The 1,153,433-nt window shown below is 41.8% G+C and overlaps 11 protein-coding genes, 1 long non-coding RNA gene and 3 pseudogenes across 46 annotated transcripts in view; 6 read left to right on the top strand and 9 right to left on the bottom strand.

The window, feature by feature from the left end:
* Positions 1–16,760: 16,760 nt before the first annotated feature.
* APBB1IP (amyloid beta precursor protein binding family B member 1 interacting protein) lies at positions 16,761–133,723 on the top strand. The gene is made up of 14 exons (XM_082620058.1): positions 16,761–17,001; positions 68,478–68,549; positions 70,752–70,839; positions 79,317–79,609; positions 82,018–82,095; positions 89,330–89,489; positions 90,651–90,772; positions 103,276–103,362; positions 108,511–108,654; positions 113,083–113,193; positions 119,945–120,043; positions 120,626–120,740; positions 131,012–131,115; positions 132,623–133,723. The coding sequence occupies exons 2-14, from the start codon at positions 68,478–68,480 to the stop codon at positions 133,133–133,135; spliced, it is 1,986 nt and encodes a 661-aa protein (XP_082476184.1). The 5' UTR covers positions 16,761–17,001; the 3' UTR covers positions 133,136–133,723.
* On the bottom strand, positions 94,227–94,779 carry LOC309803134 (large ribosomal subunit protein uL22-like; annotated as a pseudogene). Its single transcript has one exon. The product of its transcript is annotated as a large ribosomal subunit protein uL22-like (transcript).
* Positions 133,724–135,643: 1,920 nt separating the features above from the next.
* On the bottom strand, positions 135,644–164,184 carry LOC309801742 (protein adenylyltransferase SelO-like). 3 transcript variants are annotated; one of them, XM_082616632.1, is made up of 19 exons: positions 163,655–164,183; positions 160,195–160,313; positions 159,451–159,579; positions 158,053–158,117; positions 157,915–157,971; positions 157,724–157,822; positions 157,469–157,536; positions 154,630–154,717; positions 151,907–151,976; positions 151,076–151,148; positions 149,541–149,624; positions 148,611–148,740; positions 145,396–145,440; positions 145,202–145,283; positions 145,007–145,099; positions 143,016–143,095; positions 142,066–142,109; positions 138,935–139,014; positions 135,644–135,936 (listed from the first exon to the last, which is right to left on the bottom strand). In XM_082616632.1, exons 1-19 carry the CDS (start codon positions 163,959–163,961, stop codon positions 135,814–135,816), a joined length of 1,836 nt encoding a protein of 611 aa, XP_082472758.1. In that variant the 5' UTR covers positions 163,962–164,183; the 3' UTR covers positions 135,644–135,813. The 3 variants fall into 3 exon arrangements, with proteins under 3 accessions (XP_082472758.1, XP_082472759.1, XP_082472760.1); XM_082616633.1 differs by lacking the exon at positions 142,066–142,109 and adding an exon at positions 142,154–142,197; XM_082616634.1 differs by lacking the exons at positions 135,644–135,936; positions 138,935–139,014 and adding an exon at positions 140,267–141,521 and having other exon boundaries at positions 163,655–164,184.
* A 64-nt stretch (positions 164,185–164,248) lies between these two features.
* PDSS1 (decaprenyl diphosphate synthase subunit 1) lies at positions 164,249–217,582 on the top strand. Its single transcript, XM_082616656.1, has 11 exons — positions 164,249–164,457; positions 168,563–168,627; positions 170,436–170,556; positions 179,843–179,973; positions 188,741–188,882; positions 192,976–193,087; positions 193,183–193,292; positions 208,347–208,427; positions 208,531–208,644; positions 214,347–214,427; positions 217,134–217,582. The coding sequence occupies exons 1-11, from the start codon at positions 164,320–164,322 to the stop codon at positions 217,272–217,274; spliced, it is 1,236 nt and encodes a 411-aa protein (XP_082472782.1). The 5' UTR covers positions 164,249–164,319; the 3' UTR covers positions 217,275–217,582.
* A 195-nt stretch (positions 217,583–217,777) lies between these two features.
* Positions 217,778–346,018, bottom strand: ABI1 (abl interactor 1). 14 transcript variants are annotated; one of them, XM_082616646.1, is made up of 12 exons: positions 325,382–325,632; positions 273,932–274,099; positions 245,312–245,488; positions 240,367–240,381; positions 239,534–239,634; positions 238,091–238,231; positions 235,168–235,268; positions 234,173–234,253; positions 229,426–229,602; positions 226,054–226,140; positions 222,143–222,328; positions 217,778–219,528 (listed from the first exon to the last, which is right to left on the bottom strand). In XM_082616646.1, the coding sequence occupies exons 1-12, from the start codon at positions 325,496–325,498 to the stop codon at positions 219,353–219,355; spliced, it is 1,527 nt and encodes a 508-aa protein (XP_082472772.1). In that variant the 5' UTR covers positions 325,499–325,632; the 3' UTR covers positions 217,778–219,352. The 14 variants fall into 14 exon arrangements, with proteins under 14 accessions (XP_082472772.1, XP_082472771.1, XP_082472774.1 ...); XM_082616645.1 differs by lacking the exons at positions 234,173–234,253; positions 325,382–325,632 and adding an exon at positions 345,885–346,018; XM_082616648.1 differs by lacking the exon at positions 234,173–234,253 and having other exon boundaries at positions 229,426–229,599.
* A 175-nt stretch (positions 346,019–346,193) lies between these two features.
* ACBD5 (acyl-CoA binding domain containing 5) lies at positions 346,194–380,156 on the top strand (the record flags this gene model as incomplete). Of its 7 annotated transcripts, XM_082616635.1 has the most annotated exons (15): positions 346,258–346,273; positions 347,317–347,398; positions 347,587–347,755; positions 351,063–351,183; positions 354,691–354,763; positions 357,652–357,766; positions 357,870–357,902; positions 362,794–362,928; positions 363,853–364,056; positions 364,790–364,896; positions 366,115–366,382; positions 370,374–370,573; positions 371,910–371,954; positions 372,272–372,381; positions 378,208–380,156. In XM_082616635.1, exons 2-15 carry the CDS (start codon positions 347,384–347,386, stop codon positions 378,218–378,220), a joined length of 1,608 nt encoding a protein of 535 aa, XP_082472761.1. In that variant the 5' UTR covers positions 346,258–346,273; positions 347,317–347,383. The 7 variants fall into 7 exon arrangements, with proteins under 7 accessions (XP_082472767.1, XP_082472763.1, XP_082472762.1 ...); XM_082616641.1 differs by lacking the exon at positions 347,317–347,398 and having other exon boundaries at positions 346,194–346,273; XM_082616637.1 differs by lacking the exon at positions 357,870–357,902 and having other exon boundaries at positions 346,194–347,398.
* Positions 380,157–385,822: 5,666 nt separating this feature from the next.
* Positions 385,823–416,451, bottom strand: MASTL (microtubule associated serine/threonine kinase like). The gene is given in 13 exon segments (XM_082616631.1): positions 385,823–386,960; positions 389,615–389,716; positions 389,816–389,929; positions 395,943–396,084; positions 397,148–398,293; positions 400,222–400,394; positions 403,528–403,646; positions 403,648–403,676; positions 403,867–403,976; positions 406,885–406,973; positions 407,644–407,783; positions 412,854–412,991; positions 416,206–416,451. Coding segments are annotated over 13 exon segments (2,646 nt in total). The 5' UTR covers positions 416,392–416,451; the 3' UTR covers positions 385,823–386,802.
* An 875-nt stretch (positions 416,452–417,326) lies between these two features.
* On the top strand, positions 417,327–452,066 carry YME1L1 (YME1 like 1 ATPase). Its single transcript, XM_082617247.1, has 19 exons — positions 417,327–417,553; positions 421,782–421,913; positions 427,763–427,925; positions 428,442–428,540; positions 434,167–434,276; positions 435,627–435,777; positions 436,185–436,268; positions 437,601–437,683; positions 440,031–440,121; positions 440,846–440,998; positions 443,965–444,097; positions 444,807–444,869; positions 446,000–446,112; positions 446,968–447,123; positions 448,096–448,247; positions 449,263–449,389; positions 449,483–449,556; positions 450,202–450,288; positions 451,711–452,066. The coding sequence occupies exons 1-19, from the start codon at positions 417,521–417,523 to the stop codon at positions 451,852–451,854; spliced, it is 2,148 nt and encodes a 715-aa protein (XP_082473373.1). The 5' UTR covers positions 417,327–417,520; the 3' UTR covers positions 451,855–452,066.
* On the bottom strand, positions 424,747–466,959 carry LOC309802048. The gene is made up of 3 exons (XR_014293708.1): positions 466,694–466,959; positions 464,309–464,455; positions 424,747–425,494 (listed from the first exon to the last, which is right to left on the bottom strand). It is a non-coding gene; the product is annotated as an uncharacterized lncRNA (long non-coding RNA).
* LOC309802678 (synaptophysin-like protein 1) lies at positions 442,149–443,883 on the bottom strand. The gene is given in 2 exon segments (XM_082618435.1): positions 442,149–443,237; positions 443,239–443,883. Coding segments are annotated over 2 exon segments (717 nt in total). The 5' UTR covers positions 443,580–443,883; the 3' UTR covers positions 442,149–442,861.
* A 139-nt stretch (positions 466,960–467,098) lies between the features above and the next one.
* On the top strand, positions 467,099–539,266 carry ANKRD26 (ankyrin repeat domain containing 26). Of its 6 annotated transcripts, none has more exons than XM_082619309.1 (29): positions 467,099–467,481; positions 469,784–469,856; positions 470,740–470,800; positions 470,890–471,083; positions 474,193–474,319; positions 474,860–474,921; positions 477,760–477,853; positions 479,887–479,985; positions 480,603–480,631; positions 480,724–480,796; positions 491,604–491,686; positions 495,336–495,487; positions 497,800–497,970; positions 499,753–499,786; positions 500,070–500,211; positions 503,704–503,917; positions 505,777–505,960; positions 506,574–506,711; positions 509,320–510,276; positions 511,671–511,823; positions 514,806–514,876; positions 515,218–515,311; positions 519,455–519,561; positions 521,398–521,527; positions 527,696–527,986; positions 528,572–528,789; positions 530,188–530,416; positions 537,484–537,529; positions 538,713–539,266. In XM_082619309.1, the coding sequence occupies exons 1-29, from the start codon at positions 467,252–467,254 to the stop codon at positions 538,847–538,849; spliced, it is 4,593 nt and encodes a 1,530-aa protein (XP_082475435.1). In that variant the 5' UTR covers positions 467,099–467,251; the 3' UTR covers positions 538,850–539,266. The 6 variants fall into 6 exon arrangements, with proteins under 6 accessions (XP_082475435.1, XP_082475436.1, XP_082475440.1 ...); XM_082619310.1 differs by having other exon boundaries at positions 497,803–497,970; XM_082619314.1 differs by lacking the exon at positions 527,696–527,986.
* Positions 539,267–590,491: 51,225 nt separating this feature from the next.
* On the top strand, positions 590,492–701,373 carry CCDC3 (coiled-coil domain containing 3). The gene is made up of 3 exons (XM_082616824.1): positions 590,492–591,050; positions 595,682–595,856; positions 699,485–701,373. Exons 1-3 carry the CDS (start codon positions 590,677–590,679, stop codon positions 699,758–699,760), a joined length of 825 nt encoding a protein of 274 aa, XP_082472950.1. The 5' UTR covers positions 590,492–590,676; the 3' UTR covers positions 699,761–701,373.
* On the bottom strand, positions 612,848–613,351 carry LOC309803135 (large ribosomal subunit protein uL24-like; annotated as a pseudogene). Its single transcript has one exon. The product of its transcript is annotated as a large ribosomal subunit protein uL24-like (transcript).
* Positions 701,374–770,109: 68,736 nt separating the features above from the next.
* Positions 770,110–1,153,433, bottom strand: part of CAMK1D (calcium/calmodulin dependent protein kinase ID) — a 421,414-nt gene continuing 38,090 nt past the window's right edge. Inside the window, exons 1-12 of one of the 6 annotated variants that reach the window (XM_082616819.1) lie at positions 1,065,029–1,065,551; positions 1,025,405–1,025,536; positions 928,501–928,575; positions 883,537–883,704; positions 828,248–828,386; positions 825,474–825,600; positions 803,648–803,723; positions 784,267–784,379; positions 782,660–782,738; positions 778,625–778,712; positions 777,568–777,685; positions 770,110–775,944 (exon numbers count right to left, since the gene is read on the bottom strand). In XM_082616819.1, coding sequence (XP_082472945.1) covers positions 775,826–775,944; positions 777,568–777,685; positions 778,625–778,712; positions 782,660–782,738; positions 784,267–784,379; positions 803,648–803,723; positions 825,474–825,600; positions 828,248–828,386; positions 883,537–883,704; positions 928,501–928,575; positions 1,025,405–1,025,536; positions 1,065,029–1,065,060 — 1,266 coding nt within the window. In that variant the 5' untranslated portion in view covers positions 1,065,061–1,065,551 and the 3' untranslated portion in view covers positions 770,110–775,825. Of the gene's footprint in view, positions 775,945–777,563; positions 777,686–778,624; positions 778,713–782,659; positions 782,739–784,266; positions 784,380–803,647; positions 803,724–825,473; positions 825,601–828,247; positions 828,387–883,536; positions 883,705–897,535; positions 898,156–928,500; positions 928,576–1,025,404; positions 1,025,537–1,065,028; positions 1,065,552–1,153,433 lie in introns of those variants that run through there. The other 5 variants (XM_082616818.1, XM_082616820.1, XM_082616823.1 and 2 more) reach the window with 5 other exon arrangements.
* Positions 792,674–794,386, bottom strand: LOC309802596 (adenosine 5'-monophosphoramidase HINT1-like; annotated as a pseudogene). Its single transcript has one exon. The product of its transcript is annotated as an adenosine 5'-monophosphoramidase HINT1-like (transcript).

The raw sequence follows: 1,153,433 nt of genomic DNA on the forward strand, positions 1-1,153,433 counted from the left end.
TCAAGAAATCTCTTTATAGCAAACTAGCTTTGACAGGATTAAATATATGAATAAGAAACACTGCATTCAAGGCACTAAGAAATATTTGAATGTCAGGATTTACTTAAATTTATATAATGATCATGTTTCTTGAATGAAAATTCCCTGAGGGTGGACTACCTCAGACACATCCTCTATTCTTATCTTTGATATTTTAAAAAATGTACAGTTTTGGTGACTTTAATATTCCTGGCTTGAGGGACTTGCTGGTGGTCCAGTGGGTAAGACTCTACGCTCCCAGTGGTGGGGGCCCGGGGTTTGATCCCTGGTCTGGGAACTAGATCCCGCACACATGCCGCAACTAAGAAGCCCGCATGCTGCAACTGAAAAAAAAAAAATGGGAGACCTGGTGCAGCCAAAATAAATAAATAATTTTAAAAAATATTCATGACTTGCATCTGCTCCTACACTGCTAGCTGATGTCAATGTGACTGGCGGGCACACTGCCACTTAATGTGGCTGAAAATAAGCCATGCACAGAGCCAAGTGCATCGCCTGTGGCAGGCTTAAGAATCACAGCCTCATAGATCTGAGACTTTTACTCATCAGCCCTTCAACTCCATCTCAAAGACTTGATTTCATAGCCCCATCAACAGCACAAGGTTCCCTCTTATACATCCTGGTTATTCAGCCCAGGGTCACTGAATAGTCTTAAGATTTTGGTTATTCATGGCTGAAACAATAAAGAATTTTTAACTTGGCTTTGGAACTGAACATTTCAGTCTGTCATATAAAGCTCCTTTGATTATCCTCTGGACATGAAGTCTGCCTTTCTGTGCTCATTAGCTGAGTTAGAGGCTAGAAAAGACACTTCGCTGATCTAAGTACTGATACAACAGTAAACAAGTCAGATTCTGTAGATGCCAACAGGAATGCTCCCTAACAACAGCAAAAGACATCAGTAATAAAGTCACGACGATCGATCGTTCAAATAATCTAAACCTAGACACATACATACACACACACACACACACCCCACCACCACATTTTCTTTATCCATTCATCTATCAATGGACACTTAGGTTGTTTCCATATCTAGGCTATTGTAAATAATGCTGCAATGAACATGGGGGTGCATATTTCTTTTTAAGTTGGTGTTTTTTCTTCGGAAAAATACCCAGAAGTGAAATTGCTGGATCATACAGTAGTTCTATTTGTAAGTTTTTGAGGAACCTCCATACTGTTTTCTGTAGTGGCTGCATCAATTTACATTCCCACCAACAGTGCACGAAGGTACACTTGTTTTCCTCACATCCTCTCCAATACTTGTTATCTCTCACCTTTTTGGTAATAGCCATTCTAACAGCTGTGAAGTGATATCTCATTGTGGTTTGATTTGCATTTCCCCGATGATTAGTGAAGTTGAACACCTTTTCATGTACCTGTTGGGTATCTGTATGTCTTCTTTGGAAATGTCTATTTAGTTTCTCTACCCATTTTTAAATCAGACTGTTTGGTTTTCTGCTATTGAGTTATATGAGTTCTCTTTATATTTTGGATATTAACCCCTTTTCAAATATAAGATTAGCAAATATTTTCTCTCATTTGGTAAGTGGCCTTTTAATTTTGTTAATGGTTTATTTTGCTGTGCAGAAATTTTTAGTTTGACGTAGTCTCACTTGTTTACTTTTGCTCTTGTTGCCTTTGCTTTTGGAGTCAAATCCAAAAAGTCATCGTAAGACTGATGTCAAGAAGCTTACCCCCTATGTTTTCTTCTAGGAGTTTTATGGTTTCAGGTATTACATTCAAGTCTTTAATCCATTTTGAGTGTGTATCATGTAAGATAGGGATCCAGTTTTATTCTTTTGCATGTTCAGTTTTCCCAAAACCATGTATTGAAAAGACAATCCATTCCTCATTGTATGTTCTCAGCTTCTTTGTCATAAATTAACTGACCATGTACTTGTGGGTTTATTTCTAGGTTCCCTATTCTGATCCATTGATCTATGTGTCTATTTTTATGCCAATATCATACTCTTCTGATTACTATACCTTTGTAATATAATTTTAAATCAGGAAGTATGATGACTCCAGATTTGTTCTTCTTTCAAGATTGCTTGGCTATTGGGGGTCTTTTGTGGTTCCACACAAGCTTTTGCATTATTTATTTCTGTGAAAAATGCCACTGGAATTTTGATAGGGACTGCAGTGAATCTGTAGATTACTTTGGGTAGTATTATCTTTTTAATAATATTAATTCTTCCTATTCATGAGCATAAAATATCTTTCCATTTATTTGTGTCTGTCAGTTTCTGTCCCTAATGTCTTATCATTTGCAGTGTATAGGTTTTTCACCTCCTTGGTTAAAATTTATTTCTAGGTATTTTATTCTTTTTGATGAAACTGTAAATGGTTTTCTTAATTTCTCTTTCTGACAGCTTGTTATTACTATATAAAAACACAGCTGATTTTTGTGTATTGATTTTGTATCCTAAAACTTTACTGAATTCATTTACTAGTTTTAACAGTTCCTGGTGGCATCTTTAGGGTTTTTTTTAATATATAATATCATGCCTTCTGCAAATAGGGATAGCTCTACTCATTCTCTAATTTGGATGCCTTTTATGTCTTTTTCTTGCCTAATTGCCCTGACAAAGATTTCCAGTGGTCTTTTAACTTTTATACTAGAGCTGTAAGTGATTTACCCACTACCATTATGATATTAGGTTATTGTAAATTTAACTATATATTTACCTTTACCAGTGAGTTTTATACTTTTATGTGTTTTCATGTTACTAATTAGCGTCCTTTCATTTCAACTTGAGAAATCCCTTTAAGATTTCTTGTTAGACTGGTCTAGTGGTGATGAACTCCTCCATCTTTTGTTTATTTGGAAACTGTCTCTCCTTCAATTCTGAAAGACAACTTTGCCAGATATTCCTAATTGCCAGTTTTATCTTTTCAGTACTTAGAATATATCTCCCCATGCCCTTCTGGCTTTCAAGGTTTCTGCTGAAAAGTCTGGTGATGGTCTTATGGGGATATATTGTACATAACAGGTGGTTTTCTCTTACTGCTATTAAGATTCTCTTCTTGTCTTTAACTTTTGATAACTTAATTATAATATGTCTCAGTCTGGGTCTCTTTAGATTCATCTTCTTTAGTCCTCTATGGGTTTCCTGGATCTAATATCTGTTTCTTTCCCCCAGTTAGGGAAGTTTTTAGTCATTATTTCTTCAAAAAAACTTTCTGCCTCTTTCTCTCTCATCCTTCTGAGATTGGTGTCCCTTCAGCTCTCTTCACTCTTTCTCATTCTTTTGTTGTTGTTGTTATTTTTTAACCCAAAATTCTAAAGCTATTATCCAGTCTAAAAAAATTTACTAGCCCAAGGAGAGGAGAAAAAAACAAAAGCAAAATCAAAAACAGCAAAACTTCTGAACCACAAATGCCAATTTTTTTAATGCAATAATTTGTTTGTAAACTAACCACAATGTAAATTCCAATGAGCTCTTCTAAATGTATCAAATTCAAGCTAAATACAATTCCAAGTTCAGGAAGGACTCCAAAAATTGCAGACATGTCCCAAAGGACAATCTAGCCTAATCGGGCAACAGACTTAAATGATAACAGCTGTCCTCTCCAAAAAGGACTTGCATGGTCAGGTAACTCCCAGGTTGTTTGTTGATAAATAGAAAAGTACCACAGGAAACTCAAGGCATCAATCAGTCTAGACTCACCTGTTCAGGCTTTTATCTTCAATCAACAACTTTTCCAATACATATCTCATGAAAAATTCTCAAAAACTTAAAGAGAGTAATCAAGTCTTCTATCAGCCTTCTCATCTCTAATCAAAATACACTCCTCCCTCCACATTTGCAGTTTTTCACCCTGAATCATCTCCTTTCTTCCTAGTAACTAATAATGGGGAGGAATGATGAAAAAGCAGAGGCCCTTGCTCTAGGCTCTGAAGTAAGAGGGGGAAGCAGAAGCTCCCTGTCTCTCTGCTCAGTGAGCTCATACCCACAAAGGGAGGTGCTGTGGACCACACTCTTTCATTCCTCTTTTCTACCATTGAGAAATGAACTCTGCCTCAGGGAGAAAATAAAATAGAATTTAACCCTGATAATGAATTCCTGCCATCAACCCTGAGGGAGTTCCTGCTTAATCAGAGAACTCGCTTTAACATTTTTTGAGCTGGGTCAGTTACCTGTATTAATTAAAGGAAGCATCCAGAAAACCCAATGAACCTAACTCAAGTCATTTTGGCTTTTAAATGCATTGTTTAATTCCTTTGCATCCAATTAACATTCTAAATTACATTCTGCCTTGTAACTATTAAAATATCTTTGTCTTTCCTAAGAACTCACAGGCAGATGTTGAGGAATTCCTAGAAGAATACTGATGGGTAAAACGAAGGCAAGTTAGAACTAGAATTTCCCCCCAAAAGTCCAGAAACTTACTAATCCATTTGCAGTTGAGCAAAGATTACAGTCTGTGTGTTTTACAAAAATTAATTAAAGTAATACATGCTCATGGCAACAGAAGAAACTATCTGAGATTTGTAAAGTGAAAGACATACTATGTGCTAAAAAAATTGATTTTAATAAGCTGATGTTATTTCCTCAACAAATTTCCCCAAATTAATATGAATAAATGCTAATATACAGGGAATGTATCTGATCTCACAACAATGAGAGCATATTATGGATATTTCTCAGCACTTTGCCTTTCTCATTTGATAATAACAATCATGGACATTCCCCAGCTCTGTCAATGCATATCACATCCATATAATATCTATATCTAATATCATATATATTGATATACCAAGATATAAAAATTATATATCTATACACATAAATATGTTGTAGAGATAAACCACACTCTGTTTAGCATGTACAAGGCCCCAGGATTATTTAGTTGTACATCTAGGCAATCCTCCCTCTATCAGAAAGAATTTCCAAACTCCACACCTAAGCAAAGCAGAACAGATAATGATGAACACAAATACCTAAACTTCACGTAGAGAAGTCTCAAAGATAAAAAGTCATTCTTGTAAAATATTGAAATCAAGGTCAAGGCGCTTCCTCCCCTGGTAGTTTTTGCTACAGGAACAAGGTCACAAGACATGGCTCCATATCAGAATTTTCTCGTGAATGAATCTTTGGTTTTTTAACATCCTCCTAAATTAGTCATTTAGTAACTGCCAACATAATCATTTTCAGTTTTCTTGCCACTATAAACAAAGCTGTAACAAATCTCCAGGAACATATGGCTTTACATACCACTATCTCCATAAGACAGATTTCCAAACTGGAATCCCTTGGCCAAAGAGAATGAATTTTTTAATTTTGGTAGATGTGGTCAGATTACATTCAGAAAAGGCACAGCAATTCACTACTTCCAGAAGCAAAGTAAGAGAATATCTGCTTTCCTGCAACCCTGACAGCACACAGTGTGATCCCTCCCCTTTGTTTCTTTTTTTCCCTACCAATTACATGATTTAAAAATATAAACTCCTTGTTTAACTTTCACCAACCTGACTTCTAGCCAGTTTGAGTATCTCTTCATATATTTATTAGTCATTTAAATTTTATCTTCAATGAATCACCTTTGCCCTTTCCTTCTTTATGTGTTTTCTATTTCTTACTAATTCAGAGAAATTAGCCGCCAATCTCTTTGCATAACCCTGCAATAAACCTTTCTCTGCTCCAAACTCCAGCGTTTCAGTTTGTTTGGCTTCACTATGCATCAGGCACACGAACTTGCGCTCACATTTTCTAATGTTAATTTCTTTACTCTTTCTGTATATAGTATGAAAGAGGGGGCTAGCTTTGTTTTCATGTATCTAATACGTGTGTATATGTTACATATATTTTAATGTCTATCAGGGAGAATGAAGCAACCAAGATGGCAGAGTATGGGGACTCTAGTCTCCATAGCCCAACAAAGATCAATAATCAGACAGCTATCTACAAACAAAAACAGCACTGGGAGAGCTCTGGAGTTCACTGACGAAATTTAACACAGTGGAACAAAAAAACTTGAGAATAACCACACAAAACGGGAAGGAAGACAGCCTCATTTTGCCTGCACCATCCCATCCCCCAAGCCAGCATTGCTAAGCATCAAGAGAGAACTCTGTTAGAAACAGTTCCCCTCACAGGAAGAGGAAGGGCAGGGAGAGCAACCAGCTTCCCAGTCTTTCCGGGCCCCATAAAAAGGTCCCACTTCAGTTTCACCCCAACCAGAGACCAGCAAAGCTGAGATATATACAAATGACTAGGAATGATAAAGAAAATCAGAGGCTACCAAGAGCAGCCATACAGCAGGAAGGATCATGGTTTCTCAGGGACCTGCTCTAGACACAGACCCAGCAGCCTTCACTACCGAAGAAACCAACATCCAGCAGAGCCACCAGAGACCCCTCGCAGATTTCACCGGCTTCCATTCGACAGGCACCTGCAGCTGGCCACCACAGCTAAGCATGTGCACACCACCAGTGACAGCCCCTGCCGCTGCTTGCCCTAGTCCCTATCCACTGAACCTGGAGACACTGCTGAGGACCCCAATAGCTCTTGCAGCCTTTGCAGACCTTTCCCTGCTCTTCCTGCAGTGCTCACCAAGGACCACACACGATGCTGTGGAACCCAACAGCCCGAGTCAGTGAGCCATCACGCTCCCCCAGACCGGGTGCCACCACATGCCCCTGCACTTGGCAACCTGCACCACTAGACCTGGGGTCACAGCATGCACCAGTGTCTGCCCCTCCACGGTGAAAGTCTTCCCTTACCAGAGAGATTGTAATTATACCAAGAATCTTTTTTGACCACAATGGTATGAAACTAGAAATCAATAACAAGAGGAAAACTAGAAAACTCACAAATATGTGGAAATTAAACAACATGCTCCTGAAGAACCAGTGGGTAAAAGAAGAAATCAAAAGGGAAACCAAAGTATATCTTGAGAAAAGGAAAATGGAAACACAACATACCAAAGCTTATGGTATGCAGCAAAAACAGTTCTAAAAGGGAATTTTATAGCAATAAATGTCTATCTTAAGAAAAAAGACCTCAAATAAAAACATAACTTTACACCTCTAGTAACTTGAAAAACAAGACAAACTAAGTCCAAAGTTAGCATCAGCAGAAAGGAGATAACAAACATTGGAGCAGAAATATATTAAACAAAGAAGAGAAAAATAATAAAAAGATCAATGAAACTAAGAGTTGGTTGGTTTTTTGAAAACAAACAAAATTGACAAATTTTAGCTAGACTTACCAAAAAAAGAGAGAGGACTCAAATAATTAAAATTATAAATGAAAAAGGAGACATGTAAATGATACTACATAAATACACAGGATAAGAGACTACAATGAACAATTATATGCCAAATAATTGGACGACTTAGAAGAAATGGGTAAATTCCTAGAAATATACAATCTATCAAGACTAAATCATGAAGACATAGAAAATCTGAACAGACCAGTAACAAATAATGAGAATCTATCAGTAATCAAAAATCTCCCCAAAAAGGAAAGCCCAGGACCAGATGGATTCACGGATGAATTCTACCAAACATTTAAAGAGAGATTGATGCTAATTCTACTCAAACTCTTTAAAAACATTGAAAATGAGGCAACATTCCCAAACTCATTTTATGAGGCCAGCATTACCCTCATACCAAAGCCATATAAGGACACTACAAGAAAAGAAATTTACAGGTTTATATTCCTGATGAACATAGATGTAAAAATCCTCAACAAAATATTAGCAAACTGAATCCAACAGCACATTAAAAGAATCATACACCATGATCAACTGGGATTTATTCCTGGGATGCAAGTATGGTTTAACATATGCAAATCAATCAGTGTGATACACCACACTAGTAGAATGAAGACAAAAATCATATGATCATCTCAATAGATGCAGAAAAAGCATTTAACAAAATTCAACATCCTTTCATGATAAACTCAACAAATTCGGTAAAGAAGGTAAAAACCTCAACATAATAAAGTCCATATATAACAAGCCTGCAACAAACATTATACTCAATAGTGAAAGGTTGAAAGCTTTTCCTTTAATATTAAGAACAAGACAAAGGTGCCCACTCTCACCACGTCTATTCAACATAGTACTGGAATTCCTAGCTAGAAAAATTAGGCAAGAAAAGAAATAAAAGGCATCCAACTCAGAAAGGAAGAGATAAAATTGTCTCTCTTTGCTGGTGACAGGATATATATAGAAAACCCTAACGATGCCACCAAGAATGGTTAGATATAAACAAAGAATTCAGTAAAGTTTCAGGACACAAAATCAACACACAAAAATCAGCTGCATTTCTACACACTAACAATGAACTACCTGAAAAAGAAATAAAGAAAACATTCCCATTTACAATAGTATCAAAACTACTCAGGAAAATTTTTAACCAAAAAAGTTAAAGATCTATACACCAAAAACTGTAAGATGTTGAGGAAAGAAGCTGAAGAAGACACAAATATATGGATATTCCATGCTCATGGATTGGAAGAATTAATGTTGTAAAAATGTCCCTACTATCCAAAACATCTATGGATTCAATGAAATCCCTTTCAAAAATTCCAATGCCATTTTCCCAGATGCAGAAAAAAACAATCCTAAAATTCTTATGGAACCACAAAAGATCCCAAATAACTAAAGCAATTTTGAGAAAGAACAAACATGAAGGCATCACACTTCCTGATTTCAAACTATATTATAAAGCTATGGTATCTAAAACAGTATGATACTGGAATAAAAACAAACATATAGATCAATGCAACAGAATAGAGAACCCAGAAATAAACTCATGTATTTAATGAGTTTAAATCAACTAATATTTGACAAGGGAGTAAAGAGTACTCAATGGGAAAAGGATAATTCCTTCAATAAACAGTGTTGGGGAAAGTGGACATTCACATGTAAAAGAACAAAATTAGACCTCTATCTCACACCATTCAAAAAAATTAACTCTTAAGTGTAAAAACTGAAACCATAAAACTCCTAGAAGAAAACATGGAGAAAAATCTTGACATCTGTCTTTGCAATAAATTTTTTTGATTTGGACACCAAAAGCACAAGCAACAAAAGCAAAATTCAACAAGTGGAAATACATCAAAGTAAAAAGCTTCTGCACAGGAAAAAAAATTATCAATAAAATGAAAAGGCAACCTAAGGAATGGGAGAAGGTATGTGCAAACCACGTATGTGATAATTAAGGGATTAATACCCCAAATCTATGAGGTAATTATACAACTCAATAGCAAAATAACAAAAAGTCCAATTTAAAAATGAGCAGAGGGCTTCCATGGTGGCGCAGTGGTTAAGAATCTGCCTGCCAAGGCAGGGGACATGGGTTCGATCCCTGGTCTGGGAAGACCCACATGCCACAGAGCAACTAAGCCTGTGCACCACAACTACTGAACCTGAGCTCTAGAGCCCGAGAGCCACAACTACTGAAGCCCACGTGCCTACATCCCATGTTCCACGATAAGAGAAGCCACCACAATGAGAAGCCTGTGCACCACAACGAAGAGTAATCCCCACTCGCCACAACTAGAGAAAGCCTGCGTGCAGCAACGAGGACCCAATGCAGCCAAAAATAAATAAATAAAATAAATAAATAAATAAATAAACCTGGGAAGGACTTTGAAATGGGCAAAAAAGATGAGCGGGTGCCCTGTAGTTCATCCATTCTGATTATTTCCATCTTTCACTGTCTGTGAGCTGTTTTGCAAGTCTATAAATTGTAGAATATGGTTATAATACAAATGATTCTTGACCACAGAAATGCAAATTACTGGTGTTGGGTGAAATATAATTGACAATTGCCTTGGGGATAGATTAGTCTTTTTATCTATTGATATTTATAAATTCATTTCCATATTTCTTTATTGCATGTAAATATGTGCCTCTTTCAATTCTCCTTTGAAACTCTTACAGGTTCCTTCATTAGTTAACTCATTAAATAAAATCCTTGAGAAGTGTTGGTTTTCTATTTGTATGACAATCATGACTTTTATCTTTTAAAAAACTTATCCTATAACAGGAGCCACAATACTTTACAGTAAAAAGAAGATGGAAAAAAAAAACAAAAAACCTCAACGAACCATCACCTAGGCCCTACAGATAACTCAGTATCTGGGGAGGAAGAAAGAAATAGAAATGTTCACGCAGCCTGAACCTGCAACAAGCCAGTTGTTAGCTTTGAACATGGATTCCCCCCTCACTGGGAGCTTGGAAGGAGACAAATAAACAGTTATTTGGAGATTAAAACATCACCTTCATAATAGCAAAGGCTAGACTGGGGGTGGGGGTCATGTAGTTTAGTATGAGAGTCAAATGGGCTTTGTGTCACTGAACCTGAGAATTAAGCCAGTCACCCAAGTTATGGCACAGCTGAACCAGGACAATTTTTTCAACAAATGATGCTTGGACAAAATGCATGGAAATAGAATAAATCTCAATCCCTACCTCACACCACTCATAAAAATTAGTTCAAGATTAATCATATGCATAACTAAAACTACAGCTAAACTATAAAACTTCTAGAAGAAAATATAAGAGAAAATACTTGTGATCATGGGGTAAGCAAAAATTTCATAGATAGGACACCATAAAACACTTATCATAAAAGAAAAAAATTGATTCATTAGACTTAAAACTAACAACATCAAAATTAACAACAGAGGGGAAATTCTCATTAAGTTGTACACTTAAAATCTGTGCATTTCTCTGTATGGAATTTGTACCTCAACTAAGAAAAAGGAAAATGAAAAAAAAATTCATAGTGCATCAGAGCAAATGTTCACAAAAGGAAAATAAATAATAATCAAATGGCAGTTACTATTATTACATGCAAACTATCACATCATAAATTTCCAATACATATCTGCTAAAAACTTCTTTTACAAGCTTCTCATTGAAGTTGAGATTAATTTTAAAGTGAAGAAATTCTGTCAAAATAATTTTCTTTCATCTCTAAGAAAGATAAATAATATTACTTATGTAATGCAAAGCATGATTTAAATGGTTCTGGGACTTCCCCGGTGGCGCAGTGGTTAAGAATCTACCTGCCAATGCAGGGGACACGGGTTTGATCCCTGATCTGGGAATATCCCACATGCCGCGGAGCAACTAAGCCCATGCTACACAACTACTGAGCCTGTGCGCCACAACTACTGAAGCCCATGCACCTAGAGCCCATGCTCCACAACAAGAGAAGCCACAGCATTGAGAAGCCTGTGCACTGCAACGAAGAGTAGCGCCCGCTTGCCACCACTAGAGTAAGCCTGCATGCAGCAATGAAGAACCAAAGCAGCCAAAAATAAAATAAATAAATTTATTAATAAATAAATTTATTAATAAATAAATTTGTTAATAAATAAATAAATTGGAAGCAGTTAAAATTCTTCCCTTCCTCTCAATGGAGTTTCATCAAATAGTCTGAGGAGTGTGTTGGCCTTTATTACCAGCAAAAAAGCAGATAAAAAAATCTGGATACAAAAGATCTTTAATAAAGTTTGTGTTCTAAACTTTAAAAATATGTAAGACTAGGGGCTTCCCTGGTGGTGCAGTGGTTGAGAGCCCGTCTGCTGATGCAGGGGACACGGGTTTGTGCCCCGGTCCGGGAAGATCCCGCATGCCGCGGAGTGGCTGGGCCCGTGAGCCATGGCCGCTGAGCCTGCGCGTCCGGAGCCTGTGCTCCGCAACGGGAGAGGCCACAACAGTGAGAGGCCTGCGTACCGCAAGACTAGAGTTTCTTACATCCTGTGCTTTTTTCAGCTGTGGGACAAAACCCTCTTTGCTGTAGGACCATTTAAGGTGCCAGACTCTGCAACCTCCAATAGCTTGTTGTAGCTGACAGCATCAAACAGAGCTTCTGGAAAATCTGTAGCATTTAATTTCATATTTCTTCCCAAACAATTTTGAATTTTCTCTCTTTCTCTTATTATATTTCAGATCAAGACAGACTTCCAACAACAAAATGTTCAGTTATGTAAACTCTAAAGCAGTGATTCTTCCCTATTTATTGATATGTTAAAAATATTAATATTACAGAATAAAAATTATCCTCTATCGTTGATAAGTAAGATTTTAATTAAAAGTTAGTATGTAGATTGTTAAAATTATGTTTGGGTTTGTTTTGTTTGTTTTTTAAATTTTTTGAAATCATGCATTGAAATACAGTCCAAGGTACAAAGATGTTTTTTACAGCTCTGTTGGTGTACAAGTGACATATATTCAATAATAAACGATACATATTTAAGATGTACTATTTGGTCAGGTTTTTTCTGGTTTTTTTTTTGCGGTACGTGGGCCTCTCACTATTGTGGCCTCTCCCGTTGCTGAGCACAGGCTCTGGATGCGCAGGCTCAGCGGCCATGGCTCACGGTCCCAGCCGCTCTGTGACATGCGGGATCCTCCCAGACCGGGGCACGAACCTGTGTCCCCTGCATCGGCAGGCAGACTCCCAACCACTGCGCCACCAGGGAAGCCCCCAATTTATATTTTATAAAGTAAAGCACAGGAGCTTTACCAGGACAGAAAAATGAGAAGCAGAGGTACCCAAGATGGTATCTTGAGTATCTCCAGCTGTGAACAAGCCAAAACTTAGAGGTTCACACAGCTATTTATCATAATCTCTCAGGGATCTGTGGGTTGATTGGACTCAGCTGGGTGGTTCTTCCCCCTGGTCTCTCATGCAGCTGCATTTAGATAAGAGCTGGGGTGAGAGTCCTCTGAAGGCCGGACAGGGGCTGGGCGCCCAAGACAGCACCTTCACCTCACATCTGATGCTTCAGTGTTGCTCCATGTGGCCTGTCTCACCTCAGGGTGGAAAGAGCCAGTTAAGTGCAAAGTCCACCACCATTTCTGCTGCCTTCTTTTGGTCAAAGCAGTCACAGAGCCTGCCTGGATTCAAGGGGGATGGAAAGAAATGGATTCCAGCTCTTGATGGGGAAGGGAGAGATGGTCCTGGCCATCTTTGGAAAATACAGTCTGCTGCGGACAGCATAAAAGTTAGATATTTATATCAGAAACAAACATTCCTTACTATTAAGAGCAAGCCAAATAAAATAAATGGGCAAAACTTTACAAAATGCTCAACCAAAAGGAAAAAAAATCCCTCTCCACTCCAAAAAAAAAAGTAGCAGGATTCTTACTTCAAGTCAACCCAGGCCCCCACAAAAAGATGAAAGCACTCTTTAGCCTGGAGGAAATGGGCAAAGATACATGTTGGACTTGGTAGACATGCCAAAAGAGTGAGGCTGTAAGAAACACAGTAAAAAATCCAATTCAATTAAGTAAACTGAGTTCCCCTGCATTCTCTAGCCACTAGCCACCCTCTGCAGAGATATTCCAGGGAGTCCCTACCCAAAGAGGGTGCCACCTGGAGAATATTCTCCCACATCATCATTCCAGGATATTCGGGTCTTCCTTGCCTGTGATTCAATCAGCCATCTCCCAAACTCGTTCACTGCCACTCCTGTGTCTTGAAGCTCTTTCTGGAGCGTTCCTCTACCTGGAGCTTTAACTTTGCCCTTGCAGACTTTCCACTACAACTTTCTTAAGGGAAAGTAGTTTATTCTCTCACACTCCATGCACCTTAAGTTCAGAAGGTGGGTTTGCTGTTCTCTGTGCTCCCCATTGCTACCTGCAGACATTTTAGTGGCTCAGCTTTTTTTCAAAACAAAACAAAGAGCAAACACATTTTTCTCGAGGCTCACGCCATTTAAGTAAACTATTCTGTTTACTTCTTCAGAACTGTAATCTTCCCAAAACCCTGACACCTGACTCCCAATCTTCCTTTAAGATGGCCTTAAATCTTATCATTCTGTTTGCCTGGAAGAGTCATGCATTACACCTGTTTCCTGATTTCTCATCCAGTTAGCACTTTGGTACCCTCAAAAGTGTCCCAGCCTCAACAATTTTATGTGGCCACCCTAATCCTGGGTGACTTAACAGTTAGCTACCCTTTGGCCTCATTTCCTTGATCAACTCAGACACCCAGGCCCTTGGTCACACCCTGGACATTGTCAACTAATCTCACTGCCTCCAGAAGCAAAATTCAATCTGCCTGCCTTCTGACCACAATGACCCATCCTTCCAGCTGGCTTGTTTCTGGCCACTCCCATTACAGCTAAACCTTCTCCAAACCTAGGTAACCTAGCCCCGCAGGAGAGCCACACGACTAAGCAGATTGCTTCCACCACCATCACCAATTTCAGGCTCTCAGGCTGCCTGGAAATCCCATTATATTTTTCTGAGCAACACACTCTCGGATTCTCTGCAATGACCTCGTTAAACTTTCTTGGGACTTCCCTGGTGGTCCAGCGGTTAAGACTCCGCATTCCCAATGCAGGGGGCCCGGGTTCCATCCCTGGTCAGGGAATTAGATCTCATGCTGCAACTAAGAGTCCACATGCCACAACTAAAGATCCTGTATGCCATTAAGACCCAGCGCAGCCAAATAAGTAAATAAACATTAACAAAAAAACAACTTTCTCCAGCTCCCTAAATCTGTGACCTGCTAACCTCCTATCTCACCCCCAGCTGATGACCCTACTTCTTTTCTTACTTTACAAAGAAAATAGAGGCTTGAGATATTATTTTACACAATCTCATTGCTTTTAGGATGAGAAAACAATCCTGGACGTGGTCCACGTGGTCCTACACAGTTTGTCCCTACTGACCTTTCTCCATCTAGCCATGCCTCACACCAGAGCTCCCAGGACACCAGTCCCACTGGTTTGCATTCGATTTCTAATCCCTTCTGCCACTCTCCCACTCCCACCCAAGCCCATCAGCAAATGTTTTGGTTCTGGTTTCATAATGTGTCTTGGATCCAAACTCTTCTCCCCATCCCCACAGTAGAATCCTCACCAACGCTACCATCACCTTTCGTCTGGACTGTGACCACAGCCTCCTGAGTGCTCTCTTACTGCTTTTCCTCTTGCCCCGTCCGACTGATTTTCCAATCACAAGCCAGTAGGATGGCATACAGAAGAAATCAAATCACTTGCTAAACACCTTCCCATAGCTCCCCGTTGCAATTAGAATAAAACCAAAAGTCCTCAAGGCTGAGCCCCAGGCCCTGCTTGGTCTGGCGCCTGCCTACCTCTTGGTCCCCATCCTCTACCACTGCCCTACTCTTCCACCATATTCCAGTTACACTGAACTTTCTAACCTACGTTTCTATCTCAAGACCTTTTCTTGCTCTTCTTTCTCTAGGGATGCTTTTCCAAGTCTCTGAATGGCTGCCCTTTTCCTTATTTTGCAAAGAGGTGTTCCCTGACCTTTTTTCCTTTCCCATGAAAGTCACTGTGCTGCTTGACTTGACTTTTTACACAGTACTATGACTCTGTTCAAAACCTCTCAATGGTTTCCCCTCATTCAGAGCAAGGTCCCTCCCAGACCAGGACAGTCCCTTCCTGGCTGTTTTTCCCACATTTCAAGTGCCCTCCTAACTCAGGGCCTTCAAATGTGCACTTCCTTTTGCCTGCAATGTTCTCATCCAAAAATCCACGTGGATTAATCGCTCATGCATTTAGGTCTGGCTCAAGTGTCACTTAGCTTCCTTGATGACCCTAATTAATAGAGTAAGTCCATCCCCACTCCCATCACTCTGTATCCCTCCCCTTTTAATTTCTGTCAAAATGCTTACATTACTTGATGCGATAAATTAGTTTGTATATTGTCTGAAGGGAATTGCTTTCTTCACGACTGTTTTGGTTGTTCTTAGAAGGGTAGGTGCTAAATAGCTTCTCATTAAGTAGTTAATGGCTGAACTATCTGAAATTACCCAATTAATTTATGGGTCTAATTTATACCATTAGGTCTCCACCCGCTTCCCCACATATATGTCCTTGACAACCCAGCTGTAGAGGGGAAGGACAGGTGAATTCAATCACATTTCCAAATCTAACTGACTTTAACTGCTATGTTTTCAGATCTCACCCACTTTCTCTCTGGATACGCCACTTCCAAAAGTCACGGCGTTATTTCCACTTAGTCCTTTGCGATGACAAATTGTGTGGCCAAGAGTGGCCTGGTGCGTACGCATTACTTCATTTGCATCAATGTATCTCTGTAATATATTCTTAGAAGTGGGATCGCTGGGTCAAAGGGTCACTGCAGATGTAGATTAAGTCGCTGTTGCCCAATCCCTGTCTACAGGGTTCAGACCATTTTGGATATCCACCAGCGTTATGGGAGAAGCCACAGCCTCGCCGGCCAACTGAGTGCCCCTAAGCTTTGGGGGGCGGTTGCCAACCGGAGAGCTGAGAAACCGCCGCTGCGAAGGGCGCCCTTCCCCGCCCCCGCTCCAGTGGAGACCGCCTAACCCCGGTCCCGCGCCTCCCCTGCGGCCAGGCGGGAGGGGACCGCTCCTCTCCGGCTCCCGCGTGCGCTACGGGCGGGCTGCGCGCGGCCGGGAAGCCGGGCCTTGCACAACTGGCCCGAAAGAGGAAGCCCAGAAAGGGCTGAAGTCAACACTTCGGAAGACCGTTGCAAAAGAAATCGGCTTCTTGAGCTTTTGTGGAACCGCCATCCGGCCCCCAATCCCTTAGCCAATGATATATCGAGGCGACAACCAAGGGGGTCGCTCCCGAGAGGGGAGGGCCGGCGGCGCAGGTAGGGGAGGGCTGAGAGGAAGGCGCAACTTTCCCCAGAACTAAAACCAAGTTGTTTTCTTCTGGGGGAGGGCAGGGGGGAGGGGTAAGACGAAAGGAGGCACAAACCCGTGGAGTCGAAAAAAGCAGCCCTCGAGCTTTAGGCGTCTTCATCCACATCCGTGGGTGTGTCTCCAGCCAGGAGCCCTCCTCGCACCTCGATGCGGAGCCGCGCGCCGAGCGCTCCACGTCTGCGCGCTGCGTGGGAAGGGCCGGGCTGACACCACTTCCTCCCGAGGCTGCCGACCTGAACCGGAGCGCAGCCCAGTGCGCCGCGTCGCCCTCCCGGCCCAGCCCCGCGCGCGCGAAGCCCCGCGCAGCCGTCGAGGTAAGCGGCGTCCGCCGGCCCGCCCAGGGGCCCTGGGAGCTGCACCGGGACCCGCCGGGCGGTCACCCGACCAGGAGTCTGGCCTGTCGGGTCCGAGGCCCGACCCAGCTCGCGGCGCCGGCCGGGTGAACGCGCGGCCCCCCGCTGGGCCCTTCAGGGCAGCGGGTCCCCTGGAGTCCCCTCCGTCGACCCCTGCACTTGACCCAGATCCGCGCGGGGTTGGGGCTGGGGCTCGTCTTTCCCGCGTTCGGATTTGTCAGATTTGACTGATTTCCTGCCCAGAAAATTGCTCCAAGGTCAGACGGGGAACCGGTACACTCACCCTCGCCTGCCCAGCGGGTCCGGGAGCCGCGGGCTGACCGACGCTGAAGGAATCCCGGGGGTATTTCACGGGGGGCATTTCAGGGGGTATTTCAGGGCGCTGTGCATTGAGTGCAAGTCGTGTGAGAATTTGAGTGACGATCGCAGTCTGACGTGTCTTAGAGTGTTTCCTCTTTGAAAACTTTCAGACGGCTGTTTCTTCTTTTTAAAAATAACTTTTCCTCCGAATTATTGTCCTTTTCGTTTTAAAATAAGGTAGAGGAAAGATGTGGACACCAGGCACAAGTTTTGTAATTTGGCTTGAAATGAGTATCGAGAGCATCCTTTTAGAGCACGAAGCAAACTAAGCAGGAGATCATTAAATCCAGGAGGACCTCGGGGCAGGGGTCCCCCTGAAGACCTTGCCCAGTGCACCTCTTATTTTCCTTCTGGGAAGGTATTTCTTATCGTTCAGACCATTGTGGAACGCTAAACGTGTCTTTTCCTAGTGCCACTCACGGCAAAGCGGTTCAAAAATAGCTTTTAATGTGATCATTATAGAAAGAAATGGAGTATCGGAGGAAGTAACATAAAGAAAAAGCTCATGAGTTTATTATTCCTCAGGTATAATGTGATTTAAATAAAGGCCAGGGTACTAGCTACTACTAATTTTAAAGTCTAGGGCCTCTGAATGGATGTTTGGGAGCCTTTGTCCCTTTGAATAAACCTCCAGTGGCAATTTTCCCTCTGGCCTCACTGAAATACTGGGCCGGCACATGGGCAGTCTTACAGTAATGCTGGCTAGCAAAATTAACAGAGGATCTACTACGAAACTTCTGTAATGTCTTCCGGGTGGTATTTCCTGTCTGCTCAATGTGTTGTGAAAGGTCAAAGAAATTTAATGTCATCTTCAGACTATTAGTACTTAGTAATTTTCACATTATTACTAATATCTGTGTCTATTCTGGGTATTTGAAAGACTTGGGTTCTGTTCCATATCTGCCTTTAACTAGAAAAGAGTGACGTTGATTAAGTTGCTTTGATCTCTCTGGACCTGAGATAACTTATCCATAAAGATTATTGGCCTACCAAATGTCTGTCATTAAAATAGCAGTTGAGGAATTGCCATAATTCTTTGAATTTGTCCTATCTGGAATGCTGACAAAGTTAGAATTTCTGATCACTAACAAGAAAGAATGGAGAAAACAATGATAACAGATGTTGTTAGATTCTGAAATATTTCTAGGCCTTTGTTTTTTAGAAGTTCCTCTAAAAACAGTCAGTTTTTGGCCTATATGTAAGATGGCAAATTTCCATTCTTTTGAAAAACTTCAGTAGGGAGTTGATATGCCCAAGCTTGGGCAGGTCCATATTAGATTTCAAAATTCTTCACGTGTTACTTCTCAAGAAATATAACTTTGTAATATGGATTACTTTATGACTTAGTTACTTTAAATCTTAAACGCAATACTTACTGGGTTATGTAGTGTCCATTAAATCTTATGTATTTTCATGTCCTGAGAATGTATACCAATCACCCACTATTTTTTGCCTTTTTTCAATAACAAATTAGAAGTTCTAGATATTTTCATATTACTGTTAGAATGAACTACCTATAGACTGCATTACCATAAGTGTCTGCATTTGATATGCCACTTTGAATTTCTTCAAACCATCCCACTTTCAAAAAGCATGACTATTTTCACTTACTTCAAATCCTCTTCAATTTTACTTTAGTTATTTTTATACCCAATACCTTTTCGTGAGTGTAGAATCTTATAATAAATTAAGTTTGTGTTTCATAGTCTATCACGCCAAGATATTTACAATTGCACCACATCGCCATCACCTAGCCAAATTCCTGGCACCGTAGTTGGGACTCAAATAACATTTACTAAACGTGCAGCTATATGAGTTCCACTTCTGGATTGTACCATCAATATGTCATAAGTCCCTGAGACCCAGCTGGCCCAACCGTTAGGCCACGGGCCACACCCTTAGGCTACCAACCCTTAGGCTCGAGCAGGCAGAAATGTAGCACCACTCCAAGGCACCACGCCTTCTCAGCACATACTCTAGAGCCTGAATTCATGACTCCATTTCCAGACATTTCCTGAACATCATCTATGCACTTGAATCACTAAGAATCATATTATAAGAGCTGTTGTCTTTCTTCTCTGTCAATTCAGTTTCCTCTTTATCACCAAATGGTAATAGTAAATAATAATTATATTTATTCAGCTTACATTTTGTACCAGACCCCGTGTAACTAATTTAGACGTGTTGTTTCTTTAAGCCTCACATCCTGGGCTTATACTATTATCAGCTTTTATGGTTGAGGAAATGATAGCACAGAGAGGTTAAGAAGCTTACCTAGGGAGTGAGAAGCAGGCCTGACCTTTGAACTGAGCCAGTATGACACCAGCACTTAGCAAAGTGCTGTACCAAGGACAAGGACTTAAACGGTGAAAAAACGATGAGGCCTCTTCTCAGTGAAGTTCTGGTTTAATAGGGGAGATACAAATGGGCGGCTACAGTTCCACACGTGACCAAGGTCATGTGCTGTGGGAGCACCCCTCAGATTCCTACACACTCTGGGGTCAGGGAAGATGAAATGAAGGTAGGCAAGCAAAGCACGTGCCTTGTTAATAGTGGGAAGACAAGCTATAATCGCTTGTGAAGTTATTATCTTTATATATGTCTTTTGAAAAAATAATCTGCTTTAGCAGCAATCGTGATTTCATTTTTATCTTTATTATATTCCAGTCCCTCTTGATAGCTGGCTGCATTGATTAAATCAATGAAGTAGTGAGTAGCTTTTCTTCTGTTTCTGCTGGGGAGCCTTCTGATTTGATCTCATATCACAGACTCATCAGTGAGATGACTGTGGGCTGCGAGAGGGGATAAATGCTAAATCACACAGCAGTTGTGATTTACCTCACAAACTGGCTGGAAGATTTACATCCATAGATAACTATCATATCAAACTGGAGGGAAAATAAAGAGTGGTAGTAGAACAAGCAAACACTAGATTTTTTTTCTTCCTTTTTCACTATGAATTATTTCATACATACAAGAGAAGGTGTAAGATATATACGTAAATTACAGCAAATAATAATAAAGCCAACATCTGGATACCTATCACCCAGCTTAAGAAGTAAGATATTATCAATACATCTTCTGACTTGCTCCCAATAGAATTACCCTTTTTTCTTGATGTAGGTAATCATTATTCTGAATGTGCTGATTTCTTAAAAAGCATTTAGAAAGCACGTACATGCATTTGCAGAAATGTCAAACTGGGAATTAGAGTATATCGGCACTTGGGAAACAAATTAGCATCTCCACTGACTTGAAGCATGGTCATAAATAGAGTGCCCTATTAAATAAAGACAACTTAATTTAAATAGCATTAAAACATAGTGGATTACAAGTGGTTAAGAGTAAGTACCGTGGAAGTAGTGGTATCTTAGTCATTAATGAAGTGACCAAGATTCATCAGGGGATAACTAACTTTTAAGTGTAATAAAGCATATGTAACTTAGGGACTGCTAATCTCCATATTACTTAGATTTCTGCTTTAAATACAATTCAGTCATTCAAAAAAAATATTTACCAAGCATTATTCTAGGTGAACAGAAGAGGCAAAGGTCTCTGCATTTGTGGAGTTTATATTCCAATGGGGAGATATAGACAATCATCAGTAAGCATAATAAATAAGTAAATAATATAGGTATTAGTGAGTGAAAAGTCCTATTAAAAAGGGCAAAGTTGGGCCTCCCTGGTGGCGCAGTGGTTGAGAGTCCGCCTGCCGATGCAGGGGATACGGGTTCGTGCCCCGGTCTGGGAGGATCCCATATGCCGCGGAGCGGCTGGGCCCGTGAGCCATGGCCGCTGGGCCTGCGCATCCGGAGCCTGTGCTCCGCAACGGGAGAGGCCACAGCAGTGAGAGGCCCGCATACCACAAAAAAAAAAAAAAAAAAAAAAAAGGGCAAAGTTGAACGAAGTAAAATTGCAGTATTAAATAAGGTGGTCAGGCTTGGCCTCATTGAGAAGGTAAGATCTGAGCAAAGGTTTGAAGGAGTTAACTATCTGAGGGAACAGCGTTCCGGGCAGAGGGAACGGCCAGTGACAAGGCTGTAAGGCAGGGGTAAGCCTGGTGTGTTTGAGGAACAAGACGCCCATGTGGCCTAGAGGTAAGTGAGCAGGGAGAGAGTAATAGGAGATGTAGTTGGAGAGGTAAGAGTGGGGGTGAAGAGGTGGCAGATCATGTAGGGTCTTGTAAGCCATCGTGAAAACGTTGGCTTTTACACTGAGTTAAATTGAGGGGCCATTACAGGATTCTGAGAAGAGGAGTCATGTGATCTGACTTACAGGTGAAAGGCTCACTCTGATTGCTTGAGAAAAAGCTGGACAGAGTAAGGAGCCTATTAGGAAGCTTTGGGAATTGGCATGTATTTTAAAGGTAGAGCCAATAGGGTTTCCTGGCAAAGTGGATATGGGGTGTGAGAGAAAGAGGAACCAAAGATGACTCCAACGTTTTTGACCCAAACAACAGGAAGGATGGAATATCATCAACCAACATGGAGAGGTTAGAGGGGAGACCATCAGAAGTTGAGTTTTGGACGTGCATATGAAGTGTCAACTGGTAATAACTATGTGTTTATTATATAAAAGACTACAGTCATTCAGCCTAAGTAACTACTTGGGAAGATACAGTTTTTAATTCTCATTGTACAAATTAGAAATGACAATTTAGAGAGTTTTAAGAATTTTACTTGAGATTACAGTTTAAGAAATGGGACATAAAACCAGATCTTTGGGATCCCGATGCTTTAACTCTTCTTTCAAAACTTGCTGAAAGTGGGACTTCCCCGGCAGTCCAGTGGTTAAGACTCTGCCTTCCAGTACAGGGGGTACGGGTTTGATCCCTGGTCGGGGGGATCCCTGGTTGGGAACTAAGATCCCACATGCCATGGGGGTGGCCAAGAGCTAAAACAAACAAACAAACTTGCTGAAAGGATTGACCAGCAATCTTTTTATTTTTAATTTATTTATTTTATTCTTGGCTGCGTTGGGTCTTCGTTACTGTGCACAGGCTTTCTCTAGTTGTGGCGAGCAGGGGCTACTCTTCATTGTGGTGCGCGGGCTTCTCATTGCAGTGGCTTCTCTTGTTCCGGAGCACGGGCTCTAGACTCACAGGCTTTAGTAGTTGTGGCGCACGGGCTCACTAGCTGTGGCTTGCGGGCTCTAGGGCACAGGCTCCGTAGTTGTGGTGCACGGGCTTAGTTGCTCCACAGCATGTGGGATCTTCCCGGACCAGGGCTTGAACCCATGTCCCCTGCATAGGCAGGCGGATTTTGAACCGTTGCACAGCTGGATTCCAGTAGACGCGCGTGTTGGAGCAGGTGTAAAGGGTCACTCGTAGCTCTTGAAGAATGGTAGATGATGCTGTTGTGATATTCGGAAAGCTGAAGGTGAATTTTAGGAAGTAGCTACTGAGATGGAGGTAACTGACATTTTATTTGTTTTGGTGATAATAGGTATCAGGGCAGTGTCATTATGAAATAGTAGCACTTAGTAGAATGCTACTTATATCATTGTCTACATCATAGTCCATGAAATAGACTGTGTTTTTCCCACAGGCAAAAGTCCAGTTTTCAATTAAGTGCATTATTAGGATTTCATCTCAAAAAGAAAAGAACGAACAAATTAGTTATGTGGCAGAAAAAATACCACAAAATCTTTTTCAGGTGATTTACAGAGTGATCTCAATTCGGTGACTGATTAAATGAATTTGTCTAAGGCTGCTGTATTTATAGTATTAATGAACTTTTTCATCTCTGCTGCTAACATAAAACTCACAGCCGGGTCAATGAACTGATGAGGTTTGGGATGTAGCATTTGTTTATTTGTTTCATTTTTTTAGGGGAATGACTTCCTTCTAGTTAAATTCCGTAAATGATATAACTTAGCAAATCAAGACTATTTCTTAGCAATTCAAGACTGTTTGTTGACTAACGCGGTGCATTAAATTTCCCCCATTGTACGTGGCAAACAGAGATGAAGTGGCTTGGGCCGGGAACGTGGGTAAATGCAGCGTGATGCTGTGAGCAGATCTCTTAAGACCAGTGTAGAATAGAAAAGCTGAAACGCCCAGGGAGCTCACTGCACTGACCCTCAGAGCAGAGGACCATCCTCGAGACTCACAGAGGGGGCTTCTGTGCTCACACCAACACTCGAGTTGAATGAAACTCTGTTCAACGTGCTGTCATTGGAACTGTTTTCAGTTTCATCACATACCTGTTGAGGGCCAACCACGTGCCAGAGTAGAAGGTGTAAAACAGAATAAGATATGGTGCTAAACCTCAAGAAGCTTCTGGTCCAGTGGGAGACACAGGCCTGCAAATAAACACATTCCAGGGTGTGATGTGCATAAGATGGTGACGGGAGTGATTCTAGAGAAGACAATGTAGGGGGGTGACCAAGAGGCACTTTCAAGGCTAAAGTTATTTCCAGGAGGCCCAGTGGAGTTTCCTCCAGGCACCACATGTATGAAATTGTTCACCAGGGCTGGAGCATACAGTACAGTGGGAAAGGAAATGGGGAGATTCTGATTTAACTCTTAGTGAGTAATATTCAGATTACATTCATATGGTACAGTCACCACAACCTACCATCTTTGAGTCAAACGTTTAGGCACTTGTAATAACGGAACTGTTCTACTCTAGACCTACCCTGTCCAGTACAAACATAATGCAGGCCACACTGATAACTTTATTTTTATTTTATTTTATTTATTTTTTGGCCGCGCTGCAGGGCATGCAGAATCTTAGTTCCCCAACCAGGGATCAAATCCACGCCCCCTGCAGTGGAAGCATGAAATCTTATCCATTGGACCACCAGGGAAGTCCCCACATAGATAACTTTACATTTTCAAGAAACCACACTAGAAACAGTAAAAGAGAAACAAGGGATGTTAATTTTAGTAATCTATTTTATTTAATATATTTATCCAAAATGACTATTTAATGAATTAATATTAATCATACTAAATTGCATTAAAGTCGTATTAAAATGGTGGATGAACTCTTTTACTCTTTCTTTTTTCATACTAAGTTTTCCAAATCCAGCATATTTTACACTTACGGTACATCTCATTTCGGACTAGCAACAATTCAAGGGCTCAATGGCCACCTGTGGCTAGTGGCTACTGAATTGGATAGTGCAGCTCTAGGTAATTGAACAAACACTGTATCCTAACTCCGTGTTAACCCTTCAGCTGCATGGAGGATATTAGACGCATTATGAAGTAAGCTAAAGGAAAAAAGACAGGAAAAGCATTTTCTCTTACTGTGGGGTCTGTCCCTGGAACCAGATTCTAATGCATAATTAAACCTACACCCAGAATGCTTTATGAGCCCTCTAGCAACAAAAACAAATTGCCATTGCTTACTTTTCTTTTTATTCTTTCTCTTCCCCTCTGCTGTGCCCCCCACCGCCCTTATTTTTTGGATTCTTCCTAAAAGTAACAGGGGCTGGAAAAGAGTGGAAGTAAAAGGTAGAGCAGGATGCCCTAAACCCACATCCGGCAAAATGTGATCGGTTGCCCTAGGCAACGGTGGTTGTCAACTCTTTTTTTTTTCTCTTTAGCTTCCACCTGCTAGCTCACGGGCATAACATACCCTCATCAACAGCAGCTCTCTTTGTGGTGGTCCTCAACTCCAGAAGTATACCTCCCTTTCCGGGCAGGAGGTAATGATAAGATTTGGATTCTGGAGTTGGAGGTGTCATGGGTACAGTTTGAAAAAATCTCAGGGAGATTCTGATACAGTTCCTGTATTGTTCAGAATGGTTAAGAAGCTCTGTCCTAGGGACTTCCCTGGCTGGCCAGTGGTTAAGACTCTGCGCTTCCACTGCAGGGGGCACAGGTTCGATCCCTGGTTGGGGAACTAAGATCCCAAATGTCACATGGCACAGCCAAAAAAAAAAAAAAAAAAAACCTCTGTCCTAGAAACACTACTTACAGATGTCCTTCCCAGTAGCTTAGTCTTTTAAAAATGTCCCTGGCCTATGGAAAAATGGCATTCGAGGTACACAGAAATGCAACAGGCAGAAGTAACCATCAGTTAGTACTTGGGACTTGGGAACATGTACGTGGTGCGTGAATAAGTGACTGACATTTATTTCCACTGGTGGTTTTAGAGGGAGATATAGTAACAAAAATGATTATGATAACGGTGATAATAATAATAGCTATATTAGTATCACTAATACCACTTTATATGCATCAGATACTATGCTGTGCCCTTTATAGGCGTCATCTCATCCCTATGACGTAGGAACTGTTTTCATTGCTACTTTACAAATGAGGAAACTAAACCAACAGAGAGGTGAAACTGCTTGCTCAGGATCACCCAGCAGCTGAGTGTATCCAGTAAGTGGTGGGTGTCACATGCTTGGATGAAAATACAAGATTCCCTGCCTAACCTCAGTGTGGTGTGAAAGACAGACACGAAATCAGTTGTCTTCGAACTGGACATGTAGATATTGTAAAAGCAGCATTAGCAGGGTAGCTGCCGAATTCTACCTCTTAATCAGCCTGTGTCTTCAGAAGGCCACGTGGCTTGACTGTGAACATGAATGTTGAGTTAGACCTAGGCACAGTCCAGTCCTCCGCTCACATGAGCTTGCACAAATTATTATTTCTCCAGGCAGGAAATTATTATTTCTCTGAGCTTTATAATCTATAAAATTAGAATAATGTCACTACCTCATAAGATTGCTTTGAGAATTAAATCAGGCACCGTAGGTGCCTGATCTGTAGTAATTTTTCCATATTTATAATTCCTACTATTCTTATTTTAAAGTAGGTGCTAATACATATTAATATGAGCTTACGTTGAGTTCTGAGTATTGGGTTGGCCAAAAAGTTCGTTTGGGTTTTTCCGTAAGACGTTTTTGGCCACCCCAGTGCCAACCGTGGCGCTGCGCCGGCTACTAGGAGAGTTGAGGTGTAAATTTTGCCCCTTCAGCATAGTTGAGAAGACTTTAAAAATGCACATAAAGAGACAGATAAGCCATAAGGCACCTTGTGAACTGTCAAATTAGTGATCCTACCTCTGCTGCCACAGGATTTAGAGGAGGGTAGATCGCCAGGATGCAGAAGGGAGCCTTGAGCTGGCCTTGGGTGGTGGGTAGGACTAATGTGAGTGGAGAAAATGGGGGGCAGAGGTGTTACAGACGGTGTGCACAGGGGAAGAGGAATCACCTAGTTTCACTGTAAGCAAACGTTTAGTAAGAGAAAGATGCTGATGGATTTGGAGAGGTATGTGGCGTGCATCATGGATAAACTCATCCCAGATGTTTGCCCTGAAAAACTCCCCCAGCAAGCTGGGGAGAAGCCAGGATGACCTGTGCCCACCGGGACAGTGAGGGCACTGGTTTGGTCATCAAGCCTCTGCTCCTTGACTAGAAGCACTGGCCTCCCTGCCACCCACTCCTTCACCTTCTGCCTGCCTTTGATTGCCATGGACTTTCCACATTTGGTGTTTGTACCCTTTGGAAAGCCTGCTGACCTGGCCCTGGAGACTGCTAACCTTCCTCTGGGCTGCAGGACAGACCCTGATCACTCCCGAAAAAGGCCTCGGGGGGCCGTTGCCCCTGGTGAATATTGACAGAGAGGGACCTTGAATGACCCCCCCACAATTTGACACTACATTATGAAGCAATGAGAGAATAATTGCATTTTTAAAAAAATTGTATCTATTTATTTTTGGCTGCGTTGGGTCTTCGTTGCTGCGCGCGGGCTTTCTCTAGTTGCGGCGAGCGGGGGCTACTCTTCGTTGTGGTGCGCGGGCTTCTCATTGCGGTGGCTTCTCTTGTTGCAGAGCACGGGCTCTAAGTGCGCAGGCTCAGTAGTTGTGGCGCACGGGCTTAGTTGCTCCGCGGCATGTGGGACCTTCCTGGACCAGGGCTGGAACCAGTGTCCCCTGCATTGGCAGGCAGATTCTAAACCACTGCGCCACCAGGGAAGCCCAGTAATTGCATTTTTGACTGGTTATCTCTGCTGCAGAACTGCTGGGAGGATAAGGCAAATGGTGGAGGGGTTCAGATTCTTCACCAAGGGGCAAATAAATGAAAGATGCTGAGAAAAACAATATATTGCTTAGCTGATTGAAATATAAATATAAGCCATGAATTAAGTACTGTGAATATGTCATCATTTTTAAAAAGTGTTTGGGGATTTTCAGCTTAACTTTGTCAAGTTACATGGAAACTGTTATGTGAAATACATATAAAATACATGCAGTTCTAGAAGTTGAATTCCCTCTATGTCTGCTGATTCAGCTGTTTGGGGTTCTTGAGATTGGGGTGGGGGTTGTTTGTTTTGTTGGTGTCTGTGTGTTTTAAGTCAAGAATTAATTTTCATGCCCGGTTAATCAGTGATCTTTCTATGGATGGACTTGATTTAAATTAGTTTTGCTGGAATCCAGTTCTTTGCAGGAGCAATCATAAATTTACCCTAAATCCATTTGGGTTGGTCCTGGATTATAGTAGTATAGTACTTACTGCTGCTGTTTTTTTCTTTTTATTCTTTTAGCATATAGTGTTTGGTTCATTGCTACATACATGTGCAAAAATGACTCCATGAGTATGTTTTGATTGAATGTGCAGAGAATTGTAAAAGTTATCACATCACAGAAAGAGAAAGAGCTTTTTTGTTTGTTTGTTTGGTCCTTTAGGTATAAAAAAACCCTCTGCTCTCAATAACATCTATTAAAGAATAAAGACTCACACGCTATACACAAAAACTAACTCAAAATGGATCACAAAGCTAAATGTTAGAGCTAAAATTATAAAATTCCATATAAGAAAATATAAGGGCAAATTTGTTGCCACCTTTGCTTCAGAAAGTAAAGCTGCATCTTTATTCATATTTATGAAATCTGGATATTTTGACTGTCTGACTAAATACCTTTGTCAAGATAGCCCCCTTGGACAATAGGAAAGTGAATGGGGTGGAAAGTGCAGGAACCTAACGGATGGATTCTTGGAAGTTTTACTGAGACCTTGTCTGGAAAGGTCCACAAACACCTACCAAAGAAGTTAACCAAGCACGGTATCCCATTTTCTCTCAGTGGTCCATATCAAAACGAACCTAAGTTGTATCTTAATTTATCATCTGTCTTTTATACCAGGGCATCATCAGGCAGTTGCATTGATCTGAAATAAGTTATTAGGGGTAAAGTAGGTACAAAACAAAGACTCTATAATATGCCCGCCAAAAATTTATTCATATATATTTCATTTGATAGTTTAGATTCTGGTAAGATTATGAAGCGCCAAATTCTCTGATGTTCTTAAATATATTTCTGTGTTGTTGTATGACAGTAATATCTATTTTATTCCTACACCATTACTGTTCTGCTTTAATTATTGTCATTGTGGAAGTCTTTCATTATTTTTTTTTCTCCAGAATTTCCTTTGAATTTGACTCTGGTTAAATAGTGTATGTGTATGTAGATTTTACTATGGTTGTTTTCTAGATAGTTTGAGATTGTCCTTTTCAGATTTTCTTCTCTAATCCCTAAGTTGTTAGGAAAATACTTTTTTCTTCAGGGTTTTTAATTGTATTTAAATCTTGTGTTATTAACTTCTATTTTTATTACATTTTGGTCAGAAAATATAACCTGTACAATTTCTCCTTTGGGGAATTTAGATTTCCTGGCATATGACTAGCTTTCAGTAAATGTCTTACAAGCTAACCCTACTTTTTACTCAAAGCCTCTGTATCTTTTTTTCCCATTAATCAATCAAATATAGAGAAGAAATTTGTTACAATTTCTAAGGTCATAATTTTGTAAGTCAACTCTTGAGTATTATTTTCTGTGAAACGTTGATTTAGTCCTCGAAATAATTTGTATAAATAAAAGAATATATTCTTCGCTGGAAAGTTTAATGATGACTCAGTTCTGAATCAAGACAAATAATGCTAAATTCTTATTTCTAGTTGTTGCCTTCAGAGAAATAAAGAAAATAATTAATTAATGACAAGAAAAACACTCCCTGGAAAGTTACTAAGCTTAGTTACAAAAAATAAATAAAATACCCTTTAAAAAAAAGTCATCGTAAAATTTGTCTATCAGAAACAACACATGAAGGATACACTTTAGTTTTAATTTAAGCTAAATTAAAGAATTTAAACTAAATTCTTTTCACTTAGTTTAAATTCTTTTCACTAAGAATTTTTAGAATCTAGGCAAGAAAGACAAGGAACTGTTGCAGTGCACTTTCCACCTGAAATCATCCTTCTTGAATTGATCCCAGCAATGTTTAGGAGAAGAAAGTCACAGTTGGGTGGGGTGGAGAAGAGTCCCTTTTCTCCTTTTTGTGAGCAACCTTCAAAATGGAATTTAATAAAAAGGCAACCTATGGAATGGGAGAAAATATTTGCAAACCATACATTGGATAAGGGGTTAATATCCAAAATATATGAAGAACCCATGCAACTCAATAACAAAAAACCAGCAATCCTGTTAAAAAATGGGCAGAGGATCTGAATAGGCATTTTTCCAAAGAAGACATACCAAAGGCTGTCTGATACATGAAAAGATGCTCAACATCACGAATCATCAGGAAAATACAAATCAAAACCACAGTGAGATATCACCTCACACCTATTGGAACAGCTATCAAGAAGACAAGAGATAAAAAATCTTGGCAAAGATGTGGAGGAAAGGGAACCCTAGTTCACTGCTGGCGGGAATGTAAATTGATGCAGCCACTGTGGAAAACGGTTTGGAAGTTCCTCAAAAAATTAAAGGTGGAACTACCATATAATCCAGGAATTCTACTTCTGGGTATATATCCAAAGGAAATGGAAATAGGATACCAAAGAGTTACCTGCATTCCCACGTTCATTGCAGCAGTATTAACAATAGTCAAGATATGGAAACAACCTAAGTGCCCATCAATGGATGAATGGATAACTATGATGGATATATATATATAATTATATACATAATTTATATAATATATGTTATTAACTGATATATATATATTATGTATATAATTACATATATTTAGAGAGAGAGAGAGGGGAGAGAGAGAATGGAATATTATTCAGCCATGAGAAAGAAGGAAATTCTGCCATTTGTGACAACATGGATAAACTTTAAGAGCATTATGCTAAGTGAGATAAGTCAGACAGCTAAAGACAAATACTGTATGGTCTCACTCTTATGTGGAATCTCAAAAAGCCAAACTCATAAAAAACAGTGTAGAATGGTGGTTACCTGGGGGTGGGGGAATGGGGGAGATGTTGTGTAAGGGTACAAACTGCAACTCATAGATAAATAAGTCCTTCAGATCTAATTATAGCATAGAGATATAGTCAACAGTACTGCATTATAAACTTCAAAGTTGTTAACAGACTACATCTTATTTGTTCTCACTACAAAAAGGAAATGATGATTACATGACATGATAGAAGTATTATCTGATATGATTATAGTGGAACTCATTTGCAATATATAAATGTATCAAACCAACACATTGTACACCTTAAACTCACACAATGTTATATGCCAATTATATATCAATTAAAAAATTACATATTAACCTCTGGTTTTGCTAATATGCCCCTTAAGTCCACTTCTATGGACTTAAAACCAATTGTGATTCTTAACTCTATTTTAAGTTATAAAATTAATACAACATTATAGAAAATGTGCAAAATAGAGAAAAATAGACCAGCATCCTGATACAAGTGCTTTTTCACATGTTGATTTATTATCTTGTAGTATTTTTCCCGTGTTCTTCATTTTCTTACATTATTGTAATTTTAGAATATAAATTATTTTGTATCCTATTTATTTTACTTAAATATGTTGTTATAGCCGTTTTTCATGGTAACAACAAAAACCCACTGAGTGTATTACAGTAATTAACTCTTCTCATATTTGTCGGATATTTAGATTGTTTTTAATTTCCAATAATGATACCATTTCATCTCCAGGCATATAGAGTTCTTTCAAAGTTTACAAGATTTCCTTGAATTAAATTCCCAGAGGTTGAATTAACAAACCAGAGACAACGAACATTTCCATGATATCTAGATATTTAATAGACATCTGTTGATGAATGAATGAACATAAAGAAAGAGCTTCTTTAAAGCTCCTGGACTTTAGGTCATGCTTGGAAAATACCTCACTACTTGTAATGACCAGGAAATAGAATTCATTCTAGATTAGACAGAAAAGAGTTTATTACAAGGTATACGGCTGCGTACAAAACTGGGAGGGTCAGGAAGGTAGTTTGACGTTAACAGTCAAGAATAACACAGCCGGGCTTCCGTGGTGGCGCAGTGGTTGAGAGTCCGCCTGCCGATGCAGGGGACAGGGGTTCGTACCCTGGTCCGGGAAGATCCCACATACCGCGGAGCGGCTGGGCCCGTGAGCCATGGCCGCTGAGCCTGCGCGTCTGGAGCCTGTGCTCTGCAACGGGAGAGGCCACAACAGTGAGAGGCCCGCATACCGCAAAAAAAAAAAAAAAAAAAAAAGAATAACACAGCCGGGAGAAATGCCCAACTCCACCTTCAGGACTGTTCTGGCAAAACCTCACTGCAGCCGAGACCCACTTCTCCATCTAAGGTGATAGGGATAGAACAACTACCCCCAGGAGATTCTGTTTCACCATCTGTCACTTTCACTTCACGTGGCTCAGTGCCATCTGGCAGGCCTCCTATCACTGTGTCTGCTTGACTGGATTATAGGTAGAACCCTAGCTGCAAGGGAGCATGGAAATGTTATTTTCAGATTTCCAGCTTCAGTATAATGGAAACACATGCTGCAAGGCATCTGGAGAGGATGTTCAAAGGGCCAGTCAGTAGTATCTGCCACAAAATTATAAAGAAGCAAGGAAAGAAGGAAAGAAAAACTTTTTTTTTCTTCTATGACTCATAGTTTTACTGTTCCACTTAGATTCTTAATCCAACTTGAATTTATTTTGTTTATGGTGATGGGTAGGGATCTGACTTTATTTTTTGCAAATGGGTAGCCAATTGTTTCTATACCGTTTTTAAAATAATATATTATTTTCTACTGATTATTAACTGCCAACTTTTCATATATTAAATTTGAATTCTGCAATCTTTGTTCTTTTACACTGGTTTATTTGTGTAAATCCTGAAGTACCAAGAATTTTTTTCTTTAAAACTACCAAACGTAAGGTAGATAGATAGTGGGAAGCAGCCGCATAACACAGGGAGATCAGCTCGGTGCTTTGTGACCACCTGGAGGGGTGGGATAGGGAGGGTGGGAGGGAGGGAGACGCAAGAGGGAAGGGATGTGGGAACAGATGTATATGTATGCCTGATTCACTTTGTTATAAAGCAGAAACTAATTTAAAAAATGGGAAAAAAATACATTTTTTGGGGCTTCGCTGGTGGCGCAGTGGTCGGGAGTCCGCCTGCCGATGCAGGGGACATGAGTTCGTGTCCTGGTCCGGGAGGATCCCACATGCTGCGGAGCGGCTGGGCCCGTGAGCCATGGCCGCTGAGCCTGCGCGTCCGGAGCCTGTGCTCCGCAACGGGAGAGGCCACAACAGTGAGAGGCCCGTGTACTGCAAAAAAAAAAAAGTACATTTTTTGTTACAATTTAAGAATAACCTTTTTTCTCAGATGAAGTTTAGAATCAGCTTGTCAGCTTTTATTTTGTTTTGATTTTAAATCCATTTGGAGGTTTAATTGGAATTCCAAAAATTTTGTATTCTTTAGGAAGAAATGACATCTTTACCATATTGAACGTTCCCTTCTGGTAACCTGGTATTTCTCTCCATTTGTTCGTCTTCTTTTATGCTGTATGGTTTTCTCTATATAGGATTGACAAATTCCTTTTATGTATTTCTATATTTTTCATAGCTTTTGTTGCTATTGTAAATTTGATCCTTTTGCCACATCACTTTCTAATATTTATTGCTGGATATATAGAAATCTTATTGTTTTGTATATATTTACCTTGCATCAACCATCTTATTAAGGCTGTTTGCACCTAATTCTCTTGAATTTTCTACATAAGCAATCATATCACCTACTTTTGCTAATGTTGTCTTTTCCCTATTGCCTGTGTCCTATATCCACTGCAGTGCTTTTTTTTTTTTTTAATAAATTTATTTATTTATTGGCTACGTTGGGTCTTTGTTGCTGCATGTGGGCTCTCTCTAGTTGCGGCGAGTGGAGGCCACTCCTTGTTGCAGTGTGCGGGCTTCTCAATGCGGTGGCTTCTCTCGTTGTGGAGCACGGGCTCTAGGTGTGCAGGCCTCAGTAGTTGTGGCTCACGGGCTCCAGCACACAGGCCCGGTAGTTGTGGCGCACGGGCCCAGCTGCTCCGTGGCATGTGGGATCTTCCCAGACCAGGGATCGAACCCGTGTCCCCTGCATTGGCAGGCAGACTCTCAACCACTGTGCCACCAGGGAAGCCCCACTGCAGTGCTTTTGTAAATAAAGTTTTATTGATACTAGTCATGCTTGCTTGTTTACTGTCATCTACAACAACTTTTTCCCTACAACTCAAGCAGACTTGAGTAGTTGTGACAGAGGCCATATGACTTGCAAAACCTGAAATATTTACTAGCTGGCTCTTTATAACAAAAGTTTGCTGAATCCTACCACAGAGTATCTATAAATTTGAGATATTTTTTCTGAACTTTTATTGTCTAAGATCACCCGAACAAACTGAAACAGTAGCAATAATGATGAGACTCTTTGACTTGTGTCTGACTTTAATAAGAAGACTTTCTGTGTTTTACCATTAGAATAATGGTTGCCATTGGTTTCTGGTAGATACCCTTTATCGAGTTAAGGAAAGCACCAACCATTTCAACCTTACTAAGAGATTTTTATCAGGAATGGGTATTGAATTTTACCAACTGTCTTTTCACCATGCATTGAGATAATCATATGGCCTATCATTTAATATTTTAATTTAGGGAATTACTCTAATATATTTCCTACTGTTGGGCTGTTCTTGCATTCCTGGTTATTACATATTTTAATATACTTCTGGAATCAATTTTCTAAAATTTTATTTGCAATTTTTGTATCCATATTTGTAAGTAATATTGATTTGTTGTTTTCTTATTTTCTTATTATTTTTAAAACAAATTTATTTATTTATTTTTGGCTGCATTGGGTCTTCGTTGCTATGCGCAGGCTTTCTCTAGTTGCAGCGAGTGGGGACTACTCTTTCTGGTGGTGCGTGGGCTTCTCGTTGCGGTGGCTTCTCTTGTTGTGGTGGCTTCTCTTGTTGCGGAGCATGGGCTCTAGGTGTACGGGCTTCAGTAGTTGTGGCTCATTGGCTCTAGAGCGCAGGCTCAGTAGTTGTGGCGCATGGGCTTAGTTGCTCCGCGGCATGTGGGATCTTCCCAGACCAGGGATTGAACCCATGCCTCCTGCATTGGCAGGCGGATTCTTAACCACTGCACCACCAGGGAAGTCCTCTGATTGCTTTTTAAATATCAGTTATTCTTATTGCTGTGTCATCATAAATCTCTGTGAAGACATCAATTGGAATTTTTTTTTATTCTCTCCTATTTCTTTCATCAACTCTTTTTTTTTTTTTTTTTTTTTGCTGTACGCGGGCCTCTCACTGTTGTGGCCTCTCCCGCTGCGGAGCACAGGCTCCGGACGCACAGGCCCAGCGGCCACGGCTCACGGGCCCAGCCGCTCCGCGGCACACGGGATCCTCCCAGACCGGGGCACGAACCCGCACCCCCTGCATCGGCAGGCGGACCCCCAACCACTGCGCCACCAGGGAGGCCCTCATCAACTCTTTTTTCCTCAGGGGTCAGTATTTTGGGTTTTAGTCTTGATGCTCCCATGTTTGTGTTTTTCCTCAAATATTTCATGGGCCTTGGTTGTTGATTCATAATTTTAATTGAAGGGCTAGAATAACATAAGGTGGTATGATTTACTTGTAGCCGAACAAGCCTCTTTCTTGACTAGGAGGCTGACTGTAGTGGTTCTATAGATGGAAGTGGGGGTTGACAGGCAGCTTTTCCTGTTTGGTCTGGATAACAATCAGGCATGTAAGTTTCAGCTCTCCTCCAGTGCTGTTTGCTGAGGCTGGCAAAGCCTTGTGCTCCAGGTGGAGCTCCTAGAGAGTTCTTAGTGCCTTTCACTGAATGTGGATGTTTCTCCTCCCGCCCCCTTTGGATGCATGGATGGATGGATGGATGGAGGAAAGGATGAAACGATGGATGGAGAGTTGACGACTGGACTGGGATCTGCATATCAGTTACAGGATCCCAAACTTTCTGAGTCCCAAATTGCTCTACTTGGGGTTTTTTTTGGCTCAAGTCCCACCTTAAGAACCAGTAAGACAGTTCTCCCACATTATATAAGACAAGAGTTCTTGCTGATTTTAGACCCGGAGCAATTGCGGTTTCTCATTCTTCCTTGTGACAGAGAAATCGAATGGCCCATAGCGTCAGTCCTTTAATTCCTCCAGGTTGTCCCTGGATTTCCATCTTTGCTGACCCCGGGTGTAGATGTTTCCCTTGGCTCTCTGTTTGACAGCCTCCTCCAGACCCCTATTGGACTGCTGTCCCCCTAGCTCTAGAGGTTCTCTGCACAATCCCTTCTCCTTAACATCTTCCAGAAATTCCTCAAAGGTTTGGGTCTAGCAATGCCATCTTTCCTGGCTTTCCAGACTGTTATGGAGTCTTTCACTGGAATTTTAGGAGAGGTTGTGTATTCACTGCCCACTAACCAGAAGTTATCAATGCATTTTAAATATTCCTACCTATATGCAAACACCACTGTGTGCCAGTTACTGTGCAAGGGTCTGACTGTGTTAATTTCATCCTCCCAACAATTTTATGAATTATATTTCTTATCCCCATTTTATAGATGAAAATACTGAAGCTCAACAAGGTTGAGTAAGTTGCTCAGGGTCATGCATTTAGCATTGAACCCAGGTGTCAAGCATCCAGTTATCACATTCACATGTAGTGATACAGCCCTGGTGATACAGCAGGGCTCCAACATGGACCATTTGAATGATGATCAAGGGTAATTCCAAGTTCCTTATTCACTGTTTTTATTTTCTTGATATGTGAATTAAATAGAGAGTTGGCTTAGTGGTCTAAATAAAACTGACAGAAAACTCTGTTTTCAAATACATTATTTCCATACTATCCTTGTTCTTTCTCACAGCTGTAAGAGAGAAATTTAAAATGCAATAGCTCTAGAATGGGTCTGATCCCATGTAGACTGTGTGGAGGAAAAATATAATTAAAAGGCTCTTATTTGTCACATATAAAAATAATACCCAGGCTTCCCTGGTGGCTCAGTGGTTGGGAGTCCACCTGCCGATGCAGGGGACACGGGTTCGTGCCCCGGTCCAGGAGGATCCCACATGCCGCGGAGCGGCTGGGCCCGTGAGCCATGGCCGCTGAGCCTGCGCGTCCGGAGCCTGTGCTCCGCAACGGGAGAGGCCACAACAGTGAGAGGCCCGCGTACCGCAAAAAACAAAATAATAATAATAATAATACCCATAGGAAATCGTATGTAAATATCCTTCACAAAGAAAGTGAAGAAATTCATCAAGTCAGCTGTCCACTGAACCAATAGGCACCCTTCTTTGCTTGGTAAATGTGCTCGGATCTCAACTAGTTTGCTGTTAGTGATGCTCTGTAGACACGTTAATTTCTATCTAGTTGGCTTATTCAGGGACACAAATTTCTGTATTTTTCATGCCAAACATCTCATAATTGTGGCAAAATTAATTAAATCAAATGATTAATGCTGATATTATATGTTATATATTGTAATGATATAATAATTACTAATTGTAATTAATAATAATGATTTTGGACCTCCTGATGAGTAGATAAAATGCTTAAATTCTCCACAGAAAAAAACATTAACCTTTAAAAAAATTTTTTTTAAACACTGTAACTGTGTTATTACTTTTACTGCTTCCCATTTTCTTTTCATAGCCACAAAGTTCACTTAGTGCTTAGTGCGTGCTGGGAACTATGCTAAGTGATTTCCATGGACATTTTCCCTTTAATCTTATGAAATACATAATCTCTCCTATTTTGCAAGTGAGGAAACTGAAGCTTATATTTCTTTTTTTAATATTTATTTATTTATTATTTATTTATTTTGCCTGTGCCGGGTCTTAGTTGCGGCATGTGGACTTCTTAGTTGTGGCATGCGGACTCTTAGTTGTGGCATGCATGTGGGATCTAGTTCCTTGACCAGGGATCGAACCCCGGCCCCCTGCATTGGGAGTGCGGAGTCTTACCCACTGGGCCACCAGGGAAGTCCCTATATTTCTTTTTTCCAGTTAATATGGGCCAATTTCAGGATAGCTAGTGTTATTTATCTCTTATCCTTAAAAACCCTTTTTTCCCATTATAAACCATGAACATATAATTTGTTAATGTATTTGTTTAATTGTCCTAATATTATTTATTAATTAATTCAACTTTTTATTGTATTTGAAAGGTTGTTTCCTTAATCTTTATTTCTTATCTCTTTACTTTGGACCATTCTAGACTTCTATTTCATTGGTCAGTGAATCCTGGACCAGTAACTTATTATTTTAATTATTGTATTTACTCCACTGGTGTTACTGTATTACTAATATATATATATAGGTGTGTATATATATATTTTTACTTTACCGTATGAAACTATATATATTTTTCTTTCAGTTTTATTGAAATATGATTGATGTACAGCACTGTATTAGTTTAAAGTGTATGACACAATCATTTGAATTACATATATCATGAAATGACCACAATAAATTTAGTGAATATCTATCATCTCATATAGACATAAAATTAAAATAATAGAAAAAACTTTTCCTTGTGATGAGAACTCATAGGATTTACTTTCTTAACAGCTTTCATAGATAACACACAGCAGTGTTAATTATATTCATCATGTCGTACATTACGTTCCTAGTACTTATTTATCTTGTAACTGGAAGTTTGTACCTTTTGATCATCTTTATCCAATCCCCACCCTACCCCATGCCACAGTAACCACAAATCTTATCTCTTTTTCTATGAGTTCCTTTGTTTTTGAAGTATAGTTGACCTACAACCACTATGTTAGTTCCTGGTGCACAACATAGTGATTGGATATTTCTGTTCTATTACAAAATGACCATCACAATGTTTACCATTTTCTCAATATCATTTCTAGATAGCTAATGACTGACATTTTGGTATTTTTTTATGCACTGAAGTTTGACATAAATAGTCGTTTACCACATGTGCCTTTGCATGATACTTATTTTCTCAGAGCCTCCATTTCTTCACTTGCAAGTGGGACTAATATATTTTGCAGAGCAGGTGCAAAGAGGAGGGGTATAGCAGAAGAGCATAGCATCATGCTGGACACGTAGAAGATACCATGGAATGGTGGCTGCTATGATCATTTGCTCCACTCTCAACAGCTGCAGAACAAGTCACCCCAAACTTACTGCTGTAGAACAGACAAGTTTATTATGGTTTCAGATTCTGTGCGTCAGGAGTTTTGGACAGGCCACAGCAGGGCTAGCTGGCCTCAGCTCCGTAATGTCCGTGACCTCAGCTGAGGAGACTTGAACAGCTGGGGGTGATGCAAACAGCTGGAGGCTGAGCTTACCTGGAGGGTTTTTTACTCACCAGCCTGGCCCCTGGACTGGGTGGGACTGGTGACCACGGTGTCTCCTGTGGCCCCTCGAGGTGGCTTGAGCTTCTCACAGGGTGACAGCTGGGCTTCTACAAGGAGTGTCTGGAGGGAGTTCTCAGAGGCCGGGGGATGGCCTGCCCTGCACGTGGAGCGTCATTTCCTTAACACTGCACCCATCATAGTTGTCACAAGCCACTTTAGAACGGGAAGCCACTTTAAAACCATCATCATCATCATACTGTGAATATGCTTCTTCCATATGAATAAGGAAGGGAAGTGCTTCCAAATTCCACAGGAATTGAGTGACTGTTTTCTTCAAGAGGTTATACGCTGCCCAGGACAGGAACATTAGTGGTAAAAACTGGGCTGTATTCTCCGACGCCTAAGATTAAACACCTGGTTCTTTTTCATTCCGTACCTTTAAACAACAAATAGATGCGACAATTTCTTATGCATTTTCAACACTGAGATAATAATACAGGGCATGGGAGTGTCTTCTTTCCTTGTGTTTGACATAAAACACAAGCCGCTTTTGACTTGGCTAAAACTTTGGTTCTCGTAATCTTTGTACATCCTGTACTTGCCTGTGACTTTTTTTTTTTAACTTTACCATCTATATGTAGAGCAGTGGTTCTCAAACTTTAGTGTACAGTCAAATCACATGGAAATCTTGTTAAAACACAAGATTATTGGGACTTCCCTGGTGGCTCAGTGGTTGAGAATTCACCTGCCAATGCAGGGGACACAGGTTCGATCCCTGGTCTGGGAGGATCGCACATGCCGTGGAGTGACTAAGCCTGTGCGCTACAACTACTGAAGCCCACGTGCCCTAGAGCCCGAGCACTGCAACTACTGAGCTCACACGCCATAACTACTGAAGCCCAAGCACCTAGAGCCTGTGCCCTGCAATAAGAGAAGCTACTGCAATGAGAAGCCCCCACTCCTCAACGAAGAGTAGCCCCTGCTCACCGCAACTAGAGAAAGCCCGCGTGCAGCAATGAAGACCCAATGCAGCCAAAAAAAAAAGAAAAAGAAAACCCACAGATTATTGGTCCTCACCCCAGAGTTTCTGATTCAGTAATTTTGGAGTGGGACCGAAGAATTTGCATTCCCAAGTGTCTGGGAGATGCTGTGGGGCAGGTCTGAGGACCCACACTTTGAGAACCACCCTTGCACAGAAGGCACAGCATCAAATCGGCCTCACTAGATTACTCAGCTCTATCAACCCGCCACGTGCTTTCAGAGTCTGGCAATCTTCTCGTAGGATATACCTACTAACTGAACAAGGGCAATGGTGGTACGACCACTCTTACCAGTTTCTGAGCATCCCATGTGTATGAGACATTTGTAATCACTTTGTATACGTTATCTTATCTTATTTAATCCTTTACAAAAACCCAGTGAAATGTCCCCATTTTATAGATTGAGAAACTGACACTATTAAGGCTAAGTTTCCCAGCATCACACCACAGTGAGGGCAGAGCTGAATCCAGGTCTTAACCCTCTCCCTTTTCTTTCAATTCATGATCTCCCCACCCCCACCAGTTACAACCAAGAATGCCCTTGGGGCCAGTTGGTGGGAAAGGGATGGGCTGAGTGAGAAGATCCTGGTCAGGAGACCATTGGCTGGTGGCACCGTGGTTAAGAATCCGCCTACCAATGCAGGGGACACAGGTTCAAACCCTGGCCCGGGAAGATCCCACATGCCGCAGAGCAACTAAGCCCGTGTTCCATAACTACCGAGCCTGCGCTCTAGAGCCTGCGAGCCACAACTGCTGAGCCCATGTGCCACATCTACTGAAGCCCGTGCGCCTAGAGCCCCTGCTCCGCAACAGTAGAAGCCACCACAATGGGAAGCCCGTGCACTGCAACAAAGAGCAGCCCCTGCTCGCTGCAACTAGAGAAACAGTGTGATGTGTGCTGGTCACCATCACCCTCCTCTCCACAACCGTGATCGGAATATCCAATCAGCCTGTATCCTTGATCAATGGAGCAGCCAGTATGAAGTGGTGGAGATCTTGAAGGGGCCTGCTTTTCTTTGAGAAGGTGAAATTTAAGCTGAGACCTCAAGCACCATTTTTAAGCTGCTGCATTCACCTAAAATCTCTCTCCTCAAACCCTAAGATGCTAAGACCCTAAGGCAGTGATTCAAAGTGGCACTTATTTTAAGTAAAATATTTGGTGGTTCCATACTATTGCAGCTAATTAATTTTGTGATCTAGGATAAGTTACTTAAACTTTGTAAAATAGGAAAAATAATGCTAACTTCAAAGGATTATTATGAGGATGCCATCAGCCTTCCAAGCCTTCTGGAAGCTAAAAGAAGGCTTCAGTTCCAACTGCTTAGTGGTATATTAAGGCTTACATTTACTGAGCACTTAGAGCTAAGCCCGGCCTGTTCTATGGACTTTACATGCATTCATTTATAGGAGTCACTTTGACCCCACAAGGTAGCTGATTATCACACCCTTCAAAGGTGAGAAAACTAAAACCCTGAGAGGTTAAGTAACTTGCCCAAGTTTACCCAGCCAGTAAGCAGCAGTGCTGGGTTTTGACCCCGGCCTCCTGGTTCTAGATACTGTCCTTGTCCCTGGGGAGGGACTCAGTGGTCCCCCAGTCTCAGGCCTAGGTGAGCCCGCATGCCACAAGGGAAATGTAAACAAAATAGAAGCCTCCCCCCAACACCGCACCCCAGCTACTTATGGAAGGTTGTTTGGGAGAAAAATATTAGATGTTTTTGTTTTCTTTTAAGGGATGAATCATCTTGAATGTGGGGGAGTAAAAATTCAGTTCCTTTCTTGCTTCAAAACAGGAGAGTAGAAAGTATTGTCAGTGCATCTTTGAGGAAGAAGAGAGAAAATTTACTAAGAGACTCAGGAAAAGAATTAGAACTGGGTTGCCGCTGGAAACTCTTAAACGTACCTCAGATTTTTCTGATGTAAACTTTTTCCGTGGCACATATATTTTGGACACAAGCGGTCACAGAAATGGCCATAAATCCTTGCAAATAGAGAGAAAGCAGGGGCACCATGGGACACACACTGCTTGAGCTCATTAGGGCAGAGTTTACCACCCTTGACTGTTATTTTTACCGACAGCCCCAATCCTTTGGCGGTTTTGGAGCCAGGTGCAGAATACTGACCAAGACGAGAAAACAGAAATTTCCTCATCCCACAGAAAGGCAACAAGAATTTGTTGATATTTCCAGTTTTATCCTTAGGCCATGCTGCATATAATTTTTCAGCAAATGAAAATATCAGGCTCATAACATTATTTCTTGAAAGAAAGGCAAACAATCAGTTTCCAGCAATAGAGAACTGGTTAAATGATGGTACAGCACATCCACCTCAAAGGTGCTTGGAGCCATGAAATTGGAAGAACTATGAGTGACAGAGAGGAACGCATGTTACAATTGCTACATACCGAATGGACTCACCTCCTCAGATAAGTTGGCTGTGTCATTATCTCTCTTCCCCACTCACTTCTGAAGGGGGCTCCGTTTGGTTTCCACCCTCAACGCTTCTCCAGAGATAACCAGTGACTTCTGTGTGGTTAAAGCCAGAGGGCATTTTTCAGTTCTTATCTTGAGAACATTCAACATTGTTAAACCATTGCACTGATCAGTTCATTACCATTTTCTTTTTGGAGGTGGGAGATGCTGCACTGAATGTTCAGGGACATTTTAGGACATAAAAGTATACAGTTGTCATAGAGTTACATATCATTTCTTCTTAGTATTACAAGTATTATAAAATGTGAGTCTTCACTTGTTCACATTGAGAATCTAAAGATTCTGAGACAGGCTGAGCGTGCCAAGACAATTAGCCAAGTGTGCTGTTCATAACCCAAGTCTGTTCCTTTCAACCTTTAGAGTTCACAATATAACTTTTAGGCTTATCAGAGAAAGTCATGAAGTTTTTTTAATGTTTCCTGTTGGGTTAAATACAAAGATTTATTTTTCTTTATTGTCTTAAGTATTGCTGGAATTGAAACAACTTCTCTTGAATTCCAACTACAAGTGTTCGATAGGTAGGCCTTTGGTACCTAGATGATAATGCTTCATGATACATAAATCTGCTGCATCAGTCTCTTTTGAGTTTGAAAATTATAATCTGAGCGCTCTGGCAATTTCTGCTGCCATGAATTGTGTGTCCTGGTCTATGAATGTCAGTCTTCGCCAGACATTAACTTCACATTTCAGTGCTGCATCATGAAATCTTTTGAAAGCTTTTTAAATGAAGATCTGGGATCCAAATTTAACAGTTGAACTGTGTGTTCTACTACCAATGCAGATAACTTAACTAAAATGACAATTAAATAAAAAGACACCTTTTCTGTTCCACTCAGTTGGAACATATATAGTCAAGGAAAACTACGTCCTAGCTGATTCCTGTTGGTGGTAGCCAGATTTCACATTTGACTGTATGAATCATAACTTTAGAAGTATTAGAATGTCAAAATATGCTTTTGAATTGAGGAGATATGTTGCCTTTAGTTTTCCTTTTGGTTTCAGTGTCTTTTTGACGTTCTGCAGCAACCTGTGGATTTATTTTGCAATATGAAACAACTCACAAAGCTGGCCATCAGTCTTAGAGTGCTGTTGTGGTAGATTCAGCCCCTGGGTGGCTACTTCCTGCTTTCTAAGCAAAGCCTGGAATATGTGTTCTGCCTCGGGCTGTGTCCCACACCTCAGTGGACATGTCTGGTTCTCTTTACTCCAGTGATGGCCAAGATCATGACTCTTCATTCTTTTTTTTTTTTTTTTTAATTTTATGTTATTTATATTTTACCAGAATAAAATAATACAATTAAAAATATCCAAGATAAATCAACTCATAGAATCTTATAAAAATCATCTGAGGCAAGTAGTATTATTCCCAAATAACAGACTTAACATTTAACAGGTTAAGTGACTTGCTCTGGTCACACGGTTGGTCAGCAACAGATCTAGGTGCCAAACAGTCTGTGGTAAAGGACCAACTCTGTAAAATTCCCAACTGTCACACACTGACACTTTTTTTTTTTTTTTTGCCTTATAACAAATTTAATCAGTTATACATATACATATGTTTCCATATCCCCTCCCTTTTGCGTCTCCCTCCCACCCTCCCTATCCCACCCCTCCAGGCGGTCACAAGGCACCGAGCTGATCTCCCTGTGCTATGCGGCTGCTTCCCACTAGCTATCTACCTTACATTTGGTAGTGTATATATGTCCATGCCGCTCTTTCACTTTGTCACAGCTTACCCTTCCCCCTCCCCATATCCTCAAGTCCATTCTCTAGTAGGTCTGTGTCTTTATTCCTGTCTTACCCCTATGTTCTTCATGACATTTTTTTCCCTTAAATTCCATATATATGTGTTAGCATACAGTATTTGTCTTTCTCTTTCTGACTTACTTCACTCTGTATGACAGACTCTAGGTCTATCCACCTCATTACAAATAGCTCAATTTCATTTCTTTTTATGGCTGAGTAATATTCCATTGTATATATGTGCCACATCTTCTTTACCCATTCATCCGATGATGGACACTTAGGTTGTTTCCATCTCCGGGCTATTGTAAATAGGGCTGCTATGAACATTTTGTTACATGTCTCTTTTTGAATTATGGTTTTCTCAGGGTATATGCCCAGTAGTGGGATTGCTGGGTCATATGGTAGTTCTATTTGTAGTTTTTTAAGGAACCTCCATACCGTTCTCCATAGTGGCTGTACCAATTCACATTCCCACCAGCAGTGCAAGAGTGTTCCCTTTTTTCCACACCCTCTCCAGCATTTATTGTTTCTAGATTTTTTGATGATGGCCATTCTGACTGGTGTGAGATGATATCTCATTGTAGTTTTGATTTGCATTTCTCTAATGAGCAAAGATGTTGAGCATCCTTTCATGTGTTTGTTGGCAGTCTGTATATCTTCTGTGGAGAAATGTCTATTTAGGTCTTCTGCCCATTTTTGGATTGGGTTGTTTGTTTTTTTGTTATTGAGCTGCATGAGCTGCTTATAAATTTTGGAGATTAATCCTTTGTCAGTTGCTTCATTGGCAAATATTTTCTCCCATTCTGAGGGTTGTCTTTTGGTCTTGTTTATGGTTTCCTTTGCTGTGCAAAAGCTTTGAAGTTTCATTAGGTCCCATGTGTTTATTTTTGTCTTTATTTCCATTTCTCTAGGAGGTGGGTCAAAAAGGATCTTGCTGTGATTTATGTCATAGAGTGTTCTGCCTATGTGTTCCTCTAAGAGTTTGATAGTGTCTGGCCTTACATTTAGGTCTTTAATCCATTTTGAGCTTATTTTTGTGTATGGTGTTAAGGAGTGATCTAATCTCATACTTTTACATGTCCCTATCCAGTTTTCCCAGCACCACTTATTGAAGAGACTGTCCTTTCTCCACTGTACATTCCTGCCTCCTTTATCAAAGATAAGGTGACCATATGTCCGTGGGTTTAACTCTGGGCTTTCTATCCTGTTCCATTGATCTATCTTTCTGTTTTTGTGCCAGTACCATACTGTCTTGATTACTGTAGCTTTGTAGTATAGTCTGAAGTCAGGGAGCCTGATTCCTCCAGCTCCATTTTTCGTTCTCAAGATTGCTTTGGCTATTCGGGGTCTTTTGTGTTTCCATACAAACTGTGAAATTTTTTGTTCTAGTTCTGTGAAAAATGCCAGTGGTAGTTTGATAGGGATTGCATTGAATCTGTAGATTGCTTTGGGTAGTAGAGTCATTTTCACAATGTTGATTCTTCCAATCCAAGAACATGGTACATCTCTCCATCTATTTGTATCATCTTTAATTTCTTTCATCAGTGTCTTATAATTTTCTGCATACAGGTCTTTTGTCTCCTTAGGTAGGTTTATTCCTAGATATTTTATTCTTTTTGTTGCAATGGTAAATGGGAGTGTTTCCTTGATTTCACTTTCAGATTTTTCATCATTAGTATATAGGAATGCCAGAGATTTCTGTGCATTAATTTTGTATCCTGCAACTTGACCAAATTCATTGATTAACTCTAGTAGTTTTCTGGTAGCATCTTTAGGATTCTCTATGTATAGTATCATGTCATCTGCAAACAGTGACAGCTTTACTTCTTCTTTTCCAATTTGGATTCCTTTTATTTCCTTTTCTTCTCTGATTGCTGTGGCTAAAACTTCCAAAACTAGGTTGAATAAGAGTGGTGAGAGTGGGCAACCTTGTCTTGTTCCTGATCTTAGTGGAAATGGTTTCAGTTTTTCACCATTGAGGACGATGCTGGCTGTGGGTTTGTCATATATGGCCTTTATTATGTTGAGGAAAGTTCCCTCTATGCCTACTTTCTGCAGGGTTTTTATCATAAATGGGTGTTGAATTTTGTCGAAAGCTTTCTCTGCATCTATTGAGATGATCATATGGTTTTTCTCCTTCAATTTGTTAATATGGTGTATCACGTTGATTGATTTGCGTATATTGAAGAATCCTTGCATTCCTGGAATAAACCCCACTTGATCATGGTGTATGATCCTTTTAATGTGCTGTTGGATTCTGTTTGCTAGTATTTTGTTGAGGATTTTTGCATCTATGTTCATCAGTAATATTGGCCTGTAGTTTTCTTTCTTTGTGACATCCTTGTCTGGTTTTGGTATCAAGGTGATGGTGGCCTCGTAGAATGAGTTTGGGAGTGTTCCTCCCTCTGCTATATTTTGGAAGAGTTTCAGAAGGATAGGTGTTAGCTCTTCTCTAAATGCTTGATAGAATTCGCCTGTGAAGCCATCTGGTCCTGGGCTTTTGTTTGTTGGAAGATTTTTTATCACAGTCTCAATTTCAGTGCTTGTGATTGGTCTGTTCATATTTTCTATTTCTTCCTGATTCAGTCTTGGCAGGTTGTGCATTTCTAAGAATTTGTCCATTTCTTCCAGGTTGTCCATTTTATTGGCATAGAGTTGCTTATAGTAATCTCTCATGATCTTTGTATTTCTGCAGTGTCAGTTGTTACTTCTCCTTTTTCATTTCTAATTCTATTGATTTGAGTCTTCTCCCTTTTTTTCTTGATGAGTCTGGCTAATGGTTTATCAATTTTGTTTATCTTCTCAAAGAACCAGCTTTTAGTTTTATTGATCTTTGCTATCGTTTCCTTCATTTCTTTTTCATTTATTTCTGATCTGATTTTTATGATTTCTTTCCTTCTGCTAACTTTGGGATGTTTTTGTTCTTCTTTCTCTAATTGCTTTAGGTGCAAGGTTAGGTTGTTTATTCGAGATGTTTCCTGTTTCTTAAGGTGGGATTGTATTGCTATAAACTTCCCTCTTAGAACTGCTTTTGCTGCATCCCATAGGTTTTGGGTCGTCGTGTCTCCATTGTCATTTGTTTCTAGGTATTTTTTAATTTCCCCTTTGATTTCTTCAGTGATCACTTCATTATTAAGTAGTGTATTGTTTAGCCTCCATGTGTTTGTATTTTTTACAGCTCTTTTCCTGTAATTGATATCTAGTCTCATAGCATTGTGGTCAGAAAAGATACTTGATACAATTTCAGTTTTCTTAAATTTACCAAGGCTTGATTTGTGACCCAAGATATGATCTATCCTGGAGAATGTTCCATGAGCACTTGAGAAAAATGTGTATTCTGTTGTTTTTGGATGGAATGTCCTATAAATATCAATTAAGTCCATCTTGTTTAATGTATCATTTAAAGCTTGTGTTTCCTTATTTATTTTCATTTTGGATGATCTGTCCATTGGTGAAAGTGGGGTGTTAAAGTCCCCTACTATGATTGTGTTACTGTCGATTTCTCCTTTTATGGCTGTTAGTATTTGCCTTATGTATTGAGGTGCTCCTATGTTTGGTGCATAAATATTTACAATTGTTATATCTTCTTCTTGGATCGATCCCTTGATCATTATGTAGTGTCCTTCTTTGTCTCTTCTAGTAGTCTTTATTTTAAAGTCTATTTTGTCTGATATGAGAATTGCTACTCCAGCTTTCTTTTGGTTTCCATTTGCATGGAATATCGTTTTCCATCCCCTTACTTTTAGTCTGTATGTGTCTCTAGGTCTGAAGTGGGTCTCTTGTACACAGCATATATATGGGTCTTGTTTTTGTATCCATTCAGCCAATCTGTGTCTTTTGGTGGGAGCATTTAGTCCATTTACATTTAAGGTAATTATCGATATGTATGTTCCTATTCCCATTTTCTTAATTGTTTTGGGTTCGTTATTGTAGGTATATTCCTTCTGTTGTGTTTCTTGCCTAGAGAAGTTCCTTTAGCATTTGTTGTAAAGCTGGTTTGGCGGTGCTGAACTCTCTCAGCTTTTGCTTTTCTGTGAAGGTTTTAATTTCTCCATCAAATCTGAATGAGATCCTTGCTGGGTAGAGTAATCTTGGTTGCAGGTTTTTCTCCTTCATCACTTTAATTATGTCCTGCCACTCCCTTCTGGCTTGTAGAGTTTCTGCTGAGAGATCAGCTGTTATCCTGATGGGGATTCCCTTGTGTGTTATTTGTTGTTTTTGTCTTGCTGCTTTTAATATGATTTCTTTGTGTTTAATTTTTGACAGTTTGATTAATATGTGTCTTGGCGTATTTCTCCTTGGATTTATTCTGTATGGGACTCTCTGTGCCTCCTGGACTTGTTTAACTATTTCCTTTCCCATATTAGGGAAGTTTTCAACTATAATCTCTTCAAATATTTTCTCAGTCCCTTTCTTTTTCTCTTCTTCTTCTGGAACCCCTATAATTCGAATGTTGGTGCGTTTAATGTTGTCCCAGAGGTCTCTGAGACTGTCCTCTGTTCTTTTCATTCTTTTTTCTTTATTTTGCTCTGCAGCAGTTATTTCCACTATTTTATCTTCCACCTCACTTATCCGTTCTTCTGCCTCAGTTATTCTGCTATTGATCCCATCTAGAGTATTTTTTATTTCATGTATTGTGTTTTTAATCAATGCTTGATTCATCTTTAGTTCTTCTAGGTCCTTGTTAACTGTTTCTTGCATTTTGTCTATTCTATTTCCAAGATTTTGGATCTGGGAAATAGAATCTTGGATCATCTTTACCATCATTATTCTGAATTCTTTTTCAGGTAGACTGCCTATTACCTCTTCATTTGTTAGATCTGGTGGGTTTTTATCTTGCTCCTTCTCCTGCTGTGTGTTTTTGTGTCTTCTCATTTTGCTTATGTTACTGTGTTTGGGGTCTCCTTTTTGCAGGCTGCAGGTTCGTAGTTCCCGTTGTTTTTGGTGTCTGTCCCCAGTGGCTAAGGTTGGTTTAGTGGGTTGTGTAGGCTTCCTGGTGGAGGGGACTAGTGCCTGTGTTCTGGTGGATGAGGCTGGATCTTGTCTTTCTGGTGGGCAGGTCCACGTCTGGTGGTGTGTTTTGGGGTGTCTGCAGACTTTTTATGAGTTTAGGCCACCTCTCTGCTAATGGGTGGCGTTGTGTTCCTGTCTTGCTAGTTGTTTGGCTTAGGGTGTCCAGCACTGTAGCTTGCTGGTCATTGAGTGAAGCGGGGTGCTGGTGTTGAGATGGAGATCTCTGGAAGATTTTCGCCGTTTGATATTATGTGGAACTGAGAGGTCTCTTGTGGACCAGTGTCCTGAAGTTGGCTCTCCCACCTCAGAGGCACAGCACTGACTCCTGGCTCCTCAATTTGGGATGATGTGTTGTCTATTCATGTATTCCACAGATGCAGGGTACATCAAGTTGATTGTGGAGCTTTAATCCGCTGCTTCTGAGGCTGCTGGGAGAGGTTTCCCTTTCTCTTCTTTGTTCTCACAGCTCCTGGGTCTCAGCTTTGGATTTGGCCCCGCCTCTGCGTGTAGGTCGCCGGAGGGCATCTGTTCTTCGCTCAGGCAGGACAGGGTTAAAGGAGCAGCCTCTTCGGGGACTCTGGCTCACTCAGGCCGGGCGGGAGGGAGGGGCACGGAGTGCGGGGCGAGCCTTTTGGGAGGTCTGGGGTCTTCTGCCAGCGTTCAGTAGGTGTTCTGTAGGAGTTGTTCCACGTGTAGCTGTATTTCTGGTGTATCCGTGGGGAGGAAGGTGATCTCCGCGTCTTACTCTTCCGCCATCTTACCCGGAAGTGACACACACTGACACTTTGAAAAATGCACTCCAACGCGTCCGCTCCCGGCCGCTTCTCCCGGGAAGCCTCCTGTGACTTACACACGATCCCCATTCATGACTCTTCATTCTTAGGAATCTTTAGCAGATGTCGCCTCTGCACTCCTGGAAATTAAAAAGCCATCTGACACTGATATTCTCATGCTTGGGTATTTAAGAATTTTAGCAAGCGCTCAGGGAAATCTTCCTTGGGCTAGTAAACACTGGTCTTCACTGCCAAAGCAACATGAAAACTCGAAGCCAGAGTGCTTTGACGTCTTCCTCTTCATCCTTTTCCACTTTCTGCTTGCAGTTGGAAGAAGAGAAGATTAATGTTTTAAAATCATCCATCAAAATCTTGTGATTACCAGCTCATTTCTGCTTCAGACTGTTCGTTAAGCTTGGCATCTAGACCCAGGTGGCCCCTCCTTTTCTACCTATCCTAGGGGTAGATGTCAAGGTCATGGCCAGATATGAACCTTAGCTTAGTGTTAGCTGTTCTAGAGGGGGGAGGACTATGACATAGTACCCACCATCATGTCTTTGAAGACACAACCCAGTGCTGGAGTCTAGAAGCGGTGATGTGAAAGGTCCTCCCTTTGAAAGATCCTCCCTCACGTGGGACGTGACCACGTGAAAGCCTGTTTCTGTTTGACTTTCTTTGTTGAGTGTGCCTTTTTCTCCTTTTTCTCTGTGTGTTTGAACGTGTGTCATCTCTAGGCAGATGTGCTATGAGTGTCTAAGTGTATTTTCCTCCTGTGTTTTTCTTTCACACACCTCTCCTGCTATGACTTCCATCTACGTGGCTTATTTTCTGCATAAGGCAAGAGGAAGCAGTACAGTGAAAGAGACTGGACTTGAGTTTGAGTCTTGTCCTTTGTGATCTTGGGCCTGTCACTCAAACTCCGGACCACAAGATCCTCATCTATGAAGATGGGAGTAGTATGATCTACCCCCAAATGGTTTTTATGAGAATTAGATGAAATAATATATCAACTCTGCCCAGGATAGATTTCTTTTTTTCTTTTTTTTTTTTTTCTGCGGTAGGCAGGCCTCTCACTGTTGTGGCCTCTCCCATTGCGGAGCACAGGCTCTGGACGCGCAGGCTCAGCGGCCATGGCTCACGGGCCTAGCCGCTCCACGGCATGTGGGATCTTCCTGGACCAGGGCACGAGCCCGTGTCCCTTGCATCGGCAGGCGGACTCTCAACCACTGCGCCACCAGGGAAGCCCTCTTTTTTCTTTCACATTGTCTTTGCCTGCATCTAACATTTCATTCTCCCCTGTTCCTCTTTCTTTTTTTTTTTGTTTTTTGTTTTGCTTTGCCTTTTTTTTTTTTCCTAATTTATTTGGCCTCTCTGGCTCTTAGTTGTGGCGCACGCGTTTGTTGCTGCATGCGAGATCTTCGTTGTGGCCTGCAGGGTCTTTTTTTAGTTGCGGCAAGCAGGATCTTTAGTTGCGGCATGCGGGATCTAGTTCCCTGACTAGGGATCAAACCTGGGCCCCCTGCATTGGGAGCGTGGAGTCTTAACCACTGGACCACCAGGGAAGTCCCTGCTTTGCTTTTTTTAAACTCGGGTCTCTCTGACTTAAAAAGATTGGTTCTTTTTTCCCCCAACTTTTTCTTTTGAAAAGTTTCAACACTTCAACAACAACAAAAAAGTAAGAATAGTGCAACAGACACCCATGTTCCCTTCACTCAGATTCACTCATTGTTTACATTTTACTGCATGTGCTTTATTTTCTTCACCATTTATCTCTTAAGAACAAAGACCTTCTCTTACATGACCACAGTAGAGTTATCACACTCAGAAAATTTAATTGATTTAATACATTTTCTGATATATAGTTCATATTCACATTTTCCAAATTATCCCAATAATGTCTTTTTTTTTATTCGAAGAATCCAGACCAGTCATTTTGTTTATTTTGCAGAATGTCCCTCAATTGAGGTTTGTCGGATTGATCCCTCCTGACTAAACTCAAGCGAAACACTTTGGTGGCAGTATTGCAAAGGTGATGCCACATCCTTGGGGCATCACATCAGGGGCAGCAGTGTCAGATTGTCCCATCAATGACGATCCTAAGTTTGATTATTTGGTTAAAAGTGTGTCCACCAGATTTTTCCATTGAAAGGTGTTCCCTTTGAAAGCGTTAAAGAATACTCTGTGTCACTTACTGTTTTATTTCTGAGTTCTGTTGAGCATTTTCATCTCACCTCTCACCTACCTGGAGCTTGACTTAGCAGAGAATCATCTTTCACCCACTGGTGTCATCATCCACTCTTCATTCTTTATCTCAAGTTTTGGTTTTTTTTTCTTTTCTCTTTTTTATGTCGGTTGTGCCACGAGGCTTGTTCTTAGTTCCCCGAACCCGGGCCCTTGGCAGTGAAATCGCAGAGTCCTAATCACTGGACTGCCAGGGAATTCCCTACTGTTCATTCTTGCCACCCACTATGGTGGCTGTAGAATCATGTCCCTTTTCTTTCTTTCTTTTTTTTTTTTTTTTTAATTTTTTGGCTGCGCCGCGTGGCATGCAGGATCTTAGTTCCTGGACCAGGGATCGAATCTATGCCCTCTGCAGTGCAAGCAAGTAGTCTTAACCACTGGACCACCAGCGAAGTCCCCATTTCCCTTTTCTTATCTGTCTCCCCCCTCTACATTGCTCTTCCACTGCTCTCCCTTGAAGTCGTTCATCCATTTAGCAAATACTTTTGTGGGTCTTCATGACCAGGGCAGTCACCATGCTTGGTCCTAGGAAAGCATAAGTAACCCCTGCCCTCGTGAAACTTAAATGAATATATTGCATTTTAATTTTTTTAATTCATTCATTCATTTAACAAATATTCACTCAGTGTCTGTTGTGTGTCTACATTGCTCTGCTTCCTGAGAACCCAGCAAGAAACAAAAACAGTCAAACCCCTGCCCTCATGGGGCTTACTTCTAGTTGGTAAGTGGGGAGAGAATATAAACAGGGAGAGGTGGGCTTGTTGGGAAAGAGTTGGTTTTGAAATAGGTCAGGGAACACTTCAGGAATGAGGGAACAATTAAGCAAAGACCTAAAGGCAGTGGGGAGCAAGCCATTTAGGTCAGCGGGGAACAGGTGTTCCAAAGAGGAAAGCACGTGCAAATGTACACCGGCAGGGTCCACGGAACAGCTGGGAGGCTGCCGGGAGCAGAGTTAAAGGAGATAAAATCAGGGCTTCCCTGGTGGCGCAGTGGTTGGGAGTTCGCCTGCCGATGCAGGGGACACGGGTTCGTGCCCCGGTCCGGGAGGATCCCACGTGCCGCGGAGCGGCTGGGCTTGTGAGCCATGGCCGCTGGGCCTGCGCGTCTGGAGCCTGTGCTCCGCAACGGGAGAGGCCACAGCAGTGAGAGGCCTGCGTACCGCAAAAAAAAAAAAAAAAGGAGATAAAATCAGACAGGCAAGAGATGGGGCGGGGCTAAGTATGATTGAATATGTGAAATAAGAGAGAAGTTTGGGCTAGAGATACACACTGGGGGTTGGCAGCTTGTGTGTGGTATTTAAAGCCATGAGACAGCATGAGATCAGCTAGGGAGTGAGTGTAGATAGAGGCCAGAAGGAAAACCAGGAGATCTGGGAGATGAGGAAGAACCAGTCAAAGAGGCTAAGAGGAGAGACTAGTGAGGTACCTGAACTTTATACATTTTGGGGAGACCCCCTTTAAAAAAAAGAGTACAAAATGATGAATAAAAGTTAACAAAGTAAAAAGTAAATATTTATTTAGAGTGAGAAAGGAATCGCAACAAATTACTAATTTTTAAAAACACGTACCACAAATCTTAAAAGAATACAAATGAACTTATTTACAAAGCAGAAATAGACTCAAAGACATAGAAACCAAACTTACAGTTACCAGAGGGGAAATGGGTGAGGGGATGAATTAGGAATTTGGGATTAGCAGATACACATTACTACATATAAAATAGATAAACAACAGAGACCTACTTTATAACATGGGGAACTATATTCAATATCTTTGTAATAACCTTTAATGGAAAATCTGAAAAAGACTATATATGTATAAATGGAATCATTTGCTGTATACCTGAAATATTGTAAATCAACTATATTTCAATTTAAAAAAACGTATCACAAAATCCAAAAGGTACATTTTAATTTTTATTATTACTAACTGCCTGATATATGTTTTCCTACATTTTTGGCTGCATATTCTTTGATCACCTCTCCATATGAGGATAAATGTGAAATACCATTTTCTGTAGTGGAAATAGCTAATTTAGTCTTTTCTCCCGCGTGGTTACTCAAAATTAATTGCGTTATTGATAGTTTAGAAAAAGTTTTACTTCAGTCTCACAGCTCTCTATGGTAAGACTTTATCTGTAATTTCCCCTGTGGTTTCTACTGCTGGAGGTGCCTCTTGCCCAGGAGCAAGACCTCAGAGAACCGAGTCATTTGCTCTCACTAGATATGACATGGCACCCATGGCTCCCAATGGCTCAAGAAGCAGTTGGTCCAGCTCGGCTAGGACCACACATTTCCTGCCCCCTCCCAACTGCTAGACTGGCCCTGGGGGTGGTGTAAGGTGGCTGTGGAAGCCTGGGTCAAGGTGATTCCGTGCAAGGAGCAAAGCAGAACAGCGTTTCCTTTAGATATTCTCCTCGGAATAGAAGATGCGGTCCACAGTCCATGAGATTTACCTTGGGTCCAGCTCTTGCTGGAGTCCAGGTGAAATGAAGGTAGTGCTGACAACCTGCCAACCCCACTTTAAGCCCTTGGACCACTACCAAGGTGATCTCCCAGCAAGAAAACGGTGTTCCATGTTGTTGTTGGGGTGCCAGAAGAGAACTGCAAGTCTTAGAAGGAGCCTGCAAGTGAGGATCCCTGAAACTTAAGCTTGATTGGCTTCAAGGTCAGTTGGTCTCTGTTACGAGGAAAAGCAGGAAAGAAAGCCTTCATGGAAGCCAAGTGAAGAAAGTATTTCCAGGAGAAGGTGATCAATGAATGGTGTTCAATGCTGTTTAAGCTGCTGAGAATGACATGAAGGTCATTGGTAATCTTGACACAGTTTGGTGACATGGTGGGAACAAAAGTCCAGTTGGGGTATGTCTTGGTCAGTTCGAGCTGCTATGACAAAAATGCCATAGACTGGGCAGCTTAAACCACAAACCTTTATTTCTCACAGTTTTGGAAGCTGGGAAGTCCAAGACCAAGGCACCAGCCGATCCGGTGTCTAGTGAGGGCCCTCTTCCTGGTTTGCAATGTTCATCTTCTTGCTGCGTCCTCACATGGCAGAGAGAGAGAAGAAGCAAGCTCTCCCGTGTCTCTTCTTACAGGGGCACTAATCCCAACATGAAGGCTCCACCCTCATGACCTGATTACCTCCCAAAGGCTCCATCAACAAATACCATCACATTGGAGACTGGGGTTGCAACATATGAATTTGGGGGGAAGGGGGTGTGAGACACAAACATTCAGCCATAGCAGGGTAAATTCAAGAGGAAATGGAGACAAGTAGGAAACAGTGAATACAGGTAACTATTCATAGGAATTGTGTGTATGAAAATTAATGCCCATTCTTATTTACAAACGAGTGAATAATGTATTTTTCTATTTTTGTCTCTTCAAAAAACCATAAATTATGTTGTCACTTCTGTTTGATGTCACAGTAGATCCTAAATATAAAAGCAGTTCCCCATGCTTTATATAGATGCTCAAAATAGAATAAAAAGGGAACCTAAGAAAATCCCAAGATTTTAAAATTCTCTTTTCAGCCCAAGTCTATCCAAGTGACACCAGTCTACATCTTGCCTCCTAAAGATACAGAAAAGCCATCAGGACAGATGCAAGTGAGAATTGTGTTCATATGAACTGACCTTCCCCTGTGTCACACGTGGTTTACTTTTGAATCCTGTTGAACATTTTTGGGTCTTTTTCTGCCATCTCACTTTTCACCTCTCTGGAGCTTGACTTAGCAGAGTGCATTATGACTCCGCCCCACTCCACCCTGCATTCATCCAAAAGCAAAGGAATTTGGAAATAAGTCCATTTTAAAATCATACTTTAGGGCTTCCCTGGTGACGCAGTGGTTGAGAGTCCGCCTGCCGATGCAGGGGACACGGGTTCGTGCCCCGGTCTGGGAAGATCCTACATGCCGCGGAGCGGCTGGGCCCATGAGCCATGGCCGCTGAGCCTGCGCGTCCGGAGCCTGTGCTCCGCAACGGGAGAGGCCACAACAGCGAGAGGCCCGCGTACCGCAAAAAAAAAAAAAAAAAAATCATACTTTAAAAAAATATGGTAGTCCATCTCATGTTCTGTAGGTGTGTGTCTACGCTGACAAATTCTAAGGTTTTTCAAACTGCTCCCTTAGGGTTTTTTCATTATTGAAAAAAATAGGTCATTTCATGATTACTCTTTCACTTGCAAATGTTTTTTCCATCCAACTTTTGCCATCACAGTACCGCCTACCAAAGAATCCTATTGTCTTGGCTGTTCCTTTTGCGTGACCGTACATATACACATCTATGCTGTCCACGTGAATTTCCTTTGAGATTGATTGTTGTGTTGGTTTTGTATTGTTCGTATGACCATAGTGATTATCCTGTTAAATTAATAACTGTTAGCCTAGTTCTTAAAATTTTTACTGATCTCAAGTATACTGTGCAAAGCCAGTTAAGTTGGCCCAAGAGATTTCTTCAAGTTCTTTTTTGAGTATTATTTGATACTGTGTGTAATTTTAGAGATGTTTCTGTTTCCTGTTTTATGTTACACAGAAATTTTAGCTCCCCCCTTCCCCAAACATTGCAAGAACCTTTAACCACATGCTGTGTTGTTCCGTGAACCACTTCCTCTTGAGGAGTGCTTTCATTGCATTTTGAAAAAAACTACATTGAAGGAATCAGGCAAAATGCAATATTGTCCGTTATTTTCCAATCATACTGTACGCTAGCTACTTCATAGTTTCCGCCAGCATTTGTGATCACCTGGATTTTGCACTACATATTCCATACCAAGTGTGGTTCCTATCATCGACAGATCTTTTTTTTTTTTTTTTTGTGGTACGCAGGCCTCGGGCCTCTCACTGTTGTGGCCTCTCCCGTTGTGGAGCACAGGCTCCGGACGCGCAGGCTCAGCAGCCATGGCTCACGGGCACAGCCACTCCACGGCATGTGGGATCTTCCCGGACCGGGGCACGAACCCGTGTCCCTTGCATCGGCAGGCGGACTCTCAACCACTGCGCCACCAGGGAAGCCCCGACAGATCTTTTTAAAATTATCTCCTCTTTTGTATCTGTAGTTGCAATGTGTGGGCTGATTTCTTCTTTCCTAGGGAAAAAAAAAACACAGCCAGCTGTTTTTTAAATTTAAAAGTAATAAAAATACCTAAGCAAATTGATACTGACAGAGCCTCAGATTTTTCAACCTTCTTTCTCATGAATTCTAGTTATATTTTAACTCTGGCAATCTAGCTATAGACTCAAAACATCACTCCACTTGCCCTGATACATGATAGTGCTACAACATGGATGAATCTTGAGGACAAATATTTCATTCCACTTACATGAGATAGCAAGAGTAGCCAGATTCATAAAGAAAGAAAGTAGGATAACAGATCCCAGGGTCTGAGGCTGAGGGGGGAGATGGGGAGTTATTATTTAATGGATATGAAGTTACGGTTAAGGAAGATGAAAAAGTTCTGGAAATGAATGGTCCTGGTTGCACAACAATATGAATGTGCTTAATGTGACTGAACTGTGCACTTAAAAATTATTAAAATGGTAAATTTCATGTTATGTATATTTGACTTCAATTTTCTAAAATTTACCAAAAAAATGATAGAATGGAGGGTAAAAAAGAAGTTTCAATGCAAGGATGCAAACATTTTTCTTTGCCTTCAACATGGAAAGACATATAGTATGTAGATGAAGTCTAGGTATTTAATCCTTAATACATTGATGAAGAGAAACACAGTTGTAGAAGACCCACTGAGGAAAATCTTTCAGAGATTTGTTTGAGCCTAGAACAGTGTCTGGGATCAGTACATTTTTTTTTTTTTTTTTTTTTTTTGTCAAACACTGGGAATGGGACCGAGCAATCTGGTTTTTTTGTTGTTTTTTTGTTTTGTTTATTTTTATTTTTGGCAGCATTGGGTCTTTGTTGCTGCCATGGGCTTTCTCTAGTTGTGGTGAGCGAGGCTCCTCTTCCTTGCAGTGCACGGGCTTCTCATCGTGGTGGCTTCTCTTGTTGCAGAGCACGGGCTCTAGGCACGTGGGCTTCAGTAGTTGTGGCACATGGGCTCAGTAGTTGTGGCACACGGGGTTAGTTGCTCCACGGCATGTGGGATCTTCCCGGACCAGGGATGAAACCTGTGTCCCCTGCATTGGCAGGCAGATTCTTAACCACTGCGCCACCAGGGAAGTCCCAGTAAGTATTTGTTGACTGACTTAAATTGTGTAACCTCAGGCAGGTTAATTAACCTCTGGGTGCCTTAGTTTCCTCATCTGTTAAATGGGGAAAATAAGTGGCCTATCTAGGTTGATTGTGAGGATAGATTTAATCAGTCAATACGTGTAAAGCTCGAGAACAGTGCCTGGCACAGAGTGAGAACACCTAATAGTTATTAGATATTGTTTTTATTATCAGACAGGTAGAGACTGAGTAGATTCCTCTCTCTCAACCGACAGCCACGCACAGGAGCGACAGAGCAGGGGACTTTCTTCTGGGTATATAGATGGCTGTTCTGGTGGAATTTTGAAGACCAGTTCTAACCTGTCTGAACTTAATTGACCAACTCATTTTAATGATCAAAAAGTCAATTTTACACATCCTTTGTTTTTGCATTAAAATTTTTTTACTAACAATTATTCTATCTTTTCTTTTAATTCTTATTGCTCTAAATTTTCATTCTGTTCTTGGTACCAGTACCTCAATGCAAGTAAAGATGATGCATGACTAAAAGCACGGCTGGAAAGAAGAGCTTTGCAACCATCAAATTAGACCATCCACAAATTCATAATCTCTTAATTTGGTGCTTTAGGAAAGCAGGCTTTTGACAAATAAGCGCCTTATAAAAATGTAAATAACACAAGGTTCTTCATTGTATTGATGCTGGCTGCCACTGAATACATCTTTCAGTAAAGCCAAGAATTGATCATCAAAAAGGAAAAATCTTAACCTTTTTATTATTATGCAGAAGTTATTAGGACCACTTTTTGAAATTATTTATTTATTTATTTGGCTGTGCTGGGTCTTAGTTGTGGCACACGGGATCTTTGTTGTGGCATGCGGGATCTTTTAGTTGAGGTATGTGGGATCTAGTTCCCTGACCAGGGATCGATCCTGGGCCTCCTGCGTTGGGAACGTGGAGTCTTAGCCACTGGACCACCAGGGAAGTCCCAGAACCACTTTTTAAAAAACTGTATAAACAGTAGTCGTTTTGTTTTCTATTTTATGAAAAATTCTTATAAGTTTATTATTAACTATTTTATTTAATATACAAAATTAGGGTTTTATGACTATATCTTTTCTTTTTAAATGTGTCAAATACCCCCCCTTTTTTTTTTCCTAAGAGTCATCTCTTAAGGTATTGCAGTGATGTACCAAATTAAACAGGCGAAAGGTTAAAGGAAACTACTGGAATAGAAGAGAGGTCAGGGAGAGGATGGCAAAGAACATACAAAAGTCCAGCTATGGGACTTCCCTGGTGGCGCAGAGGTTAAGAATCTGCCTGCCAATGCAGGGAACAGGGGTTCAAGCCCTGGTTGGGGAGGATCCCACATGCCGCGGAGCAACTAAGCCCGTGCGCCACAACTACTGAGCTCGCTCGCCTAGAGCCCGTGCTCCTCAAGAAGAGAAGCCACCGCAATGAGAAGCCTGCGCACCACAACGGGAGTAGCCCCCGCTCGCTGCAACTAAAGAAAGCCCGTGCACAGCAACAAAGACCCAACACAGCCAAAATTAATTAATTAATTACCAAAAAATATAAAATAAAGATCGAATGCAATTAAAAAAAAAAAGTCCAGCTATACAGACAAAGCTTTTATAACCCCTTATTTTAATACTATTATGCTCAAAATTCAGTTCCAAACAAGAAAGTATAACATATGTGTCATGAGAAGAATATTTGAATGTGTTCATATGTGTATTCATTTTTGTTCTCACAGATTTGCAAATTTACACATAAACACGTAAAAAAACAAAATGTGACATTGGCAAATGCAAACAGGCACATATAATTTATTCTCAGTTTTGAAGCCCAGTGCAGGCCTGAGGCATACAGCTAATTCTATGTAAATAGCAAAACACATATAATATAGATTATATGTTAAAGTGATATAGGTAACCTGATTTATTACTGTGTAATTAAGCTATTCCATTTCTGTTCTAAAGTGAAGTATGAATCTCTGTTTATGGGGCTTAAATGAACTAGATATATGATGTGAATAAAGGAATACTTAAAATAGAAGATATAATTTGTTTTTATTTATTAAATAATGGCAAATTAACCTACTCCTTGAAATGTTAAGTGACTTCAGGTTGAATTAGATAAGAAGGAAAGCCATGGATAACGTCACTTGAGTTGCATGGTGGCTATTAGATTTTTCTCAAAGCAACAAAAACTGATTCAGGCCTAAATAGATGTGAATTCCAGTGCACCTCTGTGTTTGCCAACAAAATTTATCTGTATAAATACCAGTATTTACTCACTTGGAAAGCACTAAAAAGAAGTGAAATATTGCTATAGTGAGTGATGTTCCAGAGACCTGTATCTGTGATTACAGCTTGGAAACAGACTCTCTGTTTATTTGCCCGGGTAGTTAAAGGAAACATGGGATTTGGTGACCTCCAAGGACTGTCCAGCCCCGGAATGTCACATCTTTGCGTGCAGGGCAACAGACTCCACGTCTAGGGCACAGGAGGTGGAATGACAGTGACTAATGACTTCTTCCCACTAGTCTGGGAGGTACCTACGCTCTCTGTGTTTTCAACAAAGCACTTTTTTTTTTTTTTTTTTTTTTTGCTGTACGCGGGCCTCTCACTGCTGTGGCCTCTCCCGTTGCGGAGCACAGGCTCCGGACACACAGGCTCCGCGGCCATGGCTCGCGGGCCCAGCCGCTCCGCGGCATGTGGGATCCTCCGGGATCAGGGCACGAACCCGCGTCCCCTGCATCGGCAGGCGGACTCTCAACCACTGCGCCACCAGGGAAGCCCCAACAAAGCACTTTTAAACCTAAAGATGAGCAAGAGCTTATCCTTACTTAATAAGAGCTCCCAGTTGGGAAAGAAGTTCTAACACAGTAACAAAAAGAGCGTGATCCAGTATGATGGATGCTATTATTGAGTGCTTACACTAAGTACTGTATGCTATTTTATTTAAATGTCCCAACAGTCCTATGAATTACATATTAATGTCTTCATTCAACAGATGAGGAAACAAACCCAGGGAGGTTAAATGCCTTATCAAGGTTGTTGTTTTGGGGGACTGGATTTACTGATAGGGTTACCAAGTACAATGGACAGCACATCTCTCTATCAGGCGTGAAGACATCCATGAAAGCTGGATTCCAAATGATCAATAGGGTTTTATGAAGGATACGTGCACTGAGGAGGATGTTATTTAAAGGGAATAGCATATACCAAGACAAAGAGAACGTTTAAAAGCCTGTTCGGAGAATGTCAAGGGCCCTGATGGGTAAGAGTTGAATCCTGAAAAGTAGGTTGGGGCAAATTACGAAGGACTCTGAAAGACATACTGAGACTTGAACTCTCCCCCACTTCATCATGATCTGTCACGGATGATTTTCAAACAGGAGACTGGCGCATGCAAATTTCTATTTCAAATTCGAAGTGATGGTGATGGGGCTTGATGGGGGATCCAGGAGCCTTCAGGCTGGATGAGCTGATGAGGGTCTCAACAGTGAGGATGAAGGAAAGGAAGCTCTCTGCAGGGGAAACCAGCAGGATGTTTTTTGACTGATTGGGTGGAAAAATGAGAAGAGTCAGGGACTATGCCAGGCTTTGTAAATTAGACTAGTAAATGAATAATGACCAAGAGCCAGGTTAGGGCATGTAGGAGGAGAATGCAGCAGAGGGGGAAGAATGGTGGCAAGGACTGTGGACTATTGAACGGGCTGTTTCAGGCGAGCCACTCAGATAAAATGAGGTCTGCCCTGGCTCAGGTCCAAAGTCATGGCTGGAATTGCTCATGCAAATGGCAATGAAACCTGCATCCAAACTGAGTTAGATAGTTGAGGTTAACTTGGCCATAGATATAAACAGGTGTCCTGTTAAGCATATATATATCAGAGTACTTAGGGTAGACTTTTTTCCTGCTCTCTGGGGATATAACTGACATATTAAGTTTAAGGCGTACAACATAATGATGTGATATATGTATATATTGTGAAACAATCACCACAACAAGTTGAATTGACATATCCATCACGTGGCATAGTCACAGTGTTTTCTCTTATGGACAGATTTTTTAAATGTGTGTATTTAAAGTTTATATATGAAATTTACATATGTGGAGAAGAAAAACTATCTGAAGATAAAAGCTGAGGCTTAGAAGCTTGAGCCTTGTGGAAAGACTGAGAATTCGGGAAAATTGCCCTGTCATTCAAGGAATCTGAGGCAGAATTTCAGCCTGGATGTGCAGCCTCAGCCACCCACCCCTCTCCTATCCACTCTCCATACCCTCCAAAAAAAAAAAAAAAAAACCCAGCGAAATCTGTCTGATAAAGAACTATTCCAAATTATTTATTTTTTTTATTTAAAAATTTATTTATTTATTTATTTTCTTTGATTTTTTTTTTTTTTGGCTGCATCAGGTCTTAGTTGCAGCATGTGGGGTCTTCGCTGAGGCGTACAGACCTTTCGTTGCAGCGCGGGCTTCTGTCTAGTTGTGGCATGCAGGTTTTCTCTCTCTAGTTGTGGCACCCCGGGTCCAGAATGTGTGGGCTCTGTAGTTTGCAGCATGCAGGCTCAGTAGTTGCGGCGAGCGGGCTTAGTTGCCCTGTGGCAGGTGGGATCTTCGTTCCCCAACCAGGGATTGAACCCACATCCCCTGCACTGGAAGGCAGATTCTTTACCACTGGATCACCAGGGAAGTCCCTCCAAATTTTTTAAATCTACGGTTTGTTGTTCTTCCCAAGACACAAAAGGAATTCAGAAATGACATACTTACAAAAAGATGTTAATTCCACCCAGTTGCGATGTGCACGTTGCTTGTTTTGCAATCCGTTGCTTCACTAAGGCTCCTCCACCCCTGCTCTTGGGGCTGTTAACCCATATAACACTTTGAGCGCTCAGGGCTGGGTGTTTTCTTGCTCGGTTTCTCTCTTTTTAATCCTGATTTTGACCTTCAGGAAATACTGAACATACAAATAGACACAGCCCTATTTTCTCATGCACGTGTATGTGTATAGGCACTATATATATCCGCGAGACTCTTCTTCTGTCCATAAGGTTTTCTTGGGGAAGATCAATATGTAAGATGATTTGAATGTACACATTTATGTTAATAGCCCTTAACTAAATGTTTTATTATTTTCACCAAGGATAGAACTCTTTTAAACTGTGATCCATTCAGTAACATATTTACTTATGACAGGATTTACAGAATAACTTTGATGTTGACTCCTTTAAATAATTCAATATCAACACACTCTGGGGAAAAGGAATGAAAGGGCAGGGGGAAAGATTTTTACCAGATGAACGCAGGGAGAATCAGCAGAGGTCACAAGAAGATGCTGCCGTTTCAAGTTATTTCCGTGTTAGGTGTATGATTCACTCTGGCAAGTCCTCAACCCGTTCTGTTTTTTTTTTTATTTGATTTGATTTTTATTTTATACTGGAGTATAGTTGGTTTACAATATTGTGTTAGTTTCAGGTGTACAGCAAAGTGATTCAGTTATACATGTACATATCTCCATTTCTTTTCCCATTTAGGTTACTACAGAGTACTGAGTAGAGTTTCCTGTGCTATACAGTAGGTCCTTGTTGATTATCTGTTTTATATATAGTGGTGTTTATATGCCTCACCCCATTCTGTATCAGTAGTGTATACAGGCTGAGAAGCTAAGGTCTTTGGGCTCAGTGGATATTTCTGACCCATCAATGCCACATTTCCTTTCAAGACTTCATTCTTCATCATTTAGCGCTTTTCCAAATGTAATGGTTGAAGAGAAAACATCAAGGATAAGATTCTTATTACTGGCATCATCTTTGCTTCCTTTGAGTTTATTTTAACACTGACTGGCAGTTTTGAGGTCAGCAAATAAATCTATATTTTTCCACTCTGAAAGGATTACTTTTCTCTCATGAAAAACTTTGAAATATGTTAACACTAGTACTTACTCTTAACTTTGCCTGTTAGTAATAATCTGAAGGATTCCTTTATTTTGTCACATTATTGTACTACATAATATTCTAAAGAAAATAAATTCACATGGGCAGTTCTTGAATTTTATAGTTTTTTCCTGCTAATTTCCTCTTATTAAAGTAATGAGTGAATCATCCATTATAAGATTTTGAAACCAGATTAATTGTTTGAAGGGACACTTTTTTTTTTTTTTTTGCGGTACGCGGGCCTCTCACTGTTGTGGCCTCTCCTGTTGTGGAGCACAGGCTCCGGACGCGCAGGCTCAGCGGCCATGGCTCACGGGCCCAGCCGCTCTGCGGCATGTGGGATCTTCCCAGACCGGGGCACGAACCCGTGTCCCCTGCATCGGCAGGCGGACTCTCAACCACTGTGCCACCAGGGAAGCCCAAAGGGACACTTTTTGAAACCATGAGTACTTTGTTGACTTAAATATTTTCTTTCCTCTATTTTGTAGGTAATTTGAAGAAGGGAGAGTATGATTCAGATACTTTATAAGCAACTGGGAGGGAATTAAAACCATATATGAGTGGATCCTAGCATTGACTTCCCTCCCCAACCAGAGGCAGGGCCCATCTGCATCTCTTTGTCCTTCTCTGACTATGATAAACACTAAACCCAACAATCCACATAGAATGGGATGAACTTCTTCCATCCTTTCTTCACTGTTGCTGTTTGAATCCTTCCTACCTCTTAGACCTACACACATAGACCGACACCTGCAGTGTCTGCCTTACCTGTCACTTCTGTACCTGAAGGGCTCATCTGCCTACCTTGTGTGGTTTGACCCTGAGCACTCACTGAACAGCTTCATCAGACTCAAACACGTGCCTCCCTGTCCCATGTGTATGTTCACCTGATTCTTTCAGGTGTGTCTGCTACTTAGAAGTGGGCTTGTCCCATCGTATCATAGAGTTCTTTTGTTTGAATGAAGTCCCCTTCCTGGCCCTTCCTGGTCAACCCAGTTTTGTAGCTTCCCCATGCTCCTGCAAGATACCTCCTCCACTAGAAGCCAGATAGGAGGTTCTGGAAAATTAACAATCATAGCAATTCAAATATTCTCCCTCCAATATAAAACATGCACAACTGAAAACTTGAAATGACTATTGAATGTACTCAGGAACTATATAGCTCAGAGAGGCTTTTATGTTTCACTGGAGAGAGAGCCTAGAAGGAGAGCAAAGAAAGAGTTACTGTGGGGAGCAGGAAATTCCGATGGAAAATACTCTCAATCCTCACCTCATCTTCAGCGAAGGTGGTGAAGTTGTACATGGAAAAAAGAGTTGTTCCTTCCTAAAATTGGGAGAAGGGAAAACATATGATGGGAAATTTAAGCCAGAAGATTTCCTAAGTGATGTAAAGTGAAGATAACTTTTTTTTTTTTTTTTTTGCCATACGCGGGCCTCTCACTGCTGTGGCCTCTCCCCTTGCGGAGCACAGGCTCCAGGCGCGCAGGCTCAGCGGCCATGCTCACGGGCCCAGCCGCTCCGCGGCATGTGGGATCCTCCCGGACCGGGGCACGAACCCGTGTCCCCTGCATTGGCAGGAGGACTCTCAACCACTGCGCCACCAGGGAAGCCCGAAGATAACTATTGAAGATAATATGGGAAGATTGAACACTAGCTTTGCAGGGTGGATATTTGGAGGATACGCACTAATTCACTCCAGATGGTTTTTATAGCCCTCATTCCTTCTGATTTCTCAGTGTCAGTGCCATTCTGGGTGTTTACTGTTAATATCAACCCAGCTTGTAGATCAGTTCTTGGAACATGGTTAAGTGCTAGATAAATGTGTTCATCGTCATCATTATCATCACCACATCTCTGTACTTTCAAGAATTGGGTTTTTAAAAAATTATTCAGGTCAGTTTTAAGTAAGCAGAGTCAGTATGAGAAAGGTCTTTTATATAAACATTTTATAAAGAGAGAACCCCTGATTAGCTGAAGCTATTAAATATGAAAAAGTATTATTGCTCGAGTATTAGTTTGAAGTTATGGTAAAGGGAGAACTGTAAGTTTTCAAGATGATTTATTCAAGGAAAGATAGATCTGACTTTGCCTATTTTAGCCAAATAATTTTTTTATTGAAGTATGGTTGCTGTACAATATTACGTAAGTTACAGGTGTACAATATAGTGATTGACAATTTTTAAAGGTTATACTCCATTTGTAGCTATTATAAAATATTAGCTATATTCCCTGTGTTGTACAGTTTATCCTTGTAGCTTATTTTATACCTAATGGTTTGTATTTCTTAATCCCCTACCCCTATATTGCCCCTCCCCCCTTCCCTCTCCCCACTGGTAACCACTAGTTTGTTCTCTATATCTGTGAGTCTGCTTTTTTGTTTTATTCACTAGTTTCTTGTATTTTTCAGATTACACATATAAGTGACATCATACACTATTTGTCTTTCTCCATCAGACTTATTTAAGTTAACATAATGCCCTCCAAGTCCATCCATGTCGTTGCAAAGGTCAAAATTGCATTCTTTTTTATGACTGAATAGTATTCCATTGTGTATATGTACCACATCTTCTTTATCCATTTATCTGTTGATGGACACATAGGTTGCTTCCAAATCTTGGCAATTCAAATAATTTATTTTATTTATTTGTTATTTATTTTGGCTGTGTTGGGTCTTCGTTGCTGCACGTGGGCTTTCTCTAGTTGCAGTGAGCAGAGGCTGCTCTTCATTGTGGTGTGCGGGCTTCTCATTGTGGCGGCTTCTCTCGTTGTGGAGCACGGGCTCTAGGCTCATGGGTTTCAGTAGTTGTGGTGCACACGTTTAGTTGCTCTGCAGCATGTGGGATCTTCTCGGACCAGGGATCAAACCCATGTCCCCTGCATTGGCAGGTGGATTCTTAACCACTGTGTCACGAAGGAAGTCCCAAATAATTTATTTTAAATGCAAACACACACGTGTGTGTGCAGAGATGATAGTATTATGGTTATAGAAAAAACAACAACAACAATCTTTTAGTGCTACATATGTATCAACATAAAAAAATTAGTCATGAGTTGATCATTGTTAAAGCTGGACACTGGATACATAAAAATCATTATATTATTCTCTTTACTTTTGTATATATTTAAAAGTTTCCATATAAAATGATTAAAACACAAACACACACATACATACGTATAAATATTGTTTGGCTTAAATAATACATGCTGCACTCACCAGACTTCTTAGCTTGAGCTGTAATTGGTACTAATCTTCTAGTGTTTTAGAGCATTTGGGACCCTAAGAAATTATCTGCGGCAAACTCCTCATCTTACAGATGAAGCAGTTGAGTCCCTTTGCTAAACAACACATTACTAATTAAGCCTCATAATCATGTCTCCTAATGTCCTAATCCAGCCTTGCTAACGATGTCAGGAGGAGAGTGACTAGTTACACCTCCCAGGGCGTCCCCACCCCACTTTATGGAAACGCTTTTCCTCTCTTGGACAGTTCTTTCACTCGGTTTAAGTAGAGAAAGATTATAATGTAAAACTTGTTTTATTTCCATCTCTCATCACTTGATTGTGTGGCCATTTTAGTTCTAAGTGTTTGTCACCCTAATATTTCCAAATGTGCCAAAAGCTGCTGTTTCAGAGATAACTTTGTAAAGCAAGAAATCATTTGGTAGATAATCTTACCACTGACATAACATTTTTGTGTAGGTTTTTAAAAGGAAGTGAAGTTCTACATGACTCTGATGCCATCACCTGTGGCCTGAGGCTTTCTCCTTTTCCAATCAGGGTGTCCTACGGTGATGTGAATTCCTGAATGTTGTCCACTTTGTCCACTTGGCCCCAAAGGGACTAGTTCCATCTGGAAAAAGAGTCCAATTGGTGGTCTGAGACAGTTACTAGGGTTCCGTTCAATCTTGGACCAAGCAAATTGCAGAGAGGTCAGGCATGGAATTTCAGGGTGAAATGCACCTCCCTCTGTACAACCTTCTCTTCTTGACTTACTTGCCTGTCTATGGGGCTTTGGGGGAAAAGAGAGAGATGGGACAGTTATCCGGGGATCAGACTTTTATTAGATTGTTTATAACTGGATTTCTTCCTTTTTCAGATGGGTGAGTCAAACGAAGATATAGACCAAATGTTCAGCAATTTGCTGGGAGAAATGGATCTCCTGACCCAGGTAAATTCCCTTCCTTAACTTTCAAATGAGAAAAAAATGGGGTTAAATGGATGTAGGCGAAGGGTATATCGTTGTCCATTGTACCATTTTTTCACCTTCTTGTTTGAGATTTTTCAAAGTAAAAAACATTAAAAGAAAAAAATGGGGTTACAGAATTTGATTTTAATATGACAAGAGAGCTATCTTTTTAAAAAGACTGGAAATTGACAATATTATATATTCCTGATGTAACAGTGGTGGGGGAGAAAATAAACCTTTTTTCCTGTTTATACCCTTCTGAGTTCAGTTAATTGAATACCTGGGTCACACATACATTCTGTTATGGCAATTTTCATGCTCATCGTGTTCAAATATTTAGCCAGTGGAGGAATTTTCCCCAAGCAAACCTTCCACCACCACTACCACTAAACAGTTTCCCCTGCAGTTACCTTTATATAAAGACTAGTCAGCTCATCGCTTTCTGCATAAAGCACTAAAATAAGAATCATCCAGTACTCCTCAATATGATAGGGATCTTAAAGTTTTCTACAAAGTAAATGAAGAATAATCTATGTTTTTTTAAGTATTTATTTTAGGAAAAATAAATCAGTGTTAGTGAGCATCTACTTTATATTCCGTATAAAATTCAAGAAGGTTTAGATTCTATGAAAGAAGAGACAAAATGTGAGACAACAGGCTTAGAGAAAAGGGTGCTGACTAATAACCAGGGAGTGTTAGGATGGAAGCCACATTTCTGTAAATCAGAGGACCTTTTTCCTCCCATGAAGAGGGAGGGCTTAATGAACATCTGTGGTCTCTTTGTCCATTCACTCACTTCTGCTCCATAGAGGAATGATTATTCTGATTGGTCAGAGTCTGGGATTTTCATAGTTGAGTGTTGTTACTCTAATTCAAGAAGAAGAGGGCCCCTTAGAGTGTCTTGGATCTGCCTTCACTGAAGGCCTTTCTGGGTTTTGATCCTTCTTCATTGCGCTCAGGTGAGTGGGGTCACAGGGTTTGCTTGGCTAAAACTGTGATTGAAAGAGTTCCTTCCTAAAACCGGTTTCCTCTCTCTCCTTTCCCTCTCTCTGTATTTTACTCAAAGCCTGTTATGTTACACATTCATGCATTCATGTTTTGTTAGAGAACTACTTCTGATTTCTGTAAGTAGCCTAGTAAATTATATTCCTAAGAAAAAAATGAGTTGGCAACCCTAATTGTGATGTTATACTTCCCAGTTATAGCATTTAAAAACCAACTAGTTAATGAATTTTTTTGTACCTTCTTGCACTAAATTTTTTTTTTCTGGTATTTGCCCCGTAGTTTCTCCATCAACCTCCCCCTTTCTTGGCAATTTTTGCAAGCTCATTCTGGTTTTTAGAATGAATTCTGCAGTTGCCGTCACTTTTCCCTACATTTTATCATTGATTCTAACTTGATTGGGTTCATTGTTTTTTAACTTCTTCTTGATTAATGGCCTTTTTTTCCTACGTATAACTGATGATATCTCATTAATTTATTCTCAAACCTATAATGATTGGTTTCCTTCAGAAATTTAAGACATTGAACAAGGATATTACTTACCAAATAAAATTAACATCAAAGAATGTACTCATTGTCATGAAAACATTCATGTTTAAGAACAGGTGAAATCACTTCTCAACTGTGGATGTAAAAATATTTTTAAATATTAGCTTTTAAATCATACAAGCAGTCACTTTATCCATTAGAAAGTAATATTATTTACAAAATTAGTAACTTACTGTGTCTTAATTTCTTTTTAACAAGTTTTATTAAATAAGAGTAACAGCATTAGCATTTTACTGTGTAATAACAGATTGCATCCTGAAACAGCTCTTCAAGTGACTAAACAATTCCTTTCTTTGATGTCATAACTTAAATCCTTATGAATTGTATGTAGTGTATGTGTCACAATGCTTCATTCCCGGAAATTTTTTGTTGTTTCTAAAAATGAACAATCTCATTCTCATCATTTGACCTGTTTTGTTTCAAGATGTACCTTCTAGAATAATTTTTAACTTGTCATTTTCTGTAGGAAAAAAAAATCACCTAAAGCATGTTCAAGTAAGAATACAGTTTTTAGAGAACATATTTAAAGAGAACGTGTACAAGCAACAAATGATTCTTTACTTAATGATTAAATTGCACTGCAAAAATATTAGTATCATGAATAACTTTGGGGGTTGGGATCCGTTTTCACAGAGTTTAGGAGTCGACACTCTCCCTCCTCCAGAACCTAAACCACCCAGAGCTGAATTTAACTACAGTGTGGGGTTTAAGGATTTAAACGGTGAGTATCATTTCTTTTCTTAAGTAACTTAAAATGATAACAATGACTAAAACTGTACACAACTGTAATCTGAAAACAAAATTTAAGGAACTTGGACACCATGACAAGTATAATTTTTAAAGTCCTGGATTTCATTCAGATTGAGTGCTGCTGTTTGGATTGAATTGAGAGGCCAAGAAGATATTTTTGCCTGTAATGAAAAGGAACACTGTCCTGTATTTGCTGAAAGTCTCAAAGCTTTGAAATATATATATATTTAAAAACAGAGAGTTTCTTCTTACTCCTAAGCCATTACAGTAATAAGGTACAGTAATATAAGAAAATATTAATAAGGAAATGTCCCTTCGAGGATATTAATGAACTGCCCATTTCATAATGATTGAGAATATATGAATAGATGCTTCAAAATATATTTTAATTAATATATTTAATATATAATATAGTATATTTGCTCTATTTGACATTTTAGTCTCCTCAAGTTTGTCATATTTTATTAACCAAAATCTCTCTTCCTACTTAGTGCATTGACAATCTTTAGCCCATGTGCTATTCAAATTACAATGAATCTTGAAGTAATTGCTTCCAAATTAATGAGAATTCACTGCAGCTCTTGGAAAAGATTTTCCAAAGACTTGCAGCGCCAACCAAAAGAATAAAGAACAAAATAATAGAGAAGCCCAGTTACAGAAATCCAGAGTTCCAAGTTTTATTTCCATTACTCACTGGGTTCCTTTGTTTCTGTCATTTTCAGTAATTTTTCGATTAAACCCTGAAGGTTCGAATACCTGTATCTTGAAAAATTATAGTACATCTCTTCTGATGTCCTCTTTTTCCCACCCTCTTTTCTATTTTCCATAGAAACTTATTATTTCTGTCAGTCGTTTCCATTGCAACATGGAATGATGGTAACATTCATGACGTTTCAGAAAACCAACACACTTTTGTCAAATTATGACATTAATAGAGAACATGTACTTGCACATATGAACAGTGCTGATTTGCCTGACACGCTCATAACAGCTGAATAATCAGTTCAATTAAAATTAAAATTTAATCAGTAATTTAGTTGTAGTAAGCTCAACTAATGCTTTCGAAGCACTTATTACCTAGTATCAAAAAATTACTGAAAATGTCAGAAACCAAGAAACCCAGTCATACATAAACATAGTCATGTTAAAAGACAGTAACAAGAAACTCGTGTCATTAAGGAGACAAGACCATAAAAAGTACTGATATGTACTGAAAATTAAATTTGTTGGGAATTACAATAGGAATAGATTTTTTTTTTACTGTCTTCCCTTAAAACATTGCTTAAAATGAGTCAAAAAATATTTCACCCAAAGTTATTTGGAGAGTTAACGATAAACTTCTGAACAGAATCCCCAATTATTATTATTTTTTATTTATTTATTTATTTTTTTATTTTTTTGCGGTACGCGGGCCTCTCACTGCTGTGGCCTCTCCCGCTGTGGAGCACAGGCTCCGGACGCACAGGCCCAGCGGCCATGGCTCATGGGTCCAGCCGCTTCGCGGCACGTGGGATCCTCCCAGACCGGGGCACGAACCCGTGTCCCCTGCATCGGCAGGCGGACTCCCAACCACTGCGCCACCAGGGAAGCCCCAGAATCCCCAATTCTTTATCACTCAATCCCATACCAATATGTTGAGGATTATAATTTGCTTTGGAAATTGTTACCAAGTGTGTTACTGTGGGAATTTTGTCCCTAAAATTTTTGTAAAGGATTAAAATCATTTGCTGTGTGTCTACAGTTACAATGTAATTGATGACACTACAAAATTAGGAATATGCTTCATTAGTTCTACACATATTTTCTCTGAGATTTTTTCCTTATTTTTTTTTTATTTTTTGCTTTATAACAAATTTAATCAGTTATACATATACATATGTTCCCATATCCCCTCCCTTTTGCGTCTCCCTCCCACCCTCCCTATCCCACCCCTCCAGGCGGTCACAAAGCACCGAGCTGATCTCCCTGTGCTATGCGGCTGCTTCCCACTAGCTATCTACCTTACGTTTGGTAGTGTATACATGTCCATGCCGCTCTTTCACTTTGTCACAGCTTACCCTTCCCCCTCCCCATATCCTCAAGTCCATTCTCTAGTAGGTCTGTGTCTTTATTCCTGTCTTACCCCTATGTTCTTCATGACATTTTTTCCCTTAAATTCCATATATATGTGTCAGCATACAGTATTTGTCTTTCTCTTTCTGACTTACTTCACTCTGTATGACAGACTCTAGGTCCATCCACCTCATTACAAATAGCTCAATTTCATTTCTTTTTATGGCTGAGTAATATTCCATTGTATATATGTGCCACATCTTCTTTACCCATTCATCCGATGATGGACACTTAGGTTGTTTCCATCTCCGGGCTATTGTAAATAGGGCTGCTATGAACATTTTGGTACATGTCTCTTTTTGAATTATGGTTTCCTCAGGGTATATGCCCAGTAGTGGGGTTGCTGGGTCATATGGTAGTTCTATTTGTAGTTTTTTAAGGAACCTCCATACCGTTCTCCATAGTGGCCGTACCAATTCACATTCCCACCAGCAGTGCAAGAGTGTTCCTTTTTTTCCACACCCTCTCCAGCATTTATTGTTTCTAGATTTTTTGATGATGGCCATTCTGACTGGTGTGAGATGATATCTCATTGTAGTTTTGATTTGCATTTCTCTAATGAGCAAAGATGTTGAGCATCCTTTCATGTGTTTGTTGGCAGTCTGTATATCTTCTGTGGAGAAATGTCTATTTAGGTCTTCTGCCCATTTTTGGATTGGGTTGTTTGTTTTTTTGTTATTGAGCTGCATGAGCTGCTTATAAATTTTGGAGATTAATCCTTTGTCAGTTGCTTCATTGGCAAATATTTTCTCCCATTCTGAGGGTTGTCTTTTGGTCTTGTTTATGGTTTCCTTTGCTGTGCAAAAGCTTTTAAGTTTCATTAGGTCCCATGTGTTTATTTTTGTCTTTACTTCCATTTCTCTAGGAGGTGGGTCAAAAAGGATCTTGCTGTGATTTATGTCATAGAGTGTTCTGCCTATGTTTTCCTCTAAGAGTTTGATAGTTTCTGGCCTTACATTTAGGTCTTTAATCCATTTTGAGCTTATTTTTGTGTATGGTGTTAGGGAGTGATCTAATCTCATACTTTTACATGTCCCTATCCAGTTTTCCCAGCACCACTTATTGAAGAGACTGTCCTTTCTCCACTGTACATTCCTGCCTCCTTTATCAAAGATAAGGTGACCATATGTGAGTGGGTTTATCTCTGGGCTTTCTATCCTGTTCCATTGATCTATCTTTCTGTTTTTGTGCCAGTACCATACTGTCTTGATTACTGTAGCTTTGTAATATAGTCTGAAGTCAGGGAGCCTGATTCCTCCAGCTCCATTTTTCGTTCTCAAGATTGCTTTGGCTATTCGGGGTCTTTTGTGTTTCCATACAAATTGTGAAATTTTTTGCTCTAGTTCTGTGAAAAATGCCAGTGGTAGTTTGATAGGGATTGCACTGAATCTGTAGATTGCTTTGGGTAGTAGAGTCATTTTCACAATGTTGATTCTTCCAATCCAAGAACATGGTACATCTCTCCATCTATTTGTATCATCTTTAATTTCTTTCATCAGTGTCTTATAATTTTCTGCATACAGGTCTTTTGTCTCCTTAGGTAGGTTTATTCCTAGATATTTTATTCTTTTTGTTGCAGTGGTAAATGGGAGTGTTTTCTTGATTTCACTTTCAGATTTTTCATCATTAGTATATAGGAATGCCAGAGATTTCTGTGCATTAATTTTGTATCCTGCAACTTTACCAAATTCATTGATTAGCTCTATTAGTTTTTGGTAGCATCTTTAGGATTCTCTATGTATAGTATCATGTCATCTGCAAACAGTGACAGCTTTACTTCTTCTTTTCTGATTTGGATTCCTTTTATTTCCTTTTCTTCTCTGATTGCTGTGGCTAAAACTTCCAAAACTATGTTGAATAAGAGTGGTGAGAGTGGGCAACCTTGTCTTGTTCCTGATCTTAGTGGAAATGGTTTCAGTTTTTCACCATTGAGGACGATGCTGGCTGTGGGTTTGTCATATATGGCCTTTATTATGTTGAGGAAAGTTCCCTCTATGCCTACTTTCTGAAGGGTTTTTATCATAAATGGGTGTTGAATTTTGTCAAAAGCTTTCTCTGCATCTATTGAGATGATCATATGGTTTTTCTCCTTCAATTTGTTAATATGGTGTATCACGTTGATTGATTTGCATATATTGAAGAATCCTTGCATTCCTGGAATAAACCCCACTTGATCATGGTGTATGATCCTTTTAATGTGCTGTTGGATTCTGTTTGCTAGTATTTTGTTGAGGATTTTTGCATCTATGTTCATCAGTGATATTGGCCTGTAGTTTTCTTTCTTTGTGACATCCTTGTCTGGTTTTGGTATCAAGGTGATGGTGGCCTCATAGAATGAGTTTGGGAGTGTTCCTCCCTCTGCTATATTTTGGAAGAGTTTGAGAAGGATAGGTGTTAGCTCTTCTCTAAATGCTTGATAGAATTCGCCTGTGAAGCCATCTGGTCCTGGGCTTTTGTTTGTTGGAAGATTTTTTATCACAGTTTCAATTTCAGTGCTTGTGATTGGTCTGTTCATATTTTCTATTTCTTCCTGATTCAGTCTTGGCAGGTTGTGCATTTCTAAGAATTTGTCCATTTCTTCCAGGTTGTCCATTTTATTGGCATAGAGTTGCTTGTAGTAATCTCTCATGATCTTTTGTATTTCTGCAGTGTCAGTTGTTACTTCTCCTTTTTCATTTCTAATTCTATTGATTTGAGTCTTCTCCCTTTTTTTCTTGATGAATCTGGCTAATGGTTTATCAATTTTGTTTATCTTCTCAAAGAACCAGCTTTTAGTTTTATTGATCTTTGCTATCGTTTCCTTCATTTCTTTTTCATTTATTTCTGATCTGATCTTTATGATTTCTTTCCTTCTGCTAACTTTGGGATGTTTTTGTTCTTCTTTCTCTAATTGCTTTAGGTGCAAGGTTAGGTTGTTTATTCGAGATGTTTCCTGTTTCTTAAGGTGGGATTGTATTGCTATAAACTTCCCTCTTAGAACTGCTTTTGCTGCATCCCATAGGTTTTGGGTCGTCGTGTCTCCATTGTCATTTGTTTCTAGGTATTTTTTAATTTCCCCTTTGATTTCTTCAGTGATCACTTCATTATTAAGTAGTGTATTGTTTAGCCTCCATGTGTTTGTATTTTTTACAGCTCTTTTCCTGTAATTGATATCTAGTCTCATAGCATTGTGGTCAGAAAAGATACTTGATACAATTTCAATTTTCTTAAATTTACCAAGGCTTGATTTGTGACCCAAGATATGATCTATCCTGGAGAATGTTCCATGAGCACTTGAGAAAAATGTGTATTCTGTTGTTTTTGGATGGAATGTCCTATAAATATCAATTAAGTCCATCTTGTTTAATGTATCATTTAAAGCTTGTGTTTCCTTATTTATTTTCATTTTGGATGATCTGTCCATTGGTGAAAGTGGGGTGTTAAAGTCCCCTACTATGATTGTGTTACTGTCGATTTCTCCTTTTATGGCTGTTAGTATTTGCCTTATGTATTGAGGTGCTCCTATGTTTGGTGCATAAATATTTACAATTGTTATATCTTCTTCTTGGATCGATCCCTTGATCATTATGTAGTGTCCTTCTTTGTCTCTTCTAGTAGTCTTTATTTTAAAGTCTATTTTGTCTGATATGAGAATTGCTACTCCAGCTTTCTTTTGGTTTCCATTTGCATGGAATATCTTTTTCCATCCCCTTACTTTTAGTCTGTATGTGTCTCTAGGTCTGAAGTGGGTCTCTTGTACACAGCATATATATGGGTCTTGTTTTTGTATCCATTCAGCCAATCTGTGTCTTTTGGTGGGAGCATTTAGTCCATTTACATTTAAGGTAATTATCGATATGTATGTTCCTATTCCCATTTTCTTAATTGTTTTGGGTTCGTTATTGTAGGTCTTTTCCTTCTGTTGTGTTTCTTGCCTAGAGAAGTTCCTTTAGCATTTGTTGTAAAGCTGGTTTGGTGGTGCTGAACTCTCTCAGCTTTTGCTTTTCTGTGAAGGTTTTAATTTCTCCATCAAATCTGAATGAGATCCTTGCTGGGTAGAGTAATCTTGGTTGCAGGTTTTTCTCCTTCATCACTTTAATTATGTCCTGCCACTCCCTTCTGGCTTGTAGAGTTTCTGCTGAGAGATCAGCTGTTATCCTGATGGGGATTCCCTTGTGTGTTATTTGTTGTTTTTGTCTTGCTGCTTTTAATATGATTTCTTTGTGTTTAATTTTTGACAGTTTGATTAATATGTGTCTTGGCGTATTTCTCCTTGGATTTATTCTGTATGGGACTCTCTGTGCCTCCTGGACTTGATTAACTATTTCCTTTCCCATATTAGGGAAGTTTTCAACTATAATCTCTTCAAATATTTTCTCAGTCCCTTTCTTTTTCTCTTCTTCTTCTGGAACCCCTATAATTCGAATGTTGGTGCGTTTAATGTTGTCCCAGAGGTCTCTGAGACTGTCCTCTGTTCTTTTCATTCTTTTTTCTTTATTTTGCTCTGCAGCAGTTATTTCCACTATTTTATCTTCCACCTCACTTATCCGTTCTTCTGCCTCAGTTATTCTGCTATTCTCTGAGATTTTTAAATTTTCACTTAATTTTATGAAAAGCTATATGCAAAACAGCGGTGGCTTAGAAGGAAAATGCTTTTTACCCAGTTAAGAGATCCAAACTTCAGTCCAAGTGCTGTACATAGAACTATTAGCGTGAATGTAATATGCTACATGGCGTTTATGCTGATGATGTTTGGCAATAAATGATTTCACCATGCTTTCTGCTCATTTGTTTCTGAGAGGGCTTCACTTCCCCTGCCCGCATTTCCTCCATCCAGTTCATGCTGCACACAGCAGCTAGAATTCTCCCCCTCGTGATCACTTGCACCTTGCCCCTACTTTGTTCATCACACTCACCATCCGGTGACTGCCTGATGGACAAAGTGCTGTAGCAACACGACTCACTCACGGCCACGGCTCCCTGTATGCCACGGGGTCTAATCAGCTTTCAGGATCCCAGGTCTTATCTCCACAGCAATCTCTCACGTGGAAGAAATTCCAGTGAAAATCGTCCTCCCTCCCCCCAACTCTGAAAATTCGGGTATGCCCTTTCCTTTAAGAGTTAACTCCCAGCTCACTGTCTTAGGAAGTCTTTACCACTTAATCCCAATAAAAAAAATTTTTTTTTCATTCCTTAATACCCCCTTGGTGCTTTATTTCCTGCTATTGAATGTTTATCATTAACTGCTCTTTTTGTGATGTGAGAGTCCCTACAGTTGGACGGTGTGCCCACAGAAACTCTGCCCTCACCCCAAGTCTCAAGGCGTATTAAATAAATCCCAGTCGGTGGACACCTACTTTCTTCCAAGTATATTTATCAGTGGTGCTCTGTCTGCCCTCCAAAGACCTCGGGAGAATTTTCCAGCCTCTCCCCTCCCCTGCTTTCTAAAACTCTAAGATCTTGCACCAGAATGTACAAGAATTCTCTACTTAGGCATCTAATCAGGTGCTTGGAGTTGACTTTATAGCCGACCTGTGAGGTCCCAACGTAGGGAAGACATTCCCCCGTTTTTTTTTCTTTTCTCTGCTTTCTTTTTCTTTTCTTTCTTTCTTTTTTTTTTTTTTTTTGGAGGGAAGGGATTTTTTTTAGCTTTATTGAGGTTTTTAAGTTCATTAATTAATATTTTTGGCTGCGTTGGGTCTTCATTGCTGTGCACGGGCTTTCTTTAGTTGTGGCGAGCAGGGGCTACTCTTCGTTGCGGTGCACAGGCTTCTCATCGCAGTGGCTTCTCTTGTTGCGGAGCACGGGCTCTAGGTGCGTGGGCTTCAGTAGTTGTGGCGCATGGGCTTAGTTGCTCTGTGGCACGTGGGATCTTCCTGGACCAGGGATCAAACCCGTGTCCCCTACATTGGCAGGTGGATTCTTAACCACTGCACCACCGGGGAAGTCCCAATTGAGGTTTAATTGACAAAATTGTAAGATATCTAAAGTGTACAGTGTGATGATTTGGTGTGCAGACACATTGTGAAAGGTTTCCCCCCATCAGGTTAATTAACACATCCATCACCTCACCTGTTTACTTCTTTTTTTTTTTTAGTGAGAACATTTAAGTTCTACTCTTTCAGCAAATTTCAATTATACCATACAGTGTTATTAACTGTAGTCATCATGTTATACTTAGATCCTCAGACCTTACTCGCCTTATAACTGAAAGTTCCTATTTTACCAACCTATTCCTATTTCCCCCACCCCAGCCCCTTGCAACCAGTACTCAAATGTACTCTTTAAAATGACCTTAGTTACGTTTTTCTAGGTGCAAATTGTTGTCTTGACCATTAACGTGATTTTCCCTATCAGAGTCCTTAAATGCACTGGAAGACCAAGATTTAGATGCTCTCATGGCGGATCTGGTAGCAGATATAAGAGAAGCTGAGCAGAGGACAATCCAGGCCCAGAAGGAGTCCTCTCAGAGCCGACCTCATTCAGCATCTCTGGATATACCAAGTTTCAGTGGTGCAGCCTCTCTTGGTTACGCAGCAAATGTGGCTGCACCGGGTATTAGCCAATATGAGGATGACTTACCTCCTCCACCAGCGGATCCCATGTTAGACCTTCCTTTGCCACCACCCGCTCCTGAACCGCTCTCTCAGGTAAGTCCGTGGGGTCAGGACTGTTGACCTCTGCCACCCAAGATCTCTGACCTTCTTCAGAGTGGCGGTTACATTCAAGTTTGTACGCCCAGAGCTCTGAGACTCTAAGAAACAAGGATCCCAGATGTGTTCATTGCAAAGCCAGAGTCTCCATAAAAGGACACACTGGTGTGTATAAAGAACATATTAGGGCCATATTCAGGAATTGTTATAGTTTGGCTAAAATCTATATTTGTATGCAGCTTTCCCTGATAATACTCAACCTTTTGGGGTCATGTTTTATTAACTTGGTATGAACTGTGGAAGTGATTTATACATTTCTGTGTCCCTGGTCCTAGTCCAGTACATAAAGAATAGAAGGCATTCCTTACATATTTCAGAATTGAACTAAATGGAATTTTGCTGAATTTGGCAGCCGTATTCAGTAGGGCAAAGATATCTATGTATCACGTGTAAGGTCATAGTTGGGAGGGGCATTATGGGGCGGGTAGGTGATGAGTGCTTGATATTAATAGATTTCTGGGAAGTTCATATTGTCATTACGTTGGGCGTTAACTCATATCTCTCATCCATGCAAGAAGAGTGCCTTAAGGATTTTTCTTAGAGTAAGCCACTTTTAAAATATTTTACAGTAAGAACCTAGCTCTATTTCCTGTGGCTTCTGCATTCGTTGTACTGGGTGATGATCAGTATTCCTAAATACGACCCTAGTAACCCTGAAAGTCCCTACAATGCCTTTTGATTGAACAAATATGAAATATAAATCAAATATTAAATCCTACTCATTGCTCTGTTGTGTGATTATTGTATAAAAATTATTTGAAAATTGGTGATCCATACAGAACAGAGGCCCTTTTTCCCCCAATTTTATTGAGATATAATTGACATATAGTATTGCACAGATTTAAGGCATACAGCATGATGATCAGATACACATATATTGAGAAATGATTACCATAGCGAGGTTAGTTAACACCTTCATCACCTCATAAAAAGGTAATTACCTTTTTGTTTTGTGTATGGTGAGAACATATAAGACCTACTCTCTAAACAAGTTTATAATACAGTACTGTGAACCGTAGTCACCACGCTGTACTTTAGATCCCCAGAGCTTATTCATGTCATAACTGGAGGTTTGTACCCTTTGGCCAACATCGCCCTATTTCCTCTGTCCCCAGCCTCTGGCAACCACCATTCAACTCTCTGTTTCTATGAGTTCAGCTTTTTTAGATTCTCACATATAAGTGAGATCATACACTATTTGTCCTTCTCTGTCTGACTTATCTCATTTAGTGTAATGGCCTCAAGTTTCATCCATGTTGTCACAAACAGCATGATTTCCTTTTCTCTTGGATAAATAATATTCCATTGTATATCGACACCACATCTTCTTTATCCATTCATCATCAACAGAGACTGAGGTTGCTTCCATGTCTTGGATACTGTGAATAGTGCTGCCATGGACATGGGAGTGTAGATCTCTTCAAGATAGTGATTTCATTTCCTTTGTGTAGATACCCAGGAGTGAAATTGCTGGATCATATGGTAGTTCTATTTGTAAATTTTTGAGGAACTGCCATACTGTTTTCCGTAGCAGCTGTACCAATTTTACATTCCCACCAACAGTGCACAAAGGTTTCCATTTCTTCACTTCCTCGCCAACACTTTTTATCTCTCGTCTTCAATAACAGCCATTCTAAAGAGCAGAAGCTCTTAATATAGGGTCCATGAAGAAGTCAATGAGTCTGTGATTCCCAACTGTATGCAAAGTCAAATGCATATGTGAAGCTTTATGGGCTTCATTGCTTTAAACATATTCCTAAAGGGGTTTGTGGCTCAAAAACAATATTAGAACTACTGGTATAAGAAGTTATATGTCTGCTTTGGGCTCGTAAAATATTTCACTCTCTTTTCTGCCTGCTCATGTGTTTGTCAGTAGTTTGTTGTGGTTTTTTTTTTTGGTGAATTATAAGTTTAAGTTTGATTGGAGAAGATAAGGACCCTTTAGGAATCTAATAAAAACTAAGAATCCCAGAAAACGCATACTAATCCAAACGAATGTATATAATTTCAGGAAGTGCTCAAATCCCTTGAGATTCACCTACAGCTTCCTCAGGTTAGACCCAATTTTGAGCCAAACAGAGATTTTTGCAGACTTAATATGTGAACCTCTGAGTCATCATTTCATCTTTTAAGTTACTCTTCCTAAGATATAAAGGGTGACTGTCTTCTGTATCTCCGGGTTGAAGATTTCTGTTACTTAAATTTTGAAAATCGATCACGTGAAATTTGGTGCCCTCTATAACACAGCCTTTTGTCAACATAAAGTGACTGAGACACTGATGATGGCAGGGGTACTTACTCCCTGGTGTTATTGATGGACTGTGTTGAATCTTGTCCTTTTACAGGAAGAAGAAGAAGCCCAAGCCAAGGCTGATAAAATTAAGCTAGCGTTGGAAAAACTGAAGGAGGCCAAGGTCAAGAAGGTAAATTATGAATCACTTTTACATGGGGCAGTCAAATGAATGACTTTGTATTATGCTTAAGGCTAAAAAATTTTTTAAATTTCAAGTGGTGCTTTCCAGTGAGTTGTCGTTTTTTAAATTTAAGGACAAAGATAAATGATTCTTTCTATGACCTCGCTTGGCTCATTTGTAATTGATAAAGAGGGGACCTATGTTAGTGTAAATGTGGAGGTTTCCAAGTCTCTACCCCCAGGTCTCCCTCCCCTAAGGATGCCCTCTGGGTTCTGCTCACTCTTGGGTAATTGCAGGTGGCGCCCCCTTCTGGGGGCGAGTTGGCGAGTCAACTGGGTCAGAGTTCAGGTTCTAGTGGCATCACCTCATTTCCACGATGGCTTTTGTGCATTTTATATACCCCCTGAGGCAGCCCCCAGCCTGCCCTGGATGTCCACGTTCCCTCCTGAAATACCAAATGTTCTTTTGGCTAGCGCTGTGTGTTCAAAGTTGGCATAAGTTTTGAGTGACCTGCCTTGACCCTGTTGTCCCAACAAGCCTGTAATTTATTGTGCTTTTTCTGTAAAGCATAGGTTTTTCTGGAGACAAATATATTGTATTATATCAGAGACACATGTATTTAACCTCAGTAGAATCATCTACCTAATAATAAAGTGTTAACAATAGTTAGTTAGGTAAATTAAGAGAAAGATAAACAGTCTCACTTTGACTCCTGAAGCATATACCGTGGCTGAGACTCGTTAAGAACTTTTTACTTACAGTTGGGTGAATTATTCTTTTCATACAGGGCATTAGATTTTATGTTCCTGCAGCACCTCTCATGGTTCCTTGAATGAAGGATTTCAGTACATGTTGATCGATATTTAATAAAGATTCCTTGACTACCCCAGGATCCAGACTTCCAAGGTTCATCTATGAGAATTTTTCCAGATCATTCTGGTTCCATTCATTTCAAGCATGCATGAACCTTTTTTTATCATTTTTCTTCCCCATTCTCTATGTGTGATTGCATTCTATGGTCGCTTATTGAACTGATACATCCTCGGCTGCCTTCTCCCACCTTGTCCTCACTCTGTGAACCCCTGGTTAAATCCAGCCTGGGCCTTCAGTGCTGCCTGAGCTTCCGAGTCCAGTCTCTCTCCCACGAACCTAGAAAACTACTTCCACCTTGTCCTCTCTCTGAAAATCTCCAGTACCTCCGTCCTCTCCCACATTTTCTCAGCCCATTGCACTGAGAAGTAGAAGCAATCCAAAGAAAGGTTCTACAAGCTCCCAACACATTTGCCTCCCTACCCGCCTGCATTTGTGGCAGGTGGTCCATGGTCTTTCCTGTTCCTGTGCATGGACTGTCATGTTTCTAAGACCCGTCTCCCTCGTGTGATTCTCTTCCCACCTCTTTTTTGTCCCTCCTCTGCTCAAGGATGTCCCCCCCAACTCACACAGTAAAGCCCACATCCTCACAACGACATCAAGTCCCTGCATGATCTGGTTGCCAGCCCTCTCCCTCACCCTCCGTTCTAGCTTACTGGTCTCACTGCTGCTCCACAGATGTTCCAGGCCCGCCTCTGCCTCAGGACCTTTGTGCCTTGCGTTCCCCCTGCCTGGAAAGCTCTTCCCCAAATTCCAGTGGGTTCTCTCTGTCCCTCGCTAGGTCTGGTACCCTGCTTAGTGCCATGCACACACACACCCCTGACATCCCTAACCTTCCCCTGCTTTCCTTCCTCCCCACCCAGCATACTGTCCAGTTTACTTGTTTATCCTGTTTAATGCCTGCCTCCCCTCCCCACCCCCAGGGAAGCGCCTCCAGGGAGTTTTGTGTTTTCTTTACCGATGCATCCTCATCTCATAGAACAGGTGCTGGGGGTACAGAGAGGCGAACCAGTCAGGTGAGGTCCCTGCCTGTGTAGAGTTCACTTCTAGCGGGGGAGAGAAGTGCTATGAAGCAAATAAAGCCGGAAGGAGTGATACTGCCCAAGGGAATCTTTTTTTTTTTAACTGAGGTAGCATTGGTTTATAACATTATGTAAGTTTCATGTGTACATTCTTATATTTCTGCTTCTGTATACCCTACAGTGTGCTCACCACCCAAAATTTAGCTTCCATCCGTCACCATACTGTTGATCCCCTTTACCTCTTGAGCAAGAGGGAAAGTGGGAGGAGCTGAGGGCAGAGAGGCAGGTGGGGTCACAGGGTCTCACAGGTCGGAGGAAGAGTTTGGAACATATTGTAAGTGCAGTGGGAAAGCATTTGGCCGCACCACGCGGCATGCGGGATCTTAGCTTCCCGTCCAGGGATTGAGCCTGTGCCCCCTGCAGTGGAAGCGCAGAGTCCTAACCACTGGACCTCCAGGGAAGTCCCCATATGAGGGTTTTTAACAAGGGATAATACATGGTTTTTAAAGATCATAGTGGCCATTGTGTGGAAAGTGGATTGTAGGGGAAGGGATGAGAGCAGGGTGACCTGTTTCATAGCCGTCTCTCTAGCGCAAGACCTCACTGTAGATAAACATGTACTGAACCAAGTTACAAATGGATAGCAGGGGAAGATGGGCTATCTTCGGTTGCCGACTTTCTCTTTGGAGATAAAAAGACAAGAGAAAATGAGTAAAAATACAATTCATAATTATTTCAACTATTTTAAACCACTGGATGGTTTATAAAATGGGGGCCACATTGGAGATACTCTCAGAGGATAAATGAAAAGAGAAGTTAGTTCTTAGATAAAAAGGTAGAACATGGGACTTCCCTGGTGGCGCAGTGGTTAAGAATCCACCTGCCAAGGCAGGGGACATGGGTTTGATCCCTGGTCTGGGAAGATCCCACATGCCACAGAGCAACTAAGCCCATGTGCCACAGCTGCTGAGCCCGCATGCTGCAACTACTGAAGCCCGTGGGCCTAGAGCCCGTGCTCCGCAACAAGAGAAGCCACCACAAGGAGAGCCCATGCTCCGCAACAAGAGAAGCCACCACAAGGAGAGCCCGTGCACCGCAATAAAGAGTAGCCCCCGCTTGCTGCAACTAGAGAAAGCCTGAGCGCAGCAATGAAGCCCCAACGCAGACAAAATAAATAAATAAAAATTTTTTAAATATAAAAAATAAGGTAGAACAAGTAGCATATTTGGCCAGTTTTCCTAACTGAAGATGAAGAGAACAGGGAGGAGGAAGCAGTATTTCCACAGAACTTTGCCATAATGAGGTGAATTGTAACTAGCAAAAAGCACCACCTGCCTCTAGTCAACAAAGCAGATGTGAAACAGAAGCAGTTCTGATCAGTGGGAGAGGAAAGAAAATTAAGAAGCTAAGGTGTATATTTTGTCTGACTTAGGACACTCCAGACTTATTTCTAAAACCAAAAGGCTGTCTGGCACAGAACATCCAAAACACTAACTGAGTCATACTCATCCATTAATAAAGTAACGAAGCTGTACTAACACATAAGCTACAACATGTTTTATAAAGGATGGAATCAAGTTTATCTGCAGTACTTTGCCCTCAAGTATTCTGTGGGCTGTTGACATCACTTTGGATCACGAAGAATGACGTACACAGTTTGTGTTGCAAAGCTGTTGGAACTGGAAACAGAATCGGATTCACTCATTCATTCACTTTGTTTTAAAGCTCTGTGACACAGGAGACCAATTCCATTTGTAAATGTTATCATAGAAGCAAAAATGTATATATTGCAAATGATTTAGGGCTGGGATAAGTTTGTATTTATTAGTTTGCAAAAGAAAAAGAAGAAATGATAAAAACCATTAAATCTTTACTATGATGGATTAGAAAGGGGAAGTTTTTTCATTCTTGAGTCATTTTACTCTACATCATATGGTGTTGATATGAAAAGGACTCAGCTTGCTAATCACCTAACTGTGATGTAGGGGGTCATGTGTTGGTATATAGCTACTCTTCAGCTTGCAAATGTGAAGAAAGCTGTGAAGAAGACTGAATATGATTTCTTCTTGCTAAAAGTCATCAGCCTTCTCTTGTTTTTTTTTCCCCTAAGTTTTATAATTGTGGACATTGGTAACTACATATGGATTAAATTTAGTTTGCAATTTCTGCCCAAAAAAACCCCAACCCTTTCATAATTGCATCATTGTCAAATTATGTAATTTAGTTTTTTTTCTCCCTTTAAAAACAAAACACCAAGCTATGTTTTATTTTCTCAAGAATTCCTAAGCAAGAACGAAATGTGGTCAAACATCATGAATATTTTCATCGGGAAGATTGTCTTCTAAGTCCTAACACTGGTAGTGTTTCTTAGGACATGTAACTACTTTATACCAATATTCCTCAGCTGAGAGCAGCAGGTATGCCTTCCACAGAAAATAAGCCATGGTCATTCCACTATTTGAGGCATTTCTGTTTTCCACACAACCATCCATGCCTGATTTCTCTGGTCAGATGAATGGGTCTTTGACACTGTAGTAGTTGGGCCTATTGTTTCATTTTTTAATTTAATTTTATTTTATTTTTAAAAATAAATTTATTTATTTTTGGCCGCATTGGATTTTCATTGATGTGTGCGGGCTTTCTCTAGTTGCAGTGAGCCGGGGCTACCCTTCCTTGCGGTGCATGGGCTTCTCATTGCGGTGGCTTCTCCTGTTGCGGAGCATGGGCTCTAGGTACACGGGCTTCAGTAGTTGTGGCTTGTGGGCTCTAGAGTGCAGTCTCAGTAGTTGCGGCACATGGGCTTAGTTGCTCTGCGGTATGTGGGAAGCTCCCGGACCAGAGGTTCCCCACTGAACCCACGTCCCCTGCATTGGCAGGCGGATTCTTAACCACTGCGCCACCAGGGATGTCCCGGGCCTGTTGTTTTAAGTACATCAAAAGACGTACATACAGGGACTTTCCTGGTGGCACAGTGGTTAAGAATCTGCCTGCCAGTGCAGGGGACATGGGTTCGAGCCCTGGACCTGGAAGATCCCACATGCCGCGGAGCAACTAAGGCCGTGTGCCACAACTACTGAGCCTGCGCTCTAGAGCCCGTGAGCCACAACTATGGAGCCCGTGTGCCACAACTACTGAAGTCTGCGTTCCTAGAGCCCATGCTCCGCAACAGGAGAAGCCACCACAATGAGAAGCCCACGCACTGCAATGAAGACCCAACACAGCCAAAAATAAATAAATAAATTTATTTTTTTAAAAAAGATGAACATACAACAAGAACAACTGTCCAACTAGAGGTTTCTGGGCTACAGGTTTTCAAGGGAAAAAAAGTATTCTTCGGACAAGCCTGGAATAATGGTCTAATTTGAATGGTCTCAGGAGGAGGAAATGCACCTTTATTGCCCTGATGTCTGCATTTGAGTCTTAGGTGTGCAAGTGTGGGAAGAGCAGATACTAGGTGTGCTTCGACTTGTGGTCCTTGCCTGCACCTCGTCCAGATTCTTATCACCATCCACACCCTTGGTTGCTCTCAGTAACTCTGCACAGAAATCCACAGGAATTGCATTCTTCACTGTTAACTACACATTGTCTTCAAGATCCAGTTGGGTGGGAGTGGGACCAGCAGTTTCCCTGCTGCTCAGAATCTAACCCAAACTTTGGGGGAGGAAGAAATGTTACCAGTTGTATGACCTCTCTTCACTCCATCTAAACACTTTTTAAAAATAATGTGTGAATAACCAGGACCAACCTTAGACAGACAGAATAGGCAGAATTGTCTCTAACTATCTCATGCTTCTCTTTTCAAGTTAGAATAGACATTTAAGCAAGAGTGTCAGGGGGTTCTGGTTGACGATGTTGCTTCCGGGAATTCTCTGCTGGCGGCCTGTGGAGTAACTGCAGGCACTGCAGGCTAGAGTTTGGGCAGGGATGGTCTGGAAAGGGAAAGGCAGCCTTCCTTCCCGTGTGGCTCTCAAAGATGGACTCTAACTAGAGCGAACTCCCACTTAATTAGGGAGGATCAGTGATCTTGGCAAAAAATAAAATAAGAACGTAGATCTTCCCAGAAGGAGTTATGGAAAATCTTCCCTTAAACATAAGTGTCTAATAAACGTGGGCCTCATGGGCATATTTCCACTGTTCCTTTTGAAGACTGGATAGATAGCACCGTATAACCTGTAGCACTCATAACTAACAACTGCTGGAATTAAAAATATGCTACAGGGCTTCCCTGGTGGCGCAGTGGTTGAGAGTCCGCCTGCTGACGCAGGGGACACGGGTTCGTGCCCCGGTCCGGGAAGATCCCACATGCCGCGGAGCGGCTGGGCCCGTGAGCCATGGCCGCTGAGCCTGCACGTCTGGAGCCTGTGCTCCGCGACAGGAGAGGCCACAACAGTGAGAGGCCTGCGTACCGCAAAAAAAAAAAAAAAAAAAAAAAAATCCTACAAATACACAGGTATCAAAGAAAATCCAAACCCTAGCTGATTAGTTGTTCAATTAATTCTGTTATGTTAGATCAGAATCATGGTCTCTCTTAGGGATCAGAAGTTTTAATAACCTTGACAAGTTGTCTGGGAAAAATCAGTGAAATCCTGCGCCCTTAGGAGTAAATTCTCACACCAAACCCTCCAGATTTGGAATAAGGTAGCTACCAATTTGACTGTGAACTCAATGCAGTAAATTTTTTTTTTAGTAGAATGAAAAGTGCATTAGGTCACTCATTTGCCTGCATGCCTCCATAATAGCTCTTTCTCAATCTACATTGATCTGGCTTAGTCCACCTCTAATCTCAAACGTGTTCTGCTGTGACATGACCTGCCTCTCAATAAGACCTCTCAGTGATGCTGTGTCACTCTGCAACTTCCGACCTTCAAAGAATTGTAGATTAACCAACTTGGTCTTAACCTGTGTCATAGAACTCTCGGGTTGCATGAAATGGGACCCAACTCCAGCTAAGCAAGACAGAAGAACTTATTATAAAGATACCAGCACGGCTTTCAACTAAGCAACGCTTCTGGGCTCTGAGATGAACCTGAAGAAGTAACAGAAAGATGTCAGGGAGGCAGGCAGGCAGCACTTCTTGGGTTGTGTTGGTTTTCTCTCTCCCTCACCAGAATGCAGAGTCTCTGAAAGCTGGGCAAGGACTTTGCTCATTGTGTATTTATTTGGTTTTGAGAACTGGTTTCTCTATGTTTATATTCCTGGCACCTTAAACAAGTGCTTGGCATATGAGTGAGTTTGTGGGACACCTTCTTACTTAAATTCGCAGAAGAGATAGCAACCTTGAAACCTTAACCTTCGTGGGTGGCCTTCTCCAGTTGCTTGAATTTACTGGCTGCCTGTGGCTTTATCCTCAGCTTGTTGTCAAGGTGCACATGAATGATAACAGCACGAAGTCACTGATGGTGGATGAGCGGCAATTAGCTCGAGATGTTCTAGGCAACCTTTTTGAGAAAACCCATTGTGACTGCAATGTGGACTGGTGTCTTTATGAAATATATCCAGAACTACAAATCGGTAAGTCCCAGTTCCAGCAATTGGCTGTACTCCAAAAACCCTGTGAGTTTGCTTTATTACGGGCTTTGGCCTATTGCGAAGAAGAGTTTGGTTCAAGGCTATCAAGACTCCCCCTACATCACTTCCCTTAGGTCAGGTTCAGTGCTTGCCTCTTCATTTATCTGTGGCAAAGAGACTTGGATTGGAGCAGGTGGCCAGACCTTGGGGAATGTAAGCATTATTGCTGCTACTTCTCTAGCGGATCCAAAAGGGAAAGAAAGTGACAGGAGGATACTTCTCACCGCATGCTTAGCAAGCTGAGCAGATGGTCGGAGAGCCTGGGTGTCTGTCAGCCGATGTCTCTTTAAAGTTTACTTCTTTATACTCTAGGGTAACTCTGCCGCGGGCCTCACGTCACTGTCCGCTCACTCAATGTCTGACACTTTGTCTAGTGGAAGAGGCTCAGCCCCGAAGAGCAAAGGACAGTGGATAGAAGTTGATTGAGTTTTTTTAAAAAGCTAAAAAGCAATTAAAGAAATACTCTGTTACTTCTCATTCTTAATACCACTCATAGAACAATTGTCTCCTGGGAGAGCCTGTTGGAATACAGAATTACATGTTTTAGAAGCTTTGGGTACACATCTTTCTGGAGGAAATGGTCTGCACAGAAATAACCTCTTGAAGTTTTCTTCAACTCTCTGAGTCAAATAGAGAATTGAAAGCTCTCTAAAGGAAGGTTTAGGGTTGGTTCCGATATCTGTACATTGTTTTTTTAGAGTTTTAAGGAGTGATGTTTTATAGCACTCATCACTTAACTCACAATTTCATTCAAAGTTGTTTACCCAATTATTGCCTAATTGTCCTCCTTCCATATAGGATGTTACCTCCACCTGGGGCTATTTAAAATAGTCAAAAATTCTAATATGAAAAAAGAGCAATGGCTGACCATTATCACTATACTGTAGGTTCATCTGCCATGTTTTTAATGGAAAATAAATTGAAGACCTGAGACTGAGGAATACACATAATAGAGATGTTACAATGTGACATCATGTAAGAATTAGGAATTTCTAAAAACTGATGAGAAGTATGAAGCATTGTGTTAATTCAACACCAGCTTATTTCTCTGTTGGAAACCCTGATGTCTTGGGTCTGAAAGAATGCTTTTTCTTGTTTTATCAGAAAGGTTTTTTGAAGACCATGAAAATGTTGTTGAAGTCTTATCAGACTGGACAAGAGACACAGAAAATAAAGTGCTGTTTTTGGAGAAGGAGGAAAAATATGCTGTATTTAAAAACCCCCAGGTAAGATAACTTGTATATTGTTAAACCATATAAAATATCCATTTTTTAATGTCACCTGTGTACTCACCAGATCATTCATTATCTCACAAAATGTCACAAATGTATTCCTTTCAAAGAAACACAAACAACTCTTAGGCCATATGCAAACTAAGAGCCCCTTGAAGGATTCAGAGAGAAAATAATCCATTTTGTTTCTTTTGATTCAGCATCCAAAATATACCTGTTGACTCATCCTCCTCTTCTGTCCTTATAGCTCGTTGGCCACATTAGTCCAATATATGTGACACACTCTGAGCCATTAACGCTTCATAGTTTAAAGATACCCTTTTCTTTGTTGTTCATATTTGGTGCTTATGGATGTTGGGATAAGTCAAGAGAGCGCCTGGAAAATGGACAGCTCTCCATACAGTCTACAAAATAAAAAGTGTTGTTCTCCATATTTGAAGAACCTTCCTCAAATCATGCATACAAGGATGTCCCAGACTTGTCCCATGGAAATCTCCAGCCTACTGTCTGCGCATGGCAGGCAGGGAAGTTTCCTCACACAAAGTTGCGTTCAAGCGCTCTCCTGGGAAATCTGTTGGAGTTAACCAGGTGAAGAGTAGAGTAGAAGCAGGCATCCTAGGCGGGGTGTGTGTGCAAAGTCCGAGAAGAAAGAGGGAAGTTCTTTTAAGTCATGGGAAATTGTACAGCTGGACCATGAGGAGGAGGAGGTAGGGATAGGGCGTGACAGTGCATTCAGATAAATTGTGGAAAAGAAACTGATAGAAATAGCATATTGGGGGCTTCCCTGGTGGCGCAGTGGTTAAGAATCCACCTGCCAACACGGGACACGGGTTCGAGCCCTGGCCCGGGAAGATCCCACATGCCGCGGAGCAACTAAGCCCGTGCGCCACAACTACTGAGCCTGCGCTCTAGAGCCTGCGAGCCACAACTACTGAGCCTGTGTACCACAACTACTGAAGCCCGTGCACCTAGAGCCCATGCTCCACAACAAGAGAAGCCACTGCAATGAGAAGTCCGCACGCCGCGACAAAGAGTAGCCCCTGCTCGCCACAACTAGAGTAAAGTCTGCGCTCAGCAAAAAAGACCCAACGCAGCCAAAAAAATAAAAATAAATTAAAAAATTAAAAAAAAGAAATAGCGTACTGGTTAAAATAAAAGCAGATCAGAAATGAATGTTTCCAGTCACCAGTTCATGCAATCATGATTGTAAGGGGTTCGTTTAAAATATATTTTCAGGCTGTTTACTCAGTTTTTAACATTTTGGTTTTTTTGGCTGCGTTGGGTCTTCATTGCTGCACACGGGCTTTCTCTCTGGTTGTGGAAGCAGGGGCTACTCTTTGTTGCAGTGGGTGGGCTTCTCATTTTGTGGTGGCTCCTCTTGTTTTGCGGTGGCTTCTCTTGTTGCCTAGCACGGGCTCTAAGTGCACGGGCTTCAGTAGCTGCAGCACGTGGGCTCAGTAGTTGTGGTGCACAGGCTTAGTTGCTCTGTGGCATGTGGGATCTTCCCGGACCAGGGATCAAACCCGTGTCCCCTGAGTTGGCAGGTGGATTCTTAACCACTGCGCCACCAGGGAAGTCCCAACATTTTGTTATTTTTATCTTCTCAAAGAACCAGTTTTTATTTTCATTGATCTTTGCTATTGTTTTCTTCGTCTCTATTTCATTTATTTCTGCTCTGATCTTTATGATTTCTTTCCTTCTACTAACTTTGGGTTTTGTTTGTCCTTCTTTCTCTAGTTGCCTTAGGTATAAGGTTAAGTTGTCTATTTGAGATTTTTCTTGTTTCAACATTTTGCTGTTTTTAAAAACCCAGCCTCAACCACTCATGCCTGCTTTGCCTGTTTAGCTATATTCTATATTTCTTTTATATGAAGCTGAATTTTCTTGCAACTATGGGATTCATTCAACTTTGTGGTCATGATTGAGGGGCATGGAGCATGCCCCACTCTCTGTGGGTGGAAGAGCTCAAGTCTAGGGTTCGTTCTTGCAGAAAAATGATTTATGGAAGTAGAGATGGTGAGTGAATTGTCATCTGCAGAAGCTTATTAGATGACAGAAGATTATGAAGCCACTGACAGTGTTCCAGGGTATTGTTCACTGTGTGTTGTATTTATTCCCAGCATCCCAGTGCCAGTGAGAGCCGGTGGAGGCCCGACCCCGCTTAGGACTCACGGATGCTGGAACAGGTCCTGGTCTTCCTGGCCGGCAGCCATGGCATCAGGCCATTGATTTACACTCACTTCACTCTCTAATACTTTGCCACAAGCCCCAAAACTTTAGGAATAGATGCCAAACAAGCATAATTGTCTAAGAATCAAATAGAGACAAAATTTAAAAACTTGAAAAAGTCTGAAAAATGGTCCCAAAGGCTTAAAGATGCATAAAAACTAAGCACTACTAAATACTTAGTGCGTCCGAATCACTAAGCCCTGAAAAATAAGTGGTGGGGGAGATTTTGAATCAACGTGTTGTTTCTGCTGTGATTTTATTCTTGATCAAACTGTTTTTTAACAAAATCATGTGGTCCTAGCAAGACCTCCTTTGGACTGGAGAGCAGCAGGAACAAGATGATCAAGGGCTTTGTAGATCGTGTTAAAGACACTGGGCTTTGTCCTGAGGCTTGCAGGGAGCCGTTGAAGGGTGTTGAGTTGAGGGAAGATCACTGTGATGGCACAGCAGAGAATGGATTTGGAGAAAGTAAAAGTGGCAGCCGCCATGTGATGGAGAGGTGGTTACAGAAGCCCAGAAAGAACAGATGATGATGGACTGAAGGGCATTGGGAGAGACTCAGGAGGTAATGGAATTTTGCAGAATATGGTGACCGCTTGGATGCTGGTATAATAAGGAGACATAGAAGCAGACATGGATGACACTGATTCCCCGCTAGGGAATTAGATAGATCCTGATGCTCTTCACTTCGGTAGGAAGCATGAGAAGAGAAATAGGTTGGGATATAAACATGATGAACTAGATTTTAAACATTGCTGAGTTTCTCCTTCTTCAAAAAAAATCTCATTTCACCCTCCATAAATTCAGCGTGAAATTTACACATTTTTACTTTTGTATTTTCTATCAGATGGGCAATATTTTATCTATAAATGTCACTAGAGACATGCTTCTAAATTTTTCCTTGTGTTGTTTTCTTTTCTCACGAGATGAGTAAAAATCTTTCTACCTTTGACATCCCCATATCACCTGTTCTCCAACTCCAAGGTATTTATTTACAAGGAAAAAGATAACTGACTGGATTTTGGTCACTTTCCCAATATCCCCCCTCAAACTTACCTTGCATTAAGGAACTTTCCTCTGTGATTGTAAAAAACTTCTAGAGATGAAGATAGTGACAGGAACTGACTTCTATTAGATAGTATTGGTTCTAAGTTCTTAAGATATCAAACCTAAGAACTTTTTTTTTCTAACTTCTATTTGCATTTATTTTTTGTGGCATTTATTCCTGGGCCAGAAGTTTTTGTTTCTTCAGTTTCTTCTGGGATATCTTTTTCTTCTGTGCAACCTCCTCTTCTGGTTTAAGAACAATCTGTTCTTTTTCAGTAAGGCTCATCTCAGTGTGGCAGGGAGAGCTCATGTACGGGTCGATCTGACCATGAGCTCTGTAAGTCCTGCACTGCACTGTGCGGGCTTTGTTCGCCTGGATTTGCTCAATGACCAGAGAATCTACATCTAAGCCCTTAGGTTCAGCCTTACTCTCTGCATTTTTGAGCATGTGCAGTAAAAATTCTGCACTCTTTTTGGGCCGCCGACCCTGTGTCCAGCCCCACTGTTTGGCCTGGCCACACCTACCAACTCCGCCATTGTAATGACAGAATGGCACACATTGCTTCTTTATAGTGACATCCTTCAGATACTTGGTGGCTTTTCGGATACGCATACACGTATTGGCCTGGGCAGTTTCACGAGTGTTCTTAAAGTGAACGAAGAGTTGAACCTCTTGATTTGCGTGATTTTGTGGGGTTTTCTGGATCAAGTGAATAGCAAACCATTTTTAGAGGTCACCTCAGGCCGCTTACTAGAAAAGCCTAAGAACTTATTTTCATGGCAGTTTATAACAAAAGCTACATTTTATCAAATGCAGAGGGATAAACTGATGATCCAGGGAAAGAGGGAAATTGCTAGAAACTATTAATAGCTACTCTATGCTAGGCTCGAAGCTTTGCAAGTATTATCTTCAATCTTTACAACTGTAAGTGTTAAGAAATATATATTGCTATTCCTCTTTACAGATAAGAAAACTGAGATCAAAGATAGAAAGGAGGCCTTTGTTTGATCTTAAGACTCATTGGGGACTTTGACGAGTGGTTTCCATAGGTTGAGTCTTCTGTTCAGAGCTCTCAAGACTATAGGAAACCTGGAATGAAATTGGTAGTGACTGAGGACATCCTCCGACAAGGTAAATTGAATACAGCTAGCAGGACGATACCACAAATGGAAACAATTGACTCAGAAGTTACTATACTGACTCAGTTTCCCACAATGAGAAGAAACTGATTGCCAGAGGCCCAGATCAGAATAAGCCCCCATTTATTCTTCTGCTGTCTCTGTAAAAGTGGATGCAAAGGCCTGGCCTGGGCCACCGTTCCTGAAGAACCGTGTGCTAACAGTCACATTGTTTTACATGGTAAATGACATCCTCTGTGCCCTTAGAGACAATGGTGCCTACTCTCATAGGTCTGCAGGTGTAGATCCCTGGAGTGCTTGAGAGTTCAGATTCTGTCTTTCTCCTTGGAATCTGCATTCATGACTCCAAAGTCAGTCTGTTCTTGGCCTCCCCATAGCCTGTTTGATATGTAAAATATGGATCAATATTTGCAGCTTGACTGAGAAAGAGCTTCTGTGGCCCAGAGTATCAGTTCTTCTGGAAAATTACTAAACCATACAAAATTATGTAAAATTTCGTGATATTCTACAACACTGAAATCATTAGTACTTAATAGGATTCTCTTACAAACTACTTATCTGCGGGGATAAGTCTAGGCAGGCGGCGGTAAAATGAATGCAAAGGGAGGTTTTGAGCTCAAATATTAGAAACAACCATCAGTAAAGATCTGGGGACATCAGTGGTGTGCTTTGCAGGCACAAATGCAAAGCACCGCCTCCACCCATGACTTGAAAAGTGATGTTCACCTGTGTCTCAAGTGTCACCTGCTGACTGTGTGGTCTTAGCAGGCTTTCTGATGACACCTGAATTCAGCGTTTCTATTTGTACAATGTGATACGGCTGTACTTCCCACCTCGCAAGGTTAAATCCAGCATGAAAACCGCTTGCAACATCGCAACGTTATATATAAAAGTCAAGTCATTTGATGCCAACCGAAATTCAGCAGTCACCTATAAGAAAAGATGAACTGAAGCATGTTAAAAATTTTAAGAGTTTATTTGAACAAAATTCGATTCAAATCAGGCAGAACCAAATCAGAAGTCATTAGGAGCACTCCTCAGCTAAGAACCAGGGGAGAGACTTACAGATAGAAGGTACAGAAACCAAGAAAGGAAATTATTTGATTGTAGCCTAGGTAACTGTTTGTGATTGGATGCCCTTAGGTTTCAGTTTTTTGTAACCTTTAGGCTCAGATTTTGGTTTGCTTACGTAGGCTGCCTGGCATTGGAGTCCCCGCAGTCCAGTGGCCTTCTTGTCTAATTAATTTAACAAAAGTTATCTAAATAAGGTGATGGAGAAAAACCAGATCCTGCAATTTTGTGGACCAAAAGATGCTTAATTAGGAAGGAATTTCCCCAGGATGATTGGTCTATACTTAGAGAGGTAATATCAGTTGACTTCATTTTTATTTTTTTTAATTTTTTAAATTAAAAAAATTTTTTAAACCTTTTTTTTTTTTTTTTTTTTTTTTGCGGTACGCGGGCCTCTCACTGTTGTGGCCTCTCCCGTTGCGGAGCACAGGCTCCAGATGCGCAGGCTCAGCAGCCATGGCTCACGGGCCCAGCCGCTCCGTGGCATGTGGGATCTTCCGGGACCGGGGCACGAACCCGTGTCCCCTGCATTGGCAGGCAGACTCTCAACCACTGAGCCACCAGGGAAGCCCTTTTTAAACCTTTTTTTAAATTTTATTTATTTTATTCATTTATTTTTGGCTGTGTTGGGTCTTCGTTGCCGTGTGAGGGCTTTCTCCAGTTGCGACAAGCGGGGGCCACTCCTCGTTGCGGTGCACGGGCCTCTCATTGAGGTGGCTTCTCTCATTGCAGAGCACGGGCTCTAGGCGCGCAGGCCTCAGAAGTTGTGGCACACAGACTCACACGGACTCAGTAGTTGTGGCACGCAGGCTCAGTAGTTGTGGTGCACGGGCTTAGTTGCTCCACGGCATGTGGGATCTTCCCGGACCAGGGCTTGAACCCGTATCCCCTGCATTGGCAGGCGGATTCTTAACCACTGGGCCACCAGGGAAGTCCCAGATCACCTCATTTTTAAAGGAGGAAAAGCAGAGTCATGAATTCTCCTGCTGGCTGCTGTTACACCCCACCCATTGAATAGCTACTTTGGGACATCACTGGTTTAGCTTCATGCCCAAGAGGAAGGAACCACGTAGGAGTCTCACTCATGAACCTTGATGAGGATCCAAGACTATCAGTGGTTCTTCAGAGCTACTGCTGACTCCTGGGTGTGCAGACACTGCCGTAACTGGCACTGGGGATCACTTGGTCATGAGAAACTGCTCTACCTAGAACTTTTTAACATGATTAAAAAGATTAACAGGATACAGAGGCATCTCATGGAAGCATGACCAAGCTTCTCGGGCTGGCACTGGAAATGGAATATTGTGGGGACCACAGTCGAGAGCATCTTTGCTCCGGATCTCCCTCAGACCTCTAGCTCCTGTCCCTCCACAAGCTGTGTCCTTGCCCTCCTTCTCAGTGACCCCCTTACTCTCTTCCCACACAGCCCCTTATGGCTGACCTCTATGAAGGCTGCCTCTATGAATGAAGATCAAACTTTTGTGCTTGCAAACCCCCTAGAACAAGTTTGAGAAGTGATGTACCACCTCGCACATTTGTATGTTGACATGCAAAATGTTTCAGAATTTTTCATCGCAAGTTTAAATAGATGCCAAGAATGCAATGTCCAGCATGTTATCAATTTTGGCATTTTAATAAGCTAGCCGGTGGAACCGAAATACAGTTCCACAGCCATTTGATTCCCAGCAGCATCCATTTACAAAGCACATGAATAAGCTCTTTTTTAATAGACTATTTTTTAATATAAATTAACTAATTTATTTTTGGCTGCATTGGGTCTTCATTGCTGCGCACAGGCTTTCTCTAGTTGCGGCGAGGGGGGCTACTCTTTGTTGCGGTGCGCGGGCTTCTTACTGTGATGGCTTCTCGTTGTGCAGCACGGGCTCTAGGCATGCGGGCTTCAGTAGTTGTGGCGCATGGGCTCACTAGTTGTGGCTTGCGTGCTCTAGAGCACAGGCTCAGTAGTTGGGGCACGTGGGCTTAGTTGCCCCACAGCATGTGGGATCTTCCTGCACCAGGGCTCGAACCCATGTCCCCTGCATTGGCAGGCAGATTCTTAACCGCTGCGCCATGAGGGAAGTCCAAATAATAGACTATTTTTAAGAGCAGTTTTAGGTTCACAGTGTAGGGGAGTAGAAATACCTGAGGTTGGGGCAGAGTAGGGACCCTCTAAAGCATGGGGTCAGGACAGGGACCCTTTTGCCCAGGTGGTCCCGCCTCTTTGGGGTAAAGTAGGTTGGGGCAGTAGAACCTTACTGTCCTAATTAAAGCAACTTTGTTGAGGAAGCAGCTGAGTTTCTCCTAGTTTCTCAGTCTGGTTGGCGTTAGGAAAGTTCCTCTTCCCAGTTGACTGTAATCACAGGGTGGTCTGCTCATCCTAAAAGAGTGCCAGATGTTCAGATGAACAAATGAAACTCAGCCGTAACCCAAAGAGTTTTGTTTTCCCAGCTGCGCTGACATACAGCTCCCACTGTGCAAAGACCAGTGGGGGCCCCAAACCAAAAGAGATGCGTGAGGCCTGAGGTCTGTGTCTGGAGAGGGAGACAAACCCTGGTGTTAACATTAGCTGTTCTTCTTGCTAGGAGCCCGAAGAATCTCTTTTTCAGAGAAGGTATTGGGAAAACAAATTAATGTAAGGTCGCCTGCTTGCTGTATTGCTGTTCATTTCTTCTTCTTCTTTTTTTTTTTTTTTGCGGTACACGGGCCTCTCACTGTTGTGGCCTCTCCCGTTGCGGAGCACAGGCTCCGGATGCACAGGCTCAGCGGCCATGGCTCACGGGCCCAGCCGCTCCGTGGCATGTGGGATTCTCCTGGACCGGGGCACGAACCCATGTCCCCTGCATCGGCAGGCGGACTCTCAACCACTGCACCACCAGGGAAGCCCGAGGCTCCTATTTTAAAAGAAAGTCTGCTCTTTACTTCAGTGCCCCAGAGCCCCTGACCAACCAGTGTGGGCATGTGTATCAGTCAGGGTTGGAGACATGAACACAACCTCAGAATCCCAGTGGCTTAGAGTAGCAGGTATTTCCTCTGTCTGGGGCCTGCAGGTCATCGGGTCCTCTGTCCACGGCTGCAGAATGTGAGTCAGATCCAGGGAGTTCCACGTGCCTCTTCTTGTCCTCGGACCAGCAGCCACCTTGACACACTCTCCTCCTGGTGAAAGGCAAGCATGCCGGAGAATGAGTGGAAACACACAACGCCGCCTCTCAGGTCCTCTGCTCAGATGGAGGCACTGTCCCTTCCACCCACGTTCTGTTGGCTGAAGCAAGTCACGTGGCCAGACGCAACATAAGGGGGCAAGGAAATGAGCTCCGGTCATTCTGGGGGGAGGCACTGCACAGTCATCACTAGATGACGGGCATCGGTGAATTCTGACACAGGGCGGAAGAGAAGAATTGGGAGTGATGGTCGGGTCTTCATCAGGTGTACCCCAGCTCTAGCTAGGCTGCTTGTTCACGGGTGCTCCAAAGGCACCCAATATTCTTTTAAAATTGAAGTATAGTTCATTTATAGTGTTGTGTTAGTTTCAAGTGTACAGCAAAGTGATTCAGTTATACATACATATGTACATATATCCTTTTTCAGATTATTTTCCATTATAGGTTATTATAAGATATTGAGTAGAGTTCCCTGTGTTATACAGTAGGTCCTTGTTGTTCACCTATTTTATATATAGTTCTGTGTGTATGTTAATGCCAGACTACTACTTTATCTGTCCCCCTCAGCCCCCCTATCCCCTTTAGTAACCATAAGTTTGTTTTCTATGTCTGTGAGTCTATTTCTGTTTTGTAAATAAGTTCATTTGTATCCTTTTCTTTAGATTCCACAAATAAGTGATACCATGTGATATTTGTCTTTCTCTGTCTGACTTACTTCACTTAATATGATCATCTCTAGGTCCATCCATGTTGTTGCAAATGGCATTATTTCATTCTTTTGATGGCTGAGTAGTATTCCATTGTATAAATATATATCACATCTTTATCCATTCATCTGTCGATGGACATTTAGGTTGCTTCAAAGAGCCCCAATATTTATCTAACTCTGGGCCTTTTTACATGCTTTTCCTCCTGTCCTGCACACTCTCTTTATTCCTTTTTCCCTATCTGAATATGAACATCTTTCAAGGCAAAGTTCCAACTTTGACCTCCTCTGTAAGTCTTCCTTAATCATCTCGGTTCACAGTGAGTTCTTCCTCTCTGAAAACCTATAGAACTTAGCTCATTTTGCATTTATGCAGTGTCTTATATGGTTCCCCCATCTACTGATATATAGCCATCTACTTATATTTATCTTTTCAGTGTGATAGATTCTTAAGAACAGTGATATTTTACATGCAAAGGGTACTCACAAATATTTACTCATGGATTGATAAGTGTTTGTTTGATTTACTCTTTATTGCAGAAAGGCGATTTTAAAAATGTCACATATTTGCTGTTTCTGTTCTATCCTGCTGCTCTCAAATCTTGCATTTTCAGAAGCTGTGAGAAAAAGAGGCAGGCTGTAACTGAAAGTCTCATTTCCCATTTTAAAGTTCCCTTATTGTTCCGCTCAGGTTGTCCCCAACAAATAATTAACTTTTGATTTCTGCTGCTTGCTACAGAGTACTCCAAATTCTCACCCATGAGCAATCCATCCTTTCTAAGGACTGCCCTGCGTGATCTCCAGCTTGGATTTTCTTTGTGCTTTTTGCATTTTCATTAAAACAAAAACACAATATAGCACTGTCACTTGGAAGGGGAAAAAAAGGTATTCAGAAGCCGAAAAAGGGTGAGGGGTCTCAGAGAAGACATGGCTACATCCTGACCCTTCATGATAACTTCATAAAATGAGACCCTTCATGTTTAGAAAGGCTCTTCCCTTATCTTTCCTGCAGAGGGCGACACATGCCTTCCTTTTCCCAGATGATGAGGAAACACACATGCCCTGGAGTCTCCCTCACGGTCTCTGTCCATTCTTTCAACTCATACAGGCTCACACTTTTTCCAGAGCCCTAAAGCAAGTGTGCTTGCTAGGAGCACACTCTGCATTCACTCTCGACTAGGTCATCACTTTTTGTTTGTTTGTTTTTGGCAAAATACACATAACATAGAATTTACCATTTTAACCACTTTTAAGTGTGCAGTTCAGCGGTATTAAGTCCATCCACACTGTCATACTGGGTTCTCTCCTATGGTGTTTAGAGCATTTTAATGCTGAGAAAAGTCATGAAAAACTCAAAGCTCTGGCACTAATTGTCCTCGGGCAAATCTCTTAATCCTTCTGTTTCCTTATCTGTGAAATAGCAATCGTACCTACATTGTGGGGTTCCTGTGAGGATGAAATGACAAGCATACCTGTAAGGCCTCAGTGTAGAGTTCTGGCAGATGGCATATGTTACATATTACATTAGTCACCGTCCTCAAGCCAAACACATGAAATTAGAATCATTTCCAAACCCTATAGAGTAATCACACTAATTCACACTATGCTGTCCTTTCAAATAACACGTAAATGTTTCTTTAAAAACATATTAAAAGATAATTCAATAAGAATTATGGAAGGAGTTGTACTTGATTTATTTCCTCTATTTAAGTTAGCAAGTTGCCATTGTTATGCATTCTATTTCTAGGAGATCTCCTAATTCTGCAAATTTTATTTGCCTGCGGTTTGCTTCCTCTCTGTCCAATACACTCTGTTCTCAAACTTCAGTGTAAGTAAAAATCATCCAGGAAGTGTGTTGGAGTGTAGATTCCCAGGCCCCCTGAGATTCCAGTTCCGTAGGTTGGGAGCCCAGGAACATGCATTTTATGGAGCATCCAGGTGGTCTGGGGATCACACTTGGAGAAACACTCCCATCGTGTCAATAAACATTTGTGTTTAGACTCAGGAGGGTCCTTAATTTAGTCACTATGCACCATGAGTATATGTTCTAGTTTTAATACATTTTTTTCAGGCACTATTTTACAAACTCTACATTTCCACATAAAAGTGCTAAATACTTGGTGGCAGTGGTCACGCCTGACACAATCCACGAACAGATGTTCCAAAGAGATAATCATGGGACAGGGCGAGGGTCCTGCTTCCCTGAGTTGGGAACTGCCGGAATTAGATTAGGTTTAGTCTCTCTGCCCTTGAACTTCACTGACCTTCAATTTCAGGAGTAGTGTTGTGTGGTGGTAAGGGCACACACATCATACACACTCAGCCCCTGGTGTTCATTCAGGGTGCAGTGCCCTAGCTATTTAACCTTGCTGAGCCTCGGTTTCCTAACCTGTAAAATGGGGGTACTGTCACTTACCTCACAGCCTTGCTGTTAGGATTAGGGGTGATGTTTGCAAAGCGCCTGGCTGAGGATCTGGCATGTAATAGGTACTCCCCCAAAATGGTGAGTGCTTCTAAACTGTGGTCTTTCTTTCTTTTGCTAAGCTGGTTCTCTTTCCAGAAATGCCCTTTCTGCTTCTCTCTGTCCTTAGAAGTTGCCAAGTAGCAAACTTTATGTTGTGATTGACCCACGTGGTTTTTAAAAATTAAAATTAGTTGCCAACGCTTATAAAAATCCAGATTTCATGCTTCTCTGGATAAGCCAGAATCTGTAGTCCTCAAGGCCTTGGGATCCTACATGGTGATCAAAGGCCTGGGACATGGGACACGGGCTCTACCATCCTCTGGTTCTGGGCTCTTCCAAGGGCACTGGGGTCTCCCAGCTTCCAGCATTTGACTCATGTTCTAGACCATGGAATTCAACAATTAAATGACGTTGTATCCTTTGCTAGTGGTCTCTCTCTGCTTGTTTCTTCATTGAATGTGCACTCTGGGAGGAAGGGAAGGTGTTACTTCTGGCCAGTGGGGCAGTGGTCAGCGCTCAGCAAGTCCCTCCATAAGCACTTGATTGACAGAGACCATACACTGTGGTCGACAGTTTACTTCCTCCAGGTATGTCTCCTCTCTCCAGCAAGACCGCGAGTTCCGTGCAGTGGCTGCCATGGTAATGAACACTTACTGATCTGACCTTTTACTATTTTATTTAGAATTTTTACTTGGATAACAGAGGAAAAAAAGAAAGCAAGGAAACAAATGAGAAAATGAATGCGAAGAACAAGGAGTCCTTGCTTGAGGTATGTTTAATTTTGTAGAGTAGAATAAAAGAGAGTTAACTATTTTTAAATGATTTGCTTCTCAGAACAATGGGCAATTCTGAGACACACTGAAATTTTAACTTGGAGTTTTAAAATCAAATTATTACTAAATTATAGCTATTTAGACAATTAAACTGGTTCTTGGAGTCAGTTGTTAAAAAGTTTTGCTTTAGACAGTATATTTTACTCTTCATGAAGTTGGATTCGTAAGTTTTGACTAAAAGACATGAATCCACATAAAACTCATCTCTGACCATATATTTCATTGCTTATGTGCTCCACAGAAGTCAGGCGTGACTTCTTTGCAGTGAATTCTAAGGTGCCCTTCCAGCTGCCAGGTATGGTAGAAAGTCTGAGATTGCAGTTAAGAGATCTGATCCGAGTTTGGCTCTGCCTGTTGAAGTTCATGTGTTATTGGGCAAGTCCAAGAACCTTGGTTTCCTATATCGTATTGAATTATTACGAAGACTTAGGGAGGCAGTGGAAGCACAGCATGTAAAATACGGTACACATGTCTGGATTATCACTGCAGGGCTGTGTTCCAGAAGTTCATTTGATGGTTGATTTTCTGAAACTTCTAATGAGTTTTCACATAGCAACTTTGCTCAAAATCGAGGCTCTGGGGCTTCGCTGGTGGCGCAGTGGTTGAGAGTCCACCTGCCGATGCAGGGGACACGGGTTTGTGCCCTGGTCCGGGAGGATCCCACATGCCGCGGAGCGGCTGGCCCCGTGAGCCATGGCCACTGAGCCTGCGCGTCCGGAGCCTGTGCTCCGCAACGGGAGAGGCCACAGCAGTGAGAGGCCCGCATACCGCAAAAAAAAAAAAATCAAGGCTCTGTTCCCCGACCCTAACGCAGATGCGTGCCAGATCACAGGTCACAAATGGGCATAGGAGCCCCAGACAGATTTTTGTTGTCCCTGACAACATGTTGACCTTTTCTTGAGTTAGGAGATTTGGGGCTTCTCTTGAAAACTCAGAAGACCTGTTGACACCTTGGCCCACGTTCCCATCTGGAGCCAATTCACTGGTGCTGAAGGGCACCCTCTCCCAGGCACCTAGGCCTGCCCAGACCCCTGCACAGGGTTCTAGCCCAGCCGGCTCTCCCAGCCTGTTCCCAATGGAGCAGGCCTTACAACCTTGCTGCCACGCACTCCCAAGCTCCTGGAGACATGCTACAAGTTTTGGTTCCTGGGACCAAGAACACAGTAGGTATTTCCCAGGGAGGCCAATGGTGGGAGTGGGGACATTCTTTCTGCATTTATCAAAGAGTCTCCAAGTTGAGTTGAGGGAGATAAAGCACCAGGCATCCCCAGCAGCAGAAAGATTCAGGTTCTGAGCATCCCCAGCAGTGATGGACACAGACAGACACGGAAGGGGAGAGAGCAGTTTCCTGACGCAGCCCTTGGCTGCTAATCAGTGCTTATTGCATCCGCAGCTGTCTGTAAATCAAGGACTGGTTATGCCTTGGTTTATACAATTGCCTGAATAGGTCTTGTTGGAAGACTTCAGCAGTTTTTCAAAAGCCAGATGGGAAAGAAAATACAAAGCATGTTATGCTGTGAAAAATCAGCATTATCCTGCTTTCGAACTTGGACCCCAAATCTGCTTGAATTTAAGAGATCATTGAAGGGCTCTCGCATCCCCGCACATGCCTGGGTGCCTCGGAGCCCCTGTAGTTGGGCCCCAGCCCGGGGTCTCCCACCACGCGCGAGGCCAGATGTGGAGGCACAGCTTAGAAAACCGGGAAAACTGGGATGAGAAGCGTTTTGTGCCAGGTCGCTGCTGCTTATGTGCGGAGACAGAGTAGACCTCCTGGGGAATGAACTCAACGCGTGAGCCTCTATGGAGACCCCAGATTGAAAGCAGGGCCTGAAAAAGCTGGCTGATGAGTTTGCCAAACTTCAGGATTATCGACAAGCAGAGGCTGAAAGACTTGAAGCCGAAGTAGTCGAACCTTTGCAAGCTTATGGAAGTGGAAGGGAGCAGGACCCTGTGGTCTGTGCCCCCCGTGTCCTCAGCCTGCCTTTTGTCTGTGGAAAAATATTAGCCAAAGAATAAGCTTAATCCGAGGAGTGAGAAAATGCAGAAACAAAGGAAAACAGTCAAAGGAGACCAAATAATAATAGTTTAGTCATTAAGCAAAGTCAGGGACCTTTGGTTCCTCCTCAAGGGCTATATTCTGAGCCATATCCTGTGAGCTGTCTTACAGGTACTGAAACCCCACCAGGTGGAAGAAGTTAACTACATGATGACCAGACTGTAGCCATGACATAAGCTGCCACAATTCCGAGAATCGGCCTCAAAGAAATGGAAACAAACCGACCCTGGAACTAAAGATTAACTGTACCTAAAACAATCAGGATGATGCTGATCATACCACCGATGATCAATGTCAAGATGACGGTCAGAGCTGACTGTGCTGCTTCTGCATGTAGCTTCTCCCTGCATCTATAAAAGCTCTTGCCCTCTGACTGTCAGTGGGGGGAGTCGGCTTTTGGATAGGCGTCCACCCTCCCCACCGGTTGCCGGCATCCAAAATAAAGCAAACTTTCCTTTCCACCAGACTGGCCTCTTTAATGACTTTTGAGCAGCAAGCAGTTGGACCCCACTTTTGGTTACAGAACCACTGTAAAAATGAAACGAGATGACCTCAAAGCAACATTAACAGTAAAGAATTGAGGAGCTAAACAGTTAACTCAGAAAGAACACGTCAGAGAAACCCATCTGATTGACATGTTATTTCACAGGCAGAAACTGAATTACAGGGACTTCCCTGGTGGCACAGTGGTTAAGAATCCACCTGCCACTGCAGGGGACAAGGGTTCAAGCCCTGGTCCAGGAAGATCCCACATGCTGCAGAGCAATGAAGCCCGTGCACCACAACTACAGAACCTGCGCTCTAGAGCCCACGAGCCACAACTACTGAGCCTGTGTGCCACAACTACTGAAGCCCGCACGTCTAGAGCCTGTGCTCCGCAACAAGAGAAGCCACCGCAATGAGAAGCCTGCACACCGCAACAGAGAGTAGCCCCCCTTGCCGCAACTAGAGAAACCACACACACAGCAACGAAGACCCAATGCAACCAAACATAAATAACTAAATTAATTAATTTTTTAAAAAGAAGCTGAATTACAAAGAGCTACAATGTATGCTACTCGAACAACTCGTCATCTGGAGGAAACTACCGACAATTTTGAAAAGCAGAAAACAAAGAATATAAAGACTATATTTTCAGAATTTATCACTATCGCAATGCTATTTCACGGCAAAGCTTTAGACGTCTCCACTACTACCTACCAAAATACACAAAAGATTGATGAAGAAGATTTAGAGGTTTTCTGAACTTCTCTGTATCCACCAGATTATTCATCCCATTTAGATATCATAAGAGCAAATTCAAAGCCACGTCTTCAGAGATCAGTGTCAGCTAAGTGTGCATCTGGAACAGGACAGGTATCCACCTGTCGACTAAGAAAGGATCAACAAGCAGAAGATGATGATGAAGAGGATGAAGACTTAGATGTTACAAAAGAAGAAAATGAAATTTCTTAAGTAAGCTTTGCATTTCCATTTTCATCTTAAATGACTTGGAATCCAGAATTACTAAAACTGTTAAACTTTATACTGGCTTGATATGTTAAACCTCAAAATGAAATCCTACTGGAAATGAAGAAATTATTAAATGACATTTATGCTGACCAAAAAAATAAAGAGAGAGAGAGAGATTATTGACAAGGCAACTAATGCCAGCTAAACTGGGGGAAACTGGGAAAGACATGAACAAAGATGTCACCCAGATCCACTACACATACATTTACTTGAAGGATGCAAAATTAAGTTTATTCTGCTTTTATGAGACTGAATGAAAGGAGGTTGAGAGTTATAAAAAACCAAAGCCAAAAATAAGTTTGAGTATTTGAACTGAAAGATAGAATAATACGTAATCTTATTGTACTGCTTTTAAAATAAATTTATTAAGAATTGTATAATTCTATGCATGTTTTGATTTTTAAACATCTGCACCTAGGAAATGTACTTTGTCACTATCCTTTTCTGATACTAATAATTTCTGATATTAATAATTGTCTTCTTTCTTCTTTGATAAGAAACTATCCCCCAAAAAGGAAATCTTGCCATTTTTGACAACATGGATGGAACTTGAGCACTAAGTGAAATAAGTCAGACAGAGAAAGACAGATAGCTGTATGTCTCATCTATGTGTGGAACCAAAAAAAAAAAAAACCCCTGAAATCATAGATACACAGAACAGATTTGTGGTTGCCAGAGGCGGGGGTAGGGATGCATGAAATGGCTAAAGGGGGTCAAGAGGTACAAACTTCCAGTTATAAAATAAATAAGTCCTGGGGATGTAATGTACGGCATGGTGACTATAGCTAACAATACTGTATTGTATATATGAAAGTTGCTAAAATAGTAGATCTTAAAAGTTCTCATCATAAGAAAAAAAGAATGTGTAACTGCGTGAGGTGATAGATGTTAACTACACTTATGATGGTGATCATTTTGCAATATATACATACATCAGATCATTAGGTTGTATACTGAAAACTAATATTCTATATCAATTGTATCTCAATGTAAAAGAAAAGAAAATTATGCCAAAAATAAAATATTAATGTACAAATATTTTATGTATAGAATTGTATATTTTAATTTTTCCATTTACTAGCAGTGAAACAGTAATTTTTTCACTTACAGGTACAGGAATAAGTTTTCTATTTATCAACTTATAGTAACAGAAGTAGACTTTATGTAATGCTTTCTTTTATAATATACCAAGATTGTACTCACAACCTTCCTTATGAAGCTGGGGCTCTCGTTACTCGGATTTTGCAAGTAAAGGCACCGAGGTTGAGTCACTTGCTCGGGGTCACAGAGCTAAGTGGTCAAGAAGCCTAGAAGTCTAACTCAGGAGCTGAGACTCAACCACCATGTTCTTCCTGTCTTTTGGCAAATGGTATGCAGTGTCAATATATGCATTCAATCAAGCTGGAGACAAAACGATTTTTAGCTTGAAGGCTAGTTGGCCACAGTTTGTTTAAATGTGAACAAAATATGTGTTTTATCTTTCATGGGTTTTATATCGTTGGAATCTCCATTTCAGGAGAGTTTCTGTGGAACATCCATCATTGTGCCAGAACTAGAGGGAGCTCTTTATTTGAAAGAAGATGGGAAGAAATCCTGGAAAAGGCGCTATTTTCTTTTACGAGCTTCTGGAATTTATTATGTCCCCAAAGGAAAGACTAAGGTCAGAAAAAAAAAATGCTTTTGCAAAAAGGCATTTCATGAAAGTGAAAGTAAAGAAATCCTCAGGTGGTAATTTAAATAAATTCTACTTTGCTGTGAGATTCATGTTACTACGATGTTTATACAGATACATATCCTATTCGGACAGAATTACAGAAATCCTGAATCTTTCCACTGCTGTCTCTTGAAGGTGAAGAGTTTTATCTAGTTTAAAGTCAGGTTTCAGGGCTTCCCTGGTGGCACAGTGGTTGAGAGTCTGCCTGCCGATGCAGGGGACACGGGTTTGTGCCCCGGTCCAGGAAGATCCCACATGCTGCGGAGCGGCTGGGCCCGTGAGCCATGGCCGCTGAGCCTGCGCGTCCGGAGCCTGTGCTCCGCAGCGGGAGAGGCCACAACAGTGAGAGGCCCGCCTACCGCAAAAAATAAATAAATATAAATAAATAAATAAATAAAGTCAGGTTTCAGAAATTATGACTGAAGCACTTTTCTAAAAATTAATTTGTTTCTTTACATATCGATCTTTGAGGACTTTTTTCCCCCCTTTTTACTCTATTGTTCTGTCATTACAGTAAAACTTCTTTTATCTGGAATCATAGTGGTATTAGAATTCATGACAGATTTTAATTTAGATTTTAGCTTTTATAACTTGAATATTTAAATTGTTCTCTGAAGTGTATTATATGCATTTCCCTGCCTAATTTAGCAGAGTATCTTAGATATCATTTCACTTCTACTTGGTGATTTAGGATTATTGCCTCAAATCTACAAGCACATAGTAAATTTGTCTTCTTTGAAATGTAACTTTAACTCTCATTCTAACTCTTAGCTTTTTCTAAGACCTTTCTTAGAGGATGGCCATTTCCATCTTTTGCTCACCTTTGCAAAGTTGTAGGCTGTCTCTCTTTCTATATCTGGAGTAAGCCAAAGCATCTTGCCTTCACTGCCGAATCCAGGGCACCCCCCAACGGCATATTTTCAAATTGCAGGCTGCTTCTAATAAGGCTTGACCCACATCCCTTGCAGGTGAAGTCATAGTGACTATCCAGGGCTATTCCCACTAGTTAGAAGACTGTTATCTCTGTGGAATGCAGGAGAGCATTATGGGAAATTCTTGGTCCAGAGCAGCTACCACTCCTATTTCGTCTCAATCTTAGAATTCATACTTCTCCCATCTGTGCTATCTTCATTCCAGTCCCAAACGTGGGGGGCATAACAGTTGACCCACAAATTATTTGTTTTATTTTAGAGATGTTATGTCTTTGGCTTTTACATATAAGTGAGATCTATAAGCCTATCAAAAACAACACACTTAGGACAAAAATTAGAAGCATTCGCATTGGAGTTGGACAGGCATCCTTTCTGTCTCTGCTCCCATTAACACTGATGGAGGAACTAGCCAGGCAGTCAAGAAAAAGAATAACAAGTATAGGGCTTCCCTGGTGGCGCAGTGGTTGAGAGTCTGCCTGCCGATGCAGGGGATGCAGGTTCGTGCCCCGGTCCGGGAAGATCCCACATGCCACGGAGCGGCTGGGCCCGTGAGCCATGGCTGCTGAGCCTGTGTGTCTGGAGCCTGTGCTCCGCAACGGGAGAGGCCACAACAGTGAGAGAGGCCTGCGTACCGCAAAAAAAAAAAAAAAAAAAAAAAAAAAAGAATAACAAGTATAATTACTGGAAAAGAAGAGGCAAAACTCTCTTTATTCACAGTCGACATGATTGTCTACCAGACAATATAAGACACTCAACTGAAAAACTTAAGAGTTTGGTCCCAATGGACCAAATAAACTTACCAAATAAGAAATTGTTTTCTTTATATAAAAATATGCAAATTAAATATGCTGCAAAAGATTCCATGCATTGCAAGAACAAAAAAATACAAAATACCTGACAATAAACTTAACAAGAAAGGTTCAAGATCTTATATGGCATAAAATAGAAAATTTAATAAAGGAAATGAGTTAGAGTTGAATAAACAGAAATGTACAATGTTGCTAGATGAAAAGATTAATTCTCCCCCCAATTTTTCTATATATTCAATTCCAATTAAAAAATTTCAATAGGATTCTTTGTACTTGAAGTTCAAAAACTGATTCTAAAATTCATCAGAAAGAGATGCAGTTCCAAAATAGACACACACAAAAATTTTAAAGAACATTATGGAAGAACGTCTCCTCCCAAATGTCAAAACATTAGACAAAAACAGTACAGGAAGAGAAAACAGATCAACAGAGAGCCATCTAATATAAGAGAAATTCAAGTGAGCATTTTATAGCAGTGGGGAAAGAATGTGATACTCAACAAATAGCATTGAAATAATTGTATATCCATTTGGAAAAATATAGTTTCCTACCTCATACCATGTTCCAAATTAAATCTTACGTTGATTAAATGTATTTGGACAAAATTACAAAATATTAGGAGAAAATATATGGTCAATATTCTCATAATTTGGCAGTGGGGAAGCCTTCTTAAACAAGACTAAAAACTCAAAATTATAACAAAGAAACTTGGCAGGTTTGACTATATAAAGTTGTGTTTAACTCCTTATGGCCAGATACCAAACAAGAAGTTAAAGACTAGCTCTAGTGTCAGAGAGTACATTTGCAGCGTGTATAACCTAGTATGAATATCCATAAAACATAAAGACTTCAACAACTCATTAAGAAAAAGATAAACCTACTCATAGAAAAACAGCAATGCTTATTAAGTGAGAATTCACAGAAACAAATATCAGTAGCCAGTGAATAATTAAAAAGTTGCTCTGGGCTTCCCTGGTGGCGCAGTGGTTGAGAGTCCGGCTGCCAATGCAGGGGACGCGGGTTCGTGCCCCGGTCCAGGAAGATCCCACATGCCGCAGAGCGGCTGGGTCTGTGAGCCATGGCTGCTGATCCTGCGCGTCCGGAGCCTGTGCTCTGCAACAGGAGAGGCCACAACAGTGAGAGCTTCGCATACCAAAAAAAAAAAAAAAGTTGCTCTATCTTATTAGTAATCGGGAAAATGTAAATAAGTGAAATTTTTCCTCCCGTGAGATTGATAACACTAACAATATTGATAATATGCAAATTTCATCAGGAGTGGGTAAGAAAAATGGGTACTCTTATGTACAGAAGTTTGGAATGTAAGCTAGTACAGCCAAATTGGGGGACAGTTTAGCAAAATCTATGCAAATATAATAGGGAATACCCCTTCAATGGACAGCTCCATGTTTGGCAATCTACCCCAGAGAAACATTTGCTCATATGCACAATACATTTTGTAATAGCAAAATATAGAAGTAACCTCTAGTCATCTACAGTAGGATGGTGGTATAAGTAGCTACATCTATACAGTGTAATGTTATGCAGCTATACAAAGAATGCGATAAATCCTTTCATATGTCCTAATATAGAAAGACCCCAAGATATAATGTTAAGAAAAAGAACAAAGTCATGGAAAAATATTGAGAGTAAAATCTCATTTATATTTTAATAATTGTATATATGTATTGGGTATGTCTATGCATACATAGGTATATAAATGTATCCCCAAAAACATTTGGAAGAATGTCTTCTCTGGAGAAGAGAATGAAATTAGAAAAAAAAAGAGTGACGAAGGAAGATTTTTGTTTTGCTATATATAAAATAACTTATTTTTTAAATTATGATGTTTTATTTTTCTAATTAAAAAAACGAAAACTTTGAAAATCCAGAAGAAAATACCTTACAAGAAAAAAGTATACTACCATATATAAAGGAATAATTGTGCATTGAGATGTAGCAATTCTACCCTTTATTTTGTTATTCATTAACTCAGTAAAGAATTATAGAACGTGAGGGGGGAAAAAGTAACAGAACAAATTTGTAATTGAAGTGTAACCAAATATGTAGATTAGAACTTGATGTCTTCTCAATGCATATTATATGAGGAGGAGAGGGTTCTGTTTCCACAGCACCCCCGCCAGCCTTAAAGAGAAGGCATGAAAGGAATCTTTTCTCCTCAGGAAGAAGTGTATGAAGTGTGTGCGAACTTTCTGAGCATCAAATTTACCTCTCATTGTTCATCCTGAGGGGGACTTTTTTCTAAATGCTCAGTCATGAAATCCATCACTGACTTAGAATGGCAGAAGACAAAATGAAATATTTGACGAGGTGCTTGGTCACCTTGTCTGAACCCCATCAATAACGATGCCAGTCATCTCTGGGAGTCCAGAGCAGCAGTATAATCTTTTGCTCCACTTTTGGTCTGTGGCATGCTGTTTTGCTTGGATGTGCTCTTTCCTTCTTAAAATGTAGGCTTGGCTTTTAGAAAGCTATACGTGGTAGATGCTTATATAAATTACCTGAAATTGTGTATTTTCCTACTAAAATGTAATCCTTCGTTGTGCCATGAAGAACGACCTTAGAAAAATATTACTTGTCAGCTAGGTTGAGGTTATTTTTTCCTTCTCTTTCAGACATCTCGAGATCTGGCATGTTTTATACAGTTTGAAAATGTCAACATTTACTATGGGATTCAGTGTAAAATGAAATACAAAGCACCCACTGACTACTGCTTTGTTTTAAAGGTAGGTTTAAGAAGTCCTTACTTTAGATCTGTAAGCAATTTAAGGTAATGTTTCCTTTTAAGAAGAAAAATGTTAAATGTTATACAGTTAACTACAAGTATAACATAATAAGCTTTTTATTGTAAACCAAAATAGGAAAGGGAGAAACATTTCTACCCACTCAGATCATTTCTCCAAAGCCTGTTATCTGAGTCTAAAACTTTCACGTCAACCTGTCTGGATTTCTTCATCACTTTATGAAAAAGAGAACTCTACGTTTTGAACAGATTTTAGTTACAATTTTATTGACAAGACAATCCGTCTTTCAGTTCTTTCTTTATCAGACTCTTATTCCATTGTAAGACATTTTTAGAAATTAGGAAGTTGACAAGATTTTCTAGAAAAATACAGAAAATACAAAAAATAGGAAAATATATCTTTTTCTAAAAATAGCGTTACTGGGTCTTGAAACTTTTTAAGGTGCGTATGATCAAAAGGCAATATGTATTATCAGGTGTCTGGTAAGGTTGACATTAGCACCATATTTTGGAAGCTTGGGCAGGAGTAACTTTTCTCTGCCAGCTGTAACGACTGACCCCCAGAAATGGACTCAGGGCATTTATGCAGCTGTTCTGGTCATGCCATTTTCTCTGACCTCACAGATTCCTTTCCCTTCACAGACTCACACCAGAGAGCGGGGGCTAGTGCATTCCACTTGGCCCTGGTGCAGGGCTGGGTACAGAATTTCTTTTTTTTCCTACAAATATACTTCATCTTTTATTATTTTTTAAATTGAAGTATATAGTTGCTGTGCAATGGTATATAAGTTACAGGTGTACAATATTAGTGATTCATAATTTTTAAAGGTTATACTCCATTTATAGTTATTATAAAATATTGGCTATATTCCCTGTGTTATACAATATATCTTTGTAGCTTATTTTACACCTAATGGTTTGTACCTCTTAATCCCCGACTCCAATATTGCCCCTCCCTGAAATCCCCCAGAATTTCTCCTTTCTGAATCGGAGTTCCTCTGTTTCCTTCTGGGATAGAAGTCTGTGGAGCAGGTGTTCATGAGACCAGGTTCCTGGTGAGGCACCTTTGTATGTCTGTCACCCGCCCACCCCCAGGGAGACCCCATTACCATGTTTCTGGAAACGTCCGAAGCTGGACTCCGTGTGTGCATATGTGCTCCTGGCAAAGCTGTCACCTTTCCCGAGGAAGTGGGCCAGTCTATACTGTAGGTTTACATCATTTTCACAAATTAAGGACAGTGCTTACATTTACACTGGTGGCAAACGTATTCTTTGTCCAGAACCGTGTCACGGGAGATGACCATGAACCCACTCCCTCATTTCAGAGGCGCCCACACTCGTGTGCCACTGTCACACGCCTGTTACTCCAGGAGTTGGGTATCGCCTTGACCCAACCATTCTCAAAACCCCGATGGGGCACAGGCAGCCTGGGCATCATCCATATGCAATTGTAGGAAATACTACAGAGAGGTCCCATGCGCCATTTACCCAGTTTCTTCCAATGGTAACATCTGGCAAAACCGTGGTACCATGTCATAACCAGGATATTGACACTGGTCCAGTCAAGATTCAGAGCATTCCCATCACCACAAGGCACCCTCCTTTATAACTACACCCACTTCCCTCCTATTCCCATCCCCTTCATACCCCCTGGCCACCACTAAGCTATTCTTCATTTCTATCCCTTTGTCAGAAAAGGACATCTCTTAATGAACAAAAAGCACACGAGAAATGTTTCATGTGTAACGCAATGATTTAAGCACTTTCCATATATTCACTCACTTAATCCCTTTATCAGCCTTATGGGGTGAGAGCCACAATTCCCCCTAGTTTGTAGATGTGGAACCTGGGCACAGAGACTCGCGAAGTGGCTGAGCCAGGATGAGAAGCCAGGGGGTGGCCCAGAGGCCATTCTCTCGGACACTGTTTGCTAGGCCACAGAATCTCTTCTCTGCCTCCCCCCGAGCCCAAGCCGCCCTTGAACTTTGTCTTCATTGTGTTTCTGTCTGCCCCCATGGCCCTTGTTTGCAATCCTGAGACCCTGAGAAATTACCAAAATGGAGGCCCTCCTTTGCGCATGGGCGTGCACTGCACCTCTGCAGCACTGCCCACATCTCTTAGGTAGGGAGAAGGTTTTAGAGAGAGGTTCTGAAATGCTGGTCAATAAACTGGCTGAATCAGAGTCAGGGGAGGCTGGTTAGAAATACAGGTTCCAGGGCCCTGACCCACTGAATCAAACCATTTAAGGATGGGGCCCAGGATCTTAGTTTTTCCTCAGCACAGTCAAGTTTTGCACTCAGAGGATCAGAATGTGTTCTAACTCTAAGCGTCAACAGTCAGGGCTTATCAGCTGGTGACGAAATGCACTTCAGAGCGGACAAATAGAATGAACGTTGTCAGAAGGGGGCAAGGGCCCTAACCCATGGCCAGGGTCCAGAGGCTGGAGGAGGGATTTCCAGCAAGAGAAAGAAGAGCTCTCAGACCTAGAGGTTCCCAGGCTGAGGATTTAGACCCAGTGAGCAGGGTGGGAATGCAGTTTCTGATGCTGACTCACAAGCTTGGAACTAGGTCCCAGAATCATGGGCTGAACTATCTGATCTGGGACACAGGTCACCCTGGGCTGCACTGAGCATGGCAACGCTGAGACCCAGGGCAGGGCCTCCCAGATGGGAGAGAGGGCTCAGAGGTGAAAAAAAAGCAGGCCTGATGATCCAAGAACAAACAAGAATCAGGACAAACAACCCAAGGGGAACACACATTTCCCTTTCCTCAGAATGATCAGTTCTGTTCTCAAGCCAGTTTCCTTACGGGCAATCACCCTGCTTATTCTGCTCTTAGGCATGCTTCTCGGTTCCTTCCCAAAATATTAGGAATTTCTGTTCATTTGCTGAGTAAAAGTGTCTGTCATCGTTTGGAGAACCTCATTTGTTTATGAACATTTTGGTCATTTATGTGCCTTTCTGTCCACTGTGGGGAAAAAATTTCTTGATATGCAAATATTTCATGAGGGTGAGCAGATTTAAAGAATTCAAAGAATGTGCACATACACTGCAAAAGGAGTTGGAGATTATGGCGAAGCATGTTAAGAGATCGTGTGATTCCACAGACATGCAAGGGCTGAGAAGTTCAGCCCGGGAGTTTCTTACTCAGGATAAACTCACGGATTATCACAGTCCGTGGTGTGGCGCTGTCGAGAAGATGGGAATTTGAGTCCTGGTCTTGTCACCTGGCGCATTGTCGGGACTCTCTAAGCTTCATTGCCCTCTGCTACAAAGTGGAAATAAGAACACTTCCTGGGGGCTTCCCTGGTGGTCCAGTGGTTAAGGCTTCTTGCTTCCACTGCATGGAGCACGGGTTCGATCTCCCTGGTTGGGGAACTAAGATCCTACATGCCGCATGGCACGGCCAAAAAGATAAATAAACAATTTTTTTTAAAAGAACACTTCCCGTGCAGATTAAACAATATTTGCCCATAAGACCATCAGTGCAATGTCGAGAGACACAGCCAGCAAGCGAGAACTGGAAGGCATTCTTACTGCACTCTAGAACCAATTAAATATTTCTATTGACCAGTGGTTCTCAAACTTCAGAGTGCATGGGACTCACCAGGAGAGCTGTTAAAACACAGGTGGCTGGGCCCCCAGAGTTTCTGATTCTGTGGGTCTGGGATCAGGCCCCGGAATTTGCACTTCCACCAAGTTCCCAGGTGATGTTGATGGCCCAGGGGCCACACTCTGAGAAGGCAGTAGAGACATCACCTGTCCTTTAAGAGGTTGAGCGATATGGTCAGTAATACAGCAATAGCTTTGTATGGTGACAGATGGTTACTAGACTTACCCTGGTGATCATTTCATAATGTAGGCAAGTGTCACATCACTAGGTAGTACACCTGAAACTAAGTACATCAGCTACATTTCAACTTTTAAAATTAATAAGTAAATTAAAAAGTTTTTTAAGAGACTGACCATACTCACAAAAAAGATATCAGAGGTTGTCCATACTCACAAGAAAGGACTTGGTACCCCAGAATCATTTCTACCCTTGTGCTCTTTCTTTGATGCACACTCCCCTTTCCTGTGAAGTTGCTCCTTTGTGAATTTTTTCTCACTGCATTCTGAGGTGAGGTATGATGGGGCAGTGGAAGTGACCATCCTCCAGGAGGAATTATGTCTCTATTGAGCTCCGTTGAGAGGTGGTGAGGGGTCATGGAAAGAGTTCTGGAATTCTGCTCCATCACTCACCTATTCCCTACCCTTACTCTGCTACATTTTCTTCACAGTCTGAAGTGACATTACTTAGTGTTTTGTATTTTTATTGGCTTTCTCCCCTAGTAGAATATAAATGCCTAATCAAGTATGAGCTCACCTTAACCTGATTCCATCTGCAACAATCCTGTTTCCAAATAAGGTCCCATTCACACAGATACCTAAACAGAGGGTTAGGACTTCAACGTGTCTTTGGAGGGGACACAATGAAACCCATGATACCCACCTACTTTTCCAAGCTAGAAATAGAGAAATCATCCCTGAAGTCCCTCCTCTCCCCTCTGTTGTCCATTCCCTCCTCAAGTTCTGGTTTCTACGAGAGACGGCTCTCATGCAGCCCTCTCTGTCTGTTCTTCCTCCTCACTCCACGGCCCCAGCCACCACTGCTGCCTGGATTCCCTGCTGTTCCAGAGGTCTGATGGCCCCACTGCCTAGAGGACAACGTCCAGATGCTATTTTGACACAAGGCCCTTGACTCTGCTTCCTCTCCTGCTTCTTTTCTGCCTCTCCTTTCCATGGCTCCCAGGTCCTGACCACACAGAACTTCTACACGTTCCTCAAATGTATTATAACATTCTGTCACTTTGTCCAAAGAGCCTCTCTCTGGTTTCCAACTTTTACTACGAACTTTACCATGTCATAGAGTGATCATACATTTGTTTACATATGTCTCCCCCAGGGACATCCCAGCCACCACTTCCTAAGTACAGTGTGAGCCTTTCTTTCTCATCTCTGTCTACGTAGGGATTGGTATATTTCTGAGCACCCAGAGGTATCTACTGAATGCACAGGCCCTTGGTTTCTTGTTATGCTTCTGCCACTCCCTTTGACCTGGGATAAATGGCTTAACTTCTCTGGTCTCCCACTGGGAAGTTTAGAGGATCTGTAAGATCCCTTTGAACAACGATCTGCAGTTGCCCTGACCTCAGTGTGCTGCATGGCACATCCTGCAGGAGCTTCTCTTTCTGTGGTCAGGAGCAACCAGACCAACGGTGGAAGAGTCTAACCAGTGGCACGGAGCCAGCATTTGTCCTTAAACATCTTTGCAAGTATTTTTTTCAGCTAAAAGCTCAAGGGAGTAAACCCCTTGGCCAGGTCCTAAGACACGACAAAAGAATGAGCACAGGAACTTGCTGTATGATGTCCTGGGAGCCTAGGAGGTTCCTGCCTTCACAGGGGAGCCAGAAAGGAGCCCACTAGGCAGCTCATCTTAGAATCATAAAATCTGAGGATCACGAGAGACCTTCAAGGTCATCTGATGCTTAATTCTTCTGTATACAGTCCTAGCACACATGTGACATAAGGAAGTTGGTGAGACGCACGCCACTAATGTTGGAAAGAATGAACCAAAGTCTATACTTCGACCTCCTGATCATAGGAGGAGCCATAGTTAGAACTCAAGGTCAAGAGTTCTTGCCTCTCTTTTGTGCTCAACAGCCATTATGCTTAAGGGAATGACTACATTTTAGTCTATTTGGATGAAGTACATACTTAAGAAATTGTTGATTGTGCTGTTTAAGTGGATGCCTCTACCCAGACAGTTGCTTTCATTGCAAGCACAGAACAGTTTAAGTCTGCTCCTGGGAACCTGGCTTTCCCATGACATGACATGCACCAAAAAACAAACCAAAGGAATTTTAATATATCAAGCCAAAGGTAACAAGATCAACTTTTAAAATTCCTCCAGAAACAAAACAAAACAAAACAACAGCTGCTTTCTAAGAACTATAGGCATCAAATTGCTGGAGAGACCCATGTTTTGCCCCTCTTTCAAGACAGTCAGAACAGGAATGCAGTTGGAAGTTAGGGAGCTGTTTCTGGTGCTGAAAGACAAGGATGTTCTGTATGACCAAGGACCTTCGTGCCTGTCCATCACTGTTCTCTTTGATCAGGAGCTCCTGGAAGGCCTGGATGACCCCTAGTGCAGCACCTAGCTCATTGCCACTTAAGATTAGACAGAAATATTCCTTCTCTGCGCCATCCATCTGGAGGCCAAAATGGCCCATTTGGGTAAGAGATGACAGAAGACGGGGTGAAACCCTGAATTCCTGGTAGCAGAAATAACCCTAGGATTGATGGGGGGGTCACAAAGGCATTAATTCCTTGACATAAGAATTACATCAGGTAAGTTCCTTTATCTGATAAATGGAGAAATGATTTGGATTTCTTGTAGGGCTAGAAACGTGATAAATGTGAAGGCTTTCAAGTGTTCAAAACGCAGGAATGAAAATGATTAATGATAATAGAGTAAAAAAATGCTTGTGATAAATCATGTCACCGCTTTCTTAAATTCTTTCCAAATTTAGCCTCTGTAAAAAATATACTCCTGTTCCTAATCCTAAAATTGCTACTGGTAATTTTGGCCACCATCTCAGGAAATGTAATACACTGTGAGAATTTTTTTAATGTTTTTGAAAGGTGCTAATAAGTGAAGAGCTTATAAATGGTCTTTGAAATGGCTTTTTCTAGCATCCGCAAATTCAGAAGGAGTCCCAGTATATCAAGTATCTCTGCTGTGATGACGCAAGAATGCTAAATCAGTGGGTTACGGGAATCAGGATCGCCAAGGTGAGATAGCGTTTGGACTCACCCTATCTTTGCTAACCAGCCTCCTGACCTGGGTCCAGTCTTTGTGCTACTGAGAAACAGCTGATCCATTCTTACTGAGTCAATGCCATTAATGGGTCAATGCTATAGATATTACCTTATTTGCCCATTGGTTTTTTTAAGTAAGTGAGAGTGGTTGATACATGGACCTCTCCCATGACCTGAGAGTCAGGGATTTACTTTCACATGAGACATCTCAGATATTGATGTATGAAGAGCTTTGCAAGTGTCGTGTGTAATTAAGAAACACTAGATACAGTCTGCAGTAGAATTACATAAAGATATATGTCATCACAGTGCGTGGCTAAAGCTCTCCTCTAATGGGGAGGTGAAAGTATTACCTGACTCTACTAATCTGGAAAATTATTTAACATATGAAAACATGATTTGTGGATTTTTTCATTGAAATACGTCTACTAAAAGAAATCTCAGGAAAGGAATAAAAAGAGTAGTCATGAAGTCCTTTTTTCCCTGAACTTGCAGTTTGCAATTGAGTGCAGAATTTGGGATTACTCTGTTGCTTCTTTTGTGTTCTTTCCCTAGTATGGAAAGACGCTCTATGATAACTATCAGCGTGCCATGGCCAGGGCAGGGCTCGCCTCTCGGTGGACAAACCTGGGCACTGTCGACGCAGCCCCACCAGCCCCGTCTTCTACAGGTACCTTGCAGAGGGGAAAGTCTGACACCTGTTCAAAGCTCAGAGGTCGTATTCAAACTTTTCTAATGTATTTCATAGAAACAGAACTTTGTAGACACTGTACAGAATACATTCCCTCCTGATGGTCAAATTTAAGATCCTGCCGCCCCCCCCCCACACTTGTATCTATTCCTTTATAAGTGACTTTTAGCAAAGCTCTGCCCCTTTTTTCATGATATGCTTGTGGACAAGGTGGTGATCACCAACTTAGGGTGAGCTTGTAGGGAGCTGTGTCTCATCACAGTAGAGATGTGATGTTTGTCCAAGGCTCCATTAGTGCCCAGCAGGCTGCTCGCACCAACAGTGAGATCATTTCTTGGGGTTTTGTCTCAATAACGTCATGGCTAGAGCCCCGTACCCAATTCTGGACATCACATTTTAATGGTAATAGAACAGCTACTGGTTTATATTTTTAAGAAGGAGGGCAAGACATTGAGGGATGGAGTGGGTACTATGCTTTATATACACATTATTTCTTGTCCTTACAACCACCCTGCAAGGTATACATTATTATCCTCACTCCACAGTTGAGAAAACTAAAGCTTGGAGAAGTTAGTATGTAGTACTTCTCAGTGGTTGAGCTGTGATTCAAACACATTGTCTTTATGATAAATAATGGTTGGAAGAACTTGAACCATTGTGGCCAGTGATTTAATCAATTGTACCTCTTAATGAAACCCCAATAAAAACTCTAGACAGCAAGGCTTGGGGGAGCTTCCTGGTTGGTGAACAAGTCGAGGAACCAGGTGGGTTACATGCCTTGACTCCACAGAGAAAGGAGTCCACATCCAGGACCCACCCAGACCTCGCCCTGTGGGCGTCCATTATAATAAAACTGTAATGGGTGAGTATAGAGCTTTCCTGAGTTCTACAAGTCATTGTGTTGAATTACTGAACCTGAGGGGTCGTGGGAGCCTCTCAGTTTATAAAGGGCTGGTCAGAAGTGGCGGGTGGCTGGCATTGAAGTGGAGGCAGCCTTGTGAAGGTTGTACCTTAAACCTGTAGAGTCTGGTGCCGACTCCAGGAGGTGTCAGAACTGAATTACAGTCCACCCACTTGGGTGGAAACAGAACCCACGTCTTGCCAGGACCTTAGCTCTACCAGTTATGTGTGTGTGTCAGAGGTCATTGGGGATTTGCAGGTGCTGTGAGATGCTATCTTGATAGGGCACCACTGAGCCCACATCCAGACACAGGCATCCCTCCCATGAAGTCCCCAAGAGAAAGAGATAAAGACACAGGAGCCATGGCAAATAGAATTCCACGTTTGATCAGCTGGGCTAGTGTTCATAACTCCCAATTCAAGGCTACCTGTTAGAACAAGCTAGAGCACGTGGTTTAAACTCAAAGCCTGAAATGGGCATCTCTGTCTCCTAAGTTTCAGCCCTAGCCAGAGACAACTATAACACCAGGGATTTAAAGAAAAAGAGGAAGAAAAGAAGGGAGCGAGAGAGGAAGGAGGGGAAAAGGAAGGAAGGAAGTGAGCAGAATGACTGGGCTGGCTCTCAACCCACAGGACTCTGCCCACCATTAACCTAGTAGATAGGAATGTGGAGGTTGAGAAAAGGAGAGGGTAGGGGGAGTGAGGCTTCTCCAGCATGGCGAGAGGGATTGGGACATCCTTTCCTCCCAGAGGGCTCGGCATACGGTAGACACTGAGTCCATCACAGATCTGTCGACATCAGCCACAACCGGGCCCTTAATACTTACTGCCTGTGGTTCTTACTGTGTTTCCCTAGACCAGTGGTTCTCGACCAAGGGAGACTTGGACCCCCAGGGAAGACTTGGCAATGTCTGAACACATGTTTGGTTGTCGTGCTTTGGAGGGTGCTCGTGTCCCCTAATGGGCAGAGGCTAGGGATACTGCCTGTGCTGCAATGCACAGGACAGCCCTGAGCAACAAAGAATCTGCCCGTCCCAAATGTCAGTCAGTAATGTTGAGAAAACCTATCCCAGTCACTGTAATCCCCTAGTTTCTCTCATTGTTTCAGACATTCTTCACTCTCCTCAGATTTCCAATCTCCAGCCCCTTTACTCTCAGCAAAAAAAAAAAAAAGAAAGCATCAACTTTCCACCACCAAACCCAGTGATTTAACCTGCATCTACACCCATCCTAGCCCATGTCTATTATGTTACCTCCTAACAAGGGTCGATTCTTCCATGCATGCTCTCGTCCCCTATTCTTGCCCCAACTGGAGTCCTGCAGCGCAACTCTGATGCTGCCCCTGGAGTTAGCTCAGACCCCAAGAGGGCACAGTCCTAATAAGCCTGCCCTTCCTTCAGATGCCAGCCACACTTCAGGGGTCCCCAGGCCACCCAAACTTTTGACCTACCGGCCACAAATCTGGGGGTTTCCCAGAACCCCCTTAGGGTCAACAGTTCAACTCACAAAACTTGGGAGAGTGTTATCCTTATTGTTACAATGTTATTATAGAGTATACACTGGGACTTCCCTGGTGGCACAGTGGTTAAGAATCCGCCTGCCAATGCAGGGCACACAGGTTCGGTGGGGAACCTCTGGTCCGGGAGGATCCCACATGCCGCGGAGCAGCTAAGGCCGTGTGCCACAACTACTGAGCCCGCGTACAGCAATTACTGAAGCCCGCTCGCCTAGAAGCCTGTGCTCCACAACAAGAGAAGCCACCGCAATGAAAAGCCCATGCACCACAACGAAGAGTAGCCCCCGCTCACTGCAGCTAGACCACACGCAGCAATGAAGACCCAACGCAAGCAAAAAATAAAGAAAGAAAGAAACATTTTTAAAAATTAAAAAAGTAAGTAAAGGATACACATCAGGACCAGCCAAATGAAAGACGAATAAGGTGAGGTCTAGGAGGATCCCAGATGAAGAGCTTCTGTGTCCTCTGGAATCAGGGTGCATCACCCTTCCAGCACATGGATGTATTCACCACCAGGAAAGCACCACTGTCCAGATTTTTTATTGGGATTTCACTTCATCGACATGATTGATCAAATCATTGGCCACGTGACTGAACTCAGTTTCTAGCCCCCATTCTCTACTCTGCCGATGTCGGGCTGGCCTAAAGCCTCAACCCTCTAATCAGTTGGTTGGTCTTCTGGTGACCAGCACCCATCCTGATCCACCTTGTTTGCATAAACTCAGATGTGTTCCTAGGGGCTGAATAACAAAGACACTCTGATAGCTTGGAAAATACCAAGTTCTGTGCCAGGAACCCAGGACAAAGACCAGAGAGATGCGTGATTATGCCATTCTCTTCTACTTTCTCTCCTGCTCTACTGTTTTCTTCTCATCAATATTGCTCCCTTCTTCAAAGAAACAAAATCAAATGTAAAACCCTCCTACAACTCCAAATGCCCCTCCAGCTAGTGCCCCATCTGACAAGCAACTGTTCTAAAAGGTGGACCGTATTTGCTGTCTCCATGTTTCTACTTCCTTTTCACTCTTCAACCCATTTCAGTCAGGCTTCTGCCTCTACTACCTGGTGGAAAATGCTCTTGCTCATCTCACCAGCGGCCTCTGTGTTGCTAAATCAAACTACTGTAAACCCCTCTTTTTAGTCCACCTTTCAGCAACCCCAACTCAACTGACCACTCCTCCTTGAACCAATCTCCTCTCTCGGCTTTCCAGATACCACACACTCCAAGTCCCCCACCCTGCCCCCAACTTCTCTGACCACTCTTTTAACCTCCTATAGTAACTCTTCTTCTTCTTCTTCAACCCCACCTTAAACTACCCAAGACCCATCAATCCTAACCCTATCCTCATTTTACACTATCTCCCTAAGTGATCTAATCCACCCCCAGCACTGTGTATGAGCTGACCACCTATAGCTACGTAAATCCAATCCAGGCTTCTCTGTTGACCTTCAAACCCATGTATCCAACTGTCTGCTCATGGGCTTCACGTGGATCCTTCCCAGACACCTCAAACTCAACATCTGCAGAACTGAGCTCATCCTCTTACCCTCCAGACTTGCTCCCCCATTGTTGTTCTCTGTTTCCATAAATAACATCATCATCTGCCCAATTGCTCCTGCAGAAAACATGCAAGAAAACTCACCTCCAAATCCAGTCACCCCTAAATCCTGCTGATTCTACCTTCTGAATATCAGTCAAACCTGTCCATGCCTGTTTGTCTCCATTGCCATCAAATCCTAGCCACCATGATCTTCACTTGGCCCCATGGGGTGGTGCTTCAGATGCTTTCCACTGCTCTCAGATTAAGTCCCCAGTCCTTAGCAAGGCCACCAAAACCTGCATGAAATGAGCCTCGCCCATCTCACCTGCCTCTTTCCCCACCCCTGTCTTCCTGTTCCTGCTACAGAGCCCATCTGCTTTTCCCAGTTTTTCAAAGCCCCAGGCACCGTCCTTTTTCAAGGACTTCTCAGATGCTCTTCCTCTGTTTATGATGCTCTTTGATTTCATGTGGCTAATTCCTGCCCAGCCTCAGATCTGAAATGAATTGTCCTTGGTAGGCCAGTCATAATTAATAATCTGTGTGATTATCAGTTTAGTATCTGTTCCTTCCTCCAGGCACTGAAGGAAATCATGAGGTCAGGGACTGTTTCTGTCTGGTACATCATACTTTTCCCAGCACGGACCGCAGTGCTGGGCAGATAACAGGCATTCGGCTAGAATTCGAAGATGGTTGGGACGACAAATGGAAAAATGAATTAACACCTGGTAGGGTTTCTCTGAGGGTGAAGTAATGTGAACGCCCTTAATACTAAATGCAAAATGCATGTTCATTCCGTTTCTCCCAAATGAATTGCTTAAATCCAATTTTTGAAGAACACGATTGCAGCAGTCAGATGAGATGTCCATTGATCAAAAAGGAGGATCTGGGCTTCCCTGGTGGTGCAGTGGTTGAGAGTCCGCCTGCCGATGCAGGGGACACGGGTTTGTGCCCCGGTCCGGGAAGATCCCACGTGCCGCGGAGCGGCTGGGCCCGTGAGCCATGGCCGCTGAGCCTGCGCGTCCGGAGCCTGTGCTCCGCAACGGGAGAGGCCACAGCAGTGAGAGGCCCGCATACCGCAAAAAAAAAAAAAAAAAAAGGAGGGTCTTTTCCATGACGGAATATCCGTTAGTAGATAGTAAATTAACCCATCTTGGTTCTGCTGTAGAGTCTTATTTATCAAAATTAAGCCCTGCAGCCCTACAGAGGACAAATGTGCTGAGATCTTAAACCATACTGAGAGCATCCCTGCTTATTATTAAATGCTTCCATTTGAGCATCTAAGGAGAAAAAAGTCCTCAATTTAAACTGTCTTTCAGTTTATGCCTTAGAATGTATTGCCATGAGCACCTGCTGGGTGGGATTTTAAGCTCTAAAGAGCTACATTAGTGACCAGCTTGGAAGGAACTGAAGATGATGAGCTTAGAAGGAAGGGAAGCCACTTTCAAATAAACGTGAAGTTCATTCTTCTCAGTTATACACATACGTATACGATGACCGTGATCACATCTTAGCAACAAAGACCCGCTTGAAATGACGCCATCTTTTAAAATTCAGTTCTTCTCGTATATTATTGTCCAAGCCTCTCTCTTCCCCTAAACTCATCACACAAAATCACTAGGGCTCTTGGAAGGTGTTTAAGGGACCCATGTCCATCCAGGAGCCCGGGACAAATCAAACCATACGTTCCTTGCAACAGCCCTCTTCCCTCTGCCGGCAAAATTAAGGTAAATGCCAAGAATAGTGTTGAAAAAACAAATGTTCCTTGGGATCAGAGGAGTTACTGGCTGATGGGCTCACTTGAACCTCGGGCTGTTTGGGGCACTAGTCAGGGAACCTCCTTCATCACCCCAGCAACTGTTTTCTGAGCCATTGGCTTGCAGAGTGGGGGTCACCCACAGAGGACAGATTTCCTGGACCTTGGACCCACGAGAGACAGATCAGAGCAAGAACTGCAGCCGAGGAGACCTTGCGCGGGCACTAACTCTCCCTGGGCAGGACCTGCTCTCAAACCATCGGATAGAGCCTGGAGACAATCAACCCCAGGCCCCATCAGTCTGATGCCTCCTCCGCTTCAACTTTTCATCTGGAATCCCTTTCCTCTCCTGCCCTCTCCCTGTTCACATGGTTGACCCAGAGTCCTGGAGAGGCAAGGCCAAGTGGTGCAGGGTCACTGGCTGGGAGTCAAACCACAGGCGATTTGTGTGCGTCTGCCGTGATTACCCAATTGAAAATCCCGAGGCATCGTTCTACATCCAAAGTGTTTAGCAACAAGTAATGTATTCTTGATAAATGGCAGGGTTTTTTCTTTTATATTAGGAAACAGCCGTGGAGGCTTTTTTTTTTAGTACTTATTAAATGATTTTATGACTTTAGCCACTGTTTTTCATCAGGACTCTTTCGTGGCAATTGGCAGAAATCCAACTCAATCTAGTTTAAGCAACAAAAACCAAGGGGGAGAGATTTATTACGGCACAAAACTAGGAAATCCAGAGGTAGGCTGCTTTCAGGCACAGCGGGATCCAGGGCGTTAAGCGAAGTCATCAAGATGCTGTTTCTTTCTTGGGCAGTGTCCCCATGAGGTGGCAAGGACTGCCACTGGCTCTCTAGGCTAACATTTTTCACACAGCTGGAAATCTTAGTACAAAGAGAAAGCCCCACTTCTGAAAACGCCCTGGAAGGGCTCCATTGCATGCTTATACCTAAATCACGTAGCCGCACTGAAGAGGATGCCAGTACACGTGGTAGTAGGATCGGCCCTTTACAAACCACATGGGTGAAGAAAGGGATGAGGGATCATTCCCCTCCTGGGAATGCACTTGAGTTCTGTAAAACATGCGGGTCTCATACGTGTTTAATAAACTTCCCACCCCTAGTTCCTTTGAGGTCTGCCAGAGAGACGTGGCAGCCGAAGGGGTGGTGTTGCTACTTGACAGCTGGGACATTAATACTGTGACCCCAGGACAACCTAGATCCGAAATAGGTGGCACCTACAGGATATATGAGTTATGTGGGTACTCATGGGTTGTCTCAGGATGGGGCAGAGAACCCACAGAAAAGATTAGACTTCTTGGTTAAGGGAGGACAGCGGCTTGGAGCATCTGAGAGATTGCTATAGACGTGACTTCTTTTGTTCCCGCAGACTGGCAGAGACCTAGACATCCTGGTTACATAGCAGTGTGCACTATGTTGTTGAGAAATCAGACTGTGCGTGTTTGGGCAAAAGAAGCAAAAAATATATATATTGATAATTTGTGCCCCTTCAAGGAATTTCCCCTAACTGTCTTCAGTATTCAGCTTTGGTTTCTGTTTATGCAAAGGTGTTTCCATTACCTGTAAAGAAAGATTTTGAATATGCATACAAAGAGGGAAGAGGGGAAAGAGAAGAGACCAAAAGAAATGAGGAGATTGAGCGCTTTGGAATCTAAGGGGTTTAAATCTCTCAGGGGCGGCATGGGATGGGACACAAGACCTTACGAAAAACTCTTAAATTTAAACATCCTAAGACCTTAAGATGTTTAAACCTGTTATTTTCCGCCCTCCAGAGCAAAGATGTGGCTAATCAGAGAGAGACATTAAATAGTCTTAGAGATAATCTCGTGTTTATGTGGCACAGGGTGTTAAGTTCTGACAGCACCGAGCAGATGTGCCGAGGAGGGCAGCTCTGAACAAGGAGATGGCTGCTTTTGCTGAATGAGGAGCATGCATTTTACAGCAAAAAACCTTACAGCAGAACAAGTTGGTATAGCCTGTTCCAGCCTCTTGATTGTATAAATGGACACGAACATATTTTTATTCTGAAATAATTTCAAACTTACAGAAAAGTTGCAAGAATAATGCAAAGAATTTCCATAGACTCTTGACCCAGAGCACCAATACTGAGTATTTGTCACATTTGCTGTATCATCCCCCTCTCCCCATCCCACCCCGCCATATGTTGTCCCTAGACCGTTTTTTTTGGAGCCTCTTGAGAGTAGATTGACTATATTGTGTCCCTTTGTCCCTTAAATCTTCCTTTTGTATTTCCTAAAAAAAAAAAAAAAAAAAAAATTAAAGCTATTCCCTTACTAACCACAGTACAGTTATCAAATTCAGGAAATTTAACATTTCATGTTGATAGAGTATATTTATGTAAACCACAGCCCATATCCCAGTTTTGCCAGTCGTCTCAATGATGCCTTTACAGCGATGCTCTTTCCTGGCACCGGTTCCGTCCAGATTTGGAGTTTGCATTTAGGCATCATGTCTCTTTCATCCCCTTTCCTCTGGAACATTTCCTCAGCCTTTCTTTGTCTATCAAGACATTAACATTTTTTAAAGAATACAGGCCATTTATTTTATAGAATGTCCCTCAGTTTGGATGTGTCTGATATTTCCTCGTAATTCATCTCAGGTAATGTGTTTGGGGCAGGACTAAGCTGCCATGTCCTTCTCGGGGTATCCCAGTCGGAGCCATATGGTGTCTATTGCCCCTCATTGGAAACATTCATTCTGACCACTTGGCTAACGTGCTGTCCGATTTCTCTCCTGTGCAATTTTTTCATGTTGTACCTGATAATTCGTACAGAGATACTTTGAGATAGTGCAAGTATCTGATTCCTCATCAGACCTTCCCTTCTTCCCTGTCTCCTGAAGTACTTAATGACCTTCTCTGAGTTGTTGCGTAGAGTTTTGGGTTTTTCAAAATATTTGGAAAATATTTAGAGAAGCAAGCACACAGTCATTTCATAAATATTTGGCAGAACAGCTGGTAGTGAGCAGAGCTAAGGCAACCTCGGATTCCCTCAGGGAGGAGACCTCAGGTCGGGGTCTGGGAGGCAGTTCAGTCATGGGAGGAGCAGGCTCAGTGTGTGGAGAGCTGGCTGTCCTCCCCCCGGGATGCCCTCTCCGGAGCCAGAGACATCAACACACAGCTGCTTCTCTCTGATTCTCAAAACTGTGAAACCTCGGCTAGGCACACTTTTGTGCAAAAGGGCAAATAAAAAGGCAGGAAAAGGGCTTCCCTGGTGGCGCCATGGTTGAGAGTCTGCCTGCCGATGCAGGGGACACAGGTTCGTGCCCCGGTCCGGGAGGATCCCACATGCCACGGAGCGGCTGAGCCCGTGAGCCATGGCTGCTGATCCTGCACGTCCGGAGCCTGTGCTCCGCAACGGGAGAGGCCACAACAGTGAGAGGCCCACGTACGGCAAAAAAAAAAAAGGCAGGAAAAGAAGCACATATCAGGACTTCCTGGGGGGGAAAAAATTAATTTCAGGATATAGTGGGGGGTTGTATATTTTGCCCAATCCCCTCTGTCCACCTTTTTTTAAAAAAAATTTATTTATTTATTTATTTATTTTTGGCTGCATTGGGTCTTCGTTGCTGTGCGTAGGCTTTCTCTAGCTGCGGCGAGCGGGGGCTACTCTTCGTTGCGGTGCGCAGGCTTCTCATTGTGGTGGCTTCTCTTGTTGCGGAGCACGGGCTCTAGGCGCACAGGCTCAGTAGTTGTGGCTCACGGACTCTAGAGCGCAGGCTCAGTAGTTGTGGCGCACGGCCTTAGTTGCTCCGTGGCATGTAGGACCTTCCCGGACCAGGGCTCGAACCCTTGTCCCCTGCATTGGCAGGCGGATTCCTAACCACTGCGCCACTGGGGAAGCCCTGTCTACTGTTTTTGTGCTCAAAGTATTTTTTGTTAAGGATAACGTTAAGTTGTTCCCGTGCATAGCATGGTATGAACCCAGATACATCCATTTCAGAAAAATCTTCAACAACAACAATTCTTTTATAAAGGAGGTTTTCAAGGTTCATTTTCCAGTCACCAAAAAGTTTTTAAAAGCAGAACATACTGTTCTCTAGGACCCCAGTTAATCCAGATTTTGTTGCTTGTATGAAGTATTCATTTCCCTGAATGTTTTGCTGAATTTCATGAAGTATTGTCTTAGAACCTCAGGTTTTTTCAAAAGCCCTGTGTACCTGTGAATCATTTTGCTTTGGAGACATAAAACTGCTTTGTCTTTTCAGATTAACTCTGAAGAATGTTGAAAATACTTTGCCCACAATTTTTTTTATTGAAGTATAGTTGATTTACAATATTGTATTAGTTTCAGGTGTACAGCAAAGGGATTCAGGTTTTTTTTTTTTTGGATTATTTTCCAGTATAGGTTATTACAAGACATTGAGTATAGTTCCCTGTGTTATACAGTAACTCCTTGTTGCTCACCTGTTTTATATACAGTAGTTTGTACCTGTTAATCCCATACTCCTAATTTTCCCTCCCGCCTTTGCCCACTCTTCTTGTCTCTCTTCCTCCCCCTTAGGAGTTAAAACAGGCACCACCCAGGCCAATGGTCAGATCCCCCAGGCAGCACATTCTATGAGTACTGTTCTCGGAGAAGCCCAGAGACATGTTGAAACAACCAAGGTAAGACCCACTTCTATCAGACTGTCACCTGTAAGCCCATATTCTAAACCATTAGCAGTATTCTAATAACTGTTCTTTTAAAAGGAGAAAATAGAGTTCCAACAATTCAAAAGTCACTGTAATTTCATTTAGATAATTGCTTCATATATATATATTTATCTTAAAGTTACATAGGCTAGAATGAAAAATTAAAACCAACTATCACAGCTTCGGGAAAATGTAAGAATTTTTTTTAACGCTGAGGGTTGGTAACTATTTTTAGTTTAGCTACATTTATTTTGACTGAAGCAATTTTTTTTTTTTTTTTGGTTTAGTCAAGTGGTTTTAGCACTCTCTGAAAGTGGCACCTGCATTTTAAGCCCTTGGGATTTTTACTTACTTTTTCTGAATAAATTAGAGCAACATGTTAGTCAGAAGCCCTTTATTAAATGCTATCTGGACCCCAAACCAGATTAGAAGAGTACTGACAGGGTCCCACTATAAAATATTCATTATTGTATTTTTCTGTTAACGTTCTACATATGTCCTCAGGGTGACAGAGAAGAAAACGCATTTTAAAATAATTTCCAAATTGGTGTAACATTCTCTATAACTTTTTTTTTAGTAGAGGAGATTAATGAAGATTCATTTAAATCTATCTAAAAATTATAGCTAAAAGTTATAATTTAGTTATTAGTCCAATTGGTAATGACTCAATTGACCATACAAGTTCCACTGAATATTTCCTATGTATGATTCAAACCAGTCTTAAATGTGTTTCAGTAGTTTTCCACTTCATTCTCCCCTTTCATTTTGTCCATCAGCCAGTGGTGGGAACAGTTAAATCCTGTATTTATCGAGCTTCTTATAATTTTTGAAAACCACAATAGACCATTTAAGGTGTGTTTCTCTAATATTCTTGTTAGCTTCTCAAGTCTGACAATCTCATCTTGCAGTGTACTTTCAGAGATTATTATTTTCATGGTTTTTGTAATGCCAACTGAAGAAAAACATTTTTAAATGCTGAAAGCAATAAAAGGATCCCAGAATAGAAATCACTTAACTATGCGTGAACACTAATTCCCAAACTGCCTGTTCAGAATTTTTTAAAAAAATACATTACCAGTTAATTTCTTATCATGCTAAGCAGTTGAACTAAATAAAATAAACTCAATCATAAGGGCACTTTGTTAGGGGAAAAAAAAAATTTCTAATCTCCAGTGGCAAGAGGTTATTAAGCAAAGAAAGAAATAAAATGAAAGCCTGATAAAATGTAAATTGCAATGATAATTATCACTAAAACAGAGGGATTCAATTCAGCTGCCTGAAACTCCTGGGGGAAGCTGCATCATATAAATAAATATGAGGTGAGCTAGCTCAGGAACAACCTGGAGTCTCAGGACTGAGGGACTGAGCCTCCCCCTCGGGGGGCAGACGCTTCCTAAATCCGGAGACTCACCTGTCCGGGAACTGTCATGTCCACGTGGCCGTGTGGTCAAGAATAAATGCTGTTGTCGCTTTGTTGAAGGACAAGAAGTCCGGCCTCGGCAGCCACGACCCCGGAGCGCCCATGGCCCAGCCCCTTCCCAAGGCCAGCCTGCCTCCGCCCCCTCCCGTGCGACGGTCCTCGGACGTCGGCTGCAGCAGCCCAGGGATGGCCCCCAAGGTCAAGGGCGCGGCCGCCGGCTTCCCCGCGCCGCCCCACGACCTCCTGCCGCCGCCCCCGCCGCCGCCGCCGCCCCTGGAGGACGACGAGCTCCCTCCGCCGCCCCCCGACTTTAGCGACGCGCCCCCGAACTTCGTGCCTCCTCCACCGCCGCCGTCGTTTGCGGGCGACGCGGGGTCCTCCCTGCCGCCGCCGCCGCCCCCGCCCGCCCTCGCCCCCGAAGCCGCGAAGCCGACCCCCGTGGTGGTCAAAAGGCCGCCAGCTCCCCCCAAGAGGCAGGCGAACCCGGGACCACCCGGCGGGGGAGGCGGGGAGCAGGATTTCATGTCGGATCTCATGAAAGCTTTGCAAAAGAAGAGAAGCAACATGCCCTAAGGGAAACCTAGAAGTATCTTTGGGTGATGGGTGTAATCACTGCTAACCTCAAGTGCATTTTTGCTACTTTGTTTCCGTGACATCTTGCTCATTTTAAATACAATATTGAAGTATTCAGACTAGAAATGCAAATAGGAAACGTCTCCCTGTTTCTCGAGTACATTCATAATCCTTAACCCAACACAGAATTTAGAATATCTGCCTGAATGTACGTATCTTTCCTGTGTACTTCCACTTCAATGGATTTTACCTTCCCTTCCAAGTTAACTAAAATGATGTCTTATGTTCATTTATTTTATTGTTACGAAGCATCAAATTAATAAAAGTTTAAATTTTTTTCCTTAAGATGGTATTTCTAGAAATAGTATAAATCTAGTGCAATATCAGTTCTATTTTATAATATACTTGACCTTTTAAAAATCCTAGGCCTTCTAAAGTCTTGTTGATCTTCGACATATTTTCCATCTCCATCTCAATGACCTCCAGAACTTTCAGAAAAATCGAAAGAAGAAAAAGAAAAAACCAGGAGAGGTAGAGTGAATTTAGTTTCTTTGAGACTCATTGCTTGATTGATGGGAGTCTTGGACATACCCTAGTTTGGTTTCGGTTTTCTAATGGTTGAATAACATAGTAATTGGGGAAAAAAATAGTTTTTTAGATAATTTTTGGATTCTCTGTTATTATAATGCCATAAGTTGCTATAAATAAAAATTTAAAGACAGGAAAAGGCAATCAAATTACATTCTTCAACCAGGAATGTTTTCCCTCAGATAAATTTAATGCTTAATTTTAACAACCAGTTTATCTTAAGTTCCTATTACCCTTATCTTTCTTCTCTTTCTAATTGGCTTCTGAGAGTCCTTTTAGATTTTCTTAGTTTTATTTCCATGGTTCTGTTTTATTTTATTTTTTTAATGTAAAACACCTCAAAATCTCCTTAAAGTGGGTAGAAAATAATAGCTAATGTGTTGGACTTCCTGGGCAGTCCAGTGATTAAGACTCCATGCTTCCAGTGCAAGGGGCACGGGTTGGGGAACTAAGATCCCACATGCTGGGCGGTGTGGCCAAAAATAATAACTAATGTGTTATTTTCTACTTAAGGAAGATAATTAATTTTATGTTTTAATATTTGGAAAAAAAGTAAGCTCTAAATTGACATTTAAAACAACAATGAAAAAGCAAATTCAGATTTTAAAACCAAAATATTTAGTAATTAAAACTGGTAAGGTGCACTAAATTTTTCCTAAGCATTGGGACCCATCACTATGGAAAAGGAGGGCTCAGAGAGTAGGACCCAGGGGACTGGGGAAGGGAAAGGGAGAGATGTGGTTGTTATGGGCTTCACAGATGACCCCCAAACCATCAATTCAAACATATTCCTAACTTAACAGAGAAGAAATGAGGCCTGAAGATGTGCTTAACCTACATCCCACAGAGCTGGGTCGCCACCCGGGTCTCCTAACTTCTATCCATACTGTATATTTACTTTATGGGGAAAAACTATAAAAATCCAAAAAACATTAAAACGTTTGTGAGTTTTAGCATTAGGTAATGTGTATTTTAGAAAAGCTACAGAAAAGAATTAACTGATTTTGTGGTCAAAATATTGATATAATTTTGGTGGACCAAAAGGTTGAATGCACTGTCTCTCTCCATCCCTGCCTTTATTACAGGATATAAAAGAAAACATTAGGAAATAGATGGTCCAGATGGTCCTTCTTTGCAGAGTTCAACATGCACAAGTTTCAGTTACCACAATGGAGTTAAATAACACTATTCCCCAACATGGTTCCCATTTGCTGCCATGCTATTTTAACTAGTAATTAGTTTTAACTAGTAGTTAGTTTTAACTAGTAGTTAGTAATTATGCAAAGTATAAACATTGCTGTTAGCTCTTCAACCCACAAATCACTACATAAATAACAGATACGTATCATGAATAGTGACCAGTCACATCCCTTCTTTCAACACCATTAGGGATTGATCAGTCGATCACCACATACTTGTTATTCAGTTTATGCACAGACAGAAAAGTGTCTTAAGGTGATATGGTATTGTATGTATGTGTCTTAAGTCATTAACGTTTAGAGATACAGAGATATTCATAGATTAAATGAAACTATGTCTGGGAATGTCTTTAAAATACTTGGGGATATATAAATTATACCTCAATTAAAACAATAACTAGGAACAAGGGGGAGGTGTGTAGGGGTGTAAATGAAGCAAGATTATCATGCATTGATACTTAATAAGCTGGTTGAATGGTAAATCAGGTTCATTAAACTATTCTCTTTGGTAAATGAAAATTACTGTAACAAGACAAAAAAGCTTGAGGAGTACAATTAAATTATATTCTTATTTGATGTGCCCCAAATTGCTGGGTACATGGTATTAGATGAAAACTTACAAATTCATTAAAAGATGGTTATAAGATTTTTTAGTTATTGAGAATAACTCAGGTAGTTATTATTCATTAAATTGATTAAAACAAAAATGACCACAAACATGTTCCAGAGAATAGGTCCACTTTATTTGGTTAAAAAACGTTTTTATATATAACCATTATTATGAAATGCAGGATTGTCAAGAAAATGTCGGTGGTCATTAAGAATTTGTCAAATAGGTTATTCTGTGCTGGGTTCGGTGATAGAAGTATCCCTTAGTTGATTTTTCCCAAGTTAAGATGAGCAGCTCACCCTGAGCTCTTTGGCCCAGGAAGGAGTAGGTGAGGAATAGCCTGCTATCTCAGCTGCAGAATGCTTCTGGAAAGGACGGCGAAGAACTTGCTGGAGGAGATGGACCTGGTAAACAATTTAAAGTAGATAAATATAGATGATCTTAATCAGGACCCTTATTAATTTTCTAAATTTCTGAGACGACAAGGTAAATTTTAAATGTGCATGAAAATGTTTAAACATTTTATGTTTCATTAAAACTTCAACTATAGCTGTTACTTAAAATTTCTGTTATTCCAGAGAAAGTTCCTTAAGTAGTAGTTTTTTGCTGAAACAGGAGAGTGAATATGTACAGCGTCACAAAGAATACATATAATTCCCGATCATTTCTAAATTCCTTGACAGCATTAAGAGAATTATAATTTTCTAAAATATTTATAAAAATAAAAGGATGTCAGTGATTTACGCTCTTTCCAAATCAAGGGCATGGATTCCAACTCATACTGCTTCATTTGCAATTTTGTCCCATGGTATAAACTGAGGGATCAACAAACACACCTCTTTCAGCAATAATTCTAGGATCAAAATGTATATTTTCATCCAGTTATAAAAATAATTAAGTTGTGGGGATGTAATGTACAGCATGGTGACTATAGTTAATAATACTGTATGTATATTTGAAAGTTGCTAAGAGAATAGATCTCAAAAGTCCTCATCACAAGAAAAAAATAATTGTAGCTGTGTATGGTGACAGGTGCTAACTAGATTCATTGTGGTGAGCATTTCACAAGATACAAATATCAAATCATTATGTTGTAGACCTGAAATTAACAAAATATTATATTTCAACTATACCTCCATTTAAAAAGTATATATAATAAATATTATACCTATCTAATCTCACCTACTAGTTTAAAAGCTCCCTGAATAGATTTTTATACTTCTCCACAGCAACTCGCAGAGGGTGAATTCTCAAGAAATGTTTGATGCAGGAATGTAAACACAAGGTGTATGTGTAAAGAGTTATAGGTCTAAAAGTTTAACAAGATCTTTTTCTTTTCCTGCATGAGAATTTAACCCTTAGTTAACTTTCTGGATCTGTTCCCCTGGTAACCTGATAAGGTGGTATACGTATGTCCACTGTATCACCATACAACACGGCTTATGACTGACACATAGCATTTGTCCTGGGAGGACCGTAAACACCTGATAGAATGCGTTGTACTTTCTTTAGTGTAGGGACTCCCGGTATAAGGCAGGTCTCTTGTGGGGATGTTGGAAACTATGCCCATGGAGCTGTTAGAAGAGATACTGGTTTCTGTAGAACGTGCAGCTTTTCAGCCAGGGCTGGCCCTGCATCTTCCCAGTGTGGATCGTGTCCCCCTGCACCTGAGCTTTACCGCTGTACCTCCCTGCCTGCGTGGATGCTTCAAGAACTCCTGCAAAGGAGGAACCTAATGGTGCCCTGCTGGTAAGCTGTGTTTCTGTCCTGTATCTTTCTGAATCAAGGGGGGCCAAAAGCAGTCTGTAATAGTCTTATGAATCTGAATGTTTACTTGGACCTAGGAAGACACCTCCCCACCCAAGGTGGGCACTGCATCCTTACTCAAGTATAATTTTGAGGGAAGGGAGAAAACAGGGAGGGAACAAAAGAGAGGGAAGGAAGGTGAAACAAGGCAACAAAAACATCTTATTAAACACTGTTTAGGGGCTTCCCTGGTGGTGCAGTGGTTGAGAGTCCGCCTGCCGATGCAGGGGACAGGGGTTCGTGCCCCGGTCCGGGAAGATACCACGTGCCGCGGAGCAGCTGGGCCCGTGAGCCATGGACGCTGAGCCTGCGCGTCCAGAGCCTGTGCTCCGCAACGGGAGAGACCACAACAGTGAGAGGCCCGCGTACCGCAAAAAACAAAACAAACAAAAAAAAACCCACTGTTTAGTTTCCCCAGCTTAGACTAATTTATCTAAAGATAAATACCGAGTTAGCTTCCTTCTCTTTGTTTTTCCTTAATACCCTAAAAAGATTACACTTAAAAATATTTTATTTTCTAAAATGAAAACTTAGATTTGTCAGGCTAATTAAACTACCGAAATGTAAAGTTAATGCAAGTTCCAAATTAGAAATAGCAAGAACAGTTTCTCTGTCGTGCCCACTCTGATCAGTTGGTAGTGACTACACAGCATGCTGTGATGAGAAGGATCCTAAGGCTGTGACCCATTTGAGAGAGAAAGGGGGCCGCGATCATTAATAATGTCTGTTCCAGTGCAGGACAGAAGAGTGACAGCAAGAGTGCTGGGGCTGTTCCTCTTCTAAGAAATACACTGTGTGCAATGCATTTTTAAACAATTCATTAGGAAATATTTGAGGCATAAAAGAAAGTATGCAGAATAATATGACAAATACCTGTGTATCCTCCACTCAGCTTCAGAAATAAAATGCTTCCAATATGGTTGAAACCTTGAATATTCTTCCCTAACTCAAATTTCCTCCTTACTGCAAATCAATCACTGTCCAAAGATGATATCATCTTTATTCATTTTGTTACTTTTACTATATATGCATATATCCCTAAAGACATGGTTTTACATGTTTAGAGTAAATTGGGGTGGTAACACATTGTATGTATTCCTTTGCCACTTGCTTGTTTTGCCAAACATTATATGTGAGACTCATCCAAGCTGATGTGTATAGATGCAGTGCATTCATCTTCACGGACGTCAAGATTTCATTTCATGGACCCAGGTTGCTAGTGCCATAGATGCCTGGTACATGCAAAAGCTAATTCCCTCTGGAGAGATGCACCCTCAAATCAGGCTTCACTGGATTTCTGAGATTGAAATCCAAAATCCCTGAACATAAACAATGACTAGCAGAACCAGACCCTCGGAAGTTCAAATAATGTAGATATATCAAATGAATATATAAAAATTTCAACACATTAAAGAGTAAATTTTGAAATATGAGAAAATGATTTACTGATTTAAAAAAGAGACCAGGTAATGAGAAGCTGGGAAGCTGGTGCTGGCAAAGGTATGGTTTAGCATGTCTGCAAACAAAATCAGGGTGTTTAAAGTACGATACGTTTTAAATTAATAAAAATAAGCCCAGAAAAGTCAACCAACTTACCTCTGAAAAATCGTTCCTTTCTGCTTTTTGCACTGCGGATTCTACCATCCAGTTCTTCAGCACGTATCTAGGATTAACAGCTTAAACAAGAGGGAAAAGTTCATCATGGAACAATAATTACTAAGTCGACACAGGCCATGTGAAATTACCACTGAAATGACATAACCTTTAAGAACTTTGCCGGAAGGCTCAAATGAGAAGAATGATCAGCATCAGTCAATTCTGATTGTTTATAAACAATGTACAGTATTTATTATCTTATGGTACAGGAAAAACTTTTTTTTCGCATCATGAGCAATATTATGTTTTATTTTTCTTTTCAGTGTTTCATCATTAATTTGGTTTTCACCATATTCAGTTCACTAAGCATTTTATAAAGCTGGGAGAAAGTAGAAGATTCATCCTGCAGCCCAAATGAAGGGAGGAAAAAGTTGCTGCTCTTCAAACACAGAATTCAGGTCTGACTCAGTAGGACTGCTTAATGCTTTTGTTGCCAAGAGCAAATAGGAAAGGTTACATGCAGGCAAAACTCTTTGTAAATTTATATTTTTTATAGTAACCATGCACTTTTTCACACTAAAAAGTATTATAGGGACTTCCCCGGTGGCACAATGGATAAGAATCCACCTGCCAATGCAGAGGACATGGGTTCAATGCCTGGTCCGGGAAGATCCCACCTGCCGTGGAGCAACCAAGCCTGTGTGCCACAACTACTGAGCCTGTGCTCTAGAGCCTGCGAGCCACAACTACTGAGCCCATGTGCCACAACTACTGAAGCCTGCATGCCTAGAGCCCGTGCTTCGCAACAAGAGAAGCCACCGCAAGGAGAAGCCTGTGCACCGCAACGAAGAGTAGCCCCTGCTTGCCACAACTAGAGAAAGCCTGTGCACAGCAATGAAAAACCAACACAGCCAAAAATAAATAAAATTAAATCTTTAAAAGAAAAGTATTATAATAATGGCACATTCCAGAAATTACGTCTTTATTTGAGATGAGACTTTTCCAAGATAATTTATCAACTAGGTGGAAAGGAGGGATGTTTATCCTCACTGGCCTGAAATTCTGAGAGGACTCCAGAAATCACTGTTTTGTGATCCTGAACAACATTTTTCTGAGTTACTTGAATGGAGGGAACACACAAATTCCACTTTGACTTGGTTTTAAAGAGCTGCCAAGACATGACAGATAATCTAAAATACAAGTGCCCTGTGACCCAGTAATTCTACTTCTCTAGGAATATAGTCTATGGGAACAAATTTAAACATTAAAAAGCATTATTTATATTAAGGAAAACTAGAAACAACTTAAATGCCTATTAATAGGGGACTGGTTAAGTGAAACATTACATACCCTTTCAAAGATATATTATGCAGTCATTAAAAATGTTACATTATAAAGAATGAAGTAGTCAGGGAAATGTTTATTTTTAGTGAAAAAAAGAAGGATCTAAAATTATACCGTAACATGATTACTACTACATTTTCTCCTAATCAATACACACAGAAAAAGAGACTAGAAGTGTCAATAAATGCATCGAAAAGTGAATAGCAACTGTGGTTGAGTGATGGGAATCTTTTTATTCTTTCTACAAGTTTGCATCTTCCAAATTTTAAAGAATTCATGCAGAACTCTTTTAAAATAAAAACACATATACACAATAAATATATATAATCCTTAGACGAAAAGGAAACTGACATGCAAGGGAAATTGTGGAAGCAGTCGACTTAGGCAGAGGGAGAGTGGAGTCACCCAATTAAAAGTTTAACAAACTTGACCAACACTTTATAGAAACCTGGCAACGAAATACTGTTAAAATATGCTGGGACTTGTAGCTGCAAGCAGAAGTACTTTGGATCAAATTATGTGTTGATATGTACAAACTACCTGAAATCAGAAAATTGTAGATCTGTTCATAGGATTCTTTGAAGTTATCTAATTCTGTACTTTTTTTTTTAATCTCGTCTGGAACTTTTTCCCATTGCTCACTGTGGAAATTAATTTTTCCTTTCCTTGAGAGTACACTGTTCAGCATTTATTATTTCTCTAAAAGAATTCAAAGCTGCAGCCTTGAATTCACTAAATGTCTTTCATCTTACCATCTCATCCATCCTGTCATAACCAAACAAATCCAAATACTGAAGACAGCCACGGCATTTTCTTCTCTCAATTTCTTTTTTCTCTTAATTGCTGATATAGTCCATATTGAGCTGGCCTATAAATTCTGTATGATTGCACCAGTGAACATAAGTGGCTGGCAGCTAAATCCATGCTGATCCCCAAAGATTGATTACTCACTTCCTTGTAAAAACTCAACTTGCTTTTATTTCTACAATAGTGTCTTGAGTCAAGAAGCAGTCTCATCCTCTAACTTAACATGGAATATTAGCATCACTCTTATTTCATCAACATGAGTCAGCCGTCCTGATGACACACACTAGCTCTCCACAGCAGTCCTAAGTAAGGCAAGAGTACTCCAGGACTTGAGTACTTCTGTCTTAACTTCTTTGATCTTCTTAGAACCCATGTTGCAAAAAGGACTAACTTCCCTTTTTTTTCTTCTCCAAGCCAAGTGTAGTCACATGGTAAACTGAAAGCAGTATATAAAGGTGATTTATTTTTAGCATTACCATTTACTACATGTGTATTATGGCCCAGGCACTGTAACAAGATAACTTACATATATTATTGCTCATCGTTACAACATCCCTGCAAAATATGCCCATTTTATAATAGCTAAGGGCCTTGAAAATTGGAAAGTTAAATATCTTTCATATTATACAGCAAAAAAGTGGCAAGATGAGGTTCATCTGTCAGATTTCAAAACTCATGTTCTTTCCACCATAAACCACACCACCTTCCTTGTCTCTCCACCATCTTTTAAGGCCATATTATTTTAACATCAATATGCAAACTTACTGAAAGCAGGGCTATCATAATCAAGTTAAAAGTCATCTGAAATTGGAAAGGCTCATATATGACACTTCAACTCAACTAAAATACACTCATCTAGAGTTTTTGTAGTTAAAAACAAAACAAGAGCTGAAAACTGGGAGTAATAACTTCCAGTAATTACTTCCTGTTGCTTTTATGTAATAATCCTTAAAGCTGGAAAAATCAAAAGGATTACCTACTTGTCATTCTTTTTCTTCTTTCAGAATCTGAATCATTCATGTTACTAAAAACGAACAGAACAAAGGAAAAATCAAAAGGATTGCCTACTTGTCATTCTTTTTCTTCTTTCAGAATCTGAATCATTCATGTTACTAAAAATGAACAGAAGAACAGAATTAATCACTGTCTCCCCAAATCATATCTTTTTTCCAAAAGGGTGAGAATTATTTCACAAGACAAATATTGAAAAAAAATTTTAAATCACATTGAATCAGTGTCTGAAAGGAAGACAGAAAATCCTGTTTGATTAAACAATATATAAATTACTACCTTATTTAGTTATTTTAGATAATACCAAAACTTTTATTTTTACCAATTAAAAAAATACTTTTGTCTAAAAAAAAATCTAAACTCTCTGGCACCTCTCTTTCCTTATCTTAAAACATAGTTTTCTGAAAATAATTTAACTTGTTCTTCATTACTCAGGGTCATCTTTATGAATAGCCCTCGACTGCCATTAAACTGTGACAGGCTATTTGCTCCTGTGCGTCCTGTGGTTTTCCTGTCTCTCCCTTCAGGCACCACTACCTGCAATTTCTTTACTCTTTCATGTTTGTTACTTCCGATTCATTGTGACAGTTAACAAAGCAAAGTAACTTCTGACGATTGTATAAGATGTGACAATTTATAGACACTGGATGAAAGCCTGGGGAGCTCGCTCTCTCCAGAGCTTCAAGGCTTGGCAGACTTGGGCTCAGGACACAGGGGAACGGCATGATCAAAGTTGAGGTGAACAGAAGGGTGCTCTCTGCGTGGGTGAGATGTTACCAGACACTCCTCAGCTGGAGCAGACTTCCCGGGAATAAAAAGGAAATGTTGAAAAATGGAAAGGAAGTGAGGAATCTGATGGGTTGACGATGCTAAAGTAATACATTACATGCTTTCTCAAGAAGTGATTAGGTTACCTTACCTCTTCAGTCTCAAAAGGTACTGGGACACCCAAGCAGGAAAGAGTTTGTGCTTTGAGATCGTTTTCAATGCCCAGAATTGCTGGAAGAAAATACAGTAATAGACTGCTTATTAATACTTGTTCACTTTATTTTAACTTCATGTCCCTTAAATTATGTACTTTAACAATAATTTATAACATCCAGATTTCTCTTAAGGTTCTCTATTTCAAGTAGAAGTAGTACTAAAAAGGAATAATGTTTTCCTTTTCTTTATATAACTTTCAACTCAGATTCTAATTCATGGAGATCCATGTAATGGCATGATTTAAGAGAAATAAAAAATATACATAGTTCTTATAAATAGACATTACATGTGAATACTTACATTATCAAAACCCTTCCTTTAAATAGGGAAAACTCACTTAATATAAAATTTACTTTAAAAATTTAATTTGCAACTGTGTTTTATTTAGTTATCTATTAATTCATTTAACATATATTTATGGAATGTCAACTATGTGCTAGGAACTATGTTAGTTGGGAAGGATAAAAAAATTAATAAGACATAATTCCTGCCTTTAAAAAGGAAAGTGTGTAAACAAATAAGACAATGCCATTTTAGAAGTGTTATAGAAATATACATAAAGGCTAAGGGGACACAAGCTATTAGCTCTAGTTAAGAGTTAGGGAGTTAAAAAGGTTTGAAATTCAGAAGACACAGAAATTAACTATTAAAATGATTAAAAGTGTAATGATCTCTCTCAAATTTTCCCAACGCTCAGTAATTTAAATATTAACATCTGTCAAGAACTCGTTCAAATCACTTTAACATTACTTTGTCTCAGTTAATGTTAAATGTTAAATCTCACCTTAAATGATAATTAGTTCTGATAGCTCATTAATAATTTTTAAATTATATCAAAGATGCTTATTGGTTAACATTTGCTGGATTTCTTGCTGAATAGGTAGACATTCTTTTATTCAAACCACTCCTAAAAATGTAATTTATGGCTATTACATACCTGTGAGAACTATATACAAATAGTTTTTATATATAAATAATTTTTTTTAGTTAACACAGAAGTCATGAAATATAATGAAGAAATTGAAATTTTAAAAAATATGGCTAGACTTTCATCTGAAAAATAATAAAAACAATGACTGCAATATAAAAGACTTACACCTTATAAATAGAGCTATGTTTCTAACAATCTATAATAAGTGGGAGTCTTCTGGTTAATACCCATATTATTCTATAAATGTAGCAGATTAGTATTGAAATAAAAAGGCAACACCTTTCTTAAAACTGAATTAAGAACAGCCATTTTGGTAACAGTTGGGCAGTTTCTTAAAAAATTAAACATAAATTTGCTAAACAATCCAGCAATTACACCCCTAGTATCTACCCAAGAGAAATGAAAATATGTTCACACAAAAACCGGTACATGAATGTTCATAGTAGTGTTGATTTTCAACAGCCAAAAAGTGGGAATGACCCAAATGTCTGTCAACTAGTAACTGGATAAACAAAATGTGGTCCATCCATATAAGGGAGTAATAAAGTAATAAAGAGGAAATAATATTTTAAGACGTACTTAAAAGGTCTTAAAAATAATAAAGAGGAAAGAACCACTGATACAGGTTACAACATGGGTGAACCTCAAAAATATGCTAAGCGAAGAAGCCAGACACAAAAGACCACATATCATATGATTCCATTTACAGGGGAGGTCTAGAAAGGGAAAAGAGACAGAAAGTAGACTAGTCGTTGCTTGGGGATGGAAGTGGTAAAAAGGGATTGACTGCAAATGGGCAAAAAGGATCTTTTCAGAGTGATGGAATTGTTCTAGAATTGAATTGTGACAATAACTGCACAAATCTATAAATTATTTAAAAATCATTGACTTGTACACTTAAAATGAGTAGAATATTAGGGTATGTAAATTATGCCTCAACAAATCTGTTAAAGAAAACTGAGTTAAGAAAAAAGCCAAAAGTCACAAATTAATACCTGAGGAATGCTGAGCTCCTGTAACTGGCTTTGAGTGATCTCACTGAGCTGCCGAAATGTCATTGTAAAGTCAGCTTCTGTCTTTTCCATGAGCTAATGAAAATACTTATATTTAGCAACCTCAATTCTTGAAGAATATACGGAATAGTCATTCAAATGTTAATCAGGAAAAAGAGATAAAATGATAAAACTCACATATAAGAGAAATGCAATTAAATCATCATCACCCTTGCTTTTTCCAAGTAATCCCAATTTGGCTTTGAACAATTCTCTAAATCTAAAAGGAGAAATGTCAATTTGATTTGTTATTAAATTTCTCACTATTTTAAGAATTGCCCTCAAACCAAGCAGGATGCTTTAACATGTGTTAAAACAAACAAACAACAAACCTTGTATCATAAAGAATGGGATACCCCTCCAGAATCTGAACAGCACTACAGGGAGAAAAAAGAAAGCACCGTTAGACCTTGATTAAATGTTAACATTCTTGAATTACATTTTACGTGAACAAAGTGAACCTCCTCATACATTAAATAGCATTCGATTACATACTACTGATTCTGATTTAGTAATTTAATTGTATATCATATCTTAGAGAAAATTGTCAATATAAATTCACTGTCTCAAAGATTTGGATCCGGTACAGGTCAAATCAGGTAACTCCTGAAATATTACTATATACAATTAGCTTATAGGATAAATGTTAATATGTCTTTATAATACCAAAAGGGTTATATAAATGGCTCTTTTTGGTGTATTTTATTTTATTTTAAATTTATTTATTTTACTTATTTATTTTTGGCTGCATGGGGTCTTCGTTGCTGCACACCAGCTTTCTCTAGTTGCGACAAGCGGGGGCTACCCTACGTTGCAGTGCGCAGGCTTTTCATTGCGGTGGCTTATCTATTGCGGAGCACGGGCTCTAGGCGCGTGAGCTTCAGTAGTTGTGGCATGCGGGCTCTAGAGTGCAGGCTCAGTTATTTGTGGCACACGGGCTTAGTTGCTCCACGGCATGTGGGATCTTCCCAGACCAGGGCTCAAACCCATGTCCCCTGCATTGGCAGGCAGATTCTTAACCACTGCGCTACCAGGGAAGCCCTGGCATATTTTAAAAATTATCTTAGACCCAACATAATGCATTACAGATACTTCACCCAATACAATAACATTTTATTTGCCTGAACATATGAAAATAGTGAAATACTTCATAAAAATTTAAAAATTAAAGAGTTATTAACCTTAAACCCATTTTTAAACAAATTATCTACTTCTTAACATTCTTAATGTATCTTAAATTATACAGATGCTCAACACACTCTGAAGCTCCACTCCCCTGACCTTCCTGACCTTATCTCCTATGACTCTTCCCCTCGCTTACTCTGCTACAGCTACCCTGGCATTCATGCTGTTCCTTAAACACCCATACACACTCCTGCCTCAGGACCTTTGCACAGGCTATTCCCTTGCCTATAGCCCTCTTCCCCCACATGTCTCTGTGGCTGCTCCTGTTACTCCCTCAAGCCTCTGCTCAAATCCAGCCCCTGACAAGGCGTGTGAGCTGCAATAGTGCCCAACCCTATACCAGCCCTCTGGGTGTAAACACTGCTGCTTCTCTTCTGCCTTCCAGATCTTGGCAATTTCTCTTGTGGCCAACCTAACCCGTGACCATACAGGGAAGGGCATTTTTTGACCGGTTTAGCTAAGTTGATACAGTATAAGGCCACTACATGTATATGGCTATATGATTAAGTCCTGGCCAAGGTGAAATAAGGGAAGTGATGTGTGCAAATTCTGAAATGAGTCCTTCAGTATTGAGGACTTGCCTCGTTTCTTCTCCATGCTCCTGCCTAGAATATGGATGTGATAGATGGTCCCATCTCAGACCATGAGGGCCACAAACAATGGATGGTGTCATAGAAAGCTAAAAGCAGTCTGGGACTCAGAAAACTGAGTCCCCATACCAGCCCTGAATTACCAACATGAATTACCATACTTTTATGTGAGGGAAAAATACATGTCCTTCTTGTTCAAGCCACTATTATTTGGGATTTCTGTTACAAGCAACTGAATCCATACTTTATCTAATATCCTACATCTCAATCAGAGTAAAATGAAAATATTAATGGTTATGTAAAATTTCAGAAAGTATAGCACCTATATACCCCATGTGAGTCAAATACTTAAGAAAGTAATCAAGGCAGAGACTTCAAGATGGAATTTAAAAAAATAATAAAAACAATGTTAGTAAGCAGTAAAATGACTAGAAATGCAGAGAGGGGAGTGGAGTGTTAAGAGCGAAGACTCAAAATAGAAGAGACGTACTTCAAGGGAAAACCTACTAACAGTCTGAAATTCAAAATATTAAACTATCTTAGCAAAATGCAGCAGTTGGGTAATTAGAGGTAAAACAAAAGCATTCTAAAGGTCTCATTGGGATGGAGGGAAAAACAACGGGCAAATAGGAGCTTAGTGAGGGAAAATATTTGGAAACTTGTTCTCATATAACAGTAGAGAAAGTGGCAGAAAAACAAGATAACTGTGAGGGGTGGGGGATGCAGTAGTTTCCAAATCAAAGTTGGGGGTTGGAGAGGAATGGATAAGCTCCTCAAATCATAAAAAGGTAAGGAGAATAGGGAGAAACTAACACATAAAATAAAACACAATGTAAGACAGAAGGAATAAAATAAATCAATTATTATAATAGATGTGAAAAGCCCACATATGTCTATTAAATCAGAAACCATCACATTGAGTTAAAACCTGGCTATGTTTTGTTTACTTTTATAAGAAACATACTTTAAAACAATGTGATAAAGATAAAAAAGTGAGATTCAAGGCAAATACAACAAAAGTAAGCATGAATATTAATATCAGATAAGTTGAAATTGAGAGCTAAAATATTAATCAGGATAAAGGGGGGTCACTGTATTAGGATAAAAGGCACATTTTCTGAAGGAAATATAAGAAAAAAATCAGTATGTACCAATAATGGCATATTGCACAAATTCAAAACAATTAGAAAAGATTGCTTGCTAAAAATACAATTAAAGTGGGAGATTTTAATACACATCTCTTATGAATCAAACTTATCTAATAGATAAAAAATAAACAGAATTATAAAAGACTTGAATAATATACTCAATACACTCAATCTGATATATTAAAACGTTTGTGCACATTTTTTATATGATCATGAAATACGTACAAAAATTTATTTTGTTGGACCATAAAGAAACTGTAACACATTTTGACTAGATTTTACCAAACACGTTCTTTGATCATAAAAATATGGACAAAATAAGCCCAACTACTTAGAAATTCAGAAACACACTGATAATAACCCTTGGATCAAAGAAATAAACCATGATTTCACAGCACCTAAAAGGCAATAAATAGGAAAACACTTTATCCTGATAACTATGGAAAAAAGCCAAAATGGTACCCCCCCAAAAAAATATACACACATATATATAGTTTGAAAGCCTTTGTTATTAAGGATTAAATAGTATGGTTTTTAAAATGTTGTTTCTTGCTTTTCAAAAAATGATCATTATACAAATATATTTTCACACAGATTTAATTAGTAGATTTAGGATTTACTCACAGTTGCTTTTGCCCAGGATCCAGTAATGGGTTTAGAGCTTGTAACAACTTGTTTAAATTAAACATTCCAATATTAGCCTGATTTCCTATTTTATATCTTCTTTCATCATCAGATGTGTTTGGTACAAAATCTGTTTAGAGCAAAAATACTATTGCTTTACAGTGGGGACAATTATAATAGATAGTTAATTCATTTTTTAAAAAATTATTTACTTATTTATTTATTTGGCTGTGCCACGTGGCATACGGGATCTTAGTTCCCTGACCAGGGAGTAAACCTATGCCCCTTGCAGTGGAAGCACAGTTTTAACCACTGGACCGGCAGGGAAGTCCCTCTTTCTTCATTTTTAAGTTTATATTTAAACTTAATAAATTTATATATATTAGATAAAAATCTTTCTGACATTAAACGTTTAACTTCAAAGTAATGTAAATACTTAATACCCACGCACATGAAAATCTTTTAAAATATGATTATTTGCCTAATAGAGGAATACATTTCTAACCTACAAGAATTTCCAGGTTATCACACGTGTACTTCAAACTCCAACTTGATAGCATGTCCCCCACAAAGTCTGCTCTGATCCTTTTACAGATTAGTAAAGCAGGAGGTTAAGTTACTCATCCAAGGGCACAGATTAAGGATCAGATGCCAGAACTCAGACCCATGTCTGTCTGACAACACATTCCCTTCCTCCCGTCGTGTCATCTTCTCTAATATGTCATTTTTTGAGGGCAGAGGCCACAAAGGACTCAATACTGTATCCCTGTGCCACCTGGAAGATTGAGAAGCACATAAAATGACTGTTTTATGAATGAACCCAATTCTTTCTACCACCCCACTACTGAGTTAGCTATAATGGTTTATCTAAAATAAACCAGTGATAATTTTCTTAGTGAAATAAGGAATATACATATAAATCATACACACCTGGATTATAGGCCTCCATAAAACCAAATGGACCATAGTCAATTGTAATGGATAACAAACTGAAGTTATCAGTATTACAAACACCTAAAACAACAACAACAAAAGATGCCCAAAACATGACAAAATAATAAAGCATTTTTAACTGTATAAAATTTATACAGAATAGGAAAGGTCATGAAAATGCATTTGTTTTAGAAATGAAACAAATTATCAATTGAAAGTTTAACTGGTGAAGTCAAATAGCTTAATATATATTAAAACTGTATTTTAAAATTAAATTTAGCCTTTCGTTGTATACTTCCTCCACAACCAAAGATGTCAAATACTACAGGAACAAAAGGCCCAAGAAATGAAAGCTCCTCTCATTTATCCTGAATTTCTAGCATTTATTTAAAAATATATGTTATTTGGAATGGAACTGAGACTACTAAAGAAACAACATTAATTTTCAAAGGTTGTGAGAGGGGGAAAAGGTAAAAATATGGATATGTACCCCAGAACAGTCCTTAGCTGCAGACCACCAGCAGTGTGTGGGGAGGGAGTGTGACCTCCTAGGTGGGGGAGCGGGTCACGGATAGGGGCTGAGTGTGAGGCAGGAGAGAGGCAGGGAATGCATACACCAGCCCAATATAGGATAGCTGGACATGGTGGCAACAGTGTCCAGTGTAGACAGTTTCAACCTTTTTTAGAGCAGGATGACCCTGCTTATCAAAATGTTCAGTGCATATATAGACTCGAATCCAGCCAGTCCACTTTCAGGAGTTTATCCTCAGAAACTCACCTTCGAGAATGTAAAGATATAACTTGCATGGTGGTCACTGCCGCACAGTTCATAACAGCAAAACCTCTGAAACACCCCCCCTGCTCACCACCCCACCCACCACAGTGAGACCCAGCGAGGATGTAATTAAAGCAGATTTCAAGAAGTTTTACAATGTGGGATCCCCCTTTGGCATTTATCTAGAGACCTTAGTACATGTGTGACTTGCTTTTATTTTAAGACAGTTATTCTTAGTTCAGGCAGATATTCCTTCCAATGTAACCCCACACAGTGAATGGCTTCAGACACACACAAGCCAGCCCTACTGTTTTTGTAGGGGATATATGAATACCATCGAAAAAAAGTCTAGAAGTGAGATAAAATGGTTAATAATGATTCTCCTGGAGAACAGAACTCACATGCACTTCTGTATATTTTAAATTCTTTACCATAAGCATGTAGTGCTTTTATGGTTAATGGTTTTTTAAGAAGCTTTTAAAAGACCTAATATATACTCACAAGGTTAAAAAGCTTTACAGGTAACAACATCAACAGGTCGAGGATGCTTATTCTATTTTGCGTATCTGTTCCGTTCAAAATCATTTTAAACATGAGAAAATTGTTTCTCTCTTGCTAAAAATAAATTCCTATATTATAAATGTTATTCCTGCTCATTGGCAGGAATATTTTGAAATACACAAAAAAGAAGTCTTCTGCTTCAACAAATTAATTCTACTTTCTCATCAGAAGCATGAAATGTCAGGAGATTACTTACCATGAGCAAAACCAACAGACATCCACAAGGCAATAAGCTGTGCCGTCTCAGACACCACAGTAGAAAAAAAATCCTAAAATGAAATTTAGAAAATTTTCAGATTTTTAAGTAACATATGTTCTTTTAGGATCTTCTGATTTCCAACATGAAAAGGTGTTCTCAGAGGTGGGCCAAAAGATGACTAAAGAGATGGAAAGTAGTACATGTAAGAAAACAATGGACGAACATAAAGTTATAGATCCAGAAATAATATATACAAGGCTCAGGCATAGTATTACAACCAGGTTTTCTTCATGTACAATAAGAAAAGGAAAAACATTAGAATTCAGCACAGGGAGTTAAATGTCAGCAAAATGCATTATTAAATTTTGAAATAAGTCACCAAGAAAAATAAAGGAATTTCCTTCTCTGTGGCTGTTAAAAGAAAGAAAAAGTTAATGAAGATCAAAAACTTTCCACAAGAACAGAAAATCACATTTGCCTATTATGTATGTATTTATTTTAGAACTACTACTATAGAAATACCTATATATCCAACATGTGAGAAAACAATGTATGTGACCAAGTTACAAATGCTGTTCAAAAAATAATGTATATAGTCAGGATGTAGTCACACCTGTTCTCTTTTTCTAGATACCTTTCAAACAGAACAACTTCCTTATCTATGTCTTGTTTACAAGGCGGTTCGTCGTCTCTTTCTTTAACAAAATGTTCAAAACGCTCTACATTTCCTTTTTTAACTTTAGATTTTTAAGTGCTAAGTTGTAACCACTAATGGTGGCCGGCCAATGATAGAAAACAGAGTATTGTCCTTTCTTTTAAAAAACTTACCAAATATCTGTTAGGTTCCTTGACATCTACTGAGGGGAAGTGTTCCTGTATGATGAAGTCTAATAACATCCTGGAGATAAAGGGGAGATAGCATCAGTGTTCCTCAGAATACAGTATTGAGTATCCAATCATCTCAATCCACTCCTGACATTCATGAATTCATTAGATGCATGCTTATAATTTTAAAAAGTAAAATAAGATTTTACTCCCAAAATAGCCATAGAGAAATATTTCCTCAATACCAATCACAACTGGAAATATGTTTCTAAGATCATATTAGATGCCATCTTATTATGTTACAAATTCAGATTAATTCAATAAACATCCATGGAGAACCCCCAAGCACTAGGAAAAAGAATGACAGACCCAAACCCAGACATTAAAGTGCACACAGTCTATTAGGGGAGAAGAACATCTGAAGAAATAATGACATTACCGTATAATACATGCAATAATAGAAATATATAAAAAGTATAAAGATAACAGAGCAGAGAATGATTATTTATGTGTGGAAGGTCATGTAAGGTTTCACAAATAAAATGTCAAATAAATTGGCCAAGGTTTGAAGTTAAAATATTTAAGTTGTATATGTATCCTATGTTTAATTCCCTGTTTTAACTGACTAATGAGTAACTATTGATACGAGTGTTTATTGCATTGGATAAGAGAGAATCCTGAAAATAACTGGGGGTTATAGATATGACTTGGGAATTATTAAAGTCCAATAGGAGTGAGTTTGTTTAGAGTGGATTAGAGAATTGTTTCAGGCACTTGGGAAACAAAAAGGAATACATACATAGTCATGTTAGCCAGTCCAGTCATTTTAAGGATAAAGTGCTCACCAATATACAACAAATGTCATAGAGATAAGTGAAATATAACTGAACTATGACCACCAGATAGAACAATTTCAGTGACACAGTGAATCTGAGCAGAAGTGACCCAGAAAAACAAATGAGAAGTGAAAATGCCCAGTGAGAGAAGACCTCTTTGAAGGAACCATTCATCTGTCTTCCCTGAAGAAATCTCCAGTAAGATTTGTTCTTAAATGCTTTGTGCAATTTCAGTCTGTTGTTTGCTTTTGTCCTGTTGAAGGGACTGAGCTTCATGTCTGGGTCAACCCAGTATGAAACAGGCATCACACACATGTCAAAACCAGAGTCCAGGAAAGAAGACATATGAGACAGAGGACGCATCCTGGGAATCCCAGAACTTGGAAGGGAATTGCAGAATTGGGGAGTTTGAGTCACTTCCACCCAGGTGTCTGGGTAGCACAGAGGCCCTCAGTTCCAACTGGGTTGCACACTAGATAAAAGCATTCCTTGAGAAAAGGGTCTACTGGGTCTAAATCCTTCTTTTTCAGCCTCATAGAAACCCACACGATGTTAGGCACACAGCAAGTGTTGAAAATATCTATTAATTGAAAGTTTGGGTTTTACTTACAAGAAAACCAAAAATATTTTAACTTCACAGCACATAAATAAGCATTTCTTTCAATTGTCTTCTACCACTGAAAAAAATGGTTTTCTCAAGAATAAACAAATGGGACCTAATGAAACTTCAAAGCTTTTGCACAGCAAAGAAAACCATAAACAAAACCAAAAGACAACCCTCAGGATGGGAGAAAATATTTGCAAATGAAGCAACTGACAAAGGATTAATCTCCAAAATTTATAAGCAGCTCATGCAGCTCAATAACAAAAAAACAAACAACCCAATCCAAAATTGGGCAGAAGACCTAAATAGACATTTCTCCAAAGAAGATCTACAGATTGCCAACAGACACATGAAAGAATGCTCAACATCATTAATCATTAGAGAAATGCAAATCAAAACTACACTGAGATACCATCTCACACCAGTCAGAATGGCCATCATCAAAAAATCTAGAAACAATAAATGCTGGAGAGGGTGTGGAGAAAAGGGAACCCTCTTGCACTGCTTATGGGAATGTGAGTTGGTACAGCCACTATGGAGAACAGTATGGAGGTTCCTTAAAAAACTACAAATAGAACTACCATATGACCCAGCAATCCCACTGCTGGGCATATACCCTAAGAAAACCATAATTCAAAAAGAGTCATGTACCACAATGTTCATTGCAGCTCTATTTACAATAGCCAGGACATGGAAGCAACCTAAGTGTTCATCGACAGATGAATGGGTAAAGAAGATGTGGCACATATATACAATGGAATATTACTCAGCCATAAAAAGAAACGAAACTGAGCTATTTGTAATGAGGTGGGTAGACCTAGAGTCTGTCATACAGAGTGAAGTAAGTCAAAAAGAGAAAAACAAATACCGTATGCTAACACATATATATGGAATTTAAGAAAAAAAAATGTCATGAAGAACCTAGGGAGACAGGAATAAAGACACAGACCTACTAGAGAATGGACTTGAGGATATGGGGAGGGGGAAGGGTAAGCTGGGACAAAGTGAGAGAGTGGCATGGACACATATACACTACCAAACGCAAGGTAGATAGATAGTGGGAAGCAGCCTCATAGCACAGGGAGATCAGCTCGGTGCTTTGTGACCACCTGGAGGGGTGGGATAGGGAGGGTGGGAGGGAGACGCAAAAGGGAGGGGATATGGAAACATATGTATATGTATAACTGATTCACTTTGTTATGAAGCAGAAACTAACACACCATTGTAAAGCACTTATACTCCAATAAAGATGTTAAAAAAAAAAAAGAAACAAATGGTTTTCTAACCTTAGTAAATCCAATTCACCATAATGAGCCAAAATTTCTAACGATCCAATTCTAAACCATGATTTTGCAACACGCAGCACTACTGCACCTGAAAAAGAAACATTTATTTTAGCATAAACTATTTTAAACTACGCAAACACAGCATAATATGCTTTTCTTTAAAATGAAATTACTTTAATAAAAAAGAATACAGTGATTGGATTTATCAGAAAAACAATTAATTTACATCCTAGAAAGGGTCAAGGATTTTTCTGTCTTTCTTTAGGCCTGAATCAGTTAGAATGTGAGGAACCACAACACCTTCACAAATACTGAGGCCCCAACCTAGTGAGTGCTACTTGGTTAAACTGTTAGGCTCCCACTGTCTCCTCAGTTGTGACCTTTTCCCTGTACCTCACCTTGAAATATAGAATTAGTGGAATATTTCTATGGCACAGCCCCTGTACATGACTTCCATTTGTGTAACTAATTGGAAATTAACTTCAATTTTAAAAATTTGCCTATGTTCTAACTTATGAATATGCTGAAGAAATACAGTGAATCTATGCTTTTTTTTTCTTTTTTTTTTTTGCGGTACGCGGGCCTCTCCCTGTTGTGGCCTCTCCCGTTGCGGAGCACAGGCTCCGGACGCGCAGGCTCAGCGGCCATGGCTCACGGGCCCAGCCGCTCCGCGGCATGTGGGATCTTCCCAGACCGGGGCACGAACCCCTGTCCCCTGCATCAGCAGGCGAACTCTCAACCACTGCGCCACCAGGGAAGCCCGAATCTACGCATTTTGTGTTTGTGTTTGTAGCCTTCTATTTCCGCCTTCCGTTCTGATCGTAGACATTAGTAATACAATTAGTAAATGAATTCATGCTTTTTTCTTATAAGGAATGCTGTACTGACCTGTGTTTCCTTGTCAAGGTGAGGTCTATCCCAGATGACAAAGCTGCTGCTCTGCTGGTCCTGTCCTTCAATGAAACACCATACTCACTTCTACATCTGGGCCTTTGTGCACTTCTCCCTGCCCCACCCCCTCTTCTCCCAGTACTGAAAACCTTGCTAACTTTCTAATCTTGTGCTCAAGGTCAATTCCCACTTCCTCCATAAAGCTAACCGGATTTCCCTTTTCCTAACCTCAGATTACTTATTATTCATTTGCTATGGAGTCTATAGTGTCTATTGCTATAGACACTATTGCTATAGTGTCTATGAAGACTGAGTTTCTTAAGACCAGGGACCACGGTATATACTTATTACTCCTGGACCCCCAGAGATGAGTCCAGTGGTATCACAGAAAAGGGCTAATTAGTATTTTCTGGGTTGACTAAGTTATCCATATAGTCAGGACTCATTCACGCTAGTAATCTGAATATTTATTTTCATGTGGGTTTTTTTTTTTAGCAATAAAAATACATTCACTTAGAAAAAAATATAAGAGCTCAATAGATGATTCTGAATGTTTACTTTATGAATAGCCATTGAATCACAGAATGTCAGTCCTGAAAGACATAGAAGGTGTCATCTCATCTAACCCCTCATTTTAGTTGGAGAAACCGGGGAAAAATGTGACTTGCCCAAAGTCACAAATCAATTCCCACAGAGCCGGTTAGAGGTTTCACATATTCTTTTTGCCTGTCCAGCTCTTTTCCTACAGTGTCTGCTGGGCAAATATTAGGGAAAAGCACAATCAAAATATCTGTATATGACTTAGATGTGGAAATTCTATGAATGGCCTAAAAAGGAGAAATACTTGAGATAATTTGAATCCGTTAAGTTTGGTTTCCAAACCATCTAATTCAAAATTCAGATTAACAGGGAATTCCCAGGTGGTCCAGTGGTTAGGACTCTGCCCTTTCACTGCTGAGGGCCTGGGTTCAATCCCGACCAGGTCCTGGTCGGGATTGAACCCACAAGCTGTGAGGCGTGGCCAAAAATAATTCAGATTAACAGTATATACGTCATAGACATAAAAGCAGTGTTGTGCCCATCATATCAACAGTCTGTGATCGGAATCTCATTTCCAATCACCATAAACAAAAAGACCTAAATAGCTGTTAAAGCCCCATGTGCAGTAATAGTATGCATTCTATCCAGATAATATTAAAGACGAGAGAGAGAGATGCCTTAAACATAAATAACCTTTACTTCCTTTAAACATGAATACTCTAGGGGGATTATTATGAAAACCTTATCAAAACATATTTTTCCCAAAGTATGAAGAACATAAAATGTTCTCTTGGTGAATCACTATAAACATCAGTTAAAACACTGGCCCGTAACACAGTGATGTCCAAGGGGCCCAATAAAGCAAGTAGGGCCGTCAGGGGTTCTCAATAGCTCTGCATTTTAAGTAGTTAAATATGTTTATTATTGATTTTCAGGTCTCCTGCCTCTCCAGAGATTCAGTCAAGTTTCTCTCGCTCTTCCTTTTTCACAGCTCTGTGGCACTTTCTCGTCCCCTTTCTAATTTATTTCTGACCTCCTAAAAGCTGAAGGAAAAGTTAACCGAACTTATTGGAAGTAAACATGAAGTAAGAGCATCAGGATCTGAGGTAAGGACTGAGGGGGTCTCCTGGGAAGGAAGTATATGAATGTTCATGCACTGGCTTTGTAATGTTTTGCTGGCTGTTCATAAACTTCCCAGGTTAACTTCCCAGAAGTTTGTTGTTAGAAAAGGATGGATTAGTGATGTAAGGGTGTGGGAAAGGATATTCTATTATAATATCCTAACACTGAAATTACATCATGAAGATCCACAGGTCATGTTTTACGAAGACTGCAAAGATGCCCAATTTCTGTTGTTCCTGAAGAACTTAGTCTAATTTTATGTAAGTGTTCTAAGAACTGTTATTACCTCGTTCTTTCACAACGTTTCCATTGTAGAACTGATCTCTCCATACTGCATCATCACTTACAACCAGACTGAAAGGTAAGAGAATCAAACGAAGTTATAGTGTACTTTAACTGCTAGCAAGCTATCAAGAAGTAACTAAAACTATAAGGAACGATGAGAAATCATGCTATTGGTTTATCTGCTCACTTGACTGACACATTTCTGGAGATAACATGATGCGGTCCTGAAAGTTAGCTTCAAGGGAAGAGGAATTACCTTGCAGCTCTGCTAGTGGGAATTCTGAGATAGTACATAGCCTCACTACACAAAAATTCTCTCATGGAGGAACGAAGCACAGCTCTGCCGTCGCCATTTCTGTGGGTAATGTGATAAAAAAGATTTCCAGTTATAATTAAGATAACATCAATTTTTACTTAGATGACTAAAAAAAAAAAAAAAAAAAGTACCGGGAGTATGGGGTTTTTCCTGAGCCTTTTAATTGGAGCTCCCACTTTTCACCCTGCCTTAAAAAAAAAAACCTAAATATTAGCAGATTTGTGTTAATATTTAGCAGAAAAGCTATTATTCAAGAAAACATGTAGTACCTGTTCATGTAAGTTCCAATAAGATGGGCTCTTCCATCCCCGAGCTGATCTGCCCATATCCCAAACTAAAAGGGAAAATTATTCATGTTTATTAACCTTTAAAGCTTTTACTGTAAGTTATAATCAAAGTTACTTTGTCAAAATTGAAAATGGAATAGCGCATTTTTAAGATTATAACAATCAACAACCTGAATAAAGGTGAAAGTAAAATTCAATCCATAAGACATAACTGAAATTCATTTAAAAAACGTAAATTTAAGACATATAATTAATTTCTTCATCATCTTATAGCTGAGCTCAAGCTTGTTAGGTGTAGAATACTGAGAACTGATCTATTTAATTCCAGAATAGGAACTAGGAATGATTTATTAGTAGAAAATTTGCCTATACTATACGCATACAATATAAAATCAGGAGCGTACTGTACCTGAAAAAATTGCTTTTGAATGTACATGATTAACTGTTTCCAAACTTTTCTGTTAAAATTTGTTTGTGGTTGTTCAGCTCCCAGCTGTGCCACTTACTAGCTGTGGAAATTTGAGTTACTTAATCTCACTGAGACTGACCTTTCACTTCTGTAAAATGGGAAAACCCTTGCCAGATTGTTGTAAGAATGAATGTTAATATATGCAAAATGCCTCGCACTGTGTCCAACACACCCAAGTGCTCAAAAGATGGTAATTATTATTATTACCAACAATTACTTATGTATGACTGATTCACTTTTATGTATGACTGATTCACTTTGTTATAAAGCAGAAATAAAAACAAACAAACAAAAAAAACAATTACTTGCTAAGTTAAACATCACTCTATTCTCTTCATCAATTAATCTTTAACTCACAAGAAAGTCACAGCAATTTCAACAATTGGTTCTGTGTTTCCTCTCCTTTTTTTTAAATCAGATTCCACACATTGAACTTGCTTCAACATCTTGCTGTATTTCTAGAAGGTGCCTTCTTAATTGCTTCAGCATGTATAACATCCCCAATTAATCCTGACTTAATTTGTAGCAGTTCTAAAAATGTTCTACAGCTATCCTGGCAAAATTATATTCTATTTGCCCTTCTGAGGCTTTTATATTGACTCATTGTGCGGCCCGACTTTGCCTAAATCTCTTGCCAAAACTCCACTGAATGAGTTCTCTAGCGATAATCACAAAAATGTTATATTGTGCTGCCCCAGTTTTCTCAATTCCAGTAGAGAAACTTACGCCCTAGCTTTATCACAAGAAATCACATCAGCTAATCTATATATGACATATTCTTTTAGAAACATCTTCCTGAAGTCTCAATACACTAATATTAGAAATTAATGCAAAATAACTTCTTCAATAGGATAGCATTTCTACCGGCTGTTTATATTTGCATAAGGAAGTGATATTGGTGCTACTCTTACCTGGTGGCCCCCATATCTGTGAGCCAATGGAATGGATCCAAGTACTATCTTTTCGCCACTTACAAGCTGGATAAAATCATCTGTTTCTGAGACAGATAAATCAAGGTCCAAAATATCTTCTAGCACTTGCTGAGGCAGGAAAAGAAAAATCTTCTTACAAACTTAAGTAATCCTTTAATAGTTTTTGAGAAAATAAACTTTATGGAAAAAAGAAAATTAAAAGAATAAACTTCTTCCAAAATTACATTAATATTTTCTCAGAAGAGATGTACCATACTTTCTAGGATTATTTATGCTACTTGGGAAAATTAGGTCTATTAGATAGTTCTAAAATTGTTATGGCTTTCTTATTATGCATGGTAAAATAATATTCTTCCTAGTACATATTCTTTAAAGGAACTAGAAAAAAGTAAATGTCCTATTGTTATCCCAAATTCATCTATATCATGAGAAAATAATTTAGAATTTGTTATTGGAGCCCCTTTCTAAGAATTTAACTCATTTACCCCTTTTTTCCACAAAAGTGTGTTTTCCTTGTAAGATAACTTTAAAATGAAACTGAGTACTAGGCTCCAGGAATAAGTATCAAGAAGTGACTTCTAAGAATGACATTCTCCAAGTTATAAATTTTAAACACAAAGATAATCATTTATCAATAGATTAACAATTTAACTCTGAAAAAAATATTACTAATTTAGACAAAAGTTATAGTGACTTAACTGTTATGAAAAAGTAAAGCCTAACCTTTGAAACTGCTACAAGATGTACTCTTGATTTGAAAGGAGTGGGGAAGGCAATTGAAAAAACACAGTTTTTCACTTTACGCACATAATTTTCTTTAACAGGATCAATTGGCAACACAGCTGATAAAAAAAAAAAGACAGCCCTTCTTAGTGTTCTCATTTGTTGCATATTCAGCATTAATAGTCCTTAGAAAGCCTACAGTTCTTTAAGAAACTCAACTTAAACTACTATTTTGTTCATACTTTGTTATTTAAAGACTTATTTTCAACCATATCTATTCAGTATTCATATATTACAGTACATTAAACTGTCCAAGAAGATGGGAGACGAAAAAAGTTTAAAACAAGACACATACCCTGTCTTCAAAGATTTTCACTTATGGGAGACCAATGGGATGTGCAATGTATTTATAAATAAGAATATAGGAATAAAATGAGGTGAGCTGCATTACAGTATCAGAATTACAGTACTGGCCAATCCAGTAGATCCAACCAAAAAAATATTTGGCACTTAATCACATTCTTTCTGCCCTTCAGAAAAATCATAATTAATTGAAGGAAACAGATACATACATAAATAACTCTAAACCAGGCAACAGATGTTTTACTAAATGTACAAAACTGCTTCCAATCCCATCAGAAACTTCAAAACATTTGATACATGCCTGTTCACAGGGCTAGAATTCTAAAAACTGCCTCTAAAGAGATAAACTATGTTTCATGAAGTGCATGCACTAAAGCCCATGTACTTTATTTAAAAAGCTGTAGAGGAAAAAAGAGAGCTTTGGGTATGCTTTAGATACTCAGAAAATGTTTACTTTTAAGTACAATTCTTAAAATCTTAATGTTTTCCTAATCCAAACAAATTAAAACAAAAAATAGAAGAGGATAGGTGTATTACTAAAACAAAGGACACAAAAACCTATGTTTCTGGATAGAGATATCATCAGGATGTCACTGTCACCAAATTATTTACTCAACATAATGGAAATCCAATCAAAATCCAATCAAATTATTTACTAAACATAATGGAAATCCAGTCAAAAATCGTAGTAGGATGTTTTTTTGAAGAAAGAAAGTGTAAATCTGAGAAAATACTTTTTTAAATAACAGAAATGGGAGCTTCCTTATCATTTTAAAAACTGTAAAAATAACTAAAAATATTGCTATCCCCCAAATAGATGCAAAAATCAATGGGACTCCATAAAAAGCACAGAAACAGTCCAAAGTAATGTAAGAATTCCCTATATAATGAAAACAATCTTTTGAATCAGTGGAGAAAGGTAGCATCAGGTCAATTTGTTCAATTGTTTAGAATAACTCCTATTTATTCCACACAAGCCTAGGTGAACTAAATGTCAGTTATAATAGAAACAAGAGAATTCTTGTATCTTCTCCATATGAGTAAAAAACAGGCAAATGTGGATCAGATTTAGCTCTTCACACTTTCCCCTAAGTACGTGGTGAATAAGGCAGCATCATGGGGGAACAAATGGGCAGTCAACCAAAAAGCAGATTTTAGTATCCATCAAGAAAACCTGACTATGATTAGGGGTAGATGGTCCAATAGTGTATTTTCTTCTCTTTTAGGAGAGCCTTTGTGTGGAAATAGACTAAATTATACAATTAATGCATTATCTTTTATGACGCTCTAAAATTTTAGTAGAGCATGGGCAGTATATAATGTTTCACTAATAGCTTTTTGTACTGATTGACTCACATTTTGGCAAAGTAGCTGAACAGCTAACACCTGTGATCACTGGCCATGGAACAAAAAAGACTAATTGCTTCAGAGGTACCCAGTCCTCACCCTTGTTACATTTAGTGAACTAATCAGTCATAGACTAAGACCCCAGAGAAAATTCCAAATGCATGTTAACCTGTTATCTTAACATTTCAGAGAAATTGGTAACAGAAATAAGGGTATTATTTCAAGTCTTCAGAATTCAGTTTGGTCTAAGAATATGAAATGCACAAAAATTGCTAACCTTTTGGTGCAACTCTTCTCTCAATCAATGTTCTTACCAGAGTTACATTGATAATTCATTTATCAGTTATCTAATAACATCAGGATGAGATGTTTCTATGCAGTACTATGAAACAATATATGGTTATATTTTGTATATAATCTCTCGGCTGTAAAACCTGGTCCTACCTAATGTTTTGAACAGTATCATCATTATGGAAATGTCTTCGAGTGTAGCCAATTCTCCAATATCAAAATAACTTTGAAAATGTTTCAACTGTACACTTATTCCATTTTTATCAGTGTTACTAGTTGTTTCATTTGTATAAGTGCAGTCAAAAAGGCCCAAGCCATTTCTAGACTGTGCACAAGAGGAGTCTGTTCTTTGGCAATTACTTGCACAGCTTAGACAATGTTTTAACTTTCTAGACTCATGCTTGGCCTAGTTGGGTCAAAGGAACTACTTTGTATTCTGCATGTCCTGTTGGTGGGTTATTTGTTCATGGGAAGTTTAGCTATACTATAATGGCGGAGGCCTTCACAAATTTCATCTGCCTTCCCTATGTAGCTTTGCCAAATTACATCTTTTTAAGAGCCAGGTTATTGTTTTAATCTGGGTAAACAGTTTCTAAATGAAAATGGCATAACAGAATTGTGTAGTGCTCTCTCTATCAACTATGTGAGCTTGGACAAGACACTGAATTCCTATATATCTGTTTCTCTACCTATAAAAAAAGGGCAAATGAAAATATTCTAAGTCACAGGATTGTTGCAAGTACAAGTGTTTACTGCAACACTCTATTTTGGCCAACTCCACCTGTGGATAGTTAGTACATAAACCTAGATCAAGATAAGCCACAGGTGCATATTAACAACCTTAATTTGTAAAGCACCTGACATCTTTTATATACTATTCTTCAAAATTGGGGGAAAAAAACCTCAACAAAACTGACATTTTAAAAAACTTCTTTATTATATGCTTTTATTCAGTTAAAAAAATTTGAAGATAAATGAGAAATGTGCTCAGCTATACGGGTACTTGCATTCTTTAATGCAAAATGCATGAGTCAGAAGAACAAGAAAAAATATCAGAGAATCACAGTTGCCTGTTTGCTGGTCTGTTTTCTCCTAAGAGTGACTTTTTTGAGGACAGAGTTAAGTTTCTTCTATTTCTGTGTCCTCAATGCTTACACTTTCTCTGATAGGCTTTGTGCGTTTGTACGCATGTACTGAATGATTAATTATATCACGACTTCTCTTATAAAGACACCCTCTCATTACCATGAGAAGAGTAGATCTGGCCACAGAATTAAGGAAAGGTCTTTCTAACCCTTATCGGGCATTAATCCTGTCCATTCTCCAGTATTCCCTGGGCTGCTTACGAGTAGCTTCAACATTACCAAATATTAAACAACTTCGCACAGCTCAGTACACCCACGAGCGGGACTCACATATCCAGATGTGAGCAAGATTGCCAAACTAGGCCACAATATACCTATAAGGTTTTCAGAGGAGAGCGTCCAGAAGTCGAGAGACGAGGCTAATCTAACTTCTCTTTCACAATAGCCCTGCTCGGGGTGTGACTTGTTACTGTAAAGATGCAAAAGGCTGGCACTTCCTTCAAGGCCAGGTCGCCATAAGGAGCAGACGACGGCGTGGCAGGTAACACCCAAGAGAAGCAGCCGCGGAAACTGGAGCCTCCGGATTAGGCAGCAAAACGGGAACCCGATGCTTCGCGTCCTACTTCTGCCTAAATACGCAGAAGGAAAGTTCTTGATTGTTCGTCGGACGCCCTGTGCCATTTCTAGATGACAGTCGGTCTAACACGGGTGCATTTTTGCGGAGACTGCTGGAGGCACCGGCTGGGCGGGGTCGGGAGAAGCCGCTCCCCAGGAGGAAGATCAAGCTGGTTTCTCCCGAGCCAGCGGCGGGTGGGCGGGTGGGGTTACGAGGGCGTCCAGCCGCCCCACCGTCGCTCAGCCCCCTGCGGCCACGCTTCCTCCTCCCAGGCGGGAAGCACCCTCGGGACGAGCGAGAAGGGGCGGGGCTGGGGAGGCAGACGCGCTTCCGCTGCCGGACTTCCGGCTCCGGGTCGCGGCAGGAGGGGCCGCTGGGCCAGAGGCGGAGCTGCAGCTCTGCCGCGACTTTCAGACGCGGACCATGGCTTCGTGCTGGTGGCGGTGGCGGCACGGCTGTTCCTGGAGGCCAGCGGCGCGGAGCCCCGGGCCCGGCTCCCCCGGCCGCGCGGGGCTGTCCGGGCTGCGCGCCGCCGCCGCCGCCGCTGCCGCCCGCGCACAGGTGAGGCCGGGAAGCGCGCGCCGTGGCCGGGCTCAGAGGTCACCGGGCCAATGACAGCGGCGCCGCAGAATGAATGAGGGCGAGCTGCATGAGCGGCGGGCGGGGGCCGCGGGGCTGCGCTGGGACGCGACCCAGGGCTGGCGGGGCACCGAGGACGGGACAGAGCCGAGGGGTGGGCGCCCCGCGCGGGGCTGCAGAGCTGTGTCCTGGGGACAGGGGAGCGTCTCGGGTGTGGGGAAGGGGCGGTGAGGAGCCAGGTCCCGGGGAAACGCAGGTGTGGCCCAGTGGTCTTCTGGGGTATGCGTAAAGCGTGGAGAGCGTCTGCAGGTGTTTCCTCTCGAGTTACAGCCAGGGCTTCGGGGGCAACAGAACTTAATTGGGATTCTAGAGCAAAAGGTGCTCTGAGCTCTCAGAGATACGGAGGGTCCGGGTAGCCTCGGAATAGGCGGAAAAGTCTCGTGGAGAACTCAGGGCTGATGCTTAGAGTGGACCGGAGTTCAGTCCTGCGGTAGTTGCTTCGGAGGGAGGGCACACCAGGACAGGCTGGAAGGGGAAGAGGCCTGAGGATGTCGCAAGTGGAGAAACCTTGATTTTTAAATCGACCTATGACTTCTTGAAGCAGAGTCAGAATCTGAGCACTAACCATGACTCCCTGACGCTGTCCACTGCTGCCTTTGGACTCCATCTCATTTTTCTCCCTTTCCGGTCAGTTTAGCTCCTGTGTATTGATAAGTTTCTGTGGCTCTGTGAGTCCTTTGCCTCACTTTGTAGTGATTAATTCTTAGCCTACCACAGGCTAGGCTCGTACTGGTAAGCATAACCACGCAAGGTCTGTGGACTCACTGTCCTTTTAGAGACTTCTCCGGTCGCATAGTAATTGTATGTGTTCTCCTCTCATCCTCAAGGCTCTTTTTTTTTTTTTTTTAAGTTTATTTGAATTTAGGACTATTCCCGTTTCAGTCAGATTTGGTGCACTTCCGTGTCCATCAAAGACCATTTCCCAATATGAAATATGTAGTTATTTCTAAATGTCTACTTTGGGATACATATGCATACATAATCACAGCTTATCCAAAATAGACATTTGGAGAGAGAATGGCAGCTGGGCCAGTCTATGTATTAGACAGTAAAGAGAGAATATGGGAAAAAGAGAGTCTGCTGGGATCCATTTCAGTACTGTCCTAGCCAGCCTACAAATATTTCCAGTACCGCAGATGAGGATGTTATTTGGAGAGATGGATGCACCCACCACTGATGCCACTGATACTTCTTTTCTTTGATGCTCCTTATGTATTTATTTTTTTAAATTCCATGCCCATTAAACAATTATCTTAGCCACAGAAAGGGCGCTTTCCTGGAGAGAGTATGCTGGATGTCCTCCATGTCTGCCTTAATGACCACAAGGAGGAGCCTTGCTGGTAATGCCAGTACCGTGTATTTCTGATTCGTGTCAGTGGTATTTTTCACTGTAAATACGTGAGCCTTCTGGTGTCTGCCTCAGGAGGGTGTGTTGTGGCTAGTTCAAGTCTGTTAGGGCCTGATAGTCCTTGGGGACAAAGAGCAACAACCATAAAGCCACGCCCGTTTCTCCCAGCACAGCTCCCCTTTTCCTGATGTTTGTATGTTCTCTCAGCTTCTTCATTGGTAGTATTCAAACGTCTTGGAATAGGACGGAAACCAGTGTGTATCTGATTGTGCCAAATCACTTGTCAGTATGTCTTGATTCTTACTCAGCATTTTCTCTTTTTTAAAAAAAGTAACTTCATGAGAGGCAAGGTTGGCTTTCAGGGAGAATGTGTGATGGAATATGTGATGGAAAGACACGGAATCGGAATTGGGAGCTGGTTGTTGCCCGCGCTAGTACTGGCACGCTAAGTGGCTCCGGTTACACCACTCCCTTTGGATACTTTCCTGTTCTCCCGAGCACCTCTAACCTCACTTTGGGAAACATTGCCCGAAGGTACTCCTTTTTTTTTTTTTGCGGTACGCGGGCCTCTCACTGTTGTGGCCTCTCCCGTTGCGGTCCGGACGCGCAGGCTCAGCAGCCATGAATCACGGGCCCAGCCGCTCCGCGGCATGTGGGTTCTTCCCGGACCGGGGCACGAACCCGTGTCCCCTGCATCGGCTCCCAACCACTGCGCCACCAGGGAAGCCCGCCCGAAGGTACTCTTAAAGCAGAAGATAGCTTGGTTGAGTACATATCATATTAAATGTACACAGCTAAGAGCTTTACATATGATCTCTAAATTAATCTTGGCATCTCTGTGAGTAGATATTATCAGAAAGCTGTCTCAAGGTAACTACCGGGAAATGTTGGGATCTGAGCCAAGATCCACCTTCCACGCTTTCAACAAGCTACGCTGTTGCACTGCCCAGTGGTTAAGAGCGCTCTGTATTAGCTGTGTAATTTTAACTCTTCACCCCAAGTTAGAGGTTAGGTCTCAGATTGAATAAGCATTATAATAAATCCTAAATTCGTGTAAATCATTTACGCATGAAGGCTGACAAAAGTAGGTTAAGTGTCGTGTAATGGTAAAATGAAAGGATTATCACTTTTTTTCCGTAGGACATTGTAATGCCTGGGGTGTCATAAATGTCCTTACTGGTTTAATGAATATATAATGCTATGGTGAAAATAGAACTCAGGACCGCCTTCTTTGTCCACTGCCTGCCTGGCAAAGTCAACCTTTAGTGTCATTTTAATATGTCTAAAGCAGGGTGTGTTCACTAAAGAAAATTCAGAAAATATGAATTTTAAAAGAATAAAGCAAAAAGCTCGCACGATCCTATTTATTCCAAAATAACTTTTTTTTTTTTTTTTTTTTTGCGGTACGCGGGCCTCTCACCGCTGTGGCCTCTCCCGTTGCGGAGCCCAGGCTCCGGACGCGCAGGCTCAGCGGCCATGGCTCACGGGCCCAGCCGCTCCGCGTCACGTGGGATCTTCCCGGACCGGGGCGCGAACCCGTGTCCCCCGCATCGGCAGGCGGACTCTCAACCACTGCGCCACCGGGGAAGCCCAACATAACTCTCTTTAATAGCCTGGTTTATCTGCTTCTACACCCTGCGTTCCGCGGATTGCACTGGTGTGGCTGCACACACTTTCGGTGGGATCACAGAATGCACACGCTGCTGTGGGTGCTCTTGTCTCCTGATACACTGTAAACATACCTGTGTGACCAGCTTCTCAGACCTTTCTGAATTTCAAGTTCCCCGGCTGTGTAAAAACAAGTAGTTGTGAGAGTCAAATAGTGTGAAAGCACAGTGTAAGGCTGTATTACCTTAGTTTTCTTTTTCTACTGCTAAATCCATCATTTGTCAAGATATTTTCTTCAAGTATTCTGTAAGAGCCCCTCACACATCAGATTAGTAAATTAGTAATTTTTGAAATGCCTGTGTCCCTGAATTCTTCAAGTTAGCTGCTGTATCTGTGGGTCCCCACGCCTGTGCACAGTAATTCTTGGAACTATTTGTCGGCACCACCTCTGAATCCTTTAGAAGTCGTCTCTTGTTGTTCTTGTTCTCTCATTAATATTATCAAAATGTGCTGCTGAGCTTGCTTGTTTGTTGACGTTACTTTTCAAGAAGTACCATTTCCAAGTATATTCAGGAACAGTGGCTTGAAATAGGCAGTGTTTGTGTCACTGTAAATTTCTTCCTTAACATTGAAATCCTTTCTTTTTCACTGTCTGGGCAGATGCTTTTGGGATCTTGGTTATTCTTTGTTTTAAACCAAGTTAAGACTTTAAAAGAGTGTAAACCACACTAATCCTTACTGTTCTCTGCCCACTCTTAGCTAAATGGAAGGGAATTTCAGATCTGGAAAGATAGATGTGAAGATGGAGCAGTCTTTGGGGGAAGGGATAGATTATAGATGTTTTTTATTTTCTGCTTTTTTCATATTTATATTTTCTTTAATGACGAATATTGCTTCTGTAATAAGGAAAGAAAACTTTTTGTTATTTTTTCTAAAGTCTGCAGTCTAAATGGACAACTAAAAGCTAAAGGTTACTTTTATTATAAATTATGGGAGTTTTAATTTATCTAGTGTTATAAACAAGTTTTTCACAAATATTCTTACAAGTTTCTTAATACTTTTATTTTATAGATGTCCTATTTTAATCTTGTGAAGAGTTTAACATCTGCCTTTCCAAATATGTATAGTATGCCACGGTAAGTTTATAATCCGTATTGCAACTAAAATTATTAGCCATACTGCCAGTAGATTTCTATTTTAAATTGTGGTAGGCTAGCCCAACAAATTGGATATGCTGTTTAAGTGCCACAGTATCTGCTCTATGTGATCTCTGCCTTTTGAAAAAATGGCAATACAGTTGTCCCTTGGTATGGTGGAGGGGGATTGGTTCTAGCCACCCCCCCACCTCAGATACCAAAATTGGGGTTGCTCAAGTCCTATAATATTTGCATACAACCTACACACATCATCCCATATACTTTATTTTTTTTTTTTTTAAGGAACATTTATTTATTTATGGCCGCGTTGGGTCTTTGTTGCTGCGTGCAGGCTTTCTCTAGTTGCAGCGATCAGGGGGGCTACTCTTCGTTGTGGTGCGTGTGCTTCTCATTGCGGTGGTGTCTCGTTGCGGAGCATGGGCTCTAGGCATGCGGGCTTCAGTAGTTGTGGCACGTGGGCTCAGTAGTTGTGGCTCACGGGCTCTAGAGGGCAGGCTCAGTAGTTGTGGCGCATGGGCTTAGTTGCTCCGCAGCATGTGAGATCTTCCTGGACCAGGGATCAAACCTGTGTCCCCGGGCTTCCCTGGTGGCGCAGTGGTTGAGAGTCCGCCTGCCGATGCAGGGGACACGGGTTCGTGCCCCGGTCTGGGAAGATCCCACATGCCGCAGAGCGGCTAGGCCCGTGAGCCATGGCTGCTGAGCCTGCGCGTCCGGAGCCTGTGCTCCACAAGGGGAGAGGCCACAACAGTGAGAGGCCCGCCTACCGCAAAAAAAAAAAAAAAAAAAAAAAAAAAAACAAAAAACCTGTGTCCCCTGCATTGGCAGGCGGATTCTTAACCACTGCACCACCAGGGAAGTCCCCATCCCATATACTTTAAATTTATTTATTTATTTGTTTGTTTGTTTTTATTTTTGGCTGCGTTGGGTTTTTGTTGCCGTGTGCTGGCTTTCTCTAGCTGAGGGGAGAGGGGGCTACTCCTCGTTGCAGTGCACGGGCTTCTTATTGTGGTGACTTCTCTTGTTGCAGAGCACAAGCTCTAGGCACAAGGGCTTCAGTAGTTGTGGCACATGGGCTCAGTAGTTGTGACCCACAGGCTTGCAGGCTTAGTTGCTCCGCGGCATGTGGGATCTTCCTGGACCAGGGCTCAAACCTGTGTCCCCTGCATTGGCAGGCAGATTGTTAACCACTGCGCCACCAGGGAAGCCCCTCATCCCATATACTTTAAATCATCTCTAGGTGAGTTATAATACCTAATACAACGTAAATGCTGTGCAAATTGTTGTAAATAAAATGTAAATGCTGTGTAAATAGTTACCAAGCATGGCAAATTCAAATTTTGTTTTTTGAAACTTTCTGGAATTTTATGAGTTTATATATTTATATATATAAATATATTTTTCTATATATATAAATTTTTTTTTTCAATTCGAGGTTGGTTGAATCCGCGGATGTGGAACCCATAGGTATGGAGGCCCAACTGTATAAAATTTAAACTCAGAACACAGTGAACATGGTTTATATTTCTTTGATTTTGTGGGTTTCCAGGGTCCTGGTTATAAAAATTGATGTATTGTTGAGCAAGATCAGAATTCTGTTATGTTTTTCTAAATTATAATGACCTTCTTGTGTTCATGCTTAATTTCCAGCAAGTATCTGGGCTTAAATTTTCCATCATCGTACTCTGCTGTATATATATGCATAGGTCTGTGTAATTCTTACTTAAAAGTGAAGTTATCTCAGTAAAGTAACACTCAGTCTTCCACTGTGTGCATTTCTGCCTCTCCAGGTTCCATCACATGACACCAGCAATGTGCTGCTGTAGTAAAACACGGAGCGGTGAGAAATACACTGATCCTTTTAACCTTGGCTGGAGAGACTTGAAGGGTCTGTACGAGGACATTAGGAAGGTAAGATATTTTTGACGATGCTGTAAAGTAATGTTGATTCCTTAGAATTATGAGCAAACAGCGCAGGTTTTCACATGTGTGTGCTGCTGTTGCAGAATTGATTCCCAAATGTCAGGTTTCAAATGTTTCTTGAGCAACAAGTGTGGGGCATCATGGAGGATGCAATGCAAGTTACTATCCAGAGGGGGGTGATGGCAGAATTGGGAAACTGAAAGAAAAAAGGTACAGGCAGCACGTACACGTCCAAGGAGTCATCTAACCTTTCCTTGCCAAATCCATCACGTGCTCCAGGCCTGGTGAGGCTATGAAGCCACCAGTGACTCCTGCTACTGTCTTCCTGTCCAGTTCTGAATATCAGCGCTAGGCTGACCCAACTAGGGCTTTCTTCGCGAAGCATTCTTTTCCGAGAATTTTCAGTGGCCCCCAGCCTCACGTGGATTCTCAGATGCTGCCCAGAAATGTTCACGTGCCCCTGGTCAGCTTCCTTCCCGTTTCAAGGTTCTGCACTTTCCCCCTGCAGCCCCCACCCGACTCTCCTGTTTTCACCACTTCCTGTCCAGTGGACCAAGCAGAGGCCGTGAAGGAGGAACTCCCTGCACGCCTGCTCCGGGCCGTTTGCAGCCCACACTGCTGCGTGCCGGCCTCCTCCCCTCCCACCTCAGTGAAGTCAGGGTTCCCTCCTTTCCAGCTTCATCCCTGGACCTCTGGTTAAGTCCCATCCCCTTTGCCTCCTCGGGGCCCTAGGAGCTCCTCCTGCGATTCCCTGCCCTCCTGTCTTTATCTGCAGACTCGCCCTCCTCATTCTCTTTCAGATCCATGTTGGGTGCTCCAGCTTCCTCCTGTTTGTCTTGTAAAGGACCGTCCCTTGACCCCGTGTCCTCCTACCCCTTACCTTCCAGTATTCTTGGCCTCTCTCTCTCTCTCTCTCTCTCTCTCGTTCCTTCACCACTGCTCCGCCATCGCACTGTGCCTTCCTTTCCAGCCTCTCCTCTAAAACTGCCTTTGCTTCCTTCCACCAAATCCAGTGGGCACTGCTGGTTTGTGTCTTCCCGGACTCCTTGAACACGGGACACTATTCACCACAGCCCCCTCTATGAAACCCACCTCTTGGCTTCTGCACTCTGCTCGTTCTCCTGACTCTTAGGCCATCCTTCAGTCAGCTTCCTGGGTTCCCCTCTGGCCCCTCCACCCTACCCCTGTGAATGGTGCCGTTCCCTGGGGCTCTGTCGGCTCCTGTGCTCTCCCTGTCTTCAGTTTACCCATTCCCATGCTTATGACTCCCACATGATATCTCCAGTCCAGATGGAATTTTCTCTCCTAAACTTTGTTTGCTCACTGGGCAGCTCCTTGGAATGTCCATGACTGTCTCGCACTTGGCAGATCTGAAGCTCTACCTTTTCCTACAGATTGTTTTTTCTCTTGTTTTTCCTATTGATTGGAGGTTGCCCCCCAGGAACCCGGGGAGGACCCTCGACGCAGCCCTCCTCTTCCCCTCCACGCCCTCCTCGTCTCATCTGTGTCTTGCCTTCAGTCCCCAGCCTTGCTTTCCTCCTCCCACCCTCAGCCTGAGCCAGAGACGCCCCCATTGTGCTCCCAGAGCATCTGCACTTACCTCCACGACAGCAGTCCCCCCGCAATATTGTTTTCCTTCCCCCATCTAGACTCTGAGCTGCCTGTAGGCAAGGGGCTGTCCTATTTATCTTTGAAACCTCTGCGTTTATTATCGTCCTTGGCACTGAGTCAGTAACTGAGGGAGTGAGTGGCTGGCCTGCTGGACTGTGTTCACTTGAGCCCTGCTGAAGGTCCTTTGGGTCCATTTGTAGCTCCCATTGCTCTCAGGGCATAAGCTCTGGTTCTCTCCAGCAAGTCCCTGAGGGACAGATACAGTAAACACACATGCCCATCACCAGGAAGGCTCTCTCCCCTCTTCAGAAATCAAAATCCGAGACTTCCGGGTAAGATGGCGGAAGAGTAAGACGCGGAGATCACCTTCCTCCCCACGGATACACCAGAAATACAGCTACACGTGGAACAACTCCTACAGAACACCTACTGAACGCTGGCAGAAGACCCCAGACCTCCCAAAAGGCAAGAAACTCCCCACATACCTGGGTAGGGCAAAGCGGAGAGATCCGCACACAGAGGATCGGTGCCGAGCGGCACTCACCAGCCCGAAAGGCTTGTCTGCTCGCCCGCTGGGGCGCGCAGCGCTGGAAGCGGAGGCTCGGGCTTCAGTCAGAGCGCAGGGAGAGGACTGGGGCTGGCGGCGAGAACTCAGCCTGAAGGGGGCTAATGTGCCACAGCTAGCCGGGAGGGAGTCCGGGAAAACTCTGGAGCTGCCGAAGAGGCAAGAGACTTTTTCTTCCCTCTTGGTTTCCTGGTGCGCTAGGAGAGGGGATTAAGAGCGCTGCTTAAAGGGGCTCCACGGACGGGCGCGAGTCGCGACTGAAAGCGCGGAGCCCAGTGACAGGCGTGGGACGCTGGGGCTGCTGCTGCCGCCGCCAAGAAGCCTGTGTGCGAGCGCAGGTCACTGCCCACACCGCCCTTCCGGGAGCCTGTGCAGCCCGCCACTGCCGGGGTCCCGGGATCCAGGGGCGGCTTCCCTGGGAGAACGCACGGCGCGCCTCGGGCTGGTGCAACGTCACGCCGACCTCTGCCGCTGCAGGCTTGCCCCGCACTCCGTGCCCCTCCCTCCCTCCCGGCCTGAGTGAGCCAGAGTCCCCGAAGAGGCTGCTCCTTTAACCCTGTCCTATCTGAGCGAAGAACAGACGCCCTCCGGCGACCTACACGCAGAGGCGGGGCCAAATCCAAAGCTGAGACCCAGGAGCTGTGAGAACAAAGAAGAGAAAGGGAAACCTCTCCCAGCAGCCTCAGAAGCAGCGGATTAAAGCTCCACAATCAACTTGATGTACCCTGCATCTGCGGAATACATGAATAGACAACACATCATCCCAAATTGAGGAGCCCGGAGTCAGTGCTGTGCCTCTGAGGTGGGAGAACCAACTTCAGGACACTGGTCCACAAGAGACCTCCCAGCTCCACATAATATCAAACGGCGAAAATCTTCCAGAGATCTCCATCTCAACACCAGCACCCAGCTTCACTCAACGACCAGCAGGCTACAGTGCTGGACACCCTGAGCCAAACAACTAGCAAGACAGGAACACAACGCCACCCATTAGCAGAGAGGTGGCCTAAAATCATAAAAAGTCCACAGACACCCCAAAACACACCACCAGACGTGGACCTGCCCACCAGAAAGACAAGATCCAGCCTCATCCACCAGAACACAGGCACTAGTCCCCTCCACCAGGAAGCCTACACAACCCACTAAACCAACCTTAGCCACTGGGGACAGACACCAAAAACAACAGGAACTACGAACCTGCAGCCTGCAAAAAAGAGACCCCAAACACAGTAACATAAGCAAAATGAGAAGACAGAAAAACACACAGCAGGAGAAGGAGCAAGATAAAAACCCACCAGACCTAACAAATGAAGAGGTAATAGGCAGTCTACCTGAAAAAGAATTCAGAATAATGATGGTAAAGATGATCCAAGATTCTATTTCCCAGATCCAAAATCTTGGAAATAGAATAGACAAAATGCAAGAAACAGTTAACAAGGACCTAGAAGAACTAAAGATGAATCAAGCATCGATTAAAAATACAATACATGAAATAAAAAATACTCTAGATGGGATCAATAGCAGAATAACTGAGGCAGAAGAACGGATAAGTGAGGTGGAAGATAAAATAGTGGAAATAACTGCTGCAGAGCAAAATAAAGAAAAAAGAATGAAAAGAACAGAGGACAGTCTCAGAGACCTCTGGGACAACATTAAACGCACCAACATTCGAATTATAGGGGTTCCAGAAGAAGAAGAGAAAAAGAAAGGGACTGAGAAAATATTTGAAGAGATTATAGTTGAAAACTTCCCCAATATGGGAAAGGAAATAGTTAATCAAGTCCAGGAGGCACAGAGAGTCCCATACAGAATAAATCCAAGGAGAAATACGCCAAGACACATATTAATCAAACTGTCAAAAATTAAACACAAAGAAATCATATTAAAAGCAGCAAGGCAAAAACAACAAATAACACACAAGGGAATCCCCATCAGGATAACAGCTGATCTCTCAGCAGAAACTCTACAAGCCAGAAGGGAGTGGCAGGACATACTTAAAGTGATGAAGGAGAAAAACCTGCAACCAAGATTACTCTACCCAGCAAGGATCTCATTCAGATTTGATGGAGAAATTAAAACGTTTACAGACAAGCAAAAGCTGAGAGAGTTCAGCACCACCAAACCAGCTTTACAACAAATGCTAAAGGAACTTATCTAGGCAAGAAACACAACAGAAGGAAAAGACCTACAATAATGAACCCAAAACAATTAAGAAAATGGTAATAGGAACATACATATCGATAATTACCTTAAATGTAAATGGACTAAATGCTCCCACCAAAAGACACAGAGTGGCTGAATGGATACAAAAACAAGACCCATCTATATGCTGTCTACAAGAGACCCACTTCAGACCTAGAGACACATCCAGACTGAAAGTAAGGGGATGGAAAAAGATATTCCATGCAAATGGAAACCAAAAGAAAGCTGGAGTAGCAATTCTCATATCAGACAAAATAGACTTTAAAATAAGGACTACTAGAAGAGACAAAGAAGGACACTACATAATGATCAAGGGATCGATCCAAGAAGAAGATATAACAATTGTAAATATTTATGCACCCAACATGGGAGCACCTCAATACATAAGGCAAATACTAACAGCCATAAAAGGAGAAATCGACAGTAACACAATCATAGTAGGGGACTTTAACACCCCACTTTCACCAATGGACAGATCATCCAAAATGAAAATAAATAAGGAAACACAAGCTTTAAATGATACATTAAACAAGATGGACTTAATTGATATTTATAGGACATTCCATCCAAAAACAACAGAATACACATTTTTCTCAAGTGCTCATGGAACATTCTCCAGGATAGATCATATCTTGGGTCACAAATCAAGCCTTGGTAAATTTAAGAAAATTGAAATTGTATCAAGTATCTTTTCCGACCACAATGCTATGAGACTAGATATCAATTACAGGAAAAGAGCTGTAAAAAATACAAACACATGGAGGCTAAACAATACACTACTTAATAACGAAGTGATCACTGAAGAAATCAAAGAGGAAATTAAAAAATACCTAGAAACAAATGACAATGGAGACACGACGACCCAAAACCTATGGGATGCAGCAAAAGCAGTTCTAAGAGGGAAGTTTATAGCAATACAATCCCACCTTAAGAATCAGGAAACATCTTGAATAAACAACCTAACCTTGCACCTAAAGCAATTAGAGAAAGAAGAACAAAAACATCCCAAAGTTAGCAGAAGGAAAGAAATCATAAAAATCAGAAATAAATGAAAAAGAAATGAAGGAAACGATAGCAAAGATCAATAAAACTAAAAGCTGGTTCTTTGAGAAGATAAACAAAATTGATAAACCATTAGCCAGACTCATCAAGAAAAAAAGGGAGAAGACTCAAATCAATAGAATTAGAAATAAAAAAGGAGAAGTAACAACTGACACTACAGAAATACAAAAGATCATGAGAGATTACTATAAGCAACTCTATGCCAATAAAATGGACAACCTGGAAGAAATGGACAAATTCTTAGAAATGCACAACCTGCCAAGACTGAATCAGGAAGAAATAGAAAATATGAACAGACCAATCACAAGCACTGAAATTGAAACTGTGATAAAAAATCTTCCAACAAACAAAAGCCCAGGACCAGATGGCTTCACAGGCGAATTCTATCAAGCATTTAGAGAAGAGCTAACACCTATCCTTCTGAAACTCTTCCAAAATATAGCAGAGGGAGGAACACTCCCAAACTCATTCTACGAGGCCACCATCACCTTGATACCAAAACCAGGCAAGGATGTCACAAAGAAAGAAAACTACAGGCCAATATCACTGATGAACATAGATGCAAAAATCCTCAACAAAATACTAGCAAACAGAATCCAACAGCACATTAAAAGGATCATACACCATGATCAAGTGGGGTTTATTCCAGGAATGCAAGGATTCTTCAATATACGCAAATCAATCAACGTGATACACCATATTAACAAATTGAAGGAGAAAAACCATATGATCATCTCAATAGATGCAGAGAAAGCTTTCGACAAAATTCAACACCCATTTATGATAAAAACCCTGCAGAAAGTAGGCATAGAGGGAACTTTCCTCAACATAATAAAGGCCATATATGACAAACCCACAGCCAGCATCGTCCTCAATGGTGAAAAACTGAAACCATTTCCACTAAGATCAGGAACAAGACAAGGTTGCCCACTCTCACCACTCTTATTCAACCTAGTTTTGGAAGTTTTAGCCACAGCAATCAGAGAAGAAAAGGAAATAAAAGGAATCCAAATTGGAAAAGAAGAAGTAAAGCTGTCACTGTTTGCAGATGACATGATACTATACATAGAGAATCCTAAAGATGCTACCAGAAAACTACTAGACTTAATCAATGAATTTGGTAAAGTTGCAGGATACAAAATTAATGCACAGAAATCTCTGGCATTCCTATATACTGATGATGAAAAATCTGAAAGTGAAATCAAGGAAACACTCCCATTTACCATTGCAACAAAAAGAATAAAATATCTAGGAATAAACCTACCTAAGGAGACAAAAGACCTGTATGCAGAAAATTATAAGACACTGATGAAAGAAATTAAAGATGATACAAATAGATGGAGAGATGTACCATGTTCTTGGATTGGAAGAATCAACATTGTGAAAATGACTCTACTACCCAAAGCAATCTACAGGTTCAATGCAATCCCTATCAAACTACCACTGGCATTTTTCACAGAACTAGAACAAAAAATTTCACAATTTGTATGGAAACACAAAAGACCCCGAATAGCCAAAGCAATCTTGAGAACGAAAAACGGAGCTGGAGGAATCAGGCTCCCTGACTTCAGACTATACTACAAAGCTACAGTAATCAAGACAGTATGGTACTGGCACAAAAACAGAAAGATAGATCAATGGAACAGGATAGAAAGCCCAGAGTTAAACCCACGGACATATGGTCACCTTATCTTTGATAAAGGAGGCAGGAATGTACAGTGGAGAAAGGACAGTCTCTTCAATAAGTGGTGCTGGGAAAACTGGATAGGGACATGTAAAAGTATGAGATTAGATCACTCCCTAACACCATACACAAAAATAAGCTCAAAATGGATTAAAGACCTAAATGTAAGGCCAGACACTATCAAACTCTTAGAGGAAAACATAGGCAGAACACTCTATGACATAAATCACAGCAAGATCCTTTTTGACCCACCTCCTAGAGAAATGGAAATAAAGACAAAAATAAACACATGGGACCTAATGAAACTTAAAAGCTTTTGCACAGCAAAGGAAACCATAAACAAGACCAAAAGACAACCCTCAGAATGGGAGAAAATATTTGCCAATGAAGCAACTGACAAAGGATTAATCTCCAAAATTTATAAGCAGCTCATGCAGCTCAATAACAAAAAAACAAACAACCCAATCCAAAAATGGGCAGAAGACCTAAATAGACATTTCTCCACAGAAGATATACAGACTGCCAACAAACACATGAAAGGATGCTCAACATCTTTACTCATTAGAGAAATGCAAATCAAAACTACAATGAGATATCATCTCACACCAGTCAGAATGGCCATCATCAAAAAATCTACAAACAATAAATGCTGGAGAGGGTGTGGAAAAAAGGGACCACTCTTGCACTGCTGGTGGGAATGTGAATTGGTACAGCCGCTATGGAGAACGGTATGGAGGTTCCTTAAAAAACTACAAATAGAACTACCATATGACCCAGCAATCCCACTACTGGGCATATACCCTGAGAAAACCATAATTCAAAAAGAGACATGTACCAAAATGTTCATAGCAGCCCTATTTACAATAGCCCGGAGATGGAAACAACCTAAGTGTCCATCATCGGATGAATGGATAAAGAAGATGTGGCACATATATACAATGGAATATTACTCAGCCATAAAAAGAAACGAAACTGAGCTATTTGTAATGAGGTGGATAGACCTAGAGTCTGTCATACAGAGTGAAGTAAGTCAGAAAGAGAAAGACAAATACTGTATGCTAACACATATATATGGAATTTAAGAAAAAAAAAATGTCATGAAGAACATAGGGGTAAGACAGGAATAAAGACACAGACCTACTAGAGAATGGACTTGAGGATATGGGGAGGGGGAAGGGTAAGCTGTGACAAAGTGAAAGAGCGGCATGGACATATATACACTACCAAACGTGAGGTAGATAGCTAGTGGGAAGCAGCCGCATAGCACAGGGAGATCAGCTTGGTACTTTGTGACCGCCTGGAGGGGTGGGATAGGGAGGGTGGGAGGGAGACGCAAAAGGGAGGGGATATGGAAACATATGTATATGTATAACTGATTAAATTTGTTATAAAGCAAAAAAAAAAAAAAAAAAAAAAAAAAAAAAAGAAATCAAAATCCTACTTATCCTCTAATCCCCAGTCAAAGCTTACCTCCTCCATGAAATGTTCAGTTTTTCTCTTCCACGCTGATCTCTCCATTCTTTGAACTTTAATGCACTTAACGTATGGCATTGTTCAAGTTACCACCATATTATTCACTGAATATTTCACATTTTAAAAAATTTTGCTTTCCCAACTCAATTGGAAGCTCCTTGCCATCAGGTAAACCATGTCTTACACTTACCCTATGAACCTTTGGCTTGTGTGGCTAAGTAACGGCCGAGCCAGACTGACCCCTGCTCTTCTCTCTGGCCACGTCTCATCTTCCAGCCCCTGATACCCACTGACCTCCTGCTTCATTGGCTCCTGCACTCCCCATCTTTGTCCTCTCCCCTCCATCTTCCAAGCTGCAACCAGCCCTGTTTCTTTCTCTCTCCAGCTGTCACTGGCCATCTGGTGCTTTCCTCCCCCCACCTGCTATCTCTTGGAGTCATGGGGGGGCAGCAGTGCCCACCCCAGCACTGAGGCCCCTGGGGGCGAGCCAGGCATTGCTTGTGGCCCAGCCACACACAGCCAGCTTTATGGCCATGCAATGTTGGAACCGTTTCCTACTGAGTGTTGAATTTCTCAGTTAAAATGAATACACTAAAATCAAATCAAGGTTTTGTGAAAGAAATCCCACTGACTATGCAGTTATGATGCTGTATTGACACAGAAAAACTTTGTTTCAGGAACTGTTCATATCTACAACAGAACTTAAGGAAATGTGTGAATACTACTTTGATGGAAAAGGAAAAGCCTTTCGACCAATTATTGTGGTGCTAATGGCCCGAGCCTGTAATATTCATCATAATAACTCCCGGTGAGTTATTTACTTTCTTCCCTTTATTGGTTTTATATTTGGCAAACCTTCCTTCCCAAGGTTACTGTTTAGTCTCCTGTTTAAGAAGTAGCATGTATCTGAGAATTCACTTTGTGGTAATTAGTTTCTAGCTTTGTGTTCCCAAGGTCACCCTGGAGTCTAGTCTGGGCATCTTCCTTTTCCATGCTTTTTAGTATCCGTGGAAGAACAACTTCAGCTGCAAATAAACATTTTGGAAAGAATTTTCAAAGCCACATTGAGTTTTCTCATTCAGAAGTAAAGAATACCAGGATGTATGCATACTTGTAATCATTGTACACACGGGGCCATTAGTCCAAAGGTTGATGGTTATAAAGTCATGAGTTAAGCCTGGATTCTGGGCACCACACCCGCTGCAGGGCCTGACTTCCTGTGGCCTTGGAAATGTGCCAAAGAAAAATCTTCTTAAAAGAAGGCATTTTGACTATCGGTCTTCAACTTTTATGTTTCAAATATGTGTAAATTTTTCAAATATTAAAACAACTGCAATGTTTTAATATTAAAGGAAAACGCCAAAGGACCCATTGCCATTATTTTTTAGGCTCTTTGCGATGTTACTGGAGTGTCTGCATAGTTTTTTTTGTTACATCATGTAATCTATTGATGTAACCTCCAGTAGACCGTAATGTACTCATACATTTCCCTAGTGTTGAACATTTGCATTACATTCCCTTTTCTCTGTAGATAACACGTTAAGGCATGCCTAAGGTTTGCCAGCACTGAATTTAAGGATGCTGTCAGAACGAGTGTCAGATGTTGCTTCTTAGCACATGCTTGCCTCTGCCCGCAGCCGTTTGCGCCCCGCTGCTGTGCCCCTCCAGCTCCAGGATATGATTCCGTGCTCATGGGTGCCTCCCACTTACCCTGAGACTTTCCAAGTGCTCACAGTATAGTTTGAACAAGCCGTGAAATCTCTGGCAGTGACCGTTTTCCCATCATCAGGACCACACTTTCACTTCACCGGAAGGCAGGGCGGCAGAAATGCTCCCTCTGAACCAAACTTGAAATGGTCTAGAACCTCTCACATGGTCTAGAACTGGGTTTCTCAGCCTTGACTCTGCTGACATTCAGGGCCAGATAATTCTTTGCCGCGGGGACTGTTGTGTGTCTTGTAGGATGTTTGGCAGCCCCTCCCCTAGTTGATGATGACCAAGAAATTTCTCCAGACATTGCTGGGTGTCCCCGGAGGAGCAGAATCGTCCCTGGTTGAGAACCACTGGTCTAGAGATAGTGTGTGTTTATATTTTTAATTTCTCAGATTAACACACAATACAGTTCATCACCCTCACAGAAAACAAGGGAAGGAAAATACTCTGCATTTGCTCACCTTAAATCCTGTCAGCTGTTATCCCCAGAGTCAAAGTCTTCAGTTTACCTCATTGAAACTGTATAAACTGTTGGTTGCAGAAAAAAATGGGAGACTATATACCCAGAAAAGGCACTGCTAGTTTAAAACAAAGGAAGTTCCATTCTGCCTTCTCCAGGGATGTTCCAGCTACAGCTTCGTTCTCCCCGTAGCTGACAGGAGCAGGGCTTGCTGAAGGCACAGTATGGAGGCATCGGGATGTGAGTCGTGACTGTGGTGTGCATTTGGGTGGTACAGTAGCCTAACGATATTATTCTCCAAGCCCCAGCTTCTTGAGAATACTTACTTCCTAAGGACCCTTTTGGATCAGGCTCTTAATAGGCCAAATATCTAGCTGTTAACTTCCAAGCCACTTAAAGCAAGAGGGGGTGGGGAGTGGGGGGAGAGCCTGGGCCGTTTGTGATTTTGCTTGTTGCTGAAAGAGCTTTAGAGCCACGTGGGGCAAAGGTAGAAGATTCTGGGCAGGACCGCGCTGGCCTCTGTTTCTAGCTGATGCCACCAGCAGCCCTTCCATTACTTCACCTGCCTGCTTGTTGGTGTTGGCAGAATTGCGAGAGGCCTGCTTCATCATTTGACAGTCACAGTTTAATGGCTCCTCTGAGGCTTATTAGACATCATCGTCTTGCTTCTGAGATGTGTATTAAATAGGTTGACAGTAATCCTGGAGGGGATTTTAGAAAACAGAATAGAACAGATACCTTAAGAAATGGGGGGGGACTACCTTCTACTGAGTTCCTCTTTTACTGAGTTTCTGTTTTTCCTGTATTAAGCTTGTCCGTCGTCCATTATGTGTTCCCTGCTAGATCACTTCACTGGGAATTCTTAACCTGAGGTCCGTGAAAGCTGGGGTGGTGGTGGGGGTGGTCTGTGAGCCCCTTAGAATTGTACGCAGAAATTTTCGTATGTTTGCACGCAAAGGTATACATGGCTTATAGCATATTCTTAAAGGGTAACATGGCCCAAAAAACCTTAAGGCTTCATCTTTATTTTTCTTCTGTGTGTCCTGATAACCACAGTACCTGGTCAGGTAAGGTAGGGCGCATACAACAGATAATCAGACTTGAAAGGTCCAGCAAACAGAGTTGTGGTGGATTCTGAGCCTCGCTGCCCAGATCCCCCTTCCCTGAAGGACCCTTTGCTCCAGCTGCTGGGCCAGTGTTGCTGGTAGAGAGCCTTCAGTTCGCAGCCTCTTCAAGGGTTGTCCCGGCTGCAGAGAATCCTCTCACCTGAGCCAGTCCACATCCAGGGACTGACAGATGAAGGGCCATCCTAGCTCCAGAGCACACGATGGAGTGGCCGCGGCTATGGATGGGCCTGCACTGCAGAAACGTCTCCCTCTACCGCATCCTCTTATCTCCTCCCCTCCCTCAGGTGTTGATCCCAGGGGCACTTCTGAGCAGACATTCTGTACTTTAAACGTGAGAGTCTGCTTTCCCGAGAACCCAACCCTCAACAGAGTTCAGCAAAACCCAACTACCTGTGGGTCAGAACTTACCTTATCAAAGAATCCAAGTCAGAACTGAGCTTTATAAGGGATAGCTTTCTATGAAATTGCTCTACTTATTGACCACAACACAATTAGTCTCTTCTCAAACAAGCCAAACCTGTCCTACTCAGAGACCTCATTGAAGACACCTGTTCTTATCATCAGTCTTGACCCCATCAGTTTCTTGTGGAAATCTGGCACTGGAAAGGGGATATCACTGCCAGTGATTGGGATAACAGGCCTACTCAGGTTATATTGGGCACAGATCTGTTGATCTCGACTGTACAGATAGTCACGTGGCATTGAGTCCCACTAGTCCAGTTTACAAAGCCAGACATTTGATTAGATAGAACAGATAAGATGCAGTTTTCACATTAGTAAATAGGTCAAGCTTCCAAATGCGATAAAACTCTTAAATTCAGAGCAAGTAACTTTTGTTATTGTCATGAAGACAAAGGAAACTACAAAAACTTACTCCAGGGAGGCTGTAACAAGACAGTCATCACAGCACCAGCTCACATGAGTGATTCCTAGAGTCAGGCCATTAACGATTCTAGAACCATTCCTAGTTTCTGTGTATTCTGAATCATTGAGCCAGCTACTGCTGCGGCTGTTTATGGGTTAGGAAGGTTGGTGCCACGAGAAATATTTTTGTCTTTAACCTAGGAGATGGCACTTTTGATGTGTGCATACTCATAATTAAAATGGATCTTGATGTAAAGTCTGTAATAAGGGATACCTACTGAGGTAGAGGAGGCTTTGATAACCAGGTGGTTGTCCATCTCCTGGGCGAGGTCAGGCCCAAGCCTCAGGGGAACATCGTTGAGAGCAAGGCGGCTATGAACATGCAGTGTGCTCGCTCTTCGGCTCCCACGACCCAGGGGGAGGCTGATTCTGTCACTGAAGGAATCAACGTCTACGTTCATCAGCTGTGCTCAATTTGAAAAACCCAAATGCTGCATTATTCTTTTGCACCCTGGATCCTGTGGAGAAAGCCAGCCTGGATAAGCTGCAGGTCTGAGATATCATCATGGAGTCACTCTCCACATGTCCAGGGCTTCCAAAATGCAGTATTTCTTCAGTGGCAAGAAAATAACCAGTAGCATGAATCCTGCATCATTTACGATGCAACTTTGCAGGCATCTTTTTTTATCTGGATATAAATCTGAGAGATTCAGGAGCTGCTGCTCTTGAATGTCAGTTATTTTTCTTGATATTAAAACTGCTGATGGATTCGTGACTGTTAGGATCAAGCTTAAAACCGCTGTTCCCTCCAAAGAAAGGCAGTCTCCACTGTAGTCTGGTGCGCTTGTTTGGGTTTTCAAAGGTGAATGGCCAGTGACCAAGGAAAATGATGTGCTAAGCACGTTGGAGCTCACAGGTATCCCTCCTGCACTCTGCTGTCCCTTAGAAGGAAGGCACCTTTGATGTTCATGCGTCAGTGTGCCAGTAAGGAATACAGGGAAAGGGAACAAGGCTGCAGTGGCTGGGGGCAGAGGCCAGGGAACAGAAATATGGGGCCGAGGATGAGAAGCGAGAGCGAGGGGTGGGCAGGAGCGCCTTCCGTCCCCCGCGTTCAACCTGGACGCCACTGCGGAAGGGGAGACACTTCAAGGTCATGTCAGTAATGTGGAGAAACAAGATTTTAGACAGATGAAGTAAAATCAAGTAATTTTAAGAATCAGATCACTGAAAAGGAAACATTTGCGCATCAGCAGAAGAGGATGGTGAAAGTAAGAAACTGTGTTAGGCTGAAAAATGGCCCCACAAAAGTATGCACGTCCTAATCCTTGGGACCTCTAAGTGTTACATTATATGGCAAGAAAAGGGTCTTTGCAGAATTAAGGATCTTGAAATGGGGGTGTCATCCTGGATTATCTGATGGGCCCGAAATGCAATCACTTGTATCCCTAAAGAGGGAGGCAGAGGGAGATTGCCATAACAGAAGAGAAGGCCGTGTGAAGATGGAGGGGAGAGACTTGAAGGTGGCTGCTTCACGCTTGCGGCCACAAGCTAAGGCCCTCCAGCAGCCAGCAGAACTGGAAGGAGCGAGGAAAGGATTCTCTCCTCGAGACTCTGCAGGAAGCCTGGCCTTGCCGATACCTCCACCTCAGGGAAACTGCTTTTGGACTTGTGGTCTCCAGAACTGTGGGAGAATTTCTACTGATTTAAACCACCAAGCTTGTGGTGATTTGTCACCGGGCCACAGGAAACTGGGACAAACCCCATCATTCACATCCTATCGCACGAGTGTGGAGAGTGTGCCTGCTGGGGCTTTTCTCTCCCTCTGGAGGTACCGCTTCTGGATGCACCAGATCTGGCAGTGCAGACCCAGGGGGGAGCTGAACACTTTCCACAGTGTCAGTAGTTGAGGGACCCAAACTTGTAGCAAGTCAGCTCAGTGGCAGATAAAGATAGAATCTTAAGTGACATGGATATATAGTTCAGCATACTGAAAACTTGAACGTGTGTACTTTTATCAGGTAACAACTAGGAGATGCAGTTCACATCCTGAAGAATTTTAGAGACAGAGAGAGACTTTGTTTGCATTTTAACTAGAGAGTTTCTTTGGTACCAAACTGATAAAGTATTTATTCGTGCCTTTAAAACTCGAGATGATGCGAAGTGTCAGAGAAGAGGAGGTCACCCTCCCATGACTGTGCCTTTCAGAACAGGGGAGACTTCCTGCCCTCGAGCTCCGAAGAGACTTGGGGAGTCGTTGGCATAAGACCTTTAAACTGGGCCCCCAAGTTTCAGGTCATGCCTGCGGTTTAGAGGCGGGGCAGCAGAGGCTGAGCTTGTGTCAAATCCTTTCTCAGGAGAAGCTTCCATTTGGGGCTTGCAGTCAGTCAGGCGAATACCCCCACTTACAGAGCCCCAACTTTGTGTGTCACAATCACCAGGATTGCTGCTTCAAAAAGTTCAGGCACTTCAAAATGCCAGTTCCTGAGCCCCATCATGAGGGATCCCAATTCCTAAGTCTAAGGAATTTTCAGTCTGTATTTTCAAGAGTTGATTTTGACACGGTGGGCAAGAGATGATATTTAAGAAACACTAATCTTGTCAGAGTTCTCACAAGCAAAGTGAAACGCTTCTGTTTAGAATTGGCAGAAGAAAATAAACAGAAGAACATGGGGAAATAGAAACAGAGCCTTCTGTAACCCACCTGAGAACTCTGGTCTTTATACAACCTCTGTAGCTTTGGGAATAGAAGCTTCTCTGTCTCTGTTAAAGTGAAACCACATTTACGATTTAAATTCTGCTTTCCTCAGTTGTTGCAAATCAAGGTAACCCATTGATAAGGTCTGATTTTCTTTTTGGAGACAGTTTTCCCACACTGGGGGTTTACTTGTCATTTCTTTAAGACTTGGCATTATATATCAGTATGAATAGGAGGAAAAAGCATTTTATTTAAATCACATGTGAGCTTGGTGAAGGGTATGTGGGGGGTCATTGTATTATTCCATCTGTCTCCGTCTGTGCTTGAAATTCTTCATTATAAAAATGTTGTTTGAAATCTAATGAAGAGGGAAGAACCTGACTGTTGTGAGGGGCTGGCTGAGTCATCGCACGCTCTTGCAGGTGTGAAGGATGGAGGACAGAGCCACCTTTCGAGACTCAGCCTCGGGGCCTCGTTTTCTCCTGCTGTCCCGCCTGACTGGTTTTTCTTAGCACCTCTCCCAGAAGCTGGGAAAGTGTGGCAGCTCTTTCACAGCAGGAAGTAGACATGGTGCCCGGTTTTTTGAAGGCATGACTCAGTTCGGTACTTCGAAGATTTCATCTTCAAAACAGTGTGAGTTGTTTCTGTGATCTGTAAATTTGGGTTCCAGACCATTATGCCATACTGTGGATACGTAGTGACAGTATTTTCCAGATAGAAGCTGGCACATGTTAAAGGCTAATTGTGCAGGAAAAAGTACATCAGATAAAATGATAAAGCATCTAAAATGGGATGTTTATCCTATGTAGGGGCTGTGTCACGATGCCAAATAACTTTCTAAGCAAGAATCCTGATTGCATCAATTTAGCCATAGAAAAGGCATTTTTACATATATGTAGTCTATGAAATTTCAAGATATTTTAAGAAATCTTTGTTTTAATATCTTCAAATTACAAAAAACTCCAGTGCTTCAGTGAGTACTGCCATTTTACTGCAGCTTCCCACCAGGACCCCTGCCTGCTGACATAGTTTGTGATAACGGAAGTGGTACCCGACCTATAAATACATGAGAAAGGCTTAGAGGTCTTAACAGTTGTTTAAGGTAAGATCTACTTTTAATGAGTAGCAAGTGTATATTTCATCAGACTGAAATTCATTGAGAAAATGTTCTAAAGAAATAGTCTTTCTATTTATGTAAAACACAACTGTAAAATTCTACATCTTTTCTTGTGCGTTAAGATAGGATCCAGTAAATTTACCTGAAAAATTTTAAAGGTCCAAGCTTCCTTCTGTAGGGTCTGTGAGTTTCTCACTGAAGGATTCAGAACAAGCTCTTGGAAGCCATCCAAAGCTCCATTTACTCATAAACTAAAGTAGTTTTACAGGATCGTTTGTCCCTCCCCTCTGTTTCTTTACTTCTCCCTCCTCAGAAGACTGTGTTGTGACCCAGAAGTGTTCAGAACTGTTACAGTTGTGACATTAATAAATAATGAGCAGCACTTTACAGTTGATTTCTGGGCTAAAAGCAGTTGGAAGATTCTGAGGTTTAGTTCTAAAAATCTTAAGTAAGAGTTGCTGGCAAAGCACCATATTTTAAAATTACATTTAAAGCAAGACGGGAAGATAGTCCTCAGGCTGATTTACTGTTTGTAGTTAAATTCCAGCATCTTTAATGTTAGTTATACTTCATTTTTCATGGCTTTCTGCTAGATCTGAGGAATTAGAATGAACACTGGCTTTTGCAGATGTTCAGATTAGGTTTTTAAAGAAAAAAAGTCACATTTCAGTATCCCTCTCACTTTTCTCCCCTCTAAGAGAGAACGTGGTGACATTTGAAAAGTAAGCTATAGGAATAAATAAAACATTTGGTTAGCGTGTGTTTGAGCCAGGCTTCTGTTTTATTTAGATTCAGAAAATTCAGTTGGTTATTTCTCCAGTTTGATTTTCTTAAAATTCAGTTTTTAAAAATTCCCATAGATGATGATGGTGAGAATAATGATGATTTAAAAGAAATTGGGGTTCCCTTTTAACTGTAAAAGTCACATCCAAGTATCTTCTTGGGAATGTTTCTCCTGTATTTTGTGTTAAATCTGGGAAATGAAAGTTTAAATTTCTAATGTACAGGTTAAATTTGAATTGGAATTCATATTCCAATATGAATTATCAATTCATATTGGTAACCAATATCAATAGCCAATTGGAATTATGAATTCCAGCTCTCTTGGTTATCAAGGTCTTCTTATGAAATATTTAAGACATTATTAAAAGCTTTGAACACAGTGACCGTTGGTTCTTTCATACACTTCTTTAGAATGCTCTTCACCCATCTTCCCCATCCACCCCTGAAATTTAATTGTAACCTAACTGTAAACTTGACCAACTGACCAAGACCACTGTTACAGGACATAACGATGATTCTTCAGCCAGATACCCAGAAATCTCAGGTGTTTATCCTTTTTTTGATGTTAATTATACAAATTCTACTTCTTAGTGTGGTGTCCCGAAAACATAATCTTGGTGCAGAGTATCTTGTGCATTTTTAAAATGTTCTCTAAATGATAGAATTGGCTGTGTAGGGAAGCCAAAGTTTTTATATAGTTTCTCTTAGAGAAATAAAATTCTTTATCCTAGATCCGATGTCCAGTTTTCACAAGATGATTGCTGAGAAGGTTATAGGCGGTGTCTCTGTTAAAAAGCATTGCTTTCTGTTAACTAGAAATGTGCAAGCAAGCCAGCGTGCCATAGCCTTAATTGCAGAAATGATCCACACTGCCAGCCTGGTCCATGATGATGTCATTGATGATGCAAGTTCCCGAAGAGGAAAACACACAGTTAATAAGATCTGGGGTGAAAAGAAGGTATGGCTTTTTGGTTTTTTAAATCTTTCTTATTAAATCCCATACTCTTTGCATTTATTTTCCAGATTTGTCTCATTAAAAAGTAAAATATGGGCTTCCCTGGTGGCACAGTGGTTGCGAGTCTGCCTGCCAATGCAGGGGACACGGGTTCGTGCCCCGGTCCGGGAAGATCCCACATGCCGTGGAGCGGCTGGGCCCGTGAGCCATGGCCACTGAGCCTGCGTGTCCAGAGCCTGTGCTCCACAACAGGAGAGGCCACAACAGTGAGAGGCCTGAGAACCGCAAAAAAAAAAAAAAAAAAAAAAAAGTAAAATATGCTTCATCAAATGTGGTCTTCCAGCTTTCAAAATAGTTTTCATGTCTGGTCTATATACAGATGTTTGATCATGGATAACAGCACAGAAAAATAAACTTAGTGTTTCTGCTTCTTCACAGTTTTATATAGAGTTTGGTTAAGGAAGGAGATTTTTGTAGTTATCCAAAAAGCATATTTCATGAGGAATCACACCTTTTACTTTGGGGCTTACATTACTCAGATTCATTTTAATTGCTTAACCATTTACTAACTGCCACATGCAGGAGTTTCAAGGCAAGTAAATAAAGAAAACTAATATATATATATATATATGTATATATGTGTGTGTGTGTATAAATACACACACATATATACACACACATATTCGTACACATCTGTATCAATCTCAGAGGGATACTGTTCTCCCATGAAATTTTTACCTTTTTAAATATAAGCTTTATAATTGAATAGTTCATGTGTATATATATATATATATTTTTTTTAAAATAAATTTATTTATTTTTGGCCGTGTTGGGTCTTCATTGCTGCACGCAAGCTTTCTCTAGTTGTGGCGAATGGGAGCTACTCTTCATCGTGGTGTGCGGGCTTCTCATTGTGGTGGCCTCTCTTGTTGCAGAGCACAGGCTCTAGTTGCCTGGGCTTCAGTAGTTGTGGCACGCAGGCTCAGCAGTTGTGGCCCGCGGGCTCCAGAGCGCAGGCTAAGCAGTTGTGGCACACGGGCTTAGTTGCTCCGCGGCATGTGGGATCTTCCCAGACCAGGGCTCGAACCCGTGTCCCCCGCACTGGCAGGCGGACTCTCAACCACTGTGCCACCAGGGAAGCCCAGTTCATGTATATTTTAAAGCATATTTCCACATTATTATATTAGCATTTCTTGAAGGGGGTGTGTAGAATGTGGCATCTTGTTTAAGGGTGTTTAAATCATGGGTTGAGAAAGGGGATAAAATTCAGCAAATAAAAGGGAAAACCCACAGGCCTTCTGGGAGCAGGCATCTCCCGCCACACATGCCCCTCCCTCGGCCATCCTGCCCATTTGAAGCACAAACAAAACATTAATGTGAATGAGGTTTCCCTCTCCATACCTTCCCCGCCCTCAGATGTCTGTAATACCTGGTTCCCACCTGTTTTCTAATCGTATTCAAAGAAGAAATATACCTTAATTATTATCTTTACATGCTGGTTTTTCTTTAGCGCACATGATTTTGTTAAATCTTTTTATTCCCGATTTTAGATGAAAAGGTTTTGTGTCCTATTGACAATTCCATACGTCAGAATGTTGGTAAAAAAGGATGGAGTTTCATTTTGGAGAGGCCCTGGGTAACTCTATGACATGTCCTGCAGTCTGCTGTGTCTGTTTTCAGAGCCTGTCCTTAAAGCTTTATACTTGAACCCTTGGGCAAAGGGGGAGGATTAAGTGAACAAGTTAAGATTTTTCTCCTGACTGGTCCCCTCTGTGACTGCCTCTGCTGTTGGGGTCCTCCATCCTTTTTTTTATTATTACTAATTAATTTATGGCTGCGGTGGGTCTTTGTTGCTGCGCGCGGGCTTTCTCTAGTTGTGGTGAGCGGGGGCTACTCTTCAACGTGGTGCTTGGGCTTCTCATTGCAGTGGCTTCTGTTGTTGTGGAGCATGGGCTGTAGGCGCGCAGGCTTCAGTAGTTGTGGCTTGCGGGCTCTAGAGCACAGGCTCAGTAGTTGTGGCACATGGGCTTAGTTGCTCCACGGCATGTGGGATCTTCCCGGACCAGGGCTCAAACCCATGTCCCCTGCATTGGCAGGCGGATTCTTAACCACTGCACCACCAGAAAAGTCCCGGGGGCCTCCTTTAGAAGACCATGCTTACACTGTCACCTGCCTCTTTCAGCTGCAAGGCTGGTCTGCCCTGCATGGGGCCACCTGCTAGTCTCCCCTTTTTTGCCCGTCAAACAAAACTGCTGTGTTACCAATAAAAATCCATTCATACAGCACCTCCTCCGTGAATCTTCATTCCCCTGTTTGGGTCCCTATCCCTTCTTTCCCTTAACCCCTCACCCCAGCCACCCCCAGTCTGGCCAGCTTTAGTTCCAAATGCTGGAACCTTTTGGCCTCTGGGATCCCCAGGGCCAGGAGAGGAAAGAGGCAAAAGCCTAGAGATCCTGAGCCCTCACCTGCTAATGATGTAGGGTGGATGATGGATGTGTGTGTACCTATAAATCATAATGTGTACAATGACTTTATTTTTTTTATTTTTGGCTGCATTGGGTCTTCGTTGCTGCGCGTGGGCTTTCTCTAGTTGCGGCGAGTGGTGGCTACTCTTTGTTGCAGTGGGCACGCTTCTCATTGCAGTGGCTTTTCTTGTTGCAGAGCACGGGCTCTAGATGTGCGGGCTTCAGTAGTTGGGGCGCATGGGCTCAGTAGTTGTGGCGCACAGCCTCAGTAGTTGCGGCACACAGGCTCAGTAGTTGTGATGCACGGGCTTAGTTGCTCCGTGGCATGTGGGATCTTCCCGGAATAGGGATTGAACCCATGTCCCCTGCATTGACAGGCAGATTCTCAACCATTGCGCCACCTGGAAAGTCCTACAGTGACGTTATAAGTGTATATTTACATTTACATCAAGATACTTTATACAGTATATGTTATATAAAATGATTAGTTGGTAAACATACTGAACATCACTAATTTTAGATACTAGAGAACTAACAGACAGTAAAAACTTGGGACTTCCCTGGAGGTCCAGCAGTTAAGACTCCACACTTCCACTGCAGGGGGCACGGGTTCAGTCCCTAGTTGGGGAACTAAGATCCCACATGCCATACGGTGCAGCCAAAAACAAAAACAACAACAACAAATAAAAAAACTTAAAATGTGGTTATGTTGCAAATTCTGTGGATTAAAATTCCACAAACTCTATCATTTATAACTACTCTATAACACCTATCCATATCTTTAAGTATGCAAATTAGTGTATTTGAGTACAGCATGTAATTCGGTCATGAATAACTTATAATTAGTTGCAAATACAATGCAGACGTTTATTCCCAATCTAAAGAAGATTGGGAAAATATTGATTGGTGTTCAATGAAAAAAATATTTTGTCCTGGAATGAGGGGCAGTGTAATAGCGTTCTAAGAGCATTGAACTTGGAGCCAAGATTCCTTGGTTTAGTTTTCACTGAGAAAAGCATGGGTTGGGCCGTGCTCTGGTGCGTACTAAGTACTAGCTGGATAATTCCCGCTACATGCCCTTAGGAGTTTGGTAAATAGGAAAAATGTGGGAAGACAACAGTATCCAAGGGGTGCTGTGCTCACAGAAGATCTGAGTGAGGGGTCTAAGTGAACTTCCTGCAGGTGCCGCCTGAGCTAATTCTGCACATGACTCTGCCAGGTGATGAAGGGGAAGGACTTTTTTGAGCAGAAGAAACAGTGAGTGCAAAGGCACAGCCACATAGTTTGATGGGAGAGCAAATGGTCCAGTGTAACTAAATGAAGGCAGTGACATTTTGCTGGGGCTAGGGATGAAGCCAGAGGGTCAGGTACTTCCGTCTCTAGGCATTCATTTCTTCAGCTCTGGAATGGAGAGGCGGACGGGGTCATCTCTGAGAGCCCATCCGGTTCAAACAGTATCCCAAATCTGTAGCTGATTATAACATAATCCTGCTGAGGAAGAGGAAGGGGGAAAACTTATATCCAGGATGACCCCTACCTCCCATCCTGTTTCTCTTCTGAGAAGTTAACTTCATTGTTGGCTCTGATGCTCAGATACTTTTCTCTGAAAGTTTTCTTCTCTTCTTTTCTAGGCTGTCCTTGCTGGCGATTTAATTCTTTCTGCAGCATCGATAGCTCTGGCACGAATTGGAAATACAACTGTTGTATCTATTTTAACCCAAGTGATTGAAGATTTGGTGCGTGGTAGGTTAATTCTGACTTTTCTTCTTTTTTATTCAATCTTATTTTTTTGCCAAGCAAACAAAAAACCCTCACATGACCACTTTCCTTTTTTATAGGTGAATTTCTTCAGCTCGGGTCAAAAGAAAATGAAAATGAAAGATTTGCACACTACCTTGAAAAGACGTTCAAGAAGACTGCAAGTCTGATAGCCAACAGTTGTAAAGCAGTATGTACGTTCTGTCTCTTTTCAAGTTAAAAACAAACAAACAAACCTCCTAGTTCTTTCTTGGGAGCTAATTCTCCTAGAAAAAATTTCACTGGAGAACCTTAAAATAGTAACCGAAATCCCAAGAGGTCATTGAGAAAAGAATTGCATCCCCAGACAGTGGAGAACTTCTGCTGAGGTGTCCATTTTTGCTGTCTTCTTTTGCTATGCAGACATCAACTTTTCACCTTTCATCCCAAGAATTGAATCAAAATAAGCTTTATAATATATTCCCCAATCTAATTTCCAAATGGTATAACATTTTTTAAAATTAATTAATTTATTATTTTTGGCCGTGTTGGGTCTTTGTTGCTGCATGTGGGCTTTCTCTAGTTGCGGTGAGCAGGGGCTACTCTTCGTTGTGGTGCACGGGCTTCTCATTGTGGCGGCTTCTGTTGTTGCAGAGCACGGGCTGTAGGCGTGCCGGCTTCAGTAGTTGTGGCACGTGGGCTCAGTAGTTGTGGCTCGTAGGCTCTAGAGCGCAGGCTCAGTAGTTGTGGCGCATGGGCTTAGCTGCTCTGCGGCATGTGGGATCTTCCCGGACCAGGGATCAAACCTGTGTCCCCTGCGTTGGCAGGCAGATTCTTAACCACTGTGCCACCAGAGAAGTCCCTAAATGGTATAACATTTTGAACAACTTATCGTAAATAGTTTCTCTCGTGATTATCACACACACAGTTTCTTACGTTTTACGTATAAAAAGTAATGAAGTGCTGTGTTCTTAAGTATAATATTGACCTGGGAGAAAATATATAACTATCAGATTGTACTGGTGGTCTATATACTTTTCTTATGAGTAGTAGATCCTCCCAGTTATATGAAATATAGACAAGCCATTTTCCTTCCGAGTATAAATTGAGTGTGAACCATAACTTTTTTTACCCCTTGCTTTCTCTTTGGCCTTCCCTTTACTCTTCGCATAGTTTTTCTTTTTAAAAATCAGTTAGTATTATCCTTAATCTGTAGACTAAACTGTGGTATTCACTGCTAGCCCATGAATGAGACAATTCTCTCCATAGAAATGTTCATCTGACTGTCTCTCAGCCTAGCAGATATAAATGAGATGAAAACTGGGCAAGAGTCCCTTGTAATTAAAGCAACAAGAAAGGAAGACTTCTAAGGGCCAAATGTCAATTGCTGTCGTGATACATAATTAACATAATTACATAATTATGTAATAATTATACCATAATTACAGTTAAAGAGAGCTTTTTCTCAGGCCTCTCAGGTGAAAAAGTCCTTTGCCAGTAGTGCCTCTATTTGGAAAAGTGTCAAGAAATGTGTAATTTGTAAGCCAGAAAAGAATGAGAGCAACATTTCTTCCTAAAAAGACCTAAGTGAAACCCTAAGGAATGTGAATTATGTAGAACATGCTGGCCACAATCTCAGCCATTTTTGTCTTTTTATTGAAAGAGCATTTTCTTTTTTTTTTTTATTATTATTTCCAAGAAATTGCGAGTGTAGTTTTCTAAAAAAAGAGAGACAACAATATGATAGACACTAGAATGCTAAATAAAAGAATAACTGATTTAAAATGGGGGCCATAAAGCTGTGACCTTAATCCTTCATTGGATTTTGATGCCAAAATCTCCATGAAGATGGAGACCCATCCTCATAAGGCACATTACTGTGTTAGGGGAAGCTCAGTAACAACTTCACAGGCCTGAGGCTGCACTTAGAAGCACTAGCACTTAGTGGGGCTGTTGGAACTGGAAAACCTGAGGGTCATTGTCCACACAGGCCCGGGGCAGCAGCGTGACACTGGAGCCAGAACATGAAGTAGCGCACTCAGTGATCGAATCCTACAAGGGCCCGCAGAAGTGGAGCCACGTCATCAAGGAAAGACTTAATTCACTCTCCTCTGCTTAGGAAGCCACAGACAGGATAGCACTTGTATTCGCTTATAAAGAGGACCTCATCCTTCACAGATTAGCAAGTTAAAAGTGGACTTGCATATTAATATGGCCCGAACCTCGTTAAAAATGAAATGTTTTATACTGTCCACGAGGAGGCATGCTGGCCTCACCCCAGAACTACCCACTTTTCATGCGGTGTCTTCCTAAGCTCCAGAGCTGTTGGAATAATAAAGCAGAATCTTAGTGTGAGCTCTCTGAATAAAAGTTTCTATATTTAAGTGCCTATGGGTAGAGATGTTCCAGAGGTGTTATATATTCAGAATTGCTATTTTTGTGCAATCTTGGTACTTAAAATGCAAAGACGTGAGCTGTGAAAGAACGCATGCAAAGCAAATTAGAGATGCCAAAAGGAAGGAGTAAGGAGAATTTAAACGTCAGAATCATTATAGCAGAACTAATGGAATTCCAAGATGTTACGGGAATTTGAAGGAAACTTAATAGCTTAAAATTCATTGTCCTAAGAGCTATTTAATGGAAAATAGTATTAAGATTAAGAGAGGGCTGTTCAGGATTGCTTTGGGACACTGATTGATGTTAAAAATAGAAGTAATCTTGAAAGATGATTGGCTCCTTGTTTCTACACATAGTCATGCAAAATACGTTGTGTAGCTTACCAATGAACACTATGCCTCGTTCCCCAGAAAATCTGATGGGAATGAGACCAGAGGGGCCAGAGGGGTCTGGTGGCCCACCCGGTGTTACTCAGTCAGACGGTAGCTGAGCTGGGATTTGAACCCAGAACTGGGTATGATAATCCTACAGGTTCATGTATTTTTCTCATTTCTTTCTGAATTTCTTTTCTCTCGAGTGCTGCATGTGGCCTGGAATCAATTGACTGTCTTCTTGTTACCTCATTTTCAAAGCTACAGAGGGCCACCACAGAATTTCGGTTTGTGGGTCATATCTGCTGAACACCTATTTTTGGTTATGATATTCCTATCTAATCTACAAATAGACCTTATTCACATTTTAACAGTTGTTGTAATATTGTTATATTAGTAACAAATGGGAAAATTTTTTTCTGGCCCAGGATCTCATGTGGCATTTAGTTGTCAAGAATCTTTCTTTTTTTTTTAATTGAATTATAGTTCATTGGTAGTATAGTTGTGTTAGTTTCAGGTGTACAGCAAAGGGATTCAGTCATATCTGTATCAGATTATTTCCGCCATAGGTTATTATAAGATATTGTATATAATTCCCTGTGCTATACGGTAAATCCTGTTGCTCATCTGTTGTACTTATAGTAGTTTGTATCTGTTAATCCCATACTCCTAATTTATCCCTGCACCCTATGGTAAACATAAGTTTATTTTCTATATCTGTGAGTCTGTTTCTGTGTTGTATATAGATTGATTTGTATTGATTTTTAGGTTTCACATATAAGTGATATCATCTATTTGTCTTTCTCTGACGTCACTTAGTATAATAATCTCTAGGTCCATCCATGTTGCTGCAGATGGCAATATTTCATTCTTTTTTTGTGGCTGAGTAATATGCCATTGTGTATATATACACCACATTTTCTTAAACTGATCATCTCCTGATGGGCACTTGGGTTGCTTCCATGTCTTGGCTGTTGTAATAGTACTGCTATGAACATTGGGGTGCGTGTGTCTTTCTGAAATAGAGTTTTCGTCTTTTCTGGGTAGATGCCCAGAGTGGGATTGCTGGGTCATATGGTAGCTCTGTTTTTAGTTTTTTAAGGAACCTCCGTACTGTTTCCATAGTGGCCTCACCAATTTACATTCCCACCAACAGTTCCCTTTTCTCCACACCCTCTCCAACATTTATTTGTAGACTTTTTGTTGATAGCCATTCTGACCAGTGTGAAGTGGTACCTCATTGTAGTTTTGATGTGCATTTCTCTAATGATTAGTGATGTTGAGCATCCTTTCATGTGCCTGTTGGTGATCTCTGTGTTTTCTTTGGAGAAATGTCTATTTAGGTCTTCTGCTCATTTTTTGATTGGGTTGTTTTTTTGGTACTGAGTTGTATGAGCTCTTTGTATATTTTGGATATTAACCCCTTAATGGTCACATCATTTGCAAATATTTTCTTCCAGTCCATAGGTTGTCTTTTCTTTTTGTTGATGATTTCCCTTACAGTACTGTGCAAAAACTTTTAAGTTTGACTAAGTCTCATTTGTTTACTTTTGCTTTTATTTCTTTTGCCTTGGGAGACTCATCTAAGAAAATATTGCTGTGATTTATGTCTAAGAATTTTTTGCCTATGTTCTAGGAGTTTTATGGTGTCATGTCTTATATTTAGGTCTTTAAACTATTTTAAGTTTATTTTTGTATATGGTGTGAGGAGTGGTCTAAGTTCATTGACATACACGTAGCTGTCCAGCTGTCTCATCACCATTTGTTGAAGAGACTACCTTTTCTCCATTGTATATTCTTGCTTCCTTTGTTGTAGATCAACTGACCATAGTTGTGTGCGTTTATTTCTGGGTTCTCTGTCCTGTTCCATTGATCTATCTGTTTTTGTGCCAATACCATGTTGTTTTGCTACTATAGCTTTGTAGTAGTATTGTCTGAAGTCTGGAAGGGTTATGCCTCCAGCTTTGTTCTTTTTCCTCAGGATTGCTTTGGCAGTTCTGGGTCTTTTGTGGTTCCATGTAAATCTTAGGATTAGTTGTTCCAGTTCTGTGAAAAATGTCATGGGTATTTTGATAGGGATTGTATTACATTTGCAGATTGCTTTGGGTAGTATGGCCATTTTAACAATATTAATTCTTTCAATTCGAGACTGGGATATGTTTCCATTTCTTTGAATCATCTTCAGTTTCCTTTATCAATGTTTTATAGTTTTCAACGTATTGATTTTTCACCTCCTTGGTTAAGTTTATTCCTAAGTTGGTTTTGGGGTTTCTTTTTCTTTTTGAAGTGATTTTAAATGAGGTTTTGTTTTGTTTTGTTCTTTTTTTTTTTTTTTTTTTTTTTTACTTTTTCTGATATTTCATTGTTATTGTAAAGAAATGCAACAGACTTCTTTTTATTAATCTTGTATCCTGCTACCATGCTGAATTCATTTATTCTAATAGTTTTTATGTAGAGTCTTTAGCATTTTCTATATAGAGTATCATGTCATCTGCAAATAGAGACAGTTTTACCTCTTCTCTTCCAATTTGGATACCTTTTATTATTTTTTTTCTTGCCTTTTTTTTTTTTTTTTTTTAACTACAGATTCTATTTCACTTCTAGTGATCGGACTGTTCAAATTATCTGTTTCGTCTTGACTTAGTTTTGGCAGGCTGTATGCTTCTAGAAACTTGTCCATTTCTTCTGGGTTGTCCAATTTCTTGGCATAACTGTTCATAGTATTTTCTCATGTTTTTTAGTATTTCTGTGATATCGGTTATTACTTCTCTTCTTTCATTTCTTATTTTGTTTATTTGGGTCCTCTCTTTTCTTCTTGGTGATTCCTGGCTGGAGGCTTGTTGATATTGTTTATCTTAAAAAAAAAAAACAAACAGCTCATGGTTTTATTGATTTTAAAAAATAATAAATTTATTTATTTATTTTTGGCTGCATTGGGTCTTCGTTGCTCTGCAGGCTTTCTCTAGTTGTGGTGAGCGGGAGCCACTCTTTGTTGCGGTGTATGGACTTTTCATTATGGTGGCTTCACTTGTTGCGGAGCATGGACTCCAGGCACGCAGGCTTCAATAGTTGTGGCACGCAGGCTCAGTAGTTGTGGCTCGCGGGCTCTAGAGCGCAGCCTCAGTAGTTCTGGAGCACAGGCTTAGTTGCTTCATAGCATGTGGGATCTTCCCAGACCAGGGCTCGAACCCATGTCCCCTGCATTGGCAGGTGGATTCTTAACCACTGCCACCAGGGAAGTTCCTATTGATATTTTAATCTCTCTTTTATTTTTTTCTTCTCTGATCTTTATATTTCTTTTCTTCTGCTGACTTTGGGTTTTGTTTGCTCTTTATCTAATTATTGTAGGTGGTAGTTTAGTTTGAGATTTTTATTTCTTGAGGAAAGCCTGTATCACTCTGAACTTCCCTCTAAGAACTGCTTTTGTTGCATCCTGTAGATTTTTGTAAGGTTGTGTTTTCATTTTTGTTTGTCTTGAGATATTTTCCGATTTCCTCTTTGATTTCATCATTGGCCCATTGGTTTTTCAGTAGCATGTTGTTTAGTCTCCATGTGTTCATTTTTTCCCCCTTTTTCTTTCTGTGGTTGATTTCTAGTTTCATAATGTTGTGGCCAGAGAACACGCTTGAAATAATTTCTGTCCTCTTAAGTTTGTTGAGGCTTATCTTGTGTCCTGGTATGTGGTCTGTTCCTAGAGAATGTTCCATGCATGCTTGAGAAGAATGTGTATTCTGGGTTTTTTTAGATGCAGTGTCCTGTAGATACCAATTAAGTTCAACTGGTCTATTGTGTGATTTAGGACCTCTGTTGCCTCATTGATTTTCTGTCTGGAAGATCTGTCCATTGATGTCATTGGGGTGTTAAAGTCTCCTACTATTATTGTATTCCTGTCAGTTTCTCCCTTTATGTCTGTTAGTATTTGTTTTATGTATTTAGGTGCTCTTATATAGGGTGGATATATGTTAGCAACTGTAACATCCTCTTGTATTGATCCCTTTATCGTTATATAATGTCCTTCTTTGTCTTTCTTTATGCGCTTTGTTTTAAAGCCTGTTTTGTTCAATTTGAATATTGTTATGCCTTCTTTCTTGTCCTTCCCATTTGTATGAAATGTCTTTTTTCATCCCCTCATTTTGAATCTGTGTGCCTTTTGCCCTGAGGTGAGTCTCTTGTAGGCACTATATTGTAGGTTTTCGGGGTTTTTTTTTAATCCATTCTGCCATTCTGTGTCTTGACTGGAGCATTTAGTCCATTGACATTTAACGTAATTATTGACAAGTATGTATTTATTACCATTTTAAACCTTGTTTTCCAGCTGATTTTGTAGTTCTTGTTTGATAATTTCTTCTTTTTGTTTTTCCTTTTGTGGTTTCATGGTTTTCTTTTGTATTATGCTTGAGTTCCTTTCTTTTTTGGTTTTTGTGAATCTGTTGTATGTTTTTTATTTGTGGTTACCCTAGTGTTCAAGTATGTAGACTCATAACAATATCTACTTACTTTAGACTGATAGGTTCAAATATATTCTGAAAGATCTACATTTTTTTACTCCTCTCTCCCATATTTTGTGATTTTGATGTCCTATTTTACATCTTCATGTTCATCGTTTTGCTGTTAATTGTAGTTATAATCATTTTTACAAAATTTTTTGATTGTTTTTTAATCTGTGTGCTGTCTTATTTAAGTGATCTTCAGTCCTTTTATATATATGCCTTTCCTATTATGTTTTTCTCTTTCCTATAGATTCTTGCTTCTTTTCTATTTAGAGAAAACCTTTCAATATTTCTTTTAGGGTAGGTTTAGTATTGATGAGCTCTTTTAGTTTTTGCTTGTCTGAAAAATTCATTCTTTCTCCTTCTATTCTAAATGATAATCTTGCTGATTAAAATACCCTAGATTGTGAGTTGTCCCTCTCAGGAATTTGAATATATCATGCCACTCCCTTCTGGCCTGCAAAGATTCTGCAGAGAAATCAGCTGATAGCCTTATATGAGGGGTCCCTTGTAACTGACTCTGTTTTTCTCTTGCTGCCTTCAGAATTCTCTCTTTAGCTTTAACTTTTGCCATTTTAATTGTGATATGTTTTGTTGTAGGTCTCTTTGGGTTCATCTTGTTTGCGATTATTTGTGTTTCCTGTACGTGGCTATCTATTTCCTTCTTTAGGTTTGGGAAGTTTTCAGCCATAATTTTTTGAAATGCATTTTTGGTCCCCTTCTCTCTCTCTTCTCCTTCAGGAACCCCTATTATGCATAGGTTGGCACGCTTTATATTATCCCATAGATCTCGTATGTTGCTTTCATTTTTTTTCATTTGTCTTTCTGTGTGCTGTTCTGATTGGGTGATATCCATTATTCTATCTTCCAGATCACATATTTGTTCTGCGTTATTTAGTCTGTTTCTAGATTGTTTTTTATCTTGATAAATGATGTGTCTAATTTTGATTGGTCCCTCTTTACAGTTTCTAGTTCCTTGTTATGGTGGTCAGCATTTCTTTCAATAGTTTTTCTTAACTCCTTTAGCATTTTTATTACCTCCTTCTTGAACTCAGGGTCTAGTAGACTGGTGAGCTCTGTTTTATTGGTTGTTTTTTCAGGGTGTTTCTCTTGTTCTTTTGGGAGTAATTCCTCTGCTTTTTCCATTTTACTTAACTTTCTCTGTTTCTACGAATTTAGGAGAATCAGTTGTCTACTGTGGTCTTCAAGGGGTGCTTTTATGTGGGAGTGTTCCCATGTAGACTGTGAGTCCAATATTTTTGGTGTGAGGCCTGTTTTTGGTGTGGGTGCCAGCCATGTCGTAGAGGGTGCTGGCTATTATCCCCTTGATAAGGGGTGTGATTGGTGTTGTGGTGACCAGAGCCTGCACTGGAAGTTGGGCGGGACCTCCTCTTTGCTCTGTGGCTGTCAGAGCCCTGTCAGGGGCAAGGTCTGCTCCCCAGGGCTTGGAGTAGGTGCCCTAAGGGTTGGGTTCAGTAAGGCTCTGTTGCCCTTGAGAGCGTGCTCTGTTGCAAAGGAGGTGAGTGCTGAAGCAAGTGAGGCCCATGTGGCCACCATGAAACTATGCGCCACCGGTGCCGGCATCTGCACCTCTGCCCAGAAGTGGCCCAAGGTCATGTCCCTTTCTCTGCTGTGTTTTTTCCAGACCTAGTGCTAGGCTGTGGTGTGGAGTGGGCTGGTGCTAAGGGCTGGAGCATTGTGGCTGCAGGTGGCTGTGCTGCTGCCTGGGGCTTGGACTGCCTCTCCCAGGACCTGTTGGCCCCAGAACCGGCTCCAAGCTGCGGTGTGGGGCGGGCAAACCAGAGCATAGCTGCTGGGGAACGAATTGCTGCGTACTCCTCCCCAGGGGCTGTCCGCCCAAGACGAGCATTTCTGTGGCATCACCCGGTGTGTGCACTAAGTCTGCATACCAAGTCCACCACTGACGGACCCACCTCCACTATGTGCACGCAGACAGTGGGCTCTGAGGTTCGGCCTGGACCACGCACCAGGCCCTCCCGGCTGTCTCCATGCAACTAGACCACGTCCTCTCCAGGGCCCGTCCACCCCTGTCCTCCTGAGGCTCAGTGCCTAGCTGCTGTTTATACTACTAGCCCCGTCTGGCGTGTGTTTTGGACTGGGAGGTGTGGTGAGGTGGCAGGTGGCAGTGCCCGTCTGGGCTGTGCCTGCGGGCAAGCCCGCACACACGCACTCCTCACGAGCAGAGTCCAGGCCCCTGCAGCCCCTCTGTCTGTCCCAGTGGACCTCCCAGCAGACGGGGGCTCCCCAGGGTGAGGGCCTGCCTTTGTGGACCTCTCCTCCTTCCCCATCCCTCCCAGGGGCACCAGTTTCATCCTGATGCCTTTTTTTTTTTCGGCCTATGCAGTTACGTAGAGATCTTTTTTTGTAGCTCTAGTTGTATGTGAAATCTTCTGCCAGTTTGCAGTTGGTTTCCTGTGAGAATTGTTCCACGTGTCAGTGTATTTTTACTGTGTGTGTTTGTGGGGGGAGGTGCGCGCCACGTCTTCCTGCTCTGTCGTCTTGCTCCTCTCTCTGTCCTGGATCTTCGGTCTCTTCTAATCTGGAACAGTTTCTCAGTCTTTCTTTGTCCTTATATCACCTTGATATCTTGAAGGGTACAGGCCAGTTATGTCGCTGAGCCCCTCAGGTTGGGTTTGTGTGGTATTTCTCAACATGGGGTCCAAGGCTGTGAATTTGGGGCAGGCACACCACAGGAGCCATGCTGTGCCTTCAGGTCATCCCATGGGGAGGCCGGGTGCACCATGTCCCTTTGTCCTGTTACCGGTACATTCATTTTGATCACTTGGTTAAGGTCGTGTCTACCAGGTTCTTCCATTTAAGTTTACTGTTTTTCCCTATTTGGGGGAAGTATTTTGAGATTATGTAAATGGTTCCGTTTCATATCAAACTCTGACTCTGGTTTTAACATCTATTTGTGATTCTTTCCTGAGACAGTTGCCAAATGACGGTTTAATTCCGTCATTTCTTCTGCACATCACTTCTACAGTAGACTTGGTGTTTTATTCTAAGGAAGAGCTTATCTATACGGACTCTTGGGTTCTATTTTAGTCTATGGATTATAACCATTACTGGTATTTTAATGCTCAGTTGTCCCATATTTGGCCAATGGGAAAGGCCCTTCAGCCTGACTCCTGTGTCCTTTTAATCTGTCCCTGTCATTCTTTCAGTACTTCGTTAATTTCTTGCAGGAGATATTCCAAGCTTGTCTTGTCCTCCCCAGCGCTGGGATCCATCATTTCTCCAAGGGGCACTGGTTCCTTTTGGTGGAGAATGGTATTTAGAAACCAAGACCTGGACACCGGGTATCATCGCTCCTAGGCTCTCCCAGTGGACAGAGCTAGAGAATGTGTGTGTGTGTAAATCTATGTGGACATGTGTATAGCTGTGTCTTTCTCTATCCATCTGTGTTTATTCAAACCCCTGAGGTACCATATTGTTACCATACTATAGGTTTCATGATTTATACCAACATTCTGTCTTTCCTTACTTGTAACTTCCTTCCCCAAAAGTAAGAAACATGGACCCCATTCTCCACAACATATTTATTTGCTCAATCCTAGAATATACCATACGGGGTTAAAAATTGATGGCTCATATCTCTGTGAAAAAACCTAGTAGTTCAGTATTTATAGTTCCTTTTGTCTTTAGCTTGAGGATAACATTGTCAAAGTTCTGTGTGCAAAATTTACCTTTCTCCCTGTCTCGCTGCAGTGGTTTTATTATTTGAAACATAGTTCGGTTCCTTTTTATTCCATTTTAGGGATTCCCGTCCATTCTGACTGATTTTGTGCTTTGGTTTCGAGGTGATTGTTGTTTCTAGCATGTGAAGCATTAACGTGGCTCCGGAAGTCAAGTGTACAAGAGGTGACTGCCCGCTCATCCCTTTCACCCTGGCCCTACCCGATCCTTTCCACCCACCCTGTAAGTCACCAGTCTCCTTAGTGTCTGCTTCCTCCTTCCTGTGTTTCTTTTTACACAAATGAGCACATACATGTATGTTATTTCCTCTTCTTTCTTACAACAAAAATCAGTAGTATACGCTACTGCTTTCTGTGTGGCTTTTGCATTTGCTTTCTGCAGTTAACAGTATACAGTGGATGTCAGTCCATGCCGATTTGTAGACTCTTCCTCTTTTTAAACAGCTGCATCGTATCCCACCGTGTGGACATGGCATGGTTGACTCAGCATTCCTGTATACAGACATCCCGATTTCTGATGTAACTACAGATAACACTGCAGTGACTAAGCTTGTGCAGGTGTATTTTTGGGTTGTTAGAGGTGTGCCTTTGGGCTCTGTTTTAAAGTAACGGTGTATGTGGTTTTGTTAGAATCTATCAAACGTCCCTCCATGAGGGCTGTGTGTATGCGTTTCCACCAGCAGTTTAGGGGCAGGTCTTGCCTGTTTCCCTACAGGTACACTAACTGAATGTGGCCTCAGACTTTAATATTTGACTGTCTGATAGGTGAGAAATGGTATTACAGTGGGGTTTTAATTTACATCTCTCCTTTCTGAGTGACGTGGAACTCCTTTTAAGATCCTTAAGGGCTGTTTTTATGTCTTTAATATTTGTGAATTGTCTACTCATGTCTTTTGCCCATTTTTCTAATGGGTGGTTGGTCTTTTTTCCCTCTCAGTTTTAAAGAGATCTTTATATATTAAGAATATTAGCCCATCATCTGTGATAACTATGTTGAAAATGTTCTCTCACAATATTTTCTGTTGGTTTCTGACAACAACCCGTTTTGATATTTTTTGTGTAATGGTGGAGCTCCAATAATCTCCATTATTTTTATTTATTATTATTATTTTTTAATGTATTTATTTATTTTGGCTGCGTTGGGTCTTCGTTGCTGCGCATGGGCTTTTTCTAGTTGCAGCGAGCAGGGGCTACTCTTTGTTGCAGTACGCAGGCTTCTCATTGCGGTGGCTTCTCTTGCTGTGGAGCACAGGCTCTAGGTGCATGGGCTTCAGTAGTTGCGGCGCGTGGGCTCAGTAGCTGTGGCTCGTGGGCTCTAGAGTGCAGGCTCAGTAGTTACGGCGCACAGGCTTACTTGCTCTGCGGCATGTGGGATTTTCCCAGACCAGGGATCGAACCCACGTCCCCTGCATTGGTGACAGATTCTTTTTTTTTTTTTTTTTTTCTTTTTGCGGTATGTGGGCCTCTCACTGTTGTGGCCTCTCCCGTTGCGGAGCACAGGCTCCGGATGCGCAGGCCCATCGGCCATGGCTCACGGGCCCAGCCGCTCCGCGGCATATGGGATCCTCCCAGACCGGGGCACGAACCCGTATCCCCTGCATCGGCAGGCGGACTCTCAACCACTGCGCCACCAGGGAGGCCCTGGTGACAGATTCTTAACACTGCGCCACCTGGGAAGTCTCTCCATTATTTTTAATAAATAATACCACAGTACATATATTAACTCTTATGGTGGTGTAAACACACCCTTTAAAGATAGAGATGCTCGATAAATGTCAAGTGCTGTGCCCCTGCCAGCGTAAACAGGACTTTCTGACCTTTTTGAGGCAAGGCGTAGGAGAGTCTCCTGAAAGGTGTGGACCTTCCCCCCAAAGACGCACGTGTGCACCTCGTGGCCTGGCTGCGGGCCTGCTTCAAACAGAACAGTTAGCTGAGCTCTGCTTTCTTTTACCGAATCACTCTTGGTTCTCCACCCTTCTCCAGAAAGATTTGAGGCATCTCTGTGATGCTGAGACAAGAAGCATTCACTTCCGTCAGCACACCTCTTGGCCGTTTTGGGGGTTGCAGTGCTTCTGCCTTTCCTGGTCGGGTAGGACAGATCCAGACAGTCCTCACCTGGGTCGGGGGAGCAGGCCTCTGCAGGGGTGAGGGGTGCTCTTTGCTCTGCACTGGTGCACATCGAGCAGAAATGTCCCTTCCCAGCCTGGGGGCCGGAAGCTGCCCGCTGAGGAGTAGCGGGCTTCTGCGTCCGCGCCTGTGAGCTGCAGCAGGCAGCGCAGGCAGACCTCAAGGCTTTGTGCGTCCTGGGCCACGTGACTTGGCCTCTCTGAGCCTTGACTTTGAGGCCCTTTGGAAGCAGTGTAGCCGAGTGATGAAGAAGAGTCTCTGGAGGAGACCTCCTGGGCTCAGTCCTGACTCCACCGTCTCCTTGTCCTGCAATGTCTGGTCCCCTCTGTGTCTCAGCAGCTGCCTCCTCAGTGAGTTAAAATGGGAGAAATCGGAATAGCGCCCGGCCCATAGAGCGTGCTCAGTGATTGTTAGCTTTTACTGTCATCAGCCGCAGAAGAAATATTTATGGGATGTTGTGAAATTTAACTAAGATAATGTAAAGTGCTCATCATATATACTCCATAAATTTTAATTCTTTGAGTTTAGAAATAGAATGGAGTTTTTAAAAATCTTTGACTTCTCAGAAGGAAGTTTGTATTTCTGTGCTGCTTTGTGTTGAGGAAACAGCATTACCCTGTCTACAGAATTGCTTTATGAGTTATTTCTGCCTGGAAGGGGGTGTCATTGTGTTCTGAGCTCAGCGTATCCCAGGCTGCCCAAGCCTTGCCATACACTCATTCTCTCAGACAAGTTGATGCATTTCTTCTTTCAAAATTTCTACACTGTCTCCTGGGTGGTCTCATAGATCCCTCCCTACAGCCTGTGGGTCAGTGCCTGCCAGTGGTAAGGTCTTTGCTGGTGAAAGCAATTGAGTTTATTATTCACTCAAGTAAGGGGCCGCCTGGCCTTTTATGATGTGGGCTTTTTCATCGAGGATGTGTGGCCAAACATTATACAGGCACAGACTTCATTCAGTCACTGGAAGCCTTCTCAGGGCCGAGCAGGTTCTGTGCTCTGGCTGCAGCAGAGGTGCCTGGACACTCTCCAGGCTCCTGTTTCCGCATCCAGTGGAGGGGAGGACTGTTCACAGTCACAGCGGACATACGGAGTTATAACTAGCTGCCCGGCCCTGTGCTGAGCGTTTACAGGTAGCATCGCGTGTATTCCTCACAGCAGCCCTCTGCAGTAGGCACTTAAGAGCCTGCATTTTACAGATGAGGAAGATGAAGCGCAGAAAGACTCAGTGACACACAAAGGTCACATGGTGACTGTGCGGGCCAGAAGAGCACCGTCTGGCTCTCCGGGGGTCAGTACAGACCTTCCCTCTCCAGTAGTGGAGTGTCCCTCTCCTCCTCCCAGCCCCCCACAACCCCATTTTGGTTTTTACCATCTCTGTTCTCTGAAATGTGGGGGGGCCTGCTTTGCATGCTTAGCAGAGCAGCGGGAAATGCACTGAGTGGCCAGTGCCAGCTGGGTTTTTTGGAGTTTTACAGAAGACTTAGAAGTCCTATTTCTCCCCCACTGGAAAGGGGGAAAAAAAGGCTTTTATACAGTTACATGACTTCTTGTGAGAGAAATATGGAAACAGCAACAGGGGCATGAGACTTGAGGCTGTTACAGACACATCAAGAAATAATAGCGTTTCAGAATTAAGTGAAATCACCAAAAATTATTATAAGAAAGGACTACAAATGGGGAAATAAACATGGCAACATCCTGTGTACAATTAGATCAGATTAGATATCTATCTCTAAAACAAGGGTAAGTCGGTGGAAAAATAAAAATAATGCCAACAGTTGGGCAAGGTTTGCTGAGTGCTGGAAGCCAGCATTTCAAATACTGGAGTCTCTTTCATTTGCGTGTCAAAAAGGCTGACCAGCAGAACTGGTCTAGTTGTAACTCGGTTTTTTCTAAGCGGTGGGAAAGATGGCTTATCCTGTGAAAGAAGGGGGAAAAGGAGAGTTTTCTTAAAGTTTAAGAAAACAATCTGAGGCTGAAATCCTTTCATTACAAACGTTTGAATCACAGGTACTTTGTACGTGTCTGGTCTCCTGATAGCAGTCTCTCCTGACTGCACATAATCCAGCCTCACTGCCTCTTTTCTAAGAGGAAGGAGGCATGACTCCCCCTCCGGGGCCGCCGCCCTGCCAGCAGCCTATCTCAGGATCCTCTGTTTCAGGTCTCTGTCCTGGGATGCCCTGACCCAGTGGTGCATGAAATTGCCTATCAATACGGAAAAAACGTGGGACTCGCTTTTCAGGTTGGTCTGCTGCTTTGTAAGAGTGCGGCCTGTTGGTCCAGCGGGCAGGGTGGCGGGGACACTGGGATGGTGGTGCTTGTGACAGCCCTTTCTCCCTTTCCAGCTAATAGATGACGTCCTGGACTTCACCTCATGTTCTGACCGGATGGGCAAGCCGACCTCGGCCGACCTGAAGCTCGGGTTAGCCACCGGTCCCGTCTTATTTGCTTGTCAGCAGGTATGTCTTTTGGGTTTTTTGGGGGCTGCATTGGGTTTTCGTTGCTGTGTGCGCAGGCTTTCTCTAGTTGCGGCGAGGGGAGCTACTCTTTGTTGTGGTGCGGGGGCTTCTCATTGTGGTGGCTTCTCTTGTTGCGGAGCACGGGCTCTAGGCGCGTGGGCTTCAGTAGTTGTGGCTCACGGGCTCAGTAGTTGTGGCTCACGGGCTTAGTTGCTCCGCGGCATGTGGGATCTTCCTGGACCAGGGCTCGAACCTGTGTCCCCTACATTGGCAGGCAGATTCCTAACCACTGTGCCACCAGGGAAGTCCCAGCAGGTATGTTTTGTGAACTCCCTTGGACACATTGCTGAGAAGCCCTGCAGGACCAGGACCTGCCAGGCATAGCTGATGGGAAGGTTAGAGGAGGAGGAGATGGAAAGCATTTCTGAGAGACCACAGCTCTGGATGTGATCCTAGTTCCAGGACTGAGGTGTCCAGGCCAGTCATTCCACGTCTAAACTCTGTCCATTTCCTTATCTGTAACATTGAGAAGATGACAGCCTTCCTCCCAAGGTCATTGTGAGGATTAAGTGAGATGATGTCCATGCAGATACTGTGTAACTTAAGCGCTGTGTGCATGTAAGGAAGCATGGTGACTCTTTCCGTGTGTTCTGGGCACTGACAAGGCGGGTGGTGTCTACATCTTGATGATAGGGCTGGACTTTGGCTGTGCCTCAGAGCCCCTTAAAACAAGCACAGGAAGGCCTCCAAGCATGAGAAATTCTCCAGTTCTAGAAGTTTAATGGGACTGTTTGCTGCTCTCAGAGAGCCTCAGCCATTGCCTCAAAAATGTCAAGAAGTCAGTGGAATGCACTAGAACCACATAATTCCTCCTTTCTCCAGGTTGAGGGGCTGTCAGTTAAGGAAGTAAGTTAAGCTACCTTCATATTCTCCTTAATATGGATGAAAAGCTGAGGAGAAGCTTCAGAGATGCTGAGGTGACTTGCAAGGCAGGCGTTTCCAGAGCCTGCTTTGGCCCCTGGCCACGCTGCTTCTGGCTGTGCCAGACGCTCTCTGAAAGAAGTAGGGCATTAGCTGGTATTTGGACAGCTTTTTAATAGATTTTCGTCTTAGTAGTATTTAATTTGTTATTGAGCAAAGCAGTAAAATGGGCATCGCCATGCCATGAAATCAGAAATTAGCTCTTTGATGTAAAATTTTGTAACTTTTAGTCTTCTGAAGATTTGGCCTCTATTCTTTCTCAAAATTTACAAAGATAAATCATGTCTTCCATAGACCTTGATGATTCCATTTTGATTACAGAAACCTTGCTTTCGATCAGTTGCTGGTGCAAGAAAGGAGAGGTCACCTTTTAGTCACTATCTAGTAGAGCTGTAAACAGGGGTGACCCGCAGAGGAGGCTGATGCTTGGGGGCTGGGCTGCTTACCTTGGGCAGACCAGTAGCGGACAGCGGTCAACCCAGGAGCGAGGGAAGGGAATGGAGGTGCTGGTGACCAGGCTCCGGGCAGCCTCTCAGGACACTGAGGCAGAGGTGAGAAGTGCAAGTGCTGCCAGGAGCGGCTCCTTTCTCCCAGACTGACTCGCCCACCCAGAGCTCAAGGAGAGTATTCATACGTGTGCCGCGTTCTGGCAAAAATCTGTCAAATCCCCTTGTGTGCATTAAAGCATGAGTGAGGGACTTTTTTTTTTTTTTTTTTTTTTAACCATTAACCCACAAAAAAGCAGAGGATTCACGAGCCACGTAAATGTAAGGCATCCTCAGATTCGGAAGGCGAGGCGCTGGCTGCCGTGTGCACAGCTGCAGACATGAGTCTGTTCCCCGGGCCCTGGTGAGGAAATGTGAATAAGGAAAACAAGCTGGGCCGAGTGCACTGAGCTGCTGCAGCCCTGGGGTTATCAGGATGGCCGAGGAAGGCAGCTTTCCCTGAAGAAGCCTGTATCTACTAAAAAGCCTTGGGGGCTGTGCTGATAGAAATCTTTACAAGTCTAAATAATTGTCATGAGCCCCGTGATACTAAGTTAACAGCTGAGTCCTGCTTCAATTTTAAGATGACTGAGAATGTTTGCCTCTTCTGATTGTGTTTCACCACGAACATATTTCAAAAGAAATGCATTTGCTTTTCTCTACACAAAGGAGTACGACTAATTCTGTGTTCAGATACGGAGGGCAAAGTCGGGGGAATGGACCATTCCTACAGATTGACTTGTCAGTTATGTACAAGAGATTAAAAAATGATGGTTTAAAAAGGCAAGGAAAAGGAACAAACAGAAGCTTCCAGTGTCCCAAACCACAGTTCTGTGTGTATCACTGGGAAATCCCAGCATCACAAGGCACACACTCACCCTCACCAGACAGCGCTTTTCCTGTCTGTCCAGAAGGCAGTAGGAAAAGGAGTTAAAAGGCACATCGTGCAGCCTTAGGAAAGGGACACAGATAAGGCCGAGCAGGACGCGGCTCTGGACAGGACTTGTTTCCTAAGCAGACTGATTGTTCTGTCTCACGGCGCATGGGCCAAAAGTTAGGTCAGATCCGTCTAAGTTCTTTTCAACTAAAACATCAAGTTTAGGCTCTACAACAGATTATACTGTCAAAAATTAGGTTCTTGGTCAGAAATTTGTCAAGATTGTGGAGCTAAGATTGATTTGGGGTAAAACAAGTTCCAAAAATAACATGAGAATGTGCCCTATCTCCATTTAATGAAAATGCATTGTTTTTATAATTTGCAAAGGATTCTTTTGTTTGTTAACTCCGACCTCACAACTCCTTTTTGTGGTAGGTATTATGTGCCTTCTACAAGTACGAAAGTGATGCTCAACACTTGGCCAGAATGTAACCTCTGGTAAACGGCACCACAGGCAATTAAACACTCCATGTCTTCACAGACCAGTGTCGTTTCACCACACGCTGCAGCGTTTCCGCCTCTGCTCGCGGGGACCAGTGCAAGTGCCCCATGGGCCTGAGCCCTGGGAGGCCGCCCAGAGCAGAGGACTGGCTGATCCCGCTCTGAAAAGGCGCTGACGACACTCAGAGTCGTCTCAGTGTCGGCCTTCAGTATTTGTCCTTAACCTGCCCGTTTAGTGGAGTAGTGGCAAGATGTCTGTCATCTTTCTCCATAGGTAGGTGAGTTTTGTTTGCAGATTAGATAAATTAGTCTTTGAACTTTTCTGCTTATGAACGTGGAGTTTCACTGGACCAGGACAAGCAACCTTGGGAAACCACTTTCCCTCTTTCATTTAGCATGCTGGGTTGTCTTGAAATTGGGGTTTGTTGATAGAAACTCCCTCTGCCTGGAATTCACTAGTTTTGACCTCTCTCTGAAGGGGTTTCTTGACAACAGGGGATTTAAGAAAAGCTTCTGGATTGCTGGGGAGGTCCCAGAGATGACTGTCCTTCCATGTGTATGTGTACACATACTGTCTATAAAAACAAAAACCTTATGTTAAAGTAAACCTTTATAGAGGTTGGATTTCAAGATCTTCACCAACCAAATGGAAGTGTTCTCTTTTTTTGGTGAGATTCCATTAGTTCCCAGATACCCTTTAAAAGCTCTCCCCTTCCTTCTGCGATCAGTCAGCAGACCTAAATGTCAGCCTGTGGTCGTGCTTCCACTGCCGTCACCAGCACCAGCCCCGCACCAGCTGCACGGGCTTCTGCTCGCTGTGACTGTTGTGGCCTTAGAGTCACCCAAGTTCCTGCTTGAGTAACAAGCTCACTACAGTTTACTGATCGCCTTTGTCGTGAGTTTATGGACAGACAGATTTCACAGTTGGACTCTGACTCATCCACGGGTGATTTTCCTACTTGTAAAACCAGAGCCTAGGCCAACAGGAACTTTATTTCTCAGCACATCTGCGGGCAGGCCAGTGTTCCTCCTGCCTGTTAATGTTACTCATTTCTTCTCACACATTCTGGGGACGGACAGGGGAGTGCCTCAGGGAAGAGTTTGATATTGATATTTGCACATTAAGATTGCACACACTGCATGTGTCAAAGGAAGGATGTAGTCACACTCAATGGAGAAAAAACTTTTTTTTTTCAAATTTTGCTTTCTCAGTGCTTTTTATAGTAAAAGGAATCAGAAACTACCCAATCAGCACATTTTACCATCGTTGGCGCTGCAGAAAAAGCTCATCTACCCTAAAAGTGGTAATTTTACCAGATGCCCAGGACAGTATCACATTAGCTTTGAGGATATACAGCCTTCTAGAAATCCAATTTTGAAATGTGGTATTAAGAAGCTAAGACCAATGCCTACTTGATTTGACTTTTGACCAGTAAAATTGATTTGAGCTTTCCTGATTCGTTTCCTATGAAACTTCCATTTTTATTCTTAAAAAGCCAGTACCTAAAACTAATTACTGGTTTTCGTTTAAGAACTGACCAGTTGCCGGCTCTGTAAATTTCATAAGGACGTTACTAGCAGCCTCTGCTTTGTCTGGACATGTACTTTGCTCTGAAAGTCACATTCTTAAGTCCTCATTTGCCATCACCTAGTTGAGACTTTTCTCTCTGTGCCCTATTTTTCCTCTAGGATTACTAATACCGAGGCGGCGGCTACAGGACCACAACTGCTTTCATCCCTCGGGCTCACTGCCAGGGAAGCGCTGGCAGCTGCTGCGAGCACTGCCGCAGCCAGAACCAGACCCCTCTTAACCTCTTACTTCACGGACCCCTAAGCTGGCAGAACTAAGAGATTTCTGATCAGGTAGCTCAGCCGCTTCCTAACACAGATGAGCAGGCTGAGGGGCTCAGCTGTGGCCGCACCAGGACTAGAGCTCCAGGCTAGACAGTGAAGTGGTTTGGTGTCCTGGCTTCCCGCTTCCCAAGTCCGATCATGGCGGCAGTTCTCCCACCTTGCTGCCAAGTACCGTAGAATATAGATTTTGTCTTCAACGCGTCTTGTAGCTGTCTTCTATTTTTCTCTTACTGCCATCAGCTTACCACTGGTCTTTAGAATTTACTACAGTAACCCGACTGCTGCTTCTACCTCTGTCTCCTCTAATTTGATGGTTCTCAACCTTGGCTGCATATTAGAGATGACTGAAGAGCTTTTAAAACCATGACGCAGGGTCACGTGATTCCAGGGCCGGCCGGTGTCAAGCAGCGCTGCCCTCGTCCCCTCCACGAGCCGCCTCGCGGAGCCCTGCCCGTGATTCCCTCTGCTCAGAGACCTTGGTAGCCTTCGGGTGTCACTCAGTTTCGAACTAAAAGCACATTGCCCACCTTCTTCTTAGGCCAGTGGTTCTAATTTGTCAGCAGAGACCAGCAGGACCAGCAGCATCTGGGAACATGTTAGAAGTGCATGCTCGGGCCCCAGCGCTACTTAATTAGAAACCTCGGGGGAGAGGCCCGGTAGGCCCCTAAAGCTGAGATCCGTAAGAGAAGCCAGTAAGGAGATTTTAGAGGTGAACGCTTGCTCCTCTTTTCTCTCGGACTCAGCCCTGGACCAAGGATACAGCAGAACAGTGGAGGGAACACAGATCAACGGCTGCCCCTCTTGTATACCAGCTCGTCCCTGGACCCGGAAACGGGAGTCCTCTTAGCTCTGCTGCTCGTAATTGCTAGTTTACTGCTCCCCCGCCCCCATCGTTTAAACATTTAATCACTTTTGTGGATTTTGTTACCTGTTTTTACCTACTAGTGTTTGAACATCTGATTTCTCCCAAGAGCATTAAATAGATTTTCTTTCTTTCTGGTTAGTTCCCAGAAATGAATGCCATGGTAATGAGACGGTTCAGTTCACCAGGAGACGTGGACAGAGCGAGACAGTATGTATTACAGGTGAGAGGGTCCAGAACGGAGGACGGCGACAGCAGGTGCCGTGTGGCAGACGAGTTCTGTACACAACGGAACGAATCTCTGACACAAGACCAAGTTTGATCAATTCTTGATGCGGCAAAAACTGAGAAGGACAAAGTTTTATATTATGCACTTTTCCTCTAGAAGTCTTCCCATTCTAATGTAATTGGCCTTGGGTGGGGCTTGGACCCTAACATTTTGGGGAAGCTCTAAGGGGTTCCCACGTGCAGTCAGGGGTAAGGCCTGTTGGTTTGCAGCCCGTCTCCCCCGCGTCCACCACAGCAGCTCTGCTGCCCTCCTGTCCGAGCCCTAGGAAACTGGGCTCTCCTCGTCCATCCTACATAACTGCAGTAAATGTGCAAATAAAGAAACGGTACCTTTGAAAAAATTTTAAACCACATAGCAAATTAAACTTTAACCTTCAGGGGCTATAAGCTTATTTCAAATATAGCACCACATATCCTCAGAACTTTTCTGTGGAAGCCAGATCTTTTTGCACATTTTCAGTTTGGATCACTGTATTTTGCAGATGAGCCGTTTGGAGCCAAAAGGTCTCACAAATGAGAGTGAGTGAGCAATTTTCAGTAAGCAGTTGTAGTCTGAGATCTGTCGTTAGTCAAATACTTGAAAGAATTCCAAGTAATTACCTTTCAGGTTTTTAACATTTCCACAAAGCAAAACCCCTTAACTCTCTATATGGTTAATCATAACGTGCTATGGCTACCACCTTTTTAGAGGGTAGTTTGGCTGTACTATTAAAAACTCAGTGTGAGGGCAGCGGGAGCTGATAAAGAAGGCAGTATACCTGGGAGTGGTCATGGCTTCAGAAATAATGATGTTACTGACGGCTAAAGTGAGAAGTGGGACTGAAAAGAGGGAAATTAACTGTGGCTCTTACACCACACACTGAAGTTCCAGCAAGCCTGGGCAGAAGTGCACGTAGGCAACAAGTCCACAGGAATGTTCCAAAGACCTGTGAACTCCAGCCGCCTGTTCAGCCGCAGGGCTCCTAGCCCCTATGCCCTCACTAAATATGAATGGACAAGTCGGGTTTATTTAGTAGGATTGCTAAATAGTTGATTAAAGCTCACTGAATGAAAGAGTGAGACCAAGTTAAACAGACTCAGGAAAAATAATACGGGGATTCAAAAATACTGCATCAAACAAGAACAGGATAATATTTTCAAAAAAACTGAATAAGAACGAGCTCTAAGAAATTTTAAATGAATGTGAAAAGCCAACTCCGAAGAAGTGTTGGAATGTGACATTGAGGAAGTCTTCAAAATGAAAACAGCAGTAGAAGAAAATGAGAGAGGCTCTTAACAGGATCAGTACAATCATGCAACAAATATTCCAGGAAGAGACTCGAAAAACAAAAATCAGAAAAAAGGTGGTCACCTACAAAAGGAAAAGTTCAGCACTGGCTCAGGGTGCAGCAAAACCCTGGACTCTAGAGGGCAGTGAGCAAGGCCGTCCAAATGATGAGGAAACATTTTCAACCTAGAATCTGTCCAGTAAACCATCCACTAAGGCAGGCCAATGTCACTGTCACACAAAGAACGCAAAAGTTGACTTCCAGTACACAGATTCTGGGTAAGTTATTTGCTGATGTGCAACAGAACCGTGGAAACACCAAAAAGAGAAAGACATGGGTACTAAAACCAGTGGAATGAACCAGAGTTCAATGAAAAGTCATCTTGTGATGGCAGCTGTACGGCAGAGCTACAAAGCAGTCAGTCTAAGTAACGAAGAGAAGGAGGCAGTTATATTCATTAGTGAGCTTCCGTACAGTAAGGCAAAGCAAACTAAAATGTGTCGTATTTTGTGTCACTTGGTTCAGAAAACCAGAGGCCTCTCAACCATGATGCTACGCATATTCTGTTCTGAATGACAGAGGGAACCATGGAGAAGGAAATACATGTCTTGATTCTGCAGTAAACATTTTGACATAACGGAAATAGTAAATGTAATTATTTTATTAGTGTTTAGCTTTTAGAAAGAAAGAACCAACGTAAAAACATGGGTACAGAGTGGAATGCAAATCTTTAGTGTAAAGATAGAGGAAAGAGAAGGAGCACTGGTACCCTCATAAGGTGACGTCAGAAGTCGATGGTACGTGATGTGACAACCGTCATCTGTATTAGAACTAAAGACAGCAGTCAGCGGTCAAATTAGGAGACAGTATGGGTGGGCTAAATCCTTGTCTTTCTTAGCAGAAAGGCAATAGATAACTAAAATTACGAATCGAAACATTAAAACCAACAGATAAAACTGGTGCCTTTGGAAGAAGGGAACTGTTGCTTTTCATCGTAAGCTCTTCTGTACTTTTATTTATCATGTATGTGTGTTAACTTTCACTTGGAATTTTACTGTATAGATTTTGATATATGTAGAACTTTTTAAAAACTCTAATGCTTAAATGAAAAATAGGGGGAAAGAGAAGCTTACTTGATATTAATGAATTCACTCCTTGGCATGCTAATACAATAAAAACGTGCTTCAGTCTGAGAAAGGGGCCTAAAGGAAGTGGGCGGAGGAAGCTCTGTGAGTTGGAGAGAGAACATTTGAAACACAGTTCGGCTCTTCACTAACCGGATCTCAAAAGTATGTTTTAATTCATATAGCAGGAATTTAAGAGCTGATCCCAGTGGGTGGCATGCATCTGTTCTGTTGTATTTTGTCCCATAGAGCGATGGTGTGCAGCAGACAACCTACCTCGCCCAGCAGTACTGCCGTGAAGCAGTGAGAGAGATCAGTAAACTTCGACCATCCCCAGAAAGAGACGCCCTCATACAACTTTCGGAAATTGTGCTCACAAGAGATAAGTGACAACTCTTTCTGTTATTTCTGGCAGCTATTTTACCAGACTGTGCCTAAAGAATTTTGTGGAGTATACTTTGCTTCATGTGCAGATAACCAAAAACTCATTTTAAAAAATAATTTCCACCTTATTAATGGGACTTTTTTTTATTGGCAAAGTTTTTCAGAAAACTTTTTAAATGTAATTAAACCATCTGAATCTGTCATTCTGGTCCTGTAAACTCTAATCGTGGTACTTGATGGTTATATGTGGTATTGTTTACACGGTTAATATCCACATGTAAAGCCATTACACAAATAAATAATCAATGTTAAAATTCAAATGGTTTATCTTGTTTCACCATAGGAGTAAAGATCATAAAACTGTGAAGTCTACATTTCAATCCACATTAGTTAGATTTTTAACAGTATCCAAAATTTCATATAGGAGAATGGTTTATTATAAAAGACTGTACATAAAATTTAGACAACAGGTTATATACAAAATTAAGAGAACAGTCCACTCTAAAAAATGAAGACGGTAACTGATCAATAGTGATACTGAAATCATGTTTAAAATTAACAAAGGCAAAATGCGTATGCAACAGTCACATTGATTTGGTAACAATAATGGTCTTTAATTTTCAGAAATAAATGTTTTGCACTAGTCTTACCATTTACTATGCTGTTATCCGTAATGCTCAGTACATAACTGTAATTTGAAATCCAATCAAGTCCTCAATACACAGAAACCCACAACCGAGTCCTCTACTGTAATATCCTAGGCAATACAGAATTGTACACACGAGAAGAAGAGAAGACATCCCTCTAACCCTCCCTTAAGTTAAGAGGAGACACACAAAGTGCACGTGTTGCATTTCAGTTATGTCAAAAGACAATACAAATCTGTTGGTCAGCTATATCCCTGTTCAATGATTAATACATGGTGCACCTTTCTTCCCCAATTATTTTATTTTTAAAACCTTTTCATGTTGCTAGTGCCAGGTAATGGGTTAAATAGTGCGTATTCAAAAATCAATCGCATCCACTGCTACCAAAAAAATATGTAAAAGATGATTATCATCATTTCCTTTCATTGAACCAGTATATCACAGTCCACTGGAAAACCAAAGGACTGATAGAGCAATCCTTAAGAATTTTACCTACAGCATATGCACTTTGACACATTTTCTTAGCTTTGAAAAAGTTACGTTAGAAAAGGAATTCAGTAGACTGACTTGTAAATAACCATCTCAGATTTTAAATTCTACAAAAATCAGCCACTGCTGTTGGGATAGGTTGAGATAAGGCTAAAATTTTTTTTCCAAGTTAATATATTGAGAAAATAGAACCATAATTCTGCCATAAATCAGTATCTGTTATTATTTTTTTTAAAGCAAACCAGTGAAGGAAAGGACAAAAACCTTTGGTTCACTTACGTATTTATGAATGGAAAAAATTTATAATGCAAATTCACTCATTAAAAAACTTCGGTACAAATGACAAGACTACAGGTAACCCAATTGTCTTTGTTTCACATGGAGATCTTGGAGACTCAATTCGTTTCAAGAGACCTAAGTACAAGTACTCCAAGTAAGTATTACACAAACTAGAAGCATCTTGGATTTTGTTAAGTATATTTCAATACATAAATTTGTATGCATGCTTTAAACAAACAGTATATTTCAAGAATGAGAGAGTCTAAACAAAAAGTATGACCAGCACCAGCATTTAAGTTTTCTGATTTTAATATTAGTCTGACAGAGCGTTAGTAACCATGCTGCACTGAAACATGTAATGGCACAATCTGAATCATGATTTGTGAAATATTATACCCTACACCCCCAGAATATTTAGGCTGGTCATGAAGTTAACAATGTGTAAGTAAGTATATAAGCACAAATCAGTGACAGACAGCCTCTTGTATAGATTGCTGTTTAGCAATACACCAACTGCCTCAGAGATTTATGCTTACAGGTAGACATTCAATTATACCAATAAAACAGCATGTCCTGAACATATGGGCACATTTTAAGACAATCCCGTTAACCGTAATGGTCCCACAGTATGACTGAGTGATAATAAGAACCTACATTAAAAGCAAAAATTTAATCAGTATAGTGCATGATCGATTCAACATAGTTCCCAGGGAACAGACCAGTCACTCGATTGCAGACTCCTTCATACCAGCCATCATCATTCTTCTTTATTACATAGATGATTGCACCCTCCATAAATGATAGCTCATCATCCTTGTCTTTTGTATAATCATATATTGCCACAACTGTGGAGAAAAGAGTTGAAATATCATGTCAGTGCACTATATCCAACATTTAATCGAGTTTTAAAATGTAATGCCAATTAACAGTATAGCCAACCCAACTATTTTAATGAAAAGTCTTAATTCTTAAATCTATATATCTAGGTAGGTCAAGTATCCAACCATGGCTACTAAATCACTAGCTTGATCTTCGGGCCAAACTGACAACTAACTAACTAAATTAGAGAAGTCAAGAGTTTCTACCAACCTATGTAGGAAAGATCTCTGAATTTTAGGATTTATTAGATGTTTCAATTCATTCGTTCAAATATCTACTAAGTGCCAACCACATGCAAAGCACTATTCAAAATAGTGAGCAAAGCTGCGTAGCCAATCAGTAAACCAGGTAACAACCCTCTAATTTAAAAATATACTGGGAGGTAAATATCCTACTCATCGCAGGAGAATATTCATGTAGTTTATGGGGCTATACCTAGATTTAAATATACATATACATACACGCACACACACACACACACACACACACACCCCTTAAAGGTCAAGAATTTCTATTTTTAAAGGGGAAATAGGTGAGTAAAGACTCATTAATTAAGACTTAGAGAACCATTTTGCAATTCTGTGATTATGCTGAGTTCAAAATATCCACTTCCTTTGCAAACAGTGCTGTGGAAAGGAAAGGCATCAAACAACTACCAGCTTTCCAAACTATTGGTTTATGAATTTAATTATTCCTTCCTCTGTCTTTACAACATAATTCTGAAATATGTAATTTTCTAGTATATGTGGAACAGTAGTCATACAACTTTTTTTTCATTAACTTACCTCAGGTAGTGTTTTTCTTAAAATAGAGTTTTTAAGACATTTAAGATCTTCTGGAACTCATTTTTCCCTTAAGAAAGGTGGCTTTGCCCCATAATTATCCTGAACCAGTGAATTATAATAAGGAAGAGACGTGAAGTACTGATCCACAGCATCATTTGCTAAACTGAAACAGCCAATCTTTTTTCCCCTTTACAAAACAGTATATGAAGTAAACTCAACAAGTCCATTCTCCATTTTAATCCTGTAGCAGAATCACAGTATTGTGATCACAAGCTCACTTAACATACCAGTTTCAAAAACACCAAAACATACAGAATAAATAATGTCAAATTATTATCCTGGTATTTTGGCTAAATAACCACCCAAGAAAACCCAGTGACTGCTAGGGATAAACATTTTCTTTGTATTCAGAGTCACATTTTGAGTGGTATAGATGACTTTTAAACTGATCATGACAACACCTGATACCCTCAAAGTCATTCAGCAAAATGAAAATATTATTTCCTCGGGTTCTTAGTTCTACTTGTACAAAGAGCTGATAAAAACACTGTCAATTTAATTGTTTCTATTTTCCAAATCCCCTCTGTAAATGAAACTTAGTCCCACCTAACTTCCCCTCCCCCAGTGCATATATTCTCTCATTTAATAACTCTCACTGCTGAGTATTTAACCATTCAATGTCCATTCTATCTCCAGGACCCTAACTCCATATAAAGATCTAAACTCTCCCTTCTGTATGTACTTACCGTAGGGTTCTTTGGAAATAGAAATCTAATATTCTTATCTGCATCTATCTACATGATAAAAATTTGAAAATAGCTGTCTAGTCCCTCTGAAATCTTCTTTTCCTCGACTTAAAAACAGTGCTTTCAGCTGTTTCTTTTTATAGATGCACTTTCTAGATATTTCAGCCTCCTGAATATCCTCTGAAGGCATTCTTGTTTGCAAGATCCTGAAATATGGTACTCAAAATTAAAACATAATACTGGTCTGATATAAATGAATATTATCAGACTTGTACATATTAGGTTGAAGTTCAGCTAATGTACCCTAAGAATCTGACTTCTGGAAGAGTCATGTCATACTGCTGGGTTAACATATTCAACTGAACTCCTATTAAACCAGGTTTTAGTCATCTTGTGATTTACAAAGGTGACTACTGAAGGCTTGGACTCTAACCCTACTAAATACCAACTCTGGTTTAGACCAGGAGTCCGCAAGCAGTGGCCCATGGCCAAATCCAAGCCGGTGCCTCGGTTTGTCCGTGAAATTTTGCCGGGGCACAGCCGTGCCCGTTCACTTGTGTGCTGTCTACAACTGCCTTTTCTTTTTTTTTTTGGCCACACTGCGTGGCTTCTGGGACCTCAGTTCCCCAACCAGGGACTGAACGGGGCCCTCAGCAGTGAACGCGCCGAGTCCTGACCACTGGGCCGCCGGGCAAGTCCCCACGACAACTTCTGTGCTACAACAGTGGGGTTGAGTAGTTGTGACAAGACTGAATGGCTGGCAAGTTTAAACTATTTCATTTTGCAATATATACAGCTATCAAATCACTCTGCTGTACACCTGAAACTAACACCACCACCACATTGTAAATCAACCATACTCTAATTAAAAAATAAAGAGAAAATAAAGAATCCTCACTTTATATTGGGAATGTACGGGAACTAAATCATCTTGGCTGGTAAAGCTATTCTCAAGGTGGAGAAACGCTGGACTCGGGGTTCTTTACGGCTCTAAAATACTATAATTAGCTGTTTCCCTTCACAGCAGTTCAACGATGACTGTACCCTACCTTTCTCGATGTAATTTTTGGGGGCCCAAGCAGGATCCCCATCTGCATATGGATCGTTATACTGGACTACAGCGGCCTCCTCATCTTCATAGTCCACTGGCGGCGGCGGCGGCGGAGGTGGAGAGTCGTCAAACATGGGAATGTCATCTGGTGGAGGAGGAGGTGGTGGGGTCGGACTATCAGCAACTAAAACATCCAGATACTGAATTTGAATTCAGAAATCAGACTAGACAGAAATTCGTAAGTTAACAGAATCGAAGAAAGCTCTAATTCGTATACAGCATGCACTATAATAAAACATGCAATGATTAGAAATAAAAGCTTGGTGTGTTAAAGCTTCTACTACTTTTAAGAATAATTTTGCAATAATAAAATGAGCTAAAAAATTAAGGGTATTAGGAAGTTCTACAAATTAATGAATGCAGAGGTTAGGAGACAATCTGTTTATAAGACTACAGGAATAAAGAAGTTCCCATATTCCAAGGCTCAGATCAGAACAAATGTCACTCTTTAGTTAGCATATATCCTTAAATAAGCCTTACATCACATTTGTCATTTGGACTATAGTAAACGTTACGAATAACATTAATGGTTTGATAATCATTTATTGTGCACATTCATGTCCCTGATTTTGGCTTTTAGTTACCTTTAGTTCCACAGAAATAAGTCTCCAGTGGGTGGATACATGTTTATTTTTTGTTTTTTGGGGAGGAAGAAAAAAAAAAAGCTGGTGGTATTAGGTCTGCTTCTATGTGTACGTTTTTCTATTATTTTATTTAAATTTTAACAAGGGAAAATAAATTTAAAATTAAATAATTCCAAGCTAGTAAAAAAATCTCACTGAATATTTTCAAAAATATTTGTATTCATAATAAACTTTTTTTTTAAGATAATCAACTTCTTAAATATAGAAAGCAAGCTAAGACTTTTACATTATTGCTAGTAAAACTAAGAATGGGACGAGGGAAAGACTAGATCCTAAAGATCCAATTTTCTAAGAATACATCCACAATAAAGATTTTTAAAATAAAGTACTGCAGGAAGATGTTTAAAAAAAGAAAAAAAGAAAGGAACTCAAATCATGCAAAACAATAAAAACGACTCATACCTCAAATTCTAGATGGTTGTGGAATGTGTATGTGTGTGATTTAAATAATCAAAGGTGTAAACAGTGAAACGGGAAAATGTCAGGCTAGAACTGTGTTCAATGAACTATATGGTACCAGGTAACAAATGCTCCCAATATTAAGGAATTCAGAGCTGGAGCACAACTAATTCTTAAGTTTCTGATGGACAAATCTCTTTAAAAGTTAAAGACATATGAAAATGCTCTGATATAAATTGACACAGGAATTATATAATATCTGCAGTGGAGAAATTCAGAATACCAACATACTAATTCAAATGCCAATTTCTGGGGCTATTTCTGTGAAGAAAATGGTCATCATCTACTTGTAATATAGTCTTAAAGTTTTCTACACCCTATTTGGAATAATGCGCTGAGAATATAACTAAGGAACCCAGATTTAAAACATAAGCAGATAATAGCCCTACTTGATAACCAATTTAATTATGTGATTTCTGTCTTATCCTGCTGGGGGATGAAAAAGACTATTAGGAAACAAATCCTGTGTGCTGATGCTCATTCGGATAGCTCTCAAACAGGTGTACAATTTATTTTTCCTCCAAATGCTAGGATTCATTTTATTTCTGCCCATCCCTTCTCCATAAAACTTGCAAATATTATTGAGAAGAAAATACATGTGAATCCATTCTGACATTAAAGAGCCACAGCTCATATCCTTAATATGGCTTAATGTATAAATTATATGTTTGCCTGAATTCTTAAAATACATTTACCCTTGATTTATACATAATTTACTAGTTTACTATGTCCAACTGCTGTTAATCTACACTGGCTTATCTTCAAGTTACATACACTGGGGCAAGAGTCCGGTCAGTCTAATTCTCTGCATAATACTCTGTCTAGCACCATGCATGATTGTTCAAACATTTTCAGATGTTAATCATAAACAGACGTAAACACACTGCTTTTTTTAGAGGCTCATGTCTTAAACTGAAACACATTTATTAATAGGTTAACTGCTAACGTGCATTCATTATCACCAATTTGAGTGCCATAAGAAAGGGAACGTTTATGAGAAGAACGAACACAGAAAATCTGTAATTCATAAAACATTTAAGATATTGATATGCAATTTTTCAACAATCTTCCTAACATGCTTTCAAAGAAAACAGATGCCAAATAAAGTTGGGCATTCTGCAGCACAAGGAGAATTACTAACTCAAGTTCTTATGTTTGGGAAAAAGAACTAAAATAGTACCGTGGGCCTCTTTAGCAAGACCATGAATGTACGTTAACACTGAATTTCTATAAAAAAGGGGTTATTACCCAAAACCCAATCAATGAGCTTTGGACTCGCTAAATGGATGTTTATTATGGCTATTTTAAAATGTGTCCTAAAAATTCTTGGCTCTAAGGCACTTCAAAGGTTGAACTGGCTTAGTTTTTAAACTCTTGCAGACTTAATTTTTAAACTCTTAGAGCATTAAGGACCAGCGATTTACCTTTGTTCACTTATTTTTAAAAGGAAGATTCACTTATTTTTACATGTTTAAACACATTAGAGTTTCCAACCAAATGTAAATGATAAGGTTGGTTTATGCTCAGAAGTTTCAACATTTTGAAACTGTTTTAAAAGCCCATTAAATCACCAATTTCTTAAAGGTAGGGACTTTGTCTTAGACTATGTGTATTCCTCCCAGAGCCTAGGACACAACATTGAATAAACAAATACTTGACTGGACGAAGGGAGGAAATGTGGAGAATAACACAATAGGGTCAGCAAAAGCCACACAGTGGAATTTGCCACAGTGTTTTCTCCTGGAGGATGGGCTGGTCATGTGAGTTACACATTTGTTCAAACCATTCTAAGATTTATTTTCATGGTGATGATCCCAAATGAAGTGAATTAGTACTGGACCACCTTACTATCTTAATCTCTTAACAGCTATTTTGGCATAATAAAATTCAGTAATAGGGGTATTTTTCATTTTGCCAAATAACACTCACTATGATCATGTAGTTAGGATTATATATCTCCCAGAACGTCAAAGCACTCAGGTAGTAATATAAAAACTACTTTATCCTAATTAAATCCATATATTCAAAAGAATTTCCAAAAGTCATTAAACCTGACCTTCAGAGAAGACCTAAAAAAGGTGACAGATTTGCATGTTCAGAAATCATCCTCATGGGCCCACACACAGCCAAAACATGAAGAGGACTCTACACTGATTATCACTCTTAACGGAAAGCATGGATGTGATTTACTTATTCTTGCAGATTCATTTTTATCTTAAAACAAATCTTTATATAGGTTCAAAATGATTTCTGTATAAAAATCTGAGGCTACAAAGTTTTCTCCAAAAATGTTTTGTAACCAAAGGAGGAAAAAAAAAAACAATGAAAAACAAAATAAAACAAAACACCCATCCCAACTGCATGATAAATTTAATCTCACAGTGAAACTTTCTATACATCTTGATGAGAACTCAATTCCCCTAATAACTATTGAAAGCTAGTAGTTTCCAAACAATTTGAATTTTGGGGTTTGATTACTCTTAAGAATCTGCAAAGATCAGATTTCATGTTTTAGAGCATGTAAATACATAAGAAAACTGCAGTTTTGAAAGTCATCTGAGTCAGTAATCATGCACACAGAGGAAAAACTGAAGATCGTTCTCTTCAGTTTCAATAACATATCTGCACCTCTTTTCAAGATAAGATTAGCTTCTCAATAAAAGTAAGGAAAATGATGACTCATCAGCCATGCATGCTATAAGGAGACAGCCTCTACTCTTGGATAGCTCGGTTTTTCCAAACTTACTGTTTTCCTGCACCCTGGCCACGAAGCCTGTGAGAGGTATCTGTGGAGTCAACTGAGGCATAGGGGGAGGGGGTGGAGCAATAGAAACTGGCGGCAACAACACAGAATGGGGGAAGTAAAACAGATAAAGGAAAGAAAAGGAAACAAACAAAAAGCAGAAGTCAGTTACAAAGACCACAAACATAAGTATGCAAAGAACAGTCTGCAAATGAAACAAAACAAAACAAAAAACAAAACAAAAACCTGCAGAACCTTCTTCAAGTTCATTTCCCAGGAGCAAACCTAAAGCTGAGTTGTGTTTAGCCAGCTGGTTAATTTTATTAAAAAACAAATACACTTGCTTTAATCCTAATGTTATATTGCTTGGGTGAGATTTAAATTTACCATCACCCTCACTTTCACGCAATGAAATTTCTGAATTCTATGGAAAGACTTTAAAAAAACAGGTAACAGTGAAGTACCAATAAAGGTTTCTAGGATGTTGTGTCTTCGCCTTATCTCTCCAACCTAACAGGTATGTCTAGCTTTAGGGTAATGTAAATAAGGACCTAAATAAAATGAATATGTTACAGGATAGCTGTTTATTCCATGTATAAATAAATGAATTAATTACAGGTTTCCTTTAAAAACAAATTTACACACAGTTCTCTAGGAAAAACCCTTGTTTGTAAAACAAGGTTATGACTACTTTTTAAGCTGACAGTTTTATTTTTAAAGACATCACTCTTAAATTTACTGGGGCATAAGAGTGCTCCATATACCATGTTAATTGTTCACTGAATTTCATGGGATATTTCAAGTGACCTTCTTCCTTTCATCACTATTCTGAAAAAGGAAACCTAATCTAACAATAAGGTAAAATATGCAATTATTTGCATTAAAGTAATTTCTAAAGAATCACTGGGTAGCTGGAAACATACTCCGTCTTCCTTCTGGAGAACACATAATTTATAGGAAACTGACAGCAAATGCTCATGTGGACAGCAAATGTATTAAAAATTAAAACTATCTAAAAGTAAATATTCATATATTTACCACCCTGTCTTATTTTAACAAGACGGTAATGGCCAAAGATTGCTTAGAAAAAGTCAACAGGACTGAATCACAAAATTCAGTTTACTGGTAGTCACCAAGAAGTGACACTAAACTGACATGGAAAAACAACTGATTGGCTCCCAAGGATCATTTAATTGAAAGATTGTTTCAATTAATCCAATCTACAAATTCTGTTTAGTAAGCATAAAAATATGAAAGATGTTCAGTGTACAAATAAGCAACAACTTAAAGCAGTATATGTGCATTAATATTCATTGTATGGCTAAAAACAACATTCAATTCACTATGAAATTAGTCCTGGTTCATTCTGATACTCTGTATATAGAAGTATACACAAGTATGTATATACTGGAACAAGTACGTGTGTGTGTATATATGTGTATGTGTGTGTGTATATATATATATGTATATATATATATACACACATGTATAAATATATATATATATACACACGCACACACTTGTTCCAGTATATACATATATATACTTTTAATAAATAAAACATGTAGCTTTTTAACTTAAAAAAAACCAAAACTCCCACAAACCTAAAAAGATTTTTTAGAAACAACCCTTAGTAACGAGCCATGCTGGTTAATACATAAAGAAAAAGAGGCTACATTGTGACGGTACTACTCATCATCACCACATTGAGACGGAAGGGGAATATGCACATCAGAACACTAAAAACATTTACATACCACTACTACACCAACAGTAACTCAGGTTGAAGGATAATGTGACAACACGCGGTAAATATATTTAAAAGTTGAGGCCAAATTTGCTTTATGGTGTCCAAAAATACAGACATTCAGTAATGAAAATGTTGTTTGAGGATAAGCAACCCACCCAAGTACGGTTAAAACACAACCACACCAACATGTATCAGGTGAAGAGTCACCAGAAACCCTATTTGCAGAGTAAACTAAGTGATGAAAAGAAAAATAATGAACACAAAGATGGGATCTAAAAATGCCGAATATGAAAAAAAATGAAAAGTTCATGAAACTAGTGAGACTAATAATCAGATTAACTGTGGAATTCTCAGCCGCCAGCTACTTTTCATTACCAAAAGGAGACCAGGGGAAATATTTGTGAGGTAAAATTCTAACTGGTAAAGTTTCTTAGTAGCTTGGATGAAAATTTTAGTCTGGAAAAGGGTTGTAAAAATTTTGGGATTACCTGTGAGTTGTGATATTTCTGCTAAAGTGGTTTTCAATTCTTAGGAGGTTTTTTGTTTATAACACAATTAGTCTTTAAAGTTTAACCAAAAAAATAAATAACAACTTTCTCCTTAGCTCTACTTCAAAACACTTGTTCAAAACATGCATCATAAATGAAAAGAACTTAAAACCAACTTTCTATGTAAATATGGAGTATTCAGTGTTTTTTAGGTAGAATAATATAACATAACATGCAGCCTACAAAAGCCACATGGGAAAGTGTTTCAGTCTATGCCTGGTGATCACCGCTTCAAGCCAGTAACAAATACTGAACTGGCTCATTTCAGATTTCTCCTGGTTGGATTGAGCATCTTGATATGGAAAGTGAAATTAATGACTACCCTAAGCAATTTGAGCTTTCTCACATTTTATGCCAAAGCTATTTTCTAACCTTATCAGCCTTTAAACACTGATTGCAGTTAGTGTTGAGATGTGCAATTTGAGGTGAACAGAAAGGAATCCAAAGAAAGTCCTCCCCACTGTTACAATTATTAGAGACAGAATAAGCAGGCGTCACAAATGGTTTTTAATGGTTTGGAACTCATTTCAGTATAGGTTAACAAGCTTAAAAGTGATAGCCAGCAATTTCATTATATTATTGTAAAGAAAAACTGTCACAATGTTTTTCAGTTTACTGTTATTGAACTGTATCAAACATGCCAATAAAGATAAATCCAGCTTAATTAATTTCAGTGTTTTGCTTCTCTAGTTCTACTTAAAGTAGTAAATTTTCATCAGTTAAGTTTTCGTATACGAGTACACTCAGGAAGCCTGAATTGTTTTGAAAGGGATAAGCAATTATTCTTAAAATGATATGCTTCAAGGTCTAACTTTTTTTTTTTGGCCGCACCATGCAGCATGTGGGATCTTAGTTCCCCAACCAGGGCTCAAACCCGCGCCCCCTGCAGTGGAAGCGCAGAGTCCTAACCACTGGACCGCCAGGGAAGTCCCCATGGTCTAACTTCTTAAAACAAAAATAAACATGAAATAGCACGGTTTCAATTGTTGTCTATCACTGGCAAGAATAACAATTTCAAATAATTTCCTTCAAAAGGAGCTCCACTGCTGCCGTTACACCTGCAAAGCACAAGCTTACTTGAATTCTGAGAATAAAGTGGACCTCCATTAACATGAGGCTGAGCAGAAAACTGAGCCGTCACAGAGGGAGTCCGTCTGTATCCACCAGAAGATGTCGAGGAAGTGGTAGAGTTGTGTCGAGAAATCTGCCTGGTCATTGTGCCATACTGGGAACCAGGAGCTGAGCCCGGGGCTGCTGAAAAGCATTAGTCAAAGGCAACCAACAAAGAACTTGAGCATTGCACGTCACTCCAATGGCAGAACAAAGAGAAGGAGACTATCAGCAAGAAATGTTTATTACTTTTTAAAGCCCACAGCACAAAATAAAGAGAAAAGTAAAGATAAAACACAAACAGCTCTATCTCTGAAGTTACGAAGAGAAGGAAAAACAGATACTGTGTGGAAAGTGCAAAAGTAAATAAGTAATATTCTTAAGGCTTTTAATTTAGCATAATACCAAATGGTATTTTGCTAATAAAATGTATAAATTTTTTTCTGTAACATTTTAAAATATACAGCTTTTATATGTCAACTGTGTCTCTCCAACAAAATAAGTGTCAAATGATAGTCTGAGGCGGAAAGCATCAGTTTTTAGATGTGAAGGTCTTAATCTCTGGTTTACAAACTTCTCCTTTCCATTGCCAAATCTTCAGAAGCACAGTGTAAGAATCTATGCAGCCAAACCCGGCTTAAATTGTAAAATGCAAACAGTTAAGCATATTTTCCACATGTACTACTATGTTTATTTGAATGTTTAATGTATTAGCAGTTATTACCAATACATATTATAGTAGAATCATTTTTAAGAGAAGTACAATTTCTAGTTTCAAAGCACTTATATATAATGTCAGATTCGTTGTATATCTCCCAGCTTTTAAGAATTACACACCTGGCCCTATCACTTACATTTCTGTAACTGATAAAGCTGAACAAAATTTTGGACTCTGTAAAACATGGACATTTTAAGGCAGCTTTGTGTAGAAAATCCATTATCTTTTTCCATATACTTGGAGGGCTTTTTTTCCATACTACACCCAAAGCACTTTTTAAAAAAATTATCATGCATATTTAAACTAACTAAAGTATTAACAATACTTAAAATTTTATTCAATGTCATCTTTACCAACATTTCAGAAGTTTAAAATTTTAAAGGTTAATATAAAGTTCAAAGCCTCTAAAGTTAACTATACCTTCCAAAGGTAACTTCAGGATTAACATTATCCTCCCAAACATCTAACCATGACTGAGTAAATAAAAAGACAACATCCTGGTTTCCTTTCATTCAGTCAGCCAATTTAACCTCTCCTAGAGGTCATACAAATTATTAGAAAAAAAACCATACAGCAGAGATTGTTCATTAAAAGAAGTGCTAATATTCAACATTTTGGAGCTCCCAAGCCATAGGCAGTCACTAATTATTTAAATCATCCACATGCTCAATTTCTAAACAGAAACACACTTTATAAATAAGAGCCTATTCAAATGCCTTCATAAATGAATAACTCTGGACAGGTAAGTTTTCCAAAGAGCTGAGAAGTAACCCTTTAACCATTTTTAATAGACATCTCAATAAAATGATTTCTATATTTCTTTTGATTTATATAAAAACTGTATAAAATCCAGGTTATTTGTCTTGGTGATTTAAAACCAAAATAAAGCTATTTAATAGTAGTTCCAAACTATGCCTATTTTAGAATTTATTTTAATATTTTATTAAAATAAAATTATGAAATAAATAATACCAAAGGGTGTATGATTGATATATACATAACTATACATGCTATATATAAATAATACATACATACATATACATATGGTTACATATACTAATATATATAATTATTTATAGTGGTTGTATATAATTTGTTTACATAAATAAATATTATTCATATTTTTATATATATTACATATATATTTTTAAGGAAAAATACTCAGCTCCAAGAATTAGAATATTACCAGTATCACTGAAGCTTCTGTTTGCCCCTTCTGAACCCCAAACTCCAAAACATATGTGTTAAACATTCTCTCTCTTCACTATACAGTAAGTCCCCTACTCACGAAGCTTCAAGTTGCGAACTTTCAAAAAATGCAAACGTGCATTCGCGTGTCCAGTCACGTAAAGTTAGTTCACGTGTCTGGCGTACACTGTCACGTGCGTGCATCCTCCACACGTGGCTGTGCTTTTGTGTACTTTACTGTACAGCACTGTATGGAGTACAGCAGTACAGTACCTTAATTTCAAGCCCAGGATGTCCAGAAGCAAGCATAAAAGCAGCAACAATGTAGCGAGTTTTACTGTACTTCTCAAGGTACTGTATATAAGATTAAAAATGTTTTCTTTATTTTTTGTGTTTGTTATGTATTACCTGTGTGAAAAGTGTTATAAACCTATTACAGTACAGTACTACATAGCCAACTGTGTTAGTTGATACCTAGGCTAACTTTGTTGGACTTACGAACAAATTGGACTTAATGAATGCGCTCTCAGAACGGAACTCGTTCGTATGTAAGGGACTCACTGTATAGGTTTTTAAAAATCATAGATAATTATAACCTTAAACAATACACACAGAGATCTTGCAAATTTATAAATAATGGAATGATTATGTATTGATTATGTATTCTTGCTGTTTTCCTTTGATATTATCTTTTAAGATTCATCCATGTTGATAAGTATATCAATATATCATTCATTTTTATTGCTTTATTTGCATATGAACATGCCAAAATTATTTATCCATTCCACTGTAGAATTTGGGTTGCATCCAGATTTTTGCTATTACTATTATACTGCTACTGTGAACATTCCTAAATATGGTTCCTAAGTTTCTCTGGAACAGTGGTTCGCAAACTTCAGCAGTGATCAGAATTTCACCTTGAGGGCTTGTTATAATACAGGCTGCTGGGCTCCAGTCTCAGAGTTTCTGAATGAGTAGGTCTGGAATGGGACCTGAGAATCTGCATTCCTAACTAGTTTCCCCCATGATGATGATGCTGCTGGTCTGTAAATCATACTCCAAAAGCCACTGCTCTAGTATAGTGGTTTTTAAACTTTATGGTCTTAGGATCCACTCTAAAATTAGAGAACCTCAAAAAAATTTTTTTGAAGTGGGTTATACCATATTAGAAATTGATTAATTACCATAATTAATTGATTAATTACTATATTAGAAATTAAAACTGATTTATCTTTAAAATACATAAATACACAATCCATTAGCTGTCAAAAATGATGTTATCATATATTATGTAGCCTCTGGAAAATTCCACTGTGTGCTTGTACCAGAATGAGAATAAAAAAGGCAAATAAGTCTTAGTATTATTATGGCTATAGTTCTGACCGCAAAAACTCCAAGAAAGGATTTTGGCAACCCCCAGGAGTTCCATAACCGTGTTTTGAGAACCAGTACGCTAGGGCAAATATCTAGAAATGAAACTGATAAATCTCAGGTAGAAACCTGGTTCAACCTGACTGGGTAACAACAAATTATGTTCTAAAGTGACTGTATCAACAAATAAACTCCCACCAGCAACATACCTTTCTGCTACTGCACATCCTCATCAACATTTGGTACTGGTGGACTTCTACATTTTTACCTATCTGGTAGCTATAAAATAGTATCTCTTAGTTTTTGTTTTCCAGATTATTAATTAGGTTGAGGGCATTTTTTTCCCACATGGACTTTCTGCCAACAATTTCTATTACTTGGGTCTTTTGTTTATTACTTCCTTTTCCCCTCTCCTCTGAGTACAAGTGCCAATGTTTTGAAAAGAAGTTGCTAGATGGCTTTATTTCACCTAAGCTCTCAATATTTGAAACAGCTCTTTATCCATTTCCACCCAAATGCTACTGTGCATTTCTAGGCTGAATGGTTTTTTCTTTCTTTTTTCTTTTTTTTTTTTTTTGCTGTACGCGGGCCTCTCACCACTGTGACCTCTCCCGTTGTGGAGCACAGGCTCCGGACGTGCAGGCTCAGCGGCCATGGCTCACGGGCCCAGCCGCCCCGCGGCATGTGGGATCTTCCCGGACCGGGGCACGAACCCGTGTCCCCTGCATCGGCAGGCGGACTCTCAACCTCTGCGCCACCAGGGAAGCCCTGGGCTGAATGGTTTTATACCAAGTCTATATTTGGAATTCCTTATATGCTCAATCCAGTCTCCCCCAACTTGGGAGCAATTTAAATGTATTTTATTGAACAAAATGTTTCATGGCATCCTCAGATGCCATAAATCCTGGGCTATATCAGAGTTTTTCAACTGTGACCCACTGGAAAGCCTCAGAGTACCCCACACGGCACACCATTCTCTTTTTCATCTTCTTCCTCTTGTCCCCCACCTTCACCCCACTCCTGTGACTGTGGTATATATATACCAGGGAGTTCCAAATCAAGTTTCACTTTAAAGAATATTTACATCACTATTAAAAAAATTTTTTTGAACAATCACTGCTATAATATTCCTAGAAAAATCTAAACAGAACAAATGCAAACCGCATTAAATTGGTTATAAACTAGGCATAGAAGCATCTGACATCACAGAGAAGTTTCTGTGTAACTTCAGAGGCCTTTCACCAGAAGAAATTAGTGTAAATTAGATTTAATACTTTAAACTTTGTATTACCACCTACAACCTAACAACTACAAATACTTTAAACTTTGTATTACCACCTACAACCTAACAACTACAAAAGCGAGCCATCTAACAGAGGAGCTTACTATGAACTCTGCACAGTAAGGTAAACCACTCCAGTGGTTGTGCAGTCTCACCTATCACAGTGTTCACGGGCAGAAGTGGTGGAAGAGGCGGTGCTGGTGGAGCTCCAGAAGGAGGAGGGACAGAAATGTTTTCTAATAAAATAGTTTATAATTCAGGTCAGAGTGCAATAAACAGAACTAATCATTCTGAAACAGTAAGGAAGTATGTTTTGGAAATAAGAAAAAAAGAGAGAGATACCCATATGTAAAGCATGTTCGAAGGAGTAAGAATTTTACTAGGTAAAAAGGCCATTGAGTTCACACTTTCATTAACTATAAAATATGCCTGTTTTTATAAGTAGCTTTTTCTCCTTTTTCAACAACATCCTTGAGAAACTAAGTATTTTTCCCTAACAACTTTTGATTATCAAACTTACTTTTAAAGTGTGTATTTTTAACACCATAAAGTCTTCCTTTCACTTAATAAAAGATCAGGGGACCAATTTAATGCTCTGCTATGATTTCTTAAATTTTTATATAATCTAAAAAGTAAAAGAGCTTCTCCTAGTTTAATCCCATTTTATATTCATGGCATTTTACTGAAATACGTATTGAATACCATACATAAATGTAGTAAAGTCACAAAACCAGCTAACAGTGGAGTTGACATACTTACTAGCCTACAAGGCAACATCAAAGTTCAATGATACATAATTCACATTAAAGACACTGATCTTTTGGTTGAATTATCAATAATACTGGCTTGCTCTTGAAATAATAAATATCATTCTTGACTTGTGCCCAAGGCAAGTATTTCTAAAGCAAACTGTCCAGAAAGTTATTTAATAAAGCTATTTAATATGCTTTTCTATAAGTAAGGAGAAACATCTGCAAAACTCTAAAGACCCTGTGAAAACCAATCAAAAATTGTTTTTAAATTTGCTTTCATTCTGGCAACAATCTCATAAGTTTAACAGTTTTATCTAATGTAATTAAATTACTTCAGACTTCTATAATAAAGCTCCTAACTACTACCACACATTAAAATGGGTGAGTATATGACACACCTGGTCCAACAGTGGGTGGCGAGGGTGTAGGCACGGCAATGGGAATGCCAATACTGCTGCTGCCACTGTTTTCTCGGCTTCCACTTCCTCCACTGCTTCCACTGCAAAGGAGAGAGAAAAATCATGAAGATAGCAATTCTAGAGATTTATTCAGAAAAAAAATCAACTCAAAGCCACTAAATACTCCTTTTATGATGCATATGTGTGTGCTTGTATGTATACACACAAGTATATATAAAGAAAAATTGTAATTGTCCAATATAAATTTTAACCCTAACACTTGAAGTGGTTCTTGTGTTTCACTCTATTTCTCCATCTACTGAAAAACCAATATAGTCACGTAGTACTCAGAACTATAAGAGATCACTGAGACATGAATGACCAATATAATCTTATAGTACAATGAGTCAACAAGGATTTATTTAAAACCTCGTATAGGGCTTCCCTGGTGGTGCAGTGGTTGAGAGTCCGCCTGCCGATGCAGGGGACACGGGTTCGTGCCCCGGTCTGGGAAGATCCCACATGCTGCAGAGCGGCTGGGCCCGTGAGCCATGGCCGCTGAGCCTGTGCGTCCGGAGCCTGTGCTCCGCAACGGGAGAGGCCACAACAGTGAGAGGCCCGCGTACCGCCAAAAAAAAAAAACAAAAAAAAAAACCTCGTATAAACAGCAGTGAACAAACAAGACATGAACCACACTGTCATGGAGCTCTTCAATGAGACTGTGAAAATTGACATTAACAAATAGTGTGATGGAAGCCACAAAAGATGCTATGGAAATTAATAAAAACGGTAACAAGTTTTAGTCTGAAATTAGTATGTAAACCTCCACTCATCTCAAAGAATGGCAATAAAACAGGGAAATGTTTGGAAAAAATGAGCACATGACAAAAAAAAGACAAATAAGACAATAATGAAGTTTCAGCAAGGCACAGTCTAGAATGGTTGATACTACTAAACTCTAAGCAATTACTTCTATGGACTTACTGTCCCTTTAGGTATACAACCTCGCACTGACCAGCTTTAGTAATGTATGTGTGCACATGTACATTATGCAAATGTACATATGTACACCTGTAGCCTTAAGCTCCATATTATACTTTTAAAAATCAACATCATCAGCTCAGTAGGCCCAGAAACCCAACAGGGAAATGATTTGCACTGCCTAGATAAGTTTTTTTTCTCCAATATGAGCATTCTATAATCACATTATCACATACTAATAGAAAGGGGAAAAAAGCTATTTATATAACAAAAATAGCTTTGATATGAAGGCCTCCCTCCTCCCAAGCTGGCCAATACTCTGCTTTCTGCCACCACCATATCACACACAGATGAATATTTTTGCACTTATGTGCTTCCACAATTACTGCCTTATGTGCCTTTTTCTAACATGGAGATTGGCAAGTTACAGCCCACAGGCCAAATCTGGCCCATGGTCTGATTTTTACAACCTGTGAGCTAAGAACATTTTTTTTACATTTTAATTAGTAGAAAAAAAATCAAAAGAGGAATAATATTTTATGACACATTAAAATTATATTAAATTCAAATTTCAGTGCCATATATAAAGTTTTACTGGAACACAGCCATGCTCATTCATTTACGTGTTGCTGGTAGCTGCTCTCATGCTACAGTGATAGAGCTGAGTAATTGCAGCAGAGACCATATGGACCACAAATCCTAAAGTATTGACAATCTGGTCCTTTATAAAAAAGTTTGTTGATCCCTGTTCTAACAGAACAAGCTCCTGAAAAAAAGAACTATATCTCATAGGTATATCCCTGATATCTAATGAAGTAACTCTTAACAACTAACTAGTTGTTGAATATGATTAAACTATTACTACATCCACTATAAAGAACAACCATGCTTTGGTATAATAATTCAATAATAAACATATAAAAAAAACAATTTTGGTCCTCATTGAACTTACCCTGATTCAGTAACTGCAGATACCAATATGACAATTTATTTACTAACAGTAACAATAACAACAAATAATAATTACATAGCATCTAAGAGCATGATATATCCTGCATAACTGAAGCCCCCAAAATGATTTTACCAAGCTGTATCTCTAATAAAACCAACCTAAAAGTCAAGGTAAAGAAGTTCCTTGCCCAAGTTATTAAGTGAGAGGTAAAAATCAAAAAATAAAACAAACTGAGCTATACGATAAATTTGTCTGGCTTTATAAACATGCGCAAAAATAAAGTGGCTACTTTTGAGGGGAGGAAGGCAGAGGCAATAATTGGGAAAGGGCCTGAGGGGGATTTCTGGGTTGCGGTTATGTTCCATTCTCTGATCTGGGTGATGGTTACATGACTATATTCAATTTGTATTAATACATCAAGTTGTCATACTTAATAAAGTATATACTTTTCTGAATGTATGTTATGTTCCATAACCAAGTTTTTAAAAATCCACTGGGTAGCTGATTTCTAGAACTTTTAAAAATGAATTTATACAGTAACATATTCTAGTACATCAACTCTCTTAAGAAATTCTTCCTCAGATCTAAACTGTTTTCTTTCCTCCAACCTCTTAAAGTTTAAATCACATTGTATAGTTTCTGATGTTTAACCTTTTATCCAAAAAATTTAAGCGTGGTTACCTTAATCTTTTCTAAAAGACTATTTTAAAAAAACATTCTTCAGACTTCATCCAAATATACATTTGTACCTCTGTCAAAAGGAGGAAATACTAGCAATCTGCTAGCAGTATAAATAGATACTAAAAAATCTAAAAAACAGAAGTCATAACATAAATTTAAAGGAACATATACAATATTAATACCCTCAACTTTTACATTCTATATTAGCATTAGACTAGCACTTTACCTTTACCAGCAACTCTATAGGAGTTTGTCACCAATCAATAACGCACATTCTCAGATGTTCAAAGGCTCAACCTAAAAATTTACCTGTGTGTCCTTGGTCTCTGATTTAAAGAAGCTGTCCTGCCTGGACTATGCTGACTTCCAAGCCTAGCAGGACTTGTCATGTAGTCATTAGGAACTGTTGGAGGTTTAACAGGTTCCAGGGTTTTGTAAGGAGTATTTCGTCTAAAGAAGCATAATAGAGAAAGGAATAATGAATAAGAAAGATAAATGGTATTTTCTCCCAAATTTGTGACTGTCCCTTTATAACCAAGTACAACACAAGTTTTGGGTTTTTTAAATAATAAAGTTTGTTTTTAAAAAACGTTTTAATTGGGATGTATGAATTTTGTTACTTTAATACAAAAGCTAAAATTTGTTGCCTTTTCTTAGGAAAACCAATGGAAAGGGTAATTTAAAAGTTCTCATCTTATTTCTAAAAATCATGGTTATAATTTTTTTAATGCTCAGTAATATCAAACTTTGAAATACATATTATTCCCAGCTCAGTAACCCACAAGCCACTGTCCTTGTATATTATAGAAGCTAAATATCTCCTCTGCAATTTACTCCTACCTCAATCTAGAGATATGTGAACAAGTACATTCTGATCCTAGATGTGATGCCATTAACTTCTCAATAAATGATTTTAACTTTTCTATCTAATAACTTCGTATGTTTTTTTCAGGGGTAAGGTGTTTACAGAATGAAAATAGAAACTAAGATCCTACAAGAAAGCTGATTGCTGATCCCTGTTACTATAAAATAATGATTCCCCCACCCCTCCACCAAAAATAAGGAGTCTAATTTTCTATAATAAAGTGAACAATCTTTCAGAAACGTCTTACAAAGTATTCAATATTTGTATTGCATTGAAAATTGGAAAGGAAGAAGCCACAAACAATTACCTTTTCTACTTCTCCACTGGCCTTCTCACAAAGCTACTCTAGAATGAAGGGCCCTAAGATTACCAGCAGAAGCACAGTTAGAAGTACTCCAAGTAAAGAGTCCCCAAGTCTCAGGGGAAACAGAAGAACTGCAGGCTAGCAAACCAAAGTACACAAAGTAGACCACTTATTCAAAGCTCTGTAATATCAATATTGCAAATACATGTGAAGACACCATATATGGAACCTTCTGGTCATTTCATTTTAAATAAACGTAACTCAGATTTATACATAAATCTTTTTATATATGTATTTATATATTTATATTTTTTAATGAATTAGAAGATAATAAATAAATGATGCTCATTTACATACATACAAAAAAACTTTTCTAGTACAGAATTCCTTAGAGAATATTACAGAACAGGCAGGTTCATTTTGGATTCTGTTCAAGGAAATAGGAACCAAAATGAATCTGTAAAAGGTAGTATTATCACACAGAAAGGGTCCTGTCACAAGGATCCATACATTTACTTAGGTCACAAAAACATCTCTTCCTTTGGCATACAAATCCTCTTGTAATATGTAGCTGAATTCTTACCCCAGTGTTCCCCGGCCTGACATAGGAGGACTCGGTGGTTTCTGAGTAGGAGGATTTGTTCTCGACAGTGTGCCAGTTCTTGCAGGCTGGTTATTTCCATGCTAAAATGTGGAAAGAAAAGCTTTTAGTTTTATATCAAATTGTTCTCTTGGTGTTTTGACACCATGTATTATTTTTTTTAATATCAGAATGTGAAATAAGGATTTCCCAGACAGTTTTAATAACAGACTTTGGTACTACATTTTAAAAAGTGAAGATACCACTTGTACTTGGCTTTTCTTATTATTTTATGCCCTTCATACCAATTTATTGCAAAATACAGGTGAGATGATTGAATTTTATATATTATTTTATTGTTAAAAATGTTCACTGAGATCTAACTTATCTGCAATTCAAATGCTGGGTTTCTTAAAATTTCTGAAATGTGCGCATGAATATAAACTGCAGATCTCAGTGTCAATTTGCTAAAATATTCATCTAAAAAAATCATCTCTATCCCAACAACTCAGTAACAAAGTCATACATAATGCCTGGGAAACCTCCTAATTGTAAGTCAATAAAAGCAAGGCAACTATCAAAAAATGAGCAAAGCAATAAATGTTAGCAAAATTAATGTTCCTATATAAATGCAGATGTCAATATATCTTTGATATATTAACACATCCAAGCTAAATGTTGCTGATTTGAACTGAGTTTGAGTATATTTAATCTACATAAATCCTATGGGGAAAAAGCAGACAGACATAGGAAAAGTTTTCAAATTTTAGTGGCTCTGCGGCCTCTATTGATATAGAGGGGAAACTGTGGATCAAATGATAAGTAGTAACTCTTACCTTGGCTTTTAGCCACTTTACGTTGCAAAAAAAGGGGGGAAAAAGTAGAAATTAATTCTAGATAAGTTATATCTGATAGGACAGGTTTACATTTACAGTTACTCAATTCATGTTAATAAGCTTTTACCCAGCCATATTTCAAATATTTTGTAAAGAAAAGATATCCATAGCAGTAGGGAAATATTCATGGGTATCACATATTTTTTCAAAATAATACATTCATAAGGAAGTCACTTAATTATGCCAATCTCATGCAGCTCCAATAATTTCTTAGGTCAGTATTTTATCCTATGAAATTAATCCAACTGAATCACAGATGATTTAAAAAACAAACTTTGATTTAAACACAAACACCATACCTCATTAAATGTATGGCTACTTTAATACATCAGTGTACAAGACCTAAGACTGCTGGATAATGAATGCCCATGTATGAGTATTCATTATTTGAATGGTAGTATAGTATTTTAAAGAGTGATAAACTGCAAATGTTAAAATTCAAAATCACAGCTTGTTTCCCAAATTCAGAAAAGGACCTAGCACCTCAGTGTTTAAAAACAAAATTACAATGCACAGTAATAGCTTAGCCAGATTCTAACTAAGGAACAAGCAAACAGGGTCTGGATACCCTCTCATATGTAGCTTATGAATACAAATCCTGACCAGGCCAACACTAGTAGAAAGTTATATGTCGCTTTAGTTCTAAATTTTCTTCTGAACGAGTTTGACCATAATTCAAAACTGAAGAAAAGCTGCTTTGATCCTAAAGCCTACTTCTATGAAAACTGGCTAGCGTATATATATGAAATAATGTGTCCAAAGCATCCTACTTGTACCACGCCACTTAAGAAAAAAATATCTTCAGTTTGCAGTCTTTTCATTTTGGGGTGGGGCATGGGGTCTCAAGTTCTTTCCATAATACTTGCCATTCTAAATATGTATCTATCTATCATTTTTCAAGTGACTACAGAAGCAACATTAAGGAAATCATCCAAAAATGGAGTATCCTTTGACTTATATTCTCATTTCTAGAAACTGTGCCAGAATCTTGGTATTCTTTAGTGTTTGTTTAGAATAATATGGCTCATTTTTATCCTGATTAAACAATGTCTGGAATACTACCTAGCCACTACATTTCACACCTGGATTTAGAAATTAAACTTGAATAACCTTATTATCCTTGAAGATAAGATTTATTAATATGATAGCATTATAATACACTAAATACTATTCTAAAGTAACTTAGAAATATTCTAAATATGACCACACATCTTCCCTCATTTGCTGTTTCAAGTGAACAAGAAACAAACAAACAAACAAAAAAACAGCATACAAGTATAAACTGGTCCCAAATGAAAGGATGAAAGGAGAATTTAATTGGGAATGAAAATTCTAGTTGAACTCTGCTACTATGCAATGGTGTAATCTTTAACCTCTTATGGAGCACAGCCTCCTCTCTTAAGTGCATGTTTATGTATACAGATGTGTTGGGGTTAGTGAATGTTGGAAGGAAATGATCTCTATACCTTACAACTCAAAATATAATTGTTAGCAACCTACAAAATTTTTCCATTTCAGTGTCCCCCAAACACATTCAAAACTAGGCTTTTTATTTCCTTAAGATCTCACTTCATTTCCTTAACATTTACATTTATGGATGAGTCAGTTTACCATTTCCTTGGAACCTTAGGTTGAAAATAGAACTCTCTTTGATTCCTACCTACCTGCAAGCCCTAAGTAGATCATAAGCTTTGCATACCACAGGTATGAAAGTCTGTAAGATGCCAATTCTTTCTCTGAAATGATTCATTAGCTCACTCCTCTAATAAAATCGAAACCTTTTAAAAATACCATTCCTACGTATTATAAAGCTTTAGTGTTTCCATTAATAAAATATAGTAACTCCTAGATCATATGGTCTTTTCAAGGCTTGAAAACATATGTGGAAAGTCCTTCATAAGTTATGAACCAGGCTATAAAGCTGTTAATTATTATAACTGTTTAACAGAAATAATTTTAAATGTTTCTACTAAGTGCTCAAGCCTTCTCTAGTCTAAGCATACTCTGAAACCTTGTTCTTCCTTTTGTTAGGATGAACTTTAGTATTTTTATTTTTATTTTATTAGGATGAACTTTATTGTTCATCTTCTTTTTATTCTCCTTTAGGCAAACTTTCTGGTAGTCTCTCTATGCAAGGATTCTCTTATCCATATCTTACGCTGTTTCCAAAAGTCAAACCAGACTTACCTTAAGACACTTTTTCCATATTTTAAATTCTTACTAAACTTATATGTACCATCTATTTCATAGCATAAAATGCATTAATACAATAAATATCAATTAAATGAATAATACAAATACCAAAACACTAAAATTCACATCATGAAAGAAGAAAATATGATGGAATATTAATCTTGGGGGGTAAAAAACAACACAAAACTTGGTAGCTATAAGAAGAAATATTGGGACTTCCCTCGTGGTCCAGTGGTAAAGAATCTGCCTTCCAATGCAGGGGACGTGGGTTCGATCCCTGGTTGGGGAACTAAGATCTCATGTGCCACAAGGCAACTAAGCCTGCGCACCACAACTACTGAGCCCACGCGCCTCAACGAGAGAGCCTGCAAGCCGCAACTAGAGAGAAGCCTGCGTGCCGCAACGAAGACCCTGCATGCCGCAACTAAGACCCAACACAGCCACCCCCAAAAAAGAAAGAAAAAGATAATAATTTTTAAAAGAAACATTAATATATTTGGATACAATTTTTAACAGCCTGTAAATATTTGTTTAAAATACCAAAGCATCAAAGTCAAAAGCCAAACAGCAGGATGAGGAAATATTTGCCAAAATATAAGGAGGTAATTTCTTTGATAGAAAAAAGAACCCTTACAAATCAGTTAGAAAACAAACTTCTAAATAGAAAAGTAGGCAAAAGATAAGAAAATAATTCTAGAATTCTTCCAATTCTTCCAATCCTTAAAAGTGCTTTAGACACTAATTTAAAAATAAATCTAAAGTTTTCCTCCTTGTAGTTTTGGCCCTGGCATTTGTTCATTAACTATTACCCAAATTTCCAACTTTCACAGATCTCTACAATCCTCTAGAAATATTTAAGCCAACAATGATTTCTTAGGGAAATAAAACCGGATCAATATAGCTGCAATGAGACTACTGGGGAAAAATAATTGTATGTATTTGTATATCATAGAAACAAAATGTGGACAAATAAGCCACATATCAGCTTCTGAGATACACTGTTCTCACTGACCACCCACCCTCCTACCCACAGTCAAAAAAATATTTCAAAATAGTCCGTACAACAATGTGAATGTACTTAATGCCACAGAACTGTACACTTAAAATGGTTAAATGGTAAATTTTATGTTATGTATATTTTACAATAAAAAACTTTAAAAAAATACCTGCGTCTAAAGTATCCACATTACAAAAAGTAGATTGCTAAAATTCACATCTGCAGACTTTCAGTTTATATTATGCTGTTTACACTTCTCATTTATACATATATAATAAAATAGTTAAATTTTCTCACCCAAAATTTCCTTGTAAAATTTGGTTTCATTTTATACTCTTCTTGTACTATGTATTAAACTGTTAAACACAATTATTAGTGGGGAGATAATAGAGGACAATCACTTCTAAGATGGTGACAGATTTTTTTTTTAATGAGTGTATATTGCTTTGGTAGGAAGAAAAATCAAGCAAAAGGGGAAGAAGTGAGCGCGTGAGAACGTGTGTGCATGGGTGTATGTATATGCATATGTGTATATACATAATTTTTACTTCCAAGGCAGGTAATAATATTATAAGTTCTTCCAAATTCTCAAAATTCAAATTAAATCAATCTAGTCTAAATACCTTAAATTAAAATTGAACTTAAGCTCTTAGACAACCCTAGCCACATCCTTGGATAAAAATACAAGAAACCAGTAACCTCCTCTACATTTGCAAAGTGTTTCAACTTCCAAGCCTGACAGTGAAGGGGAGATTCCAATAGTCTCTGAGAAGAGCAGAATAAAGAGCAGTGTTGCCAGCTATACTCCCCTCTTGATCAGGAACCCCAGATAAGTCAGAATGCAACAAATCCAGCAATAGCACCAGGCAGATAACCAGCTAGGAAAAGCTTCAAGATTCTAGCTGACCCCTAAAAAAATTATTATAAATATTCTGGAGACCAGAAAAAAAATCAAGTAATGGTCCTCTAAGAAAGGGACTACCAAATTTCAGAGGAATAGTTTATCTTGGGCAAAGATAGCTAAAGAATTCAGGTCATTCCAGATGCTTCCAAAATAACAGATGAATATCTAAAAAGATGAGAGGCTACAGGTATCCTTCAAGAGCAGCTAATTCTGCCATGCTAAGAAATGGAGAAGGGCAACAAACAATCCCTTTCCTAAAAGCCTGTTGGGGCAGGGGGTGGGAGAGTGGGGAGTGATGCACAGAACAAGACTACACACAATTGTTTCATTTTGCATAAACTGCTGAAATTATATCCACATCCACATAGATGTATTAATACACACATATTTACGAATAAATGAATAAAAGTATTTATAAATTACTTTCTAAACCAATTCTGGAAAGATATACACTTTTTATTCTTAAATATTCATTCAGTAGTGAAAACAAGACTTGGCATTCACAACACAAATTTATAACATTAGTCTAGGATTCAAACGGCTTAACAAATGCGTGGCCATTTTAAGTGTTTATATCTTCTTGAATACAGCCTACTGCACAGGTAAAATTCTGCCCCAAGCTTAGTATAATACATAACTAGTGTTAAATAAATGGTCTATAAAAATTGTAATGCTAATTACTGAGAATCTATTAATTCTTTAAGAAAATCAGCTTTCTCGCTATATTTCCTATCCAAAATATTTATTGGATATGCAAATTATTTCAAGTTAATGTAATATAAAACGCTTACCTTGACACCATGGCCCACATCATCCAGAACTGTATAGTCAATAGGTTTCCGAATATACCTTACAGGACGCTCCATATTTGCAGGTGCTATTATTTTGTGAGTTCTTGATGTATTCTTATTTGTTGTCAAAATACCAATCTCTCTTCGAGCCACTTTCTCTTTATGAATGTCCACAGTCTATATTTTAAATTTGAACAAAGCAAGAAAATATTATTTGGAAGAGTAAATAATATATACGATATCCACATATAATGGACCATAAGACGGTATCACATGTCTATTTTCCAGTGAATAATACTGCATCTTCCCCGTCAAAATTAAGCAAATTAATATCTTTCAGGCTCAAAACATGGATTATCTAAAGTGATTAAAAGCACCAACTAAGTTATTGGTTTTGATACCAAAATGATTCTTAGGAAAGCAATTTTCTTTCCCAAAAAGCTGGTGTGTGTGGAAAGGGAGGGCTCTTGCTCTGTGTAGCTTACACTTTATTTTGTGGGGATACAGACCAGAAAAAAAAAATCAATAATAACAACTAGATGAAGTACTATAATGACACACGCACAGTTTATTTGAAATTAAAGGTATTTAGAGCAAGATGTCCAACTAGGTTGAGAAGGCTTTATAGAGTAAGTAGGTTTTTTAAAAATGAATAGAAATATAAGAGACAAATATGTAAATTATTCAAGGCAAAAAGAACAACATGTTGCAGACAAAGGTGTAAGAGGAAAAAAAAAAAAAATAAGACCAGAGGTTCCAATCTGGCAGCATGCAGCCTACACATCTGCAGCCTCTCTAGGACTGGCCTTTACGGCTTTAAAAAGGTTTTTTTCCCCCTTATTTATTTATTTTATTTTTTTATTTTTTATTTTTTTGTGGTACGTGGGCCTCTCACTGTTGTGGCCTCTCCCGTTGCAGAGCACAGGCTCCGGACGCGCAGGCCCAGCGGCCATGGCTCACGGGCCCAGCGGCTCCGCGGCATGTGGGATCTTCCCAGACCGGGGCATGAACCCGCGTCCCCTGCATTGGCAGGTGGACTCTCAACCACTGCGCCACCAGGGAAGCCCTCCCCCTTATTTAATTGCCAACATTTAAAAACTGGGTAGTAGTCAGCACATGAGAAATAATTACACAACCACTCAACAATTTAAACTTTGGCCTAACAGTAATGCGAAACCAATAACAAATTTAAGCTGAGTGACATCATCAGGTCTGCATTTTAAAAGATCCCTCTGGCACAGGTGTTGAGGACAGATAGGAGACTACTGGCAGTTAGGAAGTAATTACAGTAGCCTAGGTGAGAAAATGTAAGTATGGGAACTGAACTGAAAGGGGGTGGGGAAGGTATTGTCAGGAATCAGGAAAAAAAAGTTTAATGTTATGTGCATTTCTGCACATCTTGTGAGAAGAGGTACTGATTCCCTTTGTTTTGTATATTTATATAGTAAACAGCCTAAGAAGATATAGTGTCTCCTGAAAGAGCAAAAGGCAGGTTTGTTCACTGTCCGGTATAATAAAGATACTGCCACTCCCCAGGGCAAAGGGCAGGAAGGCTTACTGCCCATTATAAAAGATCTGGTCCCCTAAGCTGGGAGTTCCTTTCCTGTAACACACCCAATTGTGTGTGCAGGCATCAATCACCTGGGTCTCTCTGCAGTATCCTGTAGAAATTGTGGCTGGTTATCTGACACAAGTGCTGACTAATGCCAGGAGTAATGACAGCTTTTGCCTCTGACCAGGAGTCTCATGTCTTCTACTCGAATCCATGGAATTGTGCAGGCTAACTTGTGAGCTTCCACAAAGGGTAAGATCTCAAACCCCTCACAATTTTTGACAGTTTTGGTAATGAAGATGGAATGTTGACAAAGACAAAGCTTTTTAGAAATGGAATGAAAGGACAGTTAACAGGAACTGAGAGAAGTCCATGGGAATCGTGAGTGAACACGTTGACCAAATTGTATGGTCCCCCCGGGCAATGTCTGGTCCCCTACTTCATGGCCTGCTCATGAGGCTGAACTGGGGTGGCACTTTCAGGCTGAGTACCAGGAAGTAGTTTCAAACACAGAAGCCTGAATGATGCCCTGGTTACTGTCAGCTATCCACCAAGCTCACCAGGTCGGCCCTGTAAACAACTAGTAATAAGATTTGTCTGGCAGAGGGAGGCGGGAGCACCATAAATGTATCCATGCTGAGGGTGGAAGAAGGAAAACTGTAACCACTGTGGGCAGAACCAGGAGAATCTTTAGCAACTGCTAGTTTGCCGGGGGAGATTGATGGGGTGGGAGGGGCACATAATGCTTGTTAAAGAAGAAAGGCAACACCTGGCTGTCTTAGTGCTCAGCCCCTCCTGCAGTCCGTCTTCTCAACATTAAACCCATTCGAGATAAGCAAAAGACCTCAGGCTTTGGCAGTGGGCCCTGTCTGCTATAAGACAGTTCTGGCCCTTCTGGGAAACTTTCCCCGAAACAATCTCCCAAGGGCACTGACTCGTCTTTGGGCTCTTCCGTACTAAAGTGGATTTTAAATGATGATTTAGCAAATGATTCACCACAGAATGAGAAACTCACCCACAGAAATCTAGATTAAATTCTATCAGCTTCAGAAAACCCTCCTAAGTCCTTATGCTGAAATCAAGCAAGAATTGAAGAGCTGTTCTTTTGACAATGGAGCGAGCAGCAGATAGTCCACATTAGGTAGACTCCTAAAAACAACGATGCCACCCGTGCAGATCAAGCCCAAGTCGGCCAGAGTACAAAGTCATGGCCCCCGCCAGGAAGTGATGTGGCTGTAGCCGCTGAATCAAGGCATCCCTAACGGAAATGGATGATGCCAGTCAGCAACGACGGCCCTGCCACAGCGTACACAACACAGGGCTACGGTGCCCCAAATGCTCGCAGCTACAGCGCCACTCAAAACTGAAGTAAATTCACCTTGTTTACTGGTGCAGAGCTGCTCTCTCCCAGCCTCCCCCGACACCCTTTAAAGAGAAAGACTGTTAGGGGCGGGGCCAAGTTCTCCCAGTCCCCAAGGGGAACTGAAGATCAACCATACCCGGGTTTGCGAGATCACTGTGGGGAGGGGAGGGACATTTTATAGCTCTGACTGATATACACTGGAGCCCATGTCACCTTCATGCCTCATCCTGTGGAGGGAGAGGGTACCTTATGCTTTCAGCTATGAGCTTTGGGTGCAGTTCACAGTGGGGAAGAGAGGCTAACGTGTTCTTTTGGGTGGGACTCTTGGTACCAACTCAATGTATTACTGTTGTGGCTTCCTACACTGAATGTGTAATTGGTATTCATATTTTTCGTGCTTGCACGGTGAATGCTCTTAAGAGCCAGAGGGGATTATGCCAACTGGGAAGAGCCACATGTAGAAAAGCACTAGCAGCCTTAGTGGCCCACAGTCCTTATGACCCCTCTGAGTACAAGTTTCTGTGCCTGGGTAATGTTACTGACTGGAGCTTCTGACAAGAGGAACAGCCTCCACCAGAGGTGCCCCTTGGACTTGGTATATTCAAGAATGCAGCCAGCCTGGCCCCTATGACCTCTCAGCTCTACAGGAAAGAGTGGCAGCTACCCCTTTAGAGAAAATTTATTTTCCATTCTGTTGGTTCAATGAGGCCCTTGATTCACAGAAGATCCCCTAAATGCCTGGGCCTGGTGCACTAATGATTCAACTAAGCTGAGACCCTGTGGTGTTCCGTGGACTGCTGTGCTGTTCAACCTCAGTGCCAGCTATGCAGAAATGAAAGTGGGTGTGGTTGCTGTGCTCTGCGGGCAGAACTCAAGGATGTTCTCAGAGATCTGGCTGATATTCCCGGTGATAAACCTTGTTAGACTTCTACTGATATGGGGCTAATACCCAATGGTAATAGCTGTTTGGGTCTGCTACTTAGAAAACTACAGACTGACATCTTAAAGACTTGGCATATAAACTGTGGAGACAGACAGTAGTTGCCGAGCAGACCATCTGGGTCACTAATATGGGCCATAGTAAGGGCCCATTGTCTGATGAAGCCAACAGGAGTCCAGCTGCTGATGAAGCCTGCACTGCCCAGACTGCCATCTCTGCCGGCGGATCCATCACCACTCCAGATGCGTCAACACATGGACCATCACTGAACAGACACAGAGTAAAGGACTCTCTTCCTGATGCAGAGGCAACCTCTGCGTCCCACACTGGTGACTCCCGGAAAAAGACCCATTCGTCTCATGGTGAGAGAGACCACATCTCCCGCCACTGGCAGACTGGCTACATCAGACCTTTAACCCCGTCTTCAGACCATCAGTAGTGCCTCGCCGTTGATGACACTCTTTCAGGTTATGGTATTACAATACCAATCCAATCAGCTGGCTCCAACCATACTGTGGCCCCTGACACTAATCCGTGTCATGTTTTTCACTTTCCAAACCATTTGCTATCTGACAATGGTATACTTTTTAACACAAAAGTCAACAAAAAATGGGTTGTTTGTCAAAGTATGTGATGGGCTTCCATACTCCCTACCATCCACAGGCATCTTGTATTGGTGAGTGCTGAAACAGCGTCCTCAAAAATCAACTTAAAAAACTCAAAAACAAAAGACAACTGGATTCAAAAATGGTCAAAGGACTTGAATAGACATTTCTCCAAAGAAGATATACAAATGGCCAATAAGTACATGAAACGGTGTTCAACATCACTAATCATTAGGGAAATGCAAATCAAAACCACAATGACACCAATATGTATAAAATAGATAAGTAATTAAAAAAACCACAATGAGGGCCTCCCTGGTGGCGCAGTGGTTGAGAGTCCGCCTGCCGATGCAGGGGATACGGGTTCGTGCCCCGGTCTGGGAGGATCCCATATGCCGTGGAGCGGCTGGGCCCGTGAGCCATGGCCGCTGAGCCTGTGCGTCCGGAGCCTGTGCTCCGCAACGGGAGAGGCCACAACAGTGAGAGGCCCGCGTACAGCAAAAAAAAAAAAAAAAAAAAAAAAAACCACAATGAGACATCACACCCATCAGGATGGCTGCTATCCGCCCCCCCACAAACAAAAAAAGAAAATAATAAATGTTGGCAAGGATGTGGAGCAATTGGAACCCTTGTGCACTGCTGGTAGGAATGTAAAACAGTACAGCTGCTGTGGAAAACAGAATGGTGGGTCCTAAATACTTAAATATAGCATTACCATATGGTCCAGCAATTCTACTGCTGGGTATATACCCCAAAGAATTGAAAGCAGAGTCTCCAAGAGGTATCTGTACACTTATGTTTATAGTGGTATTATTCACAAGAGCCAAAAGGTGGAAGTAACCCAAGTGTCCATCAATGAAAGAATGGATAAACAAAATGTGGTATATATATATATATATTCATTCAATGGAATATTAGTCAGCCTTAAAAAGGGAGGAAATTCTGACACATACTACAACATGGATGAACCTGAGGATATTATGCTGAGTGAAATAAGCAGTCGCAAAAGAACAAGTATTGTATGATTCCACTTATATGAGGTGCCTAGAGTAGTCAAATTCATAGAGACAGAAGGTAACATGGTGGTTGCCAGGGGCTGCAGGGAGAGAGCAATTAAGCTGTTGTTTAATGGGGACAGAGTTTCAGTCTTGCAAGATGAAAACAGTTCTGGAGAATGGCTGCACAACACTGTGAATGTACTTACACTACTGAGCTGTACACTTAAAAATAGTTAAGATGGGAAATCTTGTTACGTGTATTTTACCACAATTAAAAAACATTTTTTTTAAGTCAACTCTAAAAGATTTCTGACTATACCCCCCCTTGGCTCTTCCTGGTTTACATACGTCAGCAAAGCAGGTTGGTCACTGAACATGGCTGTTCCCAGAAAGAGACTGTCTCCTCTTGGCCACTTGGGATCTGCCCGAGCATGATGCTTCATTCTTTCCCCTAATGGAGACCCCATGCTGGCCTGATCAGTACAGCCTCTGGGTGGCAGCCCAGCCAAAAGGGGGCCTTGGGAATTTTAACTTAATTGTGGTTTAGCCGCCTGAATTTTCTTGTTGTACTTCTGTGGTCTTAAGTATTCTGCTCACCAAATCCCCTTACATTGGACCATGTGGACCAAAGTGGTGGACGTAATAGGATCTCTAAGTTTTTTTTTTTTTTTTTTTTTTTAGTTTCTGCTTTATAACAAAGTGAATCAGTCATACATATACATCTGTTCCCACATCCCTTCCCTCATGCATCTCCCTCCCTCCCACCCTCCCCATCCCACCCCTCCAGGCGGTGAAAAAGCACCGAGCTGATCTCCCTGTGCCATGCGGCCGCTTCCCACTATCTATCTACCCTACGTTTGGTAGTGTATATATGTCCATGCCTCTCTTTCGCTTTGTCACAGCTTACCCTTCCCCCTCCCCATATCCTCAAGTCCACAACCTAAGTGTCCATCATCGGATGAATGGATAAAGAAGATGTGGCACATATATACAATGGAATATTACTCAGCCATAAAAAGAAACGAAACTGAGCTATTTGTAATGAGGTGGATAGACCTAGAGTCTGTCATACAGAGTGAAGTAAGTCAGAAAGAGAAAGACAAATACCGTATGCTAACACACATATACGGAATTTAAAAAAAAATGGCATGAAGAACCTAGGGGTAAAACGGGAATAAAGGATCTCTAAGTTTAATAAAAATGCTCTCGTCCCTCTGGCACCTGACCCTTCCAGACAAAAACGGTCACGGTGAGGGTCAGGGATAATCGGGAAAAAGGGAAAGGTTCGTGACTGGAATGGGACACACTGATTCTGTAGCAGTGGAAGAAGAACAATCCTGGCACCAGTGAAAGAAAAACGTTAAACCTCAGGAGGTAAGAAGGAGGGACATTTGTGATTCTGTCTTTCTGAATCCCCCAGAACCTTCCTCACAAAGGAAAAGTCCCGGGTGTGGCTCTCCCAGATTGTGGAAGTGCCTCAATAAACTGAACTGCCTGCCGGCTCTGCCATGCCCTGCTGGACAGCTCTGATCACGTGGTCATCCTTCTCCTCAAGGTCACTGAAAAATCTCAGGAAAGCAGAAGAAGATGGTCCTAGCCCCTGAGCCTCCCACACAGAACACCTGCCAATACCTCCAGGTGTCTTTCCAAACCACCCCCCCAATTCCTGTAGCTATCATTCAGCCATCCCTAAGGGGCAGGTGAATGCTACCTGACAGGTGGCACAGACAAACAGGACAGACTGGACTGACTGCCTTCAGGTAACACCTCCAAAAACAAAAAGAAGTACTAGACTCAGTTATTTGTATTGAACTGGGAGCCCTAAGGCTTGCCAGCTGTCCAGGAGGCAACACTGGAGAAACTGCCAGCCTGTGCTCGCTAAGTAGGTCCCACCTGGGGTGGGGGGGTGGGAGGGCGGAAGACAACTGTAAGCACCACATTCTTCACAGGAGTGCTCATGCGGAAGCCAGGCGTTACCTTACTTCCCTCCAGAAATGTGGTGACGTGCACTGCAGGGGTGATCCTAAGAGACCTTCAAGTGTTTAAGCAAGCACCACCCATAGATCCTGTATCCACAGACGGCTGTGACCTCTCCAAAGTAAGGCTATTCTTGATTGGGGGGAGGGGGCCCTCCCAGAAGGATAACTGACTTGTTAATTATGTGTCATCTGCTCTGAGGCATTTATGCCTGAAATGGAAGTTATCCAATTAGAAATGGTGGTTTGCAATCTGTCCCTGACTTTAGCTGAGGTGAACAATGAGATCGTGTCAGCCCTGGAGCCGTTCAGGTCAGCGTCAGCTCACGGGCCAGGGCCAGGGTCGTTATGGATGACAGAACTGCCCTAGACTTCCTGCAGGCGAGGCCAAATCTGTGCATTCCCTAATACTCCTGCAGGACTTGGGTCAAGTAGAAAGTCAGTACAGAAACTTAAAGAGAAAGCCACTGGGCTCTCTAAGGCAGACCCTGAAGGTTTATGGTATTTGTTCAGCTGGCTGGTCTAGGACCCTGGGGAGCATAGATGAGGTCAAGATTGCAGCTTGGCCTCATCCTGCTACCATGTTGATAGTACGTAAACTAAATTACATGTTTTATGAGACAAACTGAATGGCTCCAGTCCCAGGCTCTGTCAGATAGATTACTCAGGGTGGCCAATGAAGAGCGTAATCATGGGAAATTTTACCAGAAGCCAAGAAGGGAGAGACATGAGGGGTGAATGCTGTTGGAAGGCAATTATCCTTGGGCCCACTGCATTTCTGTTCATCTTGTAGGTGGAGGCGCTGCCTCTCTTTGTTCCAGACTATCTTAAGTATGTCTGTCCAGCGAACAGCGAACAGCCAGGAAGGAATCAGGAACAAAGGGCAGGTTTGTTCACTATCTAGCACAATAAAGACGTCACCTCCCTCCAGGATTAAGGTCAGGCAGGCTTACTGCCCATTATGAAGGTCTGGAGGTTCCTCTCCTGTAACAGGCTGCACTGCAAATGTAGGAGCGGCGCCACCACAGGCATCACTCACCCTCCACACAGCCCTCTACGGAGCGTGGGGCTGGGAAACCAGCAAGAATGCTAACAACTCCGATCCTGCTACTACCATGAGGAATCAAGTCCGATGTCTCTGACTGAGAAGTCTTGTGTCTTCTACCAGCATCCATGAAACTATGGCAGGCTAACTTGTTAAACTGCAGTTAGCTACATTTTTTTGTGTGTGTGCCTCTACATATCTCAAACTCCTTCCTTGTCTGACAGTTCCAGCACAAGATTAACTAGTACAAATTCTAGCTAAATTTTGCTTGACATGGAATTAAGTTTAGGTACTCATTATTCCACAGAAGGAAAAACAGAGATTTCACTGGAAAGGAAAAAAAAAAAAAGATGGATCACCACTCACCTTGGTGTGCTCCTAACTCCCAAACACTCATACTGTGTTCTCCTTTACAAGGCCGCCTGATAGGCATGGTGCCTCCCGGTTTAGTTGTAGGATCTTCCCCTTTTCTCCTTGGCAAACTCATCCACATTCAGGTCTAAATTACTCTTAACACTCACATAAACTTTTCTCTATTCTAGACCTCTCCTCTGCGCTACAGAATCATACAAACACCTGCTATGTTCCTCTGGGATATTTCAGTGGTACCTCAAAATGAATGTGCCCCAAACCACACACAGAGTCGACTTTACTTCCTACTTCAGTTCTCTATCAAGTTATATAGTTCAGACATCCAGCACTTATTTCATACCCAGTATCACTAAATCTTGTCACATTTACCTTTAAGTACAAGAAATTTGTTTCCTTCTGTTTCCAACACTTTAATCCTAGTCAATCCACTATCATCTCTCACCTTGGCTATTGCATCTGCCGTCTAACTGGTCCACCTGCATCTAATCTAGCCCCTTTCCAATCTGTTCTCCACGGTATAACCATGGTGATCTTCACCAAAAAAGTAAACTTGCAAAGACAAAATGAAAAAATCTGAAGCTATCTTACCTGCTTAAATCCTACTTAAAAGAATATCCCACATGGTTCCCAGTCTTCATGGGAAAAACAAATTCAAAATGGCTCAAGTTCTTTCCATATTTTTCTCAAACATCATGGTGTCCACAACTCTCTTTAAAATCATCTTTTTTTCATCCTTCCCATTTCCCTCACACACTGTAGAACTATTCAGGACACTATTTCAAATTACTTGAAAAAATTTTCTCTGAGTTTACTCCCTCCCCAGTCTCCCAATTCAAATCATGAAAGCCCACATCACAACCCGTCCAGCGGTGTACAACCCTCCATATGACAGGGTGAGTGAATAAAGCAGGAGGAGGAGGAGGGGAACGGGCTTGGAACATTTGTATAACAGCAGCATGCATATGTTCACCAAGCCAAAGTTAGCTTTTCCAAGGAGACCAATTCCTTCTCATATTTGAATTTCCTTACTTTCACACTTTATCTTTAGATGGCAAAAGAAGCAGTCTGATATAAAGAAAATTAGTTTTCAATTCTAATATAATAACCATAAAATTCAAGAGTATCTCAAGCTGAGAGGGACTAGCAGGCTGTAGCACCCTACAGCAATCCCCAGACCCATGAAGCACAGGTGAAAACCACTCATTTTTTTTTTAGAAGGGCACACAAATGTGAAATCAGAAAGCCTTGGTTTGAACACTCTTTCACTTACTAGTTATGAAATTTTATACAAGTTTTAACTCACTAAGATTCCATTTTGCTTATATAAAATGGGGACTGGGATAATATTAGAATCTATTTATAATATTGCTTAATACAAAAAGTACCAGAAAAAATTAACCACAACTGAATCATATTTATCAAACTATCCAATCTACAACCCTGCAATTAAGGCAAAGTATTTTCCAAAATATTAATATAAAAACATGGACACAGCACATGGTGTATTAGGAGCACTATAGACGTTGAAACTGGAGGACATTAAGCTAAGTGCAATACGTCAGATACGGGGCTGGGGGTGGGGGAGACATATCATGATCTCACTCATATGTGGAATCTTAAAAAGTTGAACACTAGAAGCAGAGAGCAGAATGGTGGTTACCAGGGGTGAGGAGGTGGGGGAAATGAGGAGATGTTAGTCAAAGGGGACAAAGTTGCAGGTGTGCAGGATGAATAAGTCTAGAGATCCAATGTACAGCATGGTGACTACACGTAATAATAATAATAATAATAAAGATTTTAGAAAACTCCTCAGAGCCCAGTCTAACAAGCATTAAGGTTCTAGAAGCTTGAAACTCATTGATTCCAAGGTAGACAAGTCTTAAAGGCTAAAATTCATTTGAAAGAAGAAAGCAGATCTTACAGATATGGGTATCAGTAGGACAAACTAGAGAAAAGATAGAAACCCAAAGACAAGTTCTGATCAATGACCATGCTTGATGATTCAGCACCTTAAGGAGAACTGATAAATAGAAGGAATGTATATGACATACATTTGGAAGTAATGAATCGAATGAACAGGCACAGGGTGATCACCTTGTAAGGCATTAGTATATTCTTAAAGATCTTATCTATAATCCAAAACTCACAAAAATTCAAGAACTAAGTTTAACACAGGACAGTATTTGTTTCCTGCTTAAACATCAAATGACAATAAAATAGTTTAACAACTCCCCTGTCCAGTTTTGAAATTACACAATGGTTCCTAATTTTTTTTTTTTTTTTTTTCTTTTTGCGGTATGCGGGCCTCTCACTGTTGTGGCCTCTCCCGTTGCGGAGCACAGGCTCCGGATGCGCAGGCCCAGCGGCCATGGCTCACGGGCCCAGCCGCTCCGCGGCATATGGGATCCTCCCAGACCGGGGCACGAACCCGTATCCCCTGCATCGGCAGGCGGACTCTCAACCACTGCGCCACCAGGGAGGCCCCCTAATTATTTTTTTAATTTGAAAAAAAATCTTCACATTTAAAAAATAATTTTTTGAATTTTATTATTATTTTATATTGCACTTTAAGCACATAAAATGAAACAGTACTGCAATGGGCTGGTAACAAAGACATACCTGCAGTAGCCTAATACAAAGTAAACAAGGCTTGGATCTGGGTAACGTTAAGAGGCACAACCTAGAGCTAATAAAACACAACTAGAGGGGCTTCCCTGGTGGCACAGTGGTTAAGAATCTACCTGCCAATGCAGAGAACATGGGTTCGAGCCCTGGTCCAGGAAGATCCCACATGCCGCGGAGCAACTAAGCCCGTGCGCCACAACTACAGAGCCTGCGCTCTAGAGCCCGCGAGCCACAACTACTGAGCCCACATGCCACAACTACTGAAGCCCGCGCGCCTAGAGCCCGTGCTCCGCAACAAGAGAAGCCACCGGCATGAGAAGCCTGCGCACTGCAACGAGGAGTAGCCCCCGCTCAACACAACTAAAGAAAGCCTGCGTGCAGCAACAAAAACCCAACGCAGCCAAAAAATAAATAAATAAATTTATTTATTTAAAAAAAAAAAAAAAAAAAAAAAACAGGGCTTCCCTGGTGGCGCAATGGTTGAGAATCTGCCTGCTGCCAATGCAGGGGACACGGGTTCGAGCCCTGGTCTGGGAGGATCCCGCATGCCGCGGAGCAACTAGGCCCATGATCTACAACTACTGAGCCTGCGCGTCTGGAGCCTGTGCTCCGCAACGAGAGGCCGCGACAGTGAGAGGCCCGCGCACCGTGATGAAGAGTGGCCCCTGCTCGCCGCAACTAGAGAAAGCCCACGCACAGAAACGAAGACCCAACACAGCCATAAACAAACAAACAAATAAATAAAATTAAAACAAAAAACAAAAACACAACTAGGAAACTCTCCTGACAGACTTACCATGACAAGTACAAATAATATCAAGAGTTGTGAGAAAGAATAATAGCAATGGGGAACATAGGAAAATCAGCAGAAATATTCTACCCCCCAAAATAACCAGAACACCCTGAATAACCCTAAGAAACTCCCTCCCCATGCGGTAATAAACAGTGAAATGAGAGTTTGACAGATTAACCTGAAAAAAAATGTGTGGCCTTCAAAGCCAAGTACAACACACCGCACCTACTCACAACCAGATACACGTCTCATTCCTCCACTCCCATCCAATGTAGTATTGATGCTAAATCTTCCCAAACTGATCTTCAGCTTTGAGCCTCTCAATAAAAACCTTAACGGGGTTTCTCATGGTTTCAAAATACATACGGAAGGGCAAGGGGGAAAGAATGACCAAGACGTGGTTTTTAAAAAAAAAAAAAAGAAAGGGGGAGGTGGGGGCTTGCCTGCTGACATTTATTATAAAGCTAAAGTAAATAAAACAGTAGGGTTCTTAAATAGGGTTAAATAAATGGACCAATTCAACAGAAGATACAACTCAGAAACAAACTCATGATCATAAGGAAACCTGTTACCTTACAATGATTGCACAGGAGAAAAGAAAGCATTATTTAAATAGGGCAACTAGTTTGCCAGATAGAAACACAGAAAATGGATCCCTACCTCACGCTAGAGGGAAAAAACCAACTCCAGATTCATTAAATGTAAATGCAAATAAGTGGCAAATTTATACTTGAAATATTACATTAATGAGAATGAACTACTATGAATGAAATATATGAAATACAGATAAATAGTAGAAACATAACACTGAATTAAAAAAGCAAGCTATACTGGGCTTTGGTTTTGACTACATACAGCCTGAATCTATTTTTATTAAACCCAAACCCAAACAAAATTAAACAGTAACTATTTAAGGATACATATAATTTGTGATAAACTTTAAAAGGGCAAGGAAATAATGATAATAATGCCCCTTGGGAGTATAGATTGAAGCACAAAGGTAGAAAAAACAGAATTGACCATTTTCTAGTTAACTTTGGTGGTAGAGTCACAGATGTTTATGCTATTATAAAATTTATGTTACATTACATTTATTCTTTTGAATGTTATTTAGTATAATTTTTTTAAGTCTTTAAATTGCACAAAAAGCACAAATAGAGCACAGAGAAAAAAATGACTCTATTCCTGGAGCATTATCAGGAGACTCCGTAAAAGAAACCTCACTTTAGCCAGCCATATCTGGCAGGCCAAAGAGAAGAAAGTAGACGGGGCGGGGCGGGGGGGGGCATTCCAAGCAAAAGGAACAGTATAAGCAAAGGCAAAGAGGCGTGAAAATACAACACCTGCCTAGAGATTGGAGAAAATTTTAAATAGAATGAATAAAAATAAGTTGAGGGCTTCCCTGGTGGCGCAGTGGTTGAGAGTCCGCCTGCCGATGCAGGGGACACGGGTTCGTGCCCCGGTCCGGGAGGATCCCACATGCCGCGGAGCGGCTGGGCCCGTGAGCCATGGCCGCTGGGCCTGCGCGTCCGGAGCCTGTGCTCCGCAGGGGGAGAGGCCACAGCAGTGAGAGGCCCGCCTACCGCAAAAAAAAAAAAAAAAAAAAAAAAAGTTGAACTCTACTCATATTAAGAGTTATTAAAGAAAGACTAAAGAAATTAGGAAACCAAACTTGACAAGTTCTTTTTAAAGGGCCAAGCGGACCCTTCATAGTATGAGCAGAATGAGAATTGAACAGGAATAGGTAAAGTAAATTGTGTAGAAAGCAAAGGTTCGAAGGAAAGAACAGTTACAATATTCCAAAAGTGATTCTATTTAAAAGAAAAACAGTGTTTTCCAAAATGAGTGTTGAAATAAAAAGATAAATTTCACAAGTAGACAAGATTTTTAAATTGCCTTTTAAGACATGATTATTTAAAATTATTGTATGGAAATATGTTGTTTTAATTATACTCTCCCTTACCACTTTGGGAAGTTGGGGGGGGCAGTGTGTAAAGAAAGCATATGCTCCTTTTAAATATCCTTCAGAAAACAATCCTTTTTAATTATCAAAAGACAGGCGGGAAAGAAGTACGACATAGCAAAACTACTAAATATTTCACATATTTTCTTCAATATCATATCCGAAGGCCTACTAGCCCCACAAATGACAGTGCCAATACAGCGAGGTCATTATAGGTTTCAAGCAAAGAACCTTGTATGTAAGTAAAAGCACAATAAATGCTCGCTGAATGAGTAACTACAGAATGAAAACCAAAACACTTTTGCCCTGAATAGAAAAAGGAGAGGAGTATGAAAGGGGTAGAAAAAGTGTAAAAGAGTCCTGAGACCAGCCACACACAGAAAGCCTTCAGCTAAGAAAGAGACAATCTTTGTCTGTTACTGCTTATTTGGACCAACTCTGGAAATGGCCCTATGCCCAAAATTCTGTGTTACAGAGCTTTGTTCAATAAGCTTGAAACAAGGTCCCAATCAACTGCGAAGTTAACTTGATTCAGAATGACCTATATATACACACTATAAAACAGACCTATTTAGAAAAGATGAGCTGCAAAATAAGACTCTGGTGGAAGAACATAATATAAAACACCCAGATCAGAATTATTCTGAAACATTTTATCCTGGGAAAAACTGGATCTGTCACTAACACGTTGGCCTACACCCAACTTTAGTACAACACAAGGACACTTTTCTGTCTCCTCCCCTCCTGCTTAAGAAATATAATGCACACTATACAACACTCTACATGGCAATTATGTGTCCACATCAAAAAACAATTTTTTGTGCTTAATTTAGTGATAATCATTTTTGATCCAAACCAGGATCTAAAGTAAATATGAGCTTTTAAGAGAACATTAGATCACAGTTCATCTTCTACATGTCACTCATAAACTTGTACTAATTCCCCAACTCCTTACCCAAGAATTAACATTTGTTTTAATATCTCATGAGTGTCCCTCCCCTCTCAAAAAGATAATATATTTAAAATTCTGTAGAAATGTCAGGCATTATAATCTAATGACTTCAATAGCATAGACTCAGGAAGCACACTGCACAGATTTACAAGTAGACTCTACCATTTACTAGCTGTGTAGCCTTGAGCAAATTACTAAACTATTCTATGACCTCAGTTTTCTTACCAGACAAATGAGGTTTAAAAACAAAGAATTTTATCAACCTCACACAGTTAATATGAGGATTAAATGAGGTAACATGTATAAAGGATTTTCAACAGTGTCTGGCATGGAAAGAACTAAATAAATGTTAGCTTTATTTATTATTATTTATTATTATTATTATTATTCTATGTTCCCAAATCCATATTCAAGTGTTTAACTCTGAGTTTACCAGATGATGTTAAACCTGTTAATGCTTATAGCCAATAATAAATACAACTCTTATGAGCAATCTTAGAAATTAAAAATTGTTACTTAATTCATTTAAGATGTTCCAGCTATATTAGACATATAACAAGGAGTGTAAATCAGTATTATCAGAAGAGTCAAATCCAACACTTTAAAAGGATTTGGATTGTACTTAATAATAACCTCTCTGAGCCTCATTTTCTTTCATATTCATCACAGGAGTATTTTTGGTCCTGTAATTCTTCTTACAAGAAAGGATAACATTTGGGGATATTTATACAGAAAGAATATTTAAAGATACAAGTTGGTAGATGAAATTTAGAGATTAAATTTAGAGGATTGATTACATTATTTTGTATTTATATATATATATATATATATATATAATTGAATATATATATATTTTTTCCTCCCCAAAATGATAAAGGGAAATAAGAGGAGGAAAATCAGTGGCCAAGAACTTCCAATAAATCGCTGGATATCAGAAAGCAAATGGAAGCAAGGTAACTAACTGAACAGAACAACAGAAGAAGCCCAAAACGCCCGTAGACAGCAAGGCAATTTATTCTAAAAGAAAAAAATAACCCTTGAGAGGCTAAGAATTTGGAAGCAACAGTTTCTTTAGACTACAAAAGTGAGGAACAGAATCAAAACCACAATGAGATAGATACCCCTGGACATCCACTAGGATGGCTATTTTAAAAAAATAAATAAAACAGAGATTGTGAGGATGTGGAGAAAACTGAAACCTTGATACACAGCCAGTGGCAATGTAAAATGGTGCAGCCACTTCGGATAACAGTTAGCAGTCTCCTGAAGGGTTAAACACAGCGATACCAGAGGATCCAGCAATTCCACTCATAGGTATATAACCAATATAACTGAAAACATATGTCCACACAGAAACTTGTACACAAATGTTCATAGAAGCATTATCCATAATAGCCAAAAAGTAGAAGCAGTCCAAATATCCATTAACTAATAAATGGATAAATCTGATATATCCATAAAATAGAATATTATTTGGCAATAAAAAGGAATAAGCACTGACACATGCCACAATATAGATAAGCTTTGACAACATCATGCTAAGTGAAAGAAACCACTGCAAAGGACCACTTACTACATGATTCCATTTATATGAAATACCCAGAATAGGCAAATCTACAGGGATAACAAGTAAATCGTTAGTTGCTTAGGGCTAGGTGGAGAGAGGATGCAGGGATTGGGGAGTGAGAGCTAAGAAGGATAGGGGGTTTCCTTTTTGGGGTAATGACAATATTCTAAAATTGCTGTGGTGATGGATGTGTAACTCTGTGAATATAACAAAAGCCACTGAATTGTACACTTTAAGTGGGTAAATTGTATGGTATGTGAATTCTATCTCAATACAACTGCTCTTCTTTTAAAAGTGAGGAACAGAGCTAAAAGCTGGAGAATTGAGTGTCTGTATACTGAACTGTTGGGTTCGCCGTCCTTCCACTCACCATGCTCTCAAATGCCAGCTTTTCCTCATAAACACAACTCTCATGAAAGAAATTAGAAAAACTCTTCACTGCAGAAACAGAACAGCACAAGAAAAGACTTCTAAATACTGAAGACTTGGGTGGGGCCCTGCCCAAAGCTCAACCCCCACAACTGACAGTCTCTGTCACATATTTATAGTTTCTACTTAAGCATTTCAGTTCCTCATTGTTAAATAGAAGCAGACTAGGATCACCAGATTATTTGATATAACATTGCATGGGGGGTGGGGGAGGACCTAAAACAAAACGAAACAAAACAAAACAGAAAAAAAGAACATGAAAAAAAAAATTTACAGAGACTAGAGGAATCCTTTTTTTAAAAGGATTTATATTATATGAAATATATATATTCATATGTCATATATGTTTATATATTATATGAAGAGTAAAAGGTAATTCATTAATAAATAAGAATCCAACTTGTGAAAAAGAGCAAGAAAATTCTTAAAAATTAAAAACAATAGCAAAACTTAACAATATAAATATTTGATACACTGGAATTTATAGTTGAGAAAGTCTCCCAAAGATGTAGAAACTAGAAAGGAAAACAGTACTAAAATATTAATTCACAAGGTCTAATATCTGAATAGAACATCTAGAAAAAAAGAACAGAGAATACACGGGAAAAGAAATTATCGAAGAAATAACACTAGACCCGCCCCCCCAAAATATAGTAGCATATCCCCCAAGTGCCGGCATAATGTACTTTCAAAAGACCAATACCGGGCTACCCTGGTGGCGCAGTGGTTGAGAGTCCGCCCGCCGATGCGAGGGACATGGGTTCATGCCCCGGTCTGGGAGGATCCCACATGCCGCGGAGCGGCTGGGCCCGTGAGTCATGGCCGCTGAGCCTGCGCGTCCGGAGCCTGTGCTCCGCAATGGGAGAGGCCACAGCAGTGAGAGGTCCGCGTACCGCAAAAAAAAAAAAAAAAAAAAAAAAGACCAATACCAAGTTATTTCCCTGTGAAATTTCAAAACACCACAGCTAAAGAGAATAAATATTCCAAAGGTTTCCAGAGAGAAAAAGACAAGTTACATACAAAGGATCTAGAATCAGAGACATATCAGACATCTCAATGACAATACTGGAAGCCAGAAGAAATGGACTATATTGCCTTTCAAAGGAAAATAATTTTCAGTCTAAAACTAAGGGCAGTACAGCACAGTGATAACAAGCAGATTCTAAAATGAGACTTCCTAGTTCAAATAATGCCATTTAATAGCTGTATGATCCTGAATGAGTAATATAACTTCTTTGTATATCAGTTTCTTCATCTGTGAGATGGGATTGTTGTGAGAATTAATTCATAGGTGTTCATGTGTGTAAAAAGCCTAATACACAGTACTTACTATAAAAGTGCTCTAGAAAGCAAGACTGGGTAAAGAAAGGGGCGATACAGAACTTAGCTTTTCACTATAATCCCTTAGGTAGTATCTGACTGGCTTGGACACACTCACATATTATCAGACGGACAGAGGGAATTGTGAAATGAAGCCCAATGATAACACCTGGGCAGAGAAAAATATCCATATGCCTTTAGCTCAAATGAGACAGAAAAATAGAAAATAAAAATTGTATTGAAAGAGAACCACCTGACCAGACAGTCAAAAAGGGAAACAGGATGTTGTGAGAAAGATTCTTGGTCTGGTTGAGCAGCAGAACCAGAGTAATCCAGAACAGGCTGGGTCAGATTAAAGAAAAAAGACACCGTTTGTTGATGAGAGTAAAACAGAGTACTTAAACAGAGAAACTGACTTTTAATCACAGTTAAATGACAAGCTTGTTCAAAGATGAGATTCACTGAGGCTTTGGGGGTTGGTTTTTGTTTTGTTTTCTTTTGAGGCTAAATTTAAAGCATTTTAAATTAAAAGATAATAGGAAAATAAAAGTAAGAGAAATAAGACCTCATATCTTATTAAAACTCAGGAATACCTTGTTAATATAAGGAATACCAACCGAGGCAATATGACAGATTAGATAACCTGAAAAGTCTCCCACTTACAAACTGCCTAAACATGCTTGATAGACTATGACAGAATCTTTTTAAAATTCAGTCCAATATTAAATAGAGCAAAGAAAATCCAGGGAGAAGGAGAAAGGAGGACTAAAAGAGCAGAAAATATGAAAGAAGCTATTCTACAGGGGCTTGCTGGCCACTAACAAACGGGCTTAGACTTTTATGCCAAATGGGAACTAAATATAAGGCCTTGGCTTGCTGAAGGTGGGAAGATAGAACTGACATGGCAAAAGGAACTTTGCAAATGTGATCAAGTTAAGGGTCTTGAGAAAAGAAGATTATCAGGATTACTGATGTGGGCTCATGTAATCACAAGGGTCTTTAATTAAAAGGGAAAGAGGGAGGCAGGACAGTTAGTGCTGATCAGAGTGATGCCATGTGAAAAAGACTCAACTGGCCATTTCTGGCTTGAAGATGGAGGAAGAGGCCACCAGCTAAGAAATGCAGGAAGCCTCTGGAAGCTAAAATAAGGCAAGAGAACAGCTTCTCCCATAGAATGTCCAGAAAGAACAATCCTGCCCACATCTCAATTTTGGCCCCAGTGAAACCCATTTCATATTTCTAAGCTTCAGAACGATAAGATAACAAAGTTGTGTTAAGACATTAAGTTTCAGGTAATTGTTATAACACCTCTAGGACACTAATACACACACACACACACACACACACACACACACACACACACACACACTGGAGAGGAAGGGGGGCAGTTATCCAAGATAGTTTAACATGTTCCATGAAGTTTTCAGGTACAAACCTCTAAATAGTCCTGGATTGATAGTATCCCTAAAACACTTGGCAGAACAGAACTGTCTAGGAATAATCAATTTATCTTATCAATGTATTACCCTTAGCCTGCAGAGAGATCTCAAAGATGAGATCTTAAGATGAGCTCACAATCAAAATGTATAAAACACACAAGGAAATACTCCACCATAAGCAGGAGGCAGCATACACACATCACATGTGCACATACACATACGTGCACACATACACAATAAGGCCGCCAAAGAATGTTAATCCAGAGGAAGGAAGGGAGGGAGGGAAGGAGGGAAGGAGGGAAAAGAGAAGAAAAGAAGAGAAAAAGAAAAAGTAATAGGTGACAGGAATAAAAAGTACAGAATAATGGTGGTTCATCTGAATCCAAATATATCAACAACTACATTAAGTGTAAATGCAATAAATGCCCCCGTTAAAAGAAATAGCACACTGTATTTTTTTGGGGGGGCTTGCAGCATCTCAGTTCCCGAACCAGGGATTGAACCCAGGCCATGGCAACGAAAGCCTGGAATCCTAACCATTAGTGCACGAAGGAACTCTCACACTGTATTTTTTTAAATCCAGTTATCCTTAAAAGAGACAAATCTTAACAGGAAAAAGTTGAAAGTAAAAAGAATGGAAAAGTTCACTTTGTTATACAGCAGAAACTAACACAACAATTATACTCCAATATAGTAAAGCAATTATACTCCAATAAAGTGAAGCAATTATACTCCAATAAAGATGTTAAAAAAAAACAACAACTAAATTACATTACCAGAGGTCAGGATAGTGATTACCTTTGGGAAGGAGAGGAGGGGTGGCAGGTGGGAAGAACATAAGGATGATTGGCTATGTTGTAGGTCTTGATGAATACACAGGTTTTTCCTTTGTGATAATTCATTTAAAATGTAGGTTTACATTTTGTGCATTTTCTATGTGTGTTACACTTCAATAAAAGGTTAAAAAAATTTTTTAAAGAATGGAAAAGATAAATTCTATATATTAATATGTAGTATAATGATATCAAGACAAAATAAACTGTAATTTAAAAAACCCTAGAGCCGGAGAATCCTTTATTCCATAGTAATGCTGTCCTTCATCAAAAATATTTTTACATGAATTTATCAATGGAGGTTTTATAGTTTATACTTTGCTCTTCAAAAGAACAAACCAAAAACATTAGAGAAGCTACTTTCATGCCAAGCTTGGTGGGGGAACAGTTTTAGAAAAAATGAACACGTGGGACTGCACATAAAACTGCAGGTGGCTAGAAAGGAAACCAGCTCAAAGGAAAAATAACTAAAAATAGGCTTAGAACAGTGATTCTGACTGCCTTCATTTGGATTTTCAAATTATTTCAGAGCTAAAATGTATACAATTTGTTTTTAACGAAGATGGTTGGTTATTTTAGAAATAAGTTCTGCCATCATTAGATATACTTATTTATATCTTAGAAGTTCTCAAGTAACACTTGCAATTCAGAACCAAAGGATTTTTAAATCTGAAAATTTTTTAGATCTGAAATGATCGTAATGACAAATATAGCAAAATAAATGATTCCTGATTAGTTGAAATAAAAATTCCTATGACAGCAAATTTTGTTGGATCTCTAACAAAATATTTTTAGGGATGTTATGCCTTGATGTACATGCCAGATTCTTTACAGATTTCCTCTATCTTTATATATTATTATGGATTTACAAGCCCTAATGCTAGAAACACTTAGAAAAAGACTTAGAAGTAAAAAAAAAAAAAGTTCCTTTAAAAAATTAAGACAACGAAAGTAGTTTTTAAATAGGAAGCTATTGCCTCCAAAAAGTTATCTTTAATTTATCACATGAATCTAATCATGAAGAAACAAACATTCATATTGACATTCTACAAACTGACTGGCCTATAATTTTCAAAAGTATCAAGGTCAGGTGAAGTCAAGAAGTCAAGGGTAGACTGAGGAACTGGCGCAGTTTGAAGAAGGCTGAGGAGACATGATAACTAAATGCTTCTGAACTGGGTGTTTGTCCCATAAAGCTATTGAACAAATTGGCAGACAAGTGGAATGTGTGGATTAGATGGTAATTAACCTGATTTTGATGACTGTTTTATGGCTATGCAGTAGCATGTACTTACGTCTAGAAAATACACACTGAAGGATTCAGGAGTGATGGGGCGTCACAGCAGCAGGTTATTCTCAAACAGTCCAAAACAAAAAAGTTCTTTGTCCTGTACGTGCAATTTTTCTGTGAGTTTAAAATTGTCCCTCCTCCTCCTTCAAAAAAATATTTTAAGTCACCTTTACTACTCAGTGATAAAAATGAGAGCAAGACTTTTTTTTTTCAAATTCAATGATTCAGAGGTATTTAGCAATCAATGTTCCATTAATCTGTGGAGGAACACAACCAAATAAAGTTTCTCTAAAATAAGGATACAATGACTTTTTTTTCCATCAACTGAAATTAAAAGGGGATGGCCCCATTCAAAACTGTTACAAATTCTAATGGCCCTGAAGTCTCTGCATTGAGCTCCTCTAAAGAGATTCTGAGACCTTCCACTATAATTTCCTTCCCTTTTATTTGTTGAATAAATAGACGTATGCATGGTAGGCACCAGAAATACAGCAAAGGTGACAGTGAACCCTATGGAAGGCAGACAGTGAATAGGACAAATTAATGATGTAATTCTAATAATAAATTCTATGAAAGGGAAGTATAGGATGGGAAGTATAGGACGTTATAAAAATAATTAACAGAATTCTAATAAGATGTGTGCAGGTGGGAGGCAGCCAGAAAGGGGAATTGGGGGAAACCACCCTTTAATAAAATTTAGGGTAAGACCTCAAGGATGAGTGGGAGTTAGCCAGGTGAAACATGTCTGTAACAATACTAGCCAGGACACTGACAGGCAGAGAGATTTCTTATCCCTGGAATTTAAAGGTCTGAGGTGGGTTAGTAGTAAGGGATAAGGCTAAATATAAAGGCAGGTGCCAGGCCTCTTAAAGAAACTTAAATGTTGTTAAAAAGATTTTAAGATTTTTTTTTCTGGCAGTCACTGATTTTCAAATCTTTCTGTTGTTCATCCTAATTTCAAATCAACTCTTACACAGAATCTCATTATGTAATATAAACAAAAGTAGCACTGTCCTGTCTAAAGTGGAAAAAAGGGTGCTTTAGAACTTCACCAGCTGAGCTTCCTGCTTCCCTAAGTGAGGGCAAAGGCAAAAACAGGAGGAAAGAGAGGGGGCAGTATCAGAAATAACACATGGTGGGGCTTCCCTGGTGGCGCAGTGGTTGAGAGTCCGCCTGCCGATGCAGGGGACATGGGTTCGTGCCCCGGTCCGGGAAGATCTCACATGCCGCGGAGCGGCTGGGCCCGTGAGCCGTGGCCGCTGAGCCTGCGCGTCCGGAGCCTGTGCTCCGCAACGGGAGAGGCCACAACAGTGAGAGGCCCGCATACCGCAAAAAAAAAAAAAGAAATAACACATGGTGGGGCTTCCCTGGTGGCACAGTGGTTGAGAGTCTGCCTGCCGATGCAGGGGACACGGGTTCGTGCCCCGGTCTGGGAAGATCCCACATGCCGCGGAGCGGCTGGGCCCGTGAGCCATGGCCGCTGAGCCTGCGCGTCCCGAGCCTGTGCTCCGCAACGGGAGAGGCCACAACAGTGAGAGGCCCGCGTACCGCAAAAAAAAAAAAAGAAATAACACATGGTGGGCTGTATTAGCCAGATTTCCAATCAGAAACTGATGAACTATTCCAATTAGAAAAATTCAAAGAGCGTTTATAACATAGAGGGACTAAATACAAAGGAATGGTGAGGGATATGGGAACAGAAAGGAGGTACAGGAACTAGTGTTAGCAGCAGCAACAGCACCCCTAAATCCAAAGGCCAAGGGCAGGAGAGAACGAGGAAGAGAAAGTCACACAGACAAGGCCACCAGGAAGGGCTTTATTGCGGGGAACAATGACTTGTCTTGGGACACAGCCAGTCCACCAGGAAGAAACCAGGGAAATAAACATTCTGAGCTTACCTTCCTCACTGCTTCCGACCTGCCCATGTCCACACAGGCTGCACCCTAGCTGAAGCCGGAAGTCACAGACGCCCATTGACATAATCCATACAGTAAACCTCCCAGGGTAAAGACCAGCAGGGAGAGAACAGATCAGGAAGACCAAACATAAGCTATGTGTCATGAAGGAGTAGGCCCAGAAGTACAAGGAAAGATCAAACCTAGCCTTCTGGAAGCAAGGAAGAGGTTTCCATGAGACCAGGACAATTAAGCTGAAGCCTTAACAATGAGCAGGAGTTAGCCAGGCAGAGGAAGTCGGGGAGACAGACATTTCAAGCAGAGGGACTAGCCACTACAGCGGCACACTGCTAGAACTCTGAATGAGGAGGTTTGAAGCACAGAGTGTGAAGGAAGGGAAGGAATGAAGCTAGAAAGGCAAGGGAAGACAGGATCGTGCTTGCATCAATACCACACCAACAATCCAGCCTTTGTCCTGAAGGCAAAGTTTAAGGACTGAAATATCATCTGATAGGGGTGGGTGTGGGTTTTTAATAAAAGTAGTAGGCACAGAGATTTTCTTTTTAATGGTAATGGTCAATTCTCGCTCTTATTTGTTGACCAGCTCCTGCCTGGTTGTTTCACAAGAACTGCAAGGCAAAGTGTGAGTATGGAGAAGACTGCACACACTGACAGTATGAAATTACAGGTTCTAATCCACTTCAGCCTTTTTTTAATTCTCCACACTTGGACTTTCTCAGGGAACAGGTGGGCAAAAATATTTTCAGTGACCACATTAAGTACTATGTTTAAGATTCTGAACCAAATCATTGATAACTGAAAATTTACACTAGGGTACATTCATTTTCCTTTGAAATGGAGAACTTTCTAAAAACAACAGTGAGGGACGTCCCTGGTGGTCTAGTGGCTAAGACTCTGCGCTCCCAATGCAAGGGGCCGGGGTTCGATCCCTGGTCAAGGAACTACATCTTGCATGCCACAACGAAGATCCCGGAAATGAAGATCTCAAGTGCTGCAACTAAGATCCTGTGTAGCCAAATAAATAAATAAATATTGGGCTTCCCTGGTGGCACAGTGATTAAGAATCCGCCCGCCAATGCAGGGGACACGGGTTTGAGCCCTGGTCTCAGAAGATCCCACATGCTGCGGAGCAACTAAGCCCGTGTGCCACAACTACTGAGCCTGCACTCTAGAGCCCGCAAGCCACAACTACTGAGCCTGTGTGCCACAACTACAGAAGCTTACGCACCCAGAGCCCGTGCTCCACAACAAGAGAGGCCACCGCAATGAGAAGCCCACACACCGCAACAAAGGGCAGCCCCCGCTTGACACAACTAGAGAAAGCCCGCACGCAGCAACGAGGACCCAATACAGCCAAAAATAAAACAAATAAAATAAAATAAATAAATTTAAAAAGCTAATGTTAATAAATAAATATTTTAATTAATTAATTTAAAAAAAAACAGTGATGCTTATTCATAAAGGACTACAGATTTTCTGAAGTTCCACATGGATAATTTAAAGATTCAAGGATCTGCTCCTTGCCAGACCCTAAGGCAGACACTAGGGACACAGTGATGAACCAAACAGATGAGGTTTCTGTCATCATTAAACTTACCTCTAAGAGAAGGAACAGGCATTAAATAAGTAAACAAACATAATCACAAATTTGTCACGTGCCACAAATAAAAGCAACAAGGAAGAGGTGGCAAAAAATATTTCTAGATTTAAAAGAAAGATATCACTGCTCCTTTTTGCAAAAGCAACATCCATGGAGTAGAAGGAGACAAAATCAAACCACAATGGACTGAGGCATATATATGTTTCAAGGAAGAAGATGCCACAAGATGACAGATTCAAGAACTTAGGCTGTGAACTGTCAAGAGAGAAAAGGTAATATCTCAAAATGCATGGTAAGGAATGCTTTTTTTAAGATAGGGGGGAAATACTTAATGTTGATTGGAGGGGGAATTCAAGAGAGGCTGAATATAAGAGAAAGAGGGGATGATTAGCTACGATGACTAATAATGCCAACATTTTATATCCAGGTGTTAGGCTAAATGCTTTATATGCAATTCTTTATTTCATCTCTAAGGTCAGCTCTATAGTCCCAATTTTGCATATGAGAAAACTAAACTCAAAAAAGTAGGTTATCTGATCAAATCACATGCTGGCAGAACTAGGATTCAAACCCAGATCTTTATGATTTCAAAGCAGGCCATACCACACTGTCTCATTCAAAAAATACTTTTCAAACCACCTCTTAAGCTCTGGTTAACCACGTACTGAGGATACAGAGATGAGGAGCTCCTGGGGCACAATCGGTCGGGGTGTGGTACTTACACAGGATGGTCTTTACCTTCAAAGAGAGAGGAAGGGGAGACAGACATGTATCGATACCTCAGGTCACTGATACAAGGAGGAGCAAGTAAGACGGCAGAGCACAGACTGCATCAGTAACCCTACCCTGAGCTAATCAGTGAAGGCTTCATCTGGTGCTTATGTTAAGCAGAACAGAGATGAACAAAGTTAATTCCAACTAAGACAGATTACGGAAAAGCAAAGAAGCACAAAATTGCATGCTGTGTTTGGAACACTTCAAGAAGTTGAGCGTGGCAGGAATGTGATGAGAGTTGGAAGAGACCAGACCAAAGGGCCTTTTATGCCACGCTAAGGTATCTGAGGTTTAAACCACAGCAAGTGAAAAACCATTTCCAGGCTTTGAAAAAAGATTAGGCAACTGTAAAGACCCAGCAACTGATTAGGAGGTTCAGGCTATAGCCTGGTGAATGGCTTACAGACAACCAAAAGGTCAGAAGATCTGGAAAGAAACTCCCAAACTAACCGCTTATAATCAAAACAGAAGGGCTTCCCTGGTGGCGCAGTGGTTGAGAGTCCGCCTGCCGATGCAGGGGACGCGGGTTCGTGCCCCGGACCGGGAGGATCCCACGTGCCGCGGAGCGGCTGGGCCCGTGGGCCATGGCCGCTGGGCCTCAGCGTCCGGAGCCTGTGCTCCACGGCGGAAGAGGCCACAGCAGTGAGAGGCCGGCGTACCGCAAACAAAAACAAAAAAACAGAAGAAGGAGGGTTCCAAAGTCCCTTTTTTTTTTTCGGTACGTGGGCCTCTCACTGCTGTGGCCTCTCCTGTTGCGGAGCACAGGCTCCGGATGCGCAGTCCCAGCGGCCATGGCCCACGGGCCCAGCCGCTCCGCGGCACGTGGGATCCTCCCGGACTGGGGCACGAACCCGCGTCCCCTGCATCGGCAGGCGGACTCCCAACCACTGCACCACCAGGGAAGCCCCCAAAGTCCCTTTCTGAAAAACGTAGCCCTTATTCTAAGTGAGATGAGACCAGTCCCCAGTTATTACTATTGATTAGGACAGAACTAAAATATGGTTTAGCCCAAACTTTGTGATCAACAGGTAGGGGTTTGGAGGTTGCTTCCTCAACACCACAAAGAGACTATCTGAGGCAGAATATGGGCTCGGGTGATTCATTTCTCCAAAAAGCATACTGAACAGAGGCAGGATAGCCTGCTGTCTGCCTTAAAAGTAAAGAACAGAGTCTCAGGTTTCCAAAGGATCCTCTTTCCCTTGCTTCAAGGCTTAATCACATCAGTCTGCCATCTGATGACGGTTAGGGAAGACTGATACTCTCTTTTTCTGCTAAACAGGCTGCTCTGATTCAGGAGCTATATATTTCCCGCCAAGCAGGTAAGAGAAGCAGAGAAGCAACAAAAGCATACACCTACTCCCCTAATGAAACACAAGCTATAATTCAGCTTTATCAATGAAACCAAATCAAAGAGAAATGAACTACAATTTAGAACTTCAGATTTATTTTTCCAAACTAACCTCCAGGTACGTTCCTCATTCCAAATAAAACCTACATCCTAGTCACCCTGAACAAGCCATCATGTCTTTGTCTAACGCCATTGCCTCAGACTGGAATGCATTTGCACTCCATGTCAATATGATAAATGCACAGGCTCCCTTCAAACCCCAACTTAAATGTCACTCCTTCAGCGCCACCCAAACTACATGCCCACGGGACTTTTTTCTCTATTCAAATGTTTATTAAATATTTCCATGTATTGTACTGGATAGTATACAGACCAACCCCTCCTAAACAGAAATTTTAACAAACACTTACTGAATGCTAAGCATATGGCAGGTTTAGTGCTAGGTTCTAGAATTTTAAAAATTGAATAACAATACAATCTGCTGCCTTTCAAAAACTCCCCAACTACAATAAAAAACATACATAGTAAAGGTAGCATTTAGGGTAAATGGATGAGGAAAAAAAGAGAAATAAGACCAGAATGAAAATCAATGCAATGGATGAAAATCAATTCTACACACACTCTTTCACAAAACTGAAGAGGAGGGAATACTGTCCAACATATTTTGTAAGACCAGCACTACACTAACACCAAAAACCACAGACCAATAACCACTGGTATGTATATTTTACCAAACACACAAAAAAAACTTAAAAAAAAAAAAAGAAGAGTAGGCTTACTGAACCCAAAGCTAAAGCTGAAAGTGGTAATGACTAGTCAGTCAGTAAGATGAGTAAGGCCTCCATATTTCTAGGCTACCTATTGATACTATACTGCCAGTTAATTAAATGTGAATTTAAAGCTTTTTACAAGCTGTTACCTGTGAGATATGATTGATGGAAGACTCCATTCTCCGAAGCTGAGAGGCTTGGATGTCCAGCAATTGGAGTACATTGTTAGCCAATGCATTTATTTGATAAGCAACACTAGCTAGGGATTGGGTTGTGTAGGCTTTGGTCTCTTCTAAAGCTTTTCTCTTGTCTGTAGCCTGAAATAAAAACAAAAACAACCAATATTTATTTAGGTTAACATTCATTAAACATCTGTCCTATAGAAAGGCAGAGCTATAATTTATATTTTTTAATAGAAAAGCCCAACTGAATCAAAAAATTTATCGGACCAGTCTGATGAACCACAAAGCACTCTACCCTCGGACCCTAATAAAGGCATGTGCCTCAGGTCCTACTGCTCACTCTCTGCCTGCACCCTGCACTGACCTCCCCGCGTGTCCCCTCAAGGCATGCTGTGTATCTCCTCCAGGACCTGTGAGTAATAAATGTCTCTATTTCACTTTCCCTTCTAGTCTTTTGTTGAACCTTGAGCTCACCATCCATGACACCCTGGGGCTCTACTTAACAAATGTTAATTTAACAAAAAAATCACATCTACTAGTCCAATGATATGGACTAAATCCATTCTACCTTACATTCCTGTTTACATTAATCACCATCAGAAATCCAAACCCCCCATTAGCCATTAAAACCAAGCTTCTCATCTCCACAAAAACTACTGTAAATCTTATGACCCCAACCTTTACCCATCCATTCTTCCCAAACTCTAGTACGCAACTCAGAGTCAGACAGTAAGAAATGTTCAGAGACAAAGTTCAGAGAAAAATTCAAAGACAAGTGATAAACCCTGGGGGGCGGGGGGAGGTGGGGGGAATGGAGGGGGGCGGGGAATAGGATGGCCAGCAACTTGTATCACAATTAATATGTAATCTAAAAATTAAAAGGCCAAGAATAAATAGAAACAATGGAATAGAGATCTAACAGTTCAAAAAAAAAAAGAGAAGAAGCAATGCAACCACTCTTAACCATTTTTAAAAACATTCAACATCGCTCATCATAGACAAGAAATGCAGATGCAAACTAATATGAGATACTATTTCTCACCTATCCATCCAGCAAAAATCCAAAAATGGGACAAGGTACTCTGCAAAGTTGTGGGAAAGACTCTCTGATACACTGTTGGTGATAGCCAGCAAAGTACACATGGACTTATTTTCTGTCCCAGTAATTTCACTTTTAGGAATCTATCTCAAATAATCACTGGCAAAAATATTACATAATTATTCATTACAGCACTATTTGCAATAGAAAAGACTAGAAACAACTGATATAACCAGCGATGGGGGACTGGTTGAATAAACTATGGGACCTCCAAACAGCAGAGTACTATACAGCTCTAAGAAGGAACACTGAGGGATGTCGTTATTACCACTACACTCGATCTCCAGAATATTGCTAAGGTAAAAAAAAAAAAAACAAGATAGAAAATAAAAATGTTTATTGAATGCTACTACTTAAGAAATGGGGAAAGATACATAAATATATGTTTTTATTTTTTAAGAAAAAAGGATAAAACGTAACATATTTTAAAAATAATTACATATGGAGTCAGGGGTAAATAGGTTGGCAAGAACATGGATAAGAGTCTTTAAACATACCTTGTTTTTAGATTTGTTTTTGGAACTATGTAAATAATTCACACAATTATAACAAAATTAAATTTTAAAAAGGAATTTCCCAAAATTAAATGTAAAATTAATCAAATGAGCCTAACTGTGCAACCAATTAGTGGCTTAACCAGAAAGAAAATATCCTAAAAGTGGCTTCAAAGCACAGAAATTTGATTGTACATTCTTTTTTTTTTTTTTTTTTTTTTTTGCTGTACGCGGGCCTCTCACTTTTGTGGCCTCTCCCATTGCGGAGCACAGGCTCCGGACGCACAGGCTCAGCGGCCATGGCTCACGGGCCCAGCCACTCCGCGGCATATGGGATCCTCCCAGACCGGGGCACGAACCCGTATCCCCTGCATCGGCAGGCGGACTCTCAACCACTGCGCCACCAGGGAGGCCCATGATTATACATTCTTTTTTTTTTTTTTTTCTTTTTGCGGTATGCGGGCCTCTCACCGCTGTGGCCTCTCCCGTTGCGGAGCACAGGCTCCGGACGCGCAGGCCCAGCGGCCATGGCTCACGGGCCCAGCCGCTCCGCGGCATATGGGATCCTCCCAGACCGGGGCACGAACCCGTATCCCCTGCATCGGCAGGCGGACTCTCAACCACTGCGCCACCAGGGAGGCCCCCATGATTATACATTCTTAATGGGGCTTATCCTTAGGACGAAAACAACTGAAAGAGGAAAACAAAACAAAAAAAATACTAAAGCTGTTTTCAATCACTTTGTTGCTGATGGCCGTTTTGGAATTATTATCCTGAGACTCTTGTTTGTGTAGTGTGGGACAAAGCAAGTCATTACTTATGTTTAAGTCATTGAGACCTGAGATGTTTGGCATAATTCAAAAGAAATTCTGATGTAAGAAGAATGAACTTAAAAAACTATAGTCCTGGATTTAAACTGAAAGCATTCACTTGAACCTAATTTTGATTTTATCACGTATTATGTATCAATATCCTAGTTCTGTCCAACAAAAAGGCCTAAATGTAAAACATGGTGACTGTAGTTAACACTGTACTGCATAATTGAAATCTGCTAAAAAGGTAGAATTTACATGTTCTCAGCAAAAAAAAAAAAAAAAAAAAAAAGATATACATGAAGTGATGGATGTGTTAACTAAGTATTGTCAATGGAATGATAGCAGATACGGGTGCTACTTCCAGGCCTAGACGTAAAAACTTCCCATGCGTCTTCCGATGCAATGGTTAAAGTAAAAGGTAGCCCTACCAAAAAAATAAAGCTGTATTTAACAGAAACCATTTTACACTGTTTCTATTTTAAATTTAAATTTAAAATAATTAAAATCAAATAAAATTTTAAAATTCATTTTCCCAAACTAGCCACATTTTAAAGTGCTCAAGAGCCATATGTAGATTGTGGCCTTACTGGAGACAGTGCAGTTCTAGTCACAGTTAATTTTCTCTATAGACCACGGATTTAAAAGTTAAATCTGCACAAGAATTACTGTTGTCACTTATTTCAGGTTTGTAAGTTTAGTATCCAATAGTTGGTCTCCCTCGTGCTTTTTTGTTTGTTTGTGGTACGCGGGCCTCTCACTGTTGTGGCCTCTCCCGTTGCAGAGCACAGGCTCCAGACGTGCAGGCCCAGCGGCCATGGCTCACGGGCCCAGCTGCTCCGCGGCATGTGGGATCTTCCCAGACCGGGGCATGAACCCTCGTCCCCTGCATTGGCAGGCAGACTCCCAACCACTGTGCCACCAGGGAAGCCCTTCTTTGGTGCTTTTACTGTATTAACTACCAAGCAGCCTTAGTATGTTCCAAAGGATCACACGAAATGGATTATAAACCAGAAGACAAATAGCACTTCTCCAAGGAGCTAAAACAGACACTGTTAATCAATTATAGCAGTCTTCCTACAAAAGTCTAAATACTTTTAACTAATCACTCTAGGAGTTGACACATGATACGTAACCCATTTGCCATCCCTGTTTTATGCCACTTACGAAGTTTGCTTAAAATGGAAATAAACGTATTCAGCTTTAAAGGAAGTTAATTATTTAAAAGAGCTAAACTCAAAATAAACAATGTAGCCAAGAACTAAACAGGAAATTCCTTAGATAACTGAATTTTCTGAAGAGCCCATATATAAAACTAGCTCTCTTCTTCCTCATTTATCCACCTGTGGATACCAAGCTTAGCTAGAGAAAAGAAACTTTTCAAGTAAAACTACTCCTATTAAGTCCTTTTCTTGCCCCTCAAGGTGACTACACAGGCAAAGTAATCTCTTGTTTTTCACTCCCTAAAGTGGAAATTACGAGTTATAAGCAATCTCTCTCATACCTATACATTTATCTTTAACCACACTTCCTCTCCCACGTTCTCAACCTTCACATACGACCACAAGAAAAACCTACCTCTATTACAAGTAATTACTTAAATCCCAAAAGAGACAGAGAGAACATCCTCGTCATGAGTATGCTTAGAAAGTAATGCAGGGCTTCCCTGGTGGCACAGTGGTTAAGAATCTGCCTGCCAATTCAGGGGACACGGGTTCGAGCCCTGGTCCAGGAAGATCCCACATGCCGCGGAGCAACTAAGCCCGTGAGCCACAACTACTGAGCCTGTGCTCTAGAGCCCGTGAGCCACAACTACTGAAGCCCACGTGCCTAGAGCCCATGCTCCACAAGAAGAGAAGCCACCGCAGTGAGAAGCCTGCGCTCACCAGAACTAGAGAAAGCCCACGTGCAGCAACAAAGACCCAACGGAGCCAAAAATAAAATTAATTAATTAAAAAATTTAAAAAGTAATGCATTCTAAGTGAAAAAAATACTATATGGTTTCATTTTTGCCTGCTTTTTTAACAAAGAGAGAGAGAGATAAATTTAAAAGTTAATGTACCATGGTCCTATCATTCAAATTGACCTTGTTAACAGTTAATAGTGTATTTTCTTCAAGTCTCTCAAGTACATGTATGTATACAAGAATGTAAAACTTACCATACTCTATAGCTACATAACCTTTTTCAATTTAAAAATATACCATGGGGGCTTCCTTGGTGGCGCAGTGGTTGAGAGTCCGCCTGCCGATGCAGGGGACACGGGTTCGTGCCCCGGTCTGGGAAGATCCCACATGCCGCGGAGCGGCTGGGCCCGTGAACCATGGCTGCTGGGCCTGCGCGTCCGGAGCCTGTGCTTCGCAGCGGGAGAGGCCACAACAGTGAGAGGCCCACATACCACACACAAAAAAAAATATATATATATACCATGGGGCTTCCCTGATGGCGCAGTGGTTGAGAGTCCGCCTGCCGATGCAGGGGACATGGGTTCGTGCCCCGGTCCGGGAGGATCCCGCATGCCGCGGAGCAGCTGGGCCCGTGAGCCATGGCCACGGAGCCTGTGCTCCGCAACGGGAGAGGCCACAACAGTGAGAGGCCCGCGTATCGCAAAAAGAAAAAATATATATACCATGAGCATTTTCCCATGTGCTATTTTTCTCTTCCTATTCTTTTTTAAAAAACAATTTTCAATAGCTTCATGATTACGGCAGTAACTGTTTGTTGCCTACTCTCATTTTAATTCCTCTAATATTAAGACCCTGATCTTAATCAGGGCATCAATGTGAAAAGCAAGTTCAAATCCCAACTTCCTCTAAATAACCAAACAAGAGATGGCATTACTTCGTAGTTGTAGGAATTCAATGGAAAACATGTACAGTGAATTACAAATATCTCCTACTGTTCCCCTGGTTAGCATAGAGTCTTATATATATGTAGAAAGAGTAATATGATAACCCCATGTATCTGTCCTTCAACTTCAATAAATGTCATATTTAGTTTTAAAAATTCACACTTTACTTGGTTTTATAATGTTTGCAAAGTTTTATATCTAAAATATATTAAAAATTAAGTTTCACTGACTTTTAAATGAAGTTAGGACCCTTCTTAGAAAATATCTTAAAATACCCATTTTAATATAGATTTTTTTTTAAGGAACTGTTTTTCTTTTTTTTTAATATAAGTTTATTTATTTTATTTTTGGCTGTGTTGGGTCTTCATTGCTGCGTGCAGGCTTTTCTAAGGTTGTGGCGAGCAGGGGCTACTCTTCGTTGCAGTGCACAGCTTCTCACTGCAGTGGCTTCTCTTGTTGTGGAGCACGGGTTCTATGCATGTGGGCCTCAGTAGTGTGGCACACGGGCTCAGTAGTTGTGGCTCGCGGGCTCTAGAGCGCAGGCTCAGTAGTTGTGGCACACGGGCTTATTTGCTTATAGATATTTTTACATCATATGAAATATGATATCATATGATATGATATCATATCATAATATCATTTATATCATATGAAATAAATACCAAAACATCAATACTGTCATTTTGCTCTAGCTCCACCTTAAATCTGTATTCCTCAAACACTACTACTGTTGATTTATTAAAGGTACTTGTTTATTGGGAATTTCCTGGAGGTCCAGTGGTTAGGACTCTGTGCTATCACTGCAGAGGGCGCAGGTTTGATCCCTGGTTGAGGAACTAAGATCCCGCAAGACATGCGGTGTGGCCAAAAGAAAAAAAAGTATTTATTTATTTTACAAGTCTAATAAAACTAATCACTTTCTCCCAACTCTTCTCTGTAACATTTTAGCTGTATAATTAAGTTCCAAACAAACACTAACCTATAAACTAACTTTAAGAGCATCATTTCTAATACAGGGCCCAACTATTGAAAGATGTCCTACAGGGAAAACAGAGCCTATACCTAGCACATATCCTACAGTACTAGCCTAATAACATTTCAGAAAAATAATATGACGAATTAAAATGTTCTCTTTCTTACTCACCTTGAACCCTTCTTTAAAGTCTGACAAGAGGATGTGAAAATAGTTTGTTTTCTTTGAGGAACAATAATTTCTCTGTGTCCTAACTGCAAGTGGTTTAATAACCCTGCTTAGGTAACAAAACACGGGTCTCTTGTGCATTGAAAAAAAAAGTTTTAACCATCTTGCTTCTGTCTTTACCTTTCCTCCCACTCTTTGTAGAAACGTCACCACACTGTATCGGTTTAACAACTTCTAACTTAACTCTAATCCAAACTTGCCAGAAACTTTTCCAAAGTCAGTATTTTTCCCACAGAATATTTCAAATATTTAAATAAGGTTTTTCCAATGAAAAAAAGGAAGATATTTCATGATAATTCATTAAAAAATAACCCACATCTACCAAAAAACACCATATTTCAATGACTCCAACAAAACAGATATGTCAGAGGCACCATTTTTATGTATCACTCAGAAAAACCCTGCCAACTCAATTATGTCAGAATGCTTTCTTATGAAAAAATTTTATTTTATACTTACAGAAAATGTTCTTTGGGATTTAGGTGGTGAACTCTGTATGTCACTCTTTTTTTTTTTTTTTTTTTTTTTTTTTTTGCTGTACGCGGGCCTCTCACTGCTGTGGCCTCTCCCGTTGCGGAGCACAGGCTCCGCGGCCATGGCTCGCGGGCCCAGCCGCTCCGCGGCACGTGGGATCCTCCGGGATCGGGGCACGAACCCGTGTCCCCTGCATCGGCAGGCGGACTCTCAACCACTGCGCCACCAGGGAAGCCCTGTATGTCACTCTTAATCATAGAGTAATACCAGCTATAGAGCTCATTTTCAAATTTTTCCAACTTCCAAAACAAACCCTTTACATCTTTTGTTTTGTATGATTCAAGATGTAACCAGACCTTGTGCACAGCTCTTGATAGTCATGTCTATTCAGTTTCCTTAAAACTAGAATATCCCTTCCCCCCAACCCTGACCTTTTTTTTTCTTTCAAAACATAGACATTATTTTAAAATTCCAGGCCAGCTGTCTTATAGGAAGTCCTACAACCTGGATTTGTCTGATTGTTTCCTCATGATCAGATTCAGATTAAACAGAGAGGCTGGAATAATATATAGAAGATGCTGTGAACTTCCTACTACATGTGATACATCTTTTAAAATAAGGTTCCACCTTTATTCCCAGGACTTTACTCCAAGCTCCTGACACTAATTCTGTAAACTCTGATGCTGGTGCTATCTTAATCTTACCAGGAGGTATCAAAAAAAAAATTTTTTAAGAGAAAACCCATGGCTCTTTTCTTTCTTCAAATGGTCCTTAAATGGTTTGACTCTTTTCTTTCCTCAAATGGTCCTTAAATGGTTTGTTGACAGGCTGCAATAATACAGTTATACCAACAGCAAAACCATCCAAATTCATACAAAGACAACTGGGAACAATAACAACTGCTGCTTGGCTGATAGCTTTTTAAGGACAACATTAATTGTAAAATGCATCCCAGTTACAGAAATGTTAAAATGCGGGGGTGAGGAGAAAGTTTCTTAGAACTGCTAAAATACACTCTGTAAAGTTTAAGAACTTTTTTTTTTTAAAGAAGTATGTTAATGTTAATGAGAAGGATTTAAAATGTCAACTTTTAATACCTGTAACAGGAGGAGTTTTATATACACAAAACAAAATATCTACTTTGCTGAAGGCCACCTAAGTATTTGGTTAGTTTGAGACTTGAGAAACTTTCCAGGAGGAATCCATAATCACTTCGTGGAGAGGGATGTGAGGATTCAGGAAAAAAGAGCACACGGGCCAAATCCTGGTTGGAACCATGGGGATTAGGGTATGTATGCATACACTCAATACCTAGCTAACATTGAAAGGATCTAATTTTTCTCCAACACAATACCTATTCCAATAAAAGTAAAAAGGAAATAAAAAGAAGCCCTACCAAGTTACAGGAAATATCCAGCAAGAAGAATAAATTTTTTGCATAACAGTTCAGGTTGAAACTTAGTCACTGTAAGCTCCAGCACAGCTCCTCCCCACCACCTCCCACTTAAAGTAACTGCTAACTGCCTAACAGTCCTTTCATTCCAGCAAAATCCAGGGGAAATCCCTGCTGCCTGTTGTGTCACACAGTTTTGAGGTACAGGAATGGGAGTTGTTGCACACGCTCTTCTTTAATTGAAGAGCTAACACAGAACAATCAACAGCTGGTATACTCATATATATACTTTTTAAAATAAATTTATTTATTTATTTATTTTTGGCTACACTGGGTCTTCATTGCTGTGCGCGGGCTTTCTCTAGTTGCGGCGAGCGGGGGCTACTCTTCGTTGAGGTGCGTGGGCTTCTCATTGCGGTGGCTTCTCTTGTTGCCGAGCACGGGCTCTAGGCGCACGGGCTTCAGTAGTTGTGGCTCGTGGGCTCTAGAACGCAGGCTCAGTAGTTGTGGCACACGGGCTTCGTTAGTCCACGGCATGTGGGATCTTCCTGGTACAGGGCTCGAACTCATGTCCCCTGCATTGGCAGGTGGATTTTTAACCACTGTGCCACCAGGGAAGCCCATCAGCTGGTATACTTATTAAATAACATTCCAAATTCAACTCTAACATAGATTATGTTTTTAAACCTTCCCAAGTCAATTTATAACTCCAGGGTATTTCCAATAACTAAATAATTACGTTCTGAAATTTTAGGTTTTACCCTAATTATAGCCTCAGTCAGTGACACTTATCCCAGACTCATTCCTTTACCATCCTGTACCATACTACAGGATGGTAAAGGAATTATATTTATAAAAAACAGGCTTAATGAAAACCTGTAAAAACCCAGTTTTAGAAAGAGCAACTACATTTAAACACAAAATAAGTTAAATGTATTAAATAAGTTAAATAATGTCAATGTATGTCAGTAAGTTAAATAAGTTAAATAATGTCAGTGTATTGTTGACAGAATATATTCCACAGGAGTCCAAGACACTGGGTTCCTTCCATCAACCCCTTCCATGTTAACTAATTATCTTCTCATATAATCTTATTTCTTCTTAAAAGGAATTAAAATGAAAGAGCCATGATGATCAAGAGTGTTGCCTGGGCAAGCACTTTAACATTCTGCTGGAGGGTGCAATTAGACAATATGTATCACGGTTCTTTAAAATGCATATATTCTTCACTTCTAGGAATTACCCAAAAGAAATAAAAGGCCAAGTGCAAAGAAACTGTATGCTCGAGAATGTCCACACCTTTGTTTATAACAGAAAAAAAAAACAAACAAACCAAAAACCTAGAAACAATCTAAATGGCCAATGACTGGTGGTTAAAATATTCATGTATTAGAATGCCATGCAGTGAATAAAAGTGATCTAGGTATTTACCAGCAAGGAAAATGCATTAAGTCAGAATTCAAACTGGGAAGTAGAACCACTGTGAGTTACAGAATAAGAAATTATAGAATTTTACTTTACACAATTATAGGAATAGCTGGGAAAGTTGTGAAGGTCCCAGAGGGAAGTATGAGGATCAGAGAGTCATCAAATAGTCTATCTGAGACACCCAACACATCCAGCTGCAGAAAAGCAACTGCAAAGGAAAGACTCATGGAGAGATCTGGGAAGCTGTAGGTCTCCCACCAGGTGAGTGGGCCTGACGCCACTGTTGATCAAATTATCAGCAACCAAGAAAGAGAGCTGGATGCAGAGCAAAGGAGACCAAGGTCAAGCTGTAACCCACCAACACCTCTGCATCTCTCACTGAATCTTACCACAAAAACCTTCAGAGGTTAGTGAGTGTTGCTTACACAAATTCTCTTTTAGCCAATTCTAACCCATACACATGCAGGGAAGGAACCATACTATAACTATGCCATACACAATTCCACCTTAAGTAAACTGATATAGTATGAACCACTGTGATACCCTCTGTCAATATGGTACACACACACCTCTGTCATCACATTCAGCTCCTGAATAAAAACAACAGCAAAATCACGCTTCAGTCTAACAATGCAACCATCCCTCATACAACCAAATAGATGCCATCTCCCCAAAAGAGAGTACAAAGTCTACTTTCTCTTTGAGTAATGTTCTTTCCTTTCTTAGTTGAGTTGTACTTCCCCTTTGATATCATGCAACTTAAATATTGAAATACAAGGTTAACCACTAATAACACACCTTAAGTTAATACAGAAGAATGGGGGGGGCAGAGAATAGGTTACTATATACACAAATATTAAGATACAGAACAAATATTCATAACTACTAGAGTTTTCATTCTATAACTGGTCATGAGGTCATAGCTGGTGTTTATCATAATTTTCTTCTCCTACTATCCATTACATATTTCATTTGCCCTCAGCAATCACCTCATATGGTTGTTGTTGCTTGCCTGGTGGGCTGACTCAAACCTTCTCTGCCATTAGCAGCCCTACTTGTACTGAGTTGTTTTTGTTTTCCATTAACTTTTTTATCATAGGAGACGGGAGTGGTAAAAGGCACTCCAGAGGATCTCCTGCATTCCAGACATACTCCTCTTTACCCCCATTGTGTAGTAGCAACCCAATTTCCACTTGAGAGTCAGGATCAATCACAGTAACCAATACAGTAATCTCCTGCTTTGCCTGTTAGTTCACTGGCATGAGGAAGCCAAAGTGACTGGTGCTCAACTTCCAGTTTAATAGAACCAGCGCTGCATTTCCCAATAAAAGCATTCCTCTCTTTGGAACTAAGAACTCTAAACCAGCATGCCCCAGAGTTGTGGATACAGAAGAAAAATTTTTGGTAGTGGATCATTACGGGTAATAGTGAGAAAACGTCACACCTCGTTTCCACCTCTTGATTCCCTGACATATGAATGCTGGCTACAAGAGAAACCCCACCACACACTGGTGGCTGATTCAGAGACTAGACCACATCTTAGAGAACACTACCCCAACACTGCAAAGAATTGCCACCAACTGGGCAGTGAGTCCTCAAAAGGACATTCCATTGTTCTATCAATTCAGCTCCTTCAGGCTAATGGGGAACATGGTAAGGCCAGGGATTCCATGAACATGAACCCAATGACACATTTCACTTGCTGTAAAATGAACTGCCTGGTCACAAGCAATGTGATATGAAATACCAAGACATAATTAAGGCATTCTGAAAGTCACAAAGAGTTTTGGCAGTAACAATGCAGGGAGGGAAAGCAAATCCATACCCAGAGTAAGCAGCTTTTTCAGGGAGAAAAAAGTGCCGTCCTCTCCATTATGGAAGTAGTGAATGCAAACCACCTGCCACCAGATATCTGGCTGGTCCCTCCAGAGGAATGGTGCCCTCTTAGGGGGTCACTGGTGGCTCTCTGCTATTGGCAAGGTGGTCATTCAGCAGTAGCAGTAGCCAGGTTGGTCTGGTGAGTGGAAACCCATGTTTCCGAGTATATGCACAATCTCCATGCCTGCCACCATGGTGTCTTTCTCATGAGCTCACTGGGCAAGGATAGAGGTGGATAGGGAAAGAGGGTGAAATCCAGAGGTAATGTCCTGTCCACCTGATCACTAAGATCCTTCTCTGTTGAGGTTGCTCTTTGATGGGCATTCACAATGAACACAAATATTACTCTGTGTCCATTTGGAAGCATATCTATATATCTATTCCCCATACTTCCAATTATGTTCCTTCCAAGCCCATCATCAATTAGCCGAACGATTAGCTACTGCCATGAATTAGAGTGGGTCCACATCTCTAACCACCTCTTTCAAGACAAAACAACTAGGTGCACTGCTCAAAGACCTACTGGTGGTTTGCAACAAGTATTTACTGTATAGCAGAGGGAACTATATTCAGTATCTTGTAATAACCTATAATGGAAAATAATCTGAAAGAAAAAAATATATGTATATATAACTGAATCACTTTGCTGTACACCTGAAACTAACACAGTATTGTGTATTAACTATACGTCAATTAAAAAAAAAGATCTATCCACTGGGAGAATTTCCCTTCACCACTGCCCTTCTGGGTAACTGCTGAGTATGGCTATAATGCTACAGATGTCCATCTTCAGGTGGTACCAGCATATTACGTAGAACCATCTGTAAACTAGACCAAAGTGTTTTCTTCCTCAGTCAACTGGGACTCCTCATGAGGCCATAGGTGTGGGGTGAGAGTGAAGAAGCAAAGAAACAGGAGGATGAGTATACACCATATGGAGTACACACCACAAGAGAAGGTATATAAAATACTCAGTAATAAAAGCAAGATATAAAATGATTATGTACTTGCTTTTTTTTTTTTTTTTTTTTTTTTTGCGGTATGCGGGCCTCTCACTGTTGTGGCCTCTCCCGTTGCGGAGCACAGGCTCCGGATGCGCAGGCCCAGCGGCCATGGCTCACGGGCCCAGCCGCTCCGCGGCATATGGGATCCTCCCAGACCGGGGCACGAACCCGTATCCCCTGCATCGGCAGGCGGACTCTCAACCACTGCGCCACCAGGGAGGCCCTGTACTTGCTTTTTTAAAAGAAATGTGTATACACCTCAGAAAAGGTCTAAAAGGAAATGTATCAATACAGTAGTGGTCATCTCTGGGTGATTTTTAAGTATTCTTTATATTTCTCTATATCCAATTTTTTAAATGATCATTACTCCAATAACAAGAAAAAATGATTATTTTTACTAAGAGAATTCTCTGGTATAATCTTAATGGGAAAAAAAACAGAATATATATCTGTGTATATAGTGTGACCTAATTTTCTTTGGTATAATTAAATACCTACACAAGCTAACTCATCAGATAATGAGAGAAGATACATCAGCATGTTAACAGTTGGATTATAAATAATCTGTGTTTTCATCCTTATCCTTTTGTGACATTTCCAAATGTTCAACAATAACCATGTAACATTTTTGCAGACACCAGGAGACTAGGAAGAAGGCTGTCTTAGTACAGCATGAGGGGGAAACAGAATTTGAATCCTTGATGACACTGAGCTAAAGAATTAACCAACAGTAGGATAATCTTACCTTGGAATTTCTTGTGATATAAAGTAATAATAAATGTTTCTTATTGTTTAATCTTAATTGAGATGAGTTTACTACCTGCAAACCTAATGCATCCTAAATGACTTAACTTTTATATGAGGGAGGGGGAGAGTAAGTTTCCCAAAAAGGGTCTTGGTTAAACCAGAAATTAACAATTTATAGTAATACTCCTAGTCATATAGACAAAAATATATCTATTAGAATAACTTCCAAATTACCAAGACTATTTTCTAAACTAGTCCACTAATTTATAGCTGACTGTGTTATTCATTACAATTTATCTGAAAAATCAGCCTAGTTTGCCCTTCCCACAAGGCAATTATATTTTAATCTGTATTAGTCTGCTCAGGCTGCCATAACAAAATACCACAGACTGACTGGCTTAAACAACAGAAATTTATTTTCTCACAGTTCTAGAGACTGGAAAATCCAAGATCAGGATTCTCTTTCTGGAGCTCTCTTCCTGGCTTGCAGAGACCTTTCTCACTGCGTCCTCATCCTCTGGTGTCTCTTCCTCTTGTATAATAAGGACACCAGTTCTGTTGGACCAGAGCTCCACCCTATGACCTCATTTAACCTTAATCACCTCTTCAAAGGCCCTATGTCCAACACAGTAGTTATATGGCGGGGGTTAGGGCTTCAACATATACATTTGGGAGCAGGGGGCATAATTCAATCCATACCATCATTTTTCTTCTTGAACATTAAGAAATATATCCATCTTACGAATACCCCAAATGTACTCCTGATAGTAATACTTTTAACAGCATGTATTATTGGTTTTCAAAGCATTTTTCACGTAGTAAACTAAGCAGACATCCTGGTTTCACAGATAAGGCACTATGTAAAGCTCAGAGATACTAATTTGTCCAAAGATCCCCTAAACGGTAAATGGTGGAGCTAGGACTGTGTACCACACAGCTCTTAATCTTGTCATATGCACTTAAAAGATAGGAATTTTATTTAACCTAATGTTCTGAACAACAGAAGCAGCTTGGGGTCAGAAAGAGGAAGGTCAGAAAGAGCAAAGGACAGGGTTCAAAGCAGAATAAAATTAACAGGAACATTAGCTTGGAGGTAAGCAAGCGTTAGTCAGCAGGCCCAACGGAGAAGGAAATATGCCACAAGGCTAGAGAAATCCTACAGACCCTTAAGGAATTTGGACTTCATCCTGAGGCTAAAGGGGAGCCACTGAAGGATTTTCAGAAAGAAAAGACATGACTAGTTTTTGGCTTTAGAAAGATCACTTCAGTTGCAGTTTTACCAAGTGGATTGGGAAAATACAGACGAGAATGGAGACAGGAATTCTGTTATAATATGTACTCTGCACCACACACAAGAAAGTCATCTTTACGTTAAATACCCCACGAAGACAACTAACAATGAGGAGAAAGAAATTTGGTGAGGTTAAGTAACTTGCCCAAAGGAGCACCGCTAGGAAGAAATAGAGCCACCAGGTTTCCCAAGGCCATGGTCTCCCCTATGCCACACTGCCTCCCAGTCTCCAATTCCAAGAGGGAACAAAGTATAGTTCTAATGTGTCACAGTGAAACCACTGAAGTATGTCGTCTAAGATGAGCCACCCCAAGTCATCATTAACTAATTTGTGTACCACATGAATTTTAATTAACTGGAAGGGAAAAAAGAATAGAGTGAGAAAGCTGACTTTCTCCAGATAGCTGAGAATGTTTCTGATCTACGAAACAATTAATGCTCTAGAGAGGGGATCTATAAATGAAAAAAAACAAAAAAAACTTAAACATTTAACACTTTTCTAAGTTATTCCTCACTAAAGGAACAAATTCACATCTTTTAATTCATACCCAAATAAATGTGACTTTGCTAGGAAATTACTAAAGGAATAGAATGCATCATTTCACAAACTACAAGGTAAGGTAGTAGTTAACACTGTCACAATCAGCACCACCCTTAATTAACTGACTTGAGAAAAACAAAGTACTTCTGCTTAAAAAAAAAATCAAGGTTCTATAAATATCAACAAAAGTACCTTGTGCTACCACTGACTCTGCCTATTTCCTCACTTACACAAGCTTACAATACAAGTCTCACAGAAACAGTCTTGGCTATCTCCATCCTAGTGATTCATTAACCACATTTTCCAAACCAAAAATCATAACTAGTATGACACTATCTGACAAACTACCTTTATCTTAATTTGTTATATAAAAGTATAAGAATTACAACAGTATGAATCAATTAACAAATCTTTACTGAAATCAACTAAATTTTCTAAATTACAGACAGCTATTCCCAAAAACTGTGAGACAGAGAGTCATTTTTACAACTACTCCAAAAAATCTAAGACATGAACAGAGGAACATTCTGTTAACACCCATCAGTTATAAAAATAGAGACAAAAGAAGGAAAAATATTTTATTAACTAATTACCACAAACTGAATCCAAACCAAATAATTTAACCGATCAGAAATCTAAGTACCAATTAGGGAGATACAATAATACTAAAAAGAAAGCCATCTGACAAAATATGTACAAGACCTATTTGAGGAGAACTACAAAACTCTGATGAAAGAAATCAAAAAACTAAATAAATGAAGAGATAATCCACAGTCATGCGTAAGAAGACTTGATATTGTCAAGACATCACTTCTCCCCACCTTGATCTATAGATTCAATGGAATCCCAATCAAAATCTCAGGAAGTTATTGTGTGAATATCAACAAAGTGATTCTAAAATTTATACACAAAGATGATGTCAGCCAGATAGCCGAGTAAGACACCCCTCATCGTATCCACCTTCAACAACAATTTTGCATCTGTCCTTGGACAAAAGGGAGCTGTGGGATCCAGAGAAGAGACTATAAAACTCAGGAGCAGTCCAAGATCAAGGAGAGCTGTTTTAAGACAGGCCTGTACTCATGGTCTCAGCTACAGACTCAGAACCAACTCTATATCAGAGGCCATGGCTATAGCCCCATTTCGCTTTGGTTCTGACACCAGCACCACATGCCAAGGGGCATGGGAGGACTCTTACCCACCTGTACATCAGGTAATACATATACAGGCATTCAGTCTCAGATGTGAACCATGAACTGGCCTGTGAATGAGTTCCAGCCCCTCGCAGCTGCAGTCCAGGAGCCCCTAGAGAACACTAATTTAGACAATCACCCACAGATTAGAGAACCTCTGTAGAAGTCCAGGAGTCCAGTTGAGAAGTTCCAGCCCACCACTGGAACAAAAGAAATCTGAGATAAGATGCATTGGAAAGGGTAAGAAGCACAGTTTGATTTTACCCACTTTACCCATCCCTTCAAGGCAGCACAGCTCAGAGCCAAAAGAACACTTCTCAGCCAATGACTTCTCCCTCGAGGTAAAGTGAGAGCAGGTGAGGGAACGCCTAGCTTCCCCAGCTGTGTGACACACTGCCAAAGAAGCCCCGTCCAGAATACTGAGCCGTGAGCAGCAAAACTAGGATGTGGTGAGTGGCTGGGAGACCAGCAGCCCGACCTTGGTGCGGAACACAACAGAAGGGATGTGGGTCCTACTAAGCATGTCAAGGGCTCCATTAGGAGGCCCAAGCACAAGCTCCTGGGGATGCTGTGCCCATAGATACCCCCACACTGGCCCACAGGCGCCACCAGTGCCCCTCGTGCCCGACCCCACATACCCCACCACATGACGGGCTCCCGTGAGTGCTCCACACAGTACCAAGAGTGAGCTTTTGCAGCAGGCTAGTGAGCACGCACAGAAAGCCGGCCTGAACCTGCAGGCCTGGGAGAGACCATAAACTTGAGCCATAAGCCCCACCCTCAGGAAAGCAAAAAGGAGGCTGTCAGCATCCGGCCTGGTACTTTGCAGGATCAAGAGAATGCAAGCAAGCTTAAGAATTCTGTCACAAGGAGGAGCAAGAAATGTGGAGCAGGAATGTCCACAGAAGATATATCAAAGCCTCGGAATCCCTAGCAGATCTGACAGAAGATATTTCTCTCCTGCAGTCAATTAGCAAAAACTGGAGGAGGTGACTGCTACTTCAAGTGTGAAGACAGCAACACAAGAATTCAAAGAATATGAAAATTCAAGAGAAAATGACACAATCAAAGGCTCATAATTTTCCAGTAACCAATCCCAAAGACGTGGAGTTCTGTGATTTACCCAATAAAGAATTCAAAACAGGGGTTTCAAGGAAGCTCAATGAGTTACAAGAAATCAAAAAGATAATTTAACAAAATCAGTAAACACATGAACAAAAATGAGAAGTTTAACAAAGAGAAAGAAATCATAATAAAGAAACAAATTCTGGAGCAAAAAAATGCAATAAATGAAATAAAAAATGCAACAGAGACCATCAACAGCAGCATGGATCAATCAGAAGAAAGAATCTGTTAAGTAGGAGACAGGAACTTTGAAATTATCCAATCACAGGAGAAAAAAAGAATGAAAAAGAGTGGGAAAAGGGCCTCCCTGGTGGCGCAGTGGTTGAGAGTCCGCCTGCCGATGCAGGGGATGCGGGTTCGTGCCCCGGTCTGGGAGGATCCCATATGCCGCGGAGCGGCTGGGCCCGTGAGCCATGGCCGCTGGGCCTGCGCATCCGGAGCCTGTGCTCCGCGACGGGAGAGGCCACAACAGTGAGAGGCCCGCATACCGCAAAAAAAAAAGAGTGGGAAAAGCCTATGTGATTTTGGGGATATGATAAAAAGAAACAATTTGTGAATTATTGGAGTCCCACAAGGAGAAGAGGGCAAAAAGTATTTTTAAAGAAATAATAGCATAGAACCTCACAAAAGCTGGACACCCAAGTTCATGAAGCTCACACGTTCCCAAACAAATTCAAATCAAATCTTCCGCGAGGAACATTATAAGGAAACTGTCAAAAATCAAAGACAAAGAGACTCTTAAAAGCAGCAAGAGAAAAGAAGCTTGTCACCTACAAAGGAATACCCATAAGGCTATCAGCAGATTTCTCAGCAGAAACCTTATAGGCCAGGAGAGAATAGGATGATACATTCAAGTTGCTTAAAGAAAAAACTGCCAACCATGATTACTTTATCCAGCAAAGTTGTCTTTCAGAAACAAATGAGATATAAAGACTTTTCCAGACAAACAAAAGCTGAGGGAGGTCATCACCACTAGGTCTGCCTTATGAGAAATGCTGAAAGGAGTTTTTCAACATGAAATGAAAGGATGCTAATTAGCAACATGAAAATATACAACACACTGGTACAGGTAGGTATATCCTATCCAACAGCAGCAGAATACACATTCCTCTCAAGCACACACAGATCATTCTCCAGGATAGAATCTATGTTAGGTCACAAAACAAGTCTTAGCAAATTTAAGGAAACTGAAATCATACCAAGAATCTTTTCTGACCACAACGGTATGAAACTAGATACAAATAACAGAAGGAAAACCGGAAAATCCACAAATATGTAGAAATTAAAAAACACACACCCGAACAGCCAATGGATCAGAAAAGAAAACAAAAGGGAAATCAAAAAACATCCTGAAACAAAATGGAAATACAATTTATGGGATACAGCAAAAACAGCTGTAAGAGAGAAGTTTATAGCAATAAATGTCTACATTAAAGGAAATTCCCTGGTGGTCTAGTGCTTAGAACTTGGTGTTTTCACTGCCATTACCTGGGTTCAATCCCTGGTCGGGGAACTAAGTTCCCGCAAAGCACGTGGCACAGCCAAAATAAATTAAAAAGAAATGCACTTTAAAATAAATGTCTACATTAAGAAAAATATCTCAGATAAACAACCTAACGTCACACTTCAAGAAAAAAACAAGAACAACCTAAGCCTAAAGTTAGCAGAAGGAAGGAAATAAAGATCAGAGAGAGACCAGAAAAAATAGGAAAGATCAATGACACAAAGATATGGCTTTTCAAAGAGACAAACTAAATTGACAAACCTTTAGTAAGACTAAGGGGGAAAAGACATGAATAAATAAAATCAGAAATTAAAGCAGAGACATACAACTCATACAATAGAAACATTAAAAAAATCATAAGAGACTCCAATAAAAAATTATACACCAGCAAACTGGATAACCTAGAAGAAATGGATAAATTCCTAGAAACATACAACCTACCAAGACTGAATCATGAAGAACTAGAAAATCTGAACAGACCAATAACAAGTAAGGAGACTGAATCAGTAATCAAAAATTTCCCAGCAAAGAAAAGCCCATTACCAGATGGTTTCTCTGGTGAATTCTACTAAACATTCAAAAAGGAATTAACATCAACCTTTCACAGGCTTCCAAAATAAATGAAGAGGGAACACTCTCAAACTCATTTTACAAGGCCAGCATTATCCTGATACCAAAACCGGATAAGAAAACTACAAGAAAAAAAAAAATTACAGGCCCATACCCCTGTTGAATAAACATGCAAAAATTCTCAACAAATATTAGCAAACTGTATTCAACAGCACAATAAAAGGGCCATACACCATGATCAAGTGGGATTTAATGCTAGGATTCAAGAACAGTTCAACATAAACAACTAACATATGCAATAAGTGTGATGCATATTAATAGAATGAAAGATAAAAATCATATGATCTCATTAGATGCAGAAAAAGCATTTGACAGAATTCAACATCCTCTCATGATAAAAACTCTCAACAAATTGGGTACAGACGGAAGGTAGCTCAACATGATGAAGGTCACAGATGACAACACCATACCCTAAGGTGAGAGTTTGAAAGTTTCTCCTCTAAGATCAGGAATAAGACAAGGGTGCCCACACTCACCACCTCTATTCTATTGTACCTAGTACTGGAAGTCCTAGTCAGAGCAATTAGGCCAGAAAAAGAAATAAAAGGGGGCTTCCCTGGTGGCGCAGTGGTTGAGAGTCTGCCTGCCGATGCACGGGACGCGGGTTCGTGCCCCGGAGCAGCTGGGCCCGTGAGCCATGGTCGCTGAGCCTGCGCGCGTCCAGAGCCTGTGCTCCACAACGGGAGGGGCCACAACAGTAAGAGGCTCGTGTACCACAAAAAAAAAAAAAAAAAAAAAGAAAGAAAGAAAAGGCATTCAAATCAGAATCAGAAAGGATGCACAAAACAATCTGTTCACAAATGATATGATCTATATACAAAATGCTAAAGACTCCATCAAAAAAAAATTAGAATAAAAGAACTCAGTAAATTTGCAGGATACAAAATCAGCACACAGAAATCAGTTGCCTTCCTATACACTAACAATAATATATCTGAAAAAGAAATTTGTTTAAATCCCATTAATAGCATACAAAACATCAAAAACAATAAAGTACATTTTTTTGTGATAGTTTGTATGGATGCTATACAATAACATCAAAAATAACAATAATATATAGGAATAAACTTATCCCAAGAGGTAAAAGATCTATACTGTGAAAACCATATGACTTTGAAAAAAGAAACTGAAGACACAAATAAATGAAAAGATTTATCGTGTTCATGGATTGGAAAAATTAGTTATTGTTAAAGTGTCCGCACTACCCAAAGCCATCTATAGATTCAATGCAAGCCCTATCAGATTTTCAAAAGCACTTTTCACAGATAGAAAAAAAATTCCTAAATTTTTTATTGGAACTACAACATATTGGAAATAGCAAAAGCAATCCTGAGAAAGAAGAACAAAGGTGGAGGCATCACACTTCCTGATTTTAAACTATATTACAAAATGATACTAATCAAAAAAATATGTATATATAAAATATACATATAGTACCAGTGTAAAAACAGATACAAAGACCAATATAACAGAATTAAGAGCCCAGATATTAACCCTCACATATACAGTCAAATAATATTTGACAAGGGAGCCAAAAATACCCAATGGGGAAAGGATAATCTCTTCAATAAATGGTGTTGAGAAAACTGAATATTCACATGCAAAAGAATGAAACTGGACACCTATCTTACACCACTCACAAATATCAACTCAAAAAAGGATTAAACATAAGACCTAACACCATAAAACTCCTAGAAGAACACAGAAAAAAGGCTCCCTAAAATTAGTCTTGACAGTGACTTTCTGGATATGACACCAAAAGCACATGCAAAAAAACCCAAAAATAAATAGGTGGGACTATATCAAACTAAAAGGCTACAACACAGCAAAAGAAACCATCAACAAAATGAAAAGGCAGCCTACAGGATGGGAGAAAATATTTGCAATCTGTCTATCAGGTAAGGGGTTAATACTGAAAATATACAAAGAACTCCCATAATTCAATAGCAAAAAAAAATTTTTTTTTATTTAAAAATGGGCAGAGGACCTGAATAGACATTTTTCCAAAGAAGACATACGAATGGTCAACAGGTACATGAAAAGAGGCTCAACATCACTAATCAACAAGAAAATGCAAATCAAAACCACACCTCAGACATGTCAGAATAGCTATCATCAAAAAGACAAGACATAACAAGCACTGGCAAGGATGTGGGGAAAAGGGAACCATTGTGTCCTGTTGGTGGGATATAAATTGGTATACCCACCATGGAAAGCAGTATGGAGGCTTTCACAAATTTTAAAACAGGACTACCATATGATCCAGAAATCCCATTTCTGGGTGTATATCCAAAGGAAATGAAATCAGGATCTCAAAAGGATAACTGCACTCCCATGTTCACTGCATTATTCATAATGGCCAAGATATGGAAACAAGCTTAACAAACTTAAATGTTCATCTACAAATGAATGGATAAAGATATGGTGTATACAAACATACGTGTACACACACACACACACACACACACACACAGAGGATTATTTCTCAGCCACCAGAAAGAGCAAATCCTGCTATTTGCAACAGCATGGATGGACCTTGAGGGAATTATGCTAAGTGAAATAAGTCAGACAGAGAAAGACAAATACTGTATAATATCACTTACATGTGGAATCTTTTTTTTTTTTTTTTAAATTTATTTTATTTTATTTTTTTGCTTTATAACAAATTTAATCAGTTATACATATACATATGTTTCCATATCCCCTCCCTTTTGCGTCTCCCTCCCACCCTCCCTATCCCACCCCTCCAGGCGGTCACAAAGTACCGAGCTGATCTCCCTGTGCTATGCGGCTGCTTCCCACTAGCTATCTACCTCACGTTTGGTAGTGTATATATGTCCATGCCGCTCTTTCACTTTGTCACAGCTTACCCTTCCCCCTCCCCATATCCTCAAGTCCATTCTCTAGTAGGTCTGTGTCTTTATTCCTGTCTTACCCCTATGTTCTTCATGACATTTTTTTTTCTTAAATTCCATATATATGTGTTAGCATACAGTATTTGTCTTTCTCTTTCTGACTTACTTCACTCTGTATGACAGACTCTAGGTCTATCCACCTCATTACAAATAGCTCAATTTCATTTCTTTTTATGGCTGAGTAATATTCCATTGTATATATGTGCCACATCTTCTTTATCCATTCATCCGATGATGGACACTTAGGTTGTTTCCATCTCCGGGCTATTGTAAATAGGGCTGCTATAAACATTTTGGTACATGTCTCTTTTTGAATTATGGTTTTCTCAGGGTATATGCCCAGTAGTGGGATTGCTGGGTCATATGGTAGTTCTATTTGTAGTTTTTTAAGGAACCTCCATACCGTTCTCCATAGCGGCTGTACCAATTCACATTCCCACCAGCAGTGCAAGAGTGTTCCCTTTTTTCCACACCCTCTCCAGCATTTATTGTTTCTAGATTTTTTGATGATGGCCATTCTGACTGGTGTGAGATGATATCTCATTGTAGTTTTGATTTGCATTTCTCTAATGAGTAAAGATGTTGAGCATCCTTTCATGTGTTTGTTGGCAGTCTGTATATCTTCTGTGGAGAAATGTCTATTTAGGTCTTCTGCCCATTTTTGGATTGGGTTGTTTGTTTTTTTGTTATTGAGCTGCATGAGCTGCTTATAAATTTTGGAGATTAATCCTTTGTCAGTTGCTTCATTTGCAAATATTTTCTCCCATTCTGAGGGTTGTCTTTTGGTCTTGTTTATGGTTTCCTTTGCTGTGCAAAAGCTTTTAAGTTTCATTAGGTCCCATGTGTTTATTTTTGTCTTTATTTCCATTTCTCTAGGAGGTGGGTCAAAAAGGATCTTGCTGTGATTTATGTCATAGAGTGTTCTGGCTATGTTTTCCTCTAAGAGTTAGATAGTGTCTGGCCTTACATTTAGGTCTTTAATCCATTTTGAGCTTATTTTTGTGTATGGTGTTAGGGAGTGATCTAATCTCATACTTTTACATGTCCCTATCCAGTTTTCCCAGCACCACTTATTGAAGAGACTGTCCTTTCTCCACTGTACATTCCTGCCTCCTTTATCAAAGATAAGGTGACCATATGTCCGTGGGTTTAACTCTGGGCTTTCTATCCTGTTCCATTGATCTATCTTTCTGTTTTTGTGCCAGTACCATACTGTCTTGATTACTGTAGCTTTGTAGTATAGTCTGAAGTCAGGGAGCCTGATTCCTCCAGCTCCATTTTTCGTTCTCAAGATTGCTTTGGCTATTCGGGGTCTTTTGTGTTTCCATACAAATTGTGAAATTTTTTGTTCTAGTTCTGTGAAAAATGCCAGTGGTAGTTTGATAGGGATTGCATTGAACCTGTAGATTGCTTTGGGTAGTAGAGTCATTTTCACAATGTTGATTCTTCCAATCCAAGAACATGGTACATCTCTCCATCTATTTGTATCATCTTTAATTTCTTTCATCAGTGTCTTATAATTTTCTGCATACAGGTCTTTTGTCTCCTTAGGTAGGTTTATTCCTAGATATTTTATTCTTTTTGTTGCAATGGTAAATGGGAGTGTTTCCTTGATTTCACTTTCAGATTTTTCATCATCAGTATATAGGAATGCCAGAGATTTCTGTGCATTAATTTTGTATCCTGCAACTTTACCAAATTCATTGATTAACTCTAGTAGTTTTCTGGTAGCATCTTTAGGATTCTCTATGTATAGTATCATGTCATCTGCAAACAGTGACAGCTTTACTTCTTCTTTTCCAATTTGGATTCCTTTTATTTCCTTTTCTTCTCTGATTGCTGTGGCTAAAACTTCCAAAACTAGGTTGAATAAGAGTGGTGAAAGTGGGCAACCTTGTCTAGTTCCTGATCTTAGTGGAAATGGTTTCAGTTTTTCACCATTGAGGACGATGCTGGCTGTGGGTTTGTCATATATGGCCTTTATTATGTTGAGGAAAGTTCCCTCTATGCCTACTTTCTGCAGGGTTTTTATCATAAATGGGTGTTGAATTTTGTCGAAAGCTTTCTCTGCATCTATTGAGATGATCATATGGTTTTTCTCCTTCAATTTGTTAATATGGTGTATCACGTTGATTGATTTGCGTATATTGAAGAATCCTTGCATTCCTAGAATAAACCCCACTTGATCATGGTGTATGATCCTTTTAATGTGCTGTTGGATTCTGTTTGCTAGTATTTTGTTGAAGATTTTTGCATCTATGTTCATCAGTGATATTGGCCTGTAGTTTTCTTTCTTTGTGATATCCTTGCCTGGTTTTGGTATCAAGGTGATGGTGGCCTCGTAGAATGAGTTTGGGAGTGTTCCTCCCTCTGCTATATTTTGGAAGAGTTTCAGAAGGATAGGTGTTAGCTCTTCTCTAAATGCTTGATAGAATTCACCTGTGAAGCCATCTGGTCCTGGGCTTTTGTTTGTTGGAAGACTTTTTATCACAGTTTCAATTTCAGTGCTTGTGATTGGTCTGTTCATATTTTCTATTTCTTCCTGATTCAGTCTTGGCAGGTTGTGCATTTCTAAGAATTTGTCCATTTCTTCCAGGTTGTCCATTTTATTGGCATAGAGTTGCTTATAGTAATCTCTCATGATCTTTTGTATTTCTGTAGTGTCAGTTGTTACTTCTCCTTTTTCATTTCTAATTCTATTGATTTGAGTCTTCTCCCTTTTTTTCTTGATGAGTCTGGCTAATGGTTTATCAATTTTGTTTATCTTCTCAAAGAACCAGCTTTTAGTTTTATTGATCTTTGCTATCGTTTCCTTCATTTCTTTTTCATTTATTTCTGATCTGATTTTTATGATTTCTTTCCTTCTGCTAACTTTGGGATGTTTTTGTTCTTCTTTCTCTAATTGCTTTAGGTGCAAGGTTAGGTTGTTTATTCGAGATGTTTCCTGTTTCTTAAGGTGGGATTGTATTGCTATAAACTTCCCTCTTAGAACTGCTTTTGCTGCATCCCATAGGTTTTGGGTCGTCGTGTCTCCATTGTCATTTGTTTCTAGGTATTTTTTAATTTCCTCTTTGATTTCTTCAGTGATCACTTCGTTATTAAGTAGTGTATTGTTTAGCCTCCATGTGTTTGTATTTTTTACAGCTCTTTTCCTGTAATTGATATCTAGTCTCATAGCATTGTGGTCGGAAAAGATACTTGATACAATTTCAATTTTCTTAAATTTACCAAGGCTTGATTTGTGACCCAAGATATGATCTATCCTGGAGAATGTTCCATGAGCACTTGAGAAAAATGTGTATTCTGTTGTTTTTGGATGGAATGTCCTATAAATATCAATTAAGTCCATCTTGTTTAATGTATCATTTAAAGCTTGTGTTTCCTTATTTATTTTCATTTTGGATGATCTGTCCATTGGTGAAAGTGGGGTGTTAAAGTCCCCTACTATGATTGTGTTACTGTCGATTTCTCCTTTTATGGCTGTTAGTATTTGCCTTATGTATTGAGGTGCTCCTATGTTTGGTGCATAAATATTTACAATTGTTATATCTTCTTCTTGGATCGATCCCTTGATCATTATGTAGTGTCCTTCTTTGTCTCTTCTAGTAGTCCTTATTTTAAAGTCTATTTTGTCTGATATGAGAATTGCTACTCCAGCTTTCTTTTGGTTTCCATTTGCATGGAATATCTTTTTCCATCCCCTTACTTTCAGTCTGTATGTGTCTCTAGGTCTGAAGTGGGTCTCTTGTAGACAGCATATAGATGGGTCTTGTTTTTGTATCCATTCAGCCACTCTGTGTCTTTTGGTGGGAGCATTTAGTCCATTTACATTTAAGGTAATTATCGATATGTATGTTCCTATTCCCATCTTCTTAATTGTTTTGGGTTCGTTATTGTAGGTCTTTTCCTTCTGTTGTGTTTCTTGCCTAGAGAAGTTCCTTTAGCATTTGTTGTAAAGCTGGTTTGGTGGTGCTGAACTCTCTCAGCTTTTGCTTGTCTGTAAACGTTTTAATTTCTCCATCAAATCTGAATGAGATCCTTGCTGGGTAGAGTAATCTTGGTTGCAGGTTTTTCTCCTTCATCACTTTAAGTATGTCCTGCCACTCCCTTCTGGCTTGTAGAGTTTCTGCTGAGAGATCAGCTGTTATCCTGATGGGGATTCCCTTGTGTGTTATTTGTTGTTTTTGCCTTGCTGCTTTTAATATGATTTCTTTGTGTTTAATTTTTGACAGTTTGATTAATATGTGTCTTGGCGTATTTCTCCTTGGATTTATTCTGTATGGGACTCTCTGTGCCTCCTGGACTTGATTAACTATTTCCTTTCCCATATTAGGGAAGTTTTCAACTATAATCTCTTCAAATATTTTCTCAGTCCCTTTCTTTTTCTCTTCTTCTTCTGGAACCCCTATAATTCGAATGTTGGTGCGTTTAATGTTGTCCCAGAGGTCTCTGAGACTGTCCTCTGTTCTTTTCATTCTTTTTTCTTTATTTTGCTCTGCAGCAGTTATTTCCACTATTTTATCTTCCACCTCACTTATCCGTTCTTCTGCCTCAGTTATTCTGCTATTGATCCCATCTAGAGTATTTTTTATTTCATGTATTGTGTTTTTAATCGATGCTTGATTCATCTTTAGTTCTTCTAGGTCCTTGTTAACTGTTTCTTGCATTTTGTCTATTCTATTTCCAAGATTTTGGATCTGGGAAATAGAATCTTGGATCATCTTTACCATCATTATTCTGAATTCTTTTTCAGGTAGACTGCCTATTACCTCTTCATTTGTTAGGTCTGGTGGGTTTTTATCTTGCTCCTTCTCCTGCTGTGTGTTTTTCTGTCTTCTCATTTTGCTTATGTTACTGTGTTTGGGGTCTCCTTTTTGCAGGCTGCAGGTTCGTAGTTCCTGTTGTTTTTGGTGTCTGTCCCCAGTGGCTAAGGTTGGTTTAGTGGGTTGTGTAGGCTTCCTGGTGGAGAGGACTAGTGCCTGTGTTCTGGTGGATGAGGCTGGATCTTGTCTTTCTGGTGGGCAGGTCCACGTCTGGTGGTGTGTTTTGGGGTGTCTGTGGACTTTTTATGATTTTAGGCCACCTCTCTGCTAATGGGTGGCGTTGTGTTCCTGTCTTGCTAGTTGTTTGGCTCAGGGTGTCCAGCACTGTAGCCTGCTGGTCGTTGAGTGAAGCTGGGTGCTGGTGTTGAGATGGAGATCTCTGGAAGATTTTCGCCGTTTGATATTATGTGGAGCTGGGAGGTCTCTTGTGGACCAGTGTCCTGAAGTTGCCTCTCCCACCTCAGAGGCACAGCACTGACTCCGGGCTCCTCAATTTGGGATGATGTGTTGTCTATTCATGTATTCCGCAGATGCAGGGTACATCAAGTTGATTGTGGAGCTTTAATCCGCTGCTTCTGAGGCTGCTGGGAGAGGTTTCCCTTTCTCTTCTTTGTTCTCACAGCTCCTGGGTCTCAGCTTTGGATTTGGCCCCGCCTCTGCGTGTAGGTCGCCGGAGGGCGTCTGTTCTTCGCTCAGATAGGACAGGGTTAAAGGAGCAGCCTCTTCGGGGACTCTGGCTCACTCAGGCCGGGAGGGAGGGAGGGGCGCGGAGTGCGGGGCAAGCCTGCAGCGGCAGAGGTCGGCGTGACGTTGCACCAGCCCGAGGCGCGCCGTGCGTTCTCCCAGGGAAGCCGCCCCTGGATCCCGGGACCCCGGCAGTGGCAGGCTGCACAGGCTCCCGGAAGGGCGGTGTGGGCAGTGACCTGCGCTCGCACACAGGCTTCTTGGCGGCGGCAGCAGCAGGCCCAGCGTCCCACGCCTGTCACTGGGCTCCGCGCTTTCAATCGCGACTCGCGCCCGTCCGTGGAGCCCCTTTAAGCAGCGCTCTTAATCCCCTCTCCTAGCGCACCAGGAAACCAAGAGGGAAGAAAAAGTCTCTTGCCTCTTCGGCAGCTCCAGAGTTTTCCCGGACTCCCTCCCGGCTAGCTGTGGCACATTAGCCCCCTTCAGGCTGAGTTCTCGCCGCCAGCCCCAGTCCTCTCCCTGCGCTCTGACCGAAGCCCGAGCCTCAGCTTCCAGCGCTGCACGCCCCGGCGGGCGAGCAGACAAGCCTTTCGGGCTGGTGAGTGCCGCTCGGCACCGATCCTCTGTGTGCGGATCTCTCCGTTTTGCCCTACCCAGGTATGTGGGGAGTTTCTTGCCTTTTGGGAGGTCTGGGGTCTTCTGCCAGCGTTCAGTAGGTGTTCTGTAGGAGTTGTTCCACGTGTAGCTGTATTTCTGGTGTATCCGTGGGGAGGAAGGTGATCTCCGCGTCTTACTCTTCCGCCATCTTACCCGGAAGTCCAAGACAGTCACATGTGGAATCTTAAAAAGCTGAACTCAGATAAACAGAGAGTAGAATGGTAGTTGCCAAGGGTGGTGGGGAATGGGAAAATGTTGGTGAAAGGGTACAAACTTCCAGTTATGAGATGACTAAGTTCTGGGGATCTAATGTATAGCTTGGTGACAGTAATTAATGATACTGTATTATATATTTGAAAGTTGCTTTCACCACAAAACAAAATGGTAATTATGTGAGGTGATGGACGTATTAACTAACCCTATTGTGGTAATCGCTTGGTAATGTGTATGTGTATCAAATCACCACGTTGTATACCTTAAAACTTTTACACAACATTGCGTGTCAACTATATATCAATAAAGATTGAAATTTTTAATAAATATAGTTTATCTAGAGAGTCAAAGGAACAAGAATAGCCAACACAATGCTAAATACAACTTTGAGACCAAAGTTGTACTACCCAACTTCAAGACTTACTATAAAGCTACAGTAATCAAGACAAGTGTGGTTCTGGCAAAAGAACAGACAAAGAGATCAATGGAACAGAAGAGAGAGGCCAGAAATAGGCCCATATAAATACAGTCAATTGATCTTCGACAAAGGAGCAAAGGCAACACAAGGGAGCAAGGAAAATCTTTTCAACAAATGGTGCTGGAACAACTAGACATCCACATGCAAAAAAAAAAGAATCTAAACAGAGATCTTACATACTTCACAACAATTATCTTCAAACAGATTACAGACCTACCCAAAATGCAAAACTATAAAACTCCTAGTTTTATAGGAGAAAATCTAGAGACCTTGGGTTGGGCGATGCATTTTCATTTATTTATTTATTGGCCACACCACGCGGCTTGTGAGATTTTAGATCCCTGACAAGGGATCGAACCCGGGCCCTCGGCAGGAATCGAACCACGGAGCCCTAACCGCAGGACTGCCAGGGAATTCCTGGGCGATGTCTTTTTAGATACAACACCAAAGGCATAACCCATGAAAATACAGAACTGATAAACTGGACCCATTAAAGTTAAAATTTTCTGCACTGCAAAAGACACTGTCAAGAGCCTGAAAAAACAAGACACAGACTGGGAGAAAATATGTGCAAAATATGCCTGATATGGGAGTTCCCTGGTGGCGCAGTGGTTAAGAATCCACCTGCCAATGCAAGGGACATGGGTTCGAGTCCTAGTCTGGGAAGATCCCACATGCCACGGAGCAACTAAGCCCGTGTGCCACAACTACTAAGCCTGTGCTCTAGAGCCTGCAAGCCACAACTACTGAGCCCACGCGCCTAGAACCCATGCTCCGCCACAAGCGAAGCCACCACAATGAGAAGCCCTTGCACCGCAACGAAGAGTAGCCCCCGCTCACGACAACTTCAGAAAGCCTGCTCGCAGTAACGAAGACCCAACGCAGCCAAAAATAAATAAATAAATATATATATATATATATATATATATATATATATATATATATATATATATATATATATTTTAAACCTGGTAAAGAACTGTTATCCAAAACACACAAAGAACTCTTAATCGCAACAATAAGAAAACAAATAATCCAGTTAAAAAATGGACCAAAGACCTTACAGACATCTCATCAAAGAAGAGACACAGATAGCAAATAAGCATAGGAAAAGATACTCCACATCATGTCCTCAGGGGAATGCAAATTAAAATGAATTATCACGGGCTTCCCTGGTGGTGCAGTGGTTGAGAGTCCGCCTGCCGATGCAGGGGACATGGGTTCATGCCCCGGTCCGGGAAGATCCCACATGCCGCGGAGCAGCTGGGCCCGTGAGCCATGGCCGCTGAGCCTGAACGTCTGGAGCCTGTGCTCCACAACGGGAGAGGCCACAACAGTGAGAGGCCCGCGTACCGCAAAAAAAAAAAAAAAAAAGAATTATCACTACACACCTATTAGAATGGCCAAAATACAGAACAATGACAATACCAAATGCTGATAAAGATACAGAGTAACTAGAATTTTCATTCACTGATGATGGGAATGCAAAACTGTACAGTCAGTTTGGAGGTGAAAACTTACGTATACACAAAAACCTGTACATGAATGTTTATAGCAGTTTTTACTCATAATTGCCCAAACCTGGAAGCAACCAAGATGAACAGATAAATAAACTGATACATCCACACAATGGAATACTATTCAGAGCCAAAAATAAATGAGCTATCAAACCATGAAAGGACACGGAGAAACCTTAGATGAATATTACTAAATGAAAGAAGCCAATCTGAAAAGGTTACATATTGTATGATTCCAACTATATGATCTTCTTTAAAAAGCAAAGCTTAGGAGACAGTAAAAAATCACTGGTTGCCAAGAGTCAGGAAGGAGGGAGGGATGAATAAGTGAAGTACAGAGGATTTTTAGGTCAGTGAAACTACTGTGTACTGTAGAATAATGGTGGACACATGTCATTCTACGTTTTTCAAAACCCAAAGAATGTACAACATCAAGAGTGAACCCTAAACTATGTAAACAAACTATAGACTCTGGGTGATAATGATGTATCAGTGTAGGTTCATCAGCTGTAACAAATGTACCATCCTGGTGCGGGATGTTGATAATGTGGGAGACTGTACATGTGTAGGGGCAGACAGTACACGGGAAGTCTCTGTGCCTTCCATTCAATTTTGCTGTGCATCTAAACCTGCTCTCAAAAAGTCAACTGGAAAAAAAAAAAAGAAAGAGAAAGAGACAGAGAAAAAAATAAATCCATTCACCTCAGTATGTTAGCTCAAGCACAGTTTTAGTGCATCAACAGTATAGTTCAGGCTGTAGAACAGGGCTCAACAACTATGACCCTCAGGCCAAATACTTACCCCCCATTTTTGCAAACAAAGTTTTATTAGAACACCTTCACACCTATTAATTCACATATCATCTATGGTTTTCTTACTACAATGGCAGAGTTGAGTAGTTGTGACAGACCACATGGCATGCAATGCCTAAAATAATTATTATCTGGCTCTTTGTGAAAACATCTGCCCACTCCTGCTCTAGAACAGTGATTTCCAACCCTAGGTGGACATCAAAACGCCTGGTGAGGGCTTCCCTGGTGGCGCAGTGGTTGAGAGTCTGCCTGCCGATGCGGGGTACACAGATTCGTGCCCCGGTCCGGGAAGATCCCACATGCCGCGGAGCGGCTAGGCCCGTGAGCCATGGCCGCTGAGCCTGCGCGTCTGGAGCCTGTGTTCCGCGGTGGGAGAGGCCACAGCGGTGAGAGGCTCGCGTACCGCAAAAAAAAAAAAAAAAAAAAAAGTGTACAATAAAAAAGGAAAATATACAAGATAAAAATCAGGTTATCCAATAATATAAAAGATAAAGGCACGACGTTAATACACAGACCACAGAGACCACAGAGTACTACATAATAAATCAAAGTCATAAGTTTGGCTCTGATCTCCACGAATCCACAAAGATAAAGGAACAAGATCATTACATGACTTACAGTATCCATGAGGTCAAAACATCTTGGTGGAAGTAAACATTTTTTCGAAGACTTGTGCCTGACTATAAAAGGAATGTTTTATTACAGTTCTTCTCAGCGACATAAATATGTCATTTATTCCTCTCACCTTACACCACCTTACCTCTTCACTCAAAAATGAAACAAAAACCCTGAGAGTGGCAGGGTTTTCATATAGACAGTACCATGCTACCTGCCTGCCTTTCTGTTCTCTCTCTCTCTTTTTTTTGGGGGGGAGGCGAGGGGAGGCAGGGGGAGTAGGGGGGAATAAGGATGAGTGTAAGAAATGCACAATTGAACTGGAGATAAGTGGCTCTATATTCCACAAGATATGATTAAGCACTAATAATAAATCCAGTAACGCAAGCAGTCCCCAAGTTATTATACTTAGTTGATACAAAAGGGATTTATTCAGACCTATAATTCATTTCTCCTGCATTTACCCACTTACTGAACGGCTTCTGTTGATTATGCCAAATGTGTCCAGATGAAAGAACACAATATATATCAGGGCACAGCAAAAAAAAGCACAGTGTCATCTTACCAGTGTTAAATTTAAAATGTGGTTTCTCTGTTTTCAAATGTGGGAACCACTACACTGGTTTTCTACAGTTTAATGCCAGCAGTTTGGGTATATTTTTGACTGAGACCTCATCTCCTCCACTACCCTCCCTTGCATCTGACACTATCAAAAACGAATTACGTGTAGCTCTTTCAAACTTGCCGTGGTACACATGGTTTTCCTACTACCTAGATCCCTTGCCTCCCAACCTCCCCTTCTGCTTAACTCATGACTCAGAAAAACTACCTCCATGAGAAATTTAAATTTCCCTGAAACCCCCAAACATTGCACTGTTCCTTAAAATTCTCTCTGAAAGTTCCTTTTTAAAAGGGACAGTTCTCAATCCACATATAAGCCACACATATTTTGAAGGTACTTATAAAAAGATTCTAGGGGCCTCCCTGGTGGCGCAGTGGTTGAGAGTCCGCCTGCCGATGCAGGGGATACGGGTTCGTGCCCCGGTCTGGGAGGATCCCATATGCCGCGGAGCGGCTGGGCCCGTGAGCCATGGCCGCTGGGCCTGCGCATCCGGAGCCTGTGCTCCGCAACGGGGGAGGCCGCAACAGTGAGAGGCCCGCATACCGCAAAAAAAAAAAAAAAAGATTCTAAGTGTCTAAAAATCCAGCCATCTATAATACAGAAGATTATGACAGAATATCAAAATTAATGTTAGAAGGAGGAACTTGCCCCTCAGCCCCATGACACCACAGCACACAGCCAGAGAGACCTTAGAGTGCCTTTCCTCTCTCCTCCCGCTGCCCACTTCTGCCCACACTGCCAGCTAACAGTCAAGGCTTATTCCTATTTTCCAACCCACTGCTCTGCCAATCAATTCAATTGTGGAGGAGTAAAAGCTGGAGTGCGCCGGAACCAACTGTGTACTAACGGCTGAAAAAGAGGTCTACAGATTCACTTCTGTGACTGCAAATTGCCTTCTGTGGGCATATTGGCTTTATGCTGGAGGAGAATGGCTCCAGGTAAACTAAGTCATCTTTGAGTTCTCCCTTTCCCTATCCACCGTATCTCCTTCACCGAGCTTCCTGATTCTTCTTGCACCTATTCCTCCCTTTTCCATCTTAACTGCAGCTATCTCAATTCAAGAACAGATGTAACAGTCCTCTAACTTGTCTCTCTGCATCCAGTCTGCCCCTTCACAAATCCATCCTGCACCCATGCCAGACGACTCTTCCTCATCCTCTGTGCAAAAAGTGGAAGGATACAAAACAACTTGACGGTGGCTTGGGGGAGGGGATGAACAGGCATATGGGGAGAAGGAAGGGAAATTCTAGGTTTTGCTTTTAATACAACTGAATTATTTAATCTTTTATGGGAATCTATTAATTACCTAGATGCTCTTTTAGAAAAAAAAATGCTGCTTGACATTTTTTCTTTCTGTAAGCAAAATTCTACTAACTGCCAAAACTAAAATTAAAAACCTTTCAAAAGTTACAATTATTTTCTTCTATACAGAACATTTCCTCATTTAAATGTAAGTACTACAGATCGATTTTCTCTTCCCTAAATTTAAGGCTTTATAATCTTCTATCATTCAATGATTTTTACATAACTATACTGCATATAACATAGACATCACAACACCTAGAGTCTTTCATAGAGTAGGCAATTAATAACTATTCGTTGAGCATCAAACAACTATTTGTTGAATTACTTTTAACACATCTCTACAGCCTCAAACACTCCTCCTTCTAGAAAAGAAAAATAAGTAGTCACAGCCCATCACAATGATTCCAGGCACCAGAGAGTTTAGATAATCCACGACCACTCGCTACCATCACCTCAAGACCAGCCTCCCACCATCTCCTCTTGAGCTCCTTCCAATCCATACATACTCCAGCCTCCTTCCAATCTGTTCTCCACTCTAAACACAAGTAATCTTTAAAAAGTAAAAATGATGTCATCCCATTGCTTAAAATTTTCAACGTCTTCTCATCTGCCTCAGAAAACAGACCAACATCCTTAACATAGCCTATAAAAAACTTATTTGATCTGGTCCCTACCTAAGTCCCCACAGATCACTTTCCCCTCTTTGCTCACTATACTCTAAAGCACACAGGTTTATTAACTTGTTCAAAATCATTCTGCTCATAGAGAACGGACGTATGGACACGGGGAGGAAGGGAAGGCTGGGACGAACTGAGAGAGTAGCACTGACATATATACACTACCATGTGTAAAATAAATAGCTAGTGGGAAGCTGCTGTATAGCACAGGGAGATCAGCTCAGTGCTCTGTGATGACCTAGAAGGGTGGGATGCGGAGGTTGGGAGGGAGGCTCAAGAGGGAGGAGATATATGTATACATATAGCTGATTCCCTTTGCTGTACAGTGGAAACTAACACAAGATTGTAAAGTAATTATAACCCAATAAAGATGCAAAAAAAAAAAATAATAATTCTGCTTTCCCTCACCTTTGGGCCTGTACACATGATGTTCCTGTTCCCTCTGTTGTTCCTTCCCTCAAAATTTCTTGGTTAACTATATTAAATTTGGTTAATTATATTCACCCTTCAGATCTCAATCCCAACATTACTTCTTTGATATGCCAGGCTGGGTGGGAGCAGCTGACATACACTCTCATGTCGACATGTGCTTCCCTAGATAAAATTTATTACAGGATGTGATTTATTTGATTAGCGAGAAAAGCAGAGATTATATCTTAAGGGCAACAATTACACCTGATTTGCAAAATATACTTAGGCACATGATAGTCAAAAACTGCTGAATAACTGAATAAGTGACAAACTAATATATTCTGTCATACAGTGAAGTATGCTACATATAATTACACATATTTCACTTTATTGGGCATTCCTATGGTTCCAACTTGGGAACCCATAAAAATTTGCCAGTTTTCTTTAGGATCTTTATGGCATTCTCTGATTATTCTGAAAGAATGGGAGTATCACCAGTTTGTTTCCCCACTATTCATAGTAAAATCTAAATATGATTGATTATTAATTTTAATGAAATGTGGAGGTGAAAAAGAAAAAAAGATTTCACAACCTTTTTGATAGGGAAATGGTTTAAAAGAGAAATGGATTAATGCAAAGCTTTTTGCATGAAAAGCATAAAAATATATAACAGAAGAGGGAAAATGTCAGAGAAACAGCTGAAAGAAAAAACATATTCTCCATTTTTTTGTCTTTTTCTACTACTTTAGTTGGGTCATTTTTATTTTTACATTTTTTTAAATTTATTTTTTGTTTTGTTTTGTTTTGTTTTTGTGGTATGTGGGCCTCTCACTGTTGTGGCCTCTCCCATTGCGGAGCACAGGCTCCGGACGCACAGGCTCAGCGGCCATGGCTCACGGGCCCAGCCGCTCCGCGGCATGTGGGATCTTCCCAGACTGGGGCACGAACCCGTGTCCCCTGCATCGGCAGGTGGACTCTCAACCACTGCGTCACCAGGGAAGCCCCATTTTAATTTTTTTAAAGACATAAATACTTTAGTACAGAAAAGGAAGATATGTACCATAGGTAATATCAGCAACAGATTTCTTCAAATCTAATTTGGAACATACTCAAATTAGAAATAAATGATTATGATAAACATTTTAAAATTAGTGTTTCATACTGCTTCATAAAAATCATATAATTTAAACAACTTCCTATTAATCAAATAAATTTATTCAAACAAATTACCAAACTTTTGGCATGGGTAAAATTTGGAGAAAACAGATATATAAAACTAAAACTATTTCAAAATTAGTGTGGAAAGGTGAAATATACAGAGCAATAATAGGACCCATAATATAAGAAACTACCCAAAATGATTAACATAGTATATGCTGTACTAAGAGAATTCCTACACAAGGAACTTTAAATTTTGTATGAGGTATTTACACAAGCTTTTAGTCAGAGATGCACACTACAGATAGTACTATACAAAGATATTTAAAATTCAGAGTCCCACTATCACCATAAATGGAAGACATTAAGTCTACTAAGCCAATCATCTATACCAGAGTTTCTCCAAGTGGGGTCTGTGGACTAATGAGGATCTCTCACACCCTTTCTGGAGGTTCACAAGGTCAAAACTATTTTCATAATACAAATGCTATTTGCCTTCTCTTCTGGCAAGATGCCTTTTAACATTCTGTGTAACAAAATGAAAAGTATATATAAAGTAATTCTGCTGCATTCTAAGTACAATAGGAAAAAGCACTTGTGCAATTTATTTGCAAGCTGAATAAGCCATTTTTCCATGGAACTTCAAAAAACAACTGACAAACTATGGTTAATCAGATTGGATATGTGGCAGACATTTTCCTAAAAATGAACGAAGTGAGCCTATCATTTCAAGGAAAATAATTGGCAGTGTTTGTTGCCAACAGTAAAATTCGAGCTTTCAAGTAAAAAATAGAATTTTGGAAACCTTTCATCCACCAACGTGAGCTGGGAAGCTTTTCAATACTTAAAGACTCATAAGATCTGTAGTGATATTAATGAATGTGATTTTTTTTCATATCATATAATGAAGCCAGTCACTAAAGAGATTGCAGTAATATAAAAACAGTGCCACTCTTCTCATTAAACTTTTTTTGTTTTGGAAACCTATGGATATTTTCCAAAAAATTATTATTTACATTATTTATGTTAAAACCCATTACATTTTATTTTAAATGAATTAATAAACGTTTTAAACTTCTCCATTTTAACTTTTGATACAGTAAATATTGATAGATACAACCACCTAAAGGAAAGTTCCCTGGGATCCTTGATATTTTTTGAGCGTATAAAGGAGTCCTGAGACCTTAAGTTTCCGTACTGTTGATCTATACTGTGAAGGAATAAAGACAAAGATGTTCTAATTTAACACAATCTCACTTGTATTTTCTCTCTTCAGCAAGACTGAAAAAGTGATTTTAATAAAAAGATTTTAAGAATGTTTAAGAGAGGGGCTTCCCTGGTGGCACAGTGATTGAGAGTCCACCTGCCGATGCAGGGGACACAGGTTCGTGCCCCGGTCCGGGAAGATCCCACATGCCGCGGAGCAGCTGGGCCCGTGAGCCATGGCCGCCGAGCCTGCGCGTCCGGAGCCTGTGCTCCGCAACGGGAGAGGCCACAGCAGTGAGAGGCCCGCGTACCACAAAAAAAAAAAAAAAAAGAATGTTTAAGAGGAATCACAGTTCATAACAATCTGAATTAAACCACTTCCTGAACAACCTACTTATTCAGTATCTTGATACCTAAATTATGACAAAGTAAACATTTAAACATAACATTTGCTAACAACAAAATAGAAGGAATAAGTGTAAGTAAATTGGCGATTTTTTTTTAGAGGAAATTCAAAAACTAACTCAGAAACAAACTAATGAAAAACATCAGAATTATAGGGCCAAAAGTTAGAGACAAACTCTACTAAAAACCATCAGAATTGTAACTTTAGACATAATCTAGTTCAAACTCACCCTTTTTTAGAAGATACAATAAAAGAGTTAAAGCCTGGTTAAAATACAACTAATTCGTGATAGAATGAGGACCAGAACTAAGCTTCCAGACTCCCGGAACAGTTCATGTAAACTTTTGAGAGCTTATGTGCCAGGCACTGGAGATATGGGAATAAGCAAGACAAACGTGGTAAACCTGCTTTCTTGTAGATCAGCATCAAGTGTCAAACATATGTAATGAGCACCATAGAGGAAACATATAGCATTCTATGCGAGCATTTAATAGGGTATAAATTGACCTGGTAGGACAAGGAAGAGGTGTTTAAGAAAGAAACCTTATTGCTGTCATCCACCAACATCCTCATCACTCCCTTCCTTCGCTAAGGACTCACTAATTCATCACTATTCCTATCATACTCTTAGTGATGTCAACATTCACTCAGATAATCCACCCAAAACTCTTGTCTCTCAGTCATTTGACTTCCTGAACTAAAACAATTTTTTCTTCCATTTTTTCTTCATCACTGTCAAAACCTCCCATGGTCATCACTAGTAATTACACCATTTCCAAAAATACAGACTTTAAAAATCCCACATTCTAAACACCCAACCTCTATCTCTGCAGTTTACTCTAGTACCTCGATTCCAACTATCCTTACATTTCATGGGACTTCCCACGCACTAATCGTCCCAGTTTTTCACTGTCTATGTCGCAACTAAGATGTGCTGCGAGTATAAAACACACATAAGATTCCAAAGATTTAGTACTTTAAAAAGAATGTAAAAAAAAAAGAATGTAAAATATCTCATTAACAAACTATTTTTTAATATAAATTTATTTATCTTTAATTTTGGCTGTGTTGGGTCTTCGTTGCTGTGCGTGGGCTTTCTCTAGTTGCGGTGAGCGAGGGCTACTCTTCAATGCGGTGCTCAGGCTTCTCATTGCAGTGGCTTCTCTTGTTGCAGAGCACGGGCTCTAGGTGTGCGGGCTTCAGTAGTTGTGGCATGCGGGCTCAGTAGTTGTGGCATGCGGGCTCAGTAGTTGTGGCTCGCAGGCTCTAGAGTGCAAGCTCAGTAGTTGTGGCATGCAGGCTCAGTAGTTGTGTCTCACAGGCTCTAGAGCGCAAGCTCAGTAGTTGTGGCACACGGGCTTAGCTGCTCCACGGCATGTGGGATCTTCCCGGACCGGGGCTCGAACCCGTGTCCCCTGCATTGGCAGGTGGATTCTTAACCACTGTGCCACCAGGGGAGTCCTTAACAAACTATTTATGTTGATTACTTATTGAAATAATTATATTTTGGATGCACTGGGTTAAATAAAATGTTATTAAAATTAATTTCAACCTATTTCTTCATACTTTTTAAATGTGGTTATTAGAAAAATTTTAAATTAGATATGTGTCTCACGTTATATTTCCATGAGACAGTGCTAATGTATTCTGTGATGACTCCTAAACGTGGATCTCTAACTCTGACTCCTCCCTAAATTCCAGAAAGACCATCTGGCCTATCTATTTCATTGTCTAATATAATGCAGACTTAACACACATCCACAGCAGTACTCTTGGTCCTCCTGTCCACGTGCTACCATCCACTGACATAGTTAGGAAAACAGTTTAAACTAGGAGTCATCCTTAACATGCCTCTTTCCCTCACATCCAATCCACCAGTAAGTCCTGTTCAGCTCTGCCTCAAAACTATCCAACCTCTCCCCTCAATTCCTCACCCCACCACTTAAAGTACAGGCAGTTCTCATTTCCTGCTTAGACTAGTACAATCCCCTCCCTGCTGGTAATTCTGCTCTTGCCTTCCCTTCAATATGTTTTCCACTCAGTAGCCTGAATGATTCTTTCAAAAAGTAAATCAAGGGACTTCCCTGGTGGCGCAGTGGTTAAGAATCCGCCTGCCAATGCAGGGGACACGGGTTCCAGCCCTGGTCTGGGAAGATCCCACATGCCGCGGAGCAACTAAGCCCGTGTGCCACAACTACTGAGCCCGCATGCCACAACTACCGAAGCCCACACGCTCTAGGGCCTGTGCTCCCCAACAAGAGAAGCTACCGCAATGAGAAGCACGCACACCACAATGAAGAGTAGCCCCCACAACTAGAGAGAAAGCCCCCGTGCAGCAATGAAGACCCAACACAGCCAAAAATAAAAATAAATTAATTAAATAAATTTTAAAGAAAAAGTAAATCGAGTACTCTAATGATAACCCCATCACACCTGGAATAAAATCCAACCACTTTTCAAAGCCTCCAAGGCCCTTCATGATCTGGCCCCTGACAATCTCTCTGACCTCTCTCCTCCTAGTCTCCCTCTCAGTAACAACCCTCTAGACATTACCCTTACAAAGATTTTTCCAGTCTCAGAGCCTTTGCACTTGCCTTTTCCTTATATCTTCACAGAGAAGATGCCCTATCTACCCTCTAGGTCTCAAATCAAATGTCACCTCCAGAGTATCACTTCCTACTTCCCAAGCTAAAGAAGTCCCCCTTCCCAATTCCAATTTTCTTTATCCTGTCACCCTATTCTATTTTCTAAATTTTCTACTTCCAATGTGAAAGCCTTTTTTTGGGGAGGGGAGGGGGGAGGAGTTAATTATCTGTCCCCTCCTCTCTGTAATGAAAACTTCCTAAAGATAGGAACTTGGCCTCACTCACTATTCTATCTGTGGTACCTAGGATAGTACCTGACAGTTAGTAGGTACTCAAAGGATTTTGATCAAATGAAGAATGAATGAATGAATATAGTAATTTTTCATCTGAACTATAAGACCTGACAAATGAGTAATATTCAGACCAAGAGGAACAAGTTTTCTAGTCAGAGAACATTTGCAAAGGCAGAAAAAAACAAAATTTCAAAATCGGAAAGGCCAATATGACTGGTAAGACGAGGGTAATGGGATGAATGCAGTAAGACTAGAAAGACAGGAGCTATACTATATATGGCCTAATAGGCCTCACTGTGAAACTGCATATTTATGAGGAATCACTGACTAACTTTTAAGCAGGGAAGTGACATGATCAGATTTCCATTTTGAAAGTGACACTCAAGTGGCACAGTGTGGATAATAGGGAGGTGATCAGAGGGGGATGTGTGGTGATGTAAAGAAGACAGAAGCTACAGCAGTTTTCTAAGCTTTACACTAGGAGATGGAATAGACAAATTTAAGAAGAAGATTCAACAGGACCTGGTACAGATGAATCAGTAGTGGTAGCTGGGGAAGGAGGTGCCAGGAAAGAATAATGGAGGAGCCAAGAACGATGCCCGGCTTTCGAGTGCATGAGTCAATGGAAAATAAGGAGTAGGAAAGACTGGGGAAAGGTGATGAGTTCAGTTCCTACAAGTCTGAGGTATCTGTGACTCAAACAAGCAGATATATGGATTGAAACTGCAGTGGAAGAGAGATCATTCAGATGGGAATAACTAAAACAGCTAAGGTGGTAGGTGTAGAAAGGAGCTCATACAAAGTCACTGTAAAGGTAAAAGAGAACAAAGGGCCAGACAGTAACAGGAAAAAGTAGAAAAGAATGCCATCACAGAAGCCAAAGAATTAGGTTTAAAAAAAAAAAAAGAGGGTATGGTCAATTGTGTGAAGTGATGCTGAGAAAACAAGCAAGAAAAGAACACTGATCAAGAGGCTTGAGATGTTTCGATTCTGACTGCACAAAATCAGTAAAGAGAGAAGAAATAAAGATATGAGAAGTGTAAGGTTTCTAAAAAGGCAAGCAAGGATGGGACCCAGAGCAAAGATAAGGGCTGACCTTAGCTAGGAGGAAGGACACCTCTCCTCCATTACAAGAAGGAAACAGAATAGAACGAATGAGGACACCAGTAGGCTTGGAAATGTAGTGGTAAGAAAGTACATGTCGTATACAACGAGGTCTAGTTTCTCTATGAAATAAAAGATGAGAAAGGAAAGAGATTTTAAAAGGGAAGAGAAAATTTAAAACAGTATATGGTGTAAAATGACGTGGAAGGACTTCCCTGGTGGCGCAGTGGTTAAGAATCTGCCTGCCAGGGCTTCCCTGGTGGTGCAGTGGTTGAGAACCTGCCTGCCAATGCAGGGGACATGGGTTCGAGCCCTGGTCTGGGAAGATCCCACATGCCGCAGAGCAACTGGGTCCATGAGCCACAGCTACTGAGCCTGCGCGTCTGGAGCCTGTGCTCGGCAACAAGAGAGGCCGTGATAGTGAGAGGCCCGTGCACCACGATGAAGAGTGGCCCCCGCTCGCCGCAACTAGAGAAAGCCCTCGCACAGAAATGAAGACCCAATACAGCCAAAAATAAATAAATAAATTTATTTAAAAAAAAAAAAAAAGGAATCTGCCTGCCAATGAGGGGGACATGGGTTCGAGCCCTGGTCCGGGAAGATCCCACATGCCGCAGAGCAACTAAGCCTGTGCACAACTACTGAGCCTGCGCTCTAGAGCCCTCAAGCCACAACTACTGAGCCCACGTGCCACAACTACTGAAGCCTGTGCACCTAGAGCCTGTGTTCCACAACGAGAAGCCACCACAACGAGAAGCCCCCGCACCCCAAAGAAGAGCAGCCACTGCTCTCCACAACTAGAGAAAAGCCAGCGCACAGCAACGAAAACCCAATGCAGCCAAAAAATAAATAAATTAATTAACTTAAATTAAATGACTTGGAAAAAGATAGTGGGATTGCTGGGCTATACTGAGGGCTCACTTTTGAGTGGTAACCATGATTTTTAAATGGCACTAATCAATCCTTTCCACTACACTGCCTTCTTTTTTTTTTTTTTTTTGAGGCACGCGGGCCTCTCACTGTTGTGGCCTCTCCCGTTGCAAAGCACAGGCTCTGGACGCGCAGGCTCAGCGGCCATGGCTCATGGGCCCAGCCGCTCCGCGGCATGTGGGATCCTCCCGGACCAGGGCACGAACCCGCGTCCCCTGCATCAGCAGGCGGACTCTCAACCACTGCGCCACCAGGGAAGCCCTACACTGCCTTCTTAAAGTGTTTGTTACTACAAGTCTTAGGTTGCCAATATTTGAACTAAGAAGTATCTTTCTCCATATGCTGCATTACATACCTTTCTGGTGTTTAAGTAGAGGGCATTAATTCCCCATGGCCCAAATAAAAAGGGTTCTCACAAAGTATCACACTTGCCTTTCAAGAAAATAGAAAATAAAATTTACCAAACCCAATTTTGTCACAGCATGTAGAAATTACTAACAGTAATTAAACATAAAGTCAGGAAACAAACTAAAGGTAAATTAAAGTTTTTCAGTAATACACTTTTTCATTAACGTTAGTATTTTTCTTTCCTTTAAGTTTCAAGGAGATAAATAATAAAATTTTGCTCCAATCAAAAGCAGTTGAGAATATCCAACTGCACATCTTATGTACTATGCTTCATTGAAGCTCTAAATAAGAATATAATTCACATCTGACTTAATAATTAGATAATCTCACAGAAGTGTTAGGATTTTTTAATTTTAAAATATACTATAACTGAAATACTTTCTGCCTTATTATCAGCAATATGAGTTTACCAATTGTACAACATAAAGTTTAGATATATTCGTTAAAAGCTGTATATGTGAGTGATATTACAAGGGACTTGTCCTGTCTAAGCTATATATATTTCTAAAAAGTTTAAAGTTCGTGCAATTACCATATTTGATATTACTTTGGTCATCAGGGGGAAAATTAACTTTACATATAAAGTGGAAAATTAGGCTCCAAGCCTTAATTCACACTGAAGTTCTGAGTGTATGTTCATGCCTGGAATTCCTTCTTAACACTGCAGTACAATGGTAGAAATTCAAAATTCTCTACATGCAAAATTAGGTAATTATGTATTTCACAACAAAACACCACTATGAAGGACTCCTAGGTGTATATATGGAAAAGAACTGAAAACAGGCACGCAAATACTGTACATGAATATTCATAGCAGTACTATTCACAACAGCCAAAAGGTAGAAACAACCCAAATGTCCATCAAAGGATGAATGAATAAACAAAATGTGGTATAATATACATACACTAGAATATTACTAAGCCATAAGAGGAATATAGTACTAATACATGCTACCAAGTGAATGAACCTTGAAAACATTACGCTTTATATAAGTGAAAGAGACACAAAAGGCCATGTATTGTATAATTCCATTCATATGAAATATATAGAATAGGTAAATTCATAGAAACAAGGCAAACTGATGGATGCCAGGTGCCGGCGGGGTGGGATGGGGACAAACTACCTAACAGGTATGGGCTTTCCCGAGGAGTGATGAAAATGTTTTAGAATACATCGAGGCGGTGGTTGGAGAACACTGTGAATGCACTAAATACCACTGAACTGTATGCTTTACAATGGTTGGTTTTACATTATATGACTTACAGCTCAATTTTTAAAATTCTATTATGAAGCAGATAATATAGGTATATTCTAATCAACCTATGGCAGGAATTACTCACAAAATTGTAAACTTAAAATACATTAACTATTTTAAAGCTCTCTACTCCTTATTGTCATAAATAAATCAGAATAACATTCATTATCTTTTCCCCCACATATAGAAATTGTGCAATGGATTTAAATAAGCCTTTTATCTTTTAGAGATACGTACTAAAATATTTACGGATGAAATAATACATCAAAGATGGACTTTACAATAATGACAGACAGGAGAGGATTACAGATGAAACGAGACTGGCCATGAGTTGGTAATTGTTAAAGCTGGATGTTGAACACGTCGGGGTTCATTATGCTGTTCTCTCCACATCTGGGTATATGAGTTTTTAATTACTGTGCTAAAAATTAGTAAAATAAGACTTTAAATGGTTTCCTTATACTTTAAGCTACACCTGAGATGGTACTACCAATATTCTTTAGTTGATATAAATCACAATTCCACAAACATTTGCTGAACTTGCTAAACACAGATGCGTATCAAAATTAGAATCTATTTGATAACAAATAAACATTATCTTCCTTAGGATGTTTTGTTTTGCTTCCAGATTTTTTTCACAAATACTAGTTCACTACCAACTATTTCTCAGAAAATTTCATTTTGTAAATGAAGAAAATTAGTAAATTAGTTAGTTAAGTGTACCTATTCGGGTTGACACAGAGTGGTAATACTAAAAAACTTCAAGTGTCCTTTCTATGGAATTAATGTTTACAGTTAAAATCATCAGGTTAGCTATCTCCTTTAAAAACAAAATCCAGTAACTGCCATTTTCCAAAATCAAATAATTGCCATTTTCTCAATACCATACTTTTTAAAAAAATCCCGTATTTTTTAGGATGGTGTCTTATTAAATAAATATTAAGGTCTAAAAAGTTTGTAGCCCCAGGGTTTGACTATTATTCTTCAAAAGTCAAACCATAACTTCAGTGAAAATTACAATCAACACAAAAAGACATTAGAAAAAATATATAGCTCCCCCCAAATTCAAATGTTTAAATGCTCCAAAATTAGCTTTCCACTGTCACTTTTACCTTACTTTTCTTACCAACACTATTTTCATGGAATTACATCTACACAATCTCCTCTAATGTCTGACTCAAACTTTTGTCCCAATATTAGCACTCTTCTCTAGCTAATACATTCTTGCCTATTAACTTACAAATTTCTAATTCCTAGGACATAATTTAACTGAAGATACAGTTATTCTAAATGACCACAGAGGGACTTCCCTGGCTGTCCAGTGGTTAAGACTCCGAGCTTCCAGTGCAGGGGGGATCCCTGGTCAGGGAACTAAGATTCCCACATGCCTCGCAGCACGGCCAATAAATAAATAAATGGTCATAGATCAGAATCAAAATTGCCCAAATACCTCTTTTCTACCTCAAGGAGTATTAGCATTGGGCTTCCCTGGTGGTGCAGTGGTTGAGAGTCCGCCTGCCGATGCAGGGAACGCGGGTTCGTGCTCCGGTCCGGGAGGATCCCACATGCCGCGGAGCGGCTGGACCCGTGAGCCGTGGCCGCTGAGCCTGCGCGTCCGGAGCCTGTGCTCCGCAACGGGAGAGGCCACAACAGTGAGAGGCCCGTGTACCGCAAAAAAAAAAAAAAAAAAAAAAAAAAAAGGAGTATTAGCATTCTTCAGCTATCAGAACCAACTGGAGAAAGCAGAAGCACATAAGAGTAATTAGAAAAGTGTTCTTATCCTAAGGGATTATTTCAATCATTTTCTTAAAAAAAAACCCTCTTCTAAAGATACAAACATACTAAAACTGAGGATCTAAACACACCAGAACTAGATCACAGTACCACACGTAAAGTTCTTATTATATTATAGTTACAAAAGGAAAAAAAAGAGAGATGAATGGACTTTCATTAAGACCTAATATGCAAGGTCAGATTCTGCCTGCTTGACAGCAGCATTAATGTTTAATTAATGTTATGACATGATATAGGTCAATCTAACAATTAACTGAGGATTTTCCATAAAATTATCTAAAATCCCATTTTATTTTGTTTACTGAGATATGATTGACATATAACACCATATTAGTTTCAGGTGTACAATATAATAATTCACTATTTGTATATACAGCAAAATGGTCACCACAATAAGTCCAGTTAACATTCAACACCACACAAATTTAAAAATTTTTTTTCTTTTTCTTTCTTGTGGTGAGAACTCTTTAGATCTACTCTAGTAGCAATTATACAATACAGTATTATTAACTAGAGTTACCATGTTGTACATTACTAAAACCCTGTTTAATTCATTTAGATTTCCAACCTATACCTCTAATTTTGCTAGCCAGTGTTTTACTCAAACTTCCAAGTGCAAGTAAGATTGCTACCATTTCCAATCTGTCCTAATCTCCGCAAGCACTTTGACATCTTTACCTGAACATAGTTTGTGTGGAAATCAGAACTACCCAAAATATTTCAAGACATTTTTTGTTTTGCTAACTTCTACTAATTCTTCTACAAATTTCCTTATCACAAGTGCAAAGCTGATTCAGAACAGAAAAAAAAAAAAAGGCAAAGATGCACAAGAGAAGAAGAGGATCCACTGAGCTCAGTGAAAAACTAGCCTATGATTCCTGTAATTCAATTCTTCAAGTGCCAAAGCTACCATCTTTTGTGATCGGGCAAGTCCCCAAATTACAAACATACCTGTTCTTATATTACAACTTGGAACTCACAGGAAACAATAGTAAAATAGTTGTTAGGTTCCCAGACATGATCCACAAGAGTCTATTCCATGACATTTCTGAACTAGTCTGAGTTCTAGACTCGTTTGCATCTGGAGACAGTGTGATATGGAAAGAGCATAGCCTTTGGAGCCTGTCAAGAGTTAGGGAGAAATCCTGACTGCCAATCCCTAACTGTAGGATCAAACAAAGATTCATTTAACTTTTCCGAGTCCCAATTTCCTCATCTGGAAGAGAATACTGCCTATCACAGGGAGTTTTTGTAAGGATTAAAGGTAATACAATTCAACCAGCACAGACTGTGAAAGAGTAGGTACTCAATAAGTAGAAGCAAGTTACTCTTCCCTTTTCTATTACCCTCTTCATACATTCTTTTTATCCACTTGGGGTACAGAATCAGAAAATCTGGGTTTGATTCTAGGCACCATCTCATACAAGATATGGGACTTTAGGCTAGGTATTCAACGTCTCTGAACCTCACATTGCTCATTTGTTTAAAAAAAAAAGAAAGAAAGAAAGAAAAAAGATCATAATTATTGTAATAATTAAGTGACATTAGTTTATAAACTGGAATAAACTGTACAGTACCAAAAATGTCAGCTCTTACCTACTCTAAAGTGCTCCCCCTCAAAAAATTATCTGCCTTCCAAGATCACATGGGTATAACGAGCAAATGAATATAAACTGATGTCATGGGTGGAGGAAATCAAGCTAAATTAAGTAGCTCACTGATGACATCCCCTTCATCTTCCCAGACTTTAGGATATACTTGTTAACCCAAACAAGCCCCTGTTGGCGAAATTCCGGGGAAAAAGTTAAATTAAAAAGTTAAGCTATAAGGAAGACTTTTCTGTCCTTACCCAACCTATGCTGAGAAACCTTTCGTAAGCAGTTTCTACTCCTTTTCACTTAGACCTCCTTCCTATTCCTCAAAACAATCCCCATAACAAAGGCGGTATGGACCCTAAAGTAGAGCAAAGAGAACTGGCCAGATAAACAAACAACTCTTCAAGTTGAAGAGTGACTGTCCTTGACACAATCCACCAGAAAATTCAAACTAAAGGTGGGAAAAGGCAAAGATTTTTCTTTATGTCTATACAAATGTTTATATAAAGTACACTCTCTATTTTGAATATTATTTTCCTGTAACAATTTCAAAAACCCTGTCCTTTTTAAGATAGTGGACTCTTCTGAGACGTTTTGCTATTAATAAAACAATTTAATAATTAAAGTCAACAAGACCAAAAGAGCTAATAAAGTGCTCAAGGACTCAATTGCGCTACAGCCAAAAGAACTTGCCAGCTAAACACCTTACCTGAACTGTACTTCCAAACTGTAGGAAAACAACAAAATGAAAAGTAAATTCTCAGGATGAAAATCACTCAGGCAATAATTTAAATCACCTTGGGTATAAAAAAATTCTCAAAACACAAGTGACCAGATACCTTCCCCAAGAGAAGGTATGTTTACATAGGGTGTTAGCCCTTATCCAATCGGTCACAGAAGGGATACCGTGAGATTTCAAAAGACGCCTAAATGGATATTTCTAGTATTATTTGTTCCCTCTTCACAGTACGACAGCACATCACGAAATCAGCTACCACCACATCACCTTCCACCAACTGCTCATCATCTTCTGAGCCTGTCAGAGCGTGACCCTGTCTGAGCCTCCTGGGAAGGGAGCTAGTGGCCAGCTTCATGCAGCCCAAAGTTTAAAAGCTATTACAGTGCTGTGTATGAATTTCATTCTTTTTTCCCCCCAGTATTTCTAAATATCTCACTGGTGTCAAGTTTAGGACCACCAAAAAAACTTGGGGCCAGTGACAGTGGATCTTGGCATCATGGTACTAACATGCTTAAAAGACTACGTGAGAAACAACATGATTTATTTAATTAGGGATATAATGAAATTTTAAAGTGCTTCAAAATTACGATGGCAAGAGGGGAAAAGAAAAGGGTCAGGGGAAAAAAAAACTTACAGCACACAACTACCTGAAAAAGAAATAGCCAACAGACAGGTTAAAACACGTTTGCATTGGCCAACACGTAGCAGTTACCACACTATATATGTCAGATTTCCCAACATGCAAAACGAAAAGAAGCCACCCCTTTATGAAGTGCCTATCTGCTGACTTCTACAAAGAAATGACTTTTCTAGAAAGGGGGCAATATAACTCCCTGTGCTCTCCCTCTGACTTTCAAAATCTTTAAAACCTTCAGCAAACTGAGATTCACTTCAATTTTAAGGTTCTTCATGTGAAGTTGAATAAAACGTGTTTATTTTTAACATCGACAAACTACAGAAAACTTTTCTGCTTGAAAACTATATCCACATTTCTACTAGATTTTAGATTTTTTTAAAGCTAAATATAAAGTTTGCAAAAACAAGTAATACAGTAGATGTGGCAGGGGTTCAACAAGTTTATCAGCGGAATTCCTAAAGTAAAAGCTTGAAAAAATTTATGAGATGAACTCCTAGTAGTACTACTGAAGATACAATGTTACTAATATGGAAATTGAGAAACATTCAAAATATTCTGAAAACAGTATCTCCTTCTAAAAATAGAGGAAAAGCATCTGCCAACAGAAACCACTGGTTCTTAAAAATGATAATCACGTGGGATGCATTTCTATAAATACTTTAGTTCTGAACTGCAATAACCCGAGCCTCTGAAAGCACGTTTTGGTCATGCCTTACCACTAACAAGCGAATTTTTGGTGCCATTACATTGATATAAAGGACTCTGCTACTTTTATTTGCTTCTACTGCAAACTGTTAGTTTACGCAGTTAAAGATCTACAAACCAAACTACCACACAACATAATTCACTTTCAATCAATAAAATAAAAGCAAACAACCAACCATCTGCCATAGATAAGGTCCCAAGAATTTTCTAAAAAATTTAGAATGACATATTTGACGTTCTGGTTCTAGTTCGGGGATTCATTCTCTACATGTACTGTAAAGAGAGAAACCTCAGGAAAAAAGCAACCGGAGATTACACCATTCTATTTTAAGTTAAGTTACTTAAGAAGCCAGCAGTTCAAGAACTTTTGGGGAACAGAGAGTATTGAAGCCATTTTTCCAAGCAGTTAAGGATAATTTGTGCTTTACACTAACGACCGCCCTAACAACCTCTAGAATACATTACGGTGGGGGCGGAAGTGAAAATGATGAGACGAGGGGAGAAAACCTGACTTGAAAACGGATAGGCAGGCAGATTTACAAACCTTCAATTAACGGAATTCGGAGATTTAACTTCTCTTCTACGCCCTCCCTCGCTCCCCACCCGCTTCCTCCTCTCCTCGGGGGAGGTCTGTGTGATGTGACTCACGACAAATTTTAAAAATAAATAAATAAATAAAAGACACACCCTCTGGGCTGAACTGACATACTCTCGCCCCCACCCACCCTCCCCCGACGCACCCCCCGCTTCTCCTCTCGTTCCTGCCGCTCCTCCCCGAGCCTCGTCCCGGCCCTCTGCTCTCCGTTCGCTCGCCCGGTCCGAGACCCTCGGCCGGCGGAGAGGCGGCGGGGCGGCGGCGGGGGGCTCCGGGACGGAAGGCCGGCGGGTGGAGGGCGGCCGGGGGACAGCGCGGCTCGGGGGGCCGAGCCCGCGGGGAGGCGGACGGCAGGGGGGCGCCGGACCGCGGCGGCCGCGGCTCCGGGCTCCCTCGCCCATTTTCTCTCTCCGCTTCTATGGGTTTCAACCACCACGGCCACTTCCTGTATTGCAGCCCGGCCACCCGCTCTCTCCCCGACTGGGGCTGGGGTTGGGGCTGCCGCTGAGGTTAGGTAGTTCCCCACCCCGCCCAGTGGGCTGGTCACTCGGGCGGCCGGCGGCGGGTCCTCGGCCCGGCCGGCAGCGCCCGCCCGCGCGCCCGCGCTCCTCACCTGTATGTAGTTGTTTTCACAGTAGTCCGCCACCCGGGTCAGATTCTGATAACTCTCTATCAGCGCCCTCTTGCCAGACGGGATCTCCTCCTCTAGTAACATCTGCAGCTCTGCCATTTTCCACCCCTCTGCATCGCTTCCTCTCGCGTTAAAGAGACAGAGGCTGCAAGGTCCGCGGAGGTTCCGAGCACCTCACAGCCCGGACACAAACCGCCTGCCCGCCCTCCCGCCTGGTATTGTGGGACGGCACCTCCTCCTCGCCCTCCTCACGCTCTCCACCCGCCTCCACCCACTTCTCGCAGCTTCCCCAAGCTCGTTTTCTCGCGAGCCTTCCTGTCTTTGCCTCCCCCTTCTCGCAACCACGGGATTTTTTTCCCCCCCTTTGGCATGGCCTTCTGGGAATTGTAGTCTCTCACTGGCTTGGCCGCCCATCGAAAGCGCATGCGTCCAGGGAACCTCAAAAAAAAAAGACCCGGGAGGAGAGCAATTAAAGAACTTGGAAAGAGAGTGGTGGTTTAAATCCCGAGTTTCTTAACAGCTCCGGGAGATGGCGCCACAGGGTGATTCTAGAGAATGAAACCGGTTCCCCGAGAAGGCTGTGAAGCTTGGCAGAACTTGGTTAACTAGGAAACGCCCTTGAATCAGATACCCATCTGATAAGGATTTAAAAGGACTAGAGTATGGAAAACTCCAAATCTTTACTTCCTCTATCTTCGTAGAGATAACGCGACTCGGGCTTTACTTTCTAAACTTCTGCAGGCTTTACTTTCTAAACTTCCTCAATTCACTTAAAATTTGGGCAATACTTGGGCTTCCCTGGTGGCGCAGTGGTTGAGAGTCCGCCTGCCGATGCAGGGGACACGGGTTCGTGCCCCGGTCCGGGAAGATCCCACATGCCGCGGAGCGGCTGGGCCCGTGAGCCATGGCCGCTGAGACTGCGCGTCCGGAGCCTGTGCTCCGCAACGGGAGAGGCCACAACAGTGAGAGGCCCGCGTGCCGCAAAAAAAAAAAAAAAATTGGGGCAACACTTGATATTAACAGCTCTATACCAAGCAATGTACTCAACATTGGGGGTACAAGTTGAGTAAGGATACTCTGTACACTTACAGACCCACGATTTAAAAACAAACACATATATATAATATATAAAAACGATTTACTATGTTGTACACCTGGAGTCCCCTTAAAACCATGATCCCTTATTGAGTTTATGATTAATCTATATCCAAAACTTTATTCATTTCTTTCTCCCCTCTGACCTCAATCCTGTGCTAACACTAATCAACCAACGTCAGATGACTATAGTTACTGCTGTCAATAACGTCTTTAATGCACTAAAATCGCTGTTACAGGTATCATCATTAAGGTAAAAACTCAGGATGTTTCTCCAGGGCAAGGTGAGCTCACAGACCGTGGGCCATGGACCACCTGGCCAGAGAATCATAAACTGGAGACATTCTGACTCCCGAAACCACGATTAAGAAATGTCACAGAAATGTCACAGGGCAACGATTAATCCCAGTTTCTTTGTTTCTCACCTTTAAAACACCCGTAACTCAAAGACCAAGCTGGAGTGGGTCTGAGGCTTGTCTCTCACTCACTTGGCTTGGCGCCCTGCAATAAACCCTTACTCTGCTGCGAACTCTCTCAGTCAAGAGTTTGGCTTTCTGAGCCATGAGCACACAAACGCTTTGCTTGGTTACAAAACTAAGATAATACTGTAAATCAACAATACTTCCATTAATTTTTTTTAATTTTTAAAAATAAAAAATCAAACCAAACAATTTTTAGTACTATCACGTCCTAATCTCTTATTCTTTGACTCTTTGCGTGTATCTCCCTACATTTTTGAAGTTTTGTACAGGTTGTTTCTCTACATCGTGTAAAATCATTGTGCTTTTTAAAAAATCATCAACTGCTTTGGAATAGTCTAAAACACCCTATATTTCAAGCTTTTTATTTCAAGAGAAACATTAAATGCTTTTGATATAATGGACTATGAAAAGTATTGTCCAAAGGCCGAAAGGAAACTAATTTAAAGTTCATTTAAAAGTCCATATTTTCATCTCTCCATGAAGTCATTTAGAATCACAATAACTATAAAAATAATAACATGACAACCAAATGTTTAAAAATTGACCCATGAATAGGTATTTATTGGATATTGCCTTTACTAGGGGCCAATGATGCTTAGCCTCTACAAGGAAAAATTTATATCTTCTCCAACCTGAAAGAGATAACTACACCCAGTCACCAGATTCTTTTTTTTTTTTTTTTTTTTTTTTCCGGCCGTGCAGCTTACGGGATGTTAGTTCCCTGACAAGGGGTTGAACCCTGGCCGCATTGGAAGGGCAGAGTCCTAACCACTGGACCACCAGGGAATTCCCCCAATCAAGGATTCTAAGGTCCATAAATCAATAAATGACATACTCTCCATAATAATCCGAAATAGACATAATAGTCTTTCTTTAATACTTATCATTAATCCAAACATCATTTAATACAAGTTATTAAAATTTGATATATTCTTGAATCTGGTCTCTACGCGAGCCAGATTTAACTATGGAAATCACTAAACTTATTTCCATATACTGATACATTTCAACAACATTGGGGAGTGATTAGGCAGGTGATGCTGCTTTACTCTTTTCAAAGTCCTATTAGATTTCCTTAATGCACACAACTCAGAGATAAATGACTTAAAGATTCTTTTCTATCTTTACCAAATAAGGCAATTTAAGCTTACACAGGTTAAAAGGTTTAGCTAATAGCACTGAAAATAGTAGTCAAGTTCTCTGACTTCTAGAACAGGTCTTTCTACTATCCAGTTAAAACTTTCTCTTGAAATATTTATGGCTTATATAAAGTCCATTCAGTGAAGTTACCCCTCATACCTTTAAGGTGACCGAGTTGAATATGCTATCCTTTGTATTTTTATTTAAAAAAACAACAACTAGTTTCCCTTACAATGATAGTCTGTAATAAGGCAATATTTCCTTTAAAAACAAATAGGATTTGTGGGGATAAAACCATAAAACACCAGCACCATACTGTAGCCATGGGCTTTCAATATTTTTTGACACAATGTGAACCAGGATATATATATATATATATATATATATATATGCAGGTTTAAAAGTTTCACAAAACTAAGTATGATACTCTGATTTTTCCTATTCTAATTCAGTTTATTTAATGCTGGTAAGGACTATGAAATTGATCTCATGATCCACTACAGAAAGATGACCCATAGTCTGAAAACCATTTTTCCCTTCCACTAAATTAAACAAATATGACCCTTTACTAAGCATATATTATCATAAATTTATATTGTCATAATTTTTTTAAATCAGTTATTAACAGACCAGAAAGTAAAGGACCTGAATTTCTATATCAAAACAGCTTACTCTGTACAATCTTAATTAAAATCCTAACAGGTTTTTTGTAAAAATTGACAAGGTGATTCTAAAATTTATCTGAATGCAAAGGCCCTAGTACAACCAAGACAACAGAAAAATGAAGTTAGAGGACATACACTACGAAATTTCAAGATTTACTAAAAAGCTACAGAAATTAGGACAAAGTGGACTTGGTGAAGAACATACAAATAGTTCTTTGGAACAGACACTAATATATGCAGAAACTTATTTTATGACAAAAGTGCCAATGAAATTCAATGGGAGAAAGGATTCTTTTTTCCCAATAAATGTGCTGGAGCCATTGGACATTTGTTTTTTTCATATGAACATTGAATCTACATCACCCAATACTCCAAAATTTGTTCAGGGTATATCACAGTTCCAAATGTAAAAGGTAAAGCAATAACGCTTCTTCAAGAAAGCATAGAGTAACTTCACAAGCTTGGGGTAGGCAAAGATTTCTTAACCAGGATACAATAAGCACTAACAAAAAAAAAGAAAAAAAAAGATAAATTGCTTTTTTTTTAGGGTTTTTGGTTTTGTGTATAAATCGCTTTTTAATAAAATGAAAAACTAAGCCATTGTATTCATTTCCTACTGCTGCTGTAAAAAATTACAACAAATTTAGTGACTTAAAACAACACGAATTTATTATCTTACAGCTCTGGAGATAGAGATCTCACTTGTTTAAAATTAAAATGTCAGTAGGGCTTTGTTCCTTCCAGATACTAGAGGAGAATGCATTACCTTGCCTTTTCCAGCTCCTAGAGGCTACCTGCATCCCTTCACTATGGCCACTCCTTCCATCTTCATGTCAAAAGCACAGCATCCTCAGGTCTCTCTCTGACTCTGCTTCTGTCATCACAACTTCTTCTTCCTGACTCTGACCATCAACCTCCCTCTTATAAGGATCCTTTGACTACATACATCCCACCTAGATAATCCAAGAAAATCTCCCCATTTCGAGATTCTTAACTTGATTACATCTGCAAAGTCCCTTTTGCCATGTAAGGTAATATACTCACAGTTTGCAGGGATTAGGACACGGACATCTTTGAGGGGCCATTAGTCAGCCTACTATAGCCATCATTAAAATTAAAAGTTTGTTCATGAAAAGACACTATTAAGAAAGTGAAAAGATAAGCCACAACACATACATTTGAGAGAGGATTTGTATCTGGAATATATTAAAACAAAACAAAACAAAAAAGCTCCTCCAAGTCAATGGGGAAAAAAAGAATTAAAAAACAAAAAGGAACAACTGAAAAAAAAAGAAGATGACAACGGCACTCCACAAAAGGCCAATAAATATATGAAAAGGCACTCAACTCATTATTTATCAAGAAAATGCAACTTAAAACCATAATAAGATAACTACACTCCACCAGGATGTAGTGTAAAATTTAAAACACTGTACTACATACCCTTTAGAATGGCTAAAATAAAAAAGTCCTGACAATAGCAACTGCTACTGACAATGTAGGGTAATGGGACTTTCATATATTACTGTCTGTAAAATGCTATAGCCACTTTGGAAAACAGTTTAGTAGTTTCTTATAAAGCCAAAAATATACTTAATAAATAAGCTAGCAGGGACTTCCCTTGTGGTCCAGTGGTTAAGACTTCACCTTCCAATGCAGGGGGTGAGGGTTCGATCCCTGGTCGGGGAACTAAGATTCCGCATGCCTCGAGGCCAAAAAACAAAACAAAAATAATAATAATAATAACCTAGCAATCCTAATCCTAGATATTTACCCAAGAGAAACAAACACTAATGTTCACACAAAAACCATGTGAGTGTTCACAGTAAAAACATTAAAAGCTGGTAACAACTCAAATGTCCTTCAGCCAGTTACTGAACAAACTGGTACATCCAAACAATAGACCACTATTCAGCAATAACATGTAATGAACTATATATACACACAAAGTCTTAGATGAATCTCAGATGCATTTTGCTAAGTGAAAGAAGCCCCCCTCCCCCTCAAAAAAAGACCAATAGTACCTCGTGTTGGCATAATGTATCGCATCTAGCACACACTCACACACACACACACGAGGGTATATACATGAGTATACAAGTGTAAAAGGGCACAATCACTTTGGAAAACTGTTTGGCAGTACCTGTTAAAGCTAAATATACACCTCCTTAAGGTCCAACAATTCACTTCTAGGTATTTATTCAAGCAAATAAGTATATATGTCCACAGAAGGATATGTACAAGAATGCTCAAAGCAACTTTATTCATAACAGGCAAAAAATGGAAACAACACAAAAGCCTACAAACAAGGGAAAGGAGAGCTAAATGGTGGTATATTCATATAATGGAAAACTATGCAGCAGTAAAAGGACCAAACTACTGATAAACACAACATGGATGAATGCATCACTAAATGCACTCTCAGAGGTGAAAAGTTTTATCAAGTGAAATTAACCAGACATAGAGTGTATCCTATATGATTTCATTTCTATGAAGTCAAAAAACAGGCTAAACTCATGGACGATGACAAAACTCAGAATCGTAGTTAACTGTTACAAGGGATAGATTGGAAAGGAACGTGAGGAAATCTTCTGGGGTACCAGGAATATTCTATGTCTATTCAGCAACTGGTTGGTGGTTACAGGCTTGCATATGTAAATAAAAAATCATCAAGCTGTACTCTTAAAAGTAGTGTGCTTCACACAATTTAATGTATGTATATTATATCTCATTTTTTAAATGAATAAAGAAAAAATATTTTTTTTAAAATCTCACCTAAAAAAAACCAAAATAACAAAACAAAACAAAACAAACAACAACAACAACAAAATAAAAAACCTCACCTAGGGCTTTCCCTGGTGGCGCAGTGGTTGAGAGTCCGCCTGCCGATGAACCGACGAACCGACGAACCGACGAACGCCGGTTCGTGCCCCGGTCCGGGAAGATCCCACATGCCGCAGAGCGGTTGGGCCCATGAGCTATGGCCGCTGAGCCTGCGCGTCCGGAGCCTGTGCTCCAAAACGGGAGAGGCCACAACAGAGAGAGGCCCACGTACCGCAAAAAAAAAAAAAAAAAAAATCTCACCTATAAAAAGGAAAAATCATCAGACAATATGAAAAAGAAAACATATACATCTTGGCAAATTTATTGAACTTTAAGGATAAAAAATAAAGGAATGGGGCTTCCCTGGTGGCTCAGTGGTTGAGAGTCTGCCTGCCGATGCAGGGGACACGGGTTCGTCCCCCGGTCCGGGAAGATCCCACATGCCGCGGAGGGGCTAGGCCCGTGAGTCATGGCCGCTGAGCCTGCGCGTCCGGAGCCTGTGCTCCGCAACGGGAGAGGCCACAACAGTGACAGGCCTGAGTAACGCAAAAAAAGAAAAAAAAAAAAAAAGAAAGAAATGTTCTAAAGAAAAAGTAGGTTACCATCAACAGAAAAAATATCAAGCCAACCTTTTCCTCTGCAACAGATGTCAAAAAACAATAGAACAAAGTCTATAAAATCCTGAAATGAAATTAATGTGATTCAGTGATTCTTTACCTAGTGTGGAAGATGAAAACATCTAAACAGAAAGTTAGAAATAGTTCATCGTAGATAACTGAATTGGATTAATAAAAATAAATGGTTGTTTGAATATCAAAGATAGAATGAAAAAGCTTTAAAACTACCAAAGAGAACAGACAGATTTTTCTACAAAAGAATGATAATTAGCAGAGCTCTTACCAACAATAATAGATACAAGAGATAAAGGAGTTATTTCCTGAGACTGCTGAGGGAAAATAACTCTCAACCTAGAATTTAAACCCAGCTAAGTACCATTCCAAGGATGACATGGTTCGGACATAGAGGAGAGTTTACCACCCAGAAACCTTAAATTTAAAAAATATATATTTTAATGCAGACAGAAAATGTGAAATAAAAGAAACAAAAATGAAATTCATTGGTGAATTTGATTACCTATGGATTAACAGAATAAATTTTTTTCAAGTTAAAAAATTAACTATCTGGGATTTTTCTTTTTTTTTTTTGGTTTTTAAAAATATTTATTTATTTACTTTTGGCTGCACTGGGTCTTCGTTGCTGCATGCGGGCTTTCTCTAGTTGTGGTGAGCGGGGGCTAATTAAATTAACTAATATAATGTTATATGTCAGTTATAACTCAATAATAATTAAATAAATAAATAAAACAAAGTGAAAAGGCAAACCACAGACTGGAAGAAAATATTTGCAAAACAAATATTTAATAAAGGAGTTGTATCCATAATATATAAAGAACTCTTACAACTCAATAATAGGATAACAAACCAATTTTTTTACAGGCCAAAAGGTTTGAAGAGACACTTCACCAAAGAAGACATACAATGGCAAACCCCCCCAACGCACACACACACACAAAAACCACAAAAAGATGCACAATGCCATTAGTTATTAAGTAAATGAAAACTTAAACCACAATAAGATTCCACTACATAACCGATAGGATGACTAAAATTTGGATGTGGACCAAATGTGGCTCTCATACCTCACTAGTGAAAATGCAAAATGGTAAGACCACTTTGGAAAACAATTATGTAGTTTCTCATAAATGTAAAACACACTAATCTTATGATCCTGCAATTCCACTCCCAGGTAATGAAAACATGTCCACAGGAAGACTTATAAGCAAATGTTCAAAACAGCCAAAACCTGAAAAGAACCATATGTCCATATAGATAAACTGATTGTAATATATCCACATAATGGAGTACTACTGAGCACTAAAAAGAAACAAACTGATACACACAACAGCATGGATGAATCACAAAAGCATTATGCTCAGTGAAAGAATATACACAAAAGGCTACATACTGTATGATTCCATTTATATGAAATTTTAGAAAATGCAAAAAAACAACTACAGTGATAGAAATCATATCAGACTTTGCCAGAGGCTGGAAGAGGGATAGGGGAGTGACTCCAAAGAGACACAAGTAAACTTTTAAGGGTGATGGAAATGTTCTACATCATAATTATAGTGGGGTTACATGAAAATATACATTTGTCAAACCTCATGGAATTGCACATTTAAAATTTGTGAGTTTTATTGTAACTAAATTACATCTAACTGAAGATGACCCCAGAAAGTACAGGCAGGAGAAAAATCCCTTGCTTCGAATATTAGAGAACAGGAAAAAGTTACATATTTTTGTTGCCTTTGATATATGATGAAAAGTCATACAATCCAAAAAGACAGCTTGCCTCTCCCAGTAGTAAGGGTGACTAAATGCTCAAGAGTTAGGGCTTCCCTGGTGGCACAGTGGTTGAGAATCTGCCTGCCAATGCAGGGGACACGGGTTCGAGCCCTGCTCTGGGAAGATCCCACATGCCGCGGAGCAGCTGGGCCCGTGAGCCACAACTGCTGAGCCTGCGCGTCTGGAGCCTGTGTTCCGCAACGAGAGGCCGCGACAGTGAGAGGCCCGCGCACCGCGATGAAGAGTGGCCCCCGCTTGCCACAACTAGAGAAAGCCCTCGCACAGAAATGAAGACCCAACACAGCCTAAAATAAATAAATAAATAAATAAATAAATTTATTAAAAAAAAAAGAGTTAACATTAAGTATTATAGGTACGCATTGTGATACTAAATTATGAGCATGATGCTAACTTTTGAGAGTCCAACTTCTCTCCCATCATGTGCACTTTTATAGTATTTAATGCTTTAGTATTTTTTTAATGCTAATATTTTACTTCATTTATTTAGGCTGCGCCACGCAGCATGCAGGATCTTAGTTTCCCAACAAGGGATCAAACTTGGGCCCTCAGCAGTGAAAGCATGGAGTCCTAACCACTGGACCACCAGGGAACTCCCTGATTTAGTATTTTTCTGTGGGGTTATTTTTTTTTCAAATAAATCTCAACAGAATAAAGAATAACAGTATTACATTTGATGGATTCCTTGGGCTCCAGTTGAAAATCAGACATTGTACGTTTCATTTCATGGATGCCTAGTCAAGCTAATCATTTTGGTCATGAAAAACAGTTTGTAACTGTAAATTCTGCACATGTGCTTGGAGAGAAATTGAAATTTCATGTATTCCACTTTGAAATAGCAGATTGCTGACGACCATAAAGAACTTAGTTCAGAGGGATGAAGAGACATGCCAGGCAAAATCATAATTTGGACTATCTTGTTATCTGACACACAAGGAGGGACACTGCATATACTTAGAGAACCTCAGACTCCTGGGAAGCTAATTCACAATATTGCATCCCAGGATACTAAACTGGAAGTTAGTGGTCAGCAAACCAGAATGTAGAGGAGCAATGTGGTACAGTGGACGGCAACCAGGAGTCCGGCAACCAGGGCTCTTCTCCATCCCCAGGGTCCCCATCCACTATACTATGTGACATGATCACGTTCTCAAAAAAAAAAAAAAAGGAGAGGGGAGTGTATTAGTCTACTCGGGCCACCACAACAAAATAACCACAGATTATGTAGCTTAAGTTTATTGCCTCACAGTTCTGGAGGCTGCAAGTCCAAGATCAAGGAGTCAGTAGGTTTCTCCTGAGGCCTTTCTCCCTGACTCGAAGATGGCCATCTTCTCACTTCGTTCGCACGCGGCCTTTTCCCTGGTGTCTCTCCGTGTATCCTAACCCTCATCTTTTGATAAGGACACCACTCATATTGGATTAGGGTAGGACCCTGTGACCTCATTTAACCTTAACTACCACTTTAAAGGCCCTACCTCCAAATACATTCACAGTCTATACTTGAAGTTAGGACTTCAACCTATGAATTTTGGGGGGACACAATTTAGTCCATTGCAGGGAATTAACTGACATCCTAAGATTCTACAACCCTCAATTATTACCTTGCCTTGTTTCTTTTCAAATTAACAGTACCACCCAGGAATCCCCAGAAAAGGAAGGAGGGTTAATAGGACACTCTGTTTGAACAGTTTAGCAAGACAAGAAGATTTCAGGGGATGAAATGAACTGTAAACACTCCAAATTTTATTATAGTTTATGGTGGGTGTCTTTTTATGCAGAGTCATGGCATTTGTAGGAGGTCAAGCCCATCTGCCAGTTTTCAGGCAGGCCTGATTCTTTTAACACAGAAAGATCTTTCTTGGACACATTAAGCCAAGCCAGTGTTATTTAGTGTGGAGCAAGCTGTTATCATGAAATAATTAAAAATTAGCAATGGCTAAAAATGAAAGGCGCCTGGGGTGCTTGGGGAAAAAATATACCCTTTAAATGAAATCTCATGTTGTGTTTTCTTCTTTTCCAGAAGCTGCAATATTTCCAGCATGATTTGACTGAATTAATCGCTTGTTAATTTTGGAAGCTGCTGAACCAACACAACCTCCTCCACTTCCCTCTCTCAACTTCAGGAGGATGCTGCACATGTCTGCGACAATCAGAGCAGCTGACCTCGCCAGCAATAACAAGGGTCACTTTCTTTGAACCTAGTGGCGAACTGGGTACTAGCAACGGCCCTTCCCTGAACTTCATCCCTCCAACCCTTCCAGTGGTTTTAACCAATCCCTTATTGTTGGAAATATCTAGAGTAATTTCTCTTTCCCTGACTAATACAACTGAACAAAATGACATTTAAAAAGTCTAAAGACAGGGACTTCCCTGGCGGTCCAGTGGTTAAGAATCCACCTTCCAATGCAGGGGACGCAGGTTCGATCCCTGGTCAGGGAACTAAGATCCCACATGCCAAGGGGAAACTAAGCCCATGTGCCACAACTACTGAGCCTGCACACTCTGGAGCCACAACCAGAAAGAAGCCCACTCGCTGCAACGAAAGATCCCACGTGCTGAAATAAATAAATAAATAAAAGTCTAAAGGCAAATGACAATTCATGTAAAGTTAGTATTTCTTTAGTTGGAAGTTACAGAAAACAACTCAAGATACCGTAAGAAAGAAAAAGGGAAAAGGGGGGGGAAAAGGAAAAAGAAAAAAGAATTACATTACGAAAATTCAGGCTTACTCATAGAACTCAAAAACAGAAATGTAGTCAGTCCTAAATAAGTACTAGTACTAATCATGGAGATTCCTCAGTAAATTAAAAATAGAATTATCATACGATCCAGAAATCCCACTTGTAGGCATACACCCAAAAGAATTGAAGGCAAATAGCTCAAAGATATTTGTATACCCGTGTTCATAGAGGCATTATTCAAAATAGCTAAAATGTGGAAGGAAGTGTCCATCAATGGATTAAAGGATAAGCAAAATGTGGTATATACTTACAATGGTATATTTTCGGCCTTAAAAAGGAAGGAAATTCTCTGATATGTTACAATATAGATGAACTTTTTTTTTTTTTTTTTTTTTGGCCGCGCAGCATGTGGGATCTTAGTTCCCCGAACAGGGATCGAACCTGTGCCCCCTACAGTGGAAGTGTGGAGTCTTAACCACGGGACCGCCAGGGAAGTCTAACATGAATGAACCTTGAGGGCATTTTGCTAAGTGAAATAAGCCAGTCACAAAAAGACAAACACTATGTGATTCTCCTTATATGAGGTGCTTAGAGCAGTTAAAATGATAATAACAGAAAATAGAAGGGTGGCTGCCAGGGACTGGGGAGAGGGAAGAATGGGGAGTTATTGTTTACTGGGTAGAGAGTTTCAGGTTTATAAAATGAAAAGAGTTGTAGGGGTAGATGGTGATCTTGGCTTCACAACAGTGTTAATGTGCTTACTGCCACTGAACTGTGCACTAGAAGATGATCAAGATGGAAATCTTTGTTATGTTTATTTTACCACAATAAAAAAGAAAGAAAGGAAGATCTCACATCAGTAACCTAACTTGTCATTTTAAGACACTGGAAAAGGATGAGTAAACTAAATCATCCTAAGTAAAGAAGAAGGAAGGAAATAACAAATATTAGAGAAAAAAAAAGCTTCAGTCATTTACACTCAGTCAGCAAGTCTGTCCCTTTAGTTGCATCCTTACCTGCTGTGAATATTTTTGGTGTTTATACTTTTGGCCAGTATACTGAATGGAGAATGGCATTTCATTATTTTAATCTGTATGCTTGAGTGTCTCTTCGTATGTTTATTCTTTATTGATTAGTCAGATTTCCACTTTTAAAAACTGCCCGTTCAAGTCCACTGCACTTTTTTGTATTAAGTTGTTCACTTTCTCTTATTGATTTGTAGATTCTCCTCGTATGTTAAGGATATTAAATGGGTTACAACACCTTGTATGACTTTACAATTACTTTAGTCTTTGCTTATGGTATTTTGCCATTCAAAAGCAAAACATAAAAACAAAGAGAAAAAAATGTGTTCAATAAATATAAGCATTTCTGATCAAAATTGTTGTTTGCCCTCACAAATCTGTTCTTCCCTTCCTACTGTTCACTAGGTCATCCAAGTAAACTACATTTCTCAGCTTTCCTAAGAGGCTAGATGTAGCTGCAAGATGAAGCTCGTTACCAACGGGATTGAGGAGAAGGGATATATAAAATTTCTGACTCACTTGTTTCAGTGACTTATCTCTGGACTCACCTCCTGGCTTTCCTTAGCACCAGCTGTCAATGGTGGAATCCAAGCCTTTTTAGACTGAGTGCAGTTAAACTCCTTTATGGACAGTTGTGTTCTTATAAGCTGAGATTAAATAAACTGTCCACCGAAGACTTTCTACTACCAAAACAATTTAAAGAGTCCGGTACAGCTGATGTGAATTCAAGAATAAGACTCAAGGACTTCCCCAGTAGTCCAGTGATTAAGAATCCACCTGCTAATGCAGGGGACACGGGTTCGAGCCCTGGTCCGGGAAGATCCCACATGCCGCGGGTCAACTAAGTGTCCTACAACTACTGAGCCTGCTCTCTAGAGCCTGCATGCCGTAACTATTGAGTCCACGTGCTGCAACTACTGAAGCCTGTGCGCCTAGAGCCTGTGCAACCAGAGAAGCCCGCACACCACAACGAAGAGTAGCCCCCGCTCACCACAACTAGAGAAAGCCGGCACACAGCAATGAAGACCCAACGCAGCCAAAATAAATAAATAAATTAATTAATTAATATTCAAAAATTTTAAAAAAGAATAAGACTCAATCTCTGTTAGTGTGTTTAATTTGTTATCTTGACAGATATGAGTCCCATAAAATAATAAAGGCATAAATTTACTATATTTTGCCTCTAGATTGTATGCTGTTTTATTTTGGCAAATTGCAAGTGTGGATATCTTAGGCCAATACTCTACACATGATGCAGAAGAAATTTAGACTCAACTATTCCACTACTGACCAGTATTACACGCTTTTTCATTTTCATAGAGAATCAATAAGGAATACTTCAAAAATGTTTGCAAGAATTCAATTATAATCATATAATTTTAAAGAACACCAGTGTTTTTTATTAGAAAATTAGTTAATATCTCTAACTATGATCATAACATCAATAAAATGGATCATGACCAGGATTTTTAAAAATAAAAAAGAGAAGACAATTTTAGAGTATATAACACAAGTATTATTTAATGAAAATTTTGTTTTAAATAATATATGTATAAGAGTATTCCGTAGTGATGGAAAACACATTTCTTATTTGGAAACCTAGTCTGAAAAGTTTGTAAAATGCTTGGACCACCAGATCAAGTCGATGGAGATGTCCATATAAGAGCAACACTTTGATATCAACCCAAGGAGCAGGGTAAATAGGAATGTAATCCTAATAGTCCTATAAGTGTTTTGAGCAAACAGTATCTTTTTTTTTTCAGATTTTATTTATTTAGTTTAATTTGTAAGACATTCACATGGTTTAATATTCAAAAAGCTCAAAAAAGTATGCATTGAGAATCACACCTGATTCCTAGTAACCAACCCCAGAGGCAACAAATGTTATTAATTTCTTATAGGCCTTGTAGCTCTTCTATGCCCATAAAAACAAAAAATTTTACCTAAATCGTACATAGTGTTCTGCCTCCTTTCTTTTTTGTTCATTTAACCATACCTCAGAGATCATTCCATATCATACGTTAAAACTGCCCCGTTATTCTTTTTTTTCTTTTTTTTTTTTTTTTTTTTTTTTTTGCTGTATGCGGGCCTCTCACTGTTGTGGCCCCTCCCGTTGCGGAGCACAGGCTCCGGACACGCAGGCCCAGCGGCCATGGCTCACGGGCCCAGCCGCTCCGCGGCACATGGGATCCTCCCAGACCGGGGCACGAACCCGTATCCCCTGCATCGGCAGGCGGACTCTCAACCACTGCGCCACCAGGGAGGCCCGCCCCGTTATTCTTTATGGTATTTTACCGATTGGATGGGTCATAATTATTCACTCAGTTCCATGTGGAAGGACATTTAAATTTTTTTCAAACTTTATCACCACAAAACTGCAGTGAAGAGTTTTTATTTTACATAAGAAAATATAGCCCTATATGTTATCAAAACATATTTAAGGGAGTTCCCTGGCAGTACAATCGTTAGGACTCGGCGCTTTCACTTCTGTGGCCTGGGTTCAATCCCTGGTCGGAGGAACTAAGATCCCACAAGCCGCTCAGCACAGCCAAAAACAAAATAAATCAAAACATATTTAAATGTTACTATAACTTAAACAGTTTTGTAATGGCACATGAATAAAGAGACAAAAGAAAAAGAATAGAAATTCCAGAAAGAAGTCCCCAAATATAATAGGAATTAGTTTGTTCATTCGTTTGCTTGTTTAAGGCAAATCCATTTACCCGTCTGAAACACACTGGCCTATTCTGAAGGAGAACAGTCCAACCTTTTAATTCTGATTAATCCTGGATGAAAACAGTTTACTGGATTTGGCTTTGCTGAAATAAACACAAAGGCCTGAATTATAAAAAAAAAAAAAAAAAAAAGATTTGCATTGCAAAATTAAGTTCTGTGAAGTAGGATTTCTCCATTTTCCCACCATTTCCACATTTTCCAAGGGCATATAATTTATAAAGTTGAGTTTTTATTGTGACAATATATGTATAACATAAAATTTACTGCTTTATTTTTAAGTGTACAGTTCAGTACTGTTGAGTATATCCGCAATGTTGTACAACCATCACCATTGTCCATCTCCAGAACTTTTTCATCTTCCCAAAGTGAAATTTTATACCCATTAAATAATAACTCTCCATTCACCCCTCCACCCAGCCCCTGGCAACCAGCAGTCTACTTTCTGTCTATATGAATTTGACTACTCTAGGTACCTCGTGGAAGTACAATATTTGTCCTTCTGCGACTGGCTTATCTGGCTTAGCATAATGTCTTCAAGGTTTATCCATGTAGCATGCGTCAGAATTTCCTTCATTTTTTTAAGGCTGAATCATATTCCATCGTATGTATGTTCCACATCTTGTTTATCTACTCATCTGTTCATGGACAGTGGGGTCCACCGTTTGGGTATTTTCACTAGTGCTGCCATGAACATGACTGTACAAACATGTGTCTGAGTTTCTGCTTTCAAATACATGTCCAGAAGTGAAATTGCTGGGTCATATGATAATTCTAATCTCTCTTTTTTTTTTTTTTGGCCACACTGCAGGGCTTGCAGGATATTAGTTCCCTGACCAGGGACTGAACCCGGGCCCTTGGCAGTGAAAGTGCAGCATCCTAACCACTGGACTGCCAGGGAATTCCCTGATAATTCTATATGTAATTTTGTCAGGAACTGCCCTACTGTTTTCCAGAGCAGGTGCACTATCTTACATTTCCACCAGCAATACACAATGGTTCCGATTTCTCCACATCCTCACCAATACTGCTATCTTCCGTTTTTTTGATAATACCTATCCTAATGTGATGTGACGTGGTATCTCATTGTGGTTTTGATTTGCATTCCCCAATTGATTAGTGATGCTGAGCATCACTTCATCTGTTCATTGGCCACCTGCATATCTTCTTTGGAAAAATGTCTATTCAAGTCCTTTGTACGTTTTAAAATCTGTTTTTTGTTGTTGCTGCTGGGTTGTGGGAACTAGTATTTTTAAAGGGGGCATTTCAAATAGGGGGGAAGAGATGAATTATTCAATAAGCAATGTGGGGCAATTGGGTACAATTCTACAAAATAAATTTGTTACACTTCTCATATTTGCTTTTTTCAGGGAAATAAAATATTCAGATAAAAATGTAGACCCTCGGGGCTTCCCTGGTGGCACAGTGGTTGGGAGTCCTCCTGCCGATGCAGGGGACACAAGTTCGTCCCCTGGTCTGGGAAGATCCCATGTGCCGCAGAGCGGCTGGGCCTGTGAGCCATGGCCGCTGAGCCTGCGCGTCCGGAGCCTGTGCTCCGCAACGGGAGAGGCCACAACAGTGAGAGGCCCACGTACTGCAAAAAAAGAAAAAAAAAATGTAGACCCTCTGTGCGCCATAACCAGTCCCTCCACCCACCAAGGCAATCACTAGCATGAATTTAGTGTTTATCTTTCTATTGAAAAATATTTTACACATTACGTTTGTATAATTTATAATTCTGTTTTTTGTGTTTTATATATTCTACAAATTTTTTTCCACTTAACATTATATTCTTGTGATTCACAGTCGAATGGTCCATTCCTGTTTCATCACTGTGTAAGTATCTCATTGTTTAAATGTTCCACACTTTATTATGCATTCTCCATTTGAAGGTATTTTGGTTGTTTCAAGCTGTTTACTATTGCAAACAGCTTTCTGATATTTATATTTTTATATTCAGGGAATTTGGAAGGACAAATAGACCAAACAAGGCTGGTGCTGGTATTCATGATGTCATCAAGGACTCAGGCTCCTCTTCTTCTTGACACATTGACTCTTGTTATATATGGGGTAAGATAGCTGCTATGCCTCTATCCATTTCAACAACTTTTCATTACGAAGAAGGATGAGGGTAAAAGGCAAAGAGGCAAGCCAACTAAATCTTTACCTGTAAAAACTCCTTCACAGAAGCACTATCCAGCAACTGCCATTATACTCACAGACCAGAACAGTGACACATGGCTACCTTTAGCTGTAGGAGAGTCTAGGAAATTGAGTTCTTAGCTTTCTATAACCTCCAGAGAGACAAGGGAGAAGGGAGTTGGATATAGAGACTATCACTCAACATACGTGTTGAGGGACTTCCCTGGTGACGCAGTGGTTAAGAACCCACCTGCCAATGCAGCGGACATGGGTTCGATCCCTGGTCCGGGAAGATCCCACATGCCGCAGAGCAACTAAGCCCGTGAGCCACAACTACTGAGCCTGTGCTCTAGAGCCTGAGGGCCACAACTACTGAGCTCACGTACCACGACTACTGAAGTCCGTGCACCTAGAGCCCATGCTCTGCAATGAGAGGCCTGCGCACTGCAACGAAAAGTAGCCCCCCTTGCCACAACTAGAGAAAGCCCATGCGCAGCAACGAAGACCCAACGCATACAAAAATAAATCCCCCCCAAAAAAATCTCTTATACCGTATCAATCATAGTAGTTCTGCTTTCCTAACCAAACTGTAGCTGATACAAAAATAGTCTTCATGGATTCATAACGAAGTACAAACTCCTTTGCATGGCATATATGACCTTCAAGTCGGCCTCAATCAGTGCTTTGACCTTTCATCCAGTCCTTTGACCCACCTTCCCTCATAACAATGCTGCCATCATGTGAACAAACTTGCTGCTAATCACATATGGTGTACTGTTTTAGCTTTTTTTCTTCCAGTTTTACTGAGATATAATTGAAATACAGCACTGTATAAGTTTAAGGTGTACAGCATAATGATTTGACTTAACATACATCTTGAAATGACTATCACAGGAAGTTTAATGAACAAAAAAGAAAAAAGTATTTTTTTACCTGTGATGAGAACTCTTAGGATTTACTCTAACAACTTTCATATATATCATACAGCAGTGTTAACTGTATTAATCATGTTGTATATTACATCTCTAGTATTTATTTTATAACTGGAAGTTTGTATCTTTTGACCATCTTCATCCAATTCCTCCTCCCTCCACTTCCCACCTCTGGTAACTGCAAATCTGGTCTCTTTTTCTATGAGTTTGTTTTTCTTTCTAAGTATAATTGACCTACAACACTATGTTAGTTCCTGGTGCACAACATAGTGATAACGATATTTCTATACATTACAAAATGATCACTTGTTTTAGCTTTTCTACCTCTACCTAGAATGACTCTCTCCCCATTCCAGAAGAACCAGCTAAAAAGTTGCTTCCTCTGTGACATCCCCCTCATCTGTCACATAGATTTAATCTTTCTCTTGTTCCCATGGCACTTAAATTTTTTAAATGAAAGTTTTAATTGAAGGATAACATATACAAAGAAAAATAAACAAATCTTAGTTATGCATTTCAGTAGTTACACAAAGTGAACATACCCCTGTACCCCTGTGAAAAGCACCTAACTCAAGAAATAGAACAATACTAGAACCTCAAAGTTCCCTCTTCCCATTTCCAGACACTATACCTCCAGCCTGAATTTGAACATACGTTGGTTTTGCCTGTTTGAAACTTATGTAGACAGAATCATACAATACGGTCTCTTTTGAATCTAGATTCTTTTTCCTTGTGCCTCTGAGATTCACAGAAGATGCTGAACAGATGTAGTTCATTTGCTCTCATTGCTCTTCAGTGGTCCATATTTACTTATTCCACTGCTGATGGTCACTGAGTTGCTTCCAGGTTTGGGCTGTTAGCAAACAGTGCTATTATGAACACTTTTGTAGTTGACTTTTGGTACACATAATATAGTGTTTTTTATATCTTTCAGTTTTAACACTTCTGCGGTGTGGTGTAATTATTACATTACATGTCTGTTTCCCACACTAGACTGAGTTCCCTGAAAGGCTTTGTAACTTCAGTGTCAATGACATTACATGAGACACAGCAGGACTTTTAAAATGTTTGCAAAGGAAGGAGCACCTAAAAGAATCCTTTTTATTTTAATATTTATTCCTTTATGATTCTTAAAACCCTTAAACGTACTATTTTACCTTTCTTGTGGTCATGCGTAAGAAGTGGACCCATTCTTAATTAAAATATCTGTAGAAACACATGATCAAGAATGCTTTATTGGGGGCTTCCGGGCTTCCCTGGTGGCGCAGTGGTTGAGAGTCCACCTGCCAATGCAGGGGACACGGGTTCGTGCCCCGGTCCAGGAGGATCCCACGTGCCGCGGAGCGGCTGGGCCCACGAGCCATGGCCGCTGAGCCTGCGCGTCCGGAGCCTGTGCTCCGCAACGGGAGAGGCCACAACAGAGAGGCCCGCATACCGCAAAAAAAAAAAAAAAAAAAAAAAGAATGCTTTATTTACTGCAGTGATCATTTCATAATGTATACAAATATCAAATCATTATGTTGTACACCTGAAACTAATATATTGTTATATGTCAATATATCTCAATTTAAAATAAATGCTTCATATTAGGCACTGTACTGAAAGTACTAAAAGGCATTAGTGTTCCATGAGATATATTTTAGGTAGAATTACAGGATTACATAATTGGAAGGCACCTTAGGAACTGATTCAATGCATCATATTCATCATTACATTTCAGTAGGAAGTACCACATCTAAACCAGCACAGTTACAAGAAGGGGCTACTTTTTAAACACCTTTACCTGAATAACCTCAATTTCTTTTCTCCTTACGCTATTCTCCTTGATTGGAAATTCACAGTACCAGCAAATGGAAATACAACAGAAATCACTAGCAGAAAAATTCTTATTCATAACTTAAAGACCAATGTACTGTAAATTCGCTTATTACATAAGCTTAATGAACAGTTGCTAAAATGAAGTCCTAGATACGAAATGAATACCCAAGCCCTCTTATAAGTATGCACGACTGACTGGAACTGAAAAAGTTATATAATAAAAGAGCATAGAAAGAGTAGAGGAAACGGTAGATATTAAACACATAAAATCTCCCTAGTTGGACACTGTTAGTTCCTTACACTCTGGAGTCCTGGAAAAAGTCCAAGATATAAAGCAAGAGTTTTTTGCATTGACTGACTCCTGGCTCTGTCTACTTGCTCCTGTACTTACTGCTACTTGACCCTGGGCAAATGAGTTAATATGGTTCAATTTCCTTATTGACAAACACCCTACAGCGTTTTTGGAATACATGTTATGTGCTTGGCAAGTATCAGGCACTCAGTAAGCCGTAGTTTCTATTACCTGGACGGTAATCTAACAGCACACGATCTCAAAGTTAGTAAGCATCAGGAGCAAGAAATAAGACCCCAGTTCTCCGACTCCAGTCCAGTCCCACCGGGATACCTCTGAAAGGTACCACTGAGTGTCCATCCCTTTGGCTGGAAGCGGATGTGGTGTTTTGAAGTAGCACAAAGTGCGACGCAGCAAGAAGGCGGGATTTCCGTCACAATGGCTCCAGCATCTGCGGGACAGAGAAAACGAACCGGAACAGGTGGGAGGAACGCCCGCCGCCAGAGGGAGGTGTCCGGAAGCGCCCGAGCGGGGACTACATTTCCCACAAGCCCGCGGGGGCAGGGCGAGGGGCGGGCGTCGGGGACCTTATCGGACAGGCCTAGCCCGGCAATACCAAGGTAAATGCCGGCACTGCGGCTCCAAGGGAAGAGTAACTTAGAGTCTGCGCCTAGATTTGGACTAGTCACCCTCCTAACCCATCCCGAACTGACAAAGGGACCTGGCGACTTTGGGATTTCCGGGCCGCAGAACTCCACCCCCAGAACCTATAGCAGTACCCCCGCGTTGGGCCTGGGGGCGCTTCCTAGATGCCTGAGGACGCGGGGCGATGTGCTAGAAAGGTGAAGGCCCAGGGTACCTCTTTCTAGGGTTGATGATCCGTACTGGTCCCTCGATCGCCCCTCCCCCACGCCCTGTCGCCCATTAGCTCGGGCTGGAGCTGTACGGAGCCCGGATCCCTGGGGTTCGAAGTCGGGGTTGGTGCAAGGGAAGGTGCTCTCCCTCCCCCCGCCCAGTCTAAGTAGCAGGCAACCTCCCCTCTTCTTTGGTTGTTGCTCGGACGTCCTTGTCTCGGGGCGGCTAAAGCTGTCAAAGACCTGCGAGCCAAGCGCTGCTAAGCACCTCCATCCAGCATCCCTAATCCTTTCACGTACCCTTTCGGGTGTTAGGAAGATTGCCGCTGGAGAGGCTAAGTAACTTGCCCTCGGTCGCAGAACTTAAATGGCAGAACTTAAGGTTCGCACCAGGCCTCCCTGGATCTAAAGCTCTTTGCTTAAGTCCCATCACCTTTCTCAAACCTTAACCTAAGAGAGGACAGGCGCTGGGGACCACAGTCATTTTTTTGCCCAGCGGTGCCCACACGTGCTGCCACCCCGCCTCGGCTGCCCTGGTGCCGACACATCGGTCGGGCCTGTTCAAACAGCGAGCCTGGGGCCCTCTGCCGATCCATCTCGCTGCTCTTCCGCTTTCTCCGGCCCTTTTCCAGGGACAGACAGGCGGCGCGCGTCATCGCCAAGGCTGCTGGGCGGGTGGGTGGAGTTTGCTGCGCGGCGACGGTGGCTGTAGCGAGTGGGTCCCCCCAAGACTCTGGGGCGGGGCTGCGGGGAGGGCGCGGACGGACAGACGGACCTCGCCGGGATGGGGGGTGTGGCTGCTCCGCCAGGGCCGTGCCAGTGGGTCAGCGGCACAGCGACCACCAGTGCCCGGGGCCCCTCCGCCTTCTGCTAGAGATGCTCTTCCTCTCGGTGAGTTGTTTTTCTGTCTGGGCGGCCCGGCCTCCCCAGCCTAGGTCACGCCCCGGGGAGGAGGAAGGAGCCGGGCCATCTCAGACTGTGTGGCCTGGATAGGGCAGGGCCTCGGGGAACTGACCAGCTGCGCTCCGGGTCCTCCTCCCTTTGGGCATGTTGATCCGCGGCTGCGCCCCATGTTCCAGTTTCATGCAGGCTCTTGGGAAAGCTGGTGCTGCTGCTGCTGCCTGATTCCAGCCGACAGACCTTGGGACCGGGGCCGGCGCTGGAGGCTGGAGATGGCGGACACGAGATCCGTGCATGAAACCCGGTTTGAGGCGGCGGTGAAGGTGATCCAGAGTTTGCCGAAAAACGGTACGTGCACTTAGGCCCGGCTTGGACAAGCCTTCTGCAGAGGCTTGAGGCCCCAGCTTCTGAATCTCACCTCCTTTAGCCTTCTTTCTGCTTCTAGTCTTGCTTATTTAACCTACTTCTTTTTTTGCGTTGAGAGGGCATGTAATTGAAGGGGAGGTGTCGGATGGGAATTAATTGCCTGCTGATCTTTCACGCCTGAGACAAATATATTATCCATATTTTAAGCAGTTTATATTGTTGTCGAAAAGACCCTTAATGACTGCGGATTTGGGTATGTTTTTTAAAAATCTGGGATGGGGATGCCTAGGGCCGCATACTCACAAAGTCTACTTTTTGAGAACTTTTGATATGAAGGGAAAGAAAGGAAAGAACAACTATATTCATTTGTAAAACGATTTCTCTTGTTTAAAAAGTATATATATATTTACTACTTAAAAAAAAAAACCTGTTCTATGGTCCTAGTGTTCTCTTTTTCATACTCATATGGGACCTTTGAAACTTGGGTGAAAAGTCATTGGAGCTGTTCTTTCATATTTAACCTGTCGTTTCTCTGGCTTCTGTCAAGATTTTTCTCTTTATCGTTGGTTTTGAGCAGTTTGATTATGATCTGTCTTGGTATGGTTTTCTTCATATTAATGCTGTTTGGGGTTTTGCAGAGCTTTTTGAATTTTTAATTTTATGTCTTTGACAAACGTTGGGAAGTTTAAGGCCGTTATTCAAATTTTTTTTCGGTGGAGAGGCTTGGAAAGGGGGAATTTGACTTTTCACTTCATATCTTTCTGCAATAAACGTGTATTTTTCCACAATAAATGTGTATTTTTTTAATGATACTTTTAACTACTCTCATTGTGCCAGAGTGTAAAACTGACTGAATATAACACTAATATATTACTGTAGTATTTAATGTCATGTTCCCTATTTTCATTAATTATCATTTGGCTAAGTAATGAATGTTCAATACCATTAACAAACATTCAGTAAGTGTAGATACAAAAGGTTTTGAAAACAAATATATACAAAATAGCTTTCCTTTTGTAATCTCAAACACCAAATTGGAGGAGGACATACATATGAGGGATTGAAAGAAAAGAGTGAATGAACAAAGTGTAGAGAAATAACATAGGAACTTATTTAGGTATTGATTTTTTAAATGTCTGATGAAGAGAGTTTACAGGAAGGCATGATTCTAAGAGTTTTGTTTAAATGGTACCTTCATCCTTACTTCTAAACCACACGTTTTTATATTTTTTGAAAACTGATAGAGCTAGACTTGATGATAGTTTGCTGTCTTTGCTGACACCATATATCACTTATTAGGAAACCCATGTAAGTGTAAATACAGTTTGTGTGTATATAACATTTAAGAAGGTATTGCCAGTTAAGAACCTCTGCCAAAGGGCAGCTGGGTGGGGCAATGTTCAGTGCTGTACTATTATCTCCTGAAACTAAATTGATAATAATTGAAGCAGAAGTATTGTTATAATGAATCATTAAATAGTTTTATAGTAAAACTTTTAAGTTGTGTCATCTGTCCTGGATTATTTTGCAAATATTCTTATAGTTTTTTTGTTGCTTGTTGCTTAATCTTTATCTATGGCATAAAGTTATCATGAATCCTATAGCACCTATGTTTGGTATGCCCTTGACCTTTAGAAATTTATTTTCCTATAGAATGTTTTAAAAACATACATATCAAATGCATTGGGTTGGCCAAAAAGTTTGTTCAGGTTTTTCTGTAAGATGTTGTGTGTGAGCACCTTGAGGACAGAGACTATACTTTATCTAGTGTCTTATACACAGAATATATTCAATATATGTTATTAGTTTTTGCTCTAACCTGATGTATATGTTACTCACCTTAACCAATAAACTTTTAAATCTCAGTTGATTGACTTACTGAAGATATTATGACATGAGGCTTTTGATGTTTTCATTTAAATAGGTAACCATTTTTAACTATAGTTTCTCCATATTTTTCCCCTCTGCTATATAAAGACTATATCATTGAAACACTGTATCTAATGGCTACTCCTAAATGAGCATATATTGTGTAGATAATTTATTATTGTGATTTTGGAATTAATTACTCACTCTTGGCCAAACCTGAAACACCAGCTCTCAGCTTGTCTGTGTTGTAATTTGCACAATGTTTATAAACCACTAGCTTTTGATTACTGCATGTTATCAGATTATTATGCAATCTATGAAGTTTTAAAAACATCTTTTTACAGTTTAAATTTTTGTTTTCATAATAAATTTTGGAACAAAAGTAATGCACAATAAATGTAAATTTTTCTAAAATGCAAATAAACAAAAAAGAAACTAGAAGTAATCTATATGTGACAGCGATATCGATCCTCTTAACATTTTGACATGTTTCCTTCTACTCTGCTTTTTAAGTATATAAGTACTTATTTTGTAAAAATGGATTGCGCTGGATATGCTGTTTTAAACTGCTGTTTAACTCTCATTTTGTAGTAGATCTTGAAACTTTTCTCATGCTATTTTTTATATTTTTCTACAGTAAAGTTTTTAAGGGTGGTAGTTATAAATAATCCCATAATTTATGTATATCATAATTATTTAGCTAGTTAGTTATTATAAAACATTTATATTCCAATTTTTCTCTCTCATTAAGAGTATTGCAACTTATAGCACTTGTTCAAACAATTTGAAAACTTTAAACATAAAAAAGTTTATTGATAAGCTAGAAACATGTGAAGACTGATCCTCAAAAAATTGGCATGTCCAAAACTATGGAGGTAGGAAGTGAGAAATCTATTTTATCTTGGATTAATTCTTTTTCTACCACGGTACACACTGGTTGGCTTTAGCCAAAGTTCCTAATCCCCTGAGAAATTGGAAATTTGGCCAAGAGAAGTTGAATTTCTTACTGTTGCAGTTTTATTAATAATATACATATAACTTTCGTTTGTGCTAGTCAGTGTGGTTTGTCACCATTTTTTAATAGAAATACCTTATTACAGTTGCATGATATAGTTATTCTATATTTTAATTTATTTGTTTTTTTTAATGACATTTGCCAGTTATTTTGGTTACATCTACAACATGTTTATTCGTTTATTCTCTTATTTATTGAACTATATTAGGTGTTATTATTAAAGTATAAAATCTCAGAGATTTTTCAAATCAAAGAAATAAACTGAGCCATAACTTTTGTTTCTGTAAAATAAGAATAAGTTGTCTGAACTATTAATGAAATATTAAAAATCACTGTTAGTAAGCTAAGCATTAGCTCATCAATTGTGTTCTCCAAGTGATCTCACTTAATGTATGTTTCCAATAGGTTCATTCCAGCCAACAAATGAAATGATGCTCAAGTTCTATAGCTTTTATAAGCAGGCAACTGAAGGACCCTGTAAACTATCAAGGCCTGGATTCTGGGATCCTATTGGAAGATACAAATGGTAATTTTATGTAGAGAGCTATGAAAGAATTTTGAGTTTAATGACATAATTATCATATGACTGTTACTTTTGTGGTTATGGATTATTCTGTGCACAAAGTATTCTAGGTACTGGATACATTTTTATCCTCTATGTGCTCTTTTTTTTTTATTTTAAAAAAGGGTTTTTTTAAAAAATAAATTTATTTATTTTTGGCTGCATTGGGTCTTCATTGTTACACACAGGCTTTCTCTAGTTGCAGTGAGTGGGGGCTACTCTCTGTTGCAGTGCGCGGGCTTCTCATTGCGGTGGCTTCTCTTGTTGCGGAGCATGGGCTCTAGGCATGCGGGCTTCAGTAGTTGTGGCATACGGGCTCAGTAGTTGTGGCTCGTCGGCTCTAGAGTGCAGGCTCAGTAGTTGTGGCGCACGGGCTTAGTTGCTCCGCGGCATGTGGGATCTTCCTGGACCAGGGCTCGAACCTGTGTCTCTTGCATTGGCAGGTGGATTCTTAACCACTGTGCCACCAGGGAAGCCCCCTCTGTGTGCTCTTAACAAAATTTCACACAAATAGGAAGGTCTTGGGGAAGAAAAGAAGACAATAAAACCAAAAGAGGTAGATTTATCAAAGATATAAAAGCATTTTCAATTAGTGTTTCTTTATGGAGTTTGTTCTTTTTATTATGCCAAGAATAAGTCCCAAACTACATTAAAGAAACAACAGACTCTCCTGCCTCTTTTACCTGCCAAGAAGAGGAGTGACCTCTTGCTTGTCAGGTGACCTTGTTTGCTTTGAGCCATTGAGATAATAAATAACTAGAAGCATGACTCAGGTTCTGCCTTACTTTTTCTCTAAGCTGTCACTCTTATCCCACTGTACTTGAATAGAAATTTCAGTTTTACTATATTTAATAGAATCACAAAATACCTCTGCCATGTTTCCAGTTGACTAACATTTGATGTTCTTAAACACTATTGAAGAGGTGACAAATGTCTAACAGGATGTCTGATGTCTAACATGACCATACGTCATGTACGTCAGGAACAGAGTGTGCTAATTGGCAGAGTAAGTCTTTAAGAGCCACATGCTTTGATGGCTAAGTTTCTTCACCCTGCATTGGAAGTCCTTAAACTCCTTTGAGGATTTCTTTTTTTTTTTTTTAACATCTTTATTGGAGTATAATTGCTTTACAATGGTGTGTTAGTTTCTGCTGTATAACAAAGTGAATCAGCTATACATACACATACATCCCCATATTGCCTCCCTCTTGCGTCTCCCTCCCACCCTCCCTATCACACCCCTCTAGGTGGTCACAAAGCACTGAGCTGATCTCCCTGTGCTCTGTGGCTGCTTCCCACTAGCTATTTTACATTTGGTAGTATATATAAGTCCATGCCACTCTCTCACTTCGTCCCAGTTTACCCTTCCCCCTCCCCGTGTCCTCAAGTCCATTCTCTATGTCTGCGTCTTTATTCCTGTCCTGCTCCTAGGTTCTTCGGAACCATTTTTCTTTTCTTTTTTTTTTAGATTCTCTATATATGTGTTAGCATTCGGTATTTATTTTTCTCTCTCTGACTTACTTCACTCTGTTTGACAGTCTCTAGGTCCATCCACCTCACTACAAATAACTCAATTTCGTTTCTTTTTATGGCTGAGTAATATTCCATTGTATATATGTGCCACATATTTATCCATTCATCTGTCGATGGACACTTAGGTTGTTTCTGTGTCCTGGCTATTGTAAATAGAACTGCAACGAACATTGTGGTACATGACTCTTTTTGAATTATGGTTTTCTCAGGGTATATGCCCAGTAGTGGGATTGCTGGGTCATATGGTAGTTCTATTTTTAGTTTTTTAAGGAACCTCCATACTGTTCTCAATAGTGGCTGTATCAATTTACATTCCCATCAACAGTGCAAGAGGGTTCCCTTTTCTCCACACCCTCTCCAGCATTTATTGTCTATAGATTTTTTTATGATGGCCATTCTGACTGGTGTGAGGTGATACCTCATCTTTGAGGATTTCTTAGTCATGTACTTTCCTTTAAGATCTTTATGACTAGTCATATTAGGTTAAATGTAAGAGCAATATGTTATTTAAGTTGTTGGAAGAAAATTTATTTATTTACTTAATGATTTTCCTCAGAATTGACCTTTGGTGGAGTTAAACTGCTTCTGGAAGATATCTGTAAAATGAGAGGTTTTCTTTTAGGCAAAAATTTCAAAGGGCTCTTCTCATTATTTGAGGCTTTAAAATTTTCCTGTCCCTTACATTTTCATTTTTTTTTAGAAGTAAGAAACCTTTTCCATTTTTCAAGAGTTAGACTCTTATTTTTTAATATAAATTTATTTATTTATTACTTCTGGCTGCGTTGAGTCTTCGTTGCTGCCCGCAGGCTTTCTCTAGTTGTGGCGAGCGGGGGCTGCTCCTCATTGCGGTGCGCGGGCTTCTCATTGTGGTGGCTTCCCTTGCTGTGGAACATGGGCTCTAGGCGCGCGGGCTCTAGAATGCAGGCATGGGCTTCCTTGGTGGTACAATGGTTAAGAATCCGCCTGCCCATGCAGGGGACACGGGTTCGAGCCCTGGTCCGGGAAGATCCCACATGCCGTGGAGCAACTAAGCCCGTGCACCACAACTACTGAGCCTGCACTCTAGAGCCCGTGAGCCACAACTACTGAGCCCGCAAGCCACAACTACTGAAGCCCAGGTGCCTAGAGCCCGTGCTCCGCAACAAGACAAGCCACTGCAATGAGAAGCCCGCACACCGCAACTAAGAGTAGCCCCTGGTTGCCACAACTAGAGAAAGCCCACATGCAGCAATGAAGACCCAATGCAGCCAATAATAAATAAATAAATAAATAAATAAATAAAAAGAAAATAAACCAAAACTTCTGTTTATTTGAAACATGACTGTGACAGTTCATGTAGAGTTTCTAAAATGTTCATTTTTGTCACTGTTATTTATAATGATATAAAGACTTTTTTTTTTTTTTTTTGCGGTATGCGGGCCTCTCACTGTTGTGGCCTCTCCCGTTGTGGAGCACAGGCTCCGGACGCACAGGCTCAGCGGCCATGGCTCACGGGCCCAGCTACTCCGCGGCATGTGGGATCTTCCCGGACCGGGGCAAGAACCCGTGTCCCTGCATCGGCAGGCAGACTCTCAACCACTGCGCCACTAGGGAAGCCCGAAGACTTTTAAAGAGTTCTTAGCAAATAATTATGAACAGTCTACGGTCTCTATAATGTATATAGAGATTATAGAGACTATATAATGTAGTCCCTATAATCTATGGTCTATAGATAGGTTTTGTACTAATTAGTTTTAGCTACTATTTAATTTGCCATTTTATTCACTGTGATATTTTTCTTCAAGGTGGTGCATTTAAAGAGATCCTTTGGAAACATTAATATAGCTTTAAGTAAAGCCTGTTTTAAATTAATGATCCTATAGCAATAACTATAAATTGTATTCTGAGCAATTGAAATCAGGTGTCTTTCTGTAGTTAATTGGATATTTTTATTTCTAGGGATGCTTGGAGTTCATTGGGTGATATGACCAAAGAGGAAGCCATGATTGCATACGTTGAAGAAATGAAAAAGGTAGGGAAAATAATTCACAATAGAAAATAAAACTACTTAGAGCAGTTTTTTAAAAAAAAATATTTAGTTATTTATTAATTTTGGCTGTGCCGGGTCTTAGCTGTGGCCCACGGGATCTTCGTTAAGGCATGTGGGCTCTTTAGTTGCGGCATGAATGTGGGATTTAGTTCCCTGACAAGGGATTGGACCTGGGCCCCCTGCACTGGGAGCACAGAGTCCTACCCATTGGACTACCAGGGAGGTCCCTATTTAGAGCAGCTTTGATTTAGTTTTGTTATCAAGCAAATTAGCTGCTTTGTTTTTAGGAACAAAGAGATTGTAATATGTTAGAATATAGAATCTAGATTATTGAGCTTATCGGGGCTTTATCTGTCTCATCAAAGTTCATCTTGAGGTAAATGTTTTTTCCTTCAGATGTGTCACATTGTGGGGACATGCTATTTTCTTTTCTTTTTTTAATAAGTTTATTTATTTTATTTTATTTATTTTTGGCTGTGTTGGGTCTTTGTTGCTGCATGCGGGCCTTCTCGGGTTGTGGCGAGCGGCTACTCTTCATTGTGGTGCGTGGGCTTCTCATTGCAATGGCTTCTCGTCATGGAGCATGGGCTCTAGGCACGTGGGCTTCAGTAGTTGTGGCACACGGGCTCAGTAGTTGTGGCTTGTGGGCTGCGCAGGCTCAGTAGTTGTGGCATACGGGCTTAGGTGCTTCGTGGCATGTGGGAATCTTCCCGGACCAGGGATCGAACCCGTGTCCCCTGCATTGGAAGGCGGATTCTTAACCACTGTGGCGCCAGGGAAGTCCCGTGTTTTCATTTTTTCATCTTTCTTATCTTTCTCTATCGTTGACTTCTGCGGGAAGTATATAGATAGGAATCTTTTCAAATACTGATTTCCCTTACTCAGGAGTGTGGGACTTAACTGGGCTGTCTTGAAAACATTTCTGTTTTGAAACTTTTTATGAGAAATAGGTAACAAGACTGCCCAACAGTGTTCTCATACAAGTGTTGACTCATAAGTTGAGATGTTTCTATCACTGGATTTATCAGTAATAAGCATTTTTCTGTGAATGCAAAAATCCTTCAGAAGCAGAATAAGACAAGGATACTTTTAGTTTCTCTGGTAACTAGTAAAGAGGGCATTCTTTATTAACTAGCTCTTCAAGGAGCAAATTAATGAAGAAATCATGGATTTTTGATTTTGATCATCAGTAAGATGATCTTACTGCCTTTTTTTTTTTTTTTTTTTTTTTTTTTTTGTGGTACACGGGCCTCCCACTGCTGTGACCTCTCCTGCTGTGGAGCACAGGCTCCGGACGCGCAGGCCCAGTGGCCATGGCTTACGGGCCCAGCCGCTCCTCGGCATGTGGGATCCTCCCGGACCCGGGCACGAACCCGTGTCTCCTGCATCGGCAGGCGGACTCCCAACCACTACGCCACCAGGGAAGCCCGATCTTACTGCCTTTTTATAAAGGAACATTTGTATTGCTATGTTGGTAATGGATTGGAAGTTGTGAAATCTAGATCTGTATAATAATCTTAAATATTCTTTGAACATAGAGAAAATATGTAAAAAAGGAATATTTTTTTGCCAGATGCTTTGATAGTATTAATCTCTGTAGTAATTTTTATTTGGTAGATTCAGAGTAATTTGTTTTGTTTTAATGTCTTCTACATTGCTCAAAGTTGTGCACTTTGTTACAGTTTCACAATTTTTATTTGGTGGACTTTGTTTTTCTATAAAAGAGGTCAGAGCTTAGTTCTTTTGGCTGTTAAGTATATCAGTAGCAGAACAAAGGAGTCTTTCAAAAGCAGAGAGAGAACGATAATGTACAGCTTTGGTTTGATAACATTCTTTTTTCTTTAAATATTGTTATAATCTTTCCTCATTCCCTCCATTTTAACTATTTAGTGGTAATTACTTTTAATTGTATTTTGTAGATTGATACAGAAAAGACGTGTGTATATATATATCCTATTATTTTAAAAAAGAAAGGAAAATAATAATGGTATCATATTAAACATACTGTGCAGCTACTAGCTTTTTGCCTGTAAAAAAAAATTTATAGATATTTTTCCAGTCAGCACACACAGAACTAATCATAGTCTTTTTAATATCTGCAAAATATTCCATATATAGAAATACTTTATTTTGTCAGTCATCAGTTGATGGCTCTTTATTTGAATACTTTTCACCTAATTTACCTTGCTCTTTAAACTTGATGATTCTAAATTGGCCCGTAGTTATGGAGGTGTCTGAAAATGGTTGCCATTTCCTACTTTACTTAACACCCTTTTAAAAACACTACCTTGGGCTTCCCTGGTGGCGCAGTGGTTGAGAGTCCGCCTGCCGATGCAGGGGACACGGGTTCGTGCCCCGGTCTGGGAAGATCCCACATGCCGCAGAGCGGCTAGGCCCGTGAGCCATGGCCGCTGAGCCTGCGCGTCTGGAGCCTGTGCTCCGCAATGGGAAAGGCCACAACAGTGAGAGGCCCGCGTACCGCAAAAAAAAAAAACAAAAAACAAAAAGAAAACACTACCTTGGTGTTAAAGAACAGACACAATAATTTTACTCTAACCCCAAAATTTTCTATTTTATTTTACATTAGTGCCTTTAGTGCTTAATGCACAATCTATAGCTTATTGTATAAAATTTTACACGAAGCTTATGTAAAATAGTTTTCAAAATAAGAAGGCTTTTAAATTTTTACTTGAAATTTTCCTAGGGTGGTATATGCATCAATATGTAATTAACATAGATACTTTCAGGTGTCTATAAAAGCACTTCAAATCTCAAAGTTATCAGTAAGTAAATTATAAATATATTATTTGGTGCTAGTGTGGATCACATTAATAGTTGGTTTTCACAGGATTTGTTTCTTTTGATTACAGATTCTTGAAACTATGCCAATGACTGAAAAAGTTGAAGAATTGCTACATGTCATTGGTCCGTTTTATGAAATTGTAGAAGACAAAAAGGGTGGCAGAAGTTCTGATTTAACCTCAGGTTGGACTCTTTTACCTAGTTTTTCATTCAGCAGCTGATACATTATGCATGCATTAATATTTATATTATATGTCTAATTTTTTTTTTTACTTTCACATGCCAGTCCGAGTGGAGAAAATCTCTAAATACCTAGAAGGTAGGAATAATGAAATCCATGTGAAACTTTGGTTTAAAATTTATATGCCAAAAGAACTCTGCACAAATTTATATAACTTATGGGCTTTTCACTCAAGAGTTTTCTTTTAAGCAAATACATTGCATAAAGTTCCAAAATATTATAAACCCTAATTTTTTTTTCGGAGTTTAAAAAAAATTTTTATTTTATATTGGAGCATAGTTGATTAACAATGTTGTGTTAGTTTCAGTGTACAGTGAAGTGATTCAGTTATACATATACATGTATCTATTCTTTTTCAAATTCTTTTCCCATTTAGGTTATTACAGAATATTGAGCAGAGTTCCCTGTGTTATTCAGTAGGTGCTTGTTGGTATAAACCGTAATTTTTACCCTTAGGTTATTAAAACATGACAGATGGTTCATTTGCATACAAAATTATAACAGAATTCATGGTTTTATTTTTATGATTCATATTTCATATTTTCTATTTTGCTTTATGAATTATATTAGCTAATTATATTAGCTATTATATTGCTATGGCTGAAATGACTTGCTAGCTAATTTTAAGTGAATATGTTTATAGTATGGTTTAACTCTAGTGTAGCTAGCTAAAACAAGACATCAGTGAATTCACCTCACTTGGTCTTTTTTTTCAGAGTTCAGTTTTCATGTTCTCAGTAACGAATTGAAAGTCTTATCTTTTTACATACTAGCAGGAGCTGAATAATCTGCAGACTTGCTGGTATTAACCATAAACATTTGCTCTTTAAATTGTTTTAGAAAACAGAGTGAAATGAGCTCTAAGAGTCATTCTAAATGACAGTTATTTATGTTTTAAATAAAAATCAGCCTGGGGCCTCCCTGGTGGCGCAACAGTTGAGAGTCCGCCTGCCAATGCAGGGGACACGGGTTCGTGAACTGGTCCGGGAAAATCCCACATGCCATGGAGCGGCTGGGCCCGTGAGCCATGGTCGCTGAGCCTGCGCGTCCAGAGCCTGTGCTCCGCAGCGGGAGAAGCCACAACAGTGAGAGGCCCGCGTACCGCAAAAAAAAAAAAAAAAAAAATCAGCCTGGCCATCCTTTTTTGTTTTCTGGCATTCCATTCACAAGGCATCTTTAATTAATTAATTTATTTATTATTTTTGGCTGTGTTGGGTCTTCGTTTCTGTTCGAGGGCCTTCTCCAGTTGCGGCGAGCGGGGGCCACTCTTCATCGCGGTGCGCGGGCCTCTCACTATTGCGGCCTTTCTTGTTGCGGAGCACAGCCTCCAGACGCACAGGCTCAGTAGTTGTGGCTCACGGGCCCAGTTCCTCCGTGGCATGCGGGATCCTCCCAGACCAGGGCCCCAACCCGTGGCCCCTGCATCGGCAGGCAGATTCTCAACCACTGTGCCACCAGGGAAGCCCTGTTTCCTCTTCTGATCTTCAAAAGATGCTGCTGAAAATAACCATGTACAAATGTTACTTTACATATGTGGAAGTATATCTGTAAGAAATTATATTAGAAATATAATCATTGGATCAAAGGATGTGGGCGTTTGATAAGTGTTTCCAATTTTGTAAGATATTGCCAAGTTGCAAGACAGTTTGCAATCTTCAGTTTGTTTCTTAAATAAAGCATCTTGTTTAAAAGTAGCCGTTGAGGGCTTCCCTGGTGGCACAGTGGTTGAGAGTCCGCCTGCCGATGCAGGGGACACGGGTTCGTGCCCCGATCCGGGAAGATCCCACATGCCACGGAGTGGCTGGGCCCGTGAGCCATGGCCGCTGAGCCTGCGCGTCTGGAGCCTGTGCTCCGCAACGGGAGAGGCCACAACAGTGAGAGGCTCGCGTACCGCAAAAAAAAAAAAAAAAAAAAAAGTAGCCGTTTAGGCCCAGTAGAACAGATTATCTATGTCACATGGGCTTTTTCAGAATATATATACATAGTAAGTTTTGAAATCAGGAAGTGTAAGCTCTCCAACTTTGTTCTTTTTCAACATTGTTTTGACTATACTTTTTTTTTTCTGGCCGTGCCACACGGCTTGCGGGATCTTAATTCCCTGATCAGGAATCGAACCCACGCCCCCTGCAGTGGAAGTGCAGAGCCCTAACCACTGGACCACCAGGGAATTCCCATTTTTGACTATTGATTGATTCCTTGCATGTCCCTATGAACTTCAGAATCAGCTTGTCAGTTTTTGCAAAAATGGCCAGCTGGAATTTTGTTAGGGATTGCAATGAATCATAGATCAGTTTTGGAAGTATTGTCATTTCAACAATATTGTCTTCTAATCCATTTATTTAAATGTGCTTTAATTTCTTTCAATTGCTAGTTATTTTATTCTTTTGCTGTTATTGTAAATTGAATTTTCTAATTTCATTTTTCGATTGTTTGTTGGTAGCTTGTAGAAACACAATTACTTTTTCTTTATTGATCTTGTATCTTGCAACCTTGCTTGACCATTTATTAGTTCTAATAGTTTTTTTGTAGATTACTTAGGATTTTCTATGTATGAGAGCATGTCATTTGCAGAAATCATTTTACTTCTTCCTTCTCAGTCTGGATGCCTTTTATTTATTTTTCTTGCCTTATTGCCCTAACTAGAACTTCCAGTACAGTGTTAAATAGAGATGACAAAAGCAGACATCTTTGTCCTTTTTTTTTTAATTAATTTATTTTATTTTTGGCTGCGTTGGGTCTTCGTTGCCGTGTGCAGGCTTTCTCTAGTCGTGGCGAGCAGGGGCTGCTCTTTGTTGAGTGAGGTGCACAGGCTTCTTATTGTGGTGGCTTCTCTTGCTGCAGAGTGCGGGCTCTAGGCACACGTGCTTCAGTAGTTGTGGCACATGGTCTTAGTTGCTCTGCTGCATTAGAGATCTTCCTGGACCAGGGCTCGAACCCGTGTCCCCTGCATTAGCAGGTGGATTCTTTTTTTTTTTTTTTTTTTTTTTTTTTTGCGGTACGCGGGCCTCTCACTGTTGTGGCCTCTCCCATTGCGGAGCACAGGCTCCGAACGCGCAGGCTCAGCGGCCATGGCCTTATTTTAGCAACAAAACATTCAGTGTTTTAACATTAAGTATGATTCTAGTGAGTTTTCGTATATGCCCTTTATCAGATTGAGGAAATTCTCTTGTATTCTCAATTTCTTCAGCGTTATATTCATGAAAGAGTATTGGATTTTGTCAAGTGCTTTTTCTGCATCCGTTGTGATAATCTTGTGGCTTTTATCCTTTCGTCTATTACTAGGGTGTACGCCGTTGATTTTTGGATGTTGAGTAGGGCTTAGTAATTCTCTGTGCTTTCTGCAACTCTCGTCACAGAACTGCTGTGATGCTGTCAAGCAGTTTTGCTGCAACCATCCATCTGATGGGGGTTTTGGGGGTTCCCTGATGCTTTGTTTTGTTGAAGGTGTCTGTGGGTGGTGAGTGTTTCTGTTTTTTATTTATTTTTTTGTCATTTGTTTGTTTGTTTTTTTTCTGGTGGTCAGGGAAAGAGTAAGGGAGATTCAAAAGCTATGCTGCCATCATGATTCTCTAAGAGAGAATAGACCATAATGCCTATGATAGAATTGAAATTTTACTCCTTAATTCTACTAATTGGGGAATATAATAAGAATAAGAATATAGGCCTGACTGTTTAAGATGAATGGAGATTTTATATGTTATTTGGGATGCATGGCAGCATCCAAAATGGACTTATATAATTGAAAATAAAGCCCAGAAGTTTATGGAGGAAGACCACTGTTTTTAGCCAAGAGCCACTTAGGATGCCTTCAGTATCTCAGAGTTACAGAACTATAATTCCCAGTATCACAGAATGGGGTCTAGTAACCATTAGCACTGGCATCACATGGGAGCTTTATGGCAATCCAGAATCTTAGATTACCCCAGACTTACTGATTCACAACCTACCTTTTAACTAGATCTCAGGTGATTCCTATCCATGTTAATGTTTGAGAAGCTTCCATGTATTTACTCTCAAGGTATGACTTTGGGTAATAGGACAATTTGCCTTTTTAAGTGATGAATCACATTTACTAATGCTTTTTTTTTTTAAAAAGCTTAACTGTAAAGACATAATAATGTAAGTTGTGCACCTGAAGCCCTAAAGGTAATAAAAGGATAAAAAACTTTTTAGGGGCTTCCCTGGTGTCTCAGTGGTTAAGAATCCGCCTGCCAATGCAGGGCATGCAGGTTCAAGCCCTGGTCCGGGAGGATCCCACATGCCACGGAGCAACTAAGCCTGTGCACTGCAACTACTGAGCCAGCGCTCAAGAGCCTGTGAGCCACAACTGCTGAGCCCGCGAGCCACAACTCCTGAAGCCCATGTGCCACAGCTACTGAAGCCCGTGTGCCTAGGGCCCGTGCTCCGCAACAAAGAGAAGCCACTGCAATGAGAAGCCTGCGCACTGCAACAAAGAGTAGCCCCCGCTCGCCACAACTAGAGAAAGCCCGCGTGCAGCAACAAAGACCCAACGCAACCAAAAATAAATAAATAAATTTATTAAAAAAAAACTTTTTAATGTAGTCCACCTATAATATTGATAAGATTGCTTTTAGGGCCAAAGCTATTTATGTTTTCAGCATGCTAGCCTATAGCAACTGTCTCTTCATTTACTGTGTATTAAAGATCATTCATCTCTTAACTTTACATTTTGATCGATGTTACCTTAAAAATAATTTATCCACTGCCTTGTTCAGAAAGGATTTAAGATAGCTTTATCATTTTGTTGTGAACTGATAACTGGAGGAATTAATGGAATGTACGTATATTTACTGTCAAAGAAAATAATACTGTTCATTATATGTTAAAATTCTAACTTTTTACTTCAATATTATTTTATTAGTTATTTGTGAATTACAGTATTATTTTAAAATTACAACATGATTGTGTGTTATAGCATTACAGATTAAATGGTCATTTCATATTTTAGATCTTGGTAATGTTCTAACTTCTACACCAAATGCCAAAACTCTTAATGGTAAAGCTGAAAGCAGCGATAGTGGAGCTGAATCTGAGGAAGAGGAGGCCCAGGAAGGCGTGAAAGGAGCAGAACAAAGTGATAACGGTAATCTTTGGGTTATGAGCTAATCACTCTACATTAACTAAGGCGAAAGGCTATGGAGAGGTTTGGACTTATTTGGCATTGTGTGCGATTAGGACACGTGGAGGGATGTGGGCTGTTGACCCTATAACCAGGTTCGTTGTGGACCAAGAGGCTCTACTACAGAGTTCAGGGACAGCCAACCTTAAGCATAAATGGATTGATGTTAATTGAAGGCAAACAAGGATAGGCCACTCCTCTAGATGGAATGCCTGAAATGCTGCATTAGAAATGTATTCATTTAAGGTATTGTGCATATGCATATGAATATGCATATGTTACCAAGGAGAGGAGACAAGTTAAATTCTCAATATCTTGTCAAGAATGGCATGGATTCCAGAGAATAGGATACAGGCAGAGATTCTGACGAAGAGGGAACATTGGAATCGTGGGGTACTGCATTAGGGGGGCCTTGTGAGTAAGAGTACCAGTGATTCTTGGGGAGACTAGTTTAGAAAGGGGACGCAGAAAGACACTAAAACAAACCATACAGCTTAGTTTTGCCTTCACTTTCCAGTAAAGGCTGACAAATAATACCTTCTTTGAAGGCTCTTTTTATTGGCTATGTAGACCTATATATGGCTGGGTCTCATAGAGCAATTTGCCTATGCCTGAAGGAGTGAAAAGACCTCAAGAGATTTATCTCTTAAAAGGGGTTCTAGAAGATTCACAGGGAGCTGAAGCAGTTTTGAAACCAACACAGTTTGGGTGAGCTCTCAGCATATAATTAGCCCCTTTTCAAGGAGCATCCCATCTCTCTGATCCACGTAGGAAGCCCTTCAAATGGATTATGATAGGCTGGGGAAATGACTACCTGATATTAGAACATAGTGTACAGAAGTTTTCCTACAGTGAATTTTTATGAATCTCTCCATTTTCACATAAAAGATAAGAAAATGATGAAGAAATCTGCAGACCATAAGAACTTGGAAATTGTTGTCACTAATGGCTATGAAAAAGACAGCTTTGTTCAGGGTGTACAGAACGACATTCATGCCAGTCCTTCCCTGAATGGCAGAGGCGCTGAGACAGTAAAATCTGTAGATCAAAACTTGGAGCAAACTGAAAAGACTGCTGTCTGCGTTCACCAAGGTACTGTCACATCAAAGTTGTTTCTCTGGCTTCTCTCCTATGAATAATATATTCTTTTAATAATTTTAGGATATTTAGGAGCTGTTGAGAATTTTTAAAACCTCTATTCAGTAACATCTTAAGGTTTATTAATATTATAAGGGTTTATAGCTTTGAAAGACCGAAATAGGGCCAAGGCTTTTATATTTTTCTTGAAATATTTTTTGTTGTGTTTTTGTATGGAATTTAAAAATAAGATCTTTGAAATTTTTTCTTTTAACTCACATCTCTAATTATATGATACTTTTGTTCTCAGGTCAGCAAAATAAGGTATAGTCGTTTCATAATTTACGGCTCTAGGAGTGAGCCTATAGTGTGTATACAGTGAATTATTGACATTGCTGTAATTCACTAGAGAAACCAAGAAATACCATTTCTTAATATAACAACCAAATGTGCACAGTTGCATCCCAAATTTAGGGTCCTAGCTGGTAGTTTTTTCTTATAAAGTTAATAGGTTTTTATAAGTTTGATCTGGACAGTGTCTTTATAATTCCATGATAAAATACTTTGTAATCTTTTTACATAAAAATTACTGACTAAATTTAAAATTTTGGTAAGTTAAAAGAAAGTAAATCAAATTTATCTCCCAATATGAAAATAATATAGAGCAGATAAATTTTGAAAATGTAATAAATGCATTTGTCTTCAATTAGAGAATAATTATTCTACCTGGACATTTGTGTATATTTAGATGTAAATGATGATCATGTTGAAGATGTTTCAGCAATTCAGCATTTGACGAGTGATTCAGACAGTGAAGTTTACTGTGATTCCATGGAGCAATTTGGACAAGAAGAGGTAAAAATGACATTTTTTAATTGGTAAATTTTCAAAGTGATATATCAGAATTCCATGCATAACTTCTGTTAATAACAGATGTGTATGCTGTTCACCACTTTGAAAACATACTTCTAACATGTTTAAACATTTGTATTTTTGTTTTTTTGTGACTTAAAAAATATATAAAATTCCTAAATATTCAAAAATGTTTAAATATTATAATTTATAATGTATTTACATTTATAAATATTCTGAGAGAGGTGGGATGGGAGGCAGAAGGTGAACTCCTTATGCTAGTCCTTATGTTTGAGACATTGATAACAGCCAAGAAGAGTGAACAATTTCAAACAAATAAATCTGTTCTTCACATTGACTAATACATTGGACTGAAATTTTAAGTGGAAATACTTTTCAAATTTCAGTTAATTAAGATTTGGTATTGAAAACTAACATTTGGAAAACCACTAAAAGTACATGAATTTTTTTTTTCTCTTTGACAACTTTTTCTGATAACGACCAGGGTGGTTTTGACAGCTATATTTATGTTTGTTGTTGTTGTTTTTTTTTTTTTTTTTTTTTTTTTTTGGCAGTACGCGGGCCTCTCACTGTTGTGGCCTCTCCCGTTGCGGAGCACAGGCTCTGGACGCGCAGGCTCAGTGGCCATGGCTCATGGGCCCAGCCACTCCGCGGCATGTGGGATCTTCCCGGACCGGGGCACGAACCCGTGTCCCCTGCATCGGCAGGCGGACTCTCAACCACTGCGCCACCAGGGAAGCCCATGTTTGTTGTTTTTACATCCTCCCCCTGGTCTTTCCCCACCGCTGTTCTAACACAGTGCTTTTTAAATTTTTAAAATTTATTTTGTTTTATTTTAAAATTAAATTAATTTAAAATTTTTTAAATTTATTTTTAAATTTTATTGAAGTATAATTGATTTACAGTGTTGTGACAGTGCATTTTGAGTACAGTAACTCTGGATATTGAAATGTTTCTTGGATGAATGACTGAGTCACGAGCACAGTTCACTGCCAAACATCTCAGTTCTTTGCTTGTATATAAATCATCTCTATCCCATTTCTCCCCTACAGATGGGAGGCAGAATATGAATTGAAGACATTTTTTAGAAAAATAATATTTTCTATAATAACATTAAAAAAATACCGCTTTATAAAACCAGTCATTCTTCAATTGTCATGGAAACCTTGTGGTGTATAACTACGTGCTTTACGTTTGTAGTCTTTAGATAGCTTTACGTCAAACAATGGACCATTTCGCTATTACTTGGGTGGTAATCCCAGTCAGCCCTTGGAAAGTTCTGGTTTTCCTGAAGATGTTCAAGTATCTCCTGGGAATGGCAACAGTGGGGACACACAGGCGGCAGCAGTGGAAGGCAAAGGTGAAGTAAAGCACGGAGGAGAGGATGGCGGGAGTAACAGTGGAGCGCCGCACCGAGAGAAACGGGCTGGAGAAAGTGAGGAATTCTCTAACGTCAGGAGAGGGAGAGGTGTGTAGCGCTTGTTTTTTGTTCTCACTGTCTTTATAAACGAATTAATGAAACGGGGAGGCTCTAGATAGGAGAGGCACCAGGACTGTCCCTCTGCAAAGGGAATGTTGAGAGTTATCCTCGCGGAACATCTGACCATTTTCCTTTATGTCTGGTTCTCTCCTTTGACTCTACAGGGCATCGCAGTGTATTCTTTGAAGGTGTGGGAGAAAACATGTCTATTTCCACATCTTTTATGCAGTTTTTTAAGGTAGCCAAATTTATGTTGTATCACCTCCTTGAGCGCTCACTGATTGCTCCAGCTGTGCTGCTGCTTACTATAGGTGAAAATCTGAATTCCTTACTGTTTCCCATTTCCCTGCTTAGGTCAAAAGACATCATTTCAAGCTGATAAATCAAGTAATAGAGATAAAAGAACATTTAACAGTACAGAGGGAAACATTAAGAATATTAATGTGATCAGGTAATAAAGAGTTGAGTGGGGAAGAAAAGTAGGAATATTAATTTACAGTTGTTTATAGTAAGGACTCAATAGGTACTGTCAAAATAGTCATTTGAACAAAAACAAACCTTTCTAATTTATCAGAAAAAAAATACACATTTTTAAAACAGCAGTGAAAACAAACCGTGTAGTAAAATATTTTTTAAAACCCATAAAACAATGCATAATATAAAAGACTTAAGATCAAATGTATTTGTGAAAGCAGTACAAGTAAAGAGGCTCTACTCACCTACTTAAAGAAGAAGGTATTTGGATTGGTTCACAAAACAAAGCATAGCTTCATGCTATAGTCTACAAGAGGCATATTCAGAAAGTAACAAATAAAAATATAGGCAAAGGTATCTCACACAAATGCACATTAAAATAAGGTTAGTAATCTTGATATCATGGAAGATTAATTTCAGGACAAAAAGCATTAAGATAAAGAGGGCCACTTGTAATGTTAAGGTGTGCAGTAGAGACTTTAAATTGTTAATATCTTATATAACATCAACACTTCAAAAAGCAAAATCTGCAGATGATATAAGGAGAAATAGGTAAAATCATATTAATATTCAGGAGACTTTAATATCCTTTTTTTGGTCTATATGAGAGTATAAGGACAAAAACATAACTAAGGATAATGAGAACCTTACATAATTAATTTGGTAAATCTAATTGGTAGTTATCAAACTGTGTACCATGATACCTATGGAACCTGATAATTCTAGATGCTAAATTTTTCTTTGTTACCCTTATGACACCCAGGCAAGAAACTTTGGACTGTATTTCTTATTTATTGTCACCGTTGTCTCCCCCTTTCTACATTTGGTCCATCAGATAAACCTGTAATTCATTCTCTCTAATGTCTTCCTTTCCAATTTGATAGCCAGGCCAAGCTTTTCATTTTTCACTGATTCAGAAACCTCTTAAGCTTGTATGACTGTTCTTATTTTCTAATTAAATACATTCTCAAAGTGATCAGGATAATCTCTCTTTTTTTTTTTTTACTAAGACACATTCTTCCTACTGAAGAATATACAGTGTTTTTTGTCTGTATATATGCCTATATATATATAGGTCTGCCTATAAACCTTACACTCCTCACCTTCACATGGAACTTGATTCGACCTGTCCTTTGCTCTTCCTGATGTTATCATCCTCATGTTTTCATCACTCTAGGCCATCTGGCCTCTTATATGGAGGAAGGATCTGAAATATAAGGCCATCTGTCATTTGAATATATATGTCATTGAATATATATATATATATATATATATATATATGTATGTTTGTATCACTGATCCAGGAAAAGTCCCCAACACAGGGCATTTCACAATGTTCAAAGAAAGAGAATAGAAAGCAATTCCCCCGTTACCTCAGCCCCTACCTCTAGTCCCACTCAGAAGAGCCTAATATAGAAGCAACAGACACTGATGATATCAAGCCTACAAGGTCAGGTCTGGGCCAACATACCAGTAGGGCAATGTCAACGTGGCAGGAAACCCACTCTATTTAGGTAGATTGATAGAGTTGCCTGTGTCATAGATAAACAAGCTGACAAAAACTGACCTGGGAACTATGTAGATATCCTACAGACAAGGAAAAAATAAAAAGGAGAGTGGAGAGGGGGAAAGGCGCTTAGGATGCAAACAAAAGATCTGTTTTGGAAGAATATATATGCCAGAAAACAGAACATTTTAGATAACCAGTATTCCTCACTCAATAAAAAAGAATATAAACACTTACAAATAGGAGATCGAAGCAGAGATGATAAGCCTAAAAAAAGGAAATTGCAGAGGTAGGGGGAAAATTGGAGGCATAAGTAATAGTTATATAACTTATAAATACATTGGAAACAGTAAAGAAGAGAATTGACATGGCAGAAATGCAAGTCATTCATTTATTCAAGAAAGGCAGCTTATACAGTTTGGGCAGAGGGCCCCTCTTTACAAGAAAAAATACAAATTTGTGAATATTTAGTTAAGAAAAAGGTCACAACGTATTACTAGAACCTTGGATTCAGGTTTCTTTCTTTAGGTAATTTAACAAATTTGTTTATATGAAACGCTTCCTGTTTAAAATCTGACTTTACCCACCTACAGCTCTCTACGGCTCCCAGAAATCACAGGGGCCCGTACAGGGGGATGGGCTGATACTCCTGTCTTTGTGAAGGCGGTTTGCACATTGAGTATTACAAAGGATGTAGTAAAGTGAGCAGAGACAGCAGTAGTTCTCTGTCACCATCAGAATCCACTGATAGACCATCACAGAATATGTCAGGCTCTTAAGGATGCAGGAAAAAACTAAGCCTCAAATTCGACTTCCCACTTTTTTTTTCTGTGTAAATTCCAGACCAATAGCTGAGTTCAGGAATGACCACTTCAAATTTTACTTCCTTTCGATACAAGAGTAGAGGTCTTCTTGAAAATGGCATCGAGCATTTCAGTGTACTCTTTGGGGTTTAACTTGGCAGATGCTGTTTTGGACTTCCCTGGTGGTCCAGTGGTTAGGACTCTGCACTCCCAATACAGGGAGCACAGGGTCAATCCCTGTTTGGGGAACTAGGATCCTGCATGCCACATGGCGAGGTCAAACAAACAAACAACTGTTTCAGCCTTTGTGAAAAATAACTTGGCAACACTCATTAAGAACCACAACAAAATTGTTATCCTTTCACCCAGGAATTCTTCTTTGAATTTGTCTGACCTAAAGAAATCAATAGAAATTTGGACAAGAATTTATATACAAAGACATTCATTGCAATGTTATTTGTAATCGCAAAAATTTGGAGTCACCCTATCTAAAAGTGCAAAATGATTGAGTAAATTATTTCATGGTCTTACTAGTGAATTCATATAGCTGTTTCAGTGTTTTTGGAATTGGAGTAAAATTTAATGGTGCACGTAAATGTTCATAATATTTTTTAAAAGTAGTACACAAAATCACGTATAAAGGGTAATGCCAATTCTGTAAATATAGGCGTAGAAAAAAGAACGTATGGATAGACAACAAAATGTTAGTGGTAGTGAGATTTCAATATAAGTGTAATGGAATTTATAAGAAAAACCATTTAAAAACCTTTTGGGAGGCTTACAGTGATCAAATAGGAAAACATGGCTATTTAGTGTAGCTTTTAATACTCCAAAGAAACAGCCTCATATTTTTTCAATCTTGTTACTGTATTAGTGAAGAATTTTTAAGAATGTACCCCAAATATGCGTATTATTTGTGTATTATATACATTGAGTCATGTACTAGTATATGAGGTACATTATAAAACCTTAGCAAAAAAAAATAAGACTATAAATAGAAGTCTATACCTATGTCAACTTCTTTGATTTTAATAGTTTATTTTGTGTACTTCCTGATTGCTTCCACTCCACTTTGGAGATTTAGGTCTCAAAGAAATAGAGGAAAAATGAAAAAAAAAAAACACAAAAAAACACCCCACCATTTCTACTTTTCTAAGAGTGATTAAAACTAACTTATTTTGCTCTCTTAAAATAGGGCACAGGATGCAACATTTGAGTGAAGGAAACAAAGGTCGGCAAGTGGGAAGTGGAGGTGATGGGGAACGCTGGGGTTCAGACAGAGGGTCGAGGGGCAGCCTCAACGAGCAGATCGCTCTCGTGCTCATGCGCCTGCAGGAGGACATGCAGAATGTCCTTCAGAGACTCCACAAACTGGAGACGCTGACGGCATCGCAGGTAGCCTTCCTCATTTGTCTTGTCTTCATCTGCTGTTGATCCCATCAAACAGTGTGTAATTGGAATCTGTGTTAATCTGATTTAAATGAACCATACAAATGATACCCAAAGCTTATTTTAGCAGTTAAGTAAGATTATACGTTTAGGGAACCAGGCTCAGATTATGTTTTATCAAGAGGTATATAGTGTGTTCCAATGAGAAGAATATTCAAATACACTGATTTGAATGGTTTTGCTAAGAAAGAGACAAATTCTGGATCCACAAAATGCTAAACAGTAACAGTTTACAAAATGCTTTTTCTTGTTAAATGTGTGATTTTTTGGTATGTGCATTTAATATCTTTCTTGCTAGGCTATAAACACTGTGATTGTAGGGACTGTATATATACTATTTTATTTACTGCTGCTAAAGGACAGAGCCTTGTTCCAAGGAGGGGGCACAATAAATAGTTGCTGTTAGATTAAAAAAAAAAATCTGATTTACACACATCAATGGAGTTTAATGGTTTTTAAAAGTATCTACTTTTGAAAATATTATTTCAGAAAAAACTGACCCAAAAGCCAAATACTACTTAAAATAATTGGAATTTTTCAGCATATAAAATTAGCAGTACCATGTTGGAGACAGGAAGAAGAACACGAGAAGAATAAGAAGTGTTGAACAATGCAGTTTGTGGCACTAATAGAGACCACAGCTAAAGTCCTAGGGTTCACCATTGAAGGGCCATCCTTTTGTAGTAAGCGTTGTCTTCTGTCTTGACCTCTTTTTAAAATGCTGTGGAGGTAATACACTAACTTACCCATTCTTTACTGTAAATTAGTTTTAGGCTCAAAACTTTCAAGCCAGAGAGAAATGTAGAGTTATGATTTGACCTCCACTGTGGTTTGCTATAGCTTATCATGAATCTCCAAAACAGATATTTGGATATTGTTCACATAATCTTTACACTTTTACAGTTTTAATAATCAAGTCTATAGTTCTCCAATGTGTTTGTAAGTTGGTAGTTTATATGGAAATCAAGGAATTAATAAGAAATGTTGAGTAAGTAACTTAATAAGAAAGTAAAAGAAGTAATGGTTCTGATTAATTTGAGGTTTTATTTTGATAATTTTATATTATTTGAACTATAAAATGTCAGAGATAATTATTTGGCTAGCAATTTTAGGGACTTAATTTGGTCACTGTGAGTTTCAGGATAAAGCATAGTTAGCAGAAAAATCAAGAGTAATCCAATATTTCACCCTTTTTTTTAAAAAAAAAGATAGGAAATAGAAAAAATTACTGTATTTTTTTTTCTTTTTGTCAAAGCTAAATCAGTTTCATTTGTGTTGATAGGCAAAATCATCAGCATTACAGACCAGTAATCAGCCCCCTTCACCGGTAAGAAATTCTTATCTTAAATCTAAGTGCCAGAGTTTCAAATAAGTTACAGTAAATTTAGATTATATGACATCCTGAAAGTATTCCAAATGAAATCTACCCTTTAGAACTTTGAAGTTTAAAATATATTTGTTTTGTACTAAGTCTGAAGTACTTCTGAAAGTCTACATTCTGAATTACGCTCTAAAATTATCTCCCTCCCTTTAGCAGGAGTGAGATCTATTATTAGTTATATAGTTTCAAAATTATGGTGTGTTTTTTAAATTTATATGTGCAATATGTAATAGATTGGTGACCAGCTTATTTTATTTTCTCAGAGACCATCTTGGTGGCCCTTCGAGATGTCTCCTGGTGCATTAATCTTTGCTATCATATGGCCTTTTATTGCCCAGTGGTTAGTGCATTTATATTACCAAAGAAGGAGAAGGTAATATGATAGTTTTATAATTCAAAGTGGTATGTAAACTCTTATACTCTATAGCAGACAGAGCTTTCGGTGGCAGTTAGGGAGATAGGTCCATTTTATAGATAGATTGTCATACTGAGCATTCTGTACTGATCCTGAGACTGAAACTACCTTGGAAATGATATCTAGTGGGTTTTTAGATACTTGTTAGATTAAAATTTTTTCACTTGACGGCATCTAATGTATTTGTACACCTTTGATTTATGCAACAGCAAGAAAATGATTATGGGCTTAAGTTTTATGTCTTATGAAGAAACAGTGTTCTCAAAGTATGATTTTTTTGGGGGGCCCTTTGCTAATATTAAAGGACAACAGATAAGAAAACTAATAATGCCTGCGTGCTCTCTATACCTTAGAAATATAGACATTGGCATTTCAGAAAATGTTCATCCTGGTGGTTGACTAGAAATAGGGCTTATTCTAATTTGAGGGCCAGAATTCCAGTTTGGATGCCAGGAAATAACTCAGATAAGTCTGAGAATAATAGGTTCGAATCCTTGCAAGTGCTCTGAGATTGTCTAGATGAGGAATAACCTGAGGCCAAAACTCTTGGGTTCAAGAAAATTGTTAAAAGCATTTTTTTGGACACTATGTAAACTGAATTACTCTCCCTGGATGGGCAGATGGACAAATATTTGTCATTTGTGGCCTCGCTGATTATGTTTCTGGTGTTTCATCACCATTTCCCATTGAGTCAAAACAGATGGGGAAAAGAGATAGGGGATTTGGTGGTAAGATTTTAAGTGCTCTCTTACATATGTGCAGCAGAAACACATTTTAAAAAAATCTACGAGTTTAAATAATTATAGGTCTGTTGTTCCTCTACCAAAGAACCCACATTTCTAGTTACTGCACGTGATAACAAAAGCAAAAACCAAACATTTACCCTTCTCCTACGTCAAAGGGCTAAGCAGCACACTAGTCTAAGTGCTCCAGTGAGAATGCTTTATAGTAGAGAAACGGAAATGCATGTGGCCTTAGGTGACTTGGTTTAGTCTTCCTTGTTCTCTGCTTATGTTAAGACTTTGATTTATGTTCATAAATGAACTCAATACGTTTTCTGGTACATTAATGTTCTTGGAATATACTTGCTCACTTAAAAAACTTTTGTGAGATTTCAGAAGCCTAAGTTGCCTTCTCAGTATCATTTACCCCCTTTCTAAGCCATCTGTGTATGTGTCATTTCAGCTGTTAAGATACAGACCTTGGGACTATATCTATAGATATAGACTATAGACCGTGGTCCAGTGGTTAAGAATCCACGCATCCACTGCAGGGGGTGTGGGTTCAATCCCTGGTTGGGGAACTAAGATCCTGCATGCTGCATGACGTGGCCAAAAAAAGGGGAAAAAAAGATATAGACCTTAATTTAAATCCTTTCTTTTCTTTGTTCACACATTTTGTGTTTCTCCTGTGACGGTTGGGTGCTATACAGTGTTTTAAATCCTAATATCCCTGACAATAGGAGGAAAAAAGAACCAAACCTTTTCTCAATGTGTGGTTATACTGGATTTAAGCGGCTGGCAACAGTGGTGCTAACGGGAGGTGTTTACATGTTTTGCAAATGCATTTCAAAGTTCTTTTTCACGCTTTTCTTTGGAGAAACTTGGGGATTGGAGAATAGAAAAATTCAACACATGACAAAAAAACCTAAAGTTTACTTCGATTAATAATTTATTTCATGCTTAAGGTTGAAGCAGCTTGTCAGTTTATTAAAGACTGAAAAAACAAACTGCACTTTGCTTCAGCAGTCACGGAAAATTGCAGTTTTTCTAAAATTATTATTATTTTTTAATGTTCCTTACTTGTAAAAGTGTTTGCCATTTCTCCTAAGTATTCCTTTCAGTTGTTGACAGATGTCTCTGAATGGAGAAACTTTTCTCTGTTCCTAAGTTTCTACTTTGTTCTTATTGAATCTTTATCCAGTTTTCCAATGTATGTTAGGTATTTAATCCTTCAAAGTTGTAAATTATTAGTGCTCTGAAACTGCATTTTGATGAGACATAGTGTTTTTATGTATTGTTTACTTATATATGTAAGGAGTCAACTGGGGTTGGCTATGGAAATAAGTTTTGGCTTGAGGGGATGTAGGCGTCTTTTAATCTGGCAGTGTTTAACAGGTTTTAATCTGACAGTTATAGGAAAGAAGACTAGAGAACATGGTGCATGGTTTAGGGAAGACAGGTCTGTGTTAGAGATGAAGAGAAAGATCTAGAAATCCTCTTAGGATGGGAAAAATGTGGCCAGGAGAGGGTGTGCCCTACTTATAACAGGGCCCACCCTGTACCTCATCCTCTAGCACAGTGTCTGGCATGTATTAGGCTTTCAATAAATATGTGCTGAATGCATGGCTGAAGGCCCACTCTGGGCAGGATGGCAACTGAAGTACCATGTGACCTGGAGAAGCTTTGATGTTATTTAACATCTGGATGTTAAACTGAGATAATCCTATACACGTGTAAAATAAGTGGTTATCTATTTGTGGTAAGCTTTAAAAAAAAATTTTTTTTTACATGAAAAGTAATACTTAAGGTCCACTGCTTGATTCTTTTTTCCCCAGTATAGAAGAATATAAATTTTTTATAGTTGATTTACAATGTTAATTTCTGCTATACAGCAAAGTGATTCAGTTATACATATATATACATTCTTTTTTTTCATATTCTTTTCCATTATGGTTTATCATAGGATATTGAATATAGTTCTCTGTGCTATACAGTAGGACCTTGTTGTTTATCCATTCTATATATAATAACTTACATCAGAAAAATATAAATTTAAAAGTAAAAGAGATCTCATATCACTCTGAAGGGGATCTGAAAAACATTCTTTCTGTATGTGCTATGAAGAGTATCATCTGCAGACCTGTTCAAAATTAGGCCCTGAACAGCCTCCTATGGTACTACCTCCCCTCAGTTACCTAACCTGGTCATTCTGCTATTAAAATTATCCATGAGTTAAATACTGAAAGCAGGCCAGTTTTTTTTTTTTTTTTTTTTTTTTTTGGCTGCAGGGCGGCAGCTTGCAGAATCTTAGTTCCCCAACCAGGGATCAAACCCGGGCCTACGGTGGTGAAAGCACCGAGTCCTAACCACTGGACCGCCAGGGAATTCCCTGAAAGCAGACCTTTTAAGTCCACAAGACTATTCTTAATCTATTACACAAAGACCTCACTTCTCAGATACTGCATTTTTTACAAACTGAACGTTTGTGGCAACTCTGTCACAAGGTTGTCAGTACCGCTTCCCAACAGCATTCAGTCACTTCATGTCTCTGTGTCATATTTTGGTAATTCTTGAAATATCTCAGACTTTTTCATTATTATTGTATCTGTTATGGTGATTGGTGATTAATGATCTTTGATGTTGCTACTATGACTTGCCAAAGGCTCAGATGATGGTTAGCATTTTTTAGCAATGAAACATTTTTTTAATGATTTTTTTTTAAAGGGAACTTTATTTTTATTTTTTGGCTGAGTTGGGTCTTCGTTGCTGCACAGGCTTTCTTTAGTTGCGGCGAGTGGGGGGCTACTCTTTGTTGCGGTGCGCGGGCTTCTCACTGCAGTGGCTTCTCTTGTTGCAGAGCACGGGCTCTAGGCGTGCAGGCTTCAATAGTGGTGGCACGCGGGCTCAGTAGTTGTGGCTTGCGGGCTCTAGAGTGCAGGCTCAATAGTTGTGGCACACAGGCTTAGTTGCTCCTAGGCATGTGGGATCTTCCCGGACCAGGGCTCGAACCCATGTCCCGTGCATTGGCAGGCGGATTCTTAACCACTGCACTACCAGGGAAGCCCAATAAAGCATTTTAAAATTAAGGTCTGTACAGTTTTTTAAGACATAATGCTATTGCCACTTAACAGACTATAGTAGAGTGTAAACTGTTATATGCACTGGCAAACCAGAAAATTTGTGTGACTCACTTGATTGCGATATTAGCTTTATTGCGATGGTCTGGAGCCGAACCCGCATGATCTTCAAGGTCTGCCTGTAATTTGAAAGAAAGGATGTTTCTAACCACTTTCCTTTTATCAGTCTGTCCAGGTTCATAAATGTGCTGGTAGGTGGTTTCCTTAGAGACAATGAGCTTTCAGTTTTTATTTAACAAAAACTGGATAGGGTGGGACAGGTCTCAGGAGAAACATTCTTCATATGGAGCCTGGGGAAGGTGATACTGGACCAAAAATTCAGGCCCAGGCTTCTGAGGCAGGGAAAGAATCTCAGCAGTCCAGGCAGAGCAGAGAGTTCAGTGGGCTGGGGAAAGGCAAAATGTTATTCCTGTTTTCTTATCTGTTGTTTTCTGTAACTTTTCTTCTCTTACCACACTATACCCTACATTTTACAAGTTAATTTTTTATAAAAGGAGAGAAAGAGCTCACTAAGTGCCTGGAAAACATCCCAAAAATTCCAAAGATAGTGATAGTGACTTATGTCTCTTCTATTTCCCTATTACAGTTGAAGATTGGGGGGTTCATAGACCAATTTGTGTGTTTTTTGGTAAATCTACAGATTTGGTAAATCTTGTATAGCAGTCTGCATCACGTGGGTTCTTAGTAAGTGTTGCTAACTGTTCAGGCACCTCCCAACTAGCATTTCTGCTGAAGTCTCACTCAGGCAGTCTTTACAACCACCCACGATTCTCTTCCTCCAGGGGCCATTTTTCTTCATGCCAGAGTAATCTCCTCCTGTTATGTGAAAATCCAACTGATTATTTAAAATGTCACTCCTGCCAAGGTGTACATAAGATTCCTGCAGAGGATAAGGAGTGGTCTGATTATTTAAAAGATCATTCCTGCCAAGGGGGTTGCATAAGAGCGTTTCTACAGAGGAGAGGAATAAACTTGTAATGAGAGAGTTTCAGGCATTTTGGCATCTGGAATGCTGAGGAGGGTATAGAGATTTTACAGCTGTGGGTCCTTTCCCAGAACTCAGATCACATGCGATTGTTGTGCTCACAAGCCCATTCTTCTCTGGTAGCTCACTCTGCTATCAGTAAAACCATCACATTATACACATCTGAGTTGTTGGTTTATATGTCCCTCCCATCCTCATCCTATCAACTAAACTGAGAGATTTTTTGAGGGCTAAGAGCCTGCCTCAGAGATGTCTGAATCCCCAGTACCTGGCACAGTGCCTGGAAAATAACAGATACATAATATGTGTTGATTAAATGAACAGTCCAGGTTGTGTATCTGTCAACCTTTTTTTTTTTTTTTTTTCTTTTGCGGTACGCGGGCCTCTCACTGTTGTGGCCTCTCCCGTTGCGGAGCACAGGCTCCGGACATGCAGGCTCAGCGGCCATGGCTCACGGACCCAGCCGCTCCGTGGCATGTGGGATCTTCCCGGACCGGGGCATGAACCCGTGTCCCCTGCATCAGCAGGCGGACTCTCAACCACTGCGCCACCAGGGAAGCCCAACCTTTTGTTGTTTTATGAAGGTTTTTTGTTTCAAAACTTTCCATTTTGATAAAATTATGAAATAATTTGCAAAAATCTGAACTGTGGAATAGCCAACTAGAAAAAGATGAGAATCTAGAAGCTATGAGAGGAATGTACATTTAAATCGTTTGTTAGAAACTACTTGGTAATGTCATCACTTGCAGTTGGATCTTTCCTATTGAGCTCTAAGTGACATGAAGTAACTTCATAATGATCATTTGTAATTTTATGGTCTTATTTTGAATTTGAATATTATTATTATGTTACCATCAGCAAATTCTTTGGTATGGATGTGTTTCATATTCAGGTTGCATTTATACTCATAGGACATTGTTTTTTTCCTTTCTTTTCAAAGAAAATTGAACTGAAGAAAATATTTTACTGAAGAAGACTACTGGGCCTGGATGACCTCGGGATGAAATGGATTGTGGAGCTCACACGAAACTCCTAGTTTGTGATGATTACATTTCTTTTTGTTGTCCAGTAGTTTGGTTTGTGTACATATATACATATATATATTTTGCACTACACAAATGATAACATTTTAAGGACTAATATTGCTGATACTTGAATAATCAATCTCAACTAGGTTATAAGTAACAGACTTAGATTTACCCTACCCTTGAACTTGAAGGACATTAAATTATTAATTATTGTTTGGTAACATGTTTACCTGATTATCTCCCATAGAGAAATATAAGCTGCTTTTCCAAGGTACAGTTGTGATAATAAGAACAGATTTATAACTGGGTATTTTTAATTTTCTAAATTAATTATGAGAAAGTATGCAAACCAGGAGTGAATTTCAAATGAGATGAAATCGACTTTCTTTCTTAGTCACTGAACCACCATGCGATTCAGTAGAAAACGACTGGAAGAATCTTCTCCACGTCCACTTTGTGGGCTGCCCATAATCTTCCTTGGGCATGCGCAGCTCTAACTTTAGTATTCAGGCATCATTATGACAAAGTAGAGCCCTATGTACTAGGCTTTGGTTTTACAAATGATTCACAGAATAGACATAACCCGCTAATGGAAATGATGAAGAACGGGCTTAACGTGTTCTGAACCTGTGGATCATTAATAAGATTTGTCAATCATATACATGGATTACTTTGTAATAATTTTCCTTTAACTGAGGACATCTTGTTTCTGCTTCATAGGGTGCTTTGAAATATAAAATGAAAACTTATTTATACTCTTTTTACAAAGGTCAAAGAGGAAACACAGGAAAATCACTTTTCTGCAACTGGTAAACCACACAGACCGGACTCTTAACCTCTTAGTGCCTCAGTTTTTCCTTCGGGGTATAATATTGGAGATACACCTATTTCACAAGGGGTATTGGAGAGATCTGCAAGCTAGCAGGCCATATGCTTCCATTTGAATAAGACATACCCAACTAATGTAAATTTGTGTCTCTCCTCCACCTCCCACATTTAGACTAAGAAGAAGACTGTAATTTAGATCCTTGAAGGCTTTGTTTGGAATTATCCTTCCCGCATGCCTTTTAAAACTCCCTGCTCATGTAGATGTACCTTATGCTTTAAAGGTTTCTCTGATACAAAGGTTTAGTATCAAATAATTTTTTAAATTCTTGGTATGTGTGATGTTGGGTTTAGCATCATGTGTTCAGAGTGTTCTCAATAAGAGAGAAAGTAATCCATCCCTAGTCTAGAGGATGGTTCTTTGTTTACCTGAAGAAAAAAGTATAAGAATACAATTTGCTTTTCTGAAGACTCTTTTTTTCCTTATTTTTTTTCTTACATGTAACTTGATGTTTTTTATTTTTTAATCCCATCTTGATTAAAATGTATCTGTCTAAAGAGATCTACTAATATTTGCTTTTTAAAAGCTGTCCTCTATTTATTTAGGGAAAAAAATGAAGCCGGTAACTGAATTATATGTAAAAATAAAATTTAGACCTGTGGGTCGGGAGTTATTTTAAAAAATTAGCTATCAATCTGGCATCAGAAAATGGTGGCTTTTCTCTTAGTATATAAATAAATAAGATGCAAAGTAAGAATGTAAGCAGTTGTGATTCATTACAAGCAGTTGGAGGTAACTAACTCCTAGGGATAACCATTTGTATCCTATTCCAAAGTCTTATTTTATAGTTTGAAAAGCACTTTGCACACAGTTCTTGTATATACAAGTAAAGACGTAATTATAGGATGTAGTGTTACTGCTTTGTTTAACAAGAACCTCATTTAAAATTGACAGCTATGGTATTTTTTTAATGATCTACTTCTTTTCTGTTTCTTTATTGTAAAATTAAGTTAAAAATAAAAGGTTAATGAAAAATGTTATGGTTTTTATTCCTTGTTACTGTTAGAAGTGCATTGATTATATAAGGATTAAATGGGAATAAATAGTAGGGGTTCATAGGAAGTAATTGTGCCTCGTTCAAAATAAAGCCATGCTATTACATGTAATTTTATAAAAATCAGAAACAGGCTGAAGTTGAACTCATTTAGTCATTTGGCTGAAAATGTTACTGATCGTGTCAAAATCTTAGTTTCAATTCTTATTCCAAATAGGTAGCTTCCCATAGCCACTCAGTGTGGCCTTAGTCAGCCATGTTAAATACATACAGTTGGTCTTAGGTAGAAAATGGTGAGAAGGTTTTATGTTTTTAATACAAATGTATAACTTGTAACTTCTCCAGATAGTGATAAAAGTGATGTTAGCTGTTTGTAACATTAAGATACCAGTGTTCTGGGGCCTGTAATAGGAACCTAACTGCAGTGGCTTGAGTTTTTTTTCCTCATATACGAGGAGTCCAGAGGTAGGAAGTCCAGGGCTGGTAAGGTGCTTCCACAATGTCCTTAGGGACATAGGTTCCGTCTGTCTTTCTGTTCTGTCATCTTTAGGGTGTGGGCCTTGTCTTCATGTTCGCTAAATGGCTGCTGTACATCTCGGTCCAATGTCTACATTACAGGTAGGCAAAGATCCTTACCCAATCAGGAAACAGTAACTTTCCTGGAAGTCTCACACAGGATACTCCTTCTCCATCTACTTGGCTAGAACTGGGTCTCATAATTATATCTTTGTCTATAAGAAAGAATATTATTTAAAGAATAAAATTGTTTATAGAGATATAATTTTACAAACTTAATTTTGCCCATACACAGGAAAGGCCATGTCTTTTGGCCTTTAATACACTTAACTGAGTTCTCTTCTTTCTCTATTTGTTTTTCTTTTCTGCTTCTCAACCCTTGTTTTCCCACTGACCTTCTCTCTCTCCATTAATCCTCCTTCCCAATGGAACCACTTTTTCAAGCTGAAAAACGGTAAGTGTTCTTTCCTTTTTCAAAAGAAACAACTAAAAGAACTTTTAAATACATACATAATACAGGTGAGGTGTAGCCATTGTTATTTTCTCTGCCCAGCACCTGTCCCTCCTCCTCCTGATAACAGCATCACTCTCCTTGCCCTTCCCCACGGCACAGAGCTCCTCTTCCTCCACTGTAATCCAGCCCTACCCGCTGAGCCACAGTAATGGGCATGTGACTCAGACCTGGCCAGTGTCTATCTCATTCTCCTCCTGACCACAGTGACAGTCCTAGGGAGGGGTGTATGACCATCAGTGAAGCAGTTAGAGTTATTCTCTGGATTTATTTCAGGAAACTAGAGGAGAGAGCATTTTGCCTTTTCACAGAATATTACATAGTTGGGATCATACAGTATGCAGCCCTTTTAGAATGGCTTCTTTCACTTTGCAATATACATTTATGGTTCCTCCATGTAATTTCATGTCTTCATAGCTCATTTCTTTTTATGTTTTTATGGCTGTGTGTCAATAAAGTTTTATTTACAAAACAAGTAGGGGGCCGTATTTGTCCCATGGGCTGTAGTTTGCTGACTTCTGATTTAGGTAATTCATTCCTTTTTAGCACTGATTAATATATCATTGACTGGATGTACTAGAGTTTATTTATCCATTCACCTACTGAAGGACATCTTGGTTGCTTCCAAATTTTAGTAATGATGAATAAAGCTGCTATCAACATCTGTGCATAGGTTTTTGTGTGGTTGTAAGTTTTCAACTCATTTGGGTAAATACTAAAGAGCTCATTGCTGGATTGCATGGTAAAGTTACGTTTAGTTTTGTAATAAACCACCAAACTGTCTTCCAAAGTGGCTGTACCATTTTGCATTCCCACCAGTAATGAATAAGGGTTCCTGTTGCTCCACATCTTTGCCAGCATTTGGTATTGTTTGTTGGTGTTTTGGGTTTTAGCCATTCTGATAGGTGTGTAGTGGTATCTCATTGTTGTGTTCTCTTTCTCCTTGAATTACAGGCTGTAAGGTTATTACCAGGGAGATCCTGGGGCTGTATATCCTGCCACTTGGAGGAGCCTTAGATAATAAGGCCAACATCTAGACCTAGGAACTTAGATAAGAGTCAGAAACAGTGAGTTCAAGTCCTTTAATCCAGTTAATTCTGAAAACACTACCCCTATGTTTATACAGTTTGTTTACATGGGTTAATAAATTTGCCTTCTTACTTAAGGCAGTTTAAGGTAGGTTTCTGACACTTGGAACTAGAGTCCTGACTAGTATAGAAAATGCATGATTGTCAGGACTGAGTGTAGGCTCTGAAGCCAGACACTCTAGGTTCAAATTCTCTGCAATCATGGGAAGTCCCTTACCTTATGTTTCAGTTTTCGTATGTATACAATGTGGATAAAAATACCTCATATACAATGTGGATAAATACCTCATATACAATGTGGATAAAAATATCTCATAGAGTTAATATATGTATAAAATACGTAGAGTGAATACAATATGTAGAATTTGTATTTAATTTTTGATAGTTTGATTAATATGTGTCTCGGCATGTTTCTCTTTGGGTTTATCCTGTATAGTACTCTCTGTGCTTCCTGGACTTGATTGATTATTTCCTTTCCCATGTTAGGGTAGTTTTCGACTATAATCTCTTCAAATGTTTTCTCAGACCCTTTCTTTTTCTCTTCTTCTTCTGGGACCCCTATAATTAGAATATTGGTGCGTTTAATGTTGTCCCAGAGGTCTCTGAGACTGTCCTCAATTCTTTTCATTCTTTTTTCTTTATTCTGCTCCCTGGCAGCTATTTCCACCATTTTATCTTCCAGCTCACTTATCCATTCTTCTGTCTCAGTTATTCTGTTATTGAGTCCTATAGTATTTTTAATTTCAGTAATTATGTTGTTCGTCATTGTTTGTTTGCTTTTTGAACTGCTTCTTTCTGATACTTCTATTTTGGGAGTTATCTATTTACTTCCCTCTACTAAAAAACAATTTTTTAAATTCATTTATTATTTATTTGGTTGCGTCGGGTCTTTGTTGCAGTAGGCGGGTGGGCTCCTTAGTTGCAGGTCACCAGCTTCTTAGTTGCAGCACGTGGGCTCCTTAGTTGCAGCAGGCAAGCTCCTTAGTTGTGGCTCGCTGGGTCCTTAGTTGTGGCATGCAAACTCTTAGTTGTGGCATGCATGTGGGATCCAGTTCCCAGACCAGGGATCAAACCCAAGCCCCCTGCAATGGGAATGCGGATTCTTAACCACTGTGCCACCGCCACCAGGGAAGTCGCCCCTATACTGAAAATTGAAGATTTCATTCTTTTTCCTTCCTTTGCAGTCACAGCTCATGTGTAAACAGTTTACTGTTTATCAGTTTGCTACTAAAGGATATGGTAAAGGATACAGGTGGACGTGTAGATGGAAGAGATGCATACGGCAAGGTATGCAGGAAGGAGTGTGGAGCTTCCGTGCTCTCTGGGGAGCACCATTCTCCCAGCACCTTCACGTGTTCACCAACTAGAAGCTCTCCAAACCCTGTACTTTGGAGATTTTGATGGAGGATTAGTCACATAGGCACAATCAAATATTAACTCCATTTCCAGCCCCTCTCCTTTCTCTGGAGAATGGAGGGTGGGGCTGAAAATTCCAAGCTTGTTTGTTTTTTGTTTTTTGGCCCCATGGCATTCAGGATCTTAGTTCCTCGACCAGGGATTGAACCCGTGCCCCTGCAGTAGAAGCATGAAGTCTTAACCACTGGACCACCAGGGAAGTCCCAGAAAATTCCAAGCCTCTAATCATGGCTGGGTCTTTCTGTTGATAGGCCCCCCTACAGGAGCCCACCCAGAGTCACCTCATTAGAACAAAGGACATTGCTATCACCCAGGAAATCCCAAGGGAGCCAGAAGCCCTGGGTCAGGAACCAGAGTCAAAGACCAAATATGAGAACAAAAAAAATCCTCCTGGTGCTCTTATCCCTTCGGAAATTATTGATAGAAGTATTTTAGGAGCTCTGTGTGGGAATAGGAGGCAGAGACCAATATATATATTTTCTGTTATCTCTTACCATCCTCTTTTCTTTCTCTTTGGATGCTTATAGGATATTCTCTTTTTTCTGGTGTCTGAAATGTCACTTTGTTGTAAGTTGGGATGTATAGGAAGGGTATTTGCTGCAATGATGCTATGTAACAAACCAGCTCAAAACTCCCATTCTTTCACCCTCCTCATCCCATCCATCAGTAAGTCGTATTGATTGCACCTCTAAAATATGTCTTGAATCCAGGTGGGCTGGTTCAGTAGCCTTTTATTCAGTCTCTCTCCTTCAAATGTTGCCGTGACCAGTCCACTTTCCATAGTTATAAGAATGACCCATCCACAGCTGGCTTGGTATTAACTGAAAGGAGTCCTGGTGGAAATGGTAAATATTTGCACAATCTTTTGGACTCTGAGCATGTTCTTCACTGGCTAAAAACAAGATGGTTCTTCCTGGCAAACAGAGTGATCAGACCTGAAAGTGATCTTCAAGATGTTTTGGAGATTAATAGCAGAGTTTTATACAGCAACCATTTCCCAAACACCAAATTAAGACAAATATTCTGAGAAGTAGTAGGGTACTTAGGGCTCAAATAATGATCATTTATTAAACACCTTTTATGTTTGCTACATACTTTGTATAATTTAATTAAATTAATTAAATTAAATTAATTTAATTCTGACAAAGGTACACTAAAGTAAATTAATTCTGACAAAGGTACACTAAAGTAAATACATTTTCTATATTTGTTTAACAGTTAGTGGAAGTGGGGAGAAAATTATTTTCAATTAATAAAAATTATATATAGTAATGAATGCAGATTTCTCCTGGCAGAGCAATCTGTTCTTCAAAGACATGTATGCACACACATCCATACAACTGCCAAAACACTTCCATTTTTCCATTCTTGTTCTGTCTCAGGTTTTTCCTTAATGAGTATCTGAACCCACAAAAAGGTTTAAGTTTAGATAATAAATCACTTGTTCCCAGCAAACACCATTACAGCATGCAGAATTCCAGGTGGCCATAGCTGCACCTGCTAGGGCTGCAACAGCAAACTGTTCTTAACTTTTCCACTTAAGGGCACTGTCTCCTGCATTGGGAATAGGTTCAATGTACATCTCCCTCGATTATTCAGTAATGTTTCAAATCCCTGATAAGACTGGTGTCCTGGAAGTTCCTCATAATTAATCTGCACAATACAGGTAGACAATCAGAGTTTAATCCACCCAAGGTTTTTTACTCTGGCAGAGCAATGGTTTAAACCATTTGTGCTTGATTCCAAAGCCAGTGTTCTTTCTAGTACTTGAAAATTCCAAAAGAGGATGACAAATAATCCTAGCTTTTACCTAATTTAAGGGAAAGATGTAATTTACATTAAACAAAGTTTTAATTGTTAACAACTGTATTTTGAACATATTATTGTTAGAAGAGGTGACTATTAGGAGGATTAAATCTGAGTAGTCATTACTAAAACAAGCTCAGTAAAACCATTAAATCATGGATTCAGTTACATTGCAATGATTATTACAGTGTCTCTTTCACTGTAACAGTTTTAAACTTATATTTTCTTCGTCAACTACATTAGTAACACGGCCCGTACTGGGATGGTGATGGAAAGTAAAAACACTCAAGCCATTTTGCAAAAGGAACAATAGTATTTAATAGATTAACAGAAAATTTACACATGGTACATTTAAATTTGAACTTTGCTCTTTTGGGGGGTAAGTCTGCAAAAAACCTGAATGAATTTAAGATATGACCTGTGAAGCTGAATCATAGTGTATCTATATTTAAAAGAATGATGTTGACAGAGAATATATCGAAGTATGTTACAATTATATTTACTAAGTGAAAGTAAGTTAGTTATTTTTTTAAAAGAATCCGGCTATTCTGGTAATGCTGCATACGTTTTAAGCAAATTATTTAAAAAGTAAACCATTACATTTTTTGATAAAAATGAACAAGCTGTTAAAATTGCTACAATATATCTCACCTAAGCTCTCCAGTACTATTTTAAATACATATGTGTTGTAGAAAAAGCACCAGAAGCAGTCAAGGCAGCAAAACTGTATTCATAGCAAAATAAGCCAAAACCCTCGTCCTTTTGTTTATTCCTCATTCCCGAAAGGAGTTATATTACTGAATGAAGGAATTTTCCAACTGCATTTTTGAGGTCACAGTTACAGCCTTAAATGATTGGCTTTTGCAGGCAATCAGGTACAGATAAATTACACTAAAATAAAACTGTATGATGTTTTTGTCATATTAACACCAAACTGAATGGTGGACTGAAATGAACAGATGAGAAAGAAAATCAAGCTCGAGGCTCACTCTCTAAAGTGGTCATGTTTCTAGTTTTACTGAAGCATTAATTTTCATAAAGTGCACTAACAAAATAAATAAGTTGAAAAAAGCTTTGAAGATCTATGTACAACTCTGAGATTAAGATAAATTACTGATTATGTTCTTGATAGCCTTTTAATGCTGTGGAAGCTGTAACATACATGAAAAGCTCATTGATCCGGGTAAAGTAACGATTTTTCCCCCCTTAGATCAATCTAGTATTAAGGCGTATGTAATTATGCTAGCTTATTCTATAAGGCAAGGTTAGATTAAAGGGAAAATTTATGTGCTATAGGCTAAATCCAGATACTGTCAGGTGCTGGGCATTATTCCTGGCTTCAAAATAAGATGTATCAGTTTCATTGTCTGGTTGGGGTATGAAAGGCATCGTTTGATGCTGTAGATTTTCCCAGTCCACATCACTGAAGAGAGGATGATGTTTCAACTCTTAGGAAAAATATCAAACAAAGCAATATCATGACACCATTACCAAAGTCCTATTTTACAGGAATTAAAGAGAGACTGTCCCACATGTAGCTTGCCCTGGTTTACTATGTCCGTTTCACAGACATTTTAAAAACATCTGTCTCTTTCTTCAACCACATACTTCCCAACAGCACACACTGTCGTTCTGTATGTCACCTGGCATATGACAGGTGCCTTAACGGAAGCTTATCTTCCTCACTGCCTGCATCTTCTCTCAGAATCCCTGACTCGATGAGAGAAGACAGCCTGGCCTACTTCCTGCTGCCCGACACGGCTTCCACACCACTAATCCTAATCTTCCATGATTAATGCCCCACTTCTTATTCCAATTCCTTGCCACCTGCTTTGATCTCTGTAATCCTCAGCATCGTCACCCTAGATTACTTCAGCAGGAGGCTCATCCTCCAGTCCCTTGCTCTCTTCCCTGTGCTCCATCCTTATCCTTCCTGGTAATTTCAACATACACACTAGTGATATTTCTGACACATTCTTTCTCTTCCTGGTTCTTTGATTTCTTTGATTTCACTGACTTGCATCTCTACAACACACCAGCCGCCCAGCAGTATGGCCACATCGAGTCTACTGCTTCCACTTACAAAATCTCAACTTTGCCTTCCCCTTTAACTACATTTTCCTTCTATCTAGTAAAATGAAATCTCTTTTGATCACACAGGTATTTAGTTGGCAGACATAGCCACCCCTCTCCTCAACTATTCACTTCATTAGGCAACAAATAAAGACAGCAGAAAAATGAAGTGTCAATTAAGGCAGTATACAAACCAAAAAAGCAATTAAATTTAAGGAAAATATCAGAAGATGACTACACAGGAAAGAATTGTTTGTCTGTATTGGGGGTAATGGGCTGGAAAATCAATATGTATATATGATGGATTTTCCATAAACTAAAAGACTGGTAGGAAAAGGGATAAAAGAGCAAAAATAATTCACATTTAGAGAATTTATTTGTCTCAACGGTTCAAGCATGTGTTACTTTAGAGTTATTTGTAGTATTAACTCGAACTGGGATATCTGGATGTGATGTGATGCTTCGTGATCCTCTCATCATAACTATTTATTTAAACTGAATCCGCAAAGGAATTCTAATCTAGGTTAAGATTAACTAAATAAACAGTTGTTGAAACAACTGTTTCTTAACTGAAGAATACCCCTATCTGCTTCACTAGGTAAACTGTTCATTTAACTAATGAACAAAAATTTGAGGTCACTGGTAAGAATGTACTGAGCAAGTTACAGGGCATTATAGCCATTTTCTATACAACGGTTTCCCAACTTTGTTACAATTGACCTTTGGGACCAGATAATTCTTTGTAGTAGGGACTGTCCTGTGCACTGTAGGATGCTGAGCAGAATCCCCGGCTTCTACCTACTAGATGCCCCCAACTGTTGTGACAACCAAAAAATGTCTCCAGACAACGCCAAATGTCCTTTGGGGAGCAAAATCATCAGCAGTGGAGAAGGCTGTTCTAAAGCAATTTTTATTTATTTTATTTTTTATTTTATTATTATTTTTTTGGCCGCACCTTGCAGCCAAAATAAAAATAAAAAAAAAAAAATAGAAATAAAACTGTATGATGTTTTTGTCATATTAGTTCCTTAGTTCCCTGACCAGGGATCGAGCCTGTGCCCCCTGCAGTGGAAGCTTGGAGTCTTAACCACTGGACCACCAGGCAAGTCCCCTAAAGCAATTTTTAGAGCTTGGTTTTCAAATGTCTGCATTCTCACTTTACATAAGTTTTTGCTCAGATTCCACTCTTCAGGTCTTCCTGACCACCCCATCTAAAAAATAAATCTCTTGCCTTCACTTTGTACCCTCTCACTTTGCTTTCTCTCTTCATGTACTTACCACTAGATGGCGTTATGTTATGACTGTTTGTTTACTTCCTGTCTTTCCACTAGAATGTAAGTTCTAGAACTTAAGCACAGGGATGTGTCTGGTTCATCCCTAGGATACCTCCAGTGCCTGAAACGAAAACACTGCCTAGCACCTAGAAGTCACTCTATAGGATTTGTTAAATAAATAAACTGTTGACCTCACTGGAGGCAACACCTAGAAGCTGATGTGAATGACATATTACTAAAGTCCATTTAGTAATATACCCTACTTCACATGGAAATGCATTTTGAGACACAGTGCTTAGTTGTCTCTATATATATACATTGTGACAAAAAGGATTTTAAGGCAGCTGCTAATGAGATTTACTGGTGTTTCAAAACTGGGTTTTAAAATTAATTGGAATTCCCTGCACTGGAAAGAACATTTGAATGGGTCACAATGCACCAATTTTGTCTTTTTTGAGGCAACCTGGCTGTGAAGAATGCAACAAGGAGTCAAAGTCCGTAAAAATATTTGATAATCAATAATGATATCAGGGACTTCCCTGGTGGCGCAGTGATTAAGAATCCACCTGCCAATGCAGGGGACACAGGTTTGATCCCTGGTCTGGGAAGATCCCACATGCCACGGAGCAACTAAGCCCGTGCACCACAGCTACTTAGCCTGCACTCTAAAGCCCACGAGCCACAACTACTGAGCCAAATCAGTAGTTTGGCTCAACAAATCAAGGGTAAAAGAGTTAACTAACACAAAACCTTACCTTTCATTCCAGCTCTCTTTGTATCATCAATGGTTAAGAGTATTTCTACAGCACTTTGAGCATTATCAGATAACTTTTCTTCACCTTCAGGCCAAGGGATATCTATAAATACAAATAAACTTGTTAATCATTGCTCAAGACAATAATACACAGAGATAAATGAGATAAATGAATCTATCTTAATAGGAGAAAAAGAATCACCTCTTTTCAGAATATTCTGGAATACTTGCTGGGGTGTTTCATCGTTGAAAGGGGGAATTCCTGTTAGAAACTCAAACAAGCAAACTCCAAGTGCCCACCAGTCTACTGCAGGACCTGGAATTTAAGAGGAAGCAGCTGAACTTGCAAGCATTTTCTATAAATGTTTGATCAACTAAAACATTAACTGTGGATATTTGGGCACAATGAAGACCCAAAGGCTCATTTCCTTAAGGCTTTCTTCTGGCTTCCAAACGTGCAAAGACCCAAATTACCTTCCTTTAGGCAATGTGGTAATTACTTTCTTGGAAAATATTGGGCTCCATAAGATGATACGGAAAAAGCCGAACGAACTTTTTGGCCAGCCCAACAGAAGTTTAGATTAGCAATTAACATGGCTAGTTAAAAAAAAGTTTAAAAAGTTATCAATAACCTCTGATATTCTGGATACTTATTTGTGCTAAATCCTAAAACACAACCAAGGAATGCATTTAATCTAAAAATTATTCTCTAAAAGAGTATTTCTTAATTTCAAATCAGGAAACAATACCATTCAGATGATTCTATAGCCCACTCGTTTCACAAAGGAATGAGATGAGGTAGTAATATTAATGCAAACTGGAGGATAACCTGCTAACTAGGGAAAGCCTTACCTACAGAGGGTTTTTTTTTGTTTTGTTTTGTTTTTGCCACGCACACCATGTGGGATCTTAGTTCCCTAACCCGGGATCAAACCCGTGCCCCCTGCAGTGGAAGCACAGAGTCTTAACCACTGGACTGCCAGGGAAGTCCCCTTACAGAAGGTTTTAATGTGGCTTTAGTCCTTTTAAGAACATAGAGGGACAAATTAGTTTAACAAAAAATACTCATTAAAACTATTGCTTGGGCCTCCCTGGTGGCGCAGTGGTTGAGAGTCCGCCTGCCGATGCAGGGGATACGGGTTCGTGCCCCGGTCTGGGAGGATCCCATATGCCGCGGAGCGGCTGGGCCCGTGAGCCATGGCCGCTGGGCCTGCGCGTCCGGAGCTGTGCTCCGCAACGGGAGAGGCCACAACAGTGAGAGGCCCGCGTACCGCAAAACAAAACAAAACAAAACAAAAAAAAAACTATTGCTTGAGGAGGTAATTAGAATATAAGTCTTAATAAATAGGTAAAACTGATTTCTTTCTTTAAAAATTTTTATTGGCGTATAGTTGCTTTACAATATTGTGTTAGTTTATACTGTGCAGCTAAGTAAATCAGCTGTACATATACATATATCCCCTCTCTTTTGGATTTCCTTCTCATAGGCGTTCCCTGTGCTATACAGTAGGTTCTCATTAATTATCTACTTTATACATAGTATCAGTAGTGTATATATGTCAATCCTAATCTCCCAATTCATCCCACACCCAGGTAAAACTGATTTCTAAATAAAATCTTCATTGGAAGCATCATTTGTAATACAAAGACATTTTAGACAATTATTTTAAACATGACCTTATAATCTGGTTTATACGCTTGTTTAGATACATCTATGAACAAAATGTTTCCTAAGCAAAGGTTAATTTCAGTCCAAAAATGATTAACTTCCATATAAATTTAGAATTGAGACTCTAGTCTAGATCTAAATTTGCCTGAAAATTACTCTTTAAAATCAATTTCACAAGACAACCCTCAGAATGGGAGAAAATATTTGCAAATGAAGCAACTGACAAAGGATTAATCTCCAAAATTTACAAGCAGCTCATGCAGCTCAATATATAAAAAAAACCCAATCCAAAAATGGGCAGAAGACCTGAATAGACATTTCTCCAAAGAAGATATACAGATTGCCAACAGACACATGAAAGGATGCTCAACATCATTAATCATTAGAGAAATGCAAATCAAAACTACAATGAGGTATCACCTCACACCAGTCAGAATGGCCATCATCAAAAAATCTAGAAACAATAAATGGTGGAGAGGGTGTGGAGTAAAGGGAACCCGCTTGCACTGTTGGTGGGAATGTAAAGTGATAAAGCCACTCTGGAGAACAGTATGGAGGTTCCTTAAAAAACTAAAAATAGAACTACCTTATGACCCAGCAATCCCACTACTGGGCATATACCCTGAGAAAACCATAATTCAAAAAGAGTCATGTACCACAATGTTTACTGCAGCACTATTTACAATAGCCAGGAAATGGAAGCAACCTAAGTGTCCATCGACAGATGAATGGATAAAGAAGACGTGGCACATATATACAATGGAATATTACTCAGTTATAAAAAGAAATGAAATTGAGTTATTTGTAGTGAGGTGGATGTACCTAGAGGCTGTCATACAGAGTGAAGTAAGTCAGAAAGAGAAAAACGAATACAGTATGCTAACACATATATATGGAATCTAAAAAGAAAAAAAATGGTTATGAAGAACCTAGGGACAGGACGGGAATAAAGACGCAGACCTACTAGAGAATGGACTTGAGGACATGCGGAGGGGGAAGGGTAAGCTGGGACAAAATGCGAGAGTGGCATGAACATATATACACTACCAAATGTAAAATAGATAGCTAGTGGGAAGCAGCCCCATAGCACAGGGAGATCAGCTCGGTGCTTTGTGACCACCTGGAGGGGTGGGATAGGGAGGGTGGGAGGGAGACGCAAGAGGGAAGAGATATGGGGATATATGTATATGTATAGCTGATTCACTTTTGTTATAAAGCAGAAACTAACATACCATTGTAAAGCAATTATGCGCCAATAAAGATGTTAAAAAAATCAATTTCACAAAATTCATTACTGTGGTTAAGCAACTACCACCATTTCATTTTAAAACAAGTAGAAAAAAAAAACAAGTAGGAAAGCATCATGGAATGTGCCATTAGAAAAAATAATCACATGCATTTAGAGAGCCTTTTCATCTGCAAGCCATGTAATCCCATCTTCCCTAAGGAACACAAGGTATAAACAGTCTCTAGGCTTCTATTTCTATAGTAATCACTATAAAAACATACAAAACACCTCGGTTAGTAGGCCTTTTAAGCAGCACTGAGAAAGAATTATTCCAACAGCTCAGATAATATAACCAAATAACAGAAAAGTAGGGGGAAATCAGGAAAAAATGTGCATTTTAATTTATTTTACTTAGGTTAGAAATTAGTACCCTTTTCCCAGCTCAGCCGAAAATGTACTCATGTCATGTCAAAACATACATGATTTTTCCATGGATATGTCATACATACCCATATACTTGTGCCAAAGTCTAATAAGATCATGTATTGTGATAAATCATATTATCAATTATAAAATAAATCAATTATAATATATATCATTAGCCAGAGATATAGAATAAAGTTGTTTTATACTACTGGCTTTCTAATTTAAAACCCACTTCTTTAATTTGTAAATTGATACTGTTAATTCCTTTCTATTTTCTAATAATAATAGAATTGAATGATTTAGAAAATTCAAGCCCTTCTGTAGCCACTAATATTAATATTTTTATCAAGCCTATTTCTTCAGTTGTAATTAAAAAAGCTATATCTACACTCTCTGCTACCTTTAAAAGTTATAAAAAAATTCCACATGCCTAAATTTGTTTTCACAGAGAAGAGCAATCTCTCTGGATGTCTTCCTGCTCAGAAGACAGAAGACAGTTCATAAATGAGCTGAAATGAAAAAAAATTTTGTATGCAATGTGATCTAGTTAGACTTCGTTCAGTTAAATGGGCTTTGCCATGTTCCTTTATGGAGAAATTTACTCACCCAAAGTCAGAGATCCTGCATGTAAGAAAACAGGAGTTAGGTACATTGTTTCAAAGTTATGAGTTCATTCTCATATCATTCATTGAACTAGAAGCCAGGTATTGTGCCAGATATAAGAGATACAAAGATGAGGAAGACAGCTTTCCCCAAGGAGAAAACACCCTACTCTGGGAGAGACAATACAGGTAATTTTTTTTTTTTTTTTTTTGCGGTACGCGGGCCTCCCACCGTTGTGGTCTCTCCCGTTGCAGAGCACAGGCTCCGGACGCACAGGCTCAGCAGCCATGGCTCATGGGCCTAGCCGCTCTGCGGCATGTGGGATCTTCCCGGACCAGGGCACGAACCCGTGTCCCCTGCATCGACAGGCAGACTCTCAACCACTGCGCCACCAGGGAAGCCCAATACAGGTGATTTTAACACAATTTTAAGAGAGCTGAAACAAACATATGCACAAGAAGCTGTGGAAACTCAGGCCAGGGTCCCTAAGTCCCCTTGGCTGAGGGGAAGACATGGAGGGCATCAGAGGTCTCAGTAGGATGTTTGGAATTAGAAAACTAAAGAGCCGACGTGAGTGTTTCTGGAGCCTGGGATTCCAGGGAAGAGGTTAGAGAGCAGGGAATTGTTTTTTTAAATTATAAATTGCTATCTATTATTTATTTTAAACACTATGTATCAAATTACTTTTATAGAAAATAAAAATTTTAGAATATTTCACTAGCTAGCTAACTAACTACATGTCCCACTAAAAGAGTGGCAAGATCTTATCAAGTAAATCTTTACATTTGAGGTTTACTTTCATACTGTATCCTAAGTTGGAGAAAATGTAAATTATAATATAGGAAATGAGCTGGCAAATCTGTGACTTAGCAAAAAGGACAAAGTACCAAAACTAGTTAAGTGCCCAGAGGAACTTAGATGCTTTGGCAGATAAAGAAAGGGGAATATTAAATGTGTCTGCTTTCAACATTGTAGAGATTATTGACAAGGGTGAGTGAGGGCTGCCAAGGAGCTCTCCTGGAGGGCTATGCACAAGGAGAACTCAGACTCTAGATATAGCAGTGAATAATTAGTTCTCCATAATTGATCAAGGGATGCTTTATGGAAGAGGTGACATTTGAACTGATGAGCAGATGAGAAGAAATTTGGCAGGGAGGTGACTGGGGACTGGCTTTTCTAAACTAAGGCAAAACGAAACAAAACAGGACTTCCCTGGCTGTCCAGTGGTTAGGACCCTGCACTTCGACTGCAGAGGGCATGGGTTCAATCCCTGGTCGGGGAACCAAGATCCCACATGCCACACGGCGCGGCCAAAACAAAACAAACAAACAAAAAACCTACTAAGGCAAAACAGTTGTGCAAAATAAGGAAAATGTGAAAATAAATGTGTCTAAGTAAAATGGGAAAATAAGGCCTATAAAGAGACTAACTGAGAGACGAGACTAGCATGAGAGCTCAGAGCCTCGAGTCAGTGACCTGGCTTTCTTTTTGCAGGTAGGAAGGAGCCACCAAGCCAAACACCTCCTTTGTTTCACGGAGAAGAGTAGCATGAACTCCATTATGCTTTAAGAGGGAAAGTCTGGTGGCAATGATTGCAAAAAAGAGAATGAAGTTGAGGAGATCAAAGAGAAAGTTATTAAATGAAGGAAAGGGAAAGATGAGGTTCTTACATGGAATAGCGGCAGAGATGAAAAAGTGAGGAGATACACTGCAGAGATGTAATTCATCGGATTTAAATGCCTGAAGGTAATGAAGATGGTGAACAGAGAGACAGAACAGAGGAAGAGCAAGCTAGAGGACAAGTCGAGCTCTGATACATAGCATCTGAATGACAGTAGAATACAGAATAGGCACTTTGGCCACGTGTCTGCTGCCTAGAGAAAGTCAGGATTAGAGACAGATTTTTTTTTTTGGCCTCGTGGCATGCGGGATCTTAGTGTAGGCCCAACTGTCTATTCCTGAACCCAAACTAAAATAGACCTGGGGAGACATTTAGAACAAAGACAGTAGAGGGGGTGGAAGGCGGGACTTCTCTGGATCATTGAGACTAAACCAGCAGGCCAAGAACAAATGGCTGCATGTCTTCTTTCCTATAATAAAGGCCATATATGTGAGAAAAGAGTATTGCACGAGTTCATTTTCTTTTACTTTACACAATCTAAGTACTAAAGAAATTTAAAACAATTTATCTCAGAAGAAAACAGTGATACTGCAAAAACGCAAGATGTGCATGCCTTACCATGGGCCCTATATGTGAGAAAAGGCCATATATGTGAGAAAAGAGTATTGCACGAGTTCATTTACTTTTACTTTATGCGATCTAAGTACTAAACAAATTTTAAACAATTTATCTCAGAAGAAAACATAGTGATACTTCGAAAACGCAAGATGTGCATGCCTTACCGTGGACCCTGATTAACAGCAGCTCTGGTGCGAGGTAGTCTGGAGTTCCCAGAATTCGCCCATCATCCACGGGGGCCGCCCCCCTTCTCACACTCTTTGGAGTTCGGTATGGAGTTCCTGACTTGACCTGATCTGGGGTCTGCTAATTTCAAAAGAGTTTAAGACACAATAAATATCTTAATTCCTTTTACAGTGAACAGAAATGCTAAAACAAAAGAAAAGCTAGGCTGCTGGGCATAAAAGATACACTCAAATACTTGATCAGTTTTGAAAATGGCCTTGTAACTAATTATAATTATGAAAAGTCCTATTGTAAAAAGCCCTAATTATAATAATGAAATTCAATAGCTTAGATAACACCAATTATTTCAGTAAGAGCTGGAAATGCAAGAAACAATGAAAAAATCCACAAGAAAAAATTCTTGATAGGATGGATCAATACAAGCTTGAGAGCAGTCACAGAGGGAGGCTGTGGCTGACAAATGAGTGAATTACTAGGACAATGCACACAACAGAACTACACATAAATAACCTCTCGTGCTAACTGGCATTTATGGTTTTAAGGTATTTTGTTGTCTCACAAGGACTCTGTGGGACCAGCAGGACAGGTGTCATTATATTTTACAGACAAACGGCAGACAGAGGCTCTGAAGATAAGGACTTCTAAGTCACTCAGTAAGTTCTAAATAGAAAACTCAAGTCTTGTAACCCTACAGTCGAGGTTTACACTTTCTGTATTATGATGTCTCTCCGAAGGAAGGAAAAAATGAAACTTTGGGTTTAAAAAGATAAAGGTTTAGGGAAAAAAAATTTGAAATATCTATTTTTCAACTTTCTTCTATAAAGGAAAGAGATCATCTAAATATGTCCTTAAAAGGCAGTAAGGTAGATGGACTTTAATTTTGTGTCTCAGAATTGCTGTGATCAAGTGAAAATATGTGACTGTAAATATGTAAACATGTTATCTGTAAATATGTGAAAGTATACAGAATACAAATGAAGGAGGCATTGGAGTTAAGAATGATAAACATTGCTACCTGCTTTACCTTTCTGTACTAAAACCTCCAAGGAGCCATAGATTCCCAACAAGCAAAACAAAACTATATGATTAATATTATATAGTCTAGCTGACAGGCAAGTGTCTGGCCTTAATAGTTTATTTTTCTAAAATCTAAAGGACAGAACATTAGCAAGTGATCACATACCTGATACGGCACGTAAGATCTTTCTTTCTGAGTAGGGGTTATAGCCATGGGATATGAACCACTATAGGCACAGGAAATATCCATCATATCTAAAGAAGTAATGCTCATTTTGGATGGTTCTGAGCTATTGGATGCATTAATATGACTGTTAAAACTCCGAAAAGCCACAGCATTTCTTTTAGAGGTTAATGTTTTCAACGCCTCCAAAGAAGGAGCTAACATTTTTCGGTTGCTGTCTTGGACAGCAGGACTCTCATCACCGCTCGGCAAGGTGCCTTCTTGGCAGCTGGGGGATGCAGGAAGTAGGTCTTCAATATTTGATTCTTCCAAAGAGGATTGTTTGATGCTTTTATCTGGATCTAAGGACTGCCTTCCTAATGGACTTTCCATGATGGAAATTCCAGGAAAAGATGAATCAGAGTCCATGCGAATACTTTTAGGAGTTCTATCATCATCGGAACACAGGAAACTAGAACTTAAGTAGTCTTTCTTACTATTCTTGTCACAGTCATCATCCAGTTCACACATAAGGTTTTTTGCTATCATTGGGACAGGGGATTTTTCTGGGGTTTGTTGTTTATCAATGAAAGAATTGCCCATGTTCTCCTTATTAGCACCGTCATTTTGCTGATCTCTGTATACCGACAGCTTAAGGTCCTGGACTTCAGCTGTTAAGCCTGTCCTTTGATTGGCATAACCATCTCTCATTTCATTACTACTCTTATACTCGACACAATTTTTTTTATTCTGTATAATTTCCTGACAAGGACTGGAGTCAACTAACTCAAAACTTCTTTTACAACTTCTTTTCCCAAGGTGTTCTTCAGTCACCCCACTGGAATCCACAGCACATTGATGTGACTGATGGTAACCAGACTGGCTTGTGTCAGCAGCCAGATGAATATTATTTACATCCAGTTCTCTTGCTTCCCTAGAAACTTCCCCAGAAGAACATTTTTCAGCAAGGTTTCCACAAGAGTTTCCAGTGGCAGGATCGGCACTGCTGTTATGAATGGGAGAAACAGCTAACTCAAGATCCCTTTTATTGAAACTTTTGGTCTCCATGGCATCTGTAGATTTTGTACCTAAAGGCTTTTCGACTGTATTCCAACTCATCACTGTAGAGCCCACTGCACTGTCGCTTTCCTAAGAGGGAGGAAAAACCGGTTAAAAAAAATTATGTAAAGCTGAGAATCTTTAACCTTTTAAACCTCTGCCCACTTAAGTGGGATAACTGACCCCATAAGCTACGATGGGTAGCTCTTTCCACATTCCTGTGGAAAAACAGAACAATGATAATGGAGAATTAGAAAGCAATATAAACAATTATAGTATACATTTATACACATTATTTTGAGTGAAACACTGGTATATAATTTAAACCAACTATTCTATAATATGTATTTGATGGTGTATTACATGTTATTTAAATAGGACAAATTAATAGGAATATATTCAGGCAAAACTGAGGGTAAGGCTACATTAGGTATATATCTGCTGCGCAAAAGGGATGATTGTTTTGTATTTCAATCACAGGGCATGAAATACAGTTAATGGAAAATTACAGGCTAAAAATATTGTTAATGTAAACACGTATCACTTCATACAAGTATAATAAAACCAAGCTGACAAGATGAAGCTAAACTAACGGCAATTTGTAATTAAAAACCCAAAATAACAGGAGTTAATATCCATTGTCAACAATATAAACTGATGATGCGTTGATAACAAAGTGCTTTTCCTGAAGACTGCTGGAATTCCAACTCTGCAGGTGCCCTTGTGTGATCAGAATTTTGGACATAATCTTGCAAACTGGCATATGGTAATCAGGATTTTTACAAGATTACTCAGTTAGAGTGAATCTTCAATAAACCCTAATAGTGCATATTTTGATATGTGAAAAATCGAACTTTATTAACTTACTGAGTAATAGTAAGGAGCAGTTAGTCATGAACAAAAAGACAATTCCTAAAGTACAACTCACTGCTCTGGAAGCACAGAAAATGATGCATTTGGGGATTAGCAAGTTTATCAGCGGTCCCCTGTGGTCCATTGTCACTCCTCCAACCTAAGCTGAGGTTAGGTTGTAACCCAATCATTACATTCCTTAGGGATGCAGCCGAGGGAGGAAGAAGGTTAAGCTATGTGTAGTTTGAAATATTATATAACATGCTTTCTTGACTAGAAAAGAGGTAAAATAATAGAACGGAAATCTGGCTTTTCCTGAAGCATTTATTACCTAGAGGGCAATCAATAAGGAGAGAAAGAAAAAAAGACTGAGAAACCCTGCCTTAACTAAAAAATAATTTGACCTTACTCCTAAAATACACATATCCAACAATAATGAAGAAAATCATGCTACTGAGAATAAGGAGCGAATACAGTCCAATTTATTTTATCAAATGGAAGGTTTACTCTTTGTGTATTAACATTATTCTAAGCTAACATTATTTTGTCAGCATTCTATAAAGGAAACTTTATTATATTTTTAGTTCCCCTCAGCTTTAATAGCTTTAAAAAGCCCGAAACAGAATATATAAATTAAGTAAGATAACTTTCAGTAAATTTATTCACTTGGTAAGCAATCTCCTCAGAATAGATACTTTCAAAGACACACCTACATTACCTTTGTGGTCTAAAAGTTATTTCTGATCCAAAAGAGTTACCATTCCATTAAATGAGAAACTGGCAAAAAACAGTAAAGAAGGAGGTAGTATAAGTTTAAAATAAGACAGGTTAAAAAAACTCAACAATCTAAGGTCTGTGTCAGGGTAGGGAATTAAAAAAAAGAAGTCCATCTAGATGCCTAGAAGCCAAACATTTACTATTAATATACTGCAAAAATAAAAAAATTGGAATCTCATATACTGAGCAAGAATAATTTCACACTTGAATGAGAAATGAAATATTTCAAGAGAATTTGACAGAATATATAGGAAAATGAAGAATACCTTGACTGCCATTCATGTAACCATTTCATTTCCTAACAGAATTTGTATGAAAAGGTACATAGCATTTCTATCATTAATTTGACACACATAGTTGGTTTTGGGTAAGGTGAATGTCACTCTGACCTGGCAATCCTTTTCCCATCTGGGACTGCTGTGGCACTCGGATTCCACACTGGACATGAAGGTGTGGGATTGACTGCTGGTGCTGGATGTCGCCAGCCTTTTCCTAGACTGGAGGAGATGGGAAGTTAGACACTTCACAGGCATCCCGGGGTGGGAGGCAACGGTTTCAAGACCTGTGGGGAAGAGAAAACATTGAAGCTTATGTCACATCTTTCCTACTTTCCCGCTGATCCCGAATCTTTACAGATAATTAGAAAAAGTATTAAGTGTTTCATATCAGAACTATTTCCATGTAAACATTATTTCATCCATAAGGATGGCTTTGGGTGGTTTTGGCATACAAGTACTGTTCTGAAAGTTAAAAAACAAAGCAAAACTCTCAATATTCATAAAGTAGAAATCAGGACAAGGGAGCGAATTTACATAATTAGGAGGAAATCCATTTTGAATAATCATTATCCAACTTGAAACTTTTCTTGATGAAGGACCATTTTTTTGTTGTTGTTTTTGTTTTTGTTTTTTGTTTTTTGTCTTTTGCTGTACGCGGGCCTCTCACTGTTGTGGCCTCTCCCGTTGCGGAGCACAGGCTCCGGACGCGCAGGCTCAGCGGCCATGGCTCACGGGCCTAGCCGCTCTGCGGCATGTGGGATCTTCCCGGACCAGGGCACGAACCCATGTCCCCTGCAGTGGCAGGCGGACTCTCAACCACTGCGCCACCATGGAAGCCCGAAGGACCATTATTGATGTGCTATATCCAGGTGTGCTAGGAGGCTGGAATGGGACTACATTTACTCGATTCAATTTGTATTTAATTAAAACTGCGGCTTTATTTTAATGTTGAGGTTTACATGCTTACAAGTGTGGAATTATACACATCCATAGAGACTTTTTTACACTACTGGGTAAAACAAATAATAGTGATTTGTCTAGGAGTGAGCCAGTGCAAGAAAGCAGCACCATCTATATGATACAAGTTCCTGTATCTTATATACAAATAACGATGCTAAAAATTGTTGCTCTGGGACTTCCCTGGTGGCACAGTGGTTAAGAATCTGCCTGCCAATGCAGGGGACACGGGTTTGAGCCCTGGCTTGGGAAGATCCCACATGCCGCAGAGCGACTAAGCCTGTGCACCACAACTACTGAGCCCGCGTGCCGCAACTACTGAAGCCCACGCGCCTAGAGCCTGTGCTCTGCAGCAAAAGAAGCCACCGCAATGAGAAGCCCGCACACCGCAACAAAGAGTAGCCCCCACTCGCCGCAACTAGAGAAAGACCGCACACAGCAATGAAGACCCGATGCAGCCAAAAAAAATAATCAATTTTAAAAAATAAAAAAATAAAAATTGTTGCTCCTGAACTTAAAATGAGACACAATAGATAATCATGCTATTACTACAGATCACAATACATGCATGTAAAGATTTTATATGTATATAAAAAGATATGTATATCTTGTTTTCTCTTTCCTGAAAAAGGTGAACATGACTTTAATCCCAAGTAAATTCTTAGTTTACTATAGTTTTTTTGATGTAATAAACCTTAGAATTTTAAAACTGTAAGGAGATTTGAAAGTCTGTCTAAAACAACTTTCTCTTTGGCACATAAATCCTCTCAATGGGATTCCTGAGACTCACTGGACACTGACCTTGACATCTGAGTAAACTGCTCAGCTGCTTTTCCCCAGCAACATGGGAACTTGATCTAATGCGTCTGCACACTGTATATTTGCTACTGAGCTCCTTCTGGATCACCGATACGATCAGACCATTCCCTGCTTTGAAACTTTTGGTGGCTCCCCTTTTTCTATAGTTTACATTCCAGGCTCTCTGTAACAACACTGATCCTTCCCCATGTACCTTCCCCATCTACCTGCTAAACTTCCTTTTTCTTTGCACATGCTTCCCATTCTCACATGTTGTCCTGTTGTCTAAAGGTGGAAGATACTTCCATGTGTCCATGCCTTTGCTCATGCCTCTATATGAAATGCCCTTTTCTAATATACTTGGAGCTATTAAGATCCTATTTCTCTTTTTAGGTCCTGCTTGGCTGTTCCTATATCTTTATTTAGAACCATTCTTGATTTTTCCAGTTAGCAATGATCACTTTTTGTGTTGGGTCATAGTATTCTTCCTATGGCATTTATTTTATAGGACTGTTATTATTATCCCTTTATACCTACAATCACCACAAAATTACAGGTTCTCCGGAGGCAAGGACCTCTCATATTCATCTTCATATTCACTCATGTGACCAGCACAGTGCCTACCACATTCTGATCAGATTAAAAAATGGCTGAGGGAGATGCAATCATTTCCCTTAAGAACAAGGCTATAAATCACATCTGCATATCCTATATTTTAACAGTTTTCTGGGTTTTTTTTTCCCCAGCCACACCACACGTCTTGCAGAATCTTAATTCCCTGACCAGGGATTGAGCCCAGGCCAAAGCAGTGAAAGTGCCGAGTCCTAACCAGGACCACCAGAGAACTCCCTAACAGTTTTCTGTTTATCAAAGTTATATATATATTTCAGCTATTTTGATGTTCACAGAAGTGTTTGAAGAAACAAGAGGAAAGGGTCAGTGGACAGAAAACTATATTTGTAGTCAGGAATTAATTGACCCACTTACTAGTATGTAACTGAAAGTTTTCAAATATTAATTTTCTCATTTGTAAAAAGGAGGCAATTCTTTCTATCTATCTGTCTACCCATTCATCCATTCATCCAAGATATGTACAGATTTGAGGACCAAATTCTAAACAAGGTAAAATCTATGGAAAAAACAACACTAATTACCCTTCAAAGCATCATTATTCACATTCCCAAGATGATGAACATGCATGCAGACAACTAAATTGTCCACTGTTGATAAGTTATAGAGGGTAAGGTTAAGTGCTATACAAATGTCCCACTTGCCTCCTTTACTACTTGACTTTTGTCTTTTATTGTGTAATAATTAAAAACCATACCTTTACTTCAACTATTTTATTTCAGAATCTTTTGGAAATAATTTTATAAAGGCACAGAATAGTACAAGTACTACATCTTCTCCATATAAGACTTCCATAGATTCAGTATAGTAATATTCACCCAATGATCATTACAATGTTATAGCTAATTGAAGAATTAACTTGACATTTTATTCTGTTGATTTAAAGATCTGCAACAACCCCTGTCAGAAATGGCATTTACATTATAAAATAGAGGAATGCCACAGAGCGTTTGAATATTTGAATATTCCAAAATACTTTGTTCCTCAAAAGATACATTTAATGGAATAAACTACCTTTTCTTTTATACTCACATGATTTTAGTAGTTTGCTAGAATAAGGAGTAATGTCCTTTTGATCTATAGACATAGGACAAGTTAGTCCTTGAGAAAGCTGTGATGTTTCAGATACATGGGTTGAAAGAATATTTGCAGTCTTGACTTTTTTCTGCAACTGGTGTGTGCTATGAAAAAGAGAAAGAGAAAAACAAATGCTATGATTTACCTTCACAAACACCACCTAAATGCATAGACAGTTATTACACCTAAGTAGATAAAATGTTGAAGTAATTCAACATGCTTGATATTTTAATTCATTTAAATGGCAATCATGAAAGGGCATATTATATGAGTTTTTTCTTATCAAGTACTTACAAATCCCAAAGAGCTGATGAGAGATAATACTTGTCCAGGGGTTCTTGAATAATAATCTTGCCTAGGTTTAGCCATAGATGGTGTTGTAAGAATATCCATCATATTGATATCTATGTATGGAAAGAAAAGTATATGATATTCTTCAAAAACTTCAACTGTCATTGACTAAATCAATACTTATTTGTTCTGAACTTTGCCTCACTTTCCACATTATTAACATTATCTGTAAAGTTGGCTTGTGCAAAACAAATAGAGCTGGGAAAGCCATCACGCCACACAGGAAACATGTACGACTAAGCAGACAGAGAAATACAAACACCATATGTTCCCTCTATATACATAATATAAAAAACAAAACAAAACAAAAAAACAAGCGCAGGGATACAGAGAACTGATTGGTGGTTGCCAGAGGTGGGGGTAGGGGGTGGGAGAAATGGATGAAGGGGGTCAAAAGATAAAAATAAATTAATCAATTAAAAAAAGATAAATACAAGAGTGATATCTAACTGGCAAAAAAATAATTCTTGGTAATAAAGTATTAGAAAAGGAGGTTGAGGGGACTTTCCTTGTGGCACAGTGGTTAAGAATCTGCCCACCCATTTTTCACAGAACTAGAACAAAAAATTTCACAATTTGTATGGAAACACAAAAGACCCTGAATAGCCAAAGCGATCTTGAGAAAGAAAAACATAGCTGGAGGAATCAGGCTCCCTGACTTCAGACTATACTACAAAGCTACAGTAATCAAGACAGTATGGTACTGGCACAAAAACAGAAATATAGATCAATGGTACAGGATAGAAAGCTCAGAGATAAACCCACACACATATGGTCACCTTATCATTGATAAAGGAGGCAAGACCATAAAATGGAGAAAAGACAGCCTCTTCAACAAGTGGTACTGGGAAAACTGGACAGCTACATGTAAAAGAATGAAATTAGAACACTCCCTAACACCATACACAAAAATAAACTCAAAATGGATTAAAGAACTAAATGTAAGGCCAGACACTCTAAAACTCTTAGAGGAAAACATAGGCAGAACACTCTATGACATAAATCACAGCAAGATCCTTTTGGACCCACATCCTAGAGAAATGCAAATAAAAACAAAAATAAACAAATGGGACCTAATAAAACTTAAAAGCTTTTGCACAGCAAAGGAAACCATAAAAAAGATGAAAAGACAACCCTCAGAATGGGAGAATATATGTGCAAATGAAGCAACTGACAAAGGATTACTCTCCAAAATTTACAAGCAGCTCATGCAGCTCAATATCAAAAAAACAAACAACTCAATCCAAAAATGGGCAGAAGACCTAAATAGACATTTCTCCAAAGAAGATATACAGATTGCCAACAAACACATGAAAAGATGCTCAACATCACTAATCATTCGAGAAATGCAAAACAAAACTACAATGAGGTATCACCTCACACCGGTCAGAATGGCCATCATGAAAATATGTACAAACAATAAATGCTGGAGAGGGTGTGGAGAAAAGGGAACCCGCTTGCACAGTTGGTGGGAATGTAAATTGATACAGCCGCTATGGAGAACAGTATAGAGCTTCCTTAAAAAACTAAAAATAGAACTACCATGTGACCCAGCAATCCCACTACTGGGCATATACCCTGAGAAAACCACAATTCAAAAAGAGTCATGCACCAAAATGTTCACTGCAGCACTATTTACAATAGCCAGGAAATAGAAGCAATCTAAGTGTCCATCGACAGATGAATGGATAAAGAAGACGTGGCACATATATACAATGAAATATTACTCAGCCATAAAAAGAAAGGAAATTGAGTTATTTGTAGTGAGGTAGATGGATCTGGAGTCTGTCATACAGAGTGCAGTAAGTCAGAAAGAGAAAAACAAATACCATATGCTAACACATATATATGGAATCTAAAAAAAAAAAAGAAAAAAAGTGGTTATGAAGAACCTAGGGGCAGGACAGGAATAAAGATGCAGACATAGAGAATGGACTTGAGGACACGGGAAGGGGGAAGGGTAAGCTGGGACAAAGTGAGAGAGCGGCATGGACATATATACACTACCAAACGTAAAATAGATAGCTAGTGGGAAGCAGCCGCATAGCACAGGGAGGTCAGCTCGGTGCTTTGTGACCACCTAGAGGGGTGGGATAGGGAGGGTGGGTAGGAGGGAGACGCAAGAGGGAGGAGATATGGGGATGTATGTACATGTATAGCTGATTCACTTTGGTATACAGCAGAAACTAACACACCGTTGTAAAGCAATTATACTCCAATAAAGATGCTAAAAAAAAGACAAAGGAATCAAAACCTATCCATACAAAATAAAACATAGCACAAAACATTGAAGATAGTAAGAGAGAAAAACATGGGAAAAGGAACTATAAGAAAGTTCTTTGGAAAGAACTATGTTTATTTACAATGTCCCTAGGAAAACTTCCTGTGCCTTCTGAAGTCGCATTAACACTGGATCTTCAGCTCTCCTTTTTTTCTTTTGGCTAGCTTAATAGTGTAAAATGATTCATTTATTACTTTTTTAAATTAGCATGTCTAGTGCTACGAGTAGTGAAATTAACATACTCCCATATATATGTATTCGTGAATTCCGTGTTTATTTTCTCTGCCCCTTGTTTATCAAGGTGGTGCTCAGGTATATTTGAATAATTTCTTTAGGTATTAGTTGTCTGTCATGTTGTAGTTATTTTAGTCATTTTACTGATGTTTAATTGGTCAGCACCAGTTTCAGTAGGGATAAAAATTTGGAAGAACAGAAAGTGTCAGTTCCTCTTTGAAGATCCAAAGATCTTCAAGGACATTTCAGGATATAAGATTAGTTAATCCGTTTTTGTCTTTAATTGAATGAAAATACCAGTATACCTTTTTAGCCTATTGCAGAAAAAAATAATCATCAAATTTTATTCATTATAAACTAACAAAGAAAACAGTATAAATTAATGAAATGTAGTGTCTAAAATGTGTTGGATTTTTTAAAAGGTACTTACTTGCTGTGTTTCTTACCTCTATTCAAAGTAACTTTGGAAAGGCCAAAATCTGTTAGTTTAATATGACCTTCATTAGAAATAAGCATATTGTCTGGTTTCAAATCCCTGCACATATAAAAAACAAATAGCAGATAACTAAAAAAGAGCTAGTGTTGATTTTAGAATTACCAGCGAAAAAAAACAGAAAGTTACAGAACAATCAAACCCGACTTATTTTCTCTCATTGGTGGCTTTGAAAGTGCAGAAAACTCTCAAAAGCAGACTATATTTTGTATATCTGAATCTACAAGAAAGTTAACTATTTAATGCTAGATTATCTTTGGCATTATTCATTACATATTCTATTAAAATAAATAAACTTCATTAGGTAAAATAAACCTCAAGCCAGGTCAAAATCATATTTACCTCTTTCAAGGAGGGTGAGATTAAGCCTTAATCGAAAAGAGCCACTTAACCTTTCTTTGCAAAGAGCAAAACACTGTAAATCAGCTGGCATTATAACATATAGCACTTTTATATGATGTACAGCTAAAGGAGTGGAAAAAAGATTCAATATTCTCCACAAAATGGGATACCCGAAGACAAAGCAACATATTCAAAACACACAGGGAGATGAAAGAAGAGTTGATATAATTTCTAAACTCACACAAGTTACTACTAAACTTTAGATAACCCAGATATGTGGGGTTATGCAAATATTTAAGACTCAAATATTTAATACATAATTTGATTACTTGTGCTTTAAGTAATAGTTTGGAGAAAAGTCAGTCTTTACCTGTGGATGATTCCATGTCTATGAAGATAGTCTAGAGCCAATGCCACTTCAGAAATATATTTCACAGCCATCTCTTCATCAAAATAACCATATATGTGTAGGAGAGACTTGACATCTCCACCTATGAGATACTCCATTACCTGTCAAAAGGAATATAAATATTGCAAAATAAAACCAATATGACTACTTTAAAAATATCTTACTTGAGCATTACAGTTATGCATTTTTAGCATGGTCCTATAAGACACATTTTCTTGGTGTCACTCAGTACACATCAATACCAGGTTTACTCATACTGCCATATACTTTTTAAAATTTAAATTAAACTGTTTAGTCTGAACAAAAATTCAGACATACACAAAAGGTGTGAGAAGAGCAGGATGACTTCTCATATTCTCTCCATCTACATTTGCCCATCATTAGCACTTTGCCACATTTGCTTTCTTCCTCTCCACATATATGAATATAAAAATGAATATTTATGCTAATCATTAACATGATTGTTACATAATAAACATAACACAATTATTAACATCATTAACATAAATACCTTACATGCATGTATTTTTGTTCAGATTAAACAGTTTAATTTAAAAAAATATGGCAACATTAGCAACTGGTATTAGTCTATAACTTTAAGATTTTGGCTGACTAACTCAAGAATAAAGTTGAAGAGGTCATCATGTATCTCCCAACAAGGTCATTCTTATGTAACGAAAGCATAATAAAATGCACGGAATTTAATGCTAAAATAATGCTATTACCTGTTGTATAGTCTGTATTCAAATTTCTCTGATTACCTCAATATTGTTCCTGATGGCCTCTCTCCTCGTCTCTCATGCCCAGGCCAGGATCATGCATGAGATTTAGTTGTCATATCTCTTTCGTATCTTTTAATCTGGAATAACTTTTTGCCTTTTTTTGGCAGGGTGCTGGATGGGGTATGGGACGGTCTTTCATGACATCTGATTATTTCCATATGATTCAATTCAGGTTATGAATTTTGGGCAGGAATACTACAAAATGTAGTATGAGTACTTCTTAGTGACTTCCACCAGATGACACTGCTAAATATTAGTGTGTTCCATTCCTGGTAATGTTAACTTTGATGACTTAGTTAAGGTGGTGACTTCCAGGTTTCTCCACTGAAGAAGTATTTTCTCCTTCTTTGTAATTAATAGGCAATCTGGGGAAGATACTTTGCAACTATGTAAATACCTCTTTCCCCAACAAACTTTCAAGCAATGATTTTAGCATCATATGACTGTACATGATTTTTGCCTGAATTCATTACTGCTATGAGGCTGCAAAGCTCTATTAATCCTTCTACATGCACTAGTCATTATTCTCAAAATTTTCTATAGTTTCAAGCTATAAAATATTGCCTACTAAGGACTTGATAATATAAGGTCATTTCTTTCCTCTTTAAGGCAATCACTTCCCTGGTACACAGAGGTTAGTTAATATTTGTTGATGGTATGAATCATTAAAACATTACTGAGCACAAAAACTGTGCTAGCATGGGGAATATAGCATGAATAAAATGTAACTGATGCACTTAACGATTATAATTTAGTAGGAGGGAAATAAGTAAGCAAACAGATAACTGTATTTGAGCTCATGAGAATGCTTGTTTTCTCACACCCTCATCAACAATGATTATCAATACTTTTTGTCAATCTAAGGAAGAAAAAATGAACTTGTTTAAATGTTTATTTACTTTTAGGGAGATTTAGCATCTTTACACTGCTTTTTGTCTTGCATATTTCTTCTCTGAATCACTTGTATTCTTTGCCTATTTTTCTACTGGGGTATTTACCCTTTCTTACTGACCATGTATATGGTATTTTGTGTCAATGTAGGCTTTATTTTTCACTTAGTAAGATGTGCACCATTCTATTGAAATAATCACATCAGTTTTCTTCTAATACTTTTATGGATTCCCTTTTCAAGTAGAAATCTCTGACACAAAAGGGGAATAAATGAACTTTGCACTATCTCAAGTTTCATAACCTCACAGAATTATTTCAAGTGACTTCAGAGAACAGAATCTTGACAGTACATACATCATAAGGGCAAAAAGAATTGCAAAGAAATCCTAAATTGAATCCAGTTGTTTTAGTGTTAGGAAAACAATACTGGTATTGCTATGTTGAAAATACTATATGCATATATATATATATATATATATATATAGATAGATAGATAGATAGATAGATAGATAGATAGATATAGTTAGGAACCCAGATTCTCAGGGTGAAAGAATACAAATATTTTTCAAAATATTTTTATATTTTATATATTTTTCAAAAATGTTAACTAAAAATTCTGTAATTTTCCTTTGACCTGGAAATATCAGCATGAACTCATGATATATTTTTCTATAAAAATGTGTGTTTCCTAGTCTGCCCACTGAGAATGCCTAAAAGGAATGACAACCTAGTGGCAATGAACTTTTCTAATCACTACCTCCTAGATCACGGTCTCTAGACACTATTTCCCAAAAATGAGCTAGACCTCCTTGCCTAGATCTAGTTCAGGATATTTGCAAAATGAGACTTAACTATCTTGTCATGACAGAAAGCAAGGAAGCTATCAGAATACTAGGATAGTATAAAAAGACAAAGAAATGAACTGAAGGGGCTCCCACTCACTAAAGATGGGACAATTTAAACACAGAAAAAAATGACTGCAATGGATTAAAACACATCAAAACTACAACATTCCATGAATTCATAAAGATACTTTAAAAAACACACTTATTTAGAGGTTGCACTTCTGAAAACTGGTGATGAAAGGGAAAGAATCAAGCATTTATTCTGCCTTCCTTAGACAAGCTGTATTTCAGAGTAATGAAATAGATAATAAGGGAAAGTTCTTTATAGATGAATTCCAGCTAATAAAAGCTGAAGGAATAATAGAATATTTTAAAATCATCATTTTGAAAACCTTAATAAAGAATCCAGGCATTAGGGTAAGCTGGGATGAAGTGAGAGAGTGGCATGGACTCATATATATTACCAAATGTAAAATAGATAGCTAATGAGAAGCAGCCACATAGCACAGGGAGATCAGCTCAGTGCTTTGTGACCCCCTAGAGGGGTGGGATGGGGAGGGTGGGAGGGAGACGCATATATATGTATATGTATAGCTGATTCACTTTGTTATAAAGCAGAAACTAACACACCATTGTAAAGCAATTATACTCCAATAAAGATGTTTAAAAAAAAAAAAGAATCGAGGCACTGAATCACAGGATGCCAAGACCATTACATGAAAGGTTGGTGGAGGAGTTGGAATGGATTAAACAAATTTGGTGAAGTGTTGCCAACTGGTGAACTTGGATGATGATATATGGGAGTTCATTATAGTAATCTTTCAATTTTTGTATATGTTTGAACGTTTCCGTAATAAACATTTCCATCTTTATGTTCCTTGTACTTAGCATAGTACCTGGAAAGTAGTAATCAATTATTTGTTGTTATTGTGGCTAAGTTTAGTCATACTTTATCTTTTTGTCTCAAAGTAGCTTTGATTTCTAGGAAATCTTTTGTCTAAGCCAGTGCTTCTCAAACTTTAACATGCCTGGGGATCTTGTTAAAATTCACAGTCTGGGGAATTCCCTGGCAGTCCAGTGGTTAAGACTCGCACTTCCATTGCAGGGGGTGCGGGTTGGATCCCTGGTTGAGGAACTAAGATCCCACATGCCACACAGCACGGCCAAAAAACAAAAAACAAACAAACAAAATCACATTCTGATTCAGCAGACTTGGAGTGCAGCTTGAGATTCTGCATTTGTAATAAGCTCTCAGAGGATGCTGATACTGCTTGTCTGTGGACACACTTTGAGTATCAAGGATCTAAACCAGCGATGAAGTTAGTACACAAGATATGGCCGCCTATCTGATCTCAGGAATAATAATTCAAAAATATTATAGTAGGGACTTCCCTGGTGGCACAGTGGTTAAGAATCCGCCTGCCATTGCAGGGGAGATGGGTTCGATCCCTGGTCTGGGAAGATCCCACATGCCGTGGAGCAACTAACCCCATGCACCACAGCAGTGGAGCAACTAACCCCATGCACCACAACCGTGCTCTTTGGCCCATGGGCCAGTTTGCCAACTATTGGCTTAAAAGATGTAAAGTCAATTATTCTGTTTGTTTACACTAAACAGAAGCTATTGGAGTTACCAAACATTTAATCCACACACTGTCTCTGAAGTCAGAAGAACCTCTAGAACTTGAAGTCAAAACACCTATCATCCTCACCTCTTCCTGCCTCCACCCAAATTCCTCATTAGAATTAAGAGTGTAAGCTGCTGTGTTAAATGAAAAGCAAGCAGCTCTCCAAGTCCATACACCCCAAATCCACCACTTCCCTAAATCTTTCCTTATTATACCCCAAGCTTTATGTAGTATTTCTATTATGCATCCTTTACTTAGCAAATATTTGTAGCACTCTGTGCCACACACTGTTCTACATAGTTTATATCAACCTATTGAAATTTTATAACAACCTTTGAGGCAGGAACTATTATTATGTCCATTTTGCAAATGGGGAAACTGAGGTGTGATAGTTCATTTTATGTGTCAACTTGGCTAAGCCATGGTACCCAGATATTTGGTCAAACACTGATCTAAATGTTGCTGTGAAGGTATTTTTTAGATGAGATTAACATCTAAACCATTAGACTTTGAGTAAAAGCTGATTACCCTCCATCATGTGGGAGGGCCTTATCCAATCAGCTGAAGGCCTGAAGAGAAAAAAAATTGAGGTGTCATCTCCTTCTCCTCCAAAGAGGAGGGAATTCTACCTCTTCACTGCCTTTGAGCTTGAGCTGCAACATCAACTCTTCCCGGAGTCTACAGCCTGCTGGCCTACCCTGCAGATTTTGGACTTGCTTGCGCCATAAACATGTAGGGCAATTCCCTAAAATAAATACCACCCCCTCTCTCTACACACACACACACACACACACACACAGACACAGGCAGACAGACAAACACACACACACACACACTCTATTGTTCTTTTTCCCTGAGAACCCTAACTAACAGAACAGGTAAGGTAACTTGGCCAAGGTCATAAAGCTAGTAAGTGCAAGATCTGGAATTCAAACCCAGGTAGTCTGAATCCAGAGACTGTAATTCTTAAGTCACTGGGTTCAGTGATTTCTGAATGAAGAGAAAATGTCAAGTTATTTACTCACCAAGTAGACATTGTTTGCTGACTGCAGTGAATAGTACAAATGCACAATGAAAGGACTTTTGCTTAGGGCCAGGGCGTCCCTCTCAGCTTGTACTTGATGAGTCATATTTTTGTTGATCATGTCTGCTTTTTTGACAACCTGTAGTACGTAACATGACAATAGACACATCCATTTTATTTTTTATGACAAAGTATTCTCAGGTTTCCAAGTTGCTGTCATGAAAACAATCAGAGAGAGAAAACACAGATGTTGTTTGGACCTTACATTGCCAGCGGGGAAACTCTGCTAGAAAAACAGCTAATATGGTGAAAACAAACAAAACTTTCTTTAACATAGAACTGCTTATCTTGGTATCAAGTGGCAAAAGTATCACATCCCTTTTGATAAGGAAAAAGATGTAAGCAAATGCTCCTTGACTACCCTGCCTATTAGCAGAAAAAAAATTCTGTTCTATTCTTCTTACAACTAAGCCAAAAGATAGTAATGTTCCTAATACGTCCCCAGATAATCAGGAATGTAGGCATAGAGAAAGAGTAGCTAATTCATTTTTTTAAATTTCTGGTTCTTTGATGGATGGAAATAGAAACAGAAGGAGGAGGAATGTAAGTTTGTTTGCCTGGGAAAAAAATTTCTTAAAAATGGTTAGAGTTTACTGAAACTTAATGGTCTCAGATGCTGTGTTATAGAAAATAACTAACTACTCTTTTTAAATCTCAAGGTAACTGGTAAGGAAGCAAAACTATAATCTACATTAAAATTGGAGCACTAGGGCTTCCCTGGTGGCGCAGTGGATAAGAACCTGCCTGCCAATGCAGGGGACACAGGTCCGATTCCTGGTCCGGAAAGATCCCACATGCCGCGGAGCAACTAAGCCCGTGCGCCACAACTACCGAGCCTGCGCTCTAGAGCCTGCAAGCCACAACTACTGAGCCCACAAGCCACAACTACTGAGCCCTCAAGCCACAACTACGGAAGCCCACGCATATAGAGCCCGTGCTCCGCAACAAAGAGAAGCCACCGCAGTGAGAAGCCCGCGCACCGCAACAGAGTAGCCCCTGCTCGCCGCAACTAGAGAAAAGCCCGCGCACAGCAACGAAGACCCAACGCAGCCAAAAATAAATTAAAAAAAAAAATTGGAGCACTAAACTGAATAGTTAGTAACATTGAGATCAATTCTCAGGAAGATTACAAGTCAAAAAAAGGCATATTTCTTCCAAAGATTCAATAGAACATGTAATAAAACCATTAATACGCTGTAAATTCCAGCCTTAGAGCCTTTCCGTAAGAAAACAAGGGAAATTGACAGAGCCAGTCTGAAACATGATTTCACCTATCATTCCACTAGATTGCAAGCTCTATGAGGGCATGTTCGTTTTGTTACCACTGTACACAGACTCTACACACAAAGCGGATATTCACAAACACTTATCAAAAAGTGTATTGGTGTTTTCATTTCAACAGCTAATAGGGACTGGTTAGTATAATAGAAGGAAACGCAAAAAATCTTGGGAACATATGAAGCGAGGGAGAATTAATTTCAGTAGGGTGGGTCTGAAAGATCAGGAAAGGTTTGAAGGGGGGCTAAGATGAACCTTAATACATACATAACATAGGTGGAGGAGAGCAGAGAAGGGTGGAAGGAAGGCACTTAAGGAGGAGACAGAATAAACATAAGTTTGGAAGCAAGACAATACAGAGCATTCAAGGACTAGCCAATTGTCTGGCGTGGCTAGAACATAGACTATGTAGACGATACAGTGGAAGCTTAGAGCCAGAACTTGGAGCATGACCGCTTTTCTAAGGAGTTTGGACTTTAGCTTGCACGGCACAGCCAAAGGAGTAAAATAGTGATTCCAGTTAGGGGCCTGTTCCAATAGACTAGGTATAGAAATGAAGGCCTGACGAACCTTAGAAACATCATGTCAAGTGAAAAAAGCCAGATGCAAAAGACCATACATTTCATGATTCCATTTATATGCAATGTCCAGAAAAGGCAAACCTATAGTGATAGAAAGTAGACTGATGATTACCTGGGGCTAGGGGTGTTAAGGGGGGGAGACACTGCAGATGAGCAAGAGAGGTCTTTTCAGGGTGATGGGAATGTTCTAGAATTGGAATGTGGTCATGGTTACTCTATATTTAATTTACTAAAAACGGAATTGTACTTTTAGAAAGAAAGAAAGGGAAAGAAAGAAAGAAAGAAATGGAAAAAGTGAAGTCCTGTACTTGGGCAGACTTCGGAATGGAATGGAAGGGGTAATACAAATGAATATGAGACAGAATTGACAGGCCTAGTGGAGAGAGAGAATATACAGATGAAGTAGAGAAAAGTTAAAATGACTGAAGTTTCTAGCTTGAATGACAGAGATGGTGGTATTATTACATGGAGAGAAGGAACACAGGAGGCAGTTAGGTGGAGAGGACTGTTCGAAGTTAGGCAAGCACAATTCCTAGGTGCCTGCTAGATATTCACACCGCAATGTCCGACAGGAAGTTGAAACTGCATCAGGCTGCTGGCTTCTTTCCTTTATCACCATCACTCAGTGCTGAGATGTGAGTAATCTGAAACTATGGGAGTGGATGAGAATCAAGAGTGGCCAGAACAGCTTCAAATATATTGAAAGCTCTTGAATGCTTTGGAATGATATATACTACTGCAAGGATAAAGGAGTGATTTGGGACATATTTCAGCTCTGTCTTTAAATATAAGTACATTCTGGATTTATAGAATGAAGAGAAAAGTGGGGTTTAATGAGATCTTTTTGGTTATATAGGTCAGAAGTTAATCTACATCACAGCATGCTGACTACAGTTAATCCTACATTGTATATTTGAAAGCTGCTGAGAGAGATCTTAAAAGTTCTCATCACAAGAAAAAAAATTTGTAGCTGTGTCATGATGGTTGTCAACTAGACTTATTGTGGAGATCACTTCGCCACAGACAAATACTGAATCATTATGTTGTACACCTGAAACTAGTAAATGTCAGTTACATCTCAATAAAAAAATGAATCTGTCAAACTGATAGAATTAAAATATAATATGGAAATAACTGTTTCAAATTTAAAGTTTCAACCCTAATCCTGGTAAAGACCAAATTAGTAAAAATGATTCAGAAGTTCTGGCGTCTCCTAAGCTTTCGCGGTGCGAAGAGAAGGGCGGGGCAGTGGTGGCACCGACTTGCCCGCGTTGTCACCCCAAGTGAGAAGTCATCCCACAGGGCTCCGGAGGTTTCAGTGAGCCAGGCACCCGTCTAGTCGTTCCTGCGGCCCTGGGGCCTGCCCAGTTCAGGGGGCGGGAAGGAGGGCCGAAGGGCTGGCCTCTTTCGCTTTCTTTATTCCTTGACTCTTACCTTCACCGCGTACAACCTGTTGCCTTTCTGCCCCAGATACACCTTCCCGAAGGCGCCGCGGCTAATGGGCTTCACTATGGTGAACTCTTCAATGGAGGGAGGTCGTGGCACCGGGATCCTATTCACGAACTCCCCTGTCGGCGTGCCTCCTCCACCCTCCATCTCGCCGCCGGCGGTGGTCTCCATAGCAGGTCAGCCCGGATGCAAGTCTCTGTCAGCGACCAAGGGCCCTTTCGGAGCCGCAACTCCCGCCAACTGGTTTCAAAGCGAGGCTCCGCCCACGCCGCGCGTCGGCAGTGACGTCACCCCGTCGCTGCGCACGCCACGCCCAATCCAGTGCGGCCCCGCCACTGTCACCTGCTCTGCGTCGACGCAGAAGCCAATGAACGTGAAGACGGGGCAGCTGGGAAATTCTTGAACCAACCACAGACTCTTCCAGGGTGACAGTGGCTCACGTACCCCGTTTGTAGTGACAGGGGGCGTCACAAATAGTTCTTGGCAAACGGGGAAAGGGATTACGGGGGCTTGAATCTGAATCGAGGGATTTGAAGAGTTTTCTCCCGACCTCCAAACGAGGCTGGTGGGACCCGGCCCTCATCCCATTTTTTTTGTTTTGTTTTTTAAACTCCTTTGCAGCCTCCCACCCGCGGGAGAAACGTAAACCAGTTCGGTCTGGTCCGTGAAACAATGGCCAGTGAAATCACAGAATGTGGAGAAACTGGATGAGCAGGATGCGCATGACTGGTCCTGTAATTTGATATTTTAACAGGATGTAACTTGCCTATTTGAAATGGGAAGAGTTTTTTATTTATTGTGGGGAAGATAAAGAGCACTTAATTGTAGCAAAAGAGGTTATAATAGCTCAAGGCCCAATCAGAACAGGAGAATATATTGTAAGTATTGATAACAAAGCTGGAGAAAGATTTTAACAGGGTCCGTGTCTTTCTTTCCCCTTTAAAAAGAAAACTACAGCCAATGAGTTCTAGGGCTCCGGCGCGTGCATTACTCAACGTCAACGTGAACTACCTCGGGGGGCGTCAGCTGCTCCCGAAAAGGCGGGGCGTTGACGCACGCCCCTGGGTGGCGGCCTCACCTGCCCCGGAAGTACTGTTGCTTTAGCGCCTTGCCTTCCGGGGCAGATTGTCTGTGTTTGCAGCAGCTGTAGGGAGGGGAGGCCATTTTCCGTTTCTAGGAAGAGTGAGGGCGAGAGGAGAGAGAAAAGAAGGGGAAAAAAGGGCTCAGCGCCTCCCCGCCGGGCCGTGGACAAGAGGGACAGTTTCGGCAGGCGGGTGAGGTCGCTGACGGCCTGGAGAAGATGTTTTCCCTGTCGAGCACCGTTCAGCCCCAGGTGGGTCCGGCATCCAGTCCATTTTTCTCCCCCCGCCCTGCCCGCGTTTGCCGTTTGCGTTTCTTGGAAGTGGTTTCTCTTAAGAGATCGTAAGAGGGAAGCGTTTAATCCAGTTGGAGTCCTGGAGTCCTGGGGTTGAGAAGGGATCGGGGCGACGCTGAGAGTAAAGGGCTGACGATGAAGCAGAAGCAAAATACCAGCTTGATGGAGACCTTGGCTTATCGATTTGATTGCGTGGAATTTTTGCTACAGAATCCATCAGGCATTGTTCAGTTCTAGACATTCTGGGGTGGGGGTGGGGAGGGGGCAGGGGAAACGTCTGCCGTAGATGTAAAGGGAGCAAGTGATGTTCCTTTTCCATCCTTCCGCCTCTTCAAAGACTTTCGTCTTCACAACCCCGATTCTCTACTCTTTCTCTTAAATGGAATTTAACCCAAACATGCTATAAAAATTTGAATAATCTTCTATGAATGCTTTCTCTCTTTTTTTGACCAAAAGTAAGAAATAAATATATATTGATATATTTAAGTTATTCACTGCTTGCACTTAAAATTTTGATTCAGCCTCCTCCCCCTCTTTTCATTTTTGAAGCAAAAGGGCAGAGAAAAAAGATTCCAAGCGTTTTTATTTTTAATTCTTCTTTCAGGAGTAATCCCCGGTGGCAATGTTTTGTTCTTAGTTCATTTAAAAATCGTTTTTGATGGTGACATTTTGATTTTTTTTGAGAGTTCTTCACAGTTTTTCAAATAGACAGTTTTTGAAACATTCCGTTTTCAAAATAATTTTTGACGTTCTTTAGTTTCTTGGTTAAAGCATATAATTATGTCTCTCTATGTAACCTCCACTCCCTTTTGTTTTGTTTTGTTTTGAATTTTGCTAGTACTGGTGGGGTAATAAAAAATGAAGTGGTTATTTATTGGGCATCAGTAATGTGCTAGGTGAACAAAGCAAATGTGGAATCTTGATGATATGAAGTAAAAAATGAGTAGGAGTTAGCCAAGTGAAGAGTGAATAGATGTAAACAGGTAGACGGAACATCTGGAGGTTCTGAGATAGTGACAAGCCTAGCTGATTGGGGGAACAAGAATAAGGCCAGTGTGGCTAGAGCGTGGTGATTAAAGGGCCAGTGATGGAAAGGAGGTTGGGGAGAAGACCTGATGCAGATCATACAGGGTGTTAAAAGAAGGGACTTTGGGCTTCATTTTAAGTTCGTTGGAAACCATTGAATGCTTTTAAGCATGTTAAGGAGTAACGTGATCAGATTTAGATTACAATCTATTACAGAGTAATAGATTACTCTGGCTTCTTGCTGTGTGGAGAATGTGGAAGGACAGAGTGGAAATGTTTTCAGTTTAGGATGTTATTGCACTAATCCAGAGAGGGATAATGCACCGCTAAGTGGTGACAGTGGTTATGGAAAGAAGGGGATGAGATTTATTTTGAAAAAAGAACAGAGGGAATTCCCTGGTGGTCCAGTGGTTAGGACTTCATGCTTTCACTGCCAAGGACTGGGGTTCAATCCCTGGTTGGGAAACTAAGATCCCAGAAGCCGCGCGGTGCGGCCAAAAAAGAAAGAAAGAAAAAAGAATAGAATTTCATGAGGGATGATGGAAAGAGGTGTTTCTGGGTTTGATCACCTGGATGCAACTAGGTGTTATTTACCAAAATGACCGGTGTCTGGAGGAGTCCTACCAATCGTTTGAAAAAGAATTAGACTTGGCTTGCTGAATACAATATTAAACCTTTTGAAACTGAACTGCAAGAAACTGATGTCAAGAAGACCCGATTTTAGGAGAATTTATCATTAGCTGAATAGAGTTAGTGGTATGCAATGTCGGTAGAGGTAGTGAAGGAATTTGCTGTACTATAGGCAGTCCTAACTGGACTCATGTAGGACCGTTATATGACACAGAAGTTCAACCTTTTCACTGAGGAGAGATCAAACCATCTTTTAGCAGTTTAAATTCTTTATTGAATGAGAAGAGGTACAACTAATTAAAATAAAACTTTTCAAGGTTATAGACAGGGAATTCCCTGGCAGTCCAGTGGTTAGGACTTCACACTCTCGCTGAGGGCCCAGGTTCAATCCCTGCTCGGGGAACTAAATTCCCAGAAGCGGCATGGGGAGGCCAAAAAAACAAAAACAAAAACAAAAAATGTATAGACAGAAAATATGTATCTTAAAATAATTTGATTCCTATAGTTTTTTGTTTGTTTGTTTGTTGTTCTTGTTTTTTGGTCACGCTGCGCAGCTTGTGGCATTGAACCCAGGCCCTCAGCAGTGAAAGCGTGGAGTCCTAACTGCTGTACCGCCAGGGAATTCCCTGATTCTTGTAATAGTTTTAAAAGAGCTTATTGTTTCTTTCTGATTCTAAAACTAATACACGCTAATTGCCAAAAATCCTGAAAAGAAAAATATAAATAAGAAAGATCACCTATAATTTCATCACCCCAATAGATCACATTTTAGAATAAGTTCTTTCATCCTTTTAATTCTACACAAATATGTGTATGCATACTTTTAAGAAAAATGTTACATAAAGGTTTGCGGCTCGCTTTTTTCATTTAAAAAACAATGTTATGAATTTATTTCTGTATCGATAACCATGGGATGAAAAGTCTTTAAGTGAAATCTGGAGTCAGATTATCTGTGTTAGAATCCTTCTTCCTCTAGTACTTTCTTGCTGAGAAAGTGTGATAGAAATGTAATAGTAACTAATGTTTATAGCTGTTAGGAGGATTAAATGAGATAATATAAGTAAAGTACATAGTTCAAAATGTGGCATATAGTAAGAGCCCATTTAATTTAATCATTTACTCAACAGGTATTTATTTAGCATCTACTGTGTGCATTATTGCACTGGGATACAGTATTGAATGAAACAGGAAGGTAGAGAAAAATAAAATATAAAGTGTTAAGTTATATTAAGTATAACATAAAAACAGTTTATATTAAATAATTTATAAATAAAATAGAGAAAAATAATAAAATAGAGGGAAAAACCCCTTGCCACATGAAACTTATGCTCCAGTGGGAGAATGTGGTATAATAAATAAAAACTATTTGGTCTTTGTTCCCAATTCTTGGCACAGAGCTCCTAAAACCCTTCTAATTTCCTGTGTGATGGGCATGTCTTTATTCTTAAAGCCCCTCTTTGGATCACACCTGGATTTACGCTAATGAGATGACTTAGATTGAGGTTTCTAGTAAATAATATATAGGTAAATAAGTAAATATATGAAGTGTGTTAGATAGTGAAAATGTCAAGAAGAAAAAATAGAGCAGAAAAAGGCAATAAGGAATATTTTTTAGGGGAGGGTTGCTGAAATCTTACATAGGTTGTCCAGGGAGAAGATGCATGAAAAGATGACTTGTGAGTTAAGAACTGAAGGGAGAGCAAACTATGTGACTAACTGGACAGGAGGGAATAAACAGCAGTGCAAAGTCCTTGAGGTGAGGGCCTGCCAGGTGTTTTCCAGGAACAGAAAGGGGGATGCAGTGGTGGGAGCAGAGAGAAGGAAGGGAAACTTAGTGGTGGGTCAATTCGGAGAGGTGATAAAGAGCCAGGGAGGGCTTTCTGTGTCATCGTTGTTAGGACGTTGGCTTTTATTGTGAGAATAGCCATTGGAGGGTTTTGAGCAGAGGAGTGATGAGATCTGACTGGCTTTAATAGAGCAGATTCAGGGAGAGAAGTTAGGATGCAGTTGTAAAAATCCACATATGGATGATGGTGACTTAGAATAGGGTGGTGCAGCGGGGAAGTTGAAAAGTATAAAATTCTGGGTATATGCTTACTTGTTTCATGTCTGAGAAATATTTCATTTTTGTGGTGGTATCATTTGTGTAGCCACTCCCCTATTGGACATTTCTAGCTTTCCACAAATTTTTAAATATTTTGATGAAAACTGTCTTCTGTGCATATGCAAGCATAGATCATTACTTACCAGATTATTTCCTTGGAATAAATCCCTAGAAGTTAGATTGCTCGAATGGTGAAATGTATGTATTTTTAATACTTTTGCTGTATATAGCCCCTATACTATCCTGAAGGGATATACCAGTTTTCTTCCTACCAGCAATAATCTGAGTATTTATAATTTTTAATGTATAGTTTTGATATACGGTGTATATTTAACTTTTTACAATACCCAATCCTGACAATAAAAGTTTTTTTTCTGTTTTTATTTTAAAAAGCACTACTTATTTTCAGCTTCTATCTTTTTATAGGTTACAGTTCCTCTGAGTCATCTCATCAATGCCTTCCATTCACCGAAAAACACATCTGTTTCTGTCAGTGCATCAGTTTCTCAAAACCAGCATCGAGATGTAGTGTCTGAGCATGAGGCTCCCAGCAATGAGGTAATAGTTTTTACCCTGGGTGTGTGAGAAAGTTTTTTTGGTTTAGTGCATTGTAAACATGCCTGAAATAACTTTCTATGTTTAGGCATTTGTAACAGGGTGATTTCTGTCTTCAGCTTAATCTCCCTTTTACGATTAAAGATGTCCAACTCTGGCTTTGTTGTACATATAGAAATATTACTTTGTTTTATTTTTAACATTTAATTTATAAAAACTTTCATGTGGCAGTGTATTGGTATTCACCTCCTACGTTACTGCTTGTGTAATATCCTTTAGATATTCTTCTGTGTTGCTTCCGTGGTAGCAGGGAACCTACAGTTAACTCCATAATTCCCATGATTCTCAGGAAAGATAGTATAGCAAGAAGTTATCATCTACTGCCTTATAGGAGCTTTCAGTGTAAATGAGCAATTAGAATATAGATACCTGAAAGTGAAATGTATAAGCTATGAAACCGTACGTTGAGTATTCAGAGAATTAGAAAATCATTGTGGCCTAGGATATTGCGAATTCCCAACCTAGGAACCTTGTGTTTACAAGATTCATTAATAAGATAGTTGCTTGTAGCTCAGAATACATTTTTCATAGTAAACATTATAATCTATAGTTAAGTTTCTCAGAAACCTCTTTAACCATAAATAGCTTATGTTCTTAGTCCTGATATCAGGGGCTATGGCAAAGGACAGTAGAGGAGGAGTTGAAAAAAAGTTTGCGGGACTTCCCTGGTGGCCCAGTGGTTGAGACTCCACGCTTCCAATGCAGGGGGCCCGGGTTCGATCCCTGTTCGGGGAACTACAATCCCACATGCCACGTGGCGCAGCCAAAAAAAAAATAGTCTGCTTTTGGTGGGGGTGGGATGGGGGGTGGTTGTGAGGTGAGTCTTGGGATACAATTTTACTTAGATGAAAAGTTTGTCTTTATGCTTTCCTTTTTTTTTTCTTTTTTAATTGATTAATTGATTTATTTTTGGCTGTGTTGGGTCTTCGTTGTTGCGTGTGGGCTTTCTCTAGTTGTGGTGATCGGGGGCTACTTACTTCGTTGCAGTGCACAGGCTTCTCATTGCGGTGGCTTCTCTTGTTGCGGAGCATGGGCTCTAGGTATGCAGGCTTTAGTAGTTGTGGCTCGTGGGCTCAGTAGTTGTGGCTCACGGGCTATGGAGCGCAGGCTCAGTAGTTGTGGCGCACGGGCTTAGTTGCTCCGCGGCATGTGGAATCTTCCCGGACCAGGGTACGAACCCATGTCCCCTGCACTGGCAGGCGGATTCGTAACCACTGCGCCACCAGGGAAGCCCCTATGTTTTCCTTTTATATTATCTGCCAAATTCCTATTGCCTCTGTCTATAGGCAATCCATTCTTGTATTCTGTTGTGACACCCTTCTTCCAATTTACAGCCCAAGAGCTTTGCTAATGATAAGACTGTATGTATCAGAATTGCTACATGCAGCAGTATTATGTTCATTTTAGAAATTTTGGAAAATATTATATAGGTAGAAGAAATTAAATTAACCTATGATCCTGCTTCTCTTTTTCTCACTTGTACTTTTATATTTTATAATAGTTGGATCATACTGTATATGCTGATTTAGATTTTGCTTGATCATTTTAATAGTCTTAAGAACTTTTTATTCCATACATTTTCTTTATTTTTAATGACTTTCAGAGTGTTCATTTTATGATGTTCTGTTGTTGGATATTGTTTCCGATTTTTTGCTGCTCTAAACAACACCATTTGTACTCTCCGTGGTGCTAAATGTTTGACTATTTCATCAAGTGAAATGGCTAGGTCAGTAGTGAAGTACATTTTGGGGGCTTGAAAAGTAGCTAAACTCTAGAAGCCAATGTTGAGCTTAAGACTAATGGTCTCAGATACAGAATTGGTGTCTTATCCTCTGATTTACCTTCATTATTCTTATGGTTTATCATTGATGACTGTTTGTTATTGCTTCACAAACATTTTCATTCTTCTTAAGCACCCTCCCTCATCTCTACTCGCACTTCCTTTGCTCTGAGGTTACATTGCTTTCATCAAGTCTTGCTCATCCAAGCACCCACTTCACAGCGCAAGCAAAAAACTTTCAACTTCCTTCAAGCTACTGCCTTCTTTTCCTGTTGCTTTCAGACTTCTTGAAAAAGTAGTACTCTGAACTTAATATCTATTCTTGCTAAACTTTTATTCATACTACATCCCATTGTAGTTTGGCTACTACTTTTACCATTTTATACACTTGTTTTGGTATATTTTGTTGACTTCCTTAGCAGTAAGTACAGGCCTTTTAAAAAATCCACATCTTTTTCATCTTTTCCTTAGCATTTGACCTTGCTGAACATCCACTGCTTTCAAAATACTTCATAAATTGAGTGATACTACATTGATGGGGTTTTTTTTTCTCTTTCTGTTTTGCTGGGCTTTTTTATTGCCAGCCTTTTACATAATGTGTGTACATTTATCTGTAATCTAATTTTCATTTTGCATAGTCTCACAGATTATATATCTTAATGTCTATATATATTTATACGCTGATAACTCCCAAATCTATCTCCAACTCTGAAGTATCTCTAAAGTTTTAAAGTAATTATCTGGTGGCTTATTAAAATACCCCTCGGGATAGGCTCCAAGGACCTTGAAATTAAGATGTCTAAAACTGAGCTGCTTCCCCAGATTCCAGTGTATTTGATCTTAGAGTGGTTTTAGCCCCTCTTCATCAGTCTGGGTCCAACCAAGAGAGAGAGACCACATAGTCATTTGAACAGTGAATGTTTAATATAAAAAATATATATAATTTTTTAGTTTAATATTTTAAAAACCCTGGCCTAACAGGGGATTAGAATAACTAGGGATTGGCTAGTAATAAGTAAAGAAAATTCAAATATATAGGACTTGCAGATTCAAGAAGCAGCTAATCCTCCCAGGACTGAGAGCTTCCCAGGAAGAGTTCTCCACCCCTGGGCTGAGGTTCTGAGGTTGTTGGAGAGGGCATGGCCTTGGCTCACTGAATGGCACAGGAGTCACTGGTGCAGTGCCAGCTGAACCTGATGGAAATCTGCCCCCTCGGGTACCAGGAGAAGCTGTTCATGGGGACGTGTGTTACTGGAAAAGCTGCTGGGTACTGCTGGCAACTGTGCACTGTAGGAGCCAGGCTTTGGAGAAGCTGCACGAGTGGCAGGAACCACTCCTGGAGAAACCATGGGTGTTATGTTGCACACAGGAGCCCGCTGAGTGAACACAATAGCCTGAACCCGGAGCAGAAACTCCTCCTACAATGTCTCTCCAGTGCCCTCTACTGACAGCTTAATGTTCTAGCCAACAAAGGAAAAATATTTAAAGAGCCCAGATCCATGAACATGGAGCCAAAAAAAAGGATGAAGAGGAGCTAAGAGACAACAAATCAATAACCAGCACATCCATCCAGAACCCTTCTCCCTCACAATCCCTATACTTTACTGGTTTCTTCAAATGTCTGTTGTCTGTGACTTGGTATTTGCATCCTTCTTAGTCAGGGCTCAGTTTGGGTTCATACCATTTTTCTCGTTACATCAGCCTTCTGTTCTCCAGCTTATCATCTTTGTCTTCTATTTTCTTCCTATAAAACAAAACTAATGATATTAGCTATAGAATTAAATTCAAACAAGGCTCTTCACAATATGGCCATAGCCCATCTTTCTAGTGCTTTCTTCAGTCACTAAACTTTTTACTGCATCTCAGACATTCCAAGCCCTTTGATGACTTTTTGTTTGCCCTCTTCCCCAAGGTTTCTGCCCCCATCATTTGTGAATTAAGTGTTACTTCAGTGAAGCCTTATCACTTAGGAAATTAGTTGTTGTGTTCTCTTATGACTTTTTAAAAAATATCTCTGTAATAGCAGTTACCTTATTGTATGATAATTATCATATTCATATGTACCTTATTTCTCTTTATGTTCCTCGGACTTGATACTCAATATGTAAGGGGCATAATTTTCTGTCTTAGTTAAAAATCTGCATTTCCCTTTGTATTATAAATAGACTTTTTGGTTTCCCCATTTTAAAAGATAAAATATCTTTGCAGCTCTTGAACATTGTAGTCCTTCTGATTCCATTATAATAATGTGCTTTATAGTCTACAGTTTTTATTACCTTAAAAAGCACCTTTTAAGGGCTTCCCTGGTGGCGCAGTGGTTGAGAGTCCGCCTGCCGATGCAGGGGACACGGGTTCATGCCCCAGTCCGGGAAGATCCCACATGCCGCGGAGCGGCTGGGCCCGTGAGCCATGGCCGCTGAGCCTGCGCGTCTGGAGCCTGTGCTCCGCAACGGGAGAGGCCACAGCAGTGAGAGGCCCGCATACGGCAAAAAAAAGCACCTTTTAAGTATTTTATTTCATCCTGCCTTTATCTTACTGTATATCCTAGGATATGTAGATGAGCAAGGCGTCATCTCTTCCATTGATCCATATTATCTTGTTGAGAAATAGGCAGGATATATTTTATAGTCATTTTCCTAATGAGGAAAAGGATTCTAAGAATATGAATGACTTGTCACAAAGCTAATATTTGACAAACTCCTGAACATCAATCCAGAGCTATGTAATCTGGGGATCTGACTACATCAGTCATAAAAAGTTGATGCTTGGTCTGTTTATTTTTGCTCTTCTTACTTGAAGTTTTAGCTGTTTGGGGCCTGTCCTTAGGGTCTCCCTGTCAGCTCATTTGGACAAGAAAATAGCTCACCCCATCCTACTTCTAATTATTTTAGAACTGTTTTAAGGTGAGTGTATTTTCTTGACTGGTTTTCACACATCTTCTACTTTGTTTAATTTCCCTCCTTATTAGAAGTTAGATATGGCTAACTTAACAGAACCTTTCTGTTCAAATAAGAATCTCAGCAATTCTTTATTGGATGGGCTTTTGTTTATGGTCATTAGGGACTGGAGGAAGTTTTAAAGCTCCATAGACTGGTGATACTATTGGGAATATGATTTTTTTTAACCTGTGTCAAACCTCACATGACTGACCTCAGTAAAACTAGAACTAGAAAAATATTCATACAAATTTATTTTTTAAATATTTGAAAGAAACGGGGAATCAGTACATTTGTTAGACTTTAAAAATTCACGTTGTGGGCTTCCCTGGTGGCGCTGTGGTTGAGAGTCCGCCTGCTGATGCAGGGGACACGGGTTTGTGCCCCGGTCCAGGAAGATCCCACGTGCTGTGGAGTGGCTGGGCCCGTGAGCCATGGCCGCTGGGCCTGCGCGTCCGGAGCCTGTGCTCTGCAACGGGAGAGGCCACAACAGTGAGAGGCCCGCGTACCGCAAAAAAAAAAAAAAAAAAAAAAAAAAAAAAAAAAAAATTCACATTGTTTCAATTGATAAGTACTCTTCAAGTTAAATAGCTTGATAATAATGCTTACTTGAGGGCCTCCCTGGTGGCGCAGTGGTTGAGAGTCCGCCTGCCGATGCAGGGGATACGGGTTCGTGCCCCGGTCTGGGAGGATCCCATATGCCGCGGAGCGGCTGGGCCCGTGAGCCATGGCCGCTGGGCCTGCGCATCCGGAGCCTGTGCTCCGCAACGGGAGAGGCCACAACAGTGAGAGGCCCGCATACCGCAAAAAGAAAAAAAAAAAAAAAAATAATGCTTACTTGAGATAAACAGCAAGGACCTACTGTATAGCACAGGGAACTGTATTCAATATCTTGTAATAACTTGTAATGGAAAATAATCTGAAAAAGAATACATATATTTGTACATATATAAGTATATGTATATATAACTGAATCACTGTTGTATACCTGAAACATTGTAAATCAACTACGTGTCAGTAAAAAAATAAAAATTAAAAAATAATAATGCTTACTTGGTTGAATTAATCTTTTACAGCCTGTACTTAACTTAAGGGACCTTGGATTATCTGAATTAAAAATTGGACAAATTGATCAACTGGTAGACAGTCTACTTCCTGGAATTTGTAAGGACAAAAACGTTTCTTCCCACTGGCATACATCTCATGTATCTGCACAGTCCTTCTTTGAAAATAAATATGGTAAGTTAATATATTTTGTGTCCCAATGAAGGTAAGCCATTCCAGTACTATTGATAATTTAATTGATACCACTTATTAATACACCTCTGGTTTCCAGTGTTTCATTACATTGTTGATTAGAGTTGTTTTTGTTTTTTTTTTTTTGATTAGAGTTTTGAAATTGTCTCTAGGAAATAGCAATTTTTTGTTTCTCTGTGCTCTTAGCTAAAAGACTTTAGCTAGACATACATATTTTTACCTCTTGGTTTGAATTTAATTTCATTGGCAGCTATATTTGTATATCATATAAAAAAAGATAATCCAAAGGACAAGTGATAGACAATAATATGATGAAGAAATGTGATTAAATTTGCAATGCTTTTAGATAAAAATACAAAAAGCAGAGTCATACATGGGCAAATGAAAAGCAAAACTCATTTTGGTTTTTCTAATATTCGGTAAAATTATTTGTTGTATTTCATGACTTTTTTGTTTGTTTGACTGTTAGAAAATTTACTTTTTACAATTTCCCTCCAGGTTGCTTAGATATATTTAGTACTTTACGTTCCTCTTGCTTGTACAGACAACATTCAAGAACTCTTAAAAGAATTTGTTCAGATCTTCAGTACTGGCCAGGTATGAAGCAACCGTTGTACTTATTTTGAAAAAAATAATAGATTTATTTAATCTATTCAGATTTGTCTTTTTCAATGATATTAATGATTAGAAACATTCATTTGTAGCTCACAGTAGAACTTGGAGAATATTTGGAATCAACTAGTTTGGGTATATCTGTGTAATTTTTAACCTGGGAAATATAACTAGATTTTGAATGTGAGTGACAAGTGCCACAGTAAAGGAAACTCTAGGGAGCTCACCTATACCTGCTCCAAAACAATTAAGCACATTTGTTTACTTCTCTCATTTTCAAAATCCCATTGCAATGACAAAAAAAGATAAAAAAGAGAAAAAAGTCAGGGCAGCAGCAGAGGGGTTTTGTAAATGGACCAGAAATTTGATGACTTTCTGGAACTTGTAAAGTAGATGAAACCCCATTGATATCAAAATCCAATATGTATTCATTCATATTTATTTAATATCAGGCGCTACTGATAGGTGTTAGGCGAGAGTGATAGTTATGTAACTGAAAAAGACATATGTTATCAACCCTCATGACGCTTATAGTAGAGTGACATGAAAGAGGTGTGTAGTGCTAATTCCAGTAAAACTTAGGAAAAATCCCCAAGTTCTAAGTCAATAATAGTGAGCTCTGGGGTAGCTGATTTAGTGAAACAGTTGAAAGATTGCGAAAAGTGGGCCAGTCACAGAACAGATCTGGCTTGCAACTTTTAGACAAAAGAACACATTTGTAATAACCTGTCCGTGTGTGTATGTTGAAAGGGGACTCCTGGTTTGAGGGTTGATGCCAAAGAGAGAAACAAGATAGTAACCAGGTTACTTTGGACTTGAATCATACACTAAAGGTACCTGCTCATTTACCATAAGTCCATGTTTTGTAGTCTAAATATATTTACCACTTTGATAGTTTTGAGGACACCTGGCTGCAGTTAGTACTGATCATCGTGTTCTTCTTTACAAATACAAATGGTTTGCAAGAATCTCCACATTTAAGGAAAATCTACAGCATGAAGGAGAGGCACCAGGCTGGGCAAAGAAATCTCTTTTGTAGTTCTTTGAAGAAATGGTTAATGTAGAAGACAGAAGAATACTTAAGAAGGATGATACACTCATTTTTAAATATTCAAGGAAGAAAAAAACTGAGCACGTATTAGGGTATAAAAAATATCTTAATAAATTTTCAAAAAGTTATAACTCAAAGGTCAGATTCTCTGATCATATGATAAAACTGAAGTCAAATAATAGAAAAGATGCCTAAAAAACATTCCTAAATATGTGGAATTTTTTTTCTCTCTTTTTTTTTGCGGTACACGGACCTCTCACTGTTGTGGCCTCTCCCGTTGCGGAGCACAGGCTCCGGACGCGCAGGCTCAGCGGCCCTGGCTCACGGGCCCAGCCGCTCCGCAGCATGTGGGATCTTCCTGGACCGGGGCACGAACCCGTGTCCCCTGCATTGGCAGGCGGACTCTCAACCACTGCGCCACCAGGGAAGCCCTGTGGAAATTTTTTTTTTTTTTTAAATAAATTTATTTATTTATTTTTGGCTGTGTTTGGTCTTCTTTGTTGGGATTTTGTTGCTACGCGCAGGCTTTCTCTAGTTGCGGTAAGCAGGGGCTGCTCCCCGCTGTGGTTCACAGGCTTCTCACTGCAGTGGCTTCTCTTGTTTCGGGCTTCAGTAGTTGTGGCACACGGATTCAGCAGCTGTGGCTTGTGGGCTTAGTTGCTCTGCGGCATGTGGGATCTTCCCCGACCAGGGCTCGAACCCGTGTCCCCTGCATTGGCAGGCGGATTCCCAACCGCTGCGCCACCAAGGAAGTCCCAGAAATTTTTAAAGATACTTTTCTAAGTGTCTTGTGGCTGAATGGAATTGAAAACAAATTATAGACAATTATTCCTGAACCACAATGAAAATCTGCATATCTAAATCTTTGGGTTGAAGACAAACTGAAGCTGAAGGCATTGTATGAATTTTAGGAAATAAGGAAGATGGGAAATAAATTGATTAAATATTTATTTTTAGAATTTCTTTAAAAGAACGTGAGAAATTAATATGGATAAGACACATTAAATTAAATGAATATAATGGCAAGAAATGGTTTTACTTAATTAAATCAAGAATAAATTTAGGGCTTCCCTGGTGGCGCAGTGGTTGAGAGTCCGCCTGCCGATGCAGGGGACACGGGTTCGTGCCCCGGTCTGGGAAGATCCCACATGCCACGGAGCTGCTGGGCCCGTGAGCCATGGCCGCTGAGCCTGCGCATCCGGAGCCTGTGCTCCGCAATGGGAGAGGCCACAACAGTGAGAGGCCCACATACTGCAAAAAAAAAAAAAAAAAAAAAAAAGAATAAATTTAATTTGAAAAGAAAATAGAACAAACAGTCTGATTAAGAAATGATGAGAAGGGCTTCCCTGGTGGTGCAGTGGTTGAGAGTCCGCCTGCCGATGCAGGGGACATGGGTTCGTGCCCCAGTCCGGGAATATCCCACATGCCGCGGAGCGGCTGGGCCCGTGAGCCAGGGCCGCTGAGCCTGCGCGTCTGGAGCCTGTGCTCCACAACGGGAGAGGCCACAGCAGTGAGAGGCTTGCGTACAGCAAAAAAAAAAAAAAGAAAGAAAGAAATGAGAAAATACAGTGTTAGAAGTGAAAAGTGGGAACTGTCACAGATAATGAAGATTTTTAAATTGTAATATATATAATTTTATATTGTAAATAAAAATATGTTGAAACATAATTATTTGAGTTATAAATTATTAGCAGAATTGACCCAGGAAGAGATAAGACAATAACTATAATATTTGAAAGATAATACCTTTCGAATATAATCTCTTTGCCCCAAAGGCACTAGGCTCAGATGGTTTTATGGCTGTATTCTGTTTTCCAAGGTCAGGAGTCTTCCTGTTACTTAAAGCTTTTAATAAAGAAAAAGATAGACTAGGCTTCCTTGTTTATTCCATAAGATTACTGATACTAAAATATTAGTACAAAAAAGAATACAATAGATTAATTTCACTTCATATAGATATAGAAATCCTAAGTCAAGTCTAAAAAGGCACATATAAAAATATCCTAAAAATTATGATTCAGGAATACAAGAATGATTTAACATTAGGAAGTATGTTAATTTATCATGTTAATTGATTAGACAAGAAAAGGATTATTATTTGTGTATGATAAAAAGGCATGTGAGGGCTTCCCTGGTGGCGCAGTGGTCGAGAGTCCGCCTGCCGATGCAGGGGACACGGGTTCGTCCTCCGGTCTGGGAGGATCCCACATGCTGCGGAGCGGCTGGGCCCGTGGGCCATGGCCGCTGAGCCTGTGCGTCCGGAGCCTATGCTCCGCGGAGGGAGAGGCCACAACAGTGAGAGGCCCACATACCGCAAAAAAAAAAAAAAAAAAAAAATAGGCATGTGATATATCCTAATTATTATGCTTCCTAAAAACTTGTAGAATAGATACTTTTAAAATTTCTGAAGTGTATCTGTTAGGTTCTCATTAATATGAGAAACAGGATGTCTAGTATCCTGTTTTCATTAATTTGGAGATCCTGAAATATCTGATTAAAAAGAAAAGGAAGTTTTATATAAGTTAAAAGGGGCAAAGTTATAATTAGGTGATACGATTGTTTACCAGAAAATTCAGTAAAATCAACTGAAAGGCTGCTCTGGTGCCATAGAAGATAAATGCATAAAAATCAATAGCTTTTTTTTTTTATCCTAGCAATAGGATAGCAATAGGATCTTTATATATCCTAGCAATAGGATCTTTATTTACAGATCGTTCAAAATCCATTAAATCTTGTATCCTGACAAGAAATATGCAACATGATATATATATACACACACAGATGTATATATGTATGCATATGAAACCTGACTGAAGGAAATAAGAGCTGAGTAAAATAAAGTGAGAGAGTACTGTAGTCCTTTTCAGAAGAACTTAGCGTTCTAACATTATCAATTTGCACCCAGATTTTCAGTGCAACTCCAATCAAAACTCGAAACATTAGTTAGGAAAATAAAGAAGTTGATTTTAAACTTGGGCATAAAAAGGGAATCAGATTATTTTCTTACCCCTTTAAAAAGTTCCAAAGAACTGAAAACAAGTAGAAGTATTAGATGAAGTCAGTAAACTGCCTTTAAAATCTTAGTGTGAGGATGAGACTCTTTAATCAAAGCACAGTGAAGAAAACACTAAAGATTAAAAGGCATGGCTTCATTAACCTTACAAATTACTGTATCACTTAATTAAAAGACAAAGACATTAAAATAAATGTTTGAAATATACATGACTAAAAGTATATATAACATCCATATTCTGCAAATGAAAATGGAAAAATATGAAAGGTCATGAGTGCTCAGTTCACTAAAGAAATAAAAATAATCAATAAAAATTTAAAATGTGGGCTTTCCTGGTGGCGCAGTGGTTGAGAGTCCGCCTGCTGATGCAGGGGACACGGGTTCATGCCCCGGTCCGGGAAGATCCCACATGCCGTGGAGCGGCTAGGCCCGTGAGCCATGGCTGCTGAGCCTGCGTGTCCAGAGCCTGTGCTCCGCAACGGGAGAGGCCACAACAGTGAGAGGCCTGCGTACCGCAAAAAAAAAAAAAAAAAAAAAAATTAAAAATGTTTTCAAAAATTTTCCTCACTTCTAATCTGAAATGCAAATTGAAACAAAATGTTACTTTCTGCCCATCAGATTTTGTACAAATTAAAAAGATTTTTATTTATATTCAGTGCTGCAAAGGATATGGAGGAAAGGACACTCATATTCATTAGTGGGTGTATAAATTCTTTTTTTTTTTTTTTTTTTTCTTTTTGCGGTATGCGGGCCTCTCACTGTTGCGGCCTCTCCCGTTGCGGAGCACAGGCTCCGGATGCGCAGGCCCAGCGGCCATGGCTCACGGGCCCAGCCGCTCCGCGGCATATGGGATCCTCCCAGACCGGGGCACGAACCCGTATCCCCTGCATCGGCAGGCGGACTCTCAACCACTGCGCCACCAGGGAGGCCCTAAATTCTTGACAACATCCTTTTGGAGGACAGTTTCTTAGTGTTAAACAATTCAAGTCTCACAGTGTCACTTTTAGGAATGTCGTCTGTGTGTGATGAAAGATAACGTACAAGATTTTTAACTGCAGCATTATTTTTAGCAATAAAAACTAGGAAACAGCTAATGCCCACAGTAGGGAAGTAGTTGAGTAAATTGCCGTACCCTGATAAATGGGAAAACTGTAAACAGCCATTAAACTGCATGCACTGTCTGATCTGTTCTGAAAAATACCCATGATAAATTGTTAAGGGAAAGAAGACAATTGCAAAAAGTTATGTACTATTTTTATAGAAAGAGCATGTTTTAATACATAGAAGTATAGTCATGGAATTGTTCAGTTGGTTACTTCTGGAACACTTCAGCACACTTGTCACTAAAGTCATTAAAATGGATTGAATCTGTAAATCAACTTTACTTTTCTTGGTAATTTTAAAATGTAAAAACCAACAACAAAGAACTGAGTTAAAAAATAGATAATAACTAGGATGTACGGGAATAGCGTCAGAGTTTTGATTCTTAACGCACTTTCCTTATAAAAATTTAAAATGAGAAGTAAATGTGATACTGTTTGATTCAGTTTTCATACAGTCTCGGGGTTTTAAAACTTTAAAATCAAGGACACGACGTCTGCAGTCCACTTCTGAAAGATTAGCAGAAACACAACATACAGCACCATCATTCGTGAAGGTAATTAGACCTTTTATGCTGTTGTTTGAAAAAGCAGTAATTTTCAAGTTATTAGAAAGAACCTTCAATATCTGATTTCTGTTGCTGACTAATAGATTTTCTTCCATCTTTCCACTTAGGATAAACGATTAATATCCTGTGTAATCAGTATAGCTAGAACTCTCCTGGGTGCCAAGCTTATCTTTCCATTAGCCTATTAGACATCTTCCTCTGTTGTTTTTTTTCCCCTATCAATCTATACCTGCTTATGTATTCTTGGATAAGTAGCATCCACCCAAGCTAGAAACCTGCTGGACAGCAATGATCTGTCCATCTTCTCTCACCTCCCCCATCCATTAATCACTAAAATCCTGTTGATCCAGCCTCTTAAGTATTTATTTCTTAAATCTGTCTTCACCCCCAGTTCCACTGCATAGATAGATCATAGTTATTTCTTGCCTAGATTCCTCTCATAAACACTCATTTAGTCTCCTTGCCTTTAGTTTTGCTACCTTTAGCCCAGCCTCCAGACTGCCATCCACCAGACTGTCTGAAATGTATCAGTGTAATGGTTGTATTCCTCTGCTTTATTGTCAGACTTCTGCCATGGTACATGTGGCATTTCATCATTTGGCATTCTGCCTACCATTTTTGTGTTCTCATCTTTCAGTGTGCCCCCTCCTCTCCTCCTACCCTCCTCCTCTCTTGGTTTTTTTAAAGTCCTGTCAAACAAGATTGTTTATAGCTCTTGAACACTAAAGGCTGCTGTTTCATGGCTCTATCAAATTATTCATGCTCTGTGTTGCCGTGGTTTAGCTGTGCCATTCTCTGTAAGGCCTTTACTGACTTCTTAGGTAGCAATTGTTTTACCACCATACCTAGTACCTCTAACATAGTATGAAAATGACTTCAAAAACTTAGTTATTTGTGTATCTCTGCCCAATAGACTGAAAACATTCAGATGATTGGTTATTTATCTTCACATCTTCAGAACTTATACAGGACCAAGTATATGAAAGGTGCTCAGCAAACATTTAATAAATGAATGAAGTTTTTCCTCCAGCAGAAATAAAGGAATGTGACCTATTCTAAGCCATTAGAACCCTAAGTCAACATGTGACCTGTTAACTGTTCTCAGTATAGTTAGTGGTCTTATGTAGAGAGTTTCTCTATATTAATTGCTGCAAGTATAAGGTCCAGTGTTAGTTTCCTAGCTATTGATTATTTATTGTTGAGTCTTAATTCTTCACATTGACAATAAAAATTTTTAATTCTAGAATTTTAATGAATTTTTTTGTGAGTGGTGGTTATATTTTGGGGGCGTATTATCTGTATGGTCAGCTGATACTGATGTGTTGTTTGCGTATTTAGGGGTTTCTTTTGCGGGACAGAGGATCAGACATTGAGAGTTTGGACAAACTCATGAAAACCAAAAACATACCTGAAGCTCACCAAGATGCATTTAAAACTGGTTTTGCAGAGGGTTTTCTGAAAGCTCAAGCACTGACACAAAAAACCAATGGTGAGTTGATTTGACAGCATCCATATTTAGGGAAGAATATCTGAAAGAAAGTTATAGTCCTGCCTTTAAGTGATTATAATAACTTTTCTAACAGTTTCCCAGCATTTTATTGGTTATATTTCATTATATTTGTATCTTAAGCTGTGGTGTAGAAGTGGGAATATCTGCTGGCACTTTTCACTTTCTGAAGTGAGAAGCCAAAGTCAGCGATAGAAGCATGAGTGGCTTCGTGAAGTTGTTGGTAACAGGTGCTGAAAGGCAGTCATGGAGATTATGCAAAACATGCCAGGCTCCAATATTGCATGTGGTGAAACGTGATTACCATCAGTAACCTAATATTTGCATTTCATTGAGCTGTCATTTCTCATTGATATAATTTGATTTAAGGCTTTTTCTTTTTTCTCCAGATTCTCTAAGAAGAACTCGCCTGATTGTCTTTATTCTGCTGGTAGTTGGCATTTATGGACTCTTAAAAAACCCATTTTTATCTGGTAGGGGCTCTTTATATTTATCTGACTTTTTTTTTTTTTGTCTTTTATATACTCATTTCTTTTTCATAGTTAGTCTATCTAAGACTTAGAGATAAGAAAACATTAAAGTTTATAGTTCCAGGGTCTAGGTCTTTCATTCCTAAGTCAAGACTTCTCAGATTGGGTCACTTTAAGATTGTTTTTTGCATTGAAATTAAAGTTCCAAGGATTATGTTAGAGTGCAGGTGTTAGATCTACTTCTGGTAGTGGTTAGTTCCCCAGGTTTTTAGAAAATGATACATATCCAGTAAAATTTTAAAAACATGTAGAAGAATTTTATAATAGCAATACAAAGTGACAAAGACAATAATAAATTGAATTTTGTAAAAATTAACTTATATGGAAAATTACTTTAAATAGAGTCGCAGATTTTCTCAGTTTGCAAGTCTAAAATGAAGTAATAATGTCAGGTTTAAGCGGTTCCAATTGCTTTTTCAACTATCATTCAGTTTTTACCCCGTTTTCTCCTTTCTTGATGATGGATTACCTTGAGAGAAAAAAACTGATTTACAATTAAGAACATTGGTTGACCTGTATAAGGAATCATTCCCAGAACTTGCATGTAGCCCCAGTTATTTTAAAACTTGTTAGTGGCATCAAACGTGAGATGAGGTTTTAACATCTAGGAATAGCCTTTTTATATCTAGATCTGCCTTCTCTTGTCTCCTTTTTTTCAAAAAAAAAAAAACAATATAGGGATGATAGGTGATATCAGCAGGGTGGTGGAGGGGTGGGATGAGCTCTGATGATTATTCCTTTGTGTTTCTTAATTATGTACAATGGAGTTTGAGAACCATTGGTTTAAATTTTTGGGTTTTTTTTTTTTTTTTTTTTTGGTTTTTGCGGTACGCGGGCCTCTCACTGCTGTGGCCTCTCCCGCTGCGGAGCACAGGCTCCGGACGCGCAGGCCCAGCGGCCATGGCCCACGGGCCCAGCCGCTCCGCGGCATGTGGGATCTTCCCGGACCGGGGCACGAACCCGCGTCCCCTGCATCGGCAGGCGGACTGTCAACCACTGCGCCACCAGGGAAGCCCTAAATTTTTATTATTTGATATAAGAAGAGGAAAATTCTTAGTTTTAATTGGAAAGGCAAAGATGTCATTTTATTATGAATCATTTATTCCTTGAACACCATCTCAAAATCCAGAAGACCTAATATCTACTCCTCACACTGATTAAATATATGTGAACTTAGATATTTAATTTTTCTGGGCTTTCTTGCATATGAAAAATAAGGTAGTTAGAATTTTATGAATCTATCAAATACGTAAACATTTGTTTTTGTCCCTTTAGTCCGCTTCCGGACAACAACGGGGCTTGATTCTGCCGTAGATCCTGTGCAGATGAAAAATGTTACCTTTGAACATGTTAAAGGAGTAAGTTAAAAAGTTTACCTTGATCTCCTCAAACATTATCTTAATTGTATTTTATTATTCTAAAAGTTGAAATAATAGAAAATATATATATTGGTCTCTGCCCCATGTTACTGGCACAGAGGTCCTAAAACCCTTGTTGTAATTTCCGAAGTGCTAAGAGCACCAGGAGCATCTTTTGTTTTATTGTTTGGTCTTTGACTCCGGTTCCTGACACAGGGCTTCTGAGTCCCTTATAATTTCCTGGGTGATAGCAGTGTCCTTTGTTCTTTTTTTTTTTCCACCTGAGCCACACTGCACGCAGCTTGCCAGATCTTAGTTTCCCAACCAGGGATTGAACCCGGGCCCACGGCAGTGAAAACTCGGAGTCCTAACCACTGGACCACCAGGGAATTCCTGCAGTGTCTTTTGTTCCAATGAGGTGGCTCTGGGTGGGCGCCTGGATGGGGGCCGGTCACCAGAAGGACCCAGCCATGATTAGGGTCTTAGAACTTTCACCTCCACTCTGTTCTCCAGAGAGGGGAGAGGGGCTGGAAAGGAAGTTAATAATTGATCATGTCTGTGTGAGGAAACTCCCATAAAAATCCCAACAGGTCTGGGTTCAGGGAGCTTTCAGTTGGTGAACACGTGGAGGCGTGAGGAGAGTAGCGTTTTCAGAGAGGACGTGGAGGGGCCTGTGCCTCTTTCTATGTCCCTTGCCCTACCTGTCTCTTCCTTCTGGCTGTTCTGAGTTATATGGTTTCATAATAAACCAGTAGTCTAGCACCTAAACTGGTTTCCTGAGTTCTCTGAGCTGCTCTAGCAAATTAATCAAACACAAGGAGGGGTTGTGGGAACCTCCAATTTATAGCCAATTGGTAGAAGCAGAGAGACAACCTAGATTTGGGATTGGCATCTGAGGTGTTTGTGTGTGTGGTGCTAAGTCTTGTGGGACTTCGGCCCAAAGATGTGTTTCACGTTCACCCCTTCCCAGGTACTTTCCTTTTAACACTGCCCAATGTACTTGAGCTTTCTCACTGAGAGTTATTTAAAGTTGTGTAATGTGAGGTTGCAGGTTGGCTGCAAATGTGTTATTACGCCAGTGTAATTTAAAATAAATAAATATGTGAAAGTACACACGCAGAGGCTTTTTTTTTTTTTTTTTTGCGGTACGCGGGCCTCTCACTGTTGTGGCCTCTCTCGTTGAGGAGCACAGGCTCCGGAAGCGCAGGCTCAGCAGCCATGGCTCACGGGCCCAGCCGCTCCGCAGCATGTGGGATCTTCCCGGACCGGGGCACGAACCCGTGTCCCCTGCATTGGCAGGCGGACTCTCAACCAGTGCGCCACCACGGAAGCCCTGCAGAGGCATTTTTAATTTACACTGGTAGCCAACATTTTTAAATTGAAGTTTCACCCACAAAAAGATTTCTGGGTTGTTTGTTCATTTGTTTTTTGAACATTGAAGCCTGGAGCGCTAGGCCTGTATTCTTTGGCAGAGCCATGTTGTGGTTGTCTTTAAAGGGACTGTTGCTTTCCAGTTCAGCACATTGCCACCACTATTGTTTTACATCTGGCCTTCTGCACTCATTGATTGATACTGTTTTGCCACTAGGAATTTGCATTTGTGACTTCTGGTTATATGCTGAGTAGTAAAATGGCTCACCATTTCTGATAGGCAGCTTTCTTAACCTTACGTCAGAGTTTTAAAGTTGAACTAGTATTCTGATTGCCATTTTTGTTGGCCAGATGGGGCTTTATTTTTGCTAGAGATCTCAATTCTGCAATATTTTATATTTTGGAGATTAAATCTTTTAAATTTTTTTTACCACAGCCATTTATAAAACAATATTAGTACACTATAGCTTAATTTTTGTCACTGTTCTTTGGCATCTGTCAGGAACTAAATCGTTTATAATCTAGTAGTAGTTCCTTGTAATGAAAATGATCTCATAACTAATCACAAATTAATGTTATAACTTAAACACAGACTCCCTTATCATTAATATATAGTAAGACCACATAATTTGCCATTGAAGCTTATAACCAGGTCCAAAAAAGTTTTGGATTTGAAACTTACTAGGTGACTCTTTATATTAAATGCCACTGACACATTTAACGAGAATTTTGAATATAACAGTTCTTTTTAACCAAAGGAAGCAGTTAAAAAGGGTTTTTGTTGGGATATATAAGGAGACTTCATATAACTGGCATCGAGGGTCGGGAGAAAACTCTGAGTATTTCTAAAGGGGCCTTTTTGTATACTTTCACTGAAACAAGAAGCTAAGTTAATTTAATCTGCAGTTAAATTTATGATATTCAAAGAGGGTATCTTGGTAATATAATAATTATTTGGTAAATTGTATCACTTTAGGTGGAGGAAGCTAAACAAGAATTACAAGAAGTTGTTGAATTCTTGAAAAATCCACAAAAATTTACTGTTCTTGGAGGTAAACTTCCGAAAGGTAAGATATCTTCCCTTTCACGTAACTTGACAAAATATGTAATATGTCACTAGTTTAACTTTTATCAAATTTGACTGATCAAAGTTTAATTCTTAATTGCTATTTTACAAATAAGTGCTCATTCTGAACATACTGTTCTGTAATCTTTTTTTTTGGTAATTTAAAATTTTGTTATAATTTCAAATTTTAAGTAAATTGCAACAATAAATAGTACAAAGAACTCCCTCCATACTTTTAACTCATGAGACTCAGAATTTTTTTAACGTTTTGTTCTATTTGCTCATTCCTTTCTTTACATAACATGTATTTTTTAAACCATTTGCAAGTAAATTATAGATGTCGTGCTCCTTTGCCCCTAAATACTCATTGTGTGTTTCCTAAGAATTATGGATATTCTCTTTACACCACTTCAGTACAGTTATTAAAATCAGGAAATTTAACATAGATCCAAAACTATTATCTAATTCAAAGTCATATTCAAATTTCAACATTTGTCCCATTATGTAAACAGTATTTAAATGATACAGGAGAATTAGTTAAGGAGCAGATCCTGAAGTGAATCGTTAGTAGAGACAAATACGTTTTGGCTGTGTTTCAAAATATCGGTCATTGATGTGCCTTCAACTGCAAAGCTATATAAATTAATAATTATTTGTTATAAGTTCATGTCAGGCTTTGTTTCTCATTTTTAATTTGAACCATTCTCGTTTATTTTTCCTTTTAGGAATTCTTTTAGTTGGACCACCAGGGACGGGAAAGACACTTCTTGCCCGAGCTGTGGCCGGAGAAGCTGACGTTCCTTTTTATTATGCTTCTGGATCAGAATTTGATGAGATGTTTGTGGGTGTGGGAGCCAGCCGTATAAGAAATCTTTTTAGTAGGTTTTAACATATCTTTCATACAGTACTACTTTCTCGTAACTTTAGGGGAAGAGGGTTTCTTACCCTTTCTTCGCTACCTGTTTCTGCTTGATGTAGTTGGCTGACGTAGCCGTTGTAGGGTTCTGGTTTCAGGTCACTTAGTGTGTGAGCTACAATAGGACTGTCCTTTGTGTTTCCCCCCAGTTAGTCGGAAGAGCTAGTGGAAGTGCTGGATTGCTGGGTGAGGCTGGGGGCTATTGAAACGCGGGGGTTTTGTTTGTTTTGTTTTGGGGGTTTTGGGGGTGTGTTTTGTTTTCACCTTATTTATCAATTCTTTGTTTTTTCTTTTCTTTATTAAGCTGGTTGCATAAAAGATATACATTCTCACACTGACAATTCTTGTCATGAACAAAAGCAACAAAAATAAGGCGATAGTAAGATGTGCTTCACATATAAACAATCAGGCGGTAGTAGGAAATCTGGCCCTGTACAACAAAAATTTAGGTAGTAAAATGTGAATAAGCCCTGTATTCAGAAGATACCCAAATGTGTGAGCAAAGACAGCACACCGATAATAGAACCCACTTAGGTTCCTTGTTTATTACGCATAATTCCTTAATTATCCATTTGTGAAATAAGAATAAACATTAAGAAGCATGGGATCCAAATTGCATTCATTTTCACAATAGCAATACTAAACTCAAAATAGCAACTTCATTGAATATAAATGTTAAATGTTTCAAAAGTAAAAGACAATCTTAATTTCTTGTAATCCTATGAATAGAGTCTGCAAAAAATGGTAGATTATTTTACTCTACTTACAAGGAGACTAGGCCTCAGCCTGCACTGAAGGAGTATGAGCAACAAACGACAGCAAACAAATATCATTAGGAGTAATGCCCGTACATATCAAAATATCTTGGTGAACCACATTCTACTTATATAGCCAATCTATTAAATAACCAGCATAATGGAAGCTTATGCCTCATGCAAGAGAATTACTAAATTAACTATATATCTATTAGAAATTTCTAAACCCCACTCCCAAAACAATTTTAGTACACCTATCAAGTACTGTAGGTCATTTAGAAAAACAGAAATAAAACATACACACAGGGCCTCCCTGGTGGCGCAGTGGTTGAGAGTCCGCCTGCCGATGCAGGGGATGCGGGTTCGTGCCCCGGTCTGGGAGGATCCCATATGCCGCGGAGCGGCTGGGCCCGTGAGCCACGGCCGCTGGGCCGGCGCGTCCGGAGCCTGTGCTCCGCAACGGGAGAGGCCACAACAGTGAGAGGCCCGCATACCGCAAAAAGAAAAAAAAAAAAAAAAACAAAAAAAACATACACACAGCCTTTGTATTAAAAATTTTCATAACCTATAAACAATGTTCAGATATAAACTGTGAACTAAATGTTTTTTCTAAATATGATTTATGTAATCAAGACTTTCTTAAACAAAGACAGGTCTTAGGAATATGATCTGTACAAACTTACAGTAGTGTATATTCCAATAGAGATTTTCTTCCTATTATGATATAACAATATAACTCTTTTCTGAGTGAAGATATATGTTAAGGCTTAAGGTCTAAACACTTTGGAAGGCAAACAACTTAGTGAAGAAATTACAGTTCATTTAAAAATGTGTATCATCTCATAATAGGCCCCAGAATTTTCGAATTCACATGTGAGAATACATTTACATGTTAAATTTCTAGGAAAGGCACAAGCTTTATGTAAAAAAGCAGCAAAATTTTAAACGCACCAATTTATTGAAAAAGCCGTTACTTTTATTAGAAACAAAAAATGCTTCTCAAGATGTTGGCAGCAAGTCATAGTATAGACGTCTGTTTCAAACAGTGTGCTTCTCTCTTCAATTATAAATTATATTCCAGTTGGAGAAGGAATACCTCCTTGGCTATGGGAAGTAGAAGTATTTGAGGGACTGTGTAAGCTGGTCTCCTTGTACACAAACCATGCATTTCCTCCCCAAAGTATCATATTCAGAAAGCCAAAGATCACAGATACATTTAGGGATCCCATAGTAGTCACAGAGCCAAAATGACATATCACTCCTTGTTGATTACAAGGCAGAAGTTCCTGGACAATATTGCGACCAGTAGCTGTTTCAATATCTGTAAGAGCTTTAGCCCAGGCTGAAGTGCTCACCAACCACAAAAAAGTGGCAACAAGAGTAACAACAAAATCAACCATGGGAAGTTTTCGACTATCACAATACAGGTTCGTGTAACCAACATAGAGTAGCGATGCAGTACAGGAAGACAAAGACTGCAAAAGTAACATAGAACTGTGCAGAAGAAGAGTAATCTCCGATAAGGACGTGAATTTTCCAATCTACATCACACATATTTACACCTTGAGGTGCCTGAAATGATGCTTCATTCAACCTGAATTGATAACCAAAAGTAGCTGTAATCGTTTTATTGTCAGAAACTTCAGGATGACAAGCCACTTGAATTTCTGTTTTGCCCTTAAAACCTCCATAGGTGGCAAAAGCAAAGATAGAAGCAGTCCACTTGAGGACCTTGATGAAGCCGAGTGGCTCCTTTAGCGGGTTGAGGTTGAGCTGGAAGGAGGACATCCTCTGAGGGAAGGAGGGAAAGGAGTCAGGACGGTGGGGCGGAGGAGGAGGGGGACCGAAGAGACAGCTGCCCGGCCGTGAGAAAGGGCAAGCGGGGCGGGCCTATCAAGTTTTTAGTATGTATTTAAAAAGTATTTGCCTCAAATCTGATTGTATATGGTTTGTACAGCTAGGAAGAATGAATACTCAATGGTATAATTTTTTTTTTCTTCTGAGGCTACTGTTCTTAAATCAGTTAAGAAGGACCTCCTTTTATGTATTTTCTCCCTACTGAATGTCTTTATTTGGCTTTTTAACTGTCTTAAAAGTTGTTAAATATTTATGCAATTTTATTTTAAAAGTGTTGATTTTATTAAACTTATTTGAATCTTTTCTGTCTTCTTAGGGGAAGCAAAAGCAAATGCCCCGTGTGTTATATTTATTGATGAATTAGATTCTGTTGGTGGGAAGCGAATTGAATCTCCAATGCATCCATATTCACGGCAGACCATAAATCAACTTCTTGCTGAAATGGATGGGTAATTGAATCTTCCTCTGTCTTTAGAATTTGGTGATATATTTGGTAGCATACTAGAGATAGGAAAAATTCATGTTTATAGGCAACAGAGTAGTCCCTCGTCCAAGAAGTAAAGACAAGCTATTTTGACTATTGTATTGTTTTTACTAATGGGATCATTGATAATTGTTATATCAACTTCTCTTAAATTAAAAAATAGATTTTTCATTTACTGTAGCATGGCAGGAAAGCAGTGATTCCAGCTGAAAGTAGTAGTCTCTTTGGAGATGTAAAGGGAGAATACCCTTATCCCTACACTGTTTGTGACTAGCTTTGAGTGTTGCTGTAGATCAAAAAAATGTTTCTTAAAGTCATATAAGACATTCTGGAAGTCTAGGAGCAAATAATTTGAATTGGTAAACTTGAAAATATTTTTCAAAAATTAGTCGGGGACTCAAGCTTTTTGTGTCAGGTCATCTCTTCCTAACTAGAAAAATTATTATGAAGGTATGTAACCACAGATGACTTGGTGATTTATTATTAACACTTTTATTGAAGTGCCCTGGCATTTTAAGAAACAATTAGAGATGCCTTATCATTTTGGGCATTAAAAAGATCAATCCCTTTTCTTTGCTGTTAGTAAGATTAACGATAAACAGTTCTGCATAGAACATTTCTACATGTGTGCTGTTTTAATTTTCAATGAAAAGGTCCTTTTTTTTTAATAATAGTTTTAAACCCAACGAAGGAGTTATCATCATAGGAGCCACAAACTTCCCAGAGGCATTAGATAAGTAAGTATTAAAATTTTTGTGATATATTCTAGAATAGTGATGAACTTTAAAAATATTGTGCTAAGTGAAGGAAACCCATCACAAAACATCACATATTATATGATTGCTTTTATATGAAATGTCTAGAATAAGCAGATCCATAGCAACAGAAAGTAATTTAGTGGTTGCCAGAGGTTAGGGAAAATGGGGAATAACTGCCAGTAGATTTGGGGTTTCTTTCAGCTGGAGAAGAGAGGGAGGGGGTAAAAATTCTCTAAAATTAGATTGTGGTGATGGTTGGGCAACTCTGAATATATTAAAAACCACTGGGTTATGCTACCAAATGTAAAATAGATAGCTAGTGGGAAGCAGCGGCACAGCACAGGGAGATCAGCTCGGTGCTTTGTGACTACCTAGAGGGGTGGGATAGGGAGGGTGGCAGGGAGGGAGACGCAAGAGGGAGGGGATATGGGGATATATGTATATGTATAACTGATTCACTTTGTTATACAGCAGAAAATAACACAACATTGTAAAGCAAATTATACTCCAATAATGATGTTAAAAAAAAAAACAACACTGGGTTTTCGACTTCAAATTCTATGATATGAAAATTGTATCTCAGTAAAGCTGCTAAAAGAATCTTCTCACAACTTAAACATCACAAAGCTTTTGGGTGGGGGGTAGAGAGGATTTTTAGAATAAAATTGACTATAGTTTAAATTTTTTATTGGTTTTATTATATAGAAGTTATTCATACTTTCATTTGATCTAATAGTTGGTTCTTGCCTAAGACTCTAGTTTAACATTTTGTACTTAATAGCAGTAAGATGGATGTGTAGCTCTCATAATAGATTGCTGTAGAATTATTTGTTCCTGGACTGGCTGACTTGCATGTCTTTGTCTCTGAAGGGTTGTATGCTATCTAGATGCACACATTTATCTATATGAACCTTTGTTCTGCCTTCTGGTTATTGAAACTGTTCTTTGAGCCACGTTTTATAAGGAACTAATCTGAATATTTATGTTCAAAATAAATATTGGTTGCCATTGTCTTTCCATCTTCTCTTTAGGATGTCAGTCCTGTTTAACTTGACCTTCAGCACGGTCAGCTTATTAATTTATATTTTCTTTTTGTATTCTCCCTTTAGCGCCTTAATACGTCCTGGTCGTTTTGACATGCAGGTTACAGTTCCCAGGCCAGATGTAAAAGGTCGAACAGAAATCTTGAAGTGGTATCTCAATAAAATAAAGTTTGATCAGTGTAAGTCTTAATTCGATGATACATTATCTCCATAAAATGGTAATATATCAATCCACCCTGTTTGTGGTCCTTACTCAGGATGTCTTAAAAGACAAATTCCTTTAAATGTCTATTTTTCTCTCCTCTTGTTTGTCCATAAAGTCCATTTCTCAGTTAATGTGTGTCCAGAGATTCTGTCATTTTGAATCCCGATTCTAAAGAAAGTTTTCTTTTGAGTACTTAGATAATGCTTGATGAAATCTATGTATAAATGTTTCTTTAGATGAATGTAAAATATAAAATAATATAAAAAGCACCTGTATATTATGAGCATAGTACCTCATGATATAGTCACTTTGGGGCCAAAAGAGGGGAAGCAAACTATAAAACAAAACACATGGAAATATTATGTAACTACCTGAGTAATAAAAGCAGCTATTAAAGCTGCAGTATTTTCAAAGATATCTGAATCAATTCTTAAAACCAAGTATGTTTCCGATAATAAGGGGGGCTTTTATGTCCAAAGTAATTTCAAGATGAAATTCTGAAAACAAAATGTCTATGAATGTGCTTTTTCAGTTTGTGGTTAGGCCATAATTAAAGGTTTGTAAATCGTTATCTGGCAACTCTACCTTTCTTTGTTTATCACAAAGTTATTTAAATATAAGAACTTTTGTGATTTGTCCCAATGACAATTTTAATGGTGTGTTTAATAGCAGTTTTGGCTTTTTCCCCTTAGAATTCAGTGAAGTAAGCTTTTGTAAAATTACAGTTCATGATGGCTATCTTCTTTTTTCTTTTGCAATGTGAGTTCTTTATGAAGAGCTTTTTATTAGCTCTTCTGAAATTTTAATATTGTGTCCTGTCTGCATATAGCTGTTGATCCAGAAATCATAGCTCGAGGTACTGTTGGCTTTTCTGGAGCAGAGTTGGAGAATCTTGTGAACCAAGCTGCTTTAAAGGCAGCTGTTGATGGAAAAGAAATGGTTACCATGAAGGAACTAGAGTTTTCCAAAGATAAAATCCTAATGGGTAGGTTTTCTTTTTTTTCCCCTGTTCATTATGTTAGAGAAAAAATTCTTTTTTTTTTAAATTGCCACTTGGTAATTTTTGGTTTGGTGGTAATTCACTCTTTTTTTTTTAATTTTTATTTATTTATTTATTGGCTGCATTGGGTCTTCGTTGCTGCATGCGGGCTTTCTCTAGTTGCGGCGAGCAGGGGCTACTCTTCACTGCGGTGCATGGGCTTCTCATTGCGGTGGCTTCTCTTCTTGTGGGTGCGTGGTGCTTCAGTAGTTGTGGCTTATGGGCTCTAGAACTCAGGCTCAGTAGCTGTGGCGCATGGGCTTAGTTGCTCCGCGGCATATGGAGTCTTCTTGGACCAGAGCTCGAACCCGTGTCCCCTGCATTGGCAGGCGGATTCTTAACCACTGCGCCACCAGGGAAGTCCGAGAAAAAACTCTTAATTTTGAGAGAAAGTTTATAAAAAAGAAAGATGTAGAAACATGCAAATATATACTCTAACAGAGCAACACAGTTTGGCCTGTTACAGAACAAATATATTATAACTTATATTACGCTCTTTGGGGGGCATGAGTGCCCATGTCTTTCCTCTTGTCTGATATTGCTGATAAAAGAATAGTTAATTTTACTGTTTTTCAGTATTTAATTTTTATTTTAAATCTTGAATTGCCTTCAAAACAGGTTAGTTGTGATGTTCCTGTTAAATTAGAAGTTTATTTTCTAGAAATAGAATAAAGCTTTTCCTTTTGATATAAGGATTAAGATAATAGTTTTTACAGTTTGGTTTTCAGTTGACAAATTATGGTTTACATGGGTTGTAGAGTGGAATCTACTCATTTTTTAAACTTTCACACTTTTAAAATATTTATTAATGATATTAAATCATATGACTCTAAGAATGACTTTGAGGCAAAGGAGCTTCACTCATTTAAATATACCTTCCTAATGGAGTATTTTACTTAAGTAAATTTTTATTCTTAGGGCCTGAGCGTAGAAGTGTGGAAATTGATAACAAAAACAAAACAATCACAGCGTATCATGAATCTGGTCACGCTATTATTGCATATTACACTAAAGATGCTATGCCTATCAACAAAGCTACAATCATGCCACGAGGGCCAACACTTGGACATGTGAGTATCTTTAGTTTTTCTTTTCTTTCAAATAGTGCTCCCCAGGAGCTTATGTAGAAAATTGCTGATGAAAACATTTCAAAAGAAAATTCAGCTACTTCCTAGGTGTGTTGATACCTTCTTCTTTAACTTCCTCAACTGTCTTGAAATCAGACATACTTGTGAAATTTACCTGCTAATAAAGGATATCCTTAATATTTCAGATAATATATTTACATTATGAAATGTAATTCAGGAATGACAGCAAAATATAATTCTTAAATATGTAGTTGCTCTTTTCCCCTCGAAAGAAATTATGTATCATAGTGACTGGTTCAATAGTTTTTCTGAGTTTTTTCTCATTGAGTACAAGTTTCATTTTCATATCTTTCTAATTATAGACGTTTTATTTTTATTTATTTATTTTTTAAAATTTTATTTTTGGCTGCATTGGGTCTTCTTTGCTGCACACGGGCTTTCTCTAGTTGAAGCGAGAGGGGGCTGCTCTTCATTGCGGTGCGTGGGCTTCTCATTGCGGTGGCTTCTCTTGTTGCAGAGCACAGGCTCTAGGCGTGCGGGCATCAGTAGTTGTGGTACATGGGCTCAGTGGTTGTGGCTTGCAGGCTCTAGAGCACGGGCCCAGTAGTTGTGGCGCACAGGCTGAGTTGCTCCGCGGCATGTGGGATCTTCCCAGACCAGAGCTCGAACCGTGTCCCCTGCATTGGCAGGCAGATTCTTAACCACTGCACCACCAGGGACGTCCCTATAGACGTTTTAAACATTTTTGTGCAACGAGGGACAAACAGTTGTATTGCAACATTAACTACTTATTATTTATAAACTGCACTTTTGCTTTCCTTATTTTATACATAGCTGGTTTGGTAATCAATCACCATGACCACCTCTATTAAATGCCGCTGAGCTTTCAGCATCATGGTATTAAGTAAGGTCATGAGAGACAAATGATAATTCAGGTTATTACTATAAGTGTTTCAAAACTGTGTCTGAATTTTTTCTTTGGTTTTCAATTGTCTAGGTGTCCCTGTTGCCTGAAAATGATCGATGGAATGAAACTAGAGCTCAGCTTCTTGCTCAGATGGATGTCAGTATGGGAGGAAGAGTGGCAGAGGAACTTATATTTGGAGCTGATCATATTACAACAGGTTGGCTGTAAAGAATAGCTTTGGTTCAAATTGTGTTTGTTGGTTTAAAGATTTTTTTTTAACTTGAGTTTTATGTATATTTTAAAATTTTAGGTGCTTCCAGTGATTTTGATAATGCAACCCAAATAGCAAAGCGGATGGTCACCAAATTTGGAATGAGTGAAAAGGTAATGGCTAATTTTAATCCTTCCTCATGTATCAAATGTTGATGTGCCAAGTGTCTCTTTGTGAGAGAGGGTTCTCATTATAAATTGATAGATTTTCCCCTGTCTTATTCCAAATGGATTTAACAAAGCTTGCTCTAAACTAAATGTCATTTTCTGAGAAATGTAACATACTCTTTCCATTCCAGATGCTCAAACAGTAAGAGTTATTACTTCATGAATTAACCAAATGATAATATAAATTCTTTAGCTTTTTTTATTCATATGACATCGCAGACCTACTTGTTGAGCTTGCTTACTTTGCCCTTTCCACATACTTCACGTTCCTACATTATCACTGTGGCTCCATAAAGCAATTCCAGTACTCTGTGAATTGTGGATTTCTGGACTAGAATAGCTGCTAAGGTTTTCTAAGAAGGTACTCAGAACGATACTTAGGATTTAAAATTTTCTCTCTTGCTCACACTTTTTAGTATTATACTTTCAGAAGAATAATGAAGTTTTTTGCCCTCAAGGGCATTTTTATATTGTATTTTTTCCTTGCCCCCATGATATTTCTTTTCTTATGTATAGGATAGTACTTCCTCTGTTACATATATTAGTGTTAGAGATTTTTCTGTTGGATTTCTTTCTTTTCATTGATTTTAGCTTGGAGTTATGACCTACAGCGATACAGGGAAACTGAGTCCAGAAACTCAATCTGCTATTGAACAGGAAATCAGAATCCTTCTGAGGGTAATGATCTTTTTTTTTTTTTTAATGTTTATTTATCTATTTAGTCAAAATGTGCCTAAATTTTTGGGTGCTTGCAAAAAAACTAAAGTTCCTCTGTTTTATAAAGTTAATAGGTGCATCGTTGCTGCCGTGATTAAATATGTCATAGACTGGATCTTTGACATAGACTGGAACCCCTGATCATAGACTGGATCTTTATTTTATTCTGGCCATAGGCTAAGAACAATTTATATATATGTATATTTTTTAAAAATAAATTTATTTATTTTATTTTTGGCTGCATTGGGTCTTTGTTGCTGCACGTGGGCTTTCTCTAGTTGCAGCGAGCAGGGGCTGCTCTTCATTGCGGTGGCTTCTCTTGTTGCTGAGCATGGGCTCTAGGGCACGGGCTTCAGTGGCTGTGGTGCGGGGCTTCAGTGGTTGTGGCGCGCGGGCTTAGTTGCTTCGCGGCATGTGGGATCTTCCCGGACCAAGGATCGAACCCGTGTCCCCTGCATTGGCAGGCGGATTCTTAACCACTGTGCCACTAGGGAAGCCCAGAACAATTTACATTGTGATTTAAATATTCAGTTGTACTTTAGCTTATATATTTCTAATACTTTATGTATTTTCTTTAATTTGATTATTTTACTTGGACATGGTTATGTTCAAAATGTCTAGTAATTGTCTTGTGTTTATGACCTGTGCTTCTTGGTGTTGGTAAATTCATTTTTACATTTTCCACCCAATTTTACAAGGACAAAAATATAATTCGCTAGTAAAATATTGGCATAAACATTGTACAGGCAAATATGACACTGCCAGAAAAGAACTGTTATTACTGCCGTTATTCATAAGCTGATAAACTTAATTCAGACTCACCTTTGGAAAGAGAGTTGAAGGATTTAAATGAAAAGTTCAAGGTGGGTTGCAAAAAAAAAATCAAATGTATGGAAGTCAGGGATCACCTCTAATGATACTGTATTACAGTATTGAGAGGTGAGTGTGTTACCAAGTAAAAGAATGGAAATTATATCTTTTCTGGCCATTCTAGATTGAGTAAATTGGTGAAATCTCAAGAGGCAAAAGGAGCAAACTCCCTTTCCTTTTAGCACGTATACCGAAAAGAGTAATAGATTTCTGTGTTCACAGACCTTATTTAGAAAGCAGATGAGTACAGTGTATACTTTTATTTCTTAAGTAGCTTTTTGTTTAAGTAGTCCTCAGTTATCTCTATGATCGATTTGGAGGTTAAAAATGTACCATTTGAAAGTATGAAAGAGTTATCTTTAGGGAACCAAGCTTTTAAATGCGTTTATCTTTCATAACTAGAAGTCAACAGATTTCAGAGTTTTTTTAGGGTGCATAAAGGCTTTTTATCTCATGTAGGGTTTGTGCTTCTCCTAAGGTTTCTGCCTCTTACACATCTGCTTTGTATTTCAGGATTCGTATGAGCGAGCCAAACACATCTTGAAGACTCATGCGAAAGAGCACAAGAATCTAGCAGAAGCTTTACTGACCTATGAGACTTTGGATGCCAAAGAGATTCAGATTGTTCTTGAGGGGAAGAAGTTGGATGCGAGATGACAGCTCTTGATGCATTGTTGGTTTTATTGCAAGACCATAAGTAGCACTGCAGTAGTCGTATTTTGCAACACTTTTCTCCCATTCTTGGTATCACTCAAGGGTGTGAAACACTTTGTCGGTCTTCTGTCACATGTATCTAATTTTGATTACTCTCATGATGGACACCTACTGCAAACAGCAATTTACTAAAGAAAATAAAGAGCTATCAGGATTGAAAACAGCTTGTTTGAGAAATGTCAATCAGTTATTAAGTCGAAAATAAGTAATGATTTTATGGTTGGTTACAGTGCTAGACGTGAATAGAAGTTGTGCCTTTAGCTCTTGGGAAGTATTTTTACTTAGGAAAATAAAATTCTTGAAGGATTCTCTTTATTTCTAGATAGTACCACTTATCTTTGATAAAGAAATGATGCTATTTGGCTATTGGTACATCATATTTCTACATACATCAGTGGAAACTTCATTAAGATGCACTTAATTATGATCTAGATTGACCATATCTAAAGTGTTTTTTTAAAAATCTAAGAGTAGAGAATTGTGAACCTACAGATACAATCGGAATTTAAATGATTATTATAAGCTTTTTAAAATGCAACTTGCATTTTCATGGTCTTTTTTTTTTTTAACATTACTATCACTCTGAAAATGAAGTTTATTTCAGAGCAGCAGTATTTTGTTAAATAAACAAGTAACACACCTCAAATTATGAATAACTATGTAATTATGCTTTGCGTTAAAACCAAAATAAAACCAAAAACCCAGTCCCATTCAGAGTGAACTTTTGAATTATGCTGTGTTAGAAATGGAAAGTTGTGTTTATTTTTCAGTCAGATTTTGTGAATATGAATGTGTTGTTACAGAATTTACAGATGACTTTATTTAACTCAGTAGAAAAATTATTTTAGAGCACATTGTATTGGTTTTACAACCATACTATATTCTTGAAGTGATTTTATTAAAATTACCTAGTTTTCTAGTAACTTTTAAGCTGTATATGGTCTTCGTTGAAGTTGGTAGAGGGAGCTTGCTACATGATATTCTTGCCCTTTATTTGGGTAATTTAAAATTTTGATGTACTTTCAAACTTAGAGAAACATTACCAGAATAATACAAGGAATTCCCATATACCCTTGATTCAGATACACCAGTTATTTTCATTTGCCCGTTTTTTATTGCCCCTGCTTCCTTTCTCCCTTCCTCCTCTCTTCCCTCCCTCCTTCCTTCCCTCCCCTTCTCTCTGTGTTAATATATATCTGAGTATACATGTCTTTGCATGGACACGTTCTCATTTGTCTTGGTAGACTTCTAGAAATTGCTGTGTGATGTGGTGAGTTTCTGTTTAACTTTTTAAGAACCTGATGAACTGTTTTGAAAGTAACTATATAATTTAATGTTCCAACTACCAGTGTATAAAGGTTCCCATTTCTCCATATCTTGTACAGTGTTTCTTATAGTCTTGTCTTTTTGACAAAGCCAATCTAGTGGGTATGAAGTAGAATCTCATTGTGGATTTAATTTACATTTCCCTAGGACTAGTGATTTTGAACATCCTCTGCTAGGCTTTTGGTCATTTGTATATCGTCTTTGGAGAAATGTCTGTTGAAATCCTCCCTCCCCTCTTTGGGTTGTTGTCTTCTGTGTTGTAAGAGATCATATATTCTAAAGACAAGCCCTTTATTATATGGATCTTGTTTTTTGTTTTGTTTTGTTTTGTTTTTGGCGGTACGCGGGCCTCTCACTGTTGTGGCCTCTCCCGTTGCGGAGCACAGGCTCCGGACGCGCAGGCTCAGCGGCCACAGCTCACGGGCCCAGCCGCTCCGCAGCATGTGGGATCTTCCCGGACCGGGGCACGAACCCAGGTCCCCTGCATCAGCAGGTGGACTCTCAACCACTGCGCCACCAGGGAAGCCCGATCTTGTTTTTTTTTTAATCCAGTCTGAAAATCTCTGTTGTTTGAGTGGGGTGTTTAGTTCATTCATATTTAATATTTATGTAGTTGCTTTTACATCTGCCACTTGCTATTTGTTTTCTGTTTTTCTCGTATCTAAAGAGATCCCTGTGTTCCTCTTCTTTTTTTTTTGGCTGCACAGCATGGCTTGTGGGATCTTAGTTCCCCAACAGGAATTGAACCCGGGCCCTTGGCAGTGAGAGCACGGAGTCCTAACCACTGGACTAACAGGAAATTCCCTGTTCCTCCTATTGTGAGTTATGTCTTGGCAGTTGCTCTAGGGATGACAGTACGCATTTATCACTCGTAATCACAGGCTCCTTCAAAATAATACAAGTTTAATTCTGTCAAAATGTAGTAAATTTGTTCCCGTATATCTCCTTTTCTTTCCTTTGTGCTGTTGTTGCCATGTTACATCTGTACGTGTTACAACAACTTAATACAATTATTAACTACTGGTTTATATAATCTTAAGTCCTCTGTCTTTATCTGGGGATGTCTTTATTTTGCCTTTTTTGTTTGTTTGTTTGTTTTGTTTTTTTGCAGTACGCGGGCCTCTCACTGTTGTGGCCTCTCCCGTTGCAGAGCACAGGCTCTGGACGCGCAGGCTCAGCGGCCGTGGCTCACGGGCCTAGCTGCTCCACGGCATGTGGGATCTTCCCGGACCGGGGCACGAACCCACGTCCCCTGCATTGGCAGGTGGACTCTCAACCACTGTACCACCAGGGAAGCACAACAGTTTATTCTTTAATCACTTTGAGTGTGTCGTCCCACAGCCTCTGATTTCCATTATTTTTGGTGAAAAGTCAGCTGTTAATGGTAATTTTGGTCTCCTTTTCCGATAGGTTGTTTTTCACTTGCTGCTTTCAAGAATTTTTTCTTAGTCTTGTCTTTTAACAGTTGGACTATGATGTGTATAAGTGTGGATATCCTTGAGTTTTTCCTACTTGGGATTCGTTGAACCTCTTGGATCTGTAGATTAATGTTTTTCATCAGATTTGAGACGTTTTTGGCAATTACTTCTTCAAATATATTTATTTGCCCTTTCTTTTTCTGGGATTCTCCTTTCACATATGTTGATTTGGTCTCTGAGGCTTTGTTCATTTTTTTCATTGCTTTTCTCCCTCTCCTCTTCAGATTGAATACTTTCTGTTGATTCAGCTTCAAGTTCACTGATTCTTTCTTCTTCTTTCAGCTGAATTTTTCATTTCAGATATTATATTTTTCAGCTCCAAGTTTCTCTCTGGTTCTTTCATATACCTTGTATCTCTTTACTGAGATTCTTCATGCATTGCATCATTTTCATCATAGCTCTCATTAATTCTTTAAACATGAATTCCATTAGTTCTTTGAACATGTTCATAATAGCTGCTTTTAAGTCTTTGCTCATTCTAACATCTGGAGATACTCAGTTCCTATTGAATGCTTTTCTTCCCCAGTAAGGATGCACTTTCTTCTTTCTTTGCTTTGTAATCTTGTTGAATTTCAGATAATGTAGCAATTACTAATTCTGAATTTTTCCCCCGAGGGTTGTTCTTGTTTTATTTAGTAACTTGCCACCAGTAAATTTGTGAAATCTGTCTCCACGGCAGTGTGCAGTCACCGATGTCTCTACTCATTTTTTAAAGTAATAAATCTTGCTTCCTAAGCGTTGCTGCTGGATTGCATAGCTTAGCATATAGCCAAAGACTGGATAGAGGTTGTGTTCAAACCCCATCAGTCAGGCCTCCACTCTGCCAATGGATCTGTGTGGGCTGGCAAGTACATACAGTGTTCAGGTCATTTTCAAGTCTGCTCTGGTCTGAGCTTTCTGATGGGCTTTTTTTGCTTCTCCCTTGTGCATATGTGCAGGCTTTGGCAACCGTGGGTATGTGGGTGGCCTGAACCAGCTTCAGTTTCCGCTTTGCATGCCTGTACATCTGGAGTATATAGAGTGCTTATCAAACCCAGATGGCTGTCTTACCTCCTAGAACTTCCAGTGAAATCCCTAGCTACTCTGTTGTTTGCCCCAAACAGGGCTACAACCTCACTGAGCCTTGTTTGCTTACCACTGAGCTCCCAGGTGAACTTACAATGCATCATATCAAATGAGTCCCCTCTGGCAGTGACAACAAGCCTTGTTCCCTGGGTCTGCTGTTGCCCTGGCTGAACTACTGCACCCGTAGACCTGGCCTGGGATGTGGCAGCACGGTAATCCCACAGGCTCACAGGTTCTTTCCCTAACTGGGTTTCATGAATAAGCACTTCTTAGTTGTAGATCTTCAATTAATTTCCAGAGTGCTGAAATGGCTGTTTTATTAAACAGTTTATCCAAATTTATAGCTGCTTTTTAAAAAATGGAGATGATTTGTCAACCTCCTCCCCTCATCATGCCAAAAGTATATTTCCCCAGCTTATTCTGAATCACATTTCAACCAAATCAGTTTAATAAGGATGGACTTTGAGAGGACTTGTAAACTTTTTAAAGCTGTCCATTGAAAGCTACCACAATGCCAGAGTTTTACAAGTAACCTATACCTATTGAATAGATTACTTGTGGTAATTGATACATGTTTTATTTTTAGATATTCTTTGTTCATATTCATTTTAAAGTAAATACTGAGTTACTACGATCTGGCTAGTTATAAGCATTTTTCTTAATGTAAGTATGTAATATTTTAATAAAATATGTTGGAATGTAGATTTGATCTTTGAATTGAAAAAATAACACCTAGTCGTGGACATAAAATTTGGAGAGTTGATACATTTGAACTGAGGATTTTATTTCTATGCAGGTTCTCCCCTGCCCCCATTCTGTCACATGAATCCCTATTCTTTTGGGCAAGAATGTGATTCCCCGACACACACCTCTCCCCACCTTTTAAACAGAAACTTAATTTAGTTATGTATCAATGCTTCATATGGGAATATAATGGGTAGCTAATCTGTTATGAATTTGAGAATGTATTTCATGAAAAAAGAAATTACAGAGCTGCCAAAGAGAGAGGGTGAGAGCGAGAGAGGTTGTAAAACCTGGTTTGGGGAACTCGATGTGAATCTAATCTCCCACAGTTCTGGGAGCAGGTATGTAACTCATACCCAGGGAACCTGGAATCTGAAGGAACTGGTAGGTTACTTTGGCTCAGGACAGGAGAAGAACTGCTAATGTGTTGAGACTGTTTTGCACTCTCAGCATTTGCTTTGACAAAGACTGTTTGAGTGCTTATCGAGGACCAGATGTTAGTCAAGCGTGAAAGAGAGAAAGTGAGCCATGGTGGTGGATCCACATTGGATACCGCACAAAAGGCCACTTAGAGGCGTGAACAGGCCTCAGAACAGGATAGTCCAAAGTGGGGCTCTGGATTCCTTAAGAGCCAAGAAGAAAGAATGGATTACATTCACCTAGGTCAAGGGAGTTACAGGTGAGAACAGCTGTGGGCACAGAAATGCCCCTGAGAGAGAGAGTCAGCTTTAAAACAATTGCCAGATCCAGACTGCTCAAAACCATCTCACATAAGAACTCTACCGCCCCCTGCAGTTTTGAACCTGGCAGCATGGGAAACCATAATTAGCCAACTGAAGGAGGAAGGGTGGGATGAGGCAGGAAAGAAGGGGACCATGCCTGCTTTCCACCCCTACTGCAGGTGGTCTGCCTGTAGCATGGCCTAGCTGATTAACTCTGACTTGGCATTTTTATAGTTCTGTATAGTTACGTGGGGCTGGACATTGTTTTTCAGTGCTTTGTGAGTTAAAGCAACTCTGGACTTCTTATTACTTGAGAGTAAGGGTTTTCAACCTGGGTTGGGAGAAGAACCTCTGAATATTTAAAAGGGTAGTGGGAGATGAAGTTGCCTTCTAATTATATCCCATGAGTCAAAAATAGTGGTTACATATATTAACAGATTTTTGTTGGAACACTTTTCTGGGTGATATAATTCTATTCATAAGATTTTTCAAAATTGAAATATTTGTGTAATTTCCATCATAATCATGTATGGGATATGTGTGTGAGTAACTATTTTAACAAAGCTTCTAATGTCTTGGTATTTTAAAAAAATTTTATTGAAGTATAGTTAATTTACAGTGTTGTATTTCAAGTGTACAGCAAAGTGATTCAGTTGTACATATATATCTATATATATTCTTTTCCAGATTCCTTTCCATTATAGGTTATTACAAGATATTGATTATAGTTCCCTGTGCTATACAGTAGGTCCTTATCTGTTTTATATATAGTAGTATGTGTATGTTAATCCCAAACTCCTAATTTATCTCCCACCACCGCCCCCCTGCTATCCCCTTTGGTAACCATAAATTTGTTTTCTATGTTTGTGAGTCTGTTTCTGCTTCATAAATAAAATAAGTTCATTTGTATCATTTTTTTTTTAGATTCCACATATAAGTGATATCATGATGTCTTTCTCTGACTTGACTTCACTTAATATAATCTCTAGGTCCATCCATGTTGCTGCAAATGGCATTATTTCATTCTTTTTTTATGGCTGAGTAATATTCCATTGTATATGTATACTACATATTCTTTATCCATTCACCTGTCAGTGGACATTTATCGAAAAGATACATGCACCCCGGTGTTCATAGCAGCACTATTTGCAATATCCAAAACATCATGGAAGCAACATAAATGTCTTGGTATTTTTTATATGATTTTATTTCCTCCTCCCCCTTATATGATATTTTATTGTACTATATTATGGTTCAGTATTCTTTCCCCTTAAAATTCCTATGCAATTTAGTCATGTTATATTTCCATAATCATTATCAGTTTAATACTTTTAATATTGAAATAGCTAATCTAGGGATTTAGTAGAATGATCTATTTATTGTTAAAATGGGGACAAGAGAAACTGCTTTTAGTTGATTACAGCTCTTATTTCCCCCTTTATTCTGTTGATAACATTTTTATGATTATGTTAAAATTCAGGAATTATTTTGTGGGATCTTATTCTTTGCTCTCCATTTTATGTTGGTAAACTCTAAGGTTATATATCCTTGGTCCTTCTAGCTTCTCTCTATATTTTTGTATCATCTGTATGCTGATGACTTCTTAGTCTTTCTCTATAGCCCTTTTCCATTTAGGCTACATGTCCAACTGTTTTTCTCCATAGCATTTGATTTGTATGTTCGTAAGAAGCTGTTCTTGGGGACTTCCCTGGTGGTCCAGTGGTTAGGACTCCTCACTCCCAATGCAGGGGGCGCAGGTTCAAACCCTGGTCCGGGAACTAAGATCCTGCATGCCACATGGCGCGGCCAAAAGAAAAAGAAGAAGAAGAAGAAAAAAAAACCTGTTCTCTAATTTATTGTTTCTGTGTCTGCCTTTCCCCACCTGGTGTTGAGTTCTAGGAAGGAGTCTTGAACACTAGTATCTCTAAGACTAAATGCAGTGCTTTATAGGTAGACAGCTAATAAATCTTCAATGAGTGAAAGAATAATGGGCATTCAGTAGATTGATCCTAATTCCCCCATCAGGCAAAGCACTGGAACAGATGGGTCAGATTCTCCATAGACGGTTAAATAATGCCATAGAGAATATGAGTAGTAAGTGGTTTTTTCGTCTTTGAAAATATCGCAGTGACTATAACAATAAAGAAGATGGAATGTCTTCCTGAGGAAAATCTGCCTTCTTTTTTGGAAGATAAAATGTGCAAGGTAGGACTGAGTGCCAGGCTAACAGTATCTTTTACATAGAAGGATCTGTTAACTGGATAAAAAGATAACTTTAAGACCTGCAGCATGTGAAACTCCTTAAGTATTCTGGATTGATTTCATACAAGATGTGTTTTATCTTTGATCAACCAGTTGCCTCCATTCACAGTCCTGAGGCATGTTAAAGACCAGCTGTTGGTAAACTTGAGATGTTAGGAATGTCTGTATAACTCTCCTGGAAGTTCTGAACTAGGTGATGAAAGAGACAGAGGTGCGAGAAGATGGAGAAAGAAGAGACAAAATATGGAGGATTGGAGAAGATGGTTGCTAAAGGATTTCCAGGAAGAACAAAAGAGAGACTGTTTATATTATTTGGAAATAAGCATCGTTATCTAAAAAGAAACCCAAATCAACTATAACCAAAATATCAAATGACTGAATGATTATAAGAAATTTGTGAATCAAACTATGCAAAGCCTGGGACTTCCCTGGTAGCGCAGTGGTTGAGAATCTGCTGCCAATGCAGGGGACATGGGTTCGATCCCTGGTCCTGGAAGATCCCAAATGTCTCGGAGCAACTAAGCCCATGTGCCACAACTCCTGAGCCTGCACTCTAGAGCCTGCGAGCCACAACTGCTGAGCCTGCGTGCCACAACTACTGAAGCCCACGCTCCTAGAGCCCGTGCTCTGCAACAAGAGAAGCCACCGCAGTGAGAAGCCCACGCACCACAAGGAAGAGTAGCTCCCGCTCGCTGCAACTAGAGAAATCCCGCGTGCAGCAATGAAGACCCAACGCAGCCTAAATTAATTAATTAATTTAAAAAAAAAACCCAAACTATGCAAAGCCTGGTGCACAATGTTTCGTGGTGGAGGGAGCACAGCTCCCACCAAGTAGAAGCATCTTGTCAGCATTATCTCTGCTAGGCCAAAAGGTTCATAATTTTTTATTTTTAATTTTGCTGAAAGATAATGTTTTATACTGTTATAGCACAAAGAAAACTGACTTCAAAATTTATCAAAACTTAACGTGATTTTTTTTTTCTTCTTGTTTGGGAAGTCGATAGGAGGGCAAGTGCATACTTGTACCCTGGTTCTGCTTTCTGTATGCTTCTTCATCCTTGTTAGATTTTAAGATTCTTAAGTTCATGCTTCTTCTTAGTGTCATAAGATCTCCTCAAATCCTCTCATACAAAATTTGAAGAAAGAGTTGTTAAAGGAGTACATATAAGGTAAAAAGAATGTCTCTCTTGGTTGGGTTTTATAAAAAATACACCTTTTCTTTTCTTTTTTTTAAAATACACCTTTTCTAAAAGTGAAGTGTTAACTATGCTTCTCAGTACTCTGAATCACAAATTTCATTTATCCACCAAAGCTGCTGTTGGTCACTGTTAGAACTGATTATATGGTTAGCATTATATTTTGTAAATTACTTGTGATGCCAAGGTGATGTTTAGGAGTTGTGCTTAACTCTGGGGGAAATATTTCTTTAAATGGATAATGCTGATTTTTTAAAGAGGGTTAACATAAATCATAACAGTGGGAAAATAAATTTTTACCAGAACTTTCAAACTATCTCCTATTTCCTATGCACCTAATACCATCAGCATGAAGTCATCCACATAATGTGTAAATTTGATGTCCTGTAAGGTAGTGAGAATATCAAGATCTTGGTGGATTAAATTACCACAGAATTATCAGCATTTGATGAGCAAATGTTGTCTTGAGGCAAGATGATGAAGTTGAACCCCTATCCATATCAAGTAAGAGTAGAAAGCTTCTGGTTCCCATGGTTAATTTGTGAACTGATTGTATCCTTTGATCATTAAAAAAAAATTTAGGGGACTTCCCGGGCGGTGCAGTGGTTAAGACTTCGCCTTCCAATGCAGTGGGTGTGAGTTTGATCCCTGACTGGGGAGCTAGGATCCTTCACGCCTCACAGCCAAAATAACCAAAACATAAAACAAGCAATATTGTAACAAATTCAGTGAAGACTTTAAAAATGGTCCACATCAAAAAATCTTTTTAAAAAATTTAGTTCCTTGATTGTAAACAAAAAGAATGTTTTATTAATTATGCATGTTAATGCTTTATCTGTATTTGCATTTATAGTGTGTGTGTGTGTGTGTGTGTGTGTGTGTGTGTGTGTGCGCGCGGCTGCACCGGCCCTGGCAGCGAAAGCGCCAAGTCCTAACCACTGGACCGCCAGGGAATGCCCTATACTAAATTTTTTGGTCACAAATTTTATGTGGCCAAATGTACTGATCTTTTGACACTTCCATTGTTTTTGTTTGAAAAATCGTCATAAACTTATAAATAATACCACTCATCCATATTTTCTTCTAAAATATTTAATGGTTTCACTAAAAAGACTAAACATTTTTACTAACCTGGAGTTTCTTTTGGTGTATATGTTGAGATATGTAGTTAACTTCTTATCATTAATTGATTTTTCCCAAACCATTTATTAATTATCTATATAATTCTCATTGATTTGTATAGTTTCTCTTATGTTAATACGTTCTCACCTCTTACTGTTTTCCAGTAATATGCTTATTCTTCTGTAGGCTAGTATTTAATAATTATGTTTTTATATTTACTAATTATATATTTTATAATCTAACAGAAAAAATTTAATTTATCTTAACTTTCTTTAAACATATTTAAAGCTATTTTATTTTAACTAGAAACAAATCACTATATGTCTATGCAAAAGCAACATATGTTTATTGCTGAAAAGTTAGAAAATATAAATAAGAAAGTAAATATGAAAGAAGGAAGACCTTAGTAGTGAGAGTGGATGTAGCTATGCCTCATTCTCCTAGCACTGGGTCCCCCACGTGCAAGGTTCTGAGGGGTGATGTTAAGCTTTTGCCCTACCTCCTTCCCCTCTTAGAACCCACTTGGGTCCCAGGTTGGTGACTGAGGCGCCTATTTTGTATCCAGTGAAAAAAGTTTGGCCACAAAGGGGATGGCCATAACACCTTTCTTGGTACCAACTCCCTATAAAACTAAGAGGTCCTATGTTTGCCACAGACTCTGGAGCAAAAAACGGCTTAAGACTTTATGAAGTAGAGATGCCGACCCATTTTTCTTGTAGATGGAAGTGCATTGCTGGCTGACTGTAGTCATGAGAAAATAGGCTCAGTACCAATAAGAGAATAATAATAAGAGAAAATAAGCTCAGTGCCTTCTCCTCATAGGAAGCAAAGACCCTCATTGGAAGGGCTAAAGTAGGCACGTTGCCAACTGATGCTCCATATCCTCACAATGCTGGGGGGTCAGGGACACAGGGGATAGTCTGGATTCTATGGGGGAGAAGTATGGAAGTAAAACAGCTGAAATTTTAACTTGCATTCCTAATGAGTTTCAATGTTTGAGAGTTACAAAGAAAAGTTACAAACACCCCAGTCTGCCTGTGGAATCTCAGGAGTCACAGATGGTGTCTACTCTGGCTAGGTAGTGAAGGTAGGAAGAGGGTGAAAAATTTTTTCCAGCTATAAACTGCCATGATAAGCAGAAATTATCCTAAGGGGGCTACAGAGTTGAGGGGTATGTTGGGCATGAAAATGCTCAGATCAGGTCTCCAGTGCTAGGGACAGGGTAACAAACCATGCCAGTTTTCCCAGGACTGTCTTGGTTTTATCACTGATAGTCCTGTGTCCCAAGAAAGCCCCAGTCCTGGGCAAACTAGGGAACCTACTTGGGACACATAGACTGACAGCCCCAGCAGCTGTCCTTCTGGATCCACGTCTGTGTCTGTCCTATGCCCATGCTTCCCACGACTGCTCCCAGCCATTGTACCCACAATAGGGGTAAAATACAGGCCCTTTCCTGGAAGATGGAGGATTTATTTATCATATGACTTTGGTTCCAGGATTCCCCTTTGGCCTGGCCAGAAATGTTGTTAGAACTGTGCTGCAGTTTTAGACTCTCTCTACCCAGTCCTCTTTGTTTCCCTCTATCTCCACTTCTTCCATTCTTCCTAGCTCCCTCTCTCCATAATTTTCTATGGCCACTTAACATATTACCACAAATTGCGTGGCTTAAAACCACACATATTTATAGTATAGTTCTGGAGGTCAGAGGTCTGAAATGATTCTCACTGAGCTAACATCAAGGCTGCATTCCTTTCTGGAGGTTCTAGAGGACAATTAGTTTTCTTGTCTTTTCCGACTTGTAGAGGCCACCTGTATTCCTTGGTTTGTGGCCCCTTCCATCTTCAAAGCCAGCAATGACCTGTCGAGTCTTTCTCACATCATTCTGACACTCCTGCCTCCTCCTTCCACATATGATGGACCCTTGTGATTACACTGGACCCACCTGAATTTGTTAAGGCATCCATAACATGTTTTTCATCATAAAACAGGTATTACTCTGACATTATTAATTCCATTAACATATGTTAAATAAATATTAAATAAATAAATATTAAATAAATATGCAGGAAACCACCAGGGCATTATTTGAGTCTTAGATAGGCATGGGAGCTCTAAGCAACAACTTTACTTTAAAAAATATTTATTTATTTATTTGGCTGTGCCAGGTCTTAGTTGGCAGCACTCGGGCTCTTTTAGTTGCAGCATGTGGCATCTAGTTCCCTGACCAGGGATCGAACCTGGGCCCCTGGCACTGAGAGCGTGAAATCTTAACCCCTGGACCACCAGGGAAGTCCCTAAGCAACAACTTTCTAGAGGGCATCTGTTTGCAAAGAAATCTGGGAATCTTAGCTTTCAAGTGCTTGGGGATCCAGGTAGCATTTGACAAGGCCATACAGAAGTTCAGAGTTGACCTAGCATATACTCCTTGAGTATCTCTGGTCTATACAGAAACACTAGAGTCAACCAAATCTTGACAACCTACCTGGAGTCCTGGTGTGTGGTTCTTATCTCCCTACAGCCTGGTAGTGTCTTTGCCCCTCATTCCAGGCTGCATCAGCAAGTGTCAGAGTCTTCTTCAGATGTCACAATAGGGAGCCTTTACTGGTCTCATAGGTCACACTGGGGAGTACTGTGGAGACAAATAGAGGACAAAAGATAATTTTCTGGTTGGGCTATTATAGGAAGAAAATTGTGGGTGATCAGAGTTGAAGCCAGTCACACACATCAAAACCATTTGGTCCAGCTAAGCTGGATAGACCCGAGAAATGTTTTTTTTGTTTGTTTTTTGTTTTGTTTTTGTTCATTGCTCTTTCACCGGTGAAGACACTGTCCTGGAACCAGCTATCACTTCAACAGGGACCCTGCCTCCCTCCAGAGTTTTTCGGCACAATTGCTTTCTTTCTTTCTTTTTTTTTTTTTGGCTGTGCCACGTTCCCCAACCAGGGATGGAACTCGTGCTTGCTGCAGTGGAAGCGAAGAGTCCTAACCTCTGGACCTCCAGGGAATTCCCCCAGCAGCAATTTCTGCTGAAGGTCTGGACACCTGACTTCTGAGTCACTAATTCCAAACAATTTGTTGTCAAATCATTCAACCTACAAAGCACAAAATGGCATTAAATGGCCTCTGAAGAATAAGTACCTAAATTAATACCTACGCATTTGTCTTGCTGTAAAATATGGCTGCCAAACTTTCAAATTTTGCTGGTGCATCTTGTGCAATGGTGGTATCTGTTACTTTTTAATTTGGTTAATCAAAATTCTTAAAATCATTAACATGATTTTGATCTTGAAATCATCAACAAATATAATAGGAACCTGCTGAGTTTTGGGATAGCTGGTTTTGTATTAACTGTTGTTGTGAGCCTGCTTCTGCTTCTGTCTGTTTCACCCACAATACCAGGTTTGGTTTAATTATATTGTAACTGTATAATTACAGTAATTGTATAATTACTGGATCAAGTACTACATTAAAAGGAGTTTCTGTATACAGTCGCCTGTTTCTACCAGTATGGAGTATGGAGTCAACCTATTTTGCTTTATTCCTAAGAAATGGAATAAAGATGGAAACACAAATTGCAGATAGAGAAAGATGGAAGCAAGGGAAAAGATTATTTAAAGTTTGGGAAATTTTAAAGAATATGGGACAAGTATAAAGCATAAGAGGTTTCATAACAATGGAGATGATAAGATTCCATAAGGTCACTATGATGATTAGATTTAGGAGTGGGAAACAGATTTGGGTGGATAAAGCAAAGGAGCAAAGAGACTATTAAGAGGAAACACAAAAGTTAGATGTCCCTATTAGTTAGCTAATTACTGAAAAATTTGGCTAATAGAATTTTAGGGAAATTTAGCTATATTGATTTTTTAAATTTGTAGCAACGATCTTATACTTCAATAAAAAACAGAGTACTTGTTTGCATCCTACTTGATTTTCTTCATCTGCATACTATTCTTCAATATTCTTCAATCTATACCAACCAGTTTGTGCCTTCCTTAAGTACTGCCAGAAACTATCAACTCTTTCTCCTGTTACAAAATTATAGATTAAAAAAGTTCTTCACTCTTGTTGTCAAACGAATACACAGATATCAAACAATAATAATTTACAAATTATAATGAAAGAATAATATACCATTACAAAAAAAAGCGCCCAGATACAGATATATCAAGAAGTGTACAGGATTTACATAATGAAAAAAGCTACCAAAGGCTAATGAAGGACATAAAATAAGACAAACTGAGAGACATAACATGTACCTGGATACACTGATACAAGAGACTGATTCTCAGTTAAAATTCTCTTAACCTAATGACAATCAAAATCTCACTAAGATCTCTCTTTAGCTTGGCACAGTGATTAAAAATTCATCTCAAATAATGTAGAGGTAAACATTTCCAAGAGAATACTGAAAAGGAAGAATAAGGAGGGGAACCTTGGACCTGTAATAGATATTTATATTTTATACACTACTGACGCTAGAAGAAGCAGACCAGAATGGAAAACCCAGAAACAGAAAAAACATCCGAGAATTAAATGGAAGATTAAGGGGTAAACTCGGTGAGGAAAGATGGATTGTTTGGGACAAGTGGATAACCATTTTTTTAAAAGTTCTCATATGTTACACCATGCTCCAAAATAAATCTTGAATTTAGAGATTTAATTAGGGGAAAATAAAAGCAAAAACTAAAATATAGGTGAAGAAAATGTGCAGACGGAACGCTGGGCCACAGGGGAGGGTCAGGAGGCACGCGGAAACGCGTCTTCATTTCATCTGGAGAAACTGCGTTGGTTTCTCCTGAGTTGGCACTTGATGACACCTGTCGCCACAATCTCTGGAACCATGAAAACAGCTTTCTGTACTTACATCTGTTAAATTCCATGGAGAAAGCCTGGGGCCCAGAGGGATGTGGAAAGGAATAAACTGAGGGATAAGGAGATTTACAGAGTATTTTTAGGGGAGCTCTCTGGGGGACGAGGCCTTCAGCATCCTGAAGCTCCACGCCACTCTAGCCCCAGTCGCATGCGAAGACGACTCTCTCACGGAAGATTCTAAAATTTGCAAATGGCCAGAAACGCTCAGCCAGCTCGCACCACCGTTGGAAAACAACCCAGCGCGTCCCACAAACAATCGCAGAGATTTGGGACTTTCGGGCCTCGCACATGCGCACTGGGCACTCCTGCGCTCCGTGCCTCTGTGCGCAAGCGCAGTGACCCCGTCTTACAAGGCGCGCACGCGCACTGTGTTTAGCTGTAACGCTTGGCTAGGGTTACTCTGGGCTGAGAGATGAGAAACCGCGGAGCTTCCCAGCTGGGATGTTGTGGCTAGACCGCGTTGGCTTATCTGTACCGCTAGTGTTAGGCTCAGGAGACTGTGAGAAGCCGAGGGGGAGGTGAGGTGTGTCTGAAGCGTGTAGGCTCTGCGATGAAGAAGATTTTTGGCTTCGGAAGTAAGAAGGGCGAGTCGCCCTTCGGCTCCTCCACCAGCCCGCGGAGAGAGAGCGGTAATCGGGTCAACTCCCGGCCCGAGTACCACATCCGACACAAGGATCTCGGGAAGGTCCACAAAGCTGCCAGCGTGGGCAACGTAGCCAAAGTGCAGCAGATTCTGTTGCTTGGGAAGAATGGCTTGAACGACAGGGACAAGATGAACAGGTAACCGGGGAGGGCGGGAGGAGGCGGGGCGGGCCTGGGTGGGGCCCCTGCTGTCAGTTTCCCCTCCGAGGCTCGTGGACACCTACGTGGGGTCCCGCGCCCCGCAGACTTTATAGGCAGCAAAAGCCTTAGCTGGTTTCGGACCCGCTCATGATTCCCCTTATAGAGCACTTTACTGACAGTTTTAAAGTCATTTGGCTGAATGTCAGTAATCACAGAAACGAAATTAAACATGAACAGCATCTTATTTTTAATGTACACATTTTTATACCGTAATGTTATATGTTACAGAGAAGTGCATAATGAGGAAAATAATTCTCATGACAGATCAACTTCTGGACTAAAAATTCTTCAGATGCAATCCAGTATCTTTAAAAAAAAATTATTTATTTATTGCTGTGTTGGGTCTTCATTGCAGTGCACGGGCTTCTCATTGTGGTGGCTTCTCTTGTTGTGGAGCGCGGGCTCTAGGCGCGCGAGCTCAGTTAGTTGTGGAACGTGGGCTCAGTAGATGTGGAACGTGGGCTAGGTAGTTGTGGCTTGCCGGCTCTGGAGTGCAGGCTCAGTAGTTGTGGCCCATGGGCTTAGTTTCTCTGCAGCATGTGGGATCTTCCTGGACCAGGGCTCGAACCCGTGTCCCCTGCATTAGTAGGCGGATTCTTTTTTTTTTAATTTATTTATTTTAATTTATTTATTTTTGGCTGTGCTGGGTCTTCACTGCTGCACGTGGGCTTTCTCTAGTTGCAGCGAGTGGGGGCTACTCTTCGTTGCAGTGCGTGGGCTTCTCATTGGGGTGGCTTCTGTTGTTGTGGAGCACGGGCTGTAGGTGCGCAGGCTTCAGTAGTTGTGGCATGCGGGCTCAGTAGTTGTGGTTTGCGGGCTCTAGAGCGCAGGCTCAGTAGTTGTGGCGCACGGGCTTAGTTGCTCCACAATATGTGGGATCTTCCCAGACCAGGGCTCGAACCCGTGTCCCCTGCATTGGCAGGCGGATCCTTAACTACTATGCCACCAGGGAAGTCCCGAGCCCATCCTTGATTCAGGAACCATTGCCTTCACAGGCTGAAATCTTAAAGGTTGGAGGCTGCCATTGAGCAGGCCTCAGGGGTGAGGCACAGGGGTGATTTGGGAGGGGAGCCTATAGGAAGGAAGATATTTAGGCAGTACATAGGGAAAGAGAGGCACAGCTGCCAGGACTCTGTTTCTACAGCACTGTCTCTGCTTGGGGATCTGAGTGCCTATGAGGGTTTTTAAGAGCTAGCTATTTATGTGGACCTGAATCAGGCAGGACCTGTATAGGAAAATTAAGTAGACTTTATAATTTTTAATGTTTTAATCTCTCTGGGAATAGTTTAACATATAAATTAGACATAAAAATTTGTTCTTTGACTTTTGTACATTTAACTTTCAAACATTTCAGGGGACTCCCTGTACTGTTTTAGAGTAAAGGGAAGGAATGGGGCCTTCTTTTTTTTTTTTTAATACATTTATTTATTTATTTAATTTTTGGCTTCATTGCTGCGCGCGGGCTTTCTCTTTGCGGCGAGTGGGGGCTACTCTTCGTTGTGGTGCACGGCCTTCTCATTGTGGTGGCTTCTCCTGTTGCGGAGCACGGGCTCTAGGCGTGCGGGCTTCAGTAGTGGTGGCGTGTGGGCTCAGTAGTTGTGGCTCGCGGGCGCTAGAGTGAAAGCTCAGTAGTTGTGGTGCACGGGCTTAGCTGCTCCGCGGAATGTGGGATCTTCCCGGACCAGGGCTTGAAGCCGTGTGCCCCGCGTTGGCAGGTGGATTCTTAACCCCTGCGCCATCGGGATAGCCCCGGGAGCCTTCTTTAATAAGTGGTTTCCCTGCTGGAGAACCAAGACTGCCATTTTTGATGGACACAGATTACTCTTTGAACCAGGCACGGACAATGGAGAAGGAACAGCATATCCTTCTACTTTGTTTTAGGTCATCAGGTTTGTTCCAGTTCTGGTAAACAAAAGTTATGTTACCCATTAATTGGGTTTTCAGTTCAGGTTTTAGGACTTTGGTGAAAACAAATTATTCTCAGGCTCTGCCAGTATATTGGCTGTCACCCTTTGTTATGGGAACTAAGAATGGGTCTTAGCTAGATATTTCATAGGTTGGGAGAGATGGAAGCAGAAATAGGTAACTAAAAGCTTTTCTAAAACAGAGGCCACATTTTAATGATGTCAGGAAACATCACTTAATATATAGATAACCAACCTTTCACTTGATTTTTTTTGTTTGTTTTTGGTTAAAGAAATGAAATCACTCATTTTTGTTATATATTTTTGCTCTGAAGGCTTTCCAACAAACCTGGTGTTGATGATTCATGCCCTACATCAGATGATGAAGACTTAGATTTTGATACCAAGGTAAAGTTCTCTCCTGTGAAATTAGTTTTCCTGCTTTGAATTTAGTTTTGTGTAGTATTAACTTTTAAAGTTTAGCAGTGGTCTGCCTCTCATTGTTTTATGTTTGTAGTAGAAAGTTGGTCAGAGCAAACCATTTTATAAAAATATGACTAGTTGAATTTTTTTTTTTACTTTGCTAAATACTGAAGGTCGGGGCTGAAGAGAAAATGGGCTGGGAAGTAGATAGTGACAGGAAAAGTGTATTGGGAAGCACTTTCCCACAAGGGAGGAAATACGAAATTTGGTCAAGGATAAGGATTCTTACTGTGACTTTTCAACCATACTGACTTGATTTCTATATGCTCATGCTTAAATGAAATCTTTAGTGGATACAGTTACTTACTGTAATAATCATAGCATTTTCCTGGGGCCTTTCAGTTCCAAAACTATGTAGCATATATCATCTAGCTCTTTTTTCTTGGACAATTTTTATTTTGGTATCATAGAGTTGTTAGGAGAGAACTTTTTTTTTCTCTGTTTCTGTCTTTGGTTCTGCATTAAGCCTAAAATAACAGTCGAAATTATGGAAATGTAGAAATTAAAATTCTGTTTCTCAAAATCCATATTATGAAGGGTTCGCTGTGTTTTCTGAAGCATTCCATTAAGCGTATATTTAGGGAATTCCCTGGTTGTCCAGTGGTTAGGACTCCACGCTCTCACTGCCAAGGACCCAGGTTCAATCCCTGGTCGGGGAATTAAGATCCCGCAAGCGGTGCAGGATCTTATTTCCCCGACCAGGGGTTGAACCCATGCCCACTGCAGTGGAAGCATGGAGTTTTAACCACTGGATCGCCAGGGAATTCCCAATACTTCTTATTCTTAAAGCTCTTGTTTTCTTCTCTAGAATGTCCTGAAACCAAGCTTAACAAAGCTAATGAGTGCTTGTCAGCAATCCAAGAAAAACAGTAAGTTATTTGAAGACTGTCCTTCTTGTGTTATTCACTGATTTGAAATTACGGATGTTCTCATGTACTCCACCTTGTTTTCACTATAGTAGAAGCAAAATGTGGCATCGTGAGACCAGAAGAGAGAACCTTCTTTGAGCACAATAGTTCTGATAGTGGAAATGAAGATGTGGTCGAAACCTTTCCCAAACCATCAATCCAGGGCGTCTCTCATCCTGCTTTCCCATCACCTGAACCTCTCCCAAAACCTCTCAAGTCTTCAGCAGGCCTTGGTCTTACAAAGGTAAGTTGTTCTGTTTTGTTTTTAACTTTTTTTCTGTGCTTTTTCACATACCAGCCCCCTGATTCTTACAGTGATGAAAAGGATCCCTTACAGAAATGGAATTCCTCAAGATCACGATAGAAAACAGTATAATAACAAGAGCAATATATGTGCAGGATTGAGATTTATGAACGTTGGTGGCAGTAAACCATTCTGAAGTATGCCATTATGAAAGGAAAGAATGAGAAAGCAACTAGAAAGAACAGCTAGATGAACATGAAGATGGGGAGGGGGATGAAGGGGAAGAATTCATTTAAGAAGGACAAGATGAATTTAAAGATTGAATGAGGGTCAAGGTGAGAGAGATTATTATACAAACAACAGAAATAGTGGGGTTAAGTGAGAGCAGAAACTCTATATTATAAAATATGATAGAAATTATTTCAAATTCAAATTAACAAGAGAAAATCAGGTCATGGGAAAAAATGCTCGTACTCTTTTGAATGACATATAGTTGATTTTTATGAAGAACTGAAAGAGACTTTGATCCTTACCTTTTTTTGGTTGTTGTTGTTGTTTTTTAATTGAAGTGTAATTGATTTACAATACTGTGTTAGTTTCAGGTGTACAGCAAAATGACTTGGTTATACATATATATGTATATATCTATATTCTTTTCAATTCTTTTCCATTATAGTTTATTACAAGGTATTGAATATAGTTCCATGTGGAAGTTAGTTTTAATCTGAAGTTTTTTCCTTTTTAAAAAATTCTCACTTTTAAATTAATAAGGTTATGTCTTATATTTAATCTAGCAAAACCTTTGTTCATAGATAATGCAAGATGAGCTCTGTTTTAGGCCTTATCAGATTTATTATGAATTAAGAATTTTGGGCCCTTCTGTTTCTTGTGGTTTCTTACTTACTGTTTGGTATATACTTAACTAACTTATCTTACTGTTTGGTATCATCTTGGTAGGTGTTTTAGATCTTTTTGAGAATAAACAGAGAGGAAATAAATATTTTATCTAGTCTTTCACTAAGATTATAATTTCTAATTATATAAATGAGGTTCTTAATTTCAAGTCATTAAATGAGAAAATTTTAAACTGCAACAGTCTTAAAGAAAAAAATATAGAAATCATTTTTTCTGGAGAGATTCTGATTTATCTTTTCCTAGTAATATCTGCACATAATGGGCACATATACACACATCAAATGAATGAAATCACAATTTATGATTTTTTTCTAATATAAACTACTTGTTATTATAAAATAATAAGGAAGGAAAAATTACCAGCAGAGTGTACAAAATTATCTTTGCAAGATAATTTTTTACTTTTTAAAATATCTCCAGCAGTAGGTACATTTCATGTTATTCTTGAGAAAGTTTATTAACTTCAGTATTTACAGTTAAACTAGCATGTAAATATTTTGTTATACAAGTTAAACTAACATGTAAATTTTTTCATATCTAAAACTCAGGAATCCTGGTTACTTGATTTTTTAGTCCCTTTGTTCTTCCCTCATGTGAATATTGGGTCCTGTTTGTTAATCATAGATGTATCTGAGAACTTTTAAATCTCCCAACTTGGATAATCATAGTTTTACTAATTTTTTTTAGTTCTATATCATTTCCCCAATCTTTAACTGCCATTCTATAAGGCGTAGATAGGAAGAGTTATTAGCGTGCTGTTCACAGGTGAATAAGGAAACCATGTGAATTTTAAAATAGGGTTTTATATTTCTTCCGTACATCATAGTAGTACTTAAGAATGCCTCATAATTCCATAATCACATAAATATTCTCTTCTACAATTTAAAACTTGTCCTTTAAGATTAATTTTTGAAAAGGAGTCTTCTTGTAGTCTCTTGAGTTGGTGTTTTACAATTAAATCTTTTCATTAAACTTAAAAATGCTTATTGCTATAATATCCCAGAAATGAATATTTGCACATATTCATGAAAGAGTATATTTTATATCCTTAAACAAATGTTGTAATATATAATCGAAAAATTGAATCTCATAGTTTTCTTCCCCAGTCTTGTTTATATTTTCAAAAGTTCAGAACTCTGCATAGGTTTGCATCATTTAATTATACCAGGTTAGTATATTTTACAGATATCTATCTTAACATCATATGCTTTTCCTGAATAAGTTTATCTATTACTAATCCAAATGCATTTATCCAAATCTTTCCTCTAAGTCCCCTGGGTGCCTCAAATTTGTTATGCCCCAAACTGAAGACATTGTCCCTGATGCTTTCCTCTTTCCTGACTCTTTGTAAGCTACTCTGTCATCTGTCTTCCCCATCCTAGTAGATAACATCACTGAAATACCTAAGCAGGAAAAATCCTGGACTCCATCCCTCCCTGAAATCACCACATCCTGTTGCTCATCAAGTTCAGTATTTTCTACCTGCTTACCATTTTTCATTTCCTATTACTTTCTCACTTATAATTTTGAAATGCTCTTTTCTAGTTTTGCTCCCCTGATGTTCATCTTTACGTTGCTGCCAGAGTGACCTTTCTAAAATATATTTGTGAAGATGTAACACCTCTACTTATGTAGTGGATCCCCATCACATGAAGGAGAAAGTTCATGTTCTAGGAGGACACTTGCTTTTTTTGGGTTGGCTCTGATCCTCCAGTTTTGTCTCTCCATACCATTCCCGGTAACTGTGTTCTAGTTTTCCACATGACTTGTTATGTTGTTTCACGCCTCGTCCTTTTGCTCAGGCTGCCCTTTCTAGAATCCCCTTCATGTCCCCGCTCTACACTGTGTGTGTCTTTTAAGACACAGACCTGTCTTTGCAGCATTTCCTGAGCTATCCAGATACAGCTGACTCCTTTTTCCTTTGTGCCCTTCCTGTACTCTGTTCACATCAATTGTAGAGCTTTTGAGTGATACTTTGCTGTTCTTACTTGTTTTCATGTAGTTCTACTTCTCCTAGAATACAGAGCAGAATCGGTCTTCTATTTATATTTCCAGCTTTTCTCCCAGGATAGTGCCTATGATTTGATAGATCCAGTAAATGTTTGTTGTCTTACTGATTGATTGAATGACCAAATGAATGAATATGATGTTTTCTGGGATGAGGTGTTTGTTTTATTTTGTTTTGTTTTTATAGGAAGGAGCAACAAATCCAGAAATTGGAGAAAAAGAAAATGATACTGATATTGAAAGCGCTCCACAAGAGCAAACAGATCATAACAATTTGACTTCTGTTGATGGAGCTCAGAAGAATAATAGGAGTGGTAAGTTAGTGAATATTTATGAATTTTTTTCTATGCTTAAAGGCTAGTCTAAAAACATCTAAAGTGTGTAGATCCAAATATACTACCCGTTTCTTTCTTTTTTTTTTTTTTTTTTTGCGGTACGCGGGCCTCTCACTGCTGTGGCCTCTCCCGTTGCGGAGCACAGGCTCCGGACACACAGGCCCAGCGGCCATGGCTCACGGGCCCAGCCGCTCCGCAGCATGTGGGATCTTCCTGGACCGGGGCATGAACCCGTGTCCCCTGCATCGGCAGGCGGACTCTCAACCACTGCGCCACCAGGGAAGCCCTTTTTTTTTTTTTTTTTTCCATTTCTTTTAAAGTATGTTTCTTTTGCTCTGTTTCTTCAGAAGTATCCCAACTACTACCAACTTTTTCTTCCTGAAAATGCCTCAACCTTCTGAAATTCTTTTCTGCTACTTTATTTTATTTAAATATTTGTGGATGGAGATAGACATATATGTATTTAAAATTCATAGTAGTAAATGTTCTCATTAATGTATCTGTGGCTGCATTTTACAGATATGATGTCAGCATTAGGATTAGGAGAAGAGGAAGGTATAGAATCGCCTTGGGATTCTGAGGTACTGTCTTCTATTATTATTATTTTTTTATTTTAAAATATAAGCACTGAGTGATGTTAAAACATAAAAGGGGGGATGCTTTGACTTTACTTTCTCACCTTTGCATTTGCCCATCAAAAATTTTTCCTTATATTTTTAACCTGTAATTAATTAAATAATTGTGTGCTAAGTATAATAACTACCACATAGTGCACTTTTGTTAATTTGCAAGATTCACCTAATGAAACCAGTGTAGCACAGAGCAAAAACCAAGGCTTAGAAGTCATAAGGAATCAGTTTGGGTTCTGAAGTTAAATTTATCTAAAAACTGAAGCATTATTCCAGGTCAGCCTATGGCCAAATGTATGTTTCTTTTTTCTTTTCTTTTTTTAAAAAATTTTTTGTTGGAGTATAGTTGATTTACAATGTTGTGTTAGTTTCAGATATACAGCAAAGTGAATCAGTTATACATATATCCACTCTTTTTTCGATTCCTTCCCTATGTAGGCCATTACAGAGTATTCAGTAGAGTTCTCTGTGCTATACAGTAGGTCCTTATTATTGATCTATTTTATATATAGTAGGGTGTATCTGTCAGTCCCAGTCTCCCAAGCAAATGTATGTTTCTTTGGTGCATATGGATGTGTAAAACTCCTAGTGAGGTTCAGAGAGAAACAGGTTGAAATGTAGTTTTTTACCACTTAGACCTGAAAAAGATAGTGCCTGAGACTTGAAAGTATTATTACATTTGGATTTTCAAATAGATCTGCAAGGAACGTTTCAAGAGAAGCAAAAGAATGGGGGATAATAAGGATGTGGCGTTATAATAACAACAGTTTGGTTTAGTGATGTTTTAATAAGTACACACCATTTTAGATAAACTAGTGTGCGTTGAGTACCTTTATGGCAGCCATACTTGAAGTAACGTAAATATAAAGTAATGATGACCTGTTGTAAGGTGACAGCTATGGAAGGAGATAAGAAGGGCCTGATCTGTTAGATATAGGCAGCTGCTGCAGTGATACAGCACTGTGTTTAAAGTCAAAAGACATGGTAGCATCCTGGTTCTGTCACTAGCTGTGGGATCTCGGAAAAACTTGTCTACCCTGGTTGAGCGTCAGTGACCTCCTTCATAAAAATGGTACTGGTACCCACTTCTCAGGTATGTGTACGGAACAGATGTGGTAACAGCTGTGAACACACCTTGTAAACTGTAAAGGGTGCTATAGAAATGTAAGACAAAAATGATCACAGTGGCAGTTAGTGACTCACTAAATGCTGGGGCACTTTTTTAAAACCTGAAGGACAATAAAATGACAGTAGTGTTAAGAATAGGAAAATTAGAACGGGCATGTGGATTTCTAGCTTGGGGTATGTTAAGTTTCTATAGACTGTTATCGGAGATCTCCTATAGGTATCAAGTGCTTTGGTACTTGAGGTCCTCTCGACATTTTAAATGTTTCGATCTTAAATAAATTCCTGTTATTGAATACCAACTATGTACTGGGCAGTTAGACACTGACTGTACCAATTGAGGGGTTAGGCTGTAGTGGTGGGAACATAAAACCAAACAGGAATCCTTTATAAGTCACTGTTAAGTCCTTCATTTAAAGAAAATGGAGAGGGCTTCCCTGGTGGTGCAGTGGTTGAGAGTCCACCTGCCGATGCAGGGGACACAGGTTCGTGCCCCGGTCCGGGAAGATCCCATGTACCACGGAGCGGCTGGGCCCGTGAGCCATGGATGCTGAGCCTGCGCGTCCGGAGCCTGTGCTCCTCAACGGGAGAGGCCACAACAGTGAGAGGCAAAGAAAATGGAGAATGTTCCATTAGACAACATTGAGAGAGTTTGTAGTTAGGATGGGGATGGGAGTGGGAGTGGAATTTAGGTAGTCAGAAAAGATCTGCATGTGAGAAAAGCTACCAAAGGGAGAATGGGAAGGAGCCAGTCACCTGAGGGTCCAGGGGAGGGACATTCTGGACAGAGAGAACAGCGGATCCTATCTGTTCGTCATTACACTCTCGCATCTTGGAAAGACCAGGAAACAGGAAGTGGGGTAACTGTCCTTACAATCACTTTTATCATTGTTGTTGTATGTAGAAAATAAAATGTGCATAATAAAAGCTTGGCATATTTAGATGATTAATAAATAACAGTTCTTATTCTTCCGTTATTAAAGCTTGCTGTACTTTTTTGAAGAGTTGCATAACTATATTTAAATTTTTTGCTATTATTTAAACATAAAAGTTTTTACTACTTCGCTATTTTATTCAACTATTTTTCCTATCAATAAAAATTTTATCAAATAACAGTTTCTTATAAGCCCTTGTTTACCTAAATGAAGCAGCTTCTACAGTGTTCTGTTTATGCTTAACATGACATACTTCATGGTTTCTTTTCATGCCAAGTATATTATTTTAATACTAAAAAATTTCTGTCTTTAGAAATATTTTAAATTTATAGCAAGTGTACTTATTAAAGAATTTATTTAAACACATATTTTTTAAAAATACTCTCTTCTTTTGACAAGGAATGCAAAGTAGAGTTAGGTGTTTTGAAGTTAATTCTTTGCTGAAATGTGCCTGTAAGTCAGGCACACTTTTTGTCTGTGAAAATAATTCCTCTGGCTTTCCATGCTCAGTTTACAGAGTCAGTAGCCAAATGAGGATAAAAGATAGACTTGATCTAGAGAGTGTATATGAAGTTTTCTATTTAAATGTTTGGGTTTTCAATCCATGCTTCTCATTTTTAAATCTAATTGGTTGTAAAGTAGGAAATTTTTAAAAAGTAGGGTATTTTCAGCTATTAGAAGGGGATTAGGAAAGCTTTATGCAACTCATTATTAATATCAATTTTAACAGAGTATCTCTGAGAGTCTTCCACAGAAGTATGTTGATCATTTATCTGGAGCTGCAGGTCAAAGAGGAAGAAATATATTAAATGGACAAGTAGAAGGTAAGAACTATATTTTTATGAAAAAGTCATTTGGCAGCATGTTGATTTAAAATGGGAATTCTGATATATTCTAATAGCCAAAGAAAATCACCTGTTGGTTAAGAGGAAGAATCATTCCTCACACTGATTTCAAGTTGAACTGAGCCTCTCTCATTCTGGAAAAGAAGTGCCGTATCAGAAGAACTAAGCAGCTACATCTTTTTTTCTAGTCAAAAATCCATCAGCAGTTTTTAGGCAGTTTTTATTTGGCCAAAAAGCAGTGCTTGAATACTTAACTGTGTGCTGTGTTCTATTTAAGTTCTGACTGTCCAGATGTTCTTTTGTAGACAACATGCCATGATATAATCATCTATCTCCATGTCTATTATCAAGTTACACTGTGAAGTGTGCCACCCTTTGAGACACAGTTCGCTTGTTGTTTAACCAAGTGTCCTAAAGCATGTACCTGAAGTTATATCATTTTTTATTCTAAAAAGCTATGCAGCTTATATTCTGAAAACTATTAAAAAACATAACACTGTTGATGTAAAAAAAAAAAAAAAAAGAAAATCACCCGTCAAATGCATAGTGAGGAAAAAGACGAGAAAAGGAGGGGAAGCTGTGTATCTTATCTGGTGTCAGCCACAGATTAAATTGAGAGTCCCCTTTAAGGAGCTAAATTATTAGTTCCGTTTCAAGGTACTCTACAACCTAAGGAAAGTCGGGAAATGAGGAAGAGGAAAGAAGGACTAAAGAATGAGAGAGGCAGAGGTTACAGGGAGTAAATGAAGGAAAGGGAAGCAGGGGTCTGTGGAGGACGGGGGCAAAGTAAAATAGGTCTTTAGAAAAAGGAAGAGAAGAGTATTTGAAACGTGAGACAAATTTGAAGTGCGCTTCCAGCACCGAAACTTGTCAGAGACGAACAGCAAAGCTTTCCCACTCTTACTGTGGGAATGTAGAAGCAGACTCATAGATCAGAGTTTCTCAAATTTTAATTAGTCCCCTGGGGACCTTGTGAAAAGTGCACATGCTGAGCAGCAGGTCTGGGATTGTGCATTTCTGACAAGCTCTCAGAGTCGCAAGGGTGTAGGCTTGCATTGAGAGAAATCTGGAAGAGGAGCCACTGGATAGTTCAAGACAGAACAGGATCAAGGAAAAGCATTATTTTGTTTTTCTTTCTGAGTGTGTTTATAGCCAGAGGGTAGCAAAGCGTTGAAGTAGAACTTATAGATGTAAGGTGCCACTGCTAAGCAAAGAGGAAAAAAGAAGTGGTGGGGATGATCCATAAAAAGAATGTAAAAGGGGAAGAATTAAGACCACAGATCCAGAGACTACCTTTGAAGAGGAAAGAATATAGTGAAAGGAAAGAGGGGGGGGGAAGAAGGGTGTTAGGGAGGTGATTGTGGAGGTGATGAGGAAACTTGAGAGAACTCTCGTTAGATGACTTCAGTGTATTTACACTGAAACAAGGTTAGGTCATTGCTGCTCCAGAGAATACTGGAAGCAGGAGTGGGTGCTAGAATTGAGGTAAACCCCAGCTCCTCCTTGTAGCTATCAGGCATCAAAGATATATGTTGTGTTGGTATGTGTTATTCAAATGAGGTTAATTTGAATATGGAAGCATTGGCTGTTTTTTTTTTAAAGATAGGTTTGTTTGTTTGTTTGTTTGTTTTTTGGCTGCTTGGCTTGGCATGTGGGATCTTAATTTCCCCGACCAGGGATTGAACCCGTGCCCCCTGCAGTAGAAGCATGGGGTCTTAACCACTGGACCGCCAGGGGAGTCCCTAAGATAGCTAATTTTTTGATGATAATTGTTTCACAAAAATCCTTTTAAACATTAGCATGATATACTGAACCAAACTAATTTTGGAAACAAAAGAAATTAATAGGGTTCATTCCCTAAATGCTAAAATTGTTATTTTCAGTAAATACTACACTGATTTTGAAATATGAAAGATTTTTAATATCTAATAATTCTGTGGCAGTAAAATTTCCTTTTTCCTTTTTGATAATCGTACTTTGATATTGAAAACTTATAATACGTTATTTCTTAGATGTGCCTTATATACCTTCTTGCATGAGTGGATTGAGAAACTTTAAGATGACTAAACTAGAGGATCCAAGAAATGTAGGCATACCAGTAGCCCACATGGGTATGGAAAAAAATGAATATTTTTATGAACTATTATTCTACAAGTGTATATCCAAGCTGATCAGTTCATAACACTTTCTCTGATGAGAAATGAATTATACATTCAACTGAGCTGTCATCCCAACTGTGCATTTCCTAAATTACAGGACAAATTGAAGAACATGATAAATACTTGTAGTATAATGGTGTAAATGATGCTGCTGCATTGCATTCAAGATATGCTGTTGCGTTTTACCATCAGCTTTCACATTTACCTTCTCGGGGTCATGATTTGTTCCTCTGATTAAAGATCACTTTTCTCCTCATCAATCAGCATGTTCACATTGGAACATGTGCATTTTTCTATTTTATAAAGGCTTTTGGAACATAATCTTACTTTTGAAATCTTAACTGCATGTTTTGTTAAACCTGTACTCCTGTTTTTTCTTCAGTATATATAGTGGATTCATATGTCTGTCTTGTTGCAGTCCTAACATCCCCCAAGAAACAAAACACCAAAACCTAAAGTATTCACTGCCAAGGCCAAGCATGAGGATTCTGCTCAGTACTAACTGCATGAATATATAGTTGGCTTTCATAGTTATGTGTAATTGATTCTATGTCCCTTTTGCCTTTTAGATTCTCCTGAAAAATATCCTCACTTGAAGGTAAAAACTTATATTTTTATCTTGAATTATTAACTACAGATTGTATCAAATGTACATTATTTATTAATCAACTTGTTTCAAAACCCATTCAGCCTGCAGTTGGAGTGAAAGATTCTGTTCCTAATAAAACAGTAGGAATGAAGGATTTACAAACATCCAGATCAGGTAAATTTTGCAGTGCAAATTTCACTCTGGAAAGAGGTACACTAAAATATTTGAAATGCTCACAGCCTTCATATTCCTAATTCTTTTTTCTTTTGTTTTTGCAAAAGAAATTGAAGGATTTAATTTAATTGAAGGATTTGACATAAATAAGGCACATGTTTTGTTGGTATCCATGTTTTGAAAAAAAGATATTTACAAGCATAAGAAAAAGATATTTTTAAAATGTAAGCTTTAACTCAGATGTTTCTATGTATGTTTCAATACTGTAAAGTTCTCAGTTTGGAATCTCTGTACTTCTTAGGGATTCTCAGAGGTTAATTATTAGATTCTAAGATTTTTCCAGTTTTATAAAATGCTTATTTGAATTCTGACCTTTACCTAGACTAAAGCTTCACTTGCTAACATGTCAATTGTATTTCAACTTTAATTATTTCATTTTAGTGGTGTTACACGGATGAGCTTAAGCCAACCAGGTGTTTTGATTAGCAGACTCTGTGTGTGTGTGTGTGTGTGTGTGTGTGTGTGGTCTTTGATTATTAAAAGTGGGGGAAAGTAATCATACCTTAATGACGATTTGATAGACACAATCTTTTAAAACAGTAATTCTGAAAGTTTTTGGCTTTAAGATCCTTTTATTTATTTGTTTGTTATTTTTTATGATCCGGATATAGGATCCTTTTATACTTTTAAAAATTATTGGGAATTCCAAGGAACTTTTGTTTAAGTAGGTTATATCTACTGATGTTTACTGTATTGGAAAATAAAACTGAAAAATTTAAAATACAAGTACACACAATCATACATTCTATTAGCCATTAGAAGTATGATGTTATCACATATCTTGTCTCTGGAAAACTCCTCTGTACACTTAAAACAGAATGAGAATGGAAATAACGTTTACTGTTATTGTGAAAATAGTTTTGACCTCTTGGACCCCTTGAATAATTGAGTCTTGGGACTCCAGGAATGCTCAGGTGACACTTGAGAACCACTGTTTTAAACCATTTACAGAGCTCATGGATGTGAAATGATAAAGGGACCCTTGGGATGAAACAGGCTTTAAACTTTCACTTTTACATTTCTTGCTTTTTTCTTTGATTTGTCTTTTTTTTTAATATATACAGCAGGTTCTTATTAGTCATCACTTTTATATACATCAGTGTATACATGTCAATCCCAATCGCCCAATTCATCCCACCACCATCCCCAACCCCCTGCGGTTTTCCCCCCTTGGTATCCATACGTTTGTTCTCTACAACTGTTCCTCAATTTCTGCCCCGCAAACCGGTTCATCTGTACCATTTTTCTAGGTTCCACATATATGCGTTAATATATGATATTTGTTTTTCTCTTTCTGACTTACTTCACTCTGTATGACAGTCTCTAGATCCATCCACGTCTCAACAAATGACCCAATTTCATTCCTTTTTTATGTCTGAGTAATATTCCATTGTATATATGTACCACATCTTCTTTATCCATTCGTCTGTCGATGGGCATTTAGGTTGCTTCCATGACCTGCCTACGGTAAATAGTGCTGCAGTGAACACTGGGGTGCATGTGTCTTTTTGAATTATGGTTTTCTCTGGGTATATGCCCAGTAGTGGGATTGCTGGATCATATGGTAATTCTATTTTTAGTTTTTTAAGGAACCTCCATACTGTTCTCCATAGTGGCTGTATCAGTTACATTCCCACCAACAGGGCAAGAGGGTTCTCTTTTCTCCATACCCTCTCCAGCATTTGTTTTTTGTACATTTTCTGATGAAGCCCATTCTAACTGGTGTGAGGTGATACCTCATTCTAGTTTTGATTTGTATTTCTCTAATAATTAGTGATGTTGAACAGCTTTTCATGTGCTTCTTGGCCATCTGTTTGTCTTCTTTGGAGAACTGTCTATCTAGGTCTTCTGCCCATTTTTGGATTGGGTTGTTTGTTTTTTTAATATTGAGCTGCATGAGCTGTTTATATATTTTGGAGATTAATCCTTTGTCCGTTGATTTGTTTGCAAATATTTTCTCCCATTCTGAGGGTTGTCTTTTTATCTTGTTTATGGTTTCCTTTCCTGTGCAAAAGCTTTTAAGTTTCACTAGGTCCCATTTGTTTATTTTTGTTTTTATTTACATTACTCTAGGAGGTGGATCAAAAAAGATCTTGCTGTGATTAATGTCAAAGAGTGTTCTTCCTATGATTTCCTCTAAGAGATTTATAGTGTCCGGTCTTACATTTAGGTCTCTAATCCATTTTGAGTTTATTTTTATGTAGGGTGTTAGGGAGTGTTCTAATACAATTCTTCCCATGTATCTGTCCAGTTTTCCCAGCACCACTTATTGAAGAGACTGTCTTTTCTCCATTGTATATCCTTGCCTCCTTTGTCATAGATTAGTTGACCATAGGTACGTGGGTTTACCTCTGGGCTTTCTACCTTGTTCCATTGATCTGTGTTTCTGTTTTTCTGCCAGTACCATATTGTCTTGATTACTGTAGCTTTGTAATATAGCCTGACGTCAGGGAGTCTGATTCCCCCAGCTCCGTTTTTTTCCCTCAAGAGTGCTTTGGGTATTCGGGGTCTTTTTTGTCTCCATACAAATTTTAAGAGTTTTTGTTCTAGTTCCGTAAAAAATGCCATTGGTAATTTGATAGGGATTGCATTGAATCTGTAGATTGCTTTGGGTAGTATAGTCATTTTCACAATATTGATTCTCCCAATCGAAGAACATGGTTTATCTCTCCATCTGTTGGTATCATCTTTAATTTCTTTCATCAGTGTCTTATACTATTCTGCATACAGATCTTTTGTCTCCCTAGGTAGGTTTATTCCTAGGTATTTTATTCTTTTTGTTGCAATGGTAAATGAGAGTGTTTCCTTAATTTCTCTTTCATATTTTTCATCATTAGTGTATAGGAATGCAAGAGATTTCTGTGCATTAATTTTGTATCCTGCAACTTTACCAAATTCTTTGATTAGCTCTAGTAGTTTTCTGGTGGCATCTTTAGGATTCTCTATGTATAGTATCATGTCATCTGCAAACAGTGACAGTTTTACTTCTTCTTTTCCAATTTATATTCCTTTTATTTCTTTTTCTTCTCTGATTGCTGAGGCTAGGACTTCCAAAACTATGTTGAATAATAGCGGTGAGAGTGGACATCCTTGTCTTGTTCCTGATCTTAGAGGAAATGCTTTCAGTTTTTCACCATTGAGAATGATGTTTGCTGTGGGTTTGTAATATATGACCTTTATTATGTTGAGGTAGGTTCCCTCTATGCCCACTTTCTGGAGAGTTTTTATCATAAATGGGTGTTGAATTTTGTTGAAAGCTTTTTCTGCATCTTTTGAGATGATCATATGGTTTTTATTCTTCAATTTGTTAATATGGTGTATCACATTGATTGATTTGTATATATTGAAGAATCCTTGCATCCCTGGGATAAATCCCAGTTGATCATGGTGTATGATCCTTTTACTGCATTGTTGGATTCTGTTTGCTAGTATTTTGTTGAGGATTTTTGCATCTATATTCATCAGTGATATTGGTCTGTAATTTTCTTTTTTTGTTGTATCTTTGTCTGGTTTTGTTATCAGGGTGATGGTGGCATCATAAAATGAGTTTGGGAGTGCTCCTTCCTCTGCAATTTTTTGGAAGAGTTTGAGAAGGATGGGTGTTAGCTCTCCTCTAAATGTTTGATAAAATTCACCTGTGAAGCCATCTGGTCCTGGACTTTTGTTTCTTGGAAGATTTTTAATCACAGTTTCAATTTCATTACTTGTGATTGGTCTGTTCATATTTTCTATTTCTCCTGGTTCAGTCTTGGAAGGTTATACCTTTCTAAGAATTTGTCCATTTCTTCCAGGTTGTCCATGTTATTGGCATAGAGTTGCTTGTAGTAGTCTCTTAAGATGCTTTGTCTTTCTGCAGTGTCTGTTGTAACTTCTCCTTTTTCGTTTCTAATTTTATTGATTTGAGTCCTCTCCCTCTTTTTCTTGGTGAGTCTGGCTAATGGTTTATCAATTTTGTTTATCTTCTCAAAGAACCAGCTTTTAGTTTTATTGATCTTTGCTATTGTTTTGTTTGTGTCTATTTCATTTATTTCTGCTCTGATCTTTATGTTTTCTTTCTTTCTGCTAACTTTGGGTTTTGTTTGTTCTTCTTTCTCTAGTTCCTTTAGGTATAAAGTTAGATTATTTATTTGAGATTTTTCTTGTTTCTTGAGGTAGGCTTGTATAGCTATAAACTTCCCTCTTAAGACTGCTTTTGCTGCATCCCATAGGTTTTGGATTGTTGTGTTTTCATTGTCATTTGTCTCTAGGTATTTTTTGATTTCCTCTTTGATTTCTTCAGTGATCTCTTGGTTATTTAGTGATTTACTGTTTAGCCTCCATGTGTTTGTGTATTTTTTGTTTTTCCACTGTAATTCATTTCTAATCTCATAGTGTTGTGGTCAGAAAAGATGCTTGATATGATTTCAATTTTCTTAAATTTACTGAGGCTTGGTTTGTGACGCAAGATGTGATTTATCCTGGAGAATGTTCTGTGCGCACTTGAGAAGAAAGTGTAATCTGCTGTTTTTGGATGGAATGTCCTATAAATATCAATTAAATCTATCTGGTCTATTGTGTCATTTAAAGCTTCTGTTTCCTTATTTATTTACATTTTGGATGATCTGTCCATTGGTGCAAGTGAGGTGTTAAAGTCCCCCACTATTATTGTGTTGCTGTTGATTTCCTCTTTTACAGCTGTTAGCCGTTGCCTTATATATTGAGGTGGTCCTATGTTGGGTGCATATATATTTATAATTGTTATATATTCTTCTTGGATTGATCCCTTGATCATTATATAGTGTCCTTCCTTGTCTTTTGTAACATTCTTTATTTTAAAGTCTATTTTATCTGATATGAGTATTGCTACTCCAGCTTTCTTTTGATTTCCATTTGCATGGAATATCTTTTTCCATCCCCTCACTTTCAGTCTGTATGTGTCCCTAGATCTGAAGTGGGGCTCTTGTAGACAGCATATGTATGGGTCTTGTGTTTGTATCCATTCAGCAAACCTGTGTCTTTTGGTTGGAGCATTTAATCCATTCACGTTTAAGGTAATTATCAATATGTATGTTCCTCTGACCATTTTCTTAATTCTTTTGGGTTTGTTTTTGTAGGTCCTTTTCTTCTCTTGTGTTTCCCACTTAGAGAAGTTCCTTTAGCATTTGTTGTAGAGCTGGTTTGGTGGTGCTGAATTCTCTTAGCTTTTGCTTGTCTGTAAAGCTTTTGATTTCTCCGTCGAGTCTGAATGAGATCCTTGCTGGGTAGAGTAATCTTGGTTGTAGGTTCTTCCCTTTTATCACTTTAAGTGTATCATGCCACTCCCTTCTGGCTTGTAGAGTTTCTCCTGAGAAATCAGCTGTTAACCTTATGGGAGTTCCCTTGTATGTTATTTGTCGTTTTTCCCTTGCTGCTTTCAGTAATGTTTCTTTGTGTTTAATTTTTGCCAATTTGATTACTGTGTGTCTCAGCATGTTTCTCTTTGGGTTTATCCTGTATGGGACTCGCTGCACTTCCTGGACTTGGGTGGCTATTTCCTTTCCCATGCTAGGGAAGTTTTCGACTATAATCTCTTCACATATTTTCTCTGGTCCTTTCTCTCTTTTCCTTTTGGGACCCCTATAATGCGAATGTTGTTGCATTTAATGTTGTCTCAGACGTCTCTTAGGCTGTCTTCATTTCTTTTCATTCTTTTTTCTTATTCTCTTCTGCTCAGTGAATTCCACCATTCTGTCTTCCAGGTCACTAATCTGTTCTTCTGCCTCAGTTATTCTGCTACTGATTCCTTCTAGTGTTGTTTTCATTTCAATTATTGTATTGTTCATCTCTGTTTGTTTGTTCTTTAACTCTTCTAGGTCTTTGTTAAACATTTCTTGCACCTTCTCGATCTTTGCCTCCATTGTTTTTCTGAGGTCCTGGATCATCTTCACTATCATTATTCTGAATTCTTTTTCTGGAACGTTGCCTATCTCCACTTCATTTAGTTGTTTTTCTGCGGTTTTTACTTGTTCCTTCATCTGGTACATAGCCCTCTGCCTTTTCATCTTGTCTATCTGTCTGTGAATGTGGTTTTTGTTCCACAGGCTGCAGGATTGTAGTTCTTGTGTCTCCTGTCTGCCCTCTGGTGGGTGAGGCTATCTAGGAGGCTTGTGCAGGTTTCCTGATGGGAGGGAGTGGTGGTGGGTAGAGCTGGGTGTTGCTCTGGTGGGCAGAGCTCAGTAAAACTTTAATCCACTTGACTGCTGATGGGTGGGGCTAGGTTCCCTCCCTGTTGGTTGTTTAGCCTGAGGCAACCCAACAGTGGCGCCTACCTGGGCTCTTTGGTAGGGCTAATGGCAGACTCTGGGAGGGCTCATGCCAAGGAGTACTTCCCAGAACTTCTGCTGCCAGTGTCCTTGTCCCCACGGTGAGCCACAGCCACCCCCGCCTCTGCAGGAGACCCTCCAACACTAGCAGGTAGGTCTGGTTCAGTCTCCCCTGGGGTCACTGCTCCTTCCCCTGGGTCCCGATGTACACACTACTTTGTATGTGCCCTCCAAGAGTGGAGTCTCTGTTTTCTCCAGTCCTGTCGAAGTCCTGCAGTCAAATCCCACTAGCCTTCAAAGTCTGACTCTCTAGGAATTCCTCCTTCCGTTGCCGGACCCCCTGGTTGGGAGCCTGATGTGGGGCTCAGAACCTTCACTCCAGTGGGTGGACTTCTGTGGTATAAGTGTTCTCCGGTCTATGAGTCACCCACCCACCTGTTACGGGATTTGATTTTGCTGTGACTGCGCCCCTCCTACCATCTCATTGTGGCTTCTCCTTTGTCTTTGGATGTGGGGTATCTTTTTTGGTGAGTTCCAGTGTCTTCCTGTCGATGATTGTCCAGCACCTAGTAGTGATTCTGGTGTTCTCACAAGAGGGACTGAGAGCATATCCTTCTACTCTACCATGTTGGTTCAGCTCTTATTTGTCTTAAGAAATTTACATCTGACAATTTTACTTTCTTTAAAAAAAAGAAAAATATTTTTGTTATGTATTCATTTCCTGTGTCATGGCACTGTGTGCTCTTTGGATCTAGTGTGGACCTAGACTTATCCTATTTTTACCTGGAAACAATTAGTCACTCAAGGCTATCATTTCTTTTGTAAATTTATGATATTTATCCAAGCCTTAAAAAATGAGTTCTGAAGATATTGGTACATTGAGGAAAGACCATCTCATTGTATTAAAGTAGTACCATTCATTAAAAGATTTTTTAAAACCCATGTCTCTGGAACACACAATACTGCCATGCATATTTAAACATAAAATAAATGGTTAGACATAATTTTGTTAATGAAAAAGTTTATATGTTGAAGAAACGTAATTATTAATAAAGCTCTTAAGGTATACAGAATATGTAATAGAGATTGATGAGTGAATCAAAGTAAGTAATACTAGAAAATTAAAAATTAGAAAAAATGAGAGGCAATAGTTAACGTATCTATATGAATGGCAATGACGTGTAAGATACAATAAGCCATGAAGGAGTAGTGTGTTTGGGGGGAGAGGAGGACATGGGACTGCTTCCCTGAAGAAAGAATTTGTTCAGGATAGTCAAATTTGTACTAGTATTCACATTCTAATAAACGGAAACTTTGTTTTCAGATTTTTCAGATTGGGATTCTGCTAGTTTGTCGCTCAATAATGAGACTTGTCAAAGAGCTGGGCATTTGAAAGTTGATGATAAATATTCATTTGTGTCACAATCAATGACCAAAAATCAGTCAGCATCCACAGAATTTGGACAGATGACCTTAACAGATAAAGAAAAGATTAATATCGGAGCGGCGTTTCTGTTAGGGAATTACACGCTCCGTGACCTGTGTGAGTCACAACTGCCAGAAAACAGAGAAAGCAAACAATGTAAAAATAAGCACAGAGCACACAACCGTAGGCCACCTCGGCATGGCTTCACCATAATCCTGATGTTTCCAAAATCATTTTGTGGCAAAATCTGCTTTGTGTTTACTCCTTTTATTCAACATGCAGCCAAACGTCTTTTAGCAAGACGTTTGCATTCTTCCTCTGACCAAAGCAACATAATAAATAACAAAGGGAATTAGAGAGAGAATAGGTTCGTTAGGCTAGTATTTAGCATACACCTGAGAGTGGGTAGCAAGATTATATTTAGAACTTTGGGACTAGTTGGGAAACCTAGGTAGACATCTCAAGATTCACTTCTCAAAATGTAGTTTCTTAGCTTTATTTTTGTTTAGCTCTGAATTCATTAGTATTAGTTATAACTATATTCAATGTAACGAAAAAAGCACCTCCAAAACCAAATACTAAACTATTTCTTGTATTTTCTATGAGTTTATATATTTTAGAATTGGCTTTCCCAGCAGTAATGGGAGTCATTGGGGATTGCTACATAGTCCCTCCTTCTTAGCTGCATCCACATAGTATATCAACTTATTATTATTATTATTATTATTATTTTTTTTTTTTTGTGGTATGCGGGCCTCTCACTGTTGTGGCCTCTCCCGTTGCGGAGCACAGGTTCCGGACGCGCAGGCTCAGCAGCCATGGCTCACGGGCCCAGCCGCTCCGCGGCATATGGGATCCTCCCAGACCGGGGCACGAACCCGCATCCCCTGCATCGGCAGGCGGACTCTCAACCACTGCGCCACCAGGGAGGCCCTCAACTTATTATTTTTAATGAAATAATAGTTCACAAGGGATATTGGTTTTAAGGAGTGCTGATCATTTAAAGATAGTGTAAGGAAAATCAATTCTAATTCTACTAGGATGCCCAGTCTATTGATTAACCACATCTAATATATGTTCTACATAAATACCAATTAATTTAGTGCCCTTAATCAGTCATATGATCAGGGCTATAGTAATAAATCATACACTGTTTTCTTTTTCCAGTCCTATAGTTTTATCTTCTTGTCTTTCCTTACCTGTGGAATTAATGTTACATTTACAAAAGATTCTCAGTTATCTCCTAGAGTAGTGACTACAAGCTATAAACTCAAAGTTTTTTTTATCTATACAAGTGACTTGTTTGCTCTCATTTCTCCATGAGCTTGGTAGGTCCAAGAAGCACGAATTCAAACGAAACACCTACACGAGCCCCCTCAACACAGGAAGATGTGAAACAGGAAAACTGGAAACTAAATACAAGCAACTTAAAACAGTTCATGCAGATCATTTCTCTTCTCAGTTGATACCTTTTATAAAATAATAAGCAGAGTCTAGTTCTTGAGGGGCCCAGGATTTGTGCATTTGTTTATTTAATAAAGATTTATTCTATGCTGGGTCCTGGTAATTTTATATCCTAAATATTTCTAGAAACAGTCCCTCAGTGTAGGCCTGCATCATCTTTTTTTTGCATTATAATGCCATCAAATTCGTCTCCCTCTATTTATTTGTATGGCCTTCAAATTCATCCCTCCTGCAGCATTTAGAGTGATCTATCTCAAATGCACCAGTGATCGTGAACCACTCTTTAAAGCATATTAATGTCCAGCCACCTTAGAATGACACGAGGCTTTCATAATCTAACTTCGACCTGACTCTCCCTCTCTAGCCCTTTCTGTCTGTCCTTTGCTCTGGAATTCTGAACTGCTGGTGATGCTCTCTCATCTATCCCTGTATTTTAGACAAATATTCACCCTGTTTTATGTATGCTTCTCTGCCTGTCTTGCTACAGCTTTCCATGCTCTCTCCCTTTCCTGCCCTCTATCTCCTTGAATCTGACTGACCTCACTGTGTAAGTCTCAGCTCAGGCATTATCTCTAGAAAAGCCATCCCTGACACCTTTTATCTACATTCTTCTTTAAACTCAATGTTTAGTACTGAGCAGGAACCCAATAAATAATTATTGAGTAAAATAAAGACTGTTTATACAAAGATGATTTCAAGAGATTGTCCTCTACAGTCTAGAAGCAAAGAGGATAGACGTGAAGAAATGATTTACAGTTCAGGTGATGAAGATACACTAGAAAAATCTATAAAGTACTAAGGTAGCTACTAGGAAAGAGATACCTATTTGGGGAAAGAGAGCTGTGATCAAGGAGGACTTCACAAAGCAGGCTGAGTCTTAAAAGATGAAAAGAACTTTGTCAGAAGAGTAGAGGAAAACATTTCAGATTAAGGAACTGATAAAAGCATGAAAAGTAACAGTAATTTTGGAAACCATGAATAACGTTGCAGTTGAAGCTTGGTGTGTTGTTAAATAGGTACTATTATGAAGTAGAGAACAGAGTATATTGTGACTTTATATGTTTGTCCTGTATTTTTAAATTTGGTTTGTTTGTTTGTTTTGTGGTACGCGGGCCTTTCACTGTTGTGGCCTCTCCCACTGCGGAGCACAGGCTCCAGACGCACAGGCCTAGCGGCCATGGCTCACGGGCCCAGCCGCTCCGCGGCATGTGGGATCTTCCCAGACCGGGGCACGAACCCGTGTCGCCTGCATCAGCAGGCGGACTTTCAACCACTGCGCCACCAGGGAAACCCTTTGTTTGGTTTTTGATTGTTCTGTTCATTGATGTTTGGTGGATGAATTTGTAAATGAATCTTTGAGATGTTTGTGTGCCTGTAACCTGGTGACATCTGGTATTTCCCAGATGGTTTGTTGGAGTTTTAGATAATTAGCAGTATTTCTTAAAGAAGTAAATATTCAGCTAAAGATTAAGCTTAATTTAAATTGTCATCTGATAAAATTTTTAAAATTTATTTTTATAAAGATTATGTCTTTTATCTAACTGTTCTAAGTAGTTAATTTTAACTAAACATATAGATTTGTCAGCAGAACTAGACTTAGAAATGACATCGGAGGAAGCACAAGAAAGGCTTGATGGAAGTGAAAATAACCACTCACAGGTATGTAAAAATGTAAATGTAAATTTCTGGCTCAATATTGTTTTCTATGCTTTAACAACATAACAGAGTTCAAATGAAATTACCTTTCAAAATTAACCTCTTAGAATTGATAGATAATAATTTAATATTTAGTTTTTATAGTGCTTTAATTACAAAGCTTAAAATATTGTTAGAATCTATTATAATTTATAGTTAAACTTTGTCCTTGGAATTGAGGCCAAAAATTTCCTGAATATTGTTTGCTTCTTCCTTACATGATAAAGAAGGTGATAATCAAATACTGAATCGTATGATTAAGCAGTTGAAATTATGAACAGTATATCAGTGATGGTCCGTGAGTTAGATTCATGGAAGGAGAAATCATCCCCAGCTGTTCAAAATTTGCAGTTTCAAATTGCCAGTCACTAATGCCAAGATTAAACATTTATTCTGTCTTGTGACCTCTATGTAATCGACCTAAGGATCTACATTCAGGGAGAGAAGGGGTCATACAATCAACCCAATTGCCTATTAAGGAAGCAACCCTTCCAGAATTGGACGTTTGTTGTTAGGGTACAAACAATAACTTTCTAATTTATTTCATTTCAGGGTAGGAAACCAGTAAATAATATTAAACAATGTTTTATCCACTTTCATTAGTGGATATTAGAATATAATATAACTGAATGAAAGCAGGTATTATATCAACGTATAATACTATCATAGTATATAATTTGCATTAAAATTTAGGAATTTGTTCCTCTTTCTGATTGGTGTTAATTGATTTTGGCTCCTAGTAATTTAAGGTTTGTCTATTCTCCAGTTACTAGTCCTTAAAAAAAAATCCTTACGTGCACATAGGGACTTTTTACGGTACAGTGAGGTGAAATATTTTTAAGTAAGGAAGGCTTTGTAACATTAAAAATCATCTCCTAATTCATTTTTGGTAGATTTAACATATATGAATTATTTAGTTCAAACAAACAGTGACAAAATTGGGTTTGTGAGTTCATGTTTTTCTCCTGTTTTAGGCTAAGGCAAGTTATTTTTCACTTCTTAGTTGTAATCCAGTGATTTGTGAGTAGCTAAACATAGATTAAGAAGTTTAACGGTTAAATTTGAATTATTTTCTAATTTTTCTTTGTCCGTACTTGATTACTTAAGGATAAAGTTATTTTACAAACATGTACCCTGACAGAAAAGACATCTGAAACTCAAATCAAGCCAATTGATGTTCCGCTTTTGCATCTGCAAAAAATGCCTCAGGAACCAGAAATGAATAAGGAATGTGATAGAGAGGACATATCTGTATGTTCAAGACTTCCTTGTGTACAAAACCATGAGGAAATGTGGATCAAACAAGGCAAATTAGGGTGGAAAAATAACTTCAAACGCATCACAAATAAGTTAAAGCAGAAGTTTGGTGGAATTTTTGAAAAATACAAAATTACTGTTTGTCCTGAGGAAGAGCCACTACATGATAACCCTAAAGAAGGAGCAAACATAAAGGAAATACCTTCTAATTTGACAAATAATATACCTGACTGTGAGGCAAAAGATGCATTTGGAGTATCTGTCTCTCTAGCATTCCAAGCATTTCTTGAACAAAAAGAACCCAGTCTTGAAAATGTTTTTCCATCTTATTTAACCTCCGGGTCTTGGGGACATGCTTGCCCGTCATCTTCACAGCTTTATTTAAATGAAAATAAATTAGACTATGAAAGTGATAAACCAGACACTGAACATGTTTTTAACAAAAATGAGGAGAGTTTTTATAATGATACAGAAAATAAAAAAGTAAGGGACCCAGTAGTTACATTTGAAATGCAAGAAGACCAAGAGTTTGCTATGCAAATGTTACAAAATATGAACCCAAATACCACTAATTGGAAATTAGACATCAGATGTATACCTCAGTCTAGTGATCCCAAAAGACTTTTTTTTTTTTTTTTTTTTTTGCGGTACGCGGGCCTCTCACTGCTGTGGCCTCTCCCGTTGTGGAGCACAGGCTCCGGATGCGCAGGCCCAGCGGCCATGGCTCACGGGCCCAGCCGCTCCGCGGCATATGGGATCCTCCCAGACCGGGGCACGAACCCGTATCCCCTGCATCGGCAGGCGGACTGTCTACCACTGCGCCACCAGGGAAGCCCCCAAAAGACTTTTTGATTTATGGCTTGCCTGCTCCAATGAAATGAAACACGATTCAAATAAAAAGTCGTGATATTTCTGCTGTTACAAATACTTATAAGAAAACCAAACCAATACAAGAGGGTTTTAAATATAAATTACACTCTATAGTATGGGAAGGAAGCAGTGACTGAAAGAAGGGACATAAACACGTATTCCTGCTAAACTAATCTCTTTATTGTGCTTTAGTGTATGCGATCTTCTCTGCCTTACTCAATCGCTTGGCACTTAGAATTCCAACATGGCCACTTCAAGATATTTTTAATAACAAATACATGTACTCCCACATATTCTTTAATCACCACTCTCAGATGTTTCTGTTGAGTCAGACCTTTACATTATGTTGTTTAATAAAATGTGGTAAGTTTTGACATGTATGATTTTATCATATAGGTAGTATAAACCCTCAGCAAAAAAAATTCAGTATTTATCTCCAAAGGAGAAAACTGAGTTTTGACGTGCAGTGAGGTTTTTTTTCCTTCCAGTAATAGATTTTTTAATTTGTTTGTTTGCTCTTTTGTGTAAGAGGAGCACTGACTGAGTTTGAAAGATAGGCAAAAATCTGTAGATATTCTCCTTTAAAAGAAAAAGAGATGAGCCCTACCCCCAACTGAGGCATTAAATTACTTTGCCAAAGTCACACTTTTAACTTATCTAATTAATCTGATGAATTCATTTGGTAATTTATCAGATTCAGGGTTACAGAATTGTATCATCTCTTTTGGTGCCATGAAATGATAGGAAATGCCACTTTAGGGGCTTTGGACAAATCATTGAACCTTTCTTGGTTTTATTCCCATTATTGGTAAATAGTGGGGCTAAAGTAGATAATTACTTCTATACCCTTTAGCTATAAAATTTCATGGTTATTGAATGTGAAATTGGGAGGCATTACTCATTTTCCAGAATTCCACACTAACTAACAATTCATCAATTTCACTCTACTCCTGTTTTTTGGTAAACTTTGGTTCATATATTTTAGTGAACACGTCACTTTTTTGATATTCCCAGGATCCAAATGAAAAAAGAATTGTAAAAGGCAGTGGGGGAAGAATAGCTTCAGTGCAGAAAGAAGGATGTTTCCTTTTTGTTACTGAAGCACCAAGGTGTCACATCCTCTAAATTTGGCTGTTTAATGCAAAATCCAGGTGGTAAAGACCAAAGAGGACAAATTTTGTGTCTTTGTCTCTTTATTTCTCTATCTCTGCCATCAGACAGGGAAGAGTGGATGTGAATAGCTGCACAACATTAAGAAAGCCCTTTTTGAAATTTTTAAAATTTTATTTCTTTTCCTCAAACAGAAAGAAGCAGAATTTACAAAAATTTCAATGACTTGTAATTAAAAAAATTAAAGTAAGCAAAAAACTATTTTTATTGCTTAAAACCAGGGCAAACTCTGAGTCAGGTAATTAATGACAATGAAAAGGTCTTTATAATGAATAAGGTAATAACAATTATATGTAGTGTCAAACTTTCATTAAAGGTTGAAGAAGCAAAGAAGAAGCACAAAAGTAGTGAAATGGAAGTATCAGAAAACATATATGATGCTGATGATAGTGGATTAATTCAACAGAGAAAGAGCAGAAAAACGAATAACCAACAGTTTCCTACCATGGAGAATGAAGATTCTGATAGGTAAGCCTATGTCAGTATTTAACAATAGATAATTGTTATTTTCCTATAAAACAAGTTCTCATTTGAGCTAATGTTCATGATTAACAAATTTTATATTTTACTAGGGTTATAGTTATTTCTAATACTCTTGTCCTTTAGCCTTAATACTAGAGTTAATTGGTTAACACACCACCATATTACAGTATTAGAGTATTCTGGATTTGACTGTATACTTACCTTTACCAGTGTGTTGTATATTTAAATATATTTTATGTTACTAATTAGCGTCCTTTGATTTCAGCTTGAAGACTCCTTTCAGCATTTCTTGTGAGGCAGGCCTAGTGGTGATGACCTCCCTCAGCTTTGCTTTGTTTGGGAAAGCCTTTATCTCTCCTTCATTTCTGAAAGACAACTTTTCTGGATAGAGTATTCTTGGTTGGCAGTTTTTTTCTTTTAGCACTTTGAATATGTCGTCCTACTCTCTTGAAATCCATTGATAGACTTATGGGGGTTCCCTTATAATTTACAAGCCTCTTTACTTTTGCTGCTTTTAAGACTCTCTCTTTGTCTTTGATTTTTGACAGTTTTGTTATAATGTCTCCTGGCGAGGATTTCTTTAAGTTGAGTTTGTTTGGTGACCTATGAGCTTTAGGAACTTGGATATCCAAATCTCTCGCCAGGTTTAGGAAGTTCTCAACCATTTTTTCTTTAAATAAGCTTCTGCCACCTTCTCCCTATCTTCTCTTTCTGGAACTGCAATGATTTATGAATTATTTCTTTTGATGGTATCTGGTAATTCATGTAGGCTTTCTTCCCACTTTTTCATTCTTTTTTTCTTTATTCTCCTCTGATTGGATAATTTCAAAGCTCCTATCTCTTAACTCACAGATTCTTTCTTCTGTTTGATCCATTCTGCTGTCAGTGCTCTTTATTGCATTTTTCCTTTCATTCATTGTATTCTTCAGCTCCAAAATTTCCATTTGGTTATTTTTTATTATTTCTATCTCTTTGTTAAACTCCTCATCTTGTTTGTGTATTACTTTCCTGATTTTATTGGGTTGTCTCTCTGTGTTTTCTTGTAGCTCACTGAGTTTCCTTAAAACTACTGTTTTGAATTCTCTATCAGGTAGATTGCAGATCTCCATGTCTTTGGGATTTGTTACTGGAAAATTATTGTGATCTTTTGGTAGTGTCATGTTTTCTTGATTTTTTTTATGTTACTTGAAGTTTTGCATTGCTGTCTTTGAATTTGAAGTAGCAGTCACCTCTTCCAGTCTTTAATAACTGCCCTCTCCAATGTATCCCAACTTGCATTTTTTTGTTCCAGTGGTATGCTGGCACTTCTCTGCTGGAAACCTGGATTTCCACAAAGGCTCTCTCGTCTGTGGGTGATTGTCTAAGACAGTGTTTTCCAGGGGTTCCCTGGACGTTGCTAAGAGTGGCTGGAGCCAGTTCATGGGCCATGCAGGGTCCACAGCTGGGATGTGGTCTGTATGTCTGTTACTACTTGGGTGGGCAGGACTCTTCCCAGGTCCCTTGGTTTATGGTTCTGGATCCTGCAACTGCCACAAAGCCACTTTTGTCTGTGGATAGATGCCAAATTGTTGCTGGTGGTGGAGGGATACTATGAGGTACCTATTTTTCAGCCCTGATGCTGACATGACCCCAACATGGGGGTGTTTAAAAGTAAATTTTCCCCCCAAGGTATTTCCTTGAGTTCTTCTTTCATGTTTTATGTACCTCATGTTATTTTAAAAAATCATGCAAATTAAACATTATTATATATCAAAACAAAACAAAAAACTATGGTAGGAATCTAATTATTACTCCCATGTCTAAGAGTCATTGCTTTTAGGCAGTGAACTTCAGCTTTTCATTGTAGCACTTGAGGTTCTTCAGAATGTCTTTTCCAGACTCATCTCTCTGCTTCCTTCCATGTATTTTGTACTTTTCCTTCCACGTTTCTAGGAAACACCTAGACTCTATGTGTCTAATCTTTGTGCTCACATTCTAATCACCAAGTAGAATGAGTTTCTCCATTTTCTTTTCCTCATGACCTCCTCTGTTTATTTAACCTCTTCTGTAAAGCTTTCCTATGTTCACTTATAACTTTCATATGTCAACTCTTACATATCACATTGTATCATAATTGTGTATCTGTCTTTGAAGCAAGAATTTGTATTTGCTTGCATATGGTTGGTACTTCATAACTGTTTTGTGAACTAATAAATGACTTATGATGGGTAAGAGTTGGAATTTTACAAACATTGGTTTTTTATTCTTTATCAGTAGAATTATTAGAAAACATTGGCTTTTTAATGGATTTTTTAAAGTAGCGGTCCTGGCGTGCACATGAAGGAAGTAAAGAAAAATGAACATGAAACATGGACATCAAAAGAATGTGTGATTACACCAATGTTTGAGAAGGCTGATTCACTGAGTGGGGGTCTGCTACACATGAAGGATGACAACAGTTTCAGTGGAGTGGATCAGGATGGTGGCAGGTAAAATCTACAGATTCTTTTAGGTCAAGAAGTATTAGCACTGAATACTTTTTCCGGAAATAGAACAGCATAATATAGTGTACAGACCATGACAGGAGTATTCTCAACTATACCAGATGAACGCTGCTGAAAGGTTAAGATGGGGACGAGTGGCTTTGACCAGAAGTAGTTTCAATAAATATTCCCCATGGAAGCTGGACTTTAGTGAATAAGTATAAACGGCTCCGTAGGGAATATTTACTGGGAAAGGCAATAGAGAACTGGATGGTAACTGAAGAGGAAGGTGAAGTTCAAGGGAGTTTCCTTTCTCTTTTTATGTTAAGATGGGCGTTTTTTAGAGTATGTTTGTATGCTGTTGGAAATGAGCCAGTAGAGGATGCATTTGTTCAGTTTAATCTTGTTTGCATGTCCAATATTAGAAAGCTTATTGATTGTATTACATTATCTTTAAAATATTATAGTAAACTAATTGTACATAATACTTCTATTCACATATAGTTTTATGGTAAGGGCTTGTTCATTGATTTTGAAGTGTAATATTCTTATATAATTGAATATGCAGATGAGTACTTAAAAGTTATTCTATCATACATAGATTTTAAAAAATTATATAATCATAAATTTACAAACATTTAGGCCCTACTGAATAGGATTTAATCATTCCTTGATAATTCTAGATGACAGTATTATCATGAGTGGCTATGGTTTTGTAAGGTACTCTAAAACAGATTATGTTAACTTCATAGTGGTTTAGATTCCAGGGAAAAGGGTAAGATTTTGTTTATATTTGATAGGAAAAAAACTATTAACAATCTATCACAGATTATTACTTTTGGATTATAAAGTTCTAAATTACAAAAGTCATGCTTCCTATACCAAAAGTGTCATTAACAGGTATTGTGCGCTAAGTATATGTTGAATGTATGAATAAACAGCTGAATAGGTGAATGAATGCCTGTTGATGAATTTCTTTACAAAAGCAAATCTTTATTGAAAATAGAATTCCAATATTGCCTAGGTCTAAAGTCTTTTTATTTTTAAAAAATATATGTAAGATTCAGAAATTATTATTTATAGTTATAACTAGACATGGAATAATAATACAGATTCATTTGCTATCATATTACTTAAAAACACTTAAATATTACCTTCTCATCATATTGTGAAACACAAGTGTTGAAGCCAGATTTCCTGGGTTTGAATTCTGGGTCAGCTGCTGATCTGCTGTATGGGCTTGGGCAAGTTACTTAGCCTTTCTGTGCTGCATTTCTTCCTGTGTAAAAAGGACCTAATGTATTACCTCTCTCCCAGAATTGTTGTGAGGATTAAAATGCCTTTAAGACATGTAAGGTGCTTATAATAATGCATAGCAATTACATAGTAAGTCCTCAAAAAGCTAATATCTTGATTATTAAAAAAGGGTTTCTTTCATATAAGGACTTAATACTTTCCAAATAGGTTTTAGTGCCATAAAGTTAGTTTTTAATTGAAAATGACAATAACAAAAAACCCTGGTATATTTCTTCCTATCAAATAATGCAAGTAACATTATGTTTTTCCTTTTCCTTTGATTGTCAGCTTAATCTAATTTAATGCTTTGTTGATATTATTATGGTGTATTTTCTTTGTCCTTTAATGTTACTCTTTCTATTTATTGTTTAATCTCTTTTATAGAAAATTAATTACCAATGCAAAGATTTTATGTAAAAAACAATAGGTTTACATATTCTTTGTATTTTAAGTATTTAATATTTGCCTGAAAAGAATCGTTTGTTTTTTTAGGGCTACAAAGGAAACATCTAATGAAAAGAACAAGGTAGAGTAAAAAATTAATTATAAAAAATATTATCCTGTAGTAAAAAATTACTTTGTGAAAGGTATAGTGGAAAAATAGAAAATCTTCCTTTGTTGTAGAAACATTTACTTTGAAAAAATAATTTAGAAACACTGTTGATAAAATTATCCCTTTGATAAAAATCTGTTCTTTTAAGAAGTATCTGTGTTGTTGCTTTAATAAAGAGATATTTATCACCTCTGTACACTTAGTATATTTTATAAGTATTTTGGGGACATTGTGAAATAGTATTTTTTATTTGTAGGTCAAAGAGCAAATTAATTCTATGGATGACCTTGATGACTTAAGTCAGTCATCTGAAACAGCTTTTGAGGATTGCCAGATGCTTTACTCTAATTATAAGAATTCCATGTTTCTAATACAACAACTTGGCATGGAGTGTAAAGGTAGGACCATGGTATAAATGTAAAGCCTTTTTGTGTATACTGTTGTAATATTTGGTAGAATTCACCAGTGTAGCCATTTGGGCCTGGAATTTTCTTTGTGGGAAGGTCTTTAAGTAGGACTTTAGTTTCTTTTTTAGATATAGGGCTATTTAGTTTATTTGTTCTTTTTTTTTTTTTTTTGCGGTACACGGGCCTCTCACTGCTGTGGCCTCTCCCGTTGTGGAGCACAGATTCCGACGTGCAGGCTCAGCGGCCATGGCTCATGGGCCCAGCCGCTCCACGGCATGTGGGATCTTCCTGGACCCGGGCACGAACCCGTGTCCCCTGCATCGGCAGGTGGACTCTCAACCCCTGCGCCACCAGGGAAGCCCTATTTGTGCTTTCTTGATTGAGCTTCGGTATTTTCCCTCTTTCAAGGAATTTACCCACTTCATCTGAGTTGTCAAATTTATTTACATAATGTTCATAATATTACTCTGTCAGTCTTTTTTTTTTTTTTTTTTTTTTCTTTTTGCGGTATGCGGGCCTCTCACTGTTGTGGCCTCTCCCATTGTGGAGCACAGGCTCCGGATGCGCAGGCTCAGCGGCCATGGCTCACGGGCCCAGCCGCTCCGCGGCATATGGGATCCTCCCAGACCGGGGCACGAACCCGTATCCCCTGCATCGGCAGGCGGACTCTCAACCACTGCGCCACCAGGGAGGCCCTGTCAGTCTTTTAATATCTATAGAATCTGTAGTAATTTCTCATTACTCATTTCTGTGAAATTGGTAATTTGTGCCTTCTCTCTCTTTTTTTTTTTCATATCAGCCTGGCTAGAGGTTTATCACTTTTATTCATCTTCTGAACATATTTGGTTTCACTGTTTTTTTAAAAAATTATTTATTTATTTATTTATTTTTGGCTGTGTTGGGTCTTCGTTGCTGTGCTCAGGCTTTCTCTAGTTGCAGCAAGCGGGGGCTACTCATCATTCAGTGTGCGGGCTTCTCATTGCTGTGGCTTCTCTTGTTGTGGAGCATGGGTTCTAGGTACATGGGCTTCAGTAGTTGTGGCACGCGGGCTCAGTAGTTGCGGCTTGAGGATGCTAGAATGCAGGCTTAGTAGTTTTGGCACACAGACTTAGTTGCTCTGCGGTATGTGGCATCTTCCTGGACCAGAGAGCAAACCCGTGTCCCTTGCATTGGCAGAAGGATTCTTAACCATTGTGCCACCAGGGGAGTCCCTCACTGATTTTTCCATGTCTTTTTTGTTTTGTTTGTTTTGTTTTTTCTCATTGATTTTTTCTTTAATGTTTTTTATTTCCTTTCTTCTGCTTGCTTTGGGTTTACTTTGCTCTTTTTAAAAAAATATTTATTTATTTATTTATTTTTGGCTGCATTAGGTCTTCGTTGCAGCACGTGGGATCTTTTGTTGCAGCGCGTGGGCTTCTCTCTCTAGTTGTGGCATGTGGGCTCAGTATTTGTGACACTCCAAATGGGGTGTGGGCTCCAGCGTGTGTGGGCCCTGTAGTTGCGGCATGCCGGCTCTCTAGTTGTGGCTTGCGTGTTCAGTAGTTGCAGCGGGCAGGCTTAGTTGCCCCATGGCATGTGGGGTTTTAGTCCCCCGACCAGGGATCGAACCCGTGTCCCCTGGATTGGAAGGCAGATCCTTAACCACCGAACCATCAGGGAAGTCCCCTAATTTGCCTTTTTTCTGGATTTTTATGTTGGAAGCCAAGTCATTGATTTGAGACCTTCTTTTCTAATATAGACATTCAGTGCTATAAATTTTCATGCAAGTAAGCAGCATTCCACAAATTGTAATATATTATGTTTTCATTTTTATTCAGTTCAAAATACTTTGTAATTCCTCTTTTCATTACCTCTTTAATCCAAGGATTATTTAGATGTGTGTTATTTAGTTTTCGAATATTGGAGTATTTTCCAGAAATATTTTTGTTCTTGATTTCCAGTTTGATTGCTTTGTGGTCAGAGAACATACTTTGTATGACTTAAATCCTTTTGACTTACTCCTTTATTTTATAACCCAGAATATAGTCTTCTTTTGGTAAGTGTTCCATGGCTACTTGAAAAGAATGGTGGTGTTCAAGTCTACAGTATCCTTGATGATTTTCTGCCTGCTCTTTCTATCACTTATTCATTGAGGGGTATTAAAATCTCAGACTGTAATTGTGGATTTGTCTATTTTTCTTTGCAGTTCTCTCAAGTTTTGCTTCATATATTTTGAAGTTACTAGGCGCATAAACGTTTAGGGTTGTTATGCTTCTTATTAATTGACACTCTTATCATTATGAAATGACCTTGTTTATTGCTGATAATGTTTTTTGCTCTGAAGTCTACTTTGTTTGGTATTAATATAGCCAGTCTAGCTTAGCTTTGTTTTGTCACATGTTAGTGTGGTATATCTTATTTCTAACCTTATTACAAATTTATGTCTGTATGTTTAAAGTGCATTTCTTATAGGTGGCATACAGTTGGATCTTGCTTTTTGATCCAGTCCGACAATCTGCTTTTTCTTAAAAATTTATTTATTTATTTATTTATTTATTTATGGCTGCGTTGGGTCTTCATTGCTGCGCACAGGCTTTCTCTAGTTACGGCGAGTGGAGGCTACTCTTCGTTGTGGTGCACAGGCTTCTCATTGCGTTGGCTTCTCTTGCTGTGGAGCACAGGCTGTAGGCCCCTGGGCTTCAGTAATTGTGGCATGTGGGCTCAGTAGTTGTGGCGCATGGGTTTAGTTGCTCCGTGACGTGTGGGAGGACCAGGGCTCAAACCTGTGTCTCCTGCATTGGCAGGTGGATTCCTGACCACTGTGCCACCAGTGAAGTCCCTGACAATCTGCTTTTTAATTGAGGTTTTCAGACCATTTTCACTTAATGTGATTATTGATACAGTAGGTATGAATCTGTCATTATGCTGTTTGATTTCTGTTTATCCCATCTGTTCTTTGTTCCCCTTTTCTTTTTCTGCCATCTTTTAGATTAATCAAGTAATTTTTATGATGTAGTTTTAGTTCTTTTTTGTTTTTTTGGTTTATTAACTGTAACTCTTTTGTTTCACTATTTTAGTGGTTGCTTTAGGGTTTACAGTATTTTACTTAGGGTTATCACAGCCCACCTTCAAGTAATATTGTACCACATCATATATAGGATAAGAATATTACAAAATAGTTTACTTCCACTTCTTCTCTCCTTGCCAGATCCTCCTGGATCTGTGGGCTTGTAGTTTTCATTAAGTTTAGAAAGTTGTTGGCCATTCTTTTCTTCAAATATTTTTTTTTCTGTTTCTTTCCTCCACCTCTTTGGGGCATTGTATATTTAGCCACTTGAATTCCTGGTCAGGGAATTAAGGTCCCGCATGCTGTGCGGCATGGCCAAAAAAAAAAAAAAAGTATTTGTTCAATGTATGGATGAGTGAAGGTGAAAATGCACAGTGCTTTATACATAAAAATTACTCATATATTTTATTTCTATCTTTGTTTTCTTCCTAACGCAGATTCTGTTAGCTTATTGAAAATTCAGGATGCAGTTCTTTCATATGAAAGATTAATAGAACTTAAAAAAGATCACTGTGAACTACTTACAGGAAAAAATAAAAAAATGGAAAGTAAGGTTACTGGGCTACAAAAGGAGCTATCAGAAACAAAAGAAATGAAATCACAGTTAGAGCATCAAAAAGTGGAGTGGGGACAAGAGCTCTGCAGCTTGAGGTATTGAACATCTTGGTTTTAAAGAAATATTTGAACTGTTTTTATTTACTGTAATACTACAGATGTGTATTTACTTTAATACTAAGGGAAGTTTTATAATTGCTAACTTACCTGCTGGGATTTTACAGGGGAGAAAACTTCATTAGTATTGTGGAGTGTGAAATTCTTGGAAATAATACAGCAAGTTCTTAACAGTGGATACTTCTACTAATAATTTAATGTATATATTTCCAAATCATCATTTTCATGGCCATACAGAAGTCCTCCATACGAAGCCTCATTTTTTTTGTAATCTCTCTTTTTTTTAAATTTTATTTTTTTATACAACAGGTTCTTATTAGTTATCCATTTTATACATATTAGTGTATACATGTCAATCCCAAGCTCCAAGTTCATCCCACCCCCCTGCTTTCCCCCCTTGGTGTCTATACATTTGTTCTCTACATCTGTGTCTCTATTTCTGCCTTGCAAACCAGTTCACCTGTACCATTTTTCTAGATTCCATATATATGCGTTAATATACGATATTTGTTTTTCTCTTTCTGACTTACTTCACTCTGTATGACAGTCCCTAGATCCAACCACGTCTCAACAAATGATCCAATTTCGTTCCTTTTTATGGCTGAGTAATATTCCATTGTATATATGTGCCACATCTTCTTTATCCATTCGTCTGTTGATGGGCATTTACATTGCTTCCATGACCTGGCTATTGTAAATAGTGCTGCAATGAACATTGGGGTGCTTGTGTCTTTTTGAATTATGGTCATTATTTTTTTAGCAAATTGAATTTCAGTTATTTTTCATTTTTCTGTATTATATTTAATGCTACAAGGAATGTCTCTTCTATAAATTCATTTCTACATTTCTGATTATTTATTTTGAATAAATTCTTTAATATTGTGTTATTTGGTTAAAGTATGAGAACCTTTAAAAAAGGTCTTTGATCCATGTTTCTAAATTGTTCTCCAGAAAGTTTATATTACTTTACACTCCCACCCACAGAAGTATGAAATGGCCATTTTTCTCAAGACAAAAATTTTAAAAAAATTTATATAGTTTTATTCTTAACATATGCATGGATGAAATAGAAGGTAAAAATGGAAGGTGATTACTGATTAGTTTATTCAATATCTCTTTCATACAGAGATAAAATTAGTTTACAGGTTTGTGCTGAAAGCACAAAATACTCTCTATTTAATTAATTAATATGGTCCTGCCTTACGGGATTTAAAATTATTTATTAAATAGATAATAATCAACAAGTTGAAAATGTTGCAAAAGAAGAAACATAAAAAGTGTGGGGCAACAGATATTAGACTCCCTAGCCTAGTCTTGGATTACAGTGTCTGAAGATACATGTTCTGTAAAAGGCATCTGCAGATTTTATCTGGCACTGTAAGTCATTTAGGGGTACCTGTAGTATTTTATGAAGTTGAAATTTTATTTCTAGTGAACTTATAAACTTGTTTCTAAACAACAGCTTCTCTTTTTAACTAGTAACTAAATTATCTGTCCTAAAGGAGGAGTAATTATGACAGTGTGGAAAACAGGGTAATTTTCGGCCTAACTTCACTGAATAATTTCAAAATTTCTTTCCTACACTATTCACCAGAGTTACTCTTGACTAAAACTTACTTAAGTGGCAGAATGTTTTTCCATTGCTACCTTTCAAGTATATATATCTTTATGAAGAGATTGAAGTGAGGAATTAAAAATATGAGACCTAGAAAGGAAAAAAAAACTGGAGAACAGAAATTTCATTAGGATACTAAATCAGCGGGTGAAGAGCCAGATCATAAAATGAACTTTTTATTTTCTAACAAAACACATTTTAAGGTAAGCATATTTAACTGCAGATTCACCCTAAAACAAGAAGAAGAGAAGAGAAGAAATGCTGACATGTTATATGAAAAAATTAGGGAGCAGTTAAGAAGAAAAGAAGAGCAATACAGTAAAGAAGTTGAAATGAAACAACAACTTGAACTCACTCTCAGAGCACTAGACATGGAACTGAGGACAGTGAGAAATAATCTGAATCAGGTAAGTTAATCTTTGGTGAAATTTTCAAATTTCCAACAGTATTTCATCAGTATTATTTGTAATATCTCTTTGATTTAATATATATTATTTAGGTTTAAAGCAAATAAAAAGTGTTATCTCATCCTAAATATGAACTATGACATTTATAGCTTAAATTATTAATTTCTTGCCATTCTTAGCTTCTAATACATGCTCTGTGTATGTTTTCTGAATGGAGGAATGGAAGGTAAATTGAGCTTAATGATTAACATAATGATTGGCATTTTTGGTCCATTCGAAAGTAATATTCTTAATTCCAATCCATGTGTTAATTTTGGCTTTTCTATGTTAAAATACAGGGTAAATTGCCTTGAGACTGTGATGGAACTAGTTAAAAGCTTTGTAAAAAGATTTTCTTTCACAATACTATATCTCCCTGTATTTTTGCTCTGTGATAAGTTTAGCAGTCATTTAAATTAAAATCTTAAGTTATTCATGTGGGATAAATATCCTTGTGTTTATTTTAAAAGGCTACTTCCTTTTAACAGTTTTTTTTTTTTAATTCTGCTCTTAAGCTTTTGACTTTTTTTTTTTAATGGTATGAGACCAAAAACCTCATGAAATGTGTCTCCAGGTTGTAGAAGAGCGAAATGACGCTCAGAGGCAGCTTTCTCGAGAGCAGAATGCCAGAATTTTACAAGATGGAATCCTGACCAGTCACCTTGCCAAACAAAAGGAGATCGAAATGACTAATAAGGAAATGAATTCTCAGGTATTTTCTTTAATCATTTTCAAATATTTGTGTGTATGTATCTGTATATGTATATATTTTAAAAACCAATACTACACATCACAGACAGTGTAGAGGATATTTAAAACCTATTTAAGTATATTTTTGGGGGGGTGACGTTTCTCGTCCATTGGATATTTAATATTTTTAATTCAAACATAATTGAATTATATTTGATTAAATTTAATTCAAGTAGTATTTTTAATTCAAATCCATTTGTCTGCAACAGTCAAGCAGTGACATACAATAGCCTCATCCAAGGAGAGGCTTTTAATATTTTCCATAGGAACTGATGAACTTTTCATAATCTCAAAACTATTGCTACCATCTAGAAAAGTCTGCACCCTGATGGCAGTTTAGTCAGGGAAGACCATGTGTGCTCCACCATCGACCACACTACCCGACCAAATCCCAGCACTGAATACGTTCTTGCCCTCTGCTTTGGAGTGAACATGTCAATCACTATGCACCTCATCATTTTCAGTGTCTAAATCAGAGTCTGTTCTTGGCTTCACTGTCATTTCTTTAACCAGTACCCCATCAATGACATTTTCACATCCCTTACAATTTTTCAGTATCGTAAAAGCTGCAACATTAGTTGTAAAAACATTTTTTTTTTTTTTTGCGGTACATGGGCCTCTCGCTGTTGTAGCCTCTCCCATTGCGGAGCACAGGCTCCAGACGCGCAGGCTCAGTGGCCATGGCTCACGGGCCCAGCCGCTCTGCGGCATGTGGAATCTTCCCGGACCGGGCACGAACCTGTGTCCCCTGCATCGGCAGGCGGACTCTAAACCACTGCGCCACCAGGGAAGCCCATAAAAACATTTTTGAGCACTTTAAAAAAATTATTTCCTTAGAATAAACTTACAAAATTACCAAAAAAAAAAAAAAAGAGAAAACCCCCAAACAAACAAACAAAACAACATTATGGTTTTTGGCAGTGATTTCACTTCCTTGATAGATTAATAGAGAGGTTAGTTTATCCCTTCCACTGATGGTAAGGAGGAAAGGTATAGCCAGTTCAGAGACCGTCTTTTGGATGTCATTCTTCTACTTGTGAGAAAATTAACACTTTGCTCCATGTAGTGTCCTATTTCAGTACAAGGAACTTTTGAAAATAGTGATAGATATGCCATAATATTTATTTAGTGATAATTTATTGATAAGTATTTTATTTTTAGTGAAACAGTTCATTGTATTTCCCCCTACCTTACTATTTTAAGAATTATGAAGAGAGAATATAAGTTATTGCAGCAGCAAATAACCTCACGATTTTCTAAGATCTCTATAAATTTTACCTTATTTACCACTAGTGTATGCACCATAGTGAAATATAAGGCTCATTTCATATTTATATGTTTGTACTAGAGAACTAGCTGTGGTTTGGTGTAAGAGGACTCATAGTAAAGTCAGAAGACCTGGAGAAAAGCCTGCAGCTTGCTTGTATTTTTGACTTCCTCATTTCCAGGACTGTCATAGCTAAATGAGTTAATTGATGTTTGTAGAAGTGCTTAGTACAGTTATCAGTAGATGTAATTCTTGTAACTGACTATAAAAATATTAGAAATGTAGAATATTTATGGAATATTCTCAGGACTATATAAATATTAGAAACAGAATATTTATGGAATATTCTCAGGAAAAAAAATTTTTTAGGAAATTTAATCTGTCGAAATATATACAGAGCTAAGGCTTTTACTATGGGGTAGCTGTATAGGTTAGATAGCAGATGTAATTTTTTTTTAAGCTAGCAGGTGGTATTTTATTTTATTTTTTATTGAAGTATAGTTGATTTACAATATTGTGTTAGTTTCAGGTATACAGCACAGTGATTCAGTTATATATATATATATATATATATATATATATACCTTTATAGATTCTTTTTCCAAATATTGAGTGTAGTTCCCTGTGCTACACAGTAGGTCATTGTGGGTTATCTGTTTTTTATATAGTAGTGTGTATATATTAATCCCAACCTCCTAATGAATCCCTCCCCCTCTTTCCCCTTCAGTAACCATAAGTTTGTTTTCTACGTCTGTGAGTCTCTTTCTGTTTTGTAAATAAGTTTATTTGTATCATTTTTTTAGATTCCATGTATAAGCGATATCATATGATATTTGTCTTTCTGTCTGGCTTACTTCGTTTAGTATGATAGTCTCTAGGTCCATCCATGTTGCTGCAAATGGCATTATTTCATTCTTTTTATGGCTGAGTAGTATTCCACTGTATAAGTATATCACATCAGATGCAATTTTTAAGTGTAGTCAGATTTATTAATCTTTTATTTTAAGCCTTCTGGGTTTGTTATAATTTAGAGAAAGGCCTTTCCAATTCTGAGCTTCTTAAGAATTCTCCTGTGGTTTCTTTTTTACTTTCATGGATTCATTGTCTTCAGTTAAATTTTTGAACTTTTGAAGATTTCTGCCTGTAAGAAGTCTGAGTTTTGTATCCAACCTTATTTTTTCCAGTTGGATATCCACTTATTGCAGCCTTTTCATTGTATAAATATATAGGTTAGTCTTTCAGAGGAAATCATGAAATGTCAATTTATTGAGTACTAGCTAAAAATTTCCTTTATTTCACTTAGGTGTCCGATAGTCCTGAAAAAGAAAAAGATCTGTTACATAAAAACCACATGTTGCAGGATGAAGTTGCCATGCTAAGACTGGAAATAGACACAATAAAATGTCAGAACCAGGAAAAGGAAAAGAAATATTTTGAGGACATTGAAATTGTAAAAGAAAAGAATGATGATCTTCAAAAGACAATAAACCTGAATGAGGAAACATTAACAAAGACAATATTCCAATATACTGGACAGCTTAATGTTCTGACAGCTGAGAATACAATGCTAAACTCTAAGCTGGAGAATGAAAAACAAAGCAAAGAAAGACTGGAAACAGAAGTGGAATCCTACCGTTCTAGACTGGCTGCTGCCATACATGATCACCATCAAAGTCAGACATCAAAAAGAGACCTGGAACTTGCCTTCCAGAGAGCAAGAGATGAGTGGTTACGCTTGCAGGACAAAATGAATTTTGATGTGTCTAACCTGAATGATAACAATGAGATGCTTTCCCAGCAACTTTCTAAAGCTGAAAGTAAATTCAGTAGCCTAGAAACCAAGCTCCATCACACGAGGGATGCTCTCCGAGAAAAGACTTTGGTGTTAGAACGTGTACAGAGAGACCTAAGACAAGCACAGTGTCAAAAGAAGGAACTTGAACACATGTATCAAAGCGAACAAGGCAAAGTGAATAAATACATCGGAAAGCAGGAATCCTTAGAAGAGAGATTATCTCAACTCCAGAGTGAAAACATGTTGCTCAGACAGCAACTGGATGATGCGCAAATCAAAGCCAACAGTAGAGAGAAGACAGTAATTAACATCCAAGACCAGTTTCAGGAGATTGTGAAAAAACTTCAAGCTGAAAGTGAAAAACAAGGTCTGATGCTGGAGGAAAGGAACAAGGAGTTAATCAATGAATGTAATCATTTAAAAGAGAGAATGTATCAGTATGAAAATGAGAAAACAGAAAGAGAAGTAAGTATCCAAGAAGAGAAATAATTCTCAGACTTCCTGAAAGAAAATTCAAAGTGATTTTGATTATGGCTAAATGTTGAATCTAGTTGAATATAAATAATATATAGACTATAAATCTATAGACTGTAAATCAGCCTAAAAGCATACCTTGTATCCAGCAAATAAAGAATTAGACCTGAGAGGTGCTTTACTTTGAGTAGAGACATTGTGTCACCTATGAAATTTTAAGAGATTAAGTTATAATTGTTAATGGGTATAGACAGGTATTAGTAATTTACCCTTCTACTGCTAAGATAATAATTTTAATCTTTATGTCACCACATTTTAGTATCATGATGAAGCAGATAAATGAAACGCTCAGATCTAAAATGAATTATTTTGAAATTAAGGTTCAGTTGTGTGTATTACCTTGACAGTCAATTCCAGTTTTCCCAAATGAACTGATGTGTCGATGCCATATCTCATAGTACTTTTCCTTCAGTAGCTTGTCATAACTTTTTAGTTGATATAATTTTATTTTTATTCATGTCAATTTGAATTAATTTGGGAAATAGTTCAGCCTCAAACCATGTATTCTTAGGACCTCTCAACTCTTTAAAGGCATCTACTTTTCATTAAATCATAATTTGGGATTAAAGTAGTGAGCTTTAGCAAAACTATACTTGATTTAATCTTCCCACTTCTATTTATAATTTACTTGGAACATTTTTACAAATAATTTGCTCATAATTCTCATTTCAAGGCTCAGTTACTATCATTTGGATATAAATCTGTCCAATACAAAGAGAATTGTAGCTCTCTGTGACTTATTAATTTGGCATTGGACTCCCATTTTCAGACTAGTGAGGGGTGGCAGATTCATGAGTAGCAGGAATAGGGTGGGGGACAGGGTCATAGGGGCTGCTATCGGGAGGCAGAGGGAGGCCCTGAAGGTCTCATTTTAATTCTAGGAATTAAAATGGGAATGACCTCATTTTAATTCTGAGATAGGAATCTATTGAGCACTGGATTGAATATGTGAGGATCTCTGAAGTTAATCGAAGCCTCCAGTAGAGAAGAGGGAAGATGTTCCCACCACTCGTCCCACCTACACACCCATTTCTTTCTGAGACTTGAGGAGGTCCTCAAGCTCAGCAAATTGATCAGGAAGGGCGGGGAGTGGATAGTGGGACTGAATCCATTGTCTAAGTAACTTAGTAGTGATAAGGCCAGAGGGTAACACCTTCTGTGTCTTAAACCAAATTCAGTGAGCAGGAAGGTGCACATACAAGACGAAGGAGACAAATTGATGTCTCTGGTGATAGTTTTCAAAGTACATAGGTTGGAGTTATCTATTATTAACATAACTTAATAATAAGGTAATTTATAAAATCAGTGACAGAGTATCTTATTAGGCACTTGTGAGACAACTTCAACAAGAACTGGCTGATACCCTAAAAAAGCAATCTATGTCAGAGGCTTCACTGGAGGTCACGTCACGTTATCGTACTAATTTAGAAGATGAGGCACAGGAGTTAAAGAAAAAATTACGTCAAGTCACAAGTCAGGTATGTATGAAATTTAACGTGTCAATACTTAATGTATAGGATAAAGTGTTTTAGGACACTAATTTTCATGGACGGCTTTCTTTTGTATTTTCGTTACAAGTAAATTTATTACAATTTTGTTATCTTTATAATGCACTTGTTTCTTAAACTCTGACTTTCATTGTGCCATTTGCATTATATATTTTTTCTTACAATATTTACCCTTAGGAAAGTTGAGAATTGTGCATGATTCCTCAGAGAAGTTGAGAGACTTATTTTCTATTAAACAGTATTTTTTAGTGATATCTCTACTACCATGATGAAGCAAGCCAGATAAAATCAGAGGATAATGTTTAATGGAATGTTCCATAAAATTGTCATTTTTCATCTTCACTTTCGTGAATGGATATAGAATCTGTGTATATTTATTTCATGGATTTCAGAATAACTTGTGCAGAAAGGTCATTATACAAACCAGTTGAAGTTAGGCATTGCCTTCATTTTCTTTTCATTTTAGATATATTGTAAAAGCGTAGAGATACTCAGATCCTGTATAGTATGTACACCCAAAATAGAAAATTAAGAAAATTATCTAGATCCTGCCATTGTATTTTTAAGAAAACTATTGAGATAATTCACATATCATATAATTCACCCATTTAAAATGTGTAGTTCAATCTCTCCTTGTATATTCATAGAGTCGTGCGCTTGGCATCAATTATAGAGCATCTCCATCACCCCCAAAGGAAAGCCCTGCATCCCTTAGCCATCACCCATGGCCCCCATCTCCCTCAGCCCCAGCAACCACCAGTCTAATCTCTGTCTCTGTAGATGTGCCTGTTCTGGGTATTTCATATAAATGGAATCACACAGTATGTGGTCCTTTGTGATTAGCTTTTCTCATTTGACGTAACATTTTCGAGGTTCATCCATGTTATAGCGCATATCAGTACTTCCATTTCTGTTTATTGTTGAACAGCACGTTATGTGGCTAAGCCGTTCATCCATTCATCAGTTGATGGGCCTTTGCGATTAGCTTTTCTCATTTGACGTAACATTTTCGAGGTTCATCCATGTTATAGCGCATATCAGGACTTCCATTTCTGTTTCTTGTCAAACAGCACATTATGTGGCTAAGCCGTTCATCCATTCATCAGTTGATGGGCCTTTGGGTTATTTCCACCTTTGGGCTGTTAATAATGCTGCTGTGAACAGTCATTTTCAAGTTACTGTGTGGACATAATTTTTATCTTCCTGCTGTTGGATTTTATCCTCTGAGTTAATTGGCTGATTTCACCTTTTCTTGGCCTTTACTCATGCTGTCCTTTCTGTCTTTACAGTTTCTTTTCCTCCTGCCTAATCCTCCATTTATTCAGACCTGGCCCCCAGTCTTCTCCATGAAGCTCTCTCTCTGACTGTCCTAGCTCTCATTGACCCTGTCATCTAGTCTGTGAAGAATAGTTTAGCCCTTAATTTTACACTGTTTTAATTTTTTTCATGAGAGAGAATCTCGTCTAAGTATAAATTTGTCTAACAGGGAATATTTATTGATATGCACGGCACCTGTCTTGCATAAATTGAAAATATTTTAGCTTAACAGTTGCTAGGATACAATTAAGTACTTTATACCATACCAATCATTTTTTCTTGGAGATATTGATATAATAAATCTTTTATTAAAATGTATTTTAAGCAATTAAATATACAATTAAAAGCTCTTAATCTAATAGAGGAGAATTGTTCAATTAAATGCTCTTTTTTTTTTCCCCTCACTCTGGAAAAAAAAATCTAAATTTGCCTTCCTTCATTATGCAGCCAGAACTGGGGATTTTCACATTTATAGCATTTCACCAACTGTAAAGCTCTGTGGATAGCTTCTCCGATATCCATACCACATAACCTTAATTTTCTCATCCGAGTACTTTCTAGACATAAACAGTTGCTGGGAGTGAATTGATTCAGAACTTTGATTTAGCAATAGGGTGATATTTCCATGCCAGTGACTTAACCCTTCCTCTGATGGTCATGTAAGTTATGTACCACTCAATCCAGGAGGTGCTATTTGCATATTAGTCCATGATCACTGCCCACTGAGTAGTACAGAGAGGAGGTAAGTTATAAATTATTATAAGTGGAAAAAAGGACTAGTGGAGTCAGTGAAAGTTTTTGAAGTACTGGGCACATACATTCTGGTCCTCATGCTCCCTGTTTACTGCCAATTTCAATGGTATGGAGAATGATTTCAGTGTGACTTGTACAGGAGACCACTTCTGTTGGCATGCCATCTGCCTAAAATATCAAATTGTTTAGAACATAAAATACAGCAATAGTAATAATTCTGATTGTAAACACTTAGCATTTACTATGTGCCACGTACTTTTCTAAATACCCTCCTCCCAATTTAATCTTCCCAACAACCCAGTGAGGTCAGTGCTATTATTATCTTCATTTTACGGCTGGAGAAACTGAGACACAGAAAATTTAAGTAATTTGCTCAAGGACATACAGCAAATAACTGGTGGAATTGGGACTCAGACCCACGCATTCTGGCTCCTGTGTAGATACTACCTCTCACACTAGTCCCTGAGGCATCTGGTTGTCACCAACAGTAGTGTGTAGTGTGAACGTTCATAATCACTAGAAGAGCTGTGGTCATTCACATATGTGGATATTTAAAATTATAGTTGGTATAGAGCGTGGAGTAAAAAATATAAATGTCTTTCCCCATTTGGCCAATTTATAAATTAGTGTATTTATTTGATAAAATATAATTTAAAGCATGAATGATGTTGTGGTTTAGTACTAGAGGTCAGTAACTTGTAAAGGGCCAGATAGTAAATATTTTAGTCTTTGTGGTTCACAAGGTGTCTGTTGCAGCAACTCAACTCTGTTGTTGCAGCAGGAAAGTAGCCATAAACAATATGCAGATGAAAGACATAAAAACAGATGATGGCGGATTTGCTAGATTATCAGTAATTTAAAAAAAGTTTTTTCTCCTTTTAGTTGCAAGAAGCACAGGATCGACGTACAGAGGCCATGAGATGTGCTGAGAAGACGCAGGATCACATCCAAAAGTACAATTTAAAGCAGCACAGAAAATAACTTACGTATAAGTATAGAGCAGATAAGCAGTATAGTATGAGAATTATATCAGTTATGACAATAAATACATCATTGTGAAGCTGGGTAAACATTTCAGCTTTGAGCTATTTTGAAATGCATTATTTTTCTCCATTATTTCTAAATTTTTCACATTATCCACAGAACACAACTAGAAAACGGCACAATTGCCAAATCATCTACTTTTCAAAATTCTAAGAACGTATGTAATTGAACCTGCAGGTGTTTGTTCAGAAAATGTGTGGTATTTTAAAATCTATGTGTGAGAATAATTATTTTAAAATATGCATTTTAGGCTTGAAATTGAAAATGCCGAGTTAAAAGCTACAGTCAAAAAGCAAGCGGACAAAATTGAAGAGCTTCAGAAAAACCTGTTAAGTACAAGTTCAGTAAGTCAAGCTCTTAATTTCTGTCATGCTGAAAAGGAATTTTAATGTTTTTACTAGTAATATATAAGAATATTTTGGACAATATGAAAAGTCTCATTGATAAAAGAGTTTATTTTTATATTGATACTACTTGCTACTAGTAGCATAATTCCTCTTTATAGAGGAAGTTGACTGAAATAATAAAATTGATTTTTATAGCAAGATTTTAATTAAAAAGATTGTGACAGTCCAAAAGCAATATTTTATATATACCACATTTTGTTTATTCATTCATCTGTCAATGAACACTGTGATTTTTCCACCTTCTGGTTATTGTTAATAATGCTGCTATGAACAGTGGTACACAAATATCTGTTTGAGTCCAGAAATTTGAGTAATGATTTGATCTAGAATTCTGAATTTCCCTTGTAATCTAAACCCTCCAGTGCTATTTTGAGAATGAATTACTTTTAATGTTGTAGTTCATTTTCTTTATCAAGAAGGAATACTAGGTCACTATGCAAGCATTTTTCTGAAAGGAATGTATTTTTTCCTTTCTTGGATTTTATTTTACTTTATTTTTTAAAGATTTTTTGATGTGGATCATTCTTAAAGTCTTTATTGAATTTGATACAATACTGCTTCTGTTTTATGTTTTGGTTTTTTGGCCAGGAGGCATGTGGGATCTTAGCTCCCTGACCAGGGATCGAACTTCCTGCATTGGAAGGCAAAGTCTTAACCACTGGACCTCCAGGGAAGTCCCCTTTTTTTCTTTAAAAAAAGAAAAGAGATGCCAGTGAAAAACTAGAAATGGCTGTTCAATCAGGGCCTTACATAGTAACAGGTGCTCCTAGCATAGCAAGTTCAGGAACAATTTTTTTCCCAGACACTTGAGTTAATCAGCCTTTCAAAGGTGTAACAGCCAGTCTCAGAAAAGACTGATGTGTAATCCAGGATTCCAATTTATCAGTGTATAGTGAAAGCTATGTAACTGTTTACCAAGCAGAAAGGGATTTTCCTGCCGTTTATACTCTCCTTTGTAGGGGAAGCTACCTATGATTTAAAAATCAGAAGATTCTGTTGTGAACCCTAAGTTGGAGGGATGAGGTAGATCCACCTACCAACTCGTTTCTTTCCATCACAATAGTTAGATTCATGCAGTGTCATTATACAGATATACCTGTCAGGGGGACTAGAACATTCTATTGACTGGCCCTTCTTGTGTTCAAAGAAACATTGAAAATTATTTTTTCTGGACTTGATATGCATTAGTCACGTTGTATTAGCATACTTTTCATACAAGTGACAATACAATATGTTGACAAAAGGAGTCTCATGTGAATGAGAGTGCCAGATGTCCCCTTACATTGTCAAACAAATCTATTCGGGTATCAGAAATTGAAAATTTTGTAAGGATACCCCACACTGATTAAGCGTATTAAAAAAATAATGAGGGATTTTCTGTAGATTCCTATAGAAATGAGTTAGGATTATGACATAGAATTATTGGCCACTTTAAGGTCTACACAAATCAAAAATTTAATGAGACAGCTTTTCACCAACTCAGTCAGTAGCCCTGGCTTCTCCTAAAGTTCTCATCTCAGGAATCCCCAGGCCAGAGCCAACCTGAGTTAAGATATATGGTTAGCACAGTGTTGAGATGAAGAATCTGGGCTGGGAAGAAGAGAGAGCTCTAGCTGACTCAAGACTCCAAACAATATAGTTGAGTATTCACCTGAAAGGAGTGTCAGAAGACTTCCATAAGGTCAGGTCTCTATGGAATAGGAAATTATTCAAAAGAAAACAAGGACAGGGACTTCCCTGGTGCAGTGGTTAGGAATCCGCCTGCCAATGCATTGGACATGGGTTTGATCCCTGGTCCGGGAAGATCCCACATGCCGGGGAGCCACTAAGCCCGTGCACCACAACTACTGAGCCTGCGCTCTAGAGCCTGCGAGCCACAACTACTGAGCCCATGTGCTGCAACTACTGCAGCCCACATTCCTAGAGCCTGTGCTCTGCAACAAGAGAAGCCACTGCAGTGAGAAGCCCGTGCACCACAGTGAAGAGAAGCCCCCACTCACCTCAACTAGAAAAAGCCCGCACGCAGCAACGCAGATCCAATGCAGCCAAAAAAAAAAAAAAAAGAAAACAAGGGCAAATAATTGATAATCTGATCCTTTTGAAAAACTTTCGCATTATAAAAGAAAATAAAGACAAAGTATGCTGGTCAACATCCTAAGGGTGAGGGTGCCCCCCAAGATTAGAAAATAACACTACACTCAAAGTAACACCAATAAGAATAAACATAAAGTGTCCAAGAATAGCTCTGTACAAGGATAATCCACACCGAGTAATGGCTCATGAGTGTGGCTGAGGATGTTGTCTATGAGGAGCAAGAAGGGGGAGAGAAAAGTACAGGTGATCTCAGCAAAGGGGTCAAGGCTGGAAAGGTAGGTTAGGGAATCTGGTACGATGCCTTGAGATGTAAGGAGCCCTGAGAGAATTTAGAAAGAGGATTAGAAAGGGTCAAGGACTGAACATCAAGGGTTACTGTCATTCAGACTGAGGTGGGCTCAGAGGAGCAGAGGCAGAGTGTGGTCATGTTCGCGGTTGCTGCTGAGAAGTGAAGCAGGGTAAGGACTGAAGAAGAAACGGTTCTTGATGACCCTCAAAACTTTTAGTGGAGTTACAAGATTGAAAGTCAATTTAGCGTAAAAGAAGAGAATAAGTGATGAAAGATGAATTATGGATGAGACCATGCGTTAAAGAATGTAAGAGTCCAGGACTTCCCTAGTAGCGCAGTGGTTAAGAATCCACCTGCCAATGCAGGGGACACGGGTTCGAGCCTTGGTCCAGGAAGATCCCACATGCCGCAGAGCAACTAAGCCTGTGCACCACAACTACTGAGCCTGCGCTCTAGAGCCCGCAAGCCACAACTACTGAGCCCATGTGCCTAGAGCTCATGCTCTGCAACAAGAGACGTCACTGCAATGAGAAGCCCACGCACCACAACGAAGAGTAGCCCCTGCTCACCACAACTAGAGAAAGCCCGCATGCAGCAACAAAGACCCAACACAGCCAAAAATAAATAAATAAAATTAATTAATTAATTTAAAAAAAGAATGTAAGAGTCCAGTAGCAGGGGTGAGGGAGAAAAAGGATGAGAGAAAAAGCTACAAGAATCAAGAAGAAGTTACTTTTTTTTTTTTTTTTTTTGCTGTACGCGGGCCTCTCACTGTTGCGGCCTCTCCCGTTGCGGAGCACAGGCTCCGGTCGCGCAGGCTCAGCGGCCATGGCTCACGGGCCCAGCCGCTCCAAGGCATGTTGGATCTTCCCGTACCGGGGCACGAACCCGTGTCCCTTGCATCAGCAGGCGGACTCTCAACCACTGCGCCACCAGAGAAGCCCGAAGTTACATTTTTATTTAGTGTATAGAAGACTTAAACTTTATTTAAAGAGAAGAATGGTTAATAGAAATGGAGAAATTGAAACCTATGGAAGAATGCTTACAGAGAATGAAAGGCTTTATCTTGTGTGGGAATTTTTCAAAGATTATATTAGTAAGATGTGATTTAACAAAACCTGGAATATCTTAAACCATTGATGAAAATGTTTCTAGGGCATCTTTAGAAACTAAAACGTAAATATAACCACTCTTTAAAAAAATTTCATTAACGTGTAAAAATCTCTGGGTTATTTATTTACTTATTTATTATTATTGTTATTATTTGGTTGCTCCAAGTCTTGGTTGCAGCATGCGGGCTCCCCAGTTGCAGCAGGTGTGCTCCTTAGTTGTGGCATGCAACCTCTTTGTTGCGGCCTGCATGTGGGATCTAGTTCTCTGACTAAGGATTGAACCCAGGCCCCCTGCATTGGGAGCACGTCTTATCCACCATGCCACCAGGGAAGTCCCAAAATGTCTGTTTTTAACAAATAAATTTTGGCAATTTAAATTCTAGAAAAATGATGAAAATGAAAAATCAATATAAGCTGTTTCAAGAAAAGTCATTATTTTTGAAATCTGTCCTTATTGGCATCAGGTTTATAAACTGTGTTTCACTATAAACGTATATTACTCATGAACTCGTGAGAAGTAATATTTTTAAGAAAGAAGAGTAAGTCTCTAGGTTTTAAAAAATAATTAAAAAAATTTTTTTTGAGGGTGAAAAGGAGCAATTAAAGGAATATATTGAGTTAAAACAGTCTCTGGAATATAGTTTGGATCAAGAAATGAAGAAAAATAGTGAATTAGAAAAAGAGATTACTGGGTAAGATTTTAATATTTCTGATAATTTCAACACTTAATTGATTTAACTATAATTTTGTTTTATTAAAACCTTAGATACAAATTCATTTTAGATGTGTATATTCATACTTAAACAAATCATCCATCCTATTTAAAAGTTTACTTTAGAAACTCACAGCACAATCTGAAACTGTTTTGAGTGCCCCAGTATTACAGTTCCTCTTTAACGATTTCTAAAACAATAACAATAGTGTGCCTTGCATATAGTAATGTCACTCTGCTCTTCATCATCGACCTTGAATTTTTATGTCTGCAAGATATCTTTGCTCTTTTTGGGTAATCCTGCCTCCTTTTAGTTGTGTTTTTCCCCTTCAGCTTTCAAGTATTTTAATATCTAAAAACCTATTTGTGTCACTGTTTAACAACATCAAAAACTATCTTGATTTTGCTTATATTTTCTTTCTGCTCTAAAAGTTTAGTTCTAAAATATACATAGAAAAACATATGTATGACTTAAAGAATAATAAAATTAATGGTCATGTTTTGACCACTCAGATTAAAAAAAAAAAATAGAGTGTTTCCCAATGTCTGTGATGCCTCCACATGGCTTCCTTTCTGGTTATTTGCTGAGCACAGTTAGCCCTCAGCATCCGCAGATTCAACCAACCTCAGATTGAAGGTATTCAGCGGGAAAAAAATTCCAGAAAGTTCCCCAAAGCAAAACTTGGATTGGCCTCAGGTGGCAACTATTTCCATAGAATTTATTTACATTGTATTTATAACTATTTACATAGCATTTACCTTGTATTAGGTATTATAAGTGATTATAAGTGATCTAGAGATGATTTAAAGTATACAGGAGTATGTGCTTAGGAGGACATCTTGAGCATCTGTGGATTTTGGTATTGTACTTATGGTTCTTCCCTGATTCTCATTAGTATTTTTCTCTCATTTAATTTTCTCTACATTGCTTGGCATTTTGTTAACATTGTGCTGGGCAAGATTTCTAGATCTCTTAAAACAGCTTGAAGAGACTGGTACACATTCTCTCTCTGCTGATTTCCTTTTTCATGAAGCTCAGCCTGGTTTTTTTCTCCATCAACTCAGACTCCAAAGATTTTTCTTTCTTGTTTCTTTTTCTATTTTGAGTGAGTGTCGATGTTTTTTGTTTTTGTTTTTGTTTTTGTTTTTTGTGGTACGCGGGCCTCTCACTGCTGTGGCCTCTCCCATTGTGGAGCACAGGCTCCGGACGCGCAGGCTCAGCGGCCATGGCTTACGGGCCCAGCCGCTCCGCGGCATGTGGGATCTTCCCGGACCGGGGCATGAACCCGTGTCCCCTGCATCGGCAGGCAGACTCTCAACCACTGCGCCACCAGGGAAGCCAGTGTCGATGTTTTTTTGCGTGTTATTTCTTTGCTTCTTGTAGAGGCTGTGGTCAGTAGGTACCAAAATGTCTTTTTGTGTCTTTTCAAACTATTCATATATGATATGCTCTTCTTCTTCAGCTTGGATACTGATCTCTGGTTTATAACTAGTATTTAATAATAAGTTAATATTTCATATTAACATACTAAAAATGGATACTAATAACAGCTTACTTATAAGAACCGTATAATATATGTATACACATACTATATTAACTCTTTACTTAGCATGTGTCATAAAATTTTTCTTCATATTATTTACCTAAGATTATAATTTAGTTATTATGCTTTCAAACAATATTAGATTAGAACAGATGAGAAAGGATTATAATTTATAGAGTTTATTTTATATGATAGAACATATATCTGTTTAAATAGTTATTAATTATCTACTCTTAAAGAACTTGACTTATTCATTCTATGCATTTCTACAGACTTAAGAAACTCTTAAAAATGCCAAGAAGGAAGTTAAATGAATATGAAAATGGAGAGCTTAGTTTCCATGGAGATTTAAAAACCAGTCAAAGTGAAATGGATATTCAGATTAATATGCTAAAACATAAGGTAATTTTTAATCAGTTTTGGGACCCAAAAGTCACTTAATTGGGGGAAATATAAATCACTCCATGCTTTGAGCAGTGAAACATAGATTTGTCTCTTAATTTTTTAGACTTGATACCAGTAAAAAAGACAGCTTTTTCCTATATAATTTTTCCATAAAAAGGGCACACTGTTGACTGTTTGTGTCTTGAACCATGGCTAGTGATCTGAAGCTGAGCAGCACACCATTACCCCAAAGCATCCATTATTTTTTGGTGACAGCTTTATTGAAATATAATGAACATACCATGCAGTTCACTCATTTAAACTGTACAATTCAGTGACTTTTAGTATATTCAAAGAGTTATACAGTTATCACCACAATCAATTTTAGACCATTTTCATCACCCCAAAAAGAAACCCTATACTTTTTAGCCATCACCCTGTGCCAGTTTTCCCTTCCTCATATTCCCAGCCCTAGTACCACGACTGTACTCCCTGTTTCTATAGATTTGCCTATTTTGGATATTTCATGTCAGTGGAATCACAGAATATGGGGTCCTTTGTGGCTGCCTTCTTTCATTCAGCATAATATTTTTAAGGTACATCTGTTTTGTAGCATGGATCAATACTTTATTTCTTTTTATTGCTGAATAATATTCATTTGTATGGACATACCACATTTTATTTATCCATTCATCAGTTGATGGACCTTTGGGTTGTTTCCACTTTTTTGGCTATTGTTAATAATGCTGCTATGAACATTCATGTCCAAGTTTCGGTGTGAACATATTTTTTTCATTTCTTTTTGGAATATACTTATGAATGGAATTGCTGTATCATATGGTAACTCTGTTTAAACTTTTGAGGAACTGCCGTACTGTTTTCCAGAGTGGCTGCACCATTTTACATTTTTATCCAAAGTGTGTAAGCATTCCAGTTTCTCTACATGCTCGCCAACACTTGTCATTACCTGTCTTTCTGATTATAGCCATCCTAGTAGGTGTGAAGTGGCATCTCATTGTGGTTTTGATTTTCATTTTGCTGTTGACTAATAATGTTGAGGCACTTTTCATGTGCTTATTGTCTATCTGTGTATCTTCTTTGAAGAACTGTCTATTCAACTTTTTGCCCATTTTTAAGTTGGATTGTCTTTTTATTATTGAATTGTAAGAGTTCTTTTTGTATCCTAGATACAAATCTTCGATCGAATATAGGATTTTCAAGTATTTTCTCTCATTCAGGAGCTTGCCCTTTCCCCTTCTTGATGGTGTCCTTCAAAATACGGAAGTCTTTAATATTGATGAAGTTCAGTTAGTCGATTTTTGTCTTTTGGTGTCATATCTAAGAATTGCCAAATCCAGTCATGAAGATAAACACCTGTGTTTTCTTCTAAGAATTTTGTAGTTTTAGCTCTTGCATATTGACTTAATTTCTACATATGGTATGAGGTAGAGGTCTAATTTTATTCTTTTGTATGTGGATATTCTGTTGTCCCAGTACCATTTGTCAAAAAGACTATTCTTGTCTCATTCAATTATTTGGCACTCTTACAATCAGTTGGCCGTAAATGTGGGGCTTTCCTCTTAGATCCTCAATGGTAACGCATTGATCTATATGTCTGTCCTATGCCAGTACCAAGTCAGATTTTATGAGAATTCTTTCTTAGTCATCTTGCATCTTACCAGTTGTTTTATGTAATAGTAAAAAGTCAGTGTAGTGGAATGTCTTTAACTCTACTTCCGTGGAGGTTTTTTGCCTCTTGAAGGAGCCTGTGGCCAGCTTATGCCTCACTGACCCCATGACACAATGGGAAGTAGGTTTACAAAGGTAAAGTCCATTCCTTTTTTTCTCCCTCCATTCAGACCTTTAGTCTCTCACCCAGTGCCTCCCACTTCACTCCAGTTTCCATCAAATCTTGGTCACGAGATCTGCTGACTTAGTCTGCTATCTGCTTCATTATGTTTAGCTCATTATAATTCATAGACTCATCCATAGGTTTCACCATCTAGGAGAAGATTAAGTCTGGGCTGTCAGCTTTCCTCGTTGGAAGTCTCTCTAAGCCATCATGTTGCAATTCACAATTAAATCATCTTTTGATGTGGTTCTTGTGTGTAACACTCGTGCTGATCTTGTTCTTGACATAGATCCTGCATTCTCAGAAACCACAGTTCCCTGTATCTACCTTCTTTTATTTAAAAAGAAAGAGATGCATAGCTGTACTTTATAGCTTAACACATAATGAATAGAATAACTATTTCATCCCGTCCAAAGAAAAATTTTTAAGAGTATAGCTGTTAAAAACCAGGTAGGGCTTCCCTGGTGGTGCAGTGGTTAAGAATCTGCCTGCCAATGCAGGGGACAATGGTTCGAGCCCAGGTCCGGGAAGATCCCACATGCCATGGAGCAACTAAGCCCATGTGCCACAACTACTGAGCCTGCACTCTAGAGCCCGCAAGCCACAGCTGTGGAACCTGTGTGCCACAACTACTGAAGCCCATGCGCCTAGAGCCCGTGTTCCACAACAAGAGAAGCCACCGTAATGAGAAGCCTGTGCACCTCAACAAAGAGTAGCCCCTGCTCGCCGCAACTAGAGAAAGCCTGTGCACAGCAACGAAGACCCAACACAGCCAAAAATAAATAAAATAAATAAAATAAAAAATTTTTTAAAAGGTAATAATTTATCTGGGACAAATAATAGGTTAGTAATTTGAATTTCAAAATTTCAAAGTCAGTTTGTATGATATAGAGAAGCACTGTGGTACAATGTAAAAATGAGATATCCTACCTTCCCTTACAAACAAGCTTTAAGTAAGGTAAAGGAAAAATTGTATTTAATTATATACTGCCAAACCATTTGTTTTACTACTGAGAAGATTAAAAATGCTTCCATGATGTTTTATTTCCTCTCTGAGGAATGGACAATGAAGATTGAGTCCTAGATTAATAAATATTCAAAGTTGCCTATCCCTTAGAATTTCAGTTAATTGAGATGAGGTAAAAAAGTCTGATTTTGGTAATTAAACTGATGATTTCTAGTTGTTTTTCAACTATTATACTTCATATGTCTCCTTGCTTACCAATCTTCCTTATCTTCAAACTTGAGGGGAAATTCTGAAGAGGCATACCTGCCTATTTGTAAGAAATTGTAAGTGAAGGGAACCTGCCAAAAACTTCCTCCTGAATAGTTCTTAGGTCTTTCTTCTAGTTATCCCCTTCTTCTCATCAGCATTGTTTGTCATTTTAAATTAATCTCAACATTTATTAGATTCCAGTTTATAGGAAACCAATTTGTACTGTGTCTAAGTTATGTTTCTTTTTTTTTTTTTTTTCTTTTTGCGGTATGCGGGCCTCTCACTGCTGCGGCCTCTCCCGCTGCGGAGCACAGGCTCCGGACGCGCAGGCCCAGCGGCCATGGCTCACGGGCCCAGCCGCTCCGCGGCACATGGGATCCTCCCAGACCGGGGCACGAACCCGCATCCCCTGCATCGGCAGGCGGACTCTCAACCACTGCGCCACCAGGGAGGCCCCTATGTTTCTTATTATCTCTTTTTTTTATCCACTTTTCTATCTGTTTTTTCCTAAAAATCTCCTCAAAGTTTAGTAGCTGAAATAAGCAACGTTTATTTTGTTCACAATCTATACTTAGGAAAAACATAGCCAGGACAGCTGGCCTCTCTTCCCCTCAGTTGGAACACCTACCCTGAACACCTAGGCTCTCTTTGTGGCCTGAGCTTCCTCACAACATGGGGCTGGGTTCCAAGGTTAAGAGCCAGGCAGAAGCTGTGCTGCCTTGTCTAACCTCACCTTGCAATTCACACAGCATCTCTTTCACCATATTCTGTTCATTAGGAATAAGTCACTTATGCTTGGCCCATAGTCTACCTTTTTTATGGGATAATTTTTTAAAAAAACTTATGGATACATTTAAAAACCAGCATAATCTACCCACTGGCCACAATTTTTATATTCCTTCCACATGAAGAATACACTTATCCCTACTCAGTTCCCCCACAAGTCTCAATTGTTATGGTGTCAGGCTCAGGCTTGAGTCCAGGATCTTACCATCTTTCACCAGGTACGGATGGGGATGAGGCTTCTGGGTGTGGTTTCTAGAGTATAGCCCCTTGAGTACCAATCCTCTCAGTACTAAGGCTTGAGAACTAAAGGGACAAATTTTCTGCCACCCACATACCCAACATTCTGTTAAACTGCTAAAGACTCTCCCCTTCAGAAATGGAAAATGGAAAACATGCTGGTCCATAGCAGTTCTGAAATACAGCCTGATATCTGCTGCCAGCTCTGTGATTAGGACTTAGTCCCAACCATGGAAGTGATTCTCCTTTGCTGTACCCTCTGAGCTCTTTGTTCTGTCCTTTTCATAAGAAATGACCTGTGTTTGAAGCTGAGTAGTGTTTCTCAAGCCAGCAAGGGAAGAAAATGACACTGAAACCTGGAGGAAGGGGGACTTACAGAACTTCTAAGAAAATCCAAGAGACCTCTTCTCATTTTGCACTGTCTTGGTCTCTGTTAATCCAAGCTAGCAAGCAGTGTTTTTGCTACCACAGTTCTCTTTAAAGCTTTGAATGTCCTGTGAATTTTATTGGGGTTCATGACATTGGAAAAGCTACCCTCCCAAATCTTTTTGAGATAAGCTCTTCCCCTTGGGCTTCTTGTGAAGCTGTTGTAGGATGGTAGGATGGGAAACTTTGTAGGATGATACCTTTAAAATTCTTATGCTTTGTAAAGATCCTTACAGGAATTTGAGGCACCAACTTAAGTCTTTCCAGGGTGTTAATAAAGGGTTCTACAGTCTTGGCTTCATCTTTAGACCATGTTTTCCTGGCAGCACCCTAAATCTGATCTTAGCCCAGAAGCTATTTCTCTGTTTTAGCATTATTTGGGCATGTGGAGATGCTGTAAATGGGATACAGATATTTGAACCCAATGAGTCCTGGATCCTTTATATTTAATAGTCTTTTATTTTAGCTTATCCCTCTCATCAATTTTACTTTCAGCTGCTTTGTAGCTAGAGTCCCCCTTCCTCCAGGTTGCAGTGTCATTTGCTTCCCTTGCCTAGAAGCTGTCACCTTCAGCCTCTTCAAGGGCTGTCAGGCTTCCATTAACAGTCTTGCGAAGCCCTGAGAATTTCGTGAGATAAGTGTCAAAGAATTTGTAGACATGTTTTTTTTTTCTTTTTTTGCGGTACACTGGCCTCTCACTGTTGTGGCCTCTCCCGTTGCGGAGCACAGGCTCTGGACGCACAGGCTCAGTGGCCATGGCTCACGGGCCCAGCCGCTCCACGGCGGCATGTGGGATCTTCCCGGACCGGGGCACGAGCCCGTGTCCCCTGCATCGGCAGGCGGACTCTCAACCACTGCGCCACCAGTTTAAAAACATGTAGACATGTTTTTAAACTACCACATCCACTTGCCTTGTCTTACCAAATAATCATTCTGTCTAAAGGGAAGTAGTTCTTCCCAACTCAATGTCATTGAAATTCCAGCAAGTTTTTTTGTTTGTTTTGTTTAGTATGTTCTCTTATTCTGTGGAAAGTAACAAAGCATTACAAGAATTAATGGCATTTTTTTGTTCAGAAAAATGTATGGATCATCCCGCTAAACTATTACACTGGGAGATGTGATTTCTCCTTAACCCTGCAAAGCATTTCTCCTTGGAATGCAATTCAAATTAGCATAAAATATTTGTAGTTCAGAAAAAAGGCTTATGGCATTAGAAGCCATATTTACAAGACTCATTAGAGTCTGATTTTCAGAGTCTTATTTTGGGAGGCATTTATTAATCAGCCCTAAATAACTCAATATGATATCCCTAAAACTTTAAAAATCATGGAGGGTTAAGATGGGGGTGGGGAAGGAGTAAGAGGCTTTCTACTAGGAGGTGACTTATAGTCATTTTATGGAGGAAAGACATGAAACAATAGAAGAATAAAAGTATAAAATCAAATGCAAATTTTGTGTAACAATGATGACAGTGAAGGATATATATTTGTGGCTCTTGGTGGTTTGAACTTTTTTCTTCATTTTCTTAGTAATTCAAGATCCTATATGCTACAATATAGACACCATTTTATTGTAACTGAATTTATTTTAAAAGTTGATACTGGTTTTGAGTTAGGCTATTCTCAGTCTACGTCCCTAATTACCAAGCGATTTTATTTTATTCATGCAGATTGATAACCTTACAGCAGAACTGGAAACTGCATCTTCAAAATGTCTACATCTGGGTACAAAAAATCAAGTTCTTCAACAGGAGTTATTATCTATAAAAGTAATGCAAAAGAAATGTGAAAAACTAGAGAAGAATAAAAAGAAGTTGGAACAAGAAGTAGTGAACCTCAGAAGTCATATAGAAATGAATATGATAGAACACGGTCAAGTAGAGCAGTATAAACGGGAGGTTGAAGAAAGAGCAAGACAGGATATAATAGAAAAATTAAAAGAAGTCAACCTATTTTTACAGGTTAATTTTTTGATCTGTAATGTGCTTTAATTCACTTCACTATAAATTACATTTCGGATGTATACATTTTATGTGTTTCTTCTACTTCCCTTATAGCAGTTTGTTTTGCAAATTTCTGGAAGGAAGGTGGCATTTGTTTCTCCCTTTAAATATTTCAGTTTCCATCATTATTCTCACTAAATTGATCTTTCAGAACATTTCTCACTAGAGAATCATTTTATTTTTAAGACCAACTGGTATAAAACAAAACTATTAGGATGAAAAGAAAATATTATGATTTACAAATTGTACTATACTCTTGGATTATTCTTAGCTGTATTGTTCAATTTAAAAATTTTTAAATTGATCCTATTATTCTTTGAATTATCAGATTACATGAGTATGAATATAAGAATGATTCAACTTTAATTTTATAATTAAGATTTAACTCAGTTTACATTGATGATAAATATTTTTAAAGTTCAGCTTTTTTTTCACATTTAAAATTGCTCTCTGAATCATTGACACAAAACTAAAGGGAACAAATATACTATAATTATTCAGGTTATAATTATTTTAAACATGTATGTTTTTATTTTACTTTAGACACAAGCAGCATCTCAAGAAAACTTAGAGCAGTTAAGAGAGAATAATAATGCTTCAATAAGAAGTCAAATGGAACTCAGAATTAAAGATCTGGAATCTGAACTCTCCAAAATGAAAACTTTTCAAGAAGATTCTACTAAAGCAGAGTTGGAAAAATATAAGCAACTCTACCTTGAAGAACTAAAAGTTAGAAAGTCATTGGCAAATAAACTAAACAAGTAAGTCAAAATATAGAATCATAGAAAATAAATTTAAATTTAGCTCATTAATTTGCCTCTAAAGCATAATTTTTATTGAGCCAGGTTCATGAGATTAGTAGGAAGTGAAAGCTAACTAGATAGTATAACTTTGGAAAATAATGTTAGTAAGTGAAGTCACCTTTAAAATGTTAGTCCAGTTTGCATCTCCCCACCTTTTTGTTGGTTTTACATAACTTTATTTTTTATATTTTCATATATTGGGTTGGCCAAAAAGTTCATTTGTGTCTTCCCGTAAGATGTTACTGGAAAAACCCAAACGAACTTTTTGGCCAACCCAATAGTTAACCTGATTTAGTCTTTAAGCTAAGTGTTTTTGAAACTTTGTAATTTAGATAAAATTTCTTGTTGGAATTCCGGTAAATAGAAATATTAACGAGTTTAATTATTTTTTGGAAGATTACAGCTTAAACGCAAAGCGTCACATTTTAGCATTTGATAAATTTACTTTCTTGATTATGATCTTTGGTATCATCGCTAGAGGGCGCCCTGAGACAAACTACTGTATTTGAAGTTTTTCTACTCTACATAAAGGCATGCTTGTGAAATAAGGGGAAAGTAACAGAGGGGCGAAGGGCCGTATAATTCACAAAGTGTCTAAAAATAACACGGTGGCCTGCGTGAGGGTGTGCGTGGAAGACCGCAAGGGCAGATCCCACCCCCAGTGCCTCAGTAACAGTGTTACCGGTACCTGTCCGCAACCTGTTAGGAACCGGGCTGCACAGCAGGAGGTGAGCGGTGGACGAGCCAGCAAAGCTTCACCTGCCGCCCCCCCATCGCCCCCCATCGCTCGCATTACCGCCTGAACCATCCTGACAACCCCCATACACCCCCATCCATGGAAAAGTTGTCTTCCACGAAACTGGCCCCTGGTGCCAGAAAGGTTGGGGACCGCTGCTCTAGATTATTCCTCAGTGCCGAATGCTTAATTTCTCTGAGGTAATGAGTGAAATGTGTATACAGGGGTGGTGAAAGCAAATGCTTGAAAATGTCTTTGAGGGATGGTTTGTTTTTTCATCCCTGAACTGGTTTACTAAAGGTGGGTGTCTAAGTGCAGCCATCGCAGAAAGCAGCAAGCGTCACCTGTTAAGCCGTCTCCATCGCTGACGCCATTTCTCTCCTCTCCCGACTTTGACTTACTTGTTAGTTAAGGATCCCCCAGACACATATATACTTCTTTAGAACAATTTTACACCTAGAATTGTTTATAATAGGTCTGCTCTGACCCATTTTCAGTGTTAAAACGTGGTTTAATGGGACATTCCATTTACTATTATGGCAATTTAAAAAATGCAAATCATTTACGAATCATTTAGGGAAAATGCAATGAATGAAATTGGTGTTTTGCCCTCTTCCCAGGACTAATGAGAGGCTGGCAGAGATCAGTACCAAACTACTGGTGGAGAAACAGCAGAACAGATCTTTACTCAGCACTCTTACTACGAGGCCAGTCCTGAAGCCACCTTGTGTAGGAAATATTAATAATAGTTTAGTGCTCAATAGATATCTTACTCCAGGAGAAAACTTAGAGATTTCTACCTCAAGTTCACGCCCTTCACGTGAGAGCATGGAGATGTACTTGACCAAGGTTAGTTATCTTATCCTTTTTTCCTTGGGTTTCAGATTTCTGATAATAATTCTTGTTTTTAATTTGGTGAAATTCTGAATTGTTTATTTGACTTACACACACGAAGTAAAAGCCATAATTAATTGTGCTAATAAAGAGACAGAAATTTTATGATTTTTTAAAGTCCCTGGATTTCTCATTTTCAAGAGAGATTTATCATTAACTTTATTCAGTAAATGTAATTAAACTGACATTTCTTGAAAAACTGCAGTTAAATCCTATTTTAGAAATTAAATATTATTGCCTAATAACCAAAGATATACTTTCTAATTGATTTCAGTTTGGCAATGGTACATAATCATTTTCAAGTTTTGCTGCACCCTAGTTTTTCTACCCCTAAGCATAAGTGAATGATTGGCATCCAAACACTTAACCATATATGGATTTTTTTTATTTAAAGGAATCCTAGATAAATCCTTTGTGTGAATTAAATAGACTTGTAGCACTAAATAGGTTAATTTCTTTTTTTAAGTTAAAATTTTTTGTCGTTTTCGTACATGAGAGTGCATCCTTAATTGCTATTTTACTTAGAGCATTTTTATTGAATTTTTATAAAATGTCTTGCTGAGCAATTGTAGAACATTTCTAAATACGTAAATAAAGCAAATATTTAAATTTTTTAAATGAAGTCCACTTATGTCTCTATCTTGCCATCACCTGGATGAATGATGACTATGATGGGGAGTCTTTAAATTGCAACTGGTTTTCATTGTGTATCATTGTTATTAAAATATGCATCTCACTCAGTGCACACGGGGTTATGGTTTTGATGATGTTTTCATGATGTTCTTGATGCAGAGAAAAGTAGCCCTTGTTAAATGAAGTCTCAACCTGTTTTCTCATTTGGCTTCACGTCGTAAGAAATCATAGAAGAGCAAAGCTAAGGTTTCTTAGACAGTGCTATGGCTAAATTGGGTCTAAGTGCTTCATGAAACTGGACTCCAGGGTCAAAAAGAAAATGCATGTCAAGCCCTCTGTCAGTTGCTAAGCATGATGTAAACTTAGAATGTTCTCATGAGTTGTCACCCAAAAAATCAAACAATGTATCATTTTACAAGATGAAGATGAAAGAGTGTGTGAATGCAAAAACAATGTGAGAGAAAATTTCTGTGGGAATTTTTTCCTTTAATTTTTTTGGAGGAAAGAGGCGTTTATTTTTTTAGTAATTCTAGATAAATCGAAAAATAGTTTATTTTAAACTCAATGTTGTAGTTACTAGGTATACATAGTTCCCTTGTGGGGTCTCTGCCAAATCGTGCTGGTTTTAATAAGAGAGATTGAAGAGCACTACTTAACTCTATCAAGATGCAAAGACATGTCTCCATAATCACTACAGAATGCCACGGAAGAGTTATTATACGGTTGTTGTTCACATAATTCTTAGTAAGACTTACAGAAAGAAGGTGCCTTCTGGAATTGCTAGGAATATAATTATTTCTACTAGGAAAACATAAAATAATACTATGAGAGGTGTTAACGTACTGTCTAAAATGATAGAAAGAGGTGGGTTTTTGGATGGGACATGATAAAACAATAGCCTTCTAAAGGTTTTAGCTATGATTCTACAAAGTAAAATGTTAAAAATGGCATTAAGATTGCATTTGTTTATCATTCTCCTTTATTTGCAATGTTTTAACATTTTGGACTATTCCTACTGTGAAGTTTTATCTTACTCAGCATTTTTCCCTAACTTTATGGAAAATAATTATAGCAAAGTACTGCTCTAGGTGTGTGGTTTCAGTTGCGCTGGTTGTAGCAGCAAGCTTTCTCCATGTACCTAACACTTAGATGTATTACCTCCCTCACCAGTACATGAAGTTCAAGTCTTAGCAGTTGATACCATTGTGGGGGTAGGAGATTACTACGTATCTGTCTTGCTAATTTTACCCTCAGTTTTCACATTCTAGTTAATTCTGGGATGTTTTGTCCTATATATCAGAAGTAATTTTACAGTTTTTTTCAATTGTGTTATTTAATTATATTATTATAAAATACAAAAAGTTAACATTAGCCAAAATAGCTACATCACTGTTAGATTTTCTTGCACATAGAATTTTTTCAAGAACTGAAAACTTAAAAATCTATTCCAGACAATTTTATAACAGACACAATCTCACTGGTTTAAAAATTTTTTTATGTTCAAGAGTTTTTAGGTATTTGTGTGCCAAACACGATGCATGGCCACAGTAGTTAATAAATGCCCTTTAAATCTGTCTTAAGTAGGAGGATTACATTTTACATTGACTGATTTTGGACTTTTGGTGCATTACTGACACTTTGAAAATTTTTCTAATGATTTATTTAAGTAATTTAAAAAATTGCTCAAATGTCCATTCAGTTTAGCAACTCTCTTTCTAAATGTGGTCATACAAATGCACTGAAGCTAAAACAATTAATATTCCTAAGACTTTGACTTTTTATATGACACAACATTTTGTGTCTCACCAGAATACTGAGTCACATTTCTTTTAAAAAAAATAGGCCTCGTGTTTACATCACCAAGGCAGTGCCTATCCACTCTTTGAGTTTTAACTCTAATCAAATTACCACAGTAGTTAAGCTAGTTTCTCATAAGGCACAGGCAGAGTTCAATAAACTTGTTTATTGTCTCAGTTTATTATATCAGTATAATCCTTCTTGTTCCCACTTCATTTTGTCCACATGGACAAATGAGTAGGCATTTTATCTTTTGAAAGATAGAGGTAATATCAACTTCTTAACAGTTCTTTTTCTTTCATTCATTTTTTTTCCTGTACTTAGTTTTTCAGCTCTTTGATCTACAAATTCTTCCTCAGTTCTTCTCTCTGCAGCAAAATATATGTACTTAATATCTACAGACTGTCAAGTGTAATTTCCTTCATACCTTAGCCTGTTTACAATTGGATAATGAATTGAAGTGGTTTAAATGACTTGATTTTATTACATTTTCGTGACATTTAAAATGAGTGGGGCTTCCCTGGTGGCTCAGTGGTTGAGAGTCCGCCTGCCGATGCAGGGGACACGGGTTCGTGCCCCGGTCTGGGAGGATCCCACATGCCGCGGAGCGGCTGGGCCCGTGAGCCATGGCCGTTGAGCCTGCGTGTCCGGAGCCCGTGCTCCGCAACGGGAGAGGCCACAACAGTGAGAGGCCCACATACCGCAAAAAAAAAAAAAAAAAAATTAAATTAAATGAGTGATATCAAATTTTAAAAGTATCAATAATTACTGAAAATAAATTAACTCTGGAAATGAGTGTGCATGTGTATGTGTGTGGTGTGTATATATTTATCAGATTGGTCTTAAAAAGAGAGTGCAACATTATTTTCCAGCCTGCAGTCTCAGATATAATTTAACAGTAATACATTATGGTTGGGTGAACGAACACATACTTGTTGTGCTTCATATTGTTACTGGCTTCACTACGTTTCTTTCTAAAATGTTCCTTTCACCTTTCCCCTACTTTATAGTGGGGGTTGTTTTGAACAATGTACATTAATTATAAAGTCAGGGAAGAAGAAGAAAACGTTCCCTTAGTGTCGTGTGGTCCTCTGCCTTGTTGGAGCTGCGGTGGGTAAGTGGCAGATGACACTTCTCTTCCCCTTCTGAGTTCAGCACGGGGGAGTCAGCAGCTGGAGATCAACTAAGGAGCTTTGTTACTGGCACATTAACTAACGAATTGGAGGACGTGCTTTAGGTGTGCAGTCACAGTGGGCCTCAGAATACTTCATCCCAAATTAGGCCTAAGGGGAGGAAGCAAATGCTTGACCCCGCCCCAGGGCAGGCTGCTTACTGCGGGCCTGAGAGCAGACCCCAGTTCCCGGTGCTGAGGGCACACACACCTTCTCAAAGAAGAGATTCGGAAGCAAGCAAGCACTTCTTAGTTCCTTCTCCCAAATTCACGCATTGGGTAAATCTCCCCTCCTCTCATGAGGAGGGTAGGAGTGTAAGTCCTCACGTTGAAACTTTAGGCCAAGGAATTAGCCTGTAATTTCTGACTGGATTTAAATTCTAATTGAGATTACACTCATGTTTTTTGTACATACAAACTAATGATGAGAGATTGAAGTATGCTAGATGGTAAAGAGAAATCTGTTTTGTGTTTTAAATTTTGCCATAAATAACCCACAACGTGGATAATTCATTTGTTGACTCATTTCGGTAAACCAAGTTTTATTTGGAGGAAACGAATATCGTTTTAAAGAAGACTTTCCTCAGGCTTCCCTGGTGGCGCAGTGGTTGAGAGTCTGCCTGCCGATGCAGGGGACACGGGTTCGTGCCCCGGTCCGGGAAGATCCAACATTCCGCGGAGCGGCTGGGCCCCTGAGCCATGGCCCCTGAGCCTGCGCGTCCGGAGCCTGTGCTCCACAACGAGAGAGACCACAACAGTGAGAGGCCCGCGCACAGCAAAAATAAATAAATAAATAATAATTAAAAAAAGAAGAATCTCCTCAATTTTGGCCTGTGTGATTCAACTAAAGATTTTCTCCTTCAAGTTCCCTGTCCTGTGGTTAAAAAAAAAAAATCTGTGCTTTATAAATTAAATATATTGACTGCTACTAATAGGAGTTATAATTTATTCTTGTTCATGCCTTTAAAACATATAATTTAGTTAGAAAGCTACTATTTCATGTCTCATGCATGAAACGTTATTGAGCTACATGACAAAGTTTTACATATTCATTTTCTCTGAGTTATAGTTAAAAATCTATGTGGTTTTTTTTTTCTTAATCTGAGGAAGTAGCTGGCATAGAACTCTCTCTAGACTCAGTGAGAAGGCCATTGGCTTTGTGACACGTTGGCTTTGTGACAAAGTCTCTCTGAGCCTTTGTTACCTCTTTTGTAAAATTAGGGACTTTGACTAAATCAATGACTCTCATACCTTAAAAAATTTTCTTTGGGGCTTCCCTGGTGGCGCAGTGGTTGAGAGTCCGCCTGCCGATGCAGGGGACATGGGTTCGTGCCCTGGTCCGGGAGGATCCCACATGCCACGGAGCGGCTGGGCCCGTGAGCCATGGCCGCTGAGCCTGCGCCTCCGGAGCCTGTGCTCCGCAGCTGGAGAGGCCACAACAGTGAGAGGCCCGCATACCACAAAAAAAAAAAAAAAAAAAAAAAAATTTTCTTTCAAGGAAAAGAACCTTTCTTTTTTAAAAAAAAAAATTTTGCATGAAACTGTATTACATAAAACAGAGACAAATATAGAGCTGTTTAGCTAAAGGAGTGGCGGAGACCCTGAAGCTGTGACTTCTTTTTCCTTCAATCCTGCAGTGTCCTCAGTGGGGGACCTTCCATTTCTATGGGACATAGTTTGGAAACTACCAGTTGTGAGAGAATCCTTCCAACTAAAAATCTTTAAAATTAAAACTTGCTGATATATTGTTTTCCTGTGTATAATTTTCTCACCTTTCTGTGTTTTTGTTAAATGGAAAAGTTTAAAGAAAAATGCAGGTGTGTTCTCCTTATTATTTATTTATTTTTTTGCGGTACGCGGGCCTCTCACTGTTGCGGCCTCTCCCGTTGTGGAGCACAGGCTCCGGACGCGCAGGCTCCGCATCCATGGCTCGCAGGCCCAGCTGTTCCGTGGCATGTGGGATCTTCCCGGACCGGGGCGTGAACCCGTGTCCCCTGCATCAGCAGGCGGACTCTCAACCACTGCGCCACCAGGGAAGCCCTGTTCTCCTTATTAATGTTCGACTTCCAACTACTTCCTCCAGGTGAACATGATCTTCACCTAGAAATCAACATAAGGGTCTCGGAAGTACATATTGAGGAAAACAGCTTTTGGGGGAAAAGAGAGTAATCTTACACGGGTCATTCCCTAATTCAACGCATGTAAAAACGTGACCTACATTTTGCAGTGTTTATTAATGGTAATAAAAAATTATTTCAGTAAAGGCTTCTTCCTTCATCTGTTATGAGTTATTAATTTCACAAAACCTGTCTAGTAATGTTGTCACATTATTTATTTCATAGGGCCTCTCTACAGTGCTGTTGTCAGAAAAGTGTTACGGAAAACAGTCTCTGAAAATATTGGGAAACCTGCTAGCCAAAAAATTTGTCTTCGCACCTAAAATTTACATAGGCGTTGGCTATCATGATATCATTATCATCACAGTGTTTGTCATGTTCAGTATACTATTTGAGACCCTGTTTAGTGAGAGGGTGCCTTTTATAAGAAAGATTTTTAAAAGAACACTCTAGGTGGAGACACTTGTAATACAGTTTGAAATGTTCCCACACATTTCATAATTAAGTAGATAACTATAATTAGTCAAATGTTTCAAAAAGTTGGCCCTAATTTCTAGAATGGAAACAAAGTTACAGTTAAAGAATTATGTATTGTTTTCCTTGTTTCTAATTCTAGAAAGTCATGAATCAGAAACTGAGTTTGAAAACTGGCTCTAGCCTCTACTTTTCCTTTCTTCAAGCAGATTTTCTGAAATAAATGTTTTAGTCCTAATATAGACAGCAAAATACCTTTACTTAATTTTTTGCCAGTAGAATTTTGACATGACATTACAACAGAACCATTTTCTCCATTTTATGTATTTAAGATTCTATGTTGAAAAATTATTACCATAGAACATACCTTAACATTTTAGTTATATAGAAGTGTAAGAAAGGAAAACTCATTTTAAGGAAAGATCCATTAGAGTAAAAAACTGATTAAACTTTTATAAAGAGCAATTTTTCTAAGAATTTCAAAGTAATGCATTCATTGTAATATATGACTTTAATCGTTTAAATTTGTTTGTACCAATAAGATCAAATATTACCCTCTGAAATTATGTATATTCAATAGACTGATATTTATTGTACTTTTTATCAGATTAATCTAAATAACATTACATATATATGTTCTTTATTATCTAAAATCAAAATAAGTAGGAATTTATTTTATTTATGTGATTATTTTTCTATTTAAGCAATCCTCAAATTAGGTCTAGTCTCTAGAAGTATTATTTAAAGGCCACATTTCATAAGTTATACATCATTCCTACAAAAATGTCTCTTGTCTAACTTAAACATAAATAATATTTGACTTATTTCAGATGCGGCAGGAGTTGCAAAATGCTATAACTAGAGAACTAGAAAAAGGTATGTTGCTGAAATTTATGAATTAAATTTAGACATTGATTTCTGAAATAAACTGTAAATATTCAGTAGTAAATGGCATCTCTTTCCATTGTTTGGATGACAGATACTATTGATAGGTTAAATATATTTTCTTATACATATCTAATGAAAAAATGTGAAAGAATGAACATTCATAATGAAAAATATCCTGATTCCTCATTTATTCATCATGTTCCATAGCTTTAAAAAGAAAATCTCAAAAAGTCTATGTATTTCTTTTTATTTCTGGCTATATCCTTCCTCTCTACTTCTGCCATCCCTGTGGAACTGTCAACCTGCACACTGACACTATTAGAAAACATGGGGTTTATCAACTTCTCAAGTTTCTGGCAGTGATTAAGGCCAAAATACCCACACTCAAGCAGTCACGTTCGTGTAGCTGTCACTTAGTGGCTGACATTAAAATTTCCTGTCATTGACTTTGTCATTGGTTTATCTTTCGCTCTCAGGAAAAATTCCAAATTCCTTATCATGGCATAAAAACACCCAAATCAGTTTGGGTCCTGCCATAGTATTCAGCCTTATCTCTTTACTACCTTCCTCTAACCCTTTGCTCTACATCTAGTCAAATAGACTGCTTACAATCCCACAGGTGCTCTTCCTCACCTTTAGTCTTTGTATTTGCTTCTTCCCTGCATCTCCCATACTTTTTCCTTGTCCTTCAGGTATCCACTTACATACCACCTCCACCAAAAAGCTGACAGTATTGACACAAAGCTGGGTGTCACTTCTGAGTGTTCCTTGCACCCTCTTTTATACCTGTCATAGTATTTATGACTCTGTATGGAAATTGCCTGTTTGTCTGTTTTTCCAGTTTATAGTATGATTTTTCAGGGTGGACTGTGTCACCTTCATCTTGTAATTTCAGTGCTTGTCACAGCACCTTAGCAGATGGTTGTTGAGTAAATGAATGACGAGTGAGAAAGCCAGAAGCTCTGATACTCAGCCACAAGAGCAATTAATTCATCGTGCAACCACAGGCAAATTATATAATAGTAATCTTGTATTTTGTGTTATGTCGTGTATAGATACTTTTCATTCTTCTGAACGCTTAGAAAGGTCTCAGGTTTTTTTTTTACTAACTTATATTTAGTTAACTCAAGTATTTTAGGTAAAGAATATAATCCTTTCTTTTTCTTTTCAGATGCTGCTGAATGTGAATCTGGATCCTATAGCGCTTCTCCTCTAGGAGCTACTGATGAGTCAAATCTAAATCAAGATCTAGTTTGGAAAGCATCACGAGAATATGTACAGATTTTGAAGAAAAATTATATGATCTAAAAGATAAATAGTAAAAGTTTCCCTACTGGGTTGTTTGCATAACATTTTAGTTGTTTCCCATTAAACATGACGTGAAAATCTTGATTAAAGGAAAATATTTTTGTATTATATGTGTATGATGAAAATTTATATAGTATTTTAAACCATGTTTCTCTGCATCTAACTTCCTTTTAAGCAGATTTTGTGAATCAAAACACTGTTGAGTTTTACATACTCAAACTGAGCCCTGATACCAGCACCCAGACAACCAAACTTGTCATTAATATATAGTGGTGTTGATTGATAGCTTTTTTCTATTTCCAATTTTATCACTATATATAGACCTAAAGATTTAGACAGACATCATTTGGATATACTGCTGCTATGGCTATTGTCAATGTTTTGGTTTTTTTTAAATATTATTTATTTTTTACTGTGTTGGGTCTTCGTTGCTGCATGCGGACTTTCTCTAGTTGCGGCGAGCGGTGGCTACGGGCTTCTCATCGTGGTGGCTTCTCTTGTTGCGGAGCCTGGGCTCTAGGCGCGCGGGCTTCAGTAGTTGTGGCAGGCGGGCTCTAGAGCACAGGGTCAGTAGTCGTGGCGCACAGGCTTAGTTGCTCCATGGCATGTGGGGTCTTCCCGGACCAGGGCGAACCTGTGTTCCCTGCATTGGCAGGAGGATTCTTAACCACTGTGCCACCAGGGAAGTCCTTATTGTCAATATTTTGATGTATTACAATTGTTATAGTGCCATAAAACTTAGTATATATAACTTTAAACACTGATTCATAGATCTTTCCTCATGGAGAAATAAAATTTCCCTAAGACTTTTCACCTTTTCTATTTATTTACTACTTACTTTTTGGAAACAGTCTTAGAGAAGAGTTCCAAGCACCAGGCTCAAACAGACATTTTCATAAAACCACCATATCTCCCATATATTCTCCTAATGTAACATTTATCTTTCCTAAATGTCATTTGTTCTCCCATAAGTGCCCTTCCCTCCCCCCACCAAGAAGTCATGTTTTTCAGAAGATGCCTTTCTCCTACTCCCTGTCACTTAAGTAGTATATAAGCCCCCAGTTGTAGCCAGCCCTTCAAAGGGTTTCTTTGTGAACCCCTGCATGTAGTCATACACAGGTAAATGTTTTTTTCTCATGGTAATCTGCTTTTGTCAATTGAATTTGCAGATTCCCAATTAATGAACGTTAAGAGGATAGAGGAAGTGTTTTCCTTCCCAACAATTCCAAGAGCTAAAATGTTAGTGACTCTTACTTACATCCTTTATTCCCTTTTCTTCTGTCCTTTCAGTGTACTTAGTTGGCAGAACTTCATAAGAAATTGCTTATCGTTCTCCCCCGTAACCTTCACCCAGGCATCTACGCGCTGCCGAAGAAAATTATTCTACTACTTTTATTTAGTTAATTTGCATCTTCTTTCTTCACAATGTCGATTTCAAATCTCCTCTCTCTGTAAACTTTTCACCCTGTTTTTTCCCTCTCATGTGTACCAGGCAATCTCATTTCTCACGAGAAACTTATTGAAAGATTTGCCTGTATCCCCACCCGCTCTAGGCTGTCTTCTCCTTCCCCCATTCTCTCAAAACTACTCCGATGTCACCGATGACTTCCACATCGCTAAATCAAAGTGACACCTTTCCAGTCCTTGTCTAACTGAATTTCTCATTCCTCTTGGCTTTCAGTATAACTGACCTCTTTGAGACACTCTCTCCTTTTGGCTGGGCTTTTAATACTCTTTAATTTTATCCTGAATGCACCCACAGCGTATTGTGATCGGAGCCAGAGTTCTTATTAATATCTCACAGTAAATACACAGGCCTTCCCCCCTCGCCCAGGCCTGCACCTGGGGCAACACGGTGAGAACAGGTCAGTTGTTCTAAGTCAGCAGGTGAAGGGGCGGGAGTTAGCCGTCCTTCTCTCCTGGGAAGCATCTCCTCACTCTGGCCTTTGGTATGTAAGTAAAACTGTTACCCACCCCAACAAGGGTCCTTCTGCCCAGTGTCGCCCCCACCAGTAGAATGAGTTGGGTTCAGAAGCAAAGGAAAGCTTTACTCTTTTTTTTTTTTTTTTTTTTGCGGTACGCGGGCCTCTCACTGTTGTGGCCTCTCCCGTTGCAGAGCACAGGCTCCGGACGCACAGGCACAGCAGCCATGGCTCACGGGCCCAGCCGCTCCGTGGCATGTGGGATCTTCCCGGACTGGGGCACGAACCCGTGTCCCCTGCATCGGCAGGCGGACTCTCAACCACTGCGCCACCAAGGAAGCCCACAAAGCTTTCCTCCTTGATCAAAGAACGCAGAGGAGCAAGCTCCCGCTCAAGAGGCTGTGGGCGGGGCTGCTTCACAGGGATCCCATCAGCAGGGGAGGGGGTGGAGTTCTCGCGGGGCAGGCGCAGGCGCAGGCGCAGCTGCTCCCCATCGCAGTGCCCACATGGCCCGCCACCGCCATCTTGATTGGGGGTGTCGTGCGCAGCGTTCCTGCATACGGTCGGACCTCCCACCCCCAGCTGGAGCATTGGCGCAGACATTTCACACCCGGAACTCGGGTCTGAAGTGCTGGATGCGAGGCCTCTGCACGAAGACCCCCTGTAAGCCAGTGAAAGCAGACTAAGCACAAAGGCAAAAAAGGTTAGACTTTATTTTACTACCCAGATTCTATTTTTATTTCCTGGGAACAGCTAATGGGCTTTGCCGGTGATGAAATCTCTCCAGGAGCCAGACCCGGAGTCTCCAAGTTTCTGGGCCTCATTCCTCCTTGAAATGTGAATTCCTAGGGAGATGGTGCAGCTTCGGGGGCCTACTCAGAGCTGTAACTATTTGGTCCTCCTGGGGGGATGAGGCTTTATGAATCCTTTCAGATCAGAGCAATTAACTAGACAAATGGCTGTAGATATGAATCTCACACTGCACAAAGAGTCTCAGAGGGCCAGGGCTTTTTACAAGATCGCTGAGAAATCCCAGGAAATTTTGCTTCCCCACAATTCCACCCCTCATTCCGGAAGGAGCTTTAGCCCCAATATCGGCCACTGTAACCAGTCCAACTAAACTTGAAATTGGTGGGCACCAAATCCTTTGGATTTGTCTTAGCCAACACTTAATCAGAGCTACGATCAGCAGGACCCTGACTTAGCAAAAGAAGTTGACCTCAGCTGAACTCCCCCAAATCTCAGGTTCAGGCATCTAGCCGAGTCCCCCAAACCATTAGGGACGACCTTGGGAAGGCAGGTGGCTTCCTCCTTGTGTTTCCATATTAACCTTTGCTATCTGGCCCAAGGCACTGTAAGGAAGCAAAATTTGTCACCCCTAAACGTGTCTCTTTGGCACGAGAATTATTTTAGGCTTAATAATTTTAAGAAGTGGAAGACTCAGGAAGTCTTTCTTTTTACCACCCCCTTAACTGTTGAAGAGTTTAGATAAAGGGCCTGGTCCGAGAAGACCGCCATCACCAGAGACACCTAGAAGGAATATGGGCTAGGTGCGGTAAAGGGCACTCCAGATTTTTACAGGGAGTTCCAAACATTTGCTTTTCCATCTCCATGTGAATTGCCTTCCTCCACTTTGTAGTCCCAAACCACTACCCATAACATCCTCTTTTGTCTTTAGCTGAAGATGGTATTTAAGGGGAGGTTTTTAGCCATTCTGGTGAGTTACTCAGTTTTCCTGGGTCTCTCCCATGTATACAGGAAGTATACATGTTAGTAAGCTTTTTTTTGTTTTTCTCCTGTTAATCTGTCTCACATCAATTTTATCCTGAGACCAGTCAGACGAACCTAGAAGGATAGAGGAAGGTTTTTTTTCTCCCCGACAGCACATACCTTAGTACAGGTAGCGATGCTAATTTACAAGTGGCACAGACTTTGCTTCGCCTGCAAGGAAGGAATCTATGGCAAACTCTGTTATCCATACAATACTAGCCAGTGAGTTGAAGCTCACCTGAATGGCTTCAAGCTGAGGTGGGGTCACTGTGTTAGTCATAATGCTCGCTGCAGAACCAGCCAATAAATTGAGAGACGAGTTGTTGGAGCAAGGGATAGCGACCTTATTTGGAAAGCTGGCAGGCTGAGAAGATGGGAGACTCATGTCCCAAAGAACCATCTAGCCTAAGTTAGAATTCAGGCTTCTTTTATACTGAAAGGGAAGGGAGTAAAGTCAAACACTTCCTGGTTCCCATCAGCCTCCTGAGGGGAGGTGTTACTTTTTTCCTCTTTTTCCTCCCTGCAGTCATTCACAGGTGGGCCTGGTCAGCATGCTTCCTGGGAGCTAAACAAAGGTACTTTAGCTTAATGCTCATTACCTGGGAGGCAGGGTTCCCAGAGATGGGCCATTGTGTATAATTTAAGCTTGTAGGCAACATCGCCTCAGTGATTAACTTGTAATAGAATATGAAGGTTCTTCGCTTTGTATGGTATTGTACAGTTGTTCACTTCAGCAGAAGTCAGGGACAAATTTCATACTGCCTTTTGTGAAACAAAAATAAAAATGGAGTCGGTAATGCTCCCTAAAGAGGGCTCTCTAAAGTGGAGCTGGGAGGCCATTAAGGGGTGTGACATATGCAAGTCTCAGCCTGGATGGGATCTGACGTTTTGACCGTTTATTGTCCTAATGAAGTCATCCAGAACATCTGCCAGAAACTCAAGATACTTCTTGGACCCTACCCTAAAATAACTTGTGATCCCTTAAGGACAAGTATTTCCTGACTCGTATCAGAGTCAGTCATAATTCTCATCAGGCAATTTTTGTCAGCTTGTGGCTTTTTGTCTTTATAAGCCCCTGACTCTCTCTCGGAACACTCAGTTTTACGTGAATCTGTGTCTCCCGAATTGAAATTCTTTTTTGTTCCTTCCAGTTTTATTGAGATATAATTGACATGCAGCACTGTATAATTTTAAGGTGTACAGCATAATGATTTGACTTATGAGATGATTACCACAATATATTTTACTATAATTATAAACATAACTATATCCCTGTTGCCAAGATATAGTGAAACATAACTATAGCCCTGCTGCTGGGATATAGTACAATTATTAGTCAGTGTTCTCCAGAGGGGAAATAAAAACAGTATGAGGTTATCTATCGATCTATCTATCTATCATCTATCATCTATCTATCTATCTCTCTCAACAGGTCTGAAATCTGCAGGGTGGGCCTGCAGGCTGTAAATTCAGGGAAGAGTTGATGTTGCAGTCTTGAGTCTGAATCCCCAGGACAATAGTCTGGAAACTCAGGCAGGGTTTCTATGCTTCAGTCTTGAAAAGAGTTCATTCCACTTTGGGGAACCTCAGTCTTTGCTCTTAAGACCTTCAACTGATTGGATGAGGCTCATGGACATTATGGAGGGTAATCAGCTTTATTCAAAGTTACTGATTTAAATACTAATCACATTTAAATACACCTTCACAGAGGGGACTTCCCTGATGGTGCAGTGGTTAAGACTCTGCGCTCCCAATGCAGGGGCCCGGGTTCGATCCCTGGTCAGGGAACTAGATCCCACATGCACACCGTAACTAAGAGTTCGCATGCCACAACTAAAGGGCCCGCGCCCCTTGACTAAGGAGCCCACCTGCTGCAACTAAGACCTGGTGCAACCAAATAAATAAATAAATAAAATCATTTCCTCGAAGAATACTTAATGGTATGGTAAAGTGCTCCAAATGTGATGTTTATAAAAGCAGGATACAAAACTGTATTTAAATATATACATATATTTAAATACCTTCATGGAAACATCTAACTTGTGTTTGACCAAACATCTGGCATCATAATCTAGCCAAGTTGGCACATAAATTAACTATCACACTGGGCAGATATTTTAACTATCAATTTTAAGAAGAATATTGAAATATTCTAATATTTTTCCAGTTCTAGGCTAGGTTTTATGGAGAACCTATAATGCACCTTGTATGTTCCTTCCTGCCCCCCTGCAAGAGTTTTTTATTGTTTTAATTTTTAAAATTTTTTATTAGAGTATAATTGCTTTACAATGTTGTGTTAGTTTCTTCTGTACAATGAGGTGAATCAGCTTTATGTATACCTATATCCTCTCCCTCTTGGACCTCCCTCGCCCCGACCCCCATCCCACCCACCTAGGTCATCACAGAGCACCGAGCTGAGCTTCCTGTGCTTTATAGCATGTTCCCACTAGCTAGCTATTTTACACATGGTAGTGTATATATGTCAATCCTGATCTCCCAGTTCATCCCACCCTCCCCTTCCTTCCTGTGTCCACATATCCATTCTCTACATCTGTGTCTCTATTCCTACCCTGCAAATAGGTTCATCTGTACCATTTTTCTAGATTCCACATATATGCATTGATATATGATATTTGCTTTTCTCTTTCTGGCTTACTTTACTCTGTATAACAGACTCTAGGTCCATCCACATCTCTACAAATGACCCAATTTCATTCCTTTTCATGGCTAAGTAATATTCCATTATATATATGTACCACTTCTTCTTTATCCATTCTTCTGTCATTGGACATTTAGGTTGTTTCCATGTCCTGGCTATTGTAAAGCTGCATGAACACTGGGGTACATGTGTCCTTTTGAATTATGGTTTTCTCAGGGTATATGCCCAGTAGTGGGATGGCTGGGTCATATGGTAATTCTATTTTTAGTTTTTTAAGGAACCTCCATACTGTTCTCCATAGTGGCTGTATCAATTACATTCCCACCAACAGTTTAAGAGGGTTCCCTTTTCTCCATACCCTCTCCAGCATTTATTGTTTGTAGATTTTTTGATGATGGCCATTCTGACCGGCGTGAGGTGATACCTCATTGTAGTTTTGATTTGTATTTCTCTAATAATTAGTGATGTTGAGCATAGGAGTTTGTTACTGATTTTGTTACCAAACCAAACTTGGGTCCACTTGCCCAATGCACAGCAAAGATAATCTACTGACACCAGGTTGTGATGAAGGAAAGTGTGGCGTTTATTCCAAGGTGCCCAACGTGGCGCCAAGCAAGGAGAACAGACGGCTCAGGCTCAATAGACCCAAACTGTCCGATGGCTTTCAGGGAAGGGTTTTTAAAGGCAACATTAGGGGTGAGGATGTAATGTGCCAGATGAGCTTGTGTACATCCTTCTGGATTGGTTGGCAGTGAGGTAACAGGGTGGTGTTTTAGGAATCAACATCAACCATCAGGCTCCAACCGGTCTGAGGTCTGTGGGCTTGTGGTCAGCATGCAGTTAACTTCTTCCACCTGGTGGGATTTTCAGTGTCTGCAAAACAGCTCAAGGATATATATGGCTTAGAATATTATCTATAGCCCTTGAGGAAGAACTAAAGGTCCTTGACTTTGTTTTATGGCTAAACTATTATTATTTTGTCTTGCTCCACTATTTTCCTTTTTTCTCACTTCCCTAATTACGTTTGCTCTTTGGAACTGGGGGAAAGCCTAGGAGGCTAAAGGTTTTCTACAAACAAGAGGCAGGGGCCATGGGGAGGTCCCCACTGGGTCCTGCTCCATTGCAATTAGTTTTTCTTTTTAACAGTGTTTCCCCCCTTATTTTTAATGGATTCAAGAGGAGGGGAGAGGGTTCCTAGTTAGTTTTTCAATCATAACCCACCTAAACTGGAAGGTCTAGAAAAATCTCTCTCCTTAAAATAAAATAATCTGCGTGTCATATTCCCTCACCTCAGATAGTAAATGCGTGTTATATCATTCGAAAAGCCACAAAACCAAAACCAGCCAATTCCAGAGCTCTAGTCTTTGTGCTGGATGCTAGAGAAGCAACAACAAATAAAATGTGGCTTCTTCTCTCTAATTGTTTGTTACCGGTTGTCATTTTGATCCTTATGCTAATGACTCACTGGAGTAAATAAAACAAAATCACTTTATGAAACTGCAAAGAAAATGGGAAGGAAGTCGTAGGAAAGACCACTTAGCTTCTGAGATATTTATTAGGAGTTGGAGAGATTTGTTCTAAAGGGATATAAAGCCTTGTTCCAGCAGGAAACAATTAAAAAAATTTTTTTATTGGAGTATAGTTGACTGACAATGTTGTGTTAGTTTCAGATGTATAGCAAAGTGAATCAGTTATATATATATCATACCTATATAGATCCATTATTTTTCAGATTCTTTTCCCATATAGGTTATTACAGAATATTGAGTAGAGTTCCCTGTGCTATACAGTAGGTCCTTATTAGTTAGTTATCTATTTTATATGTACTAGTGTGTATATGTTAATCCCAGTCTCCTAATTTATCCCTCCCCCCCATGCTTCCCCTCTGGTAACCATAAGTTTGATTTCAAGATCTGTGAGTTGGTTTCTGTTTTGTAAATAAACTCATTTGTATCATTTTAAAATTAGACTCCACATATGAGTGATATCATATGATATTTGTTTTTCTCTGACTTACTTCACTTAGTATGATAATCTCTAGGTCCATCCATGTTGCTGCAGATGGCATTATTTCATTCTTTTTTTATGGCTGAGTAAAATTCCATTGTGTATATGTACCACATCTTCTTTATTCCTTTCTCTGTCAATGGGCATTTAGCTTGTTTCCATGTCTTGGCTATTGTAAATAGTGCTGCAGTGAACGTTGGGGTGCTTGTATCTTTTTGAATTATGGTTTTCTCAGGGTATATGCCCAGGAGTGGGATTGCTGGATCATATGGTAGTTCTATATTTAGTTATTTAAGGAACCTCTGTACTGTTCTCCATAATGGTTGTACCAATTTACATTCCCACCAACAGTGTAGGAGGGTCCCTTTTCTCCAAACCCTCTCCAGCATTTATTGTTTGTAGATTTTTGATGATGGCCATTCTAACTGGTGTGAGGTGATACCTCATTGTAGTTTTGATTTGCATTTCTCTAATGATTAGTGATGTTGAGCAGCTTTTCATGTGCCTACCGGCCATCTGTATGTCTTTTTTGGAGAAATGTCTATTAAGGTCTTCCGCCCATTTTTTGATTGCATGGTTTGTTTTTTGATATTGAGCTGCATGAACTTTTTGTATATTTTGGAGATTACTCCCTTGTTGGTCGCATCATTTGCAAATATTTTCTCCCATTCTGTGGGTTGTCTTTTCGTTTTGTTTATGGGTTCCTTTGCTGTGCAAAAGCTTGTAAGTTTGATTAGGTCCCATTTGTTTATTTTTGTTTTTATTTTCATTGCTCCAGGAGGTGAATCAAAAAAGATTTGCTGTGATTTATGTCAGAGAGTGTTCTGCCTGTGTTTTTCTCTTAGAGTTTTATAGTAGTCATCCTTACATTTAGGTCTTGGATTTTGAGCTTATTTTTATGTATGGTGTTAGGGAGTGTTCTAATTTCATTCTTTTACATGTAGCTGTCCAGTTTTCCCAGCACCACTTACTGAAGAGACTGTCCTTTCTCCATTGTATATTCTTGTCTCCTTTGTTGTAGATTAATTGACCATAGGTGCGTGGGTTTATGTCTGGACTTTCTAAACTGTTCCATTGATCTCTATCTCTGTTTTTGTGCCAGAACCAGTGTTTTGATTACTGTAGCTTCGTATCGTAGTCTGATGTCAGGGACCCTGATTCCTCCAGCTGCGTTTGGGAGGATAGCTTTGGCTATTCATGGTCTTTTGTGTTTTCATATAAATTGTAAAAGTTTTTGTTCTAGTTCTGTAAAAAATGCCATTGGTAATTTTATTGATAAGTATTGCATTGAATCTGTAGATTGCTTTGAGTAGTATAGTCATTTTGACAGCGAGAAGCAATTTGCTCAGGATGGTTCTAGGTATGCGGTAGGCACCTGATATTCATTAAATCAGATCTGATTTTCCCAGCCTGTGACTCTTTGCGTCCAGCAGATGGCGCCAAATGACTGGCCATGATTCCAATACATGGGCTCTTCTTTGGAAAACATGAAATGTAATTATAAAAGCCCAGCACCTTAAACAGAGCATTCATATTGTCTGTCTGCGACGCTTTCTTTTGCTCTATTTTAGCGTGATGTGAATCAAAATGAGAAGCAGACAGTAAAATAGTTGCCTCTCCTGGCATGTGGTAATATTGTGGAATAATGAAAATGTAAGTCAAACACAGAGACAGCCCAGTAAAACAGCACCTAAACACAGAGCTGGTGTGGGGAACTCGTGTGAGTGTGTGTGTGTGTGTGTGTGTATGTGTACTTCTGAGAAAGATAATAAAGAGTGGAAGTGATGAAACATACTTTAATAAAAGGTAAAGAGAAAATATTGTAGAAAAACCTATAAAGAGAGTAAAAAAGTTGGAGATGAAAGAGAGAAAGAGAAGGGAGATCTCAAGGGAGCATGAGACTAGGCTACATGGATAAAAGTATTGACATGGGAACTCCAGGAGACAGCACCCTATTCCTCTATTTCTTGCAAATAATTGAATTTCTAATGAATATCATACAAGTAGAGGACGAGAAAAAAATACAGTAAGTCATCTGGAACCAATTCAATGGAATTCTTCATTTCAAGGGACTCTGACTTCGTCTCACAAAGCCTGGGAATGTTCCATACCCCTCACAGCACCTGTTACAGAAGGTGAAGTCGAAGCTGCAGGTACTGAAAGAGGAAACTCCCTACTGTGGAAAAGGAGAAAAGAAAAACGCAGCGTTGAGTTCGAATAGTAGACCTACTGAGTTCACTTCTTTGTTAAGCTTTTAAAATCTCCCCCATTGAAAGAGAAAGTCTGCCTCAGATAAGGGGGGCTGTGAAGAGGGAGGTTGTTCCTGCTGCATCGAGGGACCTATCAGTTCAGAAGCTGCTTCCAGAACAGGGCCACCCACACCCTAATTCGGAAAACAGTTCCCTGTGTCCTACGTCACCTGTTGGGAGACATTTCAAAAAGGAAGAAAAAGAAAAGCAGTCATGAGATACTCCAATGAGCAACCACAAGCGACCACTGAAGCCAGGACCAAGACTCTACTACCATGGTTTGCCCAGGAGACTGCGGCTCCTCTTAGGAATCCTGCAAGTTATAAAACCCCTGAGTGAAACGATGCTACAGGCAGAAGTGTCTTTAAAGCATCGTAGTATACAATATTTTGGGCTTCGCAATTTACCTCAATTCCAATGACCTTACCAAAAACTAAACTTGCCTAAAAACTAGAGGTCCCTTTCTTCCAGGAGAGTTGATTTGTTACAAAAAGAGTATGACACCCAGGTTCTTACAGGTTTGAGTTTAATTATAAAATCTATGGAGGGGAGAGGTGTTTAATCCAGATTATTCCAATTAATCCTTCAAAAGATGCCTTCCTTTTTTTCTTTTGGCCGTGCCACATCTATGCAGGATCTTCGTTCCCTGACTAGGGATCGAGCCCATGCCCCCTGCAGTGGAAGGGCAGAGTCCTAACCACTGGACCGCCAGGGAATTCCCCGAAAATGCTTTCTAAACAAGCTCTGATAAGCCAGTGGCTCTCAAATTTGTGTGTTAATGAATCACCTGGGGTGCTTGTTAAGATGCAAATTCCTAGGCCTAGCTCCAGACTCTGATCAAAGAGGTTGGGTTTGGAGCCTAGCAATTTGCATTTTAAACAATCATTTCAAGTGATTCAGATGCAGAAGATCCAAAGACCTCTCTTAGAGAAATATTGCCCTAAGCAAAGGCAGGATTGGTCATTCAGGGAGGCCTTCAAACTCACTTCCCATCTGTCCATCCATCCATCCATGCATCCTTTCAGTCATTCCCTCCCTTTCTCCTGAACCCATTAATTCAAGAAACATTTCTGGTGCCCTTGCATTGTACTAGGAGATGTTGGACGTCGTAAATACAAAGAGACTCACTTCCTGCCTGGAAGGTATTTTATACCTAATGACTGATAGGCTGATATATATATATATATATATATATATATATATATATATATATATACATACACACATATATTATACATATATATATTATATTATGTTAAATATATAATCTATTTATATTATATATAATATATATATGAATGACAATGTCAAGTGGTAACTGTAGAATTTACAGCTGTGATACCAAAGAGTGTTGCAGGAATTTAGAAGAAAGTTGCCTGGACATGAGCTAGTGTGGCTGGGAAAGGAAGACATCTCCACGGAGGGTGTGGGATGTGGCCTGGGCCCTGAATGATGAGGAGTAGGCAGGATATTTGAGAGGAAGGAACAGTATTAGCTTCCTGTCATGCTTGTTAAGCAAGGTCATTATTAATACCCATAAGCCTGCACTAAAGATAGCTGAGTGGCCAGGCATGGCCAGGGATTAAAGGATAATCTTATTAACTGCCTTCAGAGGAGCCATAGAGGAGGAGAAGACAAAAGTTCCCGACTCAGCAACATCATCTCCTTGTTTTCAGTATTCTGGTGCCAGTTGGACCCTTTTTTTTACTTTAATAAGTTGATAAATAGTAGGAACGCTTGACATGACATGTTTACTGTATATATCCTGTTTTCCTCTTAGGTCCATATCTATTTCATCCAGCTGCTTTAAAAAAGTTAAAATTATGGTCATAAGACATACGACAGGCATAGACAATTAGCATCATCAGAAGAGGATCAGAACTGTTCGAAGCCAAGGGAGGAAGATGAGTTTAATTAAAAATTACTTATGTAATAAGGAGAGCTGAATTCCTAAAGATTTATGCTTAGACATATTATTATATTTAGCTATATTTTGCCTATCTCATTACGTGAAAGACATTTTAATCTAGCTACTTTGTTTTTCTTCTCCAGCTCTTCTTCCCAACAACCACAAAGCATCAAAAACAAAACATTTAAGCCAGTTTTGTCCAGGAGTTTTCATTGACCATGTGGAGAAGGGGTATTACTATATACTACCACCACCACACTTGGTGGGAAAGGGACAGACTCTGGAGCCAGACACTTGGGTTTTTGTTTTTGGTTTTTTTTTTGCGGTACTTGGGCCTCTCACTGTTGTGGCCTCTCCCGTTGCGTAGCATAGGCTCCGGACTCGCAGGCTCAGCGGCCATGGTTCATGGGCCTAGCCGCTCCACAGCCTGTGGGATCTTCCCGGACCGGGGCACGAACCCGTGTCCCCTGCATCGGCAGGCGGACTCTCAACCGCTGCGCCACCAGGGAAGCCGGACAGTTGGGTTTTTAATCTTAGATCCGTCACTTACTATCTTTGTGGTTTTGCTGTGCCTCAGTTTCCTAATCTGTAAAGTAGACACAAATAGGGTCTTGTGATGGTTAAAGGAATCCATACATACACAGCGCTTAGAACAGCCCACATAGTAAAAGCTCAGTCAGTGTTAGCTATTGTCATGAGCTCTGGTGTTGAGGAAGGTACACAGGAGCGAGTTTCTTGGGATATATAGATAGGTTGGAGAGATGTTAATATGTACTTGAAAATCAACTCTAATATGGGGCTAAAAATTATTCAACACCGCCCTGAAACTTTTTCTTTTTTAACATCTTTATTGGAGTATAATTGCTTTACAATGGTGTGTTAGCTTCTGCTTTATAACAAAGTGAATCGTCTCCTACATATACATACATCTCCATATCTCCTCCCTCTTGTGTCTCCCTCCCACCCTCCCTATCCCACCCCTCTAGGTGGTCACACAGCATGGAGCTGATCTCCCTGTGCTATGCGGCTGCTTCCCACTAGCTATCTATTTACAGTTGGTAATGTATATATGTCCGTGCCACTCTCTCACTTTGTCCCAGCTTACCCTTCCCCCTCCCCGTGTCCTCAAGTCCATTCTCTACGTCTGTCTTTATTCCTGTCCTGCCCCTAGGTTCTTCAGAACCTTTTTTGGGTTTTTTTTTTAGATTCCATATATATGTGTTAGCATACGGTATTTGTTTTTCTCTTTCTGACTGACTTCACTCTGTATGACAGTCTCTAGGTCCATCCACCTCACTACAAATAACTCAATTTTGTTTCTTTTTATCCACCCTGAAACATTATTTATATTCTTCCTTGTCAGAGGAAATGTTTAAGACTATATATAAGAAGGCACAATAAAAAGCCGTATGACACAGGTCTTAAATATGAGAAGTACAAGGGTAGGGACATAAAGGAGAACCAGAGAAGAACTTGTACAAAATGCGTTCATGGCCTTTGTCTCTGAGCTTTCTAGTAACTATTGCACAAAGGGAAATGATCGGTTACGCACAAGATAAAAACAGGCCAATTGTGCAGGAGAAACACATTTACTTACAGAATTAATGATGCAATTAAGACCAGAGAGGATACTCCCAGAAGTCGTCTTTAGAATGAAGCTGTGTAATATAATAAAAAACATCTTTAACATCTTTTCATCATATGAACCAGAGTTTCACAGGGTACTCCCATGACACTCCTCAAATCACCACCCCCTCCAAGCACATGTCAGTAGAAGTTCTATGAGGAGACGACATTTGTGCGCAGTGCTCAGCTCTGTGTTGATGCTGCTCTGTGGAGAGGAAGATTTTAGAATGTCTGGAACACCCATGACTTACACCCATTCCGAGTTGTTTAGCTTCTTAATGCACATTTCATCCTCAGAAACCTCTCTGAGACAGGCATTATTAAGCCCATTTCATAGATAAGAGACTGAATCTGAGGGTAGTTGGACAGCTAGAAAACTGTGGGGGAGGATTTGACCTGCTGACTCCCAAGCCCTCCCCAGTCTCTGGCTGTGCCTTCATCACCAGACTTCTCAGCACCCTGCTCCCTCTTCCTCGCCTCTCATTTATTTTTTTAATCCATTAACATCTGATTTTTATGTCTGCAACTCCATTTAAATTGCTCTGGCAAAAGTTGCGAATGATTTTTTTGTTTGTTTGTTTTGGTTTTTTTGCTGTGCGCGGGCCTCTCACTGTTGTGGCCTCTTCCGTTGTGGAGCACAGGCTCCGGACGCGCAGGCTCAGCAGCCATGGCTCACGGGCCCAGCCGCTCCGCGGCATGTGGGATCTTCCCAGACTGGGGCACAAACCTGTGTCCCCTGCATCAGCAGGTGGACTCTCAACAACTGTGCCACCAGGGAAGCCCGCGAATGATATTTTTGTTGTCAAATCCATTTACCCTTTTCTCAGCTTTTTTTTTTTTTTTAGTTTTGAAATCATCGATTATTCACTCTTTGGCATTCTGTTCTCCTTTGGCTTTGGGGGCACTAAATACTCCTGGTCCTCCTCCCCCTCTCCCCTGTTCCTTCTGTCATTAGCCTTTAGGACCTGCTCCTCTCCACCCACCTCCCATAGGTTGGAGTTGCCCATGGTTCCATCTTTTGTCCTCTCCTCATTTTACTCTATGCATTTCCCCCAAGAAAGCCAATCCTCTCCCATGAATTCAACTGCCATCTTGAAAACACTAATTCCCAAACTTACACGGTACTTGCGTCTTGTAGGGGGTTGAGTTCTAAGATCAGGGTCAGAGGTAAGAATAGCATTTGTCAACACGAGACTTGTTCATTGTTTTCTCAGTTGAATTAGAGATGAAACAGCTGGCTCAAATTTGGAGCTATGATTCAGGAAAACGTTTCTTTAAAGACTGGAATTATATTCAGAATGGTGAGATTTTCATACTGTGAAGACCTACAAGCGAAATGAACCCGTTTGGAGGAAGAGCAGATTCACACCTCCCATTTCTCCATCAGTTCAGACCCTGGAGCCATAGGGTAAAATTGCATAAAGAAAACAATTTAAATAATTCTTCCCCACTCTCCCGCACAGGTGAATTTGCATATGTAAAAATGACACCCTGTGTCTCTACAAACTCCCACTGCTTGCCTATTAGACATTTTCATTCGGTTGTCCCACAAGATTTCAATCTCAACTTGCCCAATATTTAATCTATTGTCTTCACTTCCCACTCAGTTTTAATCAGTTATAACAAGATGTGCACTGTATATTATTGCTATGACAAAGATACTCCCAATTCTTAGTAGCTTAACCAGTAAAAATGCATTTCTCGGGGCTTCCCTGGTGGCGCAGTGGTTGGGAGTCCGCCTGCCGATGCAGGGGACATGGGTTCAGGCCCCGGTCCGGGAAGATCCCACGTGCTGCGGAGCGGCTGGGCCCGTGAGCTATGGCTGCTGAGCCTGCGCGTCCGGAGCCTGTGCTCTGCAACGGGAGAGGCCGCAACAGTGAGAGGCCCGCGTACCAAAAAAAAAAAAAAAAAAAAAAATTAGAAAAAAAAATGCATTTCTCATCTGTGTAACAGTCCAAGGCAAAAGTTCCAGGTCAGGAGACGGAGGGTGAAATGGGGCACAGGAGATCCACTCCACAAGGTCATCCAGGGATCCAGACTCAAGTAGTTGCAGCCACCTTCAATATATGGCTTCCAAGGTTGCCTTGGTGTGAGAAGGAGGGAGGAGAAAAGAGGATGGCAAAGGCCCATCTGAGTTTTAGTGTCACATTACTGCTGTCCCACTCCGTTGGGCCACCTGAATGCGTGGGAGGGGAGCATAGCACCCAACTTTGGTGGAGAGTCTGTCACACTCTCCCTTCCTCTCCATTTCTGATTTTTTCTTCCACCAGTATTTGCTGTGTCTCAGTTTCCTTTTCTGTAAAATGGACCAACAGTTGTACTCCTCACAGGGGTTGTTGTAATAAGTGAGATAGGGCTCCCCTGGTGGCGCAGTGGTTGAGAGTCCACCTGCCGATGCAGGGGACACGGGTTCGTGCCCCGGTCCGGGAAGATCCCACATGCCGCGGAGCGGCTAGGCCCGTGAGCCATGGCCGCTGAGCCTGCGCGTCCGGAGCCTGTGCTCTGCAACGGGAGAGGCCACAGCAGTGAGAGGCCCGCGTATAGCAAAAAAAAAAAAAAAAAAGATAATCTATGTAAGACAGTTAGAATGTGCCTGACTCATAGTTGATGCTCCAAAGTCGGTTAACTACTATTGTTATTAGTCAGTTGCAGGAATTCATCAGCTACCCGGTTGCACCAGGCTACAAACTCTCTTCCCCATAACCAACTTCACCAAGTCAGTGAGTCCTACTTAGTTACTTAAGAAATACATGCATATTTATGTTTCCTTAAATGCAAGGAATAATGCTTCTTACGTGGAAATTAAAACATATGGATTTGGGGACTTCCCTGGCAGTCCAGTGGTTAAGATGCGGTGCTTTCACTGCTGAGGGTGTGGGTTCAATCCCTGGTCGGGGAACTAAGATCCCACAAGCCATGAGATGTGGCCAAAAAAAAAAAAAAAAAACAAAAACAGAAAACAAACGTATGGATTTGGATTAAAAAAAACAAACCAAAGCCACTCTCCTTGGGGGATCCAATGTATTCATATGGCTTCAACCGCCATCTTTAATATGGGTCATATACGACCTCTGTGACTGGATTAGAACTCCCCGCTGGAAGAGATCTACAAAAATCTTCTTATTTCCTCATTTTAAAACTGAGGAAACTACAGCCCGGGTAATGGCAACGCTGACACTCAAAGCTAGGTCTCTGCACTCCAATCAAGCACTTCACTGGACTCAGCTCCCTTCCTACACGAGCACGTTCACATACTCCTCTTGATTCTCATTCCTGTGTTGACCTCCTAGTTTAATTTCACAGAAAAATAAACTAAGCCAAAAAACCAAACAGTCGTTCTCACAATTTTTAGTTGGTGCCTATTAAACAAAAATGACTGCTGCACGAATTTTCTCTAATCTCCTATGTTACCAAACCAATTACGAGTCCAGAGTGTGTACTAATTTCTGACTCTTCTGCCTGGTTACTGGGATCCCTTCCTGCTTTTTCTTCTGAGCAGCAGATGGCGCTGTGCACAAGCCTGGAAACATGTTTTTCCATACACAGGGAAAGTTGAGGGAAGATGTGCTTAAGTTTCTTGCTAAACACTCCTTAATTTTATAGGCATGCTTACCCTTCTCGTCCCAAGTTTGCGTGCTCACAATGAGTGTGAGCTGTGAACTAACAGGCGCGAGTAATACTCTGTGTGTAATTTGTATGGTCCAGGACATTGTGGCAGGGACTGCTGGTTCATCATTGAACTTGCTTCCTCTTCCTCCTGGTTACTCAGCAGGACCACATGTTCTGGTTTCCATCATAATTCACTTTGGCCGTGTGACTGAAATGTAGCCAACGGAAAGAGAGAGGAAGTGATCTGTGCCATTTCCAGGGTTCGCCTATAAAAATCTCCTGTGCTTTTTCCCCTCCACTTTCTGGATGTATGCCCAGGCTGACCTTGGAAATCATGGGTTGAAGGTGGCATAGTTGCTTCCATCCCGGGTCCCTGAATGACTTCATGGAGCCAGGTACCCCACTGACTTGGGCCCACATTGGGCTGTTACATGAGTAAGAATTAAAAAGTCTTATGTGTTAAGCCTTTGAGATTGTGGAGTTTTTTGCTGCAGTGGTTAGTCTACCCTCACTGAACAAAATTAATTGGTGAAACCTACTGTTCCATGTGATGTTCTTGGGGAAGATGTTTAAAGAAGTATCCAAATTTCTGCACAATTGCATATCATTTTCCCACATCAGACACCAAACAGGAAGTGACTGTTCCCTGTCAAAGGAGGTTTCAAAGGCTTCCTCACCCCAATTGTTTCAGCAAACAAAGGACTTGATCTGCAGCCTGTAAGGCAGGCAGATAGCAGGGAGAAGGCAAACGAACTCAGGATGAAGACAGAGAATGGCACGTGGTCAAGTTTATTTATGAGCAAAGCAGATAGCCAGCAAATTGCCGAGCATATTGGAGTTAAGTAAATCCTTCAGTAGGAATAAAGGTACTGTAATAAGGACTGTCCATGGTGGGGAGATTGTCCTTAAAGCTGGCCACAAACAATTTCTCCCCTCCCTGTATACATAAGTTTCTCCTACATCAAGAGGGGTGTTCTCTCTCTTCTCCCTTGAATCTGGGCTGGCCTTGTGACTTGCTTTGGCCAACCAAATGCAGTGAAAGTTCTGGGCATGGGCAGCTTCCACTCTCTTGGAACCCAGCTGCCATAGTGTGAGGAAGCCCAACTAGACTGTGAGATGAAGAGAAGCCCAGGTGGGGAGAACTCAGAGGCTCCAGCCAATGGCCAGCACCAACCACCTGCCATCTGAGTGAAGTCTTCTTGGCTGTTCTGGCCCAACTGAGCTCCCAGCTGAAAGCAGCCACATAAGTGACCACAATGTACACCACATGGGGCAGAAGAATTGTTGATGTAAAGTCAACCAACCCACAGAATCATAAGAATTAATACATCGTGCTCTTAGTCATTATATTTTGGGGTGGTTTATCCTGTGGCAATAGATAACCGAAGTGCAGGAAAAGTCATTAAAGCTCTGGAGCAGATGCTTCAGGACACGGCAGAGGACAAGGCAGAGAAGAAAATCCTTCAACAATAAATTCCTGAATCCCCTATGATTGAGTCAGCTGGGCCAGGAGGACCCAGAGACCATTGAGATGCAATCCTTGCCCTCATGGAGCTCATGGCAAAGCAGAATGACAGAAATGCAAACAAACAGCTAGTTATTGGACTGGCTGTTGAGTGGGGGACAAAAAAATGGGAGCCATCCATTTTTAAGAGCTTAAGTTGAGTTTATAAGATGAATAGGGCTTGATGAGTAGCTGAAGGGGATTGCAGTGGAGGAGCAGAAGCATTCCAGGCATGGGGAGATCACACACAGAGTCAGGAAGGGGTGGATCGTGATGGTAAAAAGAGGGAGCACAGGCAGCCTGCAGAAACCGGGCTGAGAGCAGGCAAGCCAGGTGAGGCCCACCCTTGCAGAGTGCCCTTGTTCTTAGCACAGCTGCCCGGCTGGGCTCGGTGCCGCCCTCTGCCGGACGACACCGGGAGTTGTGTCACCGCCATGCCTGCCCACGCAGCTCACCAGGGCCAAAAGAGGAGCTCTTATTTTGGTCTGAGCGGTGTACAAATGAAGTATCAGGTCCAGGTTTGTAAGTGACAAGAGAATAAAAAATCAACATCCCTCACTTGTACAAGTGGTAACCCTTCTGTTTCTATCACCTATGGTTTTTCACAAAGAGCATCAGTTTGGGCTCTCTGTGCTATTATTACATAAACCAATAGTCGCCAAATTTTTTTGGGTTTTTTTTGTTTGTTTTTTGCGGTACGCGGGCCTCTCACTGTTGTGGCCTCTCCCGTTGCGGAGCACAGACTCCAGACGCGCAGGCTCAGCGGCCATGGCTCACGGGCCCAGCCGCTCCACGGCATGTGGGATCCTCCCAGACTGGGGCACGAACCCGTGTCCCCTGCATCGGCAGGCGGACTCTCAACCACTGCGCCCCCAGGGAAGCCCGCCAAATGTTTTTATCTCACTAATTTTAACCCTCCTACCTACAAAAATAAGTACATAACACTACTTTCAGACCTGTGGTATTAGAGAAAGAGAAATGAGTTCTCTTTCTAAGGGTGGAGGGGAAAGGCTTTACCCCTGGCCCTACCACCTGTTTTGGGGGCCAGGAGGATCTGAAATTAGATGTGAAAGAAGATCCACTGGATCTTCTTATTTAAAAAAACATTGAATTTAAACAAAAAATTATGGTAAGAACACTTAACGTGAGATCTACCCTCTTGACAAATTTTTTAAGTGCATAACACAGTATTGTTAACTACAGGCATGGTGCTTTACGGCAGATCTTTGTGTTTTTAAGACATTTTACGTAAGCCATACAAATACATCATCAATACAGGTGAATAACGTATCCATGCAAATATGTATATGGAAGTTACCAGAACAAGTCAGGTAAGCAGTCAACAAGGTTTGGACAATATACTGCCCTTGTCGTCTGTGCCTTCCAGCCTCCTCCTGAAGTCCCTAAGAGGAGCCCTCCCATCCATCCCCTGAGGGAAACAGCTGCCCACCTTCTGCAAGAGGAACCCAGGAAATGGGCTTCCTCCTGTCCCCTCCCCGGCAGCACATTCCTTGGCTCTGGTCCATTTCTGCTTCGTCTTGTCCAGGCAGAACTGTTTAGGCCTGAAGTCTTCTCCTCCCCAGTCGAGAACTTTCATCATTACCCTTCCTCTCTCCTCATCACCCCTTGGGTCTGGGGCCTGATACCCACCTGTCCCAGGCCTACTACCTCCCTCCTGCCCACTCTCCATAGCAGCTGGACTCCTCCCTTCTCCCCAGCCTTGCCTTGATAATATCTGAAGTCCGTCCTTAGTAGATGAGTGTTCCACCTAGTGGCAGTGCTTCCCTGATTTTGCAGGAACAGTAATAATATCAATACAATAATAACCGTAGTGACAGTAGCCACATGTATGCTTACGAGGTGCCCTGAGCTTTGCTTTGTAGGATAACCTGCAACGCCCACAACAGTTTTGCAAGGTGCCGCCATCATTCCCACTTAGGGATGAGACAGTTGAGGCCGAGGGTTTAAACTTAAATATTTGAGCTGGAATTTGCACACAAATGGCCCACCTGTCACCAAAGCCGGCATCATTCTGTTGCACCCCATGGTTTTTCTTTATCACTGTGGGGATTCGTTTATATTAATGCCGAATCAGTGCTGGAATGGCCTTGCTGGGTGAGAACTATCCCTCTGCATCCCCAAGCAAACAGTCTAATTTGCAGGCTGTGATCAAAGTAGACAGATAGATAAATGAATGGATAGGAAGATAGAGAAAATACATTCATTGGAAATACTTGAGGTTCATTTGGGGACAGAGAAGAATAATTCAAAGGAATTCCAGCATCTAGAGCTTTGTCTTACTCACATATCCCTATTATTACTTTTCTCAAAGCCCAGGGCCCAGAAACAACCCATGGGTTCTGCCCTCCTACAGATGTGGTTTATTTAAGCATTTAAACGCCAACATCCCACCTGGCAGTCGGATTTCTCGCGCTCTGACAGCTTCAGAAACTAACCAGGGATACGACGTGGCTATGCAGCAGCCCGGGGGCTGCACAGACCTGCAGGCTGCACTTCCCTTTGTCGTGGAGAAATAACTCTCCCATCGCTCAGCCTCCTTCGCAGGCTGAAAACAGACCCTCCCCCCCACCACAGGCGCATCCGTGGCCGTGATAAAGAAACGTCTCTCTTCACCCCGCGCGCTCCCAGGTTAACACCTGGCCAATTTCACCGCCTTTCGGGTCGGCCACTGCCCGTCCTGCGGAACCCAAAGTGACAGATTGACGCCATGCTGTGGGTTTGGATCAGAAAGTGCCCTTGAGCAGACGTTTATTCTCTGCTACTTCCCAGCCTTAGCTACTACCTGGAAGAGCCAATGGAGAGAGAAAACAAAACAAAAGCTCGTTTCTTGCTCTTGGGAACTAGGCAGAGGGATGTTGGACATCCGCTACAGCTGTTCTCCACACCAGGGAGACATTGAATCAGAAGACAATGCGTCAGCCCCTCAAAAACAGGGTGAGAGCCCCTTCCGTGCCGAGGCAGTGATAACAGCCCCCGACTGCATGCACGTTAACTCCCCCCCACTGTCGCACCCCATTCTGTGGGGACGGGTTGGTGATTGAGGGTTTCGAACTCTCTTTTTTCCCTCCAGTGAGCATCCAGCTGATGGCCTCGCTGCGTGTTGTTTATTCCCCGGTACTTCGTGAGCAGTTTTCTCTGAACTTTAACCCCTAGAACCTGTGACCTGACGGGCTGAGAGCTCTTATTTCCATCATGTTTCAGCTGTGCCCTCTCCCTTGGACTGTAGGCAAACCATTTAATTTCTGCTCCCTTTGTCTTCCTATAAAAGGGAGTTTTGGGGGGATAATTTCCCAAGAAATCTCCAGTGGTTTTAAGATCAAAAGTTTTTTTTTTTTTGCGGTACGCGGGCCTCTCACTGCTGTGGCTTCTCCCGCTGCGGAGCACAGGCTCCGGACGCGCAGGCTCAGCGGCCATGGCTCACGGGCCCTGCCACTCCGCGGCATGTGGGATCCTCCCGGATGGGGGTACGAACCCGTGTCCCCTGCATCGGCAGGTGGACTCTCAACCACTGCGCCACCAGGGAAGCCCCAAAAGGTAGTTTTGATTCCTTATCTCGTTTCTTCCAGCTATTTTGAGTTTTGTTCTTCTTGGTTTGCAGAGGCTTATAAAAGTGCATTTGTTGTTTTCCAGATTCACAGGTGAAATCAGAGGTTTCCAAAGAGCGAAGCCAATCTGCGCTGAGGCTGAACCAGTATCCATAGAGTTGGTCTTTGGCTCTAACTAGCTCTCTTGTTCTGAGTAGGTGTGCAGAGTGAAGGTACAGGCAGACAGGCTTCATGGTTCCTGTGTTCCAAGAACAGAGCTGCTGCACAGGCTCGCTCTCCAACCTTCTTTTCCAGCAGGTATGACTGATTTGTTTGAATTTTGAGCTGCAGTCAAGAGTGGAGAGTCTGATTGGATCTCAGTGCTAACCAAAATGTTCAGGACTTGTGCACAGAATGTTGACTACTTTCTAACTTGAAGTCCTGTAGTCTTCCTGGTGAATAAAGGGGAAGGGTAGCAGGGCCTTGTTCTTGTGTATCTTCAGTGGTGGTGTTTAGATCAAATGCCTAAGGTGTCCCAGAATGTGACCCAAGTCAGGTAACCCAACCCTCTTTCCCATGCAGTAAACAACTTCAGGGGCTTCTCTCCCCAACGGTGATGCTTGAACTGTGTATTCTCAACATCATCATGATAGTATAGCCTACACTTTGTGTTTTGCAATGAGAAGATGGACAATTCAAACCAGTTGATTAAAATCCACATGGCTCTGGAAGTAATGAAAAACAGTCCTATAATGAGGCACAATCTCTCTGTCTCATACATACATACACACCACTCATATATGTTTGGATTTTCATTTTACTCTACATCTAACTATAACCCTTTCTTGGCTTGGCCCACGCTGTCAATGACTGTGGAGCCCAGAAAGGCAGCTGAGGAAGCACCAAGCTGACCGTCCACTGGTGGTTATTTGAGAGTTGATCATAATACTTCAAGTTCATGGCTGCAGTGGGTGCTGCCCAGCGTCAATAGCACAGAAGGCTTCCTGTTGTACCAGAACCTCCATCTGAAAATGGATAACATCAATAGGAAAGCTGGCGCAGAAGGTAACATTTCCTTAGCAGGTAGCAGGGAACAGTCCATGAAAACAAACTGATCTCAGGTCCCCCTGGAGAGTTTAAAGAGGTCTGTATTTGTCCTGAACAGGTCAGGCCACATAGGCAACACACAGGAGACTCAGCTTGGAGCTCTGTGGACCAGAGCAGATGACTTCAAGTCTCTCTCTATATAACTATGTGTTCTTTGGGGGAAAAGATTGGGGTGGGGGGATCAAGTTGGTTTGGGAAATTCTGCACTAAACAAAGTTAAACAGCCTTCTTTAGCCTTTAATATTCAGGTTTTATCTCAAATCTCTAAGAGGGGGAAATGAGAGGGAGCTTTTCCCAAATGTTTTTGACCTGGGAAAAACAGGTCAAAAACAGGTCTCTCTTCACTGGGAATCCCTAACATTTCAAAGGCCACTAATGTCCCACCAAACCCAGTTTGGAGAAGGCTATTTGGAGAAGTCAGGGAAGCTCCAGCTGTCCAGGGTCACCAGCTCCACTGAGACTCAGCTCCCAGGTCAGTGGGGTCATTCCAAGGGGGGTGGCCTTCACATATGGGCACCCACATCCATAGGGGTGTGTGAAGGCTTGCTAAGGGTACATGGATTAAAAAAAATTTTCTAGATCCACAACCTGCACGTGCACGCTTTCCTAAAATCACTCTGCCGAGAGCTGAATGGCAATAAGCCATTCCAGTGGGCTGGAGGGTCTCCCCTCCTACAAAGGCCACTTCATAAAGGTGAGACATGCTTCTCTCCCCTCCTCTTCTTACTATCATGCATGCCCCAGGGCCCACAAATATCTGGGGTGCCAGACAAAATGCTGTGTTTTGAGAAAGCGAATGAGTCTATTGACTTAGTAATCGTTTTGCAACTCAGATGATTTTTAATTCTTTGCTTTCATGAAAATTGAGGGAAGACCTAACTGAGCTGTCAGAGATTAGATTAAAAATAATTTTGATGATAGATTACCCTATCAGAAGGAGCTCAGTAATTGATATTTCTATGATAAAATTCCTTTCATTCTCATATATTTATTTTCATGAAAACGTTTTCACAGTGCTCACAATAACTGTAACAACAATCATTGTAAAATGGGAATAATGTTGATGAGGAACCCCACTTTAGTAAGAAGTCTGATGAAAAGTAGTTTTTCCAGTAAAATTGTACTTTCTATGTTTAATAATTATAAGAATTCTATTTTGATAAATCGCATATCAATAGTATCTATAAATCACATTAATTTGATAAATCACATATAAATAATTCTGGACTGAATTAATATTAATTCAGTCCAGAATTATTTCTTTGATATCTAGAGCTATTTGGCTACAGGATTTAAAAATTAATTTCAAATTAATTAAAATGCGCAAGATCAATTTCAAGTTATATACATATTTTTGCTGCAGATAATTATTATGGGTGATCAATAAAAGAATTTTAGGCATAAAATAGATCACATTAACATAAAATTATGTAAAGAAAGTGGAGTGGAAATACAACTTTAAGGAGTAAATGAAATAATGTTTGCCTATTAAAGACGAGCTTGTTGGTGTATATTAAAATGAATTATGGTGGATATCACATGGCTGTGATATTAGATTATACTGGAACATTGAAAAAAGTCATATTAGGATTTTATTTTTAAATGTTTAGTATTTCCAATTCACCAGAAATTATATCCTTTGCAGCTCTTTAAGCTGATGAAGAAATGTTTTAGATGTTAACTTAAATAGGTGTGAAAAGACATATAGTTTTTTTTAGTTTTTTTTTTAGTCGTATGACAGTATTAATATGCATTTTGAAATACTCACAAGTGAATAATTTGAAAAGACGTATAGTTAAAAAAATTATTTTAAGGGGTAAACAAGCAGGAAGTTGAACAAGCACATAAGGAGAATGAAAAAATAGGGGTCCAGAAATGGCCACATTAGGTCTGAATCAGGCTCACTTCACACTCCCTCCCTCTGCCGTCCCTCTAGTGTAGCGTCCAGGTCTATCCAGCTCTTGGTGCCCTCAAGTCCCAACTTAATGTCCCACGTTACCACTAATCTCCTCCTCCCAGAGGTTGCACTCATTTGTTTCATACTAAATAACCAACCACGTTGACCTGGCCCTGGGGCCACCTCATGGAACCATCCTGGGATTCATGGTTCCCTGCCCCATGCTCCTTGCCTTGTTCTTCCCCCAAATCCCAGAAACCTTCAGAAGGTAGAAAGCCCAGGGTTGGTCCTGGTCCCCAAGCCCTAGTCCATGCATCACCATCTCAACAACTAGGATTAATTTGTAAGTTTGCAGTTTTCAAAGTGCCTCCCTCTTTATCTTCTTTTACTCTTTACCACAACCTGCTGTGATAGATGAAGATAGAAAGAAGATGGATGCATAGATAGATAGATAGATAGATAGATAGGAGAAACTGGGGCTCAGAGGATTTAAGTGATTTTCCTGTGATGACACAGCAAGAAATGGTGGAGTTGATATTTGGATCCAGGTCACCTGTCTGCAGATTCTTTGCTTTATGCACAACATCTCACTGCTCCAAGTCCAAGGTCAAAGAAAACCAATTGGAATCTTTTGAGTCTGGGGTGGCCCGCTTAGCACCCTTAATGATCACACCTCTGGAGATGGTGGTAGGTGTTAGCATGTGGTCCTGGTCTGATGGCCACTGTCTGGGGCCATCCCACTTCATCAAGATTCTCTGCCAAACATTTGGAAAGGACTTACTGCGAGGGGAAATCAGCACATATGCGTACTTATTGCGGAATAAGATTACTTAACTCGGAACAGGATGTTATGGTGTGGAGCCAAGAGGAGCTGAGTATAAACAAACATTCACATAAAAATGTGCAAGATTTGCTGTGAGTGGTGTTTTAGTTTGTATAGCTGTACCAGAAATAAGACTTGATTAGTAAAATACCAGTTATCTAGCTTTAGTTTTGTTTTGTTTTTTTAATTTATATTTATTTATTTATTTTTGGCTGCATTGGGTCTTTGCTGCTGGGTGTGGGCTTTCTCTGGTTGCAGCAAGCAGGGGCTACTCTTTGCTGCGGTGTGTGGGCTTCTCATTGTGGTAGCTTCTCTTGTTGCGGGGCATGGGCCCCAGGCGCATGCAGGCTTCAGTAGTTGCAGCATGTGGGCTCAGTAGTTGTGGCTCTTGGGCTCTAGAGCGCAGGCTCAGTAGCTATGGTGAACAGGTTTAGTTACTCCGTGGCATGTGGGATCTTCCCGGACTAGGGATCAAACCTGTGTCCCCTGCATTGGCAGAAGGATTCTTAACCACTCCGCCACCAGGGAAGTCCCTAGTTTTTATTTTTAATTAAAGACACCAACTTTTAGAAACCAAGAGAAATACTAAATCTGTTTCAACTTACCTCAAAGTACCCAAATTAATAGTTAGTTCTGGTTAAGTTGACTTTACCTATACTTGTGTGTTATTTTTTGGAAAACTTTTGAGGATAACTTTTTGGTGTGTGTGCATTCAGACATACAGTTTGGAAAAATAATTACTCCGTCTTTGGAGCTTGATTTTTTTATTCTTCAGTGTGAGGTATTTCATTTGAGGCTGAGCTCTTGAGGACATTATAAAGTTAACTGGGATCTCTAAGAGTGATTGATTCTGTAGGCCTTAAAGGAGCCAGTCTGTAGGTAAGATACACAGTAAATAATTTTAGTCCACTTAGCGCACGCAGGACATAATTTACTAAAGGACTACAGCATCATAAACAGCACAAGGTCACCCTCCGAGACCACCTGGAAGTTCAAGTGTACAGATGGCCAGGAGTTTAGCAACCTGGAACTTATTCTGCCTGTCCTTGTTGGTTGGCTCCAGCTGTTTACTTCTGAGTACAGCTCAACTTGCTGGTTAGTCAGGCTCCACTGGCAGCTGGGACCCACTGGCTACTAAAAGAGTTGACCTCGGGCTGATGATATTCTTTACTCAAGTTGACAGGGTTGCCAATATTAGATTCTTGTGTGGCATTTAGAAGCAAATCTGGGTGAAACTTTGGGGCCCTTCCCAAGCAGAAGCTGAGTAACCTGAAAAACTTGCAAATGATAGCCCCTGATGCCAGTTGTCTGCTCCCTTCTGGTTCCTCTCATCAAGCCTGGGCTGGACCAGCTGAGTGTAGAACTTCATCTCTCTGTGACTGGACTGTCAGTGACCGATATGCATAGACTGTCAACTGGGAAGGGTGTAAGAGATCACTTACCAGGGTAAATGACCACCCAGAGGACTACTGGCATTTGGGGCAGGAAAATCTCTTTCTGTGAAAACTTTGCTGTGCAGGAGAAACAGCATCCAGGCTTCTGGCATCTACATATCACTAATGCATCTGCCACCATTATTATGACAACTAAAGATCACCTCTCCCAGATTTTCAAATACTGGGGAGGCGGGGAGAGGAGGAGAGGGTCATATTATTTTCAGCTGCCAATGCTGCATACAGGGAGGACACAGGGCTCCAGGGAGGAGGACCATAATGCAAATTACAATGAAGTCAGAAGTTTACTCTGATATCTCTAGACTTTAAACATCCTCGTGCTGCTATCCATCTGTAAAGTAGGAATTAATTTACAGATTAATTTACTATTCATGGTCAGTGTTTGTGAAGTGCTTTAAAGTCCTGTGCAAAAGATACCACATAACTGCCCCAGATGATTTATTATCTATTTATAGTATAGGGCAGTAGCAACAGGAGTATAAATTACAGAATAAAAATTTATATTGGAATCCATTCTGGAAGTACTTAAAAAAAAGAGACACATCAGGGATGGATAGAGCACAACTGTGTCCAGACTGACAGCTCTGGGAGGGCAGGTCTGGAATAGTCTGGAATATTCTCTATATGTCCCAGTCCTGAGCACCAAGCCTGGCGCTGAGCTGACAGTCAGCCATCCTGTGTTCATTCAAACTAAAGCACATGCATGTTTGCGTTTGAGCGGCCCTCTTAGATAGTTAGTCAAAAGGTGTACCTTGGAGTTTCATTTCTAATTACTCCAGGGCTTCCTGACCAGGCTCCTCTGGATTACGGTGAGGAAACCGGACCCTCAAAGCAACCCAGATTGAGCGGGAACTCAGAAGGAATCACCTTGAAGCAGGTGTGCAAGACGTGGTCAAAATGAACCACCAGTGCTGCTGGGCAGGCGTACAGAAGAGGCCCCCTGGCCAGCCCATGGACCCCTCCCTCCCAGGAGCTCCAGCATCCCGAGCAAGGTGCTGGCTGCCGAGTGCTCTGAGCTGCCGGGAACGTCATCAGTATTCTTGTTTCTGATCTGCAGATCCAGGCTCCATGTCTGTAAATACAAAGAAAGGAGCAGGGCTGGGTAGACAAGCAAATACATGCGAGCACCGCAGGCTACTTCTTGCTACTTGCCTTCCAACAAGAGACGTGGAGCCTCTACGGCTGAGCCTCAGCAAGTCCTACAGCTTTGTCTGTGATAGGAGCTTCCTCTTCTGGAACACAAACACTGTTGGTTGTTTTTTCTCCTTAACAATCAACTTTTGTTCTTTCCTGGCAGAGCGCCTACACAGCCCTGGGCTACTCTTTCTTTAACTGGATTGTGGGAACACTTCTCTCCTTTCCAGCTCTCCTAGGAAACCCATTAGGGATCTCCACTGGAGAAAAGCTGTTTCTTGGGGTTCCAAGTGGTTAGTTACATTCCTCCACCTGGATCCAGGGGAAGAGTAGGGTAGCGTGGACACGGGTTATACGCCCACCAGTTTCACCAAGTGAGGCAATACAGAGTGTCCACAATATCAAAGGATGCTCCTCTGGAAATCATAGCTAGCCAGGGGGTTTACAGCTTAAGAAATGGCTTTGCAACCAAATTCAGGGTGTGGCAAGTTCTTCAGGACTCTGGACCCAGTTTTTTTCAACTACCCAATAGCCTGGGAAGAAAAAAGGGAAGAGAGAGAGGAATGCTCTAGTGTGAAAGAAACTTAAAAGAAACCTAAGTCACATAATAACCTTATACAGTGTTTCAAATAAACCTATGGTAAGAAAGATTGTTTTAGGTATTTGAGAAACTTTTATGAAGTTGGGTATCATAATTTTGTTGGGTGTGTTAATGGCATTATGGTTATGTGATAGAATATTTTCTTCTTTTTAGATGCCTAATGAAGTATTCAGTGGCAAAATGACTCGAAAACTTAGATTTGCTTTAATATACCCTAGCTTAAGGAAAAGTGACTGTTCATGAAACAAGCATGACAAAATGTTGATGGTTATTGAAGCTGGATAACTGGTACCTGGGTATTTGTTATACTCTATTTTGGGGTATATTTGGAATTTTTTATCAAAACAATTTAACAGAGAAAAATTAAATGGTTTATATAAAAATATGAGAATTAGTTATGGGATAAAGTTACTTAGCATATTTAAGGCTTCTTTTACTTTTTGTCTAGGTTAGAGAGAGCCTGGTTTTCTAGAACTTCTCTGACTTAAGCTCTTTGAAGAAGAGGTTTCTATTTGCAAATTGCGTATGGTTTACCTGGAGTTTATGGATTGTTTTACATTTTGGAAATACTGTTAAATTTAGTGATGTCAACTGAATTTAAAAGAGATCAAGCAGGATTCAATATTTTCCACCTTCTCTTTTTTGTTCAGTTTTTAAAATAATTATTTTATTTTATTTTTTAATTAATTTTAAATTGATATAGTTGATATACAACATTATATAAGTTTCAAGTCTACAACATAGTGATTCACAACCTTTAAAGGTATACTCCATTTAAAAATATTGGCTATAGTCCCTGTGTTGTACAATATATCCTTGTAGCTTATTTATTCTATATATAGTAGTTTGTACCTCTTAATCCCTTACCCTTATCTTGCCCCTCCCTCCTGCCCTCTCCCCACTGGTAACCACTAGTTCTCTATATTTGTGAGTCTGTTTCTTTTTTGTTGTATTTACTAGTTTCTTTCATTTTTTAGATTCCATATATAAGTGATATCATACAGTATTTTTCTTTCTCTGTCTGATTTATTTCACTTAGCATAATTCCCTTCAAGGCCATCCATGTTGTTGCAAATGGCAAAATTTCATTCTTTTTAATGGCTGAGTAGTATTCCATTGTGTGTGTGTGTGTGTGTGTGTGTGTGTATATGTATACCACATCTTGTTTATCCATTCATCTGTTGAGGGACACTTAGGTTGCTTCCACACCTTGGCAGTTGTAAATAATGCTGCTATGAACGTTGGGGTGCCTGTATCTTTCTTTTCAAATTAGTATTTTTGTGGTTTTGGATGTATACCCAGGAGTAGGAATTGCTGGGTCATATGGTAGTACTTTTTTTTATTACTACGTACTGGTGGACGGCTACTTCCTAGTGGTATTAGACACTTAAGCCCCTTTTTGCTTTCCTTCCTAGGGGAAAATTTTGTTTGGTGGTGTGTTTCTATTCAAGTTCATTTTCTGAAGTGTCTTCCCAAGTGGTTCCAATTCCAGGGACCCTTAAGTCATGGAACCATAAATTATATGTGAATGGTTACCACAGACTTTGATATTTTTTCTTTTTAAAATAATATACATTTTATTGATATAATCGACATACAACATTGTGTTAGTTTTAGGTATACAGCATAATTCTTTGATACACCTATTAATTGCAAAATGATCACCACAATAAGTTTAGTTAACCCCTAACACTACACATAGTTACAAATATTTTTTTCTTGGGATGAAAACTTTTAAGATTTACTCTCTCAATAACTGTCAAATATACAATACAGTATTGTTAACTACAGTCACCATGCTGTACATTACATCCCCAGGACTTATTTATTTATAACTGAAGATTATACCTTTTGACCACCTTCACCCATTTTGCCCACTCTTCTACCTGTGGCCATTGGCAACCACCAAACTATTTCTGTATCTATGAGTTCAGTTTTTGATTTTTAGATTCCAGATACAAGTGAGATCATACAGTATTTGTCTTTCTGTGACTTGTTGAGAAACAGTAAAACAGTAAAACAGCCAGTTATTTTACTAGCAAAATGGTTTACTCAGGAAGAGCAAAGAATTGCAGTTTGGGACATGCAATGTGTAGTGAACCACAGGCAAGTTCAGAGAACAAAGGAGAGGAACCTTCTCTTATAGAGGAGAAGGGAGAGTTGGAAGGGGCTGTTATAAACAAGGAGTCCATTGGAGGAAACTGAAAGTTTTAAGTGTAGTGGCTTTTTACTGGCTGAATTGTGACAGTCTATTATTGGCTGGCCTGCTACCAGGCAAGGAGAAATTCTTCCTCCCTTCTGCTGTGTAGTAAAGTAGTAACCTTCCTCCTGTGGGAGATGAAAATGTACCTCTCTTCCTGTTGGGTCTGCAATTGACATTGAGTGGTAGGGTGTGAGAGCTCTCCCTTCTGGCCCCCAACTCCATTTTATTTTATTTTACTTTTTATTTTTTCGGCTGCCTTGGGTCTTCGTTGCTGCATGCCGGCTTTCTCTAGTTGCGGTGAGCGGGGGTTACTCTTCATTGTGGTGTGGACTTCTCATTGCAGTGGCTTTTCCTGTTGCGGAGCACGGGCCCTAGGTGCGTGGGCTTCAGTAGCTCTGGTGCGCAAGCTCAGTAGTTGCGGCCTGTGGGCCCTAGAGCGCCGGCTCAGTAGTTGTGGCTTGTGGGCTCTAGAGCGCAGGCTCAGTATTTGTGGCGCACGGCTTAGTTGCTCCGCCGCATGTGGGATCCTCCTGGATCAGGAATCAAACCCGTATCCCCTGCATTCGCAGGCAGATTTTTTTTTTTTTTTTTCTTTTTGCGGTATGTGGGCCTCTCGCTGTTGTGGCCTTTCCCGTTGCGGAGCACAGGCTCCGGATGCGCAGGCCCAGCGGCCGTGGCTCACGGGCCCAGCCGCTCTGCGGCATATGGGATCCTCCCAGACCGGGGCACGAACCCGTATCCCCTGCATCGGCAGGCGGACTCTCAACCACTGCGCCACCAGGGAGGCCCTCGCAGGCAGATTTTTAACCACTGCACCACTAGGGAAGTGCCCCCGCCCCGACACCATTTTTTTTTTTTTTTTTTTTGCAGTATGCGGGCCTCTCACTGTTGTGGCCCCTCCCTTTGCGGAGCACAGGCTCTGGACGCGCAGGCTCAGTGGCCATGGCTCACGGGCCCAGCCGCTCTGCGGCATGTGGGATCTTCCCCGACCAGGGCACGAACCCGCGTCCCCTGCATCAGCAGGCAGACTCTCAACCACTGCGCCACCAGGGAAGCCCCCCTAACTCCATTTTAAATGAGGTTTCTGTTTATCAGTTTTCACAGACTTATTTCACTTAGCATAGTGCCCTCAAGGTCCATCCATGTTGTCCCAATGGCAGGCCTTTTTTATGGCCGTATAATATTCCATTATATATTTATCATATTTTTCTTTGTCCATTCATCCATCAGTGGACCCTTAGGTTGTTTTTATGTTTTTGCTATTGTCAATAATGCTACAATGAACGTGAGGGTGCAGATGTGTTTTACAGATAGTGATTTTGTTTCTTTTGAATAAATACCCAGAAAAAGATTGCTGGATTATATGGTAGTTCTATTTTTAATTTTTTAAGGACCCTTTATGCTGTATTCCATAGTGGCTGCACCAATTTATATTCCTGCCAACAATGTACAAGTGTTCACTTTTCTCTGCATCCTCATGGACACTTGTTATATCTTGTCTTTTTGTTAATAGCCATTTTAACAGTTATGAGGTGATACTTCACTGTGCTTTTGATTTGCATTTCCCTGATAATTAGTGATGTTGAGCACCTTTCCATGTACCTTTTGGCCATTTGTATGCCTTTTTTGGAAAAATGTCTATTCTGATCCTCTGCCCATTTTTAATAGGATTGTTTTTCTTTCTATTGAGTTTTATGAATTATTTATATGCTGTAGGAATCACATTGAGTCTATAGATTGCTTTGGATAGTTGGACATTGCAGTAATATTCTTCTAATCCAGAGCACAGAATAGCTTTCCATTTGTTTATGTCTCCTTTAGTGTCTTTCATCAATGTTTTATAATTTTCAGCATACAGGTCTTTCACCTCCTTGGCTAAATTTATTCCTAGGTATTTAATTCTTTTTGATGCAATTATAAATGGGATTATTTTCTTAATTTCTCTTTCTGATATTTGTTCAAGTAATTCAAGGGATTGTTGTATATTGATTTTGTATCCTGCAACTGTACTGATTTTTTAATTAGTTCTAACAGTTTTTTTGAGGGATTTTTAGTGTTTCCTATACACAATATCATATCATCTGCAAATAAAGACAGTTCTACTTCTTCCTTTCCAATCTGGATAAGTTTTATTTTATTTTTTTCTTGCCTAATATATCTGGCTAGGAATTCCAGTACTATGTTGAATAAAAATGGTGATAATGGGCATCCTTGTCTTGTTCCTGATCTTACACTGTTGTGTAAGATCTTACAGGAAAAGCTTTCCGTTTTTCACCATTGAGTATGATGTTAGTTGTGGGCTTGTCATATATGGCCTTTATTATGTTGAGGTACATTCCCTTTATACTCACTTTGTTGAGAGTTTTTAATCATGAATGAACCTTAAATTCTGTCAAATGCATTTTCTGCATCTATTGAGATGTTCATATGATTTTTATCCTTCATTTTGTTCATGTGGTGTATTATATTTATTGATTTTCAGATGTTGAACCATCCTTGTGTTCCTGGAATAAATGCCACTTTATCATGATGTATGATCCTCTTAATGTATTGTTGAATTCAGTTTGCTAATGTTTTGTTGAAGAATTTTGCATCTATGTTTATCAGGAATATTGGCTTATAATTTTCTTTTCTTGTAGTGTTATTGTCTGGTTCTGGTATCAAGGTAATGATGGTCTCATGAAATGAGTTTGGAAGAATTCCCTTATCTTCTGTTTTTCGGAAGAGTTTGAGAAGGGCTGGTATTAACTCTTCTTTAAATATTTGGTAGAATTCACTCATGAATCCAAGTGATCGTGGACTTTTCCTTGTTAGAGATTTTTCATGACCAATCAACCTCTTAACTAGGAATTGATCTGTTCAGATTTTCTATTTCTTTAAGATTCATTCTTGATAGGTTGTATATTTATAGGAATTTGTCCATATCTGCTAGGTTATCAGATTTTTTGGCATATAATTGTTCATAGTAGTCTCTCATGCTCCTTTGTTTTTGTATCTCATCACTTGTAACGTCCCTCCATTTATAATTTTATTTCACTCCTCTCTTTTTCTTGATTAGTCTAGCTAAAGATTTATTTTGCTTATATTTTCAAAAAACAGCTTTTTATTTTATTTATTTACTTATTTTTAGTTTCTATTTCATTTGTTTCCATTCTGATCTTTATTGCCTTCCTTATAATAACTTTGGGCTTGGTATGTTTTTATTTTTCTAGTTCCTTATTAGGTTGTTTATTTGATATCATTCTTTTTTCTTGATGCATTTATAGTTATAAACTTCCCTCTGAGAACTTCTTTTGCTACATCCCATAAGTTTTGGTATGTTGTGTTTCCCTTTTTATTTGTCTCAAGATGTTTCTGATTTCTCTTTGGATTTCTTATTTGACCCATTGGTTGTTCATTTGCATGTTGTTTAATCTCCACATATTTGTGAGTTTTCCAGTTTTCTTCTTGTAATTGATTTGTAGTTTCACACCACAGTGGTCAGAAAAGATGCTTGATATGGTTTCAAAGTTTATTAAGACTTTCTCGTGGCTTGACATGTGCTCTATCCTGGAGAATGTTCTATGAGCAGTTGAGAAGAATGTGTATTCTGATGCTGTTTGATGGAATGTTCTGTAAATGTCTCTTAAGTCTATCTGGTCTAGAGTGTCATTTAAGTCCAATGTTTCCTTATAGATTTTCTGTCTGGGTGATGTATCCGTTGATGGAAACAGGGTATTGAAGTCCTCTACTATTATTGTATTGCTGTCTATTTCTCCCTTTAGGTCTGTTAATATTTGTTTTATAAATTTAAGAGCTCCTTGATATTTTTTAAAAATGCCTTTGGATTCCTTAACATGAATCAAACAATCAGAATATGCTTGGTTCACTGGAATGTATATAAACATGATATGTTTCCTGCCCTTAACAATATCACAGGTCTAACCAAAAAGACAATGTGGAACCACAGAAAAATTGAAATTTTTGAAAGGCTCACGTAGGGTAGGATATCTGTTTTGGCAAAGTGTTTTTGAAGGATATTGCCATTCATTCCAGAACCAAGTTGAGACTTGTCTTCTCTGGCCTTCTTTACTAGGTGGTGTTCATTCCTTTTTTTTTTTTTTTTTGGTTGCTAATACCTATTGTTTAGCTGCTGAGCTACAAAACCCATCATAGCAGTCATGCCAAAAGGTGAGTTTCTTTTGCCTGGCTTTCAGGAAGTTAGCAGAAAAGTAATGTAAGACATGCTGGAGCAAAACAGGAGCAAAAAGCACTGAAGCTTGCAGAGGCCACTTCCACTTAGTAAAGGCCCCATATGTAAGATTGCAACCCAGAAATAGAGCAGTGGTGCTCTCTACTTGGGCATCCTGCAATAATCCCAGAACTGGGTGTTATAGTGATTTCCTTCCATCTCTTCTGTTTTTAACTCAAATGGACAAGATGAAACTGTTTCCTGAGGCAGTGTCAAAACAGCTTTCCTCATGTCACCGAAATTTCCAGAAGTTGGAGACTTAGAATTGGAATCCGCAGTGGGGGCAGTGGTATCAGAGCCAGCCGCAGGAGTACAGGGGAGAGACTGGCATCCCATCAGCCTCCACTTTCATCCTTGATCACATACCACACACCTTGTTTAGTTATAGAACAAGTGACTCTAAATCGGAGGGAAATTCCACACACTATTAGATTATGCAGTGGTTCATTCAGTATCTGTTGAGAGCTGACAGTATGGCCACCGCTCTGCAGAGTGCAGTGATATGCTAGGGACTGAGACACCAGGTTTCCTATCCTCATGTCATTTATGGTCCAGCAGTGTCTGGAGAAATACCTCATTTGTAAAGAGGCAGAAACTTGGTTTTGGTGAATTTGACTATCAGAAGGGAGACAGTGCCCTTTGGAGTTTACTGCCCTTCTATTTTCTATATCTGTGTTTTTGCCTCAATTTGTCCTCCTAGGACTCCAACTTAGACCAGTTATTTAGTGCATGGGGCCAAGAATCCAGCAGTAGTCTACAAATTGACTCCAATACCCATTTTTTTGGTGGGTGAAGTAGTATAATCCACTGAATCCCTAGAGTTTTGATTCTGCTCTGGCATCTGTGAGTGCTCTATGAACTGCAAATTAGAAAAAAAAAGAAAAAAAATTAAAATCCCAATGAGGTTGTTCGAGTGTCTGGGTGGTCTGGGTTACATGTGTTCCAAATTCTGTTCTGAGTTATTTCACTGACTTATCGACATTGAGACACTGTGTCTTATGTCAACCTGGCCATTGGAAACCAAGGGTCCTTGTCAAACATGCGGTAAACATTCTATGGCAGAATCATGATAACTCCCTAAGGGGAATCATATCTCCTTAGTTTCCATCACTAATTGAGAAAAAAGAATATGAGGTTTAAATGCTGGCTCTAGCATTTACTAGCTGTGTGACCATGAGAACTTGGGCAAGTTAATATAACCTCTCTGAACTATTGCTTTAGTTCATTATCAGTAAAGTGGGGCTAATAATATTTACCTTGTAGTGTTGTAGCGGTTAAATGATAAAGTTCCTGGTGGAGTGTCAACATGTACTGTGGGCAGGTGGTGGCTGCTCCATGAATGGTAGCTGTGAATGAGTTAACAATTAGTGTCTTAGTGCAGTGAGGAGTCAGAGAGCAAGGGGACAAAGGGGAGACTTCATATTATTATGGGATGTGAAGGAATTCCTGATAAGGCATGATGAATGGGACACATTTCTGAAGGAAGCCATTGGATCTCTTTCTCACTAGATTCTTTAAAATAGGACACTATCCATCTGTTGAAAGAGTTCACTATAGGGTGGATTACATCCTGAGGTGCACTTTGGGTTCTGGGAAATGTCTGTTAGCAGAGGAACTGCTATTGAAATTCACCCATGAACCCAGACCCTGACCCTTTCTCGTAAGCTCATCCCTCACAGTGGCTCTACCTTCCAGGTTGGTGATAGACCAGCTCACTGGCCTTTGGCAGTTTTGTTTTCAAGTTGGATGGAAGCAGAGCTAGTACTGAAGCAGCAATTATAGTTCCTTTAAAAACAACCCAGATTGTCATGGAAACTGAAGGCAAAATGACAAAACTCCAAGGTTGGGGGGTATCCTTTGTTAAGTGCTTATGAAGGTATGTGAAAGGAACAGAAAGTTCAGGCCTGGAAAAATGATGGATCTATCTAAGAGGAGGAAATGAAAGAATAGGTAACAACACTCTAGGGGTGGCCCCAAACAGCACTGTTGAAATCGTTGGCTCTGTGGAAGCATTTGATTAGAGAGTTTCAATTACATTACGTCTCAGATTCATGCTGGGGTAAAAAAAAATCTAGTGTTACATTGACCACTATATGATTAAACTGAGAGTCTCTGGGGAGGAAATCAAAATGGTCACCATACATGCTTCCTGGCTAGATATTAAATCCCTTAAAAAATTTACCTGTCGTTTCCTCAAGGATTAAATAAGAATGTAGAGTGTTTCCTAAGTTTCAGTGAATTCAAACATTTTAGATTTTTTTCTATCTCTATATAAAGAAGACATATCCCAGGTATTCAGTGCTAAGTGTAGACTCCATAGCATTATGAAACATAAAGTACTCTTATTCGTTAAAGCCTCCTTCAAAGCTTAAACATGTATCAGAGAACAAAATTAAACCTCTGTTTACAAAGTATACCTTTGTTCAAAATGTTCCTTATAAAGACTCTAGGCCTTTTAGAACTAATATCTGTAGAATTCTCCTAGTGAAGCAGTTTGTAAGAGCTGTAGGTTTTTAAGGCTTGACAAGGAAAGTACTATTGTAAATAATTTCAAGCCACACCTGGTTATCAGTGCCTAGTTAGAAAACTGGTGGGAAAGTGACCATTTAATTCTTCTTTATGAATAAAGTAAAAAAAGATATGTCAGGATGAGGGGTGATGTTTTGGTGCTATTATGATATTTCCAGGGACTAGTGATGGCCCACATCCTGTTTTGTGACTCACTCCTTTTCTGCAAAGGGCTCTTGACCTGAGAGCGAGACTCAAGGCACAAAAACTAAATGCGAAACAAAATACAGGACTCTTTATATCCGAGGATAACTAATACTAGAAAAAGGCCACTCAAACGGAATTCACTTAAAGTGAGGACCAAAATGTCATAGTAGACAACGTAAAACAGGTTTGACAGGTATGATTTTTGACAAATAAAATGCAAATTTAGAAAAATTAGTCTATTTTGTTTCATACTCAACAAAATGATCTTATAAGGACAATTGTGCACTAAATCATTTGCTCAACCAAAAATAGAGTGTTGATCTGAAGGATGTGATAGACTGTTAGTTTAGTGGCCCTCAATGAACCAAGCTTCTTCTTATTTGCATCCCTGTGAGTCCCCTCACACATTGATTCCGGGCTTGGCCATGTGACTACTTTGACCAATGGAACATTAGCAAGAGTGATGCAAGTGAAAGACTGGTTAGTCCTTGCATAGTGGACCTTGCTTTCTTAGAATGCTTCTTTTTGGAAACCATCCATATGCTGTGAGAAAGCATAAGCAACCATGGAGAGAAGCCTCCCTGGAGGAGAATCAAGGCCTCTAGCCAAGTCCAACTGGGCTCCCAGCCTGTAGCAAGTACCAATTTCCAGCCATGTATGTGAGTCCATTTTAGATCTTATAGGCATCCAACTCCGAGCCAACAACATGTGAAGCCTAATAACCTCCTGGTCAACCCACAGAGTTGTAAGAAGTCATAATAAATTGTGAGAAGCCATTAAATTTGTGGTGGTGTGTTATGTAGCATTAGATAGCTAAAACAGAAACTATGACCTCAAAGTGGGGTCCTGCCACCACATGTGGCATTGATTTTGAGTCTGGTGGAAGAATGGAGAAATTTGGAGAAATGACGAAGAGACTGTTAGTGGACAATGAAGGGAAGTGAGGAACATCCTACTAGAAGCTGAAGGAAAGAGAACCCGAGTTACATATTGGTAGAACAATTAGCAAAACTATTTGCCTGTGGAAATATGCGAAATAAATAGAAAGGGTAGCTTATGAACTTGGGATCTGGCTAAGGGGATTTCTGGACAGTATGTTGAAAGTGAAATCTGGCTCTTTTTAGATGCCTATGGTGAAGTCCAGGAAGAGCCAGTTGAGGCAAAGAAGGAACTGTTTAGATTTCAAGCAGAATTTAGAAGAACTAAAAAGGCACTAGAACTTGTGGGTTTGATAATAAAATTGCTTCCATCCTTAGTCTCTCCAAGAAAAACATTTCTCAAAGTAAAAAATGGCCTTGGTTTGAGGATGAAATACAGGGTGCTATTAGTAAAACATGACCTCCGGGTCAATGTCTCTGTTAAGGCGTCAGAAAGATTTAAGGACTATCTCAATGATCCTCTCAGCTAGACAAGAAGACTTCGGAGAACCTTAAAAGTACCATGTGAAGCAGGAGAGTTACCAGATCATCCAATAGTACTGTGAGAAATGTTACATTGTTATTGTTTTAAATCTTTAAATGTATGGGTGGTTGGTTAGGCAACAATAGATAAGCCAAACAGAGCTAATGATTTTTAGATGCACTTGTATAATGGTAGGATAAAATATCTTTGACTTCACATTTGACTTTTGATGTAATCAGAAAAAGGGCTATTTTTGCAAAAATATTCAAAAATTTTATTTATTCCACGTGCTTTGTATCTTTTATGTCATCATCTTTCTTTATTTTCTCTTCTTCAATTGTTAACTGGTCAAATTATCCCCATTTATTATTATTATTTTAAAAAATAAATTTATTCTCTTTATTTCTATTTTTGGCTGAGGTGGGTCTTCATTGCTGCGCGCTGGCTTTTTCTAGTTGCAGTGAGCGGGGGCTACTCTTCGTTGTGGTGCGCGGGCTTCTCATTGTGGGGGCTTCTCTTGTTGCAGAGCACGGGCTCTAGGCGCGCAGGCTTCAGTAGTTTTGACACACAGGCTCAGTAGTTGTGGCACACAGGCTTAGTTGCTCTGCAGCATGTGGGACCTTCCCGGATCAGGGATTGAGCCCGTGTCCCCTGCATTGGCAGGCGGATTCTCAACCACTGTGCCACCAGGGAAGCCCCCCCGTTTATTATTGGCTTGACATATATTTCAAGCAGTTCTGCAATATTGCTTTCATCAACTTCATGAAATCCAGCATCTTTTGTAATATTTACAAGTTCTTTTCACTTCTATATTTGAATTTATTATCTGCTATAATGTTGGTAGGATGGATACTAATGTCTTGAAAGAAAGGGTCTTTGGTTGGACATTAATTTTATCAGTAGTCAGTTTATTAATGAATAGGTTTGCTTTAAGATGACTTTGCTTCTCTTAAATAACCCAGACAATGGATTCTCATATAATGAGAGGCCCCCTGTACCACTCTATTTATAGCTGAACAGGCCCTAGTACCAGACAATGCTTGACTCTCTGGTAAAACTGAGTTGAAGCATGTGATTTTGGCTCACAGTCTAAGAGGATTGTCTACGTTTTATCCTGAATCTAAATCTTGGCACAAGCCACTCAGATATAACTTCGGGGAGGGAGAAAACTAGAGAGAAGTCTGGATCCCCTGGCCCATTTTAGCATGCCATTAGAGGCGGAAGAGGTGGAGAAAAGAAATGAATGCTCTGAGAAGACAGCTTCTGCATAGTCTACAGGAAGAGGCTGATGAGAGAGGTCTGCCCACCTGTGTTGTCCTTAAAGGCACCATGAACCTGCTCACTGGCAGATATGACCTGATGAATGTCCTGGGCTCTCACCAATAAAGTTAGTAAACCCTCATCTCTTGTGAGAGGATGGAGGAAGGAGGGGGTAGGGAAACAGAAAAGCAGGAAAAGAGGGCCGGAGATTCCCATCCCTCTACAGTGTCCATCTTACTGGAGAGAATCTACCCATGAGGTGATGGGAGGTTGGAAAGTCACAAAGCAGAGAAGGGAGGTAGGTGTTATACTCCGAGAGCAGATCATTCTCTATTTCTCTCTTAATTTTCCCCTGTGGAAAGGAGATACGAGAGCTGAGTAAAGGAAGCTACACTTCTGGGCAGAATTGCTTTAGCCACAGACTGATAGAAGCTGGTCACAGGAATGAGCTCTCATGCAAGATGAAGTTCAGAACTTACTGCTGAAAAAAGCTGTAAGATTTTTTTAAAGCCAATTTCCCCCAAAGTGTGTTACTAGAAATAGAAGGGAGTTGACTCCAAGGAAGGATTGAAGTGGAGTGAGAAGCTCTTGAGTGCAGATCTGGAGATTGGTGCAAGATTAAGCTGAGATTGAGAAGAAGAGAAAGATAGAAGGGAACCTATTGTACTTGGAATTGGTTTCTTTAAAAAAAACTATTTCAGAAGAGTTATCTGCTTCTATTGCGAAGTGTTAAGCTTAGCTGTGCCCACAAAGAACTCATTTTTGTAAATAATGAGTAGAACATTTGTAGCTATATTATATTATAGCTATAATCCACCCCCAAAGCCCACATTTTTTAGCTCGAACACAAAAATTAAATACATGATAAGGGAACATTTAAATTGAATAAATAGTTTTAGTGTTGGATTATCTTTCAGATGAAGTTGTACATTTATAGATACAGAACATATATATTCATTCATTCATGTAACTCAATAGTGCCTGCTCACTGCTAGTCACTACATGTAGTGCTCACATTATTAACACAGGTTTGGAAAACTTATTTTTAAAGGCTATAATGTATAAAGTGGGGTTACTGGCAGCAAGTCAATATTTTTAAATGGAAAAAAATCAGTAATGGAAAATTTGGAAAAAGCAGATATTCTTCTGCAAAGTACTTTACCTTAGGGGTAGAAGTTGCTGAAATACTGATCACATTATGCCTTTGCGATAAGAGTACAGATAGAAAGGTTAATAAATGCAGAATGCAAGTGAAAAGAATCACTTAGGGAAAAAAAAGACTCTAATTGTGATGCCTTTGGGGTTTTGCTATAAATGAATCCGTTGGACTTCTTCCTGATGCCAAACAAAGGGCTGCAATCTACTTTTATGTATGTTTCAGAGCCATATTTATTAACCCTTTTAATGCAGTGCTTTCACAGTAAACATAAGAATACCTGAAATCCAAACTTTCTGTTCATTTCTCAGTGGTCATCACAATGTCCCACCAAGCCAAAATCCTATGAGATCCTTCCTCTGGAATAAAAGCCTGTTTCTCCAGCAAGCTTTTCAACAGAATTTGAACTCTTCTATGCAGCTGGCAAAAACGTTGAACCAGCAAATTGAAAACACCCAGTGGTTTATATGTTTGGGTCTAAATAAAATTTCCCATGCACGCTATTCTATCGGTTTTATACATTCCCAGAGCAGGAACTGATAAGCTGAGCTAACAGGCAAGGGCTGAGAGGTGAAAATTGGTCCAGGATGCACAGTTTGTGAATTTACAGTCTGTTGAGTGGACCCAGCTGTGTGTCTTCTCTTCAGCAGGAGGGCTCTTCCCTTTTAAGAACTTTGTTCCACTCCACCCACCATGGTTTCTACCACCTCCCCAGGAGACTTCACTTCCTATGGGAAAGAACCACTTGTTGATAACATCTCAGGGAAAGTCAGAGCGGCTTTACGGTAATCACACAGATACTCTCTCTCCACTCCTCCTCCTCAACTGTGGCTTATTGTTTTCCTTCCAAGAACACTCATGTGAAAGGAAATGATGTGAAGGAAATGATGTGACACTAATGTCAATGAAACCCACCTTGCTCTCAGTCTGAGGGTTGGTTACGCTCTGAAATAGAAAGGGGAACTTGGCTTCTCAGAGGCTCATCTGAGACCCAGAGTGCTGAATTTTTATTTTTTTTATTTTTTATTTTTTGCAGTACACGGGCCTCTCACTGTTGTGGCCTCTCCCGTTGCGGAGCACAGGCTCTGGACCCACAGGCTCAGCGGCCGTGGCTCACGGGCCCAGCCGCTCCGCGGCATGTGGGATCTTCCCGGACCGGGGCACGAACCCGTGTTCCCTGCATCGGCAGGCGGACCCCCAACCACTGTGCCACCAGGGAAGCCCCAGAGTGCTGAATTTTAACCTGGTCAGTTACTTGGACACTTAAGTGAAGTTGTTTCAGAGGATGTTGAATGAGGTTTTCAAGCCATTCTTTCCCAGGTAAAGGCTATGTCTTCAAAGGCAAGCCTTTCTCTCCCCAACTTATCAATGGCACCAATTTGGCTTTTGGTGGATGTACCCCGCCAAGAGGGAGGGGGTCTCTGTTTTATTCACTGCTGTATCCTCAGGGCCTAGAATAGCGCCTGACACATGGTAGTTGAAAGGTAAATGTTGAAAGTTATTTTTTGAAACGTACATGTTGATTGATGATATTAGAATGTCAAGATGCTCAATCCATGCCTAGCATTTCCACTTAGCATCTAAAAACTTACACAAACAGATGTTGGGAATTTGGTTTGATGTACTTAAAATTATAACAGGAATTCTTACAGCCTCAGCTCAATTACTTGAAAAATCAACTAGTCTCTCTGTTTCTGTTTTGCCAACTGTGAAAAGGGGTCTGGCCAAGTCTTCATTGTGACAATAGAGTGAGGACATAAGCATGGTTCCTAAAACCTAACAGAGAGCCATGCATTCCTACGGGGTGCTTGTCAACCCCAAACTTAGCTCATTCTTTTTCTGAATGCGGACGCATAAAATGGCATAGATTAAGATGTCTGTCAAGAGTTAAGCCTCCTTATTTTTATCTTCTCTTGATAGAATTGTCATGGATTCAGCACTGAAAGGGTCTTTTAGGCTAAATATTAGTCCCCAAATTGGATGAATCGGAACTATCAATATTACAGACAATACCTACGTGTCCTAAACCTGCCTCCTGAAAATGTACTCTGCATGCATGTGGGGAAGAATAATGTATGTCGCATCCCAGCATCCCATAACATTCCTTTTATAGAACAAGATTCCCACAGAGTTTTAACACACAAAGTTGTCTCTTAAGAAGAAGGCCCTATTTGGGAGCCAGTGGACACCCGGCAGGGATTCCTGACCCCAAGCCCCATTCCCAGCACCCCCCAGCTCCTGTCGTTATGTGATCCCAGGCAAGGCTTTTAACCCCTTGGGGCTCCAGCTTCTTTATCTATGAAATAACATTGGCTTCCTGCCTTCCAAGGGAACCAGAAGGAAGAATGAGTTAATATTTATATAGCACATTGAGAGCCTCCAAGAAAGACACCGTACAACTGGGAAATATGATACAATGGGAAGAACGTCCTTTGTTTTTAACTTGTTGGTCTCTGGTCAGCCTTTCTGGGCCTAGTCCCTATGTACAATGTTAAAATAACAGGCAAAAGTGAAAGACCATTCTGAACCTAATTCAGGTAGGATGACTCTGAATTGTAGCTGCTGGAGTCTTTGTTCATTTGTTAACTTTAGGGAGTCCAGGGACTCAGCTAATGGTTATTTCCCCAGTTGCTGAAGGTGTAATTGGAATAGACATAGTTGACAAGGGGCAGAATCCCACATTTGGTCTCTGACCCGTGGGTGATGGCCACTATGGTAGGAAGGGCTAAGCAGACACCCCTAGGGTTTCCATTCATATCAAGAGAGTAAATCAGAAACAGTACTGCATCCCTGGGAGGAGTGCAAAAATTAATGTTGCCATCAAAGACTTGAAAGAAGTCTGGGTGATGATATGTAGTGTAGGCCCTGACAGTTTTTTGTTTGATTGTTTATTTTTCATAGTGCAAGTGCCTGATTTAAGCTTTGATTGCCAAGGCATCCTCTTCAAAGTCAGCTATCTTGAATAAACACAGTGCCAGCCGCAAGACTAGATAAAAAGCCAGGCTGTCCCTACTCCAACCCACCAGCTCCTTTGTTAGAGATCTTGGTTGATTTCGATAACTGACCATCTGGGCTCCTGGGTTTCCTCTTCTTGTGCTTTAGGTTCCTGCTCTTATATTTTATTTATTTATTTTGAATTTTTGAATTTTATTTTACTTATTTTTTTATACAGCAGGTTCTTATTAGTCCTGCTCTTACATTTTAAACTCACCAATAAATAGTGAGCCTGCAAAATCCTAGGCAGCCCCCTCTCAACCCCAATAAAAGCAGAACTCCAGGGGCTTCCCTGGTGGTCCAGTGGGTAAGACTCCGCGCTCCCAATGCAGGGGACCCAGGTTCCATCCCTGGTCAGGGAACTAGATCCCACATGCTGCAACTAAAGATTCGCATGCCAAAACTAAAAAAAAATCCCGCATGCCGCAACGAAGATCCCGTGTGCCACAACCAAGACCTGGCGCGGCTAGCTAAATAAATAGATAGATAAATAGATAGATAATTAGATAACAGAACTCCAGGCCTGTGCTCTCTCTCTCTACCTGTGACTTTGCTGTATGACCCTATGTGTCCCGTGTAATTTCTAGGACTTGAAAATAATAAAACTTTTTTTTCAAAGCTTCCTATTAGTTATTGCTGAGGGCATCTTACAATTATAATAAGAACCACAAGGGCCGGTCCAGCCACAATATTAGTTATCTATAGGCTGAAAGCTGCACAAAACATGACACTTACCACATCTCCATTGAACTCACCAGTTTGACCTGTGCAGAAGTCACACTGATCTTGAAGAATGAGTGATGCCTACTATAAACTTAATGAAGTGGTCACTAAAACTCCACCTGCTGCCCCAGATGTAGTATCTTTCCTGGAGCAAATTGACATGTTCTTGAGCACTTGCTTTGCAGCTACTGACCTGGTGTATGCCCTTTTCTCTATACCAAGTTGTAAAGGGCACCAGAAACAGTTTGCTTTTACTCGTCAGGGCTAACAGTGCACTTTCACAGTCTTGCCTCCGGGCTATACCAATTCTACTTTCTGTCATATTATTCTGGACAGATCTTGATTATCTTGACATTCCACAAAACATCATACTCCAAGCTCACTGATGACATTATGATGATTAGATTTGATGTTCATAAAGTAGCAGATACTTTAGAGGCCTTAGTAATGTGTCTGTAAATTAGAAGGTGGGAGATAGGTCCCATTGAAAAAAATCCCCTTATAAGAGGACTCAAACTCAAGCTCAGTGTAGTTAAAACCCCTGTTGTTCAGGGGTCAACTGTATATATCACATTTGAATGTGCTACTTGGACCCACCTAGAGAATCAACTGTAAGCCTGGTTTACAGATTGTTCTGTCTTGTATGCTAGTAACACTCAGTGCCTGCCGCTCAGGGTTGATGCTGAAGGATGCTGGTGAGGAAAAACATTCCCATGGGTAGAACTCTGAGCAACATACTTAGTTGTACACAATGTCCAGACTGAGAGATGGCCAGTAGTACATATGGATACCAACTCTTGGGCAGTTGATAGTGGTTTGATTGGATATGTGTTAGGCATCACCAGAAAAACATGAATATATATATTACATGTATCACCAATATGAGATAGATGTATATATATTAGAATATATAATATATATGTTAGGATATATCTACATTTATATATATTTAGGATACAGGCATATATTGTTTCATTATGCTTCACTTTTCTGTGCTTTATAGATATTATGTCTTTTTGCAAATTGAAGGTTTGTGGCAACCCTGTGTTGAGCAAGTCTATCTGTGCGATTTTTCCAACGGTATTTGCTCACTTCGTGTTTCTGAACTTACCTTACTAAGGCTGATCCTGCTAACACCAATGCTGAAGTCTTACTATGTCAGCACCAGAGATCAATACTGATGCCCTGGTGGCAGATTGACTTCACTGGACCTCTTCCTTCTTGGAGGGAGCAGAGACTTGTCCTCACTGGAGTAGATACATTCTAGGTGTGGATGTGCCTTCCCTGCCCCACGATGCTTCTGCCAGGAGCACTATCTATGGACCAAAGAACACCTTATTCACCGTCATGGTACTCTCCGTAGCATTGCTTCTGATCAATGACTTCCATAGCATCTCTTCTCTCACAGCAAAGCGAATGCAGCAATGGGCTCTTGGCCATGGAATTAACTGGTCTAACCATGTACTACATCACCTAGAAGCAACTGAGCAAATTTTGAAAGCTTACTGGTACAATGTAATGGCTTATGAAGACTCAGTTCCTGTGTCAGATGGGAGTCAGCATCCTGAAAGGATGGGGTGCTATCTTAAAGGATATTGTAAATGCTGTGAAGGATATTGTACACGTTTGAAACAGAGAACATATATGGTGCTATCTCCCCCACAGCCAGAATATACGGGTCTTGGAATCCAGGGGTGGAAGTGGCTTGTTTGCCACTGAACCCATAGATTCAGTCATAGAGTTTTTGCTTCCCATCCTGACTATCTTGAGCTCTGCTTGTTTGGAGTTCTTAGTCCCCAAAGAGGAGCTGCTCACCCAGGGCTCCAGGTGAAGAACCCCAATCAGCGAGGCCCTCTGCCAGACTTTACAGAGAAGAAAAGCATGACTGATGTGTCTGTGAAGAATCCAGGAGAAGGACAACCTCTCAAAGGCCCTCGTGTCTGGAAAATACATTCTGGGCAGTATTGGAAGAGTTTTGATTCTGTCAGGTTTATACAACAAGAGAGACATCAGTCGTGCTTACTGATTTTTATTTATTTGTTCATCTAAATGGAAAGAAAATTCAGGGTTTTAAGGTCTGTAGAAATGGACAATCGTTTTCCAGGCCTCTGAAGCACTTGAAGATACAATTAAAAAGAAAAACTTCCTTATTCTCTTGTCTGCATAAGTTATAGCACTAACTTAAAATAAACTTAATAACTTATAGAGCAGGGCTGCTGGTTAAAACAAAATTAACGTTAGTCCAATTACAGCCTCATTTAACCATCACTGGTGATTCTGCGAAGGTTATTATTGTTCATATACTCTACTTACTTCTTGATAAAGGGCCCACTCATGCCTTTAAAACATTGCTTGTTTTGTCCATATTTTAATGCTGTAGTTAAGTGCATGGACTCTGGAATTTGATGCTGGGGTTTGAATCCTGGCTCAGTCACTTTCTAGCTCTGTGATCTTAGTAAGTCAATTAACCTCTCTGTTCTTAAGTCCCTTATCTCTAAAATGAGGATGATAGCAGTACCTGCTTTTTCTTAAATTAATTTTTTAAAATTGGAGTATAGTTGATTTATAATGTTGTGTTAGTTTCTGTGGTACAGCAAAATGAGTCAGTTATACGTACACATATATCCACTCTTTTTTAGATTCTATTCCCATATAGGTCATTACAGAGTAGTGAATAGAGTTCCCTGTGCTATTCAGTAGGTTCTTATTAGTTATCTATTCTATATAAGCAGTACCTACTTCAAAGTGTTGTTTGGAGCATTATAATATGCAAAGTCCTTACAATGGTGCTTGGCCCATAGTAAGCGATGAATAAATGTTAGCAGTTGTTAATATTATAATTTGGCAATGCTTGCTCTATGTCAGCTTGCCAGGAATATAAACCCTTTTATATCCTCTCTCTCTTTTTCTCTAGCAAACCTGCAGAACACCTGCTAAATAACTTATGGATTAAATTGTGTCCCCTGTTTCCGCCCCCTCCTCCCTGCCCTACATTCATATCTTAAAGCCTTAACCACCAATGAGACTGTATTTGGAGATAGGACCTTTAGGGAAGTAATTAAGGTTAAATGAGTTCACAAGGGTGGTGATCTAATCTGATAGGACTGGTGTCCTTACAAGAGGAGGACGGACGAGACACCAGAGATTTCTCTCCCTCTGCAGGTACACAGAAGGAAGGCCGTGTGAGGATGCAGAGGGGAGGCAGCCGTATACTAGCCTGGAAGAGCAACCACACCAGAAACCAATCCTGCTGACACCTTGATCTTGGACTTCCAGCCTCCAGAACTGTGAGAAATAAATGTCTTGTCGTTTAAGCCACTCAGGCTATGGTATTTTGCTATTGCAGCCTGATCAGACTAAGACAGTGACCATGAAATGTTTTAACTCACATTTTCAGTAAGAGACAACTGAGCAGTCCTGAAGTACAACACATGATGCCATCCTCCATGCCACTGGGAAAGTCTGGTACCTACCATGGGGGGGTGGGGTCGCCGTGAGGAGTCATATACCCTCAGGACTACTGTCCACTTGCTTCCCTCAATATAACTACTTTTACTACAAAATTAATGGAGGCCTCAGGCTGACTACTAGCTATGCAGGGGTTAGTTATTACCTGTGAGGAGCTCTTTACTCTGATTTCTTTCTTCTTTTAGGCCCATCACAGATGATTTTGTAGGAATAAGAATTTGGTCCATTGAGTCATTGATCAGATTCTGGATTAGTGTGACCTCATGTTGGCTGGAGCCTTCCATTCTCTCAGGAGCTGGGCAGCGCTGGCTGGAGTCCTGGTCATTCCACTTCTTGGGATGCCGAAGCCCTCCCTAAGATGTCTTCTAGTTCCCTGAGGCTGCCCTTTTCACACACTCTTCCTCCCCATTCCTTGTCCCACAGTGGCTGGATCTGTGCCCCAGAGTTGCCTTTTGAAAACTTCAGTCACAAGAAGCACTCACGAATTCAGTTGTCCTGACCGAAGATTCAGGGATCACGGTAAGAAGGTTTGGGGATCATGGAAGGTGAGGCCCCAGCCTTGGAATTTTCTCTCCTGCTTCTCTACACTCTTTTCTCTTTACCTTTCCTTCCAGAATTCCCTAAGAGCTCTTCCCTTCAGTACAGAGAAGAATTCATCTGGATTCTAAGATTTACACTTGCAGATACCCTGGTTAATATGCTTGCAGAACAAAGAGCCTTCCATTTTAAGGCAGTTTTGCTTATAAATTTACTATAAATATATATTATATAATATGTATGACATATGCATATATGTATATTATATGCATATTATGTATATGTATTGCCTATATAAAATATTACATATTTATAAATACCCTCTTTTTTCTTCTTACTACATTAGGAGCAATTAAGGCAATTTGGAGATAAAAGGAACTGCTGAGTTTAGGAATAAAGATTTAACTGTGGAGTTTGGCTCTCCTCACAGCCACTCATTGACTTGTGAAAAGCTGTTTGCAATTTACTTCTGAATTTATTTCTCAGGTGAAGGGTATTCAGAATCTGAATGTAGGAATTATGTAAAACATGAAATCATGTAACTGTAGGAAAATCAGAGCAGTCTGGCTTTGGCTTTTCAAATCTTTAAGGGTTTCCTAAGAGCATTATTAAAAAATAAGGGGGTGGGGAGAGAGAGAGAGAGAATGAATGAATCCAGAAAAGTTTGTTGTATCACATTGAATTTCCTAGTTGACCTCTGCGATGGTAAAGTTAGATTTCTATGTATTTGACTCTAAATGAACTACAGAAAATGCAAAAACGTATACAGCGTAATCATGGCAATTGACAGCGATCATTCTAAGGATGCCACATCTGGAACAGGTTTTGCGCCTGGAAAGCTTCGACCAGTCGGTCCGCGGGGCGCTGCAAGAGGGCTGGGCCGCCGCTCCCAGCACTGGCTTTTCCGCGGAGCCCGGCACTCCCCAAACACCGCGCCTGGCCCGGGGCTACGGGTCCAGCGCCCCGCGTCTCCCGAGCTTCGCGCGTCCTTGGCCCGCGTCCCGCCTCCGCCCCTCCCGCCGCCGCCCACGCCCCACCCGCGGTGGGCAGGAGGAGGCGGCGGTCGGCCCTCCCCGCGCCCTTTTTAAAGCGTCACGGGCTGGGGCCAGCCGGCTGATCCTGGCGGCGGAGGGAGCGGCGCGTCGAGCGCCCAGGGCTGCGCTTCCCCGGCCGGCGGGGCGGCGCCGTGGGCCGGCCGCTCCGGGCTCCCCGACGCCACCGGCGCCCCAGCTCCGCCCCGGGCTTCCCCGCCATGCGCCCCGGCTAGTGCGCCTCGGGCGCAGCGCCCACCAGGCCGGTCCCGCCGCTCGCCCCGCCGCCGGCATGCTGCCCCGGCTGCTGCTCGCCGCGCTCTGCCTGGCCGGCCGGCTGGGAACCTCCCGCAGCTGCCAGCTGCCCTCGGAGTGGAGACCCCTGAGCGAGGGCTGCCGCGCCGAGCTGGCCGAGATCATCGTGTACGCCAAGGTGCTGGCGCTGCACCAAGAGGTGCACGGCTTGTACAACTACCTGCCCTGGCAGTACGAGGCCGGCGAGGCGGGGCTCTTCTACTCGGCCGAGATCGAGATGCTGTGCGACCAGGCGTGGGGCAGCATGCTCGAGGTGCCCGCGGGCTCCAGGCTCAACCTCACCGGCCTGGGCTACTTCTCCTGTCACTCCCACACCGTGGTCCAGGATTACTCCTATTTCTTCTTCCTCAGGTGAGCCCGCCACCTCCCGCCCACACCACCCCCTCGGCCATTTGCGTGTGAGGTCACCTTTATTGGGAGCCGGATCAGGACCTCCCACAGGATCCTGGCCGTGCGTGCGATGTTAGATGATGCCTTGGGCTCCTTCCCGTACTCGCCTCTTTCCTGCTCCTCCCGACGTGTCTACAACATCCGGGGTACCTCTGGCTAAGACTTGGCAAAAGAGGGATGATTCCTGCGCTTAAAGGGCAGAAGAATGTTTCAGGCAAAAGCTCTAGGTGGTTTCCAGCAACAAGTAGCCAGCCTGTTCCAGGAGCAAAGGTTTATGCGGGGGGCTCCGGGGGGTGGGCGGGGAGACCCTGGTCACAGTGCTTTGAGGAATATAAAGGTAAATCAGGCAGGAGCCCTCTCTGAGTCCCATGAAAGTTGGTTTGTGGTCCAGATGAAATGCTTGTGGATAAGAATTGAGGTGATGGCTTCGACTCAAGTTTGAAATAAAGAACAGGTGGAACCCTAATTTAGGTGGGACCCTATATTTTAAGCTGGATTCGGTGGGAGTAGTTTGGGCTGGGCGGTGGTCAAAACAAAACCCCTGGGCTTCCCTGGTGGTGCAGTGGTTGAGAGTCCGCCTGCCGATGCAGGGGACACTGGTTCGTGCCCCGGTCCGGGAGGATCCCACATGCCGCGGAGCGGCTGGGCCCGTGGTCCATGACCGCTGAGCCTGCGCGTCCGGAGCCTGTGCTCCGCAACGGGAGAGGCCACAACAGTGAGAGGCCTGCGTACCGCAAAAAAAAAAAAAAAAAAAAAAAAAAAACCCTCTGAAATCGGACCGTTGCTGGAATTCTGGCTCTGCTCTCCCTATGATTTTGAGCAAGTTACTGACCTTGTCCAGAACCTCAATAGCCTCACCTTCATAATGTGAGAAACAAGGCTGGTTGAGACTAAAACACAGTAACTCATGCAAAACACCTGGTTCAGGTTAGATGGGGAACGAATAGTTACTCTATTCTGCGCACCTGCTTAAATGCCAAGATGGGAATGGTGTGGAATGCAGCCCAGCTGTTGTCTTCTTGTTTCACTCATGTTAGCTCATATCAGCTGCCAGCAGACCTCAATGCCAGGCTCTTCGAAATAGCAAAGGTTTATGGAGGACGGTAAGGGCTCGGGGCGGGGTGTCACAGGGCTTTGAAGAATACAGAGGTGAATTAGGTAGGACGCCCTGTCTGATTGGAGACTCCTGGAATCTCGTGCAGTTCCATGAAAGCTGGTCTTGTGGTCACGGTGAAATGCGTGTGGATAAGAATTCAGACGATGGGTTCAACTGAAGTTTGAAATAAAAAACAGCAGGTGGAACCCTAAATGCATTGGTTGTCTCCAGTTGAAGGAGAAGACTGATACGTTAGATTCCATTTTGAGGTTCTGTATCTATCAAGATAGCGAGTGAATCCACGGCTGTGATGGGCCGTGGATTCACTCTCTATCTTGATCTTCAGGGGATCCAGAGGATCCAGTCTTCCCAGCCCCTGGAGTAGCAGTAAGGAAATATGGACTGACCATGACCTTGGCCTGCAGACTCACTTTTAGCTCTCGAGATTTCATGTCACTGAGAAAGAAAACAGTAAGTTCCACAGAGGGCCGTCGGGAAGCTCATGTCAACACATGTTTTCCATATTGAAGCCAGAATATCTAAGTTTAGAATACATGGCGTGCTTTGTGTTGGCTTGGGTGGTTTAGCTAGATTAAGCTGAGTTTTTTTAATTGCTTGAGAAGTAGAGTTTCTAAATGAAGTCAGCAAGGAGTGAGACAGTGTCTTCTTGATACAGAGAAACTTCACATAGATTTTTTCATGCCTTTATTTAGGGAAAACACTGGGAACCCAGCTATAAAACTATTCAACAATAAAACTTAATTTTCCCAAGAAAAAAGAGCTGGGGCTTCCCTGGTGGCGCAATGGTTGAGAGTCCGCCTGCCGATGCAGGGGACACTGGTTCATGCCCCGGTCCGGGAAGATCCCACATGTCGCGGAGCAGCTGGGCCCGTGAACCATGGCCGCTGAGCCTGTGCGTCCGGAGCCTGTGCTCCGCAACGGGAAAGGCCACAACAGTGAGAGGCCCGCGTACCGCAAAAAAAAAAAAAAAAAAAAAAAAAAAAGAGCTGGAGTACTTGAGAAGACATTATTTTCTTTTCCGATTTTATAATGAAATACAGTTTTGTCTGCTGGCTCTGCGGTGGTCAACCAACTCTTTCATCTTTTGCTATGACATGTTTATAAAACGTTAGGGCAGAAATACAGAGTCAAATGGTAGTCTGACAGATTTCTATTTCTCAGGGCTGTGTTGCCCTGATGTATGTTAACAACCGCATACAAATCATTCCTCTTCTGTTATTCTGGGACCCACTGAGAAGAGAACAGATTCTGGTCAGTGTCACAGGAGAAAGTGGCAGTGGAGACTCCCTGGTGACCCCTAAATGCCCCCTTTTGGCCGGAGGGTAACTCCCATCTCTCCTTTTCCTTTTCTTGACTTTATCTTGCCAACAGATACTTTACGTGAGGCTCTGTAAAAATATTAACTAACTTTCATACTGTCCTCACTCTGTGCCAGATGCTTTACTTACTTTTTAAAATGCAGTCCTTACACCACCATTAAATAATAAGGCGCTGTTGTCATCCTCTTTTTATAGATTGTAAATTGAAGCTTAAAGAATTTAAGAAATTCACTTTGTGTCGGACAGGAGGTAAGTAGCAATGGTAGGACTTGAATCCCGGCTCATTACAACTGGCTTTCCTTTCACCAAGAAACACTCTGAGAAGGAAGGCCACTTGGGAGATACAAATAGACAGACACATGCGCACACTCCCCCATTCCCCAGCTCACGTTTTTTGAAAACCTTAAGAATAGACTCATGTGATGTGAGGCAGAGAAACAAAGTCACTCCTCTAATGAGAGCCATGTAAGACATTGTCGTATAATTGGCAACTGCATCTAAATCAGTGAAGTTAGAACGCACACTCACACCATGCACAAAAGTAAACTCAAAATGGCTTAGAGGGCCTCCCTGGTGGCGCAGTGGTTGAGAGTCCGCCTGCCGATGCAGGGGATACGGGTTCGTGCCCCGGTCTGGGAGGATCCCATATGCCGCGGAGCGGCTGGGCCCGTGAGCCATGGCCGCTGGGCCTGCGCGTCCGGAGCCTGTGCTCCGCAGCGGGAGAGGCCACAACAGTGAGAGAGGCCCGCATACCGCAAAAAGAAAAAAAAAAAAAATGGCTTAGAGACTTTGCGCCTTTATGAGACTTTTTCTCATAAACATAAGACATGACACCATAAAACTCCTAGAAGAGAGCATAGGCAAAACATTCTCTGACATAAACCGTGCCGATGTTAGGTCAGTTTCCCAAGGCAATAGAAATAAAAACAAATATAAACAAAAGAGACCTAATCAAAATCAAGCTTTTGCACGGCAAAAGAAACCATTAAAAAAAAGAAAAGGCAACCTATAGAATGGGAGAAAATATTTGCAAATGATGTGACAGACATGGGCTTAATCTCCAAAATATAAAAGCAGCTCATACAACTCAACAAAAAACAACCCAATCAAAAAAATGGGCAGAAGACCTTAACAGACATTTCTCCAAAGAAGACATGCAGATGGCCAGTAGGCACATGAAAAGATGCTGAGCGTCACTAATTATTAGAGAAAAGCAAATCAGAACTACAATGAGGTACCACTTCATGCCGGTAAGAATGGCCATCATTAAAATGTCTACAAATAACAAATGCTGGAGAAGGTGTGGAGAAAAGGGAACCCTCCTACATTGTTGGTGGGAATGTAAGTTGGTACAGCCACTATGAAAAACAGTATGGAAGTTCCTCAGAAAACTAAAAATAGAACTACCCTATGATCCAGCAATCCCACTCCTGGGCATATACACGGACAAGACTATAATTTAAAAAGATACATGCACCCCTATGTTCATAGCAGCGCTATTCACAATAACCATGACGTAGAAACAACCTAAATGTCCATCGACAGATGAATGAGTAAAGAAAATGTGGTGTATATACAGTGGAATACTACTCAGCCATAAAAAAGAACAAAATAATGCTATTTGCAGCAACATGAGTGTAACTAGAGGTTATCATACTAATTGAAGTAAGTCAGAAAGAGAAAGACAAATACCGTATGATATCACTTACATGTGGAATCTAAAATATGGCACAAGTGAATCTGTCCACAAACCAGAAACAGACTCACAGATAAAGAGACTAGACTTCTTGTTGCCCAGGAGGACAGGGGGAAGGGAGAGGGACGGACTGAGTGTTTGGGGTTAGTAGATGCAAACTGTTACACTTAGAATGGATAAACAACATGGTCCTACTGTATAGCACAGGGAACTATATCCAGTCTCCTGGGATAAACCATAATGGAAAAGAATATTTTTAAAAGTACATATACGTGTATAACTGAGTCACTTTGCTATATAGCAGAAATTAGCACAACATTGTAAATTAACAATACTTTAAAAAAAGACATTGTCATAAAATTGGCAACACTGTCACAGTCTTCTGTTGACTCTTGATTCAGGATGGTACACCCCATATGTATCCAGTCTACAGCTCTGCTTTTTTCCTTTTTTCCATTAGGATGGATGAAAATTATAACCTCTTGCCTCATGGAGTCAATTTCCAAGATGCCATCTTTCCAGACACTCAAGAGAACAGAAGGATGTTTTCCAGCCTTTTCCAGTTTTCAAACTGTTCCCAAGGGCAGCAACTGGCAACTTTCTCCAGTGACTGGGAGGTCCAAGAAGACACTAGGGTAAGAATTGGCTGTACTCTGAGCTACAGCAAAATAGTAGAATAGCTACATCTTGTGTGCATTTTGTGACGAAGGGAGTCAAGAGTCCTCTTCCAAAAACCCAGACCAAAGAGTATTTTTCTCCCTTCCCTGCCCGCAGTTAACAAACACTGCTCATAAACTTTGGATTTCTGAGGCTTTACTGTTTGGCGTGGGGTTCCTCACAAAGTGAGGGAACAAGATGGGATGAAGGTTGGCACACTGTGCCTCAGTTTCGTCTTCTGTAAAATGGAAACAATAGTAGCAGCTACCCCGTAGGGCTGATGGGACATGATTTAACCAGGCAGGAAATGGAAACGTGTAAAGCCCCTAGCACAGTAAGTGCTCGATACACATGAGCTATTACGACTGCGATCACTATTATTATCACTATTACTGATAGCATAGGGCTCTAAGGAGTTTTCTAAGAGGAAAGAAAAAGCCCTTAAGGAAATGGACTTAAATAATTATCATAGCTAACACTTCTATGATTCTTATCTATAGTTGCTAAGACGTGGAGGTACAGTGTGACCAAGGTAATTGTGGAATGTAAGGGTCGGGTAGTTTTGGGCATGAAAATATAAAAGGGATCCTTCGATCTGAGGCAGTTGCCAGAGTTGTGGAGACATTTTGAGGATTGTCACTTTCCCAGAGCAGTGGCATTGCCACAATAGACCTGTGGTGATTGTGGGACCAGGTCAGGGGAGGTGGTGGCTCATGGCTCCCAGTCTCCCATCTGAGATGTTTTTAGGACCATGTGACAGACCACTGGAGAGAGTTCTGATGTGGGGATGTGGGTGTCCCCTGAAACAAGGACTTTTTTAATGGGTCAATTTGCACATGTTAGGTGGCTTCCTTCTTTTCTCCTATCTGGGGTGGCCTTGGGGGATGTGACTTTCTCTTGTCTGGTGGATTGGCCCAGGGGAGTGGCCTTGTTTGCCCAAACCTCCTTACCTTCTGCCCAGGGCTCCCTGGCACCTGGAGGCTTTCTTCATGTTCTTTGCCCAGAAACTGTTCTCATGATGGGCAGGTGCATCCAACTAAGGAAAAATGTGGATTCTTACTTCCTTAACACGACCAAGGGTTCCTTCCTTAGGCCTCCTCGACTGACAGATCTAGACTCCTCTGACCCTTCCTCCATGGTTTGCCAGAATTTTCTGAGTGCTTGTCTTATATTTTGCTCCCAACATGGTCCCAAGCACCTGTTTGTTAGTTTGTTTTTCTGCTCTTCATCTGGTGGTGGGTGCTGGCACCCACCCTGCATTGAACTGGACCTACCAAGTATAAGCCTGAGTATCCCCAGCCTGGGTCAGTCCTTAGCATGTTCCGAATGAAATCCTTTTAGTCTTGGTCCTTTGGGTCTCCATCCTGTGGGAGTTTTGCTTAAACTACTAAATCCTTGGTAACAATAGATTTATATCAAGAGATCAGATGTTGTTCCAAAAATACCTTATAGTTTAGCCCCCAAACTCTTTAGCTATATAACTGATTAGCCCCGTGGTCACATAATGAAGCTATTAACATTTCCCTGGAATTAGATTTTTCCATCATTAGAAAAAAGTAGAACAATAGGACCATGGAGAATTGTTTCAGTGTGAAGGCAGTCCTATTTCTGGTGGTCAGATGTTGATCTTGGGGAGAATTCCTTTTCCCTTTCATCACCCTGGTCTCTTAGACAACAAAGGGTGGGCGTGTGCATTTGCTCGAAGAGTCAGAAGCTTCTGGGGAGGAAAGTTAATTGTTACAGATTGCTGAGCTGCTGTGTAGCTGAACGCGTTTATGGACCTTGTACTTTTCAACACTTTGGCTCTTTCCATTTTTATCCGTGGACCATTTGGAAATGTACCACATTAGAGCTAAATTAAATTAGCTAGTTCATTTGAGAATTTAGGTTTAAACTAAAACTAAGTTGGCTTTCTGGTAAATGTTGTTAGCATTTACATTTTACAACACTCCTTGAGAAATTTTTATGGCCTCTGGAGTGATTAAAGTAGCTGTGACTTGAAGATCTCAGAGTTAGATGAAGAGTTATTGACAATTACTTGCTCCTTTCTTCCAAAAAAGGCTAAAAATTCTCTGCCTTTTCTGTCTGAAGGTGGGCATGCTATTTTCTCTCCTACGCAGTCTAAACACATCATATTACATCAGAAGCTATGTTTTTCCTAAGGTGGTGGGGTCTCTGTCTTAGGAGGGACCAGAGGAGTTGTACAGGTCACCTTTTTACTCCAGTTAGACTCTTGCTAATTGGAACACACGAATCCTTCATTTGTTCTGAGACCTTTATGAATGGCCTTGGATGTTGCACGTTAACATGGCTTTCTTGAATTACGTGCCATATCTTAGATGATGATAAATCCTGGAGGAACGCTGAGTTCTTGTCCTTTTCACTGTTGCTGCTGCTCTCCTCTAAGCCCCCAGTCAGCTTGAACGGTGGATCTAGGCTCTGGTTGTGAAGGGCACATCTCCTTCTTTTGTCTCATAGTTCTCACTCACTCGGAGCATCACATGAATCTGGGACTCTAGGGTCCATCTGGAGGTTAAGAAATGGAACCAGAGGAAACTACGTAGGGAAACATTTTGTGATGCACACCCAGGGTGACCTGCAACTCATCCTCAGCAGCTGAATCCTCCCATTCTCTAGTTCCACCCTCAAACGTTCCACCCATGCCTCAGACAGTAGAAACACAATCTTGCTTTCAAAAGTTGCCAGGAGGGCTTCCCTGGTGGCGCAGTGGTTGAGAGTCCGCCTGCCAATGTAGGGGACACGGGTTCGTGCCCCGGTCCGGGAAGATCCCACATGCTGCGGAGTGGCTGGGCCCGTGAGCCATGGCCGCTGAGCCTGCGCGTCCAGAGCCTGTGCTCCGCAACGGGAGAGGCCGCAGCAGTGAGAGGCCCACGTACCGCAAAAAAACCAAACCAAAACAAACAAACAAAAGTTGCCAGGAAATCAGCAGCGTTCCTAAGTGTTTAGTGTCTCTCTGGTGCAGTATCATGGTGTTAATGGGACCATGGGGGATGTCTTTGGCAAATTAGAGCCTCCATCCCATTTTCTGGCAGGATTCTCTCCACACCAGCCAAGAAGCTTTTCCTTCTTTTCTTCCCTGCTGGGTGAGTGTTAACAATCAAAACAGAAGTTGTCTGTTTTCCCCTCTCAGCATGTCCTGTCCCCTAGGACCAATACCCAGGCTGATCCACACTGTTCTAGAATGTCATGGGATTGAAGTAAAATCTGTGAAAGACCTGCTGCCATCTTTCTGTTTTCCCATTTTGGAGTCAGGAGGGATGGTGGGGGAGCTGTCATCCTCCAAGCTGCCTCCGAAGGAACGTCGACTTTTCATCAGGAGATTGAGATTGGCTCAGCCATTTCCAGAGGCGTGACCTCGGGCAGGACCCTTAATGTCTCACAACCTCAGTTTTCTAATCTATAAAATGGGGCTAAAAACGTCTAAACTGTCTCAGGTTGTTATAAGGGCCTAAGTAGAACACATGTTTGAAAGCACTTTGTCAAGTCTCAAGAGTGCTGACTGTAAATTGGTAATTAGAAAGTAGGGCTTTCGAATGTAAAGGGTATGTCGCTTTAAAAAAGCTTCCTGCTTCTTCCCGGGGCAGTGGCAGAGTGGTGGCAGCAGTGGTGACAGGGATATGTGTTGGAGATGGGAACAGTGACGAGGAAGCTGTCATGTGTACTGTCATTCATTCAATAGAACTTATTGGGTTCCAGCCAGGGAGCACTTAAAAAAAATCGTTTACTGAATTATAAACCACGTTCATGTGGACTCCCAAATCTAAAAGTACAAAATGGCAGTCAGTAGAGTTTTTTTCTCCCACCTCTGACACCCATCCACCCAGTTCCCACCTGCCCTCCAAACAAGTAACCACTGTTCACAGTTTCTTGTAAACGTTCGATGAGTATTCTCGTCCAACAAACAATTCAAACGTGATTTATTGTCGTCTTTGACACCAGTGGCACTGCACTATGCACACTTTGCTGTGCCCTGCGTTATTCATAAGTAGATCTTAAACATCTTTCCATATCAGTGCATGTAAGTTGCTTTAAATGGCTGCATAGTATTCCATTGTATGAATGCCTCACTGTATATATTTAATCAAGTCCCCTGTCGATAGGTAGTTATGCTGTTTCCAATCCATTGATATTACATAGAGTGCGGACATGTATAACATTATACATACCTCATTTTGTGGGATTGTTGAGTCCAATCTTTTTTTTTTAAAGATCTATTATTTACTTATTTTATTTTATATATTTTTGGCTGCATCAGGTCTTAGTTGCGGCATGTGGGATCTTCGTTGAGGCATGCGGGATCTTTTGTTGTGGCGCACGGGCTCTTCATTGTGGTGCGCAGGCTCCAGGGCATGTGGGCTCTGTAGTTGTGGCGCGAAGGTTCCAGAGTGCGTGGGCTCTCTAGTTTGCAGCACATGGGCTCTAGTTGAGGCGCACGAGCTCAGTAGTTATGGCATTCGGGCTTAGTTGCTCCGTGGCATGTGGGATCTTAGTTTCCTGACCAGGGATTGAACCCACGTCCCCTCCATTGTAAGGCAGATTCTTTACCATTGGACCACCAGGGAAGTCCCAGGTCCAAACTTTAGCAAATGTTTATTGAGTGCCTACTGTGAGGCAGCTGCTGTGTTAGATACTACAGTTTCAGTGTTGAGCAAAATACAAAGTTCCTGATCTCATGAAGTTTATAGTCTTAGTGTTGATGGTGGACACAATCAAAAGGCCACGTTAATGACTTTATAATTTAAAATGGAAATCAATGCTCCAAGGAAAAGAAAGGAAATAATCAGGGTGTCTGATCTAGACTTAGGGGTAAAGAAAGCCTTTTCTGCTGAATTGATAATGGAACTAAAATCTGATGGATGAGGAGGTATCTTAGTTAATGTTGGGGTAACTGGGAAATGAGAGCAATCCAGAGAGGGAGAAGAATCTGTGCAAAGGCTCTGTGGTACCAGGGTCCATGGTGCCTTTGAGGAAACCAAAGAAAGCTCCTGTGGCTGGAGGAAAGGGAGTGAGTGAGAAGAATGAGGCCAGAGCAGTAGGTGGGGTCAGACCATGCAGGGATTGGTAGATCCTGGTGAGGATTGGGCTTTGTTCTACAGTAATGGGAAACCCTTGATGTTTTGAAAGCAAGGGGGTGATGGGAGCAAATTCACACACACACACACACACACACACACAAAAAAAAAAACCACCCAAAGTGGCAGGAGTAGGGAACTGGATTGGAGGGGATCCAGGTGATACGGTAAGAACAGGTAGTGGTTGTTAGGAAGCTACCAGATAGATGTTGGACCAGGGTGGAGGCAGTGGGGGTGGAGTGATGTAGGCAAACTTGAGAGAGATTTAGGAAATAAAATCAGTAGATGTTCATGACGGTTTGGATTGGGGTGGTACAAGAGGTGGGAGGGTCAAAGATAACTCCTGTGTTCCTGGCTGACTGCATGCCAGAACTAACACTGATAAATGGGGATAGGACAGGTTTGGTAGGGAATTCATGAGTCTAGGGTTGGACATGTTGAGTTGAGGTGCCCTTGAGCCATCCATGTGAGATCTTGAATGTGTGGTTGTGTCTGTAACTTTGGAGCTTTGAGAAGAGTTCTGAGTAGAAGATATACCTTTGTGTCTGATCGATAACTAATGTCAGCTGAAACTGGACACGGATGAGACTTCCATGGGAGAGGGCTTAGAGTAAGAGTAGAAGCCCTAGGGCAGGACTGAGTGGTGTAGAATGCTAACACTGGTGGAGAAGGAGCGGTCAGACCGGTAAGAGGAAAACTAGGAGAGTCAACGGCACAGAAAGTCTCCGGAAGGATAAGTGATCGACAGAACCAAAAGCTGTTGAGAAGTCAAGTAAGATGAAATCAAGTAACCACTCGGCTTTGGTGGCAGAGATGAGGACAGTTCCATAGAGGGAGGAGAATCTAGGTTGTGGGGTGTGAGGAGAGAGTGGGACAAGAGGATATGGAGATAGTGGGAGTGGACAACTCCTTCAGGACGTTTGGCTGTGGAGGGTTGAATACAGATGAGGCTGCAGGTGAAGGGGGCAGAACAGCTGGGTGGGGGTGGGGGGTGGCTGTTGTATTTAAGGATGGCAGCCATCCAAAATAAATAAATAAAGATGGCAGCCATCCTGTTCAAAGCCTCTTGGTCCCTGTTTTCCTAGTCGTCAGATGCTGTCTTCCCAAGTAGACTAAACTACTCGAGGGCAGGGATATCTGTTTTATTCACTATTGTATATTTGGTATGTTTTTATGGTGTCTTACACATTTGTTGAATGTATTATCTCTCATTCAGGGAGCTCTGAGGCCTTAGTGAGCAGAGGCCTCCTCTTTCTCCCTCTCTATTTCTGTTTTCTAAATTAATATTTAAAATCCACATGTAGCAGAAGTCACTCTTTTTCATGTATCGTTATGTTTTGACAGATACACATGGTTGTATAATCACAACTACAACCACAATATAGAAAAGTTCCATCATTGCCAAAACCCTCCCCTGAGCTGCTGCCGTATAGTCAGACCCTTCCCCAACCTCAACTCCTGGGAACCTCTGGTTGCTTCTCCAACTAGTTTTGCATTTTCCAGAATGTCATGTGAATAGAATCATGTATGTTGCTTTTTTTTTTCTTAGTTTGGCTTCTTTTATTTAGCACTTGAGATCTGTCTATGTTTTATGTATCTGTAGTTCACTCCTTTTTTATTGCTTGGGAATATTCTGCTATAGGGCTGTACCGCAGTTTTATTTATCCATTCCGCAGTTAGAGATACTTAGGTTGTTTCCAGTTTTAGGCTACTGGAGCTGTTCTAAATAGAGATGTATGGTTTTTGTGTGAAAATAAATTTTCGTTTCTCTTGGGTAAATACCTTGGATGGGTTTGCTGGATCATAAGGTAAGTGTATGTTTAAATTTATCAGAAAATGCGAAACTGTTTTCCAGGGTGAGTGTACCATTTTGCATTTGCATTAGCCCTGTATGAGATTTCCAGCTGTTCTGCATTCTCATCAGTACTAGGTATGGTCAGTTAAAAAAAAAAAAAAGGATATTCTAATAGGTGTGGGGTGCTATGTCATTGTGGGTTTAAAAAAAAAAAGCTACATATAAGTGAGACCAAACAGTATTTGTCTTTTTCTGACTTATCTCACTAAACATGATGCCCTCAAGGTCCATCTGTATTGTCACAAATGGCAGGATTTCCTTCTTTCTCATGGCTGAATAATATTCCATTGTATGTGTGTATACCACATTTATCTTCATGCACTTGCTGATGGATACAGGTTGTTTCCACGTCTTGGCTATTGTGATTAATGATTCAATGAACATGGTACTGATTTCTTAAAGGTACTGATTTCATTTTCTTTGTGTATATACTCAGAAGAGAGTTTGCTGGATGGTAGTTCTATTTTTCATTTTTTCAGGACCCTCCATTTGGACTGTTGCCCATAATGACTGCATTAATTTACATTCCCACCAACAGTGTACAAGTGTTCCCTTTTCTCCATATCCTTGCTCACACATATTATCTTTCATTTTTTGGATACTAGCCATCATGACAGGCATGAGGGATATCCCATTATGGCTTTGGTTTGCATTTCCCTGATGATTAGTTGGCCATTTGTATGTCTGTTCAATTCCTTCATCCATTTTTAAATCAGGTTGTTGTTTTGCTGTTTACTTGTATGAGTTCCTTGTATATTTTGGACCAGATAGATGGTTTGCAAATTATTTTCTCCCAATCCATAGGTTGCCCTTTCATTTTATTGATTCCTTTGTTGTACAGAAGCTTTTAATTAATTTATTTATTTATTTTCTTTCTTTCTTTTTTTTTTTTTTTTTTTTTTTTTGAGGTACGCGGGCCTCTCACTGCTGTGGCCTCTCCCGTTGCGGAGCACAGGCTCCGGACGCGCAGGCTCAGTGGCCATGGCTCACGGGCCCAGCCACTCCGCGGCATGTGGGATCTTCCCGGACCGGGGCACGAACCCGTGTCCCCTGCATCGGCAGGCGGACTCTCAACCACTGAGCCACCAGGGAAGCCCAAGCTTTTTATTTTGATGCAATCCAATTTATCAATTTTTGCTTTTGTTGCCTGTGCTTTTGGGGTCCTATCTAGAAAATTATGGCCCACACCAATGTCAAGAAGTTTTTTTTTCTAGTTTCAGGTCTTACCTTTAAGTCTTTATTTTGAGTTAATTTTTGTATATGGTGTGAGATAAGGGTCCAGTTTCATTCATCTGCATGTGAATCCAGTTTTCCCAACGCAATGTATTTTTTAAAAATAAACTTATTTATTTATTTGTTTATTTTTGGCTACACTGGGTCTTCATTGCAGCACGCGGGCCCTCTCTAGTTGAGGCAAGCGGGGGCTACGCTTCGTTGTGGTGCGTGGGCTTTTCGTTATGGTGGCTTCTCTTGTTGCAGAGCACAGGCTCTAGGCACGTGGGCTTCAGTAGTGGTGCGCGGGCTCGGTAGTTGTGTCTTGCAGGCTCTAGAGCGCAGGCTCAGTGCATGGGCTTAGTTGCTCTGCAGCGCATGGAATCTTCCTGAACCAGGGCTTGAACCCGTGTCTCCTGCATTGGCAGGCAGATTCTTAACCACTGCGCCACCAGGGAAGCCCCACAATGTATTAAAGAAACTATTCTTCCCCCTTGTGTGTCCTTGGCATCTTTACTGAAGACTAGTTGACTGTACATGTGTGGATTTATTTCTGGGCTCTCAATTCTATTCCACTGGTCTGTTTTTATGCCTGTATCATGCTGTTTTAATTACTATAGCTTTGTAATATGATTTGAAATCAGCAACCATGATGCCTCCAGCTTTGTTCTTTTTTCAAGATGGCTTTGACTATTCAAGATCTTTTGTAGTTCTACACAAATTTTAGAATTGTTTTTTCCATTTCTGTGAAAAATGCCACTGAAATTTTGATAATGATGGCTTTGAATCTCTACATCACTTTGGGTAATATGGGCATTTTAGCAATATTAATTCTTCCAATCCATGAATATGGGATATCTCTCTACTGATTTTTTGTCTTTCTCTCATCAATCTTATAAAGTTTTCAGTGCATAGATCTTTCACTTCTTTGGTTAAATTTATTCCTAGGTATTTTGTTCTTTTTGGTGCTATCATATATAGGATTGTTTTCCTCGTTTCCTTTTCAGATAGATTGTTGTTGGTGTAAAGAAATACAACTGCTTTTTTTGGCATATGTTGATTTTGTATCCTGCAACTTTACTGGATTCATATATTCTAATTTTTGTGTGTGTGGAGTCTTCAGGGTTTTCTACATATAGAATCATGACATCTGCAAACAGAGATAATTTTATTTCCTTTGTTCCAATTTAGATGCCTTTTATGTCTTTTCTTGCTAGTACTTCCAGCATTATGTTTAATAGAATTGGCAAGAGTAGGAAAAGCTTTCCATTTTCCCCATTGATTACGATGTTAGCTGTGGGCTTTTCATAAATGACCTTTCTTGTGTTGAGGAAATTTCTTTTATACTTACTTTATTGAGAGTTTTTGTCATGAATGGGTGTTGAACTTTGCCAAGTGCTTTTTCTGCATACTGAGATGATCATGTGTTTCAAATTGTTCATTTTGTTAATGTGCTGTATTACCTTGATTTGCATATGTTAAACCAACCTTCCATCCCAGGGATAAATATCATTTGGTCGTGGAGTATAATCTTTTTGATACATTGTTGAATTCAGTGTGCTAGTATTTTTTTGAAGACTTTTGCATCTATGTGCATCAGAGATATGGGTCAGTAGTTTTCTATTCTTGCAGTGTTTGTCTAGCTATGATATTAGGTGAGGCTGCTATCATAAAATGAGTTTGGAAGTATTCTCTCTCCTATTTTTTGGACGAGTTTAAGAAGGATTGGTGTTAATTCTTCTTTGAATGTTGGTAGAATTCAGCTTTGAATCCATTTGGTCCTAGGCTTTTTGCTTTTGGGAGTCTTTTTATTACTGTTTGAATCTCCTTATTTGTTACTGGTATGTTTAGTTTTTCTGTTTCTTCTTGTTTCAGTATTGACAGGTTGTATGTTTCTCAGAATTTATTTCTTCTAGGTTTTCCAATTTGTTCACATAATTGTTCATAAATAGTCCCTAATGATCATTCTTATTTCTGAGGTATCTATTGTAATGTTGCTTTCATTTCTGTATTTATTTCAGTCTCCTCTCTTTCCTTCTTAGTTTAGGTAAGGGTTTATTGATTTTGTTTATTTCTTTCAAAAAATCAACTTTTAGTTCTTTTCTGTTATTTTCTAGTCTCTATTTGATTTATTTCTTCTCTGTTCTTTATTATTTTCTTCCTCTGATAACTTTGGGTTTAGTTCTTCTGTAGTTCCTTGAGGTATAAAATTAGGTTCTTTATTAGAGATTTTCTTTTATAATATAGGCATTTATCACTATAAACTTTTCTCTTAGTACTGCTTTTACTGCATCCCATAAGTTTGGGTATGTTGTGTTTTCATTTTCATTTGTTTCAAGATTTTAAAAAATTCCCTTTTGATCCATTGGTTATTCAAGTGTATGTTGTTTAATTTCAGTGTATTTGTGAATTTCCCTCTTTTCCTTCGATTATTGATTATTCCATTGTGTTCAGAAAAGATTCTTGGTATACTTTTAATCTTTTTAAATTTGTTAAGACTTGTTTGTTACTTAACATGTGGTATAACATGTGATATATCCTGGAGAATATCTATGTGTGCTTGAAAAGAATGTGTACTCTCCTGCTGTTGGGTGAAAAGTTTTCTATATGTCTGTTAGGTCCTTTTGGTCTATACTGTTGTTCAAGTCCACTCTTAATTGATTCTGCATCTAAGTGTTACCTCCATTATGAAAGTGGGATACTGAAGTCTCCTACTATTATTGTATTCTATCATTTTCTCCTTTGGATTTGTCAATATTTTATATACTTAGGTGTTCTCACATTGAGTGCATATATATTTACAATTATTATATCTTCCTATTGAACTGACCACTTTATGATTATGTACTGACCTTTATCTCTAGAGACAGTTTTTAAAACCTACTTTGTCTGATATTAGAATAGTCACTCCTACTTTCTTTTGGTTATCTTTCACATGGACTATCCTTTTCCATTCCTTCACCTTCAGTCAATGTGCCTTTGAATCTAAAGTGAGTTTCTTCTAGATACAATACAATTGTATCTTTTTTCAAAATAAATTTTATTTATTTATTTATTTTTGGCTGTGTTGGGTCTTCGTTGCTGCACACAGGCTTTCTCTAGTTGCAGCAAGTGGGGGCTACTCTTCCTTGAGGTGCGCAGGCTTCTCATTGCGGTGGCTTCTCTTGTTGCAGAGCATGGGATCTAGGCGCATGGGCTTCAGTAGTTGTGGTCTGAGGGCTCGATAGTTGTGGCTTGCGGGAGCTAGAGCGCAGGCTCAGTAGTTGTGGCACACGGGCTTAGTTGCTCTGCGGCATTGGGATCTTCCTGGAACAGGGCTTGAACCCGTGTCCCCTGAGTTGGCAGGCGGATTCTCAACCACTGTGCCACCAGGGAAGTCCCAATACAATTATATCTTAATTTTTGTATGTATTCGGCGATCCCATATCTTCTTATTGGGGAGTTTAGTCCATTTACATTTAAAGTGATTATTGATAAAGATTTACTATTGGCATTTTGTTAACTGTTTTTTGTTTGTCTTATAGTTCATTTTCCCATGTTTTTCTCTCTTACTATCTTCAATGTTTTGTGCTATGTTTTATTTTGTATGGATAGGTTTTGATTCCTTTGTCTTTTTTTTAACATCTTTATTGGAGTATAATTGCTTTACAATGGTGTGTTAGTTTCTGCTGTATAACAAAGTGAATCAGCTATACATATACATACATCCCCATATCTCCTCCCTCTTGCGTCTCCCTCATACCCTCCCTATCCCACCCCTCTAGGTGGACACAAAGCACCGAGCTGATCTCCTGGTGCTACGCGGCTGCTTCCCACTAGCTATCTGTTTTACATTTGGTAGTGTATATATGTCCATGCCACTCTCTCACTGCATCCCAGCTTACCCTTCCCCGCCCTGTATCCTCAGGTCCATTCTCTATGTCTGCGTCCTTATTCCTGTCCTGCCCCTAGGTTCTTCAGAAACTTTTTTTTTTTTAGATTCCATATATATGTGTTAGCATAGGTTATTTGTTTTTCTCTTTCTGACTTGCTTCACTCTGTATGACAGTCTCTAGGTCCATCCACCTCACAAATAACTCAATTTCATTTCCTTTTATGGCTGAGTAATATTCCATTGTATATATGTGCCACATCTTCTTTATCCATTCATCTGTTGATGGACACTTAGGTTGTTTCCATGTCTTGGCTACTGTAAATAGAGCTGCAATGAACATTGTGGTACATGACTCTTTTTGAATTATGGTTTTTTCAGGGTATATGCCCAGTAGTGGGATTGCTGGGTTGTATGGTAGTTCCATTTTTAGTTTTTTGAGGAACCTCCATACTGTTCTCCATAGTGGCTGTATCAGTCTACATTCCCACCAACAGTGCAAAAAGGTTCCCTTTTCTCCACACTCTCTCCAGCATTTATTGTTTGTAGATTTTTTGATGATGGCCATTCTGACCAGTGTGAGGTGATACATCACTGGAGTTTTGGTTTGCATTTCTCTAATGATTAGTGATGTTGAACATCCTTTCATGTGTTTGTTGGCAATCTGTATATCTTCTTTGGAGAAATGTCTATTTAGGCCTTCTGCCCATTTTTGGATTGTTTGTTTTTTTTATATTGAGCTGCATGAGCTGCTTGTATATTTTGGAGATTAATCCTTTGTCAGTTGCTTCGTTTGCAAATATTTTCTCCCATTCTGAGGGTTGTCTTTTTGTCTTGTTTATGGTTTCCTTTGCTGTGGAAAAGCTTTTAAGTTTCATTAGGTCCCATTTGTTTGTCTTTTTATTTCCATTTCTCTAAGAGATGAGTCAAAAAGGGTCTTGCTGTGATTTATGTCAGAGTGTTCTGCCTATGTTTTCCTCTAAGAGTTTTAGAGTGTCTGGCCTTACATTTAGGTCTTGAATCCATTTTGAGTTTACTTTTGTGTATGGTGTTAGGGAGTGTTCTAATTTCATTCTTTTACATGTAGCTGTCCAGTTTTCCCAGCACCACTTATTGAAGGGGCTGTCTTTTCTCCCATTGTATATTCTTGCCTCCTTTATCAAAGATAAGGTGACCATATGTGTGTGGGTTTATCTCTGGGCTTTCTATCCTCTTCCATTGATCTATATTTTTGTTTTTGTGCCAGTACCATACTGTCTTGATTACTGTAGCTTTGTAGTATAGTCTGAAGTCAGGGAGCCTGATTCCTCCAGCTCTGTTTTTCTTAAGATTGCTTTGGCTATTCGGGGTCTTTTGTATATCCATACAAATTGTGCAGTCTTTTTGTTCTAGTTCTGTGAAAAATGCCAGTGGTAGTTTGATAGGGATTGCATTGAATCTGTAGATTGCTTTGGGTAGTAAAGTCATTTTCACAATGTTGATTCTTCCAATCCAGGAACATGGTATATCTCTCCATCTGTTTGTATCATCTTTAATTTCTTTCACAGTGTCTTATAGTTTTCTGCATACAAGTCTTTCGTCTCCTTAGGTAGGTTTATTCCTAGGTATTTTACTCCTTTTGTTGCAGTGATAACTGGGAGTCTTTCCTTAATTTCTCTTTCGGATCTTTCATCATTAGTGTATAGGAATGCCAGAGATTTCTGTGCATTAATTATGTAATTAGTTATAACTTTACCAAATTTGTTGATTAGCTCTAGTAGTAGCAGTAGCTCTAGTGGAAGTTTTTTTGTTTGTTTGTTTGTTTTAAGACTTTCTGATGTGGACCTTTTTTTTTTTTTTTTTTTTTTTTGCGGTACACGGGCCTCTCACTGTTGTGGCCTCTCCCGTTGTGGAGCACAGGCTCTGGACACGCAGGCTCAGCAGCCATGGCTCACGGGCCCATCTGCTCTGCGGCATGTGGGATCTTCCCGGACCGGGGCACGAACCCGTGTCCCCTGCACTGGCAGGCGGACTCTCAACCACTGTGCCACCAGGGAAGCCCGATGTGGACCATTTTTAAAGTCTTTATTGAATTTGTTACAATATTGCTTCTGTTTTATGTTTTGGTTTTTTGGCCCTGAGGCATGTGGGATATCGGCTCTGCGACCAGGGATCAAATCTTCCCCTGCACTGAAAGGCGAAGTCTTAACCACTGGACCGCCAGGGAAGTCCCATCATCAGGGACATTCTTAAACTGCCTTTATCTTTTCTGCCCACACAAGGCACTGAAAAATATAATGCCTATTAGTGTCATTTGGTCTGCTGCCTTGATTTGCACTAGGTGCCAGCAGTTTTACTCACCTTTGCTTTTCACCAACAGTGCAAATGTCAGCACAGTGAACAAGACATCTTAGTATTGTTCTGAAAATAGTTTTGATTTCATGGGCTCCCCTGAAAGGATCTCTGGATCCCCCAGGGATCTGAAGACTTTGAGAACCACTGCTCTAGACCAGCTAGGTGAATGGCAATCTAGGAGGTGTTACCTGAGCTGAGTGTGGCTGGGGGACATTTCACATTCTGAGCTGGGAAAGGGGGATGTGTGACCTCACAAAGGGGCCCAGAATTTCAGAAGGCCTGGAGTCAACATGGAGCTTGGAATGGTTTCAGCATTTCAGCTTGGAATGGGCTTCTAGCAGTGAGAGTAGTGGGAGTTGTATAGACCAGATTGTGGAGGGTGATGGATACCTATGAGAAGAATTCAGGACCTGGGCTTCAGCAGATGTAGATTCTAATATGGTCTGTGCCCACTAACTAATGTTAATCTTGGTCAAATCCATTTACTTTGATGGATCTTTATGCTTAACACGTAATTAATATATACTCAATAGGTATCTTGTTCACTGAAATTAAATAATTTCATCTGTGGAAGATGAAGGGGTTATATTTTATTTCTCTGAGGGTTCTGTAAACACTGAACATGATTCTGTTGTTATCACAGTTGAGTCAATTGAAACTTAGACAAACTGAGGAATGTGGGTGGACAGTGATGGAGCCGGAAGTGAGATCAGGGTCTCCCAGCTTCAAGTTCATGCTATTTATGTTCTCCATCCTGCCTGCTCCCTGGTCTCCTGCCTTCCAAAGCTGAGAGATTTTCTTCTCATAGACTGTTACTTCCCTGACCCCCTTCTTATTTGCTATCCTTCCTTTATGCAGCTGGTCTGGTTTTGTCCTTTGATTATGCTGTTAGAGCACACCTTTTTGTGTGTGTGACACTTATCACAAATACAATGGTTTATGAAAATACTGGTTTACTATTCATGTCCCCCATCCGGGATATAAACTCCTTTTTACTGGTTGTTTTATTCCCAGGACCTAGCATGGTTCCCTCACATGGTAGGCATGGGTACCAAAATACAGAAGAGGGTTGTAAAGTATCACATGAGTGGTGTAGGCAGTAAAAGCTTTAGGAAGTCAGAGAAAGGGGGATCAATGGGGCCTTCAGTATCCCAGGAAGATTTCAGAGAAGAGAGGGGGCTTGATCTGGACCTTGTAAGATGATCTGTAATACAGTTGACCCTTGAACGACACAGGTTTGCACTGCACGGGTCCATTTATATGCAGATATTCTTTAGTAGTAAATACAGTACTACGCGGTCCATGGTTAGTTGAGTCTGAGGATGCGGAGGGCCAACTATGTTATACGTGGATTAACCCCCGTGTCGTTCAGGGGTCAGCGGTTTACTGTTTTCAAAGTACTTTTTGTGATATCAAGGGTCATGCTATTTACTTATCCTCTAGTTGAATGTTAGTAACTTTTAGGTTGCCATTAATAGGTCATTCATTGGCCAGGTAGAACCAGAACTGTGAGGGAGTTAGGGTGGTGGTCTTTTTCGTTCATTCATTTATTCAGACCTTCACTGTACACGTATTTATTGAATACCTGCTGTATGTCAGGCACTGGGAATACAAAAGAAAAAAAAGAGAAGAGAGTTCCCTGCCCTCCTAGAGCTTACACTGTAGTGGGATGAGGAAGAGACAATCAATACATCAATCAATAATCAGTCAATAAGAAACATGTCAGCTAATGATGTTTGGCAAAGAATTAAAAGAGGGTGGTAAATGACAAAGAGGAATTGGCAACTACTTTAGGCTGAGGGGGTGACACCTACACTGAAGTCTGAATGACAGGGCAAGCTGTACAAAGGTCAGGTGGCAAAGCATTCCAGGCAGGAGAAGAAGCCAGTGCCGCTGTGCAAGACCCTGCTAGGCATGCTTGAGGGTTGGAAAGGTGTGAAGGGAGCATTGTCGGTGGCGACGAATGGAATGAGATGAGTTTAGAGAGGTGAGCAGGACCTGGACCATTTAGAGCTTTTCTAAGCAAGGTCAAGTTTAGACCTTTATGCTTCGGGGAGCTGTTGAGTGGAGTGATGTGCTCTGAGTGATGGAGGCAGGGTCTAGGGGACAGCAGTGGTGCTGGAGAGGAATGGCTGGATTCAGGATATGTTTGGAAGTGGGGCTTTTCCTGTGTTGCTCCAATTGTTCCCTGATCACAGTCTGCTCTTCTATCCCCACTTTTTTTTTTTTTTTTTTTTTTTTTTTTTTTTGCTGTACGCGGGCCTCTCACTGTTGTGGCCTCTCCCGTTGCGGAGCACAGGCTCCAGACGCGCAGGCTCAGCGGCCATGGCTCACAGGCCCAGCCGCTCCGCGGCATGTGGGAACCTCCCGGACCGGGGCACGAACCCGTATCCCCTGCATCGGCAGGCAGACTCTCAACCACTGCGCCACCAGGGAGGCCCTATCCCCACTTTTTAAGCCTTCTCCTTTTTCCTCTTCATATAGGGCCTCAGCCACCCCAAGGTGTTGGCTAAGTACCATATTTTGGGTTGCAAAAGTTACACTTCATTTTGGGAACATTTGCATCTTAATTTACTAATAATTTGCCCTTTTTTCATTTTTAACAGTTTTTAATGAAAGTTGTATTCAAGATTACTTTATTCCTGCATCTTCTCAATTGTTTCTTCCTTATATTTGCCCTTTTCCTTTCCTACCTGGTGAGATTTGCCTTTACGTTTGAGGATCTCCTTGCAGTCTTTGTCCAGTTTTAGTCTGGTGATAACCACCGTGCTGGAGTGAACGCCCACATGGACAGTCGTGCTATTAGCCTTCTCCCGCTGCGCTCATTCAGCGTAGATGACATATTTCTTGCTGTAAACCTGGACTGCTTTGCCAGTTTGCTGCCCTCTGTAGCGCCCTTGTACGACATGAACTTCATCGTCCTTTCAGATGGGCATGGATCGGACATTGTACTTCTGTCTCAGCTCTTTAAAAACGGGAAGACATGATCTTCCTGCGAATGTGGGAAGGCGCGGTGAAATGCCTTTTCCGGTTCTCGCTTGGGTCAGAAGTCACAAAGGGATTGCACTTCATTTTGGCCGCTGGTGCTTCAGCAATGGCCGCAGAAGGGAAGAGAGCAATAATTTGCTCTTTTAAAAACAAAGTTTAAAGTGGCAATTTGCATCTCGTTAAGGTTTTAGGATGAGTCTTGGTTTCTAACCCTGACTCAGTACCAATTGTGATTTTGTATAGCACTTAGCCACTCTGAACTAAGTTTCCTTATCCGTAAAATGGATCAGATTATACCTCCTATGCATCATTCATAGCCCTGTAATAAAAAGCAACTGAGATGATGATTTTAAAAGTACACAGTTGCGGGCTTCCCTGGTGGCGCAGTGGTTGAGAGTCCGCCTGCCGATGCAGGGGACACGGGTTTGTGCCCCGGTCTGGGAAGATCCCACATGCCGCAGAGCAGCTGGTCCCAGTTGCGATTACGTGTGAAACGTTGTCTTGGCTTTCATGCCCCTGTGTGTACCCGTTCTCCATCACCTAGCTCGCAAGAGTGAGAATAAAAGATCTTGATGCAGGCAGGCCTTTATTCCATCAACAGAAATCTTTGATACTCCCTACATTCTCAGCATTGTATGATGTATTATGGAGGATGTGGTAGAGGAAGATGAGCTGGTGTCTGAACTCAAGCATCTACTTAGAGAGATACAATTAACCCATGTGGAAAGATGGATACTGCTGCAGGGCCTTATGACCCAGTGGGAAGGATTTGGATAAGTGGAGAGAAGATGAAGTCAGACAGGAAAGAGCATGAATAGAAGCCCAGAGATGAGGATGAGGGTAGATTAGGATAGCAGATCTGCATGCGGGGGATTAGAGGACAAGTGAGGACACACAAGTTAGTGGGTCTACACCGGAAGTTCTTGACTTGTTATCAGGTATATGCAGTTCACACTAAAAGGAGGATTCCTCTGACGTGTTGTAGAGGTGATAGTTTGTGGCTGTACTGTGCAGGCTGTCATTTCTTCTTGACTTCTGCCTTCACTTCTGAGCTTTATTGAAACACAGTCATTACTTTTAAGCATTGACTAATACCCCATGTAGTTACTTTAAAAACCCCACAAACTTCTTATTTTGGAATAAATATAGATTCATTGGCTGTTGCAAAGAAATGGAGAGAAGTCTTTGGTATCCCTCACCCATTCTTCCCAATTGAACATGTCGTATAACTAGTGCAATAGCAAAACCGGGTAATGACACTGGTAAAATGCACAGAGCTGAGTCACCAGTTATACATAATGCACTTGTTTGTGTGTGTGTAGCTTCCTGTTGCTATCAACACAGTCAAGATACAGAACCGTCCCATCACCTCGGGCTCCCCTGTGGTACTCCTTATAGCTACAACTTCTCCATTGTCCATTCCCAAACCCTGGTGGCCACTCATCTGTTCTCTATCTCCAGAATTTTGTTATTTCAAGTGTTATATCAGTAGAACCATACAGTTTAAGGAACTTTCTGAGATTATCTTCTTTCTCTCAGCATAACTTCCCTGAGGTTCATCCAAAGTTGTTTTTCTTTTTATTGCTGAGTAATACTGCATGGTATGGTGGACCATCATTTGGTTAACTATTCACTCACTGAAGGACATTGGTTGGTTTTGAGTTATCAGCTCTAATGAAAAAAACTGCTCTGAACATTCATGCATAGGTTTTTTTGTTTGTTGGTTTGTTTTTTGCAGCACGCGGGCCTCTCACTGTTGTGGCCTCTCCCATTGCGGAGCACAGGCTCCGGACGTGCAGGCTCAGCAGCCACGGCTCATGGGCCCAGCCACTCCGCGGCATGTCGGATCTTCCCGGACCGGGGCACAAATCCATGTCCCCTGCATCGGCAGGTGGACTCTCAACCACTGCGCCACCAGGGAAGCCCCATGCATAGGTTTTTGAGTGGACAGAAGTTGTCATTTCTTAGACTTCCCTGGTGGCGCAGTGGTTAAGAATCCGCCTGCTAGTGCAGGGGGCACGAGTTCGAGCCCCGGTCCGGGAAGATCCCACATGCCACAGAGCAACTAAGCCCGTGCGCCACAACTACTGAAGCCTGTGCACCTAGAGCCCGTGCTCCACAACAAGAGAAGCCACCGCAGTGAAAAGTCTGCACACAGCAACAAAGACTCAGTGCAGCCAAAAATAAATTTTAAAAAAGGTGACTTCCCTGGTGACACAGTGGTTAAGAATCTGCCTGCCAATGCAGGGGACACGGGTTCGAGCCCTGGTCCAGGAAGATCCCACATGCCACGGAGCCACTAGGCCCATGCTCCACAACTACTGAGCTTGTGCTCTAGAGCCCGTGAGCTACAACTACTGAGCCCGTGTGCCACAACTACTGAAGCCCTTGCGCCTAGAGCCCGTGCTCCACAGCAAAAGAAGCCACCGCAATGAGAAGCCCGAGCACCGCAAGGAAGAGTAACCCCTGCTTGCCTCAACTAGAGAAAGCCTGTGTGCAGCAACGAAGACCCAGTGCAGCCAAAAATAAATAAATTTTTTTAAAAAAGGGTATGCCACTTGAAAAAAAGAAGTTTTCATTTCTCTACAGTAAATGGCCAAGAGTGTCATATGCCAGGTCACCTGATGAGTCCATTCGTCATTTTAAAGGAAACTTTCAAACTGTTTTCCAAAGTGGCTGAATCATTTACATTCCCACCAACAATGTCTGAGTGATCCAGTTTTTTGCATCATTGCTGTTTGCCATTATCACTATTTTTTATTTTATCCATTCTGATAGGAGTTCTCATTGTGTTTAAATTTTTTTTAGATGTAATTCACACACCATAAAACTCACCCTTTTAAAGTATATAATTCAATGGTTTTTAGTATATTCTCAGGTAGGTACAACTATCATCATTATCTGTATTTCCAAAGCATTTTCATCCCTCCAAAAAGAGTGACTGGTACCCATTACCAGTCACTCCCAATTCAGCCCTCTTCCCAGCCCCCGGCAACCACTATCCTCTGTCTCTATGGATTTGCCCATAGAAATGAAATCTTACAATATGTGGCCCTTTGCGACTGGCTTCTTTCACTAAGCATAATGTTTCGCGGGTTCATCCATGTTGTAATATGAGTCAGCACCTCATTCCTTTGTATGGCTGAATAATATTCTATCGTATGATTACTACATTTTGTTTATCCATCAGCTGATGGACATTTGGGTTGTTTCCACTTTTGCCTGTTATGAATAATATTTCTAACAACGTTTTTGTACAAGTTTTTGTATGTATGTATATGTGTTTTCTTTTGGGTATTTTCCTAAGAATTGAATTACTGGGTCATATGGTAATTCTATGTTTAGCCTTTTGAGGAACTGCCAAACTGATTTCCAAAGCAGCTGCGCCATTTTACCTTCTCATCTTCAGTGTATGAGGGTTCCAGTTTCTCTACATCTTTGTCAACACTTGTTATTACCTGCCTTATTGATTCTAGCCATCCTGCTGGAAGTGAAGTGGTCTTTCATTGTGGTTTTGATTTTTCATTTCCCTGACGAGTTATGATTTGAGCATCTTCTCATGTGTTTATTGGCCATTTGCGTAGCTTCTCTGGAGAAATGTCTATTCAAACTTTTGCCCAGTTTTCAATTGGGTTGTCTTTTTATTGTTGAGTTGTAACAGTTCGTTATATATTTTAGATACTAGACCCTTATTAGGTGTATAAGGTGCAAATATTTTCTCCCATTTTGTGGTCTGTCTTGTCACTGTGGTTTAAATTTCTATTTCCCTAGTAACTGCCAATGTTGGTCATCTTTTCATCTGCAGGTTTACCATCTGTATGGCTTCTTTGGTGAAATGTCTATTCATATCTTTTGCCCATGTTTGTCATTTCCTCTTACTAGAGCTATGGCTGTAGACATTTTCCTTTATAGTATATATGTCTTCAAACTCTTCTTTGCAGCAGCACTGAGATGGATGAGACACAGCTGTTAAGCTGCTCATAGCTATAGATCTTTTAAATTGTGATTTAAAAAACACATAACATGGAATCTACCCTCAGCCATTAGGTGTACGGTGCAAGTATTAACTATACACATGTTGTAAGCAGATTTCTAAGACTTTTTCATTTTGCAGAAACTGAAACTCTAGACCCATTGAATAGTAACTCCCCATTCCCCACACATCCCTGCTGCTGGCAACTACCATTCTGCTTTTTGCTTCTGTGAGATTGACTACTTTAGATACCTTAAATGAGTGGAGTCATGCATTATTTGTCGTTCTGTGACTGCCTTGTTTCACTTAGCATAGTGTCCTCAAGGTTCATCCGTGTTGTAGTATGTGACCATAGCTGTAGATTTTTAAAAAATTTTATTGAAGTATAGCTGATTTACAGTGTTGTGTTAATTTCTCCTGTACAGTAAAGTGATTCAGTTATGCATATATATACATTCTTTTTCTTATTCTTTTCTATTATGGTTGATCCCAGGATATTGAATGTAGTTCCCTGCGCTGTACAGTAGGACCTTGTTGTTTATCCATTCTATGCATAATAGTTGGCACCTGCTAACCCCAAACTCCCAATCCATCTCTCCACCCCACCCCTTGGCAACCACACGTCTGTTCTCTATGTCTGTGAGTCTGTTTCTGTTTCATAGATAAGTTCATCTGTGTCATACTTTATTTTTTATTTTATTTTATTATTATTATTTTTTGGCCATGCTGCGTGGCCTGTGGGACCTTAGTTCCCCAGCCAGGGATTGAACCTGGGCCCTCGGCAGTGAGCGTGCGGAGTCCTAACCACTGGATTGCCAGGGAATCCCCCATTTGTGTCATATTTTAGATTCCACATATAAGTGATATCATATGGCATTTGTCTTTCTCTTTCTGACTTACTTCACTTAGTATGATAATCTCTTGGTCCATGCATGTTGTGGTAAATGGCATTATTTCATTCTTTTTTATGGCTGAGTAATATTCCACTGTATATATACACCACATCTTCTTTATCCATTCATCTGTTGATGGACATTTAGGTTGTTTCCATGTCTTGACTGTTGTGAATAGAGCTGCCAAGCTGTAGATTTGGATCCATGCTAGGCCAGTGCTCATTTTTATCTCATTAATAACCATGTGATCTCACCATGACTCAGTTTCTCCATCTGCAAAATGGATCAGGGTAGGTCATAGTGGTATGGAACTTGGTAACTAAACTCAGAGCTTTGTGAATAATCCATACTCTCATCCTGTGGACCGCCTCACAGATGGCAGTTATGCATCTTCGCCAAAAAATCAGAAGTGAGCAGGAGAAGGTTCTCATCCTGGTTTGTTGAAGAGGCTTCACTGAGTGACCTCATTTCTTCATTAATTTTTAATTTCTTTTCTTGCATAATGTCCACCCTTTAATCCCCAAATCATTCCAGAGTACCTCAGCACATATATCCTGAAATTGAAAGGGGAGGATCCAACAAGGGATCTGGTTCTTGTTAAGGGTCTTCTATGCCCCCAAAGAAGAGGATCTTTAAGCCAACCTCCGTCTGGCCCCACGAGGCACCCAGTTCTCTGGGGGTTGCTATGGAAATGTGTTCTGGTACTAGGAGGAAAGGAAATAAAGCATTCCGAGAGTCTTGCAGGCTAGGAAATGGACGTTCTGACGTCTATTCCCAAAGTCTACTGCAGTTGCTTTCTTCATTAAATTCTTTCTCAGTGTTTCATTGTTCCCATGTGGACACGGAGGCTGAATGTGTTGACTGTCCTTGTCCTTTACAAAGCAGCGTGAGAGATTTGGAAGAGAGATCTCTGGCCATCAAGCTGTGGTCTTAAATAAGACAGGATGATCATTTATCCCCTTCTTGTCTTGGAAGCAAAAAATCTGCCACCATCTGAGCTCTCCCTGTGGAGATATTAGCTCATGCAGACCTCTCTTGGGAAGGGAAAACGTATCTTTGCCTTTATCCTTTTTTCTTCCCCACACCCCCTTCTCCCAGTAGGCCCTTTGCTTCTGCATCATCCTATCCCAGGATAGCCACCTGAGAGCAGCTTCAGCTCTCACCTTCCTCAGCAGGCACTGTGGTTTTGCACACAGCTGGGGGCATTCCTGGGGATGGATCTCAGTGGTTAGAGCAAACATTGCCTGGGAGTCTTGGGCCAGAGGAGATTCCTCCAGTCTCCTCCATACTGCTCTGGTTCTCACTCACCAGACCCTCAGGGAATGCTGTCAAGCTTCAGTTCCCATGGCTGGTTTTCATCTTTCTTTCAGTTAAATCAGCTGTGACACCTGGCAGAGCCATGCTTCCCCTGGGGGCCTAGGCAAACCCAGATGCTGCCAGCCTGTTCTGGGGATCGGTGTCCCCTGGGTGCACTCAAGGCCAGTCCATTTACTCTGCACAGACACAAGGAGAAGAATGTCAGTGCTAGAAGGGAGCTGAAGAGTCATCTGGTCAACCCCTTAATGCAACATCGCGGAAGAATTTTATAGGAAAACAAAGACCCACCCCACAGCTACAACTCCTATCATGTGGCCAAGTGCTGCTGTTTTGATTTTAAATATGGTAACTGTAATTTCACTAAAACTATTAAAATATTAGTAGAAGCTAGCGTAGGGTTCCAAAAGTGTGTAGACTCTGTCGTAGCTTTGTAGTAAAGCAAAATGGTCATAAATACAGGTCAAAGGAATATAATAAACCAATGCATGTGTGCGTAAATACATACATACATAAAAAGTAAAGGAAGGACATTTTTGCACAGTGTCAGTTGGCAACCGTCTAGGTGCTTTCTAAATCATTTCTATTTGTTTGCTTTGAGAAAAGGGCCCTTTTTTTCATTTCCTTATTCTGTGGCCAGAGAGAAGGGTTGGTTTCTCAGTTTTCTGGGAAATGGTCATAGTTGCGTCTGGAGACCAGGGTTAGTCTCTATGTGCTGTTTGTCTTTTTGTTTTCATCTCTGGGTTCTCCCTGCAGACCCCCGTTGGCCGCCTTCCTGGTGCCCATGGCTCCCACCTTATCTCTTTCTTAGAGTCCCATTCTCCAGACCCCAGAGATCTCTTCTGCCCCACCTGTCCTTTGCCTGCCTGTGTTGTGTAACCCCAAGGCTCTGCTAGACAGTTGAAGCTGATCTCATAGACTAATTCAGGGTAAAGTGGTAAGGGAGGTTAGTGGCATTATTTATTGCCTTCTGTAAACATTTACATTTTAAAGCTTTAGATCCTTTAATTCTTAAAAAAAAAATGAGTCAAGGGGAATGGGGAGGGACATGATAGTGGAAGGGGATTAAGAGGTATAAACTGCTAGGTATAAAATAAGATACAAAGACATTAAAAAAACTAAAAACAGTACTACCATATGACCCAGCAATCCCACTACTGGGCATATACCCTGAGAAAACCATAATTCAAAAAGAGACATGTACCACAGTGTTCATTGCAGCACTATTTACAATAGCCAGGACATGGAAGCAACCTAAGTGTCCATCAACAGATGAATGGATAAAGGAGATGTGGTACATATATACAATAGAATATTACTCAGCCATAAAAAGAAACGAAATTGAGTTATTTGTGGTGAGGTGGATGGACTTAGAGTATGTCATACAGAGTGAAATAAGTCAGAAAGGGAAAAACAAATACTGTAGGCTAATGCATATATATGGAATCTAAAAAAAAATGGTACTGATGAACCTAGTGGCAGGACAGGAATAAAGACACAGACATAGAGAATGGAACTGAGGACACGGGGTGGGGGGAAAGGGTAAGCTGGGACAAAGTGAGAGTAGCATTGACATATATACACCACCAAATGTAAAATAGATAGCTAGTGGGAAGCAGCAGCATAGCACAGGGAGATCAGCTTGGTGCTTTGTGGCGACCTAGAGGGGTGGGATAGGGAGGGTGGGAGGGAGACACAAGAAGAAGGGGATATGGGGATATATGTGTGCATATGGCTGATTCACTTTGTTGTACAACAGAAACTAACAGAGTATTGTGAAGCAATTATACTCCAATAAAGATGTATAAAATAAAAAGATACAAGGATGTAATGTTCCGCACATATATAGCCAATATTTTATAATAACTTTAAATGGAGTATACTATGTAAAAATATTGAATCACTATGTTGTAAACCTGCAACTAATATAATGTTATAAATCAACTATACTTCAGTTGAAAAAAAAATGAGTGGAACAGGGCACTCAAGCAAGAGTGGGAAAATAGCTTTTCTTTTCTAGACGATACATTGGGTCACTCAAACCACACAGTTGATACCATCCAGACACCAACCATGAACAAGCCTGGGCCTGAGTTCATTCCTCTGTTCCGTTGTTCCTACGGAAGATGAAACCTGCTTTATTCCAGACGTGTCTTTTTTATTATTATTATTAATTTATTTATTTAGTTTATTTTTTGGCTGCGTTGGGTCTGCGTTGCTGTGTGCGGGCTTTCTCTAGTTGCAGTGAGCAGGGGCTACTCTTCTTTGTGGTGTGCAGGCTTCTCACTGCAGTGGCTTCTCTTGCTGCACAGCACAGGCTCTAGGCATGCGGGCTTCAGTTGTTGTGGCACGAGGGCTCAGTATTTGTGGCTCGTGGGCTCTAGAGCGCAAGCTCAGTAGTTGTGGCGCACGGGCTTAGTTGCTCCGCAGCATGTGGGATCTTCCCAGACCAGGGCTCGAACCCATGTCCCCTGCATTGGCAGGCAGATTCTTAACCACTGCGCCACCAGGGAAGTCCCCAGACGTGTCTTTTGTAAGTTTTTATCTGTCTGTAATAAGGTCATAAGCTACTAATGAGAAGGAATCCTCTCTTTCAAATCCAGTTCTTTTCATGAACAATAGGAACTTAATATGTATCTGTTAGTGATGAAATATTAATAAGTCTGAAGGAGTCAGCAGTAAGTCTTTCCTAGGGTTAGAAAACCGCTTACAAGGCCTTATTGGAAAGGCCCTATGAGAGCTTGGATTTTGTTACGAGAAACACTAATTAACTGAAACCCTCAAGTGAAGGGCATTCCTTCTCCCTTTAGTCAACTCCTGTTGCGAGCATGCTGCTCTCATGGCTGGAACTGAGTGCTTTCTGGAGAGACCCATCCAAGGAAATTAGCTTGAGATGTTGTCATTGTCAGCACTGCAAGCAGCTTACTAACTGCAGGGGTGGCAGGTTTGCTCTTTTCCCTTGGGAGGCTTCATCAACACTGGTATCTACAGGCATTTAGGGGCACCCAGGAAATATGTCAAAGGCACTGCTTACTCTCCTCTGGACACTAAAAAGTGGTGGATACCATTTTGAGTGTTGACCCGGGGAGACCTGGGGGCTGAATCCTGGTACTGCTCCAAACTCATTCTGTGACTGTGGGTAAGACGTTCAACCTCTCTGAGTCTCTGCTGCTTTATCTGTAGAACCGGGATAATGATCTCTTTGCACAGGGCTATTTTAAGATTTAAACGAGCTATGTATGCAAAGACTGTGGCACAGATTAAGAAGTGGCTAGCTGCTGAATGGAGCTCTGTAATTTGGCAAATCCCCAAATGGTTTGCATTTTGGCCCACTGAACTTCTATCTCAGGATGGTGTGTGAAGGCAGAGCTTGCAGACTGAGAAATCTGGGCTTCCAAATGGACGTCTCTTTAAATCTTGGACCCTAGAGCGTGGCCATGGAGGCTCAGATGCCTGGCATACTGCATAATGTCTCATTTTGGTTGCTGCCATGGAGAAGGCTCTGAGCAGAGAGAGGGCTCAGGGTGGGTAGGCTGGCTGGCTGCCCAGGGCTCTTGTTGCCACAGACTGAATGTTTATGTGCCCTTCCCCCCATTCATATCTTGAAACCCTAACCCCCAATGTGATGGGACTGAGAGGTGGTTAGGTCATGAGGGTGGAGCCTTATGAATGGGATTAGTGCCCTTATAGAAGAGACCTCATTGAGCTCCCTGTCCCTCCATGTGAGGGCATAGCGAGAAGATGGCTGCTTATGGACCAGGAAGCTGCACTCACCTGACACCGAATCTGCCAATGTCTTGATGGACTTCTTAGCCTCTAGAACTGTGAGAAGTAAATTTCTGTTATGTGCAAGTCACCCAGTCTATAGTACTTTGTTTTAGCAGCTGGACTGGACTAAATACCCATCTATATTATGATCTGGTGGTGGTCTTATCAAAGTTTTTTTAAAATACTTTATTTTTTAGAGTAGTCTCAGGTTCACAGCAAAGTTGAGGGGACGATAGAAAGATTTCCCATACACCCGCTGCCTCAACACATGCATGGCCTTCCCCATTATGAACATCCTTCTCCAGATGGTACATTTGTTGCAATTGACGAACCTACATTGATACATCATAATCACCCAGAGTCCATGGTTTACCTTCGGGTTCACTCTTGGTGTTGTACATACTATGTGTTTGTACAGATGCATAATGACATGTGTGCACCATTAGAGTGTCATATAGGGTAGTTTCACTGCCCTGAGATTCCCTCGTGCTCTGCCAATTCACCCCTCCCTCCCCGCTAGTCTTACTGGATTTTCAGCGAGAATTACATTATTTTGCATATGGGACAGGGCATGTGTAGAGGTGCATGCATCTGTTTTTATCTACTTGCATCATAAGACTGTAAGTTAGAAGCAGGTTAGGATCAGATGTAGAAAGATAAATTCTATAACATACATTTCTTTGTGGTTGTGGATTCTTGTCTTGATAATTCAACCTTATGTGGTGGAATTCACTTAGAATTCTTGGCTACCCCTGCTCCCCATCCCTGCCACTCCTCATGCTACGCTTCTCCATTATATCTGCTACTCTGAGGGTAGGGACCATGTCTTCATCATCCTTGTAGCTTAACACACAGAAATTGCTCAGCGAATGGGAGAATGAATGCTCAAGTACCAGCTCCAGAAACACCACTTCCTTTCATTTATGCAGGTCCATGAGCTTCTGCTGACCGCCCGTCCCTCACTTGTGCTGCTGCTACTGCTCATCTTTCTACTCATCCATCTGAGGGAAATTGGGCAGAGACCTTGGTCTCCAGAGACATGCTTCTCACCAAGCCCGGGCTTGTGGCTGGTTGAGGTGGCCTTGCTCCACTGTCTGGACCCCATCTGGGGAGACCTGGGGGCTGAGATGCAAATAACAGCCATCTTACCCCTGCAGGGATTCTCACCTCCTGTCTTTAATAAGTCAGTAGGATGCAATGTGGAAGGGTGCGTCTTGGGGCCCAGGGTCCTATGACTGTGCTGTGTCCTGAATTTCTAGCCTGACTCAATTCATTGAAACCTGGGGAAATGAAGGTTAGCACCTGCAAACTGGGGTTGGGATAACTCTACCACCCTTGGTAACAAGGTTAAAGGATGATAAGAGTGAAATGCTTTGAGGCTGTCTGTAAGAGTTGCTGGTTACATGCACAGTGTGTCCATTTCTTGTCACCTGCCAGGGGCACCCCTTGTGTGACTGAGGGCGCTGGCAACAGAAGGACTGTTAGCAGGACTTGTCCCCCAATACTCAGCAGGTGGGCAGCTGCTTGTTGAGAGCCCTTGGCTGCAGGCCTGGCCTTGTGCACAAAGAGAGACTTGAGTGCTGTAGACCGTGGGAGGGGTTGTTGAGTATTGATTTGCCCATGTTTCTTCTAGTTGGAGAAACAACTAGGGGTGAATTGGCTCCGTGGATTTTTTTACTTGCAGCCTTTCTCATGAAAGGCTGATGAAACTCAAGTTCTTCTCTTACAAGGCTGACCTGTGTGCAGTAGGTGGGGTTGGAATTGAGTAGAACATGGGAAGGTTCCTGTCTGTTCAGAACTTGGGCTGGGGGCTAGGCCCAAAAGGAGCCCTGGTTTGTTCCATTGGAGGGCGTGGGAGGCCGGGAGAGAGAGAGGGAGGGGGAGGGAGAGACAAACAGAAAGAGAGAGTGAGAGAGTGTGTGTGTGTGTGTGTGGGTGGGTAGGTGTGGGTGGGTGGGTAGGTGTGGGTGGGTGGGTGGGTGGGTGTGGGTAGGTATGGGTGTGGTGGAGGACATTTACAAGGGAGGATGCCTCTGCTCCCTGCTGGGTCAGGGCTTGGGAAGAGGGTGTGGATGGCAGGATCGAAGCCCATGGTGTTAAAACAATTTAAACCTAATAATGAAGGCCAGAGAAGCCCACGTGATGACTTGAGTTCAGTCAGTCAGGCATGGACTTGACTCCTGGCCTCACCGGACATTTGACCTTTGGGAATCCCTTCGTTGTGGAGGTGGTGGCAGGAGGGTGGTCTCAGATTCTTCATTTGTCATGGCACAATGTACAGGGTAGGCATTACTTACCTTGAAGAGGTTAAGATTTCAGGAGATAATGTATATAAAACCCTAGCTACTACACATCTCTGACACACAGTAGGTGTTCAAAAAATGGTAACTGTTAAACTGGGAGAACACATTGGAGCTCTCCGAGGAGATCCCGATCTGGCCATCCACCTTCATCCCTGGATGCGATTCAAATAAGACCCATTGAAGAATTCAAGATGTTGAAAGGCCGAAGCTTCACAGAGCCCCGCCCCCCCGCAGTTAGGCAGTGACCTAGGGGCGAGGGAAGACCCCCGTGGAGCCGGCAGCAAGGACCCAGCTGCTCAGAAAGGCGGGTGCCTCTGCTGGTGGGTCAGCGTCAAGGGCTCCGAGAGCTGCGTCTGTTTCTCTTCCCTACACTCTCACAAAAGTTCTCGACAACAGGACACCACACTCCCGTTTCGCCACGTGGAACGGCATTTCCCAGCTATGCTGCCCTTTTCTGCTTGGCTATTCGTGTCTTAAAGGCCTTGGGAGGGCTTCCCTGGTGGCGCAGTGGTTGGGGGTCTGCCTGCCGATGCAGGGGACACGGGTTTGTGCCCCGGTCCGGGAGGATCCCACATGCCGCGGAGTGGCTGGGCCCGTGAGCCATGGCCGCTGAGCCTGCGCATCCGGAGCCTGTGCTCTGCAGGGGGAGAGGCCACAACAGTGAGAGGCCCGCGTACTGCCAAAAAAAAAAAAAAAAAAAAAGGCCTTGGGGACATTTTTCAAACACCTGGCATGAAAGTGAACAGTATGAGCTGTGGGATCAGTTTCCTCATGAAAAAAAAATAGGATAATAATAGACTTTACTTCATAGGGTTGTTAGGAGTTAAATGTATTAACTCATGTTAATATACTTAATACACTTAGAGTAAAACCCCGATAAATATCGGTTCTGTTGTTCTCACTGTGATTATTCTGTATTCCATCTTCTCCTCCTACACCTCCATCCTCTCTTTCCATCTCCTGCCTTTGATTTGGGTTCCAAGAAGTTTCCAGGAAGGGCAGGGGATTGTCGGGACTGTCTTGAGAAGCTGGGTTCATCCTACCCGCCTCCTCCCACCCACTTCCATTCGGATGGGTTGAGTCAGCCCCGTTTTCTTCCCTTGTGCCTGGCAGAAATCAGGTCTTGCTCTGCAGAAGGTTGGTTCCTACCATTGCAGGAGCTGGTGAGAGAGTGTCCTCATCCGACCTTGAAGGATGGGCCTCCGGACAGAGAGGAAGTGAGCAGACCATGGGGCTTCTCCGGGCTGCAGGGAGGACTCTCATAAAACACCCTCCTGTTTCCTTTTCTGGAATTAAGGATGCAGATGACATCACTGGGAAACACCAGGCCTCTTCTTGATCCACTCACCCACCTCTCCTTTCTCCTACAAAGACGGGGGTGTCCTGTTGGCCTGGGGGTCCAGCCCACCTTGGGTCTCCTGACTGAGCTTGGCTCCCAGCTCCACTGTGACTCATAGTCAGAGCTCACTCAGCCTTCAGCCCCGTGCCCTCTGCTTCCCAGTACCTCGTGTTCTGTCTGGGCCGTAATTCCCTTTCCATCCCACCCCTCCCTCCCCTTCTGCAGGGTATTCTGAGGCCGAGTTTAGGTGGATAAAATAGCCATATGCATGATTTCCAAATTCTATATAATTGCTATCACTTCAATATATCAGTCTACCATCAGGCAGTTCCATCCCCTCTGCTGATAAAGATAACAGCTATAAAAACACACTTTGAGAGGAAAACAGGAGGAGAGGCATGTGGCCAGTCCCTGCCAGCAGGATCATCATTTTGGTGGCAGTGGAGACCTCTGGCCTGCACCGACCTGCCCTGTTCCTGTGCTCTGTTGATGACGTATGGAACACATTGGCTGGCTTGGCCAGGTTCTGAAAGCAGCCTGTCTCATAAATGGAAAGTCCAGACAGGAAGTTTGAAAACCTGGCCATGGTTTCTGCATGGGATGAGGCTTTTGTCACTGTACCCAGCAGGTATTTCCTATCCAATGTGTTTCATTATGGAGGCCTAGGTATATCAGATTTGGGATGCTCTGTCCATCGCCCCTTAAATCTCCTACCATTAAAAGGGCTATTGTCTATGTCTTTGACCTTTCCAAAGATCATCTTGGATCCTTCTCTAGTGCTGCCTAGTTTGGGGATGCTTTTATTTTTCATTTCATTTTCACAACCACAGATGTCATTACAGATGACAACGTGGTTGGGGGGGTGGTAAGTGACCAACTCAAAGTCACAGAGGTTGTTAGCAGGCAGGAAAATAATTCAGGTCCCCAAATGTCTGGTGTAGTGACTTTTGTTTAAAACTACATCGTGCTCCTGGGAGAAAAGCTGGGGTTATATGCAAGAGGCCTTGGGGGTGTGGGACTTGGGTTGGGTTTACCTGGAAGCCCTAAGTGCAGTGGAAATTGGGTAACGTGCATGAGCACGAGGAAAGCTTACCCCTTCTCACTGACTCGGAGACAGCAATGGCCTTCTGGTGGCGCTGGGAACCCGGCAAATAATCTCGGCCTCTGACCTCTTGGAGGAGACTTCCATGTTGGAAGAGCATGGTTGTCTCCCCCAACCCTTCCCAGAGGTGGACAGTGCTGGTCCACACAGGCGAGAACCGGCGGCATCCCCCAAGGAGTCAGGCGTGAGGCCAGGTTGCCTCCCTGCCTTCTTCCATCGCTCAGGCCTCCCGCCTTGGTTGGACCCTCTCCAGGGCCTCCTCCTTCTTCCCTTTAGCCTGGAGACTTACCCCGTAGGGTGGGCAGCTGTAGTGGCCCTGTATCATAGAGGGACTTGCACTGTGCTAGGATGTTCTGTTTCTTTCTTTTTTATTTTATTTTTTATACAGCAGGTTCTTATTAGTTATCCATTTTATAAATATTAGTATATATATATCAATCCCAATCTCCGAATTCATCACACCCCCACCCCCGCCACTTTCCCCCTTGGTGTCCATATGTTTGTTCTCTACATCTGTGTCTCAATTTCTGCCCTGCAAACTGGTTCATCTGTACCATTTTTCTAGGTTCCACATATATGCATTAATATGAGATATTTGTCTTTCACTTTCTGACTTCCTTCACTCTGTGTGACAGTCGCTAGGCACATCCATGTCTCTATAAATGACCAAATTTCGTTCCTTAATATGGCTGAGTAATATTCCATTGTATATATGTACCACATCTTCTTTATCCATTCGTCTGTCGATGGGCATTTAAGTTGCTTCCATGACCTGGCTATTGTAAATAGTGCTGCAATGAATATTGGGGTGCATGTGTCCTTTTGAATTGTGGTTTTCTCTGGGTATATGCCCAGTAGTGGGATTGCTGGGTCATATGGTAATTCTATTTTTAGTTTTTTAAGGACCCTCCATACTGTTCTCCATAGTGGCTATTATCAATTTACATTCCCACCAACAGTGCAAGAGGGTTCCCTTTTCTCCACACCCTCTCCAGCATTTGTTCTTTGTAGATTTCCTGATGATGCCCATTCTAACTGGTGTGAGGTGATACCTCATTGTAGTTTTGATTTGCATTTCTCTAATAATTAGTGATCTTGAGCAACTTTCCATGTGCTTCTTGGCCATCTGTATGTCTTATTTGGAGAAATGTCAATTTAGGTCTTCTGCCCATTTTTGGATTGGTTGTTTGTTTTTTTAATATTGAGCTGCATGAGCTGTTTATATATTTTGGAGATTAATCCTTTGTCCATTGATTTGTTTGCAAATATTTTCTCCCATTCTGAGGGCTGTCTTTTCATCTTGTTTGTAGTTTCCTTTGCTTTGCAAAAGCTTTTAAGTTTAATTAGGTCCCATTTGTTTATTTTTGTTTTTATTTCCATTACTCTAGGAGGTGGATCAAAAAATATCTTGCTGTGGTTTATGTCAAAGAGTGTTCTTCCTACGTTTTCCTCTTAAGAGATTTATAGTGTCTGGTCTTACATTTAGGTCTCTAATCCATTTTGAGTTTATTTTTGTGTATGGTGTTGGGGAGTGTTCTAATTTCATTCTTTTACATGTAACTGTCCAGTTTTCCCAGCACCACTTATTGAATAGACTGTCTTTTCTCCATTGTATATCCTTGCCTCCTTTGTCATAGATTAGTTGACCATAGGTGTGTGGGTTTACCTCTGGGCTTTCTATCTTGTTCCATTGATCTGTGTTTCTGTTTTTGTGCCAGTACCATATTGTCTTGATTACTGTAGCTTTGTAGTATAGCCTGAAGTCAGGGAGTCTGATTCCTCCAGCTCCATTTTTTTCCCTCAAGACTGCTTTGGCTATTTGGGGTCTTTTGTGTCTCCATACAAATTTTAAGATTTTTTATTCTAGTTCTGTAAAAAATGCCATTGGTAATTTGATAGGGATTGCATTGAATCTGTAGATTGCTTTGGGTAGTATACTCATTTTCACAATATTAATTCTTCCAATCCAAGAACATGGTATATCTCTCCATCTGTTGGTATCATCTTTAATTTCTTTCATCAGTGTCTTATACTTTTCTGCATACAGATCTTCTGTCTCCCTAGGTAGGTTTATTCCTAGGTATTTTATTCTTTTTTTTGCAGTGGTAAATGGGAGGGCTTCCTTAATTTCTCTTTCAGATTTTTCATCATCAGTGTATAGGAATGCACGAGATTTCTGTGCATTAATTTTGTATCCTGCAACTTTACCAAATTCATTGATTAGCTCTAGTAGTTTTCTGGTGGCATCTTTAGGATTCTCTATGTATAGTATGATGTCATCTGCAAACAGTGACAGTTTTACTTCTTCTTTTCCAATTTGTATTCCTTTTATTTCTTTTTCTTCTCTGATTGCCATAGCTAGGACTTCCAAAACTATGTTGAATAACAGTGGTGAGAGTGGACATCCTTGTCTTGTTCCTGACATTAGAGGAAATGCTTTCAGTTTTTCACCATTGAGAATGATGTTTGCTGTGGGTTTGTCATATATGGCCTTTATTATGTTGAGGTAGTTTCCCTCTATGCCCACTTTCTGGAGAGTTTTTATCATAAATGGGTGTTGAATTTTGTCAAAAGCTTCTTCTGCATCTATTGAGATGATCATATGGTTTTTATTCTTCAATTTGTAATATAGTATATCACATTGATTTGCATATATTGAAGAACCCTTGCATCCCTGGGATAAATCCCACTTGATCATGGTGTATGATCCTTTTAATGTGTTGTTGGATTCTGTTTGCTAGTATTTTATTGAGGATTTTTGCATCTATATTCATCAGTGATATTGGTCTGTAATTTTCTTTTTTTGTAGTATCTTTGTCTGGTTTTGGTATCAGGGTGATGTTGGCCTCATGGAATGAGTTTGGGAGTGTTCCTCCCTCTGCTATATTTTGGAAGAGTTTGAAAAGGATAGTGTTAGCTCTTCTCTAAATGTTTGATAGAATTCACGTGTGAAGTCATCTGGTCCTGGACTTTTGTTTTTTGGAAGATTTTTTATCACAGTTTCAATTTCATTACTTGTGATTGGTCTATTTATATTTTCTATTTCTTCCTGGTTCAGTTTGGAAGTTTATACCTTTCTAAGAATTTGTCCATTACTTCCACGTTGTCCATTATATTGGCATAGAGTTGCTGGTAGTAGTCTCTTAGGATGGTTTGTATTTCTGTGGTGTCTATTGTAACTTCTTTTTCATTTCTAATTTTATTGATTTGAATCCTCTCCCTCTTTTTCTTGATGAGTCTGGCTAATGGTTTATCAATTTTGTTTATCTTCTCAAAGAACCAGCTTTTAGTTTTATTGATATTTGCTATTGTTTTCTTTGTTTCTGTTTTCATTTATTTCTGCTCTGATCTTTATGATTTCTTTCCTTCTGCTAACTTTGGGTTTTGTTCTTCTTTCTCTACTTCCTTTAGGTGTAAGATTAGAGTGTTTATTTGAGATTTTTCTTGTTTCTTGAGGTAGGCTTGTATAGCTATAAACTTCCCTCTTAGAACTGCTTTTGCTGCATCCCATAGGTTTTGAATCATTGTGTTTTCATTGTAATCTGTGTCTAGGTATTTTCTGATTTCCTCTTTGATTTCTTCAGTGATCTCTTAGTTACTTAGTAATGTATTGTTTAGCCTCCATGTGTGTGTTTTTTTACGTTTTTTCCCCCTGTAATTGATTTCTAATCTCATAGCGTTGTGGTCAGAAAAGATGCTTGATATGATTTCAATTTTCTTAAATTTACTGAGGCTAGTTTTGTGATCCAAGATGTGATCTATCCTGGAGAATGTTCTGTGCGCACTTGAGAAGAAAGTGTAATCTGCTGTTTTTGGATGGAATGTCCTATAAATATCAATTAAATCTCTCTGGTGTCTTGTGTCATTTAAAGCTTGTGTTTCCTCATTAATGTTCTGCCTGGATGATCTGTCCATTGGTGTAAGTGAGGTGTTAAAGTCCCCTACTATTATTGTGTTACTGTCGATTTCCTCTTTTATAGCTGTTAGAAGTTGCCTTATGTATTAAGGTGTTCCTATGTTGGGTGCATATATATTTATAATTGTTATATTTTCTTCTTTGACTGATCCCTTGATCATTATGTAGTGTCCTTCCTTGTCTCTTGTAACATTCTTTATTTTAAAGTCTATTTTATCTGATAAGAGAATTGCTACTCCAGCTTTCTTTTGTTTTCCATTTGTATGGAGTCTCTTTTTCCATCCCCTCACTTTCAGTCTGTATGTGTCCCTAGGTCTGAAGTGGGGCTCTTGTAGACAGCATATATATGGGTCTTGTTTTCGTATCCATTCAGTGAGCCTGTGTCTTTTGTTTTGTTCCACAGGCTGCAGGATTGTAGTTCTTCTTGCTTCTGCTGTCTGCCCTCTGGTGGATGAGGCTATCTGAGAGACTTGTGCAAGTTTCCTGATGGGAGGGACTGGTGGTGGGTAGAGCTGGCTGTTCCTCTGGTGGGCAGAGCTCAGTAAAACTTTAATCCGCTTGACTGCTGATGGGTGGGGCTGGGTTCCCTCCCTGTTGGTTGTTTGGCCTGAGTCGACCCAACACTGGAGCCTACCCGGGCACTTTGGAGGGGCTAATAGCAGACTCTGTGAGGGCTCACGCCAAGGAGTACTTCCCAAACTTCTGCTGCCAGTGTCCTTGTCCTCACAGTGAGCCACAGCCACCGCCCACCTCTGCAGGAGACCCTCCAACACAAGCAGGTAGGTCTGGTTCAGTCTCCCCTGGGGTCACTGCTCCTTCCTCTGGTTCCCGATGCACACACTACCTTGTGTGTGCCCTCCAAGAGTGGAGTCTCTGTTTCCCCCAGTCCTGACGAAGTCCTGCAATCAAATCCCCCTAGCCTTCAAAGTCTGATTCTCTAGGAATTCCTCCTCCAGTTGCTGGACCCCCAGGTTGGGAAGCCTGACGTGGGGCTTAGAACCTTCACTCCAGTGGGTGGACTTCTGTGGTATAAGTGTTCTCCAGTTTGTGAGTCACCCACCTAGCAGTTTATGGGATTTGATTTTATTGTGATTGAGCCCCTCCTACTGTCTCATTGTGGCTTCTCCTTTGTCTTTGGATGTGGGGTATCTTTTTTGGTGAGATCCAGTGTCTTCCTGTCATGACTGTTTAGCAGTTAGTTGTGATTCTGGTGCTCTCACAAGATGGAGTGTGAATGTTCTGTTTTTTGCAGCCCTAAGGGCGGTCTCATCTGGTCTCCTTCCCTTGAAGACTCCATAAGTGGTAGCTCCTGTCATTGTTCTTCTGAACTTCTTTATTCCTCATGACAATTCCAAAAACCAGGTGGTGGTATCCCCACCTCACAGTGCAGGGACCAGGCTTAGAGGAGAAGGCTGCCTAGTCACAGTTGGTGAGTTGGTGGGATTCAAACCCAGGCCTGTCCGCACCCAAAGTTGGGATTCTTTCTACTCTACCACCCTACTTCCCTCTGCTATGCTGTTTACCCCAAACCAAGCTGTCTTCTGGAATTCCTCATTTTTATTTTGTAAAAAATTAAAAATTTTTAATTTTATTGGTGTATAGTTAATTTATGATGTTGTGTTAGTTTCAGGTGTAGAGCAAAGTGATGCAGTTATATATATACACATATTCATTCATTTTTAGATTCTTTTCCCATATAGGTTATTACAGAATATTGAGTAGAGTTGCCTGTGCTGTATAGCAGGTCCTTGTTGGTTACCTGTCTTATATATAGTAGTGTGTGTTTGTTCATCCCAAGCTCCTGATTTATCTCTCCCCTCCACATTTCCCCTTTGGTGACCATAAGTTTGTTTTCGATATCTGTAAATCTGTTTCTCTTTTGTAAATAAGTTCATTTGTTTAATTTTTTTAAAAAATTAGATTCCACATATGAGTGATACCATATGATATTTGTCTTTCTCTGTCTGACCTTACTTCACTTAGTATGATAATGTCTAGGTCCATCCATGTTGCTGCAAGTGGCATTATTTCATTCTTTTTAATGACTGAGTAATATCCCATTGTATATATGTACCACATCTTCTTTATCCATTCCTCCATCAGTGGACTCTTAGGTTGCTTCCATGTCTTGGCTATTGTAAATAGTGCTGCAGTGAACTTTGGGGTGCATGTATCCTTTTGGATTATGGTTTTCTCCAGATATATGCCCAGGAGTGGGATTGCTGGATCATATGGTAGTTCTATTTTTAGTTTTTTAAGGAACCTCCATACTGGAATTCCTCATTTTTAGAGGCATCTGGAATGTGATCTAGAGTCTCCAGGTGGCTATGGAACACGCTTGTCCCCCAGCCCTGGTGGATGGGGACTTGGCAGGAACTAGGAACATATCAGGACTCCAGCTTAGAATGGGATGTGGCTTAGGGTAGGAGGTCTGGTCCAGCAGGAAACCCAGGATGCCAGACTGGAAACATGGCAGAAACCAACTGTATGGCCTGGACCTGTGGCTGAGATAAGGGGATGCTTGCCTCTGGCCGGCTTTAGAAATTGGGGGTGAGGTGCCAGTGAGGTCCGAGGATGCTGTGCATTTTTGGAGGTGAAGCCTGCTTGACTGCGAGTATCATGACAAAAATAGAACAACAAAAGCAAAGCCACAAGCAAAGTTGGGGAGAGAGGTTGCATTGGAGGCCTTGCTTGGGTAGGGGGTGGTCTGGGTTGTGGATGGCAGGAAGTCATGGTTTGACAGTGAGGGTTATTATCCTGTAGACAGTGGGATGAGAGGCAGAGAGAAGTTGACGTGCCTGGCCTGGGAGGTGATGGTTGCAGCCACGAGGCAGCATGAGGCCACCTCGGAGGAGACAGGAGAGAACTGAGGTTGAGAACCGCGCCTTGGGACTTGGCTGCATTTGAGGGAGGAGGACAGAGGGACAAGACTCAGCCCGACCGACAGACAACCAGCCATGAGGAATGTGGGTGGGAGAGCAGGAGACTGCCGTGTGGCGGGACCCTCTCGCAGAGACAACCAGGGGGGCAGCGGTGCCCAGAGCTGAAGTTCAAGGGGCGGAAAGATGCTGGGTTTGGCAAGAAAGAGGTCCTTTAGGACTGCAGCGTGCACATTCGTCCACGTCGCCGCCTACCATGGTCGACGTTGGGAAGTTGTGCTCTGAGTGGGAGACCTGAGGTCCTCAGAGAGTCACTTGTGTTCGCTGTGCAGGACCAGTTAAGGCAAGAGAACGTGCTTGGTCATGGGAGGAAGGGTAACAGCCACTGGTGTTTTCCGCTCAGGCCTTGGTTCGGCTGACCACCGAGGCTCCTCTCCTGCCAGCTTCAGTGAGGCAGTTTTGCTGCACCGTGTAAATGTAGTCTATGAGTCCCCCCGGGACAGGGAGGGAGGGAGGCAGGCTTCCGAGGGCAGTTGACCGCTCGGGGGTCTGATTCCACATCCTGACAGTCAAGGACTTTTCTTCCCTTCAGAATACTACAACTTTGCAGATGTATGTATTAGAGTGATGACCTGCCTTGACACTGCACCTGTAAGTAGACAGGCTCCCACTTTAGGGTGTAGACCCTGAGAAGTGGACGGTGTGATGACACGCCTGCCTTTGCAAAGTGCTTTCTATTTGCTTAGTTTATTAGTTTGTGGAGTGGCTTTTAAAGAACTTTTTAAGAGTCTCTAATTTGGGGAGAGACACGCTCTTTGTCAGAATGAAAAATAGGTCACTGAAATCACAGAAGAATTCATCTAATTATCTTCTGTGCCTGGTCGAAGCCTCTGAAGCGAGGAAAAATTTAAAGTTGGGGCTTCCTGTAAATTAAACTCTATCAAACAGAACCAAAATCAATAAATGGTGTTGCACTGAAGCAGCCTTTAAAAGGCAGGACTGCCACGTCGGGGGAGGTGGAGAGAGCCCTGGTCTACGTCCTGCCCCATCACGGCTCCGTCACGCGGCTCACGGATTCTTAGAGCCTTGGAGGAAGCTGAGAGGGAAAGGTATTCCGCAAAGAACAGAAGCCTGGAGCTAGCGATCTGGGACATTGCGCAGAGCTGTGGACTCTGGACAGATCACTTAAAATTTGCGAGTCCCAGTTGCCACACTGGAGCCCACTTGGGATGCTAAACGCTGTCTTCCACCCAGGTTTGTTGAAAAGGCCCAAAGAGAAGAGGATATGGGAGAGTGCTTCTAATGCCATGAGGCACTATACACACACAGTCAAGGGTGGTGAAGCCTCTCTGCTTTTGGAAAATGTTGGGGTCAGAGTGTGCTCCATAAAGAGCCGCCGGCTTCGTCACCCATGTTCTAGATTGAGTTGAAGATTGCTTTTTCTTTAACGGATCAAGATGGTGTAGGAAAATGTCATCCTACCTGCAGGTGAGAGGGCAGTTTCTCCAGTGTAGGATTCGATGGACTCGCCCACCCAGTCAGGCACAGATGGCTCTGGAAAACCACAGCCTGTGTCTGTGGGCTGTGATGCTCTACTGTTTTCAGCTTTGATAAGAAGACGACAGGGAGCCCCCTGTGGTCAACTAGTTCCCGAAAGGGTAAGGGGAGAGGGTGGGACCAAGAGAGGCAGGCGCAGTTTCCGTTCTCAAACCAATCAGAATTCACTCCCCGCCCCCTGGGAGGGGGGCCGTGAGTGAGGAGCCCCGGATAGACCAGGAGCGTACCTCCACTGAGGGACCCTCTACAGAGAAACTAGACAGCAGGGAAGGAGACTCCTCCGGACAGATATTACCATTTAGAAGTAACTCGGCCCAGAACTAATGCTGTGGGCTTTGAATTCATTAGCGCTTTTTTACCTCACTCCCAGATGCTTCTTGTTCACAGACCATGACAGATTTATTGAGACATTGCCTTAGGAGCCTCTGGGGAAAGGCTTACAAAGGACCTGGAAGTCTGATGCCTGGGTGGGGGGTTCGCTTTCTGTGCTGGAGACTCTTATTGATGGGCAGTCACTAAGAATGAACTCTTAATTTGCTTCATAGAACTCAATGGTTTATCATCCGGAGTGAATTCCATGCTGAGTCCCGCTTGTGTGGAGTCTGCCTTTTCCATGTGTCATTCTATGGCATCTGTAGTAATGAAGCTTTCTCCTTGGGGAGAGCCAGTGTTGGGCTCTCTTTTGCATGATGCCTCCTTCTAGCCAAAATCCCCACACAGCTAACATCCAGGAGTCAGTGACTCAGGATCACGGGAGAAAAGAAGCATTAACAGTGAACAACAGATCACTGCCTGGTTTATATTCTTAGACTATGGTGGCTGATCGCTTGATTTTACTAAGATAAACTGTTAAGAGTCAAAACCATTGGAGTTTAATAAATAGAGAATATGTTTGCCTTCTCATGTGCCTATGACACTTTCAGTGACTTACACCTATAATCTCTTTCTCTCTCACACAACATCAAAATCTAATAATCTTTGGGGATAGGAGTCAGAGATATATATTGAGCTCTAGTTAATGAACTTGCTAACCATAATTTCAAGATTAGTTGTGATGTGCTTGTGTGTGTGAGAGAGAGAGACTGTGTATGTGTGATTATGAAAGTATATGTACATATAATTTATAAAACACTGGTATTTGGAAGTCTTTCTCTTAGCCCTTTTTCTTAGGTTTTGTGTATAAACCGTAGTCCCTTAGTGCCCGCATGTTCTTAGGACATTTACTAGCAGTGTGATTTTAGGTAAGTCACTTGCCCTCTTACTCTTTATTTCTTTCTTCATCTCTTAATTTACAATTAAGGATGCCTTTGGCTACAAGTAAGAGAGAACTCTGGACTCAGCTAATTTAAAACAATGAGGAAGGGACTTCCCTGGTGGCACAGTTCTTAAGAATCTGCCTGCCAATGCAGGGGACATGGGTTCAATCCCTGGTCCGGGAAGATCCCACATGCCGCGGAACAACTAAGCCCGTGTGCCACAACTACTGAGCCTGCGCTCTAGAGCCCACGAGCCACAACTGCTGAGCCCGCGTGCCACAACTACTGAAGCCCACATGCCTAGAGTCTGTGCTCTACAACAAGAGAAGCCACCGCAATGAGAAGCCCACGCACTGCAACGAAGAGTAGCCCCCGCTCGCCGCAACTAGAGAAAGCCCGCGTGCAGCAATGGAGACCCAACGCAGCCAAAAATAAATAAATTTTAAAATATAATAAAAAAATTAATACTAGATTAAATAGTTTATAGAAGAATAAAACAATGAGGAAATGTCTTATCACATGAGGCAAGAAATCAAAAGCTATGGCAGCTGCAGAAACAGTACAGTTGGGGCTCTCGGACCCCTCTGGGTGACCCTCTTGGCTTGGCATTCTCTCTGTGGTGCCTTTGTCCTCAGGCTAGATTCCCTCATGGTTGCAAGAAGGCTGCAGCAGTTGAAGGCATCAACTCCAGGGCCGACAAGATCCAAAAGAGGGAGACGTTCTCTCTTCCTGTGTAGCTTTTATTAAGAACAAAAAAATTATTCTCATGAACTTCCCCCTCCCTGCAACCCGGCAGACTTTCTCTTGTGTGTCTTTGGCCAGAAGTGTGTCACATACTTGCACCCAGTGGGCCACTTAACTTAGACCAGTAAGGACCCGCCCCCTAGGACACCCTCCTGCAGTAATGGCCATGTGAAAAAGGGTGGAACTTTAACAAAGTTGGGATTTAACGGGAAGGGAGGAAGGATTTGGGTGGCCATCACCATGAAGCCTGTAAGATTATTGTGAGGAATGTTGACATAACGTGGTTTAATGAGTGAAGCACATACAAAACTCTTCGAACAGTGCTTAGGACATGGGCACCACTATGTGTGTGTTTGCTTATTGTGCTGAATATATGTATTTGATGAGTCTGAGGGCCATACCAATAAAAAGTAGCATTATGAATGGTGTTGTTTTGTTAGAGGTAAAAGAAAAGAGAGAGCCAAAGGTAAACAAGAAAGGAAATCTAGTTGATGCTCAGAGCCAAAGAGGAGACAGAGTGAGCACTTGGCCTGTATTTGGTCATCGTCTTTATCTTGGGAGGAGTTAGAGCAGCTTTCTAAATAAAGGAAAAATACTATTGTCCAATGTGTTAAAGAATTCCAGTCTCAGAAGTCTCCTCTTTCCCACAGCTATTTTCTTTTACTAGTTGAAAGTGGTATTTAACTGCAGAAGTATTCTTAACACAGCCAGAGGTCTCTTAACCAAATAAAAAGCTTAGATTCCATTACTCTTGATGGGAGAATGGAGTTGGAAAATAGTGTGTTGTGTATCTGTGTGTAAATTTATGAAAAGCATACACATACACTTGTAAGAAACATATAAAAGCTATGGCAATTCTAGCCAAGAAAAAGGAAAAGAAAAAACTTGGCTTCTTGAAGCTTTTAACTAGAACTAAAAATAATCTTCCTAGTCCATGTTTGATACATTACTCAAGAAAAAATTTACTCTGTGTATCCCAAATGATTTTGGAGTTCATATTCACACTACGTGACTTAAGAAGCTCCCTGTTGTATCTGAAGATGTTTTATGTCATTTGGGACTTAGGCTTTTGTGCTGGCCACTTGATACGGCATTTTAGGTGTAACAGGTGACAACTGCAAAACTACAGGTCTTTAGAAGAAGAAAGGAAGAACCAGTTCTAAATGGGAAAGCTCATTCATGTTAACGCATCATTTCATTCTTACAGCTGGAAGAGATTTGGGGGGTTTGCTGATGGTTCGGTATTTTTCTTAGATCCAAAGCAAATCTCTTTAAAGCGTAGGTGTCCATCTGACAGTAGAACTTGTCATATCAAATCCTTCCACTTCAGGGAAGCCAAAGGAAGGCAGGGAGAAATTTTGGAGCTCTTACCCTGGTGTGAAAACAGCAGTTTCTGTTTTCTTTCTTCTTGGCCTTTTATCAAATTTGACTTTGAATCTCAGAAAGCTACGTTCCATTATTTATCGTCAACCTCCTAAAGTCTGATGTTTGCCCATCTATCTGGTCTGACACTTAGCATCCACAAATACAAATAGTCATTTCTTTCTCAGAAGCTGTTTCCTCATGCTCATGCCCTCAAAGAGGGGTCAGAGGGTCTTCCTCTACATGGCTGGAGTATTTTCTTTGAAGTTGAGACCACAAGTAACTATTTGGAAGCCTCCTAAGGAGGTCTTTAGTGCAAACCTGGATCACCAACGTTGAAATGGAAACTGTACTGATTTCAGCTGATTTCTTGGGAGTGGCAGATCCTTTGTGCATCCCCAGCGCTCTGAGCCTAGGTGCTTCCATTAACTTCCTAATGCAAAGCCCTCCTTTGTCCTGAGTTGCTCCAGGCTTTAGAGCAAACACGGATCGGGGAGCTAGGCTACAGGTATACGGTAGTCCCAGAGCCTTGAGGAAGAAGCAACAGAAAAAACACCCCGATTACGTATGCCAACACCTTTCCCGACCTTCACAAGGACCATTTCTATGAATAGATTTGCTACATAGACTGTAGCTCGGATAATTTAAGACTGATGGAAGTGTCTTCCCTCTTTGTGCGTTTCATGCTCTTTGGCTTTATGGTTCTTCTTTTCTTTGAAGGAAATACTGGTCTTCAGCAAGGAGTCGATCCACATGCCGTTTCCTTTCCTGACTCATTTTTGGGAACAGTGGATAAAGTGGGTGACAGTCACCCAGCAGGCTCTGGCGATACTAGGTTTTCACAACAGCCCTGTGGTGTGTGTACTCTGAGGACTCTCCTGTCGTAGACGTGGATACTGAGATAGGGTGGGCTGAAGCCACTTGTTGAAACCACCGAGCTGGTGAGGGCGGAGTCTGGGCCAGGGCCTGGGTGTAGGGGATCCCAAGCCCATGCTTACGCAGAGCTGTTTCAGGATGGTGGCGCTCTCTGCCAGCACCTTAGGGGGCATCCCTATTGCCAAGGGTGTGGTGGTGGTATTTGTGGGCTCTTCCCTGCTGTTAGGCACTTCTGTTCCCTGTCCTGCCTACTTTTCTTCCACTGAGATGTCACATTCTAAACAGACCAAGTCTGAAGACCACCAAAATCTCCCTTGCATTTCTGCACAGAGCTTTATACCCCATAGAAAACTTTCCATTTTCCATCCTGATTGGTTTGGTCAGTAGGTCTGCTTCTGGGTGTCAGGGCAGAAATCCCAAGCTTGGGATGTGGCGGGCGGAGTTCGGGCAGCACAGTTACTCTGGAAAGGTGTGGCCTTCTGCAAGCCCTTGGGTCTGGGGAGGGTTGTGCAGCCTTGCCCCCTTCAGGGGCCTCAGCGTCATCTCCCACAGTTCTCGCCTCTCCCCACTGCCCAGCTCCCCCCGCCCACCCTGTGTTTCCACTCTGCATAGCTTGCCATTGTGGTGGAAAAGATGTTGAGCTCTGTACAAAAGCACCAGACGTACAATGAGTATTGTGGGCTTTGGCCTGTTTCTTCCACAGAGATCAGGGCTGGAATGTCACATTATAAATCTCCCGTGCCTCGCAGCTGCCTTCTCTGGGCCAATAAGCAGATAAGTCTTGAACCTAAGGTTAGGGAATTTCCATCCTCTGCTGCACCAGGACCCAGACACATCTTTCTCGCTCCCAGTGATCTTTTCTTTATTCTGGCTCTTCACCCCCGGACACACACACCCCCCCCGCCCCCCGCTCTTTCCACACGCACGCAAATGAAACACTAAAAAACAATACAGTAATCCCAAAGGTCTGTGGAACTGGAGGGTAAAAACACAACAGATATTCAAAACTCTTATGTCTGTTATTTTCATTGCTTTTCCCTCTCAAGGACAGTACAGTTATGCTGAGAAAACCCTTAAGAAAGGAAGGAACATTTTAATTTTCCTGAAGACTCACCTGTAAGTGTTTTGGGTACTGTGTGGTGCTGTGGTAAACACCAGGCTGGCAAGAAGCGCTAGCCCTGACCTTGACCCTGACCAGCCTTGAGATCTAGGCCACACCACCAACCCTGTCTGAGGCTCAGGTTTTTTGACTGTAATCCGAGGGGTTTGGACTAGATGATTTATAAGGTGTCTTTCAGCTCTGACATCCTATTTTTTGAGTGGAGGAGATACTAAGTCCATAAAGATGGTTTCCTATGGGCTGGTCCTTGGCTCACCCTGACCCCCCTGTATATGCAAATGATAGAACACTTGGGTAACTAGTATTTGAGTGTCTGTTACAAGCCAGGCACTGTGCTAAGGAATAATAAGGCATAGTCCTACTCTTTGTAGCTTGTATACTACTACCACTAACGTGGGTGAGATGGCAGTGGTAGCCCTTCCCAGGTTACAGTGGATTAGGGCACTTGTAGGGTACTTATCAGAGTCTAAGATTTAAGAGTCTTATGCTCTACCGACTAAGCTAGCCAGGCAGGTCAGAGTCTAAGGTTTAATTTTCATTCCTGTCATTTTTGGATATCTGCTGCTTCGGCCTGACTCTTGCTTTTGGCAGTGGCATCCTGACTTTCTGTGGCCACCCTTTCTCCTTGAACTGATTGCATCCCTGTGATCTAGGCCTGGTCCAGTAGATTTCATCTCCCCTGGCCATGGTCAGTGTTTAGGAAATGGGCAGACACCTAAGCCAAGCCAATGAGACTTCTGCTGGAACTGTAAGGACAAAGTCTCCCCGTTCCCTTTGGGGTCACCAATAGGAAGAGGGTACACCTGGTGCTGTTGGCATCTTCACCACGACATGGGGCGAAGCTCCTGAGGATGAGGTTGGTGACGGGGAAAGCAGGGCAGAGGAGACAGGAAAGCCTTCTGATGGCGTCGTCAGCATACCTGAGTCCAGCTCTGCCAGAACCTAAAGTGAGTCTTGGACTTGTCCGTTTCATAGACCAAAGACTCCTTTTTCCCTACTGGAGTTGTGGGTTGCATTTGTGTCACCTGCAATTGTCATGATCACCGTGGCTCTTTGGGCACTGCTGTGTTTCTGCCGCCCACTCTGGGCAGCCCTTCACCCTGTGGATTGAATCAGTTAGGAGGTGTCTGACTTCAGGGTTGTACCCAAAGCAGCCTAAACGCTAGGGTGTTTATCAGTCTCCTCTAACAAGAAGCCCAGGGCCGTGCAGGTCCAGGGCTGGTATCTAGTGTCATCGGAGGCTCAGGCTGTCAGGGTCTTGGCACCTGTGGCTCTCAGCCTGGCCTTTGAATTTGTCCCCTTGTGGTGCAAGGTTGTAGCCTTAGGAATCACCTCCTCACACAGCTGCTTTATCCCAAATGGAAATTTCTCTCCAAATTCCTTCCTAGTCTTGGATGGTTGGGGGGGTTTTTTTGTTTGTTTTTCATTTTGTTTTTGATCAGAAAGAAAATGTTGTAGCAGCCCTTTAGCAGGCTTTCCTTCTGCTTCTGGCAAAGAAAGACAAAGCCTGACACTAGGTAAGGGCGGTAAAGACAGATTTCACGCAGTACTATGGCAGTAGGAGAAAGAGACTTGAGTATGTGGAGAGCTGGGCTTAACTCTGATCTGGGTAGAGGTGGCTGTGAGTTTTAAGAGGAGAATGAACAGAGGCTCAAGCACAGACAGAGAGGTATAAAAATCACAAAAAGCACGCTGGTTAGTCAGTGTGATGAGGCCATGTGGGTTTACTAACTGGTGCTAATAGAAGTTAGCCTCCTGCCTCCCATATAGCCTGGGAGACCGGGGATGGTGTGTGTGGGTGTGTGTGGGTGGGTGCTATCTTTCCTGATGATTACATTTGAAAGGAATGGCTCTCAGGTCCTTGAGAAAGACACTCCTTGGTTAGAGGAGATACATATACATCTCAAAGGGACAGAAGAAGGATTTACAATTGTAAGGTTTTTTGTCTTGTTTTGGTTTTTAAATAAATGCTTTAAGAAAAGGGAGTCAGGGGCCTATCAGGCTGTTGGCTGGAACAAATGGTAAATTCATTTGGCAGCTTTGAGGTTTTTCAGGTGGGAACTCACAGGGCACTGGTTCAACCCAGGGACAGGACCACAGGCTGCTAGAAGCCATGCTAGAGTTCGTTTGAGCCCCTTAGTGGGTGCAGTGGGTAAGATCCTTTGTGCAGAGAGTCAAAGTCCTTTCAGCACAAGGTTGAGGCCTCGTGGATTAGAAGACTCCGAGGAACTTGACTAAAGCTTCGTCAAGAAGAGGTCTTTGTCATTTCCTTGGCCAGGATTGTGCTCCTGGCCCATGATAATTAATCCACCAGGAGCTCCAGGCTTATACTGTGGCAAAAGAAGTGTCATTTCCCCTAGTAGTGTAGAGTCTAACCTTAGACTCATCAAGATACATCTCCTGGAGGTGGGAAAGCCCTTTCTCTGAGCCTGGAACCAGGAGGAAGGTGAATAAAATCAGGGTTCCATGGGCAGGAAGAAGCGGGTGAGGAGTGGCTTTCGGGCCTGCCACTGGGTCTGGGTGCTGACTCCCCAGCTGTGTTGGGTGGAGGGCCCATTCATGTCCATCTTAACCATATTCCTGCTCCATAGACAGGCTCGATGGAGGAAAATTGGCCTGAAGAGTATAATACGGAGTTTTAGGAATAGCTCAGTATATCTTGAGAGTCCTAGAATGATGGATGAGGACGTTTTCTTTCTGATTGTGGTGGTCTGGCAGAACAGCAACATGTAGTGGTCACAAGTCACAGAAACAAGAATGAAGTTATTGAATCTGCATCTTGGTTACAAACCAGATGATCCACAGGGGCTCCCTTGAAACTTTTCTCCCTCTCTTCACTCCCAACATCCTGCCCTGTAATACCCATGGACAGGCTTAGACATCACTGGGCTTTGCCTCAGAAAGGTGGTGGTTTCGGGCCTCCCTGGTGGCGCAGTGGTTGAGAGTCCGCCTGCCGATGCGGGGGATACGGGTTCGTGCCCCGGTCTGGGAGGATCCCATATGCCGCGGAGCGGCTGGGCCCGTGAGCCATGGCCGCTGGGCCTGCGCATCCGGAGCCTGTGCTCCGCAGCGGGGGAGGCCACAACAGTGAGAGGCCCGCATACCGCAAAAAAAAAAAAAAAAAAAAAAAAAAAAAAAAAAAAAAAAAAAAAAAAAGAAAGGTGGTGGTTTCAGACAGGAATCAAGTGATGGATGGAGTACGATTGGGGGCGGGGGGTGTGGAATCCCAATCAGAGGGCAGGTAGTAAGATTTTCTTAAGTGAAATTCTACAGGTTGCCTAACAGAGGTGTCCTTGAAAAGTTATATTTTATTTGAATTAGGAGAGCTTAGTATTTAACGAAATCTTACAGTGACTCTTTAGGGAAATGGAAGTAAACAATTTTGGGAACACGTAACTCCATTTGGTATACCAACTGAGGAGTCTAAATATCAGACGTGTCTGAACAAAAATACACTTATTCTAAACGTTTTAAAAATAGATGATGAGTCATCGAAAACAGTTGAAGCACAGGTTGCTGCTGTGGGCAGTGTGTGGTGACTGCGTGAAGTGCTGGGCTGTGAGTGACAGCTGGTGATGTCTAGGTGGGCTGGTCCACACGCTAAAGACGGGAAGGCAGATGGCGATGGACGTCTGCAGGGCTCTCCTGGGACTTTCCCAGGTGACACATGCATTGTGATTGTCTGGGTCCCTTATTTGCTTTCATGGGTGATATTCATTTTTTTGGAGTGTTGGATTCTAATGGGGCAAATATATATTAAGTACCCCATTCAATAATCTGTGTCATAGAAGGAAGCATAAGCTCATTCAAAATCAAAAACATTTGAGTTGGATGAAGTCTTTTATGAGCATCATGTTTGTTTGAACTTAAAATATCCAAATTCTGGAAATACTGATAATTTGGCATAGGTCAGATCATGGGCATTCTGGGTAAACTACAACAATATTTGTTTTCTTTTTCTTTTTTTAATTTAATTTTTATTTTATATTAGAATATAGTTAATTTACAATGTTGTGTTAGCTTCAGGTGTACAGCAAAGTGATTCAGTTATACATATACATAGCAGTATTTGTTTTCTGAGTGAAGATTTTCAGACGTTATTACCTAGCATGATTTCTCCACACTAGGCCAGAGGTTGGCAAACTTCGGCCCTCAGGCCACATCTGGTCAGCTGGTCACCTCCGGCCCACTGCCTATTTTTGTATGGCTCCTGAGCTAAGTATGGTTTTTACATTTTTAAATGTAAAAAAAAAAAAAAAATTTGCAACACGAGAATTGTACGAAATTCTAATTTCCGTGTGTATAAATAAAGTTTTAGGGCTTCCCTGGTGGCGCAGTGGTTGAGAGTCCGCCTGCCGATGCAGGGGACACGGGTTCGTGCCCCGGTTCGGGAAGATCCCACATGCCGTGGAGCAGCTGGGCCCATGAGCCATGGCCACTGAGCCTGCGCGTCCAGAGCCTGTGCTCCGCAACGGGAGAGGCCACAACAGTGAGAGGCCTACATACTGCAAAAAATAAAAAATAAAAAAAAATAAAGTTTTAGTGGCTCACAGCCTTGGTTGGTGTTAGGGATTGTGTGTGGTTGCTTCTGGGCTACAATGGCCTGGATGAGTGGTGTCCCAGGCCATGTGGCTCACAAAGCCCAAAATATCTATTCACTGGCCTTTTATCAAAAATGATTGCCGTCCCCTGCCCTGGACCCTTTCATGACTTCCCTTATTTTCTTCTTCCCACGTGAGAGGTCCTTTCTCTTCGGGGTCAGTGTTCCCTGGGCTGAGTGCCCACGAGCCCCCCAGGCTCTTCCTAAGTCACAATTCCACAGGGTTAAACCTGAGCGAGCCACCGTCTCAGCTTGTCCCTCAGCGAGTGAGCAGCGGGACCGGGGAGAGAATGTTCCCTGCCCACGTTCAAGCAGGTGGTGCCAGAGTCACAGACCAGTGACTTCTCCGTGGTCTACCTGTGAAAACACCATTAGCCGTTGACTTCCTATTTTTTCTTTTGCTTCAGGCCGTATCAGTATTTTATTTGCATGTACATATTTTAATCTTTTTAATTTTCTCGTAATTTATGGAGATGGGATGAGATGGGCTGAAGGTGGGCAAGAGGGGTCCAGGAGGACTGACTGGTTTACTCGTTCATTCATGTACTCGTTTATACTTCCATTAAACACTTACTGAATAAGAGCCTCTGTAGACCTCAGGGAGCTCAAAATCCAGCCCGGGAGCAAAACACCTAACCAGGTAAACTGCAACAGGATATTAGCCAAACAACAATTGTACTGGATTTGTCTGCGGTACAGAGGTAGCATGGATGAGAGCTTGGTTTACTCTGCAGAGGCTGGGGTTAAGGGCACGTGATCAGGGCAGGCTTTGAGGAGATCATACCTGACCTGGGACTTAAAGGAGGATGACTTAAAGGGACGGTTTGGCTGGGCTGTCAAAGAAGACTAGCATTTCAGGCAAAGGACACTGAACCTGCAATGGCACCAAATCATAAAACAGTCCCATGAGACGGAGAATTTCAATTAGTTCATTATTGCTAAAGAAGAAGTTTCAAGATGGGCTGAGAGGGAAGAAGAATCTGTAGCTAGAAGGCTAGGAGGGAGCTCGGGAATGAAGTGATGCCCCAGGCCAGGGTAGTGTTCAGTCCAAATGATGCCATCAGAGCATTTCAAGCTGGAGTTAAATAATCTTGGTTCTAACTCAGTTCTCTAAGTCTAGCTGAGTGTCTTTACTGCACCTCAGTGAAACATGATTTCTTTGTAGGGTTAGGTAAATGTCCATGTCACTACATCATGATTTTTGAGCTTTGGGGATTGTCCTAATTCATTCCTTCATTGAATTATTCACTCAACTAATATTTATTGAGGGCCAGCTTTGTGCCAGGGACTGTTTCCAGGACTGAGGACGGAGCAGTGAGCTGCTCTAGCTGGTGCCCACTAGCTACTTGCAGCCGTTCATTGTTTGGCTACGTAGTTGGTTTGGGGAGGACCACACAAGCCTGCCTCTTGGTCTTACCTGATTTGGCCACAGCCATTTTGGCCGTGTCCTCTGAGTGGCCACTAGAAGTCACTTTCTATTTTGCACCTGCATCCGTTATCTGTTTAAAGGGTATAATTGTGGCCATCTTTGAACACACCGGAAGAACGATATTGGGGGTTGTGCAGATGGGGTCGAATTCCACGGAAGGCGAGTGCACGAGACATAAAAGAGGAGCTCCCACAAGAACGTGAACTATTCATCATTTATTCAGGCAGTGGCTCCCACACATTTTTGGCTGGAGCTCCCACAAAGAAGAACATTTTAGGACCAAAACAGAAGTTTCACAAAGTTATGAAAGTGTAGCCCTGATACTTTCTATTCTGTCCTGATTTATTTACAAATGTAGGTAGAGACCCGCTAAATTGATTTCACAACCCACCGTGACTGCGTCATGGCCTCCAGGCTAAGAATCGCTGTGTCAAGGTGAACATTCCTTGCTGGCTGACACAGGGTTTTCAACTGTCTTTATTTCTCCCAGTTCTCACTAAGTACTTGTTGATGGATTGTTTCAGCTCCTCCTTGGCCTTTGATATCCAAGCAGCTGTGCACAAACTGAGCCGTAGATCACTCAGTCTTTGTGTTACCGAGGAAGCCCAGCCATACATGCCCCCTGCATGTCTTGCCCCTCCTGAGGTGACCCGGGCTGCCTGGTCATAATTACTCCAGTTGGGCATTAAATGGAGTCAGACCCTTCCTGATAGAGGATCTCGCTGTCAGCTGTGAAAAAACGATCATGACCGACACCTTCCCTGGGCAGGACTGCAGGTCTGAACTTGTGCAGTCGGCTCTGCTTGGGGTGTGTGGGTTCTTCTAAGGGTTTCAGATGTGGGTGACAAGGTGGGAAGTTGAGAAATGTTTATCTTCTCTATTCTAATGGCGTACAGGAGATTTAGCCGGAAAATCCAGGATAAGGGGAGAAAATGACAATCAAATGCATGTTTCTTTGAGGTTCACCAACCCCAGCGTGTTAAAGCATTTCATGTTGTTTATTTTATTTTATTATTATTTTTTAAATTTTTATTTATTTATTTATTTTTGGCTGCATTGGGTCTTCATTGCTGCGCTCGGGCTTTCTCTAGTTGCAGCGAGCGGGGGCTACTCTTTGTTGCGGCATGCGGGCTTCTCATTGCGGTGGCTTCTCTTGTTGCAGAGCACGGGCTCTAGGTGCGTGGGACTCAGTAGTTGTGGCTCGCGGGCTCTAGAGCACAGGCTCAGTAGTTGTGGCGCACGGGCTTAGTTGCTCCGCCACATGTGGGATCTTCCTGGACCAGGGCTCGAACCTGTGTCTCCTGCATTGGCAGGCAGATTCTTATCCACTGTGCCACCAGGGCAGCCCCCCATGTTGTTTATTTTAATAGAGAACAATTCACCTCATTCTGTTTGCTCCGAAGCTGATCTCGGGCGCCATAGCTAGCATCTGAAAGGGTGAGGGATGAATTCCTTCCTTTAGAGTCTTGCTTAGCATTCCAGCAGGCAGTGTCCCCTCTTTTTTTCAAGTGAAACAATCCTGTGGACAGAGCAACCTAGTGATGACTCAGGCTGATTCTCTTTTAAATATGCACTGCTTTCTGGCTTCTGGGGAGTGCTTTGGAGAGAGTTTCCTGTTACCTTGAACTCTCAGGCCTGACGCCTTATTGAATATTTAGTTTATTTATTCATTCAATACGTATGTTTTGAGCCCTGACCTGTCAGGGGGAGCCCTTGGGTTAGTCAGTGTGCAGGTAAGAGCTGGAGGAAGAAAGGACCGGCTTCCAGGAGGGGGTGGGGCTGGATCTGTGTCGTAAGGAGAATGGTGGATGCGGGAAGGGGGCTGCCCTGGAGAGGAGACAGCCAGGGGAGGGCAGGACGTGATGGTGTATGAGGGGTGAGGGGTAGCAGTAGCCAGGAGAGAGCACAGGTGTGCCCCTAAAGCATGCTCAGAAACAGGTACAGTGCGATGCCCAGCCATTCCAATGGATGTCCGTTCCACGAGATGTCCCGCCATTCCGATGGGCCTGCACAGTCACCACGTGTATACAACCTCAGCCTAACATCAGCACCTGATTGCTTGACAGGCTGCACTCATAGTGATATATAGCCAGAGAAGCCCATGGTTCCCCTGGTCAGAAAACCCAGATATATTGGTATTAAAGGAAGAGTCTTTGTCCAAGAATCTGATGTGACCTCCTCAAAGAGTCCTGCCAGGTTATTACTTCCACGGAGTTAGAAGCATGGGTCTGTTTTATACCTTCCTTCCCAGTGAGCATGGCAACTAGCCCAGTCCTGCCGTGTTATATAAATCAGTATGTATTCCTAGTGTTAGTTTCAGGTCAAGGATCAGAAAACCCAGGAGGCTTAGGTAGAGGTTTGTTTCTCACTCATGTGAAAGTCAGGTAGGCAGGCCAGACTGGAATGGAGTGCCCTGGGGTCTGGTCCTTCCGTCTGGTTACTCCCCTGTGCATGGCCTCTGTGACTAACTTCAACTCATGGCCCAAAATGTCCATTCCAGCTCCAGCCATCACATCTGCAGTCCAGCCAGCGGGAAGGAAAAAAGGGTAAGAGAAGGACATGCTTTTACCTTTATGAAGTACTTCCTAGAAGTTGTACATTATACTACTCTACCTACCACTTCTACTCATATTCCGTGGTCAGAACTTGTTCACATGGCTGCAGTTGGCTCAAGGCAGGCTGGGAAACTTGGGTTCTCACCTGGGCAACCCAGTGCCCGGTTACACAGTTCTCGTAGGATTCTGTTACTGAGGAAAAGAGAGAACCCATATCGAGGGACCGTTGGCAGTGGTGTTTGGCTCTTCTGCTATTTAAATAACCAGAGGAGTCTTCCAGGGGCCCTTAAAATCAAATGTGTTGTCGCAGTCTGCTCACAGCCCCACAGCTTCCCAGGTATTCTCATAATGTCACAAGATATATATGAACGGGCCTAAGGACAAGGACTTGAGTTCTGACCAGACCTGTTGGTCTTCAGTTGGTCACCAGATATTTATTTAGTGCTCCCAGTGATTTAAGGCATTGGACCTAGGGTCTAAGAAGGGCAAATCCTGTCCAACAATGACCTTCAAATTAGGGTTGAAGAGAGAGACCTGCTATTCTAGGAAAAGTCCTGCAAGTAGAGAGAGAGAGAAGGAAGGGATGTGGGCTGAAGGTGGCCCTTTCCTCCATCATGTATGTATATTACCTTCCTTCCTTAAGCCACATCCGATTCTCATCCCTTTGAATAGGGAACCACCCTGACCCAAAGGTGACTTCTGCAGACATCTAAGCTCGTTCATAACATGGATCTTATTAGTGTAACTCTCAAAGGGCTATACGATTTTGAAATCCTTGCTGACCATTTCATTGCAGCCTTCTGTGCACCAGTAATATATTTGAAATGTAGCAGTTATCCCCACATCTTGTTTCCCAACTGTAAAATCTCATTCCCAGGAGAAACAGTGTACTGGGGCTTGGCTTAAGGGGAAAAAATTCTTTCAATTACTATTTTTCCAGATGCCTTATTTTTTCTTTTTGTGTCATTGCTTCTTTAACTGAAATAGTCTGATGTATTTTAAGCTATTTGCTTTTCTCTGTAAAACATCTGCCAGCAGCGTTCTCTGCTTTGTCGGAAAAAAACAGTCCGTTTTCAGATATTTAGGTCTGTTGATGAACTACGCTGGTAACTAACAGTCTTTGTTTTCAGGAAGTTCTTTGGGTTTACCAATTAGTTAAGATTTTTATTAAGTCATTGGCTGTAAAAAGTTACTGGTTTTGGTCACTCTTAATGGGATCGCTCAGGCTTTGATTTCATAGTTCTTTTAGGTAATTCTCATGATTTGGTTGGTATCTCCAGTATGTCTCTGTATGGCCCCATGTGAGAAAGCTGACCTTCCCAGAGTTTCTAATTTATTCTTAGAGTCCAGCTGATATCTGGACAGCATTGATCCATTTCTCCCCTTTATTACATAGTAGTAATCTTCATTATAAAATACAAAGCTTCCTTCTCAGGCAGCTTAAGAGCTACAGTGGGATGGGTTGGATGGAAGTTGAGCACTGGAGTAGGAATTTAGCTTACTCCAAAGGAAGGCAGCTTTTCTCCTGGAACGGGAGATGAGGAGATGCAGATATGTTTAAGGAATGGGGAAGAAAGCTGAGGAACCTTTATTCTGCCCCACTTCACTTCTTCCTTTCTCTCTCATACACACATGAGCGTGTACGCACACACGGAAGTCTTTATTTCTCTATAAAGCAGGAAGCAGTCATCTGCCAGGAGTGAAGAAAGAGGTGGTCGGAGAAGAGGGCTTTGAGGGAGCACTGAAGGCTGGCATCACTGTTGTGAGCGATAGCAAAGAGAGTTGACTTGAGACACATAAAGGAAGAACTGGGCAGAGTTGAAGCTGGAGATGCTGAATTTGTAGTGGAAGCAGTCAACATCTGGGGGGTAGAAGGGGAGAAGTTAGATATTTGGTTAGATCTGGGGCTGGTGTATTGTTGGGGTGTTTATTAAAAGGACAAGAAGGCAGCGGGGCTGAGGGTAAGGACGAGAACATAGTTGAAGTTATGGATCATTGATTAATTCATCCATTAAGCAAATATTGATGAAGCAACCAGGGGAGAGAGGGTGGCTGCATAGGGAAGGAGGTGAAGACAGGAGTAAATGGATACTTTTGGAGAAAATGGAGAGGTCAGGAGATGAGAAACCCCAGGACGTCAAGGACCAACAAAGGAAGTGATGGCATGAGCAATCTGGAAGGATGATAGTGGAAGCCGGTGTATAAATAGCTCTGTATGTGTGCCAGGCATCATTCTAGATTCTTGGTGCAAATTAACTCATTTAACTCTCACAGCAACCGTATGAGAAAGGACTATTATTTTTCACATTTTACAAGCATGGAGAGATTAAGTAACTTGTCCAAAGTCTCCCCACTAGCACAGAACTGGAATTTGAACCCAGGTAGTCTAGCATCAAAGCCTAAGCTTTCCACATTGTACTTGTACTGCCTCTAGGAAGGTGTGGTGCGTAATGGGTGTAGAATGTTAAGGGTGGGGTGGTTCCAGGTGATGACTCACTACTGGAGACAACCGGTAGGAGAAAGTGGCTAAAGCCCGGTGTGAATGAAGGTCACTGGAGGCAAGATCAAGGGTACATTATCCATGTGATTCCTGGTGGGAGAGAAGTCTGGGCTAAAAGCATTCCTGAGTGTAGGCTGGTGATTAGAAGACCAGTGGATGACAAATGAAGAGGTGGAGATTGTGATACAATCAGATGGCCTGAGTCCGAAAGCTCCAGGGTTGTTATATGTGAGTGGAGGAGGAATGGTGTGGAAATGCCATTGTTGGGGGAGGAAAAAACGAATCCCTCCTCCCAACCCTGCAGCCTGAGGGACTGGGAAGCTGTGTTCTTGGAAGAGCGAGGCTTCAGCCAGGCGGGCAGATGGAAGGAGGGTTCTCCCCGCGAGATGAAGATGTTTGAGGATTGATTTTCTATACTGCAGAGTTCCAGCGATTTGGGAGGGAGGAGGGTGTGGGCAGCCTGGATCAAAGCATAACGACACAGAGAAAGTTGGAGTGAGAGCAGGGCCGAGGATGGGAGGTGGAAGGGGCCAACATTTTGGGTGATGACAGACCTGGGTGGACTGTGTGCCTTCAAGGGTCCAAGTGGAGCCCTGGTGTGAAGTTGCATGGGCCTCCAGCAGGCCAAGGCCCCAGCTTGTGACCACTGTCTAAAGGGCCCAGGCTGGCCTTCCATCAGAGCCAGGCCAACGAACATGCTTTCCACAGACCATCAGCTTTCCTTTAGCCGTGGCAACAATTTGTGAATGGGCTTGTTCTGAGTCATATTCTGTCCCTATCCAAGGGGGAGTCTGTTTTTTTTTAAAATTTCATTGAAGTATAGTTGATTTACAATGTTGTATTAATTTCTTCCATACAGCAAAGTGACTCAGATAGATAGATAGATAGATAGATAGATAGATAGATACTCTTTTTCATATTCTTTTCCATTAGGGTTTGTCGCAGGATATTGAATATAGTTTCCTGTGCTCTACAGTAGGACCTTACTGTTTAACCATCCTATATATACTAGTTTGCCTCTGCTAATCCCAAACTCCCATTCCTTTCCTCCCTACCCCTCCTCTCACTTGGCAACCACAAGTCTGTTCACTGTATCACCAAGAGAGATTCTTAAACTTTTTCTGTGCCGTAGAGCTCTGTGACAGTCTGGTGAAGCTTCTGGACTGCTTTTCAGAGTAATATTTTGAAAGGCAGAAAATAAGATGCCCAGGGTTACAAAGGCAACCAGTTTTATGTACATAAGTTATCAGAATATAAAAAAAACAAATTTGTGATATAGAAATACACATGCTCTATTGTTGACACATTATAGAATAAGAACTAGCTGCAAGTCTCATAACATTTATAACTTCAAAGTAATGATGAGCATCAGTAATTTATTGAGATATAAGGTGAGATGAAGGTGTCTGATTTCCACCAGTGACAGAACGTCAGGTGTTGCCAATACTGCTGTGGCTTGTTGACTGAATTCAGAATAGAGCAAAATGCTATGTTTCAGTTAGAAATCAGTGAAAATAAATATGTAATATTTTCCCACCCAAATCCACAGAGCCTCTGAATTCTACTCACAGACCTTTGGCGGGTGGGAACCCCTGAGTAAGAACCCCCATAGAAGAAACATACACATAGGACCCAATTCTTGAAATGCAGACAGTTTAGGACTTCTGGCTTTTCCCATTCCACCATGTCTGCCTAAAAAAGTTGATAATTGTTGTACTCATGCGTGGACCTCATTCACAAAGGTTTGTGAACACAGTACACTTGTCAGAGCTCTAAATGGATTTGTGCCCCTCACTGTGTAGAGTCAGGTCTGGACCAGAGCCTGGGACAGACACATGTCATTGGAGTTCTCACTGAAGCCCCATCCTTACAAGCCCCTCCTTTGCTCTGTGCTCCAGGTCTCCTTCTAGAATGGGCTTTCTCAGCCTTAACACTGTTGACATTTCGGGATGGATACTTCTCTGTTGAGGGGGCCTGTCCTGGGCATTGTGAGATGTTTGGCAGCATCCCTGCCCTCTGTCCACAGATGGCCGTAGTGTTATCTCCAAAGTCACGACAAGCAAAATGTCTACAAACACTGTCAAATGTCCCCTGGGAGGTAAAATCCCCCCAACCCCATTTGAGAACAATTGCTCTAGAATGTGGTTTCAGCTGTTAACCCAATCGTAGCAGCCACTGTCTGCTGTGGCTGTTGTCAGTTGCACAGGAGGACAATCCTACCTCACATATCAAAACGGCATGCCGTCCCCTCAGTGTCAGATTGACCTCTTACCAATAATACAGAGAAACATTCGCACATTGAGGGGAACTCTCATCCCAGTCATGGGAAGAGAACATTTTCCATTATTCACAATATTTGCCACTAGAAACTGGGTAATACTTTCCCTCAAAATAATATCTAAGTATACCCACCACTCTGCTAAATGTCTACAGATTGCTTTTGTGACACGTATGCTTTCTGAGGGCACATTGCAAATCGGTGACCCATTATCACTGATTAGAGAAGAAAGTGAAAAATGTTAAACCATTCACAGAGAAACTTCACAATCTCTTCTCCTGGAAAGCTTTTTCAAAAGGATTAGAGACCTATTTGATGAAAGTGATTTGGCTGAGGTTCTGCCTGGAGCATGAGCTTGATGACATCTGGAATTCTGTTCCAACTGTGCAATTATGAAAGGAAAAAATGAACGAAGAAAATCATCACTGGGGCTTCCCTGGGGGCGCAGTGGTTAAGAATCCTCCTGCCAATGCAGGGGACATGGGTTCGAGCCCTGGTCCGGGAAGATCCCGTATTCCGCGCAGCAACTAAGCCCGTGCACCACAACTCCTGAGCCTGCGCCCTAGGGCCCACATGCCACAACTACTGAGCCCGCGTGCTGCAACTGCTGAAGCCTGCACGCCTAGAGCCCGTGCTCCGCAATGAGAGAAGCCACCGCAATGAGAAGCCTGCACACCGCAATGAGGAGTAGCCCCCGCTCGCCGCAACTAGAGCAAGCCCGTGGGCAGCAACAAAGACCCAAAGCAGCCAAAAATAAATAAGTTAATTTCTAAAAAATCATCATCATAACTTGCTCCCAAGTTAGCATCTCCCATTATAACATATAGATGTGTAAACAGTACTTTTACTTTAAAACAATACATAGCTGTTAATTGTCACGTCTTTCCCATTTTATGTTTGTGGACTACCTTATAATACCCTTCACCTTTCATCTACTTACTACAAAAAGAAATTTCAGTGGCTAAAGGAAGCCCAGAAAATTCTTTCTCATTCTAGATTTTCTGTTATTGTGCCCTGCAGGATAGGACTGTACTCCCTCCCACTTTGACTTCTTAGCTTGCTTTTGTATAGCATTTTATAGTTTACAAAGACCTTCCGTATACGTCTTCATGCATGATGTAATCCCCAATTCTATCAGACTGGCATCACGACTTTCATTTTAAACATAATGAAACATAGCACAGGGAGATCAGCTCAGTTCTTTGTGACCACCTACAGGGAGGGTGGGAGGGAGACGCAAGAGAGAGAAGGTATGGGGATATATGTATACGTAGAGCTGATTCACTTTGTTATAAAGCAGAAACTAACACACCACTGTAAACCAGTTATACTCCAATAGATGTCATCTTTTAGTCTGATGGCCCCAGATGACCTGGATCTTCACTGTATCAGTCAGAGAAACAGAACCTAGAAGATAAATGTAGGAAAACGGAAAGACTTTTTATGGGGGATTGGCTCATACCATCTGCCATCTGCAAGCTGGAGGTCCAGGAAAGACAGTAGTATGGTTCCAGTCCCAACCCAAAGGCCAGAGAACCAGGGGTCCAATGGTGTAAGTCTTGCCCTGAGTCTGAAGGCCTAAGAACCAGGAGTGCTGATATCTGGGGGCAGGAGAAGACAGATGTTCCAGTTCAAGCAGAGTGAGAATTCACCCTTCCTCCACCTTACTGTTCTATTCAGGCCCTCAAGGGATTGGATGATGCCCACCCACATTGGGGAGGGGGATCTTCTTTACTCAGTCTACGAGCTAAATGCTAATCTCTTCCAGAAACACCCGCAAAGTCACACCCAGAAATGTTTTACCAGCTCTCTGGGCATCCCTTATCCTGGTCAAGTTGACACATAAAATTAATCATCACATTCATCTCCACTTGAGGTCAACCAGGTGTCTGCAAAGCTGGTCTTGCCAACGGTCCTGTGATAGAGACCTTTCTGTCCCCTCACTTTGGATGTTGGGGGACTAGACATGTCTTCAGTGGAAGAAGAGCCTTTTGCCACATCAGAACTTGCTACACAAAAAGGACTGACTTCCCAGTTGCTGCTCCAGGGATGGAATGGTGGTCAGAGGACAGAATTCCTACTCTACTCTGAAAATCTTTAAATACTTGTTTATCTACAAGATGGAAGTTGTTTGGGGGCAGTGACTATATCTTATTTATCTTTTTAATGCTCACAGCATTAAAGAAATATTCCCTGAGTTTACTTCCTACATTTTTTGTTTTTAGGGGTAAAATATATATAATCATAATGTTTTCATGATGAGTTGACCCTTGATGAAGTGTCCTCTGTTATCTCGAGTAGTAGACTCCATGTGCTGAAGTCTACTTCACCTGATATCAGTGTAGCCACACCAGCTTTCTTGTGCTGCATGTTTCCATGATGTATCTGTCTGTGTATTTAAAGTCCATTTCTTATAAATAGCATGTAGTGGGTCTTGCTTTTCTATCCAGTTAGATCATCTTTGTCCTTTTAATTAGTGTTTAGTCCAACCATATTTAATGGTTGAGTTTAAGTGTACCATCTTGCTATTTATCATTTTCTATGTCTTACCTGTTATTCGATCTTTGTTTCCACCTTAATAGAAAAACAGGATGCAGAGCAAAGAAAGTAGGCCCTCTCTGTATGATCACTCACATCACAATCTTGAAAAGAGTGTTGCTGGGTCACAATTCCAGTACATTGTGAATGAGGCATCCTGGAACCAGGGCATCATGTATGTCCTGTCGTCCTTTCATTGGACCTCATAGCTAAGGCTACTGTTGCCTGCCATCCTTTTCCATTTAGCCACAGTTCTTGGCATATATGAGAAATACATTAATGGCTTTAAATACATGGCTTTGGTACCCCATCCAGTGGATCTTAGGGTTATGTCAGTTTCTTAGGCTCAGAATTTGATGATCACTACTTGTCACACACAGCCCGGTGTATGGAGTAGAGACCAGACTATTGTCACTAATTTACAGCTGTCTTCACACTCCACCTGTGTTTCCCAGTCCATAGCAAGGACTGATATTTATTATTGTTTTGGTTTCTACTCCTGACTGTCCACCTGTTTCCATCCCACCCAGTGTCATAGACCCCACCCAGTCCAGCACTCCAGACGTATCACTGGGTGCCCAGCTGTCCTTCTCTACTCCTGCCCAACCTCTCTCTTGGGCACAACACCTCAAATACTCCACTGCATCTGCAGATTCTTCCTCTACAGCCCGGTAAGGCCTCCTCAGGCCTATCCCACCTTAGTGAGCTGGCTGTAGGGGAGTTCCACCTCTACCCCTCCCTGCTCCCTCTTGCCTCATACATAAGGTTTGGGCTTTAATGGCCCTGATCAGACCATCCCTTAAGCACAGTGCTCAGCTCTGGACACCACATTAGGTAGAATGAATGGATGGATGGATGGATCGATCGATTGGAGGGTTTCTTGAGATGTGGAGTTTAGACCATGAGGGAGTCTTGAAAAATGTAATGTGAGAAATGGTCCAGGGAGCTGGCGATATTTACCCTGGGATGGAGAGGACTTAGAGGAGGGATGATTCTGTATACTACAAACCTTTGGCATGCTACCTTGGAGAAGAGGAAATGGTTTTATTCTGCGTGACTCCAAAAGCAAGAATTGAAACCATTTATGTTATATTTTGCTGTAAGGTATGTAAGTATGTTTACCTTTGGGATAGGTAGTTGTGCTGGAAAAAAAAAGTGAGCTGGATGTGGTCAGAGTGTCTTTCCCCAGTGGCCACTTGTCAGAAGTGGGTGAGAGGTGCCTTCACTGGGTGAGAGGTTGCCTGCAGGACCTCGAAACATGTGATTCAGCGGCTCTGAATTTTGAAATTATTCTTGATTAATAGTGGGCCACCAGGGATTTTAAGGAGGGGAAAGGTGATCTGGATGACTTTTTGACTAGGATCAGTAACCTATTGAATATGAGCCAGTGAGGCAAAGAGGACACCCTAGTTTGGTGACCTCAACAGCACTCCCGCTGACGGGCTTTCTTAGCACCTCGAGGCGTCCCTTCAGGCCTTGCTGCTTATCCCCCCTCTCTGGAATCCCCTTCCCACCTGCCTGCTACCTGATGGAGACCCACTGGTCTGACCGAGGTCTGTTGCTCTCCCCAGTTGGGCTCTCCTGGGACCCTGTGTTTCATTCGGACCATCTCTGCCTCCCAAATCAGCCTTCCCCCTGAACAGTTATGGGTGGTGCCCTCTCCTTCAGCACACAGAAGCTTCTAGAACTTCAGGCTTACTGCATTCCCCTCCGCCTGGGCTCAGTGATCCCTGGGGGCTGCTCACCACGTCCCATCCGGTTCCCACCTTGGGGAACTGCCAGTCTCCCTTGAAAATCTCTAGCTCCTCTTGGTCTGTTCTCTCGCACCGTTCTCCATGGTGCTCACACCCCGGAGACCCACACTGACCGTGTGTTCTGGGGAGTCTCACATTCACACATGTGTACATACAGAACGTGATGGAGAAGCAGGAGCTATAGCCTGGATCCCCACAATGACACTCAGAGGAAGTCAGGGCATTTAGAGATCCACAGAGAGGCACAGTGGGTTAAGACCAGGAAAATGGGTCTTACCCCAGGTCCCTGTGGAGATCGCACCTGGCCGTTCCACTTAGCCTGTTCTCAGAACCATCAGGGTTTAGATATTCTTAGGCTGAGTGAAACGTGACAGGTTGGCTGCCATGGCAACACAGTTATAAGTTCCCTTTTGGCAATGAATTTTCAGTTCAGAAGGCATTCTAGGATTTCTACTTCAACCCACAAGTGTAGGATTTCCTGAAACAGGTCAGAAGAACCTAACGAGCTCATTCGTGCTGGAAAGTCTGCAGCCTAATGCAATGATTTTTGTGTCTTAAGCCACACTGTGTGGGAATGTGGTTTCAAGACAGAATCGGAAATAGGGAATGTTAAGCTCTTTGCTTTATGGCTTTCCGGGAGATTGGGAAGGGCTCTAAAAACTCAGAGCTTCACCTGGAAATTTGCATAGCCTAAGCTAATCATACCAGATGCTTCAAGTGGAAATTGAGGGGATGATAAGTCTGTAGCATCTGAAACCAGTCTCCTTCAAGGTACAGAACTGAGCTCATAGATGAATCTCAGACCAGACCTAGTGTGTCATCCGTCTATCAAAGGGAGGGAATTCCACTTTCCCTTGGTTTCACTGCAAAGTGCAGCTGTTCCATGGGGATGTGTGCACTGCTGAGTTCAGGCTCCTTATAAACATTTGCAAAGATCCACATGGCAGTGGAGGTTGTGTCCACAGGCTGTATGCTTAGAGAAGTGTTATCAACTTGTAAAGCTTAATAGACTAATGTTTACTGAGTACCCGGAAAGTTCCAGGCATGGAGCAGGGGTGCTGAGTGATGGAGACCAGGAGGCAGACACAGGTGTTGTCTCCAAAGATTCATCATCAAGCGCAGAGGTGAAGACAAGTATGTACATGACCATGATGTATCCCTGGGGTGAACCTATCTATGTACCTTATGATAAGATATCACATAATGGGTTTTAATTCTTGCCTCCACAAGATAAATGCAAAAAGGGGGGTTCCAGGCACCATGGGAGGCCAAAGGGGGTGGATTACATGCAGTCGAGGGACCCAGGAAAGGCCTTGTGAAAGTGGCATCAGAGGCTGGCCTTGGAGAGGGTGCCTTTTAAGTGGGTGGGGGTGGGGAGACATGCCAGGTGGAGAACGCATCGGTAATGAAGACTCTACAAGTGATGGTTGGGGTGTGTTTGGGAAACAGCAAGACTAGTTCAGGGTGCCTGTAATTTAGTGCTTGTGAAAAGAGTAATGATGTCAAATCGGAAAGCCAAGTGAGGACCACCTCCTGGTGGGCTCTGGTTGCCTTTGAAGGTTTCTGAGCAGAGAAGTGATGTAATACAAGTGCCCTGGCATGTATTTCCCAAACAGGGGATTGCGGGGAACAATCATATTACTTTCTCTTCTAGGAGATTAAAGTTACAGACGGGCCCAGGGGATGTCTGTAGAAGCCCATTCCAATCTGGTTTTGTCTACTTGGTTTCTTTCCTGTGTTTAAGGCTTTCAAAGAGTCCAGATGGTCTCTTTCCCCCCAGTGACTTTTAGAAATAAGTAATTTATTCTTCAAATCTATCAAGGGATTGTCTTTATCTCGCTCACAGAGGGGGAAGGGAAGGAAAGGATGTCCTATGTTTGTATATCGAACATTTGGCAAGCATCAGGGCAAGGGTATGTTTTCTGAGCCCAGAAGGCTCTGGGCTCCCTTTCCAGGCTGTAAATTGGCATTTGGGGAATTGTCTCTTTCGGTACATTCCCTCCTATGAGATGTGACATCTAAGTGGGCATTTTTTCTGCCAGACTCAGCCAAGGGAAGAGGTTAGAAACAGAAGCTCCTTGGGATTCAGACAGCAGGGAGCCTACCACGTGCTGGGATAACATCAACTTTCTGGGTTCCCACCAAAGGCAGAGAGTGAGGAGTGGGCGGACAGGGGTGTTGTGGGAAGAGGGAAGTGAGAACTGAGAAGGAGAGAGAGAGGGAGCTGGAGTAGGAATCACTAGGAGTCAGTGTCATCTTATAGAAGGAGCCTGTCAGCATCTAACAGAGCTTTCCACATCCTGGGCCCTTGACAAGACTCTTTTTTAGTCCTCACATCCATTGTAGCAGTTAGATAGAGGGGCTCCATTTTGTAGAGGGGTGTTTTGTCTCCTTGAGGTTCGGCCACCTGCGCGGGGTCACCTAGCTGCCCAGGGAGGTGCCAGGTTGTAACCCGGGTTCCAAAGCATCTCCTGACACGGAGAAGCCTGGAGGGAGGAGCGGGTGGATGCAGGGCTGTCCAAGGGGGAGGCTTGGGGGTCCGCTCAGGGGGCAGATCCTGAGCCTTCTGGGCAGGGAGGTCCAGCCCGGGTCTGGAAGGAGGCGCCGGAGGCCAGCAGAGCGGGGCTGCTCGGGAGCCTGTGCCATGTGGGCTGCTCGCGGTGCAGGCTTTATTCCCCAGAATGGCACCGCTGCAGAAAGCAAAGGACCATCTGGAGAAGTGGAGGCCAGTTTGTAAGGGCCGAAGTGGAGCAGTTGACAGGGGAAGGTAGGGTGGGGTGGGAACGCTTAGGGAGCCCAGAGGTGAGGCCTGGAGACGGATGGCAGGGGGGACTGCACAGCCGTGGGAATGCACTTGAGGCCACGGAACTGTGCATGTAAACATGGATGCATTAATGGTGCATTAATGGTGTTCTGTGTATGTTACCACAATAAAAAAAATTATTTGAGAAAAGGAGGGACTTCCCTGGTGGCGCAGTGGTTGAGAGTCTGCCAGCTAATGCAGGGGACACAGGTTCGAGCCCTGGTCTGGGAGGATCCCACATGCCACGGAGCAACTAGGCCCGTGTGCCACAACTACTGAGCCTGCGCGTCTGGAGCCTGTGCTCCGCAACAAGAGAGGCCGCGACAATGAGAGGCCCGCGCACCGCGATGAAGAGTGGCCCCCACTTGCCACAACTAGAGAAAGCACTCGCACAGAAACGAAGACCCAACACAGCAAAAATAAATAAATAAATAAATTAATTAATAAACTCCTACCCCCAACATCTAAAAAAAAAAAAAATCTGCCTGCCAATGCAGGGCACACGGGGTCGAGCCCTGGTTCGGGAAGATTCCACATGCCACGGAGCAACTAAGCCAGCGCACCACAACTACTGAGCCCGCGTGCCACAACTGTTGAAGCCCACGTGCCTGGAGCCCGTGCTCCACAAGAGAAGCCACCGCAGTGAGAAGCCCGCGCACCGCAACAAAGAGTAGCCCCTGCTTACCGGAACTAGAGAAAGCCCACGCGCAGCAACGAAGACCCAACACAGCCAAAAATAAAATAGATAGATAGATAGATAGACAGATAGATAGACAGATAGATAAAAAGAGAAAAAAAGCATAAGGCCTGGCTTTTCCTCGGGTCGGTCAAGTCTATCAGTGGGCGGGGCTTCCTGGCTTCCAGCTCAGGGAGGGGGTGAGTGGGGAGCTGGCCGCCCACCCTGGGCCTCTGGGCAGGCCTCACAGCAGATGCACACGCCCAGCCTTGGGGACAGGATTCCAGCGCTGAGGCAGCTCTGGCCACAGGATGTATAAAGTTTATGAGTCAAAAGGTCACCTTCTCAGGGACTAGAGTGGAATTTGATGTTCATTAACTGTTAGTTTTTAAAAGCTGAGCTTGGGTCTTCCCTGGTGGTGCAGTGGTTGAGAATCCGCCTGCCAATGCAGGAGACACGGGTTCGAGCCCTGGTCTTGGGAAGATCCCACATGCCGCGGAGCAACTAGGCCCGTGAGCCACAACCACTGAGCCTGCGTGTCTGGAGCCTGTGCTCCGCAACAAGAGAGGCCGCGACAGTGAGAGGCCCGCGTACCGCGATGAAGAGTGGTACCTGCTCTCCGCAACTAGAGAAAGCCCTCGCACAGAAACGAAGACCCAACACAGCCAAATAAATAAGCTGAGCTCATGTCCTTCTTCACTAAAGTTGCCTCCTTAATTCATTTTAGATTGAGTATCCAGAGTGCTCGCAAGTGGGGTTACAGACGCAGATAAGGAGGCGGGCAGCTGGAACGCTTGTTTTCAGTTTTCTCTTTTGGTAACTGAAACCACTGTGTCACAGGCAAAATATTGTCATGTTTAGTTTGCGCCTGGTTTTTTGGGGGTGGGGCGACGGGCGGAGGAGTGGGGAGTAGGTGGAAGGTGGTGGAAGGGGAATGGACTTGTGTGCACTGCGGAGGGCCAGGGAGGAGAGCCAGGCCCCTGGAAAACTCCACTTGAGCTATTGGTTTGCAGATGAAATCTACTTATTTGAAGGCCTCTGTCACAGAGCTTAAGAGCAAAGGGCACACAGCCCTCGAGGAGAGATGGTCTGATTCCAAGCTCAAGTTCCATCACGTACCATGGGGCTTTAGGCAAGTTGCTTCTGCCGTCTGAGCTTTGTGTTTCTAATCTCTAAAATGGGACAAATAGTTCAACCTACCTTGTGGGTCAAATGTCAGAATTTAATACGAGAATGTGTCCAAAACAGGTAGTACGGTGCCTGGCACGTGGATGCCTTGATAAATGGTAGTTATTATTCTTTCTCCAACGCCAGAATCTAGGGGTGATAAAGTCCCAAGTGTGGGGATCTTGGTGCATCAAGTAAATAACAGCCCCCTTCCACAGCCGTGAACCGGATCTGATGGGTCGTGTATGATGTCCCCAGCTGGTTACATGCTTAGCACCTGCTCCTTTATGACTGGTTGGGAAGTGTCACCCGTGACTCGGCTGCTAGTCTAATCCTCATCAAGCTCCCCCAACCCTTGCCCGAGAGTGGCTTTTCTTACCTAAAATGGCAACTGGCAACTGCAGTCTTCTGTGATTCCTGCTGGGTGAGGATCCCTGGGGGCCGAGGCCCTGGGTGCTCCATGGGGCTAAGTCATGCCGAGCACCTACGGAAGGAACCTCATGGCACCAAGGCATGTGCAAGAGAAATGCACCTAAGAGCTGATCATCCCTTCCAAGAGAATGACTTTATTATTTATTTATTTTTGCTGTGTTGGGTCTTCGTTTCTGTGTGAGGGCTTTCTCTAGTTGTGGCAAGCAGGGGCCACTCTTCATCGCAGTGCGTGGGCCTCTCACTATCGCGGCCTCTCTTGTTGTGGAGCACAGGCTCCAGAAGCGCAGGCTCAGCAGTTGTGGCTCACGGGCCCGGTTGCTCCGCGGCATGTGGAATCTTCCCAGACCAGGGCTCGAACCCGTGTCCCCTGCATTAGCAGGCAGACTCTCAACCACTGCGCCACCAGGGAAGCCCCCAAGAGTATGACTTTAAAAACACGTACTCATTTCTAATTGCACAAGTGAAACAGGCACACATATGGTATTTGTATAAAAATGTATGCACTACAGATAAAAGCACAGCTTCCTTTACAACTCTGAGTCCCAGGCCCCTCCCCGGAGGCAACCTCCTTAACAGTCAAGATCCTTCCAGACCTCAGACCAGGGTTTTACATGCATACATGTGGACCCTAAAAAATAGTTTGGTGGGCTTTTTTTTTTCATAAGTGGTATAATACTATATGAATGGGTCTACAACTGGGGGGAGGTTACCACTTGATAATACATGTCAGAGATTTATTCCCTTTTCATCCCTTTAATTTTGCATAGTATTTCATTGGGTGGACAGGCTGTAGTTTATTTAGCCCTTCCCTTACTGTCGGGCATGAAAGTTGTTGCTACTTTTTCAGTCTTATTAATACTGCTGTGACCGTCCTTCTTTATCCCCATTAGGAACATCTGTGAGTATTTTCTAGATGGGTAATGAGAAGAGGGGAACATACAACTTTTATAGGTTAAATCCAGAACAAAACATAAAACTTTCATGGCTTTATTCCCTGAGTAGGAATAAGACAGATGAATCAAGGGTGTATTTAAGAAAAAATAAAGGGCAGGGAGACAGATGAGGAAAGCATATACTTTGAAGCCGTTTTTAAAGTTAGGTAATAAATATTAGTCTGTAGTTTTTGATACACTCAAAATATGTATAGAGCTCTATGGGTTCATACCGTATTTTAAGATCCTTATAGAATCCATCTGGATTTTAAAAGTTTGGCTAAGGACTTTTTGAAAAAGAAGAGGAATATCCTATCACATGATATACTATGAAAGCCCCATGAGACTGGTGTACTAACCCACAGCTAAACAGGCCGAAGTAGGTCCAATCAGACCTTAGTATAAGTTAGAATCCTGAGGAAGGAGGTAATATAATCTGTGGGAAAGGGAGGAGTATTTATTTATTTATTTTGGATTTTATTTTATTTTTTATACAGCAGGTTCTTATTAGTTATCTATTTTATACATATTAGTGTATATATGTCAATCCCAGTCTCCCAGTTCATCACACACCCCCACCCCCCAGCTTGAGGGAGGAGTATTTAATAAAATGTGGGAGAATAATTGCTTTGCTTTTTGGAAAAAAAATGTATTTATGTACTCACATCATACCATATACCCAAATAGATTCTAGGTAAATCAAAGAAATATGAAAAATTAAATCTTAAATCAGTATAATACTCTTAGAAAACAATTTGGCAACACAGAGCAAAATTCTTAGAAATGTTCATTACTTCCAGTCTAATAACCTAAGAATTTCACTTTCAAGTGTCAGCCCTAAAGAAATAATCCTGATAAAGAAAAATGTGGCATGTTATTTTCTTGAACATTATTTAAAATAGTACAATGTTTAGAAACAGCCTGTGTGCCCAGCCAAAGGAATATATCTAAATAAATTAAAGAGTAATCTTATAATTAAATAGATTCAGTCATCAGAATAGTGAAACTCTCAGATTGTAAGGTTTTTATGAAATGAAAGCTTGAGAAAGCCAAATTCAAAATTGAAAATACAGTGTAGTTTATAACTAGGTTAAAAAAAATGCCAGTAAAAGAAGTCATTTTTGAGTGGTGACTTTGTTTTTTCTGTTTTGAAGTAGTTTCCAATTTTTAAAATAATTAGCATGTAATAGCTTTATAATTCGTTATTTCAGTCAAAACTCTTTTGAGCACTTACTGTATGCCAGGCACTGTATTAGGGTAATAACTGCACTAGGGTAATAGCAGTAAAAACGAGAGACAGGGTCCCTGTTTCATAGTGTAATGGAAGAAAGAGATAATTAATCATTATTTAGTCAACTGATCATGCTATTAGGGGCACGAGCAGGTTGCTGAGGTAGTCATTAGGGGAGGTTACTTACAAGGTGGTAAGGAAAGACATCTGAGGTGGTGACACAGGAACCAGAAGGATGACAATGAGCCTGATGTGCAGAGTCATGGAACAGCATTTCAGGAAGGTGGAACAGCAAATTGTTAAAGAGGTGGCTAGGAATAACTCTGGTTGTTTGTGTAATGGGACAATAATTAAGGCATATTTAAATTTTCTTCTCAGAGCTAATATTCCTTTTTCATTTGTCATAGAATCTGGCCATAACCATGCAGTGGGTAGGATTCTGTAATCTAATGCCTTTCACATGTAAAATTTGCCCTGACCATGTTATTGAAGCTTTTAAGTTTGCAGGGACTTGTGCCAGATACCAAGGCAGGAAGGACAGCCCTTGAAAGTTGGCAGAAACACATCAGTGTGCTTGAGTATCTGTTTGTCATCTGTGGTTTAAGGATTTTCCAATAATATTTTTACCTATTAAAATATTAGCTGAGAACTGATTCTGGGACATGAGGTTATGGACTGAGCCTGTATGTAATTATAATGGTCAACATTTAGTGGATGGACAGCTTCCCAAATACCACCATGCACAGTCTCACCATTATCTGTTATCTCCACTGTCTGAAAGAAGAAAAAATAGCTGCGTAGCCTGAGCTAAGTTTGAAGCTAGCTCTCACTGAATCCCACCCCCAGCTCTTTCTCCTCTAAGGAGAGGTGGCTCCGGGGCTATCTGTCTTGATTCAGTAGCAGAAAATCCTGTATCTGGGTTTGAAAAACTCTCCCAAGCAAACAGGCTTTGGACTGAGTCAGACCCTGGATGTGGCCGTGGACCAGTCATCAGTCTCTGGGAAGTAAATAGGAGCATGCTCACAGCTTATAAATCTTTGTTGCATTTCCCAGTTGGGCTGGGCTGGTGGCAGGAACCCTTTGGGTTTTTCAGCCAGTACTGATGATGCCAGGAAAATACACCACACATCAGGAGGGAAAGTAGAGCCTGGTCCTTAGCTGCCCTTTTCAGAAGGGCTGGAGACAATACGGAATGTTTGAAACCTGTGAGTGTGAAAGGCCCCAGGGAAGTGAGCCTTGGACCCAGATGGGTCAGGCCAGTGATGCCTTTGAAGAGAGAGCAGGGGCAGAGCAGGCTGGCTTGCCTCTGGGCCAGTTTCTGCTCTAGGCTTCCCCTCCCTGGTGGGACCCCCGTGATCCATGGTTCAGCCTTCCTACTCTCAGCAGCCTTACCCGGATGCCTTGAGATCAGAGGGGCTGCCTTTAGGTCACCTTGGACTGAGTTCAGAGGTCCACAGAGCCAGGGGGGAGCTTCACCTTGGCCTGCTGTTCCCTTGGGCAGCAGCAGTGACCCGAGGCCTGGAGCTTAAGGAGCCAGTCGGTGGCTCTGTGAGCCCCACTCAGCAGTGGTCCGCACACCCAGGGCTGGGGCAGGAATGAACTTGGCCCCCATCGCCAGTAGTCGCACATCTGTCGACTGCTGGGTTTGGAGGTGTCCACACCATCAGGCCCTTTCATTCTTCCTCTCCCATAGCCCGAGATGCCATGGAAGCTGAGCACGCACATCAGAAGGCCAGTGGTCAGATCTTTAAATAAAATCCTGAGGTCCCAGTGACCATGAATAGCACCCATGCCTCCCAGGGGAATTCCTGCATTGGCAAGTCTACTGTGGGTCTGTTTTCCTCCCACTGTTTTCATGGGAGAGAATCCCAGCCCTGGCCAGAACTGGACAACTAGGGACTAAAACGCCCAAGGAGGCTTTGACCAAACATTCAGAGGCATCGGAAGACGTCTTTTTTTTTTTTTTTTTTTTTTTTTTTTTTTTTGCTGTACGCGGGCCTCTCACTGCTGTGGCCTCTCCCGTTGCGGAGCACAGGCTCCGGACACACAGGCTCCGCGGCCATGGCTCGCGGGCCCAGCCGCTCCGCGGCATGTGGGATCTTCCGGGATCGGGGCACGAACCCGTGTCCCCTGCATCGGCAGGCGGACTCTCAACCACTGCGCCACCAGGGAAGCCCCGGAAGACGTCTTTGAGGCTACAGCTGAGGTTCAGGGAGGACCATGACTCGCCAAAGTCACCAACTCATCGATGGCAGGACAGGGACTACATGGAGATGCCCATCCTTCTACTGTGATGCCAGCTGTCTGGAATGAATTTCTGGGAACCTAAAACAGTCACACCCTGCTTTCCACTTTACCGGGGAGTCTTCTCTCCCTCGCACCATGGAAAGTGCTCGGAACTGAATAAGAGCTGCTAACAGCCTTCTCACACGAGGATCTGCGGTTTCCGGTTTACCTCCTTCGGGAGGTCTAGAAAAGCCTTGGGGGTGGGAATCAGTCTTCCATGACCTAGTGCTTCCCGGTCATCCTTCCATCATGGACAGTGGAAAATGATGTTTGCAAAACTCCCCGGGGAGATACGGATTTCCTCCGCGAGAAGCTTAGAACCTAGATCGAAGTGTCACAGAATGGAACAAGTTCAGTTCCCATCAGCAAGGTCCACGTGCATACAATTGAGTGATTAATATTCTTTCTCTCTTTATAGAGATATATGTCTATATCTCTATATAGATATATATATAGAGAGAGTGTGTAGTGGGATGCAGTGAGGACATTTATTCATTTATGTATGAGTGGTAATTGAAATATCATTAATTATCTTCAAAATTTATTCTAAAAGTTGCTGAACTCCTAGACCCATGATGCCTTTTCCAACCATAACAGTAAAGGATTTTTGTAATGGACATTGATAAAAAAAGCCCTGAGAACAACGTAGCAGGCTGCTCATAGCTGAGTGGACTGGCTGCCTCCAGGGCTAGGAAGATGGACATCCCTCCAACACATGAAATCAGTTCTTGTTGCCTGTTGGAGGGCTCTGCCATAGTCAGATGAGAACGGGTGTAAAACATTTATGGAGGCTGATTTAATGCAGGACCAACGTGTATGGTTGATAGGTTAATGTGTATCATATCAAAGAGGGAGACATGCAGAATTTTTGAACTTTGTTTGACCAAAAGACCCCCTTTTGTCCCCATGCGAGCATCACGAGTTGAGCATTATGTAGACCTCACCCTGGCAGTGCTTTCTAGGGCATTTATCTGAAGATTTACCTTTATCTCTCTCTGTAACGGAACTTAATCGGTAAACTTCCCTTTCTGTGATGGCACAGAATGGACCCAAGGCGGCGCAGTCTCTCCTGATTTTAATCATAGTCGATTCAAGAATTAAGCCCTGGCCTTTGAAGACCCTGTCCTCTTCTTCCGCCACCTCTGGAGTCTTTCTGAAACGTGATCTGTGTCCTGAATTTACCTGGGCTTCCTGTAACCCAGCATCTCCCCGTGAAAATTCAGTCTTTTCTCACCTCCATTATGTCCTGCAGCTCTTACGGATTTGGTGTAGAATACACAAAATAACCTAGTCAGCGGGGCCTGGGAGAGAATCAGAAAAGAAAATGCATTAACTTCAGGGATCATTAAAGCCAGTTCCTGATCTTACCAGAACAGGGAGTCAGAACAGACTTGGGATAGGACTTCACAAGGATCACAGTGAACCAGCACCTACTTTCCAAAGGTGGCTCCTGCTTCTCCGTTTGTTGCTCATTTTTAAGTCACTGAACTTGTTTTTATTTCAACCTGCATCCCTTCCTTAAGTGCTTTATTCCATGCCAGGTACTGGATACGAAGATGAAAAGATGGAACCCTTGCATTTGAGGGGCTTTGACTGTCCAGCAGAGAGTCAGACTCACAGTGTGATAAACTTGACAATAGAATTGGGGAAAGATTACATGGCTCTTTCTGGAGGAATCAGGGAAGGCTTCACAGAGGAGGTGACCCTTGAACCCAGGCTTGGAGAATAAGTAGAATTTCGTCGGTTGGATAAGGATGTGGGGGGTAGTTGGTGGAGATTTTCTAAGCAGAAGGAACTACACGTGCAAAGGCATAGATATTTGAGGGAGCCCAGTGTGGTTATGAAGGAGCAGTTCAATCAGGAAAGTTCAGGTGAGGAACAGTCATAAAGATTCATTTACTGTATGTTTACCGTATGTCAGGTGCTATGTCAGATGCTTTTACATCTGTTATCTGATTTTAATCTTCAAAGCAAGTCGATGGTGGAGGCGTTATTACCCCTGTTGTGTAAATGAGGAGAGTGAAGTAAGGCAGCCTCGTTGATGCAGGCGAGGCGGCCCTGCCACACGGTGAAGGAGCAGCCAGGATGCAATCCCAGTTTTGCCTGGTTCTGAAGCCCAGGCTCCTACCCAGGAGGCCAGACAGCCTTGGCTTGTCTGGGGAGAGTGCGGGGAAGGGAGCAGGAAGGGAGGGTTGGGGGAGCCCCCGAGCCAGTACTGCCCAGTGGGAAGGGGGCTCTGTCCCCTGACCCCCTGCCTGCCTGCTCCCACCCCCACTTGCCCATTCTCCATGCCCCTCGCCTTCAGCCACAGCCTGTCTGGGGCATCTGCTCTCGCTTCTGCTGGGTTCCTGGCACAGGGAGACAACTCTTTTGACTTTGGGTGGAGCACAGGAAGGACCAGATGCCAAGTCGAATACAGTCATAGGAACCTCAGGTTGTTTCTCCAGAGAGTCAGCAGAAGAGCCACGCCGTTGTCACTCCTGTGGCTTGGGAGTTTTCTCGGTAGTGCTGGGTGTCATCCAGACTGCTGCTGTCAAATCATGTAGGAAACCATTCTGCTTTGACTTGACTCTGCTGCCCGCCTCCTCACCCCTCTGCCTCTAAGAGGTTTAAAACAATGGTGGGACGAAGAGACAGGGTGAGGGAGCACTGGCAGGAACTTGGGTTGAGGCCTGTGCGCTCTCCATCAACCCTCCAGGAGTTCCCGCATCCCACAGAGAATGAAGGAGTCTTGGCCTCTGGCCTTGACTGGATCAGAAGGCACCATGCAGTGTAAGCTTTTCAGAACTGACAAATGGTGTGACCAGCGACCCACTTCAGAGTGCCTCTCGCCCTGAGAGTGGCTGCTCCTGGGCAGTGCACATGGGTAGGTTCCAGAAAGCGTACCTTTCCAGTGTCGCTGGGGAAGCACTTTAGAAAGAGTGGGCTAACCATTTTGGAAAGAGCTCTTTTGTGAACTTCCATCTGGAGATTTGAAATTGGCAGCAGTCTGTTGAGAGTCAAAGCCTCCTTGACAAGAATCACTGAGAACTTGAGCTGCGACCTGGCAGCCCGAAGCAGTGATTGCACATCGGTGTTCGAAAGTGGTGTGAAAAGGGTGAAGGGTGGGCAGTGAGGGTCTTGGCAAACTCTGGGACCCGATGCTTTTTCCATCCTTTACCCTCTTCCATTCTTTATTGGCTGTTTTCCCTCCAAACTCATCCAGTTGTCAGCTGTTGCCTTTGCGTCTCCGTTTGCCTTGAGCTTCTCTCAAGATGAGTGTTCCAGAATTTTCTCTGACAATGGGCCAGGTACTAAACATTTTAGACTTTTTGGACCACACAGTCTATGTCACAACTACTCTGCCATTGTAGTGGGAAAGGAGACACAGACCGTATGTAAACAAAGGAACGTGGCAGTGTTCCAATAAAACTTTATTAGCAAAAACAGGTGGTGGGCCGGATCCGGTCCACAAGCCATAGTTTGCTGGCCTCTGTTCTAGATTTTAATTCTCTCCTTTTTTTTTCCTTTCTCTTTTTTGAATCTCAAGAACAGGAGCAAAATGTTAAAAAGGCAAGCTGTTGGTCAGTGTTACCACTTTGGGACTTGCCTCATTTTTAACATTTCAGAAAGTACATTTTTGTCTCGTCTGTATAGGGTTATTTAAATTGAAAGCAGCTGTGAAGGCAAGAATCCTCTCAGGGAGCCTTTGGTATGTCTGCTGCCATGAAATAGTAATCTTTAATGCACTGTCTTATTGTTAAGTAGATACAGAGCTTGGTGGTATATTGTGGAATAACTCAGGGAGAACTTTCTGCACCGTACAGTGCCAGGCATGGTATAATAAATGCTTCTTGCTGGAATGAATGAACATATGGAAGTGGAAACCATTTAGAAATGATTTCTTTAATCATTTAGAGGTGATTCTGTATTGTATATGGATTCTATATGGTAACATGGCTTCAATTCCTTAACCCTTCAAGATCTTGATTGGGAAACTTTCCCACAGCACCTGAGATTCCTGGGGACAGCAGAGAACACATGGGAAGGTTTTAGGTAGAGCACAGGTGAGAAACTCTCATGGGTTTGTCCTGTCATTGGAGGCTGGTGACCACCCGAAAGGCCACCCTAAGATCATTCAGCCCCACAGATGCAAAAATGCCCATCTTGGCATCCTTCCCTGTTGGCCTGTGGTTATAAGGGTGGAGGAGGATTAACAACCAGGGATGAGTTTTACAGTTCACGGCAGCTGGGCAGAACCACCTGACTCCCCCTCCCCCAGCTTCCATCGAAATGCTCCATGGAAGTGGACAAGTGTCCAGAAAATAATCATGATAAAATAGCAAAGGGAAGAAATCACATCAGAAAGTCTAATAATGGCATGAGTCCAACTTCGTTTAAATATTTATGTATACCAATAGAAACAGTCCTAGGAAGAGATATATTAAAATGTCAACCAGTGGCCGTCTCAGTGCAACAGAATTACAGATGATCTTAATTGTCTTTTTTTTTGGTCTCAATTTGAAAAAGTTTTTCTACAATAAAATATGTTGCTTTTTATAGTTTAAAAAGACGTTACTTTAAAAAGAAGGTAAAGAATGGGTATCCCAGCCTACCTTTTGTCTGAGAATAAAAGTGCAGGCTCCCCTATGACAGCCCCCCATCCACCCTGAAGCAGTGGAGCTTTCTAGAGAAAAGCGACTCGGCCACAGGTGGATGCTGGGGGCTTAGACATCTGACAGGCAAGGGCTTTCTCCTCTGTAGCCAGTCAGAGCTGGTGTGATGTGGTCCTGAGGATGGGGCTGCTCACTAGGAATCAGTTGCTTGGGGGTTGCCCCAAATGATCATTTGCTTCTCTTTGGTTGTTCTTCAAAGAACACGTGGCAATACGTGTTTCCTCTTGGTCTGGCCTTTCCCCCTCCTCTCCTCAGCCTCTTATAAAGCACACAAAATTAAATGAGCAAGTGTGTTGACCTTTTATATGTATACTTTAAAAGCAGTTTCTAAAGAGATTGATTTCATTTGGAAAGCATTCCAGAGAAAGGATAGTTTCTTAAAGAAACATATATTTAAAAGCACAGAGAGGGCAGACAGCAGAAGCAAGAAGAACTACAATCCTGCAGCCTGTGGAACAAAAAACACATTCACAGAAAGATAGACAAGATGAAAAGGCAGAGGGCTATGTACCAGATGAAGGAACAAGATAAAACCCCAGAAAAACAACTAAATGAAGTGGAGATAGGCAACCTTCCAGAAAAAGCAAGCAGAATAATGATAGTGAAGATGATCCAGGACCTCAGAAAATGAATTGAGGCAAAGATCGAGAAGATGCAAGAAATGTTTAACAAAGCCTAGAAGAATTAAAGAACAAGCAAACAGAGATGAACAATAAAATAACTGAAATGAAAACTACACTAGAAGGAATCAATAGCAGAATAACTGAGGCAGAAGAACAGATAAGTGACCTGGAATACAGAATGGTGGAATTCACTGCTGCGGAACAGAATAAAGAAAAAAGAATGAAAAGAAATGAAGACAGCCTAAGAGACCTCTGGAACAATATTAAAAGCAACAACATTCACATTATAGGGGTCCCAGAAGGAGAAGAGAGAGAGAAAACACCTGAGAAAATATTTGAAGAGATTATAGTCAAAAACTTCCCTAACATGGGAAAGGAAATGACCATCCAAGTCCAGGAAGTGCAGCAAGTTCCATACAGGATAAACCCAAGGAGAAACATGCTGAGACACAGTAATCAAACTGGCAAAAATTAAAGACAAAGAAAAATTATTGAAAGCAGCAAGGGAAAAACGAAAACTAACATACAAGGGAACTCCCATAAAGTTAACAGCTGATTTCTCAGAAGAAACTCTGCAAACCAGAAGGGAGTGGCATAGTATACTTAAAGTGATGAAAGGGAAGAACCTACAACCAAGATTACTCTACCTGGCAAGGATCTCATTCAGATTCGATGGAGAAATCAAAAGCTTTACAGACAAGCAAAAGCTAAGAGAATTCAGCACCACCAAACCAGCTCTACAACAAATGCTAAAGGAAATTCTCTAAGTGGGAAACACAAGAGAGAAGAAAAGGACCTACAAAAACAAACCCAAAACAATTAAGAAAATGGTCATAGGAACATACGTATCGATAATTACCTTAAACGTGAATGGATTAAATGCTCCAACCAAAAGACACAGACTGGCTGAATGGATACAAAAACAAGACCCATCTATATGCTGTCTACAAGAGACCCACTTCAGACCTAGGGACACATACAGACTGAAAGTGAGGGGATGGAAAAAGATATTCCATGGAAATCAAAAGAAAGCTGCAGTAGCAATACTCATATCAGATAAAATAGACTTTAAAATAAACAATGTTACAAGAGACAAGGAAGGACACTACATAATATCAAGAGATCAATCCAAGAAGAAGATATAACAATTATAAATATATATGCACCCAACATAGGAGCACCTCAATACATAAGGTAACTGCTAACAGCTATAAAAGAGGAAATCGACAGTGACACAATAATAATGGGGGACTTTAACAACTCACTTACACCAATGGACAGGTCATCTAAAATGAAAATAAATAAGGAAACACAAGCTTTAAATGACACAAAAGACCAGATAGATTTAATTGATATTTATAGGACATTCCACCCAAAAACCACAGATTACAATTTCTTCTCAAGTGCACATGGAACATTCTCCAGGATAGATCACATCTTGCATCACAAATCAAGCCTCAGTAAATTTAAGAAAATTTAAATCATATCAAGCATCTTTTCTGACCACAACACTATGATATTAGAAATGAATTACAGGGAAAAAAACGTAAAAAACACAAACACACTGGAGGCTAAACAATACATTACTAAATAACCAAGAGATCACTGAAGAAATCAGAGGAAATCAAAAAATACCTAGAGACAAATGACAAGGAAAACACGACGATCCAAAACCTATGGGATGCAGCAAAAGCAGTTCTAAGAGGGAAGTTTATAGCTATACAAGCCTACCTCAAGAAACAAGAAAAATCTCAAATAAACAATCTAATCTTACACCTAAAGGAACTAGAGAAAGAAGAACGAACAAAACCCAAAGTTAGCAGAAGGAAAGAAATCATAAATATCAGAGCAGAAATAAATGAAATAGAAACAAAGAAAACAATAACAAAGATCAATAAAACTAAAAGCTGGTTCTTTGAGAAGATAAACAAAATTGATAAACCCTTAGCCAGAGTCATCAAGAAAAAGAGGGACTTCCGGGTAAGATGGCGGAAGAGTAAGACGCGGAGATCACCTTCCTCCCCACGGATACACCAGAAATACAGCTACACGTGGAACAACTCCTACAGAACACCTACTGAACGCTGGCAGAAGACCCCAGACCTCCCAAAAGGCAAGAAACTCCCCACATACCTGGGTAGGGCAAAGCGGAGAGATTCCCGCACAGAGGATCGGTGCCGAGCGGCACTCACCAGCCCGAGAGGCTTGTCTGCTCGCCCGCCGGGGCACGCAGTGCTGGAAGCTGAGGCTCGGGCTTCGGTCAGAGCGCAGGGAGAGGACTGGGGCCGGCGGCGAGAACTCAGCCTGAAGGGGGCTAATGTGCCACAGCTAGCCGGGAGGGAGTCCGGGAAAACTCTAGAGCTGCCGAAGAGGCAAGAGACTTTTTCTTCCCTCTTGGTTTCCTGGTGCGCGAGGAGAGGGGATTAAGAGCGCTGCTTAAAGGGGCTCCACGGACGGGCGCGAGTCGCGACTGAAAGCGCGGAGCCCAGTGACAGGCGTGGGACGCTGGGGCTGCTGCTGCCGCCGCCAAGAAGCCTGTGTGCGAGCGCAGGTCACTGCCCACACCGCCCTTCCGGGAGCCTGTGCAGCCCGCCACTGCCGGAGTCCCGGGATCCAGGGGCGGCTTCCCTGGGAGAACGCACGGCGCGCCTCGGGCTGGTGCAACGTCACGCCGACCTCTGCCGCTGCAGGCTCGCCCCGCACTCCGTGCCCCTCCCTCCCTCCTGGCCTGAGTGAGCCAGAGTCCCCGAAGAGGCTGCTCCTTTAACCCTGTCCTATCTGAGCGAAGAACAGACGCCCTCCGGCGACCTACACGCAGAGGCGGGGCCAAATCCAAAGCTGAGACCTAGGAGCTGTGAGAACAAAGAAGAGAAAGGGAAACCTCTCCCAGCAGCCTCAGAAGCAGCGGATTAAAGCTCCACAATCAACTTGATGTACCCTGCATCTGTGGAATACATGAATAGACAACACATCATCCCAAATTGAGGAGCCCGGAGTCAGTGCTGTGCCTCTGAGGTGGGAGAGCCAACTTCAGGACACTGGTCCACAAGAGACCTCCCAGCTCCACATAATATCAAACGGCGAAAATCTTCCAGAGATCTCCATCTCAACACCAGCACCCAGCTTCACTCAACGACCAGCAGGCTACAGTGCTGGACACCCTAAGCCAAACAACTAGCAAGACAGGAACACAACGCCACCCATTAGCAGAGAGGTGGCCTAAAATCATAAAAAGTCCACAGACACCCCAAAACACACCACCAGACGTGGACCTGCCCACCAGAAAGACAAGATCCAGCCTCATCCACCAGAACACAGGCACTAGTCCCCTCCACCAGGAAGCCTACACAACCCACTAAACCAACCTTAGCCACTGGGGACAGACACCAAAAACAACAGGAACTACGAACCTGCAGCCTGCAAAAAGGAGACCCCAAACACAGTAACATAAGCAAAATGAGAAGACAGAAAAACACACAGCAGGAGAAGGAGCAAGATAAAAACCCACCAGACCTAACAAATGAAGAGGTAATAGGCACTCTACCTGAAAAAGAATTCAGAATAATGATGGTAAAGATGATCCAAGATTCTATTTCCCAGATACAAAATCTCGGAAATAGAATAGACAAAATGCAAGAAACAGTTAACAAGGACCTAGAAGAACTAAAGATGAATCAAGCATCGATTAAAAACACAATACATGAAATAAAAAATACTCTAGATGGGATCAATAGCAGAATAACTGAGGCAGAAGAACGGATAAGTGAGGTGGAAGATAAAATAGTGGAAATAACTGCTGCAGAGCAAAATAAAGAAAAAAGAATGAAAAGAACAGAGGACAGTCTCAGAGACCTCTGGGACAACATTAAACGCACCAACATTCGAATTATAGGGGTTCCAGAAGAAGAAGAGAAAAAGAAAGGGACTGAGAAAATATTTGAAGAGATTATAGTTGAAAACTTCCCTAATATGGGAAAGGAAATAGTTAATCAAGTCCAGGAGGCACAGAGAGTCCCATACAGAATAAATCCAAGGAGAAATACGCCAAGACACATATTAATCAAACTGTCAAAAATTAAACACAAAGAAATCATATTAAAAGCAGCAAGGCAAAAACAACAAATAACACACAAGGGAATCCCCATCAGGATAACAGCTGATCTCTCAGCAGAAACTCTACAAGCCAGAAGGGAGTGGCAGGACATACTTAAAGTGATGAAGGAGAAAAACCTGCAACCAAGATTACTCTACCCAGCAAGGATCTCATTCAGATTTGATGGAGAAATTAAAACGTTTACAGACAAGCAAAAGCTGAGAGAGTTCAGCACCACCAAACCAGCTTTACAACAAATGCTAAAGGAACTTCTCTAGGCAAGAAACACAACAGAAGGAAAAGACCTACAATAATGAACCCAAAACAATTAAGAAAATGGGAATAGGAACATACATATCGATAATTACCTTAAATGTAAATGGACTAAATGCTCCCACCAAAAGACACAGAGTGGCTGAATGGATACAAAAACAAGACCCATCTATATGCTGTCTACAAGAGACCCACTTCAGACCTAGAGACACATACAGACTGAAAGTAAGGGGATGGAAAAAGATATTCCATGCAAATGGAAACCAAAAGAAAGCTGGAGTAGCAATTCTCATATCAGACAAAATAGACTTTAAAATAAGGACTACTAGAAGAGACAAAGAAGGACACTACATAATGATCAAGGGATCGATCCAAGAAGAAGATATAACAATTGTAAATATTTATGCACCCAACATAGGAGCACCTCAATACATAAGGCAAATACTAACAGCCATAAAAGGAGAAATCGACAGTAACACACTCATAGTAGGGGACTTTAACACCCCACTTTCACCAATGGACAGATCATCCAAAATGAAAATAAATAAGGAAACACAAGCTTTAAATGATACATTAAACAAGATGGACTTAATTGATATTTATAGGACATTCCATCCAAAAACAACAGAATACACATTTTTCTCAAGTGCTCATGGAACATTCTCCAGGATAGATCATATCTTGGGTCACAAATCAAGCCTTGGTAAATTTAAGAAAATTGAAATTGTATCAAGTATCTTTTCCGACCACAATGCTATGAGACTAGATATCAATTACAGGAAAAGAGCTGTAAAAAATACAAACACATGGAGGCTAAACAATACACTACTTAATAACGAAGTGATCACTGAAGAAATCAAAGAGGAAATTAAAAAATACCTAGAAACAAATGACAATGGAGACACGACGACCCAAAACCTATGGGATGCAGCAAAAGCAGTTCTAAGAGGGAAGTTTATAGCAATACAATCCCACCTTAAGAAACAGGAAACATCTCGAATAAACAACCTAACCTTGCACCTAAAGCAATTAGAGAAAGAAGAACAAAAACATCCCAAAGTTAGCAGAAGGAAAGAAATCATAAAGATCAGATCAGAAATAAATGAAAAAGAAATGAAGGAAACGATAGCAAAGATCAATAAAACTAAAAGCTGGTTCTTTGAGAAGATAAACAAAATTGATAAACCATTAGCCAGACTCATCAAGAAAAAAAGGGAGAAGACTCAAATCAATAGAATTAGAAATGAAAAAGGAGAAGTAACAACTGACACTACAGAAATAAAAAAGATCATGAGAGATTACTATAAGCAACTCTATGCCAATAAAATGGACAACCTGGAAGAAATGGACAAATTCTTAGAAATGCACAACCTGCCGAGACTGAATCAGGAAGAAATAGAAAATATGAACAGACCAATCACAAGCACTGAAATTGAAACTGTGATAAAAAATCTTCCAACAAACAAAAGCCCAGGACCAGATGGCTTCACAGGCGAATTCTATCAAGCATTTAGAGAAGAGCTAACACCTGTCCTTCTGAAACTCTTCCAAAATATAGCAGAGGGAGGAACACTCCCAAACTCATTCTACGAGGCCACCATCACCTTGATACCAAAACCAGGCAAGGATGTCACAAAGAAAGAAAACTACAGGCCAATATCACTGATGAACATAGATGCAAAAATCCTCAACAAAATCCTAGCAAACAGAATCCAACAGCACATTAAAAGGATCATACACCATGATCAAGTGGGGTTTATTCCAGGAATGCAAGGATTCTTCAATATACGCAAATCAATCAACGTGATACACCATATTAACAAACTGAAGGAGAAAAACCATATGATCATCTCAATAGATGCAGAGAAAGCTTTCGACAAAATTCAACACCCATTTATGATAAAAACCCTGCAGAAAGTAGGCATAGAGGGAACTTTCCTCAACATAATAAAGGCCATATATGACAAACCCACAGCCAGCATCGTCCTCAATGGTGAAAAACTGAAACCATTTCCACTAAGATCAGGAACTAGACAAGGTTGCCCACTTTCACCACTCTTATTCAACCTAGTTTTGGAAGTTTTAGCCACAGCAATCAGAGAAGAAAAGGAAATAAAAGGAATCCAAATTGGAAAAGAAGAAGTAAAGCTGTCACTGTTTGCAGATGACATGATACTATACATAGAGAATCCTAAAGATGCTACCAGAAAACTACTAGAGTTAATCAATGAATTTGGTAAAGTTGCAGGATACAAAATTAATGCACAGAAATCTCTGGCATTCCTATATACTGATGATGAAAAATCTGAAAGAGAAATCAAGGAAACACTCCCATTTACCATTGCAACAAAAAGAGTAAAATATCTAGGAATAAACCTACCTAAGGAGACAAAAGACCTGTATGCAGAAAATTATAAGACACTGATGAAAGAAATTAAAGATGATACAAATAGATGGAGAGATGTACCATGTTCTTGGATTGGAAGAATCAACATTGTGAAAATGACTCTACTACCCAAAGCAATCTACAGGTTCAATGCAATCCCTATCAAACTACCACTGGCATTTTTCACAGAACTAGAACAAAAAATTTCACAATTTGTATGGAAACACAAAAGACCCCGAATAGCCAAAGCAATCTTGAGAACGAAAAATGGAGCTGGAGGAATCAGGCTCCCTGACTTCAGACTATACTACAAAGCTACAGTAATCAAGACAGTATGGTACTGGCACAAAAACAGAAAGATAGATCAATGGAACAGGATAGAAAGCCCAGAGTTAAACCCACGGACATATGGTCACCTTATCTTTGATAAAGGAGGCAGGAATGTACAGTGGAGAAAGGACAGTCTCTTCAATAAGTGGTGCTGGGAAAACTGGATAGGGACATGTAAAAGTATGAGATTAGATCACTCCCTAACACCATACACAAAAATAAGCTCAAAATGGATTAAAGACCTAAATGTAAGGCCAGACACTATCAAACTCTTAGAGGAAAACATAGGCAGAACACTCTATGACATAAATCACAGCAAGATCCTTTTTGACCCACCTCCTAGAGAAATGGAAATAAAGACAAAAATAAACACATGGGACCTAATGAAACTTCAAAGCTTTTGCACAGCAAAGGAAACCATAAACAAGACCAAAAGACAACCCTCAGAATGGGAGAAAATATTTGCAAATGAAGCAACTGACAAAGGATTAATCTCCAAAATTTATAAGCAGCTCATGCAGCTCAATAACAAAAAAACAAACAACCCAATCCAAAAATGGGCAGAAGACCTAAATAGACATTTCTCCACAGAAGATATACAGACTGCCAACAAACACATGAAAGGATGCTCAACATCTTTACTCATTAGAGAAATGCAAATCAAAACTACAATGAGATATCATCTCACACCAGTCAGAATGGCCATCATCAAAAAATCTAGAAACAATAAATGCTGGAGAGGGTGTGGAAAAAAGGGAACACTCTTGCACTGCTGGTGGGAATGTGAATTGGTACAGCCGCTATGGAGAACGGTATGGAGGTTCCTTAAAAAACTACAAATAGAACTACCATATGACCCAGCAATCCCACTACTGGGCATATACCCTGAGAAAACCATAATTCAAAAAGAGACATGTACCAAAATGTTCATAGCAGCCCTATTTACAATAGCCCGGAGATGGAAACAACCTAAGTGTCCATCATCGGATGAATGGATAAAGAAGATGTGGCACATATATACAATGGAATATTACTCAGCCATAAAAAGAAATGAAATTGAGCTATTTGTAATGAGGTGGATAGACCTAGAGTCTGTCATACAGAGTGAAGTAAGTCAGAAAGAGAAAGACAAATACTGTATGCTAACACATATATATGGAATTTAAGAAAAAAAAATGTCATGAAGAACATAGGGGTAAGACAGGAATAAAGACACAGACCTACTAGAGAATGGACTTGAGGATATGGGGAGGGGGAAGGGTAAGCTGTGACAAAGTGAAAGAGCGGCATGGACATATATACACTACCAAACGTGAGGTAAATAGCTAGTGGGAAGCAGCCGCATAGCACAGGGAGATCAGCTTGGTACTTTGTGACCGCCTGGAGGGGTGGGATAGGGAGGGTGGGAGGGAGACGCAAAAGGGAGGGGATATGGAAACATATGTATATGTATAACTGATTAAATTTGTTATAAAGCAAAAAAATAAAATAAAATAAAATTAAAAAAAAAAAAAAAAAAAAAGAAAAAGAGGGAGAGGACTCAAATCAATAAAATTAGGAATGAAAAAGGAGAAATTACAACAGACACCGCAGAAATACAAAGCATCCTAAGAGACTACTATAAGCAACTCTATGCCAATAAAATGGACAACCTGGAAGAAATGGACAAATTCTTAGAAAGGTATAACTTTCCAAGACTGAACCAGGAAGAAATAGAAAATGTGAACAGACCAATCACAAGTAATGAAATTGAAACTGTGATGAAAAATCTTCCAACAAACAAAAGTTCAGGACCAGATGGCTTCACAGGTGAATTCTATCAAACATGTAGAGAAGCGCTAACACCCATCCTTCTCAAACTCTTCCAAAAAATTGAGGAAGAAGGAACACTCCCAAACTCATTCTATGAGGCCACATAGTAACAAAACCAGACAAAGATACTACAAAAAAAAGAACATTACAGACCAATATCACTGATGAATATAGATGCAAAAAATCCTCAACAAAATAATAGCAAACAGAATCCAACAGCACATGAAAAGGATCATACACCATGATCAGGTGGGATTTATCCCAGAGATGCAAGGACTCTTCAATATATGCAAATCATTCAGTGTGATACACCGTATTAACAAATTGAAGAACAAAAACCATATGATCATCTCAATAAATGCAGAAAAGGCTTTTGACAAAATTCAACACCCATTTATGATAAAAACTCTCCAGAAAGTGGGCAGAGAGGGAACCTACCTCAACGTAATAAAGGCCATATACGACAAACCCACAGCAAACATCATTCTCAATGGTGAAAAACTGAAAGCATTTCCTCTAAGATCAGGAACAAGACAAGGATGTCCACTCTCACCACTACTATTCAACATAGTTTTGGAAGTCCTAGCCACAGCAATCAGAGAAGAAAAAGAAATAAAAGGAATCCAAATAGGAAAAGAAGAAGTAAAACTGTCACTTTGCAGATGACATGATACTATACATAGACAATCCTAAAGATACCACCAGAAAACTACTAGAGCTAAGCAATGAATTTGGTAAAGTTGCAGGAACCTAGAAAAATGGTACAGATGAACCGGTTTGCAGGGCAGAATTTGAGACACAGATGTAGAGAACAAACGTATGGACACCAAGGGGGGAAAGTGGGGGGGGGTGGGGTTGGTGGTGTGATGAATTGGGTGATTGGGATTGACATGTATACACTGATGTGAATAAAATTGATGACTAATAAGAACCTGCTGTATAAAAAAATAAAATTAAGTAAAAAAGAAGACACACAACAAGACAAACACATATGTGTGCGTGCACACACACACACACACATACCACAGGGGAAAGAATAATAACTTGAATACATTAAAATGAAAAACTTCCATAAAACAAAACACATTCTAAAAAATAAAGATGGACCCTAAAGAGAGAGAAATTATTTTTCAATACACATAAGGAACAGAAAGTTAGTGTCCAGATATAAAGAACTCCTATGATGCAGTAAGATAAGACAAACAACCCAAAAGAAAAGTGAGCAAAGAATATGATAGGCACATCACAGGAGGGGAACTCAAATGGTCACTAAACATATGAAAAGATGCTTAACCTCACTAACAGACAAGGAAATGAAAATCCAAATAAAAAGTCAAAAAAAAAAAAATAAAAAAATAAAAGCACAGGTCTTGTGTAGAAATTCATGCTTTCTCAAGAGGTGAAGGCCAGGATTCCGGAGGCCTGCTTGAGACCCTTGTGACAATGGCTTCATTTTATGGGGTTAGCCTCTTATTCCTAGGGCCTAAGCCCTCCCTATTTGCAGGCAGAGCCCACTTTCCACAGAGATAAAGACCTTCTGCTTGGTAAGGGGTCCTGGGTCACAGCTTTGCTATTGGTGACATTGGACAAGAGTCCTTCTATGTCTTTCTGCTCCAGCTCAAACCCTACCATGTCAAAGAGAGGCTAAGGGATTGAGAGTGACATATTCACCAAGGAACTCCAGTCATCCCTTTCATCCCATTTTAATAACTACCCCCCACCCCCCCACAGACACACACAGACACACTTTCCGGCTGTCCCTTTGCTTCATCTTGGTTTCTTCAGGCCATTGTCAAGGTGGCCTTCCTCTTGCTCTATCTCCCTAGAGTAGGGAACAGCTGGGCCCTGGGTCTGAGGGATGCCTACGAAGAGTGTTGATGTCTTAGATGTGCACTAACGTTCCACCAAGACCACAGAGCTTGTTGCATCCCACCGTGTTTTCTCTCATTTATTATTTTATGGTATCTTTTTTTGTGTGTGTGGTACGCGGGTCTCTCCCTGTTGTGGCCTCTCCCGTTGTGGAGCACAGGCTCCGGACCTGCAGGCTCAGCGGCCATGGCTCACGGGCCCAGCTGCTCCACGGCATGTGAGATCTTCCCAGACCGGGGCACGAACCCGTGTCCCCTGCATCGGCAGGCGGACTCTCAACCACTGCGCCACCAGGGAAGCCCCTCATTTATTATTTTAAAATGCAGCATGTGAAGAACGTCATAAAATGTAACTCAGCCTTCTCTTTGATGTTATGTTCCAACCCACTATTGGATTCTGTCCTTTCAAAATGAACAGCCAGCCATATTAAAACCCAGTCCTCTTTTTTAACTTTTCATTTTATACTGGAGCATAGGTGATTAACAACGTTGGGTTAGTTTCAGGTGTACAGCAAAGTGATTCAGTTATACATATACATGTATCTATTCTTTTTCAAATTCTTTTCCCATTTAGGTTGTTACATAATATTGAGCAGAGCTCCCTGTGCAATACCCTGTTGGTTATCCATTTTAAATACAGCAGTGTGTACATGTCAATCCCCCCGAAAACCCAGTCCTCTTCTTTTAATAGACTTTGCTTGGATTCTTTTATCTTGTTCTTGGTTCAAGGATCTGTCATAACTTAGAGAACGATCATGACTTAGTGAGAGTGGATATAAAGTGCTGAGCCTAGTACGTGGCCATATTAAACTGTCAGAAAGTTATATAGATGATATCTGGTCATATACTATCTAAATAATGAGTTCTCGGGCCTCCCTGGTGGCGCAGTGGTTGAGAGTCCGCCTGCCGATGCAGGGGATACGGGTTCGTGCCCCGGTCTGGGAGGATCCCATATGCCGCGGAGCGGCTGGGCCCGTGAGCCATGGCCGCTGGGCCTGCGCATCCGGAGCCTGTGCTCCGCAACGGGAGAGGCCACAACAGTGAGAGGCCCGCATACCACAAAAAAAAAAAAAAAAAAAAAAAAAAAATAATGAGTTCTCTAGAGTCTCCTGTGGCACCTTCAAGGGGCTCATTTTGGCCAGAAGAGGGCAGTGTGGCACATGTTCCCTCCCCCCAACCCCCTTAACAGTGGCAAAAGCTCTTTGTTAAATGACAGGTATTTTTGGAACACTTAACTTGATTCAGATGTTTTAGTGTATGCCTAAAATGGCCAGGGCAACAAGGCTACAAAGACCATGGTGAAATAGGCCTTCGGCAGTTTGTGATGTGACGAGGGCAGTGCATGTACCCCCGGGGCTGTGTGGTGCTTCGTGTGTGCTGTATGAATAGCTCTGCATGCTATGGAGATGGGGGAGTAGGAAACGTTATGTGTAATTGGAGAGACACCTATGGAAAGTGTCATGGGGATGGACCTGCAGAATGGTTCTAGGACTGCCAGACAGAGCTGGGGTCAACCAGCCCTCCAGGAGGAAGGAAGAGCATGCAGAGAGGCCCAGAGATGGGAAAGAACAAGACATACTGGGGAACAACTAGAGCCAGGTTGCTTTGGGCATAAAGTGTGTGAACAGGAGGAGGATAAGTAAGACTGGAGATGCAGGCTGGGTCCAGTCACAAAGGTCTTAAGGGTTTTAAGAGATTGAACTGTATACCATAATAATCACCAACATTTAGTGGACATTTACTATGTACCAGGGGGTCTTAGTCTGTTTGGGCTGCCATAACAAAATTCCACCTACTGGGGGACTTGTAAACAACAGAAATTTTTTGCTCAAGGTTCTAGAGGCTGGAAGTCCAAGGTCAGGGAACCGGCATGGACGGGTGAGGGCCCTCTTGCAGGTCACAGACTTCTTGTATCTTCACTGGCAGAGGGGGCAAGGGAGTTCTCAGGCCTCCTTTATAAGGACGTTAATCCCATTCATGAGAGCTCTGCCCTTGAGGCCTAATCCCCCACCAAAGTTTCTATCATAAATGGATGTTGAATTTTGTCAAATGCTTTTTCTGCATTTATTGATAGGATTTTTATCCTTCATTTTATTAATGTGTAGCACATTAACTGATTTGCAGATGTTGAACCATCTTTGCACCCCTGGAATAAATGCGCCTTGATTATGGTATATGGTTCTATTAATATATTGTTGAAAAGAGTTTGTTAATGTTTTGTTGAGGATCTTTGCATCTGTATTCATCAAGGATACTGGCTTGTGATTTCTGTGGTGTCCTTGTCTGGTTTTGGTATTAAGGTAATACTGGCCTTGTAAAATGAGTTTGGAAGTGTTCTCTCTTCTGATTTTTGGAAGAGTTTGAGAAGGATTGGTATTCATTTTTCTTTAAATGTTTGGTAGAATTCACCACTGAAGCCATATGGTCCTGGACTTCTGTTTCTTGGGAAGTTTTTGATTAGTGGTTCAACCTCTTTACTAGTACTTGGGAAGTTTTTGATTACTGATTCAATCTCTTTGCTAGTACTTGGTCTGTTCAGATTTTCTATTTATTTTGTGATTTAGTGTGGGTAGGTTGTATGTTTCTAGGAATTTATCCATTTCTTCAAATTGTCCAGTTTGGTGGTGTATAATTGTTCATAGTCTCTTATGACCTGCTCTAATAGCTGTAATACCTCCTTTCATTTCTGATTTTATATATGGCTCTTTCCTTCGCTGAATCTAGCTGAAGATTACTATTTTTTCAGAAAACCAGCTTTTAGTCCTTCTACTAAATTTGGGCTTTATTTTTTCTTTTTCTAGGTCCTTGAGGTGTAAAGTTAGGTTGTTTATTTGAGATTTTTCTTGTTTTATCATGTAGGCATTTATCACTATAAACTTCCCTCTTACAACTGATGTTATTGCATCCCGCAAGTTATGGTATGTTTTATTTCTTGATTTTCTCTTTTGACCCTTTTGTTGTTCAGGAGCATGTTTAATCTCCACATATTTTTGAATCTTCCAGTTTTATTCTATAATTGATTTCTACTTTTATACCATTGTGGTCAGAAAAGCTGCTTGGTAAGATTTCAGCGTTCTAATTTATTATCTATCCTGGAGAATGTTTCCTGTGCATATGAGAAGAATCTGTGTTCTGTTGCTTTTTATTTTTTTTATTTTTTTTTTTTTGCGGTACGCGGGCCTCTCACTGTTGTGGTCTCTCCCGTTGTGGAGCACAGGCTCCGGACGCGCAGGCTCAGCGGCCATGACTCATGGGCCCAGCCGCTCCGCGGCATGTGGGATCTTCCCGGACCGGGGAACCCGTGTCCGCTGCATCGGCAGGAGGACTCTCAACCACAGCGCCACCAGGGAAGCCCTGTTCTGTTGCTTTTAGATTGAATGTTCTGTAAATGTTAAGTCTATCTGGTCTAACGTAGTTTAAGTCCAGTGTTTCCTTATTTTTCTGTCTGTATGATCTATTTATTATTGATGGGGGATACTGAAGTCCCCTACTATTATTGTATTGCTGTCTATTTCCCCCTTTAGGTCTGTTAATATTTGCTTTATATATTTAGATGCTCCTATGTTGAGTGCATAAGTATTTACAAATGTTATATCCTCTTGATGAATTGATCCCTTTATCATTATATTAATGACCTTTGTTTCTTATTATAGTTTGTCTTATAGTGTAAGTACAGCTACCCCAGCTTGCTTTTGGTTTCCATTTGCATGGAATATCGTTTTCCATTCCTTTACTTTCAGTCTCTGTGTGTCCTTAAAGCTGAAGTGAGTCTCTTTTAGGCAGCATATAGATGGGTCATATTTTATATCCATTCAGCCACTCTGTCTTTATTTATTTACTTTATTTATTTTTGGCTGCGTTGGGTCTTTGTTGCTGCATGCGGGCTTTTTCTAGCTGCAGCGAGCGGGGGCTACTCTTCGTTGTGGTGCGTGGGCTTCTCATTGCGGTGGCTTCTCTTGTTGTGGAGCACGGGCTCTAGGTGTGCAAGCTTCAGTAGTTGCGGCACATGGTCTTAGTTGCTCCGCGGCATGTGGGATCTTCCTGGACCAGGGCTCGAACCCGTGTCCCCTGCATTGGCAGGCAGATTCTTAATCCCTGTGCCACCACGGAAGTCCCGCCACTCTGTCTTTTGATTGGAGATAGTCCATTTACATTTAATGTAATTATTTATAGGTATGTACTTATTACCATTTTGTTAATTTCTTTCTGGTTGTTTTGTAATTCCTCTGTTCCTTTCTCTTCTCTTGCTCTTTGTTGTTTGTTTGATGATTTTCTGTAGTGGTAGAGTCCTTTCTCTTTATATTTTGTTTATCTACTATAGGTTTTTGCTTTGTAGTTACCATGAGGTTTATGTAAAACAACTTGTAACAGTCCATTTTAAGTTAATAACTTATTTTCCAATGCCTTTGATGTCACAAATACATCTTTTTATCTTGTGTATCCACTAACAAATTATATAGTTATTTTTCTACTTTTATCTTTTAACCTTCATACTAGCTTTACAAGTGATTAACCCACTGCCTTTATGACATTAGATTATTCTGAATTTTACTATATATTTACCTTTACCAGTGAGATTCATACTTTTTAATGTTTTCTTGCTACTAATTAGCACCTCTATTCAGCTTGAATAACTCCCTTTAACATTTCTTGTAAGGCTGGTCTAGTAGTGATGAAATTCTCTTGCTTTTGCTTGTCTAGAAAATTCTTTCTCTCTCCTTCAGTTCTGAAGGACAGTTTTCCAGGGTAGAGTATTCTTAGTTGGCAGATTTTTTTTTTCTTTCAGCTCTTTATAGCTGTATATCATGCCACTCCCTCTGACCTGTAAAGTTTCTGCTGAAAAATCTGCTGATCGTCTTGTAGGTTCCCCTTGTACATAACAAGTTATTTTTCTCTCGTTGCTTTTAAGATTCCTCCTTGTCTTTAACTGTTGATACTTGAATTACAATGTATCTTGGTGTGGGTCTCTTTGGGTTCATCTTATTTAATACTCTCTGGGTTTCCTGGATCTGGATCTAGGTTAGGGAAGTTTTCAGCCATTATTTCTTCAATTAAGTTTTCTGCCCCTTTCTCTCTTCCTCTTTAGGGACCCCTTTTGCTTAATGTTGTCTCGTAAGTCCCTTAGGCTATCTTCAGTCTTCTTCATTCTCTTTTCGTTTTGCTGTTCTGATTGGATGAGCTCCACTGCCCTGTCTTTGAGTTCCGTGATCCTTTTTTTCTGCTTCATCCGGTCTGCTGTTGAACACCTCTGTTGTATTTTTCAGTTCAGCTACTGTATTCTTCAGCTCTGTCGCTTCTGTTTGGTACTTTCTCATATTCTTGATCTCCGTTGAAATTCTCATTTTATGCATGCATTCTTCTCCTGAGCTCTGTGAGCATCTTTATCACCATTCTTTTGAGCTCTTTATCAGGTAAATTACTCATCTCCATTTCATTAAGGTCTTTTTCTGAGGTTTTATCTTATTCTTTCCTTTGGAAATATTCCTCTGTTTCTTCATTTTTCCTTGACAATCTATGGCTTATATGCGTTAGATGAAACAACTACCTCTCCCAGTCTTGAAGGAGTGGCTTTGTGTAGGAGATGAACCTTATCGTTCAACTCTGCCCTACCTCTTGGATATGTCTCAAACCTTTGTGATTGTCCAAGAAGCCTACTTTATTCTTAGTGGCTCGTAGTAGTTGAGGGTGTGCCAAGACCTGTCAGGGCAGGATTTCAGTCAGCACCTAGATTCAGGCCGATTGGAAGCCAAGCCCTCATGTAGAAGCTTTTACAGTTTGCAAATATCTCTTTTAGGAGAAGACTGGGAACTGGGCATTTCTGTCTGCTCCCTCTGCCTTGAACCCCATGGTAATAGCCAGTTAAGAACTATTTCTTTGTTTGCTACCATCCCGATGAACCCATGAACACAAGCTCCGCTGGCCACCAGAGCCACGCTATCAAGGGATGTGTTCTCTGGGTGACTGACAGACACAAAAGCTAGGGTGTCAGATGTGTACATAAGCCCCTTTCTTGGAGACACCACAACCTAGGGTGGAGTAGAGGGAAAGCATGACAATGGATCCCGAAGGCCATAGTCTTTGTCGAGTATTTCAGTTGGCCTTTAGCTGTGTGTTCAGTGAGAAGCCTGCCCCTCAGGCCAGAGCTTTCAGATAAGCGAATTGGTTGCTTTTCAGTCAGCTGCCTCTGCACTGGGCCTTGGTGCTGGGTAGCCAGGTGAGTCTGTGTGAGCCCTTTAAGAACTGTTCTCAGTTCACTCATAGCCTGTGGGTCTCAGGGAGGCAAGCCCTGGTGGCTTTCAAACCTGGAAGTTTCAGGGGCTCGTCTCTCAGGTGCAGGTCTTAAAAGTTGGGGTGCCAGATGTGGGGTTCAACCCCTTTGCTCCTCAGGGATAAGCTCAGTTGTCAGTTCCCTCTTGATTGCAGGTTGCTGCACTGGGTTTACGATGAGATTGTCTCAGCCTCTCCTACTTGCTTCAATGTGCGTTTTTTTCTCGGTTGTCTGGTATATAGGGGTCACTCGTAGTTTTGGGGTTCCTTTCAGGGGAAGATGTTCTGTATGTAGCTGTAGATTCGGTGTGTCCATGGTGGGAGGTGAGCTCAGAATCCTCTTATGTCACCATCTTGAACTGGAACCGTATTTCTTGTCTTTTTGATGACAGGTGTGAGTGATACCTCATTGTGGGTTTTGTTTGTTTTTTTCAGGCAAGGCTTTATTGGGGCCCCTACTGCAGCAGGGGCGAGTGAGAACAACAGGTTCCCTTGCTTGCCCGCTCCCTGAGAGGGGGCGAGCTTGTTCCTTATATGGGGTGAGGGTAGGGGTGTGTCCAGGGGTTGGGCCGAAGGGGTAGCTTAGGTGTTTTGCCCACCCCTTAGGTGGTGTTGTGTGCAGGGGGCATGTGCAGTCCCCTGCTTTTGCTCCAGGCTCCTCAAAATGACAGTTGGGTTTTTTTGGTCTCTGTATCTTTTGTCCAGAATTTGCCCCAACTGAGCATGCACGCAGTAATTTTTAGTCCCATACAGTTTCTTTTAATTTGTTGCTGGAGGAGAGGGGTGTCCAGGTGCAAGCACTGCAGCAAAGGGTCCCGGGTCCCAGCCTGTCTCATCCCCCCTGAGAGACTCTACACATTTATTAAGGGGAAGAGGCTGAAGGTCTCTTCTTCTGAAACTTCCTCCTGCTGGACAGGGGCCACAGACCCTAACCCTCCCCTAGAGGGGAAGTGTCCCTCGCTGACTGTTCCAAGGACAAGTAGGGACCTGGGCCACTTTCTGCTGGAATGGGCTGAATTTCTTGAGCCATCATGAGCCTTACTTCAAACTGTTGGAGCCTAAAAGACACAAACTTAACCAAAAGGTTAAACAAAACAAAGGCTAAAAAGGAGAAGAACAACAATTGCCATTAAAGCACCTAGAAAGGGAAGGAACCAGGTTAACTTTGGGCTTCCTTGACTGTTGACCACCCCTGTGGTGACAAGGTGGTGACACCTTGACTGTTTGTCACCCCTGACAAAATTATAAAGCCACTCTGCCTGAGCTTGTATTTCCTTAATATTAACTTTTACGTGTTCTGTTGCATTGATCCCAGTGCAGCGGGAAGTATTAGTTATCGCACAAACTCTGCCTTGCTCTGCCAGAAGGCACTCAAGGGCCAGACGATTGTCAAGAACCACATCAGCCAAGGAAACAAGAGAGGTCCCAAATCCCATTAAGGCTTCAAATAGGAGCCAACCCACTACATCATTTTACTTACCTGTTGATGGTACCTGTCTTTGGAGTAGGTGTCTCAGATCTTCCGCTGGCTCACAGGTGCATGGTTCTTCTGTTGTGACCCGTGGGGTTTCTGGAAGTAAAAGCTTTAGTCTGGACAGATGTACCCAAGAGATACCCCTTGCAGTTTGACAGCAGTGGGGGTGGTTAAAATTACTTTATAGTGGTCCTTCCATTTTGGCAACAGTTGGTCTTTGGGGGAGCCCTCTTTCCAGGTATTGAGAAGAACTTGGTCCCTGGGGTTTATTTGTGAAGGAACTGCTCCTTCCTCTGTATTTTTAGTGGGAGCTGGCAGTGCCTTGTAGGCATAGTCCTGGATTGCCTTCTGAACTTGTCCTAGAATAATATATCTCAGGGTCTGGTTCACTTCCTCATCCAGTAGAATGTCAGTAGTAAGAAAAGGCCTCCCGTAGGTCATTTCAAGTGGACTAAGTTTCAGACCACTCCTGGGGGCTACACGGACCCTGAGGAGTACAGTAAGAGGCAGGTTGGTCCAGGGTGCATGAGTCTCTGGGCAGAGCTTTGCTAAGGTTTTCTTTAAAGGATGGTTCATTTTCTCTCCCTTCCCTGAAGACTGGGGGTGCCAAGAGGTGTGTAGCTTGTAGTCTAGCCCTAGGGCTGTTGTGAGCCCCTGTGTGATTTTGGCTATAAAAGAGGGCCCGTTATCACTCTGCAGGGACTTTGGAAGTCCAAACCGAGGAATTATTTCTTTTAAAAGGGACTTACAGACTTGCATGGCATTTTCAGATCGGGTGGGGAAGGCTTTAACCCATCCTGTGAAAGAATCAACAAACACTAGAAGATATTTATATTCTGATCATGGGGGCATTTGGGTGAAATCTAACTGCCAGTCTTCCCCCGGGTATGTCCCTCAGCATTGAATTGGCCTGAGTAACGAAGGGGGGATTGGATGGGCCTGTGGGTTATTACAGTCAAGGCAAGCGTTACTTGTTCTTTTAAGCCCCTTTCCTGAAAAAGCCTTTTGCATCAAGTCCCATAGTGCATCCCTCGCATAGTGGGTGGCGTCATGTAAGCTCTTGGTGAGTTTCCATTGTTGGGCTTCAGGGATTAGAAACATATCTTCCTTTTTATACCAGCCTGTGCTTCCCTTCTCAGAGCTCCATTTCTCAGCATTTTCTTATTCCTGTGGGGAAAACTGGGGAAGGCTAAGGAGTTCAGGGGGGCCAATCACTAGAGCCTTAACTTGTTCAGGTTCCTGCAGCTAAGCTGCCTGTTTTGCAATTTGATCAGTTTTGCTGTTCCCTTGGCTCGCAAAAGATCCATCCCTCTGATGGCCCCTGCAGTGGATTACTGCTAGCTGGGTAGGAAGCTACACTGCTTCTAACAGACGAGAATCAAATCTTTATGTTTTATGGGGGAACTTCAAGTGGTTAACATTCCTCTTTCTTTCCATGTGGCAACATGAGCGTGTAGTATGTGGAACCCATATTTAGAGTCAGTGAAAATATTTAATTTCTTATCCTGCCCTAATTGCAAAGCTCTCATTAAGGTTCGTAAGTCTTGCACAAACCGACACTCCCCGTTAGGCTTCTGTACGGGGAGGATCAGGGTGCTGCAAGGGGATTGGCAGGGCCTAATGAGTCCGTGTTTCAGGAACCTGCTGAGCAGCGGCTGGAGTCCCCTCAGGGCCTTAGGCTTTAAAGGATATTGTCTCTTCCAGGGGTATTTCTCCCCAGGCCTTAACCTTATTTTTATTGGGGGAACACGCTTTGCCCTTCCTGGCACCGAGCTATCCCAAACTGCAGGATCTGCCTGTTCTGTAATTTCTTGGGGGATGTCTTGGGGCATATTTTGATGCCCAACAGGTGGGTCATCTGGGACTACTAAGAGATGCATTCTCCGTTCGGATTACCTTCTTGGATTCACCCTGACCTAAGAATATACTAGCTCCTAACTTATTTAGCAAATCTCTCCCGAGGAAAGGGACAGGGCATTCTGTCATGTACAAAAAGGAGTGAATAATAATAATCGACCCGATTCCACAGGCGAGAGGGGATGGTGAATCGCCTTTCCTTTGGCTGTCCATCGACTCCCATCACAGCACAGTCATGGCTGGAGAGGGGGGCCAGCTGGCCAAGTCAGAGCAGAGCAGGCGGCTCCAGCGTCTACAAGAAATTCAGTTCTCCTACCTGCCACATCGAGGGTGACCCGAGGCTCCGCTGCAGTCATGAGGATGGATCTGGAGCCGGGCAGGCGCTCGGGCCCCTTCAGTTGGTGCGCGGGAATCTCTCATCCGAGAGGTTTGCAAGGAACTGGGGCCGGTCGGGGCTGCCCCTCAGGCGTCCCACAGGAGGGCGCCCAGGACATTCTGCCTTCCAGCGCCCCCCTTTCTGACAAAAGGCACACTGGTTTGGGTCCAAGGGGCTTCTTGGTGGTCTGTCCAGCCTTCTCGGCCCTCCAGGGTCCCCTCGAGGTGGTAGGTGGATCAGAGCAGCCAGAAGCTGCGTTTTCTTTATCAGCCTCTTATCCTTATTGGCCTCCTCTGTTAAGTCTCGGTTGTTACAGACCTTGAAGGCCTCCTCAGGGTTGACAGCGGGGCTGGGGGCCCAGCCGCAAGCTTCTGTAACTGTCTCCAGATATCAGGAGTAGCCTTGGTGATAAAATGCATGGCCCAGAGTGTCCTCCCTTCTGCGGACTCAGGGTCTGTATTGGTGTCCTTCCTGAATGCCTCTGTCACCCGGCTCAGGAAGCCTGCTGGGCTTTCACCTTTTTCCTGTGTAACCTCTCAGACCTTATCGTAATTGACTGGCTTCACCATACACCTTTCCATTCTTTCTGATAGACAAGTAGTCTAATGTCTCATCCTAGCCTACACAGTCTTCATAGTCCCAGTATGGGTCATGTTCTGGGACTGCGCCCCACCTACCTGATAAATTTGGCTGTGTGGATTGGTGGCCATCTGCGGGTTCCCTGGCCTTTCTCAGTATGCGCTCCTTTTCATCAGGGGCGTGCAACACGGGGCCAGAATAACCATGATGTCCTGCCAGGGGAGAGAGAATGTCAATCCCAGCCTGATAAATTCATCCCTAAACTTGTCAGGGTTCTCTGAGAACCTGCCAAACCTCTCCTTCTGGGTTTCCTAAGTCTCCCATTGAGAAGGGGCTGTGCACTCTAATAATGCCTCCTTTGCCATCGCTACTTCCCGAAGCGGGGAAAGGCGGGGGCTGACTTTGAACCTGATCCTGGGAAAACTTTGTTCTTTTACAAGAGAGAGAAACCAAGCCCAGTCTTGCATCAACCTACTCTTAATAAACTCCATTTACCTAATTAAATTTAATCCAACCTTAGAAAATCCTGACCAAAGTTCCTAATGTTACTCTTCTGCAGACCTGCAACTTTCTGTGGCCATACTTTGTCCCTATTCTTCCCCCATTCAGAAACAGCCAGCTCTAGGACAAAGTCATCCTTTTTCCTTTCAACAAAATATATTTCCATTCCTCATACCTTCTTTTCTTAACGCATCCCACTTTCCTTAAGCAACCATGAACTGTCTTTCACATTAGCATTCCATAAATTGGTAGCCGACATCTCAAGGTGGCACTAAACAGCTTAATTTCTCTCTCAAGGTGGCACCAAACAGCTACATTTCTCACAAGAAGACAAAAGTAGGTAAATCTAGACCTGTTTAGCAATTAATGTTCCAATAGTTTATCTTATTTGAAATGGCCTGCATATACAATTCCTATCTTAATTCCTTTAGCTTCAAATTTACCGAAAATTGGAGAGACTGTTTTAGATGGTTGTTTCCAAAACATAATTATTCCTATGTAGTTTAGCAAAAAGTTCTTATCCCAGTTACATTTACTTAAAAATTTAACCATATCAGGTTATTGTCCCTGTTGACAGATTTTTATAACAGGAACAATATGCACTTATTGACTTCCAGTAACCCTAGATACAATGAAAGTATTGTACTTTATGTTGATGACTCTAAAGATGGGTCTGTATTAATTAAACCCGTAGCTTAAGTTAGACAAGTTAATTTCTATAGAAGCAGAGATCTCATAGTTTTCCCGCTTGAATTTAAAATGGCCTTTTTTTCCCCCCTCAGTCTGGGGGACTACAGATCAACCAGGTAGTTCCTGAGAGCCCAGGCAGAAGAGTTACATTGCAAAGGCAGAGGAGAGAGAGATGCAAGTTCCTGTCTTTTCTTTTTGTTCTTTAAAAGCCCACTAAGTAACCCAAGGCTGGAGTCTCAGGTAACGTGGGCTGTGTTTGTATGTGCTCACGATGTCGGCAGTGACTTCCAGGAACAGCTGCACAGACAAAAACTACATCACAAAGATACCCAGCGCAAAACTTAGACACAAACAAGAAGTTTTCAGGATTAAGGGGATGGGAGGGTAGGGGTAAGGACCAAGGGAGAGGTAAAGGGAGGAGGGACAGAAAAGACTGAAAAAGAGACAGAGAGATTGCCTTTTCAGCCCGCCCCCTGCGGCTGTCTATTCAGGTACCAATCTGCATGCTTCCAGAAAGGGCCAGTCAGTGAAGGAGGGTGCACCCTGTCCACTGGGGTGATCAAGCCCGGAAACCAGCCAGTTGTATGTCGTCTGTAGGTCCCCGACCCACAGGTGGGACTCTCACCCACGCATGCACTGGTATATAGAAATCTGCTGCTTCAGCTCGTTCCCAGCGGGACTTCTCTTGGCGGCAGGAAAATAAAGGTGAAAATATTGGGACGATCGGACTTACAGCCCACTACACGATATGAGGTTTGAACCTCTATCACTCTCAGAAATCTCCAGTCAGGGCGAGCCCGCTGGACCAAGGTCTGCAAGGTGTGAAGGGAGCCTCTCCCACCTCTGCTTATCACCCGTCAAGGTGAGCCACTGCCGGCCAGAGGGAGCAGTAGCTTGCCCGACATCCACTCTCTTAGAAGGACAGGACAAAAGGAGGAGAGGACAGAGAGAGAAGTAGAGAGATTTCAGGAGAGGGAAAATGGTGAGGGACAAAGGGGAGGGGAGAAGCGCTGCCTGGATGAGGGTACTGAGGCCCCTCGGGGGCCAGAAAGGTAGACTTACCAAACGAGGTGATGCTGAAACAAGAGGTTCCCATGGGGAAGCTGCGTTTGGTGGTCCCGGAGGTGCCCAGATCCTCTCCCCGAGAAGGGACAAGCCCCATGTTGGGCACCACAGAATATGTTACCAACTAGGGTTCTTGGCCTCCTTAATCAATAGAAATTGATCAGAGGCCAAGTTTAGTCAAGGCTTTATCAGGACCCCTGCTGCAGCAGAGCGGGGGTGGGGGGGTAGTGAGAACAAACAACAGGTTCCTTTGCTTGCCTGCTCCTCACTGTGGTTTTGATTTGTATTCTCCTGACGATTAGTGAGGTCTAGCACCTTCTCGTATACTCGTTGGCCATTTGTATATCTTCTTTGGAGAAATATCTGTTGAGGTTCTTTGCCTGAGAGGGGCTGGAGGAAGCTCACGGACCACTGAAGGGTCCACAGCCAGGATTGCTGTTTGTCTTTTTTTTTATGCTTTAAAATGAACAATCATTTAATGTATTATCATTTTTCACTTATAAACATACAATTTGCATATACAGGGAAAAATAGGTTCTGTGGACACAATAGAATACTAGAGACAGGCAAGCAATCAGAAAGACAGGCATGCATAGACTCCTCCTGGGTCCCTTGGTGGATCCCACAGTTCTCTTAAAGTCACTTTTGTTCATGGATAGATGCCATTTTTGTTGGGGGCGGGAAGAGGGATGTCTCATATGGCCATGATGCTAATGTCATTCCTCAACCTTCTTATAACAGTGTTAGTTGTTTTATGTGTGTGTGTATATATATATAAAATACAATTATAATTATTATATTATACTATATATAATATATAAATATACATTTGCACATACGGGAGTGTATCTATCAGATGAAGTCCCAGAATGACTAGATCAAAGGGTATATGCAATTTTCATTTTGACACAGATTACTCTTTATAGAAGTTTACACTCTACCCACAGTATATGAGAATCCCTATTTTCCCAAATGCTGATTCTGATTTTACCAAAGGGTAAAATCAAAATTTCATTTTGTTAAAAAGAAAAAAAAGCAATCCATTGTGGATCTACTTTGCATTTATCTTATTAAGTTTTTCATATAAGAGATTAAGAGATATTTGTATATTACCTTTCCTGTAGACTATTCATATCCTCTGTGCATCTTTGTTTCGGGCTTTGTTCTTTTACTTCTTGGGTCACTAGAGCTCTGTCCTTTTTGCTAGAGTGACGTATTTAGAATATCTTTTTTTTCTGTAAGAAACCAAGGGGGCTTAGGTAAGAAACAAAAACTCAATTTTTCAAAAGAGACACTCACTTCCAGCCCATCCCACGATGACTAGACAGGTTTCCAGAATGAGGGTATTTGCACCTCAGCACAGGCAAAGCCCTTTTGTGGAAATACGCTGAAGGCCCTCTGTGGATCCAGTTTCGCTTCCAAGTGGGTGATCCTCAAGCTTTGGCTTTACTGTAAAATGTTCTATAGCCAGATTAGAATTGAACAGGCAAAACTGCTGAGTGAGAGCAAAAAGTGAAGAGTGACCTGCTCCAACGGGGACTCAATAGGATGCAAATCGATAGGCACGTAAGAAGACAAAACCATGGAGTATCTTTTTAAAACAAAATTATCTAGGGTACCCAAACACAGAAAGCAAAAGAGGGGGCCTCTGCATTTGGGGTCCACAGGGTGAAAATAAGAAGGGGGCATGAGGACTGTCCTTATCCTGGGTTGGGGCCATTGGTGACATCGGGGTCTGTGTTGCCGGGCTGGCAGCACCAGGAAGCTTACCTGGGGAGGTTTTCTGAAACTCACCTACGTCTCCTGGTGTTTCCTCCCCAGCTCATGTGTTCCTCGGTGCAGAAGGCCCTGTTTGAGGAGGAGGACCACGTCAAGAAGCTGCAGCAGAAGCTGGCCACCCTGGAGAAGCGGAACAAGCAGCTGCGGGACCGGGTGAAGAAGGTCAAGAGGTCCCTGCGGCAGGCGCGGAAGAATGGCCGCCACCTGGAGCTGCTGAACCAGAAGCTGAGCAAGAAGCTGGCGGCCGCGGCAGGCGCGCTCCCGCACATCAACGCGCTGGGCCGCGAGCCCGCGGGCGCCGCCTACCTGCGGGGGTAGCAGGGATGGAGCCTTGGCCTCACCTGGGACCCGCCGAGGCCTCTCCCAGGGAGTGGAAAAGGACACTGGGCTTAGATGTGCACATAGCTCAAGAACTCTTGTAGATGATGATATTTTTACTGTGCATTTGGTAGCGTCTAGTTGGTTTACAGGGCGAGTCTCGTATCTCCTTGGCTGCCGGCCTCCTGCCCTTCCCTGGCCTTGTCCCAGACCCAGTGCTCTGATGCCGGCAGTGCCATGTGCTTGCCGGGGGCCTGTCCCTGGCTTCCAGGAGCAGCTTGGAAAAAGTGCACTTATTAGGGAAAGAACATTTTAGAATCTCTAGAGGTACAAGAACTCAAGGGGTTCAGCCTCCATTTCCGAAGAAAGGCAGTGTGGTCCCAGCTCTCAGCAGCAGGACAGCCGTTGGTTTGAAGGAATGATAGGTCGTGGAATCTTCTGGTGTCGTTAAGACTTAGGGAGCTCATCACAAGTCAGGGAGTGGAGCTAGAGGTGGCAGGTAATGAAGTAAGAAGAATTATACCTGATTTCCAACCTCAGCTATCCAGAGTTACAGAGATTTCCCATGGGCCACTTTAATCTAAAGGGGCATTGCCTTTATGGTGCTGTCCTGTTTCATGAAAGCACACTTCTAAGTTGGAAGAGCTCGAACGGTATCTCAGCCCCTGCTAAGTTCTAACTTACTGTTTGCTCAGTGATTACTTCCAACGTCTCTGAATTCGAGGTGAGCTGACCCAATACGTTGTGAACTTCTGTTGTGCAAAGACACCTCCTTACCTACTGGGGTCTGGGGACCCTGCCTCGTTGCTATCCAGGCTCTGCTCCCAGAAGGGCTTGTTGAGGGCATTCCGATCTTGGCTTCTTTATGCAAATGCTTTCCACCCACCTGGACTGTCCAGACAGACCCTGGGAGTAGTGTTTGCACATCAGCCCGCTTCTCACTGCATTAGATCCTCCGTACGATCGCTTCACCTTCTTTGGGAAGAAACCTCTAGAGAGAGTATTGCAAGTAAAAGATATTCACAATACCTAACACTTGAGCCCTTCACTTAGCCACATGTGATCGCGTCCCAGCTGTGTGACTAAGAAGTGCCCATCCCTTGGTTATCTTCTGATGATGGTTCTCCAAACCAACCAGTGTCCCTGCCCCTTTACCACCCCAGATACAGGAGGGCCCGACAATGCCGTCCTCTCCATTGGAAATGGCAGTTAGGGTCAGATTTCCATCCACTGCCTTTAGAAAAACCATGTCCTCCTTGCTCTGGCAGCGCGCCTGGGGCATGAGCCTTGTGACACTTGGGTCTTGATGGTAGGCGATGGCCTCAGAGGAGAAGTCAATGCCCTGGACTGCACAGCCTGGGGACTTTTGCTCAAGGGCTCTTTACTGCTAAGCTTCTGCCAGCACTTTATCAGCTGTAATCTTCATGGTCTGGTACCATAGAAGGCACATCTTGTGGTTTATTCTTCCCAGGGACGTTTCATTACAGCAGTTTTGCTGCCACCCAAGGGAATGACAAGCCTAACAGTAATTTACAGCCAGTGTTTGGAGAACTGTGGAAGCTGGATCTCTTCAGATGCATTATGTTCTGCCTTTTCAATAAACATGAGCAATAGTTCAGCCACAGCAGTAAAGCAATGCGTGTTTCTTTTGGAGCAGGGGGCCTGCAGGAGTTCCAGCTTTGGCCTGAAAAGGCCATTTAGATCCTCGGGGGGAAGCATCTGTGGGTCACACCTGAGGCATTTAGGAGATTGAGCTGAAGCCTCCTCTGCTTTCCCCATTGGGATGAGGCTAACCCTGTCTCTCCCCGGGTTCCCATCTCTCAACACACCTGCAGACAAGCAGTGTTATCCTGGCCTCACCTCACAAGGGACACGCAGCTTCATTAATCAATGTCTTCAAAAGTACATTAGGATCTGTGCCAACAGGAGCTCCCAGGTCCCCATTATCTGCTACGTTGTCATCTTACGGCAGCCCTCGCCACCCGCTCGTTGTACTAGTAGGAATTGTTCATGCAAGAAAAACCCAAGAATTGCTCAGAACTTGACACACATTGGCTGACCTGTCGTAGCACTATCTCTGAGCTGTGGGCCATGGTTTAGTTCCACTCAGCAGTTCAAGGAGGCTAAGTGACTTTGCCAAAGTCACATAATAAAGAGGCTGATAGAATCTAGCATCTTTAAACCAGGGTCCCCAGGAGGTACAAACTGGTGGCATGTGGGCCACACCTCATGTGGGGATGAGGTTTCTGTGCTTGAATGTCAACCTTCACTGGACTACGGTTCAGGCCGCTGTCTCTGCTACTATCGCACCCACCCCCGTTTGGGTTTTTTGTTTGTTTGTTTTTTAACACACATCACGCATTTGTGGTACCTACCTGGCAGCAGAAGTTAACAGGGATTCCCGCTTCTGTGGTGCAAATCCTCACCTTCCTTTGGGGAGAGAGAACGCAAAATCCAATCACCAACGACTATGGATCAGCTGTTCGCTCAGCAACGCCCACATTCTATGATGGTTTAAAAAAAAAAACAAAAACTAAGTACCCAGAATGCTTTAGGCTCTCGCACACACATCTCATTTAATATTCCTAATAATTTCATAAATAGTGATTCTGATCGCCATTTTCCAAGAGGAATCTGGGGCTTCAAGAGATTAACTTGCCCAGTGTACACAACTAGGACAGGTGGCCAAACCTCCAACACTGTCGTCTTTTCTCTTTGCACATGCTCACCTGTAGAATGGGGATAATCACTCCTACTGTAAAGGCCGTGAGGAGGACTGAAATTACTCATACAGATGCTTAGCATGACACCTGACACCCCACACGTACTCAGTAATATTACTCACAATAATCATCTATATTATATTGATAAATACTCACCAGAAAGGCCCAATGCATGTCAGAAATAAGAGTTTGGTGGGATTCCATGTAATTTTCTTGTCCGATTGCCATACAATATTCCAGCTCCTTTCCATTTTCCTTATTTCTGAACTACCTCCTTTTCTTTCACATTCAGTAGTTGGTTGTTCCTTCAAACTTACCAAGAAAATATAGTCCATCAGAAATGTGCTTGCTCACCTTCCTAGGGTCGACTTAAAAAATGCACAACCTAAAGGTTGAGAATTGCGTTTTACTCGGTGGACATACTGAGGACTTCAGCCTGGGAGGTGCCTCTCAGGTCGCTCTGAAGAGGTGAGCGAGGAGACAGGGTACGCAGGAGCTTTTGCAGAAACAAAGCAAAACACCACCAGATAGAACACTGAAAGATGGCGGTTAATTAAAGAAAAAAACAGACATCGCAAGTTAACGCATTTTCTACGTTATGGGAAGATGTGAGAGTCTGGGCTTATTGAAGTAATTCCTTTGATATGCACCTTAACTAGCTAGGGCCAGTGTCCTGTTTTCCTCCATCCTGAATCCCCTCAGGGTGCACAGTCAGGGCCGCTGCAGTGGCTGCTGGCTTGACGGCCGCAACATCCTTTGTTTACTGATATGGCAGGGGACATTCTTCATCCATACTAGCTTGTCACTCACACTGTCTAGTTTGCCCCCCTTCTCTCCTCCCTTCCAACTCAAAGGAAGGCTCATCCCTCTGGGCCACATCCAGGGTCAAACCCCTGCCCTGTTATCCTGAGTTCATATCGCTCCTCTCAAAACCTGGCTCCACCAATGTTCCCTCTTTTATCATAAATCTTTTCTTCGTTGGGGAATCCTGCCCTTATCCTCCAGCCATGCTCAGATTTATCCATCCTAGGAAAAAACAAAACAGTTTAGAAAGTACTGAAGCTTTCTTTAAAGATGGTGACACAGAAGGCTCCTGGACGCCCCCTCCTCCAACGGACACACCTAGCGAACGCCTACACCCAGGGCAACTCCCTCTGAAAGAAACTCAAACTGGCTAAGGACCTCTTATACAATGAGGGACCAAGAAAACACCTATGTCTTTCCTATGTATGAGTAGGAAAGGCTGAGACGTGCTGTTGCCATAAACCCCAGCCCTGGCACAGACTGTACAGCTGGAAGGAAATCCCCGAATGCCAGCTTCTCCTTGAGGGGTGAAGGGTTTGGACCCCACATCTGCAACCCCCAGGTTTTAAGACTCCTACCCGAGGGGTGGGCCTCCAAACACCTAGCTCTGAAAGCCAATGGGGTTTGCGTCCATGAGATCCACAGACTATAGCAAAAGAAGAAGCAGTTGTTAAAGGGCACAAGCACTCACTTCAGCCACCATCTCGGGGTCAGTGCAGAGGGAGCAGGGAAAAAACGCTCACCTTCACCTCCCAGTCTTTCCCTGAATGGGATCTACTTGGATACTTTAAAAGCTGCTGCCTGAGGGTCAGGCTTCTAATTGAGCCCATATCTAGGGGCTGACTGCCATCCTCCCCAAAGACCAGGGAAGCCAGTGGACACCACCCCTGTCCTCTCTCTCTGACCTGCTCCAAGTTGCCAGAATCTCCCTGAAAGAAACTTGTACACAAGTCTGCACCCCAGCCTTTGTGGCTGCTGTAGCTGATGGGTCCCCAGATCACCTAGCTCTGACAGTCACCAGTGCTTCCATTCACAAGTCCCATAGGACTACAGAAAACAGAGGCAGTTTTAAACTGGCCATCCCCCCAGGGATCAGCCTAGAAGGAGAAAACAGAAATGCCCAGTCTGCCGGTCTTTCCCTGAAAGGGGTCTCTTTGCATACTTCAAAAGCTTCTGCCTGAGGGTCAGCCTTCTAATGTACTATGCACCTAGGGCCTGATTGTGATCCTCTCTGAAGACCAGGGAAGCCCGCAGACACCTCTTCCTCCCTCTTTTTCTAGCCTGCTCCAGGTTGCTAGTTATCTCCCTGGAAGGAACTTGTATACATATCTGTGCCCCAGCTTTTGTGGCTGCCACCTCAGGGTGGCAACCCAAATTGCTTTAGTTCTGATAGCAAACAGGACTTACATTCGTGTAGCAAACAAAGAAGTTCTTAAAAGGCTCAAGAGTACACCCTGGCCACAAAGCTATACACCTGGGCCCAGTGCAGAGGGAGTAGGCAAAAACACCCAGCTCCCATTTCTCTCTGGAAGATGCCTATCTACATACTTTCCCAGCTGCTGCCTGAGGGCCCAGCTACCAACCAGGCTTCACGTAGGTGCTGTGTTCATTTCCTTTGGAATGCTGCCAAGTTGGCACACCTTCAACTACTGGGAGGTACTAGGAACAAAAAAGGTGGCTTGGACAATCACAAAGGTTACAGGAGCATGAGCCAGCCTGATAGATAAGGTTCATCTCCTACACAAGACCACTCTAGCAAGACTGGGAGAGGAGACTGCTTTATCTAATGTGCAAGAACAAACACAGAGTCAAGGAAAATGAAGGAAGAGAGGAATATATTCCAAACTAGAGACCAAGATAAAACTCCAGACACATCTCAATAAAACAGAGGTTAGTAAGTTATCTAACAGACTTCAACTAACAGACATAAAGACGCTCACTGTGGTCAGGGGCATCTTGGCTCCATCATCATTTGCATGAACAAAGTGAGAATTTCAACAAAGAGATAGAAAATATTAAAAAGTACCAATCAGATCACAAGGCTGAAGAGTATAATAAGTGAACTGAAAAATTCAATAGAGGGTTACAACAGCAGACTAGATCATAAAGATCCATAATCTTGAGATAAGGCAGTAGAATTCATCTCATCGTAGGAGCAAAAGACAAAAGATTGAAGAGAACTTAAGGGGTTTATGGGACACTATCAAACAGACCAATATACACATTTATAGGGGTGCCAGAAGAAGAGAAGGAGAAAGGGCAGAAAGCTAATTCAAAGAAATAATGGCTGAAACTTCCCTAACCTGGAGAAAGAAACAGGCATCCAGATCCAGGAAGCCCAGATTTTCAAAAAGGATGAAAACAAAGAGACTCACGCTGAGACACATTATAATTAAACTGTCAAAAGATAAAGACAAGGAGAAAATCTTAAAAGCAGCAAGAGAAAAACAACTTGTTATATACAAGAGAACACACACAAAATTATCAGATTATTTTAGCAGAAACTTTGCAGGCCAGAAGGGACTGGGATATGTATTCAAACTCCTGAAAGAAAAAAATCTACCAACCAAGAATAACCTATCCAGCAAAGTTGTCCTTCAGAATAGAAGGAGAACCTATTATATATACAAAACCCTAAAGACTCCACCAGAAAAAGTTCTTAGAACTAATAAACAAATTTAGTAAAGTTGCAGGATGCAAAATCTATATACACAAATCAGAACTGAAGGAGAGAGAGTTTTCCAGACAGGCAAAAACTGAAGGAGTTCAGCACCAATAGACTAACCCTACAAGAAATGTCAAAAAGATTTCTTTAAGCTGGAATAAAAGGGCACTAATAGTAACAGGAAACATATATAAAAGTATAAATCTTGCTGATAAAGGTAAATATGTAGTCAAATTCAGAATAATCTAATGCTGCAATCAATGATGGTGGGTTAATCACTTATATAACTAGTATAAAGGTTAAAAGGCAAAATAGTAAAAATAAATACAATAATTTGTTAATGGATACTAAAGATAAAAAGATGCAAATGTGATATCAAAAACATAAAATGTGCTGGGAGGGGAGAGTAAAAATGTAGAGTTTTAGAATCATTCAAACTTAAGTTGTCATCAGCTTAAAATAAACTGTTATAACTCTTATTTGTTTTATGTAAGCCTCATGGTAATCACAAAGCAAAACCCTACAGAAAACACACAAAAGATAAAGAAATCTAAGCACACCACTCAGAAAAACCATCAAATCACAAGGGAAGAGAACAAGAAAAGAAAGGAACAGAAGAATACAAAACATCCAGAAAACAATTAACAAAATATCAGTAAGTCCCTATCTATTAATAAGTGCATTAAATGTAAGTGAACTAAATTCTCCAACAAAAAGATATACAGCGGCTGAATGGATTAAAAAACAAACAAACGTAGCTTTACCAAGGATACAGCCTTTGAGAGAGTAAGGCAGGGTTGAGACCATCGGCACTGAATATGCGACTGAAACCGGCCTCTATATAAACTTTTAAGATTCTGGTGGGCAGGTGCAGAGAAGTACTCATCTTAACAGCTACAGGAGACAAGTCTCTTATGTTCACAGGCCAGGAACATGCAAGAATCAAGAGCAAATGTATTTCCACCTGTGTGGCTGACAGGGTCTTGGTGCTCTGGCCTGGTGTCAGGCCTGAGCCACTGAGGTGGGAGAGGCAAGTTTAGGACACTGGACCACCAGAGACCTCCCGGCCCCATGTAATATAAATTGGCGAGCGCTCCCCCAGAGATCTCCGTCTCAATGCTTAGCTCCAGCTCCACCCAACAGCCAGAAAGCTCCAGTGCTGGACATCGCACACCAAACAACTAGTAAGACAGGAACACAAACCCACCCATTAGCAGAGAGACTGCCCCAAATCATATTAAGTTCACAAACACCTCAAAACACACCACCGGACGTGGCCCTGCCCACCAGAGAGACAAGATCCAGCCCCACCGACCAGAACACAGGCACCAGTCCCCTCAACCACGAAGCCTACACAAGCCACTGAACCAACGTCACCCACTGGGGACAGATACCAAAAACAACAGGAACTACGAACCTGCAGCCTGCAAAAAGGAGACCCCAAACACAGTAAGTTAAACAAAATGAGTAGACAGAGAAATATGCAGCAGATGAAGGAGCAAGGTAAAAACCCACCAGACCAAACAAATGAAGAGGAAAAGGCAGGCTACCTGAAAAAGAATTCAGAGTAATGATGGTAAAGATGATCCAAAATCTTGGAAACAGAATGGAGAAAATACAAGAAACATTTAACAAGGGCCTAGAAGAACTAAAGAGCAAACAAACAATCATGAACAACACAATAAATGAAATGAAAAATTCTCTAGAAGGAATCAACAGCGGAATAACTGAGGCAGAAGAACAGAGAAGTGAGGTGGAAGATAAAATAGTGGAAATAACTACTGCAGAGCAGAAAAAAGAAAAAAGAATGAAAAGAATTGAGGACAGTCTCAGAGACTTCTGGGACAACATTAAACACACCAACATTCGAATTTTAGGGGTCCCAGAGGAAGAGAAAAAGAAAGCATCTGAGTAAATATTTGAGGAAATTATAGTCAAAAACTTCCCTAACATGGGCAAGGAAACAGTCAAGTCCAGGAAGCACAGAGTCCCATACAGGATAAATCTAAGGAGAAACATGGCAAACATATTAATCAAACTATCAAAACTTAAATACAAAGAAAAAATATTAAAAGCAGCAAGGGAAAAGCAACAAATAACATACAAGGGAAACACCATAACGTTAACAGCTGATCTTTCAGCAGAAACTTTGCAAGCCAGAAGCGAGTGGCACGATATATTTAAAGTGATGAAAGGGAAAAACCTACAACCAAGAGTACTCTACCCAGCAAGGATCTCATTCAGATTTGACGGAGAAATTAAAACGTTTACAGACAAGCAAAAGTTAAGAGAATTCAGCACCACCAAACTAGCTTTACAACAAATGCTAAAGGAACTTCTCTAGGCAGGAAACACAAGAGAAGGAAAACACCTACAAAAACAAACCCAAAACAATTAAGAAAATGGTAATAGGAACATACATATCGATAATTACCTTAAATGTAAATGGATTAAATGACTCAACCAAAAGACACAGATTGGCCGAATGGATACAAAAACAAGACCCGTATATATGCTGTCTACAAGAGACCCAGTTCAGATCTAGGGACACATACAGACTGAAAGTGAGGGGATGGAAAAAGATATTCCATGAAAATGGAAATCAAAAGTTGGAGTAGCAATTCTCATGCCAGACAAAATAGACTTTAAAATAAAGATTATTATAAGAGACAAAGGACACTACATAATGATCAAGGGATCAATCCAAGAAGATATAACACTTGTAAATATTTATGCACCCAACATAGGGGCACCTCAATACATAAGGCAAGTGCTAACAGCCATAAAAGGGGAAATCGACAGTAACACAATAATTGTAGGGGACTTTAACACCCCACTTTCACCAATGGACAGATTATCCAAACAGAAAATAAATAAGGAAAAACAAGCTTTAAATGACACAGATGGACTTAACTGATATTTATAGGACATTCCATCCAAAAACAACAGAATACACTTTCTTCTCAAGTGCTCATGGAACATTACCCAGGATAGATCATATCTTGGGTCACATATCAAGTCTTGGTAAATTTAAGAAAATTGAAATCGTATCAAGTATCTTTTCCAACCACAACGCTATATGACTAGATATCAACTACAGAAAAAAACTGTAAAAAATACAAACACATGGAGGCTAAACAATATGCTACTAAATAACCAAATAACTAAATAACCAAGAAATCACTGAAGAAATCAAAGAAGAAATAAAAAAATACCTAGAAACAAATGACAATGAAAACACAACGACCCAAAACCTATGGGATACAGCAAAAGCAGTTCTAAGAGGGAAGTTATAGTAATACAATCCTATCTCAAGAAACAAGAAATATCTCAATTAAACAACCTAACCTTACACCTAAAGCAATTAGGGAAAGAAGAACAAAAATCCCCCTAAGTTAGCAGAAGGAACAAAATCATAAAGATCAGATCAGAAATAAATGAAATAGAAATGAAGGAAACAACTGCAAAGATCAATAAAACTAAAAGCTGGTTCTTTGAGAAGATAAACAAAATTGATAAACCATTAGTCAGACTCATCAAGAAAAAAAGGTATAAGACTCAGATCAACAGAATTAGAAACGAAAAAGGAGAAGTATCAACTGACACTGCTGAAATACAAATGACCATGAGAGACTACTACAAGCAACTATATGCCAGTAAAATGGACAACCTGGAAGAAATGGACAAATTCTTAGAAAAGTACAACCTTCTAAGACTGAACCACGAGGAAACAGAAAATATGAACAGACCAATCACAAGCACTGAAATGGACTGTGATTAAAAGTCTTCCAACAAACAAAAGCCTGGAACCAGATGGCTTCACAGTCCAATTCTATCAAACATTTAGAGGAGAACTAACACCATCCTTGTCAAACTCTTCCTAAATACAGCAGGAGGAACACTCTCAAACTCATTCTATGAGGCCACCATCACCCTAATACCAAAACCAGATGAAGATGTCACAAAAAAAGAAAACTACAGGCCAATATCATTGATGAACATAGATGCAAAAATCCTCAACAAAATACTAGCAAACAGAATCCAACAGCACATTAAAAGGATCATACACCATGATCAAGTGGGGTTTATCCCAGGAATGCAAGGTTTCTTCAATATACACAAATCAATCAATGTGATACACCATATTAACAAATTGAAGGATAGAAACAATATGATAATCTCAATAGATGCAGAAAACGCTTTTGACAAAACTCAACACCCATTTATGATTAAAAACTCTACAGAAAATAGGCATAGAGGGAACCTACCTCAACATAATAAAGGCCATATATGACAAACCCACAGGCAATATCGTTCTCAATGGTGGAAAACGGAAACCACTTCCTCTAAGATCAGGAACAAGACAAGGTTGCCCACTCTCACCACTATTATTCAACATAGTTTTGGAAGTTTTAGCCACAGCAACCAGAGAAGACAAAGAAATAAAAGGAATCCAAATTGGAAAAGAAGAAGTAAAACTGTCACTGTTTGCAGATGACATGATACTCTACATAGAGAATCCTAAAGATGCTACCAGAAAACTACGAGAGCTAATCAATGAATCTGGTAAAGTAGCAGGATACAAAATTAATGCACAGAAATCTCTTGCATTCCTATACACTAATGATGAAAAATCTGAAAGAGAAATTAAGGAAACACTCCCATGTACCATGGCAACAAAAAGAATAAAATACCTAGGAATAAACCTACCTAGGGAGACAAAAGACCTGTATGCAGAAAACTATAAGACACTGATGAAAGAAAGATGATACCAACAGATGGAGAGATATACCATGTTCTTGGATTGTAAGAGTCAACACTGTGAAAATGACTCTACTACCCAAAGCAATCTACAGATTCCATGCAATCCCTATCAAACTGCTAGTGGCATTTTTCACAGAACTAGAACAAAAAATTTCACAATTTGTATGGAAACACAAAAGACCCTTAATAACCAAAGCAATCTTGAGAAAGAAAAACGGAGCTGGCGTAATCAGGCTCCGTGACTTCAGACTACACTACAAAGCTACAGTAATCAAGACAATTTGGTACTGGCACAAAAACAGAAATATAAATCAGTGGAACAGGATAGAAAGCCCATAGATAAACCCATGCACATATGGTCACCTTATCTTTGATAAAGGGGGCAAGAATATACAATGGAGAAAAAACAGTCTCTTCAATAAGTGGTACTGGGAAAACTGGACAGCTACGTGTGAAAGAATGAAATTAGAACACTCCCTAACACCATACAGAAAAATAAACTCAAAATGGATTAAAGACCTAAATGTAAGGACAGATACTATAAAATTCTTAGAGGAAAACATAGGCAGAACACTCTATGACATAAATCACAGCAAGATCCTTTTTGACCCACCTCTTAGAGAAATGGGACCTCATGAAACTTAAAAGCTTTTGCACAGCAAAGGAAACCAAAAACAAGATGAAAAGACAACCCTTAGAATGGCAGAAAATATTTGCAAATGAAGCAACTGACAAAGGATTAATCTCCAAAATGTATAAGCAGCTCAAGCAGCTCAATATCAAAAAAGCAAACAACCCAATCCAAAAGTGGGCAGAAGACCTACCTAAATAGACATTTCTCCAAAGAATATATACAGATTGCCAACAAACACATAAAAGGATGCTCAACATTGCTAATCATTAGAGAAAAGCAAATCAAAACTACAATGAGGTATCATCTCACACCAGTCAGAATGGCCATCATCAAAAAATCTACAAACAATATATGCTGGAGAGGGTGTGGAGAAAAGGGAACCATCTGGCTCTGTTGTTTGGGATGTAAGTTGATACAGCCACTATGGAGAACAGTATGGAGGGTCCTTAAAAAACTAAAAATAGAACTACCTTATGACCCAGCAATCCCACTACTGGGCATACCCTGAGATAACCATAATTCAAAGAGAGTCATGTACCACAGTATTCATTGCAGCACTATTTACAATAGCCAGGACATGGAAGCAACTTAAGTGTCCATCGATAGATGAATGGATAAAGAAGATGTGGCACATATATAGAATGGAATATTACTCAGCCATAAAAAGAAATGAAATTGAGTTATTTGTAGTGAGGTGGATGGACCTAGAGTCTGTCATACAGAGTGAAGTAAGTCAGAAAGAGAAAAACAAATACCATATGCTAAGATATATATGGAATCTAAAAAAAAAAAAGGTTCTGAAGAACCTAGGGGCAGGACAGGAATAAAGACACAGACATAGAGAATGGACTTGAGGACATGGGGATGGGGAAGGGTAAGCTGAGACGAAGTGAGAGAGTAGCATTGAGATATATACTCTACCAAATGTAAAATAGATAGCTAGTGGGAAGCAGCTGCATCGCACAGGGAGATCCGCTCCATGCTGTGTAACCCCCTAGAGGGGTGGGACAGGGAGGGTGGGGGGGAGATGCAAGAGGGAGGGGATATGGGGATATATGTATACATATAGCTGATTCACTAGTTCTACAGCAGAAACTAACACACCATTGTAAAGCAATTATACTCCAATAAAGATGTTAAAAAAAAAAACAAAACAAGACCCATCTGTATGCTGCTTATAAGAGATTCACTTTGGCTTTAAGAACACACACAAAGTAAAAGTGAAGGAATGGAAAAAAGATCTTTCATATAAACAGAAACGCAAAAAAAGCTGGCATAGCTATATTTATATTAGATAAAATAGACCTTAAGACAAAGGTTGCAATAAGAGACAAAGATGGTCATTATGTAACAATAAAGGGTCCAATCCAAAAATATGATATAACATTTGTAGATATTTATGCACCCAGCATAGAAGAACCTAAATATATAAAACAAATATTTACAGCCCTAGAGGAAGAAATAGACTGTTATACAATAATAGTGGGGACTATTTTTCTATGGACTCTACTTTCATCAATGGGTCGATCATCTAGGGAGAAAATCAATAAGAAAACACTGGACTTGGGACTTCCCTGGTGGTCCAGTGGTTGGGACTTTGCCTTCCAATGTAGGGGGTGTGGGTTCGATCCCTCGTTGGGGAGCTGGGATCCCACATGACTCACAGCTAAAGATCCAAAGCGTGGGACAGAAGTGGTGTCATGACAAATTCAATAAAGACTTTGGAGAATGGTCCATATCCAAAAAAAAGGAAAAAAATCTTTAAAAAAGAAAAGAAAACACTGGACTTAACTGACATGTTAGACCAGGTAAACTTGGCAGACATTTAAGAACATCCCATCCAATAGCAGCGGACTACACATTCTTCTCAAGTGCACACGGAACATTATTCAGGATAGGCCATACATTAGGTCACAAAACAAGTCAATAAATTTAAGGGGACTGAGATTATATCAGGCATCTTTTCCAACCATAATGGTATGAAACTAGAAATCAATTACAAGAGTAAAACTGGAAAAGTCACAGATATGTGGAGGTTAAAAAATATGCTACTGGGCTTCCCTGGTGGCGCAGTGGTTGAGAGTCCGCCTGCCGATACAAGGGACACGGGTTCGTGCCCCAGTCCGGGAGGATCCCACATGCTGCGGAGCAACTAGGCCCATGAGCCATGGTCACTGAGCCTGCGCTCCGCAATGGGAGAGGCCACAACAGTGAGAGACCCGCATACCGCAAAAAAAAAAAAAAAAAAAAAAGCTACTGAACAATCAATGGGTCAAAGAAGAAATTTTAAGAGAAATAAAAATATATCACAACACAAATGAAAATGGAAACACAACATACTAAAACTTAAGGGGTGCAGCAAAAGCAGTTATGGGAGAGATGTTCAAGTGATAAATGCTTACATTAAGAAACAAGAAATATCTCAAATAAACAACTCTCTACTGCAAGGAATAAGAAAAAGAACAAAGTATGCCCAAAGTTAGTAGAAGGAAGGAAATAACAAATATCAGAGCAGAAATAAATGAAACAGAGACTAAAATGACAAAAGAAAAGATCAATGAAACTAAGAGCTGGTCTTTCAAGAGGTAAAAAAATTTAAACATATCTTTAACTATACCCACTGAGAGAAAAAGAGAGAGGACTCAAATAAATAAAATCAGAAATAAAAGATGAAATTTTACAACAGAAATTTACAACAGATATTACAGAAATACAAAGGATCATAAGAGACTATTATGTACAATTATATGCCAACAAATTGGACAATTTTTAATAAATGCATATATTCTTATAAACATAAATCCTACCAAGACTGAATCATGAAGAAATAGAAAATGTGGCAAAGCAATTACTAGCAAGGAGATTGCATAAGTTATCAAAAAGCTCCCAACAAGTGAAAGTCCAGTACCAGATGGCTTTGCTTGTGTATTCTTCCAAACATTTAAGAAGAACTAATACAAATTCTTCTCAAACTCTTCCAAAAAATAAAAAAAAAGAGAGAGAAAAGCAGAGAATACTTGTAAACACATTTTACTAGGCCAGAATTACCCTGATACCAAAACCAGACAAGGACACTACAAGAAAAGAAAATTATGGGCCAATATCCCAGATGAAAATACATGCAATAATCCTCAGAAATCAACAATATTCAATATTCAACCAAATATAACAATAAATTAATGGGATCATATAGAATGATCACGTGGGATTTATTTCAGGGATACAAGCATGGTTCAACACCCACAAATCAATCTAATACACCACATTAACAAAATCAAAGATAAATATGACCATCGCAATAATGCATAAAAGAGTACTGGACAAAGTTGAACATCCATTCATGATAGAAACTCTCAATGAAGTGGATACAGAGTGACTGAAACTCAACATAATAAAAGCCTTGTGTGACAAGCCCACAGCCAAGATCACACTCAGTGGTAAAAAGCTGAAAGCTTATCTTCCAAGATCAAGAACAAGACGAGGACACCCACTCTGATCACTTTTATTCAGCTGAGTACTGGAAATCCTAACCTGGCAATTACACAAGAAAAAGAAATAAAAGGCATCCAAATCAGCAGTGAAGAAGTAAAACTGTCTCTATTTGCAGATGACATGCTATTATATATAGGAAACCCTAAAGACCACACCAAAGATGTTAGAATAGACAGTAAAGTTGTAGGATACAAAAATCAATATACAAAAATCAGTTGTACACACACACACACACACACACTACCACAAGCAAATTAAATAAATCATTCACTCAACATTCAAAGTATAGAAGATGGAAATTTAAAACAACCTTTGGTGCTACAGAGAAACTACCATAAGGGAATGAAAAGCAAAGTTTACTCTTTTACCTGTTGCACAAGGATTTAACTAGTAAATATTTAACAAAGAGAACTTAAGTTAAATACTCAGAAACCAACGAGCTACTTATGAACAGTTTATTAGAACAAACTCATCAATGTAGCAAAATGGTGAGAAGATTTATAAGTAGAGATGACAAGCCTAATGAGCCTGGTGATAGCTGGTTGTCCAAGAAAAGAATCTTAGTTCAACTTTAAAAAATAACCCCAAATTATAAATTTTAACGTATTTTTACAAAGGTACAGCTTTTTAGAAATGGGCACAACCTTATCTAGAGAGTAAAAATAAACAACACAATAGTTGGCTTAAAATCAGCCACCAATTAAAAAGTGTTCAAACTCAACAATAACTTTATCTTAATATCAACAATAAACAAATCAACCCCTAGTTTTACACTGGAATAATCTATTAACCGATAGCAGCAATAATGTTAACACGAATAACAAGAACCATTTCTCCTCGCATAAGGTTACATCAGTTACTGATAGCTAACAGCAAATAAACACAATTCAACATTGAACTATTTATTAAGTACACTGTTAACCCAACACAGGCATGCACTCAAGGAAAGATTTTAAAAAGTAAAAGGGGGCCTCCCTGGTGGCGCAGTGGTTGAGAGTCCGCCTGCCGATGCAGGGGATACGGGTTCGTGCCCCGGTCCGGGAGGATCCCATATGCCGCGGAGAGGCTGGGCCCGTGAGCCATGGCCGCTGAGCCTGCGCATCCGGAGCCTGTGCTCCGCAACGGGAGAGGCCACAACAGTGAGAGGCCCGCGTACCGCAAAAAAAAAAAAAAAAAAAAAGTAAAAGGAACTCAGCAATCGCAAACCTTGCCTGTTTACCAAAAACATCACCTCTAGCAGAACCAGCATTAGAGGCCCTGCCTACTCAGCGACAACTGTCCAACTACCACAGTATCCTGACCATGCAAGGGTAGCATAATCATTTGTTTTCTAAATAAGGGTCTGTATGAATGGCCACACAAGGGTTTCACTATCTCTTACTTTCAATCAGTGAAATTGACCTTCCCAAGAAGAGGCAGGAATAACAAAATACGGTAAGAAGACCCTAGGGAGCTTTACTTAATTAACCCAAAAAAACTAACGAACCCCCAACAGATAACAAAATTTTCACATGGGTTGACAATTTTTTTTTTTTTTTTTTTTGTGGTACGCGGGCCCCTCACTGTTGTGGCCTCTCCCGTTGCGGAGCACAGGCTCCAGACGCGCAGGCTCAGCGGCCATGGCTCACGGGCCCAGCCGCTCCGCGGCATGTGGGATCTTCCTGGACCGGTGCACGAACCCGTGTCCCCTGCATCGGCAGGCGGACTCTCAACCACTGCGCCACCAGGGAAGCCCGACAATTTTTTTTAATAAATAGTTTTTTTTCTATTTTTTTATACAGCAGGTTCTTATTAGTCATCAATTTTATACACATCAGTGTATACATATCAATCCCAATTGCCCAATTCATCACACAGACACATACACCCCTTGCGGCTTTCCCCTCTTGGTATCCATACGTTTGTTCTCTACATCTGTGTCTCAATTTCTGCCCTGCAAACCGGTTCATCTGTACCATTTTTCTAGATTCCACGTATATGCGTTAACATCCGATATTTTTTTCTCTTTCTGACTTACTTCACTCTGTATGACAGTCTCTAGATCGAGCCACGTCTCAACAAATGACCCCATTTCATTCCTTTTTATGGCTGAGTAATATGCCATTGTATATATGTACCACAACTTCTTTATCCATTTGTCTGTCGATGGGCATTTAGGTTGCTTCCATGACCTGGCTATTGTAAATAGTGCTGCAATGAACATTGCGGTGCATGTGTCTTTTTGAATTGCTGTTTTCTCTGGGTATATGCCCAGTAGTGGGATTGCTGGATCATATGGTAATTCTATTTTTGGTTTTTATTTATTTATTTATTTTTGTGGTACGCGGGCCTCTCACTGTTGTGGCCTCTCCCGTTGCAGAGCACAGGCTCTGGACGCGCAGGCTCAGCAGCCATGGCTCACGGGCCTAGCCGCTCCGCTGCATGTGGGATCTTCCCAGACCGGAGCACGAACCCGTGTCCCCTGCATCGGCAGGCGGACTCTCAACCACTACGCCACCAGGGAAGCCCTATTTTTGGTTTTTTAAGGAACCTCCATACTGTTCACCATAGGGGCAGTATCAGTTTACATTTCCACCAACAGTGCAAGAGTGTTCCCTTTTCTCCACACCCTCTCCAGCATTTGTTGTTTGTAGATTTTCTGATGATGCCCATTCTAACTGGTGTGAGGTGATATCTCATTGTAGTTTTGACTTGCATTATTCTGATAATTAGTGATCTTGCGCAGCTCTTCGTGTGCTTCTTGGCCATCCGTATGTCTTCTTTGGAGACATGTCTATCTAGTTCTTCTGCCCATTTTTGGATTGGTTTTTTTTTTTTAATATTGAGCTGTATGAGCTGTTTATATATTTTGGAGATTAATCCTTTGTCCAATGATTCGTTTGCAAATATTTTCTCCCATTCTGAGGGTTGTCTTTTTGTCTTGTTTATGGTTTCCTTTGCTGTGCAAAAGCTTTTAAGTTTCATTAGGTCCCATTTGTTTATTTTTGGTTTTATTTCCATTACTCTAGGAGGTGGATCAAAAAAGATCTTGCTGTGATTTATGTCAAAGAGTGTTCTTCCTTTGTGTTCCTCTAAGAGTTTTATAGTGTCCGGTCTTACATTTAGATCTCTAATCCAGTTTGTGTTTTTGTGTATGGTGTTAGGGAGTGTTCTAATTTCATTCTTTTACATGTAACTGTCCAGTTTTCCCAGCACCAGTTATTGAAGAGACTGTCTTTTCTCCATTGTATATCCTTGCCTCCTTTGTCATAGATTAGTTGACCCTAGGTGCGTGGGTTTACCTCTGGGCTTTCTATCTTGTTCCATTGATCTATGTTTCTGTTTTTGTGCCAGTACCATATTGTCTTGATTACTGTAGCTTTGTAGTATAGCCTGAAGTCATGGAGTCTGATTTCCTCCAGCTCCGTTTTTTCCCCTCATGACTGCTTTGGCTATTCGGGGTCTTTTGTGTCTCCATACAAATTTTAAGATTTTTTTGTTCTAGTTCTGTAAAAAATGCAATTGGTAATTTGATAGGGATTGCACTGAATCTGTAGATTGCTTTGGGTAGTATAATCTTTTTCACAATATTGATTCTTCCAATCCAAGAACATGGTATATCTCTCCATCTGTTGGTATCATCTTTCTTTCATCAGTGTCTTATAGTTTTCTGCATACAGGTCTTTTGTCTCCCTAGGTAGGTTTATTCCTAGGTATTTTATTCTTTTTGTTGCAATGGTAAATGGGAGTGTTTACTTAATTTCTCTTTCAGATTTTTCATCATTAGTGTATAGGAATGCAAGAGATTTCTGTGCATTAATTTTGTATCCTGCAACTTTACCAAATTCATTGTTGATTAGCTCTAGTAGTTTTCTGGTGGCATCTTTAGGATTATCTATGTATAGTATCATGTTATCTGCAAACAGTGACAGTTTTACTTCTTCTTTCCTGATTTGTATTCCTTTTATTTCTTTTTCTTCTCTGAATGCCAAGGATAGGACTTCCAAAACTATGTTGAATAATAGTGGTGAGAGTGGACATCCTTGTCTCGTTCCTGATCTTAGAGAAAATGCTTTCAGTTTTTCACCATTGAGAATGATGTTTGCTGTGGGTTTGTCATATATGACCTTTATTATGTTGAGGTAGGTTCCCTCTATGCCCACTTTCTGGAGAGTTTTTATCACAAATGGGTGTTGAATTTTGTCAAAAGCTTCTTCTGCATATATTGAGATGATGATATGTTTTTCATTCTTCAATTTGTTAATATGGTGTATCACGTTGATTGATTTGCATATATTGAAGAATCCTTGCATCCCTGGGATAAATCCCACTTGACCATGGTGTATGATCCTTTTAATGTGTTGTTGGATTTCGTTTGCTAGTATTTTGTTGAGGATTTTTGCATCTATATTCATCAGTGATATTGGTCTGTAATTTTCTTTTTTTGTAGTATCTTTGTCTGGTTTTGTAATCAGGGTGATGGTGGCCTCATAGAATGAGTTTGGGAGTGCTCCTTCCTCTGCAATTTTTTGGAAGAGTTTGAGAAGGATGGGCATTAGCTCTTCTCTAAATGTTCGATAGAATTCAACTGTGAAGTCATCTGGTCCTCGACTTTTGTTTGCTGGAAGATTTTTAATCACAGTTTCAATTTCATTACCTGTGATTGCTCTGTTCATATTTTCTATTTCTCCCTGGTTCAGTCTTGGAAGGTTACACCTTTCTAAGAATTGGTCCATTTCTTCCAGGTTGTCCATTTTATTGGCATAGAGTTGCTGGTAGTAGTCTCTTAGGATGCTTTGTATTTCTGAAGTGTCTCTTGTAATTTCTCCTTTTTCATTTCTAATTTTATTGATTTGAGTCCTCTCACTCTTTTTCTTGATGAGTCTGGCTAATGGTTTATCAATTTTGTTTATCTTCTCAAAGAACCAGCTTTTAGTTTTATTGATCTTTGCTATTGTTTTCTTTGTGTCTATTCCATTTATTTCTGCTTTGATCTTTATGATTTCTTTCCTTCTGCTAACTTTGGGTTTTGTTTGTTCTTCTTTCTCTAGTTCCTTTAGGTGTAAGGTTAGATTATTTATTTGAGATTTTTCTTGTTTCTTGAGGTAGGCTTGTATAGCTACAAACTTCCCTCTTAGAACTGCTTTTGCTTCATCCCATAGGTTTTGGACTGTCATGTTTTCATTGTCATTTGTCTCTAGGTATTTTTTAATTTCCTCTTTGATTTCTTCAGTGATCTCTTGGTTATTTAGTAATGTAGTGTTTAGCCTCCATGTGTTTGTCTTTTTTACGTTTTTTCCCCTGTAATTCATTTCTAATCTCATAGCATTGTGGTCAGAAAAGATGCCTGATATGATTTCAATTTTCTTAAATTTACTGAGGCTTGATTTGTGATCCAAGATGTGATCTATCCTGGAGACTGTTCCATGCGCACCTGAGAAGAAAGTGTAATCTGCTGTTTTTGGATAGAATGTCCTATAAATATCAATTAAATCTATCTGGTCTATTCTGTCATTTAAAGTTTGTTTCCTTATTTATTTTTATTTTGGATGATCTGTCCATTGGTGTAAGTGAGGTGTTAAAGTCTCTCACTATTATTGTGTTATGGTCGATTTCCTCTTTTACAGCTGTCAGCAGTTGCCTTATGTATTGAGGTGCTCCTATTTGGGTGCATATATATTTATAATTGTTATATCTTCTTGGATTGATCCCTTGATCATTATGCAGTGTCCTTCCTTGTCTCTTGTAACATTCTTTATTTTAAAGTCTATTTTATCTGAGTATTGCTACTCCAGCTTTCTTTTGATTTCCATTTGCATGGAATATCTTTTTCCATCCCCTCACTTTCAGTCTGTATGTGTCCCTAGGTGTGAAGTGGGTCTCTTGTAGACAGCATATATATGGGTCTTGTGTTTGCATCCATTCAGCAAGCCTGTGTCTTTGGTTGGAGCATTTAATCCATTCACGTTTAAGGTAATTATCGATATGTATGTTCCTAGGACCATTTTCTTAATTGTTTTGTGTTTGTTTTAGTATGTGCCTTTCTTCTCTTGTGTTTCCCACTTAGAGAAGTTCCTTTAGCATTTGTTGTACAGCTGGTTTGGTGGTGCTGAATTCTCTTAGCTTTTGCTTGTCTGCAAAGCTTTTGATTTCTCCATCAAATCTGAATGAGATCCTTGCTGGGTACAGTAATCTTGGTTGTAGGTTCTTCCCTTTCATCAGTTTAAATATATCATGCCACTCCCTTATGGCTCGAGAGATCTGCTGAGAAATCAGCTGTTAACCTTATGGGAGTTCCCTTGTATGTTATTTGTCATTTTTCCCTTGCTGCTTTCAATAATTTTTCTTTATCTTTAATTTTTGCCAATTTGATTACTATGTGTCTCAGTGTGTTTTTTCCTTGGGTTTATCCTGTATGGGACTCGCTGTGCTTCCTGGACTTGGGTGGCTATTTCCTTTCCCATGTTGGGGAAGTTTTCTACTATAATCTCTGCAAATATTTTCTCTGGTCGTTTCTGTCTCTTCTCCTTCTGGGACCCCTATAATGTGAATGTTATTGCATTTAATGTTGTCCCAGAGGTCTCTTAGGCTGTCTCCAGTTCTTTTCATTCTTTTTTCTTTATTCTGTTCCGCAGCAGTGAACTCCACCATTCTGCCTTCCAGGTCACTTATCCATTCTTCTGCCTCAGTTATTCTGCTATTGATTCCTTCTAGTGTAGTTTTCATTTGTTATTGTATTGTTCATCTCCGTTTGTTTGTTCTTTAATTCTTCTAGGTCTTTGTTAAACATTTCTCGCATCTTCTTGATCTTTGCCTCCATTGTTTTTCTGAGGTCCTGGATCATCTTCACTATCATTATTCTGAATTCTTTTTCTGGATGGCTGCCTATATCCTCTTCATTTAGTTGTTTTTCTGGGGTTTTATCTTGTTCCTTCATCTGGTACATAGCCCTCTGCATTTTCATCTTGTGTATCTTTCTGTGAATGTGGTTTTTGTTCCACAGGCTGCAGGATCATAGTTCTTCTTGTTTCTCCTGTTTGCTCTCTGGTGGATGAGGCTATCTAACTGGGTTGACAATTTTGGTTGGGGTGACCTTGGAGAACAAACAAGTCTCTGAGTGATTAAAGTCTAGACATACTAGTCAAAATATATGATCATTTATTGTTCCAAAAATGGATCAACAGACCAAGTTACCCTGGGGATAACAGTGCAAACTTATTCTAGAGTTCATATTGATGATGTATTTGTTGTAAGAGGTTTACCATCTCGATGTTGGATGAAGACACCCCAATGGTGTAACCACTATTAAAGGTTCATTTGTTCAATGATTAAAGTCCTACATGATCTGAGCTCGGACTGGAGTAATACAGGTTGGTTTCTATTATATATTTCTCCCAGGATGAAAGGATAAGAGAAATGAGGCTCACTTTATAAAAGCATCTTAAAACCAATTAATGATATAATCTTAATTTAATAAATATATACAAATCTTACCCAAGAACAGGGTTTGTTACAGCGGCAGAGCCCGGTAATTGCATAAAACTTAAACCTTTATAACCAGAGGTTCAAATCCTCTCCCTAATAAAATGTTTATAATTAACACCTTAATATTCATTGTCCCTATTCTTCTAGCTGTGGCATTCCTCACATTAATTGAATGAAAAGTTCTAGGCTACATGCAACTTTGAAAAGGACCAAATATCACTGGACCATATGATCTATTACAACCTATTGCCATGCAGTCAAATTATTCATTAAAGAATCATTACAACCAGCTACATCTTCCATTTCCATATCTATCATAGCACCCATTCTAGCCCTAACTTTAGACCTAACCATATGAATCCCTCTACCTTACCCCCTCATTAATATAAACTTAAAGAGTGTTATTTATACTAGCTGTGTCAAGCCTAGCTGTCTATACTATCCTATGATCCAGATGAGCTTCCAATTCAAAATATGCACTAATCAGAGCTCTATGAGCGGTAGCACAATTTCATATGAACACTAGCGATTACTCTTCTATCAGTCCTTTTATTGATAATAAATGGATCCTTTACTCTCTCAATCCTCATTTATGAAGAATCTTCCCATCAGGACCCCTAGCCATAATATGATTTATCTCTACTCTAGCAGAAACTAATTGAACCCCCTTCGACCTAACAGAAGGAGAAGCTGAACTTGGGCTTCAAAGTAGAATATGCAGGCCCATTCACTATATTTTTCTTAGGAGAATATGCCAACATCATTATAATATTTTCACAACAATCCTTTTTCTAGGAGCATTCCACAACCCCCCCACACCAGAAGGATATACAACCAACTTTATTATCAAAACACTATTATTAACAATTTCTTTCCTATGAATCCGAGCATCCTAGCCTTGATTCCAATACAATCATCTTATACTGTACATCTGCTTTGAAAAAATTTCCTGCGGCTAACACTATCCCTATGCATATGACATGTCTCACCACATATCATAACATCAAGCATAACCCCACAACATAAGAAATATGTCTGATAAAACAGTTACTTTGATAGAATAAATAATAGAGGTTTCAACCCTCCTATTTCTAGAATCATGGGAATTGAACCTACCCTTAAGAATTCAAAATTCTTCATGCTACCGCATTACACTACATTCTATAGTTAAGGTCAGCTAAATAAGCTACCTGGCCCATCCCCTGAAAATGTTGGTTTTTATCCTTCCCATACTAATAAATCCTATCACCTTTATCATTATCTTAACAACCATCATCTCAGGAACCATAACTGTAATAACCAGCTCCCACTGATTGCTTATCTGAATTGGATTTGAAATATACCTGCCATTATTCCATCATAATAAAAACGTTTAATCCACAAGCCATAGAAGCATCCACCAAATACTTTCTGACACAAGTCACTACATCAATATTACTTATAATAGCCATTATCATTAATCTATTATATTCCAGCCAATGAACTATTACAGAAATCTTTAGCCCAATGGCATCAATAATCATAACAGTAGCCCTAGTCATAAAACTAGGACTATCTCCATTCCACTTCTGAGCACCTGAAGTCACACAAGGCATCTCATTAATAGCAGGCTTAATTTTATTAGCTTGACAAAAACTTACACCCCTATCAGTATTATATCAAATTTCACCTAAATTTAATACTATCTACATCTGTACTATAATATTAACTTAAATTCAATACTATCTACATCCATACTATCATTTATAATTGGGGGATAAGGCAGCCTAAACAAAACCCAATTACGGAAAATCACAGCTTACACATCAATTGCCCATATAGGATGAAAAACAGTCATTATATGGTATAATCCAAGTATAAAATCCTAAACCTAATTTATATCATAATAACACTTACCATATTTATATTATTCATTTATAGCTCAGCCACCACCACACTATCACTATCACATACATGAAATAAAATACCATTATGACCCTTATTCTCATCACGCTGCTGTGTATGTGTGTATGTGTGTGTGTGTACATATACATATATATATCAAACAGAGGTCTGCCTCGAGTCTCTACTTATAGGTTAGTAATGGTCCTTCAACTGATTCCAAGACGTGAGACAGTTCACAGACCCCCTTGATTAAAGGGGAGGGAGGGTGGTCAGAAACCCTGAAGAAAACTCTGTGGTAACATTACAGGATGCTATATATCTTCCTAGTTGTCTACAGATGCTCACTAGTGTAAATGTGCACCAGAGAAAGGAAAATCCTAAAACCTTTATAGGACTGGATAGAGGCACTGAGCTATCCCTGAGCTAACAGTCAAATGGGATGCTTATGGTGGGGGGAGGTCCCATAGAAAATGGTGTTCTGGCCCAAATCCATGTCACAGTAAGTCTCATGGGTCTGTGAACCAATTCTGCAATTATTCTCCCCAGCTCCCGAGTATGTAGTTGGAATAGACATTCTTGGTGTCTGACAGATTGGAGCCCACACTGGATCCCTGAACCATGCAGTTAAGGCTAGTATGGCAAGGAAGGTCAAGAGGAAACCTTGAAGTTTCTCCTCTTAAGTAATGAGAAAGGATATAAATAGCAAACAAAATAGAATCCATGAGAACAATATCTTACCAAATAGGGAATATCAAAAAAAATAAATTATAAATAAATTATAAAAAGGAATCAAAGGGAAATGCTGGAATTGAAAAACACAATAACTGAAATGAAAAATTCACTAGAGGGGCTCAAGAGCAGATTTGAACACACAGAATAAATAATAAGTGAACTTAAAATGGTTCAATTGAGATTATCCAGTCTGAGAAACAGAAATAAAAAGGAACGAAGAAAAATGGACAGAGCCTAAGAGGCCTGCAAGGCACCACCAAGCTTACACATAATGAGAATTCCAGAAGGAGAGGATTAAAAGGGCAGAACTTAAATCAGTGGTTGCCAGGGGCTGGGGCGAATGCGTACTGGGTTTCTTTTGGGGTTGTAAAAATGTTTTGGACTTAGATCATGGTGTTGTTGGCACATGATGAATATACCAAAGAAACATTTAATTATACACCTTACAATGGATAAAATAGTGAATTTTTCATTATATAAACTTTACTTCAATAAAAAGAAATCATCATCTCAGTTCCTCCTGTCTGCCCACACTCATTATATGCCCTCATCCTAAGCCACACTGGATCCAATTCACTCAGCGCCCAATGTCTTTGCTTATACTATTCCCATGCCTTCTGCCTTGGTCTCCCTTTGTCCCCTCTATCTCAAAACATCTTACTCAAGTTTCAAACTCTGCTCAAAGTCTGTCATGATTCTCATTCCCATAGCAACTACTGCAGTTCTTCAAAATTACATGGTGTGGAAGTGGGTAGCTATTGAGAAGCCTTGGGTTAACCAGTCCAATCTCAACTGGAAAGGTTTGGGAAGGATCACTTTTAAAAGGTTGGTAAAAAAACACATGTAACATTTACCATCTCAGCCACGTTTAAGCGTACATGTCAGTAGTGTTAGTTGTATGCACACTGCATGATAGCTAAGCAGCACTAAACCCTGATTTGTGAAGCCTTCCCCAACCCCCTATTAGGAATCAATCACTCCTCCCTCTGTGATCCTATAGCATTTGGGGCCGACTCCCATTCTAGGGTTTGACCACATTTCTTTCTGGTTAGCTCTTGGGTCTGTCCCCGTCACTAATTTGTGAGCTCCCTGAGGGCAGGGCTTATGGCAACTTCATCTCTGAGCGACACTAACTGAATGCTTGTCAGGGGAAAAATGAAGAGTTGAAGAAGACAGAATCCTGTACCCAGAATGGTAAGGACTGGAGACATGAAGGGAGAGGAGCAAAGGATGCCTGTCTTCATCACCCAGGCTTCCTCCTCTTCCTCTACATCCTGGCCTAACATCTTGCTCAGCCTTGGCCAACAACAGGGACCACGGGAACCACTCCATGTGTTCCAGGGTCCTGTCAGCTGCTGGCCTCAAGGAAACTTTTTACCTCCAGAACAGTTTCTTCCATGTTAATGTCCCACAGCAGCTGAACTGCCATTATCCAAAGCTACCTGTTCCGTGTATGAAGATTCAGTCTCTTTCTAGCATCCAACTATCCTGGACTCTAGGACCACAGGAAACATCCTTGGGTATGCTTCTCACCATCTTTACCTGCTTGCCACCTCATATAACTAAAACACAAGAAAATAACCATGTGGCCACATCATTTTGGGGTTATCCAGACACGATTTCTCCAGAAAGGGGATTAAAAAGCCCCTTGTTTCTGTCCTGCCCCTTCAACCCTGCTGCCCCCGCCTTGGTGTCTACAGAACGTGGTGTCTTTGGAAGGAGAGGTTTAACATACGAGTAAAGTCCTGTGAGTTTTTCTACTGCTTTCTTCAGCTTCTGCTAGAGGCTAAGAGAGGAGGCTGAATAAAGAAACCAAAATGAAACTTTTTGATTATCTGTGTTGTTCCAATTAATCTTGCTCCCCACTAAGGGATCATGAGCTGGCTGCATCACTCTGTCCCTAAATGATGAAGCTCCATTTGCCAGATGGCTGGGCATGAACCGGATGGCCTGGCATTTTATTTCTTCCTGTCCAGTAACATGAGAAAATTCAAACCAGACACTGAAATGTCCTTTTTCTTTTATTAAAAACATTGCTTCATTGTGTAGCTGGGCACTCTGTGAACGTCAATATTTCTAAACCTTTGAACGCTGGAAACAGTCATAAACCTACCATTCTACAAGTGCCAGACAATTATATAATCTGAGTCTGAATGAGTGATTCTCAACCCTGGCAGCCCATTAGGAACAACTGGGGAATAAATAAAAGGATGCCTGCCAGTCTGCCCCCTTCTTACCTGAATGGGGCAGCAACATAGGCATTAAAAACAAAGCAAAACATCAAATCAAGCCAAAGCAAAACAAAACACCTTCCCTATGATGATAATATGCAGGAAGAATTGAGAAGTCACTGCTCTGAAGGTAACATAGGTTGTTTACCTTCAGAATAAACACTTTATCTTGGGGAGCCCCCTGGGTAAGAAGATATACACTGAGGTACTTGGAGCACCTCTGAATATTGGTAAACTGATCCAAATGCAAATAGTTTAGACTATGTTAGCTATCTACTGCTGTGTAACAAAGTACCACATACTTAGTAATAACTGAGATAATACACATTTCATTGCCTCAAAGCAAGACATGTTTATTATCTCGCAGTTTCCATGGGTCAGGTGTCTGGGCATGGCTTAGCTGGATTCTCTGCTTCAGGGACTGTCACGAGGATGCAAGTGAGCAGCTGGCCGGGGGTGGGGTCTTATCTGAAGGCTCAACCTTATTTCCAAGTTCACATGGGTTACTGGTAAGATTGGTTCCTTGCAGGCTGTTGACCTGAGGTCCTTAGTTCCTAGCTGGCAGTTGACTGTTGGCTGCCCTCAATTCCTTGCCACATGGGCTGCTCCAGAATGACTGTTTACTTCATCAAAGCATACAGGCCAAGAGGGCAATAGGGAAAGTCCCCAAGTAAGATGTAAGTTACAGTCTTGCATAACCTAATCAAGAAAGTGATATCTGCAACTATACTCCAATTCAAAAAAAATCGATTAAATAAAATAATAAAATGAAATGAGAGAGCCTAAACCAAGATGGTGGAGTAGAAGGACGTGCTCTCACTCCCTCTTGTGAGAACACCAGAATCATAAGTAGCTGCTGGACAGTCATCGACAGGAAGACATTGGAACTCACCAAAAAGATACCCCACATCCAAAGACAAGGGAGAAGCAACAATGAGATGGTAGGAGGGGCACAATCACAGCAAAATCTAATCCCATAAACTGCTGGATGGGTGACTCACAGACTGGAGAACACTTATACCACAGAAGTCCACCCACTGGAGTGACGGTTCAGAGACCCCCATCAGGCTTCCCAACCTGGGGATCCGGCAACAGGAGGAGGAATTCCTAGAGAATCAGACTCTGAAGGCTAGCAGGATTTGACTGCAGGACTTCGACAGGACTGGGGGAAACACAGACTCCACTCTTGGAGGTCACACACAAAATACTGTGCACAGTGGGACCCAGGGGAAGGAGCAGTGACCCCAGGGGAGACTGAACCAGACCTACCAGGTCTCCTGCAGAGGTGGGGAGTGGCTGTGGCTCACCATGGGGACAAGGACACTGGCAGCAGAAGTTCTGGGAAGTACTCCTTGGCGTGAGCCCTCTCAGAGTCTGCCATTAGCCCCACCAAAGAGCCCAGGTAGGCTCAAGTATTGGGTTGCCTCAGACCAAACAAGCAACAGAGAGGAAACCCAGCCCCACCCATCAGCAGTCAAGCGGATTAAAGTTTTACTGAGCTCTGCCCACCAGAGCAACAGTCAGCTCTACCCACCACCAGTCCCTCCCATCAGGAAACCTGCACAAGCCTCTTAGATAGCCTCATCCACCAGAGGGCAGACAGCAGAAACAAGAAGAACTACAATCCTCCAGCCTGCCGAACAAAAATCACATTCACAGAAAGATAGACAACATGAAAATGCAGAGGGCTATGTACCAGATGAAGGAACAAGATAAAACCCCAGAAAAACAACTAAATGAAGTGGATATAGGCAGCCATCCAGAAAAAGAATTCAGAATAATCATAGTGAAGATGATCCAGGACCTCGGAAAAACAATGGAGGCAAAGATCGAGACTATGCAAGAAATGTTTAACAAAGACCTACAAGAATTAAAGAACAAACAAACGAAGATGAATGATACAATAACTGAAATGAAAACTACACTAGAAGGAATCAATAGCAGAATAACTGAGGCAGAAGAATGGATAAGTGACCTAGAAGATAGACTGGTGGAATTCACTGCTGTGGAACAGTATAAAGAAAACAGAATGAAAAGAAATGAAGACAGCCTGAGAGAGCTCTGAAACAACACTAAACGCAACAACATTCGCATTACAGGGGTCCCAGAAGGAAAAGAGAGAGAGAAACGACCACAGAAAATATTTGCGGAGATTATAGGAGAAAACTTCCCCAACATGGGAAAGGAAATAGCCACCCAAGTCCAGGAAGCACAGCGAGTCCCATACAGGATAAAACCAAGGAGAAACACACTGAGACACATAGTAATCAAATTGGCAAAAATTAAGTATAAAGAAAAATTACTGAAAGCAGCAAGGAAAAAACGACAAATAACATACAAGGGAACTCCCATAAGGTTAACAGCTGATTTCTCAGCAGAAACTCTACAAGCCAGAAGGGAGTGGCATGATATACTTAAAGTGATGAAAGGGAAGAACCTACAACCAAGATTACTCTACCCGGCAAGGATCTCATTCAGATTCGATAGAGAAATCAAAAGCTTTACAGACAAGTAAAAGCTAAGAAACTTCAGCACCACCAAAGCAGCTTTACAACAAACGCTAAAGGAACTTCTCTAAGTGGGAAACACAAGAGAAGAAAAGCACCTACAAAAACAAACACAAAACAATTAAGAAAATGGTCCTAGGAACATACATATCGATAATTACCTTAAACGTGAATGGATTAAATGCTCCAACCAAAAGACACAGGCTTGCTGAATGGATACAAACACAAGACCCATATATATGCTGTCTACAAGAGACCCACTTCACACCTAGGGACACATACAGACTGAAAGTGAGGGGATGGAAAAAGATATTCCATGCAAATGGAAATCAAAAGAAAGCTGGAGTAGCAATACTCAGATAAAATAGACTTTAAAATAAAGAATGTTACAAGAGACAAAGAAGGACACTGCATAATGATCAAGGGATCAATCCAAGAAGAAGATATAACAATTATAAATATATATGCACCCAACATAGGAGCACCTCAATACATAAGGCAACTGCTGACAGCTGTAAAAGAGGAAATCGACCATAACACAATAATAGTGAGAGACTTTAACACCTCACTTACACCAATGGACAGATCATCCAAAATAAAAATAAATAAGGAAACAGAAACTTTAAATGACAGAATAGACCAGATAGATTTAATTGATATTTATAGGACATTCTATCCAAAAACAGCGGATTACACTTTCTTCTCAGGTGCGCATGGAACATTCTCCAGGATAGATCACATCTTGGATCACAAATCAAGCCTCAGTAAATTTAAGAAAATTGAAATCATATCAAGCATCTTTTCTAACCACAGTGCTATATGATTAGAAATGAATTACAGGGGAAAAAACGTAAAAAAACACAAACTCATGGAGGCTAAACACTACATTACTAAATACCCAAGAGATCACTGAAGAAATCAAAGAGGAAATTAAAAAATACCTAGAGACAAATGACAATGAAAACACGACAATCCAAAACCTATGGGATGCAGCAAAAGCGGTTCTAAGAGGGAAGTTTATAGCTATACAAGCCTACCTCAAGAAACAAGAAAAATCTCAAATAAATAATCTAACCTTACACCTAAAGGAACTAGAGAAAGAAGAACAAACAAAACCCAAAGTTAGCAGAAGGAAAGAAATCATAAAGATCAGAGCAGAAATAAATGGAATAGACACAAAGAAAACAATAGCAAAGACCAATAAAACTAAAAGCTGGTTCTTTGAGAAGATAAACAAAATTGATAAACCATTAGCCAGACTCATCAAGAAAGAGTGAGAGGACTCAGATCAATAAAATTTGAAATGAAAAAGGAGAAGTTACAACAGACACCGCAAAAATACAAAGCATCCTAAGAGACTACTACCAGCAACTCTATGCCAATAAAATGGACAACCTGGAAGAAATGGACAAATTCTTAGAAATGTATAACCTTCCAAGAACCAGAAAGAAACAGAAAATATGAACAGAACAATCACAAATAATGAAATTGAAACTGTAATTAAAAATCTTCCAACAAACAAAAGTCCAGGACCAGATGACTTCACAGGTGAATTCTATCAAACACTTAGAGAAGAGCTAACACCCATCCTTCTCAAACTCTTCCAAAATATTGCAGAGGAAGGAACACTCCCAAACTCATTCTATGAGGCCACCATCACCCTGATATGAAAACCAGACAAAGATACTACAAAAAAAGAAAATTACAGACCAATATCACTGATGAATATAGGTGCAAAAATCCTCAACAAAATATTAGCAAACAGAATCCAACAACACATTAAAAGGATCATACACTACGACCAAGTGGGATTTATCCCAGGGATGCAAGGATTCTTCAGTACATGCAAATTAGTCAATGTGATACACCATATTAACAAACTGAAGAATAAAAACCATATGATCATCTGAATAGATGCAGAAAAAGCTTTTGACAAAATTCAACACCCATTTATGATAAAAACTCTACAGAAAGTGGGCATAGAGGGAACCTACCTCAACATAATAAAGGCCATAGATGACAAACCCACAGCAAACATCATTCTCATTGTTGAAAAACTGAAAGCATTTCCTCTAAGATCAGGAACAAGACAAGGATGTCCACTCTCACCACTATTATTCAACATAGTTTTGGAAGTCCTAGCCATTGCAATCAGAGAAGAAAAAGAAATAAAAGGAATACAAATTGGAAAAGAAGAAGTAAAACTGTCACTGTTTGCAGATGATACATAGAGAATCCTAAACATGCCACCAGAAAACTACTAGAGCTAATCAACGAATTTGGTTGCAGGAAACAAAATTAATGCACAGAAATCTCTTGCATTCCTATACACTAATGATGAAAAATCTGAAAGAGAAATTAAGGAAACACTCCCATTTACCATGGTAACAAAAGAATAAAATACCTAGGGAGACAAAATATATGTATGCAGAAAAGTATAAGACACTGATGAAAGAAATTAAAGATGATACCAACAGATGGAGAGATATACCATGTTCTTGGATCAGAAGAATCAATATTGTGAAAATGACTATACTACCCAAAGCAATCTACAGATTCAATGCAATCCCTATTAAATTACCAATGGCAGAACTAGAACAAATCATCTTAAAATTTGTATGGAGACACAAAGGACCCCAAATAGCCAAAGCAGTCTTGAGGGAAAAAAACAGAGCTGGAGGAATCAGACTCCCTGACTTCAGACTATACTACAAAGCTACAGTAATCAAGACAATGTGGTACTGGCACATAAAACAGAAACATAGATCAATGGAACAAGATAGAAAGCCCAGAGGTAAACCCACGCACCTATGGCCAACTAATCTATGACAAAGGAGGCAAAGATATACAATGGAGAAAAGACAGTCTCTTCAATAAGTGGTGCTGGGAAAACTGGACAGCTACATATAAAAGAATGAAATTAGAACACTCTCTAACACCATACACAAAAATAAACTCCAAATGGATTAGAGATGTAAATGTAAGACCGGACACTATAAAACTCTTAGAGGAAAACATAGGAAGAACACTCTTTGACATAAATCACAGCAAGATCGTTTTTGATCCACCTCCTAGAGTAATGGAAATAAAACCAAAAATAAACAAATGGGACCTAATGAAACTTAAAAGCTTTTGCACAGCAAAGGAAACCATAAACAAGACGAAAAGACAACCCTCAGAATGGGAGAAAATATTTGCAAACAAATCAACGGACAAAGGATTAATCTCCAAAATATATAAACAGCTCATGCAGCTCAATATTAAAGAAGCAAACAACCCAATCCAAAAGTGCGCAGAAGACCTAAATAGACATTTCTCCAAAGAAGACATACAGATGGCCAAGAAGCACAGGAAAAGCTACTCAACATCACTAATTATTAGAGAAATGCAAATCAAAACTACACTGAGGGGCTTCCCTGGTGGCGCACTGGTTGAGAGCCCGCCTGCCGATGCAGGGGACACGGGTTCGTGCCCCGGTCCAGGAAGATCCCACATGCCGCGGAGCGGCTGGGCCCATGAGCCATGGCTGCTGAGCCTGCGTGTCCAGAGCCTGTGCTCCGCAACGGGAGAGGCCACAACAGGGAGAGGCCCGTGTACCGCAAAACAAAAACAAACAAATAAAAAAAACCCAACTACAATGAGGTATCACCTCACACCAGTTAGAATGGGCATCATCAGAAAATCTACAAACAACAAATGCTGGAGAGGGTGTGGAGAAAAGGGAACCCTCTTGCACTGTTGGTGGGAATGTAAATTGATACAGCCACTATGGAGAGCAGTATGGAGGTTCCTTTAAAAACTAAAAATAGAATTACCATATGATCCAGCAATTCCACTACTGGGCATATACCCAGAGAAAACCACAATTCAAAAAGACACATGCACCCCAATGTTCATTGCAGCACTATTTACAATAGCCAGGTCATGGAAGCAACCTAAATGCCCATCGACAGATGAATGGATAAAGAAGTTGTGGTACATATATACAATGCAATATTACTCAGCCATTAAAAGGAACGAAATTGAGTGATTTCCTGAGACGTGGATGAACCCAGAGACTGTCATACAGAGTGAAGTAAGTCAGAAAGAGAAAAACAAATATCGTGTATTAACGCATGTAGGTGGAACCTAGAAAAATGGTACAGATGAACCAGTTTGCAGGGCAGAAATTGAGACACAGATGTAGAGAACAAACGTATGGATACCAAGGGGCGAAAACCGTGGTGGGGTAGGGATGGTGGTGTGCTGAATTGGGCAATTGGGATTGACATGTATACACTGATGTATATAAAATTGATGACGAATAACAACCTGCAGTATAAAAAACAAAATAAACAACTAGTAGTAAACTTTCTTTGGGTTATTTGTATGGAAATATGTTAACATAAATGTTTCAGACATTACATGAAATTTCTAAAAATCTTATATGTTCTGGCATAACATTATAAGTCATAATTCTAGTTATTTCTTTAAAATGTATATCTCAGAAATAACTAAATTTCCTTTTCAATTGCAAAAAACAAAAGAAAACAAAACAAAACAAGAAGTTTGTTGTATTTGATGCTATTGTAAAGGTTTTTTTTTAAATTTCTTTTTTGGATAGTTTGTTGTTATTATATAGAAACACAATTGGTTTTTGTATGCTGGTTTTGTATCCTGCAACTTTACTGAATTCATTGATTAGTTCCAACTGTTTTTTAGTGGAGTCTTTGGGTTTACTATATTTAAGATCATGTCATCTGGAAACAGAGACAATTTTACTTTATCTTTTCCTATTTGGATATCTTTTATTTCTTTTTTTTCCTATGGCTATGACTTCCAATACAATGTTAGAAGGTGTGAGAGTGGGCATACTCCTCTTTTTTCTGATCTTAGAAGAAAAGCTTTCAGTTCTTAGTGTTGAGTATAATGTTAGCTGTGGGCTGGTCATATGTGGCCTTTATTATGTCCTACTGACACATTTTTATCACTGTTTCCACCATTTCCATGGCTGGGTATTTTTATGAAGGACAACTGGTAACCTTGGAAGTAGCTGAAAGTCACAGAAGCACTAAAGACACATTTATTGTCCCTTGATGTTATCCAACATCCAACAAAGAATCTATAAGATTCAATTAAAAGCACATAGAAATCCAGGGTAAAAGGGAACTTAAGATTCTGGAGGTCAACTCCATATTCAAAACCCTTCTTTAGCTGTCTCTTACTTGGGGCTATAACAGCAGAATACTACAGACTATGGGGCTGAAACAACAAACTTTATTTTTCACAGTTCTAAGAAGCTCAGAAGTCCAAGATTGAGACCCCAGCAGATCTTGTGTCTGATGAGGACCCTTTTCCTGGATTGCAGATGGCTGTCTTCTCATATCCTCAAGTGACAGAGAGCAAAGAGAGAGGAAGCAAGCTCTCTGTGTAACTCATTACAAGGGTACTCGTTCCCTCATGAGGGCTCCACCCTCATGAACTAATAACCTCCCCAAGACCCCATCTTCAAATACCATCACAGTGGGGATCAGAGTTTCAACATATGAATTTGGCGGGGACACAAACATTCAGTCTATAGCATTCTCCACTGCTGTCCAGAATCCATGGGCAAACTTCCAATGATGGAGAGAATGCTTCCCAAGCAGAGGGCTATCATTGTGAGAGGCAAACTCACAATGCTGAGGTTAACTCTTGTTCCTCATAAATGCTTTCTCTACGATGTTGTGGAGATGATTCAGCTTCTCTGTACTAGTCTCCCCATCAGTAAAGTTAAAAATCAATCCATCTATCTATTATCCTTATATCTAGTATTTGCTCTCCAGCATAGCCCCTGGAAAATACATCAAGACGATTGTTTTTTTACACTTGCTCAAGTACATGGATCTCTTTCAAAGAGTTCTACCTACAGCCCACCTTGTTGTTTGCAGGCAGCACTTAAAACAGGCTTTCTTCATTAAGTGACTTTCCTTTGGATCCCCCAAGGCAGTTTTTTACTTAGAGTTTATATCAATAACTCAGACCCGAGTGTTTAGTTTGGAAGATGGAGGTTATTGTAAATCTCTGGGTTACCGAATCCAAGGCCAAGTGCAAAGTTTTTCTAAGCATCAGATGGAGGGAGGGGACCCTAGCCCCTCCATTGACAGCCCTTCCATTGACAGGTAACCCCTGTCAATGTCCCAGAGGCATAAGCCTTTACACCCATCCAGTCTGCCGGCTTGCCAAGAACTGTACATCATGGGGACTTTGGAGAAGAAAACGACACATCAGTTTGAGAGACATGATTTTTTTTAAATCTCCATAAATTTTTTCTTGTTTTGGTCATGAGCATCAGTGATGATGAGTAGAATATCTGTCCTGCCAACACGACAGAATGTTCATCCATCCATCATCCACCCCAGCAAGCAGTTTGAGGCTGGGCCTCCAGCAACCCTACCTTATCTGCACACCATGATGGATGGCCCACCAGTGGCATGGAGTGGGGTCACTGATGGGGGATAGGAGGCCTCAGGGGTGGGGGAGCCACAACTGGCTTTCAGCTAAGAAAGAATGGGAGGATTCTCCCACAGTCTAGCTCACATCACCTAGAACCTATTTCTACTTTTAAAATTGTTAGTTATGCTTATACATGTTTTCAACTCATGCTATTCATCATTTTTTAATTTTACTTTTTCACTGCGACCTTCAAGGATTGGATTATTGTTCCTTTCTTTGGAAGGTGGTGGTGGGAAAAAAAGGGAAAATTATAATCCACAAAGTACGACAAACAAAAATTAACCACAGGGCATTTCACAAACAACTATTCTTACATCTCTGAAGAAAAGGCGCTACTCTCAACTCATTTTTACCATTTTGGTGTCAGACACCAAGTGCCAACAAGCCAACAGGTTGTACACTTCAAGTGCTTCCCATTTTCTGGCTCTCAAATAATCAAATATCAGCAAGGTTTTGGCTGGGAAGGTCACCAGCTCCTCTTTCCTGGAAACTCAGCCTGTGAAGATTTAAGCCCTCCCTTTCCTTATTTTCCCTTCCAAAATACCGCGATTGATATATGCAGGTGTTTCCAGCTCTTTCTCACTGTTTAGTGAGAAAGAGATAATTTTTCATCAGACTAAAAAGAGACATAAACAATATCCCAAAAGAAGAACAAATTCTAACATCTCCCTGAATAGATCATGATTTCTCTCACACTATGAGCTCTGACCTCCTCTAGAATAATGGAAAATTTGACAGTTTTCCCTTTGCCTCCATGCCTCCCTATTGGCTAATTCACATGTATAAGTTTATACTCTTAAGAATACCCTTTAGGAACCCTCCTACACTGTTGGTGGGCCACATGGAAAACAGTATGGAAGTTCCTTAAAAAGCTAAAAATAGAGTGGCCATATGATCCAGCAATCTCATTCTTGGGCATGTATCTGGAGAAAACTCTAATTTGAAAATATACATGCACCCCAATGTTCATAGCAGTACTATTTACAATAGCCAAGACATGGAAGCAACCTAAATGTTCATCAACAGATGAATGGATAAAGATGTGGTATATATATACAATGGAATATTACTTATCCATAAAAAAGAATGAAATAATGCCAAGTGAAGCAACATGGATGGACCTAGAGATTATCATACTAAGGGAAGTAAATCAGAGAAATACAACTGTCATATGATCTTGATTATATGTGGAATCTAAAATATTATACAAATGAACTTATTTACAAAACAAACAGACTCACAGACATAGAAAACAAACTTATGGTTACCAGGCAGGAAAGGGGGTGGGGGAGGGATAAATTCAGATTTTGGGATTAGCAGATACAAACTCCTATATATAAAACAGATAAACAATAAGGTCCTACTGTATAGCACAGGAAATATATCCAATATCTTATCATAAATCATAATGGAAAAGAATATGAAAAAGAATCTATACATATGTAACCGAATCGGTTTGCCATACACCGGAAACTAATAACACAACATTGTAAATCACCTATACTTTAATTAAAAAGAAAACGAATACTCTTTAGTTTAGATCAACAGAAGTCTATACCATTTCAGGTTCCCTTTATAATTTTTCTGCCACTTCTCTTCACTGTGTATTTTCCTTACTGGACCCACTGTCCCTTCTTCCCATCTCTCAGTAGATTTGGAGGACAGACGTTGCTGGGAAACACAGAGCTCTGTGATATTTTCAGCCTCCTCCTTAGGAGGAGAGCTAGCACTTAGCTTCTCATTCCAGTCCCTCTCATAGAAGCTGGATACATGCTGCATTCCCAGAACTCTCTAGTGTGTTGGGATGAAACATAAAAATAACGTTTTCCCCTGCAGGGGACAGATCTTGATTAGAAATCTTGAAATATTTTCTCAATTTCGTTTTCCATGGAAGGGACTAGATCTTAAACTCTGCAGGTGGCAAACAGCCAAATGGGTTTTCAGTGTGTAGGCCCTGACATCTCACGAGAACAATTCAAAATGCTTACAAAAATCTTTCGTTTCAGGGGCTTAGTTTAGGGAGTTGGAGAGGATCCAGCCATTTCTGGGCCATGATCCTGCTAATAAGAGTGCACGTGTCATCGTGCTCAGTGATTGATGCAAATGGCGCCCAGCACCTAAAGGTGTTGGAATTCTGCCATATAGTTTTCCTTAGACCTGATTCATCTTGCATAACCAAAAGTTTATACCCACTGAATAGCAATTCCCCATATCCCTTTCACCCTGCCCATGGCAAATACCATTCTACTCTCTCCTTCTATGACTTTGACTATTTTGTTAAGAGGGTAAATCTCATGTTAAATGTTTCTATCATAATAAACAAAATAAAACCCATTCCTTGTCTTGGGCAGCGGGCTTGGTGATCTGGAGTAAGGCTACACCAGCCCATGCTTAGAGCATCAATTAATCCACTCATGGTATCTCAGGCAAGGGCAGCTTGTTCACTTCTTTAACAAGTATTTATTGAGCACCTATTATGTGCCAGGCACAGTGCTAGTTCTGGCTGACAATGATGACCACGCAGGAAGGTTCCCTTCCATAACAGAGTCTAATTCTCTCTCCAATGGAATGGGAGAAATAAACTAATAATTTATTTTAGTTAATAATAAACTAAACATAAACTAATAATTATAAACGAATGATATGAATAAAATTAACAGTGTGCTGGATGAGAAAATACTGCAGTAGGGGTGGAAACCAAGTGAGGAGACCTACTTTAGATAGGGAGGCTAAAGAAGGTCTTTCTGAGAAGGTGACCTTTATCACGAGACCTGGAAAACAAGGAGTTAGAAGGAGTCTGAAAATATATATGATCCCCCAGGAAAGGGAATTATTCATTGGAATGTGGTGATTGGCTATCAGTGTCTACTGAGAACCATCTCTATGCTTGCCTCCTCTTCCTGGCCCCTATACTTTGCTCCCTGTGGGCATCTAGAGACACTGAACTAGACTTAGAGGGAGGCAGGAGAGAAGGCAACCACTGCAATTTCAAGGAGACATAATACCAACACACTTTATGTTGCTATGGACGTTTCCTTCTATCTTTAGCCTCAACTTGCCCCTGAGCTCCAGACTCTCAGATCCATCTGCATACATACTATTTCCATATGGCTGTCCAATGTACACCTCCAATGTATCAGGTCTAAAACAGAACTCTTCATTTTCTGTCTGAGATTCTCTTACCTTGTAAATGACACCAACTCAGTAGCACAAGCCAAAAACACAGAGTCATTCTTGATTCTTTTCTTTTTCTCATCCCCTTCATGCAATACATTAGCAAGACCCTATCACGAGTATATATCCAGAACCACCCACTTCTCTCCTTCTCCAAGGCCACCATCACGGTACAAGGCCACCATCACGGTACAAGGCCACCATCATGGTACAAGGCCACCATCATGGTCCAAGTCCTCAGTGCCTGTACTGCTGCAACAGCCTCCTACAAGCTTCCTTGCTTCTATCATTGTTTCCTCTACAACTAGTTTTCCACAGCATAGAGTGATTGTTGTAACGTTAAATCAGGTCTTCTTAATCCCCTTAGTAAACCTTCCAAGGGCTTCTCATGGCCTTCATAATTCCTGAAAAGCCACTGCTCCATGCCCTTCTCAGACCTACCTTAGACCATTCTCCTTGTTCCTGACACTCAGCTTTCCTCAGTCCTCTCCACTCATACTGAGCTTTTTATTCTTTACTACTCAAGCTCATTCCAGCTTCAGGGCCTTTGCACATATTATTCCTTCTGCCTGGAGCCCTCATCCTTCAGAACTTGGCATGGTCTTTCTCCTCCTGCTTTTCCCACTTCTCCTTTAAAACTTGGTTAAATCACTCCCTCAGGAGGCTTTTCCTTGGGTACACCCTCTAATATAGTCCCTAGCTGGTTGCATTACCTTGTTTAATCTAATTCATACCATATATTTCCACCTGCAGTTATCTTTTTTTTTTTACTTGTCAATGGTCTCCCCCAACCCCCATTAGAATATTAGCTCCAAGAGTACAGGAACCCTGTCTATTCTGTATACTGCTATACCACCCAGAAGGTTGGGTCCATCCTTCCTGCTTAGAACAGTGCCTGACACACAGTAGGGGTTCATTATACATTTGTTGGATGAATGCACAAATGAATAAAATATACTGTAAAATATTTTTACGACAGTCTTAAGATATATATGAAGAAGACATTCTTATCCCCATTTTACAAAAGAGGAACTGGAGGCTGAGAAACCCAGAGAGATTAAGTAATTTGATTAAAATCACACAGTGAATCTGTAATGAGGCTGGGATTCAGACCCAAGTGGTCTGACTCTAGTAATCTTTTTTTTCTCTTTAATAGCAAGTACATTTTATTTTTCTTAAAAATTTCTCAATCATTTTTATCAAGTTATAAATTACATATAATAAAATGTACCCATTTTAAGTATATAGTCCAGTAAGTTTTTTTGTTTGTTTGTTTGGGTTTTTTTTTGCGGTACGCGGGCCTCTCACTGCTGTGGCCTCTCCCATTGCGGAGCACAGGCTCCGGACGCACAGGCTCAGCGGCCATGGTTCACGGGCCTAGCCGTTCCGTGGCATGTGGGATCTTCCCGGACCGGGGCACGAATCTGTGTCCCCTGCATCGGCAGGCGTACTCTCAACCACTGCGCCACCAGGGAAGCCCAGTCCAGTAAGTTTTGACAAATATAAACAATCTTGGAACCACCACTACCATATAAAACAAGATACAGAATATTTCTATCACCCCCAAAAGTTTCCCTGTGGCCCTTTGCGGTCAGTCTCCATTGTCCTGGCATCGGGAACCCACTGATCTTCTTTCCATTGGTATGTGCGCTTTTTTTTTTTTGCTGGTGCCTGAACTACTTTTCACCACTAAAGTATATGGCCTCTCTAAGCTTTAGGCTTCTCGTTTGTATTATGTAGATGATGATAATGCAGTATCTTCCTCAGAGGTATACGTCAAACAGTTGATGTATGTAAAGTGCTTATAATGGTGTTAGCTATTGTATTAGTCTGCTTAGGATGACACAGCAAAATACCACAGAGACTGGGCGGCTTAAACAACTGAAACTTATTTTCTCACCGTTATGGACACTAGAAGGTGCCAAAAGATTTATTTTCTGGTGAGGGCTCTCTTGTTGACTTGTAGAAGGCTGCCTCCTCACTGTGTCCTCACATGGCCTTACCTCTGTGCATGCTTGAGGTGAGAGAGAGCTCTCTGGTGTCTCCTCCTCCTCTAAAAAGGACATCAATCCCATCAGATTAAGGCACCCATCCTTGACCTCATTTGGCCCTAATTACCTCCCAAAGGCCCCATCTTCAAATACCATCAGAGCTTCAACATACAAATTTGCGAAATGAGGGTGGGGGGACATAATTCAGTCCGTGGCAGCTATTATTATCAGAGTCATACAACTAGTAAATTTCAGAGCTGAGACTTTTGCCCAGGGCCCTGGGGGCTTGCTTATTCCATTACTGTAGTCTTTCTACCTTTTAACCAAAACTATCAGAATGATATTAATAGTGACAATGGGAGATGTGTGATCTTTACTTGCAGAAGCGGTGACTTTCCTAGTAGCCCTGCATGGTTGTAGTCTCACCTTAATTCTAGAGGATGGCAGACTAGAGTAACAGAAAGGGCAAGGCTTTGGGGACAGAGAGTCCTGGAATAGAATTTATGAGATGGGAATAATAATAGCTGCCCATAGCATTGCCTCAAGAGTCCATGAGTTCATGTACGTAAAGAACCTCCCACATGCCTGACTTTTAGTAGGTGCTCAGCCAATGATTTTAACCTTTTCAACAATACATTAAAATGATCCTACACCATGATCAAGTGGGATTTATTCCAGGGATGCAAGGATGGTTCAATATCCACAAATCAGTCAATGTGATACCCATTAACAAATTGAAGAATAAAAATCATATGATCATATCAATAGATGCAGTTTTGACAAAATTCAACATCCATTTATGTTAAAAACTCTTAACAAAGTGAGTGCAGAGGGAACACACCTCAACATAATAAAAGCTATATATGACAAACCTACAACCAACAACATTCTCAATGGTGAAAAGCTAAAAGCATTTCCTCTGAGATCAGGAACAAGGATGCCCACTCTTGCACCTTTTATTCAACATAGTAGTGGAAGTGCTTACCACAGCAATCAGACAAGAAATAAAAGGAATCCAAATTGGAAAGAAAGAAGTAAAATTGTTACAGTTTGCAGATAACATGATACCATATATAGAAAATTCTAAAGATGCCCCTAAAAAACTATTAGAACTACTAAATGAACTCAGTAAAGTTGCAGGATACAAAATTAATATACAGAAATCTGTTATGTTTCTTTACACCAACAATGAACTATCAGAAAGAGAAATTAAGAAAACAATCCCAATTACAATTACATCAAGAAGAATAAAATACCTAGGAATAAATTTAACCAAGGAAGCGAAAGATCTTACACTGAAATATGTAAGACACTGATAATAGAAAATAAAGACACAAATAAGTGGAAAGATATTCTGTGCTCCTGGATTGGAAGAATATTGTTAAAATGTCCAACTATCCAAAGCAATCTACAGATTCAATGCAATACCTACAATGGCATTTTTCACAGAAATAGAACAAACAATTCTAACATTTGTATGGAACCATAAAGACCACGAATAGCCAAAGCAATCTTGAGAAGGAACAAAGCTGGAGGCATCATGCTTCCTGTTTTCAAACTATATTACAAAGCTCTAATAATAAAAACAGTATGGTACTGGCATAAAAACAGACACATAGATTGATGGAACAGAATAGAGAATCCAGAAATAAACATGTGCATATTTGGTCAGTTAATTTATGCCAAAGGAGCCGAGTATATACAGCAAGGAAAGGATGGTCTCTTCAAAATATGGTGTTGGGAAAACTGGACAGTCAACATGTAAAAGAACGAAACTAGATCACTATCTTATACCATACACAAAAATCAATTCAAAATGGATTAAAGATTTGAATGTAAGACCTGAAACCATAAAACTCCTAGAAGAAACCATGGGGTAAGCTCCCTGACAATGATCTTGGCAATAATTTTCTGGATTTGGCACCAAAAGCAAAGGCAAGAAAAGCAAAAATAAAAATGTGGGACTACATCAAACTAAAAAGCTTCTTCATAGCAAGGAAAACCATCAACAAAATGAAAGGCAACCTGTTGAATGGGAGAAAATATTCACAAATGATGTAAGTGATAAGGGGTTAATAACCCCCAAATACAAAGAATGCACACAACTCAATAGGAAAAAAAAAAAACTCAAAAATATCCAGTTCAAAATGGGCAGAGGAACTGAATAGACATTTTTTCAAAGAAGACATACAAATGGCCAATAGGTACATGAAAAAGTGCTCAACATTACTAATCACCAGGGAAATGCAAATCAAAGCCACAAGAAGATATTACATCATACCTGTTAGAATGGCTGTTATCAAAAAGACAAGAAATAACAAGTATTGGAGACGTTGTGGAGAAAAGGGAACCCTTGTACACTGCTAGTGGGAATGTAAATTGGTGTAGCCACTATAGAAGTTCTTCCAAAAATTAAAACTAGAACTACCGGGGCTTCCCTGGTGGCGCAGTGGTTGAGAGTCCGCCTGCCGATGCAGGGGACACGGGTTCGTGCCCCGGTCCGGGAGGATCCCACATGCCGCGGAGTGGCTGGGCCTGTGAGCCATGGCCGCTGAGCCTGCGCGTCCAGAGCCTGTGCTCCGCAACGGGAGAGGCCATAACAGTGAGAGGCCCGCGTACCGCAAAAAAAAAAAAAAATAGAACTACCATATGATCCAGCAGTTCCACTTATGGGTATTTATCCAAAGGAAACAAAAAACCTCTCTGCACCCCCATGTTCATTGCAGCATTATTTACAATAGCCAAGACAATCAAAGTATCAAAGTATGGAAACAAACAAACAATCTATCAACAGATGAATGGTTAAAGTAGATGTGATGTATGTATGTCTGTGTGTGTTTATTATATAAAATTCAGCCATTAAAAAGAAGGAAATCCTGCCATTTGGGACAACATGGATGGACCTTGAAGAATTTATGCTAAGTGAAAGAAGTCGGACAGAGAAAGACAAATACTGTATCATCTCACGTATAGGTAGAATCTAAAAAGAAACTGAACTTAGAGAACAGACTGGTAATTGCCAGAGGCAGGGGGTGGGAGGTAGGCAAAATGGGTAAAGATGGTTAAAAAGTACAAAATTCTAGTTATGAGCTAAAAAAGTCCTGGGGATGTAATGTCCAGCATGGAGAAACAGTTAACAATGCAGTATTATACATTTGAAAATTGCTAAGAGAGTAAATCTTAAAAGTTCTTATCACAAGAAAAAGATTGTAACCATGTGTGGTAATGAATGTTAACGAAACTTACTGTGGTAATCATTGCACAATCTATATCTATATCAAATCATTATGCTGTACACATAAAACTAATACAGTCGACCCTTGAACAGCACAGATTTGAACAGTGCAGGTCTACTTTTAAGCAGATTTTTTCCATTAAATATATACTACATGATCTGCGGATGCAAAACACATGAACGCATGAGTGCAGAACAAACCCACAAATGAGAAGCACCGACTGCGAAGTTTCATGCAGATTTTCAACTGAGGGGAGGTTGGTGCCCTCCATTAGGCATGTGGTGCCTAATCTCCATGTTGTTCAAGGTCAGCTGTACAATGTTTATGTCAACTATCTCTCAGTAAAAGAGAAAAGGTGTAGAGGTTCTTTTGTACCATTGAAATAGAGCCTAGGTTTCGATTATTGAATGAAAAAATGCAAGGTCTCATGAGTAGCCAACCTCAGGGCATGCAGAGGACAAAATGGTGCACTTTCAAAACACAAAACAAAAACTTCTCCAGGTATCAGAGAGCTCTTTGGAGACATTTTGTCCTTTTCAGTATAGAACCAAATTAAACGTTTAAAATTTCAATTTAGGTTGGGAAAGGCGGATGGGATGAATTGGGAGATTGGGATTGACATCTATACACTACTATATATAAAACAGATAACTAATGAGAACCTACTGTGCAGCACAGGGAATTCTACTCAGTGCTCTGTGGTGACCTCAATGGGAAAGATATCTAAAAAAGAGGGATATATGTGTATGTACAACGGATTCACTTTGCTGCACAGCAGAAACTAACACACCATTGTAAAGCAACTATTCTCTAATAAAAATTAATTTTAAAAAAGAAAAGAAAAGAAAATCTGGGCCCTAGTCCTGTTGGCTTCTAATATTAACTAGATTTTTATTACTGGAAAGCAAGGTAGTCATCATTTAAAAAAAACTATAAGTTAATAAGTGATCACCAATAAAGGTGTTAAAAAAAAAAGAAATGTCATCATAAAAAAAGTGATCATTTATAGGAGCTATAAAAATTCCCAAAGTGTTAAAATAGAAAACCACTTATTTAACCTAACAACCCTGAGATAACCATTGTGAACATTATTCTAAATTGATTTCCATTCTTACAATTATTCAAAAAATGTTTAAAAAATAAAATAAAATTTCAATTTAGGACAGCTAGCCTCATTTGATACTGCCAAGTAGTTCTTCCCTTAAATGGTTATTGTGAGATGGAGAAAAAGAAGGCTAGGCTATGGGGAACATGGTTATAAATCCCATGTTATTAAAAAGAAGATGTTGAGCACCATTGAAGAGTTGCACTCTGAGTGTCAGACAACGGTCCTATGAATACAGAAGTATGCCTAATGGTTTGTGACCCACATGGAGAGGTCTTGCCAATGTGAGGACTTGGGCTGTTATTTAATCTGTACCAGACTCTGGGTTAAGTGCTTTTCTAGTCTCATTGAATCCACACAACCATCCTGGAGCAAGTATTTTACAAATATAAAATGGAACCTTAGTTTACGGATGAGAAAAATAAAGGTCAGAAAGGCTAACTTCCTTCCACTCACAAAGCTAGCAAATGAAGTTAGACTTGTGAACTTTGAGATATCTGACTTCCAGCGATCGTCTTAGCCATCAAGTGAACTGCAGAGTAGGAATACTAATAAGAGCTTCTATTTCAGGAGCCCTCACATGTGCTAAGGCATTGCAACACACACTCTAGGCAAGCGGAGATTCCCACATGTTGGAAGATTGTAGAGATGAAACATTTCCCTTTGGGAAATGGGCAGGAACAGGAATATGCCATTGAGGGGATCCCCTGGGAAGGCTTCACTTATTAACTACTTTCCTCTTGGACTCTGAAGAAAGTCATATTTAGCACATAATTATAAGGTTCCCCCCGCCGACCCCCAGGATGAAATTCCATTTAATTATCCAAACTCTCTAGTAAAAGGTACCAGGGAACAGGTAGAAACATAGAGAAATCTATACAGAACTCACAAAGGCATTGAAAAGAAATAAATAACATTGAGTATTTCATATGTGAGAAACAGATACTTGCCTTGTGGAAGAAACAAATTAAACAGCAGTAAAGATAGCTGACCAGATATCTGGTGACCAGATAGCTGGTTAAACATTACATCAGGGTGTGTCTGTAAAAGTGTTTCTGGAAGAGATGGGCATTTGAGTCAGTGGACTAAGTAAAGCAAATGGCCTTTCCCAATGTGGGCGGGCCTCATCTAATAGCACAAAAAGGCAGAGGAAGGTTGCATTCCCTCTCTGCTTGACTGAATGATCTGGGACATTGATGTTTTCCTGCCCTCAGCATTCCTGGTTTTCAGGGCTGCAGACCTGGACTGGAATCTTCACTATTACTCTCTTGCCATTGAACTACACCACTGGCTTTTCTGTGCCTTCAGCTTCCAGATGGCAGATCATGGGACTTTTCTGCCTCTGTAATCACTTGAGCCAATACCTTATAATAAATTCCTTTTTAAATAGATCTATCTAGAGCTATATAGAAAACTATATACAATAGCCAAGACATGGAAGCAACTTAAATGTCCATCAATGGAGGAATGGATAAAGAAGATGTGATGCATATATACAATGGAATATTACTCAGCCATAAAAAGAATCAAATAATGCCATTTGCAGCAACATGGATGAACCTAGAGATTATCATACTAAGTGAAGCCAGAAACAGAAAGACAAATCATGTGATATCACTCATATGTAGAAACTAATTTTAAAAATTATACAAATGAACTTATTTACAAAACAGAGTGCTTATACTCACTTTCTGTATTTTTCTCTCATCACAGACCACATTTGAGTAGCACGGAAGGCTACTCATGTTGTAGATTTGAGGGTCCTTATTCTGCAAAGGAGAGCCCAAAGCTCTTTTTAGTAGGGATTGTAACTGGGAGAAGAGGCATGAGAGGTGAGCTGAGCCTGGGGCTCTTGGGAGTGAAGTGACTGAAATGGCACAGATACGTGGCTTTCAGAATGATAGAAGGATGAATAAGAACAAAGATACAGAAGCCAAAAATTGAGACAATTTTTAGTGGTCACACCAGTCCAATGGGACATGGAGTTGGCATGGAAAGAACAAATGGAAATATCCAAAATGTAAAGGAGAGGTAAGCTATGGATTGGGAGCACAGGTGTCCAGGGGAGGCAGGGACTGGGGACAGTCCCCTCTTCTTGACATGCCCAGCACCCCCCTAAGATGAGCCCTCTCCTCCCACACGACTGTTCACTTCAGGAAATGATTCCCTTCGAGATTTGTGTCTCCCCCTCTGCAATTTTTTTACAATATGGTTTTATTCTATTTAGGAGCAGATCCGTAATCTGAATAGCTCTAAGTTATCTAGAGACATTTTTCAATGGAAATAAAATTACATTTGCCCCCCTCTTGTGAAATTCCCAGAACTGGAAAATTCTGTGAGAAATGGGTGAATCGACACCCATTTTTCTAAGAATTCCCAGAGGAAGGTCCTGGAGTCACTCACCTTCTGCTTCACTCTGGGTGCCCAGGGCAGCTCAGCCACGTTCCTGCAGACGGGTCCAGCTCCCTGAGGCTCACATCACCGCTCACTGTCAACCCAGAGCCACTCCTCTGTCACACGGTGGCGGGGGTGGGGGCGTGTGGGGCAGGATTGGGTTCCCTGCCTCTTTTCCCTACTCTCTCCTCTCTGTGTCTCTACCCCAGATCCCACCCTGTCTGTCGGGGTCTTTCAGCACAACAGGCCCCAGCATGGTGCTACGAGAAGGAATTCTCCTTGGTAGGTGAGAGGTCTGGGTCTTGAGGGGGCTCATGACTGAGGGGGCTCATGATGGAGGGACAGTCATGGTCCTTCTAAGATGGAACTAGGCATGAGTGGCCTAGACTTGGACCCAGGAACAGAGGCAGATGGGGTCTGGGATCAGGTCAGGTGCACAGAAGGGACTAAGGGAAGGAGAATGAGCAAGAGACCAGGAAGAAATGGTTTCCGGGAGCCCATCTAAGAGGGCACTGTGCGTGTAGAAGGTCCCCTGAAGGGAGCAGTGACGGGGAGCCTTGCACTGTTCTCTGAACCCCCTGTGTGCCTAGCGTCAGCCCGGCCTCTTTCTGGTGGGGTTTCAGCTGCCAGATTACAGCAACTAGCTCCGATTCTAGTGGACTTTAATACAGCAACTTTCTGCCCTTGTACCTGTTTATTCCACAAGGAGAGGGACTCCTGAGGCAACGAAGCGCACAAAGGGCAGGACCCACTCCAGGGTGTTCCCACGCCCCTCGGTGAACCAGCCCCCCAATTCTCCACTTGTCCTCTCATCCCTTCCTGTTGTCAGCAATACTGGGGCGTTAGATCTGGCTCCAGGGACAAGAGAGTCTGCTCAGAAGAGAGAGCAGAGGGGAAGCTGTGACAGATGTGACACCTGCAACAGGAATCAGATTCACTGATGCGCTTTTTATTCCCAGGTGGCTGGAGTGTTTCAGAGGATTCTGGTTTCTAGCTCACACCCTAAATGGTCTTTTGGGATGCACAAACACTTCTAGAAGGCTCCTAGGGTGGGGTGACATAGTTCTAAGCAGCCAGAGTTGAGACATAGTCACTGATGGGCCACAGTGACCCTTGTCACCCCATCTATGAGCCTGTGAAGTTGGGTTTGCAAACCACGGGGTGCGTGCTCTCCACAATCTACACCAGTGTTCTCAGCCTTGGTGGCACCTTGAAGCTCCCTGGATGACCGTAATGTTGAGAACCCATGTTCTATACCTTCTCTTGTAGGTGGGCCGTCCCCATTCTCTAGTCTCTCTTCCTTTTGCCCAAGCAGCTTCATTTCCCTAGGCCAAAACTCAAATATCAGAAAAATTAAAACAAGAGTTCTGATGGCTCGCTATGCAACCAAAGGATGAAGTTCACAGAACATGATGGGTACAACCTGCCTCAAGAGGTCCTTAGGTTTTTCATGGTTCCTACTTTATAGAGCCTTCGGGGCTCTGATAGAACTCACCTGAGCTACTTCTGAGGGCCTGATATCCCCAAAGGGCTAGCAGAATCTGAGAAGGAAGTAAGAGCAGGTACGGGAAAGGAAGAAGAAAACTCACAAGGGGAAAGTGAGACCAGGGGTAGAGGCAGGAGGAAGGCACTTTCCTGATCTCTGAATGCTGTCACCAGGCAGCCTGGCTGAGGACCTGTGGAAAGACTGTTACTTGACAGACCTTCCCCACTTCTTCTGGTTTCTAGCTCACACCCTAAATGGTCTTTTGGGATGCACAAACACTTCTAGAAGGCTCCTAGGGTGGGGTGACATAGTTCTAAGCAGCCAGAGTTGAGACATAGTCACTGATGGGCCACAGTGACCCTTGTCACCCCATCTATGAGCCTGTGAAGTTGGGTTTGCTTGACAGACCTTCCCCACTTCTTGACAGACCTTCCCCACTTGACAGACCTTCCCCACTTCTTCCTTTCATTACTAGAACCCCTCAAGTTTTAGCTCCCCAACGAGAGACTACAATTCCCAGCATCCCTTGCAAGAAGGTGTGACCATATGTCTAAGTTCTGTCCAATGGGATGAGTGCAAGTGATGTATGCAATTCTGGTTGGGCACTTACATGGGCGCTGTATGCCCATCACTCCTTCTCCCCACTTCTTATTGGCTGAGGGTGGTGGTGTTGAGCTCTTCCTGGCCACGCAGGTATTCAGAGCATTAGTGGGATGGTGAAGCAACAGAATCAGCTTAGTGCTCTGATAAGAGAGACCCCAGAGAGCTCTCTTGCCCCTTCTGCCATGTGAAGACACAGTGAGAAGATAGCTGTCTATGAAGTGGGCCCTCACCAGACACTGAATCTGCCAGTGCCTTGATCTTGGACTTCCCAGCCGCCAGAACTGTGAGAAATAAATGTCTGTTGTTTAAGCCACCCAGTCTGTAATAGTTTATTATGGCAGTTTAAGTGGACTAGGACATATGTCTTTTTATTATATGATAATATTTTGCTTCCTTCTCTCTCTGTACCATTAGCCTTTAATGGGACCTAGCAGATGTAGAAGGGTATTCAAGACTTGCCATCTTCCAGTGTACTGTATTGGGTTACAGGAAGTTTCCAGCATCCAAGAGAAGGGAATACACTGGCTAGAAAGAGTAGGACCAGGACATTTACAAGTATTTGAGGCTGAAGAGGAGAGTACAGGACCCCATGCACAACCCATGCAGAATTTTCCCTCTTCTTCCTGCCTCTTTAAGCCTCAGAGAAATGGAAAGAATCTCTACACTCCATCTTTAAATTAGAGCTCAGGATGAAGAGAAAAAAAGTGATTCCAGAGAGGGTTAAAGGATGTTAACCAAAATTCATGAGCAGATCACAGGAAACAGAAAGTCTGTACTAAGGTGCCCATATTAACCATAAACAATATTTTGTTAATGGCATAGCAACTATCCTAATACACTTCAAGGAAGAGATAAAAAATTCAAATGGGCCAAATAACATAAGGAAAGGTGCTCAAGCTCACTAGTAATCAGGAAAATGCAACTTAAAACCATAATGATATATAAGTGTACAATCACTATTTTGGCAAAAATTTTAAAGTCTGGCAAGTCCAAGGGATGGCAATGATATTGAGTAATAGCAATTCTCAAACAAAGCTGCTAGGATTCTATGTAAATTGACACAAACATTTCAGGAAATTATTTGACATTAGTAACTATAATTGAACATTTGCATATACTATGACCTAACAATTTTCCTCCTGAGGGATGGGTATTTTATCCTTCAGAAATGTGAGTGCATATGTACCAGTACACACGTAAGAGAATTCTCATCAACAAAAACTGGAAACCAACCAAATGCCCATTTACTCTAGAATGGATAAATGCATTACAGTATATTCAGTGGCATCCTGGAAGATGTTTACAACAGTGGGGGAAAGCCCTGGTTTGCAGCATTTGCCAATGTCTGTGACGTAAATACTCCCATTGTGGCCAATTTCAGGCTCCCAACATGGTATCAACCAACTCTCAAAATTCCTGAACATTCAACAGTGAGCTCTTGTGAGCCTGTACAAGCTGGTTCCAGCACATTATTGAGTAGATTCATACTTGGAATACGAGATAGCAGTAAAAATGAATGAACTCTAGCTCCATGCACCAACATGGATAAATCTCACAAATAGAACCATGAGCAAAATAAACAAATCTCAAAGAATGCATAGAGTATGATTCCATTTATATAAAGTTCAAAACAGGCCACATTAAATCAGAATGTTGAGGGATGTATGCTTAGGTGGTAAAAGTATAAAGAACAGCATGGGAGAGATCACCATAAAAGGGAGGAACAGGTTAACTCTCATGGGGAAGAAGAGATTATCAATGCGAAAGGACATGTGCTGGCAATGTTTTACTCCCTGACCTTGGTGGAGTTACATGGCTACTCTCTAAAAGAATTTGTTAAATTATACGTATACGTTGTGTGCATCCTTATGTGCACAGGTTAACATCACTGCTGTGCTAGAGTCTGCTGGTCCTGCCTCCTCATACCAACTTGTGCTATTTCTTCCCAGCTTCACGTTCAGTGATGCGTGTTGGTAGCTAGAAACCAGCCATTTCTGATTTCTGGGACTATTTACACCACTGTAACTGGCAAACAACAAGTCAGGGTTTTTTTGTTTTTTTTTTAAGAACTGATTTAACAGTTCACCACTGGTTAAATATAATAATACATTTTAAAAAGTATCTCAAGATTGGTTTATTTAGGCAGATATTTATTTTTCCAAGTCTGAATACCCTCAACAATCTCAAGGCAAAACTGCATTAAAAAATAAAAACTAATCTAAACATGACAAGACCTCTGCAATGAAAAAAGGCTTCAGAGTTAAAGAGAATGAACTAAGAGAATTATAAAGTGTTTGGGACTGTTAATTACTTGATGTGTAACAAGAATCATCACACTGGCAGTAAAATTAAGGATGCTATCTAAGGACCCGCCATTTTTCCTTACAGAAAACGTTCTTGATGAATACTTTGCAATATGGTGAAAGATACAGTGGATCAGGAACTTGTTCAGTCTACCATTCAACTTCACTATCTGAGTAAATATATACTAAAAGTGGCCCCAGATGTTATACTATACCAATTCTTTGACACTATTCTGGGCAGCTCTCCTTAGTAATTACCAGTCATAACTTGTATAGCAGTGAGAAAACACTTGTTTTCTACATATTTATGTGAGTCTATGTTCTTAAAATTTTAATAAGCCTAATATAGGGTTATATGATATCCCTTATTGTTTATTTCAGCTTTCCTGATAGTTAATGAGTTAAAATCTTATTTTACAGTAAAATAAGCCCAGATCTATTATGACATAGAATAAGAAAAATTTTAGTGGTTTTCAAGGTAAGTCATAGGTTTTCAGAGAAATTTGGGGCTTATGAATGGCTTCTTTGGACAATGACTTCAAATCCCTCGGGAGGGTAGGACACAGAAACCCTATAGTTGTATTTCAGTGGAAAGGTTTCCGCTGTTAGGGAAGGAATCCAATGGGAAAATTTTTTTAAAGTATTATCATCATTTCAGTTCAAGTATGAAACTGAAAATAATGGATTTGCTTAGACATTAATGTCCTCACATATAAACCTGCAATGTGGAAACTTAGCTTGACTGGAAAATACGGTTTTTATTTGATGGGGGAGGGTGTCAGGAGCAGGGGTGGGAGAAGCCCCTGACTTCTTGAATGATTCTGATTCATTTATCATTTAAGACCTAAGCATTGGGACCAGACAACCACTGAATTTAGTTATGCTCCCACTGATTCTGGGGAGGAGTGGTTTACCTCGAGCTGAGTGGGATGGGGATGGAGGAGACTTGGGTATGGGAAGCTCTTCTGTGGTTGCTGTAGCTGCGACACTGGAATGAGTTCAGAGTCGACAGGTGGAATCTACTACACAGGTGAGTCAGAGTCCTGGGTTTTAGGTCTCTCATCCACGAGCTCTTACTCAACACTTTCCTTTCCTATTCTGCCAGCCTGGCAATCCCACACTGAGCCCAGCTCATGGCGACTGTTCGATTTTATGCTTCCCAGGTCCCACTTCTTTTTGACATTATTGGGCAGGATTTGATTCTTATTCATTGTAACATGAACTAAAACAAAACAGAGCATTCATTCATCCCCATATTTAATATCCATGTTGCCAATGGTAGTTCTATCCCCAGACTTCATGGGGAAACATGTCACAACCTATTTTTCAGGAGCCAGAGGAAAAAGAACTTTGAGTTCCACCCTCAAGCTTTGTCAGAACTAAATCTAAGTCATCATAAGAAGGGGAACCTCCCCCAATTAAGGAACCACTTTTTCTAGAAATCTCCTTTTTGTGCTTACAAGAAAGTACTTCTAAATATAAGACTAGAATTGGTTAGTGACATGCAATTCCACTTGGCTGACATTTCTACTAAATTATTTCCAACACAATGGTGGTATACCACAGTGTGAAGATGTGTTGAAATCGAACCAGAGGCATTATTACTCCAAACTGTGTGTGTGTGTGTGTGTGTGTGTGTTTATTTATTTTTATTTTTGGGGGGCTACGTTGGGTCTTTGTTGCTGTGTGCAGGCTTTCTCTAGTTGTGGCGAGCGGGGGCTACTCTTCATTGCAGTGTGTGGGCTTCTCATTGTGGTGGCTTCTCCTGTTGTGGACCATGGGCTCTAGGTGTGCGGGCTTTAGTAGTTGTGGCACACGAGCTCAGTAGTTGTGGCTCACAGGCTCTAGAGCACAGGCTCAGTAGTTGTGGCACACGGGCTTAGTTGCTCTGTGGCCTGTGCGATCTTCCCTGACCAGGGCTCGAACCCGTGTCCCCTGCATTAGCAGGCGGATTCTTAACCACTGCGCCATCAGAGAAGCCCCAGACTTAGCTGTGATATTCTAAGCCATAGAAGAGAATTCTTTCAGAACTATTTTCAGTTGAAGGCGGCTTGTGGGAAGAAGAGAGCAGTTTATCAGAATTATTGGTAGTCTCTTCCAAAACCAAAATGTACATTCCAATTCAACCCAATATCCCCACCTTCTCAATCAGAATTTCCTAAAGCATGAGATAGGCAAGTCTGTTTGAAAATGTTGATTCTGATATGCACTCCCTGATGGAGAGGTGTGTTAAATGGGAATGCTGGTTTATGAGAACTGGGGACAAGAGGATAATGGAGCCTTCTTCCCCACCTTTCTAGTAACTTAATACATCCAACCAAGCGCCACACTGGACCCAATGAAAGAAGAGAAGAAAGAATCTCTGCCTTCGAGAAGCTTATGCTCTAGCAGGACAGCCGAGAACTCAAACGTGAGTCCCATGAACAAAAAGGTCACAACACAAGCAGAAGCGGGCAACTCCTAAAGCTCTCCTGTTTCCTCTGGAGCATAATTAACCAGCACCCAAAGGGCCAGAGAATTTTCAGGTGTCAGCTTGGTAAGGTTACTAAGGCATAGTGCAGTCAGAATGTTGTGGATGAGCTGTTCAGACATCAGAAGTGGGTGTCTTCAACCATAGCAGATTGAAAGGTTTCCCACTTTCACAGCCATAAGGGTGCACAAAGCTGGAGGAAGGATGCCCCCAGGAAAGGCAGCACGGCCCTCTGGCCCCCACCCTAAATGACACACAAAAGACCTTGCTACCATATGATCCAGCAATCCCACTCCTGAGCATGTATCCAGAGAAAACCATACTTTGAAAATATATATGCACCCCACTGTTCATTGCAGCACTATTTACAATAGCCAAGACATGGAAGCAACGTAAATGTTCACTGACAGATAAACAGATAAAGAATATGTGAGATATACATATATATATGTATATATACACACACACAATGGACTATTACTCAGCCATAAAAAAGAATGAAATAATGCCATTTGCAGCAACATGGATGGACCTAGAGATTATCATACTAAGTGAAGTAAGTTAGACAGAGAAAGGCAAATATCATATAATATGACTTATTTGTGGAATCTAATAAATGATACAAATGAACTTGTTTACAAAGCAGAAACGCTCACAGACTTAGAAAACAAACTTATGGTTATCAAAAAGGAAAAGTGGGCAGAAGGGATAAATTAGGAGTTGGGATTAACATATACACACTACTATATATAAAACAGGTAATCAACAAGGACTTATGTATAGCACAGGGAATTCTATTCAGTACTCTGTAATAACCTATATGGGAAAATAATCTGAAAAAGAATAGATAAATGTATATGTATAACTGAATCATTTTGCTGTACACCTGAAACTAACACAACATTGTAAATCAACTATACTCCAATATAAATTAAAAATTAAAAAAAAAAAAGACCTTGGTCTCTTCTTGCTGCAGGAGACCTTGCTGGATGGCAGAGAGCTAGCAAGGTGTGCATGCTCTCCTGCTAGAACAACTGAGCAACTGTGAAGTTCATTTAGAGACCCTCAGAGAGTTGTCCACTCTTTCTGACCTCACAGCCATCCCAACTAATTCAGATCCTCTTTTCCTTAGGCAGCGGATGCTCACATTTGGGACGAGCAAGAAGTGAAGATGAGGTACATATATACAATGGAATATTACTCAGCCATAGAAAGGAACGAAATAATGCCACGTGCAGTGACATGGATGGACCTAGAGATTGTCAGACAGAGTGAAGTAAGTCAGAAAGAGAGAGACAAATATCGTATAATATTGCTTATATGTGGAATCTAGAAAAATGGTACAGATAAACTTATTTGCAAAGCAGAAACAGAATCACAGACTCTAGAAAACAAACTTACGGTTACCAAGGGGGGAAGGCGGGATGGGATGAATTGGGAGATTGGGATTGACATATATACACTACTATGTATAAAATAGGTAACTAATGTAAACCTACTGTATAGCACAGGGAACTCTACTCAATGCTGTGATGACCTAAATGGGAAGGGAACCTAAAAAAGAGTGGCTATATGTATATGTATAACTGATTCACTTTGCTGTACAGCAGAAACTAATACAACACTGTAAAGCAACTATACTCCAATAAAAATTAATAAAAAAAAAAAGAAGCGCATTTCCTCTTTGCATGGAGGAGATGTATGCTTGCTCAAAATCCTTTCCCTTGGAAAACCACCCATACCCCGGTCTATTGTAATGCTGATCAGTCCCTGTGATTTGGAGCGGGAATGACCACCCCCCTAGCCCCAGGGGTGGCCATGGGATAAACACAACAGCAAACCCACTACTCAACTTTCTTGGCCACAGTGGTTCAGGGGTAGATGTGTGGCTCAAGCCAGAAACATCAGCCTTGCCTGTTTCTACAGCTCTCAGGAGAGATCTCTTCCACTGGGATCACAAGCCGTTAGGACTATGCGAGGCCAGAGCCCCCAAGGGCCTTATTTCCCTCTATTTAGGAAGACCTGGATGGAGAAAAGAAGAGCTAAGAAATACAAAGAGAGCTCCCTGGACCCATCTAAGTACAGCCCCAATACATGCACTTCTCAGTTACCTAACCCATTAATTTATTTTTTTGCTCGAATTAGTTTGAGTTGGGTTTTTGTCATCTGTAATAAAAAGAATTCCATTTATCTATTACAGTCTTCCAATTTATAAAATAAAAATACAGGATGCCCACTTGAATTTGAATAATTTCTTAGTATAAGTATATCCCAAATATTGCATAGGGTATACTTACACTAAGAAAATTCAGTGTTTTCTGAAATTCAGATTTCACTGGGCATACTGTATCTTACCTGATACATAATGTGTGTCAAAAGGGTTTTTAAATCCTTTACTCAAAAGGGAGGAGATGGGTCACCTGGTGGATTTACCCTTAAAGAACATGGAGAGAAAATAAGGAAGGTTTCCACAGAAGCATCCAAATTTAATCTTTCTTCTCCAAGTCACCCCTGCTTTGCACTAAGCAGATGAGGGCAGTTCCAGCGTCAGACTATTAAACCTCATCAGAGCCAGAAATGCTTCAGCTGGGCCAGTAAAGGCCCCTTTCCCCAATACTTGAATCATCTGAGGGAGCTTTAAACATTTCTACTGCAGAGGCCACACCCCAGACCAATTACATCAGAATCAGCAAGACTCCCACAGGTGATTTCAATGGGCCGCCACGTCCGAGAACCACTGAGCCAGGTCCTTAAGAAATTCAGCCAAATTGTAGGAGTTCAAACAAGAAATGAGGAAGTTCATCCTGAAGTGTCCCCACCCATCCAGCCCCCAGCGACCAGGAATGAACAAATCACCGCAAGTGGGAATCAGCCAATGTGGTAGCCTGAAGGCTCGGACACTGGGGAGCCTTCACTCCAGGCTTGCCCACGCTGGGCCATGTGGCCAGCAGGTGTTTGGGCCACAGGAAAGCAGATAGGGCGGCCCAGCCTTGCTCGCAATCAGCTCCAGAATAAACAAAGCATCTGACATAGAGTTTCATGCCTCCCTCTCTCAGTGCCTGTTTCCCGAGGGGGAGGGAGCGGAGGGGCAGGCAGGGTGGCGGGTGGAGGTGCCCTAGATGAGTATCCATGATAACCGACAACAGCCTCTCTTTCCTGCCCTCCCCGTGTGCAGACAAGCCACCCCTCACATCCAGATCTGCCAGAGGGCGTCCCCTCGGCTCCAGGTCCCAATCCATGATTTTCTATTCCTGTACCTCATTCTCAGAGGAGCAGACCTACCTCAGAGCCTCAAAATCATCAACAAGGCACCCGGCGAGGGGGCTCCTCGTCCACCTCCGAATCTGCGCAGCCACTCTTCAGCTGCCAACACAATCTCTGCCCATCATACCTCTCCACCTTTGAGGGAGGAAACCCTGTCTATTAAGACTTTTGTAGAGTGGTTTTAGGTTTACAGCAAAAATGAGGGGAACGTACAGAGATTTCCTATGTGCTCCCTGCCCCCAGACATGCCTCGCCTCCCCCAATATCGACATCCCCCGCCAGAGTGGAACATTTGTTACAACTTCTGGACCCGAAGTCCACAGTCTACATTAGGGTTCACTCTTGGTGTTGTACGTTCTACAGGTTTGGACAATATATAATGACATGTATCCAACATTATAGTATCATACAGAGTAGTTTCACTGCCCTAAAAATCCTCTGTGCTCCACCGTTTCATCCTTCCCTCCCAGCTAACCCCTGACAACCACTGCCTAAGCATGTCTATTGTTGATTCGGTACTTAGAGCTCCTGGCATTCTCCTAGGCGTCCTGAATGCATCAGATACTCACAATTGGCCAACTGAAAGGAAACATCTGGAATTGTCTGATTAAATTGACTCGGAACATTGCGCCTTCCAGCTGTTATGAATACCTAGAGGGCCAGGCTCGGTGAAAACTGAATCCTGGGTAAACATCCATCCTAGTGGTGGGATGACCCTAAGACGACACGGGGGTGACACCAGGCGAGGTCTAGGGCAGGCTAGTGACGTGTCCCCAGTGGCTCCAGGTGTGTTCTGGCCACTTCCCAGAAGCCATTGCTGCGCTGACATGCTACGCTGGGATGCTCAGTTCTGAACCAATACCTCCTTTTCAAGTTTAAAAATCCCTCAGCCTGGGCGCAGAGGGAAGAGAAACAAAGGGGATAAGGCAGTAGAGGAAGGTTTTGAACTCTATTCCAGTTGGGCTTCAAGATAAATATGGCAAAGCCTACCTTCTGATGGCTCCCACGAGCCAGTGTGACAGTGGCGGCCCTAAGACGAGGTTCCTCCTGTCTGTCCTCTGCAAGCAGGGAAGCAGAGCTAGCGTCCGGGCAGTTTCTAAGAGGGGCCTGAGCCTATCGGGCTAATGAACGGCCAGAGGGAGCGCAGCGTAGCCAAAGGGAGAATGAGCCGGCACAGCTGAGACAGCCAGCGCCCAAACACGCGGGCTCCGGGTGGAAGGACCCAAGGTGAGCGGCGTGGCGGGACCACGTGTATTCAGCCAGACGTGTAACTGGTAGAGAGGCTGACCTGCTAGTTCCATTTACTAAAGCAGAAATTTGGCGATTCATGAACTCATCCAATATTTATTTAGTGCTGACCGGCGTCCTGGGGATGAGAAGGTGAGCAAAATAGACTTGACCTTTGCCCTCAATCATTCAGATCCACCCTCCACTACCGCCATTTGTAACACACTAGCCAGGAGTCGGTAAGGGGGAAGCAGGAGGCTCGGGCAGCTCATCCTAAATGTGGAAATCAGCCTCGTAGCCTCCTAAAACGATTCACTGGCAAGTCAGCTCCAAGTGTGAATCTGTGAGCAGATGCCTTTAAGAGCATCACAAGCTAATTCACAGTTACTTTAGGAAACTTTTGAAAAAAGCCCGTCTCATTGCCTCTTGGAAAAACAGGGTTGCACACATTTACCTGGGGGGTTGGGGCACTTGCTTTTGCTTCAGCAAAGTCTAACAGCTTTTCTTGCTGCTGAGGAGGGGAGACCCAGCCAGAAAGCCGATGAATATTTTATCTCCTCTCTCTGAAAGACAATAGCAGTTTCTAGCCACTTCACAGTAGTGTGCGGGCCAGGGTATTGCCTTAAAATCACAGAGGGTAGCTTCCTTCAGAAAAGGAGAGGCCGGGGAAGAGCCACAGTGGTCCCGACAGGAAGAAATGGCTGCCCCTGGGGCTTCTGGTCTTACCTTCGAGGTGTGGGTGCTGGAACCAGTCCTGCCCAGCACGTGAGAGCTGGCTTATTCCCGCTGGAGTTGCATCCCTGGTGCCTCAGGTCACAGGGGGACTTTCTACGAAGAGCTACCCTGGAAGGGTTTTGCGCAGACAGCTGGAGCGGAGATGTAGCCCCACTTCCTCTGTCTTTAGCGCCATCTTTGGCTGCTCAGCTGCTGCCTTTTCCCCTAAAGAGCATCTTGTCTCCTACTGGGGAGCCCTCCCGCCAGCAGGGGGCGCTGCGGTGCCCACCTGCAGGGCTCTTCCTTGCTTGACTGCTGCATCCGCTCCTTGGAGGGGGATGAGAATTGGATTTAAAGAAGTTTAACCCAAAGGTGCCTCCTGATTTGGCTGGAAGTAATACTGAGGTGTGGTTAGTTGGTTGGGCAGTCAACCTCCTGATAATTAGTTACTACCTTAGTTACTACCTGTAGCTTCTGAGCTTTACATATAGCTCACCAATGCCGGCCCCAATTGGATTCCACACCTGTTGGCTGCTGCCAGCTAACTGAGAAAGGCTCAAGAAAGACTGGACTCCCCTGTTGAAGACACATAGATGGTAGGGTCTCATTACTCAGGGTGTGGTCTTGGACCAGCAGCACCTGTGCCTCTTGGGAACTTGTTAGAAATTTAGAATCTCAGGGCCCATCCCAGGCCTATTGAATTGTAATCTGCCCTTTAAGGATATGCCCAGGTGTTTCATATGACCAGTTAACTTTGAGAACCCCTGCAGGAGGGGACGTCCTAGCATCTCAGTTAGACCACGGGATGGTTCTCTTTCAGTGCAAGCATTTTAGCTGTATCCCTCTCCACTGTACCTTGTTTTTTCCTCCACAAGGTCACAAGTGTCACTCAGCACACTGATTAGAACTAGGATAGGACTTATAATTTCACAATGCCTGCTTTACCACAAGGCCTTTTGGTTAGTATAAGTTTTGTCACATGTAATAGGCTTGGATTTTTAAGACAATCACTAAGAGGTCTGGATGTTTATTCCCAAGTGCTTTCCCTCCCTCTAGGGGAGTGTTTTCATGGGGGCTTGGCTGTGGTTGAGGACTGCAGTTGCAAGGTTGCCTAATTCCTTGCCTGTCGACTGATAATGTCTCCTACATGTATTTACTATTGCTCAATAGACGTAGATGCCACTTGAAATAATAAAATACAAATCCAGTTTTTACAGCTTTGTTGAGGTATAATTGGTTTACAAAGAACCGCACATATTTAGTGTGTACAATTTGATGAGTTTGGACATATGCAAACAACTGTGATGCCATCACTACAATCAAGGCAATAGAGAGATCCAGTACCTCCCAGGGTTTCCTTGTGACCTTCTGGTTTTGTTCGTTTTGGTTTTGGTTTGGTAAGAACACTTACTATGAGATCTACTCTCTTACCAAATTGTGACATGCACAAGATTGTATTGTAAACTATAGGCATGATGTGTATGGCAGATCTCTAGATAGAATATATTCATCCAGCATAACTGAAACTTTACACACACTGAATAACAACTCTCCATTTCCCTGACTCCCAAGCCCCTGGAAACCACTGCTGTAGTCTCTTCTTCTATGATTTTGACTATTTTAGATACCCCATACAAGTAGAATCAAACAGTATTTTTCCTTCTGAGGCTGGCTTATTTCACTTAACATAATGTCCTTCTGGTTCATCCATGTTGTCACAAATGGCATGACTTCCTTCTTTTGTAAGGCTGAATAATATTCCATTGAATGTAATACCACTTTTTTTTTTGAAAATTCATTTTTAAAAGCTATTTGCACTATCTTTTCTTAGTCAATTCTACTTGCTAGTGTGCTGAGGTTCATGAAACTGGGCCACATTGTTTAAGAGTTTGGGGACCATTGCTCTAGTGGTCTGAAGCCCCAAGCTCCCTGGAGTGTCTTAATCAAAAGAAAGACATTAGTACCTATTTCCATTCAGCTGTGAGTTTTCAAAAAATTTAAGTTTTTTTTTTTAAGAGTTAAATATAAACACTGACCTATTGTTCTACAAAAAAAATAGGGTCTTTGGGGGAACTGTTTGTACCTGGATTATGGTTATATATTTGTGTAACATGATTTAGTGGGGTACAGGGTCTTTGGCAGGAAGGGTAACAAATCTGATGCCATGTTGGATCTGTTTCTTTCACTTTAGTCTTTGTATTCTATTGCTTTTGCTACAAGGTAATCACTAAAGGGATGTTGCCTTTAGCTTAAAGTATACACAATGGCCCATCTCCAGGAACCCCGCCTCCCATTCCTGAGCTTAAGCTAAAATACCTTTGTTTAGCTCCCAGGAAACATACTGACCTGGCCCACCTGCTGGTGGCTGAAGGAAAGAAGAAATTAACACCTCCCCTCCAGTGCATGGCCGAAACCATGCAACATGGCCAAAATATCTGCAACAACTTAAGGCCTTTTTTACTTTACCTCCCCACCTCCCCACTTTGCTCTGTAAAAGAAACTAGCATCCAAACCCAGGCGAGATGGTTCTTTGGGACACTAGTCCACCATCTTGGTCTGCTGGCTTTTGAAATAAAGTCACTGTTCCTTGCCCCAACAACTTGTCTCTCAATTTATTGGCCTGTCATGTGGTGAGCAGCACAAGCTTGGACTCAGTGACATGGTAACACCACCTTCAGTCTTGTAAGTTTCCAATTTAGATTTGGTCAAGTCCTCAATTACAAGCCCTCCAATAATAGATGTCTTCCATTTAGATCTACATATTTTTGCATTGCAACTTTTTCAGTTACAACAGATCTTAGAGACCAAGAATTTAGACAAACTAGACTTGGAATTGGACTTTCAAATTGCTATATTACAAAAACAACCTACTAAATTACATTAATGTGACAAAGATAATGTGTTCGGCTGACAAGAGTTTGTCTTGATCTTGTTCTTTTAATTTTCTTCCCTTGTGTAGATTTTATATGTTCATCTGTAGGTAAACACTACATGCCTATAATTTCCAAATATATATTCATATATTAGGAATGCTTGCATGCTCAAAAACGTTTCTCAAAAGGGTACAGAATCAAAACTGTTTGGAGATCAGTGAACTAGATTAATGATCTCTTGCTGTCTTTTGTCAACAGATGGATCAGAAAAGTCCTTTTATTGCCATTCTTTAAAGCCAGAATCATGCTACCACATTCTCTAGGCCTGAGTCATCCTTGTTAACATTCATATTTGAGCTTGTTCATTTAACACCAGACTTGGAAAGAACTGACAGGAAGTGTGGGTTTCGTAACCATTATAACAATTCTAACTCACGCTCTTCCTTGCCTCTGGGCTGGGCTCCAAAGCTGGAAGAGCCCAAAATTCACAGATTCAACTGAGACTCTTTCCCATGTTTCTCAGGAAGCAAACAGGGTGAGCTGGACATGGCAACAACCTTTTCTAGGCAAAGAGCCAAACCCAAAGAGAGGCGTTGGCCCCCAGCACAATTGTAACACAGGGATTCAGTGATGTCTGGGTGTCAGAGGGTTCTAGAGCTGGAAGCTACCTTGGGTACCCATCATGGTGTAAGTGAAGACAGAAGGCCAAGGTCAGAATGATTCATCCAAGATTACACAGGTCGTTAGAGGCACATCCAGGACCATGACCAAGTCTTTGGATTCCACCTGGGCTCTCAGACTCTATAATATCCCCTCAGGGTTGATGTGGGATGGGGGGATGCCAGGAGGAACATGGAGAATTGTTGCCCTCTGATGAGACACGGCCAGATAATGTCTGGTGTTCGGTGATCTCAGTGTTTTAACAGCCATCTCCCGGGCACGTGGCTCAGCACACCTGTGTGGGGTCCATCGTGAGAGGACCGTGGGGGGCTCCCACTGGGAAAGGTCCCTCTGCACAGCCCTGCCCCTGGAGAGGAGAAAGCTTACCTGCTGCTTCTTCAACACTGGATGATGGACTCACAGCTCCAGCTCTTCTGACCATGCCTCCAGCTCCAACACACACCAAGCGGCGGCGGAGAAATGAGGTGGGGTGATGGAACCTTGAGGAGGGCAGAGGTCTGCGGTGTGTCGCCCATGGCTGTATCCTCAGTGCTAGGACGTGCCTGGCACATAGGAGGCACTCGGGAAATTTTTGTTGAGTGAAAAAGGCCTCACCCGAGAGGGTGGGACAGGACAAGCGAGAGGACTGAGTTTTCAGCCCTGACCATGCTGGGCTTGTGGGTGGCCACAGAGGTGACAGCTGGGAGTCCAGCCTGGAGACTAGGTCAGGAAGGACCCAAGAAACATCCCAGTCGGCCTCCTTCTCTTACACCTTGACCTGGTCGTGAGCTGTGTTATGTTGCCTGCCAGCCCAGGAGACCCCTCAGGCCCAACTGTGCCCCTTACACAACTCACACCCTCCCTCTAAGTCTCAGTTCTCTCGTGTACGAGGCAGAGATCAGGACCATTCCCACTCACCTCACAGGCTGTTGTGAGGCCTGGATGGTAATTCACCGTCAAGTGCTTCCGTCACCGCGAACCCCTCTGCACATGCACGTTGGCGTTAGAGAGAAGGGGACACCGGTAGATTCTGCCCAGAGCACGTTCCTGCTCATCTTCAGGTGAAGCGGAGCCACTTGAACTGGTCCAGAGGAAGAGCCCTTTCCAGCCAGTCTCTGTGCCCAGGTTTAACCTCAGTCATGAGGACCAGCCGCTGTGGGCACGGCTTCATTTCCCACCTCCACATGGAGCATCAGAACTCTTGAGCTCTTTAAGAAGGACCACGTTGGGGCTTCCCTGGTGGTGCAGTGGTTGAGAGTCCGCCTGCCGATGCAGGGGACACGGGTTCGTGCCCTGGTCCGGGAAGATCCCACATGCCGTGGAGTGGCTGGTCCCGTGAGCCATGGCCGCTGAGCCTGCACATCCGGAGCCTGTGCTCCACAACGGGAGAGGCCACAACAGTGAGAGGCCCACATACTGCAAAAGAAGGACTACGTTGACACCAACTGGTAGATGGGGTGCACCTGTGGATTTGAGGCATTTGGCCAGAGCTTACTTTTTTTCTCTGAAGAGTTAAAAACATCTTCTCAGGACACAGGAAATGCTGTGTCTTGAAGCTTGCAGCTTTTCCAGGGCAGTTTGCTAATGCTTTGGTATTTTGTGCTACATTCTTACAGCAAATAGAAGATTTTAAAGACATTACTTGGACGCATGTCGTTTTGAGAGCATCTTGGTTCTTTCCAGCATCCAGGGGCTCTGTCCGCACACTGCCTCTCCCTCAGCATGTGGACTTGGGTCATGAATCACAGTCCAGCCTCACCCTCTCTCTCCAGTCAGCAAGGGTGGCTGAGTGGTCCCGAGTGTGCTGACAGAGGGACAATGCTGTGGGGTGCCCCCTGCGGTCCCCACGTCCTGGTAGTCACGGCCATGGGTGGTCCTCACTTCTAATGAATAGAATACGGCAGAAGCAGTGCGGCACCATTTCCAAGATTAGGTTATAAACAGATTGTGGTTTCCATGCCGGGTACTTTTGTGTTCTCTCACTGCCTGTCTCTCCCTCTGGCATCACTCACGTTGTCAGCAGTCCTAGAAGAGGCCCACATGTATGGCCAGGAATAAAGCCTTCAGTCCATGAGGTCACCTTTTCACCAGCGAACCTGGTGCAGTTGGCCTAGGCATCAGTATTTCTGAAATGTTCCCAAGGTGATTCGAACGTGAAGGCAGGCGTGGGAAGCAGTGGCAGAAGGTGCTTAGGGTCCCTGTCCAGGGATCCGCGGCCGTGGCACCACCTGGGAGCTTGTTAGAAACACAGCAGCTCTGGCCTCACCACGGACCTGCTGACTCAAAATCTGCATTTTAGCAAGATCCCCGGGAGAAGGAGTGACAAGCCCTGGGATGCAGCTATTGGAGCAGTGACAGCCTGGGGACTGTGTGCCGGGAGCACAGCTGAGGGAGCAGGGCTCCCCTTTAGGGCCGTCTGACTTACCTGAGCCGGAGGTGATGCAAAGTCCTCCCCACTCGCGGTGCCCTTGAGACATTCCTTCGCTGTAGGGATTACCATCCAGATACGAGACAGTTTGTTTAAAAGACTCACCCCGGGGCTTCCCTGGTGGCGCAGTGGTTGAGAGTCCGCCTGCCGATGCAGGGGACACGGGTTCGTGCCCCGGTCCGGGAGGATCCCGCATGCCGCGGAGCGGCTGGGCCCGTGAGCCATGGCCGCTGAGCCTGCGCGTCCGGAGCCTGTGCTCCGCAACGGAAGAGGCCGCAGCAGTGAGAGGCCCGCGTACCGCAAAAAAAAAAAAGACTCACCCCGGAGTAAGCTCTCTCTCCTCCCCCGGGGGTGCCCTGTGACAAGCACCTTGTGCTAGGTGGGTACAAAGGTCAGCTGTTTTCCATGTTCTTGCTGGGGAACAGCTGGCCCTCGTTAAGAGAGGTCGGTCAGGATGCTCTTCTGCATGATTACAGCGAGGTTGGCTGGCGGCTCAGCAACCCGTGTGTTTTTCTCCATGAGCTGATATAAAACAGCCTGACTCCACAGAAATGAATCCTGACGCCCTCAAGACAAATATCATGTTGAAGCTAAAACAATGTTATAGGGAGGGGGAAGAAGTGGCCTGAGATGTAGGAAAGAGGAAAAGGGTTCATAAGTTGACCAAGAACTGCGTTTTTCTGGCCCACTAAGTCTTTCTGGACTTGCTGGTGGAAACATATTAGGAAGATGAGCTCATGATAAACACAGTTCCTCCCAGGAGAGGCTGGAAGAGAACCAGAGATCTGAGACACTGTCTTGAAAATACATCAGCAGTTTTGAAGGCGATCTGGAGAAAAGCAGGTGACAAGGAAGCCTGCATGTCAGGGATGAAACTCCGTGTGTATGAACAGAACTTTCCAGAGATATTAATCAGAGCAAGAGAAGAGACTAACTTAAAACAAAACACAAAACAAAAACCTGGCAGTGTTATGACTACTGTCTGCATCTCTGATTCTAGATCAAATCCAGCTTCTGTGACATTTCTCCGGAGACATGGAACAACAGAACGGCAGAAAACACATGGGCTGACAACACAGTAATGCCTGAGTTCTCTCTGCCATTCCTCATTTATTGAACTATGTGTAAGGCTAGGCCGAGCTGCTAAGAGAAATTTCTCTTGGAGATGTAGCATGGAGCTTAGGAAGTGATGTGCCAAAATGCTAACTGATTCGGTTGTGTCATTCAACTCAGTAATTATCAGTGGCCCCCAGTTACTTACTAAGTGAATGAAGTCCAGATTGTGTAGCTTGGAATTCATAAAATTCCAAACTACATAAAATTACGGGAGGCAATACAGAGGGATGACCTTTGGTGTTGGTCCAACTGAGTTTGAAACTCTGCTGCCAGTGGGTAAATCGTTGAATCTTTCTGAACCCATTTAGGCAATAAGGGCACCTTCCTTGTTGAGCTAATGGTTAAATGAAACATTGAATGGAATTCACTTAGCACAGCACCTAGAACACAGCAAACGGCTAATCCATGACATGATTAGTACCTGTAGCTATCGTTGCTGACAATAATAAGGCTATGGTTCTTTTCTGGATGGACAGTTCTGTATCTATGGAGGAAGGCTTTTGTTTAATTCTTGGCTCCCTGAATGTGTTACAGCCAATGATAGATAACCCCAAGGTAATGTGTCAGACCAAAATTTATCTGAAAAATATAAGAAATGTGGGGTGAATTTCAATGCCTGTTGAACATTGTTTGAGCCCCAGGGAGGTTCGGTGAATGTCTGAAGGATAGAGGTGCTGGCCCGGTCACTGTGACTGGAACTCAGTCAAAAGTTTAGGTTAGACCTTAACATTTCAACTCTAAGGCCCTGATAAATCCCAGCTTTCTATTAGGAGCAGTTTTACACTTCTCTGCATTTGCTTTGGCTACATTTTCGGTCACAGTGGGGGAGACCTCTCTTTAATGAATCCTCACAAATAGTTTTCAGAAGTGGTTAGCTTACTAAAGTTCTTTTGTTCCGTAAAGTCTGCATTAACAGTGTCACCTATGCACCCACTGAATGATCCCTTTGTTATGATATACTTCCTAACTAGGGTCTGGGTTGAGAGAAGCCATGTCAGCTAAGAAAGGACTAGTCATCAGGTATCGGGTATTTCTTTGGGGCTCACTTATTTCCACTAAGGCCCATGCTGTTTTCACTTGATATTGGCTGTGTGGGATAGCGTTAATTCTACACTTCTACAACCCACGTCCAATTCATTTTTTCCCCTCTACACAACAGCTTACTATTTGGATTGGAGGAATTGTTTGGTGATCAGCTCCAATCCCCAGAATATATTTGATGAGCTATGAGCTGTAAGCACCCCCCAGCCAAAAAAAAAAAAAAGACACTATTCACTCTTCTGGTTGAAACGGACAGGTCCTCATCCCCCATGTCCTCTGCCTGCATTTTGTTTCTGGAAAAACTTTAGCCAAAAAATAAGTTTAATCAGAGAAGTGAGAAAATGCAGAAACAAAGGAAAACAATCAAAGGAGACCAAATAATAATAGTTTAGTCATTAAGCAAAGTCAAGGACCTTTGGTTCCTCCTCAAGGGCTATATTCTGAGCCATATCCTGTGAGCTGTCTTGTAGATACTGAAAACCCCACCAGGTGGGTGAAGTTAACTGCATGATGTCCAGACTGGAGCCATGACATAAGCTGCCACAGTTCTGAGAACTGGCCTCAAGAAATGGGAACAAACTGACCTTGGAACTGAAGACTAACTGTACTTAAAACAATCAAGATGATGCTGGTCAGGAGATGGAAACAACCTAAGTGTCCATCATCGGATGAATGGATAAAGAAGATGTGGCACATATATACAATGGAATATTACTCAGCCATAAAAAGAAATGAAATTGGGCTATTTGTAATGAGGTGGATAGACCTAGAGTCTGTCATACAGAGTGAAGTAAGTCAGAAAGAGAAAGACAAATACTGTAATGCTAACACATATATATGGAATTTAAGAAAAAAATGTCATGAAGAACATAGGGGTAAAACAGGAATAAAGACACAGACCTACTAGAGAATGGACTTGAGGATATGGGGAGGGGGAAGGGTAAGCTGTGACAAAGTGAAAGAGTGGCATGGACATATACACACTACCAAACGTAAGGTAGATAGCTAGTGGGAAGCAGCCGCATAGCACAGGGAGATCAGCTCGGTGCTTTGTGACCGCCTGGAGGGGTGGGATAGGGAGGGTGGGAGGGAGACGCAAAAGGGAGGGGATATGGAAACATATGTATATGTATAACTGATTAAATTTGTTATAAAGAAAAAAAAAAAAAGATGATGCTGGTCAGACCACCGATGACCAATTTCAAGATGACGGTCAGAGCTGACTGTGCTGTGTCTACACGTAGCCCCCTCCCTCTGCCTGTAAAAGCTCTTGCCCCCCGATTGTCCGGGGTGGGGAGGTGTGGGAGTCGGGCTTTGGACAGGCGTCCCCTCCCCCCACAACCCAGGTGCCAGCATCCAAAACCAAGCAAACTGTCCTTGCCACCAACCTTGCCTCTTCATTGGCTTTTGAGCGATGAGCAGCTGGACCCCACTTCTGATAACGTGATCAGCAAAGAATCTTCCTTTGGGCACCGAGAATTCCAAGGCGATGCTGAGGATGGACGTGTGTGGGCGAGTGCTACTCAGAGACGTCTTCCTGGAGATCAGTGTTGGCTTTTCCTCCAAACAACGCAAGAATATCTAGTTAACACGATCTGGGTTTCTGGGCCTGCCTCTAGCCACCTTCTGCAGTGGCAAGGAAAAGGGGGGAATCCTGAGCGCCCACCACAACCTCAATGCCACGATGTGCATGCCCTGCCCCCATCCCTGGCATCCCTGCCCATCGGGCTGGTGATAAAGTATTTAGGGGATTTTATGCGTTTCCAGGGGCTCAATTCAAACTCCTTCCTTCAAATCCAAACTTCAGAGAGAGGAGGAAAGAGAGAGCTGTTGAAACACCCCAGTCCTGCTTCTTATGGAGGAAACAAACCACATACATCTGAAGGTGATTAATTGTCTTTATTGGAGGAAAACAAGAAGTCATCAATCTCATTGTCATTATGATAGAAATCCTGATATGTGTACATGATTGTCAAGGCAGAGAATCATTTGCTACACAGGCCCGTTAACAATTTTGCAGTGCCGCAAACCTACGTGGGGTAAATTTCTTGCAGAGTTTATTACATGCATGGAATAAATGCACAGTTTCCCTTCTTTTGGACAAGCATGGTTTTATGGAAAAATCAAACCAATTGCAAGCCTGGTAATAATAGACACAGGGACATTCCTGGGTTCGACGTCATAAGCTTTTGGAAAACGTGCTCACTATTGGGGGAGTTGCAAGGACTATGACATTATGTGTGGTGACCAGAGCCAATTTAGAAATTGTTCCAAATTTTATGTGGGACAGAATGTACCTTTCATGTCTTCCAACCTGATCGTGGGGCTGAGAGAAATGTCCTCTGGAACATGCCGCCTGTCTTGCAAAACAAAGATGCTGCTGCAAGGTTGCAGCATTTTTGTCGCTGTCAAAATGGTTTTTGTAAAAGGTCCAATCCGCTGCCAGTCCTGCCCCAGCGCTCCTCCTCCCTCAAGTGCAAGGCTACCATGAGGGCCCAGGAACCTCAGTGTGTCCAGATGAAGGTTTTCCTTTGAGAAGTAATTTATCTAGTGTTTAGGGCTTTTGAGTCCCTGGTCATACCTTATCCATGACTAAAGCCTCAAACACTCCTTTCATTTTCTTTTTTCCTGTCCATAAGAAAATAAAATCACCTTGAAGTAAAATAAGTTGGTAAATCATCAGAAGACATAATCACTGTATGAGAAGTTTTCTGGAGACCAAAAGATTAAAAATGGATGTGGCGAATGCAGAAGCGGCATTGGTACAAAGGGGGAAATGCAATAGTTAGTCCCTTTGGTGTAGAGAGATTCAGACACTGAGAAGCCATTCCACACTTTGTCCACGAAACCAGACCTGGCAGCCACATGCTGTGGGGTTGGCTGCCAAATGCACAGCCTTTGGATTTGCAGAAGCAGAGGCCCACTGGAGTCACAAGCCCAGCTGCTCCTGCTGCAGGTGGCAGGGAAGGCGGGAAGGGCTGATGTTCCTTGCTGTGACTCGGCGCAGAGCAGGAGGCGGGCCAGGCCGTGGCCAGCACGCAGGGCCCACTTCACAGTGGGGCTGGGCTCCTGTGCCCACGCCCAGGCTGCAGATCATGATGCACTGGGACCACAACGAAGGCTGGGGCTGAAGGGGGCTTGGGCCTCTATCTTCCTCTTTCTCCTCCCTGCCTGCTGTCCAGTGTAGAGGCCTCCCAGCTATCTCATCTGCAGACCAGTTTTCTTGGCATCTCTGTGAATTACGTCCCCCTTTTAGATATCTGCCCAATTCACCTTTCCTATCGCAACATTTTCAATTCTGAAAACCAAAGGACTGGAATGCTCTTTGGCCAATGTCAGGTACACCTGAAGCCCCAACCTACGGCCAGCCCCCTGCCCCCCGCAAAGAGTTGTGGGTTTCATAAAGGTATATACATTTTTCTTTAAGCAAACTGAACAGTGTTTGGTCTGGAATGTGTTTAAGGAAAAGGCCAACTCTGCAGAGTGTGAGTGCACAGAATGGGAAGCAGTATTGTTTCAGAAGAACATGCAAAGGTTTCGTGCATCGGTTGAATCGGAGGACTTTCATTCCTTTTGCCAGAAGTGACTGTGCAACCCTGGGAAAGAGTACATCTTATTTCTGTTTATGGAAATGGGAGGAGCTGCCCTTTGCTGCACTCTGCTGCTCCTTCTCACATCCAGAGGAAACCCAGCAGTGAGCTTGTGGAAATCATATGAAGTCGAGAAGTCATGAGTGTTGCAGGCAAAGCACAGAGGCCATACCCTCCTTCTCCTGCCCTCAGCCCTGGAGCGATGGTTCCAGGGTGGCTTCTCCAGGGTGAAGAATCAACACCAGCCTAGGCTCTGGGTGGGCCAGGGGGCCACGGTGGCCAAAGCCTTAAAATACAGTTATCTCCACTGGGGTACGGTCTTTTCTTTCTGTTTAAAATTGCTCACAAAATGTCAAACCCCAGGGCATTCATCAGATTAAGCTGTCACTCCTCCAGACAGAGGGTCAATCCCCCTTTTCAGGAGGGGTCACTTGGCTTCCCTCCCTTTGTCCCTGGTGTTTTGGGCCTTCATTCTAAAGGGGGGAGGTCCCCCTCTCCCGATCTCAATTCACCCAGGATCTGCTGGACACCAAGGGAGACAAATGAACAGGATGAGGTTAGTGACAGGCAGGTAAACTGAGTCTGGGGGGTCAAATGCCAAATGCCTTTCTTCACCGGCTCATGCTCCCTAAGTGCCAGAGCCTTGCCTGGTTAACCCCAAGCCTGACTGCCCAGTTCTCTGGACGCTATGCTAAGAGCTGGGTGGAGAGCTGGGACCTTCTCGAAGGTCTGTTGGGGCCACATGCGGGCGCACACTCTCTGTTTCAGACAAATGCTAGCCTCCCTGATGGCCTCACGGATGAGATGAAGATCAGGGAAGCGAAGGGGGGATAGACAGGCAGCTGAGGGCAAGACCATCTGAGGACACTCTTTCAAACGACAGAAACAATCCACTTGCTCTGAGGAGGTGAAGAGACCAAACTGGGGGGCGGGGAGGTTGGAAGGCAGACTGTGATGAAGTCCATGGTCCACCATTAGCCTCAGCGGCACACACTGGCCTCCAGTGGGTGTGTAAGCTGGGGGCCCGTATGAAATGCTCAGCTTCGTCGGTGGAATTTGACATCAGTGAGGGTCCTAGGACTTTGCCACTCCACTTGGCAGGCGTTACCAAAAGGCACATTCTGAGCTCTCTTCCCATGTTGTCATAAAGTGTAAATAATACTAAATACGGTTGAAAGAGAACCTCCATTCTTTTACCACTAAGGCTCTCTCAACAGAGCATAAATTCTACATGGGAGTTATCAGTATTTCCTCCTCCTCCTAAAACAATGGGAATACACGCATCCAGACAGTAGAGACTCACTTGATGTCAAGTTCAACAGAGTCTACTTTTGGGCTGAAACAGTCACCATCTCCTGACGTGTTACAGGTCAACCATGGCCAAGAGCAGACCCCCAACTGCAAAGAGGGGGTCCGGCCCATCTCTCAGCTCTTCTGCACTTTCCAGGTAAGACATACTTTCAAACTAATTGCATAGAACATGCACCCCACACATCAGCTCCAGAAAATAATTTATCATCAATAAATTTGGCTTCAGATGTTGCTTTCCAAGTGCAAATGACTGCATATAGCACACAGTACAAGGAGCTGATAACTATTCAGGCACACGTTCTAAGTATCAAAGTCAGGCAAATTATCACCCCTCCCCCAAAACAGCTAGTTCCGTGTTTTCTTTTTTTTGTTTTTTGTTTTTGTTTTTTTTGGCCGCGCCACGAGGCACGTGGGATCTTAGTTCCCCAGCCAGGGATTGAACCCATGCCCCCTGCATTGGAAGCACAGAGTCTTTACCACTGGACAGCCAGGGAAGTCCCTAGTTCCTTGTTTTCTTATACTGTTGAAACTTGAATCTTCCATTACACTTGTTGGTAAGCAACATTCTAATAAACCCCTGGGAGAGATGCCTCAGTTTTCTGTTATTATTTATAATATTCTTGCTACTGGCCTCCAACTCAGGCACCACTTGCTTCTTAACTGGGCCTACTGTCGTTTTATAGACATTTCCAGGCTTTTTACAAATTTTGAAGAGTAATCGCTTGATTTTCACTCTGGATGCTGGTGTGGCAGACACCAAGCGGGAATCCTGTCAAGGGGCTGAGTGCCTACGACCCAGTGGACACGGGGTAGACCAGATGCCTGTCGTTCTGGCTGCTCTCCTGCACACCTGCCCTGCCCTCCTAAAGGAAGCAGAATGGAGTGCTGAGCCTCATAACACTGTGTGTGTGATGGGGGGCATCACTGAACATTCGGCCTGGACCTAGGCCAAGGTGCAGAAGTGACAAAGATGGCATGGCCTACAGGATCCACTGTGTCTGGTCAACTGTGGGAGAAGGGCATGAGGACAACAGCCAGGAAAGTCACTGGACCATTAGGCAGATGAACAGGGACCCACTGCGGGCTCGAGGCTGACTGTGTGATGCAGACTCAAGGTATCACATGGGCACAAGGGCTGAGGGGGGGGGGCTTCTGCAAAGTGGGCATTTGGAGCCACCTGCTCGTCTCTTCAAGACAGCATCCTTGAAGCCTCCTGGAGAAGCGCTTTTCCCTGGGTTTCATGCTGTGCTCACTCTATCCTGCACACCGATCCACCACGTGGGTGGACAATGTGGTCCAGTGGTCCCCGAACATTGCTGGTTTGAAAGTCCTACATCCCAGGAAATCCTTCAGTCCTGGGCAAACTGGGACCTTTGGTGACCCCACCATCACAGGTCTTTGGTTTGGGGATTCCCTTGGTCAGAAGGATGGCGTTCAGTGCTGGCTGGGGTGGTCTCTGGCCGTCACTGCAGTAGCCAGTGTCCTGCTTGCCGGGTCTCCGGCCGTCACTGCAGTGGCCACTGTCCTGTTCTCCTTAACCACCCCAGATAAATGGAGTCTTTTCCTCTCCTCCCTTCTGGATCAGCCTCTAAGAACAGCGTAAACATTTGCAGAAACAACTGGTGTAAGCTGGAGGCCATTTTTAGTTGTAAGATTAGAAATGCATTTTTAAAAAACAGAGAGATTAATTTTAAAACTGCATAGCTGAGAGCAGGGCTTCCACGCTGTTACTCCCCTCGTGAGAAACGAGAGCTGTGTGGGAAATTCACTCCAAACAAAATGGCATCGTGCTCCTTCAGCCAGGGAGGCTCTTAAATCTTTGCTGGGCGAGCGGGGGTCCTCTCCTTCACAGCAAGTCTAGCCTTTCGTCTTGGGAGAGCAGGCTTCTTCATTTCTGACCGCTGACGGCAAGAGGCCCCAGGGTCTCCAGCTGGAGAGGGCTTTGCTGCAGGAGCTGCCAGGCAAGGTTTTCTGCAGGTTCCCTCCCACGGTGCCCACACCCCGGGGGAGAAGACAGGCTGCAGAAGGGCTGAATTGTCTTCTCAGAAAACTGCCCCTCCGAGGAAGAAGGGGAGAGAAGGAGAAGGAACTGAAGTAAAGTGCACTCTTCACCTCGGAGACAGATCCTTGATCGATCCTCTTATTAGAATTTTAAAAAGTACTTTTAAATTCCCTTCGGAAGAAAAAAAAAATCTCTTAAAGGTTAACATAAAATTCTACTACTGACAAGCAAAAGGTACAGGGCACGGAAGTAAGAAGTAGAGCTCAAAAGGACATATTTCTTAAAAGGAAAAAAAAAAACCCTAATGCACAATATTTACCGATACTTAAATAATCCAGTTGAAACCTTTTTTTGTTATGAATGAAAAAATACAACATAGACGGTTACCTCTACTGAGAAGATCGGAAACGACAGGGCTGAGGGAGAGGAACTGAGAAAGTCCATTCTGTTAGGGCTTTGCGAGACTCGTATGTACAGCACCAGATCCTATCAAATCCGCTCCCTTGAGCCAGTCCACTTTGTGAGAAATGAACACTTCAGAACTGCAGTATAAAATATGGCGGTAAAAAACTTCTGTCTTCCAGTCCTGTGCAGGGAGGCGCACCGTGCAAGGTGGGATCGCTCTGGAGTGACTGGTGGTGCTGGGGGCCCCTGGGGGCCCCCTTCCCTGGCCTCACCCCCTGGGCCCCACCTGTAGGGCCGGTCACTTGCTTCCAGAGTGCACTGTCGTCACAGTGGTGGGCCTCGGTCTCCGATCCGCTCCCATTCCTGCGACCCCTGATGAAGAGGACATGAAACTACAGAGCGTGGAGGGCGCCAGACCTGCAGGGGGACAGCGGACACAAGAAGTTCAAAGCTTAAGGATCTACTCACTCCCTCTTCCCGCTGCTGCAGGGGTTTGTGGCAGGGGACAAGCTTTTATGCACTTGACTCCAAATTTTTCCCTATCCACAGGAAAACATTTGCAATGTATCCAAATTCTTCTTAGACCCAGGTCTTCCCTCCTTGTTTCATTATAATAATGATAACTGCTTTGTATGTGGATACAACATGGTTTAGCCACCACAGTATGATGGGTTCCATTTACTGAGCACTTACTACATACTAGGCGTTGGGCTAGGTATTGAATATATACCGTCCTTATAAGAACTGTTTATTTCTTACAACGGTGCTGAGAAGCAGGGATTTTAAGAGTGAATGAAGAATGTGATACCCGCTTCTAACCCCAGCTTGGTGTGTGGTCTGGACTCTTGGCTAAGAAGCGTTTGTGACATAAGGCACATTGAAATGGGGCTGCTGATTGAGTCCTGTGTGGACTCGGCAGCCCCCTGGCCTAGAAAAATTCCTCACGGGCTGCACCTCCGACGCTCCCCAAGCAAATGTGTTGGCATCAGAATGTTCTCCCGTGGGATGATCTTCCTAGCTGCAGCAGTACACCCCTCACCCCCGTCACCGTGAACTCTGTGGGCTCGAACACTGGGATAGCCATAAAGTAAATCACTAAGATGGCTTTGCTGTCAGAGCCACTGTCTGGATCTTCAAGTAAACGATAGATTGTGGGGTTTCCTTTGACCAGAGGGCGGAAAGGATTTGCACTGAGATGTAAATGTGGGCCTAAAGCAGCACGCACTTATGTCAGGGGATGCTCATGGAGATTTCCTGGGAAAACATAAGGGCTGGACATTCCGGAATGAGGTGGGAGGGCTATTTAAAGAGGAGGGGAACCTTTTTTGAGGCAAACAGGAAGGAGTGTGATGCTCAGAGTGAGACCAAACTGAAGGGTCTCGATGATTATGGAAATGAAGGCCTACAGGGACGATCAAGGCAACTTCTCTGCAGTGCGGAGGAGCCCATGGAAAGGCCTAGTATGAGATTAAGAGAAATATACAGAGTGGGGAGTGGGAGAGAAAAATAAGGAGGGTGAGTGTGTCCCCCGTGATGTACCATCCCACGCACAGATGAAGGACAACGAAACATTAGTACTATTACTTTGATCCCAAAGCCAACACACTTTGTATAAATTAGCTCAAATGACTATCAGAAGAAAAAAAAAAAAGAAAATACATTTTAAAAGTCAATGAAATCAGACTGTCATAGGAGTCTCTGCCATCCCTTCCTCAGTCCCTAAGGGTGATGCCCAATGAGAAGCAAATCAGAACATAAGGAGATGGATGAGAAAGTGTCGGGCTTTTGTCTACACACACGTGGCTGTGTGGGACTTGAGCCTCAGATTTCTTATAAATGGAAACAACAGTAGCTACGGTTGTAGAAATATGAAATAACTAAATTTCAAAAAATATTTAAAAAATAGTGAATAGGATGGTTGGGAGTATTAAATAAGATCAAGTATTAACAGACCCCGACAAACAGTAGCTACTCAGCAAACGAGAGTCCCCCTCTCTCCCCAACGCCAGTTGGAAAGTTCTGTTTTTGCTACATACGCACAATCTTTTTGGCTGGCCAGACTGAGGCTGCTCGCAACACTTGCATTTGAACTGTCCAGGCTGCTGCCAAGATGTAGTTTTCTCATATGTCTCACGACGGCCGTGGCATTAAATGCTTGCTGAAATTTAAGAAAGGGGAAAAGCAGACAAAATATTCCAGCTAATTAGAAAAGACCGAGACTGTCTCCTATCATTTATCCTGTTACCCTAAGCAGTTCAAACTTCTGAAAACGGTCTCATGATCCACCAGAAAGGAAACTGATGTTGCCTCTTCTTCCAAAAGTACATTCATCATTTGACCTTCTCCCCCCAAGAAAATATATTTTGGAGATGAAAAGAGTATTTTTCTTCTGACATGATACCGTAGAATATAGAGTAAACGTAAGCCAATTCTCTCCATAATTTAAGAGAATGACTTCTAGAACAAAAGGTGTTTTATAATAATAGAGTACCTTAAAATATATTTTAAGAGTTTTAATTTTCTGATTATTGGTGTTTTGTCCTAAATCATAGCATTTCCTGTGAATAAAGTAGGTCAGTGGAATTATCGTCTGTGTAGTCTCTAGTTGTTGGCTCTCATGCAAAAACAGCCAGCTCTTAATTACCCATGCTATGAGAACATAGGGTAATGGTTTAAATCCATCACATTTTTACCAGAATGTATTGATGAGTTCAACTGAGATTTCCTGGTTTTTTTCCCCCCTTTTCATGTCACTTTAATAAAAGTCAACCCTTCAAAGTTCCAGCAAAGTGAAGGAAGACAACAGGGATTATGTTCTTAAGAAACAGCAAATGAGGAAAAGCTGGCAATATTGCTATTTTTGGATCACAGAGGGGCGATATTATTAAATCATACACTTTATCCCTCTCACACCACGATGCTCTCGTCAAGTCTTAATCCTTATCGGTTAAAATTAGCACACATTTGGGTGAGGCTCTGGGGATTCTCATCAAACTTGGGGGATAGTAACACTTAGGAATAAAAAATGCTTGAACTGCAGGGCCAGTTTCGTTTGAGTGGTTAAGTTCGCTGGGAATGTAGGAAACACAGGACTTACTCTCCACTTGCTTTTGGCGAAGTTCTTCCGGATCTGGGCGCTGACCGACTCGTGGATGTTTTTGCTGAGGGCTGTGTCACCAGCGATCCTGAAATGGAGGCAAAGATGCTTCTTCAAGAGGGTTTCTTGGGGGGCGGGGGGCGTCTGACACTGGGTCCCAAGCTGCTTTCCTGGGGAAGCCATGTCCTGTCCCCTCCCACAGGTTTGCTGAGAGGATGGCATGTCACTGTCCCTCCAGGCTGCTTATTTCAACGCACAGCTCTTGTCTGAACGTCCATGACCCACCACCACTGCACTCCAAGCCCGGTCCCACCTCCGTACCCGGCACCCCCTCCAGGACGGGTCAGCACCTTTGTGGTGGGCCACTCTGCCCGGCTCCCCGTTCTTTCCCTTTTCACCCCCATTCCTGCAACATCAGAGTCCACAAGGACAGCGCAACCTGAATTCAGCTCTCCTCCTTCTCCCCCTCCCCCAGCTTCCTACCTGCCGTGTCTCACCTCTGAGGTCTCAAGCGTGTCCCCTACCTGGTCTGAACACCAGACCCCTACCCAGGGTCTCCCCCCCACTTCCTGCCCCCGGCCCCTCTCTGGCATCCCCAGGATCTCTGATCCATGGACTTGCTCACACCTGGGGCCCACTGCTCACTTCTGGCTCCATCCCGGCTGACATGAGCTCTGCCATGTTCTACTCCCCTCCCTCACCCCAGGGTCCCTCACCTTCTCTGTGCTCAGTGACAGGGTTCCCAGCCTCAGCTCGGCCCTGCTTGGCACACCTACTCCTGCATTTCCTAGAAAAGTTCTCAGAACCGCAAGGACCATGTTGCCGCTACCTTCCACTGGGTCCTTTACAACACTGGGCAATCTTTTCTCTAGTTCTTGCTTGACCTTAGCCTTCTATTAGCAGGGAGGAAGGGAGGTTTAGTTTCGATCTCCTGTCCTCAGAGTCCCCCCTTATCCTATTACTTCCTCCCTCTGCTTTATCACACCTCTTCTCCCTCCCCCGCCGCCACCCCATCCGTTCTCACACCTCCCTCTTCTCTCTGGGCTTAGTCACCAGTCTCGTTGATGAGCTGGGGGTCCCTCCAGCCCATTCTTCTCCCTCACATCCCTTCTCAACCTCAACACCACCCTCACTCTACATTTGACCGCTTGGCCTCCCCCAATCTCACAGGAAGTTGCATTTTGCTCAGTCTTTTCTGGGCTTGAAGTCATCCATTTCCCTTTCCTTTAGCACCAAACTATTCAATTCTGAGCTGATGCCTGATGCCTCAGAAGTAACTTCTTGGATCTCAGAAATGTTAAGGGGAAGACAGATGCCGGGGACACTGACCATACTTTCTGGCTGGCAGGTGGCTGGCAGAGCCTGTCAGGTCCCAGACTCTGAGGGCCCTGGACACAGACCAGACTGGGCACAGACTGCCTTGTCCAACCAATTTAGGACATGAGAGGAACAAGCCTGGGACTTATTCAGATAGGAAACCAGCCCTGGATAAAAAATATGTTCCCACCACCAGCCTTTCCTTTTAGGAACCGAAAACATGGCTGGTGGACTCTGGAAGGTAAGTCTGTGCCAGGCTGGGCCTAAGTTTAGAATACGGTACAGTCTGCTATTCCCAGCTCAGAGCAAGACCCCCGTAAATAGACTCCTCTAGTTTTCCCAGCAGGGCTGAAAATACACAGCTCAGAGGATACTCAGAAACGAACCAAGGCCAGTCAGGTTTCCATTTCCAACAACTGTCAATTGCCTGCTTTCCCCAGACGCACATCAGTGAAGAGAAATATGTGAATGAGCAAATCCACCCGAAAGCCCAAGCACGAGGAGGTTGGGGAGCAGATGTCGTTACTCAGTCTCTCCTCCTGGAGGCCTCACATGAGTGCTTCCTCCTGTTTGTAACAGCTGCATCCTCAGAAAAGAATGCCAGTTCCACCTCGGGGTGGTCAGCTCTTTCTTGGAAACCAGGGGGCAGAAGTGGTAGTAAGGACGGACTTCTCAGGCTGAGCACTGACGGGGGGCGCAGCCCGCTCCAAACCAAACAGGCCGGGTGGCGGGGTGTCAGGGAGACTCCCTTCCCTGTGGGTGAGCAAGGCTGAGAGGGGAGGAAAATGCAAATTTTCAGTTATCCTAGGAGTGTTCCGTGCTCACTTCCCACAGTGCCAGGGCGCGCTGCGGCTGGGTAAGAACCAAGCGGGGCACACGGTGGCCCAGAGGCCGCTGTTAAACACTCTTCTTGGAGGTAAGGCCACCTCGGCTCACGACAGCTCACGACCTTCCTCAAACAGGCAACTGCGCGGGGATATACGTATATGTAGAGCTGATTCACTTTGTTCTACAGCAGCAACTAACTCAACCATGTAAAGCAATTATACTCCAATAAAGATGTTAATAAAAAAAAAAAAAAAGAGGGCTTCCCTGGTGGCACAGTGGTTGAGAGTCTGCCTGCCGATGCAGGGGACATGGGTTCGTGCCCCGGTCCGGGAAGATCCCACATGCTGCAGAGAGGCTGGGCCCGTGAGCCATAGCCGCTGAGCCTGCGTGTCCGGAGCCTGTGCTCCGCAACGGGAGAGACCACAACAGTGTGAGGCCCGCGTACCACAAAAAAAAACCAAAACTGCCCCCTTTTCAGAAAATTCCTTCCTTTCCCTTTCCTTCTCCTGTCAGTTTGGGGTAAAGAGCATCATTTTGGAATCTGACAGTTCTGCCTGGAAACATTTCTGGCTTTGCTGTTAGCTAGTTGTGTCCTGTTGGCTAAGTTTCTTCATGTTTCTACATATATTTCCTTATCTCAGAAATGGAGACAAAAATCTACCTTACAGGATTATCATAAAGGAAAAAATGTGGTGATATTTTAATATGATTAGCACAGGGCCTGGGACATCATCGATGATAAATGACGGCTGTTATTATACATTAAAATACTGTGAAACTCATCAGGAAAGGATCTTGGGCCGGTCCCCTTTGGAAGGTTAATCAGCATATGAGCATCTGGAGAAAATGCCGCAGGAGACGGTAGAATCAACAGGGAACAGTGTTCTAGAGGACTGGTCGGGGGGGATTTCTCCTGAAGTCAAGGGTCTGCGCGTTGTATCGGCTATTTTACTACTCCTGGCCTTTGTTTCAAGCTGTGACAAAGTAAGAGAGTGGCATGGACATATATACACTAGCAAATGTAAAACAGATAGCTAGTGGGAAGCAGCCGCATAGCACAGGGAGATCAGCTCAGTGCTTTGTGACCACCTAGAGGGGTGGGATAGGGAAGGTGAGAGGGAGACGCAAGAGGGAAGAGATATGGGAACATATGTATATGTATAACTGATTCACTTTGTTATAAAGCAGAAACTAACACACCATTGTAAAGCAATTATACTCCAATAAAGATGTAAACAAACAAACAAACAAAAAACCATAAAGGAGGCTCACGGTGCTTTAATAAGAAGAGCTTAATGACGCAATTGCTATGTGCCAGATGCACTAAACCCTTTCTGTGTGTGCATGATCTCAGTCACTGCTTACTTCAATCCTGTAAACTAGGTATTGTTATTCTCACTTTAAAGATGAGAAAATTCAGGCTCAGAGAAGTATAAACCCAAAGTCACTGGGTTCAACCCTAGTAAGTGGCACAAAAACAAGGTGGCCTCAGGGCACCGCAGGAAATGTAGTCCAGGATGTCGTAAACTATCAACGCATCCCTCTGGAGGTGAAGAAACACTAACTTGAAAAGCATCTTAAAAGGAAAAGAACATGTGACCTCAATTCATTTACAGACTGAGTAATAAGTTCAAGGAATAAAACTCCACTCTTAATGCCTCCTTTGGGAATTACCTTCACTAAAAATGATCCTAAAATACTTCACATGAAGTGAAAAAGCTACAGCTATCTTTTGTGCATCTGTCATTAGTGCCTTCAGAAGACTGTGTCCTCAAGGGTTGGTTTGGGGAAAGGATGAAAGCCACCGGCCAGACGGGATGCAAGCTTCACCCGTGGCTTTCATAATGAAGCCCCAGCTGACCGGCCTCTCTAGTGGGTGATTCTTCTTACCACGGGTGCCGAGCTGCCTGTTCGCATGTGTATCTTTTATTTGGATCTTTCTCCATCAGGTTCCGAATGAAGTCTTTTGCTGTTCAAAAGGAAGGCACAAGAGGGGGAGTCAGGATGTGGCTTGAGATATGACAATATGATACCAGGGTGCCTCTGGGGGGTATCAAGGGTACCATGGAAACACGAGACCAGCCTTCCACGGACACTCGGGACCCGGGACAAAAAGGCAGGTGGTACCAGCATCTGGGGAAAAGGGAAGACAAGGTTTGGGTTTCCGAGTGGTGACCCAGTGAAGGAGGAGGCAGCCCAGCCAGGCCTGGGACCCTGCCTTCCCAGCTCGAAGTCCCTTCGCGCTGGCAGCTAGTGGCGCCTTTGTTTCAGGGAAAAGGTGAAACGTCTTGGTCGCCAGGTGCCTCTCACTCAGCTCACTGCTGCCTTAGGGAGCTGTTTTGTTGACGTCCTCACGTTAAGAGCTCACCGATTCAACAAAGTCGCCCGAGCACCCACTGTGGATGCACAGCCCTCCAGAAGGCCCCTCTGCAGCCCCGCGGATAATTACAAACAGCGAGCAGGAAATTAGGGTGCAGGAGATGTGCTCTGGTGGGGAAGCAAAACTGCTTGGAGGCCCAGGACCAGGTATGACCCAGAGCAGGACACTGAGAACATGAGAGGTTGGGACCCAGAACCAGAAGATGACACGTGCCAGGTGGGAAATCTGTCACCTTGTGGCATCTGGCAGCTCACTCCCCACAGGGCTGGACTTCTGGAGGACAGCTGGGGCCCTTCCTGACTCAGAAGTAAACTACTCCCCATGCGGCTCTTTCCTGCAAGCCTTGGAGAACTATAGTCCAGTCCCAGGTTTTGGAAGATTGAGGAAGAAAGCAGGGCATTTCCAGTTAGGAGGAAATAATGCAAATAATAAAATGGGATATTTGAATAGCTCATTCATTATTTCATGTGATCCTTACACCACCCACCAGGGTGGGAGTGGTATTATTACCATCCTCATCTTGTCAGGGAGGAAACTGAGGCTGGAGACATTCCATCTGCTTACGTGGGCCTTGGGTTTGAGTTTTATCCCTGAGGAGGAAATGGTGAACTTCCCTGGGAACGTTTTGTGTGGCACAGTAGCTGAGACTTGGGCTCTGGAGTGAGGGTGTGGGTTCAAACCCCAGCTCTGCCACTTACTAGCTGTTATTTCACCTTCCAGGGCCTCAGTTTCTTCATCTGTCAAATGGGGCTAATAGTAATCCCCACCTGATAGGCTGCCCTGAGGACTGGGTGAACTAGGCACACATGCGGAGTTTACAGTGCACAGCACACAGTAAGTAAGCTCAATAAACTCGAGCTAATACTGTCTCACTCCAGAGCACCCAGATCAGGGTATGGCCAGCAGTGGTGGAGGAGTGAGTCCCCATCCCTCAGCCTGGCTCAGGGCATGTGTCCCACACGTGTCCCAAGCCTCTCCTCGCTTCTCAAGTCAAGTCTAAGTGCGTAGCATCCTCAGGAGCCTCAGGACTGTTCTGAGCCCCCAGGGACTGTTGGAGACTCAGGTGGGCTGGGTGTCGGGGTCCCAGGAGCCGCCCACCAGGAGCCGAGAGACCTACCGGAGTCGGAGATGTCGTCCCAGTAGGGGGAGTCGAACTCATATTCCGCCTTGAGAATCTGCTCAAAGAGCTTGGAGTCATTTTCATCATAGAAAGGAGGGTAGCCGCAGAGCCTGGAAGACAAGAGGATCTCTTGTGAGGATCTGAACCAGCTGAGGACCCAGCACCAGGTGGTGGCTTGACATCCTGCCTGGGAGGAAGAGCTGTCTTCACTGGCGTGGAGGAAGTCTGCACCGTGTGCGCTCCAGACACAGTCTCAGCAAAGGACGCACACGTTCTCTGGGCACACGTGGCACAGAAGTAAAATTGTGACTTCACAAGTAGCTAAAAGGGTTAACCCTGGTGGCGACGGAGGGTCAACACATCTTAACGCTTTGCACGTTATTCACCAGAGTCCTGCACGCCCTGAACACCTACCAGGCCGCCCTCTGTGTATAAACGTTATTGATCTTACTGCCTGGGATATGGTCCCTAATAGACGATGGGTTAGTGAAACAAACAAAATATATGTTCGGTATACATTTCAAGACCTTTCCAGGTTCATTTTATTTAATAAATCATCAGAGGAAGAAAGGGAAATTTTATACACTTGAGTCACCAAATTGCCACAAGTGGCCCCAAACTGCAGAGTATCACCCTACCATGCCCAATTCAGGTATTTGGAAGGTTACAGTTTTGCCCATTAATATGCAATAAGCAGGGCTTCCCTGGTGGCGCAGTGGTTGAGAGTCCGCCTGCCACTGCAGGGGACACAGGTTCGAGCCCTGGTCCGGGAGGATCCCACATGCTGTGGAGCGGCTAGGCCCGTGAGCCATGGCCGCTGAGCCTGCGCATCCGGAGCCTGTGCTCCGCAACGGGAGAGGCCACAACAGTGAGAGGCCCGCATACCGCAAAATAAATAAATAAATAAAAATGCAATAAGCAGAAGTTGACATAAATTTTAATACCATGACCCTTTTTCCACTGAACTGTTTCAAAGTTGATTTTTAAAAGATCATTTGGGAATTCCCTGGTGGTCCAGTGGTTAGGATTCGGCGCTTTCATTGCCGAGGGCCTGGGTTTGATCCCTGGTTGGGGAACTAAGATCCTGCAAGACACATGGTACGGCCAAAAAACATTTAAGAAAGAAAGAAAAAAAAGAGGATACTAGGATGTTGGTGCAAGAAACTTCTAGTTCTAGAGGTACTGACAGTCATAATAGAAGTAGGAATTTTTGTTAAATACCCCAAATACAATTCGTGCCATGAAACTGTGGGTTCTCACTCCCAGGTCTGCTACGGGCTCTGAGGTGACCTTTACCATTAAAGGCCAATGATGCATTTTCTGGACCAGAATGCCCACATCTAAACACGAAGAGGCCAGACTAGAAAATTCCTAATATTCTTTCTGGCTTTAAGATGCTGTGGGTCTATGCTTCCTCCCCCAATTTGTTTGGCTGGTCCATGCTTGAGGCCCACAGCGGGCAGGCAGGGGCAGCCTCTGGTTGGGACTGGACATCGGGAAGGGGTGAGATTGAGGCTGCGGCCATAAGTGACGGACAGGGCAGAGGGCAAGCCTGGATTCTGGAAGGCCAAGCGCAAGGCTGGATGGCGCAGAACTTGGTTCCGGGCCCGAGACAACCCACAGGGCGGCAGCAGCCATAGTGAGAGAGTCCCGCCCCCAGACGAGCCCTGAATCTTCCCACGCAGCCCAACTGTGTTCAAAGCACAGCTACAGCCTAAAGACCAGTTTAATGAGAACAAGTGAACAGGAATCAACAGACTCCAGGCCTTCGAGGGATTTAGGCTGCCAGCAAGTAAGAAATTTAATGAAGGTTCAAAACACAGCTTTTAGTACAAATTTTCAGCCGCTCCTGCCGCCCTACACAGCATCATTGGTCGTGCTGCACAGGGGAACAGCTGATGACACTTTTAAAGGCTGTGAGACATTCTGTGGGCTGATAAGATTCAGAATCATCTATCTTTACAAGGTTGATTTAGGGGCTAAGTGCCTGGAAAATTTCATTTTTAAAGATTTGCTGCTTTTGGCGAAGTAAGAGCCAGTGCTTCTGAAACCACGAAGCACATATTTCATTACCCAGGAAAGCCTGGAGCTGAGAGATGGATATGGAAATGTTTCCCATAATGAGGATTTGGGCTAAATGAAATGTGCATATTAGGAAAAGCAGACAGGGCAAAATGTTAGTTCATCTTGGAAAATAGTGAAATTTTAGATATGTGAGGTTTTTGTTTATTAACAACGGACTGTGTTTTACTTTACAGTTTGGCTTTCTTTTCAAGGAAAAAAAATCTTTAAGAAAATTCCAAGAAAGATTTAATCTTCTTGTGCCAATTTTCTTAAAGTAATCCTGATTTCTTCTGGTTTTAGCTCCTCTTTTTGGGGGGGAGGGGGAGTATAGAATACTGTGTTTATGTGTCTGTACTGGGGATGGAAGGAAAGGAAACGGATGGAGTTTGGGGACTAAGTTAAAATTAAGAAAGAAAAGTTTTAAATAAGGGCTGAAACAGAACAGAAGGGCAAGGAGAAGTTGTAAAATCTTCCTCAGATCTAGAAGATTCACAGAGTTCCCTGGTCAGGCTATTTCGTGAGCAGGTTTGCGTGGTGGGTTCAATTAGGAGAAATGACTTTGCGTTGTTTCTACCTCCATATACAGAATGCTGACTTCCGTGGTCCTGGATCCACACATTTGCAGATTTCATCTCTGTGTTCATATTTTACATTATCAAACCATTTAAATAATCTACAGATGATCTCACTGTGGGTTCTCAAAGACGATAAAGCCACTCCCAATTGTTCTAGGCCTAAAAGCCCATGGTTCAGAATAACATCTAAACTTGACAACCCAACAACAGACGGTCACGCCCAATACGGGCAACTCGCCTTCATGGGCTCATCCATCACATCCATCCCAGCCTCAGGAGGGCCATCTAGGGAGAATGCTCCCACCTCCCGTCTTCCCTTTGCTCCTTAGTCTGCCATCTCATCTACCTTGGCACACTTACACAAACATACTACTAGATTCTAGTGTAGCTTTGACTGAGCACTTATTTTGGGTCAAAAACTCCACCAAGGCGCTTTGCTGGATTATCTCACTTAAACCTCACTCTCCCAGGCACTTCCCTGGCCGTCCAGTGGTTGGGACTCTGCATTTCCATTGCAGGGGCACGGATTCAATCCCTGGTCAGGGAACTAGACCCCGCATGCCGCATGGTGCGGCCAAAAAAAAAAAAGGATTTAAAAAAATAAAATTAAAAAAATATAAAAAAATACAAAAAAACGAAAACAAAAAACCCCTCTCTCCCCCCGGAGGTGTGCTTCCCCAACACCTTCCCTGTGTCCTTCAGAGCCACCCTCCGTTCTGCTCTGTCCCCGGGAGGCTGACCTGTACAGAGGGTTGACTGAGGGTTGGACTCTCTGGCATCTGGTAGGGGGTTGGCCAGTGGGGGCCCCAGGGGAGATGAGGAAGGAAGGAGGAAGTCAGGGCAGGGTGAGCATTGCACTGAGCCTTCCCATCCAGCGCTCAGGCTGGTTACACCCCTGGGCAGAGGGCCAGTGCTGCTCTCAAGGGAAGGGACTCTACCACACTCCCTTGGGTGTGGTAACTGCTTTCTCCCTCCTCCAGTCACTGAGGGTCTAAGGGTGCTTACGGCTCAGCTGCTATAAATCTCAAGGTCCCGGTGCTGTTCCTTGTGGTTCCCTCACACCAGATCCGTGTATACAGTCCCTCATACAATTCTCATTTTAAAGGTAGAGAAACGGGGCTTCCCTGGTGGCGCAGTGGTTAAGAATCCGCCTGCCAAGGCAGGGGACATGGGTTCAAGCCCCGGTCCGGGAAGATCCCACATGCCGCGGAGCAACTAAGCCCGTGTGCCACAACTACTGAGCCTGCACTCTAGAGCCCGCAAGCCACAAGTACTGAGCCTGAGTGCCACAACTACTGAAGCCCACACACCTAGAGCCCGTGCTCCACAACAACAGAAGCCACTGCAATGAGAAGCCCGCGCACCGCAACTAAGAGCAGCCCATGCTCGTCACAACTAGAGAAACCCTTGCGCAGCAACGAAGACCCAACGCAGCCAAAATTAAATAAATAAATTTATATTAAAAAATAAAATAAAAAAATAAAGGCAGAGAAACTAACTTGCAGCAAAGTCAGGACGTCAGCCCTACCTGTCTGATTCTGGGTCTGTGTTCTTAACTGTTTTGCCTGTTTACTAAAGGGAAGGAGGCTTGAGAACTGAACCTTATGTTTCAGTCTTGACTTTGAATTCTCTCTGCAGGCCGTTTCATTTGCCCACCGGTCCCTTCATCTGCAAACAGAACCTGGCGACTGGACGCTACTTCCCCAACCTCATCTCCCACACTCTGGGTCTAGTAGCTAAGATGCTTGGGGTTGGTTGCTGCCCACTGGGCACTTTTTGTTTCTGGACCAAGGTAGAGGTATGCACTCTACCTGGGCTGCCCTCCCCTGGCCCCTTCCATCGACTCTGGCACACCCCTGGAGACCAGCTGCCGTGTTACTAGTAAGACCCAGTGCCCTGCCGCCAGGTGGGGTAGGTGCCCTGCTCTGTGTCCCCACGGCAGTGGACAGAGCTCCATGGTGACTCTTCCTACACTGCACGCTGCCCTGACCTGTCCACAAGATCCTTAAGGCAGAACCATGTCTTATGTCTTACTTTTGTCTTTGGATTTTCAGTGTCCAGCCCAGGTCTACCCATGGCAGATCCTGGGTAAATGTTTGGATGAACAAAGATGCTCTTGAAAAAGAGGCTTCATCATTGGCTGTTGAGCCCCCTGGATGGGCTCTGAAACAGAGACAAGGATGACAGATGAAGGACAGCCCACCGCTGCCCAGCCCAGGTAGCTGTCAAGGTTCCCACCTACCGGGGCTTCCCTGGTGGCACAGTGGTTGGGAGTCCGCCTGCTGATGCAGGGGACACGGGTTCGTGCCCCGGTCCGGGAAGATCCCACATGCCGTGGAGCGGCTGGGCCCGTGAGCCATGGCCACTAGGCCTGCGCGTCCGGAGCCTGTGCTCCGCAACGGGAGAGGCCCCAACAGTGAGAGGCCCGCGTACCGCCAAAAAAAACAAACAAAAAAACCCTCTTCTCTTTTCAGTGGACATGGTCCCCCCTTGGGGAAGCAGCTCTGGGCAGTTGTGTCCTTACAGTTAGAAAATCAACACCTAATGTTCCACCCCAGCCTGCCTTCTGGAAAGACAGAGGGCAGGAGCACACTTGGGACCATTGTGGCCTGTCGGTGGGAGAGAAGGATGGAGGAAAGTGAACCTGGGTCTCTCCTCAACCAAGTCCCACTATGGTCACATCCAGTAGCCTTTGTTCAGCCCTTTGCTCCACCACAGAGCTGCAAGGGGATGCAGAGGAGAGAAAGTCTGCTGTCCAGACCCTGTGGAACTCGGCAGGGCTGAGCAGAAGTTCACGCCTGCCTCACTGACCCCGAGTAACTGCAAAATCAAGTAACACGTATAAGCAAGTTTTCTGACCGCCTGAAATACGCTTCTTAAGTGCCCAAACATATTGCAAATAGTTTACATAAAAAGCATCTGAGAGCAACAGTCCACACTGATGACTGAATCATGATCAGGAAACAGCAACCCAGGTCTTGCCCTTTAGTCTAACTGGAAGAAGGGCCCTGAAGGTGAAGAGAGAAGTGATTTTTCAAGGGAAGGTGTGTTGCTGTTCTCTGCGGACTGACTTTGCTTTCGGAGGAGTTTCGTGATGTGGTTTCCTCAGCCTGGGATTTAGAGAAATAAAGACACAGATTCAAATCCTGGCTCCAGCAAGTCCTGGTGGAGTGACTTTGGGGAAATTATATATCGTCTCCCGGTCTCAGGTTCCTTTGTGAAAGGAGGATAACAAGGCCCACCTTATAGAGAGATATGATAACATGTATAACATACACTATATACTAATCTATATTACATATAACACACACATATGGATTGATGGATGGATACAGACAAAAGATATAACATTTGAAAGCGCCTGTCACACAACAATCACTAAATGCCAGCTGTCCACCCTTATCACCACTTCTTCTCTTTTCCATCCCACCAACTCCATCTCACTTTTCAGGTTCCTTCATTTTAAATACTGTGAACTGGGACCCCGCTCACCATCAGGAAGGCCAATGGGAGGGGGAGAGAACAGACGAGTCCTGAAGGACTCAGTTTACATTCTAAATGTGAAAACAAAGCAACATATTTTAAAATTTTGTAACTAGTCTCAGAATCACCCACGAATGACCACACATCCCGACCTGAACTTCTAAACTGCTCTAGAAGGGAAGGAGAGAGACGTTCCCTCTGGTCATGATTCTGTGCCCTGCGTGATGGATATGAGGACAGGATGTCCTGGAGACCTGCTTTTCAACCTTAATCTTTGTGGGCCGGTATTTCCAAGCATTTTGCCAAGGAGCCCTCAATTCTAGGAATAGCTCAAGCTTCCCTGAGAACACTTACTCAAAGGTATATTTGTGAAGAAAGAATATTTTTATGCAATTGAGCAAAATAACAAACCTGCACGTATATTGCAAACCAGAGGAGCTACATAGGGCCCACCCAGGCCCAATGGGTCTCTGAAAAACACTCACAAAATCAGTCAAATCTGGGTGTCCCTCCTCTGGATGCTAGAGTCTGTTGGATATGTAACAACCACTGGACAGCCACCAGTTCACCCCTTGTCTTGGTTGTCAGTAGTTATTCAACAAGTGTTTATTGGATGAATGTCTGGGACCCCATACTAAGGAATCTGGGTTGTATTTGTCTTACTCTGGTTAATAGGACAGACTTTTAAAAATAATAAAATAAAGCAAAGCATTTTAAGCTGACAAATCTCTGGCAATTAGTTGCAAGGCTCACGCAGCAAAATAGATTTCAGCGTATTATTCGGATTTATAGACCAGAATGACCAATGAGACCCGAATGTTTACAAAAATGTAATGCAATTACTTCAGCAACTAGAGATTTGATTATGTGCATGCCAGAGCTTTCTCCTTACAAACTTGGAAGAGACAAGGGAAGGTTCACGTATTAGAACCACATGCAGGCTGACTTCAGCAAGGCATCGTTGGTGAAATGCAATGGATAAATGTCCCACGTCACCCCTGAGATTTGGTTAGTATGTTGAAAGCTGAGAAGGAGGAAGCAGATCAGGCAAAGACCGAGAGGAGGAAGGAAAGGGACACTGGAAGGTAGATGGGAAACACATCCCTTAGAAAGTTTATACACACCGGAGCTGAAGATTGGGAGCCAGGCAGGAGGGGAAGAGGAACAAACACTTCCCCAAGCGTGAGAAGTTAGCAGCGTACTCCACCTGGAATAAAATATTTCTAAAAAATTCTGTACACAGTAAAGGGTTAGGCTGGACAAGACATCATCCAAAGCTGCTGTGTTGTGATCCAGGGTTCTACTTCCAAGTGTATAACTTTTTGATTCTTGCATCAGCCAAACGGACAGCACCTCCAGGAAGTCTGGAGGATGAGCACAGAGGCCCCACGCCTCCTCCTGCAGGTGAGGTACAACTGAAGGAGGTTCGGACAAACCCACTTCCAACTCAGCTCCTGCTGACAGTGCATCGGAGGGCTTGGTGGGGAGGAGAGGGTGAGTGAGGGGAGCATCCAACAGCCAGGATGTTGTGTTAGGAGAAACACAGCCAAACTTTCAGCAGCTAAAATTAGTTCTCAAGAGTGATGGACCTGCACCAAGGGGTGCAGACATCCAGTCTGGAGGCGATTAACATGCGCACTAACTGATGGTTCTGAACCCCAGCGGATTTCCAGCTCGACATTTTTTTTTTTTTTTTTTTTTTTGCAGTACGCGGGCCTCTCACTGCTGTGGCCTCTCCCGTTGCGGAGCACAGGCTCCGGACACGCAGGCTCAGCGGCCATGGCTCATGGGCCCAGCCGCTCCGCGGCATGTGGGATCTTCCTGGACCGGGGCACGAACCCGTGTTCCCTGCATCGGCAGGCGGACTCCCAACCACTGTGCCACCAGGGAAGCCCCCAGCTTGACTTTTGCATCTAGACTTTGCTTTTTTTGTTGTGGGGCTCTTGCTCCCTCCCTCCCTCCTCCATCCCCACAGCTTCCTTCTCTCTCACGTTCTGCTTGGGAAGCAGTTATGAATCTGTGCAGACTAACAGCCGCACTTGGGAGATGCCTTGGTACTTCCATCCTGTTGGCCTTGGCTTTATTTTATTTTATTTTTTTGGGTTATCTACCTGATTTATTAGCACTAGTTTGATGAAATCAATGGGAAAGTTAATATGCCTAAGGAAAGTAGACTCAACCCTCGTATATATAATACTAATGCTTCTCTCGTGGTTACATGTTTAACAGTAGCACAAATCCCTCCAAAACTCCTCCCCGGTCCCAGACCTTCCCTCATAAAAAAAGTCATAAAAATACGTAAAGCCATAAAGTATTAGGGGAAAATTTTTTTTTATAAATCCTCCTAGGGTGGGAAAGGCTCTTAAAAATATGAACTAAGTTAAAAATTGATATATTAACTATATAAATATTTTAAACACCATAAATAATGTAAAAAAATGACAGTTGGAAAAAACTCACTTGTAAGACATATACAGCCAATTTCCCTAATCCACTCCCCCTAAATTTTTAAAATCATTAATAAAATTAAACATTTAGAGGAAAAACAATTTACAATAAAATGTGTCAACATCTACTAAAATGGTCTTAGGGATTAAAAATGGAAGGAACCCATAAACACAAAGAGAACGAGAGAAGAGACAAAGCAGGCAAGAAGTATTAAATAAATTTTAGAAGCTGGAAAGTGCCTACATGAAGGAAAGTAAAGAAGCAAAACTATTTGCCCTGTGCAAGCTTAGAGAGGCTAGGGTGCACAGCAAGACCAAAAAAAAAAAATTTTTGCTGTCAGCCTACATAGGAACTCAAACCCTGAGATCTCCCCCCAACTCTACATAGCCAGAGTCACGCATAACTTAAAAACTTTTGCTAGTGTGCACATACACATTCACAACAATGAGTTTTCAATTTGGAGAGTTAATTCTAAATAATATATTTTCAAGTCTTTATAATCAATAGCGTTAGGTAACAAGGAAACATCATTGTATGGTTTCACATGGTCATCAAAGATTCTGTGACAAATCTACTCTCATCCCTTCCACACTACCCCAGTAGTCCAGGGGAAACATGTGAGCTGGACAAAAAGCATTTCTGTTACACCTACAACTGTCACTTTCTGGATCAATCACATCACATGCTCCTTTGTTCTTAGAAAATAAGAGAACTGGATTAGAAACTCTTCTCCTGGACTAATATTTTACCCTAAAAGGATATTTCAAAGCTAAAGCTAAATTTATGAAAATTTTAAATTTGTCTTCAAAGATCAGTCATAGCATTACTGCCACGTACATATGCTGAGTCCTCCTTGGGGAGAAAAAACAAAAACCTCCCAAATTATGAACTCCACCTTCAAACATTCCAACAAATATTTAAAAAAAATAAGTCAAATCAGAATTCAGACCATGCAACAATGTCTTTTATTATGTATGGGTTTTTAAAATTATTTCTGCAATCTCTCCATACACAGGCAAAGAAAGTATTGTTTTGCGTATTGGAACTTGCAGATCTGATCACTGCATAGAGAAGGGAAAATTATCCCTACAACACGCTTACCCAGGAGGCCAATTCATCTGCCGACCTCCAAGAACATGGAGATGAACATGACAGACAGACTGTCCCCCATCTGAACCTTCATTCACCACCATTCGATAACGCTTCTTCAGGCCCAGATCAGTAGCACATTTCTTGCCAAAAATCATTAAATGTCCAAGAAAACTTTCATCGTTATCTTCTGCCAAAGAAATCTGGGATCACCAGAAAATGTGTTGGTGCTTGAGGGGAAATGTCATGGAAAGCAAGACACTGGTCATCCTCATAAATGATTTTGGCTGGGATTTCCTTGTGAATGATCTTCCCGAAGATCGTGTTGCCACCAGGCCAGGCGGCCTGAGCCTTAGCGATCTCATCTGCCATCTCGGCCTCCCTCCCGCGCAGCCGGCCATGGAGAAGCTGGCCTAGGTTTGTTTGTTTTTTTGCGGTACACGGGCCTCTCACTGTTGTGGCCTCTCCTGTTGCGGAGCACAGGCTCCGGACACACAGGCTCAGCGGCCATGGCTCACGGGCCCAGCCCCTCCGCGGCATGTGGGATCTTCCCGGACCGGGGCACGAACCCGTGTCCCCTGCATCAGCAGGCGGACTCTCAACCACTGCGCCACCAGGGAAGCCCTGGCCTTGGCTTTTGACTGAACTTTTCACTTGTCCCCTGGCCTCCGATGGCTCTCTCCCAAGGCACTTCTGAGGATGATTAGAAACTGTTTTCATTCTCAGAGGTGCATCCCTGGAAGTGCACTGTGAGAGCACAGTAAGGTGATCGGAAGCCGGAAAGCGGTCTCGTGTGTTGCCCGACTCCGGTGCACCTGTACTAGGCACTGAATCATGGGCTCCCGGTCCTTCCATCTGAACCACCTCCACGAGTGTTTCCAGACTTGCTGGTGTGAACTGATACCTCTCCCCTTCCCACCTCCACCTCTTCTCTTCCTGGGCACAAACCCTGCTCAGACTAAGTGCTCTGAATTAATGACTCTTGTTACTACAGCTCCTGGCAAGCTGGCCATTTCCCTCTCTGTGCCCCTTTTGGTTTTTTTTTGTGTGTGTGTGTGGTACGCGGGCCTCTCACTATTGTGGCCTCTCCCCTTGCGGAGCACAGGCTCCGGACACGCAGGCTCAGCGGCCATGGCTCACGGGCCCAGCCGCTCCGCGGCATGTGGGATCTTCCCGGACCGGGGCACGAACCTGTGTCCCCTGCATCGGCAGGCAGACTCTCAACCACTGCGCCACCAGGGAAGCCCCATCCCCCTTTTGGTTTTTTAACTATCTCTGTACTGCCTCCCTTCTGTCTCTCTGCTGCGGTGCTACATTCCAGACGGTAAATCTTTTAAAACATAATAAAAGCCTCTTTTGATTCTTTCATTTGCTCGGTGTGGTGCTAGACGAATTCAACATCCTGATATTCAGAGATTATATTTTTCCTATTACTAAGTGTTGGTGATATTTATTTATTTATTGGCTGTGTTGGGTCTGCGTTGCTGCACGCGGGCTTTCTCTAGTTGCGACAAGCGGGGTCTACTCTTTGTTGTGGTGCGCGGGCTTCTCACTGTGGTGGCTTCTCTTGTTGCGGAGCACGGGCTCTAGGCGCACGGGCTTCAGTAGTTGTGGCTCACGGGCTCAGTAGTTGTGGCTTGTGGGCTCTAGAGCGCAGGCTCAGTAGTTGTGGCGCACGGGCTTAGTTGCTCCGTGGCATGTGGGATCTTCCCGGACAAGGGCTTGAACCCATGTCCCCTGCACTGGCAGGCGGATTCCTAACCACTGCGCCACCAGGGAAGTCCCAAGTGTTGGTAATATATAAGTTCAAAGCCGGATCAAACCTTCCAAATTATATTTTAAAAATTATGTCTCAAATTGAACGCGACATCTTTTATCAAATACAGTAAGCACATCATCTCCTTAGATAATTGGGTCTTGGAGGATAAACCATCGGCCTCCCCGGCCTGACAGCCTTGCCGATATCTGAAGACAGTCCTTCCAAGCCCAGATCACCGTACACCGCTTTTACCGAGCCTTCCTCAAGTCCCGGGCAGGGTTCACGTCTCTCCCCTGGGAACTCACCCTGCTCTTGCCTCCCACCTCCGTGACAGCCAGCAAGACTGGATTGTAAGTTATCTGTTTACTGTCTGTCGCCACAGTAGCGACTCCGTGACAGCCAGCAAGACTGGATTGTAAGTTATCTGTTTACTGTCTGTCGCCACAGTAGCGACTCCATGGCCAGGCAGCAATGAATCCAGCTCAGCAGCCCCATGAGATTGCTGGGCACATATTAGGATCAATAGATGTTAGTTAAGTGAGTGAATGTCAATCCCCTGCCTTCCACTCTCCAGGCTAAATATCCCGATGCATTTAGATACTACTTAAATGACAGTTTCCAGGAGATGATGCTTTACCTGAAATGTTTTTCCATTTGGCCTGAGGTGGCACCATTCAGTGTGTAAAAGGAGCCATTCCCTTCCTGCTTCTCCCGCTGGGTGCCCTCTCTACCAGGGGCTTTGCAAAGACAAGGGCACAGATACGGGTGGATTCCACCCTCCGTGAGGTCACCAGCAGGAAGCTGCACCCACCACCATGGAAGATGCAGAACTTCTTCACCTCAGTGACACAGCTTGTAAAATTTCCTCCACCACCCTGTGCCCGTCCCTGCACTTACTTTTTGAAACCAGGGAGTATTTTATGTTTGTCTCTTTCCTAAGGGTTAGAGGTGAACCAGCTGTCAACAGACAACCAACAGTCTTTCTTCCAAAGCAGCGAAGAGACGGCCACAGGCCCATTAACAAAGCTGAAATATGGTCAAGCAGGACTTGTAAACAAAAGGCATTTAGGCAGCCACAGGATCCATTCAGTATAGACTATGGCGGGGGGCGGGGGGAGAACTGGGTATCTTTCTGAAAACCCTCAGAAAGCAGCCACACTGAAATGCACTTGGCGAAGTAAAATCCGTGAACCTGTGAATTATGACCAACCATCAACGCCTGCTAAAACAAAAACGGTGAGGCTGGAATGACAAAGGAAGGGCGCAGGGCAGTGGCTGGTCTTCAAGAGCAGCCGGTGTACGAACTGTGCACGCACCACTGTGACCGGCCGATGCGCACACCTGTGCGCCCTGTCAGACATCACCTTTGGGAGAGAAAGGTGACCTGGAGCCCATGACAGCCTTGATGAAAACACCCAAGCCATCCAACTCCATCCAACTCCCCCCAACTCCACTGCTTTGATCCCTCATTCACTAAAGAAACTCCCCCTTTGAATTTGCTTTCTCCTGGAGCTTTTCTCCTGGAACTTGCTAGTTTGATGACGTGCATATCCTATGAATTCACAGGGCATGCATCTCATTATGATTTAATAAATGGACACTCTAATTGTGTCTTTTTTTTTTTTTTAATCTCTTTGGAGTCTGGCTAGTGTGAATCAGTTCACTGGGATCGTCTGAGCAAGATGAAGCAACAGATCTGATTTCGTTTCTAAAGGTCTAAAGCCAAAGTTCAGACCGTGAACCCATGGTGGCCTGAATGCGGCTATGTGTCCCACTTTGCTGTAGCATATGAATATAAGATGCTTGCTGCCTGCTGACGATGCGAGTTCATTATTCCTGTTAGTGCTAACCACCCTCATACTGAGAGTACCAGTAACAACCATCACAATACCCCAGGCTTGGATGTTCACTGGGGTTCAGTAATTACACCGCATTCTCTCCTGCTGAAGCTTGGATTCATGCCGCCTCCCTGGGACATATGTATCCATGAAGAGGCAGCTGTCAGTGGTTGAAAGAATGGTGACTACCTCGGTGAGGAGCGTCCATTGTCTCAGAAAACGGACATAGCATGTGGGTTAAGCATTCTTAGCTCCATTCTTACAAAGCTAATTATGCTCTGTACATGGGCCAATTTATTTCTGTGACCTAGTTTAAAAAACTGAACCATGTAGGAGGCCAGTCAAAAAGTAAGGGTGTGAGCGCTTCCCTGGTGGCGCAGTGGTTGAGAGTCCGCCTGCCGATGCAGGGGACACGGGTTCGTGCCCCGGTCCGGGAAGATCCCACATGCCGCGGAGGGGCTGGGCCCGTGAGCCATGGCCGCTGAGACTGCGTGTCCGGAGCCTGTGCTCCGCAATGGGAGAGGCCGCAACAGTGAGAGGCCCGCGTACCGCAAAAACAACAACAACAAAAAAAAAAAAAAAAAAAAGAAAGTAAGGGTGTGACCAAAAGTATTTGCCTGGGATTTCCTCTAGGCAGAGAGGTCACAGGTCACAGCATGGGTAAGTACCCTCAACACCCACGGCAAGTCCACCTTAACCATCCAGCCTGCCCTAATGCCCTAATCTCCTTAAGATCTCAGTTTTTATACCAGCAAACATTCACCGTGTTTCTCCACAACATGTTGTATCCCTGGGCAGAATGTAGGCAAGTGATCATCCAACAATCTCCTTGAATTTGTCAGTAGCAAGGCAGCCGACATGGAATCACAAGATCGAGTTTGGACAAGGAGATGCTGATTCTCATCTTGAGTGGGGACCTTTATTTCCTTGGAACTTGGGCTATCTTGGCGGAGCCAACCTCATCAGCCTGGACACCAGCAGACTCATCACGGTGTCCAGCCCACTCCATCCCCAATCCTTCCCAGCAGCTTAGGCTACTCAGGCAAAGATGTGTTTTGCAGGTCCTGATCCCCAAAGGAAGATTCCTGGGCAGGGTAAGGACCTATCAAAAGGGTTTTAAAAACATGAGTCTCCTTGTTAGGAAAAAATATCTCTCCTGCCAAATGATGGATAACAGAAATGGATAACAGGGTGTAGAGATCCGAAGAGAACCGATTCATCTAGGACCTGCACTGACAAAATGAAGAATGTTTGCACAGCACACGGAGAGGAGAAAATGCGGTGTCTGTCACAGCCACCGTTGCTGCAATCTGATATCTCAGTGTGACAGGTTTACCAAAGGAAAATAATACTGCTGAACCCCGCAAATGGCAGAGACTAATCTCTTTCCCATTACAGGTGATGTGAAGAATGAGGGGCTCTGCACGGATCCCCAGGGGATAGCTGGCTTCCCCTGTGTGCTTCCTATTGGTCACGACTCACTCAGCAGCCTTCCTCACCAGTCTTCAGATCAAGGATGGGATGGGAAGACCAGGCACAGTGAATCCGTGGGAAGTAGCCAGAGTCTGAGGCTGAGTGAGGTCCACGAGTTCTAGCATTTGACACTAGTTTAACCTGGAGCCAGCCTTGTGCTGGGAACACCAACCCGGCCAGAGCCTTTCACAGAATATTTTCGTCAGTCCTCAAACGTGCCTCAGGCACCCCTGTTCCTGTGCCTGCATCCCTCCCCTGGTTGGGATGCTATCCTCTAGCTTCTCTGCTTATGTTAGACTTTTCCAACCTTCTCGACATCATTGGAATAGTGGTGCCCCCTTCCTGAATACTCCCCTGCTCCTCAATGGTTGCTTCATCCTAGAAACTCCTAGAGCGGTACACAAGCCTTGCTGTCACTCAGTCTACTTAGGAAACAACTTGTCCCGCCATATACATCGTTAGTACTCTGATGAGAGGCATCGTGTCTTTGTCATCTTGATTATCTTTAGCACCTACTTCAGTACCTGGAATAGAGAATGTTCTCAAGAAATGCCAGTTGTTGACACTGATAATGGATGATTTTTTTTTTTTTCTTTTTGGTTGCACCGTGCAGCATGTGGAACTTCCCCAACCAGGGATCGAACTTGCGCCCCCTGCAGTGGAAGCGTGGGGTCTTAACTACTGGACCACCAAGGAAGCCCAATGATAATGATGAATTTGAGACCAGTGGTTCTCCAGGCATAGACCTATTATGTAGCAATTTATATCTAGGATTTGGCCTTTCACTCATAAGGATCTGAACATCTTGGAAGGTACAAATGAGACATCCAAAGTCCATTCATTCTCTGCTTGAGACTCTCAGAGCTCTGGAAGGCACCAAGGAAGACAAAAACCCAGGCTGCCATTTTGAAATCTGACACAATCATGAAATCAACCTGAGACTAATCCCTGGGGTAAAGCTACTGGTGACCAGGTAACCATCAAGTTTATGCTTATCAAGTTTGTACTTAAAATAGAAACAAAGAGATACAGTATTTCTTTGCTTGATGCTCTATATGACCCCAACCAAATATTGTATTGCACACTGCAATGATAAGGATTTGGATGTCCTACTGATCAGATCATACCCAGATTTATATCTCCACACATGCTTACACTAGTCAGTGGGTATCCCAAAGGCGTCTCAAGTTCAACATGCCCAAAACTAAATTCTTGATCTTACCTACCCCCTAAACTTGTTCCTATACTAGCCATCTGCCCCAAACTTGGGTTTATCCTTGAAACATCCCTCTCCTTCATTCTTCACATTAGAAGTATATCCACCACTCCTCCTCCATTCCTGTCCCCCTGGTAGAAGCAAACATTACCACTCATCTGACCTAAGCCTCTGAACCAGTCTCCACACTCCACGTCTGCTCTGTCCAATCCCTTGTCCACAGAGTAGCCAGAATAACACTCGAGTGAAAATCAGATCACATCACACCTCTGGTCAACCCTTCTTTGGCTTCCCACTACACTTGGGTTAAAACCTAAGCTTTCTTCCAGATCTCTCCTTCCTCTGACTCTTGCTGATATCTTCCTGTCTTGATACTCTAACCGTGTTGGCCTTCTGATATTTTCCTACCTATGGGCCATGGTGGACATGGTTCATTACCTACTGCAAATCCATTTCCTGCCTTCTTCCTCACTAGCAGAACTGTGATTTCACTCAAGGGTGCACTGCACTGTCATACAAATGTTTGATATCATTGTTATTATAAAGTGGGTGCCATGCCCAACCTAAAACATCCATGTTTTAAGGGGAATTTGCTGTAATACTTTCACTAAGCTTCTGTCAACCAAACCATTTACTATGGACTGACTTCTGTAATCCAAATTCATATGCTGAAACCCTACCCCCAACATGATGGTGTTTGGAGATGCTCCCTTGAGAGGTAATTAGGTTTAGATGAGGTCATGGGGGTGGGGCCTTCATGATGGAATTAGTGCCCTTATAAGAAGAGATACCAGAGAGCTTTCTCTCTCTCTCTCTCTCCCATGTGAGGACACAGCAAGAAGGTGGCCATCTGCAAGCCAGGAAGAGGGTTCTCACCAAGAACCAAACCAGCTGGCACCCTGACCTTGGACTTCCAGCCTCCAGAACTGTGAGAAATAAATGTCAGTTGGTTAAGCCACCCAGTCTGTGGTATTTTGTTAGAGCAGCAGGAGCTGACTAAGGCACCACTGCTTGGTTTTAAACAGCTTATCCCAATAATGCAGTACACACCTCCTCATAGGTGTACTGATATATCATACCCTGATGCCAAGACTTCAGGGAGATAATTATATACACAATTATAGAATACAAAGGGAATCTATAGACATTAGTGCAGATCAGAGCAGTGGTTCAAGATTCAGGACAGATGTAACGGAACAAATAAGCAGAAGGCCAGATGAGGGCTATTTTGTTTTGCTTAGCTCCATGGAAGATTTCTCTAGATAACACCTGCTTTGGTGCTTTGCTAGAAGGGGACTGGCTTATCATTCATTTCTCTAAGTCTTTCACAGTCAAGTTGGGTGAGGATAAGAATTTTAGTTGAGGGTTTAGGGAGCCAGGTAAATAACACAGGGCCCACGGCCAGTATCTGCTCACCCAGGACCCTCCAATATGGTATGCAAAATTGTGTGAGTGTGAATTTATTAGGGAAGAGGGTCCACAGCTTTCATTAGATTCTCAAAAGGGTCTGTAACCTACCTCCCCCCACAAAAAGGATGAAACTACTGCAGAATATGGCCAATGTGACTTGGAACTGAAAGCATTCTCTAGGTGCAGTGTGTTAGCTTTGCAGCTCAGATGAACCTGGCTTTTACCTAATTCCATAAGTGGGAGCACTACAGGCCAAATATATTATAAAGGATAAATTCTCCCGTGATAATGACAAGAATCTACAGGAGCTGTCAGCTATATCCTCACTCAACTGTAAATGCTGCTCAGTTAAATTTATGCTGTAGAAAGACCATTTGCCTCCCAAATAATGAGACAAAGCCAATACAGGGGGGACGTTTCCAGCATTCCCTGAGGATGCCACTGTCAGACCTTTCTCCCATCACAATCCCTCATAGCCTTTCGTTGTGTGCAGTGGGCTCCGTCGGCGAGAAAACATTGCCCTCCTTGGGGATGCTAACGAGGAGAAATTCATTTCCTATCAATTTCAGAAACTCATTGGCCTAAACCTATCCTGAAAGTATGTTCCATAGTAAGTGTTTGAAAATTATCACTACAAAAAGAAATTGTAGCTTAAAAAGTAACTTTACAGTGGACTTAAGCAAATCAAAACATAAAAACCAAAATTGATCATCCTAAAATAACTGCAACAAGCTTATGACTATGGCATTTCCTGGGTCATGCAGATAAGGCACCCGAGAAGAAATGAGGAATTTAAAGGCTAAATTTTGGTTTTTTATCACATTTTTCTTATTGTGATTTCTGTTGGACATGCCCTAATATTTTCATAGTGGTTTGTATCCCCAGCAAAGCCAAGGTGGTGCACAAAAAGATGCTCAACACATCACCAGCCGTAAGAGAAATGCAAATCGAACCCACAACAAGTTACCACTTCACACCTCTTAGGACGGCTATTACGAAAAAATGAAAAATAAGTGTTCGCAAGGATGTAGAGAAACTAGACCCTTGTGCTTCACTGTTGGTAATGTAAAATGGTGGTGTTGCTTTGGAAAACATTATGGCAGCTCTTCAAGTAGTTAAACATAGAATTACCATATGATCCAGCAATTCCACTTCTGAGTATACACCCCAAAGCATTGAAAGCAGGACTCGAACAGATATTTGCACACCTGTGTTCATAACAGCCTTATTCACAATAGCCAAAAGGTGGAAACAACCCAAGTGTCCGTTGATGGACGAATGGATAAACAAAATGTAGTATATACACACAATGGAATATAATTCAGCCTCAAGAAAGAATGAAATTCTGACACATACTAACTACAATATAGATGAACCCTGAGGACATTATGCTAAGTGGAAAAAAAAAACAGACAAAAAAAGACAAATATCTTATGATTCCTCTTCCATGAGATATCTAGAGAAGGCAAATTCATAGAGACAGAAAGCAGAATGGTGGTTGCCAGGGGCTGGGGGGAACGAATGGGAGTTAGTATTTACTGGTTTTCAGTTTGGGAAGATGAAAAAGTTCTGGAGATGGATGGTGGTGATGGTTGTGCCATACTATGAATGTGCTTGATGCCATTGAATTGTACTCTTAAAAATGGTTAAGGAACTTCCCTGGTGGTGCAGTGGTTAAGAATCCGCCTGCCAATGCAGGGGACACGGGTTCGATCCCTGGTCCAGGAAGATCCCACATGCCGCGGAGCAACTAAGCCCGTGCACCACAACTACCAGGCCTGCGCTCTAGAGCCCGTGCTCTGCAACAAGAGAAACCACTGCAATGAGAAGCCCGTGCACCACAACGAAGAGTAGCCCCTGCTCGCTGCAACTAGAGAAAGATTGCACACAGCAATGAAGACCCAACGTGGCCAAAAAAAAAAAAAAAAGGTTAAAATGGTGTACAAAATTAAATGTATCTTTTGTCACAATTTTTTTTTTAAAAAAAAGGAAAAAAGAAGCCGAGGTGGCAAGCCATACTTACAAGATATAGGCAATCACCCCAATGGACCAGCAGTCGACAGCTTTGCTGTAGGGTTTCTGTGCGAGGACCTCGGGAGCTGTGAAACAACAGAGAGACACAAGCCTGACAATTTAAAGGACTAAGACATAAGGCGGGTTTTTTGCTTTTTGCTCTTTTTGTCTGCTACTTGGGCTGAACTTTCCGTGATTCTAGAAACTGAGTAGGCAGACACAATCTGATATATTTGTTGGCTTTTGTAACTAGACAAAAGGGGAGCGTTTGTGTGTGTGTACAACTGGAGGTTATCAATCAATCAATACATACTTGATAGGAGGTATTTTCTGTCAGTGCTGGGCTAAGCACTATAGCTCAGACCAGACTGAGAGAGAGGAGAGAATACTCAGTCTGGGGCCTGGGGTGTGATTCCCCTCAAATCAGTTCAAGGAAGCATTTCTGGCCCCTGTGTAGGGCCTTTCTAGGTGCTGTGGGGACAGGCAGGTGAAGCCCCTTCCCCCTGCCTTCATGGGGCTGACAGTCAAGATCAGACCTAAAACCTTCTCTCCAAGTCCTGCCTCAGGCCTGCTCCTGGTTCCTTTTCTAAGGTTTTGGGCGGCTTATCTGTCACTATACTGCCATTTTGTTTCCTCATCTGTGAAACAGGAAAAATGCTATTGAATCTCACTTCCCTGGTTCTAACCCACACTTCATCAAGCATCACCAGTCCAGGGCCTTGGCTTATTTTGTACTATTCCCATACTTCCTGTTCCTGGCTGTGGCTACTGCCCAGTGTTGGATACCCACCCAGTGTCTGGCACTCAGCAGGGTCTGCCATACATATTTGTGCAAAGAGTAAATAAACACAGGGAAGGAAGTAAACCTTCTTCACAAGTAAAACCTCCTTTTTATGCAAATACATCTGATTGAAGTGTCTAGGATAAACTTTGCAGAAAGTTTAAGAAAGTAGAGAAAGTAAAAATAGCTCTAGCTTACAAGGCACTTGTCAGGCTAAGCTGTGTGTTCTATGCGTTGGGGATGCGTTAACTCACCACAACCTTTCTTGGTGGGGAAGAGCTTAGTTATTCTTCTTCTTCTTCCCAAGTTACAGGAGAGGGTGCACGGGGACTCAGAGATCAAGCCACTTATCCCCAGGATCCAGCTGCCAAGAGGCCTCTACACCAACTTAGTCTAACCCGAATTAAGTGCCTGTGTGATCTGGGTCTCGTCCTCGTCATTCATAAACATTTTCTACTGTAATCCTTTCAACAACTCTGACACTTAGCCATTATCTGCACCTGATCCATAAAGAAAATGAGCCTCAGAGATGTTCCTTTTCTGACGCCACATAGGAGATATAGACCAGTTGGGATCTGAACACAATTCAATCTCACCCTTGTCCCAGCTCTTTCCACTGGAATCTACTGACTGTTAAGGTGAGTCTTTCTTCAGTCTCTAAGCAAAGTCCTTTTGCAGAAAAATGAACAGGGAAACCCTCTCATCCTGTTGCAGATAAGCACCTTCCTGAGCAAGAAGAGGGAAGGACACAAACTCTTGCTGGATGTTTCTGGTTACGATGGCAAGAAATACAATCCACAGATGATCCCCAAATCTAATTTTAGGTTTCAGCCTCAATTCCTCCAAACTTCTGATCAGACTTTTTTTTTTTAATTTAATAAGAGCTAAATAAATACGTTTGTACAGCTTTGCTGTGTTTACCCTCAATGCAGTAGCAGAAACAGAGAGTGTTACAAAGCTGGGGAACTCACAAACTGGAGAAGTGGCCCTTAGATAATCGGGAGCTGGCTGAATCCATCCTTCCTCTTCCCCAGAACTGCTAAGAGCCTCTTTCTCAGATGCTTCTATTATGGCAACTGACAAAAGGGAGCCATTTCCCACAGCCAACGTCTTGCTGATTTAGGAGGTAGGTGCTCTCAGAGCTGATGTTTTGTTCTGAGCAGCCACACGAGCACAGGTGGTGGGAGGGGACTGGTTCTTCAAGGAGCATATTTCGGAGCCTCCAGGGCCATCCTCGTGGCCTGATGGAAAGTTCAAGGGAGGCAGAAAAGGCTCACAGAGCTACATCTGACCCAGCCCCTCCTCCCGGCACAGCTGACAGCGGGTATCAGGAATGCCGGCCGCATCAAGCAGGTGGGCAGAGGCCCTGGCTTCCATGTCACGGCGTCTGCAGGGCTCTTTAGGGAGCTGGCGAGACAGCCTGGCCCAAATGCACCACGAAACCAGATGTCAGCTGACGAGGGGATAAGACCCGGCCCCTAGAAAGCAGGGTTGACTCCTAGGAAGAGCTAACCCTCCGTGTTCTCCTGACCACCTCTGTGGATGGGGCAGGAAGGATTCTTTAAAAAATAAATCCTCCTCCTCGTCATCATCTGTTAGAAAACAGCAAGTACTGGCCACCATCCATTGTTCAGCAAACAAAGGAATAAAGAACACGGTTTCCCTCCTGAAATCCACACACGTGGTGGTACCTGCATATCAGGCGCTTTGCCTGCAGTCTGGCAAATGCTCCAGTGTTCTGGAGAATCGGGCAGTGCAGACTTGAAAAGCAAGTGGCTGATTTTTATGCAAGTCGGAGCTTGGATGTTACTTGGGATGTTTAGATTCTTGAAACCACAGATGCCACGAATTTTTTAAAATATGAGATTTTTGTTTAACTAGTAAACTTTATAACATCAAGTATATGCTTTTGTATAAAAAGACTTCTGATTTAGATCAACAGTATGGATGTTAGGGAAAAGTTCTAAATGATTAACAAATACCAGGGTATCTACATTGGTGGTGGAACTCTATGTACTTGTGCCAAACATGTCTTGTTCTCTTTGGTGTTGTGTCTTATCTGGGTCACAGCAACTGCAATGAAATATAAACATTTTTTAACCATTGGTGGCAGGTGAACCATTTGCCCTCTGGTGAGGTCCTTAACTGCACTTGAACCCAATCCAGAGAGTGAAGCCAGAAGTGTAACGTCATGGTACAAAAGACAAAGCAAACTGATTTGGAAATAAAATTCTCACCAACTTAAAATATTTTTTAAATTGTATGATGGCACACACGTGAATGGCTTAAATTCTATTTTCCTTTGTGATATGATTCCTGGAAACAAATGTTCTTTGGGACATTGTTTGAACAAGCCCACCTAGCTTTAAATAGCTAACTTGTCATCTCATAGTAATTCTTGAAAAAAATAAATTCTCAGACAATATTCAAAACCCTCCTGACAATTTGATATGGTGAACAAATCATGAACCCCTGAGGTCAGGTGGGATATTTTCTCTCCCGCTGTCTGCGTCCTGCCGTTGGCGCTATTGTTTTGCCAACCTGTTGTACTTATCTGGTTTTTGGTCCTCCTTCCGTTCCCCTGATCCCTTTCAGCTGGAGTGCTGGGAGAATCCCCTTCTCTCTGATCTTTTCATAGACCCGTTTTCACTTTGAGAACCAGCCAAACTCCCTTGTGTTATCAATCTTATACCATTGGCAAGAATTCAGCTGTAATTCTAAAAAGTCACACCATCCAACTTACAAACTCTGGGACAACAAATGAACTCCCAGGCTGAGGAAGCCCAGAGCACGGTCCATCCAGAGACTTGAAAAGTGATGAGGGTTCTCTGTGCCACCATCATCCCATCTCTCCCCCAGCACCGGCAGGAGATGCTGATTAAGAACTTCTTCACCACAGAGAAACAATTTTCTCTCCTAATCATACCCAGCATAATTCATGTGTCGTGGGAGGTTGGCGGTGACTCTGGCCAACCCCACACCTTCTAACAGAGGGAGGCTTTGAATCGAAATAACTTAATTGGAGCTATTGACAGAGAAAGCAGTCATTAAGAGGCACTGTGGCTTGTCAGTGATGCCATCAACCCCCAGGCAGAGCAGGAAAGGGCTCAGTTTCCTGGCACAGCCATAGCAGAAGGCAAAGACTCCAGTGGGGTGGGCATACACGTTCCTCCAGTGCACTTCAAGGCCTGGGCCCTCGGGGCTGTCAGTGGCTACCAGTGGCAGTAGAGAGACCCACCCACCCGGAAGTGCTCAAGGGACAGATCCAAGATAGGTGGCTGGTCCAACCTCCCGACTGCCTCTTAGGCTTGGCTGAAGTCAGCCTTTTAGGCCAGAAGGGAGTGGCATGATATATCTGAAGTGATGAAAGGGAAAAACCTACAACCAAGAATACTCTCCCCAGCAAGGCTCTCATTCAGTTTCGACAGAGAAATCAAAAGCTTTACAGATGAGCAAAGGCTAAGAGAATTCAGCACCACCAAACCAGCTTTACAACAAATGCTAAAGGAATTTTTCTAGGCGGGAAACACAAGAGAAGAAAAAGACCTACAAAAACAAACCAGAAACAGTTAAGAAAATGGCAGTAGAAACATCCATATCAACAATTACCTTAAATATAAATGGATTAAATGCTCCAACTAAAAGACACAGACTGGCTGAATGGATACAAAAACAAGACCCATATATATGCAGTCTACAAGAGCCCCACTTCAAACCTAGGGACACATACAGATTGAAAGTGAGGGATGGAACAAGATACTCCATGCAAATGGAAATCAAAAGAAAGCTGGGGTAGCAATACTCATATCAAACAAAATAGACTTTAAAATAAACACTGGGGCTTCCCTGGTGGCGCAGTGGTTGAGAGTCCGCCTGCCAGTGCAGGAGACACGGGTTCGTGCCCCAGTCCGGGAAGATCCCACATGCTGCGGAGCAGCTGGGCCTGTGAGACATGGCCGCTGAGCCTGCGCGTCTGGAGCCTGTGCTCTGCAACAGGAGAGGCCACAACAGTGAGAGGCCCACGTAACGCAAAAAAATAAATAAATAAAATAAAATAAACACTGTTACAAGAGACAAGGAAGGACACTATATAACGATCAAGGGATCAATCCAAGAAGATATAACAATTGTAAATATGTATGCATTCAACATAGGAGCACCTCAAGGCAAATGCTAAGAGCCATAATAGAAGTGGAGAGAACAAGGGTGGGGTGGAGGCAGCCCCACCTGGGTGACATGTGTTGGGCCATGACAGCTGGGTTCCCAGGTCTATTCATCAAAAACCTGTAACACACTAGCCTCTGGTAGGCTCCTACCATACCTTATCCATCCCTTTACTGCTGTGTGAATCACACTGTCAAGGTCCAGACTTCATGATGCTGGAGAACATCTCTAGACTGTATTTTCAGGGCTTAGTACATTCTGGTTGTTCACCAAACGGTGATGCAACTGAACCCAACCTACTCAACACACGCGCCATTATTTCTATAAGAAAATGTTTTCCAAACGTCAGACAACTGATTTACAAATAAACTTAGCTGCCTCAAATATTTTTGGTGAGTACCTACAGGAACAAAAAAATGAGAGGGTCACAAACAAATTCTGGATTGCAAGCAACTGTCATTTGGGAAGTCCCTGTATTAGGTACAAGTAAGATAAATTGCTGAATACATGCCCTATTTCTGACATGAATTTGGGAGATAAAAGAACCAGAATTAGCCCTAATTCTCTGTGGGTGTCTGTCATTCATGTTGCTCTCCTTTTAAAAGCTTTTCTCAAAGGGATCTCAGAATTATTAGTTCTAGGGCTAAATGGCAGAAAAGATAGTCTGTTAAATGATCTCTCAGAACCTCCTTCCTGGTCAGATCTTGGGGACTATCAATTCAGGTTTTTTGAGGCTATTGCCAATAGAAACAGTATCCCATCAGCTTAATTTACCCCAGTCAATAGAAGTGATCTCCATATAAACCACACAGCCTCAGCAGAGCATCCCACGAGCTACTGGAGAGATCTGTGGACAGATGTTCCCTCCCCTGAGCCCCAGGCTTAACCCACGCTCTTTAGTGAAACAGTACATTCAAAATTTAAAATAATTGAATTTACTGCTGCGAGACTCACTACCAACCCACTGTGGAAAATTCCACTTGGTGGGAAACGTCTTCTATAAACCGAGCTGTTTTATATTGATTCAGAGCAGGGTTTCCTGGTAAAGGGAAGGACTCCAGAGATTTCAGAAAGAAAAAAAACAGAAAGAATTTCAGAAACTTTTCATGTTGTTTTTAAAACAACTAAGTTGCCCATTTTCCTTACTGAAAGAGAGAGAGGAAAAAAAGGCTTAACCAAGTGGAATTGGAAACGAGGACAGTGGCTTGTGGAGGTGGGGGCCACAGTCACCAGTCCTCAGGCTCTCATAAAACAGAAAAGGAATTTTCCCATTTCCTGCGTCCAAGGATGTGCTGAGAACCGTCTCTGCAGAGAGCGGGGAGAATGAGATCTCATCGTGTTACCACGTTCATGTTCAAGGTGATCTGTTCCCCTCCACGGATGTTTGAGGACCACTCCTCTTTGTACTTCAAATATGACCCCTTCCACTGGGAGAAGGGTGGGGACACAAGCAGGAGGGGCATCCCAGGGTGGCAGGAGCAGCCCTTGATGCTGGAAAAGGAGAGCTTGTGGTCCAGAACCATGGTGGTGGTGTTTCTCCTTATTCAATCATTTAACGGGCTGCATCTCACTTCAGGCACTGGCTTTATGGGTGACGAAAGCACACCTGGCCCCTGCCCTCATGGCACACCTGTTCTCTGGGGCGTTGAGGGTAGACACAAGCCACAGACGTAGTGCCAGCCTCGGCCACCCTCCTAAGGACGATGATCAGAGTCAGACAAGATCATGGCAAGATGGGAGAGGTGGTGTTGATTTTTAAGTTTAACTCAGTCGAAATCCAACCCTGAAAATACTGAACTTACTCTAAATAAACCTCAAAAATATCCAAGGAAAGAAAATATTACCTCCAATAGTCAAATGATGGGGAAGGTGCAAACAGAATGAGAAAGATAAGGCGGAGAAAGAAATCGCTGTGGCTAGTGGTGCTCTTAATAAGTATGTGCACGTTGTTCATGTCGTTTTCCAAGAATAAAGTAATAGGCGTAAAGATGAAAGAGTAGGAGAGGTCTGAAGGATGTGAAATGGTTGCCGGGATCTAGGTTCTTGTGACTTAAGATGACTTTAGTTGTCTGGATTTAAGAAGTTTTAAATAGTTGGGCACATTGGCTTTTCAGTGAAAGAAACCTAGGCTCCACCACTTACCACATGTGTGGACTTGGGTAAGTCCCTTAATCTTTCTCAGCCTCCATTTTGTTCATCTGTAAGATGGGAACATTAATAGAGCCCAACTCTGAGGACTGTTATGAGGCTTAAAGGAAATAAGCAGCACATATGTATGGGTACAATTGGTAGTTGTTATGTAAGGAGGAAAAGTTGGAAAGATCATAGGAGCAAAAAGAATGTAGGTTTTATTACTCTCTAGAATTAAGGCTGACCGGATTCTTGATATCATCTGGTACTTTCCTTCGACTCTAGCGTAACATAGAATGATTCATAAATGAAGATTTCCACCCTTTTGATGAAAACCCTCAGAAGTCAGGACAGAGCTGGGCCCACACGCGATGCAAGGGCAGGTCAGGAGAACTTGAATCTTAGAGTTGGAAGGAGCCAGTTGGTCCCTTTGTTCATCTAGTTCTTGATCCTTGTGGTCACTTCATCACCAACACATTTATATCATCATCCCCCCTTGGTCCAGGCACCAGCCTAGACACGGCAACAGGAGCAGGTTGTTCATCATGGTTGACAGACAGTGCTGTGGGCATCAGGACCATCTGTCCTGATATTAGAGATCCATGTCATGGCCGAGGACCTCTGGCTGTGCGTGGCCCCTTCGTGGCTCTGCATTTATTGAAGGGAGAGGCTGTGCTCCTTCCACATTTCCTCTCCCTGCCCTGCCCCCCTCCTTCCCCCAGCCCCACCCTCTCCTACCTCCAGGCCAGGTGTCATCAAGATTCCCATCCCCATTGTCCTGAGCTCTCCCCATCCTTTAAGTAGCTACAAGGGTGCAATGCCCAGTTCTAACCAGTTCTTGTTTTCATTGGCCCCAATTATAATTCTTTTTTTTTTTTTTTTTTTTTTTTTTCTTTTTGCGGTATGCGGGCCTCTCACTGTTGTGGCCTCCCCCGTTGCGGAGCACAGGCTCCGGATGCGCAGGCCCAGCGGCCATGGCTCACGGGCCCAGCCGCTCCGCGGCATATGGGATCCTCCCAGACCGGGGCACGAACCCGTATCCCCTGCATCGGCAGGCGGACTCTCAACCACTTGCGCCACCAGGGAGGCCCTATAATTCTTTTTTAAAGGGGTGTTTAAAGATTATTCTGGAAGACTGGTTATAAAAATGGGTATATCCTAATTTTCTCCCTAATTCTTTTTCTTTTTAAATTAAGTATAGTTGATTTACAGTGTTGTGTTCGTTTGTGGTGTACAGCAAAATGATTCAGTAATATGAAAAAGAATATATATATATATATATATATATATATATATATATATTCTTTTTCATCTTCTTCTCCATTATGGTTTATTATAGGATATTGAATATAGTTTCCTGAGCTATACAGTAGGACCTTGTTGTATATCTATTTTATATGCAATAATTTGTATCTGCTAATCCCAAACTCCTAATTTATCCCTCCCCACCCCCTTTCCCCTCTGGTAACCATAAGTTTGTTTTCTATGTCTGAGTCTGTTTCTGTTTTATAAATAAGTTCATTTGTGCCATACTGTAGATTCTACATATAGGTGACATAATATGGTATTTATCTTTGTCTGGCTTACTTCACTTCGTATGATAATCTCTAGGTTCATCCACGTTGCTGCAAATGGCAGTGTTTCATTCTTTTTCATGGCTGAGTTATAGTCCATTGTGCGTGCGTGTGTGTGTGTGTGTGTGTGTGTGTGTCACATCTTCTTTAACCATTCATCTGTCGATGGACATTTAGGGTTGCTTCCATGCCTTGGCTACCGTAAACAGTGCTGCTATGAACACTGGGGTGCCTTCCCTAATTCTCTGGAGTGTGTAAAACTGCGGACATCTGTGCCACCTGCTGAAACAGAGCTGACAAGACACTCAGATCAGCACCTCTACCTGTCTTTGAACAAGCTTCTGTCTTTGAAAATGAACTTGAAACTTCTAACTTACTATGTAGCCTATGATGTCAGCAGACAGACACGCAGGCAGATGGGCAACCTGCCAGCCTGCAGCTTAGTCTAAGGTTCATCTGTTGACCCTGCTGGCTGGCCTCGCCTCCCTGAGGAGGCCACAGAGAAAGGCATTTGACTTGAACTTGATGCATGCCATGGTGGGGAGGAAAAGGCTCTGAGACACGAAAGCCAGTCATGGTCAGAGGTAGTGGAGTCTTCTTTTAATATCATGGCTTTTCCCAAGTTGCTCATGAAAGGAGGTCAGGAGGCCTAGGGGTCAGGGGGCCTGGATTCAAGTTCCACTCTGCTGGGCAGGCCGGCAACATGATAGCATCTTTACAGGAAGGAGCCTAAGAGAGGAGTAGGTGGTCTAATGGGAGAGCACCGAACTTCCATGAGAGTTTTAAAATCAGATTGTACACCTGTAGACTGGTGCTAGCATCTGTCACCTCTGACCCAGCACTGACTCAGAGGACAGAATTAGAGGCTGGGCTCTGCACCAGTGTACCTCGAATTCATCATCTTTCTGTGTCTCAGTTTCCTGTCTTGAAGGGCACCTGCCAGTCTGTCCCAGTGTTAGGCCTTCATGGAAAAGAATCTGTGCTCACCCGTAGAGCTGCAGGTGTCCCCTCATTCTAAGGCATACAGTTGTCCCTCAGCATCTGTGGGGATGGGGGTCCAGGACCCTCTGTGGACACCAAAATCGGTGGATGCTGAAGTCCCATACGTAAAAAAATGGCATAGTATTTGCATATTACCTACGACATCCTCCTGCGCACTTTACCTCTAGATGACCCGTAACACTTAACACAGTGTTAACGCTGGGTAAGTCGTTGCCGGTAAGCAGTAAATTCAAGTTTTGTTTCTTGGAGCTTTCTGGCAATTTTTCAAAAATATTTTTGATCTGCAGTTGGTTGAATCCGAGGATGTGGAACCCGTGGATCCAGACGGCCAACTGTACCGTTAGGGATTTGTGTCCAAGGACACTTGATCCAAGTTTTCCTGTCCCTGAGGGATTTCCACAGGTAGTGAGAAGGGACATAGCTCCTCTGCTGGAGGATAAGTGGATAGTCTTAAACCAAACTGTAATATAGTTCCAAAGAGTTAGTGACACTGCGTGTCATCATGGTGGTGAAAAGGATGTCACTGAAACAGTGGGAGATGCACACTACTATGTATAATAGATAACCAACCAGGACCTACTGTATAGCACAGGGAACTCTACTCAATACCTTGTAATAATCTATAAGGGAACAGAGTCTGAAAAAGAATAGATATATACATATATGTCTACATAGATATAGATATGTATAACTGAATCACTTTGCTGTATGCCTGAAAGTAACACAACATTGTAAAAAAATGAAAAATTAAAAAAAAACAGTGGGAGAGAAAGAGGACCTTTCTACCCAGCAGTGGACTGTTCAGAGACGGTAAATAAAATTCTAAAGATCAAGGAAAGTAAGATTCAGGCATAGAGCTCAGAGGAGCATCCAGTCTCAGTAAGAGCTGCATTACAACGAGGAGGTGGTACTGAACGGGCTAACTCAGATCTGCTTCCCGCTAGTAGAATTTTCAGCAGGAGGGGTATTGAAAAAGAAAAAAAAATGTGCTGAGGGGCTTTACCGTGAGCATCTTAATAAGCAGATGTTGCTTCACCTAGGTTTAGAGGATTGCAATCTGGATTGTTGGCAAATGAAAACACAGCTGAGATACAGAATCATTCCTCACCGGTGGTTTGTCTTCAGCCTGACGCTGCGGAAGAGGAGCAGAAACTTCTTGGGACAACTCTGTTCTCTTTCTGGGGGTTATAGGTTCCTTAGCTCTTTCTCACCCTCCCCCAAAGCTGTAATTTACTAAAAATGCATCGCAGATGAGCAGCTCACTTGGATTTTCCTAGTAGCTTCTTGAATTTTACCACAGGCATGAAGAGTCCCCATTAAAGCACCATCCTGGTTTCTCATTACCAGTCTGATGGGAGCTGGGTTACTATTCAAATGCTGCCGAAGCCAAAATGTGGCTGATGGGTGGTGGGGAGAGACTGAGGAACGGGAAGGGAGTGGAAAACGGAGGGGCAGCTGGTTTCTGGTGTTTTCAAATGTGGGAGAGACCTGGAACTCAATGCTACAGCGGAAGAAAAATGTTCTGAGTAAGGCATTTTAGAGCAATGTGGCAACGGATAACCCCGTAATGTGTTCCTTGCAGGTTGCCCCAGGATTCCACCTCCGCCCTAAAGGGTTTGTGAACCGCAACCGGATGGTGACTCTGCACTGAAGCCCTCCTCACTTCTGAAATCTGATGAGCTACACTTCAACATGAAGAAGACTGTTACAGTCATTCCAGTGTTTGGGTTTATAATCATTAAAAGAAAAAAAAAAGAGTGAGTTACAAAATGCCGCAGTGCTTCTTTCCTCTCCGCCACCGCAAAATGGTACCAGTTTAGAAACCATGAAACTCCATCCCAGGATTCAAGTACTGAGAGAGGAGCCGTCAGGAGTTCCAGAAGGATGGAGAGTGCTTTACAAAGAGTTTTAAGAGGGATTAGTGGGCTGGGGGCTCTTCCAGGGCAGGGCTGGGTTTACTTGGCACACGTTCTGATCATGAGCTTCTGCCCTCGGCCATATTCAGTATGTCAAGGCTAATACCAGTCCCTACAAGCCTCCCCACGTGGGGAGGCCCTGTTCTCTCTGACAAATGGGGTCTGGCTGCAAGCGCCCAGTGTGATGAAACGGTCGCTGCTGGTTGTCACTGAGTAGCTGTTGAGAGAGAAGGAACGAGAAAGTTCTGATGTGGGTCCTCCGCCTACTCAGCTGTGCCCTGTGTGACAATTCATCAGTTACATAAAATCCTGTTTCAATGCTAACAGTCTGAGAGGGTGAGAACAATGATGTAATGCTCAGAGCCGTGTACTAAAATACAGTATTTAAGTGAACACCAAATAAAAACCGAGCTCTTTGGGAGAAAATGACCACACAGAAGAGTGAAGATTAAAGCAGCAGGAACAAAGGATCTATGAGGAAAGATAAAAGGAACTGCGTGACTTAGCCTGCTCAGGAGAACAGAGATGGATGACGTCAGCTTAACTGAGTTTTTTCTTGTCTGTTCTGAGTGAAGATGGGAAAAAAATGACAGTCAATATCCTTGACACGTGAATATTTATACACTTAAAGGATATGAAGTCACACATCTGTAGACATACAGAATAGCAGAACCAGAAAAAAATCATGGAGGTCAACGCATAAGCAGCTTTTGGCAGGAAAATACTCTGCGGGAAAGAGCTCTTTGCAGAAGGCGCCCCTTTGCCTTGTCACTAACCTTAAACCAGGCACCTCATGCTCTACTCATCTCCAGCCCAATCACATCTTTCATATCTTTTGATCACACAATACTTTGCCTAAGTTCTTGGTTCTTTCATAGACCAGAGAAGTAGGAATGAAAAGTAAGTAACTGAGAGATGACCAGATCTCTTCCTTAGCTTCCCTTCAGGAATCTTGCAAACTGTGTGAACAAGGTGGGGTCTAAAGAAAGATCATGAGGACTCGACCAGCCTGCACCCAGCCTGCACACAGTGGGGATGGCGACAACTCTGACCCCCTACCTCAAAGATTCACTGAGATTACTTCGCTGTTTCCCTTTAAAAGCTTTCATGGTGGGGTTCCCTGGTGGCGCAGTGGTTGAGAATCTGCCTGCTAATGCAGGCGACACGGGTTCGAGCCCTGATCTGGGAAGATCCCACATGCTGCGGAGCAACTAGGCCCGTGAGCCACAACTACTGAGCCTGCGCGTCTGGAGCCTGTGCTCCGCAACAAGAGAGGCCGTGATAGTGAGAGGCCCACGCACCGCGATGAAGAGTGGCCACCGCTCGCCGCAACTAGAGAAAGCCCTCGCACAGAAACGAAGACCCAACACAGAAAAAATAAATAAATAAACTCCTACTCCCAACATCTAAAAAAAAAAAAAAAAAAAAGCTGTCATGGTGGAGCAGAATCTTGGGAGGCAGTTTTGGGGGGACGCTGAGTCTACCATCTCCCCAGATTGCTGGCATTCTGATTAAAGGCAACCTTCCTTTCTGTCAACATTTGTGAGTATTGGTTTTGTAAGTGGTAAAAGCAGCAGGACCCGATTTGATGACTAATCAGTTCAGCACGCTTATTTGACGTACGAGAAACTGAGAACCCAAGAGTTTAAGGGAAGGGCTCAGGCCTTCCTTGCATCTAAGCAATGGTAGAGATAGAATCTCACAGTCAAGACCCACTGTTGTGACTGCTACCAACTACAGGCTCGGTGGCTCTGAGAACAGTCCCTCATCCCAACATGGAGCCCTGGTTCCTGGAACCCCTGGTTTCCAAGGTCTCATCCTAACCTCGAGCCCCTTATCAAGCTTTAAAAATGCGATGGTCCCATGAATTAAAAGTATTCCTTTAATGGTGAAAAAATATGCTGAGAATGTTGAATCAACTGTTCTCCATTTCCACTTAGAAGAGAACACAACGAAACTTGTTTGAACTATTTTAGACAAGTTAAGCCAGGGTTAGACCAAAGACTTCGGCAATGTCTATGCAGGCAACTAAACTGCGAGAAGAAACGGGAATGCCTCCTTCTTCACAGTTTAAGTAATATAACAATGAGCCACCTTCTAAAGAACCAAGATGTAGCTCTGCTTATAAACACAATGATGGATCAGACAGAAATGCACCTTCCTATTTTTGAGGAACATCCAATAATGGAAGAGTGGTTTCCAGTATGCACTCCAAATGGAATACTGCAAAGGGATGGATCATCACTCAAAAAGGCTCGATGAAAAAAGAAAGTCTCACGTAGCTCAAAGGCAAACATCACGAAGCAGTTAGGAGTCTTGCCACCCAGCACTACCCCAGCCTTCTTGCCCTTTTTAAAAGTGAAGTTTGCAATCCCTGAATAAGAAAGACTATTCTTTGGAAGAGCACAGGCTTGCCCTCCTCTGGTGAGGCACTGTGGCACTTAATCTAGAGACAAAGGTTCAAAGTTCTTTTAAAAGAGTTTAATTTTCTCACAGAATCTGAGAAATCACATCAGTGTGCAAATAGCAACATCGAGAAATAAAACAACAGGCTTTCTTCTACAGAACAGAAGTACATTTGTCATCTTGTAGTGTCTTATCAATTTCATGACTGAAATGGGTGCTTTCTGTGACTTACGGTTCCTATTTAGTGATTCAAGAGAGCCCGTCTGGCTATCTGAATTAATGCAGTGGAGTAAGTTGCATAAATGATTTTACAAACTTTCTCAGCTCTGACTTTCATCTCTTATTGGCGATGCCAAGGGGAATGTTATATCTGACTCAATTAAATGGATTCTAAATCCAGGTCAATACCACATTAACGGTCACCATGTTACCCTGAGGAGCTGACTGCCACCAGACGGCCTTATCATTTCTCCTAAATTCTCTCCAAGAACTTACTTATGCATGCCCTCCCTCCCCAAGTGAGTCTGCTCATTTCCCCCAGGCCCTACATACCAGAAGCCATTCATGATCTTGGACCTTTGTTCTCCTGCCTTGCCTGCATCCGTAAGCCCTTCCTCTTGGCCCGAGTTCCACCCTTCCTTCAAATCTTGCCTCCTCTGTGAGTTTTCCCCTGCTGGTTCTAGCCCTTACTGATCCATCTCTTGCCTGTATTTTTTTTTTTTTTTTGGGGTATGCGGGCCTCTCACTGTTGTGGCCTCTCCCATTGTGGAGCACAGGCTCCGGATGCGCAGGCCCAGCAGCCATGGCCCACGGGCCCAGCCGCTCCGCGGCATGTGGGATCCTCCCAGACCAGGGCACGAACCCGTGTCCCCTGCATCGGCAGGCGGACTCTCAACCACTGCGCCACCAGGGAAGCCCTCGCCTGTATTTTTGAGGCTGCTTCTGAACTATGTCAGTTACTTCATACTGCAGACATGATACCTTATATGGATCCGTATCACCCACTGGCCATACTGTATTGGAGGAGCCCCCGGTGTTGACAGAGCCCTAGGTGCCGCCTGCAGTAGGAACGCAATACACCTGGATGGAGAGATGCCCGCCATCTCCTGTCATCAGTGACCTGACACTCAGCATGGGCCCTGGTTCCTTATATGGGGTGTGTAAGGACCAGGCAGCTGCTAAGGGTCAAGGGTGAAGTTCAAAAGGCTCAGATTTCTTTGCTTTCTCCCAAGGTACCTTGTGCCTTGGGATACTTAGGATAAACAGCCCTTTTCCCATTATTTCTTCCTTATTAGATAACTCATTTAAATTGAAGTAGTAACTTGATGTTGGTGAAACTAACTATTCAGCTGAAGAGTCATTTAGGTAATAACTTGACACAACAACAAAACAACTGCACTCACCAATGGAAACCCACACTACCTAGAAGGAATCTGAACTAAAGCTGACAGCCGTCCTCTGCTCCCAGCTTGGGCTCTTGGGACGTGTAGCCTCCAGGACGGGCAGCAGAGAACAGTACTCCCTCCCTTCTCTCCCGTAGATGCCTAATGGCTCTGCCCTGTTCAAATGAAAAACTGCCCGGCAAAAAGGAGGCCGTGGCTTCTGTGTCCAAGGTCCCAAAGAGCGTCCCCATCAGACTGCTGGGGGGGGTGGGCAGGTGGACGGGGCTGTGTCTAGCCCCAGGCTGACAGCACCCTGGGGTCCTCTGATGACCTGTTTCATCTTCTCTGCAGCATTACTCTGACTACCAGGCTCCCACAGAAATAATTAATTGTTCAATTAATCTATAATTTAAGGTTCCCCAAACCAGTGGTTCCCACTCAGTCTTTATCGTACCTGACTTGGTAGCCGCAACTGACACAAGGCACTTCATCTTCCTTGAAGTACTGTCCAGATGCCACACACTCCCCTGGTTCTCTTCCTACTTCACTCACTGTCCCTTCTCTGTCCCTCTGAGTCCCCGGGACTCAGCCCTGGGACCTTTCCTCTCCTCCATCTACACCCACCCCCCACTTGATGATTCCATCCAGGTTCATGGCTGTACAATGCATCAGAGGGGACTTCCCTGGAGGTCCAGTGGTTAGGACTCTGCGCTTCCGCTGCAGGGGGCATGGGTTCGATATCCCTGGTCGGGGAACTAATATCCCACATGCCGCGTGGGGAGGCCAAACAAAAACAAAACCCCCCAAACAACAACAAAAAAAACAAATAAAATGCACCAGAGGCTATCAGTTCCCAAATACCGTCCATCCCCACAGCTCATGGATCCATATTTGAGATGTGCCTTCTCGCTAAACTTCATTTGCAGCCCCCAAATCAATCCCTGGGATGCTTCCGTGGTCGTTTGCAGACCTGCCCAGAGTGGGCCGGGAGTCACCCAAGTGCTCGTTCCCGGCCGAGGGTGAACACCGCAATGCTCTGCCCTCTTGTTTTGTCTCTCACAGTGACAAGAACTATAGTTTTCATGGTCCAGTTAGTGCCACATTTTCCCATACTTTTGTGCATTCTGTTGATTTCACTATTCAAAACGGCCCCCAGGGCTTCCCTGGTGGCGCAGTGGTTGAGAGTCCGCCTGCCGATGCAGGGGACGCGGGTTCGTGCCCCGGTCCGGGAAGATCCCACATGCCGCGGAGCGGCTGGGCCCGTGAGCCATGGCCGCTGAGCCTGTGCGTCCGGAGCCTGTGCTCCGCAACGGGAGAGGCCACAACAGTGAGAGGCCTGCGTACCACAAAAAAAAAAAAACGGCCCCCAGGTGTCAGTGCCGAGGTGCTGTCCAGCACTCCCAAGCACAAGAAGGCTGTGTGCCTTACGGAGAAAATGCATGTTCGATAAGCTTCATTTAGGTGTGAGTTACAGTGTTGTCGGCCTGAGCTCAACGGTAGTGAATCAGTAACAATATTAAATAAAGTGTCACTGGACAGAGATACACATATAACAAGGTCAAATATCGACCAGCTGATGACAGTGCTGGGACTAGAGACCCGCAGGAACCCAGCCCTGTATTTCCCCTGGGAGCGGGGCTCAGGGTCTGCCCGTTCAGTGCTCACAGTGACTTTATAGGACAAAACTGCTGTGCAAAACGAGAGTCTCCCCTCAAGGTCTGACTCTTATTCCAGCTGCCTTCCTGACCTCACAGACGTTATCAAATCCAAACCTGAACCCCTGATGATATTTCTGCAACGTTCCCCCTTACCACACCTTAATTAAAGGCAACTGCACCCTTCCAAGGACTCAGGCCAAAACCCTTGGAATGACCCTTGACGTGTCTCTCTTTCAAACCCTACTTCTGGGTTTTCAGAAAATCTTGATGACGTCACCTGAACATCATATTCGCAATCTGACAGCGTCTCATCGCTTCCGCTCTGCCAACCTGACCCAGCCCCGACCATTTCTTGCCTGGACGACTCCAGAGCCTTCTAACTGGTCTCCTTCCTTCCACCCTGGCCCTGTCCCCCCAGCCACCTCTCCTTATCCCAGCCTGTCCCCCACAGGGATCTTGGTGAAAGTTCGATCATGTCACCCATTACCTCAGATCCCTCCAACGGCTTCCAGCCACCCGTGGTCGTGACAGTGACTTCTAAGTCCTGGTCTGCACGTGCCCTACCCACTGCTTCTCTGACTTGCTCCTTTCTCACTCTGTTCCTGTTGCTCCTCTCACACTCCTGCCCCAGGGCCTTTGAACCATCCTTGGAATACTCTTCCTCCCGATAACGGCATGGCTGGCTCCTTCACTGCAATCATATCTTTACCCCACTGTCATCTTCTTAGTGAGGGCTGCCTTGATCAGTGTAGTTAAAATTACAACCCCCTAAATCTAAGAAAAAAAATGTCATGAAGAACCTAGGGGTAAGATGGGAATAAAGACACAGACCTACTAGAGAATGGAGTTGAGGACACGGGGAGGGGGAAGGGTAAGCTGTGACAAAGTGAGAGAGTGGCATGGACATATACACACTACCAAATGTAAAATAGATAGCTAGTGGGAAGCAGCTGCATAGCACAGGGAGATCAGCTCCATGCTTTGTGACCACCTGGAGGGGTGGGATAGGGAGGGAGGGAGGGAGACTCAAGAGGGAGGAGATATGGGGATGTATGTATATGTATAGCTGATTCACTTTGTTATAAAGCAGAAACTAACACACCATTGTAAAGCAATTATACTCCAATAAAGATGTAAAAAAAAAATTACAACCCCCTACACACATACACAGACACACACACACACTTCCTACTGTCTTTCCTGCTTTATTTTTCTGCATAGCACTCATATCCATCTAAGATACTAATTAATATATTTAGCTGTTTGCTTATAGCCCGTTTCCCTCTCACTCAGATGTAAGTACTACAAGGTTGAGGATTTTTATCTGTTGTTTTTTCTTTCTACTGATGCATCCCCAGTGCCTAGCACAGAAGGTAGGCACTAAATAAATAATTCTTGAATGAGGCATAACGTAGCACTTACCATACATTATTCAATTTACCTGTTAGCCCTCTGTCTCTCACAAGACTGTGAACATTTTGAGGTCAGAGGCTCTACCTAATTCGCATTTGTATTCCTAACACCAAACTACTGTGCATGACACATAACAGGAATTCAGTAAACACATGCTGAATGAAGAGAAGGGGAGCAGAGAAATAAAAAATTGCTCGTGTTTATGAAGCTTAGGTTTTTATTGAATTCAACAAGCATCTGTGCAAAGATGAGCAAGCCAGAGCCCCTGCTCTAGTGGAGAGGGGGAGAGACACAGATAAATATGGAAGCTGATGCAATGTTGTAAGAGCCATGATGAGAAAAGGAAAAGAACCAGGATGACAAAGGAGAGGATGGATGTTGGGAAAGCAGTCAAAAGAGGGTCATGTAAGGCTTCCCTGGTGGTGCAGTGGCTAAGAATCTGCCTGCCAATGCAGGGGACATGGGTTTGAGCCCTGGTCCGGGAAGCTCCCACATGCCGTGGAGCAACTAAGCCCGTGCGCCACAACTACCGAGCCTGTGCTCTAGAGCTCATGAGCCACAACTATTGAGCCTGCATGCCACAACTACTGAGCCCATGTGCCACAACTACTGAAGCCCGCATGCCTAGAGCCCATGCTCTGCGACAAGAGAAGTCACGACAACGAGAAGCCCGCGCCCCACAATGAAGACTAGCCCCCGCTCGCCGTGACTAGAGAAAGCCCGTGCACAGCAACGAAGACCCAACACAGCCAAAAATAAAAGCAAATAAATACATTTTTAAAAAAAACAAAAAGAGGGTCATGTAAGCTGGGCTTTGATGGCCGAATAGGAGCTTGCCATGCAGACTGTTGGGGAGAAACAGCCTAAGCTCAGCTGCTCACTGCCCAAGGCATGTCTACATAGACACAAGCTCCCCAGTGTTGCCCCTTTCTTACTCTAAAAGGTCCCCCAAGAATCTTGGTGCTCAATAAATGTGAACAAACAGAATTGCTATATTCCCATAGTCCTCCTTTCCCCCTTCTTCACTCCAAGAAAACTGTATCTGACAACAGAATTACCTGATGGCTCCACTTGCCACCATTTAGGGTAAAAGAGCAAAGGCCACATCCAAACATCAGTCCCGGTTCCCAGACTCCTCAGCGACTGACATCTAAACACAACCAGACCACTAGGATGGCAGCCACTTAGAAACCCAGAGAAACTGCTATTCCACAAGCTCTGTCAAAATGTAAAAAAGCAAAAATCAATTTAGAAAGTGCTAGAGCTTTCCAACATCAGAGCCAAATATGAGAACAGTATGATGCATATGTAAATATGCACATTCTTTGTCAGAGCCCACATCCTGAAGCAGGAGCTGGGCGGCTACAGCATCCTCGGCTTCCTCGCCCGGCGTGGCCTGGGCAGCAGCCCCTGCGGAACAGAGTAAAGCCATTCCAGCCAGGAGACTGGACCCCATGACCTCATAGGCCTGTCCATTTTCTGATGCCTATGACTCACCACGGTTGGAACTGGCTTTTTTCCTCCCTGTCTTTTAAGAGAAGTGAGAATAAGCTTGTCTCATTCATTTTTATTTGCCGCTTGCCTGGTGGCTTGGACTGAACTGGAGAAATTCCACACACACACACATCACACACACACCACACACGCTCACATTTCCACCCACGGCCCCCACCTCAGGGCATACGCATGTGTCTACACGTGCATCTCACACCACAGCTGCTGATGCAAGTCCTCCTGATGGAGTTCAAGCTCTTCCTGAAACCATGACTTTTCTATCCTAGAACGGGGACTGCTCACCCTGCCACGCGTCTCCATCAGATGTGCTGGCTTTGCAAACGGGATCAGAACCATCTCCCCTTCTGCATCTAGTGCATACACACAACCCAGGGACAAAATTCCTGGGCACCGTGACAGTCAAGAGCTAACAGGTACTGACCACATCTTTTCCTCCCCTCCCAGATTTATACCATCTTGATCTCCTCCTAAATCTGTGGCTTCCTTCCCTTCCCCTCACTTTAGTCTCTATTCCCCTCAAGTCTGTTCTTTTCTCCTGAGTTCCTGTAAAAGTGCAACAGCTGTGGCATTAACAGTGATGACTTAACGCCCATTATCCTGCAAGCACTTGAAGGGCCCTGAAGTGCCTGCGAGGTCTTTCGAAGTTTCCGACCATGCTCTGGGCCCCAGACCCGTTTAGCATGAGGCCTGCTTCCCTCAGCCTGCCTGGGAAGGTCACGTGGTTGTATCCCCAAACAAACAGGAATGACATTGGTCATATAACATCACCTCCTCTCCTTCAGGGCAGGCTTACTGTTCTCATTAAGAAAAGCCATCACGGTTTGTATGATGAGAATTCAGCCTTGGTCTCCATTTTCTCAAAGTCTCTTCCAGTCCCAGTTCTTCCTGCTCTTAGACCTTCCGAGCTTGTACTCACTCTCTCCCCAGCACAAGCTGATGCCTCTACCTGGAACTCTGTCCCCTGACTTTCTCATGGTTGGGGCTGCTTCTCGTCATGAAGGCTAATGCCTGAGTCTCCTCCTGTCCCCTTAACTATCCCAACCCCTCTTCACACCTGTCATTCTATCATACACTCCCGTTTTGTCTTCTTCATAGCATGTAAGATCTGAAACACCCCTGTTCACCTGTTTCTTTTCTGCCTGTCTCTCCCAACTAAAAGGTCAGCTCCACGAGGGCAGGTGTTCCGTCTCATTCACTGTCTTCACCCCAGTGCCTAGAACAGCATCTGGTACATAGCAGGCACTTGCTGGATGAACGAATACAGTCATGTAAATGGAAGCCTCAATAACTTCGTACACAGTTCTGATGGCCTTTCTCCGGGCCCCCAGAAGATGGAAGTTGAGTCTCAGTATGTGTTCAGATCTGCCATAGCATTTTCTGCATTCTGAGTGTCAGGGACAAAGGATCTCTGGGGTTCTGATTTTAGAAAAAACTTTAATTCTTGGCTTCTCCAGGACATATCAGGATTGGCTAATTAAAGAGAGTGACTTGGTCAAGGTTTGAATCAGATTCCTCCTATCAATATTTTCTATGTGTTTCTATCTCAACATTTTGTTTTATGTGTGTTTGTACCTTATTGTCATCCCACATGTCACTGTAAATCATTTAAAAACATAGATACACATGACATATTTCTGGTCTTAGAACCTGGGAATTCACCCAAATCAATTCCTGGCCTCCACACAGGCCCACACCCAAATCAAACGGAATTTCCACCCAACTATTTAAAAGGTTTCAGGGGAAATCACTTCCCTTCAAACTCATTCCAGTGTCTCTCAATCTTTTTATTCCTCCCTCAAGGGAAATGAAGGCAGCTGTGATCACGTGCCAGGCTCAAATGCTTAAGACAAGCGATCAGGTTGACAAGTGGGAAAACACACATGCGCAGTCCTTACCGACATAGCCTGGGGTCCCACAGGCTGTGGACATCACGTCTCCTTTGCCCTCCATTTTGGACAATCCAAAGTCACTGATCATGATTTTGGACTCCTCATCCTGACTGTAGTACAATAGGTTCTCAGGCTAAAAAGAAATGTAAAAAAAAAAAAAAAAAAATTACAATCTGTTTTAAAAGCTGGGTTAATTGTGGGAGCCTCACCAAACCACCAAAACTTAATGACAGTGGAAGAACAGACTTGACCTTTAGACACAGTAAATGCCTTAAGAAAAGCAGTGTTTAGTAAAAACAATGCAGGGAGCCTTATATAGTATTGGGCATTTACAGATTTTCAATAAACGTGAGTCCCTTTCCCTTATTAGTATTTTCTCTACTTAAGAACAATGAACCATATATTGAGGCAATAGAAAGCAGATGCCTCTCAGACTTGTCGATTCATTTCTTGGGTTAGGGGCGTGGAGATTCCCAGAAAGAAAACTGTCTTTGCAGGTGCTATTCGGTTTCTTTTTTCTGACCCTTGTCAGCAACCTGTCTCCAACCTAAGGGTCTCTCTCCCCGCCCTAAGGGACGTCCCGTGTCCATAGCTTGGGCACATGCACTGCACTTCCCCCTTTCCTGGGCCAGCTGATATCCGAGCACTCCGCTCCCTGGGAAACAGGGGTAGGTCATCACGGAATGAATCGGAGGTGGAAGATCTAGAGCTTTCTAGCCATATGTCCTTAAAAGCTCTGTTTCTGTAGAAGATGGGTCAAGATGATTCCTCATTTGCTTCCCTGACTGTAAAATGTCAGAGCTCAGGCAGCAGTAATGCACGACATGCAGCAAAGGTTCGATTACAGCTCCCGTTTCCACTCTAAGTCTGTATATCAGTGGCACCTCCGTGGTGTCTACATGGGAGGGGCTTAAGGATGGCAATCCTGGGGTAAACCAGGAGATAGCAAAGTTTCGTTTGTATGACATCTTGTGGAAAACTGGGGAATCTGGATGCTTCTGGCAAAAAATGGGGGCGGGGCTTATGGAGATGGAGGGAGATGTTGAGCAAGCATCCCCCCACCCTTGCTGTCTCTCACAGTGATTTTCCATCCATGACCCCTCACTCTGCTCAACGGCTATACATCCCCATGTGTCCTTGCCACATGTGCAGTGGAGCCCAATTCTCCCCCCTAATGCAATGCCCCTCTTGCAGGAGTCTTGAATAAAGCCTTCCTTACCATTTTCTAAGGGGGAAATAAACATTGCCCATCTAGGAAATGGCTTACCTGCTTAGAAATGATTTCTAGTAAGTACACCACATCACATCTCTACGGTCACTAAACTAACTTGTTCAGGAAGAGCTAGCTGCCTGCTGTGGCCTGGAAGCACAGAACCGGCATTTGGTGAGGGCACAAGAGAGCCGAGAAGGCACGGCTGCCTGGCACAGAGGCGCCAGGTCACCTTACCTAGCCCTTACCTGGCCCTCTGAAGGACCTGCAAGTCCTGAAGATGAACTATTTGTGCTCACAGCCCATTTCACCCATCAGGAGGCCAGCAAAGGCTGTAAGAAGTCCATCAACGTCCTCAAATACCCTTGTCTAGAAGTTCTCCAAGTGTGGTTCCCAGGCCAACATCAGCATCACCTGTAAACCCCTTAGTAATGCAAGTTCCCGGGCCCTGATTCAGACCTGCAGGATCAGAACCTCTGGGGTAGAGCCAGCAATCTGTGTTTTTACAAGCCATCCAGACAATTCTGATGTAAGCTAACATTTGGGAGCCACTACCCTAGTCAGTGGAAAATGATTAACATGGAGAAAAGAGAACACTTCACAGTGAATTCCTATGAAAGGAAAAGCCACACCATTTTATACCTTGACAGCCAGTACCAGATAATGGCCAGATGTTAACATTCTGTTTCAACACATGTTTACCATTTATTCCTTAAATTGATTTAGATTGCCCGTAGTTGTGTATAGCATGGCTTCAGTACAATATAATCCCTGTGTTTCTGATAGGAGTGGTGAGTATGTGTGCTGGGGTGAGATTTCTATCTTGACTGGTGCCGTGAGTTCTGGGGGCTGGACCTATAACTGCTGTAGAATGAAGCCACTTTATAGCCTCGGGTCAACAGCACAGATTTTTTTCTGTTCCTCAAATTGATATGTTCGATACCTACCCTTGGTACTATGATACCTACCCTTCGGCATCCACAGAGACCCTTGGGCCAAGGTGACCAAGGCCCAGATCTTCAATGCTATTGGTGAAGGGTGAGTATTTCAAAACCTCATAGGGATGGAACCAACAGGACATTGGGAGAAGGCTGTAACTGTATGTCATTTAACCCATGTTTCTGGATAACTTTTTATTTCCTTTCTCCCTCACCTCACACCCTCTATCTACTGCTCCCTTTCTTTCATATGGTGGGTTGCACTGAAACAGGGCTGGAATTGGGAAAAGACTGGAGAACTGCACTGGGCAATCTTCATGGCATCCATGTCTTGAACAAAATTACCCTTTAGATAAGCCTGAAGCAATACACAGCCTACCTCCCATGGCCCTTTCGCTGTATAGTGGTTATTAAATGTCCCAAGCAATGGCCAGCCCCATTGATCTTCATCATCTTTCAATCTACTTCTGGGTCCCAAAGACCCCGACAACTAAGAGTACACAAAGCCCACCATTCATTCCACCCATACCTACATCAAGGCAACCTCATCCCTCCTCTGGAGCCAATCTGCTCCGACAGGTGCACTGTGGGTTGGAAAGCAACTGGAGGGTGTTGCTAAGCGACAGCCTCACCTTGAGGTCCCTGTGGACAATGCCCATTCTATGGAGATAGTAGACAGCATCCAAGACCTGGCGGATCAGAGTGCTGGCATCTTTCTCTGTGTAAAATCCCTTCTCCACTATCCGGTCAAACAGCTCTCCACCAGATACACTGTTAAAAAAAAAGAGAGAGAGAGAGAACAAATCAGTATAAGTTAAAAAAGACATGTTAAATTTTTCCATGAAAACTACCAATAAGACCTTTCAATATGGTGAAAGACCCACACTTTATTTCAAAAATTAATCCATTTTCAGATTTAAATGTTGCCCCCTTATTCCCCAGAAACTATAGCAGGGCAGTGTTTCTATGTCATGATGGTACAGATGGTCCAGGATGAAATAAAGTAAATAAAAATAAACCAGGATCCATGGACTAGCCAGGCCTGAGAAGTTTCTCTTGGCCTTTGCCTCCATCCTGCTGGGACAGCATTAACTCAGAATAACCTTCCAGAATATCAGCATCATCAGTTATAGGGTGATGACACTGGATAAGATGCCTCCTTTGCATGCGAGTATAGCCTTAGAGATTTGGGCGATGGGTGGGGTGCTGTGGGCAAAGCAGGAAGCAGCCAACAGGACGTCCGGGTTCTTGACCCAGTTCTGCTCCTAAGATGCTGAGAGGATGGACACTCCTGGAATCTTTGCACCTCAGTCTTTTTATCTGTAAAATGAGGTAGTTAATCTAGTCAACCACTCCCTGAGAGGCATCAGAGCCTCAAAGCCACTTGTGATTTACAAAAAGAGATAGAAGAACAACACTCCATTACATTGTTTTACTTTGGTTTTTGTTGAGAATATTTCATTTCAATTTCTTTGAATTTCAGATTGCATTACCTTTTTTTTTTGTATTTATCAAAAGGGGACCTAGGTTGCTAAAGGTTAAAAAGCCTTGGTGGACAGAGACCCTTCCAGCATTGAGATTTGATGTTGCTCTGAGTTGAACAAAGTAACAGAACTGTAAAATCCTGAATAGAAACAATTCAGCTGATACCTTTGCCTTCAAATTCTTGGAGTACAGACTTCTCTAAGAAAAACAATGCTTTGGGCAAATAATTAAGCCCATCCCTTGAAATTAGCTTCAAGGGATATATCAGCACTATTTTAATAAAAGAGAAAAAATTTTTCCAAAAACAAAATGAAAAAGGTTTATGTGAAATATTAAGATCATAAACGTTTCATAAACAACTTTTACATCTTTAAAAGACAGGCCCCAGCAGTAACACACACACATACACTAACACACAAAGCTATGATTCATTTTCTTCAAGTCAAGGCAATTAATGTTCAATAACTGAGCCACTGAAATGTCCTTTTAAAAAAAACTAATAAAACACAACTGCAGGGCCTCCCTGGTGGCGCAGTGGTTGGGAGTCCGCCTGCCGATGCAGGGGATACGGGTTCGTGCCCCGGTCTGGGAGGATCCCATATGCCGCGGAGCGGCTGGGCCCGTGAGCCATGGCCGCTGAGCCTGCGCATCCGGAGCCTGTGCTCCGCAACGGGAGAGGCCACAACAGTGAGAGGCCCGCGTACGGAAAAAAAAAAAACAAAAAAAACAAAAAAAACAAAAAAAAAACCACAATTGCAGCTATAAAAGCCCTATGTATTAGAGTCTTTCCCATTACATATAATCATTCCAAGCCATACTGCGTTTGCATAATGTCTCATTTCCAAAGCAAACTGAGCAATCTAGATAAAAGAAGAAGGATGCTCAGGAGAAATAAAAAGCAATTCAAAGAGTGAAAAGAAATACAAACAGGGGAGCAACTACATCCTGATGACCATGTTGTCTGTATTAACCATCCTCAGGTAAGCCCAGATCTCAAAACATTCCCTCTCAGCAACTCACATCAAGTTCTCGCCACTCTTCATTTTTCTGGAACCTTCTTCCAATGATTTCAATGGAAGAACTTTGCAGAGCTTGAGGATGTATTACAGGAGATGCACAGTTGACAGGGGTAGGGAGAACCTGCGTGCATTCACTTGGAGGCATTCACTTCACTGAATCATTTATTCAATCATTCATTCCACGTGTACTGGGCGCCCATTAGGTGCCAGCCACCCTGTGCAGCTGGTGCCAATCAAGGCGGCATTAGCTGCGCCGGAGGAAAACCCTGTCTTGATTGTGCCCCTCCTCATTCCCTACATCAGCCCACCTTCAATAATGGCACTGCTTACTAGTGTTCCAGTGCTTTCTTACCGCTGGGCTGCCTGCTACTCACACTCTCTGCAAGGTGCTGGAAGCCCTCGAGCAACAATGCTCACCCCTGGGACTTCCCTGGTGGTCTAGCAGTTACGACTCCACATTCCCAATGCAGGAGCAATCCCTGGTACATCCCTGGTCAGGGAACTAGATCCTGCATGCCACAACTAAGACCCGGCACAGCCAAATAAATAAATAAATAAATAAATAAAGCTCACCCCTTCCTCCACCTCCCACCCTTAGCACTCGATGACCTGCACTTTGCCAGATCCCCTCCCTCCCTCCTGCTTCCCATTCTCTCAAAGTCCACCTCTCTGCAATGTGATATAAGGTATTAATAGCCATTGAATAATATTTTCACTGTGATAGGTCAGCAATGCAATAAGAATTGAAGCATTAGAGTTGAAGTTTAAGATACTCCTGTCACATGTAGTGTCAGGGTCTCAATTTTCTGCACATTTAGTATTTCACTTCTTAAATTTCAAACTGCACCAGGGATTTATTTTTCTGAACATTGCTCAGAAAGAATGCGATTTCCTTGGAAACCAAGGAACAGGGGGAAGGTTTAAAAAACTTGCCAATAAAAAATGTAACAATACTGATAAAAATACCTTAAAGTTTGTAAATCACTTTATACTTTCCAGAAATCTCCTTAAGCACACATTTCAAAAGGCCATTCTTACAGACTGACTGTTTGTGCGTCCTGTCCCCCAATTCATAGGTTGAAGCTCTAACTGTACCCCTCCCCCAAAACTGTGTGATGGTATTTGGAGGTGGGAATTTACGGAGGTAATTAGGTTTAGTTGAGGTCATGAGGGTGGGGCTCTGATGATGGAATTAGTGTCTCCATGAGAAGAATAAGGGACACCAGAGAGTTTTCTTTCTCTAAGCCATGTGAGGACCTAGTGAGAAGGCAGCCATCTGTAAGCCAGGAACAGAGGCCTAACAGGAACCAAATGTGCCAGCACCTTGATCTTAGACATCCCAGACTCCAGAACTGTGAGAAATACATCTCTGTCCTTTAAGCTGCCCAGTCGCTGGTATTTTGTTATGACAGCCTGAGCTAAGACACCCAATCATTTTCAAAATCACTTGTGAACAACCAGAATCCCAGAATCACTGATAAGGAAATAAATTTAGAATTATGGCAAGGGGCGTGTCTCATTTTCAGGCTGGCAGGACACGTGAAGGTTGGGGTGGTGGGCTGCTGAGCTGACAGGTTGTTTGCTTGAGTCAATATCCTTCTACGGCAAGCTTCCAATGTGTGCGGTTTAAAGGTCCTCCTTAGAAATGGAGTTCCCCAATGAAAACACGCAAAGCATCAGAATGTAGTTGGAAGGATCAGGGGTCAGGTGATTGGAGAAAAGGAATAGGACCATAATAACAGGTCAATAAATAAAATTACTTAATGGCAGCTATGGGAGAGAGGTTCAGCTTTAGGGGGATGTCGCTATATAGAAGGAAACTGGCTACCAAAGACTAAGGGAGCAGAAGACAGGAATATGGTTTGAAAAAGTCTCTCCTCTCACTTTGAACTTGGACATTTATTTAGAATCACCTGCCTTTGCAGTGAACTTGGGTTTGCTCAGTGTCTGATCTTCCTTGCCTATTGCACTGCACTGCTATCACTGTATGGGAATCTTAACTATGCCAAAACCAAATAGTTGGACGTAATGATCTCAATAAAATTTGTTTACTTGCAGAATTTTAAGTAATGCAAATCTCTTCAAATTAAAAAATAGTCAAGAAACAGAATTTCAAAGTTGCTGGATCAAGTAAACTAAGTTTTGATTCTATACTGTAATATATTCTGTAATGTACTATTATATACAACTTTGTTAGTATACCACGCATCCACTGTTAATACTGGGCAAACCATGTTGTTTTTTACATGCACTTGAACTTCTCCATCTGATTTTGGTAGATATTTTCCTCTTATTTTAAGATTTACTGCTAATTATAGTCTAAAATGTTTTATATCTTACATCACCCACACGTTCATTCAAAAATGGTACTTGTGCTAATGCTGAAAAATGGGCTCCAAAAATCTATTAGTCTAGAAGTTAGATTTAATAAAATATGAAGAAGGCCAATGGAAACCAGAATATGTCACCCCCAAATATGCCTCTTCGACATAAAATTATTTTGAACTGAAGGCAGTTAAGAAGCAAGTAAATGTAAAAGAAGCTCCCACTTTTCTGTCTGAAGGCAGGAAATAAATTCTCCTTTCACTGGAGACAGACTCTTATCAGCCCAGAGTGAAACTGGCAAGCAAACCATGTTCAACTACCCCTTATCATCTTCGTTACACGTCTTCACCATTTACTACCCCTATTACAAACTCCTTTGTCTTGTCCATTCTTCACAAATTTATTGTTTGCCTAAAAGGTATAAAAGCTTCCTGCTCTGGTCACTTCTTGAGGCCTTCATTCCCTTGTGAAGCCTCCTGTGGCTATGTAAAAATTCAATAAAATGTGTTTGCTTTTTTTCCTATTCATCTGTCTTTGTGAGTTTCATCTTCAGATCCCTGGTGAGGGTTAAAGAAAAAAACTTCTTCCTTTCCAAAAAGTCCAAATAGTATAGTGCTGTGCTATTAATATTAGAGACAGGAGTCTGAGAAGTATTAGTGCTGATACTGGGGACGATAAAAAGCAGTGTTACAGCAGATATGCCCTGAAATTCACAAGAATGTCAGATAACTAGGCAGCGCCAGTGTTAAAGACCCGGGAGACGTGGCTACAAGAGCCACGTGGCTTAATGTGCCCCAGAGCAAGGCTGGTTATAAATGCGTGTTTTCTAAGAACCATTTCCCCTATTCAATCCTAAGGGGAAGGTAGTCCTGAAACATACAGGTTGTGATTGAGAGGCTGCAAACAAAGCATTTTTCAACTGTGAAACCCCAAGGCCCAGATGACAGAAATTTTTTTTTCACCTAGCCTGGAGAAAGATAAAGACCATAAGTCTTTGCCTCAATCGAATCCCAACTTGGCAGCCCCTGGAACTTCCTTCCTCCCATGCAGGGCATCCGCTGTCTCTCTGTCCCCTGATCCTCACGACGTCATGTGTCTTTGGTGCCCTCACTCTCTGCTCCTGGGGGGACTCTCTCACCCACTCTGGGACGATTAAGGGTTTATTTCATGAAAACTTTGTCCTCAATATTTCCCTCCTTCAACAAATCCCACTTTAATAATCAAAATATCTTTATTCTCAGAATTCAGTTTCGCAACATCTTCCCAGCCTCCATCTGTTCAGAAATTTCCAAAACACAAACACATGCCTCACCGTGGAATGGGGCAGAGAAATGTAACCCCTTGTGTGCCACTGCATTTTGATTCTGGCTCTTTTCCCTTCTCAGTGTCTGGGTGTTGTGGACTGAATTGTGTCCCCCAGCCCCCAATTTTTTAATGTTGAAATCCTAACAGCCGCCCACCCCCACCCCCCACCCCCACCCCGCCCTGGCCAAAGTACAACTCAGAATGTGACTGTACTTGGAGATGGGGCCTTTAAAGAGGTAATTAAAGTTAAATGAGGTCATACAGGTCTAATGAGAGAAGACACCAGGGATGAACACAGAGGCTGGACCCTGTGAGGACACAGTGAGAAGGCACGCCAAGGAGAGAGGCTCCAGGAGAAGCCAAACCTGCCGACACTCTGATCTTGGACTTCCAGTCTCTAGAATGCTGAGGAAATAATTTCTGTTGTTTCAAGTCACCCAGTGCGTGGTATTTTGTGATGGCAGCCCAAGCAGACTAATACACTGGGCAACTAAAGGACAGTCCATATTTGTGTACTGTATCTTTGAATGTATACTGTCTTTATAGTTTTTTCAAGGTTTATTGGGGGAAAACATTTTTGCTACTTTACTTGCATTGTATGCTTTTTTATTCACCTAATCAAATAGTCTTGCATCAAGTGCTAAAATATGCTATCCCTGTTTCCAAGGGGTACACAGTCCAGTGTGTATGGGGGGCAGGTGACTGAGATACACAGACAAGAAAAACACAGTACAGATGGTTCTGATGTTGAAGGGAGAGGGGGTGAAGGTGTTTTGGAAGACAACAGAAGGCCAGGGGACAGGGCAGGAAAAAGTGAATCGGAGCTGCCTTAAAGGAGGAGCAGTATTTAGTCAAGTGGAGAAAAGTCCAGTGGGCAGGCAGAGTCCAGTCATTTGAACGATCATGAAAGGAGTTTTTGCTGAATTAATTTTCAGGGAAATAGAATCAATGAAAGAAGCATTAAGTGAGTACCTTCTATAAGCCCACCACGTGGCATGCAGTTAGTCTCTATTTGGGGAGCTACAAACTAAGTTCAAGTTGACCCTCAAGACCACTAGCAACTAATGACTTGCCAGGCTGTGATCCAGGCTGGTTGACCACAGGACATCGTAGATGGGAGAAATCCGTGGTTAGAGAAGGTTCCTGAAGGAGGTATCTGAACTTCCTTTGTGTCCTCAGTCTAGCACAGCACTCACTGAATGGCAGAAAAGTGCTGGCTGATTCCTGAAGGAAGGCGTTAGGAGGAAGATCATGACAGGCAGGGAGAAGAGGGAGACGCAGGAACGGACAAGATATGCAAAGAAGCCGGACTTATCTGGAAGATGTGACTGGTGAGGATGAGTCAAATCACGAAGGATTCTGGAAACCACGCAGCAGAGACTGGATGGGCTGCATTGGACCGCACTTAATTCTAAGCTGCTTGTGATCTAAGGCAACCCACTTCTGAGAGAGATGCTACTGAGTGTGACCATCTGTGTATGTGGGCATGGAGGGGAGGGACATCTTGGAACCAAAGTCCTTTTGCAGGGTGTGTACCCTGTCTTCCAAAGCAGGTCTGTCCCTGCCATCCTGGAGGCCTACTGCTTTTACGGTCTCGGTCCTGCAGGCTTCCTACCACCTTTAGATGTGCTCACAAGAGCACATCTAAAATCCATTCCTCTGACTCCATGTCAACCAGCTCTGCAGTGTGCACTGATCTTCCATCCATCCAGGAAACAACTTTCACTGCCTTTGGTGGGGCCTCAGTGATTCCTAACAATCATCTCTCCCTGTTTTCCAACTATGCCCCCCCTCCAGCTCCCATCCAGCTGCCCCTCAAGGCTGGCCAGGAAAAATGTGGTTACAGACAAAACAATGGGTAAGAAAGAACTGAAGGTGTTTTAATTTTGTATATGAAACGTGCTTGCTGAGACTCTGATAGAGAAATTCTACTTTTGCATTACTCAAGAAAACGATGAAAAGGTTTGTTGAAAAAAATTATTAGCATGCTCAAGATTAAAACAGTTAATCTCTTCCATCACCTGTCCACATTCCAAAAAAAGATAAGTTAATTACAAAATCATTTTTATGGGCCCAGCACGCTTCCACTGCACTGCTCTGCTACAAATCATTTTTAGATTTTTGTATTCTAAGAGGGCAAAGCGTGTCTTATCCATATTGAATCCCCAGGATTTATGACTTATATTCTAGTGAAGGAGGAAGAGAAAGGAAATAAATGAACAAATAGGTAAACGTGAAACATTCAGAGAGTTCAAAACGCTGAGGGGAGATAGAAACAAGCCTGAGATGAGTATGTGGTGGAGCCACTTTTATGTGGGCTCTGAGATGGCCCCACTGGATGACAGGGAAGAGCCAGCCCAGCGATGATCGGGGAGAGCTTCTGGGCAAAGGGGTGAGCCTGTCCTAAGGCCCTTAGGACAGCACAGGTCTTTCTTAGGGTATTTGGGGACCAAAAGCAAAGTCATGGTGACTGGAATCTGGTGGGCAGAGTAGAGTGGTTGAGAAAGACGAAGGCTCAGGTCATGCAGGGAAATGTGTTATGGGTTCAATGTTTATGTTCCCCACCCACCCCCACCAAATTCATATGTTGACCTAACCCACAAAGTGATGGTGTTAGGAGGTGGAGCTTTTGGGAGGTAATCAGGCCATGAGAGTGGAGCCCTCATGAACGGGATTAGTGCCCTCATCAGAGACCCCAGAGAACTAGCTGGCCCTACTTCCATGTGAAGACACAAGAAGTTGGCAGAACCTGGAAGACGGCTCTTACCAGAATGCAACCACGCTGGCACCCTGATCTGGGACTTCCAGGCTCCAGAACGGTGAGAAACAAATTTCTGTTGTCTATAAGCCACCTGATCTATGGTACTTTGTTATGGCAGCCCAAATAGAAAAAGAGGCCATGTAAACTAAGATTTAAACAGGGGGTTTATTCTACATCAGATGAGGTATCATTGGAGGGTTTTCAGCCAGGAGACAGGGGAACTGGTTTACAGTTTTCAAAAATCACTCTGGCTGCCTGCAGTGTGGACAATAGGTTATAGAGCAAGAGTGGAAGAAGGCAGATCATTGTGGAGCCACTGCAGTGATCCATGTGACAGAGGCTGGTGGCTCAGCTTGGGGAACACTGGAGTCTAAGAGAAGTATACAGACATGAGGTATGTTTTCGAGACACAGTAGACAAGACTAACTGATGACGATGATATAAGGCATGCTGAAAGGAGAAGAATCAAGAACATCTCCTAGATTTTTGACTTGAGGAACAGCTAGATTATTTGAAAAGGGGGTCCCTGGTGAAAGAACAAATTTGGAGGGGTTAAAAACAACTAGGGCAGTACTGACCACCAGAACTTCCTGTGATGGTGGAACTGCTTCTTATCTGCAATCTGATGTGGTGACCACCACTCAGAGAGAGCTACGGTGCATTTGAAATGTGGCTAGTGCAACTGGAAAACTGACTTTTAAATCTTATTTAATTTTAATTAATGTATTAACTAATGTAAATAGCTCCATGGCACTACCATATTGGAGTGCATAGATCTTGACCCTTGGGTAGGATATGGAAGTCTGAGATGCCTGTTGGATGGGGATGTCAAGCAGGTAGCCATAGATACGAGCCTGAAGGTCATGGGGAGGATTAGGGCTAGAGTTCAAAACTAGCAAGTCATCAGCATGCAGATGGTCTTCAAAGCCAAGAGGGTAGACCTGATCCCCTGGGAGAGTGTAGCTGGATAAGGGAAAGACGTCTGAGTGCTGGGGATGCCAACACTCAGATAAAGGATGAGCCAGCAAAGGACCAGACAGCAGTAGGAAGCAAAGGAGGCGTGTGGGGCCATGGAAATCAAGGAGAAGGGTCTAGTCAACCCTGACAGATGCTGCTGAGAGATGAGGGCAGAGAAATGTCCATTGTATTTACGAAGATGAAGATCAGGGCTGGAGGTGAAGAGATGGGAGTCATCGGCATATGAGATGGCTTCTAGACCTTGGGACTGGAGATGTCCGAGTACAGGATTGGCCTATGTGAGCCTCATTTTCTCAACTATACAAGGGGGAATTATGCCTGATCTAAGAATTAAGTGAGGGGACTTCCCTGGTGGTCCAGTGGGTAAGACTCTACGCTCCCAATGCAGGGGGCCCAGTTTCGATCCCTGGTCTGGGAACTAGATCCCACATATATGCCGCAACTAAGAAGTCCACATGCCGCGGCAAAGATCCTGCATGCCAGTGCAGGCAAAATAAATAAATAAATAAATAAATTTAAAAAAAGAAAAAGAATTAAGTGAGACAATGAAGGGAAAATCCCTAGGCAGACTCCTGGTGTGCTGCAGTGTTTTGTAAACATCGGTGCCCTTCTCCCTTTTCTGCAGAGGATGGGGGCAGGAGCCAACCACTGACTGACAAGGGATCGGTGTGAAGGGAGCTGCTAGAAACGGGGAGTTGCAATGTGAGGAGGGTGACATAGGGCTTCAGGCTGAACAGGCAGGAGAGTCCCCTGCTCTCTTCTCTGCTCCGTGCAGACAGGCTGGGCTTTTTGAAGATATCCATGCACTTGATTAGGATGGAAATCTGTGACAATGTCAGCTTTCTTACGTAATCTCACAACTTTGTATTGTGACTTCTGTATTAATTAGATGCATTTCTATAACCTTCTATAATGAGGACTTGCAATGTGAGGGTCAGAACGTTTTTGACCTCTGATGGCACATTTCCTGAGATGTTCTAGGTTAATGAAATACTAATAGATGTGCCAGAGCCCCAAGCAGTGACCTTGTGGTAGAACATACACAGTATGGGCTTTATATTAACAGATGTTCTTGAATATATCAAATATAATTTTTGGAAAAATTCTGTAATGAAATGTTTGTTACATACTGGCCTTCCCACCATTAGTTCCAATGAGGAAAATTTCACTTGGCAACAATTTTTTTTTCTTTTGCAATTTTCTAGTATGAAAATAATTTTGCATTCCTTGAGTAGATAACAACTGGAAGAGATTGGAGACAGCTCTGGAATAGGTCTGGAATATGGCGTGGTTACAGGTAGTCCGTAAAATTGCTAACTCCCATGTAGGGAATTGACAATTGGCTGTAAGCACAGCTTTGCCTGTCTTGGGTGAGTTTGCTCAAAACTAACGGAGAACAACTACGTAATTTTACATATGCTCAGAGATTCAGAATCTGAAGACAACTTGATGGGGTCCCAATTTTATGACAAGCCTAAAAAAAAGGCGTTTGGGCCTCCCTGGTGGCGCAGTGGTTGAGAGTCCGCCTGCCGATGCAGGGGATACGGGTTCGTGCCCCGGTCTGGGAGGATCCCATATGCCGCGGAGCGGCTGGGCCCGTGAGCCATGGCCGCTGGGCCTGCGCGTCCGGAGCCTGTGCTCCGCAACGGGAGAGGCCACAACAGTGAGAGGCCCGCATACCGCAAAAAAAAAAAAAAAAAAAAAAAAAAAAGGCGTTTAATTCCTTTGTCCAGCTTTAATTTATTATATGTATTTATATTCATTCTAGTGTTTCTCAGCCAATCTGTACTGAAAATCTTACAGCAGATGCATGGGACAGCACGTGCATTCAGGTAATGTGAGAAAGGTCTAACAGTGCCTTCAGAAAAACACAACCAAAATAAAAACGGTCTACCTATTGTTCAGACTTCATTAAGTCTGCGGAGTTCAAGTTCACTTTCTATCAACAGCATCGACAAATGTACAAGATCACAGCTGCCCACTGTAGGGTTCCCTGGCTCTGGGCCACCTTTGTACCTCTTGAATCCTCACATATTTTTATCTTTCGAATTCCCACTCATCATTTAGATCCTAGCTTGAATATCACTACTTCAGAAAAGCCTTTCCTGATCCCCAGACCAGATTAGGTCCTCCCTTCCCCCTGCCCCATTACATTCTCTCTTAGCATCTGTATTTCTGCCCAGCACTCATCAGGTAGAGTTGACGGTTGGCATATTTGTCTGTGTAATGCTTGTCCTCCTACTCTGCCCTGCCTATTCCAGACTGTGACGTCCACAGAGGCAGAGGCAATGTCAACCTCTTCACTGACACTGTTTTACCCAGGACCTGGCCAGGTACCTGGCACAGACAAAAAGCTAACCAAACAGATGTTGAATAAAGAAAGATTTTGCACACACATACACAAAAAACAAAACAGTGAGTAGGATCTGGGTGTAGCTGGGCATGGCATACACAAGCAGTAATGCGAATCCTCAAAGCACATGCCACGGAGGGCACAACAGAAGTGTTCTGAGGCCCACCTCATCCATCAACCCACCCATCCATCCAACCACAATTCTCCCAGGCACCTAAACTTGCTACTGGTTTGCGTGCTCTACCTATGTCTCTCCAATCATATCTCCCCTTGACCTCTTCTGCTTTGCGTTTTGCTTTTTTTGCCTGGAAGAGGCACCCTCACTGAAGGATGTTCTAGGGCCCCCGATGCACCCAGTGAATGGTTCTCTCACCTGGCTGGTCCTGGCTTTGCCCAGGTACCCTGAGCAGATGAGACTTTGCAAATCCCCCTCAATAGAAGATTACCTAAAAGCACCTAAATAAGAGAACCCTTCAGCATATTTTTATAACCATCCGTTTAACAATCATGTCAAAAATCCGTTTAGAATGATTTGCTAAAGGGTGAGTTATGAGTGATATAGAGCAGGGTGTGGGGACACACTGACCCCCAGGGTGTAAGTGCCTGTCTGGTACTGTCATGACCTAATCCGTGCCCCAAGGACTGCATGGGGCAGATCAAAACAGACCAAAGCCGTTGGCAGAACGAAAGCAGTGAAGCTATCAAAGTTTGCTGTCATTTGCGAATTTTGATTGATAACCATTTTAAACATTCCCCTGTAATTGCGCAAATACACATGATACACTGAAATGGCTTCTTCAGTTAATCTGCTCTTTTGGAATGAAGATAATGAAACAGACTAGGTTCCAGACATTTCACTTAAGTATCCACTATTGCTCTCTCTCACTCAGCCCAAATGCCTCCAAGTCTGAGAATATATAACCAAACCTCCACTCATAGACTCACACATTTCCCATGTGTTCTAGTCCCTTATTGGGCAAAAAGAATTCTTGCTGATGGACTTCCATTTTTTTCTAGCTCCCATACATTGACCCTCCACCTGTAGCAGAGTGAAATAAGATGTATCGTGACATTGAATGGGATCACTGCAACATATCTGAAGATAACCTATGACAACCTACAAAACCTCATTATGGTTGTATTAAGTATGAGCCTTAACATAAAAACAAAGCAAGGTTTTCTCCAAAGTGAAGAGGTCTTCTGAAGGTGGCTACCACTAACCCCGAGGGATGAAGAGCAGCCTTGTGAAAACCATCCCGAATCTGGGTGGTCGTTTACTACCTCCGAGGCGCCATGCCCGAAACGTAGGAGCTGCCTTCAAACAAAGATTGACAGTCAAAGTGTGGATAACTGGTAAGACCTAAAGTTCATGCTTTCACACCTGAAATTATCTCTTTATAAAAACAAATTGTTAAAATAAGAGTATGAAACTTTAGTTACCATCAAATTTAATAGAGGAAACAGAAGTCATGGAAAGGATTCGGGCCTCTTCAGGCCACTCTTCGCTCATCATCCATCACCGCTAATGAACATTTGGGGCCTCTCCCTACTCCGTCTGCTGCCAGCAGGAGCTTTGAGACGTGGGCGCAGTAAAGAGCCCTTTCTGGGGGTCTGTGTATATATAGCCGCTGTCCTTGTCACCAGAAGAATCACTCTGGTCAGCCAATGACCCCAAATCAGAAGCTTGTAGCAACTACCAGTGGTTTTTCAGGTTCCAAAGAGAAAGCTCCTTCCAGGAACTCTCTTCTTTCCCTCTTCATGTTCTAAGCCTGTCCTCAGGGGGGACTCCGAGCCACACACCCTGCCTGCCCGCCCGTCCCTTTCCTAACCCTGAACCTGAGTCCCTGGGTTCACATGAGCCTCCTACGTCTCCCCCGCTCTGCTCTCTCAATGTCTGGGCATGGATGGCTCTTCACTGCTGCAGCTCCACAGCAGACCTCTGAGTGAATTCTTCCTTTCTCAAGATTATTCTGAAAGACACACCCAGCATGCTTGCTTTTGAACTGTTTAAAAAATATATTTAACAAATAAGAAAAGTTTAAATATCATGAGCTGTGAGGAGTGAAGAGAGGAATTAAATTCATTGTCCTGGGCCAGACCAGAAGCCAGGATAATGTCTTAACTTCCCTTTGCTGAATCTCTGACTGGGTTTTTTTTTTTTTTTGCGGTACGCGGGCGTCTCACTGTTGTGGCCTCTCCCGTTGCGGAGCACAGGCTCCGGACGCGCAGGCTCAGTGGCCATGGCTCATGGGCCCAGCTGCTCCGCGGCATGTGGGATCTTCCCGGACCGGGGCACGAACCCGTGTCCCCTGCATCTGCAGGTGGACTCCCAACCACTGTGCCACCAGGGAAGCCCTTGACTGGGGTTTTGATGGCTGATTTTATTTGTCAGTTTGACTGGAACACAGGGTATCCAGGTATTTGGTCAAATGTTATGCTGGGTGTGTCTGTGAGGGTGTTTGGGGATGAGATTAACATTTGAGTTGATGAACTGAGTAAAGGACATTGCCCTCCGCAATGCGGATGGGCCTCAACCAATCAGCTGAAGGCCTACATAGAACAAAAAGGTTGAGAAAGAGGAAACTCCTCCTGCCTGAATTCCTTCTAGTTGAGCATTGGTATCTTTCCTGCCTTTGGACTTGAACCAAAATGTCGGCTCTTCCCAGGTGTTGAGCCTTTGAACTACAACTACACCACTGGCCCTCTGGGACCTCCAGCCTGCTGACCCTCCCCTGCAGATCTTGGGACTTGTCAGCCTCTAACAAAGTGTGAGCCAGTTCCTTACAATAAATCTCATGTATGTGCACATCATATTGGCTCTGTTTCTCTGTAGAACCCTGATGAATATATTAACTAATACAGGGACTTTCAGCTTCCGGGTCTCGGAAGCTTCTGGGAGTTTATAGGACTCCTTGGCTTAAACCCCAATGAATGACACCACCTGCTGTATTCAGGAAGATAAATTCCTGGTCTCCAATGTAGGGACCTTGGAGGCCAACTGGTCAACCCTCTCCTTTTACCAGTGAGGGAAGTGATGCTCTGAGCTATGGCGTGACTCACCTGTGGTCACACGGTTCACAGATGGCACGGCCCCTCAGCACTGCCTCATGGTGCCTCCTGTGAAAAGACCCCTTTCTCAGCAAGTCTAGTCACTAACCTATAAGAGAAACTGGAGAGCAGAAAAGACAGTGTGGGAAAGACTGGAAATGAAGATTAGAATCACAGAGGTGGCCCGGAGAGGAAAACAAGAAAGAGAAAGTGGATTCAGGAGTTGTCCGTCTATTCAGAGATCCCCACTCAAACATTCTCCTGAGTGGGAATGGACAGCATGGAAAACTCACATTTCTAAGTGATTTACCCACTGTTCCAACTTCCCCCTCAATTTCCAGCAAGCTTTTCTAAGATATATGAGCCTCAGTGGGCGGATCTGAGATACAGTATCTTATGTTTTTACTTTTACAGGTAACACAGGCATCGAGCCAAATTCTAAGTGTATCTGATGACAAAAAATGCTGCAAAGCCAATTTGAAGTCTAAAACACTGTCCAAGTGCCAAATGGGCCCTAGGACACACCTTCAACAAAGTTGCTGTTTTTGATTTGTGGTTTTCTTGAACAAAGTTCTTTCTCAGCCTATCTTTTCCTAAATTTGGCAAAACGAAAACACCAATGAAAATCCACATACAGCAAGACTAAAACCCCACAACTGCCTTAGGTAGAGACTCACTTTCTTATTGTCTTCGGTACATTCTGTTTCTAGTGTTTTCACCTGGTGTGCGTGTATGCATGTGTGTGCCCATGTATTCAGAAATGACTAGGAGCTTTGGTCAGTCCGGGTCTTACAAATCAGCAGGTCCTCGGCAATGAGCGAGACCGGAATGGGCACCCTCTTGGCCCCTCAAGGGTCAAGCCCCTCAGCAGCGGTGGCCCCCACACCTATCACGGAGCATATACAATGAGGCTTTGCAGGCACAGAACTGAGAGCCTCAAGCATAGAACTCGACTTTTGTTTTTAATGTTCACATTTCTTTGCCGCCAGCATCTTTTAAAATGTGACCTTCTGTTTCATACACGCTAAGATGGCTACCATTTTAAAACCAAAAAAATCCAAAAAAATGGAAAACAACCAGTGTTGGTGAGAATGTGAAGAAACTGGCATCCTCAGACATTGCTGGTGGGGATATAAAGTGGCGCAGCTGCTCTGGGGAAAACAGTTTGGTGACTCCTCAAAAATTAAACATAGAGTTACAATATGACCCAGCAATTTCATTCCTCGGTGAATGGCAAACATTTTTCATATTCATTTATGTTCATATAAAAACTTGCATATAAATGTTCAGAGCAAAATTATTCATGACAGGCAAATTTCCATCAACTGATGATTAGATGAACCATAGTGGTATATCCATATAATTCATACAAGGAAATATTATTCAGCCATTAAAAGGAATGCAGTACTGATACACAGTACAACATTGCGAACACAGTGAAGATATTACACTAAGGGAAAGAAACCGGACACAAAAGGCCACATATTGTATGATTTCACTTATACAAATTGTCCGGGATAGGCCATTCTACAGAGATGGAAAGTAGCTGAGTGGTTGCAAAGGCTGAGGGGAAGATGAAATGGGAAGTGACCACGAATGGGTACAGAGTTTATTATGTGATGAAAATGTTCTGGAATTACACAGTGGTGACCGTTGCACAATCTTGTGAGTATACGAAAACCCACTAAATTGTGTTCCTTAAAAGGGTGAATTTATGGTATGTGAATATCTCATTAAAAAAATGCCTTCTTTTCTTTTTCTAGACCCATTATTGTACCAATAGGATGACAAATGTGCACAAGACATTTATACCAACCCTAGAAATAGCCTAGTTTCTTGCCTTGGCCATTTAACAAACAGAATTTTCCACTTTGTCTTTGTTTATTGGTTGTATCTTCTCCACATGTCGTCTTTCTCTCCTTTCTGATGACATGCAAAAGTGGTCTCTCATTGGAGCTACCTACCTCTTTTAGGACAGCCCTTCTCGTCGACTGCCTGCTGCCTACACACACCTATACCCACTTAAACCAACCCTCTGTCTCGAATACAGGTTCTTCTCTTGAGGAATAAAGCAGAAGAACTATAAAGCACACACCTTTGTCAGATGTGTTATTCTTAGACAACCTTTGGGAATAAACCACATTCTCTGGAAACAGCCTTTAGTTAATTACCTCTCCCAAGGTCTCCTATCACATGACCTCAAATAACTTTAATGGTACCTCACTCACTCAAAGGAATATGAATTTCTTTTTTATTCCTATCAATAGATCCCTTCAGCTAAAACCTTAATTGCATTAAAACCTCACTAAAGGGCTTCCCTGGTGGCGCAGTGGTTGAGAGTCCGCCTGCCGGTGCAGGGGACACGGGTTCGTGCCCCGGTCCGGGAAGATCCCACATACCGTGGAGCGGCTTGGCCCGTGAGCCGTGGCCACTGAGCCTGCGCTCCGCAACGGGAGAGGCCACAGCGGTGAGAGGCCCGCGTACCACCAAAAAAAAAAAAAAAAAAAAAAACCTCACTAAAGTGATTTGCTTCAAAATATACCAGAAGTCATTTTTAAAAGGGAATATGCTAATTAGGGTAATAAAATGTTCTAAAAGTGAATTAGAGTGATGGTTGTGTAACTTGGGTACATTTATTAAAAATCACTGATTTGGGCTTCCCTGGTGGCGCAGTGGTTGAGAGTCCGCCTGCCGATGCAGGGGACACGGGTTCGTGCCCCGGTCCAGGAAGATCTCACATGCCGCGGAGCAGCTGGGCCCGTGAGCCATGGCCGCTGAGCCTGCGCGTCCGGAGCCTGTGCTCCGCAACGGGAGAGGCCACAGCAGTGAGAGGCCTGCGTAACGCAAATAAATAAATAAATAAATAAAAATCACTGATTTGTACACTTAAAGTGAGTGAATTTTACGGTATATAATTATACTTCACTAAAGTTGTCAAGAAACAAAAAAATAAATAAGGCAGGCGGGTAGAGGCAGGGGGTAGAGGGGGGGAAGTGGGTAGAGGTAGAGGGAAAACAAGGTGGCCCTTATGCTGACAATTAGAGGAGGCTGGGTGATGGGTAAATGCAGTGGATACTGCTGGTGTTGCCTAGTGCGCCCCTTTCAGGCCACCCTAGTCCACCGTTCTCAGAACTGGCTGTTGAAATTGCCTTGCAACCCGCCTCTTCCCTCTGCCCTGTCCTGCTTCCTTCACTCCTGGCAGATGCGGATCCCAACAGCTCTTCCCAGAAAATCACCTACCCACAGAGCTCTGCTTCAGAACCTGTTTCCAGGGGACCAGACCTAAGACAGAGGCTTATTATACATTCTCTCTACATTTTTAAGTGTTTAAACATTTTCATAACAAGAAGTAAAGAACAAAACAGAAACCATACACCTAGAAGTTCCCCAAAGTGAAGTACTACAAACTCCAGGAAAATTACACCTGATATTTCACAGATGCTGTAGTCAATACTAAATCTGTTGTTCGATGAACTCTGAGTCAGAAACCTGCATTCATGCAAACACTATCAGTGTCTTCCTTGCTCTTTCATAAAGGACCGTGCAATGCATTCACCCATCTGTCCAGAAGGATGTGTTGAACTCGGAAGGTCTCTTCTTACCCTGTGTCTGCAATAGTTCCAAGAGTGTCCTCGTCAAACATGAAGAAGGGAAAACAAGGAAATCTGAGACCCTCAGAAAGGCAAAGAGATACAGGAAGGTCTGGATTTTACAGTCCAATTTTCCCCTACATTTAATATAATTGCACTCTGCTAGAAAGCCTGCAGGCAAGAGGATAATAAGATTTCGGTGATTAAATTATTTAAAGTCTCTGATATTGTAGCATTTTGGACAGCATCCCACATATTTTGTCTGTTATATCAGAAGGATGATCTGGAAAATCCCCTTTCCTGAGGGAATCCAGGAGTCACCAATTATCTGACATTGCTTTGCTTAAAAAAAATCCCAAGTATTAGAAAGTGTTTGTTGTCTTACCATTATTAAACCCCATTGGCCCATTACATGAATGCCAGCACTATACAAAATGTTCTCAAACAAAGAGATGTAAATTACTGATTTTGTTATGTGTAGGAGGTCCAAATAATACCTAGCAACCTAGCACTATGGAGTGTGCTCTGTCTGATGCAAAAACAGATCTTTCCTAAGAAGGCAATGCCTTCCAAACTCTTGCAATTTGCTCCAGAACTGCCTCAGTTTACCTATTCGTGCCTTGTCCAGCGTCTCATCTTCTCCAGTTGTAACCTCACCTATCTCCATCAGCCCATCCTGTCTACCTCTGGTTCCAGCTTCTGCTTCTGATCTTGACATGGTACCTACATCATGGTACCGACATCAATGGACCATTCACTTACAACACAGTCCTCTCCTACACGTGAATTCCCCCCACAGGCTGGCCCTTGTGCAAGCTGTCCCACAACCCTAAACCAGGAGTGGCAGGAAGTGCTGCCCAAATGGAGAAGAGTTTTTGGGCATGGGCACAGAAATGCATAGGGAAAAATCAGGAAAATTAAACCCCAAATTATGTGATGAAATAGCAAACCGCACTACTCTGCTACCATGCTATTATAACATATTTTTACAAGTTAGGAAAAATATTTGGCATAAATAATACCACTTTTCAACTCTTAACCACTGTCCATCTTTATTTTTAAAAAATATTTGTGTAATCAAAACGGCAATATGAGTTTTCTACTGTCTTACCCCCAAAGAACCTACAATCACCCATACTGAGAGTGCCTTTGTGGAAGTCCAGGGGTCCAGAGGAGATGTTCCAGCACATCACTGGAGCAAACTAAGATCTGAGATTGTACCCAGTGGAAAGGTGAGAGGAATCGTTTCAAGTTACCCATGTAAATCTCCCCAGGTCAGCATAGCTTAGGACTAAGAGAACTTCTCAGCCTGTGATTTCTCCCAGGTGGTAAAGTGAGCCCATGTGAGTGAGTCCCTGGCTTCCCCAGCCGTGCAGGACACTGTCAGAGAGACCCGCTTCTTTCTCACCCTATTCAGAGAGCTGTGGTGTGCTGCATGACTGTAGGACAAGGAGAGGCTGTAGGGCTCCTGGAGGGCGAAAGGACATGGATTCTACCAATTGCTTTGCTGACTCTATCAGGAAACCCACCTATAAGCCACTGGGGATACCATGCCTGCAGATCCCTCAATTCAACCATGAGTACCACCCGTGCTCCATGTACCTCACCCACACACCGCCTTACCCTGTGGCTGGCTCCAATGTGTGCACATTCCCCAATGGTGGAGAGAGCAAGACTTTGCAGATGGCTGTGAGCATGCACAGAAAGCTGGCCCAACTCTGTGAGATTGGGAGAGAGCATACAAGCTTGAGGTGCAGCACCACCCTAGGGAAAGCAAGCTAATGGGAGGCCGTCAGCACCCAGCAGGACTTTGCAGGATCAAGAGAAGGCATACAAAGTTAAGAGTTCTCCTGCAAGGGGAAACAAGAGGTGTGAGGCAGGAGTATCCATAGAAAAGGTCTGAGAAAGCCTCAGAATCCCTATCAGGGCTGATGGGAGGCATTTCTCTCCTGAACCCAGTCAGTAAAGACTGGAAAAGATGACCAATTCTTCAAATGTGAACACAGCAATGCAAGACTTCAAGGAATATTAAAAAATAAAGGAAACATGACACCACCAAAAAATACAATAATTTTTCGATAATTGACCCCAAAGAAATGGAGAGCTGCAATTTCTCTGGTAAAGAATTCAAAATTGTTGTTTTAAGGGAGCTCAGTGAGCTACAAGAAAACAGACAGTTCAACAAAATCAGGAAAACCATACATGAGCAAAATGAGAAGTTTAACAGAGAAATGGAAATTGAAAGAATCAAATTCTGGAGCTGAATTTGAATGAATGAAATTTTTTAAATGTCCTAGAGAGCATCAACAATAGACTGGATCAAGCAGAAGAAAGAATCTGTGAACTAGATCACAGGTCACTTGAAATGATCCAGTCAGAGGAGAACAAAGGAAAAAAAGAATGAAAAAGAGTGAATAAAGCCTACATGAACTATGGAGTGCCTTTAAGAGAAATAATTTTCACATTATTGGAATCCACAAGGAGAAGAAAGGGAGAAAGGGGCAGAAAGCTTATTTAAAGAAATAATGGTGAAGAACTTCCCAAACCTGGGTAGAAATCTGAACATCCAAATTCATTAAACTCGTAAGTTCTCCCAAAATTTCAACCCAAAATGATACTTTTGAAGACACGTTACAATAAAACTGTCTAAAATCATAGACAGAGAATTTTAAAAGCAAGAAGAGGGAACGTTAAGAGATCATGGGGCAAGCGAAATGAACGGCCACCAACCACACCAAAGGCCCGTCTTCATCCAAAGAAGGTGATGTTGTGTATATGGTGGGATTGGAAGGGAGTCCTCTATTATGAGCTCCTTCCAGAAAACCACAAGATTCATTCCAACAAGTACTGCTCCCAATTTGACCAAATGAAAACAGCACTCGACAAAAAGTGTCCAGAATGAGTCAAGAGAAAACACATAATCTTCCATCAGGATAACACAAGACCACATGTTTCTTTGATGACCAGGCAAAAACTGTTAGAGCTTGGCTGGGAAGTTCTGATTCATCCACCGTATTCACCAGACATTGCACCTTTGGATTTCCATTTATTTAGGTCTTTACAAAATTCTCTTAACGGAAAAAAATTCAATTCCCTAGAAGATTGTAAAAGGCACCTGGACCGGTGCTTCGCTCAAAAAGATAAAAAGTTTTGGGAAGATGGAATTATGAAGTTGCCTGAAAAAAATGGCAGAAGGTAGTGGAACAAAAGGGTGAATGTATTGTTCAATAAAGTTCTTGGTGAAAATGAAAAATGTGTCTTTTATTTTTACTTAAAAACCAAAGGAATATTTTGGCCCACAACTCTACAAAGACCAGTATAGCGTTAAATTCTGAGCAGTCTACCACAGTAATATGGCTTATAACAGAGGATAAGAGAAGGCGGGGAGGGGGAGGAGAGGAGAAAAGGGAGAGCATGGTCCTCCTCATGGGGGAAGAAACTCATGGGTTACTTGGAGCACTAGAGGCTCCACAGAAGCCCTGGCATTTGGCACCATCATCAAACTCTCGGGATGAAAAGAGGGCACGTTTCAGGACTTGCTGCAGATCTGGCTGTCCTCCATAATAGCCCCCGCCGGCAGCACAGCCTTCCAGCCAGTGCCAAATCTACACAAAGGGACCCACAGCACTCACTGGCTCAGCGCTCCTTTAAAATTCCTCAGCGTGCCGACAGTGGAATTTCAATCAGAGTCGGCTCATCCTTCTTTCCCCTGCAACCTGAGCATGCTGCCAGCCAACCCTCAACCCTATAGCGATGAAATACTGGGTGGGGAGGGTATGAGAAATGCAGGGTTTTCAAAAAACAGACTTTCTTTTAGTTTTAGGTTCACAGCAAAACTGAGGGGAAGGGACAGAGATTTCCCATTTGTCCCCACCCTCACACACGCACAGCCTCCCTCATTATCAACACATGCCACCATTTGTTACAACTGATGAGCCTACACTGACACGTCATCATCACCCGAAATCCACAGTTTACGTTAGGGTTGACTCACGGTGGTGTACGTGCTATGTGTTTGGACAGACGTATAATGACATGTATCTACCATTATAGGGTCGTACAGAGTATTTTCACTGCCCCAAAAATCACCTGTGCTTTGCTTATTCATCCGTCCCTCCTCCTTAACCCCAGGCAAACACTGATCCTTTTACCATCTCCATATTTTCACCTTTTCCAGAACGTTATTGTAATCATATGGTGTGTAGCCTTTCAGGCTGATTTCTTTACTTTCTTAATATGTATTTAGGTTTCCTCCATGTTTTTTCAGGGCAAGTACAGCCTTTCATTTCATTTCTTTTTCTAAAGAAAGACACTGACTGACTATGCCGGCCCACAACCTGTTGGTATTAGAACCGGCCAGGCTGCCAGCTGCTCCCTGCTCCAAGGTCAGAGCAGAGTATTCTACATGGGGTTTGGTGACCTGGACCAAACGGTGCAGAGAGAGGGCCACAGATGGATGAGAGTGTCCAGCTCCTTCTACGCACACACACTTCTGCCAGTGTTATCGTGTGGATGGTACACTGCAGGACAGTGGTGAAGGTTCCAGGCGCTGGGGGTTGAATCCTTGTTCCTCAACTTCCAGCTCCCTGAATTTAGGTATCATACTTTACCCTCTAGATCTCATATCTGTAAAATGGGTGTGATAACTGTGTTATTGCACAAGATCAGTAGGAGGATTAAATAAGATAATGTATGAAAGACACAGAGCAAGCACTCTAGAACTACTAGCCATTAATATTATTATTGTTACTATTATTATCATTTTATCATTATTTGAAAGCACTTCTAAGCAAATGCTTGGGATCATATCTCCATGTCACAAATAGGACTGAGTAAAATTTAACTGCTTTCACAATGTTTACTGAATGCCTATTTTGTAACAGGTACTCTGTGAGGTGTGGGGAAGGATGGATCCAAAGGCCCCAATCCATCCTCCTATGGAACTACTTCTTATGCACAACCAACCCATTCCAAACAGCGGGCTTCAAAGTCCTTTGAAAGGATGCAGGCAATACAGAAAGACAAAGAATATTTAATATAAGAAAAATAAAGCCGAAGAAGAAAATAAAACAAAGATGAGGGGAGGGGAGAGGCAAGCGCAGAAAGCCATGAAGTTCTCTGTCCCCGGTGAAAGCGGTCACAGATGTGGTTCTAAGATTTTTCTACAACCAAGTCCAAGAGGTTTGTGTCTAGAATAACATGAACCAATTGCTCAAGGGAAGCACGAGACATGTTGGACCCGAATGGAGGCCACTGCTGGGGGCGTCATCACAGAGAATCTTAAAGAGGCTTCAGATCTGATCTGCTCACCTTTGAACCTCTGGCCTTTCAAAAATTTTAATTTAGAAATTGATCATACATATAACAAATGTATATATGGATATTTATGGTTTTGGAAGTCACAAGAAAATGAAGTTTTCAATTAGTTGGCTAAAAGCAAGTTCAATTCAGGAACCAAGAAAGCATTTGAGCCAAATGGCTCCAAGAAACAAAGGCGACTGAACCTTAATGTAGCCAACAGCTGCTGCTGCTTAAGAAGAGAAAGATCAACAGCCACTATGCTCTCAAATGGAGGCATAGGGTCTTACATGAAGATTCGGGGCAAGGGAGTGACATTGTAATGATATTTTAAGTAATTACTACAGGCCAGGCACTATGCTTAACATTTTATTATATATACATTATCTTATTTGACCTTCATGAGTTCCCAATTTTGGGGGTATGTGCTATCATTGTCTCCATGCAACAGGTGACGAAACTGAGAATGAGAGGGGTTAGTACTTGCCAGATAGTAAGTGGCAGAGATAAGATCTGAAATGAGGTGCGTTTTGGCTCCAATGCCAACGTCTTACGTCCATCCTAAGACACAGATGATCTTGCCAGATGCTAGCACCATGGTCCCCCATTGCTGCTGTCAACTATCGGCTCCAGATCACTTCCCCCTTACTTTTCAATGATCTTATTAGCTCTTCGTTCACTGTCTTCTTCTCCAACACCATGAATGATTGGTCATTTCTCTACGCACAGATCACCCTGCCCGTGCCTGAGTCTCTCGGGTTCTTGAATGGAGGGCCTCTCGGATCCTTCAGTGGTTTAGTCCTGCACCCTACCTCACATGCATTCATGCTCCTGGTCATACCCTGGACCTTGTCGTTACTAGTAACTGCAACCCCTCCATGATCTTAACATCAGGCATCCTCCTCTCTGACCTCCACCCTCAGTCTTCCCAACCTTCTCCTTCTAGTACCCGGGACCCAGCAATCCTTTACCCTCACTGGACCTCCAATCCACCTTTTCTATCTGTCATCTTTTCACTGTCCCCAGTCACCTCCACGCTCTCCCTTTCTCCTTTAACCAGCTTCAATTCCATAGCCAATCATTGTAATCACCCCCTTCCACACTCCCTTGCTCCTCTCCTGTCTCAGTTACTTGGCAAAGCCATGACCCTGGTTGATCCAACTCTACCTACTCTGTGCCTGTACCTGTGCAGCTGCACATGGTGGTGGAAGACACACATGTGATGACTGGTCCCACTTTCAATTCCTGACCATGCTGACCCACGACACTGCCTGGCAACTGTATTCTATTTCCCTACATTCCATTCCAACAGACAATCATTTCACGACTTCTTTCCTCCATTCTCTATTTTCCAAGACTTTTAGTAGATAAGATCCGGTTGGTTTCTTCCTTCCCTGACAAAACCAGAACAATCAGAAGAGAATTTCCAGGGACTTTCACCACCTAAAGCATCTGTACCAAGTTATTCTGCCCTTTCCTAGTCAACTATGTCTCATCCTTCTAAAGCCAATCCTCCTTCCTGTTCACCAGATCTCATGCCCTGGTCCAAGGACTACATCTGAACGATTCTCCCTAGTTCCCTCCATAGGATCAACTTGTCCTCTCTCGGTTGGATCATCCTCACCGGAACACAAGTATTCTCATTGAAACAAACAAAACTCTTATCTTGATGTTGCTTCCCCTGCCAGCTACTGTCCCATTTCTCTCGTCTCCTTGGTAGCAAAGCAAAATACACTCTCTGCACTTAAATTCAAATCCTCTCCCCACAGTTCTCTCTGAACCCTTTACCTCCCATCGGGCTTTCGCCCTAGCACTTCACTAAGAATGCTTTCATCAAGATCACCAAGGTAGTGATTCTCCACTGCTCAATGTAGCCATGAAGTCTCAGTCCTCAACCTACTGGACCCGCCAGCAGCATTGGACACCAATGGTCATGGCTTCCTTCCTGAAACACTTTCTGGACTCACCTTCCAAGGTACTGCTCTGCCCAACTCAGTCACTTCTTCCCAGTCTCCTTCTCTGACTCTTCTTCTTGCAGCCCCTAAATGTTGGGGAGCCCCAGGCCTTGGTCTTCAGTCTCCTCTCTGTCCACCCTCACTACCTTGCTGATCTCACCCTGGGTCATGGAGAAATTCACATCAAAATGCCAGTGACTCCCCAACGTCTGTCTACAGCCCAGACCTCTAGCTTAAATGTATTGACCTGCCTATTCCAACTCTCCACTTGGATACATCTCAGACATTTCAGACTCGGCACGTCCAGGAGTAAACTGACTTTCCCTCCCAATCGGCTCTAACCCCAGCCTTCCCCTTCTCGGCTGGTGGCAACTCCATCCTTCCAGCTACTCAGGGCAAAGATCCTGGCACCATTCCTGACACCTCTTTTTCTCTTCCTGGTATACATCCAACCAGGGAATATCATTGACCCTCCAAATATTTCCAGAATCTGACCACATCTCCCTGTCTCCCTTGCAGACCATCCTGGCCTGAAGCCCATCCTAACTGGGTCACTGTGGTAGCCTCTTAATGACCTCCCTGGCTCCATCACTGCCCTCTATGGTCTATTCTCTTCATAGCCAAGCGGCCAGAGAATTCTTTTAAAATGAATTCAGATCACAATTCACCTCTGCTAAAAATCTCCCAAAGGTCCCACAGTCTCCTCGGAGTCAACCCAAAGTCTAGTCGTCCACATGTAGTTACAGAGCCCTATAGGACCCAGCCCCTAGTGCACCTAGACCCCATCTCCATCTCTGCTCCCCTGCCTCATGCACACCAGCCACACTGGCTTCCGCGATGTTCCGCGGCCACACCACGCACACGCCAGCCTCAGATCTTTCCACTAACTTTTCCCTCTGCCCCTAAATATCCACTATGTTTACTCCCTTAACTCCTTTAAGTCTCTGCTCAGATGCCACCTGCTCAATGAGGTGTATACCTGACCACGCTTCTCCCCCTGGGCCCCTGAGCACCCTACACCACTTCATTTTTCTTGAGAATTCACCACCTTCTAACTTACTAAAGAATATACTTATTATGTTTTTTTGGTACTCTCTGCGTCCTCTGCTCTATAGAGACAGACTGTATTGTCTGTTGTAACCTATAACCATCCTTGGCACTCAGCACATACTTAACATACAAGATTTGTTGAATGAAAAACACACACACAGAAGAACAGCCCTGTCCCTTGTTCCAAAGCTCCATTATTCTGGGAATTCTATTACACCCAACTGCAATGACACGCAGGCAAAAAGGATGGCATCCGTCAGGATACTGATAACCTGAGTGAGGAAGGAAGGCCGATTTTAATTACTTTTAAGGTTTTCCATGTGTTGGATTACCTTTAAAATTTTCTTCTCCTGGTTTATAGAATCTGTAGTTGTTACAATTGCTCATCATAAGCAGAGATACTGCAAATCATCATCTCCAGTACTGTCATATCTTCTAGGCTTTTTTTGTAGGTAAACAACTGACCAAAGAGCAAGTGAGGCCAGAAACACACATGTACACACACACGCACACACATCCATTCACGTGCACATGAAAAGCCAAACCACAGTGGCAACTTCTATAGAGTCACTGACTTTGGCAGCCAAAGCACGCAGCTCTGCAGCATGAAAAAGCCAAGGGGTCCACAGGGAGTGTGGGTGAGTGGAGTTTTAAGGGCAGATAGAGAAACCAGCCTGCTTCATCTCACGCAGCCATCAACGGCACAAAGATCGCATTTCTTTATAATGATTTTAGAAGCCAAGTCTCCGGCTCAGTCCTATTACTACACCGATAATGCAATACTGGAACGCTTCTTCCCAAAGACTAATTCATAGCCTCCGGTTCCTACATGCAGACCATGTCAGGCCACAACCCTGCTCTGATGCCAATTCCCATCACAGGCTGTCTCCACCCTGCAGTGGCTATTACCCTTGGACAAGGGCTCTCCTAATGCACTAAAATTATAACACAATCCCAATGTTTGTACAGGCATAACCAGTCCTGCCCAAGGATCTGTACAAGTGGCCAACTGGGATGACAAAGCAGATAGGGCTGTCCCTGCAAGATGTCAGCACAAGATGGATTGCTAGAAAAACATGCAGTATTTCCTTAGATCTTGAATTTTAGAAACTGCAAATCTACCGTATTTAGTAAGACAAGCAGTATCATGACTGTATCAGGCCACTAACACGCGATACAAGTCTGGAATCGCAAGTCAGCGCTATGAAGGCAGCTCTCTGCTTTGCTCCCAGGGAGGCATTTAAGCACATCTTCCAGTTTAAACGGCTCTGATTTACTTAGAAACAAGCCAAGTTTAAAAAATTCTGTGGATCTTAGATACATCGTATGATATACAGTGATACACCAGAATCTGACCTTGCACATAATCAAATAAAAAAATAGGCCTCATTGCCTTGATGTTGAGAGTTGTGTTTAAGGCTGGGATGTATTTCAGGGGCCCCCACATGGTATGGAAGAGTGTGACCTCAAAACACCCTCATCCCAGTGTGTGTAACTTCTGCCTCTGAACGTCTTATCAACCCAATGGTTATGCTTGTTCTATAAAATACAATGGGCCATACACATCGTACACAACCTCAGTACCAATCTCCAGATACAGATTGCTTAGACATTCACATGCTGTCAGTAAAAAAGCTACTTGAAGCAAGATTTTAAGAAATCTCGAATATCAGAATAGACTTGTGACAGCTTCTTTGTCCTCAATGATTGCTTAACCTCAGATGACAAACAGACCCTGGCTTGATGTTTTGCAGTCTTTATCTTGCTAACATTTCTGGGCGTGAAAGGGATTATTTTGAAAAGTCTGCAGAAGGCTTTAAGTTGTAGCCTATGGTCATCAGAAGGAGCCTGATTTTTGCTTCCCGTCCTTGGGTAATAAGTTTTTACAAAACAGCAAAGCCCCAGATGCTGGCTTTTTGGGCCTCATGACCCACAGCCCTTTGCACGCTACAGAGGCCCTGGGTAGAACTGCCAGAGGACTGCAGAGAAGGAGGGTATGGATGTGATCATAGGCAGGGCTGTCAGGGGCATGGATTTAACACAACTAGCCTTCACCTTGGCCTTAGGTGGTCAGGAGTACAGCCCAGAGGAAACTTGGTTCCAGTGAACTTTCACCTGGATGCAAAAACAAGCGCAAAAAAGTTTTTTTTTCAGCTATTCTGGTGGAAACAAAAGTGGGAACTGGGAACTCAAACCTTCCCCTTTGTTGGAAACCAGTCATCGTAGGTAAAGCTTGGGACCTGGGAGACTGAGAACAAATCCAAGCTGTATCGCTCAGGCAAGTCACTTTTCTCTCTAAGTCTCAGCTTCCCCAGCCATCACAGAACAGGTGTGAGGATTTAGTGAATGATATAAAGTGTTTAGCACAGCTTTGCTCTGTAACAGGAGGTCTATAAATAATTAGTACTCATAATAACATGCTCTGATTGTGGCTTCTGTAGAACTGTTTTTCAGGACGTGTCTCTCTGAATTCTGCTGAACTGGATCTAATTAATGTTGAGTGTATGTAAGTCTATTTTCTATTAGCCTTCAGTATTCCCTTTATGACATTAAATGTCATCAGTTCCATTTTATAAACTAAGTAAAAATCCTGATGAACTATTTATTAGCTAGGAAAAGCATATGGCATGTGCATAGGGATGAAATACTGAAGACTTCCACCCTGAGAATTCCTTTCCAATGTATTTGCAATGTGTGGGCAGAGTAGAAAAAGTACTATTTATTTTTTCTTGAAGATTTTAAGCATTGCGTGTAAATATGTTACGTAAACAATGGGATTTAAAGAAAAACAAATGTTAAGATTTTTGTGGGGGGAAAATCAATTTTAAATATACACAACATCCAATTTCAAAATTTCATCCTGCTATGGTCAATGACTGCGGAACAAAATTGGAAATCCTCCATAGCAAATGTTATTTTGAGCACGTGTCTCTGATACTAAAAGTACTCAGAAGTACATTAAAATTGTTTTGACCTTGAACATGGGTGAATCAGGAATATTCCCTAAAAAGAGAAATGGTCTATACAAACACCATACTATTTGTCAGCGTCTAATCTGCTAGGAAAGCATGACCCATTTTGAAATCCTTTCTATTCCTTCCCTCTCAGAACAGCTGTAGACATGTCTTATGATATTAATTTTACCTGCTAGACTCCAAGACGAGAGAAGATGAATACTGAGGAGACAAAGTATTAACTGACATTGCCAGCGGGCACTTATGATTTTTTAAGGGAGTAGTTAAAAGTTGTCTGATTACAAACTACTCTGGATGAATATCCTTTGAAAAAAAGTTTTAAATCATGTTTGGGTTAATATACCTGAGTTGAGGTTACATTTTTACTCTTTTTTGCAGTTGTGCCTTTTTGTTATTGTATTTTATAAATGGAAAATTTTTCTAAATTCAAAAGATACTTCCATTGGAGTAAAAAATTACAGTATCAGTTATTATCCCTTTTTACTGAGAATAACAAAAAATATCCTGTTTTTAAGGTAGTTTACTCCATCAACCAAGATACCTCCACAACAGTTGGCAATTTATCTGACACTTAAGTATATTAATTTATTATTGCCTCGTACATATTTTTACAAATTTTACACTTAAGTATAAGGTAATTGTGAAGTCATTTGTTTACCTCTTGATAAGCAATCTGGAGAGACATGAGAACACAGGAAGCATGATTTGTTCACTATATATCGCACTTTTCCATACTTAAGAAATTTTTTAAACAAGGAAAATTGTACATAAATTTCACAGTGTAGATTATAATTTCTTAAAACGAAACAAAGTTGACAGAAAGGTCAAAATTAGCATTTGAATGTCAACACTGAATCACTATCAGTTGACTTTGACAAAGTTATTTAATGTCATATTCTATTTTTTAAAGATAAACCTCTCAGAATTATACATTCTATTTAAAATTAATTTCCTCTCTACAACTGATAGCATATTTTACAATTTTAAACCCTCTCTAGTTTCAAAGATGGTGAGATGAAGTTCCAAGTAAGTATTCTTTAAAGCTGTGTGTTATTTAAGAAAATGCCTTAAAAAAAAAAAGAAAAGAAAAGAAAATGCCTTGTATTCAAGTGTCAGTATATTTTCGTTTCTGCAGCATTGTTAAGTCTTTACACAACTGCTCAAAGCATTTACATGTTCATATATTTTTGGTGGACTTTTTTGAACAAAGAGACATAGCCAAAGCTAGGATACGGTGCAATGCTACACCAATGCTACTGTAGCGCTATAACTTACGAGGCAATAATCAAATCACGAAATTCAGCTACCGTGAACAAGACCCTCTGGGCTCAAGCATTTTAAGTACCTTTGTTTTTTTTAACCAAACAATTTCTTTTTGTTTTTCATTGCTCAGTAATGCACCATTATTTTTCTTCTCTTTACCTTTTGAATCCCTTCACCCATTTCTCCCACCCCTCATGCCCCCACCCCTGGCAACCACCAGCCTATGAGCTAGATCCACATATACATGGGTTGAGGTTACATTTATTCTCTCTTTAAAATGACTACTACATGTCCTTTTGTTTAGGAAGAAAACACCCTACTTTTAAAAAATTTACTGTAAGTATAGTTGATTTACAATGTGTTAATTTCTGCTGTACAGCTAAGTGGTTCAGTTATACATATATATACATTCTTTTTCATATTCTTTTCTATTAATGGCTTATCACAGGATATTGAATATAGCTCCCTGTGCTATACAGTAGGACCTTGTTGTGAAAACACCCTAGTTTTGAGCTGAGATGTACAGGAGCTTGGAGATCCCATCACACAGGAACATACTAATGCCTTCCATTGGTGAGGATTTCCACAGTCATGACCACAGAGTGCTCTCACATGCATTTCTTACTCAGCCCGCGGCAACCTGGCGGGGAGCCAGGACAGGCATCTGCAAGCTGATCTAACGGACAGAGGACTGTGGATCCGAGGGGCTGCCCCCCAACCACATGGCTCAAAAGAAACACGGCGGGGACACTTTTCTGCTGCAAACTGCTAGACAAATGTGCTTACTTATTATTCAACAAATTTAAATCTTTAAGAAAGTTGGGATAGAGGGAAACATGCCTTTAATACTTCCACAATTACATCCAGCAACTCGGGTGGCAGAAGCTGGGACACAGATGGAGCATATAAGTCACCTCTCAGACCCGAGGGAAGGTCCTGAGGAGTAAGACTGGGCAGGGTTTTGTTCCTTTTAAGGCAGAAGGAACATCTCCTAAAATCCCAGGTACCAAGCTCTTCAAAGTACTAACAGTTCCCCAAACAGCCTTTAAATGCAAGAACTTCTCAGCGTCTATGTCCGTGTACTCAGCTGCCTTCTTTAAAGCGGATTGACATAGTTTTGTTTTTGTCCAGCAATCACACTCCATTCTTATACCCGAAGATGCGGAGGTATAGCTGTAATATAGCTCAAGCAGAGGAAAACCCTGAGGAAGCGATGTGACTACTACAGAACCCTCTCAGAGACTCGAAAAACCCCAGAACACAAACACCGAACCATAGGGTCGCTTCTCTGTATATACGGATGCCATTTTCCTTATACTTTTAAAGTAAAAGATGACCAAAGATACAAATCCAGAAATCCATTTTAAAACCTTGCTTGTTTGCATTAAGACTACCTCAAGGACACCAACATGGTAATATATGGTGTCTTTTAGTAGAAAAAATTACTTTCAGTTTACAGAGCAGCTGTGCTGCCCATAGAGCTCTTGCTTCCTCAAACATACAGGCTGATAAAGGATGAGCTTAAACTGTACCAAAAGACACAGGTCCCCCTGTGCTATACAGTAAGTTCCCTACACTCGAACCTTCAAGTTGCAAACTTTCAAAGATGCGAACGTTTTCGTATGTCCAATCATGTAAGTTGGTTCACGTGTCTGGCATACGCTGTCATGTGCGTGCATCCTGTACAAGTGCTTGTGCTTTTGTGTACTTTACTGTATAGTATTGTATGGAGTACAGTAGTACAGAACCTTTATTTCAAGCCCAGGACATCTGGGAGCAAGCATAAAAGCAGTGGTGATGTAGCTGGTACTACTATACTTTTCAAGGTACTGTAGGGTAAGATCAAAAATGTTTTATTTTCTGTTTATTCTTTTTTTTGTTTTTTTTTGCGGTACGCGGGCCTCTCATCGTTGTGGCCTCTCCCGTTGCAGAGCACAGGCTCTGGACGCGCAGGCTCAGCGGCCATGGCTCACGGGCCCAGCCGCTCCGCGGCATGTGGGATCTTCCCGGACCGGGGCACGAACCCGTGTCCCCTGCATCGGCAGGCGGACTCTCAACCACTGAGCCACCAGGGAAGCCCTGTGTTTATTCTTTATGTATTATTTGTGTGAAAAGTATTATAAACCTATTAGAGTACAGTACTATATAGCCAATTGTGTTAGTTGGGTACCTAGGCTAACTTTGTTGGACTTACGAACAAACTGGACTTACAAAGGTGCTCTTGGAACTTGTTTGTACGTAGGGGACTTACTGTACTGCAATCACAGCATGCTCTTATGTAACTGATACCTCTGTTGGTATTTTTAATCATTTGTTTCCTTATGTAGATAACCTTCCCCTTCTTTCTGAGATACCCCCGAAACTGATGCCTTTAATTAGTTCTGGGTCTGTCATTGACCAGCTGTGTGAGGTTAGGGAAGCTACTTAACCTCTCTGAGCTATAGGTGCCCCACCCTTTCCTTTTAGAGCTAAAATTCTACAATTGTCCTGCTTAGACTGTTCAAACACCTAATAATTCTCTTTTCTTCCAAACTGTAGGCCATCTCTTTCCAAATAATCATAAACTCTAAATGAGTTAAGTGTGACTCATTGAGATGGCTTAAGAAGATGTGAGGGCACACACACATGTAAACCCACAAGATGATGCCCTGGAAGCTTCAGCTTATTTTACATACACATTTATTCTTGTCTCCCTGCCTGTACTTAAGCTTTTTCTCCCACCATAGACTCTACAACACTCTCCTTTCTACCTTTTCCCCATCCACAGTCTACACTCAAGTTCCAGCCCACCCAGTTTTTCACCTGTCTCAAGAGCCCCTATTATAGGGCCATTAGAGAAATGCTATTAAACTTCCAATATTCTGTTACTATTAAATAATATTTATTGACTGTTTACTCTGTTTTCTCATTTTTCACTCTTGTTTTAAGTGGTCCCTGACAGACTGCATTCGTTCCCATGATTGCATTTCTTGTTTCTGCCATAATACTGGAAACTCAGTAGGGACAAGTATTTTTAACTTACAGCTTTGTCAATTTTAAATAAAACCCTTAGCGTGCACCTGGTCCAAATCCCTTGGAAGGCAGTGGGGGAGGAAACCACCATCTGTCAAATAGAATGGTTACTGTCTTAGTCCGCTAGCGCTGCAACAAGATACTGTAGCCCGGGTGCCTTAAACAACAAACATTTATCACAGTTTTGGAAGTCCAAGATCATGGTGCTGCCAGATCTGATGCCTGGTGAGGGGCTGTTTCTTGGTTTTCAGGAAGCAGTCTTCTCACTGTGTCCGCATAAGGTGGAGAACAGAGAGAAAGGAAGCAAGCTCTCACCTGTCTCTTCTTGTAGATTAAGAAGCACCAATTCCCCCGTGGAGCTCCACCCTCATGACCTAATTACCTCCCCAAAGATCCTACGACCTAACACCATCACGTTAGGAGTCAGGATTCCAACATGAGTCTGGGGAGACACAAACATTCGGCCTATAACTACTAAAACGTGCCAGGCACTTGGCTATTCCTCATAACACTTCTAGGAAGGGCCATTTTCTCCACCTCCAGATGAGGGTAATGAAGAACACATTTCTGTTACTTCCAGGAGATGACTTTACAATCTGTGTTAATTTGAAACCTCTTTGCGATTATATGAAAATGCAACCCAGGGCTTCCCTGGTGGCACAATGGTTGGGAGTCTGCCTGCCGATGTAGGGGACGTGGGTTCGTGCCCCAGTCCGGGAAGATCCCACATGCCGCGGAGCAGCTGGGCCCTTGAGCCATGGCCGCTGGGCCTGTGCGTCTGGAGCCTGTGCTTCGCAACGGGAGAGGCCACAGCAGTGAGAGGCCTGCGTACCACAAAAAAAAAAAAAAAAAATGCAACCCAGATGTCAGCAGCTCCTGCTACCTTCCATTTCCTGTGTCCCCTGATCAGGCTTTGTCATAGCCCATTGCCAGCCTGGACACAGAACTCAGCCCATCTTTGAATTTACCCAAAAGAATCCAGCCACAGAAAAGCATCAATGAGCAATGAGAACCACCTGAGGTTTTCAAGGACCCAAAGAGGAGGGAGTTCACCTCTCGATCTGCTCAGACAACAATAAAGAAGCAACTCCTGGGGGCTTCCCTGGTGGCGCAGTGGTTGAGAGTCCGCCTGCCAATGCAGGGGGCACGGGTTCGTGCCCCGGTCCGGGAAGATCCCACATGCCGCAGAGCAGCTGGGTCCGTGAGCCATGGCCGCTGGGCCTGCGCTCCGCACGGGAGAGGCCACCTGCGCTCCGCAACGGGAGAGGCCACAACAGTGAGAGGCCCGCGTACCGCAAAAAAAAAAAAAGAAGCAAGTCCTCACAAGACAGCTCTGTTGCCGCACCAAAGTTCTCCCCCATCCCATCCGTCAGCAGAGGTCTTAGTCTTTCACCAGTTCCTCCTGCTCACAGGCTTCCGGCCTCCAGGCTCCTCTCTCCTGGATTTCTCCCATTTCTCACTCCCTCTGCTGTACAGAGCAATTCACTCTGCTCTGCAACTGCTTCTCCAACCACTTCTTCTCAATGTGCCTCTGAGATCAGTAAAACTGGGGTCTCTCCAGGTACACAGCCCGTTGCACTTAGAGACCAGCGACAGGTTTAATTAACTCCTATAAAAACTTCTGTTACAGAATGTTAAGTCTACACCGGTACTTCTGACGTGCAGAGTTGAGTACTGTATCTATAACAACACAAGTGTTTGTCTGCAGGAAGGAAGTCTTGGGTTCACCCAAACCTACCATCTCCCACCATCATTTCCGATCAGATCTTCACAACACTCATCACTATCTAGATGGACCTTGAACATTTATGTGTTGACTTGATTTTTGGGTTTCCCTCTACTAGATAAGAAGCTCTGTGAGTGCAGGATCCTGTCTACTTTGTTCACTGCTGTATTCCTGATGCCTAGAAAGGGACTGTCACCTAGTAGATGCTCAGGAGATATTTTTGGATGAATGAATGAACAAATATATGAATGACTAGTGGCTAGAGAAGGCAACATTCAATTCTGAAGCTCTGAGCCGTCAACACCATGGATCCCAGATTTTGACTTGCGACCAACAGTGCAATATTGAGTGATAAATGATCTTCCCTAACACTCCTCTTCTGATGAATTGCATTCTTCCCCGTATAGAGTTCTAGAAGGTATTTTCATAACCTGGATGTGGAGGGAGACAGAAGCAGAGAGATTGCTCACTCACAGTGAGGATGAGAAAATGTACTGTCAGAAAATGTATTGTGATTGGTCTCAAATTACATATTGAGCGACTGAAATGTGCCAGAAGCCGGGGTAGGCAGTGAGGCTACACACGTTGCAATGTGGTCTCTGTCCCCTGTGCATATGTGCATACTTCTCCAGACTTTTCCCTTGACTCTGAAGATGCCGGTGTGCCAGGCAAATTCACCCTCCTCCCAGGCTCTGCTCACCTGCACCTCCCCTGGCGACACCAGCTCCTCCATCATGGATGCTTCCCAAGCGTACTGGGGATGGCCCAATGTCTCTTACTCACGTGATGTCATTTAACCAACCTGTAATTATTTGTGTACATACATCTATACCTCACCCAAACATAGCAAGCCCCATGAGTCAAGGCCTACGTTATATGATCTCACAGAGTCTCGCCAAAGATCTCTGTTGAATGAATTAATAAATTCCAGAGGATAGGTGTGCTGCTGTTGGCTTCAGAGAACTACTCACAAGCATGGTTCGAAGTACATCTTTGGGCTGCAACTGATTCTAAGGCTGAAAATACTGAAGGATGATTGCACACACAATAGACTCCTCAGCATAATGTGCCAAGAACCACCACCTTTCCACAGACTTGAAAAGTCTTAGATATAAATCCTTATTGATTCTTCAGGGCCATTCAAGAGAAAAAATATTTTTCTCCATTGCAGCATTTCATTCTCAAAAAAAGGCTTGAAAGTCTCCCATTTCCATGTCAAATCCCTGTTAAGACAATCAGGGCTTTGTGCCAGCCAGTGGTTTGGGACAATGGATCTGTGTTTCGTTGAGATTAGAGAATTTGTCAGCAGTCACCTTCTCTAAGGCATCACCTTTGGGTCTCATGGCCATTAAATAATGGCTGCATTGAAAGATCAGTAAGAATGCCTTGAGATGACCGGTTAGAGGCAGCAGGTCACAGACTTGCCATGTTTCTCGTCACTCATCCCGTCTCTCCATGTTCAACGACAGGCATCCGTTCTTCTGTGTTACTAATGGGACCATGTCTTGAGATTTGTCTCAATCATCTTCTAGGTATACGTGAAGACAAAACCAGTAGGGGCATTCTCTAGGTGATGGTCCAGTGCCCTTCCTCTTCTCTCATTGAAACCCCAAGAGTTACTTTTTGCTAGGAATTCTGGAGATGGACCAAGTTGGGTTTCTTACACCCTAATTGAAGTCCTAAGTCTCAAGTCACATACAATCATGCATGGTTCAGATTGCAAATGGTTTGCTGTAGCATCGCTCTGTTGTTCACCTTCAAAAGCATTTCTCCTTAGAGGTGACAACAACTGAATATTAGAAGCGTGCTCTGGAAGGTCTTGCTACTCAAAGAGGAACTGTTGGAAGAGCAGCATCAGCATCACCTGGGAGTTCAATGAAATGCAAATTCATGCCCCCTTTTCCCACCCAGGCTTACTGAATCAGAATCAGAATGAAGGTGGGGCCGAGGAATCTTTGTTTTAACAAAATCTCCAGGTGATTCTGATGTGCACTAAAATTTGAGATGTGCTTTAAAGCACTCCCATGTAGATTTCTCAGCCATACTTCCCAGAGGACTGGAATCAAAAGACTGGAACAGCTAATTATTTTCAGGTTCCTGTAAGTGCTAACAGAGTGTTATACACAGGTTTTGCCCTAGGATAACTGCAAGAGAGACTTGCTAAATACAACCCGTTCACTGAAGGAGGAGGAGTAAGATTGATAAAGGAAGCAGAGGTTCAGTGCTAGTGGTTAGTTCTTTCTGAGTTCCTAGTGTTTTCTGGCGAGTGGTTTTGGGTAATGTCAATACAAAGTAGTTCTAACCCTAAAAAGAAAAGAGGATTATGGATGAGTCCTCTTGCTCAATTCAGCCTGCTTACTCCTCCCTGCCTCACATCAGGTGATCACAGAAACATTAGGTGAACTTCTCCTCACGGATTTCTTCATTACTATGATAATCTGCACCGTGAGACCTTGCGTGGTGCATCTATGAAAAGAGTGAAACTCTCAACAGTTCTCAGGGTGAATCTTCAATGAGAAACTCTGCAGGAGATATTACAACGGATGGAACCGATGCCACAGAAGTAAAAAGGACCATAAGAGACCACTATGAACAATTACACACCAACAAATGACAACAAACTAGTGAATAAAACAGAAAAAAGCAGACTCACAGATACAGAGAACAAACTAGTGGTTACCAGTGGGGAGAGGGAAGGGGGCAGGGGCAATACAGGAGTAGGGGACCAAAAAAAGGGTTATTATGGGATTATATGAAACCATGTGTCTAAAACTTTTGAAAATTGTAAAGCACTATAGAATTTTTAAAAATCTTTCATTCAATTAAAAAAAAGTTAAAAAAACACAACACCATGACAAGTAAAAAAGAAAACCCGTCGTGTTTCTATACACTAATAATGAACCATCCAGAAAGGAAATTAAGAAAACAATCCCATTTACAATTGCATCAAAAAGAATAAAATACTTAGAAATAAACTTAACTAAGAAAGTGAAAGACCTGTATGCTAAAAACTACAAACTGGTGATGAAAGAAGTTAAAGAAAACACAATAGAAATACATCCTTCCAATCTTCACAGATTGGAAGACTTAATATTGTTAAAATGTCCATACTACCCAAAGTCATCTACAGATTCAATGCAATTGCCATCAAAATCTCAATGGCATTTTTTTTTTAGGAAGAGAGAAAGCAAGCCTAAAATTCATACAACCACAACAGACCCTAAAGAGCAAAAGCAATCGTGAGAAAGACGAACATAGCTAGAGGCATCACATTTCCTGATTTCAAAATACATTACAAAGCTACAGTAATTAAAACAGCATGGTACTGGCATAAAGCTAGACGTGTAGATCAGTGGAAAGAATCAAGAACTCAAAAATAAACCCACATATATATGGCAAGTGATCTTCCACAAGGATGCCAAGAATACACAATGGGGAAAGGATAGTTTCTTTAACAAATGGAGTTTGGAAAACTATATATCCACTTGCAAAAGAATGAAATTAGACAACTTATTTTACATCTTACACAAAAATCAACTGAAAATGAATTAAAGACTTACACTTAAGACTTGAAGCTGTACAACTCCTAGAAGAAAACATAGGAGAAAACTCCTTGACAATGGTCTTGGCAATAATTTCCTGTATGTAACACCAAACGCACAGGCAACAAAAGCAAAAACAGGTAAATGGGACTACATCAAACTCAAAAGCTTCTGCACAGCAAAGGAGACAAGCAACAAAATGAAAAGGCCACATACGGAATTGGAGAAAATATTTGCAAACCATTTACTGGATAAGGGGTTAATATCCAAAATATATAAGGAATCCCTACAACTCAATAGGAAAAACACCAAATAAACAGATTAAAATGGGCCAATGACTGGAACAGACATTTCTTCAAAGAGGACATACAAATGGCCAACAGGTATATGAAAAGGTGCTCAACATCACTAATCCTCAGGGAAATGCAAATCAAAATCACAATAAGGTACCACCTCATACCTGTTAGAATGGCCGTTATCAAAAAACTAGAACTTATTCAGCTGAAGATCTGCTGTACAACGTTGTGCCTATAGTTAATGATACTCTACCATGCACTTAAAAATTTAAGAGAGTAAATCACATGTTAAGTGTTCTTACCACAATGAAAAAAACAATCCCATTACCCCTTTCCCTTGCCTCTTTTGATTAAAGAATCTATCCCATTGGGTTTTGGAGTTCTTGGCAGATGTGAAAGTGCCCAATAGTGAGGATTCTGGGAAACAAGTAGGCAAGGTCAGCAGAGAATACTGATGTCAGATGAGCAACACAACTTCCACATTCCACTTTGCGTGTGAACTCCCAACATCTTTGGAAGGCTTAGGGCCAATTATGAGATCCTTAAGGCACCATACATTCAGAAGGGAAAAGGTAAAAGGGAGAAAAAGAAACAAGCTATGAGGCATTTCAACTTTGAATGAAAAAAAAATCAAAAAGAAAAGTCAATGAAGAAGATAAGTCACGATGCATGTGGTAAAACCATCTTGAGGATCTTGTATAATCATCCCCTGAGAGCTCTACACATAGCATTTCAGGTCGAAACTATGAACACCTGCTCATATTGTGACTTTGGGGCATTATTCAAAATTTACTTAAGTCGTTTTTTCAGGACAAGTCAATTTATTTACCCAAGTGGAGATTTAAAAACCTGAGGGAGCCATCTGGTGGCTTGTGTGCCGACTAATTAAAATCCATCTCCTGGGCACAAGATTGCTGCCCTGTGGGTATTGTCATGGAGCAAATGGCACAAGACAAACAAGAGCTGACAAAAAGCATTCTTATGCTGTATAAAAGCCAAATAGTGTAATTTAGACACAAAAGAACCAAAATTAAGGGTGGGTATGCTTAACAGTAATTCTTATATTATTTTCTCTACCTGCTCTGAAAAAGAAACCAAATAATGGCTATGAATAATAAAAAGTTGTGTTTTGAACTCTATTTCAAGAGTGTATTTTCACACAGAATAAGGAGACAATTAATTCAATAATTTAAATACTAGAAATCAAACCAAAAAACAAATCAATGGCTTGCTGAAATGATGCACAGGTTTAATTAGCTTTACAGCTTGTTCTGACTTTGTAAGAGAAGCAGTAGCGTAAGATGGGAAGATACAGGTCCTGCTCAGAAAAATTAAAAATTCAAGCCCTGAGCATCGTTAATAAAAATAATTTAGTATTTAATACACCCTTTCTTTCACATCTAGAATGTTATGGTTTCAGTGCAGTGTCTACCTCTTCAAATACTGGAAAATTCTTTCTCTGCAATACATTTTCTTTCATGTTGAAAAAACCGTACATATTATGCTCATTAGGAAGGAGAAAAGATGACTTCCAAATTTCAGATAATTGCCTTGAGTAAGAGGTGGTTCTTTGATAACAATACACTTTATAAAGTTTTCTTCTAAACCTTCCATTACTTCAACTTGCCCAGCACCAAATAAGTTACTGGAAATGATTTGTTTTTTTTGTTTTTTTTTTGCATGAGGAAAACCCAGTTCCTTACACAAAAGATGAATTGCACTGATTTCACTGGCAACTGTGAAGAAGAAGCAGTTAAGAGTTTCTCATTATTGTTCATTGTTAAAGTATAAACTGGCTGTAGAAATGTACCAGAAAGTTGGCATAAATGTTGAAAATCAAAATGTAATTTTTCAAATTACTTATAAAACCAATACAAAGGCTATTTTAAAAAAGATGTCTCCTAACCTATAATTTAAACCAAATACATTAAAAGACTATGAAATATACATTGTCACTGGACTATTTCTAAATTAATAGCCTTCTTTTTTTTCATTGCTTAACATCTTTGTTTATTATTGTGGCTGTCTTGGATAAACTGAACACTTTCTGAGGTTCACAACTAGATATGTAAATTATATGCTTGCTAATTTAAAATACTTTAATTACATTAAATGTACGTTCCACATTTTATTGAATTGTTTTCTTTAAATCAGCTTTAACTCCAATTGTTATTGCCATATGTCTTTATTTTCTATGGATATTTAATTGTATCCTGTTTTTATTTATTTTTTTTTTTTTTGCTGTACGCGGGCCTCTCACTGCTGTGGCCTCTCCCGTTGCGGAGCACAGGCTCCGGACACACAGGCTCCGCGGCCATGGCTCGCGGGCCCAGCCGCTCCACGGCATGTGGGATCTTCCGGGATCGGGGCACGAACCCGTGTCCCCTGCATCGGCAGGCGGACTCTCAACCACTGCGCCACCAGGGAAGCCCCTGTTTTTATTTTTAATTCATATTCACCTTTGTGTTGTACTCAGCATGAAACAGTTCAGTTTTTAAAACTCAAATGAGTCCTTCACATTTAAATCAGAAATTCATTATTTTAAATGTAATGAAACACAGCCATTTTAACACTTGCTTTGAAAATATGAACTTGTTCCAACATGACTGATATATCATAAAATTTTCCATTTGCATATATGCAATTTTGCCTGTGAGAAACACTCAGTCAGTTCTAAATCAGGGCAATTTTGCCCCCCAGAGGCCATATGGCAATGTCCAAAGACGTCTCTGCCGTGACTTGGGCGGGGGTTGCTACTGGCATCTAGCACGTAGAGGTTAAGGATGCTGATGATCATCCTACAACGAGCAAGACAGCTCTCCCACCACAACACAGAATTATCCAGTACCAAATGTCAGTAGTGAAAAGCGTGAGGAACTCTGCACTCAGTGAACGAGGAACTGAGCTGGGTAGGGATATGCAAAATGCACACCCTTCAAGCATCTACCAGCTACCCTGGATTTCCCTGTGTGATGAGTCCTTCTCATCCATGTCACGGTTACAGCTTTCCATCTGATTACAGATCATCCTTCTCCTACCACCTCTCAGTAACTCACAAGCTCCAACCCTTCTTACATCCACTTCCACAAGCACATTTCAGGTCATTTTTAGGGTAACTATTCTTAACCATTTAACATGCATAAAACTGTGCTGTCTCTATTAGGTTCCCACCTTTTCTGTATAACATATCACTGATGAACTTCTGGAGTGTTGCATGCATCACGCCACTTCTCCCATAAGCTCTGTAGTTTTCATTGTGTGATTTTTGCCTCGCACGGGGAGTCTTAGAAATACATATGACAGTATTATAGCAGAATGGAATGCATGTTTTTATTTCTGTGTTAAATATACTTATTCTCCTCTCCTCTCTGATTAAATACCTTAATTGTAAAATGTTTTCAAAACATGCTCCCCTGGTCTAAAGAGATTTTAAAATGACTTCAAAATGATGATTTGTAAGCATATGTAAGGGCGCGAGAGAGGGGTGTTCCCCTCATTCTACCACTATTTAGAACTTGTAAATAGATGCCTAGCACGTTGCCTGATACATAGCAGGCATTCACTGTTTATTGAATTTACTAAAATAAGCAAAATGCCTTCCGCTCTCCCTCCCCCACAAAATCCAAGTATAATCTGATAGAGGGTATGAACAACCCTAACATTCCTACATTTAACTTTTAGAAATACATTATACTCTCATATAACATACGGTGACATGGCCTTTTGCATGTGAAAGTTAGATGCTCACACAATTAATTTCAGCTTTGAATTTCGGCCATGACGTCTAGCCAAAGTCAAATTTGAGTTGAATCACTATGTTTGTCTACTATAGAATGGTGCTTCGTTGCTGGAGTATCTTTGGCACTTTCCTATTATTATTCACAAAAATAGATGTTAAATGATAAAAAATGCACCTGAAGCAACTAGTGATAAAAATGAAGATCTCACAATAGTAAGGCAGGTGAGATGAAACGAAGATGGCACCCATTAAATGGAGCCAAAGTGGCCAATTGGCTGCTTACTGAACTCTAGCTTGTCCACTGTTTGGGTTTAGTTATGAAAGGAAACAACAAAAGTCAAAGAACTATATGGAATGCTAGTAATATAGCATCAGAAACTGTGACTAAAAGATTAGGTGTAATGAGGGATTTTGTATATTTTTATATACCTATTTATATAAATATTAATGTATTTTTACATCTCCCTGGAATAGAAATATGTGCGTGTATGGATCAAGTTTTGCAAATAAGTACCATGTTTTGGGGAATACAGTATGTAAGAAGATAGAGGTTTGTTTGTATTAATACTCTAAAGAAGAAACACACCTGTGAGGGTGAGTGTGGAGTCAATCAGCACGGGAAATGTAAAGAAGAGCGAGCGAGCAGTGCCTCCCAGCACTGTCAGGGGGACACAGAGTTCTGGCCCACTGACCATGACCATGGACTGAGGCAGGTATGTACCTGCAGTGGAGGTGAAGAGTTCAGACTATCCATCACAGCTTGATGGTAGCAACCATTACAATAAGCCCATTCCCGCCTCCTGCTCTGATTCCAAGCAATCTCCTGATTAGAGTCTGCCTTTTCAGGTATTTTTGACTAAAGGGAAAGACTAGGATGCTTAGCAAACATGAGCTCACTGGATAATTACACATTTCATTATAAATTAATAAAATTGGCTTTCTCCCTGTTGATTAATGGGATGATGTTCTGACCGAAAGACCTACTCTTGCTGCGTTGAGAAATCAGGGGAGGTCTAGATGTTGGATTGCAAGGCACTGATTCATCCAGGTAAATGCCACTCCTTGAGGGTCACCTATGTGTGTGGCTGACCTTCCCCAGATCTTCCTCAAGCCTAACGAGCATCTGCAGCAGCATGAAGGTCAAGCGCGGGGGTGGTCCAACCATCCTCTCTTCCATTCTCTCTGATTCCTACAAATGTTGATCAAAGTCTACATTCCTTCCCTGGTTGTTGTTTTTTTTTTTTTTTAAACCAACAAGATGCATGTGTATCCGCTGTACCAACACAGAACATCCAGGCCTTAAATGTCATTGCTGTGAAAAGCCAGTTAGCAATGAGCACCCCTGGAATTCTTGAGAACAAAGTTAACCTAATGCTGCTACACTTCAACCAACCTCTGGGTAAAAGACAATTAATTCATGGAAACCCCAAAGCCAGAACAAGACTCACAATAAACCTAAGGTGTCTTCCACAAGTCTCCTACCATTTAATTTCTTAAAGGAGGTACCCACTTAACGGAAGCCCTAAGGAGATCTGAAATAGGTTCAGTGCCTCCAGGAGTTTCAAAAGGATCTTTTCCATACAGAAATGTATTTTGTCATGTGATTATGCTTTGCTCTTTTCACAGAGAGTGATCTCTGAAGCTCTTCAAAATGTCATCTTGACAATGTAGCCTGCTGCTGCTAAGCTCCATGCCCTCCCTCTCTCTGCTTTAGTTTTCTCATCAGTAAAGGGTGTGTGGTGTGTGTGTGTGTGTGTGTGTGTGTGTGTGTGTGTGTCTGTGTGCTCGCATGCACGTTCATTGGATCTCTCTCCGTGGCACTTCTTGAGGCTGGCTATGAATGATATTTATGTGCATGCCTACCCTGTCCCCTGTCCCCTGTCTGCCACTTAACTCTAAATACTCTAGAAACAAGGGCTGCATCTTAACGTCCTTGAATCTGTCACAATTACTGCTACACTGTGATGCTTCAACAAACGTCTGTTCCTATTGGCTCTGAGGATCCCCAGGTGAAGAAGAGAGGGATGTTCCTCAAGATGCAACTAAACTCTGGCTGTTGAACTTCTTGGTGACATTCTTAAAAGTATCTTCTTACATCTGCTGTGTCCCCTGTTCATGGCACAATAGCAGACACCCAAAAGATAGGTACTGACAAGATGCATAAATCAGTGAATAAACCCTACTGTGCCCCTAGAAAGTAAATGTAAATGAAGCTAAAGGAACAGCAGCTGATGTGTGGCCGAGTATATGAGAAACATGATCAGGTAGCATGGTACACAAAATATTTCAAATCAGGTCTGTCCAAGAAAGATGTGTCACCTTTAAGGGAAGTATACATTTCCCCCCAGTTTAATTGAGAAATAATTGGCATACATCACTGTGTAAGTTTAAGGCGTACAGCATGATGGTTTGACTTACAGATACTGTGAAATGATTACCACAATAGGTTTAGCTAACATCCATTTTCTCATAGATATAAAAAAATAGAAAATAAAGAGGAAATGGAAAAATTCTTGGAAACATACAGCTTATCAAGACTGAATCAGGAAGGAAATAGAGAATCTGAATAGACCAATTACTAGTGAGGAGATTGCATCAGTAATCAAAAATCTCCCAATGAAGAAAAACCCCGGACCAGATGGCTTCTCTGGTGAATTTTACCAAACATCTGAAGAAGAAGTAACACCAATTCTTCTCAAATTATTCCCAAAAATGAAAGAGGAGGGAATACTCCCAAGCTCATTTTACATGGCCAGCATTATCCTGATACCAAAACCAGATACTAGGAAAGAAAACTAAAGGCCAATATCCCTGATAAATATCCCGCAAAAATTCTCAATAAAACACTAGCAAACCAAATTCAACAGCACATTAAAAGGATCATTCACCATGATCAAGAGGGATTTATCTCTGGGATGAAAGGATGGTTCAATCTCTGCAAAGAATCGCTTTAGGAAAACTAATATTTTACAAGGACACCAAGAATATTCAATGGAGAAAAGGCAGTCTCTTCAATAAATGGTGCTGGGATTAGTGGATATCCATATGTAAAAGAAAGAAACTGGATCCATATCTTATGCTACTCACAAAAATTAACTTGAAGTGGACGGAGGCCTGGTAGTGGCTTTGCTCTGGGAGCCATCAGTCTGCCTGCCTACCTCTTAGCTTGAATGTCGTTGAGCCACACAGCTTCCGGAAGTTGTCACCAGCATGTTTTTTTAATCAGATGGGGCTGGAAGGCACCCTCCACAGCAGTGGGGCTGTGACTCCACACCTTGCCTGGACATGGGCAAACTGGGCTCCGGGGCCAGCAAAACTCCTCACTTGAGGATCCCAATCAGGCAGATCTTTACCATCCAATTTTCCTGGTCTGAGTGTGCCCCGACTTGGTTCTGCAGGCGAACAAATCTGCTGGTTTGGACTACTACTTGGGCTCTGCAGGTAGGAACTCCCGTTTCCAAGATTCAAGTGCCCGGTGTTGCAAACCCCTCCCCGCTTCTCTGTCACGGTCAGATTCCCAGGGGTTGAGCCCCACAGATTCCCCTGTGATCCCCATTGTGTGAGATCAGAATAGGGGCTCCCACAAAGTGACCCACCACGCTGGGGGAGACTAGATGTCTCCCCGGGTTCTCTTTTCCTACTGGAGGAACCAGAGGCTCAGGTCAGACCTCTCTGGCATGGGGAGGGGCATGTGGTCAGCATGTAGCTTCTCCTCTTACCCTTCCAGTGCAGTCTGTCTTGGTCTCTGTGAGGCAGGGGGTGCTTCAGCCTCACCCCTGGGTTCTATGATTCTCTCAGTAGTGTCCTGTTCTTGAATAGATGTTAGCTGTTCTCGTGAAGGGAGTGAAATGACCTATGTCGCCATCTTGGTGACATCTTATTTATACTTCCAGAGATACTCTTGGGAAGTATAAACAGAAGAATTCTGGCAGCACTTTTTTCTGGACCAACTCACTTTTCATGGCATATGGAAAAACTAATGTTTGCTAATCTTCATTGTCAAAGTTCTCTTAATTATAGACTAGCACTGTTGTTTCTGCAGGAACAGATGGGTGGGTGCAGGTGGGCCAGATATTTAGATCTGCTGGAGAGGACAGACATCCAATGGTGTGACAATTGTGGGTCAAGGCCAGGATGTCTTTCCCTGCCTCCTACGGACAGAGTTTGCAGGGGCATTCACTTTGTCTTATCAAGACAAAGAATGTTTGTGCTGCATTGCTTTTTATTAGAAGATCAGTCAGCAGCAGCATTCAGCAGCAAGTGCTCTGGGGGACAATTTTAGGGTCTCCACACTCTAAAAATGAAAAAAATAAAGTAAATAAAAATATAAACTTTTGGAGTTCTGAGCACTCCAAAAGGTAGGAATGGAGGGAATTTGTCAAACTCTTGCAAGGATGCATTCTCATGCATATTTATCCACAAGCGATCCTGATGAGTTCTTTGCTAATTATCCTGTGGGACTACCTCCCTTTTACTTTTCCCATCTTTCCTGCAAAGCAAGGTTTGGATGCTTCTCGCTGTGTGTGTTTCTCCCTCAGCCCTGCAGGTGGTGCTTCTGCTCCAGGGCGCTCCGGCTGCCCTGCTAGAAATAGATCCATCCAGTTTCCTCAGAAGCAAGTACTTTCCACATAACCTTATGTAACTAAAACGGGTAGTTTTCTATTTTGCTTTTAGCCAGAAACCAACTGTTCCTGGAATCACAGGGCCATTAGATTTTATAAAACTGAAATGAATACAAAGAGGCAGAGAATAAAAAAGAGAACAGGCTTTCATGATCAGGAGTTCTAGCCAACAGGTTTATGTGGGAGATGGATTTTGATTTCAGGATGAATCAGACAAGCAATACATACAAAAGCATGGTCTACCAAACACAAATCCATCTTCCGGTCTCAACAAATTGATGGAAATTCCAACTATGATGGATAAAACGTCAATCAAACACAACAGGGATTTGTGTAACTTTTTGTGTGCCGGGTGTGCTGACGGCTGCCTTGGTGTACCCTTGAGAGGAACACATCCCTGAGAGGGCTCTGTTCTCCTCGGGTTTCTCTGTTGTACTAGCGGTGTGTTGTATGACTGTCAGTATTTGCTTTAGTGGAATTTAGCATCATTCTTCACAAAATCTCCCTCTGCCTGGGTCCTGACTCCCAAAGTACTGTGTTTTCACTGGCTGAGGTTGGACAGTGTTCCAGGCAGCTGTAGGTGGGTTCGTCCGAGCATGGTGGCCACACACGAGTCCAGCCTCCAGTCCACAACTTGCAGGACCTGAGTCCTAAAAAAAAGCCTGTGTCCCTGGTCTTCCTAGTCATCATCCAGAATGCTAACAACTTTTATGTAAAAACCAAAAGCTGTCACACTGCATCAGAAGTACTGCTTTGTTGTCTGTCTCCACTAATCTGCAGGCTCTTTATTTTTCATCCACAGCGAGTGTAGGTCCTAGTCCATAATAGGCGCTCAATAAACACGAATGATATACAGTGGAGAAAAGACAGCCTCTTCATTAAGTGGTGCTGGGAAAACTGGACAGCTACATGTAAAAGAATGAAGTTAGAACACTCCCTAACATCATACACAAAAATAAACTCAAAATGGATTAGAGACCTAAATGTAAGACCGGACACTATCAAACTCTTAGAGGAAAACATAGGCAGAACACTCTATTACGTAAATCACAGCAAGATCCTTTTTGTCCCACCTCCTAGAGAAATGGAAATAAAAACAAAAATAAACAAATGGGACCTAATGAAACTTAAAAGCTTTTGCACAGCAAAGGAAACCATAAGCAAGACCAAAAGACAACCCTCAGAATGGGAGAAAATATTCGCAAATGAAGCAACTGACAAAGTATTAATCTCCAAAATTTACAAGCAGCTCATGCAGCTCAACATCAAAAAAACAAACAGGGCTTCCCTGGTGGCGCAGTGGTTGAGAGTCCGCCTGCCGATGCAGGGGACATGGGTTCGTGCCCCGGTCTGGGAAGATCCCACATGCCGCGGAGCGGCTGGGCCCGTGAGCCACGGCCACTGAACCTGCGCTTCCGGAACCTGTGCTCCGCAACGGGAGAGGCCACAACAGTGAAAGGCCCGTGTACCACAAAAAAAAAAAAAAAAAAAAAACCCAATCCAAAAATGGGCAAAAGACCTAAATAGACATTTCTCCAAAGAAGATATACAGATTGCCAACAAACACATGAAAGAATGCTCAACATCATTAATCATCAGAGAAATGCAAATCAAAACTACAATGAGATATCATCTCACAGTGGTCAGAATGGCCATCATCAAAAAATCTACAAACAATAAATGCTGGAGAAGGTGTGGAGAAAAGGGAACCCTCTTGCACTGTTGGTGGGAATGTAAATGGATACAGCCACTATGGAGAACAGGATGGAGGTTCCTTAAAAAACTAAAAATAGAACTGCTATATGACCCAGCAATCCCACTACTGGGCATATACCCTGAGAAAACCATAATTCAAAAGGAGTCATGTACCACAATGTTCACTGCAGCTCTATTTACAATAGCCAGGACATGGAAGCAACCTAAGTGTCCATGAGCAGATGAATGGATAAAGAAGATGTGGCACATATATACAATGGAATATTACTCAGCCATAAAAAGGAACGAAATTGAGTTATTTGTAATGAGGTGGATGGACCTAGAGCCTGTCATACAGAGTGAAGTAAGTCAGAAAGAGAAAAACAAATACTGTATGCTAACACATATATATGGAATCTAAGGAAAAAAAAAGGTCATGAAGAACCTAGGGGCAAGACGGGAATAAAGACACAGACCTACTAGAGAATGGACTTGAGGATATGGGGAGGGGGAAGGGTAAGCTGTGACAAACTGAGAGAGTGGCATGGACATATATACACTACCAAATGTAAGAAAGATAGCTGGTGGGAAGCAGCCGCATAGCACAGGGAGATCAGCTCGGTGCTTTGTGACCACCTAGAGGGGTGGGATAGGGAGGGAGATGCAAGAGGGAAGAGATATGGGAACATATGTATATCTATAACTGATTCACTTTGTTATAAAGCAGAAACTAACACACCATTGTAAAGCAATTATACTCCAATAAAGATGTTAAAAAAATAAAATAAAATAAAGTACAGTCTTAAAAAAAAATGAATGAAATGAATGGCGGGGTACAGCCCAACTACAGAAAACTGTCAATAGATTGTCCAAAATATTCTGGTGGAGGAGGCATAACACTGTTATTTATAAACCAATGTCATCCCATCTGCACCCACCTACTGTACCTGTTTGTAGAGGTGTAACTTGGGTTCTAAGTGGGGAAACATGACAAAAGATAATATATCTTTGAAAAATTATGTGACAGATACTGTGTTAAGCACTTACATAGTATCTCATTTAATGCTCACAACAATCTGTGAGCTAAATATATTGTTATTACATATTAAAGAGAAGAAACTGAGGCACAGACAAGGTAAGTGATTTGCTCAAGGTCACACAGTGAGCTGCAGAGTCAGGGTACAAACACATGCAGTCTGACTCGAGAGCTGGTTCTCTGAATCATCACACTGTCCCGCCTCCCTTTGCTGTGTTGTGTCTTCGATCCTCTTAATGGAAAGCCTAAAGCAGCACCCACACTAACATCAGTGACTTCTTGCTTGAAGGTGGGTGATGGGGGGAGGTAGGCCTTATTCAACCTTCTCAGTAGCTGATCATCGTGTTTTTCCTACACGTACATCATCATCCACTAAGGGGAGTTTCCAGCCCCTTAGTTCAGAATTTCTCTTGTTCTTGGAATTTTCAAGTGCTTCTTGTAGATCCCATTCTCTAATTCGGAGGAATGAAATTACCTAATGAAATTATGATGTCTAGCTCTACTGGGACAAACAAAGCCTTAAATTGCACAACAGCTATAAGGCAAGTAGATATTCATTTCTTGTGCACACAAGTTCACGATCACTGCTCTCCTCCTAGGAGTGACTCCCGGACCCCAGATCCTTCCTCCTGGTCATTCCACCTTCTCCAAGAGGAAGGGTGTGCATCTCCTTCCATCTAGCGACAGGAGAAACAGCACAAAGAGTTTTGCATGGGAGGTTCTGATGGGCCAGGCCTGTAAGAGCACATATCACTTCTGCCCACATTCCATTGGGCTGAATCCAACTGCAGGATGAACTAGGAATTCAATCGAGCCCTGCGCCCAGGAGGGAAAGGAAATGGGTTTGATCAACAGCTAGGCAGCTTCTGCCACACAGGCTAATCTTAGAATTAACAGAAGATGAAAACGATAAAAGAATTTCAAACCCCTTCATTATTTCAGTATATCATGTATACTTTTCTTCTTTCTTTCTTTTAAAAGAGAGAACCATGACGTTGGAACTTTCAGGCTCTTCATTTTGTGTAAATAGATCACCATCCCTCTCCAAACGGGATACATGCAATCCATGAGGGGCTTATACAAAATAAAACAAAGCAAGAACTTGGACCTTCTCAATTTCTAAGGTGTTTTCATCCCCACAAGGAGATCACTGCTCATCTCCTTCCACTGCTTATAGGTTATGGCCGTGCTGGCAGGAGGATGTTGCACCCAGCAATTACTGACTTCTGTTTCTGCATTATCATTATAAGGGACATAACCAGTATTTCATACCATCCTCTGATGAGAACGTAACCACAAGTGACAGATGGCACAGAGGCAAAAGTGCTGGTGGTGGCAGAAATCACAAAAAGATGAACATATTCTGCGGAAGCAGGGATGCAGGACTGGTGCCCACCCACTGGGCTCCTTGCTAGGCCCCAGGCTCCTGGCGTATCTTAGGGCTCTGGGGGACAAATTTGAAAAACTACTGTTTAGAAAGCCACGTCAGCTGCTGTAAAGAGCTATGGAGAGACCGATAAAAAAAATCTATGCTAGTAACCCAGGAGTCAGTATTCCCACATCTACCTCTACAGCTGTGTTTTCCCAGTTAATAGCAACTATGTGACATTGAGGAGCCCCCCCTTTTCTCTTTATAAATTTATTTATTTTATTTATTTTTGGCTGCATTGGGTCTTGGTTGCTGCATGTGGGCTTTCTCTAGTTGCGGTGAGCGGGGGCTACTCTTTGTTGTGGTGTGCGGGCTTCTCATTGCGGTGGCTTCTCTTGTTGTGGAGCATGGGCTCTAGGTGCGTGGGCTTCAGTAGTTGTGGCTCGCAGGCTCAGTAGTTGTGGCTCGCAGGCTCTGGAGTGCAAGCTCAGTAGTTGTGGCGCACAGGCTTAGTTGCTCCATGGCATGTGGGATCTTCCCGGACCAGGGTTAGAATCCGGGTCCCCTGCATTGGCAGGAGGATTCTTAACCACTGCACCACCAGGGAAGTCCAAAGAGCCCCCTTTTTTAAAGATAAACACTAGCTGAATGAAAAATGATTGATGGCTCTGTCTGGTCCTGTAAGCAGATCACCTTTCTATGCAACACTGGAGTCTTCTCAGGGCTTACGCTCAGAGAAGCTCACAAGCCTTTGGACCAACCACCAGACACCAACTCCTATGTCACTTTCCACTGCAAAAAATGGGTATCTTGCCACCTCTGCCAGAAACCCTGAGATTAGGATTATACCTTTGCTTCTGCCCCCATCCCTTTCTAACTGACCAAATCAACTAATTAATTACGTAGGATCCCAATTAAGCCCATGTCTAAAATTGGATATACAGTGACTGGTAATGTAAGGCAGCAAAGAAATTGGACTAAGGCATTTCAATTATTTGTAAGCCTCTGTGATGAGTTAGCACCTTAAAGGATTTATCTTTTAGAGGATGCACATATTCTAATTCCAGAAGACAGAATGTCATTGCACTAATGTGTTCCTATTTCCCCTCCCTTTCAGATTATAAGGATAATGATGCAATCATGCTCTCGTTTTTTAATCCTCAGCACCTCTCATGGTGGTTGGCAGAGGTACTTAACAAACAGTTGGGGAAGCATGATGAAAATAAGGAATGAATGAACCAAAGTAGGAAGAGGGGGGAGGGGGAGAGAGGAGGTTGTTTTGTAATACAATCTGAAATACTCTTTAAAGCTTTGTTGGATTTTCCCAAGAAGATACAAAATCAGATGAGCAGATACCCCTTTGCCCTTGACCCATGGATAAAATGAAAGTGAACCCAAACCCTACAGACAGTAGGTTCCCTAGGCCTGGTTTAATGGCTTAAGTCCTTGATTAAGAACCAAGAGATGGGGATTGGAATTTGTCTTCTTTGCTAAATAGCTCAAAAGTTCTAGGCCGTGAATAGTGTACATCTCTTCTGGGCCTCATATTCAACATTTTAAAATGAGAATGGTACTTCCTGGTCTTTCTCCCAGAGACGAGGTGGAAAGTCAGGGGAGGGGCAGGCTGTCAACAGGCTACAGGATAAAAGAAGGGTAAACTAATTGGGAAAATGAAAGGACTCTACAAATGCAAAGTACTGCTGATGCAAATTCAAAATTTAACAGACATTGCCTTTGACATTTTCATTTGCAATTTTCAAAATGCATTACTTTGGGTGTGCCAAGTTTTACTAAACCAAATAATATAGGTGTCTGTGTTTGCATTTGGAATGATACCTCAAAAAGACAACCAAAACCACTGATGTCCCTGAAATAGGGGCTCATAGTTTCACGGACGGGGAAACAAATGCAAGAAGTTACTAAGACCGTTTGGCTAGCTTCACAAATGATCACGTGAACAGAGCCAGAAAATAATGACAATCCCAGCCACTGTGGGAGCAGTACCCATCAGACAGCATTCTTTTTCCCATTGGGTAATGAGGAGAAATCATCTGTGTACCCAAAATGATTCATTAATGAGCAGACTCAGAAAAGACCACGGTGTCAGCCAGCTCTTATCTTATGCCTGAGTCAGTCAGAGGAGCTTCCCTTAATTCTTCTCGACAGACTCTCAGTGCTTTTGTTTTATTTTTTGGAGGTGCCCTGAGTGGTCTCTGTGTAAGTATGACAAGCTTAAAAACAAAAACAAATTCCAAAAAATGTAAATATGACACAACATTGTAAATCAACTAAATTTCAATTAAAAAAATTTTTTTAATGTAAATATGGTCAACTGTTCTTATAACAAGAAATTCTGGGCATCTAGTCCACTTTCTTATATTCCTTTTCTACTGGCTTCCTATCAAAAGTAACCTTTCCTTCAAAATATCCCAACTGCTGGCTATGCCTAAAGCCTACAAGCTACTAAAAAATTAAAAATTAAATTCAACTAAACAAAGTGGCAAAACTCAACAGAAATATTTTCAAGCTGATTGAATCACAAATTCGTCTAGTGCCCTCCCCCAAGGTATTGGGTAAATAGGTATTTTCATGGACGCTGCTACAGGGAGGAAACGGGATCACTCAATTCTATAGCCACTGAAGAAGACGCTTGCTGTTTCTGAGTTAGCAGACTCTGAGCTTTGGGCTCGAGGCCTCCGTGCTAGATATTTTTATCCCCATAAGATTTAAGAATGCAGTCAATTCTTTCTATGCCTCATATTTTCACTTTCCCTCCACTGACTCTTAACTGCATTGCAAAGTCTTCTTTTTAGTTTGTCTGGTCGTTTCCACAATGGCCCAGGGGTGGCGAGAGCTGGTCCCTTCTGAGCCCTCATCTCCCTTTACTAAGAAAAAACAAACCAGAAAAAAACCCTCCAACAATGGCCTTAGCACTCTCCCCACACTTTCTCAGCCAAGAATTTTCTCAGCCACAATGTAGTCCATCTTTACAAACCCTCCATGTCTTTTTTTTTTTTTTTTCTTTTTTGCGGTATGCGGGCCTCTCACTGTTGTGGCCTCTCCCGTTGCGGAGCACAGGCTCCGGATGCGCAGGCCCAGCGGCCATGGCTCACGGGCCCAGCTGCTCCGCGGCATATGGGATCCTCCCAGACCGGGGCACGAACCCGTATCCCCTGCATCGGCAGGCGGACTCTCAACCACTGCGCCACCAGGGAGGCCCCATGTCTTTTTTTTTAAAAAAAAACTTTCCATTTATGTCACTGTGGAGGCTTTCCCTGGGCCTCACCATCAGGTTCTCAACCGCCCCCAGACAGGGTGACTCACCCGGGAGAAAGGTCTGAGGTGGGAGGCGGGGCTGGGTGGCTACCCGCCCCAAAGAGCCCTCCCCCCACTACAACTCAAGCTGCAGAGAGTCAGGGTCCCTCTCCTGGCCTTGCCGCCAACTGGGACGCTGCTAAGAGGTGGTACCTCCTCCTTACCTCCTCACCCACAGGTTCACATCTAAGGTCAGGCACGCTTCCAGAAGCCATCTCAGCAGTGTCCCGTGAACCCTCTGGGCTTCAGGCCTCTCAGGCTCCTTCCTTCTGGTTTTCAAATCTCTTTTAAGGACATGCAGACCTGGATTTGGATCGCCATTCAGTTCAAACCTGCGGGGTACCCGTGAGTTAAGCATCACCCCGCAGAACCCTCGACTTAAGACACCTCTGTCAGTGAATTACATCTCACGCCCCAAAGCACCTGTCTCTGCTGCTTCCACTCCTACCTGACCTTACCTGTCGTTTTATTCTGCCTCGTACACAGGAGACCATCAGTATTTGCTCGCTTGAGGGCCCGGATGTTCGATTCTACACTGCGAGGCACTTGGGCTTCTGTTACGTCTTTTCATTCTCACAACAGTTGAGTAAGGCTGGGCAGGCCCTCACCAATTTTACAGAGTGGCAACCTCTGCCCAGAAGCCCTGTAGCTTGCTCAAAGGGCCTCAGCTAGTAAAAAGTAGATTTTTTGGACTGTGATATTTTGAACTAATTTCAGGACACAAGCTGTCACTCACCATCTGCCTGTGGGTGTTCAATTTGCTTCACGACTTAAGGGGGGCTGCTGTGGTGAGGAATTCTATCTAAGAATTTCACAGAATCCGCGAGCCATGAACCAAGGACTTCTCCCCAGGGAGTTCACCGGCCTTCCCCACAATCAGCATCTCAACTGGACATCAAGACCCAACTCACTTCCGTTTTACAACACAGGGTTTTCTGAAGGAATGTGCATCTGTGTGTAGTTGTATATAGAATGTAGTTGTCTCACATATGTCCAAAAAATCAAATATTTGTGTGTGGGGATTTAACACTGCCTGAGAAACTCCCACAGGAATGGAGAGGGATGGGGGGAAATTAACTTTGGAGTATGGAGTGTGGATTCCAGCTCAGCTTCTTACTGGGTGACCTGAGGACCTCCAGACCCTAACATATAATCGGGGTCATTTAAAGTAAGCTCCAGTGCATCATACAAGATGTCCATATTCAATACCCAGTAATATCCCAGATTAGTCAAATCAGATGTAGACTCACAATATTACAAAAATAAGAAGGAATGAACAGCCCATCTGCCTGCAAGGCTATTTTTATTATACTGTCTTGGGAGTTAATAGTTGTAAAATGATGGAGGAAATTGGTGCCACTGAAGAAAATAGAGACACGCAAATAGTTTAAATGAGAGGCAAAGGAAAAGATCACCAACCCTTTTGCTGAGGTGATCTAAAGACTTTAGAGAAACACGGTACAAAAGTGTATGACAGGGCTTCCCTGGTGGTGCAGTGGTTGAGAGTCCGCCTGCCGATGCAGGGGACACGGGTTCGTGCCCCGGTCCGGGAAGATCCCACATGCCGTGGAGCGGCTGGGCCCGTGAGCCATGGCCGCTGAGCCTGCGCGTCTGGAGCCTGTGCTCCGCAGCGGGAGAGGCCACAACAGTGAGAGGCCCGCGTACCGCCAAAAAAAAAAAAAAAAAAAAAAAGTGTATGACAGAGTTTAACACAAGGCTGACTGCACTTATGCTGCCTTGATCATAGTTTTATTATTCTAAGTTGACATCCAACTGGGATCAGGAATCAGGCAGAAGAGAAGGGAACTAAACATACAGAGTATCTCTCATCCTTCTTATGCTTTTCTGACGGCCAGATTGAGTCAAATTGCTTCGTCCTACGCCTCAATTCCCTACCACCAGCACCTCCCAAAGTCAGTATCAACAACAGCAACAGAGCGTGTAAACGCATCCACACAGCCCTGGGACTTGAAGAACCTCCAGGCTCACACTGGGGGAGCACTGCCAGCTTGCATCACAGGTGGCAGCATGCAGACTTCACAGATGTGGAACTTTGGGTGGGTTATTAAAACCACAGTTAGAGGGACTTAACTATTTGAGCTACACTGAAATTGCCTCTCTTGTACAGACCTAATCTGAATTTTACAGAGAACAGGCTAAACTAACTACAATGCATGCCCAACCATTGCAGTGACCATGTCACCTTGTAATTCCTAGTCAAAGACTAACATAGGATCATATATGGGGTGAGAGATGCGGGAAGAGGAAAACGGTTTACAGAGCATCTCCTATGCCTCAGACTACCTGCTAAGCAGACATAAATCCTTAGGAATCCTCATAAGAAATGGCATGAAGAGAGCCTTTTCGTGGCTGATTTTACAGCTAAGGAAGCAGGCCCAAAGAAGCTCCAGATCTGGACTTGGAAGGCAGGTCTGCAAGAACCCCTGTGCTTTCTGAAATGCCTTGCTTCCTTAGAACACTTACCTGTGCCCATTAGACTCGAAGAACGGGGAATCCATGAGAGGTTAGACGCAGGAAACCATAATTTTGAATAAACGGTATTGACCTTTGTCCTCTGTGTTCTGGAATTCCCGCATCTGGCCATCTCTTCCCCATCCATCTCGTGTCTGCTGTGTAAGATGCCAGCAAACACTTCCTGTCTTCCTCTGAAGGCTTTGCCATTTTCTCTGCTACCCATGACCCATCTCTCGTCCCCTTTTTAATAAACACTTTATTTATTTTTTAGAAACTATTTTATTTATTTATTTGGCTGTGCCGGGTCTTAGTTGCGACACGCAGGATCTAGTTACCTGACAAGGGATCGAACCAGGGCCGCCTGCACTGGGAGTGCAGAATCTTAACTGCTGGACCACCAGGGGAGTCCCAGTAAACACCTTAAATTCTTGTTGGGCAGAGGATACAAGATGCCTCATCCTGCAGATCAAAGGGAAACATCCACAAAACAAAAAGACAACCTACGGAATGGGAGAAAATATTTGCAAATTATGCAACCGACAAGGGCTTAATTTCCAAAATACACAAACAGTTCATATAACTCAACACCAAAAAACAAACAACCCAATCAAAAAAATGGGCAGAAGACCTAAATAGACATTTCTCCAAAGAAGACATACAGATGGCCAACAGGCACATGAAAAGAAGCTCAACATCACTAATTTTTAGAGAAATGTAAATCAAAACCACGACGTATCACCTCACACCAGTCAGAATGGCCACCATCAAAAAGTCTACACATAATAAATGCTGGAGAGGGTGTGGGTAAAAGGGAACCCTCCTACACTGTTCGTAGGAATGTAAATTGATACAGCCACTATGGAAAACAGTATGAAGGTTCCTTAAAAAACTAAAAGTAGAGTTACTTACTATATGATCCTGCAATCCCACTCCTGGGCATATATTCCAAAAAGATGAAAACCCCAATTTGAAAATATACATGCACTTCAATGTTCGTAGCAGCACTATTTAGAATAGCCAAGACATGGAAACAACCCAAGTGCTCATCAACATATGATTGGTTGATGAAGATGTGATATATATATATCTTTTAAAATCTATCATATATATGTATACACACACACACACACATACACAACAGAATATTACTCAGCCATAAAAAAGAATAAAATAGTGCCATTTGCAGCAACATGGATGGGCCTAAAGAATAACATACTAAGTGAAGTAAGTCAGGCAGATAAAGACAAATATTACATGCTATCACTTACTTGTGGAATCTAAAAAATGATATGAATGAATCTATATACAAAACAGAAATAGACTCACAGACATAGTAAACAAACTTACGGTTACCAAAGAGGGAAGGGGAGGGATAAATTAGGAGTATGGAATGAACAGATATAAACTACTATACATAAAATAGATAAGCAACAAGGATTTACTGTATAGCACAGGGAACTATATTCAATATCTGGTAATAACCTATAATGTAAAATAATGTGAAAAATATATATGTATAAAACTGAATCACACCTGAAACTAACACTATATTGTAAATCAACTATATTTCAATTCTTAAAAAAAGATGCCAAATTGGATTTGTAAGGGAGAACTCATTATCAGAATTATACAGATCCAATTCTACCCTAACCAAAACAACCAAACAAAAACCACCCAAAAACCTGTTAACAGAATTAAAACAAAACACATTATTATAATCCTGCTTTCTTATATACTAAAGCTACAGTGAAACCTTACTCAACCAGATCTCCCCTAACTGGTACTCTGAATAACTACAATTTTTTTTTCTGAATTCAATTTTTAAGAGAACAAAGCAATTGATACTCAAAACACATCAAGTGCTGACTAAAGAAAACAAATACCAGGCTGTGTTCTGGAGTCTGGCTGTCCCCGACCCACCCCTCTAAAACTTCTCTCTTTCTGCAGCTGGAGAAGTCTTATTTGCCTGTCAAATTTTAATTCCAAGATTTTGTGATGGGTAATGTCTTCCCAAACTACATGGTCAGTCCTTCTTCTGTTAACATCCCAGATAATTTTATAAACACCTCTCTCTATCCTAGCACTTACCATCCTGAATGGCTGTTGTGTATCTACACATCTGTTTCTGCCTCTGGACCAAGGGGCAAGGCCATCATCTTTGGGTTCCCAAAACACAGTGCACAGTAGGTGCTCAAAACTTGCTTGCATTCAAAAATAAATAAGAAAATGCACGAAAAATAGCTGTTTCCCATCTTCTATATCCATATCTACATTGCTGCACTGTGGTTCTTTATTTCAGAATGACGATGCTGTAATTTCCTAAATCGATAAAGATGAAATGATTTTTGTATAACTTACTGCTAAATAAGGATGCTGAAGTATTACAATGCATCTCATAAAGATGTTCGACTACTGATGAAACCAGGAGTTTCTAGTTAACACTACTTTTGGTTAATCTGACTGTTCAATTAATAAAAGCATTCTCGTCCTGGAGGCACTCCAGCTAAGAGAGAAATTGCTATTCTTAGAGCAGCACAGACCATACACCATGTTTGGATGAGACTAAAAGAAAGTATGTCTCAACCTTTGGCAAGAGAAATGAACAACTGAATTCTGGCCTAAGTCCTTGTTACAATGAAGACCTTCGTTCCTGGTTTCGTTTACCTTGAACAGAGGTAGTTGTCAAATGGAAATGGCCAGCCATAGTCACAGCCAAAGACCAGACTGGTCTTCCTAAACCAGCCTATGTTATAAACACACGCATGTTCATGTAAATGAAACAAAAGTTGCATAAAACAATATTTTCTTATTCTTACCTACATATGGTAACTATCATTTTCTATTCTGTTGTTTTCTTTTTGTAAAGCCAGTTACAATCCACCAAACTGAATTCAAGATCAGATGGTGGGTCAAGACCTGAGTATGAAGAAATCTAATCTATAGTCAAAAACCACCAATTAAGCAGCACACAAGCCAGCAGCCCTAGTTTATCCCTGATCCCCACTGATCACAAATGATGGTACAGAGGAGACGGCGTACTCGGTGCCTCTCAATTTTGATTATGTCCAACGGTTTTCACCAAGTCTTACTTCACACTTCTAGAACCAATATTACTACCAACACCGCCACTGCAAGGGAATAAGTTACTAGAACTAGAAGAAAAGTAAGTGATATTTAACTCATGTTATAAATATACACTAGAAGTAGACCTTCCACGGGAGATGTATTAAAATGAATGCCATCAAACATTTAAAGGAATTATACAAACAATGCTTATCATCTGACAAACTTCACATCCTACCCCGCCCCCTACCCACAAAGTTTTACAGAACCCATTGTACTCCCAGCTGTCATTTTGTCAATTGTCAATCATCCAGAACATGTACTTCACTTGAATTTCTACTCTTGATGACGCATTTCTGGGGAAATATCTCTTCTTTTTGAGTTATCACCTTAGGTAAAGAAAATAAGAGACTCTCAAAAATGTGACATCTTTTGGGAAGTCTGGCTATGTGGACAAAGGTCTCAACTCAAAATTCAAGGGCAGGTTACAGGGTCTGAGGACCCACATTTTTCATTTGTCCCTAGCCATTTTCACTCAGTGTTTCATAGAAAACTAAGATAATACTATAATTGGCATAATTAACTCATGTTTCTATTCCAGCAGCGGTGGGGGACTGCTAACTGTAATCAGCTACATTGATAGAATTTACTGATAACAGCAAGGGGCTTTATATAAATAATGTTCTATTTTTAAAACTTGCCCTAATGCAGCTGCTTCTTAAAATTATATTTAAAAGGTTAAAAAGGAGGATGAATAGAGCACAGCTCTGGGCATACCTGGGCAATAAGAGTTCATTAATATCACTAATTGGAGGGGCAGTTGTATCCCTCATCCCACACACATCTACACGCACATTCACACACACACACACACACACACACACACACACACACACTCTTCAAAACAGCCAGGAAATAAGTCAGAGAAAATACTGGTCTATTTTTGGCTCACCAAGAAGAATGAATCAAGTATCAAACCTTGGATGATTCATCTATGGAATTTATACCTTTGAATAAATATGAGAGTTTACTTTTTGACAGCATTTCACTTTTTAAAAAACATCTTTATTGGGGGTATATTTGCTTTACAATGGTGTGTTAGTTTCTGCTGTATAACAAAGTGAATCAGCTATACATAAACTATGGAACTCAGTTATCTTACAAGGTATCTGGGCAATGGAGGGAAGACAGCTGTTTGACAAAGCAGTTAAATATGTGCCATTTCCAGGTGGGTGCTATGGAGGCACCTTTCCTCACAGTGACTTGAGTCACCAGGAGACCAGAGCACTGCAGGACTTGACTCCCACAGCCCGTGGGCCTGGTGGCTTCCACAGAGGCTGTCCTGAGCCCTGCCAGCGGGACCCTTGGAGCCTTCTGCCATTTCTGCATATAAAACAGCAACTCCAGCAATGGCAGAATCTTTGCCTACTTGGGAGTCTGAGGGACAGCTGAAGGAGAAACCCTGGGCCCCAGCCAGGCTCCCAACTGGATATCACATGAATGAGAAAGAAGTTTCTATCATAAGCCCTTAAGTCCTGGGATGTATCTGCTCTAGCAGGAAAGAACTCTAGATTTCCTTTCTAGGAGCAGGTGAGTACTACACCATGTGTTTGGAGAAAAATAAAACAGCCTAAATTTATACCAGGCTCCTCCAGTGAATACTAGCAAATGACCTGGAGTTCATCGGAAGGTGGATATTTAAGAAACATTTTGAGATGTTTATCACAGAGACATCATTTTAAGAAACCACATTACCTTGAACAAATGGACCTGGCACAGAAGAGGCAATCTAGCCCTCTGTTCTCCTCCTCAGACCCGGCCCAGCTGATTGGAAGAATTCTGAAGTCTGTTTAGGGGTGTACTTAAAACCACGGAAATGATGATAATTAATTGCAATTAATTAATCAATTAAAATCTTTGTAATCTTTGCAGTGTTTCGTTTTGTTCCATTTTGTTTTTGCAGATTGCTTTAGATTATAATTCCAGTGAATGAGCCACTGGAAGTGAAGGTTCATTGGAAACTAAAGAATAAGCTATAGGTAATTTAAAAAAATGAAAATGTCACCTTTTAAACAGCAGTATATTTCAATCATACCCAAGGGGGGGGTGGCAGGAATGATACTGAATTCAATATAATTTACAGTAATAAACAAAAAACAGCTACCTTAGGGGCAATGTAAAATACAGCCCAAAGCAGCTGTTGGAAAAATACGAGGATTCGCCCAGAATTTAGAGGAAGTGATGGAATCAGATTTGGGTTAAATAGTCCTAAAATCTCTCAAAAAGATTCTACCTTTTATATGTCCAAGAACCAGAAAATGATTCTCTTTTAACCTCCTGGCTCACTCCTTTGTTGCTAAATGTAAAGCAACAGAGATTAAGAAAAGGAATTTGGGTTCAAGTTCAGCAGTGTTCCAAGTATTTTGAGAGTGCAACGATGTTTCTTAAAATCAAGGACAAATGAAAGACCCTTGACACAGGTGCACGTCCTGAATCTCCACTGAGTTACTGAGCCTCTGGCTTTGGTCTGGATTTTGGCCACTATTTGGAAAAAAATACCTCATTTTTGTGCTTTACATATTTAGTAAAGAAAATTAAAATACAAGTACGGTCAGTCCTCATCATTTGTGGATTTCTTATTTGTGAATTTGCCTACTTGCTAAAATGGCTTTGGGACCCCAAAATCAATACTTGCGGCACTTCTGTGGCCATTTGGGGACATGAACAGAAGGGAGAAAATTTAAGTCCCAACTTGCACATTCCCAGCTAAGGTTGAACAGAGCAAAGCTCTGCCTTCTTGTTTCAGCTCTGACTGTAAACCAGTATCCTTTTGTTGCAGTCACTTTACTGCCATGCTTTTCACATCTTTGTTGCTGATTTTGTTGTTGAAAAAGGTGCCCAAGCATAGTGCTGAAATGCTGTCTAGTGTTTCTGAGCTCAAGAAGGCTGGGATGTGCCTTATGAAGGAAAGACACGTGTTAGATAAGCTTGTCCAAGCGTGAGTTGTAGGGCTGTTGGCTGTGAGCTCAATGTTAATGAACCAACACTACATATTAAATGAGGTCTCTTTAAACAGAAGCACACAGAAACCAAGGTTACGTATTGATGGGTTCATGAAAATGTGACCAGAGGCTCACAGGCACCTAAGCCTCTTTTCCCCCAGGAGCAAGAGCTCAGGAATTACTAAATCAGTGTTCACAGTGACTTCATACATCTAAGAATTCCAGTGGATACATTTCAGAAGTATCTATTGTTTCTGCAATTGAGGCACACTTGAAAACTGTATCTAGTCTGACAATAGAGTACTATTTACAAAGTTATACCATGAGAAAAGAACAGCCATTCCAAGGCCATCCAAACTTTCCTATCAAACCAGCAACTCGTGCCAAATAATCCAAATGGGTTTTGTGAGATTTAGTGGGTTTGGAAACGACCAGAGCCATTTCCTGCAGAACTGTCTGCAAAGCTACCCACCTTTCACACCACATGGCTGCCTCTGCCCCAAACCCTGGCCAAAACCCAGACCAGAGCCAGAGGCTCAGTAACATCAGTGGAAATGCAGAAAGTGTGCCTGTGTGGAGGGTCTGGTCTTTCCCTTGTCCTTGATTTTTTTTTTTTTTTTTTTTTTGCGGTACGTGGGCCCCTCACTGTTGTGGCCTCTCCCATTGCGGAGCACAGGCTCCGGAAGCGCAGGCTCAGTGGCCATAGCTCATAGGCCCAGCCTCTCCGCGGCATGTGGGACCTTCCCGGACCAGGGCACGAACCCGTGTCCCCTGCATCGGCAGGCGGACTCTCAACCACTGCGCCACCAGGGAAGCCCTGTCCTTGATTTTTAAAAGTATCATTGCATTCTCAAAAAATTTAGCAACACTGCTGAAGTTGAGTCCACATTCCTATTCTTAATCTTTGCTGCCTTTCCTGTAGCAAGAGATTAGCAAGCAGGAGGTTAAAAAGTAGAGAATCGTTTCCTGGTCCCTAGAGAATCCCAAATTCTAGTTCCAGTTCTAGGACATATGAAAGGTAAAAACATTTTGAGAGATTGTAGGACTATTTAACCCAAATCTGATTCCATAATTTCCTCTAAATTCTGTGTGAATAGGTGTATTATCCTTACCCCTTACTTCGGGTTGTACTTTACATTTACCCTAGGGTAGCCTGTTTTTACTGCAAATTATGTTGAATTCAGCATCATTTTTTTTCCTTTCTAAGTTCAGTGAAAAGTAATATTAGTGTGACCACAAACAAACTGCTTAGCTGGGAACTCTGATCCATTCTGAAAAAAATCCAGGCAGATAAATATCCTAGAATATTAACTAACACTGCCAAGATGGAACCATTTCTAACCCCGAACTGTGTATTTATATACAATTGACAAAGCTTCATGAGCTGCTTTCTTGGAAAGCCCCATTTTCCCATGAAAGCAAGAATTCGAAATTTATTACTAGATCTACTTGTTCTACTGAGTAGAAGAGTCTTATGTTTCCAAATATAATGAAGAACGTCAAGAATTACAAGTAGTATTGACTCAGTAAATGACAGCTTGTAGAGAATGACATTTTCATCTATTAAGACAATTACTGCTGAACATGAATATGAATATATAACTTAAGTGGATGGATATTTCTTCAGGCATTCAGACTCCTGAGATAATTTTAAAGCAGTGATTTTCAAGCTTTTCTACCCCCAGGACAATGATTGAAAAATATCTGGGAAATATTCAAGCTCCATGTCTCTTTTATAAGTCAAAAGTATGGCAGAATTTCCAAAGAGATGAAATATTCCTTTATTTTTTTTAATTGACTACATTGTTACACAGATTATATTGCACACCGTGAAATTTTAGAGCCAGGCAGGACTGCAGTACCTCAATTGGGGGTAATCAAAACATAGCCATAACTAACAAGAAGGGCGTCCATCGAGTGGTCTGGAAGCCCTTCTGCGTGAACTACAAGGCATTCCATGGTAAGTAAAGCATGGACCCTACTATCTGATGTGAAACATCACCTTTTACTTACAATAATTAACAATGCCATTGTCACTGTCATAATGCCGTGGCCACAGGACCATGGAGGAGAGGGGAGGGAGCTGGGAATGGGCAGAGATGAAGCTAAAGGAAGGAAGGCCCTGAGGATGGACGGAGGTTGAGGTAGTCAGAACAGTGGCTCTCCAAAGCTGTCCACATCCTCATCCCTGCTGCCCATGAGTCTGACCAGTTACATGGCAAAAGGGACTTTGCAGATGTGGTTAAATGAAGGATCTGGAGATGGGAAGACGAGCCTGGAATATGCAGGTGGGCCCAGTGTAATCACAAGGATCCTTAAAAGAGCCAGAGGGGATTCCCTGGTGGTCCAGTGGTTAGGACTCCATGCTTTCACTGTTGAGCGTCTGGGTTCAATCCCTAATCAGGGAACTAAGATCCTACAAGCTACATGGCACGGTAAAAAAAGAACACTTATTAAAAATAATAATAATAGGGCTTCCCTGGTGGCGCAGTGGTTGGGAGTCCGCCTGCTGATGCAGGGGACACGGGTTCGTGCCCCGGTCTGGGAAGATCCCACATGCCGCGGAGCGGCTGGGCCCGTGAGCCATGGCCGCTGAGCCTGCGCGTCCGGAGCCTGTGCTCTGCAACGGGAGAGGCCACGGCAGTGAGAAGCCCGCGTACCACAAAAAAAAAAAAAAAAAAAATAATAATAATAATAATAAAATTTCTCTTTAAAAAAAAAAAGAGCCAAGGAAGGAGCTATAAATGGTAGAGAGTGGAAGATGTTATACTGATGGCTTTGAAGGTGGAGGAAGAGGCTGGGAACCAAGGAGGGCAGGTGGCCCCTAGGAGCTGGAAAAGGCAGGGAAACAGATTCTCCCCTAGAGCCTCCAGGAGGAATGCAGCCCAGCTGATGCCTTGATTTTAGCCCAGTGACCCCCCATTTTGGACTTCTCACCTCCAGAACTGTAAGATAATACATCTGTGTTGTTTTAAGCCACTTACGGTAATTTGTTACAGCAGCAACAAGGAACTAATACAGAAGCCAACATCTAAATGTCAGTGTCTAAGGGACTGAGATAGTGAGATGGGGCAGGATGCAGGCTGTTGTCAGTCCTCAAGGGGTCCAGGCTGGGTAAGTCAGGGACCCCACCCAGTTGGAAATAGAATCTTAGTGACTGGGGAAGGGTTTTGTCTGAGTCTCTGGGAACAGAGGGTTGGCAGAGGCCAGGCAAGTTCAGGCCAGGACCCTCGTCCCAGCAGGGATGCCACCATATTGACGGAAACCACAGCGGGCGCTCTGCCCCAGTGCTTGGGCATTCAAGAGGGCGCCTGAAGGGAGTTCCTGCCCTGCCTTCTGCTGGAACTTTTGAGGAAAAAGGAGAGCTCCTTCCACAAGATGAGGAGGTGAGTCCAGGGCTGTCAGCTGGAAAAACTGCCGAAAAAATAAAGAACCCAAGAGGACACAGAACTAAATGATGGAAACAGATTTGGACTGAAATCCAGCTGTGTTAAGAAGCAAGTTTTACCCCCACTGACTTTTAGTGTTGAAGCAATACTTTGTGCTTAATCCACTGTGAATTGGGTTGTTAACTGAATGAGTCCTGAATAACACACAATCATTACAAAACTTCTCTCTTTTTCAAATAGAAGACATTAGCTCTCTGGCATTTTAATGAGGGCAAATAAATTTGGGGGAAGGGGGGATGGAGAGGAGAATAAAGTCTGGAATATATGAGCCACGTCTTTAGTTCAGCCATCCCAATACTTAAGAAAACTCTCTGAAATATTTGTAAAAATTAAATAACACATGGGAATTGTATAACTATAGACAAATATATAAAGATGAAAACACATCACCTATTATTACAGGAGTTTCAGAAGTGAACGGGCAAGGTAGGGCAAGCGGGTTTAGCATTGGCTAGTTTGAATAATTTCAGTGATAATTTTAGTTTGAACAACTTCTAGGGTGTAGGGGCTGTCTTAATTTGTCTAGCCCTGGGGGATGAGGGGTGAGAGGAGTATTGTTCCTGAGAGTAAGAGCCCCACAGAGGAGGCAGTTAGGGTGTGGGCTTTGGGTTGGCCGGTCTACATACAGAAGGTGTCATCACAGGTAAGCTGTGCACTATCTCTAGGAACTGGCTAATGCTGAGAAAGGCAGTCCCTCCAGGGTTAGCAAGGCCCCAAGGTATCAAAACTTCAAAAACACATGGTTAATACGCTGTCATATTACCCTATAATACTTTACCAGTGAGCTATTTTCTTGTTAATGTATTTATGTTCTGTTTATTTTCCGTTAGCCCCACTAGAATGTAAGCTCCTTAGGGCAGGATGATTACCTGCCACGAGCACTGCTAATTCCCAGCATCCACACCAGCAGACGATGTTCAGTTCATATGTATCGAGAGAATGAATGAATTTCTCCCCCTGGAACTGCTAGTCTGTCCCTTGCCCATTTTCCTATTTAAATGGCTTGTATTTTCCTGTTGCTTTGCACTCTAATGAATACAAAAATTAAAGCTTGGTCACTTAGGTGTTTTGCAAATATTTTTTCCTGTTTCCCTTTTTTAAAAAACTGTTTTTAGCCATAAAGACGTTTTATTTTTATTTTCATGTAGTCTCAAAGTTATGAATATTATTCTTTATGGCTTCTGAGTTTTAGGTCAAGTGTAGAAAGACTGAAAAAGTAGTATGATATTAGTGTTTTATTATTTCATTATTTATAATTATATCTTTGGGACCACTAGAATTGATTTTATATTTATATAAAGAAATAAGGCAGAGATCTAGTTTTTCCTAAATTACTAGCGCTATTTATTAAATAATCTACCTTCCCCACTGGTCTGAAATATTTTCTTTAACATATACCAAACTGTGTGTGTGTGTGCATGTGTGCATGCGTGTGTGTGTGTCTGTGTGTGTATGCTTATACACAAATATGTTTGTAATTGGGTGGGGGGAATGTCTATTTTCTGAACTCTCTACTCTGAGCCTTACTAGTCTTGCATCAGTATCACATATTACATAAATCACTATGTGCTAATAGCCTCTATTCTAATCAGCAAGAAACAGGCCACACTTTACTACCGGATCACTGAAGGGGCTGGTTTTGCAGCTGAAATGAACAGCTGTATCAAAATACAGAAATAGCTGTGAAGGGGAAATAAAAGTACCAACATGGGAAATCAAACAGGTGCTTTGCTAATATGGCCCCTATGACGGAGGAAAAGAGTTCAACCATTTGGTTTAAATCACTTCACCTTAAAAAAAAAAAAAAAAAAACAAGCAAAATAGGAGCTGCCAGGTCTGTCTCATCTCTGTCTGGAGTCAAAGGTGACACTACCAAACTGTCAGTCTAGGGGCCAAAGTGAGCTAGACAGGAAAGCCAGGGGTGGGAGGGCCCCACAGCTAAGGGGAGTGGGCGTCACTTTCCTTCAATGTTTCTGACAATCTAAAAATTGACACAGGATGTAAATGTTGGTTTGGTTATGGAAGGCTACCCTCTCCTCCTCTTCAGTTTACTCACAGAAGTTAATATTGTAGATTAAAATAGAAAGAAACTGAGCCCCATGCCAAATATTTAACCTCTCTGTCCAGAGCCTTTCCATCCCCATCCACAGATGCCCATTCACACTGTTGCTTACCACCTTCCCATCTGCTCAACTTCTCTGCTTCCAACACCTAGTTCATGCATCAGCCCAATTTCTGGAAGGCTCTTACCCACGCTGGCCCTTGGTCAGTTTCACGCATCACTCTGAAGACAGGTTTCAAGAATCTGGGGGCAAGGAAAAGGAAGTTTCCTGACACCCTCTGTGTTGTTTCAGGAATGAGGTTTTCAGCCATACACGTGTGGGGGGACCTCCTATGGGCGGGAGCTGCGACTTGAGTTGCCTTCAGCAATCAGCACTGAAATATTAAAGGAGTCAGGGCACAAACAGTGCGTGGAACAGTGGCTGGCACGTAAGTGCTCAACACATGGGAGCTCATCAATTTTTCGGCCAGTTCTCCGTGACTCTCGTCGTCTGTAGTCATGTGACATATGGTCATGGCAATGTCTGAGTGAAGCTGACAGGTCCAAATGGACATCAGGGAGAACCGACCAGTCCTCGGTGCATAGATTATGGGTCAGTGCTACTGTCAAGACCAAATCATAAACCAATATAAATATCTCTCAGCATCCATGATCCCTGAACATTGGAGTGCTCTCTGTGTGTTAATGTCTTGTTTACTTTTAATCTTTCGATGAAATTGTGAACCCCGGAATCAGAATGAACCATAAAAATGACAAAATCGGGCTTCCCTGGTGGCGCAGTGGTTGAGAATCCGCTTGCCGATGCAGGGGACACGGGTTCGTGCCCCGGTCCGGGAGGATCCCACATGCTGCAGAGCGGCTGGGCCTGTGAGCCATGGCCGCTGAGCCTGCGCGTCCGGAGACTGTGCTCCGCAACGGGAGAGGCCACAACAGTGAGAGGCCCGCGTACAGCAAAAAAAAAAAAAAAAAAAAGACAAAATCTAGGGACTTCCCTAGTGGTCCAGTGGTTAAGACTCCATGCTCCCAACGCAGGGGGCCTGGGTTCGATCCCTCGTCAGGGAACTAGATCCCAGATGCCGCAACTAAGAGCACACATGCCACAACTAAAAGTTCCTGAGTGCTGCAACTAAGAACCAGTGCAGCCAAATAAATATTTTAAAAATTAAAAAAAATAAACAGAGACAGGATCAAACTACATATTTATTGTAAAAAAAAAAGACATAATCTAAACCTCATTTTGTTTTCCATTTAATGAGAAACTGAATATAAAGACTTTTATAAATAGTAGGCTCAGCTCAAACCAATTCCTAATATCTACACTTTTGTGAGAAAACCAGTTTATCTATGCTTTTAACTGAGTTTCCTGTTCAACAGTACTTTAAATTTTACATGAGGGGTGAGAAAGAAATGAAGCCTCTTTATGAAGCAGGCTGTCAAACTGCCATGAGGAGAAATAGGTTGTTATTAAACAGTATACTTTGTTTAGTTAATGAGTCTATTTAACCAACTAACAGAGATTAAGCTCCGTTTGAAAGGGGAGGGAGCAGGGAGGGGAAGAAAATTGAGTGAGTTATGAAAGCTGGTTGCTATGGAAACCTCCTCCGTGAAAAAATATAGTCACCCCATAGGGTGGTCATAATCTCTCTTCTTTTCAGTTTAATCCAAGTTGTAGGAAGCAGGAAGGCAATGGTGGGACATTAATCTCCCTCTTCTAAAGGCTTATATAAGACGGCTGAGAAGGGAACTCAGTATTTCCTTTCTCAGGAGCATAAACAGCCTTCTAAAAAGTCTGAAAGAATATAACTCATTGCACAGACGTCTGAGGATAAGTTAAAGCTGTAAGCGGTTTGGAAATTAAAGGAATTCTAGGCCCTTGAAGGATCTACACCACCTCACTGACTTGCAGATCTCAGGGATTCTGGATGAGTTTTCTACCCAAACATGGCAGGGAAAAACTGTCAATACTGTAACTGTAATATTAGGGCATGGAATTCTACTGAGTTGCTTATAAGTTTTTAAATCTTTCTCTCCATGATCCATCTTTGAGAAGCTAAACAGAGGTTAGTAATTAGCAATTGGTTTGCATTTTTTCTTGTTTCAATCAATTACTGCTTCTTTAAGGATGAAAGCAGACTTGTGTGGCCAGATGCCCTTACACTATGACTGAGGCATTCATACCAAATGGAGCTTTGCCAACTGAGCCACAGGCCACTCAGCCACCTGGTGGCCAGGAGGGATGTCAGGCCTGGAAAGAACTAAACAGCCCCTGAAAGGCTACTCTGGAAAACAGGAGGACACATGTCACAACGGTATCATCTAAACTGACAGAACAAAATTAGAACATGAAAATACTTTCTGAGCAGAGCCTGGATCGAAATAATATTTCATTCATCTTAATCCCCGGCTGGTTTTCATCATGTCCACTTCTGGGGAGCAGGGATGATTTGTTTTCAACCAATTTGAACAGACCAGAGACCTGCATAGATATAGGTCATTAATCAAATGTATTGGGCTTCCCTGGTGGCGCAGTGGTTGAGAGTCTGCCTGCCAATGCAGGGGACACGGGTTCGTGCCCCGAGCCGGGAAGATCCCACATGCCATGGAGCAGCTGGGCCCGTGAGCCATGGCCGCTGAGCCTGCGCGTCCGGAGCCTGTGCTCCGCAACGCGAGAGGTCACAGCAGTGAGAGGCCCGTGTACCGCAAAAAAAAAAAAAAAAAAAAAAAAAAATCAAATGTATTTACAGCCATGCTCCAAGTCACAAAAGTCTCAAAATCACAAGAAGTGAAACACACCATTCTTGGGCTTACAAGCTGAGATGTCCCTGAGATGCTGTCAGGGAAGAACATGAGGGTAACTGGCAGAGAAGCATAGCCTGTTACAGCCACACAGTTCTTCAGTGGGAAAGCCACGCTTCCCAGCTACTGCAACCCTCAGCAGCTGTGAACTTCAGTGTTCCCCTCTTTTTTATTTATCTCCAGAATTGAGAGAAGTGGTCTTTATTTCAGTCAACTGCTTGCTCTCTTGTTTGCACTGTGGCAAATGTTGCCTCCTGTTCTAGCCTGATGCCTAAGCCCTTTGGTTTGGACACTCCTATGCTGTACACACACAGAGGCCTTCGGTTTAGTTTAGTGATGTGATCATGAGAAAATGTAATTCTGCTGGAATTGAGGTGCCAGTCCTGGTCATCCATCAACCACTTCACCTTACAACAAAATTAGAAGATCATAAATTCACAAAGGTTCCATATCATATATTAAACTCACAATTAAACAGCATCTTTACTGCAAACGTAAAACCCAGTAGGGAGAGAACAGATGTAAACATTTCTGGCATACAATTCTGGGGGCACAAGACAGGCAGCATTGTGTTGAAAGGCTCTTTGTCAAAGCAGACTGGGCAATATTTTTTTTCTGAGTGTAGACTCAAAAAAATCAAAGGTTATAGGTGATCCTGAATCAACATGAATTCTTCAGTGAGATAATTAAAGGCCCAAATCATTAAGGACTCTGTAGGAAGGGCGATATTAAAAATGAATCTGTTCTGAAAATGTGCCACATCAGACCTTTTCTCATTTAGAGTCTGATATTACACATCAATGTAACTACATCTCTCTATCACATCTTCATTGAGGAAGATTTAATCTCTGATTATGCCAGCAAAATGGAATTCTGTGCCATATTGACAATTGACTCTCAATGCTTTGAAAATTATTGATGGAAGCAAAATAATTACTATTCAAGGTTGGCAGTGAAAGATCCAGTCTGCTGAAGGACCCAAAGGCTCTTAAAGATCTGGTAAACGGAGGACTTCCCTGGTGGCGCAGTGGTTAAGAACCTGCCAGCCAATGCAGGAGACATGGGTTCTATCCCTGGTCCGGGAGAATCCCACGTTCCACGGGGCAACTAAGCCTGTGCACCACAACTACTGAGCCTGCACTCTATAGAGCCCATGAGCCACAACTACTGAAGCCCACGCCTAGAGCCCGTGCTCCGCAACAAGAGAAGCCACCAAAATGAGAGGCCCGTGCACTGCAATGAAGAGTAGCTCCCGCTCGCCGCAACTAGAGAAAGCCCACATGCAGCAACAAAGACCCAAGGCAGCCAAAAAAAAAAAAAATCTGGTAAGCAATTTACAATGAAGGTTTAAAACCCTGAGTATAACTACAAATGGGACCTCTTAACTTTTTTTAAAATATGGTTTAAAAAAAGAAAGTCAAATAGTATAAAAGGGTATACGTTAAAACATGCTTCCTTCCTACTCTAAATACTCATGCTTTCCTTCAAGAGTCAAGTCCTAGCAGTTTTCTGAATATTCCTCCAGACAGTTCCTGTACATATAAGCATATATGTGTCTGTATAACCTATATAACTTTGGTTAAAAACATAAATAACACTAAATGCTACATAATGTTATGCATGATGCTTATTCATTAACATCATATCTTCAAAACTCTTAAAGGAAAACATAGGAAAAACATTCTTTGACATAAACCACAGCAAGATCTTTTCTGACCCACCTCCTAGAGTAATGAAAATAAAAACAAAAATAAACAAATGGGATCTAGTTAAACCTAAAAGCTTTTTCACAGCAAAGAAAACCATAAACAAGAAGAAAAAACCCTTAGAATGGGAGAAAATATTTGAAAATGAAGCAACAGACAAAGGATGAATCTCCAAAATATATAAACAGCCCACGGAGCTCAGTATCAAAAAAACAAACAACCCAATCAAAAAATGGGCAGAAGACCTAAACAGACATTTCTCCAAAGAAGACATACAGATAGCGAAGAGGAACATGAAAAGTTGCTCAACATCTGTAATTATTCGAGAAATGCAAATCAAAACTACAATGAGGTATCACCTCACACGGGTCAGAATGGCCATCATCAAAAAATCTACAAACAATAAATGCTGGAGAGGATGTGGAGCAAAGGGAACCCTCTTGCACTGTTGGTGGGAATGTAAATGGATACAGCCACTATGGAGAACAGGATGGAGGTTCCTTAAAAAACTAAAAATAGAACTACCATATGACCCAGCAATCCCACTACTGGGCATACACCCTGAGAAAACCATAATTCAAAAAGACACATGCACCCCAATGTTCACTGCAGCTCTATTTACAATAGCCAGGACATGGAAGCAAGCTAAGTGTCCATCAACAGATGTATGGATAAAGAAGATGTGGCACATATATACAATGGAATATTACTCTGCCATAAAAAGAAACAAAATTGAGATATTTGTAGTGAGGTGGACAGACCTAGAGTCTGTCATACAGAGTGAAGTAAGTCAGAAAGAGAAAAACAAATACTGTATGCTAACACACATATATGGAATCTAAAAAACAAAACAAAAAAACCGTCATGAAGAACCTAGGGGCAAGACGCGAATAAAGACACAGACCTACTAGAGAATGGACTTGAGGATACGGGGAGGGGGGAAGGGTAAGTAAGCTGGGACGAAGTGAGAGAGTGGCATGGACATATATACACTACCAAATGTAAAATAGGTAGCTAGTGGGAAGCAGCTGCATAGCACAGGGGGAGATCAGCTCGGTGCTTTGTGACCACCTAGAGGGGTGGGATAGGAAGGGAGGGTGGGAGGGAGATGCAAGAGGGAAGAGACATGGGAACAGATGTATATGTATAACTGATTCACTTTGTTACAAAGCAGAAACTAACACACCATTGTAAAGCAATTATACTCCAATAAAGATGTTAAAAAAAAAAACTTAAAAAAACTACTGTATGACCCAACAATCTCACTCCTGGGCATATACCCTAAGAAAACCATAATTCAAAATGACACATGTACCCCAATGTTCACTGCAGCACTATTTACAATAGCCAGGACATGGAAACCACCTAAATGTCCAACGACAGATGAATGGATAAAGATGATGTGGTACATATACACAATGGAATATTACTGAGCCATAAAAAGCAACAAAATTGGACCTAGAGTCTGTCATACAGAGTGAAGTAAGTCAGAAAGAAAAAAACAAATATCATATATTAATACATATATGTGGAATCTAGAAAAAGGGTGCAGATGGACTTATTTCCAGGGCTGGAATAGAGATGCAGACGTAGAGAATGGACATGTAGACACGGTTGGTGTGGGGGGAAGGGGAGGGACGAAGAGGGAGACTAGGACTGACATATATACACTACCATGTGTAAAACAGATAGCTTGGGAACATGCTATAAAGCACAGGAAACTCAGCTCAGTGCTCTGTGATGACCCAGATGTGTGGGATGGAGGTAGGTGGGAGGGAGGTCCAAGAGGGAGGGGATATATGTATACATATGGCTGATTCACTTCATTGTACAGCAGAAACTAACGCAACATCGTAAAGCAATTATACTCCAATAAAAAAATAAAAGTAAATAAATTAAATAGATGAAAAAAAATCATATCTTCAAAAGCACCCCATATCAGCACATAGAAGTAACCTCATCCGGGGCATAATATTTCCACATATATATGGCATACATGATGGAACTTTCAAAGTGTGAACAATGTTGATTTCTAGATGCTGACCTGAGCATCTAGAACTTTAGAAACAAGATACTCCTGTGCAACTATGTTATTTTACTTGCAGATGCCACTGCAGGGGTCTGGCTGTTACTGTTACTCATTGTTACTCTAATCCAGAAAACTGTTTCCTTCTCTGCCCAGTAGGTGCATCAGCTCTCTGGGTCACAGGCAGAGTGGGTGGGTAGCTGTAGCTGGGAGATGATGGAACAACATAAGATACATTGGAAGGGCAGAAGCAGGCTACCTTCAAAATCTCCTGCGAAACTTCCCTAGAGTCCAAAGTTCCCATTACTGTCCACTCAGCTGTTCTCAAGATGCAAGTCCATCCACCTCCGGGCACTTGCCAGTCCTTAATCTTCCATGACTTTGTTTGTACAACCCAGAAACACCATCTCCTCTCTCTCTCTATCAAGCCTGGGATGACTGAGAACAGGAGACAGTGAGTCACCACCGAGAGGGGCCGGGGATGACTTTTCTGAATATAAATAGGCATAATTCAGTGGCTGGAGAACTATTCCTGGAAACAGAGGATGAGCCACTCAGGTTCTTCATAAGGGGTCCAGGTCGATTTACTCAGTTAAGCAAACTGCGCTTCTTGGGAAGGTAGATATTTGAGCAAAGTTAATAGTGTAGTTATTATTGACTTATGGTGGCTCTTCCTAACATAAGGAGACAGTCCCTTAGCACCGAGTCCTTGTAAAAGATGCTAAAACTCAGGCTTGTCTGGTGTCTCTAAATAGTTCTAATACATATCTACACTAAAGGTCACAGTTCTGGTGCAGTGGAGTTAGCAATGACTATCATTAGATATTGTTAGGTAACGTCTGGAAGACAAGGCTTAACTCTTTAGGAGCCTTTGAAAAACACGATTCACTTGCAGTCCTTGCTGGAATCTCAGGAGGCAGCTACTCCATCCCCACTTCTATCTGGGATATTAAATATTAACCACCCTAGATGAATGTTTATTTTACAAAGTAAAAGGTAACCTATTTCAGGTTGTCTATTTGTAGCCCAGCTACAAAATATGGTTTATGACATAAATCTCTATAAATCCTTTAGGACCTCTATCTATATTATAAATAAATACTCATATAAAATTTGCCATTTTACAGTCTTAATTGAGTAGAATTCTTAACTGAATAGATTACATTGTTATAGAAATTATAAGATTATGAGGTTACATTTCTTCAGTTATCCCTTATTTCTGTTAACTATTTTAAAGACTGTGGAAAACTCCGTGGATATTGTCAAAATTTGGGTTTGGTTTTTGGTGTGTGTATTAAAATAAATTTGTGATATTACATGTGAAAACAAACAAACAATCCCTACTTCCAGGGTTCAGAGCTCTTAATGCCAGAACCAAAAAGCCCAAATAAATAAAAAGGATCATGATTGAAAAAATTTTTGCCCAATTCCCAATATCTTCTGAATATATTCTCTTAGTTTTTTCTTTTCATTGTAAGTAATATAAGTGAGAATGATTTTTAAAATAAGCAGTCATTTAAACATTATTTTAGAACAATCCAATTATTTGCATGCTTTTTAGTATTTAGATACATGAATTAATAATCTCCTACTATACTCAGGAATGGCTAAAAGATTTAGCTACCTCCTTCAAGGACCTTTACCAAGGGTTTATAACCTAAAATAGCTGGAGTCCTTTCTTTCAAATAACTTGGCATCCATTGGCAGGAAATGTTCTGGTTGGGACTTCCTCTGCACTGACCCCATATCTGACCCAACACAGTTTATCCCCCTGCCCCGCCCCCATCCCATCTGAGCCTACAAAGATGCAGTTTGGACAGATGTCACTGATCCATCGAAAGCCCCTGGCGACTCAAGGGACTCCACTCTTCCAGGGAGAATGATGGTTTCTTAAACCATCAAGATGTTAGAAAACACTTCCTGCTGCAGCCCGGTCCCTGCACGGGAGCCTCTCTGACTTCCCGTAAGCCTTACAAACCGGCCTACGGGCTCTGTGGTTTGTGCCCCAGTGACACCTGTATACATCACCCTGTCGCAGACAAGAAATTCCCCTTCTTTAATGATGCATCTTCCTTATGCTTCATTGGTTTGTTTTAAAGGCACCAGATGTCAAATCTGTACGCAATGCAACCTCATCCCTTTTAGAGGGCACTCCTGCATCCATTATGAGTGAAAACACCATGTGTAGCTGCCCTGAAATATTTTCAGTCTCATGTGCTTGTCACTAGGGGTCTGAATAAATGGTTATTGGAGGGGAGATGAAAAGAAAGGTATGATGTTGAATGAAAATGCTTACGGACAGGTTACCTTATTAGAATGTTCTACAAAAAAAAAAAAAAAATCCTAGATTCCTAAATTCATTTGCCTAATAATCATTATTACAGACCTATTAGGTTCCAGGCATTGGGATAAACCTTGAGGATGCACAAATAATAAGACAATGTTCAAGGCACTTCCAGTTAGAAGAGACAGATGTGTGGGCAAGTAAGAGCAGAAAGAGCACAATGAAATCATTTACAAGACAGTGGAAGAAGACAGGAAGGATTGGTTTAATTCCTAGAGAGAAGCAGGCTAGAAAGAGTATCACAGCTAGAACTGCTGTATAATTTAGTGTCTAACCAGCCTATTTAGAGAATGAAAGAAGCTACCAGAGTTAACAAAACCATACAATGTCTGAAATTTTTATTTATGGACTGACAATTGGTTTATCACACTGGTAGGCCTATGAAAATAATTTTGTTTAATAACTATTTTCACAAATAAACTTATTTCAAAAAAACTAGAATAACCTACATCCATGTATGGAAACATTTTTTACAACTTTTTTGTTGATTGTCTGAATATCAGAAAATACTGTAAACAGAATAATTACTCTTGGAACATAGTTACATATTTTAATCAATTGTTAATTCATATCCCTCTCCAAATCCATATCTGAAGAATTCATTTTCTCCAATGTGGATTTGTTATTTTTAATTTTTTCATAAAATCGCTTACAATCTTCTATACAGATTGCCAACAAACACATGAAAGGATGTTCAACATCACTAATCATTAGAGAAAAGCAAATCAAAACTACAATGAGGTATCACCTCACACCAGTCAGAATGGCCATCATCAAAAAATCTACAAACAATAAATGCTGGAGAGGATGTGGAGAAAAGGGAACACTCTTGCACTGTTGGTGGGAATGTAAATTGATACAGCCACTATGGAGAACAGTATGGAAGTTCCTTAAAAAACTAAAAATAGAACTGCCATACGACCCAGCAATCCCACTACTGGGCATATACCCTGAGAAAACCATAATTCGAAAAGAGTCATGTACCACAATGTTCATTGCAGCTCTGTTTACAATCGCCAGGACATGGAAGCAACCTAAGTATCCATCGACAGATGAATGGATAAAGAAGATGTGGCACATATATACAATGGAATATTACTCAGCCATAAAAAGAAACAAAATTGAGTTATTTGTAGTGAGGTGGATGGACCTATAGACTGTCATACAGAGTGAAGTAAGTCAGAAAGAGAAAAACAAATACCATATGCTAACACATATATATGGAATCTAAAAAAAAAAAATGGTCATGAAGAACCTAGGGGCAGGACAGGAATAAAGACACAGACATAGAGAATGGACTTGAGGACATGGGTGGGGTAAGGGTAAGCTGGGACGAAGTGAGAGAGTGGCATTGACATATATACACTACGAAATGTAAAACAGATAGCTAGTGGGAAGCAGCTGCATAGCACAGGAAGATCAGCTTGGTGCTTTGTGACCACCTAGAGGTATGGGATAGGGAGGGTGGGAGGGTGGGAGGGAGACGCAAATGGGAGGAGATACGGGGATATATGTACATATATAGCTGATTCACTTTGTTATACAGCAGAAACTAGCACACCGTTGTAAAGCAATTATACTCCAAAAAAAAAAAATCGCTTACAGTCTTCAAAGTTGCAATTTACAATCACTAAGTTTGAAACTGTGAACACCTCCAAGTGGATCTTCTCTATCAACCATAATATTTATATATATTTTTTTGCGGTACGCGGGCCTCTCACTGCTGTGGCCTCTCCCGTTGAGGAGCACAGGCTCCAGACGCGCAGGCTCAGCGGCCATAGCTCACGGGCCCAGCTGCTCCGCGGCATGTGGGATCCTCCCGGACCGGGGCATGAACCCGCGTCCCCTGCATCGGCAGGCAGACTCTCAACCACTGCACCACCAGGGAAGCCCCAACCGTAATATTGTTAACTTGGAAACCACTCTATAAGTTGCTTTAATACCTAGTACATTCAGAGAAAATCCTGCTAAACAAAAACATTCTAAACTGTAAATTTTAAATCAAATATATAAATTCTCCAGCCCAAGTATTTTTTTATAGTTACTGTCATTTTGCTACCTTTCTTGGACAAATACTACCTTTCTTTGATAAATACTACCTTTCTTTTAACAGACAAACCCTATCAAGTAAACTGTCTCTACTGATGATTTTTACAATGTTTTTCTGCATGTGAATGCTGCAAAATAGTCAGCCTTCCCAATCTCAATCCACTGCAGTATAGATATAAAATTATCCAATTAAAAATAGTAGCTCCACCAAGACACTGCCCACAGATTGAGTTATTCCAAAGAACAATCACAGAATTTCAAAACTCTTATACATTATTTGAGCTCTCATCATGAATTTGTTCAGTTTCTTTCTTTCATAGGGATGTGTTTCAAGTTTTGTTTTTAATAACTGCAATTTGCTAAAAATGTCAAAAGCTACTGTTGTTTTGCACTTAAATTGTTGAACACTTTGATGAAAGATTTCCAACTGTTTTTCAACCAATACAGCCAAACTCTGGGGGATTTGTTTACAAAGAAGTTTGATACCATTTTAGTATCCTTATGTTGATTTACAGAGTACCATCCTTAAAGGCTCATACAGTTCTAATATCCAATCGTTGGAGCAGGTAGCTTAGAAGAATGATAAACGTATAGAGTTAAGTGGAAAACAAGAGAATGGAAGAAGAATCTTGCCAGAATCACATGAAAGGAGAGCTGAGCAGTGCTGGGACTGGGCTGAGATTGGAGACCATTTAATTTTCAGCAGCTCCAAGCCACTCACATGTGTCCTATCCCCCAGCAGTACCCAGCAGCCCTGATGTAGGGGCAGAGGATGCAGGCAGTTACAGTGATGTCGAGTTTTGCATCTGCAAGATGGATACAGCAGGCAAAGAAGGAAGGATGTTGGCAGGGGAGTGACGGTGGGGATACTGGAAGGGTTTAGACTGGATAAGGAAGCCCAAGGAGGGAGGCGCTGGGAGGCTCTCAATAATGCCAAGGAAGAGACAAGAAATAAAAAAAATTGAGGGATTATTGTCAGCAAGGCTGAAAACAGACATAGAGTGGTAAAGATTAAGATTACAGAGCTGAAGCAACTTCGGGGAACACCATTCTGGAAAGTGCCCATGGGGTTGTGTGATAGGAGAGGAGCTGGCTGAAAAACACTAAAGGCTATCATGTGGGTTGTCCACAGGGACACTGAAGGTACCACACTGATCATCCTGAGCACAGACACTGGGGGAGGGGGTAGAAGTCGATGCCTCAGACACCAAAGTCTTCAATGTATAAAAGAAGGTGGGGTCAAACAGTACAGAATTCCAGTTATAAGATAAATAAGTACTAGGGATGTAATGTACAACATGGTAAATACAATGAATGCTGCTGTGTGTTATATATGAAAGCTGTTAGAGTAAATCCTGAGTTCTCATCACAAGAAAAAAATTTCTAGTTTTTAAATTTTGTACCTATATGAAATGATGGATGTTTACTAAACGTATTGCAGTATCACTTCATGATATACATGAATCAAATCACTGTACTGTACACCTTCAACTTACACAGCGCTGTATGTCAAGTCTATCTCAATAATACTGGAAGAAAGAAAAAAGATGATGGGCAGCTGGCAGAAACAAGGAAGGCTGGAGGAGAACCGAGCTTCAGAGTCTGAGCCACAAAGGAGCAAGGATTTTTATTTCAAGATGTAAAGTTTTCTCTTTCTGACTCACTTCACTCTGTATGACAGTCTCTACGTCATCCACATCTCTACAAACGACCCAATTTCGTTCCTTTTTATGGCCGAGTAATATTCCACTGTATATATGTGCCACATCTTCTTTACCCATTCCTTTGTTGATGGACATTTAGGTTGCTTCCATGTCCTGGCTATTGTGAATAGTGCTGCAATGAACATTGGGGTGCATGTATCTTTTTAAATAAGTCAGAAAGAGAAAAACAAATATCACATATTAACTCATATATGTGGAATCTAGAAAAATGGTGATGATCTTATTTGCAAAGCAGAAATAGAGACACAGATTAGAGAACAAATGTATGGATACCAAGGGGGAAAGAGGGTGGTGGGAGGAACTGGGAGACTGGGATCGACACATATACACTATTGATACTATGTATAAAATAGACAACTAATGAGAACATACTGTATAGCACAGGGAACTCTACTCAATGCTCCGTGGTTACCCAAATGGGAAGGAAATCCAGAACAGAGGGGATATATGTATATGTATAGCTGATTCATTTTGCCGTACAGCAGAAACTAACACAACATTGTAAAGCAACTATACTCCAACAAAAATTAATTTTAGAAAATGTAAAGTTAATCATCCAGATCTAGCAGAATTGTAAACGCCTGCTTCCAAATAGCAACCAGAGAACATCTCCATAATCCCAGCCATTCCCATTCGCCCTGCCCTGTAAAACATCAAATTTCCTATCAAATTTCCTACATTCATCAGGGCTGCCAAACCAGCTTCAACACCAACATGCCTTATTTACAAAGCCCCATGGATTCAAAGAGATAAGACACGGTTTTAAAAATATCTGGGAAATGGAGTGGCTGGGCTAGCAAACGCAGAAAACCCAACTACAGTACTGGATTTCTAACGTCTGCACTTGTTTCACACAGTTTTACACTGAGAAAATGGGAACAGCAAATGAAACAGACTACAGAACTTTAGACCTGAGACCTTAGGCTTGTCTAAAACAAGTAAACAAACAACAACGATAAGAACCCTCCACTTTATAGACAGACCAGGGAGGGCAGGCGCTGGGCTGTCACAGGACTCGTAAGGGCAGGAGGGAGCCTGGCACCCGTGCCTGCCAGCTCCGGTCCCGTGCTCTTTCCATTCGCAGCATCCCTAAATAAATTCCTTAAATAAGCCCTGTGAGATCGCCCCCAAATCTCCTACCAGATGCCTGACAAAATCTCCCAATGGGACCATGATGGAGTTTACACCGAATAGCCTCAACTTTCACCATGAAGTAATCTGAAAAGCATTTGGATTTCCAACAATTCCAAGGAAGGGGCAGTGATTCCCTCAAAAGGACAGAAGTTGGGGTTGGATTAGATTATTTCCAAGGTTAGCTTGGGCTACATCCCATGACTCAATAGTCTCTGCCCTGCAGGAACTCAGATTTAAATTGGCAATTCAGGATATGATCACTGAAAAGTAAATGCACCACAACATGAGTAAACTGTGGAATGTTCTAGAACTCCCCCCTTAGACTCCTTCCCTGCTATCCCCTTCCTCCTCCTGAACCCAGGCCGCACTCAGTGTGGCCTCCCACTCCTCTCAGGGCCCTTCTGTTGAGTCGCTCACCTGCCCACTGGCTCTCCTCCAGCCTCTCAGGCCGCCTGATCTTCCTCTACCACAGGGCGCAGCTGCTCACCCCCATCCTGTGCCTGCTGTTGTGCTGCCAGGATGCTTTTTCTGACAGCCACACACAGGGCTGGCCACAGCATTTGCTGGGCCCAGTGCAAAATAAAACCGTACATTGCTTGTTCAAAAAACAGGAAAACTTTTTTTTCCTTTCTTCTACTGTCTCTCACTCAACCTGTCCTGGTGGGTTTTTTAATCTGTTATTTAATGTCACACTCCTTCGGTCACAGGGATACTCACCTGTGGGGTGAGTGCAGACCCTAAAGCACCTGCGGTTCCGCCTACACTGGCGTGTGGGGTGCAAACATCTGACCAGACCCCGCCGCTTATGCCCAGACCCCCACTGGGTGGGAACAAGGGAGAAGGTGTCGGTGGGAAGGTGACAGCGCTTGGAAATTGACGTGAGCCAATGCTCCAAGTCTCTGGGACTTCGCTTACAAAACACAAATTCAGAGTCAATTATTAAGAATTTTAAGATGGCAAGTGCAAAGCACTGAACGCCAAGCATGGGACCCTCCTGGGCATGGGGCTCTGTGTGCCCGCACTGGGCACACACCCATGAAGTCAGGCCTAGCCACGTGGCTCATTACATCACTTTCTTCGGGTCTTTGCTCAAATGTCACCTTCTCAGAAAGGTCTCCCCTGACTGTATATAAAATAGCAAACCACTCACCCACCTTCCAGCATTCCACATCCCCCTGACTTTACTTTTCTCGATAAACTTTACCACTGTCTGGTATATACTACCTTGTTTATGAAGTGAATTGTTTACCTGCTGTCCCTCTCTTCTGCTGTAACGTAAGCTCTATAGGGGAAGGGAATTTGTTGTATTCACTGCTGTATCCCCATGGGTTAATAAAGCCAGACACACGTCAGAGGCTCCAGAAGTACTCGTTGAGTAAATGAATGAACGGTTATCATAATGCATAAAGACCAGTACACATTTTAAATGTTACAGAATTTCAGGAAAGAGCGAATCTCTGTGGGCTGGTCCCCTGGGACCACAGAGGGTGCACATCTTACATTTTAAAGAGGAGCAATTTTATACAATGATTTCTTTCTGCAAGGTTTGTGCAGAATGCTCTGGGGTCACAGGTCACTTCTAGTGGAGGTGACACCCTTGGGTGGAGGGTGATTAGGACTTAGCCAGATGGACGTGCTGGGCATGGGGTGGGTTGGGAGGCTGTACTCCAGGCTGAAGGGCTGGTACAAAAAGAGGCATTAAGGAGCCTGGGCAGGATAATGAGGGGTTTAGTCTGATGGTCTAAAAGAAAAGAGAGGGTCTCGATACCTGAGAAGAGGAGAAAGAGCATTTTAGAAACTGGGAAGACATGAGAGAAATCCTAGGAAATTGGTTTGCTTGGAGTAGAGAGCCTATTTCTTTTAATAAGTCATCAGATAGAATTGTAATTCAGGGGCATTTTAAACCAGAATGTCTAATCTGATATATTCAGAAATTTATTAGTGCATATGCACACTTTTTACAAGCTCCAAATGCTTATATACTAGGGAACTAGAAGCAATGAAGTCCACAGTGATATCTCTATTTTTTATTTTATAAGCTCCAATTGCTGACTCTACAGCATTACATGTATCCTTAAATCAAATAAATATGTGTACAACATGTAAGTTAATAAGTGGATAATTTCTGAAATTGATGTTTTATATTCTACACATGCTCTACTCTTTATGTACTTTTATGGATTCTCAAATTTGAGTATTAGTGATCAGATGTTACCTAACACTATTTTTACAATTGTTCTATAACGTATGGGATTTTTAAATTGTGCATACTTTACAGAACTCATTAGATTTCATGAAAGATGTTCAATTTCATTCAAATTGGATAAAATGGGTAAGATGTTGTTTAGAAAAGTATTATAAAAATCTTTACAACAAACGTGATTGCATTAAAAACATGGTTATAAAAAGTCAAAACTGTGGGAGGACCTTCAAGATGGCAGAGGAGTTAAGACGTGGAGATCACCTTCCTCTGCACAAATACATCAGAAATACATCTACATGTGGAACAGCTCCTACAGAACACCCACTGAACGCTGGCAGAAGACCTCAGACTTCCCAAAAGGCAAGAAACTCCCACGTACCTGGGCAGGGCAAAAGAAAAAAAGAAAAAACAGAGACAAAAGAATAGGGATGGGACCTGCACCTCTGGGAGGGAGGTGTGAAGGAGGAAAAGTTTCTACACACTAGGAAGCCCCTTCACTGGTGGAGACAGGGGCTGGGCTGGGGCGGGAAGCTTCAGAGCCATGGAGGAGAGTGCAGCAACAGGGGTGCAGAGGGCAAAGCAGAGAGATTCCTGCACAGAGGGTCGGTGCCGACCAGCACTCACCGCCTGAGAGGCTTGTCTGCTCACCTGCCGGGGCGGATGGGGCCTGGGAGCTGAGGCTCGGGCTTCGGCTTCGGAGGTCGGATCCCAGGCAGAGAGGACTGGAGTTGTCTGTGTGAACACAGCCTGAAGGGGGCTAGTTAGCCACAGCTAGCCAGGAGGGAGTCCAGGAAAAAGTCTGGAGCTGCCCTAGAGGCAAGAGACCATTGTTTCGGGGTGCTCGAGGAGAGAGGATTAAGAGCACCACCTAAGTGAGCTCCAGAGATGGGCGCGAGCTGTGGCTATCAGTGCGGACCCCAGAGATGGGCATGAGACGCTAAGACTGCTGCTGCAGCCACTAAGAAGCCTGTGTGCAAGCACAGGTCACTCTCCACACCTCCCCTCCGGGGAGCCTGTGCAGCCTGCCACTGCCAGGGTCCCGTGATCCAGGGACAGCTTCCCCAGGAGAACACACAGCGTGCCTCAGGCTGCTGCAACGTCATGCTGGCAGAGGTCATGCTGGCCTCTGCCACCGCAGGCTCGCCCCACATCTGTACCCCTCCCTCCCCACGGCCTGAGTGAGCCAGAGTCCCCTAATCAGCTGCTCCTTTAACCCTGTCCTGTCTGGGTGGGGAACAGACGCCCTCAAGAGACCTACACGCAGAGGCGGGGCCAGATCCAAAGCTGAACCCCAGGAGCTGTGCGAACAAAGAAGATAAACGGAAATCTCTCCCAGCGGCCTCAGGAGCAGCAGATTAAATCTACACAATCAACATGATGTACCCTGCATCTGTGGAATACCTGAATAGACAACAAATCATCCCAAAATTGAGGTGGTGGACATGGAGAGCAACTGTACACTTGGGGTTTGCTGTATGAGACTGACTAGTTTCTGATTTTTATGTTTATCTTAGTACATTTTTTAGCACTTGCTATCATTGGTGGATCTGTTTATTGGTTTGGTTGCTCTATTCTTTTATTTTTTTATTACTTAAATTTTTTTATTTCAATAATTAAAAATTTTTTTTTAATTTTAATAACTTTATTTTATTTTATTATTATTATTATTTTCTTTCTTTTTTTTCTCCCTTTTCTTCTGAGCCATGTGGCTTACAGGGTCTTGGTGCTCTGGTCGGGTGTCAGGCCTGAGCCTCTGAGGTGGGAGAGCCGAGCTCAGGACACTGGGCCACCAGAGACCTCATGGCCCCACATAATATCAGTCGGTGAGAGCTCTCCCAGAGGTCTCCATCTCAATGCCAAGACTCAGCTCCACTCAACGACCAGCAAGCTAAAGTGCTGGACAACCCATGCCAAACAACTAGCAAGACAGGAACACAACCACACCCATTAGCAGAGAGGCTGCCTAAAATCATAATAAAGACACCCAAAAAAAACACCGCCGGATGTGGTCCTGCCCACAAGAAAGACAAGATCCAGCCTCATCCACCAGAACACAGGCACAAGTCCCCTCTACCAGGAAGCCTACACAACCCACTGAACCAACCTTATCCACTGGGAGCAGACACCAAAAGCAACAGGAAATATGAACCTGCAGCCTGTGAAAAGGAGACCTCAAACACAGTAAGTTAAGCAAAATGAGAAGACAGAGAAATAAGCAGCAGAAAAAGGAGCAAGGTAAAAACCCACCAGACCAAACAAATGAAGAGGAAACAGGTAGTCCACCTGAAAAAGAATTCAGAGTAATGATAGTAAAGATGATCCAGAATCTCAGAAACAGAATGGAGAAAATACAAGAAACATTTAACAAGGGCCTAGAAGAACTAAAGAGCAAACAAACAATGATGAACAACACAATAAATGAAATGAAAAATTCTCTAGAAGGAATCAACAGCAGAATAACTGAGGCAGAAGAACGGAGAAGTGACCTGGAAGATAAAATAGTGGAAATAACTATCACAGAGCAGAATAAAGAAAAAAAGAATGAAAAGAATTGAGGACAGTCTCAGAGACTTCTGGGACAACATTAAACGCACCAACATTCGAATTTTAGGGGTCCCAGAGGAAGAGAAAAAGAAAGCGTCTGAGTAAATATTTGAGGAAATTATAGTCAAAAACTTCCCTAACATGGGCAAGGAAACAGTCAAGTCCAGGAAGCACAGAGTCCCATACAGGATAAATCTAAGGAGAAACAAGGCAAACATATTAATCAAACTATCAAAACTTAAATACAAAGAAAAAATATTAAAAGCAGCAAGGGAAAAGCAACAAATAACATACAAGGGAAACACCATAACGTTAACAGCTGATCTTTCAGCAGGAACACTGCAAGCCAGAAGCGAGTGGCACGATATATTTAAAGTGGTGAAAGGGAAAAACCTACACAACCAAGATTACTCTACCCAGCAAGGATCTCATTCAGATTTGATGGAGAAATTAAAACGTTTACAGACAAGCAAAAGTTAAGAGAATTCAGCACCACCAAACTAGCTTTACAACAAATGCTAAAGGAACTTCTCTAGGCAGGAAACACAAGAGAAGGAAAACACCTACAAAAACAAACCCAAAACAATTAAGAAAAGGGTAATAGGAACATACATATCGATAATTACCTTAAATGTAAATGGATTAAATGATCCAACCAAAAGACACAGATTGGCCGAATGGATACAAAAACAAGACCCATATATATGCTGTCTACAAGAGACCCAGTTCAGATCTAGGGACACATACAGACTGAAAGTGAGGGGACGGAAAAAGGTATTCCATGAAAATGGAAATCAAAAGTTGGAGTAGGGCTTCCCTGGTGGCTCAGTGGTTGAGAGTCCGCCTGCCAATGCAGGGGACACGGGTTCGTGCTCCGGTCTGGGAAGATCCCACATGCCGCGGAGCGGCTGGGCCCGTGAGCCACGGCCGCTGGGCCTGCGCGTCCGGAGCCTGTGCTCCGCAACGGGAGGGGCCGCAACGGTGAGAGGCCCGCGTACCGCAAAAAAAAAAAAAAAAAAAAGTTGGAGTAGCAATTATCATGTCAGACAAAATAGACTCTAAAATAAAGATTATTACAAGAGACAAAGGACACTACATAATGATCAAGGGATCAATTCAAGAAGAAGATATAACAATTGTAAATATTTATGCACCCAACATAGGAGCACCTCAATACCTAAGGCAAATGCTAACAGCCATAAAAGGGAAAATCGACAGTAACACAATCATAGTAGGGGACTTTAACACCCACTTTCACCAATGGAAAGATATCTAAAAGGAAAATAAATAAGGAAACACAAGCTTTAAATGACACATTAAACAAGATGGACTTAACTGATATATATAGGACATTCCATCTAAAAACAACAGAATACACTTTCTTCTCAAGTGCTCATGGAACATTATCCAGGAGAGATCATATCTTGGGTCACAAATCAAACTCTGGTAAATTTAAGAAAATTGAAATCATATCAAGTATCTTTTCCGACCACAACACTATGAGTCTAGATATCAATTACAGGAGAAAATGTAAAAAATACAAACACATGGAGGTTAAACAACACACTACTAAATAACCAAGAGACCACTGATGAAATCAAAGAGGAAGTCAAAAAATACCTAGAAACAAATGACAATGAAAACACAATGATCCAAAACCTATGGGATACAACAAAAGCAGTTCTAAGAGGGAACTTTATAGCAATACAATCCTACCTCTAGAAACAAGAAAAATCTCAAATAAACAACCTAACCTTACACCTAAAGCAATTAGAGAAAGAAGAAGAACAACAACAACAAAAAAAAAACCCAAAGTTATCAAAAGGAAAGAAATCATAAAGAGCAGATCAGAAATAAATGAAAAAGAAATGAAGGAAACAATAGCAAAGATCAATAAAACTAAAAGCTGGTTCTTTGAGAAGATAAACAAAATTGATAAACCATTAGCCAGGCTCATCAAGAAAAAAAGGGAGAAGACTCAAATCAACAGAATTAGAAATGAAAAAGGAGAGGTAACAATTGACACTACAGAAATACAAAGGATCATGAGAGATTACTACAAGCAACTATATGCCAATAAAATGGACAACCTGGAAGAAATGGACGAATTCTTAGAAAAGCACAACCTTCCAAGACTGAACCAGGAAGAAATAGAAAATATAAACAGATCAATCACAGCACTGAAATTGAAACTGTAATTAAAAATCTTCCAACAGGGGCTTCCCTGGTGGCGCAGTGGTTGAGAGTCCGCCTGCCGATGCAGGTGACGCGGGTTTGTGCCCCGGTCCGGGAGGATCCCACATGCCGTGGAGCAGCTGGGCCCATGAGTCATGGCGCTGAGCCTGCACGTCCGGAGCCTTTGCTCCGCAACAGGAGAGGCCACAGCAGTGAGAGGCCCGCGTCCTGCAAAAAAAAAAAAAAAAAAAATCTTCCAACAAACAAAAGCCCAGGACCAGATGGATTCACAGGCGAATTCTATCAAACATTTAGAGAAGACCTAACACCTATCCTTCTCAAACTCTTCCAAAACATAGCAGAGGGAGGAACACTCCCAAACTCATTCTACAAGGCCACCATCACCCTGATACCAAAATCAGACAAAGATGTCACTAAAAAAGAAAACTACAGGCCAATATCACTGATGAATATAGATGCAAAAATCCTCAACAAAATATTAGCAAACAGAATCCAACAGCACATTAAAAGGATCATACACCATGATTAAGTGGGGTTTATCCCAGGAATGCAAGGATTCTTTCATAAATGCAAATCAATCAATGTGATACACCATATTACCAAATTGAAGGATAACAACCTTATGATAATCTCAACAGATGAAAGAAAAAGCTTTCAACAAAATTCAGCACCCATTTATGATAAAAACCCTCCAGAAAGTAGGCATAGAGGGAACTTACCTCAACCTAATAAGGGCCATATATGACAGAACCACAGCCAACATTGTCCTCAATGGTGAAAAACTGAAACCATTTCTACTAAGATCAGGAAAAAGACAGGGTTGCCCATTCTCACCAGTATTATTCAGCATAGTTTTGGGAGTTCTGGCCACAGCAATCAGAGACGAAAAAGAAATAAAAGGAATCCAAATCGGAAAAGAAGAAGTAAAACAGTCACTGTTTGCAGATGACATGATACTACACATAGAGAATCCTAAAGATGCTACCAGAAAGCTACTAGAGATAATCAATGAATCTGGTAAAGTAGCAGATTACAAAATTAATGCACATAAATCTCTTGCATTCCTATACACTAATGATGAAAAATCTGAAAGAGAAATGAAGGAAACACTCCCATTTACCAATGCAGCAAAAAGAATAAAACACCTAAGAATAAACTTACGTAAGGAGACAAAAGACCTGTATGCAGAAAACTATAAGACACTGATGAAAGAAATTAAAGATGATACAAACAGATGGAGAGATATACCATGCTCTTGGATTGGAAGAATCAACAATGTGAAGATGACTGTACTACCCAAAGCAATCTACAGATTCAATGCAAACCCTATCAAACTACCAATGGCATGTTTCACAGAATTAGAACAAAAAATTTCACAATTTGTATGGAAACACAGAAGACCCCGGATAGCCAAAGCAATCTTGAGAAAGAAAAATGGAGGGGCTTCCCTGGTGGCGCAGTGGTTGAGGGTCAGCCTGCCGATGCAGGGGACGTGGGTTCGTGCCCCGGTTCGGGAGGATACCACGTGCCACAGAGCGGCTGGGCCCGTGAGCCATGGCCGCTGGGCCTTGCGTCCGGAGCCTGTGGTCCGCAGCGGGAGAGGCCATGGCAGTGAGAGGTCCGTGTACCGCAAAAAAATAAAAACTAAAAAATAAATAAGAAGTGGAGCTGGAGGAATCAGGCTCCCAGACTACAGACTATACTACAAAGCTACAGTAATTAAGACGGTATGGTACTGGCACAAAAACAGAAATATAGATCAATGGAACAGGATAGAAAGCCCAGAGATAAACCCACACACATATGGTCACCTTATCTTTGATAAAGGAGGCAAGAATATACAATGGAGAAAAGACAGCCTCTTCAATAAGTGGTGCTGGCAAAACTGGACAGCTACATGTAAACGAATGAAATTAGAATACTCCCTAACACCATACACAAAAATAAACTCTAAATGGATTAGAGACCTAAATGTAAGGCCAGACACTATAAAACTCTTAGAGGAAAACATAGGCAGAACACTCTATGACTTAAATCACAGCAAGATCCTTTTTGTCCCACCTCCTAGAGAAATGGAAATAAAAACAAAAATAAACAAATGGGACCTAATGAAACTTAAAAGCTTTTGCACAGCAAAGGAAACCATAAACAAGACAAAAAGACAACCCTCAGAATGCGAGAAAATATTTGAAAATGAATCAACGGACAAATGATTAATCTCCAAAATATACAAGCAGCTCATGCAGCTCAATATCAAAAAAAACAAACAACCCAATCCAAAAATGGGCAGAAGACCTAAATAGACATTTCTCCAAAGAAGATATACAGATTGCCAACAAACACATGAAAGGACGCTTAACATCGCTAATCATTCGAGAAATGCAAATCAAAACTATAATGAGGTATCACCTCACACTGGTTAGAATGGCCATCATCAAAAAATCAACAAACAATAAATGCTGGAGAGGGTGTGAAGAAAAGGGAACCCTCTCGCACTGTTGGTGGGAATGTAAATAGATACAGCCACTATGGAGAACAGTATGGGGGTTCCTTAAAAAACTAAAAATAGAAATACCATACGACCCAGCAATCCCACTACTGGGTATAAACCTCAGAAAACCATAATTCAAAAAGAGTCATGTACCACAATGTTCATTGCAGCTCTATTTACAATAGCCAGGACATGGAAGCAACCTAAGTGTCCATCGACAGATGAATGGATAAAGAAGATGTGGCACATATATACAATGGAATATTACTCAGACATATAAAGAAACGAAACTGAGGTATTTGTAGTGAGGTGGATGGACCTAGGGCCTGTCATACAGAGTGAAGTAAGTCAGAAAGGGAAAAACAGATACCGTATGCTAACTATGGAATCTAAAAAAAAAAATGGTTCTCATGAACCTAGGGGCAGGACAGGAATAAAGACACAGACATAGAGAATGGACTTGAGCACATGGGGAGGGGGAAGGGTAAGCTGGGATGAAGTGAGAGAGTGGCATGGACGTATATACACTACCAAATGTAAAACAGACAGATAGTGGGAAGCAGCCGCATAGCAAAGGGAGATCAGCTCCGTGCTTTGTGACCACCTAGAGGGTTGGGATAGGGAGGGTGGGAAGGAGACGCAAGAGGGAGGGGACATGGGGGTATATGTATACGTTTAGCTGATTCACTTTGTTATACAGCAGAAACTAACAAAACATTGCAAAGCAATTATACTCCAATAAAGATGTTAAAAAAAAGGTCAAAACTGTTGTAAGAAACAAAGGAGGACATTATACATTGATAAAAGGATCCATTCACCTTTGGATCCATTCACCTTTGTGAATGGATGTGTGATCCATTCACACATCAAACATGTATTACACAACAGAGCTCCAAGGTATATGAAGCAAACATTGAAAGGATTGAAGGAAGAAACAGCTCTGTAAAAATAGGAGACTTCAATATGCTACTCTCCATAATAGACGGAACAGCCAAACAGAACATCAATAAGGAAATAGAGGCCTTGAACTACAAGCCCATTGGATCAATAGACATACACAGAACAGAGCATCCAACAACAGCAGAATGCACATTTTTGTCAAGTTCATATGGAACATTCTCCAGGATATGTTAGGTCGCAAAACACAAAAAAGTTCAATAAATTTTAAAAGACTGAAATCATACAAAGTATCTTTTCCTAACACAGTGGAAGGAAAGTAGAAATCAACAGTGGAAGAAAAACTGGAAAATTCACAAATATGTAGAAATTAAACAACACACTCCAACAGCCAATGGGTCAAAGAAGAAATCACAAGGGAAAGGAGAAAATGTCTTGTGACAAATGAAAATAAAAACACAGCATACTAAAACTTATGGGATTCAGGAAAAGCAGTGCTAAGAGGAAAATTTACAGTTTTAAGTGCTTACATTAAAAAAGGAAGATCTAAAAAATGTGATTGTATGTTGGCAATTTCAAACAGTTGAACCTGGTAAAATTGGTTCATGATTATCTTGGACCTTGGCTTTTCTCTTTTCTTTTCCTCCTTAACTCTCTAAACTCTCTCAGTAGGTTTTCCAGTGGCAGGAAAAACAATAAAAGCATATTAAGTAATTAGCCTGGAGGATGACAAAGAAGCAGCAGCTGCAATATTGGGTTTGCCTCTGCTCAGGTCTCCAGCCATACCTCCCACCAAGATGTCACACAGTCCCCCATCCTAGCCAGACTGAAACCCCACAGGACAAAACCGCATACAGGCTGAACCCCCAAAGACAGATCCCAACAGACTGAGCACCTTACAATGGCACCCCTCAAAGACTGAACACTCCACAGACCGGAACTTCCACGGGTTAAACTCCTCCCAGACTGGACCGCTCACAACAGACTGGATCCCCCATAAACTGAAACCCGCAAAGAACAGATCCCCATAGACTGGACCCCCTACATTCTAAACCCCTCACAGATTGGACCCCTCGTAGACTGAACCCCTCACAGACTAAACCTCTCACAAACTGAAGTCCCCACAGACTGAGCCCCACACATTCCACCCAGGCTCCTTAAAGCCTGTGTGACAGCCCTTCAGCCTGGAGCATGGATTCCCCCCACCTACACCATGCCCAGCACATCCATCTGGCTAAGTCCTAATCACCCTCCACCTAAGGCCGTTTCCTCCACTGAGGAACTTCCTGGTGATCCAGAGCTCCCTGCGCAAACCTTGAGGGGTGCGGTGCTGGTGCGTTATGATTGCTCTTCCACAAAGAAAGTCATGGAATCCCCCGACTGCACCTCATGTGTGTCCCCCAAGCCCCTGCCCACCCACCCAATACTGAACAGAAGCCACGGGCCCTCTGGGCTCTCAATTAGTGCCTGTTGTGAACAGAGAGAAGATTTTGGTAAATTATATGTAAATATATGAAGGTGTCATAGTCAGAAACACTTTTGTCTTCATTATTATGCTTGGCTACTTACAAAAGACTTTCTGTTGGGAGTCATAATTTGTGTTCTAATTAAAACTGTTTCTGGGAACACACAGTATGAATTATGAATACAATATCCACATGAAATAACACTGGCAGCCCACATATAGGGAACTGTTCAAACAGATTCATGCACCAGCTAGTGGAGTAGATAAATCATATTTTCTCTTGGAAGCTGCATATATTTTTGTGTCTTGGACTGCTCAGGAATCAAATTAACATTCTTTAAAGAACGTGTGTTTAATCATTAGTTTTCAGGCTCAGCGGGCAACTAGTTGCACACATCTTAATGCTGTTCTGGAATAAAAGGAATATCAGAAATATCTCTATCTCGCATGGAATACGCACAATGCAGCAAATCACAATACTGGTAAAAAACGTTCAGCCATTCCTTCATTAGTTGAAAAAATTAAGAAAGAAACACAATCACTGCTGTGAATGAACTGAGATTGGTTTAGTGACTTTCTGTGGTATTATGTAGTAAATTTTATTCCCCTAACAAACCACTACAATATACAGGGCATTTTATAGTTAGCTAAGCATTTATGTAATCATAAGTAATACATTTTTCAAGGTAAACTGAACTATTCGCATTAATATTACCTACAAGATTTTTTCCTAGAAAATGTCATCAGTGTATTGTATTACGTTCATTAAGTGTATTCACTGGGTCACTCGCTGGCTTGGATAAATGACCCAAGTTTTCTGCTCAGGTTCTTCATGTAAAATTGGGATAAGAGTTGCTCCTGAGGACTTCCCTGGCGGTCCAGTGGTTAAGACTCTGCACTTCCAGTGCAGGGGGCATGGGTTTGATCCCTGGTCGGGGAACTAAGATCCCATATGCCACATGGCACAGCCAAAATTTTTTTAAAAATTAAAAAAAAAATATGCTGTATGCAGTTTAAGTTAAAAAAAAAAAAAAAGAGAGTTGCTCCTGAGTTTGTGATAGGATTAAATGAGTGAATAAGTAAGTGTTAACCACTATTCCTATTATATGTAATCATTAATGGAACAAATATTTAGTAAGTGCCTACCGTAATGTGCAAGCATGGTTCTAGCAGAGAACAAAGCAGAGATACGTCTTCTGACGGTGACAAGTGCTACAGAGAAAAATCAAGCTGGGCAGGGGGCCAGGAATCAATGTGTGTGTGGCAAGAGATGGTAGGGAGAGGTGCTATTTCACAGGGGCGCTGGGGAATAATATCTCATTGAAACGGTGACATTTGGTAGAAATTCTAATATTTCTAATATTTCCATGATAGTGTGAAGATATCAAAGAGACAGTGTTCCAAGCAGAACAAAGGTCCGTGGTGGCACAGGCGTTGTGTGTCTGAGGAACAGCAAGGTGAATGAAATAATGAGAGAGGAGTGGGAGGCGAGGTCAGAGAGGTGACCAGGGGTTCTGGACATGGAAGACCCTTGAGACTGCTACAAGGACTTGGTCTTTGCACTTCGCTGGTGGTCCAGTGGTTAAGACTCCCTGCTTCCACTGCTTGCGGCTTGGGTTCAATCCCTGGTTGGGGAACTAAGATCCTGCATGCTACATGGTCCGGCCAAAAAAAAAAAAAAAAGGACTTGGTCTTGTACTCTGAGATGGGAAGCCAGTAGGAGTTTTCAAGAGACATGACAAGGTCTGGATAACAGAAAGAACAGTGCAGTGGGGAAAGGATGGGGGAAGTAAGATAAGTTTTATCCATGATGGTGGAGATGATGAGAAAGTGGCTGGATTCTCGAGATAGTCTTGAGTTAGTGACCACAGGGTTTGCCAGTGGATGGGACTGTAGGGCCTAAGAGAAAAAAGGTGAGTCAAGGAAGACTTTGGATTTTGGCCTGAGCAACTGGAAGAAAGAAGTTTACCATTTGCTGGGATGAGACAGACAGCAGGAGAAAGCAGATTTTGTGAAACGTTCAGGAGTTTACTTCGGACCTGGTGAATATGATACAATTCAATAAGAAATATAATCTCATTCTTGAAAAAGTAATTCTGATGTGCCCTTTGAAATGTATCAGCCTGAAGTGTTTTTTACTTCCTAAGCTGTTATAGATGTGGAAGGGGAGGAGGTGAGGGGCTGTCCTTTATCATCTCCAGATATGTGGGCTAACACCCCACAAGCAAAGTCAGACCAGAAATAAACTTTAAACAAACTGACTTTTCTTCTGCAATTTACTTCAATGTCATTTTGATCTCACACTATCTAAAGAAGAATGTTCCAAAAAGAACTATTCATTATGTTGTACACCTAAAATGAATATAATGTTATAAGTCAATTATCTCTCAATAATAAAATTTTAAAAAGAACTAAAAAAAGAGAAGAATGTTCCAAAAAATAGCACTCGGGGAAAAAAGGTATTTGTCCCAAACCCTGAAAAAAATTTAAATATAGACCTCTATAAACAATCAAGTCTCCTTTGCTGCAGTAGCAAAGGAACAAACAGTACTCAGAGTCGAAATAGCAATTAGCTAAGTAATAAAATTACTACTGAGCATCCCCTATTATATCTGAGTGTCAGTGCCTAAGATGATGTTTCTTAGGAAACCAGAAACCTCCCAGGCACAAATACTGTGAACTACAGTCCTTCTCAAATGATGTGTTCTAGATCATCCCCAAGTATTTTGAAATCAAGGACTTTCTAAACTCTTAAAAAAAACAAACAAGCCCATGTTCCACTGACCCAGGCAGAAAAAATACAGGGGTCTCAGGAACAAAAACTATTGAGTCTTACTGACAAAAACTAAAACACAATAACAAAAATAACAATAAAGCCCACAAAATCCTCAAACCAGACCAAAGATTTTCCCAGGATTATATTCTGATCCATTAAGGGTTTCCTTCCTCCCTTCCTTCCTTCCTCCCTCCCTCCCTCCCTTTCTTTCTTTTTTGCCATTGCTTTTTTAAAAAATCTCACTGATTAAGATAACGAATGGAGGAGAGTAAGGAATAAGAGGGAGGTCAATTTGAATTTTCAAAACATCTGACATAAAACATTTTAAAGGACTATAATTACGACATTCAAATACACTTAATATTTAGGACTAAACTATCAGTGTTTTACCAAATAGAATTCCTTTGGGGACCAACCAGAATCAACATAAATTGCAGATGACATGATTGTTTAGATAGGAAATGCTAAGAAAATCCACAAAACAACTACTACAAACAATAAGTGAATTTAGCAAGATTGTAAGTTAATGTACAAAAATCAACTGTATTTTTATAACAGAAGCAAGTCACTGGAAAAATGAAGTAAAAACCCATTTACAACAAGATCAAAAAAAAAATATTTCAGAATAAATTCAACAGATATGGAAGACTTACACACTGAAAACAATAAAATAGTAAGAGAAATGTTCTAAAGTTCATCCCATTCTGGACACTTTCATGCTCTCCTGCCAACCTATCTTTATATACACTACTGCTCATAAGTATACAGTCAAGTTGCTTAGAAAGGTAGAATTCAAATGTACTTGAACTTTATCTCATAAAATTAAAGACCATCTGCAGAGACAAACTGATAAAATAATTCCATAGAGAAAGTAGTCTGCATTGAGGACCTATTATTTATGACAGACTATCTCCCACACATTTTTTTTTCATTCAGTACTCACTACAGCCCTCTATGTAAATATTATTATTATTATGTAAAATTTTTTTCAGTGAGGAAACCGATAAGAAAGGCCCAGCTTCCAGTAAGAAAGGCCCAGTTATTTGCTAAAGTTCACCCAGCCAGTAAGAGGCAGAGGTGAGACGTACACATATGGAGTGCTTGCCTCTTATTTAGTGACGGTTTCATAAACAGAGAACTTAAAGCAAGTGAATGCATATAGCTTTGGATTCAAGTATTAATATTTTGTTTTTTGCATCGCCAATAAAAAAAGCACACATTTAAATGTACTACGGACATTTTGCGGGGCTTTTTCTTGTCCCCAAAATGTTCTGTTTTTCCTATTGGGCAGTCAATATTTGGTGGGAAAGTGATTCACCTGCTTCTTTAAGAGTTGATTCTGTATAAAAGAAGAGTCACATGAGTTTCTAGGAAGGATATCAGATCTGGGGGGAACTAGAAATGTGAATCATAAAACAAACAGAATAGCAAGGAACTAGGAAAGATCGCACTTAGGATACTGAAAATTAACATGGAGTCAGCAGTCACTGCCTGTCTAACAGCAGACAACAACACACAAACCTGTAAAACTGCTGGTCATCACCTAGGACTGTCACTTGTCAGAGAAAAATTGCCCACATGCTTCCAACTTGGACACTTTTATAAGTGTTTATAAAAAAGTGTCATAATCTACTAAAAATACTTTAAAAATAATGAAAGATTAAATAAATGCATTGATGAAAACTTATTTGCATCCTAACATGATTCCAAGTTAATGTGTTGTTTAAACATTCATAAGAAAAAGGAAAATCGATGAAAAAGAAATTGTTAGCCTGACCCTCAAATCTTCTAAATCCCTTTGGAAATTCAACGTCTGAAAATCATTAATAAATAATGAAATTTAAGTATATATTCTGACCTTCAGCAAAAATCCTCTTTGGTCATTAAGCTCACTAACACAGTGTTCCAGAATTTACTCAAGTCGTGGTGAAAATGCAGCACTCTGATACAGTTTCCGTCACTTAATTATAACAAGTTTAGTCCTGGAATACTCCTACGAATTACATCACTTAGAATAAAGCATTTGTGTATGTGGGCAGGCTAATTTCACCTCACATTAAAAAAGAGAAAAAACAATAAAACACCTGTTCAAGTATAGCCTCTACCTAGATATTCAGCTTTCTTATTTCTTCCACCTTCTGGTAAGCTCCAGAGTTACTGGAATGCAGAAATATTCTAAAGGGGGACTATGATAATGGCGTAGTCCAACTCCAATTATACGTCTCGTATGTTTGGCATGAATCACATGTGCATTTATCTGCCAGCAGAAGAGGAGAAGGGAAGGGACAAAACACACAGCTACCATCTGCTGCCATCCCCCAGCCTCCCTAGAAATGAAGACAAGGGTGGGAGTTTCTCCTGGAGACAGGAGCAGAGTGTACTTCACAGTGGGCCCACTGAAGTGCTTTCAGGAAGCAATATTTGGACCTTGCACATTAAAAAAGCAAAAGAGACATCCTAAATAGAGCGACCCTGCAATAGTAGCATTGGATTCCATTGTGAGGACTCCAGATTTTCGGTCGGATCCAGCAGCTGCAGATGAGACCAAGTGAGGTCTAAAGACCACTGGTCTTAGACGGACACATTCTTGCCCACTGCCCTACAGTTCTCACCACTCCCTGCTGTCTTGCCCGGCCCACTCCATTAAGTTATTTTACCACCTGGCCCTTTAGGCATTTGAGTTTGCAACCCCTGGTCTGCACTCATCAATTAAACCAGGTACTTACAGCTGCATGACCAAGTACAAGTGATTTGGGCTTTCATAGATGTCTTCCAGGGCCACAATGTTTTCATGCTTAATCCTGAAAGAAAAAAAAAAGCACACACACAGAATAGTAAGTACGAGACATGAAAACTATTTAAAAAAAAACAAAACAAAACAGATGTCATTATAGCAAAAAGTTCTAAGACAGAATCGAAACTCCTTAAGGTGACATTTTTAAGACACCTCTCCATCTTGTCCCCAAACTTTTTCCCAGACCCATCTCCCATGCTCTCGGCTCTTCTTCTTTCTGGAGGCTCTATATCTTACAATGTAGCAATACTGGATTCACTATCACTGCTTCATGTATATCCCACTCTCCTGGCATTTATTCATATGAATCCCAGGAATGGGCCAAAATCCTATTATCTTGCAGGGCCCAACTCAAATGGCTGAGCCCCCAAGGAGAATTTAATTGCTCCCTCTTCTGTAGTCTCACAACGACCAGAACAGACTGGCCTGAATAGTCCACTGTATGCAAATCCATCCCCACAACAGGCTAGATCTTCCAGGGAGCAGTTTCGTCCTCATGTTCCTGACTCCATTGTAAGCGATGGAAAACCAGACTGAGTTTCTCATTGGGGTTCTAGTCACCATCGCCAACAAAGGTCAGTTCAATACCCCAAGCGAGCTAGACTGGTGCTACCCCAAGAGTGGTTCCCAAACAGGCAACACCAGCATCTCCTGGGAGACTATGAGAAATGCAAATTCTCAGGCTGGGCCCCATCATACAGAATCAGAATCCCCGAGGCTGGGGCCCAGGAATCTGCCTTAACAAGATCCTCAGATGATCATCCCACACAAAGTAGAGCTGGAGAAATTCTGTATCAAACCAGGGCTTCTCAAACCTCAGGGCGCACATGAATCACCTGGGGTCCTGGTTCCACTGCGCACTCTGATTCAGTGGGTCCAGGACAGGGCCCAGGGGTCTGCATTGCTAACAAGCTCCCAAGGGATGCTGATGCCGCTGGTCTGCGGACCACACTGGGAGCGGCAAAGTCCTAACGACCGAACAAAGGGAGAAGGAAACAGTCCAATTCTAGCCCCTCGAAATGCCGATTAGGAACAGCCTCTGCTCAGAATGTAAGGTTTAGTGTTTGTTTAAAGCATTTGGGAGAAGAATCATTTCATTATGAGCTAATTAGCTCTTACTACACACTTTTTCTCTGAAATGACTGCTGAGCCATTTAGAAGCAAGCACTGAACGGGCAGATTCCTGTGAACCCTTGAAAGAAGGGACTACATCTTACTCATTCTGTTTCCCCTTAGTACCTAGCATAGAGCTGCTTGATAAATGTTTGCTGAATGAATAAATGATATTTAAGGCTTTTGTTCCTAAACGGCAAGTCATTACTTAGGGAAAATGGATGCAATTTTCCTAAGTGTGAGCTGTCTTCCCCTCAAAAGAAGTTTATAAGGAATATTATCTTCCCTATGAGCAGATGAAAGAAGAGAACAAAAGAATTAACTAAAAGAGGTAATGTTTTGCTTTGACTGCTGCGGCTCTTATTAGCCAATGCAGTTGATGTGTAGGAAGTGAGGAGACAGAGTATCCCAAATTCACATTTCACCCGCTTCTAACGTGGAGAACCTAATTATTTGTTAGCAATGGTTTCTGTGGTGTCTGAGCAAAATAACATCAGCAACATATCATGTGAGCCAACTAAACTATGCCACCAAGGAAACCATGAGAGATTAATTTGGAACTGCTGAGACCCTAGGTGTCTGTGGAAGTATCATTATTGGACACACCTGAAAGAATATGACAAAAACAGTATACAGCGCATGGATTTTCCCTCTTTTCAATTAAAAAAAAGTTGCCATTGGAATCAATCACCTGGGCACAAATATTTTCTTTCAGTGAAGTTAATTTAGGGGTTAATTAACAGCTTAGATTCATGGCAACACGAAAAGAATGGGGTTTATATGGAGAGTTGCCAGATAAAATACAGGGCACCCAGTTAACGTTTGATTCTAGATAAACAATGAACATTTTTTAAATATAAGTGTGTCCCAAACACTGCATTGTTGTTTATCTGAAATTCAAATGTAACTGGGTGCTAGATCCAGCCACGTAAGTACATGAATCACAGTCAATGAGCCTCCAAACTGGGCTTAGGGGTTTGTACCTGGAGTCCCAGCTCCCCTCAGAGGTTCAGCCAAGAAGACAATTTGAGCCCTGGACTACAGCCATTAATATTCAACTATATACAAAGAATCAGCTACGTACAAAGCACTTGCCCGGCCAACGTAGGAGACTAATAAATTAAGAACATAAATCCCTTCTTTGTATGCAGGGGCTAGAGAAATTAAAGTCCATTTAACCGTTATGTCTTACATGAGTTCTTACAGTGGCTGAAATGATATTGCTACTGACTCTCCTTCTTAGTGGATGAATCAATCAAGCAAGCAAGCATCATTTCCTGACTTTCCGCTCTGTGTCTGATACAAGAAAAATATAAAATAAGGTTCTTCCCTCCAAAATCTTACCACCTTGATGGGGAGACCCATGAAGCAATTAGGGAAGAATTAAATGTTATGCTCTGCAGAATTGTTAAATTCAGAGAAAGCAAGGCCCTGGGTCAGAATTATGGTGAAGCCCTCAAAAAATGATGCAGGTTGAGCTGGGTTGGGTAATGTGTGAATAAGCATATTAGAAATTTCAAAGAAATCTTAAAATGGCCTCTTAAATGTCTGTTAAGAAAAGTGGTTTAATTCACTTGTAAATGTTAGAACGTGATCGAAGAAAACATCCTGATCCCCCAGAGCTGTTCTCAGGTATTTTATTCCACCCTCCGATTCCTTAAGATATACAAAAACTGAACTTAAATTTTTTACATTATTTCAGTACCTAGGTTATCTTCACAAAATGCCATGTGAATATCCATCCACACATCTCTGGGCGCCCACCATGTACCAGACACATGACTAGGAATCACAGCAGCGACATCTCAGCCATCACGGAGCTCAATCTTTCTTCTGTTTACCAGAAATCATCCTCGTTATAATTAGTATTGACTCCTGGGAACCACACAGAACAAGCTTACATATCTTATAAGCTCGTCTCATGTATCTTGCAAATATTTGAGGGATATAATTTCCCTACTTAGTTTACTCTTCCTGTCATCGACCAATTCCCCTTCAACATGGTTTATATTCCTACCATCACGTTATTGTCACTCTTGTTTGTCCAGACTAGAGCATTCAGAACTGAAAGTAAGGATCCCCGTGTAAGACAAAGCACCAAGAACAACATATTAAATCATAGAGTAGAACTATTAACCATCATGAGCTGGATATTCTACTTTTTGTAAATAAAGTCTAACATTAGGTTCACTTTTTCAGGCAGCTACACAACTGTTGGCATATAAAGACGATAAGGTCCATGGGGGTAGGGATTTTTGACTATTTTGTTCACTGCTGTCTCCCCAATGCTAAGAAAAGGGCATGGCAGGTAGTACTTTCAATACATGTTAGAGTCAGTGAATGAATGACTGGATGGATGAATGGAAGAATATAAAGTTTAGGGTCAATTAAATGACCAGATCATTTTTACCTGAACTTCTGCCAAACAAGATCTCCTTTCTTACTCAGGCTTGACCTTTTGAGCGTAACGTCTTCAACTTTAGCTTCATTCAACTCAATCTTTTGGGTTCCATTCAATGCTTCAAATGATCAGAAATATTCTGAATTTTGATTCTCTCTTCTATTATAGTTACTACCCCTCTCCACTTTGGGCCATCTGCATATTTTGTTGGTACACATTCATACGGTATGTCTTCATCCAAATTCCTAGTTAAAGTCTTAAGTGAGAGAGTTACACGCCAGAACTCCATGGTATTCCACCAGAGACCCCATCCAGAAAACCAAGACATTAATCAGCTGGCTTCAATGGCTGCTGAGTTACAAACCCAGCAGTTTTAGCCCATAGTTTATTGTACTAACCATAAGTAGACAATTAGATTCTTGGCTGAAATGGCATTCCTCACTTTTACACAGCACATAATACTATTTGAAAGGGAAATGGAATGTTTGGGAAGTTTTGTTCTTAGTAAACCCATGGTGACTTCTAGCAACCACTACAGTCTTTACTAAATGATTATAAACCATATGCTTAATTTACTGTTCCAGAACTTTGCTGTGCATTGGAGTCAAACTTCCCTGTCTATACATCTCATAGTCTTTTTCATATTTGGAAAATTTGCCAACATCTCTTATATTGTTTTCTCAAATATTTCAACTGTGACTTTTTTGCGATAAGTGCAATTTCCTTAGTCCCCTGGGATGTAACACATCTAAACCTAGTGAACTAATTTTATAACTTTCTTTAGGCCCCACTTACATAGCTGTTTTATACATACCATTTACTGAGTGTTAAGTCTGTGTCAAAACTATACTAAGTATTTTTAAGGATTTCATTTAACACAGCAATCCTACAAAGTAGCTATCATTCTCCCTATTTTTAAAAGAGGAAAACTAAGACCCCCAAGAGGCTAAGAAAGTATTCCAAGGTCATCAACTAGTAACTGGAATTGCCAAGATTCTAACTCCCAAGACCCTGTTCAAGCACTTACAAGTTCATATTAACTATTAACTATGAGAATATCAAACAGTCCACATAAATTCAGTTATTTGCATAGAATTAACACACCTAAAGCATTAAATTTCATAACTAACAATATGATATCCACTTCTGAGGGGAGTGGGGCAGAGATTTGTTCTACTATCCCGAAATCTACTGGAAGCTTTCAAGATACTTGGTTATACACATCCTGACAGATAAAATCCCAGCGGGTCAAAGGGAACCAGAGGAAGAGATATTCAGAAGCAAAAGGAACAGTTAGGCGTCCAGAAATCACAATTAGGAAGAGCCTTGCATCAGCCTACATCTGCTGGCATCATCAGAAGGGGGAAGAAAGTGGACAGAGAAAAGAGGTGGGGCATCTCAGCTACAAGCAAATGAAAACCAAGGTTCTGTTAACCTTGCATAGCTAAATACCTGTAGGTCAGCACTCGGTCTCTCCAAAACACGGCCAAGAGGACCTTCAAACATGATAAATGTCCACCCCCAAACAGCAATCATTTCTAAAATATGCATCATTCAAAAGAATAATGTCACTGAAAGCAACTCTGTGATGAAAAGAACCTCTCTTAATTTTTTTTTTCTTTGCGGTACGCGGGCCTCTCACTGCTGTGGCCTCTCCCGTTGCGGAGCACAGGCTCTGGACACACAGGCTCAGTGGCCATGGCTCACGGGCCCAGCCACCCCGCAGCACGTGGGATCCTCCCGGACCAGGACACGAACCCACGCCCCCTGCACCGGCAGGCGGGCTCCCAACCACTGCGCCACCAGGGAAGCCCCTCTCTTAATTTTAATCACTTATCTACCAGGCCCAAAGTAAGCACTGTCTGGTATATTTATGTACAGAGGGTAAATGGTTTAGGTGGTAATCTTCTCTAACGTCTCCATAATCTACAATAATGGACAGAAGAGGTGGATAGAGGGAAGTGGGCCCAGGCAGAGAGAGGGAGAGAAAAATTGAATGGGAAAACAGCATATGGGCACTGAGGCAGACTTCTGCCTACATGGTAACTGACAGCCAAGCAAGAAAACCCCAGAAAGAGCCAGGAAAACATTTTAAAGTTAATTCATGCAAAAAATCGTGCCAAATGCACAAGTAGGCCTCATTCCAAACCCCCAGGCTGGAGAGAACATCGGGACCCAAAGGACAAGCATCCTATTGACTGTACATGCTCCTATGAAATGATAGTGACATCATTTCTCCCTCTGGTCTAATTCTCCATGGTCCAAGGAGCCACACATTTTGAACTCCATATGAACTGAGGAAAGTTATAAAAGCACAGAAGAGAAGAGAAGAGAAAGGAAAATCCAACATTTTTTGCTTGTTTTCATCCTATCGTGGTTCACTGATCTGGAGCGGGGGCGGGGGAGACCATGGCAGTAATTATGAGCACTAAGAGAATTATCAGAAGAAAAGGCAACAAAAGACCTTTCCTTTGGGTGGTCCTTGGAAAAGGTCACTTATCTACTCAACTTAAAGAGGCCACAAGAAGGTAAGAGATGGAAGGAAATTCAGAAGGGGCAGACAGGAGACACGGTGATTACTAGTGAAAGCAGAACAAAGATGGTGGAGGAACCGATCTCGGTGCAGGTGCACAAGGCGGGAGTTACGTCAATGAGCCGCGACCAGCTTCCTGTCCTCCTCCCACAAGCACTTCCGGGTTAACAGTCCAGTCCAAGGAAGTGCTCCCTCAGGGGAAAAGCAGGTCCCTCTCAGGCAAAGACCTAAAGGACCAGGTCTTTCACCACCCACCACTCTTATCTTTTTCTAAACAGCCCAGAAAGTTTAAATTTCATTCACAGAAAAGAGGCTATGGTTCTCTGGCATGGCAAATGGCCTCAAAAATATTTGAAGAATATTCTGACGTCTTGGCAAACAGTTTGATTTTTCTAAGTAACTATGATTTCCTTTTTTTTTTTTTTAATCAACCAAATCATTTCCTCCTTTCTTGGGTCAGATTTTTCTCTCCCTCTTGTTACAAGCAGTACAGGAAACAATGCTGAGAAAATCAGGATATTGTCAGTCACAAGGGAAAGTGATAAAGTTGAAATATTTGCCAGGTGGTATTAAAAAAATAGTACCTTTCCTTTTTGTAACTTAACAGGCGCATCCACAGATGTTATCTCATTTCATTCTCCCAACAACGCTATAAAGCAGGCATTATTATTCCTATTTTATTGATGATCACTCCTAGTTTATAACCACTTAATCATTCTCCTATCTTCCCTCCGGTCTGCCTCTCTTTCTAACCATTCTCCATGCTGTTTCCTGAGCCATCATTCCACAATCAATATAGAATTGATCAAATGTCTTAGAATGAAATTCATCAATGGCTCTCCACAGTCCAGAATAAAGTCCAAACGACTTGACATGACCTACAAGGTCCCATATTGCTTGGTCCTCACCCGTCCATTCCATCTCATCCTCCACCGCTGCCCCATACCAGAAACTTACTGGACCCAGGCAGTTCTCAAACACTAGTGCACACCTTCCTCTCTGGCCACATAGGTGTGCTCATTCCTCTCTTATCTTCTTATTAAACTACTCATCCTCTGAGACCCATCACTTCCACTGCGAACCCCTTGCTATCCCCTACCTCTTGCAGGACTGATTCCCTCTCCTCTGGGCCGCCCCAGTTCTTTCATCACCTTGTCTTTGTACATACTGCATTGTATCCATCTGTTTGTATGCATATGTGTGTACATAGTTAAATGGCTTTATTTGCAGACAATAAAAGTCTAGAAGGATACATGTTAAACCACTAAATGAGTACCTCAAAAAGTGTGCTATAGGATGGGAGGAAATTTTCACCTTCCAGTTTTTCTTAACTGAGGTTCTTCATCTGAACAGAACAGAGAAAATGATTTGAGTGACTATTTTCTCAATTCTCCCAAGGATGGCACCATACTAGTTGCATAGGAGAGAAAGTGAATTCACTATATAGAATAAATGCTTTAGGGAATTAGGGCCTGATTCTCTCTCACTGAACCCAAGTAGAGAAAGGTTGATGGACTGTTGTACTGCCAGACTTTTACAAAGAGGTAATTTTTAGAAGGCTCTAGATCAAAATCATCAACACCTGATTCACCAAAATGTATCCATAATGCTGGACACAAAGAAACACATATTGATTAGTTTAACCGCTCAAGCAATCAAAAGATAGATGTGTCAGAGCTGAGACCCAACCTAAATGCAAGATTTTGGACAAGCCTTTAAATACTTTCTGACTTGATTTCCTCATTTGTTAACTGAACATTAAATTATGTGGTTTCATTATCTATGTATACACACATATATATATATATGTGTATAGAAGAAAAAAATATTATATATATACACATACATGTATCATGTTACATATATAGAGAGATCTTGTCTATTAAGAATATAGGGGGGCTTCCCTGGTGGCATAGTGGTTAAGAATCTGCCTGCCAATGTAGGGGACACGGGTTCGAGCCCTGGTCCGGGAAGATACCACATGCCGCGGAGCAAATAAGCCCGTGCACCACAACTACTGAGCCTGCACTCTAGAGCCCACGTGCCACAACTATTGAAGCCCAAGCGCCTAGAGCCTGTGCTCCGCAACAAGAGAAGACACTGCAATGAGAAGCCCGCGCACCACAACGAAGAGTAGCCCCCGCGCACCGCAACTAGAGAAAGCCCGTGCGCAGCAACGAAGACCCCATGCGGCCAAAAATAAATAAATTTAAAAAAAATAAAAGAATATAGGGGACTTCCCTGGTGGCGCACTGGTTGGGAGTCCACCTGCCAATGCAGGGGACACGGGTTCGAGCTCTGGTCCGGGAGGATCCCACATGCCGCAGAGCAGCTAGGCCCATGCACCACACTGCTGAGCCTGTGCTCTAGAGCCGCAACTCGAGCCGCAACTGCTGGGCCCGCGTGCCGCAACTGCTGGGGCCTGCGCACCTGGAGCCTGTGCTCTGCAACGAGAAAGGCCACCGCCATGAAAGGCCCACGCACCACAAGGAGTGGCCCCCGCTTGCCACAACTGGAGAAAGCCCATGTGCAGCAACAAAGACCCAATGCAGCCAATTAATTAATTAATTAATTAATTAATTAATTTTTTAAAAAAAAGAATATAGGCCACTTCAGGAAAGGCGAGGATTCAAAATCCAAAGCTTCGAATCATCTTTTTTTGATGCCAGCAGATGACGCTGTAAACAGGACACTAAGAGGCAAAAGACTGGTATCTAAATCAACTACATCTTAAGAATGCAAGCCAATTTGTTTGTTTAAGGATTAAGTACCACATGTGATATTTTCTCATTTTGAAATGAGTTTTGCTTTGAATCCTTCAAAACAAACAAACAACAATTAAAACCTTGTGCACTGCTGACCATATGTTCAAAAAAGCATCTCAGGCATCCTTAGTACAATGCAGGCTACATAGGGTGGAGGCCTGGCCAGCATTTGTACATGAGGAGGCAGGGCTGGAGCCTGTAATGGTACCACGGGAGGGGCGCTAACTAGGCTGGCTCTGTCTCTAGGGGAAAATGATGGACATCCTCTAGGACAGAAAATGGTGTACATCGGTCGCGTCATTTTCCAGAGTCATAGTTTCCTCATCTAGAAATTAACTAGGCAAACAGGATACTCCCTCAGGTCCTTTCCAACTCTAACAATCAATGAACTCAAAATTAAGGAGGCAAAGTATATTGAGGTATAAAGGATCCCACAATGCTTGATTCTAAGCCAATATTCAGTGTTCTCCAGAATACTGCTTGCTACACAGAAACCTGGATGAGTCATGCTTCAACAGGCTCTTTTGCGTGGGTAAGTCTGTCAGTTAGACGTGGAATAGAATTTATTGAGATAAGAATCCATTCACATGGAAAAGACCTTCTTTTCCCTCTCCCAAAGTCAGCTTCTACAAGGCCCTGAACCAACAGAGAAAGGACCAAGTGATTTGTTCATGTCTGGAATAACTCCAGAAGTTCCAACCAAGGCCTGGTTAGCTTTAGTCCAAAGGAGAAGTGTTAGGTCCAAGTCAGTGCAAAAAACCCAGTGCCTGGCACATACCAACACTCAGCGAGTATTGTAGAAGAATGGATAAGTGAATTAACAATTAATTCCAGCCTTCCTAAAGTCTTACAGACCAAAGGCACTCAAAAGCTGGGCACCTGAATCAAAAAAGGTTAGAAGATTTGACTCTGTGTAATTCTTTCCTGCTCCTATTACCACCCATTATAACTTACAGGTGGGTCTCAAAATCGGCTGTATGTTAGAATTACCTGAGGAGTTTTAAAATATCTAACACCTGGATCTAGTCCCTGGACATTATGATTAAATTGGCTTGGGAAGTAGCCTAGGCTTCCGGATAGTTTTGGGAAAAAAAAAAAAAAAATCCAAGTGATTCAAATGCAAAGTTTGAGAACCACTGGTAAGTTACTGAGTTAATGAAAACCTTAGATGGTGAGGAGGGATTTACCTTTAAATACTTGGCTGAATACATTTATTTCATAATTGATCTGATTTAAAGGTAAGATTCAGGGTGTCCTGAGGATAAAGGTTCAAGGCAACTTGCCCAACATATTAGTCCTCTGGGAAAAAGAATATGAAAAATTAACAATTTTCAACTGGTTAACCATAACATTTCTAGTATTTCTTAGTAAGGCTTTGAAACACTAACATATTTAAGGGAATGTTGTGGTTTCCTTCTCTGGATTTTTGGGTAACTTTCCGTCAAAGGGTAATATACATTTCTCTGGGTATTTTAACATGAGAATAGATGCCTTGCACTCCTGGAGAACATAAGGCACACACCTGCCTGGAAACAGAGATAAAGTCTTGTAAATTTCATTTACTAGCTCCACTGATATGAAAACACAGTCTCCAAAGGCACCTTAGCAGGAGAATCTCAGAAAGCTTGTTCCAGGTTCACTGCAGGTAATTCCAAGGCGAATTCAGAAGCCACGCCCAGGTGAGATCCTGTGATGACCTATAACCAGGTGCCAATGGCCTGGGCTGCATCCTGCAGCTTCATCACAAACACCCTGTGCCCCAGACTGAAGACACTGGGCTTGCATTCAAGAAGTCTCTTAGAGGCTTCTAGCTCTGAACACTTGCATTCACGTGAGTATAAAGGAAAGGGGACCAAGACAATGCACTGGAATCTTGGGAAAAGGCATCATACCCTTTTTCTTTCCTACCGTGAGAGCCCTGTGTTTTCTCTGTGCTGATACCCACAGCGAGGTCCTATATTTCACAACTTGAATCCAGGACTCTGCGAAGTCCGTAGGTGCCCAGAATGGCTCAGGGGCATGGCCCTGGCACAGCACAGCCTGCACATGGACACAGAGCCCCGGAGCACGGGTAAGAAATGAAGAGGCACAAGTCTGCTGCCTGTTCTCCTTGCAGATAATGAAGCATCAGGGCCAGGCGAGCACGATCCTGGGCAACTCCCTAAATCTGCTGGAATATTGTGCTGTTTATTGATAAAGCAAGAAGCAAATTATAAAAGAAAAAGTTGGGATGAAAAAGAGTAAGAAGGAAAAAGAGGGATGGAGAGAAGTCTGCTCTGAACAACTGTCTCCCGTCAGCTCCATTTCAGACTTAGGAGGATGGAACTTGTGCTGTAAAACGCCCCTCGCTGTTCCAGGAAAGTGCCCACATTCAGAGACAACAAACACCAAATTGAGCGTTCTTTAGCTTTTGCACATCAGTAATTAAAGCCGTCACACAGCTCGCTCAGGTCAGCCCCAGGCTTCAGAAAATCAAGTGCATTCAATGGAAAAAAACAGTGTTCAGGCACTTACATCGTGGGAATTCATGAGGGTGTTTGTGGCTGGTTGTGTGCTTTATATATATATATATGTATGTGTATATATATATATATATATAATTTTTAAAAACACAGAGATAATCGCTATGAGTGTCTAAATCACGGCAACTCTGTATTCTTTCTTGAGAAAGCAAGAGCAAGTTTCTTCATACCTGAGATTAGAGGCACGATTAGAAAGAACAGTATGTTGGACTTCTCTAGTGGTCCAGTGGTTAAGATTCTGCGCTTCCACTGCAGGGGGTGCGGGTTCCATCCCTAGCCAGGGAAGTTCCGCATGCCATGCAGTGCGGCCAAAAACAACAACAAAAAAAAAAAAAAAAAAAAAAAGAAAGAAAGAAAGAAAGAAAGAAAAAAAAAAGAACAGCATGTTTTGCTTTGTCGATGATTTGTTAAAAGGATGTGTCTGATATATGCATCGCCTCTCCAAATCGCCGTTTTATGGTAGACGGGTGTGAAATGCTGAGACAGTTTAGAGTTTATAGTTATATGATGTCCTGCTAATAAAAGATGATGATAACCCAGGGGATGAGTGCCAGGGCTGTGAGCAAATTCTCAGGAATGATACTATTCACAGATGGTGGCTCATAAGCTAATTGCTATTCACCCAGCTTTCTATTCAGAGTTTAAAGGAGAATTAGGAAAGCAATTGTGCTGTGAGGGAGAAGGGGATGGGAGAAGTCCAGCCACACAGATTGTCCCTGACAGCTACACAAGGGTAGCCGGGGAGGGGAGGGTGGCCGTCCCTGCACTCCTCGGCTCAAGCAGAGCAGCTGACGTGCTCAGGCAGTGACCACGGTCTGCAAGCCGAAGATGGGGGAGGGTGGGCCAGGCTGAGGTCATACACAGCCCGCTGGGTGCATTTCAGGTGACTGCCTTTTTCAGAGCAAAGCCATGGAGACTTTTTTCCTCCAAACATCCAAGCATCTTACTCCAACGGCCAGACTTCCTTGAGGTCACTTTGGACCCATGCTCTCCAATCTGGTTTCTCCCAAATCCTCCAGGTTCTCAATAAATATTGTAGAAACCATCATGAAATACAACTTTCACAGATCCAACTCTAATAGATACCAAATGTGAACACAGTGGAAACTACCAGCACATTCCCTTGTGTTCTCCTTGAGAGCCTCTGCAATAAATAAAAGTTATAAAATTGGACTTATGTCACACTGGTGAAATACTATTATTTCTTACCTGTTTGTGTACTGGGGCTCTATAGGTATAAGAGTTAATTTTTTTATTTTTTTCTATATGTATAAGAATTTATTCTTTTTCATTTTTTAAAAGAACTTATTTTTTTAAAAAAGAAGAAAAGAAAACGAAAAAGATAGGGAAAAAGGAAACCAGTGCACTAAATAATACAAAAGTGAATAAAAAAGTTTCTTCCCTACTCTACCTAGAGAAGACGAGTATTATGAATATATTTTCAGATACAAAGGGAAGACCTGTCCTCAGAAAGTCATTCCGCAAGATGCTAATGTTCTTCCTGAATCGTTGGCCTCTTTAGAGTTATTTTTTTTAACTTATGTTAAAATCAGGAAGAAGCCAACCATGCAACAACAGAGACAGGAAGGGGGTGAGGCGCTACATACACACGTACGTATACACGTGCACACAGGCATCCACGCACACACACATGTATATACATACACACATATACATTGTGGGGCCACTCTCCTTAAGCCCAGTCTGAAGTCACACAGTGCTGGATCTAACAGCATTGGAGTTGCTATTCCACCAGAGGCTGGGGGGCAGTCAGCACTGTGGAATACACTCCTGCAGGCACAGAGCCTGGCAGAATGATTTATCTCAGGGAAAGGATGCCAAGAACATTTGAGGGGTAAAGGAACAGAAAAAATAAGGGCCTGGGTGGAGGAAGGTGCAAAGTGTGGTGCCTCTTGAAAAGCATGCACAAAACTAAGTCGGGATGATTTCCCACCCTGTGATGCCGAATCAGAAGGCAGAGGAAGCCCCGGTGTGGACGTGAGCTGGTTAATTCAGGAGCCTTAGGGGGAAGCAGACTCCGACGTGGGAATGCAGACTGTCAGTTCTAGGATCTTGCAATAAGGGTGTGGAGTCAGATGAACCATCTGGTAGTGCTCCCTCTTTCATCTTTTTGTTTTTCTTCCCTCTTTTTTCTTGCCGGGGGTGAGGGACGGGGCTGGTGGTAAACGAAGCACCTGAAGCTCTAATGTGACTTGATGACAAACACACAGAGGCCCAGCTTAACAAGACAGTCCATCAGCTGTCATGATGAACCCTGCACAAGGATGCGACCAACTGCACTGCAGGTACGGCAGCAGGGGAAGGGAAGGGAAAAGCATGACCTCTTACCGTCACCGCCACTCTTCCTCAAAGTTCACTGCATATAAGGGCCCTTGGAAGAGCATCAGGGCACATTATTTCCAGAAAGCTTGCATAAAACTCACAGACCTAGACTTCATCAAACATCCAGAGAGTACCTATGGGTGCCAGACCTGAGGCCAAGCAGTGGGGTTAGAAAGATAAATAAAACAGAGTCCCTGAAACCCAGCAGCTCCCTGGCCAGCTCAGGAAGACAGGTGTGTATGTAAACGTCAGGATACAGCACAGCCAACCTCCTGCCAAGGAGCCGGACGCGGATCATGGAAGCACAGCCTGCTCCCATGTCTTATTCTGCCTGGGCACTCAGCAGGGCTGCACCCGGGGAGCTAACATGTGCTCTGGGTTTTGGCAAGTTTGCCAGGCATAGAAAAACAGGGAAAAAAGCACTCCAGAGAGAGGGAACAGCATTTGCAAAGACACAGAAGAGTGATGTGGACATAAGGATACTCAGATGGACGGGGAAGAAATCGATGAGAGTAGATTGGGGAAAATTATGAGAAGCTTGCTTGCCAGGTTCAACAGAGTGGGTTTTATGCCAGAGGAACTAGGAAGCAGGATACACATGTCAAACTCCAGCTCTGAAAAAAGTACATGTAGTGTTTTGTTTGGCAGGGATATTTAAATATAGCCAATATTTCATAATAACTATAAATGGAGTATAACCCCCTAAAAATTATGAATCACTATGTTGTACACCTAAAACTTATAATATTGTAAATACCTCATTCTTAAAAAAGAGCAATACCAAAAATAAATACATTAATTGCTTAACTAAGCCATGTGACGTAGTTCCTTACAAACCATGCTTGAAATCCTAACCCTCTCTCTCTCCTACTGATGTTGTCACTTTAAACATGAAATTTCACTTTCTTCCATTTTTAATCTCCCAGGTGGGAAGTTCATATGCACTTTTCTCTTACGTCATAAACAAGTAGAGAAGTCAACTTGACCACAGTGTAAAAGTCTATATTTCCTTGGGGACCGAGGCCAATGCAAGAGCTCTTAGTAAGTAGTGATGGAAAGGTTGGAATCCTGCAAAATGTCAAGTTCATGACTCTTTTCGCCAATAGTTTTTTTTTTTTTCTCTGAAAGAGAAGAGAATTGTGAGAAAGAAAACAATATCTGTCATGATCTGGGGTTTTGTTCTTCAGAGTCTTCCGACATCTCTAGAATCGGGATACCACTGATGGAATATTTCTTATTATTTTCAAAAACCACACTGTAGATATTGGAAAGACCTTTTCCTCTTCATCAGCCACCAACACTTGTCAGCTACTTGATGGGATTTCTGGGCTCCAGGAGCCCAGAACACAGTTTCTATGGGCTCCAACACACAGCCTCTGGTCATATGTCAGGCCAGCCTCTCTCTCCTTTTAGAGACATATCTATCTGCTCTTTTTTTCTTCTTAACTGTTGCTCAAATTTAGTACCTAATAATAACACAGAAGGTCAAGGCAGCAGACCTCACAGCTGCCTCTCCGGATCAGTGTGAACTCAAACTTGGCAAAGCACAGATCTTAAGAGATACTGAATAGACATAGGGTTTCAAAGTGAACACTAGCCCCTCAGCTCCAGATATACAGGACAAGACTCTGCTGTGAGATTAGATCGAATAAACAGACCAACACTGAAGTCTGTCTCTGGGAGCGGTATGATCACCAAGACCCCCATGTAATATAAGCACGCCCATTTGCAGCTCCTACCCAATTCCCCTAAAACACCATTACTAGGCTCATGGAACCTGGGAATGATGTATATATTTGAAAGTTTCTGGCAACTCTGATGATTAGGCAAATTTGGGAGCCAATGTCTCAGCCAGCCCTCCATTTACAGATGGGAAAATTAAATGACGACTTCACAAATGGTCAGCCGGTTATGATGACAGTATGTCCCAGGGTATAAATGCTTTATATTCTATGGAGAAACAACTTTTGTATAAATGAACTTACAAATCAAAACAACACACTCTGAAATAACACTTGTTCTACCTCCTTCCAGATTTGAATTTTGCATTCTGGGGCTCCTTTCATGGTGGTGGCGTGGGGAGGATTCCTGGGGTCAAAGTCTAGGGCACACACCCTGGGCAGGACATCTCCTAGGTCATGTGTCCTTGACCCTGCAGTCTCCCTCCCTCTCCATATATGTATATATTCATATACATAAGTATGTCCATACATTTTCACAGAGATGGATTTCTACTAAGCATCGCCAAACAACATTTTTAAGGAAACTGCTATGTTTCTAAAGTAAAAGAAATCAGCATGACAAAGGATAAAGAATTGCTAAAGTTTTAAAGTAATAACTTCCTACAATTCAGTTGGACTTTGATTTTTTTTCCTTGTTCACTTACATATTTTTTGTAATAACTATCATTTACTTAGAGATTTCTATGTGCAGGACCCTGGGCTGATCACGTTTCATTTCAATAACTGAAAATGCTAGAGGAGGGACCTATTATCCTTATTTTACAAGAAAGGAAACTGAGATTTAAGGGGATTGGGCAATTGGCCCAAAATTAGTTAACTGGAATGTCCTGAATTCAAACCCATGACTGTCTTATTGCTAAGCTCACTACTTTGGGAGGGAAAGTCTGGGTGTAGTCCCCTACATTTCTTTAAGATAAGTAAATTTTTCCAGAGAAAGAGAAGTCTTACTATTTCTGTAACATTATAACAATATTAGATACATAACAAGATTTTTTTTTTCAAATTTCTATTACCTGTAATGGTGGTCAGAGAGGGTTCTTTAGAGCTTCACAAGTCAGACAGGGAGAAACTCTTGAATATTCAAATGAAACAATATTAAAAAATTCTCACTGATATTGCAGGAAATTACTCTCCTAATATCCTTGAAAAAAATCTTTGAAAATCAATTACAAGAATGCTTTACACTTCAGAGATCATCTCCCATACTGAGACTTGAGTTTTTACCCAGCTTCTGGATAAAAATAATTAACAGAATAAACCAGAGAGTAAGTAATTCTTCTCATAGAAATTTATTTTCTGTTTCGTGAAAGACACTAAACAGAAACTATTTACAATGTTTCAATCACTTACTAAAAAGCTAGACATGTATAAAAAAATTACAGAAATTCTCCAAAAAGTATGAAAATGATTTAAATAAAGTCAGAAAGCCTCATGATGCAGATGGACAAATAAACATTTCCTTAGGAACGTTTACAACATAGGCAGCATTTTTAGATAAACTGCTCAGAAGTTATTTTTTGGAAACTCCGATGATGTCCATGTAACCCTCTTCCTTCGTGAGGTTCTTGAGTTTTCACTTGGTCTACATCATTCCCACACAGCTTGTGCTTTGGGGAAAGTTAACTCTACCCCTGGCAGTAAGATTGGGGCATTTGGCTCAGGCCTTGAACAAGGAAGCAACTGGTCTCGAAGTTGCTGGCAGCCATCATGGGACCACAAGAAGGAACTAACAATAGGATGACATTGTGGAGAACAGAGCAAAGAACTGATAGAAACCAAGGTCTTGATCTCAGTATCGTTTCACTGAATGAAACCAAATGAAAGCCAGCCCTATCTTTGGAGAATCAGACACATCAACCAATTTCCCCCCTTGACTGTTTAAGCCAATTTCTAATACAAGCTTTGTTTTCTGTTGCTTACGATCAAATGCATCCTAATGGATAGAGAGGGTCCAGAAAGTGAAGAAGTTCATATATTTCTAACTTATGCCATAAGTGTGAACAAAAATAGAAGTCTGTTTCATATCTAGGTTTAGCAATAAATTTGAAAATGATAGCATCGCCTTAATAACGAATATATCATTATTATTAGTCCTGACTAAAAATAGCAGGGGATAACTGGTTGCTCCTGTCAGAGTGTGGGAAAATGTTCACTGCTCTTCATATACTTCACAAAAATGTGCATCCACTTAAAAATGTGAAAAGAATAAGGAAGACAGAGAAGGATACAAACTTTGGAATGATTCTCAGAGATGTGAGACATATGGTAAAGGTCAGAGGCTAAGAAAACGAGAGTTTCACAAAAGAAAAGGAATGGATTTAAGCCATTTGTGAAGATTTTCTAACCTTCACACAATCCCACTTGGATTTCTGCGTACTTAAAATCCAATCCTAACATAGGAAATTTCTACAGGAGCCATTTGACACCCATTTCCACTTTCTTCAGAGATAAGGAAGAGATCCACTGAATGCAGCCTTAGAGGGATATTAACATGAAATTAGTATTAACTTGTAATGGCTTATGAAAAAATAACGAGGAAAGTCATTTCTCTGTGGAGTTACACAAGATATGAATCAGAGCTTTCAGTGCCTGTAAGGAAAAATGTGTAATTTAGCACAAAAGGCCTGGAGCCCCTTCAGAATCAGAGAGAAGACTGCACAATGCAGGGGGGGGGGGTCACTAAAATCCCAGAGGAAGCTCCAAAGCTCAGATGGCTGAGAGCAGCCAGGAACCCCGAGGAAAAGGTGAGGGAAGCCGTGCACTGAGGAAGCAACAACCGAGGGAGGAAACGAAGGCAACATCTGAGAAGAAGGTCATGGAGGTTTCCAGTGATGGGGCCAATGCTGTGGGTAAGGAAATATTCAATTTGGTGGCCTATTAAGATGGTGAGTTATCTGATTTGTCACAAACATGGAAGGAATTGAGTTTGGGTGTCAAAGGTTTGGTCATTTGGCACAGTCCTCTGGTTTGAGTTGTGTTTATTTTTTGACTCACACTAATGGAGAAAAGAGACATTTATTGTTGGGAAATTCAAAGAGGTAACTCTGTCCTGTTTTACTCAGGCAGCCCTAGTGGAAGAAGTAACAGGGTGAGAGCCTCTTGGCGGGGGGGACTTTTACACCCCAAAGAAGACTAGGTCACACAGACTGCATTAAATATATATATATATATATATATATATATATATATATATATATATATATATATATATATATAGTTTGGTGAGGAGAATAAATATGTTATGTCTAGTTTTTATAGTCATTTTGGGAAAAAGAAAAGAAAGTTATGTAACTCAGTCTCTTCCAAGACTACTTTTGATTCTTTATTTTTATATTTTACCTCAAATATACTAGGAAAAACTGTTTTCTTCACAGAATATTCCCCTACACTCACTGGAAATGACTACACAGTATTCTTCTACATTGTCAAGATCCAATCATAACTCGAAACCCTAAAATAAACTAAAGAGAGTGGGTGGTAAAATTAAATGAAAAGCATAAAAAACATGGAAAAAAAAACAAAAAGAAACCAGTGTTAGGGTAAATTTAATTTATTGTGTCATTTATTATTGGCAGAATTATTTTTGAATCTAGCTTCTGGCCATGTGTAAATTTAATTAGAATGCCTTCCATGTCCTCTTCCAAGCTATTTATTTTTCCAGTATTGGAAAGAATATGTTCTGAGCCAGCCCTGGGGAAAATCTCCAGAAATTTCTTTTCAGGTCTATATTTTCAATTGCCTTTGGGTGTGCCTCCTCGACCAATCAGTTGTCCATTTAACTGTGGTATGATTTAGTTCACACTTTCCCATCTCACCTACAAGGATATTCATTCATTTATTCAACAAACGTTTATTGAAGCCTTATTATGGCCAGTCCCTACACGCACTGGACTAAATGACTCTTGGCTTCAAGGAAATCACAGTCTAGTCCATCGATGGGCCAGTGAATATTTACAACACACTCTGGATAATAGGTACAGCATCTCCAAGCACATGAGAGTTCATCTGTGTCAAAATTTTGCTGAAAATTCTATGCTGACTCAAAGTGATTCCTGCTTCCTTTTCTTACAGTGTTCAAAGCCCATCTCCTCCATGGTATGTTTTAGAGTCTGTCCAGGATCAACTTATTCCTCATAGTCCTAGATTTACATGTTTTGATGATTTAAATAAATATTGAGTTCTTTTTTTTTTAAGTCAAAATTTAGTTTATCAAAATTGTATTTTGGGCTTCCCTGGTGGCGCAGTGGAAGAGTCCACCTGCCGATGCAGGGGATGCGAGTTCGTGCCCCGGTCCGGGAGGATCCCACATGCCACGGAGCGGCTGGGCCCGTGAGCCATGGCTGCTGAGCCTGTGCTCCGCAGCAGGAGAGGCCACAACAGTGAGAGGCCCGCGTACCACAAAAAAAAAAAAAAAAAAAAAAAAAAAAAATTGTATTTTAAGCCAAAGAATATCCATGATGATGGATAAATTATTCTTTAAAATCAGTTTGAAAGAATTTAGTTAGAATATGCAGTTTAGAGATTCCTGATCTTTTTCATGTCACCACAGGGTGAAAAAAAGATCATACCTGTAGAGCCCTGAAATAAAGACAGATGTAGGCCACAAATGTACTTTTTTACTGATTACAGAGAGATGCAAATAGCCTGATTCCATCTCATGAAAGAAAAATTTTTTATCTGTTTATATCTATTTCTCATATCCTCATGGTTTCCACAGAGAAAACAAAGTACTACTTGCTTTGTGAAACTTACTAGCTGATCTGTCCAACAGGCTTACAAATAAGATCCCCCAATGTGGCTCAGTGCCACCCATACAACCTACACTTATTGAGAATCTAATACGTGGAAAGCTCTGTACTAGCTTCTTGAGGCCCCACCTGTGAGACAGACAGAACCCCTATTTCTACAGTGAAAGAACCTGTGAATGGAGAGACACCCTAAACTGCCAAATATCCTGGACCTAGGTTTTCCTGATTCTAAAATCCTTTCCCTTTCCACCATCCCTACTGGCAAAACATGTAACTTTGGCAAAGCCTTGCTTAATTGCATGGGGTGAAGGCAAGCTGACAGCAAACAAAACCCCCAACTGGGAGAAATAGTCTCATGTGCAGAATAAATGGGAAGAGTTTTCTAGGAGTAGAAATTGCTGGGTCTAGGAACACAGATTCCTCCCAGTGAGAGGAAGGAACCGTTCTGCAGAATAATAATAAGGACATCTGTCGGTTTCTATCATCCAAAAGGGGAGTTTCACAAAATGTTATATTATAGGGTGTTTTCCCTCTTGTTAAAGTCTCGGAGTTTGAGGAATTAGCACTATAAAAAAAAATCATCGATTATTCTAGTAGATCTACCAAGAGGGTTTTCCTGTAAAATTTCAGCTGCATAGAAGTCTCCAACTGAACAGTGGGAACATGGATAGACTCTCTAAATAAGGAATATATATCCTTAACAATTTAACAATCAGTGGATTGTTAAATAGTAATCCTTTTCCAGAGAGCACTGCAATGAAAAATGCCTAGGGGCTTAGATGATCTGGTAATGAATGCAAGAGCATGCAAATCAATGTAACTAAACAAATAATAAACAGATGGACAGTGGAAAACAAAATGTTAATTAAAAAGTAAATAAACATTAGATCTCCTTTAGAGCAAGTTTTCACATGAATGTGTCCTAGAGAAAATGGAGATGAAAATTCTCCTGAGGTTTCCCTTTAGTGGGCGGATGAACAAGATAGTTAACCCTTAGAGCGCTTTCTGGTTCTGATCACTCCTCTTGAAAAGCATTTTTTCTGTATTTGTAAGGCAAAAAAAGGGAGAGAGGCTTTTCTGCTGCTGAAAGTCCTGTATATGGCTGTCAACTGAATTAATTAATTCCTACAATTCAGCAGTTAGGTACTGAACATTCTGTATGTCCCAGGAAGGAGCTACGTGGTAGAGCTAAAGAGGGAGCCAGAGGGATGAGGTCCCAGTGCTTGTGAAGAAAACGGTCCAGAGAGGGTGAAGAAGGACAGCAGACAAGTAAGATCATTTATGACTGTGACGAACACTGGAAGGGAGGTGGTGGGACAAGACGAACAGTGATGGAGATGACAGTGGCCAGAGAACGTGTCCCTGAGGATGTGTTTTCTACCACAGCAGAGGGTGGTAGAAAACACCCTCTCCAACCCGCTCTTCTTCCACATTTACAGACTTGATGGTACAAAAAGAGGGATGGGCAGGGATGGCTACACAGCCAGTGTGGGACGGAGTTCACCCCTTCCTTCATCAGACGTTTACTGAGCTCTGAGGATATTACTACGTGTGAGCTCCTCGGGTTTTCCAAGGAGACTCCAGCGAGCAGGCTGTTGTGATGCTGCGTGTTATGTGTTAACACAGGGGTTATGGGATCACGCAGGAGGGGAGCCTGGCCAGTTGTAGGGGCTCAGGGAAGACTTCCTGACGGAAATGAATGTGGCAGATGAAGGATGAGGAGAATTCATCCAGGAAAAGTGGTGTCTGGGTGGGGGATAAAGGGGACAGAGTCTTCCAGGTAGAGAGAAGGGCCTTTGCAAAAGGCCCGAGGTGCCCGAGATCACAGTGCGTGGTGAGCAGCAAGGGTTTGCAATGGTCAGATTATAAAGGGCTGGGGGTGAGGATGGGGGAGGCTTGGTGGACGCAGTGGGATAAAGCCAAGAACAAAGGTTGGATCTTGGAGAGCAACCAGGCTAGGAGTTGGAACTTTATCCAGATGGCAACGCAAAGCCATTCAAAGCAGATCTGAGAAAGGTCACGGATGAGAAAGAGAGTTTTGGATCTGAGAATCAGAAAAAGTGAAACATCAGCTAGAAGCCTAGTCTTCATCAATCCCCACCCCAACTTTGGAATGAACTTCCAGGAAATCAATGAGGGAGGTACGTGTGTGTGTTTGTGTAGAGGGGGAGGGGAAGGAGAGGGAAAAGATGAGATGTAGCGGGGGGGGGGGCAGGGGAGGGATGGAGAGATAGAGGAGGAAGAGAGATGGTTCCTGCAAACACAGCAGCACCCTCTTTCCCTGCCGTGAGGTCCTTCTCACCACGAGGATGTCTGGAACCCCACCTACTGCCCCCCACCATTCTGCTGGCTCTGATCCCTGGAGGCACAGGCTGGGAGGAGCCGTAGGAGTGGGGAGGTGGGGAGGAGATATTATGAGGCTATGGGCTGGGGTGCTTGGTGGCCTTCCCCTACTCTAAGATTAGAAGCCAGCTTGTGCATCTGTGATGTTTTCCCTCTTGTTTGCATGTCAAACCAGAGAAGGAGCGCGTTTCTTTCCGTCTTGTGCCATATGGTTCATGTTCCCATCTGAGTGATACGCCTGAATATAGCACCACAGCCTCACAAAGGGGAAAGGAGCCGAGGATGCTTTACCGCTACCAAGGATGCTTTACTGTTACCAAGGATGCTTCACCGCTAGCTCCTAACCATGTTCTCCAACAGACTGCTTCTTCCATGGATAAAAAAGATTGCCAACACTTGCACGACTTTTGCAGCTGACATGGCTCCCCAACAACGAGGGCACCTGTATATCAGCAGGTCCTGTAGCACCAACATCAGGACCTTTCCTGGACTTTCTACAGTATTAACATTGCCTCTACCTCCCTCTACACCCAGGCCAGCCAGTGATGAGATTAAGAAGGAAACTTAAGTCATATGTCCATGTGTTTTCATAAAAGACAGACACAAATGTCATCATCAATGGGCAGGAAGGTAATGTAACAATGAGATTCACTTCCTCCTATTAGAGTTAAAAAACAACGCTTGACTTTTTAGAGGGGAGAATATTCTAAACAGAGGTATATGCAGTCATCACGTTTTAGGGATCTAAGTTTCCAAATCCTCTTCAAAGAGAGTATGGTGTTGATTTCTAGCTGATTTGCACACGCCTGTTGTGTTGGCGCTCACGTGTGCTGATTAGGAAGATTCAAGAACAAAGGAAACATGCCCAGTATTCTGGGAAAATGTGACCAGCGCTCTGACCTGTGGTGAAACAGTGACTGATGGAGGGGCAAGATGCCAGAACCAAAATTTCATACTGAAAATCACTGTGAAATAGCAGGAAAAACCTTGGCTTTGGAGAAACTTGGGTTCAAATTCCCATTCCAACATCTATTGACTGTATAATCTTAAACAAGGTACTTGACCTGTTTTCTTATCAGTAAAAACAGAGTACAGGCACACCAAGTTAAATTGCACTTCACTTTATTGAGCTTTGCTTTACTGCACTTCACAGGTACTGTGGGGGTTATTTTGGTTTTTTTTTTGTTTTTTACAAATTGAAGGTTTCTGGTAACTCTGTCAAGCAAATCTATCAGTGCCGTTTTTTCAACGGCATTTGCTCTCTTCACATCTCTGTGTCACATTTTGGTAATTCTCACAATATTTCAAGCTTTTTCACTATTAGTATATTTGTGATGGTCTGTGATCAGTGATCTTTGATGTCACTACTGCCAAAAGATTATGACTCGCTGAAGGCTAAGCTGACGGTTAGCGTTTTTTAGCAATGAAGTATTTTAAAATTAAGGTATATACATTTCTTTTATACTTAATGCTACTGCACATTTAATAGTCTACAGTATAGTGTGGACATAACTTTTATGTGCACTGGGAAACCCAAAAATTCGTGTGACTTGCTTTATTATGATATTCGCTTTATTGCAGGGGTCCAGAACCAAACCTGCCATATCTCCAAGGTATGTCTGTATATAATATGCCCCTTATAGGATTATGGTGAGAATTAAATCAAATACAAATGTGATTACATATCAAGTATATGTTATACATTTTACACATATAAAATACCTAGTAATAGTGCCTTGGCTAAATAAAATACACCTATCAGCAAGAGAAGGTGTAAAAACTCCAGTCTTTTCTCAAAATGAAAAGAGGTCTGTAAGATGGATGGTGGTGCTGGCTGCACAGAAATGTGATGTACTTACTGCCACTGAATTATACACTTAAAATGGCGAAGATGGTAAATTTCATGTGCATTTTACCACAACTTAAAAAAAACTCCAAGGACAATTTGGAAAGTGTTTGAATGTCCAGATGGAGAAACTCACAGTGATCAAGAGGGAGATTTCTTCCACTTTAAATTGGTTGGTTTTCTTTCCAGCCCAGGGGATTTTTAAGTAGTGAATTGTTAGTAACAAAAATGTTCAATGGGGCATCATTTAAATATAAAACGAAACACTGGGTTTTATCAGGAGTCACATATTTTAGAAAAGAAGAAAGAGAAAGAATTAACCCTTATAAGATAAAAGCCTTAGTTCTGCAGATCACTGCTCCCGATTTTAACTTAGGTTGAACATTTATAAATAAAATCAGTTTTGCTGCATTAAAATATGGAGGCCTCATTTCCAGTAACTATGGACATTTGCAGGACCATGAACCAATAGATCTGAAATGCAGAGGGGCTTCCTGCATCCCTGGGAAGGTCCCCTGGGTTCCTCCTCTCTATCAAGGGTGCATTTATCCCTTCCCCCACCCCCAGACTGGAGTTCCTTGAGGGCAGGACCTTGTCCTGTGCTCCTGCTCGATGCCATGGGCTCTGAGGGCACTCAATAAACTTGTGAGTGAACACGACTTTATATTCCATCAACTCCAAATGGTGATGTCTGAACAGTTTTACACTAAATCAGATGTTTCACTGATTACAGGTCTTAAAGCAAACAAACAACTGAGAGAGGCTGTTGGGCTTCCTGAGAGAAGTGAAAAGCACACACTTGAGCTGGGCTGGAAGTCACAGGAGGTGGTGGTTCTTGGTCTTCTGTCCAGCACAACCAGATGGACCAGGCCTGGACGGCCACAGAGCTGGGACAGCCTGGCGCTCGGTCTGCAGCGCCCAAACCCTCACCCTCCCATCGTCCTCTCCCATATCCTTCACGGTGTGTATCAACTTCTGAAATTATCAGGTTCACTGTCTATGTCCCGTACCCTTCCCCCTCCAGAGTAAACTCCATCAAAATGGAGACTGCATCTGTTTTGGTTACTATTGTGTCGTATCTCCTAGAACAGCACGTGACACGTGCCGAGTGAGTGAATGAATGAAAGAATGAATGAACGAACAGCTGCACAAAACAAATCCTAATCTCCTGCTTGTGCTGTCGCCCAAGCCCTGCTGAACATGGCCAGAATCCTGGCCACCATCATGACCCCTGGCTCATGTCATCATGAGGTCCCCAAACAGGGAACCTTGAGATGTTGCCTCTTGGGGGCAGGGAAGGTGACAGGGAATGAGCTGGTAGGAAGAACAACCAAACTAGACTCTAGCTGCGAGGACAGGAAACACCGGCAAAGAGTCAAGAATCATAGTGATGCTCAGTGGGGAAGTTGCAGCAAGTGGCTCTGCAGGGCTGGCCAGAGCGTCCCTGAATGGAATCCACAGAAGCAAAGGGAGGTGCAGTGCCAGCAGGACAGGGGACACGAGTTCCTGGTCCCCGTGCCGCTGAGCTAGAGGAGGAGGTGAGAAATCTCCCACCCAGAGCTCTGTCCCTGTAGAACCAGTGCCTGAAGGACAACTAACGGGACAAGAAGACAGTCACTGGGGGACTGGCTGTCTTACAGCTGAAAACAGCTGCCGGAGGGGAACCTGGGGGCATCTGTCTGTTTGGAGGTGTCTCCTGAAAAAGCAGATGGCCTTTTAGGTTACGTTTTATTTTTTCTCTTCCCAGTCAAGCAGTGCACATTCGACGCTGTGTGGCCAGAGAAGATGACAGTACAGTCGAGAAGAGGGATGCTAATGCACAAGGACCGATCAAGGAAGTACTTCAGCAACAGGGAAAACAACTGTTTCCAACCACAATGGGGTTGAAAATCATCCTTCAAGAAACAAAAAGCTCCTACTCGGACCCCAGGACAACCCAAGCCCCTCAGCAGCTGGCCTCAGGCTCTCCCAGTTCCCACAGTGCCACCGAGTGGCCCAGAAGGAATCCTCCATCCAAGGTCAGGTTGAGCCAAGCTGGAGAAATATTCTTTCTGTGCAAGACTTCAGACTACCCAGATCAGGGCCTCAGAGAGTCAAGGGAATGTAAAAGGTCAGGGTGTCCAGGACAAAAGCCTGTGCCCAGCCTTTTAAGAAGAATAGCTTTGATTTTTCACACAGTCTTAGGGACCAAGTCTCTACAATCACCCTGAGCGGTGTGCGTAGGTATCTAACAATGCTTACTGTTAGCAAGCTCACAATGCCACAACACTCTCTGTCACTACACTTGAAGTTGACCTTCTCCAGTTTAACCTTCTGCCGAGATGGAAGGAAGTTGCCAGAAACCTCAGTTATTGGAGCATTACTGTTGCCTCTCAACTGCATTAACCCTTCTCCCGTAAGATGACTAAGGCAGGCTTTGATCTATTTGCTTGTTCCTCTCAGGCACGGCTCCGATCTCCCCCCATTCTCCCAAAGTGTGGCAGTCAAGACAGAACACACCCCTGCAGGGATGGGACCCACTGCAGGAAAGGAGTGACTTCTTAGCTCACGCTCAGCTCCCAACATGCACGTTACTACCTTTTTATCTACCAGAGGAGGCACGACTCACTCGCTGTGGGTCAGCCCCTTGGGGCCTGGCTAGAGGAGACCCACCAATTGGGAGGCACCCCACCTTTTAGGTCAAGCACGAGACCACAGACAGAAAGAACTCCCAACAGGCCATAAGAAGGGCTGGGTTGGGCTTCCCTGGTGGTGCAGTGGTTAAGAATCCGCCTGCCAATGCAGGGGACATGGGTTCGATCCCTGGTCTGGGAAGATCCCACATGCTGCGGAGCAACTAAGCCCATGCACCACAACTACTGAGCCTGTGCTCTGGAGCCCGTGAGCCACAATTACTGAGCCTGCGTGCCACAACTACTGAAGCCTGTGCGCCTAGAGCCCGTGCTCCGCAACAAGAGAAGCCACCGCAATGAGAAGCCCACACGCCGCAACCAAGGATAGCCCCTGCTCGCCGCAACTAGAGAAAGCCCGTGCGCAGCAACGAAGACCCAATGCAGCCAAAAATAAATTAATTAATAAAAAAGAAAAGACAGAAGGTCCAGAGGCAGAAATGAGCTTGCCAGTGAGAAGAGGGTATTGGGGAGAAGAGGCGGTATTACAGTTATGTAAGAGATGGCCAGGTGATAAACAGCATCAAAGATCACGGTGAGGAATTTGGGCTTAACTGTTAGAATCCTATACCCTTAGGGTTGGAAAGGGGTCATTAGTCCAAACTATACCCAAAAGCAAGATGAAAAGCCCATGTTGGAAGCATTAAAGCCCTTCTGGCCTGAGGTCCCTCTGAACTCACTAAAGATCAGGTGATCAGTACGGAGGGACACAGCCCCACCTCTATCCACCCTCATTCTATGACCATAATAACCCTGAACTCATAACCTTCTCAATAGACGGTCCCCTTCCTTCTGTACCTGGAGCCTCTCACTTGAGAGGATGCTACCAGCAAAAAGTGGTTCAAGCCCGGAGAAATGGAACATCCTAACAAAATCAAGAACTCTAAAATTAAACAAAAAAACAAACAAAAAACGCCATTTGGCTCTTCTAAGAGTTACCATTTGGGGCTTCCCTGGTGGCGCAGTGGTTGAGAATCCGCCTGCTAATGCAGGGGACACGGGTTTGAGCCCTGATCTGGGAGGATCCCACATGCCACGGAGCAACTAGACCTGTGAGCCACAACTGCTGAGTCTGCGCGTCTGGAGCCTGTGCTCCACAACAAGAGAGGCGGCGATAGTGAGAGGCCCGCGCACCGGGATGAAGAGTGGCCCCCGCTTGCCACAACTAGAGGAAGCCCTCGCACAGAAACGAAGACCCAACACAGCAAAAATTAATTAATTAATTAATAAACTCCTAAAAAAAAAAAAAAAAAAGAGTTACCATTTGGCACTTTTCTGCAAGATACTGTGGAGGCTGAAACAAAACCAGAGGTAGAGAATGTGTCCCGTCTCTAATGCCTGTAATCAGATCTTCCCACACAAGGAGCTCCTCCCTTCCCAGCCACAAAGGCCTCTAACTTTGCTCCAAGTGATGTGCTGACAGTCTCGACATGGGATGCACACAAGAGCTCTGCCAGGAAGGACAAGTCTTTAGCTCTGTTTCTGTACTGCTTTCAATTTCTATTTATTTATTGTCATCTTGGGCTTTCAACACCTTGGAACAAGCTGTTTCCACGGCAGCAGGTGGAGGGAAAGTTGATTGCAGAAAGTTATAATTTTCAAGATCATGATAAAATAAATCCCCTGGCAAATTAAACAAAATGGTAATATTTGTCATATGCTTTTTTAAAACTAACAAGCAAGAATTCAGCATCTAATAAAAACATCCCCTTTCTTTTAAGTGCAGACCATTAATGCTATGTTGTTTTATCTTTGCTCTGTAGCTTCATAACAGTTTTTACAACAGACTAAATATTAAGGTGTTGAGACCAGGAAAGTTTGCTGCACCTCTGAGTATGATGCAAAGTATGCAAAGTATGATGCCTTTTACTTTTTCCAAGGTTAACCACATTTCAGAGCAACGTCCCAACGTCAGTGGTGCTCAAATGAAGGAATGCATCAGAATCAAGGAGAGAGCTTCTACAAACACAAATCCCAGGACCCTGTGCCAGGCTTAATGAGTCAGAATCTCTGCAAGGGAATCACAGGTTTTCCTCGGTTACACCCACAGTTAAGACAATGAAATTACTTTCTAACTGTGAATTTTCTCCTTTAATAAGCTCTGTGAAGAAAAATGCAAAGTATGAAAACAATCTAGCATTCCTAGCATAGGTTTTATATATGAAGCTCGCTTTTCAGAACAGAAAAGCTCCATCAATGCACTCCAAAGGGGAAGAAAGGGCCCAGACTCTCAGAAAGAAGGTGGGAGACTGTTACCTTTCTACAAGCATCTAGGTGAGTCCACATTAGCTAAACTGGGTTCTTTTCATTTCTTCCAACAAAAGCTGCTCAGGACTCGTGCCTCAGTCTGGTTCTCTAACAACGAGTGGTAAGAACATTCCTCAGTATATCCCAAATAATCCATAGCACATGCCCTAAATCAAACAACATGTCTTGAATCAAACACACAAGAGGAACAAACACTGAGCTGCCGGACCCCATACTCTGAATTGGAGTTAAAGGGATGTAAGGGCTAAAAGAGCAGCGATTAAGGCTGACTTCCTGGATATGAGTCAGAATAAAGTAAATCGGGGAGTGATTCTGAAGGGCTCTGAAGGTCAGGGCAAAGGATCTGAACATCTCTTAATTAACAAGCATGTAGCTGCCAAAGACTTTTGATCGTACAGAGCTTGGATTCTGAATTTCGGAGCCAGATTTCCAAGATTTGAATCCCAGCTCTACCGATTCCAGCTGTGGGACCTCGATCAAGTGGCTCACCCTCTCTGGGCCTGAGCTTTCTCACCTATAACATGTGGATAAAAATAGTACCTCGCCCACTAGGTTGTTCTGAGGACCAAATGACTTTGTGTATAGGAAGCAGTATGTGTTTGTTAAATTAAGTAGTTCTAGGAGACGCATTTAAAGGAGAAAAACTGGATGGAGAGAAAAACAGTGGGGAGGATACAGCAGAATCTGAGTCTATTGAACTGTATTTGGTTTTTTTAAATGGCTTGAAGCATTAGCGGGCATAACCCTAATATACTATATTAAGGAGGAGCTTCAAAGGGACCATGATGATCTCTTGTGATGTGACACTGAGGGAAAGGCTGTGATGACACCATTGGTCAAGGGAATGAAGGAGGGAATTGGGGGTGAAGGAGAAGAGCTTGGGCTGTGGATCCAGAGGCTGGGTTTGAATCCCAGCTGAGAGCTGTCAGGCAAATGACTTAACCTCTCTGGGTCTTACTTTTCTCAACCGTAAACATGGGAGCACTTTCAGGATGCCTCATGGAGCTGCTGTGAGGATTAAATAAGCAAATATAAAGTTATGTGCTATAATAAGAATTGTATAATAATAATATAATAGATATTGTCCATATAATAATCATGTCAAGTGCTTAGCAGGGATTCTGGCACAGAGTGAAAAGTCAGGAACACTGAGGTCATTGCTATCTTGATGATGAAAGTTAAATGTCTCCCAGGGTTTTAAAAAAGTCACAAAGGGTGAGAGGAAGCCAGCAACGTGTTTTTTTAAATTTATCTTTCACTCTCTCACTACGTACTGTGGCAGGTGCTGGCGAGCCAGTGATAAGTACGCAAAGGAGAGCCGATCTTTGCCTTCACAAGAAACAAGTGATGCTCCAGGCGTCACCTCCAGGAAAGGTAGGATTGAACATGGAAGGTTCTGGAAGGAAAGTTGCAGGGGGAATGTGTGACCGGGCTCTGAGCTAGCACATGGGTTTAGTCTTACAGACATTATAGACACAGACAAGATGTCATTATCACTGCTCTACAGGTGGCCCATCTGATGCTTGAGAAGCTGGGCTGCCCTTGGCCACAATGCTGGAAAGCTCCATGCTGGACTCAGAACCTGAAACCAAGCAGAACCCTGAAGGGTTTTCCCAGGGACCGACGTTCCTCCCCCGCCCCCCGCTCCCGCCCTCACCGTGCCATGTGCCCTGCCTCTTGCTTGTAGAAAAGCTTTTGCCTCCTAGGCCTTCCCAGAGTTCCAAAGAGCAAATTTAACCAGAGAAGTGAGAAAATACAGAAACAAAGGAAAATAGTGAAGCAAGACAAAATAATATTAGTTTAGCCATAAAACAAAGTCCAGGACCTTTAGCTCTTCCTCAAGGGCTACAGATAACATCCTGAGCCATATCCTTGACTTGTTTTGCAGAGACTGAAACCCTCACCAGATGGAAGAAGTTAACTGTGTGCTGACCACCAACACACAGACCCCAGACTGGCTGGAGCCAGAAAGTTGATAACTGAGATTCCAGAAACATCACCCTGTTACCTCACCATCGACCAATCAGAGACCTGTGCACGAGCTGATCAGTCACCCTGCAACCCACAGGGTTAAGGAACCCTTAACCTTCCCTTTAAAACCCCTTCCCTGAAAGCAATCAGACAGTTCAGGTCTTTTGAGCCTGAGCTGCCCTTTCTCCTTGCTTGGCCCCATGCGGAGCGCCTTGCAATAAACGCTGTACTCTCCTTCACCACAACCCAGTAGATTGGCTTTGCTTCCCCTTGGGCCAGAGGATCCAAGTTTGGTTTGGTAACAATCCCAGTCCCTCCGCCCCGGCAGGCTGAGGCCACCTGCCCCACTCTAACTATCGCCTCATGCCTCCAACTCTGGGGCACCGTATTCTCCCCAGGATCAGTCCCCGTGAACCCTCTGTGCTGGAGGCCTGGAACCAGGTGGCAACCGCTGCTCACAAAGGCAGGCCTTTCATCGCCCAGAGATGTGAACGTGTTAGAAGTAGCTAAGTTAAAATGAGAACAGTAAAAATCGGCAATCAGAGGGGTCACAATGCTTAATAAGACCAGTTTGGTCCTGTTCACTATGGTCCAGAGAAGAAATGCACTGAGCCTCTAACAGCCTCAGGAACAGAACACTTTGCTCCTGAAAGAAAAACACATCTCAGGTCAGTCAGGTAAACAACGCCTTAAGTCCTCCTCTCCAGGGGGAACGAGCAGTGACCCTGTTGGAGCTCCCCTGGGGCACCAGAGGTGTTCACAGCCCTTCACTGAGGACAGGATGACCTCTGCTTCATGAGGAGTTCGGGGACTGTGCACACAAGTTCCAGTCAAAGCTGTTGGTGCTGCATGGAAAATTAGGAAATGTTCCTGTGCCGACCTGAGGACCTTTGGTTACAGTCCTATTCTCCCCCTTACTTAAAAAAAAAATCCAGCATTAAAAAAAAAAAATTAACCATTAACCATTTTCTTTTATTTATTTATTTTTGGCCGTGGCACGTGGCTTGTGGGATCTCAGCTCCCTGACCATGGACTGAACCCAGGCCATGGCAGTGAAAGCCCGGAATCCTAACCATTAGGCCACCAGGGAACTCCCAAGTCCAGCATTATTACCAAAACTTACTACTGAAAAAGTAAAGAATAATCATCTAATTGCAAATACTCTGCTTAAAATAATGCTCAGCCCTCCTGGGATCCTAATTTCCTCACTTGGAAAGTGAAAGGGACACCAGAGCTTGTGGGAGTGTAAACTGCAACCAAGTTTTGGAAAATTAATCTGACAATGTCTATTAAAATGGAAAACATAGGCAACTTTGATCCTGCAATCCCACTTGGGGGAATCTTTCTATCAAAATAAAAGAACCCAGTATGATAGGCTACATAGAGGAGGATGTTTATCCAAGTATTATGTGTGGAAGCAAAAGCAAAATAAAGACACAGAAACAGGGCTTCCCTGGTGGCGCAGTGGTTGAGAGTCCGCCTGCCAATGCAGGGGACACGGGTTCGTGCCCCGGTCCGGGAAGATCCCACATGCTGCGGAGCGGCTGGGCCCGTGAACCATGGCTGCTGAGCCTGCGCACCCGGAGCCTGTGCTCCGCAACGGGAGAGGCCACAACAGTGAGAGGCCCGCGTACCACAAAAAAAAAAAAAAAAAAAAAAGACACAGAAACAACCCAAAAGTCCATCAACAGGGAAATGGTTCAGCAAGTCATGATAAAGAGGGCATCTGAGATGGTGTGGTCAAAAAAAAAAGGACTGTCTCAAATTTTAATATACCACCATCATATGTTGTAAGTATTTACTGAATTAATATATGAGTGAATAAATGAATGAATGGGGGAAAAGTCATGATATATTCATATTATAGTATATGATGCAGATATTATAAAAAAAGAATGAGTTTCATCAGGCACAGCAGAAAGAAAAAGAGATTAGGAGGAAAAATGACTTAGGACAGGTCAAACTCTAACTGGCCTGACAGATCAGAAGACCCAAAATGTAAGCCTGAGGGTGGGATATGGGGGGCGGTGAGTAAAAAGCAAACAAAACCAGGGCTGGTTTGCATCTGAGCCCCAGAAGGCTCAGGAATTCAGGATGCCGGATACCTCAGGTTGGATGGATCAGACCCGCGATTCTCTCTCCTGCCCTTAGAGCAAACCCAGGGGGAAAGCCTGAGATTCGCTCTGCAGACAGACAGAATCAGGCAGTCTCAGACGTGGCTGAGGGGTCAAAGAAGCACTTCAGAGAAGACAGGTGACTGAACAAAGGCCCTGCCTAGCTCAGCTCCAGAACACTGACAGCCAAGCTCTATCTCCACCTAGCAAAAGACACACAGAGGTTTACAGCAGCTTTATTCATAATTGCCGCAACCAGGAGGCAACTAAGATGTCCCTCAATAGATAAATGGACAAGCAAACTGTGGGACATCCAGGCAACGTAATGTTATTCAGCATGAACAAGAAATGAGCTATCGAGTCACAAAAAGTCATGGGGGAACTCTAACTGCATATTGCCAAGTGGAAGAAGCCAATCTGGAAAGGCTTGATTTCCAAGCCTTCCTATCATGGACTGCGTGATTCCAACTCTATGACATCCTGGGAAAGGCAAAACTAGGGAGACAGTGAAAAGATCAGTGGTTGCTGGGGTGTGGGTGGAGGGAGGAAGCGGGGAGGGAGAGCTGAATAGGTGGAGATCAGGGCATTTTTAAGGCGGTGAAACTATTGTATATGATACTGTAATGTTGGATACATGTCATTACACATTTGTTATCGATAAAATCCATAGAATGTACAACACAAAGAGTAAACCCAATATAAACTATAGACTTTAGCTAATAATAATGTGTCACTATTGGTTTATCAATTGTAACAAATGTATCACACTGAGGCAAGATGTTAATAATAGGGGAAACCGAGGGTGAGGGTATATAGGAATTCTCTGTACCCTGCACTCAATTTTTCTGAAACCTAAAACTGCTTAAATAAATAAATAGCTAAATAACTAAATGAATAAAGTCGGTTAATTTTTTAAAAACCTGCAATGAATCATGCTTACACAAGCACTAAAATGGTTAAAATTTTAAAAATACTGACAGCATCTAACGTTGACAAGCAGCTAGAATTCTCTTACATTACTGGAGGTAATAAAAATGGTACAATCACTTTGGGAAACAGTTAAACACACTACCTATGAAATTACCCAGCAATGCCTCCCCTCAGTATTTACACAAGAGAGATGAAAACACACATCTACACAAAGACCTGAATACAAATGTTTATAACAGCTTTAACATAACAGCTGCAAACTGGAAAGAACTCAATTGTTCATCAATAGGTGAATGGATAAACACTTTGTATATATTTATACAATGCAATACTTTGCAGGCTTGAAGAAGGACTAACATAGCAGCATAAATGGAGCTCAGTAACATCATGCTGAGTGAAAGATAGCAAACAAAGATACCAGACATATTGGATGATTTCATTATGTGAAATTCTAGTACAGGCAAAAATAATTATAATGAAAAAAAATCAGATCAGTGATTGCCTGGGACAGAGTGGAAGGGATTAACTGGGAAAGGACATTGGAAGTTTTCTGAGCTATGGAAACATTTTGTACCTTTATTAGGCTGGTGATTATCTGGATGTGTACACTACTCAAAAACTCATAGAACCATACAGTTTAAATGGATGCATTTACTGTATACAAATTGAACTCCAATAAAGGACATTAAAATTTAAAAGAGAAACAAGGTACTTATTAAATCTAGGGAAAACCAAAAAGGTACAAGACAGAAAATGTAATCCTAATATACTTTATGACTGCTGTGAATGTTATTCACAGAGTAGCAATAAGCAATAATGTAAGCACTCATCTCTGATTTAATCATTTAAGGTGTGTGTGTGTGTGTGTGTGTGTGTGTGTGTGTGTGTGAGAGAGTGAGAGAGTGAGAGAGAGAGAGAGAGAGAGAGAGAGGGAGGGAGGGAGGGTGTGTGTATGTTTGTGGGATTAGATGAAACAGCTGAATCCTCTAGTTAGTACAATGTCAATAAATGATGTTCTAAAACAAATGAATCAAGAAATAGTAATAGAGATATTTTGTTTAGAAACTTGAAAGTAAATACCAGAAGAAACAGTTCAAGGAGTTTAAAATGTATCCTCTTTGGAAGAGAAAATCAGAGTAGTGGGGGAAAGGGACAAATGAGAACTATTATTCATTTTAAACCTAGTCTTACTATTTGATCTTTGAAACGACATATAAGTATCCTGCTTTGATAAAAGTAAAATTAAATTTAAAAATAAAGGGCTTCCCCGGTGGTGCAGTGGTTAAGAATCTGCCTGCCAACTCAGGGGACATGGGTTCGAGCCCTTGCCCGGTAAGATCCCACATGCTGCGGAGCAACTAAGCCCGTGTGCCACAACTACTGGGTCTGCGCTCTAGAGCCGGCGAGCCACAACTAGTGAGCCCATGTGCCACAACTACTGAAGCCCGCACGCCTAGAGCCTGTGCTCCGCAACAAGAGAAGCCACTGCAATAAGAAGCCTGCACACTGCACCAAACAGTAGCCCCTGCTCGCCGCAACTAGAGAAAGCCCGCACACAGCAACGAAGACCCAACGCAGCCAAAAATAAATAAATAAACAAATAAATTTATTTAAAAGTAAATAAATAAAAATAAAGACCCACAAAAATGTTCATGATGTACTACTAAGTACAGGAAGCTAGTTTCGGTGTAATGTGAATATGTTGTAGCTTTCATTTAAAACAACATAAAAACAAAAACTAAGCATATACGTACATGAATTTATGAGTGGAAAGAAAAGTGAAGACTGGTAAACAACAAAATTTTAACATTAGCTACACCAGAGGGAGAAATGAAAGATTATCAAGGTGATGTCATAGATATTAACTTTTTCCATATTGTACATTTCTATGTCACTTGATGTGTAATAATGAATGTATATTAATTTTTCTATTAAAAAATCAACAAAAACAGCAAACACTGAATACAAGGGATTAAACAGGGTAACATCTATGGATCCTACAGGTCTAATACTGTAAGAGTGCATGACTCCTGCCCAACTTCTACTAGAAGTCCAGTTGTCCCTGATTACTGTAATGTGACATGTATCCCAGATGCGGCCACATGCACTCTTGACAAATCTTTTAAAACCTCAAGTGAAGACATCTATGGAGTCTAATCCAATTTGACTGACTGTATACAAGCATGTAAAAAGCAAGCACCTCCCAGATTTCCATGAGCTGAGAACCAGAGGGCTGCTACAGAGCAGACACCAGCACACAGTGAGCAGTGAATGAAGGGAAAGAAGGTTCTGGAAGCCAGGAAAACTAGGCATAAGTCATGTGCCCATGTAGGCACGGTCTTGAACACCCTACCTGCTATGCTAGTTAATTTTCACAACCATAAAGAGTGTGATGAAGAAATTAAGGCTCAAAGGAGTTCGAGATAAGCAGGAGGCCCCCGTCTCTGGCACTCTCTCCTCCAAGAGAATTCACTGCCAGCAGCATTGGCCTCCCCTGGATCAAGAGAGTGGGTTTTCTAAGCGAGATAAACTCCCCTGCACAAAAGGAAGGGAAGAAAGCAGGCACATTTTGGCTACTCCCATCTTGGGTTCATCATCTCTGAAGCAAGGAACATGCCAGCCTGACAGGCGCCCTGATGGTACCTGTCCCCTGCCACAGCCCTCACTGCTGTGGGCCAGGCTCTTTCCTGATCATTCCAACACATCCCCCTCCTGTGTCCTCACCTTTCATGAGGCTAATGCAGGAAGAAAAAGCTCCTTCCTCCTTAGCTTTCCAAAACCTAAGTTTTCTGACCAACTCAGGTTTAACTGACTTTACAAATGCCTCCCTGACCACTCTGGCCACACGGTTCTCCCTTCCTCTGTCCTTTTGGGGGTTAAGTACAAGGGCCCAGGAATGAAATCCAGCTCTCCACGTCCACCTGCAGGAAGACGGAGCAGACATACTTTTCCCTACCCCTCCTGCTGAGTGTAATCAAAACCCCTGGACATCCGATAGAAAATGAACATCAGAAGATGCTGCAGCGGAGGGGGTATGCAGGCTGGAGAGGGACCTTGGGATCCAAAGGAACATGATGGTGATGCACTCCCTGAGTTTTCTTTATGCCTCATCTATCCCAGATATAGAGCTGGAAAAGGTGGCAACTGGAAACGCCAACAGGTACAAACTAAAAAGGCCCGAGGAAAGCCTGCTTTCTCTCTTGCCAAAGGACCGGGAAAGGGTCCTTGGCAAGACAAGACATGCAGACAACAGCCACGCAACTCCAGCAAAAAAGCACAGGAAAAATGGTGGCCCACCAGCGCCCACCCCAGCAAAAACCGAGTGAGGAGGCTGAACGTCCATCCTTGCAAGACTGTCCCAAGATGCCCCAATACCTGCACCAGGTGGTGTCACGAAAGGCCAGGTGGGGAGTTGAAACTTTTGTCCCTGCTGGCCAGTAACAAGGCTTGTCCCCGCCAGCCTCCACCTCGGGCAGCTCAGTGGAGACCACGCAGGAGGCTACACATTTCCCCCCACCTGGCAGTAAGGGCAGCCGCCTCCCAGGTGACAATGGAGGCCCAGTCCAACCTGGACTTCTCCCTACAACTGCCAGTAGTCAGGCAGCACCCACCCCCTTCTCCTGCCAGAGCAGTGTCAGCAAAGCCATCTAAAACAGAAGGTTTAAATAAGATGCAAAGTCTCATAATATGAAAATGTCCAGTAATCTAACCAACAACCACAACAAAACAAACTTCTAGAACTCTAGGGAAGTTCAGCCAGGTCGCAGGATAAAAGAAATACTTGCAAAAATCAATTGTACATAGTCCTATATACTACCAGTGAATCCACGGGCACCGATAATTAAACTACAATACCATTCACAGTCACACACAAAATGAAATACTTAAGTATAAATCTAACAAAACATGCACAGGGCTTGTATCATGAAAACTACACAATGCTGATTAAAAAACTCAAAAAAAGATCTAAATACATGGAGAGACATACCATGTTCATGGGTTGAAAAGTCCACATGGTAAAGATGTCAATTCTCCCCAAATTGATATGCTGGTTAACACACTGTCAAAATCACAGCAAGATTTTTTGTAGATGGAAACAAGATTATTTTAAAATGTATATGAAAGGGAGCAAAGGGACTAGGATACAGCTAAAAACAATTTTGAAAAAGAAGAAGAAAGTGGGAGGAATAACACTTGATTTGAAGGCTTACTGTCTAGCTGCAGAATCAGAACGGTGTGATACAGGCAGCGCTGTAGGCATGCAGATCCACGGAGGACAGCGAACGCAGGGATAAACCCTCACAACTGATTGTTTTAAACAAAGGTCCAGAGCAATTCAGTGGAGAAAGACAGTCATCTAAACACATGGTGCTGGTGCAACGGAAGCGAAAAGCAAAACAAAAATCGAAGCAAAAGGCAACAACAACAAGGTGAACCTTGAGCTGAGTCTCAACCTTCTACAAAAATTAACTCAAAATGGATCATGGAGTTAAATGTGAAAGTTAAAATAGAAAACTTTTAGGAAAAAACAAACAAACAACAACAACAGGAGAATAAACTTCAGGACCTAAAGCTAGGCAAAGAGTTCTTAGACGTTACACCAAGAGCATAATCCATAAAAAAAAAAAAAATATATATATATATACACACACACACACACATATATATAATTTAGACTTAAACAAAATTAAAAGGTTTTGCTCTGTGCAAGACCCTGTTAAGATAATGAAAAGACAAGCTACAGAGTGGGCAAAAACATCTGCAAACCACATATCCAACAAAGGATTACTAACGGGACTATATAAAGAACTTTCAAAACTCAGCCAATCCATGGGGGTTTGGGATTAGCAGATGCAAACCAGTATATATGGAATGGATAAGCAACAAGGTCCTACTGTATAGCACAGGGAACTATATTCAATATCCTGTGATAAACCATTATGGAAAAGAATATGACATGAATATATGAAAAGAATATATATATATATATAAAACTGAATCACTTTGCTGTGTAGCAGAAATTAACACAGCATTGTAAATCAACTATACTTCAATAAAATATTTAATAAGATTTCAAAAATTACTTCTTTCCTCAAAGTTAATGAACAGATCTCCCAGAAGCAAGAAACACAAATTGCCATGCTGTGGAGTTCCTCATTTTCTGGCCATCACAGCACCAAGTCTGCCTATCATGGTAGCAGCTCATTCTCCTACTCCACTGATGCTAATTAATATATTCTGGGAAAAACAAAAGATGAATGGTAATATTTAACATAAATGGTGCCAATGTCAACAGTGGGGATTTCTGGACAGGTGGGATGATGAGTGTTTTTCCTCCTTTTGCTTATATACTTTTCCTAATTTGCTTTCTATGAGCACAGATTGCTTTGGTCATTACAAAAAGAAATAAAACATTTCAAAACAAAACAATAGCACCAGTTAGTCCAAGGACTTAAAAGTTATGTTTCCTTTGGTGCAAAAGTAACTTTGCTGCAAAATACAAATGTATTTTCAACTAATAACTTTATTCCAAATCCTACTGGCTCCATGTTGCCATTGAGGGAAAATATCTTCCAGTCACCATGCTAATGAGAGGCTCATGGTGAAATGCTTAGGTGACTATTACACACCTTGAACTCCTGTGACCAGAGACCATTTTGAGAAAGCAATCCCCAAACTAAATGTCCTGCTCCCACCTCCCCTGCCCCAACCCCCAAACACCCATTCTATGTATTACTTAGAGGATTAAATGAGCTCATATGTATAAAAAGTTTAGATATTTCCAGTGTCTGCAGAACTGAAAGCATCATTAAATGATTACTGTCATTACTGTCCAGGATAACTGAAGTGTTGTTATTCACTCAATTTTGAAACATTATGTAAGAAATACAATCTTTCAGTTTGCTCATAATCCCGACTTTCCTAATATGAAAACTAATTTCACTTCTTCGTATCTCCTCACCAACTTTTAACTATATTTGAACACACACACACACACACACACACACACACACACACACACTTTTCCTCAGAGAATCCCCTTTCCAAAGAGGGGCAAAGAACTTGAACCATTTCCTTCTGGAAACCATACTTGACAGAATCAATTACTCAAATATATTTTTGTACTTAGATTGAGATGGAATACAAAAAGTGAAGAACCTCAATCAAGTGTCAAAAACAGTGAGTTGACTTCCTTCTGCTTAAAACCGTCGATGGCTCTGGTCACCTGAGGGCATCCTGCCCCATCCTCTTCTGCCTCTGCCCTCCCACCCTCCAGGGACACGCTCTCTTCGCTCTCAGGCGTCCTACAAGCCAGTCCTGCTCAGAACACCCTCTCAGTCCCCTCTCAGCTGCTTCTACGAACACTTAAAACCCACCTCAACCGCTGTCTCCCCCTGTACCCTTGCCTGAGAACCCCCGGGTCTGGGCCCCGCTGCACTGATGATTCATCGGGAAGGCGTTGACCTCATTGCGCTGTGTTTTAATGATTTGGGCACATGTCTTTCTTTTGGCCGATTCTCCCTGGTCAATAGTTTCCAACACAATAATGCTATGGCTGGCACTCGAAGACATGAGACACATGTGTCTTCCTGTATTATCAGAGCAGTAGCCCCAGAGCACGCCCATGTTGGTTTCTGCATGGGGAACAGGCCACGAGGGTGTAAGGACCACATAAGGGGGAGGTGGGATGCAAGGTACCACTGCTTTATCACAGTCTCTATGTAGGCTAGGTTAAAACTTACAAAGAGACTAGGATCTAACCTGTAGGGAAAAGCGGGTGCCCAGCTACCTTGATTCCTGCCAACCATCAAGGACGGAGGCACCAATGCCACACACCATCCCAGTCAGGCCTCGAGACAGAAAGAGGGACACTCATTCTATGTAGTAACCACATCCCCTAGAGACACCATCTCCAAAGATGAACTATTGTCATAGATTTGCCTTACAGGACTCATGTGGCCAAGACTAGACTAATTAGATTTTTTTTTAATGCAATGACCCTAACAACAAAGAACCTCTATAAAAGTTTTCTTCTGTCAACAGAATCATGGAAATTTTAGGTCTATAGGTGTTTTGGAAATCAAACAGCTCCGGCCTTCCACTGCACAGGTGATGAACGAGCGTTCAAAGTAAATGGAGGTGCCCAAGGTGCTCCCACCATGTCCTGAACAGAAGAACCATCTTCCTCTCTCCGCCAAGGTCGTCTTCTTCTTCTACTAGCACGATGGGAGGAAAGCCAGCTGTGTCTTGCCCCTGATCCAGTGAACTTCCTGATACAGCCAGGGCACGATTAAACTCACAGATTAAAACTCAACTTCAGGGCTTCCCTGGTGGCGCAGTGGTTGAGAGTCCGCCTGCCGATGCAGCGGACACGGGTTCGTGCCCCGGTCCGGGAAGATCCCACATGCCGTGGAGCGGCTGGGCCCATGAGCCATGGCCGCTGAGCCTGCGCGTCCGGAGCCTGTGCTCCGCAACGGGAGAGGCCACAACGGTGAGAGGCCCGCGTACCGCAAAAAAGAAACCAAAACTCAACTTCAAACAGCAGACATATGAACACACCAGGGGAGGCCAATCCTTCCCTCTGCCCAGAAGTTACTTCTGTTCCTCAGTGAGGCTTCTCCATAACCCTTGAAGGTGCTTTGTCATCTTTTTCCAGCTCAGAGTTTTGAAGTGGAAGCTCACTGAGAAGAGCTCACAGAGGCATCCGTGTGAGGTCCAAGGAGGAGGGCACATGGAAGGCAAAAGGCCACCATCTTGTCACAAAGCATCGAAGAGCCAAGGAGAGTCTTAAGGTGAAGAACATCATTTTCACCACTGTATCCGAGTTCCCTTTTTATGAGCCTCTTAACGGTCCAGCCTCAGACACGAAGTGCCCAGTAAAGTGGGGAAACAAGGCATTATCAGGATAGCCTGGGGCAAAAAGAAACTCAAATGACATTCTCTTGAAGCGTCCAGGGAACTGGGGGTACAGGGAGGATGGGGTTCATTAGTTGGGCAGGTAGCAGAGATGTGTTCTCAGGGGCGGGGCTGAGCTTCCTCACCAGGAAGCAGACATGTGTGGCCAGAGTAATCACGGATAGGTTTCCAGAAACCAAAGAAACAGGTGAGGGCAGGGCAGCTGCAGGAGTGGGAATGGTAGAGCTTCAAAGTGGGAAGGAAGCTCTTCAAGGCCCCAGGAAGCCTCTGTTGCATTCCTTCCAGGGATGGGCAGGAGCCTGTGGCTAGTGGTTTAGATGGTATCTCCCAGGTTCTCTGCACTTGGATGGGGTCCAAGGGTCCAGGGCCTCATTCTCAGTTCTGGAATGCACCACTCAGCAGCCAGCAAATGGTAGCGGTTAGGACACTGGGAACCGATGCCTACATTCAACGTCTGGTTCTGATACTTTTTGAGTGACCCTGGACAAATTACTAAATATCTCTGTGCCTCAGTTTCCTCATCAGTAAAATGGAGACCTCGTAGGTTTGCTGTTTGGATTTACATACAAAGTACTTGTGAGAGTGTCCTGTATATATTAAGTGCCACGTAAATGTTTGCTCTTATTATCATTTCCCTCAGAGGTTCTCAGGTCTTGACTCCTATTAACCAAACTCACAGGAAACTGATGTATAAGCCAGAAAGTCAATGCATAATTTTGGACTGAGACTTACAACCAAGGAGATGGGAAAAGTCAGATCAACTGGATTGTATATTTTCATTCAAGTAAGAAAAGTCTACTTAAGAAACCAGATTAAGATTAAAAGGTTGCTTTCTGAGCCCAAAGTCAAATCATCCAACTGAGTGGTCAAGCAGAAAAGAAAGACTGAGTCATCTTTCCAGACCTGAGATGTCCTTGCCAAGACGCCTGACTCTTTATGCTCAAACTCCTCCTTTTTGATATTCCGTTACATGTTAAGGATTGGGAAAGTTGGGGGTTCAGCTTATCCACAGTAAGATAGCGGGTCTTTCTGAGAGGCAGATGACAGAAAAGGGGACCCCTCAGCATGGGGAAGAGAAAGCCCCCAAGCACCAGGGGGGTGCCCACGGAGAAGGGGAGAGCACCAAGACTGTCCAAGCGCAGCCGCACTGAGAACAGTACACAGAGTGCCACACTGCTTACAGCAACGCTACAGAAAGTTCGTGACCTTGAAACCGGGAGCCATCTGCCCACCTCCGCTTTGTCACCTGGCCACCCTGCCATGACCCCTGAGGTCAGGCTGGTGAGCTTCTCTTCCCAATCGGGATTCAGGGACCTCAAGTTGGTGGCTTTACATCAGCCGTGTTGGGAGTATCTACCCCCAAAGAAGTGGATAAAGGCTGCAAGAGAGCCGGTTGTTAAATACTGACCAGCACACCACTGGGCTGCTTCACCACCACTTGCTGAAATAGCCCTTATGGAAGCCAAGCGACTTCACTGTCACTAGATCCAAAGGATACCATCTCCTCTTTATTTGTCTTGAACTCTCCAGCGTGTTGACAGTCAATCAATCACTTCCTCCCTCCCAAACCTCCTTTCCTCCTAGATTCTGAGACTCTCTGCTGACTTTTCTTTTGTTTCTAAGCCCATGTTCTCAGGCTCTACAAGATTCCCTTCCCCGACCAGGCCCTGTCATGTTGGCGTTCCCACAGTTCTCTCGCTGGTCATTGCGCTGTGTCCTTTAAGACACAGCTGGGCCATTGCTTCCTCCAGGAAGACCTCCCTGACCGGCCTGGTCTGGGTGATGCCCATTTCTAGAACATTCCTGTCCTTTCCGCCATCACAGGTGAATGTCCGTCTACTTGTGTAACCCCTCCTGCTGGAGGGTAAGAACCTGGAGGACAAGGACTTGGAACCACAGCAAGAACAACAAAACCAATAATGACAAACGGCTGTTCCTGGCGCTCATGCTCTACCTGGCACTAGCCCAAGGGCTTTGCATAGATTATTCCATTGACTCTTTTATGCCAACCCTATGATTTCTCCCAGGAGACACCTGACACGCGCAGAGTTGGAATAACTTGCCCAAGATTACACAGACCGATGCGAGCCTTGACGGGCAGGCATGGAAGCAGATGTTCTTAACCATTGCCCCACGGTGGCTCTTCCAGTTGGTGCAGCCCAAGAATTTGATTCCACGTATGCATGAGGAACAAAGAGAGGAACGGAGAGGCAGGGGATCTGCTAAAAGTAAATGTCCTGTTATTTCAATACAAGTTCATGTTTATAACACTGTTGAATAAATGAAATAGCCCCTAACTCCAATTTACTTGGTTCTTTACAACTGCCATTTTCAGGCCAATGGGGCTGGATTTTTTTTTTTTTTTTTTTTTTTTTTGCGGTACGCAGGCCTCTCACTGTTGTGGCCTCTCCTGTTGCAGAGCACAGGCTCCGGACGCGCAGACTCAGCGGCCATGGCTCACGGGCCCAGCCGCTCCGCGGCATGTGGGATCTTCCCAGACCGGGGCGCGAACCCGTTTCCCCTGCATCGGCAGGCGGACTCTCAACCACTGCGCCACCAGGGAAGCCCGGGGCTGGATTTTTATACAGTAAAACACAACCTATGGATCCTTCTTATCACCGGCTTAGTGAAAGTATTAGTGCAGCATGGAAGAAGGAAGAATGTTACTTACAACATGATCGTAACTCTTTCGACACAAACAGCAAAACACTGTACACTATGAAAATGGGCTACGAATTCCATTGGTCCATTGTCTCCATGTATTTTCTCTAGTGAGTCTGTTTTGTTTTGTTATTGAATCTCAGGTTATCCCCCCCAAAATAAAATAAACAGTGCCCTGTGGGTCTGAACTCCTGTTAGTTTTTTTTTTTTTTTTTTTTTTTTTTTTTGCTGTACGCGGGCCTCTCACTGCTGTGGCCTCTCCCCCTGCGGAGCACAGGCTCCGGACGCACAGGCTCAGCGGCCATGGCTCACGGGCCCAGCCGCTCCGCGGCATATGGGATCCTCCCAGACCGGGGCACGAACCCGCATCCCCTGCATCGGCAGGCGGACTCTCAACCACTGCGCCACCAGGGAGGCCCTCCTGTTAGTTTTAAAAGCAAAAGCATCTTTGGGTTTGGGTAGGAAAGAGCTGTGATACACCAGAGCAATCTGCAAAACTGGGTCTTGCTTCGGATCCTGGGGGTGACTACAGGCTGCCAGGCACTTGCCAGAAGGTTTGTGCTTTGTGTCTGCGGCTGAGGCAGCACGTGCTCAGGGATGCTGAGAGAGCACAAACGGCGCAGGGAGATGTGCCTGGGAAATTAACACAACGCTAAATGGCCCAGGAGGTTTTCCCAATTCTTCTCATTACAAAGCCCACAATGCCTCTCAAGAGCCATCTTCCCTCTATGGTAATGCTGTGGGATAGTTTATTAGAATGTGTGCCATCAGCCCTGGGGTCTCCTCACCAATGGAGGGAATGGGACATGTGGGTGATGGGTTTTTACTTGGCTTTAAAGCCCAAGAGGAAAGGGGGAAAGGGAAAGAGGGAAGAGAGACAGAGAAGGAAGGAAGGGAGGGGAGGGAGGGAGGGAAGTGGAAAAGGAGGAAGGAAGAAAGAAGGAGAGAGAGAGAGAGAAAGAGGAAGGAAGAAAAGAAAAGGAGAAATTAGAAAAAGGGAATGGAGAGAAACTAAAAGTCACGTCACTGGGAACGTCTACTCTGTCCAGGCTGAAGACCTTCCCACGTCAGCCTTGTGTTGGGGCCCAGGAATGGGGTCCCTGAGATGATCCCTCAAGTGTAATTCACCAGGGCCTTGACTTCCATCCCTTAAGAAGAGAATGACTACCCGCATCTCTTCTCACTGAGCACCACTGCACGCTCACTGAGAGCCGGGGTTTGTCTATTTTTCCGTCTCACTGGGAAGACCCAGCTCACAGGGTGGCTCGACTCCCTGTGTCACACAGGTGAAGCATACTGAGTCACACATCATGCGTGCGACGCGACCGAGGATGTGCTCTCGTACGGACAGCAACTCTGAGAAGTTCACTCCTCTGGCACCATCGCCACCCGAACGAGAGCTAGTAGGTGCCAGGTGCTCTCTAAGCACTCCCGGGTTTTAGGGAACCAATACCTAACATCTCTTCCTTCTCTTGCTAAGTTTAGAAACAAGAGAAAGTGAGTCAGAGGAGACACACACAGAGGAGGGAGATGAAAACGTGAGCTCTGTTCCTGAGAAGCGAACTGGACCTTGAAGGTGGCTAATACTGGCCCCTGAATTCTGCAGCCCAGCCCTCTGAGCACTGGCCCCAAAGCCCAGCGGCAGGCTCTGCCGGCAGGATCAGAATGCACGTCCCCTGAGGACGCATGAGGCCCAGATGGGGCCACGCCCAGCGCTCAGGCCCCCCTCCCTCCGGGCTCTCCATCACCCCCTCGGCTTCTCCTCCCAGGGGAAGGGCGTGGAGAAAGGCAGGGCAGAGCCTCAGGTGAGCAAACCCCGGGGAGTCTGAGGCCCAGGGATGTGGATTCTATTTCAAAGGCGTTTTCCCATGTCAACCTCAGAAACGCTCTACCAGGCAGGACGTTCAGATCTCCCTTTACTACTGACAGCGAGGCTTACAAAGGTGGGGACAAGGGTCCAAGGTCACCCAGGCAAGAAGGGAAGCAGGATCAGCACCCCAACCCTGCCAGACGTCAGAGCCTGTGCTGCCAGCCCTACCCCAGCACTGAAACTGAGGCCCCAGTGATCAGATAGTCTGGCCAAACACTGCATATCCATAGTAGAAGGAAGAGAAAAGACTAAATAAATGCAATGCTATTTTCTGATCAATCATGTAGATCTTTTCATTTAATAGTTTCGTTTCTCTAACCTTCTATCATCCAAGGAGAAAAATGAGCCTTGACTGATCATTAAAGATTTCATTTGCAAAATGATTCTGCTGTCATTAGAAACCATTCCACATAGCTGTGTATGACCTCTATGTATACTCTCTCCCTCGGAGGTCAGGAGTTAGAGACTTGTCTGGGCCACAAAATTGTGAAAGGGCTCCCACACATCTAAACACACCTCAGAGTTTTCGGATTCCTCATTTTAAACTCCCCCAGACCTCCCTAAAAATGATCAGTTCACGAGATTTCACACTACTCTCCCCGTTGGCATAGGATGTCAGCAGAAGAGCTAGTGATTTTCTAGGACTATTGGAGAAGTTTTTGAAGGTAGAAACATGGAATCAGGGGGAAGAAAGATGAAGAATACACAGAAGATGGGCCTAGAGACTGTCATACTGAGTGAAGTAAGTCAGACAGAGAAAGACAAATACCATACGATATCACTTACACGTGGAATCTAAAAAAAATGGTAGAAATGAACCTATTTACAAAACACAAATATAGTCACAGGTGTAGAAAACAAACTTATGGTTACCAGGGGGGAAAGGTGAGGAGGGATAAATTGGGAGATTGAGATTGACACGTACACACTACTATATATAAAACAGATAACTAATAAGCTACTGGATAGCACAGGGAACTCTACTCAGTACTCTGTAATGACCTATATGGGAAAAGAATCTAAAAAACAGTGGATATATGTATATGTATAATTGATTCACTTTGCTGTACATCTGAAACTAACACAACACTGTAAATCAACTATACTCCAATGAAAATTAATTTTTAGAAAAAGAATGCACAGAAAATGGAACTAATACAGAAAGGTAATTATTTATTGAGCATATACCACAGGTCAAGTACTGTTGCTGCTGTTTTATGGGTATTAATTCACCTAATCTCACACTAACCTTCAGGATAAGTGCTACTATTAGCCCATTTGTACAGATGGAGAAACTGAGGCACAGAGATGTGAAGTAATCTGATCGCTCGGTCTGTGAGTAGGTGAACCTGAATGTGCACCAGGCAGGCCTCAGGGCCTCCCCTCGACTACCAGGTCACACCATCCGACCACCAAGCACGGACACCCACCAGCCTTCAGAGGGGAAGACAGCCTCTTCCCTTAACTCTTCTTTCCACTCGTCTTCAAGGAAAGGAGGGCAAGTGAGATGGAAATTCACTGCCCTTAGTTGAGGAGTGAAGCGCAAGGCTCTACATTACTGCTAAGTTTCAGATATTTCTTCTCCCCTTTGTCAGTGGTCAGCTGGATTACCAAGCCCTGGCCTGGCCATCAGGTACATGAAAAGGTGCCCAACATCACTAATCACCAGGGAAATGCAAATCAGAATCACAATGAGATACCATCTCACACCTGTTAGGATGGCTATTATCAAAAAGACAAGAGATGACAAGTCCTGGCGAGGATGTGGAGAAAAGGGAACCCTCATACACTGTCGGTAGGAATGTAAATTGGACAGCCACTGTGAAAATCAGTGTGAAGTTTTCTTAAAAAACTGAAACTAGAACCATCATATGATCCAGCAACCCCACTCCTGGGCACGTACCCAAAAGAAGTGAAATCAGAATCTCAAAGAGATATCTGCACCCCCATGTCGATTGCAGCATTATTCACAACAGCCAAGACATAGAAACAATCTAAAGTCCATCACAGGAAGAATGCATAAAGAAAATGTGGTAGATGTGTACAATGGAATATCATTCAGCCACTAAACAAATAAGGAAATCCTGTCATTTGCAACAAGATGGATGAAACTTGAGACCATTATGCTAAGTGAAATAAGTCAGACAGAGAAAGACAAATGCTATATGATCTCACTTATCTGTGGAATCTAAGAAAAGCTGAACTCATAGAAGCAGAGACTACAATGGTGGTTGCCAGGTGCTGGGGGCAGGTGGGGGACATGGGGAAATGTTGGTCAAAGGGTAAAAACTCTCAGTTATAAGATGAATACATTTGGAGACCCAATGCACAGCACTGGAGTATAAGTAAAAGGCTCTATTTAATAATACTCTATTATATACTTGAAAGTGCTAAGGGAATAGATCTTAAATGTCCCCACTACAACAGCATAAAACCTGGTAACTACATGAGGTGATTGAGGTGATAACTAACCTTATTGTGGTAATCACTGCACAATATACACGTGTGTCGAATCACCACTCTGTACACCATCAACTTACACAATGCTATATGCCAGTTATATCTCAATAAAGCTGAAAAAAACAAAGAACCGGCCCATCCTAAGAGTAAACGGGCATTCGGTCTCTGGGGTGGCAGGCAGGAGTCTGAGTTACGGGGACAGAACTGGCTTGAATATTTGCAAAAGGAGCCTCAAGTTCCTCACCTTCAAAATGAGTGAGATATTATCTAACTCCCAGCATCCTTCCGGTGATGAAAAGAGCTCATTTATACAACGCGCTTAGTGCTCAGTACTTGACATGCTGCAGGGAGCCGTTATCATACAAACCGCAGGGGTGACACAGAATGTGTGTATCCTCTGGGCTGGCTCGGGTCTAGGAGTAGATCAGGGGCTGGATGGGGAGGACGTTTCCCACACTCAAAAATCATCAGGAAGCCACGAGTTAAAACCCCTGCCTTGCAGGAGAAGCCTCGCCCTGGGAGGACCGACCACGGTTTTCCAAGTATCTGGCGGATCTTGGAGCCGAAGCCCTCAGCGACTGCTGTGCTGTCTTAAGAACCTCAGGGCGAGCTCAGCCAAGCATGTTAAGGGAAACGGGCAGAGTAGGACAGCGTCGAGAAGAGCTGGTTTGTTTGTAAATTATCCCACACCCTAGTCTCTCTGAGACCCAGATCTTCTGCCTCTGGACGCTGTTCTATTCGTGAGGCGTCCACGGGGTAGAGAGAAAGCAATGCGTGGGTCAGAGGATCCGGGATCTGAGGTCTAGGGGTCCCTTCCCTGCATGACCCTGGTTTAGTCACCACCTCTCTGCTCAGCTGTGAAATGAGGATAAAGCACCTGCTTTCACTGGGAGTAAAGAGCTATTCTGGTTACTTTCCACTCCAAGGTGCACGGCTGAGAAACAGAGAAAGCGTTTCCGTTTGCCCTTTTCTGCACACTTCCATCTGCCCCTAGCAGTCAGGACTCCGGCTACCCCTGCAATGCCCGCGTCTGCCCTGTGGCTCCCAGCCCCCTGCCTCTGCTCAGGTCCCTGAAGGCTGGCCGAGCACAGCTGCTGGCAGCAGCCCCTCCAGTCCTGTGCCCCAGGGAGAGGCCAGGCTGTTTTCTTTTGGTTTCCCGATAACTGCTGTTTCCAAGAGCTCCCTGCCCAAGGGAGAGGGAGGGAGGCGGCCACAGAGAGCCACGGCCAAGGGCAGCCCAGGGCGGAGGCAGGACTGCGGGCCACAGGCCACGTGCTCTGCACCTCTGCCCGGGGGCCTCCCCGCCCTCCCCGCCACCCTTCATCAGCTTCCCCCTGAGCACTCCCTCGTCTGCATCGTTCCTCTGAAGGCAGCGGACAGGAATCACATTTGAGAAGTTCTGCTTGGGACACAGCCTCGGGGATGGAGAAGAGCTGCTGGGCATCGGGGGGGGGGGGGGGGGGCGTGAGTGGCCTAGAACCACCAGGTGCTGGAAAAGGAAGGGTGGCCGGGGGCAAAATGATGCTGACGGGTGGGCAGGGTGAGCCGACACCAAGGCAAACACTACCTTTTGCCCAGGGCCAGTCCTGACCAAGGCACATGTGTCTGTCTGCCTCTCTCTTACACACAGACACGCACACATGCACACTCACACACAGCTTCTTCCCACCCTCTCACCCTGCATTAGAAGCCACGAGGTTCACAGGGAGGGGCCCTGACCTAGGAACCCAGACACCTGGGTTCTGGCCCCAGGTCTACCACGTCCTGGTCCCACGGCCTTCATCTGTCCAGAGCTCAGGGGTTTTTTTTCTCTGTAAAATAAAAACATTGCACCAGATCGGTATTCTCCAGAGTGGAGCTCCATGTACACTAGTGTCCAGGAAAAAGGATTCTGAGATTGACTACGTTTGCAAGCCCCTCGCACTCCAGTACCGGGGCACCCCCTCCTTTTCCTGGAGAGTCACACCCTTCACTTCCCTGTACCCCTGACACGTGATACATGAATATACATTTGGACAGTTAATTAGAATCTGAATCCCTAGAAATGCTCACCAGTTATAGGTGGCAAATTATTACTATTCTCAGGAATGAGTCACCTGGAGATAATTAAGACTGACGCTCAAATTCCTGATACCCTCTGAACAGCATCAAACAAGAGCTTCTAGAAAGTTCTCCTGAGAAGCTAACCACACGGACGATGTCACAGGTGAGGCAGAAGTTCAGTTTCCCGTGTGCCAAGCACTCGGCTAACTAGTCAAATAGTCACTGTATGGTACATATTTTATCTGATTACTGATTACTGTCCACCGTCCTCAAAGTTGCTGGCACTTGTACTATTCCCTGCACCCAATTTCCACCAGCCTCGGGGTTTTTACCCAAGTTGTCTGCGCAACACCCATCTCATAGCATCTGTGTTGCTACATTCGTTCACCCTGAGAAACGATTCAGTACCAGACCCTGGCTTGACTGGGTGCAAAGAATTCAAAGACATGTGGAAAAGGATCCAGGCATCAGAAGGTGCACCTTTCACCTGAGGAGACAGGTAGGTAACTAGTACTCATAATGGATGGAACGTGATGGCTGGCAGGCACCTGAGGCACGCAAGGTGAACTGACGTGACTTAACGAGGTCAGTGATTCTGAGGGTGAGAATAAAGCCCTTCTAATGCTTGAAAGTAGTGTTTATATCCTGTATCTTTGAGGACTGAATTGAGACTCCCAAGTAAGAAGTCACCTCACTGGAAATGTACATTGATGCAACCACTATGGAGAATAGTGTGGAGGTTCCTTAAAGAACTAAAAATAAGAGTTACCATATGACCCAGCAATCCCACTCCTGGGCATATAACCGGAAAAGATGAAAACTCAAATTTGAAAAGATACATGCACCCCAATGTTCACAGCAGCACTATTTATAATAGCCAAGACATGGATCAACCTAAATGTCCATCGACAGATGAATGGATAAAGAAGATGTGGTATATATACACAATGGAATATTACTCAGCCATAAAATAGAATGAAATAATGTCATTTGCAGCAACATGGATGGACCTAGAGATTATCATACTAAGTGAAGTCAGACAGAGAAAGACAAATACCATACGATATCATTTGTATGTGGAATCTAAAAAAATGATACAAATGAACTTATTTCCAAAACAGAAACAGACTCACAAATGTAGAAAACAGTATTATGGTTACCAAAGGGGAAAGCAGGGGGAGGGATAAATTAGGAGTTTGGGATTAACAGATACATACTACTATATATAAAATAGATAATCAACAAGGACCTACTGTATACAGCACAGGGAACTAGATTCAGTATCTTGCAATAACCTATAATATAAAAGAATCTGAAAAAGAATATATATACGTATAACTGAATCACTTTGCTGTACCCCTGAAATGAACACAACAATGTAAATCAACTATACATCAATAAATTTTTTTTTTTTTTAAAAAGAAGTTACCTCCCTCCACACACCTGCCAGGTCAGGGACACCATGAGATTTAGAGATTTAGAGTGTCATGTGTCATTGCCATGTGTTTTAAGATAAGGACCAACCAGAACAGAATGGGACAAAACTTGTCATAAAAGAAAAACTTGCTCCCACTGTTTACAGGACACAGAATGCTTGTGGGCAGAAGTTCAGGCCACAAAAGACTGATAAAGGACTTAGAGATCTCTGAGCAAACTGTCTGGTCAAGTAAGTGAGAGGGAAAATTATTTCATTATCGTACATTTCAGTTGCTGAAAGAGAGACACGACCACACTTCACCAGATCAACATTTGCTAAACAAAGGAGCCTGAAATTTCCTAGGAAACAAAACACATGTTCACTGACCGCTCCATATTTTGTTTAAAAAACAAAAAACAAAAATATGAGTGGACTGCAGAGTAGAGACTCTTTTGAGGTTTTGCCTGGAGTTAAAAAAAGCATTTGAGTTAAAATGCAGGGGCCACTGTTTTGGTTGTTTGTTTCTGAAATTGCCCTCGAGTGGAGGAAGTCTCAAAGGGAGTATTTAATCAGAACTGGGGACACCCACCCAGCCTCCCACTTGAGCAGCAGGGAACTGGAGTCAAATCTACTTTAGTGAATAGTCCTCCTCTTTTTTTTTCCCAGTTGGGTATTTTTACAAATTTCTATTGTTCTGTTTGTTTGCAAAATAAGGTCACTTGTTCAGAACAAGCTTTTTGCCTAATGTATGCATCCAAGCATCCTCTCGTTGGTAGTAAGAGATTTATACAATTCTGGAATTCGTCTCATCTCCAGAGGCTAACGCTGCGGAAGCCCCAAGCCCTCCCACTAGAGCCCGTCAAGAAACTGTGTTAATACCTATGGGTGGGGGCATCATATGTTAGTGCCAAGAGCTCACAAGTCCTCATAAAACACCAGCATGTCTCGGCTGGAGAGATGAGGCCAAAGTGTCAGGATTCTCCCAAATCTGATCATGTTCCTGTCTCTACCAAGTAATCAGCTTGTCATGAAAGGGACTCAGAGAAGCGTTGCAAAGCAAAAATGTTCCGTCTTTCCTTCTCATGCTCGGTCAGGATGATCGCTCCTTTGAGGCACTGCACCACCTACTCCCGTGATGTCAGCTGCCAACGATGAAGTCATGGAATCACCCAGGATCCAGAAGCCAGACGCTCTCTCTTCTCTACACTCCACCCCACCCCCTCCAGGCTCCAGGAGTCCACAGTGGTTAAATAAGGACCTAGAGGCCTCAGCACCTTGCCTCCCTGAACTGACTGAATCTCCCCCCATCAACTCTCAAAATGCGGCAGGGACAGGGAGACGCTCCTATGTCCAACACTCTAACCCAAAACTTGGCCCATAATTTTACAACGCAAGAAAACAGAACGACTGGTCCAAGTAATACCAAAAAGATATTAAATCACTATCACTGCTCAGTTAATAATGATGATAAACACTTATTACCATGTGAACCCAGACAACCCCCAGACACATCTCTGGCCTTCCCTAATTTATGGGGAGATTGTCTCCCCTTTCTCAATTCTATGACTACCCACGCTTTTTTTTTTTCAATTTATTTTATTTATTTATTTTTGGCTGCGTTGGGTCTTTGTTGCTGCTGCTGCTTGTGGGCTTTCTCTAGTTGCGGCGAGCGGGGGCTATTCTTCGTTGCAGTGCGCGGACTTCTCATTGCGGTGCCTTCTCTTGCTGCGGAGCACAGGCTCTAGGTGCATGGGCTTCAGTAGTTATGACACGCAGGCTCAGTAGTTGTGGTGCACGGGCTTAGTTGCTCCGCAGCATGTGGGATCTTCCCGGACTGGGCCTCGAACCCGTGTCCCCTGCATTGGCAGGCAGATTCTTAACCACTGTGCCACCAGGGAAGCCCTCTCCACGCATTCTTTTGAATTACTAAACAGTGTACACATTTTTGCTAATTCCAAAGTAATTGTTTTCTCAATCCTCTCCCTACGCAACTGCCCTCCCTCAAATGCAGAGATTACAACATATCACCCGTATTGAAATATTTTGGACTCTGTAGACCTAATGAAAATAGATTTGCTATATCCAGGCACCGCACATAGAGCAGACAGCATGTCATTCACAAGACACTCATTAAAAGATTTACCAGCCTCGGTTTACTTTGCTCCCACCCAGGAGCCGTCTCTGGTCTACAGAGGTCCAGTCGACAACCTACACGCAAAGAAAGTTTCAGGAACCCATAGGTAACGAATCCTTCCACCTTGTCTTCGGCCCTATAGCCCAGACCATATTACAAAGATCGTTTGCATTCAGCATTGCTCTATGACAACAAGCATTTCGTAGACTATGGCAGAAGAGCACCCAGGGATTTAACTTCTCAGTGGGTTGTTCTAAAATCTGCAGGAACTAGACTATCCCCAAACACATTCCATTTTCTTCTGAAAACGAGTTTGCTTCCTGAGATATGAAGAGGGTGCCGGGCACAGAGTCGGTACTCAATAAACCTTAGTTCAAACTACTTTGGATCTCAGGATGCTTCTGTTTCCTTTGGTCCCCTCTTTGGATAAAGCACACATTGATGCATCTTGGGAGGTCTTCATGGGCAAAATATCTGCATCATTCAAATGTGATCCTGCTGGAGAGCAGCTGTAGGAAATGAAACACACAGGGTGAAGTGGGAGCCACACAGAATCACACGGTCCAAGCAGATGAGCTGCCATGATGGTCGACCACGGGTGCACATGAATAATGGAAAAGCAATCAAATATCCTTCAGTATTTTCATTTTCACAGCAGGGACCCAGGTTCAGCTATTGCTTCCATGTGGCGATACTGAGAATCAAAGCATGAACGAGGTCTTTCTGAAGCTAATAAGCAATTATCTTTCACCAAAGAAATGTGATTAGAGTGTCTGCATAGGAAGACGTTCTGTAACTTACAAACGCATGTGTTTCACAGCATCGTCTATCTTAACGGGAGCTCTTCTTCGGCTCCTGGACTGCGCGGTGTTTCTCTTCTGCAGCATCTAGTACAGTAACATCCGCAGGTAGTTCTGGCAAATAGTTGTTGCTGTGGTTTGATAATGATGCCAACACCGGCATTACATCCAAGTAACGGTCCCAGGTGTTCTGATCATAGAACACACCTCCCAGAGATCTGGTTGGAGTACAAATAAAGCTAGCCAGCTCACATCCACAAATACCAAGCTTTCTTTGTCTTTGGAGAGAGAAGGAACAGCTGAAGGTAGGTGGTGAATACAGACACTCCTCTGGGCAGCCCAGGAGAACAGGCAAATTGGTGCCAAAGAACTGGACAAGGACATGAATGAAGCAATCATCTAGAGCCGGAATGGCTACAATTTCCAGGAAGGATGTGGCTCTCTCCACATACCACCAATTAGGGAACACCTGGGCCATAGATGTGCCTCCCTGTCAGAAGAAAGGTACCCGTCTCTGCTTATGGTTTAGCTCATAACCACCTCCTTCCAGGGCAATAACTTCACAGCCTCCCCGTCACTTACTGAAGTGCCTCCCAGAAAGGGAAATGCTGTTCCTTCCAGATGGTAAATGCATCTGAGGGAAGAGATTTTTAACCCCTGAAGGCCAACGACTTTGAGTTAGAAGAGCTGTGAACTCCAGGACACCCCCTCAAACATGCCCTGGCCCCCATTCCTGAAAGTTCAACTTGAAGTTTCCATAGCTGGAACATCACCGCTGGATTCAGTTCTCAAGGGGGAGCCGCAGATGTCCCACCGACCATCAGGGCATTACAGGGTCAGCTCAACGCCTTGTGTTCAAGAAATCAAACAGCAGTCACCACAGAACCCAGTGTGATCTGCAAAATGGTTGTTTTGTTGTTTTCTTCCAAACAGACCCTGTGCCCCCGACTGCTTGAACCCTAGTGAGGAGAAGTGCTAAAGCTTCCCCGCAAAGCTGTGAACTCCTATGGGGCAGGGGCTGTGTATTTATAACTCAGTATCCCCGCTAATGGGCGCATGGTAGGGGCTCAATACATGTTGAATGAAGTCGACCCCAAACCCCACAGATAACTCAATAGCCTCATCTTAACTTAGCATTTATCTTCTTTCTTTTAAGCAGTTATCTTCAACATCCTAGGTTCACTAGAGTACTCACAGGAAAGAAAGAACTCTGTTTTCAGTCCCTTTACCAATGAGAGAGTTAATAAAGACAGATAAAACAGCCCCCCACCAAAAAATGCAGAAAACGAAAATGCCAGATCTGAAAAGAATGTGGGTGGGACAGGTGGCCTGGAAGGCACAGAGGATGGGAGACTAGCGGTGGATCTGAAACAAATCTTAAATAAGGTCTCCAGAGAACCACCCCCCGCCTTTAAATTCTGGATCTCACAGGACTTGAGCATCACCATCTTTGAGGGTAAGGGTCCGTACATCTTGATTTTTAAACATGCTCACCTACTGCTTCCTAAGTTTGAACAACACTGATCTACATGTTACAGCGGGAAGCTACACCAAGGAACAGGTAGGTACCTAGGAGTAGCTCAAGTCAGGAGCTTTGGGGATAAATTCAACCCCTCCCCCAAATCTCCCTACACTCACCTCACCCCCTGTTCCCCTATCCCTGGGTCTTACTGGGTCATCTCCCTTTTTAGGACAGCTGGATCCCTCATCTCCACCCCTTCACAGGGTGCCTTATGCCCACCCAAGGGTGGAGCCCTCCAAACTATGTTTCCCAGACTCCCCCATGGCTGGTTCTCCTCCAGCAGCTGCAGGGGTGACAGAAGTGAGACAGAGGCTGCTACACACTGTCCTGAAGGTATCAGATTTAGCCACGGCCGGCTACACAATTTGCAGAGTCCACTGCAAAATAAAACTGCAGTGTACACACTGCTATATTTAAAATAAAGGGACTTCCCTGGTGGTCCCGTGGTGAAGACTCCACACTCTCAATGCAGGGGGCCAGGATTCGATCCTGGTCAGGGAACTAGATCCCACATGTCGCAACTAAGACCTGGCGTGGCCAAATAAATGAATAAATATTTTAAAAAATAAAATAGATAACCAAGAAGGACCTACTGTACAGCACAGGGAACTCTGCTCAATATTCTGTAATAACGTAAATGGGAAAAGAATTTGAAAAAGAATAGATACATGTATACGTATAACTGAAACACTTTGCTGTACACCTGAAACTAACACAACGTGGTTAATCAACTATACCTCAATATAAAATAAAAAATTTTTCAGAATTTTTAAAATAAAAATGCAGGGCTCCTTGCTCAGAAAAGCAGGGGGGGAGGTTTTCCCCTGGCTTCCACAGTCTCTTTCTCAATCTATCACAGCATTTTTTATTTGCTATTTAATGCCACGCTTTGTTCGGGCACAAAGATGCAACGTCAGCACACCGTTCGACCCCATCGGCAGCAATCGAGACCCTCCGAGTATCCATGCCTGGGCCAGCACCACGCTGAGGGTGGCACTGGTTGCTGGAAGAGGGGAGGGGCATGTGGCTAAGAACCCACCCTGGAGAGGTGGTCAGGCAGTGGGGACAGAAACTCATATGACCAGTCCCTCCCATCAAATCTCTTAGATAGCCTCATCCACCAGAGGGCAGACAGCAGAAGCAAGAAGAACTACAATCCTGCAGCCTATGGAACAAAAACCACATTCACAGAAAGATAGACAAGATGAAAAGGCAGAGGGCTATGTACCAGATGAAGTAACAAGATAAAACCCCAGAAAAACAACTAAATGAAGAGGAGATAGGCAACCTTCCAGAAAAAGAATTCAAAATAATGATAGTGAAGATGATCCAGGACCTCAGGAAAACAATGGAGGCAAAGATCAAGAAGATGCAAGAAATATTTAACAAAGACCTAGAAGAATTAAAGAACAAACAAACAGAGATGAACAATACAATAACTGAAATGAAAAATACACCAGAAGGAATCAATAGCAGAATAACTGAGGCAGAAGAACAGATAAGTGACCTGGAAAACAGAATGGTGGAATTCACTGCTGCGGAACAGAATAAAGAAAACAGAATGAAAAGAAATGAAGACAGCCTAAGAGACCTCTGGGACAACATTAAACACAACAACATTCACATTATAGGGGTCCCAGAAGGAGAAGAGAGAGAGAAAGGACCTGAGAAAATATTTGAAGAGATTATAGTCGAAAACTTCCCTAACATGGGAAAGGAAATAGCCAGCCAAGTGCAGGAAGTGCAGCGAGTCCCATACAGGATAAACCCAAGGAGAAACATGCCAAGACACACAGTAATCAAATTGGCAAAAATTAAAGACAGAGAAAAATTATTGAAAGCAGCAAGGGAAAAACAACAAATAACATACAAGGGAACTCCCATAAGGTTAACAGCTGATTTCTCAGCAGAAACTCCAGAAAGGAGTGGCATGTTATACTTAAAAGTGATGAAAGGGAAGAACCTACAACCAAGATTACTCTACCCAGCAAGGATCTCATTCAGATTCGATGGAGAAATCAAAAGCTTTACAGACAAGCACAGGTAAGAGAATTCAGCACCACCAAACCACCTCTACAACAAATGCTAAAGAAACTTCTCTAAGTGAGAAACACAAGAGAAGAAAAGGACCTACAAAAACAAACCCAAAACAATTAAGAAAATGGTAATAGGAACATACATATCAATAATTACCTTAAACGTGAATGGATTAAATGCTCCAACCAAAAGACACAGGCTTGCTGAATGGATACAAAAACAAGACCCATATATATGCTGTCTACAAGAGACCCACTTCAGACCTAGGGACACATTCAGACTGAAAATGAGGGGATGGAAAAAGACACACCATGCAAATGGAAATCAACAGAAAGCTGGAGTAGCAATAGTCATATCAGATAAAATCGACTTTAAAATAAAGAACGTTACAAGAGACAAGAAAGGACACTACATAATGATCAAGGGATTAATCCAAGAAAAAGATATAACAATTATAAATATATATGCACCCAACATAGGACCACCTCAATACATAAGGCAACTGCTAACAGCTATAAAAGAGGAATTGACAGTACCACACTAATAGTGGGGGACTTTAACACCTCACTTACACCAATGGACAGATCATCCAAACAGAAAATTAATAAGGAAACAGAAGCTTTAAATGACACAACAGATCGGATAGCTTTAATTGATATTTATAGGACATTCCATCCAAAAACAGCAGATTACACTTTCTTCTCAAGTGCGCATGGAACATTCTCCAGGAGAGATCACATCTTGGATCACAAATCAAGCTCAGTAAATTTAAGAAAATTGAAATCATATCAAGCATCTTTTCTGACCACAACGCTATGAGATTAGAAATGAATTACAGGGGAAAAAACGTAAAAAACACAAACACATGGAGGCTAATCAATACGTTACTAAATAACTAAGAGATCACTGAAGAAATCAAAGAGGAAGTCAAAAAATCCCTTGAGACAAATGACAATGAAAACACGATGATCCAAAACCTATGGGATGCAGCAAAAGCAGTTCTAAGAGGGAAGTTTATAGCTATACAAGCCTACCTCAAGAAACAAAAAAAATCTCAAGTAAACAATCTAACCTTACACCAAAAGGAACTAGAGAAAGAAAAACAAACAAAACCCAAAGTTAGCAGAAGGAAAGAAATCATAAAGATCAGAGCAGAAATAAATGAAATAGAAACAAAGAAAACAATAGCAAAGATGAATAAAACTAAAAGCTGGTTCTTTGAGAAGATAAACAAAACTGATAAACCATTAGCCAGACTCATCAAGAAAAAGAGGGAGAGGGCCTCCCTGGTGGCGCAGTGGTTGAGAGTCCGCCTGCCGATGCAGGGGATACGGGTTCGTGCCCCGGTCTGGGAGGATCCCATATGCCGCGGAGCGGCTGGGCCCGTGAGCCATGGCCGCTGAGCCTGCGCATCCGGAGCCTGTGCTCCGCAACGGGAGAGGCCACAACAGTGAGAGGCCCGCGTACGGAAAAAAAAAAAAAAAAAAAAAGAAAAAGAGGGAGAGGACTCAAATCAATAAAATTAGAAATGAAAAAGGAGAAGTTACAACACACATCGAAGAAATACAACGCATCCTAAGAGACTACTACAAGCAACTCTATGCCAATAACATGGACAACCTGAAAGAAATGGGCAAATTCTTAGAAAGGTATAACCTTCCAAGACTGAACCAGGAAAAAACAGAAAATATGAACAGACCAATCACAAGTAATGAAATTGAAACTGTGATTAGAATTCTTCCAACAAACAAAAGTCCAGGACCAGATGGCTTCACAGGTGAATTCTATCAAACATTTAGAGAAGAGCCAACACCCATCCTTCTCAAACTCTTCCAAAAAATTGCAGAGGAAGGAACACTCCCAAACTCATTCTACGAGGCCACCATCACCCTGATACCAAAACCAGACAAAAGATACTACAAAACCAGAAAGTTACAGACCAATATCACTGATGAATATAGATGCAAAAATCCTCAACAAAATACTAGGAAACAGAATCCAACAACCCATTGAAAGGATCATACACCATGATCAAGTGGGATTTATCCCAGGGATGCAAGGATTATTCAATATATGCAAATCAATCAATGTGATACACCATATTAACAAACTGAAGAATAAAAACCATATGATCATCTCAATATATGCCGAAAAAGCTTTTGACAAAAGTCAACACACGTTTATGACAAAAACTCTCCAGAAGGTGGGCATACAGGGAACCTACCTCAACATAATAAAGGCAATATACGACAAACCCACAGCAAACATCATTCTCAATGGTGAAAAGCTGAAAGCATTTCTTCTAAGACCAGGAACAAGACAAGGATATCCACTCTCACCACTATTATCAACATAGTTTTGGAAGTCCTAGTCACGGCAATCAGAGAAGAAAAAGAAATAAAAGGAATACAAATTGGAAAAGAAGAAGTAAAACTGTCACTGTTTGCAGATGACATGATACTATACATAGAGAATCCTAAAAATGCCACCAGAAAACTACTAGAGCTTATCAATGAATTTGGTAAAGTTGCAGGATACAAAATTAATTCACAGAATTCTCTTGCATTCCTATACACTAATGATGAAAAATCTGAAAGAGAAATTATGGAAACACTCCCATTTACCACTGCAACAAAAAGAATAAAATACCTAAGAATAAACTCACCTAGGGAAACAAAAGACCTGTAGGCAGACACATAAGACACCGATGAAAGAAATTAAAGATGATACCAAGAGATGGAGAGATATACCAAGTTCTTGGATTGGAAGAATCAATATTGTGAAAATGACTATACTACCCAAAGCAATCTACAGAGTCAATGCAATCCCTATCAAATTACCAATGGCATTTTTTTCAGAACTAGAACAAATCATCTTAAAATTTGTATGGAGACACAAAAGACCCTGAAGAGCCAAAGCAGTCTTGAGGGAAAAAAACTGAGATGGAGGAATTAGACTCCCTGACTTCAGACTATACTACAAAGCTACAGTAATCAAGACAATATGACACTGGCACAAAAACAGAAACATAGATCAATGGAACAAGATAGAAAGCCTATAGGTAAACCCACACACCTATGGTCAACTAATCTGACAAAGGAGGCAAAAATATACAATGGAGAAAAGACAGTCTCTTCAATAAGTGGTGCTGGGAAAACTGGACAGCTACATGTAAAAGAATTAAATTAGAACACTCCCTAACACCATACACAAAAATAAACTCAAAATGGATTCAAGACCTAACTGTAAGACTGGACTCTATAGAACTCTTAGAGGAAAACATAGGAAGAACACTCTGACGTAAATCACAGCAAGATCCTTTTTAATCCACTTCCTAGAGTAATGGAAATAAAACCAAAAATAAACAAATGGGACCTAATGAAACTTCAAAGCTTTTGCACAGCAAAGGAAACCATAAACAAGATGAAAAGACAACCCTCAGAATGGGAGAAAATATTCGCAAACGAATCAATGGACAAAGGATTAATCTCCAAAATATATAAACAGATCATGCAGCTCAATATTAAAGAAACAAACAACCCAATCCAAAAATGGGCAGAAGAACTAGATAGACATGTCTCCAAAGAAGACATACAGATGGCCAAGAAGCACATGAAAAGCTGCTCAACATCACTAATTATTAGAGAAATGCAAATCAAAACTACATTGAGGTATCACCTCACACCAGTTAGAATGGGCATCATCAGAAAATCTACAAACAACAAATGCTGGAGAGGGTGTGGAGAAAAGGGAACCCTCTTGCACTGTTGGTTGAAATGTAAATTGATATAGCTACTATGGAGAACAGGATGGAGGTTCCTTAAAAAACTAAAAATAGAATTACCATATGATCCAGCAATCCCACTACTGGGCATATACCCAGAGAAAACCATAATTCAAAAAGACACACGCACCCCAATGTTCATTGCAGCACTATTTACAATAGCCAGGTCATGGAAGCAACCCAAGTGTCCACCAACAGACGAATAGATAAAGAAGTTGTGGTACATATATACAATGGAATATTACTCAGCCATAAAAAGGAACGAAACTGGGTCATTTGTTGAGACATGGATGGATCTAGAGACTGTAATACAGAGTGAAGTAACTCAGAAAGTGAAAAACAAATATCGTATATTAACACATATATGTGGAAACTAAAAAAATGGTACGGATCAACTGGTTTGCAGGGCAGAAGTTGAGACACAGATGTAGAGAACAAACGTATGGACACCAAGGGGGGAAGGCTGCGTGGGGGTGGGGATGGTGGTGTGATGAGTTGGGCGATTGGGATTGACACGTATACACTGATGTGTATAAAACTGATGACTAATAAGAACCTGCAGTATAAAAAAAACAAAGAACAAAAAACAAAAACTCATATGAGCCAAGGTACCAAGTTCCCAGAACCTGTTCATTGTACTGAACCTGCAAAACACAAATGCAAAAATAAAATGATTAAGAATTTTAACATGGCCTGGATTTATCACCCAGCAAGACGGCAGAGGTCCCAGGGAGCAGACCCTGGCTCACGTGTTTAGAGTCAGGAGGAAGGGCTTGACTGCATCAGCAGCAGCATCTCGGTGACCCCCAGGTTCTGATCATCCTCCAAGTTCTGATCCGCCTCTACCTCCTGACCATGGCAAAAGGGGAATCTTCTTGGAATCGTTTTGAGAATCATTCCTGGCAGCCCTTCCAATAACTGTGTCAGCACCCCAATCCCTCTGTTATGGGCTGTTTGTCTCCCTGCAAATTCATCTGTTGAAGCCTTAACTCCCTATGTGATGGTGTTTAGAGGTGGAGCCTTTGGGGGTGATTAGGTTTGGATGAGGACGTGAGATGGGGGCCCTCATGATGGGACTCGTACCCTTGTAAGAAGAGGAAGGGAGACAAGAGCTCTCTCCACCATGTGAGGACACAGTGAGAAGACAGCCATCTGCAGGACAGGAGGAAGAGCCCTCACCAGCCTCGGAATCTGCTGGCACCTTGATCTTGGAGTTTCAGCCTCCAGGACTATGAGAAATAAATATCTGTTGTTCAAGCCACGAAGTCTGTAGTATTTTGTTACGGCAGCCCCTGCTGACAAAGACGCCCTGGACTACTGACTTTGTGCTTAAAACAGGAGTCTCTGCTTTCTGCAACTGAACCCTGACAGTAAACTCTGTTCTCCTACCCAGCCCTGGTCCTGGGCCCCTAGACAAGGCTACACCGTGGCTTCTGAGCCTCAGTGAACCACGTCCTGGGACCTCTTCAACACCAGCAGGGTGGAGCAGGCGAGAACCACAGGTTCAACCTTCTGGAAATAGGTTTTTACCAGGAAAACATGTGTCTAAAAAAAAAAAAAAAAATATGCATTTCCCCATAGAAACACTGCTAGTAACCTAAACTAGCCTTGAACTTCCCAATCATGAGAAACATTTCTACATCTGAGACACTGAGAAATGCCTGAGTTCACTGACTCCCTGAAAATCCACTGCAGGAAATGAGAAAGGCAGAAAATGCAGAGTCCACCAGCATTGGCTCCGCTGGTGGGTGATTCCACATTCCTCCTGACTTATGGCTCTGTGGACTCTGAGAAGTGTTGACAGCCCCGACTACAGGCCATTTACGAGGCAAGAAAAATACAACCAGGATCAGCACGTCCCAAAATGTCACTTTGAAAGGAGACGCCTATAAAAACAAGCCTCACACCTATAGACTTAACTGTGGTTAAGCAAAACAAACTCGTTTGGTATAAAAGAAATTACTACGTCTTGAAATGCTTGGGGAAGGGTTGCTAGGTGGTGGCTGGGGTTTTTTTTCCTTGCCCCAAATCACGTTAATGACAATTTGACACGGCCAAGCATTCCTCCCTGTAAAACGAATGTCATCAGGCTCTAAAGTGAGCTCACCACTCCTAATGACACACACATAACTTCACTCCCATGTTTTAATGAGAAAAGAAGGGATCGCAAATTCCCATCTGACACAACAACTGCCCGGCCAAAGATAGTTACCAATTGAGTGGCCCAAGCTTGGGAAGACAGGTAAGTCCAGAAGGATCTAGATTTGGGAGGGGAGGAGGGGATAAAGGCCAAGACCACTGAGGGTTTTATTTTAAAGAAATATTCAGAGCTGGAAGATAAAGAAAAATGTTGGCAAACAAACTGAGGACAGTGGGAGAAGGCAGAAGGCAGACCTCAATGCCTATTGCATTTCCACCTCATTCATTCATTCATTCATTCAGTAAACATTTACTTAAGTGCCTGCTATATGCCCGGCCCTAGGCTTGTCCGATAGACACAGAAATAGACACCAATTAATCCCTGTATTTAACAAGCTTCAGTTCAGAGGAAGAGAGATAAGAGACAATCACAAGATCACACTGTGAGGAAAAACTAGAGTAATCTAAAACAGGGGTTGGTAAACTACAGCCACAGGCCCACCACTTGTTTTTGTAAATAAAGTTTTACTGAAACACGGCCCACCCACTCATTTACATACTGCATTTGGCTGCCTTGGCATGACCACAGCAGACTTGAGTAGTCACCTGCATGGCTGCAAAGTGTAAAACATTTACTACTGGATCCTTTAAGAAAATATTTACTGAGCCCTGGCCTAAGAGAATAAAATGCAAACCTTCATTTAGGCTGAAGTTTAGGAAGGCTTCCTGGAGGAAGTGACATCTAAGAGGCACCTGAAAGATGAGGACGAAAGAGGCAGGCAGAAGGAAGAGAAAGGGGTCTTAAGCAGAGGGGGCTGTGTGGGTGAAGGCAGAGGTGGAAGAGAGCTTGGCAGGTTCAAGGACTATAAGGGGTGACGCAAGCAGGACAGAGAGAGAGTAGCAGCTCCATGGATTCTATCTGATCGAAGCAGGAGTAACAGCAGCATCCAGCAGACACTGAGTGAGTATTATGGGCCAGGCTGTATATTAAGCACTTTACACACATTAACTTTTTACTCCCTGAAGGAGCTTAATGGAGCCAGTATAATTAGAAATGAGGGGCTTGCAACTGTATTTGCATAACACGTCCCTTAATGTTGGGAAAATGCCAATTGCTCACATCAGAGAATCGGGAGGTAGGTGTGGGCTAATAGACACTCCAAGTGCCGCCGTGGCAGTGTCACTGTGCAGAGGGAAGTGACATACACGATAATTTCATCCTTTGAATTACAGTGAATTATTAACATTCTAAAGAAGGATATCCCTAGCTGGTAAATTACCAACCTTACTGGTGGTTTCAGACCTTTAAATCTTTACTGAGAAATCCTGGAGAATAAGAAAAATCCTGAGTTTCAAAATGAGAGAAAAGGATGGATTCCAGAAAAAGGATAGATGATGCCTGACATCCTCCTCCTAGTGAAATTCTAGGGAGATTATGAAATGGAAATTTTTATAAACATTCAGAAAACACTGAGGTGAGGACGCTGAGCCACGCTAAACTCCCGCCCTGTCTGGGCAGGGTTACAGGGCTGACAGGTCAGAAAAACGCCACAGGGTGTACGCTGATTTCAGCCAAGCAAATGACCAAGCCTTTCCCATATATTCTTTTGATAAAGGAGAGACAAACAGGCTTTTAAAAACCCCATGATGCAGATGTATAGCTGGCTGCACAATGAGAATCCGAGAGAACACTGAAGTAGGCAGGACTGGTCTTCTTTGTGGGTCTTCCTCCATGAGGGTAAAGCCCACGTAAATGACAACCGGTAAACACTATTTAATCAGAGCCAGCTAGAGCAAGGGAGTCACCCACCATCACTGGCATTTGGTAGAGACTCAAAGCAGGCAGAGTGGGAAAGTCTGTAGTGAAAAAAGGGAAGGTTTCAGGGATGCCCTGATTGGAGGCTGTCAGCATGGAGAAGCTATAGGCAAACTAACTAGAAGCGGGGCATCCTCTGTGGCTGGTTTGGAGAACACATGGGGCTTTCTCAGGCTGGTCCTAAGACAAAAATTAGGGGAGTGTCAGTGACTAGTTAAGTCCTGGTCATTTAGGGCCAGCTGCCCCAGGGGTTACCGTTTGCCTCCCTGGGCTGGGTGTTTCAGATCAGAGGGCAAAGGTTTCATATTCTATATGGTCTGGCCACTTCCTGTTTACATCATGTCTCCCACCCACCTCTGCTCTGCGTCCAACATGGGGAGAACAGGCAAACCGTTTGGGTCAGTTTCCTTGAAAGTGGCATGAAGAAATTTTAGAAAGTAGACAGGGAAAACAAAGCAATTGATTAGCCCCAAATTCAGAGGAGATCAAATTAAAAATCAATTAAATATCTACCCCAAGGAAACTCAGGGGCATACAGAATGATGACGCTTAAGTGTACTATAATAGGTGGCTAAAATAATTGTCAGCAATGTCAGTTTATATGTGGCTTATCAATGCCTGAGTAAGATGAATGGCTGATTCATCCACAGCTCTGCAACTTTGAGCAAGCAAGTCACTTGATCTCTATCAGCCGTAATTGCTCATCATCTGTAAAACAAATAGATTGAAATAAAATCACTCAGGTCCTTCACGGCTATAAAATTTTATGGTTCTATGATTCCAGTCACTTGGAGAGTTTTTATTCTACATGCAGCAGAGTTATGTCTGCCCAGCTAGATATATTAATTCATCAGGAGCTGAATTGGAAAAACAAAACAAGTCACATCCATGTTTTGTAGAAGTACATTCACATTCAGCAATAATTACTGAACAGTAACTATGAATAAAGCACTCCCCTAGGAGCCATGGGGGAAACAGAGAAGAAACAGAGACCCGGCACTAAGGGACTCTAGTTGAGAAGTGAAAATATGCACAGAATTAACTCTAAATAAACAAAGTACTCAGTGCCCTAAAATGATACCAAAAGTGCTCTAGAAAATGACAAATACTCAGGTACACTCTGAATGGCTTCCCTAAAGGTTGCAAAAAGAATGATTAGCTAGTGGCTGTTATCTTTTCATGCACACTGTAATTTGCATATTGTAACTTGCAAATAATTTTTGTTTGCTTTAAGTTTCATTTGCTCTCATTCCTTTTCCCCTCGACTTTGGGGTTTGGCACATCAGAGTTATACTAGCTGGTCTCTACTGCAAAGGGCATTTAAAAGGAGGGTTTATGCCAGAATAATGGCAACTCTACATGTGACAAGATGTTCTGGCCAGAGAAAACCCGGTCTCAGAAATTACTAAATAACTGCAATGAAGGGGCAATGAAATGTTCCCATGAGGCCGGTTTTCTTCAAAGTCCCGTTCCTAGGAAGTGGTAAACATTGAAAATTACCATTTCCTGTTCCCCTCCACCCCTGCCTGAAAGTACTCGAAGTTGGGGGGAGGGGATACGGGTTTTTTAAAGATGCAGTTTCGTAACGTTAGAATGCCTTACATTTTCACTGGCAAGAGAGGGGCTAGGGAAGATTTTTCACTTGCCCTTCCTGGCTGGGAAGGCTGATCTTTAATGTTTGCAGCTCTGTTGCTGCCATCCAAAGACACTTCCATTTTCTCCAAATTAAGAGAAACATGCAAATCACAAAATAAAAAGTGCTCTCTGCCCAGGAAGTACAGCCACTGCCTGCAGGCACGCTTTTCAAACTGCCTCTGTAGTCTGCTACAGTAAACAAGTCAGCCTCTCTGACACACCAAACAATTCTTGGTTACATTTTACAGTCTGTTCCCTATGGAAAAAACAGACAAAGAAAAAAAACCCGATACAAAAAGAGGCACTTCAGACGGACACAACTCTCTCAAGTTCAGTGCAGAGCATCCATTATTTTCTTGAATAGCAGTTGAGAATTGCAAATTGGTTATCTGTTTTGTTTTGTTTTGTTGGATGTCCAGTGCAATGGAAAGGCTTTCTTGTTCTGTAACTTCCTCTCCAGGGTGAGAGACAGCCCTGAGCAGGTGCACTGCAGCGTGGAGAGAGATCTGAGGGCAGGAAACAGGAAGTTCTTGGAGACCATTGGCTCCTGGTTTGTCAATTACCAAAAGCAAGCCCCCAAATACTGACTCAATATTTACTAAATCTGATGAGGGATCTGGAGGTCCCATCTGATGTTGACTGTATTTACTGCACATCCCCAAACAATTAGCAGGCACTTTTTGAAAGCAGGGTTTCTCTTTGTTTTCCTGCAAATTCTCCTGGGTGTGCCTCCTATTTAAATTCTGTGACTAAAAGCCCTTGAGGATGCTGCTAAGGATGCAGTCAGCGTGTCTAATCATTATTCTTAACAAGTTCCCCCTCTTCAGGTGGCCAAACCAGCTATGGGATGCTCCCCACCCAGTCACTATGGCACACATCTGGCAGAGCCCTGTGCCTTGCAAGCTGTCACCCACATACGAGATACAAAGGGACAAAGAGCAGCTGCGGTCCCCAGCTGCCCTGCCAACTGCAATAAGTACACTGAACCACCCAAGTTTTTTCTCATCCCCTTGGGAATAGTCACTTCAGATTTGCTATAAACTAACTCATTTCAACACGACATAAATGTGAACTCCCTTACTTAATATTCACGTTCTCCTGCAAAGCTGCGTGTAAATATACCCTTTAAAAACAACAACAACAAAGTCACTATTTAAAAGAGCTTGAAGGCAAAATCTTCAATAACTCATCCTTTCTACAGCACAGACATTCCTTCATTTATCTCTTGGGTTTACTGGTGACAGAGCCACACATCTAGAAAAAAATCTACGGAGATGCTAAGGCAACCCCAAATATTCATTCTTGAGCATCGAATAAGAAAAGGAGGGTGAACATACTTCTCTAAAATGATATGTAAAGGTGAATCGTTTTATTATAGAAACCATGTCACCTGCACTTTCCTATGGAGTCCTCGCTGCTTTGTCCTTCCTGCTGTATTTGTTATTCTGGTCTAAGGATTCTCAACCCTGGCTCCACATTAAGGGAGATTTGGTTGTTTTGTTTTGTTTTTACCATTTTTAAAAATTGAAGTATAGTTAATTGACAAGGTTGCATCAGTTTCAGGTGTACAGCAAAGTGATTTGGTTAGACATATATATACAATCTATTCCCTTTCAGATGGGAGACTTGTTTTTAAATACTCATGTCCAGACCCCAGTATGGACCCCAAAGATTCTGATTTAACTGATGTGGAATAGGCTCCAGTGGTTTTAATACACAGCCAGAGTCCAGGACCACAGGCTATAATCAAAGGCGCTAAGTCACTGCGATCCATCACCTAAGCCTGAATAGATGTAGATGAGAAAGTCAGTATGCTGCTAGTTCCAGATCTCCCGTAATTCTGTATACAGGGTATTATTAGAGGGACTTCCAAACTGTTGTTTGTGTCAGCTTATTTTGGAAATCAGAGCGTATTTTAGGAAAGCGGTTGTGGGCTAGCGAGTTACTCCCCAGTTGTTGCTTATTAGTTTTACGTTATGTACCGTCAAACCTCTCCCAACATTGTGGAGAACTCTGTTTCCCTTTAAAAGAAAAGGAAACCATAATATCAGAGCATGGTACTCAGAGATCATTTCCAACTAGACAATTAACAGAGGAGGAGAGTGAAGTCAAGAGCGAATAAAATGAAAACCACTAACAGAAAGATGCCGTAAGTCAGAGGGAACCAAGAAAACAAGACCACAGTCTAATTTTCTGGTAGGAGACGGGGTGAAGACCAGTCTCTGCTGCTGGGGACTCCTGTGCCCCTGTGCTAAGGACTCGTGTTCCTTATAAGTAAGAGAAGCCCCTGAGAACAGCTCTTCTCAAAAGCTCTCTCAGTACCAGAGTCAGGCTCGTTCGAAACTGTCAGTGACGGAATCAGAAAAATAGGTATAGGAAAGGGAGTATTTGGGGAGTTTTGTTTTGTTTTTTATTCATTTATCTTATTTATTTTTGGCTGCATTGGGTCTTCGTTGCTGAGCGCAGGCTTTCTCTCTAGTTGTGGTGAGCGGGGGCTACTCTTCGTTGTGGTGCCTGGGCTTCTCATTGCAGTGGCTTCTCTTGTTGCAGAGCACGGGCTCTAGGCGTGAGGGCTTCAGCAGTTGCGGCTCACGGGTTCTAGAGTGCAGGCTCAGTAGTTGTGGTGCACAGGCTTCAGTAGTTGTGGCATGTGGGCTTCAGAAGCTGTGGCTTGAGGGTTCTAGAGTGCAGGCTCAGTAGTTGTGGCGCATGGGCTTAGTTGCTCTGCGGCATGTGGGATCTTCCCAGACCAGGGCTCGAACCCATGTCCCCTGCATTGGCAGGTGGATTCTCAACCACTGCGCCACCAGGGAAGCCCGAGTTTTTGGGTTTTTTTATTTAAAAGACTATTCTTTCTTCTGAGATGGTACCTTTCCTCTGTGTTTAGGCTATTAACTTTATTTCTTTTGCAAAATGATTTTTACAAAGGATTTAGTTGGCTCGGATGTGTGTATACAGAGTAGCTGCTCAATTAACGTTTCATGAACAACTGAATTGAAAGCTCGTGTACACACAGTAACTCCCTACTGTGTGAGGCTCTGAGTACATTTTTTTAAAGCAGCAAACGGGCAGATAATGCCCTTTGGCAATCAGCGTTAGATTAGTACTTCAAATAAGAGAGGTATCTTTGTTTGATCCACAATGGACTTCAATGGTTATATCGGATCAATGATTCAACCTTAGGCAGTCATGAAGGTGAGGGAGGGGAAAAAACACTTTTGCCACCAGATATGCAAATCTCTGTTGTATCAAGGCTATTGCTCCCCTTTTATGTTCTGGTACAGACACAACTGTCGAAGACCGTGAGAAAATGGGCAGAGGTAAAAGCCAAAGCCTGCCTGAAAAGTGTGGCTGTTTTTTGATGCCCATCCCCTGGGGCATGGGATGGCACCCTCCAGAGACAGGGAGTGGGATGGTGGGAGTGATCAGGGAAGGCAGAAGGGAAATCTGGATCTTTCTCTTTTGGCCTAGATGCCAACACCCAGCATTTTCCTTCTACCTGGTGAGTGAGAGATGGTGGAAGCAACCTGAGAACTAGGAAGGCAGATCCCCAAACGGACCCACACCGACTGGACAGAACCCCTGGGCTCTGGAGAGCAAAATACTGTGTGTCCCTTGAAGGACAGAAGCGTCTTGATTTATGGAAGTCTCCACGTTTGATTTTTCCTTTGTAATGCCCTAGCATTGGTAGTCCCAGAAGTGCCAGAGGTAAGCAAAGGAAGAGACACCAAAGAAAGCTTGTTTGCCTATGTCTGAGCCTGGGTGTAAAGGGACAGAAACAGGCGGTCACGTTCCTCAGAATGAAACACAGAGAAGGTGACTCTTGGGGCTGAGGGGAGGCTGGGGGGTCAGGCTTCTTCTCTTTACGGGGTCGGTCTTCCCTTGGAACTGGTTTTGGAGAGCAGGTGTTGTCTTTAACCAAGGAAGTGAGATTTCCTAACCATGTGAAATGTATCTTTACTGAATTCTTTCATTAGTAGATTTCATTTGCTGTCTTACATAAACATCCTGACTTTTCAAATATATACTTGGTCCTACTTGAATTCTCTTGGGCTCTTTCCTTTTCCACTTGGAGTCTCAGAAGATGGCGCCCATCAGGGGCTTTCCCAGCCTCCCCTGGCCCCGTCCTCCCATTTCCTTCCCCCCGTACCTAGGACCTGGACAATGGCTTTCTCCAATGGAGACCAGCCTCTAGCCTTGAGGTCTCTGGCTCTCAGAAGAGCTCTAAGGGAGTTAGAAGCCAGGGGAGGGTGAGCACTCTATGAAAAGAGGGCAGAAAGGGGGCCATCTGGAGCCTGGGGCCTTGCTGCAGCTCCTGCAAAGCAGAGCCCTGGACAACTCTGGGAGAACCACACTCCAGAAAGACATGTCAAGGCCAGTATATTCAGGCCACATGAATGTCTGCTGTTTACCTGTGTGTTTAACTCTGTTGGATACAAAACTATCCAGGCATTTCACAAAGGATGAAAAACAGTTATAAACTATAAGAAAGCAAATCTTCCTTGCTAAAAGTCAGCCACCAGGATGCCCTGCATCTCTCTGGGGGCTCAGTCCCTCCTTACAAGGCACCCGGTAAGCTAACACTGAGTTGAGGATTTAAAGTACAAACAGGACAAGCTCTGGACGCCTCTTCAGTGGTAAGAGAAACACTCCTCTTCTGAGGGATAAAACCATGCATTTTTATTTTTTCTTTTTCTGTTTGGTAACTTGATGTTTTATTTATTTATTTATTCTTTATTAGAGTATAACTGCTTTACAATGGTGTGTTAGTTTCTGCTTTATAACAAAGTGAATCAGCTATACATATACATATGTTCCCGTATCTCCTCCCTCTTGAGCCTCCCTCCCTCCCTCCCTATCCCACCCCTCTAGGTGGTCACAAAGCACCGAGCTGATCTCCCTGTGCTATGCAGCTGCTTCCGACTAGCTATCTACATTACATTTGGTAGTGTATATATGTCCATGCCACTCTCTCACTTCGTCCCAGCTTACCCTCCCCCCTCCCTGTGTCCTCAACTCCATTCTCTACGTCTGCGTCTTTATTCCTGTCCTGCCCCTAGGTTCTTCAGAACCATTTTTTTCTTTCTTTTTTTTTTACATTCCATATATACGTGTTAGCATACAAAACCATGCATTTTTAATCCCCTGACTTCCATTTCAGTGTGGACACACCTTCGAGAAACCCATATGACAAACAAGTTAAGGTGGGGTGTTGGGTTCACAAGGATGCCCCCTCTTCTGGGCACAGCTATGAAAGCACCAAGATGGGGCCCCAAGGGTCACGTTCATGCCGTGTGAGCCTGACCATATCTGTTTGATCCAAAGATAACTCTTGGCCCAAGACAGGTCTATGCTATCCCTGGAATCGGACAGTTGGAAAAGAGAAGGGAGAGAGAGAGGGAGAGAGGGAGGGAGACAGACAGACAGAAAGACACAGACAGACAAACAGACATGGATGAGACTTGTCCAACAGACAAGGGATGAGACTTGAGGTTGAATTACACCAATGGTTACACCCTAGAAAAAAGATCATGAATTCTTAAGATGACGTTTCAGGAACAGACCTGATTGCCTCTCCAGGAGAATCTTGGTTATTCATTTTTTCCCTTGGATTAGCTCAGATAAACCAGTATTCTCATGATAAACAACTGGAGTTGGTTTTCTTTAGCTCATGCAGAGCTTTATAGGGATATGCCAGGCTGCTATTACTGAAAAACAGAGTAGAAACAATTCAAAGATATTTGAATATTTCTCACAATGTTGTGCGAGACTTCATATAGGTTTGGTGGGAGAAACCCACTGAGTTCTTCATCCCTGTGGGCCGTCCATGAGCACTGGAGGCTATGAAGACTGTTCTGAAATGTTAGATCCATGAGATCACCCGTCAGAGCAGGGACCCTGGCAAAACCCCTCTGGTTTCAAAAAGCTAAAAGAAGCTGATGGTGGTTTACCCACCACAGCTGGTCCTCAGTGAAAACTTGCACAGTCATGCTTCAGGGCATCCCACTCAGTGCGGGAGAAATGCCCTCTTGAGCAGGAAAGATGCTGCTGTCCCAAAGCCTCCCGCAGGCCCAGATGGCAAGTCACCGGAGACCAGCCTTAGCAGCCCAGGCTGACGTCAGGGCCCCCAAAGGCTCTGTACTTGGTCACCATGTTTGAGAAGCAACGGCAGGGTCAGAACGGAGCCCCTGTACTGAGCTGGCTGAGTCAGTGCTTTTCAAAGTATGGTCCCTGGACCAGCAGGACCAGCATCATGGGGTAACAGAAATGTAAATCTGGGGCCCAGGATCTGGGCTGGGCCCCGCAGTCTGTGTTTTCCCAAGCCCCCCGCCCCAGGTGATTCTGATGCCTCTCAAATTTGGGGAACCACCAGCTAAAATCTCCAATGAGTTCCCAGAAAGACTGGCCGAGTTGTGAAGAATTTCTCAGCAAGGGTTTATCCTCACTTTACATCTACGTAGGGAAAGCGGCATATTTGGTCTGAATATCAGCTCCCAGCCTAATGACCAAATCCAGCTACCCAAGAGGCTCCAAAATCTACTAGTAGTATTTTCAGGTTATCTGTGGTTTTCCTTGTTGGTTAGTCTTTTTTAATCCAGCAACTGTACTATGTGTTTGTATTAGGAGGCCATGTGATACACACACAAAAATGGCTTAGATTCTAGAGAAACCTAGATTTTAATCTCAGCTTTGGCCGCTACTGAAACTTTCTGAGTCTCAGTTTCCTCATCAAATGGAGATTCAATACCTGCCTTATGGTGTTATAAAGTCTGGAGATAAATATGCACAGCAGCAGGAATATGTGTGCTCAACAATGGACATGCTCATCACCATCACCACCACCATCACGATCATCACCATCCTCCTCCTCACTATCACCACCATCCTCCTCCTCCTCCTCACCATCATCATCCTCATCATCACCATCATCATCACCACCACCATCACCATCTTCCTCCTCATTATCACCACCACCATCACCACCACCATCATCATCACCATCCTCATCATCACCATCATCATCACCACCATCTTCCTCCTCATTATCACCACCACCATCATCATCATCCTCCTCCTCATTATCACCATCATCATCATCACCATCTTCCTCCTCATTATCACCACCACCATCACCATCCTCCTCCTCATCACCATCATCATCACCACCACCATCACCACCATCTTCCTCCTCATTATCACCACCACCATCATCATCACCATCCTCATCATCACCACCACCATCATCACCATCTTCCTCCTCATTATCACCATCACCACCGCCGTCATCATCACCATCCTCATCACCATCATCATCACCACCACCATCGCCATCTTCCTCCTCATTATCACCACCACCATCATCATCACCATCCTCTCCTCACCTTCATCATCATCACTATCCTCCTCATCACAACCATCATCGTCATCCTCATCCTCACCATCCTCCTCCTCCTCTTCCTCATCACCACCACTACCATCATTATCATCTCCAAGTCCTTTCGCAGGTATGGCTTACTTCTTGAACAACAGCCTCTATGGCTTTGGTGAAGAAAGTTTAATTTTTTTCTTCCGGTAGAATCGACATGTTACTCATCCTTAATACTCCCTTAAAATTTATTGCCACTTTTCCAAATAAGAGCAATATACCTAGTAGAAGCCTCTTCCCCCATTAGCTTTTTATTTACTTACATAAATCTTAGGGTTCAGCATCATTTTAAGAATCTACACTCACAAGGTATTAACCAGAACCTGAGCTATCTGAGCCCAGCTTTCCACTCTCCACACACGCAAAGACAGAAAGGAAAATAGGTGCTCCCGGGAGTGCAGACATTGTTTCCACTGAAATCACATGGTCACTGTGCCTGAGTGCTGACAGCTACTTTGCCATCATAATGTTCTGATTACTCTAAATCTAGTTAGTACAATCACACTCATGCAGTCCTTGAAAAAATAAAAACTCGGGCTTCCCTGGTGGCGCAGTGGTTGAGAACCTGCCTGCCAGTGCAGGGGACACGGGTTCGAGCCCTGTTCTGGGAAGATCCCACATGCCGTGAAGCAACTAGGCCTGTGAGCCACAACTACTGAGCCTGCGCATCTGGAGTTTGTGCTCTGCAACGAGAGGCCGCGACAGTGAGAGGTCTGCGCACCGCGATGAAGAGTGGCCCCCGCTCGCCGGAACTCGAGAAAGCCCTCGCACAGAAACAAAGACCAAACACAGCCAAATATAAATAAATAAATAAATTAATTAATTATTTTAAAAATTCAAAAATAAAAACTCAAAGTGGAAATGCTACCTGAATGAAAGACCAAAGCATGGAGTATAATAGAAATATGGAGATACGCAAAATGATTCACAACCATTGACAATGTCAGATAAACATCTAAGGGTCTTATTGGGAAATAGCATCATCTTTGCTGTTTATCTTAAAACATACCTGGAAATGGGATAAGCCATTTTCACAATGGCAAATATCAAACTGTATGTTTGCCAGAACAATTTCTCTTATATTAGGTGCTAAAGAAAAACCAACTCATATAATTGGAGCCATCAAGTTAAAGACATTGAGACATCAGCTATTCCCCCTCTAGGCAGAGCTATAACTGCCCCAGTGTAAACAGTATTTTCTAAAGTCTCCAATAAGATACTGTAGTCCCACATTCCAATATTAGATAATCTTCCCCTAGCAAAAAATTGTTTTTATTTCATCTATGAAAAAATTTAAATTTCATCTATGAAAAAAAATTTCATCTATGACTTCTGAAGGAGTTCAGAACATGCTACCCCAAAATGTGTCATGTGGGCATATTGAATATTTTGAGTTAAAAACAACAAATACAAGAAAAACACTGTGACCCTCCTTCTTTTAGAACAGGGGATGAAATTCCCATTTGAAAGACATCTCCTCCCTGTAGCAGAAGGAAAGTAACATTCTCATCATTAAGAAATAGAAGTTGAAACTGAGAGAATTCTAAACAAACAGACCTTGTTGAAATAATTATTACCTTCCTTTAGTTTCCCCACATAGTCTGATCACTTTTCAACAACTGTCTTTTTTTCTTCAACCTCATATAAAAGCAAATCAATCCTTTTCACCATTGCTTTGGGTCTTCATTCCTTAGGAAGGTTCCCATGTCAATGTAAAACTTGCATTAAATCAATCTGTATGCTCTTCTCCTACTGACCTGTCTTAGGTCAGTTTAATGCTCAGGTCCAGCCCCAAAGAACCCTAAGAGGGGCTTCCCTGGTGGCACAGTGGTTGAGAGTCCACCTGCCGATGAAGGGGACACGGGTTCGTGCCCCGGTCCAGGAAGATCCCACATGCCACGGAGCGGCTGGGCCCGTGAGCCATGGCCGCTGAGCCTGCGTGTCTGGAGCCTGTGCTCCGCAACCGGAGAGGCCACAACAGTGGGAGGTCCGCATACCGCACCAAAAAAAAAAAAAAAAGAACCCTAAGAGAGTAAAGTAAAAGTCTGCCTCCGGTACACCCCTGTGTCCTCAAGTGCCATGTCCTGATCTGTGCCCAGCCAACGGCAAGCGGGGAACTGCGGTAGTTTAATTTCTCTGGGACTCATTATCTTCACTGTAAAATAAATGATATGGAATATTAGGGCTACATGTTATGATTCTAAATCTTCACGAACTTAAAAAAAAAAAGCACAGTGCCCTCACAGAATGCTAGCCACTCTCATACCATAATAAATATATGTGAACGGATGCCAGTTGTCAAATTTGTCCAGGTAACATAACAGCAGTTGCTCCTGGCTCTCCTCCCAGAACCTAATTTCCAACCTCTGACCAATCCAGTGGCTCCCAGTGGAACCTTCCCAAGCACTCTCATATCCTTCCTAGGCTGGTACCCAGATAAGGAGACATGGTATCCCATGACTCTTGTTTTCCTCTTCAGTGGGGCTTAAATGATACAGTCATTTTGTTATGATTTACATCCTACTTTTCAAGTACAAAGTGAAATTTCAGCTGGCTAACAAGCCCTGTTTGAACAGTAAGGCTTCTGCATACAAAGTGCATTTCCCACCGTCATCTGAATCAGAGTTCTCAGAGGGTTTAATGTGCAACTAATTCAACACTTGCAGAGTCACTAGCTTTGCACCCCAAATACTGTGACCTGGGAGGCAAGCGACTGGCTCAGTAGGCTCCATCTTTCACTGACGCTATATATATATTTTAGTCTGACTACATTGATACATCCTAGATTTCCAACTCAGAAACATCTGTTAATTAAATTACTTACAGATCACATTGAAGAACAAACAGCAGCCTTAAGAAATATCTAGAGGGCTTCCCTGGTGGCGCAGTGGTTGAGAGTCCGCCTGCCGATGCAGGGGACGCGGGTTCGTGCCCCGGTCCGGGAGGATCCCACATGCCGTGGAGCGGCTGGGCCATGAGCCATGGCTGCTGGGCCTGCGCGTCCGGAGCCTGTGCTCCGCAACGGGAGAGGCCATGACAGTGAGAGGCCCGCGTACCGCAAAAAAAAAAAAAAAAAAAGAAAAAGAAATATCTAGAGACAGGAGAGGTCTGGCTCACGCAGCCAGGTTTGGAGGACTAAACCTTCAGGATGCCCTTACTGGGGAATTCTGCCTCTGCCCGAAGACCCTCTGTGGTTTCACACGGCAATCTCAGCCTCCACAGAAAAGATGGGATCACTGGATGCTCTGCCTATGGAAAAAATGCCCAAGGGAAACACAGGATAAAAAGCTTAGAGCAGACACCTTTTTAAATGACTCCACCATGTGAAGACACAGCAAAAAGACGCCGCTGTGAACCAGGAAGCAGTGCCTTGATCTTGGACTTCCCAACGTCCAGAACTGTGAGAAATAAATTTTCTGTCATTTATAAGCCACCCACCTGTATTATTTTTGTTACAGCAGCTGAACAGACTAAGACAGAAGGCAACTGTCATGTCATAAGTAAGCTCTCTGAGAGTTTTAAGAAGACAGCATTGGTCAACAGGGTCTAGTGTTTCAGAAAAATTAAAGGGCATCTATACTTTGAAAAGGCTATGGTGTTTGGCAACTCAACATTAATTGGGGCTCTTTGAGGAAACAGCGTCAGTGTCACCGCTGGGCGGAAGCCAGTGTTGTAAAGAGCTAGTAAGTGAGCTGATGAGGGAGGAAGTGCAGCAGTCCATGTAGAAACACAATTTAAAGAAGTCTAGTAGGGGAAGAAGACAAGAGGAAGGAAAGAAAAGAAAACAGAAGGAAGGAGAAAACGAGGGGCATTCTGAAACCATCGGAAGCTAAAGGGTGAACCCACTGTTCTAAAAGTCAGAACTTCAGAGGAGAAATGATCCCATTATATTCTGTCAATAATATCAAGTGTTGGCTTCCTTTGGTCCATCTTAAAAACCCAGACTATAATTATGACCTACCTCAGGGGCCAGAATTTTTGTCCTAATGAGTTTATGCATCTCGACAGTACTAACCATCATACACCATCATGATATCCAGTCTCTTCATCTATGTAAATCAGCCCCTCATCAGGGTAAAAAACGGTCCAAGGATGCCCTCTCTCTCTCTCCAACCCTGCCTTAGCCGTAGGCATCACTCACTGAAGCAAGCACCATTTTCTTTTTGTTTAGGGCTCCTCCTCTCTGGCGGGGACTTTCACAACCATACCCCAGATGGTCCCCAGTCTCTCTCTGACATTGCTCTAATCCACCTGCATCCCCTGCAGCATCACAGGAGTCATCCTTCATCTTCCCAACATTCCCTCCCTATCCTCCTCCATGCAGAAGTCTTCAGCAGTTACTCTGCCGCCCAGCAGATGAAGTACAAACCCTTTATCCTCCTAGGTAAGCGCCTCTGTGCTCTGAGCCATGCCCCCGGCTCCTTCTCACCTGCGTCTTCTCAAACGCTCCCAGCCACACTTCCAAACTCAGCCCCAACGTCATCTCTTTCTGTCCACACCTGTTCCAGTTGTTCCATCCACTGAGATGTCTTCCCTCCCCCCTGCTTCCCCACCCACGAAAAGCCTCCCCATCCTTCAAGGTCACTCCAACACCACCTTCTTCTGACTCGCCCAATGGCTATAATTGGTCCCCCTTCCAAACCCCTCTGCCAAGCATCTGTGCTTCTCCTACAGTACGCTCAGGCCACTCTTACTCACACTTGTTGGGTGCTCTGGGAAACCTCCTTGTCTCAACTCTCAGTTCCTTGAGGCGTGGACTGGATTTTGTTCATTTTTGAAAGTGTGTATATAGTGATCAACAAGGTTCAATAAATGAAATCTATTAATTCAGTGCAAAACTGTGCTAGTTTCTTTATGGAAGGTAGTTTAGTCATTGAAACTTTAGAGCCATTGATAGTATCTTTCTATATTTTAAAGTTTGGAAAAGCTATAAACAGGAAAGGAAAATCTCAACCAGAATTATTTAAAACTATAGGGGTATGTCTTTGGTATGCCATTCAAATGTTTCCCTCTACAGTCTCCATTTTAAAAGAGAGGATCGTGTGTTCCATCTGAAAAGAACTGACCGCAAAACTAGAAATTCTGTGCCAAGTCTGCTAGGGATTTAATGTACTCTATCAAACCTTTTTTTTTTAAAGTTCTTAGTTTTTTAGTGATTTCCGTCTTTGAAATGAACGCAAATTTGCCACTCTCAAAACATTTTTGTTACGATACACGTGCTTATGTTTTCAAAATATTTGAAGATTCTCTTCACTGAAGGAAATAAAGCATTTTGATTTCTTTTTAAGAGGGAAGGGAATACACATTGTCTTCTTCAATCTTCCCTCCTGTGACATTGGTATAATTCAATTCAATAAAACAGAGTAGTACAGAAAGCAGGGACTTTGCCAGGCACTAGAAATACATGAGGGTCTCAGCTCTCATCCCTATCCTCAAGGTGCTTTAAATGTAGTGAGAAAGAAAGACCAGGAAATGGGCAATTGCTCCATATTGTGATAAGTGGTACAACGGAGGAAAATACTCCATGTGACTGAAGCACACAGAAGGGGCAGCTATATCATCTTCTTTTCCAAAGGAAAGTTTCCTAGATCAGTGTTTCTCAAAGGTAAATGTGCAAACGAATCACCTGAGGGTTCCGTTACACTGCACACTCTGATTCAGTGGGTCCAGGGCAGGGCCCTGAGAGTCTGCACTTCCAACAAGCTCCCTGGAGATGCTGCTGGTTTGTGGACCACACTTGGAGTAGCAAGGGCGCAGACCAGATGCCAGCGGAGGCGAGACCAGGCAGAGGAAATGATGCGAACACAGCCAGAGGGGAGGCCACAACACGAATATCTCAAAGAGGTAACTGAATGGGGAAAAAGCAAATTTAAGACTAGGAAAATACCAACAATCTTGGAAGTGTGATATGGCCTTCTTAAATAGATTTAAGAACTCTCCAACTCAGAGTAATTATAAAAAGACAAATCTAAATTATTGAAAAGCCTGAGCTGTAAAATATTTTTAAATGGACTTGAGTTATTTCAAGTTCCTGTAGAATCTTGAACTCACAGCTACACAGGATCACTGCCCCATCTACTTAGGTGAAAAGGTAATTACCAACATTTAGCACACTGGGGTCAAGAACTTAAAAATATTCATTTTCCTAGGAAGCTTTTATAATACCTTCATAAGAGTTTTTTATTGTCATATGCTCACCACACAATTTTTGAGGGTCGTAGAAAGGATGCATTTCAAATGGGTCTGTATCCTGAGTAAGTCAATTTCAGAATAGCAAGATTTCATATAATAAATGTAATAGATGATTGTCATTTTAAAAAAAGATGCAGTGAAAAAATCCTGAATGATATATTGATATTATGGGTTATTTTGTTAAAAATTATGGTTTCTGCTAGTAAGTGAATGCAGCTTGTTCCTGCAAAAAAAGATTAAATGTACACACTAATTGAACCCTTGAGAACAGAGAATACAGAAGTCTGAAATCTCAACTCTGAAAAGTGTCACTGCCATCTGTTCATCCAACTCAGCACCAATATTGTGAAAATATTCAGGCATATTTCTTGTGTAAGTAGTTTTTGCAGAACAAGATTACCATTCAGAAGTTTGTATTATACTGCTTGACACTATGGTCTTATAAAGAAAAAAACCCTCTCATTCTAAATTATTTTTTAAAGAGGAATATCTTTTTGGAAAAATTACATCGACTGAAGAATAATAATACTAGACTGAATAATAATAATAACTTAATGATTGTCCCCTCACCACCTACATGAGCTAAAGCATCCAAGTCTGCATAATGTAATTCTGTGTCACTTAATTAAATGATGATGTTTTGGAAAGTGAAACTACTTGCCATATTCCTCCAGGTAATTATACCAATAAACAAATTTTTATTTCAGCTTTTTTTTTTTTTTTTTTTTTTTTTGCGGTACGTGGGCCTCTCCCGTTGCGGAGCACAGGCTCTGGATGCGCAGGCTCAGCGGCCATGGCTCACGGGCCCAGCCGCTCCGCGGCATGTGGGATCTTCCTGGACCGGGGCACGAACCCATGTCCCCTGCATCGGCAGGCGGACTCTCAACCACTGCGCCACCAGGGAAGCCCTATTTCAGCTTTACTGAGATGTAAGTGACCAGAAGCAACTTCTGCATGGATAGTGTTCATGAGTTAAATTCAGCTTACTGACTGATTCCTACAATCCTATAAGGTTTTTTTTTTTTTAAAAAAAGGCACTCCAAACCAAAAAAAAAAAGGGAAACACAAAGGGAAGGAAGGAAGGGAGGAAGGGAGGATGGCAGGAGGGAGGGAGGAACTCGCTCTGGGCAGAAGAACAAGTTAATCAAAGTTTCAACCATTCTACTTACATCTTTAAAGAATACCTGAGTAAAAGCAGGTGTGGGAGTTTCTAGGGCTCACTGACAATGTGCTGTGTTCTGAATCCAACAGAAAAGGGGACCTTTACGGAGTTAAACAGAAAGATGTGCTCACAAATGGATTTGCCTCCCAAGTTTTAACGTTCTACAAGATATTGCTAACATTCAACCCAAGACTGGGCACTACCTGAATTTTTACTCTGCCATCCCTTTGGGTCACCTCCCAGGGGCTGAATCAAGTAGCTCTGCCCTGGAGGGGCCCTGCCGGGATTAAACAAGCAAAGAGCAGCAACACACACCAGGCATCCACAGTGAGGGAATCGGGGTTGGATGTGTGGAAATACAATTCACACCAACCACCTCAACTCAACCCAGGGAAGCACTGGTTTTAAAGAAGTAGCGACATTATCCCTTACTCTCCAGCAAGGAGACTCACTAGAAAGAATACCTAATGCTGAGTAAATACTTCTTTCTGTAAGTTTACTTTTTATACCTAGAAAAAGTTACCTACTGATGCATAAAAACTTGCCACTGAGGAAAATTCTGTGGCTTCCGGAACTGGTGGGCTTATCCTGCCAACGGTACCTTTCCTCTGTGGTCAGCTCTTCAGTGGCCTCCCCTTCCCTGTGGCACTTACCCTGGGCCACCCACAGGATGACCCATGTCCCTCAAACCCACTCTGATGTCCAGTCACAGTATGCGAGAAGCCACCCCTCCCTTTGTTTCTAGAACATTCCAGAAAGGTACAGCGAGGGTGAAAGGTCAAACAGAGCAAAGCGGGAACAGGAGCAGGGCCTGGGTGCTCAGCACGCCTCCCTGGCCTGTGGCCAGACAGGGAGGGTGAAAAAGGCTTCCCAGATTACGTGCCCCCTGCCACAGCAGCACTCTGCATAGCTCCCGTCTGGAGCTGGCTTCTTCCTACTGCACTTCTGAGTAGTGGTATCGTCATTCTATTGCCAAGAAGCTGGCACAAAGGACCAAGGTCCTCAAACACACCTGAAATGGGAAGGAAGTCTTCCTAGTGGTTCATCTTTAACACGGGCTCTGAGCTCCTTTCTAGCAAATTCCAGAGAACCAGAGACAGCTGGAGGCAGAACACGAGAGCAATCACGGCAGCCTGCAGCATCAGTGCATCACCACCGAGGAGGGGAGGCAGAAAGAACAGCACATCTAACTGAAATCAGCAGGCGATTCTGGAACCAGATCCAATGTCCCACACTGGAATCTGGCCAAGCTACCGGGGCAGGGTCTTTAGTCCTTGCCAAACATACCACGGGGCTCTTTTTTTTTTTTTTAATAAATTTATTTATTTTGATTTTTGGCTGCATTGTGTCTTCGTTGCTGTGTGCAGGCTTTCTCTAGTTGTGGCAAGCGGGGGCTACTCTTGGTTGCGGTGCACGGGCTTCTCATTGCAGTGGCTTCTCTTATTGTGGAGCACAGGCTCTAGGCGCGCAGGCTTCAGTAGTCGTGGCACGCAGGCTCAGCAGTTGTGGCTCAGGGGCTCTAGAGCGCAGGCTTAGTAGTTGTGGCGCACGGGCTTAGCTGCTCCGTAGCATGTGGGATCCTCCCAGACCAGGGCTCGAACCCATGTCCCCTGCATTGGCAGGCGGATTCTTAACCACTGCGCCACCAAGGAAGCCCACCACGGGGCTCTTAAAGATGAGGAAGAGTCACTTGCTTGCACTCTACCAAGGGATGCTCTACAAGAGAGCCAGCGTGGTTATGTGGAAAGCGCTCTGAATGAGGAGGCCAGAAACCATCGCTTTGGCAGCACATCCGCATAAGTCAGCTCTGTGACCTTGGGCCACTCACTTCACTTCTCTGGACCAGTTTCTCCACCTGGAGGTCAAGAGAACTGGACAAGATCTCTAAGTGCTCTAAGATCTTCCAGTTCTAATGCCTGGTGACTCTCATGTTAGGGAAGCAGACAGTAAGAGAGACAAAGAGAGCAGCAGCTTTCAGAGTTTTTTTCAGCAAGAGAAACAGTCAAGCTATTGCATTCCTAACAACTCTGCAACCACGCCGGGCATTATCACTGTGGCACCTTCTCCGCTGGATGAGGGCAGCCACCTCCCCTCAACTGCTCCCACGGGGAGGCCATACTTGTGTGATGTGATTTCCAGGAAGGCACCTCCTCCCCATTCCTGCTGTCTAGCAAGATGTCCCCCGTACACATAGTAATAAATAAACAGCAAACATTTGGAGAGCTCACATAACATGCCAAGCACTGTTCTAAGTGCTTTGCATGCATCGGCTCTTTAATCCCTCCAAGAAATATGTGAGATAAGTACCAATAATATCCCCATTTCCCTGATATTTTTTCCGGCCGCACGGCGCGGCTTGTGGGATCTTAGTTCTCCAACCAGGGATCGAACCTGGACCCCCCCACCCCTCCCCAGCAGTGAAAGCGCCGAGTCCTAACCAATGGATGGCCAGGAAATTCCCCCCATTTTCCTGATGATGGAGGCAAAGAGTTGAAATCATTTGCCCAAGGTCACACAGCTCCTAAGTGGTATAGTCAGATGAAAACTTAGGCAGGCGGGTTCTCAGGTCTTCACCAATATTTTACACCTGCCCCTCTGATGGCAGGATAAGAGAGACAGAGATTATTTCCCTTCACTATTAATGAGCACCCCCATGCAGTGGGCTGTTGTCTACCTCAAGAGTATGTGGCCCAGTCTTAAACAACATGGAAACACCGGACGGATCAAATCATGATGGAGAAGACAGACAGACCCGGGTCTGACTTCCTGCTCTATCTACGTACGTGCTCTCCAGGAATTTCTTATTTAAGTCCCAGCTCCTCAACTGTAAAATGTGAATAATAATAGACACTTCAGAGGTTTCCTGTGAGGATTACAGAAAACAAGGCTCCTAGAAGTCCCAGCTAGTTTCTAAATTATGACAAAGTGAGAATATGTATATTTAAAATCTCAAAGGGTAGATAAAAATTGTTCTAGGGCTTCCCTGGGGCGCAGTGGTTGAGAGTCCGCCTGCCGATGCAGGGGACACGGGTTCCTGCCCCGGTCCGGGAGGATCCCACATGCCACGGAGCAGCTGGGCCCATGAGCCATGGCCGCTGAGCCTGCGCGTCCAGAGCCTGTGCTCCGCAACGGGAGAGGCCACGACAGTGAGAAGCCCACATACCACACACACACACACACACACACACACACACACAAAAAGGCTCTAATTTTCAGGTTCTGGTTTTAGAGTTATCAGTCTATTAATTTAATTAATTGACACCTATTTCAATTAATTGATTTAGCATCTATTGACATCTATTATCTATTGAAATCTATTGCCATCTATTTCTTACTATTTGTTGGGAGTCATGAGACTTTTTTTTTTTTTTTTTTTTGGCCACGTGGCTTGTTGGCTCTTAGTTCTCCGACCAGGGATCGAACCCGGGCCCTGGGCACTGAAAGCGTAGAGTCCTAACCACTGGACCGCCAGGGAATTTCCGGGAGTCATAAGACTTCTGATTCCTATCAGCTGTTTCTAGATTGAACAAAGGTCCCATAACGGTCTCCTAACAAAAGGGCAGGCTGTGGACCCTAGAAGATGGGGAACAGCTCCATAAGTGAGACTCTCTCTGCTGTCTCCCCAGCTCCATCACTCACCAAAAGTATACTCTCTGCACCTCAGTTTCTCCTTCCACAAAATGGATACAATTTCTGCTCTTACCTCTTCCGCCAACATATTCTGAGCTCTTACAATAGCATGATGAGAGTGGTAATGCCTAACATTTACATAATCCCTAACACTGGAACATTTCAACGTAATTTAAAAAGGCTTTTCATATGCCTTATGATCTTATTTAGGCACCCAGATAGCAGATTTTTGACAGCCTTGAGGGTATACTGACTAAATTAAGCAAAAAGAATTTTTTGCTCTTCAGTGGAAAGATATAAAAAAACTGAAATTTATTTTAAAATGTGTATATACATATATGTATGTACATATGTGTCTACATATATGTGCATGTGTTCACATTTATGCACATATACACATATATAGATGTATGCATTTAGCACATCAGTTCTGTAGCCTTCAACAAGAACGAAAACACCGCATCCATCACACCACTGTATTTGTTTACAAATATCCTTGCCTGTGTTTGGATTCCCCAATGATACCTATACCTCATATCTGAATCATATAGTCAACCCTATTTTTTAAATATTTATAAAAAATGTAAATGGCTAAAAAAATGAATATTAAATCCCATTTACCAAATTCCATATATATCACTATTTTAGAAATGATTTCTTTCACTGTATATTTCCAAAAAACTTAAGACCAATCACCTAAGACACTGACCTAAATTTTTTTTTTTTTTTTTTTTCTTTTGCGGTACGCGGGCCTCTCACTGTTGTGGCCTCTCCTGTTGTGGAGCACAGGCTCCGGACGCGCAGGTTCAGCGGCCATGGCTCACGGGCCCAGCCGTTCTGCGGCATGTGGGATCCTCCCGGACCGGGGCACGAACCCGTGTCCCCTGCATCGGCAGGCGGACTCTCAACCACTGTGCCACCAGGGAAGCCCTGACCTCAATTTTTAAGCTGACCTTGAGGACAAAAGTCAGTGATATGGCTTTAAAATGGTAAGTTTTTAAACCACCCAAGGATAACCCTGGACTTCAAATATGTAAAATAAAATCTATTCACCAAATTTTATAGAGTTTAAACTAGATAATGAGTCATAAATAAAACTTCACTGAAATCATTTATCTACCCATATAAACAATGCCAAAACCATGTAGAAAATAGAACTGACACAACCTAAAGTTTAACAGAAAAGAAACAGTGAACCTTTGGGGTACATTTATTTCTTTTTCTGTATTTGCCATCCTGGTCTATCCTAGGACTCCTTGGACTTAATCTTTCACGCTGTGAAAGACCCTCCAATATAAGCTATTCTGATTTTTTTTGAAATGTCAGACAAGAAATATATGTATATATACATACACACACACACACATACATATACACATATATATTCACATACTCATAGAGATATATACAGATACAGATATCAACTCACACATCTGTTGGAATCATTTAAATAAAATTTATATAAATCATTAGCTAAGTAAGTTTACTTAAGAAGGGAGAAAACATTTGCTAAGATATATTATTAGAGGAATTTAAACCACCAACTAATCCACACAAGGGCTGAACTGCCCAAACACAGAACCAGACTAGCTGACAGGGAGCTAGCAAACGGAAATAAGCGTGCAAATAACTAACACTGTTTCTAAAAGTGTGATAAAACACAATGTTTCTTCAACTACTCTAAATATCTACAGAGTAATATATATAGTATAAAAGGTGGCAGGAACAGCCAGACTGGATGAAGCTGGCTTTGTTGTTATAGGAGAATCATCTCCGCCTCTGCCTTGGCTTCCAGGACGCTCCCTGCCCCCATTGGCTGATGGCCCCGTGTGCACTGGGTCACGAAAGCCCGCTAGAAGTCAGCAGAGATTTCTTCCTCGCCCTCATCTCTACCGAGTCAGCACCCGAGCCCAGTGTTTCTAACTCCGTATTATCACCTGAATCCCCTCCACCAGTCCTCCCCTCCATGGTCCCCATCATGCCTTTAGCTCAGGGCTGGACTCAGGAAATCCACAGGAAGCAGACCTCACAGGCAGAGTCAGGAGGGATAGAGGTAAGCTTGGTGCCGTGGGGTCTCAGAGGGAAGGGCCCCCCCAGAAGGGACAATGGAGGGGGGGAATCCTGAAGGAGGGGGTGTCTCAAACTGAGGCTTAGGGCTTCCCTGGTGGCGCAGTGGTTGGGAGTCCGCCTGCCGATGCAGGGGACATGGGTTCGTGCCCCGGTCCGGGAAGATCCCACATGCCGCGGAGCGGCTGGGCCCGTGAGCCATGGCCGCTGAGCCTGCGCATCCAGAGCCTGTGCTCCGCAACGGGAGAGGCCACAGCAGTGAGAGGCCCACATACCGCCAAAAAAAAAAAAAAAAAAAAAAACTGAGGCTTAGCCTACTGTAGCAGGAAGGAGAGGCAGAGGCCGGAATCATCTGTTCCTTTTGGAAGAATGAAATTGAACTTGGGGGGTGGGGAGGTGAACGCTACACAGCAAGATGGCAAAGTGGAGGGGAGGGGCTGTTTACAAAGGAGCTTGGATTCCATCAAGCAGGTGACTTCCCACAATTAAGGTGGGGAGGGCCAACATCAGACATGCATTTAAAATCTCAGTTGCATAGTGTTACTGGAACAAGGCAGGAAGAAAGGGAGTCTGTCTGATCATGAGAGCCACACTTCACATGATACTGGGGAAGCAGAAACCGCAGGCAGGGAGTGGCCCCAGAGGTTCATGGTCACCGGAAAGATAAGCCAACATGCCTGGTCAAACTAGTTTGAATATGTCTGTTTTGTACTAAGGGATACCATCAATTCTCTTTTCCTCCCATTCATAGCATTCTGTAAGCAATGCCCAAGAAATTGATAAAAACTCATAAAAAATGCATTGATTCTGGATCTCAAATCAAATTTTAAAAATGTTGCTGGATTATCTGCTATGAACAAAGCACCATGGGAAAGCCACTTGGAAGCATCAAATGTATCCTGTTTTGGCAGTAAAGTCACATTGGCATGAGACCAATTTTATTTCTTATACACATGCCCACTGTTAGGATGAAGTAAACAATGACCAGCAAATAGTGGTCTGAACAAAGCGGAGTTTACAGTCAGATCCACGGGGCTCAAAGAAATGGAAAGGCCGAGGTATAGAGCAAAAGAGGAGGAAGTCCACCAAATTCAGCAAGATTCCAAGGTCAAATCTCTGGTAGGGCCAGAGAGACGAGCGTCCGCTCATGCGTGTGTCTGATGCTTTCACTGAGCCTGGCGTGAACAGGTCCAGGATGGGCTGTGTCGATTTTCCAACAGGACTAGGGTCCTTTGGCAGATACACCCACCTGTGCATGCTCCAAGCCTGACAAGACTGTGACTTTAATCAATAACCACCACCAAGTAACTTAACCGCATCCCTCAACCTGTTTTGCTCGAACTGCACATATTTTCCAAAATTAAGGGAACTTTCAGCAAGGGTTTTCCAGGGTAGCGAAGGGTTCTAGGATCATAACAGATAGACCTGCCTCCCTATTTGTTATCACATGGCCTCCAGCCATTCCTTTTCTTACTTCCTGCCTGTGTTCTTAATCCTGACACTACCTTTCCAGAGGAGAGGGGTCTCCATGTTGGAACACCACCTTCTAGGGCAGATCAGATCCTTAAAAAGCTGTATTGGTGCCTGAGAAACTCAAGTATCAGCTTTACCAGCTTCGCCATTTTCAGTCATTGGAAAAGTGGTTTTGTTCTCCCTGAATCGATGAATTTCTATTGATGTGTCTGTTCCTCTAACACACACAATAAACTGTCACTTGGCAGTGATTTAAAGAAGCAAACGGGCCAGGCTGCCATCAGAACAAAGCTGCAGGAGCAGAAGCCAGCCAGATTTAAATGCGTTAATTTACAGAAAAGCCTTTCTCTGAAGGCTAATACTTAATTCAAAACCAGCTGTCCTCTCCTTTGGGGGCTCAAGCTGCCTGCCTTCCCTCTAGTTAATCTGTATGAGAGAAACATGTCTGGTCCAAGATAACCAGGGAATCAAGCTACTGTAAGAAGTGCCCAGGCCTCTGGAGCCCGGCTCTTCCCTGGTTGAGGTGCTGACTCACGCTCCTCCCAGAAGACCCAGCCCCACCACCCTGCCCGAGATCCATCCTGACCTTGGCCTTAGCGGATCCTGGGCTTTGGCGTCTGCTGCCTTCAGCAGCCCTGACCCCCTTCGGATAGTGGCCTTGTCACTGAGTCCTGCTGACTTGACCACCCCCTACGCCAGCCTCTCCAGGCCAGGAATGGCCATCACTGCCCCTACTTCCCCTGCCACCCTCAGAGAGCCAGGTTCTCGCTCTTGAACCCAGCCAGTGGCTGGTGCCCACTCCCCAGTGATGGGAGGATGGGGTCAAGTCAATTCCCCTCTCTTAGTATAAAACCCAGCTCTTCAAAAGGGACCACATTTAGTTCGCGCCTCTAAATGAACCCTCTCACCTAAAGGAAACGTCATCGGGAGTGTGTGTGTGCGCGTGTGTGTGTGTGTGCACGCACGCACGCGCGCAGGTATGTACACATCTTTCCCTACTCCTGGACATGTGAAGTGCATATTTACCCCCCTGGGAGGTGAGACCATGAGGCCAGGGCCCTAGAGCAGCTGTTCTCAACACTGACTTGAATGCATGTAAGAATCCCAGGATGGCGAGGGGGTGCTTTTCAAAATTTCCCAATGTCCACCATAACCTCCAATTCTAACTCAATTGGTCTAGGACGGAGCCTGGGTGTCAGGATGTTCGGAAAAGCTTCCCAGGTGATTTTATTGTGCCACCAGGGTTGAAAACCACTGATTTAGAGAGAAAAAGGCAGAGACCATCAGCTGAGACTGCTCAGTGTATTCAAGATGGAGAACGTGCAATTTAAAAGCAATCGCTACCCAGGCTCCTCCCCCAGGGAAGATCATCTCTGTAGCCGACAAAGTAACCATTAGAACAGCATGTAGAATCCTGGTGTCATGTTTCATAAGCACAGTAACTCTTTAACCAGTCTGAGCCTTGGTTACCCCAACTATTAGGAAAAGGGCTACTCTAAATACATCTGTCTTGTTTCTTCCATCTCCTATTTTCCAGCTTTATGCATCCCCTTCATCCCCCCATTTCAATACAGACTGTTTATAGATTTGCCTTTCTACTTCTCCAAAAATACTTTATGTGTTGCCTTGAAATTGGATTTGGGTAGTGCCTGCCCTCTAAGTAAATAATACTACAGAAACGATAAACTCTATAATCCAGTGCAGGGTATGCAACACTGACGATGTGATATTCCATAAGGCAGAGAACACTCCGTTCATGGGACCTGAGCTAACCATTCCACCAGGGAAAGCTGGTGCTGAGCCGCAGAGACCCTGCCCCTGGCCAGTCAGACAGCATCTCTCTCTGCTACACAGTAACTGTCTACCATGAAGCCAGCCTCTTTTTATTCCCTCCGAGCTTGGTTTAATATTCACTTTCAAGGAGGAGATTCATTTTGGAACTATTTTCAGAGCAAGAATAAAGACATCCTTAAGGATATATTAGCTACATTACTTAAATCCAATGAAATACATAAATCTCTCACCCTGCAATAAACGCCAACACGTAGGAGGGCAAGCAGTCTCCCAGATGGGCCTCCCTGGATGAAAAATAGCCTGGAAATATACAAACGACCAGGGTATATGACAGAATTTGGAATAATGCAGGCCTCTCTGGGACCCTATCTACAATGATTTAGTTACGGAAGGTACCAAAGGATTTTTTAATATGTGTTTTCAGAAAACGTTAACATCCAGCAAGGCCAGATCACAGCTGAGCTGCTGAGCTCCAGACCTCCGTTGTCAACTGGTCATCTCCACCCAGCCATTCCCAAGACCAGCATGTCTGAATCAGAACTCATCACCTGCCCTCTGGCTCCTGGATTTCTGATCTCAGCTAATGGGGTCATTATCCACCCAGGTATCCAATCAGAAACCTGATAGTTATCCTAGAATCCACTCTCCCCTCAATCCTCCCCCCATTCTTTCTGAATCCCTAAGTCCTGGAGATTCCATTTTGCCTCTTGCATCCCAACACACACCTCCTGTTTCAATGCATTGCTTCCCAGAGGCCTCCAATGGCTGCCTAATTGCTCCCCCTAGAGTGAATCTTGCCCACCCCCCAACCTATCCTTCCAAGTTCAGCAACAATAATCTCTATGAAACAATCCTTCAAGGCTCCCCTCTGCCTAGAGGATAAACCGGGGTATACAGCCCCCCACGATCCAGCCTCCCCAACCTCGGGTCTCCCACACCTTGCCCTGAACCCTCCACGTGGTCCAGTGAGCTGTGTGGAGTTCCCAGCACACCAGCCTGCCTCCCCATCTCCTTTCCTCTGTTTGCACTGCTCCTTCCTGGTTGGAATATCCCTCTGCCTTTCTGCCCTCAGCAAAATATATTCATTGTCCAGACCCACCTCCTCTAAGAAGCCTACCCTCACACCCCACCCCAAAGGGAAAACTGGGCAGCCCTACTCTTGAGCCCCTGGTCAGACCTCTCACACAGTATCTACGACGTTATTGTACTTATTTAGCTCCTGGAGGGCAAGGATTGTATCTTGTCTTTTCAACCTCGGTTCCAACTGATGCATAGGAATTTACTAAACATCAGTGAAATGAAGGAATGCTTCAATGGTGGCTTCTAACAGCAGTTTCAAAACTATCTTCTTTACAACTCATATACTTTGCTTTCGGCTGCTTATGACTTGGAACGGCTTCTTACTCCACTTATACATCGCTTGCAGGGGACTAAAACAATAAATCAGTACAGGAGATACAGCACCTTTTATCCCCTGAGAAATCATTTCTTTGTTTTCCATTCCTGAAAAAGGGGTCACACTTCAAGGCACCCCAACAGCAGAGAGTGAGAACTATCAAAATAAGTGATTCCCAATCCCTGGTCCTCCCTTGCTTTTATTTTTTTCTTAATATTTATTTTTATTTTTTATTGAAGTATAGTTGATATATTTATTTTTAATTGTTTTTAATTGGCCACACCGCACAGCATGCGGGATCTTAGTTCCCCCACCAGGGACTGAACCCATGTCTTGTGCATTGGGAGCGTGGAGTCTTAACCACTGGACCACCAGGGAAGTCCCCTCCCTTGCTTTTAAATGCCCTCTTGCTGGAAGTGTGTATTATTTGAATGAGGCACAGGGTGGAGAAAGCAGAGGGACCAAGGCATGAACGAAGACTGGCTTATGAAGTCTACACTGCTGCCCCTGCCCATGTAGATGCAAGATAACACTGAGTATAAAGCTGACTTCCCGGCTTTGTGGTTTCTAAGCCCATAAGGGAGACACATGGAAATAAAGGCACCATCCTTGACTCAGCATCCAGCAGCCCCTGTGCCCCAAGGTAGGCCCTCTGGGAAGCTCTGAGCCCACCCAGAATTCCATCTCAAATGCCAAATATCTACAATGTGGCTACAACTTAATACACAGCCAATATCCTCTTCTCTGAGTGCTGATTTCATATTGGAAAATGAACAATTTAAATAAATGTTTCATTAACATACTGTTTTCCTGCTTGATGCTAATGTACTTAGAGTAATTTGTTTTCCCAAATTCTCTGCCACAGAATCATTTCATGCAGTCCTCACAGGACAACCTGAAACTCTTCAGGTCCCTAAGAGACAACCTAGAAACCAAACAAACAAATAACAGAAAACCCTTGTACTAAAAAGCCATCGAGACCCATTTGTTCTAGAACACACATCACATATGCTGCAGAACAGGAAGATCCGGACCACCTCAGTGGTGCTGGGTTTGTACTGACGGCAACAAAGCACTGGTTCAGAGGGCACTGTTGGTCCCCAAGACACAGAAGTGGGAGACGTGGCTTACTCAGGAAGAATGCAGAGAGTGTGACATCTTGTTTTGAGACCCTGTAAGGCTTGTTCCCATTTTTCTTTGCTTATCTGATTCTTACTTTGTGCTGATTCCAAACCCCCAAAATTTCAAGGATACTTCTAACATCTTTTACTAATAGGAGAGCTTGAAAACTTCACAGCACAATGCTCAGATACACTCCAATCACGCAAAAGCAGGTCCCATATAAAGGTTTCTTCCCCCAAACCTTGTGAGACACGGGGGAATGGCTTGATCATGAGGACATCGGGAGCAGCCTGGACACCACGCTAATGGGAGGCCATCTTTTGGGTGGATCCAGCCACATCAGAATGGTTCTCTGTGGCACCACTGGGCTGGAGGCATGATTTTGATTTGATTCTGCGATACTGCGATTTATAAGAAATATATATTTGGTTACTAAGATGACCAAAAAATATTTCTCATATATATATTTGGTCTTGTCCACAGTTCCTGACTCATGGCTCCCAAAACCTTTGGAGTTTCCTAAGTGTTGAGAGAGACAGAAGTTTCTTTGTTATATGAATGAGGTGACTTTTAGAAGCACCTAAGGATGGGGGCTGGTTGCCAGGAGAACCAACCACGTGACTAGAGGGTTGGGACTTTCAGTTCCATCCCCCTGATTTCCGGGGAGGGGAGAGGGGCTGGAGGTTGAACCAATCACCAATGGCCAATGATTTTTATCAATCACGACTATATAATGAAGCCTCCATAAAAACCCCAAAGGACAAGTTTTTGTCCCTTTTTGGAGAGCGTCCACACTGGAGAACCAGAACACTTCTGCATGCCACCGTGCTGCCCCACGCTCGCTCCAAGAGGACAGAAGCTCCCTTGCTCGGGACCCTGCCCTGTGTATCTCTTCCATCTAGCTATTGGTTCACATCCTTTAAAATCCTTTCAGAATAATTCGGTAATCTAGTGAGTAAACGGGTTTTCCTGAGTTCTGTGAGCCATTCTAGCACATTGATCGAACCGCAGGAGAAGGTCCTGGGAACCTCTGACTTATAACCAGTTGGTCAGAAGTACAGGTAACAACCCAAGCTTGAGACTGGAGCCTAAAGTGAGGGGCGGTCTCATGGGACTGAGCCCTTAACCTGTGGGATCTGATTCTGTCTCCAGGTAGACAGTGTCAGGAATGAGTTGAACTCTCGGACACCCTGCTGGCAACAAAGAATTGTTTGTTGGTGTGGGAAAACCCTGAGCCACACACCTTGGAATGGGGTCCAGGAACCCTATCCAGGTTCTATGACATGGGGAGCAAAAGCAAACTCAGTGAAGAGGTGAAGCAGGTAACCAGTGAGCTCTGGGACTTGCTGGGTGCCAGGTGCCAGATGTGTGGCAGAGAGCGGGAGACCCACCAAAGACTGGAAATCACACTGCTGGGGGGTTACCTCCCTGGCTGTGCCACATCTGAGCTGCAAGGCAATGGAAAAGTGACTTCCGTTTTGAGCTTCACCTCCTTCTTATAAAATAAAGCAACAACAACAAGAAAACAATAATAGTAACTGGGGACAGTGGCAGCTACCCTTTCATTGAGCACTTACTATGCAGCAGGTGCTGAACAAATACTTGCTAAGCACCATCTCACGTAATCCTGAGGACACCTGGGAGGATACTGTTAACTCCAGTTTATGGAGGAGGCTCAGAGCTCAGGAACCAGCCCAAGGTCACCCAGCTGCAGGGAGTGGCGGGGTCTCGGTTCAAAACCGAGTCCATCCGACTGCCATGTTCTTTGGAAAGAATAACAACCTCAAATGACTGGCACAGACATTAGGAAATGCTATATAATCTGGAAAGTGCTCTGGACGCCCTACATGAAAGGCAGTCAGGGTTAACAAGCCCACCCCTCACTGCGGGCCAGCATCCTGGTCACCCTCTCCGACCACTGGGCAGCCAGCTCCCAGCAGCCTCCGCTCTCCCGTGGGTCAGAGGCCCAATCATCCCGGAGCATCATCCACTGGGCGGTGAGGGAAGGAGGCCGTCCCTCCTGGCACTTACTTTCTCAGGACCGCAATCTCATTCTCTATGCTGCTTTCTTTGCCCTTCAGTGCCTTCTTGGGGATACACTTCACCGCAAAGAGTTTTCCAGTTGCCTTCTCTTCAGCTAAGACCACTTCGGAAAATGCCCCGCTGTGAACAAAGAGGGAGAAAAAGAAGCGGCTTAGATTCAGGAGATCTGGGAATTCCCGACAGCTCCTCTGATCCCACTACCAAAATTTGAGTCATAACAAGAAGAACAATTCCCGGCATTACTGTGACTTTTTAACCAGCCACACTCCCAACCAAACTTCTTTGTGCAGAGGGTAGACAAAGGCAAGTGTGACCTCTTGCAAAGGGACACAGGAATGCCCACGTGGGTGTGGGCACCTGCCATCCTGCACAACAACCAGGCAGCAGTCACTTGGGAGCAACAGAAAAGCTCCAGAAAGGTTCCTGCGGGAAAGATCAGGTCCATCTGAAGCTGTCAGCACCCACACCCCCAAGCAGACGAGAGGATAACACTGAAATTTCTAGATTCCTCCTAGGCCCTTTCATTCCCAAGAAAATTTCAGAGCATGTGGCAAAGCCGTAATTAATTCTTACAGATAGGTAAGGGTGTAATTAATGTGTGCGACGCACGGTACTGACACAGGTTAATTAATTTGTAGGTCCGTGCAGGGCTGCAGTGAGCAGGTTGTTTCTTTTTCAACCAAACAAATAAAAACAAACATGATGCCCTGAGTGGGTAGAACTTCCTGCCTGAAAATAGAAATCTAACTCTGTGAGGCCACATCACCAAACTGAAAATGTAACCAGAACATTCGGGGCCAGAGATAACATTTCTTCAGAGAGGTGGTCTGCGAGCCCCAGACGCTGCATTGTCCCCCCACCTGACACCTTGTCTATTTCCAGCAGACAATGCCTGGATGCTGCTCTTGTACTGGGGCACAACTTCCCTAACAACTCAAACAAAAACAGACACCTCCATTGCCCGCTGCAGACCTCTGTAACCTGGGCTATGTGCACGCAGGCCACGGAAAACCACTGAGTCATTCTCTATCCCTACACTTTCAGGAGCAACTCATTTCCTCTGAGACACACCAAACATGGCTTCTAAACAGTTATGACTAGAGACAAACTCTCCTACATCAAAAGAAACCACTAGAAGGACCAATGTCATCCCAATATTGGTCCCTCAGGGCCTTTGTTCTTCAGCCAACATCAAAGAGATGCCTAAGGGCTTCCCTGGTGGCGCAGTGGTTGAGAGTCCGCCTGCCGATGCAGGGGACACAGGTTCGTGCCCCAGTCTGGGAAGATCCCACATGCCGCAGAGCTGCTGGGCCCGTGAGCCGTGGCCACTGATCCTGCGTGTCCGGAGCCTGTGCTCTGCAATGGGAGAGGCCACAACAGTGAGAGGCCCACGTACCGCCAAAAAAAAAAAAAAAAAAGAGGTGCCTAAGCAATGGAGGAATGGATAAAGAAGATGTGGTACATATATATAATGGAATATTACTCAGCCATATAAAAAGAACAAAATATTGTCAATTGCAGAAATATGGGTAGACCTACCATACTGAGTGAAGTAAGTCAGAGAAAGACAAATATCATATGATATCGCTTATATGTGGAATCTTAAAAAAATGGTACAAATGAATGTATTTACAAAACAGAGAGTCACAGATGTAGAAAACAAACTTATGGTTACCAAGGGGGAAAAGGGGGGGTGGGATAAATTGGGAGCTTGGGATTGACATACACAGTACTCTATATAAAATAGATAATAAGAACTACAGTTGGGGGTTCCCTGGTGGCGCAGTGGTTGAGAGTCTGCCTGCTAATGCAGGGGACACAGGTTCGAGCCCTGGTCTGGGAAGATCCTACATGCCGCGGAGCAGCTAGGCCTGTGAGCCACAACTACTGAGCCTGCGCGTGTGGACCCTGTGCTCCGCAACAAGAGAGGCTGCGATAGTGAGAGGCCCACGCACCGCGACGAACAGTGGCCCGTTTGCCACAACTAGAGAAAGCCCTCACACAGAAATGAAGACCCAACACAGCCAAAAATAAATTAATTAATTAAAAAAAAAAAACTACAGTTGGCACAGGGAACTCTACTCAATACTCTGTAATGACCTATATGGGAACAGAATCTAAAAACAAGTGGGAAGATTGGTTCAAGATGGCAGAGTTGAAGGACGTGCTCTCACTCCCTCTTGCAAGAACACCAGAATCACAACTAACTGCTGAACAATCATCGACAGGAAGACACTGGAACTCACCAAAAAAGATACTCCACATCCAAAGACAAAGGAGAAGCCACAACTAGACGGTAGGAGGGGCACAATCACAATAAAATCAAATCCCATAACTTCTAGGTGGTTGACGCACAAACTGGAGAACACTTATACCACGGAAGTCCACCCACTGGAGTGAAGGTTACAAGCCCGACATCAGGCTTCCCAACCTGGGGGTCCAGCAACAGGAGGAGGAATTCCTAGAGAATCAGACTTTGAAAGTTAGCGGGATCTGATTGTAGGACTTCGGCAGGACTGGGGGAAACAGAGACTCCACTCCTGGAGGGCACACACAAAGTAGTGTGCGCACATCAGGACCCAGGGGAAGAAGCACTGACGGCATAGGAGACTGAACCAGACCTACCTGCTAGTGTTGGAAGGTCTCCTGAAGAGGTGGGGGGTGGCTGTGGCTCATCATGAGGATAAGGACACTGGCAGCAGAAGTTCTGGGAAGTACTCCTTGGCATGAGCCCTCCCAGAGTCCACTATTAGCCCCACCAAAGAGCCCAGGGAGGCTCCAGTGTTGGGTCGTCTCAGGCCAAACAGCCAACAGGGAGGGAACCCAGCCACACACATCAGCAAACAAGTGAATTCAAGTTTTACTGAACTCTGCGCACCAGAGCAACACCCAGCTCTACCCACCACCAGTCCCTCCCATCAGAAAACTTGCAAAAGACTCTTAGATAGCCTCTCATCCACCAGAGGGCAGACAGGAGAAGCAAGAAGTACAATCCTGCAGCCTGTGGAACAAAAACCACATTCACGGAAAGACAAACAAGATGAAAAGGCAGAGGGCTATGTACCAGATGAAGTAACAAGATAAAACCCCAGAAAAACAACTAAATGAAGTAGAGATAGGCAACCTTCCAGAAAAAGAATTCAGAATAATGATAGTGAACATGATCCAGGACCTAGGAAAAACAACGGAGGCAATGATCGAGAAGATGCAAGAAATGTTTAACAAAGACCTAGAAGAATTAAAGAACAAACAAACAGAAATGAACACCACAATAACTGAAATGAAAAATACACCAAAAGGAATCAATAGCAGAATAACTGAGGCAGAAGAACGGATAAGTGACCTGGAAGACAGACTGGTGGGATTCACTGCTGTGGAACAGAATAAAGAATGAAAAGAAATGAAGGCAGTCTAAGAAACCTCTGGGACAACACTAAAAGCAACAACATCTGCATTATAGGGGTTCCAGAAGGAGAAGAGAGAGAGAAAGGACCCGAGAAAATATTTGAAGAGATTATAGTCGAAAACTTCCCTAACGTGGGAAAGGAAATACCCACCCAAGTCCAGGAAGTGCAGCGAGTCCCATACATGATAAATCCAAGGAGAAACACACAGAGACACATAGTAATCAAACTGGCAAAAATTAAAGAAAGAGAAAAATTATTGAAAGCAGCAAGGGAAAAATGACAAATGACATACAAGAGAACTCCCATAAGGTTAACAGCTGATTTCTCAGCAGAAACTCTACAAACCAGAAGGGAGTGGCATGATATACTTAAAGTGATGAAAAGGAAGAACCTTCCACCAGCAAGGATCTCATTCAGATTCAATGGAGAAATCAAAGATTACTCTACCCAGCAAGGATCTCATTCAGATTCAATGGAGAAATCAAAAGCTTTACAGACAAGCAAAAGCTAAGAGAATTCAGAACCACCAAACCAGCTCTACAACAAATGCTAAGGAACTTCTCTAAGTGGGAAACACAAGAGAAGAAAAGGACCTACAAAAACAAACCGAAAACAATTAGGAAAATGGTCCTACGAACAATACATATCTATAATTACCTTAAACGTGAATGGATTAAATGCTCCAACCAAAAGACACAGGCTTGCTGAATGGATACAAAAACAAGACCCATATATATGCTGTCTACAAGAGACCCACTTCAGACCTAGGAACACATTCAGACTGAAAATGAGGGGATGGAAAAAGACAGTCCATGCAAATGGAAATCAAAAGAAAGCTGGAGTAGCAATACTCATATAAGATAAAATAGACTTTAAAATAAAGAACGTTACAAGAGACAAGAAAGGACACTACATAATGATCAAGGGACCAATCCAAGAAGAAGATAAACCAATTATAAATATATATGCACCCAACATAGGAGCACCTCAATACATAAGGCAACTGCTAACAGCTATAAAAGAGGAAATCGACATAACACACTAATAGTGGGGGACTTTAACACCTCACTTACACCAATGGACAGATCATCCAAACAGAAGATTAATAAGGAAACACAAGCTTTAAATAACACAGTAGACCAGATAGATTTAATTGATATTTATAGGACATTCCATCCAAAAACGGCAGATTACAGTTTCTTCTCAAGTGCACATGGAACATTCTGCAGGATACATCACATCTTGGGTCACAATTCAAGCCTCAGTAAATGTAAGAAAATTGAAATCATATCAAGCGTCTTTTCTGACCACAATGCTATGAGATTAGAAATGAATTACAGGGGAAAAAAAACGTAAAAAACACAAACACATGGAGGCTAAACAATACGTTACTAAATAACCAAGAGATCACTGAAGAAATCAAAAAATACCTAGAGACAAATGATAATGAAAACACGACAATCCAAAACCTACGGGATGCAGCAAAAGCAGTTCTAAGAGGGAAGTTTAAAGCTATACGAGCGTACCCCAAGAAACAAGAAACGTCTCAAATAAACAATCTAACCTTACACCTGAAGGAACTAGAGAAAGAAGAACAAACAAAACCCAAAGTTAGCAGAAGGAAAGAAATCATAAAGATCAGAGCAGAAATAAATGAAATAGAAACAAAGAAAACAATAGCAAAGATCAAGAAAACTAAAAGCTGGTTCTTTGAGAAGATAAACAAAACTGATAAACCATTAGCCAGACTCATCAAGAAAAAGAGGGAGAGGACTCAAATCAATAAAATTAGAAATGAAAAAGGAGAAGTTACAAAAGACATTGAAGAAATACAAAGCATCCTCAGACTCTACTACAAGCAACTCTATGCCAATAACATGGACAACCTGGAAGAAATGGACAAATTCTTAGAAAGGTATAACCTTAGAAAGGTATAACTGAACCAGGAAGAAACAGAAAATATGAACAGACCAATCACAAGTAATGAAATTGAAACTCTGATTTAAAAATCTTCCAACAAACAAAAGTCCAGGACCAGATGGCTTCACAGGTGAATTCTACCAGACATTTAGAGAAGAGCTAACACCCATCCTTCTCAAACTCTTCCAAAAAATTGCAGAGGAAGGAACACTCCCAAACTCATTCTATGAGGCCACCATCACCGATACCAAAAACAGACAAAGATACTACAAAAAAAGAAAGTTACAGACCAATATCACTGATAAATATAGATGCAAAAATCCTCAACAAAACACTAGCAAACCGAATCCAACAACGCATTAAAAGGATCATACACCATGATCAAGTGGGATTCATCCCAGGGATGCAAGGATTCTTCAATATATGCAAATCAATCAATGTGATACACCATATTAACAAACTGAAGAATAAAAACCATATGATCATCTCAATATATACAGAAAAAGCTTTTGACAAAATTCAACACCCATTTATGATAAAAACTCTTCAGAAAGTGGGCATAGAGGGAACCTACCTCAACATAATAAAGTCCGTATACGACAAACCCACAGCAAACATCATTCTCAATGGTGAAAAACTGAAAGCATTTCCTTGAAGATCAGGAACAAGACAAGGATGTCCACTCTCACCACTATTATTCAACATAGTTTTGGAAGTCTTAGCCATGGCAATCAGAGAAGAAAAAGAAATAAAAGGAATACAACTTGGAAAAGAAGAAGTAAAACTGTCACTGTTTGCAGATGACATGATAGAGAATCCTAAAGATGCCACCAGAAAACTACTAGAGCTAATCAATGAATTTGGTAAAGTTGCAGGATACAAAATTAATGCACAGAAATCTCTTGCATTCCTATACACCAATGATGAAAAATCTGAAAGAGAAATTAAGGAAGCTCTCCCATTTACCACTGCAACAAAAAGAATAAAATACCTAGGAATAAACCTACCTAAGGAGACAAAAGACCTGTATGCAGAAAACTCTAAGACACTGATGAAAGAAATTAAAGATGATACCAGCAGATGGAGAGATATACCAAGTTCTTGGATTGGAAGAATCAATATTGTGAAAATGACTATACTACCCAAAGCAATCTACAGATTCAATGCAATCCCTATCAAATTACCAATGGCATTTTTTACAGAACTAGAACAAAACATCTTAAAATTTGTATGGAGACACAAAAGACCCCAAATAGCCAAAGCAGTCTTGAGGGAAAAAAACGGAGCTGGAGGAATCAGACTCCCTGACTTCAGACTATACTACAAAGCTACAGTAATCAAGACAATATGGTACTGGCACAAAAACAGAAATATAGATCAATGGAACAGGATAGAAAGCCCAGAGATAAACCTACGCACCTATGGTCAACAAATGTATGACAGAGGAGGCAAGGACATACAATGGAGAAAAGACAGTCTCTTCAATAAGCAGTACTGGGAATACTGGACAGCTGCATGTAAAAGAATTAAATTAGAGCACTCCCTAACACCATACACAAAAATAAACTCAAAATGGATTCGAGACCGAAATGTAAGACCGGACACTATAAAACTCTTAGAGGAAAACATAAGAAGAACAATCTTTGACATAAATCACAGCAAGGTCTTTTCTGATCCACCTCCTAGAGTAATGAAAATAAAAACAAAAATAAACAAATGGGACCTAATGAAACTTAAAAGCTTTTGCACAGCAAAGGAAGCTACAAACAAGACGAAAAGACAACCCTCAGGATGGGAGATAATATTTGCAAACGCATCAACGGACCAAGGAGTAATCTACAAAATATATAAACAGCTCATGCAGCTCAATGTTAGAAAAACAAACAACCCAATCCAAAAATGGGCAGAAGACCTAAATAGACATTTTTCCAAGGACTTACAGATGGCCAAGAAGCACATGAAAAGCTGCTCAAGATCACTAATTATTAGATAAATGCAAATCAAAACTACAATGCGGTATCACCTCACACCAGTTAGAATGGGCATCATCAGAAAATCTACAAACAACAAATGCTGGAGAGGGTGTGGAGAAAAGGGAACCCTCTTGCACTGCTGGGGTAATGTAAATTGATACAGCCACTATGGTGAACAGTATGGAGGTTCCTTAAAAAACTAAAAATAGAATTACCATATGACCCAGCCATCCCACTACTGGGCATATACCCTGAGAAAACCGTAATTCAAAAAGACACATGTACCTCAATGTTCACTGCAGCACTATTTACAATAGCCAGGTCATGGAAGCAACCTAAATGTCCATCGACAGAGCGTGGATAAAGAAGATGTGGTACATATATACAATGGAATATTACTCAGCCATAAAAAGGAACGAAATTGGGTCATTTGTAGAGACATGGATGAATCTAGAGACTGTCATACAGAGTGAAGTAAGTCAGAAAGAGAAAAAGAAATATTGGATATTAATGCATACATGTGGAACCTAGAAAAATGGTACAGGTGAACCAGTTTGCAGGACAGAAACTGACACACAGATGTAGAGAACAAACATATTGACACCAAGGCGGGGAAGTGGCAGGGGGGTGGTGGTGGTGGTGTGATGAATTGGAAGATTGGGATTGACATGTATACACTGATGTGTATACAATGGATGACTAATAAGAACCTGCTGTATAAAAAAAATAAAATTCAAAAAAGTAAATAAATAAAATAAAAAAGAGTGGATATATGTATAACTAATTCACTTTGCTGTACAGCAGAAACACAACATTGTAAATCAACTAGACTCCAATAAAAATTAATTTTAAAAAAAAAGAGATACCTATGCAAGAACGGACTTTTCTCTCCCCCTCTTGTGCTATGTGACAGGGATAGGCATCTGTCCTGGACCAAAGGAAGACGAATATATATATTTTAAATCCTTTCCAGTGAGAGGAATTCACTCCACTTAGTGCAACTAACTGTGAGTCTTCGGGGCAAGTGTTCGTCCTGAACCCTAACTCTGGAGAGACGAGTCTATCTTCAAGGTCTATATCTAATTATAGAAACCGGAGGGGCTGAAGGTAGGCATTCAATGAAAGAACCAAGCGGAACATGTCAGAACAAAGATCCTCTGCTCACAAGCACTGGCCAAGTTGGAGTCTCCCACCACATGCCTCACATTTGACTCAGCTAGAACAGCAATTATGAACTAGAAATACATAAAACCCAGGACAGATTTATCACAGAGTGATATACGGCATCAGACATTCCCAGCGGCATTTGGTCACTGCCAATGGCTTTCGCCCAAAAAAGCCAATTCATAACAACTTGAGGGAATCCCCAGCCCAGGAGCTTCCCCTCTCCCTCACATCTGTCTCGGGGATGGACTGAGGCGGATTCTTCTCCCAGTGAGGGTTCTTAGATGGAAGGAACATGGATGGCTATGGACCTGCTCCCTTTCGCTGTCCTCCAGGAAGTGGAACAAGATCCACATTAGAAACAAGAAAAACCAGCGAGGAAAAACCAGGATTCTAGCACCACGGGCGATTTTTTTTTTTTTTTTTTTACTGAAGTATAGTCAATGTACAAGGTTGTGTTAGTTTCAGGTGTACAGCAAAGTGATTCAATTATACGTATATATATTCTTCTTCAAATTCTTTTCCATTATAGGTTATTACAAGGTATTGAGTATAGTTTCCTGTGCTATACAGTAGGTCCTCGTTGTTTATCTATTTTATACATAGTAGTGTATATCTGTTAATCCCAAACTCCTAATTTATCCCTGTTCCCTCCTCCCCCTTGGCAACCACAAGTCTGTTCTCTATGTCTATGAGTCTGTTTCTGTTTCGTAGATAAGTTCATTTGTATAGTATTTTAGATTCCACATATAAGTGATATCACATGGTATTTGTTTTTCTCTGGCTGGCTTACTTCACTTAGTATGATCATCTCTAGGTCCATCTGTGTTGCTGCAAATGGCAGTGTTTCATTCTTTTTTATGGCTGAGTAATATTCCATTGTATATATGTACCACATCTCCTTTATCCATTCGTCTGTCCATGGACCTTTAGGTTGCTTCCATATCTTGGCTATTGTAAATAGTGCTGCAGTGAACATTACCGTAGCACCAAAGGTGATTTTATGCCATGGATTCCACGCATTCATTTCCAGTTGCCCCATTTGTCTCTTGGGTCCCTGATGCTGATGACACTCCAGCAGTTTCTCTCCTGAGTCTGTCAGATTTACTGCCTCCATTTTCCAAAAGGTGGAGGAGCCCCTTGGCAGCCAGAACTTGAGCTAAGAACTGCAGGCAGACCTCTCCCCCTTGGCTGTCCCCTTGCCCCCTCTGTGTCCCCCTGAGCTCCTTCCTCTTCAGAGTCTGTAAAGATAGTAACAGACTTTGGCCAAGGCAGAGGAGGTATTCTGCTGAGCTGTCGGGCACACATGAGAGAAGTGCTTCCCTGCTCTGCAGATCAATCCCTCCCAGAAACAGAGGGAGAAGTGCGGTTTCTCGTGAATCCACCCCTTGGCCCATGACAGTGGGGAGGGGGCTCGAGGTCTCCATCACAGCCAGTGCTGGTGGGTGGCTGCGGGCAGCTGAGGCCAAGGTGACACATGGTGTCCTTGGATCGAAGGCTTCTCTGCCTTTGTCCCTGATGTTGGGAGGGAGGGATGAACTGTCTGTGAACCCACAGCGAGGGCAGGACAAGGGGACACAGACACGCAAAGGGCCTCGTGAGCTAAGCAGCTGGGACTTGACAACGAACAAGGCCCCTTGTGACTCCACGGTTACTAAGTGGAGTCACAAAGTCAAGGATATATTCCCGTCCTACCAGAATGAAACTCAGCCTACAATTCCACTTTTGTGTATACATCCCAAAGAATCAAAAGCTGGGACTCAAACAGTATTTGGACACCCATGTTCATAGCAGCGTTATTCACAATAGCAAAAAGGTAGAAACAGCCCAAATATCCATTGATGGATAAAAGGATAAACAAACTGTGGTATAAACATACAATGAAATATTATTCAGCCATAAAAAGGAATGGAATTCTGACACAGGCTACGACATGGATGAACCCTGAAGACATTATGCTCAGGGAAATAGGCCAGAGTCAAGAGGACAAACCCTGTACGATTCCACTTATACGAAGTACCTAAAATAGTCAAATTCATTGAGACAGAGAGTAGTATGGTGGGTGTCAGGGGACGGGAGAGGGGGGAATGGGGAGTTATGGGGACACAGTTTCCATTTGGGAAGATGAAAAAGTTCTTCCGAAGATGAATAGTGGCCATGGTTACACAACAGTGTGAATGTACTTAATGCCCCTGAATTGTATGCTTAAAAATGGTTACATTGGAAACATCTGATAAGCTTTTTCACTCATTACCTCCCTAAAGGAGAAAGAAGTTATATGAATAACTGGAGGTGCCGGATGCTGTGTACCACTTGACATTTACAAAGTGCTTTGGCCCCTATCAACACATCCAATTCGTACAGCAACCCAAGAAGTTATTGTCCCCTCTGTTTTACAGATGAAGATACTGAGGCTCAGGTAGTAAGGGTCAGAAAAGAAGACATATGCTTCCTAACCCTTCCCAGGTCCTTTTCAAGACACTCTGCTGGGCTGCTAGCAGGCGGTCTTCCCCACACAAGCGTGGCAGGTGACAGCAAGGGAGGGTCAGATGCTGCCTTTGGGTGAGCTGTCCTCCCGCTCTGCCCCGAGTGTGCAAATCCACCTCGCTTCCTCTTCGAGCCAAACAATGTGTGCATTTACCCCGGCTTTAAGCTTTCCAAAGACAGAGGTCTCTAGTCTTCTTAGGGGGATATAAGATTAGCATAAATTGAAATAAACAGAAATCACTGCAATAAACAGAAATCACTGGAAGATAGTTTCCCTGTTCTAAGAAAGCTAAATAAAAACATCAGAAGCAGAAACTCAAGAATGAAGAGCTAAGGCACTTTCAATGTAATTACACAACAAAGTGATGTGTGTGTCTGCACGTGTGAGGTGGGAATGGGGTAGCGGGGAGGGAGAGGGGGGCGCTGGTCGCAGGAGGGAAGACAGCAAGAAAAATCATCTGGGAGCCAGAAAGCCTCCAGACAACCCAAGGAAATAAATCCCTAAGAACGCAAGCAAGGACAGAGAGTTACCAAGTTATAAAAATACAAGGAGGTCAAAGCACGTGGCACTCCCTGAGCTGTAAAATACAAGCTTTGGGCATTTAAACCTGAGCGGTAGAGCCTTCCAGCCAGACTGAGCCGCACTTGCATCTTGAAACGCAGTCTGTGCAGTGGCCGCTCCTGCCTGGCATCCCCCACCCCCGTCCCCCCTCCACAATCTGACTTCTCCCCTTGTCATCCCTTGACTGGAACCAGGAGGGCTGGGCCCCTGGGAAGGGGTGGGGGTCTCCCAAATGCTAAACGCAGCGCCTTCTTCTTGCTGCTCATCCTGTTGGTCTCTTGTGTGACCTCTGATGGGCTCGGCCTCCTTCCTAAAACTCCCTCTTCTTGGTTCTACGACAGCTCTCTCCTTCCACCTTTACATCCAGCTCCTTCTCCATCGCCGCCTCCTCCTCTTCTTCCAGTCAAACATCAGCGAGCTCCGAGGTTGCATCCTCAGCCCTGCCTTCATCCTATTCTACACCCACCCCCGGGAAATATGGTGTTTGCTGTTTCCACACCACCTATCTCCTCATGGCCCCCTAACCTTGGTCTAAATTTGAACATCTCTCATCTCATCTCCTGTGCAAATCTCATCTTTCCAGCTGCCTACTTGGGTTCTCCAGCTGACACCCCCGAGCAGCCTCTCAAGAGCACCATAACCAAAGCAAAAAACAGTATATTCATCCCCAAACTTCTCTCTCCTATACAGTCTCTTCTCTATAGATTCAGGAACCCAGCCTAGAACTCTATGTCATCCCTCTCTCATTTCCATCACCAAGTATATCCCGCTTTCTGCTAAAATGATTCTCAGATGCCTGTCTGTTGGTCCACCCCTACACCACTGCTCTGGTTCGCATTCCTTTATCCACTCAGGACTGCTCCCAGCACTCTCTCCTGGCCCCTCTGCCCCCAGCAAACCTACCTCCCACCGCTATCTCCGACCTGCTCCTGGAATTACTTTTCCAAAGCAAAGATCTGACTATGTGGCTACCCTACTTAAAACACTGAGGTTTTATGTCTACACAGGATAAAGTTTAAACTCCTTTGCAAGTTTCCACGGCATTCAAAGCTCTCCCCAACCTGACCCCAACCTGAAGGCTCATCTACCACCAAGCCATCCTCCCCAACACAAACTCGCCCCACCATGCACACACACATCACCTCCACCCAACCACAAAGGTCAGCTGGCATGTCCCAAATACACCCATGCCCTTTCACACCACTGGCCTGGGTTCAATTCCCCCCCACCTCACCCTTTCCTTGAATGCCGTTCCTTTTTCTTTCTGCTTGGCACAATTCCATTATAAATGGAAGTATATTCCATTATAAATGGAAGTATATTCCATTATAAATTTTAAAGGGCCTAGCTGATACATCATATTTCCTAACCTTTGAAGGCTTTCTCAATTGTTTTCCACCAGACAGAATGAGGGTCACACACTTGGCTTACACCTTCATTGCCCTACTTACACCATGTGCTTGCCTGATGCGAGCAGAAGTCCTAAGTCATTCTCTTCTGTGTCTCTATTCCTAACAATATTGGTACCAACAGACGCCCAAGGCAGTTTCGATGATCACCATTACCTGGGGCTCTCCTGGGATTCCTCCCTGCACTCTAGATCCACAAAGGAAATGATGTACGCCAATGACCTTCCACTCAGTGTAGAAGAAAAAATACTGTCCCTTTCCTCCTTTATAATGTATTCCTCTAAATTTCTATGCAAGCCTATGCAGAAAGATCCTCAAAGGTTTCTCCTGAAGCGTAAAAATTCTTAAGAGTCTTTCCAGATATATTTTAAACTGTACACTATGTACCTTAATGCTTAAGTCATATTTTACAGTTCGATAATCCTGAGGTCATTATTTGTGAATTTATGGTATGATACTTCTCCCCCTTATCCTGGTTATAGAAGTAAAATTTGGTAGGAAAAATGAGAAAGCAGATTTTTAGATAAAGGACTCTAGGAAATGCATAATCGTGGGAGAAGTAAAAATTCCAGTGACTCGAAAATTGTATTTTTTCACGCTGTGACAAGATATTTCTTTGATTTTTAAAGAAAACTATTCTATTTTTTAAAAACACACCAAGTTTCCATCTAAATTAAACCTCTGATGAATTCCTAAAAAGGTCAGAGAAAAAATTCTTGAAATGCTAAATATTTTCATCGCCTGAAGATAAGCCGTACAAATTACAAAAGCTGAATCCTCCCCCCTTTTCTTCCACATTTCAGAGCAAATCACATCATCATCTGGAGGCACCTTACTCTGATTGTAAGCCAGGCACCCAGGAGAAAACAAACAATCTTTTGAGAGCTGAATTTCCAAGACTCGAGGAAAATGTCACATTTTCTATATTCACTAAAGGATTCTAAACAACTACTTTTGCTTCTCACTTCATAAATGATGGCTCTGAAAAAGGCTGCTTCGTTTTTTGCTTTATCAAGTCAGTTGTAAGAATGGAACCCTGGCGTAGTAATGAACTATCCACACTGTAGACTATCCGTGCTATGAAGCCCAGCTGAGGACTGGCACCCAACCCTCCATGAATGAAATGATCCTTACTCTCAACTTAACCAGCGGAAGGGCAAGCAAAGAAGTGGGTAGGGCTCTGGAAATTCCTTATATTTCTGAGCTCCCTGGAAAAATGGCACAAAATCCATGTGTGCTGAGGATGCCTTGGCTTGAGACAGACATTTAAGGGTTTTGTGAACCACAACTAGAAATTTACCTTCCAGTTGTTAAAGAAAATTCCTAGAGCACCTTACCTCCAGATCTGCTGCTATACATTGTGGCCAGAACTCAGAGCTAAGCCACTCCCACAGATAAACGCTAGATAACACAACTACTCACTACCAGTTATGATCATAAAAAGTAAAAACAAGAATCTACAGGGAGGAGGGATAAATTAAGAGTAAAGGATAACAGACATACACCACTATATATGAAGTAGATAAACAAGGATTTACTGTGTAGCACAGGGAACTGTAGTCAATATCTTGTAATAATCTATAATGGAAAATCTCTAATGAAGTAATACGTATATATGTACAACTAAATCACTTTGCTGTACACCTGAAACTAACACAATATTGTAAATCAACTATACTTCAATTTAAAAAAAAAAAAGGATCTCTGGATTCTGCTTTCCCTATTTCTATGATCTACAACCTGAAGTTGCTAAGAACAAATATCAGTTAGTATCTAAGAAGAGTAGCTGATGCGCTGGCTCCCCTAAGTGCACATAATTTTAAAATAAATTCTTCTGTCAAACGAGAGCAATTTAATCACAAAATCTACAAACATTGAGTCTCTGACCACCTGCTGTGACTTGCACATTTTTGGTGCTCCCCAAATGTCCGTCCAATTGAACTGGTAAAACCTCCAAAAGACGTCTCTGATTTTCAGGCAGAATCAGGAATTCCAGAGCTGTCTTTCTGACTCACGACAGTACACTAAAGCAGTCGCTTGATAAAATTATATCCATCCCAAATTAGACCAAGACGTAATCAGATGGTGCTGAAATGATCTGCCCTATTAGCTTAGAGTCAGCTATTATTGTTTCATTGCCTTTCCATGCTTTTGAATCATTCTACATACAAATCAGATTGACTATGTTATTATCTTTGTTAATAGCATCGCCTCTAGCCCATTGCCACTACTGCGACGTGCAACTGGACAGACAGACGTTATGCCAGGCTTTGGACCATAAATTAAAATGTTCTTTTCCACTAAGCCTACTACTTTCCCCAGTGTCAGGCCAGGACAATATTAAGGGCTGATGGGGAAAAAAATGAAAATAAACCTAAACAGCAGAAAATGAAGTTGGTAATATTTGGCTTCAAACAATAAAGAAACTGACAGGTGCCTCTGAGACCTATTGTTCCAGAGCAGAATCAATTCTTAAAATAGGAAAACCTGTCTGCTCACCCCAAGAGTAGTCGTACTGACCCCAGAGAATACAAATGGATAATAACAGTAGTGTAGTCAGATGGTCTCAACGTCTAAACTCTCCAGCCAGAAATTCAGCAATTTTAGAAGTGGCATTAACTCTTTCTGGTAGAACCTTCACTTAAATATCTTCATTAATTCATACACCACTCATGACATTTTGTACTAATTCAGCCCACTGACCTAAAGAAAGCCATGCCCCATATGAATAAAGCTCTGACTAGCAAGCAAAGCAAAAAGTCTCACTTCAAGAACAAATATGTTTGCATGAAAATTGGCATCCCATTTAGATATAACGTCTATTACATCAAGTGTGTCTTCTCAAACCCTCCACTTGACAACTACATAGTAAGTCATGTTAGTTCACGTAGATGCTTGAGCTAGAAATAATGCAAACTTTCTTTAAAAAAATGATGTATAACCTAAGCCCTTATTAATTGTGACCCGTGTCTCACCAACCAGTTCAAATCAGAGACATCTTCTTAACTTCAGTAAATCATGCATAGGAATAGGGGGATTCCTACTAAAAGTAACTATTCTTTTTCACCCAGAAATCCCCTCTTCAACTGGCAAATTCCGCAATGATTAGCCACCAGATCCTATAACAGCTTCAAGAACCATGACGAAATGTTCTTTAGCATTCACCCGATTAGCCTGATTATTGCCCAGATCAATTCTCGTTCCAAGTGTTACATCCCTGCCTCTAAAACCACTGGAGCAAGTGATGACAATGCTTGTCCCAGGGAAAGCTGCAAAACACCAGCACTGTCTTGCGGGTGACATGTTGGGTTTCTTAACGGTTTTTCTGTGGCGGTAAATCTTTCCCGCTAATTGCACCACTGATCCAAATGAGGAAGAGAAATAAATTCCAAATGAATGCCTCCTGTCGTATTTTAAAGAACACGCTTCATTTAATAGCACAACTTTTCCACTTCACTCCTTTGCTGCGGTCCCGTATTTTCTCTCTGCTCTTCTCCAGTCACTTGTGAAAGGTTGATCTGGAACCCTAGTGAGTCGGGCACTTTTTCTCAGCACATCATCCACAAGGAGTATTCATGGAAGCCTGGTTTTTGAAGGTGGTGGCATTACTTCTGGAATTATAGAGTGTCCTTGTAGCCTCAGCTAAAAGGCTAGCAACGCTAGAAGGCACATAAGGTGTCCTTGTGGGGCATGTATGCATCTGTTGCAAGAATCCACTTTACTTGGATGATAGGCGTGATGACTTGGATGAAATTGGAACTCCCAGTATATTTTCCAGATTCCTTTGTCAACTATGCAGACCTCCTAGACCTGCAGCCTTCACAGATCTCCTGTTTGACCAAGATTCTCCCTACGGGGGTGGCTCTTCAGAATGACCCTACCCTTTCTCACTCCCACCCATCATGGCAGGGAAACCAGAACTAGCGGACTTGTGTCCCCTGATGCTGTGACTGCTACGAAGAGCCAGCATCCCCCTGATGCCAAGTACACAGGCTTTGGAGAGGCTGGGGGACGTCATCATCAAGTGGTGGGCAAAACCATAATCCCAAAGCCGGGATGGACGTTTATGGTTAATCCCAGTTGGCCATCCCTCACATGGCCATTTCTACTCACTGGGACCCCCTGGTGGGCTCATTTTTTTTTAATTTATTTTTTTGCTGTACGCGGGCCTCTCACTGTTGTGGCCTCTCCCGTTGCGGACCACAGGCTCCGGACGTGCAGGCTCAGCGGCCATGGCTCACGGGCCCAGCCGCTCCACGGCATGTGGGATCTTCTCGGACCGGGGCAAGAACCCGTGTCCCCTGCATCGGCAGGCGGACTCTCAACCACTGCGCCACCAGGGAAGCCCTGGGCTCATATTTTTAAACCCTCTTTTAAACTTCTTTTAATTCTTGTTCAGGGCAGACGTTGCACTTGAAGGGAAATGCCTTTGAGCTCCATGCCAACCAAACTCACACATCAAGGTACTCATTCTTTCAAGCTCCCCCATTAAAAAATAGAGTCCTTATTGGTATAATAATTACTACGTTAAAAGGATATTTGGCTGTTATCTACAGAAAGAAAATAGGAGGCTTATTATAATCTGGTTTAAAAAAAATCAATAAAAGTTTGAAGTAGCGAAACACTGGAAGTATCCTAAATATCGTCACACCTCAGAGATATTGCGGGTTTGGTTTGAGACCACCAAAATAAAGCAAATATAGCAATAAAGCAAGTCATACGAATTCTTTGGTTTCCCAGCGCACGTAAAAGTTATGTTTACGCTGTACTGTAGTCTATTAAGTGTGCAATAGCATTATGTCTAAAAAACAATGCACGTACCTTAATTTTAAAATATTCATTGCTAAAAAATGCTAACCATCATCTGAGCCTTCAGTGAGCTGTCATCTTTTGGCAACAGTGACATCAAAGATCACTGATCACCATCACAAACACATTAATAGTGAAAAACGTCTGAAATATTGTGAGAATTGCCAAAACGTGACAGAGACACAAAGTAAGAAAATGCTGTTAGAAAAATGGCGGCAACAGACTTGCTCAACCCAGGGTTGCAACAAACCTTCCACTTAGTAGAAAATGCAGTGAAGCACAATAAAGTGAAGGGAAACAGAATGAATTCTGCTTGTGTCCACCAACGAACTGATTAAGTAAATTACAACCTAAAAATAGAATGGAATATTATGCAGTCATTTAAAATAATTAACTAGACTTATGTGTGCTAATATGGAAGTATCCCCAAGATACATTGTTAAGTGAAAAAATAAAGGTGCAAAGTGTCTACTGTGTTCCTGTTTACATAACACATATGCGCGCGTGCACGCACACGCAATCTCTCAGAAGACAGACAAGAAGCAAATAAAATTACTGCCTCCAGGGAGAGGCCCAAGAATGAGGCTGGTTGGGAGACTTCTTCCTTTTTACCCATTTTACTATATACCCAGTGCATGTACATGCACTGTTTTTCCATTAAAAGTTATTTAATGAGGTAGAGAAAATTTTGGAAAAGGACCGAGAATAATCAATAATCATCTATGCAAAATGACTATCCAGCTAATTAAAGGCTTGTACTAGCTATATACCCTATTGACAAAACGTCAGCTACAATCCCATTACAGAGCCAAGTTCACGCCTGTGCTGGATGGATAACTGTCCATCCAAATAGGGCTGGTGTGAACTGGTGACTCAGCCTCTCAACCTGGCTCACCATTAGCCTGGACACCTTCACCAATGCAGAAATTCAATAGCTTTTTGAAGAAAACCTCTTCTTCATAGAGATCATTCATACATAACACTAGGGAACTCATTCTGGGGGAAGGGGGAATTGAACTATGAGTGTGTTTCAACAGACACAAACGTCAGGGAAATGGAGGGAGGTCAAGAAAGGCGAGCAGACAAAAGCAGAACAATGCGGCAGATGATACACATGAGGGGAGTGCGGGAAGAGGGTAATTTATGGGGCACAGCACAATGGGAAGAACATATTGTATGTGTGTGAGGGCGCATATAAAGTTACAAAACACATCATTCCTATTCACAACACTGCAGCATCCTTCGATGGACAGAACAGTGTCCCCTAAAGATGTCCACGTCCTAGTCCCTGGAACCTGTGAATATTAGCTTCCTAGCAAAAGGGATTTTACATCTGTGATGAAGTGAAGGGACTTAAAACAGGGAGAGTACCGTGGATTACCCGGGTGACCCAGTGTAATCACAAGGGTCTTTATAAGAGGGAGGCAGGAGGGTCAGAATCAGAGAAGGACATGGGACTCCAGAAGCAGCGGTCAGTGAGGCAAAAAGGGTCATGAGGCAGCCTCTAGAAGCTTGCAAAGGGAAAGAACAGGTTTTCCCTGAGACGCTCCAGAAGGAACACAGCCGTGCAGCATCTTGATTTTAGCCCTGTAAGACCCACTTCAGAGCTTTTGACCAGAACTATAAGATAATAAATTTGTTTTGCTTCAAGCCACTAAGTTTCTGGTACTCTGTTACAGCAGCAATGGGAAAGTAATATAAATCTACATTATTAGTATTTGTCCCCAGTTTACAGATGAGGAAACTGAACTCAACAAGGTTCAACAACCTGCCCAACTCTCAAAGCCAGGGACTGAAGGAGCCAGGATTCAAACCCAGATGTAAGGAGTGAATGGAATGCAGCCACTGGACAGGTAACTTAAAATCACGCCGTGGACATCGTAAAAGGCGATGGAAGACTGTCACTTCATGCAGTGGGTGGTCAGAAGGCATGAACAAACAGGGGAAATGAACATAGCTGATTAATATTCTCAATCGAATCCAATGTGTCACAGGTAATTCTCTGTGTCTTTTTACATCATTTTGAACAGAAACAGATAGGTGTCCTCCCGGTCACAGTGATATGATAAAACTTTGCTCTGCAGGAAATCCATTTACGGCAAACATTTCTCTATTTATAGCTGTGAATGATATAAAAACAATTTCTACATTTCCACCAAGAAAGTTCCCTTCTCTTTCTTTTAGCTTCAGTGATTGTTCCTAACTGGCTGCATCTCCCTACCTTAAGCAGATGAAATGGTCTACACATCTTCCCATCTTTGAGCTGCACACGTTGGACAGATAAATACTCAAGGCTGGAGACAGAAACTGGTCAAGATGCAAGTTATTCTGTGCTTCATTGTAGGTGCAAGGTTTCAGCCTAGGGAACAATTCCCTTCCCCAGAAAGATGGGTTACTGTGAAAAGAATGAAGCTTCCCTAACCTAGATAATCACCACCACCATCATCACCTACACTGCTTATTAAAGCCTTATTAAAAGCTTACTTTAAAAACTATTTGACAACAGTTTTCTAATCCTACCAATAACCCTGCATGACAACATCATGCCCACCTGACAACTCACAAAATGGAAGTTCCAAGAGGTTCAAATTTTGCTAATCAGTTAATCAACAGACATGCGAACTCTGGTTTGATGCCACTGTCATGCTTTCTCATTTTCAAAACTATGCCACCTCCTTGGGTGGAGTTAATTTCATAATTCAGAAAGAGTAAGAAGAGTGGGTGGGTTGCAGAGGTCCTTCTTACTGTATTTCCCCCCACGAAATTGTCCACATTCTCACCCATACTGTGTCGATGACCATCTGGGTTCTGATGGGTAAATTCATTGAAACTTTCTTAACCTGCAAACCTGCGAATAGAACCCCAGGAACTCTGGTTTCCGTGTACGTTTCTGACAGTGTTTGTCCATTTCCATCCCAAGAGCTGAGGCAGAACTGTTCTCTTCCTTCCCACTTGCAGGAACCCACACTCCCCACCCATGAAAGGAGGGCGGGTGACTTTTTAATTTGGACTTTCTGTTCGTGTTCCTAAGCTACTCCTCCGTGTTTTCAAATTAGGTCCCCTCCTTATTGCCTTTATATCTTAAAATTCTACGTACTAATGTTCATTCCTTTCAAAAGTATAAAAACTCGGTAGACTCAAGATTGACCTTTGCACGGTCCCACCTACTGATCCTTCTTTTTCTAAACTTCCCACACACCCGTTCTTCATCTCCTGATGAATGGAACCGACTTAATCCTCAAACGCAATGGACAGTTCTCCATTTCCTGAAGCATCACCACATTAACATTGCCCCATCTCAAAGAAAAGTTCACATGTCCGTCTGCAGGCACTAGCGTCTTGCTGGAAAGCTTTATTTGCTGTTCAACCATACACACACGAACTACTAATCGATTTGTTTTGAGGCTCTGATGACGACATTATCTCTGGCCGGAAATGAGTACGCCTGCCTGGTGGCTACCCACAAAACAAAAGAGCATCCTGTGAGATACCTCTGCGTGGAAAATGAAGGCTGGAAGCAAGGGGATATGGTTCATTGGGCTTTTCTCAACTACTTGGCTATGGAGGTTATGACCCATCACAGAGACCATGGAAAGGAATGTAGGGACTACTGTGCCCCTGCCAGCCCTCCCCAAGTCTCAATGATAGGAACGGTGACCTGGATGCTCTGATGCCCAGAGAGGCCACTGGTCCTTTCTGCTTGGCTTCTCTCAATAGGGCCGAGCAGCACACATGTGTCTCTCGCAGTGCAAGGTGGATGCATCCTTTAGAAACTCTACAGTCCCCTTCCCCTGACACTGCAATATTCAGGTCGGGCTGCTCTGAGATTTATGAAAGGTAAAACAGGTTCAACCCCTCCAACAGTGAGACTCCCCCAGAGCTGGGGAGGGGTTCCAAAAGGCTTGTCTGCCCCAAAATATCTCCCCACATTTGCCCATTAAGGTGCCTGAGCCACTTCTTTGGTAAAGGGACATACCTCCTGCCATCCCCTCTGAAGCAGAGGTAACATGGCCTGGGTGCGTGCCACGTTCGCACCTGCTCAGCAGGAAGTCCTTAATGACCTTGGGGACAATCTTCAGTTTAAACATTAGTCAGCTCTGGCCTGTGACAATGAACTTCACTCTCAGAGAAACCGGAGCTACAAGCTGTCCTAGAGGTGGTGAGGGACAGGGGCAAGTGTCCCCAGGCCCTGCTGCTGCCTGGGGAGCAGGTCCTACATCTGTGAGTCCCCTCTCTGGCTGGTCAGCAGGCACGCAGTGAGCATCTGCCTCCCTCCAGGGAGGGAGGCGGATGGAGCCAGCTTTCTGCCCCAGGAAGCTCCCAGGCCAGTGAGAAGAGAGGCAGACCATAAACAAATACATATGTCAGGTGTTGATAAGCGCTGGAAACAAAGATAAAGTGTGGGTCAAAAAGCATCGCATGAACATTTCTATATGGGGTGGCCAGGGCAGGCCTCTTTGCTGAGAACTGAATGGAGCAAAGAAGCGGGCCCTAAGCATATCTAGAAGACTCTTCCAGAAGGAGGAAACCATTAACGAAGGCCCTGGGCTGGCGAGGGCCCTGGCATGGTAAAGAGCAGGCGGCCCGGGTGCCCGGAGCTGTGTGGGAAGGAGGAAACGGTGGGGAGGGCCAGGAAATCCAGACAGAGCATTAGGGGCCATGGGCCATGGCCAGGGTTTGGCAGGCTGAGGGTTTTTCTCTGAGAGATATGCAAACCCACCAGTTAGAAGACACATTTTTCTTCTGAGGGAGAACTTAAAAAAAAAAGCACAAAGAATTGTGCCCAGCCCAGTACTGGCTTCAAAAATGCCATTATTTGAGCTACGTTAACTAGGCATTCTCACGCTCCCTAAAAAGTAGAATTCATACCCATTTAGTCCAAGTTCCTCACAAAACTGTGAGCAGGCCCTCTGTACTTGCCTGAGTTATTTCAGGAAGCTGCTTAGATGTGCCCTCTTTGGGCCTCAGTTTTGCCATCCACACAATGGGGATGACACTCTACCTTGTGCACCAAATAAGAGTCGTAAAGGCAATGCACACCAGGCCTACCCTCAGACCCCACTGTGAGCAGAGGCACAAACCCCAGCACTCACAGCTCCACGTCCCACACTCTGTCTGCTTGCCCGTCTCCCGCCCAACGCTGGCTGCACGGAGAACAAAAATGCCACTCTGCATCTCACGGTTAATCTGCCAGACACCTAGCAACTGGTCTGCACCAGCCCCAGGCCCTTCCTGGAACTGGCACTTCATCCTCATAATGGCTCGAGTCATGTCACAGATCAACAAAAGAAGGTTATGGAAATGTATGGAAAACACACACACACACACACACACACACACACACCCGTAACGCTAAAATGATTTAACTTTATTTTTCCATTTGCCACAGACCTGAATGCTTCTGAAAAGTCGGCTTAAAAATAGAAACTGGATCCACAAATTGTTTTCACCATTAAATCAGATCCATCTCGCGAGCAGCAGCAAAATGAATTCCTTTCCTCTCTCCTGGCTGCCTTTCTTTTCCAGGAACAAATCACTATGTCTCAACCTTCAAAAATGACAGGATGGGCTTCCCTGGTGGCGCAGTGGTTGAGAGTCCACCTGCCCATGCAGGGGACACGGGTTCGTGCCCTGGTCCGGGAAGATCCCACATGCCACAGAGCGGCTAGGCCCATGAGCCATGGCCGCTGAGCCTGCGCGTCTGGAGCCTGTGCTCTGCAACGCGAGAGGCCACAACAGTAAGAGGCCCACGTACCACAAAAAAAAAAAAAACAGGATGGCAGAATGAAAGAGATGGACTGTCAATCTCCAGGAGGCTTGAGGGCCAGTGTTTTCCCAAGGGTAAATATCAGGGACAATTTGGCCTTGGTTTTTATTTTTTTCCTCTAACTTTTATTATTATTATTAATTTTTTTGTTTTGGCTGCGTTGAGTCTGCGTTGCTGCACGTGGGCTTTCTCTAGTTGCAGCAAGCGGGGACTACTCTTCGCTGCAGTGCGCGCGGGCTTCTCATTGCAGTGGCTTCTCTTGTTGTGGAGCATGGGCTCTAGGCACACGGGCTTCAGTAGTTGTGGCGCATGGGCTTAGTTGCTCCGTGGCATGTGGGATCTTCCCAGACCAGGGCTCGAACCCGTGTCCCCTGCATTGGCAGGCAGATTCTTAACTACTGTGCCACCAGGAAAGTCCCCTGATGGCCTTGTTTCTTTACTTGATTTTTTAAACACAAATACCCATCCAGACCTTCCTCCTAAGTGTGCGCAGCTATTGGCTGGCTGTGCCTTCCTCCTTCTCCCTGAGCTTCACCGCATTTGAACAGGAAAGATCAAAGTGTCAACGTGAAAAAGGAAAAGATGAGAACACATGTCATGGCATTGTTCTTCAAAAGAGCATCTGATACAGCATCCAAGCAAATGCTATTTAGTAAATGAGTTCCCAGGCCTTAGCCAGGCTGTACTGCCATATCAAGAAAATCTGAGTTGTTTAAAGATGTTGCTTAAATTTCCCAGTTAAAAAATATAATAACAATGTTGGATATGTTCTAGGACAAAAGAATTGGAAGGTATGCATAAGTTAACAGTTTTACAGGAGGGCACAAAACCCCAAAAAGCAATACTGGAGAAGAGAAAATATTCAAATCTTATGAATTAAAAATGGGGGAATAGGGCTTCCCTGGTGGCGCAGTGGTTAAGAATCCTCCTGCCAATGCAGAGGACATGGGTTCGAGCCCCGGTCCGGGAAGATCCCACATGCCGCGGAGCAACTAAGCCCGTGCGCCACAACTACTGAGCCTGTGCTCTAGAGCCTGCAAGTCACAACTACTGAGCCCGCGAGCCTAGAGCCCGTGCTCCGCAACAAGAGAAGCCACTGCAATGAGAAACCTGAGCACCGCAACGAAGAGTAACCCCCGCTCACCACAACTAGAGAAAGCCCATGTGCACCAACGAAGACCCAACGCAGCCAAAAAAATAAATAAATAATAAATTTTTTTAAAAAAAAGGGGGGAATAGTAGAAGATACTGTAAGCAAAGTAAAAAAAAAAAAAATGACAGGGTGGGGTGGAAACACAAATTTTCAGGAAAGCTGGAATGGTATATCCATACCATGGAATTCTATATGGCTATTGAAAAGAATGAGAGATATATGTATTTATCTAGAGGGATATAATACCCCAATTTATCTAAAGGGATATCATTGCAACCCATAAGACAAGAGTTAATACCCCTCTGATACCAAGGGCTTCCTACTAAGACAACTCCAGGGGGCGCTGCTCGCAGAAACCATGCCCAGCGGAGATGCTCTAGTCCTGCAAATTGATGTGAACCAGGATACAAATATGAAGTTCGCAGAATGGCCAATGAACATATTAACTGATGCTCAATCTTCCTAGTGGTCCAGAAAAGGCTAAATAAAACCTCAACAGAACAGTTTACTTCTTATCAGGTTGAAAAAAGGTCAGTTTATGTGGAAAAGCAGCTGTCTATAAATTGCTACAACATTTTTGGAAACAAACTAGCTATCCCTGTTCAATTTCATTTTAGGAAATCCATCCTATAGAAATAAACGCATTCTATAAGGATACAGGTATAAAGGTGCTGATTTTAGCACTATAAGAAATGGAAAATAATGAAAACAACATGAATTTCCAGTAATGCTGGAATGGTACATCCATACCATGGAATGTTACACAGGCATGAAAAAGAATGAGTTAGAGTTATAGGTATTTATCTAGAGTGATGTAATATTAAATTTATCTATAGAGATACAGATGCCTCAAATAAGAAATACAGATGTTCAGTGACTATTCTAGCAATTAAATTAAGTGATGAGATCTACTTGAATTAATACGGATAAATTTCAAAAACATAATAATGGGTGAGAAAAACAGGTTACTAAAAGATACAGTATTGAGGCCATTTATGTCACTCCATAAAACACACACACATACACACCAACAATACGAAGTCCTACACTGTAGGACGTACAGTACATACACATGGAGGAAAGGTATAAAGACACACAATAAGAATGCACACATCAGCTTCCAATACAAGTCGTTTGTGGGGTGGGCAAAAGAATGAGACACATATCCATAACTGTGCCCTGCATCCATAACCTTCTAGACATCTAAAGTAAATATGGCAAAATGATAATTAACATTTGCTCAATCTGGGTGGTGGGTACATGGTAATCTGTTCATTTATTTTTCTGTGCTTTTTGGTAAATTTGAAATATTTCACGATATTTTAAACATTTAACCAAAGGCGGAATAGACAATGGTGCCTTAAGGAACTGCAGAGTTGGGGGCAGATAAGGAAGGAAGCCCTGGGCCCCGGTTTCTTAGGACAGACCCCGAGGCACCTACCATCCTAGCATAGCAATGACAGGCTTCCACTCTCAGTAGCACTGGACCACATGATGTAACCTCTCATTTCTCCCTCAGTACAATGGAGATGGTGACACCCCATACCTCACAGGGCTGTTGGGAGGATTAAATGAAAAGATGGGAATTATACCCTCACTCCCTGGTGTGATCCATACATATTAATTATTCTGATGAGGCGATAGGCCCTAAAACAAAAACATGCACAAAACATGACCAGAACTCAGAGGAAAAAGAGAACAAACGTGGTCTGGCCAAAATGAAGCGCCATACTTTTACAAAGCAGGGGCATTTGAGTAACCTTTTAGGAGTGGGAGTTTTCTACAGTAAACTCGGACCTAGAGAAGGGAGGGCCTTCTCTAGGTTCAGAGGATGAAACTGACCGCGTTAGAACATGACTAAAGAGGCCTGGATGCCCTCAGAATGGCCTCTGGATGTTGGCCAGAAAGTTTTAACTTTAACTCCTGGCCTCCGATCTTTGATTCCACAGAGGACTTCTTGTTCATTCTCATGAGGACACATCACTTACCAGGGCATCACTACCCACTAATGGCGGTGGGAGAAGAGGTTAAAGTCCCTGCTTTCACAGGTTGAAGAAACAAAAATCGAGATCCAGGAAGCACTGAGCAAATAAAAGCAAGTCACTGTGGAATTTAGAGCTAAATTTGGTGGGATGGACAAGAAGTTGGAGAATGGAGAAAATATCAAGTGCTGGTGTCATCAGACAGACCCGGAAGGGACAAGGCCTGACCCTGGTGACCCCGTGGGAAGAGTCCCCATGGGAAAGAGGAACAGGAGTTTGTGTTGGGCTGTGGCTGAGACTGTTATAGTTTCATGAATCTCTGCATGTCTTAATGTCCTGACATCACGAGGGCAGCAACATGCCCAGTGGCTAACTGTTCACCAAGCCTGTTTCCCTTCTGTCCCAGACACACAGCTGGACTCTAGTTCCCAGCCTTACAGGGACACATGACCAAGTGACAGAGCTCTGGCCAATGGAGCATAAGTAGATGCCTTGGGCCCCTTCCAGGCTGACCCAGAAACACCCCACACGAGACTGTCCATCCATGTTTGCCACCTGCCCACTCAATGCAAAGGACAGCAGGTTCTAGAGGAGGGTAGTGCCACAGAGGCAAGGAGCCCGGGTCTAAAATTTGGAGGCCGGTTTGTTCCAACAGCTAACATAACTCTAATACACCAAGCTGCAAAGTTACAATCCCCGACCTCCCTTTCAGCTAGAGGTGGTCAACGAGATTTAAACCAAAGTGATCATGTGAGGCTTACAGAAGACTCTTTAAAGGGGGCTGACTTGCTGTGATGCCTATTTTTTTGTCTCTTGCCCCTCCTTTGCTTCTAGATTAAGGACGTGACAGCTGCTTCTCCAGCAGTCAGCTTGTGAACTTGAGTTCTTCCTAGTGGTGACAGAATAGAGAGACATAAAGAACCCAGGTTTCTGTGCCTCCATAGAGCCAGCATGCTAGTCTTGGATTCCCTATTTTTTAAAATTCTTTTACATGAAGTGATAAACCCATAATCTGTTCATACCATGTTCATAGGAACTCTGTCACTATCTGCCAAATTTACTTCTTTCGTAATAAAGTGGCCATAAGAACTACCCAATTAGAGTGGAGGTCTGCGTCACAATGCAGAGTAGCGAGCCTAAAGAAGGATCACGGCAATAATACAGAGCCATTAATATAAAGGCATTGAAGATAGAAGAAGCGAGGAAAACTTTAAAAAGCAGAGCACGAAGGACACTGTGACTTTACAGTAAACACAACTGGAAGGTTACGGCCTGAAAAATCGGGCTTTAAAAGGATAAACTCACAGCTGGTCAGTCTATGAAGGAGTACTGTGTCCCATTTCGGGATATGGACCAGGAGATGGGACACGGGGTGATGCGTGGGGCACAGCCTTCTATTCAAATAATCTCATAGCCAGACAAACAATGCAAGGAGGAGACGGCTCAGGGCAGAGAAACGCCAACCACTGCCCATAAACAGTGATGTATGCAGCAAGGTCAGGCTTGAAAATAAAACGAAAAGAATTAAACGTGACTCTTTTGGCCAAGTGATCAATAAATACCTGTTGAATGAATGAATGGAGACAACATAAACTTTTAAAAAGCCTACACAACAAAGAAGAAAAAGCACAATGTGGACTTCCCTGGTGGTGCAGTGGTTAAGAATCCGCTTGCCAATGCAGGGGACACAGGTTCGAGCCCTGATCCAGGAAGATCCCACATGTCGCGGAGCAACTAAGCCCGTATGCCACAACTACTGAGCCTGCGCTCCAGAGCCCGCGAGCCACAACTACTGAGCCTGCATGCCACAACTACCGAAGCCCGTGCGCCTAGAGCCCGTGCTCCGCAACAAGAGAAGCCACTGCAAAGGGAAGCCCGCGCACCACAATGAAGAGTAACTCCCGCTCGCCGCAACTAGAAAAAGCCCGCGCGCTGCAACAAAGACCCAATGCAGCCAAACATTTAAAAATTAATTAATTTTTAAAAAAAGAAAAAGCACAAGGTTAAAGATTAAATTAAGCAAAAGAAGCCCAATTATGAGTGGAGAAAATTAAGATTTTTTTTTTTTCTCTTCTAGGAATGATTTAATTGCTCAATAGTGTACCCAGGGAGAGCACTATCAAGTGGAAATGATCAGCAGACCTGGCCAAAGCTCTCCACTGGGTAGCATTTGAACATCCTCTATTGGGAAGAGCTGGATTAGGGGACCTGTTAAAAATGACCTATGAAAGAGTTCCCTGATTCCTAGATTATAAATCGTTGTAATTAGAGACAGAAAATCTCCTTTGCCTTTATTATCAATTCCCTGGCCTCAGTTACTAGACCCAGACTCATCATTTAGCAGTTATTTATGACATTAACCACCCTGTGAGGAAAGCCAGCAAAAGTCAGTTTTCGGTTTGTGACTGACCCAGACAGTACATTATGAGAACACTATCGCTAGGAAACAAAGAAAGGAAAAGCAATGTCAGGTGAGAGCAACTGTAAGTCTTGCTTCAGTTATAATCACTCTGCATTCGATAGTTTATCATTTCAACATGGAAGATGCATCTTGAACTAGTGCCCTACCATGCTGTTTTGTGCAAAATGGGTTGGGTTTGGTGCAGTTCTGATGACTCCCCGTCATCTCTCCTGCTCTGTGGAAGTTCACAATGACAGACACTGGAGCCATTGTGTTTATCATTAGGAACTTGGTTCCAAAGAATTGGACTTTGCCTGCAGACAATCTGTTTAAGCAAATGTGACGCATACAGATGAGAAAAGGGCAGGGCACAAAGAAACTTCTGAGGTTGGTCATTTCCACGCATCCCCAGCAACCATTACCTATTTCAGCACAAGGCACAGGAGGATGAATGCACTTGGGGCGGGTTGCTGGAGGGAGCCTTGCTTTTTTTGCCTGACTGGGTCCCTAAGATATGCTACCTCCTCCTGAAGAAAAACAAGTATCAGAAACTCATCATCAAATTGTGATGGTCTCGCCACTAATGTCCAAAGCAAGACTACTGACATGAATGTAAACCTCATGCGACTTCCACTTCCTGTTCTATTTGCCAAGGGGAAGCCTGACATTTAGGGTCCTTTAAGCCTGTGCTCTAATAATTTGATCCTGGATAATCTGTGACTTCTAATCATCTCAGTCTCCAGACTAACAATGGAAGTGAAGGGAGGAAGGTTGGAATTTACAGTGCAGAAAGATGGATGGGGTCCACAAAAGTCATGTACAAAAACGGCCCTTGGCAGAAAACACATGAGAACCACTGCCACCCCTAGACCCCCAAAGCCACGAGGACACCCCTCCTGTAAACTCTTCTAGGTCCTGTATAAATCGCAACAGGACTTGCATGCCTCTCCATTTGTCCAAATATTAGCATGCAAATTAGCAAGTTGCATTCTCCCACCAGATTGTCTACCATGATGAATGGGGACCCCAGTCAATTTCAGATCGCAAACTGTTAGATGAGCCACACAAATCATTAAGTTCAATCCCCTCACCTCCTAGAAAAGGAAACTGAGTTCAAGAAAGGTTGAGCAACTGGCCCAAAGCCCAGGCACGACAACACTGGGGTGATAATTCAGTCTAGTGCTTTCCTCCAGCAAGATATTCATATTCACCTGGGAGGTTAGACTGCCCAATGCTCCCCTTTAACAGCTTGAAGGGAGGGAGCAGTTTCACCCTGTTCCTCGTTCTGATGACAAGAGCCTCGCAGTTCATCACAGAGAAGTGTTTAGGAGCACATGGCCTCTGGAGTCAGCCAGACCTTGACCCGAATCCCTACACCAGCACCGATCAGCTCTGCAAGTTTGGGGCAGTAACTTAACCACTCGGAGCCTCAGCTTCCCCATACATAGAACAGGGATATGACTCCCTTCCTTAGAATGGCAATAAGCATTACATGCCTACGTATATTACAGGCACATTACCCAGCTCGATACATCATGACCAGTTGGATAAATATCTTTTTCATGAGAATATAAGAGAAAAAAAATCACATTTAAGTCGTTTCCATTTCTAAAGCCTTACCTCCAGGAAGGATCTACCCTCCTCTCAGTGTAATACAGGGGGAAGGAATCTTATCTACTCCCATCCATACTCAATAATATTCATCTTGAAAGGCTCATGAGTACCTAGCCCTAGAGAAAAAAATTTTAAATATATATTAGCTTAAGGGCTTTCTTCATGACTTTTCACAGCCCTTGCATTTTAAAACTGTACTGGCTTAAAGAATGGCCTCTCTTAATCCCCAAGGATGAGCAAAATTTGTAAGTGGCCTCTGTCCACTGCATAAAGGAATACCCAGCTCCATGTGGCTCACCTCTAATGGCCTTAGGAAACAGACCCACAGACCTATTAATACACACTCATGAACACTGGCCATCTACAGCATTTTGTATCTGCCCAGGACAGTCCCAGTATAATGACTACTCGGTCTCCCTTTCACTCAGAAAAGTATCCCAATCAGGACAACGTATTACATGATAATTACACATACGATTAGTACGTGTCAAATACTTACAGTAGGAAGTACTCAGTAAAGACACGTGGATGAATACTGTGGGGCACCTTTGTTGGGCAAGTTTCCTATCATCTCTGAGCATTCATTTTTTTCATTTTTAAAAAATGGGGACTATAATACCTATTCTGCAAGGTTATTTTAAACATCAGAGATGTGTTCTGCAGAGTTCCTGGGACATTTGTGTCCTATAAATGCAGTTATGATGATGATAATGAAGATAAGGAGTTAATCAGTTTAGCTCTCTAGAACTGTTTCCTTATGCAAACAACTAACATCATATATCATTTTACCTTTGACAAGATGCTTTCTCGTACATCATGATGTGTGATTAATAAAATCAGGACGTAAATTTAGACCATGTGAGTCTCTTCCAACTTTAACCTCCTATGATTCTATTTCTCCAAGATTTACTGGCTAGGAATATACGGTACCTTCCAGAGAGGACAGCAACAATCATTGAAAATACCACTTCTCTATTCTACAGAATTCTATTGCCACCCCTCAGGCAAGTCACCTGACTCTTCTCAGATTTCCTACATGCAGAATGAATGTACTTGTTTCCTTAGAATGAGAAATGTGATGTGCTCACAAAGGCATTTCATTCTGAAGGTGATCTGTACGTTTATCGCTATAGCAATGTTCTAGCTAGCATGTGCTAGCATGTGATAGGTAAGTGTTGGATTTTATCATCGTCATTATTATTATATAATTGTAGTTATGTGTAAGGAATTTTGACCCAAACAGACTAGGTAGCTCCTCCATTGAATGCTATGTCACCTTGAACAAGTTACTTAATATCCACAAAGAGGTATCATCATCTGTAAAATGGGAATAATACTACCTACTTAGTAATACTACCTACCTAATAAGGTCACTGCAAGGATTAAATAGGTTAATATATGTATGATAATTAGAACAAAGCTTGGCACTTAAAAGTATTCAATAATGGTTGTTTTACTGTCACTGTTAATAGCATCATTGTTATCTCCAATGTATACTATCAAGTAAAAACAAAAAACAAGTGCCAAGCAAATAGTATGCTACTGTTTGTTTTTTAAAAAGGGGATGTAAGACTTGTGGGACTGGCCAAGATGAAGAAAGCTCACAAAAGCCTCTCTCTCCCACTGATTACAAGTAAAATCTCTGCACGGAACATAAAAACCAACTTCTTGAGGCCTCTGAAGAGCAAACAATATCAGATAGATTGAGAAGGGAGTTAAAAATTGAAGAAACACACATTGGCAAGTTTCCTGGGTTAAATTTTCCTCCATTATCTCTTGGCTTTGATTCAAAAGTGGCCCCAATCAAAGAAATACACAGTGGGAGAAGAAAACAAAAACTTCAAGAAAAATCTCCTCTTTCTGGCCAGATGACTAGGAAAAGGAGCCTCCAAACACCACAGAGCGTGATGGGATGTCCCAGGTATTTCTTCTTTCTTTTCCTCCCTGCCCTGATCTAAGGCCGGACCTTGTCACGGCACCATGAGACCCTACAAGCCAAAGAAATAACCCGTTTCTTTGACCAAAGGAGCTGAAAAGGGGGACCCTGTGCTCTGGAGAGTGCAAGGGACGCTGGTTACTTCTGTACTCTCTCTTTTCTCTCACTGCTTTGCCCTGAGGGCAGCCCCAGTTACACAGAGCTGCACAATAGCTTACGTGGGGTGCACAATAGCTTAGGGGAAAACTCTAAGACACATCCACCTTTCTGACCAGAGAACTGGGAAGAAGGACTGCTGAGAGTGAGAGTGTGAGGAAAAGCCCAGAGAGGGGAGGGTTGGGGAAGGAGATCTTGTAAATCTATATACGAATCAACACAAGTTCCAGGCTACCCATGAGACGCACAACTGTGAAACACACCCAAAGAAGCAATGGCTTTGAGAAGTAAATTTTGATATAAAGAACCACATTAATCCAAAACTAACTCACAAATAGCACAAATGTGGGGCAGATCCAAACAACACAGCAAAGGCTTTGAAAACTGAACTGACATGGTTGCTACCACCCCCAAAAGGTGAGACAGACTTGTCATCTGAGCCCTACCTGGTTGACTTCCTTCTTTAAAAACAAAAAAATCATTCTCCAGCAGCTTTGATTAGGGCCCAGTGTCTCACAACATAATGTTCAAAATATCCAGGATACAACCTAAAATTGTTAAGGAAGGAAGGAAGGAAGGGAGGGAGGGAGGGACAGAGGGAAAGAGGGAAGGAGGGAAGGAGGGAAGGAGGGAGGGAGGGAAACACAATCAGTAGATCAATAGACACTAACCCCAAGATGATTCAGATGTTGGAATTATAGACAAAAATGTTAAAGCAGTTATTTTAACTATATTCCATAAGTAAGTTTGAATACTGTTGAAATTAATGGAAAGACAGAAGTTCTCAGAGAAAAATAAAAATTACTGAAAAGAACCAAATGGAAATTTTAGACTTGAAAAATATAATAATTTATATATTTTTTAAAAATTCACTAGATGCATGAAATAACAGAATGTAGATGACAGACGAAAGTGTCAATAAACTGGAAGATAGAGCAACCAAAATACTGAATCTTAAGGGTAGAGGAAAACAGGTTGAAAAAAATTAACAGAGGCTTAAGGACTTATGGAACAATATCAAAAGATCTAATATTCATGTCACTACAGTCCAAAAATGAGAGAAGAAAGAGATTGGTGCAGGAAAAATGTTTGAAGAAAGAATGCTGAAAGCTTACCGAATATGGTAAAAGACATAAATTTACAGATTCAAGAAGCTCATCAAACCCCAAACAAAATAAGTTTAAAGACACAGAGACAATATTCAAATTGCTAAAAAACCAAAGATAAAAAAAAAAAATCTTGAAAACAGCCAAAGAAAATCAACACACCATAAAGGAAACAGTGATTAAAACGAATACAGATTTCTCATCAGAAATGATGGAAACTGGAAGGCAGTGGAAGAAATTTTCAAAGATTGTAAAATTCTACATCCAGTGGAAATCTGTATACAATAAAATACCATTTAGGAATAAAGGTAAACTAAAGACATTTTCAGTGAAATTTTAAAAAGAGAGAGAGAGAGAGAATTCATCACCAGAAGATGTGGTCTAAAATAAATGTCAAATAAATGCCTCATCAGGCTGAAGGAAAATGATACTAAAAGGACACTTAGAACTTCAAGAATATGGAAATCTGTCAGAATATTAATTGTGGTAGTGATACAGGAGGAATTTTGACTTTTTCTTTTCTATATTATCTGTGTTTTCCAAGTTATTTTTTATAATAAATATGTTACTTTTATAATTAGAAAAAAAAGAACTTCAAGAATAAAGGGAAGGCTAAAGAAATGGTAAATAGCTGGGTAAACAGATTATTTGTCTCTGCTTAAGTTCTGTATAATCAGGATGGCTATCGAAAGCAAAAATTAAATGGAGTTTTTAATGTGTGTAGATATAATACATATAACTGTAATATGAAGAGGACACAGTAAAGGAATCTATTTGGTTGTAGGACTTGAATTTTATTCAAGTGATAAAACACTAAAAGTAGACCATGAAAAGCAGATATGTATACTGTAATCGCCATGAAAAACAGATATGTATACTGTAAAACACACACACACACACAGTCCAATAGAAAAGTTTTACTGGAATATTCAAAATATCAAATAATCTCAAAGAAGGTAGGAAATAATAAAGAGAGAAACAAAAACAAGAAGAGACAAACAGAAAGCAAGGAATGAAATGGTAGACCTAAATCTGACTATATCAATAATTACATTAAATATATATGGTCCAAAAATGACAATTAAAAGACAGAGATGGTCAGACTGTATAAAAAAGACCCAACTATATGTTATCTATAAGAAACAGCTATAAATATAAGAATATAAATAGAATCAAATTAAAGGGATGGAAAAAGAAAGACTATGAAAACACTAACCAAAAGAAAGCCGTATATTAATATCAGACAAAATAAACTTCAGAAAAAGGACATCCAGGAAAAAAGAGGATTGTTATATAATGATAAAAGAGTAAAATTACCACAAAGAAATAACAATATTAAATGTGTATGTCTCCATAAATACAGCTTCAAAATATGTTAAGCAAAAACTGAAATAACTGAAAGGGGAAATATGACAAATTCAACATTACACTTGTATGGAGACATCAACATCCCTCCCTAAGTAATCTAGAGAACAAGTAGGCAGAAGATCACAAGGATATGGAAGTCCTGATTAATACTTTCAAATATTTTGGCCTGATTGACATATATAGAACCCTAAACCCACCAACAACAGAAAACACAGTCTTTTAAAGTATACATGGAATACTGACCAAGATATACTACATTCTGGATCATAAAACAAACCTTAAAGTTTTTAAAGAATTGAAATCACACAAAGTATGTTATCTGACCATACTGAAATTAAATCAGAAATCAGTATCAGATTATCTAGAAAACTTCCACATATTTGGAAAGTAAACAACACACTTCTAAATAATCCATGAGTCAAAGAGAAGAAAAGTAGAAAATAAATTGATTGAAACAAAAATACACCTATTGAAATTTTGTGGACTACAGTTTAAAGAGAAATGTATAGTATTACATATTTGTGTTAGAAATAAGAAAAATCCCAAGTCAATAATCTAAGATTTCACCTCAAGAAACTAGAAAAATAAGAAAACTTCCCTGGTGGCGCAGTGGTTGAGAGTCCGCCTGCCGATGCAGGGGACACGGGTTCATGCCCCGGTCCGGGAGGATCCCACATGCTGCAGAGTGGCTGGGCCTGTGAGCCATGGCCACTGAGCCTGCACGTCCAGAGCCTGTGCTCCGCAACGGGAGAGGCCCATGTACCGCAAAAAAAAATAATAAAAAATAAGAAAACATGTGTTTACACAGAAACCTATATGCAAATGCTTATAACAGCTATATTCATAATCATCCAAACTGGAAACAACCCCAAAGCCCTTCAACTGGTGAATGATTCAGACAAATGGCTGGACATCATGCAATAAAATAATACTTACAAATATGGAGCAAACTATTGATACATGCAACGACATGGATGAAACTCAAATGTATGAGGCTAAGAGAAAGAAACCAGACTCAAAAAGCTATCTACTGTGTAATTCCATTTATATTACATTCCAGCAAAGAAAAACTATAGAGAAAGAGAACTATAGGAAAAGGTTGCAAAGGATCAGGGCTGGGGGAAGTTTCTGATGACAGAGAGGTAGCACAAGGGAATCTGGTGGTCATGGAAATGTTCTGTATCTTGATGGTGATGCTGGTTACATGATTTCAGGGACATGTCAAAACTTATAGAACTATACACTGCAAGAGTGATTTTTACTGTCCATAAATTAAAAAGCATTTTTTTAAAAAAAGGGTTATAAACATACACCAATAAATGCACGGCACTAGCTATGAACCAGGCACTTCTTATTGAGTGGGAAAAGTGAAATACACAGTTTCTTCTCTCAAGTTGCAAGCCAGCTTTGACAAAAACCTATGGTGGTCTAGCGTTCTTTGTTGAATCCATGCCGTAAGATCCCACAAGCCGAGTGGCACAGCAGAAAAAACAAAACAAAAAAACGTAATTACAGCAAAACCTCCAAGGTTTTGTTCTCCATGGTTTCAGTTACCCATGGTCAACCACAGTCCAAAAGTATTAAATGGAAAATTCCAGAAATAAACAATTCCTAAGTTTTAAATTGCAAGCCATTCTGAGTAGCATGATGAAATAACGTCTTCCCACTCCATCCTGCCTGGGACGTGAATTATCCCATGGTCCAGCATATCCCATCTGTTAATTACTTAACAGCCACCTTGGTCATCAGGTCAACTGTCTTGGTATCACCATGCTTGTATTCAAGTCATCCTTATTTTACTTAATAATGGCTCTAAAAGCGCTAGAGTAGTGATGCTGGCAATTAAGATATGCTGAAGAGAAGGCCATAAAGTGCTTCCTTTAAGTTAAAAGGTGAAAGTTCTCGACTTAATAAGGAAAGGGAAAAAAATCGTATGCTGAGGTTGCTTCGGTCTATGATAAGGAAGACTTTTCCGGGACTCCCCTGGTGGCACAGTGGTTAAGAATCCACCTGCCCTCACACCAGTCAGAATGGCCACCATCAAAAAATCTACAAACAATAAATGCTGGAGAGGGTGTGGAAAAAAAGAAACACTCTTGCACTGCTGGTGGGAATGTGAATTGGTACAGACGCTATGGAGAACGGTACGGAGGTTCCTTAAAAAACTACAAATAGAACTACCATATGACCCAGCAATCCCACTACTGGGCATATACCCTGAGAAAACCATAATTCAAAAAGAGACATGTACCAAAATGTTCATAGCAGCCCTATTTACAATAGCCCGGAGATGGAAACAACCTAAGTGTCCATCATCGGATGAATGGATAAAGAAGATGTGGCACATATATACAATGGAATATTACTCAGCCATAAAAAGAAATGAAATTGAGCTATTTGTAATGAGGTGGATGGACCTAGAGTCTGTCATACAGAGTGAAGTAAGTCAGAAAGAGAAAAACAAATACTGTATGCTGACACATATATATGGAATTTAAGAAAAAAAAATGTCATGAAGAACATAGGGGTAAGACAGGAATAAAGACACAGACCTACTAGAGAATGGACTTGAGGATATGGGGAGGGGGAAGGGTAAGCTGTGACAAAGTGAAAGAGCGGCATGGACATATATACACTACCAAACGTAAGGTAGATAGCTAGTGGGAAGCAGCCGCATAGCACAGGGAGATCAGCTCGGTGCTTTGTGACCGCCTGGAGGGGTGGGATAGGGAGGGTGGGAGGGAGACGCAAAAGGGAGAGGATATGGGAACATATGTATATGTATAACTGATTAAATTTGTTATAAAGCAAAAATAAAATAAAATAAAATAAAAAAATTAAAAAAAAAAAAAAAAAAAGAATCCACCTGCCAATGCAGGGGACACGGGCTCAAGCCCTCGTCTGGGAAGATCCCACATGCCGCGGAGCAACTAAGCCCGTGCGCCACAACTATTGAAGCCCACGTGCCTAGAGCCCGTGCTCCGCAACAAGAGAAGCCACCGCAACGAGAAGCCCGCGCACCACAACGAAGAGTAGCCCTCGCTCACCACAACTAAAGAAAGCCCGCACGCAGCAACAAAGACCCAACACAGCCAAAAATAAATAAATTAAGAAAAAAAAAGACTCTTCCATCCGTGAAATTGTGAAGAAAAAAGAAATACACGCTAGTTTTGCTGTCACACCTCAACTGCAAAAGTTATGGCCATGTGTGGTGAGTGCTTAGTTATGATGGCAAAGCCATTGCATTTGTACAATAAGATATTTTGAGAGCGAGTAGAGTTATAATTGTTCTGTTTTATTATTAATTATTGTTCATCTCTCACTGTACCTAATTTATAAATTAAACTTTATCATAGGTATGTATATATAGGAAAAAAAAGTATAAATAGGTTTCATTACTATTCCAGGTTTCAGGCATCAAAGGGGGGTCTTGGAACGAATTTCCCAAGATATAAAGGGGGACAACTGTATTAATAATATAGACTTTGAAGCAGGGCAGACCTATGAGTTGAAATCTTGCCCCACCTGCTTCCTATGTGACTTGAGACAAGTAACTTCAGTTTTCTTATCTGTACAAGGAATATAAAAGTCCTACCTCACTGCGTCACTGTGTCAATTAAATCAGCGTGATCCCGCAGGGCAGTGTCTAGCATACGGCAGACGAGAACTGAACGGACGTTATTATTTTTATCATAATAAATTTTTATTTATTGATGCAAACACTCCAGGTGTGGTCCAAGACAGACCTAAATTGCTATGAAATCTGCATAATAATGGATAGAGTGCTAAATACAAGCAATCGATGTGGGTGCTGGGTGACCCTTCTGCTAATGAGCCATCCTGTACAACATCTCCTTCTTGCCTCATGAGAGCAGGCTGATGAGATAACTGTTATGAGTATTAGCATTCATGAAACTTTAATGCTTCCACACTGCACACTTTAATGCTTCTCCAGCTGTAAAGCACTTTCGGAGCCTCTTATGTCATTACCCCATCACAACAACCCAGGGAAAGTCTGATCTCTCCAAGACAGCACAGCAACAAGGGCCTGGGTGCAGAAAGCACCATGCATGATGCCCTCAGGATCAAGCACAGCCCACCACTGCCACCGAGTAGACTGCGAGGTGAACAAATGTTTGATCTGAACACAGGAGACCAATGTGGACACAGAACACATCCATCACTTGGGCTTTCACTACTTTGAGTTTTCACGTGTAATAGAGGATAAAGCGTCATTGGTTCAACAAACATTCATTAAGCACTTTTTAAGAAGAAGTCAAGGAGCCTGACCTCAAGAGGCTCACATACTCCTAACAGGCCTTCCTCTGTGGGGCTGAGGCTCCTTCTGTGACTTGATGAACCAACCAGCGGTTCAGGCTCAGAATTCCCAGCACTTACGGTAATGCAGCACCCTCCTGCAAGAGGCTCATAGGATTTATTTACATCCAATTCCAAGAACTCAAAAGCTTCACATAACAACTCTCCTGCAGACAGCATTTCGGAAGGAAGGCCAGGAAAAAGACCTTGGACAGGCAGAAAAATGAGATGCCCATCAATAAAGCCAGCAAAACGCCCGTCCAAGCAGCTGCAGCCAGAAACACGTGATTGGGAACACTGCCCACATGAGCCGCCATCAGAACTTCCTCTTCTGGAGCTGGACTGGGCAGGAAAGCCAAACCTTTGCCACTCATCATGGGGTGAAAACACAACCCCAGCTGTATTCTCTGGGGTCTGTGCTCTTGATTCTGTTCAGGAAAAGAAAATACAGTCCGTATGGGAGGGCTGTACATCCTCAGGTTCAAACAACCATGGATGGAAAGTATTGGGGAAAAGAATTCCAGAAAGTTCCAAAAAGCAAAACTCGCATTTGCCACACACTGACAACTGTTTACACAGCATTGACAATGTTTTATGAGTACCCTAGAGGTGATTTAAAGTGTACAGGAGGATTGCGTAGGTTATACGCAAATACTACACTGTTTTATATAGGACTTGAGCATCTGTGAATTTGGTGGCTGTGGGGTCCTAGAACCAATTCCCAGTGGATACCCAGGGACCACGGGACCACAGTAACTGAAACAAAGTTAAACAAAGCCTGATCACGTTGGTCCTTCTATTACTGGAATTGTCAACATCAGCCCCACGGCGGTTTGCTTGTTTTTCCCCTGCTCTCTTTGAACAGACTGAAATCACCTGGACCAGGAAACATTTTTTCCTCGGACATAAGCAAACGCCCCTATGAGCTTTAGTGAGCTTTTATGAGCACAACCTTTCTCCTGGGTTTAACAAAACGCACAGATACTGCCAAGCCCACTTTCAGGCTCAAAGACATCGAGAAAGCAGCAATTAACTGGAAACAAGGAATAAAACACAAGGGTGGCAGCCAGGCAGTCTAAATCCTGGAGGCCAAAAGGAAGCCTTATCTATTAAAATGAGGCGTACTATATTTAATTACAGCTCCAGGAATGAGCCTTGAATCTCTCGATGGGCAGGTGCAAAAAAAAAAAAAAAAAAAAGGGCTTTTCGTGAAGCCGGTGGTGGAAACTTCAAGGTGATGTGAAACCAGGGGAGCTTAAGGCAGTGCTTTCTGGGGCCTTGATGGAGCCCACCCGAATCCCTCTGTTGGAAAGGGTTTTATAAATATCTTGGTGACTTAACACATTTTGATACTTCTTTGTACCCTCCAGCCACATGCTAAGGGTTTAGACTGAGTTATAATCCATTGGGTATCTTATTACACCAAAATATGCCAGGGGATAATGACAGCTTCCTCTAACATGTGTTTCATTCTCTTTACCACTGTGCCTTCCCAGACATGTATGATTTGATTACATCCTTTCCAACAGCCCAGTGAGGAACACGGGGCAGGGATCATCTCGATTTCACAGATGAAGACACAGAAAAACAAAACCCACACTTTTGAGTGAATTCATGCAGCCTGCTAATAGACGGGGCTTTCCACCTGCATAGTTCAGACTTGCTCTTCCTGCTTGGAGATGCTGCTGGCTTGGTGAGAAATTAGAGACGGTCCATTCCTAGGTTCTATGTAGTGGAAACAAATCTCCATGCCCATCCTGGAATGAGGATCCTTCTGTGTGGCCCCAATCCTTCCACTGTTGCCCAGTGGAATCACCCAAAAAGTTGATTTTTGTAAATACCAGTGTCTGGGCACCACCCAGAAATTCTGATCCAACTGGATTGGAACAGGGCCTGGGTATGTGCATTTTTTTAAAGTTCCCCCAGGAGATTCTCATTGGCAGCCACAGATGAAAACCACTAGCCGGTAGGCCCTACCAGGTCATAAATATGTGAGTTAACTAGAGAATTGAAGTGACAATCCATAAAGGCCGAGGAAGGGAGATGTTCAATTCCAAAACCTAGATTCCCTGCCACCTAAAGTGCACTGAAATGGGGAGACAGGGCAGGTACCAATGATGAAAAAGTCGAGCCTCTTTGCAACAAAGTGGGCCATCAACTGCACATGTAAGCCATGCACACAGTATAACTGCTGAGGGAATGAAAAGTGAAGGTTAAACCATCCTGCTTCAGAATCCAGGTCTTTTGCAAAGACCTAATGGCCTAATCCTTTCCTTCCCTCAGTCTCTGCTTCTTATCAGAGAGCAGGGACTGCCTTTAAGGAACAAGAAATCTAGTGTGTACACACTGCTGCTGAATTAATAAGGCTTCTCAGAGCTTGTGGGCACCACCTTTCTGCATTCATCTGCATTCATTTCTACTGTCTTCCTGCAGAATGGATGCACAGGAATTCAGAAAATGCCAAGCTTGTACATCCATGTCCCCTCTGCATCCTGCAGAAGGGCCCTCTGTTTCACTCAAGCGATGGCCAGAATGAAATCACATGTGTCGCTGACTCTGGAGAAGGGCTGAGTTACCGGGTGGTCCCGAGGCTGCCCTGGCAGCTGGCCTAGAAACTAGGACCACACTGCTCTCAGCAAATGATCCAATTCTGCATCACCCGTATGCAGCCACCTTAGCGAAAATACAGTCAATTCTCAGCTGTGCGTCTTGAGGAAAGAACGCTTTTGTGGTGGATAACAGGACATGATTAAAGGAGATCTTAAGACAGCTTTGGAGAAGGTTTCAAAAAGCTTCCCAAACCATCCTAGAATGAACAGTATGGCTCTGAGTTTAGGCCAGCAGGACACACAGATGCTGAAGGCTAGTGTTGGGGTCTATATTCAGGTTTTTCTATACCCACAACACGATTTTTGTTTGAAAGTCTAAGGGCATTTCCTCCCCACAATAATGAAAGCAGACAACAACGGAGAGTGTTCTTTTCAGTGATTCCCAGTCCCCAAATGGAAACATGCATCCAGCCAGGAGGCCTGGAGGGAATAAGCAGTGTAACCCAGGCCTTTGTGTAATTCACCTTGTGCCCTGTGGCTACTTCTGAATCACGGTCAATGACAAAGTACCCGGTGAACGGAGGACAAACCCCAGTGTATTAAGTGCAGCAGCAGGGATCTGCCAGCACCTGTCTGGGGACAAGGTTCACTTAGAAGTCACATTCTCAAACCTCAAAATTCTGGACGAAAAGAATGCCATCACCCCACCCATGTCAAGACACGCAAATTCACATCTAAGAGGAAGGTGGCAATCCATGTTCACTCGTGTCACGATAAAACCACACTGGTCCAGTCCAACACTTGTCTCTAATCATTTTTCCTCCAAGAGCGGGATTCCAGGTCAGGAAATAGCTGTGTGTGTGCCGGGCTCAGGGTAGCTATCAGCGTGCTCACCAAAGGTAGGTGGTGCCTTTGGCCCAGGGCCCTTCCCATTAGCAGCTGCTGAACGGAAAGACTTGCAATGAACCCAATGAAGGCTCTCGCCAACCCCTGCATTTTGGCACAGGCTGCTTCCTCTTCTGAGATACCTTCCTGCATCTCAGAAAATTTAATAAGATGTGAATGGTCACAGCCTCTGCGCCCACACCCCCTCTCAAAGGTGACCTCGTACTCCGCCAGAACTGCCAACCCAGTCTTGGGTGGGGAGACTATTTTCCCGAAGTGTTAATGTTGCTTATGAATTCGTTTTCTTTTAATAAACTTACACAGTCTAAGGGCCAAGTATATTTCTGATTTTATTACTTTGGCTTAAATGCACAAACTAAGTGAAGTGGGTTCCTCCCAGCTTTCTCCAGGTTATATCAACTAAATATGGATCGATATAAGGAGTTCAGTTGGTGGGGAGTGGGAGGGGAGATAGGTGTGTTTGGTTTTTTTTAATTGCAGGAAAATATATGTAACATAAAATTTACCATCTTAACCATTTTGTTTTGTTTTGTTTTGGGTGGGTTTTTTTTGCGGTACGCAGGCCTCTCACTGTTGTGGCCTCTCCTGTTGTGGAGCACAGGCTCCAGATGCACAGGCTCAGCGGCCATGGCTCACGGGCCCAGCCGCTCCGCGGCATGTGGGATCTTCCCGGACTGGGGCACGAACCCGTGGTCCCCTGCATCGGCAGGCGGACTCTCAACCACTGCGCCACCAGGGAAGCCCCATCTTAACCGTTTTTAAGCGTACAGTTCAGGGGTGTTAAGTACATTCACCTCGTTGTGAAACTATCACCACCATCCATCTCCAGAACTTGTTTCATCTTCCCAGACTGAAACTCTGACCCCACTAAGCAGTCTGAGTCCATTCCCCACCCCTTAGCCCCTGGCAGACACCATCATACTTGTGTCTCTACAAATTTGATGACTGTAGGGATTTCATGTAAGTGGAATCAAACAGTGTGTTTCCTTTTGTGACTAGCTTCTTTCATGTAGCATAATGTCCCTAGGTTCATCCATGTTGTAGCCTGTGTCAGGATTCCCTTCCTTTTTAAGGCTGAATAATATTCCATTGTATACATCTTGTCTATCCAATCATCTGTCTACAGACTTATGGGTTGTTTCCACCTTTTGGTTGTTGCAAATAATGACGTCTTTAGTTCTGGAAGGATTTGTCTGAGGTACCAAAGAGATAAACAGAGGGAAAGGGCACAGAGTTGAAAGGAAGGATTTCTCGCTGAGGACAGGCAGCCAACTGGAGATTGGGATTTGAGAATCGTCATCCCAGAGCTGTTTCACAGGGTGTCTTGGGATGCCTGTTAAAAGGTCTCAACCCCCCCGCCACCAAGGCCCAGGGAATCACATAAGCTGGAACAGGACCCAGGGCTCTGCATTTTGCAAGCTCCCCAGGAGATCAGACAGATAAGGTGAACACGGGAGATGCATAAAGAGAAAAGAGGAGCAGCTCATTCTAGAAAACAGTCTTGAGAAGCATCTACGTTCACATGAAGGAAGGACCAAAATAATCCCAACTGGAAACGGGAAAGATAAATGCGTGATGTGGAGAGGCAGCAAGGGAATCCGTAAATAAAAGAATCTGAAACAGCAATAAGGGCCCAGCTGAGGGGGAAAGAGCCTGAGTCGAGGGGGACCTGATCGGTGGATTTCTAGACACTGAAATCTCAGGGCGCCACTAGCCCGTACACGGCGTCTTCGTGCCAGTTTGCAAAAGCTGCCCTTCCTCTGGGTGCCCCCTTGGCCAGCAACCTACAGAAATGGGAGCAGCTGCGGGGCTTAAATCAATGACTCCCCTTGTTGTTCCTGGAAAAGGAACAATAGAATTTCCTGGTGTCAGTGGCAAATCACTGTCTCAGTGGAAACCAGGACGTGAGACTCCCTCTTCAACACAATATGATTCATCTCGGTAAGCTTAAGCCTCTCCAACCTGATGAACAGAATTTAAAAAGAGAAGGGATGCCTCGCCGTGGCTGGGCATCCCTCATTTCTCAGGATGGAATCCTCAAAGCCACCACCTGCAGGAGGCAGATACCAGCTGAGCTGCCGAAGGAAACCTTATTTCCACTGGACCAGGGTTTCCAGGGTTTTCTTAGCCGCTTGGTTTCCTCCATGGTGTCGATCAGCTTGAGGGATACTGTGCATACTACCCACTGGAACAAAGAATCGTGAGGAAAAAGGGCTGCGAGAAAAATCCAGGCTGTAGCCTTACTCCAGACAGTAAAGCATATCCAAACAGGAGCTGTAAGTCTTTCAACGTGTTCAAAAATTCATCCTCGGGGCTTCCCTGGTGGCGCAGTGGTTAAGAGTCCACCTGCCAGTGCAGGGGACACGGGTTCGAGCACTGGTCCGGGAAGATCCCACATGCCGCGGAGCAACTAAGCTCGTGCGCCACAACTACTGAGCCTGCGCTCTAGAGCCCGCGAGCCACAACTCCTGAGCCCGCATGCCACAACTACTGAAGCCCGCACACCTAGAGCCCGTGCTCTGCAACAAGAGAAGCCACCGCAATGAGAAGCCCACTCACTGCAATGAAGAGTAGCCCCCGCTCGCTGCAACTAGAGAAAGCCCACGTGCAGCAACGAAGACCCAGTGCAGCCAAAAATAAATAAATAAGTAAATAAATTTCAAAAACTGTGTTTCTTTTGAAACAATTTTCAAAGAAATTTTCAAGAACGGTTACCACAACCAACATGAGATCTAGCCTCTTATATTTTAAAGGGCACCATACGGTGTTGTTAACTACAGATGCAATGCTCTAGAACTTATTCATCATGATAACTGAAACTTTATAACCACTGAAAAGCAGCTCCCCATTTCTCTCTCCCTCCAGCCCCTGGCAACCACCATTCTCCTCTCTCCTTCCATGTGTTTGACTATTTTCGATACCTCTATACATAAGTGGAATCACACAGTATTTGTCCTTCTGTGACTGGCTTATTTTACTTGACGTGATGTCCTCTGGGTTCATCCATGTTGTCACAAATGGCAGAATCTCTTTCCTTTTTTAAGGCTGAATAATATTCCATTGTAGGTGTATACCACATTTTCTTTATCCATTCATCTGTCAATGGACATTAGGATTTTTTAGTCCATATTGTGGCTGTCGTGAATAACACTACAATGAACCTGGGGGTGCAGATAGATCTGGGAGACCCTGATTCTTTTGCTATCCTCAAAAATTTTAGGGCTTCCCTGGTGGCGCAGTGGTTGAGAGTCCGCCTGCCGATGCAGGGGACATGGGTTCGTGCCCCGGTCCAGGAAGACCCCACATGCCGCGGAGCGGCTAGGCCTGTGAGCCATGGCCGCTGAGCCTGTAGGTCCGGAGCCTGTGCTCTGCAACGGGAGAGGCCACAACAGTGAGAGGCCAAAAAAAAATTTTTTTTTAATGAGGTGCTCAGCACTGTAACAAACAGCCCAATAAATCGTTTCCTCTAATCAATGCAGTTCCTTTGGAAAATGTTCCCAGCTCTGCCTTTCTATGGGGAATATTAAAAGACTGTTTTCTTGCTTCCTTTCATTAATTCCACAAACATTTATTGAGCTGTGCTAGGAGCTAAGGATACAATGTGACCGGAAGTAGCAGGGTCCCACCCTCCTGCCTATGCCTGGTGGCACCCAGCGCTGGATGAGCAGAAGAGAGACGGCCTGGGTCTTTCCATTTACTCCTTTACAGCGTGTAGAGAATCTTAAATGTCCCAAGCACTGGCTCATACACTGTTTCCTCTGATCCTCACAGCAACCCCAGGAAGCTGGCTAGACAGGCATAATATACCCATTGCACAGATGAGAAAATAAAGGCTTAGGAAGTTAAGTGACTTGCCAGCTCTCACACATTTAGCATGTAGTAGAGACTGCAATCCACCTAGATCCTCCTGCTTCTAGTCTATGACTCTTAGACAAAAGGATGAATTCTGGGGTGCCCCTTCTTTTGGGGGAAATGGTAAATTCTCGTATACATGTGATATGATGTGATGGGGGCAGGAAAGGTCAGGAGGAGGACGAGGAAGAAGGCAGCTGTCTGAAATCACCTGTTCCATCAGAGCAGCCCTCCTCGTTCTGTCTTGTTAGTATGTGGTACATGCCCGAGCTTGCAGGGCTGGCCTGGATAAAGAACAAACAGCAATAAAGCCTCAAAGCACAGAAAAGCCCCAATCTTGCCGTGAGAAGCATAACTCAATTCTTGTGAAAGAGACTCTGATGCTGCCCCATCTGCTTTCACTATTATTTATTTTTGGTTGCGCAACTGAGCTGAATGAACAAATAAAGGACAGACCCCGTTTGTAAAGGGCACAACTTCGAGCCAAGGAAGTCGCCAGATGGACCACTCAGGCCATGGAAAGTCCCCTCCAGAAAGTAAAGACCAATCTTCCTGATATTATAACATGTGGAAGCTTTGGATCCACCTTCGAGAAGCTTCTACATCACAGTTTTATCGCCTTTAAAATTATACAGCAGGTCTTAGACGATCTGTGCCTTCCTATTCCACGCTGGGTTTTTGCAGAAGAATGTTCATTTCTCTGGGACCTTGAGAGAAAAGAAGTCCAGAAGCTCTTAACAACAACTTCAGTTCTTGAAGACTCTTGGGAGTCCGCCGCCCTCGTGTCCAGAGGGCGGCCACACGGGTCCCACCATCAAGGTTCACCTGAACCCCCTGCAATCCTGCACCCGCTCAACTAACACTTCTCACGCTCTTGCTGCCTTTGCACCAATCAGGGTGATGGCGGTAATAATGATCATAAAACACCTCAAAAATAAACAGCAAGCCAGAAAAAAACAAAAACAAAAAACACCTAAGGAACAAGGTGATGTCGGTCCATGACTGTTCTCTCTGTTGGAAGCGGGAAGAGGTGAGATGCCACTGCTCTGTTGCCATCAACCACTGAAATTCCCCAACTGGTGAGGCTTCAGCCCTGCCTCCAAGAGATGTGGGTCACATCTCGGGAGACAGTCAGAGGGGACATGGATGCAGAGCAGGGACAACCTGGGAGAGCAGCCACCTCCTGGGAGGGGAGAGAAGGGGACAAAGCGCCCATTGGGGTCTCCAGTAGGACACGTACCCAGCGGCTCACAAACCCAGCCTTGCCAGGTCTGGTCAACAGGCTATTCCCGATCTGATTACCATGCTCCAGCAAAGGCAGGAAAGCAGGACACCTATGGGGTACTCTGTCCGTAACAAAGCCAGCCACGTTGCCCTCAGAAGGAAGTTCAAGTCTCCTGAGAAACGCTAACTGTCCTAAGGCCAGTGTTTTGCCTGCTTAGGAGCTTGGGCTTTTAAACCTGGCACCTTGAATACCACCACAAAGCAGGATGCCCAGAGAAACGTTCTAATATGATCTTCCAGCCTCCAGACCACCCTGCAGGAGCCGCAGAACTAGCTCGGAAGGACTGGCCCAAAAACAGAGGAAAGAAGACTGTTGTGTTAGGAAACACAAAACAGAAATATCAGGCTAAGTCATCACTGTCAGTTAATCCTCCATCAAATGCATTCATTCATAAGGGTGGAGCCAGCCCAGCTGAGTGGGGCCTGACATGAACGTCTGTCTCGTGATAAGATCTCTGTTTCCAAGTGCCCCCTCCCTGCTCCCCATCAGCCTGCTTCTGCCAACGTCCCTTCTCTCCTTCTCTCCCCTCTGCCCAGCCGCTCTCTCCTCACTTGTGAAAAGTAGCCCAGGCTGCCAGATGGCTGTGACACACGCCACCCCAAGGGACCTGCCACCGGGCTGCAACCTGGCTCCCAGGAGTGGTTTTTGGTTCACGCATCTCATTGAACGTATTTAAATACATTACGTGCGGGCACCTGGCAGCACAAGCAGGGGGAGAAGCGACGGCTCCTCCCACAAGCCCAGCAACACACACACACGGAAACATATATACACGCACACACAGTTGCAAACATACACACACATATGCAAACATATACCCATGTACACATATGCAAGCACATACACATGTACACACATACACATGCGCGTTCACACATACACATGCGTGCACACATACACAAGGCACACCTGCACATACACACATATACAGATATACACATACACACACCAATACACCTCCCTTCCCCTCCCTCCTCGAGGGGCCGAAATTCTACTACGGTTCACGTTCACAGCCGGTCCAGTGTGCCCTGATCTCTCCCCTGTGACTTCCGCTCAGGGGGCTCCCACCCCCCAACCCCCCACGCTGGTCCTCAGCATTATCACATGCTGCCCCTGGGGACACACCAGGGTTCCTCAGTGCCGGCAGACTGACATTGGGTTGGATCATTCTTTGTCCTGGGGGCCGTCCTGTGTGTTGTTTAGCAGCATCCCTGTTCTCCACCCGCTAGATGCCAATAGCAGCACACACGACCCCCGAATGTCCCCTGGGGGTAAAATCACCCCCAGGTGAGAATCACTGGTACATACTATCTCTTGAATTAAACCATTAGCTCCTAGAGAACAGGGTCCATATTATTTCTTTTTATTTCCTCCCCAGCACCTAGCACAAGGCTGTGCACACAACAATACCGTGAAGTACTTGTTGGAATGAATACATGACTAGGCACACAGCAGGAAAACGGCACAGAATAGCATTTTGCACAGGGCAACCTATGTCCCCAGGTGAACCTAGGCTTGAGCATACATAAAACCCCCCCATGTTCCTCACTATGTTATACACAAGAATCCGATTTTCTGAATCGCTCTACCCCTTAGCGATCTGAGCCGGCAGATAGTGTTTTGAATATACTAGGCACCAAAAAAAACTGAAGAATGAGTAAGGGCACACCCAGGCCACTGTTCGTAGAAAAAAACCTATGAACTAGAACAAAAAGGGCATTGCTACTCCCCACTGGGCTGGGGCTACCAGGTTTCCATTTTCCCTTCATTGCTGAGTAAGCAGAAAGGCTTTGAGCTGGGAGACTGTGTAGGGTAGAGAGAAGGGTATGAGCTGGGGGTGTCAGGTGGGCATAGGTGTGAACGCTGGATATGTCAACCATTACCTCCGACGTCTGGCGAGGGGCCTCTAGGACCCTCAGTTTCGTCGTCTGTAAAGGGAGAAATAGAATGCCAACCACAGAAGGTTACTGGGAAGCTTCATGGAGGGAATCTACGTAAAGGTGCTTACACGGCAGGTATTTAATAACAGTACAGTTTCCTCCTCTTGGTACTAGCCAGAGAATTCAACGATATTTCTCGTCAGCAAAACATGAGGTACAGAGCATAGCGTGGAACTTCACTGAGAAGCCCTCACCAAGAATCCACACCATGGTGTCTTCTGAAAGAGAGACTGACTCCACGACAAAATGGTAGAATGTCCCAAGCCACTAGAGAGGACAGACAATCCTTTAATGCGTCGAAAGTCACAAGGTGAAGGGTGGTGCCAGGCCTCAAAGCCTGGTCTTTTCTGCTATAGAGGCTCACCTCAGAGATATTTAGGGCTCAGCTCCAGACCCCAAAATAAAGCGAATACTGCAATAAAGCGAGTCACTAAAATTTTTGGTTTCTCAGTGCATATAAAAGTTATGTTTACCCTATACTGCCATCTATTAAGTGTGCAAGAGCGTTATGTCTAAAAAAACAATGTACATATACCTTAATTTTAAAATACTTCATTGCTAAAAAATGTTAACCATCAGCTGAGCCTTCAAGGAGTCATAATCTTTTTACAACAGTGATATCAAAGATCACTCACTGGGCTTCCCTGGTGGCGCAGTGGTTGAGAGTCTGTCTGCCTTTGCTGGGGATGCGGGTTCGCGCCCCGGTCCAGGAAGATCCCACATGCCGCAGAGCAGCTGGGCCCGTGAACCATGGCCGCTGAGCCTGTGCGTCCGGAACCTGTGCTCCGCAGCAGGAGAGGCCACAGCAGTGAGAGGCCCGTGTACCGCAAAAAAAAAAAAAAAAAAGATCACTCACTGATCACAGATCAGCCTCACAAATACACTAATCATGAAAAAGTCAGAAATACTGCAAGGATTTCCAAAATGTGACACACAGCCATGAAGTGGAAAGATGGCTCTGACAGACTTGCTCCAGGCAGGGTTGCCACAATCCTTCCGTTTGTAAAAAACACAATGAAGTGCAATAAAGCAAAGTGCCATAAAACCAGGTCTGCCTGTGTATCAAATATATTCTCAGTCACTAGGAAGTCAGGTCACCGCAGCGGCAGTGACAGCAGGGGCTCCTCCAGTCCCAGATGAGAAAGGCTCCCAGGCTGACTGCCCAGCCCCACCAGAGCAGATGCACACTGATGGGTGATGCTGGGCCTCACCTGCCTCCTTCCTCAGTGAGATCTAAAAGCAGGTGAGCACACCTGGACAGGTGCACACAGAGAATGGTTCTGCTCTGGGAGAGAAAGGAAGAAGTTACACAGCTTTCTTCCCCCTCCCCCACCCCTCCTCCATCCTCCACGTGGCCAAAACCACCTCCTCTCTGGGCATCCCGGCTTTGCCACGGTCTTACTAAGTGACCCATGGAGGGTCCTTTTTCCTGTAATTCCTTCTCCTCAAACAGACCATGGGCGGTGTCGGTCTGTCCCAGCACCCTGGGAAGGGTTCTGGAACTGTAACGGTGCTGCCAACACCCATCAGTGCCCCATGGAAGAGCTTCCTCAAAGCCTAACCCCTAAAGGGCAGAGAACTTGCCTGTAATTCTATGTTCTGCTCTCCACGGTCTGTTCTAAGGGGAAAGCCCCACCTCTTTCAAGCCCATCTATTAAAAAGAGTAGAAAAATAGCCCTTCTTTGTGTTGTTCCAGCCAAATCCTAGCATAAAACCCCATGTGTGCCACTCCCTAGACGGAGTCTCCTGGGGAGGGACTCAGATTTGTGGGGGAAGATCCGTCCTGATGCCTCGGGGCCAGTGACAGGAAAGTGTTTATTTCTGCTCTCGCCTCTGACTTGTCTTTCTCTCTTTTGTCTTTTCTCAGAAGCCACTGGAAGGTAAGGAAATCATGAAATATGCATGTGGGTATGGATTGTGGGCAGCAAAGATAAAGCAGTCCGGTTCTTATCAGAATGAGAAGAGGGGTAGGTTCCTGGCCGTGAAACAAGACCCAGAATCATCCATCCACATCTTAGCCAAGGTTGTCAGTAGCCCCAAATGACCCTGTCCGTTCAGCTCTAAGTACTGAGATTGATTTTTAAAAGACAATCTATGAAAGAACTGCTGGGGAAGTTTTTATTAACTTGATCCCCTTTCCATCCCAGGTGCATCTAGCCCATTAATCAACCAATAATATAAATGATAATAAAGTACCAAGTTTGGTATGGATGCAAAAAAAAAAAAAAAAAAAGGAATTAGTAGAAGTTGAGAACATAGATTTCAAGTATGGCCCAAGGCAAGTTTTTCTGCAATCAATGCCTTAATTTATCCACTGCTAAAATTGGGCGTGAATTTCTGCTACCTAAATGCTATAGTGAAAATGTAGAGAAATCCTTAACTTGGGTGCCATTTCATGGAAGGAAAAGGTTCTACATCCGAAGCAGGGCAGTATCGTTACTGCTTCTCTTTGCTACTTCTTTTTTTTAAAACATTTTTTAAAAATTTATTTATTTATGGCTGCGTTGGGTCTTCGTTGCTGTGCGCAGGATTTCTCTAGTTGCGGCACGCAGGGGCTACTCTTCGTTGTGGTGCGTGGGCTTCTCGTTGCGGTGGCTTCTCTTGTTGCAGAGCACGGGCTCTAGGCACACAGGCTTCAGTAGTTGTGGCACGCGGGCTCAGGAGTTGTGGCTCACGGGCTCTAGAGCGCAGGCTCAGTAGTTGTGGTGTGTGGGCTTAGTTGCTCCGCAGCATGTGGGATCCGCCCAAACCAGGGATTGAACCTGTGTCCCCTGCCTTGGCAGGCAGATTCCCAACCACTGCAATACCAGGGAAGTCCCTCTCTTTCTTTTATGGGGATAAAGCCCCTGATTTCAAGCCCCTATGTCTCAGAATGAAGACTCCGTTTCCCATCCCCCTTGCATTAGGCGTCACTAACCGCCTAAGCTCTGGCCAGTTCACATGCACCTTGGCTCCTTTTTCTCTGTCTCTTCATCCATTTTGCTGCCTGGGATATGGATGCCCCATTTTGGAGCATGAGCTCAAGGCCACACAAGGCAGAGCAACAAGCTAGAAGGAGCCTGGGTCCCTGACACCATGAACCCACGCCAGCCCCAGACTACCCACCAGAACTTGTACAAGAAAGAAACAGCCTCTATCCTGTTTCACTCATAATTATCTGGAGTTTTCTATGACTTTCAGCCAACCTTAATCTTAACTGATATATTAAATTTCAACAGTCTGAAATTTTAAACCTGAATATGAACTTCAAAAAGACATTAACAACCAAGTTAATTTACTAAGACACTTGTCTACATCCTTTAGTGAACAAAGGAACATTTAAGCAAACACAGACGTTTAAAAGAACATTTAAGGAGAAAGCTTTCTCTACAGTAAGTGAATATATATCTTCAATTTTTTAAATCTTTCACATCATTAAATCCTTGACAGACAACAATAAATTGTCCTGTACATTCTTTCTGTGTTCTGCTAGAGTAACATATTGGCATCTCGCCATCCTTTCAAAATTGCCTAAATATTTATTCCTTAACTTTCCAAAGTATATAAAACCTTAAGTGAGTAATACACCCAAATGAACCATTCTGGCATCCTGCATTTCTTGGAAAGCTAAATATTTTGCTCCCTTAACTGGAAAAAAAATCTTGATTTTAAAAATTAAGACTTTTTTTTTTTAAACTGGAAAGAACTGACCCGTTAAAGACTTGGATACATGCAAAAGGCATATCATTGTTTGAACTAACTGTAAATATTCTTGATAACATTCAGTTCATTCTAAACAGTCACAAAATTGACGTCATCATTGTATCCTGCATTGTCATAAAGTCATGTGTACACATGACAGTTAGAAGAAAAAACTATCTGTATCTGAGAATGTTTTAGGCAGTAAAAAAGTTGAAGGCACTTTCCTTTCTCAAAAACAGCATGGGCTTTCACTGTGGCAGCAAATTGTGCTGCGAGAAATACACAAGAGTGAAAAAAAAATGTGCTTCCTTTGAAAGGAACCAGAATCTAAGTTTTCAGCCCATTAGTTCACAGTTTATTCTTTTTTTTTTTTTTTTTTTTTTTTTGGCCGTGCTGTGTGGCTTGCAGGATCTTAGTTCCCCAACCAGGGATTGAACCTGGGCCCCTTCCCCAGCAGTGAGAGCACCAAGTCCTAACTACTGGGCTACAAGGGAATTCCCAACGTTTTTTTAAATTGCAGGATTTTGACAGTGGTGTCTTTAATCCTAAATGAGATTTTCTCCTGAAACAAATTCCATCTCCAAGACAACCTTATCCCACTGACTTCTAGTGTATGTTTAGAATCAGCTTTTTTTACTAGCTCTCAAACTCAAAACAATGAGATAGTCAGCTCTTAATCAACCAAAACAATAAAGGTGAAAAGTGACAAAAAAAAAATCCGAGGCCACAGCTAATACAAAAGCAAATGCAAAACTATCAGGCTTGGTGACACACCTGGCTGGCCTGATATGGGTGGGGGAGGGGAGACAAGGAAGCAGGTCTGCCTTCCTCTGTATAACTTGCTCATATAATATGTGTGTGTGTAAAAATTAGCATGCATTTCCCAAGCACACACCAACTGAGAAGGAAAAACAGCTCAAAAATAAGCTGCATGCCAAAAATATTCAGAGTGAAGCTAGCCTGGGATTGAACCTTTCCCAGAGATAATCCACCCTTGATAATCTGGTTCTGTAACTGACTTTAAGCTTCTTCTAGTATTTGCCTTCATCAGATGTACTATTCATGGCTGAGGTTTTTTTTGTCAGTACTGACATGACACCTGCCAGTCCTGGAACACCCCACTTTGCTGAGAAATTCATAGCTCCCCTTGAAGACCCCTGGCAGGAGCAGTACTTCCCCTTCCACAAGCACTGTGCTGAAAAGATCTTCATTACGTTAAGCCATGTCTCAAGTCCAAAGATAAACCTCCTGTAATAGTCCTTCAATGACTCTCACACAGTATTTTCCCTCCCCACCCTCAAATTGCAATTCCTGCATTTTAAAACATTTCCCATTTGTAAAGCTCAGGTGAGGGGAGGGCTTCCACCAGGAAACAAGTGTATCCTCACTGGCAACTAATCTTCCATCCACTTGATCCCACCCCCACATAAAGTGAATAACTTAAAACAGATATACAAACAGGTTGATGTCACAGGCACTATTCTAGGCTAAAAGACATCATCTTTTCTCCATAAGATATTATAATACTTATGAATTCCTCATCTATTTATGCTGGTGGTGGTGTCTTTAATTTCCGTTTGCATTCATTCTCTAAGAGTGTGATTTCTCCACTACCAAAGAAATGTAATTGACACCATTTATAAAAATGAATTTCCAATGACAGGCTCATTCTCACTGCCCATAGGACAACTGGGATTGGGTCTGAGCAGGCAGATGCTTAAAAACAAAGATGTGATGCTCCCTGACTTCAGACTATACTATAAAACTAGAGTAATCAAAACAGTATGGTACTGGCACAAAAACAGACACATAGGTCAATGCACCAGAATAGAGAGCCTAGAAATAAACTCAGGCACTTATGGTCAATTAATCTACGACAAAGGAAGCAAAAATATACAATGGAGAAAAGACAATCTCTTCAATAAATGGTCCTGGGAAAAGTGGACAGCTACATTTAAAAGAATGAAATTCAAACACTCTCTAACACCATACACAAAAATAAACTCAAAATGGATTAAAGACCTAAATTTAAGACCAGATACTATAAAACTCCTAGAAGAAAACACAGGCAGAACACTCTCTGGCATAAATCACAGCAATATATATATATATATATATTTTTTTTTTTTGGATCCATCTCTTAAAGCAAAGGAAACAAAAGCAGAAGTAAACAAACGGGTCCTAATTAAAGTTAAACACTTTTGCACAGCAAAGGAAACCATCGACAAAACAAAAATACAACCTACTGAATGGGAGAAGATATTTGCAAATGATATGACCAATAAGGGGTTAATATCCAACATATATAAACAGCCACAAACTAGCTAGGTAGCCAGAAATGAGGGCACCATAGTCTTTTCACCAGTGAATAAGGGAATGGGGCGATCCAGAGTACCCTGGCTCAGTTGTCTCTTATCTGTGGTTCATATATAAATTTCAGACAGTCGGTAAACTCCTGCAATTGTCTGCAAAATTGCAGGTGTGTGTGTGCATATGTGCCTTTTTCTTGTGAGAACATGCACAGCTGGCATCAGATATTTTAGGCAATGTGAAAAGGTGAAGAACTTGCACGGGAGGATCTTGAACGGTTCCTTCTGACCCTAAGACTTCGTAAGGCGGGTTAGGCTGTGTGTGCTGGCCACTTCTCCAGCAGGGCCACTCTGCACCCCAAAGGCACCTGCCCACCTCCAGACGTCAGCCTGGGCTCCTCAGACTTCACAGAAATCACTGCCGCTGGCCCCACTGCCACTTGCTTCTAGGAGACACCAGAAAGACCTGTTTTCAAGCCAGCCCAAGTGGCAGACTGGAGACGGCAAAACAGTTGTTTATAGAGACTCTGTCTATGTGGGTCAGTGAACATGTCACAATGCCAGGTTAAGTTACTGACAAGAATATATAAGCAAGTGTTCAAGGGTTTCATCCATTGATAAACCGCATTGCACCTGCCAGACTGGCCACCAGGGAACCACATAGGCAGCACTATGGATGCTGGGAGTATGCACTCAGGCAAAAACAGGCAGGAGTGGGGCCATAAAATCCGCCCCGGAAGAGGAACAATCTGGGGTCAACTGCAGGGACAAGAGTAGCCAGGTCCTGGTTCCAGCTCAGAGAGCTCCAAGCCCTGTCTCTACCAGGCCACTCATATGTGCCAGCGGGCAGGCTGGGAGACCACACGACTGTGGGGGAGAGGGAGCCAGCTCCCCTTATGGGAAAGGTCTCCCTACTGGCCACAGGGCCCTTGCACAAATGGATATGATTGCAAATGACAGCTGCTGGATGTGCGTTTGTGTTCCTCCCGTTTCCTAGTGAAGGAAAGCCATCATGATGGTGTTCTAGGTGCTCTGCTTCCAACCTCCCACCTTGGAGAACGGCCCCAGAGCAGGGGGACACAAGCCCAGGGCCGGCAGCCATGAAATCCACAGTCGTTGCTGTCCAGAATGATCCTTCTCAAAGAGGTCACATATTTTTTTTAAAAATTAAGCCTCCAGCTAGAAATGTATTAAACAGAAGATGGTGGCAAATCACTGCTACAGGGCTTTGAATGATTTTTTAATGAGTGAGTGTCTCTCTGGGCCATCATCTCAGCAAATCTGCTCACACTATGTTACAGGTGAGGAAAGGAGCCAACTCATCAGGTTCTCACGGCTGGTAGGTGGCAGAGAGGGGATACAGAGTCAGCACTCATTCTGAAGTCAGAATTCTTCTACTACTCAGCCTCTGATGGTGGAGTCTGGGGATCTTTCACTCCAGTGAGATTTTCTTTTAGAAAAAGGGATTGTCCTTCCAGATGCAGGAAAAAAAAAAAAATATATATATATATATACACATATCTCCTTAACTTTGCATCACCTCTGAAAGTAAATTTAAAGTGAACTTATCCCATGAGGCCGTATGACTTTAAAACAAAAACACAATTTAATAAAATAAATCAATGTGTTCCCGAAAAAAGCAACATCACCTGATTTAACCTCTGCCCTTAGTTTGGTGACTACTCTGTCCAGCCTGATGAGCTCAATTACCTGCCATCAGTTACAAAGCAGAACAGCATGGCCCAGACATGCCCAGATATTTTCTATCAAAGCTTGAGAGTCTGTTTTTAGACACCTGACACTTAGTTCTTTCAGGCTGTTACAACAGGACACTATAGACTGGGTGGCTTCTAAACAAAAGACATTTATTTCTCCAAGTTCTTGAGGCTGGAAGTCCAAGGCGCTGGCAGATTCAGTGTCTGGTGAGAGCCCACTTCCCATCTTCTTGCTGTGTCCTCACATGGTGGAAGGGGCAAGGAGTTCTCTGGGATCTCTTTATAAGGGCACTAATCCCATCAAGGGGGCTCCATCCTCATGACCTAATCACCTCCCAAAGGCCCCAACTCCTAACACCATCACACTGGGGGTTAGGTTTCAACATATGAATTTTGGGGGGACACAAACATTCAGTCCATAGCGCGCACACATGCACAGCCTCCAGTGACCCATAGTTACAATCGAATGTGCGTGGGGCAGGATGATTCTGCAAAAGGCATGGAAATGGGCCATGGAAATCTGACTGTGTCCAACTCAATAAGCATTATCAGATCCCCAGGGTCTGCACAGCATTATTTCCTTTTCATTACGAAGTGAATGAAGCAGGAGAACCTGGCCTTACTCCCTTACACAAAGAAAGTAACAATGGAGGGGCAGTGGGAATGGCATCCTGATATTTTTCTTCAACATCCATCCCATTTCCTCCTTCTGTCTTAACGCCTCCTTCCCCCTCCATCACTTCCCTGACTTCCGATTAAGCTGGGGTGGGCCCCCAAACGCCCGTTCCACACCACAGGAACCTAACAGCCACGGGTGGCAAAAGCATCTAGCAAGTCAGGGTGTCAGAGTGCCCTGCCAGCAGCTGGCTCTGATGGCACTTCCAAGGGCTGTATTGCTATTTCATAACACTTATCACAGTCTAATTAATTTCAAAACAATGTCTCGACGTCGTCCTCTGCCTCCACCTACTAGGCAGAGATGGGACAACCCTTGAGTGGTTTCCCAGGCCCAATTAAGGCTTCACAGCAGAGGCGAGGGCTGCGGCACAGGGGAGCACTGCTCCCAGGCAGGGGCCCCTGGAGATCGCACTCAGAAAACCTTGGAGACCCCCCAGGGAGGCGCCGGCCAGCTCCCTCCTATGCCCTGGCTGGGTGTCACCCACACCTTTCATGCGTGGGTCTGCAAGCTTGGCTGCCCCATTCACAGCTGTGCCACGCTATCTAGAGCAGGGGACACAGTGTTTACCAGCACGCTCCGCTTGTACTGAAGGTAGGAATGCACCCCTGAGGTGTCGCCTGGCAGCGCATGGCTCTCTGCAGAGCTGGCCTCTGCTTGTAAAGAGCTGCCTGCGATGTAGATGGTCAACTTGAGGCCAGTGAATGTGAGGGCTCGAGATAAAAGCTCGGGCAAGAGGTGATGGAGATGAAAGGGAAGGGATAAATAGCATGAGCAGGTACACACGCTGCAGGAACTACCACAAAAGGGAAGCATGGGAAATCACTCCATTAATTCATACCATGTGGACGACCTCTATTAAAAAATCTACTCGGGGGACTTCCCTGGTGGCACAGTGGTTAAGAATCCGCCTGCCAATGAGGGACAGGGGTTCAAGCTCTGGTCCGGGAAGATCCCACATGCCACAGAGCAACTAAGCCCGTGCGCCACAACTACTGAACCTGCACTCTAGAGCCTGCGAGCCACAACTACTGAGCCCACGTGCCACAACTACTGAGCCCACATACCTAGAGCCCATGCTCTGCAACAAGAGAAGCCACTGCAATGAGAAGCCCGCGCACCGCAACAAAGAGCAGCCCCCGCTCGCCGCAACTAGAGAAATCCCGCGCGCAGCAATGAAGACCCAACGCAGCCAAAAATAAATTTAAAAAATACATAAATTCATTAAAAAAAAAAATCTACTCTGACACCTGCACCGTACAGAGTCACTGCCAACTGCTGTGGTCTGATAAGTCGAGTCCACACTTCATTTGGGGCTTCGTAGGAGACTCTAAAGATAAAGTCATTTTCTCACAGAATACTCATCCAGGGCATATGGAAGAATCACCATCACATAAAGGACTGGGGTACCCACTCTGTGATTTGGGGGAGTTTGGGAGGCCTCTATCCTCAGAAAAAAAATCTGCACCCTTTAAAGAGCTATTAACATCATTAACTTGAGCTCCCACTTGCAAGTCTCTGAAGCATCCTACTAAGTTGTTATCCGTCACTTTCATCTTAGGGTGAATGATGTGGTGGGAATGAGTGTGGGTGACATCTGGGAAGGGAGGGGAGCTTGGGAAAGGTGTCCTGAGACCCTAGGAGGGGGTGTTTCCCAGGCTTGTGCTGATCAACAGAGACCCTGAAATGCCCAGGTTATTAACACAAGAATGGAGGAGCCAGGGGGCCATAACCTTTGCTTATTACTGAATAAGCATCTATGAATAGATCTTTTTACACTTCTATTTCAGATAATACTGACATTTGCTGACTCCTGCCAAGGGTCTGTGTTGGACAGAGCATTCTGCTGTCAAGACAGACAGAAAAATCTCCATCCCATTGACTCTTGAGAGCTCTTTTGAGCCTGACGCCACTTTCTGACGAGAGGAATCGCTGGTAGGACCCATCAGAAATGATTCCAGTTCCCTGGCGCCTTCCCTCTGGGATACGTGTCATTGCAGTGGTGAGCTGAGGCTTGCTGCAAGCCCTTGAATGATGAGAAAAGGACTCAAATATTGACTCGGGGTCAATCCAATAAAATCAAACCCAAATAAACAAAAAGGGTACAAATCAACCAAAGCTCTCTCTGCCACAGGGCAACTCCCAGGTCCATGACAGCTGTTCGAGAACAGTCTGTGAAATAAGCCATCATATTATTAACCTTGTGAATTGATCAATAAGGTCACTCAAGGTCCAGCAGGAGAGGCTGGGAGCTCACTGGAGGTAATCCATGTGTAAATCCAAATCTTCAATAGAAAAGAGGGAGCTTGTTCATTAAAGGGACCTTGTGGAGAAACCTATTTTTCAAGTGAAAAATTAGCTCCTAACTTCTCCTTTTGCACCGGTTTACATTTTTACGCACTGTACTTTCTAAAAGTAAAGCCCCTGTGACTGTAAGTCTCTGACCCACTAGCTGTTACACGAAGACTAGACCATGAGACCCCCAACCTCTACTGCTCTGCTCATTCACTGCCTTCCTAGGAAATCCTGAAAACAGAGCTGAGGGCATCTGGGGTGGGCCACAAAAGTATGATTGTACTTGGCAGATGGCTGTATTAGTCAGCATTCTACAGAGAAACAGAAGCAATAGAACCAGAGAAACAGAATCAATAAATAGACTTAATATAAGGAATTGGCACACACAATTACAGAGGCAGACAAGTTGCAAGGTCTGCAGTGTGAGTAGGCAAGTGGAGACCCAGAAGAGCTGATGGTGTAGTTCCAGTCTGAACGCCAGCGGACTCAAGACCCAGGAAGAGCTGCTATTTCAATTCAAATAAAGCCAATGTCCTAGTTCAAAGGCCATCAGAATTATATATCACAGATTATATGATCTAACAACTGAATATTGTAAATACACTTGTCTTACCTCTCAATAAAAGGGTACTTTTCTATTTTTTTTTTAAAAGGAATTCCCTCTGATTTAGAGGAGGGTCAGCCTTTTTGTTCTATTCAGGCCTTCAGCTGATTGGATGAGGCCCACCCACACTAGGGAGGGCAATCTGCTTTATTCAGTCTACTGATTTAAATATTAATCTCATCCGAAAACACTCTCACAGACACACTCAAGGGTAACGTTTGACCAAATGTCTGGGCACCCCAGATCCCAGTCAAGTTGACACATAAAATTAACCATCACAATAGGAATGGCTGTTTTCTACAAGGGGGAATCCAGGGGCAGGTGTCAGGGGTCCATGCAAAGCTGAGGATCCCAGAGTGAACTTGGCCAACATAAAGAAACCAGACTTCAGGGTTGGAACACAGCCACGGGACTCCAGGGTGTGGAAAGTGTCTTAACGTCAGGCCCTCTGTCCAGAGGCCCACAAGGACACCAGGAGGACCCGCCTGGGGTTGAACTTTGTTCTATCATGAATAGTGCCATTACAAGAGACAATGACATACCCATATTGCTGTCAGGTGTAAAACCTAGCTAATCTGCAGGGGAGAAAAAATGACTTCTTGGAATTTTGAACAATGCTCTTGTCAAAGATCCAAGCTTCCCTGGTCTGTGACCCTGTTGGGACTCATGAGTCTCTGAGACAATGTTAACACCCTGTGTTCGCAGATAAAGAAACTGAACTAGAGAGAGTTTGGGGTGCTGTGGCCGAAGCTGCACAATTGGCCACCACAACCTGAGCCCCTGCCTTCCCTCCCAGGACCCTGGGGTGCTCCCAGCCCCACCAACCACTGCCCTGACCTCCCCCAGCTTACACGGCTCCGTGTGACCGGGCCTCTCCATCCTCCACCGAGTCAGAGGCGGGTGGTGGCCACCACATGTGGGTGGCTGAGCCCCTCCGCCGAACCTGGGGGGTTCACTGCCACTGACCTTTCTGGACGTGACCCACTGGCTTCACCACAGTCACGCTGCCTGTCTCTATGCAGAAACAGGGGCGCAGGGGCTCCAGAACCAGCACAAGGTCCTCAAGAGGCCCTCCATCCTCCAGGAGCCGCCACCAGGCCAGGCAGACTCAGGCCCCATCAGTGTTTCAGCTCCGGTGGAACAGGCGAGGCGGCCATGACCCTCAGCCTCAGCGCCCAGCCCTCCCCTCGCCTCCGTCTCCCTCACTCACTGCAATAATCTGCTTTAGCCATATCTGCTAAAAATACATCTCGCTTCTCTGTGACACTTACTAATACAGTCTATTTCAGGCCCGTTTGCATTCTTACGTACAAATGCCCGTATGGGTAGCAGTGAGTTCGCTCAGAACGGCAGAGCATTTCCTTCAGGAAAGCTCCTCTCAGCTCTGCTCAGCACATACGTCTGAAGAGCAAACCTTTCTGCACTGGATGGGCATCGGATATAGAACCTTCCCACACTGGATGGGCACTGGGGATATAAAAGAAAAAGGCTGGGGTCAGAGGAGAAAGGAAGAGGCCAAGAAGGAAACAGCCGTGCACGCCGTGAAGTCCACAGTTCCTTCTGCCCACATCTGTTCCTCCCTCACGGGCACACGAACGGCCCCCAGAGTCACGGTCACCCCAAAAGCAGGTGCAGAATGGCCTCTCCATCGAAGCCACAGGACACATGCTAGAAACCGGGAGAACATCTAAAAAAAAAAGGCACAGACCAGGCTGAACTCCACAAGCCATCCCCAGGAAGCTGTTTGCCATGGCTGAGGCCCGGGGAAGTTATCATTTCCACTGCATAGTGGTCCCCTTGTATGAGCTCATCCTCCCTTGAGCGACGACCCTGCTGGCTTCCCTCGGCCGTCTTGGAAGGCTCCCTGACTTTCCTGGCGTTTCCTAGAACTTTGGCTCTCTCCTCAAATACATGGGGGATAATGACAGCTCTCCAGCTCTGATCTTTGCCTTCCTGGAGGGAAGGAGGGAGAAGACTTGTATGACGTTTTCAAAGGTCTTCCTGCGTGCTTCCTTTTTCTTGTTTTGACCCAGATCTTTCTAACATATTTAATTCATCTTCCTTTATTCGGAGGTGAAACACCAAGGCAAACAGTGATAGAGTGTCACTGGCTGCAGAGCAGGTACTCAAGCAAGGGAGAGAAGAAGGACCCCAGGACTGGGGCCAGGAGAGGGAGGAGGATGCCTGGGCGGAGCCGGAGCTCAAACCCAGCTGGTGCCATATTGATGTCTTTCCGATTGCAGAGCTCCTGGGTGACAAACACGTAGATAAGCACAGAGTGAAGCATTCAGAATGCCAACTCCACCCTGCCCTTTTCAGCTCCCAGAACCTTGGCTGGGTTAGGTTCACCGACCTGAACTTGGAGCCACTGTTCCCCAGTTAAGAAATCAGATCCTTAAAAAAAATTAAAACGTTTTAAAACAAAAGCGTGAGACCGAATGATGGCCTCTCAACCAACATAGACTGAAGTCTCCCAAAGTCTGGAATTCGGGGCTTTGCCAGACCCCACACACAGGAAATGGCCGGACAGAGATGCTTAATGGTAGGAAGGAGGAAGCTGATCCAGCCAGAAATTATCAGAATGAAGGATTACAAAAAAAGCTAAAGGTACTTCTTGGACTGTATTATCTCTTGAACACTTAGCTAGCACTGTGATCCGGCCAGGAAAATGATTATTAACAACCCTGACACAGGAGATTCTAATGTCTGAAAATTTCATGCACTCTAGCAACAGCAGAATCTTATTTATCTAGGCTTGATTCCACCCTCAGTAATGGAAAACATTGGGATAAACAAAGAACCCTCCAGCACCAATATGGCACCCCATCGGTGAGTTCAGAGGACCGAAATTAGTCTTATCTCCTTGCAGTCTATCTTCAGGTGCTGCTGCTGAATCCAATTACATCGTGTAACAAAAGACAGTCACAATCACAAGCTGTTTATCGTGCATGCCCCGTGGGCTTGTCTTGGAAGCCAGCACAGATGCCAATGTGTGTGTAATATACACACGAATATGGAAAAAAGCCACTAACGCTGAAGTTTCCCAGACCTCATCCCTTTTTATTTTCTCTGCTAGTCCTCTGAATAGCTCATCTTGAAAACTGTAGCTGCCAAGACAGAAGAATTCACTGCTTGAGAAGGAAAAAAAATTCCATTATTCCAACTTTCTTTCCTTGAGCCTGAGGAGAATAGTGATTATGACTGGTAAGATTTCTTCAACGAGAAGTTTATTTCTCCAGTTTAGTTACCATGTGGTACAAAGGAAGTGGGAATGCAGGCGAGATGACCTCAAGGCCCTCACAAGTGGTCCCCACACATCCACCCAGCTCTGAACGTGAACTGCAAGAAATGCCTTTCCCCCTCCAAATGCCCCGTCTGCTCTATCACATCACTGCTGAGTACGTTCTGTGGACCACGGGGGCAGGGATGGAGACAAGAGGGGAGAGGGAACAGAAGCAGGCGACCCCAGTTCACTTCCCACTCTTCAGAGGGATGCTAAAAGCATGAAAGACGTAATGATTGCTTCTGGAGCTCTTCAGCTATACGATGCTCTATAAATACCAGTAACCACCCCCTCGAGGGAAAACATGTTTCATTACAGCGGAGGTAAATGCTGCAGCAGCCTGCAGGAAAGATGGGCTGCATCTCAGAGGGATCTTCTGGCATCCTGAGTGCACCCAGAGTAATCACCAAGTAGAGCGGGTGATCCACACAGCATCCTGCTTTGACTGGAGAATGGTGCACCCCGGATTGCTGGCATCTCATATGTCTATCCATTTTGACGTGCCCATCTGATGCACACTCATTAAGGCCCCCGCTATCTGCCTGAGGGGCACTATAGCATTGTGGTTAAGTGCCTGGGCTCTGGAGCTGGGCTGCCCGGCAGGAAGCCCGGCTCTGCCCACCCACCAGTCGTCTGACCTCAGGCACGTCACTGAATCTCTGTGCAGTGAGGACATGGAGGTCCTCACTTATCACATGGGGATGATAACAAAAGCCACTTCACAAGGTCATTGTGAGGATTCATCCGGTTCACCTGTGTCCAGGGGTCAGACCTCTGTCTGATACACAGGGAGGGCGAGAGAAGGGACCACTACAGAACTTACCTACCAAATGTAAGGGTCCGTAGTATTTCATTTATTCCTTGACTATTTTAAATTCGATTATTTTAGCATCAAAATCAAGATGAAAAAGGAAGGCGTTAGGAATTAGAAGTGGACCCAGCACTTAGCCATGTGTGGAAAACACAGAAGTAGAAGATGAGGTCCCTGACTGGGAGCCTCCAGAGCCCCAACAATGAAGGGTATTCAGGTGTTTTAGCTGCCAGGCGGTAGCATATAAAGGGAGTGGGGAAAGGAGCATTATCCAGACATTGTTTAGAACTGCCAGCTCATAGCAATCATAAAGCAGACAGGCTTTTGGTCCATGTTATTAATGTCTGAAGTTCTGCATTGGCAAAGCCCTCTCTCAGCTCCTGCGACCACCCCTTCCCTTTGCCTCGTTACCCCCGTGCATGCCAAAATCTCACCTAAAAGAGAAAGAGCCGCCCACCTGAATCTCCCACCAGGAAGCCCTTAGTCCATCCACCCTGGGCAGTGAGCACTGTCCCTCCACTGCAGGGGACCCGAGGTGCCCTTACCATCAAGCAGAGGGCACACCTGCAGTCGGACAGGCCCAGGTGTGAATCCCTGTCCTGCCGCTTAGCTGAATGGCTCTGAGCAGTGGTTCCCAAAGTGCAGTCCCTGCAGCAGCAGAAGCAGCAGCAGCACCCAGGAACCCATTAGAGATGCAACTCCTAATGCTCCATCACAGACCTGCTGAATCAGAAGCTCTGCGGATGGGGCCCAGCAGCCTGGGTTTTAACAAACCATCCGGGGATTCTGATGCCCACCCAAGTTTGAGAACCACTGGCTTCGAGAAAGTGACAATTTTTTCTGGGTCACAGTTTCCTCACTCAAGAAAGGGGGTTAACAGCAATCACCTCATGAGGCTACAATGTAAGAATTAAATGAGATAGATGATAGACTACAATGTAAGAATTAAATGAGATAGATGATAGATGTCAAGCACTGGCTACGGTGCTCCAAACACGGTAGATACTCAATACACTCTACTTATTATTATCATTATTTTATGATTATTATTTTATTATTATTACTATCAAAGTCAGTGGAACAGATTCACAAAACAGCAGTAGCTCAAAAACACCTAGAGTAAATAAGATTGGGATCCATGACAGCCCTGCTTTTCAGGGAAGTCATTTAAAGAACAGTCCAAGGACAGAAACTAAGGGGAGTTGGTAGATACACCCTACCTTGCCCAAGGTCATCCGAGGGCCCCTAGGATCCTGGGGTCACTCAAACACACTACCTGTGAACCATGGAGATTCCCACTAACTGACTCCTCAAGCATCTTGAGGGCTGGGAATCCCAGAAACCAAAAGCATTCCCCATTTTATTGTTAAAATAAGGATAATATGAGTTTTGAGGCAATGCCACTGGAGAGAAAACTAGAGGTATCTGAGTTCAAATACTGGTATTTAAAATGTATAATGGAATACTAGCAAACAGAATCCAACAGCACATGAAAAGGATCATACACTATGATCAAGTAAGGTTTATCCCAGAAATGCAAGGATTCTTCAATATATGCAAATCAATCAACGTGATAAACCATATTAACAAATTGAAGGAGAAAAACCATATGATCATCTCATTAGATGCAGAGAAAGCTTTCAACAAAATTCAACACCCATTTATGATAAAAACCTTCCAGAAAGTAGGCATAGAGGATCTTTCCTCAACATAATAAAGGCCATATATGACAAACCAACAGCCAACATCATCCTCAATGGTGAAAAACTGAAATCATTTCCACTAAGATCAGGAACAAGACCACGTTGCCCAATAGTGCTCTCACCACTATTATTCAACATAGTTTTGGAAGTTTTAGCCACAGCAATCAGAGAAGAAAAAGAAATAAATGGAATCCAAATCAGAAAAGAAGAAGTAAAGCTGTCACTGTTTGCAGATGACATGATACTATACATAGAGAATCCTAAAGATGCTACCAGAAAACTACTAGAGCTAATCAATGAATTTGGTAAAGTAGCAGGATACAAAATTAATGCACAGAAATCTCTGGCATTCCTACACACTAATGATGAAAAATCTGAAAGTGAAATTAAGAAAACTCTCCCATTTACCATGGCAACAAAAAGAATAAAATATCTAGGAATAAACCTACCTAAGGAGACAAAAGACCTGTATGCAGAAAATTATAAGACACTGATGAAAGAAATTAAAATGATACAAATAGATGGAGAGATATACCATGTTCTTGGATTGGAAGAATCAACATTGTGAAAATGACTCTACTACCCAAAGCAATCTACAGATTCAATGCAATCCCTATCAAACCACCACTGGCATTTTTCACAGAACTAGAACAAAAAAGTTCACAATTTGTATGGAAACACAAAAGACCCCGAATAGCCAAAGCAATCTTGAGAAAGAAAAACAGAGCTGGAGGAATCAGGTTCCCTGACTTCAGACTATACTACAAAGCTACAGTAATCAAGACAGTATGGTACTGGCACAAAAACAGAAATATAGATCAATGGAACAGGATAGAAAGCCCAGAGATAAACCCACGCACATATGGTCACCTTATCTTTAATAAAGGAGGCAAGAATATACAGTGGAAAAAAGACAGCCTCTTCAATAAGTGGTGCTGGGAAAACTGGACAGCTACATGTAAAAGAATGAAATTAGAACACTCCCTAACACCATACACAAAAATAAACTCATAATGGATTAAAGACTTAAATGTAAGGCCAGACACTATAAAACTATTAGAGGAAAACATAGACAGAACACTGTTTGACACAGCAAGATCCTTTTTGACCCACCTCCTAGAGAAATGGAAATAAAAACAAAAATAAACATATGGTACCTAATGAAAACTTAAAAGCTTTTGCACAGCAAAGGAAACCATAAACAAGACCAAAAGACAACCCTCAGAATGGGAGAAAATATTTGCAAATGAAGCAACTGACAAAGGATTAATCTCCAAAACATACAAGCAACTCATGCAGCTCAATATCAAAAAAACAAACAACTCAATCCAAAAATGGGCGTAAGACCTAAATAGACATTTCTCCAAAGAAGATATACAGATTGCCAACAAACACATGAAAGGGTGCTCAACATCACTAATCATTAGAGAAATGCAAATCAAAACTACAGTGAGATATTATTTCACACTGGTCAGAATGGCCATCATCAAAACATCTACAAACAATAAATGCTAGAGAGGGTGTGGAGAAAAGGGAACCCTCCTGCACTGTTGGTGGGAATGTAAATTGATACAGCCACTATGGAGAACAGTATGGAGGTTCCTTAAAAAACTAAGAATAGAACTACCATAGGACCCAGCAATCCCACAGCTGGGCATATACCCTGAGAAAACCATAATTCAAAAAGAGTCATGTACCAAAATGTTCACTGCAGCTCTATTTACAATAGCCAGGACATGGAAGCAACCTAAGTGTCCATCAACAGACGAATGGATAAAGAAGATGTGGTGCACATATACAATGGAATATTACTCAGCCATGAAACGGAACGAAACTGAGTTATTTGTAGTGAGGTGGATGGACCTAGAGACTGTCATACAGAGTGAAGTAAGTCAGAAAGAGAAAAACAAATACCGTATGCTAACACATGTAAATGGAATCTAAAAAAACAAAAAAGAAAGAAAGAAAGAAAAAATGTTCCAAAGAACCTAGGGGCAAGATGGGAATAAAGATGCAGACCTACTAGAGAATGGACTTGAGGATATGGGGAGGGGGAAGAGTAAGCTGTGACAAAGTGAGAGAGTGGCATGGACATATATACACTACCAAACGTAAAATAGATAGCTAGTGGGAAGCAGCACAGGGAGATCAGCTCGGTGCTTTGTGACCACCTGGAGGGGTGGGATAGGGAGGGTGGGAGGGAGGGAGATGCAAGAGGGAAGAGATATGGGGATATATGTATATGTATAGCTGATTAGCTTTGTTGTAGGGCAGAAGCTAGCACACCTTTGTGGAGAGATTATACTCCAATAAAGATGTTAAAAAAATAAAATAAAATAAAGATGGTTTAAAAAAAATACCTCCCCTGTAGATCTTAAACAATTCATGGTAGATGTGTGGGGCAGGACAGGCAGATTTTGTATAAAAGATTATATATACCATCTTCTATAAAAGAGTATACCTTGTATAAAAAGTATAAAAGAGAACCTGTAAAAATGATATATTAAGAACTGAGGTGTCTCCCTTTGTGTTTTGTTGATTTTTTGTATTCACATGCTTTGATTCCTTTCTATTTATTTTTGTGTAAATTCTAGAGGTATTTTTGTTTTGTGGTTACCTTGGGACTTACATATCTTATAACAGTCTAACTTCAGTTGTTAACAACTTAAGTTCAATCACATACAAAAACTACATTTTAACTTCTCTCCCACTTTAAGTTATTGTCACAATTTACATTCGTTCCTAATATTTGTCTTTAAACATATTTTAGTTATAGCCATTTTAAATAATTTCCTCTTTTAACTTTCATATTTGAATTAAAATAGATTTACCGGGCCTCCCTGGTGGCGCAGTGGTTGAGAGTCCGCCTGCCGATGCAGGGGATACGGGTTCGTGCCCCGGTCTGGGAGGATCCCATATGCCGCGGAGCGGCTGGGCCCGTGAGCCATGGCCGCTGGGCCTGCGCATCCGGAGCCTGTGCTCCGCAACGGGAGAGGCCACAACAGTGAGAGGCCCGCATACCGCAAAAAGAAAAAAAAAAAAAAAAAAAAATAGATTTACCTACGCCAAAAAAAAAATAATAAAATAAAATAAAATGTATAATGGAAGTCCTTAGAACATGTTCTGAATTGCTGAAGGGTATTTTTAGTAAGGAACGGTGAGAAGAATCATGTCCAAACTGACAGTGTCTGGAATCCAAGAGCTAAGGAGAAAACATGCTGGAAGAATTTCATCTTGGATTAAACACCACCATTACCTGAAACAACTCTGGCAGAGGTCACAAGGGCCTCCTAACAGCCAAATGCAGTGGACATTGGTCAACCACTGTCCCCTCTGGAATCTAACAGTTGATGGCTTCCATCCCCCTCAATCTCCTCCCTTTGACCTCCAACACACCACCTGTCCTAGTTCTCCTACCCTCACCCTTATCTCCCTCCTCCTCCTCCTCTGGAGCTCCTCCCCCTACCCACACAGCTGCCATACCTCCCACTTCTCTTGCAGCCAACCCACTGAAATCCCATTCTTCCTGCTCTGGAGTTTGTGTTGTGCACATGAAGATAATGGAATGAAAAATCCCTAGGTTAGGCACCATCTCTTTATCTTGGTCTATCATCTACTCTGTCCCCTAATATGGATACAGAGGTGAACAAAGAAGAGGCTGGTCTGTCTTTGGTCTCCTCTTCTTGTGCCTTTTTTTTCTCTCTGGCAATCTCATCCCCCCTGGGCATATGGATGACCTACCTCATGGCTACCTATAGCCCCAGATTAATCCTAAGCCCTGGAACTTCATACCCCACCACTACTTCCCTCCACCTGGATGCTCCACGAGCATCTTGAGATCAGGATATCTGTAAGTGAACCCATTACCCTTCTCATAACATCCATTATGACTCACCCCAAATTCAAGTTCAGAGTTGGGTACACAAATTCAGGTGGAAAAACTTACGACACTGAATATCAATTTACTCTCCTAGTTTCATCTGTCACCTTTGAAACAAACCGAGACGATATTAAGCTTCACAACAGATGTGACCAAAATAAAAAATCCTGACACGGTAAGAGAAACATCTATAAAGAAATATAACCATCCTCTTTGAAGAGGACTCTAAATTCACATTAATTATACTGTATCTTTATTTCATTTTCTAGTTCCATTAGACAGTTGTGAAGTCATTATCCCCACCTTGCAGAGCATTCACAGATCCATGGAGTTTCTTCTCCCAATTTGGAGAAGTCCGAAGTAGATATACTATCTGTCATCTCTCCATACCCTCCCCATTTGCCAGTCCTTCTAGTTAATAGAGCCATGCGGTCACCCAAGCTAGAAATATAGGACTCCCTCTAGACTCTCCTCTCTTCCTCATGCCCCACCATGAAGTGCAGACTCGTCAATGCCCCATTTCTACTTCCTAGACTGTGCTCAAATAAGCACTGCTGTCCTTGCTCCTTCCCCCACCCCCCATTTCTGCCAGCACTTCCACAGCTCGGGGAGCAGTCACCTCCTGCTTGGAACTTGTCAGTAAGTGCTTCCTGTCTCATGTCCACTATGCTTCCTATTTCATAAAAGTGAGGAGGAGAATCCATTCTAAAACATGCTCCTCCTGAAATCTGCAGCTAATATTAAGTATGATTCAACATGGTAGGAAAGGAAGGAAAAGAAGGAGGCAATTTTCATGCCTATAAACACAACTATACCATAGTTCCCAAACCCAGAGCTAGGAGGGGTTAAAACTTTATGGAAGGGCTTCCCTGGTGGTGCAGTGGTTAAGAATCCGCCTGCCAATGCAGGGGACACGGGTTCGAGCACTGGTCCGGGAAGATCCCACATGCCGCGGAGCAACTAAGCCCGTGCGCCACAACTACTGAGCCTGCGCTCTACAGCCCGCGAGCCACAACTACTGAGCTCATGTGCCACAACTACCGAAGCCCGCGTGCATAGAGCCCGTGCTCCGCAACAAGAGAAGCCACCGCAATGAGAAGCCCGTGCACCGCAACAAAGAGTAGCCCCTGCTCGCCACAACTAGAGAAAGCCTGCACACAGCAACGAAGACCCAACACAGCCAAAAATAAATAAATAAAATAAATAAATTTATAAATAAATAATAAATTTTAAAAAAAAACAAAAAAAACTTTATGGAAGACCCAAAAGAACTGAAAGCAGACAACTGAACAGATATTTGATATATATTCATAGCAACATGATTCACATTAGCCAAAAGATGCAAGCAACCCAAGTACCCATGGATGGATGAACTGATAAACAAAATGTGGTCTGTCCACCTAGAGATTATCATGCTGAGTGAAGTAAGTCAGACAGAAAGACAAATACCATATGATATCACTTATGTGTAGAATCTAAAATATGACACAAATGAACTTATCTATGAAACAGAAACAGACTCACAGACATAGAAAACAGACTTGTGGTTGCCAAAGGGGAGGGGTGTGGGGGAAGGGATGTACTGGGAGTTTGAGGTTAGCAGATGCAAACTATTATATATAGAATGGATAAACAACAAGGTCCTGATGTATAGCACAGGGAACTATATTCAATATCCTGTGATAAACCATTATGGAAAAGAATATGAAAAAAATGTAAATATATATATGTATAACTGAATCACTTTGCTGTACAGCAGAAATTAACACAATATTGTAAATCAACTACACTTCAATAAAATAATTTTTAAAATGTGGTCTATCCATATGGTGAAATATTATTCAGCCTTGAAAAGGAACGAAATTCTATCACATGCTACAACATGGGTGAACCCTGAGGAAATTATAAGTGAAATAAACCAGGCACAACAAGACAAATATTATATGATTCCACCTATGTGAGATACCTACAGTAGTCAACTTCACAGAGACAGAAAGCAGAATAGTGGTCGCCATGGGCTGGAGGGTTGGGGGGAAATGGGAAGTTGTTGAACGGGGTGTACAGTTTGTTTCAGAAGATAAAAAGAGTTCTGGAGATGGTTAGTGGTGATGGTTGTACAACAATGTGAATGTACTTAAGGCCAATGAACTGTATACTTAAAAGTTGTTAAAATGGTAAAGTTTATGTTATATATATATTAAAAGTTTATATATATAAAACTTTATACATATGTAAAGTTTATTTTATAAATATATATAACTACAAAAAAATGATAAAAAAAAAAAAACCATCACGGATGAGGTACCAGTTAGGGTCACTGTCAAAGAGCAGCTGCTTCCCCTGTCTTCCAGCAATTCCCCAAAGAAATCGCTGTACCCAAAGGTACTGTTACCAAAACTGCCAGCTTCCCATCCAACCCAGAAGTGGAAGGAAGGTCCAAAGAGACTTAAGAAAAGCATCTAATAAAAAAAAAATTCCTTTTATTACAAAGCAAAATACTTTAAATCCTATCAGCATATTTCTCATTTAAGTCAAACATTAAGTTCCATTAGCATATAGGGTATGTTTTGTTATAAACGAATGTTGGTTTAAAAAATAGGTTCCAGGGCTTCCCTGGTGGCGCAGTGGTTGAGAGTCCGCCTGCCAATGCAGGGGACACGGGTTCGTGCCCTGGGCCGGGAAGATCCCACATGCCGCGGAGTGGCTGGGCCCGTGAGCCATGGCCGCTGAGCCTGCGCGTCCAGAGCCTGTGCTCCGCAACGGGAGAGGCCACAACAGTGAGAGGCCCGCGTACCAAGAAAAAAAAAAAAAAAAAAAGACTGTTCCACCAGATTCCCCCACAAAAACTACAGGGACTTCTAAGCAGCCTTCCAGAATCAAGTCTCCATCTGTCTCCAAAGAGAAAGAATTATCTACACAAACCTCAGGTCCTTTCCCCCATGACTTGACACCTTTCCACGGCCCCTCGGGGCCAGCACGGTAACGTCCAGCTCTGGGGTATGAGAGGCAGCAAGCTGAGCTGTTAGAGAATTACTTCTGGGCTATCTGGTCACCCAGAGTTGACTCCTGACTTGAATCCCAATTCCACCCTCTGCTGTCTGAAAGACTTCCTGTAAATCTCAGCCTCTCTAGCCTCAGTTTATTTATCTGTAAACTGGAGACGATAATAGTTCCTTCCTCTTAGAATTGCCATGAGGATTAAATGAATTAATAGCTATAAAATGCTCAGTGTTGTACACATAATAAGGATCCTGTGTTAGCTATTGTTATCATGTTGATATACAAGAATCTTCATGATGTGGCCACAGCCTCTTTTTCCAAGTGCAATTTCTGCCCTTGATTCCTGCACGGATCACCCTGCTACCTGATCTGCACCAACACATCACACCACTTACGCCTCCAGCTTCACATGTGCTGCTCCTTCTGCCTGCACGCCCTGCTCCCTCTGCCCCTCGTTGACCTGGCAAACTCCTGAAGGGGTGTCAGTTCACCGTGGGTGGCTTTCCTGGCACCTGGACAGACTTATGCCCACTTTCCTTTGGGTTTCTGATGGCCCTTGCCCACCATCAAAGCAGCCCCCACCTTGGACACGTGTCTGCTCACCTGGCTCCCTAGGTGAGGGGCTGAGGCAGAGGCTGTGCTACTGATCCCTACACATGCGGCCTCAAGCAGAGGGCCTGGCACATAGAAGACGTCCAATAAATATGAATGAATGAATGCTGAGCATAAAAAGAACGAGACTAATACTGGGAATGAAAGAAGAGGAAAGAAGGAGACAGGCTGGACCCAGGACACGTTTCACATGGTCACCTGATAGGCAAAGCCAGCCCCACACTGAAAACTGGGTTCACCATCTTGAATGAGATGCTTTTCCAGCTAGAAGTCAACATCAGGACGAGTGAGCTCAGGCCCCAAAGTCAACATGAAAGAGAATCAAAAGAAAGTTGCCCCATTTGTACCCAGGCTCAGGGAGGCAGACCAGGGCTGGTGCCCACTCTCCAAGAGGAGCCAGCCTGCTCCCACCGCCTGCAGGGAGCATGCGCACAGGCAGGGAAGCAGGATCAATAAGCAGCCACTCAACCTCCAGCTTCTGATCTACACAGGCCAACGGGGAAGGAGAACTAAAAATAAACGTGCAGGAAACAGACACAGGGTGAAAGAAGAAAGGGAGCAAGAGAGGAAAATGAGACGGCACTAATGGTTCTCTGACTGCAAGAGGGAGGGTCAACCCCAGGCCCTACACACACACACACACACACACACACACACACACACACACACCACATACACATCTCACACACACACACCACACACACACTCCTACATACATCACACCCATACACATACATACACACACATACACACACGTGTATACACACCACACACACGTACACCACACACTCGTACATACATCACACACCACACACATACACACACGTGCATACACACCACACACACACTCGTACATACATCACACACCACACACATACACACATATGGGGGCCCTGTTTAGTACAGAGGCGGCAGTGCACTGGGCCATGACGCTCACTTCAAACCAAGACTGGGTTTCTTGGGATTCAAAAGGCATATATAGTATTTTAGGGGAGATTTATATGAGGAATATGCCCAGATGTTTCATTTAATGAGAAATGGAAGAAACAACATACAATATGAAAATAATTGTGTTAACTATTTATGCATAGAAAAAGCCTGGAAAATACCTTAGAATTTTAACAGTGGTTATTTTTGAGTGGGAGGATTAGAGCTGATTTTTACATTCTTCTTCATGTCTTTATATATTATACAAAATACGGGGAGCACTTTCCTTAATTTACAAAAGCAAGCTTAGACATACTATATAGAAAGCCAAGGTTTTCAAAGCATCAGAGAAAATCATTATGAAATCTGGGAGGCAAACATAGCCATCGAGGCTAGTTGTGTTTCTGTAATAATGGGCATTTTGACACAATCTGAAAAAACTAATGATCTGGTTGCTTACTAATATGTGAACATTTGGAACCATTGAGACATATCTTTGAATACAAAGAAAAATCTAAAGCAATCAAGCAGGAATTCACCATCCTTTTTCTGATTTTCATCCATTTACTTAAATATCAGAATATGCCCGTAAGAAAATGTTCAATACTTAAGAAGAAGAACCTAATAAACCAAAAAAAGTGAGGACAGAGAAAGAAATCTTCCAGGAATAACAAAGTCCAGCGAGAACTGATTATGTGTCAAGGCCTAAAAGAAAAATTTAACACGTGCATTTTCCAAATCCCTTGAAAGGGTCATTTCAGTGAAATTGTTCCCCAAGTAAAATATAACATTAGTTTCTTCAGAAACTAATTTCTAGTTTCTAGTTTCTAATTTCTAGTTTCTCCAGAAGCAGCAAATTTGGAAACCAGATTCTTAAAAACGTACTAAATAATATTATATTATATTTTCAAAAGCATATTATTATATTAGCTTTTCCTGGGAAAAAAGTTCTCAGGGTTCCCACATAGTAAGTTGTTGTTTACACAGTTATTTAACAATTAGTAATTCCTGTGAAAGGCGTGTCTTTTATTTTCCAAATCTATAGCAGAGGATGGCAAATCAAATAAGGGAATATTATACAAATGTCGTCTCCCTTGGCTAAGCGAAGGCAGGGAATTACTGCAGGCTGTCCGCACACCCCAGAGGGAAAGCCTGTCTCAGAGGCAAGAGTTAATTCCATGAGTTAGTTACTTGGACAGTCCGAAATGCAGACATTTACAGGTCTACATATGCAAACGACGGGGGTGGGGGGAACCTCGATCTTCTAACCTAGAACACTGAATTTAATTCAGGAGCATAAAAATGCTGAGAGTTTTTTTCTCTCCCTAAATAGAAACAAGACCACCTTCCCACTTCAGAGAAGCCCCCTTAAGCTCAGGGGGGCCATGACATCCAGGGTCCCAGGAACAGAACCAACTCCTTGCCCTACACTACACCACTACCCTCCTCTTCTCTCCCCGCTTCCTGTGTCAGGGGAGCTACAGGTCTCCCTCTGTGGAGATGCTGACTTCATTTCCATTAGCCTTAATGATCCACCTTTCGGGGGCAGGATGCTGTGTGGGCTGCTGAGGGCAGATGAGACTTGGGAAGAGATTGCTAAACAATGCATAAAAAGAGGCGCTACCAGCCCTCTGATACCTAATTATTTGCTTGCCTGAACCCAATAAGAAAAACAACCCCATGAAAGGAAAGGATGACAAAGACAGGCTCACTCTTCTCAAACCTTCAGGAAACTCTGGTTCCGAAGGGGGAGGGTGTGGTCTGGGATTTGGGTGCAGACCAGACTTGGAGCTCCCGTACCATCACACATGATCCTGCCATGCGGACTGGAGGCTGGAGGGAAAGGGGGGTCCAGGTGGGACCACCAGGGGGACAGCCCGTCCCTGGAAAATGCAGGACAATGCTCCCTCCTTGCCTTTGGGCTGCCAGACAGACTTTTCTGTTCTCAAGTCCTACACACGCCCTGGGAAAACCTGTCCTCCTCGACTGGGGACTCCCCCAGCCCAGTCATCCTACACTCAGCTGTCCTCCACATCCGGGAACCAGCCTCATCCCAACAGCTGTCTACAAAGTCTGGTTCCATATTTGCCACGGTAGCCCACAGCCTGGCTTTTATTCTACCCAATCATATGTTGCCACTTTAAAATCACTTGAAAAAAACATATTTGAATCAAATCAGCAGACCATCCGAATGACACAGATGTACTGTCACCATGTCAGCATCCTGGTTGTGATATTGGGCTACGTTGTACGATGTTGCCACTGGGGAAACTGGATAAAGGATACACGAGCTCTCTATATATTATTCCTATAATATATTACATATATATTATTCCTGTATTCATGTAAATCGACAATTACCTCAATTAAAATGTCCATTAAAGAAAACCCAATGAACATATTTTATAAGCTTCATGTGAACAGAGACCAACCAAGAGGTGATCCTACATGAGGATCAAGATGGTCATACAAACTGAGTCTGGCTGCTGTCCAGGCTTCTGTCATTCAGCAAATACATACGTCATCCTTCAGTATGCTGGTTACCATGCCAGGTATTATGACATCTGCCTCAGCTGATGTTCTCAGAAAATGAATAGTGATGAGAGAAAAATCACTGAGGGAGGCCTTGGGTGCCTGACAATTTCAATTTTTTAACGGGGGTGAAAATATTTAGACACCCATTAAATAACCACACTATTTACGACCAGACATTGCTCCAGCAACAATCCATCAGCTCCCACAGCTCCAGCTGTCCAGAAAACATGAGGGTGGATTCCCCACCACCAACTCTGACTACTTACTACATGCTTAACCATGGCAGCATCCTTCATCCTTCTGCTCTACAGCTATTTAGAAGCAAGTTTCTCAAGGGGCTGCGAGAGAGAACCTGGTACTTGGTTTGCTTCAAAATGAGTTCTCGAAGTCCTGTGTAACCAAAAATAAACTCAAAATGGATTAAAGACCTAAATGTAAGGCCAGACACTATAAAACTCTTAGAGGAAAACGTAGGCAGAATACTCTATGACATAAATCACAGCAAGATCCTTTTGGACCCACCTCCTAGAGAAATGGAAATAAAAACAAAAATAAACATATGGGACCTAATGAAACTTCAAAGCTTTTGTGCAGCAAAGGAAACCATAAACAAGACCAAAAGACAACCCTCAGAATGGGAGAAATTATTCGCAAACGAAGCAACTGACAAATGATTAATCTCCAAACTATACAAGAAGCTCATGCAGCTCAATATCAAAAAAACAAACAACCCAATCCAAAAATGGGCAGAAGACCTAAAGAGACATTTCTCCAAAAAAAGATACACAGATTGCCAACAAACACATGAAAGGATGTTCAACATTACTAATCATTAGAGAATTGCAAATCAAAACTACAATGAGGGATCACCTCACACCAGTCAGAATGGCCATCATCAAAAAATCTACAGACAATAAATGCTAGAGAGGGTGTAGAGAAAAGGGAACCCTCTTGCACTGTTGGTGGGAATATAAATTGATACAGCCACTATGGAGAACAGGATGGAGGTTCCTTAAAAAACTAAAAATAGAACTACCTTATGACCCAGCAATCCCACTACTGGGCATATACCCTGAGAAAACCATAATTCAAAAGGAGTCATGTACCACAATGTTCATTGCAGCTCTATTTACAACAGCTAGGACATGGAGGCAACCTAAGTGTCCATCAATAGATGAATGGATAAAGAAGATGTGGCACATATATACAATGGGATACTATTCAGCCATAAAAAGAAACAAAATTGAGATATTTGTGGTGAGGTGGATGGACCTAGAGACTGTCATACAGAGTGAAGTAAGTCAGAAAGAGAAAAACAAATACTGTACGCTAATGCATATATATGGAATCTAAAAACAAAAAAATGGTTCTGATGAACCTAGTGGCAGGACAGGAATAAAGACGAAGATGTAGAGAATGGACTTGAGGACACAGCAGGAGGGGGAAGGTAAGCTGGGACGAAGTGAGAGAGTGGCATGGACATATATACACTACCAAATGTAAAATAGATAGCTAGTGGGAAGCAGCCGCATAGCACAGGGAGATCAGCTCGGTGCTTTGTGACCACCTAGAGGGGTGGGATAGGGAGGGTGGGAGGGAGGTGCAAGAGGGAGGGGATATGGGGATATATGTATATATATAGCTGATTCATTTTGTTATACAGCAGAAACTAACACAACATTGTGAAGCAATTATACTCCAATAAACATGTAAAAAGAAAACCAAACAACAACTATTAGGTATAAAATATGCTACAAGGATATACTGTACAACATGGAGAATATAGCCAGTATTTTATAATAACTATAAATGGAGTATAACCTTTTAAAATTGTGAATCACTATATTGTACACCTGTAATTCATATAATATTATACATCAACTATACTTCAATTTAAAAATAAAAATAATTTCACCTTTAAAAAAAAAAACTCTGTGTACCTTTTAACCAGAAAGTTCTGGAGATCTTCAACAAACAGGCCATGCATGACAGGCCATGACAACCCTCGTTTAACATGCTGCTTTGTTTGGCAACTCCTATTTATCCAGACTACGTGTAGCTCTCAACTAGTTTAAACAGCCCTTCGGAGCTACCATGGTGACCTTCCCATAACTCACAAGGACCAAAGGCACAGTCCCAGAACAGACTCTTCCCAAGGGACGGAGGTTTCAAGGACCGACAATCTTCTTGGCATATTTATTGCTGCTTGTAACGTATCAAAGTTGTTTTTTTGTTTTTTGGGGGTTTTTTGCGGTACGCAGGCCTCTCACTGTTGTGGCATCTCCCGTTGTGGAGCACAGGCTCCGGACGGGCAGGCTCAGCTGGGCCCAGGCTCATGGGCCCAGCTGCTCCGCGGCGTGTGGGATCCTCCCAGACCGGGGCACGAACCCGTGTCCCCTGCATCGGCAGGCGGACTCTCAACCACTGTACCACCAGGGAAGCCCCAAAGTATTTTTAATCCATGATCTCATTTGCTTCTTATGATACGTATCAATACTTTTACTTGATGAAACTGAAACTAACTCTCTCAAATATTTATCAATTATTGCTTACTCAGGAATTGACGATTCAACACAATTTTAGCCTTTTTCTGGCCTTCTCCTAGCTTTTGGGACATTTTACCCCATCTCTAGCAGGCAATAGTTTAGGAGAGAGAAAATGGGTCTTGAGTCTGAAAGGTGAAGTTACAGCTCAGCTCCATAATTCACGGGTGACCTTGTATTTAGCTTCCCTGAACCTCGGTCTCTTCATCCATGACATGGGGGTAACATCCACACTGCAGGGCTGAAGGGAAATTCGATGTGAAAACTTGAATAGTCTAGATAGTGGTTGCTCAAAATGTTACCCTTTGTGTCAAAAGTTGTTTTTTGAAGTAAGATTCATTCAACAGAAATAAGAAACTAACAACCAACGTGAAATTTTAGGGCTATCAGAGAATTTTAATTATCTGCATGAATTGCTAGGTAATTGAGAATCGTCCATAATAAGTGGCTGCCTCAGAAATGCCCAGATGAGCAAGAGGATTTCTTTTTTCTTTTCGTTTATCTGAGTTGGTAAAGAAATGCCGCCCTGTTATCTTATCCTTCAATCAGAGATCCCCCATTAAAGTTCTGCATATAACTAAAATCCACAGAATTCTAAGTACTTTACAGGTGTGTCCTTGTCAGATTTCCACATTATGGCTGTATACACAAACGCAGGGTTTAGGAATGCTTATTATTCCCTGCTGATGCCCAGAATGACTGGGAAACAAGTGTGTGCTTAGCCTCTGGCTGAAGAGAATTGCATTATGAACTATCTCTAAGTGGCCAAATTTCAAAGAATATGAAATATGATGGACTTCCCTGGTGGCGCAGTGGTTAAGAATCCACCTGCTAACGCAGGAGACACGGGTTCGATCCCTGGTCTGGGAAGATCCCACATGCTCTGGAGCAACTAAGCCCGTGTGCCACAAGTGCTAAGCCTGCACTCTAGAGCCCGCGAGCCACAACTACTGAGCCCACATGCCGCAACTACTGAAGCCCGCATGCCTAGAGCCCGTGCTCCTCAACAAAAGAAGCCACCACAATGAGAAACCCGCGCACCGCAACTAGAGAAAGCCCACGCGCAGCAACGAAGACCCAACGCAGCCAAAAATAAATAAAATTTAAAAAAAAAAGAAAGAAATATGACAAAACGCACTTGGAGTGAATATACTGACCACTCCTTTCTGCCTTGTCTGACATTAGCCATTAACGCTAAACTTCTCAAATTATAGTATGGGTGCCAGGGGGGTGGGTGAGCCGCAAGATTACAATGACACGTCTTCCTGATGCACCAGTGTCCTCAAGGAGAGTCCGTGAACCATCCAGAGATGCCTGAGTTCTTGTGTTTACTACTCTCTACACTGGAGTGTCCTCGGGGGAAAAGTTGAAGACTTCTGAGGGTGAAGGAAAATGCCAATTTATGGGACACCCATCTGCTAAGGCCTGTGCCAGGTGTCTGCACACCGTCATCTTGGTTAATTTCTTACTTAGTCATTCAACAATCATGGGAAGAAGAGGGAAGAACAGCCACAGACTTTTATTACTGTTTTGAGATACATTTTAACTGGGTTTTCAGAACCCAGCTCAGCATTTATATCACATCTTTGAGTCTCAGGCCCTAAGTGAGAAAAAAGCACCAGGAACTTGGCAGTCAAAACACACCAGCGGCAACCGCAGACGTGAGAAAATGGGTTGACATAGATACAGATGTGCTGGAGGGGTATGAATTCTCGTTGTACTTAAAAAGGTCAACTTTTGAATATAAACAAATGATCAAATTTACTAACAAACACTCATAAGCACCAATACATGATACATTTATAAATATATATACATACTTTTTTAACTCTTAGAGTTTAATTTCATTCCCTAACCCAGATAGTCAGGAAATAAGTTTGCTCCCAACACGAATTCCAGCCACTGTTTGCTCGACGGAATGTTGCCAGAGATGCACCTGCTCTAGCGTAATGCTCCTTTCTTCTTCCCAGTCCGCTCAGAATGGTCCTGTCCATGCTACTGTTAAGTGCTGCCCTCTGAATTATTCTCATCAACATGAGAAGACCCTCTTACCTTAACTGGTTAAAACTAAAAGCTTCCTGAATCAAGTCAGCCCACTGAGCCTGTTTCGTCTGTCCTTGGATCCCTCTCCTTTCTAATAACACATAGGACAAAGAAACCTCAGTGAGTGAGCGCCAGTGACATACAAACGTCAACTCTATTTTTGTTGTCCTTGTTACTATTGTCATTTTACACCCATCGTGCCGAGCTGCCTTGAGACGCTCACAAATATGGTCAAATGCTTATCAGCAGTTGAAAAAAAAACTCTTAACAGGCCAGAAATACAAACTGAACATTCAGGAAAACATGCCCATAAAAGAATCATTTATTTTTCATGAAATTGACAGAACTGGGGTTTTGGCAAAACCCTAAAACCACTGTGAACACACACACGTCTTCTTTCGTTGACTCACAAAGGAGCTAAGGCCCTTGCTGTGTGCAGAAGATGCAAGAAGTGTTGGATGGGAATATTCAGGGCCAGGATAGCAGAGCATAGCGTCTACTGTGTACTTAGGAGACAGAGATGCTCCCAGGAGAACAGTCTTCAGTTTCTGTGACAAGCAACAAACTTCTGGCTCCAAAGATGTTTGGGCAAAACAACACAGTCTCCACCCAGGGCTGCTCATCTGCTACTAGGACCATGTATCGACTACAATCATAGGGGAAGAATGCCTAAAACTAATTGTGAAAGATTTCCACTGCTTCGGGTTACGTTTACTTTAAAGACGTCTCTCGCTAAACGGCTGCCCCAAAGAGCTAAACCGCTGCCCCAAAGAGCAAAAGGCATTAGAGAATCAGCCCATCTTTGCTGAATTTCCCCATTTCCCTATCTCACCTTTGCATCCTTGTCTTTCTTATTTCCTCTTTGAAAATTGAATTCAGTAGTCACAGATGTAGAAAACAAACCTATGGTTAACCAAGGGGGAAAGGGAGGGGGAGGGATAAACTGGGAGATGGGGATTGACATATCCACACTACTATATACAGAATAGATACCTAATAAGAACCTACTGTATAGTACAGGGAACTCTACTCAATACTCTGTAATGACCTATATGGGAAAAGATCTAAAAAATAGTGGATGTATGTATTATATGTGTAACTGATTCACTTTGCTGTACACCTGAAACTAACACAACATTGTAAATCAACTATACTCCAATAAAAATTAAAACAAACAAACAAACAGAACCTTGTTAAATGGGTGAAACCTCTTCTCCAGGCCAAGGGACTGAAAACCAGAGGAGAAGCCAAATCATATAGATAACATTATCACCACTACAGCCCCACTGCTGTGAAAACAAACCAGAACCGGTCAAATCAACTTTTTATTTATTCCACTAACTTCGGGTCTCCTGCCAACACGGCAGTAGACTGGGGTACAGTGACTGCTCTAATGTGTTTATGTCTCTGTTTGAAATTTAAGTGATACTGATCTTACGGTAAAATGAAATCCTGACTGCTATAGCAAAAGATTAAAAGTGAGAATTGACCCCACTGTATTACGCCATCTGTAAGAATATTGTTCACAAAGGTACCACAAAGACGTAGGGATGTAGATCAGCAATGACCCTCCCTTCTGACCTCCGCACGGGCCCCTTTTACCTCCTGCCCTGGACCCCAGCAGTAGCAGGCTTCTCTCCCTCGCTCATCACCTGCTTGTTGTCTGCCTGCGCCTTCAACAACGCCAGCCTTATGAAAGCCTGGACCGTAAGGCGCCTGCTGAAAGCGCCTAAAATAGCGCCTGGCACGTCGGATTGGCAGATTGGCTCAACAAGCACTGAATGCACTGACTTACCTTCAGAGAACTGAAACGGAGCCCATGGCCTCACCTTTTCATGATGCATTCAACCAGCTTCACGCCACCTACTCTTGGTCTGGTTCAGTGTCAAAGGGCAATGCCCAGACAGATTCACTTCCGCTGGTTGGTTGTTTTCTGCATCATTCAAAAAGTCAACACGATATAAAAAGATACGCGCAGGAGTTGTTCCTGTATCTATTCCTGACCGCTCCGTTCCCCTCTGCCTGCTCCAGGTACACATTTGTATTAGTTTCCTGTTTATCCATCCAGCATTTCTTTTCATTACATGAGCAGGTGTATGTACAGGGAAGATTCCCAGGCCAGGACTGCACATCTTTAATACTGATTCACACTGCCAGATTCCCCTCCTGTAGGTTGTTAAAAGATATTGTTAGGTGGCTATAAAGAGGTGGCGATGCCTTAAATGTATGTGTGTAGCGTCGGTCACTAGAATTTTTCCCATTCTTGTCAAGGGGAATGCTAACCTAATTCTTCACTTTCATTAAACCCAGGCTCTTTTAAAATTTAAATCAATGCAGCATCCCCTGATGGTGGTTGGTTCAAGTTTCCTATTCTACTTCTATCCATCAATTCTCTAGGCTAACAGATTTTCCCTCTAGCAACTTATTAGAGGAAAACAGGCTTTCTAAAAAAGCCTAGTTAATATGGGGGGAATTAAATTTTTATAAGAGTATTCAGGGGTTCTCAGTCAGCAGCAAATTTTTTTTCCATCACAATATCCAAAATGACACGGAAAGAAAAACATAAATGAATATTTAAAATCTTTATTCATTCCAATTCAGGGGACTCCCCCCAAAACTAGTTTATATTCTCAGAGTTTTTAGTAATTCATGACTCTTTTTCACAGTGAGAACCTAAAATTAGAAAATGATGCCTATTTGCAGAATTAATGAAAAGGTCCTTTTCCCACTCCTTTTTGGGTTTTTTGGGTTTTTTGTTGTTTTTTATTTTTTATTTTTTATTTTTTTATTTTTTATTTTTTCTCCGTACGCGGGCCTCTCACTGTTGTGGCCTCTCCTGTTGCGGAGCACAGGCTCCGGATGCGCAGGCTCAGCGGCCATGGCTCACGGGCCCAGCCGCTCCGCGGCATGTGGGATCCTCCCAGACCGGGGCACGAACCCGTATCCCCTGCATCGGCAGGCGGACTCTCAACCACTGCGCCACCAGGGAGGCCCCTGTTTTTTATTTTTGCGGTACATGGGCCTCTCACTGTTGTGGCCTCTCCTATTGTGGAGCACAGGCTCCGGATGCGCAGGCTCAGCAGCCGTGGCTCATGGGCCCAGCCACTCCGCGGCATGTGGGATCCTCCCAGACCAGGACACGAACCCGTGTCCCCTGCATCGGCAGGCGGACTCTCAACCACTGCGGCACCAGGGAAGCCCTCCCACTCCTTTTAGAGACAGCATGAGGAAACAACATACTTCCACATGAGAATCTCTTTAAGGAAACTGACCCTCTAGCTTAGGATATTTATCATAGTCAAGGAGCACAACAGCAATAATCTGCTTTTGTACAAGCACGGTTTGCTAAATACAAGTATACTAGACTAAATTCGTTCCTTTGTTTGATATACGGTTGACCCTGAACAACGTGGCAGCTAGGGTACCAGTCCTCCCGGAAGTCGAAAATCCAAGTATAATTTAGAGTGGCTCTTCCATATCCACAGTTCTGCATCCCAAGGACCAACCATCCACAGATCAAACAACTGCAGATGACGTAGTACTGGAGTATTTACTATTGAAAAAAAATCTGCGTATAAGCGGACCTGCGTGGTACAAAAACCCATGTTGTTCAAGGGTCAACTGTACTTTTGTACCATGACTTCAACACACTTTAAAACCATTTGGCACGGACAGTACGATATCCTTTCCTGTGCTAGGGATTGTGAACATCAATTCTAGGGACAGTTTGTTCACCTTAATCAGTAACTCATACTCCATCCACCAAAGACATGCACGAGAGTATTTTTAGCTGCTGTATTCATACTAGCCCCAAACTGGAAACAAACAAATGTGCATCAAGTGTAGAATGTGTATCTAAATTTCATACAACCGAACAGCAATGGGGAAAAATGAACAATTTATATATGCAACAACATGAATGAATCCCACAAAATGTAAGTATGATTCCATTCATGTGGAATTTAAATCAGGCAAAACTGCATTATGGTGACATAGGTCAGAATGATTACCTTTGGGGAGGGAGACGTTGTTCCAACTGGGAAAAAGGGACCAGGGACCTTCTACGGTGATGCAAATGTTCTACATCTTGATCTAGGTGGTCGTTACATGGGTTAAAATTTTTGAGATTTGTGAACTTTACTCTATGTAAATTATACCTGAGCTGGTCAGCTAGCATCCTAACCAAGAAGTCCTTACTCAACAAGTGGCAACTAGAAGCACTTCTGCTGTCCACGTTTGAGTAATACTAGATCCTCAGCAATGATTTTTTTTTCTTGATGAAATTTGTGGCTTATTAGCATGATAAGTGTTAAGAATGGGGTAAAAAAAAATTTAGATACTCCCTATCCTGCTTCTTACTCTGATCTCAGAACATGCTAGAAAAAAGGTATGGTTTCTATACTTTTTGTTAGGGGTCAGCAAACACTGCGGATCCATTCCCCTCCCCTCCCCGCTCTACCAGCCACTGGGTCCTAACACACCAACCTCTTCTCCGCACCTGGATGGCTCATCTCAACCCTCTCCCTTGATGAGGGGACAACTGGCCACTTGGAAAAGGAGGAGGCTCCCAAAACAAGTACTGCCTCAAGTCCCCACCTCTTTGCCTCATTCCCAGGACCCAGGGATGGAAGGTCCATCAGCCAGAGGAGCTGACTACAGGAAGCTCAGGCACGGGCACCCCTTCAGAGAAGCCTGGAACTCCTCTAGGTGATAAATCTTCCAGAAAGCCTTAGCTCTTCATCCCACTTCCTCTCTGCCCCACCCACCAAACACAAACACACACACACACACACACAAAACCATCCTCAAGTCAACAAAAATTCAGAGTTTGGGCAAAATGTTGAAGATAAATTTCTTTTAAAGATTTACGGGGCTTCCCTGGTGGCGTAGTGGTTGAGAGTCCACCTGCTGATGCCAGGCTGGCCCAGAGGAGCAGAAGGGGTGGACGTCCAGCCCTCTCTCCCTCCCGACTCCTGGGAACCTGCTGGAAGCCCACCTACTGCTTCCCTCCCCTACACCAGCGTGGCCTGAGTCAGAGGTTCAGAATGAGGAAGCCCTTTACTGCCACATACTACAGCCCTCAATTAGCTTTTCTCAGGAATAAAGTTATATCTTGGTCTCCGTCTGTCTGAACCTTCAGCCCGACTTCTCAACTGGTTCAGAGCTCAGGTGGGAAAGGCTGTGTTGTTAATGGGCCCGCATGCTTCACACCCGGCCTCCGGGGGCCTGGGGCAGGTGTGGTGGGAAGGCAAAGAAGCCGGGAAGAGGCTTCACCGGGGCCCCTGCATGATGCAGAGAACGCACCCATCACAGGGGCCTCTGGGGATGGAGCACCTGATATCCACCCATAGGCAGTCTCTGCATGACTTTTTCATTCTTTTGTTCTGGAACAATAGGTATTTCCTAGACAGGTAACCTGAGAGACCCAGCATTTAGTCTCCTTGAATAAAACACTAAAGTCTCAAGTAACAAAATGAAATCATGGGAGGGTGGCACAGTGGTTGAGAGTCCGCCTGCCAATGCAGGGGACACGGGTTCGTGCCCCGGTCCGGGAAGATCCCACATGCCGCGGAGCGGCTGGGCCCGTGAGCCATGGCCGCTGAGCCTGCGCGTCCAGAGCCTGTGCTCCGCAACAGGAGAGGCCACAACAGTGAGAGGCCCGCGTACTGCAAAAAATAAATAAATAAATAAATAAATATTTTAAAAAATGAAATCGGGGAGAAGAATAAATTAGGAGTTTGGGATTAACAGATACACACTACTATATATAAAATACATAAACAACAAGGACCCACTGTATAGCACAAGGAATTATATTCAATATCTTGTGATAACCTATAATGGAAAAGAATCTGAAAAAGTATATATATATATATGTGTGTGTGTGTGTGTAATATATCACTTTGCTGTACACCTGAAACTAACACAACATTGTAAATCAACTATACTTCAATTAAAAAAAAAAAACACGAAATCAGAAAGACCCTCAAAGTCCTCAGCTAGCTCTAAATGGCATTATGAACATTTACGGAACATATAAAATGCAAGTTTAAACCCAAACCTGCTGGGTTTAAAATGAATTGACTGCCTCTTTCTCTCTGGCAAGTGTACAATTTTTCTAACCAGTGTCAACGCTCAGTCTGCCCAACCTACAGGTTGACCTACAGGTCAAGGCCAGGGTGAGGCAACCCCAAACTGCCTCAACTGATCCCGTAAACCAAATCATTTCCAAATTTCCATCTCGTCCTGCTATAGAGCCACAGTTTATGTCTATAAACTTTTAATCCTCCTGCTCCAAGAAGGAGAGAGAAATGAACAAAATCAGAGCAGCTCCCTAAAGGTATTAAACATAAAGCAATGTGCCTTAGAGATCAGTTAGTCCCTCTTCCTCGTTCCTTGTATGAAGCAACTGTAGTGACATAAAGTAAGTTCAGTATATGACCTGACCACACATGGGGAAACCCGACAGGAACTGGTATTAGAGGATATTAAAAAAGTATTAATTGCGTTAGTTGTGATCATGTTATTTTAGTTACATGGGGAAACTTCCTTCCTTCCTTCCTCCCTCCCTTCCTTCTTTCTTTCTTCGCAGGACAGGATTAATACTTAATCCACACTAAGTATTATTAGGGGTGGAATGTCAAGATACCTATTTTTGAAGTTGAGAGGTAACTAACATATAACATTGTGTAAATTTACTGGTGTACAACATGTTGCTTTATGTTGCTTTGATACACTTACATACTGCAGTAGGATTACACTGCAGTGTTAGCTAACACCTCCACTGCCTCACATAATTACCATTTCTTTCTTGTGGCGAGAACATTTACCATCTAGTCTCTTAGCAACTTTCAAGTACATAGTAGAGTATGTTAGCTATAGTCACCACGCTGTGCATTAGATCCCCAGAACTTATTCATCTTCTAACTGCAAGTCTGTACCCTTTGATCAACATCTCCCCAACTTCCCCACCCCCAGCCCCGGTAACCACCTTTCTACTCTCTGCTTCTACAAGTTCAGCTCTTTTAGATTTCACATATAAGTGATATCATACAGTATTTGTCTTTGTCCATCTGACTTATCTCTAGGTCCATCCATGTTTTTGCAAATGGCAGGATTTCCTTTTTTCTCATGGCTGAATAATACTCCATTTTATCAATACCATATCTTCTTTATCCATTCATACAGTGATGGACACTTAGCTTGTCTCCATGTCTTGGTTATTGTGATTAATGCTGCAATAAGATATCTTCAATTTACTTTAAAATATGTTAGCATTTTTTACAAATGGAGCGAGTTAAATAGCAAATGAATGAATGAATAGCTGTCTGACCCAAGGGACACACACCTGGTTAGTGGAGGAGCTGGGTAATAGCCAAGCATCCTTCCTCTAATGGTTTACAAGGGACCCTTTACAGTGTTTTATACTCTCAACACCAGAGCAGCTACTCAAGGCCTTTCAGAGGCCCATTTGGGCTCCGCCCACTCAGCTTTGGAGGGGCCCTGCACGGTCCAAATTAGTGTGGCAAACTGGGCTTTGATGAAAAGAGTAAGCTGCTAGACTGGACTTCCACTCAGATCCAAATGACCAAGGCATGGCCGAACAGTCATTGAACACTAGTCTGAGTAGACATCTGTTCCAAGTTTCTACAACCATATCAGTGTACCAAGAAACTAGAATCTCTCATCATGTAATAACATGACCTAACAGAATTAGGGTATATTCATACAGTAATAACCAGGAACTGCTTACTATGTACCAGGGACTATTCCAAGGGTTTGACAAGAACAATCTCAGTTAATCACTGCAACATCCAAAGAGGCTGTTATCTCCATCATGCAGAGGAAGGGAACCAGAGCACAGAGAGTTTGAGAAAGTTACCACGACCACAGAGCCCTAAGGGACAGCCCTAAGGGACAGCACCACCCTTTAGGATGACTCTGCCGTACGTTCTCCTTGGGCCACACTCCATTTCCACATAGTCACAGCCGATGCTTTTCTCTGGGAGAAATGGTCCACGGATACTCCTCATTTCTGTCCTTAAAAACAGTACAGGGGGCTTCCCTGGTGGCACAGCGGTTGAGAATCTGCCTGCTAATGCAGGGGACACGGGTTCAAGCCCTGGTCTGGGAGGATCCCACATGCCGCGGAGCAACTGGGCCCTGTGCTCCCGCAGCAAGAGAGGCCACGATAGTGAGAGGCCCGCGCACCGTGATGAAGAGTGGCCCCCGCTTGCCACAACTAGAGAAAGCCCTCGCGCAGGAACGAAGACCCAACACAGCAAAAATAAATAAATAAATTTTTTAAAAAAGAGAAAAAGCAGAATCCGCCCCACGGGCCCAAACAAAATGTCCGATGTCAGAAAAATCTTTCACTTTGTTTTTCTCATGAAAAATTCAAACCATTCAGGTGCCTGCCTAACTCTCTTCTCCAAACAAATCTGGACTAGAAAGGCAGGCAGCTCTGTGATTTCCCCTCTAGAGAACTATCCGAAGGCTCCCCACTAGACAGCAGAGACCCAGGCTGCCCACTGAGCCTCTCATCCCGATGCGATGGGCAGCTGCCCGTCATTCCCTTCAAGGGCTCTGAGCGAGTTTCTGCAGAAAAGTCTTCACACACATGCACAGGAAAGAAAGGAGGATGCAGTCAACCTTCCAAGACCTTCTCTAATGCTTCCAGTACTGACAAGGACTTTGAATGAACCTTTACAGTTAAATTACGTCATTAATGTTGTGTCTTCAAAGCTAAAATGAGATACAAGACTAAAAAACTCAATTTGAAACAACTGATCCTAGAAAAGGTGAGGTGTCTTAGGATGAAATGGGGATACTGCCTGTTGGAATGGTCCCATTCCAGAACCCTTTCTCTCCATTAATCCAACAAGAATAAGTTAAGGGTGTCTGGTGTAATCTTAGAAGAAGTCACAGAATTCTCAAAGGAGGTCTTCAATTCTTCGAGAATTCTCAAAGAATTCTCAAAATACAGCATGTGTAGCATCCGAAAGCACGGAGGAACGGGTAGACTCAAAACCAGATCACCAAGAACCAAGAGTTCTAACTCCAGAGGGTTCAGTACTTATTAGCATGAACGTTTCTGCAAAGGGCCATGATCACAAAAAGAAACAGCATTTTTATCTTGGCTACTTTCCCTATTTGAAAAACCTGAGTTTCCTCAAAAATTAGTAGCCTGAATGAGCAAGGTAATAATTAAGGCAAAGAGGCCCTATTTCCTATCTGCCATGGAAGTGAACAGTGGAATCTACAAATAACAAGAGCCTCTCACAAGGAACAGCTTCCTTTCACTAGCTGGGAACTTCTCGTTCCTTCCCCAAATTTATCATTGTTAAAATTAGTATCTGACATTCACCAAATGCCAACAGCAGGCCTCTATCTGCTCTTATGACTACATCATTTGTTCACCTCTGAGCTGACTTCCAAAACATTGTTAACTTCGGCCCAGGAAACAAGAGTCAGGCAAGAAGATAAGGAAGGCAATTTGAAGTTATACTAACAATAAAAATAAATTAGTGATATAATTTTCAGCCGTTGTCAAGGGCATGCTTTATGGTTTTTACATTAAAAAGACTAGAAACTCTTTCTTTTTTTTTTCTTTTTATGACTTCAGACAGTGCAGATGTGATGGTTATAATGGCTAAAGGCTAGTCAGGAAAAGACCTTGGGATAGTCTCCTGTCTAAAAATGTGTGTTGACATTACTAAGCAATGAAGCTTTGGAAACCCAAAGGCAAGTCTGTCTATTCTGCAGCCCAGTCGTGTCTTCCCTTTTCTCACCCATATTTTGGTGCTAAGTATCTCACAGTTGGGAATGGCAAGGCCAACATGGAAGCCAGACAAATAACAAGAGACAGAAGGCCTAGGCCTGTCTTTCACCCCAAAGAAGCCATGACAAAAATGGCAGAACCAGGGGCTTCCCTGGTGGCGCAGTGGTTGAGAGTCCACCTGCTGATGCAGGGGACACGGGTTCGTGCCCCGGTGCGGGAGGATCCCACATGCCGCAGAGCGGCTGGGCCCGTGAGCCATGGCCGCTGGGCCTGCGCGTCCGGAGCCTGTGCTCCGCAACGGGAGAGGCCACAACAGTGAGAGGCCCGCGTACCGAAAAAAAAAAAAAGTCAGAACCAAAGCTAATTTTAACTAAACTCTAGCCGTTCAGTATTTAAACCAGTTCCAAGGTGGTTTCATTTCAGAACTCTCACATTAACTCAACTAGCATATTCTCTTCCTCAAAGTCGAAGAGACCAGGGAAACGGAGATTTCCACGGTCCTTCTCATGCCTGACTATATAAGCACAACCCATGGTTCATGCCTCCAGGAAGGCAATTACAATATTATACTGTAAACACTAATTTCTAGGCTTGTCTCCATGACAGGGCCCTCAAAACGCCAGCGACACGATGTATCCATCTGTTTGTTTGACAGCAGCGCCTGGCTCAGGCTGGACATCCATCATCTCTGTGCCATAAATACTGAATAAATCTTTATAAACACAGAATCTCTGAGAAGACTTTCTGCTCAAGAATACCCTTCCAACTCAAGCCAAAATTTCACTATTAAAGGTTAATTTCTTTGGCTCTGTCTTCCAGAGTTTTTAAAGTAGATCTCTCTGAAGGGTGTCACTGTTTTCTCATCTGCCGTGAGCTAATATATAAAGGGAATAAAACAAAATGGCTCAAAGGGAAAGATTAAAGAGGAGAGAAACAGTGAGGAAGGGGTGGTGGGAAGAGTGAAGGAAATGAGAAGAAAAGATAAGGTGGGAAGGAGGCAAAGACACACCCGCCTCCTTCAGTCCTGCCTGGAATCCACCGTCACAGCCTCCTTTCCTGGAGGAACTGTGGACGTTCCTGGGTGTATTCACTCCTATTGTGCCTCTTCTTACAAATGAAATGGAGGAAGCAGGTTTTCACGGTCCCCAAAACGCTCAACAGTGGTTGCAAGTTTCTTTTTGATTTTTTTCTCCTTTTTAGAAAAGAAAGCAAAACAAAAGGAGAGAACACTCTACACACCACCTTTCACGACCTCAAAGTGCAACATCATTCGACTTTGGACGTGAAAACTCTGCCTGCAGGTCAATGTTCAAGGTTTGGGGTGACAACGAAAAACAGTGACCAGGAAAGGAAGGGCTTTGCAGATCCAACTGAAATAAAACATTAGGAGAATGAAGTTCCGCTTCTGTATAATGTTTACAAGAAATCAAAGTTTTAAGAAAAGCAAATTACTAGGAAAGACTACTTTAATAACTCCTTGAGCACATGGTTTAAATTTTATGGAGTTTTTGGTCCATTCTAATTCATTAATAAGACCTGGAGAATTACTTCCGCTGCGTTTTTATGCCGTCAAAGAGATTCTCTTTTATAACTTTAAATGCAAATTGCAAATTTACATTTTTTCACCTTTCTGTGCAAGAAAATTCAACTTATACAATTTCCAATCTATTCTACGTTCTAGAGATTTTACTGAATCTGACTGTTACCAAGTGCTTCTCGGGTTATTTGAGGGTTTTAGTTTCCATCTTTGAGTACAGCGTAGAATAAAGAAAAGTAAGCTCAGGTGAGAGAGGGGAAAAACAGAGTTTGCCATTTGTCACATCAAATTAAACAAACCAAAACGAACAAACAAATGTATATCTATATATCCAAAAGGACTAAAATACAACAAGAGTATTAGGGGGGAAAAAGGGGGACAGCTCTACTCTTTCATAATTACTACATATTTTAAAAAGAGACTTTTATGAGGAGTTACAAGGAATAAACAAACCACCCCAGGCCAGGGAAGCCCCATCTCTGCCTTTCATCAGATTTAAAGAGAAGTTCCTGCTATAAAGTAAGACACGTCAGGCCACTAAATTCTTCTCCATTTTGTTTAGACAAACAAAATCTCCCCAGCCTGCCTGGTACCAAAGACACAGCAGGAGAAAAGAAGGAATTGCAGGCCCCTCTCAGGACTCGGGGACCGTCAGGTTCAAGTGCAAACCACTCAGAACACAGCTCTGCAGCTTGTTCATGCAACAGATGTTGACACCGACGACGCTAACAGAAGGAGGGAGTATGAACGGTAAGAGGAAAACTCCACAGCTGTCATCACAGCCGAACCCTCACATGCAGGCAAACAGTACGATGCACATTTCAGGCCTATCAATTTCATCTCCGTAGCGCACTGAATGGTGATAAAGCTTCCAGCAGATATAAAGGGATGTGCATTCACAAAATAATTGTAAAAACATGTGGCTCTTGCTGTCTGGCCTTCAGTGAATAGATGCACCCACATACGAGCACTTTCAATCCATGTGAAACCACAGCAAACAACCGTTCTGGTCTCTGAGACACACGCAGTCTTTTTACCCACAGAAAGCACCTGTCATATAACTTCAAAAATGAGTTGCAGAAAAGAAAAATAATTTTAGCCTGTGGGATACAGAACAGTAGATAGTCCTCTGACAGCCAGGCACTGGGCTTGGGATAACAGCTCCTGGGAGATGTAGACAAGGGCGCCTGACATCTGTTCTACCCAGACAACGGTCTCCCACCCATGAGGGTTGCATGACTCCGTTTTAACAGCTGGGAGGGGAAGATGGGAAAGATTCCTGCACCAGAAGGCTGAGGTCTTGGGAAAATTCCATGGAAAACCAAAATCCGATGCAAGTATTATGTCTTTCTAAAAAAAAAATGAAAGTAACATAGTGCTGTTTGAGGATATGGTTTATACTCGGTGTCCAAAGGCAAGTCTCTTTATTTTTTGTTGTCTAACTGAAGTCAAAACTATTAACTGTATGGTAGAATGGGGCGAGGCAGGAAGGAAAGAGGCAGATAGGCTTCCTCTACGCTACGGAGAACAAACCCATCACATCTCTACCACGATGCCTCAAACTTCAGAAGTTATGGCGAGAATTTTAAACCTCAAGGTTAGTAATCCCTAGCACGACTCCAAAAATGGAGACCCACTACCCCTGCTAAGAGGTCAGCAGTAGTGGACACATTTCATTACAATATTTAAGTCCCAGACCAGTGAAATGAATAGAAAGGAGGTCCCAGCAAACAGGAAGGTGACAAGGCAAAGATGTGCCCAGGGAGCCCTACTGATAGAATAGCCTGGACTTAGAAACAGGGTTTTCTTAGAAGCTGAACATGCCGTTCAAGAAAGGAACTGAATTAATGTCCTGGGGAGTTAAGCCTTTTCATCCTTCCAACGCAGAGAGGACAGAAGCCAAATATATAATTCCATCAGGGCAGAGGAGAAACGAGGCCGTTACCTGATGTGAAGCAAAGGACCAGGGTTGGAGAAAAGAGGCCAAGAGCTGCTCAGAATGAGGATTCTTCTCTAAGGCAGATCTGAGATCAGGGATCCAAGGTGAAGAGGATGAGGACCAATGCCCAAGGTGCAGGGCAAGGACTTCAGCTGCCGGAATCACTCTATAAGCCTGGCTTGGAGCGGGGTATGTGGGAAGTGATCACAGCAGGCCTGACTTCTGTCCTTGGAAGGGGCTGCTTCCAAGGCTGGCCCTTGACTGGCACCTGAGAACTTGGATTTGCAAAGGGTCCCCACCATGCAAACTGCAGAGACTGGCTCCCTGTCCGACCCTGTTCATGTATCAGTGTGGTTCAGGCCTGAGTAGGACAAAAAGGTGAGGTAAGGGAGGATTTGCTCTCCACCTGACTACTAAGCTGGGACATTGGTGCTGGATGTCCCTGCCCTCAGACTGGGACTGACACCACTGGCTCTCCTGCTTCTCAGGCCTTCAGACTCGGACTGGAATTATACCACCACCTCTCCCGGGCCTCCAGCTGCTGACTGCAAATCATGGGACTTCTCAGCCTCCATAATGACATGAGCCAATTCCTTATGATAAATTACCTATCTGTCTAACTGTCTATTCATCTATCTATCTATCTATCTATCTATCTATCTCCTTTTGGTTCTGTTTCTCTGCTGAACCCTGAATAATACAGGAATATTATTTAATAGGTGTGAGGCTATTGCAAGGAATTTTTTAACTTTTCAGTTATGGATGGAGATTTGCTAATTTACGTCCTTAAATTTTTGGAATCATTAAGCAATAACCTGTTAGGTGCTATTATCCCTAAAGCCACCGGTTAATTCAGGGCTAGTAATGAAGGCTCACAAGTAGCGGAAGAACAGCCTGGAATATAAAAGCCAGGACCCCAGCCTACTTCACAGCTTTGAGTGGACCCAGCCCTGCTCCAGCCCCTGATCACTACAGCAGTGGATAGCTACGGGGCACCCATCATCTGGCCTCAGTGCCAGGCCTTTCACACACATTATCACAAAACCTCAAACGCTGAAGGACTCTCCCATTTTACAGATGGGATTCAGAAAGGCAGAGCAATTTGTCAGAAGTCCCAAGTCAAGGTGTGTCTGGTTCCAAACCCCACACACTCTATATCATCACTCTGTGGCCAACTACAACTTGAGAAACACTCCAACAGACTGGGTTTCGTTCGGAAGAAAAAAAATTTTAGGGCTGATTATTCAAGGTAAGACAACTACAGAAAAGCAAGAGAGCTTTTCCCTGTTGGCATATACAAAAATATTCAGTATCACCCTAGGCCTTTGGAAGTACTGAGAGCACCCTGAGAAGAACATATCCAGCCCAGGTGAGACTCCAAAGACTTAAGGAAAAGTCGCTGAAATTCAGGGCACCAGCTGCCCCTACGGTGGGCGACCACATAAGTGTCTTATTCCACTCGAGCTGAGGATAAACTGTACTACGCCTATGAACGTTTCCACAATGGGTGAAAGGTTTATGTTGAACATCTGCTTTCCTTCTGGGAGTCTGGAATTTGGGCACCGCCAGGCAGAGGTGCCTACATGATCAGCCCCAGTAAAAACCCAGGCTGCTAGGTTTTAACCTAGCTTCTCCAGTAGACACCATCTCACACACAGGGTCACAACTTATTGCTGGGGAATTAAGCTCATCCTGTGTGGCTCCACAGGGAAAGGACGCTTGGAAGCTCGTGCCTGGTCTCCCTGGACTTTGCCCCACATGCCTTTTCCTTCTGCTGATTTTGCTCTGTATCCTCTCACTGTAATAAATCACAGCCATGAGTAAGACTATCCGCTGAGTCCTGTGAGTTCTAGCAAATCATCAAACCGTGGTGGTCTTGGGGACCCTAACCCAGGGGGCTTCATACCTACCTTGTGAGTGACCAACTAAGCTGTGGTACCACAGATGCTCAAGATCCAACCCTTTGCCGTGTAGACCAGGAACGCATGTCTCCCGTCCCATTGCACCAAGGAGGGATGATACTTCAAACTCAGAGGCACTCACAGATCCGCCCAAACTTGGACCGCAGGGAGTGTGGCATCCTGAAATGCTTGCCTAACAGACAGGTAGTCTTCCCATTGACATTGGGACTCTAAACACAACCATTCACCAGGTGAGGCTTGACCGCTCGTAGTACCTGGATGAAACGGAGCTGAGAGTCGGCCAGGAGCAGGGCCGCAAATGTGTTATCTGTTCTGTAGGTTCATCACTCTGCGTGTTAGTCAGGGTTCTGCAGAGAAACAGAACCAGTAGAAGGTACAGAGAGATACAGGAGGAGATTTATTATAGGAATTGTCACACAGTTATGGAAGCTGAGAAGCCCCACAGTCGGCTGTCTGCCAGCTGAAGAACCAGGAAAGACAGAGGTGCGATTCAGTCTGAGTTCAAAGGCCCGAGAACTGGGGAAGCCAATGGGTGAAGTCCCAGAGTCTGAAGGCCCAAGAACCAGGAGCCCCAGTGTCCCAGAGCAGGAGCAGATGGGCGTCCAGCTCAAGAAGAGAGTGAATCTGCCCTTCCTCCGCCTTTTTGTTCTACGCAGGCCCTCAGGATTGGATGAGGCTTCTGCACATTAGGGAAGGCTCTCGGTTACGCAGTCCACTGATTCAAATGCTAATCTCCTCCGGAAACACCCTCACTGACTCACCCAGAAATAATGTTTCACCAGCTATCTGGGCATCCCTTAGCCCAGCCAAAACATATTACTGCAAAAAATGCTCTGAATGCATGGCTTTAGTTTTTCCTTCTTTTTTGTGGTTTTTATTCCGTGAATATACAAGTGCCCGCTTCTTGGAGAAGCACGTGTAAGGCATTTTGGGGAGACGCTAACAATAAGGTCCTGTTTCCCTTCAAAGCACGTGAACCCTGAACAAGTGTTCCAAAATTCCATGAGTTGGAACTACCAGATTCTGCTTCCCTTGGCCCAATTTCATCCTTCTTTTGTTGACTGAATCATCAAGGAAAATTGAGGAAGAGAACCGTAAGAAAACCTAGACTATTTTGTTTGAAAAAGCAACTATAAAAAATATCAAACCCTTCAATCTGAGAAAGGGGCGAAAAAAAAAAAAAAAAAAGAATACCATGCAACCTGGAACAGGAAATGAGGGCAGAAAGAAGAATACCAATCGTTGGTAATCAAATCCTGTGGTCTGCAGAAGGGCATTCTGTAGTGATGAGAATAAGCAGCAAATCTCCAGGAAAAGTGTGGGGCATCAAAGTAGCTGCGGCTAGGAAAGGTATTCAGCTGGGAGACCAGGGGATCTCCATGCGCCTCTCATCTCTAAGAGGAGAACAGCACAAAGAGGGTAATTCTGAGGCTGGTTGAGATGAAACCTGACCGAGCACCTGGTGTGTGGTCTGTGGGTTTCTCCTTGGTGATATGATGTCGTCTGCGCCCCACCCATTCCCCGTCCCCTCCCCAATGCCCAGAATGCATCTGGGCACAGTCAGTGGTTCTTTTCAGTTATCCAGTGAGAGTTCAGGGATTGTTCAGTGGCTACGTAGCATCTGCATTTACTTTAATTGAGTGGGCTTCACACAAGACTCTCTCCAAGGGTCTCCCCTTGCTGTGCAGGCTCTCCCAATTACTAATGTATCTCCATCCTGGGAGAAGATGGCTGGAATCTGGGCTTCAGTGGATGCCAAGCGTGACCTCTCCCCCAATGACAGCAGAGCACAGGTGACAAGGAAGCCATGAGGCTGGACGACAGGGAGTCTTCAGGGAGCGAGCAATCTCAACATCTCCAGCAGCACAGGTAAGTACTGGCACCTGACACCATGCATCCGTCCATCCGTCCATCCATCCGTTCATTCATTCATTCATTCCCACTTTGGAGGGAAAGTAAAAGACTTCAAACCTGGCCCCAGCCCCCAAGTCGGACCTGCCAGAGACCCAAGAACACTGAGACAGCAGAAGAATGAACCCCGGAACCACCCACAGCATCGCCTGCAAACGACCGTGGGCTGATGGAAAAGGCTTCAGAGTCATAGCCTCACACGGTTGGGAAAACTCTAGAGCTGTCGCCCCTCACCAACAGGGGCAGGTTCCAGTCGGTCTCTGTGGGCCCAACAGCTCCCCACAGCCCACTGTCACCAAAGGGGAAGAACTGCCCCCGGTCGCTGGGAGCAGCATTAGCCCCTGTCCCCAAACAGCCTGCAGAATCTGGAAACCAGCCTTCCTCAGATTCACCCCAAATCTTTCTTCCTTCAGATTCACCCCAAATCCTTCTTCCTAACGCAGAATGCCAGACCCAAAGGGTTCCCACAGCCAGCTCTGCTCAAGGAGATGTGCTGAGCCTTCTCGGTCGTCTTTTCCCAGGTGTGACCTGACTCTCCAGACCCCAACTCGTGGCTGAAAAGAAAGTCACAGTTGGGGGGTCATACAATGTCAGGAAAAAACAGTGGAGAGCTGCAAGAGGCTGCAGAGAACATCTCCAAATCCTCACTGAAGGTGAGGGAGTCGTAAATCTTTTTTTTTTAATTGAAGTATAGTTGATTTACAATGTTGTGCCAGTCTCTGCTGTACTAAATCTTAAAAGGTAATATAGAAAAGATGGATAATAGCCATCAGTCCTAGCTTTCCTAAGCAATCCCTTCGGGGAAGCAGAAAATTAGGCGAAAAGTTAGGTGTGGTCATGCAGGCAAGACGAGAGGCCTGCAAAGCAGGGACATTTCCCCACGTCCCTGCCCTAGGGGGACATAGAAACACATTCCACCCACTGGCCCCCTGGCTGCTCCCCATCAGTCAGGCTGGCTCTCTGAAGAGTTACACCGGCTTTTCTTGAGTATTGGTGAATCTTTTAAGCAAATTATTCCTTGTGGAGATGGGGACCATTTATCACCTCTTGGTGCTGTGGGATTAACCAGTTCCCTTGGGGATGTCTAAGGATTGGTCCTGCACCCCACTCAGTACCTGGGTCCCAGGTCTCTACACTATCTCCTTTCATCCCAGTGACTGAAGGATCCCAGCCTCAGATTCACTCGGACCCGACTGCAGGTCCAGCTCCCTCCCATTCGGTAAGGAACCAGCTAAGAACTGATCCCGGTGTCCATACTGTATGCTAACACATATATATGGCATCTAAGAAAAAAAAAATGTCATGAAGAACCTAGGGGTAAGACGGGAATAAAGACGCAGACCTACTAGAGAATGGACTTGAGGATATGGGGAGGGGGAAGGGTAAGCTGGGACAAAGTGAAAGAGTGGCATGGACATATATACACTACCAAACGTAAGGTAGATAGCTAGTGGGAAGCAGCCGCATAGCACAGGGAGATCAGCTCGGTGCTTTGTGACCACCTAGAGGGGTGGGATAGGGAGGGCGGGTAGGAGGGAGACGCAAGAGGGAGGAGATATGGGAACATATGCATATGTATAACTGATTCACTTTGTTATAAAGCAGAAACTAACACACCATTGTAAAGCAATTATACTCCAATAAAGATGTAAAACAAAACAAAAAAAAGCCAGGGATGACATCACAGTTGTGAAAAACAGCTCGGGGGCTCCAAGCGGCATACTGTAGAGGTGATGCGTGTCTGATTAACTTTCCCACAAAACTCCCTTTCCCATTTTGGTTTATTGTTTTCATTTGTTCGTCCTTTCTCTACTACAGTAATAAGACACCGAGACCAAGGTGGAGGGAATATCCATTTCAGCAAATAAGAAAATGAGGCCAAGCTCCTGATTTGTTATGCAAAAGCCCCTAAAAGCATTTAAAAATATGAATCACACAGACACAAAAGCTCCAAGACTGCAGAGCTCCAGAAGGAAGCAAGAGAGAAATCCAACACTCAAGACACGTGGGTTCCGGCTCCAGCTCTGCCCCTGGGGAAGCCCGTGGTAGTTACAGCCTGAGCAGCTCTTCGACCACCGTTTCTTCATCTGCAAAGCCGGCAACATCTTGCCTCATTCCCAGACTACCGCGCTTGGCCCGCAAGTAGGACCAGGGGAAAGTCGTGTAATTAATTCAAATGACTTGGGGTGAAGGCTAATTTGATTTAGTGAAGCTCTAGATATTCTGAAGCAATCTGATCCCTTTCATGTTCATCAGAAGCAAAACCTCCGGGCTGAGGGGCGCTGTCCACCCCCACCCCCACCCCACCCCCGTCACACTGACATCAACCCTCCTGCCAGCAGGGCTAACTGCCCCACGACGCCTGGTTCTCTTACAGAGCCGATGGCTGCCCTGGGGGCCACATTTATTACTTCGCTTTGCCGAGCAATCCCTCTCTTTATGGGGAGTACCAAGGTCAACATCAGGTTAATCCCCTCCAAATGCTCACAAATTCGAAAAGAGCCAGATCTTAAGTGATAAGGGTTTTTTTCATATGGTAATTGTATGTTTTAAATTTTTTTAACATCTTTATTGGAGTATAATTGCTTTACAATGGTGTGTTAGTTTCTGCTTTATAACAAAGTGAATCAGCTATACATATACATATATCCCCATATCTCTTCCCTCTTGCATCTCCCTCCCTCCCACGCTCCCTATCCCACCCCTCCAGTCGGTCACAAAGCACCGAGCTGATCTCCCTGTGCTATGCGGCTGCTTCCCACTAGCTATCTATTTTACGTTTGGTAGTGTATATATGTCCATGCCACTCTCTCACTTTGTCCCAGCTTACCCTTCCCCCTCCCCGTATCCTCAAGTCCATGCTCAAAAAAAAAAAAGTCGTGAAGTACCTAGGGGTAAGACGGAGATAAGGGGTTTTGACGATTATCCTGGCTGCTGACTTGTTTCCAAGAGAAAAGGGCAAGAGAGAGAAGGGACGTGTGTGTGTCTTCATCACTGTGGCTGGCTGTTAAAATGAGGCAAGAAGTCAGAGGCTGCAAAGGGTAAGAGGGGAAAGCAAGCAAGCAAGATAGAACGCGGGAGACAAAACGAAAGTAGGTGACCCACGACCACTTAAGGGACCTCCTCACTGGGGGCGGTGAGCTGTTGCTCTGGGAGCTGCTTGCCCTTGGTCCAGGGGGCCCACGGGCCACCAAACCAGTAAACTAAATCCAGTGAATGCAAACAGTCGTGTACACACAGCCCAGAGACTTGCCAGAAGGGAAAGCTCAGGAGACTTGCAGCTGCAGACACAACTTCCTCTGCCCTTGCCTTCCAGGTGCACCGGTGTGGTCACCTTCCTCAGACCTGAACTTGGTGCCGACAGTTCGCCAGCCCCTGCGCTAAGTGCCGGGCACACTGGGATGGATGTGTCGAGTTACAGGTGTCAGGAGAGAGACAGAAGGGCTGGGAACAGCCACTGTGACACTGGGTGGCCAGGAAAGAGTGCTCCGAGGAGGTGACACTGCAACTGCCTGAGGACAGACAGCGAGGCCAAGAGAGGGGTGGGGGGAGGAGCAGACAGAAAAGAGGGAAGAGCGGGTCCAAGGCCCAGAGCTGGGGAAGCGCCCGGGTGCTGGAAATCAGGGGCTGCAGGGGCTGGTGAGGGACGCGTAACTGCAAGAATGAGAGGGGGGCTGGGGAAGGGGGCAGAGGCCCCGCATCGGAACCCCTGGGCCAAGGCAAGGATGTTGGGCTGTGTTCTACACGCGGTGGGAAGCAGATGGAAGCTTTGGAACAGGACGAGCCTTGATCAACTGCCGTCTTCCAGGACAGTGATGATGCTCCCGTGGAGGAGGTGACATCGAAGAAGGACAAAACAAGGGACTTCCCTGGTGGTCCAGTGTCTAAGACTCCGCGCTCCCAATGCAGGGGGCCCGGGTTCAATCCCGGGTCAGGGAACTAGATCCCAGACGCCGCAACTAAGAGCCTGCATGCCACAACTAAAGATTCCGCAGGCTGCAACTAAGACCCAATACAGCCAAATAAAATATAAATAAATTTTTAAAAAATGGAATAATTAAAAAAAGAAGAAGAAGAAGACAAAACGAAAGTGGGGGGAGCACTGGGAAGTTACTGCCTCCGCCCAGGAGAGAGAGGACAGTGCCTGGGATTCAGGTTGTGGAAACAGAGATGGGGAGGAACAGACAGCTCTGAGGGATGACACGGGGCAGAATTCTGAACGTGGAATAAGAAGCCTCAGTGAGAAAGAACGGTGAGCTCTGAGTCTTCAGCGAGTGTTTACTTGCAACGGCCTAACATCCCTCAGTCCAATTCCCAAACCAGGAGCCCAGGTGAGACAGCTCCCAGGAGCCAGCAAGGATGCTCAGCAGGCTGGACAGAGCCCAGCACCTTCCTGCCAAGAAAGCGTGAGTTCCGTAAAGCTAGGAGCGTCCTGCTAGCCCTGTGACAGCTCCCAGAGAGGAAAATAAGTGAAACCGAATGAAGGAAGGGGAAAAGCCTCCAAGGCTGCCGGACGAGGACGGCCCAGGCTGGCTCTCCCTCACCTCCCAGCCCTGCCTTCCACCCTCCAGGGTCCTGCCTTCTGCCCCACAGGACAACTCAGCAAGTGGCACTGTAATAGGGAAAAACAAATCTGACTCCATATTAGATCTGTTTCTTTCACTTTCACCTTTGTATTCTATTGCTTTTGCTTAGAGTTAAGAATGCTGTCTATAGCCTATTCTCAAGGCTTTGACCTTTAAGAGTGCAACACTTTTCCATTCCTATAGAATTAAAAAATGGCAGAACAGAGAATAACATTTGTTTTGTTGGAGGTTTACAGGAACATCGTGACCTGACCTACCTGGACCGAAGACTCCTGGATCAAGAAGTCTGCAACAACGAACCATGCCCCTCCCTCATCTTGCCCCTCCCTCACCTTGCCTTTAAAAATGCTTTGTTGAAAGCTTTCGGGGAGTTCAGGGTTTTGGGGGGCATGAGCCACCTGTCTCCTTGTGTGGACCTGCAGTAAACCTTTCTCCACACCAAACTCTGACGTTTCAGTATTGTTTGGCCTCACTGTGCATCGGGCGCATGAACTTGCATTCGGTAACAGCATCACCCCGGCATCCATGGATGACAGTCAGAAGAGCAGAGAGCAAAAGAGAGAAGTCAGGGTACCACTTGCCTGCCCCCTCCATGCTTCGGTCCGGGGTTCCGGCAATGGCCTTCTCCCCACAACCACGGTTCCCTCTGGCATCCATCCTCCAGGGCTCGTGGCCTCCTCTCTTTGCCCTTTTGCCAGGGGAGTGGGGAAGGGCACTAGACCTTGGGCGCCCAAATCTGTTGCTGATTCCCTCCCCCGCCCACTTCGGTCACGAGCCGCTCCATTAAAGTCTCCTCACTGGAGGCATCTAGAGTGGGTCCCCTTCCTGCTGGGATCCCACCTGAAACATGAGGGATGCCCAGGTGCCTGGAAAACCCTTTAAACCAGAAACACAGCAGCCCATCTAGCACGGGGACGTGCCTTCCCGGTATCAGGGGTTGACTCCCCATCCAGTCCAACTCTTCCAAAGCGCAAAGGTGTCTCACTAAAGAGGAGGTGCTGCAGTGCTCAAAATAACAGCTTCTCACGCACAGCGTGCTAAAGAGGAAATTGTAAAGTAATAGCAGGGTCGGCTAAAGTTAGCTAAAGTTAAAGAGCTGACATATACCTGGCATGGCCTGGGCCCCAGTACAATCACAGCGAGCCTGGATTCTTTAATAGCAGGAAGAGAATCTTCTAGTTATTATTTCCAATTCTTCCACCAACACATTCAAGAATATAATTCTTAATGCCAGATTTTATAGTCTTCTTGTCATCCTACACAATTCGGGACAACTGATACATGACATCTGCTTATTTGGGAGGAATCCTACCTTAACCTTGCCATGTATTCACTTGTTTAACAAGTCCTTATCAATATTTGTTGATACTGGCAGGCACTGGGCCAGCCTCAGAGAGAATGCAAGACACAGTCCTTCACCCTCAAGGAGATGAGAATCTGGTTTTGAGGAATGAGATAAAGAAACACACAATTAAATGCAAGGCAATGAGGGGAGCTCAGAGCTCAGTAGGCAGCCGGGAGAAACTTGAGGAGGGGCGTGTCTTATCTAGCGTGGAGGAGAGAACAGGGAAGGCTTCCGGATGAAATGAAATCTAAGCAGGGGCCAAGAGATGGGCAGTAGCCAGCCCGAGAGAGATGATGGGGGCGGTCAGGTTGGACCCACATGTGTAAAGCGGAAAAGGAAACATGACACAGCTCTAGGCGTTCAGAGCGGCTGAAGCAAAATATGAGCAGGACAGAGGTGAGCAGGCTGGGGGTGTGGGTGACACCTCGTGAACGGCCTCATCCGGAGGGAAACCATGCAGTTTATCATCCAAACCGGGACACACTAAGCGGGACACACGTGCACCGGGAAGGCCCACCTAAGCTGGGACTGTCCCAGACACGGGGTCACTCCACTTACACGACACGTGAGGCAGTTCACACTTAACACGGACAAGTGCCTGATGGGGTCTAAGCAGAGAAGTCACACGAGCAGATCTGTGCTTTAGGAAGATCACTATGGGCCCCTCGTGGACAACAAGCTCAAGAAAAGCTGACACTGAAGATGGTGAAAGCGGTGAAGGTGCTGCTGGAGAATTTCAGGAAGGAGATGGTGAGGGCTCACTGCCTGGGGGTGGCGGGGGCGGGATAGTCAGTGTCCACAGAGGAATGCAAGACATTTACACTGAAATGTATGATGTGGGAGAGGGATCAGAAGTGGGCGTTGGCAGGAGAGATGCAAGGTAGAGGAAGGAGCCCAACTGTTAACTGGATGTCTGGCTGGGGCAAAGAGAGGAGGATACTGGGGCCACTGGAAACCGGGGGACTCAGGTCGGGAGGCGCAGGGGGCAAGGGTGGGTTCACTCGAGACGTGCTGGGCTTGATTATTCAGGAAGCCACTGGATATAGGGGTCAGGGCTCCAGAAGGAGACCTGGGCTGGAAATGGGGAGTTGGGACTTGTCAGCACACATGTGATGATCCAAGGGCCCCTGGAATGGGCAGCCGTGACCTTCGGGAGAAAAGTCTCCATGGAGGCTTGGGGTGTACAGGCTGCAGTGAGTTGGAGGAGTGAGGGGACCAAGAAGCAAACTGGGCGAGATATTTGGTCCTGGAGAGTGCACTGCGTCGCGGGCTGGGGGACATCAAATAAGACGGATCAAGACTTGGAGCAGGAAGCTACCAGGCGTACTTGAATAGAGCAAATGTCATCACCTGGGTGTTGGCAAAAGGCCTCCTTAGGTCCAAATACACACCATTCAGGATCTTTTACATTTTGGTTCCACAAAAAAACGAACCCTAAAATAACCAAATTAGTCAGGATACCACATCTATGTCTGTCTGAACGAACCTTGAGGGAAATGTTTCCTACGCTTAAGTCTGAGACACTCAAGTTATCATTTCAAGCTGGCAATCTGATGGGAGAGAAGATGAAATTTCTGTCACTGATGCTTCCAGACAAACAGAGGTGCTGGGTACCTAGTATTCCTCAGTATCTCACTCAGCAGCCGGAGGTAACAATTTACTTGTCACAGGGTAGGATTTAAGGGGCCTCTCTTTTTTTTTTTTTTTGCTGTACGCGGGCCTCCCACTGCTGTGGCCTCTCCCATTGCGGAGCACAGGCTCCGGACGCGCAGGCTCAGCGGCCATGGCTCACAGGCCCAGCCACTCCGCGGCATGTGGGATCCTCCCGGACCGGGGCACGAACCGGTGTCCCCTGCATCGGCAGGTGGACTCTCAACCACTGTGCCACCAGGGAAGCCCAAGGGGCCTCTCTTTTTGATACAGTTAACTAGTCACTCTTATAGTATTAGATGAGGTCCATGGAGAGTGGAAGACGAAATCTCTCTCACGTGCCTAGAAGTAAACGGAAGGGGCATAAAAATCCCCCTCCTTCCTCTGTTTTTCTGGACCATAACAACATCCTTGCTTTCTAGATATCAACACATACTCCATGGACGTAAGCAATCCCCTCAAAAGTAATAAATTATAATTGTGTCTATTTTTATAAACAAAAATCACTATAGTACCCCCATATTTCCTAAAGAGAGCTCAGTGGTAAAACAGTTCCATAAGCCAGATTACTATTTTCCATTTATCTGTAAGGTCTTTTTTTCTTTTGAAACTCCAAGATTCTCTCTTCCATTTTGGCTGGGTGTTCCCATGGCACACTGGCACCTGAAACACAGCAGTTAATTCACATCCAAGGAATTGCGTCCCCTTTGATACCTGTTATTATGTGGTCATGCCTATGGATTTGGGGCACCTTCAGTCAGAGCTAGTGAGTGATCTTTTGATCACTGTGTAATTATCTCATTACCAACACGGGCTGAAAATCAAGAACCACCAGAGAAAGAAAAGATCGCCTTCTTTGTCCCTCCTGTTACACAACTAAAATATCCTTACTAAAGGTTCACCCTCAACAGATTTATCTCCTCCTCAGTATCTGTTAGGGCTTGAAACCAAGGAGAAATTTTCATATGGTTTAACTACCAAATATCAGTGAAAAATCGTTCTGAATGCCTGGCTTCAATAGAATAAAATTAAGCTGCTGGGGCATGACTGCGAACTCTCAAAAAGTACCCAGGCAGCAACTTCCCTGGTGGAACAGTGGTTAAGAATCCACCTGCCAATGCAGGGGACATGGGTTCGAGCCCTGGTCCGAGAAGGTCCCACATGCCACGGAGCAACTAAGCCCATGTGTCACAACTACTGAGCCTGCGAGCCACCACTCCTGGGCCCACACGCCACAACTACTGAAGCCCGCACGCCTAGAGCCCGTGCTCCGCAACAAGAGAAGACACCACAATGAGAAGCCTGCACACCACAATGAAGAGTAGCCCCTGTTCGCCACAACTAGAGAAAGCCCATGCGCAGCAACGAAGACCCAACGCAGCCTAAAATAAATAAATTAATAAATTAATTTTTTTTTAGAAAGGGCCCAGGCAAAATGGCCTGACGTAAACAATGGACAGTGAACTAAGGCATAAATCAAACAGACTGAAGGCGATGGCTGGGACGTGGGAACTGGCTGTACGTGGTTATAATGTGGGCTAGGAACACCGGGTCTTAAGCTCCCTGGGATCCTGATGGCAAGCACAGAGGGCACAGCTCTGCCCACAAAGCCTCTGGCCCTTAGAATCAGTAGTATAAGCGAGATGCTTTATCAATAGGATTTCACTCCTCATTAGGCTCACAGAGCAAAGCCCAGGCTGATGCAAGCTGGAGAGAAAGTTCTTCCTACGCTTGGATGTGAAAGTGGGAAGCAGACGAGGCTCAACCACCTGGAGCCCACACCTGCCTGGTCTTGGAATTCCTTACCCAGAGGCGCAGGCTGGGGCTCAGGGCCATGATGCTGGTCAGGGCCTCCTGCCTCCCCTGGAGGTCCACGGCTGGAGATGATGCAGAAAACCTGCAGGGCCCTGAGGAGGCAGTTCCAACCAGAAAGAGGGACTTCTCCAGGCCTGGGGGAAAGCAGTGTGTTAATCTTTTTACATGGAGGGGTAGCAAGCCCATGCAGCAAGACGCTTCAGTGATGTATAAGGGGCCTGTCTGTACCCTGCAACCCCCCTCCTCATCTGATGGCCAGAGCACCGAACTCCTCTGTTGGCCCAGATACCAAAGTGAGCCCAGAGGAAAGATGACGGCCCCCTGGAAATGCAAGAAAATACATCTGATACTTTATTTTATAGGTGGCAGGTTAGAAACTTGACATCGTCTGTAACAGCCTTGATAGAATCCAATTGGTTTTCTCCTGAAATATTCAGTCTTCCTATATTCCATGACAACCCTTTGCAAGAGAGAGACTGTTAGAAACACCCAGAAACTTCAAGCCATCTGGATATTGCATTTTTCTGGATAACTCCCCAAAAAAGAATAGATTGGACTAAGATTTCCACCCAGAATTCCCAAAGGGTGAATTAAATGAGGAAGCCTCAATTACCTCAAAATCTTACTAATCCAGAAAATACATTGCCAATAAGGTCTTGTTGGAGTTCTAAAAACAAATATTATAATATATCGAACAATAAAAAGAATGATGTAATGTCCATTTGCTCGGAGTGGCCCATCAGTGTAAAATATTAAAAGGGCTATTATATCATCCCTCTGTTACCTCTATCAAAAGTGTTATTTTGGGGACTTCCCTGGTGGCGCAATGGTTAAGAATCCGCCTGCCAATGCAGGAGACACGGGTTCGAGCCCTGGTCCAGGAAGATCCCATGTGCCACGGAGCAACTAAGCCCGTGCTCCACAACTACTGAGCCTGCGCTCTAGAGCCCTCGAGCCACAACTACTGAGCCCGCGTGCCACAACTACTGAAGCCCGAACACCTAGAGCCTGAGCTCCGTAACAAGAGAAGCCACCACAGTGAGAAGCCCGCAACAAAGAGTAACCCCGCTCACTGCAACTAGAGAAAGCCCGTGCGCATCAATGAAGACCCAACACAGCCAAAAAAAATAAAATAAAAATAAATAAATTTATTTTTTAAGTGTTATTTTTTTAAAGTATTGTGTCCAATTTTTCATTGCTTACTAAAGAAATTTTAAAACTCAATTAATTTAGTTAGTTTACTAAAGTCAGTAAGAAAGTAGGATCCATCAAGAGTCATGCTCCAGATGAAACAGTTATGGTGGTCATGACTTAAGTACGAAAGAAAACCTTATTTTTTAAAAACCCAATATATAAAATAAAACCCTAGGAAGCTGAAAATGGTTTTTCCAATACTAATACTTGCTGCAACCTAGAAATAACAGGAACTCTTTATGCTTTTGGGTGTCACGTGTGTGCGTGTGTTTTCTCTTTGGATCTAAGGCTGAATCACTCTCTGGCTTCGTTTAGAATAGCTGAGGCCCAGTGAGGACTGGTTACTTGTTCCCAGTGCTTTAGGCCCCAGGAAAACCATGGGTCTGACTCATTTCTAATGTGTGCCCTGTGTTTTGTTAATAAAGGCTGTGGAAAAGTCAGGAAACAGGACTTGGCTCTCGCGTGGATTTTCCTGTTTTTTTTTTCACAGTAACTTAGAAAATGTCACCACCCAAAATCAGTGGGTGCCAGGGAAACCCCCTTCCATTCTTGGAATCTCTAGTAAGTGCTGCAGGGCAGCAAACCTACCTCCTTGGGATCAGTTCTCTCAATTTTGCCTACTCATTTTAAAAAAATGTTTAAATATGGGAGGTGGGAGGTAAATACTGATGAGATTATACCTGCCAAGTTTTGAGGAAAATCATTAACGCTTATGAAATCTCCTGTCCCTGGGGTTTTAAAAAGCAGGATGGATTTCCATTTATTTGAGACGAGGTTTGAAATGGATGACCTCCCAGGGACCTTTTTAAATTTTCAGTCAAAAATAGAGAAGTCCATTCACTGAGGAAAGGCAAGCAGAAAAGAAGCAGGCAGCTGTTCTAAAGTTTCCTCTGCCCGATGCCCTAACCACAGCACAGCCTCAGCTGAGGTCCTTCTTCTACAGTAAATCTGTGGACATCTCCCAGCATGGGAAGACCATCCTTCTCCACCTCCCACCCAGGTCGGGGTTGGAAACTCCTGGACAAACACAGTAATTGGGACCTTCGCCCAAATGAACATCGAGGGTTTTCTTGTAATACCTTGATTATCTTTTAAATAAAAGTTTCATTTTGGACTTTCAAAATGGCCAAAAAAATTTTTTGTTTTATGATCACTGGCAATAATGTGATAAGATGGATATGCTCAAACAATACTAGTAGGAATGTAAATTAGTAAAAAAAAAATCTTCTGAGAGCCATTATGGCATCATGTAAGCCCTTACAACAAATATCTTTTAACTTAATTCCCCATCTCAGAATCTATCACGAGACCCATGTTTACTGAAGCATGATTCACAGTTCCCAAGATATGGACACAACCTAAGTGTCAGTCAACAGATGGATGATAAAGAAGATGTGGTTCATATACACAATGGACTATTACTCAGCCATGAGAAAGAAGGAAATCCTGCCGCTTGTGACAACATGGATAGACCCTGAGGGCATTATCCTAGGTGAGATAAGTCAGATAGATCCTGTGTGATATCACTTATAAGTAGAATCTAAAAAAAAGTCAGACTCATAGAAACAAACAGAGGGTAGAAAAGTGGTTGCCAGGGGTTGGGCGTTGGGGAGAATAGGGAGAGGCTGGTAAAAGGGCACAAACTTTCAGCTATAAAATGAGTAAGTTCTGAGGCTCTAATGTAAAACATGGTGACTACAGCTGATAAGACCATATTATATAACTGAAATGTGCTGAGAGAGTAAAACTTAAACATTCTCACACACACACACAAAGATAAATTTGTGAAGTGATGGGTGTATTAATTAACTAGATGGGATATGTATATTAAATCACCACAATGTACACGTGTACACTTTAAATATCTCACAACTTTGTCAATTATACCTCGATAAAGCTGACAAAAATCAAAACCAGGAGGGAAAGAAAGAAAATAATCAGGATTGTGAAAGAGATTTATGCACCAGGATATTCTCCACATATGTCTTTCTAACAGTAAAGAAAAAAAAATGGAAATAAGCCAAATATCGAACAACAGGAGAGGAGATTGCAATGAGATATTAAAATGCCACTAAAAAGCATATTTGCAAACAGCTATATAATTCATGGTAAATTACTCTAGGGATCGTGTGTGTGTTGAAAGAAAAAGTCAGGTGTAAAGTTATACAGTAAGGATGCTACCAACTTAGATAAATGTAATTTTGCCCATGAGGACAATAATTATGGTGAGTCAGTGATGAAGCAAGTCCTTCTCTAACGATCAGGTAGGTCCATCTGCGTCTCGAAGCTGTCAACAGCTGGCCAAGGATTTATCCTCCACATGGCATCACAATATGATAATCATATGCCTCTTTGGATGACATGTCATCTGTCACAGCTGACCTATGAATGAGAGCTCCCTGCAGGCAAGGACTGGTCCAAACATTTCTTTGGATACCAAGCAATTTATACTGCTCTGACACCCTGGAGATGCTTATTCATTCCTGCTTAACTTGCTATGTGTCAGTGAGCATGGAATGCCCAGACAGCAGGAAGAAACTGTCTTTGAAAGAAAATACGCCCAGTGTCTATTTGATGTCAACATTAGAGCGGGGCCACTACACCAGAGAGTCCGAGCTCGCCCCTCGCGGGAGCCAGAGCAAAAGCCAGGAGGCCTGCAAGTCACTGAGGCTGAGGCCCTGGTTCCCAGCCCACAGCCCCACAAAGCCTTCCTCCCCTGGGCCCCGGGACCACCTTCTGAGCAATCCCCCTGGCTGAACGCCGCAACGTTTTCCCACCTCCTGGTCTGCAAGAGATCTCTCCTCTGTTTTCTTTCTCAGGAGCCTGTTTTCTCTGGCATGGTGGCACACCTCCGCCCCCATCCCGACATTCCTGGCTCTCTCTCTTCAAAGACACAACATTGAAACTCTGTTCAAATATCTCCCACAGTCCATGAAGTAGTTGTGCTATTTGCAATACCACCCTCCACCCCCGTCTCTCTCTCTCTCTCTCTCTCTCTCTCTCTCTCTCTCTCACACACACACACACACACACACACACGCGAAGAAAAATCAGAAGGTCACATCCATCACCCTGTGTTCAGGCAGTACTAACAGACACTATTTTTTGAAAACTGATTCTATTTCGGCACGATGCTATGTTCTTTCCATGGACTGCCCTATGAGCCAAGTACTGTTACTGTACCCATTTCACAGATGAGGAAACAGAGGCTTTAGGAGTTTAAATGACTCATCCAAAGTCACACAACCAAACTGGGACTCAGCCCCAAGCAGTCTGACTCAGGAGCCCCAACAATGTTATATTAACAAACCAGTTCACAGGCCTCAGCAGCCTACGGCATCTCCAGCATCTCAGACCCTGGAAGATGTTTAGGGAGTCCGCCAACAGACTCGGACACACCCGTGATGAGGCTCACTTCTGGCAGAACAGCTGGGGATGCTGGGAGTGCTGGAGAAGGGTGAGCTGGACCAGTAAGGAAAGAAGGGATGGGAAGGAATAGGACTTTGAGGGCAGCAGAAGCCACAGGCAAAGAGAATTTCACTCGCCCTGGAAAAACTGTGACACGGAGTAAGGCAAGTGGCTTCTAGCTCTCTCCATTGCCAAGTATTGAATACTAGTCAGAACCTCCCCTCTGGTGCCCAGTGACATCCTGGCCTCATGGCCACCCCGCCCTGCAGACAGAGCCTTCTCACCTTCAGTACCACCAACACACAATCCGTGGGGTTGCTGCCCGACCCCCAGACTCACAGGGTCCTGGATTAGCTTTATCAGGCCCCATCCGGGCAGTTTGGAAATGAAGGCCTCTAGCCAAAGGGGCTGTAAGAGAAGCAGACATAGGACCCTGGGAGTCTAGAGTCACCCCTCCTCCACCCTTCCTCTGTGCACTACACAATTTTTCCTTTTCTGAATTTCATGTGCAACCAGCAATCAAGACAGGAAAAACAAGCAAGTCTTACACACACCCGAGAAAATGCTGATTTGTCTATTCTATTAATAACACCAAATCTCAGCAAATCAAATGGCATTACATGCCCAATTCCATAAAAAGTTCAATCCAAACTAAACGTTTTCTTTTTAAATGACATTTGCAGAGACCTCTCCACTCATATACTTAACACTGATTTTTTAAAAGGGACTATCCTATTACCTAAGGAAAAAACTATGTGGACCCTAAGAAACCCAGAGATAATTTTTTTTTTTTTTTTTTTTTTTTTTTTTTTTTTTTTCTTTTTGCGTATGCGGGCCTCTCACTGCTGTGGCCTCTCCCGTTGCGGAGCACAGGCTCCGGACGCGCAGGCTCCGGATGCGCAGGCTCAGCGGCCATGGCTCACGGGCCCAGCCGCTCCGCGGCATATGGGATCCTCCCAGACCGGGGCACGAACCCGTATCCCCTGCATCGGCAGGCGGACTCTCAACCACTGCGCCACCAGGGAGGCCCCAGAGATAATATTTTTTAAATGAATTGAAATACTGTCCTTCATTCTGCTACACTACACAAGTCTTAGAGTAAGAACAGCCACAATCACATATTAATAAATACTCTGGCTCCCACAGTCAACTGCCTATTTTAAAGAAGACAAAATAACCGTGATTTCAATCTACTTTGAACCGGGAAGTGATTTCTTAGTGCTGAGTTAAGAATAAAGAAGTAAAGTAAAGAAGTAAAATGCAGAAGTAAGGAAGACCCTGAAAAAGAGCCATGGACACAGAATGCTTACAAGAAATAATTTTTAGAAAGTATAAATACTTATAGAATAAATGTATCTCACCAATATGTACTCCAAGATACTAAAAGAAATGTCTAGGTAAGGAAGTAACTTTATTTTTGAAAGGGAAAATCACATACGTTCCAAGTTTAATGGACCAGAAAATCTTGGGAAGCTTGTGACACCATTTTTCAAGAAAAGAAAAGTTAGTAAGCTAAGAAACGGTGTCCTAACTATAATAATGGGACTGAGAATGGCAAGAGTTGGGGCGGAATCTATAAACGTGGGAAGGTAACACAATCAAACAGGGAAACAAGACAGACTCACAAGGGAAAATCAAAGAGGGTTAACTCGACGCCTTTTTTCAGTAGAAATTCAAAATGAACATTAATGGAAACTTTTGAGCACAGAAGAGAAACTGACCCTCCATCACCGACTTCCTAAATCTGAACTGAATTTGGCCATAAAGCAAGATCAGAAAGACTTCAACTATGATGACGTCTACACAGGAAAGCCAAATGGAGAAATAAGCTAATTAACCACCTGAAAACTCAAGGCAAAAAGCTGGATACTGTGAGCAAGAAAGAGGGTTTTTTGAGACTTCCCTGGTGGAGCAGTGGATGGGACTCCATGCTCCCAACACAGGGGGCCTGGGTTCGATCCCTGGTCGGGGGACTAGATCCCACATGCATGCTTGCACAGGGGGGCCTGCCTGCCGAGGCTAAGACCTGGTGCAACCAAATAAATGAATAAATAAATATATTTTTTAAAGTAATGCATTTAAAAAAAAAAGAGGGTTTTTCAAGGGAACTATCCAAATTCAAATTCACAGGAATAGCTGCTCAAGTTTCTTCTACACTTTGCCTAAAATATTCCAAAACCATAGGGAAAGCTTATCAGAACACTTCCAGAAAGCAGCCTCCAAACGGGCTTTATTAGTGTCAGATTTCTTCAAAAGCGAGGCTTGAGAAAGCTGTAAAAAGTTCCCAAAACACAAGATGTTTGTACAAACCGTAACATCTCCGGCCGAATAGGAAGATAATGAGGCACAACAGATAAAACATCAGATCAAAAACCCTCGCCGGATCCTCACCGTGGCTGACCCCTCTCCCAGCTATTTCTGAAACCACAGAGGAAAAAGATGATTTCCAAGATAACACACATCACAGCCAATTTATATTACTGTACCCGGGACACTGTCTTCTTTGCACAGTGAGCTTGCTGCAAGAGACAGGGGTTTTGTAAAACAAACAAACAAACAAGGAAGTTTAGTGTAATTATCTCCAGAAAATAAAACAGCAAGGACTTTGCCAAAGTAACAAACACATATTTCTTATTTCACCACCTCCATTCTCCCCACCTCCTGTTCAAAAGGAGAACATTTTTAAATAAAGGAACTAAACTACACATACAAGTATTAGATTATCGTTGGCGGAATTTTGAGTTTCAGAAAGCTGCAGAATTTTCCCCCAAATCAAGGAACTTGAGGACAGTTGCCAGCTCTTAATTTTTCCAGTAAGGTCAGTACCTCCAAACTACCAACACGGTTACCATCATTTCATGACAGAAAGGGTATTTACCATGAGAAAATAGGAAAGACAAAATTTCAAGGAAAAAAAGGATAATCCTGTCCACTTAACATATCTGGATTTATGGAAACCCCAGTACATTATTATGAACCCGGGAAAACTTTGTCTTGAAAGTTTTCAAGGAGTTTAAATGACTCCTTAATGCTGGTGGGCCGCCCCCCACCAGCATCAGCATCACCTGGGACCTTGTCGGAAAGGCAAATTTTCAAACCCCAAGCAACTCAGGGGCTAAAGCCTAGAATGGGTGTTTTAACAAGCCGTCCAGGTGATTCTGATGCTGGCTACAGTTTGAAGACCACTGGCAAAAAGCATGTGGACTTCAGAACCGGGAAGGGAGTGCAAGGACCCCAGTTAAAGGCTGGCCAGCCAGGTTTCCTGTCATCAACCTTGGTGAAAACAGCCCATTTTTTCCAAATAAACAATGGCACGATTTTAGTCTGAAATATACAGTATGACCATGGAACAGAGCATTTGAAATCAGAACAATCCCACATCTAGGGATTCGAGATCCATAAACACCAGCAAACCAGAAACTTCTCCTTCAAACCACAGTTCCACGTCCTTCTGTTCTGGGACCCTGCATCGTCACCACCTTCCCCACCATCACCGTACAACACTCACACCATGTAAGATGTGAAGGCAAGTTTTAAATTCATGATTCCATTTTTAGTTTGATCAACCCAGCAACCCTGTGGAGTAGGTGTAGTAATAGATATGATCACCCATTGGGCTTGGTGAGGGCGTCAGCTACCTCGAGCATTCACTATTTGTTCTTAACAGGGGTTTTACATGTTTTGTTTTTACAATAGAGATCCTCCATTCTGTCCCTTGCAATTCAGCACAAGACTCCTTCCCATGGTACAGTCCCCAAATTCATAATTGCCTAAGTGGCTTGCCAATCTGCTGTGGTGATATATGGCACACAGAAAATGCTGCAGAGGTTCTGGATGCTTCCCTAGAAGGCTTCCCCAGGCAGCTTTAGCCCCTCCCCACACAGGTGGGATAGACATTCCACTCAGAATCTCAGACCTGGTGACCTGCATCTGTCCCCTGCAGGCCTGCCCTTAGGGTCCCTGGGGACCACTGTGTGCTACCTGGGACTTCCCGGGGTTCCCCTGCACCTCAGCCAGGCCGGCCTTCACCTCAGACAAAGGCACGGATGGACCTTTCTCCCCAACCCTTGAATAAGCCTCCCCACCTGCCAAGAGATGCGGGCATCACTGTTAGAACCTCAAGACAGCAAGGCCCCTGGGAGAAGGGAAGGGGCCTGTCTTCTATCTAAGGAGCTACTCTCAGAGCGATGGCTGAGCACCTCCTTCAAACGTCCCAGAACCAACCTTGTGACACAAGGCAGGGTGGGCGAGGGCCAGTGTGAGTCAAGCAGAAAAGGACAGCAGGGATGTTCATGACCTCTTGCCAGGGACAGAAAGGGCCCAGGAGGACCCAACACAGATGAGCATGTGATTTGATTCACCTAAAGGAAAGAAAGGGGGAAAAGAGGCTAGAAAATTCAGTGCCAAACACCCGCACTTCACCCCGACCCATTTCTGCTACAATCAACCCCGGTACCTGCTACCCCTTACACTTGGTTTCATTTTTAATAGACACCATTGCACTTTTCTTTCTTGAATGGCTATCGAGAGGTGGGGCAAGCATGCTGGAGCTGGCTGGGGGGAAAAGCAGACAGTCGCTGGCTTCCTTCCGGTCACCCCATCCAGGGCCACCAAGGCCACAAGCTCTACTTCTGCAAGACGCCACAAAATGAGCATCCGGACATGAACTCATACCCGTGAGCACAGCCCAAGGCGCTGAGGTCAAGTTGAAATTCTTTTTAAACTAAAGCCAGAAACTTGTGAGCTCAGGTTCTTGGCATCCTCCTCACACGCACCCGCCCAAAAAATAAAACCCGGCCAAGGCTCAGCTGTGCCACGGGATAAGAAAACAAGACGCAGAGGCCTGGCCAAGGTCACCTCGTCCGGAGATGGTTACTCAGCACCCAGACCGGCCCAAATAAATACTCCATGAGTCAACGTTTAGTGAGATGGTGTCAGGGGACCATGAGGTGGGCTCCGAGCTTAGTAGAGGCATGAACGCACTGGATTTTCGAGCACGTCTTGCAATGTGAGATGGGATCTACAGGCATTCTAGAAAGGTCACAGACACACAGCGGCCACTACGACAAAGCACAATGCTCCGGCACCTTTGGCAATTGGTACAAACCCAAGAAGGGCAAAAGCACTAAATATATCTGCAGAGATGGGTTAAAAATAATCAATAAAAGAGGGCAGGGGAAAGAATATCCTTCAAGATGAAACCGGAGCTCAACAAAGGCGAGACCCCAGGCTGTCCCTAAGGTCTAGAATTGCCTTGCTTCTGGTCACCTATTAAAATGCGTGTCATTCCAGCTCAGAGAGAACTAATATCTGTTATCAAGTGTATTATATGTTTGCCCCACTGCCTTATCACACTCCACGTGTTCTCCTTTGATTTGTGAAACCAGCAACAAAAAGATTTATCAGTTCACTTTCTCTGGGGAGCAGCCTTCCAGAGAAGTACTTGTTTTCTTTTTCTATGTGTTTCTTCAGCCTTTCGAGACACATTTATTACAAGGAGACAGATATAAGTCTATTTTGAGCAGATTGTAAATAAGGACAATATTAAGCTTCAAAGAAACTGGCTTTTCCTTTAAACACTTTTGGGGCAGGGCAAAACTGCTCCAATTCTTTCGACTCCACCCCTGCCCCCAAGCATCTTCCTCAGACACGTTTACCAACTGGATGACCTCACTTATGAGAGACAGAAAAATATACACATATCAAGAAAATGCACGTAGTTTCACACATACCAGGAAATGGCATTGCTGACTTGTCACCACCATCATCTGGTTGGAAATTGTGAGTAAAGTCAATCAAGAAATATTTACTAATAATATGGCAAATTAATCTGACAAGAATTATGGGGAAGCCCTAAGAAAATAAACAGCATTGGGACTACCCTGGTGGCGCAGTGCTTAAGAATCCGCCTGCCAATGCAGGGGACACAGGTTCGAGCCCTGGTCCAGGAAGATCCCACGGGCCACGGAGCAACTAAGCCCGTGCGCCACAACTACTGAGCCTGCGCCCTAGGGCCCATGAGCCATAACTACTGAGCCCGTGTGCCACAACTACTGAAGCCCGTGCACCTAGAGCCCGAGCTCCACAACAAGAGAAGCCACCGCCATGAGAACCCTGCGCACCACAACAAAGAGTAGCCCCCACTCACTTCAACTAGAGAAAGCCAGCGCACAGCAGCAAAGACCCAACACAGCCATAAATAAATAAATTTATTAAAAAAGAAAAGAAACAACATATACCAAGATTTCAAGTGACCTGGATAAATGAAATGTGGTATATCCATACAATGCAACAATATTCAGCCATAAAAAAGGAGAAGCTCTGACACATGCTACCATACGGATGAAACATGAGAACCTTATCCTAAATGAAAGAAGCCAGCACAAAAGGACAAATATTGTATGATCCCACTTATATGAGGGACCTAGAATAGGCAAATTTGTAGAGACAGAAAATAGGTTAGAGCTTCCAAGGCTGCAGGGTGCGGCAATGCTATTATTGCTTAATGGTTACAGAATTTCCACTTGGGATAATGAAAGAGTTTTCGAAACAGGTAGTAGTGATGGTTGCTTGACATTTTGGATGCAATTAATGCCACTGATGTACAATTAAAATTGGTTTAAATGAAAAAAGAAATGGTTAAAATGGCAAACTTTATGATGTATAGTAACCATACATATACTCATATATTATCCACAATTTAAAGAGGATTATTGAGGCACTTCTCTGGTGGTCCAGTGGTAAAGAATCCGCCTTCCAATGCAGGGTACGCAGGTTCGATCCCTGGTCAGGGAACTAAGATCCCACATGCCGCAGGGAAGCTAAGCCCACGTGCCACAACTACTGAGCCCGTGCGCCTCAACTAGAGAGCCTGAATGCTGCAAACTACAGACCCCACGTGCCCTGGAGCCCTCACACCACAACTAGAGAAGAGAAAACCCGCACGGCACAACTAGAGAGAAGCCCCCGCAATGAAGAGCCCATGAACTGCAACAAAAGATCTGACATGCCTCAACAAAGATCCCACGTGCCACAACTAAGACCCAATGCAGCTAAAAATTAAATAAATAAATAAATAATAAATCTTTAAAAGATAAGATAAATAAAATAAAGAGGATTATTGATATAATTTACCAAAAACCACTGAATGGTATAGTTTACACAGGTGAGTTGTATGTTCTCTGAATCTGTATCAATTTATATGGTCTCAAGGAAGCTGTTTTTTTTAAAGATTTCAAGTAACACAAGAGAGCTTCCTGACCACCCTATCTGAAAAAGTATTCCCTCTTTCCCCTTATTTTCTATTACAGCATTCATCACAAGGTGTAGCTGTTTTCTTTCTTTGTATACATTCATAGCCTACATCCCATTTCCCCTCCTACCCATGAGTGTAGGGACCAAATACACGGAGGCAGGGACCATGCGTTGGACTCGCCAGCACCTAGCTTGATGCCTCACATTCATAGAATAAGTCAACAAAGTAAGTAAGGAATGGAATGAGCAAGAATGAGACAAAAATCATGAAAGAGAAAAATATCTGTTTTACTTAAAAAGGATGAGCACAAGAAAGCACCAATGACTGAGAACACCACTGGACCGTGCACTCTGTGACGTCCAAGCTGAGAAAGGGCAGCTGCTGACATTGCTGAGCTCCTGAGTCACCAACACTTGCCACATCACCACCTGCCCCGCCCACCTGAGCCTGAGTGCCCAGTCTGCACTGGATGGGAACAGTTCTCAAAAGGAAGATCTGAGAAGGCACCTCTCCTCGGTTCAAACATTTACTCAAGCAAGGGAAGCTGACTGCGCCATATGCATACCTAGATCAGTGGTTGTGGTGTTTCAAATGGGGCATGAGAAAATGAGAGGACACAAACTATGTCCCTGGGGAAAGAATCTGTTTTTATTTCCCCCAGAAGATATGCTTGGCACTTAGACCATGAACCACTGTCAAACATTCAAGAACGTCACCTATCTGGAGGATGTCTGTCAACTTCTAGCACAGCCAGAACTGATGGGATTGGATCCACCATCTCCCTGAATGGATATTCATTCAACCAGCCATCCCTTGGCCAACCTGTCCCACAGGTCCCGAAGCAGCCTCCTTCCTCTCTGCCTTCAGGAGGTTCACCGTCTAGTGGGGAAGCCTGTAGGACAAGGTGCAAGTGCAGAGGTGGAGTGGGGGAGGGGTCTCTGGGAACCTTCCAGAAGAAGGGGCTACTGTGAAATCATGAGCTGGAGTCATCCATGGGGTGGAAGGAGGGATCTGGAAAGCAGACAGCCAGACAGAAAAGACCCATGTGGGAAACAGCAAAGCAGAAAGGGTTGGGGGAGGAGGCGGGGATGGGGATGGTTTCCATAAACAGCCCAGTGGGACTAAAATTTGAAGCTGGGGGGAGGGGAAGGGAGGTTCTCTCCCACTGGCAATGGCAAACTTCTGAGGGATTCCAAGCTGGGCCACAAGAGGATCCCGTCTGCATTTTAGGTCCATCTCTCGTGGGGGTCTTTCCTTACAGGGAAGGCATCTTTATCCCCATTTTACTCATCAGGCTCAGCGTGGTCAAAGAGTCTGGATTGTGCTCTGGGCTGCGGACTGCAGGACCCATGCTCTTTCCAGCAGGCTAAGGAGAATTTATTGAGCGGTTTAGCCATGAACATAAGGACCAAGGTAGGCTAGTAGATGGTGGTACAGGAAGATGGATGTTAAAGATTTATTTTAGAATTTCGGGACACCTGAGAAGGTTTAGAGGCAAAGTGGAAAGAGACAGAGGAGAAAATAAAATGGAAAATGCTAGAGGTGGGGGGAGGGTTGAAGCAGCAGCAAGCTAAGGCAGTGAGGCCCCCTCAGGAGTCTTCCTTACAAAGAAAGGAGGGACTCTGGGCTTTGGAAAAGTGCAGTTGCCACGAGTCACTTTGGCTGGCCTCAATCTCCTCTGTGAAGAGACAGAGAAAAACAGCATGGGAAAGGGGTGGAAGAGCCCATGAGAAAATCAAACAGACAATTGGAGAGAAGGACTTGCTAGGCAACGGAGGAGGCCCAGGTAGAGTCAGAAAGCAGGATTCTGCAGAGAACTCAATTTTTTAAAATCCTGTCCGATATTAATTTATATGGGGAGAAGTGGTGGTCCCTAACCAGGGATGGAGGACAGGGATGCTGAACATCCAGGGATGCCCCGGACAGGGCTCAGCTAGGAAGAGTCATCTTGGCCAGAGAACCAACAGAACCCCATTGAAAAACACTATGTGTTAATTTTTCCCAACAATCCCAGTGTCACTGATGTATTCGCATACAATTATCCATTTGACAAATGAGTGCTGAGCGGCTCCTGTGGGCCAGCACTGTGTCAACCACAGGCAAAGCATCAGCGCTGGGGCACACAAGTCATATACTTTCACCTGCACTTTCCCCGCTGATCTTGAGACATCCACAGAGAAATGCACTTCAAATGCTTTGAAATTCATAAGCAACTTCAAAGGGCTGGCAAAGTACTGCTAGGCAGGAGTCCTGTCGGTCCTGGTAAGAATTACTTGTCATAAACATTTAATTACATGTGTAAATGCTAAAGCTAAGTGGTTAAACACCGTGACCACACTTGTGTTGATGCTGTCTGTATGCTCAGCAAATTCCTCTTCCGTAGATACCAGCCTGCCCCTGCTGGCTACCACTGGGCATTCCAAACGTACGGGGGTCTCCGTGAATGAGGTCTTACTGGGGGTTAGGGCGCACAGTACATACTTACAGAGCAAGACAATTACAGGTGATAATTATTCTGTGTACGATCTGACAAACTGACTATTTTTTTAAGATAGCTGCTTAGGACGGTGGGCATGTGAGTCAATATGCAAGACACTCTAAGCAAACAGTTGAGCTGTGTCGCTGGTTTATTGCCTGCCTTCCAAGGGAACACAAAGATGGTGTATATTATGATTTTTTAAAATGGTGTGTACTACAACTCTTGTCAGTCATTGTGTTTTCTACAAAGAACATCAGCGATTCGTCCCACGGTTTTCTTGGCACTCTATCTGCACTGGATACAATGTATTACCTTCCAAAGTCCCTATGCTTCTGACCCTAGGCAAGTGACTTACACTAATGAAGTCTGTGAAATGAGCTGGCTGGACAGGAGATGGCTGTGGATGTCCCCAAAAGGAGTGATGGGGACACCAGGGTTATATTCAGTATTTCAAAAGTCCCAGCAGAGACCACGTTACCCACACTAGAATGGCACAGGCTAAAACATATTTGCTTTGGCCTAGGATTATGTCAACTCAGCGTGCAGTGGCCAAGGGGACAGCACAGGGAGAAGCGGGCAGCTAGGTCCGTCCTATATTAACAAAAACACACAGGCAATGAATGAGTGCCTCAGAAATACAGTATCCATGGGCTTCCCTGGTGGCGCAGTGGTTGAGAGTCCGCCTGCCGATGCAGGGGACACGGGTTCGTGTCCCGGTCTGGGAAGATCCCACATGCCGCGGAGCGGCTGGGCCTGTGAGCCATGGCCGCTGAGCCTGCGCGTCCGGAGCCTGTGCTCTGCAACGGGAGAGGCCACAGCAGTGAGAGGCCCGCGTACCGCAAAAAAAAAAAAAAAAAAATACAGTATCCTTGGTCCTTGTGATGAAAAAGTTGATCTTTAAGATCCCTTCTGCTCCACGATCCTACGGTTCTAATTTTCACAGGAAGTTCTTCATACCAAGAGTAATCCATTCTCAGGGCAGCCCCGTCCACTACATAATTAACAATAACAAACAGCTCTCTCTCTTAGCTTCCCTACACCCGTCGATATCTTTTCAACTAATTAAGGGCATATTTATTTATAAGGGGTGTGATATTTCCAAACCGAATTAGATGCAACTGTATATCCTCTGAAATGTTAAGGAACCATCTGGATTTGCTCGATTAGCGGTGTCTTCCCCAATTGCTTCCTCTTCAAACAGCTCAAAAAACTAGATGCTCATTTTTTTCTCCTTGATCCTTTTTTTCAAAAGAAAAGGCCCCCCTGCTGTCACCTGACTGATGTCCTTGGAGCTCCCTGGCCTCCACACTGTCACAGTAGAGTTGGGACCACAGTGTTGCCCCGCTGTGAGGGAGTCCTGTGACGGAGTAGCAGTTGAGACAATGTTGGGGGGAAGAAAGTAAAAGTTCAGTGCATTGTGTAACACAGTTTATCATAATTTAAGCATGATTAATAACAGACTATGATTTTAAAGCACATGGAATTTTTGCAAATCAGGTATTCTTAAATGCACTAATAAGAAGGTTTTCTATAGGAATTCTATGGTGCATCCTTGCATAAATGGAGATTAAATCTTTTAGAAAATCAATCCTGATCCCCAGGTTTATGTTTGTGAATTTACAGTCACTCCATAAGATCTGTTCTGGTAATTATTTCAAGATATGAGTTTTTTCAGGACTCACTGTGCCAAGAAATGGGCTAAGAAAGGCCATCAATTAGCTCGTTTAATCTGCACAAATAAAGCAGCTTCTGTTATCATCATTAGGCAGGAAAGATGTTTAGGCACAAAGCAGGGACTTGCCCAAGGGAGGGATGAAATAGGTCCACCTGAAACCAGAACCAGTGTTCTGAGCCACTGTGCCATTCCACAGGGCAGAGGTGAACACAGAATGGCCGGGAGGGGACAGCTTGTCCTAAGTCACTTTCCAAAACCAGCCCACAGCCTCCCTTGCAACTGGTTTCATGTGCCCACATTGGTGTTCAGACCACACCAGCAGAGATTTTTCTTTCCTCCCAGGTAACTTCACACATTTTGCTCCGTGCTCTTTTTCTGCTAACAAACAGATCAACATAAATTCCTTACGTAGATAATGCAGGCAAAACCATGCCAACAACACAAAAAGAAAACACAAAACCTGGCTGCCGGGCTATAATCCTGGAGCTGAACTGACACCATAATGATGAATCTATTCACCTGTGTAATGGATCACTCCACTCTGGGGTCTCATGGTCCGTGCAATTCTACTCACTACCTTTCTCCCACAGACCTCTCCTGTGTGTCCTCCGTAGAGGGCACCATCTTTTACCCAACTGCCCAAGCATGAAACCTCTTAGCCCTTCTCTCCTTGACTGAGGCTCCGAAATCCAAAGAATTAGACTTGACTACCTCAGCACATCTTCTGTCCGTTCCCATCTCTCCACGCCCCCTGCCAGTTAGGGCACTTACCTCTCCCCCAGTTCCCCCACCCATGAGTCCAAGGGCAATTTAACTGGTCTCCCTGATGCCCGTCTTCAACTTCCCAACTTTCTCTCCAAAGTGGTCTTTCAAACACACACAAAGACTGATCACGTTTCCCCTTCAATTCCCCCACCCTCAGGGTAAAGTCCAAACTATTCAGTGTGGCATCAGAAGTCCTTGAAACCAAAGCCCTAAGTCCCTTTCCAGCCTCCTCTCTCATCACTCCTCTTATTCTTGCCTGCACCCCCAAAATAGACCCCATGCCCTTTCATCCTCTGGGTCTTAGGACCACAGCAGGGCCATCTGCCTGGAAGCCCCCTCTCCCTTGCTGAGTTGGTAAACTCCTACCTGTCCTTCAGCCTCAAACCTAGCCCCACCTCCTCTATGAAGCCTTCCCTGATGCTCCCAGGCAAACTCTGAGGTCCCCGCGAGCTCAGCTCAGGAACCTCCCCTACCAGCCTCTCCAGGCTATGATACGGATGCTTCTCCCCAGCAGAGAGTGGGCTCCTAGACCCCAGGGCTGAGCGCTGGCTGTCTTTGTACCCCCAGCACCCAGCCTAGGCCCAGGCACAAAGCAGGAGCTCAGCCATATCTGCTGATTCCATAAATATGAATAAAAACAGCATGCATGGCTTTATAAGGTATTTGGGGGGATCAGACTTGGAATCTGATTTCAGCTTATAAAACATCCTATAGGGCTTCCCTGGTGGTGCAGTGGTTAGCAATCCACCTGCCAATTCAGAGGACACGGGTTCAAACCCTGGTCCAAGAAGATGCCACATGCCGTGGAGCAAATAAGCCCGTGTGCCACAACTATTGAGCCCACAGGCCACGACTACTGAAGCCCACGCACCTAGAGCCCAAGGTCCGCAACAAGAGAAGCCACTGCAGTGGGAAGCCCACGCACTGCAACGAAGAGTAGCCCCCGCTCACCACAACTAGAGAAAGCCCGCACGCAGCAATGAAGACCCAATGCAGCCAAAAATAAATAAGTAAGTAAATAAATTTTATTTAAAAAATAAATAGGGCTTCCCTGGTGGCACAGTGGTTGAGAGTCCGCCTGCCAATGCAGGGGACATGGGTTCATGCCATGGTCCAGGAAGATCCCACATGCCGCGGAGCGGCTGGGCCTGTGAGCCATGGCCGCTGAGCCTGCGAGTCCGGAGCCTGTGCTCCGCAATGGGAGAGGCCACAACAGTGAGAGGCCCGTGTACCGCAAAAAAAAAAAAAAAAGGAAAGAAAAGAAAAAATAAATAAATAAATAAATAAATAAAGTAAAATAAAACATTCTATAAAGAGGAGTCGGTGGGGCGCAGAAAGGATCCCTTGGACCAGAGATTTGTCCCAGAAAGAGGAGAGAATTAGATAAGGACTCCTGAATGCCCATGTCACACTCTGGGTAAAGGCTGTGAGTCTCCCTCCACTCAAACGCCAAGCTCTCAAATGGGGATTCCAGAAGGATCAAGTCACATCTTAAAATACACTCAGCTCCTCAGAATATAAATGTCTCAAAACCATGACAATTACTTTTTATGTACTATTTAGTAGGGATTAGTGGTTGTGGGACTCACAGTTATTAAAAAAAAAAAAATAGTGGAAGCCATGTAACATCAGAGGCTAAATGATGGTTCTGAGTGTAAATCAGGAGGTCGGTGCAGCTTCCAAACTCCAGGCTTCTTTTCTCAAGTCTTTTATTCCTCCAGTGACAGAAGCTTTAGTCAAATAATAAAAGAGTAACTCAGATGCTGTTCCCCTCACTCAGCCTCTGTCTGACTCTCAGACTTTAAGTTCGAAGCGAGAAGTAGGTTCAGAGTTAAGTTTAAACAGCAAAGCCATTCCCCATCATTAGAACACTTCTCCTTTGGGTGAACTCTAAAGACCAGCTAGCAGATGCCACACATGTCAGGGAACCACTTTAAAAGACTATCTTGGGGCTTCCCTGGTGGCACAGGGAGAGTCCTGGTTGAGAGTCCGCCTGCTGATGCAGGGGACACGGGTTCGTGCCCCAGTCCGGGAAGATCCCACATGCCACGGAGCAGCTGGGCCCGTGAGCCATG

This window comes from Mesoplodon mirus, assembly GCF_964341445.2.
Source record: "Mesoplodon mirus genome assembly, chromosome: 4".
Classification (NCBI taxonomy): Eukaryota; Metazoa; Chordata; class Mammalia; order Artiodactyla; family Ziphiidae; genus Mesoplodon; species Mesoplodon mirus.

Bases quoted from the DNA above. Each gene is read 5' to 3' on its own strand.
- APBB1IP (XM_082620058.1), top strand. From the start codon at position 68,478: ATGGGTGAGTCAAACGAAGATATAGACCAAATGTTCAGCAATTTGCTG. The intron at 68,550-70,751 runs GTAAATTCCCTT...CCGTTTTCACAG, and splicing joins AAATGGATCTCCTGACCCAG to AGTTTAGGAGTCGACACTCT. The intron at 131,116-132,622 runs GTAAGACCCACT...GCTTTGTTGAAG, and splicing joins GACATGTTGAAACAACCAAG to GACAAGAAGTCCGGCCTCGG.
- LOC309801742 (XM_082616632.1), bottom strand. From the start codon at position 163,961: ATGGCACAGGGCGTCCGACGAACAATCAAGAACTTTCCTTCTGCGTAT. The intron at 159,580-160,194 runs GTTAGGCTTTAC...TTCCTGCCTCAG, and splicing joins ATCTTGTAGCAGTTTCAAAG to CAAGTGCTAGAAGATATTTT. The intron at 145,441-148,610 runs GTGAGTAAATCC...TTCTCCCTGTAG, and splicing joins GATCCTGGGCAAAAGCAACT to TGCTGTTCAGATTCTGGAGG.
- PDSS1 (XM_082616656.1), top strand. From the start codon at position 164,320: ATGGCTTCGTGCTGGTGGCGGTGGCGGCACGGCTGTTCCTGGAGGCCA. The intron at 164,458-168,562 runs GTGAGGCCGGGA...TTTATTTTATAG, and splicing joins CCGCTGCCGCCCGCGCACAG to ATGTCCTATTTTAATCTTGT. The intron at 168,628-170,435 runs GTAAGTTTATAA...CTGCCTCTCCAG, and splicing joins AATATGTATAGTATGCCACG to GTTCCATCACATGACACCAG.
- ABI1 (XM_082616646.1), bottom strand. From the start codon at position 325,498: ATGGCAGAGCTGCAGATGTTACTAGAGGAGGAGATCCCGTCTGGCAAG. The intron at 229,603-234,172 runs GTGAGACTGCAC...AATGCTTTTCAG, and splicing joins GCCCGTGAACACTGTGATAG to CAGCCCCGGGCTCAGCTCCT. The intron at 219,529-222,142 runs GTAGGGTACAGT...TTTTCTCCACAG, and splicing joins CAAAAATTACATCGAGAAAG to TTGTGGCAATATATGATTAT.
- YME1L1 (XM_082617247.1), top strand. From the start codon at position 417,521: ATGTTTTCCCTGTCGAGCACCGTTCAGCCCCAG. The intron at 417,554-421,781 runs GTGGGTCCGGCA...ATCTTTTTATAG, and splicing joins CGAGCACCGTTCAGCCCCAG to GTTACAGTTCCTCTGAGTCA. The intron at 449,557-450,201 runs GTAATGGCTAAT...CATTGATTTTAG, and splicing joins AATTTGGAATGAGTGAAAAG to CTTGGAGTTATGACCTACAG.
- ANKRD26 (XM_082619309.1), top strand. From the start codon at position 467,252: ATGAAGAAGATTTTTGGCTTCGGAAGTAAGAAGGGCGAGTCGCCCTTC. The intron at 474,320-474,859 runs GTAAGTTAGTGA...TGCATTTTACAG, and splicing joins TCAGAAGAATAATAGGAGTG to ATATGATGTCAGCATTAGGA. The intron at 515,312-519,454 runs GTAAGTCAAGCT...ATTTTTTTTGAG, and splicing joins ACCTGTTAAGTACAAGTTCA to GGTGAAAAGGAGCAATTAAA.
- CCDC3 (XM_082616824.1), top strand. From the start codon at position 590,677: ATGCTGCCCCGGCTGCTGCTCGCCGCGCTCTGCCTGGCCGGCCGGCTG. The intron at 591,051-595,681 runs GTGAGCCCGCCA...TTTTTCCATTAG, and splicing joins TCCTATTTCTTCTTCCTCAG to GATGGATGAAAATTATAACC. The intron at 595,857-699,484 runs GTAAGAATTGGC...TTTCCTCCCCAG, and splicing joins AGGTCCAAGAAGACACTAGG to CTCATGTGTTCCTCGGTGCA.